The sequence below is a fragment of the Lycorma delicatula genome, chromosome 3, assembly GCF_047948215.1.
Source record: "Lycorma delicatula isolate Av1 chromosome 3, ASM4794821v1, whole genome shotgun sequence".
NCBI lineage: Eukaryota > Metazoa > Arthropoda > Insecta > Hemiptera > Fulgoridae > Lycorma > Lycorma delicatula.
Genome location: NC_134457.1, coordinates 59,354,515 through 60,507,947, shown reverse-complemented (window position 1 = coordinate 60,507,947; position 1,153,433 = coordinate 59,354,515). Strand labels below are relative to the sequence as shown.

The 1,153,433-nt window shown below is 28.8% G+C and overlaps 3 protein-coding genes across 5 annotated transcripts; 2 read left to right on the top strand and 1 right to left on the bottom strand.

Moving 5' to 3' along the window:
- The first annotated feature begins 26,985 nt into the window (after positions 1-26,985).
- LOC142320894 (G-protein coupled receptor dmsr-1-like) lies at positions 26,986-103,878 on the top strand. The gene is made up of 2 exons (XM_075358878.1): positions 26,986-27,587; positions 103,194-103,878. Exons 1-2 carry the CDS (start codon positions 26,986-26,988, stop codon positions 103,876-103,878), a joined length of 1,287 nt encoding a protein of 428 aa, XP_075214993.1.
- A 64,599-nt stretch (positions 103,879-168,477) lies between these two features.
- On the top strand, positions 168,478-178,923 carry LOC142320893 (protein pegasus-like). Its single transcript, XM_075358876.1, has 3 exons — positions 168,478-168,597; positions 176,851-177,021; positions 178,774-178,923. Exons 1-3 carry the CDS (start codon positions 168,570-168,572, stop codon positions 178,836-178,838), a joined length of 264 nt encoding a protein of 87 aa, XP_075214991.1. The 5' UTR covers positions 168,478-168,569; the 3' UTR covers positions 178,839-178,923.
- Positions 178,924-293,744: 114,821 nt separating this feature from the next.
- Ih (hyperpolarization activated cyclic nucleotide gated potassium channel Ih) lies at positions 293,745-927,663 on the bottom strand. 3 transcript variants are annotated; one of them, XM_075359888.1, is made up of 11 exons: positions 927,258-927,663; positions 490,932-491,095; positions 436,210-436,346; positions 430,812-430,949; positions 332,009-332,158; positions 327,449-327,667; positions 324,667-324,813; positions 319,612-319,729; positions 318,115-318,391; positions 311,259-311,338; positions 294,339-294,473 (listed from the first exon to the last, which is right to left on the bottom strand). In XM_075359888.1, the coding sequence occupies exons 1-10, from the start codon at positions 927,536-927,538 to the stop codon at positions 311,260-311,262; spliced, it is 1,710 nt and encodes a 569-aa protein (XP_075216003.1). In that variant the 5' UTR covers positions 927,539-927,663; the 3' UTR covers positions 294,339-294,473; position 311,259. The 3 variants fall into 3 exon arrangements, with proteins under 3 accessions (XP_075216000.1, XP_075216003.1, XP_075216002.1); XM_075359885.1 differs by lacking the exon at positions 311,259-311,338 and having other exon boundaries at positions 293,745-294,473; XM_075359887.1 differs by lacking the exon at positions 294,339-294,473 and having other exon boundaries at positions 311,042-311,338.
- Positions 927,664-1,153,433: the final 225,770 nt, after the last annotated feature.

The following is a 1,153,433-nucleotide window of genomic DNA, read 5'->3' as shown; positions in this document are numbered from 1 at the left end:
TCAATTTTGTTGATGGTTACATCATAATAATTTTTAAAAAAATATTACATAGATATAAGAGTAATAAAGGAACTTTTAATCAATCCTAATATTTCAAGTAAGATTGTTGAATTAATAATTTTATAAATATTTGGTATTAACTAATATTTTAGTAATTGTGTAACTGTCCACTTTATCAAAGAATTGGAGGATCGTATCTCACTTTCAAATGAAATAAGTTTAAATGAAGCGCAGCAAAAAATGAGTATATGTAATTCAACAGGCGAACAAGGAAGTCATGTGGAGTCCACATCAGTTTTTTTTTTTTTAATTTATAGAGGAAGTTCTCTACTCCATCTTTCTCTATGTACGCGTGTATATATATATATACACTTATGTAGAGCCTACCTCTTTTATTTTATAACAAAAGCAATTTTCGTAATTGTTGTTTCAGTGTATATGTTGACAAAGTTTACTAGATTTGTCCGTGATGTGGTTTCTTTAATGGTCAAGGCTTTGTTTGTTTATTGTAATCATACTGCTTTCAAAATTAGTATCTTCATAGTTTATTTAATTAAAATTTTTTGTTCTGTTTCCTGTTACTTTGTGTTTTTCAGTCTTCAGAGAGTCCACTCTTTATTTCATTTTGCTTGTTATCCTTCCACCATTATAAGGTCTACGAGCTTTAGGTATCTATTTTATATATCATTTCTCTCTAAATCATCTACTTCATCAAGCACTCGCTTTCTCAAAGGTTACTTAATCCGATTTTGTTAAGCGTCTTTACATTTTCATAATCCTTCATTGTTCTCCTCTTTCTTCTCAAAACCTATATTGCCCATTATTCTCACCTGCCATTCTTCTAAAGATTGCTCCTAACTTCTAAAGATTTCTGGATCTCTTTGATTCTCTTTCTTCATTACAAATAATTTCGCTTCATTAACCTTAAAATGGTTCTAAAATTTTTTTTTTTCTTCAAATAGTTGCAGACACACTAGGTTTTTTTTTATTTTTAAGAACTTTGTTATAAACAGCTAATTCTTGTTTTTATGTACAAGTTTATTCTTTGTTTTTTTGTTTATTTTCTACATCCAAAGTTCTTCGTTATTTATAAAGAATTTACTAATTTCTTCGTCTTCTGCAAGCTCTAAATTTAAGAGACGTATAACTTAGTTTTAATTAGACAATGAAACAAAACCTTAATTTTTGTATAAATTTTATTTTACAGCTGCTTTACTTCAAAGATTAAGTCTGAACCGTTTGACTAACCGGTTTTATGTCTAAAACGGTTCAAATTTTATCATAATCGTCTCTCGCTTCAGTTGCTTTAGGAAAAGAAAGCTTATAGGTATCTGATCACATCCAATTTGAATAAGTAGTCTTTTAAATTGAAATTTTATTTTTCATAGGGTTGTGGTAACTTTAATTATTATAATTGAAAATTAGTTAACGAGGAAGAAATTTATTAGTTTTGTTATGCTAAAATGAGATCTTTATGTGCTTAATATCTTACATTAAGCTTAATGACTACTAAATTTTGATTATAAAAATATAATAATAATAATAACAATGATAAAATTTATAGAACGTAATCGATTTATCTGACCAATTTAGTTAAATCAAAATATCTTCCTAATAATGGATTCCAACCAAAATACATTGAATTTTTTTCTTCGTAACTCACGCATTATTTTTTCTGGGATTCGGAGCATAAGCTGTACCATCCCAACTTTGGTTAAACATAGCTTTTTAATTATTTTATAATTTTTTGTCTCCTCTACTTATATAATTCATCTTTTGAATAAATTATTTCTCCATTCAGTGGTCAGGTTTAATGGTGAGAATTTATAACGCTAAAAACAATTTTAATAATAATATTTAATATGAAAATAACAAATTCGTGAATTCATCTATTCTTGAGTACATTTTTTTTTTAAATAATATTAAACTGCAATATATTCACTGCTTTTACTTAGTATATTTACTAGGGTTATTTTTTTTTCAAGGTCCGATCGGTCACGAATTTAAAACCACAGTGAAAATAAAATTTTTTTTATTTGTAAAACGTACGTACATAGTTACGCTATTTCTCTACATCGTGGTTACTCCAATATAGACAATTGTCTTAGCGTGGTACCAACTTTTCAATACCCTCATCATAGAACGGAACCGCCTGTGTTTTCAGCCGTGTTTCTACGCTGGTCTGCAGCTCGATGTCTGTGCCAAAATGTTGTCCTCCTAGCCAGTGTTTCATGTGAGCAAAGAGGTGAAAATTGGATGGAACCAAGTCCGGGCTGTATGATGGGTGATCAAACACTTCCCAACGAAAACGGTGCAGGAGCTTCTTTGTTACAGCTGCAGTGTGCGGCCGAGCATTGTCATGGAGAGAGACAATGCCTGATGACAACATTCCTCTTCGCTTATTCTGAATTGCCCTTCGTAGACGTTGAAGAGTCACGCAGTATGAGGCTGCAGTGATGGTCGTGCCACGTTCCATGAATTCCACCAAGAGAACTCCATTCCGGTCCCAGAACACAGTAGCCATATACTTTCTGTTGGAGAAGATTCGCTAGAACTTCTTTGGTTTACTGGGAGAATGAGAATGTATCCACTGTTTGAATTGTTCTGTTTTTTCTTCAATTTCGAAATGCACCCATGTTTCGTCCCCTATGACAATTTTTTTTCAAAAAATCTTCTCCTTCATTGTGGTAGCGCTGGAGAAACGTTAGGGAGGCGTCCATTCTCATTGTTTTGTGATGGTCGGACTTTGAAATTTCAGGAAACGAATCACTCGATACAGAAATTGTGAAACGACGATTTTAACGAATTGCCTCATCTACTCGCTCAACGAGATCATCGGTTGACACTCGCTTCCTTCCCTGACCGGCTGCATCAGATGTTCTACAAACATCTGTACATCCTGCTTTAAAATTCCTGCACCATTGTCGCAATTTGTTGTCACTCATTGAAGTTTCACCGTACACATTACTTATTTGTCGATGAATTTCAGCCGCATTACACCCCTCAGCCTGAAGAAATCGAATTATCGCACGCACTTCACACTTGGCGGGAGATGCTATTGTTGTAGACATATTTATGCTAGCTGCATGTTCAGAACTAAACGAAGTGACGCGGCGTGATTGAAGGCCATACTAGAGACGCTGCGTAACACATATGCGCAAAGGTTCATCCGATTTTTTCGCGGGTTTTTATTTCGCGACCGATCGGACCTTGAAAAAAAATAACCCTCATACCAGCGAGATTAATGAAGAAAGAAAAATCAGTAGTAACCTCAATGTCATCTCTCTTGATTATCTTCTAGTTAGTTGGAAATCTGAAAGTAGCTTCCAATTCCAATTCCAATTTTGTACATACAAAGTGAAAGAGGAGAAATTGGGGAAACTTGGAAAGGAAATACAGGAAAAGGAAATGGTGAAAGGGGGAAAGGAGAGAAGAAAGGAAATGGCGAGAGGGAAAGGAGGAAATGGTGACAGGGCAAAAGGGAAAGGTTAAATTTTATGAAGTTTAGTAATGTTCATTTTGTTAATGTTTTATCAATTCTGTTTATTTAATCTATACATATACTCAAATCTAGCAATAGCGTAGCATTGCCGGGTCTACTAGTAATAAATATTTCTCTGCAGTAATAGTTATTTTGTTTTTTGAAGGAGCCAGAGCATTATAAAGCAACTTGGATTTTTTATTTAAGCACTTCAGTGAGGTTTTATAATCGATTCTTTACTATTTTAACACTATACATTTAATTATTTATACTTGAAAAACTAAACCATGGAACAAAGGAAATAGCACAGTTAAATAAGATAGAATTACGTTAATAAGATCCCTTTTTAAATAAGTTATAAAAGTTAGTACAAAACTTTGTATAAATAGTACTTCAAAATATTTTAAATGGTAATAATAAAACTCTACTATTAAAGAAAAAGTTATTTAAACAAAAACAACGTACCCTTATCGTTCAGTTTCTGTTATTAGTCAATATCAATAAATTGCATTTTAAATAGTACTTCTATAATTTAAATATTAAATACAAAGTAATAAACACAAAATGTCAAATGACAAATATTTACATTGTAAATATAATTTAATTCTTTCTATAAAGTGAAATATTTTTAATAAAGTAAAAAAGAAAATAACTTCGTTTTCATTTTAAATCAAAGAAAAAACAATTAAAAACTTTATGATACTTGATAATCATTATTCTTTTAACAATTACAATAATAAAAGTATTAATATTTAAACTTGTATATATATATCTGTTGAAAAATTAAATCTCGATAAATATTTAACTACTATTTGATGCTTAATTAGATAACTTGATATAAATTAAACAATTTAAAATTATTTACTGTAGAAATATACACTAATTATTATTATATTTAATCTAAATCTCTTCCTAACAAACTCATCTTTTGAGAAACTGTAACGGTTAAATTTAAAATTTGAATAATAAGTTCAATTTAAGTGCTGTAAGTATTGTTTCTCTAAAATTTTGCACTGGAATCAAAAGTGAAGGATATTCTAAACGTGAAAATCAAAAATTTAGAACAGTTAATTTATTTTTGGTTTTTATAAAGTTCAAATTTTTAAAAAATTGGTATATTTATTTTTCTAAATTGAAATAGAAAAATATAATGTTGAAAAATATAATAAAAATATAATGTTGAAATATATTGTTGTAAGATGAATTCAAATCTAAAATCGATTGGAATCAAAATAAATTTGATATTTAAAAATTATGTTTTTTTTTAATGCTAGGTTATATTAATTACTTTTTCAATATGTAAGTTTTTTTAATATGCATTTAATTTGGCCCTGATTTCTTATGTTATGACTCGTGGCTTCGAAGTTTTTAGCCATGACCGCTAGGAATAGGTAAAAGGTATGCCTTATAATCTCTCTACCAACCAAAAATTCTACAAAAAATATAAATTTCTTGAAAAGGATCAATCTAAATAGAAAAATGTGAATTTCTGGTTGATAAAAATCATGATGAAGTCACCATGGTCCATGGTGAAAGGCATTTGGGTTGTCTGTAGAGTTTTTAAATTATCGTAACTACTTAATTGGAAGCTATTTTTCCACCTGTAGTCCCAGAACCGCTGCACCAATTACTATGAAATATTTATAAAATGATTCAGTCCAATCATACAAGTGACTATAAATATCTCGCTGCGTAAAGAAAATAAAATAGTAGGCCTGGACGCCATTTCATACAAGCAGACAAAACAAGTCTAGAAAATCCTAAAACATAAAATAAAAACGTACTTGCAAAGTATATTTCAAAAATATACACTACTTGAGAGTTCTTTAACGTTTGTTTGTCTTATCCAATCAGTTTTGCAGCTACTGCCGGGTCTGGATGTGCTCGTATAGGCAAATCCAATTACCGCTACCGGTATGCCAGCCCTGACGTAGCTCAAGATATAATGATATATAAGTGTAAGAGTAACGATAAACAAGTAGTCTTGAACAGACTCAGATCGACCACTCCTGAGACATATGGTAATTGAAAACTAACCACCAATGAACACCGGTATCTACATTCTAGCACTCAAATCCATATGAAAGTAACTGCTTTTCACTTTACAGTGAAAATCTTAGAACTCTCGACTTCAAAAATCAGGTAATTTTGCGATGACAAGTTCAACCACTCTTTAACAATATTAGGCGTGAAATTTATAATAAAAGTTAAAATTAAAGTAAAACTTTAAATAAATTATAACTATATATTAACAAAATTAGGCTAATTAAAATGAAACTGAAGATAATTACACGAAACTAATAAATATATGAAAATTATTATAAGAACTCATAATTTAATTACAGGTAATAATTAACAGTAATGATTTGAGACTGGTGCTTAAAGAATAAGACAAACAAACCGTAACCTCTGCTTAGCTTTGGAATCCCATCAGAAATCATATGGGTTCCTTCTTACTTTAACAATTTCTTACTGTTCTTTTTTTGCATTAAAAATATTTTTTTTAATGTTTTATCATCACCGCCACGACCTACCTACCCAATCCTGTAGTATTAAAATTACATAGTCTTTTGAAGTAGTTGGATATATATTTAAAACAATATTTTACGTCCATACATGTGCTGTTTCCGTTGTATAAGGATAAATTCAACCATAAGCATTATAAAACATCTCTCTACTCAAGGAAAGTAACAAAGAACAATAACAATAACAAACAACCGAAGAATGGCAAGGGACACTATCGAGGAGAAGGTAACCATTAAAATATAACTGGGATATATTTATACTTGTTATATTTACAACGGGTTATATAATAGCCTGGTCTAATGAGATCTCGTACTCGAACTTTTTAATTCGGGCATAAACACACTACTTCTAACCAACTCCACCATACCATCATTATATTTTAATCCTAATTACTTTTACTTAGAGTTTAAATTGCAATGTTGCAGCTTTTTTTTTTTTAACGAAGAAAAATTACGTTCTACAAATCTGTTTATTACGTAACAACTGTAAAAGAAGGAATTATGTAGTCGGGGTTTTATAAAACTCGAGTAGTTATTTCGAAATAATTTTTGCAAGTACTACAGTTAAATGAAAATTACACACAATTTTATCAAAACAGTAAGAACTGTTTATGATAGATTCAACTTGTTGGTGGGGGGGGGAGGTTGTTATAAGAAATGAAATCTTCCAAGATAATATTAAATAAGATCAACAACAAAAATAAAGAAATCGACATGATAACTAATGAAAATCTCAAATAGCCAATAAGAATACACAAGCATAATACCTTATAATTTTCGCTTAAAGAAGTGGAAGTTTTTTGTACTTAAGAATTAAAATTTTATAAAAAATATAACCTTCATATTTCATCTGAGCTGGTGATAATGCAATATGGTATTACACAATAAGGCAAAATAAGATTATTTCAACCAGTAAGTTTAAATATAAAATTATTATTAAAAAAAAAAAAAATATATATATATATATATATATATGGTAAAAATTATAAATGTACTGCCTACTTCATAAAAAAAGGTAAGAAAACAGAAATTTAATATAGAAGTGAAGAGAAACAATATTTTTTAATAATGCGAGAAGAATAATTTTCGTAAGATATTTAAAAAAAAAAAATAGCGTGCATAGCGAACAAACTCACGCTTAAGGTAGCTAAAATTAATTGAAGCGAAGCTACATAAATACTTTTAATATTGAACTTCATAAAACGTACAAATATAAAAATATGTAATCAAAGAATCGGAAAATTTTATATAAAAAATAATTGTTTGTCCGTTATTAAACAAATCAAAAGACAAAAAGAACAATGTCTCAATTAAAAATATTATTATTTTATATCAACAAAAATACATGGCCACTGAAAAGATTAGATTTTTGTTTACAGCAGCGTATCTTATAATATTTGTTTGTAGTAAATGAAGCCAAATATATTTTTTTTCTCTTCTAATATTTTTTTATCAGTAACATCTACAAAATAGAATGGTGCAAAATGAGCTTCTCTTCTTCCATTATTTCCTCTTTCATTCCTTCCGCCTTCCGTTTTCCGCCTCTGGTGGTTCAGTTAAACTTCCTAAATTCAAGACATCATTAGTCACTGCATTTAATTTCCAGTACATTATCAACATCGTTTATTTTCCTTTTTGTTTATTTAAAAAAAGGAATAAAAGTAAAAAATAAGTTTTATTTGTAAGATAAATATAAATTACGAAAACTATTAAAATAAAAGAAGTAGACATTAAATTTAGAATAAATAAAATGAAAATAAAAACGTTACAATATCAAAAATTGAAAAGTATTTCATAAATAGATTTTATGAAAATCTATTTCTAATTACTAAAGGGTCTCAAAATATTAAAGGATTTCAGGAAAAGTCAAAAAATTAAAAATTGTTTAATAATATAAGAATGTTCTATCCAGCCGATTTAAAAAAAAAGCAAGCAGTTTTTTGTTCACATATTTTTAAAAATTCATAAAAATTCTCTTTTGCACCGTTTAGTTTTTATTTTTAAAGAAAAACTATTATTTGTTAAATAATATATATTTAATACATTTGTTAATATGACTTACAACACTAGTTCTGTTGTAAGGCACATTTTTTGAATATTCATACACATTTTTGAATAAAATTAAACACCATAAGAAAACAAGGGAGATTAGAAAACCTAAATGACAATCTTTCAATATTATTTTAAAAAATTGAGTATAATTTACAGAAATCAATTAATTTACAAAACTTAATTTTATTAAAGCGATAAAATTTTCTAAAAATTATTATTACACCGAAAAAAAATCTCCCAAGCTAATAATGATAGTCATAGTAAAAAAGTAAAAGTTACTTTTATACGGATTTGAATACTACATCGTGGATACTGGTGTTCTTTGGCGGTTGAGTTTCAATTAACCACACATCTTAGGAATAGTCGAACTGACAATGTACAAGACTACACTTCATTTTACATTCATTCATATCATCCTTTGAAGTAATACCTGAACGGTAATTCCCGGAGGCTAAACGGAAAAAGATAGAAGCTATTAATGATAATAAATTAGTTAATATTGTAAAACAGATTTTTGATACTCATGATAGAACCAAAGAAAACCGATAGGAAAAAATAAAATTAATGAATATGGAAACACGTGACTGGAAATTTAAAATGTAGCTGGTTTAATTTTAATTCTTTTCAAACTATAGAATATTGGTCAGCAATAATGTTTTGTTTCATTAGGATTACGAAAAAACCCTTTTAAATAGAGTTAAACAAGAGTAAATGACATTTATATTTTTTTTTAAATATCAATCTAAAAGAAAATAAATATCGCCAAAATTAAGGACCACTGCTCTTTATAGCAGAAAATATATTCAATAGGTTATATAAATTATTAAAATCTTTTATCTTCCTTTCTTTGGGAATTAATTTCCCAAGAAGATTAAAAAATTGTCCAAGTTAATTAAGAAATACTTAAAGGTTTTCAATAAAAATTGTATAATATCCATTTATTAAGTTAGTCAAATCACAGAAATGAAAAATAACTGATCCTAATTTATATTTTATTTAAAAATGGAAAAATATGACGCAAATACCCAACAGTACCACTGAAGAAATAAAGTGAGAGATTGTATTGTAGGAAGGAAGGAAGAAAAGATACACTTATCGTGAATGACACTAAAGGAAAAAAAGAGAAAATATAACCCGAGATACTTCCCGTGGAGAAAAATCTCATTCTTAATATGAAATAATACGTCTTGCAAAATACCGGTGTCGTTTATTTTTTAGTGAAAAAAGAACTGTCGTTAGAAACTAACATGAAATAAACATGTATCACATCAAGCTGCAGTGCTATACTTAGGAAAATGAGAATTTTATTTACAACAAAAATATTATTTTGATTAACACTGAGAACTGTAAAGATTACATTACTTTTTTGAATATAATACTGCATTAATTTGTACGATTTACACTTTGTTAATTTGTCATATTTACATGAAAATCTTGATAATAAATAAAAAACGAGTAGAAAAGTTTTACGAAAGGAAAGTTTTTGTGATTTTTTTCAGAAAAACTGATCAAAGTTCCTACTAAACAATTTTCGGACCGTGTAATTTTTTATGAAATTTGGTAAAATAATTGTATATAAAAGTACGGTTCATAACTAGTTTAAGAGATATATTCAACAAAATTAAGAAGGATAAATAAAATAAAAGTATAGTAAGTATAGGGGGACGCCATATGTCCATCCATATTGTTTCAAAATTGCTAAGTTTAAAAGTAGGTTAATAGTAAAAGTTAACTCAGACCTTCTGTCCAGCAACCAGTACATTTCCTTGAACTTCATGTTAAGTTGCTTTCTCTTATCCCTCACATGAACCTTCCAGGTCAAACGACGATCCAGGTTAAGTACCTTACTTTTTCAGTATGCGGGATTAAAATGCCAACAAGGTGAATCCGTGATACTCTCCTCTCCTTGTTGCGAATGTCACATAGCTCAACTGTTGATTAGATTTAATTCGGATTGTAGATCAGTCGGGGTCACAGTTGGGTTATCATCAATAACCAGAGTAGTCGTGTTATCGGCAAAGGAAGCGATAGCGACTCTATTCGCAACCGGAAGGTTGGCGGTGAAAGTACAGTGTAAGACAGATCGCAAAACTGAGCCTGCAGAACTCCCGATTTAGTGTTGAAGAACGCAGATAATGCTTGATTATATTTTACGTAGGAGAAACGCTCATCCAGGTAGCTACGAAGAACAAGGTAATAAGTCTGAGAAACCCAGGCAGCCAGACCTTGACAAAAGCCTGCTGAACATTTAAGAAGGCTGTCAAACATTATCTCTCCTCCTCCAAACCTTGCTGATGACGTTGAGAAGTCTATGCGTTTGCTCATAATGAAGTGCCGAATACAGAACTCGAACTGGTGATCTGTAATAACGTCACTCTGCTCCAGAATTAGCCGCATTCTCCAAAGGAATAAACTCTCAAATACATTCGACAAAGTAGGCAACAGGGTTATTTGTCTGTACGAAAGTACATCATGAATAGGTTTACCCGGTTTCGGAATGATTCGGGAAACTTTCCACTTGGTAGGAAATACGTCGTCCGGAGGATACCATTAAAGAGGTGCGTTATGTAACGGATGGCTTTAGTCGGAAGGATAAACAGCATCTTGTCAGTAATTAAATCAAAGCCACGGACCTTCTGTGAGTTATTCCCTTCCTGATCACTTGTAGAACATCTGCTGAAGAGAACGGCTTAATAGATAAATTTATAGGAATCGGGCTGCTCAAGAATTCTAAGATTTCCTTTTCTAAGGAAATCTTGTTTGTACAAATTAAATCGAAGTATTTTAATTTTTTTTTTTGTAATTTCTTTAAGTCTTTTTTTACCAATCTTCAAAAGGGTTTTATCAGGAACGACTCTACATTTAAGTTTAGAAGGTAAAAATATGAAGTTTATTTTAGAAAAGAATTTAGAATAATGTGAACTCCACTTCCGGCCCTGCTACCTGCTTAAATATTTTTCTGATGGTAACATGCATAAAAATTATTATAATGTAAAAAATATCAGTAATGACTCTTTGTGGTTAAAAAACTGTATCTATAGAACAATTAAGTAAATAAACGCGAAGTACAACCCACTAGATCGTCAAAGAATCTGAAGTAAGAGTCTTTATAAACGTTGTTATAATTCATTAGGATATTTCATATGGTGTGCGATTCAAGTGCAAATGAGTATGTTCCGCCAGAATCCTATAACCGTTTGTAAATAATTATATAGTTTTTGCTGTTGCAGTATATATTTTAGTTTGTTAAAGAAAAGTAATTAATTAGATATAAAACAGTAATTCAATCTTCAGAAAAAACTGAAGTGCTCACCGCCTGGAGGGACATAGGAGTTTTCTTTCATGGGGTTGTTTATCTGGCTTACAGTACTGCTACCCAGACTCCTTTTTCTTATTTATTCTCTTCTTTCTTATTCAAGTCCGGGAACTGCTTCTGATTCGACCTACATTTTGAAATTTCAGTTTACGCTTATTGCATAGTAATCCTTATAGGTGAAATGTCATTCATCTAATGCCAAGCTTCCAATTTTCAACACAATATACTCGTTTCTTAAACCACTGTTTCCAGGAAATTGAAAATTTTACGGGGATGAGTTCACTTAAGTCCTTGGTATATTTTAAAAATTATTTTTAAAGTATCCGATCAATTTCAAACGCATATTTTGGTCTAAGCTTTTTTGCGATGAACATCAAGGTACTTTATTAACTATCTTCCTAGTTCACATTTACGTGTTTATACTGAAGATATAAATATAAGAATTTATAGAAGCAGCAGTGATTAGATGCAAACACAGAAAAAAATCTAAACTCTGTCAGCTTTTAGCTGATAAAAATGTTCTAACGTTAATAAAGAATTTCATCTTGCTCTGCACGCCACAAAGTAGGTCAGTGCCTCCTAAGCCAGACTCAATTCCTCAAAATGAAAATCAATAATCGTGAATTAAATAAGGTATGTGAAAATAAACTTTTCTTTTAATAATTTCAAAAAGATGTATTGTATTCATTGAAATTAATTATGTTTTCGTGTTTTCAGTTATTTCTTTTGTAATTATTTGTACTATTGCACCGGTGCCAAAGATTAAGAAGAAACGTGTGTTTACTATTAGCACAATTCGCATATGTTTAATTTAAAATTGAATAACTTGTTAAAAAAACATTTTAAAATGTTTGCGATAACTATTTATAGTTTGTGTGTTCAGGAATCGATATTTTATAATAAGCTTTGTTCGTATGCGTTTGTTTGTTTAAAACATAAATAGATATTAGAAATCGATGATTGACTTCAGTCTCATAATTTTTTTCTTAAAAAACTTAAAAAATAGAGATCTATTTAATCTACTAATACTACCGATATTTTTAGACTTTCAAAATAATAAAAAATTAAACGAAAGGTGGAGAATGATTTACTAGTGAAATACTTTAGAAAATAGATGAATTATAATTACGTGAAAAAATCTGATTACCAAAAATAACTTTATTACATGCAGAAGATCAACAGGTAGAAGGGAGTGAAAATATTTTACTTTTAGATAGTAAATTTATAAAAAGCTATGATAAAGCATTATAAACATAAAAAGTTAAATTTATAAACAAAAACTACTAAAAGGAGTCAAAGAGAGTTATTTATAGACTGTTATTTAACTATGATGTGTAAAAGAGTAAAAATGAAAATAAGTAAGACTCTCCTTTCCACCAATGAATGAGAAAAATAAAAGTCCCATTTTCTTCTTCTCTGTATTACAAATTGAAAGAGATCCTCTCTTTGAAGGTAAGGAATGCTACTACCAAATTAAACATTTTAGGGAATGTAATGTGTATAAATATTTTGCCAAAGCCACAAAACAAGAAAGTAGACCACGCTCTTACCGTAATAATTCTAACTAATTTAGAGTCATATTTTCCTTTTCATCGTTTGAATTATTATACAGAAATTAATTGGATGGAATAAATTTTCCTTTTTGTTATGAACTGTATAAACCTATATACAGTTATAGCATAGTCGCTATGCTAGCTAAAAATTTATTTACTAAACAAATTCCAAAGCAGTCTGAAATGAAGTTTATAAATATGAAGTGATTTTTTACTTTAATCTACTCCAACGGCGATAGTGATAAATAAATGAGTATTAATTATCATTTTGCAATAAGTAAAAAAGAAGATACAATTTAAATTTCATTAAAGTTTAAATCATATAAGATAATAAAAAAATGATCTATCAGCCTACATCATTTTATTAGCTGCCTTGAAGTGTTCAAATTTTAAAAGTGACAGTTTATTTTAAAAGTATTTATCCCCGATTGATTATGATAAGCAAATTATTATTTTTTAGACAACATACATTTTTTGGTAGTAAGAAAAAGTGAAGATTCTTACGACCGGGTAGGTTTTAACAATTAATTATCCATCAGCTAATTATGTAAATTATTTATAATCGTTTAATTATCCTTTTAAAATTTAGAATCAAGTACTTCAATTTTATTTTATAACGTAACAAAACAGAAAATGTAAATAAATAATTACTTTTTGTTAAACAACATCCACCACTACAGTTTCAAGTGAGAAATTTGATGCGTCAAAATATATCACCCAAATTTTTTTAAAAATAATCTTAATATTTTTTACTTTTATTTTAAAGATAAATAAAGACTTTTTTTCTTATTAAAACGAATCTTTATTTAATAATCTCTTGTTGTATGAAAATGAAGTATGGATGATGAGGAAGAGAGAGAGGGACTGGATAGAAGGTTTTGAGATACGGATATGGAGAAAAATGAAGAACGTAAGTTATTTCTTAATTAAACGTTGTCTGATCCAAGTTAAAACGAAGATTGGAATTTAAGGTCTTAACTTTGCATTAGATTTAAAAGTTGTTGAACCTATATGTCTTTAATTATCATAAAACCCTCCATGGCTTAAAGGTTAAACAAATGTATTCAGAATATATTTTTTAATCTTTATCATTTTGCTAGAAAATTTCTAAAGGTGATACATATGTATATCAAAAAATTATTTCTCTTAACAGAATACTACATCTTCTGTCATAGTATAAAAAATTATTCTGAAACTGCTTGTATAAAAACTGTAAAGCTAATTTTTCCTAATGCAAGAAAATATTTTATATATTTTTAACAAAATTGCTAATTGTATGTGCTAAGTATAAAAATTGTTGTTGTTTTTTTTTTTTAATTACCAACAACCTAGAATGAATTATTCATTAAAATGAGCAGGTAACGCCAAATTGACAGTGGCACACTAAAACTTCATAAATAAAAACAGCCGTAAAATGAAAAAACAAAACAAACTAATTCAAGGTGAATAGCCGACATATTTCATTTGCTGATTATTTATAATCAACTGTAAATCTTTAAAATTATGTATGATAAAATATATCATTCATAAAAAATTATAACTAACGCTTTCAGAATACACTTTCATTCATGATATCTGCACTTCAGTCCTGATTGTTGTAAATTAAAACCTGGCAGAGGAATTCCTAGCATCTAGCAAAAACGGTTGAACAATTTAATTGAAATTATTCTATTAATTCATAATATCACTCAATATATTCACATCTTAAAATATTTACAAGATTCATCAACGTCCCTTCCAGAAAAGTAGTACTGATTTTTACTTCCTTGTACGAAGTAAAGGAAGTATTGTGATCGCGAAAAATTTCGGTTTTCAGATTTTAACAGAAGTATCCATTTTAACTATCCCAGAATCTATTTTAACTAGTTTCGGCATGACACCTTCACGTACGTATCTCGCATAATTCAAAAAACGATTAGATGTGAAATTTTTTATTTAAAACTGTTGTAATATCTAGTTGTGCATCTCCCATTTTTATTGCAATTGACTGGATCCAAAGTGTCCAAAAAAGCCACAAAATCCAAAAATATTTGAGTTTTGGACTTTTTCTTAAATGCAGTAATAAGTACTCATTGACAGCTTTTCAAAATTATATCATAAGTGGAACTTATTTTCATTGGTTCCAGAGTTATAGCCAAATAAAATTTTAATTAATGAAATATTTGGATCTTACAAGGGAAAGGAACACCGGTTTGAATTCAACTTCATCTCCTTTTTTTAATTAAATATATTGATTTATTAATAAATATTAACCTCTGATTATAAAAAAAATTACAATAAATAATAATTCAATTATAACAATAAAAAAATTAAAAAAATATGAAAAAATATCTGAAGTTATTAATGAGATAAAAGTTTACGTACTTTTCATTTTAAAAAAAAATATGTATATGTAATTTAAGTCATGTGATGTTCACATCAGATTTTTTGAAATCTAATCAGCAGGAAAGCATTTTACCAAAATAAATTAAAAACCTAAATCTAAACCCTACAAACCGTGAATTAAAAGTTTTTTACATTTTGTTTTTTTTTTTTTGTTAATTTTTTAATGGAATCACAAATCCTTTTATTTACATCTTTTACATGATTTACTGCAGCAATTATCCATTTAAGCAAAATACTTGCTTCTTATATATTTCCACATTTCCCTTATGTTAAAAACAAATTATTATTCTTTTGTCTCAGTTTGCTATTATATATATTTTTTTTAAAGTGAAACGCAATAATTCTATAATTTATAAAAAATTTGTAACATCTCGATTTTAATTTCATTAGACCCGCTTAAATTTTCTTTGGTGAATATTTAACTGTCGGAAATATGCAGACAATGTATTTTACTAAACCGTTTATTCATCACAGCTTATATCATTTTATTTAAATTTAAATATCTTGGATATATAAAATTGAATTTATCGTAAACTTTCAAATACCGAAATCCAGATGGAAAATTCCAGGATAGAAAACTTGTTTTCGTTTCCAAAATTTGTTTTCATTCGTTGAAAAATAGTTTCCAAAATGTTTAATTTTAAATGTTGTAATAGATTTCTTAAGTTTATTATAAAATATTTAATAAAAAGAGTTTAATTCGTTACTAATATGAATGTGAATATTATTATTCTATTTCATAAATTTTACAGAAAATGGATTAAAATTAAAAAATTTGGATGTCTCAATCTTTGAATATTTGACTGAAAATAGTTAGCAATATAGATTAATAATACAATATAGGTATTGATTAATGATATAGATAAACTAATAAACAAATATAAATTATTTAATATAATATATAATTTTCATGCATACGTTTATAGAAGGAAAAATTAGAAACGATAAATATATAAAAATAGATTAATACTAAAAATTCTTCGAAATTTAAACGCACTTCCAAATTTTTTTGGCAAAAGTTTTTTGTTTTTTATTATTACTATTATTATTATTTTTGGATTCAGGATCCATTGCAGTCAAACATTTTGATAGAAAAAGTTGAAGTTAAATCTAAAAATATCTTTGAAGAAAACTTCTATTTAAAAATTTTAACATGGATTTTCCCTATTTATAAAACCAATTATGACATATTTATGATAATTTTTTAGGCCACAGTTGTAAAACTCAAAGATAATTTTAAAATTTTTGAAGGCTAAATTAAGAACAACTTAGTCCAAATCAAAAAAGTTCACCAAATCAATTCTAATTTGTGTCATTATCTACTGTGCAAGAGACTAAGCAACGCTAGATAATTTACCCAATTTTAAAAATACTTGTGTATTAGAATTTTGGTCATCCATTTGATCAGCCGAAAAGAAGAAAGTATATTTTGAGACAAAAATAGGTATATTTAAACAACAAGGCACAATCGCAAAATTGTGCAAATATATCACAATTAAATCACGCTGCGGAAAGTGATCCTCTCTTCAACATTCCACCAAAAATTCCTCCAAATCAAGAATTTTACCATTCGTCATCCTTTTGATGTTATTTAAATAAAACCAGATTAACCTGAACAGAAAATTAATGTAAAAGAAAACAGAGAGGTTTTAAAAATGTTGAATGGAACATAATTAAATTCCTTTAGAATAGATTGAAAAAATAAAAAGTTTCGTAACGAATACTGCAAGTTCTGTAAATTAGAAGTGCAGGAGGAAACCGAAGAAATGTTTATCTTAGAGCGTATGATATAAAATAACATTAAAGTGACTAGAGATAACAAAATGTAAGATTTTTCATGAACTGACTTAATAATAATAACGATAACACCTAGTGCGTAAGCCAATAAGCCAAATCAGTATTAAAAAGAAGAATAAAAAAAATAAATAAAAATATATGAGATTATAGAGTAGAAGGAAAGAAAAGAAAAACGTGAAATATTTCTGCAGTTTATAAACAAAAAAAAAAACAATTACATATTTGCAAGTAGATATATCATTCTCAACCTTCTGTAATAAATGCCAAAAATATGATTCATTATCATTTTAGACGAAGGCATCGTAGAACCGGAGTCTCAGTAAGAGAACCCCTTCGTGGGTTCCTTGCTAGAGACATGGCGAAAAAAGACCGAGTCCCAGCTGCCTGGGTGGGGACTTGGGAACTGCATCGTCAGGCCAGGGTTGCTGCTCAAGTGGTCTGAGGCACTGGCACCTCCCGGAGCTGTGTTTATGCTTAAGTGCGAATCCGGCTCTGGGAGGGGGGGTCAGATGAAGAGGACAAAAAAAAGAATCCCTACTCTCGAAAGGTAGTGTAGCACATTAAGGTTTTTTCATTTACCGTTCTTCTGCACTTCTTACACTTAGATAGATCATCCCCGCCTCATGGTTTGTATATTAGATATCTTCATGGCGACATGGGATCGGCTATAAGAGTGAGAGAAGGCTATATAAATAAAAAAAAATTATAATAATTATAAATTTTGCAATCAATAATATGTATCAGTATTAATTTATTCATAAAATAATAATAATAATTATTAATATTATATTAATAATTATTATTATCATCATTATTTTGATCAAAGGGCACGTTAATTATCTTCGCTGGAACGCTCAACCTGAGAGTTACTTGCAAACAGCTACTCCTGTTTTATTATAACTGTTGCACCTCAGGGAATTAACATACACAATAACAGCCATAATACTAGGACAAACAATGTAAAGCAGCAAATTAATGTAGTCTTTTCGAGAGGAACCCCATGTATATACATCACATGCGTTATATACACTGCCTCTCTTCATTATATACACGCACGCAACAAATTTACACAAACATGTGGATCTAACAGTGTACGGTTTAAGTGATTCAATTAATTTTTTGGTACTTCTTTTCATTTCATTAATTCCACAATAAATACAGAAAAATAAGAGTAGGCAAGATTATTTAGTATATTTTGTTTCGGATACCACGGAATCACAAAATATTATCTTAGCCTTTTTACAAGAAACCAGAGTTATATAAAAAAACAATGTACGAAACAAAACGTATTTTTTATTTTATTAAATTACTATATTACATATAAGATTCTGTGCTCTACTTTAATATAAACAAAACTGATTTTTATTTCATAATCATGAAAGAACGTAAATTATCTTCTTCAGCTAAAATGCGCAAAATTTGTGAGTTAAAAAATTATGTTTCAGTCAAATAACTATTTTAAAAAGAGGGTTTTACTGTATTTATAAGATTGCTATGGAGTTTTTTAAAACCATATATTTCCATCAATAAATAAAACAAAATCGTTGTTACTCTCTACTCTGAAAATCATTGTCATATACGTAAGTATTCAGAACCCTTTAAAGGGGGAGATAGTTTTCCCCTGTAAAATATATCCATAAACATACGAATATATTGTCTTTATAATATAATATTTATAATTTTTTTATGAAACAAAGATTTTATGTATTTTCAAGTAAATTACTTGATTTTAGAGAAAATTCCGCTGTACTTACTACGTAACTCCACAATTTTCTATATTCCAACATTTTCGACTTCAGAAGAGGAAAACGTTTTTTAAACAAAAATATAAAATTTTCGTAATAAATAAGTTTTCGTTAGTTAATTCTGTATAATATTTTTTTCTGTAATTCTTTGCTTAAGAAATACAAAACAAAAATTAAATGAGAAAAAGAGTACACCTCTTTTTCTCAAATTACTTACACAGTAATTTGTATATTATTGTGCAAAATTAAAATATATTTTTTGTTAATAAGAAAAATAAATTATTATAACCGTAATTTGATGAAATATTAAAAATAACGCGTAGACCATACACACAAATATCAAGTATAAACTCTTTCGTTACTGTAACTCACTGCATAAACTCTTATAACAAATTAAAAATAAAATCAACATAACCTTAAATTGAGGTTATGCTGTCTGTGTTTGCTGAAGTTAAATTGAACGTAAAGAACGAGTCAACCTATCTTCACAAAATATTCATTTATGCAAAACTTCAGATAAACTGAAGTTGTGCATATGAAATGGTTAATTTTTTATATTTTCAAGCTACAAAATTTCACACATGAATGATATTTTCATACTCCTAATACCTGGAAACGTAACGAAAATTCATTTTCACCCCAATCCCACCATACTGCTGAAAGAATACATTAAATTGAGGTTATGTTGTATATTGACACCCTCAAATTAAGCGTAATTCACGAAGGAATCAACCAATCTTCATCAAAATTTTGCATGCACAACTTCAGATACAGTTCTATACCATATATAAATTTCAATGAAATCGATCCAGTAGTTTTGGATATTTTCAAGCCACCGATTTTATACATAGACCTCTATATATATAAGGAAATTAAAATTTAAGTGAATGGTATTTTCGTAGTCCATGTATCTCAAAACGTAAAGCAAGCCAAATTTCACCCTCCCCTAAATCCATACCGTAAAAAAGTAACCGTAAAAGAGGTCTGTAAAAAGAAGTCATTTATTATTAGATATCCGACAAATGTTATTACGGTAGTCCACGTAATGCATAATAGATTAACTATACAAAAATTTCGTGGAGCTGCATCAGTTTCCTATCTTGGTGTATTTTGATTTTGTGACCTAAATTTAACTTAAAAAAAAATTACAGTATATCCCACAGAATTTTTAAGACGTAATCGAGTTATTGTTAAACTTCAGTTTCTGAAGGGTTATAATAAGACATTTTCATTAACATTTTTATTCAAATCCACTGTTATGTTGTATAATTAATTACTTGTCACTTAAATCAGTGACATTATACAAAAAGTGTTGCAATTTTCTGTCACATTCCTTTTGTTATTAAATAATATACTACTGATGCATGCAAAGAGGACGCTAATATTTAAAGAAAATAATATTCATTTTTAAATAATCCGGTGACTGAAATTACAAATTTTTTAACGTTAATGTTCAAAATGGGAGATGAATTTGAGATTTCATCATCATCACGTAAAATGTTTTAATGAAGTTTGCTCGTCACACTCTGAATAGGCGTTCTGTTTGATGAAATGAACTTCAACCGCCTCTCAGCGAATATAATTCTTTTTCTAATATAATCTTTCTAAACGTATTCAAAAGTTGTTAAAAATCATGTGGGTGAATGTTTCCTATCAAAATTTCAATAGAGACTACCAAGTAACGTCATTTCTTTTATTATGAAATTCTTTATTGCAAGTACAGTATTATTAAACACTGATTAAATGCGTATAAATTAATGTCGTAACTTTTGGAATATTAAAAGCAAACCTGGTGAACTAAAAAAGAGTTGATAAACAAATATCGTGTATAACTACCGGAATTTCAAATTTTATTATTGTAAATGAAATCAAGAGTTTTATCTCGTTTTATCAAAAGTTAAAAATGTTATAGTAACAAAACACAAATGAGAATATATAAAATAAGTAAAATCAATACTAAATAAAATACAGAATCTGTAAATAAAGATCACCGAGTGTAATAAAATAGCAATAAATATTAGAGCTGATCAGTTTCTAGGATTCTACTGTGTGGGCGTTACTCAGGATTAAGTTCTTATTTACTAGTTTGTAAACAACAACTTAAATTTATTTATTTTGTCTCGCCTATTGGCAACCAGTGTTCAGTTTCATGTCCTCATTAATGTAAAATAAACTATGTGACTCTTTTCTTCTTACTAATGTAAAGCATACAAATTTGTTATTCTCAATTCGTTCAACAGCTTTTTCGTGTTATTTATTTTTACGTTCTACTAGTATTGTTTATCTAAATCAATTTAGGGAAGGGTGTAACTAGCCGGTCTCCGTGGCGCGAGTGGTGGCGTCTCGGCCTTTCATCCAAAGGTTCCGGGTTTGAATCCCGGTCGCTACACATCGTTCCTCTTTCCTCTTAAGCAATTACCTAACGGTGGTCCCGGAGATTAACAGGAAAAAAAAGGATGTATCTTAAAAGGTTAAAGTAAAATATAAATATATCAGTTATAATACTCTTTAAACATTAATATTGTGCATGTACACAATTTTAAACTATTTATTATTATTAAGAATTTATTTAAATATATATATATTTCACTTTCTTGAGGATACGATAACAACCGATATTTGTAACTTTCTATTAAGTAAAATATCGAATTAGTTTAAAGTTCGTTCCTACTATTCTTTGGATGAGGGCCTAAATCATATCTAAGTAAATGTTTTTTTATATCACCAACCATTGCCCAACGGGGTTGAAAAAATGGGGTTTCGAAAACAAAAAACAATCATACCTCCCTTAATAGACCCTGTATCGAATCGGTTTAAAGTGGTCGTTAGACCTCTAAATATTACCAAAAACTTTTGTGTGAAACAATTTTTGATATGACCAACCCTTACGGCAGGTGATGACCAAAATGTTGCTGGAATTGTAAAAGATGGGGCTTGTCGTATGCAAAATATGTGAAATTTTTTTTACACGCAACCATTGTCGTATTGAGTAAATTAGAAGTTTTTCTTAACTGTAAGGTAGAAATATTTTTTATCTCCTCATTAGCACCGGTGAAATTTACTTCCGCCTTCCAGCGTGCCGAAAGGGCTTATTTAATCGCAATATTTTCTTTATTTATAAATTTATTTATTACATTATACTCACATACATTACAGCTTACAACAGAAACGAATAACCGAGAAATATAATCGTAAAAGGAATAACTTTATTAAGCAAAAATCATTCTCTCTACTTATTTTACTTTCATCGGAAAGTACTAACAAATCATTTTTATAAATTAAATGATTTTTAAGGATGAGAAGATAAAATTTTCGAGGCTTGTAGAATTATTCCAGGGATGTAAGTTCTTTTTAATGGTGCTGCAAATTAAATCTCAAAAATTATGTTAAATTTAAAAATATAATGAAAAATTTTAACATTTTATTGTCATTACCATAAATAACGGAAACAAAATTAAATAAAAATATTTTTGTTAAATGACCATTGTTGAAATGAATCGAACAAGCATGAACGTTAATTAATGACAATAACCTCGTTAATAATAGCAAGTATTCGCTAATTTTCTATATGTTAGTTGAAGCTGTTTCTCTAATTATACGCATATAACATCGATGTTATATGAGCGTATAACGTATATTATGTATAGTCAATTCTCATGTTTTTGTTCAACAATAACATAGAAACCTATTAATAATGTAATAAAGTATAATAACAGTACCACGTATAAAAACAAAAAATGAAGTATTTTATAAAATATATAAATAATGAAAAAAGTTTAATTTAAAAAATACAAGATAATATGTATTTAACGAAAGATTTACGATAAAAATCAACAAAAATACTTTTTAAACTACTAACAAAAGTGTTTTTTAAATCACATCATTTTCGTACCGATGTGATTATTTGCATAGTATTGTGATACTAAAATAAATATTTTTTTTTTTAAGTCTTCCTCTGAATTACAACCAAAACCTTTCTACCATCTGGAGTGTTACAGTTTATTTATCTTTTATGGCTTAAAAATCACTACATTTGTTATCGCCTCACTATAAAAAAAATTTCTTAGAAATACGCATTAATCATACAATTTAAATCAATAATAACACTTTAATTTCCATTACATTTTGGATTTCAAACAAGGGTTTTCAATTAAAATAAACGTACAAAATCTAAAATGATAGAGTACAAGTAAAAATAAATCTTAGAAAAAAAAATATTTTTTTAAAAACCTTTATTTACGTTACTTTTAAAACATATATTTGCTAACGGTAAGTGTTAGCTAACGAAATTGGATGTTTAATCTGTTTTGAAATTAACGTTTTCAAAGAGTGTATAGTATTCTTTTAAAGGTACACGAAAAAAATCAGAGTAATCAGAAGAGTTTTATTTATTTCTGCAACATTCGTCATTTATAGGGCGATATATTTTAAATGAAGCTCACGTAATGGCAATTCAAAAATAATAAAAAACAAATAACACAAATGTTGTCAAAGAGTATAAATATGTTAAATTATAATGAGAAAGATTATGCGTAATCAGTACCTAAACATAATTGTACAGCGCAAATATGTTTTGACAGAAAAGACAAACTAAAAGAAATGTAAATTAAATAAATAAAACTAGATTTTAACTAAAATAAATTAAACAGAATAAATAGACCTAAAGTAAAGTTATTATTAACTAATAGTATATTTACCTAGCTGCTCAACTGCAGAGTAAATATTTAGTAATAACATCTGGAGATAGTTTTATTACTCCTCTATAAACCAAAGTAAAGAGCTATTTTTTAAGAGAGTTCAGTATGCAGGAAAAACGGAAGCTTATAAAATGGAAAACAGCGAGAAAATACACATTTCAAAATGCTGAGCTCATGTACGAGAATTCATTTCGATTCCTAGAAAGCCTGTATTAGTTAAACTGAAAAAAATTTAATGAATTATGATATAATAATTTTTATATATCTTCTACATAAACAGCTGGAAAGATTAAAATCTTCAATTTCTTAAAGTAAGGTTTACCAGTTCATGATCATTCACGTTTAAGTTACTCTCAACAGCTTCAACTGAAACTCAAACTTTAAGATTCTTTTTTAATTTTTCCATAAAAATTTTACTAAAAAATTACTTTGTAAAATTATTTCATGTAGTACAAAGAATGCTAAAATCCGGTATGGGAGTTTATCTCACATAAAAATTGTATCAAATAGTTATTGTATGATATTATTTCTAAATAATTATTGTGTAATATATTCGAACTTGTTTATCTTAGGGAGTGATCTTTATTGCAGTGGTGAAATGAATTAATCTCAACTAAGACACTGCACTATTGTTACAGTTTTGTGTTATAGCGTATGTAATGTCGAAAGGCGGGTCCATAGTACGCTATGGCTCCCCTCCACTGCTCTTAATATCACTCGGCGAAGCAAATTCTCACACCAGCAGCCAAGTAGTGTATTCCAAAAGTCACATCAATTAATTTACAATGACTTGCACCGCATCTTTTTATGATGTCACTATTATAATAATGAAATATGTTTTGGTAATTTATACAAATAAAGTTATTTATGCCTAATATTTTGTTCAAGATGTATATGAAGTAATTTATTTATTTATGGAAATTATACCTGTTTTTTAAGTATGTTAAACAAAGGGTTTGCTATAAATAAACAGTAACAATGACGTAATACCAAAGTATAAGAAATCCGTTGTTTATTTATTATAGGCTATCACGGTATGATTTTCTTTGACATGGCGTAGTTATTTACGAAAATAATTTTTAAATAGCACGTAGGCATTACTTTTGTAGCAATCAGTAGTACGTGTTCTGCATGACGAGTTATAAGAGTGGGGTAGAGAAGGCAAGTAGAGGCAGCTTGCAGAAAGAACCCGCCTTTAGATTTTACACATACTATAGTGAATTCTATGGCGCTTCTATTGCGGCGAAAATTGTAGTTATTTCTTACAGTCATTTAATACACATAATTTAGAAAAATTCGACATATATTAACCAAAACAATCTAATCAGTGAACAAAATTTTTTTAAAGAGATAAATTATTTTTATTTAAAGTACTAAATACAAACATAAAGAAATAATAATCATAAAAACTAAAATATAATTTCTGATAACATGGTTTTCCTTTTAATTACATTTCAATCCACAAGTGTATCTTTATATTCTCTTCAGTATACTGTTAATATGCAAAAAGTCATGACTGTATACGTATTTTAACTTTTGACTCCTGATGATGGTTTGAAAAAATCGAAAGATTTCGAGGACTTAACATTTATTTGTGGTACAGGCACAAAAATATTATATCAAATTAAAATATACTATCGTAGTATACAGAAAAAATTATTTTATATTTTATTAATTACTACTATAAAACAAAAACCCGGAAGCTTGACAAAACAGTAATAAATAATTTAAAATTACTAAGTTTACTTGGCTAGTAAAATTAATAACTCTTTTTAACGACTAAAGAATCAATCAACATACATCGATAACAATATGTACTACATATAAATTGTAGTCGTTAGTCTTAATTGGTCCCACGAGGTTTACTGAATATAATTTCTCCATTTAGTGCTGCTAGTTCTCTTAAATAATAAAAAAATTCACATGTGGACACCACATGACTTCCTTGTACGCTTATTAAATTACACATACACATAATTTTTTAAGTGGAAAGTACATAAAATTTTATTTCATTAATGATTTCTGATATTTTTTTAATAAATATATTTTTTTGTTATTATTGAATTATTATTTATTTATTTTTTTTTACAATCAGAGGTTAATATATAAATTAAACAAGAGGTTTTATATATAAATTAAACAGAAAGTTAAAAAATAAAAAAATGAAGTCTGATTCTAACATATGTGCCTTCCCTTGTAAGATCAAAATATTTCATTAATTAAACTTTTATTTGCATATAACTAGAACCAATGAAAACAAGCACCACTTATGATATATCGCTGAAAATCTGTCAATGAGGGCTTATTACTTCAGTTAAGAAAAAGTTCAAAAACCAAATATTTTGGTATTTTGGGCTTTTTCTTACACTTTTGGTCCAGTCGATTGCAATCAAAAGAGGAGGTGTACAACTAGATGTTACAAGTCCTAAAACCAAAATTTCAACATCCCACGGCTAATCGTTTTTGAGTTATGCGAGATACATACGTACGTACGTATGTACAGACATCACGCGGAAACTAGTCAAATGGATACAGGGATGCTGAAAATAGATATTTCCATTGAAATCTGAAAAACAAAATTTTTGGCGATCACAATACTCCCTTACTTTGTACAAGGAAGTAATGAATTAAATAAAAATAATAAAAAGAAAAAAAATATATATACGTATATACATATAATTATACATTTCTATTAAAGTACACTATTCAGTGTTTGTTTTCAGAGTGTTTTTAAATGAGTGAATTTATTGCTTTCCTATTGCACGTTAATCTTGAAAATTAAATAAAATACAGGTTTACAGAATAATAAGTGTTCCTTGATTATTTATTCTAATATTTTTTAATTAATAATAAAACATCTTAATTACTTGATCCAATACTGTAATACGTTGATAAGATATTCTTGCAATTAATTCTTAACGTTAAATGGATTTATGCAATCTCATAGAAATTAGCGAGAGAAGCTCTACTGGATTTCACAGTGGAGGTTATTTCATAATTATGACTTACATTTCACATACCCAATATCCTTTTGCTATTTTATAACAATAATAATAATTTTATTTCATAACTAATCGAACTGTTTTGTTTTTTTTTTGCAGATGGAGATTAGAAAAGTGGAAGATTACGAATAATTCGATTAATGAATTCAATTTAAAATTAAATGAATACTAATCGAGATGAGACTGGATATAACATAGCTTGTATTGTTAAATGGTACAATTTCGGACTTAACACATCTGTAGTATTCTAATTACGAAAAAATAATGTCGTATAGAAGTGTCATCAGCAAAACGAGTACGAAATCCTTGACGTTGAAATAAGTTTAAGATATATTAATTAATAAAAAAGTGAAATACATTACATATTTTGTACATTATTTATCATAGAATAATTAAATGTGAATACTGTAATCATAACTCAACATAATTTCAATGCTCGATGACAACATATGGACGATTATATTCAACTTGGAAAAAGCGATAAGTAAATTAAGGAACAATAGTCGAATGACAATGGAAGAAAAATCTTTTAATCAAATAAAACCTTTTATTTTTTCATCCCACGAAACATTATTACACTATTTGAATTTAACAGAAGAGGATGTAGATTATATGATGACATTAAATTTAACATTTAGTAACGTGAGTTATAACCCGCCTACTCAATGTTATTGTAGTGGTGCTGTAAGAGACGTAGCGACCGCTTATAAAAAAGTACACGGATACGTAAGTCTAATAGTCTGTGCGTTTGGAACTATTGCGAATTTGTTAAACGTAGCCGTTCTAACGAGAAAAGAATTATGTTCAGCCCCGATAAACAGAATATTAACCGGTATAGCGGTCGCAGATATGCTTGTCATGTTAGAATACGTACCGTTTGCATGTTACATGTATCTACTGTCATCAAACTCCAATGAATTTCCTTATTCTGGTGCTGTTTTTATTTTATTCCACACGCATTTCTCCCAAGTTCTGCATACTATATCTATCTGCTTAACTTTAACATTAGCTATTTGGAGGTATATAGCTATAAGGTAAGAATTTTAATTAATTTCCGTAAAAATAATTTTATTTTTTTTATGCATAAGAAATGTTCACTTGCCATGTAAAAGTGCTAAGTCTATTTTGTTTAATATATATATATATATATATATATATATATATATATACATGTATATATACAGAAATTTCCATTTTACTATTTTCTTTTGTCTAATTCCTTTTCTTTTAACTTTTCAAAGAAAAGTACGGTATTACTTTCGGTCGCACGGTAGAATTGGGAGGCGAAATTGAATTTTCCTGAAATTCTGGTTATAAGGAGTACGAAAATATCATTCAGTTTAAATGCAATTTTTTTATATATAAAAATTTATTAATATGTAGGCCGATGGATAAAATTTGTGGCTGGAAAACCTCCAAAACTATTTAATCAATTCCATTGAGATTTAGATATGCTGTAGAAGAGAATCTGTAGTTGTGCATGTAAAACTTTTTTGAAGATTGGCTGAATGATTTTTCAGTTACGCTCTATTTAAGGTTGACGACCGACAACATAACCTCAATTTGAGGTTATGAAATGAGTCACAGTGTTGAGTGAATTTAAACGTGATGCTTGCGTTGTTCAACTCGTTTGTCGAACGTATATATTCTGAAAATCAGTGTGTTTCTGACTGTGAAGTAGTGATGGCGTCGGAAACGAAAAGTATAAACAAGTTGGCATCATCTTGTTTATAATTAAAAATTTCACTTACTTAGTCTAATAGAAAAGAAACGTAGTTTCACAGATATCAATAGTTAAAAAAAAAAATTGCGTCTAAATACTATTTATATTAATTGTTGCAATAAAAAAAGTGGAAAAAACTAGTAGAGCATTTGCGGCAAAACTTGTACCGTAGCCTATTTATATATACAAATATATATCAAAAATTTTCCGTTGCAATAACATACATCTTGTATATATATCTTATGATTTATATGTATATTTTCGAATAGCAGTACGAATAAGTGTATCCTAAATATCAGATTGTGTGTAAAGGTTGTCGAAATCAGTTAATCTTTTCAGATTCCTCTTCTTACCGCAAAAGCGGATCCCATTTCATTACAAGCTGAAATAACCTCTCTCTCCTATTCCAGCAGTCGGGCCATTTTTCTTAAGAAAAATTTATTAAAAAATTTAAAAGTTAATAAAATATTATTAAAATGAATATGAATGAAAATGAAATTTTTAATTTTTGGATAAAATGAATTATTATTTAAAACTTCAGGACTTCAGAAATTTTCTCCTTCATTTAAAATGCGGATGCTAAATTTTGTAATTTTTTAATTTCTAAGTAGGAATGAATAAAATAAAATATTGACTTCCTTGATGGATGGGACCGTAACAAACTTGCTCTAGTTTTTCTATATATTTATTATCACACAAGATTACCAATATCGTTCCAGATTCGTATGCGGGAGATATTAGAGGATCAAAGAATCCTCCTTCAAAAGTTAAAATAAACACCGTAATATCAGTGTGTGGGCGTGCGCGTGCGTATATGTAAAAATTAATTTTCTAACCTTCTTAAATAAAATCAAAATATTTTTTAGTAAACAGAAATCAGAAAAATGACAAGAGAAACTGAATCGTTTAAACTAAAGATTTGTGCAGACCATTATCAAATAAAAAGTTCACTTACCTCTGAACGACCAATATAGACGCAGTAATAACTGCCAACACCCGTTTTCAATTTGTCCAGTTTGTTGAGAAACAATATTCATTTTAAAAATTAACTACTTTTATGGACCATCTGGTGCACAATAAAAATGTTATGGTACACATTTTTTTAACACACAGCGACTAAAAATCTAGCCGTTTCGAAACACTATCATAAACCTAATAAATAATAAAATACCACTAAAGAAATAAAGATATTTTTTTCAAAATTAATAAAACAGAAAAGAATATCCGCCGCATTCCGCTTTGTCCAATAATGCCCATCGGCAATTATTTCTCGGGTTATATTATTAAACACATTGCTAAAAACAAAGTTGATATTTAATAGTAATGCACTGAACATATAGTACTGGCTTAACCTTATTAGAAATATTACTGTATTAACTGTTCCTAAAAAATCCAGAAAAAACCACTCTCTCGTAAAAAAAAAAAAATCTGTTCACAAGACAAAGTAGTTCAATATTAAAATAAATCATCTAAAATGAATTGTAGCAATATCAGATTTAGGAATTTTGGACTTCCTGCTGTTCAATTTTAACTAAACTTTTAGAAGTGTAATCTATAATTTCAATCGTTAAACAATCAACAGTAGATACAACCGAAAAATTAAGTAAATTAATATATAAGAAGTGAACAAATTACAATAACAAAAAATTTAATTGAGAAATAAAAGTATTTGTAATGCAGGCAACTATGTATAATTATATGAAAATCAGAATCTCAATTTGTTTTTAGTTTTATGTAAACGTATTTGCAGAGCTATAATATATTGTATGTATATATAACATGTTTATGTGACGTATTTGCTATAATATACTTATGTACTACACTAATATTATTTCTTATACTTATGATACTTCACGTTTAATTAAGATTTTATTTAATGTTTGTTAAAATTTATCAAAATATTCAAACTTAAATAGCTCAGTAAAAATTTAGCCATCTTACCATTACTACATTTCTGAAAAAACGCAAATTCTTCCAACATAAAAAATATTTACTTTACATTTAGAGTTTTTAAACTTTTCCTGAAATCAATTTCTTTTTCTTTTGGAACAAAGAGAAACTTCCTAACTGAGCCCATTTCGTAATTTACAGCTTTATTTTTCTTTTTTTTTCAGCTTTATTTTTCAGATAATACTTTTAGTCGCTGTATAAACAAGCTAAAAAAAGGTAATACCTACTTCGTAGATTTTACTACAAGCAAAATATATAGAATTACTTTTTAAAAAATTCTTGTAACAGAAAGGTTTTGAAACTTAAGTCGGAAACAAAACAAAGCCTATTACATCAGTTCCCAGATGATGAGACAGTAAACCTATCCTTCTTTTTAAAAATTTTAATTTATAAACCTCTCTAAAAGTAGTGGAGAGTCTAAGACTAGTAGTTCTGGACTTAATCAAGAGAAATGACAACATCCTCCTCATGGTAAAAAGCGAAAAAATTTGTTAGTAAAATGGCTAACAAGTGCAGGGACCGAGTGTCTCCCGGGATAAGGGAAACCACTCCATCAGGTGCCAACGACCCCAAACGGCAGATGAGCGGATGAAGCTGAGGGCACTTTCTTACCCTTGAGAGGTTTCCGACCTCAAAAGGTGGATGAACTGAAGAGTCAGTGTTGTAGGCTAGAGAATTTAAGGCAAAAATCACTCCATTTAAAGTCGTAAGGACATCCCAATTATCAGCAGTTGAAATTATGGCAGAACATGATTTAGTAAAAGTTTCTGGAATAATTGTCCCCCATTCGGATTCCCGAGAGGGGACGGCGAAAGATGTAGCTCTAAAATGCAGAAACCTAAGAAATAGATAACAAGTAGTAAACTAGGAACATGCAATATCTGCACATTTCTGCAATGTGGGAAGCTTGAAAACCTATGAATAAGATGAAACTTTATCTTCTTGGAATTTCACTAATGACATGGCCTACTCAAGGAGATTTCTGAAGTGGGGAATACAGAATAATCCACACAGGAACAATAGAAGAGAGTCAAGTCAGAGGGATGGGAGTAGTATTGCAGAGAGGAGAGGAATGGGTCAGAAAGTTAAGGGATATATGCAATAAAGTGGAAGAAAAGTAGTACCCAAATTAGACACCAAACCTACCAAACTGTGATAATACAGTACTATATTCCAATCTCCGCACATAGTGGTGAATAAATAGAGATTGCTCTTATGATGAGTGGAATGAGGGCATTAAGCTTGTAAAGAAGAGCGATTCGAATATCTCATCATTATGAAAGACTTTAATGGCGTTGTGAGGCATGGAAGGAGTGATTGGGCCGTTTGGACTTGGGAAAAGAAATTATCAAAGAGACCGTTTGGCGGAGTTCTGTATAAGGCACAAAGTGATAGGTACTAACAATTTATTTCAGCATCACCCATGTAGACGTTACAATTGGAAAACTCCTGGAGACCTACGGCGACACCAGATAGATTATATTTCGATCAGAAGTAAATTTAAGAATCAGGTCAAAGACTGCAGAGCATATCCACATTCAGATATAAACAGTGGCCGCAGTATAGTTATAAGTAAATGTAGTCTAAAATTTAAAAGACTAATGAGGTGCAAGAAAAATGGAAAGAAGAATCTGAGAGCAATAACAGATTCTTCTACAAAGAGGGTATACGAAAAGAAGGCAGAAGAAAAGAAAGTGAATTACCATGAAGGATATGTAGAAAAGAAATGGGATATGATAAAAAAGGGTTTATCAGAAGCAGCAAATGAACTGCTTGAGAAACTAAAATGCATGATTCAAAGGGAGTGGATGACGGAAGAACTGTTCCAAATAACGTAACACAGAAGGGAACTAAAGAGGACAGAGAGAGCAGAGATTCATCATCAACCCCAGATACTTTCCTATCATTTAGGGTTCGAACTGCTTGAAAAGATTCACTTCACAGTATCGCCCAATTTCTCTAAGTTCACATTCTCTTCATCCTTCATCACATCTTTCAGTCTGGTTAACCATATAATTTCTCTCAGGACTCTTTAAATTTCTTAGCAATTTCATAAGCTGTAGAGTTGTCTCTTTTCAAAATTTCCTAGGAAAGTAAAAAATGATATTAATAGGAAAGCAAAAGAAACCAGAGATATTTCTACAGGACTGCTGTAAAGAGGTTGATGGACTAATTAAAGCTAACAATCTGGAAACAACTTATACAATAGTAAATACTGTTTTGGGAGTAGGAAGATTGTGTGTAAAAGAATTTTGAAAAGAGACAACTCTACAGCTTATGAAATTGCTAAGAAATATAAAGAGTACTGAGAGAAATTATATGTTTAACCAGACTGAAAGATGTGATGAAAGATGAAGAGAATGTGAACTTAGAGAAATTGGGCGAAACTGTGAAGTGAATTTTTTCAAGCAGTTCGAACCCTAAATGATAGAAAAGTATCTGGGGTTGATGATCTAACAACAGAACTAATAAAATCGGCAGGAATGAGTTTCAGATGTAAGAATGCAATGTACGAGCGTCTGAAAAATTTATGAAACTGGTGTAGTGCCTGACAATTTCAAAACGTGTAATACAAGAAAACTCACGGCAAAGAAATGTGAACATCATCGTACAATAAGCCTGATACTCCATTCATCAAAAATCCTCACAGTAATAACCTTACGAAGGCCAGTAGGGAAAGTGGAGAGTATATGTTCAGAAAGGCTTCAATTTGGCTTCAGGAAGGCAAGATGTACACGAGAAGCTATCCTTGCTTTAACAGGTTACAGAGAATCGAATAAGGAAGATTAAGGACACATTCACTGCATTTATTGCCTTTGAAAACGCATCAGATCATAATAGACATTATGTTTAATTTAATCAGAATGACAGTAGTTAATTACAAGGAGGGTGATGTGGAGAGTATACAAGGATGAAGTAGCAGCTGTGAGATGTGGAGACCACCAACAGGAAGAAAGATCAGGAAGAGATCCAACAGGAAGAGAGGGTCAGGTAAGGATGCTCATTGTCGGCTATGTTGACCAATGCATATTCACAACTAGGAATTGATAAATCTAGAGAAACGTTAGGAGGTACTAGTGGAGTAAGGATGCATGGAGAGAAAATAGATGTGCTACGTTTTGTGCATGATGTAGCTGTAGTCACCGAATATGAAACAGAATTGAAAAGGATGGTAGGAAGCAAGAACATCATATTATCCAAATATAACTTCAAAATAAAAACTGAGAAAACAAAAATAATGGTAGTGAGCAGGCACGATACGAAGCTGATATGCATGAGAATGGAAATAAATTAGTGTGTGAAGGAATTTATCTGTCTTGGAAGAAGAATTACTTCAGATGGTGAAACTTGAAAGAGATTATTAACAGAATAAAACAGGTGAAATTAGCATCCAATAAGAAGATTAAGATACTCGCCTCAAACAATATAAACAAAAATTGAAAACGCAACTGATGGAGACATTCGTATGGAGTGTTTTTTTATATGGCAGTGAAGCATGGATCATAGGGACAGAAGGGTAAAGGAGAAGCGTAATAGGCGTGTTTGAGCAGTAGTGCTACTGACAGATGTTGAAGATTACATGGAAGGAGAAATAACCGATGAATAAGTGTTACGAAGGATTGATGAAGTGCCTTGTTCACGAATTTTATTAAGGAAGTGGCGAGACACGTGGATAGGACATGTACGTAATGTGCATAATAATTAGTTGCACACCATAATAGATGGCACAGTAGAAATAAAAAATCCAAGAGAAAGACAATGGCTAGGGTATATTGATATTGAACAGATCATATATAATGTTGGGACGTAGATGGAAACGTACATGGAACGTTTCCATGTACATGAAACGTACATGTTCGTAACGTACATGGAAACAAGACATTAGCAAATGACAGAACTGCCTAGAGGGGGAAGACTTCTGCAAACTAATCATAAGATTGATTACTACAAGAACAATTTATAAATGTTTCTATATGGTGGATAATAATGGGGGTTTAAAAAAAAAAAATATTAGTCTTATATTATTATGAGAAAACAATTTTTTTTCTGGAAAAGGAATAAATAGATTTGATTGGTAAACAAAGACTTCATAATTTTTATTATTACTAATCTCCTTCTTTAAAAGTTTCCTATAACCAAAAAAAGATGTTGAGAACCTTGTTTTCACTCACTTTTCATATTATATAGTGTATCACAAAGTGATTTTCATGAGTAGAATAGGTTATGAAAGTCTCAGAAGAACTTTGTGATACACTCTGTATATTAATGAAATCTTTATTTATATTTTTACACCAAATTACGTGAAAAATACTACACGTAAATCTCTAATTTTGTTTACTATGACAAACGATATATAGATGTACAGATTTGCATTAAAAAACGAAAAATACATAAATTAAGAAGTCCTGAGAGGCTGGTCTACTGTTTCACTCAGAAAACACTACGTTGTCAATAAAAAACACCACTGATCCACTGAATGTTATATATTAATCAATATTCTTGTTATAAAATACCTTTCTGAACAAAATGATATTGTATGATTCTTGCTTTGTTCATTTCTTTAAAAATAATTTTTTAATACTTAATTAAAAACATTAAACAACGTATTTTTTTTGTTTAGCCACTATGGACTTTGTTGTATCAACTAATACACTTTTGCAGTTTATTTTTTCCACACTCCTTTCCCAGAATTTTTTTTTCTTCTGTTCAGTTATACTTCCGTTGTTTTTTATTTTCCTGGAAACCTTTCAGGTTTTGGAATTTCTTTCTCTTTGCTAAACGTTCTTTGATGTCTTCTCGTTTTATTTTCAGTACTTCCACATCTTTTTTAGTTTCTATGACCCAGCTGTTACTGGTTTCTAGAATTTTAAAGTAAAAGTCTAACACCCTTTAACAGCTAAACTTTTTTCCAGGGTTAATTCTTTGTAGCTGACCGTAGAAGGTGATTCTTTTTTTTGTGATTGCATCTGATATTTTTCTCTACGTTCATATATAGTTCATTATTGCGTATTTTTCTGTATTCTTCTCCATTGTTTGATGAGCCCTAGTAATTTTCTGAGAAGTCTTCGTTCTTCTGTTTTTTTAGTTTATCTGTTAAAAGTTATGAAAGTTGTAATTATTAAATTTCAGACATTCAACTCCATACAGAGTTTTCGGACAAACGACTGTACCATAGTGTTTTAGTTAACTGTTCATTGATATTAATATTGTACTTAATACCAATACGTTGTACTGCAGGTGTTTTTAGTTAATTCATAGATTAGTTCCATTTCATTGATTCTTGATATGTTTTTTTTTTCAGAGTTAATGACTTCAATTACCTCCCATACATATTTTTAATTTTCAGTTTTTTTTTAATTTCGCCATATACGGTTTGATATCCACATAAATTCTGTTTACACAAAGGAGATTTGCAGTCATGTCTTTTCTGCTTATTCTTGTAGTAATGTTATTATTTGTGTTTACTTAGATGAACTGAATTTTCTGATCAAATCTGGGATCTAATTCTGATTAATTTTATCTCAGTAAAATTCATTCTTTTGTTGTCCCACACAAAGAAGCTGAATAAGCACTTGAACTAAAATAATTTATTATGCAAAATTCTTAATATAAACTAAAATAGAAGGAATTATTAAAACAATATGCAGATTCTAATACCAAAAAAATAGTCAAAACGAATTCCATTTGTTTCTGATAAAAAAAGTGTATCTTAAAGGAATTATGACATTGTAATATATAATTTTTTCCATATTTATAAAAACAAATTGTGTAAAATTCTTCTATTACCATTTATTTCAAATTAAAACTTTATTCTTTAGTATTCTCTGTTTAGTTGCACTACACTTTTCAATGTTTACCTATTTGCTAGTTATTAATCACAATACAAAATTGATTTCAATTCACTGATTTAATAATTTATTAAATTATATTAAACATACCTTCAATTAAAATACAAATAACAATTCCTGTGCTTGGTTTCACCTTCAGACAAGAGAACCAACTTACAGCCCACGATTATTACTCTTTCTGTTTGATTTCAGTTATAAAAATGAAGTGACTATCCAAGTAGCTACGCAACTTGGTTTTCGATCCCCACCAACAACACAATTAACTTTTATTATAATCTTTTGGGTGATTCTAAAATGGAATCATTAATAAAAGTTACCTGATTTCACAATTAAAGAATTTCATTTAAAGTAATTCATGAATTTTTATTTTTGTTACTCTAGGAGAGAAATTAATACCTGGTTTTCCCTTTTTTTAATATTTATTTTCAGTAGGAATAGTGCATCACAGCAGGGAAAACAAAGCGTCTTTTGGCCATCTTTAGTCAATTTTTGTGAAGGAGTTCAAGCATCCCTGTCTTTTCAACCAGAAGATTATGAGTTCAAATACTGCTCCAGCTTGACATTTTTCATACTGTACAAAATTCATCTCTCAACAAAAAAGAAAGTAGAGTAACATTGATTGGGTAACAGACTATACTTCTAACATGAATAATTATATAAAATTTCTTTAGTTCCACCGTTAAAAAAATGAGCAATATTCTGAAGGTCAAATTGTTTGTTAACAGGTATGAGTTTAACATTTTTTAAGCCAAAATTTTATTCATTATGTGAGCCAAAAAACTTAGCTTGAAATTATGTGTTTATAAAAAATATAATTATAATTAATTTTTCATTATGCTTTAAAAAAAAAATAAAGAGACTTATCTTTATGCTGAAAAATTACTTATAATGTAAAAAATCCCAAGAAGAATGTAATATTATAAAGTATAATTGTTGTAAAATTCAACTTGGGCCAAAAACTTTACATTTTACTTACCTTTTTGTCATTAAAAATTAAATTTTTTTTTTTTTTTTTTTTATCCCCTTCTTTCAACCGATTCTTCCAACCGAATATCCAATTAAGTATAACTCAGTTGTGGGGAGAGTGTCCATTACTCTAAGGAGGCGTCCCCCGCCCACCGGTAGTACGCCCGGCACGACAGGTTAGCCTCCCCGGTCTCGGATCTTTGTTTGCCTGCCTCAAATTCCCCGCCTCAGAGATGAGGTCTGGCTACGCCACCCCCCCACCCCTTCAGCAGGGAACCGGGTCTCGGTCTTTATGCCACGCCTCAAACCGGTGGCACCGTACCACCGAGTGCCAGGGCACCCGCAGGGCCGACACCGCCGGCCGGGACTCGGTCTTTCTTTTACCCAACTTCTTCCCAGGAGTTCCCTCCCTTCTCAGGAAACCGCATACCTCGGCATACGGGCCCTCCACGGAGGGACTGTCCTCCGTGGATCCTCCGTGTTCTTCCTTAGATCGGAGAACTTCACCCGCAAACCTTCTAAACCAGTTCCAGTTTACATCACTGAACACCAGCCAGTTGATTAAAATATCCGGTGTTAGCCTGTTTGCAGAGATCTCACTTCTGTTGCGTGCCCATCTGGGACAAACAAAAATAGTATGTTTAGCATTGTCTATCTCTTGGCAGTAATCACACTGCGGTGTAGCCCTTTGTCCAATTTTATATAAGTACTGACCAAAGGAGCCATGACCCATCAATAATTGTGTAACATAGAAGTCTACGTTGCCCCTTCTATTACCTTTCCAATCTCTTATTAGTCTTTTGGTCCAATCCACCACCTTTGAGCAAGCCCATGCATTCTGGCATTCCTGATCTATTAAAACTGCAACCTCATCTCTAGACAGTCCCGTAAATCTTAATGTACGCCCTTTGACTTGTAGGTTTATAGGGGGGACCTCAGTCAGTATACACAGTGCATCATATGAAACAGTCCTGTACCCTGCAGCAACCCGTAGCAAAGCAAGCCGATGAACGCTTCTTAGTTTCATTTTGTTCCTCTGGATGTTCATAGCGTCTCCCCATACCGGGGCCGCATATAGTATCGCAGACGTAGTGGCTGCAGTTATCAACCTCCTAATCTCCATCATTGGTGCGCCGTGGTTATGAAAGAGACCCCCTCAGAGCCTTGATAGTGGGGGTTACCCTCTTACTTATCATATCGACATGGTTCGCGAATTTTAGGCTTTTGTCCAGTATAACTCCAAGATATTTTGCATTATTGATCTCTATAATTCGTTCTCCTCTAATGTCTAAGTTGATATTCCTTATCCGTCTTCTTCCAGAGAAAATTATACAGCTAGATTTCGTAGGGGATATCTGCAGCAAGTTCCTTTCTAGCCACTCATCTATTAGGCTTAAAGCCCGATTGGCTTTTTCCTCTATGTTCACGACCTCCTTACCTTCAACTAAAACCGCTAAATCATCAGCAATACCCCCTCCGGGTAGTTCAGTCTGAAAACCCCATCGTAAAAGATGTTCCAGAGGATGGGTCCAAGTACGGACGCCTGAGGGACACCTCCAAAAATTTTGAATGTAGACTTCCCCTCTAGCGTTTTCACTTCAATATATCTTTGATGAAGGTATTGATTGATTTGATTAATCAGGTAATCGCTAATGTTCATTCCTTGTAATGCTTCAATTATTGATGGCCATGGAACGGATCCGAATGCGTTTTTAATGTCTAACATTACCATTAAGGAGAGTTTCCTGGTCCTCCTCGATCCTCTTCTGCTTGTTAATGCCCAGTTCATGACTCTATTTATCGCATTTATCGTTGATTATCCTTTCCTGAAGCCATATTTCTCTGGGTGTAGGCAGTCCCTCTCTTCGAGTTCTTATCTCAGCCTGGCTGCTATTAATCTTTCAGCGACTTTGCCCATGTTATTTATGAGACTGATTGGTCTGTAACCTCTTTGTCCGTTGTTTGTTCCTGCTTTGGGGAGGAATACTGTCCTGGATGCTTTCCAGCAATCAGTAAAAGTGCAGTTTTGCAGACCATAACTGGCTATGTCTACCATTTCCCAGGAAATAATCTTTGCCAGTCCTTTAATAACGGCAGCCGGTATTCCGTCCGGTCCTGGGCTTTTTTATGATTCTGTTTATTAATTGCCTCCAGGACTTCCTGTTGTGTGAATCTGCCACCTTCACATCTGATCACTTCTCTATTAGCAGACTCCTCTCTAGGGAACAAGGCTCTTACTTGTTGTGCCGACATTTCGTTACTTAATGTCAGCACATGTCTACCCAAACGTTTGGTTATGATCCTGAATGCCTTCCGCCAGGGGTCGGCATCCAGATTATCACACAGCTTCTGCCATTTTCTTTTCTTGGATTGTTTTATAAGGAAGTTAAGTTTCTTCCTGGCATTCCTGTATTCTTCTACGGCTAGGCGACCTTCTTCTTCCATGCCCGTTCGGGCTCGTAGTCGCTGGGCTATTCTCTTTTCCTCTGCATTGTTCTCCTTTGATCCTCGATATCACTAGACCATCAATAAACTGGATGATGTCTGTTGGTATTCTTTGGTATATTGGCTATTTCATCTTTAATTATATTTTGAAATATCTCCGGATCTATCCGTGCACAACTCATGATCTTATTTGCCGGTTCCCTAGTCACACGGTGAATCTGATAATCTGTCAGCCTATGGTTAATGTTTATCTGCATTACTCTTAAGGACAGTCTCTAATGGTAATCGAAGCAGTCTTGTGGTCACTTCCAGTCTCTTCATTAAGCACTGAGAAATCAATTGTGTCGATACGTATTCTACTATCTATTATTACCAGGTCGATAATCGATTCGTGCCCCCTAGCGCTATATGTGGCTGCTCCATCATTCACACAAATCGCTCCTGTAACCTCCAATAGATCTTCTAGATTCTTCCTCTGGCGTTAGAAGAAGCAGCCCCAGCCAGGGCGGTTCTGCAATTGAAATCTCCTACCACTATTACTCTCTTACGGGACCGCATCACGACTTGTTGTAGATTAAATATTCTGTGTTGAAAAAACTCCAGAGCGCAGTTTGGGCTGATTAAAATTAAATTAGTCTTACTGTTATTTCAAGCACATGGAGTACACCCACAAAACAATAATAAAGGTAACTACTATGTACATTCATTACGAAACAAAGAGCTTTCTCCTACGTTAAATCTACTTAGCCTTCTATGTACTATGGTTGAAGTGAAGTTACAGGGTTTTGAACTGTCCGTTATTCGACAGTAAAAGCTTTTGGAAATACTGGTTCTGTTAAACAGTTTATTTCACACAGAAAGCTATACTCACAAAACACAAATAATGTATAAGCCACATCAAAATGCGTAAAAAAATACGTTTCAGTTAATTAATGAAAATTCTACAGAGAAATCCATTCAGATTGAATAACAATAACAAATAAAATAAATTTCATCATTATAAATAAGCATCTTATATTTTAAACAGATTTAGGTCTATTTTATGATATCCAGCAGTTTATAAAAATTTATTTATTACAGTTACTTTCTTACATTACTATATATAACAAAGGCGTTAATCTGAATAAAAGGAATGAAAATTTTCTTAAAAGGAAGAAAGCATTATTTTTTAGTCTAAGTAAGACTTACAAACTAAGTAAGCTTAAACTTTACTATCCTTTTTGTTACTTTTTTCATCACTGCCTTGTATGTTTATTTTTCCGATATATAACTTCAATTATTGTTACTAAACCAATCGAATTCTATCTCCACCTATGATTATTCGAAATAAATTATTATTAGAATTTCTTTCAAAAGTTAGCTTTCAAAAACTTTTAAACCGGTCTTACTTATTTCAGCTACGTTTTTACCAAACTCATGTTTATATCCTGGTACATCCAAATGAAAAAGTAAAACTAATATATTATAAATTTATCCCCAGATAGCTAAGAATAGAAAAGTGAAAGGCATGAGGTAAGGAATATCAAAATCAGAAGAGTCAGAAATTTTAAATCAATTAGTATGTAGACCATCTATGAGGGATCTACGAGGTTGATTTTATAGGTTTTTCATTCTATTTCTATGTTAAGTTAAGTTTTGCTCATTGATATTTTTCCTTCCACGAACTGTTTATTGCTGCCTACTTGTTGGGTGTGAACTTTCGTTGTGTAGACCGTCTATACGGGACTCATGAGATCCTTGTAATTTTATTGTGTCTAGATGTAGGTTTTTCTATTTTCCTTTGCATTTGATCATTTTTTTCCTGTCGTTATGGGGTCTTAACTCCATCGTGACTGATTTGATCTTTAGACTGTGATGTCTAATAATCAGGGTGTAATTATCTGGATGCGTGGATGGGCATGTATGATAATTAAAAAAAAAAACGCACTGGCAAAAAAAGAAGGTAGCCAGGGGGGTCGAATCGTGGACAAGTGTAGAGATAAAGGAGGTATCGTCATTGCTGAAGGCGTTTCTAGTCCATCCACATACAAGACTGGTTGGATTGGGGTACTCCAATGACGCATTACGGACCCTAAAGATATGTAAGATGATGGACTTGCGATTCGGAGGAGGTATGCGTGGGGTGCATACACGGACTCTGATTAAGGTATAGGGATGGGAAGGGCATCTGAAGAGAGGCATCAGGACAACTGGATACAGTGTCATGATGTTTCAATGAACCAGGAGAGACCACAACTGGCAGGGCAGCGGTTTTAGCTGTATGCACTAGGGTGGGTTAATCTGCAGCCAAATCACTCAGGGCCGACCGAGGCAGTGTCTTCTAGGCGATTATCGGTCGCCCTGTGTGGTTAAAAATGGTTAATATAAAAAAAAGGTATGTTTATCTGAAGAAATTAAGGATTGTGCGAAGTTAGTTTTTCTTTAGCCATTTCCAAGAGGCTGCAAAGGAGCTAAAATATCTAAAAAGAAATAAGGTTCTCTGAAACACTTTTCACTTATTAATTTTCAGAATGGCAGGAAGTATATCAAAATTATTCCATTGATGGGATCTAGGAAAAGTAAGGAAAAATTATTTTGATTAACAACTCCGAAGGAGTTAAATTACTTTGGGTTCAAAATGGATGGGGGATGTTTAATAATTAGCTCTTACGTTAATAGGATGTCAGCTATCATTTTGAAGAATATTTTTTTTTTCACTTACTCATAAAAAGAAAGGGGATACAAACAATTTATGTATAGTAAAGTGGTAAAACCTTCCACTACCAGTCATTTATATCTAATTTTTTGAAGTGTTGCAGGCTATATTTTTTTTCTGAAGTGGTACAAAGCTGAGATTTACCTATCTACATCAAAGTGATTCTCAGGAACGATAAACAATACTTATTTTAATCTACAACTCTTAGAAATTAAATTAAAATTAGTTTAAATACATGCCAAGAATAACAGAGGTAAAAAATGATTCATTCAATCAAATGAAGTAAAAATCTACCTCTAAAAAGGAATTTTTTTCTAACTTATCCCTGTGGGTAAAAATGAGTACAAGCTGATTTATAAAAAATGAAAGAATATGAAATTCAGAAGATGATAACACAACATTCTCTGAAACATATTACGATTTCGTTATTTGAATTATCCTTAAAACAATTAAAGGTGAATTTCTTAGTTCTTATATACTTTGTGTTCAAGTTATGATAAAAATAGAATTTGGATATGAAATTGACTCCAACAACATTGTAGTAATGTTTTCAGCTTCTCTTTAATAACCCATAAAAGAATTGTTTGTTAACCATGTCGAAGAAAAAAATATGATATTTTTATATTATTAATAACATGTTAATAATATTAAATTATAATACCAATTTCAATAATTTTGCTTCCTCAGATGAGTAAATTTACGTAGGATTTCAAACCCTGAAAATAAATATTCATTAACAACATAAATTTAAATTGACAGAAAGGCATGAAAATTTGTAAAGTTGCTTACAAGCCTATACTGCCAGTTGAAAGATGTACCTTTTAGCTTGCAGAAAATCTTTGTTGAACAATTTTTAAAACGACATACTTTTATTATCGTTTTCACTGTTAAATAAATTTTTAAGTATTTGTGATTTTCTTTATATTTTGTTTAAACATTAACATACGCCTAGAATAAAATATGTATATATCAGTAATAGACTTTTCTCTTTAATGTTAATTATAAAAACGGATTTCATCAATAACAGTGTAATGAAGCAAAGAAAGAGTTCCCAATTCAGATCTACAAGAACATTCAAACAGATATCTTCAAAAAAAGCATTAATTAATCTATCAGGCATCAATTAAATGTCTCGGATTTGATGTGATATTAGCCAATGTGACATTTAAAAGAAACAGCAAGAAATTTTCTAATCAGTCCCTAATTAAAACGTTTACGAATATTGTTTCATTAGTTGTTTCCTAACTTTACAATAATAATAATGTTTACATAATTTATCTATATTTCTTTTGGTCTGAGGGTTCAAAAGTGATTAAAAATCATACAACACCAATTTCATTTTAACCTACATGCATATTTTACCTAATACAGTAAAAACAGCAACATTTCATAGTATTTCACTCTAATATATCTCATAAAAGATTTCCTAAACAAACATGATGTACATAAATACAACCAAATCTATTTAAATTAATATAAAATGAAAATATTAACAAATGTTAATTTGGTTTCAATCATTTAATAAGGTAAATTACATTAATATTGACAGATATAATTTATTTAAAGTATTTATTTTATTGATAGGTGATTTTTCATACCAGCTTGAATTGTTTTTTTAATATAAAAATTTGTATCGATTGAAAATTAGTAAGCCTGCTCAATAAGCATATTAGAAGTTTCCTGATGAAAGGAAGGAAGTTTTTACTCCACTATGCAAATTGATAACTTCCAAGAAACTTTGTACACTACTTCCTCGTTAAAAAACTCATGCACTGCAAGGCTGGGAAGATAGACTAAGTTGCTACTTACGACAGGAGTATGAAATCAATTTATACACTTTTTCAAACTAATTTTTGATGAAATTGTGTAAAATAGCTAGCTTCTTGGGTAGTATCAGTAAAAAATTACCACAAATTCTGCAAACTGTTGAAATTTAAAATGTTTATTGATGATTGTAGTTTACAAATGAAAGTAATCTATTACTATAGTTTTTGTAAGAAAATTTGTAAGAAAAAAAAAGTTATTTTTCAATTTGACATATTGAAAGCACTATAATTTACAAGTTTCCAAATACTTATTTATAGTTTCCTCGAGTTATAAATCTGAAAACTTTTTTTTAGTCAAATAATAATTACTGTACTGATTTCAAATCGCACACTGCTTCTCATAGAGAGGGCTTAATTATTATCTTTATTTTACACAATCACTCCTTTATCACATGCATGTAATGCAAGCAATAGCGTGTAAAATAAATCTTTCTCTAATGAAATTTACTATCTAGCTTGTTCGCTAATAATTATTAATAAATCAATATAGTTAAATAAAAATAAAAAAAAATTAAATAAAGGAGAAGAAATCTGATTCAAACCGATGTGCTTTCCCGTACTAAGATCCAAATATTTCATTAGTTAAAATTTGATTTGGCGATAACTGTGGAACCAATGAAATTGGTTCGCTTTTCAACGATAAATCATAACTATGGTTATGATTGAAAAGCTGATGAAAAGCTCTCAATGAGGCCTTATTATTGCCGTTAAGATTAAGTCCAAAATCAAAAAAAAAATTTGGATTTTGGGCTTTTAATGGACACTTTTGATTCAGTCGATTGCAGTTAAAAAGGAAGGTGCTCAACTAGATGGTGCAAAAGTCCTAAAGCCAAAATTTCAACATCCTACGGCTAATCGTTTTTGAGTTATGCGAGTTACATACATACATACACGTACCTACAGACATCAGGTCGAAACTAGTCAAAATAGATTCAGGGATGGTCAAAATGGATATTTCCGTTGAAATCCGAAAACCAAAATTTTTCGCAATCACAATACTTCCTTTACTTCTTAGAAGAAAGTAAAAAATATGAGGAGGAAAAATTTCGATAGAAAAAATAGTGCAAAAAAGTGATGAAGAAAAGTTTTAATATACTATTTTAATGTAACATGAAGTAAAATATAGGTTAACTAATTAACTAATAAAGGAAATAACGCAATACAAACATGATTTTAAAAAAAATATATATTTACTGTTAAAAAGTTTAAAAAATATGGAAATTTTTCTTCAAAGCTTTTTTGTTTGTATTGGACGAAAATAAAAATAAAAACTCACTAAACGTTTATCATTTATTATTATTATTTTTCTCTTCAGCATAGCCTAATTATCATTCTCTTTTACTATCACCGGAAAAAACAAATGCCGAAAAAAATATTCCCCACCATTTAATTCGATTACCGTTAAAATAATGTTAGGAGACATTTAGTACTCATTAATCTGTGATAGGAGAACCAAGCTTTTTGTTTGTATGCCAACAATACATTGGTAGTAGGGGTTCTATAAATTTTTCTTTTTGTTTAGGCTCCGGAGCCACCGAAAGGTATTACTTCAGACGATGAATGAGGATTATATGTATGAATGTAAATGAAGTGTAATCTTGTACAGTCACAGATCAACCATTCCTGAAATGTGTGAATAATTGAAACCCAGCCACCAAAAAACACCGGTATCTACGATCTAGTATTCTAGTATTAAATCCGTATGCAACTGCCTTTACTAGGACTTGGACCTTAGAACTCGACTTCAAAATCAGCCGATTTGCGATGACGAGTTTAACCACTAGACCAACCCGGTGGGTAGAAGTTCTGTAACTGGATGGAAAGACATTTTAACCGCTTTCCAGAAGTCTTTATATTAGAAAATCTTGATAGTCATTGGTCGAAAAAAGTACTTGCTTAATTAATTAAATTATTTAGAAAAATTAGTCATTTACAGATTTTTTTTGATTTTTTAATACAAACACGTCATTCTCTAAAAATTTTCTATATCATAATCCAAACAGAAACAAGTGGTTTAAGTGCTTAAGTGTAAAAGAAATGAAACTAAATCTAATAATTTTGGTTTGTGATTAAGTCAATTTTTTAGGCATAGCTGTTGGTAAATTTCAAGGTCGACCACTAGTTCATACTTTGTAATCGTAACATCGAAGACTTATACATGCAATAGATTTTTTAAAAATTTATCGGCAAATTTTTGAAAAATGGAGTGATCTCAGGCTGTGTAAAAAATCTCATTATATTTTTTTTTAGTCAATTAAAATGAATAAAAGTTAAAGTCACTGAAAAAGCAAAACCATATGTAATTTAAACAGGTAGTATAAACTAAATACTTGCATCTGGCTACATAAATGACACTGGTTTAGGGATATAAACAAACTGATACTTTGTTTATATATTTTACATCTACATCCATGAACATATTTCAAAAACAGAAGCGATTTCATTTGGTTATATTTCTGTCTACATACGATATTTATATAAATGAACCAAGGACATGACAGCAATATATTAAAATATATATTCAAATGTCAAAGTTTCATTAATCATAAATTCTATTTCAAAACAAGCTATCCGAGAATATCAGAGATTTCTCGAAATATAAATATTATATTGATATTACATTTTATTTGAAATCATATATAGTAATTTAAAGGATAATAGAGTCGAATAAAATAAATTTAAAAAAATGTATATATACGTATACATAGTAAATAATTTCGTCTTGCCATTTATTTACCTAACAAAAAAACCATGAAAAATAACATATAGCCTTATTATCATCGCTATATCATAACAATAGTATTCAATTATACATATCTGTATTTATTGAAGGTATCTTCTTGATATCCTTGATTTTACGATTAAATTTTTATGTCAAAAAAAAATGTATACCACACTTAAATATTATAAAGATCAGTTTAACAAATTAATATTAACTTTTTAGCATAAGTGTTAAATAAAAATTATGTTAATTAAGACATTATAATTTATCTACTGATTTCCCTGAATTAACTTTACATTTAAAAAATTTCTCATTAAAAATATTAGTCTTCAATTTTTCTCCGAGGGTAAATTAAGTGCATGTGGTAATAAATTAACTAAACACACGAAATGAGTATTACTTAATAATTAACAACTGTTGGTACGCAATAACGTTTAGTAATTTTTTATTGTAAATAATTAGCATTAGAAATTTAGCTATAGAGTAAAACGAAAAAAAACAGTTTTTCCTACAGATTAAAAAAAATTCATCGAAAATATTATTTTTTGTAAAGTACCACATACATTACTGCTGGGCTAGTTAGTAATTTCACTGGTGAATAAATTATTAGGTTAAAGAGAGATGATTGAAGTTTCTAATAAATTCCTTTATTTTAATAATTCTCTAACTCATAACGACCTGTTAATTTTTTAAATAATAAAAACATCAAAAAATGTAAATTTTATTTACTTTAAACATAATACGTTCATGCCTAAGCGTGTAACATCTAATCTAGCCGGCCTCCGTGGCGAGTGGTAGCGTCTCGGCCTTTCATACGGAGGTCCCGGGTTCGAAACCCGGTCAGGCATGGCATTTTCACACTCTACAAATGATTCATCTCATCCTCTAAGGCAATACCTAATGGTAAAAGAAAAATCTAATCTAAAAAGTAATCATCTGTTTTCATCAGACTGTAATACTTCATTTGACTTTTACTCTGTTAAATGCGTTTCCACTGTCATTGTTGTTACTACTGTATAATGTGTAAATATTATAAAGGAGTTACACCTGTATAAGAATTTTAAGAGCGGTAGTAAATTCAAACACAATATACGTTAACTGGTCGCGACCACTATGAAATACAGCAAAAATGTTGGTAGTGTAAAACAAAACGACAAAGAATAAACCGGGAGAAATAAATCACATCATATCTTAATCATTAGAGTTCTTACAGTTCTTTGATTTTTCAGTTAGCAATAATTTTGTTTTGTTAGATAACATGTTATATTATTTTTTATTAGAGACCGACCCATTTAGTATAAATTTACAAAGCTGGGCAAAATAATTTTCTTTTTTTCAAATCTATGGAGTAAATATCTACGTGTTACGCCACCTTTAGACAAAGCCATTTAATTTTGGTTGAAGTTCGTCTCCCGTCAATATAAAGACTACATAAAGTTTGTTGGATTACCTTATAATCTATGTATTTGTTTATCTTATGGTAACTTATAAACCTTTAAGTATTTTAGAAAACTCTGTAGATTATCTTTCATTCATTTTCAGCACAAAAATTAAAATTACAATAAAACAAAAAGTATGTGTAGTTTCGTCAATTATTTTTATTTTTAAGTTTAATACGTTATGTTAAAAAACAATATCATCGCCTCCATAGCTTTACTTGATATAGACAAGTCTATCAATAAAATTTTGCCAAATTCTTTCGCACAAATCAACTTGAATTCCACTAATAACACATCGAATATTTGTTTTTAACTCATCGATCGTTAATGGTATGTTGCTATAGATTGTAACATAACACTACCCCAGAGAAAACTGTAAGGAAGTCAAGTCACACGATCATGTTGGTCAACTGACATTACCGTTTCGTGAAATTATCGAATCACGAATCTTTTGACGCAATCACTGAATTGTTTCATTAGCTATGTGGATGTGGGAACAATCTGTTGACACCACATCTCATTCAAATCAAAATTTTCGAAATGTGTAAACAAAAATTCACGAATTATAGCTCGATAGAGTTTACTATTTACTGTAACAGCATTGTTTGGCTAAAAAAAATTCTTATTTTCGAAAAAAGATTGCCCAATGATGCCCCCAGACTACCTTTTTTTTTTAGTCCCCCTCCCCTGAGCCAGACCACCATTTAAGTATAACTCAACCCAGGGGAGTGTCCAATACTCTAACGGCCTCCCCGTCTACCGGCTTTACACCCGGCATGACAGATCGGCCCGCCGGTCGGATCTTCTATTTATGCCTGCCTCAAGTCTCTGATGCAGGTCCAACTGTACTAAGCCTAGTTCCTACTCCAGAAGCCGGGTCTCGGTCTTAATTCTGCCTTGCTCAAGCGGGGAACCACCGGGTATATGGTCTTGAAATGCCTTTGCCTCAAACGAGGAGTACACAGAGAGAGTACTCACTACCGGGACTATGGTCTAACATCAGCGGGATGCTAAGCGTACCAGCCTACCTTAATAGGATATAATGGTACATCCTACATTTGGATGTAATGCCTCATCTGAAAAGACGATTTTTTTTTGAAAATTTGATCTTCACTTCGAGCTGCTCTAGAGTCCAGTCAGTAAATCTTCTACGCAAAGAACGGTCCATGGGCTTTAATGCTTTAGTAAGTAGAATTTTATATGGATGTAGACCAAGATATTTACGCTAAATTCGCCATGTAGTTGTTGAAGAAAGGCCCAATTTTTGTGAACGGTGTTTTTTTTTTCTTTATGATATCGCCATATAAGCTTAAAGCTTGTAAATAAGATATGAAAATAGAAGAAAATAGAATGTTCGTAGGAGAATGAAAAATGCCTTGCTTGAAGGGATTCGAACCCAGGACCTCCGGATGAAAGGCTGAGACGCTACCACTCGCGCCACGGAGGTCGGCGCGAGAACACTTTTACAAAGCGGTTGCTTTTACAGCAGCATTATTTTCTTGAATCCTTGCATTTCATTTGTGAACTGGTGTTTCACATCAAGTAAAAAAAATTCTCTTCAAACATTTCAACTAGACGATGAATTGTGCTTTTGTCTGGCTGATTATGCGCACCATAAATGTTGCTAAATGCACGATATAATTTTAACCAATTACATATTTCTATGATTTATGATTTTTAAACGTTGTTGAGGCGTTTAGCGTTCCATGATGATTTGTCAATTACTTAAAACAAATGACACTTGAAACATTAAAAAAAACAAAACATAAATGTCGCCACCGTAATCTGCCAATTTTTTGCGTTCAATTTGAGACTCCTTACTTTAACATCAAATGAAATATAAATATTATCTCAGTAACCCCAGGAACACACTGCTGATCTTTTTTCATATATCACGAATTTTATACTAACATTGTTGAAATATATGAACACAATATTAGTGTTACGTAAATTTATTAGCATTTTTCAATTTCATATTTAATTATTTTAGTATTCCAACTTCTTGCTTAAATGTATTAAAATAGAGTAGGAAAATAGGTTAAGTATTTAGACTCTTCAATAAAATTTATCTCCTGCTTTTGTAAATTTTACGGTAACGACCAATTTTAATATAAAGTACGAAACGAAGTTTTCAGAGCAGCTTGCTCTATAATCAACAGACAAACGGTAGTAGATCCAGAAAGTTGTCAAATATTAAAAGTGTAAATAAAAATAATTATACATCATTTTATTTCTATAAAAGAAATTAAGTTAATTTTATATTTTCTGAAATGAAAAAACGTGTAATATTTATCTTGTCCAAAATTAATTTATATTTTACTGATTTTATATATCTGCCTATTTAAGAATAATAAAAAAAATAAATAAATCAGTCGAAACAAAACTTGCAAGATAAGTTTTTTCATAAAAAATATTGAAATATCTTATATATGTTTTGGTGAGAATTTTTTTAATATCTTACTAGCGTTCTGTAGCTGGGAAAACTGTTTTTATAATTTCTTTGATAACCAACTTAAATAAAAATAGGTTTGTAATTATCATTAGCAGTAACTTTTACAATAGATTCTCTTCTTGTTATACTGATCATAAAAGGAGAAAGACCGTTACTTAAGAGGATTACATTTTAATTAATATTGTTTTAAATATTTAATAATTGAATATAATAACCCTTAACAGACAATAGTAGGATAATTTAAGTATTGTAATGAATGGAAATAGGTAATTAGGTTAATGACCAAATGAAATAGAAATGCCTAGTATTTTCTAAGCTCCACAATTAAGTTTTATTTTACTAAAAAATTTCAATATTGAATAAAAAAGTTATTTCTGGTGTTAACATGACATTCATTAGAATAAAAATTATTGGTAAATAAAAGTATTTTAATACTTTTAAATATCATGAAAGTACCCATCCTTTCAATGGATGGCAGAAGATTAAGTCTTACGTGCTTAAAAAACGGAGGGAAAGTTCATTTACAGAATTTGGAAAATACTATAAGATTAAATAAAAATGAACGTTATTTTATGGCCATATCGGTACTTTAATCGAAAACCGTCGTCACTGATTATTTGCTTAAATACCCAATTTATTACTTAGAAACGATATAAGAATGCAGTTCAACTAAATGCCTCGAACGGAAAGGATATAGTATAAGTTTCCTTATCACAATTAGGTAAATTCAGTTGTGTATCTGTAACTAATGTACAGCAGACGATTTACTTAGAGTTGGTTCCTTGCGTTTGTCGTGAAATCAGTTTAATCTCGCTACCGACTTTTTATATAAATATTTTGAATTTTTCGACCAAAGAACGCGATTTCATTAACTTCTTGCAACTGTGTGGCATTATATCCGGAACCAGGACATATGACGATGGACACGCTATGCGTCTTTAAGAAACTGCCGTTCTAGTATGGCGTTGCAACAAAAAAACTGGCCGGTCGAAAACCATAATGCGTATTGGTACGCGGCTGAAAAATTCGAAGCTCAGCTTCGTACCTGTCATGTGTTTTCTCTATTGAGCGTTCGAACTATCAATTATTATTTGGCGTAAACGTAAATCGGGTGTGTCCGAATACAGTAAGTCGACAGGAATAATTAATTTCATTAGACAAATACGTGTCGGCTGTATTAAAAGCACAGGTAAGGTAAAACAGAGGGAAACGGTACGGTCATCGAGATTGATGGGACGCTGTTTTTGGGGCGAAAAGATCATGCTGATTGGGTCTACTCTCAACAATGGGTTTTCGGCATCATCTTTCGTGAAAACGGCGAGTGTTTTGTGAAAGTTGCAAAAAGATACCGTACAATTCTTGCTTCATATTTGGGCTGATCATTTAATTCCTTGTAACATAGAGGTGACGGATATGTAAATAAATAGAGAACTATAAGGTTAGATTGTTATGTATTATTTACAAATAATAATTTCGGTTTATTAGCTAACGTTAACCGTTTAATAATACTAACAAGACTGAAAAGAACAATATATTTTTAAATAAATAACTTAAGAGTTATATGAAGTAAGCATGGGTCTCACACCACTATTCACACAATAAAGAAGAAGCCCACATATCTTTACCGAACAGATACATTTATACCCTGCTGATTGCTGTCAAAGACAACTTCAATGACAGGAGGATATTGTACTCGGATTTCTGGCGTGCGCACCAGATTGATGTTCTGAAAATGGAAGGGTACCGTCATTGTACTGTGAATCATCAGTACCATTTCATCGATCCTCACAGTGGTGCTCAAACTCAAACCATTGATCGCTTTTGGGATCGCAGAAATGACGAAATAAAAAGCCCAGGGAACTGCAGGGCACCATGTGAAATCCTGCTTCGCCGAATTCACATGGCATCGCATGATAGAGGACAAGAACCCATTTAAGAAAATACTCGCTGCAGTAAGGAACACCAGGCTACCGGAAGTCGCCATGTAGCCGTCAGAAAATAAATAATCTGTGATTGCTTGGAATTTTTCCCCGCCACCTCATCATTCGGTCACCTAAAGCATAAGACCTAATGTCTGTGCCACAAACTGCTACTGAGTTTCAAAACAGTTAAGCGACCAGTGTCCTAAATAGCTCCTAGAGCTTACCTAACAGCGTGAGCGGACTAAGCGCGGTGCCATACACCACCGGCGTACGTGTACCAACCTCTCGCTTGTCATATATTTACTAAAATATGTAGGCGCACTCCGTCAACTACTAAAAATATATATGACATCCATAAATTAAAATTTACTTCGTCTTAACAGTAATTCGCTATGCCTAGGTCACTGAATGCCAGCAAGCACCTGTCCACCATATTAAAGCGCTTGAAACCTTAATTGGTTGATGGTCAGCCATATATCTCTAGGTTAGCTTTCCATAGCAGTGTAGAAGGAGTCTTTCCCTTAAGTAAACTACTGATGTCGGTTGAACAAAGGAACTGCATCAAGGAACTCCCACACTGTCCGACAATGCGGCTCTCGCCAGATTGATTCCTCGTTTGTGAGTAGCCAATTTTCACCTTGACCTCTATGTTCCAGGATGGCCAGGTCTCTGGGCCCCCAAAGAGCAGGGCAGCCAAACATCAGGTGTTCATTTAACTGGACAGACGCACAGACCATTAGTTGCCAGGCGGAACCGAAACAGATATTGGTTCAAATTAACATGGTTAAATTATTTGTGATGTTTAATTTGAAATAATACAGTAAAATTAATAAAGAATACAGAAATTCGTTTGCAAAAGTCACGACTTGAAGGAGACAAGTGGTACCACTTGTATTCCATAAAATCTTCTTTACGAACAAATATCGTAACAAAAGTTTAGAAATATTCCTAAAGTACTTTCTGCACTTTCTGATAGCAATACCAATATTTGTTTTAATATTACAATATCCAGCATGCTGCATACATATTTTAAAGAGAAAAATGAGATGTATAATGTGATATGTAAAATAATGTAAGACCAGAAAAAATTGAATCCTACACCTGCTAATTTTGAAGCCAGCTTGCTATCCGCAACAACGTATATCACACATCTAAAGTGATAAGTAAAAAATAAAATAAAAAAAAACTAATAGTACACAAAAAACTACTTCATTAAAAGTTGAAAAATACTATTTTTTTTTTTTAAATTGCCTTTTGAATTTGGCATAAAATTAAAAACAATATCAACCAACAACTTACTAACGCTTAACTTGGTACTGAGATTTAAATCGTTTTAAAAGATTAAGAAGATGTAAGGAGTCGGAAATATACTAATGTTCAATACTAAAGTAATTTTTTAATTATATTTTTATTTGTAATTAAAACTGGATAGGCCTTTGAAAAACTTCTAAGTGGAAAAAACAACTTGAAGTATAATGAAAAGAAACATAAATCTGGATAACTCTGAAAAATTTAGTGCAGAGAAATGACAAAGAATACTGCTGAACATGAGCTAAGGTCCTGAAAAATCTGAAATCCGTATTATTTTACCCAAATTTTCCATATAATATTCTTGAATTTTCTCGTATAAGTATTGTGAATATCTCAATGACATAAGGGTATAGATACTCAGACTTTTTTGACCATCGCACATTGAAAATCAAACATTTTCTAGCGCCCCAAAAATGTTTAAGCTTACTATCTCTTAAAAATAATAACTACAATTTTTGTTTTTAAGAGCGCATCTTAAAAACGGCAACTGCAATTCCAAAACAGCAATTATTGTTTTTTAACGTGACATATCCTATTTCTGAAATTAACCCAGAACAATATGGAATTCAACACGCACCTACAGGAATAAACATGCAATTACTCGTTTACCGCATGTAACAGAATTCTACTGAGCAGGTTATATAACAAGCACCGACAATCCTGTCAATTCATGTAGGACTGGATAAATTGCGTTACTTAACTCACACAGATCTAAAGTTATATAAAAATTGACTAAACATTAATGACTTACATTTTTTTACATGTTTGAGAAATGCTACACAATTCATAAACTAAACGGCATTTGAAACAGGATGAGCTAAGCGGTTTTTTGGTATAAGATATATAATATCTGATAATTGTTTTTTTTATAATACGTATTCAAAAGTAAAAATTTGTTTATTTTTTTCTACTTTGATTTTATTTTGTGTTGTGTATGTATTACATTTCCTGACGGTTTTTCTTAACTTCTTCGTTGATAATTGAATAATGCTTTGTATATAATAAATATTGATTTGTTTTTACATATTTATCATAAGTAGTCGCCAAATGAAAAATTTGTTGACTGCTACAAAGAACAAAGAAAGGTTCGAACTTGCATTAGTAAAGTTGCTGTATAACAAAGAATATAAATCGATTTTGTTTTTTTATTTTGTACTATTGCCACATTACACACTGGTACAAAAAATTAAACGGACATCATATATTATGATAAAAAATTATTGCATTCAAACTTTTTTAACTTTACAACCAAGGGGCTTAGATAGACGAATAAAAAAAGAAATTAAAGTTTGAATACTACTTTTTGACCACGCTTTTCAGATTTCAAAAATCATCGAATTAAAAAAAAAAAAATCAGTGAGAAGAAACTTTTTTTAAATTTGAAAGTTTTTCCTCGTGTCTGATCATGCGCATAGGAAAAACGATTTTTTTTCATTAAACTGCATTAAAATCGTTTGGAATCTTAAAGCTTTAGCTTTAATTTCTTCTTTTTTTTTATGTCTCTACGATTTTTCTGAACCGAAATATTCCACTTAAAGAGAAAAGGCCACTTTTTTCTTTAATGCTGCATACCTCCCGATCTAAGGAAAGTATTGATACAAATAAATCTGGAAACTAAATGGTTTTGATCTAGCTTTAATGACAAATTGGGTGGTCTTTAATTTAGCGTTGGGGTTTTTGGATTTTGTTCATTTTTGGCCAAGATATTGAAATTAATGTACGAGAATGTAACATGATCTTGGGTTAAGTTGAGAGTGGGTGATACATGTTGCAATTCCAATATTTAAAATTTCAATACCTCGGCAAAACATGATGAAAAACCAAAAACTCCAACGCTACATTAAAAACCTCAAAATTTGTTATTAAAGCTAGATCAAAACCATGTAGTTTTAAAACAATAATTTTTTATCATAAAATATTCGTTTCCCTTTAATTTTTGTACTAATGTAGTAGGTACTTAATTTTAGTTTGAGATATCAGGAAAACTTAATTTTTCCTTTTTTTTAATCAGCCATACACGGCCTTAACGCCCACAATTTTCTGTGGACCTTCTACTGCTTCCCCCTGAAGGCCTGCAGCGCCAACAAGGAGGCGTTATCGCCCACTTTGAGAATGAATATATCAGAGTAGACATCATTTTGCTATAATAATCAAAAGCTAAAAAGTTTATCATGATTATACGAGTTACGATTTTATGATTTATACTGTATGTTATCATTTTATGATAATAATTAAAACTTTCAAATTTGGAAAAGGAACTTCGATTACAAAGGAAAATTACGGAAATTGTCAATTTCGTTAGTGTACGAAATACTTTAATATGTATATAATTCACATATATTCATTCATACATACATACATAAAAAAATATATAAATACGCGCATAACGGTTGAAATGAGAACATCCTCCCTTTACTGAATTCTATTAAAAGTGTAATACATTTATTTTATATATTATTGATTCGATTGAAATTAATTAAAATTCAAAAACTAATGTACATGAAAATGTATCAAAAAATATTATGTATAAAAAAATTATGGAATTAAGCTCCACCAGAAAACTTAAAAAAACTGAAAACCATATGCCACCATTTAATTTATGTTACAATGATAAATTTTTATCAGATTCTATTTTCATACTTAAAGTAAAAAAAAAGTTATCCCTGAAGGAATGGAGCCCGATGAATTTTTCCAGACTTCTATTAAGTTAATACATTATAGAAGATTATAATTACTGTTAAAATGTTAATCAACATCATTCTAGAAGTGCTTTGCGAACTTAAAGTCGAGACAGTGAAAAGGCATAGCCTCATAATTTAGTTCTATAAAATTTAATTGAACCAGGAGTTAAGTCATACCGACTTACTCCACATAAACCACCGTATACGTGATGGTTTATGTATTAAGGTGGAGCGCAGTTGTATTTACATCACGTATCTGCATTTTCTTTCGCCGTCCATATAAATAATGAATCGGATGAGGGCCATTTAACCGTTCCGAAAAATTTCTATTTCTTTGACGATAATGATACAGAATATAACGTCAAGTAATATCATCGCTTGCACCAGGAAATGAATACTTAAAACAAGCTAGGAAACAAATGCAAGCATAGACATATATTTCCTTAGGGGATTTTTAACATTATATATATATATATAAAACTTTAATTATTCCATAAATTTAAATGAAAATCATTTTTGTTCTCGTTGAAAATATAATTATTATTAATCGTAAATTTTTTTTATAGTAATTAACCGATGAAGTCCAGTGAAATCTGTAATGTAATATAAAATCTCTCTCATCCCTTCGCGAAAAAGACGGAGATCCGGTATGAGTTCCCTGCACAGGATGCTCTCACTAGAGGCACTGACGTCAAGACCGAGTCCCGGCTTCTTGGGTGGGGTCCAGGAACAACATAGATGAGTGATGTAAATAAATATATAAGAGAAAACTTTAAAGTAAAAAAAAAAAAAAAAGAATGAACAAGAAATTTTCAAATATTTTGTAACTATTAAAAAATTTCAATAATATTTTTATAATGTGTTATATTTATTATACATTATGCAGCATAACTGTATTATGGACCAACATAATTGATGAAATATTAAATAATACTGATAAATATATCACTGATAAATAGAAGTATATGAATAATTAATAATAATTTCCAAAATTAAAACGATCAATCAGTTTAAAAGAAAGTACAATAGAGATTCTTAATTAAGCAGGAAACAAATAGTTTTTGGTGGGTTTAATTTAGGGATTCCATTTGACTAGTGGAATTTAATTAATGCTATGTTCTCTAGACATAAATAAGTACAGTAACCACATCTGACTAAAATCAATGCCGACGTAAAATGTACTGGTCTTTGAAGACGATGTAGTAGATAGACTGGGAAGAATAAAAATTAATTACTGTAACAAAAGATAATTTATGTCATAACAAAGCAGAATTCTGCCTACCCCAATAAAACTTATTAAAATGTCAACTCTTCTAAGTAATTTTAAGCAGAACTAAAACACGAAGTTTTTATTTTAAGAGAAAAATATACATTTAATTAGGAACAACGGTTTTTTGTCTGAATAACAAGTATTCTATCCAATTATATCGAGAATATTTGCAGTTGAACTATGTTATCTAAATTTTTCAATTTAACAGACAACATCTGGGAATATGGAATATAATGTATCAGTTCTAAATGAACTAATACATATATAAGTTAAGCTTAAATTACATTAGTAAAACAGTTATTTATCCACTTCAAATATATAACACAAAATTACCTTATTTAAAATAGCGTAACAAGGGACAGAAATTGAGAAAAAATGACAGTCTTGCTTTTGATCAGAACTACCGCAGATTCAACCCTACTTGATTCTACTAAGATTTTCGAAAATGTTCCTGAATTCATAAATAAATCTGAAACATTCTTTTAAAAATTCAACATATCTTGAATTACGGGATTTCTTTGGTATATTACAAAAAATCACCAAAAGTAAGTCCATTCATAGTAAACCACCTTTTATCAAACAGCAAACATCTGCACTGAATTTTCCTTCTTTCAAGATTCATTCTTAGTGTGACGTTTAACAACAGAAAATATAATGTTCTTGACGGTACGACTTTACTAGTGTATCTACTAGCTGAACAATATTTCCGTAAGAAATAATATTTTCTCTTATCTTTTTTTCTTTTTCCAACCAGTTTTCCAGTTACTACCGGGTCTGAGTTGTGTTTCTGTGTACAGGCAAATGAAATTACCGTACCAGCTTGTCAGGCCTGACGTAACTGCAGACTTAGTGCAATAAAAGTGTAAATGTGCCGGTAATTATGTAGTCTGGAACAGACTCAGGTCGATCACTCCTGATACGTGTGGTTAATCGAAATCTTGCCACCAGAGAACACCGGTATCCACAGTCTAGCATTCAAATCCATACAAAAGCAACTGCTTTTACAAGGACTCGAACCTCAGAACTCTCGACTTCGAAAATCAGCTGTTTTTGCGATGATAATTTGAACCTCTAGAATAACTTGTCGGTTTAATATTTCCTCTTTTTATAGATATTAAAAATAGAAAATCGTTTACTTTCCATCATTAGTAGACTGGCTAATAAAAAAAAACACTTAAAAGGATTCATTTTCATAATAAATCTCATCTGGTACAGCAAATACAGGGAAAAAGGGATGTAAAAACAAATTTTCCTTAGTCTTTACACGTATTAAAGCACGATAGAAAATATATGAATATATTTTTTCTTTTAAATTTTCTAAGTTGTATCAGTATATTTACGAAGCGTAAACAGACCTACCCCGGTTTTCTGCACCACTTGTGATTCATATACCTGCACGCGCGTCATACCGCAGCTTGGCGATTTGGCGCAGACGATATAGCCGCAGAGATTAGCGAGCTGACGCACCCGTTGGGGCAAGAATGCCACCTGGCGGTGTAATCCATGGGACTAGCCTCTTTGCTCGTGCGCAAAACAATGTGGTGGTTGGGATTTTTCACCAGCCTGAGCGCCGGACGCGGCGTCGGCAGTCCGATACCCATTTCGGGGCAGATTGCGGTGAAGGCGACAAACGGCGCTAGGTCATCCATTGCAAACGCCAGGCGTTTATGGCCGCCGTCAAAGTGGACCCATACCCTGACACAAATTTTTGGTTCAAATAATTCCAAGAGCGCAGTTTTCAGAGGGTCTCAAAGCACTATTCTTGGAGTTATTTGAAACAAAACGTTTATGTACCTATAATAAATATATATATATATATATATATATATATATATATATATATATATATATATATATATATATATATATATATATATATATTATGTTGTGTGTTTATTAAATACACACAGATTAAGCATGTATGCATATATATGTTCAATTTTTTAAATTAAGACATGTAAAATTAACAATAATCGCAAAATAACTTTGAGGAAATTCTAGAAAAGATAAATTTACTTTCATAAAAAGATGTTCCTTCAAAAACCGTTAAAAATTATTCAAATAATTTATCCTTGTATAAACGAAAGGAGCTTAAAAAACTTATTTATTTCTAACATTATCTGCATTCAAAAATGAAGTATTTGATTATTTTATTTTACATTAAAGTTAATCCTGAAAAAACTGAATAAGGAAAAAATCAAATTATAAAAAAAATAAAAATGTAATCTTTAATGTAAGTTTTTCAGTACGGAAAAATGGTTTATTTTTATACTTTACTGAATAAAAAAAAAAAAAATAATCATATTACAAAATTTAGAGAAGACATCAGAATTTGGGTCATGGCAATAGTGCTTCTTAATAAACCACACTTGTTTAAAATTAAAATGAAAGAAACCGGAAACTGTTATAACTTTCACAGTCATTTCTAAATAGATTATTTAAAACCATTTATAAGCATTGTAACGTAGTCAGCTCGACATTACTCTCACAATATGAGAATATTTTGATATCATACTACATGCTGCTTTTAAAACATTTTTTGATAACAAAAGTAAATAATGCCTACACGTGCACTTCGTGAAAAAGTCTTAAAGCATGAAAAATCACCAGCCCCATCCCCATTTCAACTTGAGCCTAACTTGTTTGTGTTATGTTTCTGGCATAATAACAAGATTGGAGGGGAGGTATCCTCTTTAAAATCAACTTAAAATTCAGTTGTACGTGTGATACCTGTACCTCCTATTACAGAAATGAGAATCTATTAAAAATGTTTCTGTATCAACAAAATAAATTTCTTCTTATTTATTTTTCTTACTGTTGAGACATTTTTTAAATATTTTATTTTACCGAGTTATATAAGAATTAGAATTTAATAATGAATCAGTTCTGTATGTTCGCTTCTCAAACCAAAATCAGTGTTAACTTATTAATGATTTTTTTTTTTAACTTTCATATATATACATAAAAGTAAAAGTAAACATCCTCTACATCGCGCAATCAGGAGGGATGGGTTCTATGGAAACGTACATACACTGCGTACGTATGTGTGCAATCGCTTACACCCTTCGCGCGCGCCCACACACATACACAGACACATACTTTCAAATGGTTATTGATTTATTGTCATTACTTCCACCACCACCCCATTCGGTTGCCCTAAAACATAAGACCGAGTGTCTGTGCCACGAAAGGCTGCTGTGCCTCGGAAATAGTTTATGCAACAAGTTTCCTAAGTAGTTATTAGAGCTAACCTAGTAGCGTGAGCGGTATAAGCATGCTACAATTCACCATTTTCTTTGTGTCTATCCGTATACCTGTATATTAGATTAAACTGGGTATGCCCACTCTGTCTATATTGCAGTATATGATCGTCATAAATATAAAATTCATATCGTCAAGTTATATCTAAAGACAGCAGAATTGCTGTCTTTAGAATAAAGACTATTACTGCAGAATAACGCAGTAAGTAGCACAATTCCTTTATAAATTACCGTGAATAAATGAATTTAGTTTCATTTTTAGTGTCCTGTAAAGGTACTAGGGCTTAATAAGGGTACTAGGGTACTATGGGTACTAGGACACTTAATAAATACCATGCAAGAAAGTCAATAAACAACGGGTTACGTGCGTGGGAATAGTAACAGATTTCAATAATTATTTAATTGTGTATACGGTAGTAGACCATCTATTTTTCACATTAATTTTTGACATTTCATTTAAATAGTCAGTGTTTCTAATGCATCATAAAAAACTGATTGCTATTTATACAGTTATACTTCGTAAAGAAGTGTGGCTCTTCTTTTTTACAATTTATAGATAATGTAGATTCCCTGTTCGCAAAGTATAAAGCTGAATTTAAATGAGAAAAAGTGTCAGCTTCCTCTCAGTACCCTACTTCCCAATTCTCATAAAAAGTATTAATGAACCGTAGTACTACTCTAGCTTTAAACCATTAATTTATTAATATGAGTTTACGAAAAGAAATGTTATTACTCACAGTTTAATACTTATCCGAAAATAAATAATGTATTTATTCATTGGTCTTAATAAATAAAACAATCGTAAACGACTTCACTCCTCTTTTTTTTTACCAAAAGTGATGTAGGATGGCAATGATTCTTGAGGACAGCTGTACTAATTTCTCTAGTGAACTGAGATAAACCTTAAGTCACCTACAACTAAAAGTTTATGATGTACCTACACATTTTTAATTTTTTTTTGTATGACTGTTGAGCATAAAAATGTTATAACTTTATAAAAATAATTTGTATTATTTTCCATATGGGTATCAGATTTTTCAAATAATAATTTAAAAATAGAAGCCGGAATTTAAATATTTAAACACAAAAGAAAACATTAATTGTTTTTGGTAGCATATATCGGGCTTTTAACGTACATTTAAAGGTAATTAACACCCACCATCTGTTTTGAAAAATTATTTTGTTTAAAAAACCAAAACGCCGGAAGAATGAAAAAACATATTTAATAGGATATATGTGCCTATACTACGTTTTTACAATGTCACAGCCTAAAACACTACCCAAAGTTTAGCCGATTGTATTTTTACATCTTGTTTTCATATGTACATTAATCTTGTTTTTATATATACAACTTTAAAAGGTTATCACGATCTGAATAAGCTACATCGAGTAAACTACATGGTTATCGCTGGCTGAACTTGGTTAACTCAGCAACCCAAAGTACTGTTACAGTAAAATGACGTTATCAAATAACCTATCTTTTAGTTAAAACTTATTATTCATGAGGTAATGCAGTAATCTGGAAATGTTTACGGCTAGAAGAATTTATCAAATTGCAATAAGGACGTCGGTTAAATAATTTTTCAAATCGGCTGGTGGTTTTTGTATTTCAAACTAACATTTTTCTATTTAGACTTACCTAACAAACATTTATCCGGAAAGTTTGATTACGATGTAACTATTTATTAGCAGAGAAACTAATATTGTTGATGATTATGTAACGTACGTTTGCAATTTGCTGTTGTCAACTACTTATTAATGAAAATTGTTTTTTAACATTTATTTCTTATTAATTGCTAAAATTTGGAATATCTTTGTTTATAAAAAAAAAAAAAACATTTGCTGACATATATTCTGATAGCCATGAACACAAACGTGTTAATAATGAAGTATATATTTATAATAGGAAAGTCAAGTAAAATGAAATATGGTCTAACCACGGTAAATGATTCTAATACGGAAAAATCGATCGCTTACATTAACCAATCACAACACACCTTCATCTAAATTTGTACAGATAGCAGTAAAGTTTTATTGATTTGGCCAATGCCCAAATCTTCTAAAAATCCAATAATAATCAACATTCATACAGATCATAATGGACCGGTTTACAACCAATGACAATACTACATTTAATTAATTATTTTAATAACACCGGATAGATTCGAAAAATACAGGTCGAAATGAATGAAAGTATGGGGTTTTTAAATCCCTTACTTGTTTATCAGATAACTTTACACTTTCTACTGGGATTACATCAAACAACAGCAGTAGCTTGAATTTTTTATTCCCACTTTATAAACAGCTTTAGAAATGTTATTTTTATGGTTTTTCTTCAAGTACTGCTAATTAGTTAATTAATATTTATTGTTATTTCTTCATTATATTCTTTTTTCTTAATTAATTACAGTTTACAGTCGAAACGATTTTCTAGTCTTAGATTTAAAGTAATAAATTTCGTTTTTAAACCCTATATTTACATAAATTACAACATTAGATGAAGACCAATTACAGTGTAATAGATTCCATCCAATCACAATTCTCCATCATTTAGTCAATGAAAAGGAGTTAATCTCAAGACAAGTCTGAGAGCCCCAAATCTAACCCATTAATTATGCAATCGTTATCCTGAACGGTGATTAACACCATATCCAACAAATTAAAAAACCATCAATTTGTCAGTCATGCACAGTATTCTTTATTCAGTTTTGATCCGTCACAATATGGAATGAACTAAATAAAAATATTTCCTATAAAATAGGTTTGTTCTCTCGTAATTCTATATCCCAAATTCCTTTAGTAATTTTGGTTATCTAATAAAATTTAATATCGGAAAAGGGTGTAATTTAACGGCTTTATTTGATTTTAAATTTCATTAGAAGATAAAATAGAGAGGGCCTAAGTTAACGTTTCAGCGATTTCATTTCTATTTATAATTCTTGTACAACGAAAAGAATTTCTTTTAATTATTTGGTAATATCATTACCATTTCTATTTATTGCGTGTAGTCCACGAAATTAACTCTAAAATTATTTATTAAGAAGTACAGAGTGTGTTTTTTATGCGTTTATTACCGAAAACATTTTTTTTCTTTTTTTTTCATTTCGTAAATTAAAAACATATCGTACATGCATATAGATACATTATTTACACGAAATGACATTTCGTAGCTGTCGGAACTTAAGGAAAAAATACCATAAGAACTGCGAATTCTTCTTGCTTGGAAGTCTTGTATATACGTGTTGTTATAATTACAAGCAAAAATTCATTGTCACGAAGTAAACAGAACTCACGTAACTTACAGTAAATTAACACTCTGTAAATGTAACTCAGTACAAATTTATAGTTTTGATGAAACTGAAAAACGACGATTTTTTTACATATTTCATTAATATATGAGAGAAATTCTTCTCACGCGTGCTTATAAATATATACAAAGAGTTTTATAGTATTTAATGTTTCTGTGTTTTTTTCGTTTTTTTACCGCTACTTATACATTTGTAAAGATAACGTTTTACCTTTATTCGTGTCATCTCCTTACAAAGAATTTTTGAAATAGTATTTAAAGTTAAATTTCCATGACTGATTTAATAAAAAAAAAACTGATAAAATTTGACATACCCTGAAGCTGGTAGTTGACTCTACGGCGGTCTGATTCTCTGCTGAGAATTCGGAATCTTTATTCTTTTGTGACTCTATTGTATTTATCTATCTTTGTCTCCCTTTAATACTTGTGACTAACTTTACTCGGATGATTTTAATGTTTTGTGACAATTATTTATCTGGATTTATTATTTGTTACATTTGTTTTTACAAACTAATTGCTTCGTTTGTGTCATGGGAGATAATATATTATTAATATTTTATTTTCGGTAATATTGTATTATTAATATTGTATCTTTACTTATATTTACTCTTTACTTTAACCCTTTTTTACTATCTTTACTCTTAGCGAAGCTTATTCTTCTTCATGCAGCCAAGCTTCTTATTCTTCTTCTTCACAACTATAAGGAAAAGGCCTATTATGTCATCCTTCTTTCTTTTATCTTCTGTAAACTGGTTTCTCTATCTTTTCATCGGCGGTCATAGGCTTCCTCCATCCGTTGAACTAGACTCCTCACTTATACGCGGAATTCTTGTTGAACTCCTGCGCAACAAGATAAGATCTAACCACCTTCCTCTAAAGTACTTAACCATCTCCATTACAATACGTACACCCAACTCCCCACAAAAATTCTCATTTCTTTTTTCATTAAGTCTGATATACCCAGCAACCGACATAAGAAACCTCATCTCAGCACCTTGCAGCCTACGCTTATCCGCTAAGTAGCCCATTCCGGGAATTTTAGATGCTCCCCAATCATTCAAAGAGGAAAACTAGGATATTTAACTTATGGTTGCAGATCTTTTAGTGGCCGATAATAAAAATAAATTGCTCAAAAAAAAAAATGAATATAGAGTTATTTTTCAGATTTACGTATAATAGTACCACTATCGATTAGAAGTCATTTTTTTGGTGATTTAAAGATAAGTTTGCAACATCTCAAAAAAGTGTAATCTGCCTGACTCATTTCTACCTATGTACACAACGTATTAATTTTGCGTATTCATGACCGTTTTTGCAGAACCAATTTAAAATTCTTCAAACTTCATATACCAATGATTATTTAGTATTCTGTTTTTTTTTTTGTTTTTTTTTTTATACAAAATAAGCTGAAAGACATCACTTATTTTGTTAAATATTTCGGAGGCAAAATAATTTCCCATTCAGATTTCCGAGGAAAGCAGCAGAAGTATTATAAAAAAGACTAAGCAATGTGAATATAACATGAATATGACATGGAATATGATAACATTATTGTTGTCAGGTACGTTGGAAAACTTAAAGAGAGAGATAAAAATAAATAAAATGGATATTGTAGGGATAAGTGAGTTTAATTGGGGGGAAGAGAAAAGCTGAGAATTGATTAACTTACCTTATATTACTCAGAAATTGAAAGAGCCAAAACGGAGTAGGAATAGCAGTAAAGAATAGTGTAGCGAGAAGAGTACAAATTTATTGGGATATGGCTTTAAGGACTGGAGTGCTGCCAAAAAGTTTAATAATAGTTCAAGTGTGCATGCGCACACTTGAACTATTACTAAACTTTTTTTACGAAGAAATGTTCGAGTATAAGGATGAAGATATTGAAAATCTGTACAACATTTAGGAGTTATTATAAAATTGGTGTAAAATAATTACGGGTGACTAGAATGCAATGATGGGGGAAGGCGAAGATGGAGAGACAGTGGCAAGTTCAGATAGGGAACACAGAAAGGAAGAGGAGACGCCTGATAGAATTTTTTCAAGAGAAGGATTTGTTCATTACGAATACGTTTTTTCAGAATTATGAACGAAGTAGATATACTTGGACAACACCAACAAATGGATTTCACTTTCAGTTAGATTATTTTCTGGTTGAAAATAGATACAGCAATGCTGTTAAGAAAGCAAATGCGCTTCCAGAAACTAACATAGGAAGTGACCATATTCTGTTAATGATGGAAAAGAAAATAAGATTAAAAAAATTCAAACTGCAAAGAAGATCAAGAAATGGAAAATAGAGGGAGTAGAGGGCATAGGACAAGTAAAAGTGGATAAAATGCTAATAAAGGCAATTCCTCAAAGTAAAAGGTAAAATCAGCCAGCACAGGAAATGTGGTCAATGATAAAATCATCAATGAGAGAAGCTGAAGAGAAAGGAATTGATTTCTATGAAGGCACCAAAGCAAAGAAACCTTGGGCAACATAAGAAATGATGCAAAAAATGGAAGAAAAAAATATAAAAATAAAGAAGGAAAGCTATCAAACATTGAATAATGAATTAAAGAGATAAACACATTAAACTAGGAAAAGGTGGCTAAAAAAAATGTAGACATAGAAGATTTAAAAAAGGAAAAGAAGTATAACATGTTTTAGAAGAAGGTAAAAAACGCCACATGGATAGAACAAATGCTATTTATAAAATGGGAAAAATTGAGAAGAAAGATGCTAAAAGCATGTGTAAAGAAGTTGAGATAAAGAAATGATAGGAAGAGTATATAGAGGACCTGTATGTATGGAGAAGGAAACAATAAACAACGGAAGCTGAATTGGAAGAGGAGAAAGGCCCACCAATTTTGAGATCTGAAATTGTACAAGCAATTAATGACATTTCCTGTTCTATGAAAAACAGAAAAGCAACAGGAGTACATGAACTTCCAACAGAACTCTTTAAATGTTTAGAAGACGAAGGAATAATGAAATACTCTCAATCTGCAATACAATTTACGATAATGGAATACGGCCAAAAGATTTTGTTAAAACAATAATGATGTCGAAACCTACAAAGGTTGGAATCAAAAAATGTGAAGAACATAGAACTCTCAGCTTAATATCACATGCTGCAAAAATAATGCTGAGAGTTATGAATGGCTTAGAAGGTTGATTACAAATACGGAGGAGAATGCTGGGGAAGAACATTTTGGATTAAAAAAAGGAAAAGGAACAAGAGAAGCTGTAGGACTGATCAGAAAGATTGGAGAGAGGTATTTTGAAAAAGGATGGTGATAGAGCTTATGGTTTACAGATAAGGAAAAGACATTTGACAGAGTTCAGTGGGAAAAATTATTTGAGATTCTATAAGAAAAGAAAGTTGATGGGAATAATAAGAGATTGATCAGAGAATTATATATGAACCAGAAAGCAGTGAAAATAAATGATAATCTCACAGATTGGTTAGAATTAAGCAGAAGAGTAAGGCAAGACTGCTGTTTATCACAAATACTATTCACCCTTTCTCTTGAAAAACAAACTGGATGGCCAAAAAGGAGTAAGAATAGGTGGTGAAGGTTATGATCAGACGAAGAGAAAAACATGGGTCAGAAAAAATGGAGATAACAATGGTGCCAGAGACCTGCCAAAAGGCAGAATATCAAATGATGATATGATGTATATAGTAATTATATATTATTATTAATATTAAAATATATATTGTTTTATTATTATTATTATTATAGTTATAATAATTACTATTAAGACATATTTCAAAAGGAGCAGTGTTTTCCAAGGTAGAAGGAATTAATCGATGATGAGTAATTACTGTTGGTTTCTCTGACAGTCCTCTCTTTATAGAAACCTTTTGTATACTGTGCACAAAAGGATAAAGTAATTTATTAGTTCACCAACTCCAGTTATCAAACATTTAACATTTAATCTGTATTTGTTATATTTGACAAGGGTGTTTTATTTAATAAGCAGAAGAAAAGATGAGTATTGATAACATATAAAACACATTAAAAAATCTATTATTCTAATAAACCAATTTCTCAAATATGTTTACCTCTGATATATTTAATAAACTATTAAAATTGAAAATCCACCTATCAGCAAATTAAATGTGTTTCTCTAGATCTTTCATTCCTTAGACCATCATCAGGAAAATAATATAATATTATAAAACAAAGTCAACAAATTAAAATGAATTAGCAGTCATGACTATTTGCTAGTTATCAGTATTCTGAATTGAAATGTAAAGTGTAATCTGGTGGAATAAAATGAAATTAACAGGAACCATGTTGTAAGAATGTTATTTTATTTAATTAAATTATCTCTTTATATCTGTATTCAGGGCAAGTGTAAACAATTTATCATCTTCAAAATATTTTTGTTATCAATTAGCTTATTTTGATTACTGTAAATGTGATATTTGTATAAATTAGATGTATAATAATAATTATAAGAAATGTCTAAATTTTTCATAAATATATTTAGATTTTATGTATGACCATTATCTAATAAATGTTTAGCAAAGTTAGAATTTTCTGGTTAATTGTTTTTAATACTATCCATGTGTTCTTTGCCCTAATAGAAATAATTAAAAATATTGCTATTACTAATGGTTATAATATTAATATTATAAATAAATTATACAATAGAATAAATAATAAAATTAACTAACAATATAAGATCACCAGATAAAATATACATATATATATATATATATATAATGTATATTTTATCTGGTGATCTTGATATATATCAAAAAAATCTGATATATATATATATATATATATAATGAATACATTCTATTTAGTCAAAAAATTGTATAAAAAAATTAACACAATACCTGCATATACTATAAATAAGAGATTTATTAAATGCATTAATAATAATTAAAATAAGATGCCATTTAATAATGATGCTAATTTTGATAAACAAAGGGTATATAGTTTGGGTTGTGAAGATTGTGACACATATATATATATCGGTATGACCAATCATAAATTGTACGTGCAAAAGAACAGGTGGATAGCATTAAAAACAATAAACCAGAAAATTCTAACTTTGCTAAACATATATTAGATAATGGTCATACATACAGTCTAAATACATTTATGAAAATTTTACACATTTCTTCTTATAATTATTATAATAAATCTAATTTTAAAAAATATAAATTTAGTTATCATAAAAAACTAATGAACAAATTTTTTAAAGATGACAGATTGTTTAAGCATTACTAAGTCTACAAAAGAGTATTTTTATTTTCTAGTCAAAGGAATAGCATAATTTTACGTCGCAGGCTGTATAAAACCCATAGTGAATGCAACTGGAGAAGCTCTTATCAATAATTGCGACTATGACTGTACCGTCTCTGCAGCAAAGTTTTTGTCCTGTTAAAAACGCATGCGCATTCCTCGTTTTGGAAGGGATAATTTTACGATTTATACAGCTATGTCCAAAAACGCGTCGCTAAAAATAAACGTCCGGAGTATAATCATGATCCTAAGATCATAAGATAATTTGGATCCCAAGAATTACTGTCTGGCTTAACTTTACCGAAGGCGCAGAAATCAGGGGGAAATATTTCGCCAGCCGACATTCACTAACGAAGCGTTTCCGAACCTAAGTTTACATGAACATTTTTCTTTATTTTCACCAATAGAACATGTCCTGAAAGGTTTTCATTTTTTGTGAATCACTTTGTACGAGTATATTAATATTCTTTGTTCAACATACTCTAAAATTTATTATCGGTTCACGACGATGAAGTTGGAAAATTATTTTATAATGCGTTTTATGTATAGATCTGATTTCATTCCACTGAAGATTAATATCGACAGGTGTAAGAAACATTAATATCAAACCGGTTCATTTTATGCGTTGTTGAATGCTTACAATAGCTGTACATAAAACATGAGAAAAAGGAAGATTTGATTGACGATTGTTCTTTAATCTCAAACGGTTGAAAACTTTACATTAAAAAAATTCTACTTCCATTTGCTAAACAAGTAACAAAATCTACTATTTCAGTTTACATTTCTTCTAATGAATCACATATGATAGATAACATCATTCTTATATTAGAGTTTACTTGCCTTGCACCTAATCTATTTTCAGTTCCCCTGATTAATTTGCGGTGAGGTCATTCGATCACGATTCAAACTTATATATTCATAAGGACTTAGTTTTTTTTTTAACCTCCGGGGCCACCCGGTACGTATTGCTTCAGAGATAAATGAGCTGTAGCGTGTGAAAATGCCAGGATGCCGAGATCCCGGGATTCGAATCTGGGACCTCCGGATGAAAGACTGAGACGCTACCACTCACGCCTCGGAGGCCGGCGACAAAGAATTAGTTGCCTGTACCTAACCTTACATAATGTATAAACAGGTTTTGATTTCATCAAAACACAACATTTCAAATTCTATATTATATCTGTTATACTTGACCAATAAACATTTCTTCCGTGTTTACTTAATTCCGTTTCTATTTTTGGATTAATTTTGTTTATGAAATACATTGCTTGTTAATTGGCATGTTAGCATATACGTATATTGTTAATACCCCAAACATTTTCATGCAAGAACATAAGCCTTTGATAACAATTACCGCTAAAGATACAAGATTGCTATCGTTTCTTTTACATGCATTTATTATTTAACAATAATACAGTGGACTCAAGCATTTAAACATGTACAGTGTAACCGCCGTGTATAATAAAATTTAACTATTTTTTTTTTTATTTTTATTTTTATTATATTACTGGTATATAGATTTTTAAAGCGTACACAATCTGTATTATTGAAAACTATAATACCATATATACTTGTTTTCACTTTTTTCAAAAACAAAGCATCTTAAAAATATAAAAACCAATTTTTTTTGGTAAAAAAACATTTATTTTTATTTTTTATTTTCACAGATGTATCGTAAAAATAGTATGGGATGCAATTTTCGAACAATAATTTATTTTCAAATTTGACTGCAAAAGGGTTTTAATTTCCAGAAATTATTAAATTTAAAATAAATTACTCTAGTTTTCAGAACCTAACGTAAGCGTATAACAATTAAAGCTGCAGAAGGTTTCATTCATTTAGCGCAATTGTTAAGCAATTAACAAACAAACATTCAAATAGACAATTCAGATCGTAACCTCAAATTAAGAAAAAAAAAGTAAATAACTGATAAAACTGGAATTATTTACAGGCTTGACCAAGCAATTAACATTTATTTTAATTACAGACTCTTTCATTTAACAAAACCACCCTTTTTGTGGTTTTATTATTTTCACGTTTAATAAGATAAACTGTAATACTTTACAGGAATTTAATTTTTAAAATTATCTTTGCACTTAATCAAACTTCAATTACTTTTTTGGTTATTTTCTTTTAAATAGTTATTTTTCTCTTACATAAACAGTATTAATATATAGAAGGCCAAATGGTAAATTATAACATTAAATAACTTAATAATTTTATGAACACAATAAAATTTCCGGTAAAATTATTCAGGTATTTAAGAAGGAGTAAAATTTTATTTATAAAGTAAATACTTAATATAATTATTCGATCTATCCCGAATTAAAATGGGCTCCAATTTGTGAAGTACAAACTACTGAAAATTATTATAAAATTACAAAGCGTAATGAATAGCGTAATATTACTTTTACAAATAATAAAATAAAATAAAATATACAAGTACACAAAATATTCAAGTAACTTGTAAAAAAATATTTAAAACGTGAAATACGGTAAAAATAAAAATATGATCAATAAATAACACTTCACTCGGAAACATTAGCCGATTTTTTAAAATTCTGCTAAAATGTAGACTATTTATTTAAATTTCATAAAAAACTTTTACATTTACTTCATTTTTAATTTTTTTAAACTTTCTTATGCCGAACAAAAACTGTTAAAAATGAAACTGTTGTAATGGAATGGGGTAAGTTTTTCAACTTTCTACAGTTTATTAAAATATCTTTTGTAAGTTTTTTAAAAATATTTTTACTTCTTAAGTCTGCAATGCCTTCCAGGACGTAGATGTAAGAAAAAATTTTTTACGTACATTTATCGAATCTAATATTATTTTATATACGTATATAATAATTATACCGCTGTTAAGGTCAATAAATTATTTTAGAAATACTTTTACTACTTTACGATTAGTTTTTTATTTTGTTACAATTCTTATAATATAAAATTATAATTGTATTTTCATTAAAACAGTTAAATCAACCGATTCAAAATCAATACAACTGTATTCAAACAAAATTATGGTTACCATGCAATTCCTCCTTTGCAGTCTTGGACAAGTAGAAAGGTATTTGAAAGGATCTTTCAAATACACGCGGGTGGTTATTTTTATTTTTCAATCCACTTCTAACACCAGAATTTAATAAAAATTGAAGAAGTAGTATTTTTTTAACATATTGTGAGTTTGTAAGTTGTTTTTATTTTAATTTCTTTGAAAGATTTTTCAGAAAGTAATTCTGCATTAATGCGTTATATATACAAGATCAAATAAAGTGTTTCATCCGAAGATCCTGGGTTCGAATTCCGGTCAGGCATGGTATTTTTTACACTCGCTAGAAATCATTCATCTCATCCTCGGAAGCAATACCTAACAGTGGTCCGGAAGTTAAATACGAGAGAAAAAAGTGTTATAAAAGAAATAAATGTAAACGTGTGTGTGTATGTGTGTCTCCTCTCTCTCACTCTCTCACTCTCTCTCTCTCTCTCTCTCTCTCTCTCTCTCTCTCTCTCTGTGTGTGTGTGTGTGTGCGCGCGCGCGCGCGCACGCGTGTGCATAGAAAAAGAATACATTTATATCAAAGGAAGAATGATTCTTACGGTAAAATTAAAAGAGATGACATTAACGCTTTTTTGGTTTATTTTTTTAAAATTTCAACAATTATTTTAAAAATAAAAATGAACTGTTTTCTCTTTAAAGGAAGAGGATATTGTACAAATTGTAGCCATAAACTTAAAATAAAAAATAATATAAATAATATGCTATTTTTGAAGTAATATTACTAAAATATAAAATTGTCAAAAAAGAATTTTATTTTGTTAACTACAAAAAATTAAACAAAAGACTATTTTCAAATATTTTACATATTTTTACTAGTCAGATTTTTATAATAAATCAAAGGATTATTTTTAAATAAACATTTTGTTAAATTCACCTATGATAAATTAACGCTATATGATGTTGCTTTTATTAATTATTAGCATAAATTAATAAAAATATAAATTATTACGATAGCTGGTGGTGGAAACTGTACACGAGTTACCTACATATACATTTATTATATATATTTGTTTCACCATATTTATTTGGTAATACATATACATATACATAGATACACACACGCGCGCGCGCGCACGAGTGTATAATATATCTATATATATATCAAATTTCTGTAAATATCTTTTTAAAGAAATTAAAAATAAAAACTACTTACCAACGCTCAATATGTAAAACAAAATACTATTTTTTTTCAGTTTTTAATAAATTCTGGTGTTCTGAAATCGACTGAAAAGCAAAAACAACTACCCACACATCTTTTACCAAACGTCCTTTTAAATGCCCTTTATTTGACAAAGACTACAAAAGAACAGTTATTACATAGTACTGTTAGAAAATTTTTTGTTGCTTTTTCAAGTTCATTTTATTATCCTTTTTTTAATTTATTTCAGAGTTTTCATTGTTATTTATATTTAACCTTCATAAATCGAGAAAGATTGTAAGAAGAAAAGTTATAATTAAAATCCAATGAATGAATATTTTTCACTTTCAAAAATGTAATTTTCTTGTTTAACATTTTCTTGTAAAAAAAATAAACAAATATTTAATACTTTTAAAAGTGTCTACCAACAGTTATAAATTACAAATTTTACAATCTGATACATAAATATTTTAATTTAGTTCAAAATATCTTAATCTACAGTTAGCACCACGCACGACTCCTTATCTGAGAAAAAAAATACTTGAAAGAAGCGGGAGGAGTTAAACTACAGGTATCAAAAACGTTAACTATTCATGTGTAAGAAGAGTAGAAATATTACTTAGAGTCTTAAAATCTAGAAGCTACAAACGTGCTTGAAAATAGTCAATATCAAAAAGGCTGCAACTATCAAATTTTAGGTTCTGCAAACTTACTTTAACTCATTGGTTCAAAAATATTGAAAAGTTTATCTAAAAAAAATTAGAAATCGCAATTTAAGAAAAAAGTCACTTTTTTTAAATTGCTATTTCAAATATATAAAATAAATATATAAACCATATATTTTTCATTATATTACCAAAAATCTCTAGTACCCCAAACTTAAACTAAGTGATCATCACAAATGGGAGGTTGATACGAGTTTATCTGGTTTTTTTTTTTAATTTCTTATATTTTTCAGAGATAAACTTGTAATGATTTTTCTCGTGACGAAAACTTGAATTCCCACAGATCGCAAAAGCGCTATTAGCAAAGATAGCAATTCCCCAACATAAAGCGATCTGTTTTTTGCAATTTATAAAGTGGGAATCTGTATTACCGTTCAACGTGCGTTCCGTCTGAAGTTCCATTATGATCCCCCCGAGTGATAATAACATTCGTAGATGGTATAAACAATTTGAAACCACTGGCTATATTTGTAAGGGAAGAGTACAGCACGACCGAGTGTGTCCGAAGACAGTGTTGAACCTGAAAGGGAGTCTTTTGTGCGTACTCCTAGGAAATCCGTTATTAAGCATAGCCGCGAATTAGCAATTCCATTGACATCTGTTTGAAGGATTTTAAGGAAACGCTTACAACTGCGTCTATATCGTTTACAGCTGTTACAAGCTATAAAGCCTACAGATTTTGGTTTGCGTGCTATCTTCGCAAATGAAATGACGCACCGTGTCAATGAAGATTGTCTTTATCGTGTCGTATTCAGTGACGAATCAACATGTCATGTTAATGGAAAAGTAAACACGCATAATGTGCGTATCTTGGGAACAGAAAATCCTCACGAAATATTGTAATGTCAACGTTTTCCCCAAAACAGAATGTGTTTTTTGTGTTGTATCCCAACGCCAAGTTTACGGGCTGTTCTTTTTCGTGGAAGCAAGTGTGTCTGCTATGAACTATCTTGAAATGCTACAACTATGACTCTTTCCTGAACTGCAATAGAAACCGCTGTGTATGATTGGTCGAATGAAATTCTCCCCGACCGCTGGATTGGTCGCCGGGGACCACATGACAGGGCTTGTTTGCTGTGGCCTCCATGTTTGCTCGATCTGACCCCTTGCGATTTTTTCTTTGAGGGTTTACAAAGGATCAAGTGTATTTGTCACCGCTATCGGCTGACCTACCCAACTTGGGACACAGGACAGAAGCAGCTGTTGCATCAATTACTCCAGATTTGCTGTTGGGATGAACTCTCCTGTTGGCTGGATATGTGCTGTGTTACGAATGTTGCTTACATTAAACATTTATAGGAAAAACTGTTTGAGTTGATCTTTCTTTTCATACATAATTTATCAATGTAAGTAAAAATTAATAGTACATAACTTTAAAATACAGATATTAATTTTGAAACATACGGTATATTTGCAATATTAAACTAAAAATTTCTGTAAGTACTGCAGGTAAATATTATTGCTACTGAAAGTATTGTGCATCTGAGGTGTAAAGGAAAGTTCTATTTACGGAATTCCCGAAAGAGGGATGAGAAAATATTAATTTAACACAGCTCAGTGAATGAGTTAGTGAGCAATTTGAAATTTATACTATTCTAAAATACGCTCTTTATTTAGAAAACACTTCTTAATCGAGAACACTTCTAATGAAAACTTAGTTTTCATTAAAAATTTCCTCCTAAATTTTTTCTCAAAAAAGTCAAATTTATTTTTAATATACGATTTTTTATCTTATTTGACTTCGTTTCAAAAAATTACAAGTTACACCCCGTAAAAGATGTAAAATTAAAATGACATAAACTGCTCATATCTCGTCTAGAGTTTATCCAATTAAGAAGTTAGCCAAACAAAAATAAAACAAAATAAAATCCACTTCGTTCTCTAAACTCTCATTGAGAAAATCATATAGCTATTTATTAAAGAATAAAATTTAGCCGGGACTAAAATATTACTACATTATAAAATCATTAAACTATAAAATAGAGTTCCCTGTGGAATGTAAGCCGTACTAATCACCCAATTACGAAATTTCTAGATAAATTACCACTCGCTAACCTTTCTCAAATTTCAATAATTACTTCGGTAATAGAGTTTTGCCAATTTAGATTGGCAAAACGGTTCCAGGCAAGAATACACTGATATTTATGTAGAAACACATACGCCGCATCTGTATTCTATTCTCTTCGCAATATTTATTAAATACATATACGTTATAATTATAAAAAATATTAATTTCGCGAGAACAAAATAATTTAATAACTAACGTTATTATTTAAGAAAAAAAGATACTTATTTTATTAATATTTATATTCATTTACTTGATTTATTTAATACGAATATATATGCGTTAATTATATTCAATAATTAAAAGAAAAATCCAAATAAATTTATTACATAAAGTTTTTGGCTGAATATTAAAAACGCTTTACAGAACAAATAAGGTTTATTTATGAAGCAAGATTAATAATTAGTTAAATTAATTACAGTTAATATATCATATAAAAAAGATTTTTTAGCGCATGAAAAATGCCATCCCTGACCGGTATTCAAACTCATGACTTCCGGATGAAAAGCCGTGACGATACCACTTTGCTAGAGAGGGACACTATTAATATATTAATTTTACCTAATAATAAAAAGACTACAATTTACCATCACAGAAAATAAAATCAAAAAAAAAATCTTAAAATCATAAAATATCTTAAAACCAAAAAAAAAAATTTTTGGAATTTTAAAATAAAACGTTATACGATCACGATTCATCTTGTTTTCAAAATGGTCTGGTGGAGAAATAATGTAATATAAAAGAAAAAAATCGTTTTTATCTTCTAATCTGAATAGAAATTCAGTTTTAAATTCGTACGTTTAGCTAAACACTTCACGAAGACTTTCAACTTCAGTTTATTCAGCGAATGAAAATTTTAATTGTTATCAAACGTAATCCATAAATATTAAATGAGCTGTGTGCCATGCCACAGAAGAGTACAGATTACTTTAAAGAAATAATTTTTTATTTTTCAAAATACAATTTAAAAAATAGGTTAGTACTCTATTACCACTTCAATAATTAATTATAATATTACCATAATGCGTAATATCCTAACATTTTTTAACGAACAGCTTTCACTTAATGCTTCTAAAGGTTAGATCAGATTTGTAATTTTATTCATGGTAACGTAAAACGTAACTAGAATTGTTCAATCTGTGGAAAACTTGTCACAGCATTATACTTAATGCTGTGATAAGTTTTATTCTGAGCTATACTTAGCTCAGAATAATATTATAGGAAAAACCTCACATATTGACTAAGCATTTTCAATATATTTAAATATTCATAAATAAATGAAGACTACGCAAAAAAGCATAAATATATAACTTTCAAACGGAGCCAGTAAGTCATTATCATCTACTTCAAATAGTACATTAAAAGGAAACAAGATCTCATCCATTAGAACAATTTTCTAACTTTGAAAACGGCAGTTCAGATCAGCACAGTATTACGTTCTTCATTTTCTATATTAAATCACCAAAACATTTCAAAATTATTTAAAAAATTTTAGCGTCGGTTCAAGTAGCTAACTGATATGATGGTGAATATGTTAATATTATTATTATTAGATATGTTAAGATGTATTTCAACCTAATACTTAAGTTAACATATAATATTTACTAGAACGAAGAAAGTATAATCCAAAATTTGAATAAATACATTTAAATTTAAAGAAAAAATCTAATAACATATCGAGGTTTGCACTTGAATGAAAGTGAGAAAAAGTTTTTTTTTTGTTCGGAATATTATATAAATTCTTCATTCTACATAATAGCGTGCAAAATATACGTTCCCGTTGAAGCACGTACAAAATCTGTTGATGAAACTCTCATCACGCGTTGATTTCTTAGGTAGTTATGGAGCTCAATTTTCCAACTGCCAAATCAAACTGTCAATTTTTAACGATTTTTTTTTTACTGGAATAAAAATTCAAGATACAAAATTCATAATTCTAAGCGCTGAAAATTTTCGTAATATACCATATAGAAAAAAAAAATGGAAGTAAGAAAGTCAGAACTGAATTGAATATCTTACTCAATAGATAAGCATAAGGTAGAGTAATTTACTTATATATCACATACCTATAAAATATTTCTCACCGCTTTCAAACTTAGTTACAAGTAAATTATATAATTATTTTTCTCTTTATGACTAAGTTGAAAAAATTTACAAATAAATTCACAGAACTGCTTACACGTTAAATACATAAATTGAATGGAGTTTAATGTACATTTTGCATGTTTGATGCACGGTTTTTCTCTTTACATGAAAAATATTAAATGAAAGATCCAATTTTTTGCTCTGAAAGAGCGAAGAGATATTGAAACTGTTACAAAAGGTTTAAACTGTAATATTTCGTGTTATTTCCGAATATTAAATTTCATTCAAAAGAATTTCTTTTAAATCTTTTTTTCTAAAATGAAATACGGAAAAAATTTTTCCAATGTTAATTACTGTTAACACTTACCGATAATAAAAATTTCTGTGTTCAACTGATTTTGAGATAAAAACACAGAAATTGTTTTATTAGCAGTATGTTGTAATTGGGACGTTGTGTAACCTTCACAAGAGCTGACAAACAATAATGGAAGTTAAAAGAAAATGGGTGTGACTGTAAATTTCAGCATGTAATTAAAATATACTAACCTTGGCTGGATATCCATAAAATATAGGACGCATAATTGTTATTGGGTGTGGTTTTCTGCAATATTCTGGGTTTTAAAATTAAAATTTTATTGTCGATAAATTTTAAAAGCAAACGCTGTTATTAAAAAATCCACATTCGATATCAAAAACAAATGTATTTTGGTCAAGGCCAAACTTGGGATTCATGAGTAGGGGGTTATATTCACATTTAAGATAAACGTATATTAAATACAAAAGTAGCAGTGTGAAGTAGTGTTATTCTGTACTTTAATGATTTGCAACAAATTTTTAGTTGCGCAACCCTCGGCAGCATATTTTAATAAATTGTTCACGACCCTAGTAAACTTTTTATTATTTATATAGTAGCTGTCTAATCTAAAATACATATTTTGTAAATGAAAATAAATTAGCCAACAATGTCATTAAATCATGTAACGAGTAATCATTTGAAAATTTATTTATTATTCAACAGCTATCACTCCCATCGTACTTCTGTTTGTAGGAATGTATGTCATTCTCGGGTAAAACCTTATTAAAATTATTTTCAAAGGGGTGGAACCCACCCTCTTTGCTACACCTACCCGAAATCAAAAATTTTAAATGGCATTAGTAACATTTAATTACATTAATTGAGAATCCAAAAAAATATTGAATTTTTGTCAAAAATAAATTAAAATAAATTCGCCCTCCCCTTCGCTCGGTAGATCCGTAAAACCATTTGAAGTAGTACTTTTTTAAATTTCAATCCAACAAAAATAACTATAAAATTACGTGATATTACTTCTTACACCATTTGAAATAATCATAATCTGTGGATTAAAACCATGAAAATTATTTTTTAAATTGCCAACACAAAATTTCGCCCTTAAATATTTCCTGAGTTTCCAAGGGTTGAAAACTTATTTTTTTTTAAGTAAAACGATGTAGTTTGTGACACCTGATTGGAAGGCCAATTGAATGCCAAATAATTTGGTACAAATAAAATAAAAATTGGTTCACTGGTATTAAAGTTGTGATAAAAATGTGTTTTTTAGGTTATGTTGGATACAGTGTTACTGACTCAAAGAAATAGGTCCGAAATCATTAAAAATATAAGTTTTAGGTTTCTCCAGCATTGAAAAAACGTACTAGTAAACACAGCATTATAACATATCAGTTAAACATACGAAAAACCAATAATAAGGTACATGTTGAAAAATTGATTACCAGATAAACTTAATGATTAAGTAATTAAATAAAAAGTAATTGATAAATGAATGATTGTTAATAAAAGATAGAGCTTAAATCATTCATTAGTTAATTTTGTTATGAAGATTTTCAACAATAAGAGTCCTTAAGAAATTAAACACATTTTTTTACCTCAATAAAATCAATCTTTAATCATTTGTTCAAAACGATTCCCATTACCCTATAAGCAATAATAAAGTATTTGTTGAATTTCACATCTTACTTTTATTAAATTTTCTTTAGTTACATCCCTACGTGCTCTTGTAAGTTTGTTTTTTAACTGTTGTATGTTAGCACGAATTTCTTTATAAATTACTTATTTTAAATGACCCCACAAAAAACAGCTGATGCAAGATCAGCAGATCTTGCCGGCCACTCAGCTGGTCCTCTTCTACTTATCCAATGCCCAGGAAACATTCGATCCAACCACTTTTGAACGAAAGTGGTTGGACTGAAAAGTGGTTGGACTGGTTCACTTTTCTTGCTGAAAGTGAAGCACGTCTTCGTTAAGTAACATGATTCCATTGTCATTTAATCAATTTACCAAGGCATTGACTATTAGTGGGTGAATAACTTCATCCAGCAACTGCAAATACGTTTCACCGGTCAAATTCCCATCGATAAATACTGGACCTTATGTTATCACCGTAAATTCCGGCCCACACATTTACTTTTTTCAGTATGCTGCGTGTTTCCAACATTGAGAACAAGAGTATCTACAATCGCTCCAGTATGCAGTTATGTTTATTAACAAAGCCTTTTAGAATGAAGGTGAATTCGTCAAAAAAAACAAATATTTTTCGTAAACATTGGATTGGCGTCTATTAATTTTTTATTCACAGAATTCAATCCTTCTGCTAGCGACATCCTCATTCAGTTCTTGATGCAGTTGAATTTTATACGGAAAAAAATTATTAAATTTTAATGCAGTGGATCTGAGGATTTGCTACTACATTTTCCAAGATTTCAACCAAAGCTAATTCATCTAAAACCTTTTCCCCTGCACATTTCTTACTCATGACAGATCCCGTTTCTTGGAATTTCTTTTACAAGGTTTACAATGTAAGGGTGTGAAATATTTTTTATTTGGATGCCGTTTATTAAACGCTTGGACAGTTCTTCTAGCACATTTATTTTGTTCTCCGTAGGTAAAAATTAGTTCAGTCCTTTCTTCCAAATTGTAAGTTGGTTTAGCGAGACAAATTTACTAAAGACAAAATATGAAAAGCCAAATGGTAGAAAATATAAGAATGCTAGTGATGAAGAAAGTAAAAGGAACTATCGACAATTAAGAAATACTATAAACAGGAAGTGCAAACTAGCGAAAGAAGAGTGGATTAAAGAAAAGTGTTCAGAAGTGAAAAGAGAAATGAACATTGGTGAAATAGACGGAGCATACAGAAAAGTTAAGGAAAATTTTGGGGTACATAAATTAAAATCTAATAATGTGTTAAACAAAGATGGTACACCGATTTATAATACGAAAGGTAAAGTCGATAGATGGGTGGAATATATTGAAGAGTTATACGGAGGAAATGAATTAGAAAATGGTGTTATAGAGGAAGAAGAGGAAGTTGAAGAGGATGAAATGGAAAAAACAATATTGAGATCTGAATTTAAGAGAGCATTAAAAGATTTAAATGGCAGAAAGGCTCCCAGAATAGACGGAATACCTGTAGAATTACTGCGCAGTGCAGGTGAGGAAGCGATTGATAGATTATACAAACTGGTGTGTAATATTTATGAAAAAGGGGAAGTTCCGTCAGACTTCAAAAACGGCCCTGGGAGGTGTCATCACCTCTAACCACAATGTTCAATATTTTTGATAATTCATTTCAAACACAGATACACTTTTAATTGCCATGCCACATTGGAGGATATTTTGAAGTTCCGAATTTTTTTTCGTTAAAACATAAACAGTGCAAACATAAACAATTGCATTTCTTCAGCTGGAAACATTGTTATAAAAGCATAAAGATCAATAAGATAATAGTGTAATTTCTCAAACTGATGAAAAAAGTCTTGAGGAAATGGTATTAAAAAAGTTACAATGCAGCTGTGTAGGTGTAACTGATGTAAATGTTACAAAATCATTCAAGAATGAATTTCAATCGTTGAGCTATTCACGCCTGGATAACTGCAGAAGTACAAGGCATCATATAAAGCAGGAACTTCAATTTAAAGGAACTCTTTCATCGCATTAAAACGTAATTCACATCTGCAATAAGAAAAAGTAATATCGCTGCTAGCTTTTTAATTATCTGCATACAAGCAAACGATATTTTTTTACAATTTAAACAAGAATTTTGTAAATTTTTATATTACATTTTTACCTTTTAGAAACAAAGATATTTATTCTACTGTTTGTACAAAACGTGGTAAATAACCAGCATTCAAAAGAAATGAAAAAAATATCGCGCAATTAAATTAAAAATAATTGTTCACCAATAACATGAAAAAATCTTGCGTTTACAAGTTTTTTATTCGATGTTTCTATTGAATTACATTAAAACAAAGTACAGAAACTAGTATAAACTAAAAAAGATAATTAATTGTAAACAGATGATCAAATAAAAATTCTGAAAAACCAATCAGTAAAATATTCTTAAAAAAATATAGTACACATAATTTTATTTATCTTTAAAATATTTCCAGAACGAGCCCCTGGTGTGCTTAATCAATGAATAAAATCAATTTTACCGCAAAGAGGGCGATCCCTTCCAATTCTCATAAAAAATAGTTTTTATTTGTAGTGGAGCTAAAAGTAACTTTAAAAATAGTTAAAAAAAATTTAATTACTAATTTACATTAACTGTACTACAATACGGTATTTACAGCTACGGTATACGATGTAATGGTCAATTTAGCAAACATCTGAGAAAATTTATTTTATAAATCAACAAAAGTTTTAATTAGAAAAGGAAAATTTACACCGCAAAAAAATATTTACAAATTGAAGTGATAATAAATGGTTTAGACGTAGACTCAAGAATGAGTACAGTAATTTTTTTGTAACCAGGTACTTATACAAACAATATTTATTACTCCCAACTTTTTTGTTAGGTAGCCATGCACCGTTATTTGATAAAGATTTTGAAAGTCCATTAGGAATTAATCATCGAATAACATAGTGATGATCAGTTATTTATGTTATGTGAGGTTCTGAAAATGATACATTCCATGCTATTTTGGTTTCTCCACAGTGAAATATTAACTGAGATTAAATCGGTAGATGCGCTGTTTGTAGTAGTATCACTCTTTGCCCTTCAGTGAAGACATGTGATTAAACATGTTTAATAATTCAGAAATATTTAAAGTTCGGTATGGTTTCATTGAGAGTGTTGAAGCGGCGAGAATTATCTACGGCAGTACAGTTAGCCAGATATTTATTACAGAATTCTTCAGATCTCTGAGAAAAGATTAACTAACTGGAAAGGAGATACAGTAATTGTCGGGAAGTAATAAACTTGGCGATTTGTTTCCACTGCTTTAATTATCGATTGAAAATAACTGAAATCATTCCTTTTACTTTCTCATCTAAATAGTGCTACATCAGAGCTGTAGCTCCAGAAGCGAAAGAATTGTAATTGGTCCAATTTGGGCATATGCGGTTTTCACCGTATCTTGGCGTTTCGACACCTAAGGAAACCAAAACACCGAATGGAAATTCGCAAGTACGTGTGTGTATTTGGTGTTGGCCTCTAAATCACCTTATATTTCAAGAACTACTGGACCTATTTTGACCAAATTTAGTCAGATTTCTTCTGCATATGGGGCATTAAATTAAATTTTCAACTCAAATGGTAAAGGGAATGAGGCTGTAGAGCAAGATCACCCTCAGCATCTCGAGATTTCACCTAATTAAGGTCATTTTTTTGGCACATTTTTTAACAATTAAAAAATAACAATATTTTCAAAAAAAACGTTTTGCAAAATCGCAACCCCACTCCAAAAAATTTTGTAAATTACTACTGTGTTGTGATGTCACAGGTGAGCAGTAGAATTAAATAAATGAATAGTATTTAAAGAGTAAAAAAGTAACTCGGTTTGGTTGGGTCTCGAACTCGATCGTCCGGTTGACTCGTACCTAATGCGTTAAGCCTCGCAGCTACACCAACTGCCGACCGTACAAAAGAAATTTGTCCTACGTACGTTGTAAAATTACATTAGTTTAGTTAGTGCCAACCGTCACCGCTAGTACCGCTACACCTGCACGAATTAAATACGGTATGCGCGCTGGCTTCAGTTGGAATCATTGCATTAAATAAACGAAAAATATTATATTTAAATAAAATGATACAGCATGCAATGTATGCTGTATGTAAGTTACATACAAGGGCGATATAATAAAATATATAAGATATTTTAGAAACTCAAATACTAACTACGTATCTTGCTATTATTACAAGATACGTAAAAATATAAGATAGCGTATTGTTTTTGCTGACAAAATAGAGAAAAACTAAAGAATAAAAAACAGAGAAGGAAGGCTTTGTATACATGAAAACGCAGCTGGTTCTTTTTCGTGATTCTAATGTGGAAACTATAGCCCCTGAGGGGCGCTGCATGACTCAAAGAATATCGTAGATCAAGGGAAGCTTGAGAATAGCAGTTTTTATATGACAGAGCTATTTGATGTTGAAATATTTTCATTTTAATAATATTTACAGTGTAAATAAATCACAACTAAATCAATGAAAAAATTTCGTTTGGTATTTACACAGATTAGTAATTCAAAAATGTTTCTTTTTGCGTGCACATAACCCACATCAAAGATCTGTTTAAAAATGAAAAAAAATCGTAGCTTGTTATTTGTAGCTAGTTCTTGAGAAAAAAGTATACATATTGATAAGTCATGTACCTTTGTACATAAAGCAAAATCAACTGTAATAATAACTTATATAATAAGTGCACTTATATTTTTGGTTTAAAACTCATTTTATGGATTAATGATTTTTGTTTTAATTCATTCATACCATAATATAATTTCTAGAAAAGGGCATTCATCAGTAATCTATGTTAACAAATAACACAAAAATAATCTGTAGACCATTTTTTTTCAAGTTATATTTCTGATTATACTTATTGAACAACATTTAATCTGACATTTCATGAAATTTTTGCTTTTATAATTTTTACTTTGGTAGTTCACAATTCATTTTCATATATTTAAACTTTCATCGTTTATGATGTATCTGACAATTGTCTGTAATAAATAGCGATCGCTAATTAGTCCGTGAATCTATTTCATCATTTTATTTACAATAATTTTTAATTATTATTGATATTATTGGTTTAACAACAGAAAATATTTAATTCGCAATAACGCAAAATTATAGGGTCATCTGTTTCTTTTTTTATTTCATTCGTTTCAGAGAAAGCAAGATTAATTTAACAAGATAAAAGTAAAGATATTAATTACAAAGTTAACTTACCTTCAGTAAAACTTAAAATGTTATATCAGTGATCAATTCTGACAACATGATATTTAATCTACGTATTACCCGGTTTTAGAAATAGGTATGCTTTAGCTCACCGAATCGATTTTTTTATATTTAAGTAGGATAAATTAATTTTACGTAAGAAGAAAAATAAAGTACGTAGGTCAAATCTAAAGGTTAACAGAAATATTCTTGAAGCAAATTGGATCTCCTTCGTATCGAAGGAGATCCAATTTGCTGAAAGAATATATATGGTCCGCCGTATTTAATTTATCTTTGAACTAAAAATTCTAACATTTTTTATGTTTTGTGAAAGGTCATCTTTTAATTCACCTTTAATACAACTTGCTTTTTTTCAACCCTCTCTTTTATTTCTAGAAAGCTATCCGTAACTGAAGTGCCGAAAAATTATGACAAATCTTAATGAATATTACAGTCATTGATCTTTAAATTACGACAAATATAACCAAGATCATTTTCAAAGTCAACGTATACGTGTATGAACAACTCAGTCATGTAAAATGAGGGGCGACTACAAGTAGTGAAGTCTACTTGTTGAATTTTTCATTAATTACTAATTGTTACCCGTAAAACATTTATATTTACTGCATAAAATAAACTATTAAGAATGAGGAAATTACAAGAATTTCAATAAAGAAATTTAATGAAGGATATTTTAGTTTATATTACATTATTATTATTTAAAATGAAGAATAACAAAAATATTTTCCGTTTCTATCACCCTCTGTAACTCATCGGAAACTTGGAGAGGAAGAGTAAATCGTGAGGACTACTTTAACAACAGATCATGCTGAGGAACAATGTTTTCGTATTAAGGATAGTCAAGCAAAATGAAACTTGAGGAAATTTATTAGCAGAATTTCTAATAGAAAATACTAAATCTCGTTGTAATAAATATATATTTAAAAATGTAACTGCCTCATAATTTGTAATTAATTCAGTAAAGTCTAATATTAGTTGAGCGTAGTCGCAAATTAATATTCAAACGCATGAAAGTTAAAAGCTACACTTTTATGTTATAATTTTTTTTATCTTAAATTCTAGGGTAAAAAGCCTATAGAATGTTAAGAAGAAATACGTTTCAGTAATTCAACATTCTTTACTGTTCCTCTTATGCTCAACGCATGTTGAGAATTAAAAGGTACGATAAAAAAATGAAATTTCAGCAATAAGAATAAAATTATACAAAATAGAAAAATTATCTTGCTAATTTTATTACTGTAAATTGTAGGCAGCAAACTTTTAGAGTCAATATAACAAACTAGTCTTACATTAAAATTTTAAGAAACTTCTCCCAACTAATTTTTTTTCTGTAATATCTTCTAATTAAATAAAACACTAGCAGAGTGGCTAAGATATGATATTATTTTTTTCTATGATAAGAATATTTTCACAATATTTCTTTAGAGTTACAGAATAAAAAAACCGCTTTATAAAATTAGCGGTTATATATATAGAAGAGTAGGTTTGCGAGTATATTAAATGAAACTATAAAAGGAAAGGTAAGCATTACAGATCCATAACTGTATATTTCAACAAAGAAAAGAATATCGTTTCTGAACTAAGATTTCTTATAATGTTTATAAACACAATGCCAGATGCACATTTTGAAAAAGGAGAATAACAAAGAAATTAAAAATAATCAGAGAAAGAGAGGTAATAAAATGAGTGGAATCTCATTACAATTATTATTATAGAGTTCAAAAGAAATGTCAGATTAGAATTCAGCAGATTGAAAATAACAACCAATTTCATCTGACACATCAGATACGATTTTATCACAGAGCATAATTAACTTGTTATACCCAAAGAAAATTTCAATTAAATTTTCTTTTCTTCCCGTTAAAACGCACGCGTGCTTACATACATACATAAATGTTTGGTGAAAATATCAGATACAATGCATACGTTTCAATTTAGAATCCAAACATATTGGTTATTATAAAATATTTTTAATAAAGATGTTTTCCTTTTTATCTAATAAAGAAGTTTTACTATTTATCACTTTAAATTTAAAAATGCATGGATATGTTTGTTTTTAATACGACAACTGTTTACAGAAATATAATTCCCATTACACTTTCAATTTCCTTACAGTAAAAATGGATAATTTCATTTATTATTTCTTTTTTTTTTTCATTAAGGTTATGAATTTAAAAACATACATTATATAGTCTTCAAATTAAAATTACATTCAAACTATTCGCACAGTGTAAAGAATACTGCTTTACATGAACAAAATCTACTTATTTAAAATTAATTGAATTTTTGTTTTCCTATCTCAGAATAATCTGTCTTGTAAATTTATTTTTGTTTTCTGCAAAACTAAATTTAATAAACTAAATATTCAATTATCTACATTTTTATTGGTCTACACAGCAACTGGTTTTTAAAAATGGTGAAAATTACTATAAGCTGGAAATTTATGTTATGGTTAATCTTGATAATCATATTAGGCTCTGTTTAAAGTGAAATATTTATTATCCTCCCGTCAAAGAAAAATAGTTTACTGTTTGTATTTTCTTCCGCAGCGTAAGATAACTTATTAAAAACAGAAATATAAAAATGTTAAAATCCAAAAAGATTGTAAAATTTTTTCAATGCTTCGATTCCTATTTAGAAGAAGAGACAAAAATTATCAAGTAGAAACTCATTATTCATTGAGTAGTACATAATTATTTAGTGAATATATTGAATATTTCTTCACGGAACAGTTAAGAAAGTAAATAAATTATTGATTTATAAATCCATCTTGAAAACAAATTGGACTTATGGGCTTGAATTGTGGGGTACAGCAAGCAATTCCAATATTGAGATATTTCAACGTTAAATAATGTAAACGTAAAACATATAAAAACAAATAAAACTGTAGACGTTAAACATATTTTGAACTGAAAAAAATGTTAAAGATACCTTGGTACATAAGCAAGAAACTCGTATATAATGATTTTAAATTATGAACCGTTAAGCAAAAAATCTCTCTGGTCAGTTAGCCATATCATTATCGTCTAGATCGGCATCCAGATTTAATGGCAGTTAATTTATTAGATAACACTATAGCGATTTTTCAAAATTAATGAGAAACAATATTCTTGATTTGATATTTCGATACAATTAAGTGGTTTTATAAACTTTACGTAGTCCTCTTCAATTTCTTTTCTTTTCGTTAAAAAAAAAAATTGGACCCGAGAACCGTCGACTTCGAAAATCAGCTGTTAAACAAATATGGAAATAACACATGATATTTAGCCCGGTGGGCTAAATATCATGTGTTATTTCCATTTAACTGGTAACTGGTAATTACCTTTTCAAAGGCCAGTCAGTCATAATTCAGCATAATTTTACCGTGTTTATTCTTCGTCACATTAATACACAAAAAGTGTAAAACGTTTAATATTAGAACGTTATTATTATGTTTGTTAAAAATTATTCATCAATTCTAGTTTAATTATATTTAATTAATATATATATATATATATATATATATATATATGTAAAACTTTTGTATATTTAACTAATTTTTTTTAAATAATTTTTTAATTCATATTTTATTTTACATGTATAATTTAGGAAAACGTTTTTTCATAATAACCTTTTGATACATTTTCTGAACCCTGATAGCTTGGGCTATCTGACGGAATATACACGGATAAATAGAGGTTTAAATTTTTCTTGGTAAGAAAGGGTAAAAACGTCAGATTGTTATCTGCGCTGAGTAAATATAGATAAAACATTAGTTTTTTATAAAGCCAACGTTTTGGCTTCCTGTCGGAGAAGATTAAAATTTATAGAAACATTTTGCGTGATGATAAATATTAAAACATGCAGAACCGGTCAATTAATGAATATTTAATAGTAAAAATAGCTTTTATATAAACAAAAATTCATAAAAAAGCGGTATTACCGGATATCATGTTAATGTAAGTCTTTTTCGTGAACGAAAAGTCACACGGCCTTTCATAAGAAGCTACACCGTTACTGTTAATAACACCCGTTTATCGTTTTGTTGTTTTTTTTTTCACTCTAGTTTTTTGGGCGAGATTCACTCGACTCCCAAACGGGGGTCTTAATCACAAAAACAAAGATAAGTTTAATTAATTTATATATTTTATGTAATACTGGGTTACAGAGTAACACAGCAAGTGACATGATGTCAACAGTATTCGGCATGCCAAGGCGTGCTCGGTATGCAGTCAGGCGAGTAAGTGTAAAGGTACCGGTAAGTGTGTATCCTTGAACAGACTCAGACCGACCATTTCCTAAGATGTGTGGTTAATTGAACCCCAACCACCAAAAAACAACCATTATCTAGTATCAAATCCGTATAAAAGCAACTACCTTTACTAAGAATTGAATCTTAGAACTCTCAACTTCGAAACCAGCTGATTTACGATAAGGCTTTGATTAACCCACTGGATTGGTATAAAAGCACGAAAGACTTTGATAAACAATCGTAAAGTTGCTTTATACGACTGAAACCGTTTTATTTAAAACTTTATTTCACTGGTTCCTTCGGTTGGAACAATTCTTGCTCTAAATAGTATATGCACAACAAAACATTTAATCTGAAATGAATAAATGTTTATTCAAGTCACCATCAGATATCATAATAAAACAACAAAGATGGTAAACTAGGAGGTAGTCAATCCCTCTCAACATTACATATATCCTACTAGAGAAATAAAACAAAGCCAAACAAAATCGGGAATATCTTTAGCGCTAAGGAAAATCGTACTCGCATCTCAAATATAAATATATAAAATATTAATCTCAAATATAAATCAATCAGACGTTTTGTTTAAATCCACTTTGTACATTTGTACATTTGTCCACTTTGTACAAATTCTTCAACTTTCTGCGTAGTCGAAAAACTTAAATTAAATTTGTTTTCTCCTTAAGGGACTAGTTAGAAAAATATATTAATATTTTGGTTAGATACTTTCTTTGAATGTTATTAATTCTATCGGTCATTCATCATGATAACCTGTAAAACAATAATTGAAATGGATAGCAGCTTTCTTTAGGAAATATCTGTAATGAAATGTGATAATAGAAGTACAGGGCGTCTGATATCGTCCCATAATAGAATCAGAATATTCAGGTGAAGATAAAGTAATTAGCGCGATTTAGGTGTTAATAAAAGAATAACAGAGCAATGTACTTACATGCATGTTTTATTGTTGAACAAGGTATTTCAAACGGTTTAGTTACGACACTTATTAACTTCAAACAAGCTCCACATGAAGATCTTCTGCGGCACCTAAAATGTCTAGACGATATGCAATTTCACGCCACACATTCCGATGAACATCTGAAGTAATTCCATTAACTACATCTTCTATTTTTCATTTTAGTTCATTGGTGTTGACAAACTTCGATGCTTGTCTTTCAAAAACCCCAAAGAAAGAAATCGAGTGACATAACGTTAGGGAATCAAGGTAGCCAGGGAACTGTTCCATCACGGTCAAGCCAACGCAGAGGAAATTGTTCATGTAGGTAGTTCCTAACACGTAAAGCTCAGTGTGTGGTGCACCGTCTTCTTGGAAGTAAACTTTGAGTTACCGATGTTCAATTTATCATACTACATGCTATAAAAAAACTAATAATAATAACAATTGGCTCGACCAAGATGAATCACTATATAAACAGTCAACGTACTCCAAATATTTTTGGTCTATTACGTTTTGTTTGTTGAACAGCAAGAAAATCCCACTATATAAAGGTTAACGTGACCAGAAAAATGGATGGTAGCTTCATCAGAGAAGATTACTATTACTAAAAACGTGTTCGTTATCTTCGTTCACTTTTTGAAGAATGTCCACGGCAAAATTTTAACGGTGTGTTTTATCGTCATTTTCAGTTCCATGCACCGATTGAATTATGTATGCATAAAGTTTTAGGCGCTTGCATAGAAACTTCACAATTGCCGATTGCGGTATTCCCAGTTCTAAACTCGCGCAAAGAGTCGATTTAACCGGGCTTCTCTAAAAAGATTTTCTTACTCTATCCAGAGCTCCTACGGAGCATCTGTCTTGTGTTATATATTTACACTGCTGATATTAACGTTTAAGAGAGTCTTTATTAAGAGGATCACGGCCGTACCCTAAATGAAAATGTCTACGAAGAAATAACAGATCTGCTTTCATTAAAACAGTACGCATATTGCTATATCGTTATAAGCCGCATATTGCTTTCTCTTGCACGGTAACTACTGACCAACTGGTGAACCCCCTCTCGTTACATTGCGCCGGCCTGTTCATTCAAGATCTCAGTAATTCTAGTACGCTACATTACTTTATTCGTTTTTTATTAACCCCTAAGAGGCGCTGAATAATTTATGTTCACCCTATCTGACATCCAAAAAAATAATAGAAATCACAATATACGGAAAATACAAGTAAGATACTAGTCATATGTGCAGTAGCATATGTCATATGATGAAGTCAGTGGCCGCAAACAACTATAAGGAAATGCCGTCATTTCATACAGATTTTTTTTAATCATTCATATTACTTATATTTTGTCATTTTTGCTTAAAACTAATAGCTATGAATACAGAATCACGAAGGGGCTTCGATAGTCTGATAACTCATATAATTCTATTCTTTATTCAATTGTTATACCTCAGTTTAAATAAATCGCTCTAGAATAATCAGTATAAGAAGTAAATTATTTCCTGTTAACTCGTATCTGGAGGATAGGACATTTACGCCACAGGGTCACTTAGCTGTTTTTGAGAGCTGCTTCAATTAATGCAAGAACTTTTTCCACACATATGCTAGGTTTTTCTACTATTTTCTTTCCATGTCATACTATTAATTTCTTCCATTTTTCTCTAAAAAAAAAAACTAAAGCAACTGAAAATTAACCGTTTATATATTCCACAACACATGATAAATATTCTTTTTTATTTTTAAATAAATAGTTATGCTGCAATAACATATTAAAAAGTTCAAACTTAACAAAAATAGTGAAGTATCTATAAAGTCCATTTTCAAAACTAATTTTTTGATTTCTTTCAGATATACGCAAAGGCGCTCTATAATTATTTTAACAGAGTTATAATAATTTGTAACTGACTAATAATATTTAATAAAACTTTTAAAAAACTCTTGTGCAAGAAGATCGACTTTTCGTTTCCGAACCATCATTATTTAGAAGTTAGAATTGCACTGTTTTTTTTTAATACAACGCACTAAAAATGTTAGATTAACCAGTAGACACTACACAAGCATCAAGTCTCAACTCATTCATCACTGAATCACGGCATAAGCGCGTATGAAAAATACACCACTACACAGTGAAAATAACCTAAAATTTATTTCAATCAAGATTATAAATACTCAAGAACAACTCAATTCACCTCATCAGGTTTTTACTTGCACAACTTCAGATACACTACCACATTATATCTAAAGTAACACTGATCTAATAGTTATGGAGAACTTTGAGCCACAAATTTTATATATAGAGGATTTATATACGTATATATAACAACTTTTTGTGAGTGATTCATAATCAGCGCACGGTAAAAACTGATGAATCGATGAAAATACACGTTCTTCTTACGGTTTAACTGCACTCTAAGAAAGATTTTTTTTTTTAATTCAAAGTTTAAAGGGTTAAAAAACTCACGATAAAATTTGCAATTGTTCGGTAATAAATGAAGGTATCAACTTGAAGTTTTATGTATCTAATCTTCACATGAATATCTAAAAATTAATTTTTTAGATTTTTCGAAATTCGACCTTCAAAGATATGAAGGTAGGTGAAAAATTTTGAACAGTGATTGCAAATTTTCCCTATCCCGACTATAATAAGCGAGATATTCACTGTATGTAGGTTTTCAAATACTATTCAGATAAACATCTAAAAACTATTTTCGGTTTTTTTGTATTGCACTTTTTTAAGGGGTGCAACGATGTATGGCGTGGAGGCTCAAGCAACACAGCCAATGCCACTGTTACTGTATGTGTGACGCGACTGGCTGCACTTGCCTCCAGAAACTTATTAAAATATAAAATAAAAACATTAAATGATTTTTTTTTTAATGAGAAACGGAGTACGGTCACCTCCTAGTGGTGTTTATCGGGTATCGATAAGAACCGGGCAAGATAAATTTTTATCCGTATTAAGGACAGGTAAGCAGCTACAACAACTATTTTTAAAATGGAGGCTGATCATTTTAAAACCCTCATTCAAAATAATTCATTCAGAGTTTTGGTCCTGAACTGACAAAACTCTTGCTCTGAAGAAATTACAATAAACTTTAATTTTTATCGATCATTATTTTTCATGAAGCATGATTATAATGAACACAGGGGTCCAGAGAGCAGACCCCCCTGGCAAAATGTGAAGAGCGAGCGAAGTGAACCTTGCCCGGCTAAACATCCCCTGATCGCAACAGGAAAAAACAAGTAACCATACAATGTGGGCGAAACCGCGATGGGGATGCTAGTAAATATAAGGAAACCTCAATTTAAGTGAATGGTATTTTCCTACTTCATATCTCAAGAAAATAAAGAAAATTCATTTTAACCCCTCTCCACCACTGCCACCATGCTACCGAAAAAAATACCACACTTTTCTTCACAGTTCGGTAAAAGTAATCTGTTTCCAAGTTGTAAGAATTCTTTCTTGTTAATAATAAAACTTATATAGATTAAATACACAGAATTTTAAGAAAATACCTAGTGATATATTTTGTTTTGAATAACATGTTTGTAATTATAAATTTATAAAACCTGTACCAGAATTATCTTTACGAAATAAATATTTTTTTTTTTGGTAAAAAAAAAAGCTATTCTGCTCAAACACGCGGCTTCCAAAGAAATACGCTTTATGTATGGTTAGCGTTATGAATGCAAAAAAAAACCATCGCCTTTGTCGCAATGTCTAATAAACCGTATCACATCAGCACTCTATGCTCACCGAACTGGTTTTTTTTTACTTATATTTATACTACTACGAGCCATATTTTTCTCAAACATATTCTTCTAATGTTATCTAGTGTAAACCGATTGGTGATTATTATGTAAAAAATATATATAACTAGTGCAAATGAAAAAAAACCAATTCAATTGTAAATGCTACCTCAATAGTTATGTATATTATAACTAAGAATAAAAAAAGCAAATAACTGTCTTTTATAAACAAGTTATCATTTTCAGAAATAACAGAGACTTATATTTGTATTTCTATTTAAACACTTCACTAAACAGTGTTGTTACCCAACTGCCGTACATACTTATTTATAATGATTATTTTAAATGAACAGTAGAACTTCAAAACGTAAAAATTACTGTTAAGAATTCTTTATTGTGCGTTGCATCTATACGCATTAAATGATTATCTAAGGCCTGTGTGATTATTAGCCAACGGTCACGAAAGGAAATTGTGAATATAAATGAACTTGATCCCAGGTACTTCTGCTATCAGATCCCCGGAAGGGGTCGCCAACCTACATATCAGTTATTGATGTAGACATTTCAGTCACTTTTAAAGTACGAATTTTGTTTTAAAAATTCTATCAACGAAAGCGCACGCGCGCACATACGAGGTACTATTTTATAATTTGTTAATAACTGATTCATGAATATCACAAACTACAAAAGGGCTGAAATTAAACATCGGAAAAAGGTTATGATTGCAGTCAGAGCCAACGATCTTTCAGTCAGTTATGCACTACATGATTTCAAAAAGGTGGGCCGTTTCGTAATTCAGGAATAGATATTTAAGTGGTCAGCTGAAACACGAAAATTATTTTGGCGAAGGAAGCCCTTACAAATTTTACTGCTATTTGGAAGTATAGGGCAATCACGAAGAATATAAAGCTGAAACTGGTTCAGGTACTAGTCTTTCTAGTAGTCATAGACGGCGTTGAGACCTGGATCATCAAGATGGAAGACCGGAGGAGAATTGATCCATTCGAAATGTGGGCCTGCAGAAGAACGCTTTGCGTCAAATGGATGGAAAAGAGGACAAACAATTATAAACGTGCTGGATATACAGAGGAGGTCGTATACAATATGCTTCCAACGTGACCTCCGCTTTTTGGACCATATAATCCGTAGGCCCAGTGAAATTCTTAAGAAGCTAGTCGTACAGGGAAAAATCGAGGGCTTCACTGATGATAATGAATCAAACTACAGCAATAAAATTCTAAATAACTTATTAGTATACAAAATTCTCTTCTGTTAATGTGACTCTTACATTTCTACTTTTTAATAATTAAAAAAAAACTGAAAAAAAATGTTACTTTACAGTAAGGTTTTTTTTTTTAACTAATTGAGTCAAATGGTTATAGATATCTGTATAAATAGTGTATCACAAAGTTCTCCCGGGACTATCGCACTGCTCTAAGTAACATTCGCGTTTTTCTAAATTTTCTTTGTTTTATTCAACTTATCTTTCACCATTTTGTTAAAAATTAAATTATCTACAAGACTTATCTTATGTGTTTATTACCTATTTAATTATTGCACGTCAAACATAAAAAACAGAGTTCTTTATTCAAATTTATTGATTTTCACCCCAGATTTCTCAAAAAACTATTCATATACGGTTATGGAACTTATTTTATCAGGCCAAGATCCAAAAAATTAACCACTAATTCGCTAATCACTAATTAACGTCCTATAAACTTCAGTACGACCTCATTTCTACGAATCATTTTAGAACGTATATTTATTATGAATCTTTTTCATTATTTTCACGAGTAGAATAGGTTACTAAAGTCCTAGGAGAACTTCGTGATACATTCTGTAATGTGAAAGCAAGAAGCAGGAATATATATCGATTCTTTCGGTTAGATTGGAGTACACCTCGCTAGTTTCTTTTAAGGTTTTATATAAAGTTGAAAAAAGTATTTGTAAAGTTCAAGTAATCTAACAGGTAGATGACCAATAAAATTTATTGTCCTGCAATAGTCTGTAAATCGATTTCAAGTTTGTTATTTTACTCTCGGGTTGACCAGTCTTTTTTTTTTCAGTGTTTAAATATGACGTAAAGCTTAGGAATCTGCAATAATAAATTTAAAATTACTATCTTAATTCCCACGTATTTAAAAATCAACTTGGCTATATCATTCTGAAGCTATACCTGTAGAGAATATAAATTATTTTTTAATAATTTCTGCAAAATTCTCGATTACTTATCTTTTAATTAAGCATTATAAGTCAATTAATGTGGCATAATTTTAATCGGGTAATTATGCTAACTAGCAATGGAATAAATAATGAGTGAAAACCCATATCGCTAACGGGGAAAATATTTCGTGGGAATAAAAATACTGTGTTATGTTAAAATAATTCTACACGTGCTTTACTTGAGGTGTGAGAGAATGTTTCATATATTCAAGGGTTCAATAACACTTCAAATTCATTTTCGTACTTTATTAATAATAACTGAACCTTCATCTTTAAATTTTATTCAGACCTCTTTATTATAAGCACGTACTTTATGTTCAAACAGCTTAATCAGGGCAGAGAAGGTGAGCTAATCGCATTAGCTTTTCATCGGAAACTGAGAACGTTGTTTAAAACAGGGAGGTAAATGTTTGCAACTTCAACCGATTGAAATGTACGTGATTAAGTGTACTCTTAAGTTAACGAAAGGAATTTTGATGTAACAATATTCTAAAATTGTTTTTCGCTACAAGGTACCTTAACATAAATTTCTATTCAAAACAAAATAAATCTTTTAACCCCTTTACACGCTACATTGTTTGATGAAGCAAATAACTAATTAATATTGTAAAATAAAATAAATATTGTAAATTATATTAATATTATAAGTAAAATGTATATAATAATAAGTATAAAATTAAAGATTGTTTTATGAGTATACAATCAAACAATTCATACGAAAAAATAAGCCATATTTGGTATACGGATCTTTCATTGTATCGTTGCGTTCCATGGAAAAGTTACTCCAATTACTGAAAAATTAATCCAATCTTATGACTTTTGTTCGCGTATTATTTAAAGATGGCAAAAAGAACTTGGTTCAACAATCTCAATAGATTTATTGCAGTACTAAAATTTATTAATTTTTATTACGTTTAACCATTAATAATAATAATAATAATAATAAATAATAATAATGTCTTATTTGTGAACACTGTACACATTGTGTTTTCCTTCTTGGCGCTCTCAGGGGTTATTTCAGTTTGGCTAGATTTTTGATTTTTTACATAATATATTGAATTCTTTTTTTGATAAATTGTTTTGTATCTTGTTTAAATATTTTAGAATGTACGAAGTTTATTTATAAAGTTTGTGTGGCTATAATATTTAGTTTTCTTTTGCAAGTCTCATGATGGTGTAATCTAATTCTAATTTATACAATGTAATTATTATTGTTATTTGTAGCAATTGGACCTAAATTTTGTCTGTTGTGAACGACTAATGAATAAATATATATATATATAAATAAATATTTAGGGCGAACATTTTTCATAAGCAACTGATTTTTAATTCAAAAAAGGTTTAATCGTGATAAAAAACGGCTCTCAAAGGAAAACTTGTAATTTTTTTTAATATCTTAACACTATAATTGTGATTTATAAACAAGGTAAACTTTGAAAGATTTTATATCATCAAAAAAGAATCATCATTTACCAGAAATTTTATTTAATATGGAAGTGAATACTTTACTAACTGAATCAGTATTTTATTAACTTAATACACGGATTCAAAAGTTTGTAAAGTATTGGAAAAAGGAGGAATTTTTTAATTGGTTGTTGATGATTAGATACTGTTTGCAATAGCTGCTGAATATCGGAAAATATATTTAGAATAAGACCCCGTAAACAGTGACATAATAGAAAAAGTACATTGAAACGATAAATGTATATTATATCAGTGTCGCATAAAATATTGACTTGTCATAAGATATATATAATACATTTTACATACTATTAAATAATAATATCTAAATCGATTAATAATCAAAATATTTTTTTTTCTAATACACGTATTTCAGCAAAAAGTAATTGAACCGTCACATAATTTTGTGACTACAAAATTCCAAAGTAATGCAATATAAAATATGTAGCAAAAAATACAAGTTACATAATGCTACAATAAATAATTTCTACTTTTCGTTTTTACAATTAAAAATTAATGTGTAATACATTACCAAAAAGTAAATTAGGTCATAGAAATAATTAAATAATTTAAAAATAAAATAAAATACGATTATAAAAACAAATAATACAATTGGAAACTATAAAAAAAATAAATATCGAAAGATTAAACTATATACAGTAAAATTACATAAACTGGTGAAGTGGTAGCGTCTCGGCCTTTTTATTCAGTAGATCGTCATTTCGAAATTCATCCAGGCTTTATATTTTTCAAACACAACAAAAATGTATCTTTCGTCGGATAATTCGGTAGTTAGCTTGTAGTTTCTTAATGAAGATATTAATTCAAACTAATATTTAAAAATCCAGGTTAGATATTAATAAAATATTCTAATAAGTTTTATTCATTAAAATATCTTTATTGTGTTGAAGTATATTTAGGAAATCCTGTTTGGATTTTCGGCTAGTAGCTTTTTTTTAATTAAGTGGACACTACAAATATAAATATATTTTTATCCGTGCAGGCCAATTTCTTGAATGTGTAATACGATTGATCCGTATCACAGACACCGTAATAATAAGTAGTATTTTGCAAAAAAATTGTTTTCTTTCTTTTCCTTTTTGAGAACCAGCTTTAAAGATATATATATTTGAAATTTCTATCAGGTGTTTGATTAAAGATTAAAATAATAAAAATAAGTTTTGAATAATTATAAAGTTTATCTTTAATTGCAAGATACAGCCGAAATTTTTAAAGCGTAATGGAGAAAAATAGTACATCTTACGTTTAACAAATTACGGTAATAATTTGCGTATTTTATACAAAATTATACTCATTAAAGTTTTTAGAAAATGATTACTTCTTGCTAGGAATATTATGCCGTAAGGTTAAGTAACTACATTTGGGGAGCTAAGTTAATTCGCTGGTAAAATAACAACCTATTATCTATTGACTGTCTTATTGTCACTAAAATGAATAATTAGTCAATACGAAACAATTTTGAAATTAATTATTTTCTTGTGAAATAATTTTCTTAATTAATAAGATTTGCATCAGCTTTCGTAATATTTTTTTATTTATCTAATTTTCTTTATATAGGGCACGTTTACAAGGCACCAATGTCGGGTAGACAGGCCGTTCAGAAAACTCGACGGCAAGTACATCACAGTTGACTAAACGAGGTTTTCTGAGAAGTTAGAAGCTAAGGAACATAAGTTGGAAAGACCTTTTGATAAAAACTGGGTACTTTGTCAACTAAGGATAATATGTAGATTAAACCGTAGACGTAAATAAAGAATTAAAAGATGAGATTCAACGCCTGAAAATGGAAAACGTGAAAATATGAGTAGATTAGACAATCTTGAAATATGTTGCGCAAAAAACTGATTTCTAAATGGGTTAAATACTAGGGTTACTGTGATTGTAATGAGTTAGTAAAAAAAGGTAAAAAAAGCAAGCAAATTGCTGTAAACCGAACACATTTTTTGGGTAAAACGGGACAACGCTCCGGTTATTGGGTTCCTGTAGAAAATTATATAAGCTGCTTACTGAAAAATACACAGTCTAAAAGGGACAAACTAAATATAGACTAAAACTTTTATGCTGAAACCAGAATAAAAAAGAGAAAATTTCTTAGATTACAAAGAAAAGTAAAACAGGATTGACGGGGATAGAAAAGGAATATGAAAGGTAGAATAAGATGACGTTTGTTGTATATCAACTTCCGGTTTAAGTGAAGAGATTTTCGTTGACAGATATGGCGACGAAGCTAGAGTTATTAAACTGAAGAATACGTTGATGGAGAAATTATCTCAGAGATAAGTATGAAATAGTGTGAGATTGTCTGTCAGGAGCGAAAAAAGAAAAATTTTAACGTTTTGCCTATAACATTTTTGGTCTCGTTGGTAAGTTATCATTTTCAGAATTTTTGCTTTTTTGGAAAAATTTTACTTTTTCTATATGAGTGACACGTTTGCTGGAACGTACAGTGAATTATGAAATAGTAAAACTTGATGGAGAATAAAATTAACTGTAATATCGGAGGACGCTGATTTTTTTCAAGTTGGAATGAAAGATCATTTTATCCTTCGATAAAATACGGAAAAAATAAATAATTTTTGTAGTGTCGGTCTAGCGAAACAGTAATAGGATCTGAGAAGATGATTTCTTGGAGCCTATCATTTTTTGGGTTAAGTAAAGATAAATTATAAAAATTAAATTGTTTATTAATAGGAAAGGGAATTAGTGAATTAAATTAGATCACATTCAAGTTTCACCGTTATTAATGAATGATTTATTAATCATAAAACACATCCACAATGAAGAAAATAATATTAATTTATAATTAATATAAATATAATATTATATTATATTATAATATATATTAATATATATATATATATATATATATATATATATATATATATATATATATTAATATATATTATATTAATATATATATTAATAAAAACATAAATTTAATTGCACATACAAAGTCATAACTATTTTATTATTTCATGAAAATATAAAAAATTTGTTTGTGTATGAAAATGATGGTGACATCATCATGATGGATTTTTTTTACTAGTATTATATACGAGTACTTTTAAGTAAGAAATTTCTTATGTCTACTGATAAAATAAATCTGATAAGAAGGAATATGTTAAGATACCTGATGCAAAGAAAAATTCTGAACCTGGTGGATTTTGATTAATGTTAGTTTAAACTACTTTTCTGGCTGTTTGCACGGCTATATGTATTAAAATACTAGTTCAATTGCTTAGGCGATCACAGTCTTTCGGTGCTTAAATCTTTCATTTAATCTGTAGTTTTTTTTTTCAGTGACAGATGCAAATACTAGTTCAAGTGCTTTTGCTTCCATTAAACATAAAATAATATTTTTTTCTTAACTAGATTTTTTATACAAGGATTACATCTCTTTAAAATACAATCGATAATAACACATTAAAAGTAACTTATGTATGCATGTAAAAAAGGCATCATAATATAAAATTGTAAGGCTAACAATATAAAAGTTTAATGGGTATTATATTCTAAGAAAATTATTAAAACAATAATAAACAATAAGATTATCATTAATATGCTACCAATGACGTAAAAGGGAAAGATACTTTTAGCGTTAAACACAAACTTAAGGGAGAGGGTAAAAAAAGAAAATGCGATGTTCTTTCAGTGTCATCGAAGTAGTGAGAACAGAAGAAGCGTGAGTAGCATGAAATGGCAATCGGAACAAATAAGTACAGTCAATTGGAATGAGACGCACCAGTAAATTAAACCATTTCAATCGGATACAGGCGGAGACGCGCGCACCGTGCATATAACCTGCGCTGCATCTTCTCTTTCTTTCTATTCTTCCTTTCATAATATACTATCATCAGTCTTATTTCTGTCTTACTCTCTCTCCCTATCCGTCTGTCTGTCACTCTCTTTTTCTCTCTCTGTGCATGCGCGCGCGCGCGCGTGTGTGTGTGTATGTGTGTGTTAAAAAGCTCACTGAAGTTGAAATAAATCGTTTTGAAAACCAGAGATAGAAAGTATGAACCAAGTTACAAAAAAAGATCAATTTCTGTTATTATATAGGTAGTTATCGTTGTACAAGTCCAGCAGTCTTAAATGAAACGACCACATTTTCATAGTGGTTTAGATGATAAATAAATTTACACATGTAGAAACAAAAAACTTTTACAACAAAAATATAATTAAATATTGTATGTAAAGATATTGCAAAATTTCTTAAGTTTTTTATATATTTTTTTTTTTTTGAGGATGTTGACAAACAGATGAGCACAGAAAAATCCCAAAACCGAGAATAAAACCCAGAGTTGCTTTGCCAGTTCATACCTTTGAACACCTAAGTGAAGGACACCTAAGCTGAAAACAGTTATTCAGAGCTTAAATTTCTCTGATTTAAGCTTTCTGGGCTTGAGTTTTTTGCCCAAATAATACAAAACTTATTGTGTCTTATAGATTAAAGTAAAATTGAATCCGCGAGTTCGGGAGTACTACGTATTATGAAGGTTTATTTAAAGATATTTTAATATTTAAATGTTTACTTTAACATTTAAATGTTTATGTACCTTTATAAATAAGTAGGAAATATTTGTAACAGCTGGCACCTAATACTAACTCTGTTGTGTTTTCTTTTTTTGTTCACAGATATCCGCAAAAGAGTCACATCCTGTGTTCAGAGCAGAGATGTCATTTTGCCTTAACACTGGCATTTTTCTTACCTGTGATAATTTGTATTCCATCCTATCTGACGTTCAGCATCAAAGCAACGAGAATTTTTGAAAAATCTGGAGTAGTAATACTTTATCACATCGATTTAAGTGAAGTCGCGAAAGAGGATAACGAGTTACTATATATTATCAACTTATGGGTGTACGCCGTGGTGATAAAATTATTACCTTGCTGTGTTCTAACCGTTATCAGCTATTGGTTGATAAACGTTTTATATAGAGTAAATCGAAAAAAACAAGAGCTAAAGACAAATTTAGAACTTGAACCGAAACAACCACCAAAACAAGGAAAAGCGGAAAAAAGAATTGACAGGACATCCAGGATGCTAATTGCTGTGCTTTTATTATTTCTTATAACAGAATTTCCACAAGGAATATTGGGTTTATTAAGCGGAATCCTTGGCCGATGTTTTTTTAAAAATTGTTACCACCTTTTTGGGGAATTTATGGATATACTTGCTCTTTTAAACGGTGCCATTAATTTTATACTTTATTGCTCGATGAGCAGACAATTTAGAACAACTTTCAATGAATTATTTAAACCAAAGCTTCTAACTAAATGGGCACCATCTCAAACTGAAGTTCAAACGACGTTTGTTTAAATATCTTACTTATTTCCAAGCAGAAGCTATTTTTTAATTAACTAATTTAATTTACTAATAAAATAACTTTTTATTAAAAAAAAACAAAAAAAAAACTATATTTTTGCTTTAAGAAAAATAAATAAGAATTATAATAATCTTAGAAAAAAGCAATTTAAGTAGATATATTAGGGATATCTACACTAGAATGCAAGTAATAACATCAGATGATCATAATTATTATACAAAATGACCAATCTTATTGTCATAAAGGGAAAATCAACATAAAAATTAACCAAAAAAGAATATCTTAATTAATTTTATAACTCTTTTTTAATAATTTAATATTTTTTTGTTTAGAGATCCATAATAAACAGATTTAACAAAATATTCGTTAAAAAAAAGGTGCCAATTGTAAATTAATGTAATATTTTATTTTAAAATATTATGTAAAAAGATATAATTAATATTAAGTTAATTAAATTAATAATGTAAATTATATTATTTTAAATTATTTATTTGTTTTTAAACAAAATGCTTTTTTCTTGTAATGTACTAAAAGGAACATAAAGTTTACGTGTGTATAGGTTCCCAATTTCCGCAAGTGATAGCGTCTTGGCTTTTCATTTGAAGATTGCGGTTCGAATCCCCCTCAGGCGTAATATTTTTACACGCTGCAAAATAATTGTATTTTTATCTCATCCTCTCAAGTAATATTTAGTCCCCCAAGAAAAAAAGGTTGATGATATTCAATAAAAGTTTTTTCTTTCAATTTTTTATACAATAGGAAATTTGAACGTTAAGTGCTATGTATTTTTTAAACGAATGAAAAGTTGATTGTTAAATGGAAACTAAAAGTAATATTTTCTTTAAAAAAATATATATATATATAATTATATAATTTTAAAATTTTAAACATGAATTTTCATATTAAAACTAAAAATTGTTTGTTTTTTATTTTAAGAAATTGTTACAGGTTTATAAAAATTCCAAGGTAAGGTGGTTAAACATTTATTTTTAACTAAATTATTTTAAATTAAGTTTATTAAAAAATATAGAAGGTTTTTTTAATTAACTAAAAATTGTGAGTAAAACCTAACTTACGTAATAAATAATTTTTTTAGAAAATTATACAGAATTACGTTAAGCAAGAAAGAACAAACCAAGTTCATTTATTAATATAATAACCAAACCCGGAATAAAAATTAAGATAAATTTAATTATGTTATGGATAATAATGTTCCAATAGGAACAAATTTAGCGAATATCATCTACAAAACAAAATAAAAAAACACTTCTTTGTTATAAAATTGTATAAATTCCAAAGAATTTTCAATGAGTGTTAGGAGTGTTAAATTAAGGAATAAAATATTTAACATTTCTCTTGAAATTTTATATAAAAAAAAAAATCGATGCAAAAACTAGTTAGAGGGTTTATAAGAAAAACTGAGTGTCGTTGACCCCCACATTGTATAATAGATGCACTCAGTATAGGAAATAAAGATAAAAACATATTTTTAAAAACAACTTTTCTCCCAAGAGTTATGTGATGAACTGTTTCTTCTAATTTAGTAAATATGATGTTCAATATTCTTTGGACAAACTTTGAGAACCTCCAAATTCCATACAAAAAAAAACGAAATGCTGTACTTTGTTTTATTTTTTACACACACATATATACGTCTCGTATTTATATTTGTTTGATAACGAAATTAAACTAATGTTAAAAAAAGTCGAATAAAGAATAAAATCCAAAAATATTAAAAATATAATTTAATATTTAAACTTAATTATACTTTAACAGTACTTTCTTGTTATCAGGTGCCATAAGAAAAAAACAGTTCTATACAACATGCATAACAAAAATAATGCCTTCCAAAAATAATATTCCGATCATGATTAGCACACGGTCCATGTTAAATTAGATGAGAAAGTAAGTAGTTAATTGTGTCCCGTAACTTTCTTCATCGAGACAAATATATTGATAACAATTCGTAAGCTAAGCCAAAGAAAATGCAGATGACATTTAGCCAGCGATAGAAATGAGCGTTCTACTCAACACACGGACTGGCTATATACAGTCTGTGCAGCTATCGTGATTATAATGATCTCAAAGAAAGCATCTCTGATTGGTGCCTCTTTTACCAATCATATGCTTACTCGCGTCTTCATTACAAAATCTAAAGTAGATACTATAAAGAAAAACAGTAACGCATCCCTTCTTTACTGAAACAACATAATTAGCGATATGAAACAGAATAACGTCTGTAAAATAATCGATAAACAATTATAAATTTATATTTTACTCTTCGCACAAACGGGTTAAAATTTAATCAAACGCACAAAGTATAGCTAAATGTAATTAAAAGTTAACAAGTAACTCGTGAAGATATACCTTTGAAGTAAACTGATACGATTTAAATCATATTTTTTTTCTTTAACATTTCTTAGTATCTAATTGTACATCATAAAATCTTGTTAATAGATTTCTAATTTTGAAGATTGCATTTAAATAACCAACCCCCATCTATTTTATTTTGAAAGAACTCCCTGATGAATAATTAAAATTTTCCATAATATTATTTTAATGAAAATAAAATATAATTAACATTAAATTACATTGGAGATTCTCCACAATGTATTACATTTAACCACTTCACATACTTCGTTGATATATTATAAAAAAACATATTCTTTTATTAAATAGAAGAAAAGTAAAGAATACCGGAGTATTTTACAAAAAATAATTATTAATTTTATTGTATACCATACCTTTACTTCTTTTAATATTTAACCACTTGAAATAATTATTTTTTCATAATAGTTTTGTTAAATTTTTAAAATTTAATATTCCATTTAATATGAGGATTTTAAATTATATTTTATTATATTTTAAGCTAACAAAGATGTTATTCGGATGGCTTTTTCCTTTACTCTGCCTTTTAGTATTTTACCTGAGTTTAAATTAGTTCTTTCTAAAAGAGAAGTGAAACACACACACACGTGTGTGTGTGTGTGTGTGTGTGTGTGTGTGTGTGTGTGTGTGTGTGTGTGTGTGTGTGTGTGCGCACATACATTAACACAACACAGAGAAACACTTTTTATAAAACATATTTTTTTTACTTACTTTTCTCTTTATTTATCCTACGGGATATTCTTTAATCATTTTTTAAATCATGAAGTATAACCAAAAAACTAATCAGTAAGTACTCATAAATTTAGCGTGTTTTACAATACAAATAACCAAAAGAACGAAATTCCTAATACCCCTTGAAATTTCCACTCTTCAGAAAGCCGCTTTCAATACACAAACGCGCGCGCGCGCGCACACACACACACACACAATTTACAGATATTCATCGGATGTAATTATCTTACAAATAATCATAAAATAAAAGAACTTGGACTTAGATTTATTCACTGAACTGCGTTCAGTAAAGTTTACTAATGAAAAAAATGTTTAAAGGAAAATGTATTATGAGTATTTAATGTATAAGAAAATGAGCATAATCAGACGCAGAACTAACAAAAAAGAGGAGTAATTTATTGACAACGTCGTACATAAATTATTTGATAACAGTAATAGGGTTGGGTGATAAGTCACGTCTCCAAAATTCGTATGTCGTAAAATTTAAAGTAGTCACTTAAACTTAAAATATTATTATTTATAACATTATTTATTTATAAATAATATTTATAAAACACACATATATATATTTTTTTTTCTAGTTTTTTCATAATACATCGTCATTTTTTATATTCCCTTGCAGTTTTACCTTCCACCATTTGCGTACGTTTAACCATTAAACTCATTGTTATTCAATTTTCTGTCGGAATTGTTTTTAACTTTAATATAAAAATATAGAAACATAAGGAAAACCTTACTAAATTAAAAAAAGAAAAAACATTTCATTACAAAAGTATTAAAGATGTAGTAGATCTAAACTTATATTAAAATACTGATATTTTTACGGTTGTTGACAATCGTTACAAATAACATATTGCAGAACTTTAAAATACAGACAGAAAAATGGATTTCCCACATATAACGGTTTTATAAGATTTTTGTAAAACCTCAATCACCGTACAGTAATATTTGTTCATAAAAGTACAGAAAAATCAGCAAAGAGAAAACGTTTGAAAACTTTTTCCAACCTAAATAAAATATAAAAAATTTAACTTATTTTTAATACACACATCACTTATATAACTGTTATCAAAATTTTATAAAATATCGATGAGGTTTTTACTTTGTAATATAGTGACTAGTTCAAAAGTAAACATTCAGAATTTTTTATTTATTTATTAATATAAAAATATATATATATATATATTCCAAATATTACCAGTCATTTATCAAACGTTTATTATTTCATAAAAAGGCCCATCTACTAAAAGTAATACCAAATAAAAAAATTTAATATTTTTCCCACAAAACCTCAGTTTTTTCTCTATTTCTTTAGCCAAATTTCGTTTTTCGATATTTAATTAAATGTTAACAGACCTATCATTATAACTCTCATGAGAGGTAAATGTGTATTACTGAGATACATGAAAATATTTAATTAATACTGAATAATAATTATTAAAAAAAAACAAAAACAAAATAACAAATTGTAGTTTTTTACTGACTGATTAAAGTAGTTTAAAGAGTATCATTAAAATTTATTTTATCGATCAGAAATCTGCAAATAAATCAACAAATTTAATAATCGTTAAAAAATATATGTTAAAAAACAATTTGTAAAACCAAATTTTAAAGGATTTTATATTTAAAATCCTTTCCTTTATACATAAAATTAAACTTAGTTTTATATTCCGTATAAAGCTTGCATATAAAAAATCTTTACATATTTCTTCCTTTTTATCACCCAGTTTTGTAATTATTAGGGCAATTCCAAATTCTTCATATCGCAGCTTAAAAAAAAAAAAACAAAACAAAACGAAACTTTTTCATTCCTTTTAAGAAATACCCTTAAAAATTATAATTTTAAGCTTAATTTTTTAAGCCTTAATTCTTGTTTAAAGCTACTTGTTTTTGTATAACCAGACGTATAAAACCACCAGAAATAAATTGGTCAATAACTTCCGACAAGTGATAAGTTTATCCATTATATAAAATTTTCGTGGTATTTTGCACCGAATTATAAATTACGTCACATTCTAAATTTTACAAATTTAAATACAAGAATATTTTTATTCCTCATACTAGATAATATATTATAAAAAAAAGAACGTCGAGTCAAAAGATTCAGATATTAAAAAGCCTTTCCAGTTTTTATAGTTGAAAAAAGATGTTGGCAGAACAGATAGTAAAATATAATGTAAACATTTGAAATGATACTTGTTTGATTTACACGATTAGTTTTGGGATTACGATCTTAATTAGCCGTTTTTAATTACGTATTCGTCAATGCAAAAATATTTTATAATTAGGTTTAAAAAGTGCTTTCTTAATACAAAAAGGTTATGTAAATATGTTCATTTATTTTTTAATAACTTCTCCTTGCGACATAGAAATAAACTTGCCAACAGAAGGTAGAGCTCAAATTTTGTGTAGATTATTATTTTCTTTTTTAACATTTGCAATTTCCTACCATTACATTAAAGAAATTAAAAAATTTAATCGCCAAAATAATTTTATAAATTATCTTTTATAATTTCAAATCAATTTTCATTAGTAATTCTATAATGCTTCTGTTTCTATATTTAACGAGACTAAGAGCGGCGCAGGAGGTTGTAGCTAGAAAAGTCATTGAGCAATCAGGAGACGTCGCTGTTTGCTTTATTTTACTCGCTTTATTGGCTGATAAGATGGATATGCAAGCGTGAAAATGTTTTATTTTCGTCATTTCTATTACACTTTACAGTATAGCACGATGAATTACTTCGAGGGCGGCCAAAGAATGAGTTACGTGTTCGCTCAAGGAATTATCATTATCGCACGAGCGAGTTTTTCTCATCTTTCTCACCACATTGTGCGACACCTACCGTTGATTCCCCTAAAGTAATTTTGGATTACTCTACATCATTTTCCGACGCAGCTGTTGGACACACGATCGTTTACTGTTATTAATTTTATCCATTACATTTTTTTTGCAGTTACGGTAAAAAAATTGTGTTATAATTCTTTAAAAATCAATATGGGAACTTTCTTTCCTCATCAGTATTATTTTCTTTCCTATATTTTATTGAAAACCCAAGTCAAAATTTTATGAAAACAGGAAAATTAAAAAGCGTATCTAGTTGATTATTGACAAATATTCACTAAAATTTATCACTAGTACTATGCGAGTTTACATTACTGCAATTAATCTTAAAGAAAATAAAACGAACAAATAATTAAGTTTTAATATAATTAAAATCTATTTTCTAAAAGTATTGCAGAAATAACTGCAAAAATCTCTTTATCATTCATTACTATTCCGTTAAATTTACGTTTCGCTTCATGCACTTATTTTTAAATTAAATTTTTATTTAAAGACAGTAAAGATGTAAAATATTAATAGTTTTTATTTTTTTTAAATGTATTGTTTTACTAATAAAAGTGGTCCTAAAATGGGAAGACTGATTGACTCCTGAAATGTGAACTCAGTAATTAGTAAATACAATGATTCAAGCTTTCACAAAAAAAAAATTATTACGAAACCTGAAAAGTAGGAAGCCGTAATGAAAATACTCTCAAAATACCAACACGTGTAAAGTTAATATAAAAATAAAAACTTTCCACAGTATCATAGCCAAAACACTTTAACCCATGACCAACTTCCTCACATAAAATGTTCTTATTTTATTGTTTACAATAGATGTATTTGGAAAATAATGAAGAAGATAGGAGTTCTAGTTCAAGAGTTGAGAAAAACAATGATTTTATCAATAGCAGTTTATAACAAGATTTAAAAATGAGACTTTTATGAATAGTTTTGTAGCACGTAACAAACAAACATGTAATTTTAAAATGGCTGATATTCTTTTATTCTCAAGACAGATTTTCTTTTTAACATTACTTCTTTTGTTTAAAACTTATGATTTTTCACAATCTCAAAATATTATTCATATTAAACGTGATAAGTTGTGATTTTCTGAATAGCCAACCAGAAAATGTTACTAAATTAATTTGCTCAAAATTTACTTGATAACATTGAATAATAAATAATAGACCATAAAATCGTAAACTTGTTTGTTATAACGTAGTAAAATCACAATAGTAAAACTGTAAATGTTTTTATAAAGCGTGAAGATTAGAAGGTGGGAAAATAATCAACTTCACGATGTGTCATAGAATGTTTTAAAAAAACTAATTTTAAAATTATTAATGTTGAAAAATCTTTAATATTCGTAAAAATATGTAAATAACCATCAGTAGTTACAGTTTTAATTCGTTCTTGTAAAAACTTGATGGTGTCTTCAAAAGTTTGAATGTGAATTCATATTTTTGTTCTATAAATATTTTTTTTGTTCCACAACTAGTATTAAAAAAAAACAGAACAAAAACATAAATTATTCACATTTAATTTGTTCTGTATATAAAAGCTTTTTAGTTAAATATATATATATAAAACCAAATATATAAAGACAAAAACAGATATATAAAACCGAAAATATAATTCTATAATGATATATCTGTTTAATCAAAATAAAATAAATAAAGTTTGACTAAAATCAGTAAGATTTGCGTCTGAAATAAATACTAATTTAAATTTACTGGGATTAAGTTATGCATAATTAAAAGCATTGAATAGTAGTACACAGGTCTATCTGACACTAGTAATTTCATCTAATCAAATTAATTAACTGGAAGTACGATTTAGAGAACAATTACATCCTGTCAACTATAATGGTTAACCAGTGACTTACTCTAATTTCAGCAGATTATTAACATATGTTATAATTATAACTATTTAGCAGTTTTGGCAGTAAATATTTATAAAATGCATTGCACTGACTTTAATCTGAATATAATATTATGCAACAGTTAAAAAAGTTCCCTAGAAAAAAAACCGAAGGTTCTCAAGAAACAAAACCATTATTAAAGAAACAAAATAATAATATACCAAACCTGATGTGTACTGGAATAATATTTAATTTTTTCACAAATCTGTCTTCTAATAGAGTAGATTAGGTTAACATTTTCAAGACCTTTTCCGTATGAACTCCAAAGGAAAATAGCATCACACCTGATTATTAAATAGATATCTCCTATAATCTACAAACTGAATTACAAGAATTCACTTCTAAGCAGGCATTAGGAAGAGATACATATCATAAAATTCTTACAAAATCTCTGAAAATATGTGGTTGTAAAAATTAAATTTATAATTCTGAAAATATATACCTAACAAATATTAGACTATTTTAAATTATAATAGGCATTTAATTCGGTATTTGGTTTATATTATATATATGTATATATATATAAATATTATATATATAAAAATAATATAAAAAGAACTTATGTTCACACTTCAGCGAAAACTACATAAGCAAGTTACGATATGTTTCCAAATAAATACCATCGAACAGAAGACAATCTGGTTGATTTTGAAACGACTCCTGAAAAAAATATATTGTAGAATATGAATTGCATAATAGCATAAATCAAATTGTAGAAATAATTTAAAACAAGAACTTCTGTTCATAAATTGGAATACTTTCTCAAAATACCACTGCGTTTTATATAAAAATTTAATTGATTTAATAATCTCTACCTACTTTTGAATATGATGATACCTTGTTTAATGCCGGATTAAGTATCTAGACTAAATTTGGATGAATCTATATTCCTCAGATCGACTAGATTCAGTCATAACTACAAATAAGATCATCACTCCCTCTTCACCGCTTCTCTTTTGACTAAAAAATAAATTGTTTAAAATTTATTCGCTTGAGGTATATTAAATACTGTCAGATACCAAGGTAGGTCAGGCAGTATCTAAGACAGCAAGTATCCTTTTTAATATTAAAAAAGCAATTATCTTTCTTGACCCGATGATATTAATATCAGTATTTATGAAAGAAAACGGTGTTCTAATATACTGAACTCATTTCGCAGATAACTATTTCAAAAGCGGTGATGCAGGCCAGAACACATCACATTTTAACATCTTTCTTTAATATTAATGAGTTAAGTAACATTTCGTTTCCCGAGTAATCAGTCATCAATTAGGTTACAAATTTCAACAAGTCCAAATAGCGAACCTGCAACATTTGTTGGAAAATAGAGATTTACGACCGAGTATTGTAAACCTATATTTTCTTATTATTCTTCATTTCAAGGGTTTGTAAATCTGATTTTTTTCAGAAACTCTCTTTTTCGTGGACATTCAGTTTATATTTAAAGAAAGGCAGGTTAAACGTAACGTTAAATGTAATCTACTTTCTCTGCTCATCCTTAACTAGAGTTTTAACTCTTAATTTTTCCTTCCAAATTGAGAATATTCAAGTTCATGTGGATAAATCTATTGTTTTTATCCCTGTTCATCAAGATCCCCCAATTATTAGATGTACAAATCATATTTTTGCACAAGTAAATAATTTGTTGCTGATCTTGTTAAGAAACGAATCAAGCCTTATCATCAAAACTCGATACACAGCCGATCACTATTATATAGAAAAATTAGTTTTATTTTGTAGTGTTTTGTGAATTTTCCCGTAACTATTTTCAAATTAATTAAATTTATACATCACTCCAACGTTAATTAAAAAAGAACTCCCACGTTTTAAAATGCGAAAATTGTTTCAAAAATTTCATGTTTTGTTTTGTTTCACATCTTACACAACAATTAACTTTAGCCAAAAATCTGTTCTTTGTACCGAACCACCTTAAAAACACGAGCAAACCCAATATATTTTTACAAAAAGGTGTTTTTTTTTTTAATAACTATAAATGAAAACCGTAACCTTTTCTAAGGAATTTTTTTCACATTGAGAGTGAAATTCAATAAATATTTCAATTCATAAAAATTAAACGTCAAATAATTGGTTAAATTAATCAAAATGGCGGTCTCCGTGGCGCGAGTGGTAGCATATCGGCCTTTCATTTGAAGGTCCCGAGTTCGAATCTCGATCAGACATGGCATTTTCACACGCTACAAAATTCTTATTTCATTTCATTCTCTGAAACAATACCTAACGGTGGTCCTGGAGGCTATAAAAATAATATTACAAACAACCTTAAATGAAAATATCTTAAAATTCCGAAGGATATTCTGTCCTTCTCGGCAACCTTCTTTTTAAATTTAATCGCGTAGGAATTAATTTAATAAAAATATTTCACTGATAACATTTATTTTCAAATTTGTTTTTATTTAGAAAAAAAAACAAAAAAAAACTTTATTGAATTGTTTTATAATTTTGATCCAAATTTCCTGTTCGTCTATGCAGAAAAGTATTGTAACTCTCAGAACTAATAATGAAGGTGGCTTTAAACACTTGTATTCGTACAGTAAAAACAACGTAGGTATGATCAAAGTCGGCTAATTAATAATTGAATAAATATAAGATTTTTCTTGTAGCATTTTGTAAGGTTTTTTTTAATTGTGCGTACAGTTTTAAAATGTTCTTTAAACAATAGATTTTTTTTACTTCAAATTTTAATACAGCTTTATTTTAGTATTTTTAATCTTATCCCGTTAAAGAACGATGTTATAAATTAAACACTGATTACTAAAACATTAATTTTCATTTTAATTTGACCATGATTACGGTTTAGCGTCTAAAACATTAAGGGATAACATGTCTTGGTTAAATTTATTTCTTTAAATACACAGTTTTTTTTTTTCAATTAAATTCATAAAGAAATATTTGAACTGCAGGCAAATGGATAATTTCTAGACTACCATAATATTTTTTTTCAATTCAAGAATCGTACTCTAAAACCAATTTTATACGTTATTATTAAATTTAATAAAGTCTTTATTAAATTTGTAAATCTCTTTACATACCGGATCATTATACGAAACCCGATCAAATAACTAGGGCTGTTTTCTTTGAAGTAAAATCCCAACTAATAATAACCAGTTATCAAGAATAATATTACTATCCGTTCCAAATATATATCTAAAACATTTTTTAAATATATTTGCGTGTGTGTGTGTGTTTGTGTGTATGTATGTGTGTGTGTGTGTGTGTGTGTGTGTGTGTGTGTGTGTGTGTGTGTGTGTGTGTGTGTGTGTGTGTGTGTGTGTGTGTGTGTGTGTGTGTGTGTGTGTGTGTGTGTGCATAAAACTGTAAATTCAATAAAAATGTTATCTCGATTTATAAAAACGTTCTTTAATTTTGTTTGCCAAAAGAAATATAAACTTGCAAAGATGAAACTGAGAATCTAATTCTTTATTTAACGAATTTAAATATGAAATAGTAAAAGTTATAGCTTACACAAATTCCTAGTTAATATAGCATTATGCTCGCAAGGCTATGATCTACTAATGAAAAGAGTAGTCGTTAAGCTAAGACATAAAATTGTCGCATTTATCTTCATTTTTTTTTTTTTTACCGTAGTCCAGAACTACAAATAATATTGTAGTAAACATGATTAATTAAAAATGAATACAATAATTCTCAGTTTTTAAAAATAAATTACAAATTTATAACGATAATTTTAATTTTAAAATCCGTATCTTTCTTTCCCAATCTAACCATTTCGCACCAACCTCTGGTGCGGAAATTATAAATACAAGGAAATTTTTTATATAAAGTGCACACAAAGAATAAGTAAATAAGTACAGATGAAAATTTAAAAAAAATGTATGGTTGTTTTATAATGATTTCATGAAAAATAATTATTTTTAACACTATCATCTATATCAGATAATATGAAACTTCATTTTATTCTGGTTTCAATTTTAATTTGCCGAGCAAAGATAGATATATTTTGCTAAGTCTATCGAATAAAATCCTAAACTACTGCCTTAAAAAATCTCCAGCCCGTTCTTTAATTAATTTCCTGCAACGCTACGACTGTGTTTAATATATTATTTTATTACAGCTACAAAACAACTCTACATTCATTTACGACATATACGTAACGAATTTATTAAAAAACATCTTTCATCCCACATACAGAAACACATACTTACATTTATTTATGACTGACAATATTTATGTAATTAGAAAATCAAATTATCTAAAAGAAATCTCTATTAGACTAATATAAATAATAAAAGTTATAAAATGATTTAGAAATACTTTATGAGTATATTAAATTTATTTATTTTGTTATTAAAACAAGCTGACAACACAGTTGTAGGACTTGCCCGTCAAGCGGTTAGAGTCGCTTTCCGGAAAAGTCGTGCAACTGCGAGTTGTTTTTGATGCACGGCTTACATACAAAACTTAATTTAAAATATTTAACATTTTATATAAATATAATATTTTTTTCGTTTTATTCAATGCTTCAACTAAAGCGCGCGCATACCTCATTAATTCGCGCGGTCACGACGGTAGTAGCGGCGACGGTCGGCACTAACTAAACTAATGTAATGTTACAACTTACACTGACAAATTTCGCTTGTGCAGACAGGTGTAGCCGCAAGGCTTAACGCACCAGGTAACAAGTCAATCGGGTGATCGATACCTAGCCAGACGAGTTACCTTTTTACACTTTAAATATTATTCATTTGTTTAATTCTACCGTTCACCTGTGACGTCAAACATAGCAAACGACTACAAAATTTGTAGGTCAGTGCTACATTGGCGCTCCTCGAGGTGATAAGGGGTGCTATTAACGCAGTATGCCCACTTAGCCACTAGTTCAGAGCATTTTTTGGAGTGGTGGTGCGATTTTGCAAACCTTTTTTTGCAAATATTGTTATTTTTTTTATTGTTAACAAGTGTGCCTAACAAAAATATGAGCTTAATTAGGCGAAATCTCGAGATACTGAGGGTGATCTTGCTCTGCAGCCTCACTTCCTTCACCTTTTAACTTGAAAATTGAATAGCATCAATTACCCATATAAAGAAGTAATTTGACAAAATTTGGTTAAAATCGTTCCGATAAGGTGATTTAGAGAGCGACACCGACACACACACACACACACACACACACACACACACACACACACACACACACACACACACACACACACACACACACAGACAGACACAGACACACACACACACACGCGCGCGCACACACACACACACACACACACACACACACACACACACACACACACACACATATACACACATACATACATACGAACATCCGGAAAATTTCCCTCCGGTTTTTTGGGTTCCTTAGGTGTCAATACGTCAAGATCCGGTGAAAACCGCATATGTCCAAATTGGACCTATTACAATACTTAGAACTTTACTTAGTAGAACTTTTCCCTACTACAGCTAAGCTCTACTATTGCGCTAGATGGAAAAGTAAAAATTTGAATGACTATCTAATAGAAGGGAATGTAACATCCATTTAAGAAAAATTTAGATTTCGGACCGTTTAACATTTTAATAAATATAACTATATTTAAAAAATTTTTTAATTAAAATTTATTTTTTTGCATTGTTTAAATACGATGAAAAAATTCCGAAAATGACATTACAATCAATATATTTAAGTAATTTCTGCTTAATTTAAGTATGTATGATACAAGCTTACGTTAAATAACTGAATTTCCTCAGAAATAACTACTTTATTTGGATAAGATGTTTTAATTAAATCTGAAAAGAAACAATTACAACATATTGAATCATCAGAATTGAATCATCTATACCATAAAATCAAGTAATTTTTAAAACAAATTAAATTTTGTGAAAAACGGAGTTTTTATTACCTAAGGAAAGTAAAATTTAAAAGTAGAAAAAACCTATGAAATAAATAATGTCATCACTAAAATTGAACAATACATTTTCAATTAATATATTGTTTTTACGTTTTTTAATAATTAGTTTTTATTAATTTTATTAAGCATGACCCGTTGGTATTAATATACACATTATTTATATAATAGTTTCCACTTACTAACAGTCTTTAATAGTAATGTTGGAGCGCTTTCGGATTATTGATCCATCCTGAGGAACAATGATGTGTTATACATTATAATTATTTTCTTCATATTAATTATATTAAATTGAATTTTATAAAAACATAAATATAAGAATTGATCGTCAACAGGTAAAATAAGTTAACGTTATCCGTCATGTTAGTATGAAGGTCTTAATTGTTATGTTATGCCACGACAACAAAATAATAATAAACATAATAATCCGAAAGCCCTTGAACATTACTAATAAAGTTTGTTGGTAAGAGGAAACTATTAATCATATAACTAATTTAATTACTTTTTATATTTTTATTTTCCAATTGTTACATTTTTTTATATTTTTTATAGCTTATTCTATCAATAATTCATTTATTTCTCATTTCTTTCTAAAGGAAAACACTATTAATCAAGATTCTCCAACCTTAATTTTACTGCTTTTTTTTAAGATCTTTATACAAATATTTGAAACTTTACGTTTAAATATACCACTCCGAAAAAATATAAACCCCGTTTTACGGTGACACTTAAAAATAAATTAAGATCACTATCTGAAGTATGGAATTACACATTTAGGATTAAAACATCTTAAAGTCCCGATAAAACTTATTCCAGCTTACATTTTCAAGAGGGAACAAATACCTATGAGACCAAATAATTTTGTTTCTAATCTCATTAATCTATAGTTAATGGTTAACCATTTATGATTAGTCCTTTTCTAGTGTTTACTTGTTTTCTTTAGCATTATTAGTTTTTATGAAAAGAGTTTAAATATCTCGGAAAATTAGATTGAAATTACTTATTTTAATGTTAAATCATAAACAAATAGTAACATCAAAAATTAATAACGGAAGAAATAACGATTTAAAAAATACTTAAAATCTTTCGTACACGTACTTTAAGTAATAAGAAAAAGACTTTTAAGACAAAACGTTAGTCTTAAGTACTCAGAAATAACTTTAGTGCAACAACCCTACATATGTTTGCGTGATTCACAGTCGTTTTTATTTTGCTATTGTCTCTTAGTCACTAAACGACCTCCGATCTAGCTAGTATAAAACACTGCTTGAATTTTTTGGATACCCAAAAAAATATCAGCCAATTTCAATCTATTAAGAAAAATGAATCTATTTCCTATGTTCTTGCTCGTCTGTATCTATCACTCATATTTTGATTTTTTAACGTTTCTTTATATTTTTAAAGTCTATTAATCACCGAAGAAGATTTTTGAACATTTTATTAGTTACAAATATCCATTTACAAAACTGACCTACTTTTTTTTACATTACATTTTTTTATTTTCTACTATTAACTTGAGGAGTTAAAATTTGTTTAATATACGAACTGTTATAATAATTACAAAAATTATGCGGCTATGGATATAATTATATATTTACTTAAACTTAGTCTTTTGTTTTTTTTTTCATTCCAGATGTTTTTTTTTGTTTTTTTTTTTTACTGCAGAGTTTAATTTATAATCGGTTCCAATTTACCATAATTATAAGTAAATTTTAATACCAGAATAAAAAGTGGCATTCATTTTCAATGGGTTTCCATTGAAATCGCTCAAAGAACTGTATATATATATATATATAATAAACATATATAAATGCATGCAAAGATGAGTAGAAAGAACAATGATCAAGTTCAGAACATCAAAAGCAAAGTACCAACACCAAAACCTGGTCTTATGAATCACAAAAAGAATAACTAACCAAACAAAAAAAATTGAAACACGTCAAAGAACCCACTAAAGTAACTGGCGAAACGAAATGAAGAATTTTGATGTTGTACAATACCCGAGGATAGCCGATTCACCTCAAATATCGAAGAACTTATAGATCTAATATAAGTAGTCATTTAAGGCAATTAACATCATTACTGTTGTCGAGGAGATTAAGCGTGAGCCAGTTTATATGTTGGTTCAGTCTCATTTTGTATCTTGCACCGAATCGCCGTAACTGCTCTCTAACGGTTGGCAATCCCAGATAATCGTGTATTTCAGTGTTTTTTTTTATAAACCCCGGGGCTTCTGTTATATTTCTCAACAATTTATTCTGGAATCGCTGTACTACTTCGAAGTTGTTCTCGCTTGTCGTACCGCACAGTTGAATTCAATACCTCCAAATCGGTTTCAACGGCTTGTCAGTTAATGAAAGTTGCGACCTCTAGCCTAGAAATCAGTACATCTCCCTGAACTTAATGTTAAGCTGGGTATATAGATTCCAGTTTTTTGATCAACAACTAAAAAAAAACCCCTATGCATATCATAATCTAAAATAACAATACTTTTACGATATATATTTTTTACGCCACTCGTATATTTCATATTTTCCATTATTTATATCATTATCACAAATTCTATTAGATGTTGGGTGGTAACAAATACTCTAAATAACACGTAACTCTCTGTTAGGTAGTTATTATTTAAAAACATCAAATTGTCCTTATCAGACTAGGTCAATTAAAATACAAGTGTAGGAAATTATTAGAAAGCTAAAAATGGTAATACTAAATGAAAATATGTTAACGTTACCAATGAAAGTGTGTCTAAAATTATTAAACTAAAATTGTAATTAAAATTATTAAACAATTACATTATTTAAAAATGTATGCATTCATTTTGAAAATAATAACAGATTATATATCTGAATAATATAATGGGAGTTATTAATTTTATATAAAAATGATATATTTTTAAATAAATTGCAAAAAGACGACATGTTCGATCTCAATGACTGAAAAAAACTAAAAACACACTGCATCGTAAAATATGATAAGCTAAACATTTCAAGATAATCCTTCAAGAGATGTGTTCATAAAAGGATGACTAATGGTATAGAGGTTTGACCCAACCTCCTTAGTTTTCACTTTGTCGTATGACAAGATAGTCTTTATAAAGCTACCACTACCTCTTTCCGATAAAACGGAAGATAATTTATGAGTTTTATATTAGAGTAGCTCAAATTTTTAATATCGTAAATACGAGTACATTACGAAAAGATTAAAAATTCGATAAAAGTATCATAAAAAAAAATCACAAAATATTAACTTAAATAACGTTTTACGATAACATGAAAAATATTCGCCACTCTACAAGGTTGTATTATCATCATGTCAATCTTCTAAGTTCTACTTTTTTTCTCATAAAAAAGGAGTTACCAAATGTCAAATCCATCAAAAATTATAGGGTCGGTTATAAACTTTTTATATATTAACATAGAGGCTTATTCATAATTCTGTTTATTCTGTATATCAAATGTATAATGCATTATGTTAATGTTATTTATATAATTTCCTTACGGTGAAGTTTATTAACAACAAGGGACCAGGCTTTAAATTTATATTACAGAGACCGATGGTCCCTTAGCGAAATCAATAACTAAGTTTCGCAATACCGGATTAGTCCGCAAAATTAGTGGCGTAGATATTTCGAATTCTCCTAATTTTTAAAAAACTCATCACCGTTCCATGATAGGTATATTTTTTAAATTTATTTATTGTAAGAAAAAATATTATCAGTTACGAGATCGCAAAAAAATCAATGATTTTCATATATTTATTAATTTCACATTTCAAAATGTAATATGAATGTTTCTGTTAATAAATTACGTTTATATATTATTGAGAATAATAATATTTTATATTAAATGTTTGTTTACATTCAACAAAATCTTGGATTTCTTTAAGCGCTCATATTGATTAGGAACATGTTTCTTTGTTTATAAACTTTATTTAATTATAACAATTTTTTTTTTTGTAAAACAAAAAAAACATTAATAATTTTTCAAAAATATTATACTACTGGTAAAAAACAATTTTTGAAAAGTGAATTTAAGAAATTTTTATTTTGGAAAACAATGTCAAAATTTTGAAAATTAAGTATTTTCTCATTTCAAAAAGCCGACAAAAAAATGCATAAAATGTAATTCATTGCATTTCATAACGTTAAATAAATTAAAAATTAAATAGAATATATTAAATAGATTACATAGATTGAATAAAATTTTCATAATATTCAATCATTTTAAACTCTATTTGTATCTTTATAATAAAGTAATTCCTTTTTGTTTAAAAAAAAAATACCAAAATGATAAATTCTTTTTACAACTGATGAATGCGTTACAAAATAACAATAAAAGTTATCAATCAGCCAGCTTCAGTTATTTCTTCATAGATATAAAAAAAAAAACATACATCGTAATAAATTTTAATGTTATTGATTTAAATGTTTTCTTTTTTTACTTATTTGATTATATTTATATCTTTTATTTTAACATTTTTAATATTAGTATATTAGCAGTACATTTTCGAAAAATAAGTTTTCGACTTTTTGAAAATTTGGGGTCTCGTGCATCAGAGGCTTTTTAATGATTAAAATGTTTACTTAAATTGATTTTAACTAAATTAAAATCTCAACAAAAAAAATATTTCGATTTTTAAAAATTTGGGAGCTTCCCTTAAGGGGAGTGGTGTTAAGTTATTTTATTGTCTATTGTTTATTTTAGACGGATTTGAATACTAGATTTTGGATAACGGTGTTCTTTGGTGATTGAGTTTCAATTAACCAAACATCTCAGGAATGGTCGAACTGAGACTGTACAAAACTGCAATTTATTTATAATCGTACATATCATTCTCATTCATCCTCTGAAGTAATACCTCAACGGTAATTCCCGGAGGCTAAACAGGAAAAGAAAGAAGTGTCTGTTGTTTAACAAACTCCGTTTTGATCATTAAAAATTAAATTTTTTTTCATTTTGGGAAATTCCATATTCAAAGAAAGCATTTGGGTAAATTAACATTATAGAAAATAATTCCTAAGTAGTGATTAATAATTACAAAAAAACAACTTTTACAATTGTTTAAAAAATACAAAGATACAGTCACAATTCTAGATAAACAAAGTTGTCATTTTCTAGGAAAGGGATGTAAATTTTTAGCTAATTCTTTTTTTTTCAAGAAATACTTAAGAGTATGGGCATTTTAAATGCAATGCGTATCGTTCAAGATGGATTTAAATTTTAAATAGATTCAAAAAATGTTTTTAATATTTTTTGTTGCTGCAGACCAATAGAACGGGAGAGGTAAAACATTTTTATAATAATTTGAAGGCCTATTGATGTAGAAATATATATTAAAAAACTTAATAACCCCTTTTCTGCAGCAATATATAAATGAATATATATATATAATTTCTAGGAAGGGGAAATATTAAAAAAATATTTTTGTTCGATTTTTTATCTTGATAAAAATAATTTCAACTTTTCTAAGAAAGCTTTTTTGTTGGAGTACCCCAGTAAAGATTTAAAATTGTGTTTCAGCAAAAACACCCCCACTCCTTTTTTCAATTTTGCAAAAATTTAATCCCCCTCCTCGAATGTAGTACCTTATCTACAAATTTTGAAGATAATTAACAAACGGGATACAGAGTTATAAAACCAAATTCAGGCCAACGTAATACGTACGTATGTACAAACGTACGTCAAACAAAAATAGATTTTTTGGACTTTCAAGGCATTGGAATAACAACATTTTTACACAGATTATTTACAGTTTATTTTTTTAAATGTCTCCTTAAGATACAAAACTTACACAAAAAAAAAACAATTTTTTTAGATTTTTTTTAACCAAACTGTATAATTTCTTGTTAATAGCTGTATAAGTAGCATATATCACTAAACCGGTAGAGTAACAATACTGATAAATACTGCCTACTTAAATCTGTAAGGAAGAGACATATGTAAGGAAAATTACTAACCGGACCTCAATCATCACTATGGTAACAAGTCTAGTGGTTACAACAATAGTCCTCTTTTATCTTTTAAAGCCGTACAACGTATCCATTGTGTGTTTTTACAGAAACAGTGAAATTATCAGCAGCCTACATATTATGATGTAATAAAGTCAACTATAATTTAACCAACAGTCAAACTGTATACAATTTACATTCCCTATTTTTATTTCGTTTCACAATATTAAATGAGTGCATAACTTACAAATTACAAACTAAAAAAATTAATTACTTTACTTTTTGTTTTACCTCATATATATATATATGAGAGATTAGAACCAATTAGGCAATACCAAACTAACATATACAATTAATCTCTAAATTTCCAAAGATAGCAAAAGTTCCAAATAGTTTTGATTTGTTTTGCAAACAGAGAAAACAGTGCTTAAAAGATCTTAAAATTCTTCTATTCAAAAGAATGTTTACATTAATTAAAAATAATCTAATGCATAATTGGACAATCGAATTTTATCAAATGATGGTTCGACCTAAATAAGAAATCAAAATTGCATTCCAACACGTTAAATATAACACCCAAGAGATTTTATTAAATACAAAAATATTAACGAAAAACTAAATTAAACAAACACAAATAAATAATCAATTTATAATCTAAAGTATTAAACGATAATTAATCTTATATTTTTTCATCTTTAAAAATCAAGTTTTAAAGAAATCAGCTGAAATAAAAAAAGTTTAAAAATTGCGAGATAATAGAGCTTGAATAACTATCAAGAATTAATTGGAAAAAAGTTCTTAATCTTTATACTCGTACTTTTTATAAATCTAGAAAAAAACAAGAGGAAAAATACTACCGCGTTGTAGTAATTAAATTAAGATTAGGCTATTATCTAGTAAAAGCTTCCTAAAAATTTTAACTAAACTTCGGTCGCCTGTATTAGTAAAAATTATTCCAACAGAGATTAAAAACTATAATGAAATAAGTTTTTGTTAAATCTGAAAATGGGTTAAAAATTTTCACATTCATTAATAAACTATTAAAAATTTAAAATAATTTAAAATCCAACCACAGAATAATAACTCATTTAAAATTCTAAACAATTAATTTAATTTTTCCTATTTTATTTTCAAAAATATATTAAACGAATAATAACTTAAATAAATAATTTGATTTACTTCAGCCATTGATAAAATTTGATTGTACATTACGCAGAATACCAAGTTCTAAATAAAAAATTTATATTCTATACACATAAAGTACTTTTAAAACGTGTTTAAAATAATATATTATTTCAGCAATCTTTTAATAAAATTATAAATTTTTATACTACTTGGCATTTAGTACGTTTAAGATTACTGCTTATTTATAAAGAGTTGTGTTAAAAAACTGATTGAATGCAGTTAAATTGTACACAATTTTTTTTTTTTTTTGTTTTGATCTTATTTTTATTAAATATTTATTACTCAAAAAGTTTTATATCATAAGGTTATAAAAGTTTATATAGGAATAAAATGTTTATATCATAAGGTTATATTCCTTATAACTGGAATACTGTATGTAAGTTTTAGAAATATATTTTCAAATTTAATTATTTCGGTAGAAGTATCGTTAATTTAATTTAACGTCTTCTGATACCAAGGTTCAAGATATGGAAACAGTAATCATCCTGATAAAATGAAGAAACATTATCACTAATCTAAGAAGTTCAGAATTATGATAGAACAAAAAATCTAGTTTCATTTTTAATTAATTAATGTGAGTCAGAATTTGGTTTTATTTCCTGCATTAAACGTTATTTTAAGAATAAAATTCCAGACAAATATCATTATTATTCATAGCCTACATAAATTACTTGAAAGAAATGTTTGAATTCATAACCTTCAGCGGGAGTTTCCCTTAATGGTTCAGTTTGATTGTGTACTTTAATACAGTATAAATCTGTGAAATGAGAAATGATTTTCCTTTCACTAAACCGAGTCCCTTCTGAAGTGATAGTATCTAGAAGAAAATTACCTTGTTACAGCGTATACTTCAGTTGATATTAACACAAAAATCGATTGTCAGTCGTATATTTCTCTACTACTTTCTCTACTCGTATCTACATAAAACGAAATACTGTGGACGAATGTCTCCTTCTTACAAAGGTTTTTAGAGAATCCTAAAAATTCATAACATATGTAAGATGTTAGTTTCGTTTCGTGTTACCTCTGTCGGTATATCTTCTCTTTTTTATCTCTTCCTTTTCCTTATCTTTGATCCCTTTCCTCTGCATGTACTATGGTTTATGGATGAATCTATTTCTATCCTGGGTATTATAAGAAACCTGCATGAAGCTGATGGGCTTATTAGATAAAGCCTGACTTCCTAATTTGCACCCGTATATACTAATAGTTACCTAAAACGGTTCGTGAATAACGAGCATGTAATATGGAAAAAAAAGAATTTATATATATTTGTATAAGTCGATAAATGATCTAACGGAACGGTAACGAAGAATAGCGGAAGAGTTTATTATCTCCCTATTAATCACTGAACCTGGACAAATGCCCCTTGTTAACTGTATCTTTCGATTTTCGGGTGGGTCATTATTTATTTAGTGGCGGTTATAGATTTTTGTGTTTTATTTATGGAGGAATTGTTATTTGCATTCCGATCCTTTAGACCAGTGAGAAATATATTGAACGTGGCTGATAGTGAGAGACTAGGCGCATATGAGCTTCGTTCTCTCGGAGTGATTCCTCTTCAGCCCGACCCCTGTAGTTCTTTCGGTCCTAGCGTCTTTCCGCCTAACAGGAATACGCCTTCCGGGGGTCCTAGTGTTTGGAGGAATCAATGCGCTCCCCTTTCCGTAGGGAGTCGTATGTCCTAGCTGGGACATAATTGTAAGAATTAGGTAAAAAAGGATATTGGTGGATAATGAGATGAAGATCGTTAAATGATCTATTTGCATTATTACCGTTTTCCTTCCTTACACCGATTGTAATAAACCGCAAAGATTTACTAAAATAAATAAATTTGTCTAAATATAAATGTATAATGTACAGATAAGTTTTATTATTCTTTAAAGAAATTCTTACAAGATTTTGTCTAATAAATGGAAAAAAAAGTATTAAAATTCAAAGTTATCATCTCATCTAAATACATCACTTGTAATATTTTGATAAAACTTTAGACATTTAATTACTCAGGTTTCGTAAAAAAAGAATTAAAATTTTAAAAAACTACTGTCCTAACAAACTTCAGAATAATATAATTTAATTTTGATACAATTCTGAAAAGAAAATATTTAATTACGTAGTAGGATTATAAAAGTAATTTTCTCGAGCTAAAGCATACTCTAGTTATGTTCAAGTAACAACAATTGTAGCTTATAAAATATTTGATAAAGTTAATCCGATTTAAAAGCCTACTTATTTATGTACGTTTAAATAAAATGATAACCGCTTTTTAAGAAGAATATTTTTTTTTAATATTTTTACCATAAACAAAAGTAAATGGGTTTTAAATTATATCTTTTTTAAAACTAAAATCCACATAAGTAAGCAGAATTATTTAAAACTTCTCTTTTTTATAAAAATAGCAGAAAATGTGAAGAGAAAAGACAAAAGAGAAACAGTTAAATGTAGTTTATATGAGTCTAGTAAGAAAATCTTTTCGTACAAAAAAAAATCATTAACACTGAAGGAAACGTGTTTACTAAAAAAGTATGTTTTAAATGGTCAGATGGTACAAAACAAATCGCTGCAAGACTCTCTCGGAAAGGAGAAATTAAGAAGAAAAACTTAGTAAAAAGATATTAAGACTTAATTAAAAAAGATATTTAAGACTGTTTTTAAAAAAATGTTTCCTTACTCTTAAATTAAAAATGTTTTTGTGTTAAATTCTGGCGCCACATAATTATATAATCAAAGGAAATAGTTATATGGTAATATCATTACTAGGGTTTTTTATTATTAACTAGCAACCCCGACAATGCTGTTGCTTGATTTGTATCATAAAATGTATCATATATATATATATATATATATATATATATATATTAAATGAACACAATTGATAGTTTGATAAAACATTAACAAATTCAAAATTAACTTCACAAAATTGAATCTTTCCCTTTTACCTTTCTCCCTTTTCCCTTTCCCCCTTTCCTTATTCCCCTAGTCCTTTCTCCCCTTTCTCCATTTTTATTTTCCCCATTTTCATTTTTACCATATTCCCTTTCCCTTCCCCATTACTCTTTACCATTTTCTTCTCCATTTCTCATCCCTTCCCCCTTCCTATCTCCCTTTTTAATTTTCCTCATTTCCCCATTCCATTTTCTTTTTCCGTTTGTAATTTTCCCCGTATCCCCCTTTTCTTTTTCCCGTTTTCCCCTTCTTCCCTTTTATCTTTTTGATTTTTCCCTATTTCCCTTTTCCGATTTTTTCCTTTCTCCCTTTTTTCCCGCGGTCCAGTAGTATATAGCAGTCTATAGCAGTCTGAAGCTATAGTCTATAGCGGAATCACTGAAATGGAATCGTAAAATATTTAGTATAGCGTGTGTTGCTTTTGGGTCCAACAGATAGCGCTGTTTTAAAAACAAAATCATGTTTTTACTTAACACAGGTGTGACATCTTAGGTGTATAAATAATAGATATATAAAAACACGCGCGTGTTCGAATGCAACGTTGTATCAAAATGTCAAAGCAATCAGTGAAGAACTTTCGGAGATTTAAGATTTTGAACAAACGAGCATTTATATTTTTATTTATATAGATTACCACTATTAAGTAATTATCCTAATGAGAATATGGGGTTGTTTTTAAAAGAGTTAAGATTTTTTGAGAAATAAAAAATCTGATGTAGATACCACATGACTTTCTGTACGCCTATTAAATTACATATACACTTTTTTATTTAAATGAAAAGTACATCAAATTTTATTTCATTAATAAGTTCTAATATTTTCTTTTTTTTTATTGTAATTATTGAATTACTATTTATTGTAATTTTTTTTGTAATCAGAGGTTAACAGTTCTAATAAATCACTATATTTAAATTAAAGAAAAAAGGTTTAAAAAAAAAGGAGATGAAGTCTGATTCGAACCGATGGGCCTTCTAATAAGCAAAAGTCCAAAATTCAAATTCTTTTGGATTTTTGGCTTTGTTGGATACTTTTGATCTAGTCGACTGCGATAAAAACAGGAGGTGCATAAGATATTACAACATAGATATTACAACAGTCTTAAATCCAAAATTTCAACATCCTACGGCTACTCGTTTTTGAGTTATGCGAGATACTTACGTACTACATACGTACGTAAAGACGTCACGCCAAAATTGGTAAAAATGAATTCAGGGATGGTCACAATCCGTTGAAATCTGAAAACCGAAATTTTTCGCGATCACAATACTTCCTTTACTTCGTACAAAGAAGTAAATACCATTTTAATACAAATATACTATTCCTAATAGAATAATTTTTTTATTAATACGATATTATAGTTGGGTTTTGTTAATTAACTAAAGAGAATTGTAATCAATACAGGACGTGGCACACACGAAATGAACAATTCAGTAATTTGGCATCCAAAAGTTTAATTTAATGCGGCAATAATCAAAAAGTAAAATGTAAAGTAAAAAGTATTAAATATAACATTAAATTTAAATAATACCAATAATTTCATTTAAATAAATAGATATTTAAACTCAGCTAAACGAATATATTGTCCATACACATACACTCTAAAACTTTTGAATTATTGTTCTCAATTTTAATTGCCAGAAAATTTACAGAAATAAAATTATTATTATATATCTTATTGTATGATTTTATTTTTAAATAGTGATATCCGTGTGTAATGACTTTTAATCATATCAATTTAAAAACTGTCCGTATACTTTGATTTCAAAAGAAGATAAGATTCTCACATTTATCTACCTCTCGTTTTGTGGCAGATTCTAAAACGAAAAAATGGGCCATCTGATGACCTTCATGGTATTCTTATGAATAAGAATTTAATGCCACTCCTATTAAAGAAAAGTGAAAGTGCAGTTTCCCATTGCCTTCTTCATATAGCAAGCTATAATCTTCTCCTGTACATCGCCATACTAAGCCTACAGAAATGCATGTTATATTCATCCTCAAAAACAACAACACTTTGCTTACTTCAGGGATTGCCTCTAGGGTAAAAATAATTAATTTCAGAGAAACGAGTTTCTATCAGGAGCTTCTTATACCTCAAGCTTTTTTACTTGAGTCATAATCGTAAAACTTGGACAGATATTTTAATCTGCCTTAACTTTTGAAAAAACAATGCATTAAACACTCGCTATCGACTTAGTAAGAAGAATCCTAAAGATATAACCATAAACAATTTTTTTTTTTTTTTTACTGTGAGCGATTAAAACAAATTATTTTGTATATAACGTTTTTCAGTATTTATAACAGGGCTACGAATTTATCTAGGTACCATTAACTAACACTATGTAACTGCGCCAAAAGTTTATTACAAATAATTAAATTACCAGCTTTTTCGATTTCTTCAACTTTAAATCCGTAATTTAGCTTCCTTCTCAAAAGTATTAACACACCGTACTAACAAGATTATCTTCTCCAGTGGGATAATTTAAGAAATGAGACAATTTTAAAAACATAAAAATAATTAAATAACTACTAAATGAACAGATTAAAGTTAAACATGTAATATAAAAAACTATAATTTTATTTATATTTATTATAATAAGAATAGTAATTTAATACTGATATTTGAATATGTACTTACACTACACACGCCTACATTAATATGTTCAGTTTTTTTTTTTATCTAAGAATACAAGTACCGTAATAATGAACATCTGAATTCATTTAAGCTAAAATATCATGTCCCTTATACAGTCTGTTACTACTTACTATTAATATGTTATATTTGTGAAGAAGACGTACAACCGATAACCGCTTTGTTAGAGAACTGATTATATAACTGGAAAAATTTATAATACTCTTAAATAAAAATAAAGTTCAGTAGAAATAATTTAGGTTAGCAGGTATAACTCACCGGGTTGGTCTAGTGGTGAACGCATCTGCGCAAATCAGCTTATTTCGAAGTCGAGAGTTCCAACGTTCAAATCCTACGGATTTGAATACTAGATTGTGAATACCCGTGTTCTTTGGTAGTTGGATTTCACTTAACCACACATCACACAGAAATGGTCGACCTGAGATTGTGTAAGACACTCATACACATCATCCTCATTCATTCTCTGAAGTAATCCTGACGGTGGTTCCGGAGGCTAAACAGAAAAAGAAAGAGGGTAAATAACATAAATATGAAGTATTAAAAATTCTTTTTTTTGAAAGGCTTTTCGCATAGTGGCGAAAAATTTCATGCCGTACATAATATTTATAAGAAGATACATAAAAAAATCGACTTAATAAATGCCATTGAAATTAATTCTCAACGCCTGATATTTATCGTTTTCCTTTATATATAGTACCAAAATTGTTGAAGGAATTAGTTGGAAATTTGTGTTTTTAACGGTTATGACTGATCCACCTATATTAACTTTCAGACATAGAACAAAAACTTTTGAAGTTTGGATGGGAAAGTACGTTATTTCTGAAACTCCAAGTTAAAATATCAATCAATACCTATTGGATATTAAAAACCAATTCTGCTTTTAATCAAACATTATTTCACTCTTCCTAATCTACAATATAAGAATTATAAATATTTAACACATTACTTTTATAATTGTTTAGAAAGTACATTTTTTATGAATGCACAATTTTCCTGAAACAAGACGTTTTTGTAAAAATGAAACTTTTATTATAATAATTTTTTATGATAAAAAAAGCTATTTTTGGTCTGAGCCCACCAAGAATATCTTTCTTTATCGAATAATGAACGGTATCTTATAAAAAAAGGAACACAAAGATTTAAATATAACTTTACGAATAATAATATGCTTGAAAAAAAATGCAGTACTGTATTATATAAACAATTTTTGCACTATAATAATATTAGATGTATAAATAGACAACCTTTATATTATAGAAAATATTGTAGGAATATTTTGTAATTTTAATATATATATCATACAATTACTCTACTTGGATTTATATGTACAGTATAAATTATAATAAATATACATATATTTGTTAATTAATAATGTTGTTATTGTATAAAGACTAATTTATATATGAATACATTTATACTAATAAATAAAAATATATATTCAAAAATACATTAATACTAAAGTAACAAAAAAATTAATTAATATCTTAGTTTGCATAATCTTGTATTAATTACAATAATTTAAGTTAATAAAAATCATATTTATTTAAAATTTATTTATGTTTCTTAATATCCTTTTTCATGTATTTGCATTTATTTTAATATATTTTAAATTTTAGTGAGAGAACTTTTTTTGTGTGGAGTGTAAAAAATATTCACGCCACGCAATTCTAGGATGAGCAAAAGTTTTCTTTAAGGAAACCTGAGCCTCGCCGTAGTTGATTTTGAAATCTAGAGGAAAAGTAATCTGTCGCTGTTTATCAGCTACAGACTACATATACTACGTTTATCAGCTACATTTTGCTTAGACAAGTCTAAGCAAAATTTTTACTTGCTTTTTACTTTTTACTTGGGGAAAAAATCCCCAAAGGAATGTAGAAAGGACACACTGCCACTTACCGCTGAGTAATACCTGGGTATTACTTTTGAATAATTAGTTATCTGTTGTGACAAAAGATTCATTTTATCACAATACACTCCTTTCCCTTTCCTTCACATAGGTCCATTTGAGTGATCCTCCAAAATGCTTTAAGATGATTTTTTTTTAATACCAACGAATATGTCTTAAAAATGCGAGGATCTCTTTGAACTACTTCTTCCTTAGTAAAGGTTTGGTGGGGGCTCTATCTTTAGATTTGTCTAGGAAATCTGTTTGAACTGGTGGCTGTATATTGTTTACTTTCGGCTGAGATGTTTATAGCGTAAAGCAAGTTTCTCCTACCCCTTTTAAAATACTACAATGAAATAAATGATAAAGACAACATAAACTTACGTGTTTATACTCTAAGGTTATCTACTGAAAACATTTAATATAAGTGGTTCGTTTAACTACTCATGAAACTGTGATATAATAAACGATCAGTGATATTTGTTTACAAATAATTATCTAAAGATGCTTTCTTACCATATCATAAAAATATTCTTTCATATATATATATATATATAATAATTTTATTATAATATAATAAACACACACACGGACGCACACACGCATGTATATATGTATATATATATATAAATACACACACACACACAAACACGGGCGTGAGTGTGCCCGTGTGTGTGTGTGTGTGTGTGTGTGTGTGTGTGTGTGTGTGTGTGTGTGTGTGTGTGTGTGTGTGTGTGTGTGTGTGTGTGTGTGTATGTGTATGTATTCCATGTTATGTATGAATGAAGTTATTATAAATCTTCATTCTCATTAAATTTCAGATATTAAAATTTATTGTTTCTCCTACCACAACCTTTATCTCACGTATCCCAGTATTTAATAAGCAATGAAAATTAGCGTGAAACCAGTCATCTTAGCCAAATAAAATGTTTTTTTTTATTTATTTTTTGCAGAATTAATATTATTGTAAAGATAATTTGACATTGTAATTTGTAAAGAACTGTGTTTATATGAACAGTAGCTTCTTCTTTATTGGATCTTCCAGCTAAAGCGTAGCTTGTTGAATATCCTAATAAATAAATTTGTATGAATAATGCATTATTTCTGATCATTTCCAAATGGAAAATAATTAATAAATAATGGAAATATAATTATTTTAAGGTATCTTAACATTAATTGGTTAATTCAACATTAACTGTCAAAATATATTTTTTTATTCGCTCATCTATAACATTAGATATTACATTACATGGAAATTATTAATTACAAAATGTAACGAATAATTTCCCGTTTTCATCTGTTTCATTTCATAATTACAGCGTCACTGAATAACAAATCAAATCGATCTCGAATACTATATTTATTGACAAGTAAATTACGTAAAAAAGTTTAATACGTAATAAATACTTTTGTTTAATACAAACAGCAAGAAATTTAGAAAATCGTCTAAAATTTAGATGTATTTTATTTCTAAAGCCAATTCATCGTGCTTTATATGAATATGGGGTAGAACTTTACAGAGTGGAGGTTTAAACTTTTTAACTACGCATGCAAATTTCTTATACAAATATAATTAATTAAAATATACATTATGGCAAAAATTTTAACTCTGTACAGCACAAAACGTTCACTTACACAGTGTAGAACAGATGGAAATTTATATTGGAATTGCAAATGTGTAAACTTATATATATTCTAAGGAAAATCAAAGGAGGAAAATTAATTAATGGATTAATTTATTAATCCATACTATTTTTGGAAATAATCACGAGTAGAAGGGGTAATTTTAAAAATTTATAGGAAAGCATGGCATTTTTTAGAAAATAAAAAATTTAATCAAAATTTTCAGTAAAATACTAAAATTTTCAAAAGTGAGCATTTAATTTAAAATTATAATATTCATTTAATATTTTTTCTAATAGTTATTTTATGTTGAAGATAATAGATCTTAGTTCTGAAAAGAATGATGTGTTTTTTAATCACAAAAAGTTTTCGCTTGCAGTATATATCGTACAGGGAAATCATGCCATAAATTTACCACAAAATATGTAAAATCGAGTTTACTACAAATAGTAATTTAAGTTTTTAATATACTTAGTTTTTAACAAGTAGACAAATTACTGGTTAACTGCAGTAATCGTTTGGAATGTTTAAGAACAAAAATTTCCAAATAAAATCCAGTGGAACAGTGAAACCTTATAATCCAACGAAATCATCAGAGTGCAAATGTATAAAATCATTACGTAATGAAATCATTACGCAAATGTATGATTCCTAATCAAAAGATTTACAGAAAAAGTAGAGTAAAATGAAAAAATGGAACCGATTAGTTTAACCTACAAAAAAAAATTTATACTTATCTTAACCTGCTTACTAACTAAAAAAATTTACCATTATTATATTTAATCGATCACTTCTTTAAAAAAGGAACGGTTTATAATACACTACTTTCAGCATCTATTTTCAATCAAACCTTTGTTGTTATTTTCCTTTTCATTCAGCCTGAATTATAGATGCACAATAAAAACTTTTCAGTAATAAAATTACAAAATTTTGAACAAAATATTTTTAAATTCAATTTCAAAATAGAAATTTAACAAAAATTGTACCTAATATGATAATACTTCTATACCTAAAGAAAACAGTTACATCCTACTGATTTTTTTTTAATAAAATTTAATAGTTAATGAGTTTTGTAAGTTTGAGAGGGAAATTTGTGGTGACATGACCAAATTTCGTTTATTTCAGACTGCTGATTTAGGATATATGTACGGAAATACGAGTAAAATCATAAGGAAAACTCTTAACTGACCAACTGGAAACATAAACACATTACATTAAATTGTGATATACTTTGTGTAATGAACTAGTAATGTAATAACCAGTTTTTGTAATTTTAAAGAAGTTGCAATAACGCAATTGTGTAGATTTTTATCTGGGTAATGCAGAAATTGTTATACGACAATGCATATTTCAACACGAAAAACGAACAAACTACTCCAAAATACTATTTCACATAACATATTTACTTCTGAGAAAGACCAATTTTATAAAACTTTATAAGTAAGAATGTACATCAGCATTGTACAATTCAAACCAGTCTTCCGATTGATCACAATATAATACTACCAGAACTAACTGACCATTCCCTTTAAAGGGAATGGTCAGAAAATTCATAAAAATAGGGGCAATAAGAATTTTACTTGAGATCCATTAAAGAAAAGATAGCTAGTTTCTAATTTAGGAAAACTAGGAAAATTTTCAAATATCTACTTAATGGCTGTCTTCATTAGTATGATGTAATATTGTCGTTGGCCATGCGAAGAAAACTCTTTTTTTTTTAAAAAAAGAATATAAGAATTTTAAAATACTCCATGAAATAAAGAACAGCAGTGAAACGCCTTTTAAGACTTCTAGGAAATGACTGCCTTCAACACGTTTTGCCGAATGTGTCCCAGAGAGCAGAGTGACGTCTCATCTACTTTCAAATACGAAACTAAGTTGGAAATGCAGAATTTCCAAATAAATCGATATCACTGCTTCACAATTATGTTATCACTGTTTTGCACTTCTTTTGAGACAAAATCCTTGTAAATTAGAATTTTATCTTGGGGAAAAAGTTTATTTCGGATCAGTAATATTACTGACCACTTACAATCATCGAAGTTTATTTTGTATTTAATTAGTGAAATAATTTCCCTTTTAAGATTTATCTTCCTTTTTGCTTTGCACCATTCTCACTGCGTTAACCAAATTAATATTCAAATAAAATTCGGCTTTTTCAAAATCGTCTAATCTGTGTAGTGTTCATAGGCTGAAATTTCGTTTAAATAGAGCGGTCACCTTGTCAAAGTGGCAATTCGGTCTTCGAATTGCCACACAAAGAACTTATTTTTTTTGTATAAGACATATGCAATCTTCTTCACCCAAATTTTGGATATGATCATAAGATGATACATCCGTGTTTGATACCCAACTACAAACACTGATTTAATCGGTTGAGGGTAATATAAAAAAACTGAAGATGTTTGTTTTAATCCACAGTGAAGTATGAGTAATCGATTTCTGTTTCTGCCAATAGTTTGATAAGTAACATACATTGACTGGTTTTTTAACAATTTTCACGGAATTCCGTTTTTGTTGACACTTATTAGTATTTTCAATTATTATTTTACTTTTCTGTCAGATTTTTCCGGATATACTTCATAGAATTCGTCATGTATTCTTGCAATTTCTCGTAGTCGAACGGTACTTCCATTGCGACTGCATGGTAGCTCAACTTACAATTTCTTTGCCATAGCCTTGTCGAATATATGCCGCCTTGGTTCAATACCTTGGTTAGGTATAATTATTCTAAATATTTTATTATTCGCTGGTTCATTCGAATGAATAAAAATCTTTATTTAATTTATAATATAAATTATTTTTATTATAATCTTTGAACTTGTAATGCATTTATATAACAATATTGTAATAATTAATTGTACGTTCGTTGTAAACCCAAGTTGAATATTTGAAGGATGGAACAAGACTAACAATAGAGTATTAGACAAATTCATTTAATAAGAGTAAAAAAGTGAGAATTTATAAAGAGTAAAAGAAAGACTGAAAATGTTTATTTTTACAAATAAAAAAGGAGGAAATGAAACCTGAGTCTTAACAGCCTTCCAGCCATTCATTATCCGACATTCCCTGCTTCATGAAAGGTATTACTCATACTTAGTTAATGAATCTTCGATCCCCGCTGTCATTCAATAAGCTTACCCTGATAGAGGTACCGTAAAAAAAAATATATATTTATAATCCAAAATAATTCTACTTGTGTACAAGTATTGCTTTCTTCAGATTCCCAGAAAAAAGTTCTTTGTACAATTTTATATGTAAAAATGAGAAATCTTTTTATATCTAGTTCTATTCAAAAAATATATTTAGACGTAGTTTATTACATCATCTGTAAATCCTTGTTTTTAATATATTCATCAAATTATCCAATTATAATAATATTCTACAGAAAACATACTCGTAAATTATTTCATTATAACGGTTTAAATTTTGAATGGGTGTATAATTTTATTTTTTGTATTCGGAGGAGAGGCTTATTTGACAAACATAATGAAGGAGAAGAGTGAATGGATGTTATATCAAAAGCGTTAACCTAAATTAACGATATTTATTTGCCAATTTGGAAAATTTTAAACACGTCATTGAAAATCTCAAAGAATTCACAGTAGACTTGTAGAATAGTTCCTTGAAAGTAAATTCTATTTCTAAACACACTAATTACAGGGATGAATTTTATTTTCTGATGGTCTTATAACAGAATATACTTTTTATAAAATCATTTAAAATATGCGAGCGAACATAGTTAGATAAGAAAATCTGGTAACAGAAATTTCCATCTGTATGTAATATTAAACGTTAAAATATGTAGTAGTTTTCTTAATATTTCTACATTAAAAATAATAATCTCTGAAATTTTTAATATTATTACATTATTTAATTTTTAATATTCTACATTTGAAATTTCATAGGAACGTGCTAATTTTATGTTCAAGAAATAAATATGGACATAACGACGAATATGGAAAATATGGACGAACTTTTATTATTACACTTGCTTTCAAATAAATATAAATCTTCTACAAAAGAAAAATTATGATAACGGAACTCTAAAGCAGGCTACATCATGTAAACATTTTAATTCGGCAGAGGAAATTTCAATAATATACAGAAGTTGAAATCGAAACAGTCATTCAACTGAGAAATAGGAATGAAATGATGGATTGAAAAGGCTTCCCTCTGTGAAAATCCTGAGGGAACTTCCAAGCATCCAAGTAATTTCAAACTGATCAAGACTGAAGTGCTAAACTATTACAACTTACTCTGTTTTATAGAACAGGAAATGCTCTTCATTCAGTAACAAACAATATTCAGCTGGTATACCGACATAAGTCCTAAGAACAATAAACTCGACCTAATAGAAAAAAGTAATTTAATAGTAACAAAACCTACTTCTTAAGAATAAGCAATAATTTTTTCAAGTTTCTTTATCCATAAAAAATATAAGGAATTTTTGTCCTAATTTTACAGTAAATTTATGTAGAAGTAACTACTTCAACACAAAATTGGATAATAAGAACAATAACTAACAGATTTATTCTGACGATGTCAGAATAATTTTAAAACATTTATTTACATTTTTTTACAATGATAAGATCATATTTGAAAGATTGGAAAATAAAAATAAAAAAGAGAATGCTTAAAAATCCATGAAATTATGCATGCTCTTTTCAAGCAAAAACTAAATTAGATTATAAAAAATTTAAATAACATGAATCACTGGAAGAAAGGAAATCAGTTTAAAATTATTAAGAGTAATATATTCTTCAGTAGATTCATTAGAGTAATTAATCGTAGTTTATAAAATGTATCAGATAAAGTGTAATTCTCAACATTTTTAAATTATTATTCCACAAAATTGATCCTGATGCTAATAGTTTCACAAAATTGGAAACTCTCGGAGAGTAGATCATGGAGGTTGAAGGACATGAAGTAAGGATTACAAATTTAAGTTAAAACCGGTCTCTATTGTACACATATAAATGTTTAGGTGATGTTTTTTTTTTTATATATATATTATTAGTGATAAACTTGTCATCGCAAAACAGTTGTTTAACAGCTTATTTTCCAAGTCGAAGGTTCTGAGGTTCAAATCATAGTAAAGGTTAGTTGCTTTTATACAGATTTGAATACTAGACAGTGGAAACCGGTGTACTTTGGTATTCGGAGTTCAGTTAATCACATGTTTCAGGAATGGTCAGCCTGAATCCGTACAAAACTACAATTCATTTACATGTCATAAACGTCATCCTCATCTCATCGGGCCGTGGGGGATTTCTTATGTTCATTATGAACAGATTGCATCGTACAAATTAGGAATAAAAAATATATATATAATAACATCGAAATGCTGAATGGCGAAATGAACGAGTAGGAAAAAAGCATGATAAAAATAGATACGGAATAAGACAGATAAAGAAATTAATAATGAAAAAAGAATTAATGTCAAAGAACATATCGTGTTTATCAGGCGTAACGAATTTATTATTTCGACATAAACTTACAAATAATTGGAGAAAAACCAAGCTAAAGTAAGTTAATTTAGCACTAAGGAGAGTTGTAAAGCATAAAAAAATTGAAGAAACAAAAATAGATATGGAATTAAAAATTTATTTTTAAATAATCATAAAGTACAATGCTTAAAACAGAAAAATATCGTTTATAGAAGGTACTACAAGGCAAATCGTTTTAGAAATTTGATTTTAATAATGTTGAAAACTAAATTACTTATATTTTTAAATGGAGAAATGATAGTTTAAGCAAATAATTAATTTAAATAAGATTATGGAGGATTTCCTGCAAAAATATATTTATGAAATATTTTTACATATGTTGATGGATTGTATATAAAAATGTTCTTAAATTTTGTTATTTTAAAAATTAAATAGCCGGTAAAAAGCAATGATAAGTGTAAGAATAGAAAAATATATTACAAAATGGATAAATAAAACATAAGGGATAATCGGGTACGTAAAAAACAATTGAGGACATGAAAATAAACAAATATGCTAATTTTTAAAGACATGTTAGCGTAGCGACATGATGGTTAAGCGCTTGCAATTCACCAACCATCCTTTTTCTTCATTTAAAATTCTGATCTATTGTTAACAGATGCGACTCCCTCCGGAGAAGGCAGTCATTGCATCCTCCGTTAACTGGGGTCCCATCAGGCGCATTCGTGCTAGACCGAAAGACACTAGCACCGATAGGTCTTAAATGGACGGCTTGAATCACGCCGGGAGAGAGATGCAAGAAAATTGCTAATCTCCCAAGGTCAATTCAAGTAATGAATGATATTTCAAATTGACTTGTAAGGATCGGAACGCAATTCAGAATTCTATCCATATACAAAACCAATATGTAATCGACATTTAATAAACAAATACCCATCCGATAATAAAAAAGACCCAACAGCAGGAGACTCTTGTCAGGGTTCTGAGATAAATAGGGAGATATGTAACCTCCGGATTTTTTGCGTTCCGTTCCATCTATAAGCGCTTGCCTTCCCATGTAAGATGTAGGAAATGCAGGAGATTCGGCCGAACCAATAATATTTTAACGCTAAACAGTTCCTCTAGGCTTTCCTTGGACACCATTTTGTTATTACGTTCTCATATAGTGATTAAAAACACATCGTGATCTTGCGATCTATGGATATTACAAGCTAAACGTACATTCATTACACGAACAAGGGATCCAGTTGCTTTTGGACGCCGAATTAAGAAAGTTGGATTAGATATCTGAAAACTTCCAGAACATAAACCGAATCAAATATTTTAAGATTATTATAAAACAGATGGAACAGAAAATTTTTAAAAAACGCTACATGATTAAAGACCAAATAAAAAACTTATATATCAGTTTTAATTATAAAATTATATATATGTTTTATGCGGAGGTAATCCAATTTTATTTTCATGCCGTTATTGAAGAACTGCCTATCAGAAATTGATTATAAAATATTATCTAATTTAATGGATGGAAAAATAGGTGAAGTGAGTAATAAAATCCTCAGAAAGAAAAAGTACTAGAAAAACAAGGTATCACAAAAATACGTCACAAAATAAGAAACGCCCCTAAATGTGTAGTCACTTCACTAACTGATCGATGTAATTACCGAAGTTATTAGCTTAAATAAACGCATCTCAACCGATCCGAATGACGAGGAATGTTTATACCGAAGTTTTTTGTATTATAATTATAAATATAAATTAAAATTAGGTAAAATGAAAACTTGAGGATGTCTGACACACAATTTTATTAAGGTCCAGTCGATCAGTTTTATTCTCTAACATTTTTCTTTATAACTTATCAAAATATTTTCAATTATAATTAACAACAATGTGAAATAGGTTTTAGGTCTATTCCGTAAAGTGACACAGGAGTAATGGTAGAATGCACGATAATAAAGGTAAACAAAATTTTATACGAGAAATCTACGTCATAAATATAACATAACGAACTGTCATCTGAGTAGAATAAATGAATAATGAATGTACTAATGATTATTCTCTGCAGAGGTAATAATTTTGATTGATTTTTACCGACTCTAATTACTATACATTACTAATAACAGAAATTTAATAGCAATAATAACTGTCAGCTTATAATACCCAATTAATTAATCGATTGGCGCAATATTTACTGACTTTGATATATTATAGATCTAAACAATCAAAAATGTTCCATTAAACATTAACTTTTAATTAGGAAATGAAATTGTAATTATTCCTTGATTCAATAAACAAAACACGATTTTGTTTTTAAATTCAATTTTATATCAAATTAATGGAAATCGAAGGTTAGGTTAATCCAATTTCACTTTTATAGCACAGTTGGTAAAACCTTTCACTGTTAAGCTGAAGATCACCGATTCGATGGTCGGATAACTTAATAACTTCACATTATTCACAACCAACAACAAATCTCAGCGCCTATTTTTCTAAGTGAAAAAATATTATATATAATTATATGAATCATTGTACAGCAATAAGTTTTAAGAATATTAAAGAGAACATTTTTGTAAGATAAGTTTGTTGTTTAACAGTTTTTCTAAACAGAATATATCAGCTTTGTTATGAAAGGTCACGAAATAAAAGATCAACTATTAAGGTAGAATTTATTCAACTAGATTAAACGGAAAATAAAAAAAAGTAACAATTTAATTTAAGTCTCATAACTTAAAGTAGAAATAATGTAGAAAATTGTAGAAAACTGTTCCTCCCTCTTATTTCCCGTTCGTTTAAGTTTGACGTTACTGGGTGGAATGATTAATTTTTCTTTGTAAAGGTTTATTACTCATTTCGTTAGAGTTTGAATAAATATTAATTTCATTTGATTTCGATGGAAAAGTTAAACTTTGTTTCATTCAAAAAGGAAACGGTGGCGGTTTGAAATAGTAGCCAGTTCCTCTAATTAAAATTTAGTTGTGAGCCAAAAATCAAATATTAAATATGTTTCTAAGGAATATTTCAAAATAAACCGCTAAATTCATCGTAGAAAATATTCTCTCAAAAGATCTAAAATAAGGCAATTTATTAATCCTAATGTATAATACCATCACATATCAACAGAAAATAAACAGATATCATTTAAGAAACGGCTAGTAAATAATTAAATTCTATACGTAAAATTATTACAGGATGTTTTTCCTTTGAAACTCCAACTGGTACTGATAAAATAAAAATGAAATCGGTGAGTAAATGCAGAGGAGCATAAAACTGATTTTTTTACAAAAATGATATTAAAGTATTTTTGAAATGAAAAATAATATTTACCTTCCTCTATAAATCCATTAAAAAATATTTCTCTTTATATAAATAATATTAATAATTACAAAAAGTACAAAGTTCAACGTAATCAATAAAAATAATACAAGAATAATATTTACTTTTAAAACAAATACTTAATCCGAAGTTTACGGATATCAAATAATCGATCAAAAGTTCTAAAAATGATGAAAGTAAATGAAGTTATTTCATGAAAGTTCTGTCTATTTAAGCGTGTTCGAATTTGTATGTGTTTTAGTATTCGTATAATAAAATTTTATCCAAAAAAAGACAAAATGAACATGATTTTTAAAAAAATTCAACTCCGCCATAAAGAACTTTCTCTTTTATGAATATAATTCACTGCGTAAAGGTAGATAAAGATCGAATAGCCGGATTGAGATCACAAATGATATTAAAAAAAATCTTTCTTTGATTAAGATTATTTATAACCACAAAACATAGTAAACTAATATCAAAATTTAGCAGTTCCGTTGATTGTACTTTTAGTAAATCTACTATATTGAAAAGTTCTGAGAAAACTGTAACCGTGGTTTGTCTTTTATTTGAACCAATCTTATACAACAAAGAAGAACAGAATAAATAAGTTGTCAAAGAAGTTAAAAAAATAAGTTGCCAATAGGAAGAACTCAATGGGGTTGTAAGCCTATTGATAAACCCGTTGATTTCTCAAACAAAACAGCGGTTATTTTCAACTAAAATTTTGAGTAAATTATTTTCAATACACATTAATAAATTATTTTGAGTATAATAATTTTTCAGTTAATTAAAGTACAAGAACAGAAATTTAAAAATTAAGGAGTTAGTACAAAAATGAAATTATGACAACCTTCTGTTTATACACAGATTCGTCTGAAGAGATTTTTTTTTTGTTTTTTGAGATGACTGGTATCAACTGTTTTGATCATTTTGCCCTGTGGAAATGGAAATTTTTAGCGTATGAAAAATGTCATGCCTGACCGGGATTCGAATCCAAACCCTCCGGATGAAAGGCTGAGACGCTTCCACTCCACCACGGAGATCGGCGAAGAGATTTTTAAATTTGGATTTATTTCATAAAAACAATAACTAAAAAAATTAAATACAAATTAATAAAGATTTTTAATTTTTGCAACTTCGCAAACAAAGAAATTTTTGTTACATTATTTACAACTAAAGATCTAGTTTCTCCCGAATTCGGATATCTCAGTGGAAAGGGTGTCATAAACGTATACTAGATTCGTTTAACAGCAAAGATAAATCATATATGCTGACATATCTGTAACGGGAATGGAATTCACAATTATACTTAATAGACGAAGATCATCTAATCTTTAAATTATTTCTAAAGATTTGTATACCAATTCTATAATTTTAGAAATGGATTCTTCAAAGTTTTCTCTTACACGTATCTTATTCTTTGATTTGTATATTGTTATTTTACTGTGCTCTGTGTATGAAAATTTTATTAAACAGATGTTTTAAATACAAAAAATAAATCTATATTTTAAATAACTTAATTTTAAAGAATCATTTCAAAAATACCTAACAAAACAGTGAGCAATTCAAGACGCCTGGTATGATTAAGCTTATAGTCGTTCTAAAGGAGTGTCGTGGCTGTTTCGTGAAGAATGCTCTGCAATCAACCGTATAGAATTTGACATCACGTCTAAGATGCGTCTCTTATAAAACATTTATACAGAAAAGCCCTTTATACGTAAGGATTGTAAATGTGTCACCCAACAAATTCAATAACATAAAATTAAAATATACATTAATTGAAATAAACATTTACTTCACGTATATACGTTTTCCAAGAAATAAAAAATAATGTTTTACAACTGTCCTATGAAAAAGAAGTAATTTTTTCCGAAAATTGAAAATTATCAAATACAACATCAAATAAAGAAAATTTCCAGTATCAAAATCCCTGATGAAAATAAATCTAGAGAATGTCAATATAATTTTTAACGAATCTATATTAGTTTTACCATACTATTTATCTCTATTAAGACATTATTTCTGTTTATAGGAAATAGATACTGTAATAAAAAAAAAGAAAATGATTACGATAAAATAGCTTTAAATTCTAATGACATTAATTTAATACAAAATAATTAATCAGGGATCATTAATAAAGTAAATTAAAGCAGAATTTAAAACTGAAAAGTGAACGCAAATATACAATTTTTGCTTTTGTTTGAAGTGTAAACCGTTTGTAGAGAAGTTTGGTTTCATTAATCAAATCAATATAGCAAAAGTTTTGCTTTCAACATTAAAAAATGAACTGTCATCAGCTGCTTTAAATTCTTCACGAACAAAATCTTTTATAATGCATTATAAAATGCTCCTTTTTAATTTTACTGTGGTTTCTGAAGTTTTATTTTATAAATAATTAATATAAGACAATGGAAAATTAGATTAAGAATAAAAAATCTGATGTGGACACACATGACACATCCTTGTACGCCTATTAAATTACATATACACTTTTTTTTTAAATAAAAAGTACATAAAATTTTATTTCATTTTTAGCTTCTGATATTTCTCCATATTCTTTTTTTTGTTAGTGATTTATTTATTATTCATCGTAAACTTTTTTTTTTACAATCAGAGGTTAATAATTATTAATAAATCAATATAGTTAATTTTTAAAAAAAGTTAAAAAAGAAATGAGATGAAGTCAGATTTGAACGATGTGCCTTCCTCTTGTAAGATCCAAATATTTCATTAATTAAATTTTTATTTGGCTATAACTCTGGAACCAATGAAAATAAGTACCGCTTACGGTATATCGTTGAAACTCTCTCAATGAGGGCTTATTACTGCAGTTAAGAAAAAGTCCAAAATCCAAAAAAAAAATGGATTTTGGGCTTTTTTTGACACTTTTCCAGTCGACTGCAAACAAAAGGGAAAGTGCACAACTAGATGTTACAACAGTCCAAAATCCAAAATTTCAACATTTTACGGTTCATCATTTTTGAGTTATGCGAGATACGTACGCACAGACGTACGTAGGTACGTACAGATGTCACACCGAAACTAGTCAAAATTGATTCTGGGACGGTAAAAATGGATATTTCCGTTGAAATCTGAAAACCGAAATTTTTCGCGATCACAATACTTCCTTTACTTCGTACAAGGAAATAAAAATTAACATAATATTTAAAAGATTAAGAAAATAGTTTTGGAGATGTAAATTTTTAAATTTTAATTATCAATTTTTAAAAAAAGCATGCAAAATTTCTTCTTTTTTATTTCAAACAAAATAAGTAATTTAGATTTGGGAAGTTTGGTAAATTCCAGTGAAAATGCCATGCCTGACAGGGATTACCCGGAACCACTGGATGAGGTTCCGGATGAAGGCCGAGACAATACCACTCGCGCCACGGAGGCCGGCTGGAAATAAGCTTTACAGGGGTTTGCAAACTTATTAAACGTTTGAAAAGTAACGATTTTAAAACTGGCCTTAGTATTATTTTTGAATTTATTATATTAAACATTTTTCTTCATTTTTAAAACAACTCTTCTTCTTCCAAAATACTGGCCAATTTGAGATTCAGAATCGAATATTATCCTTTGTTTCTCCTGTCTTTCTACTAGTGTTCTTTTTTTTTTTGCAAAATCCAATATCTTTTTCGCCAAATCGTGATCTCTTTCCCACCAGGTCAACCTGTCCTCACTCTTTCTATTTAGCCTCCGAAACCACCGTAAGGTATTACTTCAGAGGATGATATGTATGAATGTCAATGAAATGTAGTCTTGTACAGTCTCAGGTCAAGCATTCCTGAGATGTGTGGTTAATTGATCCCCAACCGGTATCCAAAGAACACCGGTATCCACGATCTAGTATTCAAATTTGTATAACAGCAACTGTCTTTAGTAGGATTTCAACCTTAGACCTCTCGACTTCAACTGATTTGCAACGACTAGTTAACTAATAGACCTAATTAACTAATAGGTGGGCTTACAACACTGTCCTGGCTATTATTTTCCCATCTACAATTTCGTTCACAGTAATTTAATTAAAATCAAAATGTAATTAAATTTCATAGACCAAGAGATTTTTTCTGTATAACTTTCTTGTAATTTAACATGTTAACAGATTTTAAAAATTCATTCTTCATGAATTTTATTACACATTTCACTAAATCTTTATTTTTTAATTAAAAATATTATTGATAATTCCTTTAGTAATCGTTAAGTGTTATCAGACAGTAAAGTTAACTTCAAATAATTAAGAAAAAAAAATGCTTGAAATATTTTCTTGTAGATCTACGTCACGGTTTTAGTGGTGAACACGTCTTTACAAAGTAGCTGATTTTTAATTCGTGAGTTCCAACGTTCAAATCCTAGTAAAGGCTATTACTTTTATCGGATTTGAATTCTAGATCGTGAATACCGGTGTTTTTTGGTGGTTGGATTTCAATTTACCACACATCTTAGAAATGGTCGACCTGAGACTGTACAAGACTACAATTTACTTACACTCATACATATCATCCTCTGAAGTAATACCTGACGCTGATTTCCGAAGGCTGAACAGGAAAAAATCAACATCTCGGCGGTTTCAGTTTTTCCGATCAAAATCATTCAGTAAAAATCTTTAGAAGTAATGTAAATGACGTTGCTCATAAAAATTGTAAACTATGTACCGAGAAAAAACAATGTAAATATAAAACTATAAAAAAACAATGTAAGTAAAAAAAAATCTTGTTTATAAAATTTGTTTAAATTCTTGATTAGCGAATTTTCATTTTTCCTATCGTTTTATTAGTCCTAAAAAAATAAAACAGGGTAAGTACTTAAATAAATAACATTAGATCCAAAATACAGGAGAAGATCCATTATAAATAACGCTAAATTTTCATCCACAGATGTTGAAAGAAACTTTATGAAAGAACAAAGGTTCGTTTAACAATACTATACGTCTGCATGAAGCCACCACCAGTATAATAAGTTCATTAGCACATCTAAATATCATTCATTAAATTTGAGAAAAGTAATAATAAATTAGAATTTCCAGCCGCATAGAAAGAACAATTAGGCTAAAACAAACAAATTTGAACGCAATTTTACATGACAAACGCTACAACGCAACCCTTCACAGCGTAATAAATTATATTTGATTTAATAATAAAACAAACGCTTCATCTAAATATTAACTCGACGTTAATTAATTCTCTTTACACAAAAATTAAATTTATATTTTAAGCTGCTTTTAATTTGAATAATTTATTAAGCGGGGAAGTTTTCCCCCTTTTTATAATTATGCAATCCTATCAAACATTACTGACAATTCAAAGTATTCAGATTTTCTGGGGAAAAAAAAGACTGATTCAATTTTTCATGAAAAATATTTAATAAAGAAGAAACTAAAAATATTATCACAGACTGATGTTAAACAGATAAATGGATATTCAGGAATTTTTCAATACGAAGGAGGAAAAGCAAAGATGTTATTTCTCTCCCATTTCACTGAAAATATGTATTTTAAACTGAAGAAATAAATTGAAAAATGAAGTATAGGCTTGAAAGTTAAAGAAGCTCGATTATACTTTTCTATTAGCAGCTGGTCTGCTGGTCTACATGAGTTTGTTATACAGATAATTTAGGCTTATTCTTCTGTAATTTTAATGCTGAACCGAAGTAAATCAAAATGATTAAAACGATTTATTTTCTCTATTAGATTGACTAAACAGTTGTAAATACTTTTTGTGAGTCAGTGTTTATATTAATATTAAAGCTTGAAAATATTTATAAATGGTTCAGAGTGAAATAATTTGGAGGAGTGACCAGTGTAACTAATATAATATTACATTATATAAGACATCGATACTATTTTCTTTGATTCACTCCTTTCAGACAAAATAAACCTATAACAGTAAAATGATTTAATTGATAGCCTTCATTAACAACATTATTATTCGTATAGTCACTTCAATCCCTATTGAAGTGGACTAACCCAAACCCAAGAATCAGTTTCGTTGTGGCTTTCATGCGAATACATCGCGCAATTTGGTCTTTTATTTTATTCCTACATTTTCTGATACAGAAATGTATTGTATTTGTTATACGTCATACAATTTTTGTTTTGTTTATTGTTTTTAATTTATAAAAACATGACTCGTGTTGTAAAAATTATCAAAACAATTTTTGCTTCGTGTATGGTAAATTAACTTTTCAAATCTCAAAGAAATATTACTCCTTTGTTCAAAAAAATCATATTATCTCTATTTTGAATGTAAATTATGAGATCAGGATATGTCCTGATCTCATAATTTACTGTAATTTTACTACGCAGCTGTCTAATTAGGAAGCCACGCCATATGCCTTTTGCCATTCTTGTAATATGAAGAGAACCTACGAAACATTTGAAGACTGTATTTTTGTATCACAAATATCAAAGACGCCACAATTAAATTGAAAAGTCTGCTAATCTTTATTGTTCCTTTGACCACGTAACGACCTGCAGATACCTAAGACCTATCCTGCACAATGAAGAGTTACTTATTCCAGTTCCACCAGAAATTTAGAGTTTAGAAGAAACCCTACAAAATGAAGAAGACTATACTGATTTAAAAATTAATAAAGAATAAGAAGATTCTGATTTCCAAGGGAGCAATGAACATCACAAAATTACTCAAGCATATTTAAGAACTTAATGACCTGTTTTGTGATCTTAATTTGTCTAAAATGCAATTAGAGTTACTGGCTTCAGGATTAAATAACTGGAACCTTCTCGAGATGGCCACTAAAGTACGGTTTTTTTTTCAGGTAAAGCAGCAGAAATTTCAGCATGTGCTCTCTTTTCAAAATAATATTGTGTACTGCAAAAATTAAAATTCTTTATTGAACTTACTAGGATATTTTCTACGAAATGGAAATTGTTTATAGATTCCTCTAAAACTAGTCTGAAAGCCTAGTTCCTTTACAGTGTTAGAAACAGCTTTTTCTTATGAAACACAAATGAAGAAGTTTTACGGCAATTGAAATTTTTACTGACAATGATGTAGTTATAAAAAGTAATCTTAGATGGAAATATAAAGGAGATTTTATATCAGAGCGCTGCGCTGTCTTTTCTTATGTCACTAGAACAGTGGAGAGAGACAGGTAAATCACTACGTTAAAAAAATATATGCCGGTCGAAGAGAGAAGCACTTATAGCTAAACACAAAAATATTATTTGTCAAGCCCTTAAAAATTTGTATAATGGCGAAAGATACAAATTTTTATTTGTATTTTTCGCCATTATACAAAAATAACATGGTTTGATGAAAGATTTTGTCGACTGAATGGAACATAATGGTAAAGGCTTCTTTTACCTTAAGAGCAAATTTCTCAGGTTCAGTGACGAAAAATTAGAGAAGAAAGATTCGTTGGACCACAGATTCATAAACTAATGAAGGAGTCTACTTTGAAAAGACGTTGAATATATCCGAGATAACAGCATCGGTATCATTTCAAAATATTGTTAAATCATTCTAGGGAAAAAATAAGGCCTAGAACTATATATAATTGATGAGTGAATTTCTTTAAAATTATTGATCACTGGAATTCAGTATATCTAAAAATGTTGTATTTCATCTACGCTCACAAAAATAAACAAATTTAAAAAAAAAGTCAATCACAATAAAATCAAAAATTAAAAAAAAAATGTAATCAAAAGATATACAAATTAGACAAAAATCAAAATAATAAAATATAAAAACAATAAAAATTATACACATACACACATACCATACATGTTGAATGTTGCAATCATATTTGAACTTTTTCACTAAACCTTGGCGAATGATGAAAGCTAAACACGTTACAGGGAAAATGTAGCTCAAATATGCTATCCAGTTACTATTTCAGATTGAAAAGGGACATGATTCCAAAGACTAAATACAGGAGAAAATTAAATAACTCACACACTTGGTAAAATAATATCATACAACAGACAATGTAATTCCTTAAAACGTGATTTTATTTAAATTTGTATTACTAAAAAACCCTGCTCTCCACTCAATTTTGATTTGCAGAGTTAAAATCAGCCAAAAAATACTGTAAGACAAATCTTATTAAATGCATATAAAAATAAAATCATTTTGTTTTTAAACCAGTGTTATATTTTCCAAATTCAAGATCTTCCGTTTAATGTTCATTATCTTAAAATGGAAATTATGTTGTAACTAAAGAATATATATTTTTGCAGACAAATAACTCTATTTTTTGCGAGTATTATATAGTTACCATTGATTAACAAAAAAATACTCTAAAACTTGCTAATAAATCAATTTAAATAATTTAACATTCTCGTAACCTGTAGATAATAATTATTTTTGAAAAAATCAAAAAATGGTTACATACAATAAAACATGGTTTAATGAGAATATTTCTAATGAGAAACTCTTGTAATATTGTGTACAAATAAATGAAAGCTATTTCACTATTATATTTTAATTACAACGGTTGATGAAGAAGGATGTTTATTTTGTAAATGAATATTCATATAATGTAGGTCAATTATGTTATTTAAATTTAACCAATAGAAGTTATCGACCATGTTAATTGCTCAAAGCGTATCCTATAGTTTCTGGCGTATATATACATATGTACGAGAACAGAAACACTGAAATTGATGAAAACATTTTTAAAAAATAATGAAAGAAAAAAAAATTTATTTGCAGCAGATTACTGTTCAGAAACATGGTGTAAATAAAAGAACATTTTAAAAACTAACAATACTAAAAAGTTTAAAACATTTTAAAGGTAGGTATAAATGAAGATTCTCTAAACCTAGGTAAGATATGGAACACTTTCAGCTCCTTCTTGTCTCAAAGGCAAACATACTGGCTAAATTGTTTAACCACCAAATTTTTCTACGAAGCTTTGTAAGAAAAATTACAATATATTCTATAAATTAACTTACGTAAAATAATTCTCGTATTATTTTATGATAATCTTAATTATGCATATTGATAAAGTATTTATTTATTTTTTCTTCATTAGCGCTTTCAAATAATTTTTATATTATTCAGTCCCAAATTAAACTTATAAATCCAGAACCACAAAATTCTCCACTTCCATTTTTTCCTTCTCTATTAATTATTTTGAATATTGAAAATAAAATCCATGTTTATTTGGATGCTACATTAAATATTTAAATTGCATTACATTAATAAAAATGATCCAATTTTTAGGTTTTAACAAATCTAAATTTATTTGCCATCTTAACACATCAATGAGAGATTCGTTACACTGTTGATCTGAAAAATTTTCATAAAAAATTTCTCAAACTATAATTAAAAACATCAGTTAAATTTCCAAATTTAGATGTTACACAACTGTATGTAACGATAACTAATTCCATTGAAAGATTATTTAACCTAGTGCAATAAAAACTTAATAAAATATTTCAATTTGCCCTATAGCATTTTAATTCTAGGTTAATGAATTATTTATAAAATAATACATCTTTTTAAAATAAATTATAAGCATATATTTTTAAAATTTTGTAATCATTTTATGTGTTGCCAGTATACACTATTAATGGCTACAAATAATAAATTAATTAAATTGGATGATTTCTAGTAAATTCGTAATGTTCAATTACCACAAAACTTGTTCAGGATTTAGATAAATAACTTAAATTGTATATAAAATGACGTAGTAATTAAGCAAACTTTATAAGTTTAATTATTTTTATAATTCATATTTCATTAAATAATAGATTTAGTTATCAATAACATCGGTTACGTTTTTAAAGTTTTCACTTCTTTAATAAAAAAGATAGATTTTCAATAAAACACTGATTCAAGGTAGAGATATTTTTATTCAGAAGTTTTCAAGTTAACGTATTACTCTTATAGGCACCTAAAATCTATTTAACTATTTTTATTTTGAGGAAAAAAAAATTTTCTTTCTCATCATTTTTAAGATAGCGAACAATGTTTCAGAGTATTATTGGAAAAATGTATTTGATTTGTTGAGAATCGTTCAAATTCAAAGAAAATTAGTAAATTTGGTTCAAACGGTACAAGGAAATTCCAAAGTATGAGTTTTCATTTGGAAATTATAAAAGATCACATTAAAAAGAAATGTCAAAAAAAGTTTAATTGTTATTATTTTTAGAAAATTCGTACTAAATTGTTCTACTAAACTTAGATAAATAATATCAGAAGGATTATTCATTCACTAGACAAATATTCATCACATTGTTCTGATATATTTCTCGCAAGGATTTACGAACTATTAATGACGCTAGAAGTGGCCACTTCCTCAGATTTCTTAGTACTGCTCTTAGAACAAAACACCTGATAATGGAAAGACACCAAATAATTTCAGACACCAAATAATGGAAGGACCAACACTCCAGAAGGTCATATTAACGAAGCAGAAACCTTATCAAAATTGCACTCATCCATCTCAATATGTAAAAACCTATATCCTGATATTTTGGTAGTTAATTTTGTACATTAATCCATTAACTTAAACCTACCGGGTTGGACTAGTGGTGAACGCGTCTTCACAAATCAGCTGATTTCGAAGTCGAGAGTTCCAACGTTCAAATCCTAGTAAAGGCAGTTACTTTTATACGGATTTGAATACTAGATCGTGGATACAGGTGTTCTTTGGTGGTTGGGTTTCAATTAACCACACATCTTAGAAATGGTCGACCTGAGACTGTACAAAAGTACACTTCACTTACGTTCATATATATCATCCTCATTCATCCTCTGAAGTAATACCTAACGGTGATTCCCGGAGGCTAAACAGAAAAAAAATCATTAACTGAACTAAACTCAATACCAATTTTTTAATATCATTAATTGTAGTAGTAGGGCTTTGCCTGGTGACAAACAACTATATAATTTTTGACTTTACCAAACGAAAGTTTTATTACCGCTACCAATTATGACATTCATCTTAAAAATGTTCTTTTCTTTTCGGACGTTAGCGTACGATTTAAGGACTGTCCAATCTTTGTCGTTCACCTTCACATCAGCCCTCACCTCCTTTTTATTACATTTAATAGGAGAAACCAACGTAACTTCTTCAGACTCATTATAAACATAATCTTTCATTAATTCATCAAAACTTTGGTCAATCTTATTAATTTTCTTATCAACCAACTTTCTTTTATTTTGCAAAGGTGTTTTGATAATGTCCTAGACGTTATTTAACTACAAAATACAATAATTGTCACCATTTTTTTTCTTGTTTCTAAGATTCTATTTAGTTGGGCAGTTAATACTCTTTGAAAATTTCAAATCTGTTACTTCAACAATCAAATTGGAGGTCTTATCAAGAAATAGACATATGCCGTTTTTCATATAGTCAATAACAATAATTTATTAACAAACATTTTTGAACAAGATTCAATATCCAGATCTTTTGTCCGTGTCTTTTCCGGCGAGAACCAATACTTTGCAGAAATATTCTGAAATAAAATATCAGACTAATCTGAAGAACTAAAGTAGAATTTCACTATGACTTGAAACAGCCGAGAACCTACTGGAATCCCCTTTTGGTAACATAGAACAATCAGTACACAAATATTTTGATTTACCAACTTCTATTTAAAAATCAAATATGGTCAACTTTGGTACATGATGGATATAGGTTCTACAGGACCATATGGATTTTTATAGCGAAGGTGTATTACTTCACAGCAAAACCCTTACCAAAAACAAAGCAAATCAACTCCATTAAGGGAGCCATCACCTCAACAAACATTAATAATAAAATAGCCTAAATTAAAAACTTACACTTTAAAGTGGTCTCTACTAAAAATAGAAATCATACAAGTATCTGTTAAATTTTAAAATAAAAGCTTTATTCGTGGCCAAGGAAAGTAAGTAAATGGATTTGCTTCCCAGACCTGCCAGAGAACCGAAATAATGACCTACCTAGACCGGGAAAGATGTTAAAGAAGCCTACTAGAACAGGAAATCAACGTGTATGAAACGTGGGTTCTTTTGGGCGTACCTGAGAATATATCCTACTTGGGAAAACTTAGCCCAGGCACGTTACTCGAACCCGACCGATAAACTACATTTTCGTTACGTTGCCAACTTACAATAGCCGACTTCAAACATATAACTTAACTACAAATGAAATGATTTGTTTGGAATTATAGAGGTCGAAATTTTTAAATTTTATAATATTTAATGAATAAATTATTAAAATATTGACGATAAAAATATATAAGTTCAGTTAAAAAAATGAAATCCTGTAAAACATGATTCGCAAATACTACAATTTGGAACAACGTATATTTATGTATATATCAAATTAACTTAAAATCATAAAAAAATAAATTAATAAAAACGAATCTTTTTTTTAATCTAAAGATTAATAAAATATTAAACAAAAATCCACATTTTAAATAAAGAAATTAACTTAACGTTTATAATAATCTCGAAGAGAATCATCAATAACATATAAAAAAGGTTAAAAAAATAATAATAGGTGACACTGATAGATAAAATATCCTTCAAACGGTTTCTGTGGTGAAAACAAGATAAGAGTAAATTTAAATGATTTCGAAATTAATTGACATTTTATGTAATAAAGAAATAAATTAGTTAACTAACCACAGATGAAACTGGAAGCAAAATCCTGAATTTAACTTAATTACTTTTATTAATCATTTATAATAATAAGAATACAACATCCATCTGAATTAATACAGGCAAGCCAGAACTAAACATCTTTTGATCGTTTAGTTAAAAGCGGACTGGTCGCAGTACGTCTAACCTACTTTTACTAATGAAAAAAAGGTTTGCAAAAATTCTTATCACTTTTCCGGTACAGGTTTAAAAAGTAAATCTTCTTTCGGCAATAATTTGAATACTATTACCACTATTATTATTGTATTATTATTATTTCCTTGTTTATTTTATTATTAAGAAAGTAACAGTAATGATAAAAGATTCACAATGATTTTGTAAAAGCTGAGGTAACAAGATATTGTTTTTCATGTCCGGTAATATTCGTAATCATTTCTTTAAAATAATAACTTTAAAATAATAAAATTATTTTAGTTATTTCCTTAAGAATATTAAATCTGTGATCAAATTCCCTCTTGTATTGGAATGATCAATAATATTTATTAAACAACATCATTGAATAAAGATGAAAATGTTACACTTTTTATTGAAAATTTCGTAAAATAAGATTATATAGATTGCCAAACACATCGTACAAGATTTGAGTTACTATTACGCAATCTTCCCTAATTAAACTAATAAAAAATGAATTGTTAAACATTCATAAAATTTCAATTATCTGGGCAGAACTAAAAATTTTTTTTTTTTGCCCTGACTATTAAAAAAATAAATAAATGTTTAATATATGTTTCATTTCAGTGAAGGTAAAGGTTGCAAATGACATTCAATTCTACGAAATAATAATAATAACATAATTAATTTAAGTTAAAATATTAACACTTTATTATTGTTTTCTATTTACTGTGAGTCATATAGATAATATACTTAAAATAAATACCAAAAATTATTTTTGGTTTATGATATAAAAGTAATGGTAGAAAATAGATTTATTTATTTTTTTTGTTTGTAACTTAGATGAAAGGTACATTATAATGCTGCGTATTTCATTAGTCATACAGAATCATCGCAATATTTGTTGAAAAATACGGATAGGTGTTTGTACTTTAAATCGCATTAAATTCAAAACGACAAAGTTGAAAAAAATATTGGTATTTAAAATGGAAACAACACAGAATGAGAATTGGGTATATTTATAAAAACAAACACACTAACAATTGGCGGCTTCTTTCAATATGCAACGCGTTATACGTGTCGCTTTGAAACGTCGGCGAATTAATATATACGGCTTTGTCGTCATCTACATTTTTCGCGGTACACCATCAAAGGTTTTTTTATAATTTATTTATAATTATGGTGTATAGACATCTCTTACATCTCTTTTCATTACCAGTACTACCGCTAGTAGCGGGTATTTTTTATGGGTTGGTGATAAAAAACAAGTTTGGGTGTGTTTAATATTGTGATATTATGATATTGCATATCATAATATAACATATTATGATATACAATATTAAGTTTTCGATCGATTCTAAACTGTAATGCTGTGTACAACATTTGCTCACTAAACATCGACTTCAACTGATGAGGTACTAAAATCCATTAAATTTAGCTGTAAGAGGTTGTTATTGATAAGTGAATCAAAAACCAATCAAAACATAGGCCTAATTAATAACACAAATATGAATGCGCGCGCGCGCGCACACACACACACACACACACACACTTACAGAACATGTATTTTTTGTATTATTTCTCTTCACCTTATGAAGCCTTAATTTTCTTATCATGTTTATACAGCATTCAAATTTATGATAAAATACGTCTAACATAAATTTCATAACAGAAAAATAACACTACAATGATGTAAATCATAAAATAATTGTTTTTTTCGTTGAACGAAACAGAAATTTTGAATACGTTACTAACTTTCCAGTAAGTACCGTAGAATTAAAAATTTATCTTTTCTCCAACAATAAAATTTTAAATTAATTAACCTTTCAACCTTAATTATTTCTTTTCAGTTTTCTACTAATAAAAAAATTAAAATACAATAAAATTTATAAATTAAAAAAGTTATAAAAATTCACACAAATTCATACTCATTCTTTGATACTAATCACATGAACCCGTAAAACGGAATTTAAAAAGTTTCAGGTAACATTTCTAAGTTGTTGAAGAGATTATTAATTTTTTTAAACTTTTAAAATGTTCTCCCTGCTGTTATCATAAAAAAACATTTTCAAGTCTAATGTTGAAAGTAAATGTTCATCTACTGACTAGTTTAGATTTGAAAAGTAAAAACGTTTATAAAATTAATAATTAAGGTTATAAACTAGTAAGAAAAAATAAATAAACTAGTAAGAGTAAGAAAAATCGATAAAAATGAAATTTTTTGATTGGTAAATGTTTCACCAACTTTTGTTAAATAAATTTCAAAAACAAGTTTAATACTGTATGTGAACATTTAATACTCGACTTATTTTTAATATTATTAGGTTTAAATCTTAAACCTAAGTCAGGTTCTATTAACCAAATTTGAGTAATTATTTTTACTGGTAAACTAACTGATTTGTTTCGTGTCGATGAGCCAAACTACAACAAAACTTAACTTTCTGCTTAATGAAAGACAATATATTTTTAATTTAAACAAACCGAATTTGAAGTAAAATATATTATATATATTATTGAGTTTAATTTATTTGACTTTTGTTTTATATTTTATTTTCACTGAAAATCTATCAGGCTTCAATGGAATGAACATGAATATACGTAATGTACTGAAAATATTGGAAAAATATTGGTTTTTGAAGTTGTTATATTTTTGATTTCTTTATGTGGATTACTTTTTTCCTGCATTCTATTCAAGGGGTATTATTTTAGAGATGTTTTTCTACGACTTCAGTATTATTTTTTTTCTATATTGGTTTAATTTTTATTTATAGATTTCGTTTATTATTTATTTTTCCCGATTTTTTTCCTTTATATTAATTTTTCTTATAGTATATATATATATATATAATTTTTTTATGGCATTTTTGGTGGTTCTTTTTTTTTGGTTATTTGAGGATGATTATTTTGGATTGTTGGATTAACTTCACCACATAATCAGTTTTTTTTATCTTTTTTGCCATTCTGAGAGTAGAAACGTAAATCATTATTTTTTAATATTTTTTTTTTATAATTTGTTTATTGAATCAGTCATACTATAGATAATATAAAAACTACGGCTATTCCAGTAACAAGAACAAACTGTAACTACGTATGCATAATGACTGCATACGTTACGCCAATTATATAAGCAGGTGGTATAAATCTGTATACTTTGTCTGAAAGGGCGTAATAATTTAAAGAATATTTTAAAGCGATATATATTTGCAAACGTACACATAATCACCTACTAAAACTTTCTATTTCTTTCCATAATAAAATTACATTTTTATTCATGTCCAATCATTTAATTAATTAATTTTTAGATAGTTGAATCATTAAAAGTTAATTAAATTTTATTAAGAATTTACTCGAAAAAAATCGAATATTTTTTAACTTAAACATTTTCCGGAGCAAAGTAAAAACAAAGTTTTTTGATGAATAAGAATTTTATAAAAAAAATAAATTCCCTTAAAACAATTTTAATATTAATTAAAGTATTTATTTAACTAGAGAATATTAAAATAAAAAATGTAAAGTTATTTAATAATTGAGGCAAAAGAACTTATGCAAAGTTGAATTGCACAACTAAGGCTCTTGTTGTTGCGCACAATTTAGTTTAAACGATAGAAGGTGCTCTCATTTTATGACAGAGTAGATTATCACTTGCGTGAGCTTTTACAAGGGTTCATTTTATGATAGCATTTTACTAGCTTCTAGGGCTAGAGAGAAGTATACTTGAATTTGAATAAATTTCATTTTTTTTATCTAGTTGACTAATATAATATTCATTGCAAAATGTATTAAAGAATATTGGTTTAATAAAAACAATAAGGAAAATTTATTCGATAAAATTTTATTTATGGATATTTAATATATATGGTAATGTAAAAAATATAGTTACCAAATATATATTATTGAAAAGCATTAGAAAAGTATTTGTAATATATATATATATATATATATATATATATATATATATATATATATATATATATATATATATATATAAATTTTATATATATATATATATATAATTATTATATATTATTATATATTATTATTATTATATATATATTATATATATATATATATATATGTATGTATGTATCATATTCATAACTTTATGAATATTAAATTAATGATTAAGTTAAATTTATGATTAATATTAAAAAATAATAATAATTTTATGTCATAATAATTATATCAAATGTAAGTAACTAGTAAAAAACAGCAGTCACCCGCAGTTTTGTAATTCGCGATTAGAAAAGGTTGCTTAGTTTTTATTCGGCATAGACATCTCTGTCTACTTAATCACTACAAAAAGAAACACACATATGCACTCGGTCGAATAATTAATCTTATATTACTACTATTTATTATTTAATATTCTTTACATAAAAGATAGGTTTAAGTGCAATTCTAGTTTCTTGAGTGTAAAATCAGATTTTAACCAAACATGATTACTTTCTTCAGGATTACTTTCTCACACAAAATAAAAAAAATCCGACTGAATTATAAATCACTTAATTACGTTAAACTTAATTATAAATCTATTTGTACTTTTAATATTAGGACTAATAATTTGAAAACACAAATTTTTATGAATTTTAAATTCCTAACGTGTACCTTTCCAAATATCTATAAATTGAATGTAGGAAAAATCAGTTTAATCCGCATCATTTTATACCATTTTATTTAAATATATTTAATACTGTTATAATTAAAAAATCAAAAATAATATAACAGATTTACATGTAAAATATTTAAATTAAATTACTGAGGGAAGTTATCTGAATCTGGTCCTTTTTAATCAGGAAAGTAGGACAAATACATACCCTGATTTTTCCACAAACAGCATTCTCAAGAAAAACACACAGTTCCAATATCTAATATACACACTAACACTCAGAAAAAGATTATTTTTACTAGAATCTTAGAGTATGTAATTATATCAGAAAGCTTTCCAGTTATCGTAAAGAGTAACAATCTCTTCAAACTTTAAAAATGTTCTCGTTCTAAGTGCTTAATATTGATTCGAGATATAATTTGATTTTTTTTAACAGTAATACAATTTCTTTGTTTTGACCAACAGTTCAGTTTAATTACGAAACTTTCGAATCGAAAAATTTATAAGTAATAAACGTAAAAACAAATGTAAGAATATTGGTTTGTCAAACACCATGTAATACCAATTTTAGACAATACCAGTAGAGTTATTCTTACTTTAAACACAGATGAAAATACTCCTTTTCCAGTGATTTGTAAGTATTATTTATTTAATTGTTATAAATTTATCATTAACGATTATTTTTCATTTTTATCAATATTTAGCTTTCTTTTTAATTAATATTTATTAACAATCAAAGATGATAATTTAACAATTAAAATTATATTTTCGTTAAAAAATTATTTAAAATCATAATTTTAATTTTTTTTTTTCAAAACTGTAGTGAGCATTTTCTATTTATGAATTTTAAAAGCTATTGACAGATATGAATTAATAATTTACTTCTATTGTATCCAGTTGAGTCGTCGTCTGATGAAGTATATTTTAATTCTAACTGAAATTATTCATGAATGAATTGAATCTAATAGGTAATAATTATTCAGATTTGTGTTGAAAGTGGAATAATTATTCACTTGTTTAGATCAAGTAATCATAATGACAAATTTTGCGACTGAATTTTGTACGATTCGAAATCAGTAGATTTTACTTTTAAAAAGTAATCGTTTCTTCAATTTTACCGATAACCAAATATTTTAGTATTAAAGCTGAAAGGTTTTTTTATTGTTTAATCAATAAAATTTATGGATAGTATTTTATTTACGATAACGATTTTAATGCAATAGTAATTAAACATATTTTTTAACGTAAGTTATCAGGGTATTATATTCTTTTTATTTTAAATGTTATAATAGTGGTAAAAATTATAATCTTTTTTCTGCTGTATCTACAGAATGCTTGTTCTATTACTGTAGTGGCTGCATTAGTTCTACTAAACTTTATAATTAAAAAGTCTATTTAAAGGACTAAAGAAAAGTTTTAATTGAAAGTATTCCTTTAAGGAATTATTTCAAGATATTTATTTAATATACTGTACCAACTATTAAGTAATAATAATGATTTTAAATACGATTCAAAGGTAACTGATAAATCGGCTATTAAAGAACCAGTTTGTATGTCTTGACGTTACTAGGATGATATATTCTCTTGAAAAATAGATATTTACAGAATTTTTGTACATGACATCTTTCAACAATCCTCAAAACAATTTAGTTTAATTATTTGTTTTACATAGTTCATTGTTACTCCTAAATATTACGTATTAATTATATTTAGACACTCCATTTTCAAACTTAAAACTTCATGGCCTCTATGTTTAAAAACGTTATTTCACAAATATATACTGTTATCTTCTATATGAATAAAACGCATCAGAAACATTTAAATATAGCAAAACAGGGTTAGCTGAAAGATTAGACAAAATACGAAGAAAAATTGTTAGAAAGATATGTAGCCTAAAACTAAATGGGAACTTTGAAACAGATCAAACGAAAAAATATATTCCATAAGGATTTTAAACACAATAGGGAATGACGCTTACTGTTTTATGAACACATTTTCAGAATAAGCAATGACAGACTAATAAAACAAATTTTTGATAAAATGAATAATCTAAAAAACAGATCTGTATGGGTAAAAACAATTTAAAAAAATTGCAGAATTAAACATTACAGATGAAACGATTAATGATTAAGATTTCTTTAACAAACATATTCAAAATTATAAAGGTTTTTCCGAAAAATCCAGAAAGGTTGGAAAAAAATAGTTTGAAGAACGTAAAAAACTATAGTCATAAAAAATGAAAGAATACTAGGTCAAACATAAAATCGAAACACCCAAAAAGAAGAAACTAACGAAGTGACTCATGTTAATTAATGTAGCCTTTTAAGGGTTTATTGAAAAAAAAGAAGAGTATGTACTGCCATTACCGATAACACTGCCCAACAATGAAAATATTTTGGATTCAAAAATAGCTTATTCTTATGTATTTCCATCTGCTAAATTCAAAAATCACCATAAAAATTACTGATTAGCTCTTGCTTTGGAGATACAATACCATATCATTTTTTACCCGATCTACATTTTTAGTTTTGGAGAAATTTTGTTTTTGGAGTTGTCACACCTGTTGAGTGACAAAACACAACATTTCCAGCTGTTTGTTGTTGGAATGCGTATTATTACGGTTGCTGTGATCTGAGTTTCATATTGCTTGTGTTTTAATGAGTGCAGGATTTCTGGTTTCCGATTGCTTTTGAAGTGAAAAATTTGTTAAATCAAAATGTCACAAAAATGTGTAACTTCAGTGAATAAGTTTTGTTAATTTGTGGTGAAATAACATTTTCGTCACAGAAACGCAATCTGACGCCTCTGCATTCCATCATCTGAAGCAAAGGTCGTCGGATGTACACCGCACCCCTCTACAGGCCACCCACCCAATCCGAACTCGCCCATCAGACAGTAGTTTGTTCACCAGGATTGGCGGCACTGCCAGTGTAACCACCTGAGTGGAGCCATAAGCCGGTCGCATTGACAGGACGTCAGTAGTGACTCACCTATAGTCTTGCGAAGATCCCGAAGAAACTCGTCCTGTGACGTTAGGGTATTCTCGTCCTTAACCAGAACGTGGGCTCTTCTCCCGCTCCTACCAACCAGGGCCGTAGTAGAACCCTCCACCTTTTCGGCAATATCCTTGCTGAGTTGGTCCGCCTCGCCACTGTCCGCCCGAACCCGTAAGTGGAGGTCCTCCCCTTAGCCCTGCCGGACGGAGAGGACTCCGGTTTCCCCTGGTAAAACTGCCTCTTAATCCTTAATGGCCTAATCTCATAATCAGTTAAAATAAAATAATTCCACCTGTTTTATATCACAGAAAATAGAGCTAGTAAAATTTTTTCTTCGTCATTTTCGTTTTTCTCAACTTAAAATTAGTAAGATTTGATTCATGAAGTGAAGAAAACATTCAAAAAATATTTTTTTTGGGCACTGTAATCAACCCCCATCAAAAACTACTGAAGATAAATTGACGAAAATTTATATACACGATCTTCTTACGATGTAAGTGTATACTAAGAAAGAATTTTTGCAATTCCTAGTTTAATAGATTAAAATCGAGTAGCACTGAAATTTATAATTTTTGTAATTTCTTGATAACAAATGAAGATATCAACTTGATTTTTGGTGTATGTAATCTATATATCCGAATATATAAAAACCAAATTCTAGGTTCCCTGAAATAGGACCTTGAAATGGATAAAAAAGGTAAAAAAATTTCGAACAATGATTGAAAATTTTCCCATTTTCGTAAAACCGAAATATTCACTCAATTTGAGCTTGCATAAATAATCTTCAGATAAGTAACTAAAAACCGTTTCCGGTTTTTTTTAAATTTTAATATTTTAACGGTTAAAAAAAATTATTTTTTACATTTTTTCTGTTTAATGCGACCACTATTTTATCAATCTTTATAAGATTTGGTTACATTGTGATGGTAATTTACATTTGTAATTCTCATTATGTACGTCGCGAGCTAAGCCACGAAGATAAATCCAAAAAGCAATTCTGTACGGATCCTGTACTGATCAAACTGATGTCTGAAGGAATTATAATGAACTGATAGTTTCTATAAATTGACCAAGTTTTAATTTTTATTTATCATTATAATTCTTACAAGAATGTGTTTAGTGAACCCGGAAGGGTCCGGGGGCAGAGCCCTCTGGCTAAACAACCTGTGACCGCGACGGTAAACGTAAGTAATCATATAGAGCGGACGAAGCCGCGACGGGATGCTAGTATTTCATAAATCAATGTTATACGTTACATATTTTGTATATTGCATGTGTAATACATAACAGTACCTTTAACGGTTTCACGGATTACAATTTAATAACCGTAAACTCAGCTAAATAAAAATGTGTCAGTGTGAAAAAGAAAAGCGTTCAGAAGAAAAATGTTCATTTTTGCCATAACTTTGCGATTCTGTATTGCCTAATAACAGATACAAGACAATCCTGACACACATGCAATAAAGGTATCTCTACTACTCTTTATAAAACTATGTGTGTTTAGTTAAGCCGAATCAGAGCTTTTTCTAATACAAGTAAACTTCAGGTTCATCGAGTAATACTTTTCCAACTAAGTAATAACAACGAAGTGTTTGAATGGCAATCCGAATAATAAAGATATTAGTAATTCAATTCTGTGATGTAGTGCATAAAACATTACGAAAAGGAATTGAAAACATTTTCAACTCAATTTTTTTCCTAAGCCAAACTAAAAATCGAAAATTTCAAATTTTATTAACTGGAATAAAGAAGAAATTCCAAGGTAAGACTGTTATGTATTCCTCCAACAACTGTTGGTAAATACAAAAAAAAACCCTTTCGACGCCGGAAGGCGGAGGTAGATTACACCGGTGCGAAATAGGGGATAAGAAAGATTTCCACCTTAAAGTTCAGAAATACTTCAAATTAACTCAATACAACAATGGTTGCATATAAAAAATTTTTCACATGTTTAATATAAGACAACCCCCTTACAATTCCAGCAACATTTCGGTCATCCCTTGCCGTAAGGTCGGTCATATCAAAAATTATTGCATACAAAAGATTTAGGTACTGTTTAGAGGACTAACTACCACATAAAACCGATTCGATACTGTGCCTATTAAGGGAGGTATGATATTTTTGTCTTCGAAATCCATTTTTTCCACCCTCTGGGCCAATGGTTGGTGATATCAAAAAACTTTACGTAGATACGTTTTAGGCCCTTATCCAAGGAATAATAGAAACTTTAAACGAATTCGATATTTTAAATAATAAGAAAGTTGTAGCGATATATTTTTTTTTCGAAAAAGCCCCCTCATTTTCATCCGCATGGTCCGATTTTGCCCATTAACGAACTTGGCCGAGATTTTGGGTCGTTATATTTTATGTATTATCAATTTGAAAGTGTTTAACGCAAAATTACGACAGTTATCGTGTCCACAAGAAAGTGATATATATATATATATATATATATATATATATATATATTTTTTTTTTTTTCGTTATGGTCTCTTTGGACCGCGTTGAACTTTTTGCTTTTATATATATATATAAACTTTTGAAATGACGGTGGTTTTGGGGTCTGGGGAATGTGAAACGCGAAGATATGTTGAAATTTTCCGGAAGTCGAATCATGGTACCCATTAAAATAGATAGCTTTCTTATGAAATCTACCTAAAAGTAAACATTTAAAATGACATATAATTAAGGTATAAACACAGAGATAAATCTAAAAAAATAAAAAACAACTAAATGTATAAACCCGGTTCCATAACTTTTTTAATAAATAAGAAAACAATCATTAAATTTTACACGTTCAACTCAAATTATACCAGTATAATTTGAATTAAACACAAACACACAAATCCAAAAAATAAAAATTTACAAAATACATAATATTGAATCTATCTCTTAAATATCCTTTTAAATCTGACTAAACATATATTTTTAACTATATGAATAAACACCGCTTTTATGCATATGATATGTAAACGTTTATCCCCATCTAAATTTACATCTATTTTAAAGCTGAAGTGTAATTTTTCTATATGTATGAGAGCGCTTTGATAACATTTCAGTTCCAATAATTGGTAAAACAATTGAAAAGTACTATACCGACGACATTCACTGAATAATCTCCGGTTCTTTAAAATAATTTTTCTAATTCCAAACAAATTCATAACCGGATATGTACATCCACTCGAGGGGATATTGAATATGTATTTCATTGAACATTCAACTTTTCTATTTAAATCAGTAATGTAATCCACATCTTGTCCATTTCCTTAAATAAAACACCACAAAACTAAATACCATAACAGAAGTTTCTAACGACCTTTCATTGTCAGTTTATTAAAATCTTCCTAAAAAATTACAATTACAAATTTATTTCCTCATATTATGTAATGAAAAAATTATTTTACCTAAAAATATTCATATTGCAATATTTATGAACACAAATAAAAATTTTAAAAATGTATAAATAAGGTTAGAATCTACTTCCCAATCAAGACAATCATTTATCATAGATGTAACAATTGTTAAGTATTTATAGTAAAGTATATTAAATCTGAATTACACAATGTACAAATCATCTTAATTCTATTTTGATGAGTCTGAAGCTAACCAAATCGCTTCATAACAAAGCGAGATAATCGATGTTGCTTCTACGTTGTATTCTTTTATATTCTAAACTTAACATATCATTTCTTTATTGAAATTTATTCTCAAAAAAAAATAAATACATAAAACAAAAAAAATTAAAACAAAACACCTTTTTTCCTCTCTTTATACTTAACTATAATATTTAAAAGAAATATAACAAAAATAAAGATGATATTAAAAAGATTTTTTTTTATATTGCCTTTTACATCTTTAACAACTAAAATTTTTTCATTACCCTCGTGCAATTTGGCTGTTTTTGGACTATTATTTTTTACTGGTGATTTTTCAGGTAACCTATACATTTCAATCAGAAGAGTTTATCTAAAATTTAATTTTTTTTTATAGACTAAATGGAAGTTTCCGTAGTAGTTAAAAGCAACATTTGTAAACAAAAAAGAAATTTTATTTAACTCTTCGCCTCAGTATTAGTGGATAAAAAAACTGGTTCTTGTCTGATTTGTAGCAACCGCAAAGAGAAAATGTATAATTATTGTGTAAATTTAATATACGTAACATTAATTATTGCTTATACAATATATTTTATATTGTTTCCTTTTATTTTTTCTCGTTTTTTTTTTTTGAGAATAAATTTTACTGATAAAATGATATTATATTAAGTTTAGAATAAAAAGGAAATAATTTCCTTAAAACATATAAGGAAATATCAAATATGAATGAATTTGATATAAGGAAATCATATTATATTTCATATAAGGGAATTTATAATGTTATATTTCCATATAACATATATTTTTATTTCCTTTCCAAATAATGTTAATTTGCAATAATATACATTCTCTTATTTCTCAACTTCTAAACGATCGAACGTTCCTGGTGTTGTAATAATAACCGTTTCTAATTAATTTAATTATTATTAATTTAATTATCGTCAATAACCAACAAGATTGGTTCAAACACCAAAACTACGCGAGAACAACGACGAAGGATTAGTTAAATTGAGTTTATGGAAACAGGCCATAACGTTTCGTTTTTGTTCGTTTCATTCAGTTCGTTTTTTTCAGTGAGAGGTTAATAATTATTAATAAATCAATATATTTAAATTTAAAAAAAAAGTTAAAAAAGGAGATGAAGTCTGAAGGGGGAGGCACATCGGTTCCCGATGTGCCTCCCCCTTCTAAGATCCAAAATATTTTATTAATTAAAAGTTTATTTGACTATAACTCTGGAATCAATGAAAATAAGTACCACTACATTGTTGAAAATCTCTCAATGAGGGCTTATTACTGCCGTTAAGAAAAAGTCCAAAATCAAAATTTTTGGTTTTATGCTTTTTTTTGGTCCAGTCGATTGCAATCACAATGGGAGGTGCACTACTAGATGTTACAACAGTCGTAAATCCAAAATTTCAACATTCTAAGGCTAATCGTTTTTAAGTTAGAGATTTATACGTACGTACGTACAGTACGCCACGCTGAAACTAGCCCCGGTGGGGGATCCTTTGGGAGCCCCTCATTAGAGGTATGGCACCTAAACGATCGAGACCCGGCTATCTGGCGGGAACTTTGTTCCCGACGAGATAGTTAAGAGTCTATGGCACTATGGCTCGGAGCCAAGTTTATGTTTAGTTGCGGGTCCGGCTCCGGGGGGGGGGGAGAAGAAAAGAGTAGTCTAAATGGATGCAGGGATGGTCTAAATGAATATTTCTATTGAAATCTGGAAACCGAAATTTTTCGAGATTACAATACTTTCTTTACATTGTTCAAGGAAGTAAAAATATAACTTAATAATAAAATAAATTAATCACAAAACTTTATCGAATACTTTACCACAACTTCCTTTTATAAAAGCCGCAAGATACACTTATTTTTGGTCAATTTAAAATAAGTATTAGTTAGTAACATTTAGGTCAAGTATACAAAACAAAGATATAAAAGAAGTGATCATAAGTATAAAATCACACCACAAAACGCACAGACAAGATGAACAGAAAACTACTTTTTTTATCAGGTAATATATATATTTTTATAAATTAAACATATTACTTTATTTGTGTAATTAATTTATTTCGTTTATTAACCGATCATGAACGTAAATGTATGAAATAAGTTTATTCTATTTATTAATTCAATGCAATATTACACTATTCTTTAATTTTTTTTTGAATTACATATCACGTAAATTTCCCATAAGTAGTGATAAAAAAGATAATGGTTCCCAAATATAGATAAACTAGTTTGTTGTTTTACATTAAACACCTCAGTTTACCTTATTTCTGTAATACATATAAACCATCTAATACAGAAATGGCATCAGTTAAAATATTTATCTGAAAGTAATGATCATTGTACAGACAGTACTTATAAAAATTAAACTCAGTGAAAGGCGAAACTCAGTGAAATTGCCGCTTAAATATCTGAATAACACGGAATTTCTTCGGACTCAACATCGTGGTAATGCAACTGTCACGGTACAATTAAGAATCAGTAGGAATCTACTTTTCCTCTCATATTCCTTAACAACCTCTGCATAGGATGTTTTTATTCTTGAGAATAGGTTGCCCAAACTAAAATGGACAACAATATTAAATCTAACATTTCTTTTGTTTTATTTTTCTGTTAAATAAAAATAATAACCTCATAATACAGAGAAATTATATTAATTCATTTCATATTTGTTTTAGTTACTGAAAAAGAACCACAGAAGATAAAAGAATAGATGTTATGACAATTATCAAAATTCAAAATAATAACGATGAAATAACTGTATATCTACTTTAACACATTCTCTTTCATTTTTTATGTAACAAATTCAAACCATAATAACAAAGAGAATATTTTTTCCCAACGTCATTTTCAAAACAAGTAAATTAAAATTATGTAACACTTAGGTTTATTCCTCATCTAAAATATTTCAGTACCTCCTTTACAGAAAGTGAAGGTTACTTCAGTTTTTAATAACGCAAATATTTTCATAAAAGATAAAATAAACTTTGCACTACATTGAAATTTCAAAAATCAATTAATTCTCTTAACTAGAAAGAAGTTTTAGAATGTACTGTATATTAAGATGATCATAAAACTTATTAGTTTACTTTCGGGAAGGAAATCCTATAAGTTTCGGAAACCTTGTGTAACTTACAAATTTAGATTGAACAAATAATGAAAACTTAAATATTACATATAATAATAATTATAATTACTCTATAAAATAAAGTAAAAATAAAATTCAAAACAGTTTTTTTCTTAAATAGCCCATAAAACATTCAAAGAATGATGTAGGTCAACCTGTTTAAAAAAGTAAAGAAATGAATACCAATCCCGCCTTCGTACATTTGCGGACGTCCTTGTATACGAATACCGAATATGTGAATACAAAACTCGTACTCAGTAATGATTATTATTAGATATTTGTAGCAGAACACAAATACATAAAGTCTAGAATCAGTAAATTAACAAACATCAAAGTGGAAAAATTTAAGTAAAGCAAAGTATAAATATTCGACTAAACAAGGGCATGTGCAGATGGTTAGTAACGTTGAACAGTACAGGAATTTTCGGACGCAAATATTTGCCGATTAATCGTACATTCATGAACCCACACAAAGCCGGGATAAACGAGAATCATTTTGAACTACAACTGGGGCAAACTAAAAGCAAATATTTATGGAATATGGAGCATACAAGATTCAAACGAAATAAAACGAACGAAAGAAATAGAACTGTTAAGGTGAAACAAGTAAGGAATGAAGTTTCGTATTAAAATTAGCAGGTGATCGACAAATTTAGGTGATTCTCTTTCTCACAGCATTCAATGACATTATGTTAACTTATGTAAAATGATTTTCAATTAAATACAAGTATTCTGGCAGTTGTATATAAATATTTTAACCAATTCCTAAAATATTAAATTTTAACTAAAAATTTACCGAGATAATGTATGAGCCTATTTGAGAATAGGATTTCGCGACTTATTATTCTTCCTGTTGGATTTCAGCTTCTTAATTTTATTTTTCAGCTTCAAAGTATCAAAGCAAATAAAATAATGAAAAGTATAAAATTTTTGGTATGTACATTAGAAACTTAGAAACATAGTAGCAACTTCCTCTACTCATTATGGGGGTAATGAAATAATTTTATTATTATTATTTAACCATAAACCAAATCAAATTTTATTATTAAAACAATTTTACAAACTTATTTCAAAAACTTAATCTCTCGTCATTATGACCATAAAAAGTGACGCGCTATGAGTCGCTGAACGACTGAAAACATTTTAAAATTTAATATTTAATTATAAAATTTGATAGTCTACCGTTGCAGAAGTTTGTATTTTATATAAATAAAAAAAGAAATACTGAAATTAACGGTTACAGAGAATTTAAAAAAATTACTTCATCCTTCAGGCTTTCTTTTTATTAGTAGACTAGACTAATTAGTGGATTTTTAACCTAATAATATTTAACATATATTCTTGCTTTTTTAAAAAGGTCTTACTTTTATCTCATTTTTTTAAAACAATTATAACAACACAACATTATTAAAAATATTTTTAATGGTCTACCATTTTAAGTTCATAATACAGTATTAATAGTGAAACAGAACGTTGTGAATTTACTTTAAAAAATCAACATTATACCTCAAAAACATGTGAAAAAATAAAAATTAACGAATAAAATTGCAATAAGAAGTGAAAATAACGAACGCTTTTAAAAATACTTTGTAATAATATTGTATACTAATAAACTGGTATAACGGAACTTAGTAACGGATTCCTACCAATTAAGAAGAAAGTAGTAGAAAATATAATAATGGGAGGAATCCAGAAAGGGGCTCAAAGAAACCCTTTTAGTAAAGGTAACAGGCCCGTTTAACAACCATCTTTTGTAATACTGTTCACTGACAGACCTAAACAGATATTGTTCCGTGTGAAGAATTACCGGACAAAGGTTTGGAATTTCGTGGGAAAATGTGAGGATGGTCGATCATCCTCACGCTTTGAGCCGGGTCAGTCCGGTCCGGCTGGTAAAGAGGGTAGGAGTATAAATACTCCGGGGAAGAATAGTTGAGATCAGTTCTGCGAAATCAATCTGAAAGAGACGTTATGATGTGATTCTGCGGGATGTGAGTTCTGCGAGATGTCAGTCTCCGAGAGAGTGCTACGATATTATGGTATGCTACGATGCTATGGTATTATGCGAGTTTGCGGAGAGAGTATTCTGCGAGGAGGTCAGTGAAGAAGCGAATTCCTAGGCGTACACGTTCGACACGATTAAGGTTATGTCACAAGCAACTCCAGTATGGAGAGTAAAAGAAAACAAGAAATGGTTCGGTGAGTTACTGTTATACTTTAAGTGAAAGAGATAATGTACTAAATTTCCTTCATAAACTGTTAGAGTAGTTTAATGTGTGAATAGCAAAGGAATTTTCAGTGAAAGAACTTTATTGTTAGTACAAGACTAGTTGTTAAAAAGTGTTAAGATTTGCAGTCATGTTAATATAATTTGTCAATGGGACTGAATTCTGGGTTTCATTATTTACCTGCGAATAAACCCTGACGATTACTTTAAATTCTGTTTTATATGTAATCACGTCTACTATTTTTTTTTCTTGATTTTTTACGGGCATCGACTACTAAGGTCATTAGCCCTCATCACATTCTTAAAAGAAATTAGTATCACCATCAGGGTCGTCATATGTAAGGGTGTAAAGGGCCCTTACATTTTATTTAAAAGCACAAACTACACAGAAACATTAAGACACAAAAGACAAGGACAACACTTACGGGGTGTAAGGGGCCCCGATATTAAAATTTGAGAAAAGGTTCTCAAAAGACCATGAAATTAAAAATACAAGGTATCAATACCATTTCCTTTTTTCCACGTGTCTCGTTTATAGTTTGTTTAAGCACCCTCGGGGCGACCAGAACCGCCGTTGAGCAGTATATCAGTCACCCCAGGATGCCGTGGCAGTTGACTCCTCCTTGTAAACAGGCTTCAGGCATCCATTGCACTTACCCATAGTCTCGCGCCCTCAGTTTACCCTTGAGGGTCCCCCATGCCATCATTGGACACACCCCGACTCACTGCTCTTGAATGCAGACGAGCCAGGATAGCCTAGGCAAGACGGCTACCTCCCGTTACTATACGTGCCACGCTTCGAGACTCTCTTATATATAAATCTATATAAAACAACCGCTTAGAGATTCTTTTATCACAGCTTTATTTTCACTTTTACAGACTTCCAAGAAGTCCAATGGCGTGTAAAAATGCAACTATCTTTTCTTCATTTCCATTATCCAGGTCAGCAGTAATATCTTTTCTAAGACGGAAGATGGAATCTCTTTCTCAGGTCCTCATATATGGTACACTCTTCTATTAGATGCTTGACTGTCAGTGTTTTATTACAAACACTGGTCTCTCTTTGCCGAGAAGTTTTAACAGAGTTTAATTTTGTATTTAAACTCCTCCATTTAGTATTCCACTTGTTTTTAACTACGTTAGTTAGATAGTTTTTAACATTTGCCACTCTTACAGGAAATGCATCTAAATCATCGCAGACTGTTGCCTTTCTGGCAGCTTCGTCTGCGCTCTTATTACCTGTAATACTAGCATGCCCTGGAGTTCATACAAATACGCATCGCTGTCCTCGTTGATTTAAAACGTATAAAATAGACAGGATGTTTGAAATTACGACATCCTTAATGTTTTTCTTCCGAATTGCAACAAGTGCAATTAGGGAATCGGAACAATATAGCACTCTCTCTTCGCAATAATGTTCTGTGAAGCGAAGAGCTTGCTGAATGGTAGTAAGTTCTGCCGTATAAACACTGGCCATATCAGGCAGTTTCCAACAATGGGCTTCTCCATTTACATATATGGAGCATCCAACACCATGTTCGGTTTTAGAACCGTCAGTATAAATACTAATATGTTCTTCGTAACTGCTGACGGTTGCCAAAAATTCCTGTTGGATGATCACTGCTGGCTTCTTTTTTATTTCTCCCTGAGAGAGATCCAACCTTGTATTTACCGCTGGCAAAAGCCATGGCGGTATTTCTCTTGTGGAAATTGCTTTTGTATCTGGAATAGCAATTTCGTATTTTCTTCTTAATTCGTGGTACCTAATTCCGGCTGGTATGGAATAAGTAGCACGACGTTCATATACTGCAGCCATTGGATGATTCATGAAAAGTTTATTATTTATATGGGCAGGAAAAGCCCATACGTTTGCTGCATATCTTAACAAAAGGATCTCTCGTCTATAATGTAGTGCCATTATTCCGGCTTCGGACATTAGACTTGTTGCCGGACTTGTGCGGAAAGCGCCTGTCGCATATCTAATTCCACTATTATGAATTACATCTAACTTTTTTAAATGCGACTTCCTAGTAGATGAATATACAATACATCCGTAGTCTAGTTTCGATTGAACCAATGCCTTATACAGTCTCAACAATATCTCTTTATCTGAGCCCCAATTATTATCCGCTAAAAACCCTCCCACTCTTATCATGCAGGGACCGAATCTTAACCATATGGTATGTACACAGCCCCTGCATGATTACCTAGGCACTCTACCCGAATCTAGATGACCGGAAGGCAAACCCAGGGAGCGATTGACGAGCGACGACTCCTAGGAGCTCCGCCGCCCATCCCCAGAAGCTGGCTCCCCTTGACCAGCCGTCATCGAACTCCAAGTTTCTATTGATCCACATCTCCTCACCCTGTCGTCGCCTTTCCTCATAGGCCTTTTCTCCTATCACTGTTGCGATCGTAGTCGAGACACACTTTCATTTGTCGCTATTGCTGAGCATCACCATGATTATATTGTTGGCCCTCTCCATACCGTGATCCGCGAACACAACCTTAAGTCGCGCCATCTAGGGCAAGAGAACACCACATGCTCTGATGCATCCAGCCCACCCCAATCATGACAGTGACTTGTATTGAATCTCCCCATCAGGTACAGATAGTCCCGGAAACATCCATGTCCAGACATGAAATGGGTGAATTCGTAGCCTCTGTTATCATGTTTTCGCTCCACCCAGTTCCTGACATCGCTTATGAGCCCATAGGTCACTTTCCTTTTTCCGAATCCTGCGAATTTACGCTTGTAAGTCTACCAGCGGCACCCCAGCTACAACAGATGCCTTCTCGGCGCTTATTGTACGATACCCTGCGATGATACATATATTTAGCCAACGTTGTTGCATAACCAAACCCCTGACGTTCCTGACCCTTGAAAACGCTCCCAACCACACCGAAACTCCATATAAGACTACAAATATAAAGAGTACACACTGGCCAACAGTTTCCTCTTTCCCGTCTGAGAACCGCCCTTATTCCACATGGTTTTTCTGAGTACCTGCACAACATTTTCACCCTTTCTCACCGCCCCCTCAAAATGTACAGTAACGGATCGTTGCTTGTCCAGCCACACGCCAAAATACTTCGCAGCTGGACTAAGGTGGACGATCGTGTTTCTCACTCTAAAATGCACCGAATTAGTCTGCGTCTCCCAGCCATAAAACCACTTTTACCTTGTATTTAGCAAGCCGTAGACCATTTGCTATTAGCCATCTTCTAACCATGTCAGCCGCTTCGTCACCGGCTTCCAACAATTCCTCTTCTGTTTTGCGCACAATCACAAGTCCTAAATTATCGGTGAACGCCACCGGGATGACGCCAGCCGGGTAGTGCTGCCTTAGGAAATCATCGAAAGCCATGCTCCACAGGGCCGGATCCAGCATCAAACCCTGGGGGACATCCCTCTTTAAAAGAAATTTTGTTTCACCACTTTCTGACTGCTCACCACGCATGTGTGCTTAAAATATTCATGCAACACCCTTTGCAGGTATGCCGGGACTCGTCTGGCTTTTAGTTCACGAAATACAACTTTTCATGGCAGCTAATTAAACGCGCTGCGTATATCTAATATCATGACCGCTTCTATCTCTCTCGTCCTCCACGTTTCCTGCGTAGCTGATCAAATAATATTCATCACGACCCCGATCGCATCAATCGCCGAGCGCCCGGACCGAAAACCAAACTGGCCCTCATAAAGTCTTTCTGCCATCTCTACACCATCCTTTAATCTCCGGATAACCAGTCTTTCAAATAACTTCGCGAAGCAATTTAATAAACAAAGCGGTCTAAACGATTTCTGTGCTCTCATAGGATCAGCATTCTTCCTTAGCGTCATTAAACTTGCACCTCTCCACCGTTTAGGTCCATTCTCAAATATCACATTCATTTCATCTTCAATATCATATTCATTGCACGCAATGCCACCCCAGGCACCATCACCGCCTCCTGGGCCGATTCCTCCGGGGGGATTCCATCCGGCCCCGGACTCTTGCCGTCTTTAATCAACTTAGCCTCATTCAGGTCCTGCAGCGAGAAAGGAACTATTGATTCCACCACAATCTCCTCCGTTTGAAACTCCATTCCTTTCCGAAATAAGTCAACGCCTTTCTTCACCACATCTCGATCAGGAGGGGCAGCCTTCTTCCAAACCTTTTTGTGACGATGCGATAGGCGTCATCCTACGAATCAACTTCCAAGCATCACGCAATTGGTGACACTTTCGTTTTTTGGATGCAGCAATTGCTCCTCGGAAAAAGTTCTGTCTCGCAAGTCTTAACCTTTCGATCTGCTCTTCGATGTTCTCGACCCCGCCTCTGCATTCTCTTGAGGCAGCCCCTACTCGTCACACATTTTCTTCTCAGTTCGGCGAGTTCGGGGAACCACGAATATCCTCCTACACGCCCTGCAGTTGCTTCCTTAATTATATCCGTTTCCATGCCCACTCTAAATACTGTGTCTGTTAGCTCATTCAAGTCCGGATCTCCGTTACAACCAAGTTCTTCATCAATAGCCGCTCTGAATTGTGTGACACTGCCTGGATAAAATCTCACTCTCCTGGTGCCGGCCCGTTCTCCCTGAATAATGTCGGCAATTTCAAAAGTGATTATTCGGTGGTCACTGAGGATCTCCTCCCCCAACACCTCCACCCCATGAACCTCTGCAAGCCTCTTATGTTGACAAATGTCAGATCCGGGACGGAGACCCTCACTTTTCCTCTCTCGAACGGCATTTCGTCTCTTCGATTGACGGCACTGAAGGTTCACTGAACTCATAGCTTATGTTTTTAAACAAATAAATTGTAATTATATAAACATTTTCAAACGTCAATCTCCCAATATCCTGATCGAGCCGTGTACACGCAATAATATTAAATGAAGGTTTTTTTTTGTTAATAGTTTTGATTTGGATTCCTTTTGTTTCATCGAGCTTTGAGAAATCTGATAGCAGTTGTTCAATGAATTGCGATGAAAACCTTTCACCAATATGCGCTAGAAAAGGGTTTGAGACATTTAAGACGTTTGATAACTTATGTTTTATGTTATTAGAAAACTGCAGAAAAAATTCAGGTGAGTATATAAAAACTGCAAAAGTTTTTTTTCTTGTTTTTAGTTTGATTTAAGCTTCAATTTCCAAAAAAATTTAAACATTTTGATTTTAAAATAAAAAAAGCACGACCGATATTTATGTATGCAAAGCAGTATCGGTTAGTCTATTGGATTACAGTTGCAAGTGAACGTCTAACTAAAATTTAAATTTCTAATTACCATTAAAAAATTATCATAACACTCCTAGATTATATTCAAACAACTGCATTTGTTATATCGATTCTGAATTTCTAATGTTGAGTAATTCTCCATATACGAAGGATAAATCTTAAAAAGTACTTTATATTTTTCAGGCTTAAAATTTCATTTTCAGCTCTTGTATAAACTCAATTAGGTATGTCGAACGTTACGATACGGTAAGATACGTCGATTAAGATACGACTATATCACATGTAAATTTATAGTATTTAAAAGTAGATTTATTAGTTACAACTCCAATAAAATAAACTCTAAATGCAAATGCTACTCGATATAGTATATTGCAAATAAATGACAATATTCCTTTCTTTTAGTGAGTCTGCAGAAGACTGTCTTTAGCGTGTTAACAAAATAACATGTACGAAGATTAACCACATACCGTACTTGGAAAAATTAATAATAGCATTGATATAAACTCTCAACACCGGCCTTTCGATTGAAGGAATGCAGATAATTAGAATTTGGTGTTCGTTATAGTTATAACCGGTTAAAAATTATGGGCAGTAGCCGACATGTATTTTATATAAAATAAATATATTACAGATTATTTATAACAATACCAATCTTCAGTTATTGACATCTAAATCGTGCTTGCTATTACTAAAACATGTATATAACCCTCAAATGTTTACTGCAGGTGAAATAGCGCTATGTGAATATTATGTGCAACAGAAAAAAGCTAAAATTTTCGACAAGTATATGTTGAAATTTTATATGACATTATATTTATTTTGTTATTTACTCGTTAAAAACATCATAAAAAAATCCATTGGGTTGGTCTAGTAGTAAACTTGTCGTCGTAAATCAGCTGATTTCGAAGCCGAGAGTTCTCAGGTTCAAATCCTAATAAAGGCATTTGCCTTAACTTTAAATATTCGTAAATTATAAAACAAATTTCTGAAAAATTTTCTTTCGTCGAATGAAAAACTTACCTTTGTAAATCAAATATTTTTATGTAATACCCTTAATATAAATTTTCAAAACATATTCAAGAATCAATAATAATAAATAAACCAAATCTTTGATAAAACTTTGTAATTTTAAAGAAAATAATGACTTACGAAACTTGAGATTACTTGCCAAGAATATGCTTTAGTAAAATGGGATCTGAGCACTCCAGTTTACACGTTCACACTGCCAGATCAAAGTTTTAAAAATGAACTTAATCAAGTTTTTCATCCTATTTAAATACGAAAATCAACTGATACTCATGAAAGTAAGCCTATTTTCTCACCTGGTGTATTTACTTTTTCAAATTTTATGGAAAAATTGAATCAATTTCTTTACTGCCTTTTAAACTGTGTCCAATGTTGACGTACAAACGACAAATGTTCAGTTATCCATATTGTAAATCTTTACTCGCTCAATAACACTGATGTTAAAATATACCAGTGAATATAGTTAAATAATAGTGAATTATAGTTTCAATATTTACTTAAAATAATAATATTTATAATTAAAATAGATTACATTTATCACTTGACAGTTAATTTTAATCAACCTTTCCTTTTTCAGATTTTATTGAACTCTACAAAGGTGAATGCGATACGGAAAGATATATAGCACCATTATACCGTTAAAGTAGTTTTAATTTAACAATAAATATTTTGAAAAGCTATAATGTATATTACTCATTTATTATAATTATTTTTTCATTAAAATGTTTTGGATTGTGTTTTATTCAAATTAATGATTTTTTTATTAAAAAATGAAAATATTCTTTTGGTAAACTAAAACCCTTAAATTATTTTTAATATTAACTAAAATTACGAATTTAGATCCTAAAACTTAATTCTAACATAATTTTTAAGAAAAAAAATCCTCACGATAAAAGAATCTTAATAATTATAGGCCTATCATTTAATCTTACATTTTTAAAGAAAAAACGAATAAAAGAAATGAAAAATGAAATAAATGCGTTTATAAATTAAAGTTTTAAGCAACATAAACAGACTCGCATAAACGCGTTAACAATTTCACTAAATATGAAATCCTTTAAATGCAAATAAAACGGTTCATGATACGATATGAAATACAAAAGAAATACTAATCTAAATAATCACATCTCATTTTTTTCTCAAATTATATTTACAATCGGTTTCATAGATTAGAAACCATAAGTAATTTCATCACAATAATTAAGTTATAAAGTAGTTTCCTTGAAACACCTTAATTAAATACGTATACTCTAGACATCAGTAGTAAATCAAAGGTAGCTTAAGCATTAATAAAGTCCAGCCAGTAAAAAACTAAAAATCATAATGATGTCCATACTAAGAATAAAACCACAACATAAGCAGAAAAGTACTAACATAGCAACAAATAACATTAAAAGTATAAATTATCATAAACGTAAAAAATTTTATGACACACAACTTAAGAGAGGCCTCATCTTGAGTATCACTATTAGATTCCTACTTCAATACATTTACTCGCTTTAATCTCCTTACATCTTTCCCACTGTCCAAAAGGTTAACAGTTAGATAGTTTACGTGGTATTTTGTACTTAGTTGCATATCGATCGACTTCGTCTCGAGCACGTAACCCTAAGTACTCGTGAATTTCGTGGTTCCGAACCGAATAGATTCCAGAATAGATTTATAAGATGTATAAATCATGAATTTATTCATGATTCATACATCTCATACATCTATTCTGGAAACGCTGATTAATCTTTGTACTAGTGGTACTTGCAGTAAATAGTACTTGCAGATAGAAGAGAAATAAATCCACCGGATTGGTCTTAACGACGAAGCTGTTAATATAGAATTGTCATAAAACACGCGCATGTGAATTCTTATACAAGCGCACGCGCACGCACTTAAAACAAGAAAGAAAGTTACAAAACATTAAAAAATTAAAACGTAATAATATTAAGGAAAATTAAAATATATATATAAAGATTCCTTTAAAATAACTACATTAAAATTTGTAAAGGAATTTCTCTGATAGATAAGAATTATAAATGAGGAAGTAAAATTTCAAGATTCTTAATTCTGTTTAATTAGTATAATTTATTTCTCATAATAAAAAAAATATATATACATAAAGATTACAAGATACAATAATAATATTGATAAAAGCATTTATCTAAGGAATAATTCAGTAAAATAAGAACCAATTTTTTTTTGTCTGTCATTAAAAAAAAAAAAAAACTAACCCAAAGTTTGTAGGTGAAAATAAGTCTCATTAAATTTTGCACTTTATAAAATAATATTCCTGCGAATTCATACCATTGGAAATAAGATGAAACTTCTCTCCTACTATCTGAATAATACATGAGAATTATAACTAAATTAAAATTAAGCTGTAACATATTCTTTTAATTGACCAAGTATCCTGGAGAATCATTCGCTCATAAATATTTACAAAGCAAGAATAGCTCAAATTACTATATAAAGTAAAATTATCGTTATTAAATCTAACACAAATAATCTATTAATCTATTAAACAAATATCAATAGTGGAAGGAAGATTAAAGAAAAATAAACCAACATACTTGCCATTTATAGATCTAGAAAAGGCATTCGATAACGTAGACTGGAATAAAATGTTCAACATTTTAAATAAATTAGGGTTCAAATACAGACATAGAAGAACAATTGCTAACATTTACAGGAACCAAACAGCAACAGTAATAATTGAAGAACAGAAGAAAGAAGCCGTAATAAGAAAGGGAGTCCGACAAGGATGTTCCCTATCCCCGTTGCTTTTTAATCTTTACATGGAACTAGCAGTTAATGATGTTAAAGAACAATTTAGATTTGGAGTAACAGTACAAGGTGAAAAGATAAAGATGCTACGATTTGCTGATGATATAGTAATTCTAGCCGAGAGTAAAAAGGATTTAGAAGAAACAATGAACGGCATAGATGAAGTCCTACGCAAAAACTATTGCGTGGAAATAAACAAGAACAAAACAAGAGTAATCAAATGTAGTAGAAATAACAAAGATGGACCACTGAATGTGAAAATAGAAGAAAGGAGGATTATGGAGGTAAAAGAATTTTGTTATTTGGGAAGTAGAATTACTAAAGATGGATGAAGCAGGAGCGATGTAAAATGCCAAATAGCACAAGCGAAACGAGCCTTCAGTCAGAAATATAATTTGTTTACATCAAAAATGAATTTAAATGTCAGGAAAAGATTTTTGAAAGTGTATGTTTGGAGTGTCGCTTTATATGGAAGTGAAACTTGGACAATCTGATTATCTGAGAAGAAAAGATTAAAAGCTTTTGAAATGTGGTGCTACAGGAGAATGTTAAAAATCAGATGGGTGGATAAAGTGACAAATGAAGAGGTGTTACGGAAAATAGGTGAAAGAAGCATTTGGAAAAATATAGCTAAAAGAAGAGACAGACTTATGGGCCACATACTAAGGCATCCTGGAATAGTTGCTTTAATATTGGAAGGACAGGTAGACGGAAAAAATTGTGTAGGCAGGCCACATTTGGAATATGTAAAACATTGGAATATGTAAAACAAATTGTTAGGGATGTAGGATGTAGAGGGTATACCGAAATGAAACGACTAGCACTAGATAGGGAATCTTGGAGAGCTGCATCAAACCAGTCAAATGACTGAAGACAAAGAGAAAAAAAATAATAAATATCCTGTTGATTCAATATCTACACCAAGGCGCTATATATATATTTTTTTTTTTATATAGTTTCCAACATGCTTTCAATATTTTCATATCATATGACCAGTAATGATACTGAACTTCTGCATAGAAAAATGAGATGACGAATGCTCTCTTCAACCCATTACCATGAATTTTATTATATTATAAATCATAAATAGAATATTTATGGGGAAACTTTGATTTCTATTGTTCTTTTTTACTTCCTTGTACGAAGTAAAGGAAGTATTGTGATTGAGAAAAATTTCGGTTTTCAGATTTCAACGGAAATATCCATTGTGACTATACCTGAATTCATTTTGACTAGTTTCGGCTAGTCTGCACTTACGGACGTATGTAAGTATAGATCTCGCATAACTCAAAAACGATTAGCCGTATGATTGAAATTTTGGATTTAGGACTGATTTTAACATATATTTGTGCACCTCCCCTTTTGATTGCAATCGACTGGACCAAAAATGTCCAAAAAGCGTAAAATCCAAAAAATTTGGATTTTTAACTGGAGTAATAAGCCTCATTGAGAGCTTTTTCAACGATATATCATAAGTTGTACTTATTTTCATGGGTTCCACAGTTATAGCCAAATAAAAGTATAATGAATGAAATATTTGGATTTTACAAGGGAAAGGTTCAAATCTGACTTCATTTCCTCTTTATTTTAATTTTTTTTTTTTTTTAATTTAAATATATTGATTTATTAATAATTATTAAACTCTGATTGTAAAAAAAAAAATTACAATATATAATTCAATAATAACAATAAAAAAAATATCAGAAGTTATTAATGAAATAAAATTTGATGTACTTTTCATTTTACAAAAATGTGCACTTGTAATCACGATTTTATCAATTTCTCTTTCCTTTCCTTTCCCAAAACGCTTTCATTCGCAGCCTTTGGTTTTCTCGTCTTTCATCTGTCGAAGTGTGGTTCCTGATTTTAATAATTTCTAGAAAATTCGACTCACCAACTATATTTCTAAATGTCGTTCTATTTTTTATTAACCTTTTAAGAATGTTGAATGACTTTAAATTTTTTCTACTTCTTGGAACCACCTGCTTTAGGTTTTTAGGTTTTCCAACTCTCAAAAGAGTTAATTATTTGCTTTGTTAGCCTATCTTTGTGCATTTTATATAAATGTTCATAAAACTGTAGCATTTGTTTTCTAACTGTGTTTTATATTTTTTTCAAATTCTTTATTGAAGGAAAGGAAAAGAACGAGAAATTGACACTATGTAAATCGTGACCATCAACTGGTCTATATGAAAAAAAGAATTTTTTGTGTTAATTTATTATAAGTATAATTTAGTTTTCTAGTTTCTAGTCTGTTCTAATTTTGTTTTGTGAGTGAAATATTTGAATTTTAAAACTTAGGTTTCGCATTCCACAATTCTTTATCGACTTGTTAATTTTTTAACAAGTACATTGATGAAGAAAAACTTTTATTTTTTTCAGACATGAAAATATTTTTGTGTATTAAGATTTGGTTCCAAAATATAACTGGTTTAATATAATTCTAAATTCCTTTCTATTTTGTATTATTGTTTTAATCTAGAATATCATACGTCCTTAAAAAAAATAAAATGAAACAAATTATGCCCAACCAAACTCACTCGATACAATATACGCGTTACGAATGTATCACATGTAATACGTTGTTGAAAAAAAGCTTGCTATGAACTTCGGCTATGTTTGCTTCATTAATTCTAATATCTGGCTTACGTAAAATATTTTACTTTTTAAACCTCTTTAAAATAAACAAGTAATATTTAAATTCTATAAAAGATATTAATCGTAATTTTTTTTTTAATTTGTTAAAAAATCTCATAATTTTTACTTCCTTGTACGAAGTAAAGGAAGTAAAGGAAGTAAAACACTTCCTTTACTTCAACGTTTTCAAGTTTTCAGATTTACTGAAGGTTTTCAGATTTCAACGGAAATATTAATTTTGACCACTCTGTATCCATTCTCATTAATTTCGGTGTAACGTCTGTACGTACGTATGTATTTATAAATGTCTGTACGTACGTATCTCGCGTAACTGAAAAACGATTAGTCGTAGTATTTGAAATTTTGGATTTAGGATTGTTGTAACATTTAGTTGTGTACTTCCCCTTTTAATGGCAATAGAATGGACCAAAAGTGTCCAAAAAATCACAAAATCCTATACATTTGGATTTTGGACGTTTCCTTAACTGCAGTAATAAGCTCTCATTTGAGAGCTTTTCAACGATATATCATAAGTGGTACTTATTTCCATTGGTTCCAGAATTACAGCCAAATACAATTTTTATTAATGAAATATTTGGATCTTCAAGGGGAAGGCACAACGGTTCGAATTCGACTTCATTTCCTTTTTTAACTTTCTATATATACATATTTAATTTAATGATTTATTAATAATTATTAATTTCTGATTGTAACAAATGTTTTACTATAATAACCTAATAACAAAAAAAAAAAAAATTGAAAAAATATCAGAAGTTATTAATGAAATAAAATGTTATGTACTTTTAAAAATGTGTAATGTAATTTAGGCGTACAAGGAGTCATGTGGTGTCCACATCAGATTTTTTTGATCAGTTTTATTATTATTCTACAGTCTCATTAAACTTTTACTAAAGTTATTCGACGGCTTTGTTTTTTTTTTGTCGTTGCAAGAAAAAGGTTTCTTATAAATGATAAAACTATCTGAAGAGAATTTACTCAAGAGTGAAGAGCATTATAATTTTTAAAAGAATTATTATTGAACAATTTTTGATAAATTTCATTTTTTCCTTTTCCAAAATAAAAATGTCATTACAAAAAATTTGTTTCACAATAAAAACACAAAAACAAACAGATGTTTGTTTCCTCGGTTTTTAAAAAGCGAAAAAAACAGCAATAAGAACTAAAAAATAATATTAGTTTTTAAATTTTATTTTTATAAGTCGGCGACTTAAAAAAGACTTAAAACTTTAAAAAAAAGCTTATAACTTATAAACCTGTAATTTGGCATTACCTTAAAACAACTGAAATTTAAGGAATTCAACAGTATTTTAATTTTATTTTAAAACGGATTTTTTTTTGTTGTAAATTAATTATTTTTTTATGATTTTATTTTAACCAATTTCCCATAATCTTATCGAAAATATGAGTACATCATTAACAAAACTAGCAATATAAAAGTAGTTTGCAATAAACAAGATGGCGAGAAATCGCTCTTCATAAAAACAAGGTAAGAAATACTTCCAAACGACATAAAATAACTGTTATTAAGCTTGAAATAAGGCTCTCTGGGATGCAGAAATACGTATTATACCAACTAAAAATAAATTAAATTTCCTTAAATTTCCCAACTAAATTCGTTCAATTTTCATGGGAAAATCTCTTTAACAACAAAATTAGATAATTATATCTATCGTTATACTACGACAGTCTTTCAATAATTAAAGACACAAATTGCTCTGGAGTTAGAATGGTTTATCTAATTACGTGATACTTTGTTCACTTTTCAAAAAATTCTCTAGCAACATCAATAAACTTGTCTCTGAATCGGTTTATTTATGCCTGCTGGAAAAAATTTTTGATTTGACATCAAAGCCAAGTTACCACATTTTCTTTGACGTCTTTATTGCTAATAAATTTCTTACCACGTAGTGCCTCCTTGAGTGGAGAAAACAAATAGAAATCCGATGGAGCCAAGTCAGGACTGTAGGGACGGTGAGTAATACCATCATCAATTTGTAATGTTTTTCTCGAGTTACTTGAGCAGTGTGAGACCCGGCGTTAGCAGGAAGCAGAATTATCCTTTTGCGCTGATATACAGAGCTTTTTTTTTCGTTTGATCACTTTGATGATAAACATGTTACAGTAACATAAGCTATTTATTGTTCGCTGATCTAGAAAACTGACAAATAATGGGCTTTTTGTATCCCAAAAGATTGTCATCAGGATGATTTTTCCTGCTGATGGTCGGATTCGAATTTTTTTTCTGAAAGGTGGACTCGTGTGGTTCCAGTCTGTACCCTGTCTTTTTTATTCGGGTTCATAATGCGGAATCCACATCTTATCTAAGTTAGAATACTGTGCAAAAAAACACCACCTTCTTATTGATTCTATTTTTTCAACTCTGTGCACATACTCATATTGTTGTGGGGATCTGTCATCTATCTTCAAACCCATTAAACGCTTATTATAGTTCTTAAGCTAGTTGATGATAATGTTATGAACTATTACCAACGTTTGTAATTTTTCGTCAGCCCCTGAAGTCTGACCCATCTTTAATTTTTTCTAACCACTTGTAAAAGTTTCTGCGGTTGATATAATTTTATCCTTATGGTTTGATCATACGATATTAATTTCTAACTGGTTTTTCTAATTCGGAAAGCAAAAAACGGATCATTGCACGCTATTCAATTAATTCCCAATCTTCAACAGGTCTCGCCATCGTAAAATGAGATTTTGAGGTTAAAAATAAAAAATAAAAATAAAAAAATTTTACTTAAACACCTTATCAATAGTCATCACAGTGTTACCAACTTACTGATCTGAAAGTATCATAACCCTCTTACCTACCGTTTTGCCTCTACAGTTATTTGTGTCTTTAATTATTGAACGACCGTATAAAAAATTACAATCCATTACTAAAAGTGGCGATACAACAAAAAAACACGTTTTAAACCTGCTATAAATGTTTCGTTTACAGATTTCTACCAAAGTATTTGGAGAAAACACACAACTAGACTACCAAAAAATTACTTCTACAAAATAAAAAAAATAATAATAATCATCAAAATCCGTCTGCTGTGATGAAAAGTAAAGCTTGAACATTCATAAATAAAAATACATAATGAAATCAGATAGAGAACCCGTCTTTTTTTAAAGCTAATTTAAAATTAATCAAAATATATTAAAACATTAACACAGTATTACGTAAAAGTTTTATTTACACTCCAGCACTTATAATGAGAAGCTACTTTAAAATCAAAATATCTCATTACCATTTCTGATTAAATACAATTAATTTAGAAAACAACAAAGATGAAATTTATTATTTTTAAATGAATCTGAAACTTTGAGGTTTGGCTAACATAATTATAAAAGGATTATAAAATAATATTTACCTCGAAGAATTCAAATCAATAATTACTCGACTAAACTGTCTCGTTTGTCACAAAAAGTAATGTTAAAAGAGAGAAAAAAGAAAACAATCAAAAATAAATAAATCAACTAATCCATTAATCTTGTTTGAATGATTGATTTTTTATTCTGTCAACTAAATTGCACATCCCCTGCTGTTGGAAAGCAACTAGATTCAATTTCCGTTATTACAAAAAGTAAGGAAGGTACACCCAGTAACAGTTCAATGGCCATCATCTTCCTTTCCTGTCAATATATTTAAATTTACTTATTTTTATTGCTAATTAATGAACTGTATGTATTCGTATTAAATTTCACCACTGGTGAAATTTAATACGAATACATACGATAGTAATATAAACTAAATAAAAAACATATATACAACAACCTGTTTTATATATATATATATATATATATATATATATATATATATACAGAATGATTCAGGAAGAATCTATGAAACTTCAGGACATGTTTTACTGGTGAAAATAAAGAAGAAAGTTCATAAAAACAGTTTCAGAAAAGCTTCGTTAGCCAGTTGGCTTGCAAAAAAAATTTCTGCACCTTCATTAAAGGTAAACCAGAAGTTAATTGAGACCCAAATTAGAGGGTAGATTTAGTAATTTTATATGAATCTGATAAACTGAACCTGATAAATTGAAAAAAAAAAAATTGATACCAGAACTGTATTTCAGTAATTTTAAAAAAAATCTGATGAAGGATAAAAGATTGAGGTTTTTTAATAAAACAAAAACCTTGTTAAAATATAAACACATAAAAGATAAAAAACAAAACTTGTAGAAAAATTGATTCTAAGTAAAATGGTACGAATAAAGTCCAAATAAATTAAATACAGTTAAAAGAAGTTAATACAGTTAAATTCTTAAGAATATTGAAGTTACAAACAAAACATATAAAAACGTGGTAGATTTCAACCAGTTTTTAAACGAAAAAAATTCTTAACATTAAAAAACAAATATTTTATAAAAGTAACAAATACAAACAGACAATAAAATTGACAAACAAACAATTAAATATTACTGAAAATATCCTACGCCACAATTTTTTTGGTGGCTTTTCGTATTAAAATAGGGTTGTTTTTATTACTGACTAACTCTTTTCTAGTATTTCACTTGTGTAATTACTCTAATGACTTCTAATGGAACAAATATTTTAAATATTAAACTAAAGTTAAAACTATAAAATCGAAATTTCTGTGACTAAGTATTTTTAACGGTACCAATCCTTTTTAATGTACGTAATCCTTGAAACCAAACTTTTCAAAAAATAACAGTTTTCATGTATCTTCTCTTTTATTTTTTGTTAACAGTATATTAGATCAGGCATGGCCAACATACGGCCCTCGAAAAATATTTTAATATTAGCTTTTTTTATAAGTAATTGAGTAATGGAAAATCAAAAAACTTGCCGATAAATATTTAGTAATGTTCAGCTCAACTTCAAATTTTTCAAAACTTTTGCTTTAATGAATCTAAATAAAAGTACAATAAATTCCATAATAAAAATTGTTGTTTAATTAAATGAATCGTTTTTGTAATTAACATTTCTTAATTTTAATATTTCGTTCGGCCCGTGAAAAACGTTTTCTTTCCAATTCGGCCCGGAGGTAAAAATTGTTGACCACCTCTGTATAAGATATCAGTTTTGAATTGAGTGGTTCCCTGTCCGGTAGCGTCAGTACACGTATTATTTGTTTTTTAACAAGAAGGACATTGTTTCTTAAAAGGACGGTATACTATTTATCTCGATGTTTCTTTTGACTAACGTACATAAAGTATCTGAAATACTTAAGTCCGATTTGAGTCCGAGTTTCTCTGAGAATAATGGTGATCACTATACCCCTGCCTCTGCGATATTTTTGTAGACTATGCTTACTGCTGTGGAACAGAATATTATTCTCAGTGAAAACGGTTACTGGCAATGATTTTGGTACTCAATTTCTCCAGAAAACCAGTGTGAGATGGTTTTGATGTGTGTTATTTTTTAGAATGGCTGTATCATTTTTGGAAGCATCTTGTATCATCCCCTACAACAGTAAGATTATGGCACCTAGTGCGCGCGCGCGCGCGCACACACACACACACAGCCCACGTTACATTATAATTAAAAAAAAGTTCATGAATGATTGATTCATAATATATTCCGGAAGCAATCATTTATTTTAATTCGGGATTCGTAAACAGTTACACACCTTTCTCCCCTTACTAGTTTTTCAAATTTACATGTGTTTTTTACATTTCTTACTAAACCGTTAACTGGAACTTAACAAACAGCTGAGGGTGACGGATAAATAGTATCGTGAAAGCGTTAAAATATTCCACTTGATCGAACTACCTATTTAATCAAGGGAAGAAAAGAGCTACTAAACCTTTACGCCAAGTCTCTTTCATTCAAAAGATTGGTTTAAGGAAATTAATTCTGCCAAGGTGTAAAGGTATAATGTTTACCGCAGTAATTCAGTAATAGCAGTTTTAAAATTTAAAACACTGGTAAAAAAAAATTGAAAACGGTTATCTAGGAATATAATAAATGCTAATTACGATTGGAGCAAATATAATAAAACTGGTTACTTATTAATAAATTCCCATTTAGTCACTGGTATGTAGTCACTGGACTAATTAATAAAATAAAACGCTGTTTAAGATGTGGATGGAATCACTTCTGTTTGGATAAAAACAAAACCTCATTTCATGGCGTGTAAATGACGATCAGCAAGGTCAGAAATCTGTTTACAACAAAAAATATATCTACTGATCTGAGATCGAGATTTGCAAGGTGTTTTGTTTAGTTTGTGATATTAAATGGTGAAGAAACATAGACTGTAAAGAAAATAAAAACTCGATATCTGAAAAGTTGTGAAACGTGGCTATGGAGGAAAATACTAGGTATCAACTGGCGAGAGACAATAAGTAATGATCAGGTCTTGACAAATATAAATGAGGGCAAGAGTATGATTAAGACAACACAAAAAAGAAAAGCTAATTTGATAGCCCACATCCTAAGACATGACTTCATTCAAAAAAAAAATTGAAGAAAAGATTACGGGTGTCAAAGGAAGAGGAAGAAGGAGGATAGGAATGATGAATGATTTTAAAGGGAAACAAGGATACTATAATTTAAAAGAAAAAGCTCAGAACAGACCTTCATAGAGAATGCAATTTCTTTATATCTGTCAAAAGACATTCCACTAAAGAAGAAGAAAAAAGAGGATGAACTGCTAGAAGAAAAGATATTGCTGAACTTAAACGTGAGTTCGGTTATTCGGTGCATGAGTCTGTTAATAATTTTTGCTTCTATCAAATTTTCTACAAAAATAGTTTACGTAATATTAAGCACCGTAAGTAAGCTATAGTAACAAATAAATTAGCTTCAGGATTTCTTAGTGATATGAAAACTTAATAACTGAAGAGATATAAATAAGTTTTAATTTTAACGCAATTTTTACAAAAACTATTTTTAAAACAATGTTAAATTATTAAGTCCAGAATAAAAGAAGAAAAAATTCAGCACAGGGATATCAAGAAAATTAAAAAAAGATATTCCAATTATTTTCCCTTCCGACCTATTTCCACTATGTCATTTTCTCATATTTACACTCAAACACACTCACTCGACCTCCATCAAACAACAAAAGAATGAAGCCATGAAAATGAGCTCAGAGATTCACAAACAACACAAGAGTATTTCTAAAGCACAATAGGATTTTTAATAATACTTAGAAGAAAGTCGACTAGGACAAAAAATTAAAAAGATTTTACTGTTTCATTAAGGTTAATATGAGAAATATGAGCAGTACATTCAATTAAACCCTATTTTTAATTAAATTAATTCCAGTTTCAAAACTACACGGACGGACACAAATGTAATTATACATAAATTCCTAAAGAACGGCTTTGCAATTATTAATAATAGTATTACTTCACATACTTAACTTGTTTAAATCTGCGTTTAATAGTATGTTTTTATTTTACATTTATATTTTCAGAGCTAAAATAAAAAGTATCTATTTTTTGAATAAGAACGGATAACAAATTTTAATGCCCTCAAATTTCTGGGCACATTAAATCTTAATTAAACATAAATCAAACTTTACAAATTCTCAAAAAAGTTAACATTTTGTTTTCTTTAATTTCTAAATGTGATTTGACTAATTTTCTAAACAGAGTTTTATCTCCTCATTTCGACGTCCGATAATCATTCTATAGATAATATCACATATAGCTGCCGCAATGAATCTTGAAGCTTGGACTGTGACGGCTAGTACTTTACATGTTATCCAAACTGAACTGAATAAATCAGTTCAGATTTCACGCGCAGAAGCAAATTGCTTTCATGTAAATACAACTTATTATTTTATATTACTTGATGGTATTATGGATTAATATTAAATAATTTATAATTATAATGTTTATAGTGTATAAATGTTTAATTTTTTTTTCCAATAAAAATAAATGTTATCATATATTTTTAAATGTTATAAAGTAAGGGCCTTTTCTCAAGAAGTATTATAAATATGTCAGCAGAGACTCTAAATAATAAATTAATTAATACTATAATTGTCTGACATATATAAAAACAGTTCATAATCTATCGTGATTTTATTTATTGTAAGAATTAACACGGACAAGCCAAATATTATAAATCAGGAAATGAATCGCCTTTCTTAAAATCATATCATGAAACTACGTAGCTATCGATATTGTTTGTTATGTGTTCATAGTTAAAAATACAGCCAGACTAATGTAAAAATAAATAATTAAGTATAAGCCTACGTTATCGAATGCTAAAGTATAATCCAATTAACTAGTGGAACTGTATTTGTTGATCATGTAAAAGCATTTATTCAAATTCCAATTCTTTTTATTCGAGTTGAGAAAGTTAATCTCATTTTATAATCCGTTGTGTATTTTAGTGTTTTATAATTATGAGTGAACTTATGTCTACCGTAAAAAACAAAAAATTAAAACGATAGCCCCGAGAAATAATACACATTGTATATGAGTTTATGAAACAAGAAGGTGATCGATTTCCGGAGAAAGAAAATAAACACCTGATTTACATTAAAAAATATGAAGAAAGAACAGCAGCTGCGTGTGGGGTGCCGCGATTCTAAGTGCAAACAATGAAAAAAGAGAAAAAGCGGTTGCTACAAAAATCAGCCTAAAATCCGGTGGAGATTTTTTAATATACTCTAATAAAATACAAACCCTGTAAAATGCCTGCAACGGGACTAGGTTACATTGACAAGTGTGTGGTGAGACAGACTATAAACGAAATTCGAAATGCACGAAATTCGTAAACAACTACCGACGGTGAAAAATATAATGTTACTGCTTAAAGATGCTATTGCTTATTCAGGAAAAGAGACGAGTATGAGAAAAATAATAAAAGAATTGAGATTTAAGTTGTAAAAACCCTAAATAACAAGAAGGTTTTCACTGAGCGACATGACATAAAGTTTAAGGGTATCTGACTGCCGTAAAGAAAAATTAGAATCGAAAATAGTGCACCTCGACGAGTAATATATATTATATTCTCACACTACAAATAGATCGTGGTGCAGTGGTTCAGGTGACGGGTTAAATGTTCGTATTTCAAAAGACAGCAGACTTTTTATAGTGCAGACCGGAAAAGAAAGGGTTTTCTACCAATGCCTTACTAACTTGGCAAGCAAGTTTAAAACGTGGCAATTACAGAGGTCAAATGAAAGCGCAAAATTACTTAAAATAGTCAAAAGTGATGTTAATTCCAAACCTTTCCGATAATTATGTGGTACTTTCTGACAATCCTATCACAATGCCGTTTTAGAAAAATCACTAATTTCCAATTCAAGAAAAGAAGACATGATAAAGTGGTTGCAGAAGCATTCTGTCCTTCATTCTTTCTCTATCCTGAAACCACAGTTGTACGAATTGGTAAATGTCAACAGGGAAATGTTTACTGTCTATGTAAACTGACTGAAGTAACAGCAAAGCTGAGAGGTTTTGAAAATGACCTCCGGTAAAGCCCATAAAGGCAAGTACGGAGGGGGTTGGTGTGGTAACCACAACTGTCACATGGTGGGAGTCTTTCCCTACGGGATCAGGATGTCTATGTGTTTGACGAACCTTTAGCAAAAAAAAAGGTATAACGTTCTCCGATTACCTCAATACCACCTGGATTTAAATCCTATCGAGATGGTTTGGTCAGAAATTAAAGGATGTAGCAAGTTGTAACACAACTTTTGATAAAAACAATGTTCATAGGCTATGTGAAAATGCAGTGACTGACATGAATGAAAAAAACTGGAAGGTGCATTGCGATAAAAACATATATGCGACAAAAACAAACACATTATTGGCAATACTATGGAATCATTATCATTTTTTTAGAAGAAAAAGTGACAGTGATGATGTTTCTGATTACAGTAACCTAGGAAATTTTAATATTTCTTGCAAAATGGATGGCGTTCACTCCTCTTTAATTAAAATAGTTTTTGTTTTTTTTAACATTTAAAGAAATTAGTTCTACGGTAATTTCCAATTCAATTTAATTTACTGTAATTTCCAATTTTGTGTATTTAATTCGTTACGCCGCCTGTACCTCGTTGTGATTAAAGCATCTACAGTAAGTTTTGTATGTTATTTGTTAGTAATGTTTTATGTTACTGTTATATTATTAATTATTAATTTACGTTTTGTTACTGTTTTTGTGTTGCTCATTTTTTGCAAACTCATTTTTACTTCTAGTTGGTAGAGTTCAGTTCCTTCGTTCTTAAAAAGTCATTCAGTCTTATTTGAAACTTGGCTAGATGTGTTTTGTTTGGCGTTTATGTTAGTAGTATACCGATGAAAATGTCGCTTGTGGCATTCGCATCGGTGGCATCCTGGCTGAGGCTAGACTGAAAGACGTTATCGCCGAAGTACTGAAGATGACCTCCGGTAAAGTCCATAAGGGCTAGGTACGGAGGGGATGGCGTGGCGACCGAAACCGTCACATGGAGGGTGTCTTCCCCTATGGGGTTAGAACTCGTGTTTAGTATTTTATAATTTTATTTTAATTTGATTTCAATATATAATCAAATAAGAGTAAATGTTATTGATAATAACTTTTTCCCAAAAAATGGTCGGATATTAATTTAAAAATTTTCAGCGATATAATTACGTTCATCAACACACTCGTAATTGAAAGCAAATAAATTTCTACATGTTCTTAAAAGCGACATTTAGATCCTGTTTCTACCGGATATCCATAATAGATAAGATACTTCCCACAAGGAAGTATCTTTCCTGATTTTTTATGTTTTTATTTAACTTACTCGTCCTGTCGCCATCGATATTTAACCTACTTTCCGATAGGCCGGCAAACTTAAAGTTTGCGTAACTTTGTGGATGAAAATACAACGTGGTGGGTGACAATACAGCCCCGTTCGGGAGGGGGTGGGAGACTCCGGCTTCTTCCCATCAATTATCGGACGGGGGACTCCTTTCCCAGCGGCACTGGAGGGAATCTAAGACCGTAGTCCCAGTGGGGGACTCCTTTGGGAATACCCCATTCCATTAGAGACGAGGCGTAAAGACCGAAGTCCCGGGGGGATCCCTTTGGGATCCCTTCATTAAAGGCATGGCATATAATTAAAAGACGGAGCCCGGCAACCTGGGTGGGATCTTCAGTTCCTGCCGAGGCAATGACATCCCTCGGAGCTGAGATTATGCTTAATTACGGGACCGGCTCTGGAGGTGGGATAAATAAAGAGATACAAAAAAAAACAAGGGAAGGGAAGAGAAAGAGAGAGATCGCTGTTTTCTGTTAACAAGCTTCTTGTGCTACTTTACTGATTTGCTTGATCCCTCGATGATGTGCATTGAAATCGTCTCCATGTCAGCAGAAAACCTTTACGTAATTCTTATTGTCAATGTTATGGTACGTAAACCATTTAAGTTCCATGTATAAGCTCAATTTGAGATTGATAAGTCCTTTTTTGTATCTGAATTGAATTTTACAGAACATTCATCTAATATGAAAATGTTATTTTACGGTAATCATTTGGGTTCATGGCAAAAAAGAATTAAATAATTTTCTTTTTACTATTCAATCACAATTTCATTTCACAAATAATAAGAGAGTGGAACGTTTAAATAACCAAATCTAATAATCGGATTGCATTGACAAAAGACAAGCCATATTTATAAATTTGATGTATATTTAAAATTAACAATATTTGTACAATCTGCTAAAGTGCATACTTATTTACGTTCATTTCTCTACTTTTCCTAGTTTGCAAAATATTGCATATATTTCGTATTTCACATAAGAAAAAGTAAAAGAGTGGATGAATGAGTTCTTTGATTAGATTTCATATATGTGGAATATTTGGAATAAGGATTAGAAATTTTGAAAAACAAAGATTTTGTAAGCATAAATCTAGCCATTCATTACGATTAACTCAATTAAAAATGAACCCTTTATGTAGATTTCATAAGAAAGCTACCTATTGTAATGGGTGCCATGATTCTGCTTCCAAAAAATTTCGACATATCTTTGCCTTTCTCATACCCAGACCCAAAACCATCTTCAGTTCAAAAGTTTATATATATATATATATATATATATATATATATATTTCACTTTCTTGTGGACACGATAACTGCCGTACTTTTGAGCCAATCACTTTCAAATTGATATATAAAATATAACCACCCAAAATTTCGGTCGCGTTCGTTTATGGGCAAAATCGGACCATGGGAGTGGAAATGGGGGGCGTTTTCGGAAAAAAAATATCGCCAAAACTTTCTTATTAAGTAAAATATCGAATTCGTTAAGAGTTTTTCCTACTATTCTTTGGATACTTAAAACTTATCTAAGTAAAGTTCTTTGATATCACCAACTACTGGCTCTTTAACATTACCTAAAAACCTTTGAAACAATTTTTGATATGATCAAAATGTTGCTGGAATTGTAAGAAGATGAGGCTTGTCTTATGCTAAACATATGAAACTTTTTTCACATGCAACCATTGTCGTATTGAGTAAATTTGCAGTTTTTCTTAACTTTAAGGTGGAAATATTTTTTATCACCTACTTAACACCGGTGAAATCTACCTCCGCCTTTCGGCGTGCCAAAAGAGTTTTTTTACTTTTATCCATAATTTTTTTTTTGATTCCTTTCGTAAAGAGTTTACTCGGAAAAATTTTATTTTGTCGAGCGTTTTTAAAATCAATTAAATGGGAAACAATCGCTTATATCTGAACGGCTAATTGTCATGAAAAAATTCAGTAAATGTTATAGAAAATTTCTGTTGGATTACTGTACATAAAATCAATTTTTACATTTAAATGTAATTAATAATTATTTATACGTTATCATTATGGTTAAAAATATACATGTACGTTAAATATATATATATATATGTAGCTACCATGGGCCGACGTAAATGCAAGGTTTACAGCAAGTCTTATATGGGAGATTCATAACATTTCAATATAAATTACAGAGTAGGCAACCAATAATAAAAGTATCTCCATACTTTTATTATTCATGAAATGAAATTGTAGGTGAATATTTTAAGGAAAATTATTTAGAACCTTTCATTAAGATCGATTAATTTTATAAAGAAAACTATTTAGTTTTATGAATATCTATTATATTTGAATCTCTATTTTTATGGACTTAGATAAAGGGAGTAATTTTTTACGTGTTTTTTTCATTAACATGGCTGAAAAAGAAAATATATTTATACTTTGTTTCTATTAAATTTAAATTAACATTAAATTTTCTATTAAATTTAAATTAATATTAAATTTCTCTTTTAAATTTATGCATCACAATACTTTTAAATAAAAGCGTTTTTTTTTTAATTTACAATTTTATATTAACCTTTTAGAATACCTCCCAGAAGATTAAAATTTGATTAGTATGATACAGTTTAAGTTTCCAAGGACGATAAACAGCTGTAATAACGATATTTTTTATAGAAAGTTCAAAAATAAAGAACCCTAAGGAAAGAATTTACATTAATATCAAACTCATTTTAAGTTTGAAATGGTTAAAATTTCTATTCCTTGTATGTTTATTTTCTATTAAAAATGTAAGAATATAATAATAACAAACCTCTGAATAAACCTCTAAAATAACCTCTGAATAACTATCCAATATAAAGTTTTTTTATCAATTACTTTAACTTTTAAAAATATTGCGTTACTGCATTTTCATGTATTTAATCATGTATTTTCATATATCTAATATAAATAGATCAGCTTCTGTAATAATTAATAAAGTATTTTTTTTAAAGTGGAAATTTCGTTTATGTGGATAATAGACCCAGACGTAGCTAGTGACTTTTTAAAACAACACAGGCTACCTAATATTAATACGATTATAATTCTACAACTATGTTATAAATATATACTTGTTTAATTCTAATTTATTATTTTTGTTTTAATGTAGTCTTGTAGAGACGTCACACCAACAAAACTTATAAACAAATTATTTAAAATAAATAAAGGATATGAAAATCGGGTATAATTATCTGGATGAAATCAGATATTTTTCAACCGAAAAAAAATTATTTAATAATTATTTATTTTCATCTGTTAGCATTACAATCAAGACATCATAGAGGTCCGTAAGTAAATTTGATTCATGATAATCACATGAAGAGAGGTCTCCAAGTCATTCTCTGGTTGCATCTCCCAGATCCAGTAGGTACAGTAATTTTATAATGAAGTTATCGCACCCGATCCGTGCGAAGGATATAGACACAATTCAGGTGGACTCGTGAACAATCACCCTTCCTTATCGTTAATGTCACGTGACTACTCACATGTCTACCAATTAAGCATTTTTCAACATCGAAGGTGCTAGAAGTAATCAAGGAAGGAAAGACATTAAAAAAGGCTCCACAGACTGATTTGATCACTCGTAAGATGTTAGTAGTGCTTCCGTGCAAGGCTATCCAGTACATAACAAACTTTTTCAGTGGGATCCTCCGAATAATGTTTTCCCCATCTGAGTGGAAGGTCTACCATATAATAGCGGTCTCAAAGCCAGGTAAACCCCCTCATCATGTTACTTTTTACAGATCTATAAGTCTTCCACCGATACTATCCAATTTGTTTGAAAAGCTGTTTCTCCGGAGTCTGTAGCCTATCTTGGAGCGAAAGAAGATTATACCAGATCATCAATTTGACTTTAATTGATTATCAATTCAGCACTCTACCGTTGAACAGAACCATAGAGCTGTTACCATCATAACCAGAAGTACTGTTCAGCTTTCCTTTGATAAGGTCTGGCTGCTTGGTCTGCTGTATAAGCTAAAACAGAGCCTCCCACAGCGATTTTACTCCGTTTGCGGAGTTATCTTTATGGGCGCTTTTCTAAGGTTAAGTTCAATAAGGCATTATCTGGGTTCTTCGATACGGACTCGGGAATTCCTCACAGCTCTGTTCTGGGGCCTATTCTTTATTCGATTTTCATATCAGACCTTCCTACTTCGAATTGCGTTACTGTCGCATCGTTTGCAGACGACACGGCAATAAGGGAAACAAATTAAATTTTCGTATAAATACTCGTATAATTTTATTTAAAAAAAGCTACATAAATATAAAAATAATGATACTGTAATTCATTACATGCTTCTCATAATTAAACTTTCTGGCTTTGATTTTGTATGATTATCAAACATTAGTATGTGCTCTTGTTCAGCTAGAAGCAAAACTACTAGCAATTTATGTATAGCCAAACAGATAGACAACTTAAAATTCATAGAATGTTTAGTACGCAGAGACACACAGAACAACTCTTCCTATGATCGATAAATTATTGAACAGGAATGAAGAGTTTTGTTGAATGTAAATACTGCGTATTCATGACAAAAGTAAAATCTAAAGACAACTTGTGCAAAAGTTTATTAATTTTATAAAGTCAATTCCAATAACTTTATTAAATTTCAAAGGCGATACAAAACTTATTGTACGCCAAGTTGATTCAGAAAATCTCAAAACAAATATTTATTAAATGCGTTTGTAGGAATAAAATTTTGAAACAAATCATATAAAAAATCTAATGATTTGTTGTGGTGTTCAGATATCGACTTACATTACTCGTCATTTTATTCATTTTATCAAAAACTCATTTTGAGCTCCCCTAATGGACAATCATTTGACATTATTTATTCTCCTGCTGTAGATCCCAAAATAAATGCGATCCTAAAAATAAATCCGTCATTAAGAAAACATTGTTAATCTATCTTTTATCAACTCCTTGGTTACAAAAAAAACCGATAATGTGAAGAAATGTTACACGTTAAACAAAACTATAAGAGTATGTTTGCCAGAAATATTAACATTTTTATCTTATGTATATTAGCAGAAGTCTGGGTTTCACCTGGATAATTGTCACAAACTAATAACTTGTTATTTAAAAAATTAAATTAATTAAAAATATTAACTTATCCTTGTGTTTCTGAATGTGTAATCTTTGCCAAAAAGAATAATTGTAACTTATTCTTAAAAAATAAAAATATATACCTCTATTGACAAACCAGAAAAAAAAATTATTTTCGTTTTAACTCAAACAAAACTTAGGTGAAAGGGACTTATTATGTTTCCATTGCTCTTTTTATTAAACTGCCGAACCATTAATAAAGATATTTATATCATTTTATTTTAAAATAGAATTAAAAAACTTTTTTAGTGAAAGAAAGTTTTTTTAATTGTATTTTAAAATACAATTAAAAGACTCTTTTATTAAAACAGTATTACTTTTTCAATGATTTTTAAATAATACTAATTAAAAGATCTTTAAAGAAATCCACATTCTCTACATCCCGTATATCATGTACAAAAATATGTGCTCAAATAATTTTCATGAATTTCTTCTGAACTTTGAATTATTTTGTAATTATTTTTTATGTGTAGTATCTATCTAATTTACCTAAATATTATTTAATGTGATCATATTTTAAATAATTAATATAAACTTTAATCACATATATGTTTTCCTTTATAAATTAATTATGAATTCTGCGTTCCTGTTCCAATCAAGGTTTAATTACGGTTCCCCTTAATGCATCCTAATAAATGTTAATTTTTTTATATAGCGATCAGAATAAAAGATTGATTTATTTAATTCGCATATTTTTCGCAAGCACATTAAATACGAACACTGTACCAAAATCTCAATTTATTTAATTAACAATATTGCCTATCATCATATTAGTTTTATATTAGGCGCCCATGAGAATCTATTTATTCCGTCTTTTTTATTGTAGAATCAATGAGAAAAATTTAATAAAAAAATTGTTTTGTAAATTATAGGATTTTCTCTTTTAATTACATATAAAACCCAGTAACTCTTTGTAGGATTTTTTTTAATTGTGTTTATATTCCATAGCACTTGATTGATTGTGGAATAAAGTAAGATTTACAAGTTATTTTTATAAATACTCAATTTTTTTTCTTCGAATAGTCCTGCAGAGAACCACGCAAATATCAGTTTAACTTCTGATCTGATTTTTCCTCTTTCACCTCCATAATTTTTTCATTCTTTCATTATACTGTATATTTCCTTCTTCTGTCCAATACAAGCGCTCACTTTTCGTTTTTGCATTCACAAGAACCCCAATCCTGCGGTTTTTTAATTAAATTTTTTTTATCTTGACAATATTTTATTTCAATATTTGCTTTGTTTAGTTCTTATTTTACCTGTTTTATGTACGGGAGCGAAGTTTTATAAATACAAAATTTATCAAAAAGTGTTTTGTTCAATCTATCAGAATCCATTCAAATTATATATCACACAAAATTTGTTCTTGTTTTTCGGATTGTGATTTCTAAATTTTTTAAACATTTATATTATTTCTTTTTCTTTTCTTTAATTTTACAAATTTCTTTATTTGACTTAATTCTGTAAAATAATCAGTTCATTAGTTTAATTTTAAATGTGTTTGTGTGTATTTATATTTATAAGAAAACATAAATTAATATGATAGTGAGGGAAAGTTCACTCCTTCGTGCTAAAATACAGAGGTATCTACATTCAACTGTTGGATGAGTGGCTATGAATGAGTACTCCACGATCCTAACCCCTATAAGGAAAACAGACTGGTTCTATTCCACCTTTCTAAATCAATGTGCACTTCGTTAAAAGATCACACGTGTAAATAAACATCAGTATTCACGAGCCTAACTTGTTTGTGTTATGTTTCTGGCGTAATAACAGGATTGAAGGGGATATACCCTCTGAGTGATATCTGAAAATCCTATACGGAAATGACATTTTTTTAAAAACGTTTCTGTAACAACAAAATTTATTTATTTTTATTTATTTTTGAAAAAGTGTAATTACTTTATTTCGATAATTATATTAGACGTACAGTTTAGTAATTAAGCAGTCATATAGCGTTTCTTTCTCAACTTAAACCAAACTGGTATTAATAACATACCAATAATTTTGTTAATTTTCGTTATTTTCAGATATAATTAATAAAATAATTTTTCTATCGTCTTACTACATGATAATAGCATCATATTCATTTCCCTTATAAATAATATTATTTTATTATTTAAGCAAAAGTGAATGTCAAAAACTTGTTTTTTGATGTGAAATTTCAATTTCTTCATTTGTAATGAAGAAATTGAAAGCAGTTCTGCAGTTGAAATGGTGTAAATTATTTTTTTTCCAAATAAAATAATTTTATTCTTAACGTTTTTATAAAAAGGATACGGATAGGTTCACGCGTAATCACGGAATTGTTTTTCCTGGAATAACAATGAAACGTACAGATCCAAATAACTTGCTAAAACTGAAATATCATTGAATCAAAATATCATTGCATAAGTATAGTATAGTATAAAAATTTACTAGTACAAAACTAAAAACTTTAGCATTAATATATAGTATTACATATTCACTTAGTCGTCAAATTTAGTCAGAAATAGCAATCACTAATATTTACAAACAATCACACGAATGAATAAAAGAGAACTAATCTAAAATACCAAAATTCCTTATCTCTGAATACCTAATTAGATTATTTCGCACATACTCGCGCGCTCACATAAACACACACAAAATTGTGCAGTTTTCCTGTAGTGTTCTGCAATTTAATTCATAGAATTATGGTTTTAGCATTGACGAAGTAAATAGATTGGTTAATTTCCATCCAGATAATAATTTCATATTTCTTAGTCAGAATTTCGGACCTTTATAAACTACTGAACTGTGAAACAGAACATTATTAAAAACTAACTTTAAACAAAGGTCGGGAATTTATTTTTAAGATGCTCATATTATAAAATTGTTTTCATTCATGTTGTCATGGTAGTCAATCCTATTTGAAACGATTGTTTAAGTTAAAATTGCGTTTGGAACGAATCACATTTCACCTTCAGATAGGTAAACAATTAAAAACCACCTTTATTAATCGGCATTTTAAGTCCTTGGCCGTTACCACCAGACCATAAGTTTGTTGTCGAATGTAAAATTAAACTATATGCTGTTACTTTTAATTTTATGCCACTTGAAACCTAACACTTTCAGTATAAGCGTTAATAGAGTTTCAGTGTTTTTAAAATCATCTATCATAATCTTGCCGCAAATTTTTTTTTAGGTAGGCAATTACTTCTTTTTGGTTGAACTACAGATTTATAGTATATCACAAGCAAAAAAGAATTGTCGCAACAGCAATAATAAAGCCCAAAATCTAGAATCTTTTAATATATTTTTATTAAGGCAATTACCTCCTGTTACATGCCCGAGTACCATTACAAGACACGCTAAAATTGAAAATACATTTATTTATTCAAGATGCAAATGCATAAATTATATATAAGTAATAAGATGTGACTAATAAATTTCTTAATAATGTATTTCTTAATTTATCTGAAAATAAATTCCTACTCGTTGGTTTAGTATACTCGTATAATAAATGGAATTTCAATTTTTCAAATATATATTTTTCATTATTGTTATTCAAACAAAATAAGTGTATAAAGAAGTAAATATGTATAAATGAAATAAATATACAATAAATGTGGCATAACATTCGTCATTTACATATGACAGAAAATGAATTTTAAATATTTTGTGTCAAAGGTCTGTTTTATTTGCTTATATTTATTACGAAAATTAATTACATACGGTTTATTAAGAATATATGGTGTTCTTAAGATTTATGATTATTAAGATATTATAAAAATGTATACTATATTAAGAATAACGATTATTAGGTACAGAATAATACGATTTTCTGTCTATATTTTGCCTGTTTTGCTTCAATAAAAAATCGATTTATGAAAGTTTTTATTTATATTTTATTGGCTGTATTTACATTAATTTTCTTAGAATTAAATTCTCAATAAGTTTTGTTACTAAATATTTCGAATTTATTAATAATTTAACAAGATTATTATATTACAAACCTAAAAAAAAATTGTTTTTCGACACCGAATTTTGTTTTACATCGCGTGTCTTAAAAACTACTACAGTTATGGAACTTATCTTATCCTATTTCCCAGCTCAAATTACATAAGAAACCGACTCCTTTACTATTAATTTTACTTCTTAATTTTGGTCCAAAAACTTACAGTAGGCTTCCTTTTATTAGAAGAGCTGAAATCCGAGCGAAATCTTTCACCAGCCGTAACTGCGAAACCAATCGTTTCCAGACCTACGTTTATGTGAACCTTTTTCACTATTTTAATCAGTACAACATGTCCTGGAAGTTTCTTCGTTTCTTCGCGATATACTTCTTATCACTCAAAATAGGGGGTAAATAACTTCTGAAATTTGTTTTATATTCATATTATTTATAGATTCCAAATAACATTAATGCAAAATGATGATTCATTCAAACGTTTTGTTTATTTCAATTTGTGCCCACTGGCTCAGTACAGTGTCTGAACGTGATTAGTCATGAACGTTAAACGCTCGCTAAAAAGAAAATCATTCCTTATTTTAACTGGTTTTTAACTATGGAAACTGGATTTTATTTACACGTGCTAATTGATCGTTTCAGTGTTTGCCGACTGTCAAAAATTGATTTCTAGACTACTCTTATGAGTTTTTGCGTTTATCATTGTTCAGAATGAAAAAAAAAATTGAAGCATTGTTTTAGAAAAAGAATTACACCAGTTTGTCTCTGGAAAAATGTTAAATTTGAATGTGTATATTAAAAACTAAACATATATAAATTCTAATATAATTCTCTTTTAGTCTGTCCAAACTTTTTATTTTACACTGATTATAATTTTTTTTTAAATAAGTTGTGATATTTTATATTTTTACTGTGAGGGAAAAATATTACTGATCAGTTCGTCATTTACGAATCGTCATTATTGAACAAATAATAATTTTTGTTTAATACTGTTATAAAATTAAAAAATGCACGATAACTTCGGAACGCCTGTGAATTGATATCTGCTAATTTAATTTCAGAATTTTGTATTAATTGTGAATTAATTGTATTAATTGTGATAAACGTTTGCTGAAATAAATTCGGAAAAATATATAAAGTTGTAAAACTGATTACACGCGTGCGCAAGCGCGCACACACACACACAAATAAAAAATAAAAACAAAAAAAAATTGTCTACATATTTATCACAAATTTACTATATTAGAAAAATTACTTTAAAAAATATTTTTAATAAATAAGAATTATATAGATAGGAAACTTACTTTATCAATCAGTAGTTAACCAGAAATTTCATTTTTCAACAATAATAGACCAACATTTCATAGCTACGTGGTACATTAAAAATCTTTTTTAGAAGTTTTTAATCTCAAAAATATTAAATGGTTATTCAATCTTAGATTTCATAGATTGGCGGGGCTATCTCCTTGACTTTTTTATGTTTCAAGCTTAATAGTTAAGATATATTTTAAGTTAAATTTTCGCCTTTACTTCGATTGCATAAAACGAGAACAGTTCTACTATATTGCGTTGTATTTTTTACATTTCCGGCGAATATAACTAGGATAGTTACATTAAAATTATGGTGATGGCGTGGAAGATATGGCGATTATATATAAAATGGGGAATTATATATATAAATGGGGATTATATACAAATGGCGTTTTATCATATATTCTTAGAACACTGTAAAAGAAGAATTCCTTTAATATTTACCGTTATTTTTTCTTATTTTTTCATTAATTACTTGGTTTTTATAAATATAGTTTTCCTTCATTTCAAGTAACGATAATTCATTAAACATTGAGACAGTTAAATTTAAAAAAAAAAAAAAAACACTTTGTTAGGTAAAAACTGGGAAATTTTACCTTGAAAAAAATTACATCACCCTGGTTCCAATACGTTTTTAGGTAACCAGATTATGGCGAAATCAATACACCGTCACCCGTCTCAGGAAAATGGGAAACCCTCTTACTTCATTTCAGCTACTAAAGAGATATTTTTTTAAATAGCGTTTTTTAATATTTTTATAATTCGAATTACATTCTATCTGTTATCTATTTACATTGATTTTGATTACATTAGCATAAAATATTTGTTTGAAAAACGACTCATTTTACAATTCCTCAGCAATCGAATTAGAATCAATTAATGAAATTTTTATAATAATAAAACAATATTATGACTAACACAAATTTCATTAACTAGTGTTTATTAAAAAAAGCTAGCAGACTGTTTAATTTATCACGAATACTTTTATATCTACGTGAAAAAACTCCAAAGCCCAAATTTTTATCTTCTACCTTCAACGTCAGTATCACATAAACGAAATGAATCTCATAGTCCCCTCAATAATAGTATTTTCATTAAATGGAAACGACGAATAGACAAAATTTCATTTTCTGGGTTATGAAAGTATAAAACCTACCCTCGTTTCAGAACATTAATTTAAAGATAACCTGATAAGGTAGAAAGTAAAAATGCAAATGAAAATTAGCAGGCCTACACACGTAATATTTGCTGATTTTATCCTTTCAACTAATAAAAGGTTTGCATTAATCAATCTACAATTAATTTAATGAAATACATAAGATATACTACAGTTTTGTTTGTAATCAATAAAAAATTCTCGGCCTTTAATCCGGTGGTCCCGGGTTCGAATTCTGGTCAGGCATGGCATTTTCATACGCTACAGATCATTCATCTCATCCTCTGACGCAATACCTAATGGTGGTACCAGAAGTTATAAAAAAAATACTAAATTATTCAATTTTTTTTTTTTATAGATAATTTAATTTATTAGAAATAATACATGAAAACTTACTTATATTTAAAAATGAAGTGATACTGAAAAAATTAAAATTATAAAAATTGTTTTAAATACTTTTTCACCAATGTAGGTGTGCATTAAAATCAACTTCCTTGCATAAGTAATTTACCATATAACTTAACTTACCAACTGTACAAAAGCACTATTTCATTCTCGGAAGTAAATAAATTACTAATTTATAAGTTTTTTAATTTATAAAAACGCAACTCTTAAACTCTTAGAATGTTATAGTTTTAATTTTCAGAGATTGTATTAATTAATAATAATAAGAATTTTAAAGTAAATTACAATTTTTACTTCCTTGTACGAAATAAAGGAAGTATTCTGATTGCGAAATATTTCGGTTTTCAGATTTCAACGGAAATATCCATTTTGACTAGTTTCGTACGTACGTACGGATGTATTTTGCTTAACTCAAAAACGATTAACCGTAGAATGTTGAAATTTTGGATTTAGGCCTGTACTAACATCTAGTTGTGGACCTCCCGTTTTGATTGCAATCGACTGGACCAAAAAATCCCAAAATCCAAAAACATTTGTATTTTGGACTTTACCTTAACTGCAATAATAATCCCTCAATGAGAGGTTTTCAACGACCTATCATAAGTGGTACTTATTTTCATTGGTTCCAGAGTTATAGCCAAATTAAATTTTTAGATAATGAAATATCTTACAAGGGGAAGGCACATCGGTTCGAATCCGATTTTATATAGACCTACACACATTTTTATTGAATTTTTTTTTTAATTTAAATAATATTAAGTTATTAATAATTATTAACTTCTGTATAAAAAAATAAATAGATAATAATCCAGTAATATCAATAAAAAAATAAAAACGTATGAAAAAATAGCAATGGAAAAATTCTGTCTGATACATGAACTTACACAAATCAAACTGCGGTGAGTAACACGCAAGTTTTTCTTAAAAAGAGGAAACGACATCAATTCACGAGGAAAAAAGAAAAGAATTTTAAAATATAACACAGTAAAGAATAGTAAACTTCTACAAAGTAATAAAATACGACCTAAAATTGTCGCAAAAATTATTTTATAAGTGAAATTCAATCGAGATTTTTGTAATCAGAATTAAAGTTTAGCAATAATAATTTCGTGAAAGATAAGAAAACACTGTAATAAAACCTAACGCTCAATAACATACAACCAGTGAACCCATTTTATTCACTTTTGTTTTCGTGAGACGACCTACTTTAATGCAGAGTAAACTGCAATAAAGATAGCTTAAGGATTTTCAATGCCTTTTATTAAGATTATATTTTATTATACAACCTTAACTATGTGTTATAAAATAACTTGAAAATATTATTTTTTGCTCATAAAATCTGGCAGTTCAATAGAATAAAATATTTTTTATACTCCTATTCACTTTTGGTCCATATTATTTGACACAGCATAGATATTTTTGTATCAGTGGCTCTAGATTTGAACTGCATCATTAATTTTATGGCTTATCTTTCAGTTAAAAATGTGGAACTTAAAATTAGAAATATAAGAATAATTACGTTTACATCGTGGTCGGAATCTGCATCATATATTGAGGCTATAGAGACAAGAAGAACTTAACATTTGTGGATGCGTTTCAATAATGTATAATGTATTCGTTATCACCTACATATTGAACCTTGTTGCGTTTATATTTAACCCTTTGAAGTCCATTTTATCGTCAGGTTCAGTTTTATACAAAAAAGACCCAAGTGATGATTTTTCGTAAATATCAGTTTACGCGAGAAAGACGGTTTGGCGAAATTTCGTCAGTGTCAAAATCACGTTTATACTCATCAAATGTTTGGTTGTCATGGCAGATATGGTAGTCTGCTTGATAGAGGTTACGTTTGTTATTGTTTAAAGTCGCACTTGACAACACAATTGATAGTCGGATGGTAAACAAAAATAATTATTAGTTTGAACTTAACGACTATTTATGTTTTTATTTTTAGAGAAAATTTAATAGCGTTCTATGCGTAATACGTAAATATTGTTTGTTTGTTATCGTTTTGAACTGGGCGTGAAATCATAGGTTGTTCAGAGTGAAAAGGAATGCTTTATTTTATTTTTTTAGTTTTTTTTTACAATACTGTTGTATTTAGTGGTATGTCGCATAGTTCGCAGATGTGCAGAGAACATTGTCCGTTTATCACTGTTTTTACTTGTTTATGTCGTCCGGATCGTAATATTATACTTATTTCATCTTAGCGTTTTCTTTTCTTTTTTCCGGCAATATGTATTAGCGAGTTGCTGTAATACGCAAAATTTCGAACGCCGATTAAAATTGATCCAAGAACTTAAAAAAGTTCACTCTGATAGTGATTTGTGTACTGATAGTTCTAAAAAACTTAATTTTACAAATTTGGCTAAAATTTATAAATTGCTTGCCAAAATTCATTAAATTTTCAGGTTTAAGAAAAAACAGGACAACGATTCAAAAAATCGTGATTTCGATAATAAAACTGTTTCTTGATTTTGAGTTAAGCGACTTCAAACTCATTTTTCTGTTATTTTTATTTCTCTTTTTTGGTTCTTTACTCTTTAGACAAATTTTCGAAAAAGTTATTACCAACAAAAACATTTCTAGTCAATAGTGCATTGTTTTCCTGTAATTTAAAAAAAAACTGCTTAAAAATATTTAAAATAAAAATTTTGATAAATTCTTTAGCACAGGTTTACAAATAGTCACCATAAGGCACTGTACAGTTTCTTTTATCAACAATAATACAAGCATGCAATTTTTTTTTTAACCATCCTCAAAAAGGTTCTGATCCTCAAAGGGTTAAATTCTAATTTTCTTTGTATAAAATCTGACAACGTAAAAAATTTTGATAAAGATTATTTAGCCGTAACATTTATTTATACAATATATTCTCCCATTTACAAATGTCTTAAATCATTCTACAGAGCGAGCAAGAACTAGGAGGCAGAGTGATCTTCCCTGCTGATGACGCTATTCAAAGAGAAGAGAGATGAAGCCCAAATTAACATTTTTGTTAAAATAATAATTATTTACATACTTATTTTTAAGTTTATTTACATACTTATTTTTAAGTATGTAAATAATTATTCTAATGAAATCTGGAAATAAATTTTACAATTTTCATTTGTAATGTTTTTTCCTGTTTAGCCTCTAAAAATTATCTATTTTCCTTTTTTTGTCTTCTGAATCACAGGGAACAATTCTGTTGTATTTTAAAACCGATACTAGTGAATCAGCGTAAGGTCAACTTTAAAGTTATTTTTATATCCATGAAACTAAGGTATCAGATGATATATACAAACTATTAATAGAGCTGTGATAAATTTTGGTACTTGAGGAGAACCTACCTCTTAAGGGATCATTTTGGGTACCAACAGTTTACGTCAGTCATTCTGTACCTTTTTCTTTTTCAAATTTATGTTATTTTAAGCATATTTATATAACACTTTATGCTGATAATGCCAAAATACACTGTTCTTTAAATATTTTAATTCAATTAAACATATTAAAATACAAAAATAAAAATGCCTAATTATTGCTTAAATATTGCTTAATAGGTTTCAATAATATTGACTTACTGATTACAAATCGTTAGTTTTGCTAATGACCTAAAATGAAGTCATTTTTACTGAATCTCATACTTTCTGTTAAAATTGGTTTTCATCCCACATTTCTCAAAAACTGCCTCAGATAGGTACTGGAACCTATTTTATTCAATTTTCAGTCAAAGTCCATAGGAAATAACTGTCTATTAATTAACGTTCTAAAAATTTCAGTACGAGTTCATTTCACCAGGGTAGCTGAAATAAGAGCGAAATTGTTCACTGGCCGTACCTCGTAAACGAAGCATTTTAGGAGGACATATGTTTATAAGAACTTTTTCCTTCAATTTTACGAGTAGAATAGATTATAACAGTCCCAGGAAAACTTCCTGATACACTCTGTATAGTTGAGAATGAAACTGCGCTCAAGGTAAATTCCCACATTTTTTAGTTCTCAATAGAGACAAGAATTAGAAATAAAATTAAATTATAGATTTCAAGAAGTTAAGAATTATTATATATTTTTTTTTTTTGTGTTTTTAGTAGCAGTTGGGCACCCATTGATTGACGTCGTACGCGATCCATTCCGTTTTTCTTGATATAGGTTAAAGTTTATGAACTGTGTGTTTGGTTACTGGCGAGTTATCGTTTTTTAACCGGTCTACGAGGCTTTATACTACTCAGAAACATTGTTCTAGTAAATTATTAATACTGAAAATTTTTAGCGAGTCAATAACCAATCTATTGGGCTTTATATTGCCAGGAAAAATACGTATTTGGGAAGAATTACGACTACCGTTACGACCAGTAGAAAAGATTCGAAAGGGGCTGTCAGGATACGGCTTGATAATTATTTCACTATAATAAGGTCTAAACCAATAGGGATTATAATAATACAAAAATACCAAGTTGAAATATTATTCCTAGGCGACTTCAAAAATGTAACAATACTTCACCAAAAGCAACACTTAGAAAAGCCCAGTCGCATAAACGAGTATTAGATAATATAAAGCCACGACTATACTAAAAAATATTTGAAAATTAACGTTTTAAATATGATTTCTCAATTGATGTACTCCATTGTAAATTTACGTACTTTATTTTAAAAGTAAAGATTTATTTTAAAAATACAAAAAATTTCCTGCTTCTCAATATATCCCTTTCTTAGTAATTTTATTTGAAATTAAAACGGGTTGATTATTTTTAGTGATGTAAACATAAAAGTTTCAAAGTGAGAAATAGTTTAATACTTTGAAAAAAGGAAGGCTGTAGGTCGAAACTGAAAGAGAATTAATTAAAAAATACTTCTTTAAATTCACGAGGAGTATTTCTAAAAAAGTCTCCTAAACTTAAAGCGTTATAAAGATTGATTAATTTTAAAAATCTTCTTAAAATTGCTTCCGGCAATGAAAAAAAAAAATTTATTTATAATTAACTTCAAATTATCTGTCACAGCTTAATAAATTATTTGTTATTAAGTCTGAACGCAGCTACATTTACAAATACATTTTTCTTCTAGAATTACCATAAATACAAATGAGGTAAAAAGTAAGTTAAAAAACATTGTTAGTTTACAAATAACAGGTCATCACTAATCTCACTGACGTAATCATAATGAAACAATCATGACCGGTATTCTTACATATGCATTAAATCCATAGAAATATTTGAATCTAAAAATAACACACAAAATTCGAATGATAAACTTAGAACTTATAAATAAATATCCCTGCAAAGAGAAAATAGTTTCCTAAAAATTAAAGAAACATAGATCGGCAATATGTCCTTAAAAAATTATTCAGAGAAAACCTAAAAAACAATTTTCAATTCTTGTTAAAGAACACTGCTGTTCAGACGTTTTAGCTTCCAGTCAAAGTTATTAATTTAAAACCCGTAGGACATAGAACACAGGTCATAGACCTGTACTTGGAAGATACATTACAATCAGTAATGTATCTTTGTTTTAATAAAAATCAATATATCTAATGAATCGCTAGGTATCCTTTCTGGTTAGTAACCGGGAGCTATAAATTCTTCTCCAAATAGTCTCAAAGCTCCCAAGTTAAACGACTTAATAACATAACTCTTCCCCCAAACAACGGTTATCAGATACTTCTAAAACTATCTTCTATATTAACAAATTTTAATAAATTTTACTTTCCAAATTAGACAAAAACTATAAAATCGGTAATACATTAACAGGAGAATACGAATATTTTACATATACATATATAAGTTATCTCATTTCAAGTTAAGTTTACTTTAAAAAAATACTTTGAATGATTAAGAAAAAGACACTGTCACTCTGACAGTATGAATATACGTTACCTATTAGTAATAAACCTATTTATTACTTATAAGCAAAATATTGTTTTGTAGAAAACGCAATTAAAAAGATATTTTAAAAATAAATTTCATAAGAAAAATATGATACTGTAATCGATTACGTTTGACCGATTTGAGAACTAATAAATATTGCAAACGGCAAAGAATCTTGTAATAACAGAAAGTACTAGAATAAGAAAGAGAGAAAGTGAAGAACTTAGATCGACAATTAGATTAAAAAATAAAATTATAGAAAAACTAAAAAAGAGATTCATTTAGAAAAATTTCTGCAATAGTAAACAAGGTACGCACAATAAAAACGATTACGCTTAACTGAATGAAAGGGTACAACCAGCGGAGTTTCTTTAGGGTGTATTATCGACAGCTGGCTATGACGATGTCAGTACAGCACTAGAGAGTCGCTACGGACAGTACAACTTAACGGGTGGATATGCTGCTGATCGGGCATCTAAAAAAAGATTGCAAAAAGACCTCGGATAGGAGATTAAGAAGAACCGATCAATGGAGGAGAATACTAGCGTTATCATCATCCTCAGCTCATCGAATCTTATTAAATGTTTCGACTATAAGAAGAGGATCCGACAGTCTGATCGTCGAAGGTCTTGTAGAAGAGGGTCGATGTCAAATAACATTGGACACGGACACGAAAGAGCATCGAGATCCGTCGCTAAACCAGGCAACATCAGTGACTGTGAAAAGAAGAAATATTGCCTTATCTCATCAGTGCTGCATCAGGAAACATTCTACCCGTTATCAACGAGACCTGCTGGTAACAGCCTGGACGCTGCTGCCTTGTGTACAAAAATATTTATTACTGAGATTAAAGAAGAATTTATTTTTGATTTGAACATCCTGCTAGCTTATTGCGCGACTGTGAATGTTGGATGTCAACTTGAGCGACTGGATAATGAACAGGTAACAGGCGATGTGGAGTCCTGGAAGTGAACCACGTTCAGTGAGGGTGGCACTATTAAAAGACGACACGTTACCGGTTCCCTAGAAAGAAGGTGGTGATGTCTAAGTTGTCATATCTTCTTAGGTAGCGACAGGAGCTACAGAACCCGTTAGTACGGAGCTGAACAATGAAGTTCAAATTGGCTCTTTACCTCCTTCAAGAACAAGTACTGCAAGGTTCACATCTAAGTTGTAAAATCTCGGAACTATCGGGAACAAAATATGCCGAGACGAACCGCTTAGGAAATATGTGAACCTATTGCTCGGTTAACTCCTAGAAATTTGCAAGAGAAAGTCCCGAAGAAGAGACGAATGGATGAGCACTTATAATAATTAATATCGGACCCCCAGCACTGCATTGGAGATTGAAACCAAAGGCGTCTACGGCAGTTTATCGTCGGACATAAAGACTTCTTTACGACAGAAGAAAATTCCTTAACTCGAAGAAATAAAGTATGTCATCATGTCAAAACGGGGAGAGGCTCAGCTTCCTTCACTCTGAAGTGAATGTGTGGTGGATGGAATGGAATGGAATGGAATGCAAAAGTGGCGGGAGTTTCACAAATTCTCTCTTCGAATCGCAGAGCCTGGACAGTGTTGCTGTATGATTCTGTAATCGGGCGTGTTTACCGGTTAATTTTTAATGACGTGTCTAAGTTTGAAGTTTAATTATATTTTATGGACGGATTTATGATTAGCATTCCATATCCGTTTGGACCAGGGTTCTCAAACCCATTTCTGGGTCCGGCCGGAGGTGGCTAGGCTTTTAAAACCTATGCCTCCGACGTAATTCTCTTCAGACCGTCCGCTGAAGTCCTTTCGGTGTTCTAGCGCTTCATAAGCTAGCAGGAATACGCCACAACGGAGCAAATGTGTGGTAACAATCGAGTGTACGAGTGAAGAGTTGCGTAAGGAGAATTCCGTTTTTGGAACAATTCTGTTTTTGTCTGCGGTTAAATACAATCTCTTCGGTGAGTTCATTGTGAACAGGAGACGAAGAGCATTAATCACTGAAAAAAGCGTTAGCTACTTTACTTTGTTATCAATAGATGTAAATAATTCTTTTGTTAAGTTAATTATTGATGTTGGATGTTGTAATTGTTACCTCACTGCCATAACCATTTTCTAATAGTTTTTATTAACTATTATAAAGTTAGTTATTATAAAATCAGATTTGTACTTGTGGTTTATAATTTACTTATTTTTTAGATAATAAACTATTTTAGAATAAATAAAGTGTATTGGTAAGAACATTAACGTGCGCTATATCTCTGTATCTCTTGTCGAACCAACAACACGCTACAATATTAAGGGCAGAAATATACAGCAGTTAATTATAGCCTACAGATTACTTGTTATTTGTGGAATCAACATAGTTTTATCATAATCACATCAATCTTACTGTAATATTACTCTGCTTTTTAAACATAAATAATATAAAATAATAAATTTTTATGAATTAAATACAAAATAAAAAATTTGTATTATTTTTTTAAATAATAAAAAATTATTAAAAAATCTCTCATAATATTGTTAGCTGTATTACCTGTATTGACTTACACAGTTTCTAATTTAAAAGAACACACTCGGCAAAGCAATATCAATAATTGAACTACTTTATTTTTTTTTTATCTTACTTTGTATTTGATAATTCATAAGGCAATTTACTTAAAGTACTTTATAATATTGTAACATCTTTTTAACATTACATAGCTGTTATTATATTTTTATAAATATACTAGCCGGCCCATCTAGCCAGAACCTGGCCCTTGGGGCTCAGGTCTGCCCAGACGAATCCAGGAGCCAACTCAGGAGCTCCTAAGGCCTCCCGAGACAAAGGAGCCTATTCCATGGCCGCAGAGCTCGTTTCGCTCGCTTTTCCCAATTTTCCAGGTGGACCGGCGTCCTGGACACCCGCAGAACTTGCTTCGGTCGCCATTCCCATCTACCTAGAGGGCACCACCCCCTTTACCGCCACCCTGTAAGTTAACCTCGTGGGTGTGAGAACAATACCGATAAATAACATAGTAGTTAAGCTTTATAGAAACCTGAAAAAAAACTAGATTACAGAGAATAGAATAATAGTAATTATGATAACTACACACACTTTACACGACGAAAAATTCATAACTTATTTGTTTGCCTGGTGACAGAAATATAAAAATGAAGTAAAAGGATTAATATATTTTTTCCTTAATGAATATCTTTAATTCACAACTTCACCCTCCTTAGGGGCGAAGAAATAATGAATATTTTTAATATGTTAATCTACAAGGAGCTAGGGGGCCTCAGTCGATGGCTTAAATTCTTTATTGGGATAACACGATTGCATCCTGCAAATTTGAAAGTAATCGGTCGGTCGGTTCTCGCGTGATGGGATAACAAACAATCAAACAAACTATATATATATATATATATATATATATATATGCACACATTTCCGAATAACCGTGATCTGTTACATCTCGAGAGTGTACCTGATGTATGCAAAGTTAGCTTTCAACCTAATAATAAATACCCCATGTGAATTTTGAAAATTAGGTGATTGTTTGCTGAGATATTATAAGACGGGCTGTCTTAGCCCATTGCACCTTAGCCCATTGCACCTCTGAAAACAGCATCCCAGGGGCACCCTATTTGTTACCAATTGATGGTGATGATTAGCCTAGCCTCGCATACCTCACCACTCTAGGCTCACATATAGTCCCCATGGGAACCCCATTATTGGTAAATAGAACATTTTTTAATTAATGTAATATTTTATTTAACGAAAATAAAAAATAGAATCTAAACTAAATTCTATTTTAATATTATTCATTCGATTGATTCGAATCATTTACTTCAAACCCAAGTCGCACAGTGTTAGAGACTCATTGTTCACAGTTCATTAATTGAATTCATTAAAGTTTGTGCTCAACCGGAAAATCTCCACTTACATATATATGTATGTATGTTTTTTTGAGATTTTTCGAGATGAAAAATATAATATTTTTTCATGGGTAAAAATTTGGTTGCGATTGATAGACTAGGTTTTTGTTTATCCCGAACAAAACAGGTTTATATATATATATATATATATATATATATATAATATATATATAAATAATATTAGAAATGAATAGTCTGTAAATAATAAATGATAATTTATACTGAAATAATTGAATATAAACCGCAGTTTATCATAAAAGGTATGCCAACCGTACTAAAATGAGATAAACACAAGAAATATTAGTAAAAAAAAAAAATCTATAAACACATTTTTATAGTCTATAAACCTTTTTTTACATTTATCTTTACTATTTTATCTAAAAAAAATATAGATAATCAACATAGCGGAAGTTGAAAATTATGTAGAAACTCAAATTTTTATTTTTCATCTTAAATTATCTTCTTTCAATTGCTTTCTTTAAATAAAAAAGTTTTCTGTTGGTATGTAGTTAATTTAGTTTTACTTTAGAGCTTTTCTTTAAATGAAAATTTTGGCGAAATTTATTTATAGCTAAGTTATTATTCGGAACCTGCAACCATTTTAATTAGATTTAGTCAAAAATTTAATTTTAACGGAAAACAAACTGTCATCATAAAAGTTATTAAAATTTATTCGTATATTAAATTTTAAAAAATCAATTTAAAATAAACCTGCTGAATCGTCCTATATAAACCTGCAAAATAAGAATTACATTAAAATTAAAATCATTAAGTTTACCTATGGAAATATAAAAACGGTATCAAGAATCTAGAGTACATATATAAACATGATTGATGAAAATTTCTACCTTTTATTGTATATAATATCAGATCTTCATCATTAAAACTTTTCAACGAAACGCGTTTTTGTGAATAAATTATTTGATTATATTGGCTGACTCATTTAATTCACTCTTAATTTAGAAAAATAAATTAGAAACAAAAAAAAATTAAGCAAAACCCAAATACATTAAACACATTACTAAGATAAAAATAAAGAAATAAAAAATGGACACTAAGGTATTTTACTTTAAAGGGCAAATTAAAAAAAAATAATTTAGCGAGTAAAACTCATTACAAAATAAATTTATCGTGTTCCAGACAGCAACTTGTGGGTTTATATCCGATGTTATGTTTAATAATATTTGTTAAACATACTATTACGTCATTTACCAGTAAAACCCTGGAAGTAATCAATAATGGTCACATAGTTATAAGACCACCATATAGAATTTCAAACAGAAGTAGAATAACTACCCAGAAACGTTATTGACTAGCAATACGATAAAAAGGGCCGGCCTTCGTGGCGTGACTGCTATCCGGAGGTCCCGGAAGCTAAGAAAAAAATAATAAATATATTTATATATATATAAAACATTTATATACAGCCCTCATTCATCCATTACATAAAAAAGGGGATAAAACTAATCCGGAAAACTACAGAGACATATCTCTCCTGGATTGCACATAAAAAATCCTGTCGAGAATCATATACAACCGATGCAAAGACCAACTTGAACTGGAACCTGGGGAATACCAAGGGGGATTTAGGCCATGGAGAGGTTGCCCGGAGCAAATAATATCCCTAAAACTTATGATGGACTTATATAAAAGACGGAAAAATCAACTAATAATCACCTTCGTCGACTTTAAAAGGGCCTATGATTGTATACACCGACCATCCATGCTGAATATTCTGAGAAACCTGGGCCTTCACCCTAAACTCGTAAACATGATAAAATTAACTTTAACCAATACCCAGTCTAGAGTGAAATTCAGAGGTGAACTCTCTCAACCCTTCCACATAAAAACTGGATTGAGGCAAGGAGACGGCCTCTCACCACTCCTTTTTAACTGCGCCCTTGAATTTGTCATGAGAAAATGGTATGAAATAAATCCCAAAAATATAAAAATGGGTACTAATAAAAACTCCATCACACTAAATTGCCTAGGATTTGCAGATGACCTCGCTCTTTTAGCAAATAATATTCAAGAAGCCAAAACACAAATCATGAGTCTTCAAAACCTAGTACAAAAGATAGGGCTTCATATCTCTTTCGAAAAACTGAACTAATGGCCATAGATCCTCTGGTAATAGAGCTCATTACAGTAAACAATCAGAAAATTAAAATAGTAAAGCAATTTAAATATCTAGGAGAAATAATAACTTATAATTTAAATGAAAAAGTGACATGGCAAAACAGGACAAATAAAATGATTAAATCCCAAAAATTAACTTGGTCAACATATAACAAAAAATTCCTTTCTGCTAAAACAAAACTTAAACATTATAAAACTGTAGTACAGCCAGAAGTCACCTACGGAAGCGAGACCCTTTTCAAAATCACTCAGAAAAACCGAACTGAAAAAATTCTGAAAATAGAGAGGAGAATTGTCAGAACGTGTATCAATAAAAAACACCAAAAAGAAGGCCAATGGTGGATTGTGCCAAATGAGGTGGTGTATCGAGAAATAGAGCCTGTTACTGATACTATGCGGAAAAAAAGAATCTCTTTCTTTGGTCATCTCATAAGGACACCGGAAACAAGACTGTCAAGAAATATCATTGAAAAGTTCTGGTTCCAAAAGCTAGAAGTAGGATGGATCAAAGAAATTAGAGAAGATATGAAAGAATTGGGAATTTCCCTGACTGACCTACAGAATAAAACTGGAAAAATTACAAAGCTAAAAGACAAAAGCATTAGATTTAAACAAAAGACAGACAAACGACAAGATACAACGAAGAGGGTGTTTACGGATGAAGAAAAGAAAGGAAGATCTGAACGGATGAAGAAATACTAGGCAGCTCGGAAGAGTAAAATAACACGCTTTTCTCAGAAAAGATCCACTAAAATTGACTTAAGTGGTCCCATGTTGGCCGTAGAAGTATAATAATAATAATAATAATAATGATAATAAAACATTTAGCACAATCTAGTACTACTTTTTTATCTTCCTCGTTAAACGAACGCTAAAATTATAAGCAATGTGTGTGTGACACACACAGACACACACACACACACACATATATATATATATATTTATAGATAGAATAAATACATCTTAAATTTACAAACCAGTTTATCTTTAGTCACTTACTGTAAACGTACCATAATAAAAAAAAAACGAAATGTTAAAAACCGTTAACAAACGGCAACTTAGTAGTGATATTATTAGGTACATTTCATATTTATAAAGATGTTTGTGATTGAGATTTTACAGAACGAGAAAAGTGAACTTTTCTAATATTTCCTCTGGAGAGGATACATTATTCATTCTAACACCAAAGTACTCTCGTTTGTAAATCCATTTTCTGTAAACAAAATAAAAATAGTGAGAGTGGGGAACCAAGCTATTAAATTACAATTGGTGAAAGTAATCTCGCGTAAGATATTTTACGTGAACATTACGTAAAATATTATATACTTTACATATAATATTTGTAATTATATATGTTTTAGTTATGAGTATTGTGATATGTTTCTTACTTAATAGCAAAAATCTTATAAACTTTTACACGATGTTATAAGAAATAGAAAGGATCTAAAAGATGTTTTTATTAGGAAATATAATTTTTTAGCAACCTCAACTGCTAAATACATAAGCGTTCTCTATAAATTCGAAATGTTGAGGTTTACTGGCGAGAAATTCCTCAAACCTTAACAGAGAATTGAACCACGGTGCTTCGGTGTAACAGAAAATTAAGTGAAAATTGATTTGGTTGAGACAGTTAAGTTTTTTTATTGATTCAATTAAAATATCTGTTCATTTTATATCCCCTTTACCGCACTGTATTATTCTATTTATTATTTTTTTATTCTGTTTACTACTTGATAAATAAAATAAATTTTTGCTATTAAAATTAAAAAACAAATTCTGCACAATGACAGTTTGTATTGTATTATATTGAATGGATGAGTAAAGAAAAAAAATAGAATCAGGTAGTTCAACAGCGTATCTTGGCTACTACTTAAGGAACGTACTTAAGGCAGAACGAATTTCAAGAAGTATGCGAATTTCTGCAAGTAATGTTACCAGATTCTATTATATATATATATATATATAATAACCTTCCCATGGCAACCACAGGTTTCCTTTCAACCTAAAGTATTTTCATCTCTTACACTCCCCTTTAGAGATATTATTACAATATTGAATGAAAAATCTTTATTTTATATAGAGAAAATGTTAAGCAAAATCATCTAGGATACATAATTAATGATAATGTATTTACGTAATACATTAATTTTACATATAAGTTTATTGTAATTATAATGTACCCACTTAAATTTAATAGCCTCATTCATTACTTTCATTAAAGCGTAATATTTCATATTTAATAAATATAAAGTAGAAAAAAACGATCCCCGATAATATATAGATTATTTAACGTTAATAATATAATTGAAACTATTTTTGAATCGTTTCTTGAAAGTTGTATATCGAGTTTTTGCTTTACATTATCTGCCTTGTCTTACATCAGTCGTGTAAAGCAAGCCAATAACAGAAAGATTTGGGGATACCTTTCTGTGAAAGTAATGATGTCCGTTATATAATCAGTCCTTGTAGTTAAATAAGTGAAATTATCACTTGTAGAAAAAAATATGATCTATTTCTGTGGCTTAGTATCTGATTTTAAAACCATATTAAACTTAATGAAAAAGTAAAAAACAGACCATTTCTTTAGCCCACTTTTTCTAGTAAGGCTGGTGTGGAATTTTTATTTTTTTAGAATGGCTATGCTATTTTCAAATAGAATTTGCGACTATTGGCAATATTTAATAAAACATAAACATTTTAAATGTCATCATTATAACAAATACTATTTCAATAATTTCGTATTTATAGTCTATCACAAGTTACGGTGGTCAACATAAGCTGACCAATTAATCAGTAACGATAATAATTAATTATTATCTAACGGTGTGGATGTTTCATGAAATTTCGACTTACCCGGTTAAGAATCATATAATCGGGATCTCACTGACCAGCTGGGATTAATTCAATTTCACTCGTATCAAATCTATGTTATAAAACCTGATGTGGACACCACATGACTTCCTTTTACGCCTATTAAATTACATATATACATTTTTTTTTTTTTTTAATGAAAAGTACATAAAAATAACTTCTGATATATTTTTTTTATTGTTATAATTGAATTGTTATTTATTGTATTTTTTTTCAATCCGAGATGAATAACTATTATTAAATGAATTTAAATTTAAAAATAAGGAGATAAAAGTCCGATTCGAACCGATGTACCTTCCCCTTGTAAGATCCAAATATTTCATTAATTAGACTTTTACTTGGCTATAACTCTGAAACCAATGTAAATAAGTACCACTAATGATGTATCGTTTGAAAGCTCTCAATCAGGGCTTATTACTGCACTTAAGAAAAAGTGGAAAATCCAAATGTTTTGGATTTCTGGCTTTTTTGGACACGTTTGGTCCAGCCGATTGCAATCAAAAGGGGAGGTGCACAACTAGACGTTCCAGCAGTTCTAAATAAAAAATTTCAACATCCTACGGCTAATCGTTTTTTACTTATGCAAGGTACGTACGTACGACAGACGCCACGCCAAAACTAATCAAAATGGATTCAGGGATGGTTAAAATGGATATTTTCGTTGAAATCTGAAAACCAAAATTTTTCGCGATCACAATACTTCTTTTACTTCGTACAAGGAAGTAATTAATCGTAATTATTGTTTAAAAAAAATAAAAACTGAAAAATTACAACGGCATACAAGCTTGTAAACGTAAAACTACTGAAAATTGCATTTTTTTTTTAAATTTATAATAAAATACCTATATTTTTATTTTGTAATAATACAAGAATTTTATCACAATATAATATATAGGAAAAATAGATAAAATTAATTTTTCCTTTTAAAACTCATCGACTAATACGAAAATACATTCTGTATTGCTATGAGCTATAATATATTGAACAAAGCAATCCATCTTACCTACCAACGAAACACTCAAGCAATACTGACATTTTATTGCTCAGGAACATTCATTCATAAACTTATTATAAACATCCTCATTAAATTTAATTAAAATTAACTTAATCAAAATTCATGAAATACAGTAAACATAAGTAACATTGACGTAGATACGTATTCTTATGTAATAAAATTATAAGAGATATTTTATTCATACTTATTCGTCGGCTCTGCAGTTTTTTTTTTGTTGAACCTTGACCTACCTCATAACACCCTGCATCTTTTTCAAATTTTGTTCACCCTTTTAACATTAAGCTGCTCATCCAATATCAAAAAATTCTGTCCTTTTCTTAAATTCTTCTTTTTTCCTTCATATGTAAAAAATTTATTAACTCTTCGTCTCTTTGATATCTGTTTTAGATGGTTTCAATAAGCAATTCCTTTGAACTTGATGAAGAAATATATTAATATGGTTTAATATATTACATAAATAATATATATCGTATATATACTCAACTCAGACTCTACAAGCTAAAAACTTTACAGAAAATTTGATATTTTTTCAAATATTATATTTTACTTAACTTTTTCTATTACTATTGTTATTATTTGTCTTTAAATATTCCCGTTTTTAGTTAGCCTAATGCGTTTTATTTGTAATGTTTTGGAATTTTTATTGTATCATTGCTTTTTATTCCGTCAAATATGTTTTTTTTCTCTGTAGCTTAACTGAAGAATTTATTTATTAATTTTTGAGCAGAAATTACAAACGGAATATTCGAATTTGAAAGTACCTGATATGATGAAATTAAAGTAAAAGAAGACAGAAGTAATGCAGGTGAATTTAAGCAGGCGATCGTTACCGCTTTAAAGGATGATTCGGTGCACATAGGACTGGCTACGGCACTGAGAATCCAAAATCTCAAGTGTGATCTGTTCAGACAGAGGAAATTACAAAGGTGTCAATGAGACTATTATGCTATATGCTACACCTGTCTGGGCTCACCGCTTGGCTTTTAGATGTTACGTGGACGTTTTTCTGCGGGCTTAGCGACTCCTCTTGCTGGCTGTTATAAGCGGTTATAGAACAATCTCGCGGGAGGTAGTCTACGTTGTAGCCGGTGTGAAACCAATAGATAACTTGATTAATGGTTGTAAGGAACGCTACATTTCCAAGTTAAATAATCTATTGACGTCAGAACGAAAGCAGGAGATTGAAGGGGCCTTGCCTCTTGGCAGGTCAAGTGGAACGGATCCCCCACAGGTCGCTACACGAAAGGGAATATTTCCTATTGTTTGATTTAAGCGCAATTAGATGGGCTTCCTCTAATCGGTATATCACACAGTTTCTGTCCGGCATGGTGTCTTTCGGCGAGTTTTGAAAGGTTTCGTTTGGTGGATTCGAGTCAATGCCTGGATTGTGGGACTGCTGATACTGTGGACCGTGTCCTCCATGTCTGTCCCCGATATGAGGTTGAACGTTTACGAGCTTTTACGGAACTTCAGATAATAAATTCCTTTCTGGATCTCCGTATTAACTGAATGATCCGCGAAGAGTGGTCTATAGTGGCTGGTTTTCTTCGCGCCCTTGCGGTGTGTAGGTCTGCAGAGGGAGTTTAAGCGGTGTGTAGTTCCCACTGTCGGAGATGGTCGCGCTGCCGGTATGTGATCCCAACAGGGCAAGTAACGGAGGGGTGGTGTGGCGACAGGAACCTCACTAGGCAGGCGTCTTCCCCTACGGGGTTGTGATGCCGGGGTGTGGTAGTCCATGCAACTGGGGGAGTGGCTTCGCCCCGCCGTTGTTAATCCCTGATTGTGACTTGGTAATGACGCGCGAGACTTCATGATAGGACCGGGTGGGAGTGCGGGGTTTGTCCCCGGCTCCTGCGCGGACCGTAATGAGGTTACGTTCCCCTTGTAAGGAGACCTAATTTGGTCGACTTATTGGGTGTAGGTCTGAATTTCTATGTTGCGTAAAACATAATTTTGATTGGTATGAGTGTAGCACTGATTTGACTTACAACTCGTTCGTTTTCTGAGGCATTCACAACCACGAACGGTGTTGCCAAATTTATACTAGGCACGGGATCCGCACTTCCGCAGTCTCGGTTAGTTAGTTTGAGGGAATCATGTTAGGCTGGATGTGAAGATGTCTGTTTGACCTACGTAAAGGCAAAATTTGATTTTTTTTTTCTGATGCAAATGTCTGCCGAGGCATTTACATCGGTGGCATCCCGACCGAGGCCTGGCTGATGACTGTGAGATGTAATCAGTTAGAGAGTTTAAAGACGACCTCCGATAAAGCCCCTCAGAGCTCGGATAGGAGGGGGTGGTGTGGCGACCGGTAACGTTACAAGATTACAAGGCCACTGGGTAAATAAGTGAAGCATACGTGGCGATAAATATATGGTTGATAGGGGTGGGGTTGTCATTCACTCCAGACAAGACTGAGGTGGTTGCAATCTCCAGAGCAAGGAGGAGACCGCAACTGAAACTAATGCTGGAGAATAGAAGGATTGATTCAAGGCCAACAATAAAACATTTAGGAATATGGATTGATCCAGAATGAAATTCGGCATTCATACCATAGAAACTGCCAACAAATCAGAAGACGATGAGATTAATTGCTGCCCTGCTACTATACACTGGAGGACCGACTTAATATTGCAGGAAGTTACTGGCCGGATTGATATATTCCACCATGCTTTACGGGGCCGAGCTATGGGCCGACTTGACAAAATACAAAACATATAAAGGGAATACGGTACATAAAAAATACTGCTTGAGGAATTATAGCAGTGTACCGGACTGTCTCGAAGGAGGCGGCCGAGGTCCTGGCGGGGATCATAGCAATAGATCTAGTCACACAACGAAGTAGGAGGCTCTGGAAGCAGCGACCTTTGCAGCACCGGGACAAAAAACGCCTATCATCGCAGATTGAAGAGGAGCTACTTGAGATCTTGCAGGTGCGCTGGGACCAGAGAACAAAGAGCCGCTGGACCCATAGCCTTATTGGCGACATTAGAAGTTGGTACAGGAAAACACATGGCTTGCTGAGATACAGTTTAACACAATTTCTGGCAGGCCATGGAGGTTGCAGATCATTCCTTCACAGATTTGGCCTAGATTATGCGGACCTGATTGTGACGAGGAGGAGATTCCATATCACGTCCATCTTTGCTGTCCACGATTTGGAAATGAGCTTGAGGAGATGATGGATGCTTTGGGCCTGGAAGACATGTTCCGTCTCTAGGATAGGCAGGGCATTGCGTTAAAAGAAGCCAACAAATGGAGGGCAGTAGAAAACTTCAACAAGAAGGTACTAGACAAGTTACACGCATGTGAAGAGTCCCGTCCGGGAATAAGACCTCGGAGGGTGCTAGGACGGACAGGCCCGCGACTGAGCGCCTAAATGGCCCCCCAGCATGTGGGGGTCATTCTGGCGCAGTGAGATCGCGAGAACTTCGAATACTGACACCTGACGGCGTTACTCTCCCCTTTCCGACGCAATGCTCTGTAGAGCAGTTCCAGGAAGGTGGAAGAAAAAAGTAGGTAGGAAAAAAAAGTAGAAACGATTCACATGCTTGTCCAGTTTATATATGCAGTCACTAGCAGGTCTCCGTATTTCCTCACGAACAAACGGCACCTCAAGATACCCGTGCTCCTCATCATTCCTAGCAAATTATGGAGCCCCTTATTATACGGAACTCCTGAGTACCTTGTTTTTGAAACTGTTTGATGATATAAACGTTAGTATTAGAAATTTAAATAACAAAATTTAGTTTTCAAAAAGCTCGATTAGGGTTCAAAATATCTAAATATTTGAAATTTTCAAATCATCACTGCAGTAAAAACAGTTACTTTTAATAAAGTTACTTTTAAGGGCTCGTTTTTCTGAATAGTTTGATCTTTGGTATTTACCTAATAGCACAATAAAAAATCAACTTTCACATTTTGGAGCTAAAATCAACTTTTAATTATAGTGCTGTCACACTATAATTATATACAACACATCCTATTCTAAATCAGTATAATAATAACAATTTAGTTTTGCTATCAATGTTCTAAGTTAAAAATATAAATTTAAATATCAATGTAATTAAACCATAGTCAATAAAAATAATATTTTTGAATATAATAAATTAATTTCTAGTATTTTTATCATTATTATTATTATTCATAACTTCTACAAATGTTATGTAATTATAAAAGACATTTGTCTGGGTTAACAAATAAATTCGTTGGATAAATTGTTAATAAATATACACCAGAATTTTAATTTAGCTGAAGACAAAATCTCTAATTCAAAAAATAATTTTACGCTAGTAAAATAATTTCCAAATTTGAATTGTAAAGCATTCGTCCGGACTGTGCTATTTAAATAAGGAGCTTACTCAGAAGTGATTGAACGATATACGGTATGAAAGTAGCGTATGCCTGAAAATATGTGAGCAGAAAGATTTTTCTAGTCTTAGCAAAAGGTATTCTTGTTTTACGGTCGTGTTCTGATAGCCATAAAACATGGAGAAAGGAGTAAATATATTTCGCGAATCTTGCTAATTAAGTGAAAAATACACTTTTTGAAAAAACCTTATTCAATAGCAACACGATCTATGAAATTTAATGGCAGTACTGTTAAAATTTTATTTAATTACAACAGTAACAACAAATATTTTAAGTAACTTGTGTAGTCTGTACAACAACTTGTCTATAATTTTAATAAAAAAGTAGACTAATTAAAGAAATTAAAAAAATATACCAATGTTTGCCTTCTCCCGTTTCATTCTTACTTTTTCTTAGTCTCTCTTTTAGCTAAATTCTAAACTATGCGTATTATATATATATATATATATCTGGCTTGTGTTGAAATAAAGATGTATACCGCATATGAAAATTGATTTAAGAGTGTCCAAAACAATAATATTATCAAATAAGTAATATTTATTTTCATTTCAGTGGAGCGAGACGATACAATAATTATTTATTTTATACAGTCTATGAAATTTAAACGGCAAATATAAAAGATATGGCTGAACTCTAGAGTCACCCATATCCTAGTGAATCCACCCTTGACGTAATTAATATAAACTAGCTTGAAAACATAAAAAATATAATTTTCCTATCTTGATCTATTAATTCATCAATTTTTGTGGCTCACAAAATAAAATTAATTCCAACTTGCGATCGGTAAACAAAAATCACAAAATTTCTAAATATATATAACAGTATTAGTTACAAACTATTTTTAGCTAACCTCACAGTTAAATTTTACTTAATTTTCTTAAGAGCTTAATTTTGTTTTTAACTATAAATTGAACAGCAATAAAACAAAAACTTCGTTGAATAGCATTACGAAACTTCAAAAATATTAACAACTATAAGCGATTCATTTTTACGTATTTCAAAGAGGAGTCATTTATAATTTTTAATAATTCTAAAATAGCTTTCTTATAAAAATGAAATCATTTTTTATTAAAAAAAAAAAAAATTGAATAACTTATTTCCACTCAAATTAAGTAACATTAGTAGTAAGTTTTACAAAACATAACAAACAACAGGAAAAACCAGACATTATCTCAATGAGCTACCCAATTGTTAAAAGTTAAGGCTTAACTTCTCAGTCAAAAAGTAAAGTCTGCTTATTGAAACCAATCCCTTATGAAAAAAGTTGTAACACTTTACTGCTAGAAAAACTTCACACTCAACATAAACAAAACCGTAACCTATATCAATCTCAACACATAATTTCTAGACACGATTTTAAAAAAATCCACTAATATTACGTAGCAGTTTGGCGTTTTAAGAAAAAAGATTCCATTTTTAATTTTTTTTTTTTTTTTTTTTACTTTTTTTGTTTATTTACTTTCCAAAGCAAATAAGTTCTAAAGTAAATACTGCTGCAGAAATTTTAATCAAATCGTAAAAATATCTGTAGAATAAGTCATCCTCCCAGTTATATATTGATTTTGTCTGTTTAACTTCTTAATAAACTTCTTTTTTATGATTTTATTTTAGCTAAATATAAATTTCAACGTATGAGTCGGTAAAAGTTTAATTTGAAGAATATAAATTTAAATTAAACCAGCATTCTATAAAATTGTTATTTTAATGGAGATATTTACATTTTTAGGTAGATTTTAATAAAATTTAAACGAATTAAGAATATGTTGCGTAGTGACTTTTATTCTGTAAGGTTTAGAGACTTTTTAATAGACAGGTTTTAAAATAAGAGTTCGGTATTTAATTTTAATAACCTCAAATTGTCACTATTCAATCAAAGAACTGAACAGTGCTACGGTACAGTTTATTAATACTAAAGTAATTAGATTAATTAACCTTGTTAGATATAGAATTTTGATCGTTTTACAAAGACAACTGAGAGAAAAATAGGAAGCAAATTACGATAAAAAATTATTCGGTGCGAAAACGATAAATTATCACCGTTTCTTAACTCTTATTACAATCCATTTAATACTGAAACTGTAATTTACATTAATATGCAGAAAAGTGAATAAATAAACTTATAGAGAAAACACACGTGTGTCAGGAATGCATTATTAGGGTTTCAATTATACTGTATTGTTAGGAATGTATATTATGTATTATTAGGAATTCTAAATACGTAAACGTGATAACAATGCGGAAACAAATATAGCGCCATTAACAAATATGTATGAAATAAAAGCTCGTGCACATTGGTAAATAATAATTTCAGATTTGCAGTAAAGGCTTTTAAATAAAGTACCAGTAGTGCTTCCATGCGTTAAACGAATTAAATTGTGAAAGCAATATCGCTATTGAAATTCACCACATTAGAAGCAACATAAATTTGCAATCTGAACATAGTATGATAAAAATATTGTTTTGAGATCAGACTTAAATTTTTAATAGATTTATTACATTTATAATTTGTATTCAAATAATAAATATATATTTAATTGTCTTTATTTTGTTAAGACACAATAATATTTACATATAATATACAATAATATAGACACATAATATATTTTGTAAAGACAGTATGGATAGATTTTAGTGATTGAATTGGAAATAAAATTACTTTCCTAACTCTAAGATAAAAAAAAACGTATAAATATATTTTTCTTCTTTCAAATTTTATTTTTGTAAAATGTTTACGTGGAAATGTAGTAAAGGAAATTGGAACTTAAATCTTATAATATATTATGACAACTTTCCCTAAACATTTATACTTCTTTCCGGGCTTGTCAACAAGAAAAATGTAAACAAATTAAAAACGGGACGATTAAGGAAATTGTAAAAACTCACAAAATCTTTAAAAATCCAAACTTATTCATTTTTATTAAATGGTTAACATTTTAACTCGTAATATATATTTATTCTCATATGTCTACAAGAAATTAAACTAACAAAAATATTATAGTAACTATAAAATATGGAAGAGTTAATGTAATCATTTTCATTTGAAATCGACCATGTGCGGTTCTAAAGATTCAAATTATACATGGTTATATTGTTCATTTTCAATTATGAAGTTATATTTGAAAGAAGCAAGCAACTACAATGCTGAATCTCTTTATAATCCTCAAAAACGTATCAGTTAATTATAAAACTGAAAAAATTATCACATATAATAAGGATATCTTAATATATTTATTTTACCTATCTTATTAAAATTCTTTTTAAAAATGAAATATTTATTAAAATCTGATTAAGCTTTTAGTTAATTCCAGGAAACTACTATGTGCTGGAATGAAATGCAGTTGCAGTTTTGTTTCTCTGTTTTAATTGAAACATATTTTCGTCAGTCCATTTACGGCACTCATTCGATGAACACATTGTTTTATTATTGTAAAGTTAGCATGTACGCATAACTTATATTAATTAATACAATGACTATGTAACAATAATTATATTACTTAATTATTATTTACGTGTATATCAACAAAAAAATTGTATAATATCATGTATTTATTAAAAATAAAATTATTTTTAAAATCACAATCGTTAAATCTTGAAATATAACAGGCACAGTCTGTAGGACCCTTCAAATTGTATAGGCGCATATGATGTCAATTTTGGCAAAAAAGGATGTTTTGCCTCTACCTATTTATGGGAAATAAAAAAATTTCTAACCAAAAATGTCCAAAAAGAGTGCGTTGAATTCCCTAAATCATTAGCTGTGTTTTCTACAAGGGGAATTTCGATTGGAAAATATAACGATGTTTCTTTTGCAATATTTTCCTACTGAAGGCCATGCATTTTACAAAAGTATTCGCCACAAAAAAAAAATACTCACGATTTTCCACCTGATGAGAACGAAAACGAAGAAAATTAACTAATAAATTACTACACATTAATCAATATGATTTTTTTTTATATGAGCTTGTTTTGCATTTTTAGATAATTATTATTTTCTTACAAATCGTATTTATTTATTTATTTATTTATTTGCAAATTTTATAACAGTAATAATAATTATTATTTTATCGTTTTAAAGGATAGTGTTATCAATTTCTTCTAATAACCACCAAAAATAATAACGTATCGTTTATAGCAACGATTATTTTTATTTTACTATGCAAACAATAAGTAAATTAATAACGATACATCAAACTTCCATTAATGATTTTATTTGGTTTTGATAGTCATTATTTTTCATTTTGCTTTCACGATAAATTTATTGTTTATTGTTATTATAAAACTTCGAATTTTCATAGTAGGTTATGTAATCTACATGGAGTTTTTGATAATAACTTTATTTTTGTAAGCTGTTTTTTAGCAATTTGAAATTTATTTAAAATTTCTTTTGCATTCATAATTTTTTATTATTTTTTGATATAAATATCTGGTACTTAGTTAATAATTAATCAAAATTCTTTCTTTTGTTAAATTATTTAGATTTCTTTTACTTTCGAAATTACAAATAAAAAGTACATAAAATGAATGTATAAAATATTTATTATTTTGTATTATTGTTCTACTTGCTTCTTCTTCTAACAAAGGGCGTGCTGCTTTTTTCCACAAACATCTATAATTATTTTCATTTTTTATTACTGAGGTAAAATGCACTTTGTCCCGTACTTTGAAAACGGACTATAATTTAAAAAAAAAAACTGAAAACGTAGGGTTAAGCGTGATTATAAGGTTGTAAAAATCGTACTAACAAAATCTAACAATACCTTTTCTAGGAAAAGAGCCACCTCCCATATACAGAACTTAGAAGTCGAATAAAATCGTAAAAATAAAAAAAGGTGGAGATAATTTTTTAACCGATGTTAAAAATTATTTCTTTTACTTACTACGTATAATACTCTGGAAAGAAAAGACTTAGAAACTAAGGATGTCCTATAATCTAAAATTAGTTCAATTTAAAATTGAGTCTTTTATTTGTCTTATTTTAATAGTCTCACAAAGTACAACGAATAATGGAAATCTGGGAAATGAGAGAAATTTTCCAAAAATTAACGATGGCGTTTCATCAAAATAGTCAGCAAGTATTAAAATCTTTACTATGTTATCAAGATATAAAAATTACTTTCTGGAACGTTACGCTTATTAACAATCATTAACTTACTCGTACAATTCTCATTTTCAAAACAAAAAAAAAAAAAACGCTTTAATTCAGCAAATTATTTGAATTAAATATCATCTTACATTAGGTTGAAGTTTTTAATCTGTTTAAAAAGCAGGAGTACCTGCTTTTTTTACATTTTTTATTAATTATTTCATTATACTTTAATCCTCTCTGAGAATACGTAAATTTAATCTTAGAATTTCAAAATAACAAATAATAATATTTAAAATATACTATGATGTATATAAATACATATATACGTTTACTCTACAGACGTTTTTTTTCTTTTTTTTTTTGTTTGGTGGCGAAAAACGCCTGAGCGTTATTATCGCCTGAATTTTTATTAATAAAAGGGTAAAATAACTCCAAAACAATAAAACGTATAAGGTGTAAAATTAATATTAATCATATAATAAAAATTTATTAAAACAAAAGTCAAAAAAGGCAATAAAACTCAAAACTAATATCGCAGGCGAAGTCTTTAAAATATAAAAGTTAAAATTAAAATAATAGAATAAAGAAACTATATAAGACTTATCTAATTCCGATAGAATGTGCAAAAGGCTCCCTTCTCGGATAATAAAATTAAAGACAGAACCAAAAAAATCAAAAATGAAAGTAAAGGTTAAAAATTATCAAAAACTCTTCTAGCATAAAAATATATATGATAATATGAAATTTTTTGCAGTAACCTGGTACTATGCAAAAACAGAAACATCCGGTCTAAAATTTCGTTATTATTGTACAAGACATCACGTTTGTTTCTAGGTAGATTAAACTTACAATGCAACGCCGCATAACATATGCAGTCCACGAGAATGTGGTGCACAATCATGCGGCAGTTGCATCGTGTGTATAGGGGTGCGATTCCTCCCGACATTAGGTACTCGTGTGTGATCCTCGTATGTCCTATCAATAACCGGCAGAGGACCACTTCCTCACGACGAGTTTTTCTGCGAGAGGAGCCCCATGGCAACACTGAATCTTTAATCCGTCGGAGTTTATTATCGACGGTAGTCGCCCAGTCACTTTGCCACCTTGTTCTCAATGTTTGTATTACTCGATTAATAAAATCAAAGGTATTAACTAGGGTGGTGAAAGGAGGTTGAATACACGCTTCTTTGATAGCATAATCTGCTTGTTCGTTACCTGGAATCCCTACGTAGCTAGGGACCCAGCAAAAATTTACTTCTGTGTTGCGATTACCTAACTCAGCGATTGCATCGTAAATTTCAATGACAACACGATGTTTGGAATAAAAGTTTTCTAACGCCTGGAGAGCACTACACGAGTCACTGCAAATAAGAATGTTTCTATATTTAGGGTTAACGATATTTAAAGCCTTATTTATAGCGAGTAGTTCAACGGTGAACACACTCGTAATACCGGGTAGGCCAAACATATAAGTTCTTTCATTGACAACAAAAGCACAACCAACGATATCGTCTTGTTTCGATCCATCAGTGTATATCACCGCGTCTGGGTTCGTCTTGGTGAGAATTTACTGAAACATTTGCCGGTAAACAGTAGGTGGTGTTGATTGTTTATCGTATGTTGTAAGGTCAAATGTAAAATTTACAAGGTTTATTCTCCACGGAGGATATAAGCACGAACATGATGGAGAAAACGAGGGAGTGTCAACATTTATATGCTGCAGCAGACGTCGGGTACGGACACCCACAGGTGCAGTACAGCGTGGACGGTCCTCATACTTCCTTAAATTAGGATTCCTAAGAACTGGATCAAAAGCCGGGTGATTTGGCTGTGCTTTGAGACGAGCAAAATAAGATCAAAGCTGGTCTCGTATATCCCAAAGTGATGGCTCGCCACAGTCTACAAGTTTACGATAGGGCTTGATCTAAACGCACCTGTGGCAAGCCGAAGAAAAGCATGATGTACACCGTCCAGCATTTTAAGCACGGTTTGACGAGCTGAAGAATAGGTGACACAACCATAATCTAAAAGGGAACGAACAAGGGAATAGTAAAAACGTAACATACATGACCGATTGACCGTTACCGGCTCCCCAATTGGTGTTACTAAGGACCCGCATCATATCTAAATGTTTGGAACATTTTGTTCCTTAACGGCTATCAAAAAGCAAGCCTAGAAACTTGACGTAAGGAGAGATAGCAATAAGCTCTCTGTTCAGAAAAACCTGCGGAATAGAAGGGTGTCGTAGCCGAGAAAAGACTACATTTTTCGTTTTGTCGGATGAAAATGTGAAACCATTAGTTCTGGACCAAGCCTCAAGGCGAAATATAGTGTTCTGTAGCAGTCGCTCTGCAGTATGCGTTGAACGGCTCGCAATGTAAGTAAAAAAATCGTCAACAAATAAAGAACATGAGACATGTACACAATTAATAACGCTGTTTATGGCTACAGAAAACAAAATGGCACTTAATACCCTACCTTGAGGTACTCCATTTTCCGAGACGACATTGTCTGAAAGTGAATCGTCTACACGAACACGAAACGTTCGATGATTTAAGAATCCCCGGATAAAAGCATGCATATTGCCCTTGATTCCCCATCTCTTGATGGTGTTAAGAATACCACGTCGCCAGGCTGGGTCGTACGCCTTTTTTATATCGAAGAAGATAGCAACGAGGTGTTGGCGGTTCAGGAAGGCATTTTGTACGGCTGTTTCCATTGACACTAAATGGTCAATGGAAAATCGTCCTTGTCGGAAACCACACTGTTCTGAAGAAAGAAAGCCGTGTTTCTCCAAGTACCATGTAAGCCTGCGCTTTACCATTCTCTCCATTATTTTACACAACACGCTTGTTAAAGAAATAGGGCAGTAGCTTGAGGAATCGGTTTTGTCTTGAGGCTTGAGTACTGTTACAATAAATGCTTCTGACTAGCCGGGCGGAAAGACTTGTTCGGAGAATAAACCATTGTAAATATTCAAAAAATGTTGTAGTGCTGAGTTAGGAAGGTGTGAAAGCATACAAAGGCGACCGTTGTCTGGTCCAGGGGAAGTGTCACCTGAGTTCTTAAGTGCGTGCAACAATTCTTTAAATACGAATGGAGTGTTCAATTCACCAACCGAATCACCAATTACACCGAGCGGAAAGATTTTGCTAAAGTATTTGCTACAGCCGAAGATGATGAAAGGAGTTCTCCTTCATCAATGAGACCGAGAATAGATTGCCTTGGCGATCTGAAAATTGCGTGGATTTTTTCCACACAGTAGACGTGGGAGTAGTACGTGAGATGGTGTTTACATATTTCGTCCACGAATTCCTCTTAGCGTTCAAGAAGACCCAACGGCATACCGCTCTAGCCCTACGGTACAAATTTAGATGTTCAGTTGTAGGTCTATTATTAAATTTGCGTAGTGCTCGCCGTCGATTCTTAATACCACATTTGCAATCATCATTCCACCATGGAACGGAAGGACGTTTACGATTACCCGATGTTTGTGGGATATATCTGCTGGCAGTAAAAGCACATATATCATGGACGTAAAGGAGGAACATTGCTCAAAGACGTTCGCACCGTCGTCATACTGCGATTGGAAAGCTTTATGATACCCATCCCAATCTGCCCTTTCAACAATCCACCTCCGTGGCCTTCTCTTAATCTCGTGGTCCACACCAAAACCAATAATAATTGGGTTGTGGTCACTGCCGTGAAAGTCATCACAAACAGACCAATCAAGATGAGGGAGTAAATTCGGTGAGCATATGGAGAGATCGATGTTAGACATAGTACCAGATGATAAAGACATAAATGTGTGAGATCCATTATTCAGCAAACAAACAAGACAACAAACAGCACAAACATTATTCAACATCATCCAGGTCCAAGTGTTGTTTCACACTGTGTACTATATTTCCTCGAGTGGAGCAGAAGGTCAAGCCCCAGGAAACATGGTGGGCATTGAAGTCTCCTACTATTAACGATGGAGATGGTATTTGTGTGAGGAGATTTGAGATATCCAGAACACTGAACTCAGTGTTCGGTGAGAGATACAGATTGCAGATATGTAACTTGAAGGGGATAGAGATCTTTACTGCAACAGCAGGAACGATTGTGGTCAGTTGAATCCTTATAGCCAATACCTCATCCTTCATGAAAATAGCCACTCCACCACTCTCTCTACCGTCTACTATACAGTTGTATCTCTCACAGAAGTATCCTCTGAGTGCTATTGGATCATGTTGTAGAAGATGAATTTCCTGGAAACACATGATTATCGGATCATGTACGTGTGCCAGTACATGAGACTCACTACGTAAAGCCATTCACCCATCGGCACGATAGTTACCACCTTAGGTTACGGTTGTGTTTCATAAGATGTCGCAACACCACCGAGAGTAAATAAAAGAGAAAATTGTGTTGGATGTTGTTGTGTAGTCGAGTAAATGTATATGTTGTAATTCGTGTAGTGTTCTTGGTGTAGTATATGTGTATAGTGTAAAGCATTTTGCAGCTAAGTGTGTAGTGGGAAAAAAGCCGCAGAAGCTAGGCCCGTGGGGACGCCAACCCCCAAAGTCTTAAGGAATAAGAATCCCCATAGGGGAACTCTACAGACGTATACTCACTCGTATATGTATGAATTATACGTATATTCTGTGTAGGCTACAACTAAAAGATGAATGCGTATTTCAAACAAGTTAAAAAACCTATTTAACTTAATCTATAACCTTTCTTTTACCAAAAGCGTCAATGAATTCCAATCAACGAAATTGGTCTACATACTTTTAACATAGAACTGCAAATCATTTTCCCATGGTGAACATATGTTTATTATAATTTTGAAATATGTTTTTTTATATTTATTTTAGAGCAATATTTTATAAAAATTCTGATCAAAGATGATTTTAGAAGTCATTCATATTTCCTTATAAAGTTAAAAAATTAACTTACTTATTACATTTAAAACTGATGTTATAAACAAATTATTTCTGTGCTTAATTACATACTTTTTATTCAATCCATCTCTCTTGTTTTTAAACTTGCATAAAGTTTTGTATTATTTAATTTATGTTGTTGCATATTAGCAAACAACTCCAACCACCAATTAATGATGTTTGAATTTTCAATATGATACATTAGGGGTATGAGAGTCAGTCTCTAATGATGTACGACATATACATGGTTTTTACAGATCTTGAAGAAAAATAATATATTACTCACAGTCAATTCACAGTATGTTTAACATTTACTCATTATGTATTACGGTAGACTTACTTCAAACATTAATTAAAAGTGATCAACCAAATGAAAGATGTATGTAAAAAGGTAGGAAAATAATTTCTACACAAAAAAAAATAGTAAAAGATTTGAATGCAGTTTTAAAAAGGTTTTTCTTTGAATACATATTATTATTTGATAATAATGTATGAACCCCCTACTTGTATTGTAATATTTATTGTGTAATGTATAAAAATATTTTAAATGAAGTCCTAAAAACTAATAAATGAAGTATATAATACAAATTGTCAAATTAATTGATTTTGGTTATACAAATCAAATAAAACTCAAGTTAAGGAATTATTCTCCTGATGAAAACAACATGATATGGACATCTCATCAACCGGTCTCAAGGAGTAACAGCAGGAAAATGTGAAGGACTGCAAATAAGGATAAAATTTTACTACTCAAAACCTAAATTTCCCTCACATCCCAAACATTAAACTGTACTGGAAGTGCTTTCTATTATAATGGATGATTGTATTCTTTTAACAGTTTTGAGAGTGACTATAACACATGATAGCCCCTGAAATTATCATAGCTATGGATTTTTATTCTGAAAAACACAAGCAACATTAAATTTTACTAACACATTTTATAAAATACCTCCTGTGTTTAAAGGTACATACTCTCTTTTTCTGTTTAACCTCTGGACTGTAAACTATTACTTCAGAGGATGAATGAGGATGATATATGTGATTGTAAATGAAGTATAGTCTTGTACAGTTTTAGGTTGACCATTTCTGAGATGTGTAGTTAATTGAAACAAACCACCAAAGAACATACGCATCCATAATCTAGTACTCAAATCCATATAAATGTAACTGCCTTTAATTGGATTTGAACCTTAGAAGTCTCGACATTGAAATCAGCTGATTTGCGATGACGAGTTCACCACTAGACCAACCCCTGGGTTTAAAGGTAAATACTAATCAGGAATTACAGCATTTCTCTTCCTTCAGAAGCATATGTTAAATAACAAAGTAACTTGCTAAACAAAATTCATACAGACTGCTTTAAAATAAAAAAGAATATATTCCATTAATTAATTAATACAATAACTTAATTAATGAAAAATGTGATGGACCATTAATTTCCAAAGTTATAGTTTCTGTTTGCTCATTGTTAACAGTGGAATATGTCAAACTTTATCATACAAATAAGCTATGCCTGAATCAATTAATCAATCTATGGTCTAAATGCTAAGAAAACTAGCAACAGCCCCATTTCTCTATAACTAATGACTTAGCATCTCAACAGTGTTATTTGGCTTTGAATAATGCTTTATATTTTAAATTCAAATATTGTTAAATATAGCCATAAAATAGTAAAAGTCACTTAAACACAAAACGAAAGAGATTGTTGATTCTGTTTTAGAAATGTTTATAATATTATAGAGTATTATAATACAGTATGTTTACCATATCATAGAACGTTATATATAATAATTAAAAATATTAAAATAACAATTTAGTTTTCCCATTAGTTTGTTTATTCAGTATAGGGACAGTATGAAAAGATTCTGACAATCCACAAAAATTTAATTCAAAGGGATATAGTGACATTAATTGTCTGTCTACACGAGTTTAAATTACACATTTCACATACATGGATCCTGTACAAGGTAGTAAACAAATCTAAAAGAAGTAATCATATTATGGGGATATCCATCCCCTTCTTTTCCACTACTTCATCACTTCTTATACTACAGATAAATAATATAAATGACATATTTTATAAATCCTACAATTATAAGTAAAATTATTAATCTTGATAGGTTAAGAATGTGAACCCAAAATTCAATTATTTTCTTACTACTGGTTTGGTAACAACAATGGTTAAAATAAAATAAAAATCATTAGACTTTTTTTAACAGAATGAATTAATCATAAATTTCTAAATAACTGTCCACTATATTAAAATTTTACTGGATAAAAAGGATGCACAATTGTACAGTATCTCTATAATATTAGTAAGTCTTAAGGTAATTTTAAAGTAATTTTCACTACTCTTAACTTTCATAAAATAAAAATTTCTTTAAACAAGTTCTGTAACTAAATAATTTCACAAACTTCAGTGATATTGTTAATAGTAGTGTAACCAATGAAAACTATATTAAAAAGGTTAGGAAATTCTTTAGTATACAATAACAGATATATGATTTTTATTGTACTTAATCATTTATTAAGTTAGTTTTCTCAAATTTACTATGTTTTTAAAATAGCGAAAATGAAACTTAAACACCAGTTAGTAAACTTTGTTTGAGTTAGATGCCACAATCAAGAGAAAATTATTAGTTTGACAAGGCAGGACAATTATTAGTTAGACTGACAAGAGACAATTATTAGTTCATAGGCAACCTGAAATTAACACGTCATTTTCAAATATTGTTTAGCCATCCATAACAATAACAAGTTTTCCTTCTCAAAATTATATGAATAAATGAAGAGTGAAATTATTTCTGTTGACTTCTTCATAGACTCAAATATTAAAATATTACCTATCATTCATCCTTCCCTTGAAATGCAGATTATTTAGCACTAAAAAGTGTCTATTTTACTCTACTTTCAACAGATATTAGTTACAAAGTGAACATCATTATTCTCTGAGAAAGTAGTGTAAGAATAACTAATCTGAGGTAAAAATCTAATTTTGAATTTTGATTTTCGTCAAAACCAGTAAAATAGATTACTACCATTCACAACTATCTGTATAAAGTAACCAGTAAACTTTTAAGAAAAATAACCATCTGGGTTAATACTAGTAGTTTTAAAAACATAGTGGAGTAAAAGTAGCTGCAAAATCAGATTAATTCTTTGAAGATTGATTGACAGGTTTCAAATTTCCAAACAAGTTAATATTTTATGATTAAAAAAGTTCATTGTAATCGTATATAATTTACATAAGTCTTAATTATTGATACAAATCATGTATAATCAGAAAATTCCTGGAATTTATTCTGTAATCTTGTTATATTCTTTTGGTTGAAATATGTAATTGTAATCTAATATCATAATTAATAACTATTTTCATGTAAATCTTTTAAAATTACAAAAAATTCTATATTTTTCTAATGTCAAAAGATTTTCTATTTCCCTTAAAGTATCATAAACGTAAACCCTGAAATACCTGTACAATTTTGATAAAATTCTCATAAGAACTGCAAATTTTTACAAAAATTACACATTCAGTGAATAAGTGTTTTCTTTTAACTAACCAATTTTTATGACATAAAAAATATAACAACATGAGTTGTATATTATTATCCTGAGGAAATGTGACTGAATAATTCACTGTTTAAAATTTTTCCGTATTCTATAAAATTATTTTTTTTTTTTTTAATTTTATTATTGATTCCATATACAAACTCAAGGTTTGTTGTTTATGGGTAAGAAATAAACAAATTATAGTTTTTCAGAATAAACTCAACAGGAATTTAAACTCAAAGCTTTTAGAGGAAAGGCGTATATGCAACAGAAAGCAGCAAGGCATTGGTTATAAATGGGTTTGAAGATGGATTGGAGGTGGGTGAAGGTACCTATCCAATTCTGGAGAAATTGTTCTTTCAATATTCTCTTTATTCCCTTAGTTCTCAATATTCCCTTTCCCTGGACTAAACACTCCCTCGATTATAGTAAGAGTGGGGACCAGAAGAGTTACTGCATCGTTGATATAAAAAAAAAGCAATCTATCTACGCATCCATCTTTTTCCTACCTGGCTTTGCACAATAACTCCAACCTGGTGCTAAGTCACTTATTAGGTAAAGCTGATTCTCCTAATCCCTTCTAATAAATATATAAACACAATAATTCCTACATCCCTGCCACTAGGATGTGATAACTGGAAAATGTTTAGTTCAGCTGCTATCACAGAATCTGCTACTTTACTATCAGGAATATCAATGTTTAAAGCAGGAAACATAAATTTTATGTTGCCTTAAATCTCTTTCTTGAAAAAAGAGCGATGTGGAATAAATTAAAATGACTAACTGATAAATAAAAAAAAGGAAAATCTTAATTCTTTGAGTACATTTTTTGTGTTCAAGTTTTACAACTAAATCAAATTTAATGTTAATGAATTTTAAGCAGTGACCATTTTTTTATGTGATATTATTTTTAATATTTTTTATGGCAGTATAATAACAATCATTAATAAAATTATTAATAATATTAATATTAAAAATTGTAACACTTAATACTTTAATATTTTGTTTTTTATAAGAGTGCTATCATAATGATCACTACATCAGATTCAAATAAAATTTTTTTGTTAAAAATTAAAATAGAAAAGAAGTGTTTCATATTCTAGGCCAATAAACAATTTTTTTACACTACGAGTAAAAGGTGAAACATACTTCCTATTTTAATTTTAATATAAAAAGTTTTATATTTGAATCTGATGAAGCAGGGAGTGATCACTGCTAAAGTGCTCATATAAAAAAGAAAATATTAAAGCAGTAAGTGTTACAATTTTTAATATTGATAATAATTAGTTTTAAATTGTAATTTATAATTTGATTTGATTTTTTTGAAGTTTCTCTAGTAGATCCACAGTAAAGTTTTTCCAGATAAAATCAATGATAGGTTTTTGAAATAAAAAATTACCCGGCCACATAAATGATTTGAAGAAATTTTTTATTTCTTCATCACCAGTATTCACTACTGAATTATTACAGCGTGATGATAATGATATACCCTTTTATTACTGTAATATTCTAAATCTTCCAAGAAAAAATTTCAAGAAGTGTTTTCAGTTTTAAAATTTGTAGCTCAAAAATAACATATGTTTTCTCAAATTCTGAACAGCTATGAGGTATAGCTACGCATGAGGTATGCGTAGTGAAATAGTTAATATAATTTTTGTTCACTGCTATCTTATTTTTAACCAAATGTTTAATTCTCATATTTTGCAGTTTTTTCACATAACATTTTTTTACACCTATCCATGTTTTAAATAAGATAAATTTCTATACAAATAATAAATGTCACCATCAAAATACTCAATAACAATTAAAAAACAATTCCATTAAACTGTACTTTAGTTTTTAACTTTTTGAAGCTGGCATCAAATTTGGGGTTTTTAAATAGTTTGAAGTTGTTTTTTTTTTAAACTGACACCAATATAAAATAAAAATGAAAATTTAAAAATAGTTAAAAGATTTTATTATTTTTAATCCGCTTTTAAAAATGGTTTTATTAATTTTTTTTTAATTTTACTTTGAATTCTTTTATAAATTCATAACAGAAATTGAACATACAAATTTCAAACATCATATATTTAATCATTACAAAATTTAAATTATAAAATAATAAATTTTTCATCCAATTTTTAAATTAAAATAAAATTTTAATTATCTATTTAATTTTTCAAATGTCATTGTTTTAAAGTAAACTCCATAATATATTATTGGTAATCAAATTGGTTTTTAGAGCTAAAAAAATTTCATCCACATATTTTCCTAAAATAATTTTGAAAAATTAATAAATTATTCCAATTATTAAAATTTAAAATATAATAAAAATACATTTTTGGTCCTGCTAATACATTACATCATTTATCACAAGAAATAATCAATATCAATATAAATAAACAATTAAAAATACAAAGATTTACAATTATTAATTGAAAATTGTTTGAAGAGTTATTGAAAATAATTTTTGGGGAAAGTTTCCTCAGATTTTTCTCTCGGTTAAAAATTAGTAATAAACAAATTTCTTTACAACTAAAACTGTAACTAATGTTAAAACTACTTGAGATGAAAATCTGTATCAACTGCATATGCAAAATATAAAAAAATAAAAACTACAGAATTAATATATAAGCAACATAGATAATTACTTCCACATGTGTATTTATACATCTACTAGATTATGTAGCATTTTTCCAATTATACTTAAAAAGAAAAAGAAGGGAGTCAAGAGAAAAATGATGAATTAGACAACTTAAACCTAATAATATAGTTAACCTCCCGACTATATAGCTTACAATAAATCTCCATTTCCATTTTAAAATTATAGTTGACAAAGTGACATCAAACAGAATTTTTTTAAAAAGAAAACAGTTGACAAGTTTTTCTTTACTTTAGAAAATTCTCTATAAAGAAAAACATCTCATTTATTGTTGAAAACTCATTCATCTAATTTCTTTCTGAAGGATGTGCACCTCCTTCTGCATCTTTCAGACCTATTTCTGATAGTTACTAATGCGGTAAACAATAATACATTATTTTAATGTGGTTATGCAAATTGATATATAACCAATAAATTGTTAAAAATTATTTCCACCTTACTTTTAAATTAATGCAACTATTCTTCTAAAGTCTTTTCAGAGCTAACTGAAACTAATCTTGGAATTAATTGTTCAAAGTGTTGTTGAACTAGCAGAATAATAGTACTACTGAAACTCCAGTGAGGAAGATGCTGATAATTATCTCTCCTAGGCTCTCCAAGAGGGTCAATTACAAAATTGGTCATGTAATTTTCAATAATATAAACTTTTCAGCGTTTACCTAGAGAAAACTGTCCTCTAATTTTGATAACTTAATATTATAACTTACTAACAAGAATAGTCAAGAAGTTTTAAAATTTATTCATACAAATGTTATTGAAATAAAACACAAAATATGTAAAAATAGTTCTAAATGTTGAAAAGAATGTAACTTGCACAAAAGACGGAAACATAATACAAAAGTGTATTCATCAGCACCATTTATATAAACCTTAACTACATTCGGCTAACTTATTACAGCAACTACATATAAATACGTGTTAATTAATCAGTCTGCTTCATCTTTATCTGCTTCTGAGAAGAAATAACACAAATAAAATTCTTTGAAATTTATGTACAATAATTATCTTACAAATTGTTGAGCTGATTTTTTTTTTTTTTTTTTTTACTTTTAAAATTAAGTTCTTAAAATAGAATTGTCAAAATTTTTAATTTAAATAATCACAAAATTTCAAAACAAATTAAAAGGCTGTTGTTGCTTCAATAAAAATGAGGCAAGGAACTCATTTGTTCTTGAAAGGAATAAGGAGGTCATGGAAACGATAACTTTTTTCAGGTACCATTTTTCATCCGCTCTGAAGTTCAAATTAACAATACAATCAATTATGAAACAACCTGGTGTAAATGTGTGATATACAAAAATATTTTTTTTTGAATGAGGCATGGATGATGATATAGTCAAACACAGTTTTTTGTATTTGCCAGTTGTGGTATTATGCACACCAATTAAAGTAAATTAAATTAATTAATTGCCTTACAGGATAAAATTTATGATTCAGCATAAACTTATAAAAAAATAGATACTACTTAATCCATGAATTCATACTTGGTTAGATGATAATTAGAATATTTATTCAATGGCTACCAATAGGCCTTAACCCATAAAATCACCAAAGTTAAGCACATATCATTAAGGAAGATTAGTAAATACATGAATGATCATTCATTTTATGATGTGCCATGGACAGCCATTTGTATGCTGAGATCAGAAAGGGTATATGACTGTATAACTCCTGCTCCTCCACATTCCTACCTACTTAAAAAATTTTCATTAAAAAAAGATAAGAACAATAATAAATATATTTATAAATCTCACAGTTTGATACGTATGTTAGTGACAATATATTCTGACCAAAATTCAGTACTGATGATGAGAGGGAGTGGTACAGTGATGTGGGGTGGTGGGACCCATCTAAAAAAAATTATTATTTTATATCACTTTTATATTGTATTAAATCTTTATTATAAACTGTGATATATAATATTTCTATTTTTTAGACTTTAAAGCTCTGCATCATTTATCATATGAACATAATATGTCTAAGTAGCTGAATATCTGTAAAACTTCAGTTCTACTAAATTATAAATCTTTATCGTGAAAACAAATAGAGGTTAGTTGATTACAAGAGTGACTATTGAAGATATATATATATATATATATATATATATATTAATTCAGATCACTGAAAATGATAGTTTAAATTTATCTATAATTTATGTAAATGAATGTAATATTGAACACCTCTAAAAGTTAACATGAAATTTATTTTTTCATTATTCTAAACCTAAGAATTAACATATATGGGTAAAAAGTGAATTAAAGATGTCTTCTGAGTAAGATAAACATGAAAAACAAAAATATTGATTAAACTTAATATAATATTATAAAAGAATAAAGTTAGTATAATTTATAAATGAGTTTGTAACTTAGTCCTTTATGTAACTTCACTTAAAAATTTTGATAAAAAGAACAAGGATTTGGAAGTATTATGAATTGGTTAAATGGATAACTCAACCAAGCAAACATTACAAAAAAAAAATAAGTAATTTTTTGACAAAAAGCAGATGGAATATTGATGCTGCACTACTGCAAAAATAACCAAAGAAGAGAAAATAGTTTAAGTGTGAAGAGAACAAATGTACTGGAAAGAATAGTGAAATGATATTATATTTTTTGATCTACTCAAAAACATCTTATCTCTGAAAATTATCTTTTTCATTTTTCGAGTAACATTTTACAAAAAAGTTTTTTAACCCTCAATTGCTGAATTACAGAGTAGTTCTGTAGATTTAAAATAATTCAAAACACTTATTTATTTCTATTAGCTCCTCTATATTCTTTTTTCTTTCCTTCTACAGGCTTAAAAAACATTTTTTTTTAAATTACTTAAACTTGTTGAATAAACTAAAAATTAACTTAACTTGTTGATCTAATTTCTAAATTGACATTATGTCAAGCTTCCATAAATTGTAATTCTGCAATAACTTTGACTTATAGTGTGATTCTTTAGTTTAGCTTTTGTTCTTTACAGACATCCAGCCAATAAATGGGTACCTCCAACACCTCAACTAAAATAATAAATTGAATTTAGTTCTTAGAAATCTTGAATTTTTAAAAAAGGTCGGTAGGATGTGAACACAAACAATGAATTTCATCACTGTTGTTTTCATCACCTTAACTAACAGAACACTTGGATTCTTACTGAGTATTGTATGTTACTTGAATGGTCTATAAATACTTACGAACAATGATGAGAAAAATTAAGTTCAAAGAAAATAATCTGAGAAAACAATTTAAAAGCAAGTTCTAATTAAATAATAATAGAAAAAGGTTAAAAAAATAATTATGATAAACGTTAAATTTTCAATACGTATAAAATGAATTTTATGTTTTAATTAAACAACAATCTGTTACCTCTTAACTTCGAAATTAAAATTATAATGTTACAATAACAAAGATTACGTTTAATTTTATGCAGAAGTCACTTGTAATGTAATATGTAAAATGATTAGAACTGCCTAACACTCTTTAATCCACGTTATTTTTAGCGTACCTAGTTTTACCTATCAATGTTAAGAGGTTACCAATTTTTTTTTTAACAAAATATCTAAAAGAACAAAAAATCGAAAGAGAAATAAAAAGGAGCTTGAAGGGCAATCAGAGAAAATGTTTGCTCATTGAATAATGGTTAAATTAAATAGGTTGTTGTTATATTGGTAGTTGAATGAAAGATTTTCCTAAATAGTGGTAATTAAAATATAAAAGAATATACTAATAATAGTAACAATAAATTGAATGCAATATATTACCTCTGAAGTATGTATATTTTACAGTCGGTGTACTTGTTTCATAATAACAAAATGTACTTAACATTAAACGCGCAAATTAACTAACTAACCTGTGTAGCTACTTATAACTAGATATGTACTGCTACTAATCGGAAGCTTCCGCTTGTATTCGGTACAATACGGCTCTCTTCGCTGTATGAAATTTAATCACACGTACTCTAGGTTGTGCTTCAACAGCCTTTTAAAACAGACCAAGCCAGTTGTAATTCTGTTACAGTAATAAAACCATTTCAAAAACTGAATATTATTTAATCCAGCAAAAGACTGTAAAAAATGTTACTTCAAACGAACCCGTTTATAAAACTCTTTTGCAATTAATTTGTATCCGTCAAATAAATTTTAATTAAAAATATAAAATTTGTTAATTTTTCATCCGAAATTTTTCTTATTAATTAGTTAATTTTAAAATAATTGTTTATTTGTTAATTATTAATTTTATTAAAATAATACCGAGTTTTCTTTTTCATATCGTATTATGGTATCTATAAATCACCAATAACTAATAATAAAAAATAGTTGCGCACATGTGTGTATGTAGTCCTATTTATACAAAACCTTAAGTTTATTCAACCGGCTGAAAAATGTCAACCGGCTCAGCACTAGAATCTAACAGAACAGTTTTCTCTCGTCAGTCTAGTCTTGTCTAGTCTACCCTCGATCTATCATTAAAAGACTCATATTGTTCAGTCAAAATTTACACATCACACAGTAGACATGTGTATACACTAAATTATATATATTTTTCAACAATGTAATACAAATTAAATTAAATCATGAGCATGTTAATATACAATTGTTAATTCGAATTAGTATTAGTTTTATTTAAAGTCCACTTAACATAAACGAAACAGTCGTATTTTTTCAAGTAATGAATTTTAAAAATGTACTTAACATTTTCGCGATCCAAGTCAAGAGCACTATTAATAAATGTATATTTAACTGCTATCTTTTATTTTAATCCGCTACCTTCAAAATTATTTATTGTAAAAAGTTCGTACTTTTAAAATTGTAATAAAATGAATAATTAATAAAAGATTAAAATATATTTATCAACTTATTTAAAAACTGTAATATAAAAACTACAGATAAGTGAATTGCAACCATTTAATTACTTGTATCAGATCACTGGAAAAACTGCTTTACCTCATTCTTAATAGCTCTGAATTACTTGCGTAGTTTGAAATATATGAAGCATTAAATATGTTACTATCAGATTTCGTTTTTTTTTTCTATTATTATTGAAACTTTAAAAATGTATGTAAAAAATACGATAATATTTTTACTTCTACTTATTTATTTATTTTAACTCTGAGGACTAATCAGTATTATCCTATTTTGAGATATTTAGAAGTTTATGGATGATCATTAAATTCTGTCATGTAATCCGTAGGAAATAATCGTAATTGGATAAATATTCTTATTAAATTAGTATTTACATCCATTAACTCTAAAAGCTCGCTTGTCGCCTACAGTGCCACTTGCTCCCATTATAAAAATAAATCGACCTGATTATTAATCTTTAAAGAATTGCGAAGGAGTGAAACCCCGAATAATAACATTTATTTTATTATCTATTAGTAAACTTAGGCGTATAAAATCTTTCGTTATTATTCCTGAAGAAATAGTACATAATATTATTATTTAAACTATTTTAATTGACGAACTCCAGGTAGATGAAAAAGGATTTAATCTGAATTTACACATAATTTATTTTCTGTTTCATTGGAATATGTATCCAATTTTTCATACTTATTTAGGGCCACAAAAAAACATTGAATTTAATTTTTAGACAATATACCTACCTTATTTACATAATATACCTTATTTTAAAAGCAGACACATACTTAATTTTAATTTTCTGAATTACTAAATATCATTATGTAAACTATTTATGAATTAAATAGTTATAAACAATATTTAATTACTAATCTTTGTCTTATTTGTCGTTGTAGTAATGAATTAACAATGAATTATTAATTGGAACACAATTAATAAGAGAAGTTTGTGCAGATATGTTACCTCGTAACCCATTAAAAATAGGCGTTTACGGTCTAAAAATGGAAATAGACGGCCTTTTTTCTAGGTGAAAAGACGATACCACGACGGTTCACCCTCAACAGTGGATATTTGCTGAAATTTTCAGAAAATCAAAAGAATGTTTCGTATATGCGGTCCTCGAACGAATGAAAGACACGTTAATAAGTGTTGTAATTGATAGACCTGCGAGGTACGTAATTTCTGATTTGTTAATGGAATTACGATGATGTTCCCATCTACAAGGTTACAATTTTATAAATCAATTATTAATGACTGGATTAACTTTTGAGATCAAATTTCCGGAGGACATACAAACACAACGGAGAGTTTATGGGTAGCAGCGAAAAGATGGATTCGTATGAGGTGTGCTACATCGAGATCTACATCCTATTTATGCGAATTCAGGTAACATGGACCCGTTGGTTCAAATTTTGCAGGAATCGCCTTTTTGTGGTCTCCACAGCAGTGAATATAAGTAAAACTTTTTTTTCTATTATAATGGCAATTTAGGAAATGTGTCCGCTTTCGAAATAAAACTCCAAATTTCAATCCTTAAAGAGAATGGTAACCAAAAAGATCTATTCTCAACAAAATAAGAAAGAAAATATCATCATTTTTGAACACTAAAGTTGACTGCTGACAAAATATTTCATTTGTGTCTCCTACACTACAACGATATCCAAATACTTGGATGCCGAATAACTCTGGGCTTAATATTTGAATTTATAAAATTTATCAAAGCGAATTCTGAATGCAGGAAGCTGATTAAAAAAGAAAGAAAGTATAAGAGTGTATGTGGCCAGCGCATTACTGAATCACTGATAACAGCACAGGTTAAAGCCGGCCGAGGTTATTATTTCCAGCTCCCAATCGCACTAAGGGATCCCCTCTCACTTACTCTTAAGAAAAAAATAAATTACCGCAGTAAAAAATAAATTAGTCGAAATGTTCCTTTTCATAACTTTTCCTATCTTTAGAAATATATGTAGAAGTTCAAATTCCTTATTAACAGTGTTGCAACATAAGATCCGATGAAATATTATGCATAACCTGAAAATAGTGGTGCTTTAAACTCTTAAAAAAATAATTGGGAACTGAGTTTCTTAGTAATCTTTGTAAAATAATAATTAATTTCTATAGGAGGTTTTAATAACTTTTTTTTTATATTAAAATGCCAAACAAAAGCTTCCCATATGAAAAATAGCTGTTTATAACGAAACACAATGACATAATATTTGTATTTTGGTGAAAATAAGAAAATGCGTAACCAAAAACGACTAAAATAAACTGCTATCGAGTGAAATCTAGAGTTCTCTAGAATATGGGAAAGTTTGTTATTTTTTTATCATAAGTTTACTAACTAATTTTCTTAAATTTTTACGGGAAAATATTTTGAATATCGGAATTTTATTACGCTATGTCGTTTATGAATATAAAAAACGACTCGTTTTTGTATGATGAATAACGAACGACTCAAGAAAAAAAAAGATAATTCTAATACAATTTAAAATATTTGAGTTACGCGAAAATCTATATACCGTATAGAAGCACGACAGAATGTTGTGTGCCAGTGTGGCTTAACTGCTCTTATGTTCATAGAATTGATGCTCAACTTAATAACACTATGAGAATGATTGCCAGGTTATCAGGTCTACTTCTGTGGAATGGTTCCCATTATTCAGCTACATACCACCCCCAAATCTGTGCCGTATGAATGCTCTTATAAGAGAGTACAAGAAGATTATGAACAATCGAAACTTACCAATACATGAGGACATTGAAGATGCCAATCATGGTCGACTTCTATCTAGAAATCCATCTATCAAAACCGCAATTGCTGCCACAGAGGAAGGATTCAACTTAACTGACGCCTGGCGTCAAGAATGGACCACAAAGTAGAATAACCAAATTCCATGTATTACTCAAAAGCCTCCGGGTTTTGACTTGCCTCGTAAGACATGGTCAAAGTTAAGCAGAATACGAACTCAGCATGGTAGGTGCGCTTATTTCTTGTACAAATGGGTTAAAACGCTGAAGCCCCTTTGCGAGCGTGGTGAAAATCAAACTGTAAACACATTACAGAAGTTTGCCCTAGGACAGCTTATGAAGGGACTCCTGAACAGTTCCTGGTGGCACTCCAGAATAAATAGCTTATATTAATTTGTTAGATCTTTGTTTGTAATTTTTGACTGTAATTGGTGTTGTGTCTTGGTGCCATATGCTAAATAAATAAATAGAAGCACGAGTTCCGAAATGTAGATAGATTATTGAACTTTGAGCTACTTTCCACATCTTACATTATGAAAATAAAAATAAAATTTATGTATAAATAACTTGTAAATACTTTCTGCTATTGTACTTAACTCCCTAAGTGACTTAAAAATGAAAATATAAGCGATAAGATTATTTTTCTGGAACTAAACGTGAATTTCAGATTAGGTAAAACTAAGTTTTACATAGAAAACAAAATTCAATCAATCACGCTACTACAAAGACCTTGAAACTAACTTTTATATTGAATCACTTACTTTTGTATTGAATCATATTGCCTTATACTTAAATCAATTTTTACACATTATTATTCCTCCTACTCTTTTTTATTAGTGCAAACAGGAATATTTAAATAGCAACATAAAACATATTTTCATTTTAAAATTATGATCTGTAACCATACATTTATTGGATTATTGAAAATAGCTTCATTTTAAAGATTATTAAAAATTGAATGTTATATTTATATGAAACAGACGCATTTTACATGATTTAAACTAATTAAATGATTATTTTTATGATTGTTTTTAATAAAATAAGGGTCAATAATTTAATTCTTTACACCTTAAAACTAAGTCAATCTCATGCATGTGCAACTTAAAATACAGGTACATGAGTTAGCGTTTCTTTCTGTGAGAAAAATGCTATTCACTAAAAAACCGGTTGCTATGGAGTAAAAAATTAAGGTATACTTATACAGATAACTCGGTGATTTATGGCTGTTGATATGAAACAGTATATTTAACTAGATGAATAAATAATGAGCAACCTATTCAAGTCTCACTTCCCTTAGTAAGATATAACTAACAAGCATGACTTGGAAAGCAAGATTTTTTGTGAATTGCTATGACATTTCATTAGAGCGATTTGCGTCTTAGATCTGATTACTTACAACCAAAAGGTCACAACAGCTTACAGCAACTATGTTTAATAAAAAAATAAATGCAAATATAATACAAAAAAATGGAAAATAATAATGGAAGTTTTTTAATATTTGTAGAAATTTAAATATTTTCACTTACTCTTCATCATACAGTTTTGAGTTGACCTCATCAAAATTTTATTATAGAAAAATATTTTGTTTTGTAGAGTTACACATAATAATCTTTTGGATATCGTGAACTTTTTATTTTTTCAATTAGCTTTCTTAGGGTCTTACTTATTCTGTAGATTGTGTAACAGCTTCTTGTCATTTGCCTAGTCACAAAAGAAGCCGTCAATGAACTGTAAATAATATTATTTATATACAAAATACTGCTATATCTAGGAAATTTAGTTTTATTCCTAGATCCATTGAAGATAAAATAAACTCATTGTTGAAAGACTGGACATTTTTAAAGTTCACATTCATAAAGATGATAGTTGCAATTTGGAATACATAGGGAAAATTAAAAGAAAAATTAAAACTGGAATAAAGAAGTATTTGGCTCATTAAAAATATAGAAGACTGCAGAAACTGGCTGTTTCCCAAAATTGCCTACAAACTTGTCACAAAATTAGTTTATTAGAAATAATATTTTAAAAAATGTACATACCAAATAAGAATTGCAGTTACGAAAAATACTTTTTTCAAAAGTGATGAATACTATTGAATATTGGGATCAGTAGCCTTTCTGAATTTTTAATTTTTTTAAAATCTTTTTGCCTGAGTTCTCAGTTTTAACATTAAATGTTTACCTCCTCCTTTAAATATCTAAATAAACTGGTCAAGGTTCATGCTGTTTTCATCTTTCTTTTGATAAATTATTTTTTATTAAACCTAAATAAGAGGCATGTATTAGACCAGGGGTCGGCAATGCAGCCCCTGTAGGTGCAATGGCACCCTCAATGAGATTATTATACGTCCTCACTATATTACACACCTTACTAAGCCCAACAATCGTATCGACATGGCACATACATAAGACAATACAATTGTGCAAGCTCAGTGTCAGCAAATAGCAATCAAGTTCACACACTGACACAATTGTTACTTAGCAAGTAGGAATATTCTCGCTTCTGATAAATTTGGTAGTATGTTATCGTATTCTGAGTGCTACGTGTTTTGAGTGTTATTATTATTTGTATTTTATTATTTATGTATTATTAGTAACCATATCATGCAAGGTAGTCGCGTTTTTCACTATCAAATATGTATCGTACTGGTTAAGTAGATTTTATAAAAACTCCATCATAAATAATTGTAAAAGAAAGAGAATTTATTATTTTAATGTTGACTGGGAAGAACAATTTTGTTTTATTGATTTTAAAGGCAATGTATCTGCTTATTGTATAGTAATAGTGTGGCACCCCCAGTAACTTTTCATGCGCACCCAATAACTTTTGAATTTATTTTGTGCCCTTACTGACAAAAAAGGTTGCCGACTTCTGTATTAGATCATTTGCGGTGGGTAATCTCTGTCTGGAAATTACAGTGGCTTATAAAATTTTTAAACCATTTTCTTTAAACAATTTTTTTATCAGTTAACTAAAACTCAAGAAAAATTATAGAGATAAGAAACAGAAAAAGAAATAAGAGTTATTCACAAAAAGATATATTAATTTCAAAATAATAAACAGTGGTTTATACATTTTTTAAGTCAAGTATGCTTTCAGTAGGAATTGAGTAAAACAACAGTTATTTTTTTTAAATATTTTTATTAAAAAAAAAAAAAATGATGAAAATGCTTGTTTTGTAGTTATTATAATGTTTGTTGATGATTTAAGATATATTATTTCTTCTTTTTTAATTTATTTATTTACTTACTTATTTTCTTTCATACACTTGATGAAAACGATTGTTTAACAATCGAAATGGCCATTTAATTTTTAGATTTTAAGTAAAATATTAGTAAACAGTTATAGAGTAATTTTTTTTTATTTGGTGGATGGGAGTAACAGCATTGGCTACTAGCATCATTACCTATATTGATTCACATCTAAGAAATAGCACATGTGCTACTTGAAAAATCAAACAAACATTAAAGCATCTTCAAGAGACTGCTACTTTCAATCCTCTCTTATGATAAATAAATAATTAATAACAGGGAAGTATTTGACGAACCATTCTCTGGGGTGTTAGTTTAATTTTTTTTCCAGCTTTATTATTAAATGATTATATTTACCACTGTTAAGTCCTAAACTAAGCAACTGTTATTCAATTTTCAATTCACTTTTGTTAAAATTACTGCTAATCACTGTTAATTATATATCTGCTAATTAACCAATAGTCACTGAGGTCAATTTAAAGGAACTAAAAACAAAAGAAAGAAGGTTGTAAAAGGAAAAATCTACAGAAAGGATTAAAAATGAACAAAACTCAGTGAAATTTTAAGAAAAGAATTTCATCAGAAAAAAACCTGACCGAAATTAACTAAAAGTCAATAAACACAAATCTCTAAGGGTAAGAATCAAAGAAAGATAGTAATGTATAACTTAATAAGCGTAATGAACTTAATAAAAGGTATTTTATTTAAATAGCATATGAATTTCAAAATAATATTGGTAATAAGAATAAAAAAAACATAGTTAAACCATAACTATATTGGTAGAGGGGTAGGTGGACCTCCATCTCAATCACTTTTTTCTTCTGGATATCAAATTTAGAATATTTAATACTCCAAATTTTAAATTACCGTAAAAGACATTTCTTTACAACAAAGGAAATGTTTCCTCTTCATGTAATTTGTTGATTTATGTATGAAAGAAGGTGAAGGATAAAATTAATTATCTTGGTTATAAAAAATGTGATTAGTTATTAACAAAATAATGTTTAATTCATTTAACATTAATCAGTTAATCATTAATTAGATTTTTTTGTTCAACGAATAAGTAAATTAATGTTAATGGAGATATTAATTTATCATATGATTATCATTTTAAGTAATGCATCTTGTAATTGTAATTAAAAATAATAATGTCTGATTTGATGAATTTATTGATATATTTTACATAAAATTATAGAATATAAAAGTTGTTGTCTCTTGTTTCATCCATTATAGAAATAAATACAGCAGTTTTAAAAATAGAGTAATTTTCGTTTTTTTTTTGTTTTTTTTTTTTATAAGAATACAATGTAAGAAATAAATGTGTGTATGCTACCTGCTCTACTACATGAAATTGAAATGTGTTATTTAATATTTTATGTATGAAGAAAATGATGTCATGAATATTACTTTTTAACCAGGAGATATCATTTTAAATTAAATTTTTATTCAAACCATATTAAACCTAAATAAAGATTAATTGAAGATTTTTGGTATTAAACATAAATAAAGATAAAATTATTTAAGTATGATTGTAATTATATTAATTAATTTATCAAATATTTATTTCCTATTCATTATAAATTTATAGAAAAGAATTAATACTCAAAATAACAACTTCTTTAATTGATGGTAGATATTGTATTCAAATTATGATGTTTTATGTATACAAGGTAAAAAATATACTTAATCAATTTTTATAAATTCCAAAATAATTATTTTATTTTTATTTACTGAAATTAAAAAAATTTAATTCAGCAAAAAGTAAAATTTTTAATTTTTACTTTTAGAAGTCAACAGTAAATTAAAAATAACAACTGCTAACTCATGAGATTAAAATTAATATTAAAAGTATCAATAACAGTTCTAATATTTTGGTTTTTTATGATGTGAGTATAATACTGAGACAAAATCATACATACCAGTTTCTAAAATGCTAATCAACAGTAAGGGTGTTGTTCTGATGGATAAACAACCATTCAAGATAGAAAAACGATAAAATTATTGCACTCCAATTTCACGCTAATTTATCTAAAACTAACTACAGATTACATTTTCTTCTAAATCACATTAAAAATAACTTTTTTAAATATTGCAGTTACTTTCATTTTTTTAACGACTAATTGGTAATTTATTATTAACGAATGATCAATTAATGCCTTATGTCAAACAAAAGGTTTAGAAGAAGATGAATGGTTTTGTTAGTAAGTATGCTGATCTAAATTATGGTGTACTATTAATGCCAAAACACAATTTTGAATGCTTCACAGTTCACAGTTGGTACTACTTAAAATTAAAAATATCAGATCTCAATTCAATTACTATGAAAAGAGAAGAGTGATAGGTTTCCTCTCTCCTTCACTGAGTCAGATAAACTATTTCATTCAATTTTCTAAATTCGCTAACATTCAAACAATATTTAGCCCTGTAAAAGACCATTGGGGGTTGTACAATGATATAATCATCTGCTTGTATAATTCAGATGATTTATATGAATCATTATAACCACAAGAAAGATTGTCGCAGAACTATAAAGCAAAAAATTAATGTATCTCTGACTGCAAGTCTTTTTTTCAAAAAGTGATTTTGATATTAATTAGCTACCAATGTACATTAAAAGTTGACTTATTCTGTCAAAGTAATTATACTTTAATTCTGTATTAAAATTTAAACATGATAGCTTTTATTTTTCAAAAAAAATTAAAAGAAATCTTGATAAGATAGAAGAAAACAATGAAAATGACAATTAGCAGCTAAATGACGGTGAAAATCACTCAAATTCATAAAATGTTTTTTTACGGTTAAAAGCAGTAATTAACAAACATTAATAACATTTCTAAAAGTTTAACTTAAAACTAGCGATATAGTATTATTTCTATTATTTGCTAATCAGTTATTGAATACTAACTATTCTCATACAGTTTGAATATTTACCAATTTTATGTATTCTAATTCATACTCAAAAATTCTTTCATAATTTACATTAATATCCTATCTAATAATCAATACCCTTCTTCTTCTTCTTCTTCTTCTTTTTCCTGTTTAGCCTCCGGTAACTACCGTTTAGATAATACTTCAGAGGATGAATGAGGAGATGAAATGTATGAGTGTAAATGAAGTGTAAGTCTTGTACATTCTCAGTTCGACCAATCCTGAGATATGTGGTTAATTGAAACCCAACCACCAAAGAACACCGGTATCCAAATAATCAATACCCAGAACCAAATTTCTATACATTATATAATAAATTAATTGAATAGCAATATCTATAAGTTTATTATATATAAAATGGTGACCACTTACTCTACTACATAGTAACTGAGTTTATACGTGAATTTAATTTCCAAAACCAACTAAATTACTTAATTTTTAAAGCCCAGAAATAATTCGAAAACATTTTTGCAATGAAGTGATACTCCTTGTGTAGGTTTTTTGGAGCCAAAAAATAGAAAATTTCTCATATTATATTTTGAAAAAATTAGTTAGGTATGTAGATTTTACTTAAGAGTTTTCCATTCTTCAATTATATAAATATGTAGAATATATATAATTATGTATGTATAATCTGTGTATGTGTGCGTATGAATGTATGCATGCATATAAAACTTAAAATTTAAAGATATCATAATTAAAGAAAATTCGGAGCAACTGAGGAGATACCAAATGGTAGACAGTTTTATTAAAAAATGTTATAACAGCATTTTTGCAGTTATAATAGATTATAAAGTTAGCATTACTATTTTATACCAGAATCTATCAATTAATTTAGTGATTGGTGCAATTTGACATTAGTTTAAAATTAAGCATTAAATTCCAGTTTATAGATATAGAATAAATTTCTAAATAATGTGATCCTTATTATGACAAATTATTGGTATTGAACTTAATAGTTATAAATCAATAAACAATTACTGTTTTTTTTTCTGTTTAGCCTCCGAAAATCACCGTCAAGTATTACTTCAGAGGATGAATGAGGATGATATGTATGAGTGTAAGTGAAGTGTAGTCTTGTACAGTCTCATGTTGACCATTTCTGAGATGTGTGGATAATTGAAACCCAACCACCAAAGAACACCGGTATCTACAATCTAGTATTCAAATCGTATAAAAGTAACTGCCTTTGCTAGGATTTGAACAGCGTTGGTACTCTCAACTTTTAAATCAGCTGATTTATGAAGATGCATTCACCATTAGACCATGACTGCATGATGGTTACGACTGCATGACCTGGAAAAAGCTTAAAGCTGATTAAAAAATAATGTTTATATATCATATTGCAAAACTATAAAATAAGATTTACTCCACAGTTAATAATTGTAACTCAAATTTTAAACTCTTTTTGGCATAGATACTTAATTACATATTTCATATCTTTTCATTAAATAATTACCAAAAATGTACAAAGCAGGGTTAATAAAATTTGTATAAGATGAAAGTCCTGAATGTAATTCTCTCCTTTGGCATTATATGACGATGAAATATATTCATTTTGACAGATCAAAAAAAAAAAATTGCCATTACGATAGTAATTTGTTAAACTGTGACACTTCTTGGCAATTCACCAAGAGTTTTTCTGTACAGTAAAATGTGATCTCTAGCTAATGGTATATGATCATTTTATTTCTTTTTTTTCAACATCAATATTACCAAGACATAAATAAATATACTAAAATACAGAATTTTACCAATCAATCATTCACATAAAGTATAAATATATAGCTTAATACCTACGCTATCAATATACTTCATTGCAATAAACTTTTATACCATGTAGATTTATAAAAATAAAAAAAATCAGTAAGTGAATGTAACATTTTCAAGTTAAATTAAAAATTTTTCTTAATACAGTCAACAAAAGTGGATTGGAGATTAAAATTCTGGTATTCAAATCTAAAAGCTTTGAAATCAAGATTCATTCAACATGATTTTCATCTAGGCACTGTACCTACAAAATTCATTACCTATATTATTTACTGTCATGTCATTTAATTAAAAACATTAAAAGAATAGGCACAAAAAGAAGAAATTAGTTTTTTTTTTAAATTGTACTATAAAGATTATTTCTTTTTTTAAGTGGTTTGAAAGTGAAAGAAACCACCAAGAAGTCTCTTTAATCTTTCCAAAATATAATAGTAATAATTATACAAAAATCATAATACTGTTTTCATCATAAATATTACGTCATTTTTCTATAAAAAATATTCTCTCAATCCAGCCCTTTTAGTATTGAAATGCTTAAATAAAATGGAAAAAAGTAATTTGATGCCTTACTTAAGTTTTTGTATTACTTTACTATACCATATTAATTTATTTTTTTCTTAAAAAACAAAAAAAACAAAGAAAGATGGATTTAACAACCTCAATGGAAAAGTAAGAATCTTGATGAAACTCAAACCCAGGAAAACCTTGTTTAGCAGCTTTACTATTGTCTCAGATTTGTATAGATTTTTACTGATCATTAATAATAAATTACATTAATTTTTGTTTTCAAAATCAGTTCTAAATAAAAAAGCTGTAACTTTTATTTACATTAAATAAATAAAGTTTCTAATGGAAAACCAGGGTTGCCTGATACTTAAACCATCAAATAAATGAAAAGTGTAATTTCTTAGGATAAAACAACAATGTACTATAAATGGAAGCTCATGACTTCCTTCCAATAAAGTTTGTATAAACTTTAACCATATTAGTCTGCTTATTACAAAAATTTCTGTTAATAAATCCTTACTTCTTCTATTACATGTTAAGCGTGCATAATATTTTTAATGTGTAAGATGCAAATACGTGTAATGCAAAATGACTTACAGTAGTCTATTTTTCGAAGTTATTATATTTATAACAGAAATCACCACACATCATTAATGAAGCTTAATTAGAAATAGGAGTGTTAAGAAATTGATAAAATATGTTTAAAAAAATTTCATCCATTAAACAAAACATTCAAATTTTTGTGTTTGGCAATTGTAGTGACTTCTAATAACTATACTGATTATGAATATGCTTGGCAACTAATACAAACAATAGACAGAGCGATAACAAAAACAACTTATAGCACTATTACTTCAGTTCATTAATAATTATTATAAGATAATGCTAGTCCATTCAAAACAATGTACTGAAAGTTTTGATTGATAGTCAAGTTTGTGAAGGCCTTAACACGTTTAAAAATATTTCAATAGTTTTGTTGGTAGCTACATTATGAAATCCCAAAAATCTTCCTACAGGGAATATCGTATATTAAACTATCATGCTGCATTTAGATATGTGAACAATGAATTTTGAATCATTTAAATAAATAAAATAATTTGAGCATATTTTGACAAAAATTCACTTTTTTCTTTTTCTGATAAAAATTCACTATCTTCATTCTGAATATGGTGGTTTTAGAAATGATGACCACAACAAACTGTTTTTATAAACCTTTTAAATGTAATCTGCATTTACAACTGCAAAAAGGGCAGGCTATTAACCTTGATTATAAGTATACTGGATAATCAAATTTACTATATTTGTAGAAATATAATATATTTAAGTTCATTACAATTTTACTTTCTTGTCTACCACTATAGCAGAGCTATAGTTTTAGAAGGGAAAGTATTGTCCAATTTGGACAATTTGAAATACAGTCCAATTTGAGCATATGCATTTTTCACTGGATCTTGATATTTTGACACCTAAGGAACCCAAAAACTGGATGGAAATGTTCACATGTATATGTGTATATTTGGTGTTTCACACCTTATAGCTCCAGAACTACTCAACCAATTTTGACCAAACTTGGTCAGATTACTTCTGTATATGGAGCATTGATGCTATTAAATATTCAACATAAAAGGTTAAGGGAGTGAGCCTGCAGAGTAAGGTCATCCTCAGTATGTCGAGATTTCACCTAATTAAGGTCTTATTTTTCTTAGGCACATTTGTTAACAATTAAAAAATAATAATATTTGCAAAAAAAAATTTTTGCAAAATCACATCCCACCCCAAAAGATGTTCTAAATCAACTAGTGGCTAAGTGGGTATACTGTGTCAATAGTAACCCCTCTCACCATAAGCAGTGCTAGCGTAGAACTGATGTACAGCTGCTGTAGTTGTCTGTTATGTTGTAAATTTTCAAGTGAGCGGTAGAATTAAATAAATTAATAATATTTAAAGTGTATAAAAAGTATTTAAAGTTGCTGCTAGTACACCTGCATGAATGAAATACAGTAAGCACATGCGCTTTAGTTAGAATCATTGAATTAAGTAAATAAAAAAATATTATATTTAAATAAAATTATAAACATTTTAAATTAAGTTGTGAGTGTAAGCCGTGCATCATCAAAATCCTATGACTGCATTGCCAGCTTTTTTTTTAATACCTTGAACTGGTGACTTTTGTAAACAAACTGATTAAGCTATCAATCATGATATTTTCTTTTTTAGTACTCCATCTGTGTAAATCAAATTCATATGTATGATAAAAACCTGCCAAAGTGAAAATTTTTGAACAAAATTAATGAGGAGTGTAATAGATCTAGTGATTGTTATTTTTCATATTTCCTCATTTCTTAAACAAACTGCTTTAGTTTTTTCTACATCTGAAAAACTCCCTGACTAGTAGTCCAACTTCCTATATGAAAAATTAATATTTTAAGTGTATAAACAGTATAATTACTTCTTATAAACCTTCTAATCATAAATTAGACTTCTCACACTGTAAAAAATTTCCAGTTCCCTATTTTCCAGTTTCCTTATTTATCCTTCTATCTTTGCTGTTTCATTTCCTAAAGACTAAAACTTCCACTACTTCGAAATTGATTAAATTTATTTTTTCTGTTCTCTCAGAGTTCTTTATGAAGTCAAATAGTTGTTTTATATTTATCCATACTTATCTTCTCTCTTCATTGTTTAATCCTCTCATGCCACATATTCTATAGTTTCTGAATGTCTTCTTCATTTTCTCCTCATAGTTGTTTGCATTAATTACAAACAACTAAATTTAACCATTTTCTTTACAAAACTACCTTCAATAAAATTTGAAGTACACAAGAGTGGATTTCATTCCTCTTCACCATATATTTTTATTCTATATAAAGTTGTCAATCAATTGGTGATTCGTTGTTTACATACCAGAATGTGATTTTAATGACATATAGATGTCAAAAACATCTATTTTTTATTTTAATTAATGTCTAAAGTCCTTCACATCTATTTTCTTATTTATATTGTGTTAACACTTCTTGATCTTTAATTTCCTTCATCACAAATAAAGTATTTCTTCTGTTATATTTTAAACACTATTATTATAATTAATTAGCTATTAGTTGGTACCATTTTCATTTGGCATGATAATTTCTAAACCAGCTGGTCACTGGTTCAATTCTTGACAAGGACAGGCACAGTAAATCATGATATGTAATTATGTAACATAAAAAATAAATAAATGAACGGGCCTAAGTATTGCTTACATATAATTTCTGGGCAACTTTCTTTTTTAAATCAATAGAAAATTATCTACACACCAGCTATATTCCAAAATGATCATAAAACTGGTATATGCATTTAAAAAAGAACATCACAAAAATTATAAATTTCATAGCTTTTACGAAAACTTAACTGTGTCTGACTGACCAATCATCGAACATAACGTAGTCAAATATTTTCTATATCTGTAGCAGATGTTCAAGTGAATTTTTGGCAAATTTTAAATGTCACTGAACTCTAAGATATAAAAATTCAAACCACAAAATTTCACATCTATTTTCTTATTTATATTGTGTTAACACTTCTTGATCTTTAATTTCCTTCATCACAAATAAAGTATTTCTTCTGTTATATTTTAAACACTATTATTATAATTAATTAGCTATTAGTTGGTACCATTTTCATTTGGCATGATAATTTCTAAACCAGCTGGTCACTGGTTCAATTCTTGACAAGGACAGGCACAGTAAATCATGATATGTAATTATGTAACATAAAAAATAAATAAATGAACGGGCCTAAGTATTGCTTACATATAATTTCTGGGCAACTTTCTTTTTTAAATCAATAGAAAATTATCTACACACCAGCTATATTCCAAAATGATCATAAAACTGGTATATGCATTTAAAAAAGAACATCACAAAAATTATAAATTTCATAGCTTTTACGAAAACTTAACTGTGTCTGACTGACCAATCATCGAACATAACGTAGTCAAATATTTTCTATATCTGTAGCAGATGTTCAAGTGAATTTTTGGCAAATTTTAAATGTCACTGAACTCTAAGATATAAAAATTCAAACCACAAAATTTCAAATAATATATTTAATTTTGAATAAATACTTCTTAGACATCATTTTCTGTATTTTACTTGCTTAGGGTTAATTTTAGCAAAACATTTTATGAAAACAAATTAAAGGCTATTAATATGAAAAAAATTCTAAACCTGCCTCAGGGTACATGAATAAAAAATTATGAAATGTGAAACAATGTTTAAAATAACATTTTTTTAGAATTTTGGTTGGAAGGTTCTCTTATAATAAGATAGTACTTGACAATTAATTACTAAACCATAATCTACATTTTTTTTTAATTAGTTTTTTTTTATAGAAGGCTGTGTTCAGTTAAATGGTCCTTTTGAAAGGACCATTTAACTGAACACAGTTTTTGCATTTTAAATCTCCTAAAAAGATTTAAGATGCAATATTTTACAAATGTTTATATAAATAAGTTTCACCTTAAAGAAATTATAGATACTTGAAATTTTATACTAAAAAGGATACTGATCCATCCAATTACAAAAATAATGTTTCACAAAGCGTTTCATTGTCCTTCTACTTTCAAAAAATATCTTCAGTAAAAGTTGTTTCAAGTATTATGAGCTTTAATAATTTCTTTTTTTTTTCTTTTTTTTTTTAATGTATTTTCAGAGATCAAATGAAAAAAATTCTCAAAATGTTAAAAAACGGTTGTTAAAAATGTTAAAAACCTCTTATATAAGCCGTTTTTTAACATCACTCAAACAAAAATAATTCTGACAAATTTTTGCAAAATCAATAGAAAGTTTCTTGAACTATATGCAAATAAATAGACAAGCAAATCATAAAACAGAATAATATTTTTTTTTTGTTTCACTTAAATATAACATCCAATTATGAAGAGGTATTGTACTATGTGCAAAGTACAGCATAAGCATATAGTATTATGACAAAATAATTTATTATTTTACACATGGATTTTTTTTATCAGAAGGACTAGCATTTTTTATAACCTGATACTTCTATGACACCTAGAATTATTCAAAAAGTTGTCAAATTAAAGGAAATTTAAGGGTCAAAATTAATTCAGTGATCAAAGCCACAGCCACATTTAGTGTATCGTTCCTACACATTTGAAGTTAAACTCCTATTAGGTTTGGTGCTGTCCATATTTCTTGGAATAATGATCATTTATGATTATTAATACAGTAGACACTGCTTTCTATGAAATTCCTTGTTGATTTTATTATGATGTGGATTATTGGTTACTCTAAAATATTACATTTTAAAGTACATACTGCATTTAGTATCACGAACAGCATATCATTCAATACTATGTGATATTTTCAATGATCATGAATTGACAATGATCACAAAAAACAATGATATTAAAAATAAAAAAAGTTTTATCAATAGGTTAATTATAAAACATTACAATGTTTTTGGCACCATTTAAATAAAAATCACTTAATATTTGTGACAGCTGGTAACAAATACATACATATATTGAGGGCAAATATTATAATACTTCTATCCACAGAAGAATAAAAAAGATTAAATTTGTAGGAACATTGATGAAAAATTACTACTTGAAAGCCTATATTCACTTTATTCCTTCAAGGATTATAACAAAACTGTTTACAGTCTTTTTATTAACAACTAATTTGTAAAGTTTGATATTCAGAAACCATTGATCAAATTTAATCAGTCATTTTATAAATATTTCTTAATATGATACAATTAATTTATTATTGCTTAGTTATAGTTCACAAAATTTTATAGAATAAAGAAATTAACATTACGAATACAATAATGTAATAAATACATTAAAACATGTAAATAAAAAAATGTACAAATAATTCTACTTACTTAAAATTAATTATCCAACTATCTAATACCATAATCTTAATTTTACAGTATTAGATTTTTAAAAAATGAACCAATAAATTGATATGTAATCTGTGAAATTACATAAAAGCATAAATTAACACAACAATAAATTTTGTAATATTTCAGTACATAAACAATAATAATTCATATCACTTAAGAACTAACATAAACTATATTGCATTAATTGAATGCATTTTTATTCTTAAATTGCAATTAGAAATTTATAAGGTTAACCAAACAAGTTAGTTTTATTCCAATTTCAACATAATTTATTATTTTGTTCAAAACTTGTTACCAGATAGCCTTTGTTGCTTATTTAGTGTATTAGTGACTGTTCAACAAAACAAACAAAATTTTCAGATTCATTTTTATAAATGTTCACAATTTTTATTGAAAGCTTTGATCTTCTTTTTTAAAAATTATAATCAATAATTAAAAAAGTCAGGATTTTCCTGAAAAAAATGAAATTGTGCTTAACAATCTGCTACAGATTTTGTTTTGAATTGTTAACTATTCTGATTCAAAATTGTTTGTGTAAAATTTATCCTCCTTATACTTGTCGAGCTGAATCTTGTTACAGTTAGCAGTATTTTTATAAATTAGACTTCTATTATTATGTTACAGATTTTTCCACTGTTAATTATTCAAGTTTTGATTCTAAAATTCATTAATTTATAAATTGTATTTTAATTAAAATGCAAAATAGTAATTACCTTTTGAAAAGAAAACTGACATGATGATATAGTAATTAAATATTTAAGACATGTATTAATGTAATGGAAGTCTTTGTATTTTGAAGGAATAACATGGTCATCAAATAAAGATTTCAAAAACATCTATTTTTTTATTTTATTATAATATATTATTTTAACTAATGTCTAAAGTCTTTCACATCTATTTTCTTATTTATATTGTGTTAAAACTTCTTGATCTTTAATTTCCTTCATCACATATAAAGTATTTCTTCTGTTTTATTTTAAACACTATTAATTAACTAGCTATTAGTCGGTACCATGTTCATTTGGCATGATAATTTCTAAACCAGCTGGTCACTGATTCAATTCTTGACAAGGACAGGCACAGTAAATCATGATATGTAATTATGTAACATAAAAAATAAATAAATGAACGGACCTATGTATTGCTTACATATAATTTCTGGGCAACTTTCTTTTTTAATTCAACAGAAAATTATCTGCACACCAGCTGTATTCCAAAAGTATGATAAAACTGGTATGTGTATTTCAAAAAAGAACATCACAAAAATTATAAATTTCATAGCTTTTATGAAAACTTAACCTGTGTGTGACTGATCAATCATCGAACATAATGTAGTCAAATATCTTCTACATCTGTAGCAGATGTCACATTAAAATAAAATAAAAAATAATAATCCAACATTAAATAGCCTGAAAATATTTGTTATTTTTAATTTAATTTTTATTTATCTTTGTACTCATTTTACAGTTTACACAAAATCACAAAAACCTGCTTGAATAGTTGTTACTAAATTTTCATCATGCACTGAATGAAAGGATATTTATCATATACAAATGTTTACCTTACCCTAATATATTTAAACAGTGATAAAGTACAAAAATAAATCCTGATCAAGCTTTACATTTTCTGTTCTCTACAAAATTCATCTGTCATCATCACAAAGAGAAGGGGATTGAGCATCTGTGTTTTATTATTAATCTGAATAGATATATAAATTAATAAATGATTTTTCATGAAACTCTGTGGTATACTTATTAAGAACACAATGCAAAAACTCTTTAAAAAAATTTATCAAGCCTGTTGCTGTTAATATGTCAAAAAAACACACAAAGAAAATAGTAAGTTTTAGAGAAATATCTGAAATTAAATACAAATTTCAAACTTCATCAAAAGTAAATTACTAGACCAAGGGGAAGTTTCACAGTGTGTGCATGAATAATTAAGATTAGTCTAAAGAGAAAAGTTACATATAAATATATAATGTTCAGTAAGAAAACTTCCAAAAGCAGAATATGAAACAGAAGAGTTGAAGCAGTTTAAGTACTGAAATTTTGTAAAGATTTGTACACAGAGATAACTATGGTACACGGAGGAAATATTGCAATTTCCATTTTCAAAGTATTTCGAAAAGTGAAGATAATTACCCAGCACTGATACACTACTGTTAACAGGCAACCTGAATCAAGGAAATTTGTGTGAAATTAGGCATGATATTTTAAACACCTGAAGTAAAAGAAGTAGATAATTGGAAACTGCCAAGAATAATTTTGGATTCATGGGAAGGTATTAAACAGCATCTCTTAGAACATGATGGTTAAACTACTACTGACTCATGACCCTATGTCTATTTAAAATTATTCAGAAATAAGCATTATATCTCAGTTGTGATGGAGAAAATAATACTAAGTATATGTGTCAGTTGGTGAAATTCTTCATAAAACACAAAGAAAAGAAAAGTTAAATGTATTATTATAAAACTTAGATCAAAATATGCTCTTTCAAAATTTTAATCCAATGAACATAAAAAGGGATGAACTGGACTAAAAGTTGCAAAATGTTTAATTGAGAAAATATTTCCTGCAATCAAACATTTTCTTTCTATTATAAATAAATTTAAGAATTTTTTAATTAATATCTTAATATTAATATTTATTTTTATTAAAACTGCTTACTCATAAAATATTTCACTTTGTCAGAGGATGGCAAACACCTTTTGAAGATTTAAAAACTCGGTAAAAATATCTTCAAAGATATTCAGACTATTTTGGGAATTAAAATTCACAGATAGGTGGATATATCCATGTTCTTATGTGACCAATATAAAGATAGAAATTAAAAATATTGTTAAAAACTGAAATATTACTAATTCTTATAGTATTAATAATAATAAAAAACTCAATGTTGCAAAAAAAAAAGAAAGATATTATTAATTATAACATTATAAGATATGTTTTATGATGCATTAAAAATGAACTGTCAGTAATATTACTGTATGATAAATACAGAAAAAGTTTTACATATCAATAAATTTATGTTATACACTTTTTATGTTATATTATCTATATAATTCACATACATACTGAGTCATCTTGAACTTATATATTACACATTATATTACATTTATTGTAATTTTTCAAGTGATTGAAAAGATCCCTTACAGTCAACATTATTTTCTATAAAATGTCTTGTTGTTTTTATAAGTATGTAGATTATTGGTTGTGGATCTGGAATTACTCTAAAATATTTCATTTTAAATTATATAACTCTTTCAATGCTTCTAATGGGGATAAGACTGGTTTACAGTTAGTCACAATCTACATATACCTTAAAATTCTGAGGATGCATGAGGTTTTTTCCTTTAGGAATCTCTGTACCTGTTCTTGGGAGCTTTTTATTATCTGGAGAAAAAACAATTATTTTGCTAAAGATATATAAGTTGATCAATGTTAAACCACGAATAAAAATACTTCAATCTCTCAAAGGACTATAGATGGGATAGGGGCCCATTGTACAGAGGAGGTCTTTACTTTCCCCTGAATGGGGTTTCTTGTTTTTTTTTTATTTTCCTGTTTAGCCTCCGGTAACTACCGTTTAGATAATACTTCAGAGGATGAATGAGGATGATATGTATGAGTGTGAATGAAGTGTAGTCTTGTACGTTCTCAGTTCGACCATTCCTGAGATGTGTGGTTAATTGAAACCCAACCACCAAAGAACACCGGTATCCACGATCTAGTATTCAAGTCTGTGTAAAAATAACTGGCTTTACTAGGACTTGAACGCTGGAACTTTCGACTTCCAAATCAGCTGATTTGGGAAGACGCGTTCACCCCTAGACCAACCCGGAGGGTTGGGGGTTTCTTGTTTTGTATTTTAGTTTCTCAACATATAGATGATTGTTTCTTTCATCTGTTAATTTTTCTTATTCTTATTTCCAGGTACATGGTGTAGTTCGGATACTGCTGTGTTCATGCTGAGAGTGCTTTAACTTAGTTACTTGTATGCAATAAACCTAACAACTGAAATGCTTTCATAAAATCCTGAATCTCCTTATTCCATTTAAAGAACTCATTCAATAGGTAAACAAAAAACAGAGTTAATATAAGAATCTGAAACATAACTTGCTGGATAATATTTTAAAATTAGATGAGGTGACAGTATGAGATGAAGTGATATTAAAATGGATCTAAAAAACCATCTGTATCAGATTTAATCATAGAATGATTTAAGGAAGATTTGATTAATATGGCTTTAAAGTATTTTAGTTTGATCAGTTTAATAGAAGAAAATGAGTGAATCATCAAGAAAAACAAAAACATAAATCAGACAAATTGTACATAAAAATGTAACAAATTCTTGTCAATAAGAATTAAAAGATTAAGACAAACTGAATGAAAGAAATGAATTAAATATATTTAAATAACTGATGGTTTGAACAGAAATTGAAATTAAATCTTTTTTTATTAATATTAAATCAATAGAATCAAGGAAAAGTTTTTTTCTTTACATAACAAAATTGTTTATGGTTCAATTTAAATTTCCATGCTTTGGTCAGCTATAGGGATTAGTGAGCTTTTCCTTTTTGATACCTATACTTCTTCTCAGGTGGCTATTCATCAGTTTCTGGATGAAAAAGCGGTAAACAATGTCTTTACCAGATGTCTTTACTTTTTAATTAGAAGGGCTCATTTTTCTACATTTTATTCCATGGAATAAAATGGATGATTTCTCTTATCAGGATTGTATAAAACTCAAATTTACTAAAATTGTGCTCTAATGCTATAATATTCTATTTCCTGTGAATAATCAGAATTAAACATACAACCACCAAAAAAAAACAGATGCAGTTTCTATAAATTTGAAATAGATGATTACTGGAATAATATATGCCGAATTTATTTACCTGTAAACCAAAATTATCAGATTTATTTTAGAACTGTCTATCGCATAGGAATTTATACACATACTCATTTATTTATACTCATTTCAACTGGTTGTTAAAGTCAACACTAATTATTATTTAACAAATGTCATTCAGTGTAAATAAAAAACACATGAATCATATGTAGCACATATGATAAACTGAAAATACTCATTAGAATCACGATAGATTGTTCAACATCAAGGAATTAATACAACCTTAATTTAATGATTTTATTTATCTGCATTGGTAACTGACCCCCTTGTACTTAGTAGATTACAGTCAATAATCAGCTTTTATTTTTTATAAAAATTTGGTTAAAATTTTATTTACAAAATCTATAATACCTTAAAACAATTTTGAAATGTTACATGTGGTAAAAATTTAAATGTATAAAATGCAGGTTTAGTTTTGGAATTGGATTAACATACCCCTTATGTGGATTTATAATTGCTCACTATGGTTGGAAAATTGTATTCTATACTACTAGGAGTGTTGATGTTTTTTTGTAAGTCTTTTGGTGACTTCTTGCATATAATCAACCACTTAAACATTCACACAACTCAAGACAAGAACTTACATACATACAACCTAATGTTGGAAATGCAATGGTAAGTAGAAAAGTAAGTGGAAATATAAGAACTAGTACATTAAACTTTCATTATGAATACCTTATTTCTTTATCCGCATAAAAAAATAGCAGCACATAAAAAAATATGATAATGTCTGAAGTAATATTTTAAAAGTATTTGTTTGAATACAACCAAAATGTTCATACATACAAACATTTTACCTTACGAATGAACTGGTATTCATTCATAGGGTAATAGTGTTTTTGATTTTCATATTTCTATTTCTACGGTAATTTTTAAACATCAATTTTTCTAAACAATAATGATTTAAAAGGATGAGGAAAAAGTGGATTGGTGAAGGAGTAATCTATCAATCCAGATGGGCATAGTTTTATCTCTCTCTCACACTCTTCCTTTCTCACTCACTCTCTCTCTCTCTCTCTCTCTCGCTCCTCACTCAGCTCTCTTTTTCTCAAGTTTAATGTCTCAAAACTCAAGCCCCTTTACAAACACATGTGGGCATGTACTATTCTTATATGTATTTTTAGCATTAAATATGCCATTTTTTAACTTCGAAACCCACTTGAGTGCCCCCTGATATTTCAATTTAAATTCCTGAAAGCATCCCCACTAATTTTTAAAGGAAATCTGGGTTTTGAGATTAAAACCTGGATGATGAATAGTCTGGAATTGGTAAAATTACTCAAAATTGGAATTGGTCTAAAATGGTAAATTACTCAACGTAAATAGTTACTCTGCAAATCTCAGATAAGGTAAGCAGGTGAATTACATTTGCTTACTTGCAGATAATAAATAACCTTATTTATGTCCTGCAAGACATAAATAACCTGTTTCACATTGAACCTGTAATGAGTGAAATCTTTATTAAAATAATTAACTCATTTGATTAAATATTGTACTGTAATACTCATACTAACTGAGAACTCAATTCAAAGTAAAGAAGTAATGTATTATATATAGAATCTTGTTACAATACCTAAAGTAGAGCAAATAAGTGATAAACCAAAAGTCCTAGGATTGATTTCAGGCTAGGCTCACATTATTTCATCAGCCATAATTTTATCTCATTACATTTTCATGAGCAAAACTGTACATTAGAATCCCATATTTAAAACAAAATTTGTGACTAACAACATAAGAAAATTAAGCAACTATTTGTTTTTTTAATTAAAAGAAACTGTAATATTCAGTTACAAAATAATAAAACAGAATATTTTTTCTCCCTAAAATTGATCCATATTTTTTCAGTGACTAAGTTTATCTTTAATATTACTTTATTCAGAGATGTGTTCAATGTGAAATGTTTCAAGAGAGTTTTCAATCACTTTCAATTAAATAAAAATTACAATTTTTCATAAATATGTATAATTTTAAAATGCAGAAAAATTAATTTAAAAAATACTGTATTTTAAATTAAAAACAGAAGCAGCCTCTCACATTTATTTATAAACACACTACATTTATGCATATTAATGTTAATAATAATCATAATAATAATATTTATATATAAAAAAAATATGACTGAATTTGTTGTGATCAATGGCTTCTGATCTCACAGATCACAGAGCTTTTATGAATAGTGGAGCTCCCTCCAAGAAACCTTCTGAAAAAACACTTTCTTGTTTTAAAAACTAGTTAAAAAGCATTTCACCTTTGCAATAACTACAGTTATATTTAAATCTCTTCAGCAGAATGTCTTCAACAGCTATGAGCACTTTTGGTAAAAATGAAAAAATGAACTAACAGCATAGATTGACAGGTCCGTACGCTTCTTTTCTCAACTCGGAAGAAAATTAATAATTAATTAATTATAATAATAATTATTATACTAAATATAAATATTTTATCACTATACAAAGCACTGAAATATATTAATAATAACAGTAACAGATTAAATAAACAAATTACTTTTGTAAAAATTACAATAGTTTAGTGAAAAAACAATTATATTTTTCCCTACTTAAATACTAATAAATCGTAGCATTATACACAAGTATACTAGTAAAATATATATTAATTATAAAGAATATCACTAATATTTATTTAATTATTATAGCACATAGTTTACTAGTATACTGTTTTATTTATTTATCTTTTTTTTTTAATTATTTTCAATTGTATTTATATATTTACACATAAAATTAAATCAACTTTAACAAGATACAAGATTAAATAGTTAAATTACATAAGGCAAATACATATTTCTCACAATGCTGGCATTGCTTGTAAATCAAAAATAAAATAAAATTAATACTGCAAAAATAATTAAAAAAAAAAAAAAAACTTATGTAAGTCAAGTATTGAATTACTAGAATAAATAAAGTAATAAATTATAAATAACAAAAAAATAATTGTAAAAGTAGGTGAAATTTCTTTGATTTATAAAGTTTCTCATATATAAATAACAGGAATAAATAACGTAAAACAATAGTACCATAAAACTACATTAATCAAATTCTTAAAAAATATAACAAATATATTGCTAAACAAAAGTTTTGCTAAATATATATATGTCTGTAAACTTTAAATGAATATTTTAACAATCCGCCAATGCTCTTATTAAAATTACAAAAAATATAATCATACTCAATTCTCACTGTTATGTGTTCATTTATCTGTTTATTTTTTTAATTTAATTTAATATTTATTAAAAAAAAAAAAATTGTTTAAGTTTAAAGTATGATCAACAAGCAATTCTAAACAGTAAAACGTTTATATTATTTGAAGCAAATACTAAATGTTTTCAACAACATGGAGTCTATTTTCAGATTTTAAAAAAATATAACTGCCTTGTGATACAATTTACAACCAACCACAGTTCAGTAATTGATTTTGTCCAGTTTCAGATCAATCATTCCTGAAAAAATACTAAAAAAAATACTATTAATGCTCTATAACAAATACAACAGTACACAGCTAATCTGGTAATGCGACAATCTTGCAAATAAAGTAGTCCAGTATTCTGATTCATTAACAGCAAAATGATTTGCTAACATTTGTATTGAAATACCACCAGATAAAATTTTTTTTTTAAATGTTCACATTTTTTTATTAATACACAAAAAATTCATGATTTTTAATCTTTTATAAACTGAAAATCAAAAAATTAACAGCATTTCAACAGTGAAGCAGTATATAAAAATCTCAGTCACATAAAGAAATTTTTAAATATTAATGTCAATAGAAAGAGAAGTGGATCCTGAGGAAAATGATAAATTTCATATCTTTTTAACCTAATGTTTCTCATATACCAGAATTATATCAGAGAATTTAATCCTAGAAAACTGCAGCTTGTATAATAGGGATAAAAAAGCCAACTGATAAACCACATTTTATTAAAGCACACATTATTTAAGTTAATGCCTTTGTTCAGTAAAACTATTAATTTAGATCTCTCAGCTATCCATACTGCTCATAGTTCGGGTTTAAAGTATATTAACGTTTCTTTGTTATTCATAGTTCTTCAGTATGGTTTTATAAATGTATTTCCTTCCTTCTTCATCATCTTTTAGAAGAATCTTCTCTTTCTTTCCAATTTGGTTAATATTAATTTGTAAGGTTACCACAATAAAAAATGTTCATGTAAATTTTGATAGCAAAATAAGTGTCAATAAAAGTTAGAAGCATTTTTTACCACTGAGTACACCAAGTTTGGTAGTTGTTTTTAATATTTAGTTGCTCATGAATTATTTCTTGTTTTCAGTAATGTATAGTTTTTATTTCATGTATTTTTCATTACAAATTCCAAGAAATGACGTAACTTATAAATTACATTTTCACTAATACATGTTTTAGTCAAAGCTACAGCAAAGTTTATTGAAACACTGGAAATAAATTCTTATTTTTGTGGTTCTGATTAGAAAATTAATAAGGAAAAATATTAATTAACATTTCTAGACATTGAGAGTAAATAAAAAAATAAATATACCTTTCAGTGTTTGATAATATTTAATTAACAAAAAAAGAAAACTATTCAAGAAACTGGTTTCACCAGAAATTTTTATCTTTTAGTAAAGAATATCTTGGATTGTATGATTCAAATATTGTAATTTAGTCACATCAAATATATATTTTTCACAAATCTAGCAATTTTAGCACCTGAGATTCAAATTTCATTTATGTGAGACCATTGAGATTTAGGCACGTAATGCAGTAAAATATTAATAAAATCTTATAAAGTTATATATTAGGTGATCTAAAATAGAATTACCTATTAAATGCAGCTAACGAAAGAGACATTTTATTACTTTAAATTGCATCAACTTTTTATATCTAACATAATTCTTTTAAAGCAGTGATTCCCAAACTGTGTGCCGTGGCACCCTGGGGAGCCATGACCTCTTCACAAGGGCGCCAGGAAATATTCTAAAAGCTTCATAATTAATTGAATCACGACATTTATAATTATTAATTTAATGTTAACAAAGTAAAAACATAATGAAGATAAACAAGTTTTTATTTACTTTTATCTCTTAATTATAAGTAGTCATACTTTTACGTAGGGTAGGGCACCATGGAAAAATTTTAATTGAAAAAGTGCACTGCGACTCGGAAAAATTTTGGAACCACTATTTTAATATGTTGCTTTGTTCACATCATATAAAATACAAAACATTATAGATTGCAAGTATTTTAAAACAAATATCTGCTGCAAATTTACATTTGCATAAATTTTATTGATTTATTCTGTTTCTTAGCTCTGAAGCACATGCATTCAATAATTTTTACAATTTAAAATAAAAATATAATAATCCAAAAATAGTGGTCTGTCAAGAATATTTATTGCTCTGAACAGTGGCATGTAATATTTTATCAGCTCTCTATAACAGATTAAATTTTCTGAGTATATTGCTTGCAATTTAAACACTTCTTAAACTCTACTTCTGTGCTGTTATCTACTGTGAGATTATCAGGGCACTTAGAAATAATACTAATTTTTTCACTTGAAAGTTAAAAAACATCACTATCATTGCAACACACATGTAAATGCTATATTTTGTGAATGTTATATCAACATTAAGACTGAATTTGGAAATCTCAAGATACCAATACAAACAGAACAAAACAAGTGAAAACATTTCTTATATTCTGGTTAAAAGGAAAATAATTTTTTAGTATTTCTGTGAACCAAATAACACTCACCCTTTAAGATATTTAGGGCAGACCATCCTCCTCATAAGTCCTTGGCATACTACAGGCCAGAAGAACAGTAATCTTAAAATAAGATGTTTCAGATTATTAACTTTCTTAGTTTTCTTTCTTTTTTTATTAATAGATTTCAGTTATCTTGATTATAAATTGATGTGTATTTTGTTTTAAAATACAGTTGCAATTTGATTCCGTAAAAAAAATATACCTCAATGAAAAGCTACTGCAATGTTTATATTCCTTCAATAGAATATTATTTTGATTATCTTTTTATTTTTGTTTAATTTATTTTTAATTCTGATGTATGTACTCTGTACTAACTGCTCAGATTTTTCTTCTGTCATAATATAAAGATCTGACAATTGCCTAATTCAAAGAACTGTGGGTTAAATTAAGAGTTTGTGTTAATTAAGATCAATAAAAAATATTTTAATTTAATATTTAATAGTGGACTAACTTATAGGTATTTAGAAGAATTCCCTGTGGACCACTAATAATATTAAATTAGATGTTTTGATAGGTATAACAAAATATAATACTACTTAAAGTTATTAAAAATTAGAAATCTAATTTCGTATTATTCAAGTGTATTGAGATCTTTTTATGTATTGAGCTGAATCAACATGCAAATTTTTCTGATAATATAAAAAATTCAGCAACTTAACATACATGAAAAATATTGAAAGAAAAAATTAAATATGTTATTTTATTATATACTTAAGTGGTTTTCTAACAATTTTAATATAGATACCCTTAATATTAGTACTACTAGAAACTCCACTGAGAAATACACTGGTAATTATTTCTGAAAGCCATTGAAAGAATAGTTCTATTAAATTGAATGTGAATATAAAAAATAAATGAGATCAATAAAATGATCACCAATTGAATATTATATAATTTTTAATATTTATTTAATTAATAAAATAATTAATAAAACTGGAACAAACTTTGAATTATGCTCTACATCAAGCACTGAATGAAGGAGTAATTTTTCTCATTAAGATAATCACAAAAACAATTTAAAAAAAGTCAATTAACTAATAAAATTCTAAAAAAAAGACTGCTTAAAATCTTTCAAACCAAGGTCTCAGTCTGAAACCTAATTATAGGTCAAAGTTATCTTAGCAGATAATTAGTGTAAGTTGGCTAATGGTATATTATAACATGGTTAACATAACTGTAATAAATGATACATTTAGCAAATTATAATGGGGAAAATATTAATTAAAACTACCATAATATCAGTTCCATAGACAAAGTAATATCAAATAAATATCAAGTAAATTTAGCAAAATGATATTTTATGCATAAAATGTCTGTTAATAAAAATATTTACATAATCATAAATTTAAAAACAATGTATAAAAGTAAAAATAACTAATGCTGAACATTTCAAAATATATAGTGATAATTCCTCCTATTGGATATTTTGTATTAGTAAATGTTAACTGAAATAAATCTGCCTGAACTTAACATCTCTAAAAATGATATGGAAAAATACATATATACGTTCAGAAAAAGTTGTCTATCATCTTTCAAATGATGATTAATAAAGAAATGTAATAATTAAAATCGTAGTCACTGAGCTTATTATTTATTTATTTTAATTTTTTTCATTTTAGGTTGATAAGGAGATTTCTTTCACTACATGTGGTAATGAAAATGCTTGAGTTGAAGGATTGATTAGATGTGGCATTTACCCCTTTGATTATAATCTACTGGACATTATTAGCAAGGAATATAAATTGATTTTTCTTAAGTACATAAATATCTCAGAATAAAATCTGGCCGATACTAAAATCAGAGCAGTTAAAGAACTCAGAGCTTTATTTTTGTTTTAATAAATACAGAAAATTAAATAAAATGTTTCCCTTTTCTTAAACATAAACTCCATTTTTCAAAATTCTATAATTAACCAATCATTACATTAGTTTTATAAATTTTTAAATTTAATAATAATAATAAACATTTTACCTATTAGTTTTATTTTAAATGTATACAGATTTTTATAGATAATTAAATATTATTATTCTTTTAAAATAATAGTATTACTAAAATTAAAAACAAATACAAAACAATAAATAATAAACTATAATGAATTCTAATGTAAAATTTCTTGTTAATTTTCAGCATAGTGGTAAACATGTACTTTTTATACCAGTATCTTAAACATCACAAAAACTCCACATCGGAAATTATAATCTATTAGTAAATACAGCATTTGAAGGAAAACTACATACATATACAATATTCAAACTTATTAAAATATTAAAAATTATTATATACTTCTATTTATAATAACTATGTAAGAAGCAAATACCAAAATATTTATAAATTACAAATTAATATAGTAACATTTTAACCATAAAATAAAAGTAATATATTTATGAAAACAATTGAAAATTTTTATTTAAAAAAACTGGTAATAATAATTCTCTAGTAATTAACACAGTCAATGCCACTTTAACAAACAAAATTTAATTTTTAAACTGTGGAATCACCACTAAAACAGCACTGCTAGTTCCTTGTACTGTTTTATCTTGCTTTATTACTTACCTGGATATTAATGATCATTATTAAACATAAGAGAATCCTTTCGTGAGTTTCTTATTTTTCATCTTCATATTTTAATTTCAGATAAAAAATAGTTTGCAATTTGAATAATTCAAATAAAATGCCAGTATTAATGAGGACAAAGAGTGTGTTAAGAGAGAATAATTTTTTTAATAAAATCATTAAGATACAAAAATATTACAGTAGGTCCCAACAAATTCTCTGCACTGGTTAAGAGTTGCTTTAAAACAGGTTAACAGAGGAATTGGTTTAGATGAATTGATAAAAAAAGGGATGGTTGGATAAAAAAAAATGAGTGAAAATAATTAGTATCTTCTAACTTTATACCAATAAGAAACAACACAATTGAATATATTTATTTTTATGACATATCTATTTACTTAATATGTATATATACATTTATATAAATATATATACAAAATGAATTACATTCAAAAGTCAATATTTTAACTTCTGAAACCAATGTGCTCTGAATTGTGTTTATAAGTTGGAGACCTCCTGTTTTAATTTTGTAATATGGTAAAATGAAGAACTGTAGATAATCTTATACAAAAAAATAAATTACCACTTTACTAAAAAAAGGTAATAATATTAAATAAATATTTAACAAGAACACTAGTGGCTAGTTGATACTCTGACTACTGCATAATGAATGGTCCTGCCATCATTTCCTTAACAAACTTAGGCCTAAAAAATTCTCATTCAGTAAACAATTTGCAAGTTGCAAACTAAAAATACTCATCTAATATTAATTTACACCATAAAATTTGGAGGTTAATTAAAAGGGCGTGGGAGTGGAACAAGGGCAATTTAAGGTGTAAAAACGCTGCTAAGTTCAATAGTTAGTTTTGAGCATTCTAATAAGTTAAAGCTATAAATTATTCTACAAGGTATATTGCATTGTTCCTAGCCTTCTTACACTAATTGAAGTGAGTTTGGAGTTTTTTTGTTTTTTTTGTTAATTATTTATTAATATTTTACAATACTGTATTATTAATTCATTTATATATATAAATATATATATATATAAATTTATTAAAAAGTCTTATCTGTAATGACAAAAAAGGTGTTGATTATAATCATAATATAATATATATACACAAAGATTATACACACTTTTAGTTGGACAGAAATTATATTTTTAATACTGATGTTCATAGTGATGTTTCATCAGATTTTTTTATCAACTCCTTTATAATTAATTTTAATTATATGGTATAAAACAGACATTATTACAATTTATCTTCACATAATAATGATAGATAATAATAATTATAATAATAATAAAAAATACATAAAGGCACATGTATAGCATGCATCAAGAAAATAATTGGTCTCAGAGCATTATAATGTTAACAATTTTAAAGAAGCACTCCAGGAAGACAAAATATTTTCCTAAGATTCAAAAAAACACATTTTAATGTTAAATAAATAGTTTTAATGTTAATAAATTATTTCATTCAATTAAATAAAAATTATTAAAAAAAAAGTATAATTTATCTTCTGACCTGTGGCGGAATGGTAGTGTTTCTATCTTTTATCCAGGACGTTAATTAATTCAAATCCTGCGAGACATTTTTAATACAAAAAAAATTCATCTCTTATCATAAAAAGTAGTTGGGGGATAATTGCTGGGAATCAGTTTGATTCTGAAAAAAATTAATAATAAGTAAATAAGATAATGGAAACAGGCATTTAATTTTAAGTCAGTGGTATCTTCATAAATACAAAATTTAATGGGCAATAATGATAAGTAAAATGGTGGTAACAGCTACAAATGTTGTAGGCATCCTACACCATTATATAATACTATTACAATGCTGAAGGATACCTGCAGCATTAGGAAGAACACACAGCTTTAAATGTTCTACCAAATATCTTTAATCTAATATTAGAAAATAAAAATTATGCAACTGAAAAAAGTAATTTAGATAACAAAAAATATTTTCAAAAAGGCATGAAAATATTGACAAATAGATTCGGCTTAATTTTTCATTTCAAATGTGTCTATTATTTGCATCATTATTATGCAAATAATAAATAATATCTTCCTCCTATAAACATCAATAACAAATTTGAAATGAAATTTTGGTTTGATCTCTTCAAAGTGCACAATTCAAATTATTTACTGGTGGGCCACAGGATTGATTAGTTAAACTTGATGAAATGATGACTTTCATCAAATAGACTGCAGACTGAGAAGTAATTAAATAATTACATTTTTATAGAATACTTTCACTATGTAATATTCTATGAAAAATAACCAAACCAGTTAAAGGTGCATTAAGAAAATACAACCTACTTCACTGAAGTTGAAAGTATATTAGATAAGTATGATCAAAAACAAATCCATCTCCAACACAAATTATATTGACATGTACAGAAAAAACTTGTGTTTAAACTAGAGCTTACTCAGACCAAACACACATACACATGCACACGCACATGCATATACACAGTTTCATGGTTTAGCTTATTGTTAGATATTTTTAATAAATTAAAAATTACGACTGAAAATTCTCTTAGATGAATTGGAGATTCCTAATTTCCATTTTATAATAAACTGATAGTTAAAGGAAGTGATAACATTCAAATATTAAATAAATCAAAGTTGAATCCAACTATTTAAAAGGTCATCTTTCAAATTACCAAATATATCTATCTAAAATTAAACCTCAATAGAACAGAACAAAAAATTTACCAAATTATTTCTGCCCACAAGGTTACTTATTCAATTATAGTTATTTACATTAATATTCCTGATAAGGTCAATACTAATAATAAAAATAAACATTTCATTCTTAATCTTCTGTAATTTATATTGATAAACAGAATCTGTATATTTTTCTTTTATAAATGCATTCTGAAAAGATTGTTATAGTCTTCATTATATATTTGCTGTAAATTTATATTTATTGAATAATTTTTTGGTTATAGTTCTTGAATAAGTTTAAGAATAAACTTCTTGGAATACAAAAATTTTCTTCTTCTTCTGAAATATTGATTCTTTCATTATCAATATTGTGCATCATCAAAGAACAGTGTCAGCTACCTTAGAAGCAAATTTCTTGCTCTAAACCACCTTTTAATGGTAGAGAACTATAAAGGGTCTACTTTCTAATTGGAGTTTATTGTACTTTATTATCAAATATTACAAAATATTTACAATTTTATTGTACTTTAACTATCTGAATTTACACTGGTCTTTATAACAAATTCATAATTTTTTTTCTATTTTGATTCTCCTATTCTTATCAAAGTAAATATCCAGTCAATAATCCTTAATAGTCATAGGTTAAAACCCTGATTGAATATTAGAATCAAATGTTAGATTTTTAGTTTCATCAGTTTGTTGGAACATGTCCTTTAAAACATATTTTTTATAATTAAATAATAGTATTTCGCATTTACAGTAACTGCTCTCTTAATTTATTTGAAGTTATTTTGATGTTATTATTACAATAATCTATCTTTTCATTCCTAATGTATTTCAGTTTTTACTAAAATAATGTCATCTCGATGACATTATCATACACAATTTTATTATTATTTCAATTTCCAGATTTACACACTCATAAAGAAAATTGCTGTTTTCACATAACATATGAGTTGAATGCAAAAAAATTGATAGTAAAATTACCACAAAGTTACAATAACCACATCAATTTTGTTTTACAAAAAATCAATAGAAAAGAAAAACCACCGTTTTTTTTTTTAGTAAATTTTGACCAGAAAATGTTTTCCTAAAGCAGCAAGAAATAAAATTGGTTTGTTTAACATTAAAAATAAGCAGAATTTAAAAAGTAGAGTTATATAGATTAAAACTGATAATAGATTTTATTTTATATAAAAAAAAAAAACTACGTATTTCATTTCTGCATAATAAATAAATTGAATCATAGTCTATTTTAAAGAGCATGATTTTAGAAAAATCTAAATAAGGGTAGTAAATTGAATCATAGTCTATTTTAAAGAGCATGATTTTAGAAAAATCTAAATAAGGGTAGTATTAAAATATTAGGATGACCAATTAATATAATATCTGAAATATTTACACATGAAACAAAATTAAAAAAAATTTTTTTTTTCTTGTTTATATGATTTATAATTTCAGTTGTGGTAAACCACATGGGAAGGTCTACAGATAAGCTTCATATTTAATTCATGATTAACACATATTTATATCAATTTAATATTGCTTCTAAATGTACGAAATGTGTATTTTATCTAGCTATAACACAAAAACTATAATCATTGGATGCACAATTATGCACTTAGTCCAAACATTTAAAAATTTTATCTAAATTAAAACTGAAAATTGAAGAAAATAAATTTTCTAAATTCACATTTGGTAAAATCTTTTTATCAACCAACAAATGTTTATTATGTATGATGCTAGCATAAACAAAGGAAATATTTTAAAAATTTTCTTGAAAATTTATATTTAAAATATATTTGTGATAAATACCAATTTGTTAAAAATAAAGTTTCTAAACAACATAAAAACCTACATTAACTCATTTATTTTAATCTTATATTTTCTTTAACAAATATTTATTCTGAATTAATAAAAATACTATAAATTTTCATTCAAAATTAGGTTTTTTTTGTGCGATTATATTATTACTTCTTATTTAAATAGTGCACGTAGAAGAAAGTTAGTACTGTCACTCACAATAATTGACCAAAATGTACTCAAGCATATAAACATGTAAGTTTTCAGGGAATTCATCAAACATTGTTTCCCATATCTTTTTTCTTACACTTAAATAAATAGCACAAAGTATTTATTTTGAAATTATGTATTATTATTACATTATTTACAACAGAAATTCCATTCAAACTAATTTCAAATCATAAAATGATCAATTCATCACAAAATTCTATTATTAGAAATAATAAATATCACAGAAATATCTAACTAGTATATACATATTATACATAATTTGTTACGATTAATAATATAATAATAATATGTACTACTGTATTTACAAATGTTAAAAGAATTGATTATAATATTGTGGGGATAAATAAAACATTTTCTCATTTTTTTGGTATTGTTAAATTGTTCAATTTAAACAAATGAGCCAACACAAAACACATGCACTCGCATGCATGTGCATGCATATATATATTTAGAGCACTTTATTCAATACAAAAAACAAAACTATTCCATTAATCTTATTTATTAAAATTCACAAAAATGTCATGAAACAATCGAACAATTAACAATATTTATTTTTATCTTTATAATAATAAATTATAAAATAAATAAGAAGTTTTTTGTATACAAACACTATTTTAATCTGTGTGTGAATTTTAATCATTTTATATTTTTGTTTCTAGTGTAAAATACTCAAAACAAGGTTATATGAAAGAAAATTAGGGGAAAACAAAATGCAATATAAAAATACAGATTTATGAAAGTATGTGAACTCAAAATAACTATATGTAAATAGTAATTTGTTAAACTAAGTGATTAAAATTCAAATGCAGAAGGCAATCAAGAAAATCTTTACTATTGTAGTGCTGACAAGTTAATATTCAAAAACGAAAATATTGGGGAAGAGAAATTTATATACTTAATGTTCTTCAATTTCTATATTCTGTACTGAGCAACCATCAGATTGTAAGAAGATGAATATGTCCCAATTCACTTTATTTTTCTTTGCATGTTATTTTACTACTGTATCATGATTTTTTATTGAGTTTTATGTTAACTATACCTATTATGAGAGACCATATTTATCTTGTCTATTAAAAATTTCATACAACTTCTATATATTATACATTTTTAAGGGTATTTATAATGTATCTCTTTCTTACACGTACTATATATAAATAAGTTAGAGCATTAAACAATTTTTAAATATTGTCATTGTTCATATGACTAACATTATAAAGTTTAAATACAAATTTTATTAGAATCTTCCTCATAGAAAAATTATATCTTATATATGAATTCTTTTGTGTTCAATTTTTGCACAGAATAGTTATATAAATCTTACATTACATGAACAAGAGATAGCAGTTTGGTTTAAAATAACCTTAGATGTAAGAATGAATTTAAAAATTAATAATAAGATTACATTTATAATATGAAAATAATAACATCTAATTTTGAAAAGGTCATATCTTCATAAAAAAAAAGTAAGGATGTATGTTATTTAACTAACAGCATAGTAATATTCCTGTTTTAATAAAACAACTGTATCATAATAAATTTATAAGGTCATAATTTTAAGTTTTCTTTTCAATTTAAATGACTGATGAAATCTATATTCAACACAAGCAAAATTAAATTCTTTGAGATTAAATGAAATACTGATAAATTGAAAAATAACACTAGCAACAGATATCATAGGGAAAAAAGGTATTGTAATTAATTTTCATTACTGAGATATTGGTTGATCTGGAAATAGTTTTCAGATATTTACAAATTACATGTTATATAATATTACAACATCAATCCATTCAAAAACCACTAATAGATAACTTAGCTAAATTACGATTTAATATATTGCTGTAATTGAAAACTGAGCTCCTAAACTCATTTTATGTCACAATTTAAAAGCTTTTTATTTAATAGCTTCATGTCATTAGACAAATCCATTTTTATTATACAGAATGATGGATCTTAAGTGATAATTTATCATCTTAAGATGATATTTCTTCTTATCATCTCATATATATTTTTTATGAACATGATAACAAATAATCTGAGTTTTACTGCAGTTATTAATTAGCAGTCCCTTTAGAGTCTTTATGCCTGTCATGAATCCTGCATAATTGCAAAATTTGTTTATTTAATTTGAATCAGTTGATTAAATATCTATTAAAATTTATAACATTTGTCCATTTATATCGACTTTTATATCATGAGACAAATTCTTTTAAGCATGGGTTGGAAAAACTATTTGGTAATTTTCAGAGTGAATTTGAAGTGCTTTGGCATTATTTCATCTCATTAAAGATACTCAGAGCATAATTTCTAAGCTACTCAAACATATAACTAATAATTCTACAATTAACATAATAATAATTTTATGATTTTAGGTCCATTTTTCACAGTGTATTTTGGTTTTTTGGTCTCAGGGAAAATGCAATTATATGTTGTTCACAACTTTCCTAATATTAAACTGCAGTAAGATGCTAGAAGCGAATTGTTCCAGCAAATTAATTATGACTTATGACCCTGTTATTAAAATTTTCTGTTCATTTATAGATCGCTGTATTAATGGGGTAAGTCATCACTACATTATTTTATAAAAATTTAAAAAAAGTTTTGTTAATTTATTACTCTTTTTCACCGTACAGTTTAATAAGAAATACTATTTTAGTAATCTTTCTTAATTGTGCTTATTTCTCCTCCTAAAATCTGAGTCTAATATAAATTACAAACGTTAACATTACAAAGAATATAAGATAATAGCTGTCAGAAAAATATAAATTATTAAAAGCTCTGCAAACTTAAAAAAAAAATCAAAATCAAAATACACTTTTTCACTTACTGAAAGTAGTTAAGAAATCAGCTCATTCATGACTTTTTGTTGTTTTATTCAAATTGCCTTTTGGAAAAATCTCAAAGAAAGAAAATTAAAGTAACAGTTTTTTAGAATTCAATTTATAGGAAATTTTTCAGAATAAAACTTTTACTAGGGGCTTAATTTTTTCTTTTTAATGAAATAGAATTTTTTCATTTTGCAAATAATGTATTTTAACAGATTTCAAGAAGCAAAAATTTTAAAACACAATGAACCCTAAACAATTTTTGTAAAATAAAATATTCAAAATTTTAAATATAATTTTCTCATAATTGTAGTAGTTGATATTTATTGACAAGGTCTTTAAATTTACCTTCGTGAATTTTAAAAGTTGACATATAAATCAAACTAGTTAAAATCATTTTTTTATTTATAAATAAACATACATACAATCATAAAAATTATCTGATTCAATTCTAGATTTAATTAACTCATTAATGTTTTCCAAGCAATTTTGTGTAATTCAGTTAATATGAAATATTAAAGCAACCTGTAATACAATGAATAAACATTTTCAGAGAACAACTCCATAAGAAATAGCACATGATATTAAAAATAATGTTTCAGATTTTTATAACTTCTGTTAATTAAATGTAATTGCTGCATGTTTCCAAACTTAACAGTTATAGTTTATATTAAACTATAACTTGGACAATGTATATTTACACATTTTACTGTAAAGTGACATTGTTAAAACTTTGTAAAATTACATTTTGCATTATAGTGCAAAAGTTCTTTCTTTTTGTTAAACAAGTATAATTTAAAGAATTCAAGAAAATGTAAAATATATTTCAAGAAGTCTATTTTAAACTAACATACTTTGTATAAAAAAAATAAAAAATAAAAATAAATCATGAAGCAAACATCACCTGACCTTGTATAAAACAAATGAGACAACATTTTCAACAGTTTCCCATCAGTATGAAAAAAAGAAGAAATTTATGAATACTTAATGCACACATACTTACATCAAACAAATATATATGCAAGCAAACATTAATAAATGTATTCTGCATATACCAACATGTATACATACCCCTATAAATGCAAACCTCTCTTACACATGTTCAAGTATACACAAGAGTGCATTTAGTGAGTTTCGCACAAAACAAAATAAACATTATATAACATAAGTAGAATTCTTCAACCAAACATAAATTTGAAATACTTATACATGTGCCTTCATTTTATAAAATTATCAATGTAACAACAGTAAATAAATTTAATTATGTTACTTAACATTTCATAAAATATAATAACAAAATAATAATGTTATAATGTACAAATATTTTTATACAAGTAATACATAATAAAATAATGTAATTATTTTTAAATAGCAAAATAGAATTGACCCTGTTTCTACATACAGTACTTGTAGACATTATTTATTTGTTAAAAATATTTTTTTTATTACTTTTTAAGTAAAAATAAAAGAATATAAATACAAAATTTATTAATAAAAATATAATACTAAAAAATATTTCTTTTATAATTTGTCAAAATAAAAATTTTACTTTTTTCTAATTTTAATCATTTCAAGTTAAATATAAATAATTACATTAATTTTAACCCTCAGGTAGCTTATGGGACAAATGTTTTCCTGCAATTCTGGGATGCAGATACATGGCTAATGAAATTTTTATAACAGAATGCCCTTTCTAATGGTGGAACTATCTTCCTGCATGCAAGTACCAATGATAAGACAAAGTTAACAAAAACTGAGGGTTAAAATAATATTAAATTGGAAGTGAACTAATGAATATTAGTTGTGGTAATATTAAATTATTAACTTTTAATTAATATTATTATTATGCAAACAATATAATTTTTATAAAAATAATCATCTATGATATATTATTGGAAGTTAAATAAATAAACTATATTACAAAACATTTAGAGCATTGCAAAATGTACTTTAGTTTTTTCTTCATAGTTACTTTATCCAGCTAATTACTAAACAATTTGACATTTTTAATTTTACCAGTAAAGTGTAACTTTTTTTAATTTTCTGTAACTGCAATACTCACATCAAAGAGCAAATCCAATTGTAGTTTGGTAATTATGGTTAGGTCTATTCCATATCAAGCAAAACTAATCATGAAGTAATCTCATTAATTAAACCCCTATCATCATTCTGAAAGCTGGAAATATAGATTACTAATAATACCATGTATATGTATATTACTAATAATACTAATATAGAATACATTACTTAAAAATATATTTATGTTTGCACCAGTTCTATGTTTCAACACAATGATAGGTAGATACTTTATTACAATTTGTCCTGTTTTTTATTCAAAATTATCCTAACTATCTCTAAGCCCACTTACTACTTGGCAGTTCATCCTACCTTGTTTTTGGGTGCTAGTCACAAGACAGCACATTGAATTCTGTGATAAAAATAATTTGAAAATTCAACTCTGATTAAAAGTAAATTCTTCAAAATCATACATATACATATATATATATATATATATATATATATATATTGTCATTCATATATTGTAATGGACTAATCAGAAACAAATTTAAATATTCAAAACTACACCAGCAGGTTATAGTCTTAAATTGGTAGTAATAAAATTTTGTTTTGAAATTGTCACTTCACACACACCAAACTTACTAATACTTTCTTACTATCTTAAGAAGTAGAAAAAGCAGAAAAATAGGGTTTTTTTTACAAACTGAATTTACATGCCTACATATGTATATGACAGGCTTTGTTATACAAAAGCAACTTTCCTTTTATAATTCACCTTAAGTAAGGTGATGATTTTCTAATGGGATGGTTAGTTATAAAAAGAAATTTACCTCAACCAAGTTAAATACTAACATACAGAAAAGTTCCCCAAACAGGTTAATTTAATTAAATGTCAACTCATTGAATTTTAATAATATTCAGTAGGATAAAAGTGTACTGAATATACTCTAGAATTATCAGATTGTATGAAATTCAGGATAAAGCAACAGAAGAATATACAGAGAAAATATTACAGATAATGGTAAGTTAGCTCACTCAATTTAATTTTAACAGAATTTTATTTACTGTTTATAATAATATATTTTATGATAAGTATTATTGTAGTTACATATAAATAACATTATAATAATATTATTTATAACAATAAGGAAACACAAAAATTATATTAATAAAACAAAACTGAGATAGCCATTCTGGATAAAATAAATTAAATATGAAGTTGAGAAAAAATGTATTGTAATGCAAATTATACAATTTAAATATATCATAAAATAAAATGTATAAAAAAAAATAAATATTTATTGATACTCAAACATTATTACTAAAATTAAATTAATATTTTATGGTTTTTATGATTTCATTTTGCTAAGACAACTTTCAGCAATTTTATTTTTAATTCAAAATATTAAAAAAAATATATGCTCAAAATATTAACATTAAATAATATTGCTACTACTTGTTTAGATTAGCTTAGAGGATAATCATATACTCTTTAGACTAGAACTTAAATAAAAAGTAAAACTCTTGTAACACCTGTAAGAATCTATATCATCAGCAAGAAGAAATACTGAGATGCCACAGATATTTCTGATCAAATAATGTAGATGTATTAAGGAATGCACTGATGTAAAAAGCTTCTAAGCATCTTTTTGATCCAGTTATAAATACAAAACATTAGAAAAGCCATTGTGGTTATCAGGAAATGATGTTACAGGAAAAATTCCAACTAGGGGGACTATTATGTACTAACTGACCAGTAATTATTACAAAATTAACTCATATGGATTTTGAATGAAGAGAAATGACAAGAATGTGTGGATGCGTCTACTGCAGGAAAAATGTACCAAATCAATAAACAGGTCCTGGAATTCATCTAAGGTACAAAATTAGATTCAGATTGATCAAACACATGGGACAGGAATATTCAAAAGCTTTTTCAAGCCTCAGGCAATTTCCCACTCCTTTTTACATCTCTCTAAAATTTAAATTATAATCATAATATTATAAACAAAAAAAAAGAAGAAAACTAAATCAAAATCATAATTACTATTCATCTTGACCTTTGTTATTTAACTTCTGTGATTTCATGGGACTGATATGTTGAATGTGATAAAAATATTTACTATTAAAAAAAAAAAATTAAAAACCTATCATTATTTTACATTATTATGTGTGTGTTATTCAGGAATAAACTTGTCCATCAGTAATTCATAAAACATTAATGTAATGCTTAAAACATTATTCAAGAGTTTTTTTGATTATACTGAATATTCAAAAATTCAGGAAACATTCTTATCATTGTTTGTTTGTAGTGTATTATACAAAAAAAATCTATAAATAAATAAAAACCACCCTAAGAACCTGTGTGTTTAATAACTTAATACATAAATGTTACAAAAACAAATATCATTTCAAAAATAATTCCAATTGCTGACAATAACATTTATGCAATATCTCACGAAATAAAATTACTTCCACAATTTATGAATAGTTTAACCATAAAATATACACATATAAACAGTGAGTTAGCCATTACATACACATTTGATAAAGTTAAAGAGATAGAAATGAATTTTAGAAAAAATAAAACAATATGTTTAATAATAACACTACTTGTGCTTAATTAATTAAGGTATAAGGAAATAAAAATTTTGTAATATTTAAAAATTTATATAATTATTATTATCATAATTTAGTTGCATGGAACCAGAATAATAAATTATTAAGTACATTTTTCATTTTCTGTTACAGAATTTAATGATAGTTTAAAATTATATATGTATATACATTATTATTATTATTCCTGTTTATTTATCAAAATTTAATAATAAAATATTCTTTTATATTACGAGTATTATTATTTTTACTGACCATCATTTTTATTTTTATATTTATTTATCTGTTATGAGTAAAACAAAAGCTGTAATTAATATTTAAATATATAAAAATATTATTTTTTTTCTCAAAATGGCAATAGATTATTTATGGTATCAACTTTTACATTTCCCAACAGTGGTAGATTAAATGACATAATCACAATTTTTTTTTTAGTTTATAAAGATTAAATTTAATAGCAATTAAATCTAAACATAAACTTATACACACAGAGTGATCTTGTATCATTTTTAACAGCTGATATGGACACCAGGTTAAAGAAAGCAATATAACTATTAAACAAATATCACAGGGTACGCTTTATATCAATTTATGTCACTAAGTTATAACCACGGTATGAAATATGAAATTTGTAAAGAATTATTTTTTATTAAATATATAATATAAACCAACACAAATAAAAAAATTAACCAACACATCGGTAAGTAGGTAACAACTATGATGCACTGATGTGTAGTGTGGAAAATAAAATATATAGGATGTATTAATTCCAGCAATAAATAAAATATTTATTTCCAACAATAGAATAGAATATAATATGTACAAAGATTGGAATTTGAGAAAATCAGCAGTGGAAATGAGAGAAAGAATTTATAACAAATTTGAATCTACATAATATTCCATGTTTTTCTTTAAAAAAAAAAAAACTTGTAAAATATAAAGCAATAAAAATATAATATAATTAATTAACTTTAAGAATATAAAAAGATTTTTAAATGATTGTATGAAAACATAGCTCTAAAGAAAAATGTTCTTAGCCATTTTGGTAGAAGTTTCAATTAAATATTACTGATTATCAGTAATGTACACTGTACTGTTTTGGTATTAGGCCAAAACATCACAACAATCAGTCTGTTCTAACTCATTTTATTAATACAAGAGGGCATTACATTATTATTTTCCTAATGTGTGTGTTGTAATCTGTTCAATTGGTGAACAATAAGCAACCCCCCCCCCCACAAGGAACAATGAGATGAGTATGATATGTAAATGACGTGTAATCTTGTGCAGACTCAGGCTGACCATTCCTGAGAAGTATGGTTAACTAAACCCCAACCACCAAAGTACACTTTATCCACTGTCTAGTATTCAAATCCATATAAAAGCAACTAACCTTTATTATGATTTAAACCTCAGAACCATCAACTTCGAAAATCAGCTGTTAAACAACTGATTTGTGATGATGGGTTAACCACTAAACCAGCCTGGTAAGCTGAGGGCAATATATGATGATTTTTATTTTAAAAAGGAAATCTAATTAGTTGAAGTATACTTATATATCAGAATGTCTTATGTCACTTATTTTATCTTTGTGTTTTTAACTGAAAAATAGTGTGCAGTTAAGTAGTACACAACATTTACTTTTTATGGATAATATAACTTAAATTATTATTTTTGATGAATATTTATTTATTTTTTTTTTAATGTAAAATATCCTGATTAATAAACTTATTAGTTAATAAGCAGTTACTTAATTTTTTACCTTTTTTCACAATCAATGTTTACCTTATTTAATTGCTTTTCTCTATTTAAGCTGTCTGCTGCTAAACTTAAATCCATTCCATTTCTAAGTACATATAGAGAAATATGATAAGAAACATGGTATCTTTAAATAAATATGCGCAAACTGTTTTTTTTTTGTCAAGCCCAAATACTTCAAGTAAAAATATAATAAAATACATATTAAATAACAGGGTGTTAAATTTAAAAGTGGCCCCATCACTCAGCAGCATATACTAAATGCATATTTTTGTTATAATTCATGTATTAGTATGAGATGGGTAAAAAAATGTGGAAGATGTTGATACGACTAGAGCTGGAGTGGGGAGGACTGTTATTTATTGCAGGCACATTTGAGTATTGCCAGTCTATGTCAAGCATCAGATTTTGAACAAGGTTGTGTAATTGTATGTTGTTTTTTGTTAAAATGCAGTTAACTGCATTTTAATGTTAGACCAGAAAAATACTTGACACAGTTCACTTTTAATGACAAGATTAAAGCTGCAGATACAAAATCTCCTAATAAATTTTTGCGGAGACTAAACCGGGAAAAGAATATTTCACTAGGTTCAGCCCACATTACAGTGAGGAGAATGCTGAAATGTTAACGGTATTGAACGCAGGTTTTCCATGAAAACCTTAGCATAATGCTAATTATGTTAAAAGGGTTCAGTACAATCAGCAATTCAAGAACTTCATTAGAGGCAACACTGGCATTTTAGATCAAGAATCTTTACAGATGAAGCATGTTTCACTTTGGTGGATATGTTAATAGTCAGAACTACTGGACCTAGAGTACTGAAAACCTGCACATTTTCTTTGAATCTGCCCTACACCCACAAAAAATAGAGTATGATGTGTGGTTTCAAGGCAATGAATAATAGGACTATTGTTTTTTTTAAAAAAAAACTCTGGATGCTGCCATCTACCAAGAAATTATCTAATAGTTAATAGTCTTAGTCCAAGAAGATGATGGCTGATGGTTGCAACATGGTATACGAGCTATGGCAGTGATGGCACCACTTGCTATATAGCTTGGACTACTGTGGAGATTCTACAGGATTTTTTTGGTGGAAGAGTTATTTCTAAAGGATTGTAGACATCAAATTCCCATTATCTGACTAGTCCAGACTTCTTTCTGTGGGATTATTTAAAAGAAATTGTTTATCAAAGCAATCCTGCAGGAATTGAAGACAAACATTACCAATGTCATCACCCAGGAAACAGACAGGGTATAACAAACAAGAGTGGCCAGGAACATGGTCAAACTTGTTGATAAGTGCACAGAAGTGAATGGAAATAATTTTTAACACCTTCTGTAAATTATTATGTGTTTGCCAACAAACTATTATTTATAACCTAAACTAAGTAATGGGGCCTCTTTTAAGTTGAACCCCTGTACAATAGGATCTTCACAGACAAAATTTCATATTGAAAGAACTGTTTTCTTCCAAATATTGCTTAAAAATATTGAAACATATACACTGAAAACCTTTTTTGGTCACTCTGTTATATTAATTATAAATATCACATAATTCCTTCTTGAAAATAAAAATAAATCTAATTATTATAATTGTTACTTACACACATTAGCTATATGCTACAAAAAAATTCCAAATTTCATGGTACAGTAAACAATTTTTCTTCATTATACTGGTTTATACAAATACATGCATCCACACCCTCAAATCAAATCAATTTTATATTGAGCTAATATAATTCAGAAAATAATGATACCAGTGATATAATAAAAAATATAACTATTTTCATTTCACCATTATTATTACTGAATAACTTTTTCATACCACTTCTGGATAAAAAAAAATTGATTCCATAATTAATTTATCAATTTTTAACAATTTTATTAAATGCTTCATTAATTGTGATTATTTACAATTTAATTATAATAATTTGTTGGTAATTAATAAATCAGTATCTTATATATATATATATATATATATATATATATATATAAATTTACATGTTTATGTGTAGGCCTACTTTTTGCATTTACAAAACTATATAATATATATTTATATATATATTTTTTCTTATAATGAATGTCCAGTTCAACAAAGTATAGTCCTAGTAACAAATTTGTCAGTTATTAAATAATTATTAAAATTTATGAAATCTCTTAATCAGAATACTCTACAATACCACCATAAGTCTTTTTGTAATTCCTAACAAGGGAATTAGAATATTTTCCTCTATTAGGTTTGTTTATTATAGAAATAGATATTACATTCACAATTTCCCTCATTTTTTATAACAAAAGCACATATTTTACAAAATGAAACAGTGTTAATGCTGGGTAAGCCTTAAAACAAGAAAATAAATGCTAATGGCACTAAATTTTGTCAGTATGGTATTATGATTAAAGTCCACCAAACCGACTAGAAAATTGAGTGTCGTCATTGGAAACTGTTTGCTTCTTTATGGAAAGTATCCGATTTGTGAAATGCGGGTCGAGTGTTCATTTGAAGATCATTAAAATTGCTTTCTGACTTCGGTCGCGGTAAACTAGCTGTTAATATATGTAAACTTCTTCCTAATTCACTGATTAATGATCTATTCCCTACTGACTCCACTGATGTGTTTGCATGGTCAGCTTGTTCTGATAATGCATTTACAACTGCATTTATTGTTTTACTTTCACTACCCATTTCTTCTTCTTCCTCTTCTTCATGGTGAGAAACCAGATTTGGATTCTTACCAATTTTATTCAGTCTGGAAAAGAAATAACAGGTAAGTGCATTAATGAAAAACCACATTAAAAACCATGTCATGGGATTAAAATATACAACTACAAATTACCACTATAAAAATTTAGGTAAATAGGATGGATAGCTTTGTAATCAATTAATTACTAGTGCAACATTATGACTTACATGGATAATTTCTGTAAACTCAGAAAATACAATACAGAAAATTTATCCTGCTTGAAAAGGAAAGTATCAAGTAGTAAAATTTAAAAAATACTTTTTATAAAGTGATATTTTTTTTAATATTCTATATCTGTTTATAAGATAACTTTCCTCCTCTATGAATCATGAGACCTTGCCGTTGGTGAGGGGGCTTGAGTGCTCAGGGATACAGAGTAGCTGGACCGAAGGTGCAACCATATCGGAGAGGTATCTGTTGAGAGCCAGACTAAGGAATGATTCCTGAAAGAGGGCAGCAGCTCTTTCAGTAGTTGTTAGGGGCGTGAGTCAGGACGACTTAAACGGCCGTATCAACATCACTCAGTCCTCTGAGTACTGCGCAGCTGAAAGCAATGGAAAACTACAGCTGCTTTTTTTCCAAGAAAATGTGGCTCTCTGCATTTTCACATAGCAATAATGGAGGCGCCTTCCTTGGTAAAATATTCCGGAGGTAAAATAGTCCCCCGTTCGGATCTCCGGGTGGGGACTACTAAGGAAGGGGTCACCAGAAAATTAAAAAATAACATTCTACGAGTCGGAGCGTGGAATGTTAGAAGCTTGAAAAAGGTTGGTAGGCTAGAGAATTTAAAAAGGGAAATGGGTAGGACAAATGTGGATATAGTAGGAATTAGTGAGGTTCGGTGGGAAGAGGAAGGCGACTTTTGGTCAGGTGATTTTAGAGTAATTAACTCAGCATCAAATAATGGGCAGGCAGGAGTAGGTTTCGTGATGAACAAGAAGATAGGGAGGAGAGTGGAGTATTTCAAAACGCATAGCGATAGAATCATTGTAATAAGGATAAAATCAAAACCTAAACCGACAACGATTGTTAACATCTATATGCCTACAAGCGCCCATGATGATGATGAGGTAGAGTGTGTATACGAAGAGATTGATGAAGCAATTAAACACGTAAAAGGAGATGAAAATTTAATAATAATTGGAGATTGGAATGCAAGCATTGGAAAAGGCAAGGAAGGAAATATAGTGGGTGAATACGGGCTGGGCAAAAGGAATGAAAGAGGGGACCGACTTATAGAGTTTTGCACGAAGTATAATTTAGTAATTGCCAACACCCAATTTAAAAATCATAACAGAAGAATATACACTTGGAAAAAGCCAGGCGATACTGCAAGGTATCAGATAGATTATATCATGGTTAAGCAAAGATTTAGAAATCAACTCGTTGACTGCAAAACTTACCCTGGAGCAGACATTGATAGCGACCATAATTTGGTGATAATGAAATGTAGATTGGGGTTTAAAAACCTGAAAAAAAGGTGTCAGATGAATCGGTGGAATTTAGAGAAGCTTGAGGAAGAGGAGGTAAAGAAGATTTTTGAGGAGGACATCGTAAGAGGTCTGAGTAAAAAAGATAAGGTAGAAAATGTAGAAGAAGAATGGGAGAATGTTAAAAAGGAAATTCTTAAATCAGCAGAAGCAAACTTAGGCGGAATAAAGAGAACCGGTAGAAAACCTTGGGTTTCAGACGATATATAGCAGCTGATGGATGAACGTAGAAAATATAAGAATGCTAGTGATGAAGAAAGTAAAAGGAACTATCGGAAATTAAGAAATGCTATAAACAGGAAGTGCAAACTGGTGAAAGAAGAGTGGATTAAAGAAAAGTGTTCAGAAGTGGAAAGAGAAATGAACATTGGTAAAATAGACGGAGCATACAGGAAAGTTAAGGAAAATTTTGGGGTACATAAATTAAAATCTAATAATGTGTTAAACAAAGATGGTACACCAATATATAATACGAAAGGTAAAGTCGATAGATGGGTGGAATATATTGAAGAGTTATACGGAGGAAATGAATTAGAAAATGGTGTTACAGAGGAAGAAGAGGAAGTTGAGGAGGATGAAATGGGAGAAACAATACTGAGATCTGAATTTAAGAGAGCATTAAAAGATTTAAATGGCAGAAAGGCTCCTGGAATAGACGGAATACCTGTAGAATTACTGCGCAGTGCAGGTAAGGAAGCGATTGATAGATTATACAAACTGGTGTGTAATATTTATGAAAATGGGGAATTTCCATCAGACTTCAAAAAAAGTGTTATAGTAATGATACCAAAGAAAGCAGGGGCAGATAAATGTGAAGAATACAGAACAATTAGTTTAACTAGTCATGCATCAAAAATCTTAACTAGAATTTTATACAGAAGAATTGAGAGGAGAGTGGAAGAAGTGTTAGGAGAAGACCAATTTGGTTTCAGGAAAAGTATAGGGACAAGGGAAGCAATTTTAGGCCTCAGATTAATAGTAGAAGGAAGATTAAAGAAAAACAAACCAACATACTTGGCGTTTATAGACCTAGAAAAGGCTTTCGATAACGTAGACTGGAATAAAATGTTCAGCATTTTAAAAAAATTAGGGTTCAAATACAGAGATAGAAGAACAATTGCTAACATGTACAGGAACCAAACAGCAACAATAACAATTGAAGAACATAAGAAAGAAGCCGTAATAAGAAAGGGAGTCCGACAAGGATGTTCCCTATCTCCGTTACTTTTTAATCTTTACATGGAACTAGCAGTTAATGATGTTAAAGAACAATTTAGATTCGGAGTAACAGTACAAGGTGAAAAGATAAAGATGCTACGATTTGCTGATGATATAGTAATTCTAGCCGAGAGTAAAAAGGATTTAGAAGAAACAATGAACGGCATAGATGAAGTCCTACGCAAGAACTATTGCATGAAAATAAACAAGAACAAAACAAAAGTAATGAAATGTAGTAGAAAAAACAAAGATGGACCGCTGAATGTGAAAATAGGAGGAGAAAAGATTAAGGAGGTAGAAGAATTTTGTTATTTGGGAAGTAAAATTACTAAAGATGGACGAAGCAGGAGCGATATAAAATGCCGAATAGCACAAGCTAAACGAGCCTTCAGTAAGAAATATAATTTGTTTACATCAAAAATTAATTTAAATGTCAGGAAAAGATTTTTGAAAGTGTATGTTTGGAGTGTCGCTTTATATGGAAGTGAAACTTGGACAATCGGAGTATCTGAGAAGAAAAGATTAGAAGCTTTTGAAATGTGGTGCTATAGGAGAATGTTAAAAATCAGATGGGTGGATAAAGTGACAAATGAAGAGGTATTGCGGCAAATAGATGAAGAAAGAAGCATTTGGAAAAATATAGTTAAAAGAAGAGACAGACTTATAGGCCACATACTAAGGCATCCTGGAATAGTCGCTTTAATATTGGAAGGACAGGTAGAAGGGAAAAATTGTGTAGGCAGGCCACGTTTGGAGTATGTAAAACAAATTGTTGGGGATGTAGGATGTAGAGGGTATACTGAAATGAAACGACTAGCACTAGATAGGGAATCTTGGAGAGCTGCATCAAACCAGTCAAATGACTGAAGACAAAAAAAAAAAAAAAGATAACTTTAGTAGTATATTAAAAATTATATGTTGAAATATAAATTACATTATAAGGTAGATGAAATTTGGCAGATAGAAAGATAATGGATCAAAGGGCCAATACAATGTGATAAGGAATAGATGATAATACATACTTTTCATCAGAATTATCATCTTTTTATCAGATTTAATGATACTGATGATATAACTCATTCTTCAACATAATTTTATTCAAGAATTGAAGGAAAATATTCTCAAACACAGATTCATTAAATTGTAATTTTTTGTTTAAACATGTTTTATCCAATTTAATGCCAACATGGATTTAATATCTAATAAAATGTCTTAACTATCTGAATAAGCTTTGTTTTTAATGAATAATAAATTCAAAAATATAGAGTAAAGTTAAGTAGAAAAATTTCTCTTGTTCAATCTGTAAGTTTTGAAATTGGTACTAAAATTATGTTCCAACACTGTTAAAATATGTATACACTGAAACTGTTCATTTGGTAATGCTTCAATTACATATCAATGTGAACAAAGAATGTACTTTACTAAATGGAAGAAAATTACAGTTGAGAGCACTCAAGAACTATTCATATTAATTAAAAACATAGAAATAAATATGCATCTTAGTATTTAAAAATGATTACCAGCAGTCATATAGGGATTAGCAGAAATAAATATAAATATTAAAAAGACATAATTAATCAAAACTCAATACCCACAAATCAATATAAAAAATTCCTATATTTACAAAAAAAAATCCTGCTACACTAGCACATAGCTATGCATAACAACATTATTGTTATTGTTTCATAACTTTTTTTTCTTTCTCATTTATATACAGCTAATATGACAACAGATGTAAAATTAATTTTTTTGTGCACAGTCCATAACCACTAATCATGACTGCTCAACTATCAAAATGTGATTATAATTCTAAACTTATATAAACAAGTCTTGGGAATCTGTAATTTTATTTGGTCATTCTATAAATATTTTAACAAAAAAACACTATGGATTTAATTAAAAATGACATTTTAAAATTTAAAAGTGGTCTGTTGATTTTGAATACAACTCCTCTAAACTAAACCTCCCTTGTCCAGACACTTCCTCTGAAAAAGGTTTTGTTTGGTTAAGGAGATATCTGTGTGTTAGAGGGCTGCTTCGTTTGAGTTAATGATTCATATATTTTAGTGAAAATAGTTAGTTCTCTACGGTAAGTGATTATTACTGTACATTGAACTTATAACCTAAAAAGAAACAGTTTAATAAGTGAACTTTGAAAAATAGCTTATTTCAACAAATTAAAGTAAAGAAGTGTTACAAATTCATTACCACAACACAAATATTTTTATTTAAATCACCAAATTGGGTCTAACATTAAATGCTCAGAATGAACTGTATGTGCATTTCCTGTAAAGTACAATAATAACAATATAGTACCAATGCTAGGGATGTATCTATACCATTTTCGATACCAGAATATATTTTTTTTGGTTGATGTAAAAAAATGTAAAAAGAAAGAATGAGTTTTATCAGATAATCTTGAGAATGGAGTTCTGACAAGAGGCAAACCAATACTGATTAATATTTCAGGAGGAAAATGTAAAAATTTGACATTTTTTTAATAAATTCTTGGATAATAGAAATGACCATATTTTATAGAATTGGCAGGGTGCTCTTTTCCAGACCACCTTCCCACTTTCAAATTGAGTTTCTTATAAGTATTGCTCATCTAGTCAGTTAAAAATCATACCTACATGAAATTTCATAAACAAACAGTAACAGAAGTATTATTGGTATTATTAATATTATCACTAAATAAAAGGAAGTTATTTAGAGGCAAATAAGTTATGAATATTCATAAATGCAGACTATGTGTAACAATATAACAAGTGCATTTCAAGGGGAAAAAAATAGTGCAAAAAGTTTTACAACTTCCAACACATAGAAACACTGGTGAGTGCTTCATTTTGAGACCTTTTTTTGTTTTATATCTTCCTTCTAACCTGTAACAAAAAAGAAATGGCACAGGTGATTGGTAATAGAAATCAATAAGGTCATCCCTTCGAAATACTATCATAGAATTGCTAGAAACTTGTATCAATGTCAGTATTATTAAAAGTGGTTTCTACATTTTATTACTGATACCCACATTTTTCTTTGTGCAATAAGTGGTGTATGATATCCCACCTACTTATTTCAGTAAAATAAACATAATTATTACCTTTTAATCATAATTTAACTAACTTTTCACAAAAGCAGTTCAATGTGCATTTTACTGCCCAGACAGGAAGATTGATTATACAGAACTGTTTCAATTTTAGTGTCCATATATGGACAAGAGATTGTTCATTTACAGAAAGTCAAAATAGACAGTAAAACATAACAGTGTATGGTTGCCAAAAAAACTGTCTGTACAAGAGGGCTGTGTGTATAAATGTCCACAAAGAAAGATTTCACTCTATGAATAGTGTAAACTGGTAAGTATAAAATGCTTATACAATGTTTAAACGGAAATAATCTGTGTTATAGATGTAAACAATTCCTTTTACTGTTTTTCTTCATTAAAAAAATAAAAAGCTTGTAACTTTAAACAATAAAAAAAACAATTATTCTCGCAGATAAAATTTGCAAGCAGTTGGGTTTAAGTTTATTTTCAACTTAACAGCTTTGCAGAATCAGGCTGGGCTTTTATTTATTTGATATAAAGTTGGTAAATTTATAAATTAATTTGGTAAATTTATAACACAATTAACTACAGACTTCAAAACCACACTTTAATGTGAGGTAATTGTAACTCAAAGAATCATAAAATGGAATCAGATTTAAAAATTCAAAAACATGTATTATATTTAAAAACAGAAACAATTAATCAACACATTCTGTCAATAAAACTTCAATGTTATTATATATCAAAATATCAACCCCATGTTATTAACATGGTGTTAATACATGTAAATAAATATTATTTATAATATTTTAATGGTAACATATACTATATAATTTGTTACTCACTAAACTGCTAGACCGTAATTAGAAAATATATTTCACTTTTAAAACTATAAGTAAAACTTCATAAAAAATGATACTTACCTTTAAAATTTCTTTTTTTATTTATCTCAAGAGCATTTAAATAAAATAATTAGAAGCTATTTACTTTATTACAGAAATAATAATAATAAAGCATTAATAATCTAACATTCATGAATGAAACATGCCTGAATTAATGCAGTATAATCAAGAATAGGTATAAATATAAATAAAGAATGGCAATAAATAACAAAAACAAAAAGAAACAAATATTTATTAATTTATTGTAATAAAAGCAAAATCAAAAATCAACAAATTCTCTTAGCATATAATAAAAGCAACATATTTCATTATTGTGCATATAAAGTAAGAATATTTTCATTTTTATTATTTCTTTAAAGTTAAAGTAGTAATAATTTACTAATTAAAATATCAAAATTAATTTACTATTATCATGTAATAAACTTTTTCAAAATTCTTGTATTAATATAATTGTAATATACCTGTATATCAACTTCTAATGCTGTGAGACATCATTATAGTGATAATTTATTCAAATAAAAAATTTGTTCTATTCAGTTTTTTAAAAGTGCTGCAGGTAAAACTACAATTTATCTATGCTAATATTTTTATAACAACACAACTACTAATAAGTAACTGATTATACAGTATCTACGATATAATATGGTAGTTTTATAGAATAAAAATGAATCAAACTCATCCATGAGAATTAGCTTGATTAGTTAAGTTATGCTTCAAAAATTATTCAATATTTTATTAGTTTGATGTTTTATTGTAACAAATATATAATTTATAACAGTGACAAAGAATACTGGATTATTTTTTAGTATTTATTTTTTATTAAAACAATACAGTGAAACCTCTACAAAACAGAACCTCCTCAAAATGAACATTTTCCCAAATCCCGATATACTTTTATAGAAATTAATCTCTTCAAGATGGAAAAATCCACAATATAGAAATGGTAAGGAAACAGAGATTTTTTTTAATTCTACGTTTTAAAATCTTGCCCCATAAGACAGAAAGGAAATTAAAAAAAAAAGATTATACAATCCCACAATTTGCAAATTATAAATCCAGTAGATGATTATTATAGTACAGTACTGTAACTGTTGTTTATCTAATTATATGCCATCACATTCTTGGCTCCAAACTTCGGCATATAAGTCGATGGTCATTAAATAAAATTTGATAGCGGGTGGCAGTTTATGTAAACAACCCATCTACAATTCTGAGAATAATTTTATTCAGGGCCTTAACACCATGGTACGCAGCAGAGTAGTTTTCATTTTGTCATAGAAGTAAATTGTTATAGTTTTGCATTCTGTTTGGTATCTGTTGAGAGTTTAAATACAGTATATATGTGCCTTTATTTTTTGTTTAATCTAACGCTTTAAAAACTGTAACTTATTTTAGTTTTAGTTTCATGCATTTTTCTTCTTTTTGATTATAATTATGCTGAGAAAAAATAATTTACGTTTAAAGAACAAAATAGAAATTATTAATTTAACTTCTAAAACAAACATTAAAGAACTTAGTGAAAAGTTTAATTGTGGAAAAATACAAATTTACAACATTTTAAAAAATAAAGATAAAATCAGGAAAGAATGGTTGAAAAGTGAAAGGAATGCTAATTGTAGACAGCAAACTAAAATCAAAAATGAAGAAATAAATTCAATTTTATTTAAATGGTTCACACATACAAGATAAAAAAAATCTTCTTATTTCAGGGCCTATGCTGCAACAACAGGCGAAAGAAATTGCAGCTAAGTTAGGAGTTGCTACATTTAGCACTTCTAATGGATGGCTACAAAAATTCCGTGTGAGATTCTATTTCTTATAATAAAATTTCAGGTGAGGCTAAACAGGTAGACAAAGACATAGTTATTGACTGGAAAAATAAAATTAAAGAAATAACTGCAGGTTATGAAACAAAAAATATCGGTAATTACAATGAAAGTGGTTCATCTTTTCGAGCTTTACCAAATAAAATACTGTGTTTCAAAAATGTAAATGTGTTGGAAGCAAACAATCCAAAGAAAGACTGACTGTTCTGGTGTGAGGTTTTGCAGATGGTATGTTACTTAACATATGGTGATAGGTAAATCTTGGAAGCCGCGCATAGGTCATGTTGTGTTTTAAGCTAAGTGAATTTTTTTTTTATTTACTTGTATTATAAGTGTATACTTGAAGTGAAGTATATAAATTATTGAAAATGAAAGTTCCAAGGGTAAGTTATTGAAACAATACTACACTTGATTACTTTAGAAAAAGATTTTATTTTAGAATTAGTATTAGATCATGTTGTGTTTCAAGCTAAGTATATAACTTCTAATTAAACATAACTTTTAAATGAAAAATGACTAACTTGTAAAAATAAAAAACACCCTCTTTTAATGTAAATGAACAATTTTTGAAAATTAGTGGTTAATGTTCTCTACATGCAGTATAATTTCCGGATTCCAAACGTTTATACATATCTAACGTCATTTTACATTTGTATAATTCATAGCACAGGACCTCACAATAAATTAGCTTGAATTTTAAAAACTCTGCAAAACAGAAACTCCTTCAAAAAAAAATTCTTATTCAATCTCATCAGATTCTGTTTTAGGGAGGTTTTACTGTACCATAAAAGTATATAAATAAATTTTAGAGCTATAAATAAACTGTTTATGAATTGTTATTTTTTTTTAAACTAACTGCAGAAATAAAGTTGATAATATTACAAACACATCTCATAAAATACCTTATTGTATAAAAATAAATGCAACTAGGATCATCGATTTAAAATAAGATTACCTGTTTGGTGTTTGAATAGAACAAACACAAAGGGATGGCTAACATAATTGCTGACAACTGCTGTTTAACCTAAATACCTAAATGGATTTGGATTAAAATTCATTTAAAGACAAAACTTCTTTTAACTGAATTTTAATAATTTTTTATTTTGTTAAGCTCACATTGTCATACTGGAACAACTTGCCTAGAACAGTAAAATCGGTTACCAAAACTGAGCTAGTAGTATATTGGAAAACAATATAATTTTGAATAAAAAAAATTCAATAATAACACTATAATTTAGAAAAAGTTACTTTTTAATTCATAATTAAGGTGTTATAGTTTTATGTTTATGAAATGTCTCATTGTATTAATATATCCATTTGTAAAAAAAAACAGTGACCAATTTACGTGTATGTAACTTTAATGAAACCCCAGTTATCAAACATAAAGAGGATAAATCAGTTGCAGAAAAGAGATGTTTCAGATAATCAGTTTCCAAAATATTTTCTAGAGATAAATTAGTAGCACCTTCTGCAGTGGAGTTAGTGGAAGTGCAGAGATACATTATGACAGTTGTAAGCAAACCCCTTTTCTATATAATTATATTAAATTGTAAATTGTACTTTTACATAGACCACTCTTGAATCAGTCATTTTGAAATACTTGGACTAAGTTAAGCTTAGTTTGAATACATGAGCAATACATTTATGCTGAATTTTACAAAAAAAATATATTTTTACCTACAAAATGAAAGCAAAGACAAAAAAATGTCTAAATTTATCTAGCTCTATTTTTCATTTTTATTACTGAAAAATAGTATCTATGTTTTTATTAGAAGAAAGGCCATGAAACTGTAGAAACAAGTTCCAAATAAAGCTTGGATAAATCAAAATGTTTATTTGAATAACACATGAAAATATACATATTAATAAAAAAACTTGAAGCAAATTATTATTACATGCAGGTTAAGATATTCCGAAATTCAAAACAAAAGAAAAAATGTAAAATCAGTGGCAAATGCACAATTTATGAAAGCACATCCATAAAAATGCAACATAAACAACAAAAAATTAATAATAATAATAAAATAATATAATACACAGATTAACAAATTAGCACAACTATATTATTATATCTAAAATTGGAACTCCTACTGCACTATTTATAATAAAACTAAAAACAAAAATATACTGTACAGTTTTTAAGTACTTACTCTTAAATATCTAAAAAAAATTTGTACATTAAGGGGACACAACAACAAATAAAGTCATTAACACATTCAAAACTCACTGTTTTATAATACATATACACAAAATAAAATTAATACTATAATGTAAATATAAAAATATATTTTTAGTCCACTTCATGTTAATTAATTTTCATTAATAACACAATACAAAAATGTTATATCTCTTTTAAATTTTATCTAAGTAGTAATTATAAAACAATACTACACAATTATAAAAATTAATGTTATATATTACATTTTTGTAACTTTTATGTACAAGAACTGTATGTTAAATAACAGTGCAAAAGGGAAGGTATTTTTTTCATTTGTATGGAAAAAGTTTAACCACTTAAACAAAGTAAATAAAAGAAAAAAATCATAGTTTTTTATCCACTGCTGTACACCATAGAATTAAAATAATACATGTTAAAAATAAATAAAATTATAATACAACATAGGTTTTTTTAAACAAAATATAGAACTGGTTTTTCAACAATTAACCAAAAAACTGAAATAACATTTAAGAATTCCTTCTGCTCGTATGTTTATTGCCTCTTTTTATATTTTGCTTCATGTAGACTACAGCTACTCTGTTTAAAATGAAATTATCACTTCAGTAAAAATGAAAAAAAATAAAAAATAAAAAAAATAATGAAGAAATTCTTAATCTTTATTATTCATTTTTGCTAAATTTTTTAAAAGGATTTCAGCTTTTTAATGAAAATTTAAATTTTTAATAATCACTAATAATGTCTTTTTTCCTAAGATGAATATTTTGTTATTTAAAATACTGGTACAAGTTATCATTAAATATAAAATTATTTAATTTTACAAGAAAAAAATTATTTTAAATGCAAAAGGATTAATTGAATTTTCATCCAAGTAAAATTGTTATATATTTTTCTTTCCCTTTTTATTTATTATTTTTTACTTAATTAGATCTTTTCATAGATCTGTAGATTCATTTAGGTGTAAGTTTCATTAACCTAAATGTTTCACAAAGTAATTAAATAATATTTTGCACAATAAGTTTTTGACAGGCTAACTGATCATGCATAAATCAACCAGATTTGTAAAGAATTACATTTTTCTAAGATCTTTATTTTTAAAACTTTAGAATTTCTTATTGTAGCAATCATGAGCTTACTAATCCATGATCATGAATTGCAATCCTTTATTTTCATTATAAAGCACATCTTTGCCTTGGTTCTAATATAACTTAAAAATTCAGAAAACATGTTTGTATTTATTTATAAATGTATTAATAAATACATTAATTATTGCTTCATTAAAAAGTAAATAGATAATCAGTTGATTTGGGACTGGTAGTTTCACACTGCTAACAATCTACTTGCATGATTTTAAATAATACATATTTTTTTATTTTCCAAACGTGTATGTTGCTATCTGTTCAACTAGTGAACACAAGCAACCCCCGTATGACCCAATAAGATGAGGATGATATGTATCACATGTAAATGAAATGCAGTCTTGTACAGACTCAGGTCAACCATTAGTATTCAAACCTGTATAAAAGCAACTATCTTCTACTAGGATCTGAACCTCAGAACTGGACTTTGAAAATCAGCTGTTAAACAACTGATTTGCAACGTGTTAACCATAATCCAATGAACTAATATTACATAATATGAAAAACTGTTTTTCAAGAAAACTAATTTACTTTTTCTATAGTAATTAAACGATCCACTAACTGTAATACCAGTTTTTTATTACTATATAAAATATTATTTTAACTTAGTGCTAAAACAAAAAATTATGTTAACTTGTACCTTTAAAAAAAACACATCCAAAATATATTTAAATAAATATAAAGATGAATAATTGGTAAAAAGAATAACACAATAATAAATCAAGTTCATTACAAAACAGAGTAAATTAAAAAGCTAAAAATACAAAAGCCAACAACACTGTGAGTTAAATAGATGAACACAGTTATAATAACACATTACTAGTCCGAGGCAAAGATATAAAGACAGTCATGCCATAAGTATCAAACAGTGCAAACATTAAAACATAATGCATATATGCATCATATGTATATTATCATGCATACAATAATAAAATTGTTCACAGATGTGTCTTTTTCCAGTAACTGCTAAAAAGCGTACAAAAGTGATTTAAAATAGAGTTAAACTAATAGAGAAAAATCTTATTTATTTGAAGTTTGCTAATTAACGTGGACATATACATTAAAAAAATAATAAATAAAATAAGAAAATAAAAACTGAAGAGCGGGTTATAGATTAAACGTTTAATAAAAAGTATAAGAATGATGCTCAACATACTTAATGAATAAAAAAGTATAAGAGCTATTCATAAACATTTAAGAAAACAAAGAAAAACAATACTGCAGTAATTTAAGTCGGGGTTGGTGAAAAAGTTTCTTTGTGTTCTCTGGATGGATGTTTTAGGATCTCATTGAATTTTATAACATAAAAGGGAAGAGTGCGACGCAGGCTGTTAAAACATTTATGATGTTTATGGAATGCATATGTTCCATAAACATCATAATTTTTTTTAACAGCCTGAGTATCAGTAAATGTGGCACAAAACTTGTTCAAGTGGTTTCAATATCAAATTTTTGATGTCATGATGCACCTTGCTCTGGTCGGCCAGTGACTGAAAAAGCTGATGAAATCATGGGAAAAAAATGGGCAAGACTAGCACATTAGTAATCATGATATCAGTAACAATCAAAACATCAACCAAAAAAATAGTTTTAACCCATCTGAAGAAGGCTGAAGTAAAAATTTTAAGGTTTGGGTTCCACATAATTTAACAATGAAAAATTGAATGGATCAGATTTTCATCTCCAGTCAACAGTAAAACAAACTTTATAACAACTAGAAAGATTTTTAAATGTATACAATATTTATTAAAGTTGTAACCTTTGTTATTTATTGTATAACAGTAAGGTTACCATCAGTAAGCGTATCATTGGCTTCTTAGCCAAAAAAAGAAAGAGATACTAAAAAAACTTTAGAAAGTATGGTAGAAGGAATAAGAGAAAGAAGAGGGAAAAGGTTTCAGCTAATTGATGAAATAAATATGGAAATAAGGCAGGTTAACAATAAAAATTGGCAGAGGATCAGCTGGCTTTGTGGCTAAATAACTGCTGAAACCACCAGATAAAACACTTATCATCATCATCATTCTTCTGTATGATAGCTTTGAATTCTTACAAAGAGGTATTTGAAGTAACTTTAATCTGAAGATAAATGCTTTTACTGAGAATAATGAGATATGATTAAAAATTAGAGATTTGAAACATTACAAACATTATGGTATAAAATGCACTGGATAGAAAATTTACCAAACAGATGAAAACTAGTTACAAAGATGGAATTAGGTAACGTTACATGGAAGTACATAAATAATGTGGTTGTAAAAAGAAAATAACTACCTAGTGTTATATGACTTCCTGGAATACAAATAATATTAAATTTGCATTTTGATGATGTATTTTTCAGACTGTTAAAATTAAAATATTTTTGTTAAGAAAAATAAAAGACTTAAATGCCAGAATGTTTATGACTGAAAAACCTAATTTTAATAAACAACTTGTGTGTAAGTTGAAAATGAATATACATTAAAGAAAATACAAATTTCCAATATGTTATGAGTATTTGTAAGTTTACAAAGCAGATAATATACATATTTCTTGATCTTATAATGTACATTCTAATGATTCTCTATAGTCATTTTATTGGTTTTATAGTACATTTATTTTGCTTTTGTGTAACTAATAAATCTAGTTAAACCAATAATGGAAATAAATAACATGCTATTATGATTAAAGTTGATTTTGTTAGAAGAAGAAATAGCACCCCAAACATTTCACTCGTTGCAATTATTTGTAACTATTGTTTATCCTCATTTAACATTGAAAATAATATTTAGAGGTTTTATGCAAACATTGCTATACATGTTTATCATGAAATTGATATCTTATGTACAATCCTTCAGTTATCATTACAACTCTGATAGAATTAATGTCTCAGAAAACATTCACTGTTAAAGTTTATACATATACTGAATGACAGTTTAAATGAGACTGTATAATTTTTTCCAGTACTGTCATTTTAAATAGTTTTTAAATAAACAAGACAAGTCAATGTAAAGACCACCCAGAAGGTTGAATGAGTCTTTTTATTATTATTTTCAAAAAATCAACTTATTTTACAATAAATCTTCTTTCTTCAATGAGAAAACAATGGATGGGATATTTTCCTAAAGAGAAAAAATTGAGAATAAAACCATAAGATTGTTCATGTTGTTCTGAAATAAATATAGTTCACTATTAAAATTATATAACACATAAAACATTTCTTTTAAATATTTAGGAAAAAATCACTGCATAATAAATTTAAAAAATGCTGAAATAACACACAAAAATGATCAAAAGAAATTAAAAATCCCAAAGCAAGACACAAAAAAACATTTAGAAAAGCAAAAAGAAAAAAAAACAAAAATATAATTGACAGAAGTTACAGAAGCACCCAGTAGTGTATAACTGAAACACATTCATATTCAATAAAAGACAGTAAAAGATAACAGAGACCACAAAATCCCAAAATAAACAATCATCCAAAACCAGGGAAAAAGTAAAATAAAATTTTACAAATTTTTGGGAGAAAAATATTTGAATATTAATTTTATTTCTAAATAAAATATAAACAAAAAACTTTAAATTTGAAGGGAATTTTAAAATCTCATTTTATTCTCATAATAAATGAAAATTTTATTAAATATTCAATAATGATCAAAAACACATTCATACAGCATTTCTAAAAGGTTAATAAATAATATATATACATAACTTTGGATAATGAATTGATACACTAAAGTAGTAAAAAACTGGATGAACTTAGTATTTTAATATCAACTTCGCAAAATTACACATTTACAGTACTTCTAACATTAATTGTATTTCAAATTGTCGTTAAGAAAACCAAAAATCACTTTTACTGTTACAAAATCTAAAAATATTTTAAATGTATTCTTAAAAGATATACTCAGAACACTTGTATGCTAATTTTTTGGAATGTCATATGAATAGATGGAAAAAATTGTCTAATACTAAAATATTTTAGTAGAAAGCTGCATTTGGGTAATGTTATCTCCTGGTTTTTATCTTTTATATATGGCATTAAATAACACTTCAATTTTACTTGAGCATTTATTTTAATGTTTTTTACACAGCTTTTTTTTGTTTCATTTTATACTGTTTTGTAAATAATTTGGATTTAAAAGTCACAGAAAACACAGGAATGAAGGAGTTAATCAAATTAGTCAAATAATTAGTGACATATTTAGATATAAATATATTACAAAAAACAAACATAAATATTGCACGTAATGAATGATCTCTTTTCTGTAAACAATTTAAATTTATAACATATGTAAGAAAATAATTAATCTTTGTTGTTATAAATAAAAGAAGCTACAGTAACATACAAATTTAAAAATTAAACAATTAAAATATCGCTTAACAAATTTTTATGTAAATGTTTTAACATGTCCATAAATTTATGTTGACCTAACAATTATTTTTAAATTCAAATATGTTAAAACAGCTTGATTTATGTAATTTGGTTTAACTTATTTATACACTATTTTTTGTCCAATAACATTTAAGTTCAGCATTTTAAATACTCACATCTTTTCAAAAACTCAGAACAGTCATTTCGATATTAATATACTACATTACTAACATTAGATAAATTAATTAGATTTTTCCTGTATTCATAATAATAGTAATAATTTTGAATATAATGTAATATTAAAAAAAAAAGTAAACGTAATAACTCTTATAATGTAAGTTATTATAATATATAACCATTTCAGAAATGCTGCATATGGTGTTTTGATTTATATGAACTATAATTAAATACTATTAAAAAAATATGTTTTAATGAAAAAAATTCAAATTCATTTATTTAATCATGTAAAAAAGAATTAAATAACTTTAAAAAATGTATAAAATAAAAAGCAAAAGTTATTTACAATAAAGATATTTATAATTTTATAATAACAATAGGTTGAAAGATTTTAAACAATGAAAAATCCCCATTGACTGTCAAGTGTTTATGCACAGTTCAATAAAAAAAAAAACATAATTACACTATCCAAATGTCTCAGTTACACAGTCCAAATCACGCTTCTCTTGGAATGGTGATCCATAGATCAAATCATTAGTACACCTACAAAAAATATGAACAAAACAAAATTCTTTTAAATAAATAATAATTTTAACTAAATAAATTAACTTAGAAAAATAAAACGTTGTTTAAACTAAAAATAAAAAAAAATCAATAACAAAATAATAAATAGTTAAACTGAAGTGATAAAGAGCATCTATTATGACTTTTCTTAACTTTTCAAACTGTCCTGAATCATATTAGAAAGAGGAAATGGATAAAAGAGAATAGAAATATTCTGACAAAGTAAACATTAATGAAAAAATTACTCTTCAATAACTAAAGGTTAATAAGACAAAGAAATACTTAAAAAATGATGAATTAATAATTAAAATAATATATGATTGACAACAATATTCTGTAAAATAAAAACTGTTTTATAGGTGTTAACCTGTCTTTGTCTCAAAAAGTTTGGCCACTGAAGACTAATCCGAAGAATGATGGTTTTTTAAAGAAGACATCAACTTACAAAGTACAAATCACTACAAAGAAAATACCTAAGTCTCAATCAGTAACTTATAGTCACAAAACACAGGAATTTAACAAATCTAAACTCTTTGGAAGATAGTATTATATTGCATTTAAGATAATCCCAAACAAAAAGAAAAAAAATATTAGGTACTACACATGAAAATGATAATTTCCAAGTGAGCTACCAGTTTGAAGAATGGCTTGATGTGATTTCCATAAAAAGATAGAAAATAAAGAAGGTGAAGCATTCTGACAGATGTTATGAAGGAATATAACTGGAAATAATATATAATACATAGCTTTTAACATAATATAATATATATACAGAATGCCAGTAGTGGTGATGAAATGAAGGCAATAGAAAAAACCAGAAAATATTGGAATGTGTATTGTAAAAATTGGATAAAATTTGTAAAGAGCAAAATGAAGATATCTTATGGCAAATTTTAAAAGATGAACAAACTATGCTGGTGAGTTTACAAGCCATTAGGTTTTAGTTAATTTTGAAACAGAAAGATATGTAGGGGGTATAAATTTCAGAGAAGGACATTATTTTATAAAAAAAGGAGGCATTAATAAAAAATATGTATTAACTGAAGATGTAAACATGCTGAAATTAATAGATTAGTTTTAAGGAATGTTTAACTGCTAATCTCAAAAACAAACAAGTAAAGAATTAAATAATAAATAAAAATAAATCATGAAATAATATGTATTAAAAATATTGAATCTATTGTCTACATTATTATTATTTACTAAAAATTAACTATTTAAATCTTGTAAATAGTAGAATAATAACCCTCACCTAGATAATACTTTTATTGTTACTAACAATATTGTCAGTCTAAAAAGAATCAAAAATAATATTTTTAAATTGTTCAAAATCTTGAAAGAAAAAGACAGATAAGTTGTGCAATATATACAAATGTGAAAATTGTAACATAATGAACATGATAAAACAGACAGATCATTAAAAAAAAGACAGCGCGTGTGCACACACACACACATGTGCAATATTAAATTAAAAAAATTAAAGGAAGTTTATCATGTAAACCAATATTTGTTTGCATAGAATTTGAGAACAGCAAAACAATTTTAGCAAAACTTACAGGATAAATTTGTTTAAAACCTTGTTAAAATCTTAACTTAAAGTATTCACAGGATCTGGCTTCTTTCTAGATAAAAATGAATTCCTTGATATTAAGAAAACTCATTCAGAATGTATTTTATAAATAAAAAAAAATAGGTAAAAGAATAAAGATTATTAAGTATAAGAATTCTTTGATGCAATTAAAAACAAAAGGTAAAGGAAAAGACTCCAATTTTATGGCTACTGATTTAGAATGAATAATAATAGAACAAAGAAAATACTCAACCACTTCATAAATAAAAAATATGCTTAGAATGGTTTGCCAAACCTCTAAAGAAGGAATATAAATTACTGCAAAAGATATTAAAAATAGAGGAAAATTATCAAAAATAAGAGAGGATTCCAGAACAAATCTGCTCCCATAAAGGAGGAGAAAAAGGAACACAAAAAGGAAGAGAACACTCAGAAAAAATGAAAAAAGTGGGGATACATTAAGAAAAAAAAGCTAAACGAAGGCTGGTACACAATCATTTAGTTGGCCAAAATAAAAAAAAGGAAATTACCCACCATAAATTTTACATAATTTTTTTAAGGAGGTATTTGATATTTTGTAAAGATCTAAATTTCTAATGTAAATTTTGGCAAATTTTTTATGTGATTATACTCAGAAATGATTTGAGCCATAAATTTCAATGAGAATCTCTTTCTCTTGTATTAACAGTTTCTATTTCTATGTGATTAATTTGTTAAAACTCCATTTTTAGAAAGATTTGTAGTTTGTTAAAAATTTATTAAATATCAAACAAGGCACTTTTCCTCTCAAGGGATCTTTTATTATCAATTAATTACTTAAGAAAAATTTATATAAAAAAAGTTCTCTGAAAAACATTAACAGTAAGTATTAAACAATTTCTTAGGTAGTTTTTTTTACATTATAGAGTATGGTTCCTTTCTATTTCTAGATAAAAAGTGATGACTAAGAGAAACTCATGAAATGTAGTGGGCATATGTTGGTGATGACCATGAAGTCCATTTCAAAGTTACATCCATTGTCTTATTTATATCAAAGTCAGAAAAATAATGAGACATATATATATATATATATATTTAGTAAATAAGTTTGTTTCAACTACTCAATAACTAATACAGCTAGCAGACAAAGTAAAAAAAAAATCGCGTTTTCAATGACATTCACTCTTTTTAGCTATCATTTGGGTACAACCTGACATGAAACTCACTAAGAGGGTCTTTATTAAGAAATTTATAAAACTTTTAAACCCTACAACTAATGAAATTTTTAAACTCACATAATTAACAAAATTATGTAAAATGAAAATGTAAATCTGCTGAAATCAGGAATCATTTGGTTTACTTTTTCTTACAATCAATATATAATACTGAAGTTAGTGTCAAAATTGTTGACAAAAACAATTAACTTACAAAAGTTTTTATTGAATAAGTGGTAAATCAAATTAATGTTAAACCCTTTCACAACCTGAAATTCAGCTGGTAAAAACTAATAAAGAAATAGTACCTTTTTATTAAGTTTTATTCATTTTTTTTAATAATTAATTTTTCAACAATGCAAATGCAGAACTGAAAACCACCATAAAAACATGAACACTTCACATCATTTTTTTTTTAATTTGCAAAACAAGATACCATAGTCTAGACACATTCAAATTAACTAATTGACCTACATAATAATAATAATTAGAAATGATAAAAAACACTTTAGGTGTACTTACTATTAATGCATACACTGTTATTATTGCTGCAGGAATTTAGAACTGATGATTACAAAATTAAATCTAAATAATAATAGAAATAGTAAGAATAAACATAAACAGAATTAAATATATTAAAAAGAAAATGTAAGAAAATCAAAATGAATAAGTCATGCTTAAAACATTTGAAAATTAAAAAAAAAACATATGCATATAAATATATAATAACTATATCAATCACAGCTTAAAAAAACCTATTTTACAAGAACCATGCTATTGAATAAAATAAAAAAGGTATTTTTTAACAAAAAAAAACAAAAATCAATAACAATAATCAATTACAATAAATGAAGGCAACATGCAATTACTGGTAAAACTGTACAATAATCAATAGATTCACTAACCTTTGTTCAAAGATGTTTCTCATAATAACTAATGAAAAAATTACTGCAGTTTTACTCATAAATATTTATAACTAAAGATAAAATTTACTTTACTTTATTCACAAATTTAAGAAGGGAATGAAAGAATAAATAAAACATTTTCTAATTTTTCAGTAATCCATGATAATATATTTAAATTAAAAGTATCTAAAAAACGTAATAGCATTTTAGAAAATAATTTCAAAAACATTTTCTTAATCAAGGAAGTGATAAACCTTTATGAGAAATTTGGAGAGGAATTGTATACCAAAACAAAAACATAAACTCAACACAAACATTACTAATGAATTACATTATTTCATTACATATTATTTTACTGAAATTAATCTTTTTAAGATTCATATTATTCCTCTGTACTGTTAATATTCTGTACTAGGTGGTTTATTATTAATAAAATTTTAAATAAATATATTTATAATGAGAAAAATATTTTCAGTAGAAAACCTTTTGTTTATTTTTAATTAAAAGAAATATTTAAATAATTTTTAATTATTTAAATCTAAGTACAAATATGGTGCAAATTGAAAGTATAATATTAAATACACACTTCAAAACAATAGATTCAATGTTAAAAAATTAGAAAGGCATAAAAAAGTGGAGGTCACTGATAAGGTCAGAAAGCAACGATCCGATAGAATGAAGAAATACTGGGAAAATCGAAAGGCAAGACTAAAGAGAAATTCAAGAAGAACTGAAATACAGATGACTAAAGTGGTCCAATGTGGCCTCAAACGTAAAAAACAAAAAAAAAATTGTAAAACACTCATCAAGTTTGGAATTCTCATGAAAATAATAAATTTTGAATAACAAGAATGATTTTAACTATACTAATGGCACTGAGATATTTCTTCTTATGAACAAAAAATCAAAGGCACTCCCCAGTGTAAACATCAAACTCAAAAACTTTCCTCAGTGTAATTCATGTATTGTATTTTTTTTTTTAAATTAAAAATTTTATTTAAAATTTTTTTTATTATTATTTATTTAAAAATATATAAGGAACTTAAAAACATAAAATGTCTTATCTTTAAGAGCTTCTCCAAAAATAATTTGCATTTTATACAATTTAAAAGTGAAAACAGCAAAATATATTTAATTAAAGAACATAATATTTCAATATTTAAAGGAAATCACTTTCTAAAAAAAAAATGATGGTCAATCATTTTTCAATTTAGACCAATCATATACTTTAACAACACAATCAACAACAATGAAAGACAACAAAATCAACAACAAAATCAAAGAAGAATTAAAGACTCAAAGGGTTAATTCAGAAAGGTAATTATAATACCTAAGGTAATACCTTAAGGTAATACTTAATTATAATACATGCAGAAGATATAAGAAAAAAAGAAAACAGTAAAACCAGTTCAAAAAGCAGACAACATGAATAAAAAATTATTAAGTAGGGAGTAGAAAAGCAAAAATGTATAACATTTTTGAAAAGTTACTAGAAAAGTTGCATATATTTTGTTTCATTATTATATTTTTGTTTCATTAAATAAAAACTCTAAAATTTAATTATCTTATAAGGCTTTGACAGTAATTTGAAACTTGAATTAAGAATTGTTATGTAACATATGAGTATATTCAGAAAATAAGTATTATTTCTTTCTCTTTGTCAAAAATACATAATAAAAAACTATAATTATCGACAAGTACTAAAAGTACCTTTATATCAGAAAACAATCTGTAGACAACAGGACACATTCTTGGACTATAAGAAAAGACCATTAGTAGTACAACAGCTAGCTGCAAGAATAAAGGAATCTGAAAAAGTGGCAATGAATAGATAATATCTGAGATGCAGTGCAGTACTGTCTTAGGAACAGATTTTTTAGTGCACTAAAAAATCCCATGTAACTCTAAAGGAGATTGTCCCGTGTGTCACAGTGGCTTGGAAATAAGTTGACACTTCCCTCATATAGAAGACTGTGTGACTTTAATTAGATCTATAATGTACTGTGATTATCTAAACTGCAAGGAATCAGACATGTTATACTATCATCATTAGTCATTCTGACAAAAAAAAAAACTGTCTAGACAGATTTTTGTGAATGGTATTTATCTTTTTTTAATAATAAATGACCACTAAAGCTACAATATTTCCTATAACTACTACAGATAATTTGTAAGATAAAGATATTACTATACCTTTACTATATCAAATATGTGCCACTTCATTCATTGTAAAAAATAATTACATTAGATTAAATAAATAAAAATGCTAAATGATTTCACTAGCAATGTCATATACATTTACCAGATGCTGAAATTAAACTGAAGTTCATTCACGAATATTTCAAGAGTTAAAGTTGAGATAATACCTTTGGGAATATTAGTAAATAAAAAGTACCAAGAAGTAATATTTTGAAGTTTTTATATGCAAAATCTTTATTAAATAAATGTTTCTAGATGGTTGTTTTATGATTTGTTCTAGATGGTTGAATATTCTTTTAATAATAAATAATTTTAAACCAATTTTATTTTTCGATTAAAAATATGTTAGTGTAAAAGATCTACTCTATTGCTGAAAATTAAATAAATTTTTTCCTAAAATGTTAGATAATAAAGTTTTCTTTACAAATTAGCAATTTTTTTACTATTTCTGATAATAAAAGATCATAAAATTTAATTAAAAACTGCAGTAATTTTAATCCTGAGCTTAATTCTCATCGTCACGTCATAATCTTTTCCTGACTGCTCATTAATGTACCACATATATACACTTAGATATACATTTATATGACAATAAAGAGACGATTTATACTTTTATACAAAAGAAAAATAAATAAAATACAGATTGCAGATTCAGCCTTATAGAGAATACAGCAAACAGTTTCTTTTAAATAATAGTATTTGATAAAGATTAGTAACACCATATTTTAAAATTTATTTTTAATAAATAAATAAATAAATAAAATCTTTATAATTAAAATAGCATTTAATGAACACTCAGGTTTTTGGAAATTAAATTAATATCACAATTTTGTTTCATCAAAACTATTAATGCTCTCATTTGATTTTCGAGCAATGCTTCTACGATACCTTTCGGCAGCGACACTTTCCATAGTGCGTCTCATCAGTGGATATTGGTCTAGCACAGCATTAAAGTGCTCCACTGATAATGAAAATAAATTGCAATAGGTCTCTGCTCGCACACTGGCCACTCGCCGTGCATTTGTCAGTAGACAGATTTCACCAAAATAGGAACCATCACTTAGGCTGGTCGCAACTTCTCCATTAGCCATTACTATATCTACAATTCCTTCTTGTATGAAGTACATTTTTGTACCGATTGTACCTTCCTTGATTATAATATCACCTGGAAAAAACAAAAAAATATATTATTTTAATAACTCCATAAAGAATACATTAAATTAACAAAAATAAGTAAAATTTCTGTTGACTAGGTTGGTTGACTATAAAATAATGTTGAAAAATAAATTGAAATGATGTTAGCATCATATGTTAAGAAAAGTTGAAAAAAAATCCAAGAAAAGATATATAGAGTTTGTTAATAATAAAAACCTATAATAACCATTAATCTGGTTTATCTAAAATTTTCCTTTCACTAAGTCTGTATCACATTTTATATTATTCTACAGTACATAATTTTTTTTTTAATTTAAAAATCCTAATCTTTTTTTTCATTAAATTATTTGACAATTATTATGAACATTACTATCATCAGAAAGCAAATGATGTTTTTTAGAATCTACATCAAATAAATTCTGGTAATAGCTTCGTACTGCAAGCTTGAATGTGACTAAATTAAAGAACCAGATAAAGGTTCCTAGAGCAACAAAAATAATGTTTTACAGGAAGTTTTTTATTTCTGTCAGCCATCTCAAAGTTAACTCTATTTTTTTAAGCAGCAAGATGATGATTTAATGCTCAATTTTCATATAAAATTTGATAAAAAAATTATGGTCAAAGCCAATTTATAGTTGACTGTTTTAAAGGTAACTGATTTGTTTTTGAGATATAAGCTACCAGAATTACAATCATCTTACTTGAAATAAAATGAGGGAAAATTTGCTGTAGGAATATTTCTATTTTGTCTCATATTCAGACTGCAATTTATAATGCATTTGTTAGAGTTACCAAATAAAAAGAAAAAAATTAAACATTTTATATAATAACTTTCTCAGTTTTAAATAAGAATACACTTTACAAGATTATTATAAAACTGAATGACATACTAGTTTAGATAAGTTAATATTTATTGGTAACATTATTAAAATATTTAAATAATAAAGTTAAATAATAATTATTAAATTAATTTAGCAATCATTTTTCAGCAGATGCCAAATTCCAGCAATATTAATAAACATAACAGCCAGATCTAAAGTGACAATAATCTGTAATGACTTATAGAAGTTCATAAATACCACCATTAAAAACTGAATGTTTAAGCAGGAATCAATGTTCATCAATTTTATTTCAAATAAAGATTTATAACATGATAATCAATTGATTCCTAACTGATAAACTGAAAACTAAAATGTAACAAATAAGCATGAAAAACAATTTAAAACTTACCAGGCTGGAAGACTTCATACCGCAGTTTTGTAACAACATCAGATACAAAATTTCCATCAGCATTAGCAAAGAATGGCACTGAAGCAACCAATGAGCGGCAGTTATAATTTATCACATCCTGTATGAATAAATAGTAAAATAAATAAAACGATTTTATCTAAGAAAATAGATTAATTACTTTCATATTAACCATTAAACAGAAGTGTTGTACAGTTTTAAAATAATTTGTCAGAAAATAAATATAAGTACATGGTACATGGTACATACGATAAATAATAATCAATCAAATTGCATTCAATTATCAGAATATAATTATTTAGTAATATTTTTTTCTTTTCCTCTACAATAAGACTTATTGCTGAGATTTCTGCCTCATTATAACATATGCAAGGAATTTAGATTTAAAACACAATTAAACAGTTTTAAATATGTTGAAGTATGCTTATCATTTTAGCTATTTTTATTTCAGGTTTGTACATATATATTATAAAAAAAAATTATATAATATGTTCCAATGAAATAGAAATTGTTGTGAAAGAATAATAAAACAGTAGGTAAGTAAAAAATTATTTTTTTTAAATATATAGTACCCTTACAAAAAATACACTAACTGTGATAGCAAATCATATAAATCACATATTCCACACTAAAATTCTGACTAGTTTTTCTTTTTTTTTCAGATTTCAAGAATGAATTAAGCAATAGTAACAGTACACTTTCTACCCACTCTCAATCCAACTGTTAATCTATATAGAAAAGATTGAACCCATTAGCAGTTTTAAACAATTTCACATACTGAATAAAAAAAATGATATGTTAACAAAAGTGTTTTTATGAACACAAAAATAAATTTTAACAAAGTTAAGAAAAATACTATAGAGGGAACTATTTTAAACTTGGGTATCATGCAAGAATTTACTCTGTGTGAAAGATATTTTGAAGGATGTTCTCTTATTTATCGACGTTCTCACAGATTTGTAGCAAGATCAGTTGACATATATTTTTTAGTGTTCAGTATACATTAGTCATGTATAAAATGAAGCTAGACAACCAGTAATGTGTAAAGGTAATTTTGTGTTCCACTTACACACTAATTATGCTAATTGTGCACACTTACACACTTACTTATTCTAATAATTCCTAAAAGAAGGAAATTGAAAAGGAGATGTCATTAATGAAAAAGTATGTACACTGAGTCAACCCCATTGATCAGGGGTTTACTTGTTCTACCATGAAAAAATAGAAATCACAATGTATTATACAAGTGACAAAAAACCAGTTACGTTTAAAATGTGTAATGGCAACCATGTACAGTTGACAGCAGTACTTTATGCAAAGGCAACCTTACCGCTTGGTCATCAAGGAGCATTCAACAGTCAACAGCATTCTTTCACCATAAAAATGGTTTACAAAACCAATGATAGTTTGGAATGTGTATAGGGAGTTCAAAAGTTGCTGTTTTTCTGTGTCACCTGTATATGCTGAAAGAAATGAAACAATGTAACATAAAATAAATACACTATGGGAATTATTTAAAATGAAAAAACAGGTAATACAAAATATAATTTGATTACTCAGGTCCTGACTAATCCTACTATTTTATAATTGTAGTTTGTAAAGATAATAAATTTTTTGGTAAAAAAATTTATAACTTGAATAATTGTTTTACTTGTTTGTTTACGCCATTGCGTAAAGTTCCGTTATTTCCAATGAATTCAAAGCTAGGGTTGGGTCATGTTGTTTGTTACAGGCATGGTAAATTTATTACTATGTTTCGTATTTGGGCTTGTCATATTTGTACCTGTTTGATTATTTGTTCTCATGTTCAACACTTCTGGCGCCGGCCAGACTGTCTGCTTCTGTCATCCTTAGTGACCGCGTGTATTCATTTCTCGAATTATTTATAGTTGCCCTTTTCACACACCCGTTTTTCATTCATTCTCATACTAATAATGCACACATCTCTTGTTTTATATACACACTCTCTCCTGTCCACTACCTAGGTTTGGTTTCCACCTCTTTTCTTTCACGCTATCTTTTCGGCAGAGTAGATCCAACATTCATCCTGTACAGTCGACTTGACTTTTCTCTCTCAAACTTTGTGATAATATTTTCATCGCATTCATACTCGCATAAACGTTGTGGTATTTCTCCGTCGAAATATTCTCTAGCTCTACTCGGCAGTGTCTCATCATTTCACCGATCTCTATGTTTTGTTTTTGCCTCGTTTCTTCGTTAAGTTATTCTTCAAATTCTACATTACGTCTCTGTGGAAAGTGTTTCAATCACTACAAGCTGCCAATTCTATCGATGCCGAATCTTCTCGAGCTGCTGATTACATTTTAATCGATGCAGAATTTCTCCAAAGTCGTTGCTACATATTTGAGACCCCACATCCTGCTCAACCTCTAAACCATGTCTCACCCCTGTATTCCTAAAACACACCACTGCAGGCTACGCCCAGGATTACTCTATGTATTCATTTACCTTCATTCACGAGTTCGTCTCTTGCTAATATTTGTGTGCTACAGGCAAGTTCAATTTTCATTGTTTATTACGTTAAACAGTTATTTTATCATTAAAATTTGTGGAACATTCAGTTCATCATACCTTTAACCTTTCGATTTCAAGTTTAGTTTAAAAAATTTGTTACTGTAATTAACTCTATAATTTAATCTTGTAACTTGTTAATCGCCGAGATTAATAATCCTTTTCTACTCATGAACTGTATTCATAATACTTCTCGTAAATTAACCTAAAGCAAATTACTCCTGATGTGCAGTTATGTTTTAGGACTTTGTAATTTTATATTTTCAAGAATGCTTATTTACCAAAATGAACTCTATTTATATTATTACTTACTTTAATGTTATTATATTGTAATTAACTCTTTTTTATACTGAAATTATTGTAATTTATTTTTCTAAGTTAATGACATCTGTTCATTGCTAATTTTTCAATATTACAGCATATGTCAGTAATGTAATAATTTTCCAGCCATACTATGTTTATTGATGTTTTTTTGTTTTTCTAAGTATATAGTTGAAAATAAGGTGTTTTATGTTCTCTTGTTTTCAGGCTTTGTTACATTGTGTATTTAAAAAATGTATATTCATGTATTTTCTCATTTAACAACATTGTTCATATGTTGATTCAGCTGATATTTTAAGTATCATTAAGTTATGTTAATTTCATAATTTCTTTTTATGTTTTAAGGTTATGATTTTAACATAAGTTCATTTGTTTTATTTCCAATTAAAGTCCAATTTCTTTTGTCGAATACGAACTGTGTGTTTTTTGTTAACTTTTCCCAACATTGTTTTTACTTCATTTAACAGTCATGCATATATGTTTAAAATACAATTTTAGATATGACAAATCCAATCTTTCCCCTAAACTGAAAGATATTGACATATAATATATTATTAATATATCCAGACACCAGTCAACCAAGCTATTTATAAGAAACAATTACCTTTTTTCTTATTATTATTCATTTGGTTAATTTATTCTCAAATATAAATAGTCATTCACTTATTCAGTATAGCTGGCCACTACGAGGCAAATAGATTTTGCTTACTTCTCAAGCAAGATTTCCTTCAAGATTAAAAACTGGATAACTCAAAGGAAATGATATTGAAGCTAATCTTTCTGAAATGTTTCATTGCATGCTATTTATTTTAAATGTTTAATTAAATTCCCAGAATGAGTATGTGACTTTCAAGAAGCACAAAACATCACCTCTGATGTTAACAGGTACTGATATGTACTAAGCAGTACAAGTTAGCAATTGCAAGGTTTTCAACAAACCCAATCATGAAAATAATTATGAAAATTCATTGGATTTTACTACAGCCCGTCTAATTCCACTGAAAAGTCATGTTTATCAATAATTACATCCTAATTTGGAAAGTAAAATGATTCATCTGATTTTAGTAATTACTAAGACCAGATGAATTGTTCTATTAGAACAGATGATTGTTCTAATCAATTAGAACAATTATTTTTAATAATTGTGCATAATATATTAATAATATATAGTTGTGAAGAAAAATAAAAGAAGACTTTTTTTATGATTAGTTCACCATATAAACTGGAAGCTTGTGTATGAGAGTATGAAATGGAAATTTTGTAGCTTATAAAAAATGCCATGCCTGACCAGGATTTGAACCTGGGACCTTGGATTAAAGGCCAAGATGCTACCACTCTGCCAGGGAGAATCATAAAGTTAACAAAATGAAACTAGAAGTATAATAAATTGTTTACATCTAAATTTATACAAATTGAATACACATTTTTAATGCATTATTTTACTACATAATTTGTTTTAGTAGTAACGGTCTACTTTTTTTTGCAGACTTTTCTCATTTTATTGAATTATTTGTCTCAACTTTCTCTTCTTTCCTTTATCATGAAATTCTCTTAATGTAAATAAAAAATATATTTTGTCTTTTATCATTTTTTTGTCATTTCATATTAAATTTTTTTAAAAAAATTTTGAAATTCAGTCATCTTAATGAAAAGTGAAGAATCTGTTTCATTGTTTCATAAAATGGTTCTCTATTTATTAATAAAACCTAGGGTTAACTTGGGAAGAAGGAAACTGATTCCCCTAACAAGATAGTTCACAAAAACATTTCAGAAAATCTTACTGAATAGAATCCTGGGAAAATGTGAAGAAAGAGTAACATGTCAATAACTAAACCCATATTTAATAAACTTATTGCTACGATTTCCCTTTAAATGGTAATCTGAACACCAGTGTCATTTATTAATGAGCAATGACCACAATACTTGTTACAATTTCCTCTCTTAAAATCTTTAAAAAAAGTCAATCTAGAACATTCTCTTACTTTATTATTTATTAATGATAAAACTCTAAGTTTAACATTTTACGTTTCAAGATATTATCAGGAAATTTTTAATAAAATTTAACTTACAGGGAATAATAACAACAACAATAATAATAATGCTGAGGAAAAAATGTATCATCTTCCTGAGAATAAAGTTTAAAATCGGACAATGTCAGAAAATAACTACTGAAAAAATACACACCTCACGAAGCTTCTCTGATAATTCGCCTAAAATAGCTTCCTCATCAAAGAATTTTCCTTGGTAACGATGCTCAAAATATTCTGTAATTCTCTGTCGCATCTCTCTAGGCAACTTACGGTAAGCCATGTATTCTTCCACCTGCTTAACCTAAATGAAAAAAAAGTAAGAAATAGCATTAGAGAAATATTTTCATACATTTGTTGTGAATAGTTATTCGTTTAATACATTAACAATCAAAGCTTTGTGTGTGAGTGAAATTCTAAGCAGCTGCAGAGAGTATTGTTAATACAAAAGGTAAGTTGAAACTTGGTAGGACAGATTGCATTTTCATTACAAATTATTTTAATGGATATAACAAAATGGAACAGTAGATAGAATTTTCTTATACAGTGAGTCTGTAAGAAGATATAATAGAAAATGAATTTTAGTACATAGATTTTAGATTTTTAGGTAGATCTAGTACAGTGCATACAGTTTTTAGTTATAAAAACTGTTCATACATTTTGAAGTAATGAGCTGAGACACAACCCATATAAAAGTCAAGTTCTCAGATGATTGATATAATTTTATTGATGACTAATACTTAAGTTTATTGTCAGTTTTTAAAAAAACAGCCATTCACAGTGTGCTAATTTTGAGAGAAAAAAATTACAAAATGAATTTTGAGATTTGTAAATTTAGAGAGAAGTGGTAACTTCTCTCAAAATTAAATGATGAAAGAATAAGAATAAATAATGCTATACAGAAAAATTATGAAAGTTACGGATAATACAGGAACCTTTATCAGTGGTTATATTTTGATTTATAATTAAATTTCAGCTAGTAGTTTTAAAAGCATTTGAAGTGCAATTTTGTTATGTAGTATTTAGGATGCTGTTGCAAGCTCCTGAAAAGGTTAAAAAATAATTTTAAAAAATGAAATTAGATAGTTAAAGGAATTGGAGAGCATACCAGAAAATTGGAACCAGAAATGTGGTTTTTGAAACCATTAATGATAATAATTGGGGAAGTTCAGTATTATCTTATGGTACAGAAGGTGAAAGAAAGAGAAAAAGTGAGAGAGGAGAGATGAAAGTGAATGCAGAGCAAATCAGAATTACCTTTATAAGTAATAAAAACCCTGATTAGCCTATTAGCCTGATAAGCATTACAGTATTTAATTACAGTTACATCTTACCAAACTTGGAACAGACTGTACTAGTTAAATACATCTATCTAATTAAAACATAATAGATGTTTAAAAAATTCTTATTTATAAGCTAAATAATGTGTACTCCCAGTGAGTGTCATTTAAAGAAACTGATAAACAAACTCATTTCTTGTCTAACATGGGAACCAGAAAACATTGTGCCTATTTTTGATACTAGTAACTCCTCAGCAATGTAAGATTTTATTGATTTGGAAGAATAAGAGGTATTAATACTTGTATATAATATACTGTGTGTGTATATATATATATATATATATATATATATATATATATATATACACAACTGTTATTTTGCAATATAACATAAAATACACATATATACATTAATAACAAAAAAATGTATGCCTTAATGTATGCTGCATGGTTTATCAAAGCTATAAAAACCAGGTTTTAAACCTGGTTTTTGGTTTGGGGAAACCCAAAACCGTATGGTTTCCCCAAACCGGTTTCCCTTTTCGGTTGTGTACATCTACGATGGCATATCTCTCCAACGGAGGCTTGTTTTATCAAAACTTGATTCAAATAACCTTCCTCTGTTACATTAGTCAGCATAGCATAGTCTTCAGTGGCTGAAGTAGCTGCCACCTATAGTTTCATCTAATATTTTAATCTGTCTTTTCTGATTTTTATAAACTGATCAAACTAATCTTTACATAACGAAGCACTTCTTCATTTTATAACATAGTTGATTTATATGCAAATTCCTATATTAAAAATATAAATATCAATAATTTAAAGTATTACAGTTGCTTTACAATATTATCAATGCCTTTTTAGAGATATATATACCTCATTAAGACATATACAGTCTGATCACATTCGACTGATAATTCATGCTATTAAAATTTCTATACCCAGGATAGACAATTGTTACTCTTACTTTATTTGATAATATCCGTGAAGCACTTCTTATTTGCAATACCTGACCTTTGTTTTTTATAATATACTTATATCTGAATGTGATAATATATAAGTAGTGGCAATTTCATATTTGCTAATGTGCTTAAGCTCAGCAAAATTATTCATTTCATTTTATGTAAAAAGCAAAGTTACAGACAGGCACTGTAGAAAAATAGATAGTAGTCCATAGTCCCCAACTATATACCAATACTTGCCTCTGTATATCTCACTCTCACAGTATAACGGGGAGAAAAATCAGTACAGGAAGTATGGTATGAACTCTGTGCATAAAAATAAATTCTAAGAGAAAATTAAGTACACAAAATTTTTCCACATACTATCACACATCTATAACCAAAGTTTGTAGATAAATGTTTCAGGAAGGAAAGGTTTGTCTCTATATATCAGTTCACTGCCTTCATTTAATGTGAATTTTGGTTTTATTAAACCTCAGTTTTAATGTTTTAATTTACTGCTGAATTTATTGTAGTAGATTTTAATAAAGATAAAAGTAATTATTTTTAAATTACTATAAAATAATTTTTAGAAGTTTGCATTACAGTATGGAGATTCTAGATATTAAATCAAATATTTTTATTTATTAACTAAATGAAATTGCACAATCAAAAAATAAAAAAAATAAATTTTTTTCTAATAAAAAAAACAACTCACTCTTTCTCTGTACTGACGTCTCGAAGAATCAAGACTTTGAATTAAATTTGTAGCATGACCTAGAAAAAGAGCATAGCAGGTGGCCCCACTAATCATTGATAACATTGTTAGCCACATATCCGTTAGTGACTGTGGCGGAAACCTACCATAACCAATACATAACATATGAGACATTGCTTTAAATAAAGCCCATGAATATTGCTCCAACCAAAAGGCTTCCTGAAAACAAAACAAATATTTTTATTAATTAAAAAAATGTCTTTTATCAATCAACAGTTAGAATTAAGTTACTATTTGTATAAGTGGCTAGTTTTATTGTAGATCACCTATTTTATTATAATTGTTCATAAAAAAAGACATTCAAGGTAAGAAAATGGAGATTCATAAAAAATTTTTTAGCTAAATTGACAAAAGTACACAAATAATGTTCTTTCTTAGGCTTGTAAAAACTGGTCTTCTAAAAATGTTTTAATACTTAAATAAACCATCAAAATAATAAAATTTTTATGAAACATTACAGAGTCATTAGTTGGTAAACTAGACATGAATTTTTCATTTAATTTTAAAAACTAGGCGATAATTTACATGACAAAAACGATTATTTAAGTACACAATACAAGAACATGCTTCAGTGTTGGAGGAAAATAATAAGGGTACTGCTGCTTCTAAGAATTCCGTGCAAGGTTTTCCTAATTATCCACTATTGACCAGTCAACATTTGCATAACTTAAACATAAAATTTTTAATTTCTGGAAGCATTAGAGATGCTGCAAGTTCAGATAAGCCTAGAACTAGTTGCACTTCAAAAAGCAAACATCGTGTCACAGGATCTTAGAGTCCTCAAATGTCAAACAGACTTCTCTTAAGCTGGAAATAGCCAGAACAGGTTTACAAAATAGTCTAAAGAAATTGAAGTTTAAATGTTCTTGACCAATTTTCCTTCATGAAGATGATTTTGAGAGAAAGGTGGAATTTAAGAGAAAATTCACTGCAAAAATTTATTTGGCTCAGTGATATGATGTAATGACGTATGTTTTAAAATTGAATGACTACTAAAACCATAATAATTATATTTGTTAGTCTAAAGAAATTCTTACTTAATTATTGAAAAAGAACTTAATGTACGAGGAGTTCATATCTGATGTGTGATAACAGAAAAAACAACTAATGGAACCTTATTTCCTTAATGGAAGTTAATGTGCAATTCATAAATTATACCTATTTCCACTTTTTAATACTAAGCATCCACAATAAAAGACTGCATTCTATCAGCTGTGTGACTCAATATTATTGTATACTGAAGTGTTGTGTGATACTGAATTAAAGCAAACTGCAAGTGTATATTTCATGAATAAAAAAAAGTTCTGTAAAATACTTTTTACAGAGTTTTCAAAGAAAATTACAGGATTATTTTCAGTCACAAGGTTGAGATTGGTGGGTGAAATTGAATTTTCTTTGGGTTTTGAGGTATGATGAGTACAAAAATACAACTTAAAATGTAATCTTATTTACAGCATGTATCACAAAATTCTCCCGGGACTTTCATAATCTATTCCACTCATATACTGGAAAAAATACATATAAACATATGTTCTAAAATGCTTAGATTGAAAGTTACAGCTAGTGAAGGATTTCACTCAGTTTCAGCTACTCTGGTGAAATGAGGTCGTACTGAAATTTTTAGAACATTAATTAAAAAACAGAATTAGTGAGTCTTTTGATCTGAAAAATCAAATAAAATAGGTCTCAGAACATATCTGCAGTTGTTTTTGATATACGTGGAGTGAAAACCAATAAACTGGGGTAAAACAACTTTGTTAAATGGGTAAAAACAAGTAAACCTTTTAAACAAAACTTTGTAGAAAATTTAATTCTGAACAATAATAAGATATGTTGAATAAAACAAAGAAAAGTTAGAAAATTTCATATCTTATTTAGAAACAGTACACTAGACCAAAGTGCATTATAAGTATCATTTTAAAAAAAATGTTAAAAAATGAGCCTGCCATTTTCAACACATTTCTTGGCATGCTTCTGTACTGTTTTTGTTTATTTTTTTAGTTCTTCAGGATTGTCCTTAAGTTGCTCAGCCACATCCATAATGCAGACAATTATTCCCCATGAGAATTAATTTTTGTTTTGTACACAATACTTTTCATTCATCCCCAGACGCAAAAATCTAAAGGTATTATATCAAGCGATCTTGGTGGCCAGGAACATAGATCTCCAAAGCCGATCCATTTCTCAGGGAAATGATGACTTAAGTAAGTGGAAATGGCACAAGAGAAGTGGGGAGATGTGCCATCATGCTGGAAATATACGTTACGTCTCAGCACTAGAGGTACTTCAAGCGGCTGCAGTAATTCTTCTTGAATAAATTGCAAGTAAACCTAATCATTTAAGTGACCAGGTAATATGAACAGTGCAAACAGCTGAGTGTGAAGAAGGTCGCACCATACATCGACACTAAGTCGGTGTTGAAAATTGCCTTCCACTGTTTTATGAGAATTTACTTCTGCCCATGTAAGATCATTGTGCAAGTTGTTGACACCATCTCAAGTGAAATTTGTTTCATCAGTAAACAAAACATACTTTTAGAGTTGATTTGTATTCCACCAGTTGCAAAACTCCAAGCGAAGCGGACTATCTCCTGGGAGAAGATGTTGTTGAACTAGCTGTTTATGGTAAGGATAAAACTTGTTTTGTTTAAGTGTCCTCCAAACTATTTTATGCGAAACTCCAATCCTCTTAGAAAGACATCATGTACTGACGCCTGGATAGTGGTGAACTAGACCAATAATAATTTCATCAATAACAGCGTCATGTTGGACAGATCACTCATTGCTGATAATGATTACTAAGTAGCGAATCTGTTTCCTGAATATATAAGCGAACTAATTTTTTTTGAGATCTGGAATCTGCGAAACGAAAAAAAATTTCATATTCTATTGCACTGGCTGTAGCATTACCATTACACAATACCCAAAATGAATACCATATCAGTGTATTTCTCTGTGGTAAATAAATGCGGCATTACTTAAATGACACACAAATCGGATCACGTTTAAACTATAATTTACAGAAAATCTTTGCTAACAACAGCACAGTTTACAATACCCAATATACTTACGTATCTTACAGAATGATTTAAACACTAATACAGAGTGTTGCGCACTGTTGATTAGCTGTTATTTTATTTTCAACTGTGAAATAATAATTTTTAAAATGATCTACTGTATTTCTGTCATTAATAAAAAAATATTATTATCTAAATAATTTTTATTTATTTATATTTATTTTACAGTTATAGTGTAATTTCTAATTCATTAACAGTAGATTTTATTTTTACAAATTTTTCACATCAACAAAAAAGAATTTGGTTTTTGTTTACATTAATAAGTAACTTTTGTAGCACATGTAATAATGTACTGTTTCTAAATAAAATTCAAATTTTTCTAACTTTTCTTTGTTTTGTTCAACTTATTTTACATCATTTTATTCAGAACTAAATTTTCTACAACCTTTGTTTAAAGGTTTTACATATTTTTTACCCATTTAACAAAGTTATTGTACATCAAACATGAAAAACAGAACTTTTATCGCAATTTATTGGTTTTTATCCCAGATTTCTCAAAAACTATTGTAGATACGATTCTGGGACCTATTTTATTTAATTTTTCAGGTTAAAAACCATAAGATATCATTAATTTTGGTTCTTAATTAACGTTTTAAAAATTTTAATACTACCTTATTTCACCAGGGTAACTGAAATTTGAGCGAAATTTTTCACTAGCTGTAACTTGCAAATTAAGTATTTTTGGATATAAGTTTTTATTAACTTTTTCCATGTGTATAAAATATGTGGCTTGAAAACCTCCAAAACTATTAGATCAATTTCACTGAAATTTAGATATGTATGCAAATGAAAATTTGATGAAGATTGGTTGAGTCATTTCTGAGTTATGCTCAACCAAAAGTCAACAACATACAATGTAACCTCAATTTGAGGTAATTTTTCTGTCATGTGGTTGATTTGAGGGGGGAGGGGTGAAAATTAATTTACATTATGTTTTGAGGTATGAGGATTATAAAAGTATCATACATTTATAAAATTTTGTGGCTTGAAAATCTCCAAAAATACTAGATCCATTTCACTGAAATTTAGATATGCTGTATTAGTGTATATGAAGTTCTAATTTGATGAAGATTGGTTGAGTCGTTCTTCAGTTATGCTCAATTTAAGACTATGTTGTTTAGGAGTCACAATGGTGAGTTGAAACTAAGTGCTTGTGTGTAGTAGTTAATCAAATGTTATGCAGTGCTGTTTACTCTGAAAATCAGCGTATTTTTGATTGTAAATTGTGAAGGAGTTGGAAATGAAAATTTAGTCTTCTTACCCAGAAGAGAGCAAGAATTTTTTTAATTTATATCACTGTTAAATCCCCCTCCATTTATTATAAAAGTTTGTCCAAGAATTATTATACAACATAACAAATGAGTAATTTGGTAACAAAATATAATACTAATAAAACATACAAACAACAATTCTATTCATCATACCTGTAATTCATTGATAGCAACCCAAGAATTTGAAGGGAAACCCTGAAGCATGGGAACAAGAAATTGTAAACAACCAGACCAATGTCCAATCAGAAGCATCATACAAATCAAATTAAATATCCTCATGAAAACACTTGCCATATTCAGGAACTGTAACAAAAAAATTCAAAATTTCAATTACATCAGGTTAAGGTAATTTCCCTGAAAAAGTATTTAAAATACATAATTAATGAACACATATTAAATATCTCCCCTTCTGTAGAACACTTTGTAATAATCAGCTGCAGCTCTGAAATAAAACTGTATTATAATTCACCATAAAAAAGTTACTTTATTAAGATAACTGCAGTTGTAAGTAAACCAAAGTGAAGTGCTTATTAAAGTTTTTTTTTTTATTAATAGAAGATTGCAATGTTAAAAATATTATTATATTTGCTTTTTATAATTTATATATTAATAGAAACATATTATTTAAATGAAATGTTTAATACTACACATTTACAGCAGTGTTTTTTAAACAATGTAATTAAAATGTCTTAATTACTTTAATTTTTTTTACACAAATTATTAGTTAATTTACTAGTTAAAATACACAAAAATAAGCTTTTTATTTGCGCATGCTTGCTTGCAAAATAATAATAATAATAATAATAATAATAATAATATAATTAATTAAAATAAAGTAATTAAACAAATACTAAATAAAAATGTAAAAAGTAGTCTTTAAATATAAATAAATAAAATAAAATCAGTTCAATAAATAAACAAAATAACTGTTTGGCTGTTCTACTGACAATTAAGTAAGAAAATGCACAACTTACTGAGAAAAAGCGTAACTTACTGACTATGATAAAAATTAGTGGGTGTGTGATTTTTACATTTATGTCAATGAATACTTTTTTTAAAATTAAATTTAATTAAATATTTGGTAAACAATTTTTTTTATCAATCTATATTATTAAAATTAATTGTTATTACTATATATGGTGCCACTGGCAATATATTGTTCAAACAAAATTATTGTCTTTATTTCAAATTGTTTAAAAATAAGTAATTTTATAATGTATGTAATTATGGTAAAGCCAATATAATATTAAAAAAATACTTAGTTATTTGGATAAAACAAACACCAAAAATTTTTATTTTTAGGAAAGATTAGCCAGAAAAAATGTATCAGTAATTAAGATTCAATATAATTAAATATTTAATTTACAAACTGTCAATTAGAACAAAATACAACCTTTTAAGCAATCAAAGAAAATTAATTTACAAACTAACAACTAATTAATTTGATGTATTAACTTATTTTTTTAGCTGTATTACATTACCAGTTTAGTTATTCTTACTATAATTTAGATGAATAATACATACTACCTATAGTAAAGTTTTGAAAGAAAATTTGTAATCAGAGAATTGGATGCATGTGATTTTATACTCTATTCAGAAAAAGGAAGCCACTTAAAACAAGGGTGCAAATAATATATAAATGAAATACTTATTTCATTAACAAACTAAGAAATCATTGCACACTAACATTTTAGAGAATGTTTATTTCTTTTTTTTTAATTAGTTGATGTTACATGATTTCTTTATGTACAATGGATTGCCATGTTTTGTTTAATATTGAAAATCAATGAGAACTAGTTTATTGGACAAAACTTTGGCTGTTGTCATTTTATCCTTACTTCAAATCTTTCAATTTCAATAATGCCACTCCCTCTATTATATATATGTATATATTGTATAACCAGTGGTTAGTTAAGAGTGAATGGTTCATTAAAAATTGTCTTGGGTGAATATGGTACGAGTTCTCCCTTTCATCTAATTCATTTTGCTAACAGAGGATATTTTCTTTCAGCTCTACATGGTAAGTCAACATTTAATTATTTAAACATAATGTTTTCTAGAGTATATTTTAAATATAAATAATAAACAAGGATACTAAACTAGAATTATTATTGGTTTTACTAATGTTTGTTATATTGCTTATTTTTATGAATAATTACATTTTTTATAAAATTTAAAACAATACAAATATAAATTTTTGGATCAACAATTAAAATACATTTATTAAAATATACTTTATGGTTGAAAATCATTTAAATTATAAACAATTTTCTAACTTGATGGTTTTCAAACTAATAAAATAATAAACTGAACCAGGTGTATAACAAAAGAATATAGGGATTTTAATTTCTTATTATATCTATTTGATGATAGGTACACAGCGTTGATTTAATGTTAGTATCAAACAGCAAAGAGGATAATTTTAGTTGTGCACACAGCCATCGATTGATTCCCTATTTTTCCACTTAACAGCACTACTGGCAAAGATGACGACTACAGAACCAAAAGGTTTCTGTGTTTTGCAGTTTGCTAAATGCAACTCTGTAGTTACAGTTCACTGTGCATTCTGAAGAGAGCTTAATTACAATCCTCAAGTTAACATCATCATTTCTTGCTAGCATAATCAGTTTGAAATGATTGGATGTATGTAAAGAGAAGAGCATGGGTCGACCAAAAGTGTCTGAAGAAAATGTTGAATGTGTCATGAAGTCTTTCCTGGAAAGCTTAAAAAATCAGTTAGGAAGACCAGCCATGAATTAGCAATGTCAGTGATGACAGTATGAAATATTTTAAGCTACCATTTACAGCTGTTACAGGCTTTGAAGCCTACCCGCTATGCTGTGCGTGCCAACTTCGCAATCGAAATGTTGCAGAATGAAGATGACGACTTTCTTATGGTCATATGTGTGCAGTAATGAACAACATTTCATCTTAATGGGTAAGTTATAACCCATAAAATCTGTATCTGGGGGTCAAGAAATTTCTAAGAACTCTAACAATGCAAAAGGGGCTCCCCAAAGTTAATTATTTTTTTTGTGCGCTATCCCACCATCAAGTTTACGGGTTGTTCTTTTTCGCTGAAACAAGTGTAAGAGTTGCTTTTTTGCATATACTGCATACATGGCTCTTTCCTCAATAGCAAGGTGGAACAGAGAATTTTATTTAACAAAAAAATGCACATCTACTATTTCATTCTATTTGTGAATCATTACCGTAAGTTAAAGTTAAGAGATAGTCAAGTAGCTTTAAAACTCAATATTATTTTCTGTACACTCTGTATTTTCCATTTTTTTGCATGAATCTTTCATTGTGCTACTTATCAACTATATTGTTAATATAAAGTAACTTGCATTTAAATATACCTTCCAATTCTGAAATAAATTAATATCAACTGATCTGCTTCTTTTTTAGATTTTTAAGTGGCTGCTAAGGTCATTAGCTACCAACAAATACCAATAGTAAGTAGTCAAACTTCACTACTCATATTCTACAAGAATCATTGTCAAATTAACATCTGTATTTATAAACAGTACATTTTTATAAATGCACAGTACATTTTTAGAAATAAACAGAAAATTTCACAACGAACAATTAAATCAAATAGAAGATAAAAGACTTCACAAAAAATAACTCCAGACAATATTACAAAACATTTAAAAACAAGATCAAAACTTATACGCTAATATTAATAAACAAAGATGGAGTAATAGCACATAATGATAAAGAAAACGTGGACACAATCGCCGAAAGTTTCAAAAAGCTGCTGAATTGTGAAAACCAGACCACCCTATTTGATATCCATACAAACACAGTAATAAAAACCCCAACAGAAAATATACAAACACCAACAAAAGAAGAATTAAAAAGTGCAATTAAAAACTAAAAAACAATAAAGCAATCAGTGAAGACCAACTAACTGCAGAGTTATGGAAAAACACGAGAGAAAATGCGATACTAAATCTACAAGGAGCGATCCAAAAAATATGGGAAAATGAAGAAATCCCAGAAAAATGGACAATAGCAATAATATGCCCAATCCACAAAAAAGGAGAAAAAGCAAACCTGGAGATAATTACAGAGGGATATCCTTATTAGGTTGCTCGTATAAAGTATTATCTAGAATAATCTATAACAAAATAAAAAACCACCTTGAAAATGAATTAGGGTTTAGACCCAGAAGAAGCTGCCAGGAGCACATACTAAACCTAAAACTGATGATCGATTATTACAAATCAAGAGAAAACAACTGGTAATATCCTTTATAGATTTTAAAAAGGCATATGACTGCATACATAGGGAATCCCTATTAAAAATAATTAGGAACTTTGGTCTGCATCTAAAACTAATCAAAATGATCAGCCTAACTTTAAAAAAACACTAAGGTTAAATTCAGAGGAGATATATCAGATGCATTTGAAGTAAAAACGAGATTAAGACAGGGAGATGGATTATCCCCATTATTATTTAACTGCACATTAGAATATATAATTAGAGAATGGAGAAAATTAAATCCGGAAAAAACAAAAATTGGAACAAAAATTAGAGTAAACTGCCTGGGTTTCGCAGACGATCTAGCCTTTCTCTCAAACAACATAAAAGAAGCTAGTACCCAAATAGCTATAGAAACTAACACAACTTGCTGAAAAAAAAAGGTTTGAAAATATCATATGAAAAAACTAAAATTATGGTCAGAGATGTAAACAGAAACAAAGTGGAACTACTGGGAAAATTTAATTACCTAGGAGATACCATAACACATAACATCAATGAGAAAATAAACTGGCAAGAAAGACCTGAGGAACTTAAAAAATCATTAATAACTACCCAAAATATATATACAATAAAAAATGCCTATTGACAAAAACTAAAATCAGACATTACCAAACAGTAATTCTTCCAGAAATACAATATGCCAGTGAGACTCTCTTCAGACCATACAAAATTGGAGAAGTAGAAAGGATTGAAAAGATAGAAAAGAATATAGTCAGAAAATACTTAACCAAGAAAAACATAGTAGAAGGACTGCAGAGGATAATCCCAAATGAAGAAGTATAAGAAATAATAACCCCACTAACAAATTTCTTCAGGAAAAAAAGAATTTCATTCTTGGGGTACTTACTTAGAGCAGAAAACACCAGACTTGCAAACCAAATAATTAACTTATACTGGGAAAGAACAACAAAACCGAAATGGATAAAGGAAGTCCGAAAAGATATGGAAGAGTTGAGAATTTCCAAAGAAAATCTAATCACAAAATCTGGAAAATACGACAAACTAATTAAGACTAATATGAAAACATTTGAACCTAATATCAAAAAGAAATCCAACAGGGTTTATTCAGACAAGGACAGGCGCCAAAGATCAGAATGCCTCAAAAAGATGTGGGCAAAAAGAAAAGAAGCAAGAATAAAACAACTCACACAATTCAGAAAAAAGAAGAACCAATTACAAAATGGACTGGCCCAGAAATTGAACTAAAGTGATCTTATGAGGTGGTAAAAGCAAAAAAAACAAAAAAAAAACAGTACATTGTATGCATATATTCCTATTGATATTGGAAGGAATGTAATTTGCTAAAGACATTTAAAGACATTTGCTTAAGACATTATATTATTTGTCTGTGATGCTGATAGTTAACTGAAACCTCTCGAGTGCAGCATATGTTATTTTTCAGAATCATTTCCTTAACCTGTTGACCATCAATCTCCCCAACCACAAGCTGCAAATTGATGAGTAAAATTTTTAAATGCAACAATCATCTAACATGTTGAAATTCATTGTCAACTAAACTGTATGGATAAGGAATGATAAATGTTGCAATTAAAGTGTGATGTCAATTAATCACTGAAGACAGAACAAGTGAGTGTCCACGATAAAGTAATATTAGATGCTCATCTGTCATCGTCAACATTTTTTGGGACTGAATTTACATTATCTGATCTATCTGGCTAAAGAAGAAACCATCAAACAGAAAAGTACTGTAAAATCTTAAAAGAATTAAAACATGCTGTAGAGATCCACAGGATGGTCTTCTCATTAAAGGGAAGTGTCTCCTCTTTGATAGCACATGCTCAATTGCTCAAAACATGGTGCTGAAAAAGTTTCTGTTTCTGTGAGATACTGGATAATTTTTGTACAAGCCACATTTCACTCCATCTTATCCTGATTTTTAATAAGGAAATACAAGAAGGAATTTAATAATAATCTTTAAGAAGGAATTTTTTAATAGAAAATACAAGCAGACCAATGATATCCACCAAGCAGTCATTAAGTGGATCAATAACAAGGGGACTTAGTTTGCAACTAGTGGATGAATAGGCTCATTTCCTGATTTCTTAAATGCTTATATGTTAATGAATAGTGCTAAAAAAAATAGTTTTAGGACACATTTTTATTGTAAAAACAAGGTTTTTTTAGTTATATCAGTTAGTTTTTAGTTGTTATAAGTAATGACTAAAAAATACATACTTAGAAATTATCTTTATTTAAGGTTTACTTAGTCTAATTAGATATGAAATCTCCATTATCATATTTTTGAATACAAGTATTAAATCAATATTCCTAGAATTAATGCTCCTGTTACTGATAAGACCTATTGTCAGACCGCAACTGAGATTACTGCTTACTTGTGCGTTGATAAAAATGTGATATAAACAATTAAATCGATCATTTTTATTCTGATGAATCCATTTTTTAAATTTCTATTTTTAACATTTAAAGTAGGTTATTCATTAGTAATAATCTTATGGAGGTGTGCATGACTTTATTTTGACAAATATTTTCTATAGGTTCTTTAAATTATTTATGTTTTTACTTCTGTAACTGGTTTTAATACTTAAATGTCTAGTTATCCAGTGTAAAGAAAAAAATTTAAAGTAAATAATGTGGCACATCATTTATTAATAAGATATATGATTTGATCCGTTATAATTAAAAATTGTTTAGTTACCTTTCAAACTTCGTGGACATAAATTTCTGATAAAGTTACCACAACATAAATGTATACATTTACCAACTCATACAAACAAAAAGGTCATTTTCACTGAACTGGACAAAATGAAATGAAGTATGTTATAAATTCAGTGATATAAATCTCTAAAAAGAAGAGTTATGTTAAAAATATTTTATTTTTGTTATGAAATTTTCTTTTCCAGTGGAGGAAAAATTTTATGGATTCTATATATAACACACATTTATTCTTGTACATACACACAAAATGTGTTTTTCTCAATAATTTTCAAAATTGCATAATTAAAAGTAGATAAAAAAATACAACATAAATTCAGTAAATGCTTAATTATTATTACCTGCTTTTTAAAAAAAAGAAGAAAATATCTAGAACGCATAAAAAAAAATGATTACAATATGAAGAACACCAAATTATTAGACTCCAACTTTTGCCAATTCAAAATGTTTTTCAAAAATGATGAAAATATATTAATTCTCATCACTTTTGTCAAATTTATACATCAATTATTGTCCGGTTACTTATATTTCTGATGAGTACAGAACCAAGTCCATAGCTCTAATTATTAGTTTAACATACTGAACTACTGAATACAAGGCTTTTTATAAAAATATATGCTGCATTAGTTTAAATCTGCCCAACTTTAAGGTTGACAACAAAAGTAATAAATTATTATCATGAAGAACTAATTTTTAATTAAAGAATTTATAGTCTACTAATAGAATCACATTATTATGATTCATCAGGTTTTTTTGTTCACTTTATCTCAACAGTAGTTATGAAAATTTTTTTGGAATGTAATGTAATTTCTATAATGAATTCATTTACAATAGTTCATAAAAATATTTATCTTATTTAAAAAAAATAACAATTAACTAAGGACTATTGCAGAGATTCTGTAACAGAACAATGCAAAATAAAAAAGCATTCTAAAAGCAGTATTATTACTATGTATAATTAAAAAAATAAATTAATATAATATGTAATAGATAAAATAATTATAAAGAAGCAAATATCTATTAAAATAAATATACAATATAAACAGAAACACACACACACACACACACACACACACACACACACACACACACACACACACACACACACACACACACACACACACACACACACACACACACACACAGTCAAGTAATACAAAAGTGATGAATATAAAGGTGCATTATTATATGCTCTATACAACCAAAATATAATTTACTTCTGGTATTCAAAAATGATTTAAACCACATAATTTAATGATACATTTAACTTTCAGTGTACTTTTAAACATCTTTATTTTATTTTCCAACCTGATTATTTAATACAACAGAATCTCAAATATTTTATAAAAAAAATAAGTTCATAAAATTATTTTAAAATGTAAAAATTGGATAATAATATGTGAAAAGACCCAGTTCACTTTTCATAATTATAATTACAATAACAAAAAAATACCTATTTGATATATTATTAGGCCCAAGAGAGGTTAAGTACACATTGGTGTTTTGCACAAGACACTGGTGTGTGCATGCGCATGTGATACACACACACACACACACACACGCACACACACGCACACACACACACACACACACACACACACACACACACACACACACACACAGAGTTGTCAAATTTGAGAATAAACTATTCAAATTCAAAGAGCCATTGCTTGAAACAATGGTAATTTTTGAAAATCCACCATTTTAAGACAACTGGATAATAATCAGCCTAATGAACACTATGTGTTTAATTCAGTACTGTCTTACATGCTAATGTACAACCAAAAAGAGCAATAGGTGCTATGCTTAAACCATTGGAAAGAGTCTTCATTGGTTGAAAAGTACCTAATTTTTTACAATACCTCTGGTTATCCTAAAAAAATAAATTATTCTTTAAGTTGTCTTATTTTATTAACTACATGGTTTAGTTCACTGCATCAAGAAACAGATGTAAAACTCAATTAAATGATAACTAAGTGCCATGCCACTGAATAAAATAAATAACTAAATATTTGATTAAAAATCTTTACTTATAAAATCATAACAGGAGACATTAAAAGATATGTGCAGTCCCCATCATTGCTGATGCAATTGTTATGAAATCAACTAGTAGGAAATGATGCTCCAAAACTCAATATAAATCCAAGTACTTGAATAATACTTCCATTTCAATTTTAAAGTCAGTTGGGTACTTTCATTATGTAAATTCAATTCATGACACTGATTCAGGAGTGGCTGACCTGATTGTAGGCAAGATCTACTACCGAAACTGCAACATGTTAACAGCCGTTTTTGTACTAGTGTAAATAAGAATAAAATAATTTTTAAAAAGTAATAAAAGAACTTCAACAAAATTATTGCTATAAAAATGTTTAAAATATTAATTTTGAAATTTTTCTTTAAATAACTACTTATAGAAGTTCATGTTATACTAAAGAGAAACACCAGCAGCTTACTAACTTATTCTGTTATGACCTGAAATGGTTAAATTGAAGTGGATGAGCAGTTGGAAAAAGTAATATCTTTACTTTTTAGATGGTTAGTTTTTAAAGTTAGCTATATTATTTTATTTTATATTTTTTGGTTTTATTTTTATTTAAAATAAGGAAACAACTACAGAAAATTGCTACTCATATAAAAAAAGCAGTTTGAAAAAAAATATAAGTAAAAACCAGAAGATCTTAAATAAATGAACAAAGAAGTGCAGAGAAACAATATAAAGAGATTTTTACTGATAATGAATTAAGGCATTACCATTTTTTCTATACATATCTTTCAAGCCTATGTATTCTCACTAATTTCTTTAATTTTCACATGACAGAATATCAGAATGACACCCTTTCATGTCACTAAACAATAACAATCCAAAACTAAGCAATGATAGTGACAAACAAAAAATTTCTTCAAATCAGACACTGTAATCTGTTATTAAAAAAACTTCCACTTAAGTTATATGAAAACAGACCTACAACCAGGGCCATCAGAGCCCTGAAGAGTACTTCTACAAAATAAACAAAAATAATGCAAATTATTTGTCCATTTAGTGGAAAATGGCTTGAATACATATTAAAAGAAAAATTACTCATGAGTAAAATTAAGAACTGCCTCTTTTTTAAATCTGTTGAACACATAACATCAAAATTGTAGAAAAATACAGTAAAAATACAAAATTCTGAACTAATAAGTAAGAACAAACCCAATGTAATAGAAGGTTTGTTTATACCTAATCTTAACCTTGCAATCCCTTGTAACCTTTTCAAAACCATTGGAGTAACAATAGAGGAAATTCACTGTGTTTCAAGATTTCCATTTTAAATAAAAAGCAATGATAAAATAAAAATCAAATACAAACATATATTACTTCTAACCCAAATAAAACATCTATAGTAGTATATTATGTTATTTTTGTATAAAATACAAGAAATGTATTAACAAAATTTAACAAAACGACAAATAACCATAATAAATAATTTACAACTAAAAGTAAATAACATAAAACTACTAATAACAAAAAAATGTATAAGAAAGTAATTTATCCAAAATCATCATCTCTACTTGAATTCGATTCAGTTAACAAAAATAAGTGACTCGCTAAAAATAATATCATAATTCATAAAAAAAACAAAACATTTGTACTAAAAATTCTAAATGACTCATTTAAAAATTTTGTTAACATAATGCCAACATAACAATTATAAAATAATTTCTTCAACATAAGCATTATTTCATATCCAATTTAATGTGTTAATAACTATTTTACAAGCATTTGGGAAAATAAGACAATAATTTTCTACAGTTTATATAAAAATATATCTACTTTTCTGATCATTACAATAGTAATAAAAATAACAACAATAATTATAATGATATAGTAAATTACGAAGTAATTGACAAAATGTAAATGATAGTTAAATAAAATAGAAACAATAAAAATTATTTGCTACTTCTAACTCATATGGTAGCAACAGAACTGACTGTTATCAATAGGTTCTAGATTTATTATCTGATGTAGGCTTAGAATTTTTTGTGTTTTATTACAACCATTGTCTAGGTGAAGGTAGGTAATATTTAAAAAATATTGCCAGATTTTTATATATAATGTTCTTTCATCTAAAAATAAATTTAAAAATAAGTGAAATTTATTTTTAGATGGATACATATATAAATTAATTATATAATGAAATGGTTAAAACCAAAGGAAAAAGTATGTTTCTGAATAAGATTAAATATATTCTCGTATACATACATGCATTTCCAACCCCCATCCCCAGATACTGCTTGTTATAAAAATATGACAACATAAAGTCATATTTAAAATGACAGATAATTTTTTATTTACCTTTCATAAAAAAACTACTGTTTACTTTACTTTTTTTATGCTCTTTGTTTTATATAACTGTAACAATTTTTTATTTGCCACTTGTCAGTTGCAGCACAATATCTTCTAATTTACATCAAGGAAAAACACAAAATTCACCTCCAATGTATAAAATGGTGATTGCCAAACTTAAACAGATAATAATAACTTTCATACATTTCAGTAATTTTATTAATCTACTTGAGTAGGTTATCAAATGAATCCTGAAAGTACAAGTTTATAATTATTAGGTTTCCATTTTTTCTGGTATGAGATCAAAAGTTGACAAGAAAAAAAGAAACTGAAACCCTTTTTCCTTTAAAGCTATCAATAAAAATAAACAATAATCATATTCTTTCAGTTGTTAATAATAAATAGTAATAAATATATACTGCACATAAGAAGTACGTTGACTAATTCATATAATTTGTTTTGTAAGGGTTAAAAACAATAAAATAAATTTATAATTTGTGAGTAGTAGTTATAAAGTATAAACATATTGAAGGTAATCTCATTTTAAAGTATTATTTAGAGAAACAGAATTAAGTAGACAAATACACATAAGATGTTTACTTTATTAAATTATGAATTAAAGAAATTAGTTTCTCAAAAGAGATATACTAAAATTCTTAATCCCTCATTAATGTACTTCAATTTGAAGATGTATTATTTATGTTTTTACTTTTTTCTGTTAACTTGTCCTGTTAAATGAATGATTAGTACACTCTAGCTTACATTAGTGTACTATTTTTATTAAATAATGCAGCGCTTATATTTCAAAAACAAAATAACATGCACAGTTTTAGCGAGTCAAATCAAATAATATAACAAATATTGTGAAAAACTGCAATAATTCTGTAAGGTTTTTTTGTTGCAATTTATTTAATACTGCTCACATAATTTATTAAGTGATAGGATTGGTACAGTAATCCTGATGGGGCATTGAGGGCGTTCTCAATTTGAACAGAAAACTGTGTTCCTTAAAATATGATGGTTCTGGAGAACAAATTAGAGAGTAGCTTTCTTTAAACTGAAAGATTTAAAATAAAGAATAATTTCAACAGCTTAAGATTTGTTCAATAAATTGGTTCCAGGAAATTACTAATGATAAAAAAGAAGTATACAATTTTTCTGAACTCCGTTGACATATTTAATAGCTACAAACATCATTAAATGACACTTGAATAAAAAAATTATTAACGATGTAAATGATAAAATACAATTAAATTTCAGAAAAAAGAACCTGTAAATAAAATTACTCATCTTCTAATGTAAGTAAATTTACTTATAGAAAATTCTTTTGGAACTTAATGTTTTTGATAGTTTGTAATAGCATTCATTTTAAGGTAGGTAATAAGAAAGACCCTGCAGTAAGTTGTCAAGTATTCTAAATTGTATTTGTTCATTAAATATGTTTTTTATTTATTTCTATAAAAATCAAACTTGGTGAGTTTCAGTTGATGTACATACAATACATTTTCATGTTCCTTTCAGAAAAAAGGATTTCTCAAAAAGTTAAAAAGCTAATTCTATTATTATATGTAATACTAGCATCACATGCACACTCTCTCTCACTCACACACACACACATATACACACACACGCGCGCGCGCGCGCACATCTTATCTTAATAAAATTATTTATATTAATACAAATAGTTATGAGTCATAATTACTTATAACAGATGTGTTTTCATTACTATACTTTGCAAAAAAAATAATAAAAAGCAGAAGACAAATGTAATACATAAAAAATTTTAACTATGAGCTCAAATGTCCCCCTCCTAATTATATCTAGCTGGATAAACCAGAACAATACTGAATAACATATTATAATATGAAAAGCCACCCAAAGTATATTATTTTTAAAAAAAAACTACTGGATTATATTCAAATGATCTGATACAGGAAAATTGATTGGAAGAGTGAATCAGTTAATTAATTATATCCTGAATACCAAAACTGATGAAAATCATAATTATAAAATCATAACATTCCCAAAAAGAAAATATTCTTTGATACCACTTAATATAGACTGATGATTTATGTGATGTAGAAATAATTGATATGGGGTTTTCAAAACAAATTAAAAATAGCATGTTAGAAGGTAGATAGTGATTTTATAGCTTAATCTTCACTGGTCTGTAAAAAGAATGAAACTGAAATTTCTTATATGTAGCATATGAAATTACAGTGTAGATAAACTATCTCTTAATAATTTATTCCAGTTGCATTCTGCACACTTAACACAAGTTTCAAGGTAATATTTTATCATAAATTGGCATGCTTTCAACAGAAATTGAATGATAATTTGTATGCAAATCAATAACCTGAAGTTATTATTTTAAAAATAAATACATTTCTTATACAAAATAATTTATTTATTATATACTCTAAGTAACAACATGGTTATCCTCAGTTGTAGTCCCTTAATGACTAATAAATTTTGTAGTGCATGAATAATTCCAAGCAGGATTTATCCAGAACCTGTAAGGTTTTGGATTTAAAAAAAATAAGAATAATAATAACTAAACTAGTTTATTATCCTTGATTTACAGAAAGGTCAACTTTAAGTGCTGTAATCATACAAAAATTCACCCATCCACAATCCTCCCTACTTTATTAACAAAAATTAAAGCAATAACATTTCTAACTATTCTACAAAGAACTAAATAAAAAAGTATTGATGTGATTTTAAATTACATCAGTAAATGAATAAATATAATTTTATTAATCTGTATAACAGGCCTTTTTAAAAGTTTTTGGGCCTAACTTAACTGAATAAGACATTCTAATAGTACTATAAATACAATATAATAATTTACAATAAACTTCAACAAAAAAGGTTCTGACTGAAAAGCTGTCCCATTTTGTGAACTATTTTTATGAATTAGATCATAATAATTTTAACTGTAACAGAACAAAGTAGTTATGGTCTGCGAGTGATAATTTTGTTCTGTTGTTTATCTTCTGGACATGTTCAACTATAGCCTATATGTTTTAATTCATTTTATGTTCTGAGAAAGTATAACTGTAATCAGTAAAGCTGAAGAAATAGAAAACCAAAAGCAAGAAACAGCCATTTCACACAACAGTTGGTCAGTTTTGCTCAAACCAGTCAAATTTAATTTACTAATTAAATGCTATATTTTTTATTCATTAAATAATGGATTTATAATAAATGTGAGACATAACAACAATGAAGAATGAGTAATTTATTCATTGTAACCTGGTGAAATGTTATGTAGTCAGTATTCAATTTGTAAGAAAAATGTACACTTAACTTATGGAAATGTGTTAAATTGGAATATGCTTATTTATATGTTAGCATGTATTTATATGTTAGCGTTAATATGGAAAATGAGTAAAATTTATTCCTCAACATAAAGGAAAAATATGTAATTCACAATCAATAAGCATTACAGAAAGGTATTTTAAATGGAAAGTGACAATTCAGACCACATGCTTACTTTAAACACATAATGATAATGATGATCCTAATCTTAAACACTGTTTGATAACAACTTCATTTACATCACTGATATTGAATACTGTCATAAGAATGGAATACATATTTCAATAGTAGTATATTACAGAACATCAAATGTTCTCATATAATGTTCTCTTACCATTTCATTTAATTTCAAAATAAATTATTTCATTTCATTTCAACATATATTATTTCATTTCAACATAAATTATGGAAAATAGTCGTAAAAGACATTAAACTCCATTGTCATAAAGGCTTTAATGTAGCTGTATCTTAAATTTTGTTTTAAGTTTCATATAAGTCTGTTACCAGTTAGTTAGTAAATTACTCAACTGAACTTTGTTGTAATGTAAAGTAGGTTAGAACAGGGATTTGATAAAGAAACTGCATTTATATTCACTACTTTTTGAAGATTGTTCTAAATTGATTTATCTAAATGAACTTACACTGAAGAAATATTGATAAAAAGAAACTGATATAGATTACTATCAACACCAGAACAATGATAATGTTTTGTGAATATAATTTATAAAGCAGATTTTTATGATTTATCAATAAAAAAGATACTTTAAAATAGCCTTTAAGAAAAATAATATCTTTATATTAAACTTTCTATTTCACTTTATTAATTAATTCTGTTTTAATCAAACAGATTTAAGAAATTTTTTTATTAAAAAATTGTTTTATCATATGAGAAATAAATCCTTTGGTAATCATGCAAAAGCACTTCTAAAATGACAGCAGAATAGAGAGAAAAAATGTATAAATGAGTATATATAAAACAATACTGCATGCAAATTAGTAAATAATAAACTCAAATAAATAACATAAAAAGTAACATTAATGAAAAATAGTAATATTTAAAATTCTATTGATGTGTATATTCATTCCATGTACTGATAGAATGTAATTGTAATCAGTAAAACAAAATCAACAGACCAGGATCTCACACAGCAATCACTGAATGCATTTAACAGAGTATACTGTTTGACTTATATACACTAAGGGGTTAACCTAGTTAGTGTAGAGGTTAAAACTTATCATCACAAAATCAGCTGATTTTCAAAGTCAAGGGTTCTAAGGTTTGAATCCTTGTAAAAACAATTGACTTTAAATGGATTTGATGCTAGATTGTGGATTTTGGTTGGGTTTTAATTAATCACATATTTCAGTAGTAATCGACCTGACTACATGTTTACTAGTACATTTATACTTATATTGCATTACATCAGCAGTTACATCAGGCCTGGCAAGCCAGTAGCAGTAATTCCATTTGCCTACACACACACACACACACACACACACACACACACACACACACACACACACACACACACACACACACACACACACACACACACACACACACACACACACACACACCTGGCAGTAATTGGAAAACTGGTTGAGAAAACAAATGTATATATACTAGCTGGTAAGGTTCACCTCACTTGCCCTTCCTGTCTAGCCAGAGGGCTTTGCCCCCTGGATCCCCACTGAGTTTGTAATCCTCATGGTTGTGAGAATAATACTGATAAACAACCATTAAAGTACAAAGACTTTATAAGTTCCTGAAAAAGAAACTAAATTACAAAAGACAGAATAGTGGTACAATAACTAAAGAACACAAATTTTTGATGAAGATAGGTTCACAACTTCACTCCAAAGGGGGCTAAGGCCTCAATCTATGGCTTAAAATGTACCCAGGGAAACACAAATGTATCCTAAAAATTTGAAAGTAATTGGTTGGTTGGTTCTCATGTGATGCTGTTGCAAACAGACAAAACATGCCACAAACTTTCACATTTATGTATACATAATAATTTATTTTTTATAAAATATAAAACAGTATTAAATGTAATGTGTGAAAGAACAGATGATGCTTATAACATATTGATTTGTTTTTTGAAACTATTAGATTTTTCATACTAATTTTCTGTTTTAAAATTTCTAAATATTCTGTCATTTTCATCATGAATAATTAGTTATTACTGTTTTATATTTTTAGTTATTCAGTAATATTTATTACAAAGATAGTGTATCATAAAATATAATTTAAGGTGGAAGATTACTGTAATCTAAGCATCAAATGAAAGTAATACAAGAATAGTGTAATGTAAAGTAATACAAGAGAGAGTGTTAGAGTAATATCAGATGACAAGCTGAAAATAAACAAAGCTGCCTCCATTAAATGGATTTAATAATGAAGCAAAGTAAGATACTTGAAATTTTAACAATAACGATTTTAAAATGTAGAGAAAATGAAATTTAAAAATTTATCAATAATAAGAATAAGCCATTAAAGAAGATAGTCATTAGTCTATCCTCATTGTCTCATTGATTTTTAACTAGTATATTAAAGAAACAATTCAAAGACTTAAAGAGATCATGAAACCAGATTTAAACAAAGTTTAGAAAAAACAAATTTAAACAATTTAGAAAATAAGGGTATTTATTTTGATTTTCTGCTACTATTGTTCTTGAAGCTATTTTAAAAACAAGTTTGAATAAATAATTATTGACTGATTACAAGAAATGAACTCAGTGGTACTGAATGAATTCCATATCACTGAATAATTACAAAAGAGAAATTTAATATAAAAGAAGGTACTGTTAAATAAGCACTGTAATGTGTTAAAATCATTCAATTAAAACAGAATGAATTTACTAGATAAAGAAGATAGAAAGACACAAAGCTTCTATCATGGATTTTTTTGATCTTACAAGCAGATCCCAGATTACAGACAAAATATTATAGTAAAATTAATTTACAGTATATTTCAGAAGTTGAGGAATTTTTATTAATACGTAGTAAAATTAAAAAGAATGGATGAAACAAATAAAACATTAACAGCAGATTAACAAGGGCAATTTTTCAGCAAAAAAAGAGGGAAAAAAATTTTTTTTTAATTGTAAATGAAACATGGACGTAGCAAAGTGTGAGATACAAAAAAAAACAGAGGAGATTCAAGCAATAGTTACTGAAGAATACTGAAAATAATGTGAGCTTTAAATTCAAGATTACTAAATTGAAAAAAGAACTGTAATAACAAAGCTAAAAAAATCCCTCTTTTGTTGTGGCAATAAAGCTACTCGAAAAAAAAGTTGAAAAAACTTGAAAAAAGAAAAATTATACATTAGAGCTAGCTGGGCTAGTAAATTTTATGATAAATAGTAAATTTTATGAAAGATAAATAGTTAAAATGGAAAAGAAAAATAAAGGTTAGAATAAATTGTAGGTACTGAAATTCAGATACATTATGTGGGTAGACAAGATTACATTTTATGAAAATGAAAAACAAGTCTAATCTGGATGCATATAAAGAGAAAGTGTTACAGAATGTAGTGATGGAATAGAGAGGTGCCTTTTGGGATTACGGACTGATTATAAATACAACAAGAGTATTTTACAAGAGTAAAATAATCTGTGTTTTAAGAACATCAGTTGAACAAGCAAAGTTGAAAAATTGAAAACAAAGTAGTACAATTTATTGTAAGAGCAATCTAATAATTTTGAATATTTAGATTCAGTAATTACTTGTAATATGAAGGCAGAGAAGAAATGAATGCTAGACTTCAAAAAGCAATGTAGATTTTTCATCTGCTGGACAACATAATTACACAAAAAAAGAAATCAGTATAGAAACAAAGATAGGGGTATTTAAACCAATCTTTGTAGAAATATTGCTGTATAGAAATAAAAGTCTCCTTTTGCTAGATAAACACAAGAATGTTTTTGTGGCAGCTAAGATGAAATGCCTTAGAAGAGTGGTTAAAAAGAAGAGAAGAGATCAATTAAAAAATACTACATTATGAAGTCAGCTCCAACAAACACCTCTGATGAAGAAAGTAGGGAGGTAGTCATGTCCTAAGAATGAGAGAAGATAGATCACCGAACATGGCTATGGAGGCTTCACCAGTAAGAAGATGAGGAGGGGGAAAACCAAGACTGTAGTAAGAAGGGTATGTAGAGAAGATGCTAGAGTAAGAGAAAAGACTCTATGAAGGAGATTAGTTCACTGACAATTATAATATGCAAGATTTAATCATACATTAGGATTCTTAGATCTTATATCAGGGCAAGATGTAATCAGAGATGTCTTTTATTTTACAATAATATTACATTTATAATTCTTTGCAGCAAAATCAGCATTCAACAGGCTTCATTTTTCTTTCATTTAATACATTCACTTTTACTATTTTTTGAGCATTTTGTAGAAGATTGGTAAACTGTGTCCTCAATTACTGATAATGATTTAATCAATCAAAATTACATTATTTGCAAATAGAAGTAATGAAAGGGTAAACTTTAATTTTCATTATGCAAAGAAAAATTCATAGTCATGATAAGCATGCTAATAGTAATAATATGGTTTAACTTGAAAATAAAGTATATCAATGAAGAAGCTTTTGTAAGGAAAAATTACCACGGCCAAAAAAAATTTACTTACATTTAGAAATAAGTGTGAACTAAAATAAAAACATTCATTTTTATTGTCTGAATATATTTATGAAATTTTCACTTATTTCAAACCCATTTTAAATCAAATTAGAAAATAATAACATGTTTACAAAAATATACAAATTTTTAAAGAAATTCTTAATTTCCTCATTCATTAATACAGTGGCCTGGTACAGCATCCTTAGACTGTCTATCATACACAGATGATATTATTTCACTAAAAGAAACAGTATGAATCAAATAGAAGAAAAAACATCTTGATTTCAAAAGCAGAAGTGATTATTGGTTTGAAAAATTCTCCCGAAAAATTTCAGACTATTTTACATCTATGTCATTACAAATTAAGAAAACGATTATAATCTTAGAACTAATTCTGCATTTAAATTATTTAAAGAGTAATTCCATTTATAACAAGCATGAAATGTAATTTAAAAATCTCTTGATTTGAAAAATCAATGATGTGAAAAAAATTCAACAAGTGCTACTATTAATATCACAATGATATATTAATTACTAAAATTTTAATTCATTTTTTAAATGTAAGAAAATATTTAGGTGAAAATTTAGATAAATTGTTATAAAATTTTACAGGAAATGCCATTCTTCGCAAATTTAATAGAATGAGACAATGTAGCAAACTACAGGTATTTTTTTAAAGAACGTTCCTGTAATGTACCTAGGTTTATCAACTTACAAAATACCATCTTAGTCCATCTATTGATGGATCATACCTTCACTTACCTAACCAAGTTGTTACCTTATTGAAAACTACTTCCATTTACTTGGAAATCACATGTGATGCTATTATTTCACTAATTTTCAAATGAGACATGATTCTTCACCACATTATCATAAGCAAACTCCGTAACTCCCATTACCAAACATATCAGCATTTAAAATTTGAGACTGAATGTAGAAACTCCATTTTTTCTGACTAATAAAATTTTCCCATTCTATTACGTAATACAACAGTTTATAAATTGCATTCGCTTTATCTTTGTTTTTGTTTTCACAATGACTGGTGATGAAAATGACAGTTTATTAATTTTTAATTCCAAACTGAATTAAATTTAAATGTAAAAACTGTTTTTACTTATGCCAAAATGTTTCTAATTACTTTTTTTAGCATTCAACATTGACACTAGTGCTACTATTTTACACTGTGATTCCACTTGAAAATATCTCTGCCATTTTATTATCAACTCATATAATCTTGACTTAAAACAAACTGACAGAAATAACTTCAGATAAAACAAAAATATGCAAAGTAGCAATTATATCATTAACTGATTTAAAAAGAGTTATTTTAAAAGTTCTGAAATAAAAGTATGTGAAAAGAAAGGTCATGAGATTACACCTGGTTTAGTCTGACATCTTCTATAACAGAATTATTTCAAGATATCAGATGATGTTAGGTTGTATAACTGAATTTTTAAATGATTATCAATGAAAATTGTATGCTTTGTTTGTGTTCTGAACATAAAGAAAGAAATATTACTTGATATCTTAAACATAATCCTCCCTTCGTCATCATACAAAGAAAGAAAGAAAGGAGTAAATGCTATGTTAAATGATATTCAATATTTATAAAGTATATATGAGAAAGTATCAAAATAATTTTTATACACATCAAAACAAAGGTAAAACAATAATTTTTGATTTTATTGTTCAAATTCTGCATCAAGGTATAGGTCATATGAATTGCAGATAAATAACACAAATTACTACAATAACTTTTTTAAATCATCCATTTGATAGAGAAAATTTGGCACTTAATGAATAATCCTTTTAAAAAGGAATAAATAGTAATTCTACTGACAAATAAGAAAAAATAATTTATTTAAGATGATTTATAACTGGTATTTTCTGGATGATTTACTAGTATTTTCAAGAAGGAAGTTTAATTTCATGTTTCAAATATTACATAAAGTAACTGTGATTTGAAGAATAACTTAGCATAAAACTATTTTATGTTAAGTTTCGTTAGAGGTTATAAATTGTAATTGAACTTCTTTCAAAATGTAGCAATACTATTATTATTGAAAGATTTTCATATATCATATAATGTAAAAACCCATATTATTAGTCAGTTTTTACATTAATCTTATAGATGAAACTGAGGAAGGTCGTTACATATAAATGCAGTCAACCCATAATTATAATATAAAAAAAATAATGTTAATATTTACATTGAACAGCATAAATTAACTTATCAAAAAATAACATCATTAAAGAAACTAAAATATAGCATCATTCTCCAATTTATTGTGTTATTGTTTCCATATCTTATATATATATATATATATATACACACACACACACATATAAATGAATGTTTGTTTATTTGTCCTGTATGCATTCCTATACCATTCATCTGATTGCGATGAAACTTTGGTGAGTTGTTGTGCACATGCCTGTGAAGGTTTCTGAATTAGTTTGGACCCACTAGGTGGCACTGGGGATGAGAGATTTCAAAAAATTGTGTTAATGGTTTGATTTGGCTCATATTCAGAATACATATTAGTTATATGAAAATAAATATTTTTACAAAAAATGGACACGCTAGGTGGCACTGGGGTCAAGATAATTTGAAAAATTGTATTTATGGTCTAATTGGGCTCATATTCAGAATATGTGTTACTTACATGGAAAGAAATACCTTTGCAAAAAATTGATCTGCTAGATGATGCTGGGATTGAAATATTTGGAAAAATTGCATTTATAGTCTGATTTGGTTCATATTCAGAAAATAAATTCATGAAAAGAAATATTTTTTTGAAAAATGGAAAAAGGGAAATAAGGCGATAGGGAGAAAGGGAAAAAGGGGAAAAGAAAAAAGAGAAGATTGTAAGAAGGAAAAAAGGAAAGGTTAAATTTTGTGAAGTTCTGTAATGTTCAGTTTTTTAATGTTTTATCAAACGTTCATTTAATCTATATATATATATATATATACTCAAATCTAACAATGGCAAAGCATTGCCAGGTCAGCTAGTAAGTTATAAAACTGTTTTGAAATTAAAAAATTCTTAAAATGTTAGAATAAATAATTGCATAGTAACACCAAAAAGTTCAAAATCTTTTTTATTATAATGATCGTAAGAATATAAATCTGTAAAAGATTTAATTTCACATTGTAGTTCTAGTGCACAGATGACCTCATCCTTTTAACAAGTTTAGTAATAATATTTTTAAATACAATAATAATTATAAATATTATAATCCGACTCAGATCAGTTATGATTTCTAAGCTAATGGATGACAACAATCCAACCCAGCCATGGTGTTTATTTCATCTTCATATTAGGGAAAAAAATTGGGAAATTTACTTGCATTAAATTCATTCACATTAATCCCCTACTGTGAATGAAATTTGTTGGCTGTACTCCCCTTGCCTTTGATTCAAGGTATAATAATATTTACTGAAGATATTTACTGTTTTTCTAAGATTGATAATTGGAAATTTCCAACATGAATGTATGTGTTCTGCTAATAGACTGACTGATAAATATAACTTCATTTCATGGGTTCAAAATTTTTAAGTTGTATAAAAATCATATAAAAATATTACTATAAAAAAGAAAACATAATGGAACCTTTTTCAATACAGTTGGGTCAGATCTAGGATATTACACCAAAGAGATGTGATTCTATAATCACAGTCAAAATAAAAAATATCAGTGGATAAATTATAAAGTTTTCATAGCGAGAGTATATCTTAACTGTGACACTGTAATTTGATTGACATAACGAGTTATTAATTCCAGAAATTGGAAGATTATTTTTTGTTAAGGTTAGCCCAAGTTTATGAGTAAATTCCATTGTGCAGAAATTGGCTTGACTGCCTGAATCAAGCAACACTCTACATGTCTGATAATTTCCATGTTTGTCCACAGTATTGCACACAGCGGTAGACAATAGAATATTTTTGATGCAGCATGTAAGTAAGTAAAGACTAGTAATTGCAAGATGTCTGGAGCTAATCCATGAAGGAAGAATTTTAATCATAGAATTGAAAATTTCAATTTTTTTATAATTCGAATTGCATGACCACATCCAGAAATGAACATAAAGTAAGATTTTGAATACAAAATTATTTCTGAAATTAATACATCAAACCGAATGCAAAAATAAATATTAAAAAAAAATCTGATTTTAATATCAATTTGTTTATGATTAACATCTGATTCTATTTCAGGCTGAGACTCAGTCTTAGGCCGATCAAATAGCTGGTATGTAACAATCAAATCTCAAATGATAGAGTTAGATTAGATATGGGCTTTTCCAAATAATCATTCCAGGATTGAAGCAGCAGTATCATCAGAATGTAGTAGGAATAAATTTTTGGAAAATTATTCTTCCTAAATTCCACTTTTATTCTGTGGTAATGTATATTTGATTTAATGCTGCCACTAAAAAATTACTGCTAAAGGCTAATGCTCAAATGGCATGAAGTTGGATAATTGGCCAGGTAAGCAGAACCTTGTAGTCAGGAATCTGAAAGAAAGATGGAACAAATCTAGTGATGCTTGAAATGGATTAGTTCTCCATTTAATAGTTTTTTCTTTATTCCTCTTCCTTTGTAATTTAATATAATAGTGTCTTCTTTGATTAAATATAACCAGAATTAAAATAACTCTTCCCAATTTGTTCTCCAAGCAAGGACGACAAAACAGGAGGTGAACAAAAACTACAAGAATCATCTGAATAAGAGTTTCTAATGTCAAAAGATTAAATAAGAGTGACAGATCAGATAATTTAGAATGACAAATGAATACATAAAAACCTACATCGAGTAAGAATTAAAGAAGTTAGTTAACAAATAAGATGAAAAGAAATGTAAAATTTCTAGTCAAGAAATAACAGAATGATTGAACAAAATCAGATAACTGGAATGCAGAAATATTAATAAAGCAGTTAAAACGGTAGGACTAATATGTAAAGGTAGGATTTACAATATTTAAAGTTAGGATTAATAAGTAACACAGTAAGTAAACTATTAAGTTAGTACAGATTCACTACACTTTTAAGTTACACTACTAATAAGTTAGTGCAAATTCAAAACCCAAACAAAAACAACTTTATAATTTAATTTGCTAACTTCTTGAAATACAAAGTATATGATTTAATCAAGTACATCAAAGGTGATTAAAATCTAATGATGATGAGATAATGGGATGCCACAGAAGGGGATGAACAGGAAAGAAAAATAATCAAAGATAAGTCAAATAAATGAAAAATGAAGTAGACTTTAAAAATTTTTATAAGTACTAATTACTAGAATAAACTTGTAATTGTGGACACTTTTAAATAATCATATAAGAAAATAGTATAAATGAATTAGGCTAGAAAATAAAGGCATGAAAACCTTTCTTTATTAGATGACCATATTCTAATTTACAGACATTTTTAAACCAAAATATTGACAGACTTACATAGAGGCAGACAATGATTGATCACAATTCATTAGTAAATAAATTGGTTAAAGCTTAAAAGACTAAATAAAAAATTAGAAACAGAAAAAACTGAGAACAAAAATATGGAATATGCACAGATTAAAAGCAACAATGTGAACTTAAGATTTGAGGAGGAAAATTATCATTAAAGTTCTGAAGAAAAAAAGAGACTGATGATGATGGTCTTGTCAAAAAAAGTTCTATGTTACAGTCAGAATTTGACACAAAGATTTCAACAATAGGAATAGGTGATGATATACCAAATTGATTAATAATGATTGATGATTATTAAATTACAATTTGTATGAAGTAGGTCTAAACAGGCAAGTATAACATGGCTTATATAGATCTTAAAAAAGCATTTGATATTAAATGGAATTGTATGTCTATTATAAAGAATAGTGTGTTGATTAAATCTATACAATATTCATAGAAAAAAAGGAATGAAATATAGAGAAAAGAAAAGTTATAATTTCTATAAAAACCAGGTGGCTAAAATATGAGTAGAAATTGAGAAAAGACAAGCAGAAGGTTATGCCTTACTCTTTTCAATCTTAAGGATGTAGTTTACATTCATTATTTTTTGATTGGTAAGTTTAATAAGCAATACAAGAAAAAAAAGGAAAAATTTAAGGATGAAGTAATAGTTCAGGACAAAAAAGAAAAATATTAAGATTTACTGATAGTGCTGTTGCTTCTGCTGAAGCTTGGAATGAGTTTGAAGTAATAAGTGTAATATAGTTGTTCCTAAGCGTAAATTAAATTTGAAAGAAACAAGATTAAAGATCAAATCAAAGAGATTAATGTGGAACAAAATATAACTATTAAGGTAAGATGATTAATATGCCAAAACTTACAAAAATAATTTTTTGATTAAAGAGCAAAGATGGACAAATTAATGATGGTAAAAAAAAATAAACGTAACAAACCAGAAGAATTTTTATGCAGAAAAGAAATGTGCAAAATGTGCTTGTTTCAAACATAGATTTACGAAAACAAAAATTCTTAAGAATATTTGTTTGAAGAATGGGGATTTACAACAGTAAAATGTTGACAGGGGCGTAGCGTAACTGGAGCGGCCCGCCACAGGCGGCACTTTTTGAAGACGGCAAAATTTCACAATAAATAATAATAATAACTTGTAATATGAACTCTTTCTTTTCATATTTTTTTCCCACCTACAATTCAGACCGATTAAAATGAGCACGGAACTTTTTATTATTTAATCTGTGATGGAACCAGAGAATCCCCTTTCTTTAGGCGAGTGTAGTCATCTCGCTCGCTCTAGCGACTAACACTGTACTAACCAGTTGCCTTGCGGTAATTCCCCGTGTTTTATGTTATGCTCGGATTGTTCATGACGAATATTCAGCGAAAATTAATTCTTTCATATAAAGAATAGAGTTCAATATTGTCTGATAACACCTGCAACATCAGTCGTCCAATTCACATTGACTCAATTAACCTCAATTCATGATTTTCTTTAAGTGCGTGTGCGATTTGTGATTGTTAAATTATTGAACTTTGTCGAAAAATTGTATGCAACCTATAAATCGATTGTCTACATGTTGGACTCTTGGCATGCATACAACCATTTGAGTATTACAATTTTTATTTTTGATTACCTCCTAGTTAGAAGTATTTACTTTATATGGTCAATTTTATAAGTAATAACCAAAATTGTTGTACCTATACTAATTAGATAATAGTGGTTATTTAAGGTATGGTATATCTGAATAATAAATATTATAATCTGACTTTTATTCACAATCACACATCCATTTTTTTTATAAAAATAACGGGTCAGTTACGTAATTTAAACGCATAAATTCGTTAATAATTACGTAATTTTGGAAACCCTAGTTTGTAGTGTAATAATCACTAATGGACAATCAAGATTAATACATATTTGTTTGTTTCCAGCTTCTTACTATCTACTACGTTATCCTAACTTTACTTAATTAAAGTAAAGAACTCAAAAGAGGTAAATTTTAGTAAGTACTACTTTTTTTAAATACATTACTTATTTTGACATTTTTTACGATACGAAATCGTTTGTATTTAGCCAATTGTAATTATAAGTATCAATAATATATTGTTTCGTTATAGCATCAAAAATGAAAAGAGTAAACGAAAGCGGGGCTGCTACCGTAAAAAATAAGAGCTAAGGAAGAAAATATTAGAAGAAATGAGGGGTATACCTAAATTTGTAAAAGGTCCTGTTCCTGAGACGTCAGATTCCACGTTGGACTTAAATTCATCAGAGGCTACTGTTGCTTCAAACCTCAACAAACTGAAAAAATACGAGAACTTGTTACGTTGATTTGGTATCCGTTACGATACATCATTACGTTACGAACATCAAATTCCGATAACATCTACTCAATCAGAGTCAGCATCTGCATGTTTAGACATGAATAGCTTAGAGACAGACTGATATAGCATCGGTATCGTCTGCTGCCCAATACCGAAACTTAGACGATATCGAAAAATGGCCTGAACATATAGATGAAAATATGCGATTGTTGCTCATTCAGCAAGGCAAGGAAGTTGTTCAGCATATCAAATTCTAACTTCACCGAAGCGTCAACAGTAATAAGTTCAGAGTCGTGCTCTTTAACATCAAAAGGAGAGACAAGGCGGCTTACCTGGGAATGGTTTTACTGCACATTGACTGATGAAAAAAAGGTTTTACGTACTTGGATGGCTTATTCTCCTTTCAACGCATCATTATTTTGCTTTTGCTGTCGTTTGTTTGACAACGTAACACACCAAATGGATCAAATTTTGCTCATCTGATCGATTTAATACTTGTAGGAAACTGAATCCTAAGGTTTCAAGTCAGGAATCAAGTGCACTACACAAACAAAATTATTGTAAATGGAAGGAGTCAGAAAAGAATTCAAAAAGTACAGACTATTGGCAAGAAAGAGCAAAACCTTGTGGGAAAGGAAACAAAAAGATGGCAAGAAATTCTTATCAGAATGTTTGATATTATAAGATTCCTTGTGAAATAAAATTTGATCATATGTGGTCACAGAGAAAACGATACCAGCGCTAATAGAGACAACTTTTTAGAATTGGTGCATTTAATCGCAAAGTACGATCCTGTACTTCGTGAACATCTTTAAGTTCTAAAATGGGTAGCAAAATTTCAGTCACTTATATGTCACCACAAATTAAAAATGAATTTATTGCAATTTTGGGAGATAAGTTCGCCAACATATCATCAAACAAACAAAAAAGGCCAAATATTATTTGATTATAATCGACAGCAATCCCGATGTTTCTCACAAAGACCAAACAAGCAAGGTATTAAGATACGTAGTGATTGAAAATCGGGAAGTAGAAGTAAAAACGTAAAAAAGTAAAAATCGTTGAAAAAAAAAACTGCTGAAGGAATTTCAAACATGATTTTGAGCAGGCTTGAAGCTGATGGTCTCGATATAATAAACTGTAGAGGCCGAGCATATGATAATGCTGCTGTTATGGCTGGAAGGCATTCAGGAGTTCAGCAAATAATAAAAGAAATAAACCCCAAAGTTGAATTCGTACCTTGCTCTAACCATTTTTTAAACCTGGTTTGTTTACAAGTTCCCTTTGTTGAGGCGAGTTCAGTAACTTTCTTCGGGGCATTAGAACATTACTATTCATATTTTACATGTCCACACATCGTTGCGAAGTTCTGATAACAGATACAGGTAAAAGTTTAAAAAGGGTTTAGGATACGCGATGGAAGCGACAGCGCCTTGTTTTGATTCCCAAACCTGGAAGGTATCCGATGCTGGCGTCTTCTTACAGACAACTTGCTGTGATTGATTCGCTTGGCAAGATTTTAGAGCGTATGTTCCGCAGGGTCTGGTTGGAGTGATTTGGAGGGGGGAGGTTCTTGCGACCACGCAATATGGTTTCCGTAAGAAAAAATCGACTTTGGATGTGGTGGCTGATGTTATCGGAATGGCGAAGAGTGTACTTGCTGACCGGAAAATCTGCGTATTGGTGGTTTTAGCATCAAGAACACGTTTAATTGTATCACGCATGAAGCGATCAAATCCTCACTCGAGGGCTTCGGGGTGATCCAACAATATCTTAAACGGATGATACTTTCCTATCTGAGAGGACGATGACTTACCTGCGAGGTCGAGGAGTATTGGATAGATGCGGTGATAGGGGTGTACCGCAAAGGTCGGGGCTGGGGCCGACCTATGGAACGTCGCTTATGACGGGGTCTTTCAGACTCCGCTGCCGCTGGGTGCCATGCTCGTTTGCTATACCGATGACCTAGCCTTGATTTTCGGTTCGACGACCATGAGGGAGGTTACAGCTAAAATATAGAATTCCTACACGGCCATTAGTGTCTAGATGGCAGGGGTCGAACTATCTATGGTCTCTGATAAGACCGAAGCTGTAGTGATTTCAAAATTGAAAAGAAGGCCGACACTACTTACGAAACTAGACGGCCGAAGGATAGAGTCAAGCGTTATGATCAAGAACCTGGGTATCTGGGTGGATGCCTGGCTACGTTTTGAGAAACATGTCCTGGAAACCTGTCAGAAGGTTGACAATGTGATGATGCTTATTGCCAACTTGATGACAAATTGTGAAGGATCTAGGCAGCAGAGAAGGAGGCTTCGGTCTAGTGTAGTTAACTCCACGCTCCTCTACAGTGTTGAGATATGGGGCGCTGTCATAAAATATGGCATATGTAGGGGAAAACTGGCGTCATCACATAGAAGGTGTTGCCTCCGCATCACGGCGGTGTATCGAACCGTGTCACTGGAGCGGCGAAGGGCCCTCGCAGGCTCATTACCTATCGACTTGGTCATCACATATAGATGAGGCTCAGGAAGCTGGAGCCCATCCCACAGCACAAAAAAGGTGCATAACTAAGATATTATAGAGCAAATGATAGGCGTAGAGCAAGTGAGAGGGTAAATGGACTCACCTACTAATTGGGGACCTCAAGACATGGATTGAGACACATCATATTTTTTTCATGTGCCCCCATTTTTGAGAACCTCAGAGGAGTATGCTGGATGGTCTAGGTTGTAGAGAAATTTTCCGACTGGAAGACCTCCAGAAAATTATGCTGGAATCAGAGAGAAACTAGATAACTGATGCGAAATATGCAAGGACAGTAATTGAAGAATTGAACATCTGGGAAGAATCTTCAAGAGGAACGAGCAGCCAGAGGGTGCGTGGGGCGGACAGGCTCTCAGCTAAGCGCCTAAGGAGTTCCCCATATGTGTGTGGATTGTCTGGGTGTGATGAGGCTGGGGACACTCTGCCTGTGCATTCGATGGCGTCCTCTGTTAATTGGTGTGATTAAAATGTGTACTTGATATACCTGATGTGTGGGTGAAGTGCGATATGTTGTGTTTTGTTGTAGATGACTGGATGCAATGTGATGTGTGTGTTCCTTTATGCTCATGTGGCTCTGGTGTATGACTGTGTGTGAAGGCATCTTACCCCCCTCCTGATGAAATGCTACACTAAGCATTTCCAGGAGGAGGATAGCCAGGGGTAGAGTTTAATCAGTAGTCCACAGGTATATATATGCACTTAATAACATTTTGCGGAACCTGTTAGCAAGCGCGACACTGCTTTGCCATCCATAAGGATATGTGGTGGAGTGCAAGAGGCGATGTCATAAATATGACATGGCATCATTACAAAGACATTTTGGTAACTCTGAAAAACTGAGAGCGACAGATGAAAACATAAGCACAAGAACAGATGCAAGAACTTTGCTAGTTACGATGCAGTCATTGTACTTTCTTTGTTTCTTGGGACTCTAGCAACCTATGCTACATGAAGTAAATGATGCACAAAAATATTTACGGACAAAGGGACTCATCATTTTACTGTGCGCTCAGAAAGTAAATGCTTTACAGACCGTAGTGCTAGAAAAACAAGAGGAATTGACAGACGGTGCTATAAGTTTTGCAAAAAATTTGTGTGTGAAGACCTTGGTATTTCTATGAAACCTCAGAGGTGCAAAACAAGAAGGCACATGTTTGATGATGAAATTAGAGATGCCAACTTGTCCCAAGAAAATGAGTTGAGATAGAAGCTGTTTTCTTCAGTAGATAGAATAATTGTAGAAATTCGACAGAGGTTTCAGCAGGTACAGAATTTGGTGGAAAAGTTTGCCTATCTAATGCTGGCTATACTACTAGATTCAGATGACACTGAATGCAATCTAGACTAAGCATTGACAAACAGCACTTCAAACTCAAACGAATTCGACTATGGGCTTTCATAGCTGCCATAGGCAACAAAATTAAATTGATTAATGTGGACCCACATGGATTATTAAATTTATTGTGAAATCCAAGCTGGAAGATACTCTGCCCAATATTATAATAATGCTCCAAATATTCCTCACAATTTTCATAAACAATGCCAGCTGTGAGAGAAGCTTTTCAAAATTGAAGTTGATCAAAAATTATTTAAGATCAACGATAAGTACTTTAAGGCTAACTAATCTGGCTAGCTTGTCTATTGAAAAGATAGCCAGATTGTTGTCGAAAAGTTGTTTAGAATTTCTGTAAATTTTGGAGCCTTTTGGATTTAAATAAATAAGGGGGCGGTGAATTTGGCCTATGCCCTGGGTGGCTGAAACCTACGCTATGCCACTTCATTGACAAACAATGAATAAAGTTTATTGAAATGTACGTTACATGATAATGTTAAAAATTAGATGGGTTGATAGAATATGAAATGAAGAGGATTTTTATAGCACTGGGGAAGAGAAGTTTGTGGCAAAATCTTTCAAAATGTAGGATAAAACTGAAAGGACATATGCACCCAGGATTTCTGACCTGGTTCTTGAAGAAAATGTAAAGAATAAAAATTTAAAAGAACATACTGAAAATATTACATATATGAAACAAATTATTGAGAAAGTTGGATAGGAACTACAAGACAAGAAGTTAGAACAAGATAAAAAGGTATAAAGAAGTACATCAAACCAGTGACTGATGATAGAAAAATTTATTGCATTTTTCAAGTAAATTCACTGCAATACTTTTAACTACTTAAATATGATAGTGCAATACTTTAAATACTTTTTAATATTAGTCATAATAAAAAGTAAGTACCACGTTTGGCATGCTGAAAAATGTTAAATTTTTTTCAGCTAGAAACCATTATGAGTTCCAATACCATTTCAATTAATGCACTATGTATTTATTCTCTTACTCCAAATCTCCAAACTCTCCAAATCATTCTCTCTCCAAACACACATACACACACACACGTATGCATGTGCACACAGAATCTCTTGACAGCATAGATGCATGTATAAAAGTTACCTTGTAAATCAATGAATTATTTGCACACATCATATATATTTTCATTCAATTATTTCTTGTATAAAATTTCAAGATCTTTCTTCATTTAAAAAAAAATGTTTAAGATCTTATTCTTCTATCCCACAAAAAAATTAAATACTTATTTTAAACTGTAACAGTTCCTGTATAACCGTTTAAGTAAAGAATTATCGTTTTATTAGATGACAGTTAAAAAACTACATTAGAATGTAAAACACATGTTGATACATCTAATAAAAGATACGAGATAAAACTGAAAAATAAGACATATAGCTCACTCAAACTTTTGTAAATTTAATATTTCTCTTCATTTAGTTTATTTTTATTTTAATCAATTTACAGAATATAGTTTTACAATCTAAATTTTTCCTTCGTATAAATTCTAACTATAGCTAAACATCTTAATAAACCCTTACTACCAAAACTTTAATAGCCTGAAAATAATAAACAAGAAAATCTAGTTCATTACATTAAAAAAAAATAATTACAACTTAAAGAAAATAATAAAATTAACGTAGTTAAAAAAAAAATAGATTTTGATTTCATAAGTAGAACTCAAAAATTTAAGATAAATAATAATAGTAATAATACTTTTCCACTGCATTACTCAAGGCAACTACACTACATATATGCAAATACGCAAAAAAAAAAAAAAAAATTAACAGTCAATGTGAATTTAAATATAAATGATAAAAAAATGCAAATCCTAATTTGTATAAAACAAAAAGAGAAAGGCTCACTGTTTAAAATAATGAATTACTAACAGAAGTATTAATATTTTAAAGTAAAAATTATTGTTCAAAATAATTAAGTTACAGTAAAACAAAGTTATGATTTCTTTGTGTGAATATTTTATTGAAAGGAAAAATAAATGAATTTTACTTCACATTAGCAAAAATCTGAATTAAATCTACATCTAAAAATTAAAATTTTCCTTTCTTAAAATACCAAAATCATAATTAATTCTGTGTAATAGTATTTATTTATTGATCGTTATTATTAAAATCAAAAAGGAGACATCAAAATAAGAACTTAACAGTTTAAATGAAATTTTTTTTTTAATTAACTTGATATTTTCAATTTTAAATTTACTAATCAAAAATGAAAGTGAAAACTAAATTAAATAGAATAAATTAAAACAATTATGTGGAAAAATAAATTCAAAATATAATAAAACATATAACAACATTATATCTACTGAAAAGCAAATAAAAAAATTAAATCTACATCTTACATTTTGATATATATATTTAAGCTGAAAGAAAGTAATGCATCAAATTATTTAAATTCTATGTTATAATGAAAGAAATACACACATTTATAAACTTGAAATTAATGCTCTTCAGTTAAAAAAAATGTATAAGTTTTATATTTAAAAAACTAAAAAAGGCAAGTCATATTTACATGAATGATACTTTTATTATAGGTGCAACAAATTTAAATGTGAATTTGAAAAAATAAAAAATAAAATTATAAAAATACAATTTATCAGTAGGGAAGATTTTTAGAACTCTCTTTTGTTTAGTGCAGTCATATTTTTTCCTTGTAATGTTATTAATCACCTAAGAAGCTAAATCTTAAAGTGATAATTTTGGTTTAATTAAATAATGTAGTGCTTACTGCTATCTAAAATATGTGGTCTTGAGTTTGATTATTGTTAAGGATCAGGCACTTTTTGTCATTTTGTCTCTGATTACATCTACTGACTCATTGTCACTGGGAATCTTTTTGAGAATCATTCATTTTTTTGAATAAATAAATGATTTTTAAAAAGGGTCATGTAAGAGCAGATGCTACATTGTAAAAACTACTTGCTTTTTAAGTATGTAAAAATGTGTTTTTAAAAGACCTTTTTAGAGGTATATTATCTACCTTTTTCATTTATATTCACCTGACAGTTGTTAACAGTGCTCATCTTTAAATGTTTAGTAAACCCCTGTCAATATAATTGAAAATTATATTTAATTTATCTTGTGCTTAAATGTTTAATGAGTTATTTCTGTCAAATTTCAAGTGAATGTAAACTTAATTTTGTTCAAGAATTCAAAAACACACTACATTTGACAAAAAAGAACAAATTAAATAAATACAATATAGCATCAAACACATTATTTGAGCAAATAAACAGGGTTTCCTTACTATAACACTTTAAAATGGTATTAACAAAAATCCCAACTACAGAGATGCAGAACAGCTGTGAAATATCTTCTGAAAATTTCCATGTGATTAGAAAGTTAGTAATTTTTTATATTTTACTGTTTTTAAAAAAAGTTTAATAGAATTCTATAATTCCTGATGAATGAATAGTTAAAATACAAATTAAAACTCATATGTAAATTAATGATTAAATTCCAGGGTTTAAAATCATCATAAATAAATTAAAATTTCTGAATATTTATTTTTCAAGGTATATAGAATATTTAAAATAACAATTTGGGCAGTAGAAGAATAAATTTAAATTTACAAATTGAATAGATTATAAAAATAAATAACAAAATATTAGTGATAAAAGTAAAAATATTTGCAAATAGAAATATATTTACAAAAAAAAAAAGAAAGAAAAGTGAAACAATGATATTGATAGAAATACTGCAGACATTTAGTGAAATTTAACCAAATTTTTACCAACTACTATTAACTGGTAAATATATGACTAATACCAGGCAATGGCTTGACAATTTCTCAGTAATAAGAAATCTATCTCATCTCTTAACTTTATTTACCTCATAAGATATAATTGTAAAAAAAATAATGATATTTCTATTATATAAAATGCTAAAATAAAATATTTTTATCACTTAAGGATCACTGACTTATAAAAAAAAAAAATAATAATAAAAAATGTAATAACAATTGTTTTATTTTTAATTTTTAAATGATATGTAAGAAACTGAAATTTATTAATGCCAACTTTATGAGGAGGGCAGTCAAAGCACTAAATCATTATATGACATGTTTAGTTTTTATTTTCTTGGTATATATAACAAAGGTACCAAATGGAATAAAGTTCCAATTCTTGGTTTGTAACTTACCTATTGTAAAACTAATTGTTTTTGTTTATAAAATATTATACAAAATGTATACATTTTTATTTAATAATTGTGCAAAAAATTATAATTAATTTGTAAAAAATTATAGTAATTCAATAATTTCAAGTAATATTTTTTAAAACTCTATCTAATTAATTTTATACCTAAATAAGTTGTATTAACAGGTTGGAAACATAATTCTTGTAATATATAATCTCCAAAATTGTAAGATAACATAAATAAGAAAAATATATACGGCATTTCTTATAGTGTAAATTTATATAAATATTAATATTTTTACATAATGTCTGAATGAGTATTTAATTATTATTATTATTTTACAAGAATGAGAAAGATATAAATTTTTAAAATAATTTTATTATTCATCATTTATTTAATTAATATGTACTTACTTTAAAAAAGAATTACTTATTTATTGAAAATTCTTCATTGTTTATGTATTTTTGCATGTTTTAAATAAACAAATAAAATAATAAATTACATTAAAAAAAAATATATATATATACAGTAGTATGTGAAATATACATGGTTCTCCAAGCCTCAAGCCTCCTATCTGGAAGTAAAAATACCTGCAACAAGCCAACTAATGAAGAAAGCAATGGAAAGACAGCTAGAAGCAGACATGCTTGCATAAGGCCTAGGCGCATTACATGCAGCAGGGAAGAAGGCATATGCGTTTAGTAGGCCACGTCTCACCAAGGTTACCTTAAAAATCAGATTGCTTTTGCTGAACTTTGACTTCTCACTCTGCGGATCTGAGCTGAGACGACCTCTCCTTTCTGTTCGCTTTTTTTGGAGGTTCTGCAAGATCTAGAAAAACAAGAAGCGAGAAAATCCACAAGGTGTAGAGAAGAAAAGAAGAGAATTAAAGAGAAGGAACAAAATATAAACACGAATAGTTAAAAAGCGAGGTTAGGAAGAAAGAGCTGAAGCTGTTAATAGTTTTGGCAGCACTTATTTAGTTTAGTTACTCAAATTACATGTTAGTTAATCTAAAATATAAATAGTTAAACAAGCAATATATGCCAAATTGTTTTAATACAAAAATATAATCCCATTTAAATTAATGTTACATTAAATAATGCAAAAAAAATAAAAATTTGTTTATAAAGTATTTAGTAGTAATAATTTACCAATACATTATCATATCTCAAAATAAAATAAAGATCATAACACATATTTTAAAAAAAATTGTATTTGTATATATTTTTAAAAATACACTTTTTTTAAGAGTATTATTGTTCTTGTGGTTGTAATGTAAAGCAATGTGTAGGCAAGGCACTTGTGCAAAAAAAGAATTCATGAAAGACAACAAGCAAACTAAGAACAATTATAATAGTTTCACCCAATTATTAAGTATGAGTAGTATATATATATATATATATATATTATAGTATAAATATATAAGCTGCAGTACGCTGTTTGGCATGAGGCTTATTATACTGCAAAAAAACTGTAAAAGCAAATTTCAAAAAGTAACTCATTTGCAATTAGATAAGAAGTACAATTTTGTATAACAATTATTACATCATTAGAATACAATAATTTCATAAAAATATCCATATCTAATATCCTGTTAAAAGATAATAAATAAATTTCATATAAAAAAAAACCAGTAGTAACTTGTTAAAATATATTCCAACATTTTATGAATAAATTAAAATTAAAAATTAAAACTTCCCAAATATCCAATACCAATTTCAGTTTAACCTAAAATATTACTTCAACTTTGTAATATTATAGACATTATATAGAAGATTTATACAATTGAAGAAATTAAAAAGTAAAGTAAAAAAAAATTACTGAAATCTGAAAAATAACAAAAAATGTTTTACAGAGGAAAGATGTTAATAAACTACTACATACCAATATAAATAAATTATTTCATTCACTAAGATATAACTAAACAATAAATGTTCAGTTATATTTGTTGATTATCAAGAAGAGAATAAATTAAGCTCAAACAGAAAGTTATTTACATTCTATGACAATCTGATTAAAATATTCCTGTCGATAATTTGGCTTGCACTATTAAAAACTTTATGAAAATCTTTATCATATAACAACATATATTAATCACCTAAACTTAGAACTTGAAAAACTTTCTAAAGAATATAATGAATTCCATTATACTATATTTCAATTCTACGCATTATGAAGGGAGAAAACCTCCAGACCTATACATAAATTTTAATATAATTTTTAAATTATCAAAACAAAGAATTGTTTGCATGAACATAATAGATCGAATTTATAATAGTCTAAATTGGTAATGAAAACAGTAAAAGTTTCAGTAATATTTCCCAGATTTTTTTAAATGTATATAAAAAATTAATGATTTACATTGCAGTAAATGAGCGTTTTTAAAAACATGTAAAATAATTTTTATTTATTTAATTTTTTATTTGCAATGGCATTAGCTACTAGGGGAGTTAGCCATGATGATTTATAAATAACTGTGACTGTATGTATAGCTGGAATGTTGCAAACCTATCTTAACATCACTAATCACTATAATATTAATTATGATTCTAGACAGGAGCAAACAATCAGCAAGAATCTACCACTCTCCTTTCAACTACCTCTTACAACAGGCAGGAGAAGTAGTAGTGAGGTATTCTACCACCCACTTTCCACAGGAGTATTAATTTTTTCACAATAACCTACAGTGTAAATGACTGAAAAACAAGATCACTTATTTAATACCACCCAGTAGGCAGCATTAACATTTAGTAAAAACTATATTTTCCCCCATCTGAATTTGTGTTTAGGCTTAAAACCAATCTTAAAGCAATCTTTGATATAGAGTAGAAAATTATGATAGTCTATTAGAAAAATTAACCTCACTAAAATCTCTTAATCAATAGACTGGAGAAACTTATAAATTGCAAGGTGCGTAAAATCAACAATAAATCCAGAGGAAGAATAGAAAATAAAAGAATTAGAAAATCAAAAAATAATGAATCACCAAAAATACAACTCTAAACTCAGGTCACTTCCACCCTCAAAGATTATATGAACAATTAAAAATCTATTGCTTAAACAATACTTATATACAGTGACGTTTTTTAAAAGAAAACAAATTACTAACTTGAAAATGTTTAACAGAAAAAACTGGTAAACAGTAATTACATTGTGGAAACTTAATTAGATAAATTCAAATAAGGTTTGCTCAATTAAATTAATATACTTAAAGAAGTCTATCTTTCAAGTTAATTATGTATTATATTGCCCATAATTATATAGGTAATTAATTATTATTGAATTTTTCTTTTATTCTTGTTATTTAATAGTATACTATAAATTACTGAATGAGCGTAATGCTATGATGCAAAATAATTGCAAAGATCTGGGTAAATAAAAATAAAATAACAAATTACATATTTTAAGTTTAAGTATTTATAATCAAAAATATATAAGGTACAGTTAAAATAAAAATTGAAAATTTTGATTCCAGTTATCTTCAGTTACATACATAATGTTCATTTTAAAATTATTACACTCTGTAATTCCTATTCTAGAATCAATTAAACTATTCTCAAAATATGCTCTTCAATTCTCAGCCAGCTTATGGTCTGAAAATCAAAGTACTCAGACCAGGGAATTGGTCTGAAATCAGGAAAAATTAGGAAATTGAATTCTTTTAGTATTATCTTACAGTCCTGAGATACATTACATCCCTGACCACATATCCTGATGCTTATATTTTTAATTTGTTTTTGATTTCGAAAATGAAAGAATCTCTTTTATGAAAACAGTTTTATTCTAATGAAGTGAATAGTAAAATCTGAATCGAGGACTATCTTCAAAAATAAAAGGGAAATAAACTATATTTGGGCAATTGAAAATAACTGAATAAAATGTTATTTGTTTATTTCAATTATAAATACTTTTACACATCAATAAAACTGATCTAAAAATAAAAAAAATCAAGTTTTCAAAATACTTAATTTTTTGATTATCAACTTTTAACAACAAATATTTCATTTTAACTCTTTTATTTTTTTTATAAAAAAATTGTAGAAATTTTCCCTTCAACCTAATAAAATAGTGGATATGATCTTACAAAAATAAATTTTTGTTTACTTTAAAAAATGTAGATTACATAATGAACCTTTGAAATAAAAACATAAAGTGATTTATTATTGAAAACTTAATTCAAACCTTTTGGCACACACATACATTTTTTTTATTTACGCTGTTCCATATTTAACTAACAAACAATGCGGGTAAATTCAGTTTTTATTTTTAAAATATGTGTGTGCATGCATGCTTGTGTGTGTGTGTGTGTGTGTGTGTGTGTGTGTGTGGGTGTGTGTGTGTGTGTGTGTGTTTCAAGTAACAGACATTATAACCTGTATTATACAGAAAATAAACTTGTATATAATTATATATCAAAGATGATCAACCAAAAATTATTATGTTAACATAATACATATTATATTCTAAAAGAGGAAAATCAATTTATATTATATATATTGTAACAAGACTGGTATAGCAGGGCTGACTAACGGATTCCTATTACGAAAGTTGTAGAATATATAATAATTAGAGGGATCCAGAAAGGGACTAAAAAGAACTCTTTTAGTAAAGGTCTTCTTAGCAATCGTTTTTTGTGATACTGACTTCTGACACACAATGAACAGATAGATGATTGTACCGTGAGAAAGTCACCGGACCGAATTAAGGAATGCGTGAAAATGAACGGACTCGATCGATCGTTCTCACCCTTCGTGTTGTGTATGGGCCAACAGGTAAAGAAGATAAAAGTATAAATACTGTGGATAAACCATTTAAAGATCAGTTGTGCAAAGTCTGCTATCAGTTCTGCGAACCAGTCCAGAGAGACGTTATGACATCAGTCCCACGAAGGGAGGCTGGGAGATATGAGTTCTCTGCAATGTAAGTTCTGCGAACTAGTCTAGTGAGACGTTACGAAGTCAGTCCAGCAATGAGAGTACGGTGTGAGTCTGCGAGACGAGAGTGCGAGACATCAGTCAGCGAGAGCATTCTGCGGTGAGGACAGTGAAGGAGCGAATTTCCAGTGGGAATTAATTTATACGATTAAGCTGACGCCACCAGTAATTCCAGTAGACAAGAAATACTATTGGTGAGTTACTGTAAAACTATAAGTGAAAGAGATAATTTACTAAATTTCATTCATAAACTGTTAGGGTAATTTTATTTGTGGACAGCAAAAGTATTTACAGTGAACTTTGTACTTGTCTTACCTAGTGTACTATTGTTTGTTAATACAAGCCTAGTGGTTAAACGTGTTAAGGTTAGCGGTTATGCTATATCTTTTGTTAATGGGTAGGATTCTGGTTTTCTATTTATCTACCTGGAACAAATCCTGACAGTTATTTCAAACTCTCTCTTGCGTGAAATTTTTGTTTATTATTATGATCGACATTTATGACTACTTGATGTGCAATATTATGATTATTTTCTGTTTTAATTATGTTATGTATTAATTGTTTGATTATTGTTGCTTATTATTATTATTATTATTATTATTAGCACTATTATTATTAATGCCATTAACATTAATATTGATTTGTCTTGTTTTAATTATGTTTTTAAATCAATAAACTGAAATTATATAAACATTCTCAATTGTCAATCTCTCAATATCCTGATCGAGCTGCAAACACGTGACAATATTTTAATCAAAACTAAATAAAACATCAAGTTTTAACACTTTTAACCCTGTAGATAATGAAAATACTAGCAAATTAACACTTTCATTAATTAATTAAAATACTATATATACATTAACACTTATATAATTTACTGAGAGTCATTAATTAATGGTATAAAATTGGTATAAACCACTTAGTGTAGATCAGTATCTTAGTGTGGATACTGATTCATACTTTGGATATATGTGATAGAAAAATACAAACCAAAATGTATTTTAAAAAAAAACCAAAAGATTTATCTTATTAGTTATTTTGATGAATGGAAATAAATTTGTTTATTTGATGTTCTAAGTTGTTAAATATATATACTTAATGCCTAGCTTGTTTTGGTTAGTCTAAACTTGATATAAATAGAAATAAGGTAATAAAAGTATGTAAAACAAAGTTAGATATATTTCTGTCCATCATAGTCGACAAAAATATTAATTTAAAAATATGATCTTTTACAATAATAAAGCAAATCAAATTTTATAACAACCATCTTCAGCAAATCCATTGCAATATCTTCAGTCATCAATTATCCTAACCTAACAAATGACTCTACTGTGACATCTTTGGTAACTGAAGATAATTATGATAAGTAAAAATTTTTTGAAGAAAGTTTTTAAAAAAAAAAGTTTTTACAAAATTTTATTTGGTTTGTAATTTTAATAATTTATATTATCAAACTTCAAATAATGCCTTTTGTATAAAACAAGTTACTTGTAACAACAAAAGTAAAGGTTACTGTTAATAATGTTAAACAAATATTGCTGGTAGTCAGCAATTCATAAATAATCACATAATATTCTAGTTAACAATGAAAAAGTAAATGTTAACAAAATAATTGGAAAATCATAGCTATATAAGACACATTAGAAAAGTAAATCTCCTACTAAACAAGGTGAAGTTTTACTAATTTGATCCAAAATTCAATTAAATAAATTTAATTGGAAAAATATTGGGGAAGTTGGAACCTGCCTTCAGACTGATGGTATTGTACTAAAAAAATATATTTTATGTCTGTGACATCATATTCTCTAAATTCTGACCATCCTGGATTAAAAATTGCTATCAGAATATACTTCTTGAATATGCTTAATGTAATTTATATATCCTTGAAGGGTGAAATGATACAAGCTAAGTTACTGTTAACAAATAACCAACTGACAAGACAAATGAACTGCAAAGTTTTAAAATTTCACAAATTTCATGAAAACAACCCTTCTAAGCTTAATTTAACAAAGAAAGAAGCAACATTGGAATTATGGAAATAGAGAGTAAGTTAGAATGAAAATTTCATATAGACTATTATTAAAAAGAGTCCACAACAATAAGAGAAAGTAAGAAAAACATGTCAAATCCTTCTAAAATGCCTACAAAACATCTAATCATAATCTTTGTTAACATGAGAATGAATATTTTGTACAGATGGGAAGTCAGTTAGTTACCAAATTACATAATGATTCAACTGGCTTCACCACCAAATTGTATATCTAGCTGCTACAGTTATAGGATGCTAATGATATATTTTAAATACTTTCTATATTTACAGAAATAGTACAGTATGGATATTTTATGAATAATATAGATCTATAAACTTACTACAAAAAAGCGAATGATAATAATAAAAAAGCCCAATTACAAGAAAAATTGCTATAAATAAAATTAAGTAAAAACTGCAAATTTTGTGGCAATAATAACAAAAATAAAGAAATTTAAAAGATGGCAGTAATGTAAAAAAAAATGTTTAACTGTTTAAAATTTGAATCTATTCTACAATAGTGAAATGCAATGTTTAAAATATATAAATAAGTGAAAAAAATAACAGCACTGCAATTTTATAATAAAAATGAAAAAGTAGTAAAAGAGAAGTACAAAAATAAGTGAAAAAAGAATGTTTTTTACATTGAAATTAATCAGTTAGAATGTTTAAATATTTTTTACTTTATAAATGTAAATGAATATAAACTACTTTATAAATTAAAAGAAAAGATGAATTTCAATAATTAAAATTTGAATATGTTCAAATTAAATAATATTTTTAACATTATTTTTTTTTTTAATATGAAAAATAAAATTATTTGAAATACATGATTTAAAGCTAAAAAGGGAAATTTTTGTTTAATTCAATAATAATAAAATACCTTTTTTACCATACACACACACACACACACACACGCGCGCGCGCGCGCGCGCGCACAACACACATTTGTGTACACACTTAATGTGTTTTGCATGTTCAGGGGCAGTACTGAAATTGCTCAACTTCCCTTTTATCATAATTGACTTAGAGAAAATAAACTCAAAATCTTTAAATAATCGGTCTTAGAGAGTAAATTAACTCAAAATATTTTTCAAAAATTGAAATAAAATTGTTCCTTGAATATAACCCTAACGTTAATAAACAGTATAACAGTACAAGAAATGGGTTTAGAAAATATTTTGAAACTTGCAAACAGAACATCAGAATTTCAAAAGATTCATGATTTAAACATAGGCAGAAAAGTACAGTACACAGTCTATAAAACTTGTTATAACTATTTTCAGAAATGCACTCTTAATTAGAACTTGCAAATTCAAATGTTATCTTCAACTAATCTGAACTAAGAAATTTACACAAGATAATTTAAAAACGATTATTAAGTCTTACCCTTGGGTATATTTAACTTTTAAAGGAACTACAGAGTTAGTTGGTGGAAAGACTAAACATGAAATCGAATTGAGTATTAATTAAATATGCAAAATTTAACAGTCTTACAACTATTAAACAGTATCTTGAGGATAAAACAAAATGTTTTCAGAAAGAAGTACACTTTTGTAATTGTAAATTTGAATTTTATGACAGCGATTGGATTTGTTTAAAACGTTCTATAATTGCACATTGGTACATCATGCCTGAAGTGTGTTTTGTCAAAAAAAGATCCTAATTATGGAGTATATTTTAAAACATATTTATGCAAGTTTGATATTCCAAATATTTATGAAAAGAGTTCATTGATAATTTTATTTCATTTATAATGCATATAATAATTTCGAAAATAATTGGAAAAGAAAACGTTTATCTCTTATGAATTGATTTTATATAATATTTTAAACAAAAATGATTTCAATTATTCATTTCATGATTTTAATACTACTAATTAAAAACATATTGTGATGTGCAAGCAAGATTTGAATGGCTCAGTAGGAATTTTTTTCCCTACATATAATAAAGAAATGGAAAGTATTTAGAAAATTGTTGAATTCATAAACAATTAAAGGAGGTACAGAATTACTCATTAAAACTTATTTTAAGATTTTTAATTAATTTTCATTATTAAGTCAATTATGAAAAAAGGGAAGTCAGATTTCAATACTGCCCCAGAACATACAAAATACAACTACTCACACATACACACACACACACGCGCTCTCTCTCTCTCTCTCTCTCTCTCTCTCTCTCTCTCTCTCTCTCTCTCTCTCTCTCTCTCTCTCTCTCTCTCTCTCTCTCTCTCTCTCTCTCTCTCTCTCTCTCTCTCTCTCTCTCTCTCTCTCTCTCTCTCTCTCTCTCTCTCTCTCTCTCTCTCTCTCTCTCTCTCTGTCTGTTAAAAATTTCTTTAAACATCTTGAAAAACTGAAAGAAAAATTATTAATTAGTAATTTTTTTAAACTATTATGGAAAAATGCACTTCATGGCAGTTACTTTTGTGATAGATAGATAATGTTCAAAATTATTAAATCTACATACAATTTTTTTATTAGGGAAGGGATCTTCTTTAGCAATAAAGAACCTTTTCAAGGAATTCAATTTAGAATTATAAAATATGAATGTGATGATAAATTAATAAATATTAAGTTTGAACCTATGTTTCAATGAACCCTAGTTGTTGCTTATTAACAACAGATGCAGCAGTTACTTTCAGAACTATATCACTATCAAGAGTTTAGAATTTGTTGGTAATGATTACTCAGTTTATTGATGGTCACAATAAAGATAAAAGAAAACTTACTAATCAAATATAAAACTAAGCTCATAAGCCAATGTACGTTTTGTTACATTCACTTCACAACAAAGAAGAAACAATATTTCTTAAAATAATGAGTGAATATCATACATTTTAGCAATATGTTAGTAGTAGATACAGTACCTGAATTTCTTAAATATATTCACTCTTGTCTGAGAGTTGTAAAAAGTTAAACTATCTTTCCTTCTTTGTTTTCTACAATATTTCATATAATGATAAAATTATATTATTCTTTATATATATATATTTTGGTATAAAGTAATAAAATATTAACAAACAACATATTCTACCATTTCCGCATATCATTTTAACAACCACACATCTATAACTGTTGGAAATCCTTTAGTACTAATGAAGAGCATTCTAAGCAATGTAAAGCATTCAAATATCAAAAAATTTATAAATCACATTAAATAAGTAAACAATAAAATAGTAGAAGCTTGTAACAGCAACAGATTTGTTTAAAAGTTCTTTTTTTATTTGTAAGATTTTCAAAGATTTTGATGAACACAGTTGTTTCTGTTACAAACTTATATTGTATTTTTAGTATAATTATATATTTTTCTAATATTCGGCTTAGGAAGCTCTGCAATGGGGTATAAACATCTTCAACAACTTGGAGTGACTGATTTTATTAATAAATTATTGAAATAATTTATTTAAATTCAGTAGTTAGTTTGTATTAACTAACAGTCATTAATCGCTTAAAGTTCATGTTTGATGTTACTGAATATGAATTTTTATTGTTTTTAAAATTTATTATTTTTCTATATTATAAAAGTTAATTAATTAAATTATCTTATAACTTTAATAACTGTTGAACAGTTGCATAGTATTATGTAGCACTTACGTAGTTTACCTGCATCACCAGTACTTAAAATTATAATAAAGAATAATAAAAAACAAAATAAAATTAATAAAATTTATTTTAGAAATAAAATTCTTTATTATGATAGTTCAGTTTTAAAGTACAATAGCATGGAAATTCTCAGAGTAGATCTAACTAGTTAAACTTAAAGTAGAACATTTACCTGCTTTACTAAATTATTTCAGCCTGAAACACGGTGAAGAGAGTATTTTTATTACTTAGAACCTACCTATGTAAGTTTTACATTGAAAGATATTCTATGTTGTATTTACTGATTATATCATGTTGTTAGCAGAGGATAATAAATGGAATCTTTTAATATCTGAATTAAGCATGAGAAAAATGGAAATAAAAGTTAAGAAAAAACAGACAGCAGTGAAAAGAAGGGGGGAAATAATATAAGTATATTAACAAGAAACAGCATTACCATACTTGATTAAGAGGTTAGAAAATGAATAGTGTGATCTAAAGTCAGAAAATTCCAACTGTTATGGCCGAGGAAGATAAGACAGAAAAAAGGAGTACTCAGAAAGCTTGGTAAAGGACTGGGGAAGGCTGGAAGAGTGATTTTTGTATACAACAACTTTACAAAGGATAAAGAGTGGACAATAAGAAAGAAATCAAAGAATATAAAAGTTTACTGAGTCAAGGTTTCATAAAAGCATTTAAAGCATTATGTTGATGGATAGCATAAGAAATAAGTTGCTGGATAAAGGGAAGAAAAAATTGTGATGTAATTAGAAAATGGATGTGACCCTGAGTAAGTAAGAAATGCCTGCTGATGAATACTATGGTAGAAATGAGAAAAGGAAGAGAAGTAGAGAATTTTGAAGGTACTGATTAATGGACAATATCAAGCAACGTGAAAAGTTACTTCATGTTACTTGGTTTGCCTTCCACAGGTAAGTGGAAAGCATCAGAGCAGTAACATAGAGTAGGCTAGCAAAAAGTGAAGAAGCATGGAGAGCTCTATTACTATATGAAGATTTTTCTTTTCAGTACAGTATCCTATTTTTTATACATGCCTATCATTAATGGTTGCTCAATATGACAAAATGTGATTAGATTTTTTTTTTTAAATTAAATTGATAAATTCCTTTCAAATTGTGTAAAAACTGTTCTTTCAGAAGTTTGTCTAGAAGATAATTAGAAGCTCCTTCATCAGTATAGTTACTTAGTATTTTTTTTAATAATTAGCTTCAAAAAGTTCTTAAAGAATAGTCTCACATAATCTCATTAATAAGCTTTTTGCTGATTTTTTAATGATTTTTAAAAAATATTATATTCATATATTATGTTAACACAATACCTTTCAAATTGTGTAAAAACTGTTCTTCCAGAAGTACATTTAGATTATAATTAGCAGCTCCATCATCAGTGTAGTTACTTAATATTTTTTATCATTAACTTCAAAAAGATCCTAAAGAATAGTTTCCACATAATCTCATTAATAATGTTTTTGTTGATTTTTTGTCATTTAAAAAAAAATATTATGTTGGCGCAATAGGTAAAATGTATACATGTAAATACATCACGAAAAGTATCAATAATAAATGTTACAATAATAATCGTATCAATAATAAATGTTAAAATAATAATACTATTTAATAACCAACTCGTCTACACATTGCTATTAATACATCTACCACTGTTTATTTATTTTTTGACAGAAACAACAAAATAAGCAAACAAAAGATAAATATAAAGTATACATAAAATAACATATTGAAAGTATTTTTTAAGAAAATTGGAGGGACTGAAACAGACTGAATTATAATAGTTTTTTCACATAAATGTTGGTATTGTTGTTCTTTTATCCTAAAAATACATAAAAAAATAAACTAATTAAGACCAATACATATAATACCCACAATTTCCCAAAAATGACCAAATTTTTCATTTTCATAAAAATTGTATTTTTACTCATAAACACTAATCATAATTATTTAAAAGATACAGCGTGTAACAAGACATGACAATTAATTAAAAGTATTTGTTTCAAATTGTTCTGAACCCTGAAGTGAATCTGCAGACATATTTTTAAGTATTTATGTTTATTTAAACAATGAATAATAAAAATAAAAGATATCAATTCAAAATTTTTGAAATTTCTTTAAAGACCAATACTGTGATGAAATGAGATCATTTTTTGGTCAATAAATGTTTTATTTAGATTGTAGATAGTTGGTTGAAATGATATATTATCATTTTGATAACTGTACATGTAAATTTAAATAAAAATATTATAATATTTGTATACATGTTTTAATGCAAAAATGCTTTGGTTTCTCTTAGATCATACACCTAACTGGCTAAAACTTGTTAGTTAGAACATGATATTATATATATATATTCTGTAGAATACGCTTTGGGGGAAATATATAAATCATTATTTGTTAATATGTGGTTCTGAAATAAAATGATCAACCAACTCTTCCAATCCTGACCAAGTACACATTTCTGGTACTACATAGGCATTGTATAATGGGTGATGATTATTATTTGAGAGAGCAACCTCAAATAGTAATCAGTTTAAGAAGTAATCAGTTTCAGGCATGAGAATAACATAATTTTTAGTGAATAAAGGATGTATATGAGCAGTTATTACCAACATCAAGAATCAGTTGTTAGCATTCAATTGTCATTCTGTAGCTATTCCTAAAGATGTTTAAGGTACTTCAAGAATAAGCTGAAATAAAAAATAAAGATGTAGTCACTTTTTTTGGATTTTGAATGCTTGTGTTCTCTGGTTATAGGGAATCAATCACTGGAAAAAGCACAGGACTGACCGGTTTAAATCTGTATGGATTAATTACCAAATTGTGATTAGGCAGGTTTATGGCTGGTCATGAGGACAAGTATATCTAAAATTGTGACTTAACAATAAAAAGAAAGTATGAAATGCCTTTGATTCAAAGTATAGTACTTAAAATTCATTCTTTTCACTAAAGACTACTAAAATGTTAATATTATAAAGAAAATCCTTTTCATCAATTCATGTACTTTGTAGTTTTCTTTCCAGGTGGAATGTTTTACAATGTAAGTCAGGAAATCATCTGATACATTTTTAGTGTGGCTTGTAGGTGACCAAAAAAATTTAATATTTAAATGGATAATCTTTTTTTCTTGAGTTCAAATTAATTAGCCAACAACAATATTAAATTTAATATAATTATATATATATGTGTATACCACATCCAAGTACTGGACCATGAACATGTTCTATTTACTAGTCACCATTTTCTATCAATTCTAATTAACAATATATCCTGACCTATTGAACTTGAAACTAGCAGAATTATGAATAATCAGTAAATTCTTGAATAAAAAAGGCAACTACATGTGGATCCACATTAAGTACAGTTACACCAGATTTTTTGGACTTCTGGATTGTAATATGATTCAATTACTTCATATAAAAGCCATGTGATAAATGTACTATAAAGCAAAAACAAGGCCATAGGAATTAATTATATTATGTTCATTCTGTAGGGGCAAAAATTTAAACTTAGATAACTAGGTATGAAATAAATCAAATACAAACAGCCATACTTAAAATAAAGATACATAACACATGTGTATATAAATATCACATAATTCACAATTATAGAAAATAAAGACACATTTACATTCCAACCACAAAAATAATATACTAAATTAATTGTACATAAAGTACATTAATTATTTCAAAATAAAAGTATCCACCCAAACTTAAAAAATATTGCTTCTACACAGGTTCATCTAATTTAACACATTCTAATCAGTCCTTAAGCTTAAAAATCTTTGATATGTATCAAATAATAACAATTATGTTTTTTTAAATTACATTTTGAAACTATGACAAAACTTTACAATTTGTTTCACAAAAAATAATTCCAAGGTTATTCAGTAAAACCATATTAATAGAGAATTTTAATAAAAATAATTTTAATTTTATAATACATCTATTTCTGTAAACAAGAATTTTCCTAATGATTAGTAAGGAATAATTTTTACAAGTGTTTGGTTTCTAATTAATAATATTTTCAGGCCTATCTAATATAGAGATATGGGTCCGGTAGTTTTTGATTCAATTAAGCATGGTCTGTTCGAGTATATGTTAATATTTCATTAACATAAAGAAATTTTTCTTTCAAGAAAACCTGCATTATACCAACAGAGTTAGTAGTTAGCATAAATCTCATTTCAGTATTCTATATACTGCAAGACACAGTTTAAATTAAAGTAAAAGTGTAGTGATTGTTTTAACTTAGGTATGAACATCTTTGTGTTTTGGTTACTGAGGTTTAATAAACAGCACTGTCTCAGGAGCAGTTAGTTGGGTTTGAACAAGATCAACTGTTGAATTGTAATAAGGCAAGCATCTAATTGTTAGGCTGTACAATAATAATTCTAATTTTAAACATCATAAATCTTATTAATAATGATAAGAGAAATTTCAGGGTGAATTTCAGTGTGCTATGGTTTTATTTCATACTGAACTCAGTATTAACATTGAAGAAGTGGGCCATCAAAAGCTTTAAATTGGGTTTCAGTTGACTTAGCCTGTAATTTCAGCCATTGATTAGACTATAATTTCCACTCATTAATTTGGATAATAAAGATAACTACTTTTTAATGATACTGAGACAATATACTTATATGGAAGCTTGTCAAAAAGTTCAGTGCTGATATATGTACGAATTTGGTCTTGCACTAAGCACCATGAAGAGGAGTTAATGGTCAGAACTCCATCTCAGTTACAGTATGTCAGGGATAGATCCTCTTTTTCTCATGGTAGCTATATAATATATTGAAATCTTTCTAAGATGACTAAACTGATGCTGACAACTCAACAACACATATAGTTACTAGGTTACCCCAGCCACCATCATTGCTCATAATTGAAAGATGGCCAAAAACTCAAGGTAATTAATATTTTTACTGTGTTTCTGGTAAAAGTTAGAACTTTGGAGTGATAAATAAGACAGATAAATTTCAACAGACTGAGTAGCTACTGCATGTTGCATTTTAAAAACACCAAAAGTGCCAGTGGCGGAATCACACTGATCATTTATTTTGTCCAAAACTACAGTGAGTGTTTCTGGATTTGGAGTGTTTCCAGTTTGGTCCACAAAGATGCAATGGGAAGCAACACTAATGTGATCCCCCACTAAATTTACGTAGCAAAAACGTTTGGTACCTGGATACAATTCCTTCTCTGGATGGAAATAAGATCTGAATAAAAGGAATTTCACAAGAGATTTCCTGCATCCATTAGGAACAACAGCATGGAACTTGCTTTTCAAATAATTTGAGTTGTTGGCTGAAATTAATAGTTTATGCTTGGCTATTTGAGAAAGTGTCTTGGCACACATGTTATACGAAGCAAACAATTAAGGATTCTGTCAATTCTTCAGGCCTTGTTGTGTGTGTAGTTATACCGGTTAGTCCGTAGAAGACATCTAGATGGCTGTTAGAATTTAGCTACAAAAGAATATACATCCTAAAACAATAATATGATAAGATAGGCTAGCGGCACACAGCTTCTATGATGTTTCTGTTGTGTGTTAGTGAACTGTTCTTCCCTTGCTTGGGAACATTTGTAATAAAATTTATGATCAAACCACTCTCATAGAAAGGAAACGTAATGGACCAGCACATGTTAAACAAGTAGGAGACAGTCATTTGGCTTGTCAGTGTCAGCAGTTCATTACACTCTAATGAAAATTAAAGTATGGAAAGAAGTTAACAAAATGTAAGGATTTCGTAGATCAAGTTATGGTGGACCGATCAGGTTATCTGGGTCCAAAAGTCAACATTATTATGATAGTGCTTGATGCTATTGATGAGAAGCCTCATTCTTTGTAGCAATTGTAATTCTTTATTGTACCACCAGGCCATTTTAAAGTATTGCAGAAGGGACTCATTTTAAACACTTCAAATTTTCTAGCAAAACATTTACCAACTGCTAAATGCAGAACAGAAGAAGGCATAAAACATCACCAGTGGTCAGGTGGAATTTTATAAAGCAATTAATTAGTAAATTAGGGCATACAATTAAGTAATTTCCTAGCTAAAACTACAATTTCAAGACTATTCGTTTTTTAATACCATTTTAAAATTAAAAACACATTTTTCATTAAGATTGAAAAGCTAATATTAAATAATTCTCTGAATCTATAGGCGTTGATTAGATATATTTTAGCTGTTAATAGCACACCTGATCAAGAAAGGTAAACAACGATATGGCAAATTGGCAGGAGTATTTTTTCCATTAGACATATAGGAGGACATATCAAATGTATATTAGTAAACATAATCCTAACAAAACTAGATATGTAACAGCAAAAGTCCAGTTAACTCTTTATATTATTTTACTTAATTTTCATCTACTTCTATATTTAATATATATGGAAATTTTTAATATTAACGTTAACTAAGTGCTAACTGTCCATTGCTGCTGACTATCCATCATGTACCTAAATAAAATAACAAATTTCTTTTAAATTAAGAAAATATTTTTAGAAGTATTCTTAGGTTTGTTTCATTGCGGTGCAATGAATGGAATTGAATAATAAATGAAAAAACAAAGGAATACAACACATTTTTTTCTGGAGCATAAGTTAGGAAAAAATTTTTAAAGGTTAGCCTAGTTCTTAATTAATTTTTTTATTTAAAAATACAATTATGTAATTTTATTAAACCTTTAATCTGTTGAATGAGTTAATTTACCTTTCACATGAACACGTAGAAGTAAGGCATTATGGAATTGAATGCAAGTGTGTTGAGCAGTGCATTATCTTTCCATTTATGGTTAAGCCTGGATGATTTTTCCTCCTTGCTGCTGGATCATTCTTGTAAAATGGCAGTTATCTGTTTTATTATGATGATTATTTATAATCTATGAATGAATAGGAGGTGGTGTTGCAATCCAATCTTTCTAATTCATAATCTCTCTACAATGTGAAGAGATGCTATATACTGGGAAAGTTTACATAATTGCATCATTCTCCTGGTGCAATTCTCTTTCAGTTAATTTTCTGAAAGGCAAAGAAATGCTAGGACTGAAGGTGACCTAGCAAGAATACACCTAATAGATTCCCCATTTCTGGTCATTATATGCTCTCTTACTCTACAGAAAGAATAATATGGGATCAGCTGAAAGCTGCTGATGCATAAAAAATTATAAATTCAAAATGTGTGGGAAAGGAATGACAAATTAGATAGGAATTTGTTTGTAAAGAAGAAATGTTGTGGTTTGGAGGAAGTAATAATATTTATGTTCATATACTTAAGGGCTACAAAATGAAGCCTCACTATATACCTCTCATTTATTCATTTATGTGTTGTCTTTTGGAGACAAGCCACCTCTATAACACAACAGCTGGTAATTGTTGGCATGAAACTCTTTTCCATGCAGTTGTTTTAATTTTCTGTAAACTAGCAGGTGTTATTTCAGTAAATTATAAAGTATAATTTATAAATACTAAAATTACTGTCAGCTCCTCTACTTAGATACGTTATTATCTGTTGATTGTGTAATAGGTTATCAGAGAAAATAAACTAGACTGATAAGAGATTATGGTTTGATAAATTAAACATTTCTGGAGTCACAATTTGTATAGGTTGTGGTTATAGTATGAATCTCTTGGATGGTTAATTTCTTTGTTTGTACTGAGAAATGTGGACTCATGTGTGTTTACTTGATCTACGTTGTTACATAAAATACAAGTCACTTATCTGGCCCTTATATTCACTTATCTGCATAATGTTTTTCTTATATGTAAGAAGTTTTATTTAAAAGTTTTTATTTCTTGCTAATTTATTCACTTTAAGAGATTGCTTATTTGTGTTAAGGTTTGTAATGCTTTTTAAATTTTAAATTATTTTATATTTAGTATTGCACTTTAAGTCATTAAAAAACGAGGGTAAAGTGATCCAACTCCACATTTGTTTCTATGTGCATGAATTATTAGTTCCTACTATTATATTTATTTATTATTATTAATAAATGTATTATTAATTACCATAATCAAATGATTGTAGGCCATCTGACATGAAACACAAGTCAGTCACAGAAATGAATTGAATATTAAGATTCCATGCCAGCTTTACAAGAAAAATGAGAAATGATTTCCTGTTGCCTTCTTCAGGAAGCCAAATATATGAATGCATATAAAATATGAATCCCACCAAATTCACATATATCACAGTCCTACAAGTAACATTTTCATTTCTTCACCTCATGGGCTGGCTGTATAATCAACATCATTATACAGAAAAAGTACTTTGGTTGCTATCTCAATTGCTTTATACATATCACAACCATAAGAAAGACTGAGACAAATAGTATAAAGCTACATATTAATGTGCATCTTTTCATAGTGAAACAATCTTTTATATATACTGATTCAACTCAATAAAATAAATAAAGGCATGATGCACTAATTTATTCATTCTCTTCATTGAAGTTATAAAATACTCTCGATTATTTACAGTTTAGTGCTAAAGCTGATGTAATGAAATGGAAATCGAGACGCCTTACATGTTATTGTTACATAAATGTACATTCACAAGTACAAATTTGACCAAATTTATTCCTTTATACAATGTTTAAATTAGGTGAAATTATTGGTAGATACATATATTTTCTAAAATCAGGTAATTAAAAAAAACAATTTAATGATTGATTTATCAACATTTGATTTCTTTCCTCCTAATATTTTTCGGGTCACTGTTTTCCAAAGTCTGGACTTGAAAAATGAAAAACTGTAATTCATTTATGTATGAATAGATTGTTATTATTACAAGAGCAAAGTAGGAAATTCATTAATTAATGGTAAATAGTACTTGTGTTTAACAAGTACAAGCATCAAACGTAATGCATTCTACTGTGAGATCCTAATTAGCTAAAATGTTGCTGTAAATGTAGATACACTAAGTAACTTATAAAAAAATGTCAGCTATTCATGTTAATTATAACAAATTCAGTTTGGTGGATACTTATCAATAATATGACAGTAAAACAAAAAAAATTATTTTTTTACTACCCTAAAAACAAAAAAAAAATTATAATACTGCTATGTATAAACATGCTCACATAAACACAATATTAAAATATCATTCGTCATAATAAACCTAACTACAGTCTATCAGTTATTAAATAAGCATATCTAATACAGAACTTAACCTAAATTAATGCAAACAAAAGAATAATAAAATAAAATGTTACAAACAAATATCCACATAGCAAACATACACAAATAAAAAAAAAAAAAAAAACATTATAGTCACATAAAAAATTTATACTTTTTATATATAAACAAATAATATATTTTAGTGTATTTACAGTAGAAAAAATTAGTATTTTTTCTCAAAATAAAGTAAAAAATATACTATTATTAAAAATATTATTTAACATGTTTAATGCACATATAATTTTTATGAATGAAGTTTTATTAGATTTTATATTTATTTTAAACATAAAGAATAAATACAAACTTTCCAAAACTCTGTAATTCATTTAAAATGTTTGAAGTTGCTGCCGTTCTAAATAACACAGAGATTTGATTTTAAGTAAATAAATATAATAAATAAAACTTCAAAAATCTGTTTTTATTCAAAAAACAGCAGCCATCACACATATAATTAGCTAATATATATATATATATATATATATATATATATAAACATCTCAGCTCCACAACAGTTCCTTTAGTTATAAAATGGTAGTTTAGCTACTTACAATGTGCTTAAAATTATTTGGTTACTAAAAAGAACATAAATATAGTTATATTTAAAATTACGTAAGTGAAAATGTCAATGATAGCAATGATAATGAGGATATGTTGATGAGGATGACAAAATTTATAATAATAATATTTTGTTTTTCCTTTAGCAAAACTACTTTTACTGAATCAATTTTTATAATGAAAATCTATTGAAAATAGAACTTGCTGAACATATCTGAATTTCACATCATTCATTATGTCAACTTTGTACACCCATATGAGTACCTTGCAATAGAATAAAGAAGTCTACCCAGATGTTTAAAAGCAATATATACTTTTTTAATAAATCTAATTATTAATTTTAATCTTTGTCCAAATCTGTTAAGAATGAAAGTCTCTTTTGTATATTTCATTAATAATTTTCAGCTAATTTGTTCCTTGCTTATCCTTCCTACATGGTTGCGCCATTCCAGATGAAGTAAAAGTACTTCTTGAAGCTAAATAAACAAATATTTACTGGTACACATTGGCAATTTTTTTTTTATTAGACAGTAACATAACACAAATAACAATTATTTTGAGCAAGTGGGTACAAGAGGTTAAGACAAAGAGGATGTATAACGACTGCACTAAATCGAAATCAATATATACACTATAATTTTTTTCTTCTAGTTTCTTCACTTATTTTGATTAAATATTTAGATTCATCTTACATAACATTTTATTTATGTTTCTTTCAACTGGCAGGTTAAGGCACAAATTTTAAAATTATAGTTTATATTTATTTATTAATTTTATTATTCAGTAATATTTAAAAGAAGTTACATCAAAACATGTTTTTAGATTATGCAAAGAAAGAAACATTTTCTTTGTATTATTATTTTTGATTAAATTATTTTTAATAGCACTAGCTGGGTTGAATTCATATGGATGCACAGGTTTGGAACCCATTTAAACACTAATTTCACTAAAATTTTCAGAATAGTTTATTTTTTATGTAATTTTTTTACTGCATTGTGTAATGGATTATTTAGTTGTTCACCTCACATGTAAAATAGACCTGTTGTCTAAGTAACTTTTCATGGTTGATTCTTTCATATTTTTAAACGTATGTAGTTCCCAGAAACTCCAGTTAATTCCAACCCATTTATCCATTTTTTTGTTGACATAATCTAAACAGATGGTGTCAAACAAAAAATGGGAATGTTTTAATTAAATCTACGTTAATAATAAATACATTTAGAAACCTCAGACTTACACCTAAGTGTTATATTGAATTAAATTCCAAAAATATATGTTCTTTTTTATGAAAATATAAATATTCAGATAAAATATTAAACAACTGATTATTTTTAATTAAAAAAAAAATATGAAGACTAAGTTTTGTTGAAAACAAATTTTAATTCTGATTAGGAGCCCACAATCCAGTAGTTATCAATCAGTTCTCATGTCACTTAGGTCACTTAGCAAATGACCTGATATGATACTCAAGTCACTTCAGAAAATGCTGTAACTATACCAAGAAATTAAGTATCTATGCTAGGATTAATAGAGAAAGTGTGAAGTAAAGGAATTCCAATCGCTTCCTTTACTGAGATGAATAATCATCACATTTAGTTCACTACAACACTATAATACTCAGCCCTATGAGTAACATCTTCATCGCTCATCATATTTTCAGAAAAATCAAATTCTTAACTAGGTCCTTGGACCTCAAAGGTTTTATTTGCATCACACTAATAAGAAAGACTGGGACAGGTATTTTAAAATAATAGATTAATGCATCTTTTTCTGTAGAAAATAATACTGCATTATATGATTATGTGTTATCTCTATTCAGTAGGAGAAATAATATTAAATTTAAAAAATCATACAAAAGATGATCTCAAACCATGATGAAGAAAGAGTTGAAAAACATCCTAACATCTGACTATCAAAAGTTCAGTAGATTACAGTAAAAGTGTTTTAAATGTGTACAAATGTATTATGGAACCAGCATTACTGGTATATTCAAATTTGGTAACTATATATTATTATGCTGACTTCAAAATATCTTAATGATTTAGTAGAATTCAAATGTATCAACATTGCTCATCTAAAAATCTAACAATTGTACATTCTTTCACAACTTGTGTTTAATATATATATAAATATTATAAACAGCAAATCCCCACATTAATCAAGTTTTCATTAACATTTAAAATAACTGTAATCATTTAAAGATCAGTGTAAATCATTACAGCATTAAAAATGTAAATTGTTTAATAATAGTCAATAAATAAATTTACATTATACATTTTTATATTTGAAGTAAAATTATTTTATTGCTTAATAACAAACTGTGATTTCAATAATACAATAAAAGAGTTTATCTTAAACAATCTCATAGCCACTTATAAATAATACAGTTAATTTTATCCCAATGACAAAAATAGATTGATAACAAGGGCACTGGAATATTAAATAAAGAAGAGTATAAAATGCATGTGAAGGGAATACGATTAGAATGTACTCCTAAATAATTCGATTGTATTTCTAAAGAAGAAAGTATTAACATATATTTAAAAGATTATTTACAGGCTTAATATACTGATAAGTGACTGTAATGACATTACTTAGTGTAACATGCAACACCGAAACTCATACAATGAAAAAATCTTCTCAACTGGTGAGTTAATCCTTTTGGAAATTTACAATATTAGAGAAAGGCTTGATTTGAGTATCAGTTTTGTCTTCAGTAAAGGGGAAGTTCAGTCATTTCCAAATCTGTTGATGATATAATGTAAAAGGGTTTGAAAAAACTGCTTAATATTTAATGTATAATGAGAAAGTGTATTATTGGGAAAAATATATTCCTAACAACCAATATGTTATATGCACATGAGAACATGATCTATTAATTATAAAGTCTTTGTATTGATTCCCTGGAAACCAATCTTGTGGAAGAGCTAAATTCAAGGAATATACAGCTCAGCTGTATGATTAACTGTTGATCCATACGTGAAATCATACAAAAGTTTATAATCCTGTGGATATCTAATAGTCTCCAATGATGAGAAGAAAATGTCAAAATGTTCATTGTGTCAGAAAACTGATAGAGCAATTTTTAGGGTAATGGCAACCTTTACTAATCAGGACAAATGGGAATGTTACTCTTTCAAACACTGGGCAAGCTATTTTCTGCTTAGGTCAACTTGTGTTTTAAGATTTTATTGACAACATTTCTTCTGGACCATGATGCCTTAGACTGTGTCAGGTATGAACAGGAAATCTAGGTTCAAACAACTACAAGGCCAGTTATTCATCAATTTAGGGGAGGTTTTGTCTCATTCTGTGAGCAGCTAAAGCCAGGTGACTGCACCAATGCTGGGATAGCCATGATCAAAGTATATGAAGGAACAATAAAAACTGTTCCTCCCAATGGAAATCTACTAGAAGTGAAGAGATTGATTTGTGGATCTCATGAGCAGGAATTAGATGGCAGCTACGAATTATGGTGAATGAACATCACTTTATCTTATTCCAACGCCCATACCAAAATATAGTTAGTAGGGGGGAATAGTCTATAGCAAACAAATTTGGTGGTTGACCCAGAATTTGTAAGTTTTAATACTACCAGGTGTATGGGTAATCATGCTTAATGGTAGTCAGGTGGTTTTAGTGGTGCAACCAAGGCTTGGCAGGTGGATTTTAGTCTGAAAGAACCTATAGAACTAGGAGCACACTCATTTATTGTGCATATATAATGATATCATTGTGCAGAGGGAACCTGAAAAGAAAATGGGTGCACAACCAGTGAGTTATTCAGGTAGCATAAATTAATCTAAAAGACTTCATTTTCCTGAAATTCATGGTTATTTCCTGACATTCTGAAAACAAGCAAACCATTGCAAGATCAGAATTATGAAGATCATAAGATCATACATCTCAGAATTATGAAAAATCACATGTGGAAGTCTGGATATGTCTCTATGGAAAATCTTTTGGATGGAGTAAAATGGTTTTCCATATGGAAGAATTTGATGCAAGAAAGGTTTCAATTTCATGGCTACTTTTATAAAAATAAAATGATGATTACTCTGCTGCACACACTCTTAATCAAATTTTATTAGGATGCTTGTGATATAAAAACAATGTAATTGTTTTAAAGAAATTCAATTTTAGTAAAATGTTCTTACATACTACACTTTGATTTACAGTTTCACATGATTACATGGAGAAGAGGTTTTAAGATTTAAAAATATTATAAAAAATTATTGTAAGAATATGAGAGTATGTACAAAAAATAATAATTACAATTAACAATGTAATTATTTTAAAAAAGATTATTCAAAGAATGACAACAAATTACATTTTATATTTTAATATTATAAGTACAATTTTTAACAGGAATGATGATCACTAAAGATAAATCTTTCAATTAGTTTAAAGTTTAATTTAACTCAGGAATTATTAAGATTATACACTATAATGAATGAAGTTAGTCTAATACTAAAACAAACATAGGAAATTTTACAAGTAACCCCTATATAAATATATTGAAGTTATTCATTCAATAAGTGGTGATCATACAACCTGTGTTTAGTATTATGGTTTAAGATAAAGGGAACTTCAGTATTTAGTGGTATCCTATTCTAGGTATTGCACCTGCCTCCACTAAACCACTTACTTTCATGCGGTAATACTGTAATGAATTTAATCTCCCACATAACCACTATATATGTACATATGAGCACAAAATATTTTATACACTAACCTAATGTAATATGCAATGACAAGATAGGCAATAATTACAGCAAAGTATGCAAAATAAATTGATATATTTTCAAATAATATATCGTGTAGTAATAGTTTAACTAATAAAGGTAGAGTGAAAATTAAATATTTCTGTAACATTCTGCTATTTTTTACGATGAAGTAATTATTTAATACTTAATTTTCTGCAAGACATTAATGAGAGGATAATTCCTTTATTTGTATAATCAATCTTGTAGTCAACTATTTTTTTCAAACGTTACAAAATAACACAGAAATTTTAATAATAAATAATTCATGTGAATCAATAGATAATTATATTTTGAATAAGGATATATAAAATCACAGACTATATCAGGAATGGTCAGTAAGTTACTCCACACAAAAAAGGATTATTTTCTTATGATAATTATGCAAAATAATAGTGATGCAATTATGTGAAGATATACAAATAAATGAAATCAGAACAGAATGGAAAACCCATTTTGAAGGAAACAATAGGTTAATATTTCTTTTTCCTGTTTAGCCTCCGGTAACTACCGTTTAGATAATTCTTCTTATTAGGTTAATATTTGATTTATATTTAAGTATTGTATGCATTTAATAAGTAAATAAATAATTCAGTTTAATCAGTATAATTAAAAAAACCCATCCTTTATTTTAATTAAATAACATTGACCAGAAATCCTTTAGAATGTTAGTTATTTTAATAAACATGCAATAGTAACAAAGTAAGGTTCTTTATTATAGGCTTGAATATTATAAACAAAGTGTATCATGAAGTTCTCCCAGGGCTTTTATATTAGAGAGAACTCGTGAAAATAATGGAAAAAGTTCATGTAAACATATATCCTAAAATGCTTTGTTTGCGAGTTACGACCAGTGAAAGATTTCGCTTGGATTTCAGATACTCCAGTAAAATTAGATAGTACTGAAATTTTTAGGGTGTTAATTAAGGGAACAAAATTAGTGATTTCTTATGGTCTTTGACATAAAAAATCGAATAAAATAGGTCCCACAATCGTATCTGAAGTAGGTTTTGAGAAATTTCTGGTGAAAACCGATATATTGGGGTAAAACCTCTGTTTTTTATGTTTGACGTACAATAACTTTATTAAATGGCTAATAAGCACAAACAATTTTTAAATAAAACTTAATTCTGAACAAAATGGTGTATGATAAATTGAATAACACAAAGAAAAGTTAAAAAAATTCGAATTTTGTTTAGAAACATTACATTAATACATTTGTCAAAAAAATGCACTTATTTAATGTATACAAAAAGCAAATTAGTTTTTGGTGATGTGAAAAATTTTTCAAAAAAAACTTTTTTTTTAAGATTATTGTTAAAAATTTTTTAAAAATTATGCAAAAACTGTAAAATTAAAATAAATATTTAAAAATTACTTAATAATTTTTTTTATTTAAAAATTTATTATTTCAAAGTTGACAATAAAATAAGAATCTCTGATCAACAATGCGCAATGCTGTATTAGTGTTTATATCATTTTGTGAGGTACATTACGTATATCGGTAACTGTGAACTGTGCTGTCGTTAGCGAAAGTTTCCCAAAAATTTCAGTTTAAACGTGATCGTTTTGTCATTGAAGTAATGCCGTACTTATTTACAACAGAGAAATACGCTATGGTATTCATTATGGGTGTATAATGCCACAGCTGCAGTAGAATATGAGATACGTTTCCCGATTTGCAGATTCCAGATCTCAAAAAAATTAGTTCACAATATTCGGGAAACGGGTTCACTACCTAGTAATCATATCAGCTACGAAAGATCTGTACAACACAACGCTGTTATTGATGAAATTATTATCGATGCAGTCCAGGTGTCAGTACATGATGTCTTTCTAAGCATATTGGAGTTTCGCATACAGTGGTTTGAAGGACACTTAACAAAACAAATATTTTCCTTATCATAAACAGCCAGTTCAACATCTACACCCAGGAGACGGTACGCTTAGCTTGGAGTTCTAGCGCTGGTGGAATACAAATCGACAACTCTACAAGTATGTTTTGTTTACCGACGAGGTAAATTTTACTCGAGATGGCGACAACTTACGCAGTGAGAATGCTGAATGGACATATAAACATAGGCAGAAGTAAATCTTCATGAAACGTTGGAAGGAAATTTTCAACACCGTTTTAGAGCATGATGTGGCCTTCTTCACAATCAGCTGTTTGGACCGTTCATGTTACCTGGCCACTTAAATGGTGAGAAATACTTGCGCTTTCTTCAAGAAGAATTGCCGCAGCTACTTGAACATGTTCCTCTAGCGATGAGGCGCAAAATGTGCTTCCAGCGCGATGGCACGCCTCCCCACTTCTCTTGTGCCATTTTAACTCACTTAAATCATCATTACCCTGGGAAATCGATCGGTTGTGGAGGTCCACATTCTGTCAACACCTTTAAATTTTTGCGTCTGGAAATTTATGAAAAATATTGTATAAACATAAAAATAAATTCTTGTGAGGAATTAATTGTCCGCGTAATGGATGCGACTGAGTAACTTAAGGACAGCCCTGAAGAACTAAAACGAACAACAAAAGCCATACAGAAGCGTGCCAAGGAATGTGTTTAAAATGGCGTGCTTATTTCTGAACATTTCCTATAAACTTATACTATTTACGGCACTTTGTTCTAATGTAGTCTTTCTAAATAAAATTTGAATAATTCTAATTTTTTTGTTTGTTTTATTCAACTTATCTTACACATTTTGTTCAGAATTAAATTCTCTAAAAGTAATGTTAAAAGTTTTATGTATTAACTACCCATTTAACAAAGTTATTGTACGCCAAACATAAAAAACAGAGATTTATCCCAATTTATTGGTTTTCCTCCCAGATTTCTCAAAACCTACCGCAGATTCGATTCTGATACCTATTTTATTCGATTTTCCAGTTCAAAAACCATAAGAAATCAATAATTTTGCTCCTTAATTAACGTCCAAAAAATTTCAGAACGAGCTCATTTCACCGGGGTATCTGAAATCCGAGCGAAATCTTTCACTAGCCATAAATCGTAAATAAAGCATTTTAGGACATATGTTTATAGAACGTTTTCCATTATTTTTACATGAAGAATAGGTTATAAAAGTTCCGGGAGAACTTGGCGAGAGACTGTATAATGGGAAAATAATTTATATTGGCATGACATAGATATTACTTTTTTTAATATTACATACCACTTTTTTTTGGAAAGTTTCTTTTGTAAATAAAACCATAGAGAAAAGTTAGAATTCAGGAATTATTCTTGAGTTACAAAAAATCCGGAATTTAAAATAAAATTATTTTATTATTTATTATTATTTCTTTATTTCTTTTATTATTATTTTATTACTGTAAACAACAAAGATTTTAAGCATATTTAAAATAATCAATGTACCACCTTCCTTGAAATCTGAAGGTGAACGGTTTAATTGTAAATGTGTTAAGTCATTTTTATATACTTTCCCATTTACATAAAAGTGATATCGATAAAAAATTGTGCTTTAAATTCTATAAAAAAAAAAGGTTCAATTATAAGGTAAAGTAAGTTAATTATAAAGGAAAAGTAAAGTTGATAGTTTTGAACAGACTGCTAAAGATCAAAAATTTTTCTCTAGAGCCTTTATGACGGTATAAGTGGTAACGAAGTGATTCTACGTTACAGAAGAAACGAAATGAGGATAACCTCAAAATAAAATAAATAGTGTACCAAACTGAAGAATATAGGGCAAGGACAAACGAATAGTCCATTATTGCAATTATCAATTACTTCAAATTTTTCAATGTCGAGATATTAAACTGCATTATCTGTGGCCCGGATAGTGAGCTAGATTTGGACTAACTTGTTCTTTGATAAGAAATCAGTTACTTGTTTTTTTAACTGGATTTCATCTACAGTCTGTATATAAAAATCTCGTAGGTAGAAAATTTATCTCAATACGCCTTTTGATATAAGCCTGAATGTTAATCAGAGTATTGAAAATAATGTCTCTTTTACTTTAAATATGTAAACAAAAATTCATATTATTTTATTTCTATAATCCTTCATACATGTATATAGGTAATTACTATCCCTCTGATGATTTATAATTAACAAAATTAAAATGAAAAATCATAAAATATAAAACAACAGAATTAATACATTTTTAAACAACTTTAAAAGGTAAAATAAACCTATGAATTTTGCAGTCCTGTGCGAGATTCTATCTTTCCTTAGACAAATAATATGTATGTGCAAATTTAACTTTATAAAACAACGAGGATTCACATTATCGCAATACTAAAAGTAAATTCTCACAACATAGATGTAATTTAAAGTTACTTCAATCGACCTCATTCATTTACAGAAGTTAAGTTTGTAAATAAACTTCCAAATTTTAGAAACAAAAAAAATGTTTAAAAGATTATTAAAAAAATAAAAATGATGGTTTATAAAAAAAAAGTATTAAAACTTATTAACCAATTATTGTTAGATATATTAATGATCATTAAGGTAAGTTTTTATGTAAAAATGCAGTCTTTAAACTAGAGTCTATTTTTACAGATAGCATTATTTATAAAACGTAACATTTCAACATTGCGTTATAGAATGGTTTTTCTGTGCTCTTTCTCTCTCGCTATATATATATATATATATATATATATATATATATATATATATATTAATATAAATATATTAATATATATATATATATATATATATATATATATATATATATTAATATAAATATATTAATATATATATATATATATATATATATATATATATATTAATATAAATATATTAATTTTGATATTAAATATATATATATATATATATATATATATATATATAATTAACTCGTAGTAAATCAGTTAACAACTGATTTTCAAAGTCGAAGGTTTTGAGGTTCAAATGCTAGAAAAAGTTAGTTGCCTTTATATGGATTTGAATACTAGATAATGGATATCAGTGTAATTTGGTGGTTGGGATTCAATTAAACATACGTCTCAGGAATGGTCGGCTTGAGTCTGAACAAGACCACATCTAATTTATGTCATATATATCATCCTCATCTCATTGGCCCGTAGGGGGACTGCGTATTGACCATTAGTTGAACAGATTGCAACATATATATTCTGAAAATAATATAAGTAAAATATTATATAATTATTTTTCAAAGATCTAAATTTATTATACTAAAAACAGCTGTTTTTAATTTTTACAGATTCATAACATTTTTGTGTTAAGTTTGGTTTTTATTAATAAAAGTTGATTATTTTAATACATTTTACTACATCAACTTTTACAGAATTAAAATTTCTACAAGTTTTAATTTATAATTTAAGGATTTGTTAGTCATTTAAGAAAGTTACTGTACTTCAAACCTAAAAACACTTGTTTTTCGTCACTGAATTTTTCTGTTTTAGGTTGAATATCATGAAAACTAAAAAACAGTTCTAGGATCTGTTTTATTAGATTTTTCAGGTAAAAAAAATTTAAGAAACCATCAAATTTACCGCTTATATTAAAGCCTTAAAAATTTCAATATGACCTCATTTCACTGGAGGAACTGAAATCGAGGCAAAATTTTTCGCTACCCGTTAACTCGATAATAAAGCGTTTTTGGAAATATATTTGTACGGACTTTTTTCTTTATTTTAAACTCTAGATTCAGTTTCCAAATTACTTCTTTTTCTCCTGAATCATTCTGTATATTTAACTAAATAACTTATTTATAAAACAACAGAATAAAATTCAAAATTAATAAAGATGATTCCATGGAATTAATTGAGAAGGACAATTTATTGTCTCAGTAAAATCTATCTTACGTATTATTTCTACAGTCGACATTAATAGCATTAATGAATAATCAAACACCAATATAGCAAAATACGAAAATACATGATTGAAAAGTAGGCATAAATTAAGTGTCCGGTGTTAGTTGAAATTAAGGTATTAATTATGTTGGAGAAATATTCAGCAACAGTTAAGAAATATTTCAACAAAAAATTCAAACTTAATTTACAATTTGGAAAATTAATGAATCAATACAATATCACAGTTCTATGATAATAACACGTAGTAACAAATTCAAAGTGTTTTTATGTATGATATAAGAAAATGTATGTAATGCAAAAAAATGTATTCGAGAGTTTATTAACCATATTTTACTTTGTTAAAGCATCAAAGACGCAAAATAATTGGAATTTAAAAAAAAAACATTTCCTGGTTTATTCTGTTTCATACAATATGGAATACCGCGTTACTTTTTTTAATTATTTAATGAAACAAGGGTCTTTTTTAAATAATAAATGTAAATAAATCAGTCAAGTAAAGAGAATATTTGAATTAAGGTAATGAAATGTAAGTAGCATGAAACAAAATTTAAGAAAAGAGGTGGAAATAATATTCATTTAAGCGTCGGAAGTTTAAATAAACGATATCACAAGGGAAATTAATACTCATGAAAATGGTTCTTGTTAATTGTACTTTTACAAACATTTATGGTAATAAATTATCCTAAATAATACAATTATTAAAAAAAAAATTCTCTCCCGAGATGGAAACTGCAAGTAATTAAATATGTATAGCAAATATTTCGTAACTAATTTCTTTATTCAATACTATTAAACAAATTTTAATTTATAACAAAAAATATTAAATCACTAAATAAGTGCTGTCTTATTTTATTACTAAAGTTTCATTTATCCGAATCCGAATTTTATAGATGGATATCTTAAGATTATGGAACAAGGTAGATACAATTTACCTTTAAATATCGTATGTAGTAAAACTTAAATAAAAAAATGAATGGTTTAACAGGTGATTAAGTTACCAGTAACAGAGTGAAATGAAATCGAAGAGCAGGTAGGAGAAGAATCACGGTATCATCCGGTCTTCAAAACTTTCAAGTTCACTTTTAAGAAACATCCAATAAAAATAGTTGTAATGTAGACAACGTTTTTAAAATTACAAAAAAAAAGTTCTTATAAAAATTTGAAAAAACCTAAAATTTGAAAAAAATCAAGACTTTAAATAACGGAAAATAAAATTATATTAATAAATATATTTTTATTTAATAAATAAACATAATTATATAGAATAAAAAAAAATAATAGAACAATACATAAATAAGAACAGAACTCCTACAGTAAAAAAAAATCCTGATAAATGATTTTCATTTAATTTAATATCAACTAAAATATAGTTTACTGTATTTTCTAAACAAAGGAGATCAAAAAATCACATTGCACTGATTAAAATATAATTTTAAAGAGACAGTACACATACAGAAAGCAATTAGCATTTTTAAGTAACAATAAAAACCCAAATCTTTTTACAAAATCACAACTTAGACAATAAAAGTCATATTATAAGTAAAAATCTATACGATTAAAATGGTTAAACACAATTGACATATGAATGTATATTGCATTCTAAGTACATTGAAACCCTATTTAACTATCCCTTTAATTGTTAAATTCTATAAATTCTAACTACAGGATATATAAATAAAAGTAATTTATTGAAGACGATTTACAACGCTGAAATTAAATTGTTTTGATCTAAAAATCATTAAAAAACCCTAAAAAAAAAAAATACTCAACGATAGGAGTTTTATTGAAATTTAATCAGGAACGGCTGAAGTACGAATATTGTCAAATCTATTTTGATAATAAAGCTTAATAAGATATGAAATTAAAATATGGAGTTATATAGAAAATTAAAGTAAAATTACGAGTCTAAAGTGCATCTAAAAAATTGTAATAATACGTTTAGACAATATTTGTTAACATTATTACACTGTCGTACCATTATTTAGTTACAAACACACGACTGGCTTTAATCTCTTTGACGCGGTTCTGATGTGCTGGATTATGTGAAAAGTGGATTTTTTAAAATCTTTTTTAACTATAATTTTATTAAGGATAGAATTATAAATAACCTTTATTTTTTTATAGTTGTGTTAAATAAAATTGATTTGTTTATGAGGAGAAGGTTTTTTTAAATTCTTTAAATACTGTAAATTTTAATTAACGTTCATTTATTTACATCTGAGCGTATTTATTTCTTTTTATATTATACGAATCACAGTTGGTTACCATTTTTAAATAGTTTACTGTAAAAACTATTAAGAGTTAACGTGTTTTTATTGGTTGAATTTATAATTCCAATTTTCATAACAAAAGAAATGGCAGTGTCATTTATCAATTGGTACGCAAGTTGTTTTACATTTTTTATTAAAAATAAGCCAAAATATACATTTTTAACTGTCATTAAAGGTGAAATTTGGAAAAAAAAACAATTGCTATTCATTAATTTTAATGATCATTATAATTGAATACGATTAATAGAACTTTTTGTGTACACTTGCGTGAAGAAGTTTTTTGTACACTTTTAGAATTTTTTTTGTACACTTGCGTACAAAATTTCTTTATGGCCGACATCTCAAAACTATTTGTAGCGAAATAGCATGTTTTTAGCGTAGTACTACTTATCCTCTCAGTAACGTTTATTAATAAGGATCTCTAGGAAGGCTGAATGGTCGCTGGTTAATTCTTATATTTTTAATCGATTTTGATCGGTTTGAAATTCTAATTCACATAACGGTATTCCATAATTCAATTCATGTATATTCATTAACATAAATTAATTAAATTTTATTAAGTATTCCGTCTAGAATAGACCTACTTATGTAGACTAACCTTGAATTTGTAGTAAATAGTTGCAATTAATTAATTTTTACGTTTATCAGAAACATTCATGACGCATGAGGACGATATTACAACAGTTTTCTTTTTAAAATATGATTTTAGCACGCAAAGCTGTTAGCCAAATAAATAATAATAATATTTATTTATCACGTTTTGAAAAATATTATGCTCTCTTTTCATATAGTTAAATAAATAAGTAAACGAATACTTAGTCATTTAGATAAATGTTAAATCTATTTTATCGATAAGAACATTAATAAAATTAAATATTAGTAATGCATTTAGTTAATATGTGCGTGTATAAAAAACATAAGTTAAAAAATATAAGTTATAAACAAAACAATACAACGACGTGTGTAATAAAGTATAATATTAATATTTTCGCTTTATTAGACTATTTTATAATATTTGTAAATAATTTTTATTGAAATTTAGGATTATAATTAATAGACCAAAAGTGTAAGAAATGTAAATTTCTCGTTAAGTTAATAAGAAATAATAAAACAAAACAACACCGCAATAACCTTAATTATTTTTTGATATTAAATAATAAACACACCCTTTTTCTTTAAATAACTTACCCCTTCAATATGATACGATTTGTAAACTACGTTGGGAAACTTAGTTTTTTAAATCTCAGTTCTAAAAGAAAACCTCATAAATTAAGTGTTCTTTTATCTATTCCTCCACTCCTATTACCACGGTTAATTAATTCTCTCTTCTTCAGACCGATTTAACCTTGATTATTTGCAACTAATCTAGATTAATGTATTGTACTTATAAAAGGGTTTTAGGTAAATAAATCAGGGGAAAATGTTTTTTGTATGTTTTCAATGTATAAGAATGCTTTCTTATACGTATGTATTTCCACATAGTTTCAAAACAGCTTTTTTTATCCTACATTTGAGATAAAGTTACTTGAAACCAAATTAACATTTTATTTTCTTAATTTATTTAAAAAATACTTTGTAAAAAATTTTATATTATTTATTTACCAAAGTTAAGGGGAAAAAATTGATTCTATCAATCGGTTGACTAGTTTGATGTTATTTTCTATTTCTTTCTGTTCTGTCCATACTTTTACTCATATTACTATCGACACATATTTTTTATTATCAGTTTCATGCAAAAACATTTTCACATATTCAACTATTTTCGTCATCCTCAACAGACTTTCTTGGCTACATATTCCTCTATTACAAATTAATTTTAAACGACTGCGTCTTAAAATGCCACCTACTAAATTTGTTAGTTTCTTAACAAAAAGGATTTTGCCACAGATTACTCGTTTCTCAGTATCAGTACACATTTGCATTTAATAAAGAAACCTAATATATATATATATATATATATATATATATGAAGACAATAATTATATAAAATTAAAAGTTTGTATTCCTATTTTTACTTCCTTGTACGAAGTAAAGTAAGTGTTGCGATCGCGAAAAATTTAGGTTTTCAGATTTCGACGGAAATATCCATTTTGATCATCTTTGAACCCATTTTGACTAGTTTCGGCGTGACGTCTGTACATACGTACGTATCTTGCATAACTCAAAAATGATTAGCTGTAGGATGTTGAAATTTTGGATTTAGGATTGTTGTAACATCTAGTTGCGCACTTCCCGTTTTATTTGCAATCGACTGAACCAAAAGTGTCCAAAAAATCTCAAAATTCCAAAAAATTGGACTTTTTCTTAACTGCAGTAATAAGTCCTCGTTATTACTGCTATCATTTATGACGTATCGTTTTTCAACGATATGTCATAAATGATAATTATTTTCTTTGGTTCCAGAGTTATAGCCCAATAAAATTTTAATTAATGAAATATTTGGATCTTACAAGGGAAAGGACATCGGTTCGAATCAGACTTCATCTCCTTTTTTTTTAACTTTTGGATCTTACAAGGGAGGAACATCGGTTCGAATCAGACTTCATCTCCTTTTTTTAACTTTTTTTTAATTTATATTTTTTAGGTTTCTTTTAATTTAAATATATTGATTTACTAATAATTATTAACATGTGATTTTAAAAAGTTTTACAATAATTCATAATTCAATAATAACAATAAAAAAAAATATAAGAATAAAAATCAGAAGTTATTAGTGAAATAACATTTTATGCACTTTTAAAAATGTGTATATGTAATTTAATGGCATTATTACATATGTGTATTGGTAATAGATTTGATGAAACATCTGATCATTTATTATTAATTGAAAATTTTAATTTTGAATCGTATTATTTTCGGATTTTCTAGTTTAATTTCTGTTTAATTTTATTTAGTTATCTGTTTAATTTTATCTACATTAAAGTTAATTACAGAGTGACTATTTGTATACTTCCTTGAACGAATGTTGTACACTTCCTTATACGTAAGCTGTTCTTGTAAGCGATCATTAATAACTACTTAAGTAACAGAGAAGTGTGCACGTTCACGGATACTGGCGAACGGATGTTTCAGATGCGAGCGGGGTCCCGCAAGGCTCTGTACTGGGCCGTCTCTTGTGGAACATCACATATGATAGAGTTCTTTGCCAGGCTTAACCGGAGGGGGTTGAAGTCTTCGGATTCGCCGACAACCTGGCTCTACTGATCAAAGAAAGGGATGAAAGGCAGATGGAGGCCAAGGAAAACATTGCCGTGGCAATGGTGCACCAATGGATGGTGAGACTCAGGGTCTGCAAATAGAACCAGAAAAGTCGGAGGGGCTGGTGCTTGCAGGTCGACGCCAGCTAAGGGATATGCGCTTCACCATCGATGGCGCAGAGATAAGCCAAGTCTCGAAGGCCAAATACCTCGGAGTCTGGACGGACAAGGACCGTTCATTCGGATTTCATGTAGAGGAAGCAATAAAGAATACAGAACAACAGCTGAGGGCTATCTCGAGGCTGATGGCGAACAGTAGGGCCACGAGAGAAAGGTCGACGAGTCATAGCTGCAACCGTGACATCAGTCCTATTGTATGTGGCTCCTGCATGGAAAAGGGCAGTGGCGGTTCAGAAGTACAGGAGGAAGCTGGAGGTCACTCATAAGAGGCTGCTTCTGCGGGTGACAAAAGCCTACAGGACGGTCTCCTACGACGCGATCTGCGTCATTGCGGGAACGCCACCAATAGACCTATTGGTGGAGAAACGATGCTTGCGGTTTGAAGGTGTAAGCAAAGAGAATGCAAGGGCGCAGATCATGGCCATCTGGCAGCAACGGTGGGAGGCGAGCCAGGTAGGACGGTGGACTATGCGTCTGATTTGGGGCGTGAGTGCTTGGGTGGGGGGGTAAGCATGATGAAGTTGGAACTACTTTAAGTTCAACTACTTTTGGGCCATGGGGACTTTGATAGCTGTCTGCATCGCTTCAAGAGGAAGAGAACGGCGAGTTGCAAGTACTGTGCGACAGCTAACACACCTGGTTCGACTGTGTTAGGTGGGAGAACGAGAGACGTCAGATTCTGGTGGCCGTAACACCAGAAAACGTTGTCAGACACATGCTCCAGAGTGCGAATGGATGGAGAGAGATAGAGAGAGTGATTCGTCTCGTACTAACAGCGAAGAGGGAGGAGGAACCCCCTTGACGTGCACACGGCCCTCGATGTCATCAGAGGCGTCGAAATAGGTTTTATTTTTGTAGTTGTTAATGTACTTTGTTAGGTTAGGAATTTATGATTGTATTATGTGTCTTTGCTCATGTTGTTGGAATATGCTATGCCGGATATACCGATGGACATGGAGTGGGGGGATATTGCTCTACTGCTGAGGCCGAGGGAGACATGGCGCAACAAGTAATGAGGGGTCACGGGAATGCGTGGGGGATCGAGGACAGGTACAAGTCCATCTTGATGCGTGTAGTTGCCAGGGAGGCAGCCTCTATGCCAAGGGTGTTCGGGTCTACTCACGCGCAAGAGTGGGTGGGTTGGAGCTCCCCGATGATGGCATGGGGGACCCTCGAGGTGTGCATGGGAGGACGCGTCATTGTGCAGGGCAAAATTACGCATGTGTCTGGATCAGTTATAATAGGGTCGGAAAGGGTAGCTCACCTGCGGAGAAACATTCTGATCACCGGAAGAAGTGTTTAGTACTTTTTCGAGGAGACACAGAAGACCCTCGATGGAATGTCCGAGTTCGGACGAGCTAGAGAGGGCAGACTGCGCTGTTATGACACCCTGAGGCGACTGTGTTAAGCTTTTTAGCGTGGGCTGGTCGTCTTGAGGGAGTTTAAAAAAAAAATATTGTTCTTGTGAGGTTACACACAAGAACAACCTATTCACTGAGGCAGACATGCCCGATATCTAATAAATTACAAAAAACATCTGTCTTTTAGTTCATTACTCCTCGATATTGTTGGAAAATATTCTCCCTAAATCGGAGTTGATATCATTTCGTTTGTTTTTTGTCGCCAATCATTTAATCGCTCTTTGGTTTGATATAACTACTGATCTTAATTTGTGTACATGTTCTTTAGTTTTCAAATTTTCTCTCTTTATAATCATCATTCTCTTTTAATCTTTTTATTCTATTCTTGGTCTTAACGTTTACTTCCTCTTTATATTTATCTTCTTCTTTTAATCTGTTTAGTTTTTCTTTGGTTTTAACACTTTCTTCCTCTATATAATTAACATCGTCCCTTAGTGTTTTTATTCTTTCTTTGCAGCATTTTCTTCCTTTTTATTCTTTCTTTGGTTTTAACATTTTCTGATCTAGTAATACGAGTAATAAAGGGACTTTTACTCTATCCTAATATTTTATTTAAGATTGTTGAATTAATAATTGTAAACATATTTGATGTTAATAAAAAGTAATATTTCAGCAATTGTGTAACGGTCCATTTTATTAAAGAATTGGAGGAACGTATACCGCTTTCAAATGAAATAAGTTTAAATGAAGTGTAGCCAAACATGTGTATATGTAATTTAATAGGCTTACCAGGAAGTCATGTAGTATCCACATCAGATTTTTTTTTTATATCACGTTTGATCGGGGGATTCAAACCCGAGGATTTGAGATGAAGGTCTGAGATGCTCCCACTCCATCCCGGACGTAGACTTACATTAGTCAAGCTATAAATTTGCCAGTTTCATGAAATGAGTTATTGTGTTTGAAACTCATTTCACGAGTTGTTGTGGGTGTGTTAATGAGTTAATCACAAGGATCCTCTTATTTCATTCCTTATTCGCTCTTCTTTGATATTGTTCAATTTCACATCACTACAATAAATTTATTCTTTACAAAACTAAAGAAAAGCGTCTCTTTTTGATTGCATTTTAATAAAATCCAACTTTATGTTAGTTGGATTTGATTAAAATGCAATTAAAAAAAGAAAACCCCAAGGAAAAAAATTCCAGAAACATCTTCTACAAATAATCTAATCAGTTTTTCTCATTTTTTTCCTGAGAAAAATGCCCCAGTTTGGCCACTTTTATTTAACTTATGCAGAAAAAATCGAAACTATCATTTTTTTCCATTTTTTAAAAATAATTACGAGTATTCCTTGCTGACATAGTGGTAACTTAAAAGATGATTAAAAATTAACAAAACCGTTCTAATTGAGTGAAAAGTACCGTACAAGTTAATTAACAAATTAACCAAGCCAAAATTAATTATAAATGAAACAATTAATTAATAGCTAAATTGTTAAGCATGTTTTATACGCGTTTTACATAAGTTCAAATTGGTTTAATAAGTACTTTCCTTTAATTTATTGAAGAAAAATATTAGTAATGAAATTGTGTCTGTAAGCAAAAGTAGTTGAAGAATTAATGGTACCTAACTGTAGAATAGAAGTATCTAAAATACATTTTTCTTTTCTTATGAAACATGTTATCGAGTTCCAAACGACGGAAAAGATATAAAGTGACTAGTATTATACATTAATGAATATTCTTTAAGGAAATAATCATTGTACATGGACGTATTTGCAGAATCTAAAACTCGAGCTTTAATAATAGTTGACTTAAAGAGCGTACCATAATCATTACATTGTTAGATTATACTTCAATACCACAAATCATTACAAATATAATTTTTTTGTAGAATTGTTTATTAGTGATATGGAACTTGAAATCACATTAAGAAAACATTTAAATCATACATCTCTCTCTCTTTGTGTATGTATATACATTATATATATATGTGTGTGTGTGTGTGTGTGTGTGTGTCTTTTTTATAAACCTATAATAATAGATTTTTTATACCTATTTTAACTAAATTTAATTAATATTTTATTTTAATATTTTATTAATATTAATAGTTTCTTTTACAACCTATATAATAATTAAGTACTTCCAAACAAACACATTAAAACTATTAACTTCAAAATTTATTGGACAATAAAATTTTAAAGTATTATTTTACTTACCAATAATAAGGTATAATAAAGTCTTAATACGTAAGTCAAACTTTTGCGAAATAATAATATGATACCCACAGGGATATTTCAATGTCTAATTAATACTTAATTGACGTATGAGGTTTTCAATTCATTACTTTACAACTTCATCTAATAACAGCAAGAACAATAGAAATTTCATAATTAATATAGGCTTCAGTTTATAGTTATTCTACCCTTTATATTAATACTCTACTATTAAATGTTTCAATCATCAGGTAAATTTAACTATAAATAGATTTACAGATTAATTATTTTAGTAATTAATTATTTAATAATTTATTAGCATATAATAATAAATATTTTAAACTAATATAATTAACCTAAAATTGTTGTTACGTTGAACAACGTAATTTTCATTAAACACTATTAAAAATGAAATAAATTACCGCATGAGGTGTACAATATATTAGACAAGATATAATTATTATTATTAATATCAGAAAAAACAATAAATATGAATAATCCAAATTAATCACCGGTTACTTTCTACGTAAGGTTTCAGTTTAAATGTGAGAATATCAATATACTCTTAAAATTTGGTGTTATGTTAGTTTCCCATAAAATCAAAATTATTTCTCTTCAGTTTTATGATATTTGATGCTGCTTGAATATATTTTCAAATTTAATTACATCTTTTTTATCCTAAACCATTACAAATATATCTTTGGTAGGTTAGCATTAATTTTTCTTTAAACAGTTGCTACATATAAGTTCAAAAAATCCGGTAAAAATTCGGTTCTAACTTTATCTTTGCTAGTATAAAGCTAACCACAGTTAAAAGGCTTAATAAGTTACTAATGATAAAAAGACCCTCTTATTTTAAAAATTTTTCAATTATCTTCGTTTCAACTGTGTATTTTTTCATTAAAACGTTTTTATAATTAAATACCACGAAGGGAGGATTAGTACAAAAACAATTGAAACAAAATAAAATTATTCCCAGATCAATTTAGTTTCCTTAGATGATGCAAAATAAAAAAAAAAATAAACTGATGAATGTTTACAAATCGAATAAGTGTTCTAGTTTACTTTAGTTTTGTATGAAACGTACTGATACTAGAAAAAAAAACGTTATTGAGAGCACATTGACAAAAAAATTCAATTTTTAAGTAGGCAGATCCAGTTATTTCAACTCTTCAGGCAAACCCGCTTAGAAAAAAGTATATAGCATTTATATTAGCGTTCCACTCAACATGAAAAAATTAATCGTTAAATTTTTTCGTGACTACTTCATTTATAAATTATCGTACATTTTTTAAGCACGAAAAGTTTCATTCATTATTCATATTATATGGCAACTGTATTTGTATTTATAACGTAAAAGGAAAAATAAATACTAAAAGGAAATAAAAATATAAAATCCAGAAAACTGATGTAAAAGAAAATGTTTTACGGAAAACTCGGTCAAGTGTTGAAATAAAATTGATCAAAAACAGATTATTCCATCCATAAAAGGATAAAAATAAAAGATGAAAGTGGTCATTCCCTAACTTTAACATAAAACAAAAACTTTTGATAGACTCTAAAAATACAGTTAATTTTAAAACACAGAAATATCAAAGCATAAACATTTAACTGTACGTACAAATCCATTTGATTTTGTTTTTATACGAATGCCTAAAAAGGAATGTAATGTATTTCATGTGTGTATATGTACGTTTATTCCACCGTACCAGCTCAACGGCTGAACTGATTTAGATGTATGACCCCACGTTGGAATTCTTACGATACCGGGAGTGACACAGGCTAATATATAAATTAAAAAAATTGGAAAAATCTATCAGATAATATTTTAAATAACTTACATCTCAACGCTTCAATCTAAACGATTCGGAAACTCCTGTATTCTCTCATGTGTGAAATTATTGTCTAACTAGTTTAATTACACGACTACCCAAAAAGGAGTGTAATGTGTTTAGGTTATATATATGTTATATATATGTGTGTGTGTGTGTGTGTGTGTTTGTAGCAGCTTAACCGATGAACCGATTGTCACCCGCACGCTTTTAATTATTCTATTAGTAATCGTCCTATATTAAAAAGCAAAGTTTGTCAGTAAAGTTTTATTGGCAGTCGTGTTTTTTTAATATTTATCTCTTGTTAGTTTTATATTTTTATTAACGATACATCTATATTATTAAATTTAAACATCAAATCTATAATTTTTAAATCAAGTTATCATGCAGTGATTAAAAAAATTAATATCAGATGTTAATAAATTTCGTGATATCAGTGATTTTTTCTCTCTTATCGCTCAGTTCCCTACCATCAAACAAAAAAAAAATTCTTTTTATTTCATATTATAACAGAGATGATGATTACTAATTTAATATGAAGATAGATTTAAAAGAAGATACTGATTTAGTACGTAAAACTTCACAGAGAAAAAACATATTTATAGCTTAAATAAAAATAAAAAAATTCGTTTCGGCACGCCGGAAGGCGGAGGTAGATTTCAACGGTGCTAAATAGGGAGAAAAAAATTTCCGTCTTAAAGTTAAGAAAAACTTCAAAATTACTCAATACGACAATAGTTGCATGTGAAAAAGTTTCACGTGAATGTTTAGTATACGACAAGCCACATCTTACAATCCCAGCAATATTTTGGTCATCCCTTGTCGTAAGGGTTGGTCATATCAAAAATTGTTTAAGACAAACGTTTTAGGTAATATTTAGTAGATTAACGACCACCTTAAACCGATTTGATACAGTGCCTATTAAGGTAGGTATAGTTTTTCTCGAAACCCCATTTTTTCCACCCCCTGGGCCAATGGTTGATTATATAAAAAAACTTTACTTAAATAAGTTTTAGGCCCTTAGCCAAAGAATAGTAGGATCTTTAAACAAATTCGATATTTTACTTAATAAGAAACTTAGAGCGATATTTTACTTTATCGAAAAAGTCCCTCTATTTCCACCCCATGGTCCGATTTTCCCCGTTAAGAAACTCGACTGAGATTTTGGGTTGACTTATTTTTAGGAAACAATTTGAAAGTGATTGGCGCAAAATTACGGCAGTTATCGTGTCCACAAGAAAGTGATATATATATATGTATATATAAACTTTTGAGCTGACGGTGGTTTTGGGGTCTGGGGGACGTGAAACGAGAAGATATGTCGAAATTTTCTGGAAGTCCAATCATGGTACCCATTACAGTAGGTAGCTTTCTTATGAAATCTAAAAATTGAAAAGCTATAAATTGCATAAATCAAAGAAAAGAAGAAAATTATGCAAATATCAATGAAAAATATATTTTAATAAAAGATCATGTTCAAATTTTATAAATCTTCTAATAAATTACTGTAATTTGTTACTGTATGAAGGGAGTTTTATTTTAAGTCTCTATTAAAAAAATTAACAGTAACAGTAAAAAGAGAGATATTTACGAATAATTAATGTATAAAGCTATTTAATATGTGGTAAAGACTAGGTACTTGAATAACATAAAAAGACAAAAAAGTGTATTTTAATATTACCCAATAGAAAATTTACATTTAATATTATATTTATACAAAAAAGAATGAAAAGGAAAAAGCAGAAGAAGTATGCTTTCGCGATCGTAAATTGAAATAAATATAAAACTAAAACATTACTGGAGTACTTTTTCAAAATAAACGTTAAACTTTTATTTTTTTATTTTTACAGATTGCTTTATTACAAAAGTTTTAACAATAAATATTCATTTCAATATTTAGCCTATCGGTCTGGTCTAGTGGTAAAACTCGTCATCGTAAATCACTTGTTTAAAATCTGATTTTCGAAGTCGAAGGTTCTCAGGTTCGAATCCGAGTACAAGTTGGTTGTTTTATACGGATTTGAACACTAGACGGTGGATACCGGTTTATTTGGTGGTTGGGGTTTAATTTACCGCAAATCTCAGGAATGAACGGTACAAGAATACAACACTTCATTTACGTGTCATACGTCTCGTTGGTTGAATAGTTGTACAGATTCCAACTTATACATTAGGAATAGGATAGAAGAAATTTCGATATTTAGTTTTCATATTTTCTTCTAATACATGAACACATTGTGTAAAAATTACTGTGATGTTAATAGTACAAAAGGGTTGTATTGACAAAATTATATAGGTTTCATTAGAAAATAAAAAGTGCACATAAATTTTAAAACGTTAAGTGAAAATTTTTTTTTTCTTTTTGGTGAAAAACGCCTGTGCGTTATCATCGCCCGGAATTTTTTTTTAATAAAAAAAAAAAAGAAAATAAAGATAATCTAAAAGATGAATAAAACTTACAACTAATATCACAGATAAAATCTAAAATAAAACCAAAAGCGAATAGAATTTAACAAATTCCGAGATGGGTGTAAAGTGAAAATACGCCCATATGTGATAACTGTTTTAATATTTAACTCGTTAGAGAAGTATCATAAAACTAACGTGTATGTGTGTTATTAATTTCCCATAAAAAAATTATATGCATATATATATATATATATATATATATATATATATATATATATATATATATATATATATATACACAAGATCTTCAGAACGTTCCTTTTTTAATCGAAATCGGAAGTAAAAACAGTAACAGGACTAAAAAAATAATAAAAAATAAGCCAACTCTGTAATAAAATTAACAGCATGTTCATATGCTTCGTCTTATTAAAAAAAAATAATTAATTTAATCCTATATCTATATATGTTATTAATACTCTTAGACTTAACCTATTTCATTCCGTTATTTACTTATCTCGTTGATAATAAGGTAACAGAAAGCTACATGTGTAATAACAGTGAAGTTATTGTATAGCGTACTCTTGGCCTTGGTCTCGCTCTCTCTCTCTCCTCTCTATATATATATATATATATATTAATTGTAAACAAGTTCTAATTTTTACTCTAATCTTTAGCAAAAATTCTTTGCGTTTTCTAATTCAATAATCCAATAACACCTTAAAACAAACCATTTCAACGCTAAACTCAAACCTCAATTTAACTTTCAATTCTTCAATTTTATAATTAGTTAAATAATTCTAAATATTTTTAAAGAGATTAATTTACAATTAATAATACATTTCCTGTATACGTCTTTGTATAATACTATAATCCCAATATACTTATTTTGGATTACTATATTTATTATTTAGATAATATAATTAAACATACGTTAATTTGATTAATTAACTTGCTAGAGTAGTGTCATAAAACTAACGTGAGTGTGTGTAATTTTTTGGATTCAAATTAAGGAATAAAGTTAGCGGTTATATTAAGTGAAGAAGTAATTAATTATGCAGAATTAAAAATTATTTTAAATAAAACAAAATTCGAAGACAATAGCAATAAAAAATATTAACGGTGATATAATCTTTAAAAAAATCTAACATACTACAAAATCTTAATACTACTAAAAAAATCACCAAAAAAAAAATGCGTGCTTAGAAATAAATTATGTAACACTATATTAAATGATATAGTTTTTACAAAAAAATACGTTTCATTACCAGATAAAAAACTACTATTTAATTTGTGAGAACGAAAACAAAAATAGTCGTGGCTAAGGAAGTGTTTAATAGAAAGAAACAGTTATGTAATAAAACAGAGTTGAAGAAACTGCTTGTGAACTGTTAACGTTTGAAGCGTACTTTTGTACAGATGTGAAACTTTGATACTAGGAGAGAGAAAAAAATAAAGGCGGGTGGAATTTGAAATGTGAGTAGGAAGGAGGTTGGAGAAGATTAAATGGATAAAATAAAAAATGAAGAAATGAGGAAAGTCACCGAGAATAGAAGTTTAATCAGAACCACCCTGAATAGGAAGGCTAACTGGTTAAGATATGTCATGGGAGAAGGATTGATTAAACATTGCGAGAAGGATCAGTTCTGATCTCTATGTATAAACACAAAGAGGCCGGAAAATGGTAAAAATTATACATTATAAAAAAAGTAATGACAGTTATTAGGAACTCAAAAATTTAGCTGGAAATATAGGAGGATGAAGAATATTGTGTGAAAAGAAGGACCTACTCAGGACAGATGTAATTTCATATATACACACACACACACACACACACACACACACACATATATATATATATATATATATATATATATATATATATATACTGAGTGTTCCACGAAAAAAATTTCAGTACGTGTTATATTGGTGAAAATAATGAAAAACGTTCATATACTATGTCTGGACACAAAGAATTACGGCTAGCGAAAGATTTCGACCAGATTTCAGATCTTCTGAAGCCCTACTGTTACTTGTTACTGTAAAAAGAAGCCCTACTGTAACTTTTTTGACTCAAATTAAGGAGTAAAGTTGGCGGTTTTTTTTTATGTAATTCGAGCTGGGAAATAGGATAAAACTTACGGAACTGTAACTTTAACAGTTTTTAAGATATCCGACGTAAAACACATAAATTTATTAGTAAGTAGAGAATTTAATTATCAGAAAATTAACGTAAATATAGTCAATAAAAAGTAAATAAAAACTTTTAAATATCAGTCTTTTATCGAAGAAAAGCAGACAAAAAATGGACAGAGAATCATATTATTTATTTTTTTTTGTTCCTATAAACATTCTTAAACGCTAATTAATATAAATAATTTTAATATAATTACAAAATTTATAAAACAATATTTTAGCTGTGAATATTTAATAATTTACATAAGTAAAACGAAATAATTACGTAAAAAACTAAATTGAAATGTATATTACTTTAGATATATTTTAAAAAATCGCATAAGTTGACAATACTAACAACTGGTCAACAATGAATATTGTGTACTTTTAATTTGTTGTCAAAATTATCATACAGATAAAGGAAATTGTAACGTTATCATATCGTAGTGTAAAAATGCCGTTTCAATTTTCTAACCAGGAATATGCCGATGTAGTTTTTGTTTATGGATTTTGTAATGGAAATTCTGAAGCTGCTCGACATGAATATCAGCAAAGATTTCCTGAAAGGCGGATTCTAAATTCGAAAAATCTTTCTTCGGTGTTATAGTATTTACGAACGAAAGGGTAATTTCTAACGTGTTTGTTTTCTGTTAAACGTCAAGTAAATCATGGTGTTAATGATGATCACCGTATGATTCAGCATATTTAGTGTAGCGCAGGTACTAGCCGAAGGCAAATCGTATATCGCATTAGTTTGTCAAAAAACTAAGTGTGGCGCGTCCTACGGAATGAACATTTTTATCCTTTCTGCCTGTAGAAGGTTCAAAATTTGTGGCCAACAGATTACCCCCAGCCGTTAAACTTCTGTCACTGGTTTTTCGATAACGCTGACAAGATAAATTCTATTTTATTTCTGATGAAGCCACTTTTACGAGAAACGGAATCTTTAATTCAAAAAATATTCATTTATGGAGTGAAGACAATCCACATGGTACTATGGAAACTAGTTTTCAACATACGGTTTAAATTAATGTTAGGTGTGGCATTATTTATGACAAAATTCTGGGACATTTATTTTCAGTGAAAACCTAAAGGGAGATACATTCTTTTTTACAAAAATAATTTTCCGGCTGTTTTGGAGGATGTACTTTTACAAACTAGATTGCAAATTATTTACCAGCACGGTGATGCAACGCTACATTTTTCTTTAATAGGTAGAAATCACTTGAATGGTAATTTCTTAAAATGGATTGGACGTGGTGGATCAACTGATTGGTCACCACGATCACCTAATAACGCCACTGTATTACTTCGTATGGGCCATATGAAAACGATAGTGTACAAACATAAAGTTAATTCTAAAGAGTTACTCAATAAAGTACGAAATGCTATTGAATTTACACGAAATTATCCTGAGATGATACGGAAAGTCAATGGAAATATCTTACGTCAGGCGGAGTGCTGACGTAAGATCAGCACTCTGATCTTACGTCAGATATTTCTTTCTTTCTTTGGTATCACCATAATAACACTCTTTTGGAAGTCTGACGGAACTTCCTGTTTTGTATATATATATATATAAATGTATATATATATATATATATACTATTACGTAGTTATTGTAAATAAGTATTATTAAATTCTTAAATAAATATTATTTTTAGATAATTAAATATTGTATTACATTCTGAAGGAAGGAATTTCAAACGGTTACTGTAACTGAGGTTTGTTATTCTGTTACCTTTATTATTTTATTTTTTTGTTTGCTATATTAAAACCATTGTCTATTAGGTACAGAAAGAATAATTCGATTTTCTATCTACTTTTCGTCTGTTTTGCTTTAATAAATTACTGATTTTTAAAAGTTTTTATTTACTTTATATTAGCTGTATTGACATTAATTTTCTGTGAATTAAATTCTCTCCAAGTTTTGTTACTAAATCATTCGCATTTATTAGTCATTTAACAAAGTTATTGTATTACAAACCTAAATAAAACTTGTTTTCGACACCGAATTTTGTTTTATATCGGATATCCTAAAAACTACTGGAGTTACAGTTCTGGGACTTGTTTTATCCTATTTCTTAGCTCAAATTCAAAAGAAAACCACCAACGTTACTCCGGGCGAAATCTTTATCTAGCCGTAACTCGAAAACAAAGCTTTTTCAGATCTATGTTAATATGTAATTTTTTCAGTATTTTAACCAATAGAACTTTGTCCTAAAAGTCTCTCCGTTTCTTCGCATAAAAGGTAACTTTTGAAAAAATATTTACTTTAACCCATTCAAAAAACACATCACATTTGTTCTTATTGGTATATATGTATATACATATAAAGGCAGTAAATTAAAATATATTTACATATAAATTTTTTATCAGCATCTTTAATCGTATGATGTATATATATTTTATTTTTTACTAAAAACACACACACATATATATATATATATATAGTTTTTATTATCGTCTTACCATATGTTTGTCATAAGAACATTTTCTTTTAAATGTTTTGCCGAATTAATGTATCAGTAATCATTAATGTTATCAGGGAATGAAAATTACCTACATCATGTCGTTATTCTTCTACACAAAAAAAAGTTCAGGCCTAACTTAGACCAGATAACACGGCAATTTTGCGTGCTTTTTGAAAATATATACTTTAGTATGAATATTGTGAGCGTTTTTTGTATGTAAGACTTACGAAACGTAATGCGGATACTCTTTATTCCCTGATGATGCTGATACAGTACACTGAAGCGGCGAAACATGTAGGAAAAAATATTCCTGACAAATATGTAACGGGTAGAGAAAAAAGAAGAAATAGAGAGAAAATAAAGAAAGAAGAATCTAGAAGAAACGACAAAGGAATTTTTTTTCTAGAAAAGGCCTTTTAGAAAAGCGTAGAAGATGCGGACATCCCAACCCAGTCGGGGAAGACACCCACCTAGTGACATTCCGGCGGTCGCCACCCTCCCCCCCCCGATCCTTGACCTGAGTCTTTAACGGAGTCGTTTATCGCCCTCTGACTTTTTACATCTCATAGTAATAAGCCTGGCCTCGTTGGGATGACACCGATGCAAATGCCTCGGTAGACATTTACATCGGTGATTTAATAATTCAGCTTATTACCTTCGCTGTAGGCCACGTCCCGACATCTTGAATGTCCTACATTGTCTCCCTCTGAACTAGCTAACTGATCTCGCGGAAGCACGAACCCCGCACCTAGTTCTACTTGTTATTGAGCCAATTTCGTGAATGTCTCGCAATTCGAGGCAAAATAACACAACATACCACAAACAAGTTGATCGCAACAAAGAAATTCAGTCCTAGTTACCTTAGTGAAACACAGCTTGCGCTTTAAATAAACCGCTGACTTAGGTTAATTACGGACTCCGGTCTGGTCTACCAGGGAGAGCCGGACTGATCGCCTACTCCCACTCAGCTCCATCGTAGAGTCCCGCGTGACATTCACCACAATAAACCGTCGTCGAGATGCCGCTACACCTCAGGGCTGCATGGTGTCCCATGCTCTTCGGCAGTGCAATCGCATCCCGCCGACAGCTTCAACAGTCATTTACACCTCAGAAGATGCGGACATCTCGATTCCCCCCCCCCCACCCGAGGGGAGAAGATCCCGCCTTGTAGCGTGTCCGGTCGCTACACCACCCCCCTCCGTTTCTAGCCAGTAGTGGCTTTAACGGAGGACATCTTCTCACCCTCAAACTGATCACATACCACAGCGTTCAGTTCAGGCCCCGCTGAGATGCTACCGAAGCGGATGCCGCGAGGGACATCTGCATCGGTAAATTCACCCCGAGATAGTTTTTAGGTTTCTGCCTTCAGAAGAAGACAACGGACACCTGCAGCTACCATGTCGCCTTCAGGAACTAAGCTAAAAACCTATCTGCGGATTGAAGATGCGGACAATAAAAATTATTACCCTCGAACAATCGAAAGAACGAGTTGGGTGCTGGACCGCAGGTCAGGAGATATAAATGCTGAGACATTTCTCAGCATTTATATGCTGACTAGCGGAGTGATAGTAGTTTTTTCAAGTTTGAGTACGTGTAGATTGCGATAAAGGCGATAACAGTAAGTATTTGATAACAGCGAGTGAAGAATGTGTCACGATTATCTCATTTTGGACAGAAATAGAAAACACGAAGCTGTTTAGCGAGTTATTTTTATACTGGAGTTAAAGTGACACTATTCTATTCATTCATAAAGTATAGAGTAGTTCTTTTGTAAACAGTAAACGTAAACAATAATACTTACAGAAAATGATTGTATAAATAGTAAATTTTTCTATTGTTAACTTATTGTGAATTCAACGCTAGTGTTTATTAGTCATTATAACGTTATTTGTAAATCTTAATGTATTTTAGTAATTATATTTTAATTGTTAATAAATCAATTTCGTTTTAATTTGAATTCCTTTTATATACATTATATATTTATTATTTTATATATCTGAGAGAAATAAATCGTATTTATCAGAGATTTTACACGTTTATATCCTTGCTGAACTGCGAACACGCGACAATATGGTAAGACGACAATAAAAATGATGTATGTGTTTTAGTAAAAAATAAAACATATATTTCGTTAACATTACGTGTATTTTGGAGAAAAAAAACATAATCATCCAATATACAATTAATTAAATATATAGGCAGTTCAATACTATAAATAATGAGGTAAGAAATTTTACGAAGATAAAATACGTAAATAAATATAAAATACTAAGGTAAGGGAATGAATATTGGGGAATTTTTAAAGTTAATTAATACGCGAATTATAAGATTGTGTAGATGTATATTAAAAACACATAAATAATAATATAAATAATTTATTAGTTTATGTGAAATTAAAAAAATTTAATTAAGACTTAACAAAGTTGTAATTTTTAATAATATAATTATATTATTATTATTATAATAAATAAAACTGAAGATCACATTAGTGTCAAAACGAGTTTTACTTTATAAAATAAGAAAATATAAAGGATCTCTGTTAAAGACGTCACAAAAAAAGTTAAAATTTTAAATTTATATATTTATAGCAATAGCACACAACAATACGTAATACAACTTCTGCACTCAGTAGAACCTATCCTGAGTTTCATAATGACGATCTACCATTCGCGTGTTGTACAAATGTATACTACGTAATAAACGTTATCTCAATTTTCTTTGTCAGAAGTAAATTGCTTTTTGTATCGCAAGTAAACTTGATATTACTTTTTATATTAATGAAATGACCTTCAACTTGATAGCATATTTTCAACAAAAAAAAAAAAAATATATATATATAATCCTTGATCTAAATAGCTCCATCACGGTGAAAATATCCTAACATTCCTTACAGAGAACTCAATAGTAAAATGTTAAAAAAAAATAATAATCAATAAATAAAAAGAAGTCCTTCATGTAATTACTTAAGAAAATAATATAAATAATAAATCATATAGATTTCTATATTTCATTTGACAATTTATAATGATTAAACAACATTAACAGACATTAATAATAATTCTTATTATTATTTTAAATGAAACTTATTTTGAAGTTTGTGACAAAATATCAAAATTAGTGTAGTTTTACATCTCATATAAAATATTGATTAATAAATGAAAAAAATATCTAAAAAGTGGTGGTAAAATGGAAACTGGGATTTATAAAAGATTATTATTCAACAGGCCAAAAACGTTTAAATACTACTTTTAATGAGGAAATTATGTAATATGAATAATAAACAATATAAAAGAAATGGCGAGATAGAGAATGAGTTCCTTTCACTGATGTACTGAAGAAATACTCCTTCGAGTTGCTACCGTTTTGGAAAATTTGATTTGATTATGAAATGAAAATGGTCAGTTGCATATGGAAATTGCGAAGGAGGCAGAAGTTGAAATATTCGATAAGCATAGTGAAATAACTGAGGAAGGTGTACCTGATGTCACAACGGTTTAAAATCTCGATTTCCTACAATGCCCAGAAGTACTGTGGAGAAGTAATCCCTCTACATCTAATATTATATAAACTTCTAAATTAACATCTGATATTCAATTGGCCTGCTCTTGGAAAGGGTGTATTACTCTGAAACTTCAAAACCGGAGGGAAAACTGGAGTCTTATTAACGGCGAGGATTTGAGACGCAAGGCATACGCCCAGATTGTTAGGAGATTTTCGATGAGGTCGCTTCATTCAAATATCATCGATAAAGATTTGGCTCTTCTGTGATGTGGGATCCAGTCGAAAGCTAAATTTTATTTTAGCAGACAACATGGTGTATATACACTAATGGCATAAGCGATCCTAATACCTAACAAGGGGAATTTTTCCAGAGTTATTTTATACAGTTAAGTTTATTTTATTTTATTACGTTTAAGGCCAACCTTAGTTATTAGACTGACTTGAGGTAGCGGACACACGCTAGATAGGGCCTACTAGGCCGTATCTCTGATCTAAACTGTTTTGTACTTAATTCTTACATTATCCTAATAAATTAAATTGTCGTTAACTAATATTAGAATTACAGAATTCCTAGGAACAGAGTTCAGGTGTATGCTATTAGGTGGCCCAGACGGAAGGTGTCAGGGAAATCTTCAGTTAAAAATCTGATGTGGATACCACATGACTACCGTGTAACTTATTAAACTACATATATTTTTTTAATTTTTTGTTGTTATTATTGAATTATTATTTATTATATTTTTTTTATAATCACAGGTTAATAACTATTAAATCAATATACTTGAAAAGAAAGTTAAAAAAAAAATGGAAATGAAGTCAGATTCTAGCCGATGTGCTTTCCCCTTATAAGATTCAAATATTTCATTAATTAAAGTTTTATTGGGCTATAACTATGGAACCTATGAAAATAAATGCCACATCATTGAAAAGCTCTCTCAATGATGACTTATTACCGCAGTTAAGAAAAAGTCCAAAATCCAATTTTTTTTTTGATTTTGGACTTTTTTGATTCAGTCGATTGTAATGAAAAGGGGAGGTGCAAACTAGATATTACAACAGTCCTAAATCCAAAATTTCAACATTCTACGGCTAATCGTTTTTGAGTTATGTGAGACACATATGTACATACAAACATCACGCCAAAACTAGTCGAAATGGCTTCAGGGATGGTCAAAATGTATATTTCCGTTGAAATCTGAAAACCGAAATTTTTCGCAATAACAATACATAATACTGTAAGGATTTTTATACTACGATATAAAAATACTGTACGGAGTCTGTAAATACGTCGTTGACAGAGTAAATAACGAGTTAATGTGAGCACAAAAGAAAAAAAATTCTTGGAAAAGTGATAAACAGAAGAGAAAAGAATAATAAAAAGTAGTTTGACTAACCAAAGCGGACATTAATTTTAACAGTTATATCATAACAAACCGTTAGGAAAAATCCATGATATAAAAAAAAATATAAAATAAAATAAGTGCTTGTTATATTTTAAAGTTTTTTTTTGAAAATCATTTAAATCGCAGATAAGGCGTCTTTCTTCAAGACGCCTTATTAAATTGAAATACAGACACCGGAACACAAATTTTACGCCTTTTCTTATAGATGGATACGGTATAAAATGCATAATTTTGTGAAAACGTTGGAAAAAACAACAAAAACAGACGAAGCTGAATGAAAGTATTGGTCAAATACTTAGTCAATACTTACGCGTATCAATTCCAAAAATATGATCATTTTTATTTAGCAAACCTTTTCTCAAATAAATCGAGTTTCCTATTAATTAATTGTTTTCAAAATAGGGTAATAAATCTATAGAGTTCGGCTGTTAATGACTCTAAAATTGACAAATAGTGAAAAAAAGTTGTTAACCCCAAAACGCATTTGTACTACACTTAAATATAACTATACCAGAAACTGTATTCGAATTTGGGTCCATTAGGATTACATAAAGCTATAATAACGACGATAATTAACCACCATTCCGTCGACATCCGACTACTTAATAAATGATAAAACTAATAAAACGTTACTATAAACAAAGTTAATTAAAAGTATTTTAAAGGAAAAGGCTAATTCTTCCAAACAATTTCAGTAATATAAATACAAAAGGGTTGAATTAGTTGCAGTAAAACAGTTTTGTTCACATTTTATGGTTTATATATGTTCTCCTATTTGGACATCTAACACCGTTGTAACTAGTTACTGCCACTAGTGAACTTACTTAAAGGCCGTATAAAAGTAAAGAGAAAACGGAATGGGGTTGATTAATAGCTGCAGTAGAACGTTTATTATTTGAATTGCGGTAGCTTGCGTGATTACTGCAAGTTCCGATGAAATTCTCACGAGATGATACCTAACAATTCAATAAACTCGCCACTTTAAACAGGTTCCCTTACGCAAGAATTTTATCCTATGTATGTTACTATTATAATGATTATTACTATTATGATAAATAACACTGCACACCCGATATTATTTAAAATAAAGTTTCATTTCATTATTAAAGTACAGAATAAAATAAAATTCATTGAGCCAAATTTATTTTTATTTAAAAGTTATTATTTACTTTGTAACAACTAAAAAAGTAAATTTAACTGTTTTTAAAATTTCGTTAAAATATATGATAAAAGTTCAACTAAATGTATGGTAAATCTTATAAAATTTAAATAAAAAACACTGATAAAAAAATATACATTATATTGGTTGAAAATTTTCAGTTGATAGCTAAAAATCACATATAACTAATTGTATTGAATTTAAAACTCGAAAAAAAATAAAAGCTCCTTGAGAAGAGTTTTAGATTTTCAAGACCCCCTATTTTTTCATATTTCAATAATAAATTTTTTTTTTATCATTATTTTTTAAGTTAAAAACCAAAAAAGGTTTTACTAAAACTAAATGTCCCGTTTCAAATTTTAAAAAAGTTTCTAAATAATTTTCCTTCAAATTCTTATTTACCTTTTTCACTTGAATTTTATCGAAATTTTAATTAAGTTCACCAGCGGAAAACTAATTACAACGGTGTTTGATGTTCAAATAAAAAAAAAAAAAAAACATAACTTTTAGATATTCTCATGTCGAATATTTCTAGCAATGCCCAATATTAATACGATAAATATCAATGTCCACTGATAAATAAATGTTCATTGATAAATAAAAAATATAAAGAAAATTCAGGTTATCTTCTAAATTTCAACAGCAGGAAGGACAAATTTATTATTTATAATGGAACGCAATGTGGTGACAAAAAGTATGTCCGTAAAGAGAGTTAAGAAACGAACAAAAAAGGGAAAAAATAAACTATTAAATCCTTAATTTTTCTGTACGGTAGACAATACAGAATTAACGCAAATCGTGTTTTTTATTGGAAGTAAAATTTTTGGTTAACGATTAATTCACCACATAAGCTCGAAACTTGTGCGTTTGAATAAGGGCTGATATATTGATTATTTTAAATCAATAATTTCCAAGAGTTTTAAAAATAATTTATGTTTCTTATTAATTTTGTACAATATCTTTTGAGAGAAAGATAAATTCATATATTATATATTTTTAGAAATAGTAAGATATAGCCAACTTTTTATATTATTCATAAAAAATATATATATCCGTAAAAAATAAAACAATATACGTATTTTTGTACTAAAATATCTGAAGTACTTATAAAATGAGTATTGCACATACAGAATGTAATACGAGAAGTTCTATTTTTTTAAACTATTGAATTTAAAAGTTTATGAAAATTTAAAATCATTACCAAAACTTCCATGAGAAAAGATACGAAATTCATTTAATCTAAATCATAAAAAAATACAATAAAACTTACTACGAGTACATTAGGGATATTCTGGAAAATAGTAAAATATTAGGAAATTTTAAAAAGTATAAAGATTAAATAAATACGACGGTACATTTAATATGCATAAATATATGCTAACAAAATAAGTAGACACAGAAAATTTTGATTTAAAATCATCGTAACAAAATTCTATTTCTTAAAAAATATAAATTCTACTCCAGAAAAGTAAATGTTTCATTCAAATAACAAAACAACAGATATCTTGAAAAGGCATGAATAATAAATCTGTTACGAATAAGTGCCTTCGAAGGAAAGTTAATTTATACTGCAATAAATCATTGGGCTAGTATTCAAATTCAGTATTCAGTAGTATACTTAAAACTAGAAGACAAATATATAATGTCTAGTGCAGGGCATAAATATTGTTCAGAAATGACATACGTACTCAGTTAGTCTCTTTGAATATTCTTACAAAAATAAAGAAGAAAATATATTCATATATTTAAAAACACAAATATAAATACAGATTGGAAAATGAACACAAAATAGGTTTTTTGAATTTCACAAGATTTATTTAAAAAAATAACAGCTTTTTCGGCAATTAGTACCTTCCTTAGGTGTTACAAACAGAAAATTAAAACTAGGACGTATAAAGATTGAATAAATAGTAGGTAAGCTTAATCTGCATAAGTATATGAAAATAAAATGATCACAGAAAAATTTGATTTAAAATAATCGTAACAAATTATTTTAGACCAACTAAAAGTGATTTTAATTAATTTAAAGTGATTTTAACACTTTTAGATTAGTTTGAAAAATAAATTTCAAACAAATTCATTTTACTAATAAATAAAATACTATTTTGAATTATACTAAAACATTTATTTTATTAACATAATTTAAAGCATTCCAGTGAAACAGCCATATGTTATTGCTAATAAATTTTAACAATAACTTTAGATATCTCATTGTAAATCCTCTAATAATAAAAATATGAGATAAAACATAAAGAGATATCTCAGATAAGAGATAATATAGATATCTCATATTATCTCATAATATGAGATAATAATCTCCAAGCAAAATGACTTGAAGTCATAAAAAATATTATATTTAGTATTTTTAGTAGCAGTTTAAAACTTCTGTTTGGTAGGTTTGGTGCTCTTAGCATTTAGTATTTAGTATTCTTAGTAGTTTTTAGTATCCTGTTTGATAGGTTCGGTATCAGTTAGGTGTCTGGTTTAGTTTAATATTATTAGAAAGGTATTGTATATCGAAACAACTGTGATTTTTTAAATAAATCTTGTGAAAATCCAAAAAAAAAACATTTTTTTTTATTTTCTAATCTATGGTTTTGCATTTTTAGCAAGTAAAAACATTGTCCATCGATTACAATTATTAAATATCATAACAAAACTAAATACGTTTTTAAAAACTAACAGAGATAATCTGTAATATCCAGTCGAGAAAATAAAAAAATCTTGTTATTGTACAAGTTTGTTCTTTTATTCTTGTCCTTTTATTCTTTTTTCAAAGTTTTTATAAAAGTTACATAAAATTATTAAAAAAATAATAATTCAAATATTTTAACTAGTAATATACACCTCTAACGTGGTTGAATGGCTTAAAGTTCACGAGGATATTTCCTTACATACACCCTGTAGTACAGAGGGATGGACGAGGTTATTTTTTTATCAAAGGTACAAGGTTGTACCTTTTCTTTGACAGCTGTTGCATTATTGGAGGGAGGCAAGTTTTTATTACATCACACATGTTGAGACTGGTAAAAACAGATTCATTAATCGATAATGTGATGTTACCATCCAGGTAAAAAAATCTTTGAACTCCAGAGTTGGCGAACGGGATTGATTTCTCAATAAGCCTACCCTTTTTTTAATCTTTGATTCCTTCTTTCATATCTTCAGTTTTATGGATGAATATCTGACACTACATTTATAAGAAAGATTCCAGAACCTGTAGAGCTGGTACATCTTTACTGTACACTAGTGGAGGAGAAGAGATACCCGTTTATCGTCCAAGAAGCTTTTTTCAATCCAGTGAGAGCAAAATAAATCCATAAAATGCCAGTTGGATAAAATACTACTTCCTCAAAAAGAAAATATTCAAAAATACCAGTTAAAAAACAATCCGATGATAACATATCAATGTTAATGTATAATAAGTTATTGCAAGACAAGAGAAGCGAAGAAGATCGTTTTATTTAGTTAAATATACTAGCTTACACTATGTTATAACCTCAAGAAAAGTTCAGCATTATGCCTCTTCCAGTTTTAGGCCGATCACCTCTCATAATACGGTCCCGTTAATTAAACAACAGTGACCGAATAACGCAGTTATAAAAAAGTAAAATAAAACTGTATCATAATTATTTAAAATATTAATTCATATTATAAAATATTATAAACTGTTATAAGATCAGAAAAACCGACATGAATGATTCAGTAATCGTAAATACTGACAAGCTAAACAAATTAAAATACTTCGATGTAATTTTAGGTTTAAAAATCTAAGTGAAAAATTAATCTGAAATAATTTAATGCTATTTTAATAAAAATATACTTCCTTCATTCAATGTAAATTTCAATATATTGTATAAAGTTTAAAGTTAATTAGATTAGTATTATCACGTATCGAGCAATGATAGATTGCAATAAAAAATATTATGCTTTTCATATCAAATAATTCAAAGTAACTAAAGTTTAAAATATTTTATAAAGTATAATATTTCGTCGAACGTATTTTCAGTTAAAATCATCGCAAAAAATAAACTTTTGAAAAAAATAAACTCTTAACTGCTTTTTTCAAAACAGAAACAGAATTTTGTTTCATTAGTTGATTTTACACAACTGAACAACTTTTATACAAATTTATCCTTTAAATTCTCTTAGTTTTAGTTTTTTTAAATATACATAAAATGTAAAGTTTAAAATGTACATTAGAAAAAGAAAAAATGAAAATATATAACAAATCAATTACTTTGATTTCATCGCGGGAGAAGAAAGTAACTGGTATAATCAGCGTAGGGGAATGATCCTGTACCAATGACCCAATTGAAACCAGCTCAACCAATCAGAGCATCAAGAACGCGAACGTCATCAGATCAGTAAGAACTAATGTAAGGATTCAAACCAATCAAGACAGTTGGGCGAAGCTTTCAGTAATCATGTCAAATTACAAGTACCTCAAAGTGATAAAAATAATGGAAATACATAAAAACAAAAAATTCTTCTATTTTGCACTCGTTACAAAAAATTTATAGTTAACATTCATTAACAACATTCTGTTCATTCGATATAAGAAAATAAAATTTCATTGAAAGAAAATTGTCGAGTAATGAACGGTAAGTTTTATTTTTTAGACACTTCGTTTAATTTATCAAATAAACGTTAACCTTTTGGTTGGGAATATGGAATGGATATTAATTGGGCTGGAATGATGGAAAACAGAATGGATTAATTAACTGGTTGATCCGTTTTCGTGCTGATTTGTATACAATTAGGGAAACTTAGTTATTAAATCATTCACAATTTGTAATATTATTCTGAAATTAAAAAAAAATAATTATTTTTTATTATCTTATTAAAATAATGAAATATAGACTACAGAATTAAGTAAACTATTCGTTTAGTACAGTACTTAAGTAGATACTCAAAGGTGATTTTTTCCAATATCGCATGTATTGTATTTTCCTTAGAATTTCAACGTGGAAGTGATTATTAGATGGAAAAAGTAAATAAATTTGTAATCGAAAATAATAGAATTTTAATTTTAAAAAGAATTTTTCTGTGAAAAATCACTGGATATAAAAAGGTAATTAAACTTTAAAATTCGGTTAACTTCGAAATAATATAAATTAAATTCTATATAAGTTGTTTGTAATATTAGATTGTTTAACAGAGGAAAATTAATAAACAAAAAGCGTAAACAAATATGGGAAAACCTATAACACCTCATAAACAATAAATAACACATATAAGGGGAATAAAATTAAGCAATCTTGTTTTCAATTTGCGTTTTGAAAGATTTACGACTGCAATTTAATTTAATTAACGCAACAGATACAAAAATAAATATAAAATAAGGGGATCTCTATTGTGAATTCAAATACACCATTACTATACCAGATAAATATGAATAAAATATAATCCAGGTTATTGAAGTACTAATAAAAAATATTAAATGTATTAATTCTTCATAATGATGAAATAAATAAAAAATTAAAAAAAAAAAAACATTTAATGAGCAAGATATAATAATGTTAATTATAGATGATAAAAAATGTATTAGATAAATAAATTGAAAATTAAATAGAAAAAAAGTAGGAAAAATGTAATAAAAATATATAATAAAATATATTTTTACCTTTCAGTATGAAACACATGTTTATTAACATAAGATAGTGATGAGATGTGATGTAAGATGAAAGAGCTGAAAGAAATATAAGACAGCACAAGCTAAAAAGAATTGAATATCATAATGTTATGTTATTTTTAAATTAAATATAATAATTTAAAATCCTTTGAAACAAATAATTTAAACAGATTAAAATAAATAATTTAACAATAATTTAATTACAATACATTTTATTGATATTTTCTAAAATAGACATTTAAAAAAAAATTATATTTGAATACGTAATTTAAAAAACTGTAAATAATAAATAAGGGTGCAAAAAAATTCATCAACCTAGGTTTTTTTAATTCCGTTAATGTAATTAACAACCTCTCTTTTTAAAGTAATGTACTTCTTACAACAAATATATATTAATACATCGTGTATTATTCATAAAATAATGAACCAAAAATAAAATAATTAACAGTAATTCATTTCTGGAAATAATTATATATATATTTTTTGTTAATTTTATTAAACCATAGTAATTACCAAGTACACTGAAAGTATTTTTTATAATTATTTTTTTTTTTTAATAATAATTCCATAAATAAATACAAAATTAAAAAAAAAGAAGATATTCTTACAACAATATGTTTATAGCATATAAATACGTAGCCTATTTATGAAATATTGAAGTGTGACTAGCCTTTTTAAAAAAAAGAAGCGATTGTGTAATTTAAATATTAATAAATACTTATTATTCAAGAAGTAGTAAAATAATATGTTATAGTAATCTGTATGATTTTTACTAATTAAAACAAAAAAAATTTGCTTAAAAAAAATCATTATTAATGAAAATGAATCTATTTATAATAATATAACTCTCTAAATAAAAAGAGGACATTTAGTTTTTCTTTACTAATTATACTAAAACGTTAATAATTTTCTTCATTTTTAAGTCATTTATTTTACAAGTATTTATCTTTTCTTAAAACGTTGATAGAAAGATTACTTCGTTCCTAACATTAAAAATATACCGTAACATTTATTAATTTCTATTTTAATCTATTCTTTTATTTTTTTATATTACAATTAATTGGTCAATCTCCATCGGATTTTATATATTTTTATAATCGCATATAGTCAATTATTTCACGTGGTGAAATTCAGGAGAATAAATTTAAATATTTAAGTGCTTACTTTATAGGTAAGTAGGTGAACATTACACTACACACCAAATAAAGTTACTCTCCTGTGTGCAATCAAAAATATAATGCCTGTAACTAATTTTGAATTTTAAAATAATTACACTTTTTTATACTTCCACGGAGAAAAGTTCACATTTCATACACAATTTAATAAAATGAACTGTACTAATTAAAAAAAATTAAATAGTATAAGGTTTTCAGGGTATTCATCGTATAGTACCGCAACATAAGTTAATTCTTGTTTCAACATATTAATTTACTTAACATCAGATATTTAATAATTAAATAATTATTAAAAGTGTTAATATAATAAAACTGGAATTAACAAAAAATAAAGGGTCATCAACAATTTTGGCGATGAGCATATAAACAATTAGTTTATATTTAATGAAGCATCATTACATAAATTATGTAACGCGTACATGAACTACAAATAATGTTTGAATCCTAAAATTTGTACTTTTGTGTATTTTTATTGTTAAAAAATTGACTGGTAAATCTTATAAAAGCGTTCTAATAAAAATACTGCAATGTCGATAGGTTGTTTCATTTTTTACTCAGAACTGTACCAAAAAAAATAAAAGTTGAGACTGACTATTAAAAATAATTTATGTAATTAAAACAACTATTAGTTTATTAATCCAATTAATTATAAGTTAAATCTGGTAATATTTGTAATTAATAATTTAGTATTAATTTAAATATCGTGATAGCACTCTTTTAATAGATCCCAGAACACAGACTGCTGGATTAGTTCAAATGATCTACCAATATATTTTCCAGTATCCGCTAAAAAAAGCTTGTTCTCACTTTTACTACATCCCAATTCGTAGATTTGCGTATGAATTTGTAAATTTTTATTAAGGTTAGGAAAAAACGAACAACTAAAATTAAATAAGTATATAAAAACTGTTCTGGATTGGCACACCTCAAAAACTGAGCCATTTACAGAGATAGTTACTACAGAAACCAAAGACTTGGTTACCTTTCCGTAGTAGCTTTTAACTCTTTAACTTATTGTTCCTTCGAAATCCCGTCTATCTAGGAATTTTGTTTGGATTCAAAGAATATATCCTGTTATATTATCAAACAGTGCTTGTTTCAACAGCTCTTTTTCTATTGCTATCATCAAATTCATTTTTGGTTTTATTTTAAGAATAAATTGCATGGAAATGTAGCGTCTCGGCCTTTTATCCGGAGGTACCGAGTTCGAATCCCGGCTAGACATAGCACTTTTCATACATTAAAAAAATTCCATTTCCATATCCCACGCATAAACTTCAAGCTTATATAATTATAGCGTAAAAAAAAATTATATAGTTAAAATGTTTATTTAAATCATTAAAACTGCTGTAATATTTTTATAGCAATCGAAATATAAAATTGATAAAACCTTAATTAATTTTGTAATATTTATCCCCTACTATATATCTTAACGTACGCGTTTTTTGAAAAAAATATTTCTAACATCTATTATTTTGTGTTAAAAAAAGAATAACCTAATGATTACCAAGAAAAATATTATTTGAGGACGATTTTTTGGTTTAGCCATTAGATAGCAACTCCGATTAAAACGCAATCAGCTACCTTCTTTATTATTATTATTATTATTATTGTGATTTATTAAATTTAGTTAATGATTTGCAACTAATTAGAGATTGTAATAGGTTAACAAATTTTACAACTAAAATATATAATATTTAAAAGGAGAAATTAAATCAATAAATTTTTGTTAGTTAACAAGTAGAAATAAAACAAAAATACTTTACCTATATAAAAAACTACTTCTTGAAAATAAATATTTATTAATTTGTAATTAAAAAAAAAAAAAAATACTTAGACCGAATCAATATCTTCGTTTAATATAAATTATAATAATAATAATGACAATAAAATGGACAACGACATCGCTGGCTTGAAGCACATCAAGACGGCAACACGGGTGAGAGCTAATTAAAATAACACACACAATTACTGTTAATATCGATAAAAAAAAGAAAGAAATATTCACTTACATAAACTTCTTCCCATTGGCTGACGTATCTTACGAGACGTGATAACCTAAGTAGTCGAACCAAACTCAATAATTTGGCAAGCCGCAATATTCTAAGTGCTCTGCCCGCGTGTAAGATCTGGAAACTCTCACTGAAGTCCTGTCGAACATGCAAAAATTAAAACGTTGACAAATTTCACTTTTCATCACAAATAACATAAAAAGAGCATCCGATATATTTAAAGACATACGTACAAGTAGAATAGATCTAATAACATCATGCAACTAAAAAAATATTTTATGATAACAAGAATAAAAAGAAAGACGCGCGGCCGACTACTTAGTTCAACGGTAGGTTACGGGAAAAATAAACTACTAATTGGCAGAAGCTTATTAATGGAGAAAAAAATTGTAAAATCCATTTTTCTCCCGAGAAGTAACTCAGTTTTTTCCGTAACGCAAAAGATTATTAATTTCTTCCTTCTCAATATCACGAAAGGTTGTAGAGTTGGATATCAGCCGCACGTCTCTCCGTTTATGCCTTTTTAATTTCTTTATAATTATATACTTAATAATTTTAACTATAAAGCAAATATGGACTTATATGCTTCTCTAGAATTGTCCGTATCTACTATAAATTTTTTGAATCAGGGTCCAAAGGCAACTGTATCCCTGATTGGTCTAATGATTGAATCTATAGCTTACTAAACCATCGGATCTGCAGGCCGGTTAATTTTTAAGTTAGTTCTAATAAAAATAGATATAATCAACTGTGCTTGGGATCAACCCTGACTACAGAAAGGTGGTTTAAAGGCAATAAATCAATAAGGTTAAAATATAAATTGTACTGTCTGGTATCAAACTGTCAATCTCTTCCACGAAAAAACAAGCCCACTGTTAATCTTCATGACACGTGAACACAAACCGTCTTGCGTCCATAAATCTGCTGTACCCTAACCTGTCTCTTTTTCTGTTTAGCCTCCGGAACCACCATAAGGTATTACTTCAGAGGATGAATGGGGATGATATATATGAAGGTAAATAAAGTGTAATCTTATTCAGACTCAGGTCAACCATTCCTGAGCTGTGTGATTAATTGAAATCCAACCACCAAGAACACCGGTATCCACGATCTAGTACATGTATCCTACCCTAGGATCAAGTTAACAAGCTGCAGTTAAACCCATTAACAAATGGAATTGCTTAGTGTTCTAAGGGTACTTTCTAATTAACCAATATGTAAATTCAGTCAGAAAAACTGTAAAAAAATATTATTAAGAAATCTTATGTTACTCGTATTTCTTAATATTTATTAATTTTTCCACTTTTTCAGGGAATGAATAATCTGAAGGTCACCTTATCAGACCATTCTCAAAGTTCCAATTACATACAAAAATCAGAAAAGGCTGAACTACACCCTACAAATTCTTAAACGATACATATATATAAGTCGGTGCAGCACACACACACACACACACACACACACACACACACACACACACACACACACACACACACACACACACACACACACACACACACACACTCTCTCTCTCTCTTTCTTTCTCTCACACACACACACACACACACACACTCTCTCTCTTTCTTTCACACACACACACACACACACACACACACACACACACACACACACACACACACACACACACACACACACACACACACACACATTAACGCGCGTGCACGCGGACAATAGGACACACAGACCACTATAAAATAAGTTTGGTTATTTTATACTGCTTGTTCAGTATGATTCTACTTTCAATGGGAAACATAGAAAAAGTAAGTTTACTGAATAAACAAGTTCAAAATATGCAAATTAGAAGAGCACGACCCAAAATTGTCAACAATGTTTAAAGAAAAACGGCAAAATTATTTAACTTAATATCTAACAATTTATTACTGTATAATCAGATACACCTAATTTCAGGTTAATAAAATAAACTAAATTTGACCTCTTTCTAAATAATGTTATAATAAATATTTGCTTTAAGTCATTATGTATCGCAGTTATTTATTTATTTTATTAGTCACTTCACTAACCAAAGAGAGAAAATTATGCTCGGCATTTTCATCGCAACGTCACCCACTATTAAATAATTTTATTCCTAATGTTTCCCATCTAAATTTTTTTTTAACATAATACGTGTAACCGAGTGGTTGTATACACAGTGCTGCTGAGCTAAAATAAAGCTTAACATTTGACGATTAGTTGTGCTGAACTAGTTAAGAAAAACTATTAAAAATGTTGTTGAATAACATAGATTAAATTTCTATAATCTACCGTTATTGTACAACCTGTCGCTTTTGAGAACCGGTTTTATTATAGCATACATTACATTCATTTAGCACTAAATGGTAGTATTTAGCACTAAAAGATAGTTAAATTTTACTGGTTGAGCAGACCTTAATGTTACCTTTGGTTTATAAATCCTATAATAATGTCCTATATAATGCCCTATACATTTTTATCAAACGGGTTCTTTTAAGTAAGCAAATTTGTGAAGAGAAAGCAGAAAATAGATCGATTTATTATTTGCTAGGGCCGTAAACATAGATTGAAGGAATTGTGGTAAAAGTGGGACACTATTCTTGTTGATAGGCTGGTTCCTTCCAGCTACTGTACAAAAAGAGATCGGCGTTGGACTGATTGACAAAACGTTTGATGGAATATGCAAAATTTTAATAATCGTTTATTGAAGAAAAACTGAAAATATTTCAGTTGGGTGATACAAGAATTTCGAGGATGATAACTAGATACAATATTCCACTAGCAGAGGATGTTTAGCAAAGATTTTGTTTCATTTTATCAGAAGAGAATTCATTCTACTAGGAACAACGTTCAAGAGTAGGGAAACATAAAAAGATATATCGTAATTTTAAAAATCAATAGTTTTAAAACAGGAAAAGAATTAAAGCAGCGGTCATTTTTTTCAAAGACATAATTGAGACTGATTTTTTTTAGTAGAATCTTACAGGTTCAGGTCTTAATTAGAAAGGAGTATTAGTCGTAATTATAACAGTAACGATTCACTGAATTTATTATTATTTTTATTTTACTGCAAATGAAAATTAGAGATCCTATTGATTTCCAAAATGGATTTATTCATTTTCTTCCCATTTATGGCAATAACATCAGTGTAACAAACTGCAGGCCAAGGGTATATCTATAACTAGTTTACCTGCCATTGTACTGAAAAGAAAAACGACGTTACCCGGAAGAAAGTTGACTATAGTTGTAGCCAATAGATTAGATCAATCCATACAGCTATACCTATGACGTCTACTATGTAAATTATGTATATAATTTATATATATAGGGAGAGTATGTAGGTAGGCTAGATAGACAGTCTAGCTTAAATAATTAGGTATAGGTACGCCTACAATTTTGGTGTTTTGGAAGTGGTCTTTTCCTACTTTCAGTTATACATAGTTTAAATATTGTTTCTTCAAATCGATTTCTAACGCAATCCATACTAGGTACAGGATATCAAAAATACTGAAAGCGTAAACGATTTCAATGATAATCACACATATCTACAGGATATGTATATAAGGAATAAGGAACTGAGTTTAACAAGGAACTCCTGAAATGCCTGAACAAGTTCAGGAATTCCTAAAAAAGGAACTCAGTTTAACAACTTCGGACTTAATAAATCTGTGGGATCAATTGATGAAGAGCAGATGTACCTACAGACTGATCACTGATCAGAGATGGTGGATCGCAACCACGGAGAGCGGGCTACAGGTTGACCCACTTCCTCACCGGTCACGTGTGTTTTAAACCGTAATAGTGCACGCGGAAGTTCGGACCATCTGCAGAGTGTGACTATTGTGGGAAAAATATGCTTGAGAGAATTCGGAATGCCTTTCCCAGATAACATCATAGAGACTATGCTGCAGACCGAACAGGCGTGGCACGCGGTGTCCACGATATTCGTCAAAATCATGCGTACGAAGTTAATGGAAGAAGTGCAGGGATGATTAATTTCCTCTGATTCATCCTTGGGGGTGTGTTCATATTAAAGCAGGTCCTGTCCGAAGGTGGAATAACCGAAAAAAAAGACTAAATAAATCTGGTCGTGATACATTATTACCATACAACCCATTCACTTATTTGCATTAGAAAAAGTTTTTTTTTCAATTGGAGATTGCTATTTATCTATCTATATATATATTGAAGGGATGCAGTATTTTCATTTATTCCACTAATAATTTGTTATTATCTAGGATGGAAAAAAATTATTTTTATTCGTAGAATCCAGTTTTCCAAGTTAATACGAGTTAATACTATGCTGCAGACCGAACAGGCGTGGCACGCGGTGTCCACGATATTCGTCAAAATCATGCGTACGAAGATAATGGAAGAAGTTCAGGGATGATTAATTTCCTCTGATTCTTCCTTGGGGGGTGTGTTCATAATTTGATGAAATTTTTATATCGTTTTCACTGTCAGTATTGATACCGATTTAACGTTACCAGGATTTATGTTGAAACAAGTATATTAGAAAGGTTAAGAACGCTGATACAGATATACAATTCAGCAGATTTGCGACAATGTAAACTGTACAATTACAAAAGAAATAAAACTATTGCATAAAGGAATTATTTAAAAATTTTGCAAAAACCTACAGTAAATAATCTAGGAGTAGTTTAAAAAAAAAATAAAGATAAAAGCACCTACAATCTGCAGCGAAGTGTTTTATATTTCACTTCTTTTCTCGTAGATCAAACAAGAATTAGAAATCACTGAGTTTAATGAATATTAAATTTAGCATATTACAATTGTTCAAATTCCTGACTTAGAAATTATATTTACTTTAGGGCAGATCGTTACTCCATCCCACTTTGTAACAACATAATGACCAATAAGCAATTAAAAATGTACAGATTGATTAAATAGCCTATTTAATCAATTTTAATATATAGAAAGTGTGATATTTTACATCCTTATTACTTAATAGATTATTAATGTATACATTAATGTATGTGTACATTAATATTTACAAGGTGTTTAATATTTTTATAAACGTCTCAGAGGAATGAAAAAAAGTGTAACACCTTTCAACCAGATGAAAAAAAGGATAAAACTGATAAAAATTTATAAACCCCCATGGCGTGCAAATCTCTCCGACCGATTTTTCTTTTGACATGAATGGCTTTTACGAAGAATAAATTCATGAGAAACTATGAAATAAATCTTTATGTAGTTAATCGTTATATTAATTTACATTTTATTCAATATTTCAGGGGAGAATATTTTTCTGCTAATTATCCATAATAATTTCTATTAAATGTAGACATTATTTTAAATAAAAACAACTAAATTTATACAGTACTTAATAAAATAAGTTCTATGCAATAGAATAAATTTTAAAAATACATAAAATTTTATTTACCTGATTAAATATAAGAAAAATATAATCCAAAGGGATGGAACTGATAAGATCAAGAAAAAACCACGTCTTTAGGTAGTTTTTGGCTATAAGTTTAGGATCCAATATCACTTGCTCAGCGTTGTCTTGCTGCATTATACCTGTAAATTAAAGTAAAAAAAATTACATTAAAAGTAAGTCTGTTTATTTTCATTACACAAGTACAAAAAAATTTTATTTTTAAAAATGCAAAGAATGTACAGAATAAGTATTTATTTCTTAATTTTACATGATACTACCTATTGCTCAAAATGTAATCTCACAATTTGACAGGATATTATTTTTTAAACCATCTCAAATAAACAAATTATTCAGTTTAAAATCACGTTTATTTCATTTTCTTTATAGAATGATCTTAAAAAAAAACAACAATAAATGGTGCTGAATCAGCGATTACAAGTCATATTACCTCAACTACTCGTCTAGAAGGTTTTACGGTTTGAATTCCAGGGAGAAATAAAGTGTTTTATAAGCTTTAAAATTTTTGTTGTTATCTCTTAAACACATGATACACATGATCTCATCTTTTGTGGCGAATTAATTATCTGTAAAAAAATACGTTGAAAAAGAAAACTCTTATGTTATTTTGTATAACTAAACTGATTTTATTAAGAATTTATTATTTTTTATTCAAGAACTTAAAAATGTAGAGAAATATTCGATTTCGGAAAAGAAATTAATTTTTTGATTGCCAACAATACTTTTATTCTTTCAGGAAATTCATAAAAAAAATTTAAATAAAATGATTTATATATAATTAATTTTTTATTTCATGAATTCACTACATAAAGTTTAAAGTTTTTACGTGGGAATACGGTAAAATGAAATTTTTTTAGGCTATAGAAAATGCCATGTTTGATCAGGATTCCAATCCGGTGGTCCCTACCACCGGATGACTGATCGAGACGCTACCAATCCGCAACGAAGATCTATGATGTTTTTTTTTTTTTTTTAATAAAATTAAGACAGCATAAAATTTAAAATAAACAACTAACAAATATTTACAAACCTTACTTGCCTTGGATTTCCAAAAATTGCAAATTTTCCAACGAGTGTTTTTGAAGTTTAAAGTGAAAATAATTTGAATACCAGATTGAGATAGGGTTGTAGGTATTTGTTGTTCTATAGAATTTAGTATTAAACACGAATGAAAATAAATAATGAATGTTCATAAAGAATGTGCAATTTTTGCTTAAAAATCTTAAAATTAATTTATACGAAAGAAACTTACTACAAAAATATAAAAGGAACTTTCTATTAAAGAATAATTGAAATTTTTGTATTGAGTAAAAATTACTCTCGAATATTTGCAGTACATTGAAAATAGAAACACAGATTGAGTATATTTATCTATTTTTAAATAAAATATAAACAAAAACAGCCCTGGATTCAGCAGAACCAATCCAAACAATAAAGGACAGCTCATAACAAAAAATAGAACCCTTATATCCTTCTTTAGCTGCCACACAACAAACATAAACATGGCCTGAGGGTTTCAGTTGTCTAAACGATTTCAGAGAGTGCCAATCGTTCAGTACATATATATATATATATATTTGTATGGATACAGTAAAAAAAATAAATTTACATTTAAAAAAACTATTATTAAATAATTGCTAAAATTAAAAAAAAAGTATGTTAAAACACGTCCAAACAAGTTAATTTTCTTTATAATATAAATTATTATCTTCTTTTTTTAAGTATATTACGTAATTTCACTTTTATTAATTATATTACTACAGATAAATTTTTATCTTTGTATTGGCGGTTTTGGATTACTTCATCGTCAGGCTCTTTTAAAATTTTTAAAATAAACAAGGCCAATAGCCAATTTCAGTTAAACACCATTTTATATAATTACAGCAAAATCAATTATAATAACACTTTAAAATAATAATTATGGATGCAATAATAATAAAAAAATATTATTGAATACAATATCTATGTATTGTATTATTCCTTTTAAACAAAACAATAGAAATGAAAAATAAAATATTTATTTATAACAAAGCTACTGATTTAATTTATGAAATAGATAAAATATTGAAATACATTACTAAATCAAAATTACTTTACATTTCATGGAAAATATTACAACTATAACAACGGTCAGAGGGTTAAATATTCAATTTCAAAAAAAAAATCTTTAAGACTTTTATGGGCTATTAAATTAGCTCAGGTTAATGGACAAATTTCAATATCATAACAATCCATGAAAAAATTCTAATTACGAACAAGTAAACGATTATCTCGTTTTTAAATTGTAAACGATAATGTAGATAAAAATAAATTCGTTTAAAAATATAATAAATATACGATAAAATACGATTTACGATTGAAGACGAAATAAATAATTATATATCCTTATTAGAAAATAAATCAATTAGAAAAGGATAATTCAACTAATATTGGTATTTACCGTAAAAAAACAAAAACAAATGCCAAAATACCAAACCGTTCAAACCATTGAAAAAGTAATTTTTTAAAAGATGTAATAAAAAAAGTTAAAATAAAACAAATTGGCAAATTGTTGTACTAATATGACCATTGAAACCATTGAACGAATAGAAAATAAAATCTTAATAGTAAAAATAACAAAACATAAAGTTAGTCAAGCAGCTAGTATTTAAATAGGATAATAATTTAATGTAGAACTATTTTAACGTAAAAAAAGTCGAAAAAAATATAAAATAAATAAAACTGATATAATTCACGGTAATATTAAGCAAATATCAAGGCCAAAAAAAAAATTTTATATATATAAAATAATCTCGGAGTATATTGACTAAAATGCCCATCATGCTAAAGCTTTTTCATAGAAAAAAAACTCTATTAATGATAGAAAGTTATAAACAACGCAGAAATATATATTTAAATACAGAAATTACAAATCGGTAACATTCATGTTAAAAAAAAAATTCTACAAAAACAACGCATAAAATTATTAACACCAGGAAATAATGTAAATTACTTTTATGAACACGTTTAGAGAAGATTAAAATTTATAATCAGATAATTAGAATAAATACTGGTAAGCTAAGATTGTGTTTGAATTATTACATAATTTGATAATTACAATTTTATAAAATGGAGGATCTTCAAAAGAGAAATGTTCATTAACAGAGAGGTTTTATTTCTTTTTTAGATATTACGTAGTACAATAAAAGAAGAGCTATTTATTAGAATCAGAGCAACAGAGATTGTGGGTGAAAAAAAATATTTCGCATATAAAGCCAAAAAATGATACATTCGTGTTAAAAATCAATAACAATTTCTGGTCATAGATACAGATAGATTACAAATGATTAAACGTGTAATATTGATTAAATTTCAAATTTAAAGAAAATAAAACTTCCGTAAAAAGTAAAAAAAAATAATTGTTACTACATTTTGAAGAAGCAAATTAAAAAAATTATTACCAACATTTCAGTCAACCCTTACTTTTGACCTAACATCAAAAATTGGAATTTAAAGAATTAAAAATATATTATTTCCTTTTAGAAATTTTTTTGAAGTTGTTTTATTTAATTTTTTAAGGATTTTCTTTTACATGTTTAATTAATTTAAAATAATATAGATTTCAAATAAATGTATATTAAAACAATTTTTTGAGGGGAAAAGTTATAAAATATAAAAATTTTTAAATAATTTTAAATTCAACAGATATTGTAAAAATTGATAAGAAGTGACAAATTTAAAATAAAACGACCCTACTCATTCATTGTAAATTCTACAGAAAAATAATTCTATAAATTTTTCAAAAAAAAAAAAACTAAAACAAAAATACTTTATAAATTATACTTCTTACATATTTAGTATACATAGATGTTGAATGGTTGCAAGAAAAGTTTTGAAGAAACATAATCGTCCTTCATAAATTTTTTTTACCGACTTTTCGAAGAAAAGGACTGGATTACTTACGGCCGCAGGTTGAGACTGGGGAGTGAATTGAGTTTTCGTTACGCTTTGAGGTATGAGGAATACAAAAATAGCATTCACTTAAAATCTTATTACATATATATATATATATATATATATATATATATATATATATAGAGAGAGAGAGAGAGAGAGAGAGAGAGAGAGAGAGAGAGAGAGAGAGGCCTATGTAAAACGTTTCGGCTCGAAAATCTCCAAAACTACTACATCAATTTTACTGAAATTTAGATATGCCACAGTAGTGTATTTGAAGTTGTGTTCGTGAAAATTTTATGAAGATTAGTTGAGTCGTTCTTCAGTTACGCTCAATTTAAGGTCGACAATAGTCACATAATCTCAATTTGAGATTATATTCTTGTATTGGTGTATTTTTCATACGCGCTTATGTAGTGAGTCACAGTGGTCAGCGAGTTTAAACTTGATGCTTATGTGTAGAGTTGACCTGTTATTTTTAAATACTTCACCATATTATGGTTATAACTATTTAATGTTTTTATAAACAGAAAATATACTTTTATATTAAAAATACATATACGCACACACTCACACACACACCGCTTTCAGTTTTCTCATTTAATTTGTTTTTTATCTTTTTTGCCCAAACAAATTATACAAAAAGTATTATACAAAGTAAAATAACGAAAAGTATGTCTTCTTGAGCAACCCAACTGGGTTGGTCTAGTGGTGAACTCGTCATTACAAATCAGCTGATTTCGAAATCGAGAAGTTCTAACGTTAAAATCCTATGAAAAGCCGTTACTTTTTTATAGAGTTGCATACTGGATTGTGGATACCAGTGCTCTTGGTGGTAGGGTTTCAATTAACCACACATCTCAGGAATTGTCGACCTGAGACTGTACAAGGCTACACTTCATTTACATTCATACATATCATCCTCGGAAGTAATACCTTACGGTGGTTTCGGAGGCTAAACAGAAAAAAGAGTCTTCTTTCGCAGAACTGCGCAAGATTTTTTACCGTACTCACATTACAATCGGTGTTAGAATGCCTCTCGTTTTCTTTATAGATCATAGTGCTACTACGAAACCGAACTGTACAAAAAAAAATTGTAACTTATCGATTTGTATACCATTTTGTTTTTCTTAATGTAGGTGGTGATATATACTGAAAACATGTAATGTTTAGTAAAGAATAGTTATCTAAAAATAATATGAGTGGATTAAAATATTTCACTAGTTTAATAAAAAAAAATCGCAGAAAAACTACTAAGTAGTGGTATTTTTGTTTAACAAACATACTTTCGTTTACATCAATCGTATTAATATAAAATCCATTTTAACTTTTTTGGTTTATTAAAAAAAAAAAATTAAAATGAATGCATCGACGTATCTTCGCAGTTATAGTTATTTATAAAATTACTGAAAAAACTAAAAATAAATAAATATTAGTAACTGAATTTTTTACATTAAAAAAAGTCATAAAATTAGATTTTTGAATTATATATATATATAATTTTTTACTTTTAACTATAATCTTAAAATATATAAATATTTTTAAGCGTTTGGTTTTAGTTATGTATTTTTAAGTATAACATAAAAAGCAATATATTATAAAAAGTGTAATATTATAATTTAATACTAAACTCAACTAAGAACATTTTATTTATAAACATAAAATAGTTTATAAATTTTCTACAAAAATAAATTATCAGCGAATAAAAAGCTGAACTTAATAAAAATAACTATTACTTAAAAAAAAAACGAATGAATATTCCACAATGCAAATAAAGTGTTATATTTACTAGCAGTTGTACAATAAAAAAAGTTACAGTATTAGTACAGTACGAATGGTAGAAAATTGAACACGCTGTTTCTAAAGTCAATAAAGGTTTTTGTCACAATTCAATGTTACCGCAAAATTAATAGCAGTTATCAACGTGAAACTGTTACTGACTTCATCCTGACACAACCATTACTCTTCAGATTCACTGACAGTTTTTCCTGTTCTCACCAAAAATATATTTTTGCTCTACCAGCAATCAAATATTACATTTTTCACTAATTTGCGTGCTCAAATGTTATTGGAAATAACTGTTACATATTACAGTCACTACTGGATTTAAAAAAAAAAATAAAGTCATTATATATAAACAAAAGCTATTCCTTTATGTAAAAGACCCGATTAATTTTCATGATGTTTGATGAAACATCATGATTGAGGATGATGATCCTCAATCGAAAGTATGAAAATCTCATATAAAACTTTGCGAATACGGATGTGAGTGAATGACTCGTGTTTAAATTTGTGATCGTGTAATTTTGTATTGGGTACTGCTTAATTTGAAATTTGTATTATTGTTTATTTATTTAGTTTATAAAAAAGTAAAACATCGATAATAAATTTTGAAAAACCTAGTAAAAAAACTGAATAAAATCCAAATGGAAAACAAATAATGTATAATCCATATCATTCGAACACCCTCCCAACTCAAATTGTTGCAAAAACAATCTGAACGAATTAATTCTTTTTTCTGGGCGAAAAATGCTTTTGTGTTATCAGCGCCCGGACACGATATATTGGTTGTAATTAAATAAATCTAAAAATTGACAGTTAATTAATTAAAATTAAAATTACCATCTACTTTACAATAAATGACATAAATAGCTGAAAAACACTACAGTAATTCAAATTTTTGAATATAAACGGATGGTTCTAAGAAATCGTAAAAATAAGAAAACATTTAATTATCCCCTAGCATAGTTCGCATGTTAGTCCTCAGGACGCAATCTCGCATAACAGATACAATCCAAAAGGATGTGGTGCACTGTTAGTTGGCAATCGCAGCATGCACAAACGAGTACACGTGTTTTCGTCATCAGATATCCATGAGCGAGCCTAATGTGCCCTATTTGCAAACTGCAAATAATAACCTTCTCTAGAGGGTTATACCAGCATGACGCGCTCCGCAGTGACACAATGTTCTTAATTAGATAAAGTTTATTGTTACTATTAACATCCCATTCACTTTGCCACACATCATGAACCACCCTCTTCAGAAAAGATCGTTCGAAGCGACACAATTGGTGAAACAAGGATGGAAACAAGCCTCTTTTGCCGTACCATCAGCGCGCTCATTGACTAAATTCCAATATGGCTGGGGTTCCACCAGAAGCTCACAGTTGTATTTCGTTGATTCAATTGCGAAATAAACACACTAAATCTCACAGACAACAGGGTGTCTGGAGTACACGTCTCTAATCGCCTGTAAGGCACACATGGAATCCGAGCAAATAAGTACATGAAGTATTGGGCTAATTATATGTAAGGCCTTATTAATAGCATACAGCTCCGCAACAAAAATACTGGCGATGATAAATGTGTATTCTTTTGCCAACCACAAAAGCACAACCAATAGAATTAACGTTTCTAGAGCCGTCCGTATAAACTACAGCATCAAGATTCACGCTATTTAAAATATTATAAAAATCGTTCAGTAAGATAACCGGATTTGCGTTCTTTTTATGATAATGACGATGACCAAAGCTGTAATTAATGAGTGAAAGCCACTAAGGGGGGGAGGGGGGGGGTAATAACAAGGAGAAACAGTAAGGACTGGAGGTAACTGTATAATTTAGACCTGAGAAAAGAAGGTGAGCTCTGATGCCTAGTGGAGCAGTAGATCTTGGCCGTTCCTGGTATAGAATTAGATGCTGGTTAGAGAACACCGCATCAAAGGTTAGTGGATTTCTTTGCATTTTAATACGAGCTACGTAACTGCAGATCAATTGGTTCCGTTTATTCGAAAAGGATGGCTCACCACTTTCCACCAGTAGACAACACAGAGATAGAACGAAATGCACCTTTAGCAAGACCGATGAATCAATGATGGACTGCATCTAGCACTCTGAGAGTGGTGAACCAAGCGGACCAATAAGTCACAAAGCCGTAGTTCAAGCGGGAATGGACTAGAGATCGGTGGAAGCGTAACATGCATACTCGATCAGCTCCCCAACTAGTAATAGATAAAACTCTCAACATGTCTTAACATTTTTAAACATTTTACTTTCAGCTCCTTTAAATGTGTTACCTACGTTAGTCGTTGATCAAATCACATTCTTAAACATTTAACCTGTGTGCATGCTTCAACTGGTTCATCATGTAAAAACACTTGTGGGTCAGTATCTTTGCTAAAGCGTGGAAAGCAAATGCATTTCGTTTTCTCCGGTCGTTTAAAATCCAGTCGTTTTATACCACGATTATAAACGGGTTATTGTATTTTGGAGCAGCCTTTCACTAGTAGCCAATTAAACTGTTTGGTCAGATTTATTATTATTATTTTTTTAAGAAAACTTTCTGCTTCAACTCTGATTGTCCAAAACAATAGCTGTAAGTTAATAGTCACTTTTAATTTATAAGAGCAGACAGAAATAAGTTTCTCTTATTGTAATGTTTCCCAAGTACTCTTTATATGGTGATTATTATTTTATTATTGTCATTTCGACTCTTATTTATGAGTAGTTGAACTAATTCATCAGTATCTATGATGTAGATCATTTAACAATCGAAATAAACCTACACTGAATTTTAAGTACATTTTGGGAGTTTTCTATTTTCAAATTTCCTTAAAAATGTATAATCATAGCTCTTTTGTACACTTTTTTAATTAATTGTTCAGTCTATGAAACTCTGATATTATGATAATATGTGGATTTTAAAGAATGAAGTTAAATTAAAATTTTGAGATTCTTTAGAAGAATATTACCAGACGAATGATTTACTAGTTTATGGGCTTTAATTTGTAGGCAAACTTTTTCATAGGAGGCATCTTAAATGAGAAAACAAAACTGCATGCAAACCTAAAGGGCAATCCCACAGGAAAAGCTTTCTAACAATATATAGAGTTCTGCTCAATTACTGTTAATGTACAAGTATATTCAGCAACTTAGACGTATTTTAGCTTTGGTTAAACCAATCTATAATGAAATTCATTTAATTTATTAAAATTAAATAAAAATTTAATGCTTACACCTTTTTATTCACCTCCCGCTGATAACAAGTGCCTAGTTTGTCTTTTTACCATATGACAAACAAACAAAAAAGGCAAATTTTTAAAGCTGCAAATACATGTTTACTACTTCATTAGTTTTAATTTATTTGATTTTATTGAATTGTTATATGTAGAAAAAAAATGAAATTATTCTGAAGTAGTAAAGATCTGTAGAAAGTAGAAACGACGGCAACAAAAGAGAAAAGGAAATAAGTGACAGACGTTTTATAAATTTTAATAAATTAATGTAATCTGTAATTAGGAAGAAATTTTTTAAGTTATTAACAATCTGTACATTAAAAAAAATTGTATTGCAAAAAAAAACAAAAGTTTTTCAAAACAGTTGAAATATATATCAACAGAAATGTCAAGAAAAATAAATTTATAAAGAATAAAATATATACACACACGCGCGTGCACACCTTTTTCCCTCAAAATACGAATTCCACATCTTACACATATAAATGCGTTTTTCTCGGCTAAGGTAGCAGGGTCTTGAATGTTTTAGACAGTTTATGTGGCATCTATAACTTAGACCTATATAAGTAACAGTGAATTACTTAACCCTGAATATCCTTTTGTGTAATACAAGAAACACCAAATGGTGAATTAATCTGAACATTCTTTAATCTAAATAAAATAAAAAAATACAATTTATGAAAATAAAGGAACACAGATACTACAGTACAATAAATATTACAACTTCAAACATTCGTATTAAAATCTGTTGATATTACTTAGAACCTTTAACTAACTTAGGTACGCGTAAATACTACAATATTACTGCTACAAATACAGAATTATTAAACAATTGTAAAATGTTTACCATGTTATTATTCTACAAAATTAACTAAAATAAAAAAAAAGAATCAACAGAAGATTCGAACTTTAAAACATTTTTACCTGTGATAAATCTAATTTAAAAAAAAAAATTATAAAAGAAAAATAATCAAATTAAGGATTATTACATATAAAACAAAATACATTCAAAACATGATACTGATATTATAGGCGGTAAAGCTACTTTGTATAAATTCGGTGTATCTTTATCTTCGTTGAAACAAATATTAGGCATTTCTCTATTGAAGCATCATAATTTATTTTTAATGAGAAATTATGTTTTTCTAGAATAAGAATACAAAGATTTCCTGAATTAATTTATTAATTTTATTTATATTAATTATTTTTTATTTATTTATATTTTATTTTATAATTTATTATTTTTATTAATACATTATTATAAGGGTACATTCTTCATGACAAATTGATATATATATATATATATATATATATATATATATATATATATATATATATATATAATCTTTGTAATTAGTTATCTTACTTTGAAGCCGTTTTTTAATAATTACTGAAGGTCTTCTTTTAATAATTTATTGAAGATGTAACGTAATGATATTTTTCATACATATTAGTAGCTATCTGACTAACCTACGCTAAAAATAAATTTACCACAGCTATAAGCAAATAAATATTTATTTTAACTTAATTGTCCGTTCCTTCAAAATAATAAAATTTGAATATCTTTAACAACGTTCTAAAACAGATGACTTTTAAGGGGTTTGAACTAGAAAGTTACATGATAAGAGATGCTACTTCCACAATAGGGGTTGTTTTGAGTTGTATACATGCTATATCAATGGTAATTGGGGCTGACTTAGCCGCCTTCTAATTTGTATGAATAATTGAAGCTTATTAGCCCACCCGGGTGAACTTGGATAGAATACCAAATCTATGCTCTAACTCTCTTAAAATATAGTGATAAAGCTTAACAATAAATAAATTAATGTAACAGTAATATTATATAAATAGAAAAATATTATGAAAAGAAATTACGAAACATTTTTTTTTTACAATCTTTTGTACCACTAAAATGATGTCAGCAATTATTAATACATCAATAATTGATAAAACAAATATTAAAAGGTTTTTCTTCAATAAACAAGAACGGAACAAAATAAATATAAACAAAATTCTATTTACAGTCAATTAATAACGTATATATGTTCAATAAAAGCATTCAGGTATTTTTTGTTTTGTTTTAAAAAAGCTAAAAAAATGCATATACACCTACGTTCAGTAAGTAACCCTTATGAATATTGTACAAACGTTTGAATACGTTCTAATGGAGTAACCATTAAATAAATAAACTTTTCAAATAAACAAAAAGATTTATAAGTTAATAATAAATTAGAAAATTTCAACGTTTCGAACAAGAATTTCATTTTATGAATTTATGAACAAGTTTTAATAAATATTCACTTATTAAGAGTTGTCAAGTAATATAAAGAGATTAATTAATAAATACCGCCAAATTATCCATTATTAGTCTGTAACAAAACTGTCATTTATAAAACTTTCGTACTAATTTGGTTATATCATTTACCGGTCTATAAATTTATTATTAAATTAGACAATTGAAATTAAATTTTTCGTTTGTAAAAGTGTTTTCTAAGACAATCAGTGAAAATATGAACCAATTTTAATAACATTCAAATTGTAACCTTCATAAAAAAATCAAATCACTGAGGAAATAAGGAAATGGACATACTGAACATGCAGAAGGGAACTGGTATTGTCATAAGATAGTATTATTTCATAAAATAAGCGCTTAAATGGTACATAATAATGAGAACACTTTCTCATGTACTGTAACTTCATATTTTGTATAAATATTTAATTTATTTTAAATTTATTAATATTGACATTTATTTGTAAGTGAGCTGGGCATAGTAATTGTGCACCCATGCATACTCATCATAAGTACTTTTGTCCAGTTATGCCTACCGTATCGTAATATTTGAACTGCGCTGCTGTCAATAGTACAGTATAAATTCATTTTAAAAAGACATAGTTCATTATCTATTTAAATATTATATATGCAGCTAAGTTTTAGGAGAAATATATGTAAAATGGACGGTCAGATTTTACATTAAGTAATAAATAAATAATATATTTATATTTTATTATTGATATATATATATATATATATATATATATATATATATATATCAATAAATATTAAAATGATGAGCATCTTTTTTATATAAATTTTTAAATTATATTATTCAATGGTAAATATGGAGGAAAAGATGATACAAAATTGCCAGGTTTCTTCAGAAAACCAACATTTTATAAGCAAGAAATTGTTAAAAAATGAATCAGGCTATACAGAAAACCATAAAATTTTAAATATAACATATCTAATACATTTTTTGCACAAAATACTTATTATTTGCTTATTTTAAAATTTACCATCTCTATAAGGATAACAAACATGCCCAACATAACACTACACAAATATTATAATGCGATAGATACAATCATCCAAAGCTAACTATGCTACTTTCCTGGAATTTATAGTGATAAAAATTTTAATTCCTCCCACAGTGAAAAATGGGAAACTTATTTTTACCTTTAAGAAAACAGAAAAATACTTAAAAGTTCAATTATTAAATTATAAAAATTATGTGCATAAATTTGTATAAAATTTATTTAGTAATTCCATTCCGTTCTGTTTTTGAACAAGCAAAGAAAAATAAATGTGTGTGTAGTGTACATGTAGTGTAAAGCTAATATATAAATATATATATTTTACACACTTTCATGAACTGATTTTCTGTATTTCTGAACAAATTAAGGACCATTTTGCTATTGTTAGGGAGTTTTAAGGAGCAACTGTTAAAATACATTTGTTCCCAAGAAAATTGTAATGTTAAGTGAAGATACCTCAAGTGAATATTACTTAATTACAAGAACTTATTTCTGTCTAGATAAACGGTAAAAAAACTTATAATACTGCAGTTCATCAATCACAGTCATCAAAAGTCATTAAAATTTGGCACACAAATGAGAAAAATTAATTCTTAACAAAAAATTATTTTTATAAATTATACGTATATAATATATATATATATATGTTTAGTTCTGTTTTTACAAGCAGAAGTAAATAAAATTTCAAATAAAGTAAAACATTTTTCATTTCCAATATCGCACTAATGATAATTAAAAACCTAAAATCTACGTTCTGGGAAGAGGGAGAATTGCTTTATAAATTGCCAAGGGACGGCTAAATTGACATTTAGCCGTATAAATTGACGGCTAAATGTCATAAAGATCTCAAATCAGTTCAAAACGCTGCATAATCAGTGAGAGTGCAAAGTCGTAGTTAAATTGTATTTGAAATTGTATCCTTTGACGTGCTTGTCATTCGCGGTGATCTTTTTTATTGGGAAGAAAGATCTTGGCAATTAAAGGAAGCTTATCACCATTTGATGGGATCCATGGACATGGATCTAAATCAAAGTTCCAATTGACCTTTGATTTAGAAACCAGTTTTTTGGCTACTAATAGTCACTACTGACTTGTCAACAACTAAATATTTCCCTGTTGTAGAATAGTGTAGATTGCAAGAATGCAATCTTACTTATTCAAATCCTTTTCGTTTTGTTTTTTTTTTTGAGTGGACTGCAGACTGTTGATTGCAGACTGCGGACTGCACATCTTTAATAGCTCAGATGTCTGAGCTATAAATGTGTGCAGAACCGGTTCCACCTGTTATATACACATTTATATCTGTATTAAATCCCTTAGCTTCCGGCTTGATTACACCGAACAACGCACAAGGCAAACGTACTAGTTCAAAAATCTTTCAGACCCTTCATGAATGTAGAACAAAAACCATGAGAATGCAGGTACTATAAACGTATCGATGAAACAATCAATGAAGTTAAACCGAAAGTCTATTCAAAATATTATAATGAAGCTTTGTGAAGGAGATTTTTCAAAATAAATAAATTTTTAATAGCTAATGTGGATTACGATGTGTGCTTGCGCCCTGTTACGGATTCTACGAAGGCTGCTGTTGGACGACATTCAAATGAAAACGCTTGAAATAAGAAGGCTTTCAAGAGGCTTGTACCAAAGTTAGATTTGATCATTGTGGAAATATTCCTTTAAATTTTTGGAATGAATGTTAAGTAACGCAATTTTTTCAACTATACTAAGCAGGAAATAATCGAAGAATTTCATAATCGAGGGCTGGTTATATGTTTACGTTACAATTTGAAAATAGAGAGAATTTCCCTTTTCTTCTCATGTTTTGACCTTTAATATCCACATTAACAGTGAAGATACCGTGAAACACTGGTTGAAAAAAAAATCAAAAGAAACATATAATATGCACCTCCACCGATGAGGTTTAAATTATTCGGATGTATGTTGTTATAAAAAAACAAAAATGTCCTGTTTATGTAGAAAGTGAAACTGTACAATGAACATCCTTTATAAATAAATTTTAGAGGATATTATTCTGCCAGATCCAGAGTTTCCTATTTTATTTTAGATGGGAATTGTGATAAATAAAAAAAAAAAAAAACAGCAAAAATATTTAAAAAAAACTTTATGGGAAAAATGTTATCTGATTGGAGCTCCAATCTCACTAATATATAAAAAAAACAAATTTTGTGTCCCGTTAACAAAAACAACGTTTGGTTGTTTCAGATATCCGTGAAAATTACTGAATCAATCATTACGAAATTTTAACTGTAGCTATCTTATCACTCCGGAATGTTTTTTTTCCATTATACCCCCCGGAACGGATCTACAACAAAGCAAAGCACAGCCCAGAGGGTTGTCTACTCAAACAGGCCTTCCCGTCTGCCGGCCATAAATCTAGTCCGACAGGTCAGCCCGCCGGTTAGATCTTTTTATCGCCTGCCTCTAACCCTGGAAGGTTTACAAATTCAAACCTCACCAATCTCACAACTATATAAGTAATAAATAAAATAAAAGGTATCAATAAATAGTAAAAAACTTCATTTCTTAAAAACTTAATCGTTTATATCGAATATCATTGTTTATATTGATTGTTCTCTATCTCAATACCAACTTCCTGAGAGAAAGTTATTATATGATTTACAAAATTTAATATTATTGTCTAATCTGGCGGTGACCCGCGAGAACTCATATCCACGCAAAGTAGTACTAGGTACATTTTTATAAACTAAACTCAGAAGTTCCATCAGGCTATGGAATATATATAACTGGCATTGATTCGACTTGCAATTTGTTATTAATTTTTCATAACGCCTAGGTCAGCGATGATACAAATAAGAAGTGAACGTCTTTGGCTACTAGAATTTATGATCGTAGACAACGTGAATCTACGCCAGAGCGTTCTCAAAGACTTGGAAGAGCAACGTATACGCTCTGTTCAAAATCGAGTTCAACCTTAGAAAAATATGTTAGGTCACAAATCAGCTATTAATTATCCCCTTGAAATTGACTACCTAAATTGGAAAGATTAAGTGAATGTGTAACATGATTCAAATATGTAATCATGGCAATGCCAAATAATGGAATGATAAAAATCTTACTCTACTGTGCTGGGAACAAAGTATTCTTGAAAAATTTCAATATCCTCCTGATTTCATTAAAAATGTTGTTTTGGGAAAACATCTTTTGTTTAAACATTTTAATCTATGCGGCAAGTTGTGAATAGTCACAAATTCATATCACAAAAGCATAACTACAGCTCACACAAAATAACTAAAAATATATTTCCAATTTTTGAAGTTTTATACGCATTTAGCGCAGGCAAATCCGCGACGGGGAATGCTAGTTAATCAAATTTTAAACTTTTGACATTTAGCTGAATTCAAGATGTGTTCATTCGTAAATGACTGAGTAGGTTTACGTATACATTTGGATTTCTTTTTCTATATTTATCAGACAATGAACAATCATTACATGGGAATGGATTATTTAAAAATGTATGCGTAAGCATATTTTTTAAATAATCGGTATAATAAGAAAAAACAGAATTTTGCATGGCAATTTATTTACCTTTCACACAAAATACTGGAAATAACATTAAAGGATAAACGGAAAGTTTTAATAAATGAAAAATTACTGATTAAAATGAAGATATTCACTCTATATCTAATTTATACTGAACTTAAATGCAAACATAAATACAAACGTAACTTTAATCTCATAAGAAAACATTCTGAAGAAAACCGTATTTAAATAAACTTTAGCTAACATACGATTAGGATTGTCAAACTTTGTTAATTGATGAATGAAAAGTTTATTATTCATTACAAACTAAATAACTCTGGAAAATTTACATAAATTATAACATACAAAAAACAAAGTTGTATCTTTCACCTGCTAGAAATTTTTTTACATTGCATTATAATTTATGACCCCACACACACACACGCGCGCGCGCGTGCGCGTGTATATATATATATATATATATATACATATATATAAAACAGTACTACTTCTATATATCCGGACAACGTAACGTAAAAGTTAATGCTAATCAATTTAAATAAAAATTTAATTCTTAAATTTGAAGTAAAATAAATAATTTCAATTTTTACTTTAACTTAGACAAAAGTGTTAATATTTTCATTTTGGCCTTTATTCCCGTAATTAAGTAAAAAAAAAATAATGATCTATATAACTACGAAAAATAAATGAAAATCTTTCGTTCACACTGTTCAATTTTGTAAAATATATATAAAACTCGTGAACAACTGAACGCAGTGACACACAACGTGCAATATTGACAATTTATTTTTAATATGTTCCAGACTTTTTATCAATATCTGATGTAAGTTATAAGATTATTGTATTTTCCTTTCAACATCTCATATGTTTTGAGATAAATAGAGTTTTTTCATACCAAAAGATAAAAAATACGATAGTAATAATTTATTTTTATAGTATCAGGAAAGATTTAGATTTTTACACCCATTCATCATTTTATTGGCTTTAAAAATTACTGATTTTTTTTTAATGAGAGTATTTATCACATGAATAAACAAATAATTCAGAGATAAATTTATTTTTTTAAATAAAAAAAATCAATAAGAAAACACATAAAATTTGACGAACGGTAAAATGTTTTGGGAAGCGAATGGAAATATGTCATTTCATATGCGACATTCAATCAATCACAATTTAAATTTTATAAGCTTGAATCCACCTGATGTTTTTTTTTTCAAATTTTATTTCTTTTATATATTATATTTCTGTGATAAAGAAAAATATTTTGCTATGAAACTAACCGCTAAAAAATACATAAATAATAATACATTATATATTCACAAAAAAATTTACAAAACCTAAATATTTTTCATTCGTTTTTATTAATGAAAAAATTTTTATAACAGTTTTTAAGGAGACTACTATATACAGGTAAAGGATAAGATTACTCTTTTGGATAGTACACAGATCATTTGCATACGCTACATACCTGTGTAGAGTGTGAGTACCTATCCTTTCATGTAGAAATTATTCTATAATTCTTATTTAATGAAATATAGTGTTATTTTTCTAAACAAATTCATCTTATTATTGTACAGTATAACTTAGATAGCAAGAAACTACCTAAGTTTGTTTCTTTCTAACATAAAAAAGAAACAGACGGGTTCTTTGAAAATGCATTTTTTTTTTTTTTTTTTGCTTGATAATATCGCCATAAGCTTGCAGTTTATGTGCGTGGGATATGGAAAAATGGAATTTAGTAGCATGTGAAAAATGCCATGCATGACCGGGATCAAACACGGAACTTCGGAATGAAAAGCCGAGACGGTACTACTCCGCCACGGAGATCGGTAATTCTACACAAACAACGAATGAAGTTAGAAACGCAGATAATATTAAATAAATTCAAAATCGCAAGATTTTGAATATATTTGAAGAAGCCTTCAGCAATATCGACTGGTAAAAATTGTGGAGTTAAGGAAGATAAATAGAAGTTTCTCTTTTCATTTAATTTGCGCTATTAAATGTTTTTTCTAAACAAAACATAAACCAAGTCGTAACAGATAAAAACAGCACGTTAACGGAATTGGATAAAAAATTAAGGCATAGTTTCTGAATCTTCTTTACTCAAAAATAAAATAATTTTTTTTTTTTTTTTTTAATTTTATAATGTTACTGTAATAATATCCCTTCTAGTAGATGTAGTTGTGACTTATACTTTTGAGAAGCAATCTTTGAAACGGCTACGGAGATAAAAATTAAAAGTTTATCAAGTTTTAATGTATAAATATTAAAATATAAAATATTTTATATTAATTTCTTTATAGCTAGTATCTTATGATAAATATTGTTCAACATGATTCGGTTGTTCAAATATTTTAAGAAAGCTTCCTAATTAAAATATATATAATTTATATAGTAAATACATTTGAATTATTTTTAAATGTAGATATCAGTCTATACTCTTCGAATATTGCATGGAATAGAATATTCCATTTATTTGAAATATTCCAACAGTACATCGATCTGATGCTGAAAAATTGATCGACTAACCATTTAGATCATATTCACCAATATCAATATTTTCACTAATCATATTCACTACTATACAAAAATTGTTATTTCAATGGGAATTTTTTCTTCAGTTTTTTGATCTATTTCCTTCACATACTGTAAAATAAATCAAAATTTTTTGTAGTTTGATTTTATATTTACGTATGTTAAATCAATTTTTAAATGAGATTCGTATTAAAGCAATTATTTGTAATAATTGGGTAGCAAAAATTCAAAATTTTCTAATAGTTTACATCTTTATAAAAGCTAACAGTTAATTTTTTATATTAGTTACTAGCATTCCCGGCAATGCTTCGTAATTGCTAGGTTCAATATATATAGATTAGTTTTATAGTTAGATTAGATTAGTTAGTATAGATTAGTTTTATAAAACATTAACAAAATGAACATTACGGAACTTCACAAAATTTTCCCTTTCCCTTTTACCCCTTCTGTCTTTTCCCTTTCCCCCTTCCCTATTGCTTCATTTTACAATTTCCCTTTTCCACTCGTCCTTTCCACTTACTTCCCCCATTTCTCTTTCCCATATTTCCCTTTCCCTTTTCCCCCCTTTCCCCTTTCCATTTCCTTTTCCCCGTTTTCTCATTTTTTCATTTTTCCATCTTCCCCTTCTTTCCTTTTTACCTTCTCCCCTTTTCCGATTTTTCCCTTTCTCCCTTTTTCCCCGCGCGTAAATCAGTCCAGCAGTTTTTTAGTCTATAGCGGATACACATATCGGAAACATTGAAATGGAATCGTAAAATATTTAGTTGAGCGTGTGTTGCTTTTACGTCCAACAGATAGCACTATTTAAAAAAAAAAACATGTTTTCACCTGTCACAGATGTGACAGCTTAGGTATATAAATAGTGGGTATATAAAATCACGCGCGTATTCGTACGCAACGTTGTGTCAAAATTTCAAAGCAATCTGTGAAGAATTTTAAGATTTTGAACAAACGAACATTTACATTTTTATTTATACTGATTATTTACTTAGAACAACTTATCTCAATACAACTGTTTGTTTAACATTTAATAAAATAAAAGGATTTGTTTTTACATCTTTGCTTTATATTAACTTTGGCATATACGACCTTTTGATGTAAAAAACGAAAAATAAATAACTTAAAAAAGTAACTTTTTTTTATGTGTTGGCACAGTTGCTTTTGACTCTACTTGTTTCACACTCTAATGGTGACAGAGGATTTATTATCTTTTTCGCGTTTGTATTGTGTTAACTTACACACTTCATAAAAAAAAACAAATAGACAGGAGTTTTGGCTGCTTTAAACTACTTATTTAGTTTTGATATATGTTTACAAAGTATTTTATGTGTGTGTTCGCGTGTGTATGCGTGCATGACTTTATAAATAAATATATAACATTTATCTATTTTAATTTACAATAATATCTATATTTGTTACATTACAATAAAAATCATTGAAATAAACTAACTGAACAAATTCAATGTTTTGAAATAAGTAAGAAGTAAAATCAATACATGCTACACGTGATATGAATATTGAAGATTCGTTTACGTCGTAGGTCCCTTAGGGGTTGCGGCAACTCAGTAGTGTATGTATATCTGTTGGTAAGGTAATGTTGGATATGGATGATAAGAAAAAATAAAGTTTATATTGAAACGTTTCAATACCGATGGAACTAAATTTGCTTTACATTTCGACATTATTGATAAGCGTGCATTATGTACATAAGTTCACTATCTATGCAGTAGTTAATAAATAATCTATTGAATTACATCCTAGAAGCGGAACATTGTATATTTATTACATTACAACTTCTACTCACCTTTTTATTGATTTTTATTATCCTCCTTACAAGCGCTTTGTGAAAATTACTGCTTCATCAGGTGAAAGCAAATTTAAAATTAAATAGTAATACAACAATCATTCCTGCCATATTACATTAATATTACTATAATTGTTATTCATTAAATTTCATCAGATATTTGTTTCCATATCCTACAAACTACTCAACTATATAATTGTTTTCTACGTAACAATGATGTAAATGGTACAATTATGAAACGGGAAGAATACTTACTATTCAAATGCAAATGTTTACAGATGTTGAACTACATCTTAGTGGTATTAAATTTGATTATTTTAAGGCAGAATTATTATTTTTTATTTTCTTAAAAGATTTATATTCCATTCTATATTTTACCTTTTTGAAAGTATATTTTCAAAAAATTGCTAAACAATTGTTTGTGGGTTTAAAAAAAATATTATTCGGCTTTTTTAATCACACAAACTGAAAAATAAACAAAACTGCGGGAAAATTTGTAAACTTTTTATAAGGTCTTGTAAGATCTTTTTATAAAATCAGTAGTTTTTAAAATATTTCGTTAAATCAAATTTGATTCATTTTTTTCTCAATCATCTACAGAGGTTTCAATCAGCCCTATTAACTAGAACTTCCAGATGTTTAATAAATTAAAACTAAACATGACAAACTAGAAGTCTGAAGTCCAACCAACATTATTTCCTTTTAATCGCTAAATTTTAGATATATTTTACTAGTTTAAAAGAAAAAGCTATGCTCAACAATTATTTAAATAAAACAGGGAAGAAGCCTCATGACCAGTTTACAAAAAATAAAACTGAAATTGGTAACTTGATGTGCTTTTTGACTGTTAAATTTTCCATTATTTTAAATACAAAGAAATTAATTGAAAATACAGTAAACCGAAAGAAAAAAAGGAAGAAAATGAAATTCTGTTTCTAATGAAAAAGAGATTAATAAAAAAAAAACAAATAAAAAATACGCAGAATTACAGAAACAAAGAAAAAAATATCGTAAGAGTGTTCTTTATGCAGTCTATATTTTTAATTTTATCTCTTGGTTGATAAATTGTAAAGGGGCCAGTGTATCGGGTTTCTTCCAGAAAGAAGAAAGAAAGAGAAAATAATGAAAGAAAAATCTAGAAGGAACCAAAAGATATTATTTATTTATAATAACAATTACGTTTAATAATTTGTTCTTTAAAATACAGTTAGTGGCACCCCCAAAAGCTCCGTTCGACCAAAAGGTTTACCGAACCGGAAAAATGACTTGTAGAAAAGCACAAAAGGCGGAAACAATAAAAATTATTACGCTGGAACAATCAAAAGAACGGGTCGTGTGCTGATTCTGCACCAGGAGGTATAAATATTTTCGGGTGGGTTCTCCAGGAACTAAAAAGGAGGAAGATCAGCCCGTATTTGTACAGCTTGTGCAGGATTACTTAAATGGTAGGACGGTGTCAGGGAGAGTAGAAGGGGTTCCAATTGAGATTGCAATGGAGGCAGGATATCGCCTATAATAGACTGCTGCAGTTAGGTTTTCCAGACGGAGTGTCGCCAACTAGTTTTGCGGATGATCTCTCCCTGGTCATTACGGCTACAATGGATGAGGAGGTTACGGCCCGGGGGAACGAGGCAGTGAAGATGGTTCACGATTGGTTAGGGGAAGTCGACGGCTCCGGAGGATTAGTTTGTCAGTAGGAGGAACGGAGATTGTATCTGCGGCCAGGGCTAAATACCTGGGAGTAAGCGTGCTTTTCTGCCGCATGTAGTGGAAGCGGTGATGAAGGACTGTAACACTGTGGGGGCGATTAACAGGTTGTTGAGTAGGATGGGCGGGCCTAGCATAGCGAAGAGGAGATTTTAGCATCGGTGGCCAGTTCTGTCGTAGGTAGTGGAGAGATCGGCGGGTGTACCAAAAGGTCAAGCTAAGCAAGATACGCTGATGAAGTGGCAGCACCGTTGGGAAAGGTCCCTCAGATCAAACCATGGCTGGGCAGAAGGTATGGCGAGTTAACCTATGAGACGACGCAGTTGCTGTCCGACAAGTTGCTTGTTCAACAAGTATCTGTGAGACAGAAAGAGGAGGAGGTCAGATGGGTGCCTCTACTGCACAGAGAATGATACAGTGGAGCACAGATTTCCAGTGTGTCAGATGGGTGATGGAGGAGCAAGAGGTAGAGCATTATCATGTTATCACCCCAGATAACGTGGTGGAAACGATGTTGTTTAATCGGCGGAATTGGGACGCCATTAGTAATACGGTCATCCGTTTAATTAGAGCTAAGGCTAGGGAGGAGGTGGAAGATGAGGAGGACGTCGAAAACGGATATTTGGGGTTTCTATATTAGGGGTTGTGTGGATAGCCCCTTTCAGCAGGCGTGGGATGCCGAGGTGTCTCACGACGATGAGTGAAAGAAGACTCCAGGGGATTTGTTAAGGGGTTAAAATGAAAAGACCAGAGTCCCGGGTGAAGGTTCCTTTAGGGGGTCTTCCGCTTAGACGAAAGGCATTAGAAAAGACCCAGACCGGATGGTAGCCCGTGCTGGGAACGGCATAGCCGGGTCTTGGGATTAAGTCGTGCTTCGTCGGTCTAGGTCCAATCCAAAGGGAAAGGGGATAAATAAAATAAAAAAAGGAGGTAGAGTCTCCTCGCTGAGGGTTACAATAAAAAAATCTGACATCCTATTAGGGGGATTTCAGACCAGAGACCTGATGGGGGATCCTCTTGGGGACCCCTCACTTGAGACATAGGGCACAGACAAGACCGACATTCGGCCTTCTGCGAGGAGATAAAGGTTGCAGCATTGCTGCATACAGAGTCTGCTCGCTCCTCTTCCATTGTCCAGAGTGGTGCGTCCAGCGTACGCAAGACGTTATTGTTGATCTTCGACCGGAGGACCTGGTGTCACACATTCTAGACTCACCCAGCAACTTTCGACGAATTCGCCACAAATGTTCTTCGGCGTAATGATGCAGAGGGCAGGAGAAGGGGCTATTAGTGCTTTGCCTAACCAGTCAAGAGCCAGAAAGAAAAGCTTAACCTGAGAGCGAGGGCGAAAAGACAGCCTTCTGTGGAGCTGCTGTTCGTCCGTGCTTGCATGGATGGTGGCGGCGATAAAGCACGGAGATTCCTAAATCGCTGAGCTCAAAGGCATCTCCCGGATCTGAGAATTGCTTAATTGCTGGACCGGCTCCGGAAGAGGAGGATCGGTGAGATTTAGTCGATAGGGCGCAGGCATACATACGCACTCTTAATATCTTGTGGAACCTGTTAGCGAGCCCTACACTTCACCCATAAATAAGGTTGCTCACTCATCGGAAACAGAAAAAAAAACACAAAAAAGTTATTTAAATTGAAACGTTAAAAAAAGGAATCAAGTTAGATTAAGAAGACGATTAAATAACATGGCTACGTATATCAAAACCGTGAATAATAATTTGCTGGATGTTGTTTTCACAATTTGAAGAATCGAATTGAAGAAAGCTTTTCAACAATTTATATAATTTTTGTTATTTTTTAAAATTGCAATGTAAATGCAGTAAATAATTAATAAAAATTATTTTTGAATATTTTTATTATTCCAATTTCGATCCTGTAATTTATACTGACTGTCAAAAATCATTTATATTTTTAAGAGCACATAAATGCATATATATGTATTTTCTTCATCAGAAATTATCTTAAATAATGAAAAACATAAAATACCGACTTTACCGAGTAATAAAATTACCCGATTCTGTAAATATAACTAAACATGAAATTGCTTAGCCGAATAGATAAGCAATTTCTACCAAAGCAACACCACCATCGCTTTTGCCTTCTGTAACTTTACCGTTCACCAAAATCGAAGTGTACAGTACACTTCGATATGTTCAAACATTGTGAATGACATCTTACTGGTTGTTAAGGGCTCTACAGAACCGCTTACCTTACTCACTTTCAGGAGTTCAAACAGTCAGAGATAGGCCAAATCTTCTTTATATATGTATTACAGTTCTGCATTCAATTATAACCATAAAACCACTACCTAGGTTTAATTTTATCTTTGCCGGAAAATGAAGATAAATAAATAAAAATTGTCATATAAATTGAAACAAGTATACAGTAATTAAGACTTTTTAAAAATTTTTTGATCAATTTTATTTTGTTTCTAATTTTTAAAAAAATTAATTATTATCATTATTTTTTTTTCTGTAAATTTTTCTATAAAATAAAAAAATAAGTTGACGCAACATAATGTGAAATATTTTTTTTTTGATTCAGAATGCGTGGTAAAATTTATTCAAAAAGGTAACACAAAATGTACCCTTCTTATTACTTATGCCAACTCAATTTTATCTCCGGCCGTTTTGTGGAAGACTTAAAGCATAAACGTTCTCCTCGGGGAAAATATTTTTCTTTTATATTTTAGATCTTTTTATATTATTTGCATATCATCAAATTGAAAAAAAAATTCAAAGAGATGTTACTTGGATAAATAAATGTACGTGTACATACATATAAAATGGGTGATATTAAAAAAGTAGAGTTAAACTTTTGAGTTTATTCTGCTAGTCTGACATTTGAATTGGACATATATTTATGATGGTAGCCTATTATGAAAGTGAGGAAGTAAAAGCTCACGTGTTGAATTTAAATTCACTTCTGCTTAGAGTAAAATACAGATAAACTATTCCAGACGCTAAATCATCGTATAGAATATTTAGGTTCGGTAACATGATTATGATTCCAACCCTTTTGGTTGTTAATATTTAATTATTTGTTCTGTTTTCGATTAAATTTCTGATTAATAATAATGTTAAAAAAACAACAGATTTTTAATTTATGATCAATTCACCATATAAGTTCGATGTTTGTGGTTGGGAATATGAAATTAAATTTTTGTACTGTACGAAAAATGTCATGCCTGACCGGGATTTGGACCACTTAAACTCAGGCCTATAACAGGATTTCCAACCTTGGATTCGTAGATTTATTAAAAATTTGGAATTATAAATAAAAATTCTAAAGTTATTAAAAAGTCTGTAATTCTAAATATATTACAGTACTAGTTATCTAATGGTTTAAATAATAATTAATTAATACGAAAAGAAATTTTAATGTATTATAAAAACGAAAGACAAACTGAACAAAAAAACTAAAAAAGAAAGTTAACACGTAAAAACTGTTTCAAAGAAGAAGGTAAATATACTCATTTTTTTTCACTGCCTGCTGCACTCAGAAAACAAATTTTCAAAAAAAAAATATATTTTTTATCCTGTTCCAATGAATATTTCTTACCTAAAATCATACCAAAAATAATTTTCTTTTTGAAATTATCAGCGTAATAATCGAATTCTTGTTACAAACTGTTAACTGATGAAAACCTAGCTGTAGATAATACAAAGAAATAAATAGATATGAAAAAAATTGAACCGTCTTCAACAAAACATAAAAAGTGTTCTTTTTCTAATTTTTCTTTAAATTTTATCGATTTCATTTGAAATTAAAAATAACCAATAACTTACTAATTCAAAATTCTGAGACGAAATTAAAAGTAATAATTTGTTACGGTTATCTTATCACCGTTTTCTCTTGAATGAGACCTAAGATTTCGGGCTAGTGCGTTTAAATATGCACAAGAGAGGTCTTTTAGAGAAAAAAACTTCAACGAAATCGATTAAATTGACAGTATCTATAGGCTATAGAAAGTTTAAAAAAGAGTGGAGAGAAACAATTAATAAATTTTTTTTGTAATCATCGACTTGTATAAAATAATGAAATGTTTAGAGATCTGGTAACCACATTTTGGTACGGTCGCAAAACGTTTCTTTTTAACTAATTCGTAAATGAAAAATATATTGAGAGTCAATATAATTTTTTAATTTTCCTAGTTTAAAAATGATCATTTTTCTCGATTAAATAAGCGTAAATGATTTTTCATGCTCTAAATTTTATTTAATAAGTTTGGCAAAACAAAAAGCAAGAAAACATTATTACAGTTAATCGTAACAGAAAGCAAAGCAGCTATTTTAGAAAACATATACAAAACAAAAACACTCAACTCAAATATACAGGTTTGGTAGTATTTTCCAAAGTTAAAGTACCTTTCTTGATACTCATAGAAGCAATAAATTTCAGAATTCCCAAAGGTAAATGTTCATGTTCTCTTTTCGTATTTCCCAAAGCACACGTCCAAAGTATTGCACAATCTCTATAAAAGCATTCACGATTTTAAATACATATACAATCTTTTTTCAGTTCAGCTAACGTATAAATCATTCGATAAGTATTTTTGGATTACCGGAAAATAACGTACATATTTCTTTGCAATTTAAAAAAAATAAGTTATAAATATACACCCATATGTTAAATCCACAATTCCCCATCCACTACCAATGGAAATAAATGTGTTACATGTAACACACACACACTCGCACGCGCGCTGTATATAAATAATAACTGATCCTATATGAATTATTTAATAAAATACATAAATGAATTAATAAAGGTGTTTTTAACAACCTACATACTGCTACGCTATACAAGAGGCCAATTTCAGGTACAAAGGGGTATTTATGGTAATTATTTGGCTGCTTATTAGTCTCCAGACTACATATCAACCTCCGGACTAATGTAGTCAAGTCCTATTATTGTCACGGCTATTAATTATTATTACTGCATACAATAATAATGAGCATAAGTCGTAATTTACTGAACAACAAAGCTAATCTTCTAGTGGATTGTTTTTCAATCAGCCAGTCCACACGTAAATATCTCACAAAGCTATTATAAATACAAAACGGAATAAATAAAAGTAAATATTATAATAAATAACAATAAATAAATACTGTTTAATTTTATCGTGTGCAACAAACCCTTATGTTAAATGGAATAGAGGTTAATATTTATACAGCGAGCTGATATTAATATGGAATGTTAAGTTCGTAACTTAACATTTTATAGAATTTTGGAAGGTTTTCCCAGTCAATCATAGATTTTAATCGTAACAGAGCTACTAAGACTCAGAGGTAGTTAAAAATCGTGAGGCTGAAAGATTTCATCTTTAAATTATCATTGTTAAAGAAATTATACAAATTTTAATTATCCTAAAATGTAGAACGAATACACCATTTGAATAGAGAAAATTCTATAACTTAATAGATATGTAAATAGTTATTAATTTCTTTTTTTTATAATTTATTTTCAAATATTTATCTAATACAGTAGAAATGCAGTTTACATAAGTAGGTTTTTTTTCAGTTATATTATATTTTAGAAAATATTTAAAGCAGTAACTATTAACGCAAGTTCATGGACAATTAATAACAACTTTATTCGATTATTAATATGACGTATTTTGAAGGAGGTAACTATCTCCATATGAAATAGGAATTGCCTTCTTTCCTTTCTTCGATAAAAGATTAATGTTAATGGAGCAAAAATCCATTGGTAGCATAGTTTTATCTCTCAAGAAAAGGAATCATTAGGAATCAATAGCGTAGAATATTACCAAATTGAAAAAACTGATACAAGAACATTTTCAAGTTCCACTTAAAATCAATTTAATTTACCTTCTCCCTCAGATTTTGTAAGGGTTTTTTTTCAGTAAATTTAGAAATCTTACAACAATTGGGCAAAATAATCTAAATTAGAATATTAGTTAATATTAATTTTTATGTGGAAAACATTTAAGCGTCCACATCTTATAAATTAGAGCTATATTCATCATTTATCTTTTTTAATAAATTTTTTAAGCTAAACGTTGATATTTATACAAACATTATAATAAATTACACGAATAAGCACTAAAAACACATACAATGTAAAACAAAACTTAGCTCGAAACTACAAAATACTCAGAGAAAGAAACTACTAACGACGCGAGCATATAATTCTGGTGCAGAGCACTATTAGCCACTCTTTACCACATATCTTACAGACAGAAATCAGTAAGCTGTAATAAACAAACGCACACAAAAAGGGGGAAAACCATACGTGCTTTTGATATGCTACTAGCAAGCCATTATTATAAATTCTCGACGTATTTCATCTCTCAAAATGTACGAGATATTTTGCTGATTTCATTCATTAATAAAATTTAAAAAATAAGATAATTAAACATTATTAAATACGATGCCAAAAAAAGTAAAATTTGTAAAATAAAATAAATTAACAAACCTAAAAATATATACAGAAATTGGAAATGCATAGTATATGCATATTCCTTGAATCAAAACCACTGATTACGACACAGAATAAGTTGCGAAATGAAATTTCTAAGTAACCAGAAAACTAGTAATTCAGCTGGAGATTGTTTTAAATCTACTAATTGCTAGTTTTTAGAGATTAACGAATTTCAAAACTAAGCAGCAATTACTGTAATTATTACATTATTCAATGTAATTAAAGTTTGAGGGTTGTATTTACTCTACAAAATTTGCGTAGGATCTTATGTTTGTTCATAATTTACAAAAATTGTTAATATGTTATAGGTTTAGTATAACTGAACCTGAGTAGATATAATAAATAACAAACAGATCAAACTATCAAAACATAAATATCATTTAAAATTAAAAAAAGTATTTTTACACTATGAGCTACTCAATATATATTTATTTAATAGTTAAAAAATGTTATCTAAAAAGAATACAATTTTAGCAAATATTTAATTATCTGCAAAAGACTAACAACTCCATCTCTAATTTCACAATCATTAAAAATGTCACTGTTATCAAATGACTCAATCGAAAAGATTCGTAATCTGTCATATTAGAATCTCAATTCAATTAATTTGGAATGATTTGAGTTAATGAAATTTTTTTTTTAATGTGTACTGAATGCTGATTAACAGGCAGACGAAAGAAAAACCATAAAATTGATGCACGTTAGATGTTGAAAACTTGAAATACCTATAAGACACACGGGTAAGGATGTGTATAGCAGAGAAAATAACTTTCTATTGTATACAGAAACAGCAACATCAGTAAGTTGTTAATTGTGTGTGAGAGTCTGGGCAAGGGAAAATTAAAAATCCTTTTCTGTTCTTTTTTTGAATTATACAAAACCAGATACTGTAGTAAAGAATAATCGACTTTTATGTTTAATTAATTACACTCAAAATCGAACATGACATTAACAACTTTAATTATTCGTAAACAGACTGATTAAAGTGTTACAAAAAAAAAAAGTTAGTATTAATCGACATGCTATTGGTGGTAAATATATATCCTTCTTCGATACAAAGATTAATAAAGTAATAAAATTATTAATATTCTTAAGAATATTTTGCGTTAAATCACTATATTAAAAGAATATTTTGCGTTAATCGATATCACTTCTTATATATAGAAATTACACTAATCTACTCACCGGGCCTTCTCATCATCCCTTGAAAAAATTACTTCTTCGCTTTTTGAAATAATTGAATTCGTTAAACAGCATTGAAAAAACGTGACAATAATCTAAAATTATTAATATTAAATGATTCAAACTTCGTTTTTCAAAGTTTTTTTTTTCTTTTTTTTTTAAGTGAGAGTTACTGAAGGAGGCGCTGGTAATTAGTTCCGAAACATCTTTTAGAATAAGAAATTTTAGTACTTTGAAAGTGAATTGCTTTATAACTAATAAATTTAAATATACCCTTTATCACAGATAAATATTATTATACATTATCGGAAAGAATATAAATAAATATATAGTAAAAGTGAAGAATTGAACAGTTACATTCAATCAGCCAAATCAAATAGCTAGTTTTCTCTTTTGGTGAAAGTATTTTTCTCTGATGTTCAAAGAGCAAAGCTACTTTGAAATTTTTGTACCAATAAAATATTATCATTGGAAAAAGACACAAAAAATTATATAAATATAACCTTTTCTTTTTCCTGTTTAGCCTCCGGTAACTACCGTTTAGATAATTCCTCAGAGGATGAATGAGGATGATATGTATGAGTGTAAATGAAGTGTAGTCTTGTACATTCTCAGTTCGACCATTCCTGAGATGTGTGGTTAATTGAAACCCAACCTAAATAAAGGTTATAAATATAACCTAACTCATAAATATATTACTTTCCTTATAGAATAAAATAACTAAAAGAAAGTAAAATAGGACTTTTTTGAAAAAATTAAAAAATATGGTAATCACATTTTGCAATAATGAAATAGCTTTAAAGGAATAAAAATATTTTAACATTATAGTTTTATCTTGATGAACAAATAGGCTTTATTTTAATTTTAAAATCATTCTACCTTAAAAAAAAAAATATTAGATTTTTCACGTTTCATTTTTTTTAATAAGTTATTAGACCAACATTTCCTGAAATAGTGACGTTATTTAACTCCCAACTACCGAATTCCATCTGGTTTAAGGCATTCAATTTTTAAAAAAACTATTGCGTACCTACGCAAAAGACCAACTTTTCGTTTCCTACGCACGCACTATTTCGTAGTCAGATACGCACTGATTTTCAGAATACAACGCACTGTTAATATTATGTTAACGAGCAGGCTCTGCACACAAGCATCAAGTTTTAAACCTACTCACCACTCTTATTTGCTGAATAAGCGCGTATTAAAAATACACCAATTCAAAGTCAACGTAACCTCAAATTGAGGTTATTTTTTCTGTTGTCGATCTTAAATTGAGTGTAACTGAAGAACGACAACCAATCTTCATCTATATGTATATATACACAGTAAATATCGTATATCGTTTATAGTGACTTCCAAGGGACCGACGGTTATAGGTCATTATAACCGATAGTTACAATAACCGATGTTTAGGTAGCTTAGTGATAATACTTTAATACGCCACCTACACGGGTATTGTAGTACAGTAATAATAACAATTATTAAAAATAATAATTTATTTCCGCAAAAATGTTATAAAAAGAAAACAAAACTATGTAATAATAAATACAAATTCCTCTAACGTGAATGTTTTTGCAAAGTCATAATTAATACACTATTGAATGAATTACACAGAATACGTAAAATAAAATACTACACCCACACGACATGATACGCTCACAGCAAAAGATTAATAACAGCTGAATGTGACTGCTTCACTTTACAATAATCTGGTACACGAAGTTAAAAAAAAAGAACTACATTATATATGCAAGAAAGAAGGAACCGTCGAAATATTTCTGAAGCTACAATGTAGATATACTACGTTAGTGATGAGTCATTTCTGTACATCATTATAAACGATAAAATGTTACATTGCAGTAGGAAAAATAAGTCATAATAACCGATATCTACAACCGATGTAATTATAAACAATATAAATACTGTATTTATGTATTAACAGCGCACCAAACCAACCAAAAGACAATTTTTGGTCACTATATTCGATATGTCATTATATCTGTTATCGCTAAAAACAATACTTACTGTATATATATATATATATATATATACATATAAATTATTATGAATAATTTTCATAATTTCTACACGATTATAGGTTGACAATATAATATGGATATATATGGAAATTACATTTTGAGTGAATGGTATTTTCATACTTCTCATACAAACAAAACGTTAAAGATTCAGTTTCACTCCTTAATTCACTGTGCGGCCAAAAGTAATACAGTAATTTTCTTCGAAAATTCGGTAAAAGAAAAATATACATCTACTTGTAGAGACTTGTATACTTGTAAACACTTACATTTAAATACGCTTGTAGAGACTAGAAATTACGTTCTGCAGTATTATTTATAATTGATGACTTAATTAAAATACTATTAGCTGATGACATAACTGATGATGGCCAAATCAATAAATATCGTTAGACACAGATTTCAAAAGGAAGTAGGTTGTTACTTCGTCATTTTTAAATAAAAAAATTCTGAGAATTTAGATTTAATTTTATATAAATGTATTACTGAACGGGGAACGTTTTATTTGAATTAATTAAATAATAGTATTATACAATATTATAAGTACCAGTGACTTTCATCCGTTAAATAAAAACTACAAATAATGGGATTCAGAAATTCACACCGTTTAACAACCATTTAAAGATTATTTTTGTAAATGTGTTTCTTAGCTGAGGTAGAGAAAAAAGAATATAACCATATCATAAATCTCTTATAAAAAAGTCAATTTTTTTTATAAACTTAATTTTGAAGTTGTTACTCATTATTTTCATACTTTCTTCACGATTTTAGTTTAATAATAAATTTTATTCGAAAAATACATTTCCATTTATATTTAAATCCCTTGAAATATGGCATCCGCTAAATTTTATTGGGAAGAATATTGACTTTTAGTTAAAAATGTTTAAATTCCCAAAGCTAACCCACCGGGTTGGTCTAGTGATGAACTCGTCATGACAAATCAGCTGATTTTGAAGTCGGAGAGTTCTAAGGTTCAAATCCTAGTAATGGCAGTTTTTTTTTAATATGGATTTGAATACGATCGTCATACCGGTGTTCTTTGGTGGTTGGGTTTCAATTAACCACACATCTCAGGAATGGTCAACCTGAGACTGTACAAACTACACTTCATTTAAATTCATACATATCAATCTCATTCATCCTCTAAAGTAACACTTTACAGTGATACCGGAGGCTAGACAGAAAAAAAATTCCCAAAGCTGAGATTGAAAGGAATATTTGAAAACTCGTGTCCTCTATTTAAATTGCAGAAAACTGTTATTTTAAGAGTGGGTTTTTGTTTCTCGAAACGAAAAAATCATTTATCTCTTTTAACTATAACTAACTGTAGCAAAAATAAAGTAAATCTTTGAATACTTATGAATTTTATTTCTAATCTTAGAGAATACGAGTATTATTTATTTAGATATAACTAATAACCCAACCCTCTAAAGAAAAGAACAGAAAATTTGAAAAAAATTATTTTTCTTCTATTCGGACTAACGCGTTCAGAAATTCTCTGTACAAGTCTGTAGCCTGAAATATACATCAATATCACGTGAAATTTTATTAAAATGTATCTATCAATCCGTATAAAAAATTACGATCACAATATAAATAAATAAATTAAAATTTTCATACTTTACATACGATCAGATTAAATAAATAATTCCAAACAATCCATAATTGATGAATAATAAAATCTATGACAGCTTAAATATATACAACGAAATAATTCAAACACATTTTGCGCTATAAAGGGAATTTTAATTATTATTTTAAAGAAAAATTATCTTTGTTTCGTTAAAAGGATGGGAAATTTAAGAGTGAAGTGCACCTGTGTAAGCTATTAAGCTTCTATAAGCCCATACCCATTGTTACAAAGGATTAAAACATTGCAGTACTAGTGGATGTGGATACAAACGGTAAATTCCACAACGCTTTACCTCATTTATACTATATACGAAGCATAGAAAAGAAATCATCTAACTACTGCTCTTTAAAAAATTGTATTTAATCATAATAAAATATTTTTACAAACCAGATTTTAAATCAAAGTAGAATAGGTTAATTAAAACTTTATACATATCTTAACTATAAATATAAAGAATATTTGTGGTTCTGTTTGTCTTTTACACAGATATTCATTCAGTTAAATAAATTCAGATAAAATTTTACAAACGAACAGTTCAAAACAAGAGGAAAATTGTTATTTGTATTTCATTTCGATAAAACTACCCCTACCCAATCATTCTTTTTATCCCTTAAGCTTTTACCCTGCAGGTTTTTAACCCGCAGCTTTGCGGGTTTTCGCGTATATCTCGAAAACAGTAAGGCAATCGACAAAGTAGAAAGGTAATTTTCTGAAAGCCCATAAAATTTGCTACAAAATTCAATTTTCCAGCTCTGATATTCTTAGTTCAGAAGATATTAATAAACAAATTTGAATGTTGGTGCACAACTGTTTTGTTTTACCACCCGTTGTGAGTGAAAGTCATGATTTCATCTGCTATTTACTTCTCTCCCGTTTTCCAGCTGTTTATTACGCAATGGACTTTTTTAATTCTCTAGGACCCCCTGGAATGTCACCACACAACTTTATATCAAAAAAAGGATTCCCTATCATTCTATTACATCGACCCGCCAAAATTGTGCAAGGGAACTTGACTCATCGTAAAGAATTTGTTGCCCAATGTAATAGAAACCACTTTCATCACTGGGAATACTAGCTGAGAAGACGTACTTATCTCTCACATTTCGTTGATATCCAGTGACTCAAATATGCTTTTTAAGTTTCCCATCCGGCTTGCATTCGCTATGAGTATCAACAAGGCACAGGGACAATTACTTCATGTGGCAGACATTAACTTGGAAAGTCCATGTTTTTCGCACGACCAATTATATGTGATTTGCTCAAGAGTCGGCGAGCCAAACAATTTATTTCTCTGTGCTCCGGACGGACAAACGAAAAAGTGTACCGTCAAACTTTACAGTAAAAGCTTTGAGATAATTAAAACTGTCGTCGGTATGCCATCTACTAACTTCTGCTTCTTCTCCTGTATACATACAAGAAATGAGAATATTTAAATGAAGCCTCCTTACTGTAATCATCGCAAAACCAGACTGGGCAAGAGGGAGAGAGAGAGAGAGAGAGAGATTTAAAAAAAAAGCTGAATATTTTATTTTATATTTTATTTCAGCTAAAATATTTTGAAAGTAGGAGATGATTTATTATCTGTCTGACTTCCTTTAAGCCTACAATATAATATTCAAGACATTAAGAATCTTTTAAATAGACAGAAAGAACTTTAAACATTCTTATTGTTTTCCTACATTGCCATCAGTTGTGTAAAACAGGGATTCAAGAGGATTGTATGAACCGATAATCAGTGTGTACATCATTATATTATAAACTTTTATCTCGACTGAACCATTTAATTTTTATTTTTTTTTAACAAATCTTTAATTATCTAATTAACGTGATTTTAAGGCGTCCGCCGTCATAACACTAAATCAAAAATAATGTCTATCAAAATGATTGTATTCCTTCGTTTTTATTTTTATGAATGAAATGCGAGAGGGTTGAAAAAATAGATGTTCTGATGGCAATTAGATTATAAAGAGACACCTTCAAAATATATTATATATATTTATTCCTTTTGGAATTTGTATTTTAGAAATAGTTAATTTTTGAAACTTTTGATATTTGAGTTATCTCCTTTTATTGGTTATTTTTTATATGGTGTTAATTAAACTACATCTGTTAAGAAAAATATAAGAATCTCAGATTTTTGAAAATTGTATTTACCGAATTATTAGTATTTCAACATTTAAATTAGATTCATATGCCAAATGGATATGTTATTTAAATTATAGAAAATAATTTTTCACAATAAATAAAAAATAATTATTATTTATGTAAAAAAATTCTAACAAAATATTAACTGAATATTATATCTCTTGAAGATTGTACAACTTCGGTTTAAAAATAAAACCATAAAACTTTGATACAATAACTTTGATTTAATAAAGAGAGCTATTATTTTAAGGCAAGTAAATTTTCAGTCTTGTATAGAAGCACCAATTACAAAAGAAATTTCAAAAATCTGAAAAACCTAGATTATTTGAATTCATAAGTTATGAAATAAGTAAAAATTTTCTTGAAAATTAAACAAAACCCTGATCGCAATCAAAAAGGATAAATAATTTTCCTTTTCAGAAGACAGATTTTTTTAAAAATAGTGTTTTAAATTATTATTTTATGATAATATATATAGTAGTTGTACGTATATTTGTAGTCGTTTATTATTTAATAACATACGAATATATTCATTCTAGAATCACTACAGATTAACTTCTCCCAGAAACAAAAAAAAATATTTTAAATGTATAGTATATTTTACTATACTGGTAAAATATTAACAAAATGTTTGCAAAAATGAAAAATGAATTGAATTATTTATACAGTGTTGTGGTTACTTTGCCTGATAACCCAGTTATAATGAATGCAAAAGTTGGTAAGCCTCAGAAAGTAGGCGGGTGAGTGGATGGTAATGGTATGAGTCCGAGCAGTCTCAGTTGCAAATCATCTACCGCTAGCAAAACAGTAGTGGTAAACCCTTACCCGACCGCGTTCAAGTGCATCCGCCCTCCGCTGCGTACCGACCACCTTATGACTAGTTAATCACTTCCAACAACCGGCGATACCAGAACGGGGAGGCTTTAATGTTCGGAGTCATGCTTCCCTGCTACGTTCTCCATTCACCGTCCAGAGTAGTAGTACAATATCACTTCCCTATAACCGTATACCAAATTTGGGCCACAAATCCACCGATCTAATTATGTGTATATTGTTAACAATTAGTTACTTCAGACCGTAATATAATTGGTGACCCGTATTACACACGGCTACATCTGATTAATGCAAAGCGGATGTAGAATGTTCCAAATTACAATAATATTTCCACGTTACTGTTAATTATATCGATATATTTTGGTCTAAATGTAGTGCGTAATAGATAGCCCTCTTTAATAGTGAAATAAATTAATCAGTAGAATGTGTAGTTCTACAAAGATAAATTATCGTTTTATCTTATCTTAATAAAATGAATTATTTTTAAAAGAACTTTATATGAACACTGTGTGTATGTGCGCGCGCGCGAGAGAGAGCGAGAGTGTTCGTGCGCGTGCGTGTGTAGTAATCTAGTTTAAAATAATTAAAAAATAGAACTTAGCATTAAAAAATACACCTAACGAAACACCAGACATTAAAAATAATTTTATTTTTGAATAATGCATTTGTCAAAGTTTTAAGAACACAAAATGGAATTTTCTTTTATGGAAAAACTTAACAAATAATTTCTTTGTTTTAATACTTTATTTATAGTCGCATCAACAATTAAAGTCATTAGAGACTTATAAGTGTAATTTAACTATACCGGTAAATTTGTAGTCTTGAATAAACTTAGGTCGATTACTCTTGAGACATGTGGTTAATTGAAACCCAACCACCAAAGAACAACGTTATCCACGATCTAGTATTCAAATCCGAATAAAAGTAACTACCTTTATTAGGATTTGAAATTGAGAACTTCGACTTCGAAATCAGCTGATTTACGACGACGAGTTTACTACTAACCAACCCGGTGGGTTAATTTTTTTTTATTACATTTACAAATAAAAACATTCCACCTTTTAATTAGGTTAACATTAAAATTTTCTTAACTATAAATTTCAGCTACTGCCTTACATTAAAAAGACACGATTGAATTTTTTAGATTTTTATGGTTGATTATAGAATGACCAATTACATTTGCTTGATTAATAAAGATGTGATGTATTAAACTTTGCAGATTAAGTTCAGAACAGTATTAATCAAATTTGAACAAATTTGTTGAATTTCGTAGTTTTAACAAATTTGCGCTTAGGCATTCAATTTTCTGATTTCTAGTTTACGTACTTCAGCTACGTTTCTAACGAATTAATATGAATAAAACGAAAATTTCTATAATGGTTCAACCTAAACTGTATAAAAAGTGTAAATCAGTATATCTTTATATATATATATATATTTCTTGTGTGCGTGTGTTTGAAAGTGAACTCCTCCTAAACGGCTGGACCGATTTTCATGAAATTTTTTGTGTGTGTTCAAGAGGATTCGAGATTGATTTAGATTCACAATTTGGTCCACTGGAAAATGTTTTTTTAATTAATTTTTTATTTATAAGTAGTTGTTGATTTTGGAATGTTTTGCATTGGATCCGGCAGACTGCACTACCATCCCAATATCGAATATTCAATAATATTCTATTTTAATTTTAGTTTGTCCTGACAGCTGGTGCTGCGATCAAATTGAGAAAAATATTTCGTAATTTTGTGTTATTATTGTGTTACAAAAAATCGCGAGAAAACCGTTTTTTTAATAAATAAGAGGCTAATAAATCAGATGGGAATGTAAACAAAGGAAAACCAATCAGATCAATGCAAGATGGCCGCTGTCAAACACAACGACCAATCACAAAGAGCCCATATGGCCGTTGCCAAAGTAAACAAAATCACAACTGATTAAGTAACAAGTAGGCAGCACTGCGATCGCGTTTAGAATTGTGCGTGTATTGAAAAAATATTATATTATTATTTATTGAAATAACGTTTTAAAGTGTAATTAAAAAATATCCATTGTGCAAATTTGTAAGGTACAGTATTGAAGTGAAAATGTTTTTTTTTTTACTTTATTTATGTGTTGATGATCTTGGGATGGTTAAGGTTCACAATTGGGTCCGGTAGGCAGCGTGTGGGTCCGGTAGGCAGAGCTGCGATCGCGTTTTAGAAGTTGTTTTTTAATTTTTGGTTTATCAGTCAAACCCGGTAGTTGGTGCTGCGATCGGATTCTAGGAATTTTTTTTTATTTTGTTCCTTTTTCGCATATCAGTTACTTGCGTCGTAGCTTAGTGTTGTTCTTACATTAAAATTCGTATTTTTAACGAACTACTATGTTTAGAGAATAGTTTGAATTAAATCCAATAGGTAGTGTTGTTCTGACAATTAGATTTATTTACATTCTGAATTTTATAAAGGTGAAATTTTATAAGGTTCCGTAATGTTTTGTAAGTTTCTTAATGTTAAGTATTAATTTTAATGATTTTGCAGCCACAACACTTTTCGTTAAAAAATTATTTTCCACCGAATACTGTGATTATAGAGTGGTGTGAATTAAATCCAATAGGTAGAGCTGTTGTTTTGCCGTTTGGATCTATTTTCATTCTGAAAGTGAAAGGTTAAATTTTGTTAAATTGCTGATGTTCAGGTTTATGAAACATTCAATTGTCATTTAATCTGTATGTATACTCAGATCTAACAATAGCGAAGCATTGCCGAATCTGCTAGAATTGCGCGCTTATTGAGAATACTATATTATATTATTATTTATTTAAATAACGTTTTAAAGTTTAATTAAAAGATGTACATTGTGCAAATTTGTATGGTGCAGTATTGAAGTGAGTATTTTACATGATTTTTCATGAATTTTAATGATGTATACACGTGCATTCAATAACAATCAACTTAACCTACAAATTTAAATTGTCAGTTCTCATTTGATTCTATGCAACTTATGAAATATTCAACGGCTGTTTGAAAATAAAAATTTAAGTTTGTAAAATAAATTATAACATTTATAAAATTAAAATATAAGTTACTATAATATAGTTTAAAGTATATTTAAAAAATTGAATTTATAATGTTTTAGCTGATTAATTTTATAAAAAGTTTTCTAAAATTATTTTTAATTTACAATTATCTAAAATTTGGTAAAATAGATGTTAAAATAAAGAATGAGAAAAATGATAAAAATGTCTACTAAAATTTTAACCACTGCTTTTTTACAGTGCTTTAATTTTTTTTTATTAATTGATTAATTAAGCTGTTACATGGTTATGAAACATCAAAATTATTAAATTCAAAAAAATATGTAGGAGGTACATTTTTAGAATGACGTTAATTGAAAGTTAGTAGTAATGTGGATGAAAATTTATTAATTACACTAATTATTAATTTTACGATGTTTCGATTTTTTAATTCAATTTTCATCGGACATCTTAATATTTAGTGAAAATAAATATTAATCATACTACACATAATTAATCAATAAACCCATTACAATAATACAACAATCACAAATTTATAATATCATACTAATAGTCATTTTAATGAAATTTAGAACACATTCCTGCTAATTTTAACTTAAGTTACTTATATTTATGTGTGCGCATTTATTACAGCATAATGCCACGTCAGGAGAACGTCTGTTGGGTCCGCTAGTTAGTATATATATTATTTATTTCGAAGAAACGGGAATAATTGATGTTAGTTTTTATTGAAGATAATAATTAATTTTAAATATATTGGATTTTACTACCAGCAACTAGCCTGTACCTGAGAAGTTATTGGATGAAAAAAGTAAAAGGAAACGTTTTGTTCACGTTTGCTGTGGATGTGTATACATTTATAATTTTAAATACCGATTTGGTTAAGCGATCACCAACTGGGTATCCTTTACCTCTATTTAAGCGGTATCACCAGCCGCTCCAGGTGTTATAGATATATATATATATATCTATATATATATATATATATATATATATATATATATATCTATATATATATATATATATATATATCACCAGCTGCCAATTTAATAAATAACATGTTATCTCATCACTCACCGGCACTCCAGCTGCAAATCTATAACTTGATGGTATTCAGAAAATCTTTTCCAGTGTAACACGAAACGATCCTTCCACATTCAATGGAGCTTTGTTGAGAGCAACTTATGATTGTTGTGGAGGGACTTTTTAATTGGTTAACCATATTGTTCAATTCGATCAACCGTACCATCGTTATAGAAATAAACAGTTCTATAACCTTATTATGAATAAGTCACCTGGCTCCATCCACGTAAAGCGAATTTTTCTCGTCAAAGCGATTTGACGAGAAAAATTCGCCTGTAACTAGCATCCATCTATTAGGATATAGAAAAATATCCGAGCTAGTCAGGGACACTATAAATAAACGGATTATAATCAATTAATCAATAAATAATAAATGTATTTAGTAAATAAAACTAAACACTACAAAATAAATATGAAATAATAAATACATGCTACTGCGACTACGATTTCAATCGATGGAAATAAAAAAAGGCACATCAATTTAAATTAATTATATTAGTGGGAAATTCACTGAAGAAACGGTAGAAAAATTGAAAAAAAATGAACAATGGTACTGAAAATAAAGTTACACCCATAAAAAATTTACTTGAAAAATGAAACTGAATTTTAAAAAAATTGGAACTACGAATAGAAAATTTTTCAAAGAAATAGAAATTGCTGAACAAGTAAGAATAAAACATGAGATACAAACTAAAAAAGTTTATTGGCACCCATTTAAGGAAAAATTAAGCGTTTTTTTTTTACCTAATATTAAATAAATATTGCTATAAAGATAGATGACATTTTAAATATGTACGAAAGGAAGAATTAAAGTGTAAACTAAAATAAGAAAGACAGGAAAATTTTGAAGAAACATATACCACGAAAATTATGTCCGAATTCTAGAAAGAGAGAACGAAAAAAAAATTGCGCCCAGTGAAATTGGTAAAAAATTTTAAATAAAATAAAAAAAAACTATTATCATATTATCCCTTATGACATTTGTACAACAATTCTTCAAAATAAGCTTTATTTTAGAAAATTATTAGTAAATATTTCTACTAAGAATCAGTTAGTAATTGTTTTTAATTAATGTATGATTGGAAGGATAAAAAGTTTTTTTTTTAAATTAAAACAGGCGATAACAATTTAATATAAAAAAAATAATAAATCCTAACGCAGAAAAGACATAAATATCCGTTTAAAATTTATTGGATATCATATCTTTCATAAAAAAGGGAAAAGGAAAAGGGAATAGTACTCTCCACAGGTGACTATACACAATGTGTGTGGGTTTGATTAACGGGACAGTATTTTCACCCAACCAACGGACCATAGATACATAATGCTTAAGTTTCATTCAACTGGGAAAGTAATATATTATACAGATTATGTTTTATCTAAATAATAACAAAAAAATAATAATAATAAAACTTTTTTGCCGTTCAAAAATTCATTCTTTATTCTGAAACATTTAAAATCTAGAGAATATAAGAAATGGGATTATAAATCAGCTAAGTGAATATTATAAAATGTAAGAAAACAATGTGTGCTTTCTAATGAAAATATAAACGTTTGTTTTTCTCCTCTTATTTCAAATGAAAGCAAGTTACTTCATTTTAAAATAAAACTTACTCCATTTTCAATGATTACCACCATGAAAAGTATAATTAAACTAAAAAAAAAGAAAAAAATTAAAACAGGATTCACGTTTTAAAAATGTGGAATTGGGCTTCCATAAAGTTTTTACGGAAACTAAAGCAGCACCGTCTGTGATACAACAGGTGATGCCAGGTGACACTACTGTCGTTAATGATGCCAGTTTTAAAGAGATTAGAAAAACCGCTTTATTAAATAAAATAAATATACGTATAAATAGTATTTGATTTGCCCATTTTTTAAATTATTTTATCTCATATTTTTCAAGAGCATCATGAGTTATGCGTAAAATATCATCTTGATTTTTATTTTGTTTAAATATTCTTGTTTTCGGAAGTATTGTGAACAGATTATTTCTATTAAATAACAGTGCTTTATGAGTTTCTTCATATCTGTAAGAAAATGTGTGTCCAGCGGTATTCTTTAATTGTGATTTACGATTCGTTCGTCAAAGGTTAAAAAATTATATAAATGTTTTACTCTGCTCTGCGGTCACAAAAATATACTAATTTTTCTAAGTTTTCATGAAAAAATATATAAAGGAATAAAATTCCTCATTATTTTGGGCGAAAAACGTTTTCGCGTTATCATCATCCGGGATAAAACTATAACAAAAAAGCTCCTTCTCGGATATCAAAAATATTAACAAAAGAAGATTAAAACTATGATAATAACAAGATTAAAATTAAAATAATTAAAAAAAATTCCTTTCAGCCCGTCGGAAGGAGGCAGATTTCACCGGTGCTTAGTAGGGAATAAAAAAGATTTCCAACTAAAGTTAAGAAAAAATTCAAATTTACACCGTATAACAACGGTTACATATGAAATAAAGTTTCACATGTTTAGCATACGATAAGCCCCATCTTACAATTCCAGCATCATTTTGATCATCCCTTATCGTAAGGGTTGGTCATATCAAAAATTATTACAGTCAAAAGTTTTAGGTAATGTTTAAAGGACTAACGACCACTTTATACCGATTCGATACTGTGCCTATTAAGGGAGGTATGATTTTTTTTGTATTCAAAACCCAATTTTTTTCACCCCCTGGGCCAAGGTTGGTGATATCAAAAATCTTTACTTAGAAACGTTTTAGGTCCTTATCCAAAAAATAGTAGGAACTTTAAACGAATTCGATATTTAACCTAATAAGAAAGTTATAGTGATATTTTGTTTCTTCAAAAAAGCTTCTCCATTTCCACCCCCATAGTCCGATTTTACTCATTAACAAAATCGACCGAGATTTTGTGTCGTTATATTTTATGTATCAATTTGAAAGTGATGGGCGCAAAATTACGGCACTCATCGTGTCCACAAGAAAGTGAAACATATATATATATATATATACTTTTGAACTGACGCTGGTTTTGAGGTCTGGGGTATGTGAAACGCGAAGATATGTCGAAATTTTTCGGAAGTCGAATCATGGTACCCATTACAATAGGTAGCTTTATCATGAAATCTACCTAAAAACGTAACCATTATGTTAAAATATATAACACGAATAAAAAATTAAAATCAAAATTTATTGTTGGTTATATTAAATTTTATTCATTGATACTTCTAGAAGTAAGAATACCAGGTCTAGTACATTCTTATCATTACCTATGATGCGACGAATGTACCTCGGTAATTTAAATTTATAACATAAGGCCGCGTAATATATGCAATCCACAAGGATGCGGCGCAGTCTGAAAACATATGTAGTGCACTAAAAAAATTCACAAAATTTATACTATTTTATAACAACAAAATATTAAAAAACGTAAATAGTAAATAATAAAAAATTAGCAAGTTTTTATACTTTTTAATTAAAAAATAAATTATAAGAACATTAAAATTTATAAAAATTAAAAGCATTGGTTATTACGAAAGATGTTTAAAAGGATTTAACTTCAAAAAGTGAAAATATACTTCTCCAATTTGAAGTTTAAGAAATATATATTTTTTTTTACAATCGTTACTTAAACATTGAGGCTAATGATTTTTTTTATGGTTTCAATTACTTTATTTTGTAGAAAAACATTTTCTAAAGAAGCCTGTAATCATTTTTCATCCACGACAATTTTTTTTAAACTATTAATATTTTTAGGTATAACAAGAAAATTTTATTACAAAAAATAAATTAGGTACACAGTTTTATATCTGTTACAACTTTTAAAACAAAATATCGAAGTAGACTATTAAAAACAGTACGATATGCACTGTTATTATTTTATAACAATACGTTTTTCTAAGGGTCTCATTTATAACAACGATGAAGTAATAAAAAATCCCGGATTTATTTAAACCTTACTCTTAAAATCCCTTAAATTTAACAAAATATTCCTGATAGAAATGATAACTCACATTAATACGTATAGAAAAATATCGTCTTTAATTATGACTTTTTTTTATACTATCAGTTAAAAGAAAACTCTGAAAATGACTTTACCACTATTTCAAGTAGACCACGATGAATTACGTTCTTACATACAACTAACTATTTGTAATAATATTTTAATCAATCGAAATCATTATACAAAATTTACTTTATCGGTTAAAAAAAGGACCAAGCTTTTAAATTTTCTTACTTTTTCGAACGAAAAATAAAGCATCTTTTGCAATTATCTTGTACCTCAATATATCGTGCAATTTATTTACATCCAGTTTATAAAAAGATGTTTTTAATATCGGCTAAAAGATACCATAAGAGTGATGTTGTTGTCAGAGAGTAATTAATGATATAAGGATAAAATAGATAAAATAAATAATAGTTATATCAACTTATAACTGGTCAATACATGCAATAAAATAACAAACATGCTAAGTAGAATATTAATTTTTTGAATAAAAATATGTTATATGCTACATCAAGATCTCATTTACTTTATTCTATAAAAAATCAGATTATGGAATATTCATAAAATATAATATATTACTTTCGTAAAATAATCAACACATTAACTTTTTACTTAGAAATAAGAAAATTTATAAGCACAGAACAATCATGAGATGGAAAAATGTTTTAAATTTTATACGGAAAAAAAAATTTACATTTATATTTATATACGGATTAAAAAAAAATTATAAAAAAAAATTATATATATTAATGTAGTTAGGATTAATAATATGATAAATACTGTTAGATAACATCGTAAATAATCAACCTTAAACTAAATCCATACGTCTCTAACGGTTGCCAGGCAATAAGTAACATAATATGTTCGATTTTAATGGAAAGATTGTACTAGTGAGGCCTGAACATATCACTATCTTGAAATTAGTTGACCTGGAAATTGATTTCTTTCAAAAGAGAAGTCCATAACAGCTGCAACGGATTTCTTTCACAACATTTTTTTTTTTTTTTCCTACAGTATTTTCAAAAAAAGACAGTGTATTGATACCATAAATATCTCATATTAAAGTTCAAATACGACGTTTTTAAAATATTCTGTTGAAAATTTAGTAACACATTTGTATATATAGATGTCTCTCTCTCTCTCTCTCTCTCTCTCTCTCTCTCTCTCTCTCTCTCTCAGTACATCTATATATATATATATATATATATATGTGTGTGTGTGTGTGTGTATACGGGGTTTGATAAAAAGATATGCGGAATTTAGTTTTTCTTATTTAGTAAAAAATCTTTATTTATTCTTCAACACTGATTTTTCCACCTTCAAAGTACTTTTTTCAGATATAAAATATATTTGTACCAGCGCTTTTTCCAATTTTCGAAGCACCTTCGAAACAGAATATCTGGTATGCCTTTTAGCTCCTTTAGCGATTCTGTCTTTATCTCTTCAATATTGGCAAAACGTCGTCGTTTACGGTTCTTTTTAGACTGGGGAATAGGAAGAAGTCACAGGGGGACATTTCCGGCGATTACGAAGGCTGAGGCATCATAACGATTTTTGGCCAGAAATTCATGAACAAACAGAAAATTGTGAGCAGGTGCATTATCGTGATGCAATTCCCATGACATTTTTGCCACAAATCCGGGCGTTTTATTCAGATTGCTTCACGCAAACAGCGTAGAACCAAAGGTAGAAGTCGGCGTTACTTATCACCCAGTGGTTAGTTTCCAATGGTCTCTCGAATCTCGGAGGGGGAGTAGAGAGTTGGCGCTGGTAAGAGGCGGGTGAAATGTCTGGCAAATAATACAGCGGTTCTTTTGCGTTACGTTAAATAGCTGAGTTCTCTCTTTGACCGTAACGTGACGACAAATTGTAAATTAAAGAGTGCTCTCGTAACATGGATGGCATCAGTCGAGTGGTAGATAAGTTCCGGGATGTTCTTGATGACATTGATGTGGAGTCCCAGGAGAAGCACTCAATGCAGCCGGAAATGGTGGACTAGAGAACCCAAACATACTTTATCATTACGGATCTAGCTTCGCAGACCCCAGATGTGGGAATTGACCGGTCTGCGTCCTGGTCTGGTGTGGAGATTCGTCGTATGTTTGACGACGGTGTCGCTGATGGAGAACTTGAGAAGCTGGTCCTTCGGGGCTGGCCTGAAGATGTTTTCCAAGTCTCAATTCTGGTGGAGGACACCGCTAGCATCGAAGAAGACACGGGTTTTACTTAAATGATTGACTTGGCGGTAGGGGCTGGCCATCCGAATCATGTCCCGGTTTTCTGAAAAGCGCCGTGGATCAGGGATCTGGATCGTTCGGGTAAATTGACGGCGGGCCAAGTCCTTGTAGTTCAATCCTCTATTCGGGACTTGTCCGGGGATGGTTTTTGTTCACGGATTGACATTAGTGAGGCTGATTACGCCCTTATAATTGATTCGGCGGCCGGGAATGGAAGGTGGCCTCCATTGTCTGTCGGTCGGTTTCCCGGGTTATGAAGAATGGTCACAGTAGGGCGGTTTGCTTTGCAGGGACTTCGGACGACGGGTTGGGAAGAGTTATCTTGTGCCGAGTTGTGTGTGTTGTGTGAGATGGTGTCAACGCCGAAGGATGTTGTAAGGAAATGACCTCAGGCCCACCGATGACAGTGATGGTTAAGGCGGAGGGGAAAACCTACGCCGATCTCCTCCGCTCAGTGAAAGGAGCTGTGTCGCCAGGTGAAGTCAGGATCCTCTCTGCAAGTAAGGGGCAGGGAGAGGATCTTAATATCCGGGTGCGGGCCGGTAGTAGTGCAGCTGAACGAATTATTAAGGACATTTCAGCGAAGGTTGAGGGCACTACTGCGGCCCTGACAGGGAGGGATGGCAGGAGGGTTTACGTCCTTGTCAAGGACGTGGATGTTCTAACTACTCAGGATGAGTTCGTGATGGAACACGTCGAAAGGTTACGGGGGCGTCAGTGTCGATAGAGGTTCTGTCCATGCGACACGCATGGACAGAAAACTTTATGGTGCGTCTCACCTTATGGTGAGACGTACCATAAGGTTCCACCAAAAGGTGGGACGCAGGTGGTCACTGAGGTCATGTCATCCATCCTGGCGGATAAATTACTGGCCGACGGAGGTGTCCTTATTGGATGGGTAGTATGCATAGTCATGAGGTGCTCAGTTAACGACCTTTGTTTTCACTGCTGGAAGCCGGGCAATAGAAGCAATTCCTGTACTGGGTCAGACCGTAGTGGTCACTGCTTTACCTGTGGCGAGGCTGGTCACTGCGGAAGGACTGCCGGCGGCAGGCTCGGTGTCTTTCCTGGAGATTGCATGGGTATGCACCCGGCGGGCAGGATGTAAGACTTCACCTGGACCATAAGATCCGGCGTCTGCTTAGCACTGTTGGGTGTCTGTGGGGGACAGCCCCGTCCAGGAAGGGTGGGAGTCTCCAGCGTCCCACCATCAATGAATCCCTCGCAGCACCTTCGGGGAGAGAATATAGCATCGTACTACCAGTGAGGGATCGCTTTAGGGGTCCCTAACCGGGACTCTGTCTCTACCAAAGTAGCTTGAGTCAATAGTACCACCCGCAGCTGAGTTTATGCTTGGTTTCGGGTCTGGCTCCAGGGGTCAGTGAAAACACAGATGTAAAAAAAAAAATTTTATTGACCCTCTGATAGTGAATAGGTGATTTTCCATAATCATTTTCTTTACTTTTTCGACAGTGTCATCGATTGTTTGTTATGCAGGGAAGTCCAGAAAGCGCTTGTCATTCCACGGATCCACAGATCTCTTTGGAAATGTTTTCATCACTTGTAAATGCTTTTCTTATTCATAGAAAAATAGCCAAACGCAACATACAACATTTCCAATACGGTTCTGCACTTTATTTCATTCTTAAAGCAAAATTTAATGTAAATTTTTTGTTCAATTTTTTCCACCAATTAAAAATCGCCGACCATGCTGAAACTCGTAACCTTTTCGATAGCTAACTAAACATATAATTTGGCTACCAATGTAAATATACGTTAGGAACAAGTATACCAACACAAAATAAAAAAATAATTATGACGATTGGACTTATACAGCCTGGAAATTAAAAAAATTCTGCGTGTTTTAAATTATATAAAGAATTAAAAGAAGCAAAGTAATAATTATATGCAGCCAGCTACTGAAGTAAAAGTGGGAGAATTGATGAATATAATAAAACTCTGAAGAGTTATTACTGTGTTTTATTTACGATAACTATATGGAATTCGCACTGAAATTATTGAAAAAATAAACAATGAAAATTTATATGGTTAAAAATTATTTCTTACTTATCTTTCATCTTTAATAAATCTCTTAGTATGACATTAAAAAACAATTTCTAATAAAAAAACCGCAATTGAAAAGTTAATTCTCTTTTATTAGATAAAAAGTAAATAAGAAAACTCAAGTAAATAATTTAATTCATATTGTAATGTATTAGAATGTACAACAAATTATTCTACAAACTTTTATTATAATTATTACATTTTAAATTTAACTAAGTAATTATCAAACAACTATAATCAATAATTTATAATTAATATATTAACTGCTGCGTCAGTGAATTTCAGAACTGTAATAAGTCTATTAGTTAATGTAATTTACATAATGAATTTAAATAATTTAGTGCATTTAATTAATTATTTCAATAATAATATTATTAGTTATGAACTAATGCTAAAGTTTATTTTTTCTGAAATTCTCAATTACCCGGTAAACTTAACAACACTTTTAATTATTAATACAAAAAAAGTTGAGATTGCAATTATAAATAAAGATTATAAAATGAAATCTATCCGGTCATAGCCGGATACTAACAATTATAAGGTCATAGCTTGGACTAACAATTAATTGTTAATGAAAAAATTTGAAGAAATTATTAATCCTTTAGTTTACATTTTCATCAATCAATACATCAATAATTAATAGGTATTATATTTCACAAGGAGGAAAGGAACTAGCTTTCTTATCCAGTTTCTAATTTTTGACTAAAGTCAAATTTTAGGTATTGTTTATGATTTTAGCAGTAACCGATTGTGTCAATATAGGACAATCAGTTTTCGAGTAAATGATTCGTTTTAAGTTAAATAAAAAGAAATATTTCTGGACGTAAATAAATATGTGACTTACAATTATTATATGTAAAATGGTTACTTTAAAGATTCCTTAAACAACTGGATAACTTTGATTTTAATTTATCTGAGCTTTGAATAAGAGAAGAAATCCTTCGTTTGAGTTCGTTATCATATTTGACAAAATTTTAATTCATTCTACCCAATTGGTAGAAGTTACATAAAATAGATGTTCACATATTGACGGGATTATTAGACCAAAAAGAGGCAGCATTAATTATCGGTACCCGTTTCAGGAGATATTCTCTGCTATTAATGAAACTAATGAGGATTTTTCACGCTTCTTGCACAATAATGCGGTAGACTAGCGTTAGCATTACATTAAAATTATAAAAAAGGAAAAAAGCTTTTTATTCCTCTAAATAAATTTAATTTTATGATAATTAGCAAGAATCCACAAGCAGGCTAAATACGAGGCTGGTAATATTCAAATATTAAAATTACCTTCATAGGAGTTTAACTGGTTGTATTTCTTAAAAAGATCTTAGTTACAAAAGATTAAAAAAAAAAAGTAGATTATGAGATGAGTTCATTTTTCAGGACAGCAGTCAAAACGTCTGTCATTTTTTCTACCAAAAAATTCAATTTTTAAAACATTTTAACATTTTGAAATCCTTTAATCAAATAAAACAAGTTATCATCGATAACGTACACACACAAAATACCACGAATCATGTAAATTTCTCCAAGACATCTAAAATAAATTGACAAAAATTGTTCAGTATACTGGCTAAGAGTGATATTAAAATTATCAAATCACGTTAAGTAATATAAAAGAAACTCATAAAATACTACAGTACTTTCATGTTTTCAATCAATGAGCTATCTATGATAGACTGTTATGTCCTTCATAATAGTGAATTATTTTTTTTTATAGAATGCGAAGCAGGACAGTGTAGAAAACTGTATCAAATGTACTTATAATAAGATATCTTATACAAATACACAGGGCCTGAGGTTTATATCTAGCTGTCGATGAATAAGTTCATAGATAGTCGTACACAGTGCAGGAGTAAGGCAGCATAAGGAATTTCAGGCAACGGATACTGGTGTGATGTATAGCCAGTATGCACGTCGGATTGGCAGAACTGTATTAAATAATAATACATGAAAAACAATCTTTTTAAAACACGAAGAATAAGTTAAGAATCAGTTACATTCAGGCAGTGTAGTACAATATAATTAAATACATTAGGAAAAGTAAGTGTGTAGACGTAATGTAACGTAATAGATGAAACGCTTTTTTACCGACACATAATACAAACACACACATAATACAACAGACACATAATGCAAACGCTTTTTATAGATAAAATGCTAATGTGAAAAAGTTTTAGATTTTTTTTTCATATACGTTGTTAGCTTGCTTACTTGCGTGTTTCTAAAAATGTCATACACTGCCTACAACTGCACTGTAAGAAGCACTTGGTCTACTATCGAGTACATCAGGATTTTGCAGAGACAAATTATTACTGCGAAACAGAATACAATATACTAGAATTAGGACTTTCAATGATTCACGTGAAAGTTCCGTGTAAGATTCATCTAGCAAAACGGTTGTTTTGCGAACAAATTCATTATTTTTTTAAATATGAAAAATATCTTAATTATATGTAGAAAAAACGTATATGAAATCAGTATATTTATTATAAAAACTTTGAAAAAAATTAATAAATAAATCCATTTATTGCATATTTTATTACCATATAGTTTCGAATAGTAATCAGACTTAGGATATATTAAAAGTAATAATTCATGCATTCTGAATAAGCATATTCCCAATCATAAGCGTTCAAGATTCTTGTGGTAAATTAATTATTTAAAAGGAGCAATACATTTTCTGTATAAAATCAAAAAACTGATGCAAAAAGAGAAAAATTAGCTTTAAAAAAAAATCCATAAAAAGTTCGAATACGTGTCTGGTTGGTATGTTTTTGAATATCACCAAAATCAATATTTACTCTATAAATTGAACTGATATAATAAATTCTTCTGAAACTTTTTGTAATAAAAGTTATATTTATCTTCACTATTGACATAAAACCTCTTTAGAGGAAAGTTAGATAACATATATTTACCTTTTTGTTTTACAAATAATTCACTTAGCTTATAAGTCACTAGAAAAAATTGCATTGATAAAAAACATGATAAGATACAAGAAAAAGTAAAATAGGGAATTCAATAAATCTCTTTTACAACCTAGCAAAGTAACTTTTAATATAACAACTGAAATTTACGATTCTATACTAGAATCATTTTGTTTCTTCACTGTTACTCAAAAATTAATAATTTTCTTAATTGTGAGTTTTACCTATTTTATAAAATCAGCAGGGCAAAATTATAAAAAAAATTATCTAAAATTCTTTATTTACTTGACCCACATTTTACGAAATTAATTTTTTTTATATCTTTCCAAAACTACAACTTATCATATCGGTATGACAGAACATTTAGGAAGGTAACGGAAAAAGTCCCCTACTTTATAGATTACTTTTTTTTGGAGAAATTTAATGAATTAGATTTAACTTTTAACGAATTTTGTTTTAAGAGTACTTTAAATAAATGGTTAATTTTCTATGGATCGTAATTGAACAGAAACGAATAAATGTGTACATAGGCCTACGTTTAAAATTTGGGGTTCGATTAAAATTTCCTTTCAATTTCATTGAAATTTAGATATGCTGTAGTAGTGTATCTAAGTTGTGCGTAAGAAGATTTCATGAAGACTGGTTGAGTCGTCCTTGAGTTACCCTCAATTTAATGTCAACAACAGAAACGTACCCTCAATTTGAGATTATGTTGACTATGTATGGAATTGCGGGAAGTCCCTTTACACTGCAGCAAATCCAGCTTCATCAGGATTAAATACTGTCAATCCTCACCACTGATATCGCTAGCTATTGCTGGAAAAGTTAGTGATGATAAGTCGTGCCGTGTTCATTCGTGGTGGGATGACTTCAGTCGTACCTGAGTGTGGGACGATGGCGAATACGAATACGTTCACTGTCAAAGAGCTTTTTTACCTTGTGTGTGGGTCAACCAACGTCGACACACTCATAAAACATTGAAGAATTTTACGAATGACTTCTTTGTGCGTTTTGTGAAATCGTCACCATCAAAACGTTACTAACACGGGATAAGAAGGCTTTTGTAACGGGACGTGTTCCTGATGCGCCACACAATCGAGCTGAGATGTGGCTGTTGTTGAGGCATTTATTCAACCACGCAAACGTTCTGCAGAGTTACGCAGAACTCTGCGTAACGTTAGAACACAGTGCAAATGCTAGAACGAATGCGCAAATCAACGTGAAAACATTCTGCAGAGTTACGTATTCAAACATAGTCAATGCGAGAGCGTATGCGGAAGGACTTAAAAGTTAAATGTTTTCGTCCAGCCACAGTTAATGAGTTGAGAAACAATCACCATGATCGACATGTTTATACATGTCAGTTCAGTTACTGCTTCAATGATAAAAAAACATCATGTTCTCAGATGAGTGGACGATTTATCGAAGCTCTCGTAGACGAAATTTTTTTAGGAAAAAGACAGTCCTTACTTTTTTGAGGAGATTAAACACCATCCGCCTCATGTTTATGATTTAGGCTGGCGTAGTTAATCATCATAGTTATCTGAGAATGATCGACAAGTGGTCGCTTCCAAAATTAATGGTAAAAGGAGAGGATAATAAATTTCAATGAAATTTTCTCGAATCATTGGATTGGACGTGGTGCAGAAGAATTACTAGCCCCCCCATTGTCCTGACCTAACCATACCTGACAATGCACTCTGGAGTTTTGTTAAGAGAAGAGATCCGAAAACGCAGATACGTCAATAACCAGCAGCTCCAAGACGCTGTTCGTTCAGCATTTGAAATGGTCACCCCTGATGTACTGTTGTGGATGAACAATCGGACATGGAGGCGCATACAGCTGTGCTTTGAATATGGTGGAACCCAGACGTTATAGATCCATAAAAGGTAAATTGCACCTATCCTAATAATTTCATAACTAGCGCAAAGGGACTCCCACCCTCCCTGTAATGGTGTATTTTTCATACACACTGATGCAATGAGCCACATTGGTTAGTGAATTGAAAGTTGATGCTTGTATGTAGGTCTATTTATTAATCAAACGTATGTACTACGTTGTACTGTGAAAATTAATGAATTTCTGACTGCGAAATAGAGGGTGTCGGAAATGAAAAGTCGGTCTTCTTGTGGAGAACTGCGCAAGAGTTTTTTTTAATTGAAAAATTTTCATAACACCTTCATGCAATATCCTACCGCACAATTATCTATACTAAAATTTTAGGTTAAACGTCATGGAATTGGTTAACTGTGCAGGAATGAAAACCTGATTTGTTTTAACTACCGACATTTGATAAGAGATTTGATTGTTCCACTCACAAAATTCAGTTAAATTCGTAATTTAAAATTACCTATCAAAAGACAAGAAAACAAATATAATCACAAATAGTTCTTCAATCTAATAAAAAATGTAATTTTCAGTTTCCCAATTTTAAATACATATTTTTAAATATGGCTGTTTATTAATTAATATTCTGAAAACAAAAAAAGAAAAAATATTCTAATTTAAGTTTAAAGATGAATTAAGTTTGACTTTAAATAAGTTAAAAATTCTAGATTTGGAATTAAATTCTTTATTAATTCTACAGATAAAAATATAAATCCAATAAAAAATCACAAAAAAGTGGTAAAAACTAACTAAAATTATGTTTATTTTATATATATATATATATATATATATATATATATATATATATATATATATATAGCTGTTTTTAATGTGTTCTACCCACTAAATAATGTTTTAAAATTGTGCAAAAACCGAAAGCTCTCATATGAAAAGTGGGTGTATGTTACCATTCCACTGTAGATGAGATTAATTTTAGCATTAGACATTATTTGTTACTCTGCCTGTGCGTCAAAGAATTTGTAATATATATATTATATAATTGCATAAAGTTTTGAAGGTAGCTAACAAACCCCGAAACTGGCATGTTGCTATTTTATTTATAACAAAAAAACCGTGCTATGAAATATAAAAAGAAAAGTCTTAGAACGAGGACGAAATGTTAAAAAACAAAACTTATTCTAAAATCTTCCCGGATGAAATTAATAAAAAAATGAACTGAATATGATTGATTAATAATTCAGACTCTTTCTTTTCCACAGTTTAATCAAGTGAAAATTTACAAACATAAAAAAATAATTTTCCTCACATAAATACTTTTTTAAACAGTCCTGTTTACTTTAATGAAAAAATAATTATGATTTATTAATACTGTACTTAATTTTAAAATTATTAATTAGATTACTGAATTGGTATACGGTCTTACCTGTTCTAAAATTGACGACGATATCAATTAGGAATATAGTGTCTGATAGACAATTGAAGGCGATCCATCTAGTACTTAAATCATCGTTGAAAAATGAAATAGCGACGGGTAGTATTATTAAATTAGCTACTAATAATAGTAGCATGCAGAGATCCCAGTAGAACCTGCAACAGAAAATTTACAATGTAATATTTTTTTCGTAACATTTAAACAAAATTTACTACATTTATATTGAAAGTAAAATTAGGTTCTAAAAAGTTCACAAACAAAAAATTACTTAATATCTAAATTAAAATGGCCATTTAGATAGCCATAAATACATACCATCTTGTAAAAGAAGAATTCGCTAAAACGTGGTGGGGAATCTGAATTGCAGGTTTAAATAGTTTAGATTTCTAAAATATCGGCTAAAAATTCTTGTTTTACAATATTTCGTAAGTATCTTTATTTTCAATTAATATTGTTTATTTTTTTATTTTTATTTTACTTTTACTTTGTTTGCATTTTATATATACATATATTTTAAACTATACATTTCCATAGGGTCTATTGAAGATGATTTTTTTTTACAATTGATATGGCTCACTAGGTTAGATTTTAAGTATATTTTTAATAAATGCTTCTTTGAGCAATCGAGTTCTCAAAATTATTTCAAGAATAGTTCAGCATATTTCTTTATTTGCCTCCCCCTCTCGCCAATAAAAAGTTCAAAAAGATAAAAAAAGTTCAAAAATTTAATAATTTCAATTGCATACAAATTTTGGAATTAAATTTAGTATTTATTTGTGTCTTACTCTTCAGAAACTTTATTTGAGAAATTTTTAGATGAATCCAAGTAAAGAGCTGGTTCGTTGATTATACATCATGAAATTCATTTTACCAGTTTGTTTAAAGTGTTGATCAATGATTTATCATAAATTTTAAAATCTAATAAATCTTAAACAATAGCTTTTAACTTTTCCAAATCTTTATAAAAATTTGTAATAAGAGAAAATCATATCTTCATAACTACAAATTGCAGAGATACAGTATGTAAAACACTGCATGATTTTTGATTGCATGATTTGATCAACAAGAACTTTTTCCTTATTTTTTTGATACAAAACTGATATTTAATTTCAATTTTTTTAATATGCATTTACGATTTATTCTAGTGACAAAAAGACATTTCTTCGAATATTTTATACTGAATAATAAGTAAAATATTATTTCTTTAATCTAGAATATTTACTATTCAAAGCTCTTTAATATAAGACAGTTACTAATCAGATTCCCCCGACTACATTTAAATATTTTCGTTGGAAAAAATCTTCTTATCGATGTAAGACCGGTTGAGAACTTAATCACTAGACAACCTTAAATGTCTGCTATTTCTACAACATGACAAATATATTTAAACAAATTAAAACTATCTGAAAGTTGATTGGTTATCCATTATTTTTTATTTTTTATTTTTAACCTCCGGATCCACCAGGCATTCTTCAGAGGATGAGATGAATGATTTGTAGCGTGTGTGAAAATGCCATGCCTGACCTGGATTCGAACCCGGGACGCCGGTCAGACATGGCATTTTATTTAATTAAATATTGCATAACGATGTTCAATATTTTATTTCCATACCTTGTTTTCTTTGTTTTTAGTTCGATTTATTATCGTATTTTTGGTTCAATTTATTTATTTTTATTTTTGGCAGACATGTTTTTTTTAGTTTTTTCAATTGTTTTTATTATTTAATACTTTACAGTGATCATCGAGAAAAATTCACGATTCAACAACTTATGGATATAACGTATTTAACGTACTGCGGCAAATGAGGAAAACATAAACATTTCAATTTATTTATTTAATTGGCGTATAACAATCTAATCTTACAGATTTCTCAAGCGTTGAGTTTTTCGAGAGATTTTTTATAGTGTGGATCATACAGCAATTTTCTGGGATCCACCAAACAACTAATGGCTAAATTCTCCAATTGTCTCATGCGACTCAGTGCTACGTAGATTTGGCCCTTGGCAAAGATATGAGTGTTCAGATCTACGATAGCTCTATCTACGGTAATCCCTTGTAGTTTATGCACCGTCACAGCCCAGCACAATATTAGCGGCAGCATACGCCGTACCACTGACCCCTGTCTAACTAAAGCAATAAATTCGACAGTAGTGAGCTCAATCTTCAATCCCTTGCCGATGGCATTACCTAATCGTACTATAAACAAACTTTACAAAGACCGTTTGTGGAAACTTGCAGGGTTCAAGCTGGTCTCGGCGTAGTGCAGCCCACTTGATTTTTCAGAGTATATCACTTAATTTTTATTAATTTTTTAATTATTCAGTTTAAATCCAGCTAATACAGTGGTAAAGGTTTCAGATCGTGAAAATTTGTGCTCAACCGGAAAATCTCCACTACTACTGCACACGTGCACACACACACACACACACACACACACACTTTTATATAATCTATGACACTTCCTGTAACGTAAGAATTCCAACGCGGAGTCATATATCTAAATCGGTTCGGTCGTTGCTGTTACGGTGGAAAAAATATACATAAATATATACGCCCTAAAAATACATTACACTTCAATTTAGGCAGTAGTGAAAAGACAATTCACTTGTTTTGAATTCTTCAAAACAATTCACTGATCAATACACAATGCAAAAACCATGTAATTATTAGTCATACAATATATGAATTTCAACGCTTAGAATGAAATATATTTATTATTTTTCTTAACAATATATTTCTAATAATTATATTTTCTTTTAATTTTATATTACATTTATTTGTTTAATTTAATTTATGTTAATTATATATCTTAATATATTTATATTAAACTTTAAATCTTCTTTTAAAAAAATAATATTTTAAGGGAAAAATTAATAGCTGCTGAAGAATAACATGCAAGGAAATGAAAATGTCAAAAACCATTCTACCAAAAAAATTTCAAAAATAGTTTTCCTCCGATTAATTATTTAGAAGGTTAACAAAAACAAGCGAAAATCGCTGTGATGATATTCGATCTTTTGTAGGAGAAGAACACATAAAAAAGATAATTTCTTTTGCTCTCTTTTAGCAAATAGATAGAGATGTTAGGGAATAATATTTGAATAAGTCCGGTATAGCGGGCCTGATTATGGATTCCTACGAATTATTACGAAAGTAATAGAAAATGTAATAATTGAAGTAATCCAGAAAGGAGGAAAAAAGAGAACCCTTTTTGTAACGAATAGGTCCGTTTTACAATCATCTTTTGTTATACTGCCCGCTAACACACAATGAACATCTGTTGTACGATGAGAAGAGACCAGGTTTGGAATTCATGGGAACAAAAGCCTCGGTCAACTGTTTTCCCGCTTCGACTTGGGTCCGGTCCGACAGGTAAATAGGCTAGCAGTATAGATCCCAGACCAGGTTTGGAATTCATGGGAACAAAAGCCTCGGTCAACTGTTTTCACGCTTCGACTTGGGTCCGGTCCGACAGGTAAATAGGCTAGCAGTATAGATCCCTCTCTGGAAGACCAGCTTAAAATGGGCAGTTCTGCAAAGAATTCAGCGTGGAGAGGCTGCGAGTTGTGTGGGTTTGGCGGAGTTCTGCGAACCTGTCCTGCGAGACGTTACAACGAAAGTCCAGCGAGGAGAGTCAGAGTTATTATTATATCATTATTATATTTTATATGTAATTTATTATTAAGCTATTTTTTTTTAACCTCCGAGACCACCGTTAGGAATTGCTTCAGAGGATGAGATTAATGACATTGTAACGTGTGAAAATGCCATATCTGACCGGGATTCGAACTCGGGACCGTCGGATGAAAGACCGAGACGCTACCACTCGTGCCACGGATGCCGGCTAAGCTAATGTTCAGTATAATTTTGCATCTCATTCTGTCATGTACACTTTCGTCAACAATGTAATGTTCATTATAACTTATTAAAATTAATACTTAATCATCATCTAAACAATGACATTTATTTATTACAAAATATGAACCAGCAAAGTTAAAATATACACCTGAGGTATTACACCGAAGCGGTTAGTTATTTGAACAGTGAGTATAAACATAATGTTATATTTATGCATACATATATTTTGTTATAAAGTTAATAATGTTTCGAGAAAAGAAACTGTACCTTTATAAAATTGAAAATGTTTAACATATAAAAATAAAATATGTAAATAAATTTTCATCATACATTTGTGTACCTGGAGGTAAAATTACGCTATATAAATAATAAAAAAAACATCCTTATATCGAATGCAATATTTATTATAATAACTGTTAACTAATAATGATATTGATCTGTATCTATACAAATTGGTAACTAAACAACTGTAGGAGAGAAAAAACAAATACAAATATTTAATTTCACCATAATTTATATCCAAACTGCTTCATCTCAAAAATTTACAGAATGGTAAAGGTTTATTCGTAGTTCAACTACTCACATAGAATTGAACGAATCGATGATAAAAAAAAATTAATTTGTAGATTTTTCTGCATAATTCTGTAAAACAATACAATTATTATTAAAAATAAAATTTTTAGGCAACGAAGCAAGAATTCGACAATTTTTTTTTTAAAAAAGAAAAAAATTAAAACAAAATTATATATCCATTGTAATGTAAACTATACCATTCCAAATTACAATAAATTTATAATTAGTACAACATACAAAAAGTGCAAGAAGGGTAAAGAAAACGCCTAAAAACAAGATAAACATATGAAACAACGCAGCTGATCTGTTTAACAGTGATAAATAAAAGCAGATTATAAGTAACGTCAATAATTGAATGGGTCTCATTTTCTATTCACCAGCGTGTTGTAGTTTACCCCCTCGAAGCTGCCATCCGCTGAGTGGTTGCTTAGTGAACAGCTAGAAATTAATTCAATGAAAAGTCGCGACCGTTTGATTATACAGTCTGGCTTAGACCTATAACCAGTAATAACTAAAAAAAACCTGTAAATAAAGAAAAACAAACCTGAGGAAAAAACACTTAACAGAACAAAGTAAACTCAAACTAACACACAACAGAAAAAAAAATTGAATTAATTGACTATAATGAGGAGGATATTTGGTATATCTACTTCTAGATATATCCAAACATATGATTCTATTTTTTGTAGAATTAAATAAATGAATAATATTTATAAGGAAAACGGTGTTTAAAGTGGCCGCTACTATCGCCACACTCGCGCTAATAAAATAAGGTACGCACGCGCGCTCTAGTTTGAATCATTGAATTAAAAAAAAAAATATTATATTTAAATAAAATGATAAATATTTTAAATTAAATTGTATGTGGGTGTAAGCCGTGCAACAGAAAAAAGCCGCGTGGTGGGAAAGTTCTACAACTGTATGGTCAGTTTTTTTTTTTAATTGATTTTTAATTCCGACTCGCATACATAATCATGAGACAGTAAAATTATTACTTTATCGTTTTAGAGTTATTTTTATTTTTTTTTATTTTTTAAATAAATATATATATATACCTATATAAATAATGTTTTAATACCAAAACTTAACGCTTGGACTTAATAAGATACCTACAGCAAACTCTTGGTCCATTCCTACAAGTAAACAAAGGATTCATATAAATTTGAATTCGTATAATAAATATTTATTATTTTTGAAGCCCAATAATCGTTACAAATAACCCCATCAAGAATTACATATTGCAGTTTTTTTACATTCGAAATAAATATCGAATGCTAAAACATTTTTGTGTTGGTTTTTGAAGAAATTTATAAAAAATATATGTTATGTAGTTTTTTATTGATCAAATTTAGTTCCTTACATTTAACTTTTTACTTTTTTCTTAATCATTTTTAATCAAATTAATCATTTTCAATTAATCAGTGACGTTAATTTTTTTTTTGTCTTCAGTCATTTGACTTGTTTGATGCAGCTCTCCAAGATTCCCTATCTAGTGCTAGTTGTTTCATTTCGGTATACCCCCTAATCATACTTCCCTAAAAATTTGTTTTACATATTCTAAACGTGGCCTGCCTACACAATTTTTTCCTTCTACCTGTCCCTCCAATATTAAAGCGATTCCAGGATGCCTTAATATGTGGCCTATAACTCTGTCTCTTCTTTTAGCTATATTTTTCCAAATGCTTCTTTCTTCATCTATTTGCCGCAACACCTCGTCATTTGTCACTTTATCCACCCATCTGATTTTTAACATTCTCCTATAGCACCACATTTCAAAAGTTTCTAATCTTTTCTTCTAAGATACTCCGATCGTCCAAGTTTCACTTCCATATAAAGCGACACTCCAAACTTTCAAAAATCTTTTCCTGACATTTAAACTAATTTTTGATGTAAACAAATTATATTTCTGACTGAAGACTCGTTTCGCCAGTGTTATTCGGCATTTTATATCGCTCCTGCTTCGTCCATCTTTAGTAATTCTACTTCCCAAATAACAAAATTCTTCTACCTCCATAATATTTTCTCCTCCTATTTTCATATTCAGTAGTCCATCTTTGTTATTTTTACTACATTTCATTACTTTCGTTTTGTTCTTGTTTATTTTCATTCGGTAGTTCTTGCGTAGGACTTCATCCATGCCATTCATAATTTCTTCTAAATCCGTTTCACTCTCAGCTAGAATTACTATATCATCAGCAAATCGAATCATCTTTATCTTTTCATCTTGTACTGTTACTCCGAATCAAAGTTATTCTTTAACATCATTAACTGCTAGTTCCATGTAAAGACTAAAAAGTAACGGGGATAGGGAACATCCTTGTCGGTCTCCCTTTCTTATTACGGCTTCTTTCTTATGTTCTTCAATTATTACTGTTGCTGTTTGGTTCCTGTAAATGTTAGCAATTGTTCTTCTATCTCTGTATTTAAACCCTAATTTTTTTTAAATGCTGAACATTTTATTCCAGTCTACGTTATTGAATGCCTTTTCTAGGTCTATAAATGCCAAGTATGTTGGTTTGTTTTTCTTTAATCTTCCTTCTACTATTAATCTGAGGCCAAAATTGCTAAAATTGACGTTAATTAAAGAAGTATTATTTTTTTAATTATGTATTTAGTATTTATATATTATCTTTTTTTTTCATTAATTTTTGGATAAGTTTGTAATGAAAAACTTGGTAATCAAGTTTTCATTTCTTTAAATCTTACAACAAAAGAAACAAATGAAAGTAACGATAAAAAATAGGATTAAGCCAAAGCATGACCTTTAAGTTTGAGGGAGCAGAGTAATTAATTTTTCAAGCAAAGAGATTATTTAAACCCAACATGAAAAAAAAGAATAATAATAATAAAAATGTATACATTAATTATATATGTATTAATTTGGACACAGTTGTTGTAGCTGTCTAAAGTCTAAACTCTAAACCAAGAGAACATGATACTGTACATTTTAGTTTATTTAACTGAGCTGAGATGTCTCTTCTGACCGACCAGCCTATCCCAAGCTTAAAGGCTTAACACAATCACATGTTCAGTGTGCAACGACGAAGCTCGTTTTTAATTTGTAATTAATCTTCTATGCACGTCTAAACCAACATTCGTTTACCGTAATCCTCGCAATTAACATCTCATTTGTTCATTTTCTTTATGTCTACACCAACGATTCATACTAACGTAAAATATTCATTATTTTTCTACCATTAGAAACAGAATATTCTATTTAAAATATCATAAATATATATGATATTTACATACATACTCACTCAAGAAGGAAAAAATAAAAAATTAATATTCAAAAAATTAAATGTTACGTAAATAATTGACTTACAGTTTAAAATAAAAATCATTTATCATTTGTAACTGCGTTCTTCATTTATATCCTAAAACACGGAACACGAAGTGAAAAAATTATCAAACAATAAAAATTAAAATAATAATATCTAAATCTTTATTTAGAACAAAACAATATATCTTAGTCTTACATTCCTCTACATTCAATTTAACAAAATTCCGATATAACGGTATTTTCATAGAAGTATTTTTAAGACTTATTCTTTTGGTGACTTTTTTGTACAAAAGAAACAATAATTTAATCAAATTGAATAGATCTAGGAATTTGATTTTTGGCTTGAACGTATGTATAACAAAGACGAAAAGAAAAGCAAAATTTGATAAATGATCAAGGCGATAGAAAAATGACAGTAGAGAATGCGATTTGGTTGGGGCCAAAGACGACAGAATTGTAATGTAGTTATAGATACGACCCGAGGCAAGTTAAAAGGGGAAATAAGATGATAATAATAGGTGATTAAATGAATACTTGCTAACAGAAAAAGTAATTAGAGGTACTTTACCAAAGCAACGCAGTTTCTTAAACTGTTATCTGTCATTCGAGCTATATTAGAGCTGATGATACCACTATCAACAGAAAATGCCTGTCAAATTTAGAAAGGTTAACTCCACCGTAGAGTGGAAAAGTCTTTTTATTTCAACCCAAAGGTTATTGGTAAAATCTTGGTCCTGCTAGAAATCGGTATTTACGGAGTTCACGGCCCGGATAATCACAGCGATATGAAGCCACTGGTTTTAGGTAACATCCGTATAAGCAAAAGCAGAAATTTTTTACGTCATTAAATTAATTAATTTATGAACAAATGAAAATAAAAATAGTTTTGTCCGTTCAAAATAACATGCAACTTTAGAAATGTTTAACTATTTCTTTGTAACTGTACATTGAGCTGAATGGCTACAACGAGGAAAGCTACGGCATGATTTTAATTTTATTCAGCATTTAATTTAATGAATATAACGACAGTTTTTTTGTAAAACAGGCCGAACTGAAACGTCCAACACTGCATAAAAGTTAAGAAATAAATGTTAATTATTTCCTACTTCATATTACATAATATTTTCACAGAAACCAAATATTTGCAAGAAAGTTAATTATCTTAAATATATACTAAAACTTATTAATTACCAGCAATCTATTTAATAATTTACAATTATCTAGGTGTACTGTCCAAGAAAAATGAAAAAAACGTACTTATAATCATTACCTGTATAAATACAGGTAACTCATTAAACATGTACTAAAACTTATTAATTGCTAACAATCTATTTAATAATTAACAATTATCTAGATTTACGTTCAAGAAAAATGAAAAAAAAACGTACTTAATCATTCCTGTATAAATACAGGTAATCATAACCTGAATAATTATACCTGTACTTACTATAAATTTTTGTGTGTATGTGTTTTACATGGAACTTAATACAAGGTATGTAGTTTGAAAGGTAACTGAACATAAAAAACTATAAATTTATTATTTATTTATATGAAGACTTAATTAACTGTTGAAACCATGAAAGGTGAATGAAAAAAGGAACAAACAAAAAAATAGTATAAGAGAACACGGTCGTGGAAAAAGGTAGTATATCAACAACAAAGCCTAAGCTAGATTCAAACCCTGATTTATAGACTTTGACAGGAGGAGAAACTACTACAAGATAAAATACAAACAGTATGTATGTATAAACGAACAAAGCTGGATTTTCTGCTTACTGCAAAACGTCATTGGGAATGGCGGTCTGCGTTATACGCTTCTGGATAAATTTATGTATAAATGACGTACGTTTCGACCCGAATATTTTCTAACTCGTTGAATAAAACATGTACATTAGAAGTAAGAAAAAAAAACAGACAGTGACAATAAATATGTTATTAGTTATTTATTTTCTTTGTAATTTTAAACAAACATTATTTTATTAATTCAAAAATCTAGTTACAAAAACAATAAAAATAGAGTTTCAACAAAATTTTATTGCAGTAAAATACAATACGCAATAAAATAATTATCAGTTATACACTGATCATCAGTTTTATAAAGCATAACATTCTTTGGAAAAAAAATTAACAAGTTATTTGTTTATAATAAGACTTGCCAAGTTTTTAGACCTTGGCCTTGGTTCAAACTTGTCATATACCACTATAAATATAAATTGAAGGGTGTGGTTCTCTCTTGGTCAGAATATTTTTTTCTGTTTTTCCGTTTAAATGTCATTTTGATAATAAAATTTATAACAACGTAATTTACCTTTCATAAAAATTCGAAAACTTCTATTAAAAAAATATAAATAATTCATTTACTCCTACACAGAAGATTTTTTTCTGTAAAATGGAATACTTTATTGCATTATTTATCGTAGTTCTTTTCATAGGCATAATGTTGATACACAGTCGTAGAGACAAGCGGTTCTAGTTTGATATGTTTTCTTTCAAAGTTATGATGTTCCACAAAGATAGTTTTCGTGCTGCATACAACGAACGTTTTATTTGTATGATTGAATTTATCTGTATTTAGGTTGACTTGGCACACTGATACGTAATAGTATATTTGGCTAAGTGAAGAAAGCAACGGCAACCACTTCACAACTCACTTTCTCCAGCGAGCCTGGCATGATGACCTTGTTATTCTACGAAGTGACTGGTATTTTATTTCAGCTTAGTTACAATAATTTATAATGATAATTGCTTATGTAAACTACATATATTTATTAAAAATATGTGTGAAGACAGCGAGTATCTAGGTTTATGTGTGATCTATACAGTAAGTTGAATAATAATGATAGAAAAATTGAAATTAGTTGAAAAAATATTTTAATTTTTAGCAGGAGGATAAGATAGAAAGTTTTATGATTTCTAGACTTTTAAACCGTGATGGCTTAAGCAGATTCTCAAAATATTAAATAGTACTTAAATTTATTTTAACGTTCTTCAAGTTCAGATTTTACCAAAACGTTTTCACTAGATTAAGAAAATGCCCTTTGAAAATTCAAACGTAATAAACTTTTTTAATTAGTGTTTCCGTAAAAAAAATTCAGAAATTAATTTTATATCAAAAAAATATTTTTCTCAGTATCAATGTTGACTTGTGTTTTTAAAGAATCTAAGGTGATTACATTAAAATTAGTTTAAATTATGTATTCAAATTAATTTCCAAATTCATTTAATGATATTACATTTTATTTTAACTTTTGTTTAGTATTTTATCTCCTCATATATCTTTTTTACATTACTCATAATCTATTAAGGGAACTAAGATGAAGTTTTCTAACCATACTTCATGAAAATCGATACAGACACTTTGGATTCGCAGCTCACTTTCACACAGACTAGGTTTTCAGACATTACTAAGCGATCGGGACACAACTGTTGGTAACTACGGTGTAGACCACAATAAATATCTATAAGCTTAATGAAAGAATAAGTGTTTGTGTTGACAATTAGCTGTCAGTCAATCTATTTCTTCTAATTATTCTTTAAGTTAAAAAATTATTTTTATTAAATTTACTTGAAAATATTACTATCGCATTCGTTTAAAATGGAAGATAAAATTCAATTATTCTAATAGTGATAAAAAACTTGTACAGAGAGGTCGGATTAAATATTAATTAAGAAAACTAAATTTAATATACCGGCTCCAGTGGTAGCGTGTCGGCCTTTCATCCGCAGATCCCGGGTTCGAATCCCAGTCAGGCATGGCATTTTCACACACGCTACAAATCATTCATCTCATCCTCTGACGCATGCCTAACGGTGAACCCGGAGGTTAAAAAAATAAAAATATATATATATATACACCGGTTCCAAATATTGTAGCGCTCAGTGAAAATTTCCATTTTAGGAAGGTCTAAAAAATTAACCAGAAATGTAAATCAATAGAATATTTCGAACCATTTTTTTTTTTTTTATTGTCATATTACTATTATATTCTACTTCATACAACGAAAACGGTTATAATGATCACTCTTTATAATTTATTTGTATGATCTAATCATAGTAACATCAGAAATTGTTTTAAAGCAAAACAAAAAAAAAATTAAAATTAATTTTGTAATAAACGATTTCAATATTTTTTATAAAGTATGAAGAGAAAAAAAGTTAAGAGATAAGTTTCATTACAAATTACGATGGGAGCCAGTATTGGGAACTAATCTGTGCTTTCTACCGAAAACAGAATAAAAGAAGTGTTTGTCATGACCATTTGTGTGTCAACATTTATTTCTTAATAAAATACACATTAAAATCTTAACAACTTTACGCACGATAAAATCGTCTTAAATTTTTATAGAACGAAGAAATTTAACAATTGAGAACAGTGATTTTCAGATTTCATATAAAAAAACAAAAAAAAAACATGAAGGGTTTTTTAATAAAATATAAAATAGAAATATTATAAATAAATAACTTTTTAAATAATAAAAAGGCGTGAATCTGTTGTAATATGAAATACCAGAAAAATTTCATTTGCATACTAATACTTGGTTTAGAAGCAATGGGATGTAATTATTTTATAAGCCATAAAAATGGTAATACCGCTGTTTGGTTAAAAACTCAATAAAAAACGTATTAATTACCGGTTCATAAAAAAAAATATTATATAATACAATTAATAATTAATTTTCGTTCCTCATTTCCACTGAAGAACGTAGATTGGATTGCTGGATGGTTCTCTTTCTCAAAGGTATTGTATCGATGTTCTTTTGTTTATAATCTTAGTCCGTAGTAGATATCTTATTTCTACTTTGGTTTCGTTGATTTGTGTATGTCCGAAGTCAGGTATACATGATTTTGTTAATGGATTTTTTATCTTCCAAATATAACAAAATTTTTCAACGTATAAATTTTTAAATGTACAAAAATGTACGTTAAAAATTTGCATAAATACACATTAAGTACAACAACAACCGTAATCACTATACGTACAAACACATAAATAGAAATAATGCACACAAACAATCCAGGATACTAGAAATAAATCATTTGTGGCTAAGAAAAATAGCAGTTCTACTGTGTTCAATAAATGGGGTAAAGAACGAACTGTTACAAATTAACAATCATAAGAATAAAATAAGTGCATAAAACCCTAAACCCGAGGATTACACCGTGTTTCAAAATGAATATCGGGGTTTTAAAGTTATGTAGTATATATGTAAGTTTTACTTACATTGATAAATTATTCATGAAATGAAACAGCGATTGAAACAGCTTTCCTATAAGTGTTAAATGCAAGCATCATTTGTCACACGGTAGACATCCAGCCGAGAGGAGATTTCATCCAAAACTTTAATCACTAAGTCTGGAATATTTGATGCGACAGCTGCTTCAATCCTGTGTCTCAATTCGGGTAGGTCAGTTGGTAACGATGACACATACACTTGATCCTTTATAAACCCTAAAGAAAAAAGTCGCACGGGGTCAAATCGAGCGAACGTGGAGCCCACGGCAATCAAGCCCTGTCATCTGTTCTCCGACGACCAATCCGGCGGTCGGGGAGAATTTCACTCAAGCAATCACGAACAACTTTATGCCAGTGAGCAGGCGCATCATCTTGTTGTTAAATAAAGTTCTGTGGTTCTTATTGTAATTGAGGAAAGAGCCGAAGTTGTAGCATATGAAGTTCATAGTTCATTCCAGACACACCTGTCGTTGGGATAAGACACAAAAAACATTCTGTTTTGGGGAGTCCCGTTCACAATGCAATACTTCGTGAGAATTTCTGATCCCCATATATGTTCCAGATATTATGAGTGTTTACTTTTCCATTAACATTTCAATTTTTATTCGTCACTGAATGCGACACGTCTTCATCGTTACGAGGCATCACTTCATTAGCGAAGCTAGCACGGAAACCAAAATCTGTAGGCTTTAGAGCTTGTAACAGCTGTAAACGATATGGATGCAGCTGTAAGCGTTTCCTCACAATCCTCCACACAGACGTCACTGGAACCGCTAATTTGTGGCTAGCCTTCCTAACGGATTCCCTAGGATTATTACGCACTCAAGACTCTGTTACGCGTTCAACATTGTGTCTTTAGACACACTCGGTCGTCCTATACTCTTCCCTTACCACCTATGAATGTTATTGTCACTCGGGAAATCACAACGGAACTTCAAACGGAACGCACGTTGAACGGTAATTAAAGATTTACACTTTGCAAACTGTAAAAAACAGAAACCTTTCTGTTGAGAACTCTTTGCTACTAGCGCTTTCAAACGGAAGGTACAGAAAATAGTTTATGAGCCTGCGCACAAATAAAATTGTTTTGAGTTGATCTTTCCTTTTATATATTTTTAATAAATGTAGGTTAAACTTGAGAAATATTATATAACTTTAAAACACCGATATTCATTCTGAAACACGCGGTATAAATAAAATAGATCTCAAAACGTAATTTACTGTTAAATTTTATTTCAGAAAATGAAAATATCACGTAACAAACTCAAGACAATTAAATATACCGCTTTACTTTAAGTACTAATTTCATCTAGGTCACGATTAACAAATTATTTTTAAAACGTCTGTCTCTCTGTATATAAAGAAATTCTTTTCGCAAAAGAAAAAAGCTAAGATGTACTCGCTTATCACAGAGGTTAAATAACCGACTATAGTGTCTGTAAGTATTATAGTTTACTACATATATACACCAATTGACCTATTTTACCAGCTGCAATGTTAAACGCGTCGACAAAGTAATAAAAAATATAAATATATCTAAAAGGCAAAGTTAAGATGTTGAAGATAATTTATTCAATTTAATAATTTATGTGATGGTGTGTGCAAGCATTCATCCATATATACTATATAATTATACATACATACATTTATATCATTACACATTTTTTAACTTTTAATAACATATACCAAATCTTTATCTACCTTTCTTTCAAAAATCTTTAGTTTCTTGTTTCTAATTTTAACAATTTATGGGATATAATTAATTTTTTTATCCTTTGCATCCTTGCGTAAGTTAATTTAAAAAGTAGTCAAAAAACGTATTTTTTCAGTCTTGTGAAGAAAAATGGCGATGAAGTAATTAAATTTAATTATAAAGCGAATAATCAAGCTTCTAAATTATCGGAAAAGATAATAATAATAATATCTATATAAATAAAAAGTAAATGTTCGTTTGTTCAAAATCTTAAATCTCCGAAAATTTTTCACCGATTGCTTTGAAATTTTTATACAACGTTGCATTCGAAAACGCGGTGTTTTTATATACCTCCTATTTATATATCTATGATGTCACACCTGTGACAGGGAAAAACAACTTTTTTTGAAAAACAGAGCTCTCTGTTGAACGTAAAAGTAACACAAGTTATACTAAATATTTTACGATTCCGTTTCAATTTTTCCGATATGTGTGTCCGATATATACTAAACAACTGTTGGACCGATTTATGGGCGGGGGAAAAGGGAGATAGGGAAAAATCGGAAAAGGGAACTACAGATAAATCAGAAAAGGGATAATCGAAAAAAGTAAATGGGAAGAAGAGAAAAATGAAAAAAGAAAAAAAGGAGAAAATGGGAAAAGGAAAAACGGGCAAAGAAAATGTAAAGGGGAAGTGGAAAAAATAAAAGGGGAAAAAGAGGTAACAGGAAAGGAAATTAAAGGAAAGAGAAATGGTGGAAGGAAAGGGAAAAGGATAGGAAAGGGGATCATGGGGTAGGGAAACGGAATATGATAATAATATTTTCATAATATGAAAATGGGAAAAAGGAAAACGAGAAAAGTAAAATGGGGAAAACTGGAAAAGGAAAAGGAGAAAAAGGAAAGGATGAAAAGGGAGAAAGGGTAAAAGGGAAAGGTTAAATTTTGTCAAGTTCATTTAGTTAATGTTTTATCGAACTTTCATTGTGTTCATTTAATCTATATGTATACTCAAATCTAGCAATATCGAGCATTGCCGGGTCTGCTAGTTAGTAATAATAATAATAATCAATGACTGGGCATTTAATTCGTTACCTTATTAGTTTCTGAATTCCACAAACATATATTTACTAATGTGGCAATTATTACCCTTTAATAATGTTCTATAAATTACAAAACACCATCAAAAACGTCTACAATATTAATTTTACGTATTTCTACTTTTCAATAGTGTTATGCAGAATTTTAAAAAATTAATAGAATTTCATACCATTTCTACGCGTTATACAAAATCTTAAGTTTCATTTTTTTTTTAAACATTCTATTATCTACATTTATTTACATACTTACACGTTACGCAAAAAAAGGCAAATTTTCTTTAACAAAAACGTGCACAATTTTAGTAATCCACAGAAATTAAAATTTAATCATGTGTGACTTCATTTTAAATATTTAAATTTCCTTATATTTTTATAATTAAGATTTATAATACGAAAACAATTTATAACGTAAATATATTAAAGCTCTTAAAGTTTACAAAATATTTTGAGACTGAAAACCACGAAACAAAATAATTCAGTAAACTTCAACAATTCAAAATTCATAAACAACAAAACAAAAGAATTCATAAACAGTTTCAGCAAAAACACAGTAAGAAAAGGATGTTATTCAACGCACAACAGCATCCAGATCGAACACATGCAGCCTCTCTTCAATCATCTCACATGTTCATTATTATCTAAAAACTTAACAGCTACATGGTTTTCATAAGCGTTAAGCTTAAGTACATACTCTGAATTTAGCTAGTTAACTTCTTCACGAATAGATGGCATCCCTTGGTAATCGTGGATCTCTTGATCTTCGCACACCGTGGCGCATCCGATATGTCCCTCAGAAGGTAAATTTACACTAGTTATATTAAAATCCGCTTCAACAGCCATCTGATCTACTCATACTAAATCCACAGTCAAAATCAATCGGATCGACATCTTACAGATTTACCTCCCTTCCGCAAGATGTTCTTGTATCTCTGACAATTAATATATAAGATATAGAAATATATGAAATTAATAATGGAATATTGTGTTGTCACCCGACTTTCATCGCTGTGGTAAAATTTCACTATTGTATGACGTCGGGAAATGAGTTTAATTAAGTTTGTACGATTTGAGGTCACGGTTGAACTATTTTAAGTTAAAGAAAAGCATGTAATTATTGTTTTTACATGCAAACACCATCATGTTGTTTCACAATGAATTACAGTCACTAAATCCTTGATAAAATCTAAGGTTGCTCAAAAGAATTATATCAGCTAACTACTAAATATACTACACGTTATATCTTTGCAAAAAATCATAATTTTTAAATAATATATTGTAAAAAAATCTAATGTGGACATCACATGACTTCCTTGTACGCTTATTAAATTACATACAAACATATTTTTTTTTTTAATGAACAGTACATACAATTTTATTTCACAAACAACTTTTGATTTTTACTTATTTTTTATGGTTATTATTGAATTATTATTTATTGTAATTTTTTTTTACTATCAGAAGTTAATAATAATAATAAGTTCAGGGGATAAAAAATATTTCAACCTTAAAGTTAAGAAAGACTTCAAACTTACTCAGTACGACAATGGTTGCGTGTGAAAAAAGTTTCAAATGTTTAGCATAAAAGCCCCTACTTAAAATTTCAGCAATATTTTGGTCATCCCTTGCCGTAAGGGTTGGTCATATCAAAAATTATTCCAAATAAAAGTTTTAAGTAATGTTTAGAGGACTAACGACCACTTAAAACCGATTTAAAACTGTGTCTATTAACGGAGGTATGATTTTTTTTTTGTCTTCGAAACCCCATTTTTTCCACCCCTGAGTTGTTAGTATCAACAAAAAACTTTACTTAGATAAGTTTTAGGCCCTTTTCCAAAGAACAGTAGAAACTTTAAACTAATTCGATATTTTACCTAATAAGAAAGTTATAGTGATATTTTTTTCGAAAAAGCCCCCTCCCCCATTTCCACTCCAATGGTCCGATTTTTCCCATTAACGAACTCGACTGAGATTATAGGTTATTATATTTTATGTATTATTTTGAACCTGATTGGCGCAAAATTACGGCAGTAATCGTGTCCAAAAGAAAGTGAGATATATATATATATGTGTGTGTGTGTGTGTGTGTGTGTGTGTGTGTGTGTGTGTGTGTGTGTGTGTGTGTGTGTGTGTATATAAAGGTCTGAACTGACGGTGGTTTTGGGGTCTGGGGAAGATATGTCAAATTTTCCGGAAGTCGTATCATGGTACCCATTACATTAGGTAGCTTTCTTATGAAATTACCTAATTTACAAAAGAATGACAGACTAAGAACTGAAAATAAAATAGTAAAAGAAAATGTAAGAAAAGAGGTCTAAAAAAGAAATGTTGATGAAAAAACTGGGTTGAAAAAATCACAAATTCATAACTAACAACACAAAATTTTGTTTAATTGAGCTGAGAAAGATAAAAATGAAACAAATTAATTAGCATCATTTATTAATTAATTAAAAATTTAACTCATACGTATAAAACTGCTCACTGGTAAATTATACTAAATAATGTGACACTTTGTTGTTACAAAAGGGTAAATTATTTAACCGCTTCCCTCTCCCGCTGAGTATATTAAACTAGTTTAGAGGAGTGACGTCGCGTATATAATGAAAAACTAACAATTTAAATAAAAGCATAACAAATATATATTTTTTAAACCTAAATTAATTAAATTAAAATTATTTTATTAAAATGTTTTTATAACGTTTGTTTTTTTAATAAGTGGAAAACTATTTGTAACGTATGCAATACAAAATAGTTCGTAAAAAACTTCCAACTGTAGTTTTATGTAAGCTCTATACATTCTTTCGACCTATAATATTTTTACTCAAAATGTATAGAAAAAATTTCAAACATGTTAATATTCTCAAATAAAAAGGTAAAACCTCGGTACGTTGGGAAGTACATTTATACTGAAGAGTTAATCCATACTTACATCTACAAGACATCTCTTAAATGTAATCATAAATAAAAAAGAAATAAACGATCTCACACCAGTCACTAATTATTTTCATAATCATAACGCAGAAACACGATCGTCAATTTTAATCTAACTTTAATTTTTGTTTAATATTTATACTAGAACATATAATACAAAAAATAAAAGCAAAATAATTATAAATGCTAAAAGATATGGTGAAAATATTATAATAATTGACACTTTTTTCAAACACATTACACGGTAACATTTAAAGTGTGTTCTATTATCGAAATTACTTAATAACTATCGTAATATATGTGTAAAAATCATAATTAACCATTTTTAAAAGACATTATTAGTTGTTGTAACGCTGTACTATAGTGAAAATTTGTTAGTTTTTTTTTAACTATAGTACGTCATATAATTTGTTAAACTTAGAACTTCAGTTCCTCGGTAACCCACCGGGTTGATCTAGTGGTGAACTCGTCATCGTAAATCTCAGCTGTATTTCGAAGTCAAGAGGTCTGAGGTTCAAATCCTAGTAAAGGCAATTACTTTTATACGGATCTGAATACTAGGCAGTGGATACCGGTGTTCTTTGGTGGGTTTTTTTGTTTTTGTTTTTTTTTTCTTTGGTGGTTAGGTTTCAATTAACCACACCTTTAAAGAGTCGTTGACCTGAGACTGTGCAAGACTACACTTCGTCTACATTCATACATATAATTTCTTATGCATCCTCTGAAGTAATATTTTACGGTAGTTCCGGGGACTAAATAGAAAGAAAAGAAAGCTTAAATTCCCAATCACTGTCGCTAGCACATTGTTAAGAATTCTAACTATTTTATTCTCAGAAAAGTTTAACATAATATCATTATTTATAGCATCACGAATAAAGCATAATTGTAAAAGTGTGGTGGAGTTTCATTAGCTCATATCAAAGTGTTAAGGGTGTTTTAAGAGATTATGTTGGTAGCACTAAAAGCTTTCATCCGATAATTTGTGTACTACCTTTTAACTACTGCTGTGTGTATATTTCTTTGTTGACTGTGTTTCCTGTAAAGAAAAATCTCAATATTTTTAGCATGCCAAACTGAAGTCAATAATTTTAATTCAACGTGCACTTCGAAGTATATATGAAAAGAAGCCACCACCAGAAATTGGTATAAGTGCTGGCTAATCGGTTCCAAGAAAATGAATCTGTTCTCAAATAGAAGGCCACCGCTCCCAGAAGAAAGTTTTGAACCAATTAGACGATTTGCGATCAAAAATCTTAATAAATTCATTGTATGTCAAAGCCTCGAGTTACAAATTCCAAAAACAACCATTCATGAAATTCTAGGTAAAAAGCTGTACTTGTGTGTGAATAAAATTCAATTATCGTAAGAAATAAAACCATCTGATACAGAAACACGTTTCCAGCTCGCTACTGAAATTTTAGACAAAATTAGTGAAGCCGAATCGTTTTTAAAGGATGTAATTTTTATGAACGAAGTTACTTTTTTACCTTAATGATGTAGTAATAGAATTCACCAATTTGGGAATCTGAAAACTGTCTTGTGGTATTTGAGAAAGAACGCAACGTACTTAAAGTTAATGTTTAGTGTGGTTTAATGAAAAAATTGCGCATTAGGAGATTTTTATTTGCTGAAAAGATGAATAATGTAACTGTTCATCTTGGAAATTATTTATATCAAGATGGTGCGATTCCTTACTGTAATTCCTTCGTTGCCCGGGTATTGAATGAAAAATTTTCAGCTGAATGTATTGGCCGAAAAGCCCCTACTGTACCTAACGTCCAAGAAGTATGTACCTAACCCCTATAATTTATTTATTCTACGGATAAATGAAAAAAAAATGTATACTCGCAAAAATTACCTGGCCTAAAACATTGAAGGAAAGGATTAAGGAAATAATTACAATAATAATAGAGAATATATTTTGTCCTATATGGAGAGACTCTGAATATCGGTTGGATATTTACCAAGCGATGAAGGGCGCAAGTTTTTAAATCTATTGATTACGTAACAAAATTATTTTAAATCGAAAATTTGGAAAATAAAATAATATAACTGTAAGTCGTTTTGTTTCTATTTAATTATCACCTAAAATCCACATTTTTGTTATATAATATTTAATTATTCTGTCTTTTCCTTCTCCAGGAATATTACCTAATAGCCAATATTTAAATAAATATTTTATGCAATTCAAGTACAATTTGAATAATAAAAATAATAATATATGAATTCATCACATTTCATTTTGGTATTCTTTGAAAGAAGATTGTACTAACATCCATTATTTATTTCTGTTGAAAAATTAATCCGAAACTAAAAAAGTAAATCCCCTTGAAATCCCAGTTGAGTTGACCATTATTTTAATAAGAATTAATAATTTTAACTATAACTGCTGATTTTAATATAGCTTAAGTATTACAGAGCGGTTTTGGCTGGTTATCATTTTGAACTTTCTAATTTTTGTTAATCGAGTTCTTCATTGGTGTGTTTGAAGTTTGAACTCTCAAGACACTATTAAAGACAGAACCCTATCCAAATTTCAGCAATCTATAATGAATGAAATTAAGAAGAACCTTTTGGATCTAATCACTCGTAAACTTTAAGGGATATATTATTTATATAAGCGATAAGAAAATTGTGCAAAATCAGACTAGAAACGTAGCAGTAGGACTTAAATAAAATTCGAAGAAAATTTTATTGCAATAACCCCAATGTCGAAAATTTCAGTCAGAAGCCCGATTTCAAAATTTTTATTTCAGATTTAGGATTTTTTATTTGTAAGTTATTATTTCACTATTTATAAAACTAAGAGATAATTTTAATAAGATGCTGGTATCATTTATCTTGGAAAGAGATTTTATCATTTTAAATTATATAAAAATTTAAATAACGCAATTTGGTTTTTTACTTTTTTTTGCGACTACATTCTACTTTTTTTTTACAAATTATTATTATTATTTTTTTTTTTTTATTATTATTATTATTATTCATAATAAATAATTTTGTCTATCATTTCTTCTTTTAGTACAAATATAATGTTGATAATTTTATATGTTCCTCAAAATTAAAAATGACTGCAAAAATAATAGATAAGTTATTTTGTACAGCTGAATTAGTGGGCCGAATCAGGAAAAAATTAGGCCTAACTAAAGTTGTAGATGAATTTACTACTACTTGCTAAGAAACAATATATTCTCTAGAGTTTTTACATTAGTTTTAGTTATATTTAAAAAAAATAATTTGAGTGTAAGAACTGGAATAAAAATTCATTAAAACGTTTTATTTTATGAAAAAAAAAATTCTAATCATATCTAACATATCTAGTTATTTTACGTTTTTCCTGTTAATTAATTTTCGGATACTTATTTTTTCACAATAAACAATAATAAAAATCAATAAACAAAAATAAAAAGCTAACAAAATAGACAAAAACCCATTAATAGAATTTCAATAAAATTTCGAATAAAATAAAACTTTAAAATTAAAAATTTGAACGGCGTGTAAACGAATATTTGGTTTCATTGGCTCACCCTTCATTAATTTCACCACTGCTGGCTTAGTTTCCGTAATTAAACATCTGTCAATAACTGACAAAACCAAAACTGTAAATCATTATAGTAATCGTATTTCTGATGATATGAACAACAATTTGGCAGACATTAATGCTGTTTTACATAAATTTCATAAAGTGTTAGTGAAATATCATAATCAGTCAAATGGCAAAACAAGGTAATTAATTATTTCATGCAATACAAAGGCTACTACAGATAAATATAATTATGCTTTTATTACACAAAAACCTTTTCAGCATAGTACATATTATTAAAACAAAACAGTTATAAGATTTATAAAACTGTTTTATAAGTCTGTTGCTAAAACTAAAACACACTATAAAATGTTAACTAGACATCATTTGAATTTTAAATTCAGTCTTTTGCAGTAAAAACAAAATTTAAGTTTAAAATTACGTTCAGATTACAGTTTACGTAAATAAATAAAAAATATTTTAACATGTTCACAATATTTATTACAAATTTATTACTCCAGTTTTAAATAAATATGAGAAACGAGTAGAAAAGAGAATAACTAAAAATGACCAGAGATGAGTAAAAATCATAGATATAAGAAGACTCTGTGTTTGATAACCATAAATGTTTGCTACGTTTTGAAAATACTATATTAAATAGACTAAAGCACCATTTTGTTTATTCAACATTACTAGGGGTGCCTTAATACCAATACCAATACCTTATACCTTATACGTTATACCTTATACCAATACCTGTGAAACGATGCTTGGTACTCGGCCTACATAATTTTGATCTCATAGATAAAATTTTAGAGAAGTGTTTTTTTATTTAACTTTGTAAAGGAAAATCCAATAAAGTTGTTTTTACGTATCTTGTAATGCATTAATTTTGTTTCTTCATATTTTTTCTTCTTCAAAAATAATACACCATATTTATATATTAAAAAATGTTTATTAATCCTAGGAATGTCAGAACGGAATGGCACTATGAAACTGTTATAAAAAAAATCACAGAAAATTTAATTTAAAGAAATTATATAAATATGTATAATTTATTATAATAATATAAACAAATGGGTAGTGAAACTTAATTAAATTCAGCGGAACAAAAAATGTCAGATTGTAAAAGAATTAAATTTAAAAAATACTATCATAAATAACATCTTATGCTCATAGATTTATTGTACAGAAAACATTTATAAAATTAAATAATTACTAATTACACTGGTCTGATCAAGACAATTAATAATATTTTATATAAAAACGAAGCAAATAAGTAATTTGCTTCATTTCGAAATTCATTTCGATTTTTCCATCGATTTATTTTGATTTTTTCCGTCTCTCATTAAAAAATAATCGGAAAAAGAGACAATATCAGAGAAAAAATGCAATGAATAATTAAATTTTATTCAGTACAAATTAAGAAAATAAAATAATAATTTTGGGCTATTAAACCACGTTGGCTGCCGTGAGGATCACCACGTGGGGATCTCACGTTAGTATAACTGGCAGGCCGTGAGATCCACGATGGTTCCTCAGTCACTGTTCAGTTTAGTTCATTATAAACGTTACTCGGCCTGTTGTGAATGATTGTAATGTGTTTCACGGCACAGCGGAAATGTCACTGAATTTGTCTATCAATTGCTGCCATCTAGCAGATTTTTTTTATACTTGTACTAGCTGAACAAAGTGGATAACGTTTCTAAGATTATATCCGTTTGTTTACAGTGTGTTGAATCAATATAGTGCTTGCAATTTCGTATGTGTGTTTTATTTTGAACTACCAATAAGTACTATATAGTGCATAGAAAATATATAGTACATAGACAATGGATCAGCCGGGAACTAGTGGCACCCGGCCTGAAAGAAAACGATCATCAACAAAACGGTTGTTGGCGGATCTAAAACGATTCGGATTCACAGAGTGATGTGGAAGATGAAGTTTCTCTATTTTCAGACTTGACAGAATCTTCAGAAGAAGAAACTGACGTTAAAATAGAAAGTACTTACCTGAACACGTAATGCTGGAGAAAGTAAAAAGGGGCGATATCGTAGGTAAGCAAAACAGCAAATGTGTCGTTGTTGGGAAATGGAAGGACAAACGGGAAGTTCATTTTCTTTCAACGAAACATACATTAGAAATGAGTGAAACTGGACGTTGTAACCAAAAATGTGAAGTTATAATGAAGCCGTTGGCTATTCAGGACTACAACAAAGGGAAACAAGGTGTTGACTTATCTGACTAAATGTCCAGCTACTGTACTCCTCTAAGGAAGACAATCCGTGGTACCATAAGGTAGTGTTCGAATTGCTTTTGAGCACAGCCGTTGTGAATTCGTGGATAATTTTTAAACATTTCCATTTGAAACGAATTGAAATCAACGAATTCAGAGAACAATTGGTCCTTGAAATGTTGGGCATCGATAAAGATGGAGATCCTGTGCAACAGCATATAAACATACAACTATTACCTGATCAACATAAATTACTTACCACTACAGTTACAGACAACAATAACAGGAAGATTAGACGACGTTGTAAAATGTGTTACGCAGAAGCATCTAAGAAAGGACGGGCTGTTGCTCAAAAAACTGTCAAACTTATTTCAACAAAGTGAATTGTATGTGACATATATATGTGCGTAATTTGTTTTATCTACAGACATAAGAAACAATCATTAAGTTCACCATTGTAAACTTTCACCGTTGTAAACAAAAATAAAATATTTGTGAATAGCACCGGCGATCTCACAGCCCTGCGATTATTTAGTATTGTCTAAGGGCCGTGAGGATCACCGGTTATCTCACATTTTTAAAAAAAAATTAAGGTTTTTCATTGTATTTATAACTATATATGTATAATATACATCACTATTAGTAATACTAATAGTATATCTTTCACGGTCCCTGGGGACTGTTTTTTGTTATACATTGCGGCAGCCAACGTGTTAATAAAAGATTGCTGAAATTAAAATAATGCATATCTACAACTTCAAATTTCATGTTCATCGATATGATGCAGTCAGTCTATTCCTAAAAAAGCTCCCACATAGTTACAGTTCATAAACTCACTAAAACATATACTCACAAATATCCTAATTCACAGAAGCCTTTAACTGGTATTTTTGGAATCAGGAGCAACAAAACGTTTACAAATATAAAATTCTGGACTAAAGAAACATTTTTAAATTGATGCTAATATTTTCCCTTTAATTACGTAATATTTTTAATATATATTAATATACTAATTATTTAATTTGGGGGAATGTAAAAATTAGTAAAATATACAAATTCATTACTTACACTACGTATTCTGATATCGTATGTGAATGCTAATAACGGAAAATCAAAAGTATCAATTTTTGTACTGCAGTAATGTACAAAGCCCAAAAAAATTCATACAAACATATGTGCAAAAACGTTTTGTTATCGAGTTACGGCTAGCGAAAAATTTTGCCCGGACTAAAGTATTTTGTAGAATTTTTAATAATCTTCGTGTGAATAGTACGCTTCCCAACGCTCGTGTTTCATCTTAACGTCAACCGGTACATAGTGATGAAAAGGAAAATATTCTTCAGGTAGCACAGCTTAGTCCTACAAATACGCGAAGAATTTGTGCATGACTTAACATTCCATAAAGTACATACATTTGGAGGACATACATACTGACGGACTGCGTCCTTTTCATGTTCATAAAGTTCAACACCTTCAGCTAGGTAACCGTGCCAGACGACTGCAATAAAGAATAACTAAAAAATCCTGATTATCGCATACAAAATTACAGTTATATAGATGATGTAAACTTTACGCTAACCTCAATCTAAGGTATTGAAAATCGAAATGAACCTACGGCATTCAACTATGAGGAACAACTTGTAACAACAACAACTAGGTCATCCAGCGGTTCCAGAACAAAATACTCAGGAACATTACGGAACTGCCATGGTTCGTTCCACGAGTATCTGGGGATACCGTACGTTCATGAGGAGATTCAACGACTAAGCTCGAAATGTATGTCTACACATATGCCATCTTGCTGTGAATTTGTTAAACAATAGCAGGAATATTAGACGATTCAAATAACTCTACATTTTGGATCTGGATGATGCAACCTAACGGTAAAGATAATAAACATCTTGGTTATGATAACACCGTGTAACTAGGATGATAATATGTTTAATGATGATATGATTGTGTTTATTTGAGTTTTTATCTCATTAATGCTGCCAAAAAGGCTTGTTCTGCTTTCTTAGGTATGTGGAAAGCAGTTTACCTCGATTGGGTGCTTAATATCAGGAACATGTGTGTTATGCGAGGGGTGCACAACACGCATAGCTATAATGCTGTATGATGCACCCGTCCGGGCTCATCGAATGCATGCAAATTTTAAAAGAATATTTTGTTGAGAGCCAGCGTCTCCTATTATCTGTGATTGGTGCTTTTAGGACTGTCTCTCGAAAGGCGATCCTTGTTATGTCTGGTATTAAGCTCATTAATATCCTTGCGACTGAGCGTCAATTACGTTATGATGCTAAGAAAGTAGATAACTTAACTCCGGGCGCAAAGTTTCTTTCTGAATAAAAGAAACATAAGTTTCTTAAAATAAAAAATACAAAGTTTCTTAAATGGTGCTTTACGAGATACGTTGTCAGATTTGGTTTGATTAATTCAGACTTGTGCCCGGAGTGTAATGTCACTGATGATGTAGGAAATGTCTTATATATCCGCCCTAGGTACGAGGCTGAACGTATCAAAGTAGCCTGAGAGCTTGCGAGGATCAATTGAAGTTTTGATCTTCAAGTGAATTGGAAACCCGAAAGGGAATGGAACATAGTTAGTTGCTGGCTTCCTTAGATTCTTAGCCCTGCTGAGGAAGGCTGATAGGATCTGATGGTGTTATAGAGGCTTAGATAGAATAGTAGAGTAGTAAATAGGGTGGCTAGGGGCCCGGATGGGTGCTCACTTGACCAAGATAAGCATTTTGGCATCAAGCCTAGCTTAGCTTAGATATTCGCTGTTAGGATGAGATGGATGTGTGGAGAACTCTGTGTTGGAGCTGCGGTGTGGAAGGGTGCAGGCACTGACCTTGCTCCAAAAAGCGGACCAGAGCAGAGAGAGGTAGGATATGTTTTCATTAGAGACTTATTAAATTTGAGAATCTCTTTCTTGATTTTTAAGTAAATCAAGACGACTTTGAGTAAATTTAATTATAAGTAAAAATGTTGTGGACAGTACTTGTTTTGTTGTTTTTAAGTTATTACTTAAAAATTGTTTACTGACTGTATTCTCTAGATTTATTGTATTTTCCAATTATTTTATTGTAATTTACGAGTAGTTGCAATTTAACTTTTCATACTAATAGTTATTAGAAGAATGTCGAAGAATATCACTGGATGCTTCCCCTTCATGTAATTGTTTATCAAAAGATTTGCTTATGGTTTTACATAGGAGGAACTGATTGTAAATAAAGCATTGTAGAAAAAAAACCCTCAATCTATTAGATCAACAATAATCATAACCTATTACTGGTATTTGTTTTTGGTATAGTTCAACGAATGAAATCCAATTGGTTAATAATAATTTTAAATTATATTTAATTTGACATACAGACTGCATACATAGTATGGATGCATGCATATGTATATATAAAATAAATCAATATGTATATATATATATACGTGTGTGTGAGTGTGTGTGTTTCTATATATATAGAAATTTCTTCTACTATTCTCTTGCGAATATAAAAATAGGAAGGATTATATAACAAACGTAATCATGCTTGTTTGTATACCGGTAATTCATATCTCATATGCAACAGTACGTAGAAATAAAAAAAAACCCTAAAATTTGTAAAAGTTCCACCGAAAATATTTCACAGTTTTTTCGAGGAAATACAAATTTATTTAATTTTGCTTATCATATAAAAATAGATACGAAAATAAATTTATAGATAAAACAAATTAATTTGATCACTTCTCTTATATACATTTCCTACAGAAAAAAGTATTACGAAGTCTATAGCTCCATGCTTTTTCATAACAACGTAATCATTTATAAAACCTCGTGTTTTACGAATGACAATGATTGGGGATTTAAAGGTTTTATTGTGTTTGACAAACCCCAGGAATATTACAAGTTTAGTCATTGTCCAGTCACGAATATCATACTAATTTTAATTTTATTGTACAGTCTTAATAAGTTTTTATGGTTCTACGTAAATATCTTTACCGAAGAGTACAAAAAAATTTAAGAAAGTAGAATAAATAACGTTATCAAATTCAGTACTTTTTTAAAAATAATTTTCTTTATGTTATGTCTCTAGGGGAGTATGAAGAATCGTATTTATTTTATCATATTTCCTACTTTTGTATTAATTTAAATTCTTTATCGAAATTTTTCTTTAATAAAATTCTATATTTCTGAAGGGAACATAAATAAACGTACCTTTAATTTTGGCTATATCTTAACCCTGCACAAATTTATTTTTAAAAAAACATTTTTTCGATCACAAATGGTTTAAAACAAATAATACGTCTAGTATGATTTTTTTATGATATGAAAGAAGAAAACGTGTATAATAATTAACTTAATTACTTTTTCGAAAAACTGTACATAAAAATGTTACTCTTTTTTAAATTTTGGGCGAAACAAAGGAATTCTCTTAAGAACGCCATTTCATTTTTGACGTTAAAAAAATATTCTCAATCCCATCTCATACAACTAGATAAAACTTATCACATTGAAGCAAATCTAAAGTAACTAAAGAAAATTAAAAAAACTTTATAAATCTTTTTGATTAAAATTTAGCAATAGGTTTTTTAAGTATATTACCATTTATTAATAGAACTGTAGTCATTTTGAAAATACTATATTTTTTTTATTTTGAGACTTGTTTTAGATAACCTGTATTGTCGCATTTGTGAGAGTTGTGAGAGATGATAGGACCGTGTTTAATCCCCATAGGTCCTCCGACACAACGACATAACGGTCAGCCTGATTCGTTTACCGGCATCCAACACTTCCTCTCTATAATCCCCGTGGGTTCGTTTCGTCATTCTGTTTTCAGGTCACCTGGCAGTTTTTCTAAATGAATTTCAATTCAAATCCATTTTTAAATGTTTCTAAAATTAAATAACATTTCATTAGTTTTTTTTTTTTTTATTCACTCAAGTTCAAAAAAATATAGCATGAGTTTTAAAAAAATATATAAACGTGAGTGCTCAATTTCATAAACATATACTAAAAAAAGAAACGCATTAAAAGTGAGCCGATAAAAATATTTGTTAGTAAAACATATTAAAAATACACACTTGAATTCATTTTAATAATTATATACTTAAAACATTAAAATCCATCTCATGCTTTAGACAACTTCCAGATAACTTTATTTAAAATAGATAACATGGTTTATAGCTAGGTCATTACTCTTACATTTTTTTCTCGATATTTAGCAGATAATCGCGAGAAGCTGTGGCTTCTCGCGATTTAATCAATCAACACTTTATTTTTAAATGTATCCCATATTTTAAATAAAGATTTGACAACTTCGTAGTGAAATGGTAGGGCCGGTGCCTTTCATCTAGAAAGTCTGGGTATTTTTTAACGCTACGAAATGTTTTTCTCGATAATTATAATCAAGCGTGATTCAAATGTAAACAATAAATAAAAACTAACAGAATGTAAACGGAATTGTTTTTCGGCAGGAAATGCAATTAAGTATCAGTAGATCGTTATTATCCAGTATTCAACTTATTTGGTATTGTGTTCGACATAATGGAAATATGAAACCCCAATTAATCGTCAAATCAATTTATAATCTAAGTTTTTAAATTCAAGCTTTAAATTTGGTAATTTAAAGTCCATGAGATACTGATTTTCTCACAAAACCGTTTGGTTCAGCTACTATTTAATAAAGAAATACACTTAACGGTAAGTTAAATGTAGTACCGTTAACGTAGTTAACGGTAAATATTGCTAAGGAATAGCTCCGTGAGCAAATTATACAACTGAAAAATAAATAAAAATAAACACGAAACCATTTTTTTTTAAATTTCAGTAGATTGTTGACAATTGTCCCTTAATTCTCCATACCTAGTCTATATTTTCGTGCCATCATATTCTTTAAAGGTTCCTTCTTTCATTTCCTTTTCAAAATCTTTCCTCCATTGTGTCTAGGCCATCCTCTTTTCTTTCTATTGCAAGAACTCATTGTAAAAAGTTTTTAAGAAGCTTAGTGTCACTTCTTCTAACTAAACAGTCAAGAATTGCCTATCCTCAAGATCATCGATACATCGCTTTCCATTGGATTGTCTCTCTTATGTTATCATTTCTTAAAAGATGGTCTACAATAGTTCTTCCCATATTCCGCCTGCGGACAAGCACCTCCGTCGCTAAAATTTTAGACTTATTTCTTCCGTTCACATACCGAACGTCCACCTCATATAAAATTACACTTTACACCGTAGCTCTATAAGAAATTATTTTCACCTCTTTTGATAGCTTTCTATCCATCAAATTGAAATCAGAGCTCTTACAACCACTCATCTCTTATTTATCCTATTCCTCATCATAATTGTTCCTTTTATTTCTAAATAACACTAATAGTTGCTTTACTTTATTCTCTTCCGGGTATTAACTCTTCTTCTAAATGTATTCTAATAATTATTCTTGTCCCTACTGCCAAATTCATTCTTCTAAGATTTATATTTGAACTATTTTTTTTTATTCTTTTGTAAGATTCCTTTCGATGTAATTAAGCTCTTACTCATCCTTAATCAAAACAAGATCTTAAGCAAACCATATTGTAAACACACTGTTATAGTCTCCTCTTAATATTTCATTGCCATTTCATGTGCCTAGTAAGAATTGAAATATTATTTTAGAAATAACCCTTAACCTTGCCGTAAATCCTTACAAAAAATCTTCGATTACCATATTTTAATTCTTGCTATATTTTATTCATAAAATTTCATGATTAATGCTTTACTCATCGTTAATTCTGTCATGTTTTATTGAAATGTATTAATAAGAACACTGTAATACGCCATTTCTATAATTATTAATTATTAATTAATTATTAATTACTACGATATGCAATTCCTGTCCAATCTGCATTCTTTTTGTGGTCATTAAAAAATCACTGTTAAATATATTACAAGTTATATAAAAATTTTCACTGTATATATCTATATATACACGTTTATGTGAATACTTGTGTAAAATACATTCTTCAAAAATGAACAAAAGACTGAAATATATTTGGATTTACCACACAGAGCTAAATTATTGTTTCCCTTAAGTTACCGTAATATTAAAAATTTATTAAAATAAAAACGCATATATTTAAAAAAGCTATTTCAGAAAAGGCACATATCTATCGGGTAAGCAATTTAAAAATGAACTAAGCCGGCTAGAACTGTAGTTATTTGATTATCACCTTTAAAGCTCCTGCTAGTAGTTTCACTAATGGTTATATATGTTACTAATCTCGTCTATGTTGCTGTTTGTAAACTGTTCATGTTTCATTGCAGCATAGTTTTGTTTTTTGCAGTTGTGTTTTCCTAAAACTCCTTATTCCTTCCAGAAAAGGGTTGCTATAGTTGAACTTAATGTGTGTTCTGGATTCTTTCAAGAAAACATCAAATGTTTGAGGAAAATTTCCAAAAGCTAGTATGACAACAAAAGAGTAGCATATCCGATTTGGTTACAAAAAAAGGCGTACAACAGGATCAGCTTCAAACACGAAATTAAATAAGCCACCTTCAGTTGGGACTCCAGAGGTCATAGTTCTGATATTCAAAAAAATAATTCCTGTCATTCCGAAAATATCTACACATAAGCTACTACAAACAAAGTGGTGTAAATACACATCTTATCGTAGGATTCTTCACGATTTAAATTTGAAACAATCTATCTTGTAACAATTATTTAACAACTTAACAAATCAGACAAACAGAAAATTCTTAATTATTTCGATTGGCTTCTCAAATACATTATCGATGGGCAGATAAACCCGACCTGACATTTCATGTCAGACAAGGAATGGTTTCATTTATGTGAGCAAGTTAACGTGTATAACACCAGGAATCGGTTTACAAGTCCTACCATGTGTATGACAATCCAGTTCACGATGAAAAAAATCGGTGAATGATATGCTGTTTCTGGTAATCGTACAGTGAGTCAATATTTATTGACTCACATTGTCAATACACAGCTGTACCGTATAATTTTTGAAGAATTCTGCCCCCCAATTAACATACCATTAAAAAATCGTACGGCTTCTTCCAGTAAGACGGGAAGAACGTATTACGCATCAAACAATTAACTAGGACCAATTAACTGCTGCTTTTACAGAAGCAGAGGAAAGCGGCCATCAAGTTCAGTTTAGTACAATTGGAATTTTTCCATTGCATCTATTTTAAGAATAGAGTTTACAAATAAAATTCCCACGCTGTTGATGAACATTGAACAAGAAATCGACGGCACTAACAACGACTTTTTGCGTCAGGAGACTCTCAAGACGATCGCTCGAACACAAAAAGTGCATTGCTGCACAGGGAACTTTCTTCGAACATATTTTATAAAAATACGGTAAATATGGTATGTAAAATTTTGCTAATGTAGAAGATAAGAATTTAATGTAATTTAAGTTTTAATTTCTTCATTTCATTCGTAAAGTGTTACATGTTCCAATGTTTAATCTGTAACGGTTCGGTTTTAAGTGGCACACCCTGACTATGGTATAGGGCACTTATGAAATTAAGTTTTCAATGTATAGATCGGTAGATAAAACGTAAAAAAGGAAACCAAAATAATCAGGCAAAATAAAGAGGATGCAAATAAAGTAGGATAAAAATAAATGTTACTGCCGAAAGAATTAATTACTAGATCGATAATTTATAGTTTCCTTCTTTGAATTAAAATTAATCTACAATTAATACGTTTAGAAAATTATTGGATTAAACCAAACCATTGTAAATATTATCGGTCCATCCAGCCGTTTCAGTTTCCATAATGCTAATGAAAAACCAAAACTATGCTTACATCGATCTCTTCACTACCTTTATCGGCTTTGCAATATTAAAGATAATTAGAAAGGTTTTCTGAAAAGATATTTAAACAGAGTATATGTCCAGTTCCTTCCCAGTTAGATACATAAATAATCTTTCCGTCCTTCCATTCAATTATATGTTTATGAAACTTTCCAACAATATTTGCAATTAATGATTTACATTATTTGTGGAAAACGTTTCATTTTTCCTCAGAATACACAGAAAACTAAAGATGGAGATATATGTCTTCATAATATTCTAATGTAAACATATCGATAAAAATTTATACAAATAGTGTATATAAAAAATAAAACACCACATAATATTATTATTCAGGTTGTCTTTATTTTTTATTTAAGGGAAACTTTATCATAAATTTAATAATTATGAAACACAATATTACACAAAGTCATGCACTTTCAGTTTTTTGAAGTGATAATTTTGGTTGTATGATATGACTGCTATATCAAGAAAAATAAAAGCAGTTTTAATAATAGTATTATCAAATTTTGTTGTTTTATATTTCGCACCCAAACGATTCTAAACCAATAAATTGTATATTATATTATATTTGTTTATATATATACGTAATTATAGTTAATATTAAAAACACCTGCTTACCAACAATTGAATCCATTGATTCAGTTGCTGGTAAGCGTGTTTTTTGTATATTAACTATATTTGTATACTTATACGAAGGGACCATACTTAAAAAAAAAAAATATTATATAAATGTATCTTAATCCCCCTATTTCCTTATGTAGAGATATTAAAATAAAATCTTACGTGGAGATAATTATCGCTATATCCATTTTTCATCAGTTAGTCCGTATAAATGTTCTAACACGGTTTGATTCCACCTGAAGGTTATTTGGAAATGAGAAAATACGTATTTGAAATATAATTGCTATTCCAATAAATATATATAAATAACAAAAGAACCCCTATTTGATCTTTGTTTTTTTCATAATTCTCTGCTCAACCCATTAACTAGACACGGACGTAAGCTTGTGTACGAATCGTTATAGGAATCATTCGCTTCACAATATGGAGTATTATTACTATATATGGGATCGGTGTGTTATCGCATTCTATTTTTAAGAGTCAAAACATGAGTTAAATAAAATAGGAAATACAATTAATTATTATCCCATTTGTACAAAATTTATAACTTAAGAGATTTACTTATTTCAATTTTATCAAGAATAAGAATACCCATTAACTTTAAAAATCTTTGTTCTAAAATAAGAAATCGATTTTTAAAACAAGGAATAAAAGAAATAGTGCGGTGTAAGGTTAGTAGTATTGAACAAGATAGAGAAATAGATGGCAGGACCTTTATTATGTTCCTTAAAGAGAAGGGTAAGATTATAGAGCCATGTTTCAATTTGGTTCCATCAATTGTGTCACAGGAAGAAATCATTACCATCTCCCTACTCCTTATCTTTCACTTCTTCTAGCCACAGCTAGTCTATTTTACTGCTCTTCTTCTTCCAGTACCCCATTTACAGTATTAACTTAAAAATACAAACGACTATTTATGCAAATCTACCTTAAGATTAACGCTTAAAACAGTTAAAATTTATCACAAGGATGAAAAATTTATTTAATTTACTGAAAAACTGATTAAAAGTGAAAGAGTCCCTTACAAGTATTTGTAATAGACTGTTATTATTGTATTATTAAAGTGGTAGATATAAGGGTTATGAAAATATGTGCACCTGCATATATTTATGCCGTATTATTGTTGTAGGTTAGTACGTAACTATTTTCTTTACAGAGCGGTGTTCATACATATTTATATGGAAAAAAACGGAGATGAAAACTCGTTATTTCAAAATAATTGAGTGCAATGCAATTTTGTTAAAAATATCACCAACATTAATTATAACAAACAGTTAATTTTAAATTAACAAAATCTATTTTATCCTGTACTGATGTAGATATTTTTATCATATATTTTTAAATAATATATATGTGTTAAAATATATTATTAAAGGTAAAAAATTATAAATTAATTCAACCAACGTTAAAATAGGTTGAAAATGAATCATTCAAGACTTATACTCTTAACAAATAAAGATTGATTTTCTAGTAATAGTTATAAATTTATTTTATGAAAATGAGAAATTTCATAGCTAATAAATACGTAAAACTCAACCGAGATTTGAATTTAGAACATTCCCGGATGATTGGTGAAGACGCATTCACTTTGCCACCGAATTTGACAATAATTGATGAGTAATATTAAAAGATGTAAATAGAAAGACTTCCTCACTGAATGAATAATCGTCTGTTCAAACCAGAAACAGATTTTTTACCAAGAATCTACGTTTGGAAGTCGAATGAATTATCGCTAAAAACTCAAACACAAGTGAAAAAAAAAAACACAAGAAAAGAACAAACGGGACTTATTTATAGTAATGGTTAGGATTCTTATGAAAGGTCGCGACTTTTTTTTTTTTCACCAAAAAAAGTTACTCTAACATGATAGCCGGTAATACCGATTTTTATGGGTTTTTTTTTGTGTAAAAGCTATTCTCACTATTAAATATTCATTAATTGACACGTTTACATGATTTTTGCTCATTTCACACCACGCAAAATGAAACCGCAATTTTTATTCTTTTCCGACAGCAAGCAAACGTACGTTTCGTCTACATTTCATCAGATGGTGCAGGCTGCAATACCATAGTTTACTTTTTTTCTCATCAAGAAAAATGAAATCAGTTTTTTCGTCTATATTTCGTCAGATGGTGCAAGCTATCAGGATTCAGAAAACTCTGAAGTAAGTATCGAAAGGTTTTTATGAAAAAGTTTTTAATAAATTATATATATAAGATGTAATATAATAATGATAATGAATAATAAAGGTAATTGTATTTTTTGTGTGTTATTATGATGGAAGAGTAAGCACAGTAAAATTACTGATTATAATAAGAGAATTTACAGTTAAATGGAAATAATAATATTAATGGATAATAATAATAATAATGATATTTATTATTAATAAATAATAAGCAATAAATAAAACACAGAAATGAAAGAACTGTATTCACAGATGAAAACAAGAGGGAAAAAATGAAAAAATACTGGGAAAACAAAAGAAATTCCAAACTATTCTGCAAACATGATCCTTTGTGGTACGGGCGAACAAAAAAAAAAAAAAAAAAAAATTAAAAAAAATTTTTTGCCGGGAAAATCAATAACTACAATCTGAAGGTAAAATAGTCTATTTTTTATTTATTTTTTTATGTTATCATAATGAAGTGACGAAAGATATAATCAAAATAATTGATAGCACAACCAATAAGATAACAATTTCATTGTAAAAGTGTTAGTGAATTTCCTTATGATAAAAACAGAATGATACAAAAAAATTTTTGAGTTATACAACCCCCCAGCCTCCGGAGAAACATTTACAGTGTGAAGGTACATGGTTGTGATTTTAGATTACTCACCAAACGAATAATCTTGTGTATACTTTCTAAAAAAAAAAAATACTTTGGAAATTTTATATACCAAAACTCTATGATCCTTTCTTAAAGGACATCCGAAATACCGTGATGGCTTGTATGGGATGGTAATTATTTTTTCACACCATGTTTATCGCCCCAAGGCTTAAAATATCTGGGTTAAATGGACTACTTCATAGATGACGTAAACAAGATAAAATTATTAAAAAATCTTATCTCGATGTCTTCCGCAATAACTTCCTTTTGGTGCTAAATTTTTCAGATTATCCTTAGATTTTTTCAGATTGAGACTTGTTTCATAAATTCCTTAAGATCACTAAAGATATTTGCTGAAAAGCCATAATTATTATTAACAATTAAACAACATCAGAAATTTGTAAACATTAGTACAAATAAGATAAAATGAAAGAGTACAATTATTTGAAGATTTCAACACAACTGAGGATCATATTTAATTATCACATTATCTTTTAAAGAATATCTTCTTTCTAAAATACAATTAAAATTCAGGCCTGATGTAGTCTAATGCTATACGTAAACTCTAGTACTAAAATTAAATAAGTTTTACACTCCTAATAAAATTTTTTTCATTTCCTGATGTTCAAAAAACGTATATTTTTAATTCAAACTAAAGATAAAATGGAATTTAAATCATTCAAATATAATCAAGTAAATAACAAATTTGGCGAAATCTCATTTTGTAGACTCCGAATGATAATAGTATTATTAATAAAAATATCTTAAATTTTTTCTTTTACCCCAAAAGCCAATAAAAAGTGGAAAATACTGTAAAAAATTTGTTAGCCGTCATACTGGAAAATGGTACAGTTTTTTAAAAACCTTTTCAGCGTATTTTTTAAATTCATAAAAAATATAGGAAAGGATCCCCATTTAATTTTTTTTTATACCTTACAGTTTTAAATATCAGAATGGCAGCCAATTCACGGGTATATATTCTCGAGGTAAATCAATTCATTAATTAATAATCCATAAAATAGGAATTGTTTAAGTTTATTTAATTTTTTTTTTTAAGTGCACAATGATATCGATCACTATTATTTTGTGTTTTAATCCACATGAACGTAAATTTGTTAACTTTACATTACTTAATTTTTGTATTATTATAATGAATTTTTATTAGCAAAGTGCTAAATTTATATTGTCAGAAATTTTGATTATTACCGTGCGATAATATTTAATACTTAATGTCAAATAAGTAAAAGAAATGGATGTATTTATTAATTATTGTAAATTATAAGAGTCAACTTTAAATAATAATCTGTGAAATAAAACATCAGCCTCACACCAACCCTGTTTTATAGCATACATTTTAATTATTCAATTGTGACCAATTTAAAAAAGTTAGTATAAATGCAGAATACAGATGTGTGTGTGTGTGTATAAGTATACATTAGTAATAACGTAAATTTTCACACAAATATAATTTAAAAAATTGAATGAACAGTGAAACAAATAATCGCAGAAGATGCGGAACTAATGCTAAAACCACGCCCTGAAGACAATGTGTCTGTCGTCATGAAAGAACAGATTTCCAAGACAGGTTTTCCCCCTTCAATTTGTCAACAGACTCGTCTCTAAGTGATGACATCCATCACGGAAAGATGCCTTTATCATGTCCAAATGCATTACGTCAAAACCACTCTTTTCCACTACTTGGGTGTTACTTTTTTGATAATATCAAATGAGAATTTCTAAAGGTACATGTACATATTTATTATTTGTTTTGTTTTTCCTTTCATATATATATATATATATTTTTTTTTTAAAAACGTATTGAGATTAATTAAAAAGGTTCATTAATGCTAAAAGATATTAACTTCATTAGTAATTGTAAAGGTAATCAAGTAATAAAAGATTAAACTACTACAAATTCTAATGATTTTTTATAAATTTTAATATTATCAAATAAAAATTCTCGTACTATCACAACAGCTTTGATTGGGTAAAATCGATAATTATGATATGGGTCACGAGTTATCAATGTTATGTGGCAGTGAGCACTAAAGATATTAAACTAGAATTTAGTTAAATAATGTATATTAATTGAGAACTAAACATTAGATATAGATATTTTACCACTAAAAGTTTTTTTTCTAAACCTCCGGGACCAGCATTAGGTGAGTTGCTTTGGAGGTTGAGATGAAATGACAATTTCTGTAGCGTTTGAAATACCATTCCATGATCGGGATTCAAACCCGGGACCTCCGAATGAAAGACCGAGACGCTACCACTCGCGCCACGGAATCCGGTTCTTCACTATTACATCTAGATTTTTTATTTGCAGTACAACATCTCCGACTTACATCAGAGTTATATCTACTACGAAAAGCGACATGGTTATCCACTTCTTAAAAAAATTATTAAATATTCTAATAAAAAATAAAATAATCATAATTACATCTGTTCTATATAAAATAAATAAATGTTACTTGTACATTAAAAAATAAAATCAGCCACACATTGGTCTCAATTTATTTAACAATATTAATCATATGAATAATGTTGCCGGTTGGCGTACTCTCTTTCCTCGCTGGTAACACTACCAAAAAGGCTACATTTATCCGTAAGAGATACAATACCAGACCATGAGGACAGAAATTTCTTCTTAAAATCGAAATGAAATAATAAAATCGATATAAATTTCAAAACAAAATTTAGAGTTAAAAAAATTACAAGGTATTGCCCTAACAATATCGTTGAGATAAACGAAATAATTTAATTTTCGTGCGCGTTTCTTGGATCTCAGGATTCGAAAAAGTCGATTAAAAAATAGCTCATTTAAAAAAAATATATATATTTGAAAATTTTCTTGATTATTTAGATATTTCTGACCAGTGGTTTATAAAATTTTTCCGTGAAGACAAAGTGTTCTGTTTTCAGAGTGCTGCAATAAGTTATTGGCTCTTAAGGTTTGAGAAAAGGGAATTATTGTTTCAAATCCCAAAAACAAATATGTATTTTAAAATTTCTAAAAAACTTTGAATTGAGGCTAACAGATCAGATTATACATTAATACTATGCAAGCCGAAGAACGGCTTATATGGTAAGGAAAACGTTTTCTTTAAATTTGGGTAAGCCTATTAATGTTTTAGAAAAAGATGTTAGAATATCATATAAATTCTTTTAAACTCTGTGATAAGTATTTTCATTTGCCTAGGTATTTTGACTTTTTTATGAAGTAAAAGATATTTTGCATTTCTCAGGCGTAAACTACCAGTTGAACTATTTCAATACAACAATATACATATATTTCAAATGATAAAAGTATATACAGATACACACCAACACCATTTTAAATAATTATTTAAATGGAATATCTATCTAGTACCACCTACGTTTAAGAATACATATAGAATTTTCACTGAATTAAATAGGAGGGACGTAACTGAAATTTACATAATAATAGTGTAGTTACAAAAGCCTTTACAATGACAGTGTGGATTCAGTCACAACAGTATGCATATAAAACGTACAACACACAATGCTATACAAAATGACCATTTGTACTGACAAATAAATATTATTAGTCGCAAGTATATTCCACAAATGTACAAAATAACCGGAATAAGTAAATAAAACCAATAATATAACTAATTTGTTTTTTTTATTTACAACTATTTAAAAGGCATTTCAGTTTAAATCTTTTAAAACATGTACTTATTTATTGAATTTATTTGAAAAACATTTTTTTTAAATAAATAAAATCATTATCAAATAATAAGTAAATAAAAAAAAATCCAAGTAAAAAAAGTCGGGAAAAGATATTTTATATTAGAAAAGTAAAATAATAAAACAAAATCTTTTCACGAAAAGAAATGTTGTTTCCTTCGTTGACAGCGTATTGACAACTAATTATAGTGATATCCAACAAAGTAAATCATAGACATTGACAGAGTTATCTACTGGTGTATTATTGTACTGCCGTTAACATAAAACCCAATTACCAGAATGCTACATTAAAACAGGTATTTCAGTTAAAAATTTAATTGTACTTTTAAACGGGTTTGAAATTACAACTTTAGCTAAGCATGACAGTTGATTTTCAAAGTGTGCATGGATCCTTAAACCGTTTCGTGTCAGTTTTATACTAGGATTGATTTTAAAAAAAAAAAATTGAAAGAATAAATTTTAAAGCAAATAATATACAACTTTTTTATATATATATATATACAATAATATGTATGTATGGGGGTTTAAAACTCCAATGAAAAATTGTTTATTGCAATAAATACAGCGTTTAACAAAATAACAATAAAAATTGATTGGTTTCCATAAAAGAAGTTAACTGGTTAATTTGTATACATATCACCTAATATTATTTAAGTAATAATATTATTATCCTCGTTATACAAAAAGTGAAAAATTGGTTCTTTAATTAAACGATATCAAGAAACAAGATTAATTATCTGTTTTTGTATACTTTCATATTAAAATAATGTTATAAAATCCAAAATACAACCATTTTACAAAAGAGAAAAGATTAACATTTTCTGCGTTTTTTTTTTAAAAAACAAAAATCGTTTTTTAATTTATAAGAAGAAATCAGAAAATGAATTCAATAAAAGTAAAATTTCAAAGATAAATGCTTTCACAGAGTTCTAACACCATTAATACATACGTAGGCCTGGACTGATAAAAAGTAACCTTTAAAAAAATTGTTATGTAAAAGTATACCGTATAAATATGTTAAATTCAGAAGGATGATTTAATATCACTACCAGATGCTACCTGAATTATTCAGGTCAGAGAATTAATTCAAATTAAATGTAGCTGAAAAATGACTGAAGTAGTTTCTTTCATCGGCGGAGTTACGATAAAAATATCTCAAACGGAGAAAATTTTATCCTATAAACTTTTCAAGAGATATATTATACCACTTTGAAAGTCTACATAAAGTAATTAGTCTATATTAACGATGTAGTAGTGTAGCTTTAAAGGATATGTTTCATTATAAAGATAAAAAATTTTAATTACATACAATTTAATTTGGGTATTTTAAATATTAGTTATAAAATAAGTTGCTGTTTGTAACAAAGTATTAATCCTGTGAAGACGTAAAGGACATAAATCTGACAACGTATTAAATAAACTTATATGGTTCTACTTCAAACATTTTCTTTCTCCAATTTATCTAAGTACCTCTTAATTAAGAAATTTATCGACCACCTAATTTTCTGCAATTCTCCCGAGGCAATACATTCCAAAATCCTTTCTATCTTTTTGTCTTTTCTGTCTTCCGCGTACCACTACCGCAAAGCGCTTCATTCAACTCACAGACATTGTTTTAATTCCTTAATCTACGTTAGATACTAACAGGCTACTTTCTGTATAAATCTCTCGTTATTACAGCAGTCAATCTGCAATACTTGTTTACTTCCTCCATCCATAGTAATTTTAATACTTAAATAATAAAAAAAAATATTAAAAATTTATGTTAAATCTTCTTTTCTAGTTTTTTAATCACTTTTTTCATATTTATATCATAGTAAGATGGGAAAACAATATTTCAAATGTGATATGTAGCAAAACGTTACCTTATACCTCGTAATATTATTTTTTGATAGAAAGCTCAGAATTGTGCAAAAATAATTATAAGTATTTATAACTATGTTTCAACAATAACCATTTATTCGAGATTTTGGTATCCTTCATTGTTAAATTTAGGTCATAAATACAAAATCTTATCCTTGAAGTGTTTTGTACCCATATAGATTTAATTAATACAAGTTTAGCTCCAAGAGAATTCTAGAGTAGTTACTTTATACAACTGACTTTCGTTTTTAAACATTTCATTTTGAATATAATTGTATCACTTCTTTTTACCTTCGTAATATTGATTAACTTTTATTTCTTAGCATTTTTTCATAGGCTTTTGAAAACGAACAAAATCACAAATACTTCTTTTTTTAAAAAAAATAACATTATGAGTGAAACTAATAATAATTTGAAAAATTCGATGATAACTGGAAAACGACCGATAGTACGAAGACCGTCAAAGGACAAGACCTATAAAAATAACTATTAGAAGAAGATAAAAAAAGTTTCTCAAATATTCTAAGAGATTTTCACGGACTTTTGATATAGATATATTAAAAAGTATATTTTATAGAACGAAAGTAATTTTCTTTAACTTTCATACAACTTATCGTGATTAAGTAAGAAAATAATTTAGAAAGTTAGAAGAAGATTGATTCAAAAATAAAATGCAACATTTTAATTGTGCCTGAAAAGCGAATTGATAGTGGAAAACTCATCGGTAAAGATGTAATACATTTAAAATAACTGTCAAAGTAAAGGAACAAGTGTCATAACTTATCGGCTTGTAACTGAAAAATAACGTAGATCTAAAATATTTAGTATAATGCGACGCTAAATGGTTGAAAATATAAATATGAGTATAACATACTGTAGAGTGGAATATTCAAAAGGCAAAAAAATTTAACTTTCCGGAGTTTAATACAATTTTAAGAATTTAAAAAATTCAGTGTTTTAATAAAATTAGAATCGTCTTAATTCATGTTGGAGTAGAAGAAAATTGTAACAAATGAATGTCACAATTAGATTATTGCACGTACTCGAAATCCAGTGTTAATAATATGATAACTGAGGTAAATACAAAAAGATTAAATGATAAGGCGAAAAATAGCACAAACTAAAAACTTATAATGCCCCAAAAAATGTTCACATTAAAAGAATAGCATAGAATAGACATGTATATTGACACAGAAATAAAAACAAAAAGACAACATTCATTAATGGAAGTCGTAATTAATTGAAAATACATTGTAAAAAAAAAAATACTAATGAAAGAAAAACTTTTCAATGGAAAAAATATAATTTATTAGACTTAATGTCTTTACGTAATTTAAAAGTCAAATCAGTTAAAGTTTAGCTAAGATGTCAAAAAAAGTTGTTAGACTGCTCTCAAGAAAATTTACAAGCATGATTTGTAAAATTACGTTGTAATGGTAATTTTGTCACGTACTTCTTTTCTTTCGAAAGAAGCTGTCATTTTCATTTTTTTTCCTCTTTTTATTAAAAAATACATCCCATTTGTATTAAATATTTCATTATAATTCAATGAATAATGACTGTTGTACATCATTTAATATTTAAGGAAGCCCACGAAAGCGTATCTTTATTTATGTATAAGATAATTAACATACATTAAAAATATTACATATATAAATATTAAGTATGTATTTATTCTTCTTAATACGTAAAAAATATTCTATTTGATTTAAAAAATATAATACAAAGTTAATGATTTACTTATACAACTCTCAATTATACATTCAACGAAAACAAAGCAAAATTACATTCTTTTACCCCAGAAAGAGTCACTGTCTATTTATTTATTTTTATTTGTATTGTGGAAGTACACAAAACATTACAAATATATAAAATTAATCTGCTGAAGTCGGTTGTGTCTACTTTGCACTTTAGTTTCCGTTTGTAAATTGATAATATTAAATTGAATTGCTGTGTTTCAGCGATAATTTGAATTTTTTTAAATTTATTTAAAGCTTACATAATTTTTAAAAATGAAAACTTCGTAAGATACGTCTACGAAATAATCGAAATTCTCATTTTGTACTAAAACAAACAGCAGTTCAGGTTTATATCACCAGAACGATACAACTGTTATGATAATTTGTTAAAGAAAAGAAGATTAATATAGTTGAATAAAATTTGAAGCAGGTTTCCAGCATGTATCTATATTCCCAGCAACGGTTACTACAAATCGTAATCAAATTCCTATACGTTCAAATAAAATAATCACCAAAACACAAATACAAAAAGTAATCCAGTACAAAGCTAATAAAAATAGCGATTAAAATGATTTTTTTCTCTGAAAGAAAAGTGAATACGAATACAAGAAGTTATTTTTCTGTTTTTTTTTTGTAAAATACCTTGTTTCACAAGTGATTTGAACTCCGAATAATTTCATTTTTTCGTATGTTCATTACTCAACAAAAAAAGTATTCAGTTTAGTATGTTTGACGACTGTTTATAACTAAACATTTCGTAACATAACTTTAGTGGCACACCCAAAAAATGGGGGGGCGGGAAATATAAGAAACACATCGTTGCTTGTCAGTATAACAGTATGAGTAAATCAAATCATAAATTATATATTATTTATTACGTGTTCCTTTTATCTAGGATGAATTTAAGTCTCAAAGTAAGAAAGAATAAAAATATTCCCTTTACACATTTTTACATATAAATTTAAAAAAAAGAAAAGAAAAAACAGGTCAATACAACGAATTCTTGAAGATAAATGACGAAGATGATTTAACTTCAATAAGATTGAAATTCGTAATAAATCTTAAGAATTTTTTTCTTAAGAAAAAAATACAAACCCAGATGAATTGAATCATGGATTCTGTATGGTAGTATCTGGCATGTTTACATGTGGCATGTGTCTATATGTTTCCGTTTATATACGATATATATATATATATATCCTTTTTCATTTTTTTTTCTGTGAAACGAATTGAATTGTCGAGACGAGAGTGTATACAGAAGAAACGTTAAAAGTTTCAAACTAGAGTTTGGGGTGGGTCTTAGAATTGAAAGATCCATATTTACCCAAGAGTGCATATTTTAGGAAATACCTCTTTCCATCCCAGTCGTCGGCGGATGCTGAGTGTTGAATGTTTCATTACCTGGCTCCCGAGCGGCCGGCTTCAGTACATCTCGACAGACTCATTTTCCTTAAAATACATACATATACTACAGAATTCGCTTTCTCGTATGGATTATCACTCTGAGAAGTAGTTTTTGGCCAACGGCCAACTTTTTTTTCTTACAGGCTAATACTGAATTCTTTGACTTTTTATAGACTATTTTCCAACCTTTTATATCTTAAGGTTCTAGCGGCTTGAATTACTACAATTTCCGTAAAACCGGAATGAAATAGAATAATAAGTATTTCTCAGTGGGTAATGTATTGATAAATAAGGTGTTTATAATTTTATTAATTATTTAAATTGTTTTTATAAATAATTTGTAACAAATTTATAACCCCTCTTTAATAAAACTCACGGTTAATTAGTATACAGCCGTTTTGAATAGTTGTGTAATAACCTTATTCGAAATTGGGCGATGAGGTTAGAGTAAGCGTATACTGTAATGAATATGTTAACAAACGGTTGGGTTGAATATGAACCATTGCAAGGCACGCGAGAAATTTGAAATATCGTTTTCATTGAAACTATAAATTATAGAAATATTTTAAATGTTACAAAAAAAAACATAAAGAATTTGTGAAATATTACATACATAACGCTCCTACATACAATCTAAATAAATAATTCCAAAAGATGTACAAAAAATCACAAACAAATGATATTAAGTAAAGGTGAACATGTACATCAGGGTGAATGGGATTAATAAATCTCATATCTCACTAGTTCGATCAGCCAGTGGTATTTTTTATTTATTTTTACCACTGGTAAAATTAATATTATCAGTATAAAATCTACACTGCACTGCGAAATAGAAAATTTTCCAAAACTACGGAGTTTAATGTAGGATATCATCCAGCATCCAACATAAATTATTCTACTTTTATAAATTAGGTGTAAAAATTAAATCAGCAAACGGTTATATTTACATTAATAAAAAAGCCGTAGTTAGCCTTCTTTACCGCAGGAAATTAATCTCCACAAACAAATAATGTACTAGAATTCTTAAACGTAGAGTGGACGGGTTTTCCCAGAAAAAAATGTAATTAAATTGCATATAATATTATTAAGTAAACTTTTCTTAAATAAAAATTACGCATTTTGTTCTCTCTTCTTGAAATAACGTTAATTATTAATTACAATTTTGGAAAATTTATTTGGACTACTTACTTTCTAAATAAAAAAATGCGTTTTGGAAGAGTATACAAATTAAAAGTATATTAATTAGATTGTATTAATTAGAAAGTATATTAATTAGATTGAACAGAGAGGATACAAACTTAATCCTAGAACAATAAATAATACAAACAGTACAAAAAATAATGAAATTAAAATTTAAGGCTTATTTTATAAATAATGAACATAAAGGTAAATTTATACACCACGACCTTACACTTAATACATAAAAATTACAACATTTGAATAAAACTACCACTCGTACGAATAAAATAAAATTTAAAAAACACAATCAGTTTAACAAGAACAAGACGTTACAATAAACTCTACACAGACCATGTATGTGTAAAAATCATGTGGAATAATGTGAACGAATTCGTCCCTTTATTAAAGGGGTTTCTTCATTACTTTAAAACGAACGCCGTAAGATTTGCCAAAACACCGACGAAAGATATGCGCAATAGCAGTGAAAAACTTCTCAAAATACTTCTTTGTATATCCGCACACGTGCGCATACATGCATTTACTTTTTATGATTAACCACTTTCGTTACGTACGGTACATGGAATGAAGTCGATTAAATATTTATTCAGATACGATTACTAAAAGTAGAAAACTTTCCACCAATTGATATTCTGGGAGATCTAGCAAAACTTAAAACAATCAGATATTAAGTGGAAGAAAATTAATCTAAAATGTTACTTTAACTAAACAACAATAATTGAAAGCTTTTAAAAGCATAAAAATGAAATGAGAAAAATGAAAAAAAAAATAAGCCCGTTGAAAATGTTTAAAACCGTTCAATAATATTTTTTAAATATATTTAAACAGAAATTTAAAACGTAAATGATACTTTTAGTTTTTAATATCACACTTGCCAATTTAAAAAAAAAATTAACGGATTTTTAAATGACCCTGATATTTAGAATTCATTCAAATTTATCCTATTTTATGATAAAATAAATACGATTTAAATTGATAAGGTAACAAGATCGAATGAGATTCATTTTAATATAAAACTCAGTAGTTTATTCTGTGAGATTAATTCAGTTATTTTATAAAGTTTTTATTTAAGTTAGTAGAACTGTTTTTAAATTGCTTGCTGCTAAAGAACTAAAGGTTTTTTCAAGCATTGATACTGAAGATGTCTACAAATTTTATTCCATCAATGCTAAAAAAATACGTAAAGGAAAAACTTCAGAGTACAAGTATCTCTTTTTGGTACATTTTTACGTTACCAAATGGCACAGAGTTGGGCCTACTTTCTTTTAACAGCACATGCGCTGAAATGATTGGAACTGTGTGTTCGCATACGCTAGTGGCAGATTTAGAGCGATCGATATTACAGCCAGAAAAAGATAACTTCAGTAAAACTATGTCACATTCTAAAGAAAATAACAAGTAAATCGATCTTAAATGCAATTTCTTTTATGTAAATAGATGTAGTTATTATTGTAATGCAGAAAAGTAAAATTATTATCACAATAAATGTGAATTTAATTTTTTCATCAATAATAATATGGGAAATAACTAATATTTTAATTTTTCTACAAAACACCTAAAATATATAGAAAAGGTTAAAGTATCCAGTTCTGTAGTAAAGTATCTTAGATAATTTCCAACTGGTAAAAATGGGGTAAGTTGGATTAATTTTAAATGGTCGCAATTTTTAACGATTTTTGGCTTCAAAAAAAAAGAAAACAGTCGGGTTGAGTTTGGTTCACTTAATTACATATCATCGATAAGCTGTTTGTTACAAATAGTTTTCTTTTAATTTAACTAGGTTATAAACTAGGTTTAATGTAGTTATATACAAAACTACTTTTGTCTGGATGAAAACGCTTATATTATTTTGTATGTTATTAGTTGTAATAAAATCTGTTTAAGTATTCTCAAACTGCTCGACTGGAAATTTAGCATTAAGTATTTTCAACTCATTCTTACTAAAAGTTGTCTTTACACATTGGAAGATTAAGATTCCTAATATAAAACTATAAACAAATAATCATATTTTTTTATTATGTAAATAAAATTAGTTTCAAAAAAATAATAATCTATATTTTTTGAACATGTTGCAGGTATCTGATATTATTAAAAGCCTATTTCTACTACCAACATCCCAATCCATTTTTCATATTTTCCAGGCTGTGTGTGCTCAAAGGTTTTGAGTACTGTACTCCGAAACTATCAATGATACTAATCGCACTTTTAGTCAAGTTGCACGGTTAAGAGATGTCTCTGTCTTTAAAAAATATGTAAAATGGGTCTGGTGTTACATCTTATAACTATAAATGCAGTGCAGTTTCCAATCTGGTTTGGTGAGGAAGCGGCGCTTGGTTCAGAGTACTTGGTTTACCAGAGATGGGATATATCTATTACTGGTCTGCGACTAAACTCCACATATTTCATTGAATGCAGCAGCTCTTTCTTATATTCCTTTGGGAAAATGTCTAGGAGAAATTAAATTTTTCTCTATTTGTTATTATGAATATTATTAATGATCACTGATCATATTAAGGGAATAATTAAAAATATTCATCAAAATTAGTAATAAATTAATTTTGTGGTTATCTTAATTTTTATTTTTATTAAATTAAATTTACAATATTTAGATCCCAACTTACTAAATTTATTTTATTCTTTACTTTTTCCTGACAAAGTTTTCCAGCTTTTCGGAGACTTTTATTTGGGTTTATGGGATGAAGGCATTCACACCATAGATTTTACACTTAATGTAATAAATAATACAGATTAAGATTATACACCTTATAAAACGACCGATAAGAAGAAAATCCATTGATCAAAATCGTCCCCACTGGAAAAAAGATAATGAAAGTGGAATAGATATTTAAAATATGCAAAAGGACAATTTTTTAAAATTTTTTTTATCGTTTTTCACAAAATTGGGTAGCGAACCAATTGGTAGCCAATGAAATCCAAAAAAAAAAAATTATAAGAAAATTAACCTAGGAATAAAGTAGTACGACTTTTTTTTATTCCATAATTAAACTAATTTATTAAAATTAAGATTAATTGTCTAAAATACTTTGCGTCTGTTATAGCATTAATCATACGAAGATGTTAGTGGCTTTGAATGTACTAATGTAACGGATAGCAATTAAAATTTCTAATCATTATTTCAACTTTCATTATAAAACCACTAATTTATGTCATCTAGACCCAAAACCTACAAAATTATAGTTTTGAAAATGAAAAAAAAACAAAATAAATTTATTTTATTATTGTTAAGTTGTAGGTGTAACTATTATCAGATTAACATAAGATTGCATCAGGATCAGATACAAAACAACCTGAAATATCTAATATTTGGATTATCGTAGATTAAAAAACAAGGAAAACGAGAAAATATTAGTTGTTAGGCATTTAATCGGATATAATTTTAAAAAAAAAAAACAATATTTAAAAAAATAGTTTTGTGTGTTTCAAATAGGGACAAATTTGAATTAGATTAAAACGTAATCAAAAACTACTTTCTCTTTACCTTTTTTTAATCTACATTTCTTTTAAGATAAATTTCAGTTATGAAATTAAACTGTATAGTTTAACAGACTGATTTGAAAATATAACAAGATTGCCCTCAATTATTTTTAGCGTCATTAAGAAGCGAATTATTAAGTTTCATATTCTTCGTCGAAATATCACACAATTGGCTTTTTACAGTTTCGTCTTTCATATTTACAAATAATATAAAATGAGCAAAACATAAGGACAAAAGATATAATATTCTACTTTTTGTTATAATTTTTTTTTTAAGTTATAAAATAATTAATATTATTAATAATAATTTTTAAGTTATAAAATAATTTTATAAATAGCCAAAGAAAATATAGATTTACTGGTAAAACATAATATTTCTAGAAATAGAAATATTTTTCACAAAATCAGAACAATAATAATTTAATGCTACGGCAAACAATAAAATAGATTAAAAAGTAATAATTAAACAGTAAAATATAATCTCCATGAAGAAATAAAGGAAAAAGTGGAATAAAAGCGAATAGTAAATTAGTAAAAATTAAAATAAATTTTAGAAGTTCAAAAAGAATATTCTATACCTTCATATAAAAGTGCAGATAAAAGCCAACGATAAGAGTGTTTGGTAATATGTCATTACCAAAAATTATAAGCATTATAAATTTCTGAGAATACATTGAATATTACGAGTATTAAATAAAAAAGAAATGAGCAAATACTCAACATAAATTTGTCTAGGGAATACATCGTTGCTAATAAAAAGTATGATAAATACAAATTTGTAAATAATTTGTTTATAATGGATAACATTTATTATAAACGATAAATATTATAATAAAGAAATTAAATAGGAATAATGATAATGAAACATTTATTGTGTTATATTTGCATTGTGTTCAAATACAATAGCAACTTAATAACACCTTATGTCGTATTTGCTAGTTCATTATTTACAGGAAGGTTGTTGTACTCAATAAAAACGCTTTTATAAAATAAACTAATAATTTCATAACAATTACCAGTATTTTTGTAAATGGCAGGCCTGCTGTACCTTATAATAAAATGGAGCTACCGAAATAATCCTTATTTCCAAGAAATTATGAAACCAAAAACGTCAGGAATAATAAAATAAAACCGATTTAGTTATTTTTAAATTAAAATGAATAAATCAATGTTGGTAAGTAGTAAATATTCTAAAACAAATAAAATGACGCAAACAATTTCACAAGAAGCTGACGGAACCCTGACCAAATGTACCGTGGTCTTAATAACGAAGTTTTTTTCTTTAAAATCAATTCAAAGCCGGAAAATATTCCTCCCCCACCGATGTGAAGGTTTTTTTGTCAAACCTAATAATCTAATGGATCGGATCGTATAATCTCTGGATCGGATGAACAACATTATTTTTCTTTTTAGGCTTAAATCATTTTTCTTATATTTCTCTGTGTTCTGTGATATTCCTATTGAACCACTTTAAATATTTTAGTCTCATGTGCATTTTTATTAAATATTTCACTGTCTAAAAATTATTCATTTCATATTCGATCTCTTGGAGATCCTTTCCTGTCTGTAGAAGAACTGTTTTATTTTTAAGATACTCAAAAAGTTGAAAATTTTTTCTTGTCAATCTTTCTTGATACATTCTCTTAAAATGACCAAAAAATATAATTCTTTGTTTTTTTAATTGTGTTCGATTTGTATTAAAATAATATAAATAAATAAAATAAATATAAACTTCCTCGTTTTATTTTAAAACATTTTTATTACTTTTCCATTACTAGCCTAATATTTTTCTTAGAATTTTTCTTTATTTTCTCTAAATATTTTCTAATTTTTCTTTATTATTTAATGTTAAAGTTTCTGCCACTTATAGTCTCATGTTCTATAACCATATTGTTAATGTCTGAAATTTGTATTGTAAGAATTGATTTTCTATTTGAAAAATATTTAGTTAGTTGGAAAGCTATTTCATTCTATTTTTCCGATTTATTGAAAATATTTCGTCTCATCCATTTCCTGGATTACTTCGCCTAGATATGTAAGTTTTCCACATCTTTACATTTCTCAAAATACGATTCTATTTCTCTTCGGAGTTTATTTGGATATTTAATTATTTCCGTGTTTTCAAATAAAATTTGGAGTCGAGTTCTTTAATAAATTTCCTTAAAACTAACGATTTGTTTAGGGGTTGCGTTTAGATCATCATCGACAATCACTAGATCATGTACAAATGCAAAACAATCCGTTGATATTTCTTCAATCTAAAATACAGTTAAATAAGTGGTGAGAGATCAACGCCAAGTCTCATAGAAAATTATGAAGGTTATTATTTTTTATTGACATCATATGTGCCCAACTTGACTAGGCTTTGAATTAATTTTATATGAAGAGAGCTGAACCGCTGGTCATTGAAAAAAACATGTTCTGGTTAAAATTATCAATTTTCTTGAGAAACATTTTTTTCTAAACTTCCTACATCCTAAATCCTAAGAGTAAACGTCTTTTTTTTTTTTTTTATAAAAGGATAGAATATTCTGGAATAACTTTAATATAAGAATTTCTTTCGTACCTCAAATTCTACAGCATAGCAGAGATTGAATAAAAAAAAGAATCCAGTAATATTTGTTAAAATGGATTATTTAAAATATATAAAATATATTGGTACTTCATCAATCCAAGACGCTTTGTTGTTTTTGAGTTGTTTTATCACTGGTTTCACTTCATCTACTGTTGGTATAGCATCAGTGGCTTGGTTTTCCAGCAATTGCAAGGTTGGCGGGTTTGTTAGAGGGGGAGACGGCGGCCATGGCTATATAGGTCTTGGAAAACTTCTTTCCATCTGTGTACTCGTTCGGTAGGAAATCTAACAAAATTTCCATCGGCTTTCCGAATATTCTCATTAAATGTCTTAAAAATTTAACACTAAGAATTCCATAATGGAAAAAATAGGTAAGATGCTCTTTGAATATCTGGCACACTAATCTTTGCGTATGAAAAATTTTATCGGATGTCCATTCTTATAAAAGCATATCTTTATGAAATATAGTACACTGTAGTCGTGTAAAGATATTATTTTTTCAAATAACAGAACAAGAAGAACAACCCAAAAACAAATTGTGGTAGAATATGTTTGGAAACTCAAAGCTGTAAAATTTCCACTATTAAAAAAATATCCCATACGAGACACAATAGGGATGCTTAAGGTTGAGTAAAAGGCGAAGACAATATTGTAACGATTTTTGAAAAATTTTACTCATAGCTAGTGTATGTAATAAAACAGGCAAAATAATAAGTGAGAAAAAATGTAATAAAATCGCAAGTGGATAAATAATAGTTATCATAAAAAAATTATAATAAAATTGTTTTCCCATATTATTAATATTACTACAATATTTATTTACAATATTACACTTTGTAAGATAATAATTATGAGTTTTTAACGTCTGAAAAATTAAAAGTTTTACAAAAATTATAAATAAATAATTTATGGAAGTAATAAATCTCAATTTTAAAGCCTACAGAAGTTGTAAAATTATAATTATAAAACCTCCAGAATTTTAATACAAATTAATTTTAATAAATAAATACACATTTAAACGTCCAAGAAAATTCTATTTCCAACGATTTATAGGATATATAAATAAATGCATATATATATATATATTGAAAGGTATTGAAAAGTTTATGCACCTATGTAAAACAAAAAAAAAAATTCAGGCAATTTGATTATATTGACTTTAAAAGAAAATGTAAAAACTGTAAATAATAATATTTGTTTTAAAAAATCCGTTTTATATTTCCGAAATAAATACATCTGAGAGAAAAAACCGTTTGAGAAACATGAAAACTTGTTTAAAAATCTAAGGACATATTAACAACTTTTTTTATGAATATTTAAAATAATTAAATTATTAAAAAACATACTTGATACGAGGAATAGACCATTGGAAAGTAGAATCCATAAATTTTTAGATAAAAAACAGGAGTATAAATATTCCAAACATAAATCGGTAAGCTGTTAAATTCTGTAGTTTATAGTACTCGATATAATCCAAAAAAATTGCATACATAAAATTAGTATTTTTAAACTGCTGCCTAACATGTTATAAAGCTATTTCATCTCACAGGAAATTAAAATTTCTTCAGATACTTTGCAATAAACACACCACAAGCAGGTGCAAAAATAATAGTAAAAAATAATTGATAATTTCAGTTTAGGTAAAAATTTTAATGTTTTCTTCATCAGTCAACAGATTATTGGCACTTAATATTAACGATTTAAAAGCACTATAGTATGATTAAATATGTTTGCTGCTAGTTAGTGTATTTCCGATAAAACTTTGATTTGATGAATTGAAATTGAGATTAATTATTACTACAGAAATTAATCAGCTCAATACAACAGTGGTTTCGTCATAAATATTTATTCTAATAATAATCTTTTAAATTTTTTTTATACCTATTTTGAAATCTTAATCTAAAAAATATATGCAGCGTGAAATATGTTTATTAAAAAAATTGTAATTAATTTTCTGATAGCCGGCCTCCGTGGCGCGAGTGAATCGACGCTGACTGAATCAATTTGGTCAATTCGTGTACTGCATTATCCACATCAGCGGGTGATTATAAAGGCACGTCACACCTTGTAGTTTCCTTCAAAATGTCTTGTAAACATCGATTACTTTCAATTTATTAAACAGAGTGGAAGTTCGAGCAGTTAGCATAACGTCAAAAATATTGTAAGTACAACAGGTGTATGATCTGATGACAAGTCAAAATGTGGCTCAACATGTAAATGGTTTTCAGAAATACCTTTGGAAATGACAAACTCCAGATCTGGAATTTATTAAAATCTGAAGGCCAGTAGGTTAGTTCTCCAGAAGACAAACATTCCAAATTATACTCAGTCATTGATCTGAAAAGCTGCCTGTCTTCTGTTTACGTTACTCGCAATCCCCAGTGTAGGTACTTAGAATTCCAGTCTCCACCGCATGAATCTCACCCAAGAATCTAAAGAATGATGTAAACTGATCCGCCTTTACAGCGGATTAAATGGAAGGCAATAAATGGAAGAGACAAAAATCTGTGATTGTTCATCGTGGACAACCGCGGTAGTGGCTCGTAAAAAGTAATTTTTGTGTTCAAGCAATATAAAGTGAGAAAAAGTAATTTTAATAATAACAGCAGTACCACCGTGTGCATTCACCGATGGCTGATTGGTGCAATATATTGTATAGCCATGAAACTTGACAAAATGTCTGTCACTAACCTTGTTTCAGATATAAGCATTATGCCTATATTTTTAACACTTAAAAAAGCTTCTAATTCTAGTTTTTATCAGACAACCCGTTAGCATTCTAGATTCTAGTCCGAAACAGTTGTTCATTTTTTCTCAAGACGATTAATGAATAGTCCAGTCGTTCTATTCATCATATTTTCAAGCAGTCGCTCAAATCTTTGAAACATGTGGTCTACTACATTCATGAGCCCATGAAAATTGTGGTTATCAATAGCTTTCTGATCACAGGGACTACTCATTTTAACTTGTTCAGCGTAGATAGGACCACACATATTCAGCTTATTATTATATTCATTATTATTGTTATCACTAACATTATTACTATTATAATTATGAAAATCGTTGTTACTCGAGTTAGTTACACGAACAACTCCTCTTTTAGGATTCAGATTGGTATTATTGACATTAGTGTAAGTATTATTGCTAGTAAAATTGTTATTAGTTGCAACCCTAGAAGATAGAACGGGTTTGGAAGAATAGACCTTAGTTTTATACTGTTGATAAATTTTACACCCTTTGTAACACGCTAGGTGTTAATCGCCGCAGTTAACACAGGAAACTGGAACCTGTGGTGGCATAGAACACACTATTGTTGCATGATTTGCACTACATTTCACAGGATGGTATGGATTTTTGGTATGCTCAAAACGTTGGCAACGTTTGCATGGGACTAGTTCTTACATACGGAGCTTCAAAGCTTGTAATAGTATAATTGAGAGATCTCACGTCAAAAATTTCTTTATTAGATTGTTCTCCAAATATACGAAATAAAGTGGCAGCAGTTCCTTCGTTTGAAGATGTATAACGATTCTAACCTTGTGGCCTAATTTCGTAAATTCATCAATGATTACTGATTTATCTTCCGAATGTCTCGCATGACCACTATATATGCTCTTTCATGTTTAAGTTTATATGTATAGTAACTAATATTGTTTTCAACCATTTCTGACCTAATAATTTTATAAGTTTCAATATCAACTGGTAGAACTTTTACATGTGGCCCGATTTCTCGTCAATTTGTATTTAATAACATAACAATTAGGAAACAATTGTGAAAGGAAATTTTTCAATTCAGTCATTGTATTAACGCCTGTAACAAAAATAAGCTTAGGTTTTAATGTTTTTACATGAACACTTTCGTTGTCAACAATTTTGTCAAGAGAACTTAATTTATTTGACGTAGGAACAGCAAAAGTAGATGGACCAGCTGATTGTACGTGAATATTAGGTTCAGTAAAATTTGTGCATTGGCGTTTTTTTTTTTCACTGGAATTTCATCGTTCTGCTAAATGACATTTTTATTTTGTATGCGCAGTACTGGTATTGCTTGGCAGGGAGGGTTTGCCTCGCCAAAATCCGTACATTACTTTCACTCTCTGCTCCTGAAAAGTCACTCATTTCATCAATAATGTCGTCTCTAATTAACTTAGGCCTAATTGTAAGCTATTAATAAATGATTATGCCCTCTTTGACAGGTATTTCATAAAGTTAACCTCGGCAAATGTTACATAGCGCTGTGATCACATACGTAAGTCGCCATGAATCCACTGATGAGAGCCCAGGTGTTTAATGAAACAAAATCAGACAGACATCCTGATCGCCCTGGGAAGTCAACTCTGAGTGCAGCGCGCGAGTTAAATACTTCGCGATTTATACCATTCACGATGTTTTAAAAAAAAGATTAAAACTGTTCGTTATAAATCATAAATATCGCAGCACATTAGACAGCAAAATCACAATGCTAGAAAGGAATTTGCTATGGAAACGATTGAAAGAATTGAAAATGATGATTGTTACCTTAAAAAGGTAATGTACTAAGACGAGGCTACATTTCAAGTGTTTGGAAAAGTGAACGTTCAAAACGTTCGAATATGGGAATCAGAGAACTCACATATTACATTTGAGGTAAGCTCAAAAATTAATGTTTGGTGAGTATTGCTTCACAATTGTGTGATTGTACCTTTTTTCTTTACGGAAATGGCAGTTAAAACGAATATCTACCTGGACTCGTTAGAAGGGCTTGTTTACCTTCAGCTTGAAGAGTTACAACCCGAAATCATATTCTACCAAAATGGAGCGCTGCCACATTGGGTTTATTAGTACGTCAACCCCTCAACAACGTATTCCAAAATTGATGGATAGGACGTGATGGACCGATCGCTTGTCCTCTTTGATCACCAGATACAGCTCCATATGATTCTTTCATATGGGGTTTCATCAAGGGTAACTGTATACCAAACTCATGCAGTGCATATTGATGACCTTAAGGAGAGGATTGTAAGGCCAGAAGACACCTGACTGGCCACGGGGTCTTCCGCGACTACCTGTGCGGTAGGAGGAGGACGGATGGCCCCTACTGCCCTTACTGCGGCAACCCGGATACCCCAGAACACGTGGTGTTCTGGTGCTCGCAGTGGGTTGATTACCGCCTGGCTTGTTCGGCGATTACCGGACCGCTCAGGGTGGAGAAATCATCGCCGCCATGTTATGGAGCCCCAAGAGCTTTGACACTATCGCAGGGTTTGTGGCGAGGGTTCTTAGGAGAAGAATTTGGGGGCTCGAGGATAAGGCACAGTCCTCTGCGGAGCTGCCGTTTGACGTGCCTGTACGAGTGGGCGGTAGCGATGAGGCACAGGGACTCTCGCACCCCCGAGCGAAAAAGACCGAGTTCCGGTGGATGCCCCACTCGGGTACCCCCGTTAGAGGCATTGGCATAAAGACCGAGTCCCGGGTTCCGGGCCCCGGAGTGGGACCCAGGGACGGCATAGCCGGGCCTGGTGGATCCTACTCTGGGGGTTTCAGTCGGGCGTAAAGTGAGATCCGACCGGCGGGCCGAGACGTGGAGGCCCGTTAGAGTAAAGGACACTCCTCAGGGCTGTATAATACTTAACTGCAGGTTCCGGCCCGCGGAAAAAGAATAAAAAAAGGAGAGGATTGTTTAACGCATTCGAACATATGACATGAAACTGATTACCGGTTGGATATTTTGCGAACTACTAATGATGCACACATTGTACATCTTTTTACAGGTAAAAACAAATTTCAGTTTTAATGTTTCTAAATTCATAAAACCCGTTTTTTTATATTAATAAATTAATTATTTACTCAATATCAAAGTTGTTCAGATAATTCTCGGACACACGTATAATAAACATAAATAAGTACAAAGATGAGTCCAAGAAACATTGATAAAGTTCAGAACATAAAAAGCAAAGAAAACACAAAAAATAGTCTTATCAATCACAGAAAAAATAAGTGATCAAACAAATAAACAGTGAAAAAGATAAAAAAAACCAAGAAAAGTTAAGTGACAAAACGAAATGAAGAATTTTGACGATGCACAACACTCTAGTGTAGCTGATTCACCTCAAACCTCGGAGAACTTACAGATCTATATATGCAGTCGCTTTAGAAGACTAACGTTCTTGCTGTTACCAGTTCATAACTTTTTTCAGTCTCATTGGTATTATAAATATCATAATAATTTTCTTAGTCTCATGATAATTTCACTTAAAATTTTAAAATAATAATACGTTCATTAAATTGTAAAACGATTAAACTGGCAGCTGAAGTCAGTAACTTAAAAAGAGATATATTTAGTATTTTTTTTTCTATTCCCACTATATGACCTACATCTGAAATAAACAATCTTCAAACAACTTTTCTTTATTATTAATAAAACACATACCCTGAAAGAAATGAAATTCTTTTTCGTAGTTATCTTCTAATTTTTAGCCAACGAATCATTTGTTCTCAATATGAGTTGATTGTTTCTAGGTAGACTTTTAAATGATCTTAAAACATATTTCGTAGAGAACATTAATACAAGAATTAAAGTATAATACAAGAATGAAGCATCTAAAAAAAGAAAGAAAGATTGAATGTAGAAGATGCAGGCTTATATATGCATTGTTTCAAAGTTATTACATTTCTTATTATCTATACAAAAGATTAAACCATATTCCAATCAAAGATCCAGATATTGATTAGCAATAAGGCCGACCAGATATTATGGCCTTCTTGTGATACTGTAGACCCCAAGTTCAAAGTGAAGTTAATATACAGTTACTTTTATTTGTAACTGAATAACTATATCAAGTATATTTCTGTTACTGAATATTAATTACCGACGCTGAATCTGGAACAGTCTGTTTAAGAGGATAAAGACTAGCTGTTAAAAATATCTTGAGAAGTCATATAATTACCTGATATTAACAATAGTGAGGTAATATGTACCTAACTGAAGAGAAAAATGTCTTATGCATTTAATTTCATAAACACATCAGATTCATAATCTGTATAAGCCTCTCTCTACCTTTCTTTCACAAGTAGATATTATAGTTAGAACTGTTTAATCAACCAATATTAGTAAAGTTGACCTATTATGTAACATGAAACTATGACCTATCATGGAAAAGTAAGTTGACCTATCATGGAACTGTAAAAAAAGCCCAAAAGGAATAATAATCTTATTATTTATCTTTCTCCTTGTGCATATGTGCGCGTGTCTGGGCACATATGTAAAACAATATGTCGTAACTGATTCACAATCAACATCCGTCAAAAACTACTGAAGATAAATTGATTTAAATTTGTATATACGTTCTTCTTAAAGAGTAAGTGTACACTAGATAGAATTATTTAAAATTCCCACTTTAAAGGTTAAAATGAACAAATAATGAAATTTACTTTTTTTTTAATTTCTCAGTAACAAATGAAGATACCAATTTCATTTTTGGTGTGAGTAATCGTCATATAAGTATCTAAAAATTAATTTCTAAATTTTTGCGATTTCGAGTTTAAAGGGTTAAAATAGATTTTTGAATTGGTTTTTAATGCTGCTATATTTTAATATCTTTTTAACAAATAAGGATATCAACTTGATTTTTGGTATGTAATCTTAATGTGAATATCTAAAAATCAATCTGTAGATTTTTATAAATTCAATCTTGAAAGGGATGAAAAAGGTAAAAAAATATTGAACGATGATTGAAAATTTTTCCTATTTCCGACTATATTAACGAGATATTCAATAGATTTGGGCTTGCAAATGTTCTTCAGATAAAAATATAAAAACCATTTTCGGGTGTATTTGTATTTCGATTTTTTAAGGGGTGAGATTGTGTACCAACACGGTAGGGTGACGGCTCAACCAACACAGCCACTACCGCTGTTACTGTATGTGCACCTGCCTCCGGTTACTTGACTAGTAGTTACCGTTCTTGAGACGAAGTACAGTAACCTCCTAATGGTGTTTGTCGGCTAAGAATGGGGAAAAACACATTTTTACCTGTACGTAGGACGAGTAACCAGCTATAACTGCTAATTTTAAGATGGAGGCCGACTATTTTCAAACTTGCACTTATCAGATCACTCAAAGTTTCGGGTCCTGTGCTGACCAAACTGTAGCTCTGAAGAAATTACAATACGCTGATCAGCTAAATATCCCCTGAACACGACAGGAAATGCAAATAACCCATATATATATATATATATATATATATATATATATATATATATATATAAAATAGTTCAACTTAGTAAATAAATGGACGTTAACTTTTATCGATTGATTTGTTTATAGCAATACTTAAGATAAATATAGTATATCCAAATTGGAAGCTTATTTCATGAATTCTAATTATCTTCGTTAACTTAGTGAATGAGAATATAATATTCTATGACCATTGAAATTAATTTTCAGTACCAATTGTATCAAGTTAAATCTAGAAACGATACGAAATAATGTGATTCCATCAGAGATCTGACGTCATCTGTTAATCATTAACTAAAGGAATTAGGTTAGCCGTGTTAGAAGATGATGAGGGGTGAGATACGGAGGCGGCGGCATGCCACTGAGTTTGAGTCTGATATACCCGTAGGGTATAAATGTCCTCTATTAATATAACTAAAATCCTTAGGGAACATCTACTGCATATCATTATCCGAATCTAATTATAGTACAGTTATATCCAGTTTGTAATATTAATGCCTGTGTTATTCCCTATCAACTATTCCTATATGTTTTCAGAATAGTACATATAATACAGTATTACACTAGTACAGCCAGTGAAAATTCTATCGTAGAGATTTTGACATGAAAACTTACTTTTCCATAACAAAAAAATGCAAAATATTATCATTAACTAACTTATTAATAATACATAGTAAAAAAACTATTAAAATCCCAATTATTACCAAAGTAAAGAACAACAGAGAAGAAAAAACGTAAAAAAAAAATTTTTTTCAGACTGAAGCAAAAGTTATCACTAATATAAATAAAATTAATATAAAATATATTATAATATAAATACAATTACTATAAAGATGACAATTTTCCCTACTTTGTAGTAATGTGGAAAAACAAAGAAAACATCAAAAGGACATTAGTACTAGAGTGTCGGAGTATGCCATCATTAAATAAACTGCTAGCATCAAGTACAGAAAAGGGAAATACAAGGATATTTCTAAAAATGTATTTTTCAATAGAATTTTTATGGTAGTGAAATACCTACAGCAAAACCAAAAGGACAGTTTTATAATCGTTGGTAAGACATAATGTTTGAATTCGATGGCTGAGAAAGTTCGAAATGAAAAGGTTTTAACAAACCCTGAAGAAGTTTCACCAACACAATTGTCAAAAATAAATACGGTATAGGTAAACCCTAAAAACGCTCATAGTTTATTTGTTAATAAAATGATACACCAAGGAAAACCTGTTTCGAAAGCCAAAAATAAAGCAACATAAACAAAAGTAACTGAAGATTCAAGATTAAACAATAGATAACATTCAAAGTGTAGACTGCAATAAGATAAAATGATAAATACATCAACAATTAAACAGAATAACGTAAATATATCAGATACTTACAAAAACTATAGAAAAAATTTATAAATACCTTCGACAAATTAAGTCGGAGCGACTAAAAGCAGTAAAAAAATTAATAGAAAAAATCTACTTGATAATAATATGATTTGGCTAGTATTTCATTTTTATCTAAGCCCTAAATAAAATTAAAAAGTATGTAAACAGTGTAATGACATAAGCAGGAACATGCGAAAAAAATCGTTCAATGCGGGAAAAATCACTCAATTAATTTAGAAAATGTTTTTCTTAAATTTGGCAAAATATAATTTTTTTACTTTAATTACATTCCTGAAATAAAAATGTTTTAATTTCTGATTTAAAGATTTTCATATTTCCGGAACTTATTTTCCTGCTCAAGCCCAAATAACTAACCGGCATTCCAAATTATAAATTTGTAGTTTGAAATGTTAATCTGTAAATGTCTATTCTTTCTAATAGATAGCTAAATTAAAATATGTAACTCTATTTAAATTTTTCTAAAGAAAATTATATATTAAAACCTTCCATACACAAATAAAGTATGTGTACATGTGTGTAACATGTATACACGACCAATGAGACAAACTTGTACCATGAAGACACTAATAAAAATAACTAGTGGTTCTGATTGTCAGTTTGAAAAGTCTGATTAGTCTAAATAGTCTACTTATTCAATTGATACTTTTTTTTTCTTTTTTTTTTTTGTTTTGTCTTCAGTCATTTGACTGGTTTGATGCAGCTGGAGAGCTGCATCAAACCAGCTGCATAAAACAATTTACAGAAACTGGTTCCTTTTCACCTTACAGGAAATGTAAAATGTGCCCTTTTTTTTTTTGTCTTCAGTCCTTTGACTGGTTTGATGCAGCTCTCCAAGATTCCCTATCTAGTGCTAGTCGTTTCATTTCAGTATACCCTCTACATCCTACATCCCCAACAATTTGTTTTACATACTCCAAACGTGGCCTGCCTACACAATTTTTCCCTTCTACCTGTACTTCCAATATTAAAGCGACTATTCCAGGATGCCTTAGTATGTGGCCTATAAGTCTGTCTCTTCTTTTAACTATATTTTTCCAAGTGCTTCTTTCTTCATCTATTTGCCGCAATACCTCTTCATTTGTCACTTTATCCACCCATCTGATTTTTAACATTCTCCTATAGCACCACATTTCAAAAGCTTCTAATCTTTTCTTCTCAGATACTCCGATTGTCCAGGTTTCACTTCCATATAAAGCGACACTCCAAACATACACTTTCAAAAATCTTTTCCTGACATTTAAATTAATTTTTGATGTAAACAAATTATATTTCTTATAGAAGGCTCGTTTAGCTTGTGCTATTCGGCATTTTATATCGCTCCTGCTTCGTCCATCTTTAGTAATTTTACTTCCCAAATAACAAAATTCTTCTACCTCCATAATCTTTTCTCCTCTTATTTTCACAATCAGCGGTCCATCTTTGTTATTTCTACTACACTGATACATTTGATACAATTGATACATTTTTAAGAATTTATTTTAAGAGAATCTAATTTTATAAGGATATTTTTACTAAATAATTTTGTTTCAACTTATTTCAATGGTTTATTTATTTACTTTTATCACGTTTTTAACATAATAAATGAATCAAAAAGTGACTTTAGAAAAAATATCTAAATATATTATATTTATAATGATTTATTATAACCAAACAATATGAGGTTAAAAATTAAAAAAAAAAAAACAAATTTACAACCAAACACCAAATTTCAATTTACTTATTTTTTTCATTTAAGAAAGAATTTCTCCTTTTAAAAATTTAGATTGACCATTTTTTAAATGAATTATAGCCTTTTAACTTCAACCCTTAATGTTTCATTAATATATATATATATATATATATATATATATATATATATATATATATATATATATATATATTATTAAATATGGGAAGTCCAAGTGTCAGGTAAGATTGTTCTAAAATACCAAACAATATTACTATCACAGGCATTCAAACCTTATAAAAAAAAACTAATCTTTAGCTGGATTTACACCGACCAGAATTAGACTTTTTTTCTGTTTAGCCTCCAGAACCACCGTAAGGTTTCAGAGGATGAATGAGGATGATATATATGAATGTAAATGAAGCGTTGTCTTGTACTGAGATGTCTGGTTAATTGAAACCAAACCACCAAGAAACATCGGTATCCACTATCTAGTATTCAAATCCGTATACAAATAACTGCCTTTATAAGATTTGAACATAGCCAGAATTAGGCTGAAGCAAATGTCAGAACGGCTGACGACTCTAACCACTCACACCAGTAGAGAGCGATATCGTATTATTTATCCAACAGTATGTCGGTTTTTAAAGAAATCATTCATTTTCTTTTTCCACTAGATTACAGAAGGTAAAGGTAAACATTTTACAGGTTATATTCTGTAAATTATATTAACAAACGCTGTAGAAGCGCAGTAGCTGATTTAAAACAAAAACCACTAATAATACACATCACTACATTTTTTTCATATCAAAAAAATTTTAGAAATGAAAGAGTGAGTAGGAGTAATTTACACGTTTCTATTATTCAGTTTATTTCCTTAAATTTGAAAACGATTGAAATTAAGCTAATATAATTTTATTTTCAAACGGCAGGATTTTTCATGTTTATTAATTTCATAAAGCATTACTTATGTTCGTTTTATACTTCCTGTATAAAAAAAAAAAGATTATATACGAATCGAAAAATAATTGTACGAGTAATAAATATATGTATTTAATTCAATCTAAATCAACATATTACTTTTTTAAATGACATTTAAATGTACAATGTTCATTACAGATGTGATTAATATTCTCATTAGTAAAACATGATATGTTTTCAACAAAAACAAAATTACATATTGTATTGTACTTGCAGAATTGTATTATTTTGCATCGTATAATTAATACTATCCAAATCAATAATAACTTCTGCTATTAAAAACGGAAATAAATATTACCAAAAATAAATGAAGTTAATTTCAGAAAAAATGAATTAAAAGTGTAGAGTAAACAGCCTAAAAATCGTAGAAACTGTAACGTTTATAGAAATACGTAATAGTTTTACAATAAAAATTATCATCGTTATAAATTATTGTATATTCATTTCTTTTACTTCTCATTGGTTTATCGCTTCTCTTACTATTCAAGATTTCTTTTATTTTGCTTTCTCTTGTTTTACTGGTAGGTGTTAAATGTTCATAATTACTTAGTGTATATGCTGTTTGCCACAAAAAAAAAAAATGTTTAATACTAGTGTGTAATTTTTTTATAAAAATTAAATAAAATATTACATAATGAAAAAATCTGATGCGGACACGTCATGACTTCCTTACATGCCTACACATTATTTTTAAAATGAAAAGTATATAAAATTTTATTTTATTTCATTAAAAACTTCAGATATTTTTTTCTTTTTTTTGTCATTATTGAATTATTCATCGTAAAATCGTTTTTACAATGAGAGGTAAATAATTATTAATAAATCAATATATTTAAATTTAAAAAATAAAAATAAAAGAAGATGAAGTCTGATTCGAACTGATGTGCCTTCCCCGAAAATCCATATATTTCATTAATTTAAAATTTTATTTGGCTATAACTCTGGAACCAATGAAAATAAGTACAACTTATGTTATATTGTTGAAAAGATCTCAATCAGGGCTTATTATTGCAGTTAAAAAACATGTCAACATTTTTTTTTTTTTTGATTTTGGGCTTTTTTGGACACTTTTGGTTCAGTCGATTGCAATCAAAAGAGGAGGTGCACAACTAGATCTTACAACAGTCCAAAATCCAAAATTTCAACATCTTACGGCTAGTCATTTTTGAGTTATGCGAGATAAGTACGTACGTACGGTACATACATACATACATGCATACGTACGTACATCCCTACCACGTAGGGGAAGACAGCCGCCTAGTGACGTTCCGGTCGCCACAATCCCCCCGTTATTGGCCCTGTTGGGCTTTAACGGGAGCATACGTACGTACAGACGTCACGCCGAAATTGGTCAAAATGGATTCAGGGTGGTCAAAATGCATATTTCCGTTGAAATCTGGAAACCGAAATTTTTGCGATCAAAATACTTTCTTTCCTTCGTACAAGGAAATAGAAAGGGTTTAATAGAACTATAAAAATGAAAATTAAATCATTAATAATATTACACGTCATTTTCCCCTCTAAAAAATTGGATAATTACGTCTATATAGTCAAAAGTTTCTTTTAGAACCACGTAAAGTTATGAATAACATAACAGGTTTTGCTTGAATCTATTAAAATATGATTATGATATTAAAAATAATTAACCTGATCATCAGATGTGTCTCTCTGTAAAGTGCATCAGAATATACACATTAGGAGGCAGTTACTATATAGCCTCTTAATTCAATTTATGAGCAAATATATTAAGCAAACTGAAATAAAAAAAGTAAATATTTTTATAGATGTAAATTTATGGTAGAAATGTCAATAACATTTCCACTACGCCTAATCCGCTATCAAGAATTTTATAAATTATTATTCGTATCAGTTGTATGTTGCAGCTCTTTCTTAAAACTAATAATTTGCATATTCTTGAACCTAAATCTTAGGATTATTCGTCTTTTATCAATTTTTTTCTTATGTGATCTCAAAATCTCTACTATTGTTATTACATTTAATACTCGGACTTTCGTAAAGTTTTTTTTTTTAAATATTAATTGAAAGAAAAAAAATAGTGCAACACTTTTTTCTTTAATACTTCATATTGTTTTTTATAATAATTACAATAAATTATATGTAAATTTTCTTGTGTATGTATTCTGAGAAAAAAGAAAGAGAAATAAGTCCGAGATATAAAATTAACAACTGCACTTAAAAATCATACGAGTATTATTAATTGATGATGATATTTCTGTCTAAAAATTAATCATACATTTAACTAATAAATAATTAATTAATTTATCGTTAAACTAATAAACTAATCAAATACAATTGTAAGTTTGAATGGATGAGGTTAAATGTTTCTGTATTAAAACAGCAAATGAAGTGAGGTAAGAGTATACTAAGATGCTATTAGCTTCTCCGGTAGAATTGACAGAAAGTCAATGATGTTTCCAGCTGTTTGTCGACGTAGCTTACAGTTCGGTGATTACAAGAAGCTAAAATTAATGGTTGTTTCTTTGTGAAGTAAAAAATGTCTAACTAACTATTTGTTATAAATAATTACAAACGTTATTTAAAGTTAAGTATTAACCTTTGAGTGACATAAAAAATATAAACCCGTATTAAATACGTTACATCAGTGTAATTGAGAACACATACCTCCAAAAAATAAAACATCTTTCCATTACGATGGAAAATTAAATTAAACTATAATTATAAATTTATTTAAAAATCTTAAATTTCAGTTTTCAAGTTATAATTATCAGTTTTAACATTGATAAATACTAATACAGAAATCTAAATGCTCCACCTTTTAAATTGGCGTGTAAAAAAATTTTAAATTCTGTTTTTAAAATATTTCACATTATTTAAATTTTTTTTTTTTAATTATTTTTTTTATGATTAGAAAATCTTTGTTTCGTGAACTAAAAACCAGAAAATTTATCAGCTGATCATAAAGAAAACAAGATACATAAAAAAAAATGGCTTCGGATTTCATTACCAATTTTAACAATCACTGGATTTACAACTATCGCAGACACAAAAATACAGCAATTACTGTAGATCTATGAAAATTTTGAAACCGAATTTTTATCATTACTTCAAACAGAATAAATTAAAAATTCATGCTATTAAATATGTAATCAAATTCTGTCAAACTCCCGGTCCGGTTTAACCAAGCTTATCTGAATCCAGATAAGCTGTGTAAAACTGCGTGCGTGTATGCACATTACTAATATAAAAGGAAATCAATATTTCCCAATTTTGTTTGAAAAATCTTTGTGCTTCTGATAAGAAAAATATTATAAAAATTGAACTTAATCATCATTCATTAATAAAATAATATTTATATTAAATAATTCAGGTTTATATTAAAACATCTACAATATTAAAATTAAAAAGTAAAACCTAAAAGTTTTAATAAACAAACCATTCAACAGAGTTACATGTAAAAAAACTCTAATCGATACTCAAAAACTAAGTGGCACTCAATTAACAAAATTCTTAAAAAATTTAAACGTAGAGGTTATTTTTATTTTAGATGATAGCCCTATAATAACAGCTGCTACTATTCTCCATTATTTCAGTTCTTTATTTAATACAATTTTGGATATAAAAATAAGTAATTCAGTTTTTTGTTACATTACAATTAGTTGATTGTTTCTGTTTCAGTAAACCTTAATATAAACAAATAAAGATGATTAAAACAGCAGTTGAGTAAATTTAACTCGCATTTTTAACAGCAGTTAGCAAAGTGAGTAAATACTACATATATATATATACTTTTTAATCGGATTGTCTTCATAAAACTTAATTTAAACTAACTGGTTAAGAATTTTATGTTATATTTGGTAAACTCATTATAACACTCATTGGGTGGGTGAAGTTTACAAAACATTTTCCCTTAATGAGTAGAGGCACTGAAAAGATGCACAGTTTCCCACAGAAAGAAGTACATTTCCTTGTTGCTTTACACTATCTTTTTCATTTTTTCTTATGGTTTTGATGTCAATACACCTTGTGAGGTACAGATAAAATGAATCACTGTATTTATGAGATGGGATATTTAATATACAGTCCAATCTATGCGATGAATAGAGTAGGGCTGAATATTTTCGGCATTAGGTGGCTTGGCGTACTGATATATTTTTAAAATTCCGTTAAAATTCGGTAATATAACTACATACTATATATCATATAATCGTAAAATACATCTAATTAAAAGACATATCTACTGATAATCACGGTTACTTTAAGAATATCTGAAACACAGAACCATCGAAATAAATGAAAATTTTATTAGTTTTACGAAAATTTTATGTAAACAAATGTTATATAATAAACCATTTTGAAATTAAACTACACTAAATGATCAATTAAATGTGATTAATAATTTTTAATAGGAACTAACATTATTGATACCAGGTTTTATTCCCGGCTTGAACTTTGGGCGTGATGGTTTAGGGGCAGCCTCCCTGCCAGATACTAGGATGCACTTTGCTCTGTCATCAAAGTACCAACACCCACAGCATGAAGCATCTCACCATAGACAAATAGAATACAACGAGGAAAATAGAATAAAGAATACCGAATAGGGGTAGGTACTAAGGAAGGATGATCCTCTTAATAGGATAATTTATTGGCTTTCATAATCCTCGGAATTTAGCTAAAGAAATAAAGGGAGTTTAATGATTGAATTAAAACTATGTAGCAAATGTAATTATACTCAGTTTTTCTGTTTGATATAAGAATAGTTTATTATAAAAGTGCATGTAATTAAAAAATGAATAAAAAATACCTAAAAGATATTTTCAAACTATTAAAATTTTATCAGAAAAAATCAATTCATTAAAGCTGCAAAAAAAATCGTAATGTATCTTCATATAAATAAAAAATATAAAACATAATTTCATCTGTCGTATGACTTTATATTCCCAAGTTGATTCAACGTAGTATAGACTACTGTCTTACGACGCACTATTCGATAGAAGTTCCTGCTTTACTGCTTTACTTCCTGTTTCGATCTTTTTTACGTTTATGTTATTTTAAAAGGATATGAAATACAATAAAATCCCATTGTGATGAACAGGTCTCACATATATGGTTGAATATCCCCAATATTAGGTGGGATTTACATGCCAATACACAAATTTATATTTGGCTCAATGAAGAAGATAATGGGAAAATAATTTGCTTCTCCTTTTTCTTAATATTCCTGGCATGAGTTGTTGAGGATTATCTATGTCAGTTATGAGAACGACTTGTGATTTGTATCAGGTCGCCTTCAACTATTTCGCTTATGCAAATTAACATACATTCGTGAGTTTGTCTCTTAAAAACTTTCATTTCTTGCAAATGAATAAAACGGTATTGTACTTTTTTTTATCCTTAATACGATATAGATATTGTAAACCATTATTTTTAATTAACCTCCTTAAATCAAAATAATTCTTCCTAGAAATCGTGAAAGTATCAATTTGTTAAATATTTTAATTTTACTTATGATAAAGGACAAGTAGATAATAAAAAAAAAGTATGCAAAGTATGTGAACGAAATCGTTCTTTTATTAATGGTAGTAAACCTTTACATTCACATAGAAAGTAAATATATCTGTTGACCTTGATTTTAATAAAAAAAAGGGTTTTAATTTATTTATAAACCTGAAATAAATTGTTAATTCAAGTCAAATAAAATACAAAACTACAGTACAAACCTTGTTGGTTAGTGATAAATTTGTTTTATTAATTTATTTTACTACGAATAAAAAGTTATTTTTACATTTTGTGTGTAAGTGTTTACGCACTAGCTGAAACTTGGCTATATCAGGAATAATAATGTAACATTCAAATTTCAATTTATTTTTAGCTTAAAAAAAAATCAATTTTCTTCATTATGTAGAATACACATACAATAGTTCCCAGGTTACCTACATGTATGTAGCTTGTAACCAATGCAAAATTGCAGATTGCTCAATCCATGAACATAATCATACCAAACTTTTTATGCAAATAGATTCACTGGATGAATATAATAGAACATATCTACTATAATAAAAACAAAGAGAAGGTAAATGGGTTTTTATTTGCATCTCCGTACTGCATTTATAATAAAATCAATAAACATATATTGAACTGGATTATATAACTTATTGATTCTATTAAAATAGTTTATTTAATTTATATGTAAATGAGTAGGCGAAGTCATATGATAAACTGAAATGCATTACCATATTGCAGTACAATCGGTAACATACTTCCTTTAAGACGCGACATGCTTCTTCGTTATACCCTATTTTTATTAAGCTAAATGCACAAATTAAAAAAAGGACTTATTAAATTTTACTACAGATCATTTTACTTACGTTTCATATATTCTAAAAAAAGTTAACAAACCCAAAAAAACTGGTGATGAGATGAATAAAGTATTATATTCTTTTTTAAATTACCTATTTGGAGTTCACAGTTTTAGTTTTGATTCGTGTACCTTAGTAAGAAGCATATACTAAAAAAATTGAAAAATTGCTAAGTACAGTATATCTATCTATAAACTCTACTTTAAAATTAAGCTCGTTTTTTAATTGTATTGTGTTGCTTTTACGATTCTAAATATTTCAATACTTAAAATTCTTGATTTAAAAAAGTAACTGATGGGAAAACATTATGAAAACCTTAAGAACCCAACAAAATTAGACTAAGAATTAGTTGTTTCTCCAAAATTTACAAAAATTGTTAATTTGTTAAACGTATTACATTTGGAAACGTAATCGGTTTTTCATAATTATTTATCTCAAAATTGTTTAATTTTACTTAAAACTGTAAGGACAAACAAAAATAATTGGAGCAGAAGTGAAAATTCAAAAACAGATGAATAATAAATCGAGATAATAATAATATGTATTAAATAAATAATAAATTCAAAATAATGAATAAATCGTATACAAATAAGAAGATACCAAACAATAAGTTCAAGTAATTTATTTAAAATACAAACTTTACAAACTATTCAATTATTAAAGTTATAATTTTCTATCAAAAATAATAAATAATATTTAAAATCTTGATAAAAAACTGTTTATAACATTATAAAAAAATAATTTGTCAAGAAACAGTTTGTTTTTTGTTTCTTAATAATTACACTTAAAACAGAAATACGTAATAATTTAATAATTATTCTGTCCATGAACGGGGTTAAATAAACGATTTAATTGCAATAAGAAAGTAATGGGTTTTTTCAAACACAAAAGAACACTACCAGTTGTACAAGGAAGGGAGGAAGACCTTAACACAGTTCCGCTAGCATTGCTTGCTGTTTAATATTTTATGTATATATACATATATATATAGTTTGCAATAATACTCGCATCTTAAAGATTAGTTGCAATGTCAGCGACCATGATCTCCTTAATTCCGAACATACAAGTGATCTATACCATTAGACTGCAATTGGAGGTCTTTTACCACATTAATAATTGTAGTAAGAAAAAAATGTTAGTAATAATAGTAATAAATTAATTACTTTATAAATAATTCATGTCCACCGTAATTTATTTAATTATTATATATTACGTAATGTGTAACTGACTTTTTTTCTTAATATATAGAATAATTTTGTTTGATTTTTAATTTACAAATTAAATTATGTTTAAAGCCAATATAAAGACTATTTTGAAAAACGCTTATGAAAAGACCAGAAGAGCTAAAAATAAAACTTGTTATCAGTAAGTATAAATTATTTAAATTATTAAAAATAAGTATTATGTGAAATTTTAAACTTTAACCTGATTTATGAAATTTCTTCTCCAACATCAACTAATATAATGTACTCCATATTCATTAATAAAAATTGTCGAAGTGTGAGCTGTTTATAGTAATTTGTCCTTGAAATATTAAATGTTTATCAGTTACCTCTATTGTTAGTTTTGCTAACAGCAACGAATAAAAAATGAATTTTAATTACATAAAGAGCATTTAATCGTATTTGTTCAAGCCTGACTCAATAACTGGTCGGCATTTATTGCTGATAATTTCGTTTTCCTAAAATTACCTGTCAACTGAGAAACAGACAAGATTTAAATAAAAAATAATAATTATAAAATAAGATATAAAAATAACGATTAAAAAATTAAAATATATTTTTCCCATCACGTGATCACAATTTTATTTTAGCTGCTATTGGTGCAGAGCGGACCACGTGGTGCGACGGATAGCAGCGCGCAGCACACGAACGATGTGCTTCGATCGAACGATTTATATTTCTTTATCCGAACGATTTATCTAATTTTTTTTTTTTGGTGGGCGAAAAACTTTTTACGTTATCATAACCCGAAAAACAAACATATGGAATATAAAAGCAAAATATAAAATCTAACAAAACAATAACAAAAATTAAAACATACAAACAAACACAAGAAATTTAAAAACAAAATTAAAATATGAAATAAAAAAGTTAAACTAAAACATTAGACACAACTACAGTAATACATACAACTACAATCACAGCTAACATAATAAAAATTTGACTATAACCACTATCACAAATAAAAACTGATCTACTGTCACAAATAACAATTATATATACATAAATATAAAACTAAAATAAAAATAAAATAATTTCAACGAACTCCGTGAGGAGTGTAAAATGCTCCTTCTCGGATTAAATAAAAAATAAAAATTTAAAATGAAAGCCATAACAGTATAAAAATAGAATAAAAAATTAAAACAACATTACTAAAAAGTATCTAAAATACAAACACTTTGAAGAAATAAAAACACCCGGCCCAAAACTTCTTTGTCATTGCCCAGGATTCGACGATGTTCTTGGGTAATTTAAATTTGCGACGCAAGGCCGCATAACGAAATCCACAAGTATGTGGCATACACAGCCAAGTGGTAGTCGCATCGTATGCACACTGATGCGCTTACACTGACATCAGATGCCCATGGGCAGCTCTCGTATGTCCTATCCGCAATCGGCAAAGAACCACTTCCTCACAACGAATTTTCCCTGTATAAGGAATCCCATGTCAACACAGAACATTTAATCTTTTGGACTTTGTTATCTACTGTAGTCGTCCAATCATCTTACCACTTAGCGCGAAGAGTGAGTTTTACATATATAATAAACTCGGATGCAGTAACACGGGAAGTAAAGGATGGTTGACTACATGCATCTTTAGCAGCAAAATCTGCACGTTCATTACCCGGAGTCCTCACGTGGCTAGGGATCCAGCAGAAACTTACTTACGCGTTGCGATGGTTCAACTCGGCGATTCCATTGCAGATTTCGGTGACGATAGGATGTTTAGAATAAAACTTTTCTAAGGCTTGGAGAGCATTACACGAGTTGCTACAAATAAGGATATGATGGTACGTAGGGTTAATGATATTAAAAGCCTTATTTGTAGCGTATAATCCACCAGTAAAAACACTCGTGCCAGGTAGACCAAACATACAGGTTCAGTCTTTAACAATAAATACGCATCCAACGGTATCGTTCTGTTTCGATCCATCCGTATATACTACTGAGTCTGGGTTTGTTTTGAAGAGAACATGGTGAAACATTTACTGAAAGAAAGTTGTAAAAACATTTAACAAAATCACGTCTAATGAAATATAAACCATGTAACATTTTCGCAGACGGCCCGCCTTTTTTCTAGTTTACACTTATAATACACAAAACATTAATTCTATTAACATCTTCGATTTTACTAATAAAATAATGATTCTATTCACTGTAACTTTATTTAATATAATTTCCCTTGCCAATTGAAAACGAATAAATGCCTTGTAAAAATACGGAAGATTCCATGACGTCAGTAATTTAGGCCCTTAATCGTTTATGAAGTATGTCATCAAATTCTTGAACACGATTTAATTGATAATAATAATAATAATAATAATACAAGACAAATTTCATTTAGTACATTCCCTCCTGTGGGTATTGAAATTATTTTTTAAATGGCGTAATACTAAATGAAATAATTTTTCCCTCGCTAATTTAAATTTACGACACATGGCCGCATAACATATCCAATTCACAAGGATGTGGCGCATGGACAAGCGGCAGTCGAATTGTACGAATAGTGGTAAGTTTTCTGCAGGAATTAGGTACCTGTAAGTAGTTCTTCTAATTGTACAAGAATGTTCTAGACTCGAATCTCTTTGAAAACCTTTCCGAGATAAACTGAATTTTCGCATTTCTGTTTTCATTTGTTTGAAGTAACCTTGATGGTTTTTGAATTTTCAAATTTTATCAAAATTTGTTTGTTCAATATACTCATACATTCTCAACAAATGCCCAAGAAATGGTAATCCTGTGTTTGATAATCTGTTTCTCAATTTATAATTAATTTATGATTAATATTTTGATAAACGTCTTTATCTTACCTTAATTTATAAATAATTTGGTTCTTTTTAGGCCCGTATATTTTTCTAAGGACGCTATTTCTATTGTTTTTATATTTCTACTTTTAATATTTTTTTCTAAATTGTTAAGGTAAGTTGTTTATGACAAGTTTAAAATTACTGAAATGTAATATCTAATTTTGGAATTGATAGATTTTTTTTATGTACATTTTTAGTTAACAATTCTTATTTTTCTCATTCTGCCAATTTACTTTGTAAAGTATTTTTGAAATCTTGTCAGATTTATCTGGCCAAATTTAAATAAAAATAGTTGTTAGTATTATTATTGTTGTTACTATGCATTACATCGTCCTCAAGAATTTGATGATATCCTTCATAAACGATTAAATGCTTAAATTACGGACGACATGGAATTTTCCCTCTTTTTGACAAGGCATTCCATTGTTTTCATTTAGTAAGGAAAATTGTATAAAATAAACTTACATTTAATCAATAAAGTTACATTAGATAAAGTACATGGAATAGAATCATGTATTTATTTTATTAGTAAAATTGAAAATGTTAACATATTGATTACTAAAGTATTTTTATATCAAAAAAAGTTAAAAACGGCATTATTTATTTGCTTTCTAATTTTAAATATAAGTTTAAGTCATCAAAATTTACTAATATATTACAGTTTTAACAGTTCAATATATTAATAAGTAATTAACATACTATAACGTATTAAATTAGTATTAATAAAATACTCGTTTTTAAATAAAATTCTCTGCTCTGGCACCCAACTTTTGATAATTATGTATTAAAGTTTTGTAAATTGAAAATTCATCATATACAAATAAATTGAGACCGATAAAAAAATCAATGCTTATTAATTTGAAATGAATGAAATTTGAAAAATTACGTATTGCACTTAAGCAGTGCATACAGTTCAATTTCATGAATTTTTTTTCGAATAACTCTTTCGAGGGTATGTAAATCAACTTTGGTTATGCTTCCTTTGTCCCTACATTTTTCATCCTTCGAGAGTATCATTCCTTCTCTTCTTGTATCCACTTCCTTCCACAAGTCGATTTTTTCCTTTCCTGTAAACCTGCTTTCTGAATTACCTGTTTAAAAAGTGTCCTATCATTTATTGTATCTTTGTTGAATTTAATTTTTTCATGTCGTTTTTTTAATAACAGAAACCATACGGGCTTGGATTTGTAACTTATTATTATTAAACTCCGGGACGATCTTTAGGTATTGCTTCAGAGGATGAGATGAATGATTTGTAGCGTGTGTGAAAACGCCATGCCTGACCGGAATTTGAGGTTCCGGGTTCGAATCCAGTCAGGCATGGTATTTTCACGCACGCTATAAATCATTTATCTCATCCTCTGAAACAATACCTAACGTTGGTCCCGGAGATAAAAAAACTTGACCAAATTTCTTTTTAATTTCAGCGATGTATGGGAATTGGATAAACGCAATTTTCTGTATTTTGGTGTAATATTTTTACCTCCACTTCCTTTAATGTACACAATACATTTACTACAAACCTTTCAGGTGTTAGTAATCATTAGGTTATAATATATACAATTCACTGTATTACCCGTATCTCAAAAATATCTACTTCATATCCGAGGATTCAAAAACATTTTGAATCAGAACAAAAAAGTAAATGAGTAAAATTAACAGATTAAAACAAATAAATGAGTATAAAAATAAATTATAATAAATAGTAACCAAATATTTTCACACTCAAACGAATCAAAGCTACATACGTTGAAATCCAATAATTAGGCTTCATTTGTTATACGTTATGAATACTTGTTAAAATATACAACAAAGAATCATTTATAGCGTTCTATTACTGGGTTAGATACATGATAGTATTCTAAAATATTTTAGACAAAAACGTTTTCAATTCAGATGAAGTAATTTTCACTGCCCTCATTGTAAAGTTAGACAATGAAAATGACACAAAAGATATCGAATTCCTCAGTATAATATAGCCTAACAGCTTACTTGACTAATTACTAATGTAATATGTGTGTTCCGTGACACAGACTAATAATTTAAATTTAAAGCATTCATAAAAAAAAAAATTATTTTACATAATCATTAGTTCTGATGAGGCGAAAATTTATAATTTCTTTAAATATAAATTATAAGCTTTTTTTAAAGAACAAATTTTTAGGAACATACTGTTTTCACAGGAAATATCATTAATGTTAAAAAAGTAAATTTTTAGTAAAAAAACATAGAAAGAATATTATTTAATAGAACGCTCAAGCTTTAATTTTTTTTGCCGCAGTATTTTTTAATTTATAGTTTTTAATATTTTTAGATTATATTTTTATAATTATTTACTGTTATTTTATAGTTGAATACAGTTCATTTTTTTACTGAGATATATATGAATTTAGACAGTGTTTTTATAGTACAATGTTTTATCCTATTATACGTTAAGATTAACATATTAGTAAAAGAAATGTTAAAAAATATAGCATATTATTTGCAAGAAAATTATGTATAAAATTAAAAAATATAGCATATTATTTGCAAGAAAATTATGTATAAAAATATTTCGTAAATGTTCCCGTCTGCAGAAATGTCTCGTTCATTAGGTTTGATAAATAAGATATGAGATATTTCCGTACAAAATATGAGAGAGTTTTGAATCTGCTTTATCTTTCAAATAAGTTAGATTCTATCTTAAAATTATATACGTAGATACTGTCGGTTTAAAAATAATATTTTTTCTTTTGCCCAAAGTTTTATTTAAAAAACTATAAGTTAGATGGCCTGAATGAGAAAGTTTCCAGTGAAACTTATCAAAAAAAGAAGAATTCATGCAAGCAAATATATACCGTTATGTGTATGAAAGGTATATCATACAGTGAGAACAACTGAAATTTGCACTATATGAAAAGAACACAAAACATAATCAACAATTCTGAAAATACAATGATGAGACGAAAGACAACAAGAAATACTTGGAAGAAACTCCTACATTAGATATCACACGATAGATATCTCCTAAATCCAAGACAAGAATTCGATTCAAGCATGTAATATCTTCATTATTTTCTAGCAAGTTCACAGGAAGATGGTTTTAATGATTGTTAAGCAGTAATTTATATCTCAAACTAAGTCATAGAAATTCTTCAACATTCATTGACGTACGACATTCATTGACCTCACTGTCTCTTACAAACCATAGTGCCTCTCGTAAATAATTTATTCTGAAACTGATATGGGCAAAAATAAAATTAATATAACAAATCTGTAAATATAAAATTCCTCGACTACTCTACAGGCCTGCCAAGAAATTCTAAGCTGTATTAATATGAATTTAGAACTGTATCGATATGGAAGTAGATAATACAGGTAAGAAACATTAAATTGTAACGGCTTGTCCATTTTTATTAACTGAATATCTGCTATATCTAAATATATAATTTACTTTAGATTAAGTTACTAAATAAAAAATCGTTATCGTAATTATGATTGATTAGGATGCGATTAAATTACATGTCGACGGGAATTTTAAAAAACCGCAAAGTTTTTAAAATCAATATGATATTCTATATAAAAGGATTGTCTTTTTTCCCATAGGGGCGGAAGAAGCTCTACCAGCCGCCATCAGGCCCACACTGGTGGCAGTGCGGGGCTCTCATCCGCTAAAAACACTCCCCCTCTTATCATGCAGGGGCCGGATCTAAACCATATGGTACGTATACAGCCTCTGCATTATCACCCGGGCATTCTACTATCCAAATTTAGATGACCGGAAGGCGTTCCCAGGGGGCGATTGACGAGCGACACTCCGGGGAGCCCTTGCCGCCCACTCCTAGAAAAAAGGCCCCGCAGAAGGTACCCTTTGATCACCCGTCATCGAACTCCATGTCCCTATCGATCTGCATCTCCTCAGCCTGTTGTCGCCTCTCCTCATTGGCCTTCTCTCCTATCATTGTTGCGATCGTAGTCGAGACACATTTCCTTTGTCGCTATTGCTGAGCATCATAATAATGTAGAGAAGGAGGGCCTTCTCTATAGAAATCAAAGTTTCTCTTTGTTCTCTGTATTAACTGGCCGATATTGAAATCCACTGCTCTTATAGCCCTCACCATTATATCTAAAACATAGTCTAGACCGCACTTCGCAATTACATATCCATTCTCTCCGCATTTGAAACACCTTAATGTTTCCTCCTTCCGGCATACTCTGCAATTAATCCAGCCTATCTGTATTCTCTTAACCTCGGATAACATACGCGCCACAAATTCAGGCGCCAGTATCGTGGCATTTTGCTATCCTTCGTAAGCTACCCGCAAGAATGTAACTCTCAAATCTGCCTCCATGCAGCCAGCATATGTCGCTACTGATTTTATCACCTCAGCAGCTGTTGCGTCATGTTCTAAATCCTTTGCATGATAGTATATTGGGTAAGCTCGCCGGCCGACCTCTTTAACTGCAATCCCATCAACATTTTGCCTGATAGATTGCTCTAATAAGCTCGCTTGCTTTACCTTTAGACGTATTAGTACTTCATCAGCGTTCCCTTTCCTAACTGACAGCACTTCAGCCACACTATTATCCACTCCTTCTTTTACGCATTTGAACAGTTCAGCAAAACTCCGCCCCTCAGCTCTGACCGACATTGTACGTGACGGCTCACCCTGTCAGGTCGCCTTCCGCTCTGCAGCAGATTTATCAGTGTATAACATCCGCTCTTTACCTGCCCGTCTACCATAGCTCTCTAGTAATCTTTTCAAGATGGCTCCAGTTCTACCTGCCCGGGACACATAAGAGCTTCCACACCCACATATCTTAGTTTCCTGATGCAACTGAAGTAGTCGGCTATCATCCTAGCTACATCTTCCAAATTCACTACTATCTTATGGACAATACTTCCCACATCTATTTCCTCACCGCCGAATACATTCTTGGGCCCACGGCTGTCAACTAATATTAGTCCACTCTAAATTTCAGCCTTGTTCTCCAATCTCCTGATACTTGACGTCATCCGATAAGCTGAGGGTAAAGCAAGCGTTTGTCTAGTTGCAGTAAGTCGCAGATCATGTATTGACACAACGTCTCGTCCTTCCTTCGTTGTATTCACAACGTTACCTCTGTGAATGAAGTATCAGCCATTTGCACCATCTTGAAAATTTCTTCACCGCAGTGCTTGGCAACAATTATAGGAACCTCATCGACATCAATGCCTTCCTGAAATTTCCTGATTATATCGTCAGCCCTGATCCCTAAGTGTCTGAGTGGCCTTATCAGACCCTGACCTTATTGCCGCTCTACAACGCTACACAACCTCTGATTCTCAGACCCCTCTGTCTGTGCGGTGGATTCTGTCTTTCGAAGTAGTTCATCCAGCCAACCAGTTGAAACAAACTATCCGCTATACCAAGCTAATCAGGGCTGCCCATCATAAAACACTTCCATTTCAACCACATAATGGTCCGTGAGAACGAGACTGTCATCCCCAGTCTAGACGGCAGTCCACGTCACTTTTCAGATCTTCGTTATCGGACATCAGAAGAAACGAAGAGGATCTTTATCCAACGCCAACAGTAAATAAGAAATAAACAACTGATGAAAAACAAACTATTTCAATGCAATGTTTTACCGATTAAACTACACGTAAAACGCTAGAAAATTATATAAATATCAAAACACTGAGTTCGTAAGTCCAAATGACCCTTAACACAACAGAATATAAAGAAATGAAAATAGAAACAAGAATAGACACTGTTAACTTACGTTGCTGCAATAAACAACTCGGACACTAAGGAACGCGTAAATAAAGTTTAATTAAATTAATAAAACAATAAAAACGGGGAACGAAAAACCAGAACTCACACCAAACCAACAAAAAGAAGAAGAGTAAACCGAAAGAACGGAAAAACGAACACTAGCACGTAGTTGAAAGAAACACTTCCAATCACCATGAATTTCCATTAAAAGCTATTATTATTATTCAATTTATACGAAAATATGCTTGCACATAAAAAATATTTCTTCAGCATACAAGCAAAGGTAAAAATGAAGTTACAGGCAATAAGCCAGTCAAGAGCCAGAAGGTCAAAAGTTGATTTAAAACATACATTTTGAATAAAATAAAAATATTACACTTAAATAAAAATTAACTTATTTACTTTACACACGTAAGTTAAAAAATGATACACAAGTAGACACACAATATTTTATGTAACAAGAATCTTGATGCTGATTGTTGGGCTATAATACGTAATTATTTTGTATGTTTTCTAAAGTATAAAGCTCAGATGTAACACCCGGATGTTAAAGATTTATTATTATTATTATTATTATTATTATTATTACGCTTCTATATTCTCTAATTAATTTATCATTATATTTCTATTGGAGTTAAAAGATTTCCTGATATACAAATAAACTTATTAATGAAATTTTAAAAAGTTACATCCGATGCTTGACTGTTGAACAGAATTATACAAAATATATGTCTAAAAGAGCTCTCTATATTTTTATTTTCTTGTACAAAGTCAGAGAAGTATTGTGATAGCGAAAAATTTCGGTTTTCAGATTTCAGCGGAAATATCTATTCTGACCATCCCTGAATCCATTTTGACTAGTTTAGGCGTGACGTCTGTACGTATCTCGAATAACTCAAAAACTATTAGACGTAAGATGTTGAAATTTTGGATTTACAACTACTGTTTTAGTTGTGCATCTCCACTTTTGACTGCAATCGACTGGGCCAAAAGTGTTCAAAAAATCCCAAAATTCCAAAAATTTGGAATTTGGGCTTTTCCTTAACTGCAGTAATAAGTTCTAATTGAGATCTTTTCAACAATATAACGTAAGTGGTACTTATTTTCATTGGTTCTAGAGTTATAGTCAAATAAAATTTAATTAATGAAATATTTGGATCTTGCAAGGGGAAGGCACAACAGTTGGAATCAGACTTTATCTTCTTTTTTTTAACTTTTTTTTTAGTTTCAACAATTTGATTTATTAATAGATTATTAACCTCTTATTGTAAAAAAGTTTTTACGATAAAATAATTCAATAATAACAAAAAATATATACGAAAAAATATCAGAAGTTAGTAGTGAAATAAAATTTTATGATCTTTTCATTTAAAAAAAAAGTGTATATGTAATTTAATAGGTGTACAAGGAAGTTATTCGATACCAACATCAGAGTTTTTTTTTCAGAAATAGAATTTTTTTATTAATTTTAAAATCCTACTAGCTATGAAAAATACTCATTCAATTTGTCGTATTATATTACTTATTTGCATATGGCCAAACTTCATATATGAAAAATATTAATTTAGAAATAACGTAATTTTTAAAAAAAAAGTTCAAGGCTTTACAAAATGGGGAATTTTGCAATATGGATAGAAAATAAAAAATTTGTTACATATGGAACAAGGAAAGGCATATTGATTATTGGTGCGATATTGTTTAATCAGGCTAAAAAATAACATTTACTTTTCTACCAGGATGAATAGTTGGTCTGCTGACGAAACGAAATGCAATGTTCAATATTACACTGACGGTTTATTTGCAATGTATTAAACGCTGATAATAAATGGCCAGACATCAAACAATTGGTTTAAAATCACATCTATTTACAAAATGTGTAAGTTTAAATTTAAATGAATAATAAAAACAAAATAGCTGCAGGGAAGTGGAACAAAATCAAATTCCACAAAATAGCTTGCACAACCTTTTTATTCCCTAATAACGCGCGCGCACCAAAAAGCAACAAAGAGAGAAATTTAGTCATGTAGTAAGTAATAATATTATTGTTGATTCTTTGTATCAAATCACAGTATATTTGAAACAGAACAAAAAGTTAAAATTTTTAAAACAGATTATAGTTATGTTTTGGCATAAAAAAAGGGGTTAATCCTGTAAGTGTTTAAGGATTGTTAGTGTGAGAAACGCCCGTAAACTAATAACTAGCACTTATAAAATCCTGAGATCAACTACTCGTACAGATTCTGATATAAAACAAACATTTTAATAAATGTGTGAAACAATTTAAAATTTCTGTTACTTTTTTAATTTATAAATCTTGGGTTCAGACCTTACTACTCGACATCTCCTCAGCTTAAAAACTTAAATGAAGTATACAGACTAAAACAAGAAAATTAATTCCGTATTAATACTATATGAATTATAATAGTTACATACTACTAAAAAATATTTTTTTATAATTAACTCTTCTTTATTACTTTATTTCATTTTATCTAAATAAATTTAAACATAATAATTACATAAATCAGTAATCTATTTTCAACTATCCAAACTTTTTATGAATCTTTTACGGTAATCGTCAAAAACAAAATAAACTTCAAGTTTATAAAAAGAAAATAATCATGATGAAGTCTGTCATACATACGAAGTAATACAAATTAATTTTTACAATAATTTAAATGTATTATTTAGAATAAAAATATTCTAGAAAGGATTATTCAGTTATGTAAAATCAATCGACATGAATACTGTGAAAAGCAAAGCAATTAAATAAATGAAAATGCCTTAGGCAGAAGGAAAGAGTTCTCTTGTTCATATCTAAAGACAGGAGGAAAAAATAAAACTATATCAATATCTTATGAAATGAAGAGATTGCGGAGAAATAAATTTATTTCCAAAACAACAAAAGAGAATGGCATATTGGATACGGTAAATATGTAAAGAGTAATAAAATGGAAAGATACTAGTAGAAGTGAGAGGAACTATGAATGGAAACAAAAGTAGAATATATGGAAAAGGGAATAAAGGTTACAAAGAGATGAAGGACTTTGTGTTGAGCACAGAAAAAGTTTAAGAAAGGATACAACAGACAAAACATATTCAATCTAATCAAGGATTAGATCGACTGTTCTCTCCTTTACCACAGTACTGATATTGAAAGCATTTTATGAAATTCATACTAATTTTAGTTTACCTTGCTAAATAAATATGCAGATCACTAAGTTAACTATTGCTAAATTATTTTCAAGAATTATTTATTAAAAAATATACAGCTCAATTACAATTTTAAATAAAAGGATTGGAAAACAGATACATTAAAACGCTTTTTAGATATTTACAATAAATTCCTGGAGAAAATATTTAAAATAGATATTTTAAAGATACTATTTTATAATACTTGTCATTATAATACAAAACATTTTGAAAATATTTAGAAGAAACAAAACAACATATTTAAAAATTATATTAAAATTGAGAATTGTGAAAGAAAGTGGGCAATAAAAATGGATTATACAAATTTAGTTAACAATATGCTCAAAACTATTTTTTGGACAAAAAGAAATCTGTGAGAGAAAAATGGAAACTAAATAGGAATGCTTATCTAGATACAATTTTGACATCAAATATGGTTATTCAATCTAATAAACGTACGTTATTACAGATAGTTACAATAATAACAAACAAACGTAAAAAATAATATAAATTTGTTAATTTAAGAATTTTTTTAAAAAATTACATGTATGGGTCTATGCAAATGAATTTTTTTTAAATATTTACATTTTGCTGGTCGGAATGCGATCAAGAAAAACTAAGAAAGATTACAGTGAAACTAGAACAAAAAAATTTGGTGTTTATTTTTGTAAATTGTTTAAAAAAAAAAATCAAAATTCAAAGACGAATACATTGTAGAATGTAACGCAGACTTAACTTATTTTTTATGGAAAAATGACTTTTTGACACAAGAAATAAATACGATTATACGAATAAATACCAAAATATGACTGTATAATAAAATTTTTCAACATCTCTTTTATTATCACTATGATAAGCTAACAATGCCGACGATAAACAACATTTTTGAGCTGCGCTAAAAGGTTATGCAAAAGATTTTTTCGTAGTGTCAGAGTGACGATAAATTTTTATTGCCAGAAATAAAGAAAAAAATAATACTGTAATATATTTTAATAGTGATGATCATATGTAGTTACTCTGATTTGTAAAAAAAGTTTTCTCTTGTTTAATTATATAATTCGCCAGTAACCTCACATTTCTATTTATAATTTTCTAAATTATATTTTATTTTATAAATAGTTTTATAAAAAACCCTAACTAAATCACATCATTGTATATTGTGATTAATTATAATATAATTAATCAAATTACTTAGGAAATTTTTGTATAAAAAAACTATTTTTTTTTTTAACGGATACAGAAGAAAGAAAAGGCTCTCAATTCAATCTAATGGTTTTTTTTTTGTTTTTGCGATTGATTCTTTCTTCCTAACCAAAATGAGAGGTGAGGATATTCAGGAGGTGGAAGTGATTAAATACTTGGTAAGTAAAATAACAGGTGATGGAAGAAGTAACAAAGAAATAGTGATACGAATACACCAGGCATTTTTAACACTGTATTACATAATTCAAAATTCTGAAAAATGTAGCATAAATTTTGTTAATTATAAAAGTTATACTTTTTCTTTGCAATATTACTTTATTGAATCTTCTACTTTTAATGAAAAAAATTAAATATTTCATAATTTTTCGTTTCTTTCCAATTTTTTATTACATTATTGTTTGAAAAAATTAAACCAATATTAATTTTGTAGATGTTAATTTAAATCAAAATCAAATGTATTAGCATATGCAGAGAATAATTTTTTTTTTTTTTTAATAAAATTGTTGCTATCATTGTATCAATGTTTAGTTCATTCATATATAAATAAATAAATATATATATATATATATATATATATGTATATACTATAATTATTGGTAGAATTATTTATATTCCGACAGATATTCAACAGTAACTATTAATATGTAATATATATTTAGAACTACAATGGAGGCTTCATACAGAATATTCATCACTTCTATAAATATTTAACTAACAGAACAAAACTAACAAATGACATATACTGATATGAGTCGTGATCATTTGACAAACAATTCCCATTTTATATCAAAAGCTATTTTCGTAAACGGATCAGATTTACAAAGATTATGCATACGTCTATCATTAACTGCATTATTATAATATACATGGAATATATTTTAAAATAACACATATTACGAATTTATTTAAAGATCATATGAATAATATCTCGATAGACTTCATCTATAATTACAAGTCAAACTTCTAAAATAATATTTACATATGAAATTTAACGAATGTTAAGTATACAAGTAAAAATTTCTATAATTAAGAGTACACAAAATAATTTAGTGCGACTGAAAAAAGAAATAGAAAATTAAATATTAATTTAGGTAAATTCAATACATCATCAATGCTGGGAGAATTTTGGTAGTAAAACCACAAAGAACGTTCAAAGTAATGCATATATCTAAAACAGACTTGCACAAATAAGAAAAGCTTTCAAGAAAGTAAGATCTGCAAATGGAAAATTCAAGTCTAAGATTTAGAAAGAAATCCTGAAAAATACTTTACTAAATGTCGCTTTATGGAAATAAAACAATGGGCAATAGAAAACCAGAAATGAAAAGAATAGAGGCTTATAAAATACGGTGATACAGAAGGCTGCTGAAAATTACTTCGGTCGAAAAACTAAAAGAGGTCTATGTGTTGAATCAGAGAGGAGAAAAACCTTTTGTAAAATCTTGTACGTATGATATTAGTTGAGGAGCCATATATTAAGATATCTACGTTTAGCAAATTTGGAGTTACAGGGACAAGAAAATAATAACTGTAGAAGAAGACAACCTCCACGGGTTTCTCCATTTACTGGAGAAAATAAAATAGATAAATGAGAACTTAGAACTTGAGTTAATTATGTTGAGGTTAAAAGAGATTAAAAGAACAGAGGAATGGAGAGCAGCATTAAACCAATCAATTGACTGATGACTGAAAATAATGTCACAAAATAATTTTTTTTTTAATTTATTTTCTTAATACGCAAAAAGGGGTTCCCGTACCGAACAAGGAATTAGTGAAAAATGTATTATTTCTTACAAAAAGAGTGTTAATTTAACTTGTATTATATAATGTCCCCAGTCTTTCTTACATATGACTGTGGAGCAAGTAAAATACCTCTAACGTGTAAATGAAAGTTGCATTTTTTGAGAATAACGGTGTCTTTGTACAGCCAATTCCTGTGGATAATAAAGTGAAGGTTTTACTTCTATGAGTGAATGTTGTGTTCATTCCGTTAGACTTGACTCCCTAATATGTTATGATATAACCAAAATAATAATAAAGTAACAGGATAACATCTCTTCAAATTTTCTTTTAAAGGCCTTGTAAAAATAGTAAAATCCTATTCTGCTATTTTTATCGATGACTACTTCAGCCGTTCTTTTTTCTAAGGTGACTGACTATTGTCACTGATTACCTAAGTTTGTTTGGTTATTGTACCTAATTCACATATTAATAAGGGAATAAAACATCTGACAAAGTTTTAAAATATTTTTTACAGATTAGTAAATTACTGTTTTTTAGGCATCAGTTGTTTAACAGATAAAACTTAAAGATTTTACCTTCCAGGACTCAAGATCTGGATATCTTAAAATTAGTTTTTCCATCAACCTAGAGCAAATTTCCACATTTCTCTGTTCCTAAAATTCGATTCAATTGCATTAGTTTTTCACATTCTTCTGTACGACGATATTTATATAATACTTTTATTTAGCTATCCTAAAATCCACAATAGCATCCATATAGGGATATAACTTATAAAACAAAAAAATAAAAATAAAAACATTCTTATACTTCCTAAACAAGCTATGTTTCATTTAGTACCAATTCTTTTATCTATAAAATAATTACAAGAATAAATAAAATAATAACAAGTGCTTATGTGTGTTAATCCGAATACAGTTTTCATTTTTTAAATAAGTAATTTCTTATCGTTCTCCTTTTATGACGCTTTCCTTAATTCTGTTTTTCATTTTTAACTTAGTTTGAAAAGTAATTCCAGAAATAAATTCATTACCATACAATAGTTTTTCTTACACCATTGTAGATATCAATTAAAAATAAGCAGTATTATCAGCGAATCCCTAAGTATTTTCGCTCTGATTTCATTTTTAATTTAGGTTGAAATTGCGCCTAAAAGAGAAGTACAATCTTCAATAAAAAAATAAAAATAAATTAATCGAAAACATTATTTATTTATGTTTTTATAAATTATTAATTACTATTCTAGTTTATATTAGATATAATCTCTCATACTGGGCTACATTATGTATCTATTGTTGTAATAAAAATAATTCATGAAGTAAAAATTGTACTGTATTTTGTATCAGTTAAGATGGCCTACAGAACTTATAAACAGAAAATTGTTTCATGAGGTATTTTACAATGATGTAAGAAAGGTGTTAGAAAAGTATGAGCTGTAACATATTAAGTTAAATTTGATTCTGTTTGAAAGAAGAAACTTTTTACGATATAGACGGTAATTAAGACATTTTTTTATAATTAAAGGATTAAGTTGTTTACATATTTAAGTGAGGAATTACTATTCGGAAAACCCATAAAACCTTAGACTATCAAGAATCCTAATGTAATTTTTTTTTATCTACAATTGTAGCAGAATTACAACATAACAGCATAAATTCGGTAACACTGACGTAAAAATACGTCATATCTTCCTATAGTTCATAACATTCATTGGATATTATATTACAAATACGATTAAGAAAAAAAATTAAGATTCACTACACGTAATGAAGAATAAGTAAAACACGTATGACCTTTCTGTTACGACTGCTAAAAATGTAATAATCGTTAGATTAGTGTTAATATTCGCATTACTTTAAGGAATTGTTATGGTAAATACTCAATCAAACTGGGTTTATATTGGAAACTCACCTATTGTGTTTACAATTTTTCGACCTCAAAACAACCACCACAGCACTTCTGCTGATTGAATATCAATACAGTTTTTTTTCTGCAGGTCATTTCTACTATAAGTATATTTAATTTTAAACGAACGAACGCTTCGTTATGAATTCATTACGTATGTGTGTGAACACTTTTTGTCTTGGAATTTTGATTTTGTTTTCGGATTCGGAGTAAACGTTAGCGGTTAACGTTATTCGGAGTAATAGTTAGTGGGTTATAAAAATACAAGAAAGACCGCGATTGGCCGTCGCGTTCACGTTAAAATGGTCGCCAAAATTCTGTATAACCGATACGCCATAACTATTAAGTTGAATCAAATACACTAATGTAAGATTTACTAAAATATATATCAGTTTTGTAAATTAATTGTAAGACCCCAAAATGGCGGGAAAAATAACTTTCTAATAACAGAAAAAAATATACATTAAACTACCAAAACACGAGTTGAATAAATTATACTAACTTAGCATATGTATGATCTTAATAGAGATTTATTAAACAAATCACAAACTCATTTTCATGTCCTCCAAATTTGAAAACTTCTTTTAGATTTAAAATGAGAAAAATGTGTAATCGTCTAATTGTAATAGATGCTGAAAAGGAACCAATGTCATGTAAGACATGATCTACGAGGTCTGTAAATAAAGTAATGAGACTGCTTCAGAAAAACCTTTTTTTTACAATCCAATTATATATGGACTCTATCACCTTCGAAATATTTCCCTTGAGAAGCCATACATTGTTTCAAATGATTTTCCCACTCTTCATAGCAGTGCTGGAACTCAGAAACCGGAATATCCTTCAGGTGGTCGGTTATATTTTTTTAATGTTTTATACTGTTCCAAAATGGTGTCCTTAGAGGTAATTTTTTTAAATTGGGAACAGGAAAAGGTCGCAGGGACTCAAGTCAGGTGAATAAGGCTGTTGAGAAATTACAGGAATGTTTTTCTTTGCCAAAAACTCATTAATTGAGAGTGTTATCATGATGCAGCATCCAGTTGTCTTTGATGGTCTCACGCGGGCAGGTCTTTTCCGCAATCTTTCAAGAATTTTTCGGTTAACATATTGATTTACGGTCTGTTCTGTTGGCAAAAACTCCTTATAGACAATGCCATTACTATCGAAAAAACAAATTAACATGGTTTTGATTTGTTCATTTTTGTTTTTTTGCTATGGCGTTTTGTTTCTGGATCGTACTCAAATATCAAAGATTCATCACCAGTAATAACATTTTTTAGAAAATCAGATCAGTTTCAATTCGCCCTAGAAGATCGCGGCACACTTCTACCCTGCTGTTTTTCTGTTCAACAGTGAGGTTTTTTGGGACCAATTTTCCACAAACATTTTTCATGCCCAATTCATTTGTCAAAATTTGATGGACTGTGATATGGTTCAAATTCAATTGCTCTGAAATCATTCTGACAGTTAATCGCCGATCTTATGGAATCAAGTATCTGATTCGCTCAACACGGTCGTCACTTTTTGACGTTAACCGATTTCCAGAGCGTGGATCGTACGCAACTGATTCCCGGCCATCTGAAAATGTTTTAAACCACCTAAAACCTTGGGCTCGTGATAAAGCGTAATTTCCATACGCCCTTTTCAATTTTGAGAAGTTTTAATATCATTCTCACCGAGTTTAACACAAAACTTGATTGCACAACGTTTCTCATAATTATAGTATCACTCATTTTTGTAAAAAACATCTCGTTTCACGAAAAGTTTGTTTACGTCTCACGTAGCAACAACAGACTAAAAATATTAATACCTAATATAAATCAGCGGTTCATATAACCATATGTTTACTAGTAACTTTACAGTAGTAAAATTTACACTAGTAACTTTAATTTATTTTTTTGGCTACCAAAAAAGCTAGTCTCATTACTTTATTTACAGACCTCGTATAAATAGTAATTGCATTAAATCAAACAATAACATTCAAATATATTATGCAAATATGTAGTATGTAATAATCGAAGTAAAGTAGAAGTTAGAGATAATAACTTTGTTAGAAATTAATTAATAATTGAGAGAACAATAAGAAGTAAGAATGTTCGTTTGAGAAGTTTACGTTTTTCTGATGACATGACGGTACTAGCGGAGAGCCGAAATAAACTAAAAGAAATGCATGACGGCTTAAAAGAGCTTGCGAAAGTCAAGATATAAGGATAAACAAAAAGAAGACAAAATGTATGATATTAGGTGGAAAAGAGAAGCCGATTGAGATTAAGATAGGAAATAAAGTTTTAGAGCAGGTGAAGAAAGTTTAGTACTTTGGGATCTTTATAACTAATGACCTGACTTGCACAGTAGAAATTAAAACAAAAATATCAAGAAGTAGGCAACCATTTAATAAGAAGGGAAAACTGCTGTGTGGAAAGTTAAACATAGCATTGAAGAAGAGGTTAATGAATTGTTGTATTTGGAGTGTGATGCTCTGTGGAGCTGAAACGTGGACGATGAGAAAGGCAGACAGAAAACGAATTGAGGCTTGTGAAATGTGGACGTGGCGCAAAATGATAAATGTCAGTTGGCAGGACCATGTAACAAATGAAGAAATAAGAAGAGGAGTTGTGCCTGTGACGCGGGTGGCGCTGACGTTATGCCTTTACGTTAATTCCAGCACCACCATGCGTGAGGGAGTGGGTTTTTAGTGGTTCCCACCGCATAAGCGGTGAACCCCACACACCCAGTATGTGCGGACTGCTGGGCGTTTGGTTCAGGCAAATTTTCCCACTTCCTACGAAAAAAAAGAAAGAAGAATTGTAGAGAACAGGAAAATGTGATTAATATATGAAAAGAAACCGGCTAGGACATTGTATGAGAAGAAGGTGTTTTTTAGTGGATTCGATAGAAGGGTTGGTGAATGGAAAGAAAGGAGGAAGAAGGAGGAGATTTCAAATGATGGACGGGATTATGGAAAAGGGAAAATATGCGGAAACAAAGAGGTTAGCAAAGGATAGAACAAGGTGGAGAGCAATAGCCGTGACAGGATCTGCCCTAATGGCAGAATACTATGAAAGAATGAGTGAATGAATTATTTTCTAAATTCTTGTTTTATGAAAAACGTGTAAAAATTCCGTTTTACTCATTAAAAATCTGAAGTCTGTAATCTTATTTTTTAATTAGTTTACAATTTTCAATATGATTAACATTTTTTAGTCAACAACAAGAAGAAAATAAAATTCAATTTTACTTTTTTTTTTAAATTACGACAAAATAAGATCATACCGCTTGATCCTACAATGGTCGAAGTGGTTGTTTGGTACTCTATCCCAAACCTTAATATGTAAGCCCCTTACATATTCAGCGATCTACTTCAGAAAATTAAACTTTGAGTACACTATATTGTTTCCTTGTTTCCCGTATATACATGTATTTATGTATTTACTTAAATAAAAAATCATCAACAGTTCAACTTAAAATTCCCCTAAAATACTCAACTCCTAAATAAGGAAAGTAAAAAATAAAAGGAAAGGAAAAATAAAGTACTCCGATCTAGCTTTATTTAAAATAAATCAAAGTAAATTTTTAAAAATAAATATTTTTTAAATGTAAATCAGTTAATAACTGTGTTCCATATAAACCATAATTAAACATCAGTTGACTTAAACTAAAAAATTGTAAAACACTGATATTATTTTGAAAAATAAAACAAATACTAAAAAAAAAAATCACTTGGTTAAAAGTATTTTTAATGGTAAAATTTAGAATTATATTTTTATAAGTAAATAAATTTAAGTAAGATTTATATTTCATTGATTACTTGTTACTATTTATTTTTTTAAAAACTTCAGAAAAAATTAATCATAAATTATTTGATAGTTGGTCTAATGGTATCTTAATGTTATAAGGGACTAATAAATTTATAGGTCTTCGTAAAATTTTTAAACCAGACCGGTTTTAGTATATATTTATTTAGTTATTCAATTTCTTAAAGTTTTTCATAAAATATAAATGAATTATAAATTATTAATTTTATATTAATGAAACTTTTTTTTCACTAACTGGATGATACCATATTTTCTTTTCATACAGGAAGAAGTAGGTTAAAAATTTTAAATAATAATTTGTTAGAAGTCTAAGTTAAGAATAAAATACTGTTATGATTCAACTTATGATACAGACTAAATTCTGTATATAAAAAAATGAAAAAATAAGCGTATTAAAATTGTTGATGTAATCCGTAGAAGAAAAAAAAACTATCCATAATATTATGATGTACATTATTCCTCTGGTCTAAAGGGAAAAACCGGTAGCTGACATTTCATGAAGTTATTTAAATAAAAATGTATTCAATAAAATATTCATTAGAGATAACTACAGACGACTCGTTGTAAACTTCCTGCATTTTATCCAGTGTATTTCATATTTCATTACTTTCTACTTATTTTTCAGTGACATGAGTATGTCTTAACATTTAATATGAAATTCAGTATTTATCTTTTGTATGTACAACTACGTTATTATGAGATGGCAAATTTTGTTTATACTTTTTATTGCTTTAAATATATGATAAAGGAAGGCTCTCAATGTTTTACCAGGAAATTATGATCCAAAGAAACAAAATATTATACAAAATTCTTACTCTTCTTTTATATTGCATTTTTAAAGGATTTGTACTTGTTAATGACATTATTTTTAATGTAAAAAATTGTATTAAATTTAAAAACTACCAAATAATACTTTATAACAATTACATCCATAAGTGTATCATTTGCACACAAATATATCATACAAAATTAAAATCTAATACATTAAAGGCTCTTCTCTTGTCATTTAACTACAAAAAGTAACCCGTATAAAAAATTGCTGTGCTCTCATCGTATTCCAATCAACGTATCGAATCATAGTATTGGATCGTATTCCAATCATAGTATCTAATCGTATCGAATACCAATTAATAAATTTTAGGGGCAAAATGTTGTATTATACTCTTGGCTCATAACAGATAATAAAATATATTACCTATCTAACAATCCTATTTTATTTTAATCAATAACTAGTTCTGTGACTAGTTATATAAATACGTTGCACTCAATTGACAATAACACGAAAACTAAACGAGATATCAACAATTCAACAAATGTGGTTACAGAGGAGGTTATGAGGAATACACTGTTGCCAACTGCACGTCAGTAAATATCTTTGTTGACGCGTAATTAAAAATGTTCTGTTATTTTCTGAACAGATCTCGTATTTATATTTTCCATAACAATATATAAATGTATTTACTTAAAAATTAAAAGAGCTCTTGCTTTGATTTTTATAATTTTATTAAATTCTGGAGATTCTATTCAATAGACTGCCTGGCAAAGTTTTTATCACCATAATCTACATTGCACTTTATGTTGGATGAAAAATAAATACAGTTAACCGAGTTAGGTGGTCGATAAATCTATATCATTCGACGAGCAAATGAAAGAAGGCTCTTAATATAATTCCGTTGGCATTATTTTCCATAAGTATATTGTTTATTTTATTAGTTTTTAAGTGTACCGCGATTACAGCCTAAATATATTCAATATACAACAAAAGTCTACACACAAGCGCATGCAAATGAAAAACCTACCTTGTTTCAATTTATTCATAATGTATTCATTCAATAAAATGATGGTGAATTTTAATTACCTGTTAATTAAAATTCCATTTGTAACGTATTAAGGAGTCGAGGAGAGAGTACCTTGATTATGGTACTCCAGTAAATGTCAGCAAAAAAAACGTTTATCAGTTGTCCTCGAAAATAACCCGTTTATTTATTCAAATTTTCTTCTGAAGAAAGTAAGTAGTTGTTCTATCATATTTTTTAAAATTGAATAAAAGAGATGGATAAGATTTTAAATACTGTAATAAAAAAAAGATTATAATGTTAATGTAAAAAATCATTAAATGATGAAATTTTTATTGATTCCACTTAATAATAAACATATATAAAGATCGATCGACGAGTTTATCACAGCTAAAGAGAAAACGTTGACTGTTGAGGTGTAATTAGTAGATATTAGTAAGCAATCGATTAAAAAACACTTATTTACAAACATAAATAAACAAACGTGTTTTAATTCTTAATTAATAGCACGAGAATTCTGGATTAATTAGTTTAAAAAAGTGACAATGCAGATAAGCAGGTGAATAAATCAGACGGCTGACATTAATAAATAAATAATTACAGTCTTCTTTTAATTTTCCAGCAAAGGTATTTGTCTTTTTTTTTAAACACCTGTTTACATCCAATAAATTAATATGCAAAGAACACTCAAAACAATAAATATATATATATTTTTTTTTAATCGTTTTCAATTCAAAGATTTCAATTAGTATGTCTAGGGAACTGCCTGGCCACGGAGGCACTTTAATGTTTCGAAAACTTTTTTCATTTTTTTTTGGAGTATAGCATGGCGCCAAATCTAGTTGGAACACTCCGTGGTTTTATGGAATTTATTTTGAAGTTGTGTCACTAACCTTTCCTTCAGAATCTTGATACAAACATCACTTTCTACCGTATCACCTACTGGAAATAATAAAAAAGGGTCTTCAAATGTGTAACACCCCATAACATTTATTCTGGGAATATTTAACTGATTGTTGGATATGAGCCGGTGATTTATTTTCATCTGACGCTTTTGTAATTTGTGGACATAAAAATCTCCCTGATCATAAAAATGTCATTCGGAAAAAATTAAATATTTTCAGTCTTCTTTAGCCAAAAGAAATTTTTTTGCACATAGTTGGTATTAAAAGCTGTTTTTTACCTGGCCGAAGAGCTTTTAAGAAGCTCAAGAAGTCCAACTGCAAGAAATTAGTGTCTAATAGTTGTCATGTGTCAATATTTCCAATGGCTGCTAATTCTATTTTGAGTCCACAACAGACAATTTCGTATAAAGTTTATTTTTCTCACTAAACCCTGCGTTAGGTTAGTTATTCTTTTACGGGCACATTTTAAAGAAGATTTTTGAGGAGGACATGGCAAGAGGTCTGAGTAAAAAAGATAAGATAGAAAATGTAGAAGAAGAATGGGAGAATGTTAAAAAGGAAATTCTTAAATCAGCAGAAGCAAACTTAGGCGAAATAAAGAGAACTGGTAGAAAACCTTGGGTTTCAGACGATATATTGCAGCTGATGGATGAACGTAGAAAATATAAGAATGCTAGTGATGAAGAAAGTAAAAGGAACTATCGGCAATTAAGAAATGCTATAAACAGGAAGTGCAAACTGGCGAAAGAAGAGTGGATTAAAGAAAAGTGTTCAGAAGTGTGAAGAGAAATGAACATTAGTAAAATAGACGGAGCATACAGGAAAGTTAAGGAAAATTTTGGGGTACATAAATTAAAATCTAATAATGTGTTAAACAAAGATGGTACACTTATATATAATACGAAAGGTAAAGTCGATAGATGGGTGGAATATATTGAAGAGTTATACGGAGGAAATGAATTAGAAAATGGTTTTATAGAGGAAGAAGAGGAAGTTGAGGAGGATGAAATGGGAGAAACAATACTGAGATCTGAATTTAAGAGAGCATTAAAAGATTTAAATGGCAGAAAGGTTCCTGGAATAGACGGAATACCTGTAGAATTACTGCGCAGTGCAGGTGAGGAAGCGATTGATAGATTTTACAAACTGGTGTGTAATATTTATGAAAATGGGGAATTTCCATCAGACTTCAAAAAAAGTGTTATAGTTATGATACCAAAGAAAGCAGGGGCAGATAAATGTGAAGAATACAGAACAATTAGTTTAACTAGTCATGCATCAAAAATCTTAACTAGAATTTTATACAGAAGAATTGAGAGGAGAGTGGAAGAAGTGTTAGGAGAAGACCAATTTGGTTTCAGGAATAGTATAGGGACAAGGGAAGCAATTTTAGGCCTCAGATTAATAGTAGAAGGAAGATTAAAGAAAAACAAACCCACATACTTGGCGTTTATAGACCTAGAAAAGGCTTTCGATAGCGTAGACTGGAATAAAATGTTCAGCATTTTAAAAAATTAGGGTTCAAATACAGAGATAGAAGAACAATTGCTAACATGTACAGGAACCAAACAGCAACAGTAGCAATTGAAGAACATAAGAAAGAAGCCATAATAAGAAAGGGAGTCCGACAAGGATGTTCTCTATCTCCGTTACTTTTTAATCTTTACATGGAACTAGCAGTTAATGATGTTAAAGAACAATTTAGATTCGAAGTAACAGTACAAGGTGAAAAGATAAAGATGCTACGATTTGCTGATGATATAGTAATTCTAGCCGAGAATAAAAAGGATTTAGAAGAAACAATGAACGGCACAGATGAAGTCCTACGCAAGAACTATCGCATGAAAATAAACAAGAACAAAACAAAAGTAATGAAATGTAGTAGAAATAACAAAGATGGACCACTGAATGTGAAAATAGGAGGAGAAAAGATTATGGAGGTAGAAGAATTTTGTTATTTGGGAAGTAGAATTACTAAAGATGGACGAAGCAGGAGCGATATAAAATGCCGAATAGCACAAGCTAAACGAGCCTTCAGTAAGAAATATAAGTTGTTTACATCAAAAATTAATTTAAATGTCAGGAAACGATTTTTGAAAGTGTATGTTTGGAGTGTCGCTTTATATGGAAGTGAAACTTGGACAATCGGAGTATCTGAGAAGAAAAGGTTAGAAGCTTTTGAAATGTGGTGCTATAGGAGAATGTTAAAAATCAGATGGGTGGATAAAGTGACAAATGAGGAGGTATTGCGGCAAATAGATGAAGAAAGAAGCATTTTGAAAAATATAGTTAAAAGAAGAGACAGACTTATAGGCCACATACTAAGGCATCCTGGAATAGTCGCTTTAATTTTGGAAGGACAGGTAGAAGGGAAAAATTGTGTAGGCAGGCCACGTTTGGAATATGTAAAACAAATTGTTAGGGATGTAGGATGTAGAGGGTATACTGAAATGAAACGACTAGCACTAGATAGGGAATCTTGGAGAGCTGCATCAAACCAGTCAAAGGACTGAAGACAAAAAAAAAAAGGGCACATTTTACATTTCCTGTAAGGTGAAAAGGAACCAGTTTCTGTAAATTGTTTTAAAGTAGCATTCACTGATCCTAGTCCAACACCCTCACTCAGGTTGGAGTAATGTCTATTATTATATATTCAAGACCCAGAACAAAAGAATAAAAAACTATTATTTTGTAATAAAATATAAAAAAAACTTTCACAAACACTATTTATAACATGAAAATTGCTAAATAACCAAAGAACAATAACCTCACATTACACAGACAACTTTAAGAATGAGTGTGATCAAGCAGTGTAGCCATAACAAAGAAATAAACAAAAACTTTCCTGTGTTCAGATTAATTTGCACGCTATTACTCGTACGTAATAGTTCCGGAGGAAAGGTATAATAGTACTGTTTACCACTTAATAGAACTTTCAGACTAAGAGATTTTATATCAAATGTAAAAAAAAAAGTGGCAGAAGGGTATATAACGAATTATGTAGGTCGGTGAGCTGCAGACAAAACTACTGCATAGTTTTCGCAGGAAGTATAAAGAGATAGGCATAAATGAAATTAAAATAGTTATTACGATAATAATAATTATTATTATATTTTATAGTAAGAAAACTATGATTTCTGTGTTGAGTACTGTTTATCATTCTTAGCTTCATTCTTTTATTATACGAGGGTAAGTCAATTTTTATCCGCAATTTAGTTATATTTTTGTTTATGTTGGTAGTACTCTCTTGCGTAGATGACATATGCGTGGTTTAATTGTTATGTCTGTGTAGGTTTGATGCTGCTAGGTTAGTTCCATTATCGCTGGTCTGCCGTTAACTATGGCTGCTTTGCTTTCTGTTTGCAGCAAAGAAGAGCAACGTTCAGCGATCCGTTTTTTGATGGTCGGAAGTTGTATCAGGGGTCGAAATTCATCGAAGACTTTCGGTACAGTACAGAAACAGTGTGTTGCCGCAACAGAGTGTCTACGAATGGATTGAAAAATTCAAAAATGGTCGCACAAGTGTTACGCACGACGAAGGAGCCGGACGACCGTTTACCGCCACAAATGAGGAGAACATTGAGCGTGCATGTGACATGGTTTTCTTAGAAAGTCGAGTAAATATCGATGAAGTAGCACATCATCTGCAAATTAGTCACGGTTCTGTCTAAGAAATCATCCACAACAGACTTGTGTTTCATAAAGTATGTGCAAGATGGGTCCCAAAACAACTCACACAGTTGCATAAACAAACGCGCTTGGACATCGGCAAAAAACATTTGGATCGCTACGGTAACGAACGGGACATCTTCTTAGACAGAATCATCATTGGTAACGAAACATGGATCCATCATTACGAGCCGGAGAGTAAATGGCAGAGTATGGAATGGAAACATCCAAATTCGCCCTGCAAAAAACAGTTCAAGACCCAACCGTCCGCAGGAAAACTGATGTTTACGGTCTTCTGGGACTCACAAGGTTCCAGTACTGGAACATTATGAGGAAAGGGGCACGACAATAAACAGTGCGCGTTTCAGTGAGATGCTTACTGCCAAGCAGAAGCCTGCAATTTGAAGCAAACGCCAAGGACTGCTGTCGAAAGGTGTTGTGTTGTTACACAACAATGCCCGTCCACATATTGCTGCCCACACTGCTGAAACGCTCCAGAAACTCAACTTTGAAGTACTGGCTCATCCTCCGTATAGTCCTGGGTCTTACCCCTTCTGACTACCACTTGTTTGGTCCACTCAAAGAGGGATTAAGGAGCCGTCAATTTACCTCGGACGAAACAGTGAAAGAAGCGGTGCATTCCTGGCTCGCAGCTCAACCGAAAACCTTCTTTTATGAGAGCATCAGGAAGCTTGTGCAACGATGGACCAAGTGCGTTGAAATGCAAAGGGACTACTATGTTGAAAAATGATGTACATGTAAATTTCCTATTTGTATTGCAATAAAATTTATAACTTCATTGCGGATAATAATTGACTTACGCTCGTATGTTGAAGCGTTTCAGAATAACTGCATTGTTAAAACTTATTGTACTGGTACTCAGTATACCACAACTTTGTTCTGGTACTTTACTGGTAGTTTTGTACTGATACAATAAGTTTTGACAATGGAGCTATTTCGAAACGCGTCAACATATAATCAAAGAATGAAACTAAGAAACATAAACAGTACTCACCATAAAAATTAAAATAAATTACAGAAATAATTATACAAGATATATAGAGTATAATAAGGTTATAAGAAAACATGAAAAACATTCTATAAAACGACTGTAGATAGAAAAAATAAAAGAAGTTAACGCTTTTTATTAAATATTAATATTTTTTTTTTGTCTTCAGTCATTTGACTGGTTTGATGCAGCTCTCCAAGATTCCCTATCTAGTGCTAGTCGTTTCATTTCAGTATACCCTCTACATCCTACATCCCCAACAATTTGTTTTACATACTCCAAACGTGGCCTGCCTACACAATTTTTCCCTTCTCCCTGTCCTTCCAATATTAAAGCGACTATTCCAATATAATATTAATAGATTTATATATAATAATAATTTAATATATAATAATAATTTATTATATAATATTAATAATATTAATTTAATATAAATATTAATAGATATACTAAAAAAACAAAATTTTATTACAACAGGATTGTTCCATTTTATTTTTTTACTTTTTTTATTTTTAAAAAGCGGATTAAAAGCAAATAATATTTAAATACGGGTAACACATCAAACTGAAACTCCGTGATGACTTATAATGCGTTAATAGGATTATCTGATTTCTGCAATAAGTTGGTTTTTTATTTTATATAATTTCCAGATTTTGTGAACAAAAAGAGATTAAAATCTGCATGAACACGAAAACAACTTGATGTGAAACCCGATTTAAAAATTAAAAAAAAAAAAATTATCTTATGTAGTTAATACTACTAGTACTACTATTAGTTTAAATTTACTACGCTGTCTAATTTTATCTGTAGAAATTACTGTTTTACAATGCATGTATTACATGTACGAATGTAGATTTCTATAAAATATGATTTGTTAGATCGGTCGTGCATAATTGACACTATTCAAAAATATAAAATCTCTTAAGAGATCACTCACCTTACTCATTGATATTCTACACTAGTTATACCACATCCTAAGGTTAATTGAAATTTAAATATTTTCCGACAACTTCGATTAGTTACGCTAAAAATATTTTTTTTAATCCGTTTACAATATTTATAACCTGAAACAGATATAAATAAACAGTAAAAAAGTTTAATATATTTCTTAATCTACATCTAAATGGATACATTTCAGAATTTTTGCGTTTATCAAAAAAATATATATTTTTTAATTTTTTAGTCATTTATAAGTACGTCAAAAAGTTTTTCTTTGAATTTTAATACCGTTACTGGAATTAAAGAAATAGGATAAAATTATAGGAAGGGAAAATAGTATCAAATCAGTAAAACGAGTTAGATTAAAGAAAATAATAAGTAAAATTTTAAATAAACGTATATACGAGTAGATAAATATTAACTTATTCATATATCTTAAAAGATGATTCACGAACTAACTATCCTGGGATTGATAATCCGAAGAAACAGAAAAAATTATTAGTTATCGTAAATAATAAATTTTAATCATAATATTACCACGACCTTTATGGCTTAATCGATTAGTTTGAAACAAAACTTTCTTTATTATTATAGTAAAGCTTTGACGATAATATTACATTATTACTTAATAAATAAAATTTTATTTCAAGATAATTTATTAAGAAGAAAAAACTGAACTACAACAAAAGAAAATAGCCCTATTTTAATTATTTAACACAACTACAAATGTTGAAATGGAAGTATGAAGTAAAAAAAAAAAAATATATATATATATATAGACTCAATTAAACTGGCAATAATTAATATTTTATTATTATCAATAATTGATACATTTTGACATTTGTGAACCAACAAGTTTGCTGTTACTGCCATTTTCTTAAACATTGTATAAACTAATGAAACACATTCTACTGAATTATATAATCAATATGTCAATTCTCCGGGTTCGAATTCCGGTCAGGCATGACATTTTTCACACGGTACAGATTTTCATTACGGCAATTGACCAAATCAGCCGATGCCCATATTTCACAAAATAATAATAAAAAAAAATATATAAATAAAATCAGGAGCGGTAAGTTTGAAGCCGTAAATACCAAAAACGATATTCTCAACACTTACGAAGAAGAATTAAGGAAAAATTGTTGAAAAACTTTTATCTTACCAGCATACCAAAGTCAAAAGTAATAAATGAACAAGTGAATTGGTTATAGATCATATTAATGCGTATAAGAATGGGTAAAACATATTAATGAGACTATAGTAAGAAAATATATATAACTTTTTAAAAAAACATATATAAACATAATCAATATAAAAGCAAAAAGAACATAATTAAATAAAAAAATAAAATAAAATTTGAAATTATTTTTTATTTATTTTATAATTCATTATTTTACAAATTATAATAATAATTATATATTTTTTTGTTATATATAATTTTTGATATAATATGCTTTTGTTATAATATATATTTTTTTTTATTATAATATCGACTATTATTATGTTAGATTTCACACCGTTTAATACGAAAATAATTTATCTGGTTTAATATCAGTGAATATTTTTATTTTATTAGAATTATTCCTAAAAAAGGAGGAATGATTCTGTATTTCATAGATGGTCCTTAACATCTGGATTGTTACAAATCCCTTAATTTTACATAATCAAATGCCTAAATGATGTAAAATGTAAATTTCTAAAGAGGAAAAGTAGCATAGAAAGACAAAAGGTTAATTAAAGAATTATACATGAGACAAACAGCAGCAATGAAAGGAAGTAAGAATATGACCCTGGGTGGGTCTAGGTCGAGGTCTTAGGTAGGTATGTTGCCTCTCACCGGCACTGTACAACATTTACATTAAAGGTATGGTAGGGAATATATTAAAAGAAAGAGAAGAAATAAACATAGATGGGCGAAAAAGAAAATGCTAAAGGTTTGCTAATGATATCTTAATTTTAGCTGATAGTACATAAGCGCTTCAGAGATTGTTAATAGCACTGTGGAACAAAGAGTATGGAATTAAAATTAAAATTAAAGTACTGAAAGTTAACAACACAATTTAAGGACAAGTAAAGGACGACTAGAAAAGTAAAAGAATTACAGATATCTGGGGATTCCACCGGGCTGGTCTAGTGCTTAACTTGTCATCGCAAATCAGCTGATTTCAAAGTCGACAGTTAAGTTCAAATCCTAGGCGGTTACTTATATGCGGATTTGAATACTACATCATGGGTACCGGAGTTCTTTGGTGGTTGGGCTTCAATTAACCACACGTCTCAAAAATGATCGACCTGAGACTATGCTAGATATTTCGTTTACATTTCATACATATCAATCTCATTCATCTTCTGAAGTAATACATTTCGGCGGTTCCGGAGGCTAAAGAGATATCTGGAGACTATGATAACTGAAGACTAGAATATGCAATGGAAATAAAGGGCAGAGTAGCAGTGGCAAAGTAATCCTTTTCTTCTTCAATAAGAACAGAAAATTACTACACAGTAAAAATCTGGAATTAAAGTTAAGGAATAGTTTTCAAATGTTACGTATGTAGTGACTTATACAGAAATGAAGTATGGACATTGAGGAATAAGTAAAGGGGGTTAATTGCAGCTTTTGAGATGTGGATTTGGAGAAGATAAAAGATAGATAAAGTGAGTAATGAGGAAGTAATCAACAGAATTAATAAAAAAAAGAATTACGTGCTAAGAACACAAAAGAAGAGAAAATCGGTTAGAACATTTGGTTTGGTGAAAGGAAATCTTGACAACTGCATTGGATGTTTCAGCAGAAAGAGAAAGAAGGATGGAATTATAGATGAGGTGAAAACTGGGAACTATATGAGACAAAGGAGAAAGCTTTAGACCGGCATGGATGGAAACTGAGGTAGCGTAAAGGACCTGCTATCAGTTAGAACACTAAATGATGTTCGCTAAAAAGTATTATTTCTAAAAAAAAAAGAAAAAAGGAAAAATTTGTAATTTATTAAAAATTTTGTTTTACATGAACCTTGTTTAAAATAAATGTTGGCATAATAATTATTGAATTATGAAGGTAAACAAACTTAGTATTTTGTTCAGATCCTTCGAAAAGAATGTAGAGATGGATCTTGCAAACGAAATTGCCTCGATCATCTCACAAAATTTTATCGTCAAACAAGACATCCATAAACTTTATGTTGAGGCAAAGAAATACCAATATCAGCAATGGAAATACATTTTATACATTTATTTTAAAATATAATATGTCCTATTATTTCAGTCTATAACTTATTTCATATATAGGTCCAAAGGTAAACAAATTTCATTCATATTGACTGAATTTATTGAAAAAACGTAAATTTAGGAATCATTATTAAAATTCAGTTAAAAATACTTACAACCAGAAAAATAAACTGAATTGTATATAAAATATTTAAAAAATTATTTAGAACAAAAATCCTTTAAATACTTCATAAACTCATTATTAATGTCTTATAAATTAGTAAAGAAAAATCATGAAAATTTTCAGCAATAAATTTACATATGTACGAGTATATATATATCAAAAACCTTCAACGCTGCTATCACTTTAAAAAATATAATTTCAAGACCGCAACTCAAATATTTACAAGAGAAAGTGAATTTTTATCTCTGGAAAGATTTAGGTCATATGCATGATATGCAGAAATAAATGTACAAACACACCCACACAAAGAGGAATATACTCGGTGTGCAAAAAATTAAAACTTATCAGATATAAAAAAATCAGGAATGGGAATTATATTTTTCTTAAATGGATATTTAGAATAAAAAATATATAACTTTTTATTTAATTAAAAATATCCAAATACATTTCAGGTGAATGAAATTTATTTTACGCTGGTGGAAGTCGGTTTGACTCCTGTTTTTATTGATTTAATATATATATATAAGAATTTCTTTAATTAGAACACTGTATCGGAACTATAACAATAACGTAATTTTTTTTTGTACAAAAGCTTTTAATGTTACATTTAGGTCAGTCTACTAGTTATATATTGGTTATGGCTATGTGAATTTTAAAGAAAAATGTTCAGGATAGTAGTATAGTGTAGCTTTTATTTCTATTGGCATAAAAATCGAGAAAAAAAAGGTATTAAAAAGATGCATTGTAGTCTGATCTGAGCGAGCAGAATGTTAGGTAACCATCATTTTGCGCAAAGGTCACAGCTTTATCTCTAGAATGAATGGCGTTCGGAAAAATCAGATAGAGTAGTCACTTTTTATTCAAACACGTCTCTGTAAATTGCCTATCTGTACGATCCTGTTAGAAACTGCAACAAATAGAAGTTTTGAATACTAACAGACTGTAACAGCTTACTGAACTACAATATATGATTGCATTCAGAAACAGTAGTAACAATATTCATAATTTTATTCTAAATATTAAATTCTGGAGCTTTGGTAAAGCGATAGATTTATAATATTCAATTTTTCTATTAACTGATTATATTTACTGATCTTTAGATTCATTACTTATGAATCACAAATAGTTTAAATTTATGAAATAAAAAAAAAAATGAAAATAAAAATGAATTACAAACACCCATTAAAAAAGTAATATAATTTAGTGTACTGAAAATAAACTTGTGTGTAATTATCAGTTCAGTTGATATTTAATTAAAATATAAACACGCTTTCTTATTTTTAAAGATCAAAGATTTAGAAAAATTTGTTATTTGTATTAATTTTTTTATTTTACTTGTATTGGTAAATTTCCTGTTGGTTTAGCAAAAAGATCATGAAAGCCAATCCTGTAAGAGTACTACACAATTAAAAACAAAAAAAAGAACATCTCACAAAGTTGCGATTTTTTTAAAGAATCCATGTATAAGCATTATTAGTTGATCCTACAGGTTTATATAAAAAACGAGTCAGAAATATTTACTATCGAGCTAACTATTTTAGCTGGATAGTAAATATTTCACTTTTTTTTCTGTAAAAGAACCTAAAATAAGTTCAAAAAGTTCCAGTTGTTTAAAAGATTTTTATGTAAGAAGTGTGATAAAAATTTGAATAAATGTCTTCATTCCTGAGTAAAGTTTTTGGAAAGAAAGAAATACAAATTTTAATACTAATTTACCGGTTTGTAATGAGTGCGTTCAAGCCCCCATACAATCAGTCGAATCTTCCTTTTTGAAGTTTAGACATTTTTTTAAACATAACATTGGCACAATTTTCCAGCTCTTAACCTTAATAATTAGATAAAACTTTCTATATTAAACTCCAATATAAATCATATTTACTGTTGAACTTTTCGCCCCCCAGCCTAATGGTCTTAATCCACCGGGTTGGTGTAGTGGTTAATTCGTCATCGCAAATCAGCTGATTTCGAAGACGGGAATTCAAAGGTTCAAATCCTAGTAAAGACAGTTATCTTTTTAAGGATTTAAATATTAAATCGCGAATATCGGTGTTCTTTGGTGGCTGGATATCAATTAACCACAAATCTAACGGAATGGTCGATCTGAGACTGTACAAGACTACACTTCATTTACATTCATACATATCATCCTCATTCATCTTCTGAAGTTAAACTTTGCAGTGGTTCCGGAGGCTAAACAGAAAAAGAAAAACCTAATGGTCTTACATTATTTCACTCACAGAAACCGAAAAATTCATCCGTGCTGTGATTACATAAATGCAATTAAAGCATAAACCTCTAATTTCAAATGTACATGCTTCTAGCTGTGATTTTAATGGATGAATGTACATATCAGTTTCTGCTACTATATAGGACTCGCAGGTATAAACGAACTGCTGAAGCCGGTAAGAAAGCTTGCTCCTGGCCGACTTCCCTGAAGCGAAAGACCCGTTATGATTAGTAATACGTATTATACCTATTTCGTGATAATTATTCTGGTTATTCGCCTTAAGAAAATAAATTTAAAATATGGATTAATATGTAATGGAAGACTTTTTTTCAAATTACTTCATACTTCCCAAAACTTCAAAACATTTACAGAAGATAAAAAAAATCAATCAATTAATGAATAACTAGTGAAATAATTGTAATTACAAATATTTTCTCGGCGAATATAGCTGTATAACTGCACTAAAAGGAAAGTACAGAGATATCAAAAATGATAAAAAAATCACTGTTTTTTAATTGTGTCTCAACAGGACATTTTAGAAAAGGTTTTTAGAGAAATAAACGAGTACTGTAGTTAAAAAAGGACTGTTTGTCTTATCGTATGGTAATGCATTTTGTTTACTTATTTTTGATGAATGAATAAAAAAACTTCAATTTATTATGTTACTACTACATAAATAATGTATTTTTCGTTTGCTCCCGATAACCGTGAAAACTACTGAACCAATCATTGCGATAAAAAAGCATAAATAAATAGCCTAGAACTTCTTTTACTAAATTTAATGTGTTTATTTTATTTTAACATCCATTTCTCAAGGTAATTATGTGTTTTACTATATTTTTCATTGTCTAAGCTGGCGGCGAGTCGTGAGAAATCATCATCACGCGAGTAAAGTATCACTCTGTAGATTTTTATACCGATATAAGAAACTCCGACAGGGTAAACCATACATATAATTGGCACGAATTCTGTTTTCAATTTGGTTTTAATATTCTCATATTGTCGACATAGACAGAGATAGAAAGAAGAACTTCTAGGATTACTAGGATTTATAATCGTAGACAACGTGAATAAACGCCAGAGCGTTCTCAAATATTTGAAGAGCAACGTATACGCTCGGCTCAAAAACTAGTTCAACCTTTCAGAAATACGTTATAAGTTCTGAATAGCAATAACTAAAGTGCACAATCCCACACGTAATTACTGAAAAACTATTTCCAATTTTCGAAGTGGTTAACCCATATAGCGCGAGCGAAGCCGCGATGGGGGAGGCTAGTAATTCAACAAATTGCGTCTTGACTAACTTTATTACGCTAGTACGATGACATGATTAGTTTTGCAATCCGACTCTTTTATTTATTTTTCTTCTTATACACCCATTTTCTATGGAGTTTAGAAGACGGAGGCGATTGCTTTGGTGATAATTTTACGGCCAGATTCCATTGATGAATTTTTACACCCGTAATAGTTTGAAAGTATTGTAATTTCTATTGGCTACTTTTCGTTGTCAAAGGAACATATTTGTAATCTTTTATTTTACCATAGTTACACTAATATTCTGAAATTTTATTATTTAAATCTTTCTATCTGTAGTAAATTTTTGTTTTAATTTTTTCAGCTCTAAATTTACATCGTGAATATCAATTTCTAGAAAAAAAAATTTGTTAAGTTTTTAACGGTATTATTTAGTAAGTTGCAAGGAATAAATCATATCTGAATTATCCTTGTAAGTATTTTGAAATTATATAATTATATAAAATATATTTCACGAGAAGACGTCTCAATGTCAAAGAATACAGAAAAAAGATATATAAAATATAATTCACGAAAAGAGGTCTTTGTTAAATATAACATATCAAAGCATAAAATAAAAGATATTTCACGAGAACACGTTCCAATGTCAAAGAATACAGAAAAAAGAAATATAAAATATATTTCACGAGAAGAGGTCCTTGTTAAATTTAACATATCAAAGCATACAATAAAAGATACAAAATATATTTCACGAGAAGATGTCCCAATGTCAAAGAATACAGAAAAAAGAAATATAAAATATATTTCACGAGAAGAGGTCCTTGTTAAATATAACATAGCAAAGCATACAATAAAAGTAAATACAGAATATATTTCACGAGAAGAGGTCCATATTAAATATAACATATCAAAGCAGACAATAAAAGTAAATACAAAATATATTTCACGAGAAGACGTCCCGATGTCAAAGAATACAGAAAAAAGAAATATAAAATATATTTCACGAGAAGAGGTCCTTGTTAAATATAACATATCACAGCATACAATAAAAGTAAATACAAATGATATTTCACCTTCAAGTGTACCCCAGACTGACAAAACAGAACAAAAAGAACCAAAATGTGACCTTCCTAAGACAAAATCAGAACCTATTCTTTCACGTGACATAAAACCAAAATATGAACAGCCTGTTACAATTCACGAATGTTTACGCAATTTTACCCCCGAGATAGTTCCAACTACAACTAGGACACACAATAAACCAAAACACCGAATTATGAAGATATTAAAATATGTGAACCCATGCAATTGCCTGAATAAATGTAAAAAGAACATCATAAACTAACTTATTAAAACATCCCAATACTTGCCATCATATATAACCAAGACAGACTACTTAAAAAACCAAGTCGAGACACACAATTACACCCAAGACAGACTACTTAAAAAACCAAGTCGAGACACACAATTACACCCAAGAGAGACTACTTAAAAAACCAAGTCGAGACACACAATTACACCCAAGAGAGACTACTTAAAAAACCAAGTCGAGACACACAACCTCTATCAACCCAAGACCGACCAAAAGAAGAAATATCTATTAACTACAATGACTAAAAAGTAACAAGTTGTAGACAATCTGATGAGCAGAGCACAGTTGTAAGTACTCAAAAAATAATATTCATATTCAAGTACTTTTAATATTTATTATATGGTGTTTTTTTTTTTTTACTGTGTTGCTGTCCTCCCTATTTTTTTCAACTGCTTTGCAAATCAGAATGTGCTTTGCAAATCAAATAAGCCAAACTTTTATTTTCCCAGAATATTTTATACATTTCTCTCAGATGTGCACAAATATGTTGTTCTTATATTTTGTACCAGCAAAATTGTAATAACTTTATCTGGTTTATTTTTTTTTGCTGGTGTTTGCAGGTAGTTATTTTCTCTATTTGCTCTTTTTTGAATTTTGTGATTAATTCTAATATATATATATATATATTAAACATAATCATAATGGAGGAAATCCTATCAATAAAAAACAGATATTTCTATACATTACCAACAACCAATGATAACATAGAACCAAAAGGACAAATATCTTCTATCAGTAATTCTACACCAGACTAGAAGAAAATAGCTTCTTTTATAAACTTTCTTTCACATTCTGCTAGTACATAAAAATCACACTTAAGGCACCTCCTGAAAAGGTAAATTAATAAAATTCTTATTTTTCTTGAGATTTCCTTCTTTTTTTTTTTACTGTCTTCATTGCGTAATTTAGTATCATATTTTTACTCACTAGCATTTATAATGGTAAAATATTTATAAAAATTCTAGTAGTTATTTTAATAAATGTATAAAGATCATTTTTAATTTACATATATAACTTATTTATTTAAAATTATTACTCATCTGATCACAGAATAAAACACATACATATATATATATACATTTGTGTGTATGTTAGCTTTCTCCATAATTATGTAACTGTTTCCAGTTACATGAACTGCAGCATTGTATGCGGTTTTTGGGAAATAAAGAGCTCTCTGAATGTTCACATAAGAGGTGTGCATTTTTTTACGATTAGTAAGATAGATTTAATAAGCAGATTTATTGAAAAGTAAGAAAATTTGCATGACCAAGATATCATGAGTATGTAAGTGTGAGACCTTTACACCCTGCCTAGATAACTTTTTATTTTATGTATTCATACTTAATGGTTCTTTATTATATTTATGTTAATCATTATTTTATCTTTGTATTATCGCTGCTTTTCCGAGTGGCAGACTTTAAAACCCATCCAATTTTGTTTTCATTCCTTTAAAACATCATAATGTTTTTGTTTTGTTTTTTGTGCCACTGTTTCTAATTTTCTTTTACCAATATTTCTAAAATTTATCTGTATTAATTAAGTAGCATGTTGGACTTTTGTGTAACAAATAACCACTCTGGGTTGTTAGGCTTAAAATTTAGGAAAAGATCAAAATTATTATTCTTTTGAAATAGTTTTTCTTACATTTTTAATTCAGAGCCCTTTGACTCTAACATAAATTTCTTTATCATTTATGTGCTTATTTATTTCTGTTTTATGTATATTTTTTTGATTATCTGTATATTTTTCTTATCTATAACATCTACGCCACTTTTTCAGAATTTCTACAAAAATAAACGGTGGTATTTCTTGCTAATAGAGCACTATTATTGTTTCTATTTTGGCAACAATAATCATTCTAGTTGTTAATCTACAAAAAATAATAAAATTTTTTTAAATATTGCCTGGGTCCATTTATTCAGTTTATCTGAAAAAAGCTTAAAAATTGCAACTCACCCTTATTTCACATAAATATTTATTTTATTTACAGTTTATCGTTCATATTTGAAAATTTCTTCATTAATCATCGCTTTCATTAGTTTTATTTTTAAAAAGTTAATAGTATTAAATTTTTTTTCTGAGAATTAATATTTTAAATCTATACTAAATGAATGGTTTACCAGGTCGAACCTAATTGTTTATAATGTTGAACAGATTTAGAGTGGGTCTATTTATTATTTTTAATCCGGATCCAGAAGTGAAATTTTGAGATCATTGTTTTAACCTAGTCAATTCAAATTTTCTTTTATGCATGTATCATTAATGGGTATATGTCTAATTTCTAGGCAGTCTATCCTATGATTATAACATGAACCATACATCTAAATTTATTTTCTTGCATTAACATTAGTTAACAGATAAGAGTAGTGAACACTGTCTTTCTGAGCATTATATGACTGAGAACACACTCAAAATGATAATAAAAATATTAACATTAGTTAACACATAAGAGTAGTGAACACTGGCTTTCTGAGCATTATATGATTGAGAATACACTCAAAATGATAATAAAATTGATGCAATTTTAATGTACTAAAACGAATCTTTTATTCTTACACATATAGCAGACAGTCATATTATAAGACAGTCATATTATAGAATTTTTATTACATCAGTCCTAAGTATTTAAATTTTACCCTCTTTATAAGATGACTGACTGTCTGATGAATTAATTCATCAAGAAACTTACAAGGAGGCTTGTATGAAAGAATATGAAGGTGGGAATTTGTACTGTATGAAAAATGCCATGACTGAGCTGGATTCAAACCCAGGACCTCCAGATGAAAGGTTGATACACCACCACTTCCCCACAGAGATCGACAGATACATTACTGGAAGAGCTTAAATTTATTTGAAGTTCACAAGGATCTTACAAATCAAAGCCATTGCAGTATAATGTTTATTTAATTTAAAATTGTTAATGAAAAAAAACAAATATATTTGAGGGATTTTTTTTAATTATATTTTTTAATACAAAAAACCAAACTTTAACTGTATACAGACATTAGAAATCCATTTTAAATATGTAATGAAGATATTATCCCTTCCTGAAAAAAGGTTATCCAAAAATTATAATTGACAGACGTGAGAGGGCACAAAGAGCAATGACTATTGTTAGAAAATTAGCGTTAGATATGATGTTTGATACAAATAAGAGAAATAAATGGAGAGGTCAATTTTATTTTATTCTAATGGAAATGAATAAGAGATTTAATGAAAGTGTAGATTGAGAGGTTTAGTTGGGCATGGTAGTATACATTATAAATTAAATTAAATTTGGGTGAAAAGGACTACATAATGATTTAAACATTATAGATTTTATTAACATGGTGTTCAGAGCAAGATGTAGGCTGCTACTCTTATTTAAACAATGTGCTGATTAGGGAGGTCGAAAGACCTCCGTATGTAACACTCAAGAATAAATTTTCTAGAATCATACTGGATTCTCCAAATATTGGGTTCTTCTGATCAAAATGAATTAGGAGAGGACTGGACTAAATTAGTTAATTATGTCCATGATGCAGTCAAATTTAGCAGGCAGTAGGTAGAGGAGTTTAATATTTAATTAGGAAAGCCAATATTTTTTGCAAACTTGTCTGATTTGTGAGTTTTGACAAAACTAATATTGAACATTATTAAAAATGGATTGTTTTTTTTTTATCTTTGCATTCGTGAAGGGCTTGGTTATTTGTATGTGAATCTTAGTACTTTAATTTTGTTATAATTCTAGTTTGTCAATAAACACATTTATATTATAATTTAATTTTTACTATATCATTTCATTTACAGGAAAAAAATAAATAAAAATCTACAGCTTTTCAAGAACTTGCAATAATTACGATTCAAAAAGAAAAAACTTTTTTGTTTTTTATGACGCAAAAAAAAATTTTTTTTGCGTCTGATAAAAATTTACACAGTTAAAAGAGAGTTAAAAGAGGACATGCCGGTTGGGAAGTGAATAAAGAGTAGCTGAAGGCGTTTCAATTATGCAACACGGTAGAACGAACATATGCATCGAGCGCTCCTTCGCTTTCCCCCAAAAGATACATGTTCCTTACTATTCTCCAGCCCTACCTTACCGTATTCAGGATTGAGGAAGTACGATATTATACCATATACTACACCGACGGAGAGGTGGTGATATTGAACGGCAAGCTACACACAGCCACCGATTGAAATGTTGACAGGGCGGTATTACAATACAATTAAAAATGTACCGGCAACTGAATTGCATAAGACTTATGCAATATTAAATTATTATTCAACTCCGATACCAAACAAAACCAAATAAAATAATCAAACAAAATTTAACACAACGAAAAAGTGTATAAAGAAGTAATGTTGTAAACAAGTGCTGAAGTTCATTATTACATAAGATTCCGAGAATAAAACTTTTGCAATGATAAAGTAGTAGTTAAAGAAAAATTTAACAATCCTTGTTTCAGAGATAAGAAACTCAAATATAAATTTAAAATTGTGTACATCTCAAATTGTCCAGTAAATTGTTTGTAATAATTTCCAGTATATTTTTTACAAAAATAAATTTTTAATAATTCAACTAAATTTCTTATGTTTTTATTTTTTAAATAATCATTTATTTATTACTTAACAGTACAGTGTACAGTCTACACATACCTTATTTATACCTTTATAATCACCAAATGACTGCTCTAATTTCATACAGTTGATATGAGACAATGTACCAGAACCACACTAGAGTCACTAGTTAAACGATTTGCAGAAAAAATGGATTGTACATACTATTTATTCTTTTTGCTATGGTTAGAAAATAATATTGATGGTTTTCTCTTCTCTCTAAAATAATATTGATGGTTTCTTCCACTATAAGACTGCAGTTTGTTAGTCATACTTTTTGGATAATAACCTCTCTGTTACATTTACCATATTAAAACTAAAACTTCTGATCTGACATTTTTCAGATCAAGTTATTTTTACTTGTTTTTCAGATTGGTGTGTTAATGGTTAAGTTAATTGTTTTTCATATAAGGGTGGAATATTGAATAAAATAGCTTAAAAAACTGGCTTCAAAACTGTAATTTTCAGAGTGATCTGTCTGGTAAAAAAAATAAAATTATCACTTATGTATATTTCTCCAGCTACTGCCAGGTCTGGGTGTGTGTGATAGGCAGATGGAATACTGCTACTGGCTTGCCAGGCCTGACATAGCTGCAATGTAACTGTAAATGGACTGGTAAACATGTAGTCTGTAAAAGACTCAGGTCGACCACTCCTGAGATCTGTGTTTAATTGAAATCCAACCACCAAAGAACAACGGTATCCACAGTCTATCACTCAGATCCATACAAAAGCAACTGCCTTTACAAGGACTCGAACCTTAGAACTCCAAACATTGAAAATCAACTAATTTTGCAATGAAATGAGTTTAACTACTAGAGTAATCTAGTGGGTCAAATGAAATTATCTCCTCTAAAGCTGAATATAATCTGTAATTCAGTACTAGCTAGCAGCAGGCCATAGCCTCAGCAAAAAAGGATTAGAAAGCTATCACACTTCTCAAGTCAAGCAATTTGTGTGACTAATCTAGTGAGTTTAATTACATATTTGTTTTTCTTCCTCTGTGAATCAAGAGACCTTGTCGATGGTGAGGGGGCTTGAGTGCTCAGTGATACAGAGTAGCTGGACCACAGGTACAACCATATTGAAGAGGTATATCTGTTGAGAGCCAGAGTACGGAATTATTCCTGAAAGAGGGCAGCAGCTCTTTCAATAGTTGTTAATGGTGTAAGTCAGGAAGACTTAAATGGCCATATCAATATCACTCAATCTTCTGAGTACTGCTCAGCTGAAAGCAATGGAAAACATTTGTTTTTTTCCAAGAAAATGCTCTCTGCATTTTCATGTAACAAAGATGGAGGCGCCTTCCTTGGTAAAATATTAAAGAGGTAAACTAATTCCCCGTTCGAATCTCCAGTTGGGAACTACTAAGGAAGGGGTAACCAGAAAATTAAAAAGAAACATTCTACGAGTCTGAGTGTGGAATGTTAGAAGTCAATGTTAGTAGTGTCAATTAGTAGAAGTCAATGTTAGAAGTGGAATGTTAGTTTGAATTTTTATTTTTATACTGAAGTACTACTGTACTTATAAACTCATTACAAGATAAACTATGTAATCTAATTTTCAATGATTATTATCGATTGTCCTAAATAAAAATACTGATATCACAAGTTTTAGCTTTTCTATCACGGTGTATAAAAAAATTAATAATAAAATTAACATTATTTATTGTAATGCTTAATTTTTTTTTTTTTTTACCCTTAGGTAGTAAAACTAAATAAAAAATACTTTGTAAAATTAAACAATAAGGTTCGATCTTGAGATAAATTTCTGACATAACTAAGCATTACATTGATGTGAAACTCACACTACTCGAAGATATAACCTAATCTGTAAAAACGGGATTTTAAAAAACGTTTTTAATTTATCATGAAGATTTTGTCAATGACAGTTATCAACAAAATTTTAATTGGTTGTCAACAAAAATGTTTTTATTAATCGCTGGTCAGTCACAGGGTCATTTAACTATAACCAAAAGTACAATCTTAGTTAAATAAAGCAGCTCTACCTTTACTTTGCTGAAAACGTTTTGACATTATAAACCACATGAGTACTGTATACTTTCGGTCAATTGAATACAATCAGTTGTTTTAAAAATCATTACTTTTTTAATAGCTTAAATAAAATAATTAAAGTTCAATAATAATAGGAAAAATATCTTCATAATAAATTGAAATTCATTATCAAGGTTATATTGCGATAAAAAAGTTGAAAGTTCCGTTACCGTGGTTTAATTGCATGGTACCTTTTCATACCTAACCAATTTCCATCGGTCTAATATCTTTGATGCTCACTCTTTCATAACACAATAATGTAAAAAAATTAATAGCATAATTTCTATTTGAACCACACACTTGTAACGTCACATAATAGTTTTTATAACAACTGATCGGCGATATCAATCCATCACCCAACTAGTGCATTAAATTTATTTCACTACTGATTTGTAAATAAAGTAACTTTTAACCACATTATGACTAATTTATTACTTTACTGCAATCTCGACATATTTAACAAATTTATTTAAGTTAGTATAATTGACTCGACGAAGGTCAAATGTCACATATATCTCTTAAGCACTTGGCTACAAGTTATTAATTCAACCATGTAGCAATTATTTTCATATCCGGCTACATAAATATTAAGAATCTTATTAAATGCATCACGTTTTATATTAAATGCTGTAACGAGGACTTATGATCACATATGAAGGAGAAGTCCATGTTAGGAAGTATACTTGACATGACTGAACATGTTCAAATGCATACAGTTAGTTGATAAAGAAAATGAATAACATACGTAGAAAAATTACGTTTTTTTTAATTTGAATGTGTGGGTTTTTTTTAAAAATAAAACTATGACAAACAAAACATTAAATAAATTTACGTAGGCTAGGACTTTCGGTCTTGAAAAGATTACTCAAGAAATAATTTACGTAAACTCTACATGAATAAATATAACCTTGAACATATGAGAAATAGTGGACAATTTATTCAAGAATAAATCAATCTTTATTAATGTACTCTTATCTGTATTTTATGATAATTATTATGAAAATATTATTTTATTGAATTTCTTACGCAGTAAATAATATATATATATATATATATACATACGTACATTTGTGCAACAATACAAAATACAGAATCACATACACCCCAATTATACGTACACCCTAATATTTATAAATGCATATAAAAGAAACCAAACCAAAATGAGCTGCCAGAAGTTGACAGATGTTGATAAGGTAGAGAATATTTTACACCAATTTTAAAAGTGTTCCAATTTTACAATAAACAAATTATGTTATAAATAAAATATTTCATAAAAATATTTTAATAAAGTAAATTAACTAACAAACAACCAATGTATAAAAAAATTAAGTTGAACGAAGTTAAAAAAATTAAGAAAAATTTAAAAAGGAAAATAATAATTAAATAACGTTTAACTTACACAAATGCATCAAATATCTGTTATTAAGGTGAATTCTGCAATTAGTTTCATCAACCACTTACCTAAAAAGAAAAAAAAATTAAATTAATAAAAATATTTATATGATACAGTACTTAATTATTACAATTTCATAACTTTAAATTTTTTTTAATGCTAAATTCTTTTATTACCTTTTTTTCAAAAAACTAATAAAAAAAATAATCGTGGGAACTGTTTGCAGTCAATCAGTTAGTTATATTTTAATAAAAGGAAAGCAAGACAAAACATAGTATACATTATATAAAATGTGTGGGTTTTAAGAGAAAATTACTCAAGTAAACTCCAAAATTCCCAAATTTACCTAAACTTTACATGAATAAAATACGATCTTAAACATACGAGCAAAAGATGGATGATTTATTCAAGAACTTTATAGTCATAAAGGAATGCATACGCTGACGTTCAATTGAGTACTTATTAATAATAATAACCTCGTACGTATTTAGCCAAGAATAAAATTGGTACAATCCTTCTTTCATATTATTTAGTTAAAATTTACCAAACTTTTAAAATGGAATCATAAACAATGGAATGGATAAACAAAAAAATTGATCACTGGAACAAAATATCTTACAGTAAAAAAACATGAAAACATTTCTTAGATACATCTAGTCCAAACAGCTACCTTGAAATATTTCTGGGATTCCAGCCAAAAAGGCATCGATATCCAACATCATAATGTACAGCATTACAAGTACTTGGGAATAGAATAGGTGTAGGTACATGGGATAGCATAGATACATGAAAACTCTCATTTACACAAAAAAAATTAACTTAACTACTTCCCTATATGAAGGAAAATTAAAAAAAAAACCAAAAAATATCAAACTCACTGCAAATCTTTTTAAAAAAGGCAAAATTTAGAAGACTAAAAAGTCTACACACAAATGTTTACAGGTTTATTTTTAACAGATGTAAAACCATATCTCATTAAACAAAAGTAACAAGGATACAAATGAGTTTTCTCCTTAACCGAAGCATAAAACAGGTGTAGAAGATTGTTTACATATTACAGTTTTAAAATATTATAGCATAGTATAGTTTTGTTTCTTTGAACATGGAAATATAACTTTGATAAATGTAGAGAAGTTAACTAAATCTACCCTCTACTAATTCAGGAGAGAAGGATTTACACATCACTGTTATTACCGTAATGATCGAAGATTGTGTTATTTTGTTTATATTCTAATTAATGTTTTTTTATGTTACTTCTCATTAGAAAAATTGTTTAAAGCATTAGTAAATTAAATAATATTTCTAATCTTCCGATATCTGTAACGGAGTGGTAACGTCTCGGCCTTTCATCCAGAGGTACCGGTCAGACATGGCATTATTCATACGCTACAAAAATTTCCAATTTCATATTCCCAAGCATAAATTTCATCCTTGTGGTGAATTAATTCAACAAGGAAAAATATTAAATTATAACTGTTTCTAAATTTCAATCACGTTCATAATTATTTTCTGACTAGCCGTATTATTTACTACTTATTCTTCCAAACTGGGTTCAAAAACTGTTTAAAATACTTTAAGGAAACTTAAACAGGATATTTTTATTACGCCGGTACCTAAAGGCTATTCCTTATAAATTATATCTTATCTAAAATATTTCTTGTGACTGAAACTTTCACAAAAAAGTGTTTGTTTTTAATTTATTTTTTCAGTAAACATGCATCAGATAAAAAAAATTACAAAAAATAAAAATTTTAAATTTTTTAATAAGTTGTGACTAAAGCGATTTAAAAATTTGAATGGGAGTTTCATATCTTAATGGAAAGTCTCTCTATTACCCAAGTTACGAGTATCATAACGGAGTTTAATATTACACAAGGAATAAGAGAAACTTCAAAAGATAAGATCCAATAGATCATAAAATTTCACAAACGGTTACATTACACTACGGTATAATATTGGTGGCAATTTCTCAAGGTCTTCCATTTCCTCAAAATGTTTAGTGGCTTTATTTTACTCCACATAATGTGAAAGAACAAAGAGTGAAGTTCAAAGTTAACATAAAAATTTCAACTGGTTGTAGGATGAAGCTGGAGAATGCGCCGGCCGATTCTCCAGGAGCACGTAATTTTTCTGAAAAAAGAACTGACTGGACTTTATCAGCACCCGGGGATTCGATACGGGCAAATGATTACAATATAACAATGCATGCAGGTTGAGTTTACTCTTCTTCCTTGACTCTCCGAAAAAGAGGTCTAGAGTTTTGACAATTCATATCATAGAATAAAATCATAATCAATTAAATTCGGTTGGTTCAATTAAAAGATCTACGAAATATGAAGTAATTACTTAAAAAACTCTGGGTCGGGTAATTTCAACATTTTTATCGGCGGAAACCTTTAATCATAGAAAAAAATATTCTTGCAGAATGGTCGGGAAGCAGCGCAGTCAGTCACTTATGGCTTTTCTCACTAGTAATGGCAGTTATACAAAGTTCATTCAGCGCTCACCTACATCCAACTCTCAGTAACAACTTCAATCTGGGAAGGCTCATGTTAGAGAGTGGAGTAAGATTTAAATTGTATTTTATGATAATTATTACCGATAATAATTGGCACAAATGATAGTACGGCACTAATACTCTATCGAGTAAACGTCATTTTAATGAAATGAAATATTCAAATGTCCTCTTTATAAACGTCGATTTAATATGTCATCCCCTAATAATATCTAATCTGATTTAAATACACAAATATTTTTGATATTTTATTTGATATCTGAGAGATTTACATAAAACAAATACTGCATATAAACTTTTAAAAAATCTCATGTGGACACTAAACGACTTCCTTGTACGTCTATTAAATTACATATACACATTTTATTAAAATGAAAAGTACATAAAATTTTATTTCATTAATAACTTCTGATATTTTTTCGTATTTCTTTTTTTTATTGTTATATTGAATCATTATTTACTGTAAAGATTTTTTTTTACAATCAGAGGTTAATAATCATTAATAAATCAATATATTTAAATTTAAAAGAAAAAAGTTAAAAAAAGGAGATGAAGTCGGATTTGAACCGATATGCCTTCTCCTTGTAAGATCCAAATATTTCTTTAAAGTTTTATTTGGCTATAACTCTGGAACCAATGAAAATAAGTACCACTTATGATATATCGTTGAAAAGACCTCAATGAGGACTTATTACTGGCGTTTTAAGAAAACATCCAAAACCCATTTCTTTTGGATTTTGGACTTTTTTTGGTCCAATCGATTGCAATCAAAAGGGAAGGTACACAACTAGATGTTATAACAGCCCTAAATCCAAAATTTCAACATCCTACGGCTAATCATTTTTGAGTTATGCGAGATACATTCGTATATACTTACGTACATACAGACGTCACGCCGAAACTAGACAAAATGGATATTTCCGTTGAAATCTGAAAAACGAAATTTTTCGCGATTATTTTACTTTTACAACGAAGTAACAATATTCCGCAAAACATTAATTAACATTGTATGCATAGCTACAAACTAAATATGCTAATTTCCACTGTTTTGGTGTAGCACACCAAAATATAACATTGTAAAGTATAACATCATGAATATAACATTGATAAAAATTTTTATTCTAATAATTAAAATTTTTGCAACAGTAATTTAATTAGAAAAAAACGTAAATACAATTAATTTCCTTATCATTACACAAATTGTGTTGATGAATTTGTAAAGTGATTACGCAGAAGGATTTTAAATTACAATTTTTCAATAGAAACTAGTAATGTTGTCCATTTGTTGCATAGCCAAACGCAGTATCAAATGATTTTTACTAAATATTTTTACGGATATTAAAAATAATTTTTTATAATACTCATATTTGCTAAGGACCAATTTCATGATCACTAAGTTATTATTTAAAATTAACAATTATTTTATTACAAAAATCTGTTGTGGGTACCACATAACTTCCCTGTACGCCTATTAATTTACATTTAACATTTTATTAAAATGAAAAGTACATAAAATTTTATTTCATTAATAACTTCCGATATTTTTTAATATATATTTTTCTATTGTTATTATTGAATTATTATTTATCTTAAAAATATTTTAATAATCAGAGGTTAATAATTTAAATAAAAAAAAAAAAAGGTTAAAAAAATGAAGTCTGATTCGAACCGATGTTCCTTCCCCTTCTAAGATCCAAATATTTAAAAATTAAAATTTTATTTGGATATAATTCTGCAACCAATGAAAATATCACTTTTGATTATCGTTGAAAAGCTCTCAATATGGGCTTATTACTGCAGTTAACATAAACTTCGGTCCATTCGATTGCAATCGAAAGGGGAGGTCTACAACTAGATGTTACAACAGTCCTTAAAAAAAAATTTCAACATCCTACGGCTAATCGTTTTTAAATTATGCGAGATTGATACGTACGAACGTACTTACAGACGTCACACCGAAACTGGTCGAAATGGATTAAGGGATGGTGGAAACAGATATTTCCGTTGAAATCTGAAAACCGAAATTTTTCGCGATCACAATATGTCATTTACTTCGTACAAGGAAATAAAAAGATTTTAAATTAAGTGTCATTCAAATTTGATCAGGAATGTAACTTAACATTAATTGTAGAAAATTATTTGTGTTGAAAAGTGATATTGTATTCCTCAACTCAATATCTAAGCGGAAATTCGATATATAAATAAAGCATATAGTTACCAATAACTGAACACAGAATACTTATTACAAATGAACAAAGTCAATTAGTTTCAAAGTATCAAAGAATAAAAATAAAAATTACTTATTTGCTGGCTAAACAGAATTTAATTGCCTTTTTGTAATTAATGAACCATGTAGATGGAAAATTGTAGCTAGTCAGATAAGATACATTCAGTTACGTGCATTGTATGTGGTCATAATATTTATTACTATAACTCAATTATTCATTTAATCAGACGGTATTTTACACCGAAAGTATATGAAATTAATTATTGTTTTCATCTGTAAAAGGAAAAAAATTGAAAACGTTACAGAATACGTATGTTGTTATACCACGCATTTCATTTTTTATACATGCAAATTTTAATTTATATATATATATATAGCATTGTTTATACAAAACTACATAAATTTACAGACATGCACGTGCGTGTACGCGTGTGTGCATATGTGTGTGAGGTTTTATTTATTTTCAGTATATTTATTTATAGAAATTATATTATGTAATTTTATATACATAATTGCGTATCATGTCTCCTTGGTTTGCTGGTACCTTTCTGTGCCAAACTTAACTTCTGTTAAATAATATATTTTTTTATTTATATATATATATATATATTAATATTTTAGGAAAACGACAGGCAAGTTTAAGATCAGTTCGATGAATTCTCATAATTTACTTTTTTTTTTAAATTCAGTTAATTCGATTTATTTTTAAAGTATTCTGTTGATATAGGTGATCTTTTTCTTTGATAAAAAAACATTTGAATCATATGTGATATAACATTTATATGAAAATAATTATATCTGCAGCGGTCTACATGGTCAGTGTGAACACAAATAATAAGTAATAAAGAAATTTGTTAGAAATTTTATGCTGAAGTTTTCCATAGATCAAGAACAGTTTAAATTCTCATCAAATGATGGGAAGAAGCATCTATTTTATTTTTCTGGTTTGGTAAAAATATTGAGTTATATCTACATTTTTCGGAACTGAATGTTAGACAGACTTGAAACTTTACATCCGTTACAAAAATTACATAGTGTTGTCCAACTTAAAAAGTTTGTAGTAGATAAACTACTATTCTGGTAAACCAGAATAATAGGATACCTTTATCTCAATAAATTCTATATATTTTTCATATGTTCTGGTTTAGTTACTTTTGCTTACCTGAAAAAGTATATCGAATATTACACCAGCGAAACAATTAAAATCACGTAAACAATAGCCTGTTTATTCGTATTTTACTGACAAAACAAAATTCCTAAATTATTCAAATCAGAAACGTTTTATTAAAGCAGCTAATTTAATATTTGAAATTTAGATAAAATTACTCCAAAATAACGGGTTTAAAGAATGATGTTAACGATCTAATAAAATTTAAAAAAAAATAATTAATGGAGATGAAGTCTGATTCGAACAGATGTGCCTTCCACTTCTAAGATCCAAATATTTCATTAATTACAATTTCATTTGGCTATAACTCTGGAACCAATGAAACTAAGTACGACTTATGATATATCGTTGAAAAACTCTCAATAAGGGCTTATTACTGCAGTTAAGAAAAAGTTCAAATCCAAATATTTTTGGATTTTGGGCTTTTTTGGACACTTTTGGTTAACTCGACTGCCATAAAAAAGGAAGGTGCACAACTAGATGTTACAACAGTTCTAAATCAAAAATTTTTAAATCCTGCGGCTAATCGTTTTTGAGTTATGCGAGATACATACACGTACGTACATACAGACGTCACGCCTAAAAAAGTCAAAATCAATTCAGGGATGGTCAAAATGGATATTTCCGTTGAAATCTGAAAACCGAAATTTTTCGCCATCACAATACTTCCTTTACTTTGTACAACGAAGTAAAAATCTTAAAAAAAAAATTTTAAAAAAACCAGAAGTTTTTAATACACTATTTCTCATTTTACGTTTAGTTTTACTAAACATTACGTAAATGATTCTACAAAAATACGTAACACGAGAAAATTCCGATAATTTTATAGAACAATACGTAGACAATTTTATTATATAATTTATTATTTAAAGAATCGACAGAGTATAGGTGTGACAAGTAAGATCTGAACTATATAGTAGTTGAGCGTATACAGTTATAAAGGTAAGATAAAAAAACCACATCGATTCTATATAAGGGCTTTCTAAATTGTACATAAAAAGTCCCATCCTTTTAGAAACAACACCTGCAAATATAAATTAGAACAAAACACAAAGCATGTAACGGAAGATTTTTTTTACTACTCTATTAAATATCGACATAAAACAAAAACAAATTGAAAGTACTAATTTATTTATTTAAGTTACATCAGACAAATTTTAGTCTAGATATTTTAATATTTACATTAGCAAATTCATAAAAACAATTTTTACAGTATAAAATTAAATTTTTCCTGATGGTACATTTACACCCATTTAGTACATTTAAAATTCTTTTATTTTAATACCTACCTGGTATTACCGTTGTACATTTAAGTCTATTTATACCCACTTTGTTTTTGATAAAAGAGTTCATTACGTTTTTATACTTTACATCACGACCTCTAGTACGGTGAATAATGATTTAAATGTTGATGTGATCAAAGCTTCCCGTTTCAATCATTACAGAACTAGAATAATAAACGAAATAATTATGTTATTTCAATTGCTATTTGTTTTTTATCTTATAGCAATACTTTAACATTTAAAAAATGAATTATATTATCTGGCAATATAAACTTATATAATAATAGCGAGATTTTAACAGGCCCAGATTGTGAAATAGCGTAGTTTTTATAAGTATTGGACGGTATAATTTTTATTTAAAGTTTAAAAGTGACGTATAGACTCTTCATAATTTAATTTCATTAGACCTTCTCCTACCAATCTTGAATTATGTATACGCAGAATGTAAAATTTTCGTACATCGCTAGAATAATTGCATTAACAGCGAAAGTTGCTGCTGTTGTGGTGGTAGATATTGGAACATCAGATGGATAAATTGAAAACAAAAATAGAGCTAAGTTTAATGTTTAAGTTATCCGTTTTTAGTCGTTTAAGTAATAATTATTCTAATAAGTTGAAAAGAACGGCTAAAAGCAATAAGCTTAATAGCCACTATTAAAAAACCTCGCAAGGTAGTTTATCACCTCAAAAGATTAATGGAATAAGAATAATTGTAACCTAAACCACTTTCCAAGAAGAACGACCATTATTACATCCTAGATTTCTTATTTCTTATCATTATGAATAATGATAAGAAATTTTAGAGCTTTGTTTAAAAGTTCTTTCATAGATGGCAAAACCCAGTGACAAAATCGAAAATTGGTGTCTTCTTGCAATTGAATTTGTTTCTAATAGAGTATAAATAAAACATTTCTTTATTTCAAATAGATTAATTTTTTCCAATATCAAATTACTGCTGCAAATATAAATACGACTTGTTACTGTAAAAATAAAATCTGCCTTAAATGTAAAAACAACTTTATTATTATACGACCTTTATTATATAAAACAATAAAGGGTTTTCATTAACACACCTACCCTTTGATAATTTGATAAATAAAATTTTAATCGCTTATTTAGTCAAAAATAAAACATTTAATCAAAGTGTACCGCATTATTACAGAAACTGGAAATTAAAGCTACACAAAATTTCTTTTAAAAACTTTTTTTAAATATCTAGTCACTGAATTTTACTAATCATCAGTATACAAGTTTTTATCAACTTTTACCAATGATGATTTTCTAACAATAAAGATTACCATTTAGATTTTAGAAAAATTCTTGTAAACGGATCTTGAACGTAATCTTTTCATTATATATCAATGACCATTTAGCATAGATCTTATCAGTATTGATAATATACTATACATATAATCTAATTATTCCTGATATTAAGATTAACAGATGAATACAGTATTCCTAGGTGATGGACTTCTTTTTCACGTCCTTCTAACTTGTATAAATAAATAAACAAATTTGAATTTCATAAAGGAAGATAAACTTTTTAAAAATTCTATGTTTTAAATAATGTTTCATTACAAATATACCATTTTAAACACCAATACGACCAAATAAAAACTCCAGTAGATGATAGTTTAAGCTTATATTTTATAGTCAATTTTTGATTGATTCATACTTTCCGTTCTGTACGATGACCAAAATTTAGGTCTTAAAAAAACGAAAAACTTTTCAAGGTCTTGCAATAATTACGATTCAAAAATAAAAAACAAATTTTTTTTTGCGTCTGATAAAAATTAACGCAATATTAAATGCATTTTATATAAAAGCTTAAATTCACCAATATTTTCGTAATATAGAAATATGTAAACGATTTAAAGCGATTTGAATAAAGGTTTTTTCTATATATTTTATATACACTTTAATAGAAAATGTAGCGGGTTAAAAAAGGACATGCCGGCTGGGAAGTGAATAAAAGAGTAGCTGAAGGCGGTTCAATTATGCAACACGGTAGAACGAACATATGCATCGAGCGCTCCTTCGCTGTTCCCCAAAGATACATGTACCTTACTATTCTCCAGCCCTACCTTACCGTATTCAGGATTGAGGAAGTACGATATTATACCACATACTACACCGACGGAGAGGTGGTGATATTAAACGGCAAGCTACACACAGCCACCGATTGAAATGTTGACAGGGCGGTATTACAATACAATTGAAATGTACCGGCAACTGAATTGCATAAGACTTTTACATAACTTTTCATCTACGAAATTTTTGTGCGAGAGTATGTATGTGCGCATAAATAAAAAAGCGTTACTCCCAACGCACTGACATTGAATAATGATTTAATATTTAACTCCGATATCAAATAAAATAATGAAACAAAATTTTAACACAATGAAAAAGAGTATAAACAAGTAATGTTGTAAACAAGTGTCGAAGTTCATTATTACATAAGATAAGATTTTTATATCGGAATCTGTGGACAATACGAGTTTCTCAAGTCTTATTCTCCTCTACTAGCCTGTGTTGTACTCATCCTGGTTCTTGAAGGCCAAAGCTTTTGAAATAATAAAGTACTAGTTAAAGAAAAATTTGACATTCCTTATTTCAGAGATAAGAAACTCAAATATAATATTTCTCTTGTAATAAACCAAACCGATATTATTAAAACAATAGATTAAATGATAAGTTCTAAGTTTGAAAAGTAGAAATTTCTTAAAAGGCCGCTGAAGATATTGAACGTAATGGATGAGGGAATGCATGTAACAGAAGAATGCCTTCCGTAAAGTACAAAAACGTAAGCCTTAGCAATTCATTCCGACGTATACAATATGAAGCAGAGACCGTATCAAGAGAAAGACTACTGATATAAAATAATTTCAGAGGAGGTAAGATCATAAGAAACTTATGCTTTTATTGTAACCAATTAGATTTTTTTTTTTTTTTTTTGAAGTTAACTACAAGTATAAACGTAAATTACAGATAAAAACTTAATTAATTCTTACCAAAAATCCCCCCCCCCCTGTTTATCAATATTTTACTTTTTAATTCAATAATAATTTCTGTGTTTTTTGTAATACGAAATAGTCCTTTTGGCCTAAAATTACTGGGACTTATGTTAATCACGAGAAATTCTCCTTCCGCACAGTGAACAGTTCGTTTCAGAACTGTAATTTATACTAACTTAACGTACTATATTTCTGAAAAATACTGGCAGTGGATTAGGTAATTGAGTGAAATTCATATAATGTATCTTTAACTTGCGCAAATAGTTCTTCCTAGAAAGAGAGACAAACTCTCATTCTCAAATACAAAAAGGAACCAAAAGCTGGATTACATATTATTATTTCTGAGAATACAACATTTTCTATAATTTAAATGGATAAAACAATTTTATAATAAACTATTTAACAAAGAAAAGTGTGCAGAAGAAAACTTAGTAAATTATTGTTAGGCCTCCTTTGCCTACGAGGAATCAGTGCTAAATAGTTCAGAGAAAACTTGGAATTCATTTGTAAGTACACATATATTATTTTATTCCTCAAAGAAAAACGTTTTATTCAAACAAAATACAATAAACAAATGAGTATTTCTTAAATGAATTTTCTTAAAACTATTATAAAAATATAGTTAATAAATTTCGCACGAATTTTTATGTTCTTAAATCGGTACTTTTCAATTGTCATTGTCAATGGAAATGTCAAAGTTCATAAAATATTTCATAAAGATCTTCAGTAAATAATTAACGTTATAAGTGAAACTTCACACAAGGGATTTTTAAGCAAACTCTTGGATGAACTTAGATTGCACTGTATTCTGAGAAAATTTATATTTGTCTATTAACACGGAAGAAAAACAACAACCCATTTATATTCGCAAGGCGCTCAAACGAACGCAATATTTAAAGTAATCTGTCCGAACCTTCTGAACTTGCTTTTATTCCACCGAATTAAGATTAAGCTCGCGAGGACAGAGGATACTTTGAGAAGAACAGCAATCACCGTAGCAGTCTGAACATTTTTCTTCGGTCTCAAATTTTCTACACCTAATGCTCAATTTTCTTTAGAGATTTTAATCTTCATCTTTACAAGAACTGTCGCGTTATTTAAAGTTTGGTTTGTTATAAAAGTAAACGAAGAAAACAAAAACTTCATAATATTTAGTTAATTACAATTCCTTTAAGATTTTCCGTTCCTGCGCTTGAACTGCAAATAACTTTACTCAATTTTTAATAAAAAAGCTTATTAAAGAGAACAATCGAGATAAGTGATACTGTTACTCGCACTGGTATTTTTAACAGAGAGTAACTTATTTTAATACACAGGTGGACACCACCAATAAATATATTAACAGTTCCTATTTTACAAAAGAAAAATTTTAAATGACTTCCAAATGTTTAATCGAACATTTAATTAATAATTTAAATAGTAAAATTTTTACTGTCTATAAAAAAATTTACAGTCTATAAAATAAACATTTTAAACGAAACGAATTTTATTTAATTACTTTAAATTTATTATTATAAAATGTGAATAATAACTTTCGGATAATTCAGTCATAAAAGTTTACCGATAACGACTCACGATGCACAACTAAATTTATAAACTCAATTAAATTTAAAAGCGAACATCTATAAATTAAAATAGATAAAATCAATTTATAAACTTACGAATAACAAAAAGGTCACAGCCACAACATTTTTAACTGATTTAAAACACAGTAATAAAATTTTGTTCAATTATTAATTTTTTTTTTTTTTTAGTTTTTGCTACTGCGCATTATTTATAATAAATTTCCTACACATTTTGAAAACATAAATAAATCGATTGACAAATTATAACATGAATGAAGACTATCCAGTAATATTGCTCCAGGTCGAATAAAAACATTAATAATATGCGTTATTTCATAAGAACGACCCATGAAGAGAGTGACCATACAATGATAGAATAAATAAAAATAATAGATTATCAAAATTAAAAATGTAAGAAAAATTTCAACAAGAATAACAAGTGAGACAATAAGTAAGATGACAAAGACAGTAATATGTAAGATGAATCAAACTTAACAACCGATATCAAAATGATCAGTAGTTAAAGAATGTTCATAGATAATACGACTGAACACAAGTAATACTCCTCAATGTATACATTCAAGTCGAATAATTTTAAATGACAGTTGAATCCCACCATACTCGTCTCAACGTAAATGTAATATAACTAGACGTAACATAAAAATCTGAGACGACAGATAAAATATAGAAACCACTCTATCAACAATAACTGAAATAATTGTCATCACAGTCTACGTATTTGATATTCTGCCGTCATATATCGGCCAGGTCCAATATATGGAGCTTTTTATTCGTCTAATGTCCTCACTATTGTTCCAACAGATTCACCGCTAGATGGTTCACAGATGTGTTTAGTTTAAATATGTAGTTCGTACTTACTCTCTGCATTTCCTCATGAATATATGGGATCGTTAGATATTCGTGTACCTCATTGTTCCTAATGAACCACGGCGCCTCCGTTATGATCCCAAAGCACTTTATTTGAATCGCTGGATGACCTCTTTGTCGTTGTTACAAGTTGTTACCCACAATTGTATACTATAGTTTTATATCGGTTTCAGGAATACCTTATATAGAAATTATTTAACAGAGATTTCCTATCCAGCAACCAGTAAAACCGCTTAGATCTATAGTTTAATTGCTTTTCTCTTTTGTTTTATATGATCCCTCCTGATCATACGATAATCTAGATGCAAACTCAGGTACCGTATGGTGATGCAACCAGGAATATAAATATTATCTAGGAGGACTAGATGGCAATCACCTCTTCTCATCGTAAACGTCACTAGATTTAGCAGGCTTGACTCTTCTTACAATTATAACACTCGTTGATGAGATCCAATGCAGACTAGAGTTTACGAGGCTAAAGCTGCTTCACCGTCAACAATCAAAATAGTTGTGTCATAAACAAAGGAAGCCACCGTGACCTGGTCTGGTCTGGGAAGGTCTGAAGAGTAGATCAATTACAAAATTGGGTCTAAAACTGAACCTTGTGTACTCCTGATTGAACGTCGATATAATTAGACAATTCTTGATTATACCTAACTTGTGAAAAATGTCCGTCTAGTTACCTATGTAGCACTAAATAAAATGGTTGAGGTAGGATTTATTTTAACCTTGTAGAAAAGACCCGGTCGACAAACTTTGTCAAAGGCTTGCTACACATTTAAGAAAGTTGCCGAACAATATTCCTTCCATTCCAGACAACCGTAGGTAAACTACCAATTCTATAGTTTGCTCGATGGTTGAATGGCCGCTTCTAAAGCCAAACTGATAATCTGGAATAACGTAATTGTTTATTAAAATTGGCCATTCTCTAAAAGAAGAGCCTTTCAAAGATCTAGAAAGATTAGGAACTAAACTTATAGGTTAGTATGAAGACACTTTGTTTACCGGCTTATCTGACTTTAAGACCATTGTTAATTTTGATACTTTCCACTCTGTCGGGTAACACGTTGTCCAAAAGATTGCATTAAGAAGGTGAGTTATATAAAATATCACTGAAGGTAGCAACGTAAATAACATTCTACCAATGATTAAGTCAAATCCTGGAGCCTTGTTTTGAGTACTTCATTCTTTTGAATTCCTCCTACACCTTCACAGTTGAAATGAGTTTCATAGAGAGGCATAGTGGGAGCGGATTATCTAAGACTTTAGAAATTTATTCTTCATCGGCTCGTCTCATTTCCTATGGATGAAAGACTTCGCGCAGGTGTATAGCAAACAATTCCGCTTTATGCGAGACGCTACAAACACTCATACAACGATCTTAAATGTGGATATGACAGTGGAGTTTTCTTGAACCACCTCGTGGCTTTCCAAAGGAATAATCATCTCTGCTAAAAGGGAGAGACCTTCAACATAGCCTCTAAACGTTTCATATTTGTTTGATCTCAACAGCCTCCTCACTCATAAAGCTGATGTAGTCGAATGGTGTAAGGCGACAGTCGGCCGCGTACAGCCTCCTCAGTCTTTGAGTAGCACGCTGCCCAAACTCTTTGGGTCACTCAGTCTTTGGATGTTTGCTGTTCTATCACTGCGATTCTTGTAGTACTACCATCTCCTAAGAATTCTCCTTTTAGACGTGATAAGTTCTAACAACTCCCATGAGTAATATCTGCCTCCTCTCCCCACGTATAATTCCGCAGGCAATGAGCGTCATGCTGCCTCCCGCATGGCTGAAGTCAAACGTTGGATTGGTTGCATTATCAATATCATGTGCATACTTCAATGATACTCCTGCAGGTATCCTTTCTTCGATCCAGCTCCGGTAGGATTCGCAATCTGTCCTAATTATTGTAAACGATCGGGGAATTATTCTTCTTTATGAATATTATGCTAAGTCAATAAGACAGGAGAGTGATCGGACGTAGAATCAAGGTTATTCCTCACGTCAATGTAGAAAGAGTCAACTCCCAAAGTAAAGTAAAAGGCCAATAGGTCAAGAACTTTAGTCATGTCCGTAGGTCAATAAGTTGGTTTTAAACCCGAGATGGCATTGAGCCGCAGCCTCGTAATACATTCCTTTGAGACTCTTCCGCAAGTTGTGGTTAGCCGCAATTAGTTTACAACCACTGAATACGTTTCGCATTTCATTCACCCCTCCGCAATAAAGCGGCTACCTAGTAAAACTTCAATTAATAATTAAAAAAACAAATTAATGTTTATTTTTACACATAAATTATAGACATGTATTTTATCCAAATATAATTACTGTAAAAAGGATAATACATAACCCTAATTAAAAACAATTACTTTAATAATTTTAATTTGGGTCCAAAATAAAGTTAAAATTTAAAGAATAGTTGAAAAAATATAATTTTGTAGGTTTTAGTATTTTACGGCGTTTTTTAAGAGATTACATTTTGTATTGCTTAATTTAATTTCATATTAAAAAATTGACATGCCAAATATAAACTGGTGTCCATCCAAAAAAAAAATCAATTTTCAACAAAATGAAAAGGTGAGAAACTTAAATCTTAAAAAAAAAAATTAAAATGAAAAAAAAATAACATGAGTATATTTCTTCCGAACATGAACTTTTTGAAATTACGGTATATGTACTATCTTTCTTTACCCTTTCTTAAAAAAAGTCCTTGAATTTTCAAGCAAAAGTAATATAATATTAAAGTAACACGCAGCCACATCATTACGTTATAAAAAGTGATTACAAATGAAACACACTTTTGATAGGATAATAAAAATTGCAATTTTATATGTAAAGAGTAAATAATATGGTTTTACAGAGAATGCTTTTAATTTGGTACAACCACTTTTGTTGATGTCAATATTGATTACAGAGTCACACAATTAATCTAGTAATATGGCCACTTTTTCTGTAGAGAAACATTTTGGATGCTGGAATCAAATTAGTTGTGCGTGTAAAAAGAAACATCCTGGAAGACCTAACATGTTAGAAGAACGATTTGATCGTATTCGCGCTGTTACAAATTAACTAGATATACTGTGTACCAATCAAAGGTAAATTAACTAAATTACAAATTCCGCGACTAACGATGCGGAAACTTTTTCCGAAACGGTTAAAACCGATGCATTTTAAGTTACAGGTATTACAAAGGTAAGTGTTGACGATAAAAGTTTACGTAAAGATTTCTGTAAGGACATGGAGGAACGTTTTGACGAAGAAAATGGTCTCTGTCATCACTAAATTTTTTTATGACGAGTGTGCGTTTCACATCATTCGTAAGGGTAATAGATCTAACGTACGAATACGAACAGAAACTCTAGAGAAACTGTGCAACGTACACATGGTTCTGCCAAAAGTTAAAGTGTTTTGTACAATTTACCGGGAAATGGTGTTCTAAAAACCGTTATTTTTTCACAAACACCCAACTGGAAGAATTTATCTTGAGATATTCGTGATGACTAAAGGTTGGGTTCAAATCGAGAAAGACATTGAGAACAACTTCAATCTCGTAACGCGGGGATAGAGCCTCACCTCACTAGCATATAGAGGTTCAAAATTATCTGGATGAATACTTTCCAAGAGGGTGGATCGGCCATCCAACTGACGATAACATATAGTTGATAAGTTGGACTCCAAGAAATCCAAATTTAACATGTTATTTCTATTTTTAGTGCGAATTATTGAAAGCAAACATTTTTATCCTATCCTTCCTGATGATGTAAATAAAATCAACATATAAAATCTGCAGAAAGTTTGGAAAGGGATATGTTTTCACATGTTGGAATAGGAGTAATGCGTTAATATTTCTCATGATTCAAGGTGCACTTACTAAGATATTTCCTGTAAAACTCATGTAAATAATAATTTCCATATTATAAAAATTAATGTTTTCAAACCATCATAATGTTTACATCATTTGTCATCAATCTGCATTGATATATCATTAGATGACAAAAATATAATACCAAAATTAGTCTTCAAACAGGTGGCGTAAATTTTCGTTCTAAAATACCGTTCAAATCGTTCAAAAACACGAAGGTAACATATGAAAAAACACTTGTTGTACGAAAAAATTATTAAAATAAAATTACACTGTTTTCAGATAAATGGTGTAATTTTTCGTTAAAACATCCTCCATTTGAAATATGAAAAAAAAATTTTAACGGAACCAACTTAAAATTTTTTGCACATAATTAAATAAGAAAAAAATCCTCCGATTGATCCGTTTGATAAAGAAACATCTGAACACACAAGTGAAATAAAGATTTAATAGAACCTCATATTTTGCTAAGTTAATTAGAAACAAGTAATTTTCCTAGAATTGGAATAAAAATCAAACCACGTTTTATATACAGTATTTATTTTCAAGTAGTAAGGTTTTAAAAATTACTTTTTTTATTTTTATTTATTAATTATTCAAAAAACGTTTGAATCGGCAGTAATTCATTTCTAATATATATATATATATACAAATGTTTAAAATATAGACAAAACTGGTTTTAGTTTATAATATTTTATTTTTCTGTAAATAGATTCTAAATATAGTAATAATTAATGTAATTACAAAAAAATTACATGTTGCCAAACAAATGTTTTAAGCTTACGTTGGAGCGAATCACCATGTTCTTAATAAACTTATTAATAAACTTAGTTTCATTAACGTAGTGCTAATTCAAAAGCATTTAAATGCATAACTATATAGCACATGTACTCATAAATATACATTTATATATGGATGAATACAATATATTACTTTTGTACACAGGTATTATTATGACCTTCAAGTTTCTTGCATATCCAGTCAACTGGACCAATCTCAACATGCGGACAAAGAGAGAATTATAAATGAAGTAGGTAAAAGTTGAACAAATAACGATCTATTAGAGATTCGACTCAAGGATAAATGTTTTGTAAACAAAAAATAAATGAATAGAAGTATAAGCATAATACAGAATACATAAATGAATAAGCACAAAGAAGTAACGAAAATTATTTTTTTCCCAAGATTGAGTCAAACGAATAAAAAAATTCATTAGGCAAATATAAGAAATTACGTAACTTTTTCGTTTTTAAGCAAACCTCTTCCCACTTACTTTGAATATATTTTTTTCTTTAATTTGAATGTGTAATTAATTGAATGTATAAATATTTAAAATGTGTATTATTATACCATGTGTTTTTAATTGTAACAAAATTCTTTTAATTAATATTTTGAACTCAGTACAGATGAACTCAAATTAATTTTATTTTAGCCTATCACAACAAATTATGAAAAGGAATCAACAACTTTTAAAACTTGCTAACAAATACGTAAGCACTATTTCTACATTAGATAGATGCCATGATGACATAAACTTCTTTAAAAACCACTTTTGTGGAGCTGAAACAAAATGTTACAGTTGAACAAATTTTGTAAATTAAGTTGGATTTACTATCATACAATTCCCGGCTGGTCTGGAATGTTCTTTATGAAGCTTGAACATGTTCTAAGATGGTTATTTAATTTTTGATTTGTAAGAATTATGCTGCAGAAAACATTTCATCTACATAAAATTGTTGATAGATTACGTATTGATCCAACCTTAAATAGAAATAAAGACTTATCGATATACCACATATAAGATAAATGAGCTTTCATCTGGATATGGTTAATTGATTCCTACCGCATCTTCTGCAGGAGTAAATGCTATTTTCTCACCATTTAGCCTATTCTTATTTCCATTATCACATTAGGTTTTGGGAATATATGTCCGAGCTGAGAATCTGGAGCCAGATTCTTTCAACTAATTTATTGAGCACTGCCTGCGGACCTTTCTACAAACCATCTAGTGTCAGGCTACAAAGTATCTTAAATAATAATTAAAGCGTCTATTATGATAGGTAAAGGTAGATTTTCTTCTAAAATGCAAACCTACGAATAATGTTATAAAAAAAAACGACGGAAGAATGCTTGCCCATTTAGGTCCTATAGAAAGAAAAAAAAACTTCTTATAACAAATTTACGCGTTATTAAATAGAGAACTATGTAGAGAAACGATGTAAGCTGAGACAAAAGAAAGAAAAACATCACAAGTCATAAATGAATTAGGGTAGTATCAACTGCGTCGCCTAAAAAACAAGTGGTGAACCAAACTACTTCACCTTCATCATTCTTCAAACATTTTCAGGTATTACAATTTTGTTTTTCTATAATATAATTTTATATATAGAATACATAAAAATAATATAATTTTTATATATACAGTTTTACTAAATTGGTAGCGGATCAACCTCAGTTAGAGAAATCTTAGATAAAGGCAGTATTTTGCCTTTCTAATCACAGTAAATGGCTACCCCTAAAATGTTTCCACTTTTTTATAGGAAAGGCACAATAATGGCACAGAATAACATGATGATATGTGATGGACCCTGGTGGGCCGGAGGTAAAAACACGATTCAACCGGTTTCCCCAACACAAAGCTATGAAAAATAATATGTAATTACATATATATATATATATAACATGATTAATGTGGTATGTTTAAATGAGATAATTTTTACTTAACACTGAAAAAAATTGATGGGTATACAGTGACTAAAGTAGAAAATAAAAACATTTTAACAGCTGTGGTAGTTTTTGGTATTACTTTAATGATTTTAATAAAAGATAATAGAGCAATAAAAAAAAATTAGTATTTCTATTAAGTAGCTGATGTAACCTAAAAATATTAATAAAACGAATCAATTTAAGTAATTTAATGCTAACAATATAGCCTATCTTACTATACAATGTTTTTTTCATATCTATGACCGCATTAAAATATCTAAAAATTCTTATAATGTATTTGATTAGCAGCTTTTTAATAATGATTAATTTTTTTCTTATATCCTCTTTAATCCACATTAAGAAGAATTTATAATTCAGTAAGTGAATCTAAAAGTCTGTTCGTAAATATAAACAATTATCTTTATGTAATTTAAGGTTACCACAAAAACAGGTGATAATATAAATAATTTGATGATTAGTTTTTGGAATTTTATTGGATTATTATTTGGATTTTATTCAAATGATTACCACTCATAACATTTACAAAGATTAAGACAATTTCTAATTAGATATAAATTTCTAATTAGGTGTTGCTGTACCTATTGGTTTCCTTCAATTTTTTTGATGTTTTCTTCTTGTATTATAATGTGTATTAACTTCTGTTTACCTCTTCGCTTGGACCTACTCGAGGCTGGGTTTTCCATGGGCAGTGGGTTCTTTAGCAATCCTTTTTTACGCCGCATATACGTGGTGGTAAGTATTTTGTTCTTTGAAAACGATTAGAATGGTGGTTTTATAAGTGTATTCATTCTACTTGTATATGTTAGATTAAGTTTTGTTCATTGATATTTTTCTTTTCACGGGCTGCTTATTGGTGCCTACTTGTTGAGCGTGAACTTTCGTTGTGTAGACCCTCTATACAGGACTCATGAGATCCTTGTCATTTTATATGTCTAGATGTAGGTTTTTCTATTTTTCTTTGCATAATTTCATATTTTATCCTGTCGTTATCCTACGGAATCTTAACTCCATCGTGACTGATTTGAACTTTAGATTGTGATATCTAATACCCAGGGTGTAATTATCTGGATGATTATCTGCATGAATGATAATTTCAACAACAAAACTGGCGAAAAAAAAAAGGTCACCAGGGGTAGAATCGTGGACACGTGTAGGGACAAGGGAGATAGCCTCATTGCTGAGGGTGTTTCTAGTCCATCTGCATACAAGAGTGGTTGGATTGGGGCGCTCCGCTGACGCATTAAGGACCCTAAAGGTATGTGTGGTAGATTCGGAGGGGGTATGCGTGGGGTGCATACCCCCTCCGAATGATTAGGTTATAGGGATGGGAAGGGCAGCCCTTCTGAAGAGTGGCATCGGGGCAACTGGATACAGTTGTCATGATGTCTCAATGAACCAGGAAGGAACCCAATGGGCAGGTAGCGGTTTTAGCTGTATGCAATAGGGTGGGCTATTTTACAGCCACGTCACTCAGGGCCGACCAAGGCAACGTGTTCTAGGCGATTAGCGGTGCCTCTGCGTAGTTAAAAATGATCGACATAGAAAAAAAAGGTATAAAATTTAATTTTACAATGAAATAGTTGGTATTGTGTAACTTCTCAAAGACCAGAATTATTATTTTCGATAAATACTACTTAATTTATAAGTATATTTTTTCATATCATCTTTAAATATGGGGAAAAATATTGAAGCAGAATTTATTTCGAACCATATATTAAAAATTTTAATGCAGTTATGATAATTTTTATTTTTATGCGCATAATTTATCTATATATATAAAAGGCAATGTTCGTATGTGTGTCCGCATAAGACTAAAAACTACAGAACCGATCTACGCGCGATGTTTTGCTAAATAGTCTACGTTGTCCGGAGAAGGTTTAAAGCTATTGAAATTCTCGGATCTGACTAGCAGAAAGAAAGTTAAGGATATTTTCAACCGATTAATATGTTTAGAGAGTAGTTTGAATTAAATCCGATAGGTACTGCTGTTGTTTTGACAATTGGATTTATTTACATTCTGACTTTATAAAGTGAAAGTTAAATTTTTTGAAGTTCCGTAATGTTTTGTAAGTTTTTTAATGTTCAATATTAATTGAGATGATTTTGCAGTCATATCTCTTTTCGTTAAAAAGTTATTTTTCACTGATATACAATGTTTAAAGAGTGGTATGAATTAAATCTGATAGGTAGTGCTGTTGTTTTGACAAATGAAAGCTTAAATTTTGTGATTTTTGTCATTTAATATATATATATTTACACTCAAATCTAGTAATAGCGAAGCATTGCCTAATCAGCTAGTATAATATAAAGTTCAAGTTTCTCTGTATTTAAAATATTTTTGTATTTAATACAAAATTGAAAAAAAATATAAAATCACCTAGATTTATATCTAAATAATACAATTTTACTACGTAATACGCAAAAACAGCAGAAAAGTTTTCAACGAAAATTAGAGAATAGAATTACTTAACTGTTATTTAAATATTAGGTATGTGTCAATGACTTTAATGTAATTCAAGGTTATAAGGTGAACGTTGTCCTTTATTTATTCTCTTAGATAAAACAATTTTATTGAAAGTCTATGCATCATCTCTGCAAGGAATCAACCTTCTTGAATGTCGTTATCGGTCAAGTAAAACGACTCTTCTGCGACTGTATACAAGATAAATTTTTTACGCTATTTAATGTGGGTGTAATGCAAGCTTTCAGCATATAACATTACTTCCAATATCTTTTAGATTATAATACTTGTTTTTATGTAGCCGATGGAGAGTACATTAAAAAAATAATTATCTATGGTCTAAATAATAAGTTACTGAAAACCTTATGGTGACAAATTTCTTTTAGTACTTACAAAAAAAAAGAACATAATATAAAAAAATTAATCCAGAAATTTTTTTAAATGACATTTAAAAAAACATATTTTGAAATTCTGAATAAACTGGATTTTAATAAAGGATATCATGGGGAAAACAAGAATCAAAACAAAATTTGTAAAATTTACGCTAAGCGTTTCGTGCCAGATGACAGGTAAGAAGCATGTAGAAAGTCTTACCCGGATTAACGCATAAAAATCGAGCTAATGTAATCATATTTATATGTAAACGAAACCTACAAATGTGCAAAATAAAAAACAATATAAATCTTACGAACATCTTTCATTTGTTAGCGATAGAAACCATATTAAAATTAAAAAATTGCTTTACAATTTATAACCGTATACCATGAAATATTTTTTTTAATTAAAAGTTTAAAAAACAATAAAAATATTGTTTTGTTTTAACGTTTAATTGAGGAAAAAAGAATATAAGTTTTTCATCATATGATATGAATTTAGAGTTGATTACGCTAATTTTTAGTGATCAAATTTTAATTACTAAAATAAATATCATCATATTTTACAAAGTACCGGTACCAATTTTATTTCTTTACAGATAAAATTTAGTTTTAAAAACCTATAAAAATATTATATTACTATAAAATATACCAGTTCATGTAGTCTGTTTTATAACAAAGAACATAGAATTGCAATACAGCATATATGGAGAGCATATTCTCTCCACTCGTAATAAAATAATATTAAAAATAATAATAACAAAACATAATGGCATCATAGAATAGAAAAAAGGGACATAAAAATGATCTATTAGTTTCAAACGTAAAATAGATTAATATAGCTAAGAATGCAACAACTCAATCAGGAAAAAGGGAAGTATAAAATAGAAAAGAACTAAATAATATAAATAAATATTTTCTTTTAAATGTAAAATATTAAAATGATATCCATATCGTAAAATAAGATTTGTTAACGATATTTATTTCCTAAATTGATAGTGAAATCATTTATTGTTCATAAACCTCTAGAACAGATTCCGTGTAGTATAGTATAATTTTACTCAAAAATTTATTTGTCAAATAAATTAGTGAAAAATAAATTTTCAAACAAACTGATAATTATTTTTCAATGTAGACATTTACATTAGACTTACTAATCTTTCTTATCATAATTTACTGATTAATTAGATTTTCTGAATTTGCGTTTAAGAGATTTTTTCCAAATAAAAACAATAAGCTAAATCACAGCCTTTCTCAACCTTCTTATTTAGTCTTATGGAACTACTTCGATAGATGCTTTTCCCAGGTCACATGCAAATATAAGTTACATGGATTCTTTGACGTTATATTGCGGGTACCTCAGGACCAATACTGGACTCAATTTTCACTGCTGACCTTCCGGCTCCGGACTATGTAACTATCGCCTCATTTGCTGATGATACGGTGATCCTGGCTGTTGATGAAGACGTGATCTGACCTAGGGAAAATTTTAATCGACGTTAGATCTGATCGGCAAGTGACTAGCAAAGTAGAAAGGAAAAATAAATCACAATAAATCGAGCCATATGACGTTTGAGGTAATGAGGGGGGGGGGGGTGACTGTCCCCGGATTAACCGAGATGGCGTTTCCATACTGACTAAGTACGGTACCTCGGGCTCGACTTTGATTGTCGCTTGACATAGTTGAACTATGTGAAAGAGAAAACAAACTAAATATCAGGTTTAAGGAGCTTTACTAAGCAGGAATTCACATTTCTCGCTGTCCAATATACACTCCTGTTAAAGCCCATCAGGGAAGGAACAGGAGGGGGGAGATTGGTGTGACGACCGAAACGTCACTAAGCGGGTATCTTCCCCTACGGGATTGGGATGTCCAATATACTTTTAATATGTAAGGTTATTCCTAAATCCATTTCAAAGTTGGGTCTACAACTAAGAGGTACGACGAGCAAGAGCAACATTGAGGTTATATAACGTTTCCACAATAATTTGGCGAGAATCATAGCGGCGCCGTGGTTTGCACGAAACGAACTCCAAAAGTACCTGGAATTATCTTATATGTCCGCAACAAAACCAAGCGATTCGGTTCGTATTACAAACAACGGCTGGGTAATCATGTGAACCATATAACGCTGAATCTCCTAGACAACAGTGAGGATGTGAAGGGACTCAAACGCCTTCACGAGCTGGATCTGGGAATCTGAGTGACTCTTGCCCTGGGCTGATATACTTTAACTGATCAGCATCTTTTCTACGCCTGATAAGGTCTAAATTGATTTAATAAGCAGATTATGTTACTGTTTTGTATTCTTTCCGTTTGTCCTTTAACATTATTTCATTTTTTGTTTGGGTTTTTACAAACTATACTCGTACTAATGTATGTATGTTTATATATTTATTTGTTTTATGTATTTATATATTACCTTATATTTGTATCATATTCTCTATATTCGCATTTATATCATATTTGAATTACTGTCTAACCTAAGTAAGTTTTACCGAGTGGATTCATTGGGAACCCTTCATCAAGCGCTTTTTGTACTTAATTAATAATTAACAATAATTGTTAGCAAAGTAAAAGCAAAATAAGGTTCAAAATAAATACAATTTTCCTACACATTGTTTATCTTAAAATATTATTTACGTTATAACATTCAGGTAGAAAAACTTCGTGATGAAAATAACATTGAAGATAAAAGTTTTTTCAATATGTTCTAACAAAAAGATAAATCTCGCTAAACTTCATCGTTGCTGCAACGCCCTTGGCTGAGTATAATAATGATTTATGCTAAGTACTGTTCAAAGCATATACTGAATTATTATATTTAAAAATGAGCTTAAAGACCTTAAAAAACTTCTTTATATAATATTAATTGGAATAGTCAATATCAATAGAAATTGTCATCTTGACAATCTATTTTGATGGATTACAAGGGACGGAGACAGGATTTTTATTGGAGGAAAATAAGGATAATAAAGAAGCATGTCGATCTCATTTTTAAGTTATAATGTTTTAAATATTCTTAATATTTCATAGAGAGCTCAAAAAAACAAGCGATATTTTTATATCGTAAAAGTCTAAAGTAAAACTAGAGATGTGAATGCATATTATAACTGAGTTGATTTTAAAAATATCCTATTAACTGGGCATCCGTAAATAGAATGGTGCTAATTTTATCAATTTTTAACCCCTCGCTACCCCACAGTGAAACACCTTGACATTTCTCTAAACTTTCTAATAGTATTATGATAAATATAACCATCCAATACATGGTAAAAGACAAAAGGTAATATCAATAAAAATATTAAATATAAAATATAAAATAAGAAGTATAAATATAGATACGTAAGGTTAAATAATAACAAAAAATTGACAACAAAGTTATAACACTTTCCTGGGTTTAGTTATTTATTCCTATATAATGAAAAAAATATAAAAAAATCAATATTTTTTACTTTTTTCTGCCCCACCCACAATCACCCCCAAGAAATTTTTTTTTACGTTTACTATGTTCAATGGAAGAACTAAAAAAAATTCCACTGAAAAATGTCCCACTAATAAAATCTTACCTAAGATCTCTTTTTTTGTGGATTGAAGTGAATTACGATGAAATTTTATTTTAATATTATTATTATTAAAAGTTCGGGTAAACCTAAAAGAATTTTTAAAAATTTCAAAAATCGATATTTTTTAAACATTTTATTAAACGTTGAATTACAAAAAAACCCATACTCCATTTTTTGACAGATTATCATACTTTCCTTCAGTAATTAACAAAATTAATTTTATTAATATTAAAATATATTTATTAAAAGTTATTGATGACATTTTTTCTTAAGATATACGTACACAAAGTAAAAATCTTAAAATAATTCACAAATGTTTTAATACATGATAAAATAGGTGGTTACATTCTAATATCATAAATATTTAATTAATAAAATATTAAATTAAACAAATACATATTTTTGAAACGTTGAAGCATGTTTTTATTTTAATTTATAAATCTGTCTTATTATTATAAAAAATATTAAGAATATTGAGAAGAAATTAGGTGTTTTAAGTAACACTAGAAAAAAGGCGCAAAAATGTTATATGGTTTATGTTTTATTACACGTGATTTTTAAATGTTTTCGCCAATTGTAACTAAACAACGTTCATGAATTTAGCGGACTAACAACAAAAGGTTCAAAATTCCGAACTTTTTTTTTTGGTTCTTAAGTTGTGATTTTTTAACAGTGCTCTAACCTCCTTTTTGAAGGATATTTCCTTCAAAAGGAAAACAAGGTACAATAAAAAGGTAAGGTAAAAAGGAAAAGAAAGATATAATTTTGATAAATCGTTCGTATGAAGAAGTGCAGATGGTTCAAACGAATAAATCTTTCGAGCGCTGCGCGCAGCCACCCGGCGTACCATCCAATGGTCCACTCTGCATCTGTAGCAGCTAAAATAAAATTGTGAGGACATACAACAAACAATCGTCAATTGACGAAGACTATTTATATTTTGCTATTTCATTTTTGAGTTTTTTATGTTTTAAGTATATTATTCTAGAGCATGTGAGTTGTTGGATTACACGAGTTACAAAGGTATTATAGAATATACTTAATTTTTATTATCTGTAGATATTTTATTTTTCCCAGTGTAAAATAGATCTTGGGTTAACTTAACATCTCTGGCAAGGGCTTCAAGTATGGATCAGCCTTCGGCTGTGTCCATTGATGAAATTTTGTCAGCAACCAGTAGTTCCGTTGCAACGGAAAAGAGGATCCTCGACAGCCTCTAGTAGAGATCCTAGAAAACAGTCTCTACGAAGGCTTATCAGGTACGATATTTTATTTTATATATCTAATGACACCGAAACTGAAATTTACAACACAGACCTACATGTAACACCTGTACCTTGTCAGACTGTGGCGGGTTCGCGTGGACGTAACAAATCTCAGTCCTGTGTGTCAACTGGTGATTTACCACAAGCAATGTTTACCACAAGAATGTTTTCAACATTCCCCAATGGAGGAAACTAACCTGAAAATTGACTGGAAGGACGCAGTTATGCCACCACCTATATAGTATTAATGATTATGAGGTTATACGAAACAATAGAAACAGTAGTCGATAAATGCGACTACAATATTAGAATATTAACCACTAAACAACTACGTACTGTTTCAAAGGATGTAACAGGCTTCAAAAATATAATTGATTTTATGAAGGAATACCAACTGATCGGCCACACCTTCAACCAGGAAAGATGAAAGAGCCTTTCCTACAGTAGAAAGGAACGTACATTTCACTGTTCCTAATGAGCTCATCAGAGAAAAACTTTAGAATCACGGTTATGCAGTCTGAAGTATTGTCAACGCGAGGCATCGATTTAAAACAGCCATTATCGACTTTCTTTGTAAATCTTGAGTCGAGAAATAAAAAAAGGAGGTGTATGGGTTGAAAAATATTGCCAATTGTGGGGTTGTCATTGAGGCCCCAGATGGTCTCCAGGATTGTTACAGTATATCAGTATATGCGCTGCCAACAGTACGGCCATAAGAAAAGTGATTGTATGTAGCCTTATCGATGTGTGAAATGCAGTGAAGGACATAGGGCTGCTAACTGCACTACAGGAAATACTCCAGCTGTTTGCGCACTATGCCTGTGTAACCATAGGGCAAACTACCGTGGATGTAAGGTTTACAAAGAGATCATGGAGAGAAAACAAAGGGTTATATCGAACAAGAGGCTAATTACTTCTAATGGGAATCAAGATAGGTAGGCTACCTACTTCAATTTGAATAATGTAACCTTCCTATCATTAGGTAGGAAAACGAGTGGTAAGCCAGGCACGAATTCTTCTACTCGTCCAAGATCCTATACAGCTGTTGGTCACGATGTCCAGAATATTTCTGAGGACAAGCTAGGTAAGCTATCAACCGATATAGAATTTCTCATTCAACATATAGGAAACCCAATAGGAATTCTTATGAAAGTAATTACCAAATTCTGTAACGGCTAAGTTCCTGAGAGTTATAACGTAGAATATTCATTGATTAGCAGGTTGGAGAGAAGAAATAGAAGCTTTATTGATAACTGAATCCTTAGACAATGTCTTGCTTTCCGAGACGCATTTCACTGAAATGAAAACCGTCAGGATTTCCTTAGTATTCAAATTTTTCTATCCACTGTACTAACTATCCTGACGAAAGAGCACACGCAGGTACCGTGGTCACAGTTAGACATCATAAACTGCCGCAGTACAGAACAGATCACATTCAGACGAACTCAGTAGAGATCTAGAATTGGTTGGTTCTGCTTACAGCGTATGAAATACATTATCCTCCTCGACACTTGACGACTGATGCCACTTTCCCTGATTTCTTCTCAACACTTGATTCACGTTATATTGTGGACGGCAATTGGAATACTAAGCATCCTTTCTGGGCTTGACTAATTTTCCTTAGAAGCAGGGCTCTAAAATACTGCGTTATTAGCATGCATCTGAACACAATCTCCGGAATGTAGCCTGTTTACTGGCCGTCAGTTCCTAATAAGATCCCTATAGTCGGACTTTTTTCGTACCCCTAGGAATTTTGAAGATATATACCGAAACTGACAACTTCGATTTGAAGTCTGATCATTACTTGTTCTGCTCACTATCAGCACGATAGTATTTAAGAAGGCGGTGCTATTTGTTCCTACGAAAAGGAGACTCAGAAGAAGGTGACAACGATACAAGGAAGCCGAGGTTAGGACATCTCTAAACAGGACTGTTCGTTATTTGAAACGGCTATTGCAAAGCTATAAGAATGAGATAATTAATTTCATCTTGAAACAAACGTTTTCAATTATCCTTTCTAATAAGCTGCTGGTATACGCAACAATTTAAAAAACGATCCGGACCTATAGAATCAAACTTTGGGATACTGCAAGCAAGTCCAATATCGAAATATTAGAGCAGTATCAAAATAAACTAGCTGCATAACAGAGACACCTTCATTTGCAAAAAAGATAGTGAAATACACGAACATTTATGTTTACATAGAGTCCGGGAGGAAATACAATTTTTTGTTCAAAGAACGAACTGCGACTTAACAACCACGTGAATCATTTAGCTTTGAAACTCCTAGCAAACGGGGATGACGTTAGAAGATTAAAACGGCCACACGTTCCGGACCTTAGTAACTCTAAAATTTTCAGGGGCGTATCCAGCTCAAAATGGAAGGGGGGGACAGCTAAGGTCTCTAATGCAATAACAATATCAACGAAGTGATCCTTAAAAACACGGATGTTCTTGTATTTCTCTAAACATCCGTCGAAGCCTAACCCCACACGCTTATCAGGATCTAGGTTTAAGTATGTCACAAAATCTTCAATGATTTTTGTATTACTCACGGCATTAAGCCCTTCAAGTTGTACAAAGCCTAAAAATTCTTCTTCAGTTTCGGTGGGTTTTTCCAAAGTAACGCAATCCAATCGACAGCTGATCTTTACCAGAAATATCCGCGAATTCATTGCCAAAATGTTGTAAACGCAAACTTTTTTAGCCCTTGTGGCGATTTTTTTCTTGATTGTAGCGCCACATACATCAGTTATTTCAGTTTGGGTGATAGGTGATTGGTATGATGCTTTTTTTGGTCTATGTTCAAAATGATCTTTTAGTTATGAATCATCTGCTTCAATGCGTAAATTGCATAAGTTGATAAATACACCCTCTTTCACATTTTTCCCTTTTGAGAGGTAAATCATATGTATCGGAAATAATGACGTAGGAAACAACTGACAGTAAGTTTTATTTCTATTTTAGTTTTTTTCGTGAAGACTGGTGAAGTTGGGTGTTCACTGGAATGCCCTCGATGGATTTTGCAGATTACTTGCAATCTGCAAAAGTCCCTAGGACTGTAAATGTGCTTTACAATAATCGTGCACCTTCATCTACTTAGTGAAACGCCTGATGGAAAAAAAACGCGAAGCACCTGTAATCGATCTGGCTGACGACGGAAACAACACGTAATATTTACAGAAAGCACCTTTGAGACGCCTAGAGTAAGCTAGCCATGGTTAATATGTACCCAGCCGCTGGTGATTGAATTTTCTCTAAAGGTGTTTGACAGCTGCAGCAAAAATCGCAGTTTTTCGAAGTTACCCAGACATTATCCAAGAGATGTTTTTTTCTTATTAACCGACATAGTACTCGCCAGCCAAAGAATTTTTTAATATCATCATGATAACCACCGTCTTCACTTTCACTGTATTGCACTTTGGTTTGAACCGTAGATGACACCGCAGTCGCAGTGTTTGAACCAGAGGGTGGTTGTACTTCCTTATCCTCATCCTCATTGCTGCTGCTGCTATTTTATTTTCTGTTTTAAATTCACTGCAAAATAATTAATTAAATTTTGCCAAACGTCGATATGGATGCGGACGTGGTATCTTGCTGCATTAGTTTGACAAGGAAGGTTCTGATATTTTTGTTAAAATTGAGTTTTATATGGCATATACAAGTTTTATACGGCTATACTAGTTGAGCTCGATTAAAAAATATGACTCTTATTATTGTAACATTAAAAACAGAAATTTTTAAAAACCACTTTCTTGGACACAGGGACCTCAAAACGGATATTTCCATATATCCATACCATAATAAAATATTTGTCACAAAGTAGTTAAATATTTTTCTTTCTTTACTGAAAAAATTCAATATAAATTAGAAATGAGCCGATTTTTCTGATATGAAAACCGAGTAATTTCCAAAAGCAATATTGGTAATTACGCCACGTTTTGAATTATATTTAATTGTTCACCAAAAGTACTGATTATTTATAAGAACTTAACAAAAATTATTAACTTATATAATATATTATATTTGTTATAATGTAGAAAAAACAAAATTTACAGTCATAAAAAATTGCATTCTCCTCTAACACACTTGAATGAAAGTAACAACTGCACTGGCCCTAACAAAAAATGCGTGCGGTCTTATAATCATGATAAATAACTTCTGGAGTAATCCCTTCGTGTCGTGAAATGTGACGAGACTACTTTATAAAACTCTTGTTGCCACAAGTAAGATGGCGTCGGCGTGTAACAGTAGTTTTCAAATTTTCTCACAGATGATACGAGTGTCTCTATTTTGTAGTTTTTTTCAAAATGTTTAATTTTTCAAAAAATTGTTATTATATATATATATATATATATATATATATATATATATATATATTCTTCTTGGAAGAGGAGGCAGCTGCCCCCTCCCTTACTCCCCCACTGGATATACCCATGATAGTGTCTTACGTGTAACTTCAGCCCTGAGTGCGAAGCATTGTCTCATCGATTTTTATTTTCAAATTTATCATCTTTTTTCTTGCTACTTATGACTTCTTTTACTTTGCTGTCTCTTATTCTTCTGTTAGCTGTTAGATGTTGATAATTACTTATTGTATGGGCTGCTTGCCACAAAAGTTCTTTCTAATACTAGTGCGTAATTACTGAGGACTTTTGCTGGGAACTCCTTGTCGTGTGATTACGAGTGTGATCCAGTTTACTCAAGGTTAATGTAATGTAAATAAACAAATAAAAAAAACTTGCTTCATGTTAATTTTTATTTATAATAATTAATGTTTTACTGAAATAACGACGTAAACATTTTTATATTTACGTAAAGTACAGGGAATACTTTTGTAGTCCCAGCTTTTTTTAAGTTCACAGACCTAAGTGTTATTTTAGACTACGGAACTTTTAACATGCGTATATATTTTAGATTGAATTAAATTAAAATATTGGAGTTTCAAATCTGTTTTTAGAACAAAGCGACGACGCCTTCATAAAAAGCAGTTACTAGAGTCATAGTTATTATTGCGACTGTATTCGGTTTTTCCATGAATCTTAAATATGAATAAATATTCATTAATTTTGAAAATCCACATGGTTGATAGATAATCAACAGTAAAATAGTTTGTACTTTTCAAGGTGTTTAGAAAATTACGTACAGTTGTCGGACAAATTTTAGGTTTGTTTATTATACCAAGATATTTGGAAGCTTCTTTATGTGCATATTATTTTATAGTAACATAAAATCCACCGTAAGATGTGAAAATGTCTCTGTATATTACTTGATATATTACATTTCCTTCTAGATACGCTATAGCTCAAGGGAAAATATTGTAATCGGTCCAATTTTTTCTGTTGATCTATTGTTCTTCCAAGTTAATTTAGAAATATCTTCATTAAATGAATACAACAAAAGTAAATAATCCTAATGTTTTCTTTAAAAAAAAACTCTTATCGTGTGACTCAACTGCATATCTTCCACTCCTTTATGATGTAATTCTGTACATTCTTCAACCATCAGAACTTAACAAAAAATACGAAAAACTCAACATGTTTGCTACGAGTAGGCCAAGAAGAGATCAAATTATATCATCCAAATTCTCCACCTATACTGTCACCGAATTTTTTCCATTTCCTTCAGTTTTTTTTTAGTAGTTAAAAAAATTACTGATTAAGATAATTTAACACAAAAAGTGCCATTAGTTTATTTTTTAACTTAGTGTAAATTGCAATCTTAATATTTTCTTAGTTATTTTTTCTTACCTGGCATCACACCTTCAGCAAGAACGAAAATATGGAAATCAGATAAAAAATGGGATGTGGATATTTTGCATTTTTTAATATTTATGTGCACCACTCACGGCTGAAGTTACACTTGACACTATCATCGGCTATCCACAGTGGAGGAGTATGGGAGGGGGCAGCTGACTCCGCTTCCAAGATGAAAAAAATATATAAATAACAATTTTTTGAAAAATTAAACATTTTGAAAATAAAAACAAATTACAAAATAGAGACACTCGCATCATCTGTGAGAAAATTTAAGAACTACTGTTACACGCCGACGCCATCTTACTTGTGGCAAAAAAAGTTTTCTAAAATAGCCTCGTCACTCTCGTCTCACTTCACGACACGAGTGGGTTACTCCAAAAGTTATTTACCATGAATATAAGACCACACGCATCTTAGAAATGTTTTATATTTCGTTTCATATCGCCAGGTAATGTTGGAATGTACGTTTTTTGGCGTGTCTGAAGCATAAAAACGTTTCACTGGATAAACCGATTTTAATGAAATTTTGTACAGAAACTCGTGTATGTGATGCAATCTGTTAGTCAAATTTTGAGATTAATATTTCCAGGGGATGGGGTAGATTATATTTTGGGGTCACTCTTATCCAAATTGTGCAGTTTTAAGATCAATAAATGCCACATCCGTATCCTATCATTTCAAAAAATATTTGCGCTTAAATTCTCCGTTTCTCCAAAAATCGCAAAAACTATATTTTACTTATGGCATATTTTTAAACCGAATTTTTCTGTCTTCCTAGGCATACTACTAGCTGGTTATAAAGGGAATAACTTTTATACGAATTTGAATACTAGATTGTAGATACCGGTGTTCTTTGGTAGTTGGGTTTCAATTAACCACACAACTCAGTAATGGTCGACCTGAGACTGTACAAGACTTCACTTCATTTACATTCATATTCATCCTCATTTATCCTCTGAAGTAATACTTTAAGATGGTTCCGAAGGCTAAACAGAAAAAAGAGAAGGCATAATAGTAGTATAAGTTTAAAAAAATGCTTTGGCGACTATATTGTGGTAGCGGGAGCCGATCAAAATTTAAAAATATCGATTTTTTTTTTTTAATTTTAACAAATGTTTGGTAATTTTTATTATCATTATTTTTTTCACTGTATAAAGAATAACTAACCAATGCCGAGGAATTATTATAACTTTTTTGCCGGCTTTTCTAAGTACGTACAATGTAAGCCCTGCTAGGATATACTGTATAAGTTAATAATACCTGTAAGAAGATATTCGATAAAGAGAAAAATAAATCAGGGCGTTAACATTTTCAAATTGTTTATAATTCGTGTACTATTTTTATTATAAATCAATAAACACACTGTTAAATAAATTCTATGTGCGAGCGTATCTGTACGTATAAATAAACATATTTTTACTTCCTTGTACGAAGTAAAGGAAGTAGTGTAATCACGAAAAATTTCGGTTTTCAAATTTCAACGGAAATATCCAATTTGACTATCCCTGAATCCATTTTGGATAGTTTTGGCGTGACGTCTGTATGTACGTATGTATCTCGCTCGCATAACTCAAAAACGATTAGACGTAGAATGTTGAAATTCTGGATCTAGGACTGTTGTAACATCAAGTTGTGCACCTCCCCTTTTGATTTTAATCGATTTGACCAAAAGTCTCCAAAACCGCCAAACTCCAAGAAATTTGGATTTTTAACTTATTCTTAACTGCAGTAATAAGCGCTCATTGAGCGATTTTCAACGACATATCATAACTGGTAGTTATTTTCACTGGTTCCAGAGTTATAGCGAAATAAAATTTATGTAATTAAATATTTAGATCGTTCAAGAGGAAGGCACATCGGTTCAAATCCGACTTCATTTCCTTTTTTCTAATTGTTTAATTTAAGTATATTGATTTATATTTAATTATTAACCTCCAATTGAAAAAAATATGAAAAAAAACGCAGAAGTTATTAGTGAAGTAAACTTTTATGTATTTTTTCATTTTTATTCAAAACTTTTTTTATAACGGTTAATAATTATTATTAAATCAATATATTTATATTTTTAAAAAAAGTTTAAAAAAATATATGTATATGAAGTCGTATTGGGAATCGATGAGTGCATAGTTACGAATCCGAAACCTCCTCACATAATTACTTGAGCGACGTGAAACAAAATTAATATATAAACTAATATAAAATGCTGATACGGGTACCACAAAAAAATGTGATTCAATGTGGTTTCCACCACAATGCAATTGTGAAACTGTCTACTTTATTAAAGAACTGGAGGATGAGATCTCCAGTTTATTATCTCCATATTAATCTCACTTACAAATGAATTAAGTTTAAACGAATTACAGCAAAAATGTGTGTATGTAGTTTAATAGGCGTACAAGGAAGTAATGTGGTGTCCACAACAGACTTTTTTAAAATTAATTAATTTAATTACATTAACTAATCGGCCATTCCTATGATCTCCATGGCGGAGTGGTAGCGTCTCGTCTTTTCATCCTGAATTCCTGGGTTGAAATCCGATCATTCATGACATTTTTCATACTCCACAAAACTCCATTTTCATATCCCACCTATAAGCTTGAAGCAAAAGCTTTTAGCTTATAGGACGATGACATCAAGCAAAAAACTTTATTTGATTTTTTAGTACGTATAATTGACCTCAAATTCTAATAACTAAAACCTAATGATTTTTAGATAAATTTAGTTGTTTGAGAATTAACAATGTGTATCATTTTGATTAATGTTTATACAAGTCTTTACCCTAAGTCTCCAAAGTCCGAAACTTCAGGTTTCATGAATAACTTAATACTTGAAGTTTGCTACAGCCGAGTTAAATAGTTGGTATCTACCAAAAATAACATATTCGTAGAGCTACATTATAAAAATAAACATTATATTTGACAAATATATATTAAAAAGTTATAGATTAAAAAGAAAAACGGTTGTTAATGAATGTACACGATATAACAATATAATTAAAATTCATAACTTACCATCACTCTGAAATTGCTTTTATAATATTTACAAATACTAGCTAAAGCCTAAATTATATATTTATAAAATATTTCCTAAATTCCTTTTTTATTATTACTGTACCCAAACGTCTATTGAAAGAGTTAGTAAGCCCTTTTTATTTCTTAATTCTGTTTAATACATAATGAATGTTGAGTTCATTTTCTTTAGGATTTTTTTAATACAGTGGTTAAAAATAAAGCCCCGCAAGTGCACTATCATACTTTTTATTATAAAGATTTTACATACTATAAATACATAATCATGCATGTATATACGTAAGATTATTACATCTTGTCATTTTCAGTTTTTTTTTTAAATTTTCCATATAGCTAATGCGCAATTGAACTGAACCTGAACGAAGACTGATGTATGACTAGTTTTGCGTACAATCGAACATAATTAAATCAGGATTAATAAATAAATTATTGTAAATAATACTACAGAATATTTTGTAAGCTATTATATTATAATTTTACTTATTCGGCACCACGTTAATAAAGTATTTGCAGAGAAGTACAAACACTTCAAGTAAATTAAGGAAGAATTTTTTCTGTGTGTATAATCCGTCTATTGGTCAGATGTAGCATTGTAATAAACAAGTATGCGTATGTTAGTATGTATATACTAGTATAAACTCAAGTATGATAGTAGAAATATTAATTTTAATTGTGGTTAGTAGTGTTAAATCATATATATACAAATGCATCCAGAACTTGTTCTCACAATACTGACCTACTATACTAACAAGCCTTGACCTTGAATTGCAAGGTCAGGTATTAAATAGTCACTAATCACACCAAGGAATCAGAGTGGTGTTCTAAGCCAACATTTAATAATATATGTTTTAAATATTACAGCGAGAAAAAAATTACAAAATATCCAGCATTCGTTTAATATATCATTGTTAAAAATTAAAACTTTTAAACGGATTTTGTAAGTAAATACTTTTAATGGATTAATTATTATAAAATTTCTAATAATAGTCACCGATCAATTGCTAATACCTCGATGATGCAGCAGAATCGCTCTATTGTTCTTCATATATAATTTGAAGTACAACAGAGCGATATATAATATAAGTATAGACTATCCTTGAACTTGGGCAATATAAGTACAATTGCTATGTTGTGGTCGGTAAATTCTGAACAAGACAAAATGCCTAATTCTACACAAACTCTTTTTTTAAATATTTATCTCATTTAATTAAAATTTTTATTGTCAGGGGTTCCATATAAACAAGAAATACAGTTAAAACAAAAAACAGAAAAAATTCCATTGAAAACTAAAACACAAAGAAAAACATTATAATAAACTGAGCTGCCATGTGATAATGGCAGCTCAAGTTTATTTTACTGATTAAATATTTAAACAAAAATTAATGTCTTCCAAAAATAAATCTGAAAAAGATTTTGGGACAAACATGACAACGTAGGATAGCCATGCTTGTTATGGGGCCGGTGTATAAAATAAGGTGTATTACACGAGTTTCATAGGTCATAATTTTTTAATTTTAAAAATTTTGATGAGAAAATGTTAACCATACCAATACTTTGATACAGCAGACCTCTGAATGATAGAAGTCTACACTGACTATGATAATCTTGGATGTTTGTTGGAATATGCCTATAGTAATAATGATAAGCATTATTAATTATTAATAACAATATTATTATTATTATTATTAAAAAAATAAAATACAAACTATTACAACAGGATTACAATCTTTGAAGTTAACAAACAGATATCGTTGAGAAGTCAAAAACTTCAGTAATTGAGCAAAACATATTGTAGAAAAAACTTAATAAGAGGAATCTTTTACAAATTTATTTCGAAATTATAAAAACGAGATTATTATTTTTTAAATAGTGAATAATATGGTTTTGCATAAAAAAGGAGGAAAAAAAATCTGGAATTACAACAAATAAACAAAAAAAGGGATGAATTAAAGCAGACAAAAATATTTATTCTATCTCAAGAAATAATTTAAAGATAAACTTACATTAGGACAAAAAATGGCCTTAATTAAAATAAAAAATAATCAGTTATCAGTATAATTTTCAAATTAAGTAGGTAAACCTAACGCAATATAAAAAGTGTTGGTTTTTTTTTTTTAACTTATTACGAGTAATTGAATTGTGCTGCTAATCTCAGTTACCGATAGGAAATAATACGCCGGATAAAACTGAAAAAAATTCTCTTGGTGTGCGCTTGAAAAAGCAACTAAAATCGAATTAACTTTATTATATGTATCTCTTATCTTGATAATAAGTAATTGAACATTTTCACTAGTCATTTTTTATTATTATTATTATTATAAAAATCAAGTTAAGGTATTTTAACTGTAGAAAATGTATGTTTTATATTTTCTAATTATATTTCATCTCAAAATCACGTTTATAAAACAATTTTATTTTTTTTATAAAATGTTCTAATTCCCAAAATATTCCCGGATTTTAACTCACGAAATATGATCACTCTTTATGTGGCTAATCAAGTAAAAACTATCAATCAAAATATTAAAAACAGTGTAGTTTGGAACATTTTTAACATTCACTGATTTTAAGAAATATCTAAAGGATTTGTAGAATAGATTTAGAAAAATGAATATGTTGCTGGTAGTACCACGAAATTAACGAGGAAGAATGACCTGAACTTTCATTCTAGCTGCTGTAAACCAATAGAGATAGAAAGTACGAAAATTATTTAAAAATTATTACTAGCATGAAAATCCGAGATAAGCTACCGTATGAAGATGTAATTAATTTTTCATTTGGGTTGGGTAAAGGAATGTTCGTATAGCGTGTAAAATTGGATATGAAATACATCCAATTTGGTATTTTATTTTAACCTTCAAATCTTCCTGAGAGTGATGTCCCAAGAGTATTCGAATTTTTAAGGTAATCCCAGCGTATAACAAATCGGGGAACTAGTAAACCGTTACCCACTATCAAAATCTTAATGCATTAAGTAAATATCAAACATTTTATCCAGCACTCTCATGATCAGTTTTGCAGTATGTACCGTTGAGCCACCTCGCTGAATCCTATACATGACATAGCTTATGCTGTTTTAGTTGAAGTTCAATGAAAGCCTGGATCATTTCGACTTTTTTCCGCAGAAACAATGATATAATATCGCTAAAGTACTGAATAAGGTAGGAACCGATAATACCGCTTGCTTTTTTATCATAAAAAACAATAGCTCCTTGAATGGTGATCTTTAATGGAAATTTCTGGGGTTTTTAAATGACCGAAAACGAAATTGCTGCATGTCAATAATCCGTGTGATTATCATCCTGTCAGACAAAAACAATATGTCTATAAATATATAATTATTTTTAATATAAAGCGCATCATGTGACGCATATCTTGCTCTACCAATGACCGCTGTTAAAAAGAGCATTGACACTACTTTACCCTCCCACACATATCCATTAAGGAAACTTAAAAGCGACTTACCGCTGAAAGTTAGCCAGCTATTTAAGTCAGCTAACTATAAAAGTTGCAAAAAGTTACTTTTGGCAACAATAACACGTTTTTATTATCGAAACTATCCTTTTAAGGATGCGCCTATCACTAAACAAATTTCAATTACTCGAACATTTAAGTTGCACGAATGTCTTCTTACTGAAAAAAAGTAGACTTTTAAATGCAGTAGCTTTTAATGCGCAATATTTTCTAGAGCACAGGCAATGTGACCTAATCCTCTTAAATTATATTTCAAACCTATTTTCTTACCTAGGAAAGGTTTTATAGATAAAAATGCTTATTTTAGTTGACCTATTGTCAAAAACCTTATTTTAGTTGAAATATTGGTAAATTAGCTCTATATTTTCTCTATCTGTAAGTATTTTATGTTAAACACAACATATTGTAAGCATAATGAAACCAAACTCAATTCCTTAAGGTAATTAAATATTGTGTTGCCAACATAAATGTGTCTTAAATTAAGAACTTCTTAAATGTTATAAATCATAAATGTTATAAATCAAAGATCCACTTTGATTTACCTCAGTATTGATTTGCCATCATTTATTTTTTTAATTATGATTTATTTATAAAATATTAAATTGATTTTTTCATACTTAGGAAATAATAACTACTTGCACTAATCTTAATTCTGTTACAATAAACAAATGATGCTTTTCGAAATCTGTAGTCACATTTAAAGTGAAAAAAAAAGTTCATTCCAATCGTAGTCTTATTGAGTGTACTATTATAAAAAGCTTTATAAATGACATGAGATCGATTTATATTGCTTATATAAAATTTTACAATAATTATCTGTTATTTATTATCTACAATTATCCAGTCCATTTAAATAAATAAAAAATAAAATAAAAAAATATTATAGTCAATAAAACAAAATATAGTATTGATGAATTCGTTATCTAAAATTTAAAAGCGTAATAAAAACCATTTGCTGTGTTATATCAGCATTAATAATCAGAAATTTTATTATTCATAACGAAAACACTTTATTAAAATATAAAAATTGAATGTAATTGATCATAACATAAGCTTAATGAGAGTAGTAACTGTGAGAGTAATTTTCGGTAACTGTGATGGAAAATTACAAAGTAATCGATTATAGAAAACCAGGATTTGAAATGGTCGAAATTTTTGCTACATGCCTAATAATATTTTTATTCAGAAACTTGTAAAAAAAAAAAACGTATATTTTGATTTAATGGCAATTAGATAATTAGCAATGATGTAAGAAATGTTCCCAACCATTTCAATAACCATAATTCCTAATAAATGGTTGCATCTCGTAGAACAGTTATCAGGTTGATAGATTAGATGAATTCTAATTTACAATTTTTTAACCAAAAACAACACGAGAGGAAGATACTAAATTTTAAAGAATAAGATTTTAATCTCGAACCTACAATTCTCAATACTCTTTGAAAGAATTATTTTCAAACTACATTTCAAGAACATTATTTATTAGCAAATAAATCAAATAATAATAAATAACTGATCAAATCAATAGAATCATTCTTCATCTATTTAACCAAGGACAATTTTTTTCAAAAATAAAACAATAAGGTTTATGATAATTTCTTCAGAAATTTTCCGGCCTCCAGCTTCAAAATGTTAGCAGAAAAATTGTAATAGCAATTTTAAATGAACTATGTTTCTCAACGCCCTGACGTTATGGATTCAGCATCATCAGCTTTTTCTCGTATTGAAAGAACTTTGATATTATAACGGACTGATAACGGACTGATAACGGCTAGTAAAAAACTCGTTCATCAAGTAAACCGACCACTTAATATTTCTAAGTCCGTGAAATTCCATCTCACAATCCTTGACTACCCCACTGGCCAAGACCCTTTAAGATTCGCAAGTTCAGAAATAAATATTTTCTTCCGTAGAGTTGGTCATTCTATTTTTATATAACACCGCATATTATTAGGGGATTTTCAATGAATTTGCAGAAATTACTACTGCACCCTGTCAGATTTTCTAACGGGATGTACTGGAGGAACCAACTTTTATTTACGTTTTGGAATCTCCTGAACAGTATCGTACAATGTTTATGTACATATGTATGTAAATATACGATTATTCATCCGATTTACAAGACGCAAATCTTAACCGATTTCAACGAAAATTGGTGGGGTTATGTAAACCTATTGGGAATATTGATTTTCAAACGAATCGGTTTACAGGAACCGAAGTTAGAGGCAAAAAAAATGGGTTTTTAAATATGCTTTCAAAGTTTTCATGTTGCATCTTAAAGGGTGACAAGTTAGAAAACCAAAATTAAATTTTCGTTTGCATCACTAGGTGCGAGCTGGTTTCCCAGTAGTAAAACATCAAATTTGTGGACCAAATCAAATCTTTACAAGCACCGCCAGGTTCGAGTTGGTTTCGTAATGATTAAAATCATCATGTTTAAAACCTAAATTAGATCTTTGCGAGTACCGCCAGGTGCGAGCTGGTATCGCTGGTACTTTAGTTTCGTAGTAATCCAAAATGTGATCTGATACAAATGAAAGGGGTGACTGTCAAAAAAAATCAGGTTTGAAATTTTAATCGTTTTGAGTCTGTTTTAGGTTAATCTGAATCAAGTAGCAGTGGTAAGCAATTGATGCAGTCACAATTCAACAATTATGTAAATAGGTGAAAAAAAAACCACAAATATACAACTAAACTGTATTTTTGAACAATGCATATCACCTAGCAGTATTAAAAAAGAACACATGACACTAACGTAAAATGATATACAAAAAAAAAAAATAACACCGAAAGCAATATTATTTTCAATAATCATTTCGCAGTGCAACATTCTTCCTTTATTAACTAAAACCGGAAATTTGCACTTCTGACCCACTTACTGTGACAATTTTTTTTTTCTTTTTTTTTACAAAAGAAAAAATATATCTCAGAACACTCTTTACTAAACCCTAAAGGCTCCCTCTCTCTAATATCACTGAACTCAAATACCAATATAGGTACGAACTATTTAAACGTAGCAAACATAAACTAAACCTACACTTCAACATAGGAATAATTTTCATAAAAATTATGCTGCTTCATTTATCTGTTCAAATAAATTTAAATGGGTTTCTAATATAATTTACTGTTAAGATTACGTGATTAATTTTTTGACTGAATTAATACAGCAAAATCAAACATTACTTTTTTATCGCCAAACTATATATAGTCTGTGTATACACAGATCAAAATAACTACATCTTAAGTTTTTCTTTATCTTATATTTTTTGGACAATGTTGCTCATAACTATACTTTGCGTTGCATATTTGAATTAACAGTGTTAATAGTTTCGCCTTAAGTTTAAACCTGTTAAATGCGTATATATTCAAACTGCTGGAAAGATGATGACCAAAATAAACATATTTTGCTCTTAATTTTACCATACGTCTTCGTGCAAAATATTGTGGGAAGTAATAACAGTAATATTTTAGGAAAATAGTCCACTCATTTTTCTTTCTACCGAAAAATAAATTACGTTATAAAAATTATATTTGTAAGCAATAGTATATTTTTTGAAAATTCAAAAACATTTTAAAATTATCTTTAATTTAATTTTATCCATTTCAAACGTCAAAATAAAAAATATATCAAACAAGTTAAAAATTACTGTTCTTCTTATATAAATGGAGATGTTTTTCTGGCAATCGATTTAGTTATATCTTCGGTCATAGGTATAAATTTTTTCCCTTAATTTATGTCAAAAATGTATATTCTGTTAGATGGAAAATAGTTGTTATTTCGCGGAAGACTTAAAAAATAGGCAGTATAAGAATAATGAAATAGTTTTCAAATATCAATAGAAAACATGATAATAAATAGAACATTATTTCTATTAAATTTATGAAATAAAAATATATTATTCATATAAATACTTAATTTAATAAATTTCAGTAGATTAAAGTGTAACAATGTAGGAGTTAGTTTGAATATTATAATTACAGTTACCAAACTTCATGTACTACACACCAGTGTAACATAAATTACTATTAAGTTTAAGTCAAACGAACAAATAAACAAAATACACCTAGGTATAAATTTAGTTATGTTCACTGAAGTTATCCTAAATATAATAATCATGTGGATCATATTTTCTCCATAAATATTTAAGTTGATGCAATTAATCTAATAAATAAATAACCTACCTATGTTGGTATATCAGCATAAATATACTCTTATAAAATAAATATTCCAAATGAAAACAGAAGAATTCTTAGATTTTAACGATTCTTAATGAATTTCGACTATTATTCTGAATATTATGAATCTCGAATATTATTTGTGGATTTGTTTGGTTTTTTCGTAAATTATATAAATCATCTCAACTAGTGAAAAAAAAGTCTTATCCTGATTTGGAAAATCAGTAACTTGAATAATTCTAATAGAATAATTTATCCAACATAGGATAAATCAAAAGTATATATAACTTTAAAAATATAAATTATGGCCCATAACTTATATTTAATTTGGCCATGTGTAAAATCAAAAATATCGTCTGTCATTTTTTCTCATAGTGTTCATTAAACAATATGAAATAGAACAAGAGATAGATATTAAAAATTAAACAACAAACATAACTGTAAAAAAAAATAAACATCGCTGACAAACATTGCTCTTTAATGTAGGATAATTAAAGAGTGTACGAGGGACAATTTTGTATTTATATATATATATATATATATACACACACATACATACATATTCATATAGCCTATGATACTCCTGTTAAGGTTCTTACCTTAACAGAATTTAAAATTCTTATTCCGCGTTGGAATTCTTATTCCAACGCGGGATTCATACATCTAAATCGGTTCAGCCGTTGAGCTGCTACGGTGGAACAAGCATACATACATACACTACTAATAAAATTAAAGAATATTATTTTTATTTGATCCCACAAAAATATAAAAATGTCAGTCGAATGTTCTGAATAACAGAATAGTCTTAGATACTTGATACTACACATTTTATTTTATAAAAACTTTTAGTCTACATGGAAATGAAGTAACAAAAGGGTTATTTTTAAATTTCTTAATATTAAGTAAATATATATTATACTTTTATTAAATAATTGTATATAAGATTATAAACATGAGTCTGCATTTGTTACTATTACTGTTTTGAATTAATATTAAGTCAAAGTAGAGCGTAAAGACTTGAACAATCAGGAAAATAAATGAGGAAACAAATTATTTATTATGAGGCACCAATTTAAAGTAACAATGAACAAAGCCGTGAACCGCGCGAGCGATCTAACAGAGAAAGAGAATTGTAATAGTGACATTGTGTGCGCCTTACCCCCAGGCTAGCAATCTCCCTCAATTGTTGAATAAATGAGATTCCACAACGACCTTCTCTTCCTGGAATTTACTTTAAAAGATGACTTCAAAAGAATGAGAAGGAGAAAAAATCAAAATGTATTATTAGAACACGCTTACGATATTATACATTAATGTTCGCTTCTGAATAAACTTAAAATATATATATATATATATATATATATATATATGTATATGTCTGCGGAAAAATAGGCTTTTTTCAGTTCATTAATTACTCATTTAAAATATTAAATTAAAAGAAGATTACTTACAATGAACTTGTACTGCTATTCCTGCCCCCCAACCATTATAGGATTAATTTATAAGAAAATACAAAAAGGGTTGAAAGATAATTAAATTACATAATAGAAAAGTAAACAGATGAACTTAGAGATATTACTGAAATTATAATAATAATATCTGTAATTGTAACAGGTATAATTACTTACAGAACTGTCCAGATTGGTTGAACCTGAATGAACGGGTGAATTATCAATTACTGCTACGCAAACTCATTCCACAAATTATGGCAAAAGTTAATTATGTATATTTCCCTATCAAACCCAGCCCTCTAAGGAAATTCCATTACCTTACCGAAAGTACTTTAGATGGTACAGCAGCAATTTCTTTTCCATTGATGGAACGCGTATACATTAAAACAGCAATAACGAAGAAATTGATACAACAAAGTTAATTTGTTTCAATTTAAATTACCTTTAACGTTGAATAAAGAAAAATCTAACAACAATGGTAAGTAATAACGTAATTAAATTAAATTTTCACTCAATCACTGAAAAAACTCTCTTTATGTAAAGTTCAGTGGTAAATATAATTTACGATGCCGAGTATAAAAAAAAGAAGTTTTAGAGGTTGATTTGATTTTGTTAATTTTTCTCCCAGCACTCTTAAAATTCAACAGGTAAACAAAAAATAGTATTAAGCCGTAACACTTAATACTATTCAACGCAACCAAAGAATATAAATAAAAATAAAAGAACATATAAGCATTGCTTATATAAAATGATATTATTTTAAATGAAAACAAACAATAAAATATATATTATAATCTCTCAGTCTCTAACTTGACGACATCTTTTTTAAAGAATAATGAAATATCGAGAATGTTAAGAGAAGGTGAAAATTTCAAAACAAACTTAGGAGATCGGCCAATTTTTTTACTATAATAATTAAGAAGTGAGTTTTTATTTAATTTCTTTTATTTCCATGATTTATTTACTGAAAAATAAATAAACAATCTTACTGACAACAAAGGATAAAATTTTTAAAAACTTAAAAAACTTAAAAAAAAAAAAATAAATGAAAACTAAAATTTGGCTTATACATCTGCGTGAAAGCGTATACGTATACTTTATGATTGGGGTATTATGATTTTATGTAACCTCTACTGTTAGATAACACTCTCCATATAATATCAAAAAAAAATTCCTAATTTTCACTTGTCCTATTATATTTCGACCCCGTCGAAACTTCATTCAAAAAATTCCGGTTAACAAAGAAAATTGCATATTACAAAGGTGGAGGTAGAGATAGATGGAAACTGAATAACTGACATGTATTTTAAATGTATGCTACAATACTAGTACTATATACTGAGATTAATCAACTACTCACGCCATCCGCACCATTAGAGGCAATCTAGTTGTAGACTATCAGTAATTGGATCTGTAACCTTGTGACAATGTCTATTTTGTAATAATCTTTATTTAGAACGAGTTACATGTAGACTGTAGTAAAATTTGGCAGTATAAATTTTTATTAAGATATTATAAACAAGTAATTGAGGCAAAAGAGAAAGGTCTTGTAACACAAATTTTCGTTTTTAGAATTAATTAATTAATGGTAATATTTAATACTATAAAAATTTAATTTAAATTGGTAATCTGTTAAAAGGGATAATTAGTAAAAAATGTATTTGAAAGATGTTAACGATTTTATATTGTTGTTAGGTTCAAATGAACAGCAATATTTCGGAAATTATCGATTCAATATGAAAAAGACCGATCTGCCACAATATAATCATGCTTTAAGGGTGTTTTGAAACGGCATAATCTAAAAATAAAGTAAATTCAAATAGCGTGCAATTCATACATTACATTTTTATTTAACTTCTCTTGACATCTTTTCACTTAAAAAAAAAAGCTGTAAAAATACCTATCTACAAGAAAATTCTAGTCAATTCAAGATTTTTAGTAATAGTAAATAATTTTTGCATGATAAATATTTTCATTTTATTTTTTTTTTTATTTAAAAAATAAATAACACAAAAAAAAACACATTTAGAGTCTAGATCTTGAAAAGAAATACACATATTCAAGATCTAGAAAAAAACAACTTTCCACCAAATATATTTGATAGTTTTAGAATAGCGACATGAAATACATACATCACCTGAAGTACAATAAGTACAAGTCACTTAACTGGAAAAGTTTTATGTCTGCACCAAACAAAGGTGAATCACAATAAACATTAGAAGTAAAACACAATAAACAAATTAAAGGTAACTTACTAAGCATTTCGCATCGCTGGTATTAATACAATTGTGTAAAATAAATTCCCACTTACCAACAATTTTAAAAGTATATATTCGAGTACAATCGGACCCGTTACTCCATCATCAGGGATTTCCCAAAAGATGTTAATTCAAATGTGTAGTTGTATTTAAATTAAAATTGTTACGTTCACAATAATCGATCGTCAAAAAATTACATTAAATTGTACGTCAATAAGACCGTAACGTCATGTTCGTAAGATGTCTGTGAATATTATCATGTACTATTATCAATATCGACTGTTATCAATAGTAAAACTATTATGAACGTAACAATTTTAATTTAAATACAATTATACATTTGAATTTGAATTAACAGCTTTTGGGAAATGTCTGATGATAGAGTAACGGCTCCGAAAGTACTTGGATATGCACTTTTAAAATTGTTGGCAAGTGGAAATTTATTTTATACAAAAGTAGAGGTAATTGTGAAAAAAATATAGATAATCGGTTGCTGTAATATTAATTCGTATAATTTTTTGGCAACAAACTGAAAAACTGTTTAGCTTCTTTCATAACAAGAATGAAACACTAAATACATGCAAAGGTGAATACATGAAAATGCTGCCAAAAGTGCATAGATCTTTAACATGTTTGTAAGGCCTTCTACTTTCCCTCTGCGCGTGAACTACTATTTGCAACGTTATTTTTAAAAATAACCGTTATTAATTTAAAAAATATCCAATACAATTTGTCCAGTAAATACAAAAACAGTTTTATATAACAGGAATGACTCAAAAATTGTGAATAAATTTTATTTAGGGCTATTATAATACTTTTGGAATTTGTAAAAAAACAAAATAAAATGCACATTAAATTTCTTTTCCATCATATAATTTCAGATTATTTATCAACAGGTTTTCTGATATGTAAACGATAAAAATATTATATAACAAATTTTTTTTTTTAATTTCTAATATGAAAACTTTTGTTTCACAAATGCAGTACTGATCATAATGTACAGCTTTTAACTCGTTTACCAGTAGTAGTTTGTAAGACAAGGTAAAGATAGCAGCACTCATAAGCAAAATTTCACATTATATTAAAATAAGATAATTATTCTTTTACGATTAATTAAAATCCAACTCATTTTAATTTTTATACCTATTATTAACATTTATAAATTTATAAATTATTAACATTTATAAAACCAAAAACAATTCTTATACGTATATACATGAAAAGGGTTAAATGATCGGGTAGAATTATTAGAGATCAAACGCAAGAATGTTGGACCGATTTTCATGAAATAGTATTAAAAACTTTTTCTCTTTTCCTGGAAGTAAATCTGGGTACATAACGACTAGAAGTGACAAAACTCGTGCACAATAAATGATATAACTAAAACTTTAATTGGTTCAAATTCAATCAATATTTAAAAAAAGTTACTTCACAAATATTTCACATAAAAAAATTGATAAAAATTTGTAAAATATAAACTTACAACATACAACTATGCAAATTAATACGTACAGATAATATAAGGTAAACCTAATTAGATTAACACATTTACATCTATTATTAAATCAATCGTCATTAAAATATTCGTTGTTAAAATAGGCCTTTATGCACACCGAAGATCGTAACAGGAAACCATTGCTAAAGAATGGAAATTCTTATTTCATAAAACAAAAATCGTGATGTGTTTTGAATTAATACATACGGTTCTATATGATTATATAATAACATTCATAAACAATTTAAATTGTTTATGAATAACTTAATTATAAATGAATGGGCAAAGGTATAAATTTCATCTGTCCTGTGAATGACAATGGTACCAACATTTTTTTAAAATTTAAACTTTAAAAGTATTATTTAATAAAGTTACTGCTGGCGTAGAGAATTAGTGTCTTTTTTCTTACAAAAAAAATTCTCTATTTTATTTCTTTCAGTAGGTGGGCGGTAGGAAGAGAATCCACCCGTAAAAAATTCGTCATCCCAACAAAAAGAGAGGGACGAATTGACGTAAAATGGAAAAACTAGCCAACACAAATAAATGGCTCGTTTTTTAAAAGAAAAAGCAGATTATTTATTTACTCTTTAGGATTAATTAACGGCATATTTTAGTATATACCTAATGAAATGCGGTCTTTCAAAGTCGTGTTTCGTTTATCTGAATTTTAAGCTTGCACAAAATTATGAATTTAAAATAATAAACATTTAATGTGTTATAATTCTCACCTTCTAACATATTGGTTGTAATCATATCATAAAATAGTTTAAAAGGTATATTATTGCATAATATGTTTTCGTTAAATTAAGTCATGAAGCGTTAAAAAAGAATTATTATATACACCGAGGTAATATACACGATATGATTTCATTAAATACTCTCTTTTATTCGTAAAAAAATAATTAGTAAATTTATTCATTAAATATATATATATATATATATATATATATATATATATATATATAATTTTTAACTTTCTTAAAGTTTTTAGGATTATTAATTTTAATACAAAATCTCTTAATTTCAATATTTATGATACATGTGTATCAACTTAGGTAGGTGGACAGACAGAAAAACATTTCAAGATTACAAATGATTTTTGTAATAATAACGCTAAATTTAGGGTTTGATAATTTTCGAAAGCTTTAAATAAAATTCTAAAAATCGTGAGCTATTACACATTATTAAAATTTTTCCTACAAACTACAGTATCTAAGTTACAAATAATATAATTTCATACTCTGAATTATAATGATGGTAGGATGGTGGTCGCGTTTCGGCCTTTCATCCGGAGGTCTCGGGTTCAAATTCCGGTCAGATATGCCATTTTACATACGCTAACAATTTCCATATTCCCATGTGTAAGCTTCTGTGATGAATTAAGTCATCAGTTAAAAAGAAAACTTAGCATTTCAATCACTTTAACATAAATACGAGTAGGAGTACTGTGAACAGTATATATCTCTCATTTTGTAATGAATTTAACAGAGCTCTGACCCCGTAGGGGAAGACACCCACCATCTGGCAGTCACTATGCCACCCGCTCCGTATTTAGTCCTTCTGGGCTTTACCGGAGGTCATCCTCAAAACTTCGGCAAAAGGTATCTCTCAGCTTTGTTCTTGTCTCAGTCAGGATGCCACCCATGCGAATGCCACGTGTGAAATTCTCATCGGTGTACTACTATCATTAAGAAACCTCAAGAAAAGAAAAGAAAACACATCTGAACTATGTGTCAAATAAGACTCGATAACAAAAATAAGGAACTAAAAACCCCCACCTACCCGAAAGGTAAAAAGTTGAGTTCAACACGCAGTAACAAAGAATATGAGAAGAACAAACATAAACCACGAATACAAAACAACAACAAAACGTAGCACAATAACAGAAACAGAAAGCGGGAAAGCCTAGACCCCTTCAGCAATCCTTTCTTCTGATAAGTAATTTATGAATTTCTCCACTATGACACATTCGGCCCGGTTACGCCGATTACGGAAATCTAACGCCAACCCGATAATATCAAGCCGATAAATAGTCTCCGTGCGAATCATCTCGTACTTAAAGCATTCATACAAAAAATGATAAACGTCATCCAACTGTCTACATTGCGGACACATTCCTGACACCAAGCCGAACCTTTGAAGCTTGTCCCTAAAGGCGCGTGCCCAAAAATATATTGCGTCACGTACTTGGTCGGGTTTACCCAAGAGGCACCCTACAAACTAAATCTCTGGAAACAGACCATGCGTATAAAGTCCGTCCACTGTTTCATCCCATCTGGCCTGCCATGAAGCATTGCCATGGTGTTCAATTACCCGAATTTTTTCCGAAGTTAACTCACTAGCTTCTTGAGAACATAATGCTGTTGTCTTTCTGACGCAAGAAAATTTATCGGTTTCTCGCCCGCAGTCACTAAGATTGCCCCCCGTGAAATCGTGCGGTAGCCACCCGCTACCGTTAACAATATTAGGCGTTGAGCCCTCAACACAGTATCCCGATAGCTTTTGAATTTTTTTGGGCGCCGCATATAGTATAATTGCTTCGCAGGCGCCCTTATACAGGTACTCATGGTCTTAAAGTTAAGATCCCAATCTGGATTGACCATACGTCGAATACCAAAGAAGGCACAACAGGCCTTCTTCGCGACGTATTGAAAGTGCTTCTTAAAAATTGCATTTTTTCCGACTAACCGATTCACTGCCAAACGGCCTTTGATTATTTAATTGTGTACTGCGTTTCGGGTTACGTTGCGAAATAAAAACCTTATATATTTAACTGTAAACTATTTGTAACACACAACACTACTAAAACTTTAATTACAGATAACTAAACTGGTAGTAACAGAGGCCGTAGAAAAGCGTGTTGTCTATTTAAACTTATAGTGGACTATCATTCAGCTGGCGACTAGTCTTCACACAACAATCACTTCCTCCACTGCCTAACTAAATGGGAAAACCCTCAACATAATGAAAATGAAAGAAAGCACTATAACTTCAAACTTATAACTTTCTTATTAAGAAAATTATAACGATATTTTGTTTTTTTTTCGAAAAAGCCCCCTCCCTTATAATTAATTATAAAATTGAATTAAAGAGAAATAATTAAGTATCTTAAGCGTAGCCGCTGAGGCTGATTAAACATGGTAGGTGATATGAGAAGCGGAGGAAGCACGACAAATTTTTTAGTCTGTTTCATAGCCAAGCCCTTCGTCCATAAATAAAAGAAACAAAATATATAACCGTCATTAAATAAATAATTACTCGCGCTATAAAAAAACGATACAGCAGCAAGGAACTTTTGTCCAGGTACTACGATTAGTAAGGAGATGCATGAATCTCCCGCTATCTTTGCGTTCCGTTCCGTTCCGCTTGGCATTACTAACCAACCCTACTAAAAAAAAAGAGATCAGCACAATTTTAAATCAGAAAGTTTATGAAAATTCTTTACATACGATACTTTTCGCCTAATAATGAGTAAAAATTTCATTACAGTCTTCCAAGCCATATCTTTATCAAGCCAATACAGAAGATGAATAAAATTTCCCCTTTAGATTTATTATTGAAAGTAATAAAGAATAAAGACGGTTCCAAATCCATCGGTTACTTTGGAAAAATAACGTTTTTTTTTAATAAAAAAGCAGTCATTATTAAAAAAAAGTTACATACCGCTGATTTAAAAAATGAAAAAATCACACAGTAAATTCTCACGAGAACATCGATCACATTTTTATTTATTTATGTATGATATATTGCCATAAAAAATTTCTGATTTCATCAAATCTCTTTATGCTCACTAATTCACAATCGTTTTTTTCAACTTACAGATTTGAAAAACCCAATTATAATGTTTTAATCAATTGTTTACATCAAATCATAAATTAAACGTAATTAAAATAGATAATACATTTAAACGATAAAACAGCAAAAAGTCATAAAACAGAGGTTTATACTTGCTTCTTATTAAAACAAATTTGCTGTATAACTACATATCGCAACTTTCTAAACTTAAAAAAAATCAATAATTAAAAAAAATAAACACATAATGGATAATTGTAATAATTACCAAATAAATGCTCATTAAACCTTAAAGAAACCTTAAAGAACTCATTCACTTAAGTAAAACCAACCCATCCGTGTTGCTGGATGAGATACAACTCTTTATCATCAGCTTATTCCCGATGATATGAACTAATAAGAATCAATCTAAAGAAGAAAGTTAAACTATTTTTTTTTTTACTAATAGGATACCTTGTTTTACACAATAATCTCATAATAATTATTAACTAATATCTAAATAAATAAGAAATGTTGTTTAAAAAGTGCATGTTAGAACATTTTAAACGTTAAATATTTAACTTCAAGTATCAGTGTTTCTTTTATAAAAAACAAACTGTTTATTTCAATTCTAAAACAGAAATTAAATTTAAAATAAAAAATATTGTGAATCATATTATGAAATTTTACCAAAATAAAAAAAAAGTAAAAAATAAAAAAAGAAGCGATATGTACGTATTATTAAAACAAATATCTGAACATTAATACTATTCAATACTATAATTCAAAATTTTCACCAAAGTTATCAACACATTGATGTTCATAGTGTTATTATTCCCTTCTAAAATACGTAATATAAAACACACAAAATCTATAACAACAGTAAATACAGTAAATTAACACTAGAATAAAGTTCTAAAACAACAAAGTTTACTGCATCTATTCATTAAAAAAAATACCCACAGTATTAGTAAAACTGTACTAGCTGTTATTCCTACTATCAGTACTGTATATTGAAGAATAAAAAATAATTGTTATTTTTATTATGGACCTATAAAGCCAGTAGATTAATTCAACTAACTTTATTTCAACAATATATTAGAAAACTGAAACACAAATCGGTGAGAATGATCTAATCGATTTACAAACAGATTTTATCCATATTTCTTTCTTTTTTTGGATTAAAATTATCCAGTAAATCGTTGTTCGCTTAAATCAATTTTTTTTTGTGAAATTTCTTTATGTCAAACTCATATACTTACATTTTATACTTTTTAATTAATAATTCATTAGAAAGCCAACTACAACGAATACAACAATTCTAAATTAATTTTCAACATTTCAATTCTTATTCTGCTCACGATTTTTTAGTGCAAGAAATTATTTAATCAATTTTTTAAGTAGACATCTTACGAAATTCATTTTTTCAAAATATATTTTACTTTCAAAAAATAGGACTGAAAAAGTCGCATTAACTTGATTAGTATCTGTTCATCCACGATCTAAAACGGTTGAACCATATTCAACAAATATTACAGGATAAATAACCACAACCCTAACTGAGATGTAGGCCATATTTAATTTAGTAGTTCCTTAATCATAAAAATAACTTGGGTTTACTTTTATTATTATTACTATTTTATAATTCGCCACATACTCAAAAAAATAAAACATTATATTATTTAGCGAAAACAATATATTATTAAAATAAAATATTAAAAAATAAATATATAATGTAGTAAAATAAAATATTAAAATTTGTTGCAAGTTAAACAGAGAAAAAAACCTTTGAAAAGTGGTTCATTCCTTCTTGAAAAATTATTTAGAGAAGAAAATTATGGCAAAAAGATTTGTACTTAATGAAGGAGTTTTAAAATTTCAAACGAGGGAGTTTTGACGACCACCAAATGAATTAATTTATTAATTTCATACAATTTTCATAAATACGGGTATATAAACGTATAAATCTAACCAATTATATAAAGAGGAAGAGGGTTTTCGTTTGTTCGGGATAAACAAAAAAAAAACTACTCGATCAATCGCAACTAAATTTTTGCTTATGTTTCTCGGCATAACTAAGAAGCTTTATAGATATATTTCATCTCAAAAAAAATCTCGAAAAAAAATATAATTATGTACTAATAGAGACTATCCGGTTGAAGCACAAATTTGAATAAACTGTGAGACTCATTGTGTGAGCTGAGTTTGAATTGAATGATTCGAATTAACCGAATTGAATAATATTACAAAAATAATAAAATTAAATTTACGTTAAATAAAATAATATTAAATAAATTTAAAAGATCGCTGTTTAACAATAATGGGCTTCCCGTGGGAACAGCATGTAAGGCTAGAGTGGCGAGGTGTGCGATCACCTCGTGGGAGGCTAGACCGAACATCACCATCAACTGGTAACAAACGGGGTGCCCCTGGGTCGCTACTTTGTGAGATACAATGAGGTGCTCTTATAATAGCTCTGCAAATATTCATCCAATTTTAAAAATTCAAACGAAGTAACTGTTAGTACGTTGAAGGCTAACTTTTGCATGTATCAGGAACACTCTCGATATAATAGTTCACGATTATTCGGAAATATTATCTAAAAATGTAAAACTATTTATTAAAACGTGTAAATAACAAATAATCCGTTACGGTGCTGCACTTCTCACTCGGGCCGCTAGGTGGCGAACCGCACCCAAGACATTTTTTAGTAGAAATATTTTCAATAGAGATCTTATTAAAAATGAAGACAACATATCGGCGAGTGGTTCATAATCAACGCCAAGCAAAATCTAAAGAAGATAAATTGATGAAAATTTGCATACATGTTCTTACGGTGTAACTGCTCACTAAGAAATGATTTACTGAAATCCTGAGTTTAAAAGGGTAAAATGGAGTAACAATCAAATTTACTTTTTTTTAAATCTCTCGGTAACAAATGAAAACATCAGCTTTATTTTTTGTATGTATAATCCACATTTGAACATATAAAAACAAATTTCTTGAATTTTTGGAAATACCAAGTTTTAAGGGTAAAATGGATTTTTGAGTATTTTTTAAACTCTGCTATTTTTTTAATTTCTCGGTAACAAATGAGAAAATCAACCTGATTTTGGGTGAGTGTAACCATCATGTAAATAAGCCAATTTCTAGATTTTTGAAATTTGACCTTGAAAGGGGGTAAATGCAGATAAAAAAAAATTGAACAATGATCGTAAATCTTCCCAAATCCGACTAACCTAACCGAGATATTCAGTAGATCTTGGCTTGCAAATGCTTTTCAGATAAATATTTAATAACCATTTTCGGGTATTTTTTGAGTTCCGATTTTTTTTAATATGTGCAAAGGCATACGTACCTGTATACGCTGTGGCTCAACCAACACAGCCACTGCCACCGTTATTGTATGTGTGACTGGCTGTACCTGTCTCCATTTGCTTGACTAAATTACACAAAATAAAAAGACTGACCGCTACGGAAATGCAAGTAATTATACAGCGCGAGCAAAGCCGTGACGAGAAGCTAGTGCGTGTATAAAACACGTAATTGAAGATAAAATCAAACAAACAAATAAATGAAGTAATCGTGATTTCTACCGATTTTTTTTTTTTAAATACGAAAATGAATTTTTAATTGTTATTTAAGTTAATAAAATAAATTCCTCTAACAATTTTTAAAAGTATTTTTTGTTGCAGAAATGTGTGCATTACTTTATTTCGTGACACTATCTGCCTGAGTCTTTCCTATGCTGTGACGTATGTAAAGTACCAAAGGTAGAAGAGAGTATCAAGAGCATTCTCTGAAAGATAAATGCAACCCAGTATACTCGTACAATTATGTTCATTATACACAATTAAACATATGCATTTTGGTGGCCTTGACGTATTTAAATACAACTATATATTAAGCGTAGGAAAAAAGGCTACGTAAACTTCAATCCTCACTTTGCACAGTAAGGCTGGCGTGGAATTATGATATTTTTGAAAATAGCTCTGTTATTTTCGAGACTGATTTATAACTCATTTCTGGTTGCTCAATCGTATTTATATAACTGCCGTAATGTAATAGACATGACATAAAAAAAATATAGTACACAATTTAATTTTTTTTTTTTTTTTTATGATTAATTCACCATTTAAGCTTGAAGCTTATGAACGGGATTCGAACCCGTGAACTCGGAATGAAAGGCCGAGATGCTACCATTTCGCCAGGGAGATAAAAATAAAATTAACGATTTTTTTAAATAAAATACCATTTTAGCACCTAGTTAGGCAAACTATAGTTGTTGTTAGTAGTTTAAGTTGTTAAATTTAACCTATAAAAAGTGTAGCCTAATTATTATTAATTATTGTAATCTGATTATTGACTAAATACTTTCTGTAATTAGGTTTATATAAAATTGATATTAAAAATGCTGGTGCGTCTATAATAGTGTAAGAAACATTTCTTAATGATTTACGGTTTCCATTTTTTTGTAGACAGGTTTCTATTAAATTACCCAATTTATGTTAATTTTTATAGTATCACATAAGATAATACGTAAATCTAATACTGTACTTAATTGTATATAAAATCTATTGTTGGAGAATACAAGATTATACTCATTGCATTGGATTTAGCCCCATTAACTTTAAGAAGTTTGTGTGATTTATTACGAAAATAAAATCGTAACAACGCGTAACATTCCGTTATCATAAGTCTCCAGTATACTATTAAAACAGTATCAAACTTCCTGTTTTATAATTCAACATTACGAGGATAGCTTCAATAAATTAAACTACTTCAAACTACTACTATTTGAATATTGTATAATCAAGAAGCTAAATTATTGCACGTAAATGAATTATATGTTAGCCCTGTTATTATCTGAAAGTAGTTGTAATTTTTTTCTTGAATTAATATTTATATTAATTTTATTGATGTTGGTTATTTTTTTTACATTTTTAAATTAAATTTTTATCTAGAATTTTGAAAAATATTACTGAAATACGTTTTCCGATATAAAAAAATTGGTTGCTATTTGAGAGAAGTACGAATAGTATTAATAATAAAACGAAGCCATTTTTATTCAGCGTCAATGAATTTTTAATATTTTAAGATAAATATCAGACCAATATTCCAACATATTACTAGAACGTTTTAGTAGACAGGTCAATTGCAATTTATATCATTATAGCTATGTGTCGATCAATTTTATGCTGAAAAAAAGTACCAAGCATCGTATAATCATGTCAAAGGTACGGTAGAGATGTTCGAATGCATAATTCGAAGTGATTTAAAAAAAAAAATAATGTAAGTTTATTTAATACTTTTTTTTTATAAGAAAAAACTATTTTTCAAATTACATACGTAATATTTATAATTTTAAAAACATATAATTTACGAGTTTAATTAATACGTTTAATTTCTGTGTTTTTTGAACAAACTCTTTAGGTAGTAGTTAAAAATCATATTCTAGAATTCTATTCATAAAGCTTTGGATCATTAGACGAAGCATTTTATTTAAAATAATATTTCATAGCAATCGGCGAAAATCAAAACAAATTTTCTACAACTGTTGCATCCCTTCCAAAAATCAGATTCTTTTATTTTAGTCTTAACTTTCAAATGCAATTTGAATTGTATTACTTTCAATTGTATAACTTTCAAATACAACTTTCACACATTTTCCAAATGTGTGAAAGCATTTCGTTTCCAAACGAAAGAAATCGTTTCCAAAACGAACGAATGCATTCGCGCGCGCCCACACAGAAGAAATCATAATTTGTGAATCCAATACACTTTTTTAATAAGGTTACCGACTGAAAGGAGGAACTGAAAATTCTGGCATTTTTCACTGGGTTTTCTGAAAAGCTATGACTGCAAAAAATAACAGTAATAATGTTTTAACTTAATTATTCAATTGTTTATTCCAGCTGAAATTATAATAAGAAATTTGAAGAAAGTCTTTAAGTTCTGTGTTAATACACTTTGATTAAATCGTAGAATAAGGAAAAAAATTTGAAGTTTCTATCGGTGTTTTCTCCAGATATAGAAAAAAATTTCATTAGGGAAATTACTATTGATACAAGTTAGTAATCGGTATCACATGCTCGAAGTTACAAATACAAAAAATATTAGATGTTAATTTTTACACAAATTTAATTGTTTAATTTGTTTCTAATTTTGTTTTCTATAGCTTAATTCGATGTTAAGTCATAAAAAAAAATTATGGCAAACTGACAGCAACAAAAAACATTGTCACTTGAAAAATAGTACTCCTTTAAAATAAATCCTCAATATATTTTCTGTTGCAGAATTTCACACTTTACCACGTACTCTTTTTAATTGATTTCAACTATTACATTATCATAAATAAGTAACATTTTTCTGTAAGCTGCTGAGTATTCTTTTTTTTTTTTTTTTTTTTTTTTGCTTGTAATATTGCCACATAAGCTTGAAACTTGCTCGTGGGATAATATGGAAATGGAATTTTTTATCGCATGAAAAATGCTATGCCTAACCGGTGTTCGAACCCTGGACCTCCGGACCAAAGGCCGAGACGCTACCACTCCGGCAAGGAGATCGGCTTTATTATAACATTAATAATGGTCAAGCAAATCTTTTTACTAATAATTGATTATATATTTAAGTACAGAAGTAATGATCGGATTTAAATATTTTAATTTTCATCAGTATTAATTCTAAAATATATAAGCTACTGGAATAAACTACTCACTCGTATTTGCACTGTAATAACATTTATGTAGAACAGGCTGTAACAGATAAAACTAAATTTGAATGTATAGCAAGATACATTGTTGAAATAGGAATCATTACAAAATATTCATTGTAAAGACTACATACATACAATTGAATAGTAGATAGAGCTAAGTGCTTTGGATGGAAATGCTACTAGCGCTTTGTGTATTTAACAGTGACATACGGTAACCATTGTTCGAAGCCAGTGAGGTCAGGAGAACACCGTGTTAATTCATTTTGACTGTTATTTTATTTAAGTACTATCGGGCGAACAATATGTATTTATTTTGTACAATATTATTATTTCTTTTTACGAGTATATAATTTCAAAAGTAAATTATATAATTTTTTTACAATTTATAAAATAATTAAGAGATGTTAAAAAGAAGATTTAAATATTCAATAAAACTATGTTTCGTTTTGTTCCCAAAGAATTTTTTTAAATTTTTCAACGTTTACTATGTTAAATGGAAGAAAAAATGAATTCCTCTAAAAAATGTACAACCAATAAAAAGTTATGGAATATTTCTTACTTTGGAGTGGAGAGTGAATAATATTAAAAATTTAAATAAATCAAACAAATTTGAAGAAATTTAAAAATAGATATTTTTAATCTTTGATCGGTTCCCTCAACTTCAATATTGTATCCCCAAGGTATTATTTTTTGTTGCTTGTACTACTACTATGCCTCGGAAGACTATTTAATCGAATATTTTTATTAAAAAATATTCGATTAAAAATTATGCAGTAAATAAAAAGATTCCGTTTTTTCAATTTTTGGGAAAGGGGAAATTTTGGGGCAATTTTTAGAAATAAAGTAAGATAAGCATAAACGCCTGAACTGATTAATATAAAGTGATATTGGAGCATCATATCTTTACAACTATGATGCCAGAAAAGTAAAACGATGCTGGAAATATACATTTTGAACATAAGTTTTTTTTTAATGAACTTTCTCTGTAAGTTATTTCCTAAGCATCATCATACGCGAGAGCTAGAATGAAGCAAATATTATTTAATTGTGTAAACTAGGGTTGTTAGAATAAAGTAAGTAGTTAACAATTAAAAATACGTTAAAAAGAGCGTTAAGGAAATATTTACTTCGTAATTTATTTTGTGAATTATAATACATCAAAATTATTATTACGTTATAATACAACATAATTATTGCATGTTAGGTGGTAATTATTACACGTTAAAAATAAAGAATTATACTAAACGGTAATTAGAAAAAGACATTATGCTCACAAACCGTTTAAATAAATGTTAAATGTTTAAAACTAGATGGTTTTTTGATTGTCAAATAATCATAGATACACCGCGAGGAAAAATACATCAAATAAAATAATTAAATAAATATTACGTCCAGAAAACTGAAGGAACATCTCGGTTAAGCTAAAGAAAAACTAAAACCATTGAAAAAGCGGAAAATTGTAAAAATATGTGAAAAAGAGCGTTAAGGAAATATTTACTTCGTAATTTATTTTATAAATATAATACATCAAAATTATTATTATACTATAATACACCGTAATTATTACATGTTAGGTAAAAATAAAGAGCTATACTAAACGGTAATTAGACAAGAACAATACGCTTACAAACCGTTTAAAATTTAAAATTGTTAAATATCTAAAACTAGATGGGTTTTTTGATTGTCAAATAATCATAGATAAACCCCGAGGAAAAATTACATCAAATAAAATAATTAAATAAATGTTACGTCTAGGAAATTGATGTACGATTTCTGTTAAGCTAAAGAAAAACTATAACTATTGAAAAAGCGGAAAATTGTAAAATAATTAATTAATAGGGGAAATAATTGCAATTTAAGATATGTTGAAGAAACTTAAAAAACATTTAATGTAGAATAAGGGATCTAATTTTATTGAAATAAGATTTATACAGTCAACCTACGTAAGATGCATGTATAAAATCGATATAACCAATCTGACCCATCAGAAATATTTAGGTGTTTTTAATCCAAATTTATGCTTTCCATTGGGATTTTACGTTCTGCAATTTTATTTTATTTTAAAATAACACTGCTAAAAATACTTACCAATTGTTTCATAAGTACTGTTTATTTTTATTTTATCGTGTTTTTATTTTTGTGTAACTATGGATTACATTAAACGCTTTTCTTCTTTATAAGTCTTTCACTGGACCTTTTTCCTGGATTCATTTGTTACTCTTTTATTTTCAGAAAAACTGAGATTTATTTTGATTTTTCTTGATTTGCTTCCGATTTTGTAAATTTTAAATTATTTTTCCTGCCTTGTTAAAAGTCTTTTATAACTTTATAACATTTTTCCCCTAATTTGCAGGTAGCAATATTTCAATTAGTGAACAATAAGCAATCCTCCTACGGCCCAACAAGATGAGAATGACATATATGACACGTAAATAGACTTATATAGACTATATATAGACCGAATATTCGTATATACTTATACAGACCGAACATTCCTGAGACGTACGCTTAATTGAACTCCAACTACCAAAACACACCGATATCCACTGACTAGTATTCAAATCCCTATATAAGCAACCAAATTTTACTAGGATTTGAACCTTACAACTTCGAGTTCATCATTTATTAAACTGATTTGCGACGACGAGTTAACCGTTAGACAACCCAGTCGAAAACTTTCTAACATTATATGCTTTGCTTTTCTTTCTAGATAAAGAAAGACTAATTTTCTTGATTATATTATTTAAACATTGTTTTTCAAACAATGTTGGAATTTTAACCAGGGTATACCAGATTAACATAGTCTAATAAAATAAAATCGAATCATGATGGTGACAATAATGAACTAGCTTTTAATATAGTAACGACATAAATTTGGTACCTTAAACGGTATATTTATCTTAAATTTGTTTTAACTAATTAAAAAAGCAAAAGGTTTTAAAAAGTTTTATTTTTTATAAAAATAAATAAAAATGAATGATCGTTATAAAAAAATTAAGTTCATTACGCCAGTAAAGTTGTTCTAACTTGAGCGTGCAACGTAAAAAACGCTGTTACATTAAAAGTTTATGAGGAAAATTACGGTATTTTAATACGCACTTTTAGTTATAACGTACTTTAAATTCAAATTATCCTTACAGCTAGGTTAGGTGATCAAGATAAACTCACATTAAAAAAAAAACAAAACTGAACAGTAAAAGTTCAAAAAATTTTGTTTAAGAAAATTTTTTTAAAAGTTTATCATAATTTAAGATCTTTATATAAAATGTCTTCTTATATCAGGTTCTCCTCATTCAATATTTTTAATATAAATTAGTTTTCTATTTAAAATTTAAAATTAACAACCACATTTACATTCAGTTTTAGTTTACAATCTCAAACTAATAAAATTACTATTATCTTGTCTTGGGTGCGACAGACTACTATGATTTTTACTTATGAATTTTATAGGTACTATATCTTTCTTAGAGGTATACTTGCACCTTACACTTCTCTAATCGGTTATTATAGAAGCAAAAGTTGTTTATAAATAACAAAAAACCTATTGATAACTTAAATCTTCTGACCAATAAATCAACTGAACGCCCAACACAAAGAAATAAAAGAAAATATTAGTTTATGTTTTTTAAATCATGAACTCATAAACTGAAACAACAAAATAATCAGATATAAAATGAAATTTAAGGGATTGAAAGCTATTTCATTGGTTTAACAATCAATAATCTTCCTGACTTGATCATTAAAGTAAATTTAATAAATGGGAATTACGTGACTCATCTTCTTCATTAATTGTTACATTTTTCAATAAGAATAGTTCTGTCAAAAAATATACGATTCTAAATTTTAGTTTTAAGTAAAAACGATTTTCAACAAAAATTATTTTTTATTGACTGAAAGAAGATTAAATTAGATTTGAAAGAGGGACTTATACCCAAATGTAAAGATGAACGATGTAAATTAATTACTATAGGTGTGTATTTCAGGTGAATATTTCTATTTTTTACTTTTATTTACCTATTTTATAATAGCTTATAGTTTATAAAATATTCATATTACGACATTTAAATTTAGTTAGATACACCCGATTTCATTTCCAATTATTTTACTACAAAAAAAGTTACTGAAAACTATCTACACTTAAGTTCCAATTAAGTTGTAGTTTATTCAATACATTATTAACTTGCAATAAATTTATTTTATAAAAATTAAAAATTTCATGACAAAATGAAATTATTTTTTATTGCCTGCTGCCTTCATATTTTTAATTATTTTATTATAATTTTTTTTTAGTATAATTGATATTTTTCTCTTTATAAACTTATTTATTTTTTTTATTGCGTTTATATATTTTTCATTCTTATTGCAAACTGTAAAAAATCTCTCAAAAAATATTTAATAATTAAAACAATTTTTAACTGGCGATAGTTACTTTGAAATTAATACATATAATACATAAAAAAATAGTTATACAATGTATAAACATAAAAAAAAAATCTTATAATATTGAAATAATAATTAAGAAACGAATAAAAGATCCTTACAAAACACTACAAAAAAAGGATTTCTATTGGTGTTTATCACAAATAACTGGTTACTAAAACTTATGTCGTTCGTTTTACAAAATAAAATTCGAAAGCGGAAAGCTGTTTAAAAAAAAAATCAAATTACCTCAAATTCCAACTCACAATCTCCAAAATTTACTAATACACGTCCCTTACACAGGATTGAATAATACAAAACTTTTATCTCCAGACAGAAGATACAAATAGAAGGAATCTTCAAACAAAACAAAAAATCATTCCTCCCTTAAAAACTAATTTCAATTCTTATAAAAATATGATTATATCTCTAAGAGAACTGAAATGTATATATATATATATATATATATATATATATATATATATACACCCACATACATATATTTCATAGGTTGTGCAACTGTGTGTGTGTGTGTGTGTGTGTGTGTGTGTGTGTGTGTGTGTGTGTGTGTGTGTGTGTGTGTGTGTGTGTGTGTGTGTGTGTGTGTTTGTGTGTATATATATATATATATATATATATATATATATATAATAAAAATATTTTTTGTAGGAGCAAGATGCCAAAAGTCACAGTCGATGAACTTAGAACAACAGCACTAGATTATTTTCTACAGCTTACTCTCAACGGTATCAATCAGTAATATATATTTTAAGTAGTTTATATCAATAAGTAGATCATTATTTAAGAAATTAAAATGCTAATATAATGCTACTCCAATTAAAAACTAATTCGTTACAAAAAAAATTACAACCTAAAATTACATTTTGACACAGAGTAGCGAAATTACTTTTAAAATAAACTCAACTTGATTTTTAAAATCAGGATTAAAAGAGATGTTATAATAGTAAAACTTGGGGCTGTTACCGAGTAAAATTTTTAGTTTTCTTTAAATTAAATCATACGATCAAATAGTAATCAATAATATTAATAATTTTAGAATTATTATTAAAAAATATAACTGAAAAAAGTCAAAAATTTCAAAATGTTGAAGTCAGTCACAGATATTGTTAGTGATCCTATAATTTAATTTAGTTTTAAAGCATTTATTCCTTTATCTTATATTTATTTAACAAAATTATACGAGTATTTTGACAACAATCGGATACGATTATCAACATTATAAGTTGAAAAGAAGCCTTCCTCGGCCGTATTATTTGATCATGCAAAGCTATCTGGAAGGATGTTTCTTCTAAATGAGACACAATCAGGACCTGTCGGTATCCTTTGATAACTAGTCGGGTGATCCGACTCGGGACAAAGGTCAGTTCTAGGCAATGTTTTAATTTCGATCTTCACGGCGGACATTCCGACTCCTATGGACATCACGATTATCTGGGACTGATGAATGTTCAAGAGGAGATACAATGATTCAGTTCCAAATACGAAATGACATTGAACAGTCATTTGAATCGGTCCGCATTTAACCTCTTGGATAATAGCGTGTAGGTCTGGCGCCAAAAGTGGCTTTTGGATTTGTAAAGTTCTTCGAGACTTGATTGAATCCACTGCATTGGGAGATTTTGTTTCGTCAAAATATCTGGTTTGGTGTCGTCGTTTAGTTTTGTTTTCATTTTTTTATTTCTCTTCCGTTTTAACTACTTCTTTTTGATTTTTTCTTATTCCTCTTTCTGATATTTCTTCGTTTGGTTCAATGTTTTGTGATTCTTTGTGCAACTGTGAAATATAGTTCTTGGTGTTTTCTTTTTACGTTAAGGATTTGATTATTATTACTTTCGTTGGACTCGTCAGTGTACGTAATTGTTTATCTTTATAATATAATTAAGTGTACTTTATAAGATATGTATATATATGCATACATGTGTATGCATTTATAATTCCTGAGAGGTTTCAATGGAGACCTGTCTTTGCATGTCATTTGTTTATCGTAAACAAATATACTTATGGTTCCTGTTAATTGAACCGATTGTAAATAAAAATTATTTAAAAAAAAAAAATGAAACCGACATCAAGACCGTGTAATGTGATGCACGTAAATAAAATTATAAGATACCCATTGTCCCTGCCGATGCTGTATATCATATTTAATGTATACTGGGTCTGAAAGGTTTAAGACGAGATACCTCGATTTATTATTTTATTAACGGTACTACATAATCCTCTGCAGAAACTCACATTATCTGCCCAGCAGAAGACCATATAACAGCAACTAACGTGATTAAAATGATTATCAACTTATAACAGCAGAAGTTGAAAAGAAGCCTTCCTCGACCGTATTATTTGATCATGCAAAGCTATCTGGACGGATGTTTCTCTCAAACGAGACACAATCTGGACTCCTCTGGACAATCAGGATACTCACTATCCTTATCTACCCGCCGGACGCCGAAAATAATTTTTTTGTCAATTTTCAGTCTAAAAAATCTTTTCAATATCATATCACAGCGAAAAGCAGTTACGTAGATTGCAACAAGATATACTTCATCGAATAAATAGAAAAGAAGTTATGCGTGAACAAATTTTAAAAAACAGGTCGAATATATATATATAACCTCCTTTTTGAAGTCGGTTAATAAAAATAACTTTACTGGAAAAACAAATCGGATATGACATCAGAAAATAAATGATTAATAATATTAAAGTTCAATACGAAAAATTAGAAATTACATCCCGTGAATTCTAAAACCGGTCGTAAATATAGTTTTACATGTATATCAAATTAAATCCTTTATATGCCTTTATAGCTATTACTAATAACAAATAAAACTCAAGATCATAAAATTAACCAAATAAAGTTGAAATGGGTCAATAGGCTTAATACGAAGGCTATTTCCGTATAACTTTTTGAAAATAAATCTTAAATATAATGATGTAACCAGTTTAATAAAAATAAAATTCTCGTATGTTGTAATACTAAATAAGGACAAACGTCTTCGTTAAATTTCAGTTAATTCTTAAAATTAAGTATCCACATAAATAAATATGTCCTTCAATAAATTAATTAGTATTATATAACTTTTCTTCCTGAAAAGATCTTATCCAAATAATAGAATAATGACCGTAAACTCAATAATTCAATACTCTTTTGTGGAAATACTTGTATTATTGATGAAAAAGTAAATTTATATTTTTTTTTGCAACAACAACAGACCGTCGTTATTAATTAATTATTAAATAAATTAATGTCAATTTCTAATTTTACATCTAACTGTGATATCAATGAATAAAACTATTTTTTTTGGTTTATTTAATATAATATTTACTTACTTAACTAATTTTGAACTACATTTACTTATATGAATTTTGAGAGAAAGATTGATTGATTGCTTCTGGGGAGGTTTTTCATAAAGAAATGTGTATCATATACACTACATAATATCTAAATATTACTAAGAAAGAGGTTTAAAATACGCTATCATTACATTAAATAGACATGTTTAAAGCTGTCAATATTACATCAACGGATTATAATGATTTTCTCAATACGTAATGGTGTGAGTAGTCAGTCTTCGATTATTCTAATTTACTTATTTTCTTAAGTAATCTGGTGAATACTGAAGTAATTCTCGTAATTTAAAAAATAATCGTTTTGTGCTTAAAAATATTCACCAACGCTTTTAGGAATAATTTTACCTGAAAAGTCTTTAGAGAATAGAAATAAAATGAAAGTGTTGAACACCTGAGACCAGCATTTTCAAATCTTAGAAAAGCACGAACAAATCTTGGCAACATATAACAATGAAGGATAATCTTATCATAATAGTATATAAGAGCAATCTTATTTTTATAAATGCGGAAGATTATAAATTGTTTACTATTAATAATATTTTACAGAGACATCACGCGTTTTTTTTTTACGTAATTTTTACAAGGTATGAGATCAACTGTTATGGGAATCCATAGCAGTAGAACTAATTTAAGACTCCCATCACAGCTTTGATTTTCAATAATTTTGAAAAATGGGTACTAAAATTTAAAATTATTTGGATGTATTAAAATTGGATAAAGTAAAGCTATAAATAACTTACTTCTCGTTAACTTTTAGATACCAGTGATTATAAACGGGAACACAAAAATACAAAACCAGATAATGGAAAAAATGCCGAAAAACTTATAACAGATTATCGATAATTTATTGATATTCTCACTTCACTCATATTTTTCGTGCAAGAATAGAATATAATGTACTTTTAAGTAGAAGCAACTTTTTCATATATTTATTCTATTTTTAAAAGTTTTAAAGAAAACTTATTTTAAGACAAATGATTGATGGTATAATTTGCATACTTTAAACATATTATTAAGTAACCATCCGTGTGGAGTTATAAAACTTTGTTTATATATCAGTCAATTAATGTGATTAACAAAAAAGCAAACGGTGTAACTAATAAAATATCTACTAAATAGCTTTTAAAGAGTTGGTTTTGAGCTGCGACTGATTGCGGTTGTGTTAGTTACGCTTCTTAGTTGAGGTTACACCTCATCATTTTTCTGTTGCGTTTGTTTTGTAGTTATATTTAGTTAGTGTTCTTGTTTTGTTGTTTTTATTTATTTGTTTTGGATTTTTGTGTTTGTTTATTTTTATTTTGTTTATTTATGTGTTTCTGTGCCTGTTGCAGGCGGTCGCGTAGCAACCGGACTTTTTTTGTTTTGAATTGACTTACTACTTTTTTCGGTTTTTTCTTCCATAAATTTTTTGATTAAACGGAAACGGAACAGACGATGTGGTCTCAGAAGAGATTGATACCCGATTGATTGGAGGTGGAGGATGTGCCTATGACGCGGAAGATGAAGGCTAACGCGGGAAGTAGTGAAGACGATATCCGAACAGCACACACATGGACCGTGTTACGGATGAGCTGTATAAGTCGGTGTATCTGTGTAAGAAAATGTCTATCACGGAGAGGGAGATACGGGAGTGCGCCCAGAGAGTGCGTAATCAGACGCGGGACGTGGAGCCTATTATGAACGCTATGTACGACACGTTCCATTTACGAATGTTGCCGCCAGTCATTGTGATAACAACGGCTACGCAAACTGAGGGTCCTAGGGACTTCGGGACTGACATAAGAGAGAAATTGGAACACAGGGTATCCGACGATGAGCTTCTGTTCCTGGCTGTCCAACGTTGGTCCGTTGTAGTTTTATCTACTACTGAGGTTGGTCAAGGAGCCTCCAGTCAATTCTGATGGACTGGTCTGAACGATTTGGGCTCTTTAACGCCTAAAAATGTTGTCCAAAAGATGCTACAAGATGAGAAGACTTGGAACTCCATCTCCAGTATGGTGGATAGCATATCCGCTGTAAGAGGTCAGAGATGTAGGGTAGTATATAGGCGCGCAGGAATCGTCTGCGCGCAGCACTGGGGCAATACGAGTGGATGGGGAAGGGATAGCTTTGGCGAGGAGGTGGTCCTGTTTTTTGTTTGTTTATTATTATAAAGTAACTAAGGATGAAACTTTCTTACACATGAAATAATCTTTATAAAGAATTTCAAAACGAAGTTTTGTCCCTTCAAAGATACTAAAGATTTTCAGTGATAGATTAGTTACAATTAGGGCTTCTTAGTTTTACCCACCGGGTTGGTCTAGTAGTGAACGCGTCTTCCCAAATCAACTCATTTGGAAGTCGAGTTTCAACGTTCAAGTTCTATTAAAGTCAACTGACTTTAGTAGATTCAAATCTGTATACAGATTTTAATACTAGATCGTGGATACCGGTGTTCTTTGGTCGTTGGGTTTCAGTTAACCACACATATCAGGAATGGTCAAATTGAGTCTGTACTAGACTACACTTCATTTACACTCATATATATCATCCTTTGAAGTAACACGTTAACGGTAATTTCCGGAGGCTAAACAGGAAGAAAAAAAAGTGCTTCTTAATTTGTTACATGATCGGAAAACGAAGAAGTTGATCTGTTCGTTAGATTATTATGGGAAATAAGCACGTACTTTTAAAAGTAAACTCCTAATCAACTCGGAAGAGTAAAATCTGATACATTGAAAAATAGTAAAAACCCTAAGTTGTATATGGTCAAGTGCTATCAATTATTATTGCAGCTGTTCTGAGACGCCCCAGGAATTAGTTTTGACATATTACACTGGATTTGTATAACTGAGTTACCGTGTCTGGAATAGTTACGGATTAATTAAAGACAAAATTAAACAAGCTAGTTTATGTAAGAGTGCATGATTGTAATCTCAGAATAAAAAAAGAAATGTTTTAAATAAACAAATAGTAATATTTCTTAGACACTTACTGCAGAATCCTTTATTTTTCTACGGCTAAATCTGACAACTTACCTGGAAAGAAAAAAAAGAAATGAATTACTTCATGTTTATATAAATTAATCAAACTTAAGAATTTATTAGTAATTTAAAAAGAAAATACACAAAAAATAACTGAAACATAGGTTCATTAACTGTTAAGATAAATAAAACAAATAAGTAAAAATTATTATTTTACAACATAATTATAAGCAACTGATTTCAAATTTCAAATTAACTCTAAGGAAGGCAAATTTGGTCAAAAAAGAATCCCGAAAGGAAGTCTTGGTCAAATAAGTTCGGATTGCTAACACTGTTATCATCTAAAACCAGCTAGTAACTATCTAGTTACTAGCTGATTTTATATGCGACGATAAAATCCTTGATATATCTTAACAACGCTATCATAAAATGTACACCTAATATCATTTTAGAGATAAAATGAATTCTACAGCAAATTTGAGGTATATTTCTTCAATTAATAATTTTAATGGATTTAATTAACATTGAGTTCAGATTTAATCACAATATTTCAGGATTTACAGTCATTAAATTTAAATAAACTGAGTAAAAAAATTGCTTTATTTAAGATTAAAGAATGTCTATAGAATGTATAAGAGAAAATAATCTATAGATCCTATATTAAATCTTTGTTAAAAGACCTCTCGTTTAAGTTTATACTGCTTGTAAACAAACGTACCGGCTTGCAATAGGTCTCTCAAATTAGTTATACGCTTAGCGCGATCGATCCTAAAATAAAAGCATTACTACTTGTCAAGAATGAGAAATAAATGTTTCAAAACATTTATCATAAAACATCCTTAGTGATGATAATTTATTATTGCTGTAAATGTACTTTGCAATTGTAGTAGATTGAATATTGCAGTCAACAAATATGAAAAGCGACATAATGGCGTCACAATTCGTAGCGCCATCATGTATAGACATGGCAATATCATCTTGGCGATTCATGCTATGGTTTCCTCAACTATCATCTTTGACGAGATATAATTTTTTTAATTAATTTTTATTAATTGCTAAATTTTAGAATTGATTACTTTTTTTTAAATAAACAAACAACCAAGTTATTATGACTGAAAAAAACACAAGTAACTGAATAGCGTACCCATAATTAACTACAATAAATATATCCGAAATTTTGTGGGGAAGCAGTAAAAATCACATATCAAAACAACAATTTGATTTTTATAATAGTTAAATAACATAAACTGATACAATATGGGGTTGTAAAGATTATAAAAGGATCAGTTACAGAAAAGAATAAATTGATTACGAGAGGATAAATCGTTTCATGTAATCTGTATAACTGATTACAAAAACATATGTAATTGAAACAAACCACATCATTTGAGTTATTTAATATGATGCCAATTTTTTCCCATTTTCTGCGAGTTGGTGCGATTACAAAATTTTACTGATAAATATATAAAATGATGTTTTAATAAGCTTTTGAAAAATTCAGTTTTTATAGTTTTGATTCAGTTAAATAATCAGTATTACCGTAAGTAACTGGAATGAAGATAAAAATTACCTGTCAAAAATAATTTCAATGCAAAAGAATTCTTAGAAAGTATTAAATAAATGAAAAATGTATAAGGAAAATAGAAATTTTTCAGGTTTTATTTACATATTTCAAGTTTTCTTTTAATAAAATATTATCACTAAGAAATATTGAAATTGTATTTCTAGAAAGAAGATTGGAAAATAAAGTTTTTAACTGGAAAACTATCCGGTTATATTACGAAAAAAATTTTAAACATTATAAATAGGGTGAATCCTGATCCTATAGTTTATACGGACGGTTTTAGAAACGTTAATTCTGTTGGTTGTGATTTTGTGATTGGCAATAGAACATGCATGTTTGGCTTTCCCAGCATCGGCATTCTTTTCGTTGCGGACTGTACGCTATTAATAAGGCCTTAAATATAATTAATCCAACATTTTGATACATACTTGTCTGTTCAGATTCCTCGAGTACCTTACAAGAGTGCGGACATGTAATCTTCTGTTTAGCCTCCGGAACCACCGTAAGGTATTACTTCAGACTATGAATGAGGATAATATGCATGAATATAAATAACGTTTAGTCTTCTACGGCTTCAGATCGACCATTCCTGAGATGTGTGGTTAATTGAAACCCAACCACCAAAGAATACCGGTATCCACGATCTAGTATTCTAATCCGTATAAAAGTAACGGCCTTTACTACGATTTGATCTTTAGAATTCTTCGAAATCAACTGATTTGCGATGACGAGTCTGGTGGGCTAAAAAGTGACACTTACTCCAGACACTCTGTCATCTGTGATATAGTCTATTATGACTGAAATGACTCAGAATAAAAAAAAAACTATGAGTTTCTGCTGGGTACCCAGCCATATTGGAGTTTCAGGCAATGAACGCGCTGAGAATGCTGCAAAAGGCTTGTTTCCAGCCTCCTTTCACTAATCATGTAGTTTCAGATGATCTTGTCTGTTTTCTGAAGAGAATGATCCGTGATGAATGGAAAAGTGAGTGAAATAGTACAATCAACAGAAACTTCATTCTGTTAAGAATACTGTATCACTGTGGAGCTCCTCATGCATGAATAACTGTCAGAGGAGGTTATTATTTGCTGTTTGCAAATAGGGCACACTAGACTCACTCATGGATACCTATACTCATGACTAAGACCAATACACTAGTTTGTATTCGTAGCTTCTCCCAACTAACTGTTCACCACATCCTTGTGGATTGTGTCTGTTATACGGTATTGCGTCGATAGTTTAAACTAGCGGCTAACTTTCTAAATATCTTAGGAAACACTGAGACGATGTTATCGAATGTTTTACGATTTTTTAGGGCCGTCCATTTACATTCAAATATTTGAGTTTTCTGCAGTATTTTTCAACTATTTATGACATTTGGCATATGGCATATGGTAAATTTATTGTTTTAATTTAGATTATTAATGAAATATTTCATTGTGGTTTTATTTTGATTTTAGCATACGTCACAGGCGTTTTTCATTTATGCTGTGTTTTATGTTACTGGGTTTTAGTTTTTAATTTAATCGTTAATTGCTAATTTTTAATATTTAATTACTATATAAATATCGTATCTGGACATTGATAACGACACTTCGTTATGCGCCCAGGAAAAAAATAAAATATGTATAGTATAAATACAAATCAAGAAGTATAAGTAAAAATTATTCTCTGTTAAATAGATCACATTACTACTCAGATTTTGCAATAAATACAACCGAATAAAAACTACCGAATAGGATTTATAATATACTATTAATGAATTGTATGGATTCACTGCTTTGAGAAAAATTATATTTATAAATAAATTAATGATAAAAAAAGAATGAGATGAAAAATGAGACAAGAATTAAAACAAAAAATTAAAGTTATTAATAATTGACTACACATTAAAAATAGTCTGCAATTCACTTTTTTTTAGGTTTATCCTCTTGTAAACAAATTGAACTTATAGATACACAAGCTGGTCATATTGCAAGTTACTCAATCCCACTATCACAATAGGCACCATAACCGCGCTGTTATACTGCAGCAACAACGTGCTACTCCTGGAATATGAGTGCACTGCACTCAGTACGCTCGCTCTTACTTATTAGCTACCACTTGATTGAGCCTCATTATTAGTAGTACATGCTACTATTTGAAAATTGCACACTCTTATTAGCTACACAATTAAAAAACTATTGCATGACGTCACTTTTATATCAGAATAGAAGATTAATTAAGGCATCTTAAGCTTCTTTTAGTTATCAAATATTCCCTTTATATATGTACTTTTTTTGTGAACTTCGGTGTTTAATTTCTATTTACGTCAGTTCTGTGATAAATTTATTATATTTAATTGGTTATATTGTTCTGCAAAAGGCTCTTTAGGCATGATTTAATAGCAACTAACTAGTTTTTATGAATAGCTTTAAGTTTTTAAGTTGACCTCTGTGGAGAAGTGGTAGCCCGTCGCCTTTCATCTGGGGGTCACGGGTTTGCATCCCGGTCGGGCATACCATTTTTCATCAACTAAAAAATTCCTCTTCATATTATATCTATAAATAAAATCTGAGTTTACGTGGAGAATGATTAATTAAAAAATTACAATTTTTAAGTTTAGTTTCTCTTTATGTATTCAATCATGACATTCACCATAACATATTTTATTCGTTTATTAGTTAATAGTCCTTACAGCCAGTACATACACACACACACACACATACACATACACACACACACACATATTTATATCAACTTATATAAACAACAAAAGATAAGAATTTGACTGTTGGCTTAATAACAAAACATCGAATGATCCTAGCGACCAATATAGATATAAACATCAAAAGTTAAAGAATTTGGCTACTACAATAACTTAATAATAATTTTAAGTCCTAAAAATGCTGCACCAGAAAATATGATCCTAGTTTGCAAATATTTGATAAACTGTTTATTTTCGATAGTTATTCATTGAAGCTATTTAATAATTAAAAAATTTTCCATCTAATAAGTTGACTAACAATTTTAATGAGAACAAAACAATTTGTACACTTTTATGTAGAAAATTTATGTAGAAAAGAATTTTATGTAGAAAATTTATAAAGACGCTACCCAAAAGCAACCTATTAAAATCAACATATAAATAAAGGATCAACAGAAAACTATTATATCTCCTAAAATAACTAACCATCACAAAAAATATATTAAAATACAGCTAGATCGTAAAGTTATTAGGAAAATTTACAAATGAAACGTCATAAAAGGCAGACTGACAGAATATATGTAATACTGATGTTTAAAAGGAACAATAACTGATCAATTATTTAACAAGTTCTGCCAAAGGTTCTGCCAAATACTAGGTTGTTCATTTCGTTTCGCAGACGTTTAAGGTAAGTCCACTTTCTAGTGGAAGGAAGTACAGATACATTAATAAAAAAAATAATATCAGATAGACATTGGAATACTTAAGGCAACTAACTGAAGATGTTACTAACAAATATTTTGAGTAGAATTTCATTAAAACCAGTAAAGTAACAACAAACGGATGACAAAAAATTCACGTTTAAATGAAGAACGAGTTTCTGTGAGTTATAATACAAAAAGTATTGTGGTGGAAAAATAATTTCAAAAATAAAATTTAGCCTGTTTTATTTCACAGAATATTTTAGTACAACATTATCGATAATACATGAAACGATAGAACACATACTGATACCATGAATAATGCAATAAGTTTAATGAATTTTGTACAATCGCTCCCCCCACAGGAATTGATATATATTTTATACGTAGCTATATTGAAATATGTATCTACAAACAGTATTAATGTACTACATTAATTTAAACGAACTCAGTAAAACACACACTTGATATATTTATTATTAGATAACAATTGAAAAGCTAAATTTATTATCCAATTACGCTAAAGAATACAATTATTAAAAATTATTAATTATATTTTTATTATTACTCATATTAATTAATTATTGGTTTTTCTAATAAATTCTTGTTCAAAAATTATTAAAAGTAGTAATATATACTGGATAAGATAACAAACTAATTATTTTTATTAAAAAAAGATAACACCGGTAAAATTGTTAACATTTGTAAATCAATCTTTTTTTTTTTGTCTTCAGTCATTTGACTGGTTTGATGCAGCTCTCCAAGATTCCCTATCTAGTGCTAGTCGTTTCATTTCAGTATACCCTCTACATCCTACATCCCCAACAATTTGTTTTACATACTCCAAACGTGGCCTGCCTAAACAATTTTTCCCTTCTACCTGTCCTTCCAATATTAAAGCGACTATTCCAGGATGCCTTAGTATGTGGCCTATAAGTCTGTCTCTTCTTTTAACTATATTTTTCCAAATGCTTCTTTCTTCATCTATTTGCCCCAATACCTCTTCAGTTGTCACTTTATCCACCCATCTGATTTTTAACATTCTCCTATAGCACCACATTTCAAAAGCTTCTAATCTTTTCTTCTCAGATACTCCGATTGTCCAAGTTTCACTTCCATATAAAGCGACACTCCAGACATACACTTTCAAAAATCTTTTCCTGACATTTAAATTAATTTTTGATGTAAACAAATTATATTTCTTACTGAAGGCTCGTTTAGCTTGTGCTATTCGGCATTTTATATCGCTCCTGCTTCGTCCATCTTTAGTAATTTTACTTCCCAAATAACAAAATTCTTCTACCTCCATAATCTTTTCTCCTCCTATTTTCACATTCAGCGGTCCATCTTTGTTATTTCTACTACATTTCATTACTTTTGTTTTGTTCTTGTTTATTTTCATGCGATAGTTCTTGCGTAGGACTTCATCTATGCCGTTCATTGTTTCTTCTAAATCCTTTTTACTCTCGGCTAGAATTACTATATCATCAGCAAATCGTAGCATCTTTATCTTTTCACCTTGTACTGTTACTCCGAATCTAAATTGTTCTTTAACATCATTAACTGCTAGTTCCATGTAAAGATTAAAAAGTAACGGAGATAGGGAACATCCTTGTCGGACTCCCTTTCTTATTAGGGCTTCTTTCTTATGTTCTTCAATTGTTATTGTTGCTGTTTGGTTCCTGTACATGTTAGCAATTGTTCTTCTATCTCTGTATTTGAACCCTAATTTTTTTAAAATTATGAACATTTTATTCCAGTCTACGTTATCGAAAGCCTTTTCTAGGTCTATAAACGCCAAGTATGTTGATTTGTTTTTCTTTAATCTTCCTTCTACTATTAATCTGAGGCCTAAAATTGCTTCCCTTGTCCCTATACTTTTCCTGAAACCAAATTGGTCTTCTCCTAACACTTCTTCCACTCTCCTCTCAATTCTTCTGTATAAAATTCTAGTTAAGATTTTTGATGCATGACTAGTTAAACTAATTGTTCTGTATTCTTCACATTTATCTGCCCCTGCTTTCTTTGGTATCATAACTATAACACTTTTTTTGAAGTCTGATGGAAATTCCCCATTTTCATAAATATTACACACCAGTTTGTATAATCTATCAATCGCTTCCTCACCTGCACTGCGCAGTAATTCTACAGGTATTCCGTCTATTCCAGGAGCCTTTCTGCCATTTAAATCTTTTAATGCTCTCTTAAATTCAGATCTCAGTATTGTTTCTCCCATTTCATCCTCCTCAACTTCCTCTTCTTCCTCTATAACACCATTTTCTAATTCATTTCCTCCGTATAACTCTTCAATATATTCCACCCATCTATCGACTTTACCTTTCGTATTATATATTGGTGTACCATCTTTGTTTAACACATTATTACATTTTAATTTATGTACCCCAAAATTTTCCTGTAATTTTCCTGTATGCTCCGTCTATTTTACCAATGTTCATTTCTCTTTCCACTTCTGAACACTTTTCTTTAATCCACTCTTCTTTCATCAGTTTGCACTTCCTGTTTATAGCATTTCTTAATTTCCGATAGTCCCTTTTATTTTCTTCATCACTAGCATTCTTATATTTTCGTAAATCAATCACTTTCAATTAATAGAACTTCTTCCAAAAGCCTTTCAGACTTAATTAATAACGCTGTTATAAATGTTTCATGTCTTAAAAATATTACGTAATGTCTTAATCATGTATTCCGAAAGGTATCATCGTCATGTTTATTCGTTCAGTGTTATTTCTTTCATCTTATTAATGTTGTTTATTTTATTAATGCTGTTTAAGGTAAATTCTGTTACATTTTTGATTACATTGCATTTTTGATTACGAGTCTGTTTTTATGAGGTAAAATTTAAAAGTGTGTTGTGCCTGTACGTATTTATTCTACCAGCGGGTGGCTGTCGTCCAGTCTGTTCAATGTAGTGTTTAGTAAAAATCACTGCAGTTTAATTTATATACAGTGGTTACTAGTGTGTTTTATGACAGGTTAGTGTGTAAAGCGACTCGCTAATCTGATTTTCAAAAAATTGTAGTAATTTTTTGATACTGCTGGTTGATGTATGTATGGTATTTATTATTTTCTGTATTTTATGCAGCATATTGTCTATAAGTGTAGGTGAGTAATGATTAACCTGTCTTTTTAAGACGAACGCTATTAATTACCAGTAACTCCACAAAGAATGATGTGGTATTTAATCTGAAGGGTCATTGGAAAACAAGTTCCATTAAATTATAAGTTAGTCGTTTACAGCTTTTGGTAATTTTAAATTTTTATCATTTTCTTAAAAAAAGGATTTATTTAAAAGATAATAAACCAACAGTAATATTTTTTTTTGATATTTGTAATGGTTTTTATAAATACCATTTTAAAAAATTTAATTTATCAACGTTAGAAAATATTTTTTGTTTATTAAAAAGGTTTCTGTTATTACAAACTTTCTTATCCTGTACTGTAAAAAGAGTAAGATAAAAAAGTGTTCAATTTAAATTTACCCAGTGATAAAATAAGTATATTTTAATAGTTAAAGAAAATAATTATAATTACAGTATTAGTATTACCAAACAGATTTATTTAAAATTTATAAGCAATATTTATTAATTATAGTAATTCCAATAATTACTAACTATAATTTAAACTTCTACTAAGATTCATTCCAAACTTTTACATTCTTACATTCTTTTACATTCGTAAAGTCTTTTTTCAGTTTATAAGAAAAAAAATTTACATATCAGCAGTGTGTCCAATTTTAAAGGACTACGTACTCTGTACGTAATTCATTATTATCTCCGGCCTACAAGGTATCTTCGAAAACACTGATATAAAAATGTCGTCAAGATAAAAAATCATCTTTTCCTTATGTTTGATGCATATCTATATTAGTGCCACGATTTTATAGTTGTAAGAGACCTGCCTTGAACCATAAATTCTTTCTAATATTTATATAAACAACGACTTTGAAAACAAATTAGAGTCAAGTTATAAATGTTACGTATCATTCATACGTAATCCGAGAGAAGGATAATAAGAATCCAATTTACAAAAAATATTCTACTTTATTATTTTGTATCTTTGATTACCGGCATAACCAAATTGTTATAGATAACATGATTCCCATAATTTTTAAGTAACTGCCAAAACTTAAGTAGAAAATATTGCATATATTGTTAAGTTTTTAGACTGTATTTTTTTTCTTACAGTAAATATTATGATCGTTTATATACAAGACTGAATATATTTTTCCCGTAAACATTTGAATATTACACGATATATAACTACAGGACTGACAAAATAATTTAAAATAGCTCCACTCAGAAATTTTAGTATATTCGCAGTTAAAAACTATAGCACAAGAGAAACCCTTCTTACCATATACTGCGTTATATAACCGATTCAAGGACGCTCGCTGTTCGAGTATGTTGTACCTTTCTTACACTTACATCAAATAAACATTCACAATACGAAATAATTACACATAAGCCGTATTAAAAAAATGTGTTATTTTGTTTGTTATTGAAAAAATTACATGGTGCGAGTTCATAATCAAATAACGTACCATTGAAATAATCCATTATCTCACTTACTATACAAACCATCTCATCATATTATTAAACAAATACGGACACGTTCTGGAAAACGAAAAAATAACTGAGATCAGAACTCGGCTTCCTGGATCTACGTAACGTCATTAATGAAAATTACTCGATCGTTAATGTGAATTATCTACTGAATGAGTCTTATTTTCAATCGGTAAACATCTTCTTTTAATATTTAACAAAAAATATTGAACTGAGTCATAAAATAAATCTGAATATAGGAAAATATATTTCCAAAGTGTACCTAACAGAATTTCCTAAAAACTTGTTTTATTCATGACAGGCTCAAAATGAGAAGTGAAATGGTTTCCCGTTGCCTTAATCACAGAGTACAGTATCTCATATTAGCCCTAAAATGAGTGAATTCAGAAATCCTAAAATGAGTGAAGAAAAACAGAACGATAGTTTGAAACAAACAATGTACAATTTTCTGTGGGATAAACATCATTGCAAATCAGTCCTTTACTCAATGAAGGAAATATTATGAAATATATATTAAAATCTAATAAGTTTTAATCAATAACAGTCAGATTACGATAAATAATCTATTAAAACCATAAATTCATGAAATTACAATTTAACCAAATTAGTAAGGGTGACAGTTTAAAAATAAAAAATTAAAAGCAGTAAGTGAATGTTTAATTTAATAAGAACCTTTCCCTTAATAACTGTTACTAATTCAATAATTAGTGATTGCCATTCAATTTCATATTATACACGTAAATAATTTCAAGTACACACACAATAAATGTTAATGAACTAATTGACTCATTCCAGTATGCATAACAAATATTGAACTTCCCATAAAGAATGTGGTTGAGCTTTTGTTAAATGTTTTAAAAACGTTTTGATAAACGGCTTTGCAATTTTTAAAAGTGTTTTTTTTTAAGCTTATTTCTATTGTTACAAGAAACAGATAGAAGAGAAAAGCGTTTAACATGACGTTCTATTTAAAATTCGATGTGGGTACGAGATTTTGCTACTAGCTTCTCAGATGGATGGATCATTGTAGTTCGTGTGAGTGGCCAGCCAGAAGTCCTGAACACTCTGTGACTTTATTTTTCGAGGTTGGTTAAAGGAGCATGTCTACTGCACCAAACCACAGACTTTGGAAGAACTTACGGCAAATACGAGAGTTATGTCTTTCATTCCTCAAGAGTTCCTGGTGAAATCAGATGAAGCAATTCCTGGGCGGCTCGAGAAGCTGGTAACGAAATCTGGTTCTCATATCGAATTTTAAATAAAACCTCATGCTAAACTTCACACGTTTTCTATATATCTTATATATATATATATATATGTGTGTGTGTGTGTGTGTGTGTGTGTGTGTGTGTGTGTGTGTGTGTGTGTGTGTGTGTGTGTGTGTGTGTGTGTGTGTGTGTAAAAGTTTAGTTAAGTTAAAGATAGTTAAAAGTCTTAAGGTAGCCTAGATTTAAATTAGCTAAAGATACCAACAAGGTTTCTTAAAAGTATCTTGGAGCCAAGTTAAAACGAACTAAGAAATAAATTAATTACAAAAAATTTTATCAAGTGATTGTAATAAACTTACAAAAAAAATTCATCATTAACTAATGATGATTAACAAGTAGTTCGTTATTTACAAAAAAACGTATTGTTGAAGTATAAATAAAGTAAACATTTCTGTAGGGCAAAGTAACAGTTTCCCCTCGGAGATTATATTATACACAGTATTTAATACTAAATAAGAAATCAATAAAGAAGTTTAACATTGAACTTTGTTCGTACAGTTTGTGCGGTAAGGAGAAAATCTTTGGTAACGTTGTAACGCACTAGGAACTGGTAGAGATGTAACTAGTTACAAGCATTTCGAACAAAATTCCCTAGGTATTAGTCTGTGCACTAAATTACAGAAAGTCCAGCGTTTCAGGAGAGGTAAATTCTATTACAAGAAACTAAAGGTCTAGAGTACTGAGCAGGCATTTGGTTTATCGATTTCAATCCTATTTCAAAAAGAAGTATCAATAAACTTTAACAAAATCATTTACAAATTTCATTAAAAAATTTACAAATTTTCAATTAAATGATTGTAATAATAACTGTAAATAACAATAAAATCAATTTTGATCAATTGTAAAATTAAATCAGAACAAATTGTTTAAAAAATAATAAATAATAGCAAATTTACGTCTTTTATTTATATTTTATAGGTTTTTGTAGCTTTATGCCTTTTAAGCTAACTATATATATATCAACTCATTTCTGGGTGTATGAAACAAGGGACATTTTTGGATAATCAGAATTACAGGAGTTTTTTTTTATCAAAAACATTCTATTTATAACAGATATCATTAAAGGTTGATTTCTATATTATTTTGCAATTTCCTCCTTCCATCCTTTGGTCTACTCTTTTTGAATGTATTTTACTACCGACGATAACACAAACTAAATATACTCTTTTTAAACTAAATGGATGGATTAATAGAATGAAATTCAGTATGAATAATGATAAGAACAAAAGAGAAATAATGAAATTCAACAGGAAATATAATAACTTTAAGTATTAAGGATGGAAAAAAATATATATATATATTTAAAACAAAATATCCGTAAAGAATAAATAAAACTTGTATTATAAACAAAAGTTCGTTATTAAATTTATAAAGGATGGGTGATTTTACAAAAGTACTAATACCTTAATACTTTAAAGAAGTCTTTTAAAATCAAACATTAACTGAAAATCAAAAATAAAATTTAACAACATTTGTGTGAAATACAGCGCTTTAAAACCGTGAAACTTGAATAATAGACCAGAAAGAGAAAAGATTTTTAATTATAGTTAAAGAAAAAAAATAAAAATCTGAATGATTTTGATACGGTTTAAGTAAAATTAAAAAATAAATTAAGTCGAAAGCGTAAAGAAAGAAGTTTGCAGCAAAAATAACAAAAAAAGTAAATGGTTACATTTAAGAAACGAGCTAAGTTAATTAAGTTATACAAGGAAATGTTAAGAGTAAAATCCATTACAGAAAGAGACAAATTAGAACACTGGAAGCACAGTAAAGGAAGCAGCACAATAGTTTTAATAATTTTAAATTAAAAATAGATAAGAACTCAAAGCGAGAAGAATTTCATGAAGAATTCTTTCTACCTGATTACTGATGAGTGAAATAACATATTCATATACGATTATTAAGAAAATTTTTAATAGAATTTCATATTTTTAATTAATTCTCGTATAAATAATTATTCTCGTATTAACTGAAGTAAGATTTTATTTCCCTTACCTGCTATAGACTGCGCAATATAAGTACATCTTCGTCAATATGTTTAAAGCGTAAATTTACTTCATAAATTTTAAAAAGGAAAGAAAGAATTTTCTTAATTTTTCCACAATTATTTTACTATTTTTCTGTTTATCCATGCAATTTTAATTTACTACTAAACATTTTTTTCAAATAACCAAAAATTATACCTTAATCACAATTTTTGAATCTCATCTACTTTAAGCAGGTAATAAATCGGAAAATCTTCTTTTTTTAGTAATTGCCAAATAACTAATCTTTACTGGTAGTCCTTACCATATTTTGGTGATTTTAATCTTGATTTTCAAGCTACTGAGAATTTTTGAAGTAGCTGTTTAATCAGGATTAATCTTTCTTTTTAAAGAAAGGTTGTATATTTGATTTAATAATCTAATAAAAAGATGTGAATAGTATTATAAACAACCATAATTACATAGTTTATGATATTTTATACATAATAAAATAATTAGTCCATCAACACTAATTTTTTAAAACAAAAAAATTAATAGCCCAGCACATTACCTAAATGTAGGTAGCGGTCGACAATTAATAAGCGGTCGACAATTAATTCACCCCAACTAAGATATTCAGTACTGTAATGTTAGATTACTTTTCTTTCTCCAGTAGTTAAGTTTGAGAAAAAATATCCTTTTCAAATATCAATTTTTTGCCATTGTAATAGTAATTAATTTTAGTTACTGTTAAATTGTCATATTCAATTTACCAAAACCAACATATAGTTATTTTATTTTATGAAAATAACTATTCTTATTTAAGAAATTTTCAAATTTTCAACCGGAAAGCTGTTGGTTCAAAAACACCAAAATTGGGTGAAGATAATGAAAAAATTAGTTAATCTATACAGTGAAAAAGATTAGCCTAGGGATTAAAAGATTAGCCCGTTTTACACGAGCGTTTTTTTTCTGTTTATCGAAGACAAATTTGATTAATCAAATGACTGGATAAATTTTTAAAAAAACTTCCTGGTGAATAATTTTATAACATTTTGGGAAATTTTCAGTATTATAAAACGAATTATTAAGCCTCAATTAAAAAAAAAAAACAAATTACAGTAAGGGCCTAGAGTCTACAATAAACTATAAATTAATGAAAAATATGAATTTTTGATCCACAAGAAAAGTGAGTATAAAAGCTGTTTTTGAACGAAAGCTCAAGCTGAATTACTGGACTTGAAACGATTTAGTCAATAATAGTGAATTGTGCAAAACTCAAAACATTACAGGATTAAATCCAAAGAAGACTTTTAATCTCAGAGAAGACAAAAAAAAAATTATGTTAAAAATTTCTTAATACTAATTATAAATTACATTTTACAGACTTTTCGAATAAAAGTACGGTATTACTTTCGGTAGCATGGTAGGAGTGAGGGGATAAAAATGAATTTTCCCTAGGTTTTGTGGTTGAGGGGTAAAAAATAACATTTACTTAAAATCGGGTTTCCTTAAATGTATACCTATGTTTAAAATCTTTTTACTCGAAAATTTCCAAAACTAGCATCAATTTTCTTTAAATTTGGTTATACTGTAATATTGTATCTGAAGTTATGCGTATAAAAATCTGATGAAGACTGGTTGAGTCGTTCTTAAGTTACGCTCAATTTAAGGTCAAAAAATATGAGAATATATTGACTATGAAGAGCTTATGCAGTGAACCACAGCGGTGAATGAGTTGAGACCTTTTTTTTTTCATTTTTTATGGATCAAAGATTTTTTTTGTAAAATTTTAGATTAGAATGAGTTGACACATTTTTGAAAGGAAACAAAATAAAATAACAAAAAGTGGTTTTCTTTTTTACACAATTTTATAGAATTATAAAACTTTTTTTTATTCTATCATAAAATTACAGTAACATTAAAAGAAATATAATTCTATTTCTCCGCAACTGTTACCGAATGTCATTGAAGCTGTCAAAATTTACATTTATATTATAGTAATCAGGTACTGTATTGTTGATATTAAAGTGAACAATAGCTTATTTTTCGTTCATTTAACACTGTAAAACTTCTGCATTGTTTCATTGATAAAAAGAAAAAAAAATTAATGAATAAAATGGTAATATAACATTTGTAAAACTTATGTCACTGTGAAAAAAACCCAAAAAAATACAACTAATCAATACTCTTAATTTCTTTAATTTTACTTTATTTCTTTAAGTTAACTGATATGGATTTTATATCATAAATGTTAGATAGAATTCATCCAGTTTTTTTTTCTATACACTTTCCTTGACAAAACGGAAAAGTAAAAAGCTCTAAAAATTAAACGAACATTTTGTTTATAGATAAGATTTTCTCAAAATTGGCTCTTCAAACACATTAATTAACAGTTGATATGCATCTAGTATGTAGCTATGTAATTCAAACCTAGTCTGACATATTAGTAAATCTGTTTATCTTAAATGCTAAGCTTAATTTAATTATTTTTTCTTTCATTTTATAGTGTGAATATTTAATTTTCCTCAGTTTTTAGGGTTTACAGCTTTATTTGTGACACGAAAATTAATATTTAATATTTTCAAATAGAAATCTAACAGGTTATACCTAAGCAATAATAACAATTAAATTTAAAATAATTTTCTTTTTTGCTTCCTTGTAAGAAGTAAAGGAAGTTTTGTGATCGCGAAAAATTTCGGTTTTCAGATTTCAACGCAAATATCCATCCTTTTTGACTAGTTTCAACACGGCGTTTGTTCGTAGGTACGTATGTATGTATGTAGGTACGTATGTATGTATGTAAGTACGTACGTACATATCTCACCTTACTCAAAAACGATTAGCCGTACGATATAAAAATTTATTTTTGGCTTTAGGACTATTGTAACATCTGGTTGTGCACTTCCCCTTTTGATCCCACAACATTAGGATTTTGGACTTTTTCGTAACTGCAATAATAAGCCCTCATACGCTTTTCAACGATATATCATAAGTGGTACTTATTTTCATTGGTTCTAGTTATAGCCAAATAAAATTTTAATGAATGAAACATTTGGATCTTACAAGGAAAGGCACATCGGTTAGAATCAGACTTCACCTCATTTTTTTTTTAACTTTTTTTTAATTTAAAGATTTATTAATAATTATTAACCCGTGGTACAAAAATGTTTACAATAAATAATAATTATTTAATAATAAAAATTAAAAAAATGAAAAAATAAAAACTTATTAGCAAAATAAAATTTTATGTACGTTTAAATGTGTGTTTTGAAAAGTATATAAAAATATTTTTTTTATTCCTTGGCTAGATATTAATGTAAATACTTAGTAAATTTAATATAAGTACGCGTAAATTCAGGAATCATCAGTGTGATTTGCATCCTTAAATACTGGATCAACAAGTCGCATTACCTTAACACGGAAAAATAGTCTACATGTATTAAAAATAAGTCTGGAATGCTAGAAACATATCTAATTGTTTTGGGTCTTAAAAAATTTAAAAAAAATCATAATAATAATAATAAAAAAACAAGTACGTAAGTGAAATACACAGAGTTGATTTAGGGTAAAAAAGTTTTTTTTTAATTTAGCGAACCGTATAGCCTACAAAAGTTTGTTAAATTTTGTTCAAGAAAAATGGTCCACTTCCACATATCTGACTGTTTTGGTTACGCTATGATTTATGAATTAGTTCTGAACGAAGTAAAATTAAAGTTTTCTTGAACGAAAAAATTTACTCTTGCAATATATTGTTCTGTTAATTTCCTAAAAACTTTAGTTTTTTCATAAATATGGTTATTATCGATATGATCAACTGATATCACAGTTATGGTATTTATTTCAAAATGTTTCGACCTCAGGTTGAACATTTTATTAATCGTCGAAGAAAAATAATAAATGGAGATGCATGAGCAGTGATGCAAAACTCTCTTTTATAGCTTCTCACATTCTTATAATAGATGGTCAAGTACCCACTTGACCATCTTCCATATTTAACCTAAATCATTTAAATTCAAGGAAAAAAAATGAAGAATAATTCTGAAAACAAGAAAAAAAAAGGAAGAACAAATGCAGAAAAACAACGAAGAAAAGAAATCCAAGGAATGCTTCAAGGCGATTACATAGAATATAAAATCCTGTACTCGGTTCATCGGGAAGTTAGTACATCTTTATCCTGGGTATCATGACAGCATTACTACTTAATAACTTTTTTCGAAAAATTTAAGAGCCAACAACCCTCTCGAAAATGGACTAAGCTTCTTGTAAAACTCTCTCTCATCTTCAGATTCTGTACTGTATGGATATATACTCATCTGAATCGTAAACAGTTTGGAACCAAAATTCTCTGGAGGATTAAGGTATTAATTATTGCAATAAATTAAAGAAAAATACTGTTTTCCTAATGTTTTTTTAGTGTGTTAGGATAAACTAAAATCAATCTCTCAAGTCAAGTAGGAAAAACACATTTTTCGGATTAGTATAACCTCAAAAAAAAAATTTATTCTTGCTTTTAACAGAAGTGAATTAAAAAGAAAAATCGGAATTAATGATAAAAGTTCATCAATTACCTAATATCGTAGAAATTAGATTTAAAAAAAGTGACTTCACAAGAAACTTTTTAATAACTTTATTAAAATTATTATAGAATAATTTAACAAAATGTACAGAATAAAATACGATTACAGTCAAAAAATAACTTTAATTTGACAATAAAGTAAAGAGAATATAAATTAGTAGAGAAAGATAAATAAATATATGTATATACATATAAAAACTGAATATTTAAATTCAATTCATGTAAAATACTTCATTCATAATGATTATCAGACATGCAATGTATGAACTGTATGAACAAAATATATATATATATATATATATATATATATATATTTAATACAAATAGCCAACATTTTTAATACAAACTTACGAAAAGTTTTTTTAACTTTTTCTTCTAAAAATTCGTTTCATAAATGTTATATTTATATAATAAAAAATAAAATAAATTTATGAAAGCCGTTCGTCAGCTAACAATCTATATATACGAAATGTAACCTATTCCAATAAATTATTCAGAACTCAGTACCCTTCATAAATAAAATAAGACTGTTCCGGATTATCTAATATTTATATGTTACAGGGTATTTTCCTCAAATAACTGTAAATTTGCTGAGAGATGTGGCAACCCTTAACAAATGTTTAATTTCTGACTGCATTCCGCTTAAGCTATAAAGGGAATTACTGTTCATAATTTGTGGAATCTTTCTCTTTCATTCTCGCAAGTAAATAATAAATAGTAAATCAGTTATTTTTTAACAATAAACGAAAAATTTAGTTACAAACAAGGTAAATAAAACCGTCGATGATTTTTGCCTCATTTAAAAGATGTTTCTTAAATGAAGATGAACAGCAAACAAGTACTTTTATAAACAGAAGATATATATCGCTTCTATAAAATAGTGCGGTAAACGCAGTTTTTTATTTAGATGTTATGAATCAATGGTTACAGACCGCCTAAAAATAACAAGCAAGTTATTCCCAGTAATGGCTTCGCCATTCTCAACTAGTACTCGAGACTAGGCTTTCTGGGGAAAGTTAGACGCAAAGTATTTTCTTGTTACCTTCTTCACTGAGCCTAACTCTTTAATAAGAACATTTCAAACCACCAAATTCAGTTGATATTTAATTCTACAACTGATAACTATTTCACTGCATCCGTCTAAGGGGCTAGCTGCTTAAAAATATCCTTTTCAAAGGATAATTTGAATGATACTTCTTTATATGCTTATAGCCATACAAATACATCAGAGAATAATGTAAAGCCATAAATTACTGTATCCCTTTCAGTGATGAAAATACTTTATTCCTTTCTATGCCTCTACTTGTAAGGTGAAATAATAAGTATGCAAAAGTTTGTCTAAAAGTTTCTCAGAATATGCTTTTCCACAATATATTAGGGTTTTATATACAACTGAAACCTCGTTCTATGATTTAATCTTAAAGCTAATTGAAAATGCAACAGACCACATTTTGTCTGAGCCTGATACTCTTTCATAAAAAAATGTAAGTACTTATCGTCGAGTATTCATCAACATCCTAACATATTTAAAACCAAAGAATCTTTTCTATTGTTTTCGTTTTTTTTTTTACCAGGATTACTGAATCTGGTTGGTAAAAGAAAATTTACTTTTCAGGTATTTCTATCGAGTTTAAACAGTAATAATTTTTGTTGTTTAACATGTATGGCCTTACACTTACACGTATTTGCACTGGAAATATCGGCAACTGTGCCCATACGTCCTAAAAATTACGTAAGTACCAATAAGGAAGGAAGATTTATATTATAAGAGTTACATCCTAAAACTTCTACCAGCACACTCACAAAACACGACCGTAAATTTTTAATTTAACTGAAATTTGAATTTCATATAGAAACAATAGGATATAATTTAACTTACTCAACGTATGAATTAATTCATGCGCAACTATCATTAAATTAACAGCTGTCAAACAAAGACGAACAAAGAGCGTTATGATGACAGCAAAAGACTGCTGTACATACTTTGTATTCCGCACAAATTTTTCGTAAAGATGCAAAGCAAAGGTTTTGCTTCTGTTGTTGTCAGCAGTAGGTGCTGTCATGTATAGTTAAGAGTTGTAGGTGGAGGCAAAAGGTCGGACTTGCGCGTTATCAACAACTATAAATCTAAGCCCAACTGACAGTAACGCATTCTTTCTCTGCCTTCTTACCCTCCCCAACACCCTTTTCTTCGAACCATAGTGGTAAACGTTCTCCACATAAACTTATCTAACAAACTTTCACCTAACTTTTCAACTGCTTTAACGGGTTTCCAAGAGTAAAATGTAAAAGGGAGTTTTAAATGAATTAAGTCTTTCTAGAAAAAATTTTTAAAAAACTATAATTTTCTAAAATGCCTAACATAACTTTTAAACGCCATTTATTAAAAAAAATATTTTACTATCTCAGTATGAAAGTTCGATATTTTACGGATAAATGATAAACACCTATTTTTGTCAAGGAATAGATTGCTTAATAGACTATTAAAAAAATATTACAAAATATTATTACAGTAATTCAAAAATTTAAATATCACTTAATATAACAATTTATTAATTTTATTAAAGAAATTATGAATAAAGATAATTGCGACATTTAGAATACATAAAATAACTCAATATCACGAGGTTTGACAATCTGTCATAGCCATGTCATAACGGGCGGAGATACAGAAGGCTACATTACGGTGGTTCTGGAGGCTTAAACAGAAAAAGAAAAAGAGAACTATTCCATTTAATTAATGTTATCTTTCTACCCTAATACCTAAAACTTTCTTTCGAGCGGCTGAAATTATTTTATATATATTTTTTAGGAACGGTGAAAAATGTTGTTTTTTATACGTAATAATATTCCAGAAAAGTTAAAAAAAATAGGACGATGAAGTGCATCGAACGAGTACTGCAATACAACTTTACTCGACGAGAGAAGACCAAGGAAAGAATAAAAAAGATGAGAGGATGATGAATATAAAGAGAAAGAAAATTTGAAAACTAGAGAACACAAATTATAATTAGAATTATATCACACCAAAGAACTATTAAATGATTGGCAACAAAACACAAATGAATGAAATGATCATCAACTCCGACTTAGGGAGAATATTGTCCGACAATATCAGAGGAGTAATGAACTAAAAGTTAAGAATTTTTTGCTATTTATTAATGATCGGGTATGTATGCTTCAGCGTATACGTTTTTCGTGTGAGGAACTACTTTTTAGTCACTCTGTAGTTAATTTTAATTAAGATAAAATTAAACAGAAATTAAACTAGAAATTCAAAAAATAATATGATTCTAGATTATAATTTTCAATTAATATTAAATATAAATTCGAAAATAAATTATAAATATATATTTTGTGTATGTATTTATTATACAAACACAAATGTAATAATGCCTATTAAATAACATACACACATTTTTAAAAGTACATAAAATTTTATTTCACTAATTAACTTCTGTTTTTTTTTTTTTCACTTTTTGTATTGTTATTATTGAATAATTATTTATTGTAAATTTTTTTTACAATTGCTGGTTAATAATTACTAATAAATCAATATATTTAAATTTAAAAAATGTTAAAAAAGTAAATTAAAAAAAATTTTTTTTAAATGAGATGAAGTCTGATTCTAACCGATGTGCCTTTCCTTGTAAGATCCAAATATTTCATTAATTAAAATTTCATTTTGCTATAACTCTGGAACCAATGAAAATAAGTACCACTTATATATATCGTTGAAAAGCACTCAATGAGGACTTATTACTACAGTTAAGGAAAGTCCAAAATCCAAAATTTAGACAAACTACGGCTAATCGTTTTTGAGTTATGCGAGATACATATATATGTACAGACGTCACGCTATAACTAGTCAAAATTGATTCAAGGATGGTCAAAATGAATATTTCCGTTGAAATCTGAAAACCGAAATTTTTTGCGATAACAATATTTCCTATACTTCGTACAAGGAACTAGAAATCTTATGGTTTTTGACGGGCAGTCTGTTCGATCATTTAAGCATGTTCTTTGCTAAGGGGGACGCACACACAGACACACATACAAATGCCCTTTAGTAGGGTAGGATAAAATATTTGTTTTGATTTTAAAAAATTTTGTTTAAGCCATTTAAGTACAACTGGCCTGTAATTTTCCAATTTTTACTCTAAGAAGTAACAGAAAGTTGTTGAATTAGTCCAGAAAATTACCATACCATAGAAGTTTCTGGTCCTACTAATAAACACGTAAAGAATTTCAAGGATATTAGTTATTCTTTTTATTTTTTCATAATTTACTCTAAAAGTTAAAAATATACAGAATAATTACATAAATACAGTTATAAGTGAATGGACATGAGTAACACCTTATAAGTTAAAACTAAAAGAAATACTTGCGCAGTTCTCAGCAAGAAGACCGACTTTTCGTTATTCAATTTTGTTTTCTTTTGCCAGCTTAAACACATACCCAGTCATCATGACCTTCAAAGTTGATAACGTTACCTGAATACGCCAAACATTGCTAACTCTTGATGCCTCACATAAAGAAACGTCAACGTTCCAATTTGCAGCAGCATAACGAAGCACGCTTCTAACTTGCTCCGCTCAAATTTTTTTCGACCTTAAATTGAGTATAACTCAAGAAAGATTCAATAAAATTTCATGAAATGTTCCCATGCACAACTTCAGATACACTATATAGCACATCTAAACTTCAGTGAAATTGATGAAGTAGTTATAGAAATTTTCGAGCCACAAACTTTTACACAAAGTCAATATATATATATATATCCGAGTCTATATATTTTCGTGTATATATATATATTGACTCGAAAATATATACTGGGGTTTCCTTACATAAGAACGTCCCATTTTAAGTGAATGGTATCTTTGTAGGTTTCATATTTCAAAACGTAAAGAAAATTAATTTTCACTCCTTAATCTCACCGTACAACCGAAAATACTATCACATACTTTTCCCCGAAAAGTCTGTAAAAAAACACATAAATGACTTAAAAAAACCTCTTAATACTCGTAATTTATATTTTACTCGTAATTTAATTCTATATTTTAGACTACTGAAATTAAAGTAATACTGTATAAAATCAATCTATATCTTTCGATGAGTCGCTTTTTAATTTTGAAGAAAATTTATAATTTTATAAATAGCGTAAATCCTGATGCTATAGTTTATAGGGACACAACTCTAAAAAACGTTAATTTTGTTGGATATGCTTTTGTGGATGGCAATAGAACATACATGAATGGCCTTCCCAGCATCGTCAATGTTTTCCTTTCGAAACTGTATGCTATTAATAAGGCCTTAAACACAATTAGCCCAACATTTGGACACGTACTTATCTGTTCAGATTCCAAGAGTGCCTTACAAGCGATTAGAGATTTGTATTTCAGAGACCCTGTGTCTGTGATAAACAGTTATCATTTCAGTTATCTCTGAAATGACAACGTAACACAACTGTGAGCTTCTGCTGATAGCAGAAGCTCACTTCTGCTATCAAATGGCTGCGGAACCGCAGCCATATTGAAACTTCAGGTAATGAGCACGCTGATAGTGTAGCAAAATAGGCTTGTTTCCAGCTTCCTTTCGCTAATCGTGTTGTTTCTGATGATCTTGTCGGTTTTCTGAAGATGGTGATCCGTGATGAGAGGCAAAGTAAATGGAAAAATTCGTTCTGTCAAGAATACTGTATCACCGTGGAACTCCTCATGCAGGAATAAACATTGAGAGAGGTTATTATTTGCCGTTTACGTATAGGGTGCAATAAGCTCACTCATGGATATCTCACGACTCATACCGATGGACCCGTTTTTATTTGCCAACAAATAGTGCACCACATCCTTGTACATTGTGTCTGTTACGCAGCATTGCGTCAAAACTTGAAACTAGCAGCTAACTTCCGAAATATCTTAAGAAACACTGAGACGATTTTTTAGGGCCGTCCGTTTATATTCAAATATTTAATTTTTCTATAGTATATTACAGCTACACCATTTGACGTATGGCCGATGGTAATTTTATTGTATTAATTTAGTTTATTTTGTGGTTTTAGATTATTATTCATTATAGTTTATTTTGCTTTTTGCATACACCATAGGTGTTTTTCATTTATGCTGTGTTTAATATTGGGTTTTAATTTTTAATATTTTTTTATTTACTCTATAAATATTGTGGGGCGCTGATGACGATAGTTCGTTGTGCACCGGGAAAATAAAAATGTTATGTCTGGCGAGGAGTTTAAATCTCAAAACCAGCTTAATTATAAGTCAATCTTGGTTTCTTAATCATTTTTTTATTAAATGCAATTTCATTTTAATACCAAAATATCTCTTGATTATAAAAATTTTTTTTTTTTTATTATTTATCAATCTATCTCAAATTTACGTCGTGTAAATCGAATTTAATCGTGTAGATCAAATGTAAAGGAATTCTACAAGCTATAATTTTTTTTCAATATCCTCACCCAAATTGAGTGTTTTTAGATGAACGGTTTTTCAATTACTGGAAAATCTTTTTTGCAAGTAAGAACTATTGTAGTAATTACTTAAAAAAGTTAAACTGCAATGTTCGTTTTGAAAAAAAATATATAGGTACTTAATTAAGTTATTGAAGAGAAATAATTATTTCTGTATAATTAACAGATTAATAATAAATTTTTTATTTTTTTAGAAATAAGTAATAATAAATAATAACATTTCTATTAATACTGTGTGTATATATATAAACTAAATTAATCAAAAAGGAATCTCGACAACAACTATTAAAAAGTTGTAAAAGTAAAAACTAGAATACGGTTTTCAACCGCAAGTAAGCTTTAGGGATTATTAAATATCCTATCGCATTTTCCTGCTCAGCTATAAAACCATTTAGATCTTAGGATCTATAAAAGATATTGTTTTCAGTATTTACCAGTAGTTCCTGTATTTCTGACAAGTTGATTATTTTAAATTTTAACTACACAGCCTTTTAACAATAAAAAAAAAAATTACATCACTCCATACTAATTTAAAACGAATGTATAAATAACAAATTATTTCATCTCCTGAGATCTTAAACCATTACAATTTAATAGCATTATAAATCATAAATACTGCAGTCTTATCAATTATCTATAGCGGTTTTTTTAAAATAAAAAAATTTAGAGAGAAAGCCCCACTTCTTATTGAGAAAATATGGATTAACTCATATCATATTATATTTTTAAAAAACCTTTAACCATGTTTAAATAAAATGGGAAAAGTAATAATGATACTGAAGTAGAATACATACTCTAGAATAATTTACAGTAGAAAATCTAACATATCGTACTAGAAAGATTGATTAAAACAATGGGAAAACGTTTGGTAAAAAGTTCTAAAAAGAGACAATAATAAAGCAAAAATTAACCTAAAAGTAAGCATAAAGGAAGGAAGGAGCATAAATTACCTAAAAGGAAAAATGAGCGGGAGCTACTAGGATTTTAAGGGTTTAGGAAAAAATAGAGGGAAATGGACATAAAGATGTTTCAAGGGACTTGCCGAGAGCTGATAACTATATAATAACAACGAAAGAAGTTTTCTTATTAACAATTAAAATAGTTCCGTTCATAAAAAATTATTTTAAAGTTATGAGGAAAACCTGAAACATGATTCTTTTACTAGATTCATTTAGTTTTTCTTTAGTCCTCGAAAAAACATAATTTAAGAAAAAATTACGTTAATGAAATCGTGAATTCAAATTAATTAAATCTGTATTAAGTACGAACAGCATTTTTAGTATTAATATAGAATAAATATAGATAAATGTAAATTTAGCTAAATGTGAAAATATGTGTATGAAACAATAGAAAAGATGGTTTTTTATGTATTATAAAAATGTTATCCGTAAAGAATAAATAAAATAAAAATCTGCACTAAAGTTCCTTTCTGCTCTTTAGTTTTAAGCAATGACAGACAAAATCCTAGCTAAAGCCACAGTCAGTATTTTTTGTCAATGTAAATCTAACAACTAACGTTGACAACAGAAACTGCCAAAGCACATTCTACTAGACTGACGTTTGAAATCCAGTGGTGCCACAATTTTGTCTTGAAATACAGCCGTTTTTTTTAATGTTTGCTCTTAAATCCTATTATAACATAAAAATTCCTAGTTTTTATGTCGTTTAATAATAGTAATAATTTTTAACAGAAAAAAGATATCTGGTAATAAAACTGTTAAATGGCAATTATCAAGAAATATTTTAAAGTTATTAAAATGTATAAAATATATACCAAAATTTATTTTATTAGTGCATTACTCTTCCAACCACGAAACGTTTCTTTTAAACGACTCTATTCGTTAAATACGACTCTTTTGGGGTTGGTACGCGTATTCCACCAGTTTTTTTCTGTTTTCGACGAAAGAACGTGACTAAAAATACCGTTACAGCTTGGGCAAGAAGTTTATTCTAATTAATAAAAAGTAAAGTTGAATTTTACCAACTATTATAATACCCATATCTCTTACAATACGTCTTATTTTCTACTTTAAAATATTGAAAAATCATGAAAAAGTATTGAAATCGTGAAAACATCATAACTGATTAAGTATAAACGTTTTAAGCATCCATTATTTAACAATAAACTTTAAAAAGCCTATACAAAAAAAAACAAGAGATATAAATTAAACAATAAAAGGTTTTTTCTCTGTACCCAAGGACTGAGAATAAAAATTGAGTGTATCTGTGATCGCCAAGCTTGATCTAAAATTTCATGCATTATACATGTGTCATCAAATGACTGCATGATGATTCATCAAATATATTATTTTATAATACATCCTAAAGTCATTAAATAATTACCGAAATCATACAACAGTTTTAAAGATTTCTTCTAACATACATGTTGGTAAATATCTGAAGAGTATGCAGTATGAATAAAATGCAGTCGTACATATACAATATTTTTCCTTTAATATTAATTTATTTACAAAGAAACACAGTTTTAAGACTATCTAACCAATCAATCATTATGGAAAATTAAATGAAATCGGTTTAATATTATCAGAGAAGATTTTGGACAAAATGTATTTTGGCCTTTATTAATATTTTTTTTTTAATAAGAAAACATACATTTTTATATTTAAGAGCAAATTCCCTTGTCTCTGCGTGAAGAAACATACTTTTTTTTTGTTATTTTCATTCTCAAGGTGGATTACAGAAAAACAAATAAAAAACTGATAAAAAAAGATGTAATAAATATACCTAGGAAACATTTTTTTATTAAATGAGGTTTCCATTAGTTCCTCGTTGGCTATTCGGAAAATACTATTCCATTAAACGTGAATTTTAACAAAACATTTGAACAAAAAGAGGCGGTGAAAACTGAAAAATGGTTTCACCAGTATTTGAGATTTTTAACTCAGTTTTTTCATTTCTTTGGCAACAGTGTTTTAATGAGTAGACAGTGTATTTAGGTCATATACAGAATTTTAAATAAACGAAAAAAAAACGAGACAAGAATCAACGCTAATAAATCTTTTTAAAAAATCCTTTCATATGAAATAATTTTTGTAATTTTAACAGTTTATAAAAAGAGATGGAATTTCAACAAAAAAAAATATATGAAGAATTAATTAATTTTTTGAAATTTTGGTGAAGTATTTTTCATTTGTAAACAAATAACAATTAATAAATACAGAAAGCCCGGCTAACTCACCTAGTGAACTGTAAAAATACAACTTAAATTTCTAACTTGAGATAATTATCTTACCTTCACAGAAATACAAAATTCTTGAAACTTAATTTTTTGCCTGCTATCAGCAAACATACACAGCACAAGTAAACCAACATGACAGTAATTTCATTACATCTTATCTTACGCTACGTAAACGTATTTATTTAACAGCCGACATAAAAAGTAGTCGGGTATCACATACAATTACCATATGTAATAATAAAATAACCAAATATTTTCATTTTTAAAACATCTCAGTTATCCTTTAAAAACCAAAATATACGTATAAATTTACTTTATAACATTTTAAAATAATGCTTCATTTAAAATAATGCTTTAACTACTGAATAAAATTGCATTAGGTTTAAAAATATCAATTTTGTTTCAACAAAAAGTAAATGAATCGACGCCAAGACTGTAACTGATGTACTTTCCTTCACACTCAGATGAATATGTTCAAATACAAACACAGTTTACATGAATAAAGATTAATAATACGCAACCTAAAATTTTAAATATAGCCAATGAGGTCAGTGAAATTTATCTAAATCTTATCACTTCTTCACTGTATTGAATAGGTTCACGTCGTTGGATGAAGTGTGTTATTTACTGACCAATTTTAAAGTAAACGTTTGTATTGACACCAAAACAAGTCAAAAAATATATCACGATTTCTTACATGGAAATAAACAAAGATGTTTTCAATAGTTTAAAAAACTTATTTTACAGAGAATTGACCACATAACTGGTATAAGATAACATTGCTAAAACAAATATTTTCCAATAATTATATTTAAAAAAAGGATATGGTGAACAAAAAAGCTAAATTAACTTTAATCTGCATATTGATAGCCACATTTAAAAAAAAACATACAAGCTTGTTTAGATTAAGTCACTGAGATTTGAAGAATTTTTTTTTTTATGATTCTGTTTACGTCATTGTCAGGATTTAGATAACGGGAGTTTAAATGTATATTCAAATAGCCTTGTAATAAGCAAAAACAAATAAATCTGCTAACCTTATAACCAGTTCTGATCTTCAATTGCCTGTCTAATCCAACGACCAGACATTTAAAAGAGTTAAAACCAACTTTTTTAAACTACGTTTGCGTACAAATCCAAAGTACTATCGTTTGGAAAATTGAATTGATTTCTGGAGCCTGAAAATGTGATATAATTTCTCGTGATAAGAAACATACTGATCTTTTCCTCAAATGGTGCAGAATACTTAACGAATTTTTTACTACTACATGGAGTAAATTAATTAGTTGCATCACACTATGTGTTCTAATCTTTTTTGAGCTTGTAACGCATGCAATATACCCAAGATACAAGACGTACCAGTTATAATGGTTTTCACTGAGAGAAAATAAGTTCAGTACACAGCCATAAAAATGCTGAAGAACTAAAAAGAGACAGATACGGGCGTATAAGATATAAGAATAGCAAACAGAATTTCAGTAATTACTGCAATTATTTATTATTTAAATAATTAAAACATTACTGTTAATTAGTCGAGGTTAGCGAGCGAAGCGAGCGTAATTCATGTTTGGTTAGTTTATATTTAAAATTTATATCTATAATTATAAGCAATAATGCTAATATTTCTAATATGTAAAATATATTAATATGGAGAATGTTAAAATGACCGGTATAAAATAGCATGTTAGTGTATTATCGGGTTATTGGGTTATTTCTCCAACCTGGTCACTGTAAATATTTTCCTGCTATTATGTTACTTCCAGGTGAAAAATTTGCAAACTTTTGGGAGGAGAGAAACGAAAATGTACCAATAATTATATTAAAAGGAATATTTTTGATACATTGTACCTTACACTATTTGTTAAAAATATTTATGTTATTGTACTGTAAACATATAATATTTAACGCCAAGAAGTTAATATCATACAAAAATAAACTATTTATTTAATAATACTGTACGATCCATTTTATTTTTCGTCTGTTTTATGACACTAATAGTAATTTACTTCGTTTTAAATAATTATTAATACCAAATTTAGGTCAGTAAGAGTGTTCGTTTCACACTGTGCATGACTATGTAAAAGTTTCTATCCTGGACAGCTTTAATTTTCATTGCAAATATAATTCACTGAATAGTTCTTGAATTAATTTACTGAGACTATTTTTATCATCGTTATTATTAATATTTGCAAGTTCAGCGTTCTTTATTTTTTTTTATTTTTTTTTTTTTTGGATGAAATTATAAAGATATGTCTGGAATAAAGTCAAGGTCGGTCCGTTAAAACAATAAAGTGTTAAACATAATATCACCAGTTAATGAATAATGTACTTAAATTTATGAATTAAAAAAAGGAAAGAAAATATTCTTAAATTCTGTAAGTGCGTGAACATGATTCTGCTACACGAACAATATATATACATATATATATATATATATATATATACATCGAACTATTTATAATGTTATAAAGCAATAAAAAATTATTTGTGACACCACCAAACAATCCAAAAAAATGCTTATCGAGGTTTAATAATCAGAAAAGTCAATTAGAATGTAGATAATTTATATAGGTGTGTATAATAATTTCGTAAAAGTAAAGCAACTTCCATAATCCTAAAAGTAGTCGCCAGAGAAAAAAAATAATAAAGAAGAATAATTGTATAAGTCATATTAATAAACATGGGATTAATTGGAAAAAGTTTGAAAATAATGGAAAATGTAAGGGAAAACTAGGGTATCCGAAAGTAGAAGTTTATTACCTAGGACGGATAAAACAGAAGTCCAATCATTTATATGAATAAAATTTACATATTTTCCTCATATGCAAGCTGTAAGATGTGATGTGATAACAGCAGCGAAGTATTATTATACAAATCCATATAGAAATTAAAACAACTTATTTATTCATAAACAAGTCGCTCATTCCGTGGTGAAAATGGATTTGAGTCTGATCCTTAGGTAACGTGGTAATCAAATAAAATTAACGTAAATTATCATAATTAAGTGAATAATAAAGCTGGTAAGCTTTATGAAGTGGATACAAAAAATGGTTAACTTCTTATCGGCAAATAAATCGGTTGCGGTCTTAGAAGATTGTCCGTACTACAACATACGACATGAAAAGCACCCATCAGTATTAGTTGATAAGGAAAAATTATATTGCAAAAAACAAAATATTATTCAATCAAAAAATGTTAATATCTCAGTTTAAAAACTCATAAAAATAAACAAATGAAGACGGAGTTACAAACATCTCATTGATAAAATGCTTTCTGAAAATCCTGAAAATAATGCTTCTGATAAAATCCTGAAAATGATGCTCTTCGTTTGCTGCCGTACTAATCGGATTCAAATCCTAAAATCAATACAGAAAAAAATTAATAAATAAAAAAATTCCTAAGAAAACTTTTTTGTTTAAAACGATGGACACGATTGAAATGTAAAAAATAATTATTTTGCAATGGGAAATGAATAATCTCTTTTGGCAAGAGATTAATCTAATCAATGACTCTGTGGATTCGTTAACCTTGACCTTCAGAGAGTATAATTCTTTCGTAATCCCATTAATAATTAAAACTATACTCAACAATTTTAAACGATTTTTTAATTCTGATTTTATTTTTTCATAGAATGTTGTACATACCTATAAAATAAGTAGTCTATTAATAATTACAGAATAATAATCCGTAATCTTATTAAAACGACGCTGAAGTAATTGCGCCGGTCTGCTGGTTTTAATTACGTACATTAGAATTAATGCAATAGTAAATTACCTAAAAGCATTACAAATTAACACAAAGAGGTTTATTATCTAATATTAACTTATAGAAAGGCTGCTCCTAACTGAATAACGTTAATAAACAAGGAGTTTTGACGGTAAAGTAGCTCGAACCAGAATAGAAGATGTGATAAAGAGTAATTACGAACATCTACACTTATGTCTATATAATTTTCATTCCGTAAGCAAGCATACGGGTAGTAAGACCATTTCGTTTACAGGTAAATGAAATGTTTAATACGAGTACATTATAAAAAGATGTAAAACATAATATCATGCATCATAAAACGATACAGATTCAGCTGTGAATATTCTGTAGCTTAATTATACTTTTTTTTTCATAATTCAGTTAGATTGCTAATTGTGAAATTCAATTACACTAATACAAATTTTTAGTACGAAAGGTGAATTAATTGACTGCTTAAAATGATTGTCTTTCACTTTCAGTTAAAACTGAAAAACAATAACTTTTTTTTTTAATAATTTCCTAATATTAAATTCAATTTGTTTATCTAATTTTTTATAGATATAAAAAGTAATTTTAAAAATTACAAAAAATAAAATTTTCAGGATATATGTACGTAAACCCCTGTTTCAGGTATTATTCATTTTAATGAACTGAAAAGTTCAAATATTCTAATGTTTGAAAATAAAATCAAAAATGTATGACTGCAAAAAACTAAACATTTTCTTTGAACGTATAATTATATATACGAAACACTCAAAAATATTGTTTACAAAAAGAGTTGTTGCGATTTGTTAAATTATTATATACCATAAATATCTGCAAGTTAAAGTACTTTCTTTAACATATTTTCTAAGAACTTTCTATGCTTTGTTGGGAAGGATTTACCGGAATTATTATGAAAAGATATTAAACTACTATACACAACACGTAATAAACGTTTACCCATCGATTCCGTAATCATGTCTAATTTTAATTACGAAACTGCAGTTTTCATGAACAATTAGTACTTTCATGATTTGCTTAGTTTCAAAATTATTTTGGAGAATATGTCATTATTTTATTTTTACCAATCTTACTTCCTCAATTATGTTATTATTAAGAAGTATCCAAAAATTAAAACCAAGGGTTCCTTAATCTGCTCCAAACCGGTTTAACTGGACTGCAGTAAACATCAACTGTCAACTTGAGTTTAATTAGCGGCAGTTATTAATGAACTTAATTGACTCGATAGCATAGTTCATTGGTTCAGTGCTTCAGACAATTGCCACATGTTTCGTAAGAAATTCTTAGATAATTATAATTTTTATGTGCGTGTGTGTGTGATCATTTGTCCAAGTAAACTTTGTATTTGTTAATTGAAACTGTCCTTTCTTTCATTGTTCAATTTCTACAGTTTATATATTTATTATTTTTAAATGTACACTAATATTTACTATCCATTGTATTAAAGCTCGACTAAGTTGTAAGCTACATCAATAGTTGTACTCATACCCTAGATATTTATTCAGTAAATATTTTGTCACCATAAAATTATACGACGAAGAAAAAAGAGTTTAATAATACGCAACAAAATGTCCACACCCTCTCCTAAAACTGATAAAATAATGATCCCCCACTCCTCTTGCTCGCATGGTCTTGAATTCGTATTATATTCTACGCCCTTCGAAATATTTTTTGCTTAACAACAGTAAAAGAGTTGTAATTAATCACAATTTCTTAAATTCTTATTGTTTATTATATCCAATTTAAGAAATAACTAAGAAGTTATATAATAAATATCTTTCTAAGAGAAGGCAATAAATTAAAACAAACATATATTACATTTACCAGAATATAAAACATTAATGGAAATGTCGTGATTTAAAATTAAACGTAATTTAAAAGTACAAAGACTATATAGATTGTAATCAAATGTTTGTGTTTTTCTTAAAAACTAATCTATTTCGATCCACTTTCCTCTAAAATACTTAACACCAAGAATTACTTAACTCATTTTTAAATTACAATGTATTCTTTTAACAAACTTTTCGAATAAAAGATAGTTCGGTCGCGCAGCTGGATTGGAGGATGAAATTGAATTTTTCTTTACGTTTTTAGGTATGTAGAGTGCGATACCTATGTATATTTGTACCTATGTATAAAAATTTGGCTCAAAAAATTTCCAAAACTACTACACAAATTTCATTGAAATTTATATATATTTTGCAGTAGTGTATCTGAAGTTGTGTATACTAAAATTTGATGAAGAGCGGTTGAGTTGATTTCAGTTACGCTCAATTTAATGTCGACAACACACAACATAATCTCAATTTGAGTTTAAGTTAACTTTGTATTGGTGTATTTTTCATACGGGCTTATGCAGTGAGCTAAAATGATGAATGAGTTTAAAGTTGATGCTTGTGTGTTGGATCTACTTGTTAATTTTAATTATTTCATCAAATTACGGTTATAATAATATAATTTTCTCATACACAGAAAATATATTTTAATATTAAAGAAAAAAAAATTATACCTCTTTTAGTTTTCTCATTTTTTGTGTTTTGTACATTTCTTGCGCAAAAAATTATAAAAAAAAATATAAAAAAAATATATGAATAACGGAAAAGTTGTCATTAATTTTAAATTTAAATTTAATTTTTAGTTCCTACATTTTTAATACTGCGCAGTTCTGCGCAAGGAGTTTTTTTATTTAGTCTTATAATCTTAATCTTGATAAATTATTATATTCTTTTTTCGTTTCGCAAAATTCTACTTTGAAGTTCCCTTGAGTTTATAATTTGTTTTCTAATGCCATTAATTTTAACCACAAATAATAACAATAACTTACTCAAAAGATAAATTGCTTTCTTTCAAAAGATTTTTAGACGCTGTATAGAATATTCAATAATTTGATTTCTTTTCATAGATAATAAATGAAATTAAATAATATAATAACATAGAAGAAATATTAATTTTAACTTGGAAAAAAACGCCGGATTCATGATAGATGAATTTATATTATTATAAAAATTAATATTTCAATAATTATTTTCTTAATTTATTATATAAAAACATAAAAAAATGGTTTAATGATTTAAATATGACGTACGTCACATGAATATATGAGCGTACACTTAAATGTGATGATGTGAATAAGCATTAGAGAATTAATAAATTCTGTAAGTTATAAGTATCTTATTTTGTTAGTTTAATGTGGCTGTTAATACAGTTATAAACTTAAGAGAAACATGGAAAATTAATTTCTTACGCCTAATTTAAAGAATATTCTTATCTTAGAAGCTTCTTAACACATTAGCCTAAAATTAGCTTTAACGTCATTTCGTAATTCTTTCTATTTTTGCAAAATGTTGTAAAAATCCAGACCAGTCTTAAAACTATAGGTAAATTTTCACAGTCCTTGTTTACTTTTTCAGTTATTAAATATTTGCGGTAGTATTATATTATTGAAATATATCTAATATATTACACATAAATAATAAATTCCAATCAATCACGAAATAAACGTACAATGATATTAAATATTAAAATTTTCTACTTTCCATGTTCCCACAATTTTTACTCTAAACAATAAAATTCCTGTATTTGGAAAAATTTAAACATTTGAATACATGATAAGTTTTGCTAGTTATTTTACATTTTTACATTATGTTACTGCTTGTAGCTTAAACACTGCAATATTTACATATTTAAAGAAAATATAAATTCCATGTTATATCAAAAATAAAAAAATTAGTAGCGTTTTAATTATAATCTTTTAAAATACGAAATTACAATATTTTCGTAAGAAGTTAGGCTGTATTGGACTCCTTCCTTTTCGGAGTTTTATAATTTAAATATGAGAAATAAAACACTGTACTGATTAAAGAATGAATTTTCTAATTGACATATTCAAAATTTCTGATTCCCAAAAATAAAACAACTGGTGTATGATACATTTATCAATGGTAAAAAATGAATAATAGTGTTTTACCAGCTGATAAGAATAAACATCAAGCAAATTTTAATAATGTAGTGTTTTGTACACGCGCTCGCGCGCTCGCACACACGCACAAACAGAAAATATATATATATATATATATATGTACAAATATGGATGCGTAGAAGTTCTCTTTCAAAAGAGAGCGTGAAAACAAATATTCTACATCCTATATATACACACACCAAAGAAGTTACGGTGTACATTTCATTTTGCCTCAGCAGTTGCTGTTTGCGATTTCCTGACGGATACGTTACACATCTCTATTTACTTAACTCCATTTCGTTTCTGTAACATGTTTCAAGTCTACAACAGTAAATTGAGTTGTAAGTATGTCATAAAACATAGAAAGGTTAACGAATTTTACATTTTATAAAGAAGTTCGTAATGCTTGGCCTATAATCCAGCAAATCATTTGTAAATAATTCGACTTATGTGAATAAAAATTTAATTAATATAAATGTATTTAGAAATACATAATTAACACTGTATTACGATAATTACAAATAAAAAAACAAATTTTTACATAATAGATAATAATCGCAATATTTTTCATAGTTTATAAAGAAAATAAGCTACTGATGATGTAGAATCTCGCAGAAAATTTCAGAAATCTTGTTAATTAAAAAAAGTTCATAAAATTTAACGGAATTTCCTATTTTCTTATTATATATTTCTCGTCTCTGATAAATCTTCTTACCTCTTACCATACAGTCTACATTCCTGAAGATTGTCTGCAATATTAGCTAACTGTTACTTAGAACCACCCTCAGAAGGACGTGTAATTATATTTGTCCAAACAGCAAATATATACAAAATTTTTGTGAATTAATGAATGTAATTCAATTTCTGCGTATCAGTTACCACCTTCTTTCTATTTCTCGTGTTTTCCAACTATTAATTATCAACACATATTATTAAATATCGATAATTTGCAATGTAAATAAAATGTAAAAATACCTTAAATACCTTACGCAAGCAAACATAGACACTAAAATTTGTACATGTAATAAATTGCACTTCAAAATTGTCTCAAATTGTCTTAAAAATCTGGAATATAGAATGAATACAGCATTTTTAAATATCTAAATAAATTGTATACGCTATTAAATAATTAGTTCACTTATATGACCTAATTATCTAATTCAGCCGCAAGATGTCATTTAAAGTGTAACAAAGATGGTAAATGCGATAAATCTGAACACATCTTGCGCCCGTTTCGATGGAAACGCTTCGTGTAGATTCCTGTAAATACACATAATGGCATTCTACTCCACCTTTTTTGCTAGTCGGGCCAGTTCATCATAGCAACGCTTACAATAGATTAAAAGGAACTAATTAATAACAAAGTTAGTACATTCTTAGATGTCAGTAGATAAACTATAATTAAAAAGTTATTATTAACGATAATAAAATCATCAATTAAATTATCAGTTTATTTACTGATTTTCTAGAAAAAAGGAGTTATTACGACATCGATTAATGGAAGAATAACTAAGCACATCTCATACTGAAAAGAATGCGTAGAAAATTTTATCCATTGAAGCTAATTTTGATTGTTTTTGAAAAAGATACATTGTTAAAATAGTCAGTATTTAAGCCACATTTTTAGAAAAAAAAATCTCTAAATAACCTAAGACATAATCAGTGATAATATAATTATAATAATTGTAGTAATAATATAAAAAGGTGAATCTTAAATTGTAAATAATCTTGTAACTGAAGAGCAAATTTAAAACTTTCAAGTTATGTTCGATGTTATCATTCTTTATTAATTTCACTAATATTATTTAATTTATCGTAAATTATTAATTCGGCAGTCGGAAAATCTAGCTGAAACCAGAATCAGACCTAGGCTATAACATTGTGGTTTGTACACACTATATATATATGTATACATATATTGTATGTAACTACGAATATACGCAGCACGCAGTGATTAAGCACGGCAACCTTGTACAGACACACCCGCCATCCAGCATATCTATGTATACGGTTAAACTTAAATATTTAAATCTACTCAATACAAACTCGCAAACTGGTTTCGTCACCTATACCGGCTACAAGTTTAACTAACGTGATAATGAAAAACAAAATAAATAAATATAAAATAAAAAAATATATTTATTTTAAATAAATTTAAAATAAATTATAAATGGAAAATTTTTGTTTTTCAAAGGTAAAAATAAACAGTTATTAAAAAATAAATAAATTTCACCCCCGTAAGACAACACACATACTCGTACACAAAAAATGATAATAGAGTAAGTTTTTAATAGAGTAATAGTAGTAATAGTAGTAATAGTAGTTTAATAGAGTAAGTTTTTTTAATAATTTTTAATCTTAAATGCAATAAAAAAAAAATCATTAATATTCCTGTGTAATTAGTATTAACGTATGCGTGTAATATCATAATACTACTAATTTAAACTTTCCTGAGATAAATCTCTTCGAAATAAAAAAAAACACTTTATATAAAGCAATTGTTTTATAACAATGGCTACTGGAAAATTCTATAGTTACCAATTTAATTAAAATAAAATAGCGTTAAATTCTAACAGAAAACGCATACATGAAGTATATTATTGGAAAATTCCACAATACGTTAACAACGGAATTCCTATATAATGACAACAATGTCAAATAAAAATCAAATTAAATAACCGAAACGTGATTATAGCCTAAATTATATTAACATTTCTAAAATGATCGATTTTTTTGTCTTAGACAATATAAGTACTCCGGGCGATATGCTATTATTGCCCGAAATTTTCTTGTCTCAAACATAAGCAAAACAAAATAGAGAATGTCAAGTCAAACATATATTTTCAATTATTTTGATTATACAACTGTTTCGATTCATGGCTTAATACAGGTGCAGTTCAGTTATTTGCATATTTTCTTTGCCCTTCTATGACTATTTAACTATATCTTAATTAAAGAATGCTGTCATCATTATTCATAATTATCCCATTATTTTATTTCGGAATTAAAAATAATTATTCCGGTATAAAACAAAAAAAAATGAAATTTACAATTACAAAAGTTAAAAATTTATATATATCTATAAAATATCTAAAATTTATTTAAAATTCAAGTATTAAAATTACTTTTATAGTTGATGTATGACAAGTATTGTAGTAACAAAAGAATATAGTTTTATTAAAAGTTTTAAAAGACATTTACATATTTTTATTATACCTAATGTGTACTTTGTAAACTATTCATTTAGTGAACGATAAGCAATTACCTACCCCCATGTCCAATTAGATGAGGATGATATATACATACATACATACATACATACATATATATATATATATATATATATATATATATATATATAGACAGGTAAGTCAGGTATAATTTTATACAGAATCAGGCCGACTATTACTAAAATGTGTGGTTAATTAAATCCCAACCACCAAAGAACACGGATATGCAATGTTCAGTATTCAAATCGGTATAAAAGTAATTTAAAACTAACTTTTACTACGATTTTAACTGCAGAATCTTCAAATTCGAAAAAACTATTAAAAAAGTGTTTTGCGACGAAGACTTTACCACTAGACCACTAGACCAGCCCGGTGGGCTTAATCAAACATAGTTTTATAAATTTATTATATTTTTTAATCAGCATTGAGCTTAATACTTTATTATAATAAAAAAATAATATAAAGTAAATTACATTAATAGTAATGGTTCATAACGCTATAAATTTGCAATCAAGTAACTTAGAAAAGCAAAAAAAACTTCGATAACTGGCGTTAAGGGAAAATATTAAAAACTGGATGAATATATAAACGTAAAAATAATGTTTTACGATAACCAGGAGAAAGAAGAAAACCTATGAAAATGTCAAAATAGTTGATGATCTATGCTTGTAAATTATTTATTAAAGCACACAGGATTAACGTAATATTAAATACTTAAATGGTAAAAAAAAAGAGAGAAGACAAGAAATTGAATTTATTGTTTGTGTAAAATTTATTAAGATTAAAAAGTTAGGATCATAATAGTAAGGAAAATATGTAAAATATATCAAAATTCGGTTTAGTTCTTAATTTAAAAAAAGAAAACTTTATAACTGACGTAACTTCCAATAAAAAAAAAGTGGAAAACATATGTCGTAAAAGTGTATAAGACATTATAATTTTCCAATATTAATGATAAGATAGCAGAGCGTATTCTATTCTATATATATTACGTACATATCGGCTTATATATATATATTTAATAATACATCAAACCTATGGAAAATTTTTATGTCGGATAAAACTTTAAAAAAAGATATTAAAAAATGTCTTAAAAATTACTCGTAAATTGAATTAATATATCCTAAAAAAAAGGAAAGGAAAAAAGGAAAGACTTAAATCCTCTGCAATCTCCTCACGACATAAAATCGAGGCCAAGGCCAGTTTGCCCTCCCTTTTAGTTTCTTATCATGGCAAATTTAAAGAGATGATCAACCCACAGTGTAATTTAGGGACTATATATTTTATTTCTTCTACAAAGTTATAGAACTCCATGCCAACGAATCAACGAAGGTCACATTTATAAATGCAGTATGATAAAAGTAGTTAAGTAACTCTGGGTAAAAATGCGAACTAAGAGTTAAGAGTAAATCATTTTCCAGAATATATTTTTATTCATACAGTAAATGTATTGTACTAGCCTGAAGTATTGCTTAAAATATTTGATGTTTTATTAAAAATTGTTTTATTTAACATTTAAATAATTGTTGAATTTTTATTTTTTTAAATAATTTGAAGGTAGGTTCTGTTAGCCGGCCTCTGGGCGCGAGTGGTAGCGTCTCGGCCTTTCATCCAGAGGTCCCGGGTTCGAATCCCGGTCAGGCATGGTATTATAGCATTTTCACATGCTACAAAAGTTGTCAATCACCTCATCCTCTGAAGCAATACCTAACGGTGGTCTCGGAGGTTAATTAATTTAAAGTTTAAATTAATATTTTACTTAAACTACGGCAGTAAAACAGGCTTCCTGTCATATATGTTGTCAAAAATAATATAATTATTAAGGATGTCATTATATTTATTGTATTTAGGTCAAGTAGTCCAAAGGATTATCTTAGAACTATAACGAGTAATCAACCTTGAATGGTGTATTTCAAAGTACAAATAAATGACCGTAAGAGATTTATTGAAACGTCAATTTATAATAGCTTATTTAAAGAAATTTTTAGTACTGTATGCCATTAAATATAGATTTTACTCTTTTTACCTTTATCTTCCACGGAAGTGGAAGATTGAAAAAAGTAGTTGTACATCCAAAAGAGATACAAGAGCAGATTTTCTAATCTGTAAGTTCTTTTAATCTTGTTAAGATGGAAATTAATATAATTCTTAATCTCAAAATTTATTTATATCATTGACCAAATTATTTGAATACATGTAAATTTGTTTATCAATTAATATTTTACTTAAAAATGGATAAAGCAGTTTCAAAAAAATTCTCAAAACAAATTTTTTGTATGCTAATAAAATATGAAGTAAGATCGTAAAAAGCTTATATTTGATGTTCAGGGTAAATAAAAAAAGATTAAAAAATAAAATTTTTAACAAACGATTTGTAATGATTTTTAAAATTTTAACTGAATGATGTTGGTGATTTTCGTACTACCTTCAATGGATGAATTTAATCAAACAATTTAAAAAAAGAGAAATATTAAAATAGGAATGATTTTCTGAAATAAATCGAGAAAATTGTTGATTCTAGAATAATGAAGACAATATGTTTGCACAGTTAGTTATATTAAAAAAAAAAAAACAAATCACATATAAGTATAAATGAACGAAAATAACATTTAAACATTTTCGAAGAGTGCTTTTATTTTTATATAAATTACTGTTTACGCATCCTCTCCTTATGTGCATTCTTTTTTTTTATATTTATAATACATTAACTGAAAGTATTCAATTCTTTCAAATTTTTATTTACAATCAGTTCCATCTTTGTTGAAATCTTAAGTAAATCATATCGCGTTAAATTATACTGGCATTAAAAAGGAACTCCCATTGAGATTCCTCAAAATTTACATACGTGTAATTATATTAGATGTTATAAATTAAACAAGGAATTTTTGAAGAACTGTACTTTCAGAGGTGTAATAAAAAACAATAAAAAAAATCACAAAAACTGCAGATTGATGAAACAATTACAAAAAGAAAAGGATAAACCAAAAAAAAAAAGTAAAAAGTTAAAAATGAATAAAACATGTTTAAATAAAGCGCAACATTCAACGGATGTAATTACACTATTAAGTTACTAAGGTCCAGGACGTGTATTTGCTTAAGTCTTCGAACATCCTTACCGTTGAGTAGTTGCCCGTGGTTAACGTGGTCATTTAACCGAAGTTCATATTTTAAACTGAAAAGCTATTTCCTGCTTGACGTGCCGTAAACCCAAATAATTGTGAATTTCACTGTTTTTAGCAAACCACGGCGCTTCAGCTATACACCTCGCTAGTTTATTCTAAAATTCCTATTTTATTTTAACAATTAGCTTGCTTGCCATGCCCCAAAGATGGAAGCCTATGTCTATATTGGTTTCAAAATTGCTACATATAAAAGTAGCTTATTAGACAATTTTTAGTGGAAATAATAAAATGAAATTATGTAAAAATTTATTAACGTTTTCGTAAAAATATTTTACCAATCTTGTCCAGGAGCTTCCCTTCAAGGGACAGTCTAAGATACGAATTGATATTAACAGGAGGAACGGTAATAATTTACGTGGGTATATTAGAAACAATAAATATACGATGCAGTAAGAATATTATTGCAAAATAATATTATTATGCAATTAATTACTACAAAAAATAGAATAAATATTTAATTATTACACTATACTCTTAATATACGCAAATAAATTAAATAATATAAATGGAAATACGAATTTCTCATTAATAAGAAAACGTGAGTGGTGGTAAATTATTGTTAAGTCATTAAAGAAGAAACTTTACTAGATTCGGACCAGTGAACAGTTAAGAAGTAATATAGCAATATAAATCAAACAAGTACAGCGGAGACGAGAGGGTCTATTATAATATTCTTGGAGTATGCAAGAATAATGGTAGGTATAGAGCAATGGCAGAACAGAAGACCCCTAGGGATATCAGCATAACGTCTCGGTCTAGGTCGATACTCCTACTACTTAGCTTCTAAACTCGTACGTCCTTCTGTTACAATTTACGTCAGAAATAAATGTAATAATAATAATTAAGACATTATTTAAATAAAAGTGGGCATTATAAGTAATTCGATTACTACGCAACTCTAGTAATAACCAACTGTTGAATCGGGCTTCGCCCGGGCAGGAGACACAACGTAGCCCACGGATTCAACCATGTATTTTCATTAGTTGAAGTAATTGCACTACTAAAGTTCCGAATGATTGTACTATAGATTAATTGTTACTTTCTATTAAAAAAAAATATTTATTCAATTCTAAAAACTAATAGATAAGTAAAATTTCGAAAAACCTGTTAGAAAATTCATTTCCTGTAAATATTAAAATTTTCAGATCCTTTCAGTTTAATCAATTACAATAATCTTGATCCAATTTTGTTTTAAACAAATTAAATAAAAGAAATATATTACATCACTAAGTAATTTCTATGTTTTATTTTAGTAAGTTATCAATTTATACAAAAGACCCGTTTAAAGATTTTCTATAAAATAATTTATATTAGCTAGGCTAATATAAACGGTTCATTTAAAAATAAACTGCCCTGCTTTGATGAGGGTGATTCTATATAATGATTTGACAGTTATTTACTGTAATTTGAATACACTGGGGTGTTAGAATTAACTGGCTGGCAGACTAACGATAGGCGCAAGATGTATAAAAAAAATAGAAATAAATTATAATGAAAAGGGCAATGAAATTTACTAATCTTTAATAATATTATTTAAATTTTTTATTAATGCATTGTTCAAGAAGAAAACTATTAATTTGTTGCTTCACATTTTCTGTCTCAGCTTTTCCGTGGATTTGGACAAATGTAATGTATTTAATGTACAAGCGAAGTAGTACTTTTTTTGGAAGTAATAATGTTCATTTGAAAGGTAATTCTTGTGATGACTTCTAGATCTTAAAATCACTTGCATTTCAGTGACTTATCATACTGATAAACTAAAGTACATCCTGCTTAGTGAAAAAGATATTGGAAACTATTCCTCACCTACCCTAGCAACCGTATCATGGTACAGAAAAACATGAAATCTGGAATAATTGCAGCTCACTACTACTAATTTTTATATATGAAGAGAAAATACTGGAATTTTCATTTTTTTGAGGAATGGTTCTAAACAAGTATAATCTCAGTACGTTATGAATGGGATATTTTTTGTTCCTGTGTATGGCTAAGCCACTTTTAACTCGTATCAGGTAGCTTGTTGGAGTTTTATTTTTTCATTTAACATCTATTACAAAAAAATTAAAAATTAAGTCATTTTAATCTGGTGAATAAAAGCTACACCTAAATGAAAAATCAACCTTGCAAAAGGTTAGAATTTTTATTTTGGTTTAAATGCCTTCAGAAATTTGAATAATTTTCTTTTAATCTACAGAACTCGCTAAAGAAATAACATTGTTTGTAAACCGGTTGAAAATTATTTAAAAACCCCACAAAACTAACATAATTTTACAGGATCTTCATCCATGTCCAGGCGAAGAGCGGTGCTTACGCTCAAAGTTTGACAATAGTTGTAGGAGTATGAAGAAATTTTAAAATAATATCTTAGTTCTTAAGTTAAGATCAAATAGATATACAGAATGGTGATCGATTTATACGTTTCAAGGAAAACAATCATAAATGTCAGAAAAATATTTAAAAAATTATTTTTATTTTATCTACATAAAGAGAAACATGTAAAAACACAAAATCATGAAAAATATAGACAGAATCATAGCTTTACAACAGTTCAGGAATACACAGTTTTGAAACGCTTTTGTGAACGCGTGCATTTATAAAATTAACAAAACCTCTATTTGAAAACTTAAAACAAGAAATGTGGCATAATTGTACCTCACAAATAATTGTAATAAGGGAAAATACTGAAATTTCTATTTTTTTGGGGGGGTGTGTTCTAAACAAGTATAAACTTAGTATGTTATTAATGTAGAATTTAATAAAGTGATGACAAATTTTATGTTACGTAGAACTGCACAATTTGGACATTAATTGGAAAAGCCAAAAAAAAAGGAAAAATAATTGATTCCCTCCATCTTTACCGTAGTTAGCCCGAAAAATTATACAAAGCGTAACTCTTATTACTAGAAAGCTAGACTCCGGTAGCATTTTCTAACTAGTTTTGGAATACGATAGAATATTACATTTATTCTTGAGATAATTTTAAAAATTTTGTAATTCTTGACTTACAAATGAAAATTTTTATTGTATTAGCACCGATGGATTTAAATTTCCATTAGACCAATTGTTAGTTGTTATAATTTTTTTTCATTATTTAAACCATTACTTATTATCAACACCATTTATTAAAATCTATAATGGAAGCTTTTACAGAAATACATTAAGGTCACATACTGATGATTTACTTTGTTCTTGGCTATTTTACTTTTATTTTAAATTTGTTCTATAAGCTTTTTATTTTAAATGTAAAGCAAAATATTAACAGAAAACAATTAATAACAAAAAAAAAACAATTAGTATAACCTTTACGAAATCAACTAGGGATAGACGTTAATAAATCATGCTTTTAAAAAAGATTCTTTCATTATTTTTTCTGCCCAACTTTTATTATTATTTTTTTTTAATGGCGTATTAAAACCCATTAAAACAAAACAAAATGCAATAACTTATCTGTTATTAATATTAGACTAAAAGGTAAATTAATACTAAGTAAATATTTATAATACAGATAATAGAAGAATAATAATTAAAATAAAAACACGCTATCAAGATTTCACCATATACAAATTATCAACCATTTTTATTTACAAATATAATCTTTTACCCGATTACTTCGCGTGTTTCAAACAATTTATTTTAGATATAATTTTATACCTTTTAATCGATTTAATTTTCCCGACTTTCCTTTACTTCAATTTTTTTTTAATAAAACTCTTTAAATCAGATCGGATAAAAAAATATACTATCAGTTTCATCTTCAAAATATATTTACAATATAATGGAAAGAACAATCAACATAAGAAACATTTTATGGACATAAATAAGTCACCTTTGAATGGAATAATCTTTTTATAAAAGTAAATTTATTATATACCTTTTTAATAATGTACAAATAAAATGAGAAGAAACAAAAAAAAATTATTATATGAGTTTGCACTACTAATTGATGTTAAGTTTTCGGTTTGAAAAGAAATATAATGATCATATCACCTCATCATTGAACGAAGTTTAAGTGGGCAATCTAAGTTGAGTATTCAGCGGTTTAGACGTTTTTAAGTCTTTCGATTGTAATTTTCCTGAAACAACATTTTTATCTTTATACTTTCATTGTATAAACACTATTAGAAATACTTTTTTTAAGTACCTCGTAAATATTTTTTTTTTTATTCTTGTAGAATTAATTCACAACAAAAGTTTACATAGAATTTTGTAATTGGAAATATGCAAATGGAATTTTGGAACTATGAAAATTACCATGTCTGATCGCAATTCGAACTCTGGATTCCCGGATGAAGCCAAGATGCTACCAATCCGCCACAGAGATCGGTAGATTTGCTAATTAATATTTATTATTTAATCAATTTTTTTAAAAATTCCTTTCTTTAATTTTTTGCTTAATTTATTGTATATACAATTTTCTAACTAGGAGTGATAATGTATGATTATAAAAATGGCTATCGTTACATATAAAATGAAGAAGAATGAAGGAAATTTTAACATAATGTCCCAGTTCTTAAGCTATGTTCAAATAGATTTACAGAAAGGTAATCGATCTATACGTTTCAAGGGAAATAATCATAAACTTTAGAGAAATAATTAAAAAATGATTTTTATTTTATCGCAAACATATAAATGTACAGACAGGCATACACTTTTATCTTTATAACAGCTCAGGAATAGAGAGTTATGAAACCTCTTTTGTAAACGCGTGCATTTATATAATTAACAGAAACTATATTTGAAAGGTTAAAACAAGAAATTTAGCACAATTGTACCTCACAACTAATTTTTAATTAGGAAAAATACTGCAATTTCCATTTTTTGGGGGGGAGGGGTTCTAGTTTTGTATTTAACGTTCATTTTATTTAACTGTTTTGAGGGTTTTATTGCGTTTTTAATTTATTTCAATAACATTTAAGCATAGCTCTTTATTTGTATTTTTATTATACGTTGGGCAGAATATTCTGTTGTTATAATATTTTAGGGTTTTATTAAAAATTAAATAGGTTTCTTATTAGGGAGATGTTATTTTGTACAAGTTAATTTCCTTACAACCTTCATTAGCTTAAAAAAAAAATTAAATAAAATTTGCAACAACCTTTTTTAGAAAATATTTTGTAAAATTTGGTTTAGAATTTTCCCTTCTATTATAAGTAGGTTATATAAGCTATTATTTGTTATTACTAGTAATAGATTACACTACCTATATTATTATAGCAATATTACTACCTATTTCTAGAAATAAATACGTTAGAAAACTAAAGAATCATGGAATTATTAATCAAAGAATGACTACACCACAATTTTTTTTTAAATAAATAACATAAATAAAATTATAATGTACTTTTTTAAAAGTAAGAATTATGCAAATAAATATTTTCATTCTTAAGTTTTATATGTAAATTATATTATTATAATCTGCACCAAGTAATATTAATGGATACGTAAGTAAAAGTTTATTTTAATTTATTAATCTATCGATGAATCGAAAGAATTTTTATTTACAGACATAATAACATTCACTCAAAACACGTAATGGTAATTAAAATTAAAACTGGTACAATTTTAATAAAATTATTTATTTAATTAGAAAGCGTGAGCGGAATAAAAAAAGCTATTTAAAGAAAATATATGATAGTAAAAAATTGATGTATTAAAAAGTAATATAAATCATATTTAACCTTGACCTAAATAAACCTTATCACAATATTCTTATAAGGTTGGAGTGACTGGTAATAGTAGTAGACGAGGAATTGTTGCGTGAGTGATCGAGACTCAACTCCGTTGTACGTTCTATGGATCGAAATGTCGTTTAATACTGCTATTATAAGACTGAATATAGATTTTCATGTTATTATCATCAGCCTTTAAGGTACTGCTGAAAAAATTTTCAGTGAAGTTTAAAATGTCAATTATGAAAAATGTGTGAAATACATTTATTTCAAATTATTTCACAAATTTTATCAAAGTTATATGAGCGTTGAAGTTGGTCAGTGCAACTTTACAAGAGTAGTAATATTTATGTTATTATAAATAAATAAAAAAATATATATATAAAAATACACGTACGCAGACACAATATACAGTAACCAATAAGAAATTTTATTCGGTATCCATCTAACAAGGCATAAACAAATTCTCACCTTTGGACTAACCTGTGCAAGAACCACATTAAAATATCTTTAAAATATCTCTTTCTATTCTCAATTGTCTACTTGAGACCTTTTTCGTTAGAAGAGTTTTATATATTTGTATACAAAAGATTGCATATTAAATTTATTTATACGGAAAATTTCTATTCGTATTGAATATTGATATATTCATATATATATATATATATATATATATATATATATATATATATATATTGATTATTGATATATATATTCATCATGAAAATCAAACAAAACAAGAATAGTTTTGAAAAAACTATTCTTATATTCTGAAATTCTTTAAAATTTACTTATAAGAGTAGTAAGTAATTTTATAGCAGATTTAGTTGAAGTGTTTTATTCATTTAAAATCTCTTATTGCTTTCTCATTTTAAAATGTTTATTGCTTTACACTATCTGAACCGGGCTTTCTTAAACTATAATCTTTGTACAGAGTCAGGGTGCAAGAGGTTTTAATCAGATTTTTTCCTTGGATTAATGACGTTCATGATACTGACAGTCCGTGTGGTGAAAATCATGAAAGTATCAGTTGCACAGATTAATATCATTTACGTTTCAGTGGGTTTGAAATGCTAATATACAACAATAGACTACATGAGAAAAAACTTTCAGTACGTCATACTTTACTTTCCTTACTAACAATGGCAAAGGACGATGGCATTACGAGTTGCCTCAGCCTATAGAACAGTGTCCAGCAACGTCATCGTCGTAGTTGCAAGCGTGCCTCCGATGGAGCTAAACATACGTGAGCGAGTAGACAGATGGACAGGCACCTCAAAGAAGCAAGCCTGGGATGCAATGTAAAAGAAATGCGATGAGGCTATATCTGGTCGCTGGACGTTTGGAATCATCCCAGATGGACGCAGGTGGGTCTGTCGAGGGTATGGAGAGGTCAATTTTTCTCATCCAGCTGCTGACAGGAGATGGAACGTTCAATGTCTATCTGGCGAGTAGGAAAAAAAGAGAAGACGCCGGGTGTGTATAGTGTGGCCTAAAGGATACAGCTAGGCATACCCTTTTCGAGAACGACAGGTGGGCAGAGTACAGACCGCGGTGTACAGCGGTCATTGGGAAGTTGGCTACTGACAATTTGGGCAATGTACTTCTGTGTAAGAAAACTGAAACGCTGTTGCAGAAATGCGCAGAGCAATACTGCAGCAGAAGATGATGAATGAGAGAGAGTTAGAAGAAGAAGATGGTAGAGTATAAAATTTTCGAGAAAAAGCTATCTTCTTTATCAATTTTCTTTTTATTTAACACTGTGTTACATAAGTATATCTTCTTTGTTATAGAGAGGAAGTATAAAAAAAATCGAGAGAAATCTTGCAGTCTTGGCTGCTGAGCTGGTAGGGAGAGTACAGCGAGAGCAAAGAGGCAGTTAGGAACCCTTGGTGGTCGTCACTGCTGCTGATGTGTCTAGGACTCTTCCACCCACTCAAGGAGTCCCGCAAGTGTACAGCATGTTCTGAGTAATGCCAAAAGGCGGGTATCAGAATATTTTTTATGAGGAGGGGTTTTAGCAGTCGGTTAGAGTCCGACATTTGCCGCCTCTAAGGGCAGACGGCGACTGGGAAAGGTTTCCTCTTCTAAGCCGAAAAAAAGACATAAAAAACAAAATAAATATTTTTCCAGAAGTAGCTACTTTTTTATATATTCCTTACTTATGTATAGATATATCCCTACTAAGTAGATGTTTATAAAATATTTTTTTTCACTTGAGGGGAAAAATTCATTTCTTGTAACCACCACTCTTGTAATCACTCTTTCTTGTAGGTTTTATTCACATACTGCACCAGAGGGCTCTAGAGGCGTTAGTCAGAATTACTTTCTCTAAAAGTATGATATCATACAATCATTCCTTTCTTACTTATACAATTTTTTTTTTTATTTGGTAGTTTGGCATGATGATATATACATACTTAATTCATAGAAGTCAACGGGAAGCCACTTCCCTCCAATTCCCTTAGTAACGTGGCATGAAACGTTTGTTATCTCGAGATTTACAATGACAGTTTTGTAGCGTCGTATGAATCTGATATCAGATTATCAATTTTCTTTTTTTGTATTAAAACAATTTTAACACACTTTTCAATTCCTTTACTGTTAATATATATAAACTAAATGTTATCAAGGCATGTTAAATAGAAAAGAATCGAGTGAGTTTTCACAATTTTCTAGCATTAAAGGAAAAATTTTTTTTTTAAATTACAGGAAATTAAAAATCCCAAGGATATGTACATACGTTGATATATATAAATACATTATACATGCATGTACAATGTTGGTATATGTTCGTGTACATAAATCGTGCACTTTGACGTCTTAACGATTATAATACAATGCAACTAAAGAAATAATTTCAAGTTACTTTCTGTTCGTTATTATCCCCATCACGGACCTTGGTAAACTTATAACGTTATCGATGGCTATACTATATGAAAGTATTTAAAAAAAGTTTCCGTTACGAAACAAATCTTCACTTACGTAATTTTTACTTCTATCGTGAGCATGAGAGGACATCTGAAAACTTTTACAGTATATTTTTCTTTACCTGATTTCCTTTTACCTCGCGATCTCATTTCTTCGACTAATTATAATCGAATTATATATCTTTCTTCCATGTTTTATTGATTACTTTATGCAAACGATGTGTAATTTATTAAAAATTCTCAAATATTATTTTTAATTTATTTATTTATCTTTTTTATGAATATTGATCTCACTAATTTTTGGTAAATAGTTTTTCTAACAGTAAAAAGACAAAAATTACAGCTTAAACAATCTAGAAAAATTTTATTTAAAAATTTGATGAAACTGTGTGAGAGCTGTAAAAGATTTTTTTTTCACTTTTTCTTAAATTTGTTTGTAACATTTCCAAATTATAGGGGAATTTAAGGAGTAAAATGAAACTGACCTGTCTACAAATCAGAAAGAGTAATAAGCTACAATCTAATCTTATGCTATGATTTTCAGCGGTCAGAGTGGTGATGAAGAGAATAAATAATAATTGTACTATGCGGGCCATCGATCTACCATAATAAAAAATCTGATGTGGACACTACATGACTTCCTTGTACGCCTATTAAATAACATATATACATTTTATTTTAAATGAAAAGTACATAAAATTTTATTTCAGTAATAACTCCTGATTTTTCATAATTTTTTTTATTGTTACTATTGATTTATTATTTATACTAATTTTTTTTTTACAATCAGAGGTTATTAATTATTAATAAATGAATATATTTAAATTAAAAAAAAGGTTAAAAAAAGGAAATGATGTCTGATTCAAGCCGATGTGTACCTTCCCCTTCACAAATATTTCATTCATTAAAATTATTATTACTGCAGTTAAGAAAAAGTCCAAAATCCAACTTTTTGGGGATTTTGGGCTTTTTTGGACAATTTTGAATCAGGAAATTGCTATCAAAAGGGGCGGTGCACAACTAGATGTTACAACAGTCCTAAATCCAATTTCAACATCCTACGGCTAATCGTTTTTGAGTTATGCGAGATGCACATGTACGTACGTACAGACGTCACGCCGAAACTGGTCAAAATGGATATTACCGTTTAAATCTGAAAACAGAGATTTTTCGCGATCACAATACTTCCTTTACTTTTCACAAGGAAGCAAAAATAAGGTAGGGATTTAAAAATAAGGTAGGTGGTGTTAATTCAGTTTTGTCTGTTATTTTTCTGTGTAAGACACACTTTCAAAATCGTACTTTCAATTTAGCTGGAATATTATATAAATTACAGAATTATTAAAAACGTAACCCACACAAGATGATAAGAAACATTTAAAATAACACATTTTTTAGAAATATTATTTAGCAAGATTAGTTATTCCCGGTTGTAATACGCCATGCATACAAATAGAAAATATTAAAACAACTATCGAACAAATGATTTTTTTTGGTCTAAGTACAAGATTGTGTACACATTTGAAATGAATAAATATGAGTTTTTAAAGTACTCGGCTTAAACCTTTGAAAACAATCTTAATTTAAATTTCCAAGTCGAGTTTTAATGAGACATGGAACACAATATTATGGTTCAAGAGATTCCGCTTCACAACTTCCACTGCATACCTCTTCAAAGTACAGAATGTTGTAATCCCTTTTTTTAATATGTCTTTTATTTAACCACAAGGTAAATTTAAATGTTTTTGTTTGTCTTTCATTTTTTATAAATTAAATAAAGCATATAACAAAATATTCGAACCTTTTCCTAATTATATAGGGTAAAATACCAACAATACAGACGCGGATTATCACAACCGAAATAAAGACCGTTATATAAGGAAAATTATCCAGTTTCAGGTTAATAAATATCAATTTAAAAAAACAATATAAAGTTTCAAATAAAAGAGAAAAACCAGCCGTAGATACGATACGTCTTTTACTAATGCATTTACCTCATGGAATAATTATTATGATTTTGGGTTACATCTTTTACCATCTGCAAACTTTTAAATATTCTTTGAATAGTTTTCTTCCGTTTTATCCTTTTCAATTTTATTTAATAATATCCTAATAGAAAACAAAAAAAAAAAACAAAAATATATGTTCAGTAGCAGACTCAATTTACGGCTCATCATTCTTTTTAACAACAGGATTCCACGGAATACATGTAATTATTGGAACAATTTTCCTTTTAATCTCATTAATACGATGCATAAAAATACATTTTTCTGGAAACCATCACTTTGGTCTAGAAGCTGCCATCTAATACTGGCACTTTGTAGATGTAATTTTTAGTACAAAGAGTACAATTAGCCTATCAGTATTCAACCTGCCTACTGAATCTTTTTATATCTTATTTCAGTAATTTTATAATCTGATACTTAACTTGTAATTGTTTATTATCAATTAGATGAGATATTACGATTTCTTAGAGACATCTCTCTTGTATAAATAGAATCGGGGCAACTGATATTGAAATTTTAAAGTTGAAAGAAAGATATCAAATAATTTTCTCTGGATTGTCTGAAACTGTCAGAATTAATCTATTCAGTAATTTATATCTTATTTAAGTAATATATCTTTTCAGTAATATATCTATTCAGTAATATATCTTATTTCAGTAATTTTATAATCTGATACTTAACTTGTAATTGTTTATTATCAATTAGATGAGATATTACGATTTCTTAGAGACATCTCTCTTGTATAAATAGAATCGGGGCAACTGATATTGAAATTTTAAAGTTGAAAGAAAGATATCAAATAATTTTCTCTGGATTGTCTGAAACTGTCAGAATTAATCTATTGACTTATCTTCAATAAATAAATAAAAATTGTTAAGCATTTTAATAAATATATTTGCGAGTTTGTTAAATTGTGAAATTGGCTTCTAGAGAGTCGCTTTTAATAAAAAAAAAAAAAAAAAAATTAAGATAAATATGTTACTTTGAACAATTTCCTGTTTACGTAAATTTTGTAATGTTTTATTTTTTTATATACATTTGCACAATTAATTAACCAAATAAGCGTCAAGCTTGTGTACAGGAATATGAAATGGAAATTATCTAGTTCATTAAGCCCGGCCGAATAAGAACTGGATAAAAGCTGAGACGCAATCAATCCGCACGGAAATCGATAAACTCTATTTTTTTCTTTATCTGAAAGGAGAATAAGAATCCCTTAATCAAAATTAAATTAAAAATTTTTTATTTTTTTTATTTAAACCTAATATATAAATGTGAGTCATATAAGCGCCCGTTTGCAAGAAGTTGATTGAAGAAGAAAAAAAGGTGAATTCAGAACAGATAAAGAAACTTCGGGAAGAAAAAAAGATAAAAATTAAGTCAAAAAGATATATATGCGTGATCCTTTGATGATCTCTTTGCAAAAAAAAATGTTAAAGTTTGTTGGCGGTTCTGTCTGTCCGTTTGCAACAGTATCACGCGAGAACCAACCGACCGATTGCTTTCAAATTTTCAGGATACATTCGTGTTATCCTAGGGCCATAGATCGAGGCCCTAGCCCCCTTGGAGATGAAGTTGTGAATTTTTCCTCGTCAAACGTTTGTAAGCTACTACAGTTATTACCATTCTGCTTTTTAGCTTCTTTTTCACGTCAGATTCATTCTTCTTCACGGTTAGTTTTACAATGCAAATGAATGGAAAAAATTATTCAAAAAAATTTCATTGTTCTAAATTTTATAAATTATAAACTCAGAAATATTTTAAAAAGAATTCGGAAATCTGACCTGAGGGAATGTAAACGAATAATAAAAAGTTCTACCCTAAAACATTTATTGGTCCACTGAAAACAAAATCGCATTCCAATTAATTATCGAAAGGCGGACAAGTATACCCAAAAACTGACACACGACACACAAGGCCCTAACTTTTTTCTTAATTTCTAATTATTATTTTAGTACGGTACTTTCATTTCAATTTTACTACAGATTTAAAATTATTTAATTTTTTTTTAAACATTTTTAGGTACTTTTGTGAAAGAAAGCCGGCTCCACTTGTTCCCTTTAAATCGGTGGATTTTACGAATAAATTTGTTTATTCATTTTCAATTTACGAATTATGCAGTATTTCGATTTAAAGATCACAGACAACTTTACTTACCGACTGCTACATATTGACTTTCGACGGAGCTATTTCTTATTGCATCGAATATTTTCTGGAACGGATTGCCGTTCCCTACATGTGAAGCCACATGAATTTGACGAAGTAGGATTCTAAATGATGCTCGCAGTTACTCGTGCTTTTTATTCTGCGATTTCAGTGACCCCCCCCCCCCCCACCGCAATGTTGCAATCGTTTGAATAAGAATACAACTGTGTGGATCAAATAAATAGTATCGATGGTTCACAATATAATGGCGGAACGCTTCCAATTTCATTCCCCTTCCATTTCGGTTTGGTACGCAAGCCAGGAATCAGAGTACAATATGCTCCCGTTATTACTGCTGACTTTGACTGCATTCAGTAGGGTTTGAACCTATCTGTCAGCAAATTTTACGACGTAACAAATGCTGTTTCTACGATAAATACCATCGAAAACCTATTGTTGAAGGTAGATGCGATTAGCATAATTTTTAATCCATACAGAATTCATGGTGACAACAAGCAAAACTTGATAGCTCGAACGCCCAGCTATATAGAAAACGCGTGACAGTCACAAAGCTGAGGTTCAATTTTTTCAGCCACGTGCAGAGACGCATATTAACTTTCGTAAAGACGTATAGCCTGTTCATTACGACATGTCCTGACTCTCGGTAAAATGCTAGGCAGTTGCAGGAACTAAGTGACATCGTCTTCGTTAGTTGGGAAATTCCAATTATGTTAAATATCGGTAGCGACATTAAATACTCTCATTACAAACCCACAGAGCCATCGCTAGGTATCCGCTGGCAGCAGTACATTAGATACTGATACCGAGTTGAATTTTACATGTGTGGCTTCATCACATGTAGGAAACGGCAATCCGTTCCAGAAAATACTCGATGCAATCATTGTCTAATCTTATCCTTTCCGTTCGAGGCATTTAATTAAATTGCATTCCTTTATTGTTAAAAAGAAAAAAATTGGATGTTTAAACAAATAAACAGTATCGCCGAGGTATTCGATATAAGAATACACTTTTGTATTATAACTACTATCTTGCTGTCACAATATCGATAGAATAATTAAATTCAGATACATAAAAATAATAATAATGTAGCGGAGTGGATAACACTATATACTTCAGGTATAATATTATCTATTAATGAAAATTTTTAATAGATAAGAATAATACAACCTAGAGGTGGATAAAAATATGCTAATAAAAAAAATTAAACGATACATAGGTTGAAATGAAAGGTATAAAAATGAAAGAAAAGAAAAGAATGATTAATATCGCATGCGAAAAAGCCATCACCTGATGTTATTAATAATAGTGGTCGAATGTGGGATGCGGGTTTACAATCTCTAGCTTTTGAAAGAGGAACCGAATGGACATAGCTAAAGGGCCTCCTTCTGCTCCTATTCGGTTATGCATTCACAAAAAAACCTTTTTTTCTCTCTCTTTTTCCTCACGCTCGATAATAACCTCCAGACATATATTCAGACTAAAATCGTTATGTATAAAGTTTAAATACAGGCATACATGACATGTGTAAATAAAATATTGAAATGGCCGTGATATATAATATAATTTGAAAAAAACATAGTTCGTTGTTATTCAGAGTTTTAATATATTACTACGTTTTTGTTTTATTTTTTCAAGCTCATTGTGGAATCTAACTTTTTACTTTCCGATTCCCTTTCACCATTTCATTAGAGAACAAATTGGAAAAGGGATCAGAACCTACAGCCACTAAAAACCATTCCCCAATTTTCCTCTTTTAGCCGGAGCAACCCTTTTTTTATTCTCGTTCAATCTGTTCAATTAAACACCTTTATTTAATTTTATTATCCTTTCGTACCAATATTCATTTTGTCAACTTAGCTAGAAATTTATCACGTTCTTTTCCCTTTTGTTCTCTTCAATTTTTTACTAAATAATATCTTTTTATTATGAATCATTTTTATTCTTTGTCGTACTTTTATCAAAAAATTTTAATGATTACTTCTTTCAAAGAAATAATAAACAAGAATCGGTTAGAAATATTACATTTTTAGTGCTTAAAATCACTAATTTCTGTAATAGTTTTAAGTTTTATAATAAAATTATGCAATCTTATTAAGCATTATTAATATTAAATTTTAAGTTTTATAATTAAATTTACAAAGTTCATATTTTATTTTTAAACAACAATTAGTGATAGAATTAATAAAATAACTAACTTTGGAATTTTTTGATTCATTGCCTTAGGGCGTACATTCATCAAACAAGATTGTCCACTATTACCCGTAGAGTAATAGCAAACAAGTATGTAAAATAAACCAGTTATACCGCCTTATCATTAATCTTACTATTTTCATTAAAGTACAGAGTCCCTCAGCTACAACTAGACCCATATTGCCAATTTTATCTTTTTAAATGAAATCTTGTAACCCCTAGGATAAGTCATCAATGGTCACCAGCCCCTCCTCCTATTTTCGAGAGATATCGCAAAAACCCAACAACTTCTCTACTTAAACCCAAAAACTCACTTCTTATGGAGAAATCAATAAAAAAACCTCAACAAAGTCCCCCACCCTAAACCATTGCACCGATTACGCCAAATTTATTTTTTTAAATGAAAGCTTATGACCCCTTGATATGTAATCAATGGTCGCCTGCCCCCTTCCGATTACCCATTTTTGAGAGGTTTCGAATAAATAAATCTAATGTACAATTACATCATTCTTTAAAACTGGACATACCAATAATCAATTTCAGTATTGAATTGAAATAAAACCAATTGGAAAATAAATATAAAATTAAAATTAACGAAAAATCTCATTAAATCTCAGTTTATTTTAGATCTTAAACATAAGATGATAAATAACAGAGGCAATTATTAATAAAAAAACAATCGAAAATAATAATACAATATTTTTGTAATTAGCTATTTAGCAAGTAACCATTACTTTAGGTTAACAACTACATACTAGATCGTGGATACCGGTGTTCTTTGGTGGTTGGGTTTCAATTAACCACACATCTCAAGAATGGTCGAACTGAGAATGTACAAGACTACACTTCATTTACACTCATTCACATCATCCTCATTCATCCTCTGAAGAATTATCTGAACGGTAGTTACCGGAGGCTAAACAGGAAAATAGAGAGAAGTTAATAACTATAAACAATAGAAAGATTATATCATAATATATAGATAGATTAGATTACAACAGACTGTCTTAGGCTACATAAAAAATTATAAAAAATATATAGAATGAAATTTACAAAAAATCAAGATGTAATGCAGCTTTAAAAAAAAAATCACACTTGCAACACTCAATTCAAATAAATAAAATGTCTCAAGAGTTTACACACTTAACTGGGTTATACAGGATCCATCTGACCTGGATTACTGTGTATACATCTTATGTTAAATTCCAAAAATCTATATTTTAAACTTTGATCGGCCTCTCTACTCCCAATTTTACCCCCAAATTATTTTTTAGGGCCGCTTGCACTACTATTATGCTTAGGAAGACATAGTAAAAATTCGGTTAAAAAGTATGCAATACATAAAAAGATAGTTTTCTCGAGTTTTGGGGAAATGGGACATCTTAGTGGCAATTTTTTTTTTTTAATGACGAAATAAGCATGTGTACAGGTGGGCTTAATATAAAAATGGAGTTATGTTTGAAAAACTTTGAAATATAATCCCAAAGAAACTACCTACCATACCCTTGGAGATGTTAACCCCAAACCTTTACCAACAAATTGCCTCACATACACGAGTCTCTGCACAAAATTTCATCAAGATCGGTTTATCCAAACAAATGTTTTCAACAAAATCCAAACAAAAGATTTAAACACACGTATATGCTTCCATTTTTATAGTATTTTGGGATCCCTGGGTCAAGAAACGTCAAAAAATGAAAATAAAATCATACCCCATTTTTTTACTGATTACCACACATCCTTCTTGCAGCATACCTCTAGAACTATGATGCCAGGAAAGTAAAATAAATAATAGCTTAATTTCTGCGAAAGAATTTTTGATATTCGGCGATCCGTTTATAAACAATGAGATTACAAACATTGCGTTGAAAAAAATATTTACCATTAAAGTAAGCCAATACCTAGAGATAGATGTTATTATCCAACATCGGCCTTTTTTATAACAAAATTCAGGAACTATCTGTAATTTATGAACTTCGCATTACTTCGTTTTTAAGTTAATATGGAATCACAAAATATTGATCTTGGTTCATGACATATATTTTTATATTACAAAAAATCTGATGTGGACACCACATGAGTTTCTTGTACGCCTATAAAATTAAATATACACTTTTTTGCTGCACTTTAATTAAAGTTAGTACATTTGAAAGTGAGATACGATCCTCCAATTCTTTAATAAAGTGGACAATTACACAATTGCATTGTGGTGGACACCACATTTCATCACTTTTTTGTGGTGCTCGTATCAGTATTTTATATTAGTTTATATATTAATTTTGTAATAGTTGCGTAATGTGAGAACGTGTCGGATCCGTAACGATGCACACATTGGTTCGAATCCGACTTGGTGTACATATATTTTTTTTAAACTTTTTTTTAAATTTAAATGCATTGATTTATGAATAATTATTAACCTCTGTAAAAATGTTTGAATTAAAATGAAAAGTACATAAAATTTGATTTCACTAATAACTCCTGATTTTTTCATAACTTTTTTCAATCGGAGGTTAATAATTATTAATAAATCAATATATTTAAATTAAAAAAACGTTTAAAAAAAGGAAATGAAGTTGGATTCGAACTGATGTGCCTTTCCCTTGTAAGATCCAAATATCTCATTAATTAAAATTTTATTTGGTTATAACTCTGGAACCAATGAAAATAAGTATCACTTATCATATATCGTTCAAAAGCTCTCAATGAGGGCTTTTTATTTCAGTTTAGAAAAGGTTCAAAGTCCAAATGTTTGGGATTTTGGTCTTTTTTGGACTCTTTTGGTCCAGTCGATTGCAATCAAAATGGAAAGTGCACAACTAGATGTTAAATAATCCTAAATCCAAAATATTAGCATTCTACAGTTAATCGTTTTTGAGTTATGCGAGAAAAATACGTACGTACAGACGTAACGCCGAAACTAGTCAAAATGGATTCAGGGATGGTCAAAATGAATATTTCCATTAAAATCTGAAATCCTAAATTTTTCGCGATTACAAAACTTCCTTAACTTCGTACAAGAATACAAAAACAAATTTCGCTGCGACAAACCGTGTCACACACGTTTTTTACATAACAGAATTAAAAGGCGACTCTCTTTGTTCATTAATTATTAATAATAATAAACTATTTTACTTGGTATACACTATTTTAATGGTACAAACCACCACGTTATAAGTAACGTTAACCAAATTATAACTGGATAAATATTTTTATTTGTTAACTCGCTGTATTTTTAAATTATTTGTAAACATTTTTCTTTGAAAATCCTTTCGGAGGTAATTGTAGCCTTCTATAAAGTATCTAGTAAATAGCTGTTAATGATGAAATTACAAAACAGTTAAAAAAACTTCGCGAACGTGTAATCCAATAATATGTATATGTTACATTTATTCGTTAAATGTGATCTTTTTCTTTAAAATCGTGATATAGTAAATTTTTTACTGTTAAAGGATGTTGTGCTCTTGGTTTTTATGTATCTTATAAAAAATTTTAATATGCAAAGTATCTTTTTATTCATTAAGTTGGTGTGAAGCGCCTGTATTTGTAGTAAATGTTCATGTCCGGTCTATTCAATGAAATATTCTAAGAAATATTACTTCGGTAATATTTCTAATTTGATTAAATATATTATAGTCTATTAATTTACAATGTATTATAACTTTACTAGTAATATTACTATTTAGTATTTCTGCAGTTAGAAGTATTTTGCAATTTATTTTTTCAGGAGTTTATTATGTCTACGTACAAGTAAAGACACTTTACAGTAACATGGAGTAGACATTTGTTAATTGTCTCATTGAAATGAATCACGCATACGGCAACAGAACCGAATGCGTTAACAAGAGCCTACGTATTCAATTCTACATGATGTGCACATAAAACAACTATATCTAAATTACCATTAAGAAATATAAAATTATACTAAAATACATAAAGCCGACAAATACTAAATGATCACACATACTTGAAATCTAATAATCTTTTGATAACGTTTTAAAATCTGTCTTCCTGGTAAGTAAAATTCTCATATAATAATTTCAATAAGAATAGCAGAGTTAATTTATGTCTGAAAACCAATTGCAATAATGGCATACGCATTTTATTTTTGTTTCAACTGCGTAAAAAACGAAGAGAAAAATAACAAATTGGAATATATCTATTGACCGCAGTAACATGTATTTCGTTAATGGATATTAATTTCCGAGATAGGCAATTTCAAATATGAACTTATTTTCCTCTTGAGATTATGGTGTCAAAGAAAAAAAATGACTAAACAGCCTTATAATATTTTAGAAATCTGTTCATATTCATTCTTAAAAGATCGAGTTTCTAATTAATTGTGCATACTTAACTAAGCCCTGCATATTATAGGCGTACTGTAAACATATCCTCCTCAAAACAAACTTGAAGACAATTAAAGCCCGACACAAAAAAAAAAAACAAAAATTGTTGTAGAAAAATCATATTACCTACTAAAATTCTTTAAGTTTTTTTATTTTAAAACAGTTAAATATAAAATTAAAGAGTGAATCGTATGGAAGAATAATAAAATAAAAATTTATCTCCAAAAAACAGTTTAAAAAAAATACATTGAGAAATATAATAAACATAAACAAAAACAACAATAAAGAGAAAGCATCAGTGATATAATATTGCTCGATAGATAACAAACTAGCCTCTATGTTACAGAGGTAATATAACTTTCCGTTTTTTTCCCTCAGGTGCAATAGAAAATTTATTGTCATGTAGGCTAACGAATAAAAAAAGTATTTCATTACTAACTTCATACGTATGCACTAGTAAATCTAAGTTAGAAATAACAACGTATAAACATATAACTTAACTAGATGAGATAAAATATCACGTCATCTAGTAAATGAAAAAAGGTTATTATTAAATTATGCAATAGTTTTATACAAAGAAGTACATAATATATAGAATGCTAAAGACTAAGATAATTATCATAAGAACTATTATAACATGAAATATATGAATGTATATGTTCGCTGGTAATATCGCCTACATTCCATGAAAAAGGTTCCACATTTTGATGTTTCTACAGACATAAATGTAAAACAAATTCTAACTTGTATGCATGTAAGATAATACAAGCAAAACTGTAATAGGTGGCCTGACATTAACGGTCAGTTCTGGAACGACCGAGCGTAAATAACAAATCCCTTACTCTAAGCTTATTAGGAAAAGTGAGCAGTACCTCCTTCACCATCCTCGTTTCTTATTTGTTTTTCTACGAAGTTTGCTTAAACTAATTTAACAAAATTTTGTACAAAGAATGACGCAAAACAGAAATCAAAAAGTACTAAAGTAATAAACAAATTATTATTAACCCATCGTTCTAAATGCCACCTAATATGAGTCAGTTCATCAGTATATAACAATACAACGTCTGGTAAGGATAAGTTCGGACAAATTTTTTCCGCAGCTTTCTCCTCCCTACAGCTATATAAGAATCAGCGATTTTTTTTTTTATATTAAGAGTTACGCCATCGTGCAGATACTGTGGCGAGCAATACATTGTAGAACATACTGTCTATATTTGCCATACGTGGGATCGAATTCGACGGAGTCTTTGTCTGATGGGACTTACGCCGGAACGGACGGTACCGTTTATGCTCACAGGAAGACGAGAGTGGGACTTGGTCCTTACTCTTGCGACCAGGATACTTAGAATAGAAGAACAAGACGCACGTGAATGGGATGGAACATAGAAACTGGTAGGGATTTTCAGGGTAGCCCCGCTGAGGAGACTGTGGCTCGTTCGGGCTTGCCTGGATGGATTGTAGTTGATGAGGGACCGGGGACCCCTTTCCTTTGAAACAAAAGACCGAGATCCGGCTGGGGCCTTCCTTGGGGGATCTTCCTTGGATGCATGGCAATAAAGGGCCGAGTCCCGGCCCTTTCGGGTGAACGACCTTCGTGGGGAACGATATAGTCGGATCTTGTAGAGGTCTCGGAGGGTTAGAGGCCATGGCACCCACCCAGGTTTTGCAATGGTTTAGAAAAGCAGGACCAACTTGCATGGTTTTAGGGAAAAAATATATTACGAGTAAGGTTGTTGTATTTTTTTTTATAAATAGAAGGAACATTGAAGTATTCTACATTAGACCCACGTAGACAGATAAAAGATAATACTGCTTTCATCCGAAAGGGATGTATATTTACGTCAAAACTAACAATTTTACAGAATCTGAAACTTAGCTGAAAGATCATGCAATTCTTTTGTTTAAAGATATGAATGCAAAATATTTTAACAGATAAAAGTTTTTTTTTTTAGAAATTGCACGAGATACACTAATAAATTAAAGCAATATTTTCACTTTTTGACTATTATTTTGTATTCTGAAATAAACTATTCTTTATTTATTTTTTATATCCTGAACAACCGAAGAGATTTTCATGTTTTAAAATTTTTCCTGTTCATTAAAGGAAAAATCAGATGATGTTTTATACTTTACTCAAAATATTACGGTTCTTTCAATTTTGAAAATTGTCACATTATTAATTGTTTAACTAGAAATAGATGACTGAATAATAAAAAAAAAAATTAGTCATGTTGAGACATTAGATTCCATTACTCCAGACAATAATACAAAATGATTTTGATCACACTGTATGAAGCTTGTAATATAAAAGGATAAATTAAATGATGCACTGCAATTATTATCGTCATTAAAATAAGTAACGAAAAGAAAAAGATAAAAATCACCGGTTTTGGGAAGCCAAATTTAAAATGATTAAATAAAAATTTAAGTAATTCTTTTTTTGCAGTAAAATCACAAAAAAAGTAGCTCTACAATATAATAATAGCTTTAGCTAGACTACTCTATTGTATAGTCAATGACAAAGCGGAACCGCATAAGAACGAGATATAATTCCTTTAATTGACGACGAAGTCATGGAACGAATGCATAAGCATACCGACACACAATACGCGTGTAAGTACAATCTACATTCATATTGTACAATTCAGGCAACAGTATCTTCACAACAGTTATATTAGAATTTAAACGAAAAGATAAACGAGGTTATTCAGAGATCACTATTCTGCTACGATACATTGTAATAATACAGTTCTAGTCTATACGTAATATCAATAAGATGTTTCAATAAAAAGAAAAATTTAATATTATTTTTTATCATTAATATTTATTTAAATAATAAAAAATGGTGTAATACCGCAAAACGTTTTGTAATGTTATGTGTAACTTCAATATAGTTACCAAACATTCAATCTCAAAATATGTCAATACCAAGTTAGAAATTGCTATTTAATAGTAAATGTAACTATCTAACAGTTAGTAATATTACTGGAAAAATTTTATAGAAACTGTTACAGACAGATTTAAATCAAGAGAAAAAATTATAAATTTCGTTTATTCTTTAATGATCGCCAACCAATTTGCTTATGTATATTTTGTGGATGAAGTTTTTTTATAGAATCCAACAAAAACAAAAAAAAAAAAATTTGGTACAAAAGTAAGAAGAATGGCTTATAATGACGTGCCGTTAGAAAGCGAAAAATAAAAAATAAAAATTTTTAAATTCAGTTTTAAATGAATATTATTTTGTAGGCTAAATAAAATTATACTTAGATCTCCATATATCTGCCAAAAGTACTTCTCATATCGTGTCAACGTCACTAAAAATATTTAATTTTCATAAGTCTCCTTCATTTATTCTGAATAAACAATATGAATTAATAGTTTCTCACTTGTACTGTGAAGGAGGACGGCTTTCAAAGACGTTATAGAGGAATCTATAAATAATCTTCATTCAGTAGGAATGCCGTAGTAAATCCAATAAAGAATTTATATATTTGCAGTACACTATATTATCTTTTTAAAGAAAACTGGTGCTGCCTAATAATGAAAAGTTTTTGCTGCCTAAAAATAAAAAAACATATTTTAATACCACTTTCGAGGAGGTTCCATCCTTTTAACTTTGAAACCATTAACTATTGACTGCATTTTAGACAAAATAGATTCAAACCCAGATCATGAATTCCAACCAGGATTTTAAAGTTCACCTGAAATTTGGATCCTCTTCTTCATTACTTTTTAATTCACCAAAACCTTCTTTACCATCAACATTTTCTTCTACTTTCCACGTTTCTGGAGGGAACCGGAATAGGCAGCTCTTCACTGTGTGAAATAAGTGTTCGGCTGAAAGAAGAAAATATGAGTTGCGTATTCCGTTAAGTATCCAACAGATGTTTTGGATTTACTAGGGACAGTTTTGATTTTTCTGATACAAAAATAACATTCTGTAGAATGGTCCTTAGATTCTCTTCATACCATAGGATGCCACGGTTGCCCACCTAGCCAGCTAGCTGCTTATTACAGTAACACAAGAATTACATAACAGCAGATATTAGAGCCAAAGAAACGTGCTTAATACTTGTTTAACACTTCCTTTTTTACACCCAAAATAGAGTTCATATGATTTTTAACCAAAGGTTATTTTCAAAGAAAATATTTTTTCTTTGAAATTTAAAAGATAATTCATCACACATATAGCAAAAATTGTTTGGAAGATGAAACTATATGGAATTTTTATAAAAAATTAACTAACAATAACAAAAAACACTGTATATGAAGAAAACCAGTACGCGTCTGTATTAGAAAAAAGTATGAATAAAACATAAAACCAACTCCTAATAGTATTCGAAATTAAACCCAGAAAAAAACTGATTCTCCCACCTGAGTTATTCCACAGTAAAAATAGTGACTGAAATAACTATATCAATTATGACGTAATTAATAAAGACTCCTAATTAAATTATATCACTGTAATAAATCCATTCTTCGTAGAAGGAATGAATCGTAGTTCACAGTTCTTAAAATTGAAGCCTTTAGGAGAAATTTCAAGGTCATATTTTTATGCAGAACAAAAAAAATATATCAGAATAAGCCAAAATTATATGTTTAAAATCTGTACAATAAATTACACTGGTACTTACAGTATAATTTATGAATTAGATAAAAATATAAATATTTAGTTCAACCTCCATTATATATAATTGCAATTATTTACTTACTTTGATAGCTAATCCATAACAAAAAAGGTCTTATAAATTTCCTTTCTTAAGTAGTGGAAAAATAATGATACATGAAAAAAGTTACCTAAGATTTCTTTTTTGGAGGGGAGGTAATTTATGATGCAGTTTTATTGTAACTTTATCATTATATATTTAAATAAATAAAAAATCTGATATGGACACCACATAACTTCCTTGTATGCCTATTAATTATATATATACGTTTTTTTAAAGTGAAAGTACAAAAAATTTTATTTCATTAATAACTTTTTATATTTTTTCATAATTTTTTTTATTGTTATTATTGAATTATTATTTATTGAAAAAGTTTTTTACAATCAGAGGTTTTATTTCTGCTTCTGTTCACTATAAGTAAATAAAAATTCGAAGTAGGCAATTTTTATATTTTCTGCTCTCCCACCTCCAAAATCACCTTCCACGAAAGGTCCTCGTTTTCTCTACGTTTACTATGATTAATAGAAGAAAACAAAAAAATTCCACTAAAAATTTACAACCAATAAAAAGTTACCTAAAGATTCCTTTTTTGGTTGGGGGAAGATGGATTATGATGAAAGTTTATTGCAATATTACTACGAAAAGTTTATCATTTGACTTTTAATTTTATTTTACTTTTTATTTGATTTCAATTTTAATAATATTATTTAATTACCAACAATATATATCGTACATAATGATATATTATACAGAGTGTATCACAAAGTTCTCCCGGACTTTCATATTCTATTCTACTCATGAAAATAATAGAAAACGTTCATATAAACATATTTTCTAAAATGCTTCGTTTGCGAGTTACAGCTAGTGAAAGATTTCAGCTACCCCAGTGAAATGAGGTCATACTGAAATTTTTACGTTAATTGAGCGGCAAAATTAGTAATTTATTATGCTGTCTGACAAGAAAAATTGAATAAAATGGGTCCTACAACCGTATCGGTAATAAGTTTTGAGAAATATGGAGTGAAAACCAATAAATACAGGGTAAAAACCCTGTTTTTTATGTTCACGTACATTTTGTTTAGAGAATTTAATTCTAAAGAAAATGTTGTAAGATAAGTTGAATAAAACAAGGAAAAGTTACAAAAATTCGAATTTTATTTAGAAACGGTACATACATGAAACTGTAATGAACGTACTTTTTAATTTTCAAAAATGCGCCCGCCATTTTAAATGCATTTCTTGGCACACTTCTGTACTGTTTATGTTGCTCCTTTTAGTTCTTCAGGGTTATCGTATAGTTGCTCAGCCGCATTAATAATGCGGACAATTAATTAATTGTTCACGAGAATGTATTTTTATTGTGTATACAAATATTTTTCATCCAACCCCAGCCGAACCGAAACTGCGATCTTAATACCGGACCTGCGATCGTAGTGTTTGAGGAAGTACGGTGACCTTGACTATTACACCACGCAAATGTTCACAGGCATGGTAATTTTGGTAGTTATCTTCATCACATTGGGAGGCGTGATACCCCCAATTGTATGTACTGCAAGGAATGTGGCACCGTCTCAACACGGTCTGTTTCAGTGCCCTGAATGGTAGGAATAAAGGAGTCGTGCTGGGATCACTGGCTTGTCAATTGCGTCCCTGCTACCTTATATCATCGTTTCTGCAGCTTGTTGGGATGCGTTCAGCCTCTTTTCTCGGACGGTGCTTCGAGCCAATGATGGTGAGGAACGGTTTCTAGCGGGCGGTGTTGGACAGCTCCAGCTGTGAGGGCCGGTAGGCCCTGGTGTGCTAGCTCCGATGATCAGCTGGGGTTCCATGTACGACGTGTGACGCTATCTGCTGTGATGACGATCATCGGGACCTGACGTCTTGTAGGGGGGAGTCAAAACCAAAGTCAAGGTGGGGCATCCCCTTGGGGACTACTCATTTGAGACATAAGGCACTCAAAAGACCGAGACCCGGCCCCTGGGGTGGGAATGAAGGTTACGGCATCGCTGGATCTGGAGTCTCCTCGCTGGAGCATAGGGGCAGGCATAAAGTAAAAGATCCAACCGGCGGACCGACCTGCCTTGCCGGATGTTCAGCATCCGGCTAGGCGACCCGTTAGAGTTACAGGACACTCCCTTGGACTGCTGCGTTATACTTAACTTTGGGTCCGGTTCAGGGGAGGGGGTATAAAAAGATTAAAAAAACAAGACGAAAAAATCTAAAGGTATATATAGAATTTGCTTATCAAATTTCTAAAAAAATTTAATATAAAACTACAAGAATTACAATAATAGTTTAAATAAAGTTTAATGTACATTTGTTTAATATACTAAAATAACTAATGAAATAATATCATTAAACGTAGTTAAGCCATCATTTATTTGTGATATAATTTTAATTATTTTTATTTTATAATTAAAGAAAAATATTGTTTTTCTACTAAAAACTAAATTTAATTAACCTCGTTTAATTGGAAAACACTTATATGGGCTGCATAATATATTTATTGTGTCATAAAACACACACGTACTTAACTTTTCATGTTACTTTATTAGATTAATAACAAATACAATGCTGTTAATAAAACAAATCAAACTTCTATAAAATAATAATAATAATATAACTATATGAACTGAAGCTGTGATAAAGGCAACAAGTTACTTCCTCTTTCATAAGATCAAATAACAACTTATCATTTAAAATTATTATTGTACATACTATAACGTGTAATAAAACAACAAAACCACAATTTAAAACTCGTACGATTCTTTATATTGAATAGTACACCACAAACCGATAAAACGAAAAATGTATTTTCTAACTGAAAGAAAAATAATAATAGGTAATTGATTTAAAAGTTAAAATTCAATATCACCATAGTCAAAGCAATCTTTATTGTTTTGACTGTTGCAATTGCAAATCCCAAGATCAGTATCTACAGTTAGGAAATCACAGTCGCAAAAATTCAGATCAGAGAAATGTATATATATATATATATAAAGTAACAAACAGCCCATCTACTAAGAGATATAAAATGAATAAAAATATAAATTTTTCCTGCCTGTCATGATATGAATCATAGATTCAGGATAATATTACGAAATGGTTTCGTAAACATATAATGTAAATATTAAACTTGTTACTAACTTATTCACAAATTAAACACTTTACTAAAACAAATTAAACTAACTAAAAATATTGTAATATTAAAAATTCTACGCAATTTAATTTCTTATATACTCTTATATACAAGTTATGTTCATGCATTTTTTACAAAAATATTTGTTAAAAAAATTATAAAACGTTGGGCTAATGTCTAAAATGCTCTAATACTATATTTACTGAACCTTAAAAAAGATTTAAGAAAAAATTAATAGTGATAACTCCATTAATGGTGAATTGTAATGCTTAAATCGACAGAAAATTGGTATTTAGAGAGTTATTTTTCCGATAGTAATATTTTTAAATGGCAAAGTTCTCTAAGATAAAATGGCCAGATAAAAATTTCAAAAAATGAAATTAAGAAAATAAATTTTTTCGTATTTCATTTATCATAATCGTGTATATTAAATCAATTTTTCTTTCAATTTATGATTTGTGGCTACCTGTACGGAATTATATAAAAACGAAGAAAACTGACGTCACCATAGAAATAAAAGAAGGAACGTCGTTGCCCCTTAGTAGGACTGTTTAGTAAGTCAGTAGCCAGGATAATCAGTAACGACGATGAGGCACACTAGTATCAACTTTAATAGTCTGGACTAAAACATTTTCTCTTTGGGTTTGATATTAGATATTAGAGGGTTCAGTCAGCCCAGGAATATCCTACATCCTAAAAGTGGTCGTTAGGATATTTTTTTGGCTCGTCACCATCAGGAGGCCGGAGTCGGTGGCCTAATCGGGATCGGCTAGACCCTTTATACTGTACTAAAAGTAAACATATTGGCTAACTAAAAGGCGAGCAGTTTTTAATGGTTCATCTTATTCTACGTACGGTTTCTTTTGAAGATGTTTCCTTTCAGCGGTGGTGCTTTGGCCTGATCTTGCCAAACTGTAGCGATTGGATACTGCTAATTGGCTGAGTCAGGATACGGTATTGGCTGAAATAACGATCACTATGACCGGTAACCAATGGATTAATCTAAATCCTACCACTGGTAAAAATAACGAGTCTCCTACTGTATGTAATACTTTCAGCCAGCTGCTCAGTAATTTAGGGATTTTAGGATAATAACGTCTTGGCAGCTGTTACATGTTTACAGTGAAACTTCCAAAATGAATCTTATTTTTCAGCCCTTTTATCAGTTTATACGGTTTAAATAAAAATAAAAAAATAAATTTGTTCTGTTTTCGGTAATTTTTTTTAATTTGGAGGTGTTGGCTGAATTTTAGCAAAACATTTCAACAGAAAGACTTAAAATTTGAATTATCTTTCCTCGGAAATTCTTTTTAAATATCACAAGAAAGGGGATCCAATCTATTTTCGGAAAAAAATGTTAATTTTCTGGCCGAGTATACATTTTAGCATAAGATTAAAAACTGTTTCAACATTTTTATCGAAAAATTTAAACAATTAAAATAAAACAGTACATGTTTTTATTAAACTTTTTAAAATTTCAATTGGAGTTCTTACCTCATATTTTTAATTTTTTTTATTCTTAACAAATAATATGCTGACAATTTATATAAAATCAATCAGAATTTTGTCGCTGATGTTTGGAACGATTTTATAAGAATAAAGTTGAAGTAAATAAATCTTGTAACAATTTTTATAAAAGATTTCTCCAGTACTTTGACTTACAGTTTCCTTTCAAGTCTATAGATAAAAACTGATATGCAGATGAACCGGATGAGAAATTCAGTTTTGTCATATTGTAATAATTCAACATAATCACTTACTACGATTAGTGATCCTAAATTTAATTATTTGGATTATGATCTATTAAATTTGTTATGTTTACGTCGGCAATGACTGCCATTAGTTCTCCCTTATTATATATAAAAACTAACGACTGGTTTCATGCCCTCTATTCTAATTTTTGTGTGTTATATTATATGCTTAATAATTAAAATCGGAACCTTTCTGCCTGAATTTTAAGTTACATAACAGAGTTCATAAAGGTTGTACAAAGTACCTTAACCCTGATAGTTACATTAGGTAATATTCTCTTTATAGTAAGGGGAATACTTTAGACTGTTCGTTTGCAGTGTAAAATAAACAAAAAATTCATGAAAACGTTTTTTTTTAATGACAGAGGATATCCAAGCAAGCTTACATAATTCTAGTGAAATGATGAGGTGTTCATTTTTTATCAGCACTTTATAAACCGAATACTCTCTTATAACTAGCTTATAAGGTGATAAATATTGAAATTTCAATTTCAGTTGATCACAATTCAATATGTACGTAATAATTTATTTATAATGAAATTATTTTCCACTGCTTTATATCTATCTATACATATATATATATATATATATATATATATATATATATATATACACGATACGCATAATAAATAATATACATTTTATATGTAACTAGTGGATCCGGCAATGCAAATTTGAGTATATGAATTAAAAAATGTTGTATTATATTTGACATATGTAATCTACTTCGTTCATTTCGTTGTGCTGTTTCTGTTTCATTTTTTCTATATTCTCCCATTCTCTAGGCTCGAATTGTATGTCGAGCAAAATTTTGTCATTACGGACGCATTGTTATTTTTAAATTATAAAAGTTTTATCTTCTATATAAATACTATAATTTTTTTTCTGTTCAATCATTTGACTGGTTTGATGCAGCTCCCAAAGATTCCCTATCTAGTTCCAGTCGTTTCATTCGGTATATTCCATACATCCTACATCGCTAACAATTTATTTTACAAATTCCAAACGTTGTCTGCCTGCAAAATTTTTCCCATCTACCTGTCCCTCCAATATCAGTGACTATTCCAGGATGCCTTAATATTACTATTTATAATTTTTACATTTTTGTAACTTACGAAAACAATGAAATGGAAAATATTACGAAAACCAATCAATACAATGTGTCAATTAATTTTCTTTCTTTCTTCTTATGACCCCCACCGGAACGTTTACAACGGTTCAAATCTCACCAATCTCATTACTATATAGATCATAAAAGAAAGTCTAAATAAATAGCCTAAAGCTTCTTTTACTAAATTTAATGTCGTTGTATATATTGAGAGATATCGTCTACATCGATTGCCATTGTCTATGTCAATATTGACTTCTTCAGACAGTTATTATGTGATGAATAATGTGTCAACCAATATTTTGTCGTTTTGGACGCATTGTTATTTCATTCAAACTAATAACATCGAACTAGTAGCAATAAAATGATCAGTTATATTTGGGAACATGCGCACACACACACACACACACACACACACTCACATTCAGCGATAGGTTTGAATAAAAGGATGATAAACAGATAGAATAAGAACAGCATTCTAGTGTAATGTAAAAATAATTTTCCCGTATTTAGAAAACAATCACATGCATTGTACTCGTAATTCAACAGAAACGATAGATTAGGCACTGTGCTACATACATTTATATCAGAGGCCATGTAACTTCAAAATATTGGCTAGAAATCTATTATTTCATTAAATTTGATTACATCTCGACCAAGGTAACAAGTATTACATTTCAAGTAACTTACCTACGTTAATTATTTTTCTTTTTCACAATAAAAAGTAGCGGTTATTTTGTTTAATTATCCATAATCCTTTTCATAAAATTATTTAATTTTTAATATTTATTTTTCATTATTTATTTTTGAATTTAAATATAGCTTTGATATTTCTTAATTAGCCTAACCTTAAAATATTTGTTCATTCAGTAAAGTTACTTAATATTATAATTAAGTTATTAAAAAAAAGGTAGGATACAATACTGGACATGTCACTTATTGGAATTCTATGCCACGCATACCTGCTTATTAGATTATCATCATGTTTTTTCTTATTTTCTTTTTCCCCTTTTACATTTAAATTCTCTAATTATACAGTATAATGATGTTATGCTTCTTATATTGTTGAGAATATAATCAAAACATAGTACGTGAAATGACGACAAATGAGATTATTACTAGCAGATAAGGTCATAGTCGAAATGTCTCAGCCCTACATTTATTATGGTTTGTTTATTCTTACTTCAAACTTAACTAGCTTCAATTATACTTACAACCACATATGAATTTGCCGGGTTTCAACATTTATTACATAGAATAGATAAAAATAGATAGATAAAATGTCAAAATAGATAATTAACCTTTCCACGTAAGAATTTAAACAATAACTTACCTATATTTCATGTAATGTTATTTTAATCATATTTATATGGTATAAGATAGTATATGTTGTAAAATCAATAGTTTCTGCACTGATATCTATTTCATTTTGAGATCTTCTACCTTCACAAAATTTAACTAATTCCTGGCAAGGTTGATGCCCGCTAAAGAAGTTTTTAAACAAAGTTATATCAAAAAGTTAATAGGAACACAACTTTAAGTTACGTTTCTTTATAAAAGATGGGTATATCCAATAAAATTTCGTTACTCAACATTAATTCACATCCTTCTCTGATATTATACCAAATATTCTAACCACGACACGGACTCTTTTTCACATCACACGACTTTTATAAGGTTATTCACACCCAATTTATTTATGTCACGCAATCAATTTTATAGATACGCTTTTTTTTTATAAAAAATAAAATAAAAACATATATTATTTATATACATAGGCCGTACATTAAATTACATCCCAACAGTTAAACCTTTTAAGAAATAAATACAGTAACAGTGCAGTATTGGTATAACAGGATTTTTGTTTTGTTTTTCTTATGCGTTGATTGAATAGGAACAATCACTGATTTTTAAACTGAACACCTTTTTTCTCTTTAAAAAATTGCGATAAGAAAACAATTTATTTTATTACACAGTTTTGAACTAGACTTCAACTAATGTTGAACGCTGCAGCCGACTACTCCTACTATCTCCGTTTATTATAACATATTAATAATACGTTATATACGATTATGTCTACGAAAAAATTATGCAAAATGAAATCGAATATTAATGTAATTATCACTAATTATTGCTATACATTATCCATAAATGATCTAAAATGAAATATGGGAATTCGACATCAAAAATAGTATTGGTATGAGACGAACAGACTATTCAAATTTTCATTAAATGAAGTTTTAAAATTTATTTGATAAAAGAAAATGGCATTTTTCTCGAAATCTCTCATGAGTTAATTTTTTTATCGTTAGCAAAATAAAAGAGGGATGAATTCTTATTCAAAATGACAAAAGGGGTTCAATTAAAAATACTTATCTCTCAAAAAAATCGAGTAAAATTATTTTTCAATCAAAGGAAAATTTCTTAACCTAATATGTAATTCTACAATTAAAACATTTTCTGTATTTCTATAAAATCGGATCAAAAGTTTTAAAACTATATTGAAAATAGTAAACAGATAAACAATGAATGAAATTATTAATCTTCTTCTTCCACCACGGTAGGGCCGATCCACCAATTACGGTTTTAAAGGGTTACCGGCGCTTTCTTGGCCGTCCCACACATCTTTTGCCTTTTCGGTCTATAGTTTATTATTTCCTTGGGGAACCTTCCGTCTACCATCCTATTAACATGGTCCATCCACCTCTCCCTGTTTTCCACTATTGTGTCGCACAAGGGTAGAACATTTAACTCTCTTCTTATATTCTTGTTCCTAAAACGATCTTGTCTAGTGCACACGTTTACCGAACGCAGGTATCTAATTTCCGCTGCCTGAATTTTACTGACTTGTCTTTGATGACCCAACTTTTAGAGCCACACAACCGAGTAGAAACAGCCATCACTTTATAAAATTTCATTTGAGTCTCATTCAGCACCTTCCTGCGCAGTTTTCTCCTTATTTTTCCACAAATGGTTTAAAATCCAGAGATCTTCTTATCGCAGTCTCTATTGTTCTTGTAAGTAATAATACAGCTTAGGTAATTAAAATGAGACACTTGTTCAAGACTCTTGTCTCCCAGACAAGAGTCTGGGAGACAAGAGTCTCTAACAGGAGACTAACACTTTGTTCTAACAGGAAACGTTCCCAGAAATGCCACGTATTTTGTCTTTCTCAGGGATATCTTCATATTATATTAAGAGTTTAAACCAGTCAGATAGAACACAATCCTCTGCTAATCATCTTCCGTTCTTTGAAATATTACCTGATCATACGTAAATAAGATGTTATTGATGGATACATCGGGGTTTATTTGTATCCCTTGGCTTACTGCACTCTTTCACTCTCAACACAATGAACTTATTAACGAAATTGAAATTATATTCCTATACATAAAACTATAGCGTAATATTAATAGTTAATATTATAGCGTAATATTAATAGTTGTAGCCAACTAATGATGACCCTCGGGGAAGTCCCTTCTGGAAATGATAACAGTCATTCTGAAGAATAACAATCATCCAATGCCAGGCTTGCTAGTGGATAATTAAAAAATAATGTGGCTTTTTCACAGTGAAATATACGGTTGCATATTCCCTAACCGAGCTCAACGAAATCTTGATAATAATTCAGCGTTACTAGTGACATATTCACTGTGTTCATCACGGAGACCAACTGTATAGAAGACATCACTACTCTCTGAGAAAGCATCTTTGATTGTATCTACACGTCTCAAAGCCGTAGGATACAGGAAATAGATTGTGCGAAGCAAATATTAATGAAACTCTTTCTTTTTGTACAGAATCTGTTCAATACCCTGTTTCAACTTTAAAGGAGGATAAATTAATTTTAACAAGTCAACAAAAAAAAAATTGAAAAAATTTAGGATAAAATAGGCACCATATTCTATTAAAAAAGAAGACTCTATAATAAAATTTATTAAGAATAAACGAAGGGCTGTTACATAATTTTAAATTTTATTTACATATTTCTTACTTATTTTATTTTTCACAAATTTTATTAGAATATAGGTCGTTTGGATATCAGTTTTATTAAAAAATAAAAACAAAAAACTAGTACTGAATTTACACAACAAAATGTTTATCAAAATACATTACATCAATATGCTTTAAGATTAACTTACGTATATTATGAGAAATACAAAGCAAACACCTCCTTGAAGGACTAATGACCCCACGGTGGGGTCTTTGATCTCAAACCCCCCGCTGTTTAGATATACGAAGTAACTTGCAGTCTAGTATATTGAACTGTGTAACGAGTACAGAAAACAAATGTCATATCCATAAGACGCCAATGTATCTCCACGATGTAGTTCTGAAGATTTAAGGAAAACGGCATTAACGTTATATTGTTAGCATTATAGCCACTTCAACTAAATTTACTCACATAAAATGCAATAGTATTGCCATTTATTTCGAGTTACAATAAATCCAAAATTAGGTTACACTAAAAATTTATGTTTAAAAGTTTATAAATTAATAACTTTCTCAAACAAAAGCTTATTAAGATGAAATATTATATATGTAAAAGAAACAAGAAGTAAAAAAAAGCAAATTATTACATCGTATAAAACTGAAATGAAATAAAATAAATCTTCATACATTCAACAGAAGATATAATTTTATTCACTAAACAAATTTTTCTTGCTTTGTTATAATTATCAATCGAAAAAATTAGATAAATGGAATGACAGGTGTAAAAAAATCAATTCTGTTTAATTAATTCTTCAAAACGACTGATAATGAAAATTATTGATTTAAAAGTGGGAATTATTAATCAATCATTTTCATTTACCTGAGGGGTATCCCCTCAGGTAATCCCTATATATTTATAAAATATAAAATACATTGTACATACAAAATACATTATAAATTTAAAGTATATTTAAACTTTATAATACAAAAATGAAAGATGATTTTTTAGCATATAAAAGTTTTTAAGCTTGGCCGGGATTCATACTCACATTCTAGGAATACCGTTACCACCATTCGAGAACAGCTAATTATTTAAACTTATAATACTGCATACTTTTTTTTTATCTTCAGTCATTTGACTGTTTTGATGCAGTTCTCAAAGATTCCCTATCACCCTACACCCTACATTCCTAACAATCTGTTTTACATATTCCAAACGTTGCCTCCATGCACAATTTTTCCCTTCTTCCTGTCTCTCCAATATTAAAATGACTGTTCCAGGATGCCTTAGTATGTAGCCTATATGTCTATCTCTTCTTTTAACTATATTTTTCCATACGCTTCATCAATTTGCCGCAACACCACTTCACTGGTCACTTTATCCACTCATCTGATTTTTAACATTCTCCTATAGCACAGCATTTCAAAAGCTTCTAATCTCTTCTTCTCAAGTACTCCGATCGTCCAAATTCCATTTCCATATAAATCTACGCTCCAAACATATACTTTCAAAAATGTTTTCCGGACGTTTAAATTAAGTTTTGATGCATAAAAATTATATTTCTGAATGAAGGCTCGTTTCGCCTATTCCGCATTTTATATTGCTCCTGTACTGCATACTAAAGCGTTTTAATCATCTTCGTTAAAACGCCCTAATTTTTTTGCTTAACTTATTTAAAATAGTACTTATTTAAGTAATGTTATTTAAATAGTACTTATTTAAATCATTATTGAATCAGGCTACATTAAATAAGTCCTATGATAAAAAATTATTGTAAATAAAAACATTAAATGAACGTTAATCATAAAGAATCTAGGAACTAGAATATGTGTATTCAATTTTTTGAATACAGTTTGATGCATTTATTATTCTGTATTTTAGCAAAGATTGTGGATCATCTGAATAGTAAGCAAAAACACACACCCATTCTTTATTTATTTATTTGGTTGTAAACCGATCTGTAATCCCTGATCTTTAGTCCCCCGCCCTGTTTAGTTCTCATATCGGTCCTCAAGTAATTCCCATTTCCAAACTGACATAAAGAATGCACCGCTTTAACAGTTTTAGGTATCATAAACAACATGAACCTAGCAGGATGTAACTTGCACTAGAAAATCCAAATCGGAAAGTTACCAGTCAATGATAAGGAGGACATGGAAAATGTTGATGAAAGATAAGAAAGTAAAGAGGAATTATAGCAAACAATTAAACTGCAGCCCGAGAATCCTCTTCAAGAAACAGATTGATTCCGGTCGTCCGTAGCCCTCGATGGAAACAGGCGTTACAAATTAATAAGTTGTGCTTAAATATATTCTAAAAAAAATTTCCTTTTCTCCAGAAATTTAATTGTCGTCAAAAAATAGATTGAGAGTAATGGAAGGACCACTCTCACCCGTTGCTGACATTGTGTGAGTGACACGTAGTTAAGATATATCAAACTTAAGTTTTCAGCGAGATCCTCCCAAAACTCTTTATGTACAGGTTGACCTAATAAATGCTTTTAGATGGAAATAATAATAATTCATTTTTTCCAAAAACTCATACGATATTGTTACAACACAGAAATAATTATTTTAATAAAATAAAGCGATAAGAATGTTTTATCAGCTTAAAACAAAATAACCTACATTTGGAAAAAGAGAATTGAGTATCCCCAGGAAAAAGCATGTTTTTGAAGCGCTGCTAATTCCGAACTAAATGACAATCTATCTTTAAAATGGAAAATATTATTCGATATATATTTAAATATTTATAAAGCGTTATTTTCAATAAATCTCTAAACATATTTCAACGCAATTGAAAATTTATTTGAACTGTATTGAAATAGAATGGGCTTATTAAAGAACGATTTTGATAAAAACAATCTGGTAAAAGTAGTATAACATCTACATTACATGTATTACCTGTACTTAGAAAGATTATAACCTATGTCTAAAAATAGTTAAATATTTTCTATTCTTCTTGATTTTTTAATGAAATATAATTAACCCAAAATTATAGTCTTCTAGCAGGTTTTTGGGCGATATACTACAGCTACAACTGCTGGGAATATCAGTCTAAAATCTTAAAATACAAACAATTCTTTTAGAACTAACGATCCAATTAAGATTTAAATAATTAATTTTTTAAAACATATAATTAATAATTGTTATACATTAGAATTAGAAAAAATAATTTAATATATAACTTTCACTTACATACAAATCCTGAATTGTTTTTTAAGAACTCACCTGAAAAAAAATAAAATAAATTATGATAAATAAACATGACTTTTTTTTTATCATCTATATATAAGATATTTCACAATAAATTATTTTGAAAATACAAAATTAAAGTTGCTTTCTTAAAGCAGAATGATAGCTTTTTAATGCAGAAACTTAAATAAATAAAATAAAATTACATTACGTTTTTAGATTTAACTAGAAGAATAAGCAATTAAGACTGTATTCTTTCCTTAATTTATTAACATTCAAAGCAATTTCTACGACAAAACGCTGGTAATTAACTAACAGAACAAGAACTGAATTATTTATTAAACTATAAACTCGACGTCTTATATGTTTACTGATCCGTTTGAAACTTCCTAACTTGCTTTCTATTAATGATAAAATTTCGAGAGCCATTGGTTTATTTCAATGTCTTCACTAATGTAAGTTTATTAATTATAACAAAATCCAAGATTTTCAAACTAATTTTATACAGTAGAACACAATTCAAGTATGGACAGCAATTTTTGGAATCAAATCATGTCTAAAGCGCAAAACAATATTCAAACAAATATTCCCTATACAGTACATTAACTCAAATTTCAATATTTTCTTAAAAAATAAAATTAAAAAATTGTAACTGTCTTTCTTCAATACGTACGATTTTCTGGTTAATAAATTATTTTCCAGTTATCTATAATTTTCCATGAATTAGCTATTTCAGACCGGAAAGATTGTATTTTTTTTTAACTGGCAAAGAGATTTTCCAATTTTCTGGTGCTAAACAAGAAAGTAAATGAAAGATGTATATACTCGTATACTCTATTCTAATATAATGTTATAAAAAAAAAAAAAAAATTATTTTAATTTCCCTGAAAATTTCAGAGAAGAATTTTTGTAATGATTTTTTCCTCGGTGTTAAATTTACAATCAGTTTCAATATACTGGAACCAAAAGTAAACCTGATTACAAAAAAAAATAAAAAATGACATGAAGAGAGGGGGTTCTATTGAAATCCCTCAAAGAACTTTAAATGTCTACATATTTTATATTACACATAAGTAACTACATAATAAATATACAAAGATGAGCTCAAAGAAAATTGATCAAGTTCACAACATAGAAGCACAAAAAAAGACAAAAAGATAGTCTTATCAATCACACAAGGAATAACTGATCAAACAAAGAAACAGTGAAGCAATAATGATATATTTTTCTTTTTTATAAATAAAAAAAATTGTGAAAATATATAATACTAGATTTTGTTTACTCTTTTTACGAAACGAATTATGAAGTTTTAAACTCAATAAGAAAGATATAACGCGAGTACTGAGAAAAAATACAATAAGCTTCAGTCGAGAAAAGATCAAGTTAAATAAAGTTAATTAATTTTAAAATCGTTAAGGATTATCATTACGAATGACTGTAACAATTTTTGAAGGACAAACATACAAAAGGAAAAAATCATCCTATTATCCAATAATATCTTACTGTTTATTCTCAATAAAAGGCTATGATTAATACACTCGAGCTGTTTTTACAATCAAGCAATGAATACACGCAAAAGTTACTAGAATTTTCCATACTACAACTGAAGGTAAATAAATACATATAAGTGAGCAATTTTGAAATGTAATGCAGTAATAAAAACTTATAGTAGTAAAAATAACTTCTTTTTTTTTGCTTTTATAGTTGGCCGCTTCATATTACTTAGAGAATATCTGGATGATACTCCATAATATCTGTGGTATTCCATAAATTTCACAACCTTTTAGTTCACTAACTAAAAGTTTTCAGAAAAAGTTTAGATTTAAAATAAAAGTTTTTATTTTTTTTCATACAGTAATTAGACGATTATTCGTATACAAAAAATAAATAAATACATCAAATTTTGATCAATTTTATAAGAATTTCAAACATAAATTGAGAAAAAGGCTAAATTAAGAGGTTCGAAGAACGTTACGTTCTCTAAAAAAATAATGTTTGTTATGCTTTATTCCTGTTGTTATAAATAGATTGCATTTCTTAATCTTTTATTATTTTCAATAGCAATTGATTTGAAATTGATCATAAATGAATTATCGATTGTGGGAAAATTAGGTGTTAGAGAGAGATAAATTTCATTTTTATTTTCACCTATATGAGCGTAATTTCAGTCATTCATTATGAGCTCTGTTCCAATGGGAGAATTTAAAAAACATTTAAAAAAGGTTTTAACAAAGTTTGAGTTAAAAATCAAATACTGGTAGTGCCGGGAACTTTTACGTTAACTTTTTTCTACTTAATGATCGTAAAAATTTTAAAAAAAGATAGTTTTGTGTAAAACATTTTCTTAGATATTTCTGAAAGTTTCACTAAATTTGAATCTTTTCTGCGGAAATTTCTCTTACATAAGTTTCCAAATTAAGGCATTAAAAATTTAACATTGTGTTTCAATATTTACGTTTAATAAAATATATATATATTTCTATTCATATATGATTCATTTATAAACGAGATTTCAGAAATCTCGATTTCACTAGTTTGTAATTTTCGCTAATACTTCTTATTCATTTTTTTGTCCATAGTAAAGTTTAACATCGATATTTTTTATTCATTTATAAACGATTATCCAGAAAAAGTTGTTTTACAATCACAGTTTTCAGTTTGGTGCAAAAGTTCGTTGTTTCTATGAAAATTGAAAATTATGTAAAGGAATTACTGAAAATAGTTGACACATTATCATTATACACCCATGTTCATTGTCATCAGAAAAATCCTGATTATATATCACGTTGAAATATCCTCTATTAAGCTGTTTCTAATATATTTTAATTCTTATTTATTTTACTATATAACCCTAAACATTATCCGGTTGCTAAATGCACTTTACAGACAACTCCCTACGATGTTAAACAATACGACGTTAAAACATATTGTTTCAACGAAAAGGACGTACAGAGATAAATTACTGAAAAAAAATTATCTTCAAGAAGAGTGCGAAGATAGAGGAAAAAATAAAGAGAAAGATAAACAGTGGAACTAATCCTCTGAAAATTTTATGGGATTTTTTTTGTTGCTACGCTATTTTTTCTTTTGTCATTAAAGTATAAGTCTAGGGAAAAAATAAATTGCCAAGAGAAAGAAAGGAGACCCATCTTAAATTCCCAAAAGGATAAAGAAAAAATTGTACCAGAAGTTAACGGGATTTAACATTTTCTTCATACTTGTTTTTTTTAAGTACAGCTTCAATGAAAACAAATAAAACGAAATGAATGATACAGGTAAAGTCACAAAATGTAACGAAATATTGTTAAAAGATTGTAAAAAATTTTTATTTGAATTAATTTAATTTTTATACTTCTTTAAATCTTCTTAATATGTATTTCTTATGAGAACGCATAGATATAACATTTTAAACAACATTACTTAATATCGATTAGCATGATTTCTTGTAAGTTTCTTCAAAATATATTTCAATATTCTTCTCTTTAAGATTAAAAACGCAAACAGAATTACTATAACATAATCTTTTTCAAACCCTCATACATCAAAATTTATGCTTATATATATATATATATATATATATATATATATATATATATATATTTATGTATATTATTTATTTATTAATATATTTATATTTTTACATTTTTAAGTATAAATTCACGATTTAATCATTTCAAAACAATAGATGAAGTTAGTTTTTCCTATAACACATTCTTCTGGTTTCGTGTTTAAATTTACCACAGAAAGTAATTTATAATTTACAAGTCCAATCACATATCAAAAATATTAAAAACAGACATTTCAAATATCAAATCTTATTTTCCTATGATAAATTGTTTTTAATTCTCTACGTAATATAAATCTATATATCACGAATTTCGTCAACACTTCAATTCTTTTGTATAGTAAAAAATACTATACATAAGTATTTTACTCAAATTCTCTAAATAAGGTAACTTTCTAAATAATCTTTTTTGACCTAATGTTTATAAGTAAAACATATGCGTACCACATTTACTCGAGTATTTCGCGAACAATGTTTTCAACCTTGACCTTTTTAAACAGATATATAAAAACTTTATATGAATATTAAAAAAATTAAAATTCGAATTCTTTAAATTCCTACGCCAGAGGATGAAACAAAAAGACGACAAGTTATGTTGACCACTATAAGCAATTGAAAAATCAAAACATTTACGTTTAAAACAAAGTACGTTCAGCAAAGAGTGAAGATACTCCAAGTAGAATTACATAAGTAAACAAAAATGAATGGATAATCATTTTGTTAAAAAATTGACGTAATGTGTATCGAAAAAGGTTTGCCAGTTATGATCGTTCATTAGAAGTCATCATCTGATCAAAGACTTTAAAAGAATTCTCTCCCCGAGAAATGCTATCCAAGTTATCATTTCATCTAGGTATGGCATCATTATTAATAGTCATTAATGCATCAATTTCCCGGAATGCGGATATAGCCGCGTTCCGGAAAAGTCCTACAAATGTGGGTTGTTTCTAATAGACGGCTTGCGTGCGCGCGCACACACATACACACACACACAATTTTTTTTCGAAAAATATTGTTATTTTTTAATTAAAAATAGGCCTAGAGAAAATATGGCCTTAATTAGGCAAAATCTCGAGATACTGAAGGTATATCGAGATTTACAAGATAACTCTTGCTTTAAAACCTTATCCCCCCACCACTGATGTTTTAAGTTGAAATTTAATAGCACCAATATATAGAAGTAATCTGACAAAGTTTGATCAAAATCGGTCTAGTAGGAGGTATAAAGTGATTTAGAAATCAACACCAAACACATAACGTACATACGAACATTAACATCCAGAAATTTCCATCCGGTATTTTGGGTTACTTAGGTATCAAAATGTCAAGATCCAGTGAAAACCGCATATGCCCAAATTGGACAGATACAGTATTTTCCCATCTAGAGCTGTAGCGCTGTCTAGACGGGAAAGTAAAATTCTTTAAATGGAAGTCATATAGATATTATTTTTGTGGCTACACAAAAGTAAAGACGTAATGTAGCACATGAAAATAATATTCCTGATAGTGATTTAATTTAAACATATTTAAAAAAACAAATTTACATGATTTAAATACATTAACGATAAGCAAAATATCATGTTTAAAATCTTTTTAAATGACTAACTTACCATATAAGATTAAACTTTGTGCTTATACGAAATAAATTTATATTTTATATTTACTTTTATAATACTGAATGTAAATTTTATAATTTATCAATAACAACTTTTTTCAAATTTAAACATAGTTCTTGAACTTGAAAAATAAATTATTCGCAAAATACAAATAAATGATTTTAAAAAAAATTAATTATTAAAAAACCAGATTTCATTTAAGGAAATACAGACGTAAATAAAAAAAAGTTGTAAAGAATATAAACCACAAAAATGTGAGATTAACTGAATATAAATAGATATAGGAATGTGGGGAGAAATAATTTATTATAATGACATTCTACAGATTGTCCTTGTTCGTCCACTTGCCCCTGTGTTGATGCATGAACTAAGAATATGTTCCCATTATATTCTTTCTCCAGCGTATTTGTAGACGATTTTGTCAACCGTATAATGTATTATGTCAACAAATTCATTAAGAAAATGAAAATATCATTGATATGTTAATTTATTAAAGATTTTAAATGTTTAATTAGGCTATCTGCAGGCTTGTATTTAAAGAATTAAAAAGCATTATTAAGAATTAAGTATTATACAAGAAGCTTATTAATAATGTATTAATGAGTACTTTATAATAATTACTGCTCCAGAAACCTACTAATTTTTGGTGCAGTATTTTAAATTTAGGTTTTCTTTTCTTGTTTTGATTATTACTATTTATTACTTTAATTTTTATTCATAGATTTAAAAATAACATTAATCAGGATGACAATAGATGTAAAGGTCAGTATAATGGTTACTAAACCATCAAGTCCAGGATTTATTCACGACAATGGTCTGATATTATCTTTCCAGATTATTTCATTATCTAATCTTTCTTAAAATATTTACATAACTACATGTTTGAGATCGCTATAGAAGAAAAATAATTTAATAACTTGTAATGATATCTAATGAGATATTAACTGGGAAACAGAGCTGTTGAAATGAAATAGAAAATATTAAAACTGCCCTCGAAAACTTTTCTTTTGTATTTAAAAACTTTAGGGATTAGCTCAGTTTATCGTTTCAATTTTGTTTTAACATTACTCTTGGAAGTTTAATCGGGTTAAAGTTCGATTATCAAAAAATATATATGTTTTTTTTAATATTTCATATAAAATTTAACAAAAAAACAAATACTCTTTATTTACTTAGTAAGACGTCTTTTATTTACCCAATGATATCTTTTCTTTTCATATTATCCATAATTAGAAGCGATAAAAAATAGAGACCTCTTAGTCCTTGTTAGATTTCCGAGTTTGTATACCACTTAAGACATTTTTTAATTACTCTGATTTATATGAATATATACAAATTATATTGAAATGAACAGTAGCACTAATTACTTTAATTGAAAACAAAAATTAATTAAAAGTTATACTTAATATTCTACCTTCAACAAAATAAATTAAACACTTTTTTACGCAATTTTATTTTAATAATAAAAATACGTTTCATTTTTAAATGTAAAAACAACTTCATTCAGTGACAAAGAAATTAGAAGTCACAAAACGCGCATTTTAAAATTATAAAAATGAAAGGAATCGGTTACAAAACGCGAAAGTAGTATGAAGAGGGAAAGGCAAACAAACGATTCATTTAGTTCATTGCAGAACGGTAACGCTCAAAGTTTCCTTTTAAGACTCATAAAAGTTTATCGACCAAAACGCCTGACAAACACTCGACTTTAAGATGATGAGGGAACATTTTTATTTTCCATTTTAGAAATACAACCGAAAATTACGTGGTTTGGGTCGAGTCCCTGATTAATTGTTCTCATTAAACAAATACCAAAACAATAACAATAATAAAAATAAAAAATAATGATAAAACGAAAAAAATTATACAATTTTTTTTATTTTTTCTATTACACATGACTATTTAGAAAGCCTAATTTTAAAAGCTCTAGATTACACTTTTTTTTTAATAATATTCTGTTGAAATGAACCAACTTTTTAAATTTTAATAATATCCAATAGGCTAGTAAGTATTAAGAATTATGAATAAATTTTTATATGAATGAAATGTAAGATCGGATCATCGGTAAACGTTAAAAAAACTGTTGTGTTAGGCGTTTGATGATATACGAGGGCTTAATTACACAATTTAAACATATTAAATGAGCTGGAAAGTCTGTACTACTGGTATATTTCGGTCGTTAAAAAAATAACCATTGCGACTTCCTTCATTATAATAATTGCAGAAAAAGGTTGTTTGAGATTTAATTATCATTTTTCGATTAATCTGGTATTTATTTTAATTTTATCAATACAAAATTATGTATATACGCATTAGCATTATGTTTACTTATCACACAGTCTGAAAGTAATCTGAAGTAATGGAAAATTTTGTTTTAAAAGTTAGGACGTTTAAACACTTTTAATTGTATGTTGAATAACTAAAATTTAGATTTTTAAAACATAACAGTTTTAAGTGAATTAAGATTCAAAGAGCCTTTAAAGATTACACTTTTTAAATAGCATTTTTTCTTTAATCTTAAAATAAAATTAAAATCATTCAAGTTGCTGATAGGTTGGTTCATAAAAGAATATCATAAAAATACTGAAATTATAGTAATTGAAGTTTAATTTATAACTACTATCTATGCATTTCATTATTGCATCAAATTTTATACAATCATAAACACACCATATTAACATTAAATAAATGCCAAGTAATTTCAATATATCTCATTAAGAAATAAGCAAGAAAAATATTACTTTACAATAATGATTATTTCTTGTCCTTGTTGCGTCATTGTAGTTAATTATAGTTATTTTCATAAAATAATAAATTAAAAGGAATTTTTATGTATATGTACATAGATACTAACAACACACTACATTAGTATAGATGTGACTAATTTAAACGGCTAAATTACTTAAGAATATATGTTCATTATATAATATATATTATATTATATATTAGCTGCATATATATATCTGCATTAGATTATATATTACATTATTATATAAAAACGGCCACATATATTTTTAAAGAAAACGTGTAATTTTTTTTGTAATAATAATTTACATACGAAGAACTTTAAGGGAAATCAGAGACAAAATTAGCCTGTGACAAAAATCTAACCTGAAAGGAGAAAGCTAAGCTAGCCGAGTCACTAAAAAAGAAGGAATTAACTTTATGTCATGATGTATAATTTAAATTACATATTTTTTTATATGAAGTAAAGCAAAAATATCTGATGAGGGACCGCGTAACTTCCTTGTATGCCTATTAAATTACATATGCATATTTTTTAAAAATGAAAAGTACATGAAATTTTATTTCATTAAAAACTACTGAAATTTATTCATTTTTTTTTATTGTTATTGAATTATTATTAATCGTTTTTTTACAATCAGAGATTAATAATTATTAATAAATCAATATATTTATATTGAAAAAACAAGGAGATGAAGTCCGATTCGAGCCGATGTGCCTTCTCCTTCTAATATCCATATATTTCATTAATTAAAATTTAATTTGGCTATAACTCTGGCACCAATGAAAATAAGTACAACTTATGAAATACCGTGGAAAAGCTCTCAATGAGGGCTTATTACTGCAGTTAAGAAAACGTCAAAAATCCAAATTTTTTTGGATTATGAGCTTTTTTGGATACTTTTGGTTCAGTCGACTACAATCAAAAAGGGAAGTGCACCTTTCCTTTTGATTGCAATCGACTGAAACAAAAGTATCCATAAAAACCCAAAATCCAATTTTTTTGGATTTTGGACTTTTTGTTAACTGCGGTAATAATTGAGATCTTTTTAACGATATATCATAAGTTGTACTAATATTCATTGGTACTAGAGTTATAGCCAAATTAAATTTTAATTAATGAATTATTAGGATATTAGGAGAAGGTACATCGGTTCGAATCAGACTTCATCTTATTTTTTTTTTAACTTTTTTTTTAATTTAAATATATTGATTTATTAATAATTATTATTAACCTCTCATTGTAAAAAATTTTTACAATGAATAATAATACAATAACAAAAAAAAGAAAAATAGCAGAAGTTCTTAATAAAATAAAATGTTATGTACTTTTCATTTTATTAAATTTAATTTAATTTGCGTTCAAGGAAGTTATGTGTTGTTTACATCAGATTTATAATAAAGTAACGATCTTCAATGCAATTAATATATTATCTTCTTCAAACAGCAAATAAAAATTACAATTAATAATCGAATTTACAACGAGCGCAGCGAGTGCAAGAGAAGGTAGAATTAAAAATTAAAACTTCCTTATTGTTTTTAACTGAATTAAAACCATATTTCTGCTGTACAATGGAAATAAAACTTCAAAAAATTATTTACAGCGAATAAACTAAAGAAAAAAAAAGATAAAATGATTTATAAAACGTGTGCAAAACTGGAAAAATAACAGAACAAAAAAGTATTCTGTACAAGAAAATGTAGACAGGTGTAGTGAACGATACAAAAGTTTACTTTGCAGAAAATATACTTTCAATATTACAAAAAACATTTGTTTCAACATTCTATATAACAAGGAAACTGTTCATATGTAATAGACCATCATAAATATAATAGCTTGTCGATAAAAATACAAGCCAAAATAATATTTAACGAATTTTTTTTTATTTTATTACTCGGTTTTGACTTTATTATATAGTTTTTATGCAATTTCTTAAGAATATTAGAATATTCAAATAAAATATACGAATGTACAAAAAAGGTGGATGTAAAATTATATATCCGCTCAATTTTATGGAGCTGTACATTATTAAAATAAACAAATCGTTTTATTTTATATATATTTTTTTTTATATAAATAAAAGTTATGGTTATTGATAATTAATTTACTGCTATTTCTGCAGCCAACTTCGTTACGGGTAACAGCATCTACCCGTATTCGAAAAAATCATTAATGTAAATTAATTGTAAAAATTACAAATTGTAAATAGAGTAGAATCAGCGAATAAGGAGCTGTAACGAGAAATTTGTTGTAACGAGCACAATTCCGGGTTTTGTTTGGTTTTATAACTCATTAATGGTAAAAAAACTTGCTTTTAGCGAGGTATAGACGCTTCATAAACCTGATTATTGTGACCATTTTCATATTTTTTTAAATACTGTAATTCAAAAAAAGTTAAATAACAACCAAATAATTTCAACGGAAGGAAAATTCCATTTCTTCATTTACGAAAAATACATTTACGATTTATTCGCAAAGATTGTGAGATTTTATAATAGGCTTGTTCAGGACAGGTTTGAAGGGTGAACAAAAGGTGTGTAACAGGACGTTGTACTGTACGTACAATTCAAGTACGTACAGTACAAGTTCCATTGAGGTATTACAAAGACTAGTAGTTATTTTAATTACTCAGTTTTGTTATTTGCAAAATTTCAGGAAAGACTGGGACCAAACAATGATACGTTAGAACCGCCCAAACAGGTTTATCGAACACTGTTGCACATTTTAAACGATTTAAGTAAAAGTCTGAATAGGGGCGTGGTTAAAGATAAATTTTACCTGTTCTACTCCCACTGGTAAATTCAGTAGTCATAGAATCAGTTAAATAAACAGCATTGCGTTAAAGTGATCGATCGGATACCCAGTAGCCAAACACAATAGAGTAATACTGCAGTCGCACCAGTGAATGCGTTTCATTTTAGTGTTCTTGCTAAAAAATACGGCACGCCATATTTCGACGGAAGATTACCATGATGAAGACGATATACCACTCTCAGAATGGAGTCAAACTCTTAACCCAACAAAAAATCAGTCTTTCGAGAATATACAATAGATGACTACTCAACAGCCGATGACAACGTATATATTACAGAAATTCCGACTGATGAAGACATTATCACTGAGGTAACTCGTAGTCGTGCAGGTGATAGCGAAGCTGAAACTGAAAACGAAGTTGAATCTCCCAGTTATATCAATGATTGACGCTAAAGAATGTTTTAAAAACTAACAGAGTTTAGAGAGATTAATAATGGTAGGTGATGAATTTATGGAATACTTGAATAAACTACAAAACTGATTTCATGATTACAGGTATAAGATTATTAAACAAACAAAAATAAACGATTATTTTAAGGCTAATTAGTTTTATGCGCAATTAAGTTTTGACGTATTCTGTTAGAATGCGAAAAAATAAATTAGAATGATTTTTTTAGATTTAATAAATACAGTTTGTACGTAAAGGTGTGACAGAAATTTTTGTGTAGTGTTATTTGTTTCTTTCTCGATTATTTTGGTAAGTTTTACTGCACCCTTATTACATTTATTTTTATAATTTATTGAACGCTAACCGTTTGGTTGAAAGCAAAACGTTTTAGCGTCTAACAATTTTATTACATCAAAATTTTATTTGTTAGTCTATAATAGAAAATACATCGATATTTTATTTTAAAACAGTTTCTTCTTAAGTAAACAGTATATATATTTTTTTATTATAATAGATAATGACGGCTTAAAAATTTACGGTTACAAAGTGGCAACTCGGAAGTACCGAGCACTCGGCTGTAATGAGTATATTTGATCATCTCCTCCTTGTATCTCGTTATAAAGAAGTTTTGTATATTACTAAAATTAAACTAAGCTGATTATATTAGAGAATGGATTCGGTCTGTACGACTATCAATCAAATATGTGTCTGCATCTCTCACTAAAACAATGTCATCAGTGAATACTTCTTCCTATTTATTCATTTATTTATAAACGTGTAAAATAACGCAGGCATAAATTCCCCTTCAGTAAATGAGCTTGGTTGGGCTGCACCTACCCGCGCCATAATTGAAACCGACTGGTCGCTATACCAGTGCAATTTAAATGTCATTAAAATTAATTTTGAAGATATAGTATCGACAATCGCAAAGAATACTTTCCGACTTTATGATTGAATATTGTAATATCATCAAGAAATTCCTATTCCGTCCGATTATGTGGCTCGCGCCGCAAAGTCTGAAATAATTATTGAGAGGTCAGTTCTCCCCTTGATCTTAAAATTCCAAGGGAATAAGTCTCTACACTCCCCCCTCCACAGAGGTGAACGGTCAAGAATTTATGTTGGTTTGATTAGAGCATAAAAAGAATTTACTAAGAAGGAATTAATACAAGATGTAAATAACCAACAATAGATATAATGTAAAGTTAAGATTTTTAAATTATAAATAAATATTTATCCGCACATCTTAAAACATTTTAATGATTTAGATAAATAAGAGTGCAACGGAACAAAGCTTTTGAAAAAGATGTAATAAAATTGTATTTACATAGACAGATAAACTGGAAAACAATCTCTATTTTAGGGACTTCGTAATAGTTTAACGTTAAAATATGTAAAACTGAATTTTAAAGGATTCTCCAAATCCGTTGTTATCCTCATATTTAAAAAAGTGATCATGAAATAAAATAATGTTCATAAAAAATAAGATAACACTTTTTCAACAGATATGCATAAGAATATTTTCTAATTTCTTTCAATAGAAGAAAAATTTCATTGTTAACGATTAGTAATAGTAGTCATAAGAAAATAAGTCCTGAATAATTCTGAAAATAAAAAAATAAACAACAAAGGATTCTAAATACAAAAAAAATACGTGAACAATTTATTTAATAATTTAAAATTACTATGTATGTATAAAACTATAAAATGTATGCTAAGTGTTACTGTTTTCAACAAAGAATAACTTTCGTAAACGCAAAGATACAAGAAGATTTTCTGAATAAATTATAACCACTAGATAGAGAAGAGAAATTTATTTCGCTTCTAAAATTTAATTCTAAAACGAGAGAATTAAAGCCAAGTGCAATAAAATTACCAATATGTAAGTGTAATAAAATTAATGAACCAAATACGAGTAAAGAATTAAATAAACATACACTCTTCTAGATTTGACCTAATCCCTTCATTGTTTTCTCATATTTTAATAAGTAATTAAATAGTTGTTTATAGAACTCTAAGTGAAACAAAAGTTTAGCCACAGTTATAAGAAAGATGGTAATTTAAAATAAATAAATAAAAAATTTTAGTCTCGTTAAAAAAAACGTTAAAATTATCGATTTTGTAAACACTATAAAATTTTAAATAAAATCTATTTTACTAGCTTCTAGCTATTTTATTACTATCGTTAGTAATAAAATATTGAAATCGATACTTTGTAACCTTGCAGTACCAAAGTTAAAATAACTATAATTAAAGGAAAATCTACTTTTAATTGGATCGTGAACAATAGTTTATTTTGGTCATGTCGCTATCTCTTTGCGCCCTGCCTGAGGCAGGTTAGAACTAACTAACGTACTGCCAAAATTTAATTGAACTCGCAGATTCTTGTGAATCACTAAATAATAAACTTGCTGAATTTATTCTGAGTGTTTGATTTTAATACTACAAAAAAACAAAAATAAATAGAATATCTTAAAGAATGTAAGCTATTGCAACGATTTTATTTTCCAATCCTTGGATATCATTATTAATAATAAATCTCTGCAAAACATTTTAATGAAATTTTTACCTTTATCACAACACTAATTCGTCCATTGTAATTCAGAAAACAAATGAAAATTTTAAATGAAATAGTCTTGCTTTTGAAGTATGCCTGTAATAATAATATTATTATTATTATTAATTATTTTTGAAACACAAAGATTTGAATATCCTCCGACACCTACATATAATATAGAAATTAAAAATAACTATGATTTTGTTTAAAAAAATTAAAAACAGAAATTTTTTATAACCAAATTTTAAAATAACTTTATATACTCTTTTTAAAATTATTATTATTTGCAAGAAATAAAACAACAAATGCAATACATTAATATATATAATAATTATGTAAACACTCCCAATAGAATGACATTTATGAATTTATTTATATGACAAGGAAATAAATAAAAAAATGAGATTAAAATTGTAGAAAAAACTTACACGTGTAACATTGGCATAATATCAACATACAAATTAACATTAATTTATTCAAGAAACGACATTATATAAGTATTTTTTACTCGATTACAAGTTTGTATTAATTTTTTACTCGACTTCAACTTGATTGAAATAATAATTGCGATCAAAATGGCAGTCGTAGAAAATCTTAGTTGAAATATTTACTAAATTTTAACTTGCACTACGGAAAAAAATAAAGGAAAAATACTATTAGCACTGTTTAAATTTTTAGTTACCTAATTTTTTTCTTAATAAATAAAAAAAGGGATAAGATTAATGTGTTTCCCTTAACTTCATCACAAAACAGTTTTATTTTTTACTCCAATTTTTTATTCAGAGGTTAAATGGGAGGAAATTGTCGGAACTTTTATGCTTGGATGCTTTTCCGGACGACAATCTACAAAAGGGAATATATTGAAAAAATGATATGCCTGTACAAGAAAAAAGAACAACCTTAATGGTGTTGGTTTAAAATAACTTGACCTTAAAAAAGAGTAGATACATGTACTTGTAATAGTTTTTATAAATATTTCAATTAAACTATTTTAATCGTTTTTTTTTCATCGTTTGCTGTAAATTTGTTAAAGAATATCTAATAATGGATAAGAATGACAAAAAATAATTTCAAAAAAGTATGAATGGATCCGAGTGCAAGCTATGCAGTAAGTCTATACGTAGTACAAATATACTTCTTCTATAAGATGAATAAAAAAAAATTAAATACTTGTTTCACGAAATAAAAATGTTTTTTAACATTATTATAGTTATTACGCAAAGGAAAAGTTTCGACTCTACTTAGACACTCATAAATTAATGTTTTCTATACATTTATTTTTACTTTATTTGACATAGAAGTATGATGAAACAAAAAACATTACATAGAAAAAATTAAAATTAGAAACATTGATTAAATTCAACAAATAAAGAAAGATGTTCAGAGTAAATGTGAAGTTTATTAATTTTATATAATTTATTAATAATAATATTTTATTTTATGAATGAATTTTTGTAAAAAAAAAGGTCAATGCTGTAATGAATTCGATACCATATAGAAGGTTAATCAAGCGCTGTTGGATCGTTTTCTATTTTTTATTTGAATTATATAATTAAAATGAAATATATTAAAGCTAAATAAATATATATACAATATTGAAAAATAAAATGAATTCAGTAATACAAAAGGAACAAAAATCTAAATTATTGTTTTTATTCTACCGTTCTTGTCAGTATCGTAAACAAAAATCTAAATTATTCTAAAATGAAAATAAAATACATAGCGCCGGTATTGATTTTATACAGTGCATACAGTGGAACAATAAATGCACTTAAATAACAGTAAATACAGATTCAATTTATTTTGAAAAAAGAGAGCACATTCACCTCTGAAACGGAAAAATTCGCATTAATTTAACAGAACAAGAAATAATTCCACCGATTAAATACGTAAAAAATTTGTCCAATTACATGCAATTCTACAGAAAATTTCAGTTTCTGAAATATATGATAAAATTTAAGGAATCTTAAAAGAATAAATAAAATTGAATTGTTTTATGAGCATTGAAAATAAAATAAAAGTATAAACACAACAGTAGTAGTATTTTATTAATTATTTCAGTCTTACATTAAACAAATTAATTAAAATATTCCTTTTATTAGATGCAGTTAGTAATCTGTTGAAAACCACATTTAAGCAAAATTTCTTCCATTCTTCATTCCAGTAAAAAATTCTTCTTTTGACTAATTTTTAATTTTTTAATAAAAAAATAAATAAAAATCTTATCATAAATGTTTTTTTTTTAAATTTATATCTCAATAATTATAATTACAAATTATATATCATTATTATAACTTTGATATAATTATTTTAATGAAATTCATTCATAAAAATAAATACTTATCAACAATAATTAATATTGTGTAAAAAAAATTAAGAAATTTAGCTATAATTACGTCAAATTCAATCACATACAAATATGAAAAATATATTTGTTTAGCAAGTTAATATTACTGTACAATCATCTAAGGGAGCAATGTTCTCAAAGATATTCTTCTTTACAATTTTACAATCTGTGGGGAAATAATAATTCCCACAACTCAAGACGGAGCCTAGTCATTAACGGACAACGTCTTTGTATAAAACGGAAATAAGTGATTTATCTGAGAACAACGAAACGAAGTAATGTAGCTACACTGTTTGCATTTTGCAATAGCAGTACATAAATATTTTAATCTAAATGCTTAAGTGACTTGTTTAAAAGTAAAACGATTTTTAAACATAAAGGAAAAATATATCCTATGTATGTATTAGGCGATTTAAACACCCCAATTTTCAGTAAGAACGTTACATCAAAAAGGAATTGTTTATTTTAACACGAAACTGGCAACTGCACATTGTCAGATACTATTTAGCTTTTTCAATTAAAAGTAAAAAACTTACTTATTAATTCTATTTCTTTCTGTAAAATCAGCAATAAAATAAATGCAATGATCCCATAAAGTAGTAAGAATATTGATAATTTATTCAAGATCTAGAATTGAAGGAAAAGAGACAAGGAAACAACTTTCTAAAAAAATTCTTAAAAAAAGTAAAAACTTAAAAATTAATCAAATTAAATCTTTGATGTTTTGAAAACAATTTAACCACCATACTACAATGAACGTGAAGCACATGGATGAAGTACAACTAACAAACCAATGACATGTAGTCGCAAGATAAGTATCAAAATACATTAAACTGTCTAATTGGTTGGCAAAATTAAACTTTGGCAATTTTAGTTACTGAACTGGTCGTTTCGTATAAGTCTTATTACAAAACAAAATAATAACAATATTAGTAATTAAGGTTCTATTATCTTATTAATAAGATACATATTATCTTATATGAGATAGGTACGGTTTTTTTTTAATTATAAAAAAATACGAAGAAAAAAAATGTCGATTTTAAATACAGAAGACTTGTCGGCCTACGTGGCGTTTCGACCTTTCATCCGGAGGTCCCGGGTTCGAATCCCGGACAGGCATGATATTTTCACACGCTGAAAAATTGTCATTTCATCTCATTCTCTGAAGCAATACCTAACAGTGGTTCCGGAAGCTAAAAAAAAAAGAAGAATATAATGAAATAGTTTGTGGTCCAGCGTGCCTAGCAATTGGTCATAAAATTAGTTTATTAGAAACGACGGTTTTAAAAGAAAATTACGTATTAAATAAAAATTTGATATTAGGGAAACTCCCTAATATCAAATTAATCCTAATTTGATATTAGGATTAAAAATCCTTTCGTGAAAGTCTTCAATCGTAAGAACATTAAACGGTTATCCAAATAACTCTTTAAATTTTGTTCGTTACACAGATATCTCTTTGATTAATTTTTTATTCATGCTGTCTATATCATTTCTGAGAAGAGTTTATTTTTAAACCTATGAAAGAACTGAACACTAAATCGTGATGAGCAGTCTGGATAAGGGATTCAATAGTTTAGATATTTTTAAAGTAAATTTTCGTTTGCTATCGGTATTGCCTAGTACGGCAACAGTTATTCTCTTTTACTTTTCATCTTTATTGCTAAAACCTCGAATAAAGTACTTATTTCGAGGTATTTCCTAAGTCATGTTTTTATCAATACTCTTTATTTTTGTTTTTAGTTTTTTTATTTACTAATTTTGCAAATTTTTACATAACAATCGAAATAAACCATCTAGGTTTAGCTTTTAAATAACATTTTTAGAAACTTTTTTAAAATGTAATACTGAATTTTCCAAATTATTTTAATAATTTTTAAATATATGAATAAACATAATGACAGTTACAATACGGGAAAAATACGTGCATAAAACCTATTACACGCGTGTAAAATCAGCTTGCTTCACTTCATTGTTTATGTATTTCAATTTATAATTTTGTGTGAGAACTGTATTATTTAACCTTATTTAAATTGGAATAAATCAAGTAGTGGATCGAATAAAGTTACTTGAAAGATTATATAAATTTGCAAACAATTTTCATGTATATGAATATACATGAAAATGGTTTTAATAGGCAGAAATACAGTGACAAGATAAGTATCAAAATACACTAAACTGTTTAAACTACTATTTAAAATAACACTTGTACGGACAGCATTTATTTTGTACCTAATGTATGTAAAACTAATTACGAATAGTTATTTTATCGTGATTGTTCAAAAGAAAAACTTTTATAAAAAAAATTATTATTTATAAAGAATAGTCTTACATTGAAAGTGTTAGCAATTTGACTGCAAACAAGAGAATTGTAAAAATTTACTTTATTAAGAAATATAATGCGGTACGAATTAATATTTTCGAAAAGCCAAGATTTCAAGAAAAATCCTTTTTATTGGTTGTGGTTTAACAAACAGAGCTGTATAATACATCTCTTTGAAAATTTAAAATGGTTGATTAATCAAAGATTTAGACAGACTTTCTGAAAACTGTAAACAGCTGTGAAAAAAATGAAAGCAATCAATATTATGAGGAAGTAACCTTCTGATATTTAATAAAACAGACTAATCTTCTAACTAATAATAGGACACAAATCCATTAACGGAATCGTTAAAGAAATATTTATATACGTTTCTAAATATTTTGTGTGGAAATAAAAATAATATGAACTACGCTCACCTCAATTTTTTTTTATACATAAAACTAAGAATATTGTGTAGAAAAACTTGCGAACGAATAGAATCTTTTCAAGTGTTAGAGAATAAAACGAATCCCTTCACGTCCATGATCGTGTAGTTTCTATGATAAAAACAGATGCGAGTTGCTGCAGACAACGGTTGAAATTATTTTCATTAATTAAAAAATAATCTTTCTCAATTGTTTATTAATTTTAGTCTAATTCGTACAGTAATAGAAAACTAAGCGTCCGTTACAGGACGCAGGAAAATTTAATAAATTTTAGGTTTACTTTTCCGGTGATACATTTATATTTTATACCTACACACTATAAATATATACAATATACAGTTAGTTCAATTGTATAACTAAACAGTGCATTATAAAAAAAGAAGGTATGTTAATGAAGTCAAATTTTGCAAGCGTGTAAAATTTTTAACTTCTACAAGTTAATTTTTTGCAGAGTTTGAAGTTTTATGAGCCCATAGAACTAAAACCAAAATTTAGCACTGAAGAATCCCGAATGGATTTATGTACTTATTTATAATGGCCTGTTTTTTACTTGGTATATCTGGACTGGAAGAACCTATTTGGATTAAATTTGGCACGATGATTTCAGTACATGCCGCATTGATGCCATTTAATTTTTAACACGATTGGTCAAGAGAAGAGGGAGGTTAGTGCTTACGAAATTTTAGAGAAAGAGTAGAATAAATTTTAAAATAATTTTTAAAAATAATTCTTTACTTGGAAAATTAAATACTTCAAATGTTCCGCTTAATTTCTTCCTAGGTAGTAGTTTGTCGATGAAGAAGCCCTCGATAACCAGAGTTGTTGACTTTTTAAATTGCTCTTAATAAGTTTATAACTGAGCACTTGTTAAAGAGAATTTTCATCTACATAGATTTCAATAATTCATATTGTTTACTCATTCAATTTTTATAACAGAAATAATAATAATAATAATAATACTGTAGTTTTTCTTTTTAATTCAATAATATTTTTTTTGAGGATTTGAAAAGCATTGCTAGGGCTAACGTGGCCTCGAGATGACAAAGGTAAGAAACATTAATCTAACCCTAAAGAAATATTGTAAAAAAAAACAAAAAACTGTTAAAATACAAAAGTTTAAAAATTAATAATTTAAAGTAGGGAAAACTCGCGCAATACAAAAAAAATCACATTTTTAGATTTTATATACGTAACAAGTAAGATGAATTTAATAAAAAAAAACATAAGCTGTTTTTTTTGTAGTTGATCGTTTAAAAATTTAGTAGTAAAATTAAATTCTACATCAATGGTTTAAACTATAATTCGTCATCATTCATAGCATTCCAATTGATTTAGTAATAGTATCCTTTAAAAATTCTAGTAATGTATGAAGAAATCCTCAGAAAATAATATTTTCAGATGAGTTAAGAAGAATTTAATATATGTCATTAAAAAAATGATATATTTAAGAATAAAACAGATTTAATTTAAAGCCACAACAAGAAAGATAAGATGTGAAAATAGAAGGATCATAACCTAACGGGAGAAGTAGAGTTTTATTTAAGCATGAAGTTTACAAAAAAAAAAAAAAACGAAGTTTGGTAGAGATCAAAAGAAGAATGGCGCCATCAAGGAATTCTTACGAACTAAACTACTCCCAGAATATCAAATAGAATCTAAGAATTATGCAATCATTCTCATAACTATATGCGTGGAGAGTACCAGTTGATGGTAGAAGAAACATAGAAATGCGAAAAGCAAAAAGGGTAAAAAATAAAAAGAGACACTTGAAACTGTTAAGGGAATTTTTCAAATTTATTATTTTTAAATTATCGAATTGAAAAAGTATAAAAGAGGTAGGATAAATAATACAGGAAAAAAATTAAAGACAATCTTGTAAACCGACGAAATGGGTTGGTTGGTCTTACAATAAACATCCAGGTTCAGTAAATTTACTAACTGCGGGAAATTCGGAGAGTAAATGCAGAGTGGAAAATAAATATAGGAATATATAAAGCAGATGATTGTTGCTCCTCCAGTCGTGTCCTAACATAATTTCTTAGCGAAGTCCCAGGACTAACAGAAGCGTGTTGCCGCAAGGGAGCTCTGTTTGAACCACTCCCATGGTACGGCAGGAAGTAGAATTCAATGACAGATCCAACTGGATTTATGTGCTGGAACTGACTTGCCACAGTAGCAGTTCAGCTCTTCCAAAGCTGAAGTTGGCAGCAGAATCTATGGTTGCCTTCGTGAGACGTAGCAGCCTTCGAAGTAGCAGGACTGCTACTTCGACGGAGTGATACTACGGGGTGATAAGAGCCTAGTTGATTGAGGACCTCGGTTCGCTCAACTGCCGGGACCCTTATTCGTTTTCCTGCTGTGACTTCTTTACTGGACATTCCCTGTGAAAATGTACATCCAGGCAGTAATGACATTACGGAGCCAAACTGCTTCTACGTCGAGTTGCCTTGTCATCTGTTCTAGCCAAGAAATTATCCGGTTGAAGCTCTCCTACTCAATCTAGGGAGCACCGCCCAGAACTACCGTAGCTTTCGAAAGTACTCTTCAATTTCATCGTAGCCTGGATCTCCTGTTTGTCCGCTTCAACGACGATGGCCCGATGTAGCAAGTCGACATTATCATGGATGGTTGCCGCTCACAGCGAAAGCCCAATCTGGGTTCTGAGCTGCTCCAGCAGTATTGGTTGGAAGGCAACTTAACTATCTGGAGATAGCTACAATTTAGACGCTACTACCTGGAATTTTGTTTACGATAACGTAAAAAAAACAAAAAAAAAACAGATAACTAAGGATGAAGAAAGTAGCAATTATGTAGAAATTAAAAAATTAGCAAATAACAGAACGGAATAGATAATAGCATCAAACGATGATAATGAGATTTTTTTTTCAAAAAATGAAAATAAAATATTTTATTTTTTAAAAATAAAATAAAAAATAAAAATAAATCCTTAAAAACCCATCACAACGTTACATTAACATAAAAAAATATATCATTATTAGAAACAGGAGTAATGATGTGAGTCGACATCGCTTGGCTGGAAGTCTGTGAAGCAGAATATTATGAATGACAATCCCGTCTACTACGTGTAATAATGTTAATTTATTTCCACTTATGGCTCTGAATAAATATTACATGATAAGCTAATCAAAGAACAACGCATAAAATATGTAAATATGTATGACATCTCGCTCGCCAGACTATCATGGTAGTCTGGCGAGCGAGATGTCAGCTCAGAAAACAAGATTTGTAGAAAAATAACCTAACTTTAATAATTAATTAACAAAAAAAAAAATTGTCTACTTTATTAAGAAGAAAATAATTTTTTCTACTTACAGCCAATTATTTACAAATAAAATTACTCCGTCGTATCTAATAAATAACCGATATTTTACCTTAAGTTTCGAGCACAAAACAACACTTCATTAATAAATATTTACCTCTATTTATCTTATAGTTAAATAAATCTTTCTTTGATCTGGCTAAATACAAAATTCAAGCCCAGTTAAAATTCAACAATTATTCTTGTGAATAATTGTTCACAAGAATAGAACAATAAATAAAAATAGAACAACGGGCAGGCACCATGCAATTATACACCATATCTCATTTAACCAGTAACATAAACAGTATCTTTCTATTTTTTTTTTTTAGTTAAGGGGTATCATTTATTGATTTTTTTAAAACTGGAATTATAAATTATCTCATGTAAATTATCTCATGTAAAAAAAATAAAGACTAATAACTGTTATAAATAATTGGCAGCAATAGAGAAGGCTACTGAGATGTTAAGTAATGTTCTGTAATTTTACAACATATTACAAGATAAATAAGTCCTTTTCTAATAAAGTTTTTGTGATTAATCAAAAATGTTTTTTTTAATTAATAAAAAAAAAAAAAAAAATAACAGATGTTGGTTAATTAATGTATTTTATTCGAAAAAGGCGTATGGAATATTTAACATTTTCTAATAATCAAGATCTTTACAATTGTTAGTAACGTAAATAAAAGTGCTATTTTGTTAAAAAAAAAAAAGTATCTTACGTATAAAAAAGGATGATTCCTTAATCATAGAGTACAAAAAGCGACTCGATTGTTGGATAAGTTGAAACCGGCAACAAAAGAGGAAAGGACTTGGACTGACATCACTAGCTATCTATCACTATCCTTTTTTAGGCATGTCAGTTATATATTTTTCATTTAATTTAATTTATTTTAGCGCTACGTATTTTACACTTGCAGTTACTTTGTGAGGTGGTTAAATTTTTTTTTTATTGTTTGTTTATAGTCGTATCAACGATAAGAGCCATTAGCAAATTGAATAAAACTAAGTATTCATAAGTAATTTGGCAATAAACACAAAACATTGGGTTAAAAAATGTCGAAAAAGGAACATGACCACTAGACCATCTTTACTGCGCTCAAAGTATTCCGTAAGGGATCTGAAGTAAGTAAAACCACTAAAGTGGGTTTTTCATCCCACTATCACAGAGAAACCGCAACAGTCTTCTGTTGTATTTCTTCCGGTTGAGCACACCCTTAAGCACACCCCTAAGTAGGTGGTTTACAGATCACTTTACATTGCACACCTCAGATTTGAGGAGAGCCAAATAGGTGGGCGTGGATTAGTTTTGTGTACCCAATCCTCAGCCACGTTAATATGACTTGCTCTCTTCTGTTGTTTGGAATGAAAGGCGTCTCGAAGACGTTTTCCAGATGCCATGTTAATCCGTGGAAGGACTCAGCAGACAGGAATTATTCCATTGCGTACGAAGTTTGACATGAATGCCTTCGTGAAGTCGATCTAACCCGTTAATCCCAGTCGGAGGCCATTTGTTGCCGCTCTCTTGCCGGCCTCATCAACTCGTTCGTTCCAGAGGATGACGTAATGGGGTGGGACCCGTGCGAATACCATTGTCATGTTTACTCTTGAGAGGATGTGACAATTTGAATGATGGGTTCAGATCGTCTGCAGTTCAAGCTCTCAAGTACACTCCTACAATCAGTTATTATCAGGAAGCTATCGTCACTGCGGGCCCCAATAACTCTTAAGGCAGAGTAAATTGCGTAAGCCTCACAAAAGAACATAGAGGAATAAGCACTAAGTCTATCTCGTCACCAGGGAGAATTATTGAACAGCCACATCCGTCGGCCGACACAAACCCGTTTGTATAGATGTGCATGTATCCGTGTAATTAGTAATTTCGCTAAATCGGTCCCAAGCAGCTTGATAGTGCGGTTTCCGTTTGCGTCTTTCAGACGGTAAATATTCAACCTTTAGAGATGCGCGCAGCCAAGGAGCGCCACATCCTATTTCCTTTCGGAAAATCCTTGGAACAGACAAGCCTAGTTCCTGGAGATAGGAAAGCAGTGTGAGTTTCGAAAAGGAGGTAAGGGCTTCTTCCTCTAAAATTGTTGGGTGCACGCGGATCTGGTCGCTGCCTTCAGCAGCGGGAGAAACGAGACATGCTGACCGCGTGTTTGATAACCTGGTTTTTTTCCGGTATGTAATGTGAATTCATTGGATTCCGTTAATTTGCTGGATATAAGAATTATAGTAAATCCCCCTATAGATATTCGAACACAAGTATTGTGAAGGAATATAGTAAGTCCTTAACTTTTTTTCTCGCAGAGTCGTACAGAATAGACCCGTATTTCATCTTCGACAAAACGGTGTTTCTATATTTGAAGCCACTATTATATATGCTCATCTTTGTAATACATTCAGTAAATTCTGCATTGTTTTCTTAGTAGTTTCAATTCTTTTGCTTTTTAGGTGACACTGAAGTCGTCAGCGAAGATACTTTTTTTATCAGCGATGTGATCAGATGTGCTACCCCATTTATAATTTCCAAGAAGAGCCTAACACAGAGGACAGATTACTAAGGGACTCCATTTTTATTTCAAAGATTTTTGAAAGTATCACATTAACCCTAACACGGATCGTCCATTTTTAAGGAAATCAGCCACAAAGTTCAACATTTTTTTAAGCGGTAGTGCTTAAACATAAGCCGTCCAAAACATAGCGCTGCGGACGATAGAGCACCGTGGTTCACCGTGGTTCGTCAGAAACGTCACTCTTCGCTACGATGCGGGACTACACACCAAATCCGAAGTGGGAGTGGCGCAAGCACACAGACTGTTCGGGAGAGCGGCCGTGCCCGAATACGGCCATCTCTGGGACATCTGCCGAGAAGACCGTACTCCACAGGGTATAAGAAAACGGCCTTATGCCGTATTAAATGAACCACCGTGAAGAGGCGGTAGGAGAGTCAAAAAATGACAAACCAGGCTTAGGAGCCTCTATATCGCGTAATCTATAAATGGAAACCGTACGAAAATTCCGGCTTCGAAAAAATTCACTTCGAAAGTGACCGTTTTCGCAATTAAATTTTGTTAAAACTATAAAAAGCTAGACAACACCCCACACCGTCCCACGAAGAGACCGCAATTTCATTTAGTCAGCATATGCGACTCCCTCCGGAGAACGGGGCGCATTTCTCCCTCCAAATAACTAGCCCTCCGGTAGGCGCTCTCCTGCTAGTCCATAGGTGCTGGTACTGAAAGGACTTCAGCGGATGGACTGAAGGGTAATCTCGCCGGGATTACTAGGCTCAAAAGCTTAGTCTCTCACGGTCAGAACCAGTAAATAAATTTCACGATAGTCCATACGGATAGGAACGGAAACCAAATTACCAAATCTGCCCATAAATAAAACTTAAAATTTATAACCGCCACAAAATAACCGATGAAATCAGCCCATAATAGAAAGATACAGCAGCAAGGGACATTGTCCAGGCTCTGCGATCTGTAGGGAGAAATATTGAAACTCCCGCCATTCTTGCGTTCCGTTCCTTAAACACAACATATATTTATGGAGTCGAAAGCGGTCCCATAAAAATTTATTGTTATTAAAAACATATTAAAAGTTTAAATCCAGTTTCATCAGATTTTAAGAATCGAAAAGTTAGTTAATTTCAGCTATCAGCGCATAATACATTGTCGATTCTGTTTGCTAACTTAAATCTACAACTCAAAGCAGCATTATGCATTCATTCTAGGATATTAGATAACTAATGTTTTTTTGGATACAGTTAATAATTTTATTGTGACGGAAGAATAAACTTAATTCGAATATTCATTTTTCAGATTATGTCAAATATCCAATAAATGTGCAGTTGAGTTTATTTTATTCGCTAATACGGGAACGATAACAAGTTGTATCGTACTTTCCTCAGTAATGGATTATTTATTTGAAGTATATTTAAAATTAAATATTTACATATATATATATATATGTATACATAATACACGTTATATATATATATATTATATTCGTGTATGTATAGAATGTATCATGAAGTTCTCCTGGGATATTCATAACCTATTTTCTTCTTGAAAATAATGATAAAATTTCATATAGAAATATGTCCTAAAATGCTTCATGTGCGAGTTACGGTTGGTGAAAAAGTTCGCTCGGATTTCAGTTACCCCGTGAAAAATGGTCGTACTGAAATTTTATGACGTTAATTTAGTATCAGAATTAGCTAGTTCTTATGGTGACTAGAAAAATCGAATACAAGATCCCAGAACCATATCTGCAGTAGTATTCGAGAAATACGGAGTGTTAAAACCAATAAATTACGGTAAAATGCTGTGTATTTTGTGTTTTCACGTGCAATAACGTGTGAATTTTAGTTTGAACACGATCGGTTTGTCATTGAAGTAATGGCGTACTTATTTACAAGACAGGAATACGCTGACATGGAATTAATTTTGAGTGTGTGTAATGGTTCTGTTAGAGCTGCTAAAGTAACTTATTTCATATTCCGAAATAAGTTTTCCGAATCACAAGATTTCAGATCCCAAAACAATTAGCGCGACGTTTCGCAACCTTCGGGAAACAGGTTCACTATCTAGTATTCGTACCAGCTACGAACAATCTGTCCAATACGACGTTATTATTGATAAAATTATTATCGATGCCGCTCAGCGCATACTAGGTGTCAGTATACGACTTTTTCTAAATTGATCGGAGTTTCGCATTCGATGGTTTGGAAGACATTTAAGCAAGTTTTATTCTTATCAAACAGCCAGTTCAACATCTACATCCAGGAGACGGTCCGCTTCGCTAGGAGTTCTACATCTCGTGAAATGCAAATTGACAACTCTACAAGTATTTTTTATTTTTGGACGAGGTAAATTTCACTCGATATGGCGTCAAAAAATTACGCGATGAGCATACATGGGCAGAAGTAAATCTTCATGTCATGGTGAAAGGCAATTTTCAACACAGATTTAGCATCAATGTATGGTGCAGCTTTCTTCACAATTAGCTATTCGGGCCGTTCATATTACCTGGCCGCTTAAACCTGGTCTAGTTCCACTTTCTTCAAGAATTGTCGCAGCTGCTTGAAGATGTTCGCGTAGCGCTGAGACGCAAAGTATACTTCTAGCACAATGCGCTTCCCCACTTCTCTTGTGCCGTTTCCATCACTTAAATTATCATTTCTCTGGGAACTGAATTGTTCGTGGAGGCCCATAATCCTGGCCACCGAGATCATCTGATCTAACAACTTTAGATTTTGTGTCTCGAATGAAAAATATTGTATACAAAACAAATATGTATTTTTCTTATGAGGAATTAATTGTCCGAATTATTAATGCAGCTAAACAAATTCAGGACATCTCGGAAGAAGCAAAAAGGACAACAAAGCAGCACAGAAGCGTGCCATGAAATATGATGCAAATGGTGTAGTGTATTTTTTCTAAATAAAATTCAAATTTGTCTAACTTTACTTCGTCTTATTTACGTTGTTTTACACCATTTTTTCAAAATTAAATTCTCTACAAATCGTTTTTAAAGGTTTAAAGGTTTTATATGTTTATTACCCGTTTAACAAAGTTATTGTACGTCAAACGTAAAAAAACACATTGTTTTTTTTACCATAATTTATTGTTTTAACCTCAGATTTCTCATAAACTAGATTCATATTCTAGATTAGAGTTTCAGTTCTGGGATCTACTTTATTCGATTTTTCAGTTTAAAAATCACAAGAAATCACTAATTCTACCACTTAATTAAAGTCCTAAAAATTTCAGTACGACCTGTTTCACCGGAGTAGATGAAATTCCAGCGAAATCTTTCACGTACCGTAACTCCCAAACGAAGTATTTTAGGACATATGTTTATATGACTTTTTTCAATTACTGTCACGAGTAGAATAGGTTATGAAAGTTCCGAGAGAAATTCGTGACGCATTCTGCATATTAGTAGTATGTATGTACATTTGTATTGTATATGCATGTTATTATCAGTTTCGATTTTTTTTTTTTTGAGCGTTAATACGCTTACAATTTGTTTTCTTCTATTAAAAAAAAAAAAAACAATTAAAATTAAGAAAAATTAGAAATTAAATTTATACACACGTCAAAATGTAACAAAACACCTATTATTATTTTAATGTACCAAGTAAATACAATTATTTATTAATAAATTGAATAAATTGTTCACGTATTTATGATAATCAGCTATTATTAAATTATTATAAATCATACCAAAACTAATTAAACCTCGACAAAGTTGTTTTTTAATCTGCTGCATAATAATGACTTAAATGAGTATTTTACAACACTGTAACTATTATTATTATTAAACATTAATAATTGTTAAAACAACGATATTAACCAATTCTAAACAAGACATATTGACATGGTAATCAATTCTTCTAGTATTCATTACGTATAAAAAAAAGCAGCAGTGAATATTGCTGAGTTTTCCCAGAAATTTCAACCACTAGTGATAAATTATTTCGACCATGACGTTTTTAATTTTCCTATTTATTTAATTTTATTCTTCGTCAAGAGTAATAATTTTAAAAACATATCTACTACCATTCAATTAAAATATTCAATATATATATATATATATATATACGAATATATATATATATATATATATTTATTATTATTAATATATTCTAGATCATATGAATGTACATTTTTTTCATTTTATCAGAGACGAAATAACATTAATCTAAAATTATAAATTTAATTATGTAGAAAACAAACATTTTTAATGTGTCCGGATCATCCGATTTAAACTACTCTTTCAGAAATCACATGTAATTCTCTGATGAAACAGATTTTAAAATAAGAAATTCATTTATTTATTTCTTGATACATCTAGTGTATTATTTTTCATTTATTTTCTTTATGTAACACTACTTTATTATTGTTATTTTTTGTAGCTATCGCAAAAAATGGAAAATATTTTTGTTCATCAATATTTTTTCTTTAAAGTTTCTTAGTTACCACATTTTTTAATAGTATTTTTTATCTTAGAATACCCGGCTCACTTCACTTGCTCCTCACGCTTACCCAAACCCCTGGACCTCCCTGTGTTCATGCTTGTGAGAATAATAATATAAAAAAAAAAATTAAAGCCAGTTCAATTTATAAAACATATCAGCGTATTGTAATTTCTTCAGAACAACAGTCTGGTCAGTACAGGACCCAAAACTTTGAGCCTCTATCTCTGTCGAAAATAGTCGGCCTCTATCTTAAAAATAGTAGTTATAACTGGTTATCCGTACGAAGGACGGGTAAAAATTATTCTGCCCGGTTCTTAGCATTACCCGAAAAACACCACTAGAACATGAGGGAGCTTCATTTCTAATTTTTTTAATGTTTTTTTTATCTTATGTTATATAGTCAAATAACCGGAGGTCGGAGCAGCCGGTTGCATTGCACATACAGTAACAGTAGCCCCTTAAAAAAATCAAAATTCAAAATAACCCGAAATTGGTAGTTTAGATAAATATATTATAAATATTTACAAGCCCAAATTGAGTGAAAATTTCGTTTAGTAAAGTAGGAAATGAAGAAAATTTGCAATCATGACTCAAAACCTTTTTACCTTTCTTCACCCTTTTGCAGTTCGAATCCCCAAAAAATTAGAATTGGCTTTTAGATATCCGCATGAGATAATATACATAAAAAATCGATAACTTCATTTATTACCAAGAAACTGAAAATATCACCGGGTTTCAAAAAAAAATCAAAATCCAATTTAACCCTTTAAACTCTAAATTAAAAAAAATTAAAAATTGGTTTTTAGATTTGTTCATGAAGACTACAAAACCAAAAATCAAGTTGACATCTTCTTCAATTGTTACAGACAAATTTTAAAAAAATAGTAAAATCTAATGTTACCCATTTTAACCCTTTAAACTCGAAATTTCTAAAATTCTTTCGTAGTGTCGACTTACACCGTAAGAGGAACAGGTATATTTTCATCAATTTATCTTCAGTAGCTTTTGCTGGGCGTTGATTATGAGTTAGTCAGACCTCGTCATCTGAATACTAGATCTTGGATACCGGTGTTCTTTGGTGGTTGGGTTTCAATTAACCACACATCTCAGGTATGGTCGAACTGAGAATGTACAAGACTACACTTCATTCACACTCATACATATCATCCTCATTCATCCTCTGAAGTATTATCTAAACGGTAGTTACCGGAGGCTAAACAGGAAAAAGAAAGAAAGACCTCGTCATCGCAAATCAGCTGATTTCAAAGTTGAGAGTTCTAAAAATTAAATCCTAGTAAAGGCAGTTATTTTTATACGGATTTGAATACTAGATCGTGGATACCGGTGTTCTTTAGTGGTTAAGTTTCAATTAACCACACATCTCAGGAATGATTTATCTAAGACTGTATACTACTACATTTATATTCATAAATATCATCCTTATTCATCCTCTGAAGTAATATCTTACGGTGGTTCCTGAAGATGATCAGAAAAAGAGAGAGAGAACATCTTGTTTTGTAGGTGTACATTATTTACTTTACACATAAATTCAATTACGTGCTTTATTCCAACATTTTTCTTCAGCTTATAAATGTTATTATTTTCAATTTCCTTCCACTGCCAAATCAAACAATGTTACTTAAATATAACGGTTTATTTCAACAGTCTATATTTAAAATAATCTTACAGAGTGATTCACCAAGAATGTAACAAACTTTCAGGACACATTTTATAGGTGAAAATAAAAAAGAAATTTACATAAACATAGTTTCATAAGCGAGTGTCGTTAAGCCAGAGTGTAATATTTGGGAGCCAAATCAAGAGATAAATTTAGTTTATATGAAGTCTAACCTGAAATAAAATCCACAGAAATTAAAAATAAATATTTAAAAATTCATTAAAAACAAAACATATCAAACTGTGACAGATTATATATTATATGTTTCCTTCATCCTCTCTTTACTATAAATCGCTAAACTCCGGAAAACCTGATAAAAAATGGTTTCCTGAACTTTATTTTTGTACGGGATAACATATTTCTTGCATAAAGATTCTACAAAATTTGTAATTTTTATCAATTGTCTAGTTGTGTACTTAATATTCTAACATTCATATTGAAAATAACATAAAAAACTATAACGGTTCTCAGTTAATAGTGCCGAAGAATTAGTGATGAATGAACACATAGAAGAGTTGGAAAATCTAAGTTATTTGACAAGGACTTAATACTTAATATAAGACATCATATATATTTCAATAATCGGTTGCCATAACTTGTTTTTATGATTCATCAATTCTCTTAATTTTACAAAAACATTTTTCAATAGCATATATTCTTTTCCTTCCTGCCTTTTAAATTAAAGAAATTTTTATGACGACGTAAAGAAAAAATAAAAAAAATATATACTGATAAGAATATTTCCTTATATCAAAAATCCATATTTTGAAGTTATACCTTTCTATAAATATTTTCGATAAAGTATTTTACATTTTACTTTAATTTTTTTTTTTTGTTATTCTAAACAACTTCCTATGATATTTTAATATTTAATTTAATACTATTTTCCATTCTATAAATTTTAATATATTTGAATTTAGTGGAGAAGTTTTATGATTAATAATAATAATAATAATAATAAAAATAATAATAATAATAACGCAAAAGTAATTTTCTAGGCAAAAGTGTTGCAACCAATAATGATTATCATCAGTAGTAAAGAACAGCTTTGAATACCAATTATTTGTCAATTTTTTTTTAAATGCTACCGATTATAACAATAAACACGGTTAAATAAAAGGGATTTTTTTCAACTAGAACTAATTAAAATATATTGACAATACATTTAAGCAATTAATTTGCAATTCCCAAAGGAAATTATTGATAATTTTTACTTTTCTCATCGGAACGATATTGTAACTCAAACCTTTATAATTCTCTTCTTTTGTTTTTTGATAAAACAACTATAAACTAAAAATATCGATTACCTATGTACGTAATAATATAAATTAATTAAGGTACAAGGTTAGGTAAAAATAATGGTGGATCAGGGACGTACTGTGCATAGCAGTATGTAAATAAATATTTATACAACATATTGAGTACTGTTTTGCTGAAAGCTATCAGTAGAAAGATGAAGAATAACGATACTAACATACCATTCTTTAACAAAAGTTGATCGTACAGATTATACAGATTCAGAATCAGTAATTTAGTTTTTATAGATTATACAAATGCATTCGATTCAAATATAAACATCCCTTATCTTTGAAGAAGAAACAGAATAACCATATTTGGATATAATATTAATATACTTGTATATAGAAATATTACTTATTTTGTAGTGATTGAAGCACTTGAAAATAGTTCTGGAAATGCTAATTGCCATCGTTTAAATAAACTGATCTTCTTAAAGTGGAAGTTCCACTTCAGATTGATTAACTCTTGGTACATATAAACTTAGCGGTTAATATTACGATTCAGTAGCGTAAATATCATACGAAATATGACAGTTGAATTCTCAGAATGACCGCGTACTTTGGGGTGTCTTTTTGATTTGGTTAGAATCATGTGGTTAATCGTGTTTTTATATGTTCAACTACTGAGTGCATAAAGTTTACGGCTAGAGCCATTTATAAATTGACCCTGAAAAATATATAACGTTCTGACGAAGAACTTTGGTGAAAAAATAAGTGATTGAAACTTAGATCAATAAATTTAGTCTGAAAATAAGTAAATTGTTATTGAGATTTCGAAGATGATGAAAGTGGCATATTATAGGCATTTGTGGCCCTAAAAAAAGTGATGTATCTTAGAGTGATAAAATAAATTTAAAAAGGGCAAAAAAATTTGAACAACGACCCCAAAATTGGGGCACCAGAGCCAAAATTACCAACGGAAATGGAAACAGAGTGTGAGGTGATAGTACGGTTTATCAGATGATTAAGTGTGAAATTAATGAGTGGTGAAAATATTGGTGGTGTTGAAAAAGATCTAAATTCTGTTCGGAAGAAAAGATTTCAATTTTATCTTGACAAGTTGAAAATCCATGGGAAAAATTATATACGATATGTTATCGTAAGAGATTTACTGGCCAAAAACTCTATTACCGAATTAGATGATTCTGCTTTTTATGCCAATTTGTTCTCTTTAATGTCAGATTGATCCAAAGACTGTGTTCTAAAGGACGAAAGATTTTTTTGGCATCGCTGATAACCAGCATAATGTGATAAAGAAATTCAAAAATACATCGAAAAAAGAGACCCACACCTCTTTCTAGAAATGGTAATCACAGTATAGTTACACAAATGCACAAGAGGAATAGTACTTCAAGGGAGAAGAAGATTTTTTATATGTGCATCCGGGTATTAAAATTGTATACCTCATAAATATACGAAATATTTCTATACATTTATATCAACATTACAGTTTAATTTTTCAGTCGTGTAACAGTTAAATAAATACTATTCCCATATCATTTTAAGAAAAGAATGTCTTTAACAACACAATCCGTATATCAATTTTTAAGTTATAATGAATTTAAACGAATATAAATTTCTAGGCTAAAGATAAAAATCCATCATTAATTAAAGCAGTTCTTAAAGATTGGAGGAAAGGTAAAAAATTATATTTATATTGAAAAAATTCATGACTATAACAGAAATAATAAGGAAATATTATTCTGGAAAAACTTTTCTTTCAATAATTTATCAATTTTTTTAAAATTCAACTTTTTAGAAAGTATCTAATGATCAATATTACAGATCATTTTAAAAGATCTTACGACGAGAACTTTTTAATTGATAATTTATACGATAACGACGGATAGATTGCCACAAAAAAAAGAATAATTGCCAAAAAAGGTGGATTTTTTTTATACACGAATAAAATATTAAAATCTAACAAGGAGTTTATTTGAGGTAAAATAATAAAAGAATGAATTGAGTTCGAAAAAGAAATATTCCAAACATTATTTCAATAATATCAAAATTCTGTCAGCTTTAAACTTAAATGACTAATCAATCAGTCATAATATGATAACTATTATCCTCTAATGTACATTATTATCTCAACAACTCAACTGTCATCGATAAATGTATGCTTTTAAAGAAATGAACTTCTGAAGGCTGAAGTAAACTCTTAGATATTACAAAAATTTTCAATAGTCACTAATAATGGATCTGCAAAAATTATCATAACTTTGAATACAATACACAAGGCAAACGGAAAAATATCCAAAATCTTTAACATTTAATCATTAAGTAAATATTTAACTAAAAAATTATAAAAAATAAAAGTTTAAATGAAAAGAAATGTTCACATTTTGAGTTTCTAAAAATAAACATAGTTTGTTGTTGTGAAGCCTGTAGACTATTACATAGCCGGTAATGTTTTATTTTTATTTATAGTAACAGAATATTGATTAAAGAAGGTTCGCGTGAGACTTATTTCACTTCCTTCAGTTCGTTCTTCCCAAGTAATAAAAGCGGATGAACATCGAACATTGACTAGCTGCCTTACTGCTTACCTAACCTGACCCGCTCGATCTTTGCTTGCGAATCTAAGGCAATGAAGTTAAAAGTAAAAAAAAATGTATTTTTGTAAATATGTATGTATAAAATAGATATATTGTGTCTTATCAAAATATAAATCCATATAAAAAATGTTATCTGGCATGATATGTTTACGTGCAGAAAAAAAAAATCGTTTACAACTCGTCTACCGAAAACAATGATAAACTATAAATAACATAGATGAACTTTTCTGTTTAATAACAAAATATAAATTAACTTAACTTAAATCTAATGCACCAAACCGTAATAAAAATTTCAAAAAAAAAATTATTTAATTTTTTGTTTAATCGAATCTCGTATTTGCAGAAAATTTTATATCGCTTATATATTCTGTGGAACATAATTTTCTTAGTATTATTCTAGTAATTTTTTTTTTTTATCTTATGAAAAGTAAACATCTATTTTATTATTCCAGATTTCAAATATAATCGCCTAGAGGTGAAATAAAATAAATATTTTTCCAATCCACAGGAAAGACTTTACGATCAAAATAAGTAAAAAAAATTATCTTCTATGAAGATTTTATTTTTATTTCTACTATTTACTTCTCGTATACCATGAAAGATTATATTACGGAAAAAGAATGGATAAAATTGAGTTAATTTTGCTACAGCATATAAAATGGATTAATAAATAAATCATTCGTACTGAATAGGTAAAGATATGTTACAAAAAAATTAATTAAATCCATATCTAAAAACTCCTGGATATAAAGTAAAACCAACTATATTAAAATAATGTCTTTTATCATTAAATTATTTACCGAGCATTAAATTTAATGTTGGAAAATAAATAATAATGACAATAGAAATAATTTTATACAATATAAAATGTAATATAGAACAATATTAATAAAAATATAAAAGAAAAGGTTTACCTAAAATGTAAGGCAGTTAAACTGACTTCCTTCATTACACAAGTTATCGGAAGGAGAATAACTAATACTTTTAATTTAATGAAGATATTTAAAAAATAAATAAATAAAACGTAAATTAAGGAAATGAAAACAAACAAAGGAATTAAAATGACGAAAATGTTTTTTTCTTCAATAAAATAATACATTATTAATTTTTTTACAATAATAGTCAAATTTTTTTTTAATTAATTTTTTTTTTTAATTAACCTAATATTAATCATTTTACGAGTATTTCTTTGATAGTGACTTATAATTATGAAAAATAATATTATCTTTTCCTAATTTTGTTTCCAAGTGCCATAATTGTTGAATTATAAAAGAGATAAATAATTTATTTCATTTAATAATGAATGTGCAACGTAATGCAACATAATGCAATGCAATAAAATGAATGGCGAGTTAGTTGCAACCAATTCAACAACGCAATGTGAAATAATTGTTTGAAATAATTTTCTTCCGGTTCTTTTTATATATATAAGCTTTAGTATAAAACAACCTTCATATGAATCGTTGAAATTGATCAACTTGGTTCAACTCTTATCCTTTTATAGTAAACATTACAAATAATTAAATTTACGTCTAAATTTAAAGTGAAAGAATATATATTTATAAATCTTTATATAAGTAAATGAATCAGCGCATTTAACATTTTAAAATTAAACTAACAAACAAGATCCAAAATTGAATAAAAAAAATTACCTTTCTTTATGCCTACAAAAGCTTTCCAAGTTTCAGTAGGTAAATTTCCTCTATTCCGTGAGGTAACTGAATTAGATATTTTATATATGTTATAAAGTTTCTTTCATTTATCAACTAACTGTATTGTATCTTTATTGGTCATATGATAAAATCAAGCTCTAAAGTTAACTGATTAATTTAATAAGGAAAACGTATGTGGTGCCTCCAAAGTTCTAATTTGTAATTAGGGTTAGGGGAATTTAGGTTCCCCATCCTACTCCAGAAAAAATTTAACTCGATAGAAAAGAACCACGACCCTAACCAGGTTCCAATGGAGCTTTTTATTTCCAAGATGGCTAGAGATAGCCAGTTTTCTCTCCTCGGGCTTACTCTTGTGAAACTTCTTCGCTTGAAATTTTCCAAAAAATGACAATAAAAAATGCCACGATAATTCTACGGATACGTGAAGTTTTTCGTTCTTTCTTTCTGTTACCATTTAATCACACAGACATTACACCGCAAGACAGAAAAGTTACACCGCAAAATCGAAAAGATGAGTTATATTTATAGTACAATTATTTATTATTATTTTATTTTTCATTTCATTCTGAACATGGATAAATAGTACCTTTGAACACTATTATTTTTTAATGGGATAACATTATTGTAGAAAAAAAAAACCCAAAGACCAAAATTTCCTAATACAGCGAACTACGAAAAACGTTTAAATATTTCTTGCAAGAAATCTGCTAAAACCATAAAAAAAAAATCAAAGCTTTCTAATACGACGTGCAACGAATGGAAAAAATTATAAACGATTTTAAGGAGCTGCTTCTAACAGAACAAATAATTAACAATATTGTAGATGCTAACAACTTAGATTGCAAATAAAAACTAACCAAAAATAATACTGTTTAAGTGATTTAAATTTTAAAAGAAACCAGCAATAAATGTGTGTGTGTGTGTGTGTGTGTGTGTGTGTGTGTGTGTGTGTGTGTGTGTGTGTGTGTGTGTGTGTGTGTGTGTGTGTGTGTGTGTGTGTGTGTGTGTGTGTGTGTGTGTGTGTGTGTGTGTGTGTGTGTGTGTGTGTGTGTGTGTGTACCATTACCACCATTAACGTATGCTATTTTAAATCGCTATCACGTTTCCTCATGAATAACATAGTTAATGATTATATAAAGAACCGTTACACGGCAATTTTCTAAAGGACATACTGGAACATTACCAAACGACATGTGTAATCCATGTTAAAACCTGGTGTGTTCCAAAGGACAAATGGAAAGGACGATCTCTTTACGGCGACTACCTTATACAGAGAATTTCTATAGCTGCACAACATCTTTAATATGATAAATTTTGTTTTGTTAATGGCCACCAAATAACCGGAATAGATCGCAACACTAGGACGCCGGACACAGAGCTTCATGTTTGGGTAACATCGGCTCGTTGACTGGGATTCTAGATGAAACTTTCCGATACGTTTATTGGGTTTTTTAGGTTTAATATAAATATGTGCTTACGCATACATTTGTGAAATGTACAGAACTCCAATTAAGATAGGGATATCTATCAGTGAAACAAAAAAGAAATGGATTTATTATATGCGTATTCTACGTTCTCTGCATGAATATTAGGAGCATAATATGCAGGGGTATATTAAGTAGAATATTATTTTCATAATTATAAAATTTAATTTGAAGTATATTATTAGAAAAAAAATTGATGAAAATAACTAATTAAGTTAAATACTACGAAATAAAACATACAATTATAACACTGCAATAGCTTTCCAAAATAAGATAAAATAAAAATAATGAAAAAAATTTTTTAAAGTATCAGATGAGAAAAGACTAAAAATTAAAATATAGCACGATATTTATACGTCATTGCACAATATCTTTGAATAAAAATATTATTAGACGTATATTAATAGAAAATTATTATTTTATCATTAACCAAAATTTTGAGACTTTATCTTCTTAAAAATTAAGTTATAAGTGTGAGGTTATAATCTATAAGCAAGGTTAATAAATATAAAAAGAAAACAAAATTTTAAAATAAATTCAACAAACACAAATACAATAAAATCATGCAACTGTTAAAAAAATTAAAAAATACTTTTGATTAATTTCAATCTAAAAATACGAAATAAAATGCCAATCTAATGATATCATCTACATAAAACCGGAGTGTAAGATATGAGATGCATCTCAAACAGACTCTCTCATATAATTGTCAACCTCACCTTTACACATGGTAGCATGGATGGCTGCATGGTGTACCCTGTTTTCACAGATTAGGCTACGGTGATCAAGGAATCATCAGTGTAAGTGACCACCCCTCTACCAAGTGTCAACAGCCTACGAGGAGGGCGGAAGAACAGATAGAAGGCAAAGGCACTCTATTATCCTGAGAATGAGAAATTGTACCTGAAGGTAGAGAAACTATATGGTCAAAGGCATTCTGATACAGAAATCAACAGGAAATCATTGCATTAATGTTCCATAGGGAATCCTTAGCAGTATGGTATGGTATGGATCTTACTTTAGAAGTATTCAGAGGTAGAGCCCCCTCAATTAGGTCTCCAGGAGGGGGATAAAATAGGCTTTCAAACATATGAAGATGTTCTACAAAAGGACAAATAAAGTTTAAAGAAGGAAGATAAAAACCCATTAAAAATCAAATCATGGAATGTCTAAACACTGCTACAAAGTGGAAAACTTGAGAATGCAAAGAATGAGATGGTCAAAAACAACTTACTTGATATGAGTGAAGTGATATTGAAAGGAAATGGAGAGATATGAAGCGTGGATTTCCAGTTTTACTTTTAAGGGCAGAAAGGTGTGTTAATAATGGAATATGTATACTGATAAATAAGAAACTGGTAGGAAAAGTATTAAAGGTTGAGTATGTTGATGAAATGGTGATGATGATGAGGGTAAAGGAAGAAGATAAAGATATTGTAATAATTCAGGGGTTCATGCCAACCCTCAGCAGAGAGATGAGGAAGTAGAACAGTGTTATGAAAAAATAGAAGAGTTAATTTATGAAAAGAAGGGAGTATGTGAAGTGATACTAGATAATAGGAATGCTGTGGTTGGAGAGGGAATGGAAAACAAGGCAGTGGGAAAATATGGTCTACAAATTAGAAGTGAAAGAGGAGAAAGACTGGTTAAATTCTGGACGGAGAAGGAATTAGTATTGGGAAATACTCTGTTTGAAAATCAAGAAGAAGGTACACGTGCATACCACAAATGAACAGAGAAAAATATCAAATTGATTATATTATAATATAAAGAATACTGAGAAATTTTTTACAGAATGTTAAGGCTTATCCAGGTGTAGATATAAATTCAGAGCACAAACTAGTTGTGGCAGAAATGAACATTAGGCTCAAGAAGATTGCAAGAGGCAATAGAAGAAATTACTACGATTTGGAGAAGTTAAGGGTACAAGAATACAAGAAAGAGAAAAAGTGATGCTGGAAAAATAAAAATGGAAGATATATCAACTAATGCAGATGAAAGTTATGAAGAGCTTAAAGGAAACAGCAAAAGTGATTAAAAACAGAAACAGAATACAAAAAAGTGGGTTATTAATGAAATGTAAGACAAGGTGAATGAAAGGATAAAGTAGACACACGTACAAACAGAAGAAGGTAGAGGAACCTTAGTAGTAGTAGGATGAATAATGAACTAAGAAGGCAAACTGAGAAAGCTAAGGAAAAGTGGCTCAAAGAAAAATTTATAGCGACAGAAAATTTGAAAAAAAGGGGGATATGGGTTAGAAACGAGTGAGAAAATGTATCAGATAGAGGAAACATTTAATAAAGGAAACACTTAAAACACACAGAGAAAATGGGGAAACACTTAATGAGAAAGAGGAAATAAAGAGGCAATGGGAAGAATATATTGCCAATTTACATGGTTTAGGAAAAAAACCAAGAGATATGAGAGTGGAAAACGAGTACAAAGTTCATGAAGATCAAAAAGGGTACAGTATGTTAAAAAGTGAAATAAATGTGCCAATTAAAATTATGAGAAAAGGAAAAGCCAAGAGATGCGGTGGAATACCAATTGAACAGTTTAAAGAACTAGAAGAGACAGGAGAATTGTTATCACTAGATCTATGCAATTGAATACTTGATGAAAGAAAGTGGCTGGAAGACTTACATGATTCAATAATGATATCAATAAAAAAGAAAAGAAATACAAAGAAGTATGAATAACATAGAATGATTAACCTAATATCACATGCAGCTAAGGTACTGTTATGGGTTTAAATAAGCGGATATGCAATAAATTGGATGGCAGTATTGAGAAAGAACAGTATGGATTTAGAATAGGTACTGGAATAAGGGATTACTGAGCTGCTAAGAATAAATAGGTAAATGATACATGGAAAGGAGGCAGAGACTGTATGTTGTAATCAGAAGAATGGATTTTAAAGAGTCATAAGAACTTCTGTGAGAAAGTGAATGAATGAAAACATTATTCATTCAGCAATTCAGCAACTACAAGTATAATTCAGGCAAATGTAGGTCTTTCTCCATTCCAGTGTTTAATTTTACAAAATATAAAACAACTAACATGTAATTCTTCAGTACATGTTTACAGCAAAATAACAATTTTCTTTGGAGTTTATCAAATAAATCCGACATTCACAAATAGGATCCACCTTTCAAAACAAGAGAATTCCACTTCGCCACACCAGACTACAGAAATATTAATCAAAATCTGATAAGCAAGTAGGATAGTATAAAATGACAAATAAATTAAAAGTTAATTATTGATAACTATCAGTTAAATACAGTTAATATAATAAATGTTAAATACAATAAGTTAGTATGCTATATGTAGCTTAACACATATCTTCACGCCATTAATCATATCGGGTATGTAAATAGAACAGCAATAAATGAAAAATTAACTTTAAGATAACATAGATGCTTATGTTTATTATTTAATAAACATAAGCAGCCATAAATATGAGTAAACAAAAATAAAATATAAAACAGTTATAAGAAATGGTATAGCCAACACAAGCCTCATTATCATAACAAACACTTCATCAACCAGATCAAGCACATGGAGTGTTTTCAGCCTCCTAACATCCTCAATGTTGTCATGTAAATTCAAAGCTAGATGATTAACATGCTTCTCCAACCTGGCCTCATATCTCAAAACTAGGCGTTCAACTTCTTGAACATATGGAATTCCTATGTAATTGTATATCTCAGTATTCCTCACAAACACAAATGCCTCATAGCACAATGCTTGTGCTACATTCCATAGTATTTTATTCTGGAGCCATTGAATGATCTCCACATTTGTATCACTGGTAATGCCCTAGAGTTCAATTCCTTAAGTCCATACCTGCTACAAGAAAGCCTTGTATAGTAGAACCTTAGAAAACAAAGAAAGTTGAGATCCCTTACAAACATCCTTTTAAATTTAATTTCAAACAGCTTCTGTTTCTCCGTTGCATGATCTCTCCAAGTTAAACAGTGATCAAGGTATAAGCTCAGATACCTTACCCTACTGGCATGAGGTATTCTAACACCAATTGTATGATATTCAGAACAATATTCTCTTCTCATCATGAACGTTAAAAAAAAGCAAATAAAATTAAATAAATCAACAAAATAAAATTATCATCAAAAAAATAAATATAAAAAAGATAATGAAAAGAACCAAAATTAAAAAAAAATCTGAGTACTCAAAATTAAAAATACAGTGGCTGTACTTTGCCAGATTTACCTGTGTTCTCCATTTACATAGCCTACTGATGGTATTTGTTGGTAAAAATAGATAAACGCTTTTAATATATATTAAAACGTACAAGTTAGTATATTAAGTTTATTTTCACTTTTTAAACAAGAATCGTATCCTGAAAACAAAGAAAATCAAGAAAAATCCTGAAAACAGAAAGTAGGGTACCTCAAATCATTTCTCATCCCTAAAAATTAATAAAACAAGGAATACACCAAGGATCTTTCAACTTTTAAGTGTAAGCAGTTTAAATTTAAAAAGAATGAGTAAAAAATAGCCTATAAAAATAAAATATCAAACTGATATGCTAATTGTATCCGATATAAAGATGACTCTCAGTAATTTATATAAAAGACTAACAGTTTTTGAGGTCAACATTAGTTAAATCTTTAGGTAATACATTATTTTTAAGATATTAAAACGTTTGGAGTCATAGTCTACAACTCCAAACTGAACAGGAAAATGAGTTAGAATATTTGAACTATCAATGTATTTAGGAATAAATATGTTCTAGGAATAAATAAATGTTCTAGGTCAATTTCTGACCAAAACGTACGTAAAATATCATGAAATTTTCCTTCTGCAAAAAATTATTGTCTACACTGATATTATGATGCTTTAATTTTTCTCCCAGCAATAATTTTGTCTCACCAGGAACAAGTTGCAGGCTTGGGTCAGAACTTTTAATTTTGGATTTTTTTCTTAAATCTTCTATCCCTTGAAATTAAAAAAAAATTCTCACTATTAATTACAGAATATCTTCTAAGGAAAGTCCTGGAGTTCCTGATATAAATTAAAAAATAATTCCAAAAAAAGTTTTGCAAATTTTATACGTATTTATTAGATTCAGTGGAAGATGGGGAGACAGCCTAATGAGATCATTTTCACATAAAATTAAATTACGGATTTGAATAAATAAATTCCAGTGTAAGTTGTTAATTATAATTTTATCTGTTTTATCTAACACATTTTTCAAAGATATATGATTTTTCTTAAAGTATTATTTACAAAATTTTGTATCTAATTATATAATTTTTCAAGTTAAATCAAAATCTAAAATCATTCTACTTATTCGTAAGAAAATTATGTTCTTTTTTAAACATCTTATTCTGGCTTTAAATAAAATTCTGAGCTAGAATGATAATATTGATGCAAAAAAAATAGTAGATAAAATAATAATTAATCACTTACAATAATTTGAATGAAATTTAATAAATATTTTACATTCTTAAGGAAATCAAGTACATCCAGTATAAACAGATACTCAGAAAAACGATTTTTTTTTTTTATCTAAACAGTACTAACCTTGTGATGATCTGTACAAATATGAAATAGTAGTAACATGTCACATACGATCATATCAACTTCATACATATGACATAGTCTTTCTCAATCATCCCATGCCAGACTTACAAGGAAAATTGGACGCTCAGCTCAATATACTGGTTGAAAATTAACCTACCAGTCCACCTAAATTTGAAACATATTCTGCCCTACAAGGTGATATTTTATTCTTATACTGCAGGGACTGGGAGGATAATGAACATAAGTCTTCACAGAAGAATGAATGATATGAATGGTTATCTGAGGTACCATTTGTCCTCAAGTGACAAAAAAAAATACTGGAAGAAAGTAGAATAAGTAAATTAATGTACTTCTTTTGTAGGAAATAATGCTGCTCATATACTGTTTCCATTAACTAGAGGATGGATGTAAATATAATTAAAAATCCTTTAACATCAGCCTTGAAAACCTTTGTAATGTATTTCCTTACAAAAGAATAATTAAAACAGGTTAGTCGATAAATTTTTAGAGCGTAAAACTCTTTACTAATGCTGCATAAGCTGTTCATTAAATTAACAAATAGATCAATAAAATGAAAACGGTGTATCATAGGTTATTAAGTTAATTAGTTAACTTTACTAATGCATGAAATAAAACAGAATATAAACTCTGCTGTAACTTGTACAGTTTTAATAAGTCCTAACTCACTCATTTTAAATTTATTTTAATAATCATAAAAACTTTTGGTGACCTAATTGAATAACCAGCAAAATCAGCAATTTTCTTTTGATTCCATTATGAACATTGTAACTTCTGGTAGCACAGTTACCTGGAGACTTACTTCACATCTTACCTTACCATAAGATTTTCAATCATTGTTCTCTTATAAATTCTGTTTTTCCTGAAACTTCAGTTCTTTTTAACGTTTCTCTTCTCTATAATTCCACTTTAAAGTTACAGATTGCAGTTTTAAAAAAATAACTCAACGATAAAATGTAACAAACAATAAAAAACTAATTCACTTCATTTCTTTCCCTTATTCCTGCTAATAAGGATATCTTTCACTAGTATGATATGACAAATGAGTGGTACATGATAATGAGTGATAAATTCAGTAGTAACGTAATGGATTAGGAGATGACTTCCCTAAGTTTTATTTCATATGTAAGCAGTTTTATGAATGGAAGTTATTTGTTGAAGATACACAGGTAGGTTAAGGCGACTAACATGTTAGAACATTAAATAGATTTTACTGATCCAAAAAACTAAAATTTCAAAAACAATTTCCTTTTGAAATTTATAGAATAAATACCAAGAATCCTGATATCCTTTTTTGCTATTAAGACTTGTTAACATCTATAGAACTTTCTGACTACTGGGTGATTCCTCAAGATTTGGTAAGAGCAAAATATCTGTATATTGTATTTTAGCTTATTATGTGTATATTTTAGCACAGTATAGTTTTAATCCAAAACTTTAACGATAAACTAGCATAAAATTTTCTACATGTACATATCACTCTTTACAGTAGTATCATACAATATATAATTCACACTAAATCTTTTCCTATTAGTTTGGATCTTAATATGTAATCACATCATACGTCGCTAATAAATCGAGGGTGGTTTTATTGATTCCCCATTAGTTTATGTTAATTTATGCAACCTCATTTTATTAGTTCAATTTCATTTTTTTTTTAAATTGAGGAAAATGTTAATAATAACCCTTTTTTCTAACTAATTTAATTTTTTAAATTTAGATCTCTATGAAATTCATAAAAACACAATTACAAAAAGATATATTGTAATTATCGAATAACAACCAACCTTTTCATTACGTATACCCAATTTGATTAATTTTTGACCAATTGCATTCCAGTTATCGACCATTTTCCAAATAATGATTAACCATCATTTTAATGAATAACTTAACGTATTAATGGTAATCTAACGTACTGTATCTCGTAATCTATTATATATCTACCAATCTATTAATTATTTATCTAATAATTAGTTATTACTGTAATTATCTAATAGTAATCTGTTATATCCAGTAATTAAGAATTCATTAGTAAGATATTAATGAGTACCCCTTAGTCAATAATAATTATTAGGAAAACTGTTAAAAAAACTTTTAACAAATATATCGGTATATTCATTCAGAAAAGTTGAATAAGAAGGTGCATATATTAATTAAAACCCATTATTATGACACGGATGAATTGATATTTGCAAATAAAAAATGTAACTAAATATTTTAAGCCATTAAATACGTCATGAAAGATGTATAGTAATAACACAATTTCAGTTTAAATTTGTTCAAAACAGAGTTAGCCTCATAAGGAGTGATACAGAAGCTTTTACTACATATAGATCAATATACGACCACGTGGATCTTGTAATCGGTTTTACACACCATAGACTACAAAAGTTTTTTGCAACAAATAAAATTTTTATTTCTCAAGAAAAGAGGATTTATATGACATTTTTATATTTATAAAAATATATAAATATATTTATATTTTTCTCTTTTTAATAAAATTAACCACTGAAAAGTTTTAACTATGTGTGAACCATTGATCAGAAATGTTTTTTTTTAAAAATGCTTTAACAAGTTTTTAAATACAAGAATTGTAACAAATCACATATCTTGTACTTGGCGTTTTGGAAATCAATAAATATCTCTTAAAAAATAATAACATTATTGAACAGTACTAAAAGACATTATGTTGCAAACATTACTTCATTAATCCATTTGTCACGAGCGGATATCGTAAATTCAGATTTGTGTTAAAGCATTCAGTTTCCAAACAGCCAATTTTTCTGTTGGATTTACCGTCTAATAGATAAATGTGTTTTGATAACGTAATGTAATTGATCGTTGTTACAACAAATGTTAAAAAGAAATTACCTCCTTACAGAAACAACTAACATAAACATATTTATAAATAAGATATGTAAAAAAATCGACCTGTAGTAAAATTATATCAGCCTCGGAGAAATCCCTTATATATTTTAAAATTAAAACAATATTTCTGGATAGTAATTTTATCTGTTGTTGCAATTACTAAACTTATCAATTCCGCAACAATAAATGACACTTAAAACATCACAGTTAATTAATTGATATTTACTCATAAACATTACAGTAATAAAAAATAAGTAAATTTAAATAAAAAATTAAATTAAATTACACTTATCATTTTTATAAATACGTATTATCTGAGATTCAAAAATGTTTTATAAAAATTAATGTAGAAATAAATACTTCACAGATTTATTTGACACCATCCTACATTATGACGTAAAACACTTCTTGCTTCATCGAAAATTTAAATGATAAATGATCTTATTCAAAAAAAAAATCAGAATCTTTTGTAATATAAGGTGAATACTGATCCAATGAATTTATAATTCACTGGATTATATACTTATAATTCGAATTTGTAATCAATCATCCACATATTATTTTAAAACAAACAAATGATTATCAACATTTAAAATTATGTAACATTTACTATCAACCTAACAGAAAGAAGCCTTATCCAATTTTAGATAGTGAATAGATATGGATGCAGCGTAATAAATCTGGTAGCCTGCTGTATAGTGTCAGTAAGGTATCCTAGACTATCCTTCCTTCAAACTTATAAAATTTTGAAGATTCACTGTGGTTTATTATTGAAGCCGGTGTGTATTTGATATACTGACCTTTACCTCAATGCCATAATAAAATTCTTTACGTTTTATCTGAGCTTCTTCCTAGCTATTTCATCATTTTATTTCCTTTTTACTCATAAAAATAACGTAAAAATATATTTTAATTTATTAAGAATTGCAATTTATAAAATATTTTGATATATATATATATATATATATATATATATATATATATATATATATTGTGTGTGTGTGTGTGTGTGTGTGTGCGCGTGTGTATATGTATGTTCGTGTGTGTGTGTGTGTGTGCGTGTGCGTGCGCGCGCGCATTTGTGTAGGTATTAACATCACAATTCCAAACTATTAAAACTCACGTACAATAAATTATCAGAAAACATTTAATTAGTGAATATTATAAATAGTACTAAACATAAAAACAAAAAATAAATAAGTAATAATAATAGTAACTAAAATCCTCAAGCAAACTTATACAATAAAAAAATAAACCAAAGTAAATCACGTATTAAATAAAACTATTTACAAACAATGATTATAAATACTGTGTATACCCAACTAAAATAGCGAAAATATTTTAAAAATTTAACATAAAGGCAGCATGTAAAACAAACAGTAACCTAATTTTCAGTACAAACAGAAACACAAAATCAACATCAAGTAAACGCGAAATTATTAAGTCAACTTCAATACACATGATAAAAAATACATCGGCACTACCAAACCTATTAACATAAAATTTATAAAACATATAAAGGCAAAAGAAAACAAATCACATTGAAAACTGAAATGTATTAAATAAAACATAATCACAATACCCTATTAATAACAAACATCAAACTTAATTTAATCAAAATTAATAAAACATGTTAAAAATAAACTAATATTCAGCGGCGAAAATTTGTTATCTAATTCAAAATAATGTTAGTTATAATTTAATTAAAGAACAAAAACAGTTAGAAGTTCAAAAATGGTATTTTAAATGACATAAGTAGTACATTCTTATTCTAATATGTAACAAAAAGTTATATATATACAAAACCACGAAACCAGACAAAATAGCTAAGTACGTCGCTTTACCAAAAGTTCACGTAATATAGAAACTAAATAGGTCTTCCATCAAGGAACCCGTCGGGTTGGTCTAGTGGAACACGTGTTTTCCCAAATCAATTGATTGGGAAGTTGAGTTCCAGCGTTCAAATCCTTGTAAAATCATTTTTTTCCACGGATTTGAATTCCAGATCGTGGGTACCGGTGTTCTTTGGTGGTGGGGTTGGGTGGGTTTCAATTAACCACACATCTCAGGAATTGTCAAACTGAGACTGTACAAGACTACACTTCATTTACACTCAAACATTATCTGAAAGGTAATTGCCGGAGGCTAAACAGAAAAAAGAAAACGAGAAAGGTCTTCCGACAAGGAAATTATTACTCCGACCGAAGATATTGTATGAGAAAAAGGAATGAAGCTAATCAAAAAAATAAACACAATAATTCACGTGTAAATAAGTAATTAATTATTCACTCTGCTGACTAGACTGATTGCCAATTACAAGCTATCCTCCCGTACATTTTTCTTCATAAAAATAATTTTTTTGGCATGTAATAATACCAAACCTGAACATTTTTATGTAATTTTTCCTGAACCGAAAAATTACATAAAAGATCTATTATATAACTCCCTGTAGTTTAAAACTTAAGAAATAAGTTAAAAAATATTTATCAACTACGTTATAAATTCCGCGTAGAAATCAGGTTTTTATAATCAATGTCATTCACATTGTAATCAACTCTTTGGAATATTCATTTTTCAAGTAAAAAATAAAAACAGAATTTTAGTAAAGAACTGATAAAAAACGTTAAAATGTTATTTTCCTTACAGTTTTTTGAACTGAAATTCGTCTTAAACAAAGTATTTACTTGGGAGGGCTACTCATACAAAATTAAAAATAACTTCTTTTTTTTTAGTAAGCCGCGGGAAACGTTAAAAGTCATAAATCTTGGTATAATAAACTTTTTTTTGCTAAAATGGATTTAAATCGAGAAAATTAAAAAAATAACATTCATCAAGAAATTAATCGATTCAAATTTAAATTTAAGAAAAAGTTTGAAAGGAAATAAATTTTATTACTGTTGTCTTTTAGATAACCCCCAATAATTATTTTATTAGTGGCTGTTCAATAAATTCCAATAGCAATTCCTTTTAGTCCAGAACAATGATACATTTACTCTATCGAGTTGGTTTTATCGTCTAAAACTAATTGGGAGACGTGGTAAACAACTTCATTTTGGTATATGACAAATATATCATTTATCATATATTGTAACATAATTCTACCAATAACCTCAGCAGAGTAACAGCGTCTCAATCTCATTCCAATTCTAATCAAGTTTTCGTGCTGTATAACATTTTTTTATCATTCAAATAAACAATGACCGATCGCCTACAACTAGTTGCATGTACACTAAAAATATAAATATCCCTTCCAAAAAAAAACAAATTTGATTATTTAATAGAGCTCAGAAACGTCTTATCTGAATCTTCTTTCATTTTAAAATAGTTTATTATTTATTCTTATCTTTAATTTTCACTGAAATAAATCCATCTCAAATTTTATATAGAATTTCAGAATTTTTTTAAATTTTATCACAAAATGTTTAAATGTTATTGCCTATTGTGAGTAAAATATGCTCAAATTCCCGTAAGTATAATAAAAATCCTTTGCTTTAAGAAAATAATCTTCCTTTACAGGCATAGAAACTTTTGTTTAAAATTCAGTTGGTCTTGATCAAAACCGACAACTAACGAACTGATCTGATGATAAAAAAAGCCTTTTTAATCTCAAAAAATTCCTTATAATCCCTTAAATATGTAAAACCCTTATTAATTTTTATAATGTAAGACCTCGTATTCATCTGTAAACAAATGAATTATTGAATAATCCTAACAGTTTAAATTGTTAGTTTTTAGGTGTAAAATTTAAAAATGTAATTTCATGTTTTATTAACTACTACCTACATATACATATATATATTAGGTCTGTAAATCTGTTATTCTTTCACGGAAAAACTACTGAACTATTGAGTTGAAATTTTGCTTGTAATAATTCTTTATCCAGGTATAGAAATTATTATTTCTATACCTGGATAAAGGTATATCCAGGTATAGAAATTATTATTTCTATACCTGGAAAGAACAGAGTAGTACTGCCATTACAAGATGTTTCATAGTTTTAAGATGGTGGCCGTTTTAATGACTTGCAGTAACAACCGGATTATGTTCCTTGGTAACATTCAACTTTACTATGGCCAAACAGTTTGTCAAATCAAATTCGAAGATCACTTTCAGTATTTGAAATTCTCTCAAAAGGGTCTTTTTATCTTTTTCGATATCTCTTTTGGTTATCGAAAAAAATTTTAAAAGTGTGACGGTGTACGGAGCGGCGGCTCAACCAATACAACCACTGCCACTGTAGTGTGTGCGACGCTAAGCGCTGCGTAGTGGAGTAATTTAAATCCACAGCTGTGAAAAATTACGTTAACTATTATAATTTAATCTTTTTCAACGGAGATAATGTTAAATTGTATTTTATATACTTTAAAACTATCCTGATATGATTACTCACATTTTAAAACATTTTTGACAATTTTACGTTACAAGTTTTCTTTTTAGATCCAGTATTGTTTACGTTTGATTTACTGTTTTTAGTTTTCACAGTAAACTTAATTGCTTGATTAGCAGAGCAGATAGACAAGAAAATATTTCATGGGTAAAGCAATTATATTTGTTTATAAATTACTTTATTTTATTATGATATTGATTTTATTTTTATTTTGATTACAAATTATTTATTTTACTTAAATACTAAACATACCCTATAAACACGTTTATATAATTACACTTACATAAAATTTACGAACCATCCAATAAACATGTAAACCAACATTAAAACAAGTAAACAAAAATACAAAATAGTTTTCAAAACATTTGCATACAAATGAAAACTTAAAAAAAGCACGTGATCCAAAACAATAATAATAAGATTACATATTAAGTACATATTGCTTCATAATTTCAGAGTCCTATTCAGAATCTTTGCCATCAGTCTTACTCTCCTCTTCATCCTTTAAATGTCTTCTTTCAACTCCTTCGCCATTCTCATCCTTATAATAATCATCATCATTTACTGTTGTAATCTCTTCCTAATGAATGAGGTTTGGTGTTCCTGGCAGTAGAATTTCTATTTTTTCTTTGCCGAACGGCTTGCTTCTTTTCTTCGGTATTTTTCTTGGCAACTCAAAAAGGGGTCTGAGCTGAGAAACAGCCTATTTAAAATGTCCCTATTGTACTTTCCCTCAAAAATTTTCTCGAGAACTTTAATCTACATTGCCGAAAGTGCTTACTTCTCGCTTCAGCTGCTTCTTCCGATAGCTGTCTAATCGGTAATATAGCACTTCTAATTACAGTTGATCCGTGAATCACAGTTTTATGTTTCATCGGAGTCATGGGGTGCCATCCGTAAGTTCAACATATAATTTTGCTGCAGCTGAAGCAAAAACTTGAAACTTCTCGCCGACTATTTGGTGGCCGTTTAAGATTACCTCCAAAATAATGCTGTAGTTTTTTTATTTGACGCGCATCTACTCCTATTAAACGAACACAGATTTCTAGGTCAGAAAAAACCTTCCTTAACATAGTACCGTGATTCTTTTTCCAAAGCCCTGCTTTGGGATATCTACCGAAAGAACCATTTCCTCTTTGAAGCTATTTATATTTTCTTTTTTGAATTTTTTACCATTTCCTTTTCTTCTTTACTTTTAACTTGCCACTTTTTGATAGGAATTTTTTACGCTAAATACAGCAATGTTTCAAAAAATCGACAGACAAAATTTCAAACAATCAGGATTTTCTTCGTGAACTGCATCCAGTTTACTGAAATTTTTCGGTGTCTTCCACAAATGTAAACCTCATCGTTCATGATGTGTCAGTGGCTTCAATACAGATTTTCCTGTCTACATAGTCGGTATTAGTACATGTTTTATTTTAAATTTAACATAATGATTAAAGAGTTAATATGAAAGCTGCAATGGCACGAAAGAACTTTGAAAATTATAACTGTCACTCTAACCACTATCTGGAAATTTTTTATTCGACTTGTGTCTGTTGAGACCCATCATATCACCACTTAGAAACTAACGTGAAAGTTTACTTATGAACACACTGAGACTGAAATCAATCCTTTCAGATTGAATTAATTTCTACATTAGCCGTTCAACTAACTACGCATTGACTACACTATGCAAAATTCATTGCAATTTCAGAAAATGTAGCAATTTTCCAATTCCTTTTTTTTACAAAATGGCAGCTGTATGCGGAGAATTTTTTTCTGAAAGAAGTTACTGATAAGTCAAAGATCTTTGCAATACAAACATCACGGGTCGACAAGGCCTCACAAGTTTTCGAAAACCTTTCCGAAGTTAAAAGTATGTAAAAAACACTATCTAATTTCTTACTTAGTAATAAATATTTAATTTTTAATTTGCAAAGTATTCTAAAACTAATTATTGGAAATAAACTTTTAATCCCTCAATGCAAAATTCTTTAGTCGATCACTCAGCATATATTATCAAAAATAATAGCTCAACATGAAACAAGGAACAATTAAAAATAACTAGCTGCTCACTTCGATGCTTTGTCACGACTGAATTAAAAATCAATTAGCATTAACCAAAGATGAATCATGCATCTGAAACTGCAAATTTGAAATGCAATAGGCTTTTAGCTACTGGAATATGTCAGTTTAGCCGATGTTTCATAAAGTTTACCTTTTTTACTTTTAGACAGCTATTTTGTACAATTAATCCACTGCGCGTCACCACTGGTTGCACCTGCCTCTTATTACTTGAATGAAAAACATAAAATAAACAAAGTACAGTCGCTTTCTCGTGGTGTTTGTCGGATAACGATAAGAACCGAGCAAACTTACCCGCCTTCGTACAGGTAAAAAATCGCTTTTACCAGTTAGTAGTTAAAACGAATTTACTCTAGTAAGCAGGATAACTACTTAAAAATACTAGTTAGAGCTATAACTACTATTTTTAAGATGAGGGCTTACAATTCTGGTATCGGCATACTTAAATAATACAAAGTTTGAGTCCTGCACTGACCAAACTGTTGCTTTTAAGAAATTAAAATACGTTGAAATTTTTTATAAATTGAACAGGCTTTCAATTTTTATTTATTAATTTCTCACGAGCATGAGGACAATGAACACATTGGGGGCTAGTGGCTTATATAATATAGAGAAACTGAGGTTTATAAACAAAAAACATGTAGTAGTAAGAAAACAAATAAAGGGGTCAAGATAACTTAATGCCAAATACTGAAAATGTAATTTAAGAAGTACTCGTATCTATTTTCTCATCATGCGACTACGACAAAAACTAAACTATAAGTTTTTATTTACTTGTTATGTCCTAAGATTTATAACAATAGAATAAAAAAGATAACATAAAGAAGAAATTACAGAAGGACATCTTGAGAAATAAGATTTTATCAGAAGTATAATAAGTTCATAAATCAAATTACAAGGACCGAAGTTTACTTTATTCGACTACAACATCTGTTAAGATGGATTGTCATAAGAATGTTCCATCATTCATTATCATTATCATTAAGATGTAAGTTTTAATTTTTCTTTCAAATTTTTTGAAAAAAAAAATTATACATATACACACACATACAAAATAAATACAAATGTGCTGAAACTTGAAACACCATATTTTTTTGGGGGATGTAATATTAAAAAATTATTTCCAGTACAAAATTAACATGTAATACCGGGAATTTTTTTTAAATAAGAAACTAGAAATAATTTTAAAAATGCGTTGCCAAATTCAAATACCATTGCGTAAAGAAATTTTACATTACAATAACCAAAACTAACCATGCAAAATAACTTCCAGTTAGTTTATCGTGCTCATATATGATAAACTAATTGAAAATAGTAAAACTGAATATGGGTGATAATAAACTAACAAACTGATTTAATGTTAAAAAAATTCCAATAATCTATTAGTCATTTTTTTTTAACCCACCCCAAAAAACAATAGATAAAACTTTTAATAACGTACAACCAACACTTAAATCGATAATTTTTTCATTTAACAAATTTTTTATTATTTTTAAATTACATTATAGTGTAAACTGAATATTTTTTACTTTAGCGAAGTAATTTTTTTGTATAAAAAAATAAATGTATTCCAATTATTCTGTTAAAGTGTAAATTAACAAAGTATAATACAAAATTAGCTATATGAAAATTAAGGGTTATAAAACAATGATTAATACACTTTTTTTGGTTGGCAAGGCTGAAGCCACTGAATGAAGCTTATAGCTGCTATGAAAGGTGCCATATTGACTGGAATTCAAACTCGGAACCTTGCGGATGAAATCCTGAGTCACTCACCGCGGATATCATTTATTATATATTTTTCATAATATATTTTATTCTATGAATATTATTCTTACTTCTGTTACGTTAATGAGCAAACCCAAGAGATGTATGTGTTAATTTAAATAAATGAGAGTTGGATGTGTAAAATAAAATCTGATTACTTATTAAATGTAACTAACGGATATGAGATAACTCAAACTTTATAAAACAAATTTTTATGAAAGTTCTGAAAGTACTGATTATAATTTTTCATTTGAAAATCTCTTAATGTTAAAGGAATGAATCACTAATATTTCTAAAACACAACGAATGATTCTATGGCTAAAACGAACCTACTTATTTTTAAAAAAAAGGTGCACAAAAAGACAACAGTTGATGACATAAGTAATATTCATTCTACAACTGGAAATGTTACGATTTTAAAAATTCAAGAAAACTTCTCGCATAAGCTGGAATAAAACACTGAATAACAGAACGTCGTGTAAAGTAAAAATCGAATAAAGCTACTTAATCTTCCTAGGTATAGTGTTAGTGCAAGCGACCAAAAAAAAAGAAAAGAAATGGGACAATAAAAAAGAAAATAAATGGGATTGGGAGCCGATCAAAATTTAAAAATATCAATTTTTTGTAATTTTTGTTTTATTTAAATTTTAACGTTATTAAAAGTTTAAATAATAAACTTTTAGTAATAATATTACATAAGATTTCATCACAATTCAGCCTTTACCTCTAAAAGATAAATTTTAGGTAACTTTTTATGGTGTATACTTTTTTTAGTGGAATTTTTTTCCTTCTTCTATTTAACATATTAAACGTAGAAAAAACAAAAAAAATTATAGAAAGTGATTTTGGAGGTGGGGGATCAGAAAAAATACCTAATTTTTGAATTTATATAACTTTTTATTGATAATTTTACAAAAAAACTTCCATCATAAATTACCACCCCTTTTCCCGAAAAAAGAAATCTTACGTAACTTTTTTCATGTATAATTAATTATTTTTCTAGTATATAAGTATAAATAACCAATAATAGAAAGGTATTAAAACTTTGTTAGCTTCTTTTTTCTTTTTTTTTTATTAAATTTCAGTGTTTTAATAATTTTTAAAAATATTTTACATAAAAATTACAAACTATACTATTTTAAATTTTATTAATCTTATTTTAATTCAAAATTACCTATTTATCTAATTTTATTTTAGACCCCATTATAATGAGGCCCAAGATAAATGAATTATAATTCATTTTAAAGTTTTGTTGAATATCGATTGGTTAATTAGTCCTAAATTTTCTATATGCTTATATTTCTGATGAAAGCTCATATTCCAACATAATTTACGTTCAGTAACGGAAAGGAAATACACACAACTGACATGATATAGTAACTTACAATATCCGTTTATACAATGTATGTATATAGATAGACGAAGTTCACATGTTCAAATATAATATGCAGATTGCCTGGCAGTTGTTAGTCTATGTTAGAATTGCAAATATTTTTCAAACTCTGGATTTAATTGCTGTTCCTTAGGTCAAACAAGATAGAATATCGACATTTAAACAAAGCACAAAATCTCTATTTTTGTTATTATTAACTGAACTGTAGCAACCAATAAAAATAACGAATGAATTATTTCTAAAGGTGAAATAATAATCATTATTAACTTTTACAATCAAATTATCAAATGTGTATATGTAATTTAATAGGCGTACAAGGAAGTCATCTGGTGTCCAAATCAGATTTTTTTATTTGATATTACTTTTCCTTACAGAAGATTACTACGTAAACTGGAGTAAAGGATAAGACAATCCTGTTTAATTCAGGCCTTCAATTAAATTCCAACAATTGAGCAAATAGTTACATAAATATTTAGATCTAATTAAAAGTACATTTATGTTAAATTGAAACTAAAACTAAATTTCTTAGCATTGTAGAAGAAGCTCCTCTTATAAGCCTTTCATATCAGGTTATAATTGAAGATTTTAAATACAAACCATTGAATCAGGATAAAAAGTGCATTAAACAAATTTCGCACTTTAGTTTGTTAAACTGGATAGAAAGTATTCAATATTAATTAATATTCTAAGCAACTACTGTTTTAAAATCCAATTTATAAGTATAGAATTTTAGTTTAAGGAAATTAAACAATAAATAAGTCTAAATGAAAAAAATTTCTATGAGCACTTCACCGGCTTGCATTTCTATACACATACCTATATATATATATATATAAGCTCTTCTTACTTTGAGAAATAAACCACCAATTATCTCGTAATCCTTAACAGTACGTTTCACTACTTCTTATGATTATTTAATAAATTAGTAGGTGTGAGAATCATGTAAGCCTCTGGACTTGTAAATATATATAGTGAGAGTGAGTGAGTGAGTGAGTGAGTGAGTGAGTGAGTGAGTGAGTGAGTGAGTGTGAGTGTGTGTGTGTGTGTGTGTGTGTGTGTGTGTGTGTGTGTGTGTGTGTGTGTGTGTGTGTGTGTGTGTGTGTGTGTGTGTGTGTGTGTGTGTGTGTGTGTGTGTGTGTGTGTGTGTGGTGCGCGTGTTTGCATGTTTATCAGCAAACAAATAGAAAGATTATTATTGTGCAAAAACAAAAAAGGATGACGCACTAGAATTTAACTAAAATAAATTATTTAATTTTACAGTAATGCTGAAACAGAACGTCCATAGTAATATATAACTTCTTAGTCAACATGGCATTATTATGAACAATATTACAACTTGTAATAGCACAAAAGGTAAAATAATAAGTAACTGTAAAATATTCCTCAATAATTATTTGGAAGAATCTTCTTTGTGTGTTTTAAAATTGTAGTGAAGTTTTACATTTTATAAAATATTATTTTTACTTTCGTAAATGTTTATAAAAATCCATCAATTTCTTTAAACTTCCAAACAGTTTTGATACTGAATTTTAGATTATACAACTTAAGTTAATTTTCTTACGCCTAACAAAAAATACGACTGAAACAAAGAAAAGCTGAACGATTTACAATGTATTTACATAGGTTTGATAAAACTGAAAATAGATTGGTGCTTTTAACTTTACACATACCATCATTAAATCAGAGAAAGCAGTACTGCTAAAGTTGTGCGGGAACGGGATAGGAATTACACAACGTTCCTCCATCCGCAAAATACTGTGCTTCTGTGGGATGAGAGTATTGGGACTAATGATCAGTGGTGTACGGAAGGCATGCACCATTCGTTAACTGCAAGCGTTTGGATGAACGACTGAGTACTGTGAGACAGCAACTTTCTCTCCTGATACGTAAGAAATCAATGTTTTTAGAATTTCCACAGTTAAAATTAACTACTGATATGCCGTAGACGCAAATAAATATCGTACAACATTTATTGGAATAAAAGGATTTACGAGAAACGAATTAATTTTTCTTTTTTTCAATAATAGAAAAAGCGAGAATAAATAAATAATCATTTTATTGCTTAAAAACCAATAGAAAATTGCATCACAATCGTTAACAATCAAAAACTAGAAAAATGTGGTTAAAATTCTACAGAAATGATTAAAATTTTAAACTCCTTTCAATCCATTCAATCGCCCCGTTCAAACACACATGTACATGCATATGCACGTGTTCAATTGTGCATCATTCATGCACGATTCACATCTTTATGACATCAGGCTTTGTCCTTATAAAATTTTGATTAATTATACCAGCGGCCATCCATGAACTTGTAAACAGAGTACAACGCCCTAGATACCAAAAGGCGTTTTAGCCAAGGTTTAAACCGACTCAGAATGGGAATTTGTTTGAAATCCTCTGGAAGCCTATTAATTAATCTGATACCAACTTGCGACGGCAAACGTTCGAAAGCCACTTTCAGTACTGTTGGGCATGCAAGTTGTCCCTTCCTCTGGTATCGTAAAGATGTGCATCTCCGTTCCACACTAAATTACATTTCGAACGGCAATATACACAACATCGAAGGTATAAAGACAGGGTAAAGTCAGAAATCCCAGCTCCGAGAAGGCGCCCCTATACGACTGTGAGTTTTAATTTCATGATCACTCTTAACAGCTTTCTTACTTCTGCAACCAAAACTCAGCAAGCTCCGACAACAGTATCTCCAAATTCGAATCCCGTAGTACAAGTGAGGAAATATTGGCCCACAGTAGGCCATTTTCAAGAGATCTTAAGAGCAGACATTTGCAAGTTTACGCAGGACAAAGATGCCCGATGAAACCTTAGCGCAAACATGATCTATGTGTTTATTTCAGGTCAGCCCTCGATCAAGGTGCATACCCAGGAATATAGAAGATTCAAATTCCTCCAAGAATTCATCATCAACCATCACGGAAGCTTTCCTATCATGCTCATACTCTCGGAGACAAAATTTAATACGTTCAACTTTGATTAATTGGTCCTTAAGTTTATTTCTGAAAAGTGTTGAATATTTTGATTTAGTTCAACGAAAGTTTTGACCTTCAGATGACTTAAAGATTTATCTCTAAAGCAGAGAGAAGACAAACAATATATACATTTTTCATCATCCGTGTTATATTAAAATTACACTTATGCCAGTAAAAACATACTTACACAGTATGAATAAATTAACAACTTATTTCAAATATCAGATGAAGTATTAATGAAATTAAATTTTAAATTAGCGTATTAATAAAAAGATTTACTTTCACTTTTTACAAATTAAAAATATAACATTACCTTAACATATATTGGATAAAAACCAATGTATTTGCCTTAAAGCGAAACTCATAAACCAATGAATAAAATTACCTATTAAATACCTAAAAAATAAATAATCTTAATTACATAGTAAATTACAGTTATAGCCGTTGGTTATGTAAGATACGTTAACATAAGAGTAAATAATTAAGTAAAGTTCTCATATACCCATGCACTATATTACTCGTATACTATAGTATAATATCCGACTAAATCAACTTTATTAATTTATGATGAAATTAATTTACTTTTGTTCTAATTTACGTTTTATTAATTAATTTTTATTTCATACAAAATGAAACTAAAATTCTTAAAAAATTTAAAAAAAAAATGGTGTTAAGGATTTTTTATCAACTAATCAAAACATAAAGATCCGAATTCGATAAAGAAGTTGTACGAGTATTTATATTTTCAAATAAAATCTAGGTACTCTTTAAAAATAAAAATTGATGTAGACACCAGATGACTTCCTTGTACCCCTATTAAATTACATATACACATTTTTTTCTGCACTTCATTTAAACTTAATTCATTTGAAAGTGAGATACGATCTTCCAATTCTTTAATAAAGTGGACAGTTACACAATTTCTAAAATATTAGTTTTTATTAACACCAAATATTTATACAATTATTAATTCAGTAATATAACCTGAAATATTAGGATAGAGTAAAAGTTTCGTTATAACTCTTTAAATAAATATTAGTCTGTTATCTATCTAATACTATGTTTTTTTAACTTATTATGATGTAACCAATAACAAAATGAAAACAAAAACAATTAATAAGATGTTTCGCTAAAACTGATGTGGACACCACATGACTTACTTACGCCTATTGAATTAAATATGCCATACTTATTACAACTGTGGACCAAATGAAAATAAGTACCACATGATATATCGTTGAAGAGCTCTCAATGAAAGCTTATTACTGCAGTTAAGAAAAAGTCCAAAATCCAACTCTTTTTGGATTTTGGGCTTTTGTGGATACTTTTGGTTCAGTCGATTGCAATCAAAGGGATAAGTGTACAACTTGATGTTTTAACAGTTCTAAATCCAAAATTTCAACATGCTACGGCTAATCGATTTGCAGTTATGGGAGGTCATACCATACAGACGTACGTACATGCAGCCGTCACGCCGAAACTACTCAAAATGGATTCAGGGATGGTCAAAACGGATATTTTCGTTGAAATCTGAAAACCGAAATTTTTCGCGATCACAGTACTTCCTTTACTTCATACAAGAAAGTAATTACTGAACTTATTTGAATGAAACAATTTAAAAATATTTGTTGGAATTCATCTTAAATTTTAATTACATTAATCATGATTTAAATTTTCCCGATATTTATTTAGAGAGTAATTAACGGTATGGCACAAGCACTAGATTTTTTCTTTTGTAAAAAATAATATGAACAAAATAACATAACTTACTTAAATGAGACCAATACAATAACACAATAACTTGTGTGAAAAACATTACTACTTAAATCTCGTAGTTTGAGGAGAACGGTTGGGTGCAGCAGGCGTTAAATTTAATTCTACTACTTTTAAACTTAACCATGCATAATATAATATACAAAGTCGACAAATGTGATGGAATATACCTTACAGTAACGTTGTAGCGCTATACAATATATCATAAGAAGATAAAATAGTGTCAGTAGGAACAATAATAAGGGATTTGTAACTTAACTAATGGCAGCAAGTTATAGAAAGCTTAGTATATATGCAAATGAAGCATAATACAGTTTTTGCAATTTTCTCGATATTGGGACATTTCAAATCGAAACCCACAGAAATAGCAAATCTGTTTCTTTCTATCAGTAGGTGATTGTTTTCAATCTAAAACAATCTCCTATTTTAACTAACTTTGATCGAATTATTTAACTAACTTTGACGAATAAAATAATTTCTTTTGATTTAATTTTGTATCTTCAAGCAAAAAAAAGTAAGTTATATAAGAAGGTAAAAGAAGAAAAACCTCTGAGCTTCAGATAATACAAAAAATCAATAAGGAAAAAAATTCCCCCCAAAAAATAAAAATAAATAAGTAATAGTCAGAAAAAAAAGGATTTTATTTTTATTTAAACTGTAAATAACTTAATCGATAATTTAGTTAAAATATTTGCCTAAACTAAATAAGCAATATTTAAATATAATTATATCTTCAAATAAAAAGTTAACAAATTTACATAAAAAAATTATGCTTAAACCTTAACAAAATTTATAAATAAAGTATCTCTTTAAAAATAATGGTCATGTAATAACTATCTTAAGTAATTTTTTTTTTTATAAATACGATTAAAGTATCTACATAAATTAGGAAAAGATTACACAATATATGTTACTTACGAATAATTCAGAAATGTAATATATAATATTCCATAGGTAACTCACCTGAAAAAAAAATTAAATCAATATTACGTTACAAATGACGTTACAGTATATTTAACGGTAAAATATGATAAAATTTAATAAATAAACATGTGCGTTTTTTTTTAAATATAAAAACCCTCTATAACTTTTAAGGGTAGCATAAAATCCTTATTATTATTAAGAGGATAAAGTAATCTTATCCCTTTTAATCCATACGATTAAGATTAAGGAATCTTCCACCATTTTTTATCGTAAATTATTAACTCAGTCTCATTTATATTCTAAGCATTTAGGTGTCACTGTTAATTTCTTTCGTAGTAAGAGAAAAAATAGAATATTATGCAACACTTGGTTACTAAAATAAAAAAAAACAAAAAAAAAACGACTTTTTGTATTTAAAATATCTAATGATGAAATAAATAACTTATTTTTAAAGAAATCGATAGCAAAGTCTATCGATTTCAAGGTAAAGATCAAAATTTAACAGTTCATAATGCCGTTATACAAATATTTTATTTTTTATTATGATTTAATAAATGTAATGTCAATTATTGTTCTACAAAGTGTCAATTATTGTATAGTATACAATAATTATTATTGTATAGTAAATAAGTATTATTGTATAGTAAAGTGTATAGTGTCAATTATTGTAATGTCTATTATTCATTTCCTATTAGCTTTGGTAATAGGTAGCATTCCTCCGATTATTAAGAATGCCAGTTTATATTAATGCTTCATTCATAAAAGCATCTTCGATCAAGATTTCGAGAACTGTATCCGATTTAAGTTGAGGATAAGATTTAGGATTCAAAATGAGAAAAAGGATTAATATAAAAACGTTTTACCCATCAGAAAGGGTTGGAAATTCTATTGGAATTTTTTTTTTAATTTTCCAAGAAGTTTCTATTACATCAATCCAATGTAATTAGGGTGCTTCGTAATCAGGAAATTTTGGATAGATTCTCAGTATAATGTTATAGCACATTTATCAAGTAATGTCATCTAAATTTATTCATGAAAAAGCATCATCCTTCTATAATCAACATCTGGAAAAGAGAATAGTTCTTTCAGATTAAATTTTATTTAATTTATTTCAGCAGAATATTTTAGTGAACAAACTTCTTATCAACAAATCGTTTTCAACAAAAGGGATAAGGCGCAGGGCACCTGTAAAAAAACTTATAAACATTTCCTAAAAATGTTGTCAGAAAATTCTATTCTGTGCTTCTACTTCTTGAAGTGGTGCTTGAATTCATGAAAAGTGAATAAATTTAAAAGAAATACAATGTCTGGCAAAAGAGGAACTCGGATTCAAAAAATTAAATTTATTTCTACAAGCTAGTAAAATCATTACGCCGTTTTTGTATGATTCCGGGATAAAAATAATACGCTAAAATAAATAATAAAATTATAATCACCGAATAGCAAGGAACTAAATCACGTACGCGTACTACTAGGATAGATTCTATTGTAATTTTTTGAATTGCATTAATATAACAAATTATTTAAAAAAGCATCTTAGAACTCTATGTTTAGTATTGCTTACCTTTCTTAGCTTCATTTTTTTTATCTCTTGTTGACGCATTTCGGAATCACTCCATTGTTAAAAGTTATTGCACTGATTCTGTATATTTCTGTTAATCTTTATATAGTGTTTAGTCAAGGCCCCTCTCTTCATTGACGTCATCCCTTGTCTAAAGCCCAATCTAATATCCTACCTACCCATTCTGATATCAATAATAAGAAATGATTTACACTTGTAAAACCTTGCGTCAAGCAGTTAGGTTATAAATAAAAATTTCCCTATTTTGTTGTGGGAAATATTAAATCAATTCCATTATCATTTTTTTAAAGAATTATTTTTTTCTACAGAATGAACATAATAATAAAATAATTATTAATAAAATGTATATAGATATAAATGTTGGTGTTTTAATCTTTTAAGCATATATCTACACTGAAAAAAGAAAAAAGTATTCATTTGAAGAAATAATCTACAAAAAAAAATAACTTTGAAAATTATAAAAAATTTAAGTAAAAAATTGTTTTTCGGTTTTTTGTTTTTATTTTTTATACAGTAATTAAAAAAAAAAATATGTTGCCTTCTATTTTTATTAATATCATGTCAGAGTTGATTGTTTCGTAATTGAAAGCATTTACTAAAAAAAAACCAAACCACATTTTTAAAAACATTTACCTTTAAACCGGATTCGTTGTTTTGACCGGATTGACTGTTTTTAAATTCTTTTTTTTAAATATTATAAAAGTGTTTATAAAGTTGGTGTTGTTAAAATTTAAAACAAGTTAATAATGAATGTAACAAAGGTAAGGAATTTTAAAAAATCTTTTTTATAATTACTAAAACGTTTTAAATATTATATTTTATTTATTTTTTTTCTTTTAATTTTTCTTCTGTAAACTGAGCATATATACGAGCATATAAGGGGGAGAGTTTTGATAAAATGAAAAAGTAAAATTTACATTCGTCGAAAGTTTTTTTATGTAAAAGAAAGTTTTATATATATATACATAAGTTAAAATAAGAGTGTGCAAATATACGCGCACGCTCGCACACACACAAATTTCTTCAACATTCATAACGCCTTTAGTTAGTTTGTGTACTTAATTTTAGCTTCATTTAATATTTAATTGCAATCTAATGTAAGTGTAACTACAAAGATACTTAATTTTCAACCGCCATAAGTATAACATACTTTATTTAATAGGATACATTTTTACTAATAAATCATAACATCGATTAATATTAATCGATGATAAAATCGATGATTAAATTAATCGATGATTTTTATCATCGATTAATTTTTTTTTAAATGTACAAATTTCATTTACAGTCCAATACGTTAAGAGCAAATATAAATATTAATAAAATATGCTGAACTATATTTTGTCAAAATATAACTTGATATAAGGTCAAATTATATTGGTTGGAGATAATAAATTCATATTAAATGATGTTACCACCTGAAAATTTTAATTTAAAAATCAAAATATTTGTTATAATTTGCACTAACTTATTTTTATTACGAAAGAGATGATAATAGTTATATATATATATATATATATATATTGTTACTTTTACAGTTATATAATAATTATTGAAAGAGTATTCCAATGTTAGGATAGCTCTACAGAAGATACTGTATTTATTATAACATAATCTGTTTTTCTCATCGCGCAAGAGAAAACAGGCGGAAAATATCAACAATATTTACATAAACATAAAATCTAATTCCAGGCTCGCTAAGAAAATGAGTGAAGTGGAAGGAATTTTGTTACCTTCTTTACTTACAAAATTTATTTTATTTAAGTTTGCCAAACTCACCAAAATTCTGGTGACATTTTGTCTTGTCTGCGTACGTGTGTGTGTGTGTGTGTGTGTGTGTTTTACACAAAACTTTACACGTAGGCCAATATGTAAAAGGAAACTTCCTTTTATATATCGGCCTACGTTTAGGCCTATATAAACTCCTTTGTAGGAGTACAAAACTTCCTCATATAAATGAAGAAGTTTTGTATTCTTCCTACATCAAAACATAAAGAAAATTCATTTTCACCCCCCCACAATCTCACCGTCTGATCGAAAGTAATACCATACATTTCTTCAAAAAGTCGATAAAAGACAACAAAATTAAATTGTATGTTTCGTCTCTCTTTTCTTAAAATATATCCATATTTCTTAAACATTTTTATTTAAAAAAATATATAAGTATGGTAACATGTAAAATTATATTTATTTAAACAATAAAATAAATAATTCATCCCCTATACTATAAAGACTACTGCTATCGGATTTTGTTTACAGAATAGTAACTTTAGTTTACTGAAAAATACATAAAACATTTGATGTGAAATTAATGATCAAACTCATAAATACGGGTAGTGTGTTGATGGGAAACCAAGTACGTGTACGTTTGTTTTATGGTTAAACTTTACTTACGTGGTGTGGTGTCCTTACCACCACCATACCACCCACCGTTCCGACCCAGCCGTTCAAGATCAACTTTACGAAACTGAAACTACTTGAACTCAATACTCTATTCATGGTTAGACGTAGGCAACAAACATTTTTATGGAGAAAGACTACGAGTGCTGTATACTGTAACTCTACAACTTTACATCGTAAACTGGCAAAAGGGGTCTGAACAAAATATCACTAGGCAACATGCAGTACAGTACAGCTATATAATAGTAAGGCTCAAAAAAATCGAGGGAACGAGAATACACAGTAGATGTGCAATGTAGATATATGAAAAAACAACTACTAGGTCAACAAGAAACATACTGCAAAATACATCGATAATACACTAAAAAAAAATAGAACAGCGAATGGAATCAATTTAAACAATTATCCATATACTAGTTATTAATATAATGATAATAATACATCTAATAAAATTCGATTCGTTAAAAGAATTAATAAAAAAATGTTTTATTTTTATTGTACAACTAGCTGGTCGGGGCTCGCTTGCCCGACCATCAAGCCAGAGGGCTGCGCCGGCTGGCCTTCCCAGGGCCAGCCCTGGGGCTCCCAAGACTAAGGGGCTGATCTTAGGGTTTAACTTAAATATAAACTATCCGACAATACTAGAACAAATATTCTAATGTAAAGCATACAGAGTGATTCATCATGTTATATCCCACATTCATGAAACGAAAACCTGGGAATAATTTGAATGAAAACGTTTACATAATTAGGAAAAGATTTGTTTTCGAATTATAACGAGAAATTAATTAGAAGGAGATGAATTATGAGAAAAATGCCGTCTCTATTTGTGCTCCTAAGTAATGAGATACTAAAAATTTTAGAACACAAATTACAGAGCGTAATTCGTAAATTAATGTACTTTAGACTGAAAATGTCTAAAAAATTTTAAATATCTACTAAAGATACAAGAAAAAATATTAATATTTAAAAGTTTTGTTAAGAGATTTACAAAACCTTTCTTAAAAACTATTGAAGATAGTTTTTAACTATCTCTTTTAACTCTGGAATCCAGTTTTCTTCAGGCCAGAAGAATAGTAATCTACTAATTTAGGTTCAAATAATTTTAGTGTAATACTAGCTTCTCCCGGCGTGCCTACGTCACGCCCTCCGCAGCTAGATCCTTCGGGCGGGTTGCCCTGGAAGGCGGCGTCTCGGAATGGGATTATTAGGTGTCCAAAATTGATTAGCTCTTCATCCCAAGAAGTAAAATACATTTTACTAGTTCTTATTGCCCAGTATGGAGAATTTATATCATCGATTTTCGGTTACTGGTCATTTTTCAAGCTACTGCTTCTTTTGGTTAATTTCGGACATAATAATTAGTATTTCTGATTTCATACACTTAGTAAAAACAAATTTTGTAACCAAAAGAAAACATTATTACTTCTTAAAGAAAAGATAATATTTAACGATATTAGAATAAGAATTTCCTTAAAAGAAAGCCTGCACGTAATTCAATCAGAGTATTCTGTAATTGGTTCTAAATAGAACTATAAAAATATATTTAAAATTAATAAAAATTCAATATTAAATAATAATAGAAAACATGAATTTATAAAGAGAATTAAAACATCAGAATTAATAAAACAAGTGTTAGCAGTTCTTTTTTAAATTAAAATGAATATACGATTAATAATGAATATGAAAATTAAATGAAATCAGAAAAGGATGATGAAGGACGGTCAGAAGAAACAGTTTTACAGTGGTATCATGGTTAATTTGAGTAATTACTTTTTGGTTATAGTCCATTATTTTATGAAGAAAACCAATCACATAAACTAGAAAAAAAATATTATTAATATATATTTTGCATATATATCGATTAAAGAAATAAATCTACATTGCAAGTAAAATAATAACACGTCCAAGTAATAAATATGTAATAATATAACAAGTATACACCTGACAACCAGGAGACATGTGCTAACAAATCGGGATTTTCCGCTAGCGATCAGTATATTCCATTGCGTGTTATCTGAGCACATTATTACTTATTGTTGTACGGAATGACATCACTCGGACTACAAGTGTTTTTGTGCTAAGCTATGGGGGACGGAAATGAACACAGACAGACAGACGCACATACAAATGCCCTTAGTAGGATACGATTGTTTTTGATTGGATTGAAATTTTTTGCTACCCAAAACACAAAAACACAGAATTTTCTGAAGTATGTCTAACTTTCCGCTTCAAATTACTCCCAGAACCACGTTCCACGAATAAAACTTTGTAAAGCTCTCTGTAAATAGCGCATCACAATCAGGTAAACATTAAAACCTGCTGCATAATTTATTTAAAAAAGGCTAATAAATTGAGTAATCCCCCATCCTTCATAAAAGAATAAAAAGAAAGGGTTCTGATATGGCCTTCATTAAAATTGTTTCAAGGAACTCTTCTAACAAAGTTCTTAAGACTCTGGAAATCTTATTTGTTCTTAAAATAAGAAAATTAAAATTATTTAAAAATATTAAAAAGAAGAAAATAATTGTACTTACAATCTGCATATAAAATAACAAGCCCATATTTAAACCCTACAGCTAACGTATTTTTCCAATTTAATAACATTTTCCATAAAGTAAAAAAATGTATCATAAGAAAATTATTTTTAAAATGTATATAATAAATAAGTAAAAAAGAATAAGATAAAACATATATTTATAAAAAAAGGGCTTTCAAGAGAGAGTGATTGTGCAATTTTTTTTAGATAAAACAAAAAAAAAATAATAATAGTAAAATTAGTACCATAAAAAATAAATATTTATAGGTCGTCTTACAGCCAAAAACATACAAAGTTTTTTCTGTATCCGACGCCGTGTATTACACTTTCCGATAACTAATCCATCACGAATATTAAACCACTGTCGAAGAACTTGAAGCCATGAAAACCTCTTCAAACAAATCCTCAGCTTCCTTCAACTTTCCCTTCAACTATCAACTCCATGAGACCATATTTATTATCTCTAAAAATATGCAGCCTTTATCTTTTTCATGTTAATTTATATCTCTTTTTCGTTCTCCGAAGAACCTTTGGTTGTATTTGTTATTATATTTACCAAAAGAGTTTTAAGATTACTTCTATACAGACATATCTCAAAATTATCCAATCTAGACATTTAGTTTAACATTTAGCAACTCTCCAACAAGCTTATAAAAGACTCACTTTAAAGAAAGTGAGGTAATGAGGCTAACTCATTACGAAAACTTATCTTATTACTACAGAAAAATTTGCTCGTTAAACCAACAACCTAAATACTTATCCACAAATCCCTTACTGTTTTGGTTCATCGTAACAATTCGAACCTTATATCTTTTTTTCCAATAACCATAATTTTTGTTTTTGTATTAAATTCAAAATTATATATATATATATATATATATACCAATTTTTTTTATTTATATAAAAATATATAGCTTAACAAATAATCTACATACAATACTTCCAGTCCGAACGTTAAAAAGAACTGAATCATTTATCAGAATGATTTCAAAATCATTTTAAAGCACAACGCAACAAGAAAATAATATTTTATAAATACAGGGAAAATTTATATGGTATGGTATAAAAGAAAAGGTATATATGCGTGTCTGTCCACCTCAAACTCACACTCTCGCTCTCACTCACTCTCTCACTCTCTCTGTGTGTGTGTGTATGCGTGTGTGTGTTTACGCACAATTGAAAAGATAATTTTGTATACGTTACATAAAAACGAAAATTAATAAACCAATTCTTTGTAATTCCGTATCTTTACTTCAAAACTAGGTAAGCTGTGTGCTTTTACAGCTGAGCTTATTAGAATGAACAAAGAACTTTTAAATGGACTGTAAATATTTACCTTCATTTTTATTTCGCGTTTTTTTTTTTTAATTCATATGTTTATATAACCGTAAAAATAAATTCCAGTATTGGGAATTCAATAGTGTCTTAAAATGTCAACGTTTTACATAATTTTTATTCATATATATATATATATATATATATATATACGTTTTATTAAGGCGAAAATGGAAGAATTGATGAAAAGAATTGATTTTATGAGTCAATCATTAACGCTAATGGGATTAATTCTGATTCATTATTTTACACAGATTTTATATACATATGGGATCAAATCAAGATGGCCATCAATGGGATCTCAAAAACTATAAGTTTTATGAGAAACTTTAAATGAAATGAAGAACCTTCTTTAGATTTTCCCCTACATTCAAAATACAGCATTATCGTTTTTTAAATCTTTGCCCATTTTCTAATATGGCGACCAAAGTCATTATTTTAAATGAAAACTTCATACTTCTATGGCATTTTTTGGTAGAAAATATTATTTTAAGATATTATTATTCTTGAGTATTTTTCTCTAAACGTAGCCGTTACGGAGCTACAGACAGACAATTGTAAAATCACATATGGTGGCCATCTGTATTATTTTACATGAAAACCAATACTATTTGACAACACGGTACTAATACCGTGTTGTCAAATAGTATTTTCAAAGTTAGAAAATTAAGTAAGGTGGAAAATAAAGTCAAAATTAGTTTAAAAGACTTTTACCTTGAACAGTGTGGTTTTAGTTTTACTTAATTACGAAGAAAAAATTACAAAAGAATTCCAGTATCAATTATAACTGATTTTCAAAATGGCCACCATTAGTAAGAATGCAGGCAATCGTTATCCTGGAAAACGTTAATAACAGCTTTCAAAATGTATTGTGATGAGTGTATATAAAATTTCGACTACATTAGCTGTTATTTCTTCCACTGAAGTGTTATGAGATGTGTACAACCGGTCTTTAACATGACCCCACAGAAAGTAATCTAACGGGAAAATGTCTAGACTTCTCGCTGCCAAGCAATTGCTCCCTTGTTAGCAATCCACCTGTTTTGGAAATGAGCTTTTAAAAATTCCTTTATCTCACAGTAATTTTGCGGTGGAACTCCATCTTGTTGGAAATACATTTGCACTTGAAAATCTAAAGGCAAGACATCAGTAGATGGCAGCAGAGCATCTTCCAGCAGTTGACGGTATCACGCTCCTGTAAGATTTCCCTCGTAGAAATTCACAAATCCACAAATTTTGGTTGTTGTGTGATGCACCAGAAGTCTATGGAAAATCTCACTTGATCTGTCTCCTTCTTTGAAAATTAATGGATTTTCTTTTGACCAATAATAGTATAAATATTTTATCGGTAAAGTATTTATTAACTTTTTGACAACAATTGAAACAAAAATTAATAACGGCTACACGTTAACAATCAGTGAGTGTACTGTTAAATTTTTCAACAGCTCAAAAAACTGCTGTAATTATTTGGCATTAAAATTGTATTTATTGTTTTTGATAGTTTACAATTGAAAGAACGAAGAGTTCCGTAACATCTAAGTTTAAAAAAATATATATCCAACAGTAAAAAATCTTAAAATAATATTTTCTACCCAAAAATGCAATAAAAACATGGGGTTTACATTTGAAATAATGAAGTAGGCAGCCAAATTGGAAAAGGGGAAAAATTTCAAAAAGGTAATACTGTATTATTTTTTAATGTAGGGAAAATCTACGGTAGGTTCCCCACTTGAATTTTCACATAAAATATAATTTTTGAAATCCCGATGGTGATCATCTTAAAATGATTACCTTGTGTGTGTGTGTGTGTGTATATATATATATATATATATCAATCCCAGAGCAAAGAGTTTTTGTTTTCATTAAGCAAAAATAATTCACATAAGCTTTTTTTATTGTACTTGTAATTCGATATAACCTAGGAGTAGATTTTACATCAGGGCTACATATTTCAACTTTATAGTTTCCTAATGTTGAATTTCAATTTAATAACTGAATGCAATGGCAGCTTGCGTATAAGCACGGTGAAACTGCAGCACTCCCTATTTCCATTTGATATTATCGATATCATATAATAGTCTTTTTTTCTTTTTAAGTCTTTCTTTATACTTGTACAATAAATAATCCTTAAGCTTAATGTCAGTAGCCATCCCCCAGTTTATGAAAAAGAAACAAAAATCTTTGTATGAAACTTTGCGTTTCACAGTTCCAGCGTCGTGGTAGTTGGCTGTTGTGCGCAAGCGCACATATGAAGCTACATGCGAGGCTGCTAGGGAGAGAGAGCACTGTCACCCCCGCAGTGCTGACCGTAGCGTGTTGGAAGGTAGTTTTTTTTTTACTCCGTTATGGAACGTTCCTTGTTCGTTCCATTTTCTAGTTTAGTCAGTGGAAGGAATATGAAAGTGGTTAAGTTGTTTTTTCAGTAGTGAATTAGTAAAAACGAATTACGTATTTATTTCTGTGTACATATATATTTAAATTAAGCACCATTGGAGTATAGAGTTTTTAAGCGAACATTTTATTAAGATATTATCTAATAATACTAAAAAATATTGTCTGTATTGACATTTTATTATTTATTCGGTTAAATCGAATACGGTTTTAACCACAATGTGCTTAAAAACCGTGTACCATATTCTTGAATATGATAAAGTGTAGAATTAGATTATTATCCTGCTTCCAGCTACTCCATTTGAGTCATATTTTCGGGTTGTTTTATTTTACAAAAAAACTTTAACCACGGCCTTGAATAGGCCCAGAAAAAAATTTTTGGAGCAGCACTAAATTTTAGCTACGAGCTGCCACTGACTGAATGATAATTTTCTAGTACCGTACTGTAATTTTTTTTATATGGTACTGATATATATTTTCGATATCTACGGCTTTATTTTTTAAAAACACAAAATTAATTTTTTTAAATTCTCGTATCTTATCCTGGAAAATAAATAGACATATCCTGAGTAAGAGGTATAACAAGCAAACACTTTTTTAAACTTTGATGTTTCGTATTTTTTGAACAAACTAACATATATATAAAATAAATTTCTTAAAACTTTTACAACGTGCAAATACTTGTCAATAAAATACTATAATTATCACTGAAAATTAAAATTTGAAATGAACATAGCTACTTTGATTTTGAATCTCCGTTAAACTTAATAATTATCGAAAATCAAAAGGTACTGTATCCCATTAATTTTACCAAATAGATGTAAAACTTGAGAGCATAGACTGGATTTTACTTCCCATAGCTCAAAATTATTGAGCATGATACAAGGACTCTTATTCAACAAAAAAGCAGTAAGCTAAAAGAAAACATTCTAAAGATTCTAAAAAACAAAGAGAAAAAAAATTATCCTTTAGAGGCTAATTAATGAATATTTTCTCTTGACTATCATTATCAAGTTAATTACATACTGACGTTATAGAAGCGAACCAAATGCATATTAATGCTCTTCAAAAAGTTAGGCTATATTAAGAACTATAATAAGTGATGTAATATGAACATAAGTCGAAAGCGTGTTTTAGAGTACAATATTCTGTGTAACTAACTAGCAGAGTAATAACATTTAATCTAACAATAAGTGGCTATGTTTACTTATTTACTTCATTAAAATTCATTCCTTTATATTCAAGTAACTCAACATACTTTAAAATTTAAGCAGCTTTTATCCAATCAATTCAATTCTTTATGAAACAAAACATTACTACTAAAATATTTTTAAATATTAAAAAAAAATTGTTTTATCCAATTGTTTAAACTTACCAACAAATTTTTAAAAGAGTATTTTTTTGGTAACAAATTAGCATTTAGCAATTTATAATTACGTTCAATTATTGTAGAATAATATTTAGGCAGAAGAAAATATTGTCAATTATTCTAACAGGTTATTAGTAAAGGTCAATGACCACTTAGAAAGAAATTTAAAAAAATCACAGGTTTCCAAGAAAAACAAAATCAATGGAAGAAGTATACCACTCTTTTTCTGTTTAGTTTCCGGAACGACCGTTGTATAAATGCAAATGGAGTTATGTATAAACGGATGTTATGTATAAATGAAAATGGAGTGTAGTCTTGTACAGTCTCAGGTCGACCATTCCTGAGATGTGTAGTTAACTGAAAGCCAACCTCTAAAAACATCGGTATTCACGATATAGTATTCAAATCAATATAAAAGCCTTTACTAGGATCCTTAGAACTCTCGACATCGAAATCAGCTGATTTGAGATGACGAGTGTACACCCGGTGGGTACCTACCCTTGTCCTAGAATACTATATCACAATTCAAAACAGACAAGAAACCGTATGAAGTAAATAATATATTAACTGATTTGCGAAGACGAGTTCACCACTAGACCAACCCGGTGAGTAAGAAGTATACCTGGGCAGAAGAAAGAAAAGATAAACACTGGGAAATGATAAAGGAGATATGGAAGAAAATGAAATTGGAAAAGTGAATTATTTGAAATAACGGAATGGAAAAACAAAGGTCAACGACAATAAAACTTAGGGTAAGAGTTTAAGCGTCAGAGAAATTATTCATAAATATTTATGATTCTGCCCAATTTTGACCAAGCTATTTTGTCATGAATTATTTAAATGATTTGATATATGCCATTCTATTTCTTTATATTCTATATAAATTTTTTAACCACTGAATATTTTTGCTATAACCTTAATTATCTCTTTTATAAATCTTTTACTCACGTAATTGTACATCTCTGTATTCGGTTTACTAAATCAACTAAACTTGGATTAGACCAACACAGGCAGTCAAATAAAATTCGTCTGTGAAAGATTCTGCCATAAATTTCTGTCTTATTTGTCTTTAGACTAACATCCTTCTGTACTGCAAAATTTCAAAGATACTGTTCTTTTGGTTTTGTTTTCTTTCTAATACAACTTTAAACTATTCTACTTCGCATACATATTTTCAAAACTTTTTAATTATTAAACCTATGAGTTGTAGATCTACATGAAGCGAGCTTTTGCTTGTTCCAGTCCTATTTTTATATCTTCTTTGCTTTGTCTGTGGTTTTAAAATTCATTACCTGTATTATAAAATTCTCTAGCTGTTTTAAACTCAATTACCTTAATCTAATAATTTCTCATTACCTACCGTTTCTTCTTCATTACTGTGAGGTTTTATTTTGAAACAGAATTTCTCACCTAGAAAAAATCCACTCTTCCAACATTTTTTCACGTTATTTTTATTTCCCGCAAAAATAACAACGCTATCAATGAATCTGAACATCATTACTTTTGTTTCTTTTATAAAATATTCAAATCTCTAATATATAAATTAATTTCTTTGTTGCTTCTTCTGTACACAAATTGGAAAGCAGTGATCGGCAAACTTCACTGAGGATCATACGGTACATGATAGTTATATAAATATGTAATTATCATTTTTATTTTATTTATTACAATATTTAAGAAACTAAATAGAGAAAGTAATTTTTGTCTACACGTTACATCAGCCAAAATAAAGTATTTTTATTTTTGAATTTATTACAAAGGAATAAAATAATACCAGGCCAATAGTCGGGATTTTTCTCCCTTTTAGAATTTATTACCTGAACGATTTTAAAAGTGTAAGTAAATTAATTTGTATGTAAAATTAATCTTTTAATTTTTATTAATGTCAAGGATGTGTTTTCAAATGAAATATTCACCACAGTTGAAAATATTCATCCTCTGTCAGCGAAAACTTGTTTTTTTTCCATTGATTTACTTACTAGTTTAGGAACTCCAAATGAATTTTATAATCTTACAATTTCAAATGTAAGGATTTAAGTATCCACCGTATCAAAAGAAAATAAAATTTATAAAAAATGGTTGGAAATTATTTACTGGAGTTTTCCTGCATTCATAAAATATATTTTATCACGACTCGTACATAAATCATCTCAACTTTTAATAAGACACAAAATGTAACGATACAGCAATTACAGTTTAATTTACAATACAACATAAATTTTAATAATATTGATTCAAGTAGCGATTAGCCTAAATTATTGGTCTTAATAAAACATTAAAGGTAGCGTGAAGGTCATTATATAATTAAACTTTCTAATAAGATAACAGTAACATTAAATGTTTAATGTAATGAAACACGCTTCACTAGAAAGCTTATAACTTAACTATAAAAACTTCAATAAAATACAAGCCTTTATTTAGGGTAGTAAAAACCATAAAACTCCATAAATATAGTTTAGTTTAATAATGATAGGATGCTAATATAAATAAAACCCAGTAACGGGTAATTAAAGTAATTTAAAATACACATTAAAAAACAGGGGAAAAGAATTTTTATTTAAACAATATATATTACACTAGTCGCGTTATAGCCACTTATGAATACGACTTATGTCGATGAATTCCAAACTTAATTCATTTCACAAAATAACGATAAAAACCCGGTTTTTGTCTTATTTTATTCCCAAATTTTTTATTTATTAAGTAATTTGATAATTTCTTCTCATTATTGAAATTTTATCTCAATAAACCGACGAAAATTGTATTATCTTTTTGAAAATGTTAAATTCAACGAAAAAATTACTTTAACAAGAAAAAAAATTATAAATAACTAACCTATTTTCATCGTCCTTGTTTAAACGGAAAAGGATAATGAAAAAAGTTTAATTTTTAGGAAGACAAGAGTACATATCTGTAGATGATTTTGTGAATTTTATCTGGATATCCCGTCGAATTAAATTAAAAGACGATCAAAAATTTACATTCTTCAGTTTTTTAAGTATAGATTTCATTAATAGTATTTAATTGCATAAATAATATAATACTACTCATATATCAATTATTTATCGATATTATAAAACTATTATTAAAGTTCAAATTAATTTTAAAAGGTGCAACGTCACTGATGAAGACTGTTATTCTACATAATCATAAATCAAATCTTGATTCTTATAATTTAACAGAAAATGTCAAAACAAAAGGACAGATAAAATATGTCTATTAATATTTACATGTAAGAGTAAGTGCGCAGGCTCACATACGAAAATGAGAGAGATATTAAAAATGTATTTTCAATGTACTTTTGTAACAGTAAAAGTAATTAAATATTAATACTGATGGACTAATAAATATATTAATTTATACACAAATAAAAGCAAATGTGTTTGCCGTTTTCCCCTTCATTAAACAAAGTTTTATAGATAATTAATAAAATGTTTGTTTTTTATTTCAATAAACAGAGAATTAAATGAATAAAAAATACAAATAAAGTTGTAATTTAGAATTATTAATTAAAAAGATATTTTAAAAAATAATGATAATCATATAGTATATGCATCAAAAAATAGATTTAAAAAATAAAAATAAACATTTACTATACGCTATACCATTTTCTAATCTCTTAGGGATACTATAAGGCTCGAGGGGGTAGTAGATATTAATTGGAGAGAATGGTGACACGTTTATTTATTCAAATACTTCCTACTTAAATGTTGATAATGTTAACATCACCATATCTTAATGAAATAAATTAGTAAAGCTCCACACGGTTAATTATCTTGTATTTTTTTTTAGATGAAGACAACTAAGGTATAATCTCGAAAACAAAAAAAATATTGCCGGCCTTCATGGCCGAGTAGGTAGTGTCTCGGTATTTCGTGCTGCGGTCCCGGTTTCGTATCGCGGTTACATATGGTATCTTTTCATAAGCTACAAATTTTCATCAGGCTATGATCATAGCTGTTAATGCCCGCTCTTTAATAATAATAATAATAATAATAATAATAATAATAATAATAAAAAATTTAAAAAAATGTTGTACTCGTTTTCTTGATCAAAACGTATTTAGATTTAATTTTGAGAAAAATGTATTAATAAAATCACTCGGTATATTAAATAATAGTTTAAATAAATAAAAAAAAATATTATTGTTTTAAAACAGGAATAAAGAAATTATCAGTCAACTGGAATATGATTGGTTTGTGTTAAAAGTAGTTTTGAGAATAGAGATACTCCGAAACGCGTTAACTGTAAATGTTAGAGTGACAATGCTAAGAAGGGCAGAAAATAACACTCAAATAAATTATGAAAATTCAAACGGAAATATGAAATATTGTGAACATTTTTACCTGAAGTATGTGTAAAGAATAACATTGTTAATATTGCCGTATAAAAACTAGAAAATTAATGAGCTTTAAACAGATTCTTAAATTGTATAATTTCAAATGAAATTCACGTAATGTAGAAAACTAGGAATAGAAAACTTATTAATGAGCATACGTAAAAGAATTATCGAAAAATATTTCACCAACAATAAGAATTAATTTTATTGTTGCTTACCAGAACTACATAACCTAGATTCTATATTTTCTAAACAGAAAACTCTTGATTAGAAAACTTAGTAAATAAAGTGAAGTGTATTATTAATTCATTTATAAGTTACACCGGTAACAACATCGGACAAACAAGCAAATTAAAAAAAAAATTGGAAGCGCAGAATTATAGAAATGACGTAGATATCGATTAAAAACCACGCGAGAATAGAAAATTAAGTTTTTTCTATTCTTAAACTTCAGAAAAGTAAAAGTTTAAAAAGTGAAAATAGTATCAACTTTGATGCAAAGTAATGACGTGGGTGAAAATAATTTAAAAAGTGTTCGGATGCAATATACAACTTAACAGATATCGCGGGTCTGATTAATACATCCGCATCAATTTTTATAATTATTATATTTATACGATCCAGGCATAGTTTCATATTTTATTAACTATATAAACTGGAATGTTATCTAAAAATTGTAATCTATATCGTATATTATTTTGTAAAAATATTCAATCAAAGTATTACATTTCAAATTTTAGTGAGTAATAGAAGAGAATATTTATTTTAATACACTTTAGTAGGACGATAATCTGATTAATGTAAACGGGGAAAACCAAAAGAATTTAGTTTTTCTGGAAAGCAGTAGCTTGTTAGAGTTGGGATATTACTTAATATATCCTTCTTACACAATATTTACATGTAATTAGTTGTGACGCAGTCGGTTCAGCTTGTTTGTAACGTCCGTTGGTGTTTTAAATTTGAAAGCGCCTAGGATTTGAACGAAACGTCTAGTAAACTTTGCGATTTCATTTTGTTTACATTTTTTTCAGCAAATCATTACGTACGGTTTTTGAAAAATATTAAGTTTGTACAGTTAGTATAAACTGTAAAACAAACGTTCCCATTAAATAGATAATAATAATACTTCTCATTAACTAAGAAAGTACAACAAAAACGATATAAAAAGGCCTACAAGGATACAAAAGGTCTACAAAACAAATAACAATTAGATTCTGATTTTAGCCAACAAGTAATTTCAATTTACTTTTTTGGTTATGAAGCAATTAAAAAATAATAATTTATTTTTCTAATATTAATGTGAATCCAAAAACTGATCACGTTTATTCGAAATTAAAAAATGAAATTATGGCCGAATATGCTGCAAGTTTCAACTAGATTGACATATCTCACAGTTAAGCTTTATCAATGCATTATTAAAAATTAATATCTTCTTACTAATCATACAGTCCAACAATTTGGATATAACATCCAAAAAACTAACAATGCTGTTTAAATAATTTATTTAATCACCTGGTTGGTTCTATAATTATCTTGGAATAAAATTTAACAGTACACAAGCGGCTGAGCAAGGGTTTTCTTGCTCTTTATAACACTGACAGATTATTTTGCTATATTTATCAATAAATCTTTTTAAAAATTAATATCAAAAATTTCTAAGATAGTAAAATTATGTCTACACCGTTGAATAGTAATAATTGAATATTATTACAGCATTCAAGCAGCTAGCTGTACTATTATGAGAACAGACCTTGTATTAATATATAAATCATAATTACATAAGATGCAGATTTTGATTTAAAAAATTTAAATAGAGAAAACTAATATATATATATATATATATATATATATATATAATTATTAAAATGGAATAATGAATCAATTTTTTTTAGATTTTCCAAAAATAGATTTCTAGTATAAGATCAAAGGTTATAATAAAAACATATGAATCAAACAGACCAAAGATAATAAAAAACGATTTATATTTACACGCGTGACTTGCCACAAGATACAGTATATAAATGTATATATATAATAGAAAGGCCTTGACAACTAATCAAATAATAGACAACCAAGACAAGGGAAGGCGGCGCGGGTATTCATTGCGAACCAACAACAGAACATGAAAGCAATGAGAGGGTGCCAGAGAAGAAGAGGAAGGAGGTAGTTTTAACTCTTGTCTCAGACTACCTTATTAAAATAAAAAATAATAAATATACGAGTACATAATAAAATAACTTATACAATCAACTCAATTGTTTGCAGCTAAATATATATATAACAAATTTAAATCTATAATTTTTTTTAAATTTTATAAAAAAATGTTAACACAATAAATATTTTACATGACCGCAGGTTGCATATTCAAAATAATTAATAAATATATTAATTAAAAATCTATATATATATATTATATCACGTATTCGTGCAAACACTAGGTTTAATGATTTTAAATTACCGTAGGACAACATTAGAACAAGGATTTAGTGGGCACTAAATAAATCATCGATAGTGTATGAGCTGGGAATAACACAATACAAGGCGGTCTTGTGCCGACGCAAAATGTTCATCTACAATAGTAAAAAATGCCGTTTTGATAATTGAATACTTAAAAAATAATAATTCATTTATAACAGTTCAAGAGTTACAAGAAACAAAATTAATATTTTTTTTTACGTTATTTAAACTCTAAGCATAAAAAAGAAAAAGAATGTAACATTTGATATCATTCCGATAATTAATGGCTAAAAAGGACATTTTGTAACTTTTTTAACAGGTTTGAGATTTAATAACTCGCTGTAAAACAAAACAAAACAATAGACTGTTATTTTATTCGGCAAACGTTTTTCTGGTCATGTATATATTTGATCAATGAAATTCATTTAATCAAAACAATGAAACAAAACCTTTTCCTTGTACGACCGTTATTTTTTTTTCAAATAAATGTTACAAATGAAACAAAAATGTTATTAACAGAAAAGTGAAGCGAAATACAATGAAATTACTTTTTTTTTACAGTTACTACAAGGTGAGTTATTAAAAGCTTCAAAAACATTGGTGGGATATATCGGGTCTAGTATGTATAGAGAAAAACTAAAAATTTAATACTTAATATTTTTAATACATGTTAACTCAAATTCATGAAAGCAGAACCAAACTCAGCGTCGTATTTTAACTCGTTCTACGTACGATTCCCGGAGGATGTAAGAAAATTGTTTTTCTTAAATAAAAAATTTTTTATTGAAAGTGGAGACTGTCATTTGATAAAGGTTGAACTAAAGACCGTTAGAATTTCTTTCCTGTCATTCCATTTTTAGAATTAATGATAGAATCTCAATTTTAATGCATTTCTATTATAATAATTCATCCGCTATTATTGTGCTATTTTATATAAAGTTGCCGGATAATTAATTGTTTTTAATCAACAAACTATAAATCGATAACAAACTATTCGATAAACTTATCGATATTAAGAAAAAATACTTAGAAAAACATACATACATAAAGTAAAGTATATTACTTATATTACTTTAAGTATACCTAATCGAAAATATAACATGCTTCCTCCACGTAGTCAAGTAATGGGCAATAGGATCAGTTAGCGGTACGTGAGGAGGCCTTACAAGGCCGCACGGTAAGACCTACTACTTACACTTTTCTTCTATGAACCATTGACCCAGTATAAAATAATCTATTTTGATAAAACAAATAAAATAAAGCCCTATGATTTTTTTGTATTTTACATTATTATTGATAATTGTAAATATTTACTCAACCAATTATAGAAATTAATATTCAATATTTTTACATTTTTTCCTCACGAAAAAGTAATTTGTAAGTAATGCGTAATAAATTTACAAAATTAAAAAGCACAAATTAACAAATGTGAAATTAATTAATAGCGTGAATAATAATTAAAATCACTGTTGCATATAATAATAATTATTTCTTGCATACTATGTGAATAATAAAAGATACGTTATCTTTTTTAAAAAAAATAAAATATTTAATTTACGTATCACATAAAATGTGGCTTTTATTTCGTATTATTATTTTAAATAATAAGGCATCAAAACAAATTAGAAAAAAAATATCACATATGAAAAATTAGAAGAAACTGTACACACAGAAAACAATAAGTGAAATAAAAATATTTTATAATTTTAAAATGCCCATACGGTTTACAAATTTTGTAAATAAGCCAATTTAATTTTATAGAATCATTAATTGAATGGGGGGAAATACTGGGAAAAATAAAATGGGCTAAGATAGTTATCGCTCATTTTAGATGTGATAGTTTCAGACAACATAACAACTTTGTACCCCAATTAATTTAACTTCTTTCGAAATAAAATGAAAAATTCAATAAAGGTTTGTTGTGTGCGAATCATAAACCTGGCAATACAGAGAGATTCCAAATTGCACGGCACTCTCGGGAGATAATTCTTTAGCCAAAAATTAGAAAAACGTTCGTATAAACATAGTCAGAAAACAGTTTGTTAGCAAATTTCGGTTCGCGAAATATTTAGCCTTGTTTTCTGCTCCCTCTGTGGAATTAGACCGTACTAAAATTCTTGGGGTACAAATCGAGGGGTAAATTTGGTGCTTCTTTGTGGAAGCACCAATTTATTTATCAATTGTTCTGTTTAGAATCCTATTGCTTCTCCCATCCAGTTTCTGTGTTTTGTTTTTAATTTAAGTTGAACATCTCAAATTTGTGTTTAATTTGAATAAACGTTAGTTACATCAATTATTTTTAAATTAAATTTTCTATAAGGGTAATTAGAAATTTATATTGGTTTATTGCAATTTAACAATGTTACTTTATTCCAAACCTAAAAAGTGTATCTTCCGACAAAACCTTTTTGTGTTTTCCCCTGATTTTCTTGAAATCTCAGTAAAATAGAGATCTGGGACTGCTTTTATTCAATTACTTAGTTCAAAAACCATAAGGAGGCACAAAATTTACTCCTCGAATTGTACCCCAAGAATTTTAGTACGGTTTACTTTCAAAAAGGGAGTGAAGAAAGCAGGGCTAAATGTTTCACGAACAGAAACTCATTAACGAACCATTTGCTGACCTATGTTTATATGAATCTTTCGCTTATTTTTGGCTATAGAATCATCTCCCGAGAGACTGCCGTGCCATTTGGAATCACCAATATACCTTGTATACTATGATGGGATTATTTAGTTGAGACCAGTAGGTAGCAACTACATATCTTGTAAACTGAGCGTAAATGTCATTGTAACACCCACGATTATCCAGATTAGAATATACTGTTAATTAGAACCGACAAATTAATGGTGATTGCTAATCATTTATTAATCGTTAATCAAGAATTTAAATCTCTCAAGAGAGGTTAGTTATCGATCAGATATGGTCCGGTTAATCTGAAAATTCTATACAGTCTGCAGAGACCACAATAAGTATGAATTGTAAAAAAAAAAAAAATACGAAAGACTATTTGAAGTTGGTTTCATGAATTTGTTTATAATAAAATCGTTTATAAGAAATTAAACCTATAAAAAAGAGAGTTAATTGATAATTTATTACTAAATTTTTCATACTTCTTGGAACTAAGGATAGGCAAGTACAATGTAACAATTGTGATTACAAAAGCCTCAACCTGAAGATCTAATATTTTATAATCTTTAATTTACTGATGGGTTAATATTATAAACCTAAATAAATCTTCCGAATTGAAAATAATAATTATTTAAATTAATTCTACTGTGTGCATTTAATTAATAATATGCAACTTAATTTTTAAAATTGAGCCAAAATTACGAAAGAAATTGAGTTCTGAAATTTCATACAAAATAAATAATTTATGTATTTAAAATATTCCGACGGTAAATAGAGATTATCTGTATAAACATTTACTGACATTACTAAAATCGTTGAAGATTTTCATTAAAATACAGTCATATTAAACAACAAAACTCTTCAGAGGGAACTCACTTCGAATAATAACAATAACAGTAACAATTATTATTATTATTTACACTTAAATAATTACGAATAAATATAGAGATTAATATGCAGCTGATGACCCTACTAAATATAATACTCGTATAGCAATAATAATAATAATAAAAATTAATGGAAAACATTGTCAAGAATGTTAAGAATATTTCTTACACTTACATTTATATGAACATAGCATAATCAAAATGTCGGTGAAAGAAAACGATATACCTCTACCGCATTAGCAGTCCTCACTTTCTCAAGTCATTCTGGAATGCAGTGTTTGATGTACTTTATTATATAGGGCGCCCACAAGTTTTAAGTTAGGAAACCCAACTGACAGAAAACATGGTCCTATAATTACGTTAGTTCACACAAATTCCGTTTCCATTTCAATATTTCTTTATCAGCTATACACGATTCATCATGGTTTCTTGTTTGAAATACTTTAAAAAATGTATAATACATCAGATTTTACTTAACAAAAGTAAAACCGAATTGATTTGCCTGAAGCTTGCGCATTTTATCAGGTAGAATATATGTTCAACAACGAGCAATTATTTGAACTACATAGATAATCACAGGATACTGAAAATTCGCCCTTCACCCTTATATTTGTCTTTAAATCAAATACCATATTCAAAAAAAGATCGTTTTTAAAGTCAGCATATCGGTTTTTTAAATTATTTTAAGAGCGGTTTGAAGAAAAGTCCTTTATCCTTGTAAGGTTGTTCCTGTTCCTTTAAAAACATCAATTCAGAATTAAGGAAATAAAGCAGGTTAACGAATAATACAATAAATCAACCGAAAAACTTTACTCGCACTGCAAACTACAGCTTATCATTGCAAACCACAGATCAAGAAGTCTTCACTACTCAACATGGTTGTTTGCACAGCAATGAAAATATTGACATGATAATTGACGTCTTATCCATAACCTGTGAATGTTTAGCAAGAACAACTAACACATAATAGTTCGTGTTCATTTGTTTTTATTTAAATAACCGATGGTTTTGTCTTTATGATTATGTTAATTCGCAGTATAACAAACCAATAAAATTGGGAAATTCGAGACGTATGATTAGACAAACGGCGTTACTGTCACCTAATTTAGGATATGTTCCTGAAAAAGCCTAGGCGATTTCAGTTATTTATCAAGGTCAAAAAACTTAAAATTGATACTGAGACTAGTGATTGGCCGGTAAACTGATTTATTATAAGAATAATGACTTTTACTTAAGTTAATCCGTCCCATTTTTTCGATTACCTGTTTCTTGTCCCATGTTAAAATAGATTCAAAAGCATTTCCAAGGTCATCATAATTAAAATATAGATAAGTAAGGTAAGAAGATAATAAAATTATAAATGAAAATAAAAGTAATTTTGCAATAATTATACATTCTGTTTAGTGCCGGTAATTTGATGAAAAATCAAATTACCGGCAATGAATGTAATTTATTGCTAGATAAAAGTGTCCCTAATTTTGAGCCCGGTTTCAACTTGATTGCTCTGTTTACTCTTATTTTATAAAAAAAAAGATTATCCTTAAAGAATAATATATACATAAAAAATAATAAATAAAAACACTTTATTATTTTAATAAATACATAAACAATAACAATAATAAATAAATTAAGATTAATACAAGTATGACAGCAATCAGGGTAATAAAAAACACTACTTTTAAATAATACTTTTGGAAAAACAAAATTAAAAATTAAAATAAGGTAAATGAAAATGATAAATAAGGCTCTCTATTAATTATAATTATTGTTGAAATGGCAAGACGCTGACGTTTGAGAAGAGCGAACACCGACTGCAGTATAAGAAAACAAGAAAAAAACCAGATTTCTCAAACACACTGCCAGAATCAAGGTTAACAAGCAAGCTTTTTTTTATTATTCTTTCTAAGCAATTCAAACACGCCAGAGGCAGTTGAATGTCACGCATTAAAAGCATCTGCTCGACTTAACCGCTGTCATTCGCAGTTAATCGTCTCTATAAGTTTACACGCTAGGTAACATCTACTCTGAGATATCTTCTTTTACAATCATATATATGACCAATAAATTTTCTTGATTGTCTAATGTCTAAGCATAAAGTACATGCAACTTTTAATAATAGTACATAGTTAGACAAAAAGCATTTGAAAAAATTATATGAATTTCTTTTAAGTTGATAATTTATGTTACTGATAAGTTGATGTTCCGTTAAGTTATTAATATCACGGCCATGCCATGATATTATAATAAATTAACCCTTTAATATACTTATATAAGAAAATAATACATTCGATAAAATATCTTATATACGTTTTCAACAAAATAATCACAGATTTTTTTTTGGGGAGAGAAAATTTTAATCTTCTTTGAATAAAAGTATAAACTTTTATTTTCGATCTTTTACTTTTAAGTAAAGTAAATTAATATTTTTTTTTTTTTTTTTTTTTTTACAAATGTAGGTATAATTTTGACATAGTTGGGGATATTATTAAAGCTAACGTCCTTACAACAGTTCGATAAAATAATCCATATGTCTTATAAAAATGTTAACTACAAAATTTCTACTGATGCTGAACAAAATCACTACAACAGTAAGTCACCATTACTATATAAAGAAACTAAGAGCTGATAGAACAATAGCATAGTTATTAATCATTGGAAGTAATTCCCATCAGTCAAAATTTAGAATTGAACATTAATGAGGCCATCAAATTAGTGTTTAAGGCAATCTGGTTGACAACTTTTCTCCAATTCAATATTTTATAAATATAAAATAAAATCTTTAAAACATAGTTACGAGAAAGGTAGTTACTTAATGAAAAATACACGCTTCAAGAATATTTTGTTCTATCTTACCCTCTTTATTTAGAATCATTAATCCTTTCCATATGTCATAATTAAATACATATTTATTTTCCTTAATTAATTTTTCGAATTGATTCTCTCTCTTACAATAAATTTATGACTTTACTAGTTCTTTAAACTAGTTCTTTGAATAGAAGGTAAATTATATTTTTATCAAAGGTTAAAGGGATTTATTTTTATTTTAATCGAAGGTAAATTAGATAATTATTTATCACACAAACCACTGAAGAAAAAAAAACTGCCATTAAATTTTATATAGCTTTTAATTAAATATAATCTGATATACGTCATCTAATTTATTTTTATTCTAACAGCCATAAAATATGAAATTACATATTCAAGGTACAAAATATTAACAATATTTAATGTAACAAATATTTTGAACTAGGACATTTTAAATATACAGAGCGTAACACGATATTCTCCCGGGACTTTCAAAACCTATTCTATTGATAACAATCTTTTTGAATTAAAAGATCTATCAACAGATGTCCTAAAATGTTTGGTTGGCGAGGAATGGTTAGTGAAAATTTCGCTCGGATTTCTGCTATCCCGGTAAAATGAGGTCGTACTGAAATCTTTAGGACGTTGTTATGGGAGAGACTTAAATACTTTTTATGGTAATTGACTTGAAAAATCCAATAAAATAGGTCCCAGAATAGTATCTGCAGTAGTTTTTGAGAAATCTGGGGTGAAAACGCCAGTTTGGGGTAAAAACGTCTTTACGTTTGTTGTACATTAACTTTTGTTAAATGAGCAATAAACAAATAAAATTTTTAAAAAAACTTGTAGAGAATTTAATTCTGAAGAAAACGATGCAAAGATAAGTGAATAAAACAAAGAAAAGTAAGAAAAATTCGAATTCTATTTAGAAACTGTGTATAGATCAAAGTGCATTATACGTACCAGTTTATTCATTTATAATAAATGTTTAAAAATGAGCCTGCCATCCTATACTTCTGTACCGCTTTCATTACTCTTTTTAGTTCTTCAGGGTTGTCCTTAGGGCGCTCAGCCGCATCCATAATGCGGACAACTAATTCCTCACAAGAATGTATTTTTGGTTTGTATACAATATTTGCGTATACAATATATCCCGAGACGAAAACATCTAAAGTTGTTAGATCAGGCCAACTTGGTGGCCAAAAATTTGGACCTCCACAACCGATCTATTTCTCAGGGAAATGATTTAAGTGAAACGGCACAAGAGAAGTGGGAAGGCTAGAAGTGTACTTTGCGCTTCAGTGCTAGAGGAATATCTTCAAGCACCTGCGGCAATTCTTGAAGAAAGTGCAAGTAGACCTCATCATTTAAGCGGCCAGGTAATTTGAATGGTCTAAACAGTTGACTGTGAAGAAGGCCGTACCATCGCTAAATCGGTGTTGAAAACTGCCTTCCACCATTTCATGAGGATTTACTTTTCCCATGTACACTAAATGCGTAATTTGGTGACACCACCTGGAGTGAAACTTCCCTCGTCAGTAAACAAAACATATTTGTAGCTTTATAAAACTCTTATTCTACCAGTTGCAGAACTCCAAGAGAAGCGGACCATCTCCTGGATGTAGATGTTAAACTGTTTGATTATGATACGGATAAAACTTGTTGAAGGTATCCTCCAAACCATAAAATGCAAAAATCGGATCCCCTTAGAAAGATGTCGTGTACTGACTGCATCGATAATAATTTCATCAATAACAGCGTTGTATTGGACAGATCGTTCGTAGCTAGTACGAATACCAGGTGGAACCTGTTTCTAGTAAATTGTAAATTGTTTCTCGAAGATTTCGAAAAGTCGCGCTAATTGTCTTGGGATCTGGAATCCTGCCATTCTAAAACGTTTTTCATATTCTACTGCAGAAACTGTAACATTATCACTACGCACATCCAAAATGAATGCCATATCAGCGTATTCTTCTGTTGTAAATAAGTATGGCGTTATTTCAACGGGAATCCAATCACTTTCAAACAAAAATTCAGAGAAAACTTTCGCTAACAACGGTACAGTTCATAGTAACCGATATACTTAATGTACCGTACAGAATGATTTAAACAGTAATACAGTAGTTCACACTTTACTTTGTTGATTAGCAGTTGTTATTTTATTGCCAGCTTTGAAATAATAATTTTTCGAATAATTTATTGGATTTTTGTCATTAACAAAAAAATATTACCTGAATAATTTTTTTTATTTTACAACTGTTGAGTAAATTTTTAACAGATTTTTAACAATAAACTTTGTTTTTACAAATTTTACACATCTAAATGAATTTGGTTTTTGTTTACATTAAATAAGTACTTTTATGACAAACGTGATAATGTACAGTTTCTAAGCAAAATTCTAATTTTTCCAATTTATTTTTTTGTTTTAATCAAATTATCTTATACCATTCTGTTCAAAATTAAATCTTATACAAATTTTGTTTAAATTTTTGATGTGCTTATTATACATTTAACAAGGTTATTGTACGAAAAACATAGAAAACAAACGTTTTTACCCCAATTTTCACCCCAGATTTTTCAAAACCTACTGCAGATACGGTTTTTGGATCAATTTTATTCAATTTTTCAGGTCAAGACCACAAGAAATCAATAATTCTCCTACTTAACTAACATTCTAAAACTTTCAGTACGACCAAATTTCATCAGGGCAGCTGAATCCGAGCGAAATATTTCACTACCCGTAACTCGCAAACGAAATATTTTAGAACACAAGTTTATATTTGTTTACATATTTGTTTATATATTCAATTATCTTCCCGAGTATATAGGTTATGAAAGTCGTAAAAGAACTTCGTGATAAACTCTGTGTATACTCGTACACACGTATATATATATATATATATATATATATATTATATTTATAAACTCTATATCTATTCATAATGATAAAAATAATTAATATGGTGACATAAAATAAATAATAAAACTATTTTAAAGACTTAATATAAGATCAAACAATCTTTGCGAAGGTTTTCGTGGTAAATCGGTAAATATTATTTAATGTTTCCATTACCAGATAAATCGATTAGAAATATTAAAATAATCTATTCCTTATTGGAAAGGAAATCAGAGTAAAAAAAAAAATTTTAAGTATTAAAAATTTATCAAAATAGATGATAAGAAAAAAAAATATCCCGAAATTTAAAGGTTTTTTTTACATAGCAATAGGAATCTGCATAGCATGAAATAAATAAAAAATATAAAAATCAGATTAGAATAAAAAAAAAAACATTCATAAAGAAGCATTCAAAATCAACTTGTATAAAATCTATATTTATAGATTGTAAAGGACACGTGGACAAATTCTAAAAAAAAAAGAGGTTGTGTTACACCGGAATGATTAAAATTAGATGTATCAACTTCCTAAAAATGAGGATATTCTAAAAAATATTCGTAAAAACGTTAATTATAATCTACCTCTTGTTAATTAATTTGACTGTATAAGGTTAACCAATCAAGGAAAACACGTATTTAACCTATCTGAATAAAACCGATAATGAGAATGAAAGGTTTAGCAGATAAGATTAAGTAAATAATTAACGATAGTAAGACAGAAAATTGAAACCTAATGAATAGTAACAACACATCACAAAAACTAACATACTATAATAAAATTGAACGAACTTCCTAATATGAAACACTTGACAGAAAAAATTAGAACCAAGGTTTTAGAAATCATAAATGCATTTTTAACCGGACATATATTAATATTTCTTCCAAACAGACACTAATATAAAAATAATATATAATTGGAAAGATTAGGAAAATTAAAATAAAAAAGCTATTAAAAAAAAAAAACTTAGAAAAATTTGACATGTTGACATTTATGAAAAATAGGTCTCTAGAGTATGGATCAATCAATTTTTATTTTATAATTTGTATTCAAGGTCAACGACTTATGATTCAGAATTTATAGAGAAAAAAGATAAAATAAATAATAAAGTAGCCTACATACGTTTATTATGACATCGAATAAAAGTAATATTTTTTATTCATAACAGAAATTGATTTCCTCTCTAAATCCTTCGTCAGTTCTCAAAGATAAATTATAAAGAAACAAATGAATTTATATTTACATATGTAGGTTGGATTTACAGGTTAATTGCAATCGATAGTGCCAAAAACAAATAGGTTAAAACTAACCGATAAAAATTAGCAATATATCATTAAACTAAATTATTGCAGTATTTTCAACGGTTAAATTCATTTGCAATATTAAACTTTCGATCAAGTTGCACGTACGAAATTCAAATCGTAATATAATTGAGCTCGATATACTAAAAATAATTTATTAACAATTACATTCAATATAAAAATCAATTTTTTTTTGCCGTAGAACAAAAATTTACAATCGGTTTCACCTAACGAAACGTACGTAAATATATGTTAAAATACCAAATGAAAGAGGGCTATCCAATGAACTCCCACAAAACAAACAGTAATAATAAAATAAAATAAATTTTAATAATAAACAAACTTATAGTAACACCTAAGGTCCAGTAAACACTAATTATGCCATAACCACTATCAATACTGGGTTTTAGAGCTTGTCCAATCTATGGATCACGATGTTATATTTTTTTTTTACAGAGAAGATACTCTCGCACATATTAACATAAATAAAAGAACGAATGAAGAATTAAACACAGTCTGACAATGCACAGCAAGAATACGAAAAACAGTGAAAACTTTAAGACAACAGCAAATAGGAAGCAAAAATGGAAAAAAAGATGTAACAAAATTACAAGGTAAAAAATAAACGAAAAATTTTTTACCTTGTAAAAAATCTTTCGGTAAAAAAGCTGAAAATATCTTCAACAATAATCACTAAGGTCCAGCACATGAACCCTTTTCAATTGTCTAATGTCATAACCGTTGTCAGCAGGTTCAAAGCAGGAAATTTACATGTTTACATAGTCTAACCATCTATTTAGAACTGAAACGGACAATCTATCCCGAAAAAATGGGATCCCCAGGTACTCATGTATTTCAGAATTCCTGACGAACGAAGACAGTTTGGATCAGTTTCCTCAATATTTTGTTCTGTAACCTAAACTAACTTATTGAAAATACAAAAAAATGTATATGTAACAGATGATTAATCATGAATTGCATTTCCTGCACAAAATGCATTGTATCGGTTAATTTTTTCCTCAACAGCTAGTGAAGAAGATGCTAGTCAACGAACTTACACCCGGAAATTTAACAAATGTATAATATTAGTACCAATATAATAACTAATTACCAAGTAGTGCTTACTAAGGAGGTCTCTTTATTTATTCTAATACATTTTTACTTCATAAACTAATGACCTACTCACTGAAATTAGGCTAACAAATGAATCAATTCTTTCAAATGAATCAAGTCTGAATTAAATACTTGATATACGAAAATTTTATGTATTCTAATAATGCATAACTCCTTTAATTTGAATTAAAATGTTATATGTTCACACCATTTTCCGTTGTGCATGTATTGTAGTAGTTATTGTTTCAATATTAGTGCTACAAATTTCGTCAATAGTTATATATATATTTTTTTTTTATGTAGTTATGAAATTTCAAAATCATCTGGAAAGGTAATTCATAACTAAACATGTGAAGTTTATATAATTTATGGTTAATTGCATTATACGACGGGTTTTCCTGTACTTAACCTCTCAATTCAACTTATAATAACTACTGCATAGTCTAAATAATTTTCATAGTTCAGCAGAATAATTATGAAATACATTATGTTATCTTAATAATTATTTATTTTTTATTTTTACTTCCTTGTACGAAGTAAAGAAAGTAAAAAAGTTACGGTTTTCAGATTTCAACGGAAATATCCATTTTAACCATCGCTGAATCCATTTTTACTAGTTGTGGTGTGACGTCTGTATGTATCTCTCACACAACTCAAAAATTATTACCCATAGGATGTTGAAATTTTGGATTTAGAACTGCGGCAATATTTAGTTGTGCACTCCACTTTTGACTGCAACTGACTAAACCAAAAGTATCCAAAAACGTCCAATTTCCCAAAAATTTGGATTTTGGAATTTTTCTTAACTGCAGTAATAAGCCCTCATTTTGAGATTTTAAACGATATATCATAAGTGGTACTTATTTTCATTGGTTCTAGAGTTATAGCCAAATAAAATTTTAATTAATATATTTTGCAATATTTGATATTACAAGGGGAAGGCAAATCGGTTCGAATCCGACTTCTTCTCCTCTTTTTTAACTTTTTTTAAATTTAAATATACTGATTCATTACTAATTATTAATCACAGATTGAAAAAAAATGTTTACTGTAAATAATAATTCAATAATAACAATAGAAAAAGAAAATATGAAAAAATATCAGAAGTTATTAATGAAATAAAATTTTATGTTCTCTTCATTTAAAAAAAAATGTGTATATGTAATTTAATAGGCGTACAAGGAAGTCATGAAGTATATAAAATAATTTTTTTCTATTTTTGATGACTTTCAAATCTCTCTTTATCTACAACTAATCACTGAAAATCAATTTCTAGGAAACCGAAATAACTTAAACAGGGAGAATTTGCAACAGAACAGTATAATTCTTATACGTTGGAACAAAAAAAAACATATATACACACACACACACACACATAAATGTACAGAAAAATATACAATTTAATTACCCAGTTATAAACTTAAAATATAAGAATACGTAATACAAATAAAATACTTCATACATTTTTAAGTATAAATATGCACGTCAGAGGCCGGACTCTGACGTGCAGTATTCTCGGTATTGTTTCAGTTTATACCTGGAGTACAAACTGGTATAACGTAACAAACAAGCATTACGTGGAAGTATTCTAAATAAAAATCATCCGATTAAATGAAAGTGCCAATAATACTGAAAAGATTTTCGATAAATTTTAAATTTTCTAAGAGCATTTAGTAAATAATTTCTTTTGTGTTTAATTCTTCTCAAAGAACTGTATCAACTAATAAATAAATTTATCTCAACTAATCACAAAATAATAATAAAAAGAAAATTATTTAATAGTTTTCTTAACGGAATATAAACAAAATTTTTAAATTACTTGCAATTCTTTTAAGAGTAAAAAATGTTTGTATATCTGTAAAAAGAAAAGTAAACAGAAGTAGGAAAAAATACTGTCATAAATTTTTCAAACTAAGTAATAAATTTAAAAAAAAGTAATAAACAGAACAAATTACCGTATCATGAAAACAATTATTAAAAATAGAAACTATTTTACAACATTTTAAAAGTCATAATAAAGTTAAAAATAATAATAAAATTGAAAAAATACATAACGAAAGGTTCAATAATGATTTTCTTAATGATTCAATACATTACGTTTACATAATAAATAGTAAATACTTAAATGTTTAGCGTACATGTAGGCTAGAGAAGAGAAAGATATTATAAAAAAAGGTTAGGTTATTAGCTTCTTTGTAACGAACGCAATTAAATTAAAATTGCCTGCCTCCGGTTATATTTCAGTTCGATTTGGTTTTAAATTAATTTTTTCCCGTTTTTAAAGCAAAAGAAAATTTAGCCTGAAGTCGTACTTTGTACTAAGAAATATTTAAAAGCTGATGATTTAAGTTATTTGTTAACAAATTTGAATTCAAATTAAACTAAATGCAAATTTTAAATTAAAAGGAGAGTTAATTATTTAAAAGAAAATATGTTAAAACGGTTCAGTAATGATATTATTTTTTATTTGATAAAGAATAGTGAAAATAATAATTAGTTTAAGAATAAAAAATAACATTGAAATTAACATAACGGGATGAAAAAGAACGAGTATTATGATGGGCAAAATAATTAGAATATAATACTACCAAAATATGTTGCATTTCCTTTTGAGAAGTGAAATTAGAAATGCTGAAAGTAAAAAAAAACAAAAAAGGAATCAAAACCTTCCTGCAAAAAATCAAATTTTTTATCAACAAACATAAGTTTAGGATTTAGTGTTATTTAAAATATATATTTATGAGTTTTACGTATTTAATGATGGGAAACGAAGAGTTATCTAAAATGTAGATATTTTGTATTGTGAAACACGACGTAAAAATGCTAAAAACTGTCAACGATTACAACGTATCAGTTTATAAAAAAATCGAAAAGTAATTAAAGTATAATAGAAATTTTAAATAAAAGCAAACTTACGGTGGTAAGTTTTATGATAATACACCTGAAATATTTTATAAAATTACTACTGAGATATAAGATAATATGAATGTGGAAAGAAAATGATTACAACATTTTTTCAATGATATGTTTACGTAATTATACTGCGAATAAGAATCGATTTGTTCACAATATTTTATTTAACTCATAATTTCTATACTTACATCTGTTTGTCTAGAATAATATTTGAACAGCCAAACCAATTTTAACGAATCTTGCGAAATGAACTAACTTTAACCGTAAAATCTTTAAGGCTTTGGAGTTGATAACCGTATAAGAATACGAGCTATTCATAAGAATTTCAAACAAAATCAATGTCTGTCAGTAATAATTGTTTGTCTTTTACTAGCAGAAAATGCATATATAAAAAAATCTTAAGGAATTAAACAAACATTAAAATACAAAAGATTATAATTTATAGAAAATAAAATCCGAGGCAATTTTATAAAGGATTTTTTTTTAATTTCGAATGAGGATTCTTCTATAGATCTTTCTATACAACTGTTCTTCTATACAAGGATCTTATATTAAAGCCTTATTGAAACCGATATAGAAGTATGGGATTCAGCACTACGGGAACGACTAGTACAGCAATATTAAAGTGATCCAAAGGTCACAGAAGAAGATATTGTAGAAAATACTCAACCACCTAGGTTCGTCAGCAATTCTAAAATACATGAATATCGGGGATCCCGTATGTTCGAGATGAAATTTGGTGTTTTAGTTCTAAATAATGGTTAGGCTAAACAGACATGTAAATCCCCTTGTTTTGAACTTGCTAGACAAAAGTGAGGACATTAGACTATTGAAAAATGTTCATGTGCTGGACCTTAGTGATCTTTGAAGATATTTTCGTGGGTTTTTTCGTTAATTTTTTACCATATGTGTTTACGTGTTTCTTTTGGTGTTTTATATTTCCAATGTTGCTACCTATTTACTAATGTTTTAAGGCTTTCATTGTCTGTGGTATTCTTGCTTTGCATCTACCTATATGCGCTTTTTTTGTCAGCCTTTTATTCATATCTGTGTTTAATTTCTCATTCGTTCGTTTATTCACCAGTGTTCAAATGTGCATGAAGATCTTCTCTTTGATAAAAAACAACGTGTGCGAACTGAATGTTTGGATTCATGCGGTTCGTAGATTGGAGAAGTTCTAGAACCCAGTGGTGATTGTTCTCGTGGCAAAATAAGTGTTTAATGAATATTAGTTATTACTATTTTTATTAATATCATATTTATGTTTTTATAATATACATTACTGTTTATTTTCATGGGGAGTCATCACTGGATAGCATTGTATCATGTGATGATATACTACTTATTGTTTCGTCAGGAAAAACCGATTGTAATTTTTATTCTACATAAAAAAATAAGGGTTCATCTTCTACGCGAAATGGTTTTTGTAATTTAAATACTACGGATTTATATCGGTGAAAAATTTCATAAAATAAACTAAATTTTGAAAACCTACCATGCGATAGTTCTTTTTATATTGTCAAACGGTTTCATATCAAGTGACAGATACCACATGGTAACCGGAAAAACGTCAGGTAATTCAAATAATAACTTAACGTATATTAGATGACTGAATATATCTAATTTCGGAGAAATGCATTAAAAATTCTTCGTAATAATTAGTTATTGAGAGATAATTTTTTGTAAGATATTGTTAATATCTTATTATAATCTGCTATTTTCGAACAATGGTTAAAAATAATTGACTTCAATGAAATTAAGTATAAAATTAATCCTGATTTGATACAATTTTTAAGTTTTTACAATTGGAATACGAGTTTTTTAGCAGTGTTTCTTGTTTTTGTTTTGAATAAACCAAAATATATATTTTAATTCTACAAATGGAGATTAATCTTCCTCTTTCGATATTATTGTCAAAATCCATCGGAAACTATAAATACAAACCTACAAAACTTTCTAACTGAACACAGAACTCGTTCATTTCATGGTGAATTGTATTGTCACTTTTACATTTTCAATGTCACTAAACAGTTCTAACAAGTCCGAGAATGGCATGAATAATTTTCATAAATTTTACCGCACTACATTTTTATTTATTTAAATTTGGCACAAAATACAGTCAAAATTAGATACATACAATCATATTTTTACTTATTAATAATTAAAAACAATAATTTATACAGCTGAGGGTAAAAGATATGAAGTTTAACTGGACAGGATGATGGAGAATATAATATACACTAAACAAACTGCAAATAAAGAGAATTCATTTGGGATACTGAAAATAAAGACAAAGTGAAATGAATACAATAACAGAATGATTGTTATTATTTATGGTAACAGTAATAAAATTAATAATTAATAACTGTAGAGAAGTATATTTTACAGACAATTTATTTTCTCGCGGTTTATTATGATAATCCATAATACAATACGGTATATAATTCTAATTTTTATAATATACTCAATTTATTAGCAAACATTTAAAAAAATATTAATAATAGTTATTATAACTATTCAAAGTTAAAACATACATCTTTTTTATTACGCATATAAATAAGCGTGTACGATAGCCATCAGTTACCCGGCTTCGGATAGGTTACGTATTTCTATTTTATATTGTTTCTCATACTGTGCAACTATATTACGGAATTTTCATAGTCAGTTACCATTTTTTAACCTAATTTTGGTATTAAAACTACAATGTCATATTTTAGTATTCTTTTACGAAATGAATTCAGTGATCTAAGATATAATATAAACAATTATTAAAAAACCCGACTAGTAATTTTACACATTTACCTAGAATAGTTAATAAAAACGAATAAAACATAGTTAAACAAGCTTTCCTTTCTTTCTTACTGGCATTTTTCAGGATACAGTAAATTAATCAGCGATTTGAAATTTAATATTACTTTTTATGTTTAGTACATTTTTATACGACTGCCCAAAAAGGACTGTAATGTATTTAGGGTGTATTTTTCTATGTTTGTACTCGTATGTATGTTTGTTCCACCGTAGCAGCTCAACGGCTGAACCGATTTAAATGTATGACCTAACGTTGGAATTATTACGTTACTGGGAGTGTTATAAGCTAGATAAATATGTATGTACATATACATATATTACTATATAAATATACGAGTATATGTAGTAGTGGAGATTTGCTAGTTGAACCACAAATTTTAATGAATTGAGTACTACATCTAGAAAACGATGAATTTTTTGAAAAAAATCACAAGAGGTAAAAAGTGTTTCGTTTTTATCGTTTTATGGAATATCTTTAAAATTTTAAAATAGCCAATCTTTTAAATTTTGTTCCCCCATGTAGGTTAAGACAATTTAAGATGGCCTATGTCACTTCCAGATCAAAGACCTGTTACTATTCATACGTTGGTTGTAAGTGGTTGGATCTGTGAAACTAAAAAAGGGAACAAACAACATACATAACAGTTAAGGAAATCATCCCTCCTCTTAAAGTAGTCGGGTAAAAAGTACATTCCACCGAATTGAGACTTGAGACGGTAATATGGGTATAAAACGATATTGTTGAATCTTATCTATAGCAAACCCGCGTTTGTTATGGCGTTCTCTTCAGATACCTGATATTATAATAATATTGGGAAAGTATTCAAACTGATTCAACCGTACGCTTAATAATGAACGTTTGTTGACAATATCCTTTTAGTAGATTGAAATGATCAATACGTTAAATGGATAATGACGTGTAAAAAATAAATCGAAAAGTTGTTATACCAGAGATAAATCGCAAATATTTTTACAAAAAAAGATTGAAATAATCAAACACAACAAAAAAGCAAGGTTTTTATTGCCACTACTTAATAACTTTGTTTATAACAACCGAATTACCAGCGTTCCTCCAATTATTAGTTTTTATCTATTCCATGGAAGGCTACCCTCGGTCGAAATAAGAAACAACACATAAACGAACTTTTTTACTTCCTTGTACGAAGGAAAGGAAGTATTGTGATCAAGAAAAATTTCGGTTTTCAGATTTCAACGGAAATATTCATTTTGACCATCTCTAAATCCATTTTGACTAGTTTCGGCGTGATATCTGTACGTACGTAGGTACATATCTCGCGTGATTAAAAGCCGATTAGCCGTAGGATGTTGAAATTTTGGATTTAGAACGATTTGTTGTAACATCTAATTGTGCACCTCCCCTTTTGATTGCAATCGACTGAAACAAAAGTGTCCAATATAATTCGAAATCCAAAAAAACATCTGAATTTTGAACTTTTTCTTAACTGCAGTAATAAGCCCTCATTGAGAGCTTTTCTACGATATCATAAGTTGTACTTAGTTTCATTTGTTCCACAGTTATAGTCAAATAAAATTTTAATTAATGAAACATTTGGATCTATCAAGTGGAAGGCACATCGGTTCACATCAGACTTCATCTCTTTTTTTAATTCTTTTTTTAAATATACTGATTTATTAATAATTATTAACCTCTGATTGCAAAAACGTTTTTCGATAAATTTTAATTCAATAATAATAATTTGAAAAATATTAAAAGTTATTTGTGAAATAAAATTTTACGTACCTTTCATTAAAAAAAAAATGTGTATATGTAATTTAATAGGCGTACAAGGATGTCATCCAGTGTCCACATGAGATTTTTTTAATTTCTTACACTGACTTTAATTTCTGTTTTTGAAATGTTTTGATGAAATTTATTCGTAGAAAGTAATTTTAATGAAATAAAAACACAGTTCCGTCACGGGTTCATGAATATTTTTCACATATTTTTTTTTTTTTTTGTCTTCAGTCATTTGACTGGTTTGATGCGGCTCTCCTAGATACCCTATCTAACACATATTTAATATAACTATATTCTGAAATTTTGAGGTAGAATTTATTCATAATTAGTAATCGTAGAAAAACTAGAAATACTAATTATTTTGTAAACTATATGTTATGTTATGTTACGAATACTAATTACAGGTAACCTTCAAGCTTTTAGAAAAGCCTGAAGGTTATAAATTTTCCTACTTCAAAAGTAATACTGAAAAGCATCTGACTATCCAATTTTTTTAAAAGTTTTCTTGTTCAGCAAGCATAAAAATCTATTAGATATTTTTCTTCAAGATCTGTTTAAATTAGGTTATTTACCTAATAAACTTTTTAAAATTTTGTCAAGATCTAGATCATAGTAATTAGATCATTGCATACATCCATCTGTTTATCGAGTCTATGCTGTTGTGTTGAGCAATGTTGACGATATTACGAGTAAATCAAACTTACATCAATGTATCACATCGAAAAATGCGGGATCGTTGCTGACAATAATAGGTACTGGGTTCAATAATTATTACAGAACAGTCAATGGCCGGACTACAACGAGATACGAAATTTGAACCGTAATTATGTACGTAACACAATTAACAACCCTCAATATTTTATAGATACAATTACTGGGGCCCATTCCCAGACTGCTAAAACGATGTGAGAAATAGAAAAAAGTAAGATTCGCTGAAAAAGTGGCACACCGAGATATTTATCACTTAAGATATTTAGCTACTTAAGCGAATTTCTCTGGCGTCAAAAAATAAAAGTACAACGACGAAATCCGTTTCAGTCCATTCTGGAAGAAATTGCTGCCTGTACAATACATCACTAGTTTTGTAAGTGTAATAAATATTACTTCTATAATATACGTGACGTAAAACTACTATTTCATACCATTAAAAAATATTAAGTTTTTTTTTTTAATAAATCCATACTGCTAATTATTATTAGGAATAAATATCACAAAATTCATTGATAAAAATTAGCGGGAGGAAAATGTCATTCATTGGAAAACAATCATTCCAATCATTTGTATCCTCATTCTCAAGATCCATCTATACATCAAAACACCGATCACAAACAGTTAAATTATTAAAACCTAATGAATACGTTATCTAAAATGAAACGAAAATAATGTAAGGGTACTATAAAACACTATAATTTTCAAGAAAGAAAATTATGTATTAATACGGCATTGTTATTAAATAATTTGGCAATTATTTTTGGTATTTTTAAAGTATATTTAATGTTCCTTAAATGAAAATGTCTGCAATTCTGTGCTACACAGAAGTAAAATCAGAACGCCAAAAATTAGATGTCAAAGGTAATAATTATATTTCAAATAAGCATAAACATTAAATCCTAAATCGTACAGTATAGCACAACATTATGAGAATAAAATGTCAAAAATATTACTTTAAAAAAATAGTTTGTGAATAATAATTACAGATAATAATTTTCCCATGGTAATATATAATTTTACTATAAAAGAAACTATTTTTCCTGATTCTCTCTGAAATCAAATAAATTAAATAATAAATTAATTTTATAATATAAAGTTTATATAATATTTTTTTAACAATTTTGTAAGGAATTAATTCCTTTACCAACCCCGCTTGTTAATAATTAATGTGACTTGGTGAATTACTGACTTAATTATGACATATGTCTACTGACTTGGTGTAAAATAAATGCGATTTTAAATTAATTAATACATACAAAATTCTAACTAATAGCGTAAGCAAAGAGAAAAGCGAATAACAGATTACAATAGTTTTCGTTTATTGTAATTTTCTTATGCACACGATGATTGCAAATTTGGAAAAAATTATTTAACCTATTCCTATAAATGCCTATATAACTTTTAATATTTTACGAGTTTGTCTGCATGTTATAACAATAGATTCCACATGTTTTATGCATAAATAGCAATAATTTATTATGTGAAAATACGATAATGACAACGTGTCATTTAAATAAACTATGAGGAGAGTAAAAATAGTATTACTTTACTATTAACACAGTAACCTATGTCAATCAATGTTTTCAATTTTTTCACTTAAAAGGAATATACGAACTAATATATGAAAATGTTTTCTATAGGCTTCATACTACGTATATACTTTTTTCACAAACGTACCTAAACTTAGCTACTAAAACTCGTAAATGCAACCAAACAGTGATAAAACCTGAGACTGTACAAGACTATACTTCATTTATAATCATACACATTATCCTCTGAAGTAAACCTACGGTGGTTCCGAATAAACAGAAAAAGAAAAAAAGTTTGTTTTATTAATGAATTTTCTTCATTTTCATTGAAACACGCACGAGTATAAAACTGCGGGTTGAATAATTGTAAAAATAAATTTTCTTCAAACTTTACTTTTGTTTCAAAATTCGCTATTTTTCGATAATGTATTATAATATTTTTTACTTCCTTGTACGTACGTATGTACTTATGTATCTCACATAACTCAAAAAGGATTAGCCGTAAGGTATTACATTTTGGATTTAGAACTACTGTAACATCTAGTTGTGCACTTCCCCTTTTGATTGCAATCAAATGGACCAAAAGTGTCCAAAAAATCCAAAAATTTGGATTTTGGACTTTTTCTTAACTGCAATAAAATAATCCCTGATTGAGATCTTTTCAACGATATATCATAAGTGGAATTTATTTTCATTGTTCCACAGTTATAGCCAAACAAAATTTTAATTAATGAAATATTTGGATCTCACAAGGCACTTCGGTTCGAATCAGACTTCATCTCGTTTTTCTTAACTTTTTTTTTTTAATTTAAACAATAATTATCAATAAATCAATGAAAAGATATCAGAAGTTATTGGTGAAATAAAATTTTATGTAGTTTTAATTTTTTTTTAAATGTGTATATGTAATTTAATAGGCGTTAAAAGAAGTCATGTAGTGTCCATATCAGAGTTATTTATTGTATTTAAATTAATATATATATAAAATAATAAATAAATTTATTATTTTGTTCAGTTCTCAAAAAAAGTTCAAGGATATACCAGTTCTCAGTAACACTAAAAGGCATAGCAAAATTGTTTGATACTCCCAACAGCGTCATGTTACACACTCCCATATTGACGGAATTGGAACATTTGCTCTAAATGACTCCCTACAGAAAAACAGTCATTTATATAACAGCTTTTATAAAAAAATCCTAATAACATACTCATTCCATTAAAAATTTCCGTTCAGCAAATTTTTACAAACCTTTTTCAAATGTTAGCAAATTTAAATTCAACGAATTTAAAAAACTATCCACAACGGACCAATGATCATTGTTATTATATAAGTCGATCGCAGAGCATACAAAAAAGTCTTTGAAAGAACTCTGACGACGCAACATTTTACCACTTTTGTGTATAAAACATCATAATTTTCAACTAACTGAACTAATTTCTTCAAAATACTCTACGACTATCTTTTTAAATGTTGAAAGGATAAATGTTCATTTAGGAAAAACATTATGCTGAAGTCGGGTCACAAAAAAACATCTGTGACAACTTTAAACGGATTTCAGTAGTTTGCAATATTTTTCCGCTAACTCAAAACGGAAGTAAATAAGAAAATATAAATCATTACTATAATATACATGTATTATATATTGTATTTACATAAACATGTTTATGTACCGAGTGATCATTTGAAAAGTTACCACATTTACTGTACAACAGCTATCAGTTTCACCGTATTTCTCTTTGTAGGCATGTATACCATTCTCGGGGGAGAATGTTTTTAAAATTATTTTCAAATGGGTGGAATCCACCCTCTTCGCTACAACTACTCCCGCTCAAAAATCTAAAATGGCAACGTTTAATTAAAATCCCCCCATTCCTTCGCTCGGAAGGTGCGAAAAACCATTTGGGGTAGTATTTTTTTTTTAATTTCAGTCCAACAAAAATAATTATTAAATGATGTTATATAACTTTTTAAACCATTTGAAATAACCATCTGTGGATTAAAACTGTGAAACTTATTTTTAAAATTACAAACACAAAATTTCGCCCCTTATTTTTTTTCTACATTTTCAAGGGTTGAAAACTTATTTTTTTAAAATAAGATGATGTAGCTAGTGACATCTCATTAGAATGCCCTTTGAATGACAAGTAATTTGGTATAAATAAAATAAAAATTGGTTCATTGTTATTGAAGTTAAGATTAAAAATGTATGGTTTTTAATCAAAATGGTTTTTTTAGACGAATATCAGGTCGAGTGTATTCATGAGAATGAAATATAACTGGTCCAATGGTACGTAGTCATGCGAGCACGTACGAATGGTTCCTGGAAACAAATCTTTCATTTTTTGTTCGAAGACATGCGAGCTAAATGAATTGTTAATTAATTTGATTTTCAAAAAAAAATTTATGGAATCAGACAAAACTGTTACATTCAGGCTACGTTTTTAAATATTCGAAGAATTTATTTCAATCATTAATCGGATCAGGAAAATGTTACTTGAATTCTACTTTAGATTCCCTAGAAGAATTAATATTTTTTATCCAATATTCTTTTCAACTATGTTGTTTTATAAGGCTGTGCATCATTATACTGTTAATATTGTCTTCATTTTGGTTTTATTTTGCCTTTTTATAACTTATACGCGTTTCAGGTCTGTTTAATTCTTAAGTTAAATTTTAATTGTTAGTCATTTACAATTGAAATCTTCTGTTCAGGCGCTGGTAAAGACACCTCGTTGTACGTCCAGGAAAAAGGTATTTGCACCTACTGTAAGCATCGCTTAACTTTTATGTATAAAGTGGGGAATGGAATTATTGTATTTAGTATAACAAAAATGGATATTTATGCGTAGAAACCATATCTTAAATGATTCGGATATTAACAAGGCAACTTTAAAATTCCAAAGAATATCACATAACAATGACGCATAACATAAGAATATCGCATAAAATTTCCCTGCACTATTTACGCAATAATTCGAAAGTTAGCATAAGATGCAATGTAAGAAATTAACACGACACATGTAACCTTGTGCTTGAGCTACGGTAACACCGTACTATTATTCTATACAATTATTCTATTTACATTTTATGCATATCATATCGAAGGAATCATTCAAATTCCACGCTTTGTAACAAAAAGTTATTTCTAAACCAGCGACCTTAACCTTGGTAAATTTATATACTGAACATATATCGAACTATCCAGATAGATTAGTTATTAAACTGCACTTATCCCATACATACTTTTTGTGAATTATTGAGGGTTAAAATAATATTGTTTAACCAACTTAATAGTATACATATTTATTGATCGACAGTGAATGAGTCAATTTTTTTTTAATGATTTATCTATTCTGACGTCAACTTCTCAGCTTCCTATTCTCTCTTTCTGGTTCACAGGTATTCTAACTTCGATCGATTACGTATATGCATTGCATTTTCTTATACAGTAGTCATTTCCCTTCCTGTCAAGTATTCTCCCACAACCTATTTTAATGGCTCCAACCTTAACTACATCGAACAACTCATAAACCTTTTGTTACAATAAAAAATTATTGTACTATTATTAAGTACAGAAAACTTATAAGTTTATTTCCAGCAGGATGTTTTTTAATGATACCAAACATTATGTTATAGACAAACAAGAATCCAATGTATATGATAATTCTTCTACTTAGTTAACAATCCGTTGATTGGTGGGCTGCAGCTCTGCATTTGTTTCTTTGATCAGCCATTTTCTCGAGCTTAGCGTAGGACCTACAGCTCATCTCATTTTGTATTTGTTTAATATATTCCAATCCGAACTTATCTATAGTAATTTTCCCTTCTGGGCTACCTTTAAGGATGGACTTAACTAAGCTATCGTGTCTTAGAATATGGCCAACCTATACGGCTCTTCTTTTCCTAATCATTTCCAACAAACATCTCCTGCAATTCTATTCTCGATAAAACTTGAACAATGTCAATAAAACTTGACACAGCTTGTTAATACATTAATTTTCATACTTCTGCGGTAGCAGCATAATTTAAACGTTTTGATCCTCTTTTTCTTTGCTTCTCTAAACGTTCAATTTTCACAAATTTTCACCTTCACCAATTTTTCCCTGAGCGTCATGTCATATGTTCCTTCCGTGAAAAGTTTGCACGCTTTGTTTAATTCGGCCTTTGCTTCGTTGATATGGCTCACAGCTTCCATCTTTGATCTTCCATCTAGGATTACCTCACTGCCCAGGTAGGTAAATAAGTCTACTTTCTGAACTTGTTCGCTACCTAAGACACAGTTTACTTGAATTCTACATCTGCTTGATACCATGATTTTGCTCTTTCCTTCATTAATTTTTAAATTATACTTCAACCCAATGTCCGTTCTAACTCCTTTTTCTAACAGCATCGTTTTCTGCAAGGATAGTTTTGCCAATCGCAAACCGCATCATATCAACCTTTACTCCATCACAACTCCAATGTTTCCCATCTTTTTACCCGACTTCGTATATAGGAGGAGGGATAATGTGTTTAACTGTTACGTATGTTTCTTCCCTTCGTAGCTTCACAACCAATTACAACCGACATTTGGGTCGTAACAGGTTTATGGAATAGACGTACCATAGGCCGTATATTAAATTGTCTTAAAAGAAAAATACGGGGAGGTGCTATAATTGGGGACAAATTTAAAAAATTACGGTATTTTAAATATGGTATTTCATAAAACTATAAAAAAAAAATATTTTTTGTTTCTAGTAATTTTCTCGTAAAATGGTTAACTACTAGACTAACCCGGCGGGTTATTTTATTTATAATATTAATCTTTATTAACATTTCAGCCATATGCCTTCATACATCCAATCAGTACTAATATTTGTACTAATTAAGATGTCTTTAAATGCATTTAGATTGAAGCAACTATGAGAAAAGTTTTATTTTTAAATTCCTATTAGAAAAGGGTATCTTGATATAATATAGATAAGTCATCTTCTTCTGACGTATTGTACAATGAGTCACTTATAAAACAATATTTATTTAAATATATTAACTCTATTCTTACTTTAAACATCCTTCAGTAACGTTGTATTTCTTTTTTATTAAAGAAACACTATATAATTTATTTTTTCAACGGATAGAACTTGTTAATTATATATTTAACTTTAATAGACTTAAGAGTATTTCCTTAAGGTATTTTATTATGCATGAACAATGAGTTTTCAACTATTTATTGATTAACTTTGAAACTATTATTGATTAGTTATTAAAGAATTGATAAAAGTATTAACAATAATATTAGTGTAATTATTGAATACAAGAAATATAACAAAATAAAACAGACCTTCTTTACACAATACTATTCATAATCGTTTGACCGTCTGAGGAGATTGAAAAATAAAATTTTACAGAATACTGATCGCTTCAAATGACCAGTTACATACAGAAAAAAATAATATACAACATAAACTACACTGAAAAATGAATTTGCAATTTAAAAATAATTAGTACTTTGTCCTGATAATGGTTTTACACAGTTTACAACGATTAACTATATATCTTCAAAAAAGACTATCATAATCGATATTTATCATAGATATCCAGTTTTATACGAGTTCTACAAACTATATTTACGATTTCTTACACAGAGCTACTATTTATATATAATCTGTTATTAATTAAATTTTTCAAGAATTTGGGTTACAAACCAATAATCTATTATGAAACTATTATTATCATTAGATTTAAATCAGATGGAATGTTAAATAATTCTAATTCAATGTGATTTAAATTTAATATTTTTCTTTATTTATTTATTTTTATAAGAAAAAGATTTATTTAATTTGTTTCAAGTGCAGTTCAGCTAAAAGTACATTTTATATAATATTATTTTCCTTTTTTAGAAGGTTTTAAAAGTAATCATATAAGTTTAGACATAAATGTTATAAAAAAGTAATTTATATTTAAAATGAAATTAATATTTACAAATTTTTGCAGCGTTTTCATTTCATGAATAATTTTTATTTGAAGAGTAAAAATAATTTTCCTTTGAGTGATTCTTCCCGTACGGTAATATATTTTGCGTTATTTAAATAAATATATAAACTGTTTTTTTATTTATATAAAAAAAATAATATTTATATACAATAATTCTTTTAAAGCTTTTTCATAAAAGAATATTTTAAATGATGTCTAAAATAATGTTATTAAATTATGATTTATAATAATACAAATTTATAATAATTACAAATGAATCGTAATATCATTTATGAATTATAAATTCATAAATAAGTTTACGAATGATTCTGCCTATACAATGAGCAAATATTAACCTAATTAAAAAAAACATTTTAGAATATTTAATTTTTTAATATTTAAAAATCAAAAAGTCATTATTTTGTTTTTTCTTTTAAAAAAAAATACTAATCTCTTTTTCTTTACAAATCCATAAAAACAAAAAATAATTATTTTTGTCATTAAATTTGGCGTATTTTTGTCTATATCAAAACCCCTATTTAAACCACGCAAATAAACCTATACTATACGCAAGCCCGTGCGCGAGTGTATAACACGCGCACAATGATTTAAAAAAAGCATTATTGAATTAATTAAAACATTATTTCTAAACTCAAAAATTGAAAAATTTCTCAAAGAATTATATTGATAATTCAAAATATCATTCTTCTTCTTTGCATTACACTAAAAAAAGCGGAATAAAGAAATAAAACGGAAAAAATCATTTAAAGATAAGAAAAGTGATAAAAATACGAAGATCTTTTATAAGTTAATGTAAAAAGATTTTTCAAAACTGTTGTGCTGCCTTTCATGCAAAGATAATAATAGACACTTACATTTGATTTAAGCAACTAATTTAATGCAAATAATTATAAAATATAGTCGTCATTTTATATAATAAAAAAAGCTCATATCCGAAACGTATTGATACGTTATAATGAACTCTACTCTAACGTGTACAATACAATTTTAATATGTATTATATTAATATTAAATCCAATAATAAACAAATCTGATTTAGCAATCCCTCTGTAAAAGGAAAAATTTAGGCAGTTTTTCTCTCCTGAAAAGTACATTTTTTTAACGTGAGCATGGTTCTGTTTGTTCGTCCTAAAGTACAAATATTTATAAATTACTTATCAAATACTAAAAGTAAGGGAGTCTAAAATGAATAAATAGATAAAATAAGATAATATTTTAGTCTTAATTTTATATAATAATAATCATAAACAAAGTATCAGTAATTCAATTAAACTGTACAAGAAATGAATTTAGGCTAGTTAATTTAAACCGTCGAAAAATAGATGTATATAAACAAAAAATTAGGTCAATAAACAAATCGATAAATAGGAAATTAGAGTAATTAAGTAAAAGTGTCAATTAGTAAAATTATATGGAACGGAGAACAGGAGCAGTTAGTCAAGGCAAGAAGCTTCAACGACGGGAGATGAGCATTAGTGGGAAGAGCAGTAATCCCCTAGGACTCGGATCAGAGATTACCCGAGTGCCTGAGATTGCCGCAGATGAGAAATGGATGTACGGAGTTGGGGGTGAATCAACGTATACGCTACGTGTATAACAGCAAATTCACTAGTGTCATCAACGCTTCCGAAACAGGCGTTTTGAACGTGAAACAAAATTTTTTTTCTCTCCACTCAGTATACATTAAAGAAAATGTATAATGTAATTATAGTTTTCATAATGAAACACGACTTTTTATTAATTTAATAAAATATCGTGAAAATAAAATAAATTTCGAATCTTACAATAATCAATTAAAGTAATAAACTTAATTGTAAAAAAAAATTATTTATTAATTAAAAAACATTTCTGGCTTGTATACGTATAACTCGACCTTAATAGATCCTTTTTTTAAATCATTCTTTATTTTAAAAATGTATGAGTGTTTCTTTACGCGCCTGAAGAGTTGTTTGACGTAAAAAGTACTGCCTAGGCCCATATTTGTAGAAAGACATCATTGACCAATTGTTATGAGATTGGACCAGGATATTATATTCAATAAGAATAACGATCAAGGATACTGTCAGGAAATGGCCATTTTTCGTCAGAAACCACTATTACTTTCTTGCTCGATTTAAGATAAAAAATGCAACCATTTCACGCGAGCGTTTTTATTTAATAATAATTATACGAAATAAATCATTATTTAACAAAATATACTTCATGGCTATTCTTTTTTTATTTATTTTTCATAGTATATTTAAATGAAAAATTAATTTCTCAAGTGTGCAAATCATGTACGTTTAAAAGATTGCATTCCAAAATCCAATGCAGTAAAAAAAAAACCATCTCAAATTTATAAAAATGGTTTAATGAGGTGTTATTAATGGAATTACTGGTCCGTTATTATATCTGTTCTGCATATCCGTTATTATACCTGTTATTGAATCTGTTCTGCCGAATACAGATTTAAAACGAAGTTAAGTGTTGATGTTTTTTGTTTGAATCTGTAATTTAAGTCGAATCTATTGATTATAATTTAACATACAATAATTTAATGAGTTATGACAGAAAAAAGGTATTTAGGCACCCTAACTATTTTAAAATTTAATAAATAATTTTTATATATATCAAAAAATTATAGTAATATATTTTACCACATATTATTTAAACTTATTTAATATAAAAGAAACAATTTTAATAATTAACTACTTTATATAAAATAAAAAGAGTCTTGTTACGGCGAGTATAGTCCTAATTCTTTTATTTAAATTTAGGTTAAACTACAGCGTTTGGTTATTTCTCAGAAGTATTAAAGTGTACAAAGAAAGCAAGAATCGGTTTTTACTTTTGTTAAGAAGTGAATTCTTTATACTTTGTTTTACGTTATGGTACAGATTGTGTATTGTCTTTGTCCAAAGATTTGTTGCAGCCTCTGTTTCCATTCTGGTGGCTGGAAAAATGTCCAGTTTGGACTCAGTACATGCATCGTGTAAAAGTCTTCATTATGTTTTACAAGGTATTTATTTGACAAATTTGGACAATTCGTATTTAATTAGGTGTAGTACTCATTTTCAATGATCCTCAAGCTTTTATTGTACAGATTAATGGTAGATCGATGGTAGTACAGATTACGTATACCATTAGTCTTAAAATCTAAAGCTTTTAATTTTCGAGCTTTTAAATTATATAAATACAAGCTATTAGAACACAAATAGGTCATATAGTTAAATACATTTTTTTTTTCAACTAATGTACCGAACCAAAAAAATTACTGGAAAATTGGAAACAGATAAATCTAAAACACTTTCAAGTTAGGTTTACAGCCTAAGGTTTTCCGTAATAACAACAGTCCACCCATCGTCAGATATTTTCAAATCTACCAGGATCAATCCATCAAACAAATAAACTATCCCGCTACATATTTCAAGTTTGTATGTTTAGTCTACTTAGATATATAAATATAAATCCAGAAATACCTCGATATGTAGACATTAACCAAAATTTTATTTTTTTTAAATTAAAAAATTAAAAATAGCAAAAAATCCAAAAGTCCGGGTGGGATAATTTTCTAATACTTTGCAATACTTCTTTTGTTATTCACTGCTGCATATCAAAAAGTAGAAATTATAGAAACCTGTATAAATTAAGCAACGAGATCTTGGACCTTCAATTTGAATTTTTTCCTTCTGGAAGTTTGAGATCAAAAAAGCAACATAAACACAATTAAATTTAAAATTTACCTATTTTTATAACTGTAAATCATTAAGAGAATTCAACTCATCGGCAAAATAAAAAACTTTAATAATTTAAAAAATACAAATTTAAGAGCCGAGTATTAGGAAAATGATTAAAGGATTGAGACACCAACAATGTAATAATTTCCTAAAATCAGTTTTAAGGTAATTAACAAAAAAATAATCATTACTTTGAACAGAAGCAATGTAATTATTAAGAAAAGACAAACAAACCTTCATTAATTAAAGAATGGCTGATGAGTCGATAAAAGAGAAAATTTTGAATGAAAGAAAAAAATGAAAAATAAATTATTAAAAACTTATTGCTTGTTTAGAAAGATAAAATAATTTTCCATAAATCCTAAGTTACAGATCTACTACTACGAAATTTTTAGTATTTATAAAATAAATCAATCACTTAAATATAATATAATTCAAATATCGATTTAATATTTACTTGTGTGACTAGACTGTGATCGTAACAAAATATTGTTTTCGAACGCGCATTTATTTTTTCGTCAAATGTGTATGAAAATATATTATTTAGAGAACAACTTATGTAATCAGATTACGTCTTAGATTTCTTATATATGAATTTTCACAATTTCATTTTAACCTTTCATTAGTTTATTTTGCGTGATAAGCTTATAAAATTTATTTAAAAAGTGCATTATTTAACGAGCTCATAAATTTTAATATAGTTAATTTTTAATTTATTTATGCGATTTTAACAATTTATATCTTTTTCTCAGATTGTAACCAGGCACTAAATGACAAAATGAATATTAATGATAAAACTATACTACGTAAATATCCTTTATCAATAATTTCAATGAAAAAGTTACTAAAAAATATTTTTAAGTAGCGCGCGTGTTGTGTGGGTTGCACGCGCGTGTATTTTACTTATGGTATTTAAGCTACTGAACAGTAGTTTATTTAACAATTTAATAGCCAAATTCAAGCAAATATGAAATTAAAAATATGTATAATTGCTGTCTTATAATAAAGGTAATTAACAAAAAAAATGTAATTTACATTCTTTTATCTCTTTTCCTTCTGTAATAACCAACACAATATTAATTGTTTAATGTAACGCAGTATACTATAAGTAATAAATAATACGTTATTACAATAAATAGCACCGTAATATATTTGTGATACTGTTGGACAAAAAATTAATTTTTTTTCGAACTGAATGAATTTTCATCAGTATGTGAGCCGGTGTCTTACGGTTTAGGGTTTAATTAAGGAGATATCTGAAAATGATGAACCGAAGAATGGTCAAGAGAACAAAAATATTTTAATTGGGCTCATAGATAAAATTTTTTTATTATTTTTGAGGTAGAAAAGTACAAAAACCTATGAAAACATAAAAGAAAATTTTCCCACGGTAATATGTTAATCTGACATTCAAAAACCGATTTATTAGCATTTTACATACATCAAAATAGGCAGGAAAAATTATTTCTTACTATTTAACTACATTCTTTAAATATAAGGAACAAAATCCTAAAAAAAAAAAAAAACCATTCAGAATACTATTAACTCAATAAATAAATTGTATTCATGGACAACCCACCTATAAGATTTTCTTTTGTTCCTTAGAAGGTGGCTGATTAAAAAAAGTAATAATAAATAATAAAATTCAATTTCTTGCTTTTTCGTAAACTAACGTTTTTCATTATATATATATATATATATATATGTATTTTTTTTAACTATTAAAATATAAGGGCTTAGATTGGTAATCCACCTAAAGTCGCCTGATATTTTTAATCTTATATTATGAACGTTATAAATACTTATCAAAATGAAAGCTTCAATTTCCTCAAATACGTAAGTGTACAAAGCTAAGTTTATTTTTAAGCATAAATAAATTAACTCATAAGATTTTCTATGTAAAATAAACAGCTGTAGTTCAATTTCTCTAATAAAAACAGAATACTTAGTGAGAAAAAGCCATTGGATGAAAGTTATAATTTTACACAAAAATACAATAAACAGATCATATATACTTCTATTACTTAATAATATTAATTAACAAATATATTGAATAAATTATCACTTACGATAAATATTCCGGATTCATAAAAAGACTGATATCGTAATAATAACTCACCTGAAAAAAATAAACATGATAATTATTTTTTAACAATGACGTAGAATTAGCTATTATTGATTATTTTAACTACTCGTTCACATATATTACATATAAGTAAATAATTATTATAAAGTATAAGACAAAAATAAACTAGAAAAACTTTACGACTCCAAACTTACAAATATAATTTTTAAAATAACCACATTTTGTAATATTCATTCATAGTATTCCGTCATTAGATTAGGTAGGGCCTGTCACAGCTGCTGCTCTCCATCTTGTTCTATCCTTTGCTAACCTCTTCCTTTTCGCATATTTTTCCTTTTCCATAATCCCACCCATCATTTTAAATCTCTACCTTTTTCTTCATTTCCTTATATAAGGATTTAGAAACAAGGTAGTTTTGTAACAAAAATTACAGACGAAAATTTTGAATTGGGTAGGTTTCTTCTCAATTATCAAAGTATACTTTAAACATTTTGAAAAATTACTGAACTTCTTTGCTGAATTTGAAAGGAATATTTTTAATATCCACAAAAAAATCATGAATTCATACATATAATATAGTTAGTTAGTATGACTGTTGTTCTCCAATATTATTTAAATGTCCCGATTTCAGTCTCTTGGACATCCCGATCTGCACTTCCCGTTGGTGTATTCAATCTCTTTTATGTTAGCTTTGTATTTTTGCAGTAGACGCTCTCATTAAGTTAGATGAAGCAAATAGAAGATGTATTGAAACCACTTAACTTTATTGTTGATGATTTCTTTTGTAGAACTTGTTACTTCATGCAGAATTCGAATGATATATATATATATATAACATAGATATATATATAATACATATATATATAAATTTCATTATATATATATATATAATGAAATTCATGAACTTAAACAGAATATGAAATTCTTAAACTGCTATGAACTGATAATTTACCTCGAAAAATCATACAAATTTCCATAACTGTTGATGGTTTCAACATGTAGATTTCCATAAATATTTAAGGTATTTTATTCTACCCAGTTCTTAAAAATCCTTAAAAAGACGGTAAAAAAGAATGTCTTATGTCAGATACAATATTTTATCAAAACATAATTCTTCTGTCTGTTACACAGTTTGGGAATGTCTAAAATTTTACATGACGTATTTTAATCAAGCTCTTTTTGATGGGATATTACACATATCTTAAAACATTTTAAAATAAATATTTGTTAAAAGATTTTTCCTTAGTTAGAAAAAAAAAACAATAGAACAAAAATAATTTTTTTCACTAATTTGTATAATATTCCAAGTATTGTGTTTAATATTCAATGCCAGTAGCAGTTTTCACTTGTACCTAAAGAAAAATTAACATTTAACTACATATATCTACTGTCATCGTCTATTTTCACTGCAAAGTATTAATACCACCTTTTTTTGTTAATCCGCATCCTTTAAATAAAATTTTGTTTTTTGTTAAAAAGTAATCATTATAAAGTTTATCGTAAAGTACTACAATTCAAGTAGATTTGTATTTATTGAATTTCGTTAATAACAGATCACCTAACCAAAATTAACTTAAAAAATTACTTTAATATACATAAAAATCGTTTAAATACTCCCAAACAAATGTCTTATGCATATCAGTTTGGCGTTTACTATATTGTTGTTTTCTCTAACTAGTTTTCCAGTTACTGCCTGGTCTGGGTCTGGATGTGTGTGTGTGTGTGTGTGTATTCAAATGCAATTACCGGTACCGGCTTGCCAGGCCTGACATAGTTAATCAAACCTACAAAAATCTAACCACCGAGGAACACAAGTATTCGCAGTCTAACATTTAATTCCATATAAAAGCAACTACCTTCATAACGACTCACATATTAGAACTCTCGTCGTCGAAAGTCAGCTGGTTTTGTGGTGATAAATTTAACGCTAGACTAACCCGGTAGGGTTTGGGCATTTACTATATTATAAGAAATAAATAAAGAAAAAATCTTTTGTTACTTAACACAGTTAAAATGTTAGTATCATGAATAACCATTGCTAAGATTACTAAGAGAACTAATTTTGAGGTTTCTACTACTTTTCATATCTAAATATTTTTATCCTCCGTTTATCTTACTTCCTTCTTTTGAATTCTGCTATCAAACAAACTCATTCGCATCAAGATCGATAAAGACATTCATTACCAGTATTCACTACGGTGTAGGTTTGTTACTAGTCAATTACATTAATGATATTTTAATGGGGGTATTATCATGAAACAATATTCCTATTTCTTCAGTTCTTTCTATAAAAATTTCTGAAAGAACGTAAAAAAATTCATTTATAATACTTCTTCCCTTTAAAGTCATCGAATCAAAAAACACAATAAATAAAATACAGTTCAGGTGAATCAAGCGGACATTCTTTTTTAACCACGCTAAACATAAAAATAAAAAACATAAAATTATAAATCTACTACAGATTGAAAGAACCGAGTTTTACACAGCGGGAGATAGGAAAAGGTTTGAAAAATTAATAGTATTTTCAAAACCATTCTTAACCCGCTGATTTATTAAAAGTTATGCAGCAGTAAAAAGTTATATTGTATAGATAAATAAAGACTGAAAACCTTTCCGACACTTATATTTATTTATCAGTCATTGGAATAGATATCAGACTTATCTTAGATTACTATATAATATATTGTACTAAACCAGTAGAAAGCTGATCAATTTTTACGGTTATTTTGTGAAACAATAGCTTGATAATTCCATAAAATGTTAAAAAGAAAATTTAAAAACTGATTTTGAAAACAGGCTAAAAGCAATCATTTTTAGAGGAGCTAGCATAAAGATTTATTACTTGAGTAAAGCCTCGCTATACTAAGATGTAACTATATTATCTCGTAAAAGTTTCTAAAGAAAAGAAAATTCTAAATGCAGTTTTTCTATTTTATTTTATGCCTACTTTAAAATTTAAACTAAACAATATTTATTTTCAACGGCAAAAATAAAAAAAAAATAAAGAAGAGTATAAAATTTAAAATAAACGTGTTAATACATAGTCAAAGCATAAGATTAATTAAGAAAATTATAATAGGGCATGAATAAATGTATTTATACTGCATAATTTTTTTTTCAAATGCTCTTTAATTGGGAGCTTTGTTAATTAAGGTACAATATAAGACATTCCTCCGAAATGTTAAAATAATAATGAATAAAAACAACTTTTTAACTGTAATTGCTGTTGTGAGAAAATTTCAATCAGGAAATTAAAAAAATTCATTTAATACATCAGTATTCTCGGAATTAAATTCTCTACAAGTTTACATAATAAAATTTACTCAATTATTAGTCATTAACAAAGTTATTGAACTTCAAACCTAAAAAAAAACTGTTTTTCACAGAATTTTTCAGTTTTACGTTGGATATCATGAAAACTACGAAAGATAAGTTCCGAGATCTGTTTACTCAATTTTTCAGATCAAAAAAACATAAAAAACCATCAAGTTTACTTTTTATGTAACACCTTAAAAATTTAAGTATGATCATTTCCCCGAGGGAAGGTAAATCCGGACGAAATATTTCGCTAGTTACCACTTTATAAGAAAGCGTTTTCGAACATAGCCTACATTTTTATGAACTATTTTGTATATTTCAATCTTAAAATCAGTTCCCAAATTATTTCTCTTTTTTTCCTGAATCACTCTGTATAATAAAGGTAAAACATTAAGTGTGGTCTTATTTTATATATCGGTTAATTTTTCTATTAACCAGAATAATTTCATTTCATTTCTGAAAATGTAATTGTACGAGTAATCTTCTTATACACGGCCTTATTTCCATCAGAAAAGCAGAAACAACCTAAAAATATATTGCAGTGACTGTATCTTTGCTCTCTATTTTTACCCAATTTGAGCGTTTTTAAAACTAAAAAAATTTTAAAAAACTTGTCTTTATTTTCATTATCTGAATGAGACTGCTGATAAGTGACTGAAAGTAACTATTAGTACAACAGATGAGAAATAGTATTTAAAATGAAACTGTTATATTAATTATTATAGAAGAAATAACTACTCAGAAAGTAGATAGATAATATAGTATAAATGAGGCAGCCAATCATTTTTTGAGAAAAACTGACCATCAACCGTACTGGTAAGGATTATTTTAATCACAGTTTTATTTGCAAAATATTACTTCATCATGATTTAATAATAATTGTTTTGAATATTTGCCCTTACACTAGTTATCAATATGAAAATATTTTCATGTTCAAAAAACAAATTGAAAAACTTCCTAAAACAAAAATAAATCTATTATTTTAAAAACATAACTGGTCAAGAATAACGGAAACATATTATTTGACAATTAATAGACATACTTTTGAAATGTAATTCAGAAGGAGTAACTTTCTTTAATAGTTTTAAAGACAAACTGTAGTAACAACTTCAATATCAACAATAATTTATTTCATTTTGAAATTTTTGGTTTAATTCAGAAAGAGTAAATTTCTTTATAATTTAAAAACAAACTATAGTAATAAAATTAAATTTCTTAGTTAACAATAAATTAATAAATGGGGAATAAAAAAGATAAAACTAGATTTTTACCGTTATTATAAAAATAGTTAATAAGCTTTAAACTCATGATAAAAATCTGACACGTAGTATTTTTGTCACATATAAAGTGTAATTTTTGTGTGGTGTACAGTTGATTTAACTGCGGTGAATCTACAATGTATTGCGGTCTAATACATAGAACAAACAATAAAATTTTAACGGAAACAGTATTTAATAAACAAAGCACTTGTGGTTAAACAAAAACTAAGACAAATATGAAATTACATTTTCCTGAGTAACATTTACATCGAAACTACATCAAATATAAATCTATTCAGGTTGAGAGACCTTCTGTATTAAAGGTTTTAACAAAGACTGACATTACAGATATTATCGTTCAATTACAGATAAATATATCGCTCTTCTTAAGTTTGGTTTTCAAAAGAATAGATATATAACTAACGCGTTTATCAACTGTTAATGACATGATAAATATATATTGAATTTGAAGATTTTTTGGATATCCAAGGTTTGTATGACACAGACTAAAAATTCGGTGGTAAAATTAAAATTAAATTAAATTCGGTGGTAAATTCCTGGTTAAATTATCCCTTATGATTACAGAAAACCGATGGTTCTAAATGTGAATAAGAGTAACTATAAATCTAGTATTAAGAAATTGAATATTGGTATTGTCATAACGTTTTGGGATTTAAACGATTTCTTTTATAAGTGACTGATCTATCTCTACCCTTTTAAGTTTCTTGACTCATAATATTTTTTGATAACACAATTATATTCGTAAGAGGTTAGAAACGTCATAAGTCGTGGAAACTCTTGCCAATGAGAATATTTGGAGCATTTGGTTGGTTTTCGCCAACTTTTAATGCGGTAGTAATTTGCCATAAAATAAAATTTATTATTTTTCCATTAAGAATAAGAATGATTTCAAAAAGTAGGTGTCTTTCAATTCCTCTTGGAGTTTAACGGCCGTACTAAATTCCTTGATTATATTGTAGAACGTTGTATGAGCTGATTCAGTCTAGAAAATCGTTTAGTAAAAATATATAGTATGAATAATATATATATATGTTGTATATATAGGGTTCCATTTTAATCGTTCCAGGCAATTTTCTCGTAAACTACGCACAATACAAAAAAAATTACCTTAACAAAAATTACTCAAATTGGATGTAACAATGTACAATTTTCTGCTCTTTTCATTGGTGGGGTCAAAAATAAGTCATTCTATTTAAAAAAAATCGTGTTAATCTTAAATAAGGTCAAGTTCAAGGTCATATCGATAGTCATCAGGTATCCCCTTCAGTCTGAGTAACTTTTGACTAGGTAATTTTTTTTCTATTGCGTGTATTTTACGAGAAAATCGCCTGAGGCGATTAAAATGAAATTACACACACATACACTCACACACACACACACACACACACACATATATATATATATATATATATATATGTATATAGTTTGGGCTTACAATAAAAATTTAGACTTATTAAACATAATAATATAATATTATTTATTTCGTTTGTTTCCTGTCTGTTTTGAGTTAGGAAACAGTATTGTAAGGCAAGGGTATAGACCAACCCACCGGGTTGGTCTAGTGGTGAACTCGTCATCGCAAATCAGCTGATTCGAAGTCGAGATTTCTAATGTTCAAATTATAGTAAAGGACGTTATTTTTATACAGATTTGAATACTAGATCGTGAATACCGGTGATCATTGGTGGTTGGGTTTTCAATTAACCACACATCTCAGAAATGGTCGACATGAAACTGTACAAGACTTCATTTCATTTACATTCTTACATATCATCCTCTGAAGTAATACCTTACCGTGGTTCCGGAGAATAAAAAGAAAAAGAGAGAACAAGAGTAAATACTCAGAGGTTATTTAAAAATTAAAAAATAAGTTTTTTTAGAGTCATTTTTCAAAGTTTTTATATTTTCTAGTGTAAATATCTTTTAAACACAACATTTATTATTTGTGATATTTTGGCATCAACTATATTAGAAATATATCTTTAAAAAACAAACTAATTTAGAAAGTTAATAACTGGCACAGTTATTCCACAAGACATAATATTATCCACGGCATAATATTATCTTTTATGAAAGAGGAACCTGGTTGGCTGAAGTGACAATAAATATCAACTGTCATAAAAGAGGCCAACGTTAATAAAATTTAAGAAATACCTCCTTAAGTTGTTGAAAGAAGCCTTTTTTTATAAGTTAAAGAATATATGCTAGCACGTTGGTGGATAACTGATTGTGGCTCTGATCTGTATTAAGAAGATGATTAGATATTGAATAAATTAATTGAATTGCTTGAATTTATTTACCTCTCATTTTAATGCTTAGAACATTATTTTAGAATGCGATAGTAAAACGAATGCAAATACTTTTTCTTTTTTTTTTATTCTCTTTAAACGTTTGTAATTTTAATTTTCTTGTTTACCGATTTCAATATTAATTTAAATGTATTATTAATAAAAGAAAATAAATTTATACTAATTAAATTTGGCAACTATATAGATACAAATACTGTCTGTAGTTTTGTACAATAAATAATAAATTAATTGTTTGCGAGGAAAACTTCATATTCGACTTACATTAACAAATCCGTTAAGGGAAGATAGACGTATCTTTATCATTTATTCAAAAGCATTTTGATTAATTCTGTTTAAAAGAAGTATCAGAAAGTAGTATAAGCTCATTATGTAAGCAAATCACTAAACAACGTTTGCTAGTAAATGGTGCCACCAAACGAAGCAGTTGAATACTTATTGGTATTAAGTTGTTCAACAGCTGCAACATACAGAAAGATGTGTAGAAGACGAAACTCGATAATGCAATAAGTAGCTTTTACATGTGAAGTCTGCAGTTAGTTATCTAACATAAATGTTTAAAATTAACAATATAATGAATGATCTTCCAACTCATTCAATGTAATTTTGTGTAATCATTATCAGGTGAGATAATTCAAAGACAATAACAAGCGTAGATGTCTCTTGTGTACCGATTTATTTAAAATGTGTTTCAGGTTATGGTTTGAATTTCCTACTCATAATCTTTATAAAATTATAATAGATTCTTTAAATAATATAAAATAAAACAAGAAAAACCTCTTCTACAGATTTTGTTCTGTATATAATGAATAATAAATTGATTTATGATACTACAGTTTTGTAAAACACTATTCTAATAAATCATATTATGTGTTGCAATAAGCCTGTTTTTTCTAAATTATTTCATTATGATGACAGTGCTTATGATAGGCATGACCACTATCTCTTTACTGATAAATGATAATGGTTCTACATCCTCAATAAATGTAAAATAAATAATCAGTAGAGAGAGTTTTTTGTGCATTTACATGAAAAAGCTCATTTCTTAATATATATATATTTTTTTTTTTTTTTGATTAAACAAAATACTATAAGAAATAAACAACCAGGTTTTTTTTAAAAGTAGACTCTAGTAATTTTGTTTAGTACCGCTGTTTATAATTACGCCAAGTTTACCTCGCATATGAATAGTAAACATTGGAATATCTCTAATTCTTACTGATCTGTCGTACAAAAAAGGTAAAACATTACAATAGCTGTCCAAGTTACTACTGTACATCATAATTATCACATATTATGATTGCTCACCCCCCTTCTCTGTTGTGGAGCCGGGTTGTTGTTGAGCTTAGTCTGCCGAAGTCTTGCCCCGCACTTCAGCCCTTAGCAGGGATTGTCCCCATGGATAAGAATATCGAAGCCCTTAATTCTACGTGCAAGCCCTGGGATGTCGGTATCATGGGCAGTACCTGATTCCCCGGCCCGGGTTAAATTTGTGGGAGGCGGCTGACTGGGAGAACCCAGGCAGGATCAATGATCCAACCGTCTCTCCGCCCGCACCTTGTTACATCATGACTGGCGTAAATATAGGTTTATGGACAACTTAACATCCACAAATTCGGTTGCAGAGAGTCCACATAAAAACCCTCGTCTTGGAGAGTCTTTGTCTTCGCAGGCGAAGAGAAGGAAGAGTGTACAATTTAGTAATAAAGAAGAGGTTACAGATGTGAAAAGAAGAAGGAAATTTCTAAGTTTAGACCAAAGAATAGTGGTTCAGTACGAAAATATTTAGTTATAAAGGAGAAAGACGGCGATTTTTCGAAAACTAGCCCTTTCATGATAGTTCGTTCATCACGAAAGCTGCTGTAAGGACCGGTTAAAGAGACAAGGAAAACTGTAGTCCGACTTTTTGTGGAAACTGTCAACGACGTTCAAGCGTTGCGATTATTAAGAACTAAGAAGATTGAAGTCGTGGACATTGATGTAGCTCCCCACACCTTTAAACACCTCAAAAGGGCGTTATCTCATGCAGGGATTTGTTAAACTGCGCAGAAAGTGAGATTGTAGATGAACTTCAAGGACAAGGAGTTGTTACGTGTCGTCGCTTAAACATGCGACGACACGGAGTTCTCCTCTCTGCGTCCCACGAGTTAACTTTTAGTAAGCCGAAGTGTCCGGAGAAGACAAAAGCTGGGTTTGACAGGTTGAATGTGCGTCCATTTATTATAACACTTTTGCGCTGCTTTGGGTGTCAGAGATTCGTACACACGGCGGCTCGTTACATAAGGAACAGATATGTGTATGTGGCGAACCATTACATCCACACGACCTGTGCAGGGATCCTTCTGTCTGTGTCAACTGTCATGGACACCGACGAGGCTTACAGCGAAGGCAAAAGCCGAGTTAAAAAATCACCGATGAAAATGTCTACCGAGGCATTTACATCGGTGGCATCCTAAGGAGACCTGGCTTATTACGGTGAGATGTAACAGTTAGAGGGCGAAACACGACTCTCTTTAAAGCCCATCAGGGCTAGGAACTGAGGGTAGTGTGGCGACCGGAAGCGTCACAAGGCGGGTGTCCTGTTACAAGGGGGGGGCGTCACAAAGGGGTTGTCCTACGGGGCTGAGATGTCATGGACACCATTCTGCAAGGTTTAGGAATTTTCCTATTTACAGGAAGTAGCGGACCAAGAGATCAAGATAATACAAAAAATCAGCTATTTTGACGCAAGGAAAATTGTGCTTGGCAGAACGCCAAACATGGCTTCGAATGCACAAGTTGCGACCGCTCCTGCAACTTCTACAGTTTCTTTAAAATCACAAGATGTAATCTCAGAATTGGCACCAGCTTTGGCTAAAAATGGTTAAATGTATCACGGAGGATAAAATGAAGAGTCGACCATCAAGAGGAAATAATCCAAAGCCGTCGAAAAATAAAGCAGTAGTTTCCGTGTAAAAGAGCTCCGTAAAGCCCAAATTTGAGCACAATTAGTACACATGTTAAGCCAAAAGAAGCAGTAACTGAAAATCCTCATCGAGAGATCCGCAAAACCAGAAGTGAAAATATTGGAAAAGCAAGATTTTAAACAATCAACAATGGAACCACCGAAAGCACGGAGGCCCGCTTTTAGCCAAGAGGGCGAAAAATGCGGCCCACCCACATGCTGTAGCGGTGAGCGCATCCAGTCTCGACTGTGATGTACTTCTGACCGCGCCATGGAGTCTGTGTCATCCGATGCCGGCAGCAGAAGATCCTCCCAGAATTACGGCGGACTTACTTGGTGTTGCATGAGTAGTGTTGCGTGAATGTGTGTTCGGATGTTTCAGTCGTGATTGCGGTGACCGATTTTGTGTGCGGGCGTTTCCCCTCTTCCTCAAGTAATGCTGCAAACCGATTCCAGGAAGAGCGGAATCCCAGAAGTGGAGGTTTATGCGGTAGTGCACAGGAAACATACGCACTTAATAATATCTTGCGGAACTGTTCGCGAGTCCAACATTGCTTCGGCGACCGTAAATGGAGTTCCTCCAACTCTATAACAAAAAAAAAAAAGACTTACGGCGGAGGATCTGAAGACTCCATCTTCAAGGCCTCAGATACCTTGGAATTTGACATCGAGGCCTTCAGGGAGATGGTAAAAAGAAGCAAAGAAGGATGGCCTAAAGGGAAATCAAGGCGATAGAATTTAAGAAGAGATTGATTTTATGATTCTATGAAGAATTTGTTTTAATAAAGGTTGTGATTTTATATTTTTGAATAAGATGTGCTATTTTATGTTTTTTGCACATCTTCTATCGTATAATTAAAGAACCCACTGACCAACAATTCTTGGAGAATTGTTAATTTATTCGTTATTGTTAATTTATATTCCTACCAAATGAAGATATTTTTAAAATTATTAAAAATTTTTTATATGATGGTTAAGTGGCAAGGGCTCTTACACCCTTCTCATCATGTTTATATCACTGTTTTATTTTTATATTAGTGCTTTTTTTGTTTTTTTATTTATATTTTGTAATGTTGATTTGGATAGTGTTCACTTAATGTAAATTTTACTGTTTGACAATGTTTCGTAAGAAATGGATTTTGCTTTTAAGCGGCAAGGATCATTTATACCCTTACCATTTTATGTTTCTTTTGGGGTTTTAATCCCACGACAAGACTGTTTACTAGATGATATCTATTGACAAGACTAGTATACTGACTACGTCGCTCGAGTTTTTAACAAAGAGGGAAAATTATGTTTTTCTTTTCTTTTATGTGCAAGGGGCTAATACCATAGCAGTCGATGCCCTTATAATTAAAAAAAAACACACAATTACTAATCAGTTTTAAAAAATAAAAACAAAAAAATAGTTAAGTAATTAGGTATAACATGACAATACACAACGGGCAAGCAATCGAGTGTGTAGGTTCGATCCCCGATTTTGTGGTTTTCGAGTATCTTTGGAATAAATATGGGGAACCATGTACAATTTCGAGAATACAAAGCAGCTGTTAGAAATACGCCGCAAACTATCACTAGTATTACCAATCGAAATCAAGCCTATTTCACGCTTCTCGAATCAAATCCGGTCGTTCTACACAGCATAGTTCCGAATCAATGCAACACAAACACGCGCGCGCGCAATGGAGGATATACTAACTCCAATGCCAATATACTAATTACGCCAATACATCAATCTGTTTAAGCTAATTCAAGGCATAAAAGCAATGTATTAATCTTATTATCAGATAATGATGGCAGAAAATTACTTCTGAGAACACCAGAATATTATTAACGACAGAATAAAGAAAATATATATATATATATATATATATATATAAAACTGATTGTTAGGTTTCGTATATATAATTTCATAACCATAATTATGGGTATGAATTATAACATAAAACATATCTTATCAAAGATATATGAAGTAATTTGTTTTTTTTTTTCTTTTTTTCAAGAATTATCACACTGATATTTACAAATGTCAAGTAAGAAGATTAATATGACAAGAACTAGAATTCTAATGATATAAGAGAAAGATACAGTTACAAAAAGAATGAAACACTTGTATTTTTCTTAGAAGAAGTGCGAACAAATCACCGTAAATTTTTTAAACACTGTACATTTATTCGCCTTAAAAAATTTATTTCTAAAAAAAGTCATTCATTAACCTTGGATTGACCATGCATTGGATGTTTTAAAACAGTAATAGTAGTTTTGTGAACAAATCTCACATTTCGTATGAATCTAATAAATTAAATTCTACAGTGAAATCGTATTAAAAAACTGAAAATTGAAGTACAAGAGGAACAGTTGATTTTTAGTGATTATGAAAGAATTGGTCAGTTCAAAAAATATAATTATGTATTACCAATTTCATAAGCATAAGCATTGTATTCAAGAATACCGAACAACCCTGACGCGTACGCATATTTATAACTGTACTGCGATAGGTTGTTATTTATTATTATAAGAACCGACTCGGAAACAAACGTTACGCTTAAACGTGGAATCTAAAGATTAGACGTTAATGACATAATGAATGTAAAGAGAAATATTTAATGTATAATAGCAATCGATGCCCCTATAATTACAAAAAAAAACACACAATTACTACTCAGTTTTAAAAAATAAAAACAAAAAATCATGTCATTATCTATTTTTGGTAGAAATATTTAATGTATAACTACTGAGAACAGAATGAAAATTAAGGGCAACATAAGGAGAGGCTACGTTAGTATTGTTTTGGTGACGCATAAAATATAACATTTTTATTTATTCGCAAGAAGAAAAAAAGGTAATTAATGATTTCAAAAAATCTAGGGCTATAATTTCTATGATGCGTTTATTTATCTTCTACAACCAACTCCTTTAAAAGAACATTGGGATCACCAGACTCATTTCTACTGTTTACTAAACATGTTTAAATATTCACAGTTTTTCATCGTAAATACTTTGAAATTCTTCAGTAAGGGTGGCAAAACTATCGAAGAGCTTCCTTATAAACTGCCTTTCTCCCATTTAATTGAAGAAAAGTTGAACATTTTACAACACATCAAATTATCTAATAATTGTACACAAATAACAATCGACTCAGTACTAGACTCGATACAACCAGCTAACTAAATTTAGGCTGTGAGAACGCTTGTTTCACTCGTGATAATTTAAAAACTATTCTAAATCATTCTCTACGTGCAAACAGTAGCTTCGCTTGACTGAGTTACTATACTTTACTAAATTACTGTCATTGAAAACAACCCGTAAAAAAAGTACGGAAAACCCAAAATTACAATTGGAAGAGCCAGTATAAAGTCAATTCCCTATAAAATAAAAAAAATATATATGTAAAGGTTTTGCATGTATGTTAACAGATTATAAGATTGCTCAACAACTTCAGTCCCGGAGTAATTGGTTGTGTAAATTAAGTAATGCCGGATAACCAATTATTAATAATCACTTCCTTAATTTATTTTCAAAATTTGCACTTCATTAATTAAACATTGCAGTGATTTATAATAATTTATGTTTTTAGTTAAATTCACATTTATTAACATTTTAAATGTATATTAAATATGTCTAGCTAGAACAATAAAAATTTAGCGATGTTGTTGCTAATACATCTTAAAGAAAAGTTAATTCATATAATTAAATCTAACAATATTTAAGATCAGCTGGTTCATTAGTAAATAAAAAGAAAGAAGAGAATGATAGGAGATGTTTACATTAAGCAAGAGGACAAAGAAAACAAATGAATGTGAACAACGGAAAGGCTTATTTGGACGGCCGTTTATTTATTTCAGATACAATTTTTTTTTTTATTAAAACGTTGTTTCCTGGTGTCAAAGAACTGTTAACAAGCTCATGAAAAGTTAAACATTTTGTTATCTATATTTTACGTATATTGTCTAATTTCAATAAAATCTTGTTAATTTTTTTAACTTCTACTTTTTTTTTTAACACGAAATAACAAAGTGAGCTTACCACGGGTTAAAATTCGACCCTAATTTACCGCAGATATATCTAGTATTAAAAGGTTAATGAAATTACATACTGTTTACAAATAATAGAGCTTTAAAAATATTAAATTTTACAACTCCTTCGTTATTTTAAAAGACATTTGGTGAAATTTAAATAAAATTATGATAAATAGACAAGATAAAACGTTCAAATGAAACGTAACATGCAGATGCATAATTAAATATGGAGTGTAATTTATGACTTTTAGTCTCAACCGCACGCACGCGCGCATACACACTATAGAGAGTATAAGGAAAATGTATGCTAAGCCCGATTTGAACACTACTTGTTATTAACAACTAATATCATATAACTGGATTTCACCTTTCAATTCAGGTTATGAATAGAATATTAAAAAAAAACTGCATCTATAAAACACAGTTTCTTAAAAATTAATCTGCATTCTATACAAACAACGATTATCTCGAATTTAAATTATATTTTTCTGTACATTCAAGAAATGCAACACTTTTTAAACATAGATACATTTTTGTTTAAAATTGGTTAAAATTCAGAGTCTAAATCTTTACTACGCAGTAAGTAAACGTAACGATCATTTAAAGCTAACGTTTTATTACCAAGAACTTTAAATAGTATTACCATATACAGCTGTTTAATCTTAAACCAATTTTAACTAACGATAAAATTCTAATTCAAGGCAATATTCGGTATATATCAACTATTATAAAGGTAATAGGATCATGAAACACACTTTCCAGGTTCAAATTTATGGATAAAGGTATTCGTCCGTATATAATAACACAATGCAATTGTATCAACTATTGTAACTGGTGTTAATTATTATAAAAACTATATTAAGTTTAATTATTTTACCTCAGTTATTTATTGAACTCCTTTAATAATTTATTTCCTGTTGCAATAAGTTATTTTTATTTACTACTTGTGATTATTTTTTATATGTTTTATTATTACTTTTGCGTTGGTAAATTCTCACTGTATATTGCAGAGAAGTAATTGTAAACTACTGGTGTTAAATATTTCTGAGTACTCTGCAATCATCTCATTATTCGTTAACCGATTGTAAATAAAGGACTGCAAAACAAAAGACCATTACAGCCAATTACCCTCATTTTGTTAATGTTAATTAATTATTTAAGTCATTGTTTAAATGGAGATGTAAAACTGGTTTGCAGTAGATTTTATCCCAACTATTAATCAAATAATTATTTAATCATTAAATAGAAATATAGACAAAATAATAATTTTTCTATAATAAAGCTGTAAATAAATTTTCATAAAATATAAATTCTTTAAAAGTATGTAACACATGATAGTTATCTTGGAGTATTAATAGAAAAATATATATCATATACAATAGAAAACTGTAGAATGTATTGTGTTATTGTTAACACAATAAATATTGTGTTTATTTTTATTTGCGATAATTTAAGCTTAGCTCCTGATATTGATTTTTGAATTACTTTTAAAAAAGTACATAAAAATTGTTAATACAGTTTCAAAAACTATTATAGGACATCCTAACATCTAAATTTCAGAACATCCTAACTTTTGAAAATTTCCCTACAAGTTAGACGAAATATTATGCAATGTGCCGCACACACATCGGTCACACAGTTTTTTGTTGTTTTTTTTATTAAAATAAAAGTAATGAAGATGTAAAATCTCAAAATTCTTTAAAATATATTTTTTGCCCAATAAGATTTAAGTGAATTTCGTTACTTTTTTAACAGGTGGATGGTAGATGATTTTTTTTTTTGTAACATTAATCTTCTTAATAAAATTTTTCTTTATTGTTAATATTTTTTTTCTTTTTAGATTATTATTTCTTAACAAAAAATATCTCTCAATAGTTATTTAAATCTAAATGGAGAAAGTCAGAGAAAACAGGAAACAAAAAAAAAATAGTTTATAAAATTAAAAAACATACTGACAGATAATGAGTTCAGAATTGGACAGAGACTACAGTTCGGAATTGATCAAGAGGTTAAGAGTAATAGCAATTTTAAAACAGAAATAAGTTTATAAGTTAACTGGCTTATAGAGTTTCAGAAATAAAACGTATAAATAAAATTATCCCTAAAATTAAGTAAATATCATTAAATAGTATTTCTAGCAATTGTTAAAAATATCCTCCTCAACATCACATCATTATTACAATCAATTTGAACACTACTTTTTCAGCATTATAAGTTACCGGGACAAGATTCATAATTTTGTTAAACGTAAGATTAAAAAGTAATTTAAAAACTTCCAAGGATGTCAAATAAACTATTATTGTACTGACTATAGAGTGAATTTAGTTATAATAACTTAGAGGAGGGGTCAGGAACCACTCTATCTAAGTTTATTAAAAAGAACTTACTTTGAATTTCTACTGTTCAAAATAAATTAACCTGTTTTTCATGAGCAGAAAAAAGGTGAACATATAATGTGGATATCAATAATTAAAAAATACCGTGATTACATTTTACTAGTACATTGGTTTTGATTTGATTTAATTTTTTTTTTTCATTTTTTAAACGGATTTTAAATAAAAACTCTGGCTAAGTTATGAAAGAAATTTATTTAACTTTAATATATATTTCAAAGAATTTCCGAAATCCAGGTATTTTTTTAAGAAAAATACTATGATGTAACTCTTTTTTTACACTACAAAGAAATCTATTTCACTGGCTATAATTTGATTTTTAATTGATTATCGATGTAATAAAAAAAAAAAATGTATTTATATACAAAAATAAAGTATACGTAAACGTATAGAAGAAATAAAGAAAAAAAATTACGAGTATTAGAATTACCATTATAATAATGTATATTTGCAATAAACGTAATGTTTTTAGGCAACCTGACGTGTACCACCTATTACTGAATTACTCCTAAAAGTAACATTAATCTGTTTCTCTTAAAAATAACAAACATCACACAGGTTAGTTAGGAAAATGAGAAGTGAACTGGTTTTTCCTGTTGTCTTCTTCACCGAGCTAAATATACAATTACATTTCAGTATGTAAATGTAATGATGAATTAATGATGTTGATTGTAACAATCAGACCCTTTGATAAACAGAATGAATATTACACTCAATATTACTTGTGCTATCACCACAGAAACTGGGAAAAGACTGTGTTCTGGACATCATTGCTATCAGAAAAAGCAGCAATTATTTGTGTCTTGACTATCTTATCGCTTAATTTACGCATAGTAATAAGAAAGACCGAGTCATATCGTAGAACATATTGTTTACCACTTTCTGTTGTAAAACAAAATAATCATATTACCTTATTGCATTATTTTACCTTAAACATGTAAAATGTACATTCTCTCTACATATATCAATCCACTACATAAGAATGATTCATCTACATCGATTTCTCATCATTTATACTAGTTATCAGTTGAGTTATAAATTGAATCGTTGAGATTAACTGATGAGGTAGTTCAGAGCTGATTATTCTAACTAATCCTCCCAACCGCTATAATTTGGCTTAAAGCCTGTTTTGAAATTATGTGATATTGAAATAAATAAAAACAAAAAATTTATCACTGTTTACAAAACCTTCTAACGGTAATGTTTAGTATAACTTTTTTAATCCATTAGTGAAGAGTAAATAGCAGCATATTTTTGTTTCCTTTTTTTTGCAAGTTATCCTAAACTTCTGAAAGTTTCTCTACAAGTTAGATAAAATATTATGTAATGCACCGCACACATATCGGTCACACAGTTTTTTTTTTTTTGTTATTTTTAGTAAAATAAAAGTAATGAATCAGATTAACTCATTCATAAATTTTTCGTTGGACCATATCACTTATGTTTATGTGATATTGGGTATGTAGCGTATTAGTTTGGGTGAGAGAGAGCAAAGAATCGATTCATCTCAGTTTATCTACACAAATGTAACGCGATGATGCACATACAGTTTTTCAATCGGGCCAGAGGAATTTGTTATGTAAACCTTCCAACAAAACAAAAACGAAAATTAAAAATTAACACTACTATATACTCATTCTACACCAATGAGTCGAAAGTAACGAACTAAACATGCAAATTGCTATTGTGCATTGAATATTCAATTCTGAATTCCAATAGCCAATATAGGAGGGAAAAAATGAATTTTTCATGAAATATTCAAAGTTTACTACTGCAAATACGTTACGTTTTAAATGTCACATCTGACTATTATCCAATGTAAATATAGAGACAGTATTTGAATAAAAACAATACATATAAATTTTTTATTTTACATTAAAATAAAATATATTTTGGGTAAAATTCACTTTACAAATATAATAAAAAAAAAAAACGAATTGTACGTGTTATGTTTTAGCAATACACCTCACATATCTAAGAGATATTGCCGAACTGAAGAAAGGTGTCATACAAACCGTTTTACCTAAAAAAAAACAAAGATATCTTCACGAGTTGAAAATTTTTAACATGTGGAAGTAAAAAAAAAAACGATCTTTACCTTTTAAATCGGAACTACGGGATTCGAAACCCATTCAAACTTACCATTTTTCATATGCAATGAAATTTTAAATGATGAACTCGCGCATTAATTTAACTTTAACTGGGGGCCTGCAGCAGTTAAAACTATAAATAAATAACAACTTAAGATGAGAATTTACGAAGTCGAACAATTTATAAAGGGAAATTTTACATTTATTTTTATCTTATCTTATCTTATTAAGTTTTTTTAAAGTAGTTTTTTATAATACATAGATAAGAATTAGTAGTTTCCATTTTGTGTTATTAATATTTTTCTATAAAACTGAATTGAAATCAGTCAAAAGAAAACGATTGAAAATGGAAAAATCGATTTATATTCAACACAATAATGTTCTCTTAATTTTGTGCATTATCTTAATATTAAATAGATTCATTTGATTTTAAAGAGAAATTTATTCAACTGAAAAATAAAATTTCACCAGAAAATAAACTCTTAAGATTAGTAAGAGATCCAAAAGATTCAACCAATTTTGTTGAATTTTATGTACGTCTTCTCTATGTACATTAAAATTGTTAAATGTTTGGTGCTTATTGCTTAAGATTAATTATCTATTATTATTCATATTTGGAATAGTTCAAACTTTGTAATTTCTCCTTCAAAACTGAATTAAATTTTTTAAAAATGATTAACTCGAAAAATTTGCAGCAGACAAGCACACAATACAATAATGTCCTCTTATTTTGTACATGATCGTAATATTAATTTGTTTCACTTCATTTTAAAGAGAAATCTGTTTAATTGAAAAAAAAGACATAAATAAATCTTTTACGTACTGTAAAGAATTCAAAATAACAGTTATAAATGAAGCAGTTAACAGTTACATGCTTGTCACCCTTCTTGAGTTTATATTGCTCCTGCTCAGTTTGACTCTAAATAAAGACATAAATACATTTTAAACAAGTTAGCGAGATAACACACTCCATACGTACAGCGATATTAATTAAATTCAAGGAACCTGGTGAGCTACTAATTAATTTATCTTGAAATTTTAGATGGTAAACGATAGAGAAAACAAAAAATATAAATACAGTATTTTTAGTTATCTGGACATAATATTCATTGACAATATTTCTCATTCTGTAAATACACATTGATTATAACATATATTATTCATAACAAATTGCATAAAAATATTTTCAGTAAACTATGATTATAAATTTTTTTATTCTACAACCAGGATATTTTTCAATCGACTCCATAAGTGGAACCATAAGTAAATTATTTGATAAAAGGTACATGATAAGGGGTCCTTAAGGAACTCCCATAATAAGTAATTCATAATAATAGTTATCAGTAAGAAATAATTTTAAAATACATTAGAACAATATTTTTGGCAACAGTTCATATTCCATAATAAAAATTAATAAAAAAAAAAAAAAAGAAAAAAAAAGAAATAAGTAAATAAGAATATTATAACTAGATTTGACAATATCATTTATCAAACTGTCATTCAGTAGCTCCTAAGTCAAACGCATGGAGGCTTTTCAACCTTCGAACGTCCGTGCTGTTATCAAACAGATTGATTGCTAAGTAGTTACGCGATTTCAAGTCGTTCCTGGTTCCTGGTATTTAACACTGCGCTATCTCACAACCTCACGAATCATCGGAAGCTCCAGATATTCATGAATTTCATCATTCCGTGTGAACCATGGTGCCTCTGCAATTGCTCTCGTTACTTTTTTTTGAAGTGTTATATGATATCTATGTTATTACATGCTGTTCCCCACAACTACACGCCGTAAGTTCAGATTGGTAGAGAATGACGTTATAAATCAGAAGTTTATTGGACGTGAGGTGCGAGTTTCTCCGTAGCAGCCAATGAAGTTTCCTATACTTCCGGGTCAAACAGCGATCTAGATGAAGTCCTAGGTACCGCACACACTATCTGTTTGTGGTTTCAAGACATATTTGTGTATCTGTTTGTGGTATCCTTGTACATATTGGGACAGTCACCCTTTCGCATGGCGAATGCGACATGCTTTGATTTATTCTGATTAACGTTAATATTCCATTTTATCTGCCATGCGCAGACAAAGTCTAACGCCATTTGCAGCTCCCGGGAGGCTAGGTCAGGGTCATCGTTAACGGTAAGGATAGCAGTGTCATCAGAAAATGTGGCGACGACGCAATATCCTAGGGCTGAAAAGTCCGCTGTGAATATGAAATATAACACAGGACCTACTGCAAAGCGCTGAAGGACTCCCGACCTTACGTCAAAGAATTTCGATAACTCATCATTGCATCACACCTGAGAGAAATGTTCCTCAAGATAAATCCGTAAGACAAGGTAGTAGACTAGTAGGGTTGAGGTTTTAATTTTAATTTATAGAGCAACCCAGGCAGCCGTACCTTATGAAAGGTCTGATGGATGTCTAAGAATGTCACCGACTAGAATTTTCTTTCCTCCAGACATCCACTGATGACCTTGACAACTCTATGGGATTGTTTGATGATGGAGTGGCCGTATCTGAACCCAAATTGGTGGTCCAGAATTACCCCCTCACCCTCCAAAACTGGCCTAAGCCTGCGAAGTAGCTGCTTTTCAAACAATTTAGATATGACCGGTAAGAGGCTAATTGGCCTGTAAGAAGAAATCTCCTACGCATGCTTCCGTGGTTTCAAGGTCATCACCACCTGTGATACCTTTCATTCCGATGGAAAGTAAGGCGTCCGCAGGACAGCGTTAACACGATCCTTAATGAACGTGATGCCTTTAAGGGGTAGCATGACAAGCAATTTGTATGTCACTAAGTCAAAACCGGGGGCTTTCTTTAGTCGCCTTCCCTGGTTGATTAATTTCAGTAACTCCTTTGTTGAGATCGTTCTAATCGGAAATTTGACTGGCATTGGGCTCTCCAAGAAGTCTTTAGCACCCTCGTCACTAAGACTCTCTTCATCATGAGGTTGGAATGTTTCGCTAAAGTGTAAAGCTAATAGATCGGCTTTCTCTTTAACATTCCTCACCCACGATCCAGTACGATAGGTCTTCTTTTCCTCCTCAACACCGTCGTGCTCACTGTAAGTAAAACGGACGAGTGGTCCGACGTCGAATCATAGCTGTTTTCTACCGGAGTATGTCTTAAGTGATAAAAAAATCAAGTAAATCCGAGATCTTCGTTAGATTCGTCGTAGGCCAGTATTTCGGCTGGAATCCTGAAACTACGTCCAGGCGTAGATTTTGAACACCTTCTCAACAACATCCTTCCTCTGCTGGTTGTCAATCGCGAACCCAACAACGGGTCTTTCGCGATCCAGTCCCCTCCTGCAATAAACCTAGAACCTAGTGTTGCAATATATTCGGAGAACAACTCGTTAGTTATAGAATGGTGCGCATAACAGTACAACGCAGACAGTCTTATAGGTCCCAACTAGTCTGTAACTTCAATCGCGGTTGTCTGAAACTGGTTAGTAACCAGAAAGTTGGTGATGCCTCAAAGAATTCCTAATCAGTATCGCAGTTCCGCCATGGGCCCTCTCATCTGGGTGATTAGTTACATACACCGAAAAACCTTGAAGCCAAAGGTAATTCCGGTCTGTAAGGTGTGTCTTTGATACTAGTATTACGTCTAGAGAATTGGTAGTTGCCGTAATTTCTAGTTCTTCCCGATTAGAAAGTGGGCCGTTAATATTCCATGTAACAATCCGATGAAATTTTGTCGTTAACAGATTTTTTAGAGCACCTCAGTAAGCAAGGTTATTAGACTTCCAATCGGTTGAACTAGGAAATCTGTATTTGAAGAAAGGCTGTCTAATCTGTTTACATTATCCTCACCATTATAGCCAAATGCCGCAACATATGTTCGGTGGACAGACTCGGAATTTGCGCCGACGGTCTCAGATGCTCCACGTCCCAACGTGGGAAAATATTTACCACTGTATCCTCTATGGCATAAAGGTAGAATATTTAAGTATTTTCAAACAGAAAACCAGCACAACAGTGAAGTGATTTAGGCATATTCATCGAAAATACAATAGAAATAAATATAATTTTTAATCAAAATCATAAAAATAATCTGAATGCAAATTATTTAATTAATTCATCAAGCAGTAAAAGTTTAATTTAAATTTTCGGGAGGTAATTAATTAAACGATTCGCTAATTTCATAAATAAGTTATCATATATAATTTCTTTACAAAAAATTTTTTTTATTCCAAATTTTAAACAATCTCTTCCAACGTAAAAAGGTACCGATCTTCAAAATATATTAACTTTAAATTAATTCTTCAAACGTTTGTATAAACTAAAAAAAGGTAAATTTACTTCTTAATCCGATTTAAAAAATTAAAAACATTATTAATTAGAATATTTATTTATTTATTTATTCTCTTTCCTCTCAGGGATATGCCCAATCATGTTTCCCCTACAACTTTTTTTTATTTTCTTAATAAACGATGAATTGTGTAACATCTACAAATTGCTAATCCTGACCGGGATTTGAATCAAGAACCCGTTTTACGTCCATAAAATGAGATATAAAAAAGGATTAAGGAAAGATTTACAAAATAAAAAATCATACTACATCTTCTATAAGGAAATGTTAAACATTAAAACAATATTAAGTAGAAGTAGAATTCATAATAAATTTATAAACTGATATACATCTAAATGCTGAAATATATTATCAACTTGCAAACAGAACAATAATGTACAAAAATGGTTATTGTGTAACTAGTTTAAACGAAATAATCAGAAATCATTCATAAAAAAAAAACAATTATTTTCTGTCCTACTGTTATTAACAGTTACTTGTAATATATTCTGAGAAATATTATTAGGGTCGGAGAAACTTAGCCGGTAGCAGGTTTATATGTCACAGCTGTCATTCAGTAAATAAGAAAAAAATTAATTATCCATATGCTTAAATTTTAAATACATACAGCAAAGCATTTACAAGCGGTTTCCCTCATTAATAACGTACAATACCTTATAGATCGACAACCATTACAGGATAGTAGATGCAAACAAATGAAAATCGTCTCGAGTCTTCTCACAACAATTTGTTTTAAATGAGTACAATGCACTCTTGAGAGTACTGCCTGAGAGATGGCAAGGTTACTTGGAGAAAGGAATACTTTACCTTGACCACTACACTATGATTTTAATGCACTGGACATTAAAGTTTATTATGTCTGAAAGGCCCATACATTAGTATAATTTGTTTATGTTTGGGTATATCCTTCACAAATATTTTTTTTTTTTACATCCACAGTAGGTGTTTTATTCTTAAACTGTTATTTTATATTACATTCTTTGGTTTTTATTCAACATTTATTTCTTATTTTCAAAATCTTCGAACAGTATTAGTATTGTAGATAAAATAAATACTGAATGCTATTTTTATAAGATGCGTTAAGCTATCAATAACGATTTATTTAATTGAAATGTCCAAACAGTAAAGTTAAAAAAATATATTTACATAATTTATAAAATAAATTTAATGTACTGTAAACCCACACATTGTACTTTCTCTTTTTTAGTCTTTCCTTTACAATTGTCACATTTGGATTAAAAAAAAGCAGAAGAAATTCACTATTTGATGAAAACTGATAGTTAATTAAAAAATATAGTAATCTCAGATAAACGGAAATTTTTTCACAATGTAGTATATGTAAAAAAAAAGAGATAGATATAAAAATAAAATTTTTTTAATAACCAAATAATAATAATAAACCCCGTGTGAGGTTTTCTGCCCCCATCGGGCGCGTACCAGGTGGCGAATTCTGGAACGCTCCACATTTATGTGAGATAGGTAGAAAATAAAAATTTCACCCGCGGACCAAAACAGAAACCCCCTACAATGGTGATAATCTGGTTCCTAGAAGAAAAAACGAAGCCTCGGACTCATCGGCGAACGGAACTGCAGCCGGTGTGATTAGTGGACGATCCCCCTCTGGAGAGGGAAGACCTGAGCCAGAAGATAGAAGCACGGCAACTGGAAACGGCAAAACAAAACCTAACTGTGGATGTTCTACCTGGCGATCAGCCAGTAGTCACCAAACCAAGGCAACGCATGGCATGGTCAGATGAAATGAATAGACACGTCATGTGGTGCTACTACCTCACTTCAAAATTGAAAACACGACCCGTTCACAGGCCCGAATTAAGAAAACACATTTGCAGAAATTTCCACAATATACAAATATTACAGAACAGAGGTAAATGGATCAGAAGAGAGTCATCATAAACAACAATAGATTACCACTATTAGAGAAAATATTAAAAAAAAGTGGTAGAGCACCTTCATCAAACAACAGGCGGATACCTCTTCCCGGCAAGCAGCAGAGCACGGTGTTGAAGCACAAGTTGCAGATAACCTTGATCAGCAGCAAGAACATAATCAATCATCATCTCCAGACTCAGAGGCACCCACAATCCAAAATGAAGAGCAAAATCCCAAAATTCTCTTACGAAAATAAGAGATGAATCATTCCACCCTGAGCCAGTAAATGTGTTAAAACAGGCAGTTGTACAAGTACTTGAAATGAACTTGCTGAAATGGTCAGAAGTATATCCAACTGTCAGACCTAAAATTTTCTAACTTCATTATAATAAGTTATTACTTTTAGTTCATGTAGCAAATGCTATTATTCCAGCTTTCATGTACTCGGGCATGTCTCTTGGTTAGCTACGTTCCATAACATACTGTACATCATTATCAGTGACACAACTGAACAATCAGACGCCTATCATTTCATGTAACAATAGGAAAACTAACAAGAAACAACAACCAAAATGGCAAACACGACTTGAAAGGCGCATAGAAAATCTGCGACTTAGAATTGGACGACTTATGCAGTACTTGCGGGGTAATCGTAATAAACGACTTGTAACGTGAATAAAGTCATCAATTCCAGATGAAGAGACAGAGGAGGTCCTGGTAAATTCTATGGACAGCCTAAAACAACGGTTATCCGTCTATTTATCCTTCTACTCTGCAATACTGAAACGGTACAAGAAATCAGATCAGAGGAAAATGGACAACACTGCACTTTGCACAAGAACAATAGTAGTTTCTACAATGGACTGAAACAGGGCTACGCTCAAACAGAAATGTAAGATCTTCCAAGAAAGACGATGCAGAAGCATTTTCGAAAACTCTATGGTCTGCGTCTAAAAGCCAGGTGACAGATACCTGCTGGTTAGAAGCAGAAAGAAACAAACATAACGTAGCAACTCAACAAGATATCCAGATCACCACACAAAATTCAGTCAAATCAACAGTAAGATTCACAATTGAAAAGCACCAAGACCTGATAAGATATTGATAGAAACAACTGACTACCACACACATGCAGCTGGCTCTGTCTGCGTGTATAAATCATGTCATTCATTACCCACAAGACATGCATGCCTGCATTCCTACCACTGGACACACATACTGCTTACCAAAAACCAGCGATACTAGGGATCCGGCTAAGTACAGGCGAATAACATGCTTACCCATAATGTATAAAATCATTACATCAACTATTGCCGTAAGTATCACGCACCACGTAGAGACAAACAATTTACTGGCAGAAGAAAGAAAGGGTGCAGAAAACAAAGGTTTGGATGTAAAGAACAACTAATAATACATCGTTATTAACTTATAATAGACTCCGTTATACTCAAACAAGCTAAAAAGAAACAAAGGTTGCTGTACATATGCTACGTAGATTACCAAAAAGCATTCGATTCGGTTCCTCACTTCTAGCTATTTGAATGACTTAATCTGTAAAAAATTAATTCTAGTGTTATCCAGTTTCTCTCACACACGCGATGAGCACATAGCGCGCAAAAATCATACTTGGCAATGGAGGCATACTTGTGGTTCTGTTTGTGTCTGAACACACTATCTAACGCACTAAGTAGTACGAATTATGGTTTCCAAATAAAAAGCAGTGCCCAGGTCTTGCACACCATCAACCATCTTTTTTACATGGATAACCAGAAACTGTATGCAGCCCATGTACATCAACTGCAAAAATTAATAACACTGACAGAGAGCATTAGCTCTCACACATAGATACGAAATTTAGTATCCAAAAGGGTATAACAAAGTATCCAATTTGGTTCAGCTTGCGTAAAGATCTCGTGAAAAATCTGTTCTTGGTAACTTTTATCTTGTTAAGTCTAAACTACTTGTCGTATATACAGGTGTTCCACGAATAAATGTTCGGGACATGTTTTACTGTTGAAAATAATTAAAAAAAGCTCATATAAACACCTAGGTATACTCATAATCATATGAACATAATTCATAAAAACATTCAATAATTTATTTTTATTAGAAGAGCTGAAATCCGAGCGAAATCTTTCGCACCCCATAACTCGAAAACAAAGCGTTTTCAGACCTATGTTTATATTAACTTTGTTCATTATTTTCAACAGTAGATCATGTCTTGAAAGTTTCTTAATGGGACACCTGTGTGTGTATATATATATATATACGGTATATGTAATTTGAAGTGTGTATGTGTCTTAAGTAATTATATATGAGACATTTTATGTAACAGTTTAAAATAGTTATTATTTCTTATATTAATCAACAGAAAAGCACCGAACTTTTTCGGACTATGTTTAAATAAATATAATCTTTCATACAATGATTTAATTTATTCAAAAACATTTTGGATTATCCTGACACAGACTCCGAAAAAAACCTGTGCACTCGTAAGTGCACAGGTTCAAATACCGTAAATACTGTTGATTCAGAGTTCAAAGAAAAAGTTCAACAACTCGTCTGGGATTTCCAACAAACAAGCTCACGGTGAGAATTAAAAACGTGCGCATCGTGTCATCTATCTGATACATTTCCCTTACTTTATGTCTCTCCTTCGGTCTACTGGACTAGATACACTATTACCCTTACTCATATTATCAATTATTAGTTTATGTTCGTTGCGCATCCGCGTTCAACTGGTACTAAGTATAATACAATTACTTAATTGCATATCCTTTATAAAGTATTATTGGTAATTTTCAGTAACCCGTTACGTGTTATTTACTACTTTAAATGAAGTAGAAGAACCGGTTTGAATATATCTTTTATTGGTAAGTTATTTAAAACAACTTTCACCAACTTGTTAATTTTTTCTTTATACATTTTCCCGTATTATAATATTTAGTCTTATTGGTGTTAAATAAAACAAAAGCTCGTCAAAATCTACTTTCAAGTAGTTCTAAAATTTAAAGTAAAATAACTTTTTGGCTTAAATATTAAGTCAGACATTCGCAAATTTTTAACGAATTTTTAATACTAATAATATTTATATATAACTATTCTGAGTGAAAAAAAACAAATTAACTTTTACATAAATAACGATGTAAATAAAGGAACGGGTTCTAGAACAGTAAAATAAAAATTATTGCATTTATTCGACCATATGCAATAATTTATTTATTGCATTTGTCTACGTGAAAAAAAGGGGGAAACATTCGTATGTACTTATGTCGTTGACACCTTTGAATTTTAATAACTTTTGACTGGATAAACCGATTTTGATGGAAACTTGTACAGAAACTGGTGTACATGGAACGATTTTTTAGTTAAACGTTGAGGTCAATATCTCAAGAAGATGAGGGTATTTTGAGTCAATTTTCCAAAAAAATTCCACTTTATATTATGTTCAGTACCTGCCCGCATGCCTATCTTACCATTTTTTTTTAAATTTGCTTCAAAATTCATCCTTTCCCCAAAAATCTAAAACAATTTTTTTTATTTATTGCATAATTTTTAACACATTTTTTTAATGTCTTTTGAAGAATTTTAGTAGTGCAAACAATAAATAGAAATTAGCAGCTATATAGGGGTAAGGGAGACGGTCAAAATTTAAAAATATAGATTTTTTGATTTTTAAAACATTTTTGGTTTATTTAAACTTCAATTATTATTATTAAAAGTTAAAATAATAAACTTTTAGTAATAATATTACAATAAAATTTCATCACCATTCACCTCACACCCCCAAAAAGAAATCTTAGGTAAATTTTTATTGGTTGTACATTTTCAGTAGAATTTTTTTTTTAGTTTCTTCCATTTAACATTGCAAACGTAGAAAAATAAAAATAACAAATTATAGAAGGTGATTTTAGACGTGAGAAGGAAAAAAGATTTTTCTAAAAACGGATTTTTTTTTTTGTAGTTATTTTTTGGTTATAAGCGTATAATTTTACAATAAAACTTCATCATAAATTACCAAAAGTGTCCAAAACAGCCCAAAATACAAAATAAATAGATTTTGGACTTTTCTTAACTGCAGCAGTAAGCTCTCATTGAAAGCTTTTCATACGTGGTACTTATTTTCACTGGTCCCAGAGTTATAGCCAAATAAAATTATAATTAATAAATAAATCACTAATCAATGAATTTTAAATTTAATCTTACATGGGAAAGGCACATCAGTTCGAATCAGATTTCATCTCCGTTTTTTTTAACTTTTTCTTTTTTTAATTTAAATACATTGATTTATTAATAATTATTAATCTCTGATTGTAAAAAAGAAATTTACGATAAATAATATTTCAATAATAAAAATTAAGAAAAAAATAACTGAAGTTATTAATGAAATTCAATTTTATGTGCTTTTAATTATAAAAAAATGTATATATGAAGTTAAATAGGCGTACAAGGAAGTCATGTGGTGTCCACATCAGATTTTTCAAAAAATAAAAGTTTCTCATTTTTCTAAAAAATCCATATTTTTAACTTTATTCGCTAATGTAAATATTTATTATTCTCTTTTAACAAGGAATTTCAAAAGCCTAGCATTTTTATTTTTATTCCTTTTTTGTCTACGTTTGTCATTGCTGCAAAGCGCTAAATCCCACAAATGTCTTTTATAGAATTTCTTTCCAATCCGTAAATCTATATTTGATACTATCAGACTTCTTTCCCGTTTGAAATCACTCCCTGCTTGTAGCGGTCTATTTCTAATATTGTTTCCTTTTCATTGACCAGGCTCTGTAATTTTATTATCTAGTAAGAAAAAATTCTTTAACTTATATATATTTTTATTTCTATGAATAAAGGAGAATAAAACAGAATGTTTAAAATAAAAATATTTTAATACATTTATATTTTATATATATATAAAATGCAAGAATGTTTGTTGTAATATTTTATAACATGGAAATATTACTTCATAACTTCCTAGGACACCAACTTTCAAAATTAATAAATTTTAAACTGACTAAGTCAGCTATTTTCAACGTAGTCCAATTTTACGAAGGTTAATTTGTTTTTTATCAACATATTTTCGTTTTTTTTTTTACTATTTAAAAAAATTAATAACATACTGTAATTAAAATTACCTACACTACCTAAGCATTATCACCAAATTATTTAAAAAAGGTAAAATTCAACCTAAAATATTCTGTATATAAATATAAAAAAATTATTACTCACCGAAAACTTGAACGAGGATGAACAATTAGAAATAATGAAAATTTGTAACCGTACAATTTATTAAAAACCATTTTACTAACGTCTAATATTTAAAAAATCGAGTAATAATGTAAAGCGATATAAAATTAAGGATTCCACAGAATGATTTCAACAGTGTGATATTGGAATATAATATAAAATGTATCGCGCTGAATAGTTTACTGCAAATACATAAAGAGATGTTAATTTGTAGGCTAAAAACAAAAATTACAATGTTTGTAATGCTAATATGGTTGGGATAATTATATAAAATTATCATATCATAATTAGATATAGCTTTTCTCCTTCTTATTGAAAAATTCTATTGGTTAAATGGTAAAATCTAAAATAATAAAAGCAAAAAAAAACAATGACTGTTCTTCAATACATTCATTTATTATTAGAAAATAATGAAACGTTTCCACTTTTTTTTCTTTTACTTAAATACGAATATTTAAAATTTAAATAAATAATAAAGAATCTATTATTTTACCGTCATGAAGAACAAAAGGAAAAAATAAAAAACGCAAGTAACAATCCGATTTATATTATAAATATTTACACTGCATTATAAATACATTGTAAAATAATGTAAAATATAAAAAATAAAAATACTCAACAGAAAAATACATAAATACAGGTAATAACATTTCTTTCTATATCTGAAATTATAGGAAAAAAAAAACAATTGTAAATTATAGACAAGATAACTTAAAATGATTAGAACTAATGTATACTCCTCAGAATATGGAGAAAAGTAGACTTAACGAATTGAAGGTACAAGACCTTAATCCTTATTTCATATCTTGAGCTATTATCAGTCTTGAACATTCATTAGTTGAACGTTGCCGTCTTTTAAATCTAATCTTTTATATATTTTAAAGTTAATAGATGGTCCAATTATATTATCATATGCAGAATATGAATTGTTGTCAAGTTGAAATTTCTAATTCTCGATGAACGTTGATAATAATAATTCTCTATTTGATGATATTTTAAAAATTTGATGATATTTAATTCAGCTTTTTTGATTCAAGTCCAATGTAATTACTACATTTATAACTTGTCGCATCTCAATACTGCTACAATAGGATATATTGTTAAAAAAAAATAAAAAATAAAAACGTATAACGAAGAGCCAATATCTATCGAGGAGTCGTTACCAATAAGTAATAGCTAATCTAGCTGGACCTTGCGAACAGTCTAATGCACAAGAGAAATTAGTATTAATCATCAAGCAATAATCCGGTATAAACGATAGTAAAGATAACTAAATATTTTATGGTTGAAGAAATAAATTATTAGATGAATACGAAAATTTTGATCTTTCAACAAACGTGTAAAAAAATTAAAATGAATTTTTTTGTTTAAACTACTTCATAAATCAATTTTAATAATTACATGTTTTTTTTCTATTTAACCTCTTACTACATCAGCAAATGATGTAAGAAAAGCAAAATAAAATCCCTTTTCCCTCTACAACTGTAAAAATTTTGATCATAAAACCTACAATTTACAAAGCAATACACATCCTGAAATTTAGATTTTATAAATATATATTGCCAGCAATATAAATTGATGATAATTTTTCGTTTCGAGCATTAATCTATTATTTTTTTCTAAAATATAAGAAAAAATTAACATCACGGTAAAGAATTTTCAAATTGTAAACGTTACAATTTTCTTTTCTAATATGCAGAATGTTGGAAAATTTCTTACATAATTTTGAAAAATTAAAAATACAAAACAAAAAAAAATCTGATGTGGACACTACATGACTTCCTTTTACTTCTATTAAATTATAAATAAACATATTTTTTTCAAATGAAAAGTACATAAAATATTATTTAATTAATAACTTATGATATTTTTTCATATTTATTTATTTTGTTGTTGTTGTTATTATTGAATTATTATTCAATGTAAAAAGCTAACAAAAAAGAGATGAAGTCGGATTCGAAGCGATATGCCTTCCCCTTGTAAGATCTACATATTTCATTAATTTAAATTTTATTTGGCTATATCTCTGGAACCAATGATAATAAATACCACTTATGATATATCGTTAAAAAGCTCTCATTAAGGGCTAATTACTGAAGTTAAGAAATAGTCCAAAATCAATTTTTTTTAATATTGGGCTTTTTTGAACACTTTTGGTACACTCAATTGCAATCAAAAGGGAAGGTCCACAACTAGATGTTACAACAGTCCTAAATAAAAAATGTCAACATTTTACGGCTAATCGTTTTTGAGTTATGCAAGTTATACGTAACGTACGTACAGACGTCACGCCGAAACTAGTCAAAATGGATTCAGGGATGGTCAAAATGGATGTTTACACTGAAATCCGAAAACCGAAATTTTTCGCGATCGTTATGCTTCCTTTACTTCGTACAAGTAAGTAAAAAGAAAACATAATAGATTAAATTAATTCTCAACAAAATATATACATTCATCAAATTGTAAAATCCATTACCACAACACATTTGCATTAAGTTACAAGTGTAATACTAAAATTTGTTACGCATTACATACAGAATAATTTATTAGTATATGCAGACAAATTAGCATATGTTAGGATAAAAGCAACTTAGATACTTATTTGCTACTGTACTCAAAATAAAGGATTAGTGAGGTAATAATTATGGAGAAGAGAACAGATAAATAATAACATTAAACATTCTATCGTAGAAGCTGTAATTTAATTAATACTAAATTTTCAAATAAGTCTAAGTAAAATCGTTAACCGATACCAATCTGATAATTTCAAATGGAATACACAATAATTACATCTAAATAATTTTTTATTTTAATTTTAAATTCTTCTTCATATTTCCCATTTTCCGTTCATGTTTTCACTGAAAAACAACTAGAATTATCTTTAAAAATGATACTAACAAAATTTATTAAGAATTTTATATTTAATAGTCCTTCTCGTCTGTTATATATAAACTAATTAAAGATGTATTTATTAAAAACTAAAATATAAATAACACGGTTGGTTAATAATTTGTGTTAAAATACAATCACCATTTTTAATCATGCTTTGAGTATTAAATACATTTTTTTTTTTTAAATTGCCTCCGCCATTCATGAATTTTGCAAGAGAAAATACACATAACGAAGACAAAGGGCAAATATTCCTTCAGTTTTATTTTACGTAATCCAAAAATAGGAAAAAGTGCGTTCCGAAAAAGAAAGTAATAACGTTTCAGAAATTAAATTTATTTTTAGTGAAATTTTTTAAATTTGTTAGAAACAAGTTTAACTTATTGTTTCACGATAGAAAGAGTAGGTTATTTTGTGTTTTTTGCTATGTTATTAATCTGTAGTATTATTCCCAGCATATTTTATCATCTTTCCAAATAACTGAAATGAAAGACACCATATTCATATTTGATTTCTTTGAGAATAATGATGCAGTATGATGTATATAATTAATTCCTATTATGAACATAGTTAAGATAATTATCACGCTAACTGTTATCTCTATTCCGGTGTTTTTGCATGCAGATTTACAATAGTATTTCAGTTAATACAAAAATAAAATGGGAAATCACAATTTTCCGAATATGTATCTACGTAATGTTTGTTGTTCCTTAAGATTTCTATGAAGTTTTAACAAAGTGATTTTAATTAAAGAGCCTAAATTTTGCTATTATCATAACAATTAAATTATCTAACGTAATTTGTCATTACAATAAATATTTTTTCTTAAACTTTTACCCGATATGTTTACAAACAATAAAAATATATGCTATACGATTATATCCAATAAATTACAAATTATGTAAAATTAGTGTATGCTTGTTTATTTTTTAAAAAGTTTTAACAACCCTAATAACACTACAACTGATATGAATTTTTTTTATTATAATAAAAATAAGAAATTAAAACAATTATAAAAACAATATAACTGGAACAATAAATCTTTTATTATTATTTTTAAAATAGATGTCTCTGTTCTAATGGGAATTTTTACCTGAATTACAAAACACGAAATTAATATAAGTTTAACTAGTCTTGGAAATAAAATTATGAAAACAGATTATGGTCACAAGTATAATCGTCTTTTAAACTACGATAAAAAAATATTCACGTCTCAGGTTTCATACAGATAAGAAAAAGTATGATGAATTATTAAGTTGCTGACGTTATACCGAGCTCAATATTTCACTTCCTGCAACTTTAGACATTTTATTCGACGTAATAATGCTTACAAAATGTAATGTATGATATTTTATAAGATTTGATTAATAAAAAGTAAAAATTAAAAATTAAACTTACAACAAATTGCTATGAGATTTGATTTCATCATTTAATTCTATTTCTGTAACTCTCTCTACTGTTTAATTATTGTAAACTTTTGTTGAAGTGTAATTTAGAGAACGAAGGGTAACACTAAAATGTTAAATAACCTATAAGGTTCAGGTGTGACTGATTAAAATATCTCTCGACAGCTGCCGTTTCTTCTCTAAATTTTTAATAAAAAGCTCTCAATTAAAGATACGACAGTTCCCTGTAGAAAAATTATTTAATCAGGTGACGCGCCAAGGTAACATGATGAATGATTGCGCTCCATGCAAAGTTATTTTAACTAAAAAAAAAAAAAAAATTAAAATAAACCGATTAAAAATAAAAACCTTTTGTTTTCATTAAAATAAAAAAGTAAATGTTTTATAAAACTGACTGAATTAATATTCCATCAATCTTTTCTCTTCAAATTATAAATATTACCCAAGTTTTTCTGTTCTTAATTGGATTTGTAAGAATTATTTTACACCTAGATACTCTTAACCTTCTATAAACCTTTTAACCCCCATCTGATATAAACCTTTTAAGCATCTATACGTCACCCACATTCATTTATTTACCACGGCCAATATTGATTATAATAGAATTAATGTATCTAGACTCTTTCAAATCCACAAAGTATCTCATTTATTGAAATCAAATAAATTTTTCGTACAGCTACTGATGCGAAACCCTTTGAGGATTTAATTTTATAAACAAGATCCGAGTTATTAATTCAACTTGTACATTAATCAAACATATTCGTCTTATAACAAGTTAGCTTTCCGTAACTTTTTATAACTTCTCATACGATCTCGATACATATTCGTTATATTAATCACAGAAATAATACAATTTGGAAGTGATATTTATTTCAGTTACTTTTAATTCACAATTTTTAAAGCAGATCAGTTAGAGAATGCACAGGACAAAATTAATTGATTTCACAAAAAATTAATATTTTTAATTTTAATAACTAGCCACAGATAATTAACGATTAAAAAATTAGAATAAAGAAAAGTAATGAATGAGAAAAACGAATCATTACCAAACATAAATATCACAGTTCACAGATAAAACTGTATGTTCATTTGAACTGCAAGATTATAACTGAGATAAGAGAGACTCAAAAGGCCTTAACCAAGAAAAAATTCACTACAGCAAAAAAATTATTGCAATGGGTTCGGAAATGGATGTAAAATAAAAGTTTGCCTTAGCGGACATGAGCAATTATCTATTTAATTTATTTATTAATTAAGGAACATTTTTTAGTTTTCCGCAATTGGCGGCTTTATTTTTAATTACATGTAAAAATAAAATGCACTAATAGGTAGATTAGGAAATTTTGCATAACCGGATTTTTGCACTCGGGTATTTTTTCTACAAGCAAATCTAAGGATGCTAACAAATTTTACAATAAGCACTATAATCGCACTAAGTTAGAGTAACTTGGAAACTGGGTACTTTCTCGTACACAGAAAAATTAAACGGATAAATTAATAATTTTTCCATAATTACTTAATTTGCTCGTAGAATAAAGTATTCGGGAGTTTTTTTATGCAAAATTGGCTTCGTTTTCTACAGGTGGTATTTATTTTTGCATAATATTAAAAATAGACAAAATATTGACGAAATCTAGATTTTTTTTTTCAAAAAACACTTTATTCTACGAACAAACAAAAATTAGGAAAACTTTACAAAATCAGTCAAATCTAAAGTTAAATATGGCATATTTTGGATTTTTACATGGCATAAATATTGGATTTTTACATAAATCTACGAAGTTGCATAAAAATATCTTTTTTCATTCATTTTTACTTTCTTGTACGACGTAAAGGAAGAATTTTAATCGCGAAAAATTTTGGTTTCCAGATTTCAACAATAATATCCAGTTAGACCATCCTTGAAACTACTATGGCGTGTCGTACATATTTATGTATTTCGCATAACTCAGCGATTAGCCGTAGGATGTTGAAATTTTGGATTTAATACTGTTATAACATCTAGTTGTGCATTTCGCTTTCGAATGCAATAGACTGAACCAAAAGTGTCCAAAAATGCTTAAAATAAAAATAAAATGAATTTAGGACTTTTTCTTTACTGCAATAAGTCCTCATCGAAAGCTTTTTAATAGCATAAGTGGTATTTGATTTCATTGGTTCTAGAGTTATAACCAAATAAAATTTGAATTAATGAAATATTTGGATCTTAGGGTAAAAGGCACTTCGGTTCGAATGAGACTTCATCTCCTCTTTTTTTAATTTAAATATATTATTTATTAATAATTATTAACTTCTCATTGTACAAACATTTTTACGATAAATAATAATCTAATAATAACAATAATGAAAAAAATATGAAAAATATCAGAGGTTTTTAATGAAATAAAATTTTATGTACTTTTCATTTTTTTAAATGTGTAAATGTAATTTAACAGACGTACAAGGAAACCCACCGGGTTGGTCTAGTGGTGAACGCGTCTTCCCAAATCAGCTGATTTGGAAGTCGAGAGTTCCAGCGTTCAACCTAGTAAAGCCAGCTATTTTTACACGGACTTGAATACTAGATCGTGGATACCCGTATTCTTTGGTGGTTGGGTTTCAATTAACCACACATCTCAGGTATGGTCGAACTGAGAATGTACAAGACTACACTTCGTTCACACTCATACATATCATCCTCATTCATCCTCTGAAGTATTATCTAAACGGTAGTTACCGGAGGCTAAACAGGAAAAAGAAAGGAAAGACGTACAAGGAAGTCATTTGATGTCCACATCAGACTTTTTATAACAATTTGTTTATAGAGTCATTTTCATGTGTTTACGAAATATACTAATAATATTTACTTCCTAAAACTCACTGAAAAATTAAAGTTTTTGAAAAACCATCCCTGGCATCTTAAAGTAAATGTTTTATATTAAAAATAAAAATTGAACATTTTTCATATTTGAAAAACAGAATTAATAATGAACAGTTTTGAGCGTTACATAAGGTACCAAAACACGCTTTCTCTAAAAAAAAATGCAATTTTCAAACCTTAATAAATAAAAAATTAAAATAAAATATAAAGATATCCCTTACGAAATTAGTAGGTAGTACGCTCAAGAACAAAATCCTATATTGAAGTTTTCATTTTTGTAATTTGTTTATTGTTAGCGTTTTATTAACAACTTGCAAATTTTCACAGATTAACAGGCAATAAAAAAATAAAAATACTTCGAAAATGTGATTAATTTATATAGCCTTGGGTCTTATAAATCCGTGCCACCTTTTTGAATTTTTTAATTATCTATAACAGGAATAGAGTAATGGAAGTTTATTTATGGCGCGTCCTCGAGATACGCTACCTATGTATGATAACTATAGCCTGATTTTTGTTCTTATTGTAAACTTCGCTAGCATCCTTAATTTTGCTCGTAGAAAAAAATACCAGTAAGGTTTTTTTTTACACTTTTCTCAGCTATCTATTGATGATTTTTATTTTTAAATGCAATTAAAAATAAAACTGCTATTGCCGAAACACTAAGAATTTGTTAATTATCAAAAATTAAATAATTAATCACTGATGTCCGCAACGGCACACTTTTATTTTACATATTTTTACGAAACAATTCTAATAATTTATTTTCTGTAGTAATTTTTTTCTAGTTACAATCAATACTGACTCGGCTAATAGTAATTAGTGTGTTTGATTCACGTTCCACAACATCGTCTGATAAGAATTCCTGATATCATTTCAGATATTTAACATTACGAATACAGCTGTTGCACTAAGCTTTCATTTGATTACCTGATATTTTTTTTTAACAAATTTTTGATTACATAAAATATTTTCAAGCCGTTGTGTCACAATATCAAAAGAGAAAAGGTAAGGGGTAGGGAGAGTCAACTTAAGTTTTCTTAGTTTTAATAATTGAAAGCGCTGAATACGAATTGTAGGTGGCTTAACAGAATGATAAATTTAAATGCGATATAACAAATCAAGAGGTGTAGTAATCTGTAGGTCAATAATACTGAGTATGTTAAAAAATTCGGTCATAATGAAAAAAGTCTAATAAGTAACAATTTTATAATTTATTTCAAAATAAGATCATTCAACAATGTATCATATCATCATTTTTGGCCGATACAAAGTACATGTTGTTTTTTTTTTATTAATACAACCTATGACATAGTAAATAACTAACTCAATTGCTTAAAAATTGCTAACTCAATTGCTATGATTGTATCGTTGAGATTTACTTTTTCTTAAAGTTTCTACTCGTATCTTTCCCATCGTAATCTAAGAAGAAAAAATATAGTAACAATGAATAAATGTTATTATCTCAACTGCACTAAATATAAAAAATATCTAAAGAAATGACATTATAAAGTACCATAACTGAAATAAAATTGCGCATATAATGAAAACAGCACATGTCCAAAATATTCAACCTTGAAAATAGAAGGAATAGAGAAAATCAGAAAAATGGATAGTAGGGCAAACCGGAATCCGGGAATCATGCCTTTCGTAAAGTGACAGATATGGAAGTAGAATAAAAATTCGGCGCTTCTCTCTCCGGCAGTGAAATAGTAGAAATTATAACACAAAACACATTTTTCAAAGAAAGAGAGAGGATCGGTGACATTTCTTAGCCTGAAAAAGTCGTACAGGTTCGACGATAATTCACATTATCCATTCTCGTGTACCGCTTCACAGATTCTTTTTTACATTATAAATAACTCAACAACAATAAAGTTGATATTCAAAATAGTATTAAAATAAGATATAACAAAACAAATAACTGTAAAACGATCTTATTTCAAACGGTTGAAAACAAGAAAAAAACAAATTAATATTTTATCGGCGACAACTTTCAATTTCTGTATAAAACAAAATCAAAGTATAACATATAAACATGCACACTGGTACATACTAGTATAAGTGATGAGAATTAATTGAGATATCATAATATAGATGTCGCTGAATGACGTAGAATTACAATGCAAGTAACAAAACTGGCACAATGCCATTTATAATTTGTATCAACCATCAGCTAAGCTGTATGATACAACATTCATTATTAGCTGCATTGTTTAATTGCACCGAGTTAGTTACATAATAAACGAACAATAACTAATAATAACAATAACAACAATGTGTAACAGTAAAGTCACAAATATGAAAATAAAGTAACTGTTTTAATTAATTCTTAGGCTATATTATAATTATTCAAACGGTATGATTTTTACATTAAAAAAAAATTCCTTCATCAACTTTTACAAAATTATAATTTTGTCTTTTTTTATTAACTCGCTCCAAAATGGATTTTCATATAACAATTAAAAAAAGTTTAATATTAAAAAACCTCTTTAAATAAAGCGCTACATGTGTTAAACTATTAGTTAAGAAAAATTTTAAATAAACTTTTCAAATAAAAAATAAAAATTGACACATTTTAAGAAATTATTTTTGTGGGTTTTACTGGCGATGACCTCCTTTGAAATAAGTAAAAATCCAGAAGAAAGGGGCTAATTAAGCGACTAAATAATTAAATAATATTGTTTATTCAACCAAATTTGGACGTGATTAGTGATTTAAAGTCTAAGTAAATCTAGAACGAAAGGATTTTCACAAAATATTTATCAATCGATTCATTTAAAAGTACACATGTTAAGTTGAATATCTCATAATTTTTATTGAGACAAAAGAATGGCTAATGGTGTACGTCATTTTTCAGATGATATAATCAAAATTTGTTTAATTTACAGCGGAGAATAAAATCAAACTATTTAAAAATATGAATGTGAAGATATATGTAGTCCAAGATTTCGTAAAAACATTAGACAAAATGTGTATAAAAGATATATAACTCATGAAAATCTCAACAAAAAATGAATAAATGTTATTTAATAAATTATTATACCTTAAAAAGAAGTAAGAGGTTATTTAAAAGGAAACATTAATAAATCTTTAAAAAAAGAATTTTAAATTGCTATTGTAATGCAAAAAAGAAAACACCAATAATAAATTATATTCATTTAGTACACTAATATTTATATATGATTTAATTGAAAACTTGAACAATTTGAAAAAATGCATTGTAAACTTTAAAAATGTAATTGATATTTCCGAAACACAGACGTTTCCCATCAAGATAAATTTACCATTAGAAATTATACATTTACAGTAGTTAAATCGTTTTTTTTTGGTTATTACTCACTGTACATTTCTATGAAGCAAAGTAATTAATCTTATGTTCCAATATGTTAAGAAATAATACTCAGCAGAGTTCTCTAAAAAGGAACTCTAATGATACATGGTGTAATTTATAACTCTGCAGGTTATTCTACGATTACGAATTTAAATTTTGGTCAACAAAACAAATAATTGTTACTAATATTAAAGAAATTGATTTAAATTATTAACTCTCCATTTCCTTAAACATATTAAACAGGTTGATTGCTTAATTATTTTGATGACACTGAAAAGTTCTTTAAATTCGCGCTAAATTTTGATTCTGCTGCTTTGACCAAAGAATTTAACATCTAATAGCAGTTTCCATATTCCAAACCTCAAAGGATGATTAAATTAAAGATAGGATTTTTTTGTCAAGTAAAAATTTACATCAGCATTGGTCAACCTGATTGTCACGACCTCCACAGGATCGCAAATTTAGCTTACAACTTTACATGTAAACAATAATGAAATCATTTTATGAGAAAAAAAATCAATTATTATAAATATTTTACTTACATTTATAAGTACACATGTAATACGATGGTTGCGTTTGTTTTTCATTTAAATGTTTCTACATACGTGGATCTACGTTAGAAACATACAAAAGCAAATTTTTTCAAGTGATAAAAGACGATTCCTATGATTAGTTTTAAGCGCAATCATCGACCCTTTTCGAAAGGCGAAAAACCCTTTTCACAGAGGTAAGACATGGCGAAAGGGATTAATATTCTCAATACTTCTGTGACTATATTTCCATATTCACTTCGACGAGCAAACCGAAACGTATTCTAAATATTCAGACGTGAATTGTAGTAGTAATGTTTTATTGGGACACATTTTGATGAGCAGGTCGTAAATCTCAGCTGGTAACTTAGCAACTGTAAAAACCTTTTCACTAAATGGATTCAGTACCCATCTCATAGAGAAATCCTTTCTATCTTCTGTAAAACATTCGCCCAACTGAATTTTTAGCTCACGTAAATGCACCTTCATGCTATCCAAACTGTGGTGAATAATATTGTCTTATTCTTCGAAATTTTTCTCAATATAATCGTAAGTGAGTGGAAACATATCAAATTTTTATTTTAAAAGCGAATAATCCATATATCAAGCTTCTTAATGAAAGCATGAACTTTGCCTGTCATTTATAAAATGTTTTTATCACGTCCATGTAAATTAACATTCAAATCGTTAAAATGAGAAAGTACATCAGCTAAGTAAGCCAATAGTAACATATACTCATTCTTTTGTAAAAACGTTGAGAATGGAATTTGTTTATCGTGGAAAAATATTATTAATTCATCTCGCATTTACAGTAACCAGGTTAACACATGACTCTTTGATTGATCTGTTCCTATCATATTCGTATCTCACAAAACATAAGAACTGAGAAATATTGCCACTTCTATTGATTCGTCAAACTGAATACTAAAAAATTCACTTAAACTCACTTGCTGAATTAACTGATCGCAAACATCGGCAGCCATGCCATCGATTCGCCTTGATACTGTGTCGTTAGAAGCGAGATTTTTTTTTTGTTCCTTCCACGCCTGTTAAAACTGTGACCATATCAACAGTAACAGGCAATATGAGATTTTCTGCGATTGTATGGGATTTTGACATCTTAGCTAGTCTTAATGCTACAAGATAAGACGCTTCAAGTGTACTTTTATCAGTATGGCTTGATTTACAACTAGAAGCTTGTTGATTTTTCAAAGTATGTAATTTTCTTTCGGAAAATTCCAGTTTTGATAGCTTCAAGCTACCTTTGGAACGCAAACAACGCACTGTAGCTTTTTATCTAATGAGCTAAAACCATAATTTAAATAAATATCATTGTACAACCTTGTCATTTACCTATCTATTCACTGGATGTAGATGACTTACTTTGTTTTTTCACAAATATATCCATTTTGCAAAAGAATATAATTGAAAAAAAAAACTGTTACACCGTTTGCGTGCACATTAAAATCTGAAATCTCAATCATTATTTTCAATGAAACTACACTTTTAAAAACTTTTTAAAAGCATCAGTGCGCACGCTTTTCATTCGAAATTAAACTGAAGTTCTTCAATCTCTTACACCTATTTTATACTGCTGAGAACACGACATGTTCAAATTTGTCATGTGCATGTTCGAACAAGACGGCTGCACAGCGAATGTTATAACAGCAGACATAAATTACAAGGAGCACGTACATATCAAGTTGGAACCTGTAAATTGGTTATGTTTGTACACTTCATACACGCGTGTTCATACCCGTTGCTACCAACGCAGATAAATAGTTTTAACTATGTTTCATTGAGTTGGGGTTGGAGGACGCGAAATATTCATTATATTTTTTTTTTTTTACTTTTTGGGAGTCATAGAGCTAGAAAGATTGAGAATCACTGATTTAGATTGTTCTCTAGAAAGCCATTACAAATTCTTAACTTTTTCTTCCATTTTTTATAATAAAGAAAATTTTTTAAAGGAAATAATCTATTTACTTTTTTGATAAAAGTGCTACAGTTTTTTATGGGATTTTATCTTAATTTCCTACTTTTTTACATTCTGTTCAATATACGTTTATATATTTACAGAATATGAATGTAGATATTACTATCTATTTATATTTTATGTTTACTTTTATTTGTTTTGCTGACGGGTCTGCTATGTTTACATCAGCTTCCTTGAATAACGTATGATATAAGATAATTATTCAACAAATTTTTTCCTGATTATTTTCGTATTGTTACGTAACGCCATTACAGGTTTTCAGTTACTAAGTCATGTGAACAATGACTGTTATTAACGATAACAGGCTATCATCAGCAGTCTACGTTTATTGTCTGCGAAACATTGAATTCGTCAGTGAACTGTCAAAATAATGTTATTGTTTGCTATATTAAATTTGAATTTTTGTGTGATTTCTATTGTTTGTTCTGCACAGATGTTTTTTATGTTTTCAGCAACGAATATATAATTAGGAAAATATTAATTCACTTTCTTATATACAAAACTAACGACTCTGCTTATGTTTGGTCTCTTGTCTTTTTCCCTCTAATCGATACTGAAACATTTCTTGGTTTCATATTTACTTTTCTAATAACAGGTGAAATTAACAAAACCCACCGGGTTGGTCTAGTGGTTAACGCGTCTTCCCAAATCAGCTGATTTGGAAAATCGAGAGTTCCAGGGTTCAAGTCCTAGTAAAGCCAGTTATTTTTACACGAATTTGAATACTAGATCGTGGATACCGGTGTTCTTTTATGGTTGGGTTTCAATTAACCACACATCTCAGGAATGGTCGAACTGAGAATGTACAAGACTACACTTCATTTACACTCACACATATCATCCTCATTCATCCTCTGAAGAATTATCTAAACGGTAGTTACCGGAGGCTAAACAGGAAAAAGAAAAAAAAGATGAAATTAACAAAGTGTAAATAAAATTATTAAATCAGATTAAACTTCGATTTTGACAAATTTAATTATCTAACGTAGATAAAAACATAAAAGCAAGCATATTACTTTTAAAAACGATAATTGAAGTTAAGTCTAGAAATATTTAATCGTAAAGAACTTAAACAAATAATACAATAAAAATAATAATAAAATTCTGAACTTACACAATAAACTTCGTAATGGTATTTAAAAAAAATACGCGAACAAGCGATTGATTGTAATAAGTAATAATCCCAGTATAAGTACTGGTGTAATATAAATCCCAAATATGAACTTTGAAATATTACAAATACTCTTCTAACCCCTTCCATAATCCTTCTCTTATAGATAACTGTTCAATCAGTATACTGCTGTACAACTAGAGTATAGCAATTAACTATCAAAACATAAAGCGTTTACCTGCACAAAGCAAATGTTTTGTCGGTATCGATTTCTAGAAACCGATATCGGTATACATCATTTCACACAGCCCACAAGCTTACGAGCTTAGGTCCTTTAGACACCTATACTTTAAATTAATATTTATTTGGAAAATGTTCAATGTATTCTTTTAATGATATCACATCTTTTTTATAAATTTTCACCCACAACTAATGAAAATTAGATTAACACAGTATTTATCAGTGATTTTTTTTTTTTTTACTTCAATTAAGTTGAGTACATCTATTTTTTTTTTAAATTGCAGAATATAATTTATTATAGCTTTGAATAAAATCCACGCGGTTTCTTAGTGAAAAATACTAATGAGAGATTCAACCCCTTCTAAAAAAAAAAAAAATCCTAATAAATTTCCAAAAGATAAAAAATGTGAAACTTAAAATAAAAAAAATTCTTATGTACATACGTCTCAAACATGCACTAAAATTAATGAAATTTACTACTCGCTATGAAGAAAAACTACATTTATAATGAAAAATACTAAACATAATTTATTCATACTCTCATCATTTGAATTTAATTACTAATGTCGGAAGAAAATGACGCATTTAGTTCATAGAAATGCATCGTTTTGTTAAAATAGTGTAATGTTGAGACGCATTTTATTTCTCAGAAATAATAAACCTATTTTGTTAATTAAGCATTTTTAATTAAATTTCTATATGATACAATATAAAACTGAATAAAATTGTGTATTAGTTTTAATTTCCATCTCCACACTTTATATATATATGAAAATCTGTGTGTGTGGTCATAACAACTGAATCTGAGAGATTTCGTTTTGTTTCACTAATTCAAATACTGGTTACGAGTTACAATACATAAATTTAAAACACCCAGAGAACGCCACCATTATAAACGTTTTTACAACTACTTCTTTTAAATGTTATTTTTATATAAATAGAAAATAACATAATCATAACTAACTTTCCCTGAAAGATATATCAGTAAATTTTACTTTTTTTCTGTTAATGGTTTGTTACAGCAAAGAGTACGCATAATTACATAAAATAGTGCTTGGCATCTTATTTTTGATTTAAGTTAATGGTAAATAAATATAATATTTTGTTGTATATGATGAACACGTTGTTTATAACGTCACGAAACGGACTTTGAATGGAAAGTTCTTACTAAGAAAACTAGTTTCCCGCAAAGATGAATCAGCTTTAGGCAAAAAAATTTCGAAAGAATTTGTGTTTCTGTTGATTGGTGGTATCGCAGTTGGAAATCACTAATTAAATCTTATGGTGATTGGTAAATCAAAAATACAATATTACTTTAAAGGTGTCTGAAATCTCACAGTTAATTACAAAAACGAAAAGAAAAAATTAATGACTTGTAACAGATTTTCAGATTAGCACAATAATTATTTCATCCGAGGTATTTCACCCGATGTTGAAAAATACCAGCAATAAAAAAATGGGATTGTTTTTTGATATTAGATAATGCATCAACTTATCCCTTCAGCAGACTGCTTAGAAAGAATGGGGAGAAAATTCAATTTTTTTTTTTTTACCTCCAGAAATTATTACCATTTTACTACTAATGGATCAAGTGTTATCCTTTCCCTGAAACGTCTTTACGTAAAAGAATTAATGACAAAAGTTTCTTTTTGTTGATAATTAAGATATAATCGGCATGATTAAAACGGTCACAGATATTAATTTAAATTTACTGTTACATGATGGTTTGTCTATGCAATTAGGTCAAAAGCATTGCCGGCCTCCGTGGCGCGAGTGGTAGCGTCTCGGTCTTTCATCCGGAGGTCCCGGGTTCGAATTCCGGTCAGACACGGCATTTTCACATACGCTACAAATTATTCATTTAATCCTCTGAAGCAATACCTAACGGTGGTCCCGGAGGTTATTAAAAAAAAAAAAAAATCTTAGAATAAACTTTTAAATACAACAGTGCCCAAATCTGATGAAATGGATTTTCGTAAAGATGTTGAAAATATAAAGAAATTTGCAGAAGAGGTACCAAGATCTACAATTTGCCATTCTGAAAGTGTCCATAAATGGATCATCAGCAATGACAACGATAAAAGTGTACCAAATTTTGGGCGACAAAGAGATTGTAAAGACTGCACGAAAAGATGATCAACTAACAGCTGAAGAAGAATGCACTTGCATCCAAAGCCGTCATACGAAAAAGCTCAAAAATTTTTGTCTATCACTATGGACTGGTTGGACAAAAAATAATGTATTCTAAACAAATTCTTTGTTTAAAATGATTACGTGATCTTTCATCTTAAAAATGAAGTTCAACATTAATGCAAGTACAGATTACTGATTTTTTTAAAAGAATAAATCGTGTTTTTAAAGGTATCTTTTTATTACTGACTGTCACTAAGTTTTATTTTATTATTTATTTTATTTTATTAAACGTAGAGTTATTTTCTTCAATCTTTAAGAAATTACAGTATTTGTAGCACACAGTAACTTAATTTAATTTCTCTTCAATATATTTTTCTCATAGGTTTTTTAAGTAACATTTTCTATAAATCACTGAGGTAGCAAATCTGGATTTATTTCAGAAAATTTATATAAATTCTGATCCTTTAATTTGAAAATTTCTAATAAATTGGATTTTTGGTAACTGTATTTTATAAACACGTTGTACGTATGTTCTGAGTATTATTTTAATTCTTCTGAAATTGCTTTGATTTTTTTTTTAACTCCCGTCTTTTTATGATACCAGTTAAACATTAAAATAATATGTCCAGTATGTATGATAAATTTATTTATCATTCTTTATCATATTTATTATCTGGATTTCTAATTATTCGGATTCGACCTTGCAAAGATCAATTCGGAAAATCGGCGTTCCAGTAAATTTAATTTTTTTTATTTAAAAAATACAACGCTTGAAAACAAAACACCAGATATACTTTTGAACACAACAGTATTAATTTTTAAATTTGGACATCACGGTGTCAATGATCGAACCTTTTTTTTTTTTTACTCTTAAATACTCAATATTATTTATATTATATTGATAGGTTTTGCGTAAAAAATTAAGCAAATATGTGGGAATATATCTTGATACATAGATATAAATTTATTTCTTCGAAATTGGTTTGAGAAATATTATACGAGTATATATCTATATTTATTTTAAATTTATAACCAAATTATGAAATTTGAAAAATATATTCATTCTTGGGAACTTATTTATTATTAATAAATCAGCTGATTAATTATTAGTTCGTAAATAATTTAACCAATTTTATATTAAACTAAAAAATTATCAATAATTATAAAATTTTAACTGATTTTGAAACTTTTAAAGTAAAGTTTTATAAGACGGCTAGTCAACAGAAAAATCTGGGAAAAGTGAATGTAAAGGTAAAAACAAGTAATAATTGCTATTCAAAAATAACTTTACGTACCGACTATTTATTTGACACTATATCATAATTCAAATTTTATTTTAAATTAAAAAAGTTTATATTTAATTTTTTCTTGTAAAATAATAATAAAAATAAAATACATTCACATACGCTCACGCACAAACATCTCTATGAAAAAGTTGTTTATATTACGTAGTACGTGCTGATATAAATGAGTGGATAAGCGTGGTATGCATATAAAAACCAGGCTTTTTAGGCGAGGAAAAAAACAGCAAACTCAATGGATGCGTTCAAGGTCAAACATCTGTTCTCTTCCCCTAATTTTAATAAACAATAATAAATCATCTTATTATATTCCCTCAAAGTTTAACACAAAAAAGCACACTCCATCTCAATATTACATTTTTTTCGTATGTAGATAATTATTTAATACGAAATTCTACAGAATATTTCAGGTTAATTAAAAAATAGAGACTGAAAATAGAAAAAAATAGAAATATGATAAAATGGAACTTGATATTCTCACTAGATACAAAATCATGATTCTAGAAAACGAAATCTTTTTACGAACATTACATCTAATAATCTAAAAAAGAGACCTAACCAAAAATACGTCACTAAATTCTATCATAACGTTTTCTCATAACTTAGAGCATATTTTCACTTAAAGAAATATTTTGTGCGTGCGTGTATGTGAGCGCGCGAATAAAATTAAAATAAAACATTACGTGTTGGTGAAATATTTTTTGTTAATAAGTGTTAAGTTACTGTTAGTTTAATGTATGAGATTGAGTCGAAAATATATAAGGCAGTTCTCATGAATCGCTACTCGTATACATCTTCGTCAGTTGTTTCTGTAGTGAGTGGAAGTATGAAAACTCGATAGATTTTGGGTCGACGTACGCCAATATAAGTTGTTAATTAGAATGTAACAAAATAATGTTGGTCGAGCGACATTTCAGTTTAACGTTCAAACATAAAAGGCCCAACTGGCAACTGTCTACATTCCCCACGAAAAGACAAGTAGTGATCTACGCTACTCCAAAAGAAAAAAGAAAGTATTTTTTCAAAAAAAAGGAGGTTCTCAATAATGTTTTCTGTTGTGTGTGCTTATTTTTCCCCGAATGGACCGATTCGATAATTTCTTTTAATTCGCAGAGGAAGCTCCTTTAGTGCTGTTGAAACATTTCTCCTGATAAAGTGGATTTTTTGTAATGAAAAATTAAAATCGTCAACAGTAGATGATTTGAAGATATTTTTACAACCTAAAATTACTAAGTCTGAAATATTTTCACGTGAAAAAATTGGAAAACTTGGTTAACTATAGAGAAAAATCTTTAGGAAAACAATAGTTATTTCTCAGTAAATAACAGTATGTCCAGTCGTTTCTCTTATATTTTTTTAATTTTATTTAATATGAAAGTTTCTCGATTTCTGGTTTCAAACGTCTTTATTCATAGGGCAATTATCAATATTATAAATTTAAATTTAAAAAATAATAAAATGGACTTAAAAAACCCTACTAAGAAGTAAAACTTTTTTCATTCTTCTTTAAATTTCGAATTTTCCAAATAGGCATCAAATTACGGACTAATAAATTTTGGAAATTATTTTGAGTGCGAGCAAACTTAAAAAAAAAAATAAAAATAAAGAAAAATTACTTTTTATTTTTTGGAAGGTTTTTTTTTTGAAACGGGAAAAGAAATCTTTAAACTCATTTTATTAGATAATAGCTTTAATATGGATGTAGCTGTACGCTGTTACATGCTATAATAAGATACCAGATATGAGCAAAGTATATACCGACCAAGATGCCTTTGAATTTTAAAAATCATTGCTTGCTCCCACTTACAAATCACCGCCCTATTCACCTGTAATTTATACTACGGGTACTCGTTTTAACTGAACCAAACTCTGAATAAGAAATATTATTGTAATGTAACTACCTAACATGATTAAAAGGCGAGGCAAGCAGTCCGCTTCTGAACTCAGGTAGGATACTTCATCGTAGATTGAAAAGGTATATAATTAATTAACAGATATAAATAAAAGTAATAAAGATCAAGTAAAAATAAATGACCCCCCCCCCCGCCGTCAAACTGACTATATTACTTATTTTTTATTGTCAATGATTTTCATAATATACATCTACTAATTAATTAACCGGATTTTACGGGTAAATATTTTGGCTATTATACAGAAGGAAGGGTAATCACAAAAAAATTATTTAAATTTTAATAGGATTTCATTCTGGTCCCCTGAATTCTTTTGTTAAAATGCGTCCCTAGCGAGCAAATTATAAAAGAAATTTCAACAAAACCGAGTTGGACTCCCAGTTAGAATATTTTTAAAATATTTGTAGAAGTATCTTTTAATATTATTTATTCTTTGCAATTATTTTTTTTTTATAACTCAACTTTGGTGAGTAACTTATAAAAAAATATTTCTATCAAAAAAGCATACGATTACCCTTTCAAACAAAATAAAAACAAAACTTGTTTTTTCGTCATATAGTAGTGTGTAGTATCCTTGTACATATTAAAATTTAAGATAACTAATATATCTGTTAAGATTTTTGTAATGTCATCCAGTAAATTCAATTTAAATCTGTACTGTAATTTGAGCAAATAAAATTATAATCAAAAACGAATAATGAGATTACTTTCTTCAGTTTCTATAAAATTTAATGATACGAAGAGAGCAAACAATGACAAATGAGCAAATGAACCTTTAATTTTTATCAATGCAATTTTTATGTAATGTACTAGTAGATTTAGAAAGAAACCTGTAGCCGTACATATCAAGTACATAAGCAAGGCCATCTTCTCCAGTAACAAAATATTCTCATAAATTTCAAAACTAACTAATCGTACTACGATTCCAGCCTGAATTAGAACAATTGGATTTTAAATTGATAAGTTATATGAAAATATATCGTTCCTCTCAAAATTTACCTTTTTTTTAATTTAAAAAAAATTCAAACTTACAAATGTCAACAAAATATATTACTTAACAAAATTACTTAATCCACGATCTTTTGAAAATAGCAATTCTAGACTCAGTTCAAGGCACACAATTTAATTTTAAAACTATCACATTATTTTATTTTCTCGGAAAAAATGAAAATAACAATAGATCGAATATACGTGTAATTTTATGTGATTCATTAATTAATATCTTTATGTTATCAAGCAACATGTGTTTAAATAATTATCTAAATCATAAATCTTAAATACGACTATAATGCAAACTTTACACCGATAAGGGTATCAAATGCGCAATTTTTTCCTGTATAATAATTACTTAAAGACATCAATAAATCAATCGGAGAAGTAAAATTAACACAACACGAACTATTCTGCAACACCAGCGAAAAGTATAAAAAAAATCACATTCCAACACTGTACTACACAACATGCATGTAACGATATCGTCATTACAAGAATAATTAATAAAATACTGTATCGTACGACACAATAGATAGCATAGTCATACTTAATTTTATTCATATTGCACTAGCTAGTAAAACATGAGTGAAAATAAAAACCTAATTCTACGAATTCGTTAATAAGGAAAAATGTTAATTTAATGTATAAATTATTATTTTTGCATTTATAAGCAGACAAAAATAACTCCTTTTAAAATTTAAAATGCCAAGCACATACAGAAACAAAAATATTGTTAATTATAAAATTAAAAAAAAATTTAAAGAATATATAATTGCAGAAAATTAAATTTAACAGTATATATATATATATATATATATATATATATATATATATATATATATATATATATATATATATGGAAACAGAACTATTAAATAAATTTAGGATAAAGTAAATTCTACTTATGAACATAAGTTACAACAAACACTATCCTTCCGACTCATACGTACATATCATTTACAAACACCAGTTCAAAGCGGAACTTTAATCCGGTGCAGATTTGATGACGTTTTGCTCTTGATTAAAATCGCAAATAATTCAGGATGAAAATAGCAAATAAATCGGTGTTAGATTATTACAAAATACTCTCTATTCTGTTCCTACATAATCTCCTAAAACAAAATACTTCTAATCGGTGTATTACAACAATTATAATAGTTATCTTAAGCACCACGTAATTGATTATATTTTTCTGGAGTGATCAAATAAAAAATATTATTTTTCAACCCAAAAATGGATTAAAACAAAAACAAACATTAAATTTTCTTCATAACCGTATGCCCTTTTTATTTCGTAAGCTACGATAATAAAAGCAAAATAAGAGAAAAAAGAGTGAAATTGATCGATTCATTCAGAGTTTTTCTAGGTGAATAGAAAATTTTAATAGTATTGAACAATGTAAAAGATAAAAAAACAACAAAATATAATAATATCAATAAAAACAGAAATATTTATCCTTAACATAATTCTTAAGTAAATAATTTTTTCGGACAAAAATAACGTCCTACAAATCAATTTTGATCTTAATATTTAATGACGTTAAGCTAGCTTTTAAAATTATATATGATAATAGAAATGTAAACAAGGAACAATTGTGTTGTAAAGGTTAAAATTGCCAGAGATAAAATTTCTAAAGCAGCTCCAATAAAAACCATTGAAAATTTTTTTTGTGTTTTTATTATTATTTGATATACTAGCTGCAGACGTCCTCCGCAGCTAAGCTCTCCGAGCGGATTGCCCTGGAGGGCGGCGTCTCGGAATGGGATTATTAGGTGCCCAAAACTGATTACCTGTTGTGTAAAAATATTTGTTTTTGAATTATGAAAATTGATATAACGAAAGTTACATTAGAAATTGATTGTTACATTACAAATCGGAATTTTCCGCTAGTGATCGGTACATCCCGGTGCCTACCTTTTGGTTATATTTCATTATTTTTTGAAGAAAAACAAACATTATTAATATATATGTGGCAGTTACTTTTATACGGATCTGAATACTAGATCTTGGACACCGGTGTTCTTTGATGGTTTGGTTTCAATTAACCATTCATCTTAGGAATAGTCGATCTGAGACTGTACAAGACTACACTTCATTTGCATTCATACATAGACCTCATTCATCTTCTGAAGTAATACCTACGGTGGTTCCGGAGGCTAAACAGAAAAAAATAATACAAACACATATATATATATATATATATATATATATATATATATTGATACATATGCGATGTTTCGATACATAATAATATAACAACTGTACACCTGACCACCACGAGACGTGTACTAACTAATCGGGATTTTCTGCTAGTGATCGGTACATTTCGGTGCTACGCCAAGGAACGGACATACACATACACACACACACACAAAGAGAGAGAGAGAGAGAGCGATACAGATGCAAATGCCTTTTAGTAGGGTAGAATAATATTACTGCTATTTTTTTATTAATTCACGTTCAGTAAGTCTAAACAATCATTATAATGATAAAATCGGCTGAACAAAATCATATTTAACAAATAAATGTTTGAACAAAAAGTAGGCAAAATGTTAACGGCTTTAATTACGCCAATGTAAATGTTTAATAAAATGAATGTTGAAAAAAAAAATACTACCTAATATCAAATTTTAACAGGAAGGATGAAACGCAGGTAAAATAATTTTAAGGTATTCACTAAATCATTCTCTTAAAAGAAAATTATACAAATAAGCGGACCAACAGTATTCAGCAAAGTATTTTGTTATATTACATTACTGTAAATTTATCAGTAAAATATTTCTTACGAAAAATACCATGAAAGGGACGTATAATTCATACCGTATGGGTAAACTAAAATCACTGGAATATTTATAAGCGATATTATTACGCATTTCTTTAGTTTTAATTTATAATAGGTTTAAAAATTTACAGTAGTGTTTAATTTACGGTAGTTATATTTTTCTATTTAATAATTAAACAATAATGTTTTATTTTTATTAAAAGCCTAATTTTCAAAAAAATATGGAACTCAAAATATTTCTAGATGTTAAGAATATGTAACATAACTAGTCAGTTTATAAATTTCCAAGGAATTCATTTTAATGTAATTCTTGTTAGGAAACTTGAAGAAACCTTTTCAAGAAAAACGTTTTGGTAATTTTTACTTAGATTTAAACTACTAGGGTAGAATTGTATATGGAAACTTAACACTACATAATTGAAAATACATATAAATTGAAAGAAAAAAATAGGTTCAGCGTTTTATTTTTTTTCAATAGACCATTACATTTCATAGGGCTTCCACCAAATAACGTTGTTAATGTAAGTTTAAGTAGAGAAATTTAATTTTAAGTTTAAAATTGTTGAATTATCATTTTATCATAAGCTATAAATTAAAAATCTATAAATGTTATCTTATCACTTTTTTGCATATACTATTATATACAAAAAAAGGCTAAAAGAAATCTTATTAACCTTATCTAAAAGTGGAAATTTTGTTTGTACTAAAATATACAATATCATAGACAACAACTATGTACATCAAAGAAAATATTTCCGCAAAGCGAAAATAAAAGATTACCAAAATAAAAACAAAGAATTAAAAACTATAATTTTTGACCTTGATAATGAACTTTTATTTTCATAGAGGAACAATACTGAAGCACGGGTAATGTACCACTAATAATGTTGTATTATAGATTAATTTTTCCTGTACACGTCGAATTCATTTTTGATTTCGAAAAAATAAAAACCTTTTAATAGTGATATATCATCCTGACGCTTTATGTTAAATAAAAAATAATTCTCTAAAAAGACATTTAATTTTAGAATTTTTAAACGTATTAATATTATTAAAAATATTTTAACTACCTGTGTAATTATACAAATTACAATTACAGACTAATTATCGTCAATTTAAAATAAATACTTTAAAAAATATTACTTCTTAAATCGTTCTGTTTTATATTCTTTATAAAGATAAAATTTTATTTCTTTACAGTTGGCGAAAAATAATTAATATTTAAAGGTTTTTAAAAAAAAATAACCATTATAAAAACTAAAATAAAACGCACTGTTAAAATTTTCTTTTACGTTTGTAAACAGATAAATATAAATAACCGACAATAACAAAGTATAAAATTAAATTTAAATGTTCGATTAGATACGCATATAAATGAAATCATGACACATAGACTAATTTTTAATACGACATATTTTTATACTACACCATATAAGTTGTCAGCAAAGATATCTTCAACGTAATTAAATTTATTCAAACATTAAGCGATCATAATAATTAATTGTTATTTTAATTACACCTTATTTTCAGTTAAATTATTTTAAAAAGTAAACTGCAAACACAAACATAAAAGCTGACTAAATAAATAAAACTAATTTATAAACAAGGAAAAATTATTGATGCTACAGGCCCATTTGCGTTTTTTTTTAGAGTTCATTCATCTGATTTTAAATATTAATATTTACATCTAATACGATGTAAATGATACACGTTAATAAACAAACTCGAGTTTTTAATGGGCGGGAGTGAGAGAGCAAATAAGTAATCGTATAATTACATGCAATTAAATCGGCTTACATAATTAAAAACCACCTTAACAAGATCAAAATATAAACTCATTTTAATATCGAAAAAAATTGTAAATGAACCAAAGTATGATATTTTTTTGTACGTTTAGAACACTACCAGTCGGTATCGTTTAATTAAGTAAAAGGCGAGTTAAACGTAATCAAAAAAATTCAATAAACCAACCCTAAGTCAGTATATTCATTCTACCGTAAACCACGGTATACGATGCGAATAGAGGCACGGCATGTATCCACAGCTGTCCAATTTTATAACCATTATAAAATATGTACTGACCACATAATAACTTTCAACAGGACCTGCGGATACCATATACACATACAGAATTACCTTAAACAAAAAATACCAAAAAAAAAGGACGATACAACAATTTAACACTTTATGGCATATTAAACAAAAATGTTCGTAATTTTATTTTTATAACTACTGGTATATGCGCTCGCTATAAAAATATTTAATATTTTCGTTTATTCTAAACCAATGATTTCGAAAGTGATGGCCAGAGCAAATCACTGGGAGCTTGGAGCTATGGCCCCCTTGGGGATGATAAAAACTCAAGGGTAATAGTGTACTGTTTGTACCTCTATTTCCTGTTATATGAAATTTGAATATTCTATTTTTAACTTAAAATATGTTAGCAATTTTGTCATCAAATGTATTCAATTTAATAATCAACAACCGATTAGCAGTTACGTCTACAATAAAAGCTTGTTTTAGAGATAAAACTTATTTTTCAAAGAATACTATACCCTGAGAAAATTTTGAAAAATTTATCTTACAGAATTTGTATCTCATTTTAATTAGGAAGGTAAGTGTTAACATATCTTCTTATTATCCATAAACTTTTTTGTATGTTTATTTATTACTAAAAAAATGTTAGCCACATTTTTAACTACCTTTATAAAAAGAGATATAAATGAATTATTTATATATTCAAGATTTGAAATGAAAAAAATGTTTTGTAATTATGTTCTAACCAATAATACTTGTATTTCCATAACAATATAATATAATTGAAACATTAATCGGCATTTATAAATCAATACTGATTAAATTCATATACATAGTTTTTTCCCATAAAAAGAAAAATATTTTATAAAACATATTTTTTCAATGAATACCAAATTTTATAAAAACTAAAATACACTATTTTATTTTAAGATTTGTATGGTTTGTTACAAACAGTAATAATATTAAACGGATGTAAAATTACCAGAAATTTACTAAGAAATATTTATGATAATTTTGTTGTCAGCAGGTGTCTTTTACGCGCAGTAGCACATGAGAAATTTATTTATTTAATTTCATTAAACACACAAATTATAATAATTAAAAGCAACCAACATTTGTAGGTTAAAAAGATGCGGTAACAAAATCAGAGTAATTTCATTTAAAAAACTCCTAGTTTATTGAGAAAGATATTTTAAAATAATCTTTTTTAACATCGATTACTTAGTTAATACGCAAAAGAAAGAAATAAGAAATTGCATCAAAATCAGTCAAATCTAACATTACAAGATAATATCGGATTATTAAATTTATAATAATTACGAAATTTGAATTACCATTAATTATTTTAGTAAAAAAAAGGATAAAACTAACATAATGTGAAATTTAAATAAGATTCAAAAACGTTTAAATGTAATTAACAAATTTCTGTCCAGATTTAAAACGAATATTTCAATTCCCGATAGTAAAATACCCTAATTCCGAAATTTTTATCGTTGCGCTTTTAACACAATTGTATTAATTCAATATAAATTCTAACATCTATTTAATGTAAAAAGATTTTAAGTAAATACTTCGTGAATGTCACAACGCGCGTATCTGTGTGTGTGTGTGTGTGTGTATGAATGTTACTGTGTGGGAGAAGGAGAAAAGAGAAATAGGCCTTAATTAAGAGTGTTATTCGATACCAAACAAAACATCACTGATCTATTTTTTTACTTAATATCAAGGAAATGATTTCATATACTACATTTAGCAATTTGATACTACAATGACAATAATCGGGCAGGTTTATCTACGTAGTACGGATTTTATAGTGTCTGATAGCAAAATTAACTACTACCCAACAACGCATGTTGCAAACGATATTAATTCAACTTACAATTCACGGAATAACATTTCAAATTTATTATTCATATCACTTGTGTGTTGATTGCGTACGTACGTGTTTTGTACCATTGAAAAGTAATAAAAAAACAAACATTAATGAATAATAATCTAAAAAGTAATTAAACAGAAAAATATAATAGGTCGTAAACTTCTAATAAATCTGCATATCAAATGAAATGAATTTAAATCCATGAATAAGTGTGCACATACATACTGACTCGTGTAGAAGTGAAATAAAATTGCCACTTATAACAAAACACTCGTGTAATAAGATTAGAATTACTGTAATTTTAGAAAGTAACCCGGTAAATTAATTTCATCGTCGAATAAAACTTCAACCTTACATATTACAAGTCACTTTAAATACACCGTAAAAACTTTTCAAATCGTTACTTTACTTTTAATTTAATAAAAACACACGATCGATGTAAAATGTCATTTTTACACTAACACTACACTACACTACTGAATACGTTACACTCTACACGTTAACAAAATTATAGGACTTACCGGAAGCTGGAGCAGGGATGGATAACCCAATGACCAGCGGCCTTTTGTCGGATTCTTTCCTTCATGAGGGCCTTCTTGCTGCCGAACAGCTTCATGGCGAGTTTATTATCGGTCGGCTGGAAGAGGGCCTGCAGTTGATTCTTGAGGAAGCTCTGCTTGCCAGAATCGGCCGGCATGTTGGAATGGCCCATCGGGGTCGGACCGGGTTCTTCTTTGGGGGTGCCGTATAGGCTGAGGTCGTCCCCGCCGAAGTGCACCTTGCCGGGTACCGGGGTGAACATGCTGTCTGCGGGCAAGAGGAGGGTCTCGTCGTCCAAGGCGGTCACCAGGGAGTCTGTGCACGTGTTGGTGTTCTCGATACTGATCTTGATCGAGTCATCATGACCGAGCCGGGGCGAGCGGATCTCCTCGACTGACTGGGCCGAGAGCCGCCCGTTAGCCAGCTTGAGGCTAGGCGCGCGCCGCCCGCCAGTTGCCCCCTCCACTCGCTGTTCCCTCTCTCGCTCCGTCTCCCTACAAACACAAACAAACAACAAAACAATCAAACTATGCCGTTATCAATCAGTATAAACTACATATTTAATACAGAGTTCAACAAATATTTTATGGGCTTTCCGACTGGATCTAACATAGGCTCTACGGCACAAATAAAAAATAATATGAACGATATATTCTGTTTTGAACAACAGATTTAAAACCGCACGCACAGGTGCAAATCATTTGAAACAAACATGTATCTTATGCTGTACCTCCTAGTGAGTAAGTACATAGTACTTTCAATTCGTGTTCTTCCTTGCGTTTGTATTCATAATATCTAATCACTAGGTTATGAATTGATTGAAACGAATTTGACTTAAGCAAAAACCTAAAAACATAAATTCGAAAAATATTATTATTGCACTGAAGAATGATTTTCAGCAAATACTCATGATTCGGGATAAATAATTTAAAAAAGACATTATTACTTGGACGATAAGCCATCATCTAAAAGTTGCAATATATTGCACATTGATCCAGTTTAATTACAATGTCATTCGTAAAACTTTGGTAATATTATTATATTTTTTTAAAATTATACTGTATCCATAAATTATACTTCTTGGTAATTATTAAAATGCTACATACATTAAAATAATTTATTCATTAAACCTAATAATTTATATATTTATGTTTTTAATTAGAGTAATTAGCCTAATTTTGATCCTATGAGAAATACAAATTTTAATTTTACTATTAAAATTAATATTTATCTTTCAATGCTTATAATTGTTTATGGTACTTACGTATTAACGCCACCGCAGCTACAGCTTTATTTAAAAACAAAGTAGTCAATCGGATTTCGGTGGAAAATCAACAGTCTCTTTATTAATTTTAATAAATGGTTATTTATATTTATTTATTTTAAAAATATAATTTAACCAAACTTACTCTACGCCCGCTAACCTTGACTAATTAACACCGTAATTTTTTGAGTATTTATTTAATAAATTCAGTAATTATTGCAATTATTTATTATTTAAATAATCAAAACACTCATATTAATTAGTCAAGGTTAGCGAGCGAAGCGAGTGTAGGTTAAGTTTGGTTAAATATATAAAATAAATAAATATAAATAACCATTTATTAAAATTAATAAAGAGACTGTTTTGAATCTATGTTAAACTCTATAACGGCCCATTTTCCACCGAAATCCGATTGACTACTTTGTTTTTAAATAAAGCTGTAGCTGCGGTGGCGTTAATACGTAAGTACCTTTTTTATCATTCTATTTTTAAACGTCGTCATTTTAGGTTAATAAAGAAACGTGCTATCAACACTCAATAGAAATGCTTTAAGCAAATAATTCATTGGTAAATTCGTGCGTACACAAACGCACACTCAACATACCGTATTTTTTATTTTAAACTTTAAAAATAAATATATATTATGTAATATATTACAAATATAATACGAGTTTAGTTTATTAAACTTTTTTCCTGGAAATGTTTATTTTTTTCAATTACTGTTTAGTTTTTGCTGTTTTTTTTTTATAAATTTACCCAATTAAAAAATAAAAGTGTACAGAATTATGGAATTATTTTTTAAGTGATATGCTACTGAACTAATATTATAAATAATATTATATTCGACAAGGAATGGTAATTACAACTAAATTAATAATAATGACCTGTTAGTAAAGTTAATGGAAAAAAACAGATAATAGAACTAAAATATTTGATATTCTTTTATTATAATCATGTTTTATTTTGACCGATGAGTATGAAGCTTTTTCACACACTTTGTAAAAAAAAAAAAAAAAAAAATGAAAGGTAGTTTTTATTCACCACATTCCTTTTCCATATTCTTTATTAACTATTTTGGTTTACTTGGCATTTCTCCCGCCACCACCCCATTCGGTCGCCCTAAAGCACATGATCAAATGTCTGCGCCACAAACGGCTACTGCGCCTCAAACAGTTTAGCGACCAGTATCCTAAATGGCTCCAGAGCTTACCTAACAGCGTAAGCAGACTAAGCGCGGTGCCATACACCACCGGCTTACGTGTCCCAACCGCTCACTTGTCATATATTTGCTAAAATGGGTAAGCGCACCCCGTCAACTACTAAAAATATATATGAGATCCAAAATTTATTTCGTCGAGACAGCAATTCGCGGCCACTCCTAGGTTGCTGAATGCCAGCAAGTACCTGTCCACCACATTAAAGCGCTTGGAGCCTTAATTGGCTGGTGGTCAGCCATACATATCTCTACGTTAGTTTCCCACATCAGTGCGGTAAGATTCTTTCCCCTTAGGTAAACTACTGATGTCGGTTGAACAAAGCAACCGCATCAAGGAACTCCCACACGGTCCGACAATGCGGCTCTCGCCATCGCTTGACTCACCGCTTGTGAATGGCCAATTTTCCCGTTCACCTCTAAGTTCCAGGATGGCCCGGTCACTGGCCTCTCCAGGAGCAGGGCAGTCAAACATCAGGGGTTTATTTGACTGGGCCTCTGAGGCGCTTTCACCTCTGCACTTTCACATTTCAGGCGCTTTCCACCTCTGCAAGAGCATTTAAGATGCAATTCTCGGTCCAACTTCTTTTATGAAGCCATACTGGCCTCGATTTAGAAAACAGTTCATATCGAAGTTTTCCCAGAGCCGTTCCACAACCGGCCTTTCCAGAAACTTACCGATAACCGGCAAGAGGCTGATGAGTCGCTAACTACTGACCTCACTAGGATCCTTTCCTGATTTTAAGAGCACCCTCACCAAAGCCACGATCCAGCAAGTCGGAAAGCAGCCCTAGATAAGGCACCCCGAGAACAGCCGGCCAAGCGGCTCTCTTATTACAGGAAGCAGAGAAAATATCCGCTTCAAGTTGGTCAATCCCCGGTGCCTTTCTCAGTGCCATTCGAGAAACCACTCGGTTTATATCCACGGGATCCACAGCCCGCACGCCAGGGAATGGTCTCACTCGCCCTGAAGCCGACTTCTGCTTCACCCTCCGAAGCATCTGGAAACATAGTATCCAGGAACGCCTGGTAAGTCGCCAGAGTGTGTCGGCCTCCGTGGCGCGAGCGGTAGCGTCTCGGCCTTTCATCCGGAGGTCCTCCTGGTCAGGCATGGCACTTTATTATTCATACACGCTACAAAACACTCATTTCATCCTCTGCGGACCCGGAAGTTAAAAAAAAAGTGCGGTCTGGACCACCAAACACGCATCGATCACTGGACAGCACGTGCAATGGCTATTACCGGTAACATGACTTCGCGAGTTTGAATTTCACTCGGAAAGCACAAAAAGCTTTTTATGCTTCCATTCATGGCCATCCAGTATATAAAATATACTGAATAACACATATAATATAATATAATTAAACATATAATATATAATATAATATAATATATATATAATATACATAATATATATTAATATATATAATATATACACATATAATATAATATAATATAATTAAACACTTATCTCTTTAATGGCATTTTTCAAACCACGAGCTTCCCGACGGAATGGAAGGTGTCGCAGATGATAATGGTCTTGAAATCGAGTAAGCTGAGCCATGAAGTAACTTCACATCATGGAGTAGATAAGTCTGTTACCTATTCTATCGAAGATATTTGAAAGATTACTTCTCCTGAGGTTATAGCCGATTTTGGAGGAAGGGCGAGTTATTATTGACAATCAGTTTGATTTCCGAGGTGGTCACTCAACAATCGAGCAAACACACAGGATTGTTAACGTAAATCAGCAAGGGCCTGCTTAAAAGAGATTTATTGCTCGGCTGCTTTTTGAATGACCAGCAGGTCATTGATAAGATCAATGACTTGCTTCCTGGCCTATTTTATAAATTGAAAAGGAGCCTTTCTCCTTTTACTTGATTCTATATTACTTGATATTCCTTTCTCGTATTACTTGATTCTGTACAGATATGGACATTTCTCCTGAGTGAAGTAAAATCAAGACTATCTGTATTCTTTGATACCACGTTGAGTGTTCCTCAGGACTCAGATCTAGGGTCGATTCTATACTCTATCCGTCTTCCCTGTGGACTTACCACTCTTGAGGATTGCACAGTTGCATCATTTGCGGATGTTACGGCAATCCCAGATCTGGGATTGCCGTAACATAGTAGCTTCTACTAAACTACAAATTGTATTGGATCTAATTAATAAATTAATTCTCTAATTGTAATTGGATCTATTTAAAATATAGGCTAGCTAAATAGAAGATAAAGAAAGGCTAATCCGACTAAGTCTACGCATGTTACATTTGCGATGACGACGAGTAACTGCCGGCGAGTTCAATTTAATGGCGTTTTCATCCCGAATGCTAACAGTGTGCGATACTTAGTATTGAGTGAAGGAGTCATGTCAGGGAGAAAAATCGCAGTTTAATATTAATTTCAGAGATGTGTACTAGTTGTTAGACACTGGGTCGCAGCTATCATCTAACAAGTAATTTCTGTACTAAGCGGTTCTGAAACCGATTTGGACCTACGGAATCCACTGTGAGGTACGATAAGCGAGAGTGACTTGGAAGTTGTACAGCAATTCCAGAAAAAACTATTGAGCAATATTACAGAAGCGCCGTATTTTGAAAAAAAAAACAGTAAAATAAGTGATTATCTGGAGTTGCCAATCGTTTGAGAGGAGATACGGCGATTCGGTAAAAGATACAAAATAAGACTGAACAAACAGATCCACAACTCGCGGTTAACCTCCTGCATAACAGCGAGGACGTTAGGCGTCTAAAGTGTCTGACTGCGTATAATCTTAGATCTGTCAGTTCTCCGAGATTTGTGGTAAATCAGATACCTCAAAATTCTTCATTTCGTTTCGCCATTTACATTTTTTGGTTATTTGATTTGTTTTACTCTTTTTTTGATTAGTTACTCTCTGTTTGATTGATAAGATATTTTTTGATGTTTTCATTGCTTTGTATGTTCTGATCTTGATCAATGATCTTTGTACTCATCATTGTATGTTCTTATTTATGTTTATTATATATTTATGTATAATGTGTAAGATATGTATACATGTACAGTTCTTTGAGGGATTTCAGTGGAAACCTCTCTCTGCAAGACATCTTATTTGTTTTTCTATTTATATTTTCTTATGGTTCCGGTAAATTAGAACAGATTGTAAATTATACATTAAATTCACACGGAAGTAAATTAAATTTAAATTAAAAAAGAGTTCTCCGATGCATTTTTTATTTATTTATTTTTTTAATTTGCTTAGTGAAATAAATTTTATAGATTAATAAAAAAAGCAATGGAGGATAAAATAGGAAATCTAGATTTTTAAAAATCTAGATAAAATAGGTTGGGAACTACAATTTTTTTTTTTTTAGTGATTTATAAGGCTATATTTATTAAACAAACATAAAAATTATTTTAAGATTTATTTTTAATTCCAAATTTTATTTTGAAATAAAAATTTTATTTCCGTGTGAATTTTTCTTAACTGCAATAGTCCACTTTAATTCTACTCTTAATATTTTTTTTTTGCTATTGTAACAAAATGCTCAACGAATGTAGGTAATACGTTAAATTCATCATTATTTTCGTTTTTGTCACATTTCTTTTTACAACGTTTGAGTATAACTTAGATAACATGAACAATGACTGGTAATCTAGGCAGCGGATATTATACTTTATTATTATTCTTTTTTATAAAACTGATAAAAACTGAACATTATAAAACATAGATTATTAAGGAGTTTTCAACGTTTTAATCATTAGTAACGTACAATATCATTTTCTCTAAAAACAAAGCTATCATTGATCATTCTATGGAAATATATTTTCTCTAGCATTATGTACACTACGAAACCAATTTTTTTTACTTATTCATCCTCAATGGATGACCTTTGGGAATGAAAACAAAACATTTGTTTTTCTTTTAGCACACAACTCTATCTTTTTAAATTCTACTTTTCTTTTTTATCTATTCCTTTATTTATAAACTCATAAATATGAAATGTTTTCTTTAGTTTTGTTTTACGAGCTTTTATCTTATTCTATTTATACATTATATACACTTTAATGTAACAAATATATATATATATATTTATTTATTTATTTCTTTTTGTTAATGAAATGACGCAGAAACTTTAAAGCTTGTACGTGGAATACGGGAAGGAAATTTTGTAGTACCGAAAAATTTTATGTCTGACCAGGATTCAAACGAGAGACTTCCAGATGAAAGGCCGAACCAGTACCACTCCGCCGTTTATTTATATTTATATATTTAAATAAATAAATAGAGTCAGCTATTATCAGGAAGCTGTCGTCACTACGGGTCTCAAGGCAGAGTAAATTGCGTAGACCTCGCAAAAGAAAACAGAGAAATAGGCACAAACTTATACAGTCATTCACGGGAACTTATTGTTAATGAGTGACGAAGCCCATTTTCATCTGAATGGCTTCATCAACAAACAGAATTGCCGGTATTGGGCAGAATGAAACCCACATCAGCGTCACGAGAGACCACTTCATAGCCCAAAGGTGACTGTCTGGTGTGCAATAGGAAAGGTCGGTGTTATTGGACCATATTTTTTTTAAGAAAATGACGCTGCCGTAACTGTAACAGTTGATCGTTACATTGCGATGTTGAATACGTTTTTCATCCCTGAGTTACGAAACCGGGGAATCGATTTTCAAAATGTGTTATTCCAGCAGGATGGAGCTACAGCGAGGGCAACGATGGCTGTCCGTAACTTGTTTCCGGGACGGATCGTTTCCAGATTCGGCGACATTCCTTGGCCCCCTCGGTCCCCCGACTTGAGTAGTTGTGATTTTTTTCTGTGGGGGTTTCTGAAATCGCGTGTGTACGGCAACAAACCGCGTACATTGGAGGACCTACAGATCGCAATTCGTCATCACGTCACCCAGATTGATGTAGACATGCTGCAAAGAATTGAGACCAGTTACCGTGAAAGGCTAAAACAACGTATTGCCCAAAATGGACATCACTGCCGGACATAATTTTTCGTTCATGAGTAAGTAACAAATGCTTTGATTTAACAAGTGTTTCATTGCCAATAAAACTTTTTTAAAGTAAATATTCAATTTTTTATGATTATTTTAAAAACATCCGGTTCCCATGAATGACCATGTATATTGTCTCTTTACTGATGAGTATTACTGGACAGCCACACCCATCGACCAAGACAGAGCAGTCTGTATAGAAATGTGTGTAACACCTGTACTTCTTAGTCATCTCGCTAAATTGGTACGTAGCAGGTCGGTTGGTTATATGAGTCCCGTTCACGTCTTCCGGATGCGTCAAACTTTAGAGATGCGCGCAGCCAAGGAGCGCCGCATCCTATTAACTACGGACCACATCAGACCGGTCTAGTTCCTCGAGATAGTGAAGGTCGAAAGGCTGAAAACCCGTATTCCAGCATCGACAAAATAATACTTCTATATGTGTTCAGAATGGTGTGTTTGTCAGCATTCCAGTTGCAGGATGATATGAATTTAAGTACGTTGATTCTCCTTACACATTCAGCCTTAGTGTACTTAATGTGGCTCGAGAAAGTCAGCTTCTCATTAAAGATCACACCTAGAAGTTTAATCTCGTCTTTTCCCTTTATCCAATATTCACCTAAATATAGTTAGACCACATTCTTATACCCATCTAGCTGTCAAGAGAAAACAATAGATTTAACTCAGTTACTAATACTTGAAGCCACTCTGTATGCCCAACTTTTCCATTATGTTCAGCGAATTCTGTATTGTTTCCCAAGTAGTTTCAGTTTTTTCTCTACATCTAATAGTGATACCGTCAGCTAAGATATTTTTTTCACCGACGGATTGTTCACATCGCTACCTTAATCACAGCCACCAAGAAGAGCATCACACTTAGGACAAACCCCGAGGGACTCAATTTTTAATCCCAAAGACTATTGAAGTACCCATGAGCCCTAACAAGGATCATCTATTTGCTCAGAAAATTAGCCACAAAGTTGGGAAAAATACGAAGTATACGTTCATCCATAAGAGAAATCAGGAAAACTTATAAAAATTCGCTAACTAATTACTAATTAAAGTTCGCTCCATTTAAGGTAAATTAGTGTGTAAAATGAGCTGTATAGATGTCTATAAGGTACAGGTAACGTTAAATATTGTTAATAAAATCTCAGATGCCAATATTTTCTTGTGTATTTTTCAGGGAAATTTACTTATTAATTAAATAATAATTTGATATGCGGCCTATGATAAAATAAAAACTAATCATACTTTTAAATCTAATTTATAAAAATATAACGATAAAACTCAAATTCATAGAAAAAAATAGTAAAAATAAATACTTCTATATTATAGAAATATAATTCTCCTAATACTGATATACGGTATATAAGCTAGTTCCTGTGGTAACATTTCATTATCCGAACATTAAACTGAGTAAGTTGAAAAAAAATCTGATGTGAGTACCACATGACTTCCTTGTACGCCTATTAAATATTCAGTTTTAATTATTGGGTTATTTGATGAATAATCAAAAAGAATGATAGGCAAAGAAAGACAAGAAAAAGAAAGATAACATGAAGAAATATATCTCAAAAAACGACAAGAACGTGAATATGAAGTGGAAGAAAATGTCAAGAACAAGGGAAGAACAAAAAAAAATTACGAAAAGATGATACATATAAAGAGGAAGGAAATGATAAAACCAAAGAAAGAATAAAAAGAAGAAAATATTGCAAACAAAAAAAAATAAATATAAAGAAGAAGAAAACGTTAAGACCAAGGAAAGAATAAAAATATTAAGAGAGGATGATGAACATAAAGAAAGAAAATATGAAAACTAGAGAACGTGTAAACAAATTAACATGAGAAGACTTATATCAAACCAAAGAGCGATTAAATGACTGGCAGCAATAAACGAATAAACGAAATGATTATCAGCTACGACTCAGGAAGAATATTGTCAGACAATATCAGAGGAGTAATGAACTAAAAGAGAAGAATTTTTTGCAATTTATAAAAGATCGGGCATGAATTTTTTAGTGAATATGTTGTTCTTGTGTGGGCTTATTTTTCAGTAACTCGGTAGTTAACTTTAATGTAGATAAAATTAAACAGAAATTCCAGAATAATTAAGTAGAAATTAAACTAGAAAATCCAAAAATAATTCGATTCTAAATAATAATTTTCAATTAATATTAAATAATCGAATTTTTCACCAAATTTATTATATATATATACACACACACACACACACACACACACACATATATATATATATATATATATATATATATATATATATATATATATATATATATATTAAATAAATGTAAATATAAACAGTTTTAAAAGTACATAAAGGTTTATTCGGCTATAACTCTGAAACCATTGAAAAAAAGTATCACTTTTATCGTTGAAATCGTTATATCGTTGAAAAGCTCTCAATAAGGACTTATTACGGTAGTTAAGAAAAAGTCCAAAATCAAAATTTTTGGAGATTTTGTGCTTTTTTTAGACATTTTCGGTTTGGTCGATTGCAATCTAGAGGAAGTGCAAAACTAAATATTACAACAATCCTAAATCCAAATCCAAAATTTCAACATCCTAAGACTAATCTTTTTGAATTATACGAGATACATACAAACGTACGTACGTACGTACAGACATCACCTCGAAACTAGTCAAAATGGATATTTCCGTTGAAATTTGAAAACCGAAATTTTTCGCGATCACAATAATTCCTTTACTTCGTAAAAGGAAGTAAAAATATCAAAATTTAAACAAAAATTATGCTATTTTTAACCATGACATACATGAAATCCACAAATTTAATTATAGTTGAAAATTATTATCATCATTTAAATTTCCCCCAAAAAATTATATTTAAAAATGTTTAATCAATAAAATCTTTATCTTTTTCTTTTCTCCACTGGAGGATTGTTTGTTATCTAGTGGAATCTGAATAGCTAATACTATTTCCTTTAGGAAACTAGCTACACCTTCTCGTCCGCTACTCTCAGCTGGATAGTCGCATCTCTCACAGATGTATCCGCGAAAACACACTTCATCCTGGAACCGATGTGAGTCTCCTGCAGACAGAGTATTAAAGGATTTTTCTTCCTGTAGTAGGATTTTGATATTCTCACGGCAAAAACGAAGACTGCAAACATCCTAACGAATAATATTTATACACATAAAATTGTTTTTTCCCCGTTTTATTTAAAAACACACTTGCAGATTATTTATCATATATTATCCGGTTTTTCTTTATGGTGGTTAAGACTTTCAGGAAGTCTTCTGTTTCTTCTTGGATTTCTTTCGCCATCATATCCTCGAGATGGCGGTGGGGATTTTTTAAAATCCTGAAGGCCGGAGATACCGTACCAGGCGACAATTTGTTTGTAGATCCCTTTATTGGGATCAAGTAGTTTGCTGCATATTTGATGCAAAGGGGGTTTTGTTAGGTGGTGTACCAACTGAAGTGGTTTTTCCGACACCGCTGTCGGTCGTTTTACCAAAATCCTTCTTGCCAGTATTCAACGCTGCAAGAGCGCAAGTGAGAGATATTTCCTGGTCTAACAAAGCCTGACCAATTTGGTTAGATCTTTGCACGATGAGCACTCATTCTCCTTTTTCACATTCTCAGAGAGATCCTGGACAAAACTAGCTTCGGGCCCTTAGAGGATTCTTCATGTTGGGGATTTTCTATATTCCCGAACCACAGGAAAGGAAGCTTCCTGTTCAATACAAATTCTTGTTTATAAGGGCACTCCTTACAAATAGGGCATTTTCGATATCTTGTCGAATGTGAACCCTTACAATTAATACACTTTCAGCTTCAGTGCATATGTTATCATCATGTCCTGTACAGCTACAACGCGCATATATTTGCGCTTTGGTCACAACCAAGTCTGTTGTGACTAAAATACTGTGAAAGCAGCGTCTCGGGTTTTTATAAGTATTGTCATAAGCGAACAGAGAGGTAGCCAATTTTTTATACGCTTAGGAACAGTTGGAGCAGAAAAGGTTAATATTTCAGAACGTTGGCACATCAACACCATTCTCCTTCATCATAATCTTCCGTACAGAAGTGACTAACTGCGATGGTAGCTACTCTGAGATCTCCGATAATTCTATACCAGCCAAGTCACAGTAGAAGATTACCTCCTTGCTGGAATTTAGCGTATTATGTAGCTCCTCTATCACTTAGTCCCTCCCTATGTATCTAACTTGTAGAAGCCTCCGGCTCTGTTCATCATTATTCACACCAATTAACTGGGTGCCATTCTTAAGCTTATTATGCTCTAATCTGTCAAAAATTAACAGTATGTTTATTCGTTTTATTTATATATTTTTTTAATTTATCTGTGATAATGTAGAATATGGGGTTTTCTGTATAAATTACTTTTTTTTATATATTATGCTTTAAGAATATATCGCTTTTTAATTTTGTAAATGAATACTTTTAATAGTATCTTCTAATGCCTTCTTCTACACTACTTTCACATATGCATTGTGCAAGGTTTAAAAGATTTTATTTTACCGATTTCTATATTGAATAACAAAGAAAGATTATAAATATTGATCTAAACATATAATTTGTTTACGTCAAAAATTAATTTAAATGTCAGGAAAAGATTTTTGAAAGTATATGTTTGGAGTATCGTTTTATATGGAAGTGAAACTTGGACAATCGGAGTATCTGAGAAGAAAAGATTAGAAGCTTTTGAAATGTGGTGCTATAGGAGAATGTTAAAAATCAGATGGGTGGATAAAGTGACAAATGAAGAGGTATTGCGGTAAATAGATGAAGAAAGAAGCATTTGGAAAAATATAGTTAAAAGAAGAGACAGACTTATAGGCCACATATTAAGGCATCCTGGAATAGTCGCTTTAATATTGGAAGGACAGGTAGAAGGAAAAAATTGTGTAGGCAGGCCACGTTTGGAATATGTAAAACAAATTGTTAGGGATGTAGGATGTAGAGGGTACACTGAAATGAAACGACTAGCGCTAGAAAGGGAATCTTAAAGAGCTGCATCAAACCAGTCAAATGACTGAAGACAAAAAAAAAATTGATCTAAAAGTGAGTCACCAGATTTTAATTTATTAATTCAACTTTTGAGGTGTTTATTCCAAAAAGACTAAAATATTGTGTGTGTATGCGCGCGCGTGGTGTGAGTAAGTATATTATACAAGTAATTATATTAGTAATTATTATACAAGTAGATTTTATAGTCAAGGACGAGTTAAATATTATTAGATTTATGACATTTAATGTGAAAACTTAGTGTTATGAAGATTGGTTTTGTTTGTTTTAATAATAATTTTTACTTGCTACGACGGTGTCGTCAATTATACTTTATGCGGCGTCTTTGTGGCATCGCGCCATGCAGTATTGCAAATGCGCGGATAGACTAAATAAAGTGCTGAGGCGGCTGGCACTCCGGATCGCCTCCGTGTATAGGACGGTGTCCGCTGAGTCGTTTTCGTTATCGCAGGAGTATCGCCTATTGAACGAACGGGATATCTGAACGGGTCGAAAGGTGAAGAGGCGACACTATAGAAGCATATGAAAGTCCACTCTTAAGGTGACAGGATAGGTGGGAGCGCCACCGTTGGAAAGTGGAACTTCCTACGTCAGAAGGTGGGTCTGTTGAGGACACGGGAAGGAAGATTTTTGGCTAACTCAGCTCTTGTCAAATCATGGCGCAATCAACGCCTATCTTACTAAAAAAAAGTAGATACCACAGATAAAGAAACGTCAATATTCAAACTTGCAACATCATAATTAACCACGCTTCTAACTTGCCACGCTCAAATTCTTTCAAACTTAAATTGAGCATAACTTACGAACGATCAAACTAATCTAAAAAAAAAAAATAATAAAAAAATAGTTAAAAAAAGAAGGAAATGAAGGTGGATTCGAACCGATGTGTCTTCCCCTTGTAAGACTCAAATATTTCATTAATTAAAATTTTATTTGGCTATAACTCTCAATGAAAATAAGTATTACATGCAATTAAGAAAACGTCCAAAATCCTTTTTTTGGGGATTTTTGACACTTTTGGTTCAGTCGATTGCAATCGAAAGGGGAGGTGCACAATTAGATGTTACAGTAGTCCTAAATCCAAAATTTTAACATCCTACGCCTAATCGTTTTTGAGTTATCCCAGATACATATACATACATACATAGGTACAGACGTCACGCCAAAACTAGTCTAAATGGATTCAGGGATGGTAAAAGTGGATATTTCTGTTGAAATCTGGAAACAAAAATCTTTCGCGATCGCCGTACTTCCTTTACTTCGTACAAGGAAGTTTTAAAAGGAATCTATTTTTTTCTGTCTATAAAATTTGTTAAGCCTATTATAATATAAAAACATCAGTTTTGACAATTTTCATGGATAAATCATGAAAAATTACAGAAATATTAAAAAAAGTTCTTTTCGTATATTTCAATTAATGTAGACAACTATATCAGATAAACAGTTTTAACATTTACGATAAATAAGTAGGTTTATTGCATTTTAACTCAAAATATTAAAACATATATGTAATACAATAAAAAAAATGAATTTTTTAATATGTGTATTCGCCCGTTAATATTTATAGATAAGACATTAAATGATCTCTTCGTCATTAAATGTAATATTAAGCTTTATTTATCAGTAACATAAGAATTATTTATGAAGGTTAATATCTTTGGTAAATAGGAATGATTTTCTCTCTCTCAAGTAATAAAGATAAGTTTAACCATTCTAAGAATAATATACTCAAGCTAATAATTTAATTAATGGTTTTAATTAAATTGGAATATTTTTTAAATACGTAATTTATTTGAGACAATTGTTTTTTATGGATGAAGTATTAAAATATTTATAAATAAAATATTATTACAATTAGTTCATTAGTTAACCCATTAATGTATTATATTACATGATGAAGACTGATTATGATTAGGTAGGTGACGGAATGAATTATTTCTAAATATTTATCTAATTCTATTTATTTTATTTTTAATTATTATTTTAAAATATCTTTAACAGGCAATGAGTAATTAAAAAAATTCTCAGTAACGTAGTGTTTTATTTCACTTGAAATTCTGAATTAATTTATTTTCATATCCTATCATATTGCTAATGAACCAGCAATAATGTTTCAGAATAACTTTTTTTTTATAAGCTTAATAATAAAAAAAGGATAAACCATATATCTGCTTGAAACGCATTGTAAAAAGTGATATCAAATTAAGTAAACGTTTGGAATAAAAATCTAGAACACTAAGAAAACGGTTTCTTTATTTGCTATCATTACTTCAGAAAACCAAATTACACCTTTCACGGGGAATTCCAAAAGTAGTAGTAGTGATATGTAGGTCTCTTGATTCGACCTTCTTATTACTGTTTCTGAGTCATTAATTCTCTTTTTCTAAAGTTCTTGGAAATCGTTCATAAAAAAAAACCTATTCCACAACTCAAGTTACATCTTTTTTCTTTCTACAAAACCGCTCCCAACAAACCCGGTTAATAAATGAGCATACAAAACCTGTGTGTCGGAATTGTGAAAAAAATTTAATAAAAAGTATATGACTGAGCCAGAAATACCATTCTGTATAATATAAAAATTTTGTTTACACCTTTAAAGATTGCAAAATAATTTAATAAAAAGATGAAACTTAATTATTCTTTTCACTACTCTTTAAGTAATCGAGTAGTTCTAATCGTTTTGGTCTGTCAGAGTATAGTGATATATTTTTAATAATATTAAAATAATAATTCTAGTTTTTAATTAAAGAATGTAGGTTTTGTTCTGAAAATTTTTAGCATAATCTGAAATTTTCCTTATTCCCAATTTATGCCAGTGGAAAGGTTATAAAATATGGTTAGGATGTTCGTTAGTTTGTTCCCATATTAATCCTAGAAATATTGCACCAATTTTCATGAAGTAGGTGCAACATTTAACCTATTCTTATCTAACCTATTAGATAAGACGCGTAAGGAGTACAACATAGGCACAGATTCCTTTGTCACACAATACATATATTCGCAGATATATATATATATATATATATATATATATATATATATACATATATACAGATGTCTACACACACACATATATATGTAGGGATAAACGAATGTAAATTTATGTCATAGGTTTAGGAAAATTTCAAGAAAATTAAATGACGGTCGTTATAGGAAAAAATAAAATAGGTCATTATTTTAAATACCAACTTAATAGTGAAGTCCATCAAGTGGGAGCAATGCTAAGAATGAATAAATGGTTTTTAAAACAAAATAAATGTAATTATTTATTAAAAAAATTCATAAAAATATTTAAAAAATCATGAATAAATGGTTTTTAAAACAAAATAAATGTAATTATTTATTAAAAAAATTCATAAAAATATTTAAAAAATCATACTTTTTTCGAGATCATGAAATATTAATATCGTTTAATAAGTTAATAAATATTAAAATTGATAAAAATAGAAAAAGATCAAATTTCGTACTTAAGTGTTTTATTGACGTTATTTAATGTCAATGTCATATTATTGTTTAATTACGTAGAAAATTGATAATTTATCAAATTGTCAATTGATAAAATCAGTATTGATTGAATAATAATAGAACAGATTCAGATTCTTTTATACTGGTGAGATGATTTTTTTATTTTTAGCTTGTTTAATATGAAGAAACTTTTTAAAATGTTTTTTAATCGAACCAGAGAAAATATCACGTTATTAAACTTTCCTATACAATAGATTTTTCATCAGTATTGAGATTTCATTTAAAAAACGAACTGAAAAAAATTTTATTGCGTTGCATTTCCAGTTGAAGGAACAGATTCTTTGAATTTGTATTCTAAACCAGAGCCGTCGTAATTCGAAAAAATGCTTGTACTGAATTATTGTTTCATTTTACAGAAAGGCATTAATTTTGGTAGTTTTGATGAAAAGAAAATATTATTTAGAATCTGTAACTACCTTTTTTTAGTTAAAAGTTTATTTTATTTTAAATCTTGATTGTGTGATCTTAAAAATAATCTAAAATTATAGGCGTATAATTAGACTATGAAAAAGTAATAAATATTTTGCCAAATATTTATAATTGGCATATTCAAAATTTAAAAAGAAATAAGTCATTAACACAGTTAAATATAAGGAAGTACTAATAGTTACAAAATGTAATATAAGCATAAACAAATACTGTTTTTATTTTTTGTCACTATAACGCAAACTATTAAATTGAATTACATAATAATTCTACTGATAGTCAAGGACAGCTAATTAAAATAACAATTCTAGAACATTTTTTAAAATTAACGATGAAAAAATTACATCACTAGTCTAAAATATCAAATTAAATACTTTTTTATCTATTATTTCAGACACGCACTGTCAATTTTTTTTTTTTTTTTTTTTTTTAATAAGGAAATTGAACGATATAAATATAACTTGCTAGATTTCAATCTTACATTAGAGAGTAAAACCAGTATTAAATTATAATAGCAAGAATCTTTCAGTAAGAGGTTGGTAGAACGATTTTTATGATAGATGAATTCTCTTACAAATCATAAAATTGTGTGAATGGGAGAAATTTTTATTTATAGAAGCGTAAAACTGTTCTCAGGTAACAGAAGGAAAATTTATTATTTTCAACATATACTTGAGCTAATCAACTCAAAATTATACTTAGTAATGTAGTTTATCCCATCATCGATAAAGATGTTAAGTTCGAATTGTGGGCCAGATAGTTGGATACCCACTGCCTGGAAGTGGCAGAAGTACTCATTTGCTTGGATTTATTGTATCCATCCGAATAGATAGTTTCTCTCTGTGTGGATTGATAGTTTCTTTCTCTCTAGCTTCCACTTCACTTCATCCTTAATTCTTTGCTCATCGATGATATTCTTGGGGTGTGGTCAAACGTTCAATGGATTTGTGTTAATATATATTTATATCAAGAACTTTTTGACTACGTGCGTCTTTGGTGCTTTTTTGAGTATTTTTTGTCGTCGGCAGCACTAATGATGAATATATCCGGGATCTCTTATGAAGTGGCTCTTTACAATACGAAGTACTTGGGACTGAAATATTTATTAGGTAAAGACTGATCAACACCTACACCAATTTTACTGTTATGTTTTTATTCTTATTTCAGTCTTGGCTCCGTAAATAAACATCGGTCTCTATATCATTTATCAATAAATAAATAAAAAACTGTGGTAGCAGGAAGCTGAAATCTGACATATGATCCTTAATCCATCTTGCGTCAATAAAAATAAAAACTCAGATATTTCTTAAAATATAAAAAAATATTTCACATCCGAGGAGTTAAAATATTTTTAATAACTAAATTTATTTTTAATTTTCATATTTATAAAATAAATTATACCAAAAAATAGTATAAACCTAAAAGATTGGAACGGGTAAACACAGAAATTCGTTACTTCTTTTTAAATTCAGCGGAATTACTTTGCATCCTATTAAAAAAAAAAAATTAAATATATGCATTGTTCATTTAACTTACCGAAGTAATAATAATAATTAGTAAATATTGGCAAAAAATTACAATAATTAGGAAATAGATATCGTTTACATCAATTTTTAAACGGGTAAGAATTTATTTCTTATCACATTCCATTAAGAAAAAGTAATCATTAAAAAATTCCAAGAAAATGGGAACAAATTGAAAATAGAGAAAAACGTTTAGATTACATCAACTACCAAACTGAAAGCTTAAGTGACTATAATTTCAGCTTGCGTTGATACAGAAAAGAACCAAATTAGTTCGTTCTCTTGGATGTTATATCGTTCTATTTATTTGTCTGGGAGCAATATATAAGAATTTCGGAGCTAATTTTAATGAAAAATGCAAGATTAATTTATCTCATTTTTATTCTTATCTAAACTATATCTTAATTTGAAAAATAATAGGGTATAGGAATATTTTTTTGAAACCAAAGGAAAAATAAATAAAAAATAACAACCTAATAAAATTGTTTCAATTTATTTTTGTATGTAACTTATTTTGGAAATATTTTTGGGTGCTCCAACAGTGCAAAATGAAGAAAAATTATTCATTAATCAAAACTTACTAATTAGAAGTATAAATAAAAATATTTGAAGTGATAAATTCAAATAAACTATTTGAAAGAACTATCGAAGGGAATTTCTTCATTTTAATCTCAACCGAGGACCCATACCATACTTCTTGTTTTGTGAATTACACACTTAATATTAATTTTGTAAAATTAATTTAATTAGAAAACTTAAGAAACTATACTTAAAATAGATAAAATATTAAAAATATTTATAGTAAATTTTTTCGGAATTTTTCTCGAGGAGTAAGAAACAACTCTTATTAAAATTTAGAAGTAAAAGTATAAATAAATATTTTGCTCCAATATGGATGATATAAAATGGTTATACAGCGTTTCATCATACTGCAGCAATCGGCAATGAAATCTATATTATTTTACATTACAAGAAATTTATATTAAATAATACAAAACACGACGGCCAAAAAAAAACATTGCTGACAAACATTACTATTTAATATAAGATAATTACTAACATAGGAAATTAAAGAGCACGCAGGTGACAAATTTTACAAGACTGCTCAAAAGGGAGTGTAATGTATTTAGGGTGTATGTATATATGTATATTCCACTGTAGCAGCTGGATGTATGACCCCGTATTGGAATCCTTACGTTACCGGGAGAGTCATAGGCTATTTAAATATTATATATATATATATATATATATATATATAGATATTATATATGTTAAAATGAATTTAAATAATTTGAAAAAAAATTATATAGCCTATAAAACTCCCGGTAACGTAAAGATTACAACGCGGGATAATAATCTAAATAGGTTCAGTCGGTGAGCTGTTTCGGTGGAACAAACATACATATATATACACCTTAAATACATTACACTCCTTTTTCGGCAGTCGTGTAGAAACGCGATCTTTACATCCTACACTTCACTCTAACATAGTAGAAGAAGAATTAAATGAATCTTATATTCACATTCGACGATGTAAAAAAACAAAATTATTTAGTTATTTGATGGTTAGTAGACCATATTAATAGCACATAGAGAATATAAAATACACAAACACGGGTATGGTGCCAGTGAACTGCGTGATAACAATGAATTTTAGTAATTCTAATTAAGTTGAAGAGTTATATTAACTTTACAGTACCGGTTGTCATATAATATTATATGAACTGGAAAACAAGCAAAGTTTTAGTTAAATACTTAGCCGAGACAGATTCTAAGACATGTAAACCCAGCAATTAAGAGATTGTATTAGTCGTTTAATAAAATGAAGAATAAATTCTTGAGAGATTTGAAAAGATAATAATTTAAATTATTTTGATTTAAAATTTTCTTAAAAACCTATAAGATTGGTTATATATAAATAATTATAAGAAAAAAATTGTATGGAAAATTATTTTTATAATAGTAATAACAGGAAACAAAAAGTTTTAGGAAAAAAATACGAATCTACATCAATGATTGTATAAAAACCTTGAAATTAACATAAATTCGAGTCTAATTTATTTTGAACACAATGAAATAACTTAATTTAAGTCACTAGAGAATTTTATTTTAAGTCTACTATAAAATGCCATTATTAATGTTGTCCTAATGTAAAGTGTAAGAATAAAAGTTTCAAAATTAAATATTTTTAACAATCTTATAATGAATTCCAAGTTAATGACTGACCAACTGTTTTCCTTTGAGCTCTTTAATTTTATAATTAAGTATATAGATTTTTCCTTCAAAATATATATATACGAGATTTTTTATCGGTAGATTTTATGGTATTTATATATTGTATGTTACAACCTTGATAATTTTCATCGTTATTGGATTGATATTAATCGTAGAACAAGGAAAAAATTATATAAATTATTCGTAAGTACAGGATAATTTTGTTATGTTTACAAAAATACAAATAATATTCGAGGTTATAAAAACAATAAACCTCAAATTCTTATATAAAGGAGCCAAGTTAGAAATCAAGATAGAAATTTACTGATGAGATTAAAATCATGGAGAACATGAATTTAACAGAAAGATATTGATTTCCTTTACTTAACAACGTCTTCCAATTTAACAGGATAGTTTAGGAACGATCAATTAAGAGCTTGTAGTAAGTGTTTCATAGTAATGTCTCTATGTAATGTATAAGAGAAATACAAGTGAAAGGTGTACTACACGCTTGTATTTTTAAAATGTAACGAATGTTAAACACATCATTTGTAGTGAGGAGAGCCCATTATTGTTAGAAAAAAAAAGTAAAGAGATAATATTAATGATTAAACCTGTTTTATTTCGGTAATCACCATAATTATTAATAAAATTTATATAAATCTGGAGTTTAAGAATTTTATTATATAAGCTTAATCTTAAATAAGACTTGTTCTATAAAAATTTCTTTTTTCCCTGAGAAAATATTCTGAACCGTGATTTATGTACTTGTCTAATTTTAACTTTCTTGGAAAATGAGAAAGCTATCTTTTCTAATTGGATCATAACGTATATTTCTATAATCTCTTGATAGGAAATATTAATTTTTTTTTTATTACACGCGCTCAATCCACTTTCATTGCTTGCAAATAATCGTTCAGCTTCTCAATTTATATGACGTATAATACTCGTATTACATAAAATTATGATATAGATATTTCATAAAAGATGTATGAGTAATTTGATTCAATCAATGTGTGTTTGTGTGTTTTGTATCTTAGTTACAAATGTTAATATTTATTATAAACTAAACGATATCAAGTTAATTAAACATAGATAACACTAGTTTACTGAAATATAGCAATTAACAACATTTATTATATAAACTGTCATTTCATATGCAGGCACTTATGTTTATGTATGTATGTAGCCTATAAATATATTCATTACGCGCAGCCAAAACAAATAAAATAAATTTAAATAGCAACTTTCATAAAGTATAGCAACGTTTAATAAATTTTTTATTGTAAACATAGAAACATGGAATTTAGCAAGCACTCCTTCCACGGAAAGATTTAGTTTTTCCGTATAAAATCACCACATTCCAAGCAACCAGGAAAACCCCATGAGGAAAAACCTTGGAAATAATAGGGTTGTGAAAAGCATTGAAAAATGTAATAATTTTCTTTACATTAGAAATGTAGTAAGTAAATAAACTATAAGTAATTAAAATTGTTTGACGAAGATAATTTTAAGATCATTACTGTCGGACAAGTTTAATTTTAAGCTCCTAAGGTCGTATAAAATCAATATATATATTTTTTTTTTATTTTAAAATAACTTTGCGATCCTTATATATCTGAGAAAGATTATTGATTACCTTAATTTATTGTTTCCTTCAAAACTTCATTATCAGAATATTTATTTATTTCTTAATATAACATTTTATTATTTTTTATATCACATCAGGGGTTCAATAAGGATCTGTCTTAGGACCACTCCTAGTCCTGTACTTGATTTTTACTGGGGACTTTCCAGCTCTGCACGATGTTAGTCTTACCTCATTTTCTGACGATACAACGATCTTCCGCACTTGGCTTCAACTAAGCTGATAAAAGTAAATCCGAATAAATCAAGTAAATATTACGTTTGCACTGAGGAAAGGTGACTGTCCCAAAGTCCACTTGTACGGGGTTGTCATCCCGCATTCTTACAGAGTTTAGTATCCTGGGGTCCACCTTAATCGTTATTTAACGTGAAAGTACCGCGTGAAAGAGAAAAGGAGGCAACTTAACACCAAGTACAAGAGACTTTATTGGTTAAGTAGGAACTCGCATCTGTTGTTACCCAATAAACTTTTGATATACAAGGTGGTTCTAAAACCGGTGAGGACATGTGGCGTACAGCTACGGAGCACGACCTGCAAAAGTATCGTTGAGGTTATATAACGTTTTCATAACAAGTTGGCGAGATCCAATGCAAAACAACGTGGTTCACTCGAAACGAGGAAATTCACGACTATCATGGGTTGCCTATGTTTGTGACGAGACCAATTGGTTCGGTTTAAGTTACAGACAGCGATTAGGCAGTCATGTGAACTTTAGAAGTTAATCTCCTAGATGACAGTGAAGATGTTCGGCGACTGAAACGCCAACACGTGTTGGACTTGGGATATCTGGGTGATCCTTGAACTGTTTCGGTATCAAACATGTGATAAACATCTTTACTAAGCCTTAGTAGGGAGCTTAATGCCCTACTATTTCTTTCCGTGAGATTGTTATCCTACTATTTAGTAACATATTTATTGTTACTCTATCTATTGTTTAATAATGTTGCGGATTATTCTTTGTTCTGTTTGTTCAGTAGACTATTGTGATCTCTTAAATCTTTTTGATCCTAATTAATGCTAGTGTGTTTATTTATATAGACTTTTTATGTGTATAATTTATAAGTGTATATTTTATTGAGAGTAATCGCTGGAAACTCTTTTACCTGCTTGTTTTTAATGCAATTTATTTGTTGGCCATTAATCAGAACCGATTGTAAATATACGATTTATCAGATAAAAAAGTTAAATATTCATGCGATATAAAATTATATCATTAAGTGGAATAAGAGAAAAAAAATTGCTATACGATTTAAAAATTACATTATCGATTTGATAGGTCATTAAAGGCAAATGTTATACTAAAAAAAGTACTTAAAATTTTCTAATTTACCTTTATATATTTTTATTCTAACGTTTATAAATTTGAATTAAATCACAAAAAAAAACGAGAACATTACCTTTTCAAGCCGGTAATAAATTATAATATGATAAATAAAATGTATTATATCTGCACCATGAAATCTATTTGTTTGAAAAAGATTAGTGCAAACATGATTATCATCTTTAACATCACATACCTATATGTTATTATCAACTTAAAAGTAACATATATGACGATTATGTGGATCTATAATTACAAAACACAGTATTAAGAGTTCTGTTACATTTTCGATTCATTCCGTAAAATATTACATTTCTATCTTAAGAATCATCATGACACTAATGCAGACCAACTTTGCTGAAGTATTATTTGGCTTAAAGTTTATTACAAGGAACAAGACAAAAAGATTATATAAGTTAAAATAATACGGAACTTTTAATGCGATACAAAGCTTTTGTTTTCTTATAAAACTTACGTTTAGTAAAAGATATCTTTAATAAGATAGTGAAATATTAAAAAAAAACTGATTTTGTTTTGTTTTAGTTGCGTCTGTTTAATTCTATAGAAAAAAATTTATAAACAACGGGTCAAATTGTCAATTGTAGTTTACCGTAAGTAGTGTATTGTAGTTTATCTTACATTGCCGTAAGATTCAGCATATGAATTTATTTTTCTGTTTTATTAATAAAAAATTTTTTAAAAAACCGGAGTTAATTCAAATACAGACTAGGATATTCACATTAATTTTAAAGTAATTTATAATTGTATAATTTTTAATTTTTCAGTCTTAAAACTAAAAAATAAATTATCATAAGTTTATTATTTTACAAATAATTACTGATATTTTTCCTGCTAATAATAATAATGCTGTGAAAATAAAGGACAGAATGCCTTTGTTTTAGTGATTAGGGGATTTCATAACAAAGAAGAAATTAAAAAGTTTAGTGTTTGAGATGCTACTATAACATTTATATTATTATTATTGTTTTTTTTGGGGGGGAGGGGGGGGTTTATGTGAGCATCGACTTCTAAGGTCATTATCCCTCATCACATTCTTTAAAATAAAGTTTCAATCATCATCAGGTTCGTCAGATGTAATGGTGTAAAGGGCCGTTACATTTTATTAAAAACACAAAATAACAAAACGTTAAATATTTAAGCACACTTACAACAGACACTAGTAACACTTACAGGGAGTATAGGGCCTTAAAACTTAATAAAATACAAAAAACTCACACATTAAAAAATAGATAAATAAATGAATAAACAAAAAAAAATTGCAAGTCTTGGCAATAAAAAGACGATTAAATATCATCCATGTTCGTAGAAATAACTACTTCAAGCTTGTACTGACTTACAGACTTGTTAATAGTCCGCTGGAGTGCTGATAAGCAACCAAGTACCATTTTCCAAATCAGCAGCACTATTATTTGTTAGATCATACCTCTTTCTGAGGTCCTCATATATAGTACATACATTCTTCCAGCAGACGCTTCATTGTAAGCTGTTTATTATATACGAGTACGTGGCACATTGGTATTTCTTGCCGGTTAATAAATATGAATTTGTTATTCTTCTGTGACTGATTCTAGGTGTGATCACCACTACTTGTTCTCGGCGAGTCAGTTTCACGTCGCTCTTTCATTTCTATGGAAAATTTTAATTGCATTTAATTTCGTATTTAACCTTCTCCATTCATTATTTCACCCGTTTTTAATTGTGTTGATTAAACAATTTTTAACATCTGCCACTCTAAAGGAAGTATATTCATATTATCACAAACTTTTGCCATTCTGGTAGCTTCGTCTGCGCTTTCGTTTCCTTGGATATCAGCATGCCTAGAGTCCATACAAATACACATTATTGTTCTCATCGATATAAAACATACAGAATGGACAGGATCATAATATTATTAATTTATTATTATACACTATTATATCATTCATAATGCACATTGCACTAACATAAAAACTAATATTCTCAACACTAAAACAAGAATAACTTAACTCTATATTATATTGATGCGTTATATCCAGGTAATGAATCTGTATAACATTATATGTAAATAATATATACATATATGAACATAGTATAGCCAAACAACATGTAAATAATGTTAACTCTGCTTGCTGTTCTCTACAGTATGTTATAAACTTTTGCGAAGCAGATGTTTTAATTAGTGAACATTTGCTGCATGTACCTTATACTATTACATAATACAGTATAATATAAATAATGTTATTAATTAATGTTTTAAAAATTTATGATTTTGTACGATTAGGTAAACATTAATTACACTCTTTCAGTGCTGATAATGTGTTATTTAATAATTAGCCTAAAGTAACTAATTATTCAAACCTAATTAATTAATTTTTTAATCAAGAATTTGTCGTAGTACTGTATACATATATATTGTTTTTTGCTTTAATTTAAAGCGTTTAATTCCAACTAAGAGTAGCCTACTTAAAATTCTGTACTTTTTCCTGAATTCCTAAAGCATACGCCTATATTAAGTATCTTCACTCGAGAAAAATTCAAGGTATTGGTTCATTCTACTTAATTATATTTTATCTAACTCAATTTTTACAACGTTATTTTTTTTTAAATAAAAAATTATACGTTAGTTTGCAATATATACAATATATATTTATTTTTAATAAAATATAAACATTTTAATATTTATTTATATTCGTTCAACTAATCAATAAGGCACACTGAAATATTTCTCCCCATCGAAATAACCTGCTTAAGAGCTAGGCTGAAATAATTTTGACGTTATTATATGTTAATTAGATATTAAAGATTTTTTAATCGATTTTAAAAATATTAATCTTAAATTAATTTAATAAATATTACTCTTAAAGTAAGCGGATTCGTGTAAAAACTATTTATTTAGTTTTTGGACTTTTTTATTTTTTTATAGTTATATGAAACTTTTAGTTGTTAAATAATAATATTAGCATAAAATACGATGATTTTGACAGCTTAAATTATAAGAAAAATTAATCAATTTCATTTTTAAACTAATAAACGAATCTAAATGATGTATACATTTTATTGGACCAAACTGTTAAAATTATGCGATTCAGACAGTTATCGCAATTTCCTGATAAGCGTATTTAATAACGCTAATTAAACAATTTAATAATTAAATAATTTACTAACTCTAATTAAATTATATAAAAGTTACAATTAAAAATAATGAAAAAAAACACTTTTCCAACTTTATCTGATAATAGAGATAATTTCATTCATTTTTTTTTAATTTTGCTACATCCTACTTATTTTAATTAAAGTAATCTAATTTTAAACACATTTTTATTAAAAAAATTATAATTTGATACAATACTGACACTTTTCCTTATTTATCTCATGATAACAAGTTTTTTAAATATTTTTCTTTAAGATCTGTCCGCTACAATTGGTTTCAACCAATTTTATTGTTTAAATAAAACTAATTCTAAGAAATTTATTTAAGTATACCATTTTTTTTTTTTTAAATAATTTTACAAAAGTATTTTTTTCCCATAAAATTAAATTTTTTTAACAATTTTAATTTTAAGTCCCCCATTGTGATTCGAATTTTTAAAAATAAAAATAGGTAAATTTATTAATTCACACAAATCTATGCCTTTTTAAACATTGGGATTACTAATAGCTAAAATGATGTATGAAATATTTTATCAAATATTTAAAACAAACTTCTAATAATTAAGTTACAGCCTTTTTTCAATTATAATCAGTTCACTTCATTTTCTCTAAGATATTTAACACAAAATGATGGGTAGTCTGAGCATTACTTTTCAACTTCATCTTCTGAATTAAAAATAACTTTACATCAGTTATTTTTTAATGTAATTATTTACCGTTACAAGAAAATACTACTTGCTAGTAATTTGCATCGTTAAATGAATTTAGACTTTCTGACGGTAGTATTATAACTTATTTCATTCAAAACAAAACCAGAAAGACGCACCATTCAAATCTCGTTTAAAATGATTCAATTATATTGGAGTATCATGAATACATACACATAAGCAGGTACGTGTGTTTTCATATTTACAGACAAAAAAAGATACTCTTCTCTCCTTGAATTAGGTGCTGTATTGCATCTCATTTACGATCTATTTACCTAATTAAGTAGATTTTTTGGGATTAGGTAGATTGTAAACTATTCAATTAAACAGAAAATTTAAGAGGAAAAATAGTAGTAGTACGTTAGAGTTTCTAATTATTTTTAACGTGATAAATACCACGAATGACGGTTGTTCTTTCAGTAAACTATAAACTATAGCCTACGGGTATATATGTGAATGTAAAATAATTCATACTTATCTAGTCTGAACGACTGAGCTGATGTCCGCAATGTGGACCACTAGATAACGTTTACCATGAGTTATATCAGTGTGCGAAATACGAGCTGATCCGCACGGAGACTATTTTGCCGGCTCGATATCATTGGGTCGGCATTAAATCTCTGTGGCAATTGGAGGAACCGGGCCGAGTGGGTGATTGTGGAAAATCTTACGAAGAAAAGAATTGTTGAGGGGGTTTAGGGTTCTGCTTGGGTTTTCCCGCTTTACGTTTTTTTGTTGTTATATTATTTATGTTTTGCTGTTGATTTTGTATTGTGTTTAGTGTAAGTGTTGTTACTGTTATTGTTTTTTAGTGTTCTTGTTTTATGTTTTATGTTTCGTGTTGTGTGCTGAACTTACTTTTACCTACTTCAGATAGGTATTTCAGTTCCTTAGTTACCGTGTAGTCCATTCAGTCTTATTTAAGACTTGGCATGATGTGTTTAGTTTATGAGTTCATGATAGTTCGTAGTACACCGATGGGAATGTCACTTGTGGCATTCGCATCGGTGGCATCCTGGCTGACTAGACAGAAAGATGTCAATGCCGAGGTATTGAAGATGACCTCCGGTAAAGCCCGTAAGTGCTAGGTACGGAGGAGGTGGAGTGGCGACCGAAACCGTCACATGGAAGGTGTCTTTCCTTACGGGGTCAGAATGATCTTCCTAAATGTCCCTAAAGGCGTCCTTAAAACTGCTTGAATGACTGAGCAGCTACCCAAATTTTTGTAATTTACTCTCTTGAATTTATTTTGTCGTGTTTTAGTGTTCCCAGATAATTGATAAACATAACAGTTATTTTCTATCTTCTACTTTCTTTTATGTAAGACATCAGGCTTAGACCGATGATTAAATTGTTTGATAAATTTGAATGTCATATAATGAAAGGAATAAGAACTAAAAAAATAATATTAAAGCTAAACTCGTGAAATCATTGATAGAAAAAATACCTCCGAAAAATGTACTATTTTATTGAAGTGATCATTATAAATAATTGAAAATTTACAAATAATTTAAAAAATAAAAGAATGACAAAATTATGTCTTTGAAGAGGGAAATTTAAGATACGCATGTACTATAATCTAAGCGTAAAAAATACTTTTTATAAATTATCGTTTTTTAATATAAATCATTTAAATACCTAATAAGGAACGAGTAGATATTTTACAGAAATAAAAATATAGGCCACTATCAAGATAAAATGAACAAATGTATCAATCTGATTACCGTAATATATTACAATAAACTAAGTTATGTTAGATAGGAGATTCGGTCCACTGATCTAGAAATCCACAAATTTAATGCGATCCATTCATTCGCTCAATTAACATAAGTTACCGGATTAAACTATTTTGTAACCACGCGATTGGTTGGACCAATGTTAATTTAATGTAATAATAACAACAATAGAATCTAAACTAACATAACTCAAGTTCAAGGCAATATGGAATAGAGAATTATATTTAAATTAACAAAAAATTGAAAAGTAACAACAATAATAATAATAATAATAATTATTATTATTATTATTTAAACAATAAAATATTTATGTGAAAATGTTTTTAACAATCTAAATTATTATTTCCTATTTTGTAATAAAAAAAAAATTAATATTTTGACTATGTAAGTACACACTTCATTATACCGTATCTAAATTGACATAAAACACTATCTACAAATAAAACAATATGGAAATCTAAAATATTATACATTATTATCATTACAGTTATAATTTTTGTTTAGTGTTAATTATAAATTAATTAAAAAGCAATATTTAACATTAACAGCAATGCTTTAAATTTTAAAGTAGAGTTTTATATAAAATGTATGTAAATTGTTATGTCAAGAATATGCTAACAAATAAATTAAAAATAAAAAACCGGTTACAAAATTTGTGAGTTATCCCCATTTTTTCCAATCCAATCCTTCATTATCTTTAAACACTGTCTCGGAAGACGATCTTCAAACACGCATACCGACGAGGACTTGTTTCATGGTATTGGATAATTTTTCTATTTCTTAAATATCTTTTCAGCCAAGGGTGCCAATCTAAGTATTTTTCCTTTCGAAGTTGTTCTTTCTGATTAAAGAGAAAACTAATTTTAAAAAGACACGTATACTTATTTATACAATTTAAGACTAATAAAAAATTAAGGAAAAGTAATTAATTTATAAAAGGATTGATTGATTGATCTTTATATCATAAAAAGTTTATGGAATAAACTTCATTTAATCATCGCATAAAATAGCACCGTCGACAAAATATTCTGCCAGTCTACACATATGAAAAACTTCTCTTTTGAACAGGCGTTAACAATAAGTATATATCAAAATACAATTACAACTAGTAGAATTAGAAAACTTTAGTATACGCTTAGGTGTCAATAAAGTTATGCGCCGATTTACTAACCACTTGACATTTTGAAATAACTCAAATAAGTATAAGTACTCATGTACAAAGCTAACAGTAGACTATAATAACTGAATTGCTATTGGTTTCCACCAAATATTTCGAATACAGTAATAATAATGACAATAATAATAATGCGACAACAAACATAAAAAATGTAAGAAATTAACAACTAAATAATTTCAAAGAAGCTTAAAATTGAGAATTGAAAAAAGAGATATATAGATAAATAAAATATACAGATACAAAAAAGAGCTTTTTACTAATATATTGCAAGAGTAGACAAAATCAGATTTTAGATTTTTATGCACAAACAAGAGCATACGTAGAAACCACGAATTTTAATAAGAAAATCTCCCTACTTTTATTTATTTTTCAATAATCGGCTTATTTATTTACGAATAACTCAAAAACGATAGGATGAATTTCAACAGCACTTACACGGTACATTTTTATTGTTTAAAACAAAATAATAATCACTAATTAAGATCCAGTAGTCGGAAGAAAGAAAGAAACGTCAGGGTTAAATGATGAAGGAATATTAATAAGGATAAGGATCATTATAAGTGAAAACAACAGATACGATGAAATATAAACTGTAGTGCGGTCTATAGTGGCCAAATTCAAAAAAACGAACATTAGTTCCCGTGAGACACAAACGGTCCTACAGTAGTCCAATCATACTCGATAACTACATAGATGAATCTCATTCTACGAATACTACGAAATTAGCAGTGTTAGGAGTTTCTCCGATACACTCTTTGTTAAAGTGAATATATTTGCATAATAAAATACAAAGTTTGTTGAATTGCATATTATATTCAATCCAACAAGTTACACCTTTTCCTGAAACCGGTTATTTTTTTTAGACAATATTAACTGTTAGATGAAGAAAGAAGCTGTGTAATAATTTTTCTGCACCTCAAAACCTTTTAGCCATTAAAATATTGATAAATATAACGTAAAGCAATTGATCAATATAAAAATTCTTTGATGAATATATGCATTATAAAGAATCTGATGTGGACAGCACACGACTTCCTTTTACGCCTATTAAATTACATATACACATTTTTATAAGTTCATAAAATGTTACTTCACTAATAACTTCTCATTCTTTTTCATTTTTTTTTTATTGCTATTATTGATTATTTATTTATTGTAATTTTTTTTTTACAATCAGAGGTTAATAATTAATTAATCAATATATTTACATTTAAAAAAAGTAAAACAAATGAAAATGAAAAAGAAAGAAAGAACAAAATGTTACAAACCAAAAAAAGTAATAAACCGGAAGAAAATATTGCAAACAAAGAAAGAATAAAGACATTAAGAGAAGATGATAAATATAAAGTGGAAGAAAACGTTAAGACCAAGGAAAGAATAAAAATATTAAGAGAGGATGATGAATGTAAAGAGAGAAAATTAGAAAACGTGTACACAAATTATGATCAGAAGAATTAAACCATAATCAAACCATAAGATTGACAGAAATTTTTTTTTATGGTTTAGCCGTTCAAATTGCATTTAAGAGCAAATCTGTTATAAATAAACCTTAATAAAAATGGGCGGGCCCAAATAGTGCACCATGTACTTTGATATAAAAGTCATTATACAAATACCGCTATGCACCCAAGAATAGGACATTTTACAACAGAAGAACTGCGCACCGTTTATCTAAGTTAAATAAATACTAATGCAGGTATTGTTGTAATAATACAAAAATAATAATTAAAAAATGAACACAAAATTTTTTAATACAAAATTATAAGATACAAGTGATGCAATTTTAATTATAAACTTTAACGCATACATTTAGAAATATTGTTTATTAAATTACCTTCACATACTTCAGTCTGCCCATTTTAGGGTATATACTTGTTTTGTTTTTGAAGAAGTTACTTTGCCTTCTGGTTATAGAAATCTTTAATTACAACAATTCGTTTACCGTTTTCAATTTGATATAAGTTTCTGATTGAAATTCTAAAAGAATATTTACAGAATTATTTAAACATCGGTAGGCTTTGTTAAAATCTTTCAAAAAATCATGAGTGAAGCAATTCTTAGCAGATCGTTGTTTAGCTGTGAAACTGGCCCATATCCTTGATGGAAACACTTAACTTTTCAATATGTAGAAACAAACAGAATATAAATATTTTTTCAGGCAATAACGGGTTAACGATCAGTAGTAAGCGTGATGTGCTGTTCGTGTTCTTATCTACAAGTGATAAAATAGAAGATATAAAGAGATTTAACGACTGCGCAGTTCGTGAACGCCCTACAAATAAGTAAAAATCATTTCTTAGAATATCAAATTAATGCTCATCGTTAAGGAAGAAAGAGTAACTTAAAATAAAAATTACTGCACTTTTTAAAAATATTATTTTTTCACAATTAACTTGTTTAAGCTTATTCTCTGATTTGGCATGGTTGGTGCAATCCATTAAAGTTAAAAAATTTACAATACAATTTTTCCGAGGAAAAAACACAACCAATTCTAAATTTAAATACATTTCCCAATCAAAATCCAAGTAATTCATCTGGTAGTGTACAAGTGGCAGTTACAAGAAAATTATATTAAGACATATGTCATCGGGATTTTAAAAGAAATTCCACGAAACTATTTATTGTATTTTCAAAGAAATCAAGCGTAAATCTTTTCCGCTGGTAATTCATGTTAAACTGTTTTTAAGTAATGATTAATTTACATGAAATTAATACTACTCGTACCACTGCATTTACTTAAGGAAATGATGAATTTGCTGAAACCCTTGACAGAAATTTGCAGGATTACAAATAATAAATGGAACTAAATATCCTGAAAAGATCATTTATTTTTAAAATCACTAGATTTTAAAAACCGTTGAAATGTACCTTGTTCACGATCGCCATCAATAAACTGATATTAGACTTCCAGCAGAAATTAGCTAAGTATTTACGTCGATGATCTGGCAATTGTATATGCCAGCAACAATATAGCTATAGTGAAGTATACATTTCAACAAGGGATAAAAGCTTTAACGAAGTTGCAAGGAATAACGATTTCAAATTTTCACCGGAGAAGACGTACTGTGTGCTCCCCGTAGGCCGACTGCCGACCGCCGACGCCGTAGTGCTGACCCCTTGTGTCTCCCCGTAGGCCGACCGCATGGACATGTCACCGCCTCTCCCATGATCTTACGAAGGTTCTTGATAAAGTCTTCTTGTTTAGTGAATGCGTCGACGTCCTTAACCAAAACGTGGACCCTCTTTCCCCTCCCCTTCTCACCAACACTGCAGTGACAACCGGAACAGCCGTGGAGATCTTTCTGCATAAATGCTCAGCTGCATCTCCGTCAGCCCGCACTTGGAGGTGGAAGTCCTCCCCTAAACCCTTTCGGGCAGAAAGGATCCCTGCCGCGGCTGGCGAGACCGACGCTTTGACTCTGCGAAGGAGGTCGGCATAAAACCTCCCCGTCGCTTTAACAACTGTAGACGGACGTGAGTGGCCCCACCGGACGTTTCACAGTCACGCCCCTAGACTTCAACATCAAAGATACAAAGTACACCATGAACCGCATCCCTCTCCGAAAACCGTTATACTCGACCAGACGCCACAGAATTTGGCCAATTCTGTCAGGCGGCCCGCAGAAACGCATCTTCCCACCCCCCTCTGATTCCACCACCTTACAAACAGACTTATAAAGGTCGGAAACCACCCCGTGATCACCAGTAATGGAGTTAATCACTAAGACGTAGTTGGTCCATCTAACAGTGATGCCATCCCCCGATAGGTCACTAGCACAGATTTTCTCTACAAATACCTGACCCACCTGCAATTCCCATCGCGAGCAAGATGCCATCCCCCGATAGGTTACTAGCACCGGATTTCTCCACAAATACCTGACACACCTGCAATTCCCATCGCGAGTCACATGCCATCCCCCGATAGGTCACTAGCACCGGATTTCTCCACAAATACCTGACACACCTGCAATTCCCATCGCGAGTCACATGCCATCCCCCGATAGGTCACTAGCACCGGGTTTCTCCACAAATACCTGACCCGCCTGCAATTCCCATCGCGAGCCAGACTCCCAATCCAGGGCATTCCCTCTATTAGCCGGTTGTGTTGAGGGTGGTTAACTCTGACCGGCAGATCAAACATCCAAGCGAAAGTACTCTGCTCTAGACCAGTTATGTCCTCTACTAACACAGAAGAATAAAAGGAAGGTGAAGATGGAGAAGTAATCGCCACCTGCTGCTGCCAAACCGCTACCCCTTAGTCTAGTCGTTAAGCTTGCTGCCTCTACACGCCTGAGTTCTTCAGTCTCCGTTTCACTCTCCGTTCTTTTACTCACTGCTGTCAAAGCGAATCTCCCGTACCACCACAGTTTTTGTCTTCGGGCGACTCCTCCTTACCGCGGCAGGTGAAAAAGCACTAGCGGGAGTATGTTTATCGTCACTGACGTCCGACTAGACCAATAATTCACAAACCAAAAAAATTTTTTTTATAAAAATATAAAAACTTTTACAAATCCAATATGTATATAACAAACTAACAGCAGTATAAAAAGAAACCCTAACAACGCTAGGCTAAGTTCAAAAATTGCAAAAAAATTATATTTTAACACTAACGGACAGCCAAAAAACAATCAAATCGTAAGTATACTGGACAAAAACTGACGTAAACTACTAAAACGAGTCATGCAAACAAAAAACTAAACTAACAAAAACGAACACAAACAACGAAAAGAACTACAACGAACTAAAAACATAAACGAAAAGAAATACAAATACGGATGTGAAACCCGGAGCTTGACAAAACATGTCCGTTAGCAACTGAAGCGAAACATAACCTGTTACTACTACTTATTTTGTTTCACGTTATACTTACAGCAGTGTAATAGCTATGCACAAATTTTTCTAATAAAACATTACGAATGAATAAAGTTATAATTACGAAAAAAGCATCGAATACAAATTTTATGCGGTCGGGCCAAGTAATTTTTTTCATAACAAATGTCATGAGTACAACACAAATAGAATTGCAAATTAAATATTCAATTGAACACAGAGGTTCATAAAAATAAAATATTCAGTTGGTCTACATTATTAATACACACGCGCAAACACACAGAGAGAGAATGAGAGAGAAATTTGAATAATTTGAACGGAAAATTATCAGTTACATTTCTAAAGGGAAAGAAATTTTTATTTATCTTCAAATTTAATTGTTTTAGGCTGTATCAGGAAATAATTAGTAATTCTTAGAAAATATATGGTAAATGTGTATTAATATGATCACATACACCTGTGACCATATTGTTGTGATTACATTGGCTAACGAATCTATCATTATGCAATGTGTTTAATTGTAAGAGAGGAAACATCTTATATATAACTGGTGGTGAAGTACGCATTACTAGTACTACCTAAGCTACCAAATTTTAAATTGGTGATGTAATAAGCTTTTGAGTGTTAACGTAGACATGTATTACATAGTATGCTACTCATTAAACTAAAAAAGAATCTCCTAAATATGGATTTTCAGATTTTCACCTGACTTTATTTGTATTCGATGGACACTAAGTACGAGATTTGGTATTCATACACAGATGATTTACCCTCGACTTGAACAGATGGCTTGAGTCAGATGAATATCTTTTGACTTGTGCTTCACTGAAAACCTTTTAAATAAAATAAGATTACATCTAGAAAAGCTATGAAAACATAATATCCCATAATCGTTATTTATAAACAAAATCTGTACCCGAAAAAAATTTCAATAAATACAAACAATTTAAAAAAAAAGAATAGACAACTTCTAACTAGGAAAATATACGGGTCAGTTGTGAAAATAAAGTCGGAATAATTAGAGAAAGAGGACAGGAAGAATAAAATTTAGATATAAATCGATAAATAATATTTTCTAAAAGTATGCCTAGTAATTTTAGATTCGCACATATCCGGGACGGGCAGTATCCTGCGCATACATCCTACACTTGCGGGGCGGGAAAGGACATAGTACTTCTACACTTTCACTTGTCGGGTAATGGGGTAATGTTATTACTCAGGAGCTCCCTGCGGAGATCGGGATTGGCGGACCCGAGCTGGTTGCGGTTCTGCTTCTCGGTTTCGCTGCTTGTAGCCGAGTAGGGGGTCATGACCGTGATCTGATTTTTGCTGATGTTTGGAGGAGTGCGGACGAGGAGTGCTTATTCCTCCTTCCGGTGGGGGAGACCGAGTTGAGGATGGGCTGATATGAGCTTGCTCTGACGAGCCGAAGTCTTGCGCCGTCAGCGTGAGTCAGTCACTCGGGCTCTTGGCAGGGATTGTTCAATGGGCAAGCATATCGGAGCCCTTACTGCTGCGTTCAAGCCCTCGGATTCGGAATTCAGATTCAAGTCCGGGAATCAGGTACTGGTTCCCCGGCCCGGGTTAAATTTGTGGAAGCTGGCTGACTGGGGAATCTCAGGCAGGATCAAAGATTGAGGTATGCCCAACCGCCTCTCCTCCGCCCGCACTTGCGACATATTGACTGGCGACAATTAATTCATGCAAACTTCAACTTCCCGATTTCTGTGGCAGAGGGTCTTCATAAAAACCCTCCTCAGGAAAGCCTTTATCTTAGCAAGGGCAGCGAAGGTAGAGTGGTGAATTTAGTGGTACTGAAAAGAAGGCTCGAACTAAGTTTTGACCAAAGTATAGTGAAGCAATACCAAAATATTTGGTGATAAAGAAGAAAGAAAGGGATTTTAGTAATATAAGTCCTTTTGTGATTGCACAAAGGATCATGGAAGGTGTAGTAAGACATGATAAGGAAGCAAGGAAGACTGCTCTGGAACTGTTTGTTGTAACCGTCAACGACCTACAATCATCACAGCCAAAGAAGAGGAAGCAAAGAAGATGGGACTCATTGACAATGAGGCTGTACCGCATGGTATAGTAATGGCGAACTCTATGAATAAGGAGTTGTTGCATGTCGACAACATAGATATGACAACATTCTTTAAAATGAAAGTATGTTTTTAAGTGGCAACGGCCCTACATCTTGTGTTCTTGTCATCTTGTGTTTGGGGATTTTTAATGTTCTATAACAAGTCTATTTATAGACGATATGTCTGATAAGACTATTCTTCTGACTAATTCGCTAGTGATTTTATCAGAGAGGTAAAGAAATTTTGTTTTAGAAAAGAGCTAATGACCACAGTCGATGCCCTTAACATCCAAAAAAAACAAAAATAGAAAACAAACACGTCGATTATAGGTCATAGGCTGAAGTATTTTCTACTAGTATCCATGATAATATTCATTCAGTTTCATTTCATTTTTAGAAACTGTTTACCTGTTTCTCCGTGTTCCGGAAACAGAAATAAAATCGAAAAAAAAAAAATTTTTTAAAACTTATTTATTTTAATTACCCTTCTAATTATAATCAGATTAAAAGCATTATTCAAGAAAATTTGAAATAGGAAGAATAAAAAATTCACGTTTTTAAAGTCAAAATATTCCATCAAAGTTTTGATGGAATACCGACCTAGGATTTTTCTACAAAATATTTACTAAGTAATTAATATTTTAAAACTTCGTTCTAAAGCTCAGTTAGCTGCTCCCTACAATTATAGGCTGCGCAGAAAATTTTATAGTAAAATAACTACACGGAAAAATTACTCAATAATTACAATATTTATTACTTTCTACCAATAATAATTTTCCCAATTATTTTTAAAATGCAATTTGATTTCGTCTTTTATAAACCAACTTCGTCTAAATATACCTAAGCCTAAAGCCTACATATTTTTATATCATCGATCAGAATACTCCCTACATACAGTTTGTACCTCTTGTTTGATAAACCTTTAAATTTCGAAAAACACCGACTTGTTCTTTTTTTCTCTCAATACTAATTAAATATTTCTACCATACAAATTCAATTTTTCACAACACATGTACTGTTCACTCTGTATCTCGCAACTCAGCTATTGTTCTATTGATAACGTTAATTCACGTAGGTATTTCACGTATTTGTCGTTCATTATATATTTTTCTCTGCTATCCTTCTAATATAAAGCTAAGTAACCCTGAATTGGTTTAGGTGCGGTAAAATATTTCATATATTCTTATTACAAGTTCTGCCATACACATTTCTTTCTACAATTAATACTAAAACATCATTAATTCGAACTTTATTAGTGTATTTAATACTCATCACTTCAGTAAAATTGTATCTCGTGACGCAACTTTTCCTTTCCGTTTTTGACTTTTTACTTTTATCTGACTTTCCATTTGTCCATATTTGTCTGTTATAAAACTGCAATCCATAAAAATTTTGAACCTATTTCTTCGTAATTCCAAAATGTATATTTAATATTACTGATCCGTAACGGGTTTTAACCATTTATTCGTATAAAACATGTTCTTTCTTGTAATTTTTTATTTCGCTATCTTCATATTTTCTCCCAATTTTGCTACTGCTAAAATAAAAAAAAAAATTTAATTATTTCAACATCATAAAATCAATTAATAACAAAAATTTTGCAGATTACTTTTGATAAAAATACTACAGGAAAATTTGGTTTTTCTGAATGGTGATTAATTGAATTTTTTGGTTATCATAATCATGTATGAAGTCATCAAAGTTACAATTAAAAGATATTTAAGTAAAATGACTCATAAATTAATTTGTTCTTTTTATTTTATTCTATGCTGCAAGTCTTGATACTAAAGAAAAGTAGTACATTATTTGTCCATTTGATAAACTGTATTCTACCAACATTTTAACGAGGAAAATATTTTGGTGTGACTGTATTTTGGTTTAATCGAATGTACTTATATATGACATCGTCTGTTTTGATTATAAAACATCAATAAGATATGCTCTTTTTCTATAACATTTTACCGTTATCCTTTTGTTCTCAGTGTTATTAATCTTCATTCTTTCACAAATATGTCAAAATGAATTTACTGTAAAAAGATTATTTAAAAAAATGATGATGAATTAGCTAAAAGCATCAACTACAATTTTGAAAAAAGTATTAAACACGCGATTTATATAGTCACTAATAAATTAGATAGAATAACGAAAATTAAATGAAATATTTATCAATAAGTTGTTTCAATTTCGAGAAATTTTGGTGAAAGAGAAAATAAAAAATTGCTGTGATATAACGATTAAACTAAAGCAACTGAGTTTTAATATTTTTTTTTAATTAGAGGGAGATATCTTTTTGTCTTTTATACAGGTTTATTTTAATAATTTTTATTAAATTTGATTTCTATCCTGATTATTCACCAGAAATAATTTTTTTTTATAATTTTACAATATTTTGATTAAATTATTTATTATAAAAACAAGCTGTACAATTCTAACAGTATCGCAAGATACTAACCATTAAATTCAGTGCTTGACTAAATAATAGTTTTATATAATCTACACAATTATTATTTTTAAATAAATACAGTTTATTCAATATATCGAATGTTGCTAGTAATCCAATAAAACTTACTAAAATGAAGAAAAATAAATAATCACGAGCTAATATTCTTTTCATATACTTAACGCGGACGAAAACCATACGGATGTTAAGCTTTTGGATAATAGTGAAGATATGAGACGACTAAAGAGGCCGCATGAATTGGATCTAGAGGTTTTTGTGCGTTGATTATATTTTAATTTAGTAATATGCCGATTCCCGTGACACGAGTGATAGCGTCTCGGCCTTTCATCCGGAGATCTCGGGTTCGAATCCCGGTTATGAATGGTATTTTTACACACGCTACAAATAATTCATATCATCCTCTGACGCAATACCTAACGGTGGTCGCGGAGGTTAAAAAAAAAGAAAAAAATTAGTAATATGATTCTTTTTTTGTGTTTTGTTGTTTTTGAATTTTTCGTGGTTTTGACTTTTTTTATATATTAAACGAGTATTAATTTGTTACTTGTCTTCTTTTTTTATTGTGTATGACTTGTAACATTTTTTATACTCAATTGTTTGTTCTGTTTGTTAACCATTTATTGTTCTTAATACCCACGTGAAGTTATGTTACCATTTAACTTTTTTTTTTGTTCTCAACAGTTAATTTTCAAATTATTTGTACTTTGTTAAGCTTAGTTATATTTTTATTGTATTATACGGTGTTGAAACCGATATGTCGTCTTGTGAAGTATCACTGGATGCCCCGCTTTCACATCATTATTACGCTGTACAATTTACTTATAATTTCATTGTTGAGGAAACCGATAAATAAAGCAAATACACAAAAACAATGCATCCGATTTCTTTTTTATTCTAAGTTGCATTAAATAAATCTATTAATGTCGAAACTAAATTATTATGAAAGTCGGTGGAAGAGGTTGTATGTTTATGCTTAATTTGTTGTATTTATTACAAGTTTTCGTCAAATAAATTGAAATGTACATCAATATTGAAGAAAATAATATCTGATATAGTATAAAAACAATTCATTTCTTATTGGTTCTTAAGATACGTTTCTTTAAGAGATGGCAGTTTTCGTTATAATGCGTAGTCTAAAATCGTTAAGTAGAAAAGAATTACAGAGATACAAAGTAATAACAGATGTATATGAAGCTGGCATAGCTTATAAAAAAAATAAAATTAACAGATTTTATAAATAACTATTAGTGTTGAAATTAATCATAAATAAGGAACGCTTGGTCTAATTGGCTAAGGTGGATTTAAATGATGATCTAGTGGTAAGTACGATCCGCGGGCGAGTGTCTACAGGACTTCCCAATCTTGTGGGGTTCGGCAGGATGCAACGAATCCGCGGTGGCTCCACCGGCTGGGGTTCCGGGGTTTCACTTACGAACTAAAGTTGATGGCATCTCCTATCCACTTAGCGGATTCCACCAAGTGGCATCCCCTATTGAATCTAGAGACTGGTAAGTATGTGTTGCGAGAATTGGTGTGCGTGTGACTGTGCGAGGGTGGTATATACGTGTTGGCTTGTTTGGTTCAAGTGTGTTTGATGTTGTTTTGTGCTGTTTTTTTTTAGTTATGTGTGGATCTGTTTATGTGTATGTATGTGCCTTGCTATTTGCTTTGTTGTCTGAATGTGTGTGTGGGCGCTTAACCCCAGACAACCAGAAGGGGAGGGTTGCCAGATGTGGAGGTTTAGTCGGTAGTGCGCAGGAATAGATACGCCTTTTTTACTATCTTGCGGAACCTGTTAGCGAGTCCGACACTGCTTCGGCCCCCGTAATGGGGTTCCTCCACCTCTTAAAAAAAGAAAAAAAGGGGTAAGTAAGATTCAACTGAAAAAATTACGTATATAATTCTATTCTGAAATCAACATAATTTTTATAATAGTTAATCAATTTTTCCCTATTATTTAAAAATAGATTATTATTATTATTATTATCATAATTATTTATTATTATTATTGGGTATAGTCAACACAGGATGTGAGATAGAGAAGGTTTTTGATAAGCCGTAATTCAGTAATGTAGTACTACAAGTATATTAAGTTAATGTTTATAAATATACATGATACTGTACTCTTCGTTTTATACTGCGATACGTTTCATTTTAGTTGCGCTTTATCATACAACCACTAATCAAAGACTGTGTAAGAATTTATAAATATCAGCAGTTAAATATTTTATCAACATTAATTAAAGTCAGGGTATAATAAAATACATACTTATTTAATATAAAAGTAAGTAGATCCATTAATAAACAATTCATTATTTTTCAATAGTCTACACATCATTTATTTTTGATAATTGACTAAACTAACTTGATTAGACTAAATAATAAGATACTTTTGTTGCGTAGATGTTTTTATTAAATGTATAATTTAATAATAAAAAAAACTAGTAACAACTGGTTATAACAGGTAAAAATGTGGTAACAGCCAGTTTCTTATTGATACTCGTAAAACCTTTTATGTCGTGTAATGCGTGATTTTATTTCGTTATATCTGATGAATATAGTAACTATAGGAATCACTTGATTTTTTTAGTTTAATAATTCTATAAAATCGTCGTCATTAGAATAATCCACCCAACCCCACTCTATTTCAACAAACAGGAAATGCATTTTAAAGAATGAAATTAAATTATTACGTTAAGAGATATAATAACTTCTATTAATTTTAGATATTGTTGTACTGCACCTTACCCTAATAACCTAACTAATCCAACTAATTCTATTCCAACTAATCCTTCGTTTGGTTACGTACTATAAAGTATGACTGTAATGGTCCATGTTCAGTTCCAATAAATGTAAGATACTTTTTTAAGAAAGTGAGTATGTATATATATATATATAATAGGATTTAATTAACGACAATAGGGAGAAAGTGGCCTTTCTGAGAGAAGAAAAAACTATTTTGAAGCAGAATAATTTAAAAAAAAGAGTTAGACAAATAAGGCTTGGTTAAAGTAAAATATTTAATATTAAAGTTAAATGTAATAAACAAAAATACTGGACAGTCTATTCTTTTATCTTATGCACCGATATCCCAGTTTTACGAAAATTCATATTTCATTATTTGTATATATTAATTTTATATACACAATTTTTCTTTATCAATTTTTAATTTAATTAATTTTTTTATTGCGCTTACGTATATTCGTGTTTAAAATATTACATGTTGAGACTAAAACTGCTATAAAAAAATTTTCAGGGCTGAAATTACAAATTGTATTATCGTTATGTATGAATGAAAAAAAATATATATATGTATATTTTTTTTGTTATGAATGAACGGGTATCAATAGTTATGGTCATTAGCCCGGTAAAAATTGATAGCGTATAAAAACGTTTCATGCCTGACCGGGATATGAACCCGGGACCTGAATACGAAATACCGAGACGCTACCTACTCACCCACGGAAGTCGGCAAATATAATTTATTTAGGCCAATATTTAAAAAAAATTTAATTTGTACATTTCTATGCTTTTCTATTTGCGAATATGATATCTTTATTTAATAAAATATAATGTACTCCGAAAAATTCGCCTTAACCAATTTTATTATACCAGATAAAAATTTATCAGAATAACACAGATTTCTAAATTATTTGCAGGCAGTAAGAAATTTAAATACATGTTGTATAAAAAAAAAAACATTACTTTAATCTACGAAGTAACATAAGATAATTTAGGTGACTAAAAAGCGACTATATCTTCGTATAATTCTCCAAATAAATCTTTTTTTAGTCCCGACACCTCCATATATGAAGTCATAGAAGTAGCAATCTAGTTTTTCTCGATTAGTTCCACATTTATCCTATTGCAGAACGTTACAACTAAAGAGAATCCATCAACTGAGTATGTGCCCCGGTTCCAGGATCAGCATTTTTTTTCTCTGATTAACTGTTTGATGTCTAAAAATGGTAAGATGAGGCTGAATGGTAAAATGGTTTTACTTTGTTGAAGTATTTTACATACTTCAACAATGTAAAATGGATTCGCAAGAAATTAAACAATTAGACGTTATTTAGAAATAAACTACTATGAAGAAAGTCTAAAATCGCCGATGGTATTAAAAAAGCCGACATCTTCCATAAAAGACCGAAAACATTTCCGATTTTGAAAATGTTTAACACTTTGATGTATAAGAAATAGTCTTATTATAGTTTAGCTTCTTTATAGATTACTTGAAAGTCTAAAAAAGATTTTTAAAATAATTTATTTAAAATTGAAATTTGCTTTACAAAAACTATACTATTTACGTGATAAGATTTTAAATGATAGTTTGTTTACTAATTATAAAAACCAATTTTTTTTTCATTTCAGTTTAACAAATATAAAAAAAGATTTTAGTAACGCTTTCAAAATTATTATTTATTATGCAGTGATTTTTTTACATCTCATTTCCTTATTTGTTATATCGTTTCATTTGATACAATTATTATATTTATGCTGAATTATCACAACTTTTCCTATATTCATTAAAAATTTTCAGTTTTATATTTGTGTGCTGCTGCTTTGTTTAAGATTATTAATGGTTTGATTTGGAAAAATTATGAAATGTTTGAATTTATTCATAAAACAGTACGTCTAACCATTCTATACATGAACTAAGTTACTATATAACTGATCTGAATAAAAATAAATAAATAAATAATCTTTTACTTAATTCTAATTGATTAAATTAAAGTTGATAGGGTATACTTTAATCAAATACTACGACAATATTATGTAATACAGTTGAAACTAGCTAAATTCCTCCTTTTGTCAATTTATATATACAGTATTGTTAGGAAATAAACCTCTGATTAAAAGTTTCTAAAAATATTACTTTCAAATTCGTTTAAAATTTATAAAATTTTTTTTTCTTAACCCTTTTTTCTTCTTTTCTTTTAAATTCTTTTATATATTATTTAGCGAGTAAAAAAACCGTCAAAAGAAACAATGAGTCAAAGTTGAAGAAGCAGAAGGTTTTTAACAATAATTCAGTTGAACTGGTGAAAACTACGGTTTGAAGTTTACTTTTTTACGCTTCTTATATATTTTCAACGTCTCCCTCAGATTAAGGATGTATAAAGAGATATGTATGTTATACGAATATTTTAAATTTGGAATAAATATTATTTACTTAATTATAAAGTAATCATCTGAACATCTGCCTATTCTATTTAATTACGACTACGTCAAATGTAATCGTTATCACGTGTTTTACAATAATTGCTCTTTCAGAATATCAATTCTTTTAGATATTAAATAAATGTAATGCATGATATTATTTAAAGTATAGAGTAATTACACTATAAATTTTATAGATAAAAGTATAACGGAAATCAGAAATTTAATGTAAAATTAAATAAACGGGACTCGTTAATAAAAATATGAAAATAGAAATCATCGTTTCATTTACGATTAAACATTGTCAGATATCAAGATTATCATTCGGTAAGCTTATTCAATTTGCCATATCGATTTGCAACAAGTACATTGTTAAAGGCATAATTTTATTGGATTGTTATGTGTATTTCATCTAGCGTTTTGTAACATTAAAGCAAAACACTTTGATTGTTTGCTTACATGGTATAAAGCGGGTTGTCGATAATTGAATTACGTACGTGTGGCTGGTTGATCTAACCCGTGTGAATCAAGAACTTCTACCCATTATTACAATCACTTAAACCTGTTATAACTTTTGACTTAAAATTAATTTATATTTAAGCGTTTCCAACATAAAATATTTAAATACTTTAATGAAAGAAATTTTAAAACGGTTCAATAAAGCAATTTAAAGAACAATTATTCAAGTTAATAAAAAGAAAATTTCAACATCTAAACATCTAAACTGTTACCTTTCCTTGTACATTCTTATCACAAAGAAATTCCGTAATTATTTAAATATTTTAACATAAGAACTTTTCTAACATGAATGAACACTTACAGTTTTGGGAAAAGTGACCACGACACGAAATGATCGGCTATCAGCATTTCACATATATATTCAAATTTTTAGTTTATGGTTAAGTTATAATTATGGTTATATTTTTAATTTATAACTAGAATTTCCTTTTGTTTATATATTTTTTAAATCTCTTGTTACAGATTAAACTTTTTTTGAGGAAATGATACACTTTTAATATTTTATCGCTTATTTTGTTTATATAAAATGTCAAATTGGGAAGAGCTAGACAACTTTTTATCCAGGAATAAATATCTAAGGAAATTATGAAATAATTTCATTATTAATAAATAAAAAATAATCATCTTATTTTTATTTTCATTCTATCTACTTCCAAAAGGTTAATATTACGTCATTCTTTGGAAATTTTAAATAAAAGTTATTTTCTCAGATCTTGTAGATGACAAATATTCTTACATTTCAAACGAAAATTCTTTTTAACACGTCGCAAAATTAAAAAAAAAATATCACTTCACTTTACTAAAGAATCATAGTCTCATTTTATTAATAATATAGGATGGTAGAATTTTTCTCAACTTTATAAATTTTCCATAAAACAAGATTACGTAGCGAATGTATGTTGAACTGGCGAGCCATAAGTAATATCACGTCACTTTTCCGGTTTACGATGAGTTTTTCAAAAAGATCTCGTAAATCAAAATTCAATGTCCTCGTACTGATTACATTTTAAACTCAAAATTTAAATCTACCAGAATTCTGTTCAAGATGCAGCGGAGCAACTTTTCGCCCCTCAAAACCGTGCAAAATCTGCAGAAATTCTACAGTTCCTGGCAATAGAAAATTTGAAATTATAATACTGTAATTATATTACTTTAAAGCTCTAACTTTTTCAACTCAACTCGAGTAGATGGAACACATCATGTACTGAGATTTAAAGTAATATTCAGTTTATCGTCGCTTTGCTTTACACCTATAAAATGGTTTTACGATTAACGCATAATGAATTTCCAATTAGCCCTTCACTTTATCAAAAATAACAAATTACACGTTCGTTAGAGTAGTTTTATATATTTTTATATACAAGTATTTTTTTTCTAAATGTAAATGTTTATTAAATATTTTTACGGAGGTATGTAATGTGTGATGAGATTGTAATTAAACATGAAAATGAGAGACCAAAAAAGGAGAGAATATAAATTACTAAAATGAAGTGACTAAAGAAATTCCAAAGAAAAAGTTCAAAATTAAAAGATATTATAAATAACTATAGACAATAAATACTGTAACACCAGGTGAACAGGCTGTATTCTCTCTCTTTTTCTGTTTTAGCCTCCGGAACAACCGTAAGTTATTACTTCAGAGGAGGAATGTGAATGATATGTATGAATTTAAATGAAGTGTATACTCTTGTACAATCTCAGGTCTCAGGTCGACCGATTCCTGAGATATGTGGTAATTGAAACCAACTACCAAAGAACACCAGTATACACGATCTAGTATTCAACAGGTTGTACAAAATCAATCTAATAATACTTCAATTTTAAGGAGGATAAAAATTCAAAATAACATTATGTGATAAAGGAGGTTCACAAAGTTTCAAAGAATTTTCCCTTTAAATGAAGAGTATAGATCCTTTTGGACATGATCTATACTAAAACACCCGTTAGACGTTGAGTACAGAATTATAAATGCATATAATTAAATATGTATTGTCTTGCATATCGTTCACAAAGTTCAAATAAAGCATATTTTTTGGATAATTTTGAAAACTGATCTGAAGAAACCGGGTAAATTTACAAAATTAGAATACCGATAATAGAAAAATCGTTTAATGCAATAAACTCCCGCAATTAATTAGTTCGGGCCGCGGTATTTCTACATTATAGAAAGATTTCGTTAACGGGAGAGTCATAATTTCTTCAAATTTTAAAATAAAAAAGTATATTTCTTAATACAACCCTTATTTTACTGCTTCCACTAAAAGCTAAATAAAAACTATTAAGCTAAAAGCTATAATAATTATATAATTATTTTAGCTTCGACTAAAAGCTATTAAGCTAAATTAAGAAATAATATTTGTAAAAAACATTAGAATTTATAATTAACAGGGAATTTGTATAGAACCATTTTTCATACAAATTGATAGCGATCAATTTGTATGTTAATACACATTTATGTTATCTACACTGTATATTTACAAACACTTAAATTTATATAGGATATTTAGAAAATACATTAAATTTAATTTTACTAAAAATGTATAATTTCATTTAACAGCATTTTTTATTTTAGTACCATTTTAAAAAAACAAACTAAACTCTCTTTTATTGCTTTCATAGTTCATTATAATTTTCAAAAATAATATTTTTGTTTGCGTCCAAAAATCTTGAAAGTTGATGGCAGAGTATCTGATTCAGTTTCTTTGTCTTCATTATTATATTCGTTGTAGAGGGTGAGGATGCTTTCAATGATTTTATCGCTAGTAAATTCAACCGCTGTTGCAATCAGTCTTTAAATATTACTTAATTAGAAAATGTACACAGTACTTGCCGGTATTACAACGACGGATTAAATGTTTTTTTCTATTCGCTGAAAATTTAAAAAATTAGTTTTGTATTTTCCTTGTTTAGTAGAACTGATTTCCCGGTGGTTAATATTAATAACTTAATGTCAACACAACATGATTTCCTTATACGCCTATTAAGTTACACAAACACATTTTTAAAAGTACATAACATTTTATTTCACTAATAACTTCTGATTTTTTTTTTCTTTTTTGTTGTTATTATTGATATATTATTTATTGAAAAACGTTTTTTTTTTAGTAATCATAGGTTAATAATTATTAATAAATCAATAAAAAAAAATTAATAAAAAAAAAGGAAATCAAGTTTGATTCGAACCGATGTGTCTTCCCCTTGTAAGATCCAAATATTTCATTAATTAAACTTTTATTTGGCTATAACTCTGGAACAAATGAAAATAATGATATATCGTTGAAAAGATCTCAATGAGGGCTTATTTATTACTGCAGTTAAAAAAAAATTCAAAATCCAAATATTTCGAATCTCGTACTTTTTTGGACACTTTTGGTCTAGTCATATACAATCAAAGAGGAGGTGAAGAACTAGATGTTACAACAGACCTAAACCAAAAATTTCAACATCCTACGGCTAATCGTTTTTGAGTTACGCGAGATACATACGTACGTATGTACAGACGTCACGCCGAAACTAGTAAAAATGGATTCAGGGATGGTCAAAATGGATATTTCCGATGAAATCTGAAAACCGAAATTTTTCGCGATTACAATACTTCTCTGCACTCGTACAAGGAAGTAAAAATGATTCATTAATCAATGGAGAACTTTGATATACGTTAAAGATTTCTTTATTTTCACCGATGAAGAAGTTAAAATAAGTACGAAGAAATTTTATTCAATTAATATTTATATTAACTTTATTTGAAAAAAGTAGTAAAAATTCTTTTTTAAAATTCACAAAGATCGATTTCTTAAATGATAATTGTGAATTTATTTCGAAAAATACAGGGTAGGTTATTCACATCAATCAGCTGTGAATTACGTGATAAAGTAAGAATGATTTATTTATTTAATTTAAGAGGCGGATGATTTAGACACAGGAAAAATTACTTCTGTAATATATTTCCTAGAAAGATTTATTTTAAACTGAAATAATCTTCAAAATTTCAGGTAGAGAAATGCTATTGGTAATATATATTTCGATTAGAGGTAATGCTTATGAATGGTTTTATAGTTTTAGATATTCCAATGAAATAATTTTTATAGTAGGACTAACATAGAGAACAATTTTATGTCCTACTAGAATTATCTTATTTTTCTGATGATACTCTAGTTTATGTGGAGTCTGGAAATTTAAATAAAGCAGTCTATAAAATTCATTATGATTTAAATAATGACTGCTGGCTAAAAATTAACCAAAAAAATAATCGATAATGTAATTTTTAATTGTAAAAAAAAAATAATGTACTTTTTATCAGTATTAGAAACTGGTTAAGTAATAATTAATTTACGGTAAAGGATTAAAGTTTGACATTCTGACTTTTGGGCCGATGTTTTATTTTTATATAATAGCACAGATTGAGCTGAATTAAAAAAAAAATGCTAGTAATTTTAAAAGTAAATAGATATATACGTAAAATATAAATTAATGCTAAGAATACTTTATTAGTTAATTGTTAACGATGAAAATAACAATATTAACTGTTACTTTTTTTTTTTTTTTTAATTAAGAAACCCTAAAACCAGTTTGGACATATGGAATCCATCTCTAAGGTTCAACAAGTACCAGCAATATAGAGATTATTCACCGTTTCCAAAGTAAATTTGCGAGATGCATTACACAGGCGGCACGATTCGTACAGAACAACGAAATTCATGAGTACTTAGAGTTATCGTGTGTACGAAAGTCGATCGATTTGCAACTAAGTAAAAAATAACTTAACGTCAAAGTAAACTATCTAGTTGTTAATATCTTACACAATGGGAAGACCTAAGGCGATAAAATCGGGTACGTGTATTGGATCTTGGAACCTAATAATGATACTCAAGACGAGGCCTCTCTCTTTAAGTTGTGCATCATCAAAGTATTTATGTCTGTGATCATTTATGTTTCTAATGTTATTTGTTCTTATGTTACCATTTTCTTTTTACTTTCTAGTTTTATTTGTAGTACTGGACATTAATTTTATTTCTAGATCATTACTGGCTGAAGTTTATGAATGCTTATGCTTCCTTTGATTTACTACTGATGCCTAGAATGTATATTTAATTAAGATATTTCAACGGAAACTCCTTCATAAATTAATTATTGTTGAAATTTGATGATAATGAAATTTACTTATGATTTCTAACTTATGAAACCGATTATAAATATAGTAAATAATATATGTATTAAATTTATATAATAATTTTAAATATAATTTGAAAAAAATTAAGAAATATTATTTGTAAATAATATAATAATATTAATATAATATAATATAATATTAATATATAATATAATAATATTATTTGTAATAATATTATTTCTAGTGTTAGGATAAATGTATACAGCTTACATTTAATAGCTTAATATATATAATACAAAGCTTAATATTTAGGAAATTGTTATGGCCTAAAAATAAATAGAGCTGAGAAGTCTGGTGCTCAAAACTCGATATTCTATAAAGTTTGTAAATTGATTAATAATAATGCGTAATCTCAACATAATTAAACAACAAAATTTATTAAATTTAAAATAAAATGCAGAAACCTTGTGAATGTGAGCTTTTAAAAATAAGACCCAGATATAAATAACTTGAGTATTTGTAAATAAAGTGTAGACATAAGTTAATCAGATTTTACACTGTGATGACAATAAATTTTTACTTAATTCTCATACCTCTCACCTGACATTATTTTAAAACGAATTTTCAAAAAGTCTGAATTCAAAATTTTTATTTAAATTCTAGTTCGACGTCGAAAATAACAGGATCAAATTTGTTTTATTTTCTTTGTTCTGTAAAATTACTTCATATGACATCTGATATACTACTTAAACGACAATTTATTAATTTGTAATACTTAAAATTTAAGAAAAGATGCATTGATTGTTTAAATTGTGCTTTTTAACAAGCACGAGTTTATTTAAGGTAAATTTGTTTTAATTAAGAAGGCAGACTACCTAATAATAATAATTTAAACACAAAATATTGAGTAATAAATAAAGTCCCTCCTTTAAATACCTTGGAGAATTTATTACGCCGAACAGCTCTGAGAAACCAAGTCAATTGGACCGTCTGCAGAAGGTCAGGAAAGCTCTAGGTTTAGTGCAAAATCTCTACAACAAGAAATCCCTCTCACGCCAAACGAAAATCAGCATTACAACATAGTTATTAAACCCACAGCATTATATGTCAGTAAAACATTGACTTAAATAGGAAAACCGAAATAGAAGAAATATAAAAACAGGAAAGGAAGATTATAAGGAAAATATTGAGACAAACTGAAGAAGGATATAGATTACATCGAAAGAAATTGTTGAAACATATTCTAACATCGAAACTGACATAATGAAAAGACGAATGAAATTCATCGGACACCGTTGCAGGCTGCCGGAAAACCGACTGACCAAAAGAATAATCGCGTAATTAAAATCATTAAAATGTGCAATCCCCTAGCTCGCAGAAACACGAAAAGATTTAGAACACGCCGGAAATATGCTGGAGGGGATCATAGACATAAACACATACAGAAACAAAATAGATAAATGGGAAGTTAAACCAGAAGTGCCGAAACCTAAACAACATCATCCGAAATGGTCTGAACAACGGAAGAAGTCCTTTTCCGAAAGAATGAAAGAATTTTGGAGGGAAAAGAAGAATGCCAAGCGAAAGAAATACGAATCATGAATGCTTAACGTCTTCCATTGGGAAGGTCTCGACTTATAATAATAATAGAAGTGTCAGATGACGAAGCGCCAAGGGATATATGACTTACGTTATCACAGATTTTTTTGATTTTTTAAAAAACTAAAATGTTTCGTAAGTTTGGTTACACTCTGTGTTCATATTTAGACGACAGTCTAAATGATTTAAATTAAGACTACAGGTTTTATACAAAAGATGATTCTTTACTGGTTTTGTTAAAGACTAAACATAAAAAAGTTAAGTTTTATTAAATTAACTATATATTTTCCTAAAATTACTATTCACAGGATACTACTTATGGTATGCTTGAAATTTTCGTTGGCTATCTTGGATCCCTCACACTGAATCAGCTTTTTTTTAATTGGAAGGGGGACATATGATACATGATTTTAATGTAAAGTTTCACGATAAAAACGATGGCGAGAATCGTTTCTCGATAAAATCTTTCATTCTCGCGCTTTAAACCATAAGCAAAGTTACAAAAACGGAAAAAACATGGAATAGCAAAAATAAAAGGCGCCGTAGTAACTTTTTATTCCATGTTACCTTCAGAATTACATCTATTAACAAACTTTAAACAGTTATTGTTGGAATTAATGGTCCAAACACAATTAATAATAGCCTTCACGTTAATAAATAACAGTTATAATAATAATAATAATAATAATAATAATACACAATAACTAATAATTTGCAATACTACAGCAAATTAAATGGCTAGTTAAATTGATAAAAACTATTTTAATTATCTCAATATTTCATTTTAAATTTAATTAAATGTTTTCGCTCCTAATAACATAATATAATAAATTTTGAGAAAAAAATCTGGTGTGGACATCACATAACTTCCTTGCACGCCTATTAAATTACATATACATATTTTTTTTAAATGAAAAGTACATAAAATTTTATTTCATTAATCCCTTCTGAAATTTTATCTTTTTATTTTTTAATATTCTTATTATTGAATTATTATTTATCGTAAAACTTTTTTTACAATCAGAGTTTAATAATTATTAATAAAGCAATATATTAAATTAAAAAAAAGAGAATAAGTCTGACTGGAACCGATGTGCCTTTCCCTTGTAAGATCAAAATATTTCATTAATTTGGCTACAACTCTGGAAACAATGAAAATAAGTACCACTTATGATATGTCGTTGAAAAGCTCTCAATGAGAGCTTATTACTGGAGTTAAGAAAAAATCCAAAATTTATGGACTTTGGGCTTTTTTGGATACTTTTGGTTCAGTCGATTGCAATCAAAATGGGAGGTGAAGAACTAGATGCTACAACATTCCAAATCCGAAATTTTAACATCCTAGAACAAATAGTTTTTGAGTTATGCGCGAGAGATACATACGCATATACGTACAGACGTCACGCCGTAACTAGTCAAAATGGATATTTCCGTTGAAATCTGTAAACCGAAATTTTTCGCGATCACAATACTTTCTTAATTCGTACAAGGAAGTAAAAATGCTTTCCAAATTTAGATGTTACTTTACAAAATTATAATTTTTATTCTACGTTATAGTAATCAATTTTTCTCGTTAAATTTTACAATAAAATCATGTATTACTTGTGTTATGATAATCAGGTATCACATTTCTGTTGAAAAATAAAATGATTTTCGTGACAAATCCAACCAAGTTTGACAAAAATTCAAACACACCAGAAAGTAGTAATTTTGTAACAATGTATATCTACATTTGTTTCTACCTCCTAGTATCCTAGGTTTGAAATATGAAGTTGTTTCCATACTTCAATATCACTATAAATACACACACACTTATATATATATATATATATATATATATATATATATATATATATATAAAATATTTAGCTCTAACTATTGTTAACTTCAGATGCCTCTACACCATATTGTCTTAATTCAGCTCTGAGTTGTCTTTATTTGTTTTTATTTTTCCTTCAAGATACGAGCATTGTTCTTACAAAAAAAAAAAATTCCCTTCAAATCTTATTTTGTACTTTTAAAGGAAATTTTGGATCAACACATCTGGGATAATCTTATACATTTGCATTATTTTCTTCAATATGAACACCCGCATAAGTAAATAAATTAGAATATTTAGGGTACTGAAGATGTAGAGTATAGTAAAAATTATAAAGTGATAAACAATACTTAAAAATGAATGTAGAATAAATTGTAAATTAGAAAAAAAACAGAAATTAACCAACGATCAATACTACGTTTTTATGTAGTCTAAAAATAAAACTTAAGAAATATGTCCCTTTAAAATAAAATGAGATGAGTATTTAGATGAGATGAGTAGATACGTATTTAACTGTATTAGAAAATTAAAAACAAACTGTTTCAATGTTTCTTGCTTTTAATTTATCGCAACTATTCTATCACATAAAAAGTTATCATTTTAGGTTTATTATTTGAAAATTAAATTTTAATATTTTATTAGACCTATGAGTATATAAAATTTATTTTTGTGCTGAAACCTTTTATGTTATTTTCATCTGTTAGTTTAAAAATATTTTATATATTAAATCGTTGTAAAGATGAAATAGGTACGTGCTGTACACAGAAACAAACTATAAGAAATGGATGCATCCTCAGCACAGCTTTTAAAACACGTTCACCGACAGTACTAAAACTTACTTCCCTCTCTTTTCCTTCACTGTTCCTGACTACCGGCTCAATTGGGTTAACGACTGTTATAACTGCCGCAATAAACCTTTATTTATTCTGTACGTCGGCATTTATTCTGGCAGCTAAGCTACCGTGAATTTAATTTCTATTTACTCATCTGTCTGTTATTACTGATTCAATAAACTTTTCGTTTTAATTTGTATTTTATGTTAATTTATACAAAAGATTTGCTTTTATTATTTGTTTCTATTTTATTACCAGTGAAAATTATTTCCTTAGAAACACAGAAAATCGTATTTAAAAAAAAAATTCAGATATATGATGCATTTTTTTTAATCTGGTCAATTATAAAGCAATTTCAGAATAAAGCTTAGTAAACAAAATATCTGACAATTTCGAAAAAATGTCATGTAATGGAATATACTGTTTTATATGTGTGTAATCAGAGAATTAGGATATTTAACGAGTTTTATTTGATAATTACCACACTGCTGGACAAAACCACACGACAGATAGTTTTCTGTCGTGTTTATCCAGAATCAGAGAGCTTTTTATGAAAAAATGACTTTTTTGGAACATCTTAATTGTTTTTTTCTTATCTTAATTAAATACCACGTTTGTAAATAATAAATTATTTTTTGGCACTCATGAATGATTTTTCAATTATTCATTTCACTCGTTCTGAGAAATAAGATTAAAGAATTTTGAATATTATATCAGAAATTCAAAAGAATATCAAACTGTGATTTACAATAATTTTCATAAGGTATATAAAGTAAAATCCGTTATGAGGAGAGAGATTATATATTTATATTTAGCTAAAGTAATCAAGATTTTAAAAGCTATCATAAAAGTAACTAAATTTTTAAAAATAAATTTTGGGTAAAAATAACCGATAATTATTAAATTTGACTCTTTTTTATAACACAAACCTGCAATTGTTGTATTGTTTAGTTTTTTATAATCGATTCTTACGTACTTTTTAGCGCTGGACCCGAAAATAGTCTTCATTTTTTTCCATCACTTCAGGAGTATTTGCAAATCACAAATTTCAAAATTTGTAAAACGTTGAAAAATTGCGAAAATGTGATGCAATAAAATAGATAGATATAAAACTTTTTTTATAATAAATTAATGTAATATATTCACGTTTTTGGCTTATACTATACATTCTTATAGCTAAACGGTTGAGTGGTCTGAAGAGGAGGACAGGGGTGCCCTCCAATTTATTATTTATTTATTAAATTTTTATGAGGTATGTCATGCCGTTGGAAACCACTCCCGCTCATCACACCCCCTTAACGTCGAAGTATGTAAAATACTTACAATTTTATTCTATGTGTCGAAGTTTCTTACTCTGCTTAGCGCTTTTCCTTCTACGTTCTCTATAGGGTTCATTCCGGTGTAATATTCAGCAATAGTCTGCCTGGACTCCATAAACGTAGGAGTCCATTTTCCTTGATACCTCCTTTCCATTTCTTACATGGCCTGATGAAATCTCTCAGCCATTTATTCGTTAACGGCACCCAGATTTTCAGGAAAATGGTCCAATGTGAATTTTGGAAGTGAACCTTAAAGCTCACGGAACAGCATAAATTCTTGTACATCTGCAGCACGTCCTCAACAATTGATTTGAAGTTCGGATCCTTCTTATTGCCCAGAAATTTGGTTACTAAGTCTTTGAAGGCTCCCCAGGCATCTTTTTCTGCAACTTCCATTTGTTTCTAAAAATTATCATTTTGAGAAATTTTCTAATGTCAGGACAAGTAAAGACACCCTCTTTTATTTTGGCGATTGATAGCACTGGAAAAATAGTCACAGATGCATTTAAAACATCTACCTTCTTTTGCTAAGGGTCTGACAAATCGTTTCATCAAGCCTAAACTTTGTATGCAGAGGTGGAAAAAGAAATTTATTATGATCTATGAAAGGCTTATGCAGCACATTTTTGGTTCCAGGTTCTAATGAAGGTTTTTTTGACCAATCTTTCCTTATCCAATAATTTTTTCTGTCTCTAGTACCCCATTCTGACATAAAACAAGTAAACTTAGTGTATCCTCCTTGCTGTCCTAGGAGCATCGGTATTATTTTGAGATCGCCGCACGTAATCCACTCATGATTGTCATGTTTAATTTTATACAGAACTAATTCCACATTACCTTAACTTTCTTTTAGATGGGTAGAATGTCCGACGGGTATTGACGGATACGTACTTCCATTGTAAAGAAGGACAACTTTGATACTTCTTTTGGAAGAACCTATGAACATGTTTCAATCGATACTTTCCTACGAAATGTTAAAGCGAGTCAAAAGTCCCTGTACATCAGTGTAGAAGACTAATTCTTCTTTCTAATTCTTCTTTCCAAAAATATGGAAGAAAATCCTTTTCTCTGTACCTGAACAAGGAAAAACCGGTGCCAGTTGCTCGTAGGTTCTTCTCTTTATGCCTCGAACCAAGCAATTTTCTTTGGTCAGCTGTAAGTCTCGAACCAATTCGTTTAGTTCAAACTTGAATAAAGCTCTGGTGCACAGCTATCTCTGGGTTCGTACTCCATCGAAGCCACAGAACCATTAGAACTCCAAATCTGAACGCATCTTGTTTCCCCTTTGAACACCAACTAATTTCTTCAACACATGTGTAGCAAACATAGTGGGGTGCCCAAATTTTGTCTTGATCTCCTATTTTCACTCCGAAATACGTGAGGTACTTGTCGAACGAAAACATGTTATATTTCTTTTTACCATTCCACCACTAACTCATCACAACTGTAACAAAAAGAATCTGCAGAATTTTCGAAGCCATTTTGAAAACGAAAAGTTTACTTATGGCCTGAAAATATATTTTTCACCAACAAAGACGCGTTTGATCAGGGAGGACGAAAAAAACTCGATTTACACACGCTGATGGTTGAAATAACACTGACGGAAGTTGCACGGTGCATGAAAGGCGCGGATAGCTGCCAATAAACATGTTACATCTCGTTTAGTCTTGTCACAACTTGTCAGCTGAACTCTCCCACCGTCTCGTTATCTTCAACCCAAACCCTCTCCGCCATCATCTTCAAACCAGTCAAATGTTTAGCTATAAGATTGAATATTATAAGCGAAAAAAGTGAATATATTACATTAATTTATTATAAAAAAAAAAACGTTCTATGTCTATTTTATAGTATCACATTTTTTACGATTTTACAAATTTTTAAATTTGCGATTTGCAAAAAATCCTGACGTGATGGAAAAAATAAAGGTTATTTAAAGATTCGGCGCTCAAAAATACATGGGAATATAACTACACATAGGAAATAACTATGTATTTTTTCAGCGTTCAAAAATACATTGGAATGTATTTTAACTTTTATTAAAAGTTAAAATACATTCCACTACCCAAATTTTACAGGCTTCTGTAATCAAACTTTTCCAACAATACTAGACTTATTACAGGAAAGTAACATTACATTGAAAAGTAGCATACAAGAAATCTGGTCTCACTTTTCTTAAATCTATTCGCACAGATACTAAGTAGAGTATTTTAAAGTCTATATATATATATATATATATATATATATATATATAAATAGGAAGATGAGCGGAGTGGAAATTATGCTACACGTCTTTAAACAGAATCAAATTTACTCAGAAACAGAGTAAAGGATAAAAACAGTACAATATATAAAACGCCAGATACACTCACTACCTAATGTTGGTTTTTTTATTCGTAGGAAGAAAGCTAAAATAATGAAAATGTAGACCTAAATAAATAATACTAAAATCACTCGCATGGATGATGATACTCCAGAGTTCTGCCTAAAATACAAAAATTTTAATCGGGATTGTTTTAAGGGATTTACAAAACTATGGAAATTTATAAAATGAAGTAAACAATATAACATCTTTGGGCAAACAAGCTATTTTTTGTTTAACGTCCGAGACCACCGTTAGGCATTACTTCAGAGGATGAGATGAATAATTTGTTGGAGCGTGCGTGAAAATGCCTGACCGGGATTTGAACCCGGGATCTCCGGATGAAAGATTGTGACGCGGGGTTAACAAGCTTAGAATGTTTATCTGCATTGAAGTCATCCGTAATTATTATAGAACTAAAGAAAAACCTCAGAATGAGTTCCTTTCTGAAGATGTCATAAAAAACACTACTTTTCATTTATCAATTTTAACTTCATTATCTCTTTCTATAAATCGGCTAAACCACTGTTAGACTGGGCATTAATGATTCACAAATTACAGGGTTACTTGAATCACAGTAGTAATCAGTTTTAATTCTTCAGACGAAAACTACATTTGTTTACAGCTTATATAGAATTATCTGTCATTTGTACTGATTAAGTATTAATAAAATAAACGTAATTCATCTATTAAAAATGTAGATCTGGTCGTTTTTGTTTTAATATTAAATAATAAAAGGTCAAATTATTTTCAGTAAAGTAAGACAAAATACCATTTTAAAAATTATTTTATTTCAGTAAATCCCGTCAATTTATAAATGTATAAATGAGTTATACTAAAAGTAGTTTAAACTAATCAATGCATCATCAGTTTTAATACAAAGCCCAAGTTTGCCTGTGAGATATAATTGATTACGAACACGGGAAAATTGTTTCCATCGAAAACCTTATGACAAAAAATATTTTAAGACATTCTCACGAAAATGTTAACAAAAATAAATTTGTGCGCTTCCAACATTGAATCTTTTTAGGAGTTTTTCGGAACCGTTAATACGAATTTAAATTGTTTTATATATAATTAAAAACGGAGACTGATTTCCTAGTTGATGAATATATGATATTTAAAATATAAATTTATAGATATAAAAATGTTCATTTAAAGAAAAATTTAATTTACAAAAACAGCAACATTATTGCAGTCAGACACAGGTAAAAAATAACATTGAGGTTAAAATATTTTTACGTTTATAATTTCTTTATCTATAGTACTCGTAAAATGTATTTCTACTCTTTAAATTTAATTTCAATACAGATAAAGCTGTTAATTTTTTCACAAAAAATATATTCAAAAGCATATACGTTTCTTTGCATAGTGTAAAACAAAGCCTACAAATTTTACTTTTCTTATTTCGTATTACTGTAGTAAGAATTTCTTTTGTTGCTTGATGAGTGAATTAATTCACATCAGAAGCTTTGAACTTCGCAGGTATGTATATAGAAATAGAATTTTAGTAGCGTATGAAAAATAATATATCTAACCGGGATTCGAACCCGAGATTCCCGGATGAAAAGTCGAGACGCTACCACTCTACCTCGGAGATCGAATCGAAAAGGACACGAATCCGGTAAAAATTCGTATATTTTTAATAATGTAATTAGCGTAAATATAGAGAGCTAGTTTATACAGACAGCCGTAGAGATTCTGTTGCTTCTGCTTTAGTGGTTGGCGATCGAACATACGTGTTTGAACTTCCCAGTATAGCCAGTATTTTCGTCGCGGAACTTTTGCGATTACATTAGCTCAACATTCCGACAACGTGCTTGTCTTCTCAGATTCCATTAGTGTCTTGCAAGCCATTAGTGACATGTACACCAGACACCTTGTTTGTGAGATTCAGTGTATCATTTCCTAAACGACTCAACGTAACAAAACGGTGAGCTTCTGCTGAATTCTCAGCCACATTGGAATTTCTGGCAACGAACATTTCTGGCTGATCGTGTGACAAAGAGGCTTTTCACACCCTCCTTTCACTAATCGCGTTGTTTCAAACGATCTTGTCTGTTTTCTGAAGAGTGCGGTTCGTGATGAGTGGCAAAGTCAGTGGAATACTGCAATCAATAATAAACTTCGACCAGTTAAGGACTCTGTGTCATCCTGAAGCTCTTCATATAGGAATAACCGCCGTGAGGAGGTTATTATTTGCCATTTGCGAATAGAGCACGCTAGGCTCACTCATAGATACCTGATAACTCAGACTGCACCCGTTTGTGTTCGCTGCGACTGCCAACTGACGGTACACCACATTTTTGTGGACTGAGTCTGTTATGCGGCATTGCGCCAGAAATTTAAAATTGGGGCTAATATCTGAAATATTTTAGGAAACGATACGGCTGTGTTATCCAAAGCTATGTTATCCAATTTTAATATTTCTTAAGACCGTGTATCTGCATTCAAATATTTGATTATTATTATTATAACGTCTTTCATCCAATTTCGTTGTTTTAGGTTAGATTTTCAATATTATTTCTTATTGTGGTTTTATTTTATTTTTTACGGAATATGCGTTTTATACGAGTCTAATTTTTAAATTAATTTTTAATTGCTTACGATGCAACGAACAATGTTTTCAGGTGCTGATAACAGCGCTTTTTTGTGCGCCGATGAAAAAATCCTCGGAGATAGGTGGAGTTTTATATCAAAATATTATTTCCGTATTACAAGATAGACAATTTTACATTCATAAAAATGTGAAGAAAAAGTATATTTCCTTTATTCTATCATAATTTCTAAATTATGCATATAATTCAGACGAATGATAATTGTAAATAATATATTAAGCGTCAAAGTTGTAAAGTAACAGGTTACTTTACCGTAAACTAAATTTATATTTGTAAGGAAAGTTATATTTGCATGGTCTCATTTTTTTACAGATAATGTCTACACAGAATGAAGAAAAAAAAGAAAATTTTATTCTTATAAACTTCTGATAACTGTAAACTATTTATTTGTGTTAGTATTACTGTTATTTTATTATTATTATTATTATTATTATTATTATTATTATTATTATTATACGTACTTAGTATCTGTTTTTATTTATCAAAAACTGCAAATGAATTAACAATTAATTTTAACAATTTACGTAGAGTATAAAATTTGCAATTACAAATAGCATTTCATAATTTTTTTGAGTAAGAACATTAATAAAAATTTTAAGTTTACAATTTTTTTTTCTTAAACTCTGTGCTAAGAAAAATAGTAATCTTAATGCTACTTACTGTAAAAAGTTTTTATTTAGTAATAAACTATACTAATAAACTTCAATCTTTCATGCAGAAATGTTTAAAAATTTTTATGAGTCATAATTTTAGTTTCTTTTCATTTTTATCTCGAATACTATCTGCAGCTAAGTAAAAAAAGTTAAAAGATCTAAAATTGTTTTCAAGAAATGACGACATCATATTTCACCAATAATAGGTGTGAAATTGGAATAGTTAAAAACAAAAAGATTAGACTGGTATACTGAACATTTTATTTCTCAATTTTTTAGTTAAAAAACTTTGCTTCTTTTTTGTTATTGATTACATTTTGGGAATTTAATATTTTATGCTGTTACTGATATGCTTCAAATTATTTAAAATTAAGAACTTTCACATCATTATTTAGTTTTAGAATAAAGACTTTTCATATGCTACAATAATCAAAAGCTATGCGATACTTAAATTTCATGACGAAGTTCTCTATGGAAATTTTTCATGAATGAGATTTAGTCGATTTTTAATACAATCGTAATATGGTAGAGTAATAATTAATTATTTTTGTGTTTCTCATTATACGATTATTTGAGAATAAATTATATCGTTACTTTCAATTTTAATTAAAATTAACGATTGCGTCAATATTTTTCCTCTATGAGAATTTAATTTATATAAGGAAAAATTATTACAAAATTAAACGTAAATTACTGTACTATTTCAATTCATCAGCTTTGCAGCCACGTAAAACAATTTTTTTTTTGCATAATAAATAAAATCGATTTTATTAAGAAAACAAGCATTAAAAATATTTAAGTGGCTTTTTTAAAAAGACTTTTCTTTGCAACAATTTTAATAAAATCTAAAAGGGAACATTTTTTCTTACTGCATAAATTTCATGTCCATAGTATTACGTTACTTTTTTTAAGAGACGCATTTGTATTGTTAAATGAAATAAAAAGGATGTACAGTTCAATACAATTCTTGTGAAACACGTCAAACATACTGGTAGTGGCAGAACCGAAACTAAAGCGGTTGGCTACTCAGAGGACGTTAGGCTAGAACTGATGTTTGTGTCCTCCGAATTGGTCGAGAAGGTAAGGTGCTGGTCGGTTCTTCAGAAAGAAACGCTCAGCGTCCACGAGGCGATCTGTTTTAAAGTGTGTGCTCCGTGGTCGCTGAGCGCTGTGGCGTCTCCTAGGAAAACTGTCAACGAGGTCGGTCTGTCTAAAGTGGGGAAAGTGGTGAAAGAACGACTGAGTCATCTTAAGGTGATATCGCCGGTTTCCTGATGAACGAACTGTCGAAGGTCTGCGAGGAGAAGCAGTTAAATAGGAGTTTTTTCAATAGATAGGTGTACTGGTGGACGGAAAGGGTAGCTGAGAAGAGGGCGGCATTTATACGGGCCAGGAGGCAATTGCAACGTGCAAACAGGAGGGGTATGGTTGAAAAGGTGAAATTGCAAGTCGGGCGTTACGAAAGAGCAGAAAGGAATATAAAACTAAATACTGGATAAAAAACGGAAGAAATGAGGCGAATTGTGTGAGCGCCTGAATAGTGACACATGGGGGGACGCCTTCAGGATTGGTCAGTGGCAAATTTGGTAGGGCGTTACCTTCACTGTCAGTGAACTTGCTCGAGAGATGTGTGGCCCTTTTGTTTCCAAGAATGCCATCTGAGTTGACGGGTGAGATAGCTGCGGTTGATATACCGATCAGAGAGAGAGTTGCTGCATGCGACATCCAGGGTTGGAAGACGGAAGAGTCCAGGGTTAGATGGAATCCCTGATAAAGTGGTGTTCTTGGTGGTGCTTGGTGGGTTCTTGGTTATACCTAAGCAGGTGTTTGCAGCGTTAACAACAATCTACTGGATGGAGTGCTCGCACGTGAATGGAAACGGGCAAAGCTGGTTTTTTTTGCGGAAACTAGGTAGGGAGGTTAAGGATCTGGGAAGGTACCGACTTCTTTGCTTGCTTAGCTGCATGGCGAAACTGTTTGAAAAACTGGTGACGGAGAGACTCATGGATGAACTTGATCGTGGTGAAGACACAGCCACCATCAAATCGGCTTTCGTATGGGCCACACCACGACCTTAGAAATCAACAGGGTCATGCAGTTGATGAATGTGACGTCGAGAGGTTCCTGGAGCAGGCAATCCATCCCGGCGGTGGTGCTGTTGGATGTGTAATGCTGCCGTTCAACTCGCTGCCGTTCGAGTGAGTGGTTAAAGAACTTAGGAGACGGAACATCAGGCCGTATTTGGTTAGGCCCATTCAGAACTACTTTGAATGGAGAACGACGGAGGGTAGGAATGTGGAGTTTACTATGCAAGGTGGGGTACCCCAGGGCTCTGTTCTTGCAGTTATTCTACTGAATGTGGTATATGACGGACTCCTCAAACTGCAGTACCCTGAGGGTGTATACCCTACCGGATTCGCAGGTGATCTCTCGCTGGTCGTTACTGGGAGGACGAAAGAGGAGGCTATGGCCAGAGGTAATGCAGCTACGCAGCTGGTGTACTACTGACTACGAGAAAGGAAGATCAACTTAGCAGTGTTGAAGACGAAATTAATTGTTATCACAGGACGTCATCATTTGTGACCAATAACACTCGCGGTAGGAGGTACTGAAATTGTTCCTGTGACTAAAGCCAAAAACTTAGGGATCTGGCTCGACAGTAGGAGGTCTTTCTCACCTCACGTGATTGAGGATGTTAACAAAGCGAGAAGGACGGTGGCAGCGGTCACCAGGCTGATGGGCAGGACCAGTGGACCGATCTCCTCGAAACGACGGCTATTAGTATCGGTGGTGAAATCAGTGGTGTTATACGAGGTGCCAGCCTGGAAGAGAGCACTGCAGAATAAGAAAGGCAGGCGCAGGCTTATCAGACTGTAACGGCCGCTTGCCATTGGTGTCTAGGGCTTATCGGACAGTCTCGACAAAGGCGGCGTAAGTGATACCGGCCTTGCCTCCGTTCTACCTAATGGCAGAAGAGATCACCAGGAAGGCATGCCAAGGAGCCAGGCTAAACAGTTGCTACTGGAATGCTGGCAGGCGAGGTGGGATAGGTCACAGGTGGGTAGCTGGACCTAGAGGCTAATCCCGGAGTTGAAGCCGTGGCAAACAAGAAGACATGGAGAAATGTCGTTTGAGCTAACACAATTCTTGTCCGGCCAATGTTGCTTCAATAAGTATCTGACAGGAAGCGGAAGAGGTCGGATCGTGCTTCTACTGCTAGAGCAGTGACTTGGCGGAACACACCATCTAACATTGTGCCAGATGGCTCGAGGATAGGAAGGACATCCTTGCGGTGATTGGCGAGGAACCATCTGACAATATCGTAGCAGCTACGCTGTATGGACCTATAAATTGGGCCTTGATCACTGGCATGATTAGTGGTATTTTGAGAACGAAGCTTTTGAAGAATTACAATACGAGGGATATGGTGGATGAAAAGAGTCTGGAGGGGGTGATTGGGCAAGGCAAGGGATTACAAAAGACCATAGACCCGGTGGGGTTCCCCTTCCAGCGGGATCTTGACTAGAGGGATCATCCAGAAGACCTAACCCGGCTGCCCGGATGGTGATGCTGGGAACGGCATAGACGGGCTCAGTGTGGTCACTCGGGTGGTTAGAGGCAGTGGCACCCCCTCAGGCCGAGTGCTGGAAAAATAACCTAAATCGGTTTTAAATTAATGAATCTCTTGAAACCTTATTTTCAAAAATGAGGAAAAACTAATTTAATCATTTTACAAAAGTTGAAAATTAACCAGGTAAAATAATTTTATTTGTTTCAACAAAAAAAATTAAATCGCATAGATTTTATTTTAATTATGAATTATGGAGTTTTTAATGTAAAATCAATTTAAATAGTATTAATACAATAAAAATGAATAAGCAAAATAGAAAAACAAGCCATTTTTCAAGGTGGTTTTTTTTTAGTAACTGTATTTTGTATACTTACAAAATAATTATAGACTGAGAATTAAAAAACAGAAATGATCAATCATGTATCATTTTTATACAGCCTGCTATATAAAAACGAAATAAATTTCAGATTCACGAAACGTGAACGATTTATTAAATTTTATAAAAAATAATAATAGTCCATTTTATGATATAATTATCACAATACTACTACTACTACTACTATTATGTAACTCAGAAACAGAATTAAGTTTATATAGTGAAAGTTCAAGATCTTTAATTATTATATCTCTAATTAGCTATAATTTTTGGCGTGGATTCCTGATTTTGTTAACAATGGAATAACGAGGGTGTCCTAATTTAATGACAACTGTTTTTTAATATAATATATTAAATATTATTGGCTATACATAGCCATATTCATTTAAAAATTTAAAGGCGTTTGAATAAAGGTTTGAAGGTCTTACTACTCCCCTTATCTTATTCCAATTTCAGTACAAAAAACATAACAAAAATAAAATTTAATAAAATCAATTTTTTTATGGACCGTTGGTTACAAAAGTTATCGCAAGTAAATTCAAAAGAATATTTTATTATAGACAGATGCCATTTATTGAATGTTTATCATTTCTTATTATATATAATTCTATCAAATAATTTAATTATTTAAATGTTACATATTTAAATAATCGTTAGAATAGAGAGCTTAGTTTACTTATAAAAAAGAGAAACCACTGGTTAATGAAATAATTTTTTTTTTAAACAGTTATGAAATGAAGTATATGAATGAAATATTTTAATGATAACATAGTTAATTACTTATAAATTTCTTAATATTATAAAATAACCATTTTAAAAAAATTACCTAAAAAGTGTAATAAAAGTATAAATAGGTTTTGAAAGAAAACTAATTTTTTACGTATTCCTAGATAGTAGATCTCTTTCTTTTAGACTTTTAATAATAGAGTTTTATTACCATAAATTTTCATATGAAGACAACCGCAAACCATATTCCAGCTCTGAAGTTACTCCTGATCTGAAATATCAGAATTAAAATTTTGATATTTATTTACATAAATTTATTTATTTATTTTTTTATAAAACTGAATACTTAAAATAAAAATTGAAAGTTCTGGGGTTACACGGGAATAAATAAATAAATACAGTAACAACTATTAACACTTTTCTATACTGCATACCGTCGGATAAAAATTTTCTAAATATCTGAAAGTTACTCATATGTAAAATGCAATGTGAATTTGAATGTAGACATGCAAGAGATAAATTGAAAGGTCATAGGTGATTTCGAAAATATAAATATCCTTTATTTGGGAATAGCAATAAAAATAGCATATGCTGATTATTTTTTTAATAATACGGTTATAACAGTGGTAAAATATACATTTATATAGTATTAAAAAATACAAGTAGTAGATGAAACCATCCGAAAAATAATAATTTTTATAAAATTTTTCTAAAATGAATACTAAATTTAATAAGCTACAGAAGTTCACTTAAATGTTTAAAGAATTTCAGCATTAATTAAATAATAATTAAAGGTAATTAAAAAGTTTTAGTTATTTCCAATTAAATTATTTAGAAAAGGGTCTATTGCTTATTAAATAGATTCTCCGTATACTGTTTGAGAAAGTTGCTAACTTTATAATTAATACTATACCACTTAATTCTTTTTTATTTATTTTTATTAAGTAATTAATTGTTATTACTGTTATTATTATTATTATTACTATACAATACGTTTGCTACTAAATTTCATTTGATCATTTAAAAAATAATTAATTATTGAGCTACGCTCAACAACCGCTGTTAAATTACTCGTATTTATAAAACAAACTACGTTATTTTTATACTGTATGTAATGAAGGGTAGAATTTTCTACATAATATGTAACTAGAATATTAAAAAAAAAACATCAAATATAACTTACAGTGTATTTGTTACTTTACTGAACTGGAAAAAAAAAATAACTCTTTTAAAACTTTCTCCAGTTATGGAAAATTTTATTGTAATCGTTACTGAAATCCACAAAGAAGAGAACTTAGTTTACTTTAAAAATGAGAAAAAACATAAAAACGTATATTCAATTAAAAATCTCCGTTGTATAATATAATATTTAAAATATATCATCGCAAAAGAAATAAATAAAATATGCTAAAAACAAAAATTGAGTTAAACTTTTTTTTTAAATCAATCCCCAAAGGGAAATAGTTTGTTCGTTACAGAATGTATAAATACGATATAAATTATCATCTTTTAGTGGCCCTGCATAAATGTGGTTATCGTAAAAAACTTTCTTTTTTTAAAATAAATTTTCAGGTAAAAGACGCATCGTTTTGGTAAAATATAAATAATTACTTTTTTGAACTTTAAAAAACAAATTAAAAAAGGATTCCAAAATGTTTTTGTAATATATTATCAAGAGGGTTCTACGTTAATTTAATTCGGGACAGCGGTCCAAGTAAAATTATTATTCTGTTGAAATATATTTCATCTTTAATATCGATGTTTCCGCACACAAAGATTCAGTTTAACAAACACCCGTATTATCCATATTAAAAGCAATGTACAATATTATATTCTAACGGTTCTTGATAGTGAATTTCAGATTTCCACTAAATTTACTTCATGTCTGTTTGATTATCGATCTTTTATTTACCTGACTTAATTTAAATAATATAATAATAATATTATTATTAGACAGACAAAGAAACACAAGAATACTTTCGACGAAATTCTTTCAACCTTTAATAAAAATTGAGAAAGAGACAGCGTGAGAGAGGAAAAGAGAGACTAACATCAAGAAAATGAAACATACCAAATCAGCAAAGTTTAAGGTACCATATCTTCTCTCTACAGCAATTATATCTAGTGACACCATTACTGGTAGACTGATAAAGCAATAAGGATATTTTTTAAGAATTCCAACCATAAAAAGTGCGTTATTCAAAGTTTAAGCATCTTCTTTATTTTATTATTTCGTATAAAATCAGTTTATTTTCTGTTCATTCAAGGAAAATATTATGTACTCATTGATAATAATAAACAGCAACTGAAGGGTCATACACATCTTCCGTACTGATAAATTACCTTAACCGTTTTTGACATAAATTATTACAATACATTTTTTTTGTACTAGTGAAATGAACATTTTTTAAATCCATACATGTAAAATGTATAGTTTATGAAAAATCTATTACCTCGTTTTAAAATACAATCCAATTTTAGTATTCTGGTCAAGAGGAGCTCCAAATTTCCTACTTTAAAATTATTAAATCCGTGATTACGACATTTAAGTTTAATTTTTATTTAACAATAATAACGCTTATTAATTTATAACAAAAAAAACATACACACAAACTATTAACAGATAACATTTATTTTAAGCCCAGAAATGTAAGCCTTTTTTATTTATTTACAGGTAATAAAAAATACAAACAAATCTACTTAAAAAGGGCTTAAATATTAGTAACGCAGAATATCTTAAAAAAAAAGGTGTATGTAAACTTCATCGCTTTAATTTCACGTAAATTGATTAAAACGCTCTGCAAAATTAGTCCGGAATCCTTCTTTTACAAAATCTGCAGTTACCCATTTTTTGGAGGGAATTTTCTTTACCGATGATTAAACTAAAGATCCTGCCACTTTATTGTTAAATGCATCGCTTAGATTGATTTAAACAATACAAATCCTTTGTATTGCTTGTAATGATGAAGAACACTAAGCTGCCACCATTTTCTGTTCTGCAGTCAAAACTTCTTTAATAGGAACCTTAGGTATCTTTTATAAGTTCCTTTAAATAGGTATATATATTTATGCATAAGCACAAAAAATGGACCGATCTATACAAATCTGAAATGTTAACAACCGAGTACAACATAAAACTTATACTGTTATCATAGTATTTCAATAAAAATAAATAAATAATTTTATTAGCAAGCGAATTTTTGTCCAAATAATAAAAAACTAACTACTTCAGATTATCTGTATGTTATTACTATTTTTGACAAAAAAAAATATTGACCATTACCGGTCAAATGGATTAGTCTGAACAAAAACAATGCCAAACTTTCTTTATTGCTCAGGTTTCTTATATTGCCGGCCTCCGTGGCGCGAGTGGTAGCGTCTCAGTCTTTCAGCCAGAGGTCCCGGGTTCGAATCCCGGTTAGGCATGGAATTTTTACACACGCTACAAATCGTTCATCTCATCCTCTAAAAACAATACCTAAACGGTAGTCCCAAAGGTTAAAACAAAGGTAAAAGGAAAAAACAAACAGGCTTCTTACCAAAAAAACTATACCAAAACAACCAAGTAAATTGCAAATGTGTTGATTACGTTAAAAATTAATTCTCATATTTTTATAAATGTACATGTTTTTTTTAAGCATAATGATAATAATAATATCGGATTTGAACTAGTCTCATTAGAAAACATTAATGCTCGAAACTAACGATCAATTAATTATTTTTATGGAATACTAACTATTGTAGTGCAAAAACTAGTAGTAATAAGTTATAATACATAGCTAATAAGTATAGCATAATTAAGCAGCAAGATGTGGGGAGTAACTAGGATTGGTGGTGTGCACGCTGAGGAAGAGATGTGATCGTTAACCGCCAGTTAAATTAAAAGCACTATAGTATTGCAATAGTTCATATGATAGACGTGTGATCAGTTTACCTTTACGTCTTCTTAAATTAAATATGATGTAGCTATTTATAAATTACTTTTACTACTTAAAAATAAAACAGTGTAACAGTACGTACCCGATGCGTTATGGCTAGCTACCAATCTATACTCAATAAGCTAGACTGCAATCTGAGGAGCTTATTTTACATGAATGCTGGATTTGTTTATTTAAGGATACAGTCACGGCTACCTGAATATTTAATAGAAAGTTTTAATAAAAATTATGCTGATCTTAAGTATTTATTTTTTATCCTGCCTTATGGTTGACTATATCACGTAAGAAAAAATATTGTTAATAAGAATTATTTCCTTGATTTTTATTTGCTTGACACATTTAGATTCAAAATAAAACAAATTTTGATAAGGAATTCATTACGTGATAATATATAAGTATCTACGTGAATAGCGCGTATTTTTATTTACCTCAGAAGCGCTTTATGCAATAAGAAACTTTGTGAGATAGCTTATAACTGAATTGAATTGACGATTATTTCTTAAAATTTTTAATAAAAAACTATCAAAGGAATGCTCCTTCTCGAAAGGGAAAAATGACACCGACATATATTTTTAAGTCAAAATGAAATAATTGGAAATTAAGTTCCTAGTCATTTTCTTTTCAAAAGCAGCCTATCTAAAAGAAATTTGAGTTGAATAAATATTTCAATTTTTTTACTGTTTAACCCCCATCGATTTGAAATATTTCTATCATTTTTTATGCGACATTATCAGAACAGGAATAGTTTTAAAAATTGAGTTTTCCCATCGGAGTAGATAATTTTCATTTCAAGTATTTTTTTTTTATTCAGAATATATAGTACTTTGATGCAATATTTTTTAATGTATTTTGTCGTGATTGCTTAAATAAAAGGTAGAAATATTTTCGTATCTCTGAAATTGCTACTTTTTAAAATATCAAATATTATTTATTATATCCTTGTACGAAGTAAAGGAAGTATTGTGATCGCGAAACATTTTGGTTTTCAGATTTTAATGGAAATATCCATTTTGACCATCCCTGAATACATTTTGAATAGTTTCGGCGTGACGTCTGTACGTACATCGTGTAGAATGTTGAAGTTTTGAATTTAGAACTGCTGTAACATCTGGTTGTGCGCCTCCCCTTTTGATTGCAATCGACTGAAGCAAAAGTGTCAAAAAAAGCCCAAAATCCAAAAACATTTGTTTTTTTGGAATTATTCTTAACTGCAGAAATAAGTCCTCATTGAGAGTTTTTCAACGATATATTAAAAGTGGTACTTATTTTTATTGGTTCCACAGTTATAGCCAAATAAAGTTTTAATTAATGAAATATTTGCATCTTACAAGGGAGAACACATCGGTTCGAATCTCATTTCATCTTCTTTTTAATTCTTCTTCTTCATAATTTTCTTTTTTTAATTTCTTCTTTTAATTTTAATTCTTCTTTTTAATTCTTTTTAATTAAAATCTTCTTCTTAATTTAATTTAATTCTTCTTATTTAATTTTTAATTTAACTTCTTTTTAATTTTTTAACATCTTTTTAATTAAATATATTGATTTATTACTAATTATTAACCCGTGATTGTAAAAAAAATTACAATAAACAATTATTCAATAATAACAATTAAAAAAAAATGAAAAAAAAATCAGACGTTATGAGCGAGATAAAATTTTATGTACTTATAAAAATGTGTATATGTAATTTAATAGGCATTATTACATTGCATATACGTAATAAATTTGGTGGAACATCTGATTATTTAATATTAATTGAAAATTATAATTTAGAATTATATTATTTTTGGATTTTCTAGTTTAATTTCTGTTTATTTTTATTTAATTATTCTGAAATTTCTGTTTAATTTTAACCACATTAAACTTAACTACAAAGTGACTGAAAAATAGACCCTCACAAGAACAACATATACACTGAGGCTTACATGACCGATCTTTAATAAATTGCCAAAAATTATTACCTTTAGTTCATTACTCCTCTAATATTGTCAGACAATACTCTCCCTACGTCAGAATCGATATCATTTCGTTTGTTTTTTGTTGCCAGTCATTTAATCGCTCTTTGGTTTGATATAATTCTTCTGATCTTAATTTGAGTACACATTCTCTAGTTTCAGTGATTGTGTACCTGTCCACTTTACTAAAGAATTGGAGGATCGTATCTAACATTCAAATGAAATAAGTATAAATGAAGTGCAGCAAAAATGTGTATATGTAATGTAATAGGCGTACAAAGAAATCATGTGGTGTCCACATCAGGTTTTTTTCATTTTAGTTATAAAAGAAATTTCATAACGCGTCTAAAAATCGTTTTCAAATTTTATAAATGCAATAAGAGGTAAATCGTTTAGCTTAGTTAAACCGCCTGGCACTTCAGAAACAAATGTTTCAAGTTTATTTCCTGGGATATTAAACAAATTTATCAGTTTTAACTACTTTTAGTATAATTACCTTTTAAATAACTAATTTGTTATTTCATTTAAAATTTATTATTTTTTGTTTCGTGAGTTGAAAGTGAAATGTAGGCGTTCGCGTGTAAAAAGAAATTGGGCATTAGAACTAGTTATATATAAATTTATTTGTAATAAAGATATTATTAGAAACCATCGTTCGTTTATTATATAAGTATTAAACACTGTAGGAGCAGGTCAAGGTTAGGAGAGTCCTATTTCAAAACACTGCAATTAGTAAGGGCAAACTCAGCAATTACCTACTTAGATGACATTGGAGGGCGTGATCTTAACAAGATACAATCAGTCCGCTGGTTGAGTCTTCCTTAACAGTGCCACAATTGCTGTACTAAGCTGTAGCGCTCGCTGTACCACAACAGAGTTGACTTCCATTCATCTCTGATTTTTATTTAAGAAATAAAAGTAGTACTTTTATCTGTAGTATTAAATATGCATACCGTATTTTAAACTTATTAGTATTTACCAGCTTAATTTAAAAAAAATAAATACGCTTGACTATTTTTAAATACTAGCTCACTGTAGTACTAGTATATAACATGGCTGATTATTTCTGGGCTCGGTTTAGGTTTTTAGACAGCAACCAAAAGTAATAACTTAACAAACTTAATAAACTAAAAACCTAGCAAATTTACTTTAAAAAATTAATAACGTAAAAAAAAATAATAGAATTTGGTTCACTTATCATTTCAAAAGTTTAAAGTTGTAAACAATTTTTATCTTAAGCCGTCATGAACAATAACATAGTTAAACATATAAAATTATCTATGTCGATTTTCTAAGGGTTATATATCTTATATTTAAAGTAATCGAAATTGTTTCTTTTTCCAACTTCTATGGAAATCTTAAATATCAAATTTCATGTAATTATAAAAATACAATTTACATAAAGTGATACATTAGTTTATACAAAATTTATCAAATGTATTAATTTCGATAACACCAAATAAAATAACTGCAATATTCCAAATTTTCTTCAAAATTTAACTAATAATTCTTAAGTAAGTTTTAAGAAAGTTTCCTCAAATGCAGTAAATTAAATATAAAAGGTACTACTAATTATGAAGGATATATTTTCTAAGCCTTATTCGTTTCATAAACTACAAATCAAAGGAGATATTTTATAAAGAGCTTCTGTTGTGAAGGTACCGACTCGTAAATTTAAAAGTATTTAAATTTTTCTTATACATCAAATTTTAAGACTGGTATGAATTATTCTTAAATTATAAAAAAAAGTTTAAAATTCGTTTTAGTTTCTAAACAAGATATTTTAATAATTAGATTATATTTATTTAAAAATAAGATGAAAAATGTTTATTTTTTTAGTTTACTGACTTGACTGATTTGATGGGTGATTTAATAAATAGTATCACTGACTAGTAAACAGAAAATCTCGTGTTCGATAAGGAACAAAGGTGATATAAAACTTCTTTAAGAACTCTTCCTATTTATACAAACCATAAATTGCAAAATAGAGGAAGTGTTAGTACGAATAAAATTACAGTGCGATCAGAATTTTTTTGGAGTATAATAGATATAGTTTAATACCAACAAACAAAAACCTGTAATTACTCAATATAACATCTGTGGTAACTCAAATTTGTGTCATAAGATCATAAAAGATTTGTTAATAAATACACAAAATATTAAAATAAATAAAATTTTAAAAAATCCACTTGGAATTTTAGGAGAAAATTGTAAGAGTTGTTCATTATATGACTGGAAATGAGTTCTGAATCATAAGACTCTCATAGATGTCTTATAGGTTATTACTTTTCAATTTTTTTTTTTTTTAATTCGAATAATTAGGCTTTATATTTGGTGAACGGTTAATATTTCTAGATCAGATGATCGATTTTAAGAAGTATTATAAAACATATACAGTAAAATTAATTTTTTTACCTAATTTTTTCTTGATGAACAACTCGTGCAACTTACATCGTAAAACTGGGATTTAAAGGAGGCCGATTTTGGTCTGAGTTAATATTTTACATTAATGCAATTTATTTTCAATTTTTTAAATAGAAAAAGATATGAATAATTTTTTTATATTTAAACTATTATAAACTGATTATATCAGAAGTTATAAAATTATTTTAAAACAAAAGTGTTGTCAGGTATTCATAGTTCAAAGAAATTTTTCGTTGCAAACCTTTTTTTTTTCAATTTAATTAAAACGAGAATTTTATGATTTTTGTTATTTCAGAAGGATATTTTGTTAGTTTGACAATTTTTTTAAGTTAGTGTTAATACTATAAACCATTTTATAAATCATTTTGCAAAAATGTAACTTCGGATGGATATAACTTAAATTAAGTATTTTTAAACTAAGGAACAATGTCGCATACTAATGGTTTATAATTTTTAACTTTTTAAAGCTTCTGTTACATTTTATGGTTTTGCGTTAGGTTTTTAATCGTTATATCATTACTAACGTTTATTTTTATCTTTAAAACGCAATAACATAGCCAGTGGTGCTTTTAAAATGTGATACTTAAATTAAAAGTTAATAAAGTAGTTCTGTATGTTAATTTTTTTTAGCTTTATTTGCAAATACCTATAATTTTTTTACGTAAATGAGTAGTACATTTTTATTAATTTAGATCACTGTTAATGACTGAAAAGTTTTTTTTTTTTGTTTGGATATATATGGATATAGACTTCTGCAGCCATTAGTCCTCATCACATTGTTAAAAAATATTTGAATCACCATAAGGTTCGTCATATGTAAAGGGAAAAGGGCCCTTACATTTCATTTAAAAACACCAAAACTATCAACACAGAAACATTTAAATACAAACACTGAGAACAATTACAGGATGTAAAGGGCCCTATTTTAAAAATAAACAATGAATAAAACACAAAACAAAAATAAAAACGATTGTCTTAACAATACCAACATTATTCATATCCATACCCAGAGAGTCCTAATCCATAGAATTCTTTTCTTTCCCTTCTTTTTAAGCACTCCCGAAAACTCGTTAAGCAGCATATCAGCCACTCCAGAATGCCGTGGCAGTTGACCGCCCCCCTATAAAACGTCAGGTAGGACTTAATTCATCGGGGTCATCCCGGCGTCATAGGAACAATTCGACCAACTGTTCAGGACGAACAAAAAACCCCTAGGGGGGGGGGCTGCACTTCCTGGTCATAACCTACCTGACTCCAAGAATGCCTTGCGCATACCCTTTGCCCCGAGCCATCAGCCCCCCTCGAGGGTCCCCCAAGCCATCATTGGATACGCTCCGACTCCCCCACTCTTCCATGCAGGCGAGTCCGGGTGTCCTAGCCAAGAGGGCTAACTCCCAGCCCTATACATGCCACGCTTCATGATTCCACTTGTACACACAGAATTAGGCTACTCCCTTAGAGATTCTTTAACACAGCTTGAATTTACTTATAGACTTTTTAGTAGTACACTGGCGTGTAGATAAGAAGTTATTTTTTCTTCATTTCCATTTTCCAAATCAGCAGCAATACTATTTCTTAGTCCGAACCTCTTTCTGAGGTCCTCATACATGGTACACTCTTCCATTAGATGCTTGACTGTAAGCGCTTTATTACAAACACCACACATTGGTCTTTCTTCGTCGGTTAACAGATATGAATTTGTTATTCGCGTGTGACCGTTTCTAAGTCTGGTCACCGCCATTTGTTCTCGGCGAGTTAGCTTCACGTCGCCCTTCCATTTATATGGAGAAGTTTTAACTGCGTTTAGTTTGGTATTAAATCTTAGACAACTTTTAACATCTGTCACTCGTACAGGAATGCTATCCAAGTTATCACATACTGTTGCCTTTCTAGCAGCTTCGTCTGCGCTTTCATTTCCTGCAATACCAGCATGCCCTCGAATCCATACAAATATATATCGTCCTTGACCAGTTAAAATGTACAAGATGAACAAGATGTTGGCGATAAGGATATCCTTAATATTCTTGTTCGAATTACAGTAAATGCGCTTAACGAATCGGAACATATAAGCACTATCTCTTCGCGGAAATGTTCACAGTAGCGAAGAGCTTGCTGTATGGCAAAACGTTCCGCCGTATAAACACTTGTCATATCTGGTAGTTTCCAAAAATGGGCTTCTCCATTTATTTATATGAAGCATCTAACACAGCGTTCGGTTTTTGAACCGTCAGTATAAATTTTAATATATTCTTCCTAATCACTGTCGGTTGATAAAAATTCCTCTTGGATGATTACTGCTGGTTATTGTTTTTTTGGTTTTTTTTTATTTTTTTTATTTAACCTATCGAATACCCCAAGCACTTTTAAATTAATATAAAGTGCATTTCTTTAAAAAAAAAAAATATTATTATATTTTTATGATATAATAATATTGATATAGTTGATAATAATATTTATATGTTCAACTATGATGTCAGTACATCGTGCGGTACCGTAATGGTTAAAAACTTAGATTGTTAACAACAAACTACTTTTTTAATTAATGAATTAATTAACTAACGTATCTCTAAATTAATATTATATAGGAAGTTTTAAAGGTTATATTTACTTTTAAATTGTAAGTTATTTATTTATTTTTTTATTATTTAAATTAAAAATATATCTTTCTATTGCAGAAATATTTTTATATTCATAAATTAAGATATCAATAAATTACATTCGGCTTTAATAAGAGAAGTAGATTCTCAATTAAATCTTCTTTTTTCTTTTTATGTATTCAAAACTTAAGAAGTTCCTTTGTTAGTCTTCTATTTTTTTTTTCCATATAACTCATACGGAAAAAAAATTTTAAATATATATATTTGAAGATATTTTTCATTTTTGAGTCAGGATAGCATAGTATTATATTGTTATAGCAAAGTTAAATGTTACTTCAAAGAGAACGAAATGTGACTAAAAGAGAAAGAATGAAAAAGCAAGTGCTAACATAGGATTTAATTTACCAAAAGTGGGAGATTTTTACTTATTTATATAATGAAATTAAAAATGATGGAGAAAGAATGCAAATATATTTTTATATCTGCATCCTCATGGTAAACTTTCATACTTCGGTCAGGCTTCAAAATTAGACTAATTCAATCAAGGAGAGCTTTCATGAAGAATGGAATTTTCTAGTATCAGATATAGTAAGTCAAACAATTATTAAAAATGTTTTTGTGATGTTTCATTATGGTAATGCAACATGAATATGAATGTGGTAATGAACATGATTTTTCTGCAAAAAAAAAAATCAGAACGAAAAGAATAAAATAGGTACACTGTTACTGACGAGTGCTAAAAAATAGATGATAGATCAAATTCGAAATGAAGAGATCTTAAGAGAAACAGGAGTGAAGAAAAATTGTTGGCTAAATTTTGTAAAGAGGCAAATTAGATGGATGGGGCGTATTTTAAGGAATCCATTCTTAGTTAATTTGATAATAGAAAAGTGTGTAGAAGGTATAAACTTTAGATGAATTCAAAAATTGTAATTTAAAAAACAGATAATAGAAAACGATTAAGATGATATAAATGTCGAGGTTAACTGATTAGCACAGAAAGGAATGGGGAATGACATCAGACCAGTCAACTAACTGATGAGTTAACTAAAAGAATAATGGTAAACTCTAACATTGAAAATATTTTTCAAAAAAAGTTTCAGATAATTAATCGGAAATTTAGGATGAAAGTGATAAAATAAAACACATTCCATACTCCAGTCGTTTTTTATTTCCTTTCCATAGTAATCAACATCGTTTTTCTGCGTTTATTTGTTACTTTTCTCAAGAAACTGGCTTCCATTTTTGTGTTTCTTGCAAGCGACCTTTATCATTTGGGGAATATTATATTACGCCTATTCAAATTTTAAATAAAATTAAAACTAAACAATAATAAAAAAAATACTTTTTAAATTTCAAACTTTTGAAAACAGCGCCAACTTAAGTGTTAAAAAACTGTTGGTTGTACTTTTTATTTGTCTTATAAAAGCTGAAATTAAAAGAATTGGTTTAAAAGGTTTTTAATTTATTCGTGCAATATTTTTGAAGTCAATTTCAAATTCCTTTTCTATTTTTTAACTTTTCTTTTAAATTGTAAGTGATACTAATTCAGAAATACTAAGGTATTTCTGAATTAGTATTATTTTATTTATGAATAAAATATGTTAAAATCATAAATAGCAGAATCTATTTTTCAGAATTAATATTTTTATCCGTATATGTACATTTAAAATAACATCCATTTTTTATTTATATCTTTCATTTCTATGTATCAAAAGAATTTAAATTAACAGAATTTCTACCTAGTAAACGTGATGTTGCGACGTCAATATTCAAATTTTCCCATTAAGGGATACGCTGTTCCTTTTCCCATTTCCGACTTTCGTTCTATTTGCATAATGGTCTGAACAAGCCGGAACGCAGTGGCTCTAACATATGCAGTGTACTTCAGCTTTAGCTATTCGAACCGCCACATCGTGTACAGATATACAAGTTCGTGTAAGAACGGGATTCTGACAAATTGCTGCATATGTACATGAGAGATGTAAGCTGTGTTTAATAACGTTAAAATTAATCCCTTAAATAATGTAAACACATTATTATCATTTCTTTAATTATCCTGCTAATTTGCTTGGAATCTGTCGTGATTGCAACTATAATAAGATTAAGTGAGATTATAATTTTCTATTTAAAAAAATAAATTATCCGATCGTGTCATTGTCACTCTTATAATTAGAACATAAATCCTGTTTTATAGATCAATTACAAATGCCAGTTGTTACGTTACATGTTTCAGTATACATTTTAAATCTATTATTCCATTCTGTAAAACAAAAGACAAATTTTGGAGGATAACAAATATCATTTTCAAACCATTTTCTCAAACCAAAGCCTGTTTCATTGATAGAATAATGTATAAAGCAACTGCAAACCAATTAAAAGATTATTTTTATAAAGGATAAAACGATAAAACTTTGCGTAAAATCTTTTTTTTAAATCGACAATAATTATACTTCATATAATAAAGTATAATTTATAAAATTACAGTATTAAGGTAAAAGAATATTAATACGAATAGTTCAACAAATTGCATGCTAGCTCAGAACATAATTATTTCATTATAACTAATTTTTATCATTTACTGCTTTGTTTATTATCTTTTTAATCATCTCAGAAATCTTTGCTTCTTTAGAACTCCACTAGATATATGTTACCACCTCGGTCATTTACATAAAATTATCTATTCCTATTAAATTCTGTCAACAGATAATAAAACGGTTAATTTTGGTATCATAATTCTAATATAATTTTAAATATAAATTATACGTTTAGTAATTTAAATTACACGAATTATTTTCTTAAGCGAATCATTCTGTGGAAATTTTAATTATACAATAATTATTATTATATAATTACATTTTCCCACATGTAAGGGTAATTCGATTTTTATGTTGTATTTATTTACTTCTAATTGTATAAGAAAGCAGTTTGTGTATTCCTACGTATAATTTTGTACATTTTTTTTTTAATACAAATATAATTTAAATAATTCAAACTTTTAATTCATATTTGAAAATGTATTGATATTAAAAATAATGTAGCTTCATTATTTAACTACAGATTATCATAGTAACAGAATAGTTAATTTCATTTCAGGTAACGGAGGTGATAATCACAAATCACTAAAATTTTAGTATTTTAAATTAAATTTTATTAACTTTTAACAAGATTTATATTTTGTGGAAATATTCATATATAACATTTTGTTTTATTTTGTTGTATTAACAATATTAAACATTTTAAAATTAATACTAAAGATTATTTATAGTCCTAGAGTGATAAGTGTAAAAAAGAAAACCAAGGGATTAAATTTGACCTGATTTAATTGATTGGGGTTAATGACACTTGTTTTCTTCTTTTGAAAGTTTCAACCTCCATTAAATGAATTTGGTATTAATCATTCTATAATGGCAGCAGGTAAATACATCATGAATACGATAATATTCTTTTCAATTTATTATTAATATTATTATTCTGTTTAAAAAAAAAATAAAAATGCTTTACAAAATTTAAATAAAAATACAAAAATGAAAAGCTTTTTATCTTATATCTCATTTATAAGAGTTTCACATAATAAGTTTGGGTTAGACTATTAAAAATGATATTTCAATATTTAATTTTTTTTAATATATCAAACAAATAATATGATATTATACTCTTTGTGCATACTTGTACTCTTTCTATATATTTATGCTGTTTCTATATAGGAAATAAAAAATTACATTTCACATGTAAAAATTTATTTACATAACGGTAAGATAAAACTTATGACAGATTAATCAAGATTTCTTTCTGATTTTAATTTCTTTGATTACCCCAAACAAATTTTTGAAATAAATGATTTTTTTTCGGACCCTGGATCGAATAAGTATATTCTTAAATTCACTATGAATTTTCCAGAAAAATTCACGTGAAACTTTAATTTAAATATTTTCCTAAATTTTAAAATATTGTCAAAATAAGTGAAAAGAAAATGAAAAAAATGAAAGTTATATGAAGAATTCCTAACTAACTAAGAAAACAACTCGGAAACTGAACTTGAGTCAGAATTTGAAATGTTAAAAAACAGATAGAAAAATGCGTAGAGATATTTTTGTGAAGAACAATGGAGAAAGTGAAACTGGCAAACCTCGATGAGGAAATAGAAAGAGTTAAAGAGGAGAACGTTTTGTTAGGATGTTAAACCCTAGGAAGAGTAGGAGGAAAAAGAATATTGTCTGAAAACCTCAGAGAAGGAACTTGAAAATAACAATCAGAATCGATAAAAACGTCCGTTCCAACTGATATATTTTACAGCTTTGAAGCCTTGGAAAAAAAAGCAAACAGCGTGTAAAAATAATACAAAACAAAGGTTTAAGTTGGAACATACATCAAAGCAAAAAACCTTTGAAATGAAACTGTGAAATCTTCATTCTTCAATTGGAGAGTGATTTTGTGTAAAACAAATAAGAATAAAATAATGATAACGAAATGTGACATTAAAATGGCTAAGGAGGAATTAAATATTCAAATAGAGGAATACAATGGACTAAAAAGGATGAACGAAGTAAAGTAGACCCAAAAAGAAGACTGGCAAACGAAATGATAGTTTTAATGCAAAAAATAATGATAATTATAATAATATACAAGCAAACATCAAACAGAGCTCTACGAATTTCTTAGATCCCCTGTTTAAGGAAGAAATTCTTAAAAATATTTTTTTTTAATGTTGTGATTTCTAATGAGTCATAAGACCTTGCTGACGGTCAGGGAGCTTGAGGGCTCAGTGATACAGAGTGGACTGAAGGTGCTACCATATCGGAGAGATATCTGTTGAGAGCCAGGCTAAGGAATGATTCCTGAAAGAGGGCAGCGGTATTTTCAGTAGTTGTTAACGGCGAAGGTCAGGAAGACTTAAATTGCCATATTAACACCACTCAATCTTCTGAGTACTGCGCAGCTGAAAGCAATGGAAAACTACAGCTGTTTTTTTTTTCCAAGAAAATGTAACTCTGCATTTCCATGTAACAAAGATGGAGGCGCCTTCCTTGGAAAAATATTCCGGTGGTAAACTTGTCCCCTGTTCTCCGGTTGGGGACTACTAAGGAAAGGGTCACCAGAAAATTTAAAAAATAACATTCTACGAGTCAGAGTGTGGAATATTAATACGGTTGGTAGGTTAGAAAACTTAAAGAGGGAAATGTATAGGTTAAATGTAGATGTAGGAATTAGCTAGGTTCGGTGGGAAGAAGAAAACGACTTTTGGTCAGGTGATTTTAGAAAAATTAATCCAGCTTCAAATAAAGAGCAGGTAGTAGTAGGCTTCGTAATGAACAAGAATATAGGGAAAAGAGTAAGGAATTTCAAAGTGCATAACGATAGAATCATTGTAATACGATAAAATCAAAACCTAAGCCGAAAACGATTGTTAATGTCTGCATGCCTACAAGTGCCCATGATGATGAGATACAGTGTGTATATGAAGAAATTGACGAAGCAATTAAACACATAAAAGGGAATGAAAATTTAATAATTAGAATGCAAGCATTGAAAAAGGCAAGGAAGGAAATATTGTGGGTGAATATGGGGTGTGCAAAAGGAATGAAGTAGGGGACCAACTCATTGAGTTTTTCACGAAGTATAATTTAGTAGTTGCCAACACCCTTTTAAAAATCATAATAGAAGAATATACACATAGAAAAAGACAGGTGATACTGCAAGGTATCATAGATTATATCATGGTTAAGACTGCAAAACTTACCCTGGAGCAGACATTGATAGCGACCACAATTTCGTGATAATGAAACGTAGATTGGGGTTTATAAACCTGAAGAAAAGGTGTCAGATGAATCAGTTGAATTTAGAGAAGCTTGAAGAAGCGGAGGTAAGAAAGATTTTTGAGGGGGACATCGCAAGAGGTCTGAGTAAAAAAGATAAGGTAATAAATGTAGAAGAAGAATGGGAAAATGTTAAAAAGGAAATTCTTAAATCAGCAGAGGCGAATGTAGGTGGAAACAGAACTGGCAGAAAACCTTGAATTTCAGACGATATATTGCAGCTGATGGATGAACGTAAAAAATATAAGAATGCTAGTGAAAAAGAAAGTAAAAGGTAATATCGACAATTAAGAAATACTATAAACAGGAAGTGCTAACTAGCGAAAGAAGAGTGGATTAAAGAAAATTGTTCAAAAGTGGAAAGAGAAACGTTCACTGGTAAAATAGACGGAGCATACAGGAAAGTTAAGGAAAATTTTGGAGTACATAAATTAAAATCTAACAATGTTTTAAACAAAGATGGTACACCGGTTTATAATACGAAAGGTAAAGTCGATAGGTGGGTGGAATATATTGAAGAGTTATATGGAGGAAATGTATTAGAAAATTGTGTAATAGAGGAAGAAGAGGAAGTCGAAGAGAATGAAAGATAAAAAATACTGAGATCTGACATTAAGAGAGCATTAAAAGATCTGAATGACAGAAAGGCTCCTAGAATAGACGGAATACCTGTAGAATTACTGCGCACTGCAGGTGAAGAAGCGATTGATAGATTATACAGACTGGTGTGTTATATTTACGAAAAAGGGGAAGTTGCGTCAGACTTCAAAAACAGTGTTGTAGTCATGATTACAAAGAAAGCAGGAGGAGATAAGCAGGTGAAGAATACAGAACAATTAGATTAACTACTCAGGCATCAAAAATCTTAACTAGAATTCTGTACAGAAGAATTGAGAGGAGTGGAAGAAGTGTTAAAAGAAGACCAATTTGGTTTCAGGAAAAGTATAGGGTCAAGGGAAGCAATTTTAGCACCCAGATTAATAGTATAAAAAAGATTAAAGAAAAACAAACCAACAGATTTGGCATTTATATACGTAGAAAAGACATTTTATAACGTAGATTGAAATAAAATGTTCAGCATTTAAAAAAGTTAGTGTTCAGGTATAGAGATAGAAGAACAATTGCAAACATATACAGGAACCAAACTGCCACAGTAACAATCGAAGAACATAAGACAGAAGCAGTAATTATAAAGGGAGTCCGACAAGGATGTTCCCTAACTGCGTTACTTTTTAATCTTTACATAGAACTAGCAGTTAATAATTTTAAAGAACAATTTAGATCCGAAGTAACAGTGCAGGGTGAAAAGATAAAGATGCAACGGTTTGCTGATGATATAGTAATTCTAGCTGAGAGTAAAAAAGATTTGGAAGAAACAATGAATGGCATAAGTGAAGTCCTACGCAAGAACTACCGCATGAAAATATACAAGAACAAAACGAAAGTAATGAAATGTAGTAGAAATAATGTAAATGGACCACTGAATACAAAAATAAGAAGAGAAAAAATTACGGAGGTAGAAGAACTTTGTTATTTGGGAAGAAAAATTACTAAAGATTGACGAAGCAGGAGCGATATAAAACGCCGCATAGCACAGGCGAAAAGATCTTTCAGTCAAAACTATAATTTACTTATATCAAAAATTAATTTAAACATCAGGAAAACATTTTTGAAAGTATATGTTTGGAGTGTAGCTGTATAGAAGTGAAACATGGACGATCGGAGTACCTGAAAAGAAAAGATTAGAAGCTTTTGAAATGTGGTGCTATAGGAGAATGTTAAAAATCAGATGGGTGGATAAAGTGACAAATGAAGAGGTATTGCGGCAAATTGATGAAGAGAGAACCATTTGGAAAAATATAGTTAAAAGAAGAGACAGACTTATAGGCCACATATTAAGGCATCCTGGAATAGTCGCTTTAATATTGGAGGGACATGTAGATGAAAAAAGTTAAGCAGGTAGGCAACGTTTGGAATATGTAAAACAAACTGTTAGGGCTGTAGGATGTAGGGGGTATACAGAAATGAAACGACTGGCACTAGTTAGGGAATAGCTGCATCAAATCAGTCAAGGTACTGAAGACAAAAAAAAAAGTGATTTCCCAACATCACAACTTTACGATGCTACAAAAAGAAAAACTTCTGCGTGGAAAGTAATATAATTGGGATATTTAATCATAATTAGTGTTAAAGATCGTTTTATTAAATTCCAAGTCTATAAGATAGGATTAAAAGTTAAAATACGCCAACAAAAAAAAAAATATATATATGTACTACTATTGGAAATTATTACCTTAAAATCAACTTGATAAATTTGTCAAACATCGTAATAAATCCTGATAAACTGCACCTTACGTTGATTATTTAAATATTTAACGATTTCCAAAGCTGCAAAATATATTAGAAAAGGTATTACTTTCATAATATTTAAAGAAATTATTTCGAAAGATAAAAAAGGAACGAAGTAGACCAAAAGAAAAAAACCGAAAATGGGAAAAATTTAAGTTCACGGGAAAAGAAATATATAAACTGAAAGATTTTTTTAACAAATAAATAAATATAGTATTTACAACAAAGAATACCATCAGGAATAAATTTAAAAATAATATAAAAAAAGACAACCACAACAAAAATTGAATATACCACATAAAACATTATTGTAATGCGACGCACATCGGACAAACGGGGCGAAAATTTAAAACAAAATTTAATGAACATATAAGATTATATAAATACGAGAAAAAAGATTCAAATTATGCAACCAATTTGATAGAAAAACGACATACTCCCAATAAAATGATAAAATTCATGAAAATATTACTTTACGCAGAAAAAGGAAAAGGTTTAAACATTTTAGAAAGCATGGAAATGTTCAAGTTAAAATTAAAAGGACAAGAGGTAATTAATGAATAAATAAACACTCAATCCGATGGAATATTTAAAAATTTGAATTTGTTAGAATAAAAAATCTGAAGAAGTAGTCTTAAGAAAATTGTATATCCGTTAAAGCAGGAAGGGCAAAGCAGAAGAAGCCATGACAGCACTGAAGGGGCGTGATTGGGAAGAGCTTCTTAAAACGGCTATTTATTCGACGATTCTAACACAGGAATCACTTGTAATCTCAAAAGTAGTTTTGAGAATGGGGAGGTACTCTGAAACGAGTAAACTACGGATGTTAGAGTGACACTGCTCTCTTTTTCTGTTCAGCTTCCGGAACCACCATAAGGTATTACTTCGGAGGATGAATGAGGATGATGTATATGGATGTAAATGAAGTGTAATCTTGATAGTCTCAGATCGACCGTTCCTGAGATGCGTATTTAACTGAAACCCAACCACCAAAAAACACCGGTATCCACGATTTGGTATTCAAATTCGTATACCTTTACTAGGATTTGTACCTTAGAACTCTCGAATTCGAAATCAGCTGTTTTGAGTTCAACACTACCAAACCGGTAAGTAAAGTAACAATGTTAGGAAGAGCAGACAATAACACTGAAATAAATAATGAAGGTAATATTTTTTTTACTATAAAATTTATTTTCGTAAAAGTTATTTAAAAGTCAAAAAATGGGTATTTTAGAATTTATATTAATTATCAGGGTTCTGTTCTGCTTTGGAAAATCATATATACTTCAGTGCAACGACCACATTATAATTAGTACAGATCAATGACGATAGTGCAATAGGCTATATAGTAACAACTAAGTTTACAATTTAATTTGGTTGTAATATTAGGTATGAACTAATTTTACACTCCCAAGAGAAATCATTGTTAATTATTTACTCCCACATCAAACAAACACTATATTATATTACTCAGATATTTTATTAATTATTAGTTATTATAAAATTGGTATGATTTAATACATTACGTGGAATAAAATAAATTTAAAACACCGTGCTATTATTTACCTGGCAAGATATTTAAAATAAATAAATTACCAAACTTTATCCAAGGATTTATAAAAAAAAGATACGAAATAAATGTTACCTTATAAAAACATGATTTAATTTAATAATCTAGACAACAATAAAATAAATTGCATCAAAATAAAATTAATAACAATAAAACGTTAACGAGTTCAACCGCCGTGTTTTTAAAATAAAATGGATCATTTTGTTGTTAAAAATAAAAAAACTTTTGACTTACAACCTATCAAATACCCATCATTTTGTGCTTATCAAGCATTCCAAAATATATTCTTCTGACCACGGATGTAAGAATATACAAATTACGAGTATGAATAGAAAATGATACATTAAATAAAAACCATACTCGAAACCTTAAATAGTTAAATCTACCAAAAATCAAATTAAAAACTTGACGGTTAACTGTGAAATAAATAAATTAAAAATTAATGAACATGAAATATTTTTTATATATAACCAAGGAAATACAACAGTTGAAGTCACTTCAATATATATTTTCGTTCCTTTTTTCAAAACATTAAGATAAAAGATTTTTTGTTCAAAAATGAAAAATGATGGTGTAACAGAGATAGACTGATATTAAAACAAAAACGTATAAAAAATAAAAAAAAGGGAAACGTTCTTGCAAAATATAAAAGAAGATTTACATTTTATTTCAATTGTTTGAAATCTATTAGGATATTTTAATGCACAATTACATTTTAAAAAAACTGTAAAACTGTCTGATAATACAGTTTCAAGAATATAGAAATCAATAATTCCAATCATTTTTATACTTCATACTTTTGCTTACTTTAGTTAAAATATTTTTTATAAAAAAAAGCTTCTATCTTATTTTTAACAAAAATATTTGATATTGCAATACCCCGTATTTCGTGAGTGAAATAAGGTAAGGTTTTTAACTTAACACTCAAAACGCAAAGAAAGTTTTAGCTTGATTTTGTACAACTGTGCGTGTCTACTTGTCCTTGGGTCGATATTTGAAGCATCTTTAGAAGAGTGCAACATATATTCATTCTTATTTTTTTTTAATTATAAAATAAAACTCTTTGAGGCTGCGATGAATACTTTAAATTTTGCTTAAAAATAATTCTTTATTTTAAAGTAAAAATAACGATTAATTTATTCGTATTGTTTTACTTATCAATATAAAATAAATTGTTTGAAAATATGAAATGAAAAAGAATTTAAGATCTCAAACTATCAAGTAAGTTGATTGGAAAACTATTACTTTTCCAGCTGTGCAGTCAAACTGTATAGCTAATTATGCAGTATACTAATATAAACTTATACCGAATGAAATTACTATTGTCAGAATTTTTGCAGAACTTGATGTTTCATGATGCACTCTACCAAGAAAGCACAATTTTAGCATTAAAAGAAAATTCCAGAAGGATTGTTGGTCTGGTTTTTGCTTGATATCTACAGACTGGAGGAAAATAAAATCGGTGATTTTTGCGTATGGGTAATTGATGGCATATAATTTTTGAAACATCTTAATTTTGCATCTCCGTTTTCCTGACAATAAGTCAGGAAAACATGCAGATGCGGACTCAAGAGTCTGTATCTCAAAATTTTATTTAAACGGTAAGGACATTTATTAACATAATTTAATGTTCGTTAGAGAGCTAATTTAATCTCGGAATTTGTTTGACTTATTTAAACCGCCATAAAGGGGGTGGAGGAAGTCCATTTTCTTTTTGATTTTTGAACTCAGTCACATTCTTGTTATAAGTAAATAATTCTAATATATTAATACATAACTTTAGTTAAGAATTTGGACGACTCCATCTGGGATAATGGCTAATGTTTTTTTGCTTTTTCGTCATTTACCGTTTTACTTGATATTTCAGATTTGATTACCGATTTTTATGAAATTTTGTATGACTTTTGAATACCAGATGATAAGATGCAATTTAAATTTGTTTGCAGTTGGTCAAGGGGTTATGGAGATGCGGTCATGGGTCTCGAATCTCAACATTTTTCCCAAAAGGATAAAATAATTTTTTTATATAATTAATTACTTGCATACTTACATTCTTTAATGTTAATGGAAATAACCTATATATATAAGGTCGTCATCGCAGAATTAGCTGACTTTTGAAGTCAAAAGTTCTAACGTTTAAGTCCTAGTAAAAGCAGTTGCTTTCACATGGGTTTGAATTCTAGACTATGGATACCGGGATTTTTTGGTAGTTGGATTTCAACTGACCACACGTCTCAGGTCGACCTGAGTCTGTTCCAAACTACACGATTACCGGCAAATTTATACTTACTCTACAGCTTTTTCAGGTCTGGAAAAGCAGTAGACGTAAGTCTACTGCAGTTGCAGTTGTCTATATACATACATCCAGACCCGGCAGCATCTCGATTCCCCCCCCCCCCCCCGAGGGGAGAAGAACCCACCTCGTAGCGTGTCCGGTCGCTACACCACCCCCTCCGTTCCTAGCCAAAGACCCGACAGCAGTTGGAAAACTGGTTGAAGAAATATATATAATACAGTCCAACAGTATATTCATATTATTATTATTTCGTTGTTGTTGTTATATGAGCGATCATCATCTTGCTTATCTCCATGATGGAGTGGTAGTGTCTGTGCCTTTCAGCTAAAGATTACAGGTTCGAGTCCCAGTTGATATGGCACAGACATTTTTACACGCTACAAAATTCATTATCACTCATAGGCAGTTGTTATTGGTCATCACCCTGTTGTTGTTCAATAAGTACATAAATTATTGTTATAATTAAAAGTGAAAAAAAAGTTTTCCTAAACGTAACTCTACATTTCAAATATATACCAGGTGGCTAACAGGTGTTGTTGTTAGCATGTGTGACATCAGAGAGTTTTGTGTCAATTTCCGTCGAAGATCTGACACTTTTAATTAATAATCTCATTCATTAAGCTTCCATTTTAAAATACCTTTGCAATTGAATGTTCGTGTTTGTTACAATTAAAATAAACGTAATTAAAAAAAAAAAAGTTTTAATGACAACATTAGTACTATTATTCTATTTAGAACAAATACTAAAAAAAATGCATATTACAATAAATTTTATAATTAACAAAACATTTATTTTATGTATTAACAAAATTTAGTTTTTTCTCACATCTAGTTGTTTCAGATTTTTCTGGAATCGTGAGCGCGTATAAATTGTTTCAAAAAATTGGCTTCCATTGTGGGGAAATGGTTTACAATAACAATTGACAGATTTTAATTTTCGCCGACAAAAATAAAAGCAATATTTATGAATAAATAAATAAAAAGAGTGGCCTATAATAACTGAAATAACAGTGAAATGAAATATCTCTGTGCTAATAATAGTTTTGTACCAGTAGCAGTGAAAAACATATAGTATAAAAGGAATGGCTATCGACCCAAACTATGTCCAATTTGCATGTTATTTCGGGCGGAACAAGATATGAGGGGGCAGTTCATTTCCATGCATCGATTATTTCATACAGCAAGTGCTGCATTCTGCACGTAGTGTTTGATAACTGATTCCTTAGTACTGTAGTTCTCATTACGTGCGGGAACTATAATAATATGAAATACTGTGACTTTTCTTTTTATTGAAATAACACATAAATAAATTTACCGTCTATGCTCTTAAAGTAATATAAGCCTATAATTTACAAAATTATATATTATAAATTACAATTTAAATCGAAACAGGACGGTTATACCAAATTTTCCGGCAATAGCGTACAGAAATACAGCAGCGGTCTATCTTACAACAAATGATATACGAGTAAAGATAATATGATTTAAAGGAGTACATGTTTGTAAATAATAAACAACAGAAATAATTTAAATATTGTTCCGTAAATGTACAATGCATTAACTTTTTAAAATATCAGAAATTATAATTAACATTTCGTAGACACTACGTTAGAGTTAGAGTTTTACGTTAGAGTTAATTTTTTTTAAATTCACGGAAGCTAAATCTGACCTGAAAAAAAAACGTTTCAGAGCTTTTTTTTAATTATTATTTAGAAGTCTAGGGTAAAAGACAAAAGATTGGGTTCGAAAAACGCATTATTTTACGAGTTTTTTTGGGGTAAAATAATCTTTTTAAATGGGTAATAATGCATAAGTTGGTTTTATTGTGTATGCTTGCATTTATTACTTTTTTAAAATAACTAATTCTTTGTTTTGTAATATTGAAAATTTTATTTCGTTTACCCAGTTAAAAAAAATTTCAGTTAAAATCTGCCATATTTTGATAGGTTTTATTTTTAATAAACTTATAAATTTTTACGTTTGTATTTAATTTTTGTGACTTTATTCATACCATTTAACTCAAAATAGAATTCTCCATAAGTTTGGTTTAAAACCTTTAAACTATCTGGTCAGATTCCATATAAAACCACTAAATTTACCCCTTTATTTAGGTCCCAAGAACTGCAATCTGGCTTAATTTTACTGAAGGCACAGAAAGCAGGGCAAAACTTTTTGCCAGCTAATATTCGCTAACTAAGCGTATTCGTAGCTATGTTTACATGAACTTTATTTTTAACAGTAGAACATATCCTGAAACATACATTCTTAGTGAAACACTCTGCATATAAGCAATAAAGTCCGGTTTTCACAAATGATATAGCAACAATAGCTACTGACCCTTTGTCAATTTATTAATTTATCTTAACATGAAAGCAAGATGATAAAATTGCAAAGTTAAGGGCAATGGGGATACGGAAAGTCTGCACGTTTAATCTTTACTTTTATGAGGAAAACGTTTCTAAATTTATTATTAAATAAAAAAAATACTCCTAAGAGGAAACAGGAATACTCCTGTTGGTTGAATACTTCCAACAGGAACTGCGCCAAAATGGCCAACTAGCCAGCCACTTTGGCGCAGTTTTTTCTTAGGAAGTCTCCAGGCAATAACCTACAACCCTCCTAAGAAAATAGAACTTTGGGAAACAGCTACTCCTCCTGGAGAAGTAGCTCCTCCTGAAATATTTCAACGTTTTCACTCGATCAGTCAAAATGTTTAAGATCTCCGGTTCTACCCCTATATCATGAACGAAACAATTACAGGATGATATTTTAATTCTAACGATAAAATTAATTATTAATTAATTCTTTTATTATAAATAATCTCATCAGATAAAATCAACAATCAATCTACTAGGTAGAAACTAGACATTTACAGGTTAAAAAGTTATCAGTTTTGTTTAAATTATCGCCGGATTTAGATTATTAAATATAGTTATGAAACACACAAAAGAATGTTATCTATAAATAAACTAAAAATCAGTCAGTATACTTGCTGAATGATTTTAAATATAAACCGGTTGCACGATGCTAAAAAAAAGTCCATGTGTAATAATGAAAAAAGTTTAAATGCAGTTTCTTGAAAATATAAATAGAATAATGAAAGAAAATGTGCTGAATTATACATACCGGTATTATAATTATAAAGTACGTTATTAATATTATAATTATACCAGTATTATAATACTAATAACATACTTTTTAATATTTATAATATTACAGTACTTATAATTTTAAAAATACCGGCTTGTTTAAGCAATATTTTATTTCCGCTAATTTATGATACTTTTAAAGACGTTTTAATTATTTCATAATTTACCGCATTAATATAATAAAATTATTAATATCGTAGTATTAAAAAATAACATTAAATTAAAACCTTACTGTATATACTAACATCAGTACACAAACTGCTGGCATTATAAATCTGTGATTGATAAAAAAAAACTCAATTTGATAAGGAAGAGAAGTATTAGGCAATTGTTTTTAAATTAGATCACATTAGAAGAGTTTGACAAGGGAAGAAGTACTCTCGAGACCTTGAAGCTAACGTGTGCAACCATATTGAAGCAGAATCGACCAGTTTTAGTATCGAGCTATCAATTTTATGCCTCTAGTTAAGCAATCAACCAATCAAGCAGAAGCGCCAGAACCACCTTGATTAGTTGATAAGTTAACGACTTCTTTTGTGATCGGTTTATAGGAGTATCATGACCTATCTTGGTAAACTTTATTATCGTAAAATCACCTATCTCACTCACTCTCTCTTTCTCTCTCTCTCTCTCTCTCTCTCTATATATATATATATATATATATATATTCATTGATACTATATTTATATAGTTGTTTTTGAATTTCTGTTAATTACAAACTGGCATTATTAATATTAGGAACCATACTTTAGAAATATTTACAACATTATATTCTAATAAAAAATTTAAAAATAAAAAAATTGTTTTCTTGCAGTTTATTTTATAGTTTTTCTTGTCATTAATTATTTTGAAAATATGTATGACGGATACTTCATGGTGCCGAAAAAATTAGTAATATTTATTGAAGCAAATTTAGTAAAATTTTAAAAATATATATATTACCGTCCGTTTTGTCCCTTTTACTCGTATCTGAGACAACCAAGAGATATATATCACTTTCTTTTTTGGGATTGAAATTCTGAATGTGTTCTTCTATGAAAGAATTGAGATCCTACTAGAAGTTTTGATTTTTATCATATTCTAAGAACAATCATATCTATAAATCGCGGAATCTCTTGTTTAATAAAATGTGTTTTAAGAAAAAAGAAATTAACTTATATTTTACTGATTTAGTCTTCTGATATCTTCTTATTTAGAAAATATAACCAAATTATTTTTTCTTTGGTTGATTTTTGGTGAACTTATAGTCTTATAAAATTTAAAAAAAGATATTATGTTACAAGATGTTGATACTTTTATATTATTTTATAAAAAAAAAAAAAACACTATCTTATCAATCTCTATCTTTCCAATGAATTTGAAATTTACAGCTTTATCGTGAATCTCAGAAAACTTGAAAGGAAACCAATTCTTACAAACCGATAACACTTTTTAAAATCTTTTCCAAATTTTCCAAAAACCATTAAATCTTTTTCCAATGAAAGCCAATGACTATATTCCTGCATATTCTAGTCTACACGCTAAACTAGAAAAAAAAAATTCAAAGTAAACCTATTATAAAAAATAAACCCCAATCAATTAAAAACTCCAAAGATGATTGATTGATTGATTGATTGATTGCTCTACCTTCCAGCAATAAACAAATTATAGAGTTATTTATTACGTGGAATCAAACTCAATGTATTGGACTTATACTGCACTGTATTTCTAAACTTACGTCTAGCATCTGATCATATATCGGGTGGTCGGTAATCTTAAAAATTAAGCAACATTTTCCTAATTTCTTAATATCTCAAACTTTGCTATTTCCTCACATTCAGATACTTTTTCCGATGAGAATGCTTTGATATGTGAAGTTATTAAAGATTAATAAATGGAGCTCCTGAGCTTTATCCGCATTCTGTGATGAAATTTGCTTGTTAGTTATTGGTGAACCCTTCTTTTGTTTATGTTTATGATTTATATCTAGATAGTTGAGTAATTCTCAACGTTAATTGTGTGTATAAATTTTTAAAAATTTCATACTGTGCTAATTCTCTACTTTCCTCCTCACTGTATATTGATGTTACAATATACAGTGAGGAGGAAAAGTGCTAGGAAAATGACCTAGTTTTCTTAAGTTTGTTTTATTTACAAAAATACTTTCTAAATATGTTAATAAAAATCAGTCCTAAACTTTAGCGACACTTACATATATTTTTTACTGTATTGTTTACATTAAACAAAATTAATGTGATGAAGTTTTATATAATATTTATACAAATAATGTACAAATATACAAATAATATTTAACAATAATAATTATAGTTTATCTACATGTACATATTTATATAATTTTACATAGATATAAATATTCTTTAAGTATAAGGTTTTAATTTCCCTAGTGATAATGGGGAGATGCCGATTTAAGATAATAAATTCGTTATATATACATATCTCTTTTTTTTTGTGAAGGCCAATCATTCCTGGCCTTTAAAAATTCAGATACCTGAAATCAAATTATTTTCTTCTTTCACTTCTTCCACAGTAAATGCTTGTATTTTATTATTTACTTTTAATTTATGGTGGATTTCATTTATTTTTATAAGATTTCTATAACTGCAAATGATATATTTTGTTTGAGAAGAATACATCCATTTCATTACTTCTATATCGTTTGCTATAACTCTGGAACCAATGAAAATAAGTATCAATTATGATGTGTCGTTGAAAAGGTCTCAATGAGGGCTTATTACTGCAGTTAAGAAAAAGTCCAAAATCAAAATTTGTTGAATTTTGGGTTTATTTCAACACTTTTATTCCAGTCGATTGCAATCAAAAGGGGAAGTATACAACTAGATGTTACAACAGTCCTAAATCCAAAATTTCAACATTCTGCGACTAATCGTTTTTTAGTTACGTGAGACACATACGTATGTACAGACGTCACGTCGAAATTAGTCAAAACGGATTCAGGATGGTCAAAACGGATATTTCCGTTTAAATCTGAAAAATGACATTTTTCGTGATCACAATACTGTCTTTACTTCGTACAAAAAAGTAAAAATACAAGTAAAAACAGAAGGAGAGTCAAAATTTTCTAAAACTTACATTTTATTTGAACATATGAATAAATATTTTATTAAATCGAATTCATAAAACTGAAATTTTATGAGTACTTCAAACTTTAAATTATCTCATTTTTGTTGAACTATATGAGAAAGATAACAATTAATTTATTGACTGATCTTTTATTAAAAATAAAAATGTATTAAAATAATTTTTACTATAGGCTAGTGGAATACAGTACGAGGTTACAATTTTCTTTAATAAAGCCTTAATAGAAGCAGTGAAGCTAAAATACCCATTTTATAAAATTATAATTTACAACTTTCATCACGTTTATTTGCAATTTTCTTTTTTCTTAATTTTACCGAATACATAATAATCACAAAATAACCATGATAAAAATAAAATTACAATTTCAAATTAACTTAAATTATATTTAAGTTACTTTGAGATTTAACCGATTCTTATTTTACCTAAAGAATAAAAATTATGATTATTGTGTATAATCTACAACCAACACTCAAACAAACAGATTTCATGGAAATTACAAATAAATAGCAGTAGAAAACAATTTATCAGAAATAAACCAAAATAATTAGTTTTAAAATATGGAATTATTTTTTTTAAATTTACAAATAAAAGCAATAGAAGTTATTAGTAAGATGAATAGCCTACATAACATTAGATATATTATTTTTATAGATTTTACGGAATAAATGATTACAACTGTGTAACAATTTTAACGGTTTAACAATTTTTCAGGAAAAGGAACTTTTCCTAAAAGATTCTAAACTATCAACAAACAAAAAACAGTGAATTGTTCTACAGAATTTCAAAATAGAATAGTTAATTATTAATTACATGTCAGGCTTAATTAGTATACTTTATTACAATATTTTCAAAAGTTCATAACGCTTCGCCTTGTTTACTCATCTTCTGGTGATACTGCTGGCGTCAGGTTATTTGTTGAGAATTTTCGGATTAGAACTGTGTCCGTCCAGTTTATTGTCGAATTTATTATTTATATATTTCATATTATTCAAACGTGTTATTACACGGTCTTTTATTGTAAATATGTAGAATATCAAGGTTATTTCTATTGTCAGTGCTTGGTAGATTTGTATCTATGAGGTGGTTGGCGTATGTTGACTACGTTGCTGTAGAGGGTTTATTGTTAACTGAACTTTTGATTGAATTTACGTCCTGTTTGTCCAATACAGAACATTATACTATCAAAGAAGATTAGTATATATATTACAGGGGAATTCTATTTATTTATTAATTACTTTGCTTTTTTATAGTTAGTTATTATTAATTGCGTTGGGTTGGTGGGTATTTTATAGCTTGACTTCCTCTGTGGGATCTTTCTCTGTGGCATGGTTATGTTGAATAGTTTTCTGTTTACCATTTTTTTTTTATGTAAGGTTTTGCTTTTTGAGATGTGTGAGTTCATCATTGTATATGTATTATTAATATTTTGTATCTTTTTTTTGTATATATTACGAGCGCCTGTGTTGAATGCGTTATGTTAAGTCAAAAAGTTTGTTTTTTTTTTATTCGTATTCACTGTTAACTTAAACTTATGATTTATTTTTTTATCCATGTAACAAATTATTCGTATAGTATTTGATTAGTACAGTAACTTCAATTGTAATATTTACAAATTTTTTCCAGAATATTATTTTACAAGTATGTTGTTCATGAGAACTTGTGTTCCATCCCCTCAACAATTTTAAAAAAGTCGTATTAATTTTTTTTCAATTTCATATCAAAAAATTATAATCTTGTATAATCTTCACCACTGAACACCTGAGAAAAAAGTGGAATATAATTTGAATTTTTCTCATGAACTATAAACAGATAATCCGCTACCTATGAAAGTAAACACAACCTTTTCATTAGATGTGTCTGAGAAAACTAATACGTATTTATTTTTAAAGAGATTCGAGAGCAAAAACACATCAAGTTTTGACTCACGTAGTTCATTAGTACCGAATTCGGCCAACAGCGCTGTCACCAGTGTTGTTAAAAATGGAAATATTTATTGGTGCGGAACGTGCTCGTTGTGTACTTTGGTTTCACGGTTTGCAGACAGCAACTGCACTTCAATGTAAATTTTGTAAAGAATATGGAAGGGAGCTTCCTAGTAGACATAGAGTTTACTCTTGGCACTAAACATTCTTTGAGGCAGGTTGTTCTGTTAATCATACAAAATCATCAGGACGCCCACTCATCCCTGAAGTTGCTGCGAAACAACTCAGAGAAAGTTTGCAGGTAGTCTGAAGAAATCAACGTGTCATGTGAGACTGGCATTCCACAAAGGACTGTTTGGCGCGTATTACGTAAACGATTGCACTTGAAGCCACACAAACTAACCGTGGTTCAACACATTACAGATGACGACAAAGTTGCTCGGCTGAAGTTTTGTGTGAAATGATGGATAGAATTGCAGAAAACGATACATTTTTAGACAACGTAATTTTTTGTAATGGGTTTACATTTTACATCAGTGGCAAGGTGAGCATCCATAACTGCTTAATATGGGATAGCAAAAACCCTCATGAAACTTTGTAGTACATTCGTAACAGCCCTAAGGTCAATGTTTTTTGTGTCCTGCGCAAACAAAGACTGTACGGCCCTTTCTTCTTCCAGGAGGCAACCGTAAGTGGTACATGCTTCAAACTTTTCTAATTTCTCAGTGAGACGATGATAACCAAGATGAACGCCATTACTATCAGCAACACGAGCAAATCTGTAAGTTATTTAAATAATTTTTATATGCTTTTAAAGTTGTGTAGTCCTTTTTGAATCATCTGTACACAATAAAGCTGAATATTTAATTCTTATCCAATCAGACACATGTAAAGTGTAGAAATTAAAACTTATTTATATATTTCACATCTAAAGAAATGAATTTTTAGATTTGATCCAATGGGTAGTTCTACCGTTCATATCCACCAACATCAGAAAAAGGCTTCGTATTACTATTATTATACAGAAAACTAAAAGATATCAACTGCAGGTTTTTTAAATCTTGATTAAGTAATACTTCATTAAAAACCTCCGTATTCAACGCAAAATCGACAGTAATCAAATTCGTAGTCATATAACTCTTTCTTAACCTAAAAAAAAAAAACGGTTTCGGAATATTTAAAAGTGATTTTCATTTGATTAAAAATTTCAGTTACTTAACCGTTTTATGTATAGAAGTTAAAAAAACCTCTCAGTAAATTGTTAGTTAAAACAATTTTCGTTTTTTTATTGGATATAAATTTTAACAGTAATCATAAAAAAAACATTTTATTTAAAGAGAAGAATTCAAACAACTCTGGGAACTGATGTTGAAAAGGGATTTATTTATTTATTTTTTGTAATCCCTGAGAGTCTATTATCAGATTTCTTTTTGAGTCTTATGTCAGGAGTTCATAATTTATTCCGTTTTTAGTAAAAAGGGATTTCCTTTAAATTCTACATATCAACCCTACGAGTCGTAAAAATATATTCTCATTCTTGTAAGATCATATAAATTCTTCTGCGTATATCAAACAATAAAATAGAATTTATAAATTAAAAAAAAAACTCTTCGTAGACTACTTCTGAACTTTTATAAAGATTTAATTTATTACCAGATTACAAAAAAACATGTATCAAAATGTTGGAGAAAAAATTATCAGTTTTTATTATTAATTTTCTTACATCTATTAAAAATGTTACAGTAGGAAATGAAGTAATCTAAAAAGGTAATTTTTTATTTATTAAATTAACAACTTTTTATCTTCAATTATTTCATTACTTCAGTATTAATTATTAATTAGTATTATTTCAGAATTTCAGCGATTATAGCGATTATTTTAATGAATGATATCTCAAGATCTGGGGGGTTATATTTTTTGAATTTTATGTTGATTTATATTACTGTAAATAGGATACAATCGTTCCTATAAGGCATCAATCGCAATGATACTGAGTGTATGACACGTTAATAGAAATAAAATGATTGACTGTAGACATCACTCTCACTTAGATGAAAAGCGAGGAGTATTCGAAACTCATAAGGATATCAAATAAAAGTCTTTGAAAGAGAATCTTAAAATATGAATTTTAGCATTTCCTAATAGTATTATGCATGAAAATTTGTGCATAATAATCTGTTTTATCTATTTTATCAATAGATAAAACAGATTTACATTAAGTCAGTAGAAATTCATTAAATAATTAGTCGATAACTGGCAATAAAAAAAAAAAACTGCTTCGTATTATAAATCGTATTTTTAAAAAAACTACAGGATAATTTTATTTACTTATTTAATTATTTTTAACAAGAATAATATTTTACGAACAGTTCATTAAAAAAAAACGAACTTTTAACATTATTTAATTATAAGATTTTTGTGGGAAACTTCATAACGTGTTTCATAACCACTACTATCTATCATTTAAATTCCATGATGTTTATAATTAGAATGATTTTTCGAGCTTTTAATTTGAAATATAATTAACTTGAATATTAAATTTATAAAATATATTTATTTGTATTATAGTAATATATCAAAACAACGACACAGGAACCAGGAGAGCGCAATGGTAGTCCCGGTGGTTTTGGGCGCGATGGGAGAGATTCCACGTTCTCTGCATGATTCATTAAGATCCGTTGGAGCAACAGCAAATCTGTTCCGACCAATGCAGAAGGCTGTGTTGTTGGACACATGCCGCTTGTTCCGTCGGTGCATCACAAGCTCGAGCGATAAGATAACGCCTGTTATTGAAGGGGACGATCAGGTGGAGCTGCAGGCGGGGGACAATGGCCGTTAACATCTGGCAGTTCATAAATTTTTATGTCTGGTATTTTGTCTTTCATTCATATATCTCACCCATAGTATTCAATAGTTCATGTTACCATATACAATGCATGTCAGAACAATAGTTATAGCTCCTGCGCCTTGCCTTTGGGCGGGACAGGATGCTTTTTACTGGGCCTGCCCAAGAAAATAATAATAATAAGCTTTAAAAAATATTTTGAAAACTAATTAAGAAGAAAAAATATGAAAATTTTACAATTCCTTTATAATTTCAAGTTTTCAAAGTCGGCGCCCAGACTCGAAAACGCAGAAATTTAAAGAACTGAAATTTATTATTTTTAAATACTAGTCGAGATTTTTTTAAGTCTGCTAATTTCATTTTCTTTATTTTCATTAGAATCTAAGATAAGGGTAGATGTATTGCTAAACTTGAGTTGAAGATTTTTGGAATGGAAATATATTTTAGCTTACACAAAATCAAATAAACTTTTTTTAATGGTTTTTAAGATTTTTAAAAATTATTATATTTTAATTCAAATATTGGAAATATTTTTCCTTTTTTCTCGTGAAAATCCTTCGAACATTACAATTGTATCAGGCAATACACCGTTACTCTATAAGAGTTCATTACTAAGCAATGGTAACAAACAAAAAATATGTTTATGTTGTCACGATCAAGTATTTTAAGTTTTAAAATCTTCCAGTGATTTTATTTGGAAAAACTTAGACAGAATTACGGGTCGAAAAACTCTCCAAAACAAAAAGAAAATCATTTTGAAATTGGTGCGTTTGATAATAAGTAAGGTTTGAACATAAATAATAAAAAGAAATGAAGTCCTTCGATTGAAGTTTTAAAAAAATTAGATTAACATTCGATTGATAAAAACACGAAATAATAATAAAAATATAATGAAGTTGTAATTTTAAACGTTCCTTAAAAAAATATATTAAAATCTGCCGGGTGTTCTAAAAAATGACAAAACATTCTAAATATTAATTTACAAATTATGGTTAATGAAAAAGTGTTTATTTATACAATAATATGTAAATATAAAATAACAAAATTGATAAATAAATTAAAAATAATATTACCAACAAATTTACAGTTGAGGTAAAATACATATTATTATTTTTTAATTAAACCGTTTAATTTAAATAACATATTGGTTTATTTGAAATTACTTTACTGATCTATAATAATTTCAAATTAAAATTATAAAATTTGATATATAATAAAAACAAAAATTATCTAATTCTAAGAAGCTGATTAATAAATTTTCTTTTTTTATCGATCAGCTGACCTGTTAAGAATAGTACAATGTTCAAGATAAACGGGCCGCTTGAATACAAGAAAAGTAGTACAAGGTAGGTAACTTGCGATATCTAGTGGACATTCGATGAACCACAAGCAGTTTCAGTTTCATGTAGTAACGCGACCTCCCTCAATATGAGACAAACATGGCATTGCATCGCCGCCGTTACCGTTTTCATTGATTTACTCTACAAATATAAATGCTATGATATCATATCTTAACATTTATTGTTATTATTTTGTATTTGTTATACACTACTGACTTTTTTTTTACTATATAATTTAAAAAGTAGAATAATTAATTATTGTTATTTTACGACATTGCAACTATTCTTTAATTATTAATTTTTGTAGGTATTAGGTATATTTGTTTTCAATCTAAAATCTTTCGGTGGCAATTATATTTTTATTCACATCTAAATCCTATATTTTGAAAATATGATTATAAAAAGGGATTTTTTTTTCAATAAATGATACGTAAAAATGTTATTCCCTTATTTTCATTATCGAAACAACTATATTAAACAATTGTACAAATACAGACAGGTTATCTTTTTAGAATTTGTTCGACTATTCTACGAGTTTAAACTTTAGAAATATGGTACAGTATTTCAAAACTGTATATTACTTTTGAAAGAACTACCTTGCAAATGCGATAGAAAGTAAATGAGTATTAAACGTTAATTTTATTATTTTGTTTTATAATAAATGTATAATATGTAATAATTATTTAGTCCCTGATGTAATTTAACTTCAATTATTGAATCCTCGTAAAAATTAAATAAAAAAACAGAAAGGACTTAATCATTGTATAGCGGATCTTTGTTTAAAAATTATTCAAAAAATAACAATAACTACCGGAATGATATTTCAAAAATTCAATGAATAGAATGTTTGGCAGAAAGAAAATTTTCACTACAATTTATTTAAAACAAGATAACTTTTGAGTCGTTTACAATTTGTAATTCTGATTTAAATTAGAAAAGTTTTCATAGATTTCTTCATTTCTTATTTTTTAAAAATGAAACAAAAGAAAAAAATAGATCACATATTCCCGTAAAAGAAAAAAATTTCAAGGACCTTACTATCATACACTGATAAATCGTTCTCTAAAATCTGATATTTCAATAATTTGAAATCAGTTGGTTATTCTAGTGAATTAATCATATGGTGATAAGTTATTGGCTAGTATATTAAGAAACGTTGAACTGATAAATTTGTCTAATATTAAAAAATTGCCAATATTAAACTGACAGCAAAATTAAACCAGCTTTTAGTATTCAGTCATCGAAGCCAACACAAATCGCACAGTGATAAAACGATTCATCACTAGATTCACTTGAATTCAGTGTACAAATAGTTTAAAATAATTATAAACAGTTGAATAGCAAATTATAATAATACTACAACAACATCTGATAGATCTGGAAAGCATATGTTAGGTTGTTTTATAGTGAGATAATTTCATCGTGCACATCATGATACTATGCACTATAATACCGAGATTATCATATTTGATTTGATTCATGGAATATAGTTTTGCACAACCGGTAATGTATTACAGCAAGTATTGGAAATATCAGCACTTTCCTGAAGGCAGGTCCAAACCCTTCGAACCATTGTTTTTGACATGAAGCCTATTAGCTCTGCTGTCCTATGAAGGATGTTAAAAATACGGTACGAAGGGTTCGGGACCTGCATTCAGGAAAATATTAGACATTTCCGACACTTGCTGTAAGACATTACCAGTTTGTATAAATACATTCCATGAATCAAATAAAATGTATCTCTTTATTATAATGCATAGTGGTATTATAGGGTATCGTATCATGAAGTAAAAATGATCTCACTATAAAAAAAAAAACTAATAATTTTAAATTGAAAAATATTACCTCAAAATCATTATCCCGTTATTCTTCTGATAAAATAATGAATCATTTTAACAAGGTATTTTTTTAAGAAAAAGAAAATTGTTAACCCTATTAATTTAACTTGATACGAATTTTAGACTGCTACCAACCAATATTTTTTAAATCTCATTTTATAAAGTACAACGAAAGTACAACCTCATAATGTTCGGTTAAAAAATGGCAATGTTAGGTTTAATTACTAATATTAAACAGTTGTAAATATTCTATGAATATTCATGTACCTTACATGTACCTTAATGTTTATAATAATACAGAAAAACATTACTTGAACTTAAATTAATTTACCATTAAAATAATGCCTAAGGACGGGGATAATTGGAAAAAATATCTAATTATTATCCCAAGTTATATGGCTAACTACTGCTGAGTCTATTCAATAATTTATTATATAATTGTTATAAGAAGCTGTAAATAAATTGAGTGGTCTGTTTAAAACACAATAGGATGATTTTCATTATTACTTGTTTTCATTTTTAATAAAAAATTCCGGAGGCCTTTCCTTCTATTTCAAAGAATAAATCGTTGCAAAAAGTCATTAATTAAAGTTGAAATCTTTTAATCAATACTTCTTTTGTATGCTATTGTTATGTACTTAATTTTAATGCAGATTATCATTATTATAAAAACTTAACAAAATTGTTAATATTAAGATATTTTATATATTTTACTAGCAGACCCGGCAATGCTTCGCTATTGCTAGATTTGAGCATATATATATATAGATAGATTAAATGAACACATTTGAAATTTTGATAAGACATTAACAAAATGAACGTTACAGAACTTCACAAAATTTAAACTTTCCCTTTTATCCTTTCCCCCATTTTCATCTTTACCATATCCCCTTTCATTTCCCTAATTCCCCCATTTCATACCATTTACCTTTCATTCCCCCATTTCTCTTTCACTTTCCCCCTTCCTCATCACCCTTTCTCCTTTTCTTTATTCTTCTTTCCTCTTTCCATTTCCTTTTCCCCTTTTCCCCTTTTTTATTTTTTCATTTTCCTCTTCTTCCCTTTTTACCTTTTTTTCTTTTTGGATTTTTCCCTTTCTCCCTTTTCCGCGCGCGTAAATCGGTCCAGTAGTTTTTTTAGTCTATAACGGACACACATATCGGAAACACTGAAATGGAATCGTAAAATATTTAGTGTACCATGTGTTGCTTTTATGTCCAACAGAAAGCGCTCTTTTTCAAAAAAGCATGTTTTTACCCGTCACAGGTGTGACATCTTAGGTATATGAATAGTAGGTATATAAAAACACGCGCGTATCCGAATTTATTCGAATGCAACGTTGTGTAAAAATCACAAAGCAGTCGGTGAAGAACTTCCGGAGATTTAAGATTTTGATCAAACGAACATTTACATTTTTATTTATATAGATTGTTATTAAAAATGTTTAACCCAAACTTGAACCTGATTATTAATTAGAGCGTTTATAAATGCAGCCTAAATCCTATACTAAATAAATAAATATTTTATTATGCCTATTTTTCTCACATGTTTTAAAAATAACTTATTCTATTATAGGAAAGTAAGTTAAGTGAACTTACAGATTTAAAAAATTATATGCTAATATCAGCAAATAAATTGTAAAAGGAAATAATTGAGACTATTAAACAAACACTTGGTAGTCTTACCATCTAAATTAGGTATTTTAAGAATTTTATCATACTGCATATTTTAATAAATTTCTACAACTAAAGCCAGAGTTATTCATTACTTGTCCTTGAACCACACTGACTATTCCTTTCATTTCTTCCACATTCAAAATAAATTTTCCCTATTAATTTATACTATCAACTCGTAAAAAAACTATTCTCAAGCAGCTGCATGAAATAATCACCATATTATTTTTTATTTTTTAACAAAAGGTACGGAATATTTTTTTTAGTAGTAATCCATTTTATTTACTATTTTTTTTACGGCAGTTTGAAAGCGATTTTCAAGGTTTATTGGTATATCTCAATAAGATTTTCTGTAATAATCTTTTATCAGTAATGTAGTTTTGCATATTTAGCAGGTTTTTTGTCAAGCTTTCTTCTCAGGAATCTGTTAGATGTTACTTTAAATTCAAAATAAAATGTAATTTTGAATTATTAAACTGATTCTATAAGGGAAAAATGGCTAAAATGCTTGACGTATAAAATAATTTTTATATTGTCAATTATAAACTGAAAATAATGTAACAACTTTTCTAGAAATACACATGTACATAATTATTTAAGTAACGATTGTAACGATATTTATACTTCTATCAAATAAATTTAACCACCTGGGAGAAGATTTTAGATATTTATTTATTCCAAAAGTAGATCCGAGTAAAAAACAAACTTAAGCATATAAACTCGGTTTTAACTAAACTAAATAAAAGGCAACAATTAAAACAATGAAGGCAACAATCTATTTTTGTGCAATTCTGAATTTGGCAAAAAACAATTAGTTTCGTATTTATTATATAATTAATAAACTTATATCTCTAACTACTGAAGTGATGCAAAAGGTTACAATATTTATTTAAATAACTTATATTTAGGAAAGTAGAGCATCGTAAATATTTTATTACCAACAGTGCTGCTGAATAAAATTTTCTAAATTACTTAGTAATATCTATTAAAACTGTTTTCTATAAAATCAATAATCTCTTTGTTTTAAAATTGTCCAATAAAAAAAATGTTTAAAGAAATAAATATTTATTTGCTTTTATTTGCTTTTATCTCACTTTAATATTTGTAACTGATTGGATGACTTTTTTGTTTTGTGACTTTATTATTTATCTGACTTCATTTGCTTTTTTTTATCTGTTATCTTCGTTTCTTTTTTTTTTGCTTTTTTTAACTAATTGCTTCTTTTGTGTGATGAGAGGTGATATATATCATTAATACTGAATTTGAGGTGGGCTATATTTGGATAATCTCCTGTTATGTTAATCTTAACCAAAAGTTTTACTTATGATCGCAATCTTTTGGCGACCGATTGTAAAAATAAATTGCTCAAAGAAAAAGTTAAACTAAAAACTGGAAATAATAATCCAATTACGATAAATATTAAAAATTACCGTTCTTCTGTTCCTTAATATAAAAGTAATCTTTTTTCAGCGATTTAAGATTGGTATGGAATTTTTTTTTTTTTTTTAGTTATGATCTTTTTTTATATTTATTTAACTGATAAATCTATAATAAGATTAATACTAAGATAAGATAAATTTTTCAAATAAATTAAACGTTATACCGATCGTTTTTCTTAGTAAAGCAAATCTTCAATCTTTTACATAATTTCGTATTGTAAGGAATATAATTGTATATCATTTACAAGTTGAATCTAGAAACGAGTAAGTAATTTACTATGTTTTTATATAAATTAATTCAAATATTCTGTTCTGCAAATTCAGAGATTTAATTTAGTGAATTACTGCCGTTTTAAATGGTACAAATTGCAATGAAGAGGTTACCATGAAATAATGATTTGTCGTTATTCTGGGCCATTTAATTTTAACATGTTTTACGTTGATTTTAAAACAGCATATATTTAATATTGATAACTAACAGGCAACTGAATTTTATGTTTCCTATTAAAAATTGTTTTCTGGTTTTTGGATTTATGTAATATTATTAGCTTTAAGAAAGCTTTCTACAATATGAACATTTTTAATTAATTTTAGATCTCTTCGAGAAAATGGTAAAAAAGAACAACGAATCAAAATCAATCTTAAAAAAGGTTTCTAATAAAATATATACGTTTACACAACTCTGCAACATTTGAATAATTTAGAAAAGTTTGAAAAATATAAATTCACAATTAAATATATGTTTGCAAATTGTAGAAGTTAAATTATTTTAAACAAGGAGTATTTGTCTAATATTCTCTTTAAAAATTATTAACGTAGTATACTAGTTTCATTTTAAAAACTATTAAATTCTTTTCAATACTGGCACAAGTATAGTTATAAGTACAATAAATTAAATTTATTTTATTACGGACGATTATTCGTTAAAAATTATATCTGTTACAAACAGAAAGAATCAGTGTAGGTTGGCAAAAGTAAAGTAATTTGGACAATTTCAATGTCCCAAATGGTTCCGTCAGTCCCACAAGATGAAGGAAATTGAGCTGTGTTCTTCGTGGGAAGTAGTAGGCATAGGGAACGTTGCCAACACACGAACTTTAGTACAGAGCCGCCGTGCGCTCGCTCACTAAATGCCGACTTCATTAATCACAACCTTCTGACTCTGTTAACCTCATCCTTATAACACCTCAAGAATCCTCCAGAGATACTTCACACTGCTTCACTAGGTTGAAACAAAACTTTCCCTGGTTTCGAATTAATTTTGCATGTGCGCGCGCGTAGTCTTTCTCTGCGTGTCTCTCTCTCTCTCTCTCTGTGTGTGTGTGTGTGTGTGTGTATACGTATTTATACCCATATGTACTTGTGTTGTTGACTTTATGAAAACATAAACCTACACTAAACGCATACGTGCATTTGCACATATATCAACGAAATGTATATTCTAGCATGTACTATTTATACGCCGTACAAGGAACCAGATTTACGTTTTAACTAATGAATTTTCCTTTCGACCTCTTTAACATTAATCGTCTTACAAAATAAACCGTCCGTAAATATACACGGCATTCATAATTATCTGTTTAAATTATAAAGTAAAAACACTTTCTAATTTTGCATAAACGAAGAAATTAAATTCATTTAATATTATTTTTATTATGTTATATGAATTAATATCTTACTTGAATTCTTTATATTTTCTAACTTTTACAATTTATTTTTTTACTGTTAGCAGGAAAAAATTCCTACCTTAATCTCATTATGGATGAATCTTTACAAATTTAAAAGTTTTTGTTGCGATCCTAACTAATAGCATAACATCAATTAATTTTTTACTTCAATGTATATGAACTATATACCTTAAGTAAAATTGTTTGTAAAGATACCAATGTCTTGCCAGTTAAATCACTTTTTGTTTGTACTCATCTGTAATAAATATTGGTAGACAGTGTTCAAATAGAATCGATCTGGTCGATCTTATGTGGTTTTTCATATTTACAATTTAGCATGCTGTCTCGTCTCTTTCTTCTAATTAGTTTTTCTTCTTTATATAAACTAAATCAAAGATGTAATTCAGTTGGTCCTTTATCAGTTAATAATTTTATTTATAATTCATATCATTACTTCTATTGTTCATTACATTTTAATAGCTCGTACAGTAGAAATGTATTTATTCAGAGTTTCATTTATGTAAACAATGTGATGTGAAATACATTAAACATATATTCATAAGTGTTTATTAAAGTAATAAAAACATTTGATGTGGACCACACGACTTCTACGTACGCCTATTAAACTACATATACACATTTTTTTTAAAAAAGAGAAGTACATAATATTTTTTTTCATTAATAATTTCTGATATTTTTATAATTTTTTTTAATTGTTATTATTGAATTATTATTTATCGTAAAAGTTTTTTACAATTAGAGCTTAATAATTATTAATATATCAGTATATTTAAATTAAAAAAGAAAAGCTAAAAAAGAAGAAGACGAAGTCTGATTCGAACCAATGTGCCTTCCCCTTTTAAGATCGAAATATTTCATTAATTAAAATTTCATTTGACTATAACTCTGGAACCAATGAAAATAAGCACAACTATATATGATATAATCATTAAAAAGTTCTCAATGAGGGCTTATTACAGTTAAAACAATTTTTAGGACACTTTTGGTTCAGTTGATTGCAATCAAAAGGGTAGGTGCACAACTAGATGTTACAACAGTCCTAAATCCAAAATTTCAACATTCTACGGCTAATCGTTTTTAAGTTATGCGAGATACACACCTGTACATACAAACGTCACGCGGAAACTAGTCAAAGTGGATTCAGGGATGGTTAAAATGGATATTTTCCGTTGAAATCTGAAAACCGAAATTATTCGCAATCTCAATACTTCCTTTACTTCGTACAAGGAAGTAAAAATGAATAAGTGACACCAGAGTTAGCAAACATTTTCAACATTTTTTGGTTCTCCGGACCGTGGATATATTTAATTTTCAACTTTTCATATTCAAAAGAATTCAGTATTTAATCTATTATTATTATTATCATAAAGGATCCACGGACACACAGATATCATGTAATGGATTACGATTCCCAGCAATGGATATCTTCACATCATTAAGGTATTATCATTTCATTTTATTCTATACTAGCTGACCCGGCAATGCTTCGCTATTGCTAGATATAAGTATATATATATATATTAAATGAAAACTAAACATTACGGGGAACATCACAAAATTTAACCTTCCCTTTTTCCTTCATCCCCTCTTCACTTTTTTCTCTTTTTCGTTTATCCCTTCTTCCATTTTTCGCTAAAATATATCTTTTCACGTAACTAATATGTGTTCTGAATTTGAGCCAAATCCGATAATAAATAGAATTTTTCGAAATATCTCGTCCTCAGCGTCACTTAGCGGGTCCAAACTAATTCAGAAACCTTCGCAGGCGTGCGCACAACAACTCACGAAAGTTTCATCGCAAGCGGATGAATGGTATAAGAACGCATAAGGGACAAACAAACAAACAAACAAACATTATATATATATATATATATATATAAGATTTCATTTTATGATTAATAATTTACATTATTAATATTATGAATAAGAACAGCTTAATAATACAAAGAGAGTCTTTAAAGGCTTCCATAGCAAGGATTACCACATTCATTGATAAATTTGTACCGCCGCATCATGGTAGTCATACTTTACAAATCTAATTAATCTAATTACGCTACCTTTTAGATCTACAAGGCAAATATGACCCTATTCGATTTAAGCTTGAAATAAATTTTCATTACTCTACCATTGGACCGAGAACAGTTCGAAAAAGACTTATGTACCATTGAGTGTAAATTACAATACTTAATGAATCACAATGATAATCAAAATCCATCTAATGAAAACATTTAAATACACCAATTATTCAAATATAATTAAACCCAATTAGTTTACCTTTTTATTCGCAGATAACATTTTAGGGTGACAAAATTTTTATATCATATTCATTGATCTAATACACAAAAGAGCTGATATAACAGATTTACAAAAACTTCATTATTTGCATTATTCTCTAAACGCTGAACCATTGGCCATCATTAAAAATTTATCTATTACCAATGAGAATTATCCAATTGCCTTAGATTTTCTAAAAACAAGATATGATAATAAATATTTAATCGCATTTCATAATGCTGATTGCATCTTAAGATAAGATTACATTAAGGAAGAATCCGTATATATTCTATCTAGTTTTATTGATGAAATTTGCTCACGTGTACATTCACTTGAAGCAGTGCAGCTTGCTGTTAATACTCAAACATACAAATTTATCGTAGTCCAATCTTTAACATCAAAATTGGATCGTAAAACTTCAAGATTGTGGAAGGAAAAATTGTGAAATCAAAGGTTCCCTACTTTCAAAAGACTTCATAAAAATTTCTTAACACAAGAAGACAACTCGAGAATATTAATGTAGGTACATAAAATAAGCAAATAGATGTCAAAGCAAAGGACTACAATAATTTAACCAAGACTTATTTTTAAACTTAAACTGGTACCACCACTGAAAAAGTGGCACTACCACTGATATTTTGATAGGAGCTCAACATTACTTGAGTCTTATTCTGCCAGGGAAATTCATTCGAAACTATAGATATCCATTATTCAAGAAACTATATTAGGATGTATAATTAGCGGTTTCCTTCCTACTACCGTTAAAGGTAGTAAGACTGCAGCAGCCTTTCTTGTTCGCAATAATAAAAATTTCTCAACTGTACTTGAGCAGTTCTGGAAAGTAGAAGAGATTACCACTAATAAATCAGATAATAAAGGTTCTAAGTGTGAACATTTTCAGTCGAACATTATTTTAAACGTTCAAGGCATATTTGTTACGTTACCATGCAAATCTGATAATATTCGATTTGGTGATTCTTTTGTTAGCGCTAAGAACAGACTTTTATCCTTAGAAAGGAAATTTATTAACAATCCTAAATTTAAAATGAACTATTCTAATTTTATACAGGAATATTTAAATTTAGGTCGTGTGATACTACTCAATTCCGAGGATTCAGTAATTGACCGATCATACGAGTGTTATTTACCACACTGTCCAGTATTCAAACCATGAAGTTTGAAAACTAAATTACCAGTTGTCTTTGATGAATCAGCAAAACCCACCGACGGTTTATCCTTTAATGATACTTTATTAGTTGGACCCGTGGTTCAGCAAGACCTATTTTCTATATTACTTAGATTTAGGATTCATAAATATGTCATCATTTCAGATATAACAAAAATGTACCGTCAGGTTTTAGTCAAGCCTAGCGATTCAAACTTACAACACATATGGCGTGAGTCGCCAGATCACGAAATAAAATATTAAGCAATACGAACAGTTACATACGGAACCGTTTGTGCATCATATTTAGCCAGTAGATGCTTTATTCAAATAGCTAATGAAAATGTACACGATTTACCATTAGCATTTAACGCTATTCGATATGATTTTTAAGTCTACTCATATGACCTTATTACAGGTTCAGACAATCTAAACGAAACTATTCAATTAAAAAATATTTCCGTATTACTACAACGTTATTGTTTTCCATTACATAAATGGTTTTCAAATAATCACTTTATTTCCTCCCTTGATCATGATTTTTCCATTCCTACCACTGAACAACAGAGTTTACGTACTTTGAGAATTCAATGGAATAATACCAGAGATACATTACATTTTCAAACCATTCATTCTAATAGCTCTAATTATTTCAATAAAAGAAAAATTCTAGTTATTATAGCAAGCATATTCGATCCTTTAGGTCTAACTGGTTCTACTCTATTTTCTTATAAACATTTTATACAAGTACTACGGCAACTTAAAATAGGTTGGGATGACACATTACCCAATAGTACTGACACAATGGCTCAAGATATATCATCAGTTACGTTTAATTGAATCAATTACGATAAATAGGTTTATAAGACCTAATATTAATAATGAATTGATTTGGTCAAATCAATTCACATTCATGGATTTTCTGATGCTTCTATAAAGGGTTATGTTCCTGCATTTATATACAAACAGTATTTGCCAATCATATAAACAAAATCCATGTATTTTAATAATGAGATAAATAGCATTAAACATAAGCAAATTATTTTTAAACAATCTAAACTTATTTTCCTAGATCCATTTCTGGACAGTTCAGGTTTGCTACGAGTAGGTGGCAGATTACAGCACTCTCTATTACATTACCAGGTAAACCATCCTCTCATCCTTCACCCAAATGCAAATATAACAAAACTAATAATCAATGCCGAAAATTTGCGTCTTTTATATGCCGGTTACAATTAATCCATCATTCTTTACGACAAAAATATTGGATTATTAACGGCAAGAAAATCATTTCATCAGTCATTCGTAAGTGTTCATGGTGATTTTCTGAACCCCAGGTACGGGGATTATGTGTGTTAATTTTTCCACTAAGCCTGAATTGTTGACTCCTGATTATACATAATAGCATAAAGTCAGTCGTCATTTTAAGCTGCAAAATGTAAAATTCAAAGTCGACACGCACAGAGTAGTCAGTAGGCTTCAAAATCTGTAACAGCTGTAAACGGTATGGACGCATACATTCATATCGTACACAAGATGAAATAAAATAAGATAAAATACGGTGTGGATAAGAAAGGAAAAGTTTTATTTTCGCCCGTGGCACAACTAAAACTGTCCTTGCTTCTTGACCATTACAAGTAAATTTTTATAGAAATATTGGAGAAACTTCATATATTGGAGCCTGACATATACTAGTACACATTGGGATTTTCCCGTGTGAGCTCAGAAAATACTGGCTGATAAAAACTAGATCACAGGTACAATCCCCTTCCTTCTGGTTTACAGCTAATATTATTCATTTCGTGTTTCCTTATTGTAAGTAAATATCTTAGCTTACGTTCTTCTAAAATTTGAGAATCTTTTCCATTCTTAATAAAAAAACAGAAAAAAAAACAAGCAGTAAAGAAAGATAAACCACAATTCGAAAGTGAATTCAGTAAAGAAAGTTTAAAAAAAAATAGTATTAATCATCGATTTAGAATGAAAATTCACAAATTGTTTTTGATTTTTATAAAATTGATTAACCTATGTTAAATAAAAATTAAATTAATAAAGAAATTATTTGATATATTTTTTTTATCTATTTAATGTACTGTACTAATAAACAAAATATAGGCAACAATAAAACATTTTTTTTAATTTAAAATGTTACAGCCAATATAGAGTTTATTTTTATCCATTATATTTAAGCAACAGTTAAACAATTCTTAATATCGAAACGTTTTAATTGTAGAACATGCAGGTTTATTTGTACTTCATTTCTGAATTTTTATTTCGGTGAAAATGTTTACAATTATAAAAAAAAATATATGTAAATATAAATAAAGAAAAAAATTGGTTGTCATATAAATTTATCTTTTTTCGCTCATTAAGATGAATTTTTTACTTCTCTATACACATACATCATTATTCTTTCTATAATAGAGTATACTTGATTATAAAAGTATCTTAAAGGTACTGAAGTATCTATTGTTTAGAAAGTCCTCGACTGATTCACAAAGGAGTCGCTGTAGGACGGAACGTTTAAAGATCGTTTGATATCAGGTAAAGTACAGAGTTATTCATCCTAGCTGAATACACCACCCACGCTGTATTTTATTATGTACTCTTGATTACGCGGTACGGAATTTTACGTACACTTTGTGATTTAGATTACGTAAATTTTAATAAAAAATATTTTAAGAAACTTTCTGTAAAACAGGTAGCTGTATTATTTTAAAAACTTCTACACAATACTTTTAGGTTATTAACGGCTGATAGGATACAAAGAAATCATTAGAAACGGTATTCAAATGATACAGTTTCTTAATTTATTAGATTGTTCATGATATCATCAATTAGAAGTATTATAGAAGTATATAAAAATCGACAAGTAAAAGTCGTTGTTACGTAAATAAACATATTTTAAATTGCGATAAGAAGAAAACTTAAACAAACTGTTGAATAATAGACGTTAACAACTATTATTTTCTCTAACCATAATAGAAATTTCTTCTGAAGGTTCAACTACTCAAAATTTGAGGAATCAACATCTTCATAAATTATAAAATTACTAGTAAAAGTATCAACAACAGATAAAGATTGCTCTATTTAGCAACCGGCAGATGAAGTTGCACATCCACTAAATGTCACAAAATTAATGATAAATAAACAGTTTACTCGTATTTACAAACCTTTTAAACCCATACGTCTAGTATACAATTTGAAATTTAATGACAAACATTTATCGTCATAATGCTGTATTTACACTAATAAAAAAAGATTGGTGAAACTGCAAGTTAATGTTGGAATTCATTCATTAGATACATATATATTATCAGATAAACACTGATTTTTCATAGTAGAAATATAATTAGTTTTAATTATTCAGTTATTATTTATTTGTACAGCAACAACAGGATAACGCACACTAACAGTAACCGATGGATAATAATAATTTTTATAGCGTGCGAAAAATGTCATGCTTCACCGGAATTTGAACCCGGGACCTCCAGATGAAAGACTGAGACGCTATCATTCCACCGATCTCCGTTGCGGAGTGGTTATCATAAACATATGTACTTAAAGGATATTTTAAAGAACGTTTATTTCTTATAGGAATCTCTAATTGAAAACTAATAATTAACGATATTATAGTACTACAATGATATTACAATAATTTAAACGATTTATTTTAAATTATATTGGCACAACTTCGTTTCACATAGAATAAAAGGTAAAAAAGGCTATTAATACAAATTTTAGAAAATATTAAGAAAGAAGTGAGCAGTCTTATTGATTTGTAGTTTAGAAAATAAGGCAAAATTTCTTTCTTTCAGAGTCTTGAAAAAACTAATAAAAATCATGATGGATAAAACTCTATTGATTTCAATGGAATAAATATAATAGATTGAGATATTTATGGGTAAGAAATTACTATATATTTGATGAAGTAAAAAGGTACTTATAAAAAGTTGCTGAAAAACATTAAATTACACAAATAATTAAACTCCGGTATTTCTTCTTTATTTTAATACTGATACATTTAAATAATGCCATTCACTTATCATATTTTTTTATTTTCTTGTTATATTTTCATTTGTCTAGTTCGACTTTTAAACTCGATAAAAAGGCTTCAATAAAACGATTCCAAAAAATATTTAGTTATAATTAAAACACGTATAAATCTTAAATCACACGATGTAAGTGGGGAAAAAATAAAACAGGATTTTAGACACTTGTTTGTGGTATTGTAGATCGTAAAAAAATTAGTATCTCCAACCTCTTCATAAATATTGAGTTGATTATTTTTTTACAGCGACTGGCAGTTATATAGCAGTAACAAAATACTTATTAATTCAGGATGGTTAAAAAGAAAGACATAACAAAAATGTAAAAAACTGTTTTTAAAATTGTTCAATCAATTGGCTATTGCGTGTGACTTATGAACATTTTTGAATGTCAAACGACCACAAATTTGGTTTAGGAGTTAATCAGATACGGTATCCGATTAACACAATTTGCTGTTTTAAGACAGTACCAGATAGCAATCCTCTTCTCGCAATTTAGAAACCAGTGACTAAATATCTGCAAAGAATCAAGCACCTGTGTAGCACTATCTTTAACAATTAGCGTATGACCTTCAAAAACGTTCCAAGGTTATATGTGGGACCACATACTCCAACGTGAAAGATTTTGTTCTGTTCATAGATGGGGTCAAAAATAGATCATTCTATTTGAAAAAATCGTGTTAACCTTGAAATAAGGTCAAGGTTAATTTCAAGGTCAAATACAAGGTCACCATGAGGTGTTCCCCACCGATTTGAGTAACTTTTTTTAGGTAATTTTTTTATTGTACACAATTAACGAGAAAATCGCTTGGGGCGACTAAAATTAAACACCCTAAAAGAAGTTCCAAGTCATAAGTGTGACCGCTACAATGTAAAATATTCTGCTCTTTTCATTGGTGGGGTCAAAAATAGGTCATTTCATTTGAAAAAAATCGAGTTATCCTTGAAACTAGGTCAAGGTCAATTCCAAGGTCAAATCCAACGTCACCATGAGGTGTTCTCTCCAACCTGAGTAACTTTGTTTAAGTCATTTTTTTGTATTACATAGTTTACAAGAAAATCGCCTGGCGTGATTAAATGAAATACTCTGTATTTGTGTGTGTGTGTGTGTGTGTGTGTATACTTTTTTTTTGCAATATTATAACTGAAATAAAGAATAATATAAGACTTTATTTTAAAGAATAAAATAGAGTAAATTTTTACTGACTGCTATCATTGTATTAATGAATTTTTAAGGAAAAAATTATTATTTTATACAGAAGACAATATTCTCACTAAATACTTTAAAGAATGTGTAAGTAAAGGGGTATACCTTTACTACAATTGTATATATACAAATGTAATTTAATATACGAAATCATTAATATGAATGATAAATATTATTGCAATTTCATGCATATGAAGGTGTAAAAATGATAATAAATAAATAGATTAAGTATTTAAAGAAACAATCTATTTAGATATTTTTTGAAAATATGTTTACAAAAAATTTAGATAAAATAATGTGTATTTGATAAAAAGAATTTAAATTTTGCATTATTTCTTGAGAATATGTACATATTTTTAGCAAAGAATTAGAGGAGACCATTGTTTTTAGTCAAAAATAGAGATATCGTTTGGTAATTCAGTAAAAAAAAATATTTTATCTGAAAATTAGGGACAAATAGTTTTTTGAAAAGTATTTGCCTTAGTGAGTTTATGGCTGCACTGTAATGAAAATATACACTTGGATAGTCTTTAGGTTTAGTCATAAAAATCTGATGTGAACACCACATGACTTCCTTGTACGCCTATTAAATTACATATACACATTTTTTTTTTAACAAAAAGTACATAAAATTCTTCTTTATTAATAACTTCTGATATCTTTTTATTTTTTTTATTATTATTTTTGAATTATTATTTATCATAATTTTTTTTTAGAATCAGAGGTTAATAATTATTAACAAATCAATACAATTAAATTACAAAAAAGAAAAGAAGCCTGATTCGAACCTATGTTCCTTCCCCTTGTAAAAGCAAATATTTAATTAATTAAAATTATATTTGTCTATAACTCTGGAACCAATGCAAATAAATACCACTTATGATATATCGTTGAAAAACTGTCAATGAGTTCGTATTACTGCAGTTAAGAAAAAGTCCAAAATTCAATTTTTTTGGATTTTGGGCTTTTCTGGGCACTTTCGGTTCAGTCTATTACAATCAAAAGGGGAGGCGCACAACTACATGTTACAACAGTCCTAAATCCAAAATTTCAACATCCTACGGCTAATCCATTTTTAAGTTATGCGACATACATACGTACTTACAGCCGTCACGCCGAAACTAGTCAAAATGGGTTTAGGTATGATTAAAATGGATAATTCCGTTGAAATGTGAAAACCGAAATTTTTCGCGATCACAATACTTTCTTTACTTTGTAGAAGGAAGTAAAAACGAGGTCATTCACTTTATGTGCTGTATTAAAAATAATCTATATTAAACTTGTAACACTTAAGGACGAAAAACCCTTTTCTTTTATGAATTAACTAATTAATAATAAAACTATCAATGGTCTAATTCGAATACACAGTCATTGTAAATAATTAATCATATAATTTTAAAAATAACTTGATTAACCAGAATAAAATATAATCGATATACACGTAAAAAAAGATGTAATTTATAAAAAAATCTCATTTAAAAAATTTAGTAGGCATTTTGTTACTGGTTTATACATAGCTATTTCGAATAATAGAAATAACTGACCTTTCAAATGACCTTCATTAAAATAGGTATAAGTAAAAATTATTGCGATAGTCACTTTTTTCCACGCATACAACCTACTTAGTTTCTTTATTGCGTGTTACATGGCAGTTCCAGCTGTATTGCCGTTAGTAAAATACTAACAAAAGTATGTGATCTACATGAAGAATACAAAATTAAGATTTGAAAAAATTACATAAAAAAAAAAATATATATATAATGATATAATCGATAAGAAAATATGTTTTTTTGAGTCTAGAATCAAGTAAATTACTGTTTCGGAATAATAATGCGATATATATATTACATAAAAATAAAGTAAATTTTGGTGGCGTGGAAAATCAATTAGTGCTAACATTATAATCCCTTAATTTAAAATGACTGTGAAAGCACACATTTTTTTTAACTTTCTTGTACGAAGTAAAGGAATTTTATAAAATAAAATATAATCGCCAAAAATTACGTTTTTTCAGATTTCAACGGAAATATTCATTTTGACCATCCCTGAATTCATTTTGACTAGTTTCGACGTGACGTCTGTATGTACGTATGTATGTATCTCCTATAACTCAAAAATTATTAGCTACAGAATGTTGAAATTTGCGATTTAGGACTGTTGTATCATCTAGTTGTGCACCTCCCCTTTTGATTGCAATCGAATCGACTAAAAGTATCCAAAAAAGCCCACAATAAAAAAAGAATTGGATTTTGGCCTTTTTCTTAACTGCAGTAATAAGCCCTCATTGAGAGCTTTTTAATGGTAAATCATAAATTGGTTCCTGAGTTATAGCCAAATAAAATTTTAATTAATGAAATATTTGGATCTTACAAGGGGAAGGCACATCGGTTCGAATCCGACTTCATCTCCCTTTTTTTTTTAATTTAAATATATTGATTTATTTATAATTATTAGCCTTTGATTGAAAAAAAAATATATGAAAAAATCAGAAGTTATTATTGAAATAAATATTTTATTCAAACATTCAACATTTCAAACATCTTTACAGAGGTCAATTAAGTAATAAATCAATATATTTAAATTTAAAAAAAAAAAAAAAAATCTGAATAGATTATATGCATATGAAGTCGGATTCGAACCGACTTGTGCATGGTTACGGATCCGACACGTTCTCACTTACACCACATATATACTTAAACAACGTAAAAAAAATTAATATATAAATTTATATAAAATGCTTCTGGTGTTAGACAAGTAACGCTAAGAATCGGGTAAAAGACATTTTTACCCGTAAGAAGGACGGGTAACCAGCTACAATTAATATTTTTAAGATGCAGGACGGCGGTTATTTTTAAACCCGAATTCTTCAGCCGCTCAGATTTTCGGGTCCTGTATTGACCAAATTGTTGCACTGAAGAAATTACTATATACTGATATATTTTATAAATTGAACAGGTTTTAATTTTTATTTACCATTATTATACTCACAAGGATGAGGTTAATGAACAATTCTGGCTAGAAGTGAAGGGCTCACTTCGCTCATTAGTAATTTAGTGTTTATTTTAAAGGCAGCTAAACATCCCCTGACCACGACGGGTAAGCAAGTAACCATGTGGCACGGACGAAACCATGTCGGGGATGCTAGTAATCTAAAAAAACTTAACTTACACAAGTTAGCTAAAGGGAGGAAAATTTTCACAGACGTAAGAACATTAAAATCACAAAAAAATATTAATTTAAAAAAAAGTAATAAATGCAAGCGCACTTACTTACCGTTCAGGGTTCTGCTAATAGCGGCTTTAATTTTACAAGAATGGGGTTTCATATGGTTAAGTACTTTTTCTAGTTATGTGTGGTTTGTTAAACAGTCATTTCCAAATTTTGTGCAAATTTCTCGCATGAGAAATTAATTTTATGTTATATTATTTAAGTAAATAGTTTAATTAAAACCAACAAAAAAAAAACTATAGAAAAAGTTTCAGTCGACTAATATACATAAGATAAAATTTATATCAAATCTGTATACATTTCAAATTCGGGGTCGTATACAATCAATAATTTATAAAGAAATTCCTGCTAACAAACAAGAGTTGAAAAATAAAATTATAAGAGCATGTACGGATCTAACTAAAAAAACTTTAATAAAAGATGTGAATTCCAACAAAGTTTTAATCCACAGATTATGATTATTTCAAACAGGTTAAAAAGTTATATCAAGTAATTTTTTAGTTATTTTTCTTGGACTGAAATTTAAAAAAAGTCTATCTCAAATGGTTCTTTGTTCCTACTAAGCGAAGAAGTGGGCGGATTTTAATTTTCTTTTCGGCAAAATTCATTATTTTTTTCGGATTGTTAATTAATGTAATTAAATATTACTGTTGCCATTTAAGATTTTTGAGTAGGGGTAGGTAAAGCGGAGAGGGTGGGTTTCACCTCTTTCAAAATAATTTTAAAAACGTTCCCTCCAAGAATGGTATACATGCCTGCAAACAGAAATACGATGGCACTGATATAGCTGTTGTATTATAAATGTGGTAACTTTTCAAATGAAAAGTTACCACATTTATACCGGTATACGGTATAAATTATATCTACCGGTATACGGTAGATTTCCAAAGAGATGAAAATTTACCGCAAATACTACAGAGACTTACCCTTAGTTGTACACCGATACACAGAAAAAATAAAAATAAAAATAAAAATATTTTTTTTAAAGAAGATAGATTTTATGAGTAACTATTCTTAGAACATCAGATTCACTGTAATCTGCAAACCGAATTTATCATTATCACAATTAATAACCTCTTTTTTGATGTAGCGCCACTTTTAACTATTATAAATTATTTTTACTGAATTTATACTTCGAAATGAAACAGATGGTTTAAAAATTAGGGATTAAAATCAAATAGCAACATTTTTACCATTTTTCATTAGGTTAAACCGTTAATAATAATAATAATTATTATTTATTTATTTCAGCAGAACAGCAGAAGCCATGATATACTGGGCTCACAACTGTAAACAAGGTTCCAAACAGAGAAGATAATGCTGGCCAAATTAAAATCAAAAAACAATTCAATAATAATTACTAACAGTTAGATTGTATACAACAATAATAACAATAACTTAGTTCATTTAAACGATTTCTAGGTCAAACATAAAATGTCTTCCTAAATAATGCATATATATCGTAAAGACTGGAAGAAGTCAATCTCATTTTTGAAATGTTTTGCAGCGACCATGATTTAAACGGTAAGAGATGTAGTTTGTAGTCGCAAACTAGACGGAAAGAAATTCCTAGCATTAGTTCTTGGAGTTCTGATTGAAAATTCTGTCAGAAATAGTATTAAGACCATGAATATTTTTATAAACAAGAACTAAGTCAAAAAAGTCTCTTCTACTGGAGAAGTATGGCAAATCCAAACGCCGACGGATATCAGAGATACTTAATTACCAACCAAATTTGTGACGGAACCAATGTAAGAATTATTCTGAACACCCTCTATTATTTCCGCAGTGTAATTACATAGTCTGCTGAAGGTGGTAGTGAAATATTCTAGTCGACTGCAAACTAGGATTTTAGTTTGGCATTTGAAACGGTCTTGCAAGCCACTTAATTAGCTCAAGGTTGCGCTTCGCCTTACTAACAACCCCATTCACATGAACTTTTAAATAAAGCTTGGCATCCAGTAAGATTCCGCGATCATCTAATTTTTGTTCAGTTCTAATTGGCTCAGTACCAATGGAATAAAAATAAGAAAGATTGGTTTTTCTAAAGAATGGAACATGAAGGACCTTGTTCAAATATAAAGACATTTTGTTAAGTTATGTCAAGTCGTAAACAGGATTAATATTATTCTGCATAAGAAGACGGTCGCGCATGGAAGAGATCGAATGATAAATCGTGAGATTATCTGCATAAATTTTAAAGCCAGTAGAGATAACCGCTGACACATATTCATAAGAAGTAAAAAAAAAGGAGAGGATCCAAATTAGAGCTCTGAGGAACTCTAGAAGAAGCAACAAACTCACCAGCAGACGTCACACCCACATCGAATAGAATATCTTCTTCCTCGAAGATATGAGGCAATCCAACAAATTAGACGTTCGCTTAAATAACAATACCTCTACCTACAAAGAAGTATGTTGTAGGCCATCTTGTCAAACGCCTACCTTTTGGAAATAAAATAGCATCTAATTGACCTTGCTCCTCTACAAATGGACCAATAATATCAAGAAAAAAGTTGACGTTAGATGTAGTCGAGCGACTCCGTACAAATTTTGATAATAATAAAAGTAATGATAATAACTAATAATAAAGCTTTATTTTCAACGTTTCGTTTTAAAATACATTATTTACAAAAAAATAATTACAATAGAAAAGTAATTAACAACATTTAATTAGCACCCATTTCACAGCTTAATTTAAAAATCGTCAGCTGGAAACTTGGAGTATCAACATAAGATAAAATAATACTAACAATGAAAAAATAACATTTCTTAATAATCTTAGTAGAATAACAAACAGAGGTAAAATATTATTAAATTCAAAAATAATAACTTTATTACTGCTAATATCTTGTTATAATTATCTTCGTAGGAAGAAACAATTCCCTTTAAAATAAAAAATATCAAATTTATTATAGATAACACAACAAATTTAAAAAAACAAGACCAAATTAGAATAAATTTCAAAAAGTAACCTCATATGATGTAAAGGTAAATTAACAAGTATTCATATTTAACATAATTTAACTAGAAACAGAGTACATAAAATATTAAGAAATTACATTCACTCTTACTTTTCATTTACAGTTTAATAATTACATTTATTTTTTAATCATTCAAAGATATCTTCAATAAATTCAAGTTCATCCAACTTAACTTAAGAAAACCGGAACCCGGCGCGTAATGAGGAACATCGACATCTATATTGAAACTAAAAAGGTAAAATATTGTTACATCACCATGCGTAATATTATAATCATTTTCAGTTGACATCCTAAGTAGTTAATAATTAAACTCCGGAACTAGTATTTATTCAGTAAATACTAACGGGATTTTTTTGTCCTGAATACAAGTATAAATCTTTAAAAGAATAATCACGACGACTGCCTAGAAAGTTGCACGAAAACATTTTCGCTTTATGTTTTTCTCCCCTTTTGTATTAAAATGTTGCTGGAATAAGCTTTTATGATTTTATTTTTTCTACAAAGAAAAGGAAAGTTAGATTTATATAACTTATCCAATCTTAAGTATTTCCGTGCACATATTTTTTTAGCGAATATAAAAACTATATAGGTAAAAACTTTTCTTTTAGTAAAATTAACAACTTGTCTGAACTACAAACGAATCTAAAAATGGAGATATATTAGATAAGCTTTAAATTATGCAATAATACAGTATAAATTTAACAAACAGCTTCTGAAAACTTAAATCAGCTTTAAATAAGCTGATTTATAAGAAACAAATTTTCTATAAGAAAATAAAATATGAAAATATGTAGCGTAATATGTACATATATCTAATATGAAATACGTATACAACATACGAGCAGTTTATTTTATTTTTCACAATAAAAATAAAATCAGTTTTAAAAAAATTTTTTTAAAACACACAAACAGATTTTATTTTATTGCTTTAAAATCTTATTTTCTAATACATAATAATGAATGTTTACTTCTGTCCTCTCTTAACTTATTTTATTGATAGTTAAAAAAAGCCTTAATTAATTAGGTTTTATAAAATGTGCAACTGAAACATATGCCTACGCCTATATAATCTCTAAAGGATTTGCAAATGTCGACGCTATTTTCTAATAATTCTGTACTGATGTAAATAAAACTAACAAGTTTAGATTTTTATTAGTAAACCTATTTTGGTTTTAGCTTTGAGAACGAGTTAACCTGCCTTTTATATAAGTAAACATTTATTTTATTTCTGTTATTAAAATTATTCACTATCCCCTTCTCCAACTCTAGAAAAAAGATAATTAACTTCAATTAACAATTGGTAGGATTAATAAAATTTAATTTACTATGTAACTTCACTTGTGTAGATCACTATTTACCATTGGTGCTGCTTATAAGTAAGAAAGAGGTTACGTTAAGGTTTTATACGGGCATACGTTATGTTGATAACAAAAACTACATTCAAACATTCATTGTTAATGATTTCCCTCCAGTTCTTTTTTTTTTGTAGGCGATTAATTCTTCACGTAAGCGTAGAGCATACGCGAGGAAATATATAATGGAAATTCAATTGCCTTTTAGAAATTCCTGGTAAGATTAGGATGCGTAGACGCCATATTGATGCTTTCTGCTAAAAACCTTTTCAGCAGAAAATTAAAATATAATTTTAGTATGTTATAAGCTACAATATAACATTGTACTGGATATGTACGAGGAATTTGTGATGTAAAATGAAGGAAACTTGGTAGAAAACGTTGCAGTAACAATCAATGAAAGTTAACTGCTGACTTGGAAGCCAGATCTAAGTTTTACCATTCTCACAAACGACGGAGTGAGCACTGTTTTTATACGTATAACGAATTGTAAAAATCATTAAACATAATGCATTGTTTTGCCACATAGGATAAATTTATTTATTGTTTTACAATCTTTATCCCAGTTTTTTTTTTATGATTGTAAGGCACGTAAACCCCTTGAGGTACAAGAGAGGTTACCCAGAGATGATTTATCTTAAAGTAATGATATTACACTCAGAGAACCTTCACCAATCGCTTAGTCGCTGTAATGATCAGAATGAATGTGCCGCTATCAGAATTGAATACAACTAGAATTTGGCAAGATGATAGTACAATCGGCATATAATACAATCGGCTTGGTGAAGGAAACAAGGAAAACCACTTGAACCACATTCATCACTTTTCTTAGTAAGCCTGATGTCAAGTTACAGTCAAGTTATTCTGCATTTCTAAATTTCTTACTCTTTCAAAATCTTTGTGTGAGCGTGCGTACGTGCGTGCGTGTTGGACACTTATTTAAAATTATAATTTTCGTATTAAAAACTTGTAATTTCTTTTGCATTGATCTATGCATAAACTGTTATTTGTACGTTTGTTATCTTTTCAAATAATTTTTATGAATGGAAAATATAATTTAAATTGTAATTTTTTTTTATATTGAAAACTGCTGGGTTAAATTTTACAAAAGAAATTAAATTATTTCTGTAAAGACTGTATGTAATACATATATGAAATACAGTATATCGAAAAATATGACAGAATTGTTTTACAATAAAGTGGTAGAAATATAAAATCTTAGACCTAACAAATAATACAGAAAATTCAATCAATAATTTGAAATTTACTAAATCAAGATAGAGCTTCAAATATTACAATATGTAACTTACGAACAGAATCTATTTAAATAATATTTAAATGTTATTTGTCAGAAACACAAAATCGTATTAAAATAGAATTCTATTAGATATCACAATATCGAAATACATATTATGTTACATTTTTCTTTCCATTATCAGCCAAAGAAATTTAAATATAACCTTTTATCCAAAAAAAATAACTTTTAGTTACATACAGAAATAAAACAAAATATATGAGAAATTGTCAAAACACATCTATCCAGGCAAAAAGAGACTGGTGATCAAATGGGTTAACGGTAAATAGGATTATATGAAAATTAACAGCTATTAGACATAATAAACAATAGTAATTTTTACCGTTTTTCCCTTTTACCTTTAGGTACTCTTGATAAAATTAAAATTGTATGTGTCAAACAGTAAATTTCTAAATTTTACTGTTCCTTTTATTAAAATGATTAAATTTCTTTTGAATGAAAAAGTAACTTACACCTAATCGTTAGGGCTACATTAGGACAATTTCTGGTCACTTAGTTTCTGGTCACAGACCAATTTCTGGTCACAGACAATTTCTGTATCACGGCCAAATCTGTACCTGCAAATCACTGAATGCTATTATTACCATCCTCTTGCAGTACCAAATCTTTCAAATACAACAGCAACAGTCATCTTTGTAGGTCATGTACTTTCTCCTGCTGCTTGTATGAGGACCGCGGAAAGATATTTAACGCTATTCAACTCCCAGCATTACCAGCTGTAAATGTCCAGAACGCACTGGTAACAACCAAGATTTAATTCTCAGATAATCCTAGGACAGAATCCATTCGTCAAGAATAAGAAACTTCAATCTTTTTCTCCGACTTCAGCTATATAGATCGTCCCTAATCCTTTGAGTCCGAAACTGGATCGGCTGAAACAACAGACATTTTTATATGTCAATCGTCGCGGTGACTAACACCACTCACGATACCAAATACTCTATTCAGATTTTGCACACAAATATAAACAGCTAGTTGGTCCCGAATTTAATGTAGTGCACTTGGTCCAGTTAGTCTCGAATTTTAATGTGCAGTATGATTACATAGAGATCTACCATCATTAATTTACTTTATCTACTTGTTTCTGTCTTTCTATATAGACCAGAAAGGTCGTGGTTATATTGTGAATCATCTCTTCTTCCGGTTTCTTGTATGCCTCGTTTTCGGATTCACCATTACTGTCAATATTACCAGTAGACAAACAAACAGCTATTATTTCGTCATGAATTATTATACGCTAGCATTATTTATTTATAATAGGCATTTATATCGTTAACCTTAATTAATGTCAAATAGAAATGTTACAAGAGAAGATGAGTACAAAAATGAATTCCGTCATTCAGAATAAATTTCAAACATTTGGATTAAAGAGACTCAGAAACACAGCTTCATCGGTAATAATTTTTTATATTTATTTCTTTTTTCGGAAAATTTTTCTTTAAGGAGAGCACAATAAAATTTTACTTTAACAAAATTACAATCTAATTTGAAAAATTTAGTTGTATCTAAAGGAAAAAAATCGTTTTGAAAATTTATTGATGCAACATTCAGAGAAATTTACATATCAGTAAATTAAAAAAAAAAAAAAAAAGATTATTTATATCTCTCTAATTTGGATGATTATTGAAAATTTAAGATTATAATAATAATAATTTTAGGATAATAATAATAGGATTATAATAATATTATTATAAGGATTACAATAATTTATTATTACACATAAATTATTATGTGTAACATTTACAAGAAAAGGATTTCAGAATTTTTAAAATAACATCTTAAAATTGTATTTATTATTGTTATACAGCAAATGAAACCTTCATCATTAAATTTCCTATATATTTTTATTATACTCAAAATTAGAAAGAGATCCTATTTCAATGTGTACTGAAGAAAGGATTTAAATATTTTCATAATAAATGATTTCAATTAAAACTTTCTGAAACCCGACTTGCATCCGGATGAACCAGATGTAATATGTATTAATATTATTGTGTATAAAACATAATATAATCTCTTACATCTTGAACTGAAATTCACTATCAGGTTATGAAATCATAATCCAAGATAACATGGCAGACAATACCGTCCTCCAACACGTTTTCGTTTAGAGTACAGAACGTAGTTCCATAATATAAATCTATTGTTCAGAGATGTTTTCGTGAACGATAGATAGTGTCCAGTTAACAAGCTTATCACAAGCCTTCCCTAAGCCCTATTCAGTTCAAATTTATCAGATACAAAGACTCTGATACTACACCTGACTTCCTTTTGAAACAGCCTATCTACAACAGCGTAAATTCTGTAACAGCTGGTGTTTTATGTTACAATTTACAAATGCATGCAATTAAAGATTAATAAAATTTATATATTTTTCGTTTTAGTTATTTTTCTTTTAAAAATTTAAAGTGGAACTTTTACATAACTGTAACATGATGTTTGGCTTAAAATGCTATAAAAACAATTAAATTCTCGAAATATTATAAAATATTTATTCAAAATCAATACTTAATTTTTTTCGTAGACACAAGAATAACGTTCATTTAAGTTATATAAAATGAACTTTCAATTTATAAGACAGTGAATTTGAAAAATAATCTGTATTAAATAAACTGAATATATTTTGAAACATTCTCTATTACAATCATAATATAAAGAGAAAATTTCTTAATTTTTTTAATGTTATTTACTGACTAACTGTAAGTCAGGAATATAAACTAGCACAATCCCTTTTGTAATAACTACCGAGCTCAACTGTTTCAAATTCTAACGACAAATTAAAACAAGCAATTACAATATTCGCATATGTTTGGATTAAATGAATTATAATAATCCTCCTTACTAAAATAATAAAAACAAAAAAAAAAAACAGCTCTTAACTTCTTCTTTTATAAATGTTCAATATCACTTTTATTTTTCTTTAAAAATGACGTTGTAGGTAGATTAGTGTGTATAAAAAAGAAAAATTAATGTACATGAGTGTTGTTGATAAATGTTTATCTAGTAATTAATACAGTGGATAATTTATAAATATAGGACCAAATTATATTATTAACAGACATTACAAATATCACGGAAAAATTAATGGATGAATTAATTTATTCTTGTTAGAGATCTCGCTCATTTTATACATTAACAACCATCAATCTTAAAGCATAATTATTAACACTTGTAAATCAAAATATCCCTTTACATTTCGTTTTATAATAATAATTTCTGTTTTAGACAGTTCGAAAATTTTCTATTTTTACCTTCATATGAATTATCTTAAAAAAAAAAATCGCTTTCTGGATGAACTATATTTTATTTTTTTAAATATTTATTTTTTTATTAGCGAGAGGGAAACATTAAATAGATTGTAATTGTAACTTTCATTCTACATACTGTTCTGAAATCATATTTATCACTTATTTATTGTCTTTGATAGACATTCACCGGAGCGGATGTACATTATTTGACTAGTTCTTTATTTCATTGAAACTTTTGAACGAATTGGCCCAGTTCATTGCGGTAATTTTCTGTATACTCATTCAATTCTGTAATTATCTACTATTTTCCAAAGGTTTTTAACTATCTAAATATCTTAATTGTGTACTTTTGAATTATTTTTCACGTAATTTAATTTTGATTTAAAAAAAAAATACCCTGATTTTTTTCAACGTTAAGGCTTTTAAAATTTGTAATTTTTTTTCTTGTTTTTAAATCATCTCTATGTATTTTTATTTGGTTTAATAAGAATATGTTTGTCTTACTTAAATATATATTAATTAATTCGTACTCTCGGTTTTAGACAATTTGGCTTTTGGAAAAATTGTAATTTATTTGGAAAAAATATTTATTTAAATAGAATAGATTAGAATTATAAAAAAAAGACATTTTATTATATTAAAAATATTTTACACAAATATATTAAATGGCAGAAAATTTGAAACGTAATGTATTTGTTATTCAATTTAAAATTTATCACATTGAGAATTTTATTTCGTTTATTTATTTATCTTAAGATAGAGTAAAATATAACAAAAAAAAAAAAAAAAAAAAATTAATAAGCAAGATAATTTCAAATGAGTTCAAGTAAGCTGAAATTTTAAGCTCAATATTTTAGGCCAAAAATCTAAGTTACGGTCTTTATGTTATAAAATAATATTGTTTACAACACGATATATAATTTATCATGCTATATTTTAGAAGAAAAAGTAGCCAACATCTATTTTTGCAACGGAGAAGTTGAAAACGAAGTATAGAAATGGTGAAGAATAGAGGTAGTATATATATATATATATATATATATAACGTAAACGATTGAAGTGTATACATTGAACGAAGTATGATATATGACAATTTATAAGTTCGATGCTGACTCTTGAAAAGAAATATAATTTACTGTCGCTTTTGACAATATCTGACCTAGATACAAAGAAAAGATAAAGATTATAGTTTGTTTTCATCAATATTATGAATACGATTATAATGTAATTTCATATATATGTATATTGGTAAAAATAGATATTTTGAACAATTTTCAATAAATGATTCCAAATAATTTACGTTACATCGTTTTGTACATAGATTAAATATCTTAATTCTATAAAGTGCAAACTGGTGAAAGAAGAGTGGATTAAAGAAAAGTGTTCAGAAGTGGAAAGAGAAATGAACATTGGTAAAATAGACGGAGCATACAGGAAAGTTAAGGAAAATTTTGGGGTACATAAATTAAAATCTAATAATGTGTTAAACAAAGATGGTACACCAATATATAATACGAAAGGTAAAGTCGATAGATGGGTGGAATATATTGAAGAGTTATACGGAGGAAATGAATTAGAAAATGGTGTTATAGAGGAAGAAGAGGAAGTTGAGGAGGATGAAATGGGAGAAACAATACTGAGATCTGAATTTAAGAGAGCATTAAAAGATTTAAATGGCAGAAAGGCTCCTGGAATAGACGGAATACCTGTAGAATTACTGCGCAGTGCAGGTGAGGAAGCGATTGATAGATTAAACAAACTGGTGTGTAATATTTATGAAAATGGGGAATTTCCATCAGACTTCAAAAAAAGTGTTATAGTTATGATACCAAAGAAAGCAGGGGCAGATAAATGTGAAGAATACAGAACAATTAGTTTAACTAGTCATGCATCAAAAATCTTAACTAGAATTTTATACAGAAGAATTGAGAGGAGAGTGGAAGAAGTGTTAGGAGAAGACCAATTTGGTTTCAGGAAAAGTATAGGGACAAGGGAAGCAATTTTAGGCCTCAGATTAATAGTAGAAGGAAGATTAAAGAAAAACAAACCAACATACTTGGCGTTTATAGACCTAGAAAAGGCTTTCGATAACGTAGACTGGAATAAAATGTTCAGCATTTTAAAAAAATTAGGGTTCAAATACAGAGATAGAAGAACAATTGCTAACATGTACAGGAACCAAACAGCAACAATAACAATTGAAGAACATAAGAAAGAAGCCCTAATAAGAAAGGGAGTCCGACAAGGATGTTCCCTATCACCGTTACTTTTTAATCTTTACATGGAACTAGCAGTTAATGATGTTAAAGAACAATTTAGATTCGGAGTAACAGTACAAGGTGAAAAGATAAAGATGCTACGATTTGCTGATGATATAGTAATTCTAGCCGAGAGTAAAAAGGATTTAGAAGAAACAATGAACGGCATAGATGAAGTCCTACGCAAAAACTATCGCATGAAAATAAACAAGAACAAAACAAAAGTAATGAAATGTAGTAGAAATAACAAAGATGGACCGCTGAATGTGAAAATAGGAGGAGAAAAGATTATGGAGGTAGAAGAATTTTGTTATTTGGGAAGTAAAATTACTAAAGATGGACGAAGCAGGAGCGATATAAAATGCCGAATAGCACAAGCTAAACGAGCCTTCAGTAAGAAATATAATTTGTTTACATCAAAAATTAATTTAAATGTCAGGAAAAGATTTTTGAAAGTGTATGTTTGGAGTGTCGCTTTATATGGAAGTGAAACTTGGACAATCGGAGTATCTGAGAAGAAAAGATTAGAAGCTTTTGAAATGTGGTGCTATAAGAGAATGTTAAAAATCAGATGGGTGGATAAAGTGACAAATGAAGAGGTATTGCGGCAAATAGATGAAGAAAGAAGCATTTGGAAAAATATAGTTAAAAGAAGAGACAGACTTATAGGCCACATACTAAGGCATCCTGGAATAGTCGCTTTAATACTGGAAGGACAGGTAGAAAGAAAACATTGTGTAGGCAGGCCACGTTTGGAATATGTAAAACAAATTGTTAGGGATGTAGGATGTAGAGAGTATACCGAAATGAAACGATTAGCACTAGGTAGGGAATCTTGGAGAGCTGCATCAAACCAGTCAAATGACTGAAGACAAAAAAAAATACTAATATTTTAAGCCGTCGATCAAAACCCGTTCATGAGATATGTATGTACAGATTCCTTAGACGATTTAAATATATAACGTAATTGTTAAAAATAAAAGTTCATTTAATCCCGTCAGCTGTGATGGAGTGAAATTTAGTGGCAACAAACTGTATTGTTGTGTGGTAAACCAGTCAAATGACTGAAGACAAAAAAAAAAAAAAAAAAATTCTATAAATTCAATATTTAGAACATTACACTCTAGTGTTAAATAGGAAGTAGCTATTAAAAAATTATATAACCTATTTTTCCAAATAGGAATTTTGTACTGCACGTTTTGATAAATAAAATATGTATTTAAAACAAAAGATGTACGTATAAAATATAACGAGTAATAAAATTCACAGAACCGTAATATTCTCTAGCTAAGGTTGCAAATACGAGTACTTTCTTGAAAATTAAAATATTGAGAAAATAAAATTGGTTGACAAAAATTATAAAAATATCACAGTCCATATGAAAAGGAATTTTACTTTTCACAAATCATAAAAAAAAATAGTTCTCTTTATGAAGGTAATCTCGATAAGAGTGCTCTCATTAAATGTTTCCATGAATATAATATAAAAATTAATTTTAAATTTCGTGTCGAAATATTAAGGAAAAATTACTTTATTTTCACTATTTCTTATGGATGAAGTTATGGTAACCTTTCTAATGCTTAGCAGAAGATATATGAGGTAGTAAATCCAAATTCCCAAAAGTATAAATAGGAAATAAAACCGAAGGTTGAAGAAACACATTTTTTTATTGTGCTATAATATTTAGTAGTTCAATAAAAAAATTAAATAAAAAAAACCTCAATCGGATGGTAATTTATAATTTAAATAATCAGAATTTTTTTAAATATTATAATTATTATTTTTGTTCTATAGATAGGAATTTAAAAAAAAAAAAGTTTAATTCATTATTAGGTTCTGTTATTATCATTCTGTTATTAGCTTCGGTTATTAGCTTCTGCATAAATTAAAAATTTAATTTAATTTACCCTACCTTTTCTTTGACGGCAGTTATTTCTTACAAAATTGTATTTATCTTTTAAAATAACCAAACATATATCTAACTAAATAATTTAGTATCTTTTAAAATTATTTCACATAAAAGAAAAACAAAAATTATAGTTACATAATTTGAATTCACTTTTCTATTAGGTAAAGAAAATGTCTCTCATCCAAGTACCAGTCATAGATATCTCTGTAAAAAAAAATAAACTTCACTTCAAAATATATGGGTCACTTCACCCCAATATTCTCACAACTTAGAATTGATTAACATAAAATTATTGTTTCCAAATTAAATAATACAATTTGGTGAATCAAATTAAATTACATAAAAAGAAAATAATATAAGTTAAGATATGAATAGTAAAGAGTTCTTTAGAAGAACCAGACTTGGAGCGTTAGTAGTTTAAAAAGACTTAAATTAAAATTATCATCAGGTAATAGTAAAAAAAATTATAAAAATAATTTTATTCTAACGATTTTTTATTTATATCAGCATACACATTTTCGTATAAAATGGATATATCAGTAAAAAAAAGAACAAAAAAAGTATTTTACAAAATAAGTGTAAAATTTATCTATTTGAATTTGGAACATATACCGTTTACATTGTTTTAGGAAAAGTTTATCATGAAAATTTCTAAAATAAGCTGTTTTTCCACTGAGTCCGACAGTTATAGATTCCGGTTATAAAATTTAATTTACCTTTCTTGATTAAGCAAATTCCATTCATTCAAACATATCAGTGGTGTAACCCAAACCATTATTTTGAATTTAGATACTTTCAAAAGGTGTTGATGTCTAAAAATTGAACTTTCAATTTTTACACGTTAAAATGTTTTAAGTAAAACAAATAAATTTAATAAGTAAAACCATAAAGTATCTCACTATTAGAAAAATTAGATGTGGACACCACATAACTTCCTTGTACGCCTATATATGCACACATTTTTTTTTAAATGAAACTTTTTAAAATTTTTTTTATTTTATTGTTATGACTGAATTATTATTTATCGTAAACATTTTTTTTTATAATCGATGCTATTAATTACTAATAAATCAATATACTTAAATTAAAAAAAAAGAAGATGAAGTCTGATTCAAACCGATCTGTCTTCTCCTTGTAAGATCTAAATATTTTATTTGGCTATAACTCTGGAACCAACAACATTAAGTACCACTTACGAATATCGTTAAAAAGCTCTCAATGAAGGTTTATTACTGCAGTTAAGAAAAAGTTCAAAATCCAAATTTTTGAATTTTGGGCTTTTTGGATATTTTAGTTCAAGTCGATTGTAATCAAAAGGGGAGGTGCACAACTAGTTGTTACAACAGTCCTAAATCCAAAATGTTAACATCCTATAACTGATCGTTTTTGATTGATACACACGTACGTGCAGATGCCGAAATTAGTCAAAATGGATTCAGGGATGGTAAAAATGGATATTTCCGTTGAAATCTGAAAACCGAAATTTTTCGCAATCACAATACTTCCTGAAGTAAAAACAGACAATATCTTTTCGTCTGTTCTTGATAACCGCGAAAATTACAAAACCAATCATTACATAAATTTAACTGTAGCTTTCTTATGAACCTCAGAACCCACAGTTCAAACTTCATCACTCTCAATACCTTTTAAATTATAAGTAAAATTATAAGTATTATAAATAAATAACCTAGAAATTATTTGACTGAATTTAATGTTGTTACATGCTGCTTTATCGATTGTTACGTCTGTATCGATCATTGTCTACGCCAACATTGACAAAATCAGATAGTTATTTAAACCAGAAAATTTAATGTTCTCTGTCTGTACAAGACCAATTTGTATTATTACTTTAATATACGTAAAAACAAATTATCTTGAAAAAAAATTAAAAGGAATGAGAACTTTACACATTTATCAAGGTTTTGATGGTTCGAGCTATATTGAACTTCAACATCGATATCGACCTTCAGAAAGTTATTATGTATTTTACTAAATATAATGTCATCTGGCAACAACCCTTTCTTTATTTTTCTGTTTAGCCTCTGGAACCATCATAAGGTACTACTTCAGAAGATGAATATGGGTGATATGTATGAATATAAATGAAATGTAGTCTTTTACAATATCAGGTAGACCATTCCTGAGGTATGTGATTAACTGAAACCCAACCACCAAAGAATACTGGTATCCACGATCTAGTATTTAAATCCGTATAAAAGTAACTTTACTAGAAAAGTTACTCTAGTAAAGTACCTTTACTAGAATTTGAAATCTGGCGACAATCCGCGAGAACTCATTCTCAGACGAACAAATTAGAACTCTGTAGATTTTTAAATCCAGAACTATGAAGTTCCATCCGGGTAATCATACAAATAATTGGCACACATTCGACTTTCAATTTGGTATTAATATTTTCACAACCTCTAGGTCGGCGAGGGCACAGATAGGAAGAAATTCTAGGGGCTACTAGAATTTATGATCGTAAAAAACTGAATATACGCCGGAGTGTTCTCAAAGACTTGAAGAGCAACGTATACGCTCGATTTCAACCTTCAAGAAATATGTTAGGTCTCAAATCAGCTTTTTATTATCATTCTGAAATTGACTATCAGAATTTTAAAGATATTGAAATAGGAAACAAAATTAATCATTGCAGTCTCCAAAAACGGAATGATGAAATTCCTGGACTTTACTGTGTCGGAGGCGTTTGAGCAAATTGAATATCCTCCTGAATTCATTAAAGATTTGATTTTCGGAAAAACCTTTACCTAAACATTTTATTTTATCCGGTAATTTGTGAAAAGCGATAACTCTGAGAGCAACAACCCACATATAATTAGCAAAAAACGTTTTCAAATTTTTCAAGTCTACAAGCATATAACGTGAGCAAAGCCGTGAATGCTAGTTTTTAATAAAATAAAGGCAAAATAAAATAAATTTATTTGGTGTTTTAGCTGAAGAGTGATCTAACCAGATCATGCTTATCAAACAGCCACAGCTGATTATGAAGTATTACCTACATTTATCAATGTTAATTTTCCGCGAAATATATATTAATGTAATTTGTATTTTTTTAAAAGATAATTTTACAATCATAAAAAACCAAAATAATATATGAAATATGATAAATTTATGTATGTTATATAGATGTTAACAGACAAATAAAAACATAAATAAGTATGTTATTGCAAACTAAATTTTTGTTTTTTATTATTAGTTTTTTTTTGTTTTTTTTTTTAATAAAAAAAGTCATAAAATAATTTTTAAGAAACATTAGTAAGTGAAAAAAGAAAAATAATAATAGACAGTTTGATTGATGTTTAAAACTGGTACAGAATTAACAGTAAGTACAGTTGCTTTATTTCTTTTACAGCTGGAATGCAGAATGTAGGAGTCTGAAAGTCTGATCGATATTGAGGTCGCTAGTTACAATACTATATTTACAGACACTAGTACACAAAATATATTTCTCTATTAAATGAGATAGAAAAATACCGAATTTTAGGAATTACTAAAAAATACAACCTATATTGTCATTTTAACATCTTTGAAAGTTAAAATTAGCATAATTGTTTATTTATTTTATAGAAAATGTGTTTATAAAATTTTATAAAAATATTTCCATCCATTCTTAATAAATATAAATTAAAAACGAAAAGAGATAAGTTTTTCTGGTACGTATTTAGAAAGATGACGTGCATTAAAAAGTCAATAATCTTGGCATATGTTGTTATGGTCGCGTGTTAATAATAATCAGTAAAAAAGGAAAAAAAATCGCTCTACCGTAGTTTTAAAATTTACTATCTTTTGGTGTAATAATAATGATGGATTTTTTTACTTTTCTTAACGTACGAGAAGAGAATAAAAGTCAATTACGATATAAAATATTAATATTCAAATAACTATATTTTTATTATGTACTTTATTCTAACGGAAATGATTCATATATAGTATCAAAAAAATGCGTCAATAAGATCGACTTACGTTGCTCATAAATTACCAAGTACCCTCAACAAACGTTTCGTAATTCCTTTTGTAAAAATATAATATATGTTATTTTCGGACTAAATAATCGATTATTATATACAATTATTGATTCAGCCAATACACAAAAACACATCTCGTGAGGAATTAATTATCTGCGACTGAGCATTTTAAGAACAACCCTGAAAAATTAAAAAGAGCAACAAAAGCAGTAGAGAAGCGTGCCAAAAAAATGTGTTAAAAGTGGTAGGCATCATATGATTTATTCAACTTATTTTACACCATTTTGTTCAGAATTAAATTCTCTACTACTTTTGTTTAAAGTTTTATGTGTTTATTACCCATTTAACAAAAATGTTGTACGTCAAACATAAATAACAAGGTTTTGTTTTACTGAATTTATTGGTTTTCACCCCAGATTTCTCAAAAACTACTGTAGATACGGTTCTGCAGCCTATTTTATTCGATTTTTCAGTCCAAAAACCGTAATAAATCACTAATTCTGTATCTTAATTAACGTCCTAAAAATTTCAGTACGACTTCATTTTACCGGGTTAGCTGAAATTCGAGTGAAAATTTTCACTAACCGTAACTCGCAAACGAAGCAGTTTAGGACACATGTTTATATGAACTAATCCATTATTTTCACCAATAGATTAGGTTATGAAAGCCCCGGGAGAACTTTGTGATACACTTTGTATAATAGTGTTAAATATTTAGTGTTAAATATAATGTAATATACATATATTGTATTATAGTGTAATATAGTATACATTACATCTACTTATATATTACTATAGTAATATATCTTATAATATTTATTACTATATTTTCAGTATATTTAAGTATAATGTATTACATTATGATTAATGAGGGAGGGCTACATTTAGACAAAATCTGTTCTGCTGTGTAAGTAACTTAGCATCGTGGCGCCTAATATCGAACTATTAAGAAAAGTTTCAGTGTAGTTAAGATAAAAAGGATCCGACATATTTTGTTTCAATTTAGCATAAGAAAAACGGAACATTTTTGTTTGACGTTTATTACATTTTATTTACTTTTGGGTTAGAAGTTTACGAAAGACGAAAGATTTTGTACGAATTTAAACTTAATAAAGAAAATTTTAAATGAAAAATCCAATGGGATGTTACATAGTAGCTATGAAAGATATACGTTGTAAAAAATAGAAACATTTTGAATAATATAGATTAAACTTCAAATAGAATTCTTGGAACATGTTCATTATCTTGCTATAACTATTCCATGTTATCTACTGATATTTATCGTTAAAATAATAAATTAATTTGATTTTGTATTACTTATTTTTTTATCTAAAATTTATACTACAAATGTCCAGTTTGATGAAAGTGATAAAACTTAAGTTTCCCAAAGACGTACGAGTATTATAAAACAAAGCATTAATACTCTTATTATGTAACATATTTCAATACTGATTTTATGTTCTACACTCGTGTAAATTTTGAATTTAAAGCAGTAGTTTTTTGTGGATTAAGTATAAAAATACATCCATTAGCGTTTGAGTAATGTACTCACGACTTGATCATTTTAAATAAATTCCTGCTTGCACATACTCGTATAACTCATAACTGCATATATATTCAAATATAAAATATTTATTACTAGCCATAGGCACAACTGAACGCTATTTGTAGTAATATATTCTATTCTTCGTCTATTCTATGATTTCCATTGCTTATTTTGTTGATCTAACTTTCGCATAAATGGTCATCTACCAGTTTATTCTTTTCTTTCTTTTTCTTCCGATTTCCGTTTCTTCAATCTCTAATAACATAAAAATTTGTTTTAGTTAATTCCAATAAATTTATTTTCGAAAAATAAGATGAAGTTTACAAATTTTTCTATTTTTCTCAATTGTATTATCATTATTCTTATATTCGACCTATATTTTCACCATGCCACATGGTGAAAATACGTACTTAAAATATATGTTATTAGAATCGACAATGCAAACCAAGTAACATTCGAATTTAAAAAAACCGGATCAATGAAATAAAAAAAAAGTTTTACCCAATTTTTATTAATATCAAATGTAAGTTTATAAAAAGTTTTATCTTATTCTGCACTCACAACTTCAGCATTTCTATATAAACAAACATTTAGTTCGATTAGAAAACTTGTACTATTAAAATACATTACCAAAGGCTTCAACACGGCTACGTTCACTCGCATAACTTGGAGGGATGCTTTATCTCCTTTTATGATACGACGAGCTGCTTCCTCTAGCTTCTTCGATAAAGAAATTCAACCTTCATGTATCGTCACTAAACGTATAACTTATCCTTCTGTAGGGCGCCAGACACACTTCACGCATTCTCATCATCTCGTAAATGGTAACTACCGTATATATTCGTGTACCCCCGTTTTTTTTCTCTTGGAATTGGAGAGAAAAAAATAAGGGCGCGAATCTTACTTGAAACACAAACTTTAGCCAGGATAATTTATGTAAAGTAAATGTTTTCTTAGAAGTACCTAAATTCAATCGCATAAATATAGTTACATTAGACTTTCGTTTATCAATACCGGATGCCGCTTATATAGAATACATTCTTAATTATTATCATCTTGTTCGTATTATCGATAGGAACTAAGTTACGGTATTTTTATAAAACTGATTCATTCTGTATAGGCTGCATCCGGTTCTAATGACACTACAGTTACAGTATCAGTTACCCATCATCGTCTTGTCTATTCGCCATAGTCATTGTACTGTTTGTATATGTGGACGGGTATGTGCATTTTATCTGTTTAGTTTATCTTGTAAAGTTTAATACGGTGATTTATTTTAATTACGGCATTACAATGAGTACAAAAGGACAGCGTCTATGACATTTAACAGTAAATGACAAGCTGTGCGTTATAGAAGAGGCTGAAAAATTGGAAATCGGGTGGCAGGAAGAAAATATGACGTAGATGAAAGCTGGATTCAAGACTGGCGTAAGAATAAACAACTTCTAATGAAAGGCACTGGTAATAAAATGGATTTTCGTGGCTTAAAACCAAAATACACAGACATAGAAAAAAAATTGTATGACTTTGTTATGGAAAAAAGGAAATGCGGTTATGCTGTCACGACAGAAATATGTCGATCATATGCTCGTGAAATCGCTAAATCATTGAATAAAGTTGATTTTAAAGCAAGCCGTGGATGGATAACTCGATTTTTTGCACGAAATGATTTGTCAATAAGACGAAAAACGACCACTTCTCAACGACTTCCAGACGCTTATGAACAAAAAATAATACGTTTCATAAATACATAATAAATCTTAGAAAATATAAAGGCTATTTGCCTTCTCAAATAGGAAACGCTGATCAAACCGCCGTATATTTTGAAATGCCATTTTTGACAAAACCGTAAACAAAATAGGTGAAAAAAGTGTTACGATTCGCCCTGTGGTAATGAAAAACAATGGTGTAGTGTTATGCATTGCATTACTTCTGATGGATCAAAATTATCTCCGTACATTGTTTTAAAAAAAAAATTCTTCCTACAGCCATTACAGGTAAATGGAGTCATTATCAGAGCACAGGAATAAGGTTGGATGGACGAAACCTTAATTTTAGATTGAATCAGGTGTGTATGGCAAAAGCGATCAGGAGATTTACTTAACAAAAAAAATACCGGTATGCTAGTAATGGCATACGACTGATAAAGTGAAAGATATTTTAAAAAAGGGTATGACAGACCAAGTAATAATTCTAGGCGGATTGACATCTCTATTGCAACCACTAGATGTCTGCATTAATAAACCGTTCAAATCTGCATTAAAACAACTGTACAGTAAATTAATGGCTGATGAAGATTTCTTTCTCACGCCTACAGGAAGAATCAAACTCCCAGATTTTAACCAGATTTGTGTTTGGATAAAAGATGCTTGGGAAGGTATTTCCACGGAATTAATAAGGAAAAGATTAAAAAAACCTTTGGCAGAGCGACGTGGAGACTACCGATAACTCTTCTACAGACATTGATAGTGACAATGATTAATTAAAATAAAATTCAATATTACAAAGTGTATTGAAATGACCCTTTTCAACATGATACTTTCTTTACGTTTTACTGGCCTACTGATTCTGAACTAAACTAGTACCTCCGGTAATTAATTATTAATGTAATATTAATATTGTAATTTAAATGAACGAATTAATTACTTTACTTTCTTAATATTTTCGTATTTTTTATCATATCTGTTGCACTTTAAAATACCGGTATACTCTCGATTTTTTTTTTAGATTTTCGGTCCGGAAAATCGAGGTGCGGGGCTAATTCGGGGGCGGCGGTAATCGTATAAAAACGGTATTTGCAAATTTTCTACGCAAAGTGTAAAAATGAAAACAAGTGACGATAAATCAAATCATTTGGACCTTTTCATTAATTAAAAACTAAAATTGAAGTTTTTAATTTTACTACTTATGGCAAAACTTTAACAATGAATTTTACATTAAACTAATTTTTTTTCTATTTTTCTTTTACACTTACATTCTCTTAGATTATGTGATTTTGTAGTAGTTTTGAAACCTCATTTTTGGAAAAAAATTAAAATTAAGGTATGAATTATACAATTTAATATAATTCTAGTTAAATAACATATAGATAGTGATAAAAATCTTTCGTTTAAAAATGAAGGATAACTAAACCAAAGACAAAATTTTTTTCATTATAATTTCGTAAATAATTGAAAATATAAATTTTATTTTAATTTAATATTTTAAGAAAAGTTCATAAAATACGCTTTGCTGCTGATTTTTGAAGATACAACTCAATAAATTTGTAAATGGACGTTATCTGGAAAAAGTTATATGTAAGCTCTGTTTTAATCAAATATAAATAAAAAATATCTTAGGCATAACCATTTATTACAATCGATTGATTACATTGAATTTTATACTTTTATATTAAACGATGGATAGCAATAATCATTCTTGATTGTAGACATACTCTGTTAAACGTAGTAAACGTTTTTAGAGCGGATTCCAGGGTTCTTAAAATTTTTGGCGATACACATGGAAATATAACAAACCGAACGATTGTATATTTTCATCTTATCATTAAGGATGATAAATGATAATAATCCTGATACTTTTTGTTTGTATCTACTATATGTACTCATGCAATTTCAATATGTGAGAGGTACTGTCAGATAGATCGAAATATATATCTACATGTATTTTTAGGTTCATACTCGTTTAAGTTATATAGACCCTTTAGTCTCTCAGCGTTTACACTTTGTATTAGAATGTAGTATTACCTGGAGTAGAAAAATAAGCATAAGGTCGTATTTGATAATTAAAAAGGGATACATTAATTTGTTATTCTACAATATCTGTCTCAACCTTTCTTGTGGCTAAAATGTACGTAAAAGCACCTTAAGTACAAAAAGCACAATCAAAAAATTGTTTGTCGTGAGAATAATGATACTCATCTACAGATAGACGCAATGGTCAATAAAATAAAGGTGTCACTTGTAAGAACAAACATCATCATTATCGCTTCTGGCTTGGATTGCTAATACGAAACCGTATTCTTGGTTCGAAGAAAAAGATAATGGAAAAGCATCATTTTCTATGCTCGTGACTCATGTCAGATCATCAACAACTATATGGTTGCAGCAATTAACATAGTACTTTCATAAAATCTAACGTTTAGGAGTATAATGATTTTTTTTTACGGAAATGTTTACTCCATCAGCTGAATTCGTCCCTTCAACGAAAGTTTCAGCAATAGAAACTTCCTTAGTAATTAATTATAACCCTTAAATTTTCTTAAGAAAGCTTCCTTAAGAGTCACTTAAGAAACTGCCTTTTACACTACATTCTTCCGATTAGCTAGTTGTAACTTATCAAGATGAATAAATGAAAGATGAATAAAGACTTTACTACAATTAGCCAGTTGCCAGTAAAAAATAGATATGCACAGATATTTTTCTAATGTTAATAAAACGAACTTTTTCTAAAAATTCAACAAACTTTACCTTATGAAGAAAATGTAATAGATGAAATTAAAAGTAAAAATGTGTAAGACTTTTTTTGAGCTTAGCGTTTGTTATGTAACATGGTGTAATATATTTATATATAAAGGCAAGTATAACTTGCCAAAGTCTTTAATAAAAGATTCGACATCTTATTTTTATAAATAGCTTTCCGTAGAAAAGTAGAGCAATCATATATATATTTGGTTGTGTGTGTAGCATACAAAACAGTAAGGAAGTAGAATGATAAATTAATAACACTTTTGTAAGCACGAGTAAAGACGAAAATAGAAATGAATAAAAAATAATATAAAATACATCCAGCACGACACCTACGGCAATACTTGTTTATCTCGTGATACTTAACTTTTATTCTTTTCAAATGACATAAATTTAATATTTCATTCTTTTTTTTAAAAAAATAAAGGAAAAAATAAAATTTTAGATTCACATAAAATCTTTAATATTCTGCTATTCGTATTAAAAATGAAAATTAATATAATTGTTTTTTAATTTCCTTAAAGTTTCCAAATTACATGCAAAAATTCAAAAAAAAAAAAAAATTATATCTATCACTGAGTTAAAACAAGATATGCATTCTTTATACAAAAAGAGACACATTAATTTGTGGCTTTATATGATGTCACAGTTTTTCTCATGGTTTTGGTGTAAGAACAATACTACGCGAAGAACTAACGTCACCAATCGGAGTTTCTTTTCCCCGAAGGCTAAGGATGTTATTATACGGCATGTCTCTGTGATGGAAGTGAAGGTTTTACTGTAGGTATAATTTTAGAGTATCTGGCTTAGGATATTCAACCATATATTGAAAATATCCTAAGCCAGTCACTGGCTTCTTAGTGAAAAAGGAAATAGATAACCAGTTATTTCACAATACTTAACAAGCCTGATATGTAACGTTAATGCTATTCATGTAAATTGCTTTGAGAAAAAATTACTGGTTTCAATAAATTCTATAATATAGTATAGTTTCACCATATATTTATTGAAACTTAAATATATGTTGCATACAAAGTTGCAACAATAAAATTTAAATATTTGTGATTTCCAGTCATTAATAAAACTCTATTCAGATAAATAACTATCAGGTGACAGTTTTTTCCTGTTTTGAATACGATGGAAAAGTTTAAATTAGAGCCCTAGAAGGTTTTGAAACACCATCTCGAGAAGGATAAGGAAAACCTTTTCTATTGTTAAAATAAATATAAAAAAAAACCGCTTACCAAAAATTGAATTCGAAGCGTTGAAGCGCTTTCGGAATTAAATTTCATCTTCAGGAACTCTCATATTCATCCTATTTGTAATATTAATTAAAACTTCACATGTAAATTATAAAAAAATCGTGATATTTGTTAAAATATAACAGTTGGTCGTCATATGTTATAAAATTATGTCAACGTAAACGTCCTGTTAATTTGGTGGTCTCAACTGTCGTGTTCTTTTGTCCTTTTCTGTTGTTTTAAGTAAAGCGATTTAGAAATTATAGAGTGAGGAATGTTTAAACACTGGAGTTAGTAAATCAATAAATGGAGATTGAAACTACATTGATGAAAATTTTTACAAAAATAATTCAGCAGCACTAATTTTTGTAGAAGAATCTAAAAAAGATAGAAAAGTAAAAATACAAAGATACCAGTTTACATCTTAAAAACAACCACAGTTGGTGCTCACAACCATTTTGAATTGCAATGCGTAACAGAAACTAGGATCGTAGTTCTTTATGATAAACAATCACTTGACTTATAAGAAGAATGACATCTTAGAATTTACATCTATGACGTCTTTGTGTAAACAACGATGTAGATGGTATGTAAAAACCTTTAAAAATCCATTTTCAGACTAAACTCAGAAGTATACAACCAGGAAATAGTTTTCATCGATTGATTTATATAAAACCTTCAAATAATCCTAATAAATTGAGTAGCATGTTGTAGATAATACCCAGAACAAAAATAAAAATGGGGTTAATTGGTATTTTTAATACTGGAGCCTTTTTCCATGCCAACCAGTTACAGGGAATGAATTCCAGAAATTTATAATGTATGAAGAATAGTCTGATCAGAATTCGTATCTGGAAAGAAGAGATTAATGATAGGATAATAAGTGGCTAGTTAAAAAGGGACGATTTATCTTCAGATCGGCCGTGAAATGAGAATGAGAAAAATGAGAGCTTAATCATTCTTTCCTAAAACCTGGGCATGAAACCTACATAACTACTTAAGGGATGAAAAAGAACTTTTTTCCCACTGGTTCTGACTGTGATTTCATCTGGGGGTGCCCTTTTATCTGAATTATCATTAAATTTGATTTGGAACCGTTTAAGTACTTCTTTTTGTTATATATGTAAAAAACATGTATGTTTCCAAGTTAATGACATTCGTCAGGAATGTCCGTTTTCGAATTCCGGTCAAACCATTTTTCACACATTACAAATTTCCAGAATCATTCCCTCTAACTGGTTGGCATGGGAAAGGACTCCAGCATTAAAAATACCAATAAACCCCACCTACTTATTTTTGTCTGGTTATTATCTAGGACATGCTGTTCACTTAATTTATGAGGAATATTTGAAGGTTTATATTAATCAATCCATGAACACTGTTTCCTGTTTGTATACTCCTGAGTCTAGCCTGAAAATGCGGTGTTTATCGGTGAAAAAGGGTCTTTATAAAAAATGGGAGCATCATATCACTAATTAACGATTTCTTATTGGCAAGCTCAAATATGCGCTGTAACAAATCACTTTTCCTTCACCCATTAAAGAATAAACTTACGTTTCCTTAAAAAAGAGATGTTGCCAATTCTCACTTCTATTTGACGTAAAGTATATCGTACTTATATACCGTTCAGCAAGACTCTTAACAGTTTGTCCAATTACCACTTACGTATTTTGCACAAGTTAATGTTTTATAATTTCAAATATTTTATTATATAAAATCCTATGTAAAACAATTTGCTTTAGAAATAACCTTTAAGTATTGTTTTTGTTTAAATGTCTTTTATTAAAAAAATTAAATAATTTTTGAAAAAAATAGAGAATTAAAAGCTTATTTGTACAAAGCGAATGGTGTTATCAAACGTGGAAATACAAAACCACCTAATCTTCTCATATCTATTTGCCTTCTTCAAAAGAAGAATATAAAATTCAACATTACACAATTGATTTTATAAACTACACGGCTTTATTTTAAATTTACAAGATTTTTATATTGAATATTTTTATACTGGTACTAGCCAACATGGACTGATATACAATTTTTTAATAAAATTTCTATTTGTTACCTAAACTCGCTTTAGTGTAACGTTACATTTTATAAATATCGATAATCCTAAAAATACATAAACATTTTTGAGATTTATGGACGAATTGTTTAAAAATAAAAATATATAACAGGTACGTCGGAAAAATATTTTGTACCATCTATGGTAAGTTCGACAAGAAGGTCATATCAGAGAAAATATGAGGCCAGGGTCGGCGAGAAAGCTTCAACCTCCAATCCCGTCCTTCTATACCATCCCCACTCGTCGACTACCATACTCAGATTGTAGTTGGGGGCGGCGCCACCACCAGGTGGCGCCAGGCGCCCCCTATTGATTACCCCTCCCCATTCATAACCACGCTTCTTGCCACAGTAATTGATGTAGACTGGATTACTTCGGTGATCCGGTTGTGTAGTTCTTTTAATCCGATCATGTATGGATCCCTTATAATTGAAAATAAGCATTACATTCATTATACGTATACCCTATACCTACACAAAACTTTGGAGGATAGCAATTAAAAATATTTTCAACAAATAAAAGACTTACGATATTTGTTAATTAAATATATATATGCATTTACTCATTTTTTACCGTTATTGACAGCAACTAATTACTTTAGATTACACTTACAAAAATTTAACGTATAAACAAATTTTTACAATAGTGTATATATCTTTTAACTCATTACAAAGTAAAAAATTGTGAATAAAACAATTTTCTTGTATTTTTTTGTATGTTTTTTTCTTTTTTGTTGAACGAACACTGTTCAAATATTGAATAAACTTTAGATGTAAGAAAAATTATTTGTTATTTAATACGGGGATTAAATAATTTTGTGTTTATCATTTGTGTTTAATATGGTAGAAAAAACTGAAATATTATTAAACAAATTTATTCAACACATTTACTGTTCCAAACAAATACTTCAGGTGCTGTATGCTGTAAATTTTAACAAAAGGATAGTGCTATTAATTGCATATTTGAAAATCTTATAAGTATTTATAATATTTTTACGTTTTTAAAAATTTTTAAGTACGTATCAACTAAATCTTTAAAATTATAATTATTAATAATTCTATTAATTAATAATCTTTTAAAAATTCCTAATAATTTAATTATTAAACTAGCATATCTTTTACATAATTTAAAGTAATTTAAGAAATAAAATACATTTACCTGTTGGATGAAAATAATTAATCTTTTTTTGAATTATATAAAATTATTAGGCATATAAATTGACAAAAATTTCAACTCCTACGACTTAAGAAACAGAAAAAATGCTTCATACCAAATGATTTTGTAATATTTCAAAACCAATAAAGAAACACTAAAGCATTATTTATCTCCAAATCTCTTGAATAATTTTAATCTAGTATGATTGTTACTTTAATAATCGGTACTATTTAGATTAACCCACCGGGTTGGTCTAGTGGTTAACGCGTCTTCCCAAATCAGCTGATTTGGAAGTCGAGAGTTCCAGTGTTCAAGTCCAAGTAAAGCCAGTTATTTTTACACGGATTTGAATACTAGATACCGGTGTTCTTTGGTGGGTGGGTTTCAATTAACCACACATCTCAGGAATGGTCGAACTGAGAATGTACAAGACTACACTTTATTTACACTCATACATATCATCATCCTCATTCATCTTCTGAAGAATTATCTAAACGGTAGTTACCGGAGGCTAAACAGGAAAAAGAAAGAAAGGTTCTATTTAGATTATTACATTTTTTTCTAACAAATTAACTTTTTTTTATTCATATGCGTAATTTATAAAAAGTTAAAATATAAATTTAAGTAAACTTATTTTTTTAGAGATACGATATAAATTAATGCACTAACATTAAAGTTGTGGAGTGATATTCTCATTTTCATTCATTAAAAACTAACTTTAATTAAACGCACAAAAACAGTTTTTTTATAATATTAAAAAACACAAATTACAAACATTTTTACTGTTTATGAATAAGTTTAAAAAAAAGAAATCAGAGGTTAACATAATGTTTTACTAGTAAAAGAGGGCAAGGAGGACACCTCATTTTATAAACAACGTATACAAGTGGGTAATGTGATTAACAATACCACGCCCGACCGCTCTTAACTTCCCCTTAAAGAAAGATGAGTACCTATTATAGTTGAGTAGGAGAAGGAGTGCTGAATTAAGTTAGGATTTAACATTAATTAGTATTAACAGAATTTAAACATGTAACATTTATGAGAAAATTACCCGAAAATATTATAATTTCAAACCAATAAACACTATTTATTAGTATGTAATAATATGTAAAACCTATAATAAAATTGAACTAGAAATTTGAAAGTTAAATACAAGAGTTATCTTGTATTTCAGAGAATTTTTGTAATCCGAACAATAGTATTCTGAAATTTATAATTATTCAAAGATATTTTCCTTTTATTATGATAAGAAATACATTTGAACTATTTATAATATTATAATTACGTTTATAAATGGAATAAATTTGTGGACAAAAGCAAGTTTTTACTCCTTAAAAAATGAAAAAAAAAAAAAATGATATGAATACCACATGATTTACTTGTACGCCTATTAAATTACATATACACATTTTTTTAAAATGAAAAGTACATAAAATTCTATTTCATTAATAAGTTCTAATATTTTTCTTCTTTTATTTTATTGTTATAATTAAATTATTATTTATCGTAATTTTTTTTACAATCAGAGGTTAATTATTAATAAATCAATATATTTAAATTTAAAAAAAAGGAGATGAAGTCTGATTCGAACCGATGTGCCTTTCCCTTGTAAATACCAAATATTTCATTAATTAAAATTTTATTTGGCTATAAATCTTGGGCTTTTTTGAACAATTTTAGTCCAGTCGATTGCAATCAAAAGGAGAGGTGCACAACTAGAAGTTACAGCAGTGCTAAGTACAAAATTTCAACATTCTACGGCTAATAATTTTTAAGTTATACGAGATACATAAGTACGTACATACGTACAGACGGCACGCTGAAACTAGTCAAAATGGATTCAGGGATGATCAAAATGGATACTTCGGTTGAAATCTGAAAACCGAAATTTTTCGCGATCACAGTACTTCCTTTACTTAATACAAAGAAGTAAAAAGATTAATTGATGTCACAGTATTTAAATTATTTAACAGCTCTCTTTTATTATGAAATTCAATCCATAAAAATAATGTCTAATGAAGTACGATTTAAAATTATTGATAAATAATGATGAACAATGAAATTTAAATACAAGATCAATACCAACAAACGTAATACGACTAAACAACTAAAATGGTTAAAATATTTTATTATTTATACATTTAAAATAATTGTTTAGATAAACTTATATTGCAATGACAAAGGATCAAAAGGTAATTGATAAATATTCCATAATGTCACAATGACAATGATGATGAAACATGAAATTTTGATTATTACATTTCGGCATATTTATGAATTTATAAATACAACACAATGCACAATAATATTTAATTAAATTATATTTATAAAATTTGTTAACTATATCAAATGATTATTCTTTAAATTAATAAATTATTCAAAAGAAAGTTGAGCGTAAAAAATATCAAATAAAAATTAAATTTTCATTGACTTCATAATTTGTATTTCAACATGACTATTTCATGTTTGATTATGTTTAATTTTTGATTGAATATTTAACCAAACCGTTATATAACTATTGACAACGTTTACCGGAGAAAATAAAGGTATTTCTGGTAATCAATTTAAATTTTTCAGATGTTAGATTTTACTGTACGTTTTTAATTACTATACAATTATAATGCCATTCACAGATAGGCAAATCGTTTGATAGTTCATGGGAAACATATTTTTTTAATTTTAAATAAAATTTTATAAATACAAAAAATATATATATATTTTTAACCCATCCCCTGGACCGGACCAACAGCTAAGTATAATTCAGCCCAGGGGTGTGTCCTTTGACTTTAACGGACCTTCCCGCTCATCAGCTGTACAGCTGTACATCTGGTAAGGAAGGTTGGCCTGCCGGTTGGATCTTTTATACTGTGTCAGTCTCTAACCCTCAGAGAGGAGGCTCCGGATCCTGCAATGCTGCAACCTTTATTTCTCCACCGAAAGCCGAGTCTGGGTCTTGTCTGCACCTTACGCCTCAAATGAGGGTTCCTCAAAAGGATCCTCCACCGGGACTCTGGTATTAACTCCCCCTTATTGAATGTTGGGTTCAGAAGATCATCACAACAGTACTGTCATAGCAGTACTCGTCATGTACAGAAACCCCAACTAATCATCGGGGCTGGCACACCAAGGCAAGTCAGTCCTCAGAGCTGAGTTTGTCCAACGCCTCCCGCTAGCACCACATTCACCGCTCCTCATCATCTTTAGCTAGAAGCACCGTCCGGCAAAAGATGCTGAACGCATCCCAACGGGCTGCAGAGGCAATTTTGGGAGTCAGTAAGAATGCAGGTATCAAGCCGGGAATCCCTGCACGAATCCTATGATGCTCCCGTTCAGGGCACTGAAACAAGGTGAGGTCGACACTGTCGTGTTCTGTGCAGAACATATATTTGGGAATATCACGCCCAATGCGGTGTAGATAGTTTCCAAAGTTCCCATGGCTTGTGAACATTTGTGTAATGTAGTAGTCGAGTTCAAAAAACTTTCTTAAATAGCACAGTCGGAGGTCCGGTAAAAAATATATTAATAATCACTAATAACACTCATGTGATAGTTAAAGAAATGAAGAAGCACAAACTCAAATTTAGAACTGAGTGAAGCAAGCATGTGATTATTCCTTTTCAAGGTGTATGAATATACTGAAAAATAATACAGGGTAAATGCAAAACATACAGAAATTATCCAAGGAAAAAAATAATATTGTCAAGATTCGATAATGATAATTTCTTTACACAGAGACAAAAATTTATTTGTAGGAAATACTGATTGGCATAGATTTATTGCTAGCACAGAAAATAAATAAAATCAAATATAAAGAAATGCAATAAAAAGGAAAATAATGAGAAATTAAATATTAAGATTACGACCAGTAATATTCAAGAAGTTGTAGAATTTTTTTAATTCAGGCTTTAAAATAACAATGGATGGAAAAAATAAGTAAAGATCTAAATCAAAAATCTTTTACGTAGAATAGAAGTCTTCTAGAGTTAAATGTGGATCTACCAAAAAGAAAGAAATTCTAAAAAATATTTGCGTAAAGTGAAGTGCTTTATGGTTGCAAAACGAAAATAAGAAAAGCAAAAATAAGTAGAAGTTTATTAAGCAAATTACTGGAAGAATTTGAATGTTAGGCTACTCGTAAAGTGTAAGTAATATTTTATGAATGAGTAGGTGAGGAAAGAAAGATGTGATGGAAACTGGTAAAAACATAATTAGGTTAGAGAGAAACTTCTTAGGTTATTTAGAAAACTTCTGATTAAGACAATTTGTAAATAAAAAGATGTGTAGACGGTAAAAAATGTTGAGGAAGATAAAACCTGCATTTTATGAAACAGTTATTTAGGGTTTCAGGATACAATAAACATGTTTGTGATTAAAGATTTACGCAAAACTGAAAGGAATTAAAAATAAAATCAAACCTAATGCAGCTTAACCACCAGAGATCGGCCATTATTTTTCATACTTGGAGATTTAAAAGTACATGTTGTCTGATACAACTGGTTGTGTCCACTAGTCTAGAATGTTTTATCATCAATTTTAATGATTTTTTTTTTTTTTTAATGTATTTCTAATAAAAATATGAGTCACTAAAGACCTTGAATGAACACATCGGCGCAATGCAACGACATGAAGATCATCAGTTGAGCAATGGCTACCGTTCTTTTTTGAGTGCATCATTTCTTATCCCCCCTAGGAGCTGAACACAAAACTAAGCCTTAACACAGCTTCAGGGGTCTTCGCCTCAAACTGCCTCGTCAAGAACTAATGTTCCCCCCAGGTAGCCGGGACTCGGTCTTTTGGTGATACGCCATGTCTCTAATGAGTACGTTCATTTAGGTTAGCGTTAGCACACCGACGGGAATGTCATTCCCAGGATTTGCATCAGTGGCATTCTGATATAAGCAATCGAGACTGGGAGATGTTTGCTGCAGAAGTACCGAAGATGACCTCCGGTAAAGCCCCTAAAAGCGTGAAAGGAGGGCGTGGAGTATGGCAACCTAACTGTCATAGAAGGTGTCATCCCTTCGGGGGTCAGGATGGTGATTCTCTTAATAAAAACTCTATTAAACGTTGGTATTAGCAGTTTAAGATGCAGGAAGTGTAGTTAGTGTACAAAAAAGGTGCCGGCAGAGACTACCAGTCTCCGAGGAAGTTGTGGATCGAATAAGACAAACTCTTTAGAGAAGTCTGGTTAAATCGATTCGTCGTGTAGGTTTAAAACTGGGAATATCGCAATCGACAGTTTTGAAGGGTTTATACAAGCGCCTAAAACTTCATACATTCAAAATTAAGTTAACAATTGAAGATGATAATAAACCACGCCGTTACAATTTTACCTTGGACATTCTTGATAAAGTGAACGAAGATTTTTAGCAAAAGTAATCTTTTTTGACGAAGCTACCTTGCACGTTTCACGTTAACCGTCATATATATCGGATTTGGTGTAGCAAGAACCCTCCTACCATTAAAAAAACCACAACATGATAACCGAAAATTAACGTTTGGTGGGCACTGACTGCTTATGAAGTGATCAGAACATTCTTCTTCACCGAGCTAACGATTACTAGCGCTAGTTATCTAGACATGTTACAAGAGCATGCACAAATTGAATATCGGTAACCCAACATTTACTTCCAACAAAATACCGCACCACAACAATGGGGTTTAAGTGTTAGAGAATACCTGCACGAATAATTTCCTCAACGTTGAATTGACCATGATGGACCAATTCCCTGGCCACCTTGATCCCCTGACGGTACACCACTCGATTTCTTTCTTTGAGAATTTGTCAAAGACAGGGTGTAAGCAACAAAAGTTGTTAACCTCATTGAACTAAAAAATAAAATCGAAGGTATAATTAATGGCATAATTCCAGACATTCTTCGTAATGTGTGACGTGAAACTGAATATCGTCTAGCTATTTTACACGCCACATAAGGTACTCATGTGGAAAATTGTTTAACGTTAATAAGTGTTGTATAGAAAACTGTTTGAAATGTTCTATTCAACAATAAAATATGGTTGTAAGTAAGCTTGTTACTAATATATATATATAATTAATTTGAAATAATATATATATATATATATGTGTGTGTGTGTGTGTAACATTAATATCAAGGATTATAAAATGGAATAAAAATTTAATTTCTAATATAGTACATAAAATTTACCGTAATGATAACAGCTAATTAAAATTATTATTTATTAACTAACGAATTTATACAATGCCTTCAAAAGGAAAAGAAAAATAAGAGGTGGAAATTTCGAAGTTAAAGAAAACGTAAGACCTATTCTCAAGGTAAGAATCAACTAAAGAAGCGTCACCTTTTACAATGGCCTTTTGGGGAGCATTATGAACAAATGCAACAGCCGTCTTTATTCTACTTTGAAGATAGAACTGTCAAGGCATCACTTTTTACAACATCATACAATATAGATAGATAATTTACCATACTTGTAACGTCTAAAGCACTTCCAAGAATAGTAAATTATTTATTAAATTACTCTTCGTTTATTATACAATACTTTTCTAGCATTTATATAAAAGAAAGGAAACTATGAGTGTAGTTATAAAACGACTCATCTCTCCTGATGGCATAAAAATAAATTTAATGTGATTAAATTTAATGTGATTAAATGTTTCAAATAGGTCATATAAAATTTTAAGTCTGAAAACTAATTTGAAAATATTTTATAATCTTTTTATAATTTTATAACTGGATTAAAAGATAAAAATTGAACATAATTATAATTTTTTTCAAATATTTATCTACGGGTACAATCGGTTACATTTTTTATAGAGCCTTAAGTAAATTATATCATACATATACAAGTTAAAAAGGAATACCTGTTGAAATTCCACAAAAATTGCACACAAATATTCTATAGAATTTCTGAGGGTAGAACGCACCAGAACACAACGTAGTTTTGACGAACTGATCTATGAGTGGTATGGTAGAAAACAAAAATAACAAGGACCATAAAAATAGGTGATCGATAAAACTTTTAAAAAAGAGCAAAAATTAAATTGAAAACACAACTACAGGGAAAGGGAATGAATGATTGATTAATGCACAAAACTCAGCGGGTGTAATTACACTATTGAGTTACTAAAGCCCAGAATATATAGCCGCTTCCGTTTAAGTCTTCTATTATCCTCACTGTTGTATTGGAGGTTTTACCGCTAAGTGGTTAACGTGGTCATTTAGCCGAAGTTCATTATTTTAAACTGAAACGTATTTCTTTCTCGACATACTGCAGACCCAAATATTCGTGGATTTCACTGTTTTTAGCAAACCACGGCGATTCAACTACACACCTTGCTAGTTTGTATTGAAACCGCTGTATTATTTCAACATTTGACTTGGTTGCCATGCCCCATAGTTGGACGCCATATGTCCAAATTTGTATCAAGATAGCCGAGTATAAAAGTGACTTGTTAACCAAAGATAACTTAAACCTCCTGCCCTGCAACCAGTTCATTTTCTTCAACTTCACGTTAAGTTATTTTCTATTCTCTCTTATATGAACCTTCTACGTCAAACGACGATCCTGTTGAAGAGCTAGGTACCTTACACGTTCAGCATACGGCATTAAAATACATCAAGGTGAACCCGTGAACAGCCTCCTCTTCTCATTTCGAATATAACATGCCCGACTTAGTTTGATTAGCTCTTATCCTCCATGTACCCAACCACCTGCTAATTAGATCTAATTCGGAATGTAGCTTTCGAGGCCACAGTTGGGTTGTCATCATAAAGCCAGAATAGTCGTGTCATCAGTAAAAGAAGCGACAGTGACTATTCTCAACCGGCGATGAAGATACAGGCAGATCCCAAAACTGAGCCTGCGGAATCCCCGACAAATTGTTTAAAGAGCACAGATAAAAAAAATAATTACATTTAATTATTTAAAATGAATTATATTTTATCTGGGAGAAAGGCCGATTCAGGTATCTATAAAGAAAAAGGTAATAAGTTTGAGGAAGGTTCTTTTCCAAATTGTATAAAACCCCAGGCAGACAGGATTTGTCAAAGGCCTGCTAGATATCTAATAAGGCTGTCGAACAGTATCTTTTCTCCTCTAAGCTGCTGGTGATGACGGTGATAAGTCTGTGCGTTTGTTCAATGGTAGAGTGTCGGAAACCGACACGGTATTACGGAATATTACCGGTATTACGTGTATCACGGAAACCAGAATAAACCTCATCATCCGATGAAATACACTCTGAAATACCTTCGACAAAGTAGGCAACAATTTGATTGACTTGTACCAGAAAACATCACGAACAGTTAAACATTATCCGGTTTCGAGACCATAACAACTAATAAAAATTTCAACTCGGTTAGGGTCTTCCGGAGGATAACATTAAAGAGGTGCATTATGTAGTAGATGGCATCTTAATGGTGATCAAGTCAATATCAGGAGCAATCTGTGAGTTTCGTTCCTTCCTGTGTGAGGTTCACATGTTGAACCTCTTCTGAAGAAAAGGCTTAATAGTTAAACATATGAATCGAGCTTATCAAGGATTCCAAGATTTCCTCTTCACAAGGACTCCGCAAGCGGTTGAAAGATCTCTCTCAAGAAAGTAGTAAATAGTTCAGTCTTTTCTCTGTTACTCCGAACTCAAGACCCATTCGAAGTCTTCAAATGAAGAAACGAGGGTGGAGGCTATCGAAATCTCTTCGTGGCTTTCCTTGAAAATTAACCGTTTCTACAAGAAGGAAATAGGCTCTTCTAAGTAATATCTGAATGATTCGGTTTTAATAGATTTAAGCAGTCGTTTTAATCTACGGACGGTCCTGTTCAAGGGTATCCTATCTTTAGGCTTCCTGTAACATTTCCATCCTCTCTTAAGCTTCCTCTTTGCAGTAATAAGATTCATCACCTCTCTTGGGTAGTCAATTTTATCCTTTACATCACTTCTAACCTCGAGTGTCAAGCGTCAAGTAGCATCCTGCAGGGCTGAAATTGAAATTCGCATCGCGTCATCAATGTCATCGGAATATTTAAATGGAACAGACACTATTAGTTTTTCTTCAACCTTGTTGCGATGTGAATCCCAGTCAGTTTGTTGTTGTGGAAGACAGGCAATGTCTTCCTTCTTCATACTGACTGTCAGCAGAACAGCTGAGTGGCCAGACGTCGAGTCATAGCTATTTTAAAGCTTCATATACAACGACGAAACCTGAAGTGATGTAAAAGTCCAATAAATCCGGTATCTTAGTTGAATCCGGCAACCAGTAGGTCGGTTGCAATCTACAGATTACGTTCAGGTGCATGTCAAAAAATTGCATCCTTTTAAAGACCTGCCTCTATTTACAATTATAATTATTAATGCCTCTATAATAATTATTGAATGAACTAATATGAAAGAATTCTTCATTTCACGACTTATTAATTATAAACCAACATAATAACATTTGATTGTCAGTACTAACTGAATTTAAAAGCACAAATATAATTATCTAGCAGAAACTAGATATTTTGGAAATAAACACGTTACTCAAATAGTTGGATTTAAAAAAAATGGATATACACGAATAGCAAAAATTTTGGTATACTACTTACTATATTAAATATTAAAAAAAAGCAAATTAATAATATACGAGAATAATTACGGAAGTCTAAAAAGAAGTATTGTTTAAAACATAGAAATGAGTTGGGAAGAAAATCCGGGTCATAAAAAGTTAAAAATATAGCTGATATTTTTAAGCGTTTAAATATACATAGTATCATGTAAGTTTATCTTTTCGACATTAATTTACAATAAAATAAAAGAGAAATTATTTTTATGTCCTTCATTTGTTTTAAACCTGATAAAAGTTACTACATACAAGGTTAGTGCTAACACGTAATGCATTAAAGTAATTTATAAAATTATCAGATTTTAATTTAATTGTGATGGAAGAATGCTCATAATGTTTTATTATCGTGCAATGAATATTTAATCCACTGAAACTGTATTACGTAAAATAACGTTATAGAAACAGGTAGAAATTATTCGAGGGGCATTCAGTAATTCATAGAAATAATTCAAAACTGTTTTAATGTTAGACAGGAATACAGACAAAGAATTATTATTACCATATTTGAATAATAACATTACAAAATATTCATAACTCATAACCTATTTGTTAATTCTATTTGAATATTCGATTCTACCACGGTCGATTGTATGTGATTTAATTTAAATGAAAGGGAAGTAATTTAGCGAGATTTTTAATTTTTTTAAAAATAAATTCTAAAATACCAGTTGGTTGACTGAAAAAAATCTATTGAATGTGAGGTATCAGTTTTAAGATATGTTATATTAACTTGCGATTAACACTAGAATGCACAGCCAAGAAATACCTTCCCCAGAAAAAATACACTTAGATCCATATAAAAATTAATTTTATTGATACGCTTTATTTAGAATTGAATTACAAACACTTGGAAAAAAATTTACATTATAAAACATATAAATTATTCAAAACACGATTGGCAGATTCTACTTTTTGTTCATTACAAATTGGTTTGTTACAAAACGTTTTAGTTTTCGTCTTTACTCCTGGGGCGTTCATTACACCTTGCTTGTTTTTTATTTTTTTTATTTTTATTGATCACTGGTGCTACCTCAACATCAAGGACATTTTTATGCTATCAGATAACTTTTTTCTGATAGCTTTTTAACCGCTTCTCCACGTAGAGATTAGCTAACTGCAAACCAAGTTCCTTCAAAAATTCTTATCTTACTACCTTTTTGTCAGAATGTTTATTTTTATACAGAACATATGCATTGATACATCTGGCTACATCTAGCATACTGTATAGGCCATCTTCGGGATTTCCTGCTAACACTGTATAAATGGTTTAGTCAAATGCAATGAATCCTGTTTTAGTTTCATTATAGATATTTATAAATTCAGGTTATTTTTTTGTTAATGAATCTGCTGATTTATCATCATGCATGGTTGAGAGGAGTAACATTTTCCCCCTTCTTTGGACAAAAATTGACTAATGTTTTTCACCGATCAAAAACAAAACTGGATGAACAAATCTACCAGTTTAGTTCTTGATGGTAGAAAAGAAGGAGGAATTTCTCTCTTGTTGTGACGAAGTGTCCCAAAAATTGTTAGATTTTAATCATTCAACATGGTTTCTAACAGTGGGATGGACGTAAATCAATTTCGTCCACTTTCAAATTACAGCCAGTTTTGTGTATAGTTTGTGTCACTTCCTTGACGTATTATGTTGGTAGTTCTTTTACTCCTTACGCTTTCCCTACATATGATTAATAAGTTAATCATATAATAATAGATTTTGGAGTCAGACAACATAAGTTTTATTCCATATTTGTCAGGTTTACAGGCGATATATACTCTAAATGGACAATTACCTCTTACCCCAAGCAGTTGCTCATCCACAGTGCAGTAAGCATGGGGACTATAACTAGATTTACAATTATTTATAAAGATGTTACAGAGTGATCTTACGGGTGCAAATTTATCTTTACAATCTCTAGTCAATCTATTGTCGAAACGTAAACAGTTTACCAAAACTTGAATTTATTTTGCGACATAAACATGTAAAGGACGATTCCGTGCGTGTTACTCCACATTTCAGTTGTGTTGAGATGTCCTGCTTTCATAACTCTAGCTGTATACAGCAATCCAAACAAAGCATATATTTCATTGCAGTTAGTTTTGTTTAAAAATATGAATCGTTCGAATAATTTTGTTTTTCAATATCAATTTCTAAATTTGTATTATGTACAATAATATCGATCATTTCCCTGCTGAATAAAATTTTTCAAACATATAAAATAGTATTTATTATTTGGCTACATCTCTGTTTCCCCGAATTTGAAGCTATACCGAATTTCTTTAAGCTATACGTCCACGGTTGGTGGGTTCTTTGTTCTATGTATGGCTATTCTTTCCAATGATAAAGGCACTTCTATCGTCCATCATTTACATCTTCACTTTCAGTTATATCTAACAAACTTATACATTACCGGTTTCAGGATGCACTTCAATATTATCGTCACACTCACATCTCAAATCAGAACACTATTCCTTATAAAATTCATTAATATTACTTGAATTCATTATAAAAAAGACAAAATAAACACTAAAAAACACAAAACCAGTTTTAAAATGAATAAATGTTTATAACTAAGATATACTTGGGGTTCCACAACACCCCGCTCACAAATAATTCCAAAAAATAATGGATAATAAAACACTGAATGTACTAATGCAAACATAACCTCATGAACTGCGAATAACCAAAGCATCATATGAAAATCTTGCAAGGAGCGCTACCAGTGGCCAATAAAACCAGAACCCATTAGGTTAAACTAGATATAGTTCAATTGAGTAGTTGCTCTACGATTTTGGAATACTCTACGATTCTAGAATACCATTATACACGAGGGTGTATCGCATATTTCATAGTATACATACGTACTATTGACTTTCATAACAAATACTATTAATGAATCGATCTAATGTGATCTTTCAACTCGTGTTAGATTTTTACAATTATCCAGCTTATCAATTAATAAAAAACAAATAATTTAATAAATAAAATAAACATGCATAAGATATACTTGAAAATCTAATAGGTTTTTAAATATATTTATTTTGTATGTGCTTTTAATATTCTTAATTTTATTAAAATTCAAATTTTAAAACTGCTGCATTATCCTGCATCTGTTCGTTTCTAAATATCTAATAAGTTAACAGATCAATTTTATAAAAATTTATAAGAAAAATGAAAACAAAAGTAAATGTGATCATGGTATTCTTTGGGTTCATTTTCTAATTTGTCAACTCAATCATTATCTTGGATCAACCACATTGAAGGTTTTTTTAAACACGGAAATATTAAAGTCAATTTGAAAATTTACTCTTAGTTCTGACAGGATATAATGGATCAGAGTCTACGTCTCTAACATTTGCCGTATTGAATTTTTTTAAGGTTCAAAGTTTGTTCATACAGTATATCATGTCGCGTCTGTACGAACTGATCCATTTCTTAAGCTTTTTTTTATATCGGGTTCTTTTATTGTTTAAAAATGTCTTTTATCTTGATTTAATTGTATTTTATTGAAACCGAGCCAACATTCTAAAATTCTTATTTTTTTTTTAAATATAAGAAATAGATTTGTAAATTTTTATTTAATATTGTTATAATTAGCGTGTACACTAGCGTTAACACTAACTTATATTTGTTAAATATTGTTAAATATACTTGAACCTTATTTTTCTTTAAAATGTAATCTTTTAGAATATTATTAAAATATTAGGAATATTTAGGATTAAAATATTAGTAGAGATAGTATTATTTAACTGCTAGTAAAAAAGATTTAAATTCTTAAGAAAACAGTTAGAATTCTCTTGGTTTTTAATAAAATAAAATTGTAAGTAAAAACTGAAATTCACTTTAATAAAAATGAATTAATATTTTTTTATAATATAGACGTTATTCAGTGTACTTAAAATGTTACTTTACCTGAACTCACTGGACGTTTACAAACAGAACATTTAAGAAGAAAAAAAATTGTTAAATGGCTGAATGCTGTTTCCTACCGAATTTATCATCAACGTTTTACGACATCATGTCTTTTCTACAAAGAATGGACTATTAACTAAAAAAAAAAAAAAAAACTGTAACGGATTCTAGATACCTTTCCTTCGACTGAACTTGATATGGCACTGCCGTACAATTATGAGGCAGTAAAAATTCCATGTACAATTATAAAAAAATATAAACAACTAATATTGATCAAATACCTTCTTAGTTTTAATCTGTATTTCAGAAGGTACATATGAGAAGCATATTAATCTACTGCATATTACGGTTCACAGACGCTAAAATTTTATTATACAGCATTTACGGTTTTCAATCATTCTTGTCATAAATATTTTGAAAAAATCACCGTAAAAAATAAAAATCTAAAACAAAAAAAAATATTTATGTCAAGTGTTAAAAATCTAAAGAACTGTTTAACACAAACTGAATCAGCTTTAATTTTACTTTTGCTATATTATTTTCAATTTTATTAATTTGTTTTCAGAACAAATTATTAAAACCGAGAAAATGTTGAATAAACAAACGTATTTTAGAGGTTGGCGGTGGGATCTTAAAAGATAAACTTTTAAAATAAAGAATAACCTATAGCTCGTTCTGTTTAAAAATGAAACATTCCGCCAAGTTTCAGCTTACCCGATTTTTAATCATTTCTTAACGAACAGACAGAAAGAGGCAAATAAAAATTTAAAAGAAAAAGTAATTTAAATTACAATAAATACTACAAAAATAAAGTCATCAAAATTGTTCAATGTCGAAAGAGTTTTTTTTATATTTACTTATATTTTTTCTTTAAAATAGATTGCTAGCAAAATTCACAAATCATTTATAGATACTGTTTTGTTTTTTTCTACCAGAGGTCAAGTTTAATTAAACTAATTATCATGCCTACTCAAACTGAAAACTTTTGAGCACAATTAATGTACACATAGAATAACTGATAATAAAAAATTATTTTCAGAAAAGCTTTCATTCAACGAAAATTAGTGACAGCTATTTTAAATCAAGGATTAGTAATAAAAACCTTTTTCTCATCTTCTAAGGAACATTCCAAATTTTTCATATATAAAAAGATGCAAGTGACATAAATATATCATAAATATAAATGTACTATAAATCAAATGCGGACGGTTCCCATTTTAAACGTTTGAATGTTGTTTGCGTAATTTAGCAATAAATTTTATTCAATCATTGCTTTCTGTTAGCGATGGGAGAAACATACTCCTCCACAACCATAACAAAATAAATTTATAAATTTTTCAATCTGTAGAATAAACCAGAAAAAAGGTACTCAAGAACGTAATGACCATTATCATCTGATGTGATAACATAAAGTCATAAATAAATAAAAAAGATTTAATCCGCTTAAAACGAATTCTAACAACAATAGTTAAGATAATTCTAACAAATCTAAGAGAATTTATTGAGTGGTAATAAGTATTTTCAGTTATTATCATGATCTTCTAAAAACATGAGTATTTTCAACTATTTAATGAATCAGAAATCAAACTAATAAAATTTCAAGAATTCAAAAATGTAATTCTTAAATATTATTATGTATAAATTTTCATGTTATATAATTTAATAATTTTAAATATATGCAAAAACATGTTTGTTGTTGTAAAAAATATGTTTGTGTATGTGAACGCGTGTGCGTATTTACGTGTATGTAACTAATACACGTGCAATTTATTAATTATATTAACATTGACGAATGGTTTATATTTTACCCATTTCTGTTTCTTAGAGGTTCAATGATGTCATCGTTTTCTGAATGAGATCTTGTATTCTTTCCACAAAACAAGAGTACTTCAACTAAAGATTTCACGAAGTGTAGAGGAAAGCTGGAGTATATACAAAGATCCCTCGGGTTAAAAGTGAAACCGAGTAACTTATTTTTCGCTAACATGGGAAAACAAAACTTTCATTATACTATCTATTTTTTTAAAACCAAGTAAACTACCCTATACTATTAAAACATAAATTTTAATTTATTATAATATATACACTACGCATATCTTACTTAATATCACTCAACGCTAACTTTATAATTATTTAAAATCTTAGACATGTATTTAATTAAAATATATGTTGTTTGAATGTATATCTCTGCAATAATAAACACAGAAAAGTCTGAAATAAAGAATGATTTTGTGTTAAAAGACAAATTAATATAAATCCGTCAAATTTATAGTCATTACTATTTTCACACTTTCAAAGAACTAGAAGTAAAAAAAATTGATGTGGACACCACATGACTTCCTTGTACGCCTATTAAATTACATTACACATTTTATTAAAATGAAAAGTACGTAAATTTTTAATTCATTAATAACGTCTTATATTTTTCATGTTTTTTTTTTATTGTTATTGAATTATTACTTTTCGTATTTTTTTTTTTTAAATCAGAGATTAATAATTATTAATAAATCAATACATTTAAATTTAAAAAAAATAAATAAATAAAAAATGGAGATTAAGTCGGATTTGAACCGATGTGCCTTCTTGTTTATAATCAGTTCTTCCCCGGTTCTCTGTATGTAAGCTTGTGTATGTTCTTTATCCACTATGGGGATGTCGAACCCTTACAGTCAATGCTAAACCTCGTTATGATTCGGTAGGGAGACCTGGGGATCAATCCTTGAGACTCTATTTCCTCCGCGATGCCTGCAAAATACGGCTAATAAGTGGAGTACCTATTTTATAAAACCGGGTGCCCTAATTCTTTTTAAAATGTAGGTAGAAGTATGTTGTAGAGGTTTTCATAAAACGTCAGAAACAAACTTGCGAATTAAGAATAATAAAGTTTTATATATACATACAACTTCCTAACAATTCTAACATTTTATATAATTTTCATTCGGTAATTTACAACGCATAATTCAGCCTTTTTAAAGCTAATACTGCTCATAGCTAAGGCTCTCTAAATATATTTTGTCTATAAAATTAAACGGTTTATGCTGTTGCATATCAAAATTAATAAACGAGGTTATTAGTTCAAATTCAAGTTGGTCAAAAATGGTAATACTTATAATATATTTTTATTACAGCTTTTTTCAAGAATACCAATTGTTTTATTCTATTTAACACAGTGAATTTGCTAAGTATTTAAAAAGATAACCTAAAGAATATTTATTATTTTAATTTAAGAATGAATCGTTTGCCTGTCGTATGGGGATCAGACTACTTCTCTATAAGAAGTAATAATACGCAATACCCAATAAACGCTACTTCTACATGCTATTCTTATATGCATGTCACCATTGAACGGTTTGCATGGTGAATAGAAATCTAGCCAAAATACGTTGTATGGCTTTGAATTATTCTCAAAAAAAAACCTAAAAATTTAATTGAAAAATACGATAAAATGCATCACTCTCTTTTTGCAATCCAGAAAAGGTAGATAACTTGTAGTACCGACAGTTAATAAAATCTAGGTTTTAAATTCAATGATAACTAAAATAAACTTATTCGAATAAAAAAGATCCCATAATTATGTAAATATTCACATATACAGATTCGAATTTGATGTATCAATCTTCTATTTTTTACATACTACTTAATGCGTATTTAATGTGATATTTAATGTGATCGCGAAAAATTTCGGTTTTCAGATTTCAACAGAAATATCCATTTTGACCATCCCTGAATCCATTTTGACTAGTTTCGGCGTGTCGTCTGTACGTATGTATTTCACATAATTCAAAAACGAGAAGCCGTAGAATGTTGAAATTTTGAACTGAGAACAGTTGTAACATCTAGTTATGCACCCCCCTTTCTGATTGTGATCGACTAGACCAAAAGTGTCCAAGAAAAGCCCAAAATCCAATTTTTTTTATTTTTGACATTTATATTAACTGCAGTAATAAGCTCTTATTAAGAGCTTTTCAACGGTATATCATAAGTGGTACTTATTTTCACAGGTTAAAGCCAATTAAAATTTTAATTAATGAAAATTTGAACCTTACAAGGGAAAAGCACATCGGTTCGAATCAGACATCTTTTTTAACTGTTTTTTTTTAACTAAAAAAAAACAATTACGATTAATAATTCAATAACAAAAAAAATAAATAAATAATATGAAAAATTATCAGAAGTTATTAATGAAATAAAATTTTATGTACATTTTATTTAAAAAAAAAAAAAAAAAATGTGTAGTGTAAGTTAATATACGTACAAGGAAGTCATGTGGTGACCACATGAGATTTTTAGATATTCAACAAGTATAAAAACACTAATATTTCTTTGACCGTCAACGTGTATGTGGAGTTATTCAGATTTTATAAAAAGAATATCTAATGACATACTGCTAGCTTTTAATTTTTCAGTGCGTGTTAATTTTCCACAGAGACTTAATCTTCTTTTTTATTTTCTTCAATCGAAAATCAATTAATTAAGTAAAGTATATGATGTAAAAAAAAACTCCAATTTGTTTTTGAATTTACTATTACTGAAATTCAAGGGGTTTATCAGTGCAATTCAAATCAATCTACCTTCGTGAATTGCCTTACACAATCATCTTTCATTTATTCTGAAAATGGAGCAATCATTAATAAAAATTAACGTCATATTTCGTGTTATTAATTATACCAATAAATGAAATGAATTATTGATAACAACCCGAAAATTATTATAGAGATTTTTTAAATGTTTAATAGCACGTCATAGATTAATGGATCTAATAATATAGTACACAAATATAGGTTTCTGTCCGAATTATCAACGTATTTAAATTTTAATAAAAAATTTCTTTAATAACTTAATCTATAGAAGTAATATCATTAATCGAAAATATAACAGTATGGTCGGACAAATTTTACTTTTCTGGCATCATAGCAATGCTGCAAGTAGAAAAGTAAGGTAGTCAGTAAAAAAATGGTAAATAGGTTATTTTTGCAACTCTTGGCGTTTCAAGATCCAGTTATCCCAAATAGAAAAAAAAGTGGGGAGTAATGATTGTACATACATACGTAGTTTTTACCTCTGTCTGCATGTTTGAAACTTAATAATTTTTGATTAAATAAACCGATTTTGATAAAATGTGGCACAGAGACTCGTATAATACGGGAAAATGTTTTGGTAAAATTTTGGGGTCGATATCTCCAAGGGGTAGGGTATATAGTATCTTCGCGATCAATTTTCTTAAAATTTTGCTTACGTAACCCCACTTTATTTAAGATATGCTTATCTTACCATTTAAAAAAAGATTGCCCTCGAATTCACCCCTTCTCAAAAAAATAAAAAAAGTCTTTTTAATCTTTTTTAAGTTTTTTTATCTTTTTATTTACTGAATTTTTTATGTCATCCTAATCGTATTAGTAGTACAAACGATCCAAAAAAATGCTTATTGGGGGAGCCGATCAAAGTTTAAAAGTTTCGATTTTTTAAAACTTTTATCAACCTTTTTTATTTTATTTAAGCTTTTTATAATAATATTACAATAAGATTTTATCATATTATATTTTATTTTATATTTTTTTAAGATTATCATATTTTATTTTATCATACCCAAAAAATAAATCAGGTAAATTTTTAGAATTTTAGAATGAAGCAATTGTACATGTTTCAGTGGTTTTTTTTTTTCATTTAACAAAGTATAGGTTGATAAATCAAAAACTTTTCTTGGGAAGTGAATTTTGGAAGTGAGAAAACCGATAAAAATTAAAAAATATCGATTTATGAATGATTTAATCTTAATTATTTATATATTATTCGATTTTATAAAAAAAAAAAAAAATTTGATTTATTTTCATGTATCATTATTTATCTATTATCTATGAATAAATAACCAATGCTAGGAAATTATTACAACCTTGTTGTCAGCTTTTTTTTAAAGAATTTATCAAGTATAAATTCTATAAATAAATATTTTAATCGTATCAGAAATATACGTACATTTCATAACATACTGGAATTAGAAATTGTACAGCTAGCTTACTTTAGCGGCAATATGCTATTCCATATATAAAACAAAAAAAATTTCTTCTTGGAAAGAAAAAGGAAAACTATGAAGAACCTTTAAAATAAACACTACGTTAAAAGTGAGTGTTTATAATGTATTTTATTTTGTATAAATAGTAATTATATTAAATTACTACCCGGTTAGGGCGAGTGAAACCAGCCCTCCCGTGTAGCCGAATCCAAATGAGGATTTCAAAATTATCAGCCTCCATCTTAAAAACAGTAGTTTTAATGCTGCAAATCGCGTTGCACATCAGTGGCAATGGCTGTGTTGGTTGAGCCGCCTCGCCGTACATCTTCACACACCTTAAAATATCAAAATTAAAAAAAAAAACGAAAATGATTTATAGATCGTTTAATATAGTTGGAAGAGGAGAAAATTTTCCCATTATAAATATTTTTCAAAATTTTTTTTAATTTTCAAAATATTTTTACCTTTCTTCACCCTTTTAAAGGTCGAATTTCAAAAATCTAGAGATTAATTTTTATATATTCACATGAAAATTACAAACACCAAAAATTAAGTTCATATCTTCATCTGTTTCCGAGAAACTAAAAAAAAATAGTAAAATTTAATGTTACCTCATTAAGAAGGTGTTTACATTTTCATTAATTTATCTTATGTAGTCTTTGGTGAGCGTTGGTTAAGAGCCAAGTTATCAGCCAAGTTATCTTGTTTTATAGATACAGATAGTGAGAAAAAATGAATAAAATCAAGTATAAAATATTAATTTTTTAGGCGTTAATTAATACATATTTGTATATATTTTTTAATTTACGTTAATTGAATATGAAAAAAAAGAATCATATTTATTTAAAATCTCAACTAAATTATATTGTTTCTATAGAAGAAATAATAGTTTCTATAAAAGAAACAATATCATAAAATACGATATGAAATATGGAATACAACCAAAAGAAAAAATTTCAACAATTATAATACGAATAACAATTTCAACAACATAATATAAGGAATGTTTCATCGGTCACTTAAAAACAAAACAATATAAACCACGAAAAGGAAATTCCATCTCTTACATATGAATATGAAGTAGGCCCTCACTAAGGTACAAAGAAATAGAGTAGTCTGCAAAAATGCTGTAACTTATGTTAACAAAGAGTTACAGTACCATAATTTGTTAATAATGGCAGTAGTACACTATCACTTTATATGACCAAAAATATTGATATCAGGGCAGGGCTAAAATATGCAAATTTATTAACAGCGTATTATCAACTACAGAAGGGAGTGAATAGTACGACCACTTGATAAAAAAGCTAAAAACCGATTGGCAAACGCAGCTTTATTTTATCAACCTAACAGAATGCGACTACATTGATAACATAAAGTTGATACTAAAACAGCAACGTGTCTAATTCCATTAATTAAAATTATTTTTTAAATATTTATTCGGTTAATTTATTTATTTTACATAATTTTTAATTTATTAATGTTTTAATGAACTTATTTATCTATAAAAAAAATCTCGCGCGCGCACACACACACACAAATAGTAAAGAAAGAAAAAAGATACTCATCTAGGAATGACTGGGATTGAAGAAAAGGGTGGCAATATTACATGAGTAATGTATATCCATAACTCTAACTATGATTGGAATCAAGGGAGCTGAATAAATTTATCATCCATGCATATTGACACGAAACGGTTCGTAATCGATTCTGGCATTTCCCATCGGTAGCAAGTATACTCAAACCAAAATCAAACTAATTTTTATCGAACCAAAATTATTTTACTTTCATGTAATTTTTACAATTTAATGCTAAAATTTTTACGAAATAAATACCTGGATGGATCGGTTTTAATTCTTAATAAAAATGAAACTAACAACTAATTATCGGAAGATTTTTTGTGTCAACTTTCAGAGAATAAACGACGCACAACTGTGTAAACTATGGTTTGATTTCTGAAATAAGAAAAAATTTATTATTCTTTAAAATAAATCAGTCAAATGCTTAAAGAATGAATTCAGTAATATTTTACTAAAAGCAACCATAAAAAAGTGAAAAAAATACCAACGACGTTCCACTGTGATTAGGCCGAATATCTGGTATGAAGCAGCGTATACATGAGCGAAGTTTCTAAGCAGAAAATGACAAGATGATAAAAAGATGTTAGCTAGGCTGAAGAAAAAATGTATTCATAAGATAATAGTAAAGAAAGTGATGCATAAGAGACAACGTGACACTAATAAAATAAAGTGAAATTTATCTAGAAATGTTGATATTAATAGAAATTTATACCATGTATTAGAGATTTCATACTTTTCTAAAAAATCTAATATAAAAAAGTAATTTTATTGGGAAGTTTAGTATATATTTTTAGAATGAAATGAAGGAACATTAGTAAATTTGTTTTCGATATTATTAACGAAGAAAATCAAAAGTAAAAAGAACCTAAATATATGTTGCTTTACAAATAAATGTTTTTGGATAGAGATTACTTGTAATGAAGTAGCCCAATAATGACAATATTACATATTTTAACAATAACAACAATGACATATTTTGTTTAAAATAAGAATACACAGATTATGAAGGAAAGAATAGATTTTCTATTTAGATTTCATTCTTTAATAACATTTACATCCTAGGTAACATTATTAATTAAATCCAACTGAAGGTATGGAGATCATTTTACTCATTGTAGAATCGGGTTGAGAGGATTGTAAATGCAACTGTTGAACGTAATGAAATAAATGTAAGGTTATATTACGAGTATATTGTAAAGTTTTACTGGAAGATAGTTGTATGTATAATAAATAAATATTTAAACTTTGAAAATAAAGGAACTTTAATTTAGTAATTGAAAAGTTAATTTCTGAAACATGGTACCGCTGATATGTTAAATAAATAAATTAACAATAAATATAATCCACCTTACCACATTCTCTACATCTCTCATCATTCTCTACATCTGATACATTCTTCTAGATTTTTCCGCTTACTTGGAAGCCATCATCAGGAGTTAAAATTAATGCATTAAAGTCAAAGTTTAAAAATCATAGTTCAAATTTAAAAACAGTCATGACTGACCCGGTTATAATAGTATACTCTTTTAAATTTTTAAAGTTTTTTTAAGTTTTAACTATGATTTTTAAACTTTGATTTTAACGCATTCATTTTAACTCATGATGATGGCTTCCAAGTACGCCGAATGATCTAGAAAACGTGTCAACGTGCTGGTAAGGTGGATTATATTAATTTGTAATTTATTTAATTTAAAAGTTGATAAGAAAATATGTTTTTACTAATAAGAACTCTTGTATTAATTATTATTTGTCAGCAGCTGTAAGCTGTAGCTGCCCTCTCAGTAACCCGATGAAAATAAGGATCGAAGTAATAGAAGAATTAGCCATAACAGAAAAACAAGCAATAATGGCAAAAGAACCCTAAAATAACTAATTATAACTAGTTTGGGATTTTTTACGTAGATAAACCTTTCTATCTGATGGTTTCGCAGCGTCTGCAACATTTTTGAGAATAGCATCTTAAAATGAAATAGAATGAGGAATAAAACACTGAAGTTGAGGCCACGTTTAATGAACTTTTATAAAGTACCTGTATATTTAGAACAGATAAATAACGCTTGTCGTAATTTTTTATGAGCTGACTATCTTAATACTACTGGAATATTATATTATAGTAGTTGAATACTATTATTATAGCTCAATACTGAAGCTATTATAACGTCATTACAATTAACCTCAATTTCATGCTGGAAACCGAATAAAACGGAAGTGAATTTTAAAGGTAGAGTGCAAACTATTCGATCAATTGGTTTAATTTTTTTTTAAGTTGATTTAATATTTTTAATGTTTGACGAAAAACATGTACGCTAGGTTAGTCACTGAAGAATAAAGGTAAAAAACTTGATATCTTGTTTCAAGAAAATTAAATTTTAAAAATCTCCTAAATTGTCCAGCACATCACAAATCTTTTCAATGGTCCTTTTTTTAGTTTGGCATGTTCCCAGTGTTACGATAATTGAGACCATAATTAGGATGATACTTAGTAAATTTGTTTTTTTGTATGTTATTTAATGAAGTTAATACATCTATAACATAAGTAACACATCTCTTTAATACATTTATAACACATTCACGTAAATTAAAAAGATTATTACAAATTTTTCTATTACTGTTTTCAGTACTATTTTTGGATTATATTTTTAGATTTTATTAAAACTACTTAATCAGTTCAACTATATTTTATTGATGTTTTTAAGATTGTGCCGAATAATTTAGTTTTCTTTAGCAGTAATTTTTACGTAAAGAATTATTATTTATAATATATAAAGATTTTTTATTGGTTGATTTAATTTACATCTACGGAAAACTACGGAATGGAAATTTTTTACCGTATAAAAATGTCATGTTTTGCCGGGATTCAAATCTGGGACCTTACGGATTAAAGGCTTAGATGCTAATAAGACGCTAAGACAACAATTATTCTGAGACGACTAAAGTTCTAAGAATTCTTCATTTTTTTTTTTTAACTTACAAATATGCACACTTATTTTTTTAATCGTACATAATCTAATTAATTGATGAGTTTCAAATAATTAGCTATATTTTTACTGGTTTATCAATCACATTCAGTTTTTTCAAATATTCATCTCGCGATTAATATGATTCATATTATAGTTTTTTTATTCTGCTTACAGTCACAAACAAATTAATAAACACAAATCCGCCTCGCAAATAAAAGTACTTCACGGATAAAATTAAAATTAAAAAAAAAATAATGAAAACTGATAATAAGGTTTTCTGATATTTATGCTAGACTACAATAAATTAGTTAATCCGTTCTTAAATTAAGAAATCTAAGGCACTGGAAAAAAATTTTACTGACATTCAGGCCCTCTATCTACCTGCAGACAAAACACGGCAAAGTGAAAATCCAAGTTCTTTGTGTTTTAAGGACTTAGATTTAAATATCTGAATTATTTTATTTTTGATGATAAGTAGTTCTTGTAAGAAATATAGAAAAAGAACATTTTCAAAAAAAAAATTAAGGTATTTATTATAGCATTTATTATTAACATATTGATGTTCTACCTATTATTAAGTATACTTATTTATTTGTAAGAATCATAACATCTATATGTAAACAAATTTATTTTTATTAAAAAAAAAAAATTTTTAAATAGACTGATGTGAAAAAAAAGAAATTATTATTGTTTAAGTAAACAGTAAATGAAATCACATAATACATTTATTCATAAATACACATTTTAGAAATAATGTTTTAAACGAAAATATGGCGTGTGAAGAATTTCCGTCAGAACTGGCTGGTTGCCATGTGATCAGAAACTTCACGACATAAAATATAACGAGCAACATTGAGCTTTAATGCTTGTTAATTATTATTCTGCTTCGTGTTTAAACTTATGCTTACCAGGAACAGATAAACAACATACTAAAATGAATGCGCTCTGTGAAATATCTTCTCACTGTTACAAAACCCATCACTTGTTCTATAATAATAATAATTATTATTATTATTACACATTATAATAGTAATTTAACAGTAGCATGCATGATATATTAATTCATTTCCTGTAACAGGAGGTTATGTCCTTTATCACACTAGAAAATGCAATATTTACGGATTTAGTTATGATACGTACGTACATCGTAATGTCAGCAATATATCCTCATTGATTAGCTCCATGAGGGTGATAAAATTTAAAAATACTTACTTTCAATGGACATAAAATTTTATGAATTTTCAAAGCGAGTAATTTTGTATATTTCTACTCGATGAAAAATTAATATCTTAGTCGTTTATGAACGGTGTAATTTGGTAATAATAAATACATATTGTATTTATAAATGTATATAAATCTACATTATAAGCAGGGTTACGCACGCAGACTACATTTAATACATAACTACAGTCACATTATTTTATTGTACTTATTTAATTAGTAATATAAAATAGGGTACAAGCAGCCTGATATTTGTTGAAAATAAGTTTAATTAACTCTCCTTTTGGATATTCTCGTTTGTCATAGTTGTCTCAGCTTGCTTGCTCTAATCTATAAATATGAATGATAATAATATTCTCAAAATTCGATGCTTTTTTCTATTCCTTTACACTTTTTTCTTTTTTTAAGTGAGGTTCAATATCACCCATCATGATTAGTTCTTAGAAAAAAACTACTGATATATATATAAAAGATTCCGGGTTTGAATCCCGGCTTGGGTTTGGCATTATTGTTTGTCTCAATATCTCTAACGATATTGAAATTATACCTGGAACTAATTCAAAGACGTGCATTCATGGTCAAAACTCAAAGTTTATTTTATACAGAAACTACTGAAATTTGTTTGGGTTTCAATAACTATTACTACAAATAAATATTTATTTGTTTACATTAATTATTCCAGTAATTTTTCTTGTTTATTGAAATTAAAAATATAAATTAACAACTGGTGGAATTTAAGTAACACGCAAACAATTTATAATCTTTTAGTTAAAATGTAATTTTTAATACAGAATATTATGATTACTTTTAAGGAATAAACACTGTAAAAATTAAAGGCTAACTCATCTTATTTTTCTGACAGAATATGAACTTGTAGTACTATATCATAAATCATATAAAAATAAAACAGCAAAAAAAAGAATTCACTTTTTACAAAATGCCACATGCAAACGCACAGTACATCATAGGAGTAGCATGTAGAATCCTCAAAGTCGACGGAACGATATTAAACCCAGCGGACGTTTTCATTCAATCAATTATAATCAACACACACACGCCTGCGCTCTCTCACTTGCGCAAACTCACATACAGATTATTATTACATGTAAGCTAAATATTTTTGTTCCTTCATCCAATCAAATGCTCATCAATCAAGAATCTCTTGTCTACCATGTCAAACTGAAACAACCTCATATAAAAGCTAAATAAAATTACCCTAATTTGATTGAATTTACATTTAAAAGCGTACTTAAATTGATGATAAGAGAAGAAAGAAGATACATTCTAATTTCGTACTAAAAATACAACACCGTAGGTAAGGACAATAAAGCTGATTTATTCATTGCAGCGATTTACAATTTGTAGTGAATTTTAAAAATACTGTAATAATTTATTCATTTTTCTATAGAAATAACACATTGTTTTAATCAGATAAAAGATTTAATAATAAAAAATTAAATGTTTTTTTTCTGGAAAAAATACATAAAAAATGTAAAAATCGATCCTTCTACAGAATGGAACAAAAGACAATTTTATGATGTATAATGCGAATATTACAAGAGTTAAAACCTTGAATACAATATTTTAATTAAAATGAAAAAAATAATAAAAATAATATTGGATGTAAATTACAATAAATTTTATATTCTGGATGTTTCTTTTTTTATTCTGTTGTTACGTTATACGTCTAAATGAAAAATGAATTTAAATTACCCCTTGGGATAAAGTCTCTGTTTCTCTCTTTTCCTTGCTTTAGGTAAAATTTTACTCTGCAATCAATACATTTCAACCTATTTGTATGCTTGTCAACTTTACAAAATTTTCAGTACTGTGGATTAAGGGAACGTAAAATACGTTTGAAACTAGTGAATATGTATAATTTTCAATTCAACTGTAAAGGTTATACAGTTGCCGTAAAAAATAGCGATGAAAAATGTATAAATGTATCACAATTGAAATTTCTTCTCGATACTTGATTACTGTCAACTTTTATTATAGAATATAAATTTATTCCTTCCTGATCAAGTATATTTTATTTCTGTAGTTTTATGTTTAAAATGTTTGTGTATATCATAAATTTTTAACAGAGTTAAACAAATGTCATATAATATTTTATAACAGCAGTTTTTGTACATATATATATATATATATATATATATATATATATATATATTTTTTAATTCATAAAGAAGCGTTAAATATGTATTTATTGAAGTTTAAGTAATTTTTTTTGTTGAAAATGTACTCAACTTTACAAATGGAATAGCATTTTGTAATTTTCTATTTTAACGGATCGCCTAATAAAATGTAAAAAAATAATTTTTAGTAGATTTAAAATATAACAAAATTACAAGTAATCTTTTTCTTCAAAATCTCATGGTTTTATTTTATTTGGAAGATATCAAATAGTAAAATCTTGGAGTACAAAAAGGATGGCTAACAAAATCAAAATCATATTAAATTCAGACAGATTAAAAAAACCGCAACTGTTATTTTTATATTTTATTATCATTAAATATTTTAAAAATCCAAACTTTTTAAAAAACCTAAACGGAATGGTATTCATGATTCAAAAGTAGGAGGATGGAGAAATATAACTTTTGAAAAAATATTTTATAAATAACTGTTAATGAAAAATTATAACAGAAAATTTTAAAAAAGATATAAAACAACATTAATTTTTCTAACAATTTAAAAAAGTAAGGTTGTTTATAACCTTTTTTTTTAGTTTTCAGTTCACGCGTTATTTTTTCAGTGTACTCAAGTATAAACGATTAACAATAAAAAAAAAAAAAAAACGTATGGAGTTCAAAGCTTAAACACTGATCGTTCTTCGAAATAAATTAACCAAGTTATATTTATTATTTTATTTGTCCATTTCATAAAACGTGAAGTTCTAGTCCTGATCAGACACGGTATAATTTATGCGTTAGAAATGTATCTCTTCGTAATGAAAAGAAACATACACACAACTATCCAAAATGGAGTGTATGTATGTATGTACGTATTAGATGTATATATGTATGTTTGTTCTACGTAGCACATCAACGGCTGAATCGACTTAGAGTTATGAACTCGCATTGGAATCCTTACGTTATCTGGAGTGACACAGATTCCAGGAGTATCATATATATATATATATATATATATATACATATATATATATACTTCGTGCAACAATAAAGTAATGAGTCTGATTTTTAGCAAAACGGGGCAGCCAATACTGCAGCTTTCATAGACACTCCATTTTTGACCTTGATTTACCCGCCATACATCTGTTTTGAATAATGGTGTAATAAGTGAACACGTATTTCGGTCTCTTGTAACGGAAAAGGAATCGCGAAATATTGCGCAATATTTCATTTCTTTTTGAGTTAAACTCTGTAAGAATGCGACGACAACCTACGGTAAGTATCAAAAGCCTTTGGAAATGAGGTTATGTCAACAGCTTAAGTTTTTTGTTGCCATATAATGTTTTTTAAAGGCAGAACGAATGTTGAAGATGAAGACCGCAGTAGACGAGCATCAAACTCACGGACAGACTCAACACTGACGTACTGAAGAGGGAATGTCTATTTTCATTGGTTAAATTTTTATCTACTTCTTCATTGTGATTAGATAGTTAGAAAATAATCTTTAGGGCGGTGAAAAGTTGTACTACCACAGTCACCTTATTCGCCAGATCGCGTCCCGAGTGACCATTTTTTTGTTCCCAAAATAGTAGTCAAGGAACATTTTCAAGCATAAGAAGATGTCAAAAATGCTGTGACAGGAGTCTTAGACAACATTCCAGAACAAGAATTCCAGAAATGTTACCAACAGTGGCAAAAACACTGGAGTAAGTATGTGCAAACAGAAGAGACCAACTACAAGTAAGGAGATTACACTACAACTCAGTAAAAACGTAAATAAAACTTTTTATCACATCAGTCTCATTACTTTATTGGGTGCACGTCATACATATATTTTAAATAAATTTAAGAAATTTGTAATAAAAATTATAGTACATACAAATATTATTTACAAAATTGTCATCCACCCATATACTCTTTAATTATCCTAAATTAGTTATTATCTAAATTAAAGAGCAATGTTTGTCACCCGCACGTCTAACGCGCTCAGATTGCGCTCATTTAGAAATCAAGTGCGAATTTCAATAACCCATGCCCAGAGGTTTTGATTTCGACCCCTAGGTGTGAACCATATTTTTATAGTAGCCGTGTTTTTTTAAAATTTTTAAGAGATTTAAAAGTTGTACTACAGTTCAATATTATGATATTATTCTCGATTTTAATTATAGCAATCGATTCGTAACATTTTCTAAAACTGAAATAAACATATTGAGTTAATCACAATGATAACTTTATTTCTTTTATTATTTTTTTGCATTTTTTTATTACAACAGGAAAAATATTTAACCTATTTGAATTAAATAGATTTAAGATTTTTCAGAGTGAAAATTTTAGGGCGTAACTTATTTCGAACATTTATCACTTTTCGAGTATGAGATTACTTTAACAAACTGTTAAAGAAGTAATTTAAGGATAATAACGTAATAAGTGCAAGGTAATTTAAGCCAGATAGCTCAATTATAAAAAGCTGTACAAGAATTAAAATATAAAAATTTGCATGGTTAGAAATGAATTCAAATCTTGAAATTCAAAGCTCAAAATTTAAAATTTCTCAAAAATGTTTTATAAATATCGATAAAAATAAAATTTTTTATTCGCGTGTATAGTGCTACACCTTTGCGTTTACATTTAACACTTGCAGGAAATATTTACAAAACTGTTTGAAAAAATTGAGAAAAATCGTTTACCAGTTTAAAAGTATTGCGTCGTTAATAATGATACAATGTTGAGGTCTTGTTATTAAAATCCAGTAGAAAAAAAATAAAAATTGTCTGAAAGAATTCTACACTAGTGGATACATACATAATAGATATAGCAATTCTCAAAAAAGTAATATTCTTTACGGATTGGAGATCACAACATGGTTGTGATCTCCAATCCGAGAGATTGGAGAATCCAATTACAGTATACTAACCTTATAGTAAATCTTTCTCTGAATTGACTTTTCAAGAAAGTTCCTTCAAAACTAAAAGATAGTTATAAAAATAGGCCGAATATTGTTCAATAAATTTCTAAACTTCCGAAAAATTATTAAACTTTCTGTTATAAAAGAGAAAATACTATTAAAAAAACATATAATTTTTAAAATTAAACATCTGGAAAATTATTAAAAAATATATTTACATGCATAATAAATTATTGAAATAATTAATAGTTTTTGCTTGTCTAGTTTCATATGTAAGTCTTATTTTCAAGTATAATTTATTTTGTAAATCTGTTATTTAGAAACATTTAAGAATTAACAACTACTGACAGAAAACAAGTAGCGAATGACAGCTTATTTTATAAAATTATTTAGAGCGTAATGATTTAGTCTGACATTATGTTTATATATGCTTAAGACAATTAAAAATATCTATAAATCACGTTTATTGTATATAAAACTATAAAACCCTATTTATATTCATTGTAAAAAAACTTGTTCTTTATTAGAAATTTATGTTACATTATCCTGAAATCTTAGCATTTATTAACATGTTTAGAATTTTTTTATTACTTTATTTAAAGTATTGAAAGAAACGGAATAATATTGTCACAAATAATAATTTTAAAATGAAATCGATAGGTTAATAACCTGTGCTTTTTTAACGATAAGAAATATTTAGTCAGAAGTTTATACATATAAAAGTGGTACATTGAATTTTTTAATATGATACCTCAAGTGGTACAGTGAATTTTTAAATGATACTTCTCGATTGAAGAAAAAACTTTTTCCATTAAATCTATGAATTATTTATAAGTACTACTTAAATGATTTTTTTTTTTATTTAAAAAAGCTGACCCTCCAATTTATAAATATATTGAAAAATATCTGGTGCAATTTATTTATACCAAACTCAACAAATAAAAATATTATAAGAAAATTTTTAAGAGATATTATTGTTTAATGTAACGTTGTTCTTTTAAATCTGATTAGAAATCTAAAACTTCAAAAACTGAAAATATATAGTTAACGAAAAAATAATAAAAATATATTATAAATAACATAAATCTTTGATAGATATAATGCAGCAAAAACTAAACTCACATGGTTATCGGAAGTCGATAAAGACATTAAAAAATTAAACGAAAACGCAGTAAAAGACCGAGATCAATTTAGAAAACTTACAAAAAACGGTAAACTCCCAGAGAAGGTCAAAAGACCAGGCGTAAAATGGAGTGAAGAAATAAAACGAGAACAAAGTAGCAGAATGAGAGAATACTGGAAGAAAAAAAAATTCTGTTTGACTATGTGTGTGTGGTCCCTAGAGGCCTAATCAAAAGACTAAATAAAAACTTAATTTGTTTTGACTCAGATTTCTGTTTTAAATTTTTTTTTCTTTTCCACTTGCTCCCTTTTTCTCTCTCTTTCATTCGATTATCACAAGCGCGACTTAAAATCTTCACAATTTTTATCTTTCATCTACGGATCGCATAATTATTTTTGTTGTATAAATTTATACATAACGAAAGGACATTAAATATTACACAAAAAAAAACTAATTATTTTTTGAATATAGTTAATGTTTTATTATAGTTTACAATAATTTCCGTAATAGTTTTTAAACTTAAGCAAGATTTTAACGCCTCCTATACGCGGAATAACTGTATCAGTATACCTGTGAGAAAAATATTGCAAAAGAAAAATCGAATGGGTTTTAAAAACGGTTTTGATTAATCATATTTATATTATTTAATAACATGCATGTAGGTGATAATATGTCAGGAAAAATAATATAAATTACAAATTCAAAACGTTGCATAATTAGCTGTTGTTATTGATTATTCAGATTTTTTTATACTTAAAATTTAATTAACTTTTGATGAAACAATAATACAATTATATTTACGATCCAAATTTTGGTTGATATATTTATTTGAGTTTCTCGCGTATTATTCAGATATTATGAAAGTGACCAAATAATAACATAAGGATATTCTCCTAAATTATGTTTGTATAAAAAAAAAAAAGAAGAGTATATAATCTTTTTAAAAAGTAAATTACTATTAATAAAATGAGCTATGATAATAAAAATTTTAACAAACACGATTCATATTATCATTTTTTTAAATATTACTAAAGTAAATAACTAATCGCTAATTATTATACAGAATATGTTAAGACCACAACTACTGAAACATTGCGTTATGAAAATATTTTGTAGTTATTTATGTCATATACATTGTAGAATAATATTCTGAATAATTTATAATGTTAAACATCTCCATAGACAAATAGACAATAGCAGCAGTCAGATTAATTAAAAGGGATGAACAGTTAGATATAATGAGTACATTGATTACGTAGGCAACAACTTATATTCACAAATACTCTGAAATAGTATGCAAATTAATACCAGCTACTTAAATCGTTCTATTTTTTATAAACCAAATTATTTAACTTGACATTATTATTTGACTCGTGGCCTAGCAAACTACTGAAATTCTTGATATGTCGTTTATTTTTGGAATGTGTGTACTGAAACGGTTAAAGACAGAGGGAAAGTCACTCCCCATCTTTTGTGTTTGACATTTTAGTACAGCTGTATGCTTTTGACCAAACACATCCTTTATATGCTTTTTATTGCTATGAAATTAAAGAAACTTGAAAAGCATTACGATACTGTATATTTAAACATTTAATGAGATTTTAATTAAAATTCACAATTATTATAAAATAAAAAATAAATATTATAAAACATTAGTTTATTACCAATCACCTATAAATTTAGTTTTCAATATTTTTTTATTAAATTTTCATTTTTCACAATAAACTACACAAAAAATATGGCAAAAAATTAGTCAAAAGGAATGACACTTCACCTTTTATAAACTTAATATTTTTACCATAGTATTTGTTCATACGTTCTTTTACAATGATTCTGAAGTAAGTAAATTATAATTCCAACTGAAAAATTTCGTAGTTATGAATTAATTTCATTTTGTATATATATATATACCAACTAATTAATTTTTATTTTTAAATTTGTGTTTGGAATCAGTGAACTTTGAAGTGGAAATTTTACAGTATTGATATTATTCGCTGTAGCTTACACAACGTTGTAAAATATAAAATATCTAATTAAGTTTAAACAGTACAACTTTGATTAAACAGTGCACACAGAATGATTAAGCTTGGATTTTTAAACAAGTAACACATTAGTGCAATTTATGTAGAACATTATTCTTGAATTATTTTTATACTTATATTTTTATAATTTATTCATGCAACAACTATTTAATAAAAGTTTAAAATTTTACTTTTTTAGAGAACTTCACAGTTGCAAAGGAAACTGTACACGTAAAAGAGAAAACAACCTAATTTTTAAACAATTTTTCAGTAGACCATCTATGAAACAAGGTAGCATGTAATATTCTTACTCGATAAATTGTTCTTCAGAGAATGTTTTGATAATAATTAAGTATATTATCAAATATTTCAGAAAAAAGAGTTTCAGAAGTTACAGCAGTATAAAACAAGGATATATCCGTTCCCGAGACACTTAGTGAACTAGTTCAAATGTTATAATCCTAATATTAATAAAGAAAGTGAAGCATTTTGGAAAGTTTTGTGTATGATAAGAGTAAAAGTTTCTTTGCAGTGAATAAATTAAGTAAAGTGGGTAGAAGAAACAAAATATATGCATATATATATATATATATATATATATATATATGTTAACGAATATATATATATTCGTTAACGAATTTCGGGTCGCGGAACATTTAGCCCTGTTTCTTTTGCTCCCTCTGTGAAATTAAACCGTACTAAAATTCCTGGGGTACAATACCAATCAAGGGGTAAATATTTTGCTTTCTTATGTGTTTTAATCTAAGAAATTGAATAAAAGTAGTCTAGCCTCTATCTCACATAAGTTTTAAGAAAAACCGGGTAAAACACGAAAAGGTTTTGTCGGAAAATACCCTTTTTTAGCTTTGAAATAAAATAACTTTGTTAATTTACTAATAAAAAAATAAAAATTTCTAGTTAACTTTGTAGAGAATTTAATTCTGAGAAAATTGATGTAAATAACGACTACTAGAGTTTAACAAAAATTTGAGAAGTTCAACTTTAATTAGATGCAAACTTGATCGGAAAAGTGATACGATTTTAAACAGAACAATTACATACAAATGCTACAAATTATAAAAAATAAATTTGATAGATATCCTTTTAAAAATATTAAAAAATTTTATTTTTTCATAGATCGGCAATAACAGCTGATCAACAACTAAGTTTAGTGTTTGAGTGTTGTTTGTGCTGTTATTGTTCGGTCAGTCATTCACAATGGGTGATACCAGAAATTTGTTTCATTTGGAGAGTAGAGGGTCATGTTGTTAATTTTTGGTAAACTAAAAAAAAAGAATTTGCTGCTATACGTGAATACTGAGAAAATTTTCCAGATCGAAGAATACCGAATCGTCAAACATCTGAGGGTTTGGAGAGGCGAGTTCGAGAAACAGGTGTGCTTAAACCATAACGATTCGATGCAAGTCGTGAACGTTTTGTGAGAAATGTCACGCTGAAGAAGCAATTTGAATGCGGTAAAAGTACCTCCCACCTCATGCACCAGAAAATTTTGCTGCTCAAATTTTTGGTTGTCACATTGCTTACAAATTTTGCAATGAATTGAGCGGCAAACGTTATAGGAGCAACAATTATACCCGTTCCATACAACACGTGTACAAGCGTTATTACCACCTGATTTTGTTAAACGAATGGAATCCTGTCGATGGTTAATTAGAAAATGTAAATATCACCCCGATTTTTTAAGAAATTTTCTAATTACTGATGAATTCTCTTTTACAAGAAACGGCATTGTAAATTATCGGAACACTCACACTTGGACAGACGAAAATCCCCACAAGACTGCTATAAGTCATTTCCAACACACGTTTTCGTTAAATGTTGGCGTGGTCTTCTTGGTAATAATCTTACAGGGCCTTTTTTCTTACCTCCAAGGCTCAAATGAGAATGGTACTCTCATTTTTATTCAAAAAAATCTAATGGAACTCTTGGAAGATATTCCTTTTACAGATAGAGTGCAGATGTAGGTTTTCAATGATGGCGCACCTGTTTACGACTGTCGTGATGTGGTAAATCATTTAAATAACACATTTAATACGCAATGGATTGGTCAAAATGGACCATAAAATGACCACGCATCGGATTTTTTCTTTTGGGCTTGGATCAAGTCGTTAGTCTTTTCTGCTCTTACTGGCACGCAAGAAGAATTGAGACGTCGTATGACAAGCTGGATTAGGAATAACAATGATGCTATTACGTGTGCCCGGCTAGTATGAATTTGCCGAGCTGAACTATGCATTGAACAGAATAGAGACGACACCGAGCAACTGCTTTGAAGAAATGTTTGCAGCTATCAAGTAAACCATTTTGAAATTTAATATTTTTTTGAAAAATAACACATCAAGGATGTCATATTTATTTTTAAACACATATTTCGAGCTTTTTTTGTATTATTGATAAGTTTTCTATTTGTTTTCATTTACAATATGTTGCTCAAACATTGATGAAAATTGTTCTGCTTAAAATCGAATCACTTTTCCGATCCAGTTTTTGCTTTTTGTTTCTAATTAAAGTTGAACTTCTCAATTTTTGTCTAATTTTAATAGAGGTTATTTACATGATATTTCTCAGTATTAAGTTTTCTGCAAAGTTAACTAAAAATTTTTATTTGTTTAATGGTAAATTAACAAAGTTATTTTATTCCACATTCAAAAATGTATTTTCCGACAAAACATTTTTGTGTTTTACCCCGTTTTTCTTAAACGCAGGTAAGATAGAGGTCTGGGACCAATTTTACTATTTTTTTTTTTAAATCAAAGACCATAAGGAACCTTCATAATTACCTCACGATTTGTACCTCAAGAATTTTAGTACGGTTTTATTTCACAGAGGAAGCTTAAAACGGGGCTAACTGTTTCGGGAACCGAAACTCACTAATGAACCGTTTACTGCCTATATTTCTATGAACTTTTTCCTTCTACGTTTGGCTATAGAATCATCACACGAAAGAGTGCCGTGCAATTTTGAATCACTCTGCGTCACTCTCTCTCTCTCTCTCTCACTCTCTCTCTCTCTCTCTCTCTCTGTGGGTGTGTGTGTGTGTGTGTGTGTGTGATTTGAATTACATTTTAAGTGAAAATTGAACTTCGGAGATCACGGGTTCGAATCCCGGTCAGACATGACATTTTCACACGCTACAAACATTGACATTCTCTGAAGTAATACCTAACGGTGGTCCCGTAAATTTAAAAAAAATAAATAGAAGTAAAAATTACAAAATATGAAGATTCTCCGTATTAAAGTGATGAACCCCACATATAAATTTTATATAAATTACTGAATAAATAAATAATAAAAAATAAAAAAAGTACAGTCTTTTTCCGATAGAACTTATTAATTTCATTCTTAAGTCTAATAATTTAGATAATCTGCCATTAAATGATGCAACTATCTGTATAGATTTCAATTTTTTTTAATAATTTTTCTTTTAATTATTATTAAAAGAAAAATAAAAAAATACTATTGTTTGTGAAAAATTAAAATACTATTGTATTTTAACCCTAGCATGATAAATAAACTCCATAAGTTTCCATAAGTCTCCTTAAGTTATATAAAAAATGGAACTACAGTAACATTGTGGATAATTCGAAAATGAATTTAGGCTGATGAAAAAACCAAGTTATATTAATTTAATGTTTTTTTTTACGTTCAATAAAATTCACTCCACATCTTTAATTTTTTTATAAATATTTAAAATTTTGTATAGAGAAATTTTTTACCTTCTAGATAACTTTAATTTCTTATTTATCGCTGCAATAAGATTTATTGCGGATGAAATTTTTACACACATTATGGAAATATTGATCAAAAATACGGTTCGATTTAGAGAGATATCCCAACAGTATTAAAAGAAGAAAAACTTTTAGTAAGTGTTTAAAGAAAATTTGGACACATAAGTTTCAAAAAACTAATTTTTTAATTACACTTTTAAAACCTATACGCTAAATTTAAGTTTCAACCAAAATCATTGGTTTTATTGTATTTGCAAATTGTAAGTTGTTATTTGTTTAAAATCCCCTCGAATATTTGAATGTTACTGATATAAAAATAGTTTTTAGTGTTAAATTTTGCTAATTTCTTTATTTAAAAGTTAATTTTATCGAAAAATAGTCGTAGAAAGCTGATTTAAAAATATTCTATGCTCTTATAACATTATAACATAAGATATAAATTATTATTTTTACTCTAACTGGGCGCGATAATTTATGATTTAAATAAATTAAATGCTAGTTTATTTGCACATAAATTACTTTAAATAATATTCCATTCTCAAAGCTGTATAAGTAATTATATTAATTTTATTACTTTTCATAAAGGGTAATAAATAATATTTAATTGGCTTTGGTCCCACATAGCTAACTAGTAACATGTTATTTCAGGCTAATTTAAAACAAGATCTTTAATATTTAAATCAACCAGTTAGTTACATTCTACAACGTGGATTGTTCTTTTTTAACCCTTATTACTAATATTATTATTATTTCTTTAATAACAATTACGTCTGAATGCATACATGGAACTAAGTAAATTAACTGATACTACATTTAAAATCTACAATCAGTTAAAAGATGAAAACAGGCATATTTTTTTAACCAGTTGAATATTAAGATTAAAATAATACAGTAATGTAATAGTTACTAATTAAAAATAAGTTTTCTAATTCAGAAAAAATAAATAAATACTACTAAAGCGTAAAAAAAACATCCTGTCGCTGACCACAATTAAGTAAACTAAAAAATTGCTGTAATTAATTTTTGGTTATAAAAGCAAGAAGGGTTCGTATTAAATACGGTCTACATAAATTGGAAGGAGATAATACGTTATGTTTTATACAACTATCTGAAGAACACATCCTTTGCAGGATAAAAACTAACCTTTTAAACTGTTGAAATACATTTTTAACCCCTTAGGTATTGTTAAAAAGAATTAATTTGATTTTTTTTTTCTTTCTTGAAGACTCTTTTAAAATAACTTCGTCTTATTTAGCTGTAGCTATTCAGGAAAATGACACAGCTCCTGACAATTCACTAAGCTCCTGCCAGTTCGCTCGGCTCCGTACGATTCACTCGGTTCCGTACGATACACACAGCTCCTGACGGTTCATTCGGCTCCATCTATACTATATAAGACGGCTCCGCATTAGAATCAGGCAGTCTCGGTACATCGCTTGAAGATTTATTATCTTTTTATAACACATCGTTCATAATATTTGTGAATTACATAAACAATAACTATAATAAATACAATTTCTATTCATAATTAGTTTAAGGCCTTTTATTTAAATAATTGAGTCAGCACCGAATCAACTATATGAATAATTCAACCTAACCGAGGTACTTCACCAAGGCGGGAGTTATTCGAGAATGCTATTCGTTAAAATGCTGCAGCTATTCGGGATCAGTTTGAATTTTTTTTATCTCCTTATGGATGAGTGTAAAAGAAATTTTCTCAGACATACCTTACTGCTTAAGGGGACGTATCACTCACGTTTGAAATTACCAGCCCTTCCGGTCTTGGCAACCCTTTACAACCAGTATTTAATCTAATCCCTTTGTAATTGTTACTATAATTTTTTTGTTTTTTATCCTAAGGACCATCTTATGGAAATATACTCCAAATTTAAGGTTTCTAGCGGTCTGATAAAAGGAAACAGTCAGTAATGAGCGGGTCGATGAGGCTTTCATTAATAAACATACATTAATATATTTTTTATAAATGAACGTTGGATTACATTTTTAAAACCATTTTAATTTTTCTTTTAATACAACTGGCGATAAATTTTTTTCTTTAAATATTTTTAATTAACTGAAGATTCTCTGTAGATATCACATAAAAAACGAGGGTATTAAATTTATATAACCGAATCGTTTTTATGATATTAGTTGCCTTAATGAGTTTTAAATAGTAACAAACATAATTAAGAAAATTCTTAGCGATTTTGTTTCATCTTCATGTAGATGAAATAATGTTGTAGCATTTCTCATGGTGACCAAATGAATCCTTTTGGAATGGGCAGAGGCGCCCCGATATTGTAATCGCTTTTTGAGAGTACAAAATAAGAATATGGAAACGTAAAATACTTTATAATTGAAATACAGGGGTAAAGCAATATTACAATTATGAGACTTGCACATAAATATACTTTTTCTAAGAATGTAATAATATTTTTCTAAGTTAGTAATAATAAATTTTTGAAAAATTCCCAATAATTAAAGTAGGTAATTTTTCCAAAATTTATTATTCAGCTCAACAAAACTTTTCTGCCAAGATAATTCAAAGTAAGATGTACGATAACAAACTCCGTTCAGATATAATCTGAAACTACTAATTGCATAACTGACCCAGAAACCAAGATTAAGGGACCACTATTCACAATAGTAACCGCAATTCGGTTTGTTTACTAAAGACAGCTTTACTGTTCAATTTAATGGAAGTTTAAAGGTTTGTCCTTGAAAACATACAAGCTATTGAAATCAGGGTCAAAGAATAAGTCGGCTGGGAGAGAAAATTGATTAAACCGCCAAATAATAAACAATGATCTAATATATCTCCTTTAAACGATTTTAGTTTTCAACAAAATCTGTCCCGATTATTACTTTACAGTAAAATCAACTCACGTAAAGATGTACAGAAATAAAATAAACATTTATAAAGATGCTCTTAAGAGCTTTTGTTATTAAAAGGCTAAGAAAAGCATTGTGTTATTCTAAAATGACTGTAATTTCTACTATAAAATTGTTAGTATTATTACAAAATTACTAATATTTTCATCAAACTCTCTTGACATATGCACCCTAAATGTAGGGCTCTGCTAATCCTAATGCAATAAACTAAATTCGGAGATTCCATCTAACATTTTACGTGTATTTACTACTATTGTTAATACATAAAAATATGAGTCGCAACATAAAGTTTTGGAAATCCTATACTTAAACAAAATTTCTTTGCAATTATATATTATAATTATATTATAGATGATTGAAAATAAAATTGCGTAAAAATTTCATCCGACATACATGACTTCGGCATACCCCATTTATCAAGCAACCTTCAGTGACATTTGATCCGATAATGGATTAAAAAAGTAGCATAAAGTAAATTTTTACATATTTTTTCTTTTCAATTTTTTTATTTAACTTTACTATTATTTCTTTCTTCAATCCCGTTTGGATAATTTGCCTAGTTTTAGTATCCTGTTAGTCTTTCACGTTATAATTTATATGAAATATTAATTTTTTTGATTCTTGCATATTTACTTGGTATTATATTGTCCTCATTCTTTTAATCTCCGGGACCACTGTTAGGTATTGCTTCAGAGGATTAGGTGAATGACAAGTAGCGTATGAAAGTGCCATGCCTGACCGGGATTCGAACCCGGGACCTCTAGATGAAAGGCCGAGACGCTACCACTCGCGCCACGGAGGCCGGCAAGGTATTAATTAATTTAAAGTAAAACACCACGATACACTATTCCGATAGATATTTATAATGATATAGGATTGAATTTCAAATTTAAATTAAAATTTTGTTACTGTAATTATCTTTTGAATACCATTGTTACTTGTATATTTATATTTTTGTAGTCACTTTTTAATCATGCAGTTTCAGAACTGGCTGAACTAAGATTAGATTATACAAACATCAAACTGTTATATAAAGTTTATATCCTGTTTTACTCATATTGCAAATATTTTTTTTATTTGTAATTACTGGTCGAACTTGTAAACACATAATAAAGTGTGTATATATATATATATATATATATATGTGTGTGTGTGTGTGTGTGTGTGTGTGTGTGTGTAATATATATATATATACTTTTCTATAAGTTAAAATGAATTTAGTGCTATTAGAAAAAAATAACTACATGAAAAAAGGATATGAAGATTTTTTAACTCCCATAACTTGCCGCAAACTTATTTTTCATGACAAAAACAGACGTTCTGCTAGCAGTTTTAAATAATTAATATTTGGTTTCCTTTTGTAGAAAATTTTTTTTTTAACGTAAACTAAAGTTATTGGAACTGTTTTAGACTTTCTAAAAATTTCAAATGAGGATTTACGCCTCTTCTAAAAACAGTTTTTTGCGATTTAATCGGTCCGAATTAATTCAGCTAATACATTCAACGGGAAAAATTATAGTAAATATAATTTAAACCAACGTTTATAAGTATAAATAAAAAACTTATTATGAAACCAATCTTATTGAAGTTATTTTTATCGATTTATAAGCATAAGATAGATTTTACAAATTATATGTCTAGTGATAAAATTAAAGAAAGAGAAAATTTAACAATATTTTTATAAAACGTTTCGTTATTACCAATGGGGTTTTCCATCCTGATAATAAATAATAACAGATTACAGACGGAATGGCGTTTAATTTTAGTTACTCAGTAATAGACATTTACTATTTAGGTATATATAAATATAAACATGTATAATTTGGACATAAACGTTTCATAAAAACGTCATATGTGATCACTGTAACATTAGCATTCAAGGATATCCGAAAACCGTCATTGGACGGACGGAAGGGCTTTCAGTACTAAAATGCATTAGTAGGCTATTTACATTAAACTGAGAAGGTTGATATTATGTATAGAAGCAAAAGTACACGTATGTGTAATCTATATATACGTAACGTGTAGCTTATAATATGAATCCTCCCACCTATTTTACCAATATCAGACCGAGTTTCCACTACAGTATAGAATCCTACATATACGTCACAGAAATAGCACTGGAGGCAATGAATAAATTTAAATTAATATGTACTTCCATTCAATGTTTATGTATTATGAATCCATTGATTTCCATTTAGTAAAAATTATAATCTGTGCTTAAATGATTTAACATATGTAAAGTTCTGTCGAACATGAATAATGTATGAAAAAATAACATAAAGTAAAATGTTTATATTTTTTTAGGAATGTTGTTTAACAAGCAAATTTACGGAGTTTTAACTGTTTATAAAATAAAATACTTCTTTATTCTGATAATCCGCTGATATTAATGATATATTGTGATGGCTTCTAAATAATATTAAGTAACTTTATTTTACATCTAATTCAAAAGATTAGCTTTAAAGGATGAGCTTGTTTTTATAAATACCATTAAAAATTGTATCTTCAATTTTTACTGGTGAAGGAGGACATTAAAACTCCGGATCTAATAACATCCAATTCCAAATTTATATCGGTGATAAAATTCACTGAGAATTTTATTAAATTCAGAGAAGAAATCAGAATTAAATTCAGAAAAGTACATTAAATACTTACTTACCAAGATGCATTAGTTGTCGTCAATAAGTTAATCTACTCGTATGTTAAATCCAGGGATTTTATGTTCTGATCTATGCAGACCGGTTACAAATCCTAAAATTAATAATACAGGGCCTTGAATGGGGTTTCTTTGGTATTAATTGGTACTTAACTTAAGTAATGAGATGGTATTAGTGGCTGTAATCATTCCATTTTGAATCTTTCATGTAACAAAAAGGTAGGTTTACTTTTACCACCCGGATGTCTTTTCGTATGCTTCAAAAATTTTAAATTGGAATTTTAAAAATAAATTTTAATTATGATATAAAATATATATATATATATATATTTAATATTTAAAAGTGAGACAATGGAACAAAATATTGATGAGGTGGAGGACAGAAATAACCTTCATTAATCGATTCTCGAAAGACCGGTTACAGTTAAGCTACATGGACGCACTGTTCTTTGAATGAGAGTTATTCGAGAACGATATATTAAAAGGGTGAGGTTTCAGATCGATCGATCAGAGTGATTAAATAGCCGAGAAGAAAGAATCTGAAAGGCATTAACTGTTATAAAGACTAACTAAAATGCCGGTGGAATATTTTATTACCACTGGATTACATCTTCTGCACTTAGTTTAAGTAATTAAAATACTGAGGCATTATTATTTCTTGTTATAATTATCTACTTATTTATTTTTTTTTTTAATATTTTATAAAAATAGTCGATTTATTTATTTTAATCGATTTATTTATTTTTTCCACGTTGAAAAATAAATTCGAAAATCATTACGCTACAAAAGCTCTTTCCTGAAATCTTACCTGCAATTTAATTTTTTTTCCTGTTTAACCATCGAGAATCACTGTCAGCTATTACTTCAGAGGATGAATGAGAATGATACGTATGAGTGTAAGTAAAGTGTAGTCTTGTACAGTCTCAGGTCGAACATTTTTGTGACGTGTGGTTAATTGAAATCCAACCACCAAAGAACACCGGTATCCACGATCTAGTATTCAAATCCGTATAAAAGCAGTTACTTTTAACTACGATTTGAACGTTGGAACTCTCGACTTCAAAATCAGCTGACTTGCGAAGACGTGTTCAGCACTAGATTCATCATTAGGAAATACTGTCTAAAATGTATATATAAAATATATATATAAATAAAACAAAGAATATAGTAATAACTTCTTAAAAGTATTTGGAATTTATTATAAGAAAACAAAAATATAATAGGAAAAATGAGGATACTTTCTCAGAAGTAAAATTTATGAAAGAAATCATCAAATTCTTCAAAATAAAGACGAAATTTCATCGATTCTCTTTAATTATATCCTAGAAAAAATAATAACAGAATGGAGACTAAAATTAAAAAAAATAAAACTAGATGTTCCATCAATAATCACACTAGGAGCAAGAATCAAAGGACAAAGATCGACCTGCTTATCCTTTACAGATGTTCTTTTCTTAGAAAATTTATTAATTGTAATTAAATTAAAATCCTGGCTGAATTAGCCAGAAAAACAGGAGTACAAATTTTCTTTGAAAAAAAAAAGCCGATCATATAATAAAACCTAAGTATGGAAAACTTAAAAGAACAAACAAATTTAAACATTTTGAGGAATAGATTACAAATAGTGACTTAGGCAAGTATGAAATGCAGGATAGGTCCAGAAAAGTGGAAACAACTGAAGTCGATCCTTAAACAACTCAAAAATACACATTACAACATTACAATATATTAATCAAAACACAAAGTTTATAGGCAGCAGTATATTTAACCTTTAATAGGAAAGAAAAGTAATCCAAGAAATAGAAAAGAAGGAAAGAAAAATATTAATGGAAATCCTAGGATCCAAGAAAGTAAATCATAATTTTGAATTTCATCATAGATCGAACAAAGAACTTACAAAAAATTCGAACTGAAAACCACAATTAAAATAAGAAAATTAAAATTTTAAATCTACAGAATACCTACTATCTATTATGTCTAAGGTATTAGAAAAGGTATTCCTTAACAAATAGTCACATGTATTACAGTAGAGGTCCGCAACGTTTTTGTCAGTAAAGGCCCAAAATAAATTCAAAATTTATTAGGGGGGCCACACTATTATTGCACAATAAACAGATACATTTGCCTTTAATCAATAAAACAGAACTGTTCTCCCAGTCAACATTAAAACAGTAAATTCTTTTTCTTTCAATTATTCATGATGGGTTATTTATGCGTTTAACCAGTACCATACTTATTTGATAGTGAAAAGCGCGACTATCGTGCGTGAATTTGGTTACTAATAGCGTGTAAATAATAAAATATAGACAATAATAATAATACTCAGAATACGGTAACGTACTACCAAATTTATCAGAAGCGAGAATATTCCTACGTGCTAAATAACAAGTGTGTCAGTGTATCGCTTTGATTGCTATTTGCCGAAACTGAGCTTGTGCAATTGTATTATCTTATATACTCGCGACGCCGATGGGATTATTGGGATATATTAAAATTAAAAAAAAAAAGTTAAAAAAGAGGTAATAAAGTCTTATTCGAAGCGATGTGCCTTCCCGTAAGATGAAAATATTTCATTAATTAAAATTTTATTCATGAAAATAATATTAAAATTTTATTAGTGAAAATAAGTACCACTTTTGATATATCGTTGAAAAGCTCTTAATGAGGATTTATTAGTGCAGTGAAGAAAAAGTACAAAATCCAAATATTTTTGGATTTTGGAATTTTTTGGACAGTTGAAAAGGGGAGGTGCACAAATAGATGTTACAACAGTCCTAAATCCAAAATTCCAACATCCTACGGCTAACAGTTTTTGAATTGTGCGAGATACTACCGTACGGTACATATCCGAAATTTTCGCGATCTCAATACTTCCGATACGTCGTATAAGGAAGTAAAAAATGCTACAAAATTTTAATTCTTAGAATACTATTATTCCAGGAAGATAATTTTTTTTAAATTTAAAGATGTAAATTTTTTTATTTTTTCCAGAATTCAACACCATCTAAATTTTCAATCATGAATGACAAAAACTTTAAATACCGGCTGTACGTACACAGTTATACAAAAACAGTAAGAAATACACCCACCACTAGGATCACCCCATCAAGGAGGAGCCCTTTCCATCGTTCTGATGTGGATTTAACCCAAGACACGCCCAAACCGCGATTTAACAACGATTTACCACAAAACACGCCAAAACCGCGATTTGGGTTTTGGGGTAAGTCGTTGTTAATTTACCCCAAAACCCGACGGGAATGCCCGCGTTTAGGGCCGCCGCAAGGGCCGTTCATGAATCTATACAAGCCAGCTACGGCGAATTCTTTGAGCCTCTTTGAGGCTCAAAGAAAACGTCACCATCGTCACCACTAAGACCGTGTCGGGTAGAGGTCCAGGTCCAGCACAGTCCAGTCGTTTTGGGGTCAGGGTCAGAGTCAGGCCAGATCGGATAGGATAGATCCCAGGGGTGGAGGTTTAGTCGGTAGTGCGCAAGAACATATACGCTAGTGGTTGTAACTGGCGGAACCTGTTAGCGAGCCCGACACTGCTTCCCCGCGCCCGTAAATTGGGGTCCTCCACCTCTTTAAAAAAAAAAAAAAAAAAAAAAAAAAGGTGTATACGGAAAAGGTTTTTTTCTTTTCAGGAAAAGTTTTTTGAAAGTATATGTTTGGAGCGTCGCTTTATATGGAAGTAAAAACTTGGACGATTGGAGTACCTGAGAAGAAAAGATTAGAAGGTTTTGAAATGTGGTGCTATAGGAGAATGTTAAAAATCAGATGGGTGGATAAAGTGACAAATGAAGAGGTATTCGGCAAATAGATGAAGAAAGAAGCATTTGGAAAAATATAGTTAAAAGAAGAGACAGACTTATAGGCCACATACTAAGGCATCCTGGAATAGTCGCTTTAATACTGGAAGGACAGGTAGAAAGAAAAAATTGTGTAGGCAGGCCACGTTTGGAATATGTAAAACAAATTGTTAGGGATGTAGGATGTAGAGAGTATACCAAAATGAAACGATTAGCACTAGGTAGGGAATCTTGGAGAGCTGCATCAAACCAGTCAAATGACTGAAGACAAAAAAAAATACTAATATTTTAAGCCGTCGATCAAAACCCGTTCATGAGATATGTATGTACAGATTCCTTAGACGATTTAAATATATAACGTAATTGTTAAAAATAAAAGTTCATTTAATCTCGTCAGCTGTGATGGAGTGAAATTTAGTGGCAACAAACTGTATTGTTGTGTGGTTAGTTAGTTGATGAAGAACAGTGACTCAGTGAGGTTAAAAAGACAAGAAATTCAAATGTTCATGAGCGTATTCATTATTATTTTCTATTTAAGTATTTGTCATAACATGTATTACTCATCAGTAATAAATACATTCGTTATACTAATATCAGGTGCAACAATTATTTGTTAAAATTGTGAATATCTGTAGCCAGCCTAAACATTTGGTGCCGAAACCCGGGAATAAAATTCCATCTCTTCTATCTTCACCATGGGTAAATCATTCATTTCAAGTTCAATGGTTTTCATGTTGATTAAGTTGTCATTAATTTAATTATTTACAAATATTGTTTATAAAATTACAAATATTTACAACAATTGTTATTTTAATATTATATGCCAGTAATGCAATACAGTACTCTTTTAATAATTATTTAATTGCCATACAATAAGCATGGAAGAGTTAATCATAAGGCGGGCTACTGCAAAGGCTAAAATTACTAGATATATCTGAAAATACAAAGGATACAACTCAGTTGGAAATACGATTAGAGAAAGTAAAGGGTATTGGAGTGAATTCAGTACAATACAAGATCTAATAGAAGTTTTTAAAGAAAAGGAGGAAACTGAATCTGAAAGCCTAAAACAACGGGCTGATTTTGAAGACTCGTATTTTGAAACAATAGGCAACGTGGAATCATTGATTAAAAGGCTTCAATCTGCCTCTAATTCAATATCTTCTGGAATCAAACAACAAATGGGTACGTTAGAATCACAAAATTCAATTCAAGTAAGGATTCCCCAAAAAACATTCCTACATTATCAGGCAGGTATGCGGAATGGCTAGGATTTCAGGAACTGTTTGATGCGATTGTTGACAAAAACCCTTCACTTGATGATGTTCATAAATTTTATTTTTTGAAACAATCACTGAAAGATGGCAGTGCAGTCAAAACTATAAAAATGATATAGAAACTATAAAATTTAAAATGTAAAAATCATTTAATTAATTTCCTTTTTTGAACACATTTACCCACGCGCGCGCGTGTTTGTGTTTGTGTATATATACATATTTAAATTTACTTTACAATCAAATTTTTGTCTGTTATGGGTTGAAAAATACCGTTTATAGCAAATGACCACTATATTCTTTATTCTTCCATAAATGAGTATATTTTCAGTTGTGAATAGTTGGTTGAGTAAGAATAATTGCTCTTGTTTTTGTTTCTTTTCTAAAAATTTTGACTTGTAAATTTATTTACTCTCTTCTAATAGTATTGTAATATAGTTCAGAAAATTAAAATTCTAATTTTTTTTTTGTTAATCGTAATTTAAAATATCATTAGTCTGCTTATTTTCGTTGAACATTAAAAGTCATCTACAAATTTTATATAATAATAGTATCCAACACATTTAATTTTTTTTATCGTTTCAAATAAAAAACTAGATAATGAAAGCACAGTTAATTCATTCATATTACTTGTTTTAGATTTATTATAAATTTTACTTTCCCGTGTAGCGCTATAGCTGTAGAAGGGAAAGTATTGTAATCGGTCCAATTTGGTCATATGCGGTTTTCACAGAATCATGACGTTTTGATACCAAAGGAACCCAAAAACCGGATGGAAATTTTCCGGATGTTCGTATGTACGTGTGATGTTCGGTGTCTCACACCTTATTAATCCAGAACTACTGAACCGATTTTGATCAAACTTGTCAGATTACTTCTGTATATAGGGCGTTGATGCCATTAAATTTTAAACTTAAAAGGTCAAGGGGGTGAGGCTGAAGATGAAGGTCACCCTCAGTATCTCGAGATATCGCCTAATTAAGGTCTTATTTTTCTTAGGCACATTTGTTAACAATTAAAAAATAACAATATTTGCAAAAATTTTTTTTTAAATCACACTCCCACCCCAAATAATGCTCTAAACAAAGTGCTCTGGCAAAGTGAGTATACCGCATCAATAGTACCCCCTATCACCACAAGAAGCGCTAGTGTAGCACTGACGTACAGCTGTTGTGAAAAATACTACATTTAAATAAAATAATTTATATATTTTTAATTAAGTTGCATGTGTGTGTAAGCCGTGTATCAGAACAAAAGCCGCGTGACGGGAAAGTCCTACAACTGTGTTGTCATCTTTTTACTTCCTTGTACGAATTAAAGTAAGTATTGTGGTCTCGAAACAAGTATTTTCAGATTTCAACGGAAATATCTATTTTTACCAACCTTGAATCCATTTTGACTAGTTTCGGCGTGACGTCTGTACGTATGTATCTCGCTTAATTTAAAATCGATTAGCCGTAGGGTGCTGAAAGTTTAGATTTAGGACTGTTGTAACATCTAGTTGTGCACCTCCCCTTTTGATTGCAATCGACTGAACCAAAAAAGCCCAAAATCGATCAAAAATTGTAATTTGAACTTTTTCTTAACTGCAGTAATAAGCCTTAATAAGAGCTCTTCAACGATATATCATAGGTCGTACTTAATTTCATTGGTTCCAGAGTTATAGCCAAATAAAATTCTAATTAATGAAATATTTAGATCTTAGGAGGGAAAGGCACATTAATTTACATTAATTTAACATCGGTGCAAATCCGAATTCATCTGTTTTTTTTTATTTAAATATATAGATTTATTAATAATTATTAACCTCTGATTGTAAAAAAAAATTACAATCGATAATAATTCAATAATAACAATAAGAAAAATGTTAGAAGTTATTAATGAAATAAAATTTTATATTCTTTTCATTTTAAAAAACGTGTATATGTAATTTAATAGGCGTACAAGGAAGTCATGTGGTGTGCACATCAGATTTTTTTAACGTTATTATTTCTAGAGCTTATTTTATAGGTATATCGATTATAGCTGATGAATGTAATTTAATTGTTTTTCTATTTTTATCTTCTTTACGTTATAATGAATTCATAACTGCTTTTTATTATTAGATATATGTAGTTTAAAGTGGTATACATTTTAATAGCTTATTTAATTTTTTTAGGTTATCGTTTCATATGTTAGTACAATAGCAAAATTAATTAATGGTAAGTTGGCTTAGCTTTATGAATTTATTATAAGATATAAAAATGTTGCTTAAAACAAGAATTGCTGTTAATATTAATATTATTTTTGTCATTATTTTATTTAATTATCCATTAAAATAATATTTAATAATCTAATATAATCTCATTTCCTAGATAATTATACAAGAAACAGTGTATAACAAAAAATATATATTTATTTACTTACATATAGACCGATTAAGGGTAAGGTATGTGTGTACTTTCAAGTTACTGTATACAAATAAATAAATTAACCGAAAAAAAAACATATACTTACTTTCGAATGAGATATTTTTATTTTTAATTCAAAAATAGCTTTTCCCCTTAATTAATATAGACAATTTAAAAAATAATGGTTAAACTGCAGTGGAAGAATTTGAAAAAACTGTATTCTCAGAGCAGTTTCCATCTAAATATTCAGTAAGCAAAAGACTGAAGAATATTACAATTAATTACAGTTATAATAATAACAATAATTATTACAAAAAAGAGCAAAATTACAACCTAGCCTTAACATAAATTATACAAAACAACCAAATTTAGTTTTACAAAGATATTACAAAATTACAACGTTACTGATCCACCGACCAAGAAATGTAGTGAAATCTTCAAATTTAGAAAAACTTTAGAGATAAATGTATTAAAATCAAATAAATACAAATAATTGTTTTTTTGCAGAAATGTAAACACTACTGTAGAAAAGACTTAACGCCAAACAATTCGAGTGGCCCCTAATCCGTTGTCCGAACATTTTTAATAGACGATTTTATTTCTTACTGTATCAAACCGAATATCATTGAACGCAAAAGAACTTTTAATGTATCCCCAAAATTGTCTGTAGATATATCGTTTGGAAAAGTTCTAGAATCCCAATATTAAATATATCTTAAATTTCATGTACGTCAAATTTGATCTCTATATGTCCAGGAAATATGTTTCAAGATCGCCTTATAAACAGCAATCTCAGATTCACTTGGTAATTGACATCGTTTTCCGATAAACCAATATTTTTTGACTCATCGTCAATCGATCATCTTTTTTTTTGTTATGAACGAGCGGCCAACAACTATGGTCATTAGTCCGGTGGAAATCTTATTTAAATGTTTATATGCTTCTTCAATGTAATATAACATTAGTAAGTAATTTACATCCTTAAAAAGCGGCTACCCAGAGCTATCCAATATTACAGGAGAAAATAATGCTTCACGAAAAGTGAATCTAAGACGTAAAAATTTTTTATCGTTAGCCTAATTCCCTACTTCTTCAGGATTTTTGTGAAAATGCAAAGAAATTATGCTGTAAATAACGTGAAGTTAATGTTGTTATCTCACCCACATACAGAATACTAGTATCATCAAACAAATTTGCTAACATGGTATACTGATGATAAAGTAATAATGATTGATTGATTTTTTTTAATATTAAGAATGAGTTCTGCTTAACAGTAGGTGAAAAAACTAGTAAAGGGAAACCCTGATTAACCGTTTACAAAATTTTGAAAACGGTTCTTGAGCATTTTCCTTAACTAGATTATTTTAATTTCTGGAATATGTAGAAAATATATAACTATTTAAATTACGAAATAAACACCTTACTTTTATTTCTATTTTCATATTAAGGTTATCTTTTATTGCTGAATTCAAATAGTTTTTAGAAAGAATAATATATTTGAGGAAACCGTAAAACTTAACTGGTTTTCACGGCTGTAGCCAATTAAGGCCTGACATTTTCACTGTGAGTGTGGGACAGACAGTCGTTATAAATGTATTCCCTCAAGGGATAAACGACATAATTGATATGTTGCTCTGTAACAAGTTATAGAAAATTAGTTCTCGTTTTTATTGAACAGTATGAATACATTCATTAACCTGTTTAATTAACAGTTTTATTTTCGTTTCACTAGAGCATTGTTATTAATTTTTATATAGTACATTTTAATTTACAAAATAAACTACTCAAAAGCAATCAACCAGTAAACTTTCTATATTGTGTTAAGAACATAATCAAAATTTTCTGATAGCAAAATATAAAACCAATAATAGACGATAGTAAATTACTTTAAAATATATATACATATATTATAAATAATATATATACATATATATTACATGTGAATGGCTAGTGAAATGGAAGGTACGTGTTAATACTGCAAAGTCAAGTCATGTGACGTTTGCGATGAAAGAGAAGTTTGCCCACGAGTCTGCCTAGATGGAGTTCTCATCTCTCATTAGGACAACGTATGATATCTAGGACTTCATTTGGACACCCACCCAAACCGCTTAAAATCAAAAAATCATGTGAGAGAAAAAAGGAAATAATTAAATATCAAGCTTGGACGGGTGAACTGGGTGAACTGGGTGAACTGGTTATTAGGAAGAAGTTCCGTGTTATCGTTAAATAACAAACTGTTGTTGTACAAGACGTTTTTAAAGTCAATATGGGCCTAGAAATAGCAACATGGACATCATCCCAAGGTTCCAGAATAAAGTGCTGAGGGATATTTCGAAGGCGAAGAATAAATAGATTCACGATTACCTAGGGATGCCATCTATTCGTGAAGAAATCCACCGGCTAAGTTCAAAATACGTACTTAAGCTTAACGCGCACGAAAACTATCTGGTTGTTAACCTTTTAGATAATAGCAAAAATGTGAGAGGATTAAAAAAGCTACATTTATTGGATCTAGAAGGCAGTTGTGCGTTGAATATCATTCTTTTGTTTCTGAAATTTGACTGATACGATTTATGAATTATTATAATTTAATAATATAAATTCTTTTGTTTTGTTGTTAATGAATTGTTTAAGTTTCGTGATTTTGACTTTTTTTATGTATGTGACCAGTGTTAATTTATGTCTTCTTTTTTTGTCATGCTTGACGTATGACAAATTTTTTTGTACTCAATTGCTTGTTCTGTTTCGTTAATCATTTAATTTTATTGTTCTCAATATCTATGTTATGTTACCACTTAACATTTTGTTTTGTTCTTAACAGTTTATCTCCGAATTGTTTGTATCTTGTTATGCTTAGTTATATTTTTATTCACTAAACTTTTTATTGTACTATATTGTGTTTAAACCTTTATAGTGTCTTGGGAGGTATCATTGGATGCCTCCCTTTCACGACATTATTATAACGTACAATTTACTTATAGTTTCATTGTTCAGGAAATTGATTGTAAATAAAGCAATATAGAAAAAATAAATAAATGTGTTATTTAAAACACGCTGATTAAAATCTGTTATCAAGACAAAATGTTCAAACTGTACATTGTACATCTTTAATTCTATTTATTTTACAGAGTACATAGTTATACCACAAAATACTTTTTTTCTTGGATGAGTAGCCCAGAAACTTTTTCCAGCGGAGACTTAATTTATAGAAGTTTTTGTAAAGAATTATTAGTGAAATGAAATGCGCACTTCATTCCAAATTTTTCAGACAGTTTTCTAAAAATAAAAAAGAATATTGAAAAATTTAGGTTCATTTGAAAAAATGTACATTTGTAAAATTTAGGTACATTTTGAAAAATGTAGGTTCTTTTAGGTACTAAAAAATTTGAGCTTCGACAGTAGATAAACGCAACAACAAAGAGGCAAACCTAGAACAGAATCAGGAAAATAGATTGACATTTTTTAAATTCAATTTCCTAGATAGAGCCTCCTAAAGTGAATAAATGCATCAAAATCTGAAAAACATCATTAAAACAAAAAAATATTTTTATAAACAAAATTCGTTTTCTTAGTTATATTGTTTTTTAAATTATTATTAAACCACTTGAATCGAAATTAGTCTTTTATGTCGCATTAAATGTTTTTTTTTTTTTTGCATCAGTGTGAAGTTAAACCTATATGGAAAACCGCTGTACAGTTTGTAAACAAATTACTTAAATTGTAGCTCATTTTCATATATTTTCAGGTAGCATATGTTCTGTAACTTCATTAGAATCCCATCTACTAATTTATTAATAAAGTATTATATTCTGCTTAAACAAACAGCTATTTAGCAGACAGCTATTTTAACAAACAGCTTATTTAGCCTTAAACAGAGTTTAGAAAAATAACTTAAAAACTTTGTACAAAATATAACTCATGAAATGTCCAAGAAAGAATGGACTCAAAAATCTTTCCGAGAAACTTATCTATCTCATGGGAAGTTTAGGAATATAAAACATAAAAGATAAACTAAGAAATAATTTAAGTAATTATTATGGTTAAATTGTATAAGATAATACAAACGGGATATATACGAGTAACTGTAATATATATAAAAATTGGTATATACATATATATATATATATATATATATATATATATATATATTTTAGCAAATCCTTTATTAAAAAGTTAGTTTAACAATTTTTTATTTGTATTCCTAATCGGTTAAATTCCTCAAGCGATTCCGATCGGACGCCGTTCGTTTTCACTAAAACTGAGAATCTCAAACGTTTGTTAGCACGGAGCAGGTTTACGGTATAAATAATAATGGATTTATACTTTATTCTACACGCTAATTTGCGTTGAGCGAAAAGAAGATGGCCGCCTTATTGAAACCGAGAATTAGAATCATTTTTTTTGAGAATAAAAATTATTTTCTTAAAATATATTTAACAGAATTTGTTAAATTCAAAAACTACAAAGTTACGCGATGTTAACATTGAACTACCGCAAGATGAGGATACTTTACATGTCTAATTTTCCATAATTCTTGTAAAATCTCTTCTAACAAAATGGATTTCCTTTTTATTGATTTTATCTATCTGTAAGATGTCATTCATCAAACACAAATATTTTCATTCCGTGACAAATATTAAAATTTCTACCTCTACTACCATGTATTACAATCCACAGAAAAAAAATTATTTTATAAAACTATAAAATATAATAGAACCTTTTTATTTTAATATGTTCTATAAAAATTAATAGAATAGTACATAATAAATGTTGGAAAAATAAATTAAAATCAGGTAAGATAAGAAAAAAATCTTTTTTTATTCAGTTTTTTAATATAATATATTGTCGAAATAATTAACATCATAAAAACTCTTATTTTTCAAAGAAAGAATATTTTCTAAAGAGGGTTGTCGAGAATATTAATGGCTTTTTCATTACGTTAAAAAAACATGAGAAATGAATTTTATAATTTCGATAAATATGTACTTTACTTTTATAACGGATAGCATAAAAAGATATTATGCTAAAAAGATTTTCTGCATAAATTTTCTTAACGTATACATCGTTCAATAACGTGAACTGTTTCTTTTTTCCCAAGTGTATCCATTTATAATAAATTCAACATGTTTATAAAGAAAGGAACTCGAAAACAAAAGTATAAAAAATTGGGAAGGATTTCATAAGAGATTATTTACATTACAGATGTGTAACAAACTGTAACAACAGCTGAATCTATTGAATTTTTTTGAATTTTTGTTTAGGTAAAAAAAAAAATCAATATAGACAAAAATGCTTTTTTAAAACTTACGGTCGGTTGAGTATTTATATAACGTAATAAAAAAGAGTATTATAAAAAAAGGATGCATACCAACAAACAGTAAATTTAAAAAAAAATTTTTTTTGCTCAATGAATTAATTCTTCACAAAAGCTTACAAGTTGGAATACAGAAATGGAATTTCATAGCGTATGAAAAAGCCATACCTAACCGGGATTCAAAACCGGGACCACGGATGAACGGGTATAAATATAAATAATAAACTCCAAACAAAATACATCTAGCCAAGTGTCAAACAAGACTGAATAACTTTCTAGGAACGAAGAAGCTGAACTCTACCTACCCGAAAGGTAAAAATGAGTTCGACACACAACGAATCATGAAACGCAACACAAAAACACTAACAAAACATATCAATAACAATAAATAATGTAACATAACAGGAACATAAAACATAACTAACGAAAAATAAACAAATCTATAACCGAACAGAAACAAAAATAGCAACAGTTTAGCAAACCATTAAACAAAATAACAATAAACTCAAAGAAGGAAAGTCGAAGCGGAACATCACACCCCCTTAAGCAATCCTTTCATTCGCTAAATATGCAATAAAACTTTCTACGATTACCCACTCCAATTAACACGAAGATCAAGAGTCGACCCGATAACATCAAGCCGACAAATGGTCTCCGTGCGCATTAGTCATACCTAGCACATTCATATATCAGATGATAAGCGTCGTCAAATAAGCCGCATAGCGGACACATACCAGAGTCCGTCAGGCCAAATTTCTGTGGTCTGTCCCGTGAAAGCGCCATGCCCTGAAATAAATTGCGTCACATACTTGTTTGGTTGTACCCAAGAGGCGTCCCGCAAATCAACAAAAATAGGGAAAACATCAAGCGTATAACGCCCACACTTTATCCTACCATATCTGGCCTGCTACAGGGCAACATGCTATTCTATCTCTTTTATTTTCTTCAACGTCAATTTACCTGCCTTCTTAGTAACATAATGCTGTTGCCTCTCAGACCCAATCAAGTCTATCGGTTTCACGCCTGCGACCCGCCACCCGTGAAACTGTACGGTAATCACCCGTTACCGTTAGCAATATAAGGCGTTTAGCCCGTAACAAAATATCCCGATAGCTTTTAAATTTAAGCCTATCAACCCAAACACGCGCCGCATATAGCGTAATTACCTCGCAGACGCCCTTATACAAGATATTCATAGTCTTAAAATTAAGACTTCAATCAGGATTGACTACACGTCAAATTCCGAAGAAGATATTACTACAGGCCTTCCTCGCGATGTATTGACGGGGTGTTTCTTATCAAGAAACACCCCAAGGTACTTTTCAGTCTGAACATATCTAATACGTTACCCTGACATCGACAGGCGGACTCGCCACCTCACAGCCAAACAGCCTTTGAGGAGCATCATCGTGGTCTTCTCCAGGCTAAACATCATCTTATGTTGATGTGAGCCTAGACACCCAATTCTGGAATACGACAAGCAACGGGAATATTGAAATTATTGAGCGATATTACTGTAGATTAGTGAGGTGTATAAAATTGACGCCATAGTTTTTACGGAACAGCGAGATTCGCTACTACTTGGAGTTTCCGTTCGTTCGGAAAGAAGACCATCGATTCGCATCCAAGTACAAACTAAGACTTAACGACCATGGGAACTATTTGGCTGTTAACCTTTTAGACTGTGGTGACTAAGTTCCTTTATTTATTGTGGTTTAATATTTATTAAAAGAAGCCGCTGGTCTTCGCATTAAAATCTTATTTTGTGTAATTTCATTTTTGTTTAATTGCATAAGCTTTTTGAAATATTGAAATGCATATAATTTAAAAATCTATTATGTAAAAAGATCATATCTATTAAATAATAATTAAGGCAAATTAAAGTACTGACTAGTTTCCTTTTATAAAAAAGTTTTCTTTAGGTTTACTTTACTAAGTAATTAGTTAACCAAAACTAAATAAATAATTTTTAGTATACTGTCAATATAATCAAAAGTATATAAATTAATCAAAAATTATTGATTTAGTTTTGGTTAAATAAATAATTTTGTAAAATTATGGTTTTTCCCCAAATATTTACTTCCGTAATTATATATTATCTGACATTAAATAGATTAATTTATAATTTCCCTTTTTTTATTCAATACTTACTTTTTTTTTAAATCTAAAAACAATTGACCAAAATTTTGTCCTATTTTCATTTATTTTTCATCGATTCTTAAATTTAAATGGTTTTGAAAGAGTAATAATTTGTTAAATCTTCTTTTTAATGCCAAAACTAACTGCGCTGAATGATTTCACAGTTATATGTATGTAAAATTAATATAAGACAACTTGTTTTCGTAAATCAAGAACCCTGTCACACTCATAAAATATTAAATTACAACAAATACCATAATTGAAAGAGAAACACAAAATATCAGAAGAAGTAGTTATCGAACCAACTTTTTTTTGAAGTATGAACATCAACATCTTTTCTACCGATATATTACACTAAAAAATGATAAATTGTAATAATTTATGAACACTAAAACTTTCTGTGAAATAGTTACGCTGAAATTTATTAAAATTATTCTCTATCGTCGCTGTTCAGGTAACTCATATCATCTAAACATAGTTCTGACAGGTCATTAAGATTATAACAACTTACTGAGTTCTACCATTAACTTACGATACTCAAACTTTTTACTGCATTAATAGGTTGAGCATCATCGCTGATATATTAATTGAAAATCAATTATATTGAATGGAATAATATAATAATACATAATATTCCTACTATATTCAAAACGCAAATTAAACGGGTAGGTAATCTTTTTAGAGTAACAATATTCTGTTATAATTGTTACATCGATATAATAGGTTTATACAAGAGAAAAATTGGGCTAAATGTGAAAAAAATATAAAAACAACTTATAGCAAAAAATATTTATAAACAATATATATATATATAGTCCGCTAAAATAAAAAAAAATTGATGTGTACACCGCATGAGTAGCTGTTTTTTAAACCTCCAGAACCACTGTTAGGTATTATTTCAGAGGATGAGATGAATTAAATTTTTTTGTAGCGTGTGAAAATGACATGCCTGCCCGGGATTCGAACCTGGGACCACCACATGAAAGCCAGAGACGGTACCACTCACATGACTTCCTTGTACGCCTATTATATTACATATACACACTTTCTTTAAATGAAAAACATCAAATTTTATTTCATGAATAACTTCTGATATTTTGTCATAGTTTTTTACATTGTTATTATTGAATTATTATTTATCATTATTTATTATTATTTATATAATTATTATTATAATTATAATTTTTTTTACAAACAGAGGTTAATAATTATTAATAAATTAATACATGTAAATTAAAAAAAAAAAAAAAAAAATTAAAAAAGAACAAGATGAAGTCTGATTCGAACCGATATGCTTTCCCCTTAAAAAATCCAAATATTTCATTAATTAAAATTTCACTTAGCTAATAACTCTGGAACCAAAGAAGATAATTTCCACTTATGATATATCGTTGAAAAGCTCTTAATAAGGGCTTATTACTTCAGTTAAGAAAAAGTTCAAAATTCAATTCTTTTTTAATTTTGGGCTTTTTTGGGCACTTTTGATTCAGTTGACTTCAATCAATAGGGGAGGTGCAAAACTAATGTCAGTCCTAAATCCAAAGTTTCAACATCCTACGGCTAATCGTTTTTGAGTTATGCGAGATATATAGAAACGTACATACATTACAGACGTCACGCCAAAACTAGTCAAAATGAATTCAGGGATGATCAAAATAGATATTTCCGTTGAAATCTGAATACCGGAATTTTTCGTGATCACAATACTTCCTTTACTTCGTACAAGGAAATAAAAAAATGAGTAAAGAAGTACATTTTTCATAATTTAATTTGTAAAATAAAAATAAAACTAAATCCTAATAAATAAAAAAGAGTTGATTGGACTTCAGATCTCGTACGAGAAGACAGAAGCAATGTTAACTAGAAGGACACAGCGGAAACGTTTGGAAATCAATGGTCGTAGAATTAAAATAGTATCAAAATTTAAATATTTAGGTGAATCCATCACATGGAATCTAACCGAGAAAATGGCCTGGCAAGAAAGAGCACACAGACTAGCAATGGCGCAAGTGGTCATACGAAACACCTATAACAAGAAATGCATCTCCAAACAAGCCAAGATAAGACGTTATAATTCGGTGATCAAACCGGTAGTAATATATGGGAGTGAAACACTGGGTCAAATCAAGATAGCATCGAAAACTGAAAAATTAGCCAAAATAGAAAGAAGGATCGTAAGGACCTGTATTGGCGGGGTAAACTTGGTGGAAGGAAAGTGGAGATTACTCCCAAACCATAAAATCTATGAGGTCGTTACACCAATTACAGAAGAAATAAGAAAGAAGAGAATAAAATTCTTTGGCCACCTCTTGCGTTTGGAGGAATAAACAACTCTTGGAAAGATTGCTAAAGCTAAAAACGCAACCAGTGTGGCTCACTGAGGTGCTTCAAGACATAAAAGACTAAATGACTAATTGGTCCTTCCGGGCCGTACAAAAAAAAAGTTGATATGGCTGAATTAATTTTTTTTCTAAATTCGAGCGAAAATAATGAACGTTATTTGCTAATATACGAGATTAGTTATTAAAGATTATTATACAGGCAGGCAGATCTTATCTGCCTTTAGCAGATATCTTTTAAGGTAAGGAAAGAATTTTTGTAGAATAAAACAATCGATAAATAAGTGTGTACTATTCAATGAAACAGAAAAAATAATTTTTGTCCTGTTAAGTGCAAAAAAAAAAAAAAATGGAAATAAAGAGAAAAGTTTACTTTATATCAGAATGATGATACATTTCATAGAACTTCAAATTTTTCTAATGATGCATAAAGTTTAATTAATAAGTTATGTAAAATACATAATCTCTGAGTGAAAAAAAAACGTATTTGTTGTAGGATAGCAAACGAAGTTATCTCAAATGAATAAATTTAATCTTTTTCATCCCAGTACTCAAAATTATGGAAACGGTAATTTTTAATTCTACTGATTTAATTTATCTACTGAGATTTTAGATCTCGCCAAACCAAAAACCTAGATTATTGGGGTCATTTTTAAATCAACTGTTTGATTGATTCAAACAATTGAGTTGTGATCAACCTATGGCAAAACGGATGAAGATATGGTAGAGATTAAAATGGTAGAGTTATTGTACTCTTTAGAGTTTCATGGTAATAATATAAAATATAAGCTAGCAAGATAGGAATTACAAGAGAAAAAGACCGAAATATAGAAAAATATTTTTGTAAAAATTGTTTAAAATATTTTATGGATATTAAAAGTATTTTCTATTAATACTAAAAATTAAATTTACTAGAGAGAATGACAAATACCATTTCTGATTAAATGTGAGGCACTTCATTTTAGAATAGCCCCAATTCATTTTTGTTTTTTGTTTTTTATGCTTTACAGATACTAACCTTGAATTAGAACCAAAAGCCAATCAACTTGCAAGTTTTACTTTTTTTAAATCATTCCGGAGTGATAACTTATGAAACTAATTTCTGTTTTATAAATACTGCTTTGGTTATTAATTATTTTATAAGAAAGGGTCTCGATTTGGCCTACATGTACTTTTATTATTGCTAATGCATTTTGATTAAGATAGATTTATTCATAACCAAAAGGACCAATTGTTCTTTATTTTTAAAAGATCTTTGTCTGGTTGACCCGTAGTCAAGGTAACTTAAGCGGTAGATCTTTATAAAAAGAGAAACTCATTGTCTGTAAATACGAATTGGAGGTGTTTAATTTTGTTTTGTCTAGTAATAATTGCTTAGCATTGGATATATGTAACGTAATGATATATAATCCGATTTCATTCTGTATTTAAAGTATTTCCGACTAAACATACATGAAATTAAAGAAGAAACTTAGAGTGAAAACTAATACATATTCCTCCATTCCTGTAGGGAACTTTAGTACACGCTGTTAACAATTTTTCTTAACTCTTTTTTCTTTTTTATTATTAAAAGGTAGAATTCTTGACTTTCCATTTCTTGTAAACTGTTTTTTTCATATGGGCTGAGTTTCATCTTATCTCATACTCTAAAAATAATTAAACTAAAATATTTTAAAACAAATAATGTTTTTAAGAAAAAACTGATTATCCCAACCTCCGTAATATTAGCTTGTTCACTTATAAACAGGATATTTTGGATTCAATTCCAGGCAAAGATTTAATTAGTCAACCAAACGTAATAACAATCACTTCGTGAAAATTAAAAATAATAAATGAAAAACTTGAAAACAATCTTTGTATTGCTGCTTATCATTTGACTTTGGTGATTTTCTGTTATATTCAGAATTGTTGTAGTTTACGTTTTATTCTATTTTCCTTATTTTATTATTCGTAAAAGAAAACCAAGGTATTTTTCATTAACCTAGTTAAAAGAAACAGATGTTAGATTATGTAGTTAACTTCCCTTTAGGGCTTGGTGTACCAAGTGATAAGAAATAACATTGTTCTATTGCACGCCATCTCAACACTTTATTTCTATTTGCAGTGGAATATTTGTATTTAAATTTTGCTGAAAATAGAATTTCAATTTATATTTATATTTATATTTATAATTTCTTACGTTAAGAAAAGTTATTTACACTTTAAAAAAATAATTTTCAAAAGTTAAAAAGTATTAATTTTTATTTTAATTTTAAAATTTTATATATATATTAGAGTAAACCGATTTCATTAAAAATAATTGTTTGAAAAATATTGCACCATACTTAGTAACGAAGGGAAATTTTTTTATGGCAAGACTGTAACAGTTATTTCAGAAATAACTAGCTCTCCGTGGCGGAACGATAGCATCCCAACCTTTCATCCGAGGTCCAGAGTTCTATTCCCGTCAATTTTTGCACGACAATCTTCTTACACTACAAAATTCCATATTCTCACGTACACACTTCAAAGCTTCTGTGGGGAATCAACTCATCAGCCAAAGAAAAAGAAAAAAGAACTTTACTTTTTGATTTTATATTTTAGGGTTTCATCAAATTTTAAAGTAGAATAAACTTTAAGATATTACAAATATTGTCTACTAATAGCGAGATACAGTTCACCATCTAAACTCCATTAATTTAGTACAGCTTATTAGATTGGATATTCTAAAAATCTTCTTTAGAGATCACTCTTTTACGGTGTATTTAAAAATATTACTCGTATATTACTATTTTAAGAAGATGTTTACTTCCAGCGGAATTGTTTGGCACTGTAGCAAAAACACTGTAGGAAAAATATTTTAGTTTCCTTGCAAAAAAATCCAAATATTTAATTATTTAAAGTGTAATATTTTACAAAACTAGCAACACATGAATTACAAATAATTTAAACTTATTAGATTTACACGAAACATTCTATAAGAACAACATATATTATAGGGGCCCTTAACCACAAATCTTATACACGACTTGACCTAGACTTCAGTCATCCTGAAAATGACATTGAACCATTCTCAGGAATAATGGACATCCCATGCTAGTCTTAAAAAAATTGAGAAATGAAGTGGTTTCCTATTGCCTTCTCTAAACTGAATAAAAAGTTTCTTACCATCATATAAAGCCCACTAAAACCCAGGTAATGATAATCTCATTATGTTCTCTATAAATAATAGCTGTATTATTAAATTCATTACTTTCAAAGAAAAAAATCTCTGCCGCTTGCACTTGAGATGCGTTACATATAACATACCCGTAACAAACTCTCAAAGACAAATAGTGTAAAGCTAGGAAATACGTACCTTTTTTGTGAAAATAATGCTTCAGACATACTAGCTTCACCTAGTAGGGTATTCTAACGGCTCTCTACGGTACAACGGTATAATTCTACATTTACAAAAAAGATATATCATTAAGATTAGAATGAAGGAGAGAAAATTGCATCATGATTTATTGGAAGTATTACGAGCAAAGGATTACAAATTTTAAAAATAAAAACAAAATTTATATAACTACCTAATCCTTGTGAAAAATACGACTCTGTATATGTAAATTAAAACTCTCACATTTTTCTTTCAGAAAACTAGTTCAAATTGAAAATCTGCAATCACGCCGGTGTTAAACACCGTGTTAACGAGGCGAATAATTAATTCATTTTTAAGCAAATACTTTTTTTTTAATTTCATCTACTAATAATGAATTTAAATAGATTTAAACAAACTAATTAATTTTTTTTTGAACTTATATTTTTTAAGTTACAATCTACCTATATAAATAAAAATTTAAATGTTCGTTTCTTCAAAATCTTAAATCTCCGAAAGTTCTTCACGGATTACCTTGAAATTTTTACACAACGTTTCATTCGAACACACGCGCCTTTTTATATACCTACTATTTATACATCTAAGATGTCATACCTGTGACAGGTAAAAACAGGGCTATCTGTTGGAAGTAAAAGCAACACGCGATATACTAAATATTTTACGATTTCATTTCAGTGTTTCCGATATGAATATCCGCTAGAGTCTAAAAAACTACTGGACCGATTTACGAGCGGGGAAAAAGGAGAAGATAAATCAGAAAATGGAAAGAAGGAAAAATCGAAAAAGGTAAAACGGAAGAAGGTAAAAAGAGAAGGGGAAAATGGAAAAAAGAAAAAACGGAAAGGGTGGAAAGAGAAAGGGTAAAAGGAAAATGAAATGAAGGGAAATGAAAGAGAAGTGGAGGAAGGAAAGGGGAAAATGGATGTGGTAAAGGGAAAGATGGGAAAATAAAAATGGGAAAGGGGAAGGGAGAAAGGGAAAAGTTGAAAAGGAAAGGGTGTAGGGGAAAAGGAAGAAAGAGTAAAAGGGTGAAAGGGTAAAAGAGAAAGTTAAAATTTTGTGAAGTTCGGTAATGTTCATTTTGTTAATAATTTATCAAACCAATTGTGATAATCAATTCAATTATGTTCGTTTTTTCTCTCTCTATATATGCTCTCTGGCACTGCCAGAGTATATATATATATATATATATATATACTCTGGCAATGCTGGGTCTGCTAGTATTAATACAAGTGTATTTAAAATTATTTATAATGATCTTTATTTACAATAAATCTTTGAGTAATTTTCTCTCTTTCGCGTGAAAATGATAAGCTTTTTTAGTTTGAATAGAACCCTTAATTTTTGTTTTGTAAAATGTATGCCAATCGATATTTTTTTAAATGAAAATTAAATAAAAAATAATTTGTTTAAATATGATAAAAATCTTAGTTTTTTAGCTCATCTGTTCGTGGTTGTGCATTAATTTTGTACACAAATTGTTTTTTTTTTCTATTCTGAAGGTTAACCGGCGGCGCAGTTGTATGTTTTACAAACGAAAATTGCATGTCTTTTCCCATTTCAAGAAATCAGTTTCAAAGTGGTTTTCTTACAATGACTTGTTATTTTCAATGAAAGGTTTCTAGTTATTTAAATGTCAGAAATTCTGACCTACTTCTGAACTTTTGAATAATTTGTCTTGTTGTTGAATTTTAATGATATTCTCGTGCTAACGGGAACGACTAAATTGACGCCACCGCTAGTAGACATCATTAGCAAGTATTCTTTAGCGAATGAGCATAAACCAGAATATACGTATCAATATTTTTACCGTGGGTAGTTTTTTATATTTTTAATTTTTTCTAAATTATTTTAAAAATGTTTTTTGATGGTGTCTATTTTTCCATCGTTTTTTTATAGTCGCATCAACTATAACAGTCATTAGCGACTTAAATAAAACTAAGTGATCACAAATAATTTGACAATAAACACCAAAAATGGGGGGGAAAAACTGAAACATGAATAACAAAAGTGTAACAAATATTGAAACATGACCACTAGACTATTTTCACTGCGCACACAGTACTCCGCAAGGAATCTCAAGTAAGCAAAATTGCTAAATTAAGTTCTTCATCCCACTATCACAGAGAAACCGCAACAGTCTTTTTATTTCAGTTAAGTAAAGCCTTCACATCTGAATCCAGGTTTAATAAGTGTCATCGAATAAACCCGAACATTGGATAATCTATAAGTGGTTTACCTACCGTTTTACATAATGTGGGTTAGTTTTTGTTCCCAATCCTCAGCCGAGTTGGGTTGACTTAACTTCTTCTGTTGTTTGGAATAAAAGATTTCTGGAAGAGTTCTCCCAAAACTGCCGTGTAAAGCCGTGGGAGGACTCAGCAGCCAGAATTTATTCCACTGAGTACATCGTTTAACACGGTTTGTCTTCGTGAAGTCGCTTTCACATGTTTATTCTAATAGGAGGCCATTTATTGTCACTCTTATCAGCGCCTTCGTTCCCAAGGATGCCACAATGGCCCGAGTCCCGTACGAATATCACTGTCTTGTTTATTTTTGAGAGGTGTCATAGATTATTTGAACGATGGGTTCAGATCGTCTGCAGCTCAAGCTCTCAAGTACACAAATATCAGGAAGCTGTGATTTAATTTTATTCTTCTGGGATAGTTAATTTAAATAGTTTTTGCCGGTAATTATTTACTCATTTATTACTCATTAATTCGAGTCAAGATATTTAAATGTAACAATTGAAAACCACAAAGTAAATTTAAATAAAGACAAAGAATTAATGACTCATTTTGGAAATCGAACCCTATTGTCAATAAAATAACAATTAGTTTCGTTAGTTTATTTATAGATAAGAAAACAATATTTTTCTTGTAAATCATAAAATCTAGCTCAGATTGCCTAATTTAGTGATATAAACACAACAATAAACCAAGTAAAGTATCAAAAATAGTATTTACAAGTTATATATTTTTAATTAACTTTTTCTATTTTCTAAGAAGATAAATTAAATTATTCGATAAAAATTAATTAATAAAAAAGGTATAAAGAGAAGGACAATTTTAATTTTCTTAAAATAACAACAAGGAGAACTGTTAAAACAAATTAAGTAGCATGCCAACATAAAGCCCGCATTCTTTCATGTTAGGAACTTTAAAAATTACATTGTGTAACGGAGCGGTATTTTACGAGAAGCGTTGTATGAGAGAACGTTAGAAAAATATTGCTGCAGTAACAATGGGTTTGGAAATAATTTTGCTCTTAACAAGATAAATTGCTTCTTAATGTAATAATTAACTTAATTTTTTATCATCAAACAGTTATTTCTTTATTTTTTGAAATAAAATAACTATTTTATTATTAGGTTTATTAAGCGCCTGTTGTTTTTATTTTGAAATAATAAAAGTAACTATGAAACTCATTGTGATATAAATTTTGGAATGAAAATGTACATAACGTTATCTCGTACTTTAAAATCAAGGTCAAGTTACTTAGTTTCGCTAAAACAGTGAGAAAAATACCGGTCTGTGACAAAAGGCAAAAGGACTGTGTATCTGCAACATTAAGAAACAGAAGGAGCATAGAAATTAAATTCCATTTTTTTTTTGAGTAGAAGGTCTCAGTTTGAATGTAACCTTCGGCAGACTAATAGTTTGAGCCCAGTTTTTCAGAATGGGTGAAAAAAGCTCCCTTTTTCTGAATATATTGAAAATTATTAAATTATTTTAAAATCTATCATTATAATGAATAAAAATTTTATAACGAGGATCATTTATCATATTTTCAATCTGAAAAAATTCAGTGAATTCAACAGAGCAAGTCTGACGTCTTGTCAATTTTAAGAAATTAAAGAAAATATCTTTAAAATAGATTTTAAGAAATCAAAGACATCCACATTTCAACGGACTAGAAACGAAAAAAATATAAATATAATATTTACAAATAATATAGTAACACCAAAATGTAAAAATATTTCTTCATTTTTATTGCATAAACGATTTGAAAAATAAACTGCACCTTAATTGTTATTCTTGGAACTTCCTATAACTATTTACACAATAAGAAATTTTTAAAAATATTCCTATAAGCCGATTTCTACCGTGAAGATATAGCACCTTTACTTTTCATCCGGGAGGTTTTGATTTCGAATTTTCCTGAGAATGTTATTTTTCTATAAACTACAAAATTCATCTTTCATAAGTAACTGTAATCGGGCAGTTAGCTAGTAGTTGCTAAAGTAAATAAATAAAGTATCTACTTTATTTATTTAAAGTTCATACAAAGTTTATTTGGAAAGCTTACAACCTCATTTGATGTAGGAAAACGCTGGAAGCCTAAGTTAGACCGACATAATAACACAACAAAAAATTTGAATAACCAAATCTGCTCTTAGTTTTAAGCTAATAGTACGACTACTATTCTTTTACCAGTATGTTTCAGATTCTTTTCCTTTCTAATTGTAGATATACGGGTAATGTAAAATTTCCAAATTGAAATGATTTCAAATATTTTACAGAAATTTAAATTTAATAGCAATCGAAAACACAAATATACAATTCTGTTGTAATTCATTAAGTTTTGAAAGGCTTCTTTTTTTTCTGCAATAAAATCTTTGTTTCCGAGCCGTTTTATGCATTAGTTTTTAGTCTTTCGTCACTATGAGACTTGATTCTAAATAATGAATTCTTGAAGATTCTAAACAAAGGAAATCTGATAGGTTAAAATCTGGACAGCAAGATTGTTATTGGAGAATCTCCTACCGTAATTTTTAAATAGTATTACAGCGTGTGGACGAAAATCTTGAAGTACTCCTCTTTATAAACCGCTTTTTTTTTTTACTACCGCATGTTTTACTTTATTCAAAATATATTTATTGTACTGGCTACCGATAGCGTGCGTTGTTAAAAAAAATTGGATATTTATCATCGTGAAAAATCGTAGCGTCATTTTACAGTTGATAATTAGGTATGAACTTTTCCTAGCGTAAAAATCGGGATGCTTCATCTCCATGCATTGCCGCTTGAATTCCGACAAATTAGAACATATGTAAGCCGCAAAAATAGTCAGGATTCTTTCCAAAAATTGATTTTTTATAAAATTTACTTAACAATTACTAATTTATTTTAAAAGAAAAAGTCTTAATGACAAAACTAATACGTAAAATTAAAAAACTCTGTAAATCCATTTATTTATTACTTTTTCATTAATCTATATTGTTAATTTTACTTTTTTTTTTTTAATTTTCATCAGTTTAGAAAAACTTCTTTTAATAATATGTCTTAATAAAAAAAGGCATCGTAAATCGTTTACTCAAAATTTTATATTAAACTTGTATTTTAATTTTTTATTTATTACATGGTTTTAAATTTGTTCTTGTATGACTTTTATTTGATATGAATGATTACTATTAATTAAAAACATTTACGGCCATGTTTAATTGAATTTAAAATAATTTTTTTTAATTAATACGTATATTTACTTTGCAACTGCGTATTAAACATTGTTCCGTCGGTGTATTCCTGTTCAGTTAGGAATGAATAGGCAAATTTCCTGCATGTATTTTATTTGAAAATTAATCAGCTGAAATTAATTATTTATTTAAAAACTATTATTAATTTTTTTAATACTATTTTTTACTTATAATCACATCAATAATTAAAAATCATTAGCGACTTGCAATGTAACTGTACCGGTAAATGTGTAGTCGAACAAACTCAGGCCTACGATACCTGAGTCGTGTGGTTATCAGAAACCCAATAATCAAAGAACACCAATATTCGCGATCTAGTATGCATTTGAATTCCAGCATTCGAATAAAAGTAAATTTCTTTATTAGGATTTCAACCTGACAACTTCCACTTCAAAATTCTGATTTACGAATTTACAATGAGTTTACCAGTAGACCATAACGGCGGCGGTCTTTTATATATATATATATATATATGTTTAAATTAAAAAAAAAAAATAATAATAATTAAACTATTCAGTTTCGTGAACTCCTGAACTCCTGTATACTGGTTACAAAAATTAATTTTGACCTTACGGTGTAGAACAATCAGTTTTTATTATTGGATTATTTGGTAAACAATTTATTTAAAGTGTAATCAAGGGACTTTTACTCTAACCTAATATTTTAGGTAAGATCGTTGAATTAATAATTGTATAAATATTTGATGTTAATAAAAACTAATATTTTAGCAACTGTGTAACTGTCCACTTTTATTAAAGAATTGGAGGATCGTACCTCACTATCAAATGAAATAAATTTAAATGAAGCGCAGAAAAAATGTGTATTTTAATTTAATAGACGTACAAGAAAGTCATTTGGTGCCACATCAGATTTTTTTAAAATAATAACTTGTCAAAGTCAGTATCAGTCCTTATTTTTTTATCTGATTTTTATGCTCAGCTATTGTCTGTGTCTTCCATCAAGGCAACACAACTCAACGTTATAATTGATTTTACTTTTAATAATATTAAGCGTTTTAAGATAAAAGACTCAACATTATTTTACGTTTATAAATAACCTAAAAATAATTTGTGACGTACGGTGAGATGTTTTTGTTATGACACTTGAACAAATTTAGTCGAAAGAAGAGTATATAGAAGTCAATGCTGACATTAGGTTTGATGCGTCATTACGTAATACAACAATGTTTTGCATTTAAACAAACAAAAGCTAACCAATCGACCCTGTTAACTATCACGATCGTCGTCAGAACCGCCCTCGAAATTGACCTCCCCCTCGCCGCTACATTACCTATCAACTACCCTACACATTTCCCCTATGTCTACATAACATACAAACAAAAAAACAAAGCTCTCGGATAAATGGATTACACAGCTTGTATCAGAATTTAATGCAGTAAATTTTATTTTTTAAATCCATAGAATCCGTCATACAGATCATGCTACTACTTTATTCGTTCATTTATCAACATTTTAAACAAAAAAGCAGCTATAAATCTATTTTAAAGATTAAACATTTTATCGAAACATTTTCTAGAAATTGAAAAAATATTCAAGTGATAAATATTCAAGTTAATCACACTAATGTTTAAGTTAAACAGCATAAATACATTAATTTCTCTGAAGTTAAACAATAAGAAAAACTACGAACATTGCAACAAGTCCAAAAGTTTCAGATGGTTATTTCAGTGCAATCATAAGTGTAGTTTTTTTTTGTTTTCAAAATGAAATAATGTATACATCTAATTTGGATAAGTAATTAAGTAAACTACTACAACGTATATTAATAAATGTCCCGATAGAAAAAGTAAAATAAAGTAATCTCACGGCGAACAATTTCAAATAATAGTAAACATTAAAATATCAAGTAAAACCTTTGGTACTAATTATAACTACGAGTTTAATAACTTATCCTACCTCCGAAGTGTTAGCTGTCTAACAAATAATTATATTCTTATTTAAAACTAATTTTTATTAACATTAAAACCAAAAATATTTTGAGGTACTTCTAATAATTTTGGTTATTATTCTTTTTTTTTAAATTAATTTAAAAATAAATTTTACGGTAAAATATTTACAACTTAAAAATAGGGCTAGTTGTGACTGCTGAAGAGTGATTTTATTAAAAACTGATATTTTTTCCAAGTAAATCTATATAATCTAACATTGTAATACATTGTAATACATTAAAACTTAATGGTTTATTATCATTAAAATTATAAAATCTTAAATGGTTTTAATTTTTTTTTGGTTATAATTTTTTTTAATAAATTTTACTACTGGATTTAATTATAAAATATTAATTTATTTATTAGTTTTTAAATTTCATATTATAAATATAACAATCAACTTTCGCTGAGTTCAAAAGTTATAATTTAACATGTAGGGTTAATCAATTTTTTTTTAAAGTATTAAAGCTGGCTTTTTCAGAAACGGATCGTTTGATTTTATTGACATTTTAACATTTTTATTATTTTTAAAAATGAATCTTGGCTAATTGAACTTGCATACGACTTTTAACATCATTACTAACAAAAAATGTTTTTTTTTCAGTTAAACCCATTTTTTTGCTATTATTTTACAAAATACTAATTGTCTACACTATATTAATAAAATGTTAAGATTTTACGGTATAAATTTTATTAATAGAATACACAACCCAAGGGATAAGGGAACTCTTTATAAAATAGTCGAGGATGATTTTGGAAACGCGAGACTATTTTTTTTCTTTACCACTGTCAAAACTATTTTATCTAATTTCTATCTCAAAATTATAAGTCATTTCATTTACCCGAATGTGTAGACTTTCAATTAACAACGATTTTTTATTAAGAATGATGAAAATTAGTTGCAAGCGTTAAAAATGAAACAAAAATAAACGTGAAAAATCTTTTCTTAAATGATAGAATCTATTTTTGAAAAATTTAGCTTTAATAAAATGCTATTATAATCCAAGTAATGGTAATTCAAATTCCATACGGATTATCATAATTAAAATAATAATAATTCCAGTTATCAAGATACTTTCATAATCAGATCAATCCTTTTGACTGATTTTGATACATTATTGAATTGATTTTTTTGACAAGTAGTCAAATTTTTATTACTAAAAATATATATATATATACTAAATATATATATATATATTATTACTAAATATATATATATATACACACATTCATTTATAGGTCCTCCTCCAGGCCAGCATTTATAAAATGAAATTCGATAAACTAAAATCTAAAAATGATAAAGTGATTTTTTAAAAAAAAAACTTTTAAATCTCTAGAGGTGTTAAAAATATGATAAAATAAAGCATTCTAAATAAAAAATAAAATAATAATTTGTATTAAAATTTTTTAATATGGTAACGTCCGAATCTGTATGAAAATGTAATGTTTTGACATTCCGTTAAAAGAATAATTTACGATTACCAAAATAGATCTTAAGTTAATTCAATCATTGTATATTTCTGTTATTCTTTAAATACTTATCATTTTCACTATTTAACAATGTTTAGCCTCTAATTTTACCAATTTATACACTTCATACTCTGTATGTAAAGAAAGAAGAATGGAATAAATAAATTCAAATTGAACTGTTTCCCTACATTCAATACACAGACTACAAAGTAATCAACACTTTTTTTCCAAACGTTCAATATTGTTTTGTACCTTTTAAAAGAACTAAAGGTTTAACAAATAAAGTGTATTCATGAAAAACATACTACTTATTAATAAACCTCTTCTAACAAAATCTCTCCTTAAAGGTTTAATTAAACTAATTACAATTATAAAAAATGAAAAAGCAATTTAATCAGCATTACTACAGATAGTTTATTTCCTTTTTTATTTATAATTTTTTATTTCACTTTAACTTTTTTTTTAGATGAATGTAGTTGACTTAATCTAGTTATTAAAAAAAAAATAGATAAATAAATAAAGGAAGGATATTGTTCAGATTCATTTGTTTTCTTTGTCCTCTTGCTTAATGTAAACATCTCCTATTATCTTCTTTCTTCTTATTTTTTAATGAATCAGCTGATCTAATTATTCTTAGAATTAATTATATGAATTTACTTTCCTTTTAAGATGTATTAGTAACAACATCACTAAATGTTTATTGTTCTAGCTAGAAATATTTAATATATATCTAAAATGTGAACTTAACTAAAAACATAAATTATTATAATTCATTGCAACGTTTAATTAATGAAGTGTAAATTTAGAAAGTAAATAAAGGAAGTGATTATAAATGATAAATGATTATTCGACATTACTTAATGTGTACAGTTTAAACAACCAATGAATTGCTCCGTGGTTGAAACTGTTGTACAGATATTTTACTTTTGTAGTTCACTGGTTTTATCCTAATATGGAGTTTTTACTGAAAAATTATACTTTAACGCTGATTTCAAAAACATTTGCAGAAATCTGTACTGCCCGTGGTCAGATTTTCTAGAGGGATATCAGGGGAGAGCGGATCAACTTTTGTTTACAATTTTAGTCATGTACATATTGCACTCATACAACAATGCAGAATCGTGTGCAATGTGAATGTATGTGCAACGTGTGCATTGTGAAATCGTGTGCAATTCTTTATTTATGTACGAATGAATGGATGTATGTATAACATAACTTGGTTGGGTGATGTAAATAGTCCTATTGATTTTCAAGCGAATTGCTTTAGGAACCGGAGTTAGATCCAAAAAAACGAGGTTTTTGGTTACATTTTCAGTTTTTGGTTCGTTCTACTGGGCGTAGTAGAACGCGCCCAATAATATGAAATAAAATATATAAATATATATTTAACAGAATTTGATGAAATTTCATAGGATTATGTAAACCTAGTAAAAATAAAATTCTATTGATTTTCAAGCGAAACGGGTCACAGGAACCAGAGTTAGAGGCAAAAATCTGAGTCTTGGGTACGTTTTCAAGGTTTTAATATTGTAACTTGAAGAGTGACATATTAGAAAGCCAAAATTAAATTTTTGCGAGTACAGTCAGGTATGAACAGGTTTTGCAATGATTTAAATTCAAAATATCATGTTTGAAACCAAAATCAGTTTGCGAGCATCACCAGGTCCGAGCTAGTTTCAATATAATATTTTAGTTTCGCAGTAATCCAAAATATGATCTGATATGAAGGAAAGGTTTGGTGTCCAAATAAGGGTAAAACTATCAAAGTGGGTTGTTGGCAAGTAGCAGTGTAAAGCAACTGATGCAAACACAACTCAAGAACTGTGTAAAAATTAGGAAGAAAAAACATAAACATACAATTGTAATATATTTATTGGAACAACACACAGAACCACGCAGTATTATAAAAGAACACATGATACTAGCTAGCATAACATGAAATAAAAAAAGACACCAAAAGCAATATTATTTTCAAAAATCATTACAATAGAGCAACAATCCTTCTTTCATAACTAAAACCAGAAATCTGCCCTTCTGACCACTTTACTGCGACAGAATTTTTTTTTATAATTATATTCCTTACAACCAATTAAGAATGAAAGTTTTCTATTATTAATAATAATAATCGATACTATCTCAAAATCGAGCGAAATGGAAGTTTGACAGTTGATCTTCTACGGACAGTTGACCTAGAGAGAACTAAGGTAGTATCGTTAATTTAGCCCAGCCACAAAATTATACTTGTACATATATAATGTAAACAGTATTTAATAGACTATTAAGGCTTTATTTAGGTAAATTAAATAAATATAGTTAAAACGAAATTAAAATGAAAACAAATCCATGAATCAATAAATGAAATTCCAATAGAACTGGACTTACATTGAATGAGAAAACTATAAATTTGCCTTAATACATAAATTATTTATCATTTTTTAGTACTTTAACAGGTAAAATAAAATGAATTTTATCATTTATAGAAATTATTATGTTATAAACTAATATTAAATGAATTAGCAGCGAAGCTTATTCTCTAAAATAAAATTTTAGCTTAATAAACTGGAAGTATACATAGTTATGGTTCGATAAACAGAAAACCAATTTCACTGATGAATTTATAACATATCTGCTTCATATTCTTTTGCATTTCAATATACATCGTTAATTAGGTTTTTTTTAAAACGATTGTTTTAATATAAAAGTACAATACTTGAATATTTTTTGGAATGACATTCGTTATGACCACAAATAGATAATCGCCAAGAGAGTAAATTAGTTAAATACTTTAGTAGTTTAAAAATTTGTTAATAATAGATTAGAAAGATATTTTTTATCCAGTAACAGAAATTTCAATCTGGATAAATTCTTTTATTTTCATGTAAAATATATTAGAACCTACGTCATACAGAAAACTGAAATATTACATCCTTGAATTCTTATTTAAAATTATGTGACGTAACTGTAATTTAGATGTCTTTTTTTTTTTTTTTTTAGTAATGGTTTTATGCAAATCAAACCAGGGTAACCGTTGCATTGCTCATATTCTTTTCTTAAAGTGAATTTAAAAAGACGGATTTATTTAAAATAAAAGCCTATTAAGAGGCAAAAGAAACAAAAAATTAAAATATTTTCAATACATCATTTTACGTTTTTTTAATTATGGCATTTAAAATTAATCTAATTCTAAATCTAAAAAAATAAAAAATTAAATTTAAAACTGCTTATCATATTGAAAAAAATCCGTTACGTATATTTTAATGTAGCACTCCAGTCTTTTGCAAGCACATTCCTTAAGTATCTTAGAGATAAAATATTTTATGCAAGGAATCCATCTGCTTTGAAGAAACCAAAGATTTAACCTACCTTGAAAGATATTTTTTTTAATTTTCAAGATTATTTGAGAATAAACTTAGATTTAATAAATCCACATTCTCAGAAGAAAAGAGCTCAGATAACTGGAGCTTTTTTATATATAAATATATAATTTAATATAAATATAAATATGCAAAAATTTGATTTATATATATTTAAACGTTTGTTTAACAACTTAACAATGGGTGTACATTAAATTACTGCGATAACAAATTTAAAAAACGTAAAATCCATCGCAATAATACATCTCGAGTATAATTAAATAATTTATATATATATTATTTAATTATACACGAGATTGTTGTAATATGAGTACTTTTTTCCTTATTGAAAGATTTGATAAAATTTAATAAAAGAAAAAATATTACTTAAATTATTTTTTTAAATTATCTATAAAATTATTTTCATGTAACCAACAAAATTTAAAAATACGATGATTTTCCGAATAAAATGTATTGTTTTGAATAATTAAGCGATTTAGTTTTAATATACTGCCTAAAGATACAAATTCTTTCTCTATAATTTTTTAAAACCTGGCTGAAGTAATCAGTATGCAGCTTCTAATTAAGCTGATTCTGGAGTCAATTACCTATAAGGATTTTATAATTCACAGATTGGCACAGTCATAAATCAAAGAAATTATTTAATGGAACAATTGTTTTTACACTTGTTAAGAAGGCAAAACGTAAATTAATTCTTCAATCAAGACTATAAAATGGCTCAAAAATTAAAAAAAAAATTGCTAAAGCTTAGAATTTTATAAATTTTACAATTTAGCTGGAAAGCTGATTATTGTTGATAATAAAACTATAAATTGCAATTCTGAGTTATTTTATAAAACATTTAATAAGATAAGAAGTTATAATGAGCTTAAAGTATTTAAGCTTAAGTAGCTTAAATAACTGAATATTACATTATTAAAATCAAACATTTTTATTAATTTCTGCCAGTAATACTTCTGAAATTATCTCCTTTTTTCTATAAAGTAATAATTATTAAAATCATTAAAAGGCAGTGTAATAAAAAACCGATATTTTTTTTGAAGAATTAGCCTACACGAAATAATCCTAATCCTTATTCAGGATTTAATTAATGGGAATGTGTTTGTTTGATTTATATGTTTAGCAATTATCTGAATTAAGGAACTGTATGAGTAAAAAATTAATTTTTAAGTGTTCATAATACATTTTTTTTTAAATTATTAGATAATTCAGTAATTATAAATTACATCTTAAATCATGAAATTAGTTTCGCTACTTGTTATTTTCTGTAAATTAATTTGTTACATACTTTAGCATTATTTGTAACTCAATTTGATAAATTTCAGTTATTTTTATTGAATCATGAAAAATAAAGTACAATTAATTAACAAAAAAATTATGAAAAATGTAACAATTATAATATATTTTTAATAAACATAACGTTATCTTGGAAAAAAGCTTGGAAAATTGTTTTCCAAATTATAACGTCCTTAACAACGAAATGGAAGCTTGCATTCAACTAGTCAAGAGATTGACGGAGGAAATATAGTTCATTTCTACTTTTTACTTAATAACATAAAGCTTTATGATCATGGGCACTAGCACGTATAATGAAAGGTTAGGAAACGGTACCATTTAAAACAAACACACGCACACGCACGCACACACACACACATATATATATATATACACACACATACACTCACAAAAACATAAGCATTGTGTGAAGTTAAAAATCACCTAACATCGTTTACGTTTCTAGATTTACTAAAAGTATAAACAACATAATATTTTTTAAGTTGAATCATTTATGTTTGCGTGCGCGCGCATTGGAGTTACATAAAACATGTGTGAATGCATTAAAAAAATCTATTTCATGGCACTGAATAACTTTTAAGATCAACAAGCAACTTAAAAAAATAAAAATAATAGTAATAAGGTTTTACGAAAAAATCTACTATATTAAAAAATAATTAATTTTGAATAAATGTTATATAAATACATTGTATTCTAAAATAATACAATCGAGATTTAAAAAATGTTCTAGCCTATATAAATGCTACCTAAGTATGAATGAATTACAAACTATAAAACTGAATATTTATCTCAGATTTCATTTATAATGATAAAAGAATGCGAAACTAATTTTTCTGATAATTTGAAGAAATTTATTTTACTCCCTGATCCTATAAGTATAGATTAACTAAAAACGGGCTAGTTTTTCAAAAATATAGGATAAATTGATCACTTAAACTAAAATACATAATATAAATTTAATAATTTAGAAAAGTATAAATATTTATTAAAAGTTTTCGGAGAAAATCATAATTAAAAAAGTAGATGAAAAGATAATAAAAAAAAACTTGTAATTTAAATAAAAAATATTATCAAACAGTATATAATACGTTATTATAAGAATATTTACAAATTAATAAAATACAATAAATGCTTTCCGAAGGAAGCAAGCGATAAAATTTGAAAATAATACTCAAATACAGGATTGTCTAAACAGAATATCAGATTGTTAAATTTACCTAAGATAAATTTTATATTATTGGAAAAGTACGACAAACAACTAGGTTATAACGAAACTTAAATAAATGACAATAATGAGTCAGTGAAATAATACTGATAAAAAAATAAGATAAACATACGGAAGGGAGAGCGTATGCACAGAATCGGAGAGATCAGGCGTCTTGGCGCGCTGCTGCTGGGGGCTGCGCCGGAAGCGCCAAAGCGCATGCCGCACCCTCGCGAGCCCGTGACGCGCCGTGGTGCCGTTCGACGCTATCCTGCCGCACTGAACAACCCGAGACCTCACCGCTCGCCGACCACTCAACCAAACAAAAATCCCTTCCTACAATAAAATATACCCGCCTTATGCTTCCTTTCCCTGTGGTACAACCGTCTTTGAATTGTTTTTACTGAATAATCCGCTAACAGTATTTGTGTAAATAACACCATACCTAAGCGAAATCAAGTAAGCGTAGATAATATTTTTAATATTCGTATAAATAAAAGTCATAATAAAATATACCAGCATGTATACCATAAGCAGCAGTAAAAAATACAATATAAAAATGAAAAACGTAGCTGACAGTAAATACTTTATTAAAGACGCTGATAAATAATATTTAATGAAATTATTAAATTGTGTTTTAAATTGAGATTTGAAATGCGATAATA

Excerpts from the sequence above, each read along its gene's own strand:
- LOC142320894 (XM_075358878.1), top strand. The coding sequence starts at position 26,986 with ATGCTCGATGACAACATATGGACGATTATATTCAACTTGGAAAAAGCG. Across the intron at positions 27,588-103,193 it reads TGGAGGTATATAGCTATAAG|ATATCCGCAAAAGAGTCACA; the intron begins GTAAGAATTTTA and ends TTTTGTTCACAG.
- LOC142320893 (XM_075358876.1), top strand. The coding sequence starts at position 168,570 with ATGAACAGAAAACTACTTTTTTTATCAG. Across the intron at positions 168,598-176,850 it reads AAAACTACTTTTTTTATCAG|TTTTGATTTGGATTCCTTTT; the intron begins GTAATATATATA and ends TTTTGTTAATAG. Across the intron at positions 177,022-178,773 it reads AAACTGCAGAAAAAATTCAG|ATTTTATTGAACTCTACAAA; the intron begins GTGAGTATATAA and ends TTCCTTTTTCAG.
- Ih (XM_075359885.1), bottom strand. The coding sequence starts at position 927,538 with ATGTTCACCCCGGTACCCGGCAAGGTGCACTTCGGCGGGGACGACCTC. Across the intron at positions 491,096-927,257 it reads CATCCCTGCTCCAGCTTCCG|GTTCTACTGGGATCTCTGCA; the intron begins GTAAGTCCTATA and ends TTTCTGTTGCAG. Across the intron at positions 294,474-318,114 it reads GAAAGTGTCGCTGCCGAAAG|ACTGAATAAAATTGGTAAGA; the intron begins GTATCGTAGAAG and ends TTTCTTTTCCAG.